Source organism: Heteronotia binoei, chromosome 13, assembly GCF_032191835.1.
Source record: "Heteronotia binoei isolate CCM8104 ecotype False Entrance Well chromosome 13, APGP_CSIRO_Hbin_v1, whole genome shotgun sequence".
Lineage (NCBI taxonomy): Eukaryota > Metazoa > Chordata > Lepidosauria > Squamata > Gekkonidae > Heteronotia > Heteronotia binoei.
The window spans coordinates 23,978,003-25,131,435 of NC_083235.1; the positions used below are offsets into that span (position 1 = coordinate 23,978,003).

At 45.9% G+C, this 1,153,433-nt stretch overlaps 6 protein-coding genes and 4 non-coding genes across 15 annotated transcripts; 5 read left to right on the forward strand and 5 right to left on the reverse strand.

Moving 5' to 3' along the window:
• Positions 1–18,576: 18,576 nt before the first annotated feature.
• STAT6 (signal transducer and activator of transcription 6) lies at positions 18,577–102,695 on the reverse strand. The gene is made up of 20 exons (XM_060253310.1): positions 102,456–102,695; positions 67,173–67,295; positions 65,011–65,149; positions 62,857–62,940; positions 61,281–61,410; positions 59,938–59,999; positions 58,523–58,671; positions 56,785–56,916; positions 54,701–54,889; positions 47,960–48,047; positions 46,948–47,070; positions 45,385–45,477; positions 40,174–40,380; positions 39,982–40,076; positions 36,688–36,824; positions 32,647–32,793; positions 31,875–31,938; positions 30,729–30,821; positions 20,315–20,476; positions 18,577–18,733 (listed from the first exon to the last, which is right to left on the reverse strand). The coding sequence occupies exons 2-20, from the start codon at positions 67,286–67,288 to the stop codon at positions 18,577–18,579; spliced, it is 2,367 nt and encodes a 788-aa protein (XP_060109293.1). The 5' UTR covers positions 67,289–67,295; positions 102,456–102,695.
• Positions 102,696–186,833: 84,138 nt separating this feature from the next.
• On the reverse strand, positions 186,834–187,149 carry NDUFAB1 (NADH:ubiquinone oxidoreductase subunit AB1). Its single transcript, XM_060252597.1, has one exon. It carries the CDS (start codon positions 187,092–187,094, stop codon positions 186,834–186,836), a length of 261 nt encoding a protein of 86 aa, XP_060108580.1. The 5' UTR covers positions 187,095–187,149.
• A 32,299-nt stretch (positions 187,150–219,448) lies between these two features.
• Positions 219,449–219,521, reverse strand: TRNAV-AAC (transfer RNA valine (anticodon AAC)). The gene has a single exon. It is a non-coding gene; the product is annotated as a tRNA-Val (tRNA).
• A 41,231-nt stretch (positions 219,522–260,752) lies between these two features.
• On the forward strand, positions 260,753–778,823 carry LRP1 (LDL receptor related protein 1). 6 transcript variants are annotated; one of them, XM_060252262.1, is made up of 92 exons: positions 260,759–261,563; positions 318,663–318,788; positions 362,004–362,090; positions 406,223–406,345; positions 430,832–430,969; positions 457,419–457,538; positions 459,221–459,349; positions 467,547–467,810; positions 534,874–535,036; positions 556,120–556,342; positions 557,946–558,135; positions 578,989–579,132; positions 585,267–585,503; positions 586,446–586,626; positions 597,160–597,382; positions 599,784–599,973; positions 601,585–601,710; positions 603,139–603,279; positions 611,766–611,891; positions 613,761–613,877; positions 614,365–614,445; positions 617,328–617,378; positions 619,384–619,551; positions 622,713–622,895; positions 624,732–624,932; positions 627,493–627,738; positions 630,108–630,305; positions 636,518–636,722; positions 637,299–637,463; positions 640,199–640,443; positions 642,034–642,165; positions 642,391–642,618; positions 644,667–644,841; positions 651,794–651,888; positions 653,355–653,504; positions 655,347–655,487; positions 656,286–656,411; positions 659,344–659,475; positions 661,554–661,688; positions 662,472–662,601; positions 664,262–664,388; positions 667,148–667,299; positions 669,511–669,635; positions 672,727–673,098; positions 685,284–685,473; positions 686,205–686,409; positions 689,064–689,256; positions 690,185–690,310; positions 691,525–691,653; positions 691,880–691,999; positions 694,710–694,823; positions 696,738–696,887; positions 698,372–698,497; positions 698,723–698,839; positions 701,694–701,822; positions 704,612–704,734; positions 705,167–705,307; positions 707,187–707,374; positions 708,024–708,207; positions 710,142–710,227; positions 712,101–712,220; positions 712,509–712,696; positions 714,849–715,054; positions 717,899–718,087; positions 720,386–720,534; positions 721,470–721,563; positions 725,815–725,931; positions 729,810–729,929; positions 731,830–731,952; positions 733,373–733,498; positions 734,561–734,677; positions 737,506–737,612; positions 740,038–740,170; positions 741,428–741,547; positions 743,271–743,393; positions 744,849–744,992; positions 745,603–745,737; positions 746,144–746,263; positions 749,531–749,799; positions 750,158–750,336; positions 750,694–750,800; positions 751,626–751,742; positions 753,505–753,681; positions 757,505–757,645; positions 760,454–760,627; positions 762,667–762,828; positions 765,145–765,319; positions 766,925–767,029; positions 769,699–769,763; positions 772,962–773,052; positions 774,742–774,889; positions 776,056–778,823. In XM_060252262.1, the coding sequence occupies exons 1-92, from the start codon at positions 261,467–261,469 to the stop codon at positions 776,194–776,196; spliced, it is 13,911 nt and encodes a 4,636-aa protein (XP_060108245.1). In that variant the 5' UTR covers positions 260,759–261,466; the 3' UTR covers positions 776,197–778,823. The 6 variants fall into 6 exon arrangements, with proteins under 6 accessions (XP_060108250.1, XP_060108245.1, XP_060108246.1 ...); XM_060252263.1 differs by having other exon boundaries at positions 318,666–318,788; XM_060252267.1 differs by lacking the exon at positions 318,663–318,788 and having other exon boundaries at positions 260,753–261,563.
• TRNAP-AGG (transfer RNA proline (anticodon AGG)) lies at positions 421,861–421,927 on the reverse strand. The gene has a single exon. It is a non-coding gene; the product is annotated as a tRNA-Pro (tRNA).
• Positions 778,824–952,079: 173,256 nt separating the features above from the next.
• On the forward strand, positions 952,080–953,798 carry NXPH4 (neurexophilin 4). The gene is made up of 2 exons (XM_060253215.1): positions 952,080–952,136; positions 953,030–953,798. The coding sequence occupies exons 1-2, from the start codon at positions 952,080–952,082 to the stop codon at positions 953,795–953,797; spliced, it is 825 nt and encodes a 274-aa protein (XP_060109198.1). The 3' UTR covers position 953,798.
• Positions 953,799–981,879: 28,081 nt separating this feature from the next.
• Positions 981,880–1,006,333, forward strand: SHMT2 (serine hydroxymethyltransferase 2). Its single transcript, XM_060252269.1, has 12 exons — positions 981,880–982,118; positions 985,262–985,453; positions 989,127–989,206; positions 995,692–995,892; positions 996,625–996,706; positions 998,478–998,600; positions 998,907–999,046; positions 1,001,280–1,001,445; positions 1,003,146–1,003,245; positions 1,004,100–1,004,255; positions 1,004,970–1,005,077; positions 1,005,202–1,006,333. Exons 1-12 carry the CDS (start codon positions 982,086–982,088, stop codon positions 1,005,327–1,005,329), a joined length of 1,509 nt encoding a protein of 502 aa, XP_060108252.1. The 5' UTR covers positions 981,880–982,085; the 3' UTR covers positions 1,005,330–1,006,333.
• Positions 1,006,334–1,009,205: 2,872 nt separating this feature from the next.
• On the forward strand, positions 1,009,206–1,009,280 carry TRNAA-UGC (transfer RNA alanine (anticodon UGC)). Its single transcript has one exon. It is a non-coding gene; the product is annotated as a tRNA-Ala (tRNA).
• A 10,176-nt stretch (positions 1,009,281–1,019,456) lies between these two features.
• Positions 1,019,457–1,086,177, reverse strand: NDUFA4L2 (NDUFA4 mitochondrial complex associated like 2). Its single transcript, XM_060252932.1, has 4 exons — positions 1,086,073–1,086,177; positions 1,061,962–1,062,050; positions 1,021,768–1,021,828; positions 1,019,457–1,020,483 (listed from the first exon to the last, which is right to left on the reverse strand). The coding sequence occupies exons 1-4, from the start codon at positions 1,086,175–1,086,177 to the stop codon at positions 1,020,427–1,020,429; spliced, it is 312 nt and encodes a 103-aa protein (XP_060108915.1). The 3' UTR covers positions 1,019,457–1,020,426.
• Positions 1,080,974–1,081,047, forward strand: TRNAA-AGC (transfer RNA alanine (anticodon AGC)). The gene has a single exon. It is a non-coding gene; the product is annotated as a tRNA-Ala (tRNA).
• Positions 1,086,178–1,153,433: the final 67,256 nt, after the last annotated feature.

The window sequence follows — 1,153,433 nt, forward strand, 5'->3', positions numbered from 1 at the left end:
CCAAGATTCCCTCTAATGTCACCCCCAGCAGAGTAGTTCACATCCTGAGCAGAACAGAACTGCTGTAATCTTCAAATGGGCAGTGCAAGACCCTTCGTGGCTCCAGAGTGCTGTTGAGCGGGGCTTCCTGTGTTCATGAGCGGCAGCCGCAGCTCACACGCACAGCTTAGAGCAGAAGTGTCAAACATCTGGCCTGGGGGTCAAATCAGGCCCCTGGAGGGCTCCTATCAGGCCCCCGAGCAACTGGCTCTTGTCTGCTTCCTTCTCCCTCTCTCTTGCGTCCTTCTGCATCTGAGCTTGCTTTGCAAGACTTAATCGCTAATGTTTTAAGCATGTTTTAAGTTTTGTTTTGTTTTTAAAAAATCTTTAATCTTGTTTGTCTGTGTCCTTTAAAAAGTTTATACCTCTGCTACCTAATCTAAAACAGGTACACACATGGCCTGGCCCAACAAGGTCTCATTTATGTCTGATCTGACTCTCATAACAAATGAGGTCGACACCCCTGGTTTAGAGGGAACACTGCCATAGCCTTGCCAAACTTTGGATCTGAGTAACTTTGGATTGTGCCCCCCTCAGAGTTTCTTGTTCTGTTTTGGTTTCTGCTGGCTATGATTTTCCTATTTTGTAACTGCGAATCTTTGAGGCAAGAACTGTTCACCTGCTGATTGAGGGGAGGTGGGTGCCTGCTAAGGCTTTTTTTGGAGCAGGAACTCCTTTGCATATTAGGCCACACCCCCTGATATAGCCAATCCTCCAATAGCTTACAGGGCTGTTAGTACGGGGCCTGCTGTAAACTCCAGGAGGATTGGCTACATCAGGGATTGCCTGCTTCCCAGCTTCACCCCTTTTTGGTCATTTCCCGCGTAATAGTTTAAAAGCAGAAGTCTCCAAATAGATAGTTATTGCTTGCCATACTCCAAGTAGGGGTTCTCTTTTCTTTTCTTTTCGAGAAAAGTAAAAGATACGGGTGCTTCAGGGCTTCAAAGTGAGAAATAAACCTTGGCACTATATTAAAGAATATAAATAATGTGCACAAGTGCATGGTTAGCTTACCTCTAGCTTCTTTAGCAGAGAACTGCAGATTGAAGTTCAGAGTTATCAACAAGCTACGCTCAGGGACAGGAGACAGCATGTTTCATCCTGACTCTTGGTTTCTTGTTTCAGAGTTTGGGGAGAATCTCTCGGAGCGCTGCCAAGCCCCAGCAGGGCAACTGGAGGCCCGAAGGACCAGCATCAAGGTGGAACCAGAGACCAGCTGTCAATAAGTGGCGGGTGACTCTCAGCGCTCAGTCACCAAGCAATAATGTGCCAGCCAAACTCCACACGACAGAGAGACTCTTTGCGGGAGACAGAGGGGGACATGCAATTCTCCAAGTCGCCACGAGGAGGCATGCTTCGCTTCATCGACTGAAGGAGAGCTACCATATATTAGCACAATTCTCTCTCGTTCCCCAATCTCAGTTCCCCTTCAAAAGGCTTGGCCTGCCCGCCCCCCCCAGCACCAATAGAAGTGCATGGATGGGGAATCCTGTGATCCTAATGACTATATGAGAAAGGGTGTCCTGGCTACAGCGGGTAGCCGTGACCTCAGGGAGACCACATCTCTGCTTAGTTTTGCCGGGGAGGGCGAGGGTGGGTTGGGGTGGGTAATGGAAGGTGAGCCAAACAGAGCCTCTCTCTTCAGGAGAGGCCTGGGACTATGATGTATACAGCCATAATGTTTAAAAAAAACACACTCATTTTTAATATCCTTAAAAGAAAGACATTCAGTTCCTCTACCACGTTGCCCTCAAAATCACCTCTGTTCTTCCCAAAAGTGCACACAAACGCTCCCACAATCCTTACAACCATGCTGGGATTCGTGTGTTCCCTCCCGTATGTGTACATACAATACATCATCCCCTCAGCCATTCTCTCTTTCTCACACAAACACACACTTTCCTGCGTATAAACAAATGCTTCCCACACAGAGAGAGATGCACAATAGTTGTATCACATGGCAGTTCTCTTGCTCTGTCCTCGGTCTCATGCAAGGCTGCAAGCCGCTTCCTCTCGGGCTGAAAAACCCCTTGTGGAACGTGCCAACATCACTTAACCGCTCTTGATGTTGATCTCATGTTGGTGTTTGTTCTCAACCGCCATCTGGCCCTTTCTTGAATTCCACGAGGCTCTGTGCTCCCGTAACCCTTCTAAGGAACTTGTCCTAGACCGGGGCGCCTACCAAAATCCATTCATTTCACAACACCTGGTGTTTTCAAGGGCACGCTCTGCCCAGCTGTGTGAGCAGCAGCAGATGATAATTTATTTTTTTTGCAATTTTATAGAAATTTGAGTAGATGTGGGGCTTAGCATAGGAAAGATTGGCGTTTTGTGTGGCCTCAAGGTATCCCGAGAAAAAGGATAAAAGGTAAATGGTCTTTTCTTTTGGCCCCTGAAGAAGCACTGTTCTGGTTCCTTTTCTCCCCCTACAGTAATCAGCTTTGCGCTCTTGTGACTTGTCTGTACTTTTCCTCCCTGCCATTCTGGTACTGTAGGCAGAGGACTGAACAGCTGAGGGAGGTATCAGGTACCTCCAGAGCAAGGAGTTGGTGTGTGGGCTGGCCCCAAACACCAGCGTTTGTTTTTTAAAAAAAGGATTGCACAGAGGATCTTAAAAGTTCAGAATGGTTACACCCAGGGCTTTTTTTGTAGCAGAAACTCCTTTGCATATTAGGCCACACCCACCCCTGATGTAGCTAATCTTCCTGGAGCTTACAGTAGGCCCTGTACGAAGAGCCCTGAAAGCTCTTGAGGATTGGCTACATTGGGGGAGGTGTGGCCTAATATGCAAAGGAGCTCCTACAAAACCCTGGTTACACTTGGACTAGAAACGGGCACAGCTGGCCGGGGGGTGGGGCAGAAGCAGCCCTGGAGAGCACAGGTCTAAACCAGACATGATGGCTGACGTGACCATCACAGGGACTAGCTGTCAAGACAGCAGGTGCGAGTTCCCTGTGAGAAACTCATTGTTTCCCCCCGCTCCACCCCAACAGAGCAAATAGTGCCTTTGGGGTGCCTTCTTCACCCACACGCCACAGTCCCAGTCTGAAATGGGCCCCAGCAGTGTTCAGCCACTGTGTTCAACCATGAGGAACTTGCAGCTCCTGCCTCACTGCTAAGTCCTCCCAGCAGTCCTGCATTAAACACATGGGTGGAATTCTAGCAGGAGCTCCTTTACATATTAGGTCACACACCTCTGATGTAGCCAATCCTCCAAGAGCTTACACGGCTCTTTTTTTGTAAGCTCTTGGAGGATTGGCTACATCAGGGGTGTGCGGCCTAATATGCAAAGGAGCTCCTGCTAGAATTCCACCCCTGATTAAACATCATGTCTCGTTCAGTCCACAGCCTCTATGTATAAGCTTTAAGCTGTTCTGAGATGACATTATGCATAGATACGAGCAGTTATCCCTACAGTGTTGGCATCAGAGCAAAGGTTAGACTTGTCCAGTGGCCGCTTGGTGTTAAACTGCAGCTGGAAAGCCCCGCAGCATCCCTTTGCATCCCCAAGATCTTTGAACAAGAGATCATGCAGAGATCTGGGAGAGGGGCCACCTCTGCCACTAGACAAACTGGGCGATTGCCTAGTGCGCCAGCCTTCTGGGGGTGCCAGACTGGGCACCCCCCATGTGACTTGGTGACATTATCCGTGGGGGGAGGGGCAACAGAAGTTAGCCTTGCCTAGGGTGCCAGACAGTCTAGGGCCGGCCCTATGTGGGAGCTGTCATTGTCCGAGGTAAAACAAAACAAACACGTCTGCTTCTCCCTCACATCTTATTTTTCTTGAGGGCTATCTCTTACTCTGTGAGTGACTGGAGTAAAGACCAGTTAGGAACTCTGCTGTCCTAAGGTTCGAGAGCAGTGGGGAAACAGCGTCTCGCCTTGGGAGTTTCTCAGAGCGGCATGGCATCTCTTGAACATTAATGCACCAGGCAGGCCTCTGCACTGCCCGTTGGGTTAGACTAGGGCTGAGAAAGGCAGTGCTCTTTCTTTTCTTTAATTCCCACAAGGGGCCGTGGCATAACCCCTGCTTTTGGGAGTGCATTGCAGCAATCTTGTCTGTTGTGACGTGGCCTGTGGGAGCAGCACAGAAGTGAACATTAGCGAAAACGCAGGGTGCAAACACAGGTTGTCCTGGGAAGCCGCAAAGGTCGCAACATACAAATCTCCACCTGCTATCCCTTTTAGCCCCCACTCTCTCCCATAGGGCCTTGGTGTCTTTAATAGAGAAAATTAGCACCCTTTCCTTTGTATTGTGTACAGTAGATTATTTATTTTGTTATTTTGAAATAAAGTCTTATTTTATGGCTTATTTCTCTCTCTCTTTTTACATCTGCTTGCATCCGTGTACAGGCTGTGAGATAGGAGTAAGGGGTATTCACAGATGGGAACTGCAATCTAGATAATACAGAGGGAAGAGTGTAGATTGGGTCAGGCTATGGGCTAGTGTAGGACTGAAGTCTTCAATTTTCCAAGAAGGAGAGGGGGTTAAAGAGCCAGTTTGGTGTAGTAGTTAAGTGCACAAATTCTTATCTGGGAGAACGGATTTGATTCTCCACCTTTCCACATGCACCTGCTGGAGTGACCTTGGGTCAGCCACAAGTTTTCGCAAAGCCATTCCTCTCCAGAGCGGTTTCTTTCAGAGCTCGCTCAGCTTCACCTACCTCACAGGGTGTCTGCTGTGGGGAGGGGAAGGAAATTTGTAAGCTGCTCTGAGACTCCTTTGGGTAGTGAAGGGCAGGGTATAAATCCAACCTCTTAGATGAGTTTTGTAAGGGTTTTCTTCCCAGCGCCTAGCAAGATTCTCTCACTGCTGTGAAGCAGAAAATCTCATTTTTATTTCTCCAATTGCCCCCATTTGACAGGATTTGGAATCTTCTTTTGGTAGCTGCCACCACTTTGGGTTTACTTTCCTTTAACTCCCTGCCCCCTTGATCCCAGTGGCTACTCCATGGTACAGCCCCCCAACCAGTGTTCCCTCTAAGCTTACAAAAAAGAGCTTTGTAAGATTGGCTACATAAGAGGGGTGTGGCCTAATATGCAAAGGAATTCCTGCTACAAAAAAAGCCCATTCTAAGACCACTGACATTTAGCCAATCAATTCCAATTCAGTCCCATGTTTTATCTTGAATCTTCATCCCTAGTCTTCTGATTGGCTGACAGTCCCAGAAAAGACAGGATGACAGTGGGGTGTAGTGGTTATAGTTTCAGACAGATCCAGGTTCAAATCCCCAGTGTCTAGGTGACCTTGGAATGGTCCTACCTCACAGGGCTGTAAGCAGTGTTCTCTCTAAGCTGAGTTAGCATGAGCTGGCTCACAGATTTTTAGCCTCCGGCTCACACATTTTTGTCTTAGCTCAGGAAGGATGACCCCAGAGAGCACACTAATTTATGCAGTAGCTCACAACTTTAATGCCAGTAGCTCACAAAGGATAATTTTTGCTCACAAGACTCTGCAGTTTAGGGGGAACATTGCCCCCAGCCCCTCCGGGGTGTATAGTAGTGTGTGACAAGTGATCTGGTTGTGAGGTTAGGAATCAAAGCAATTCATCTTAACTTTATTGGTTCAATCCCTGGCATCTCCAAAAAAAAAAAGGGTCCAGGCAAATAGGTGTGAAAAACCTCAGCTTGAGACTCTGCCAGTCTGAGAAGACAATACTGACTTGGATGGACCAAAGGTCTGATTCAGTATAAGGCAGCTCCATATGTTCATATGTTCATTACTACAATGCGTGGCTCAAGAGCAAACACAGGGTGCTTCTAGCACGCAGACTACGAAAGGAACATGGGCAAGGTTATTAAGCTAAGTGAGACTTGACAGCTTCTGAGCATCTGCCCCCTCCCCTGTAGAAGAGCCAGTTTGGTGTAGTGGTTAAGTGCACAGACTTCTTTGGGAGAACCGGTTTGATTCCCCACTCTTCCACTTGCAGCTGCTGGAGTGACCTTGAGTCAGTCATAACTCTCAGAGTTGTTCTGCTCAAGAGCAGTTTCTCTCTCAGCTCCATCTACCACACACGGGGTCTGTTGTGGGGTGGGATGAGGAGGGGAAGGGAAGGGAGATTGTAAGCTGCTCTGAGATTCCTTTGGGTAGTGAAGGGTGGGGTATAAATCCAGTCTCTTCTTTGATGGAGTTTGGTTGGTGAGTTGTAGGCATAGTATGGATGCTGGTCCTCCTGTTTCACATGCAGTTTTTCTGTAATCTCGCCCCCATGCTCACACACATCCAAGCCACACACAAAGGGACAGCTCTTTCACGTCTCCCCCTCCTCCCTATGTCAAATGAGGTATAAGCCAATCTGGGTTTAAGGTTCTCGATCCCAAAACTCTCCAAACAGGATATAGTACAGGGGTGGCCAACGGTAGCTCTCCAGATGTTTTTTGCCTACAACTCCCATCAACCACAGCCAGCATGGCCAATGGCTGGGGCTGATGGGACTTGTAGGCAAAAAACATCTGGAGAGCTACCGTTGGCCACCCCTGAGATAGTAGGTTTCTCTGCTGCTTATAAAATCCAGGGCCTTTCCCCAACCCAGGTGACTCCTTGTGGGTTAGTAAATCTCCATACCTGTCAAACATTGGTCCCTGCTGCCTCTCATCCATCGCACCCCACCTCAAGAAGAGCCATGCCACATGGGAAAGAGAGGCTCTGATCCTACACAGAGCTGCCAACAGGGGGGGGGACATAATTCTTGGGGCTTCTGGAGGGTCCTTGAAGTCAAGCTTCAAGCTCAAACCAGCTGAATGTCTTTCTGCTTATTTTTAAACCTTCCCTGGAGTTTTTAAACAGAGGCTCGATGGCCATCTGACAACAATGAATATCCTGTGAATTTAGGGGGAGGTGTTTGTGAGTTTCCTGCATTGTGCAGGGGGTTGGACTAGATGACCCTGGAGGTCCCTTCCAACTCTATGGTTCTATGAAATGCAGTTCTGGCTACATCCATTAGGGGCGCAAGGAAGTTTAGCTAAAGACACTGTACTAGATTTGACTTTCTCCAAGACTGAAGGAACTTGCCCAACAGATCATGCTAAAATAGGGTTGCCAAGTCCAATTCAAGAAATATCTGGGGACTCTGGGGGTGGAGCCAGGAACAAGGTTGTGACGAGCACAACTGAACTCCAAAGGGAGTTCTGGCCATCACACTGAAAGGGACCACACATCTTTTAAATGCCTTCCCTCCACTGGAAATAATAAAGGATAGGGGCACTTTCTTTGAGGGTTCAAAGAATTGGACCCCCTGGTGCAATCTTTTTGAAACTTGGAGGGTGTTTTGAAGAGAGGCAATGGATAATATGCTGCAAATATGGTGCCTCTACCTCCAAAAACAGCCCTCCCCCCAGGCCCAGATACCCACAGATCAATTCTCCATGATGCCCTATGGAAATCGGTCTCCACAGGGAATAATGGAGTGCCCAGCAGACATTTCCCTTCCCCCCCGCTGCTTTCTGATGACCCTGAAGCAGGGGCAGGGCCTCCAAACCAGGGGATCCCCTGCTCCCACCTAGGGATTAGCAACCCTATGCTAAAATGATCATCAACCAAGACAGGACTGGAGCAAGACCAGACAGCAAACTGATAGCTGATGAAATAACTGGCAGCTTGCAGGTCATTTTCTCCAGTAGTCTAGTCTCTCTCTCTCTCTTCCTTTCCTTGCACCCAGCTCAGCCAGATCTTGCAAAGCATTAGTTAGGGTGTTGCAGCAAAATATAACAACCCTTTCCTCTCTTTTCCTTAATTTCTCTGTCTCTTTTCCCCACTTTTCTCATTCATTTCTCCTTCCACCTAATTTTTCCACCACCCCCCCTTCATTTTCAGGTATAGGTCTCAAGTCTTTCTCATCCCTATCCTGCTTGGCAACAACATACTTTATAGTAGTACTAGGAGTAAGGCCCATTGTGAAAAAAAAATACAACAGGATCTAGGAGGCTCTGGGTGAGTGCCCGCCACCCTTGCTGTCTTCCCACCCACTCCAGTGAAGGCATTGACTTCCCCCACCCCCAACCTCAAGCAGAGCTGAGCTCTACCATCCAGAGAACAGTTGTAAATGTGAGTGATCGCCAGTGGTTTCCCAGTAGGAAATGGCATCGTACCTGTCTGAGGTCCTCTCTCTCCTCAAACCCCACCCTCTCCAGGCCCCACCCCTTAAGCCTCCAGGAATTTATAACAAATGTCATACCTAGTTTTTCTCTAATGGGGACCCGTTTATCCTCACAACAACCCTGTGAGGTAGGTCTGGCTGAGAGTGTGTCACCCTGTAACCTTCCATGGCAGCTTGGAAATCTAAGTATTAGAGACTCACATGACTGGTTGTTTAAAAGATTACATGTTGCCTATCGTAAAGATAACTTGGTTCAGGGTGCTCCGGTTCCCTTCTTTTTCTGGCACTACAACTTCCATCATCATTCTGGGGCTGGTGGCCAGTTTTCAAACATGTAACATTGTCTGAGTTTTGCCTGCCACAGACAGAGACTAAAACAGGAGTCAAGTGCACCTTTAAGACCAACTTAGTTTTATTCAGAACGGAAGCTTTCATGTGCTCCAAGCACACTTCATCAGACGAGGAATCCGGTACAGTGAGCACAGCCACACATAGCTGGTAGGCAGTGGCTCAGAATACAAAATGGTACAAATTTAAGATCCAATGACAGAATGGTAAAATTAACACATTTAATTTTACTGTTCTGTCATTGGATCTTAAATTTGTACTATTTTGCATTCTGAGCCACTGCCTACCAACTATGTGTGGCTCTTCTCACTGTCCCGGATTCCTCGTCTGATGAAGTGTGCTTAAGAGCACGCGAAAGCTTACGTTCTGAATAAAACTAAGTTGTTAGGGTTTGTAGAATCTTTCGGGCTCAAGTGCCGTGTTCTACTGGAGAAAGTTTTCTGAAGTTGTGTTGTGTTGTCGTTGGCCGTGAGGCGTTTACTTCACAGGGGCCAATCCTGCGCGGACGTCTGTCGTGATAGGCTTATGGAGTCATCACTCAATAAGTCCGTTGGCCCTTTCGGGACTCTCACTCAATGCACAGTAGCCAAGAAGGTCAGAACACCTGCTCCGGCTGCAACGCCACTGAGGATGTTCTCCGCAGCTGAGAACGAAACGTCTGGAAGGAAAACTTTCTCCAATAGAACACGGCACTTGAGCCTGAAAGATTCTACAAACCCTAATGATGTTACCAGCCGTGAAAACCCGAAATCTTTGATAAAACTAAGTTGGTCTTAAAGGGGCATTTGACTCCTGTTTTGTTCTCCTGCTTCAGACCAACATGGCTGCCCACTTGGATCTAACAGACAGAGACTCCCCTTGCAAAGGAGGAAGGGGGTTCAGGAGGGGTGGGAGTTTCTTAAAAGTGAAATACTGAAAACACAATCACAGATGATTCCTATGAGAAGAAAAAATGGAAAAAGCCTAAAGAAGCCGAAGAGGCTCCATAAACAGCTCTCTAAAGACTTGAGAAATAAGAAAAGACTCCTTTAGGAATTGGAAGGAGGGCCTTATAACCAAGGATGAATATAAACAAATCACCAGTGCTTGTAGAGAAAAAGTTAGGAAAGCTAATGCTCAGTATAAGCTTAGGCTGGCCAAAGATGCTAAAAACAGCAAAAAAGGGTCTTTTCTTATGTTCAGAGTAAGAAAAAGAGCAAGGACATGGTAGGCCCATTGCGAGGGCAAGAAAGTGAAATTGTAACAGGTAATGAAGAGAGGGTGGAACTGCTCAATTCCTACTTTTCCTCAGTCTTCTCTTCTGAGGGTGTGGAGAAACGCCATCTGAGAGTGTTGGTGCTTCATCCAAAAAGGCAGGGATCAGTAAATCCATTCAGCCGGCTTTGTAGCCTTCCCCTCACTCCCCCCCTCCCTTCCAGAGCCAAATCAACAACGCTAGGGGGAAAGTCTCCTAGAGAGGCAGGAAGGGCTGTTGTTCTTGCCATGTGTTAGGCAGGAAGAGAGGTCAGATTTGAACTGGGGCTCGAGCGAGCATGTGGTGAGCAATGGAGGCTCCTGCCTGTGGGGGAGGCCTGCTCAGGAAAATGAGGCCTCCAGGCAGGCAGACTAAGTAAGTACTTCACAAGACAGGGCAAGTTTAGATCAGGGCCAGCCGGATGCGTTTATAATCAACTTTTCTTTGTTATGCTGTTTGCTGTGCTGTGCTGGGCTGTGCTAATTTTGTAGATGCAACTGTTTTTGTTTTGTTTTTCTTTCCATATCCTTTTCCCTTTTAAATAAATGTTTTTTCTGTTTAAAATGCTGGCAGTCAAACTCTGTACCACATAGATCCCCAGACCGCTTTAGACCACGCTGTGTTGAGAAGGGGGCCCCAGGTGAAGGGGGGGGAAGGCATGCAGGTGGATAAGGTGCCAATCCTCCAGGGGTGCCCCAAAGAAGCGCTGAGGTCTCTGTGAAACCCAAGTGCAGGGTGGCAGAGGACCTTGAGGCCTAGCCTCACAGCTGGAGAGGGGGATTGGGAGTCCTGTTCCTCTCAATCTGAACCCCAAGACTGAGCAGGTGGTGGCAGCGCGCCCAAGGGGCAGGAGGAGACATAGCTCCCTCCGGGAGTTGGCGACTCCATAGGGAGCTGACGGGACCGGGTCTGAAGGCAGAATCGGGCCGGTTCCGTCACACTTGGTGGCAGCGGTGGGATAAGAACAAACAGAGAACTTGATTGGCCAGGCATTTTTGTGTTTTTTTGATACGTGCAAGCACCCAGAGAAAGCAACAGCGGTTTTGTTTTATTTTCGGGTCAACTGGAGTAGGGAAAGTTTAGCTAGTTAGGATGGAGCGTGCTAAGATGCTGGAAATCCTGAAGATGACAAAGCCACAGCTCCAGGAAGAGTGTGCAAAGCACAAGCTGGAGTGTGACAACATGACTGTAGTAGATATGAAAGACCTCCTTTTGGAGTATCATCAGCATGCAGGGGCACTTGCAAAAATGGCCCCCACCCAGTCAGAAGTAACCTTGCAGCTACAGTTGGAACTGGCAAGAATACGTACCAAGGCGTACCAAGAGCGCAGAGAGAGAGAGGAACGACAAGCAGAGAGGGATGCAGTCCGCAGACGGGAGGAAAGAGAGAGAGAGGAACGACAAGCAGAGAGGGATGCGATCCGCAGACAGGAAGAAGCAGAGATCCGCCGGCAGGAGGAAAAAGAGAGAGCTGATATTCGCAGACGGGAGCAGGAGGAGCAACGTCGCCATGAGCTTGAGGTGCTACGTCTGGAAGCTGAACTAAGCAAAGAGATCCAAGTCACCCCCAAGGACTTTGCAGTGTACCAAGAGGGAGAAGACCCCTCCATGTACCTCTCCAACTTTGAGAGGGCAGCCAAACAGTGGGGGATTGCAGAGGAGGACTATATGTCTTACCTCTGCAGCAACCTGACTGGAGAGCTTTCAGCCATCTATTACAGCATGCCTGTGGAAGATGGGGGATAACTTTTGCAGCCTATAAAGCCACTGTGTTTAAAAGGTTTAAACTGGGGCCAGACCACTCCCGAAGGCAGTTCAGGGGTTTGGCTCCACAAGAAGGTAAATCCTATTCTGAATGTGGGGTAATGAAGGAACAGACAGTTCCAGTGCTATTGGGTCGGGATTTGTTGGTGGGCCAGTACTCTATCAATGCTGTAACCCACAGCCAAACCCTCAGGGGGAAGTGGGAGGAGGAAGGCAACTTTAAGGAAGCCACCTCACCACCAACCAGGGAGGGGGAAATAGCCCAGGTTATTGAGGACGAAGAGAGGGCAGTCACCCAGGAGGGGGAGGGCCAGCCTATCTCAAGCCCTGGAGGAGGGTGTTCCCAAGGGGAAGAGGGGTGTAGCTTTCCCCAAGTGCAGCAAGAGGCTGTGGATGTTCCTAGCAAGGAAAGGAACCTGTCTAGCATAAAGGATGTGCATGCTGAAGAGACCAAGGTGGAGAGTGGAGATTTCACAGGAGGTTCTGAGAGCAGCAAGGCTAATGGGGGCTCAGAGGAGCACATAGCTGAAGGCTTGGGGGAACGGGAGCGGTTCCAGAAGGGGGTCCGGAGCGGCCTTAGGTTGGAACCGGTTCACCAAGTAGCTGTGGATCAGGAAGTGGGATCGTCCGAGACGCTCTCAAAACAGGTCGTCTTGAAGCAGGGCAGACAGGAATCCTGGGAAGCTGTGGGACCTTCCAGGCAGGAAGGGGGTCAGTTGGGTAGTACTGAAAAACCAACCGAGGGGACTGAGAACCCAAGCCAAACCCTCAGGGGAAGGTGGGGGGAGGAAGGCAACTTTAGGGAAGCCACCTCACCACTAACCAGGGAGGGGGAGGACCAGCCTGTTTCAAACCCTGCAGGAGGGTGTGCCCAATGGGAAGAGGGGTGCCAATTTCCACAAGGGCAGCAGGATGCTGTGGAGCCTTCCAGGAAGGAAGGAACTCAGTTGGCTGACACTGGAAAAGCCACTGAGCGGGCGGAGAACCCAGATCAAACTTTGGCTAAGTGTTCTGGAAACAGTGGGACTAGGGGTGGCTTGAAGGAACAGATGATAGGAAGTCTGGGGCAGCCAGAACTGTTCCTGTCTGAGGTTCAAAGTGACCCGAGGCTGGAAACACTGTGTGATGTGGCAAGGGACCAGAAGGTGGAGTTCGCAGAAGCTGAGACAGGGGATAGGGTGATGGTTTCCCTGCCACTTCATACTGGTGAATGGAAAGTGGAATGGGAGGGACCCCATGTGATTGTGGATGACCTAGACGAGGCTACTTATGGGGTGGCTATGGAGAAAATGGGAAAGGCAGTTAAAGTGGTGCAGGAGAATGTACCACAGCCAGTCTCTGCGAGGTCCATGGTGTTGCACATAGGTAGGAAGGAAGGAGACAAAAAGAAGCTGGGACAGCAATTGTTTGGAGCACCAGAGGTAGTTTTCTGGGAGGACAGAGTGGACAGAGGGAACATTCCACCAATGAGGGATAAAGAGGCAACTGTGTGGGAACTGGGCAGTTTCCAACTTCAGATGTGGGGCCAGGAATTTGCTCCTTTGATGGGCCACTCACCCCAGCCACAGCAGCAACGGAGGGAGAGCACCAAACTCCAGAGGTGGTCCTGGGAGACGGAGGAGTACATCTTAAAGACGGGACATTCCTTCTGAATGCAGCAATGCGACTTGTTGGCCAGAAGGGACATGGGCACCTAGGGTGCTGGACTTTGTGTATTATTGGAGAAATACCTGAATGTTTGTGTAATGTTTTGGTTAACGGGTTTCTCCTTGTTTGTTTGGATTCTGCTACGGGGTCACCTCTGTAGGAGGCAACCCCTCCGGCTCAGAATTTAAGGAGGGGGACGTGTGGAGAAACGCCATCTGAGAGTGTTGGTGCTTCATCCAAAAAGGCAGGGATCAGTAAATCCATTCAGCCGGCTTTGTAGCCTTCCCCTCACTCCCCCCCTCCCTTCCAGAGCCAAATCAACAACGCTAGGGGGAAAGTCTCCTAGAGAGGCAGGAAGGGCTGTTGTTCTTGCCATGTGTTAGGCAGGAAGAGAGGTCAGATTTGAACTGGGGCTCGAGCGAGCATGTGGTGAGCAATGGAGGCTCCTGCCTGTGGGGGAGGCCTGCTCAGGAAAATGAGGCCTCCAGGCAGGCAGACTAAGTAAGTACTTCACAAGACAGGGCAAGTTTAGATCAGGGCCAGCCGGATGCGTTTATAATCAACTTTTCTTTGTTATGCTGTTTGCTGTGCTGTGCTGGGCTGTGCTAATTTTGTAGATGCAACTGTTTTTGTTTTGTTTTTCTTTCCATATCCTTTTCCCTTTTAAATAAATGTTTTTTCTGTTTAAAATGCTGGCAGTCAAACTCTGTACCACATAGATCCCCAGACCGCTTTAGACCACGCTGTTTTTGAGAAGGGGGCCCCGGGGAAGGGGGAAGGCATGCAGTTGGATAAGGTGCCAATCCTCCAGGGGTGCCCCAAAGAAGCGCTGAGGTCTCTGTGAAACCCAAGTGCAGGGTGGCAGAGGACCTTGAGGCCTGGCCTCACAGCTGGAGAGGGGGATTGGGAGTCCTGTTCCTCTCAATCTGAACCCCGGGACTGAGCAGGTGGTGGCAGCGCGCCCAAGGGGCAGGAGGAAAAATAGCTCCCTCCAGGAGTTGGCGACTCAATAGGGAGCTGACGGGACCGGGTCCGAAGGCAGAATCGGGCCGGTTCCGCCACAGAGGGGAACGGTGCTCAACATGGCAAAAACAGAACATTTAAGGAGGGTATGAAGTTCCAACCTAGGATCAGCATAAGGTTAGTACAACTAGTTTCTTTAAATGAAACTAAGTCCTCAGGGCCAGATGAATTGCATCCAAGGGTTCTAAAAGAGCTTGCAGATGTAATTTCTGAACCTCTGGCTATCATTTTTGAGAATTCTTGGAGAACAGGAGAGGTGCCGGAAGATTGGAGGGGGGGCGAATGTCCCCATCTTCAAGAAGGGGAAAAAAGACAATCCGGGTAACTACCGACCTGTCAGCTTGACATCTATACCTGGAAAAGTTTTAGAACAAATCATCAAACAGTTGGTCCTGGAACATTTAGAAAGAATGGATGTGGTTACTAAGAGCCAGCATGGTTTTCTCAAGAATAAGTAATGTCAGACTAACCAGATCTTTTTTTTGAGAAAGTGACTACCTTGATGGATCAGGGGAATGCTGTAGACATCGTTTAACTTGATTTCAGTAAGGCTTTTGATAAAGTTCCACATGCTATCCTTGTTGGCAAGTTGGTAAAATGTGTTTTGGATCCTGTTACCATTAGGTGGATCTGTAACTGGTTGACAGATCGCACCCAAAGAGTGCTTGTGAATGGTTCCTCATCCTCTTGGAGAGGAGTGACAAGTGGAGTGCCTCAAGGACCTGTCCTGGGACCTGTTTTGTTCAACATCTTTATAGATGATTTGGATGAAGGAATAGAGGGAATGCTTATTAAATTTGCAGATGTTACTAAATTGGGAGGGGTTGCGAACACAGAAGAAGACAGAAACAGGATGACCTTGACAGGCTGGAAAACTGGGCTAAAATCAATACAATTAATTTTAACAGGGATAAATGTAAAATTCTGCATTTAGGTAGGAGAAATCCAAAGCATGGTTATAGGATGGGGGAGACTTGTCTTAGCAGTAGTATGTGCAAAAAGGATCTAGGGATCTTAGTGGATTATACGCTGAACATGAGTCAACAGTGTGATGCGGTGGCTAAAAAGGCAAATGCAATTTTGGGCTGTATCAACAGAAATATAGTGTCCAGATCACATGATGTGATGGTATCGCTTTACTCTGCTAAGGTAAGACCTCACCTGGAGTATTGTGTTCTGTTTTGGGCACCACATTTTAAGAAGGATATAGACAACCTGGAACGGGTCCAGAGGAGGGCGACGAAGCTGGTGAGGGGTCTGGAGACCGAGTCCTATGAGGAAAGGTTGAAGGAGCTGGGGATGTTTAGCCTGGAGAGGAGGCAGCTGAGAGGTGATATGATCACCATCTTCAAGTATTTGAAGGGTTGACATATAGAGGATTGTATGGAATTGTTTTCTGTGGCCCCAGAAGGTAGGACCAGAACCAATGGGTTGAAATTAAATCAAGAGTTTCCGGCTCAACATTAGGAAGAACTTCCTGACCGTTAGAGCGATTTCTCAGTGGAACAGGCTTCCTCGGGAGGTGGTGGGCTCTCCTTCCTTGGAGGTTTTTAAACAGAGGCTAGATGGCCATCTGACAGCAATAAAGATTCTGTGAATTTAGGGGGAGGTGTTTGTGAGTTTCCTGCATTGTGCAGGGGGTTGGACTAGATGACCCTATAGGTACCTTCCAACTCTATGATTCTATGAAATAATACAGTGTGGTTTTGGTTTGTCTTACCTGGGTCAGGATTTTCCCACACCTTTCAATTTTGGCCCTGAAACTCCCACCATCATCTTGCAGCTGACCGCCAACTTTAAGCCTCCTGGCTTTATTCAATGATGAGCTATACCTGTCAGAGTGGCGTAGTGGTTAAAGTGTTGGACAGGGATCTTCACTCGGCCATGGAAGCTTGCTGGGTGACCTTTGGCTACTCATATAACCTTAGCCTAACCTACCATGCAGGGTTGTTGTGAGCATAAAATGGATGATAGGAGGAAGAAGAAGAGGAGAAGGAAGAAGAAGAGGAAGAGGAGAACGAAGAAGAGGAAAAGGAGGAAGAGGAGGAAGAAGAATTGCAGATTTATACCCCACCCTTCTCTCTGAATCAAAGACTCAGAGCAGCTTATAATCTCCTTTACCTGCCTCTCCCACAACAGACACCCTGTGAGGTGGGTGGAGCTGAGAGGGCTCTTACAGCAGCTGCCCTTTCAGGTACAATTCCTACAAGAGCTATGGCTGACCCAAGGCTTTTCCAGCAGCTGTAAGTGGAGGAGAGAGGAATCAAACCCGGTTCTCCCAGATAAGAGTTCACACACCTAACCACTACACCAAACTGGCTCTCTGGTAAGCAGCTTTGGGGCCCCATTTAGTGTTGCCAGCACTTTTTTTTGAGCAGGAACACAGTTCTGGCTGGCTTGCAATCCGGGTGTGGTCTAATATGCAAATGAGTTCCGGATGGGATTTTTCTACAAAAAAGCTCTGAGTGTTGCCAACCTCCAGGTGACACCTGGAGATCTCCTGCTATTACCACTGATTGCTGGGTGACCAAAATAATTTCCCCAGGAGATAATAGCTGCTTCAAAGGGGGGAGCATTATACACTGCTGAGGTTCCTCCTCTTCCCAAACCCGATCCCTCCCCACACTCTGCCGCCCCCCAAATCTCCAGGTATTTCCCAACTTGGAGCTGGCAACTCTATCGCCATTGAGGAGAAAGATGGGGTATAAATAAATAAAAGATGAACAGTTAGGCCAATTCTTTTATTACTATACATTCATGGTAACAGCAAGCCAAGTGATTTGCTATGATATTTCATTTAAATCATGGTCATATTTGCGGGGGGGGGGGGTGATGGAATCTTTTTCCGGGGGCCCATGGTGGCTCCCAGCAGCCCTGTTCCTCCATGAGCCAGTTTCTCAAGTCCCATCCCACACTTACATACAGGGCTTTTTTTTGTAGCCGGAACTCCTTTGCGCATTAGGCCGCAAACTCCTGATGTAGCCAATCCTCCTGGAGCTTACAGTAGGCCCCAGATGCACCTCTAATGCCATTTTAAGACAGGAAGCTGGCCTCCCTAAAGCAGAGTTAAAAACACGGAAACTTGCAATTTGCTTTTGGTTAAGAGTTCACTTAAAGCCGAAGGGCCTAATCCCATTTTTTTCTTGCAGCAGACCCCTATCCTTTCTGGTCTGCTAAGATTATTGGAAAAAATCAGATCGACTGGGCTAAAATCCAGAAGAACTTTTTGGCAGGGGTCTGAATGAAGCAAAAGCTCTGGTATTTTGGAGACTGAAGTGACATTGAGCTCCAAAATGATAAAGCACTGCTCCCCGCAAATTATTCCAGATTAAAATCATGACCAGATTATACACCTGCCCCCTTATCTATCGAATATAACATATGCGAGACATAGATGGGCTTTCTCAAGGTCTCGCCTTGACGTTTTTCCATCTGCAGTATTAGCTGGTAGGTTCTCCCATCTACCAATGCAGACATGATGTTGTCTTAGTTCAGCAAAAGTAGTTGAAAGGGTCTCACATATCCTTTTCCACTGTAAACTATCAGGAGGAAAGATTGCGTCTTATTACCCCACTTTTATCTAAATTCAAACCCTTGGAGTTGTATATAAATTTTAAAACTGAGGTACTTCAGAAATTTTTATTGGAAGATATACAACGCTCAATAACTCAGGCAGTAGCAAAATTTTGTTACATTGTAATTTGTAAGAGGAAATATTTGGAAGAGCCTTGGTTTCGTCAACTGTACTCTTATGAGTTGTCTTGTTGTCTTCCTTTATTGCTGTTCTGGTCTTTGACTGAAATAAATATTGATTGAGTAGGCCCTGTCCTAAGAGCCCTGTAAGCTCTTAGAGGATCGGCTACCTCAGGAGGTGTGAGTCCTAATATGCAAAGGAGTTCCTGCTACAAAGAAAGCCCTGCTTACATAAGAAAGCAAATCGTAACACATGGTAAATACTCCTATAAAGATTCTCTTAAGTTGTATACAGTGTTACTAATCACAGTGACACATAACTGCCAGGTAAAAACAGAATGTACATTCATTCACATTATTGCAAAGCAAACTTCTGCATGGTGTAGACCAAAAAAAAAATCATTAATTACATGGTCAACCCCCACTCCAGCTTTAAAAAGGTAAAGGTAGTCCCCTGTGCAAGCACCAGTCGTTTTCGACTTTGGGGTGACGTTGCTTTCACATCGTTTTCACGACAGATTTTTTACAGGGTGGTTTGCCATTGCCTTCCCCAGTCATCTACACTTTCCCCCCAGCAAGCTGGGTCCTCATTTTACCGACCTCAGAAGGATGGGAGGCTGAGTCAACCCGGAGCTGGCTACCTGAACCAGCTTTTGCTGGGATCGAACTCAGGTCGTGAGCACAGGGCTCTGACTGCAGTACGGTAGCTTTACCACTCTGCGCATAGCATAGTCAAGTCTCTTCCTCCTCCTTTGAGTCTGTTGCATCCTTCTCTCCCCCTTTGCTCTTCTTCCTCTTGTCCATCACAGGATCCGATTTGCCTGAGAAACAGCTCGTTCCAAAATAGTGCGAGGAGAAGCTAAATATGGGTCTTGCGGAATCCTTAATTCTGGGCGGCAGAACGGAGCTTTTTCAACACCAGCCGGTTTGCGTACATCCTTGTGCCTAGCTGCCCCCAGGGGATAGGTGAAAGCACCAGTATCTATTTTATTTTACAAAATATCCTGCCTCTCTGCCCTCACGAGGGCAGCCGAGCCAGAGAACAGCCTGAGTCTGTGGATCCTGAGAAAAAAACCCTCCTCGTAATCTAGGCTGCTGCTGAAGGGTGAAAATCCCCTCCCAGTGTGTCACATCCGAAACCCTACCATACACCACACCCCTTTCTGACAGGTCGCTTCTCGAGAGGAGCACAGGCAAAGCGCAAAGCATCTGAGGCCACAATCCCGCTTCCCTTTCTGGGACAAAGTGCATTCTAGTTCCTCTGGCTCAGTTGGAAAAAAATGGCCAAATGTATCCGTTGTCAGTTGGTCACGCCGTCCATTAAGGTCCATAGAAAGTCCTTCCAAAAATATGAGGTGTGAAGATTATCAACAGAGGTTGGTCAGGGTAGGTCCGGAACTGTGGGAAGAGTGAAGCAGAAGTGGCTGGTGCTGGATCAGTTGCTCCAGCTCGTAGATGGAGGGCGCAGGCAAGTTCTCAGAGGCTCTAGGGAGGTAAAGAGAAGCTGGGTAGACGCAATGCTAAGGCCCTCATGACGGTCCAGGGATCCCTCTTTCCTGCCACGGTTCCTCTGCCCTGAAATGTTCTGCAACTGGTCACCTTCCAGTGTGTTTCCCATTAATCCACCCTCTTTAAGAACACAAGAAGAACCCTGCTGGATGAGACTAGTTGTCCATCTTGTCCAGCTCACACAGTGACCAACCTGTTCCTCCGGAGGGCCAACAACAGGGCACAGAGGCCGAGGCCTTCCCCTCATAAGAACATAAGAAGAGCCCTGCTGGATCAGACCAATAGTTCACCTAATCCAGCGTCCTGTCTAACATAGTGGCCAACCAGTTCCTCTCTATGGCTGTCAACAGGGCATAGAGGCTATGGCCTTCCCCTGATGCTGCCTCCTGGCTCCGGGATTCAGAGGTTTAGTGCCTCAGTCACCATGGCTAGCAGCCAGTGATAGTCCTATCTGCCCACCTTGGCTCCTCCTCAAATCGCACACTACCCAGCCCTACTACTACAGGTCTCAAAGCATCGCCATGGATTTATCTCCTCATCTCTCTCTCCCCTTAATGCCCCCTTTTAGTTCACTTTGCGAAATTAGTCACATGACCCCTGCAATATCCCACTGTGCCTCATCCCACAACCGCCAACTGCAATTAACTGTAAAACATATTGCCCATGTAAATAAAGCCAGTTTCTGATTGGCTATTGTGGCTCCCAGCTGAGAAACTCCAGGAAACTTGTATCTCTGAAAGCGCTAGGGGTTGCTAACTGACATTTCTCACTCCCTTCTCAAAACGGCATTTTTCTGACTTTGGAGATCAGGGGGATATTTAAACCTCCGAAAAATGCACAGAGTAGATGAATGTTCAGTTGAAGCACAGCAGTGAAATTTTCATCTACAACTGGCAGTTGAAGGAAGGAATCTGCTCTGTCCCACCAGCTCGCCCCCTTCAAAAACTCTCGCCACACTCACAATGGATCCAGCGCCATGTGGTAATCCATGACTCCGTGGCAGTTTAAGTCAGGCAGGCAGATATCCATCTCTGACTCCTGAAGCAAGAGGTGTGAATCAACCGAGTCGAGGGGCAAAGTGTTTCCTTGAGACATCCAATTGATCTCAGGAGGAGGAGGCAAACTGGATGGACAAAGAAGACTGAGTCAGAAGAGGCACCAAGAATAGAGAATTCTAGTTAAGATCAATACCTGGTCGGCTAAGGGGATGAAAACAATGCCCAGGGCCTTTCTCCTCTTCCATAGCAGTAGATCTGATCTTTTGCATGCTGGAATAACCAGCTCAGATTACAAAGCTGTATCCAAGAAGCGTTACGCTAAACACAATGGAAATTATATATATATATATATATGAGAGCTCCATGGTGTAGAGTTTTAAAGCTGCAGTACTGCAGTTCTAAGCTCTGCTAACGACCTGAGTTCGATCCCAGTGGAAGCTGGGTTCAGGTAGCCAGCTCAAGGTTGACTCAGCCTTCCATCCTTCCGAGGTCAGTAAAATGAGTCCCCAGCTTGCTGGGGGGAAAAGCGTAGATGACTGGGGAAGGCAATGGCAAACCACGCCGTAAAAAGTCTGCTGTGAAAATGCTGTGAAAGCAACGTCATCCCAGAGCCAGAAACAACTAGTGCTTGCACAGGGGACTACCTTTTCCTATATATATATACATACATATATGTGTGTGTGTGTATATTCCATTGTATTTATCCTAATGCTTCTTAACTACATATAGTAGCAGGAACTCTTTTGCATATTAGGCCACACACTCCTGAAGTAGCCAATCCTCCTGGAGCTTACAGGGCTCTTAGTACAGGGCCTATTGAAAGTTCCAAGAGGACTGGCTACATCAGGGGGGTGGCTACATCAGGGGCCTGTGGCCTAATATGCAAAGGAGTTCCTGCCACAAAAAAAGCCCTGTATATATATATATATATATATATATATATATATATATATATTTCATAATTCATACCAAGGGAAAGCAATACAAGTGGCATATTCATAATTCATACCAAGGGAAAGCAATACAAGTGGCATATTTTCACACAGGGAGGAGCTTATGTGATTTCACCACTGCTGGTGCAGCTGTTGATAAACATTAGGGCTTCAACATGGCAAGGTTTCCTTAATTTCCCTGCCCCAGTCCCTCCGCATCGGCCAAACCCCCCTCCCCAAAGAAAGCAAGGCTTTTGCTTTTTTTTTAAATGATCACTAGAATATCATTATTAATATACTATTGTAATAACAAACATACCATGTCCTCCAAATTCCCAGCTTCCATTTAAAAAGTAAATCTGTAGCCCCTTCCATTGTGGAGATATGCCTTTCTCCTTATATCTCTGCAATGAAAGGGACAGAGATTTACTTTTTGAAAAAAACGTGCGAGGGGAGCCAGGAACCTCCTGAGTTCCTTGGAAGAAGAGCAGTATAAAAATGCATGGGCAGAAAAAAAGGGCAAAAAAGAGGTGCAATTGCTGTTCAGAAGTCATTGGAAAGATGCAACCACAGATCTTCCTGTATCTCATCTGTTTTGATCCTGGCTTAAATGCAACCACAAAGAAGAAGAAGAAGAATTGCAGATTTATACCCCACTCTTCTCCCTGAATCAGAGACTCAGAACGGCTTACAATCTCCTATGTCTTCTCCCCCAACAACAGACACCCTGTGAGGTGGGTGGGGCTGAGAGGGCTCTCACAGCAGCTGCCCTTTCAAGGACAACTCCTGCCATAGCTGTGGCTAACCCAAGGCCATTCCAGCAGCTGTAGGAGGAGTGGGGAATCAAACCCGGTTCTCCCAGATACGAGTCCACACACGTAACCACTACACCAAAAGGCAGGGATTCTTACGTTTGCATTATCTGGTTTCCACAATTTGTGTTCATGGGAGAGAGCATGCTCCGGTGACTCGCTGCTTGCGGAAGTATCATCGGTGAAGGGCTGCGAGAAGGACAAAGCAAAGGCGACCATCAAAAATTTGCAAAAGGAAAAAGGACCAAAGTCGGAACCAGAAACGGACTGGGGGGAAATGCACCAAACTAGGGGTGTTGCAAGAAACAGTGCCACAGAAAGGAGCTAAGGACCACAGAAAGGAGCTAAGGCCACCACTACATCACTGAGAAATGGCAGGAAACCCAAATTCTTTTTGGTTTACATTAAAGTTGCTTTGCTAACTGCTCAAGTGTCAATTAAACGAATGCTGACCAGAATACTGGAGCATGGGAGCAGGTTTATTTCTTGGCAAGCCACTGGGTAAGAATAACATCTGCACATTTTGCTTTTTATCTCTTAAGGAGCTTGAGGTTGTTCTTTTAAAAAGATCAAAGCTGAGCATTCAGGAAATAAGCCCGAAGGAGAGGGAGAGAGTAGGCCATGCATGGAAGTCAAGGGGGGGAGGGCAGAGCATTCCCTGACAGATTTTAAGTTTCCTCTCCCACTTGGGACAACTCTGTAAATGATGCGAGTTTCCATCAAGTAGGAGCCTCCTCGTCTCTATATGGCCCTTGTTTCTTTCCCTACTGGGAGTTCTAACTACACATTGGTGCCGCTCTGTTCTAAAACGATCATGCTGCTCTGTACCAAAAGCAACTACGTCTTATTTGTTATTCTTTATTTTTATGTTAGATTTATATCCCGCCCAATCTACAAAGACTCAAGGCGGCTAACAACATAAAATAAACAAAGGCAACATTAGTGAACAGTATTAAAACAATAAAACAGTAAAAGAATCAAATAAAATCACAATGGTGCTACTACATCTATTATAGGCAGGATCATATAGTATCTTCCTCTCTTCAAAGCTGTCGAATCCTAGGCAGTTGGTACTAACGCAAGATAGGTCCAGGTGAGGTGGCAGCCCTCTCCCATGTAGATATTATATGCCATACAGAATAATCCAATCTTGCAGGCCCTGCGGAACTGTGGTAAGTCCCACAGGACCCTGATGGCTTCTGGGAGGGTGTTCCAGATTATTGGGGCTGCCACCGCAAAGGCTCTGGTGGAATTTAGCCTAGCCTCTTTTAGCCCAGAGACAACCAGAAGATTTTAGGAACTTGATCAAAGTGCTCTCTGGGGAACTGTAGCAGAAAAATAATGGGACAGCACTCAATTACTGGTATGAAGCAAGGTTTTTTTACTTTGACGCCAAAGCAGAGTCCACTGAAACGTAATTCCCCCTCAAAATACTTAACTGAATCATATAATACACAAACAGCCTTCTTTAAGCACAAATGCAAGCTAGCAGGCAGGCCCATGAGCTTATCTGATTGCAACATCTCCGCCCCCTCGCTCTCTTTCTGGTAAAATTCCATGGTTTGTCCCCTCACTCTATCTGCTACAGCCAGACGCCTTCAATGAGGCTCCTGTCTCTTATCTAATACACATATTTGAATACACACCCATTGAAGCTGTCTGGCCTCTAATGGACAGTTACATCAGACACCCTAGTTTTAAAAAGTAAAAGCATGCTTTCATTCATTATTATAGAGGTATTAATTAATTATTCAGGGCCCCCCCTTCAGAACATGTGGGGCAAGGCGGTCCCGCAGACAGGTAGGTCCTAGGTCATATAGGGCTTTGAAGGTTAATACCAGGACCTTGAAACGAATTTGGTACACAACAGGCAGCCAGTGCTGTGCCCTCGGCACAGGCTGAATGTGCTCCTGCCAAGGGAGCCCCATTAGTAGCCTGGCTGCAGCATTCTGCACCAGTTGCAGCTTCCGAATCTGAGTTAAGGGCAGCCCCATGCAGAGGCCACCTAACTGGCCGACTCCTATACATCGGCCCTGTTCGCAACACATTTCTAGAACCTGGATATGGTAACAAGCATCTGGGGAGAGGAATTGCAACGAAAAACATGATGGGTGGGAGGGAGAGCTAAGAATGCCGTCTGTGCTAATAGCACCCTTCCACTACCACTCTGCTAAGCAGCAGCACCGGTTTGAGGGTTTGGGGGGGGGCGGGGTCTATAGGTACAATGTTATGCACACTTGCTTGGGAATATGCCCCACTGAATTCATCTGCACTTCTTTCCAAAGTAATGCTCATTGGATTGGGTGGCAGCTCACCTATTTTGACTCTGTGACATCAGCAGTTCTTTCCCTTGAGCGCCTGCAGACTTAATGTGGGCACTAGTGGAACCTGTGGCCTGAAGAACCATACCTTAATATTTAAAACTAGCAACTTGCTCAAGTTGTAGCCCATTAATGGACCATGATCTCTTTTTCTTTTTTGCCTATTTCCAAAAGCCGCCCTGAGCCATTCGTGGGAAGGGCGGGATATAAATCCCGAATAAATAAATAAATAAATAAATAAAGCCATAATCTTTGTTTTTTGGTAATTTATCTCCAGCTGTTGTCAAGTTCTGCACTGCCTGCTATAGCATCCAAAAGACTCATTTTACTGCTTCTCAGTTTTAAGATGTTCTGTTTCAACTTGTGTCTTGATGTAACTCTTATTAACATATTAAGACAACTGTCTATCCTAAATACTTATAGCATAGATCTTATCCTTTGTGTTGAAGCTTTTAAATTCTTGTATTTTAATTGGTCTGTGACCGTAAATAAACTGTCCGTCTGACTCTGAGGCTTTTGGCATTAGCAGAGAATTCCTCTTTAAATGACACTATGGGTGCGCATCTCCTCCTCTCTTTCCTTTTTTTTTGTGAGTAGTTCTCAGGAATCTTATATGTCCACTGTCAACTTCCATCATATCACCAGTTTTGGAATGGAGGGTACTTAGGAAACCATCCAAAGCTATGAGGGTCCAAACCAAAATGTTCTTCAGTGCTTTGCTGGCTATTCCAATCTGCTGATGTCCTAGAAATATTCAATGCAGACTTTTGTTTGCAGCCAGGCATGCCAATGAAATGGCATTCTTCACTTCTATGTCATGCCAACATGGACGCTTGATTTGTGAAGCAAATGAAAGATGCAAATGTCTCAGACAAACACATCATACATTTGTGCTTTCGCTCTGAGGACTTTTTACAACAATGCCATCTTAAGCAGAGTAGACATACAACTCAGGATCACAGTGTAAAAGAACAGAAACGACACAACCACTGCAATTAATAGCTACTAAGGTTAACAATTAAGTTACATTACATATAGTCCTTGCATATTAAGAAGAAAAAGACTGCAGATTTATACCCCGCCCTTCTCTCTGAATCAGTCTCAGAGCAGCTTACAATCTCCTTTATCTTCTCCCCGCACAACAGACACCCTGTGAGGTGGGTGGGGCTGAGAGGGCTCTCACAGCAGCTGCCCTTTCAAGGACAAGCTTTGCCAGAGCTATGGCTGATCCAAGGCCATTCCAGCAGGTGCAAGTGAAGGAGTGGGAATCAAAACTAGTTCTCCCAGATAAGAGTCCACACACTTCACCACTACACCAGACTGTTATCTAGATTAAATAGATAACATAGATAACGTTAATGTGACCCTGTAATGTAAGTTAAGAAAAGTCTTGCAATGTTGCTGAACAGCTTCTATAATGAATTGATGAGCATACAGATGTAAGCCTGTTTTCTGAGGAATCTTCCCTAGCAGATTTTCTTAATAGATCTTCCTGTGCGGTTATTTCCTTAGAATGAACCATGAAGATTATTGCATAAAGGCTGAATGGAATTTAAATATTCTACAGGAACAAAAACTAAACAATTTAGACTTGCCAATGATTTGTAACTCTGCATTTATATAGGAAGCAAGTCAGCCGTTTAATCTTTTCATACTAGGGTGCGAAGCCTTCTGCTCTAACATTAGTTAACACAGTGCCCTCTAAACATACTAGTAACAAACTATAACTAACCCTGGTAATTCCATGCATCCGCACAGAGGTTTTTTTGTAGAAAAAGCCCAGCAGGAACTCATTAGTATGTGAGGCCACACCTCTGACATCACCAAAAGTACTATAATATCTTTTTTGAGGTGTGGTAACCAGAATAGTACTGTGTACAATTCTGGTCACCACACCTCAAAAATATATTCTAGCATTGGAAAAAGTCCATAAATTATATATATATATATATATATATATATATATATATATATATATATATATATATATATATATATATATATATATATATATATATAGTCATCCCAGAAAAAAAAATCAAATTCCAACACACTACTCAATCACAAGAAGGAAGGAAGGAAGGAAGGAAGGAAGGAAGGAAGGAAGGAAGGAAGGAAGGAAGGAAGGAAGGAAGGAAGGAAGGAAGGAAGGAAGGAAGGAAGGAAGGGAAGGGAGAGGAGAAAGAAAGAAAGAAAGAAAGAAAGAAAGAAAGAAAGAAAGAAAGAAAGAAAGAAAGAAAGAAAGAAAGAAAGAAAGAAAGAAAGAAAGAAAGAAAGAAAGAGGCGAGCAAATAGACAAGGAAAAAGACTGACAGAAAGAAAGAAAGAAAAAAAGAGAGAGGGGGGAGTGGGAAATAAGACAAACAGAGAAAAAGAAAGAAGGAAGAAAATAAAGTGAATAGACAGAAAGAAAAATGAATGAATGAATTTAACATGTGCATATAATCACTGCGATGTTCAAAAAATATTTTGCCAAGAGGCAGCTTGGATCTATAGGTTAAAAACATTTATGCCTCATGGACTTAATACAAATTTAGATCTATCACGTTATTTATAGGAGTTTAAGACTATTTGTAATGTAACAATACTTGCATGCTGACATTTTCTTCAATTAATGATATAATTAGAAATGAGAAATTTATTGAACAAGCGTATATGCATTATATTTTATTTATTGGATATTCTATCAGTCAGATATTAATAATTAAGTTCACACTTGTGATTTGTTGCTTTAAGTACGTGACAGTTTCACATGTAGCTGCGTGGAATTACAAGGGTTTAAGAAAGGCACCGCTATCAGTCTGTTTAGAGAGCCTTGTGCTGGCTAACATTAGAACAGAAGGCTTCGTACCTAGTATGAAAAGATGAAAGGGCCAGCTTACTTCCTATATAGAGCTATAAATCATAGGTAAGTCTAAATTGTTTAGTTTTTGTCCCTGAAGAATATTTAAATTCCATTCAGCTACTTGGTGGCCTTTCTGTTGTACTCTTCATGGTCAATTCTAGGGAAATAACCACAGAGGGAAGATCTATTAAGAATACCTTCTGAGGAAGATTCATCACAAAACGAGCTTACATCTGGATGTTATCAATTCATTACAGAAGCTGTCCTCAGCAGCATCACAAGGCTGGGACCTTTCTTAATTTACATTACAGGGTCACATTAATTGTGCATATCTTTGCTATCTACTTGGAGAGCTAATTTGGTGCAGTGGTTAAGAGCACGAACACTAACTGAAAGAACCATATTCGAATCCCCACTCCTCTACATGCAGCCAGCTGAATGACCTTGGGCAAATCACAGTTCTCTCGTAGCTGCTCTTTCAAGAGCAGTTCTTGAAAGAGCTCTCTCGAAAGAGCTCTCTCAGGTGTCTGTTGTGGGGAGGTGAAGCAAAAAGGAGACTGTAAATGGCTCTGAGACTCTGAGTGAGGGGCGGAGTATAAATCCAATCTCCTCCTCTTCTTCTATGCAATGTAACTTCATTATAAAGCTTAGTAGCTATTATTCACAGTGATTAACACTGCTTAGGACAGCGCTTTACATCACTGGCTGAAGCCATAAGACTTCATGACTTCTACATTCTTAGAACGCAGGGCTTTTTTTTTTAGCAGGAATGCACAGGAACTCTGTTCTGGCTGGCTTGGTGTCAGGGAACATGGCCTAATATGCAAATGAGTTCCTGCTGGGCTTTTTCTGCAAAAAATGGTGATGTAGGGGGGCGTGGCTTAATGAGTTCCTGCTGGGCTTTTTCTACAAAAAAGCCCTGTTGGAATGTATAGTACAGAGGCCTTCAATACAGTGCTCATGGGCCCCATGGCACCTTCCGGCAGCTTTATGGCAGCCAACAAAAGATTTTAGAAAGTGGGTGAAGCCAAGTGGAGCTTCTGCCCAGCGAGGCTTCTGATTGGCTACTGGAGATCTGAGTGGGTGTGCAGATTCTTACAAACATCATTTTGGCAGCAGCTGCCACTACAGCACAAGGATTTGCACAGTGTGACCGAAGGTAAGCTGCTGCAACTGTTTTGCAGTTGTCTCCGCCTCCAGTGGCATCCATGTGGCATCCATGTGCCTACCATACTACATCAAAATTCCAAAGTTGCCTGCATATTAAAAACATCTGGGATCCACTGATACAATAGTATCAGCAAAAGGAAGGGGAAGGAGATGTTTTCTTGTCTCTGTTTTCATGAAACCATGGCAATACTGTGGCCTGCTGTCAATTCAAGTAGAGCTATCCCACAGTTCTCTTTGGCACAGAGCAAAACCACAGGACAGTTTGTTATATAAACATCAAAGTTACTAAAAGCTTTCTTCCACGGCAGAGTACTTTTATTTCATACTGTGCCAAAGGAATGACATGTTATTTCTTTCGCCAGTTAACAGAGTCATGCTTCCTTTAACTTGTAGAACACTTTCTAATACCTCTACACACTGGGCTACAGATACACCAGGAATCTTTAAGTATTTTTGAGACACAAGGCAAGAACTGAAAAAAACAATCTACACCAAAATGTCCTGGCAGCCCTTGATGTCCTTTGTTCTTTAAAAGAACTCGATAGCTGAACTACCGGGTTCCCCCATTTCATGCACAATAGAGACACAAGCACCTGGCAGATCAGTAGTAGAGAGTTGCCACTTACTCAGAGTAAGTAGGATCAGTATGGATCCCAGGATTCCCACTGAGATTGGATACGGATCCCATTAAGTCCTGTTCCGGCAGAACCAAGCTGGGAGGTCTAGAATGAAACACAAACTGTGTTAGCATCCTTTCCCCCCTCCCCGGTTTAAAGTTTTTATTAAATTTCCACAGAGGGGAAAGGGAAGGGGAATGAGGGAATAGCTAGACATAAAGAATACATAAAGAAATATTACATTCTGCATATCGATATGACAATAAGAGTAAAAAGGCAATAGAATAAGTCAATAAATTCAAAATACATTCAAAATAACGATTGTTAGCATCCATTTTTTTTAAAGTGCAAAATCTGCCAATGGATGGGTTTGCACCTGCCAGCAAGACATCAAACATATGTAATACACCTCAGCCAGAAGATCTACTGGTGGCCCAATGTTTGGTTCTGGCAAGTTGTGCATTCAGTGTATGCCTGGGACACACACACACACAATCTCTATGATCTCAGTCACAGCCAGCCAGAATCTGACCAATTTCCCATACAGCCCAGCAGGTTTTTCATAACAGCATTTGGAATTCAAATGCCTAAAGGAAATGTAAACACTAGATGACAACAGTGGAGGGATTCCTCCCCCCATATGCTGCCCCATGATAACATTTAAACAGCAAGGTTATTGGGGCAAAGAACTCTTCTTTCTGGGCATATGCTGCTAAGACTACCTTTATTTCATACTGTGTCAAAGAAATACCATGCAATCTCTTTCACCAATTTAGTAGTGCTTATTTTTAATTTGGAGAAAACTTTCTAGTACTTCTACATACTAAGCTATGGATACAGCTGGATTCTTGACGTGTGTTTCAGAAGGAGGGCAGGGATTGTGTAAAACAATCCACACTGAAATGTCAAAGCAGCACTTTGTCCTATTTCCTTAAAAGGTGGGCTGTAAAACAGGGATGCCAGCCTCCAGGTGGGACCTGGGGATCCCCTGGAATTGCAGCTCATTCTCCAAACACAGAGATCTGTTCCCCTGGAGAAAATGGAGGCTTCAGAGGGTGGACTCTGTGGCATTACACCCCAGAGATCCCTGTTCTCCCCAGCTCTATCCCCAAATCTCTAGGATTCCCCAACCTGGATCTGGCCACCCTACCTGCGCCCCAAATACCTGGCAATCTTAGCTATAATCCTTTCTAGCTGAACTACTATGTTCCTCCATTTCAAATTTCAGGCTATTCACATTCTTTGTCAATGACTTTCCATCAGTGTTTCCTCTAAGTTGAGCTAGCGTGAACTAGCTCACAGTTTTTTAGCCTCTGGCTCACACATTTTTGCCTTAGCTCAGAAAAAATGGCCCTGGAGCAACTTAATTTATGCAGTAGCTCATAACCTTAATGCCAGTAGCTCATGAAATAGAATTTTTGCTCACAAGACTCCACAGCTTAGAGGGAGGATTGCTTCGCATATCTTATTCATGCTGGGAGAAATAATGGGGCAATGTGTGTATTTATCTAACATATTTTTCTCGATGTGTGTCTTTATCTAATATATTTTTTATTCTCACTCTTACAGAGAACCACTAAGAAATTCCATTGGCACCCTTTCTGGTACTGTATCATACAGAGAAAGTCACAATGCAGACACAAGCGCCCAGAAGATTAGCAGTAGAGACTTGTCACTTACCCAGGGTAAAGATCAGTAGGGATTCCAGGACTCATGTTAAGATTGGACACGGAGTTGTGTAAATTCTGTTCTTGTGGAGCCGGGTCTGAAGATCTGGAATTGAACACAAGCTTACGTTAGCATCCATTTTTTAAAAAATGCAAAATCTACCTATGAGGGGGTTTGCGCCAGCTGGCTCATCACTCGCAGACCAGTGACACCTTGCTCAAGTGAACTGAAGTATCATAAAATGGAAACAGAGCTTTCAGACCACCACAGCTCACACAATACTTTTCAACCAAGGCATTTCATAAAGCAGGAGTGGCCAAACATAAGAGCCATATAGAATATACATCAGATGTTTGAGAGCTGCAAGACACGAACATCAGAGGAAGGAAGGAAGGAAGATTAGATGGGGGATGGAGGAGGGAAGGAGAGGTGGAATGAAAGCAATTTTAAATGCATTCTCCAAGTCACTGGCTGGCTTGGCTTGGAGAAGTGATTTAAAGAGAGATATGCCTTCTCTAAGCCAGCCAACGAGGCAGTGGAGCCTTCGAAAGCCACACAATAAGTGTGAAAGAGTCACATGTGGCTCCTGAGCCACAGTTTGGCTACCCCTGTCATAGAGCTTGTTCCTTTACACACTGCAATTCACTGCTACAAGTTATAGAGAGAAGGCAGAACAAATTCATGAGGGATACAGATGAGACATACACACACAATCAGAGTTCTAAGCAACACAACCTGGCACTCTAACCAATTTTCCTTATAGCATAGCATGTTTTTCATAACACCATCTGATACCCAAATACCTACATGAAACGTAACCACCAGATGATAACAGTGGAGAAATCCCTCCCCCCTTTTTCAGTTGTTTCCCCATGATAACATTTAGATGGCAAGGTCTTTAGGGCAGAGAATTAGCTTCCTGGCATATGCTGCTAAGTGCCACGTGTAGTGATGTACACTTAAAAAAACCCCACCACTTCACTTCCAGATATCCATTGCCGTACTAATGATACATCTAAGGTACTGCTTGCCAAAGTGGTAAGCGAATTGGAAGCTAGGAGTGGTCTTCAGAGCTCACCACACCCCAAGGAAGGTTCAGAGGGGCAGAGGCAATCTTCATTCATCTGAGCCATGCAAAGGGAAAATTCAAGCACTCACGTGCCCACGGTTATCCTTATCTGGGTTGGGATGTATTCTTTGTTGGTCTTCCTTGGTAACTCTTCTGTAGGAAGAAATATACCCAGTGCTGAAATGCTCCAGGCACAAAACCAGGCCCAATTTTCTCATGACAAAAGTACCCCAAGCAACAGCATTATTTCTCCAGAGCACAAAAATGAGATCTTAAGCTTTCTGCCTTGAACTGCCAGTTGAGTTGAACTTTTTGACTGCACAGGGATCACTGGAGCTTCCAGTTAAGGATTTAGCTTGTGATTTGATGTCCCAATAGAAAGGGCACAGCAGATCACCTGACAACCTTTTATTCCATGCGACGTCCCCAACATGACGATGTCACTTCTATGTGATGTTATCACACGGGGGACATTGCTCGACATCCCAGCTCCCTCTGGGAATGTCCCCCAAGCCCCGCCCCCCAACTGGCATGCAGGTAAAGGTAATCCCCTGTGCAAGCACTGAGTTATTACCACAGCATGATGTTTTCTTGGCAACCTTTTTTTACAGGGCTGAGTCAACCTTGAGCCAGCTACCTGAACCCAGCTTCCACCAGGATCAGACTCGGGTCGTGAGCAGAGCTTGGACTGCAGCTTTAACACTCTGCGCCACAGGGCTCCATAGGCATGCAGGAGGACCTGGCAACCCTGAAGTCTGCTCCTGCCCATCAAGGACCAAAGAAATGAATTTTGCATTCCTGGGAATAGACAGACACAGCAGATACAAGCAGAATAAAGCCCTGTTCTCCCCTTCTGCTCACCGTTAAAGTAGTTCCGGAATGCCTCTTTTTTAGGCCTGTTAGGATACAGTATCTGAATCTCCTCCAGATCCCGAACACAGTCGGCAAGGGAACGAACTGACAAGTTTGCTGCTGTGAACGGCTGGATGTTCTCTACTTGACAGGAACCTGAAGTGAGCAAAAGAAGAAAAGCAATGTGGGTGGGTTACATTGGAAAGCATCTGCCCTCTGCCCTGAGCATTGTCCCACTATAGGAAAGATCAACATTAGTAGCAAGTGACGGCCCTTAAGCTACTGTTGAAGATGATGATATTGAATTTATATCCCGCCCTATACTCTGAATCTCACAATCTCCTTTACCTCCCCCCCCACCACACACACACACAAAACAGACACCCTGTGAGGTAGGTGGGGCTGAGAGAGCTCTTGCAGCAGCTGCCCTTTCAAGGACAACTCCAGAGCTATGGCTGACCCAAGGCCATTCCAGAAGGTGCAAGTGGAGGAGTGGGGAATCAAACCCGGTTCTCCCAGATAAGAGTCCGCACACTTCACCACTACACCAAACTGGCTGCTGATTGCTGTTTCACGCAGAAGGAAAAATGCATCCGCTAGGTGCTGTGGATACAGATCGCTGGGTGAATAAAGCTCGTGATTTGCTTGACGTCCCAGCTCCCTCTGGCTTGCACAGACAGATGCCTCCCATGTTTATTTGCATGGCTTCGTGTTGCAGGCTGAGTAACCCACGAGAGGAGCCACTGGCTAGGAAGAGGGCTCCAGTCCTTCCTAGACAGCCAGTTCTGCTCTGGACCTTCACTAGGAACAGATCCCACATTCCCTCTGGGCGTTTGCTCAGAGACTGCACTCAACCCAGTGCATGTGGCCTTAACGAGGGATCTACTTTTCCACCACACCTGGAAGTGACTAATCAGTGACTATCCACAGGATGTGGTATGAAGTCACAAGCTGTTCTGCATCACGGCCCAGGAAGAGAGCTGATGCTAAAAGCCCCGCTATGTTTCCCTTCCCCATTCTGTTTTCTCCAGCTGGAAAAAGCTGGCGCTGCAGAAAGGACGGATTTGTGACTCTGTTTCCTCTGCCTCAGCAATCCAGCAGGGTGGCGACATACATTTCGAAGGGGGGAAAGGCAAAATGTGAATGAGCTGTAGCGTAGCCATGTCTGCGAAAGCCAAGTCAAGAACATGTGACCCAGTGATGTGCCAGCACTGCTATCTGTGTTTGCAGCTGAAGTCTCCAAAAGTCTGCATTCCTCACCCGATAAAGCAAACTAACCTTTAACACCAATCCTGTTTTCTTAAAACTATAGTAGTTTGCAGTTCATGTTGTGCTACTAACGTACCATAGATAAAGTAGTACTATTCTTAAAAGTATGTTAAGAAGGAAATATATATTGCTTTTCTATTGGTTTAGATTTGGTGCAGTCTTGAGTGGTCACTGTGCAATCGGTGTACGAGTTCTGCAAGTTCCTGATGTCAATTTGCCTTTATATGCTTATGCTTTTGTCCATAATGTTGCCAGTGTCTTGAACTTTTGTAGGGATACTTTCTTTCTTTCTTTTTGGTGTTTTGACATGTGCATGTCTGCATGTGCATGTGTGAATGTGTGTGTGCACCTGGAAGTCAAGGTGACCTCTGGTGACTGACCTCTACCTGGAGCCTGGAGGATATTCAGAGAGGTGGCTGAATAAAGCCTGCCCCTACCTCCCGACTGCTGGTATTCCAAGGAGGTCTCCCATCCAAGTACTTGCCAGAGTTGGCCCTGCTTAGTTTCCAAGAAATGATAAGATTGGGCTTGCCTGGGCTATCCAGGGCAGGGCAGGACAGAGACTTTCCTTGACCACGACCAATTGAATAATAATAAGATATTGGATTTATATCCTGCCCTTTATTCAGAGTCTCAGAGCAGTCGCAATCTCATCTACCTCCCCAACCCCCTCCACAACAGACACCCTGTGAGGTAGGTGGGGCTGAGAGAGCTTTTTACAGCAGCTGCCCTTTCAAGGACAACTTGAAATTTGAAAGGACAATTTCAGCAAGTGCAAGTGGAGGAGTGGGGAATGAAACCCGGTTCTCCCAGATAAGAGTCTGCACACTTAACCACTACACCAAACTGGCTCTCAATAAAGACTTTGCTTCTCATGCGCACAGATCCTAGGCAATTAGTATTAAAGCATGGTAGATCCAGATGTGGTGGCAGCCCTCTACCATTATATTGAATCAGACCCTCGCTCCATCAAAGTCGGTATTGTCTGCTCAGACTGGCAGTGGCTCTCCGGGGTCTGAGGCCTTCTCTTCCCTCATTGCTCCCACCATTGGGGAGGTGGCAAACCTGGCAAGCACGCATTGGCCTGCTCATAGGATCCATCTGGGTGGTGGCATTGGGTCTGGTGGCGCCACCCGGGGCTGCCACTTGCTGTGGCTGCCAGGATCTGCCCTGAGCTTCTTTTGGTGCCCACTCCCCCAGCCCCAGAAACCTAGATCTGCTTGATAGACAGGCCTGTTCTGCGGGAAGCACTGCATGCAAAGCACTAGGGTTGCCACTGAACAGTGGACCTTCCCAAGCATCCTGTGTGCTCACTGCATTAGCTACAAACCTATCATTAGCAACTGTTTGGGGTTTCTCAAAGTTGACAGAGAAACTCTGGATTCACTTGAAGAGGTTCAAATAAATGTAAAATTATGTTCAATAGAAAGAAGATATTACATGATCCGCCTGAAGTAGCACCATTGCCATTTATCTGATTGTTTTATTGTTTTAATGTTGCTTTTGTTGTGGCGCAGAGTGTAGGATGCCCCGTGGCACAGAGTGTTAAAGCTGCAGTACTGCAGTCCTAAGCTCTGCTCATGACCTGAGTTCGATCCCAGTGGAAGCTGGGTTCAGCTGGCTTGAGGTTGACTCAGCCTTCCACCCTTCTGAGGTCGGTAAAATGAGTACCCAGCTTGCTGAGGGGAAAGTGTAGATGACTGGGGAAGGCAATGGCAAAATACCCTGTAAAAAGTCTGCTGTGAAAACACTGTGAAAGCAACGTCACCCCAGAGTTGGAAACGACTGATGCTTGCACAGGGGACCTTTCCTTTTCTTTTGTTTACTGTCTATTTTATGTTGTTAGCCACCTTGAGTCTGTATAGAATGTGAGGGATATAAATATAAATAAAAAAATCAAATAATGCAGCTTTGTGCATCCATAGTTTGTGCTCACTAATACTACATGGGCCAGGGATCATATTGCTGCATCTCTAACCTACTCCTTTGTTACTTACCTGCCATTTTCCACATACATATATGTATAGAGCAGGGGTAGCCAAACTGCAGCTCGGGAGCCACATGTGGCTCTTTCACACATCTTTGTGGCTCTTGAAGCCCCCACCATCCCATCAGCTAGCTCGGAGAAGGCATTTTTCTCTTTAAACCACTTCTCCAAGCCAAGCCAGTCAATGGCTTGGAGAATGCATTCAAAGTTACTTTCTTTCCACCACTCCCTTCCTCTCCCATCCATATGCCTTCCTTCCTTCACCCTTATCCAAGAGGGGACTGGATAAACATATGGAGCAGAGGTCCATCAGTGGCTGTTAGCCACCAGGTACAGATGGAACGCTCTGTCTGGGGCAAGTGATCCTTCCTTCCTTCCTTCCTTCCTTCCTTCCTTCCTTCCTTCCTTCCTTCCTTCCTTCCTTCCTTCCTTCCTTCCTTCCTTCCTTCCTTCCTGTGTTGTGGCTCTCAAACATCTGACATTCATGTCTTGTGGCTCTTAAACATATTATGTTTATTCTATGCAGTTCTTATATTTAGCAGGTCTGGCCACCTCTGGTATGGAGGAAGATAGATTTTGTTGCTTCATTGCAAGGATGTGGTGCACTGGAAAGCTCCTGTTTTTGATGCATCAAATGTTTTCAATGCATATACTGAAGTTAGAAGCAGATTCAGCAATGCTGCCCCAGGTGGACATGTTCCTCCCATTCCCGGCCCTCCTCCAAAAAACCCTTCCCATTGTTTTATTATCTCCATACAAATTCTAATAAAATATTATGAACTAAAAAAACCTACCATTCGGCAAGCGGATGACGTAAGCGATGCTGATGCCGCCTATCAAGGAATCACTGAAACGGAGCAGGAAGGTACCTGCTGGGGCATTGCCCAGGCGACTGGAGACATAGTCCTTGCTGACAAAACCCATGATAAGCCTGCGTGGGACAGAGAGAAGAAAAAGGAGGGGGGATCAATAGACAGCACTAAAACCACTCTCAGCTTTAGTGGATAAGGGGAAAATAAAAGTGGATAAGGGAGAAACCACATCCCTGCAGTTAGGGCGTTTATGGAAGAGAAGAAGCAGAACTTTCAGATCCTTCAGCAGTTGGTGAGTCTCAGAATGAAACTAGATGCAGCCAATTCTCCCTCTAAACTGTGGAGTCTTGTGAGCAAAAATCCTTCTTTGCGAGCTACTGGCATTAAAGTTGTGTTGCTCTGGGGCCCTTTTTCCTGAGCTAAGACAAAAATGTGTGAGCTGGAGGCTAAAAAACTGTGAGCTAACTCACCCTAACTCATCTTAGAGGGAACACTGAATGCAGGCATTTTTTTTTCTGAATCAAGGAACACCACAAAGGACAAGACTGCTTCACTCCGCTCTGGATCTTTTTAAGAATCAAAACTGTCATAGGAGGTGGTGGCAGCTACATGCATAGATGGCTTCAAGAGGGGATTGGATAAACATATGGAGCAGAGGTCCATCAGTGGCTGTTAGCCACCAGGTACAGATGGAATGCTCTGTCTGGGGCAAGTGATGCTCTGTATTCTTGGTGCTGCGGGTGGGGGGTGAGAACAGTGGGAGGGCTTCTAGTGTCCTGGTCCCACTGGTGAACCTCCTGATGGCACCTGGCTTTTTTGGCCACTGTGTGACAGTGTTGGATTGGATTGGCCATTGGCCTGATCCAACATGGCTTCTTGTGTCCTCCCCAAATCGTTGTTTCATCTGCAGAGGAAAAGATATAAAGGTTCCTGCCCCTCTCACTTTGCAGGAGAACAAAGAACCTGAGATGGAGCTATCTGAGCTGAAAAAAATAGGACAGGAAATGTGCAGCCTCTACCCCATCTACCAGCGGAAACTGACCATGAGATCTGAGCCACTGTGACGATCACACACAACCTCCTAAAGTAGGAAGCACTCTTTCATTTCCAATATTTACCATTTGTTTATTTTTAAAGCCTAAAGTTTTTACATGGGTCCAGAATCCTCTGCTCTAAAAACCAGTGTTTTCTCCCCCTCCTGCTCTTTTCTATATATAAGTTCCAAGCATATGCTTCTGTTCATAGCTGCTGAATTAGTCATTAATTCCTCACTTGCTGAGCAGCAGATAAGCTTACGTACCAAGAAAATGAAAGTACGCTCTCGTCAAAGGAGGATGTCAGCTATATATAAGTGCCTAGCTTGTACACAAGGGCACAAACAACACTCAACTCGACAGTCACGTTCATTTGCATTTTCCTATAAGCTGAAGAAAGGGTTTTGAACATGACATAAATAGACGAGAGAGGGGTAGGGAGTCGGGACCATGGCCCAGTGGTAATACATGTTCTTTGCATGTCCCCAGCATCTCCATTTAAAAGGCAATGTGAAAGACCTCTGAGACCCTGGAGAAGTTTTCCATCTGTCTGTTTTATGTGTTTTAGTTATTTTCCCATTTTTTGTGGGGCAAAATATTAGAAAGTTTATCAAGAGTTCAGTAAAATTATCAAAGGAGGTTTGAACAATGGAGCCCAGAAGAAAGTTTGTTTGTTTTTTGGAGGGGAAAGGGGGAGAAAGAAAGAGCACAATAAAATTTAGATGTTCCAGAGCTCTGCTCCTGTGAGCTCCTGCCCAAAATGTGGCCTGACTTTGGGGGGCATTTTTAAGGGCTTTGAATGATTGGATAGTTGTAAAATCCAACAGCAAAGCACTGGAGGCTTAAATAAGCCAAAAGGTAAGATATGAATATTCTGAACTGAAATTAAAATATAAAACACAAAATTTTCTCTGTGTTCCTTGTTGCATGCCCCCTTCCCCCAACTGCAGATCTTAGGTATACAACCCAGATTAAAGGAGCTTAATAAACTTTGAAGATGTGATGCTGAAATAAACTGCTTTACATGCAGCATCCAGCTACAACTTCACATTCACATCCATCCTCTATAAAGCTGTGAACCCTACAGAAGACACATGGCCAATCCAGCCTCTAGGCCATGGGTGTCAAATGTGTGGCCTGAGGGCCAGATCAGGCCCCCAGAGGGCTCCTATCAGGTCTACAAGCAACTCATTATCATCTGCTTCCTTCTCCCTCGCTTGCTTCCTTTGGCAGCACAGCTTGCTTTGCCAGGCTTGCTCAATTAAGCTATGGAGCAAAAACTATTTTCTCCATTGGCTGACCAGCACATGAAGCAGTTTAGGTGCAAAAAGCTCACAATGCCCAACCATTTCATGTTTTCACCTGGGTCTTAGGCTCAAAGCACTGACCATGAGATTTCTGTAATGAGTGTCAATAAATCAAAAGTAGGTTTGCACCTTACAAGCATGCACCTGAACAACATACTCAAGATTGCTACGGCACAGACATCGTCTCCAGATTTTGATGCAATAATTCAGAGCAAGAAGTGTCAGTTACCGGAAACTGTTAAATAAACAAAATATTGCAAAAGTGCTAATCTTTTAAACATATTTTACGTTCTAAAAAAAAAAAAATCTTTAATTGTGTTTGTCTGTGTCCTTTATAAAGTTTATCTCTCTGCAACCTGGCATTACATTTTATGACACACGTGGCCCAGCCCTACAAGGTCTCATTTATATCAGATCTGTCCCTCATAGCAAATGAGTTCAATACCCCTGCTCTAGGCAAACCTAAGCAATTGCCTAAAGCACCAGAGTTAAGCCTATGGGGAGCTGTCAGATGACTGGCCTACCTAGTGTAGGGCTGCCAACAACATGGAGAAAAAATATCCTATCCTTTCAATAGAGGTTCAATGGGATGACGTCTTGCTATTCTCTCTACTGAATGGGAGGGCAGGACGCTAGTCATAGTTCCCCTTGGGCACCAAAACCTCTCAGGCTAGTAACGGGAAGACAGCAGCGAGGCCTCTGCCCATTCTGCCTGGGTCCAGACCCATTCATGAAGAATCCTCTTCCAAAATCCACTGGAACAGAGAGGAAATGAAAGCTCCTCAATTCCATCAAAATTGCTAGAATGTATTTGAGTGCATTGTTAGGACACCAAAGGTTCAAAGTTACAAAAGCCTCCTAGCGAGACAACAAAAAAAATAAGTACTGAGGATCTATGCCAGTCAGTCTCGGTGCTGAAAAAATGTCTCCCTTACCGATCAGACCAGTAGTCCTTCAGATATTTCTTTGTGAGGTCAAGGATGCCTTCAAACCACTGCCAGAAGGTGAACCCCCTGTTAGGAAGGATTTCCTATAAATGCCAAAGAAAGAGCGTGAGGATAAAAGGACCTTGTTTTCTGAGCTTGGTACCATCCCACCCCTCTTCAAAACCCCACTGCCATAACAACCTTATTGAACTGAGACCAAGAAACGCAGCGGTTCTGGAAGTCCTTGTAGCTGGCGTTGTTGTTGTTGAAGATCTTCTGGGCCAAGAAGAAGTAGTGCTCCTGGAGGAGGCCTTTGGAGGTCTGCACCTCAGCCATGAACTTCTGGTTGAGAGTCTCACACATGCTCCCCCAGGGGACACGCTCCGTGACCACAAAGGGGATTCGATCCTGTAACAGGCCAGAGGGACTGAGCTTTCCATCATGCACATGGTAAGCTGCAGGAAACGGTAAGAGGGCATTCCCATAGTCTCCTCCAACCACTGCTCGTTCTACCTCCCCCTTTCCACCATGGATACCTAACACGATGGCAGCAAAGAAGCAACCTAAGGTGTGAACAACATGTTTGCACATGAATTGGGTCAGCCACTTCAGCCACAGGGCAAAAAGCACCCCCTGGGCCACTTCTGGTCAGAAAAAGACAAGAGGAGGGAGGCTGAAGCTGCTTCTCCCCCACATCGTGGTTCCAATAGAGATCCAGCTCTGTGACACTTGGGGAAATAAATTTCCTACAATGGCTATTTGACTGGCGAATGAGAGTCAGGAAAACCTTGACTTGATTCATGGACAAGTATCTTGGGCAGTTTGGGCCTAAGCTAAGAACAGAACTCAGAGGTCACACCTCCCTGTCTGACCAATATGCCCAACTCACCCTGTACATCTGGTGAGCAAATGGAAGCCTGGTCTACTTATGCAACAAGAGAAATCACTCAAGAACATACAATAAACACAACCTTCAGGTTATAGTGACAGATAACGAATATATTGCAAAAGCAGGGGTGGATTTCTAGCAGGAGCTCTTTTTCATATTAGGTCACACACCCCTGATGCAGCCAATCCTCCAAGAGCTTACAAGGCTTTTTTTGTAAGCTCTGGGAGGACTGGCTACATCAGGAGGTGTGGCCTAATACGCAAAGGAGCTCCTGCTGGAATTCCACCCCTGCAAATGTGTAACAAGCAAACCAAAGACTTTATCTTTGGTTCACTTGTTACACATTTGCAATATATTCGCTAATTTGTCACTATAACCTGAGGGTTGTGTTTATTTGTATGGTCTACTTATGCAGCAGAATTAGGTGCGAATAATGGGGCAGAATTATACAATGGTACACTTTGGACTGCTGGTAAGAGAATCACATTTTTTAACACTCCCTTATGTAAAAAAAAGGCACCCCTTCCTGCAAGTAGAGAACTAGACGGGGTCCCCAATGTGGTGCCCATGGGCCCACCCAGCGTTTTTAGAAAGTAGGTAGGGCCAGGTGGGGCTTTTGCCCAGCAAGGCTTCTGATTGGCCACTGAAGCTTTGATTAGCTGTGCAGATTTTTTAAAAACGTTGCTTTGGCAGCAGCTGCCACCACAGCACAAGGACCTTCACTATGTGACTGCAGGAAAGTGGTGGCAGCCATTTTGTGGCTGGTTCTGTCTCCAGTGGCAGCCATTTTGCGGCTGGCTTAGTCTCCGGTGGCAGCTGTTCTGTGACTGCATCTACCACACGTGACAGAATTCCAGAGGTACCTGCAGGCTCAAAAAACGTGGGGACCCCTGAACTAGACCGATGGAGAAACAAATAAGTTAGGCTGCGATCACAAACTCTAAATAATCCACTTCCCAACTCGATTTTGCTAGTTCACACAGTAAAATTCAGTTGGCAAGTTAGGGATGCCAATCCCCAGGTGGGAGCAGGGGATCCCCCGGTTTAGAGACCCACCCCCCTGCTTCAGGGTCATCAGAAAGTGGGGGGAGGGGAGGGAAATGTCTGCTGGGAACTCTTATTCCCTAAGGAGATTTATTCCCATAGAAAATCATGGAGAATTGATCTGCGGGTATCCAGGGCTCTGGGGGGGGGGGCTGTTGTTTGGGGTAAAGGCACCAAATTTTCAGTATAGCATCTAGTGCCTCTCCCCAAAATACCCCCCAAGTTTCAAAAAGATTGGACCAGGGAGTCCAATTCTAGGAGCCCCAAAAGAAGGTGCCCCTATCCTTCATTATTTCCTATGGAAGGAAGGAATTGAAAAGGTGTGCCGTCCCTTTAAATGTGATGGCCAGAACTCCCTTTGGAGTTCAATTATGCTTGTCACAGCCTTGATCTTGGCTCCACCCCTAATGTCTCCTGGCTCCACCTCCAGATATTTATTGAATTGGACTTGGCAACCCTATTTAGTGTGCGTGATCACAGCCCCCCCCCCCACTGCTCGAGGCAGATTAATTTTTGGCTTACAAGGTTTTTTTAAAACACACACACACACACGACTGTTTGAAAGTACTATTCTTCCACTTACAGTCTGAAGTGGTACTGTCTACTTTATCACCTCTAATTAGCTTTCATTCTGCTATATACGGAGACCAGGGCTGATTAGATTGTTATATTACAACAAATATGGGAGGGACTGCAAAACTGAGATAACATAAAAGGCCTGAAGCCTGGAGTAGACTGCCTTTCTGGCCTGAAGTGCTCATAAAGCCTGTGAACCTGTGAGTACATGCTGACTAATAAGAGGGGGCAAAGTTTGCACTTGAAGAGATACACTGCCAACATGGCACAGTAGGCTAAGTGTCGCACTAGGATCTAGGAGAGCCAGATTCAAATCCTCACTCTATCATCTCCTAGGGTGACTTTGGTGCCACTCTCAGCCTAATCTACACCCCAGGGCGTTTTGTTGTGAGGGTAAAACAGAAGAGGGGGGAATGCTGTAAGCTGCTTTAGGACCATTGGGGAGGTAGAAAAGGTAAAGGTATTCCCCTGTGCAATCATCAATCATTTCCGTCGCATCACGACGTTTTCACGGCAGACTTTTTTTTACGGGGTGGTTTCCCATTGCCTTCCCCAGTCGTCTACACTTTCCCCCCCAGCAAGCTGGGTACTCATTTTACCGACCTCGGAAGGATGGAAGACTGAGTCAACCAGATCTGGCTACCTGAACCCAGCTTCCGCCGGGATCAAACTCAGGTTGTGAGCAGAGAGTTCGGACTGCAGTACTGCAGCTTACCACTCTGCGCCACGGGGCTCAAGTTACTGGGGAGGAAACCCAGGGCTTTTGTGGCAGGGGTGGAAGGAGGTGGAACAGAATTCCAGAACCTCATTGGGGAAACAAAATTCTCCAAAAAAGTATTTTTTTTAAATGAGGGGCACCCGGGTGTTTCTTCTTCATTTCCCTTTGAAAGTTCCAGCACCTCTTTTTCCAGGAAAAAAAAGTCCTGAGGAAACCAATTTATAAACAGCCAAATAAATTAAAGGAACACAGCTCTAATTCTTTCTCTCCTAAGAAGGAAGAGATTGCTTAAAAGACATCTATACTAGTAAACATCAGCGGTTTGACTTTCCATGCGTGGACTTTGGAATGTGATTGCAATGGATGAAACTATGTCCTGAACAAATTCTGGCTCTAGAAGTTGTTTATAAGCAGAGTCCTAGCAGGGCACGAGAGCACCGATGACAGCATTTACATTCAGGCGTTCTCAGAAACTACCCCAAACTGTATCCCTAAATCACTGCTGCTGTACAGAAAACCCACCCACCCCCTCATCAGAGTACCCCTAGCTTCCAGCCTGCTCTTCAGCTTCCATCTGCTTCTTAAATCCGATCTGGTATCACTTGCCACCTCTAGCTCTCCAATCAGTCTCCTCTTCAAGCTAAAGAAGTTCTGGTTGATAACATCAGGTGGTGGCAGCTACAAGCCTACATGGCTTCAAGAGGGGATTGGATAAACATATGGAGCAGAGGTCCATCAGTGGGTATTAGTCACAGGGTCTAGATGGAACTCTCTGTCTGGGGCAGTGATGCTCTGTATTCTTGGTGCTTGGGTTGGGGGGGCAACAGTGGGAGGCCTTCTAGTGTCCTGGTCGGGCGGACCTCCTGATGGCACCTTTTTTTGGGTGGGGGGCGGTTGCCACTATGTGACACAGTGTTGGATTGGATGAGCCATTGGCCTGATCCAACATGGCTTCTCTTATGTTCTTTAAAAAAGTCCTCTAAATCACCCTAGCCCAACCACATCCCTACTTTTAGGCAGCAACAAGGAAGCCTCTGTGGCAAACAAAATTGTCTGGTACACTCCCATTTGGCACATGTTGTGGTAGTTGCCTATGGTGTCCCAGAAGGTTGGACCAGAACCAACAGGAAGAAATGAAATCAAAAGAGTTTTCAGTTAAACATTAGGAACAATTTCTGACAGAGCAGTTCCTTAGTGGAATAGGCTTTTCCGGGAGGTGGTGAGTCTCCTCCTTTGGAGGTTTTAGAACAGAGGCTAGATGGTCATCTGACAGCAATGTTGATTCTGTGAACACAGGGGGAGGTATTTGTGAATTTCCTGCATTATGCAGGGACTAGATGACCCTTCCAACTCTATGACTCTACCCAAGTCTGATTGCCTCTCCAGAAAGGGGTGGAGCAAGGAGCATTCTGATGGCTCCTCCCACATGAACAAGGTTTCTAATCTAACCCTGGCACTGTGGAACAGCACTAGTGCTGCAGCAGTTCCAACACCACTGGCACGAGATGAGAAGGAAATCTAAGGACTTTTTAAAAAAATCCCATCCTACCCCACACTGTGTGCAGTATTCCTAAAATATTTTCCTATAGTTAGCCATGGCCATTTGTCGGGGAACATCATGTTGCAGGGACCGGCCCTGCCCCCAACCAGTAGCACCCCCTATCTCTCATTCTCTGAGAGGCAGAATTTCAACCACAGTCATAAGAACATAAGAGAAGCCATGCTGGGTCAGGTCAATGGCCCATCCAGTCCAACACTCGGTGTCACACAGCCAAAAAACCAGGTGCCATCAGGAGGTCTGCCTGTGGGACCAGGACACTAGAAGCCTAGCTCCCACTGTTGCCTCCACAAAGCACCAAGAATACAGAGCATCACTTGACCCCAAACAAAGAGTTACACCAATACCCTGTGGCTAATAGCCACTGATGGACCTCTGCTCCATATGTTTATCCCCTCTTGAAGCCATCAGTGCTTGTAGCTGCCACCACCTCCTGTGGCAGTGAATTCGATGTGTTAAGCACTCTTTGGGTGAAGTAGTACTTCCTTTTATTGGTTCTAACCCGAGTCCTCAACAATTACATTGAGTGACCATGAGTTCTTGTATTGTGAGAAAGGGAGAAAAGCACTTCTTTCTCTACCTTCTCTATCCCATGCATAAGCTTGTAAACCTCTGTCTTGCACTTACTTTTGTGGCAAAGGCATTGTCCCACAAAATTGTGGCCTTAGCATTATTGTCTTGGTTGCCGTGAACGATCACCACAATGGGCAGAGTAAGGGCCTGGAGGAGAAGCAGAGAAAATGAGAAGATGACAGAATGAGCTGGCCAAACAAGCTGGATACAAATCTCCCTGACAAACAAATAATTATCTAACATTAAGTTCCCCAGAACTGTTCGTGCTCCAGTTCTCCTCAGTTCAGTTCCCCAGGTGCTCTCCTCAGCCAAAGGTCACGGCAACTTGGCCCTCTCTTGGCATTTAAAGAAGCCAATGAGCCAGGTGCATCTATTCCCCTCAGTGCTCTTCCAGACTTGACAGCGTCTGATGCCCACTGGGTCTTCACCAGAACACTGATGCTTCCTTGATAAATCCTTGAAGTCCTGCCACATTATAAATCCTTCAAAAATTCAGACTTTCCTCCCTTGGCACTTATTTCCTTCTGCCAGAAATTGTCTTCATTGTATTCTGGACAGCTTCTTTCTTTGTGAGCTTATCCAGTACTAATTATAACTTTTATCCTGTTTACTTTCTTGCTATTATATTTGCTTAACAAACTATGTCTTGCTCACTCCACGTTTGCCATTCCCTGTGTTTTCCAGGCTGCTGCTCAGCTGGCCAGGGGGGAGGGAATTGTGAGAATGTCAAAAGCAACCAAGCCCAGTGTTCCCTCTAAGTTGAGTTAGTGTGAGCTAGTTCAGTTTTTTACCCTCCGGCTCAAACATTTTTGCCTTAGCTCAGGAAAAATGGCCCCAGAGCAAATGAATCTATGCAGTAGCTCACAACTTTAATGCCAGTAGCTCACAAAGTAGGATTTTTGCTCACAAGACTCCACAGCTTTGAGGGAATATTGACCATGACACGCTGACATGACTCCCTGTCTGCCCAGTAGTGACATCAATCCATTGCCAGGGGACACTGGGGATGCTCTGGCGCTTGGGCAAAACTCTATGGTTAAACCACAGAGTTTTTGTCCAAATGCCAGCGCATCCCCGGCAACACGCTGAAGTAATTTTTGAGCACAGAGGGAGTGACATCAGCACATTGCTGGCAACAGGACCTGTTGCATGTGAGTTGCCCTGGGTTCTTAACTCCTCAACTTCAACCACAGAACAGGGCTTGCCCTGACTAAATATAGGGTTGCCTGATGATGGGGGGTGGGTGCTCTGGGCTCTCTATGATAAAGCCCTAGAATCAGAGTGGTTGCAGTCGGTTAAGGCCCTTGTCTGTTCTAGGCCTGAAGTGGTCAGGAGGAAGTGGGGTGCGTGGAAAGAGGGCGCTTGCTAGGAAGGATGTCCTGGTTATGACAAACCTATATGGCCCCACCCTCTTTTCATGATCGATTCCCATTGGGGAGAAAAGCAGAGGAGAAAAAAAAATGGAATTCTTCTTCTGTGTCATATTTACTCTAACATGTGAACAGCCGACAAACAACTAATGATATTTGATCATGTAAGAAGAACTTGTCACACAATACCATCAGTATACCAGCATTGCCACCTGCGGTCGGAAGAATGACGTCATCCCAGTATTACCTGCAGCAGGAAGGTGGTATTGTTGGAGCCTAGGCTGATTCGGGCACTGAAAAGGATAGCACATTTCTCTTCAGTCACAGACTCAGTGCTCTTGCGGTCGCTGCGCTTGATTTTCTTTAGAAGCTAAAGGATGAGAAAGACAAACCACACAGTGTTGCCAAGTGGGGGAAGGGGGGCACCCTTGGCTGGAACTTTCACCACTATTTGGGAAAAGTTCTATGCCATGCAAACCTAGCTATCTATATCTGCCCCCACAGTCCACTTGCTACCCTAGGACAATGCTCTTCAGCATGTGGTTGGGACACGGGTCGGTTGTATAGCTCTGTCTGTTTGGTCGTGTGTCCCTACAGAAACACTTCTCTTCTGCTTTTGCTGCTTTTTGCACAAAAAGCAAGAGTGCCACACCTTCAGCAAGCGTGGGAACAGGAAACAGTTTAGGGAGGTGAAATTTCTCAGCTATGGGGCTTTTGGCAGGCATTGGAACATTCTAATCAATGTCCTTGAGACTCAACTGACAGTGAGAAGGCAGTCACACTTTCTCTCTCTCTGTTCTGGCTGTTCTAGCCATCCCATTGCTCCTCCTCTTGTTGAATCCGGGTAACCTGCTATCGAGGAGCCAAGATATTCCGGCAGCCTACACAGCGCCTTGAAGCAAGGTACCAGATGAGATGGAACAAGGGGAAGTCAACAGTGTTGACTGGCTGGGTGGGGCAAATTTTGAGTGGGGCAATGCCCCTAAATGCCCCATCACAGCTACAGGTCTGTTCATGCTTCTATCCCCTGGTTTCTCCCTTACCACAGTATACCTCCTCATGCTTCTCCTTTGAGGAAGAGGAGGATAAAAGTGTACTAGCTACTAACAAATAAAGCCAATGGCATGAGAGTTTACCCCGCATCTACCCATACATCTTTATCCCGACCTCTAATCCATGCAACATTCCTGGACACCCCTGCCTCTGTATCTCAGCCTTGCCCCCAACCTGGGATAGAAGGGCTGTTTTAGTTCACTCACCATATTCTTAAAGACAGCACAGCAAGCACCGCTTGTGGCAGAGATCTCTAGAGGGGCTAGGTTGTTCACAATTTCTCCCGTGCTTTCACTGAAATGCAGAAAGAGAGATCAGCAGACAGGAAGAGAGTATAGATCCAGGTGGGCAGCTGTGTTGGTCTGCAGCAACGGAACAAAGCTGGAGACCAGTAGCACCTTTAAGACCAACCAAGTTTTATTCAGAATGCCAGCTTTCGTACACATGCATACTTCTTCAGACAAGGAATGAAATATCTTTAAGTGCAGGTGGCCTGAGACAGGTGTAACTTTTGCAGAGTGATGGAATAATTTGGTGGCAACAGTCCTAGAGAAAACAACTGCCCTCTGCCCATTCCATACGGCTTATTTACTTTGGAAGCAACCACTGAGCTTTCCGCTTAATAAAGTGCCTAGTGGCATATACAGGCTTATGAATGTCATCTTTCATTATACTAAAAACAAACTCAAAACACGTGAGGATAGTGACAGTACTAGGCTACAGTGATGACCAGTGTTCCCACTAAGGTGAGTTAGCGTGAGCTAGCTCACAGATTTTTAGCCTCCAACTCACAGATTTTCGTCTTAGCTCTGGAAGGATGACCCCAGAGCCCAATAATTTATGCAGCAGCTCACAATTTTAATGCCAGTAGCTCACAAAGTAGAATTTTTGCTCACAAGACTCTGCAGCTTAGAGGGAACATTGGTAATGACCAGTGTTCCCTCTAAGCCAGGGTGTTGAACTCATTGTTTAAGAGGGCGGGATTTGACATAAATCACCTTGTCGGGCCAGGACACCTGAGTCATAAAATGTAAGGGCAGGTGTGTGAGGGGAGGGAGAGGTCCTGCTTCTGCAGCATCCCACGCCTCCCGGATAGTCCTGGCTGCAGACGCACAAGGAAAGCCCACCCAGCCCCTGCCTCTCCAACATTTGGAGTGGCGCGGGAGGGGGAGATCTTCTTCCTGCTTCTGCAGCAGGCACTGCAGAAGCACAAGGAAAGCCCAGCTGGCCTGCGCCTCTCAGGCAATTGGAGAGGTGTGTATGGGGGGGGGGGGTGTCAGTTGCTCATGGGCTGGATCCGAGCCCTGCAGGGGCTGGATCTGTTTTACAGGCTGCTGCTCCAAGCTGTATGCATGAGCAGCTGCTTATTAACCAGATTTTTCCCAAGGGAAACCATAAAAGGTGGGATACTTTACATTTCCATACATACCAGTTGATTACAGGATGGGTAAAAGCCCTGGCTGGTTCTGGCCCCCGGGCCTTATGCTTGACAGCCCTGCTCTATCAACTACTACCACACCAGCTCTATTAATATGAACTGTGGCTGAGTGTTTTGAGTGCAATTGGATAGGATCTGTAATCTACTGTGGGTTTCTACTTCTGTACTTTAGCCAAATCCAAAACACATTTAACACAGGAATACTCTTTCAGTATTAACTAACTCTAAGAGCAGAAAGAATGGAAGACGTCATCTGCATTAACTGGAAAACAATATTGTCAGATAACAAAGTACACTCACTAAAACCTTGAGGAATGTTCTTTTTCAAATCCATAAATCAAACAAGGAAAAGAAATCCAAATATATACTATGCTGCTGCCAAGCTGCTTTCAGTTTTTTCTTCAAAAACTGCTGGACAAACAGAGGTAGCCCAGCAATAACACCGACTAGAGAGGTCATTAACTTGAAACCCTGCTTGAAATCACGTTCTAAAGCTCAGGAAGGTTGAAATGCAATTGTGCTGTCCAGTGTTCCCTCTAAGTTGAGTTAGAATGAGCTAGCTCACAGATTTTTAGCCTCCAGCTCACACATTTTTGTCTTCGCTCAGAAAGGATGACCCCAGAGCACAATAATTTATGCAGTAGCTCACAGCTTTAATGGCAGTAGCTCACAAAGTAGAATTTTTGATCACAAAACAAGGCAGCTTAGAGGAAACATTGGTGTTATCATTCTTCCTGCATGGACAGAGATCAGTTCAGAAACCTGACGAGCACACCCCAAACTGCCTTGTTTACCTGTGCACTCCGACAGCAAGAGAGGGGCTGGAAAATGTGATACATGACAGCAGGGCTTTCTTTGCAGCAGGAACTCCTTTGCATGTTAGGCCACACATCCCTGCTGTAGCCAATCCCTCTGGAGCTTACAGGGCTTTTAGTACAGGGCCTACTGTAAACTCCAGGAGGATTGGCTACATCGGGGAGGGGGTTGTGGCCTAATATGCAAAGGAGTTCCTGCTACAAAAAAAGCCCTGCATGACAGTCTCTTTCTCTCTCTGCTTCAGATAAGTCCAGGATGGCCCCATGGTCATCTGAGATCACTAGACAGGTTCTCAGACACTGCCTCAGTCCTTGGGGAAACTGCTTCCCTCCCCATGCCAAAGACCTGTTCTGACACCTTCTTTCGACACCATCCCTTCAGTCTGCCCTTACAGTATAAACACAAGTTACAAAGTCCTTGTGTCTCCTATGTGTCCACCCAGGGCTTTTTTTTCTGTACCAGGAACTCCTTTGCATATTAGGCCACACACCCCTGATGTAGTCAATCCTCTTAGAGCTTACAGTAGGCCCTGTACTAACAGCTCTGTAAGCTTTTGGAAGATTGGTTACATCAGGGGCGTATGGCCTAATATGCAAAGGAGTTCCTGCTACAAAAAAAGCCCTGTGTCCACCACAGGTACTGCCTACCACATACCTATACACTGGAAGTTCCATGCTCAGAATTTAATTACCAGGTGTGTAGGGGGCTGGTTCAGATCAGGATTATGATGCTTACTATTTTCACAGGAGGAAAGGTAAAGGTAGTCCCCTGTGCAAGCACCAGGTTGTTATCGACCCATGGGGTGACATCACACCAGGACGTTTTCTTGGCAGACTTTTTATGGGGTGGTTTGCCATTGCCTCCCCCAATCATCTACACTTCACCCCCAGCAAGCTGGGTACTCATTTTACCCACCTCGGATGGATGGAAGGCTGGGTCAACCTTGAGCCGGCCACCTGAACCCAGCTTCTGCCGGGATTGAACTCAGGTTGTGAGCAGAGCTCGGACTGCAGTACTGCAGCTTGCCACTCTGTGCTACGAGGCTCCATTTTCAGAAAACTGGCATCTATTTATTTTTAATAATTAAAGATTTTTTTGTGTACAGGATATGGAGAATAGGAAGGCCAGGTCACAAGCCTTGGTCCCCTGTCTCCCCTTTATGGGAGTTGGGCTGGGACTGGCTGGGACTAATGGGAGTTGAAGGCAAAAAACATCTGGAGAGCTACCATTGGCCACCCCTGCTCTAGGATTCCTTCAAATCCATGACCTGGTGAAGTCGCTTCTGGTTATGGAGCAGGAGGTGACATCATTTGTGTAAGGCCACCTGTAATGGAGATGGAAAATTACCCCATCATTTCCCCCAAAAATGTTTCATAACAACTTGTAGCAATTGCCTCCAATCACCAAAACTCTCCCAACAGACTACGCAAGCTGGCTAGCCCCAGGCAGGCTGGGTTAGGGTAAGCCAAGGAGACTTGAGTTAATTGGGGGATAGGTTATCAGTGACGCAAAATTATTTGCCTCGCCTTCTCCACTGCTGCAAATCCTCACCGGCAACAGACCTACAATCATGGCTTTGGCAGGTTTCAGCACTGAAACAGTAACTACAGGGATCAAATTATTTTAAATAGTTTTTTTTAATTAGCATGGTAACTGCTGCTGTCTATGATTGTAGCCCAAACCAGAGAAGGCGCACTCCCTTGCTTTCTAACTTTGCCGAGTTTTGGACTTCAAAAGGATTCTTTGGGTGGCTGACAACACTGGCAGGCACCTGGTACACCAGCTGGAAAGTTGAAACATGTAAAATTACGTATGTAGACTGGATCGTAAATCACGTAATGTGTATCTATCTGTTTGCCGATCCCGGCTGCAGCCCAATCCAGCAGCAGACAGCCCCATAAACAGATCTACACCCTTGTCAGCTCATTGACTTCAATGGACTTAAGAAACGTGCAACTCTGCTTAGGATAGCAGGTGCTTAGGGGCTAGCTTTCGAATAAATATTTAAGTATGTAGGATGGGCTTGTCAACACTCCGCAAATGAGACTAGATCGTAAATCTATCACAAATCAATTGCAAATTGATTTGCATAAACTGTAAATCAAATAATGCATATCTATCTGTTTGCTGTTCCCAGTTGCAGCCCAGTCCAGCAGCAGACAGCTCCATAAACAGAGCTACACCCTTGTCAGCTCATTGACTTCAATGGACTTAGAAATGTGCAACTCTGCTTAGGATAGCAGGTGCTCAGATGCTAGCTTTTGAATAAATATTTACTGCCTTTCTGCGCACCCAGCCCAGACGCCTATAAATCTTCCATCTGCACAGTTTATGGTCCTCCCTATGCAAAGCAACTTAACCACATTTCCCTTTTTGAGCAGCACACCTTGCAATTTGGCTGGGGACTGGATAAAAGTATTGCGCGCTTGGAAAACAAAACGCACTGGAGATCGTGGTGGTGGATAGCACCCTCAAGTCACTTACAGTGACTCTGTAGGGTTTTCAAGGCAAGAGACGTTCAGGCATTTAAAGCCCTGTGCAGCCTGGGACCGACGTATCTGAGAGACCGCTTCTCCTCATATCTGCCCCGAAGGACTTTATGTTCAGCTAATCACCATCTGCTGGTTGTCCCCGGCCCAAAGGGCGTCCATCTTGCCTCAACTAGAGCCAGGGCTTTTTCTGCCCTGGCTCTGGCCTAGTGGAACAGGCTTTTGTTGGAGATTAGAGCCCTCCCTGTTCTACTACCTTTTCGGAGGGCCTGTAAAATGGAGCTGTTCCGCCAGGCCTTCAAGTGAGGCAGCGGACACCCATAGTACATAGAGTTTGGCCTCCCTGTCGCAGCATTCTATCATCTACTGGGCTAACTGGAACATCATTAGTTCCAGCTCTGTTTGCACTATGGCCTGATTAGTTGTCTTCCACCTGAAATGGAGTAATTTTATTCTTTTTATTGTTTTATTGCAGGGGTGGCCAACGGTAGCTCTCCAGATGCTTTTTGCCTACAACTCCCATCAGCCCCAGCCATTGGCCATGCTAGCTGGGGCTGATGGGAGTTGTAGGCAAAAAACTTCTGGAGAGCTACTGTTGGCCACCCTTGTTTTATTGTTTTAATTGTTTATTTACTTCTAATTTTATAGCCTATTGTTATTATTTAAGTCTGTGGTGATCCGCCCTGAGCCCACTCATGGGATAGGGTAGACTAGAAATTAACAAAAATAAATAAAAATAAATAAAAGAGGTGGTTTGCTGTTGCCTGCCTCTGGACTGGGGATCTTCCATTCAAGTACTAACCAGGGCTGACTGCTTAGCTTCCGAGATCTGATAAGACTGAGCTAGCCTGGGCCATTCAGGTCAGGACAGAGAGGAGCGGAGAAAGTCTGCTGTTGCCTACCTCTGAGGAATGATCCTGATATTCCTTGGGGGGGATCAAATACTAACTAGGGACAACCCTGCTTAGCTTCCAAGATCTGATAACATCAGGCTTGCCTGGGCCATCCAAGTCAGGGCAGAGATGAGCCGAGGTGGTTTGCCATTGCCAGCCTCTGAGCAGCGACTCTGGACTTCTCTGGTGGCCTGCCATCTGAACACTAACTAGAGCTGGCCCTGCTTAGCTTCCAAGATCTGACTACATCGGGATAGCCTGAGCCACCCAGGTCAGAGCGGCAGAGGGGTAAACAAATAGAAGGTTGTGGACAGGGGTGGAATTCTAGCAGGAGCTTCTTTGCATATTGGGCCACACACCCTTGATGCAGCCAATCCTCCAAGAGCTTACAAAAAAGAGCTTTGCAAGCTCTTAGAGCAGGGATGTCAAACATGTGGCCCGGGGGATGAATCAGGCCCCCAGAGGGCTCCCATCTGCCCCCCAAGCAACTCACTGTCATCTGTTTCCTTCTGCATCACAGTTTGCCTTGCCAGGTTTGCTCAATAGCACAGGAGCTACAGAGTAAAGCCTCTATTTTTCTCTATTGGCTGAGGCTCCTCCCTTGGAGAGGAAGGTGGGGAGGCAGAGTTTGCTGTGCCAGGCTCTCTCAATTGCACAGCTTTAAGGGTTTTTTAAAAAATTAACTGTGTTTATCTGTGTCCTTTATAAAGTTTTTATCTCTGCTACCTAATCTTAAATAGGCACACACATACATGGCCTGGCCCAACATGGCCGGCCCAACAAGGTCTCACTAATGTCAGATCTGACCCTCATAACAAACAAGTTTGATACCCCTGTCTTGGAGGATTGGCTGCATCAGGGGTGTGTGGCCTAATATGTAAAGCAGCTCCTGCTAGAATTCCACCCCTGGTTGTGGATACCATTGATGTGGATAGACAGAGGAGATGATCACATGTAGGGCTTTTTTGGTAGAAAAAGCCCAGCAGGAACTCATTTGCATATAAGGCCACACCCCCTGATGTCACCATTGTTTCACACAGGGCTTTTCTGGTGGGAAAAGCCTGGCAGGGACTCATTTGCATACACCCGCTGACACCAAGCCAGCTGGAACTGTGTTCCTGTGCATTCCTGCTCAAAAAAACCCCCAGCCTTGATTACGTGCAAGGAGCAATTGAGGAGGCTAAGTTTGAGAGTGAAAGAAGAAGTATCCTGCTGATCTGTGTAACAGCCATGCTTGAGGAATCTCAATCCCTGGGTATCCTCAAAGCAGCCTAGGAAAACTGTCACTGCAGTTGCAATGGTGTTACTCACCTGAGGCTGGCATCAGGACACCCGGCAGCCAGTTCCCTTGCCTGTTTCTCTGTTACGATGTTGGCACAGACTGAGAAGGCCGTCTGCGGAACTTTGAACAGCTGAGAGCCCAGCAGGAAACAGACAGTGGCTTGAAATTTGGTTTGGGTCTTCAGAACTTGAGGGGGTTGTTTGTCCACCAGGAAGGCACTTAAAGGAGACACGACAAGAGGTCACAGAACCCACAATCAACAAGGATCAGCTCTTAGGCTAGATACTTAAAGCTGAAGATTGTCGAACCAGCAATTTTAATCTAACACAGCCCTTTAAAGGAATGAGGTGTATAGTATATGGAGCAGAATCAAAATACTCCATATTCTTGGAGCAGCTGCAATTATAAAAACCGCAATAAGGTTGAGAAGGGAAATTTTTTGAACATGCTTTGTATTTAATATGCATGCACCACGTATCATACATGTATACATATATTATATATCATTTATATTCTTGAATGTCCTTGATAAATGTAAATATTTTTAAACTTTCTCTCCATTTTTTTTCAAATTCCTCAGTCCCCATTTTGTTTTTGTACGCTTATCTTTTAAAAAAACCCAAGAAATAAAAAATTAAAAACCCAAGGATCAGCTCTCAGCTTCTTCCCAAATCAGAAAAAACACCAACCTCAAACAGGGATTAAAAACCGGAGGCCAAATCCAACTCCTTCAAGAGTTCCCACACCCTGCCCAACTGCCAGCTAGGGTTGCCAGGTCTGTGTTGGAAAATACCTGCAGACTTTGGGGGTGGATCCAGGAGGGGATGGGGTTTGGGGAGGGGAGGGGCTTCAGCATGGTCCAGTGCCACAGAGTCCACCCTTCAAAGCGGCCATTTTCTCCAGGAGAGTTGATCTCTGCCAGCTGGAGATCAGCTGTAAAAGCGGGAGATCTCCAAGCCCCATGTGGAGGCTGGCACCCTACTGCCAGCTATGAAGGGGACAAAAGGTGTGTCACAATCATAGTAGTGGGCTTGCAGATAATTATGGCTGCCAACCTCCAGATGATGTAAACACAAGATAACACCGTGTAGCAGCAACTGCACTTCGTGCTAGTGCTGAACTTCAGCTTGTATTAGTAATATCTTAACAGACCATAAACGTTAAACTGAAAGTATTTTTCACAACTTGTTCATGCAAAGTCCAAAAGCACATCTTGATAATGACATAGTGTGGTAATTAAAAGTCCTTGAATCACAATCCTCAAGGCAATCTCTCACTGGGCTGTGGGTCTGACAAAGGTATACTGTTTTCGCACACAGCTTACCTCGCAGTCACAATCCTGTTCCCTCCGCAGCGTCTGGTTGGATTTCCCACCATCTGCGCCAAAGCTACAGGAAGTGCCGCGGCTTCTGTGTAGCAAACGTAAACCGCTAAAACCCAGTTTACGTTTGCTACGCAAAAGCCGCGGCACTTCCTGTAACTCCGGCGCAGATGGTGGGACGCTGCACCTGGCAGAGGTTGTCCTTGAAAGGGCAGCTGCTGTGAGAGCCCTCTCCAGCCCCACCCACCTCACAGAGTGCCTGTTGTGGGGGAGGAAGGTAAAGGAGATTGTGAGCTGCTCTGAGACTCTTCAGAGCGGAGGGCAGGATATAAATCCAAGTTCCCCTTCAGACCTATGAGCCTATGATCTAAGCCAGGGGTGGCCAAACTGCAGCTCGAGAGTCACATGTGGCTCTTTCACATTGTGTGGCTTTTGAAGCCCCACCCCATCGGTCAGCTTGGAGAAAGCATTTGTCTCTTTAAATCACTGCTTCAAGTCAAGCCAATCAGCGGCTTGGAGAATGCATTTAAAGTTGTTTTCTTCCCACTCTCCCTCCCTCCTCCATATAATTTCCTTCCTTCCTTCCTTCCTTCCTTCCTTCCTTCCTTCCTTCCTTCCTTCCTTCCTTCCTTCCTTCCTTCCTTCCTTCCTTCCTTCCTTCCTCCCTCCCTCCCTCTGACATTCATGTCTTGCGGCTTTTAAACATCTGACATGTATTCTATGTGGCTCTTATGTTAAGTAAGTCTGGCCACCCCTACTCTAAGAACTTTTGAATGGGGAGCTCTGGTTTACCTTTTGATGAGAGTGTTGAAAACGTTCTCCAGGCATTCCTGGAGACAAGACAGCAGATCAGGGCCCAGTTGAGCCGAGAGGGCTACCAACTGCTGGCGAAGCTTGAAACAAACATCCATCAGGCTTTCAAACCTGTCCGGAAAGATGCTGGATCAGTTGGGTTTGCTTCTCCCCACCCCCACATCTATCAAAATTCCATGTCAAAGCCAAGTCTGCACAAGCTGCAAGGAGCACTTTAAGTAAGAGGTGTTGTGGTTATGAGGAGCAAGTACAGTAAGAGGCATGGTGACGATATTTACATTCAGATTGAGCAGTGCCATTCAGTCTTAGTTCCAGCAAAGGAGAGGGGTGACTGAGCTTCTAGCCGGATGCATCTCTCCTACGCTCCTGCTATTCCTCCAGAAGATTAACGACTACTCCCAGATAACACAGCCAAGTTTGGAAAGAACATCAAAGTCAAGTATGGGAAGGACAAGAGCAACGAAAGATACTAAAAACCCTCCCTACAGACCTCCTAGAAAGGGTAAAACTGACTTAGAAGAATCTGAAGATTCTGACTTGGAGACTTCTCTGGTAGAGGAAATGGCGGCGGGAGGGAGTAATCCTTCCCTAAATGAGCAGACTGAGATACTGCAGGCCCTAATGGAGATAAAGAATGAAATTAAGAAAGATATAAGGTCTATTAATGGAGAGGTTGGACAATTAAAAAAAGAACTCGAACTTATCAAACTGTCCCAAGCAAAGCCACTTCTTTGCTTGCTAGCAAATGAGCTCAGTGTGGCATCTTCCAAGCGAAAGCCTCCCTGCCTATCTATCTGTGGTTATCTGATATAAACAGGGATGTGTGCAAGTTGCAATTAATTTACCTCATTTACAGTCTTTCTTTTCACTGAGGATCAGGACGGGATACAATATTTTTTTAAAACGCCATTTAAAAAAGCACGATGCATGCATTCAAACCGCCAGCGTTGCCACAGACAATTTAAATGACAATTCTACTTTCTCTGCAGGACAGCAGCAAAAGTGTGGGGACCAGCTTGCAAAGTTTTCCTTTAAAGAAGCAAGTTTCTAGTCCATATTGGCTGCAAAGCTATAAACACGCTGAGATCTCAGGAGCCAAAGTAGCGGCTAAAAGGGGTTGCCAGCAGGTGTTTGTGTTCCAGTACAGCTCTTAGCATGCCGTCAAGATGAGCAAACCCAGAATTTATTATGTAAAAAAGCCCACAGTATGAAACAAACAATGCAAATGTGCTCCGTTGCAGAATTTACAGTTTGCAGAATTCACCTCTTCTTGGCACAGAATCTGGGGGTGTGACAAATTAAAGTAGGGATCTATGTATTTCCTGGTGCCAGCCAGGCTCCTCCAGACTGTAGGGGTGGGGAAACATGAGAGAAACTAGTCCCACAAGAATTTCATATTGGCCATTGGTATCGAAGCTGCCCATTAAAGCAATATGATCGATGCCAAAGAGAGCTGCACACAGTTCATACAATCATAGAATTATAGAGTTGGAAGGGACCTCCAAGTCACCTAGTCCATTCACTTATACCTCCCCCCTAAGTTCACAGAGTCAGGATTGCTGTCAAATGGCCACGATAGAAGTTATACTTCTGGGCTTCCTTACCATTGGTACGAATGGGCCAACATTCATTGCAGCTTGGCTTGAAAACCTCCAACAATTCCAGAACAGCAGCTCTGAAAATGAGGCTTGCGACAATGCCCTGTAGTGATACTCACCTCTTCTGCAGCGGAGCCAAGTCCTCGTCGAAGGGAGTTCCGTTCCCGGCCAGTTGTTGCTGCCTCTTCCAGATATCAAGCCTCTTCAGCAGCCTGGTTTTTGTAGTTTCTAGATCTTTGGCTGCTTCTGAGAACAGAGCACGAAGGGCCTGGAGAGACGAGGAAAAGAGGCAAATTGTTTTGACAGACTGAAGAAAACGACCAGATGTACAGTGGCGAAGCTCAAGAGGTTCCCATGGTATGCACAGTACAACTCAAACCTGCAATCTGGTCCAGAAACTACAAGTGTTAACTTTCACTTGGAACACAGAGACATCACCGTCAGATTGTCTGGAGTGAGGAGACTGAAGGAGTGTGGACAAGAGTTGCCATCGAAAACTGATGTTTTGGCCACTGTGTGACACAGAGTGTTGAACTGGATGGGCCACTGACCTGATCCAACATGGTTTCTCTTATGTTTATGTTACAGACATGATGGGCTGTCTGTAAGGCTCTACCCAGCTCCCCTAAGCACCCTTCCATGATGGCACAGCTGAAAGCATGGTCTCTGCCAGCTAAGGACTTGTACAAAATCCCCTCTTGAAAAACAGACTTGGAAAATCTTTTGTTGCAGGGGACACAGATGCTCTCTGTCTGTTCGCATCTCTGATAGAGGGAAACTGGACTTTTCCCACGACCTCAGCCTGCCATCCATTACTTCTGCTTAAATGCAACTCTCCCTAAGCCTACTGCAATTTTTTTTTAAACACCCTCTTGGTAACAGAAATAGAGCACAGGATACACAACACTTTGCAGAAAGAACAACTGAAGCTGCCAAACTGAATCATATGAACATACATATAAACATATGAAGCTGCCTTATACTGAATCAGACCCTGGGTCCATCAAAGTCAATATTGTCTACTTAGACTGGCAGCGGCTCTCCAGGGTCTCAAGCTGAGGTTTTTCACGCCTATTGGCCTGGACCAGTAGTTGGAGATGCCAGGGATTGAACCTGGGACTTCTGCTTATCAAGCAGATGCTCTACCACTGAGACACCATCCCTCCTCAGTCAGATACCTAGTCCATCAAAGGCAGAGGCTCTCCAGGAACTTAGGCAGAGGTCTTTCTTAAGAACTTAAGAGAAGCCATGTTGGATAAGCCAATGGCCCATCCAGTCCAACACTCTGTGTCATACAGGGGCCAAAACCCAGGTGTCATCAGGAGGTCCACCAGCAGAGCTGGAACTCCAGAAGCCCTCCCACTGTGGCACACTAAGCATCAAAAATACAGAACATCACTGCCCCAAGTCTTTCGCATCACCTACAGCCAGATCCCTTCTTAATGGGAGATGCCAGGGATTGATCTGTAGGCCAAGCAGATGCTCTACCACTGAGCCACAGTCTCTCCCCACCCTATCAAAGAGGATTACTCACATTCACTTGCTGTTCCCCTTGTGTTGAGAATTGTGGATCCACTGTGTTTATCTGCAGAGAAGCTGACAATGGCAAAGCAATAGTTCATTTAAGGGATGTGCAATCCACCTTTCCATGAATAACACATGCTCCAGGCAGCTTACAAAAATTACAACATGTAGAATACTATGTAAACCTTAAAGGCTTCATGGAACCCTCAAGGCAAGACACTAAAACAAACAGAACTCAGGGATACCATAAAATCCTATTCAAAGTCCTTCTCTCTGGAACACACGAGTGTTCCAAAACCACTGGAAGATGTATAACAAGGGAACATGACAATGTTCCTGGGGAAGGGAGTTTCACAGTTTAGATACAACTGGCAAGAATGCCTGGGCTTCAGTTCCTGCAAGACAGACCTCTGAAAATGTGGATTCTTACAGCAGAGCCAGTTTGGTGTCGTGGTTAAGTGTGCAAACTCTTATCTGTGAGAACTGAGTTTGATTCCACACTCCTCCACTTGTAGCTGCTGGAATGGCCTTGAGTCAGTCATGACTCTCTGTTCCTCTCAAGAGCAGTTCTCTCAGAGCTCTCTTAGCCCCACCTACTTCACAGGATGTCTGCTGTGGGGAGGGGAAGGGAAATGAGATTGTAAACTGCTTTGAGACTCCTTCGGGTAGTGAAAAGCAGGGTATAACTGACTCTTCTCCTTCTCCTCCTCCTCCTTCTGAACCCCTTTGGATGACCTCAGAGCACTGGGGCAGGAACATACAAGTGGAGGTAATCTTTCAGACACTTTGAACCCATGACATCTGGGGCTTGAACAGTGCCCTCTTAAACAGAATTATGCCCTTCTGGGTTCCTTGAAGTCTGTGGCTTAGAAGAACATAACTCGGCTTGCTATGGCAAGAAAGATGGCTAAAGCATGTTTTAAATAAATATTTTTTAAAAAAACCAAACCACCACCACACACTGATGGCTTGTTTTTCAAAGCCGTATTCAATCAGTAAAACCAAATGCATAACACACTTCAATACCTGAAAAGATTTTCTAGTTTGCATTTGCTGCCAAGCAATCACAGCTGAAAGGTGAGCACCTCCGAACCCCCATCACTGACGGGTCCCCTTCAACACTCCATCCTTACAATCAGGGCTTTTTTTGTAGCAGGAACTCCTTTGTATAATAGGCCACACACCCCTGATGTAGCCAATCCTCCTGGAGCTTACAGGGCTGTCAGTACAGGGTCTACTGTAAGCTCCAGGAGGATTGGCTACATCAGGGGTGTGTGGCCTGATATGCAAAGGAGTTCCAGCTACAAAAAAAAAGCCATAGTTTAGAACATCTCAAACCTTTGAAGTGCTCACCTCTTGAGCCGTTCTCCAGGTTCCCACAGAGGGCTTGGATCTCTTGCAGTTTGTACTGCAGCCGCTTCAGATCAAATCCAAACTTCAGTTCCTCCTGTTGGCGGTGGAAGCTGAGGGGCAGGCACTGAAACTATAAGATGTAGAAATAAGAGACAGCCCTCCCTACTTCTTTTTCTGTGCATGTAGAACGGGACAATTGTTTTTCGATAATACAGACCCAATCTGCAGAGATCCAGCACAGGAGCCTTCAATCTTTCCAGACCCACAAGCTGCTGAGTAGCATGCACATTACAGAAAGTCACCTGACATCAGAATCACATGACAAAAAGAGGGAAAGTAGAGGCCACGGGGGGGGGGGGGCATGGGGGTGAGCGCAGGAAGTTGGAGAGGCTGGGAGCTGCCCCTCTCCCTCCTGCACAATTTAAATAATGTGGGAGAGGCATGTTGGGAGGGGCATGCAGGGAGTCCAGCAGCTGCCCCTCCTGTGCAATTTAGAGCCCACCGATCAGCTGATTAAGGAGCCCCGTGGAGCAGAGTGGTAAAACGGCAGTACTGCAATCCGAGCTCTCTGCTCACAACCTGAGTTCGATCCCGGCGGAAGCTGGGTTCAGGTAGCCGGCTCGAGGTTGACTCAGCTTTCCATCCTTCTGAGGTCGGTAGAATGAGTACCCAGCTTGCTGGGGGAAAAGGGCAGATCTGGGGAAGGCAACAGCAAACCACCCCGTAACAAAAGTCTGCCGTAAAAACGTCGTGATGTGACGTCACCCCAGAATCGGAAACAACTGGTGCTTGCACAGGGGACTACCTTTACCTTTAATCCACTGATTGGCGGTCCATTTAAATGGCATGGGACAGGCAGCAGCTGCTCCTAAGTGCCCCTCCAAGGAGGGGGAGAGAGAGGGGCAGGCCCTGGGATGGCGGTTGAGGGCCCCCAAAACTGCCGGGGACCAGGCTCCATGGGCCCTGGTTAGCTACAGGCCTGGTTATGACCTCAATGGTGTCAGGGTAGCAGACTGAGGGAGCCAGGGACAGCAAACACAAGCTGAGCACCAGCCGTAATGAGGAACAAGCCAAGGGCCAGCGCCATATAGAGGAATACTTTCCATCGAATAACCTCACCTTCTGCTGCTGCTCTCAGCCTCTGTGCAATGAGAGACAGGTAGAATGCTCAGCTGTAAAACAAGCAACCGACATGGGGTTGCAAGAAGGACCAGCCAGATCATCATTGTAAAGTAAACCCTGTAAGGTGCTGAATAGAGCCAAGGGTCACGTGGCACTGATGTACTGTGGGGACACAGCATGAGGAAAGTCTGGATGTGGAGAGGTTCTAGGGACATCATACACCAATGAATTGAGGAGCCATCTGCCTGCTAGAGAAGCAGGACGCATCAAGGAAACAGCAGCATCTTCTGAAGGGTTAAAATCTCTGGCGACCCTCTAGGCGTCATGAGATTGAGGGTGGTGGGACTGCATTTGTCCTCATAGTTGCCTTGTAGATATAACATTTAGGGCCCGGGGTGATGATCCAGGTCTAGAACTATAGAAGAGCTTTGGGTGGGATGAGAAACCACCCTACCTTGTTCTGAACAACTACCCGCTCCGCTTCTAGAATCTGTTTCACGGTTCTTGCCAACTGCAGTGGATCTCTCCGATAAGCATTCTGTAATCAGAAAGAACAAGAGAAATGTTATTGGCATTTCTTCCTTCAACCTGAAAAGCAGCTACTCGATAGCTGCTCTCATAGAAATTGCTCTAGGGCAGCTGGGGAGCTGCGTCTGTGAAGGGAAAGGATCTTAAGGCCATTGGGGGTGGGCCGTGCAGGCGTTCACCCGCCTGAGACTCCCGAAGCAAAGTTTATACTCTGAAGTATGAGCGCTGCACAGAAAGATCCAATCTTGGCTGTGGCAAATCAGGTCTTTCTGTGCAGAGGACAGAACTGGTATTAGTTCTTTACGCTATGCTGTGCTCATGAAACTGGCTCTGAGACATAGAGCAGTAGGATGAGGTGGGGGAATCCCAAGGTGGTTAAAATGGATTATGTCATTTCACACTACAGGTAGGTGAACAGTTCTGCGATTGCTCTCATCATGCAAAAAACCAAACCAACCAGGAATCGGCAAGGAAAAACTTGTATTGCAGAGAGCAAGATTCTAACCCTGCCCATCTCTGTGCTGTGCTAGTTTTATACTTAGATCAGGGGTGTCAAACATGCAATCAGGCCCCTGGAGGGCTCCAATCAGGCCCTCAAGCAACTCACATCTGCTTCCTTCTCTCTTGCTTCTTTCTGCATCACAGCTTGCTTTACCAGGCTTGCTCAATCCAGCTACAGAGCAAAGCCTCTATTTTCTCCATTGGTTGACCAGCACATGAAGCAACTTATGTACAAAAGCTTGCAATGCCCAACCAATTCATGTTTTCACCTGGGTCTTAGGCTCAAAGCACTGACCATGAGATTTCTGTAATGAATGTCAATCAATCAAAAGTAGGTTTGAAACTTAACAGATACACACCTGCACAACACCTGAACAGCCTACACAAGATTGCTACGGCACAAACACTGTCTCCAGATTTTGATGCAATAATTCAGAGCAAGAGGTGTCAGTTATCAGAAACTGTTAAATAAACAAAGTATTGGAGAGTGCTAATCTTTTAAGTTTTTTTAAAAAAATCTTTAATTGTGTTTGTCTGTGTCCTTTATAAAGTTTCCATATCCAGAACTGGCATTATATTTTATAACGCACATGGCCTGGCCCAACAAGGTCTCATTTATGTCAGAGCCAGCCCTCATAACAAATGAATTTGACACCCCAGACTTAGATAGCTTTCTTATGAATGCATATCATAGCCAAATGACACAATCCATTCTAGCTCTTAAAGATTCTGTCATTTCCTTCTGCTGCATCGGGAGACCAGGTTTAAGGACTTCTCTGCCTGGAACTGCAACCACAATACAGGCCATACCTGGGGGCATGTGTGTTTATCTGGACCTCGGGGCTTCCCATGTCCCACAATAACCCCTCTGTAAGGTCTCTGGAGAAAGTCTAGATTATCCTGGGGGTTGGACTAGATGACTCTGGAGGTCCCTTCCAACTCTATGATTCTATGATTAAAGACCACTCCTAAGGGATGCCTTGTATCTAAGCAATCTGTCAGTCCTTTCAGTCCCAGAGTGGGAAAACCCAGTTCTTCAACACAAGGAAAGGGCAGGCCCACCTGCATTGCTGAATCAACAAAGGATCCAGACCAGGCTACACCTCCATGCCTTTCCCTCAACACCATAAAGAGAGACAAGGACACCTGCGAGATGGAAGGGCATCCTGTCCTGATACAGCTAGTGCAGAGGTGGCCAAACTGCGGCTTGGGAACCACATGTGGCTCTTTTACACATACTGTGTTGCTCTTGAAGCCCCCACCACCCTGTTGGCCAGCTTGGAGAATGCATTTAAAGTTGCTTTCTTTCCACCTCTCCTTCCCCCCCACATCTATCTGCCTCCTGTCTTGCAGCTTTCAAACATCTGACATTCATGTCTTGCGGCTCTCAAACACTGGACGTTTATTCTGTATGGCTCTTATGTTAAGCAAGTTTGGCCACCTCTGTGCTATTCACAAAAGAACATTAATGGAAACAGAGAGCTCCAGCAACAAACCCTGAAAGCACCATGCTAAGTGATAAGGCTGAAGATGCTACTGGTATCTTCTTCCAGTTCAGCACCTCAGGCCCCAGGCGTACCTCCAAGTTAGCAGTGAGCTGAAGAATTAAGCTGGGTTGGCAGTTTTTATTGGCCAACTCTTGCAGTTTCTCCATCATGGCAGAAAGAAGGCTGTCGGCCATGTAGGTGTTGAAAGTGTCTGACCCAGTGATGAATTCCCTGAGGAGAACAAAAGGAAACACATGCAAAGATTAAGATAAGAGTCACATCTGAACCCATCCACCTCTTTTCAGGATTCTGTGACTGGCTGGTCTTGCCAGAACATACACATCACCTAATGGCCACCTATATAAAACATGTGGAGACAGGTTTTGCCACAGCAATTACAATCCATAACTATAGGAGAACCAGAACTGTCTTACGCCTATGGCTATATAACAAGGAATCTGTTAGCCAAATCTTGCGTCACCCATTGAAAATCACTTTTTTATAGCTGCCATGTAATGGCAGAACAAAAATGGCTTGAAGAAAGTATAACAGCGGCGCTGAGCTGGTTTTTTTTCCTGGAGACAGGGTGCCTGTAGCTGCAGAATGGCTATACTAAGAGCTGGTCTATTTTAAAAATGTAAGCTGGTCTACATGCCATGGCTTTCTCCAAAGAATTCTGAGAATTGTAGTTTGGAAGAGTGCTGGACATTCTGGTCTGGGATCTTACCATTCCACTGAACAAAGTCTGAAGCCTTCCTCCAGCCCTCACAGAAGGTCAGCTGAAGGAATAGCCACATAAATTGGAGGAAGTTCTTCTAGCTTAAGGTAGGAGATATGTCTCCACCAGAGAGTGCTAGCCCTTCTGATACAATAATAGCTGGAGGTCTTTGTGGGGAAAGCCACAACAATAAAACTGGATAAAGTTGTAGTATAGTTTTGCCTTCAGAATTATATTTATGTTGCTGGATCAAGCCAAACTTCTATCAAGACTAATGTTCTGTTATGGAAGAGAGCAATGGTCAAGATTCATTGCGTAATGTAATCTGCTGAGCAGATCAGTATGGCCTGCATGACACATGGAAATGCTCCCCTAATTTATGCATGGCCATTAGAATGACCCCCTTGCTCTCCCTTCTAGCTTGCACTAGAACATCATCGAGTAACGGTATACAGGGATTTTTTCTTTTGTAGAAGAAGCCCAGCAGGAGCTCCCCCATGCCTTCCCCAGCACACACACCACAGCAGGCACGCTGGAGAAGACTGAAGCCATTGGGGAGGCATTTAAATTGGCCTCCCCACACCTTTCCCAGCATGCCAGCCAGAGCCCTGCCCAGCCCAGCTGAAGGTCCGCTCCCGTGCGGCTCCCATCCTAAAACAAACAAACAAACCCCTGACATTATATCTGCACTTTGGAGCTTCCTGCTCAGAGCTATGCGCACACACACTTGAAGAGATATTTCCACATACTAAACACAAAGGGGGATGAAACAGTTCTCTTCTCACAGTTCCTTTGCCCGCCTCCCATCACGCCTGCTGGAGAGACAAACGTGTAACTCCACTGCATATGGGAGCGGGCATCAGGAATCCAAGAAAGAACAATGTCAAAGTAACTTTCTGCTTTGTAGCTGTGGAACTGTTAAAAGAAGCCAATGGAATGTCTGAGTTAACAACCTGAAATGTGATAATGGTTTAGGACTGCCATCACATCAGGGCTTGGATACCGAACTTTTCCAGGAGCAAGGAGAGGAAAGGTTTTTCTTTTTTTAACCAAGCTATTCCTGGGAGCCAAGAGCCCCCAAAAATCACCCCCTCTTGCAGGGTTTTTTTTTTAAAAAAAAATCTAGGTGAGATCCAAGCCCAATAGCTTCTTTTCCAGTGGTAATTCTCCAGAGTTTAAGATGCTGCAATAAGGCCCTTAGTGAGAAAGAATTCGGGCTTTTTTTGTAGCAGGAACTCCTTTGCATCTTAGGCCACACATCCCTGTTGTAGCCAATCCTCCAAGAGCTTACAGGGCTCTTCTTACAGCGTCTACTGTAAGCTCTTCGAGGATTGGCTACATCAGGGGTGTGTGGCTAATAAGCAAAGAAGTTCCTGCTACAAAAAAAGCCCTGAAGAATCCATGCTATTGTGTATACTAGGAATGGCTGTGCTGGGTAAGATGAATGAAACATGGTATGGAAAGCATTAATTAGTCTGGGCAACACCAGAGCTGCCATTTTGGAATGTTAAGACCTACAGCACTCCCAAGACTTACCATGGGTACTTCTCCAGCCAGTCTCCAAGGAAGCAACGCAGGTTGTGAGGAAACTCTTCACTGTAGCCATTGAACAGCTCTGGAGATATGTCGCAAACAAAGCTCCACAAGGCCATCTTGGAACTGGTCATCCACAGATGTAAAAGAAGAAGCTGGCAGTTACAACACAGCACAGAGAGGAAGTTACAGTATATTGGCCAACATGCGGTTACCCATCTACAACTCAGGCAGGTCCCACCTACAAGAGTTTCCACTTGGAAGGGGGCTGCACTCAATATTATAAACATCAATACAATCTAGGACTGTATTTACCGAGATAATCATTAAGTCGCAATAGAAGTGGAAAAGACCAGGGCCTGGGAGAAGACGATCCTGTGGCAGAACAGCTTTTCTATCTGTGGGGAACGGAAGGGAGAGTTTTGCCTATCTCTTCTGCTGCAAATTTGCTCCCGACGCTCTTCCTTTGAGTCCACTAGTTCACAGGAGCACAATTCTCAGGAGAAATGCAGTGAGGAGGGAAGCTGCCTTCCTGTATCACAACTTACAGTAATTCAGATGGCCAATTTGGGCCGACACAGGAACCCCCACATCTGGATTAAAAGGCATGTTCAAACACACACATCTGGGTCCCATCTTGCTCTCGCCCTTACCTCATCCTCCGCCATCACTATGCCACTTCAAAATGCTACCAGGTAGGAAAAAAAGCTAAAGGTAGTCCCCTGTGCAAGCACCAGTCGTTTCTGACTCTGGGGTGATGTCACATCACAACATTTTCATGGCAGACCTTTTGTTACATGGTGGTTTGCCATTGCCTTCCCCAGCCATCTACACTTTCCCCCCAGCAAGCTGGGTATTCATTTTACCAACCTCAGAAGGATGGAAAGCTGAGTCAACCTTGAGCCAGCTACCTGAGCCCAGCTTCCGCCAGGATCGAACTCAGGTCGTGAGCAGAGCTTGGACTGCAGTACTGCAGCTTATCGCTCTGCACCACAGGGCTCTCTACCAGGTAGTAGATGATAGCAAATCTTGGAAGTGATTCCTCGTTACCTTACCCAGCTGCCTGAACAGCTGGGGAGTGCCAGGAAAGCATCTCTCATGCACTTGAGTGGTATGACCGCTCCTCTGGGGCGTGCACAGCCTGCCCCTGTCCTGGCAGCAGGCCACACTCTGACCACCCCCAGGGTGCTTTCTACTATGCCAGCTTTTTTTTGCGACAGGAGGCTGCTGCCCCAAGCTGCCGGTGGGAATCCAGCCTACGCTCAGCTTAGGATCCAACCCAAAAGTCTGCTTTATGAAACCAATTCCACAAGGACGAGAAGGGCTATCAAAGCTATCTCTACAGACCAAACGTGACTCAGGCCAGAGCAAGTCACAAATAGTAGATAGGTGCTTTACAGAACAATGGGAGTCTCAGACGACCAGCTGGTGCATGTCCGTGGGCACCAGACAGCAAAGGAGGCTTGAGAGCTTCCCAAGCCTCCTTTGCTGTCTGGTGCCCACGGACATGCACCAGAGGAGATAATGAGTAATGGGCCAGAGGAGATAATGAGTAATGAGCCTGGAGGAGGCTATCCAACAGATAAGTATGTGCTTGCAAGTGTAATTAACAAGCAAGGCTAAATGTGTGTGTGCCAGCACAGAGTTTCAGAGGCTGAATACTGAATTGTAACAATTGTAAATATAAAAGACAAATGTAATCAATGTATTAATGTTACCATGGTGAGAATATGAATATGTAATATTGAAATGGATTGCAGCATGAGCTTAAAACTGAGGAGGGGTGTCACTTATATGTAAAAAGTCTTGACAGTTTTCTAGCACATGCTGGGAAAGCGAAACTGATCTGCCAGGTAGATCATCTAAATGACAGGAGGTGGCTGGGTGCCAGGTTGTATCAGCCCAGAGCAAAGTCAGCATGACTCAGCAGGAAGCTGATTGGTTACTTGATGTATAAATGTACAAAGTCACTTTACTATGTGTGGGTTATGGAAGTTGGAGAGCAGCGGAGCATTCTGTCGGATTGGAGAGTGAGAGGTGTAAATAAATTGTATATAGTGGTTTTTACACTACTGTGTGCAACCCTCATTCTTTGCGTCACTAAAGACCACCCTCTTAAGCTCGGGCGCATCAACATGGAGACCAAGTCACTTCTAAAAACTTGAACCACACTTGAAGAGGGGAAATAACTATATCTAGGGTTAGATGGGTGGCAACCCAAGAAAGGGTCTTCTTGGTCATGGCACCAAACCTATGGAACTCCCTATCCAGGAAGATTTACCTGTTCCCTTCTATCGTTGACCCCTTTTATTACTGGGTGAAGACTTTTCTGTTTTGCTTGTCATGCCCTCATTGGCTCTCCATGGCCCTCCTTCCCATTTGTGTGAGTTTCCACCACCATTACAATATGTGATAGTTGCCTTGGCTTTAGGAGACTGTGCCAATTCACAGAGGATAGGTGTATTAATGGGTATTAGCCAGAATAGCTATGCTGTTCAGAAGGACCATGCATATAACTTTATCCCTCGTGCCTTGCTTGCAGGCTTCTCAGGGATAACTGGTTGGCCGCTGCTTGAAACAGGATATAAAACTAGATGGAACTTTGGTCTGATCCGGCATGGCTACTCTTATGATCTTACAATCTAGCACAGGGGTGGTCAAACTTGCTTGATGAAAGAGTCACATAAGATAAACATCAGATGTCTGAGAGCCACAAGACGGATGGATGGATGGATGGAAGGAAGGAAGGAAGGAAGGAAGGAAGGAAGGAAGGAAGGAAGGAAGGAAGGAAGGAAGGAAAAGAGATGGGGGAGAGAGAGGTGGAAAGAAAGCACCTTTCAATTTAAATGCCTTCTCCAAGCCACCGGTTGGCTTCCTTAGAGAAGTGACTTAAAGAGAAAAATGCCTTCTCCAAGCCAGTCAATGGAGTGGTGGGGCTTCAAGAGCCACACAATGTCTGTGAAAGAGCCACATGTGGCTCCCAAGCCACAGTTTGGCCACCCCTGATCTAGCATTATGTTTGATGCTTCCACATCAGGAACGAAGGAAGGAACGAAGGAACAAAATCATGTGTTAAAAAAAAAAAGTCATGAGACTCAACTCTTGCATAACCCATGTTCCCGACACACCACTCCAGTAAGCTTTCTTTAATACATCAGCTATTCCTCTTGTCTCTTTTTTGGCCTTCCCCCTTTCTCTTCCTCCCCCTCTTTCATGCTTAGGGGGGAAAACCTGCAGGTCGGTGCCACATTTCCTTGAAAGGTGCGGTAAACTTTTCACTCTAGGCAAATATTTATACTGGGTTTTGAAATGTTATATAAAGTCCTTGACAAGATGCTGGATTTTAAAGGCTGCAGTCCGGCTCTCAAGTGTGCTCACGTTATTTGCTTTCAGTGGTGCAGGGCCAATATGGGAAGAGGTTGCTTTAATGATATAACAGCTCAGGTAAGAACCAGAAGCACCTCATCAAAGGATTCGGCTTAGCAGCAGTAAATCATTGGGCCCCGTACAGCCACCCCATGTGCAAACCAGGACTCATGTCTGGTTTGTTTCCTCCCACAACTCTTACACGGCTCCCCTCCCCCAACCCTTCACAGATGTACCAGTCCACTAATGGAATGCTGATTCAGCATCCAGCTTGACTACCACAATTCATAACAGAAGAGCTCTGCCAAATCAAGTCAAAGGTCCATCCTGTTCAGCATTCCCTGCAGCAATCAACCAGACATTTCCGGGAAGTTCACGAGTAAGATATACAAACAAAAGGCCAATGCAGAGCGAATGAGCGCTGCCAGCAGGCCTTCAAGCAATGTGTTTTCAGAACAGTGACAGCCGTGCCTCCTGCAGTACCTTTTGCATACCTAACACGGACGTCTTTTCACATCTGTGAAATGCTGCACAGTAGAAAACTCTATGGGTATACCTTGACATTTTAAATGGAAAAACGCAGGGGTGGAATTCTAGCAGGAGCTTATTTACATATTAGGCCACACACCCCTGATGTAGCCAATCCTTCAAGAGCTTACAGGGCTCTTTTTTCTAAGTTCTTGGAGGATTGGCTACATCAGGGGTATGTGGCCTAATATGGAAAGGAGCTCCTGTTAGAATTCCACCCCTGGAAAAAAAAGCACAACATACTAAGTCATAGATACACTGCAGTGAATGCATGAACACTGTTCACATTACATTAAACGCACGTAAGATCTGAATTCTTAATTTTTTGTTGTGCATGCACTTAATTCTTACATTATATTCGACGCTTGTGCAGGTGAATAGGCGATTTCAACCCCCTGTTTATCCAGACAGCGGTCCCCAGTTTTATTTGAAAAGTTTATGTAACCCTCTGCAGATATTATGCTGGCATTCCATTCAAGCAGAAGTCTACCAGCTAAGTGTATTAGGAGTGCATGGGTCCCCATTATGCATCCAATTCATACGATCACTGTATCATGACAACTGGGAAACGTGGATAATCTATACAGGTTGTGTCCCCAAGTTCTACAATCCAGTCCAGAGGAATGGAAGCTCTACCCACATGGAAAATCCACACATTTCCCAATCCACAGGATATGCAGTTGCACAAAATGTGTTCCTGAAACATGGTGGTTGGCCTTCCCCCTTCCATGCAAAAACAACATCAGTGTAGCTTCTGCAGAGTGCTTGTGTATTGGCTGATTTTTACAGACAGATGGACACATGTACATGCAGGATGTATATCATTCACTATCACATATGAACAGGGCTCTATGAAACCCATGCATAAAAGTATACTGCTGAATAGAAATCACCTTCCAAATATAAAAAATGTGGAATATGCATATACATTAAAGTCACTGACGCATACAATATTGACATACATTATGTGGAACCTTCTTGTATCTAATGGCTTTGGGCAGCAGGGGACTCATGCAGATAAAAAAATTCCACACAATGGGGATATATGGGGAATCTCCACATTTGCAGGAAAATGTGATTTAAAAAAGAAAAATCTGCAGTTTGAAAAAGAAGCCTATAGTGAAAAAAAATTCCACTGTCCGAGTCACATGGTTCCCACACCATGCCAAAAAATGCCCAAAATTGAACTAGCCATTTGGATCCCTTTTTCCTGGCAGGGGTTGGGGATTGCCCAGGAAGGGTTAAACAGCCATTTAAACAGCTGATGGGCAGACCCGCTGTCAGGTTTAAATAGCTAGCAGCTCTTTCAGCGATCTGTTTTGTTTCCCCTTCTTTGAAGAGGGGGAGTGAAACTGACCAGCAAAGTGGCTCACAGCCATTTAAACCTAACAGATGAGCTGTGGACCCTTGCTGCTCCGCTGCTAAGTTTAAATGGCCCAACCAGCCGCACTGGACAAACGTTCAGGGGCTCTGAACTGGGCCTAAAGGTAAAGGTAATCCCCTGTGCAAGCACCAGTCATTTTCGACTCTGGGGTGACGTTGCTTTCACAACGTTTTCACGGCAGACTTTTTTTTTACAGGGTGGTTTGCCATTGCCTTCCCCAGTCATCTACGCTTTCCCCCCAGCAAGCTGGGTACTCACTTTACCGACTTCAGAAGGTTGGAAGGCTGAGTCAACCTGGAGCTGGCTACCTGAACCAGCTTCCGCTGGGATCGAACTCAGGTCGTGAGCAAAGGGCTCCGACTGCAGTACTGAAGCTTTACCACTCTGCGCCATGGGGCTAGTTCATGGCAAATTTTGGCTCCTGAACTGGTTTGTGCCTGTCCCTAGCCAGTACAGAAGAAGTGGAGCCTGGTGTATCTTGCTTTTGTTCAAATAATAAAGCAACACATATCAGAGAACGCTAAAATATTGAGATTGGCATTTAGTTTTACATGAAGTCAGCCAAAGTCCGTTTCCACTGTGTCTATTTTCAGAATGCTCTAAAGAGATTTAAATTTGATTCCCATTAATCATAAGGAGAGAAACATCTTGGGCTGCAAAATGCTGTGCGATCGTTGCGTGCAATACAACTTTCGGCTGTTCAGACCGAAAAGATGACCTTTTCGAGGAATGTTAGCAGACATCAAGAGTGAGCAGTAAATAGGAAAGTGCACAGCAAACTTGCAGTTCTCTGAGATTCCATAGGAAAACATCAGAGCAAGCCTGAAGAATTTGCAAATTCAGTCCTAGGGCTGCCAGCTCTTGCTTGGGAAACTACTGAAAATGGACATGGGAGCCATGCTCAGGGAAGGTGGAGCTTGGGCAGGAGTCAGAAGCACAGCAGGGAGTCTGACTTCTGAAACCGCCATTTCCAAACAAAGAACTTCACTTGCGTTGCCAACCTCCAGGTGGGTGACAGGAGAAAACCCTAGGGTTCCGTGATAACCAGCCTCCAGAGAAGCATAAGGACACACAACACAAAACACACAACACAAAACACACTTATGGTATTACAAACATTCTCAGACAAACCATCTTATAAACATACCCCGATATACAGAACATCTAAAGTGAAAACAAAGGAAGGACACAATCTAGAAAGTTCATAATAAGCAATCCCACGTAGTCAACAATCAGTCCGTCCACATTCAAAGGAATCCTCGGTCCAGTGGCTCCTGAGGAAATCCGGTAGTGTTTCTGAATAGTCCCAATTCCAAATAGTATGTTATGTACACAGCATAGCACAGCAACAAGGTAGTACTTTATATTCCCTCATTTCACTAGAAGCTTTGACCAGCTTTCAATAACTCCATCAGAGCATGGCAAGATTCCAATTCTTTGCACACAATTCAGTTACAATTTTCAAAAAGTCTTGCCACGGAACCTTAGGGTTTTCTCTCGTCAACCTCCAGGTGGGGCCTGGAGATCTCCCAGAATTGCAAATCATCTCCAGACTACCAAAATCAGTTCCTCTGGATAAAAATGACTGCTTTGGCAGGTGGACTTTATGGCATCATACCTCATTGATGTCCCTACCCTCCTCAGGTTCCATACCCTAAATCTCCAGGTATTTTTCAGCCTGGAGCTGGCAACCCTAGAGGTGGATCCTACCATCTTTCAAGTAACCTTTTTCCAACTTAAGTGGCTCCTCCTTATGATTGGGAAAAGGTTCTTTAGGTAAGAGGAAGGCTTTAAACTTGAGCCTGAAAGAAAGGCGGGGTATAAATGTTTCCATAAATAAATCAATAAACTCTGCTCAGGAGAGTAATAGAATCCACCCTGCAACCTGAAGATCAGACTCTATGCTCAGTGCTGTTCCTTCATTCAAAAAAAATGACAAAGAAGCTTGACAAAAAAAAATGTCCAAAGAAGTGTTTAGACCAGAAAAAGGGTGAATACTCTGCTGAATCACATATTCCAACAGTAGCCATCCATGGCACACCTATAGCTAAGGGGGTTACAGGGCTTTTTTTTAGCAGGAATGCACAAGAATGCAGTTCTGGCTGGCTTGGTATCGGGGGATGTGGCCTAATATGCAAATGAGTTACTGTGGGGCTTTTCCTACAAAAAAACCCCTGTACGGAACAATGGTGATGTCAAGGTGTGTGGCCTAATATGCAAATGAGTTCCTGCTGGAGACTGAGGCTCTAAGATTCAGAGTGGAGGGCAGGGTATAAATCCAATATCATCTTCTATCTTCTTCTATTGTCAGCCCTAAAGGTGGCACATGATCTCAGAAAGTGCCGTCAAGACACAGCTGACTTATGGCGATGCTGTAGAGCTTCCAAGGGAAGAGACACCCAGAGACCCTGATTTCCTTGGTGGTCTCCCATCTGAGTACTACAACGACTGACCCTGCTTAGCTTCTAAGACCTGGGCTAACCTCGGCCATCCAAGACAGAGCTAAAGTAGTATTGCCCTCCTTAAATCAGAGAGGGTGAAGAAAGGGAAGTGCATGAATCCAAGAAAGAGCAAAAACTAGACATGCCACAGAAAGAGGAAGTGGCAACCAACCTGTGATTGACGGAAGAGAAGAACATAATACTAACCAAACAGAAAGAAGGGAGGGACGAATCGTCTAAGGTTTCTAAATAAACAACCAAGCCAGATATCTTCACAGGAAATCTCTAGGCGTGGGACACTAACTTACAAAGTGACTCTGAGGATCAAACGTTACATCATGCAGCAACTGTGGGAGTTTATTTTTCTGGTGTGGGAGACGAGGAGAAGACAGTGCTTAACCCTTCTGTGGAATGCCATGAACCCTCCTCTGTGCAAGCTACTCTTACACCTGAAGGAGTTTTGGCCCCACATATAATGTGGGTAGGAAGTTCCAAAGCAAACAAAATGCTAGGGAAAGAATTAAGCAGATACTCTGTATTTACCCCAAATGAGACGAATTCTCCCCCCACCCCCTGTGTGCCATCAAGAAAAAAAGAGTGGGTCATCTTACATTCATATAAGTTAAAATACATTTTAAAAAACAAAACAAAAAACCCAACAACAACACTTCTTTGAGTATAACCTTTTCAGGGGAGTCATTCTTACACTCAAGGTGGTCTTCCTTGCTGGGGGAGGAAGAGAAACAGGCAAACCTGCTCTTGCTATGTTAGGGTTGCCAAGTCCAATTTAAGAAATATCTGGGGACTTTGGGGGTGGAGCCAAGATCAAGGCTGTGACAACATCATTGAACTCCAAAGGGAGTTCTGGCCATCACATTTAAAGAGACAGCACACCTTTTCAATGCCTTCCTTCCATAGGAAATAATGAAGGATAGGGGCACCTTCTTTGGGGACTCATAGAATTGGACCCCCTGGTCCAATCTTTTTGAAACTTGGGGGGGGGGGTATTTTGGGGAGAGCCACTAGATGCTATACCAAAAATTTGGTGCCTCTACCTCAAACAACAGCGCCCCCAAAGCCCCAGATACCCGCGGATCAATTCTCCATGATTTTCTATGGGAATAAATCTCCATAGGGAATAACAGAGTTCCCGGCAGACATTTCCCTCCCCTCCCCCCGCTTTCTGACGCCCCTGAAGTGGAGGGAGGGCCTCCAAACCGGGGAATCTCCTGCCCCCACCTGGGAATTGGCAACCCTATGCTATGTAGAATGGGTGTTTATTCTGGAGCGAAAGTACAGGGCTGCCGTGTTAGCTAGGCAACCTAAAAGGGAATGTGCTTGCAAGAGAAACAACAGTCCAAAGTGCAGATCTGGGTACGGCTGGTTCTGAAAGATCGCTCTACCAGGTCAAGAAAGCCAATGAGAAATCCAGACTGTTTCCTTAAGGACAACAGGCTACAGTCAAGGCCACCCTGGATCTGGATAGCCCAAGATAGCCCAATCTTGTCAGAATTTCGAACCTAAGGAGGGCTGGCCCTGATTACTATTTGGGTGGGAAACTATCGACTTATTTATCGTATGGCACAGCTACACACAGGAAGTTTGTAGTAATATAAAATACGTAACCAAGTTGGTACAATAAGTACACACACCAATTGGGCAAACCCCCTAAATAGTAATATCTACATTTTCAACCCCCTCCGTTGCAGCTGGGGAAAGTTCAACATTCTCCAAAAATGACATGGAGTGTGTCTGCTACAACACTTAGAATCTACAACAAGCTCTCCCTCCCCCCCCTTTCCTCCCCAAGGAAGGAGCCTCAGCAAATGGAGAAAATAGAGGCTTTGCTCTATAGCTCCTGTGCAATTGAGCAAGCCTTGCAAAGCAAACTGTGATGCAGAAAGAAGCAAGAGAGAGGGAGAAGGAAGCAGATGACAGCCAGTCACTTGGGGACCTGATAGGAGTCTTCTGGGGGCCTGATTCGGCCCCTGAGCCACATGTTTGACACCCCTGTCTTAGATGCTCAGCTTTGGGGTTGCTGTATAGTACCAAGGAATATGATGCTTCAGTGTGGCTCAGTCATAAAGGAAATCTGGACACAGAGGCAGGCAACGGCAAACCACCAGTCTGAACAAACTCTTGCTTTGAAAATCCTACAGGGTCTCTGACTTGATGGCCAAAAAAAGAAAAAAGTCCAGGCTGGAAAGTTCTAAAGGCTTCTTACAAAGCACGGTACCCTGATATTTCACTTTATTTAGAAGAGTACTTTGCGTAGGTGAGGCACACTTTCCTCCCCCCTATTCAAATCAAAGGCACACCTCAATCCACGGTGCACGTTTGACTCTACAGCTAAGCCAGCCCTGTGTATCATCCTGCCAAGCTCTTACCATATCTCTGCAACTAGCTAAAACCATCTGTAGTGCCAGGGCTTATGTGTTAGCTTGTCTGCCTAAGTCCCTGCAAGAGCTTCTGTTTACATTTAAAGGGTGATAACAGCCAGCTGAACAGCATTAGACCTTAGCTGGTAATTAGTGGCTCTCTGGGATGGTTAAAGGAGGAGATTTTTCTTCCTTGTACAGCTTGCGTGCTAGCTTAGGCAAGGGGTTGATGCGGCCTTAGGGTCACTGAAGTGAATGTTTTGGAATCCTGGAAGACTCTGTCAGACAGTCCCAGAGGAGGAGTTGCCCTGTGAAGCTCTGGACTTTTAACTGTCTACAATTGGCTTGTTGCCAAGGTAGTTTAGCTAGTTATAAAAGATTTTTGTTATTTTCTTTACACTGTGTGTTGCGGAATGCCTGTGAACCCTGAATAAATCTTGTTTGAACTTTTGTTCCAGTGTCTGTGTCAGTGGCTTGCAGAAGGGACCAGTTGCCTTTCGGACTTACCAAAGAGTGCTCCTGTGAGTGAATACCTCAAGTCTCTCCCTATTAATATGAAAATTATTGACCCTTCTAGAAGGAACAGGGTGCACTGGGCTCTAGAACTTCGAATACCTGGTCTGGTGGCAGCTTATGTGGGGGAAGGTAGCAGAGCTCTGCCTCCTTTTATGGGATAAATTCTAAAGGGCCCTGTTAGCAGGGTTCCAAGACTGGTCTCCTCACAGGAAGCTAGGAAGAGTGCTCAAGGGGAACCAGGGGCTGAGGGGCTCTACACCATTGGCAATCAAAGTAGTAAAATTCTCCTTTTTTCGTTCCAATGGTATACTGACTAATTTGAAATTACAGAACCTAAATGAAACATTCCCTAATCTCCTGGTGGTAACTGTATTTCCCAGCCTACAGGAGGAAAAGTAGTTGGGTGGAAGGAAGGGCCCAATTTTAATTGGAGGACGAATATCAATGCGGAAGAAAGCAGAAGAGAAATACTCAAGCATCTTCTCTCCCCAACCTCCAGTTCCTCTGTCAGTCTTTTGCAACTATTTTGCATCTAAAAATACATCGGGGGACTGCTTATGCATCACCTGCAAATGTTTTATATTGGCCCACAGAGACACATTTCCCAAGTTATAAGCATGCCAACAAGAGAGGTTGACTTTGGCACAGTGTTTGCCAATGGGCTGCCCATGGGTGCCATGGCACCCATGAATACCTTTCCTGGAACCCAAGTATTTTTAGACAGGTCACAGACCACTGTAGGACAGACAGGGTTGCCAGCTCCAGGTTATGATATACCTGGAGATTTGGGGGTGGAGCCTGTGGAGGGCAGGGTTTGGGGAGGGGAGGGACTCCAAACGGTGCAGTGCCATAGAACCCACCCTCCAAAGCAGCCATTTTCTCTGCAGGAAGTAACCTCTGTTGTCTGGAGATCAGTTGTAATTCTGGGGGATCTCCAGACCCCAGATGAAGGCTGGCAACCCTACAAGGAAACTGAAGTGTAGGGAACAAGAGGAGTAAATATTAAAAATACACTGGGAAGGAGTCAGAGACAGAATAAAACCAACACCGTAGCAGCAGCTCTCTGCACAACCAATCAGATTGCCAGTGGACAATCAGAAGCCCTATTGGGCAAGAGCCCATGTGGCCCAACCTACTTTCTAAAAATACTTGCTGGGTGCCAGGAAAGGTGTTGGTAGGCATTATGGTGCCCCAGGCACCACATGGGAGTCCCCTGATGTAAAGACACATACATGCTGTGGGGGAGGGGGAGCAAATGGCCATCAGAAAACACATTGGTGGCTACCACAGCCCAACGTGGGATGCCACATTGAAGATCACCAAGATACACTTCCAGTGGTTTTCCCTCCTTGCTAGAATCCATGACAGTTTAACTGTGTTGTTTTCTGTCATAGTAACACACAATACCTGCTCTTGAAGCATGGTTTTAATAGTAAGAGGAAGACCGGGTGTTAGTCACTTTTGCTTGAATGTTTTGGAAAAACTTAGAGATGGGAAACATTCTCACATCTCTTCAGGCTTACTTAAATTAGTTGGGATAAATTGTCTTGGGACTGTTTGAAAGTAAACTTCATGAGGTAGCTTGGCTGGAGAGACAAGGGTTGGGGCATGTTCTCAAGATTATTCAATGCAGAATATCTTACATTTTTTTTCTGTTTATTTTATGTTTTTAAACTGTTTTAAACATTCCATAAGTATTTATATTTTAAATGCTTTATCTCAAATATTTAAATGTTTTGTTTTAATGTCGGGATCCTAAATTGGGTGGAAAATAGGGTTACTAGCTCCAGGTTGGGAAATACTTGGAGATTTGGGGGGTGGAGCCTGAAGAGGGCAGGGTTTGGGGAGGGGAGGACTTCAGTGGGGTACAATGCCATACAGCCCACCTTCCAAAGCGGCCGTTTTCTCCAGAGGAACTGATCTCTGTCACCTGGAGATCAGTTGTAATAGCGGGAGATCTCCAGTCACCACCTGGTGGCTGGCAACCCTAGTGAAAACATGGTACAGAAATGTTTTAAATAATAAAAAAATATCCCCCAAAGTAAACAGCCCAGCCCATCTCACCAGGGCAGGAGGTGCTTCAGAAGACTCGAGAAGGCATCACCTTTAGGTCTGTAGGAAACACCCATTCAGATACAGAAGCCCTCATCCTAGGATGATGTTTGACTTGGGACCTCCCAAACTTCTGAAATAGCCACCCATGTTAGCCATTCTGTGGTGATGCCCACTCACCCCTACACAAAACTCCTCAAGGGCCCAAGACTCAATTTTGGGAACCCCTGTTATGCATGGGATAGAGAAGGTAAAGAAAGAAGTACTTTTCTCCCTTTCTTACAATATAAGAACTCATGGACACTCAATTAAATTGTTCAGCAGTAGGCTTAGAACAGATACAAGGAATTACTTTTTTATCTAAAGAGTACTTAACATGTGGAATTCACTGCCTCAGGAAGTGGTGGTGGCGACAACCATAGACAGCTTCAAGTGGATGAACATGGATCAGAGGTCCATCAGTGGTAATTAGCCACAAGGTATTGATAAACACTACATCTGGGGGGCCACAGTGGGAAGGCTTCTTGAGTTCTGTCCCCACTGTTGGACCTCCTGATGACACCTGGGTTTTGGCTACTCCGTGATACAGTGTTGTACCAGATGGGCCACTAGCCTGATCCAATATGGCTTCCCTTATGTTCTTACCTCACTGTATGTAGTAGATATGAAAAAAAAAACCTGGCAAATATCTAACCGTTCTGTACACAGAACACAATTTTTTTCTGCAATCTCTTCCTACATCCAGAAGGAGGGGCTATGGCTTGGTAGTAGAGCATCTGCTTAGCATGCTGAAGGCCCCAGGTTCAATCCCTGACAGGATCAGGTAGTAGGTGAGGTGAAAGACCTCCACCACAGACCCTAGAGAGCTGCTGCCATGGGTTTTTTGTTGAAAAAGCCCAGCAGGAACTCATTTGCATATTAGGCCACACCCCTGACACCTTTGTTTCAGACAGGGTTTTTGTAGAAAAAGCCCAGCAGGAACTTATTTACATATTAGGCTACACCCCCTGACACCAAGCCAGCTGGATCTGCGTTCCTGTGCATTCCTGCTAAAAAAAAGCCCTGGCTGCTGCCAGTCTGAGTAGACAATACTGATCTTTATCAACCCAACCAGTGGTTCATCTGAACAGTCCAGGTAATGTCCAAGGTCTTCAACCAGAGGACTCAGTAACTTTCCTTCCTCTGACCTCCCTCTTTATAGCAGGCAGCAAGCTGACCTAGAAAGCTGCCATGCAGCACAACACAAGAGTTTCAGTTTCCTCACAGACCAGTTTACTGCCAGGCCTGAGGAAAACAGTCAGCATCCCCGACTGTTACTCACCAGAAGCTAGTAATTTCCTGACACAGGAAGAGAAGCCCTCCCTTCTTCCAGAGAAACCTCCACGCCAGGAGACGGCTTCCCGGTAATGACAGCTACTCCAGCCTATCCTCTCTTCCTCATGCAATCAGATGATCTCTAAATCACAGTGAGGACATGCTGATCTCACCACATTACTGGCTGCAGCCAACCAGCTTTTCTGCTCGTAAAAAATGGAGAAGCCTTTTTTATGAAATAAAATGTGGGGGTGAGGTTATGCTGGGAATTATGTTACCTGCATGAGTAAAAGCTACGTGGAAAGTGGGTGAGAAGGAGTGAAAAAGCTGGCTGTATTCAACCCCATACTTTTCTCTAGATGTGATCTCTGTTAGAAAACCCAAGAGGGGAACTTGCAAGGACTTGCAGGAAAGGGAAAATCCAATTTCCCCCCCACCCCAACTTTTCTCATCTTTCTCTCTCCAGCTCCACTTTCCTGCTTCTGGCTCCACTCCCCAGCATCCTATTGCTGTGCAGTATGTAACTTAACCCACAAAAGTGGCCAAACCATGCCATAGCACAGAATGGATCAGATGTTGACAGCCTATGTGGTAGAGTGGTTACAGCATCAAAGTAGGGGCTGGGAGGTTCGAGTTTACACTCTGCCGTGAAAGCTCACAGACTGACCTTGGGCCAGTCACACACTCAGCCTAGTTTACCTCACAGAACTGTTGTGAGGATAAAATGGAGAAGAAGAGAACAATGTCAGTCCCTTTGGGTCCTCACTAGGAAGAAAGGCAGGGCATTAATAAATAAATGATGATCTATGGCAATTCTAAACCAACCTGAGATTGTGGGGGGGGGCTTTCCAAAACCATGAGATTTTACCATTTTTAATAATCCTGAAATAGATCCAGGTGGGCAGCAGTGTTGGTCTGAAGCAACAGAACAAAGCTGGAGTCCAGTAGAACACTTAAGACCAACAAAGCTTTATTCAGAATGTAAGTTTTCGTGTGCATGAACACGTCATCAGATGATGAAATGGGATACAGTGAGCAGATTTACTTATAGTTGGTGGGCAGCTGACCTTCCAAGGTATTCAGTGGGTGACCTCAAAGTAGCTGTTTTACTACAAAGGAACTTCAGTAACAGAATGGAGAGGGAAATTGCTGAATTACAAATTATTATGAAATTTGGAACAAACACCTCCCCAGGACTGAACAGGGATATTGGTTTCTTATCTCATTACATACCCTAAACTCATTCTCACCAAGTAGAGCTATACATCCACAGCATTCCAATGTATTTCTCTTTTAGAATAGTGTATCAGAATAATGTCTTTTTTTTTTTGTATTGACAAACTTAAATAAGGAATATTGGTTGTTTATCTCACTACATATAATAAACTCGTGTTCCAATGTATTATTTTTGTATTGGCAAACTGAAATGATGTTTATAATGTATGCTGTTAAAAAGTAAATTAGATAGACAGGAACACCTCTGACAAAAACGGGTTCTCAGTTTAACCCAGGCTTGAGGACCTATACAGCAATTAACAGACTCTGCATTTATTGCTTTGTTTTTGTAGAAAAAGCCATCACTCTTCAATTCTGACATGTTTATTAACTTTGCTGTTTTCTAGCACAACAAATGGTATCGAAACCAAACTGGTTGTTCTTTCAACTTGTTAACTGTACTATCTTGCCACTGGATTCTAACTTTGTACCATTTTGCATACTTAACCACTGTTGAACAAAACAGGTCCCAGGACAGATCCTTGAGCCACTCCACTTGTCACTCCTCTCCAAGAGGATGAGGAACCATTCACAAGCACTCTTTGGGTGCGATCTGTCAACCAGTTACAGATCCACCTAACGGTAACAGGATCCAAACCACATTTTACCAACTTGTCAACAAGGATAGTATGTGGAACCTTATCAAAAGCCTTACTGAAATCAAGATAAACGATGTCTACAGCATCCCCCTGATCCAGCACTTTCCCCTGAGTCACTTTCTCAAAAAAAGAGATCAAGATAGTTTGACATGACTTGTTCTTATTGTGCTTAATTTAAAGCTAAAATTTGTAGATAATATTGCCCTTATTGTGCTTAATTTATATGGAATCTTAGATTTCATTCACTCAGCTTAATGTTTTATATGCTGTCAATTTCGCTTAGACGTTTTAAAGTCCAAATTTTAGATAGGAATGTTCTCGACTGTATTCAATTTATATAAAACCTTAGACCTTACTGTTACAGTACAATGTTCTATTTATATCTGATTGTTGATATGCCAATAAAAGTCTATGAATGCAAAATAAATAAGGAAACACCTTACTAGGCAACTGTTATGAGATTATGAAAAAAAAAAGAGCAACAGGGTCAAAAGTCCAGGAAATACATTTTCTCATTTTTTTTACAACTTTATATATATAAATGGCTCCCTAATGAGGCCCTGTTACATTCTATAAGTGGGCTGCAGCTACCAATGCCTGGCAATGAATGGAAGTCAAGGGGGGTGCAGACAGGGACACAGAGGTGCTGTTGAGTTCATAGTGTGATGTTACTTCCCGGGGAAACATAGAAGTTACATTACACCTCTCTAAAAATCCCCAGATACTCTATGATATCATATAGTGTGATACTTTCTAGAGAGGTGTGATGGTGGCCTGACAGCATTTTAAAATTTTGTCTCCTGTTGCCACTCTGAGCCAGGGGAAGGTGATTTCTATCAGGCAGTGGGAAGATGGCAGCTCTGACTCCAGCGGTGGCCAAACTGCAGCTTGGGTGCCACATGTGGCTCTTTCACACCTATTGTGTGGTTCTCGCAGCCCCCACCACCCCACTGGTCGGCTTGGAGAAGGCATTTCTCTATTTAAATCACTTCTCCAAACCAAGCCAACCAGCAACTTGGAGAATGCACTTCAAGCTGCTTTCTTTCCACCTCTCCCCCCAATCTATTTTCCTTCCTTCCTGCTTTCAAACATCAGGCGTTTGTATCTTGCGGCTCTCAAACATCTGATGTTTATTCTATGTGGCTCTTACATTAAGCAAGTTGTGACACCCCTGTATGCTGGAATAAAATCTTGTTAACTTTCAAGGTGCTACAACTCTCCCTTTTATTTTAATAAACAGGCTGATCAAGCAGGCAAGCAATCAGGACTAATTCCAAAGACATTCCAGTCTCCCTACCATTTCAAAAGAGTAATCACAGGCCTACACAGAATCCTACTCAGGTCTATTCAACAGGACTTACTCCCAAGAAAGTGTTCCTAGGATTGTACTCCAAAGCAGTCAGGAACCTCTGGTATTACACTCTCAGAAGCCAAGAAGGTTAGAACTTGGATGGGGGACCATCAAGGAAGACAGCAGAGGAAGGCAATGCCAAACCACATCTGCTTCTCACCTGCCTTGAAAGCCCCTGGCTGCGGTTCCCATAGTTGGCTGCAACTTGAGGACACTTACATACGTTCAGCAAGCTCCAAAATATGGATCACTTTCTTCTGTTTCACCTACATTCAAACTGCCAAAATTGTTCTTTTTAACACTTCCTTTCCAGGTGGGTGGTCACAAATTCTAGAACTTTTGGCATCAAAAGTAATTCAAACTCACCCTGACCTGGATAGCCCAGGCAAGCCCGATCTCATCAGATCTTACAAGCCAAGCATGTTGACTTTAGCAAGTACTTGGATGGGAGGCATCCTTGGAATACCAGGAGTCGGAGGTGGGGACAGGCTGGCTGAACACCTTCCTGAATATCCTCCAAGCCCAGTAGGGGCCAGTCACCAGAGGTCATCATGACTTCCAGGTGTTCATACACATTACAAAAATACAAAAAAAAAAAAAAGGAATTCAAACTCCTTCGAGAGAAAAATAGGACAAAATATTTTAAACAAATAAATCCAGTGATAAAAAGGAAAAGGCAGTGCAAGCACTGAGTTATTACCAGTCCATAGGTTGTTTTCTTGGCAGAATTTTTACAGGGTGGTTTGCCATTGCCTTTCCCAGTCATCTACACTTCTCCCCCAGCAAGCTGGGTACTCATTTTACCAACCTCGGAAGGATGGAAGGCTGAGTCAAGCTTAAGCCGGCAACCTGAACCCAGCTTCCGCCGGGATCAAACTTGGGTCGTGATAGGCTACATAAAAATCCAGAGAGAAAGGGGGAACCTATTCTCCCTAATCAAGAAACATATTTATCACAACAGAATATTAAGCTTTTTACTATTTGGTTTTTATTTCCAGACTGAGTTTTGATGCAGAAGGGTACCAAAGGCAACCTGCATAAAACACTGCATTATAATTGAATAGGGGCTGATTCCATCTTCTCCAACAGCATCATGCTGGCATGACACTCCCTTCTCATGGGGGTCACTGTGAGTGGTTCCATCCTGCTCAGTATCTTCTGACCTTCCCACACCACCACAGAACTATCACCTCTCACTCTTCTGTGGGTAGATTGGGATAAAGGCCCCAACATAATTTATCTGGACCTATTACAAACTTGCTTCAGGCTTCTATAACCCTAGTCTTCATTTATTGCTTGGTTCAGATCAGATGTCTGAGAGGCACAAGACATGAATATCAGCTGTTTGAGAGCTGGGAGGGAAGGGAACGGAAGGGGAGGGACTTTAACTTTAAATGCTTTCTCCAAGTCACCACCTGGCTTAGCTTGGAAGTGTGATTTAAAGAGAGAAAAGTCATTTTCATGTAGGCTGATGGGGCATTGGGGGCTCCAAGAGCCACACAACGTGTGAAAATTAGCCACACGTGGCTCCCGAGCTACAGTTTGGCCACCCCTAGTTTAGATTTCATCCTATTGATTGCGACTTATATGGTGTAGTCCACCCTGAGTCTCAGAGAGAATGGCGGACTATAAATACAATGAATAAATAAAGCATAACACACAATGTCAAAAGTCATGAAAGAAAAATGTTTTTTACTGCTGAGATGACATTAAGAGATCATATCAAAGAACAGTTCTGGCTGCTTCTAACCAAGGCTCTGGTAAAGTGTATCAGTGTATACAAACATCCATATACCCACACCATGTTTGGGCTCTTTTACTTGCCTGTGGCTTGCTGTAATCCTAAACAACTTCATCTGAATTAATGTGCGTTACTTTCACTACATACTAATAATGGTTAAATGACTAATACAATTTTGCTGACAAGCATTTGGCCACCTCAGTACCCTCTTTCCCACTCTGCCACACAAGAAAAAAAGACAACTCCACTGATTCTAGTTAACTACTGAGCAGCAGGCCTTAACAGGAAATAACTAGAAGGGTAACACAACCAGATGGCCAGAATGAGGAGAAAATGGTTGATTACACAAGGGTCACATGTAGTTTAACACTAGGTGGGTACAGATTGATGTCTAAGCTGTTGAGAAACCAGTGAGTGCGATCAGACGAGCAGTTTGGTCCAACAGAGTCATCTCTCCCCTCCAGATTAAATGGGCACAATCACATGCACACATCTGGCCCCCAAGCCCCACTCTTCCTTACCTCATGCTAGAACGACTCCCACATGTATTAAATAACCACCAGCAAATTTGGGTGGCTTCCCCAGCAAAGTGCTTCCATGGCAGGTTTCCAGCTGCCTGGTCATCCCAGCATGCCATGGAAACACATGAGCGGTGTAATCATTCCACTCAGTTTCTGGTGCATTCCTTTTTTCACCTAACCCCACTCCAAGGTGTGCTTCAGTGCTCCCATAGAACACGGCAAGAAGCACATGCGTGCTTGTCTGCTTTAGTGCACAGTAAAGCAGAATTATTTTTTTGGGGGGGGGAGAAACCCAGCCGCAGGTCCATGGTTGCAGAGCATTAGCTATGTGGATGACCAACCATGGGCCCATGAGACTTTGATCCAGCTTATGGGGTGTTGTCGGGTCAACCAAATCAAGCAGCTTTTTAAAAGCCAAGATCCTGCCACCGCAACCTGCTCGTCTGACCGTACCCAGTGTTACTTTTTTTTTTTTGTTACTAACAGGGTAAATTGGCTAATGGAAGAAGAAGCAATTGCACTTCAGTGCAATTTGCAGATTCAGTAAGTATCCCTTCCTCAAAACAAGACAGATGAAAGTTGTTTTGTCTAGACATGTGAATGGCCCACATATAACCAGATCTGCTATCTATGGCACATCAGCTAAGGAAAGGGCAGAGGAATTAGCTGTGGCTTCTTCTAGGGCAGGGGTGGCCAACAGTAGCTCTCCAGATGTTTTTTTGCCTACAACTCCCATCAGCCCCAGCCAGCATGGCTAATGGCTGGGGCTGATGGGAGTTGTAGGCAAAAAAAAAACATATGGAGAGCCACCGTTGGCCACCCTGTTCTAAGGCACACAGCTAAATAATACAAGTGACACAAGTCCAGTGAAGAATTCCCCCCAACTGGACTCACTCTCTCATGTACATAGAACCGCTCACCTAAGAAAGTGCTCCACTGCTCTAAGTACTGAAAAGGGGAAGGAGGGGCTTCAGGCTTCCCTCCCAGTGTAAGTGGTTAGGTGTGCGGACTTTTATCTAGAAGAACCCGGTTTGATTCCCCACTCCACTTGCAGCTGCTGGAATGGCCATGGGTTAGCCATAGCTATCGCAGGAGTTGCCCTTGAAAGTGCAACTGCTGTGAGAGCCCTCTCAGCCCCACCCACCTCACAGGGTGTCTGTTGTGGGGGGAGAAGATATAGGAGATTGCAAGCTGCTCTGAGTCTCTGATTCAGAGAGAAGGGCGAGATATAAATCTGCAGTCTTCTTCTTCTCCCTTGCCATTTTCACCAGTGGAAACAGCCATAGGGTGGGGCTCTGTGCTCCTTTATAGGGCTGTATGTGTCCTGCAATCATGTTGACACAGCATTTAGAGGCAAGCTCTAGTACTGGGTATAGTATGCACTATGTCTTGTTATGGTGACTGACATTTTTGTGTATGTTTGGTAAGCCAGTTTGGTGTAGTGGTTACGTGTGCAGACTCTTATCTGGCAGAACTGGGTTTGATTCCTCACTCCTCCACTTACAGCTGCTGGAAAGGCCTTGGGTTAGCCATAGTTCTCGCATGAGTTGTCCTTGAAAGGACAGCTTCTCTGTGAGAGCTCTCTCAGCCCCACCCACCTCACAGGGTGTCTGTTGTGGGGGGAGAAGATATAGGAGATTGTAAACCACTCTGAGTCTCTGATTCAGAGAGAAGGGCGGGGTATAAATCTGCAGTCATCTTTGTCGTATGCTGGAATGCTTCAAATTAGGACAACTTTGAATAGGTATTGTCTTTTCCTATTTTGTAATTCCGTCTTGAGTTTCCCAAATGGAAAGAAAGATGGAACAGAAATGCAATAAATAAACAACCAACCACTTTTACAAAAAGATTTCCTATTTGGCTGCTGACAGTCCATGCCTACTGACTAAGCTACTGATTAAATATACACAAGCTGTTTATAGTAACGAGAGATTATTATTATTATTAATCCCCAAAAGTCTTTGCGTATAATTCAGTTACATGGCAGGATGTATTATTATACTCATAGAAGCAAAGAAATATTATTATTACTATTATTATCAATCCCCAAACGTCTTTGAGGATAATTCCGTTTCATGGCAGGATGCATTATTATAATCATGGAAGCAAAGAAATATATACACAATTTTACCCTTTACTAATATTTTTTAACTTTTTAACTTTTATTTTATAAATGAACTTTACATATACTACAACAAACCAAATCTGTGCGGCATAATAACTTTTCAATTAACAAAGGCTCAGAGATATATACATAATCTTCACATATAGCTCCCCCTCCCCCTTCACCTTTCATTACAAGCAGTTTGTTCAATAAACAACAAAGTTTTTGTATTTCAGAGGTACTTTACAATATGCTAAATTGGAATTTTCTATATAGTCAAAGAAATATTCCTCTACTAATATGATGAGTCTTCCACCACAATTTGAAGCGCGATCCTTGATTGTTTCACGTCTGCATGAGGATCTAGTGGATGACATTGTTATGGAGCAACCCGAACTTGTTGAACAACTTACCCCAGAGTTCATTTAAAAGTATAACCTACTAACTGATTAAAAAATTACATTAAAAATATAATCAAGCCATTGAAGCTTGGAAACATTCCCACCAATCGTTTCAATATGCAGGCCCATGGAATGGACATAGTTTCCTAGAACAGGGTTCCCAACCTTCAGGCCGTGGACTGGTCCGTGGCCTATTAGCAACCGGGCCATGGAGCAAGGCAGAGATGCCACATCATCCCTTCTGCCCACTCGGGACCTGGGCAGACAAAAGAGGAAGAACCACCTCTTTTATCCGCCGGGGTCCTGGGCAGGTGGAAGGGGCAGCAGTGACCTTCGCCTACCTCTCATTTAAAGCCCCCATGGGGAAGCAGGGATGGGGGGACAGCCCGGGGTGGCAAAACCCCCAGCACCACCACCACCAGTCTGTGGAAAAATTGCCTTCCATGAAACTGGTCCCTGTTGCCAAAAAGGTTGGGAGCCGCTGTCCTAGAAAGCTAAGAAATAATATTGGCAATTTTAAAAAAACCAACTCTGTCCTCTTGTCCTTGTGACAGCCCCAAACCACGAGAAATGATTCAATATTCTGCCTACTTATGACTGAGGGGTGATGTAAGCATCACAGTGCAGGGGTGGGCAGGACAAGAGAGCTTGTTCACTTCTTTTTAAAGAGCAAAGCAAAAGCTATCATATGAAGCAACTGATGCTGTGTTGAGGAAGAGGGACATACATCTTTCAAACCAAGCATTAACATATTAAAAAAGAAAGATTCACTAAGCTGTAAGGGATGGCTGTAAGGAGTGATAACCTTGTTAATGTGCCACAAAGGGTTACCTCTACCTGTTGTGTTCCGAGTTCGCTTCAAGGTGTTGGTATTGACCTTTAAGCCCTTTATGGTCAGGGACCTGCTTATCTACGGGACCGCCTTTCTCCATATATCCCCCAGAGAGCACTGCGTTCAGGGGCAAAAAACTTACTCTCCGCCCCTGGACCAAAAGAAACCAGGTTATGTGTGACAAGATCTAGGGCTTTTTCGGTGGCAGCACCAGAGCTTTGGAATGCTCTTCCAGAAGCCATACGGGCCCTGCGGGATCTGTCTGTGTTCCGCAGGGCCTGTAAGACCGAGTTGTTCAAGCAGGCCTTCGATGCTTGACGGAAAGATGGCTGCCACCGGACATCACATAGAATGCCGGTGATCACTGTTTGGAAATTTAATGCCGCCTATAATGTATGGATCCAGCACTATATAATGGTTTTAAAAATTGTAATATGTTTTTAAAAACTGAAAAATGTAAATTATGGTTTTATATGTTTTATTGGTTTAATCGTGTGGATATGATGTTGTGAGCTGCCCTGAGTCCGCTTGCAGAGAGGGCGGGATATAAGTTGAACGTAATAAATAAATAAAAGTAGACCCTTTTAAACCCTACTGATTTCTCCCCCTGAAATCAATGAGTCCCATGATGGTGGAAAATGAGGTCAAGTTGCAGCCGACTTATGGTGACCCTTCATGGGGTTTTCCAAGGCAAGGGACAAACAGACGGTTTGCCATTGTCTGCCTCTGCATAGCAACCATGGATTCCCTGGGGGGGTGTCCCATTCAAGCACTAAGCAGGGCTGACCCTGTTTAGCATCTGAGATCCGAAGAGATCAAATCAGCAGCCTTTAAAAATAAAGCAGCACCCTTTAAAAATAAAGAACAGAAGAGCATTAACAGTAAACAATAAAATAAAACATATTAGATTGGATCAGAAGCTGGAAGTGAGTCACTCATCACAGGTGACCTCATAGGCACTAGCCAATATATGCCAGTGATGTCGGTTTCCTGAAACAAGAAAAGACTGAATGGCCAGAATCAAGGAAATGGAGAATAAGCTAAAAATGTGTTACTGAACTACTGTGACTTGGAACACTGCCTAGTAAACCTTTCCCACTCACCCCAACAGCTGTTTTTGTCATCTGAATGTAACCCTTTGAAAATAACACACCGCACCCATCTCCAGTTGTGGAAGGAACTATGCAAATCGATGGGCCCTGCAAGCCACTGAAGCATAAACCACAACAGGGGCAACCAGGCTGACTAATCCTTTAATTTGCAAATCCACAACCTGCCTACCTCTTATTTATTTTACTGCATTCATACCCTTGCCTTTCCCCACCCCCCCATGAGGGCCCAAAGCAGTTTAGCAGTGGAGCACTGCCTTGGCATTTAGATGGCCCCAGGTACCATCCTCAGCATCTATAGTTTAAAAGATGAGGTAGCAGGTGATGTGAAAGATCTCTGCTTGGTACCTTGCAAAGCCTCCGCCAATCTGAGTACCAGAAAAAGTACAGAGGGCGACAATCAAGATGATTAAGGGGTCGAGCACCTTCCCTATGAGGAAGACTGAAGAGTCTGGGACTTTCCAGTTAGAAAAGAGGAGGAGGATTGGATTTTTACCCTGTCCTTCACTACCAAAGAAGATCCCCGTGGCGCAGAGTGTTAAAGCTGCAGTACTGCAGTCCTAAACTCTGCTCACGACCCGACTTCAATCCCCGGTGGAAGCTGGGCTGTTTTCAGGTAGCTGGCTCGAGGTTGACTCAGCCTTTCATCCTTCCGAGGTCAGTAAAATGAGTACCCAGCTTGCTGGGGGGAAAGCATAGATGACTGGGGAAGGCAATGGCAAACCATCCCATAAAAAGTCTGCCGCGAAAACGTTGTGAAAGCAACGTCACCCCAGAGTCGGAAACGACTGGTGCTTGCACAGGGGACCTTTCCTTTCCACTACCCAAAGGAGCCTCAGAGCGGCTTACAATCTCCTTTCCCTTCCCCTTCCCACAACAGACACCTTGTGAAGTAGGTGAGGCTGAGAGCTCTTACAGAAACTGTTCTTTCCAGACCAGCCTTTGACAGAGTTACGACTGACCCAAGGTCACTCTAACAGTTGCATGTGGAGGAGTAGGGAATCAAACCCAGTTCTCCCAGATAGAGTCTGCACCTTTAACCACTACATAAAACTGGCTCTAAGGAAGGGCATGTTAGAAGTTTATAAAATTATGCATGGGGTGGAAATTGAGAATTTCCTTTGCAGCCACACTTGGCCTTTAGACTTCTCCTCCTCTTTCCATTTCTCTTACAAAAAGACCCTCAAAAAAGAAAATGGCGATGCAGAATGATGCAAGCTGTCTTAGGTCAGGGTGTGACCCATGTGAGGATTTTGGCAGGTCAGTGGGAGTCCAATGCTTTGCAGCAGACAAGGTAAACAAAATGCTGAGGCAAGGAAATATTTGTGCCCAAGTTCAAGCAGTGCAAGTGAGTCAGATTCCAAATCCTGGAATGTGTGAACAATGTTGGTTACATAATGAGGTATTGAACATGGTAAGATTTTACATCTCCTCTGTGGCCACCCACTAAAAGGTGCAATACTTCCTGCCAAAGTTTCCGACTTTTTTGTTTCTTTAGCTCAAGCCACCCACAAGAACATTTTGCTTCTATTAGCAAAACCCACTCGTTTGCTGTCCCCTTTCCTCCTTCGAAGAAAGTAAATGGCTCTGTGAAATTGTTCTATCCCGGTAACACCTCTCTGCCGATGCCTCTGCCTTCAAGGTGCGATGACGGCTGCTGATACAGGCCTGCAGATAAACGTCCCACCCTCTTTAATAAGATGCTTAATGTGTGGAAATGGGCAGGTACGCAGGTGAATTGATAACACCCCCATTCAGCCTCTATTAAAGGAGCAGAACATTCTTCTCCAGGCCTCTAACAACTCCAAATGGAGGCTACAATAGAAGCCACTCTTGATCACTGAAGAAGTTTAATTTGACACTGTTCTGAGAAGTGGTTAAATATATAAAATGAACAGGTCCCAATACTCCCTCTAAGCTGTGGAGTCTTGTGAGCTACTGGCATTGAAGTTATGAGCTACTGCATAAATTACTTTGCTCGGGGGGGCCACTTTTCCCGAGCCAAGGCAAAAACGTGCGAGTCAAAGGCTAAAAAACCCTGTAAGCTAGCCAGGGCTTTTTTTTGTAGCAGGAACTCCATTGCATATTAGGCCACACCTCCCTGATGTAGCCAGTCCTCCAGGGCTCTTAGTACGGGACCTACTGTAAACTCCAGGAGGATTGGCTACATCAGGGGGCTATGGCCTAATCTGCAAAGGAGTGCCTGCTATAAAAAAACCCCTGGCACTAGCTCATACTATCTCAGTTTAGAGAGAACATTGTCACCTGCCATTCGTTTGTTTGAAGAATCTCCTCTTGTTACTTTCAGCATCATGAATGGCCCAATTAGGCCAATCTTGTCAGAGTTTGTGGGTTAAGAAGGGTTGGCCACAGTCAGTGCTTGGGTGGGAAACAGTTAAGGAAGGCTGAGGTTGCTAAGCAGAGGAAGGCAAGGGCAAACCACCTCTACTGGTCTCTGGCCTTGAACACTCCATTGAGGTTTGTAGTTCAGCAGCGTTTTTTCTTCTTCTTGATACTATCAGAAGCTACATTTTCCAAGCCCAGATCCCAATGAGAGGCTTTGCTTTGGCCAAAAAAAATCACTTATCGCTTATTAATTAGTTGTCAAAATAAAGCTTGGACTTGGTGTGTCGCTCCCATGAGCATAGCCAGAAAGCTTTTAAGAAATGCCAAGGCATATACAAACTGTCTACTTCTGTCAGTTTCAAAGCCATTTAAAAAAGCAGGGTCATTGATTAAAACCTCATTATTCGTCAAGCTAAACACAAAGGATTCTCACAATAGCTTCAGAAGTCTAATCATAGCAAGGCAAACATATTTTCCACAGCAGATCTTTGCTCCAGAGATTCCGTCCCTCGTTTTTTGCTTTCCAGAAAATGACACATGGAGGAAGGAAAGTTCTCTCTCTGAACTGTAAAATTCTCTCAGACCAATACAATACATTACTTTCATTTCTAAAAATTCAACTTCCCGTAATCGCAACCAACAAGTTTTAAACATCTGTTACCAAAGGTTCCCTTTGAAGTTTGGCAGCTGTTGGAAAAAAAATATGGGGTAAAAAAAAAAAGTTGTCACTTCCTGATAATCTCTTGGGCTATTTTTAACACTAATATTCCCAGCCTAGGGATGTGTTATCTGTCATAGTTCAAATAACCCACAAAATCTTTACCTCAACCATTTTTAGGGTTGCCAGGTTCCCGTGCCCACTAGTGGTTGTGGTGGTGGGAGGGAAAGGTTGCCATATCCAGTTTGAGAAATGCCTGGAGATTTGGGGATGGAGCCTGAGGAGGACAGGGACCTCAATGGGGCATGTTGACATAGACTCCAGCCTCCAAAGCATCCATTTTCTTCAGGGGAACTGACCTCTGTAATCTGAAGATGAGCTGTAATTCCAGGGAATCCCCAGGGCCCACCCGGAGGCTGGTATCCCATCAGTTTCTGATTATACCACGTTTTATGACCCTTTAACTGTCACAGTTCCTACCAGAGAATGCTTTGTAGTTTGGTGATGGGGCTGAGCATTTTCAGCTGGAGATCCCAACCCCCCCCCCCCCTCACAGTACTGCAGTTCCCTAAAGGAACAAAATGACAATCACACCACTTTGATTTCCAGCCTCCCTGTCAGTATTTATTACGAAGAACTACACTTTGTTCTCTTAATAATAAAAAAGGTAAAGGTAGTCCCCTGTGCAAGCAGCAGTCGTTTTTGACTCTGAGGTGACGGTGCTTTCACAGCGTTTTCACGGCAGACTTTTTATGGGGTGGTTTGTCATTGCCTTTCCCAGTCATCTACACTTTCCCCCCAGCAAGCTGGGTTACAAAGTTACAATTTTACCGACCTCAGAAGGATGGAAGGCTGAGTCAACCTCAAGCTGGCTACCTGAACCAGCTTCCGCTGGGATCGAACTCAGGTTATGAGCAGAGGGCTCCAACTGCAGTACTGCAGCTTTACCACTCTGTGCCACGGGGCTCTTACTCTTAATAATACGCAAGTAATATTTCAGTCATACCACACCCAAAGGCCAAAGTTACAATTTACTCCTTGTTTCCTTTTGTCCTCTCAAGAACCCTGTGAAGTTGGATAAAGTAGTGAGGTAAAATTAATGGTGGCAAATTCAAAGCAGTACCTATCCCAGTTTGCTCTCACAACTGTATCACCTCAGGCTGTGTGCATGTGTAGTCATTCTCTGAAAGTCCCTTTATGCCACATTAAAACACAATCATTACTCATAGGTAGCTAATTTGAACACACTTCAAAACACACCGCCACCCTCCCTGCCCCACAAAAAACTCCAGGACAGTAAAAGTTTAATGAGAAGAACTGAACCATATCAGAAGAGGCAGCACTAAATCAACTCCAAATAAAGATTTGAACTGCAGCTTCTCTTTTTCATGTTCTGTCAGCTGTACTCTGCTTTCCTCTCTAAATCCACCCTGACAATTACTAATGTAATGATAATCTGTTTGATTGATTACTATTTTAATAAAATTGTTTTGATGGAAATTTTAGTCTGTGTTTTAAAAAAGCATACTTGATCGGGGCTTACTCTTATCATTGAACCACATCGATGTAACTGCTGCGATAAGGGGAAGGCAAGAAGGAAAAAAATAGCAAAGACTACACACAGAAGATCTTGCATGTGAAACAAATTCAAACTAAAAAAAAAATACATACAGAACAGAATATTTCAAAAGTCTAATAGCAGACATGATTGGATTAAATGACTGGTCCAACTCAGGAAATACCTGGAAACTTTGGGGATGGCACCTGGAGACATTTCCATTCCCTATTTTTTTTTTTTTTAAAAGCAGTGCAGTTCCCCTGAATACAGTTTTCATTTCCTCATCCTCATTTTTACTTTCACAGGGTTCACCAGTAGCTGCAGTTCCACCACATGAAAGTGAGATTTGTCATACCCTCACAAGACCTTTGCCAGTTTTGGCAGCATTTCCAAGCATGGCTTTATTAAGGGACACACACTCACAAGGCAGCCAAAATAAACAAAAACAGTTTGCAAGCCCACACTGGGGCAATCTATTCATGGGAGTTGCTGAATGGGACAATCTGATGTTTCAACCAACTTCTTCAGATTAACATAGAAAAATGAAAGTAAGGAACAAAGCAGTCAGGGGGTGGAGTTTTCCTCCATCCCATAATCAGGTTCTAGTTTACTCTTTACTATCCATTTTACTATACAAATGACTTCTGAAACAAATGCAAAGCAAACAGAGGGATTGTGCTCTCTTCCTTTCTCGCACTCACCAGGAAGAGGCAGTGGTTCTACCAGCTCGCCTCGCCCCCATGCAGCTTTCCTTCTACTGAGATTTAAAGGTACACACACATTCCAAAACACAGTTTGCAAGCTTCTTCTAAACCTGCAGAGATGCTTTCCTACTGTGTGGGACAGAATTAAAGCAGTTAGTATGTCAGGCTGGGATCTGGGAGACTCCAGTTCAAATCCCCACTCTGGCATGGAAGCTGACTGGGTGTCCTTGGGCCAATCACACACAGCCAACCCTACCTCACAGAGTTGTTGTGAGTATAAAATGGAGGAGAGGAGAATACTATCAGCTGCTTTGGAGTCCCCATTGAGGGAAAAAGCAAGGAATAAATGAAGTAAATAAAACCCACATATCAAACCCTTTCTTCCTCTTCACCTAGAAAAACGGGTCACCAAACTTTACTTTATTAAGAGAAACTGAGGAGGAGGAGGAGGAGAAGAAGGAGAAGGAGGAGAAGAAGAAGGAGAAGGAGGAGGAGAAGAAGGAGAAAAAGGAGGAGGAGGAGGAGGAGGAGGAGGAGAAGGAGAAGGAGAAGGAGGAGAAGGAGGAGAAGGAGGAGAAGGAGGAGAAGGAGGAGAAGGAGGAGAAGAAGGAGAAGAAGGAGAAGAAGGAGAAGAAGGAGAAGAAGGAGAAGAAGAAGACACTCTGTGAGGTGGGTGGGGCTGGAGAGGGCTCTCACAGCAGCTGCCCTTTCAAGGACAACCTCTGCCAGAGCTATGGCTGACCCAAGGCCATTCCAGCAGGTGCAAGTGGAGGAGTGGGGAATCAAACCCGGTTCTCCCAGATAAGAGTCCGCACACTTAACCACTACACCAAACTGGCTCTCCCAGTCTAGTCTAATGAAGACTATCCCAAACTACTTCCTTCTTCCAAACTGTCCTGTTAATAAAATTTGTCCTGTCCTAAAGCACCGCATGTACTGACCTGGATGGCTCAGGCTAACTTGATCTCCGCAGATTCTGGAAGCCAAACAGGGTTGCCAGCCTCCAGGTGAGGCCTGGAGATCTCCCATTTTTACAACTGATCTCCAGTTGGCAGATGTCAGCTCCCCTGAAGAAAATGGCTGCTTTGACAGGTGGGCTCTATGGCATTGTACCCTGCTGAAGCCCCTCCCCTCCCCAACCCCCACCCTTTCCTGGATCCACCCCCAAAATCTCCAGGTATTTTCCAACGCAGCCCTGGCAACCCTACAGCCAAACAGATTCAGCTGACCAAACTGCCATAGATCAACTGTGACTTGACAGAACTTTTCACCACCAGAAACAGGGACTAGGGAGAGTATCAGAAATGAATCTTCTGGCTAAGCAGCAGAGAGGAAAAGCCCTATGAAGTAAATGCTTTTTAAAAATTTAAAAGCCTAGAGCAGTTTTTTTTCCAATACCTTTTCCTGGGTCTTCCAGAAGAGCTTTTGCAGCCCATGTGTTCCAACCAAAAAGGTGGCTTGTAAAGTCTGTTAAAACAAGTCCCAGCCTTTTACAGTTCATCAATTTGTGCAGCCTCTGTTGTTGTTTTTAAATGGGTCACCGTGCCAAGTAAATCTGGATGTGTGAGTCAACATACCAAAAAGGCTGAGAGCCAGTATTCTAAAAGACTCATGAGCTATTCTGCAACAGCTAGTAAACTGCTGGTAACTCATGAGCTACCCATCAGAAACCCCTGACCCAGTGAGATTTTGCTAATCTTCCGATACCACTACCAATGTTCCCTCTAAACTGCAGAGACTTGTGAGCAAAAATTCTACTTTGTGAGCTGCTGGCATTAAAGTTGTGAGCTACTGACTTAATTAAAGTTGTGAGCTGCTGCATAAATTAGTGTCTTCTGGGGTCATCCTTCCTGAGCGAAAACAAAAATGTGTGGATGGAAGGCTAAAAATCTGAGAGTTAGCTCATGCCAACTCAGCTTAGAGGGAAAACTGACCACCAACAACTTGATGAAAAGGATCTTACCCATCACCTTCAGTGTATCTTTGTTGTTATCCCCAAGGCTGCCTGTTCCTATTCAAGAGGCACAGTTCTGCTTACGTAATTCTCACCAACACATTCAAACGTCTTCTCCAGCCACTTCCCGTTTATCCCACTACCATATGGGCCTAGGACAACATCTCTGAACACGCCATAGGAATCACAGACTACTTCGCATTTATATAGGGCATCTTTATGCCGCAATCCTTTCAGCCACCACACAAGGTTAAGCATTATTTTCCTGACGTTGCAGGAAGGAACAGGCTGAGAGAGAGAGAGACTCAAATCACAGCTGTGTAATTTGCGTCAGAGAGATTCTGATTTAAAACGCAGGATTGCACACTTAGCTACTTTGTGACACCAGCTTTGGTTTCAAAACCAATAAAAAAGCTCAGTGGAAAAAAATATATAACCCTGTAAAAACTGCCTTGCAGAATCAGATCAAGAACTATCTGAACTCAGTGCCTTGTCTCCAGCCGCACACCGTAACCTTTTTTAAACAGTCACCAGAAAAGTGAACTCCTGGGAAATGGGGATCACTTACTACCAATCACCCATGGCAAACATTCATATAGGTAGCTGTGTTAGTCTGCAGCAGCCAACTAAAACAGGCGTATAGTGAGACCATAAAGTCTAACAGAGTGTATTCCCCTGGCTGAATATAAGCTGATGCTAGAATCGGTTTTGTTAAGGTGCCACAGCATTCCAGATTTCTTTTGCTGTGGAGCTTCCACAAAGCCACAACCCAAAGCATTAATTTACGCTGCTGATCTTGCTGCACCTATGGATCTGAGTGTATACATTCATCTTTGTTCAGTGGACTCCTATATCAGCGGCTGCCCTGCACATTGTTTGACCTTTACCTTGTTTCACTAAAAAAGAAAGAAAGAAAAAGAATTGTTTTCAATTTCATTTTCTATCTGGTCAGGGACGACATATGCCTCTACCTGTTTAAGATACCAGTTTAGTCCTTTTACAGTGAACATCCTTGGAGGTCTCCCATCCAAATACTAAGAATGATATAAGACAATCTGGAACGGGTCCAGAGGAGGGTGACAAAGATAGTGAGGGGTCTGGAGACCAAGTCCTATGAAGAAAGGTTGAAGGAGCTGGGTATGTATAGCTTGGAGAGGAGGCAGCTGAGAGGTGATATGATCACCATCTTCTAGTACCTGAAGGGCTGTCATATAGAGGATGGTGTGGAATTGTTTTCTGTTGCCCCAGAAGGTAGGACCAGAACTAAAGAGTTTCCAGCTCAACATTAGGAAGAACTGCCTGACAGAATGGTTCTTCAGTGGAACAGGTTTCCTCGGGAGGTGGTGGGTTTTTAAACAAAGGCTAGATGGCCATCTGACCACAATGCTGATCCTGTGAACTTAGGGGGAGGTATTGTGAATTTCCTGCATTGTGCAGGGGGTTGGACTAGATGACCCAGTGGGTCCATCCAACTCTATGATTCTATGATCAGTAACACCCGCGTGTCCATGCATAGATCTTTTTGTAAGAAAGAACCAACATGCATTCATTTACAAGTGAAACCACAGACACATATCTGTATAAATATGTGCTTCTAATCACAAGTGCAATTGAATGTGAAATGGGAATTACTCTTAACACACGTATGAAGCACAATCAAGTGTACACCATACACAGAGTTGATGTGCATTCAAGCATTCATGTTTGAGGAAGTCAGATAGGTCCATGAAACCTCACGCTGTGTTATATTTGCTACTGCTGAAGATGCCACAAGATGCTCTCATTGTTTTCTGCTACTATGAAAGCCTCATGGGGCTGCCCCCTGCGGAATTCCCCTTTTTTGCAAACACACACAAATTTTTGTTGCTTGCTCACAAGTGAGGGAATCTCATCAGATCTTGGAAGCTAAGTAGGATTGGCCCCAGCTAGTATTTGGATGGGAGACCTTCAAGGAATACCAGGGTCGTGACACAGAGGCAAGCAATGGCAAACCACCTCTGAATGCCTCTTGCCTTGAAAACCCTACAGACTGCCATAAGTCAGCTGCGATGGGGTTAGGGATGCCAGCCTCCAGGTGGGTCCTGGGGATCCTCTAGAATTACAGCTCATCTCCAGACTAGGCTCTTGGCACTTTACTCAGGGTCTGCTGGGAACTCTGTTATTCGGGACTTCCAGCTACCGAAGTGTGGGAGGTAGACGTGCGGCTCTACGGCTCTGCAACGATAAGTCTATGATAAGTCTATAACAAGCCTCTTTTAACTTTCAACTTTATTTTTTTTTTTTAACTCTGAGGATTTTACCCTTCTTGTCTTAACTTTCTCAAATGGAAGCAGAGTTTTAGAGGAATGCAAACCTCCCTTGCTTAATTGGATAATTGGTTGGCGTCTTTATCGTCTTTGACTCTGGAAGGCTATCAAGTGGGAGCTTTGTTTGTCATCTCCAGACTACAGAGATGAGTTCTCCAGCAGGAAATTGATGCTTTGGAAGGTGGGCTCTGTGACACTGCAACCCAATGAGGTCCCTTCCCCCCCCCCCCACTCCCAGCTCCATTCTCAAATCTCCAGGAGTTCCCATATCTGGATCTGGCAACTCTAGGTCTGAGTGAGAGTTAGACCATGTAAAGAGGGCTGATAAACACATCATGTAATGGTACTTGCCCACCTAGACTTTTAATAAAGAGGAATGAAGGGGTCAAACTGGTGGATCTCCTGATGGCAGTTGGGTTTTTTTGGCCACTGTGTTGCAGAGTGTTGGACTGGATGGGCCACTGGCCTGATCCAACACGGCTTCTCTTATGTTCTTAACACTATTTTAGTCCAGAACCGGTTATTTTAAGCAGTCAGAGGTCTGTTTTAGGATCTTTTAATGCTGGGTCAGGGTTTCTAATATTGGATTTCACTTAATATCTTTTATTGTTTCCTTTTGAACAAAGTTTGAATCCAGCAGCAGCACCTTTAAGACCAACCAAGTTTTAATCTGGGTATATGCTTTAGTGTGCATGCCATCTCAGGCAGGTTCCTGGAAATGCTGAATAGTTTTTCCTAAATAAACAAACTGGGCTCTTGTAAGCGAAAGCAGAAGAGGCTCCAGCAGTGGTTGAAAAGATGTTTTGGCAGCATTAGGATGCGTGTCCGTGTTCAAGGCGCTGCAGGATTTAGGGAACAGTAGCACCTTTAAGACCAACAAAGTTTTATTCAAAGCAGGAGTCAAGTGGCACCTTTAAGACCAGCAAAGTTTTATTCAGCATGCATACTTCATCAGACAATGGAATGAGGTACATATGAAGCTGCCTTATACTGAATCAGACCCTCGGTCCATCATAGTCAGTCTTGTCTACTCAGACTGGCAGGCTCTCCAGGGTCTCAAGCGGAGGTTTTTCACACCTATTTGCCTGGACCCTTTTTAGTTGGAGATGCCAGGGATTAAACCCGGGACCTTCTGCTTACCAAGCCGATGCTCACCGTACAGTAAGCAGAGCTACACAGAGCTAGTGGGCAGTGGTTAAGAATGCAAAGTGATATAAAGTTAGGATCCAATGGCAAAATAGTGAAATAAACAAATGGAAAGCGCATTTTGGTCTGGTCTTAAAGGTGCTCCTGGACTCCTACTTTGTTCTACTGCCTCAGACCAACACAGACACCCCACCTTGATCAATCTACAGCAGGGGTGACCAAACTGTGGCTCAGGAGCCACATGTCGTTCTTTCACACACATTGTGTAGCTCTCCAAGCTTGCCGGAGTCTCTCCCTCCACCCATCCTTTTGCCTTCCTTCCTTCCTTCCTTCGCGGCTCTCAAACATCTGGCATTTATTCTATGTGGCTCTTATGTTAAGAAAGTTCGGCCACCCCTGATCTACAGGATTTAGGGACCAATCCAAAGCAGGTCTACTCAGAACCGACCTATTGTATTCAGTAGAGCTTACTCCCAGTTAAGTGCTTTGAAGGACTGCAGCTTCAGCGACTCTTCACCCACACCGTCCGTTTCCCTAAGCTGTTTCACAGGAAAGCTTCTTTCAGTCCCTTTCCCCATTTATTTTGCACCCCCCCCCCCCCAAAAAAAAACCCTGAAGGTCCTACAGCCGCAGGGAACTGCTCACCTCCTCGGTTCCGCCCCCTCCCTCCCAAGGCGTCCGAACCATTCCCTTTCTCGGTACCTTCAAGCCAGGCGGTCTTGACTCCGCTTGCTGGCAACCAGAGCCGTCCGAAAACCCCTTGGAACCGCCTGCCGCGGCTTTGGATTAATCCACACCAAAAGCGGCGGTCTTGCTCACAAGCGACCCCGCAGCCCTACAAACGTTAGGAGCTTCTACGAGCACGTTTAGAAGCTCGCGATTAAAGACCCGGAGGAAGCGAAGGGGCGGAGGGATGTCGCTGGCGTCACAGGCGGACTGAAATGCAAGTGAAAGGGTTTTTTCCTTAATGAAGAGGCGAGCGGGAGCCAGGAAGAGGGCGGGGTGCCGCGCAGAACGGAGGCGTGTCACAGCCACGGTGGCCGACTACAGCCTGGGAAATTCCCGACACTTGGGTGGAATTTGGGGTGGGGAATCTGGGCAGTGTAGAGTTGTTGGAAATTGACGGGGCAGGGACAGGCCGGAAGAGGCACTGAACTATTAACAGTACTCACGACCTGAGTTCGATCCCGGCGGAAGCTGGGTTCAACTAGCCGGCTCGAGTTTGACTCAGCCTTCCATCCTTCCGAGGTCGGTAAAATGAGTACCCAGCTTGCTGGGGGCAGGGGAGTGTAGATGACTGGGGAAGGCAAGGGCAAGCCACCCCGTAAAAAATCTGCCGTGAAAACGTTGTGAAAGCAACGCCACTCCAGAGTCAGAAACGACTGGTGCTTGCACAAGGGACTACCTTTACCTTAAAAAAAAAAACAGTGGAACACATGACAGACACTCAGGGGTGACCAAACTGTGGCTCTTTCACACATGTTGTGTGGCTCTCGAACCCGCACCGCCCCTTCGGCCAGCTTGGAGAAGGCATTTGTTTCCTTAAATTACTTCTCCAAGCCAAGCCAGCCAGCGGCTTGGAGTAGGGTTGCCAATTCAAGAAATATCTAGGGACGTTGGGGATGGATCCAGGAGCAAAGGTGTGACAAGCAAGACTGAACTCCAGAGGGAGTTCTGGCTATCATATTTAAAGGAACTGCACACCTTTTAAAAGCCTTCCCTCCATTGGAAATAATGGATAGGGACACCTTTTGGGGGGGCTCATGGATTTGGACCCCCCTGGTTCAATCTTTTTGAAATTTGGAGGGTGTTTTGGGGAGAGGCACCGGATGCTATTCTGCAAATTTGGTGCCTCTACCTCAGATTCAGCCCCCCAGAGCCCTAGATACCCATGGATCAATTCTCTATTATACCCTATGGGAAAGGTCTCCATAGGGAATAATGGAGTACCCAGTAGACATTTCCCTCCCCTGCTTTCTGATGACCCTGAAGCGGGGGGAGGGCCTCCAAACCAGGAGGATCCCCTGCCACCACCCGGGGATTGCAACCCTAGCTTGGAGAATGCATTTAAAGTTAAAGTTGCTTTCTTTCCACCTTCCATGCCCTCCTCCCCATCTATTTGCCTTCCTTCCTGTCTTGCTACTCTCAAACATCTGATGTTCGGGTCTTGTGGCTCTCAAACACCTGACATTTATTCTGTGAGGCTCTTATATTAAAGAAGTTTGGCCACCCCTAAATGCGATTTTATTAACCCTTTTATTCATACAATTTTATTAACCCTTTCCAGGCCCAAATGTCTCCAGAACAGGCCACAACAGGAATTAAACAAACAATGGTACTGCCCAAAAAAACCACCCAAAAATCAGGGGGATGCAGTACAGACACCAAAGAACATTATTTTTAAAAAGAAAACACAGAACTCTCATTTTTATTAACCCTTTCCAGGCCAAAAAGCATCCAGAACACCCCGGAATGGCCATTGAACAAACAATAGTACCAATAAAAAGAGTGAGATGCATTGCAGACACTGAAGAACAACATTTTAGAAGAACTCTTGTGCTTTTATTAAACCCTCTCCAAGCCAACATATCTCTGGAAGGCATTGGAGCAGGCTGGAATGGGCATTAAACAAACAATGGTACCACAAATAACAGTGGGATGCATTAGAGACACCTGAGATCTGTATTTTAGAAATGAAAATGCAAGACTCTCACACCTTTATTAATCTTTTCCAGATCAAAATGCCTCTGGAGCGCTATAGAACAAGGTAGAATGGGCGTTAAACACATGACAGCATCACTAAAAAAACAGTGGGATGCATTATAGGCGCTCCAGAAGAATATTTTGGAAATCAGAATGCAGACATACCCTGCATTTGTTAACACTTTCAGGGTCAAAATGTCTCTGGAACATCACGGAACAGGCTAGGATGGGCATTTAACAACTAGTGTCACTAAAAATCATGGGTTGTGTTAAAAGGGCTCCAGAGCAATATTTTGGAAATCAAAACACAGCAATATCCTGCATTTATTAACCCTTTCCCAGCCAACATGCCTCCAGAATACCACACAGAGCAGAACAAATCCAAGTACCATGAAAAACAATGGGATGTGTTCAAGGCACTCCAGAAACAAAAACAGATATTGTACACTTATTAACCCTTTCTAGGCAAAAATGCCTCCAGAATGGAGTGGGGTATATGTGTTCCACAACGGAGCAATTGCATTCCTACCTGATCACTGGTTTCAGGAGTGGTGCTGGGTAGTTGTTACTCACTCTATTTGTCCTTCTGCAATGGGATTCCATAAAATTGACCTCTGCTTACATTACTACTTTGTTGTTCATTGCACAGTCAAGTCTGACTCTTTGTGACCCCATGGACAAAGTCACGCCAGGCCCTCCTGTCTTCTACCATCCTCCAAAGTCTGCTGCTCAAATTTGTATTAGTTACATCAGTAACGCTGTCCATCCATCTCATCTTTTGCCATCCCCTTCTACTTTTGCTTTCTGTCTTTCCCAGCATCAGAATCTTCTCCAGTAAGTGCTCCCTTCTCATTTAGAATCATAGAGTTGGAAGGGACCCTCAGGGTCATCCAGTCAGGGGTAGGGAACGTTGGCTCTCCAGATGTTTTTGCCTACAACTCCCATCAGCCCTAGCCATTGGTCATGCTGGCTGGGGCCGATGGGAGTTGTAGGCAAAAAACATCTGGAGAGCCAACATTCCCTATCCCTGATCCAATCCCCTGCACAATGCAGGAAATTCACAAATACCTCCCCCTGAATTCACAGGATCTTCATTGCTGTCAGATGGCCATCTAGCCTCTGTTTAAAAACCTCCAAGGAAGGAGAGCCCATTACCTCCCGCGGAAGCCTGTTCCACTGAGGAATCACTCTAACAATCAGCAAGTTCTTCCTAATGTTGAGCTGGAAACTCTTTTGATTTAATTTCAACCCACTGGTTCTGGTCCTACCTTCTGGGGCCACAAAAAACAACTCCACACCATTCTCTATAAGACAACAGTAGTAGATAGGGGTAGCCTATCATCATCAAGCCGCATACCAATGTGACAGCTGCCCTCCCACACACACCCGTGCACACATACCAAGCCGCATACCATATGTATACCATATACTGTATGTTTTCCTATGGGGGAGTGATGCAACTGTCCCTGATGGGAGGCTAGAGATCCACCCACCCAAGGAATGCCAGATGTTTCCTAAGGGGGGAAAAAGAGGGGTCAACCTATGCTTCTGGTGTAGCCTGCTTCATATTGTTTGGGGAAAGCATGTTTTGCAACACAGACGTTATTTAGAGAACTGTTGCTTCTCCACAATTCTCTAAATAACGTTTCCTTTGGTAGGTGTGGAAGTGCTAACTCCAGATAAATAATACAGAAGAAAGTCATGATCTATGATATCAAAACATTGCTGCAAAATCCAGCACAATCACCAGGTATCCACCATCCTAATATGGTAAGACAATTTTTATTGCAAAGCCAGACCCAACATTAAACTGAACTGCATTTTATCTCAAGGGATTCTGGAGTTTATTTGTGAAGTGTTAGTTCATAAAACAAACGTGAAGGAGAAATCTTCCCTTGATCAAGCAACATGATAAAGCAATGTAAGCCTAACACTCTAGGTTCCCATAAGAGAACAGATAGCCCCTCTTCAGTTATACAGGAAGTCCTACAAGATCATCAACTTGCATTCTCAAAGTGAAAATATATGCACCATTCTGTATGCATGGCAGCTCTACATACTCATCTGAACTCCTGTAACACTTTCAACCCAAACGATGTGGTGGTTGGTGTGGCAGATGAGGATCTGTCCTGTGCTTTTTTGTTTTGGCAGCCAAAGTTAGATTCTCCAGTCTCAAGACTGGCAACCCATTCTAATAACACTGTCCTGTTAATTATTAATTGCAAATTGCAAATAGTTTCTTATTAAATCTTTTCCAACATTAAAGCTTATTTTTCTAGCATCTTCAGTGGCCTGTTCTCAGACGATTATGAAGAAGATAGCCTCTTGTTTTCTGCAAGCACTCAGGGAGCTTGCCAGTCTCCAGACTGGAGAATCTAGCTTTGGCTGCCAAAACAAAAAAGCCCAACCTTGCAAAAAGAGTTCTCACAGGCCCGTGTCTGGGAAAGTGATTTCTTCCAAGGGGCTTTGGAAAACAGCTTTAAGAAAAACAGATAAGGTATAGTTTTTCAGCTTCATGATGTTTTGATAACTGCCATATAATTTGATCGGTCTTATATATTGCTATTTGTGAGACAAAAGTATTTGACCTGCAAACAGTTCTAAAGGTCAGGGGCTCTAGGTCAATAGTTTTACGGGTTGGGAGTGCAGGCGCCAGAGATGTTGTACAATATATTTCAAATGTTGCCGGTCACTCCCGGTGTTAGACTCCCATCAACAAGAATCTTAACAAATTATATGGATATTCTTAAATCTGTCACAGCTTAGACCGGACAAGATAAACAGAGAGAACTTTGTCACTGGGGGAAAATAGGATCTCATGACACGGTCAGGAGGGTGAAAAACCATCTTTAATGCAACAAAGCTTTTAAGATCCACTGTTAGCATACAACTCAACAATTTTCATCATCATGGCATCCCTAATGCACAGCATTTGTGCATGTGCAAAAGCTGTGCAGTGCTATGTCTGTTTGTTAAACGTTTTTAAGTAATTAGTTTCCTTCACTCTTCAATGCAATGAACATTAAAAAAAAATTTAGTTCTTTGGAGCTACCAAAGCCTCTGATTTGAAATGCATAATTTGTCAAAAGAAAAATTTAATAGCAGTGGTCTGATAGGCATAGAACTATGGGTGCCAGCCACAATATGAATCACCCAACAAAGAAATTTTATTTTTACACAATGTATAGTACAAATTAAGCAGTTAGACATTCACATTACCTTAGTTTTATTTATTATTTATTATTTATTTATTATTTATTACTTTACATTTATATCCCGCCCTCTCTGCAAGCGGACTCAGGGCGACTTACAATATCATAAAAACAATCAATTCCATAAAACATATAAAACCATAATTCACTTATCAATTTAAAACTATTTGCGCTGTCTCAATCCAGTCTGGCGGTATTGGGTTCTGACTAGTAATATTTGCTTATAACATTGCAAATTATTGTAACTACCTGCATATTATAAATGGTATGATTGTTTCAATTTTTAATTCTGTATTAATGTTGACATCTCCCCTTGAAATGAAAAATAATCAGTGTGTCTGGTCACAGCTATATAGCTTAAAACCCATCCTTGCCTTCATTGTTGGGAATGAAGACTACCTCTTCTCCATGTAGGGGGAATGAAAACTGTCTCTTGTTCTCTGCAAACATGCAGGGAGGTTGCCAATCTCCAGACTGGAGAATCTAACTTTTGCTGCCCCCCCCTTCCCAAAAAAAAGCACAGACTTGCAAAAAGAGTTCTCACAGACCCGTATCTGGGAAACTGATTTCTTCCAAGGGGCTTTGGAAAACAGGTTTAAAAACAAACAAATAAGGTAGAGGTTTTCAGCTTCATGATGTTTTGATAACTGTCATATAATTTGATCAATCTTATATTTTGCTATTTGTGAGACAAAAGCATTTGACCCGCAAACAGTCCTAAAACGTCAGGGGCTTGGGGGGGGCGGAGCGTCACGACTCAAATGGCGGACGCGAGATAGATCAGCTCCTGCCTTCTCCTTCTCTAAATCGACTTCTACGCTGCGTGGCGAACTCCAATGTCCACTAAAAGCAAAGGGAAAACAGCGCGAACAAAGAAGAGACAAACAACCCAAAGTAAAAACCAGGTTTTGTCTTTCTTCTCACCAGAAACTCCTGCAAAGGTTGGTGGCCCGTTTTCGCGCGCTTCGGAAGGCTTAAAAATGGCGCCGAGCCCGACCTCTCCACAAACGGCTGAGGCTGCTAATCCTGCTGTTGCTGAGGTGCGCCCACTAAATACAGCAGATCTAGAGCTCCTGCGCCTAGATATACATAAGTACTTTAATGAAGCCATAGTGGACCACCTCAAGCCCATTAAAGACCAGATTAGCGTGCTGTCTGAAGACTTAAATACAACTGCAAGCATTGCTGAACGATCGGCTGAGCTAAGTCTGTCCCTTAAAGGGGAAGTAGCCACCATTAAAGATAATGAAAATAAACTGCAAACTAGATTGATCATTCTAGAAAATAAATGGGGAGCCTTGAATATTAAACTTAGAGGCTTTGATGAGGGCGTTGAAAGGAATAAAGATCTTTTAAACTTCGTTGCTGACTGGTTGCAAGAGAAACTCTCATTGCCAACTGAAATGGCGGCTAATATCACCAAAGTGCAGCGTTTGGGCTCAATGGCAGCACAGCGTCGTAACTTCACCCGTGACATCCTAGTCCAGTTTGCAAATAGCAGAATCAAGGACCTTGTTCTTCAGAAAGCTAGGAAAAGCGATGAAGTCATGCACAATGGTAAGAAGATCTTATTTCTACTAGACCTCTCACCGGAGACGCTAGAAAAAAGGAGAAAACTAAAGATCATAACCAACAAACTCCATGCGAATGGCTTAAGATTCAGATGGAGCCCGGCCTCAGATCTGCTGATTTTCAAAAACGGTGCTTTCTACAAGGTGCATGATGCACAATCGGGAATAGCGTTACTGAATGCCCTATCTTTGAAGCACACGGTGGAAGAAGATGAAGAATTGCAAAAAAACTTTCAGACCCCTGAAGAACCGGTGGTGGACACAGAGACAGTTTAAAAAATGAAGTGTCACGACTTGGTCCCTTTAGTACCTCCAGTACTTTGTCCAGTTGTCTCCTTAATAGACTTAACAACAACTCTGGCTTTGCAAGTAATATTGACTCTTAGAGGCTTTTATTAAGTTAAGCTAGTGCTGGTGCTAATGGAGGTGTGCAGTCTGCCTCATATATTTGGCCATGTCACTCCAAGACTATTGCTATAAGACATTCAATTTATTATTGTTCTAGTTGTTGTCCTCTTGTGTAATTTATGCTTGTGCAGCTCTGTTGTGGAAATTCTAAGTTCCCTGGCTGCTGCAATTGCAATAGTTAAAGGCTCTTGCAAGAAGCCCTTCATCTTGATTTTGTTCATTGTGTTTGCAAGCGATAACTTATTTAGTTTATAGCAATGATAGATGATCTTCACACAAGTTTTGTTCTTACACCGTAACTTAACTGTTTTAATAGTGCTGCTTATGCAACAGGGAAGCTTAGGTAAGATTACCATACTAAAGCTCTATAGAGGATTGAGTTAACCTGGGCAAATGGTTATTGCAAAAGACTGGTTGGTTATATATGAAGCCTGGCTTATATACTTGCCACAGATATAAGGGCATAACGATTGCTTTATTTAAGCAGGTGGAAATGTATCCTTCCTTTTTTTGACTTGCATGCTACTGATTGGCAAATTGCTTAGTTAACACCTGTTTTTATTCATGTTTTGTATTTAGCTAGTTCTTGTTATTTATTCACTCCACATTTGGAAATGAACAAACTGCTTAATGGTGAGTACAAGCTGCAGACAGATTACACGCACTAAGTTGAACACTGTTCTATTGAAAAACCCATTCTTAGACTTGCAAGAGTTTTTTTTTAAAGGAGTTCTCACTGTTACATCACGTTAGAGAAGGAGGAGGTGTGGAAGATTATGTTTTTGTGTTAAAGGTTTAGCCCCCTTGAGAATATTAAGGGAGTTTCTGTTTAGGGAAACTTAAAGTTTGTTCCCTAGCTTCCTATTTATTAGGAACCAGTGAAACTTTACCCCGTGTTGGGTACGTAGGAGGTGCGTTTGAGTTTTGTTTTTTTTATTGAACTATTAGACTGTGTTGTGTGTTTGATAAGTGTTTTTTCTACCTTCTGTGTTAAACTTTTTTGCCTAACCCATATTCTCTGTTAAACTCATACTTCGTTACCTAATTGGTAAGTGCCAGAGTACGTAAATTCTATTGCTTAGGTGTTTGATTTTACCTATATTTCCTGTAGAGCATATCATTCAGCTTGGTGGTCTCCAAGTAGAGACTTTACGATGGCTAAGAATTTGAAACTATTGACGTGGAACTGCAGGGGATTTAAAAACCCAATTAAGAGGACTCGAATCGCTAATACCTTAACTAAAGAAAGGCCGCACATAGTTTGCCTACAGGAAACACATGTTAAGAAAAACTCCCCTTTTGGCCTACATTCTAAATGGTTCAATCAAACCTTCCATGCACCTGGGTCATCTAAGGCAAGAGGGGTGGCAATCTTAATTTCTAAAGTGACAGCGTTTGATGTGCAGGACACAAAATTGGACTCTAAGGGCCGCTACATCTTTGTTAAGGGCACATTACACGGTAAACCTCTAACGATCGCCTCAGTATATGCTCCTAACAATGGGCAACTAACCTTTTTGAGGGAAACCTTTGCTGAACTAATTGATTTCAGATTAGGGGAAGTCATTTTGGGAGGAGATCTCAATTATACCATGGATAAGGGACTAGACAGATCAGGAGCTAAAACTGGCCGTACTAAACCAACAGGTCTGAACAAACTATTATCATCCTCAAATTTAGTAGACATATGGAGATCTTTAAACCAAAAAGTACGTGACTATACCTACTTTTCTCAAGTCCACCACACCTACTGATGACACCCAGCTCTATCTACTGATGGACGGCCAGCCGACCTGCGTCCCGGAAAATCTAGAACGGGCACTATATGCCGTGGCTGAGTGGCTCAGACTGAGCGGGCTGAAGCTTAACCCTGCGAAGACAGAGGTCCTTTGCTTGGGTCGCCGCAGTCCGGAAAGGGGAATCCCCCTACCAGCCTTTGACGGTGCGCCGCTGATAGCGGCGGACAGGGTCAGGAGCTTGGGGGTGCTGTTGGAGCCTTCCTTAAAGATGGAGGCTCAGATAGCAGCCGCTGCCAATTCCGCGTTTTTTCATCTTAGGCGGGCAAGGCAGTTGGCCCCCTTTTTGGAGCGCGACGACCTAGCAACAGTGATCCATGCCACGGTCACCTCGAGGTTAGACTACTGTAATGCCCTCTACATGGGGCTGACCTTGTCCCGAACTCGGAAATTGCAGCTGGTGCAGAATGCCGCGGCCCGGCTGTTATTGGGTCTCCCAAAGTGGGAACACATTCAGCCGGGTCTTCGGACCCTGCACTGGCTTCCAGTAATATACCGAGTCCGGTACAAGGTGCTGGTTATCACCTTTAAAGCCCTATATGGCTTGGGACCTGTCTACCTGAAGGACCGTCTTTCCCCGCACGTTCCCCAGAGAGTACTGAGGTCGGGAACACAAAATCTCCTTACTATCCCTGGGCCGAAGGAAGCCCGTTTGAAATCCACCAGAGAAAGGGCTTTCTCTGTTATGGCCCCTACATGGTGGAATCAGCTGCCGGAAGAGGTGAGGGCCCTGCGGGACCTTGTTCAGTTCCGCAGGGCCTGTAAGACGACCCTCTTCCGGCTAGCCTATACCTAGCTTGAGAATTTTAATGTAACTTGCCGGACTTCTTTTATATACAGTTGAAATATTTATATTTATATTTATATTTATTAATATTTATTGATAATCATGGTTTTATCTGTTTTTATCTGTTTAAATGCTGATCCCTTTATATGTTTAAATATTGTAATTTTGTTGGATCTACCACTGGAAGCCGCCCTGAGCCACTTGTGGGAAGGGCGGGATATAAATCCCAAATAAATAAATAAATAAATAAAAACTCTAGAATAGATTACTTCTTAACGTCCCCTGCTCTCCTGACTTATGCTCAGAATACGGCAATTGGATCAAGGACCATCTCTGACCACTCGTGGGTATCGGTTGAGATATCTATGCAGGAATTAGACAATAGAGGCCCAACTTGGTCCTTGAATAAACTACTTCTGACCAAGGAGAGCATTTGCGAAGAAATAAATAAAAAAATTCTAGAATATTTCCACCATAATGATAACTGTGGAGTTTCCCGTCACATAGTCTGGGATGCCTTCAAGGCAGTCCTAAGGGGAGATCTTATCTCATTAGCGTCCATATGTCACAAAAGCAAATGTAAAGAGATTCAGGAAATTAAATCTAAAATTGTTGAACTTGAAGAAAAGCATAAGAGATATGGAGGGAAAAAAACTTTAAAGAAATTGGTAATGGAGAGAAAGAAATTGGAGTTAATAGAGACCTCAGACATCCAAAAGAAAATGCTATACCTAAGACAGCGATACACTACTAGAACTTCGAAATCCCTAAAATTGTTAAAACTTAGGATACAGCAAAGCAGAGCTAAAGCAATGATCCATTCAGTCAGAACAACCCAAGGAGAGACATGTATTCTACCTCAGGATATTGTCAAAGTCTTTCAAGAATACTATTCGTCTTTATACAAGACTTCTATTAACAATAACTTAGACTTTAAAAAATACCTTGAGGAAATGAAATTCGACAAAAAGCTCTCGCATAGTGACAATGAGTTCTTAGACAGGTCTATCACTGAGCAAGAAATTTTGGAAACACTCAATTCAATCAAAAATAATAAAGCGGTTGGCAAGGATGGTTTTCCAATCGAATTTTATAAAATATTTAGTCCTAGTTTATTAAAACCCCTAACTGCCACTTGCAACTTGGTAATGAAGGAGGGACTCATCCCTGAAGCCTGGAAGGACTCCAAATTAATAGTAGTGCATAAGGAAGGCAAAGATAGGCAAGACCCTAGATCTTATAGGCCAATATCGCTCCTAAACCACGATTTTAAGATCTTTTCCTCAGTTCTAGCGAGAAGACTTAATAAAATAATTGAAAGATATATCCACCCGGATCAGTCAGGCTTTATCCCTGGTCGCACCATCTCAGGAAACATCAGGAGATCATTAAATTTAATACATTTTGGTAAAGTATCTCAAACTCCATCCCTTATTCTATCACTTGACGCCGAAAAGGCCTTTGATAGATTGGAGGTCCCCTACTTAAAGGCAGTCCTAGAACAAATGAATTTTGGTCATAATTTTATGAAATCAATTTCAGCCATCTATAATTCCCCAAAGACACAACTAAGCATTAACAACTTAAACTCAGAGGTTATTACCTTATCCAGAGGTACGAGGCAGGGCTGCCCACTCTCTCCAATTTTATTTGCTTTATCCCTCGAGCCGTTAGCTCATATGGTGCGAACTGATACTGAAATTGCAGGAATAACTGTAGATGGTACCCCCCATAAGATTGGCCTATTTGCTGATGATACAGTAGTATATCTCAGCAACCCAATATCATCACTGACTAAGCTAATGAATGTATTGAATACCTTTGGAAAGTTTTCGGGATTTGCTATCAATATGTCCAAGTCGGAGATATTCCCGATTAATGTATCTCCACAGATACAACAAAAAATTATGCTTAATTTCCCCTTCAAATGGGTTAAAACAACGTGGCGTCACCTGGGCGTGCACATCCCTATTGACCTGGCCAACTTATTTAATGTTAACTTCAAGCAATTATTTAAAACAACTAAAATACAGCTGAATTCATGGATAAAGCTTCAATTTAATTTGCTGGAAAAGATAGATCTGATAAAAACCTTTATTCTACCTAAATTTCTTTTTTTATTTCAGAATCTCCCAATTTCTATCCCTAAAACGGACATGTTAGCATGGCAAAAGAGTTTCTCATCGTTTCTGTGGTCAAACAAAAAACCTAGAATTGCATATCACTTACTTGCCAGACCTAAAGATAAAGGGGGTCTAGGGGCGCCGATTCTAGAAAAATATTACTTAGCAGCCCAGCTACGAAACATCTTACTATATTCTAATAAGAATTGCCCCTTACCCTGGCTACAAATTGAAGCTGCAAGTATTTCACCGACTAACCTTAATGAATTTGTTTGGATTAGTGCTACAGAGAGGAGGAAAACCAAGATGAACAACCCCTTTTTACAGTGCTCCTTGGAGATCTGGGACAAATATAGAGCCTCAGTGACTCAACCCTCAACGCCTGTCATGGCCTTTTTGGGACAATCTTGGTTCCCCCCAGGCGTATTGACAACAAACTTTAAAATTTGGAGGCAAGTTAAAATTCTTAGAATATCAGATATCAGCTCTAAAGGGAAAATACTCACTCAGAGCCAATTAGAAACTAAGTTTAAAACTGTAATCCCTTGGTACGAATACTACCAGCTACATGATGCTCTACATAAAGTAATTCCTGTAATGTTAAATACTAACCAATTAAATTCCTTTGAGAAATTAATATATAGGGAAAGCTCGAGTATGAGAGGACTAGTATCTAAATTGTATTGTCTGTTAAACCAAAAAAGCTGGTCACAAACCACATCTCAGCAAAATGCATGGGCCAAGGATTGTAAGGCACAATGGTTAGATGAACAATGGAATGCGATTTGGTCATCACCTATCTATAAATCTAGATGCTCTAATTTTAAATTGCTACAATATAAGTTGGTTTCAAGGTGGTACTTAACTCCACAAATATTGAGCTATGCCCATAAAAACACCAGTCCACTATGCTGGAAAGGCTGCGGCGCCATGGGCTCCTTTGTTCATTGCTGGTGGTCATGCCCCAAAGTGCAAGCATTTTGGAATATCTTAATAACTACTATTGAAGCAATTGTAGGGGAAACCATCTCTCACACTCCAGAAACGATATTGTTAAATCTTGATTTGAGAAACAATTTCTCCAAGCTAAAGTCAGAACTTATTGCTTTATTATTATTAGCGGGTAAATTACTTCTTGCAAAGCACTGGAAGACAACTAAGATACCATCGCTAACTCTTTGGTTTCGCAAAGTATGGGATATCATAATTCAAGACAAAATTGCCTCCCAACTAAGTATTGCGGATAACCCTAAAACGGGTGCGCATTTTGTAGAGAAATGGTTTCCCTTTCTGGACTTTGTTAACAAGAGTGCCACTAAAAAATGCAAAATGCCAAAAAAGTATTTGAATTTTATTATTTATTGATGGTCATTCACTTTAATTGTAAAACATGTACTTGGCAACTGGTTCCTGAGAAAGAAATGGGTTAGGTCCCCTTCCCCCACTACCCTCCCCTCCTTACCCCCCCCCTTTTTTTTTTTTTCTTTTTCCCTCTTCTGTATCTATCAACATTAACACTCTGGAAGGGCGTATACATGATGATTTTGTTTTTATAATTCTGTTTGTGTAATATATACTTAAGTATTCAGTTCTATATTTATGTTATATGTTTGAACTGTTTAATGTTGTTGCTATTATAAAATAATAAACTTTAAGTTTTAAAAAAAAACGTCAGGGGCTTTAAGTCAGTGCTTTTACGGGTGGAAAGTGCAGAAATGTTGTGGTACAATATATTTCAAATGTTGCCGGTCACTCCCGGTGTGAGACTCCCATTGACATGAATCTTAACAATTTCTGGATATTAAAGCTGTCACAGCTTAGACTGAACAAGATAAATAGAGAGAACTTTGTCACTGGGGGGAAATAGGATCTCATGACACGGTCAAGCTGCAATATATTTTCTGAGCCCCCCTGAACAGATATATTAAGGAGGGTGAAGACCATCTTTAATGCAACAAAGCTTTAAGATCCACTAGCATACAACTCAACAATTTTCATCATCATGGCATCCCTAATGCACAGCATTTGTGCATGTGCAAAAGCTGTGCAGTGCTGTGTCTGTTTGTTACATGTTTTTAAGTAATTAGTTTCCCTCACATTTCAATGCAATTAACATTTTTTAAATTTTTTAGTTCTTTGGGCTGCCAAAGCCTCTGATTTTAAATGCATAATTTGTCAAAAGAAAAATTTAATAGCAGTGGTCTGATAGGCACAGAACTATGGGTGCCAGCCACAATATGAATCACCCAACAAAGACATTTTATTTTTACACAATGTATAGTCTGTATTAAGCAGTTAGACATTCACAACTTTACCTTAATAATATTTGCTTATATTGCAAATTATTGTGACTACTTGCATATTATAAATGGTATTACTGCTTCAGTTTTTAATTTTGTATTAATGTTGACTTCTCCCCCTTTAAATGAAAAATGACCAGTGTGTCTGGTCACAACTATACAGCTATACAGTTTTGAACTGTATCATTATATATCAAAATTATTGCTTAAAACGACAATAATGTGTATTTTAAAAAAGAATAATAAGAATACAGAAAGAAAAACAGAGAACAGAGAGAGAAGATCATTATATAAAAAGTTTACATTTTAACAAGCAGATTCTCAGCATTATTGTAAGGTACATAAACTGCAGAGCTGAGATAAGATTAAAAGTGAGAATTTCCCAAAGATGATTATTGACTAGATGTCTGTCCCCCCGCCTGGAACATCATCTGTAGCTTCAAATAGTTAAGCAAACTCGGATTGGTCGAAAGATTAGATTTTGCTACTTTTTTGCAGTATTTATCAGAGGCATCAGATGCATAATTAGTTTCTGAGGAGACTGTAGGTTTGGCATTCAGATGCATCTTTTCCTGGGGCATCACAGTTATGGGGGCAAATGCACTGATTGGGGATTGACATTTTCCCCCCCAATTACATTTGTTAATTGATTTATGTCAGAAGCCAAACTCGCAACTTTTCCTTCAACATTTTTTTAATGTTTTCAAAGAGGCTTTTAACCGTTCTAGCAGTAAGTTCAAGAAGTGTAAGCCCGGTAGGACACACTTATCAGAACATGGGGAGAAGTTGAACAACGTATAAACTGTTTACAAGGCTTTAATTCCAGGGAGGCTAGCCACCCCCACCCCGCACACCGTTAAGTTGTGGCAAAAGTACAACTGCTCCTTATGCAGGAACAGGTTTTGCCGTTCTTAGGGTGCAGCTGGGTCTTCCTAAATCAACTTAGTATCCCCAGCAACCCTCATCTACGGCTCCGAATCGTGGGTTTTATACCGTCATCACCTGCGACTCCTTGAGCGCTTTCATCAGTGCTGCCTTCGCACCATCCTCAACATCCACTGGAGTGACTTTGTGACCAACACTGAAGTCCTCAAGAGGGCGGAGGTTACAAGCATCGAAGCACTGCTGTTGAAGACGCAGCTGCGCTGGGCAGGGCATATTTCTAGGATGGAAAACCACCGCCTTCCCAAGATTGCTCTGTATGGCAAACTTTCCACCGGCCATCGAAATAGAGGGGCACCAAAGAAGAGGTACAAGGACTCCTTGAAGAAATCCCTTGGCACCTGTCACATCAACCATCACCAGTGGTCTGACCTAGCCTCAGATCGCAAAGCATGGAGGCACACCATCCACCAGGCTGTCTCTTCCTTTGAGAACGCACGCATAGCTGGTCTTGAGGACAAAAGGAGATTGAGGAAGAATCGCAGTGCTACAGCACCAACCCCAAATCAGACTTTTCCCTGCAGCCACTGTGGCCGGATCTGCCTGTCCCGCATTGGTCTTGTCAGCCACCAGCGAGCCTGCAGCAGACGTGGACTACTGAACCCTTCTTAAATCTTCGTTCGCGAAGTCAAGCCGAGAGAGAGATCCCCAGCAAGAAGAGAATTTGTGTGGAAATACTTTACCCCGGCCTTTCTGAACAAAGAGATAATTCAAACCAGATCTTCACTAATAAATTTCCATATGAACAATGCTGTACTCAACAGCGATGCACGGTGTAGGCTCATCGCTTTTCACAGGACATATATCCACAGCCATTTTTGTGTGTGTGTGTGTAAGTTGCACAGATGCTAAATTCTGCAAGGCTGTCCGCAAGATCACAATTCATCTTGAGTAAAAATTAGCTGCTAATGTACAACGGATCAATGCTAAAGCCTATGGAATAGATGCCTCTTTCCTTCTGAACGTATGTGCATGAATCCTGCCTTCTCCATCCTGTCCAGGCCTCTCCACAGATTTGTAAACTTTTTTTTGAACTCATCACAGAGCACAAATGTCTGAAACAAAAGAACGATCCTAACAATTTGTGAGAAACAGGAGAGATTATGAGTGGCATATATTACACCGGGAACAAGCTTTACAGCCTCAAAAATATAAAGGATCATAACCAAATAGTGTTGAAATAAATAGTTTTTTAAGGCGGCTGCAAGATTTTATTTCCGTGTTTATGGTGGTACCTGTATTCTAGAACATAATAGTGTTTTTATATGTTATTACACATACCGTGAATACACGGAAGACGATCTAGAAGATACGTTTCAGTTTTAATACAAAGGCATGCAAATGGGGCCTTTGCGGTAGTTTTTAAAGCATCCGTGCAATTCAGTGTTTTGATTATGCGTGTCTTAGCAGGTCACGGCATATAACCGAATAAAACATAATATGTAGTCACAATGTATAAAATTAGACAACCTTGTTACTCTGACTTTTGATGTACCGAGCTGTAATACGTTCATTGGTAGTGATACTGCAACCCCTCTGTGAATTCAGCTCTGCAACCCACCACCAATAGGAGAGTTGCAGTTGTTCAAACGCACCAATGGGTGCGTGTGTGGGGGGGGGGGGGAGCACAGGATTCTCTTTAAAAATGGGAAAGCCATTCCTTCATCCAAATCATTTATAAAGATGTTGAACAAAACAGGTTCCAGGACAGATCCTTGAGGCACTCCACTTGTCACTCCTCTCCAAGAGGATGAGGAACCATTCACAAGCACTCTTTGGGTGCGATCTGTCAACCAGTTACAGATCTACCTAATGGTGACAGGCTCCAAACCACATTTTACCAACTTGTCAACAAGAAAAACGTGTGGAACATTATCAATAGCCTTACTGAAATCAAGCAATGTCTACAGCATTCCCCTGATCCAGCAAGATAGTCACTTTCTCAAAAAAAGAGATCAGGTTAGTCTGGCATGACTTGTTCATGAGAAACCCATGCTGGCTCTTAATAATCACACAAACCTTTCTAAATGTTCCAGAACTGATTGTTTGATGTTTTGGTCTAAAACTTTTCCAGGTATAGACATCAAGCTGGTGGTTTGGTAGTTACTCGGATCCTCCTTTTTCCTGTTCTTGAAGATGGGGACAACATTCGCCCACCTCCAATCTTCTGGCACTTCTCCTGTTCGCCAAGAATTCTCAAAAATAATAACCAGAGGCTCAGAAATTAGAACAGCAAGCTCTTTTAGAACCCTTGGATGCAGTTCACCTGGCCCTGAGGACTTAGTTTCATTTAAAGAAACTAGGTTTTTATGTACTACCCATATGCTGATCCTAATTTGGAACTTCATACCCTCATTATATGTTCTGTTTTTGCCATGTTGAGCACCGTTTCCCTCAGAAGAGAAGACTGAAAAGTAGGAATTGAGCAGTTCTGCCCTCTCTTCATTTGGTGGCCAAAGTATTTGAGCTTCAGCATCTGACCTTCCAGGGAACAGTCAGGGTTGATTTCCCTTAGGACTGACTGATTGGATCTTCTTGCAGTCCAAGGGACTCTCAAGATTCTTCTCTAGCACCACAGCTCAAACGCATCTTCCGCGCTCAGCCTTCCTTATGGTGCAACTCTCACAGCCATACATCACTGCTAGGAATACTATTGCTTTGACTATATGGACTTTTGTTGGCAGGGTGATGTCTCTACTTTTTATTATACTGCCTAGGTTCGCCATAGCTGTCCTCCGAAGGAGCTAATATCTTTTAATTTCATGGCTACAGTCACCATCTGCAGTGAACTTGGATCCCAGAAATGTGAAGTCTGTCACTGTTTCCAGGTCTTCCCCTTCTATTTGCCAAGGTGTGATGGGGCCGGATGCCATTATCTTAGTTGTTTTGATGTTCAGTTTCAAGCCTACTTTTGCACTCTCCTCTTTCACCCTCAACAAGAGGTTCTTTAGGTCCTCTTCACTTTCTACCATTAGAGAGATGTCATCTGCATATCTGAGGTTGTTGATGTTTTTCCTGTCAATCTTAATTCCGGCTTGTGCTTCATCCAGGCCAGCATTCCACATGATGTATTCTGCATATAAATCAAATAAGCAGGGTGACAATATACATCCTTGTTGAACCCCCTTTCCTATTCTAGACCAGTCAGTTGTTCCATATCCCGTTCTGACCGTTGCTTCTTGACCCTTATACAGGTTTCTCAGGAGACATGTGAAGTGGGCTAGTACTCCCATCTCCGTATGGACTTGCCACAGTTTGTTGTGATCCACACAATCAAAGGCTTTAGCATAGTCAATGAAGCAGAACTAGATGTTTTTCTGATACTCCCGTGCTTTCTCCATAATCCAGCGAATGTTGGCAATTTGATCTCTAGTTCCTCGACCTCTCCGAAACCCAGCTTGAATTACTGGTAGTTCCCGATCTACATCTGAAGCCTAGTTTGTAGGATCTTTAACATGACCTTGCTGGCATGTGAAATGAGTGCAATGGTGCAATAGTTTGAACATTCCTTGGCATTACCCTTCTTTGGGATTGGAATATAAACTGACCTTTTCCAATCCTGTGGCCACTGCTGCGTTTTCCATATTAGTACTACATTCAGGCAAAGATTAGGGCTGCCTACACCAATTGTTTTGTTTACTAGACCACTTAGTTTATAACTTCAGCTCATTTCTCAGTGAAGGTTAATTTTTATTCCTGGATTTATTTTGCTATGCAATTGTAACACTAAATATAAAATATGGCCTTTTCTTCTAAGAATGAATAGCAGTGTTTGTGTGTTGCATATAAATTCATAATTTTTTTTCTACTAATATGCCACATATGTGGATTTTCGGTAGCCTGCAATGTATTTGAAAGACATAGGATTACTCAGATAACTATTCTTGACTCAAATGGCCACCCTAGTCTGTTGCACCAAAAAAGAGTGCTGTGATTTATTGAAACGTAATCTTAAAGAACTTCAAATGGAGAATCCAGAAAAACTGCTGGAATAGAATTTTCCAGTCGTTTGTACTATGTGTTGAAATAAAGTTGACACTTTCTTACCTACTCTAGGCATGAAATTGCTAAAAGTAACTTTGTTGTCAGTGATCATTGTGATTATATTGTACAATTTTGACTGTTGCACAGAAATGTCACAAACTCTTATCTCTTGCATTTCATAGCATCTCTGCCTATTTTTTTCCATTTTCATCTGCTGTGGATATGATTCTACTGTCTGGGAATTCACTCAATTTTGTATGATAAAGTAGCTTGGAGCTACGGTTACTAACAGATCTGTAGAAAAAAACTGTCTCTTTAGCCAAGGAAACAGGCACTTGAAACTTTACATGGCATGAAAGTAATTTACATCTGCAACATGCCTAGGCAGAGCTAGGAGCCACTGAAAGATAGGAGATTCTACAAATAAGAGGGATACCCCAGTTTGCATAAAAATCTGAAAAGTGGAATTAAAAATGGGAGTTGTGTGCCCTGGCACAGCCAACGTAGAGATTCCAGCAAGGGGCTTTCAAGGTAAGTGAGAAATAGAGATGTTTTGCCATTGCTATACCATGCTGCCTTTCATCCCAAAAACAGGGGTTACAATCCATCCAAATTAGCTGTCACAGGGCTTTTTCTGTAGCAGCAACGCTTTTGCATATTAGGCCACACACCCCTGATGTAGCCAATCCTCCTGGAGCTTACAGTAGGCCCTGTACTAAGAGCCCTATAAGGAGCCCTCCAGGAGGATTGGCTACATCAGGGGTGTGTGGCCTGATATGGAAAGGAGTTCCTGCTACAGACATTATACAAAACTGTCTGGAATGTTGGGTTGCCAAGCTGCTGAAGATTCCCATGAAAAAGTGGGGATGACCTATCGGAGTACAGTTGGTCAGATTACAGGATGGGAGAACAATAGAGGGTTGTGCATAAGCTTTCGTGTGCTCTCTAAGCACACTTCATCAGACGTACCTGATCCCCTCGTCTGATGAAGTGTGCTTAGAGAGCACACAAAAGCTTACATTCTAAATGAAACTTGGTTGGTCTTAAAGGTGCAACTTGACTCCTGCTTTGTTCAACTGCTTCAGACCAACACGGCTGCCCATTTGAATCTATCTAAATAGAGGGTTGTGTGAGAGTGGCAGGGCTGCAATGAGTCAGGGCTGCAAATGCCCCAGGCATATCTTCAGCTCCAAGCTCCGTGAACTGTCTGGTTGTAGCTTGGGGCTTAAATCATGGCCTCAAGCTAATGGGGCTCAGCTAGCTGGAAGCTACACAGGGTCAGAGGTTGGCTGTAGAAGGGCTCCCCAAGGGTTTTTGCAGTTCCCCCACTTACACATTGGTCAAATTAAGAGTCAACCTGCACCTTAAGAGAACATAAGAGAAGCCATGTTGGATCAGGCCAATGGCCCATCCAGTCCAACACTCTGTGCCGCACATTGGCCAATATATGTTTGTGTGTGTGTATATATATACAGACATACATATACAGACATACACACACACACGCATACATACATACATACACACACACACACATATATATATATTCCACATGTTAATCACCGTTTGGGTGAAGAAGTACTTCGTTTTATCCATTCTAACCCTACTGCTCACCAATTTCATTGAATGCCCACGAATTCTTGTATTGTGAGAAAGGGAGAAAAGTACTTCTTTCTCTACCTTCTCCATCCCATGCATAATCTTGTAAACCTCTATCATGTCACCCTGCAGTCGAAGTTTCTCCAAGCTAAAGAGCCCCAAGCGTTTCAACCTTTCTTCATAGGGAACGTGTTCCAAACCTTTAATCATTCTAGTTGCACTTTTCCCAATGCTATAATATCCTTTTTGAGGTGCAGAATTGCACACAGTATTCCAAATGAGACCACACCAGGGGCATTATGGCATCTTTAAGACCAACAAAATTTTATTCAGAATGTAAGCTTTTGTGATATAGTGTGCTTCTAGCACACGAAAGCTTACTTACTGAATAAAACTTTGTTGGTCTTTAAGGTGAAACTTGACTCTTGCTTTGTTCTACTGCTTCAGACCAACATGGCTGCCCACCTGGATCTATCTACATTGGTCAAATTGTTAAGAGTTCCAAAAGACCTGGTGCAGTAAACTAACAATCGAACAGAGATGTCATATTAATGTGTATAAAACAACCAAACAGCTGAAACAGCTTTAAGCATTGCCCCTCATAGCTGGTCACATCTATTCAGACTGTTGGTGGTTGTCCCAGGTTAACAGAGGTTTTTTTCTGGCTTGTAGTGATTATTCTTTAACTGAACATGACAAAGATCAAATGTTTTGCAGGTATTTCCAACCGCTGTGCACTATACCCCTTCTGTGGGGCCACCTGAAATTCAGGCAGTGGGTCAAAATGAAGGTGAGTGCAATAGTAAAGGAAAGGGGGAGGGGTGTCACTAGTGCACAGTGGATGAATGTGAATAAAACTAGTGATGCAAAACACTAGTTTTGATTTGGTTGGATGGCTGAATGAAGAACTGATAATTGAAGAGAGAAAGGTAGGGCTGCCAATCCCCAGGTGGGGACAGGGAATTCCCTGGTTTGGAGGCCCTCCCCCTGCTTCAGGGTCATCAGAAAGCAGAGGGAGAGAGGGAAATGTCTGTTGGGCACTCCATTATTCCCTATGGAGACCAATTCCAATAGGGTATAATGGAGAATTGATCTGCAAATATCTGGGGCTCGGGGGGGGGGGGCTTGCTTTTTGAGGTAGAAGCACCAAATTTGCAGCATAACATCCAATACCTCTCCTCAAAATACCCTCCAAATTTCAAAAGGATTGGATCAGGGAGTCCAATTCTATGAACCCCAAAAGAAGGTGCCCCTATCCTTCACTAAGTTGGAATGAAGATTCTGCAAATAATAATAATAGTAATAATAATAAAAGTTTAAAACTCTTCATCTCCAAAGCTACACCCACCCATTTCAGTTTGTAAAGGCTGGTGATTAAATGCTAAATTGTAACCTAAGAACTGTAACCTAAGAAACGTACAACTCAGCCTTGCCAAAATACAATGGATTTTGTAATTATGCAATCCAAAAGTGCAACACAATTCTCCTTATTTTTCTCAACAACATGAGTTTCTTTTTTGTGTTTTGCAACTTCTTGTTCCTCCTTAATTTCAGGGTGTTGACTAACTTACTACCAACCAGCTTTATAGTCAGAAATCTCATGATAAACTGACCCTCCAGGCCTTTCTGGGTCAGAGGGAATCACTACAGAAAATCTGGAATATTTTTAAATGATTTAATGCCATGAAACATTGATACATCATTACACTACTTTTTGAAATAACTCCCAGTAAGTGGCCTGCTATCATTCTAGTGCTTCTCATTCACCAAAATGCTGAAAGGTTGGAGCAGTTTAGCTTTCTGCTGGGTACAGAGATGCTGACCTGTTATTTGTTGTATTTAATCTCTCTCTCTCTCTCTGTAAAGTACTATCCGGTTGCAGAAGACTAATAGAGACCCTGTAGGATTTTCAAGGCAAGAGATGAACAGAGGTGATTTGCCATTGTCTGGCTCTGCATAGCAACCCTGGACTTTAGGGTTGCCAAGTCCAATTCAAGAAGTATCTGGGGACTTTGGGGGTGGAGCCAGCAGACATTGGGGGCAGAGCCAGGAACAAGGGTGTGAAAAGCATAATTGAACTCCAAGAGAGTTCTGGCCATCACATTTAAAGGGACAGCAAACCTTTTTAAATGTCTTCCTTCCATAGGAAATAATGAAGGATAGGGGCACCTTCTTTTGGGGCTCATAGAATTGGACCCGCTGGTCCAATCGTTTTGAAACTTGAGGGGGTACTTTGGGGAGAGGCACTAGATACTATATTGAAAATTTGGTACCTCTACCTCAAAAAACAGCTCCCCCAGAGCCCCTGAAACCTCCAGATCAATTCCCCATTATACCCTATGAGAATCGATCTCCACATAGGGAATAATGAAGACGTTTCCCTCTCCTCCCCCCTCCCCCCCATTTCTGGCAAATCTGATGCAGGGGATTGGCCTCTCTACTCACGAGGTGCTGCCAGCTTCTTCACAGCAACACAGACACACCATCCCAAATTGAAGCCTTTCAATCAAGCCTCCGGAGGTGCAAAGGCACATGGTCCTTTGTGGGCGGGGCGAGGCTTCCCCCCCGCCAGCCAGCTGACTGGGGGCAGGAAGCAGCCTGGGAAAACGGAAGAATGGCTGCTGCAATCAGGGCTGGGTGGGAAGGGAAGGGCAAGGAGAAGCTGCTGCGATCCAGGGTGGGAAGGGAAGGGACGAGAAGCATCGGGTATCGGTGGGAAGGGAAGGGGCGAGGAGAAGCTGCTGGGATCGGGGCTGGGTGGGAAGGGACGCCATTCCCCCCCCCCGCTTTCCGGATTTTTGGCGAGCGGGGGGGAGGAGGCTCCAAATCAGGGGTCCCCCGCCCAGGTGAAGGATTTGGGAAGCCTACTGGACTTCCTTGGTGGTTTCTCATCAGAATACTAAGACAGACCCTGCTTAGCTTCTGAGAACTGACATAATCAGGCTAGGCTGGGTTATCTAAATCAGGGCATCTAAACTATAGAATTAATCAAGGCTTTTTTGGGTAGCAGGAACTCCTTTGCATATTAGGCCACACACCCCTGATGTAGCCAATCCTCCGATCTTACAGTAGGCCCTGTAAGAAGAGTCCTGTAAGCATTAGGGTTTGTAGAATCTTTCGGGATCAAGTGCCATGTTCTACTGGAGAAAGTTTTCCTTCCAGACGTTTCATTCTCAGCTACGGAGAACATCCTCAGTGGCGTTGCAGCCGGAGCAGGCGCTCAGACCTTCTTGGCTGCTGTGCATTGAGTGGGCTTTGATAGTCCTGTAAGCTCTTGGAGGATTGGCTACATAAGGGGTATGTAGCCTAATATGCAATGGAGTTCCTGCTACAAAAAAAAAGAAAAAAGCCCTGGAATTAGTTTAGAAAAAAACGAGAGCAGGAAAAATGCAAGGAACGAGCCTAACCTTTGACATATCCAGAATGTGCAGATTTCCTACTGTTCCCCTGCCTTTCTATTTTAAATAAAATATTGCAGGAGCTTTAAGCATTTTTAAAATTTTCAGTTTTTTAAAATTTTTAAGATTTTAAGTAAAATATATATATATATTTTACTTAAAATTTTAAAAATGCTTAAAGCTCCTGCAATATTTTATTTAAAATAGAAAGGCAGGGGAATAGTAGGATTTAGAAATACAATATATAATCTCTCTCTCTCTATGAACCCCCAAAGAAGATGCCATTATTTCCAATGAAGGGAGAGTATTTAAAAAGAAAGTGGTCCCTTTAAATGTGATGGCCAGAACTCCCTTCAGAGTTCAATCGTGCTTGTCACAACCTTGCTCCTGGCTCCATTCCCAAAATCTGGCTCCACCCCCAAAGCCCCCAGATAGCTCCTGAGTTGGACCTGGTTTTAAGGCCCTCCCCCCACTTCAGGGTTATCAGAAAGGGGGGGAATAGGAAATGTCCACTGGGCACTCCATTATACCCTCTGGAAACTGGTTCCCATAGGGTATAATGAAGTGGGTATATGGGGCTCGGGAGGGGGTGTTTTTTGCCACAATTGTCCATGGTGAAGAATATCTGAAGACCCCTTCTGCTCTCCCTCCTTAGGGATTTGACTAGGGTTGCCAATCTCCAGTTAGGGGCAGGAGATCCCCTGGTTTGGAGGACTTCCCCCCACTTCAGGGTCATCAGAAAGAGGGATGGAAGGAAAATGTCTGTTCGGCACTCCATTATACCCTATGGAGACCAGTCCCCATAAGGTATAATGGAGAATCTGGCACTCGAAAGGGGGCTGTTTTTTGAGGTAGAGGCACTAAATTTTCAGCATAACATCTAATGCTTCTCCTAACAACCCCCCCCCCCCAGATTAAAAATATTGGAACAGAGGGTCCAATTCTATGAGCCGTCAAAAAAGGAGCCTCCATCCTCCATTATTTCCAATGGAGGGAAGGCATTTAAAAGGAACAAGGTCCCTTTACATGTGATGGCCAGAACTCCCTTCAGAGTTCAATCATGCTTGTCACAACCTTTCTCCTGGTTCCACCTCCAAAGTCCCCAGATATTTTCTTAGTCGAACCTGGCAACCCTAACAATATCCATTGTCAAAGCAAGAGCCAAGTTGCACCTTTAAGACCAACAAAGTTTTATTCAGAATGTAAGCTTTTGTGCGCTAGCTTACATTCCAAATAAAACTTTGTTGGTCTTAAAGGTGCAACTTGCCTCTTGCTTTGTTCTACTGCATCAGACCATGGCTGCCCACCTGGATCAATATCCATTGTCATGTCAACAGGATTCAATGCTTTATTCTAGGCATGATGAGAACTGTGTACAGATTTCCTGTTGTTCTTGGTGTTCTGTTTCATTGCGTAACTTACAGTATTCCAGAAACCCTCAATATTGCTCAAGAAACTGCATGACGGTTTCAGTTTGCCCCTTAGATCGCATGTCAGATTTTAATGTCAAGAAAAGATTGATCCGTCTATAGAAACATAGGGCTGGAAGGGACCTCAAGGGTTATCTAGTCCAATCCACTGCACAATGTAGGATATTCGCAGCTGCCTCCCCCGCTATTCCCTTAGTGTACCCTGGCCTATGCCCAGAGGAAATCAAAAAACCTCCAGGATCTCTGGGCCAATCTAGCTCAGAGGAGAATTCCTTCCTGAGCCCAAAGTAACACTTGGCATTGCATTGGGCATATAAGAATGGGCCACAGGAGCCTAGCACTGACTCATCCCTTCCTGGCCTCCCTCTTGCAATCTGCCTCATTTCACAGAATCAGCATTGCTGTCAGATGGCCATCTAGCTGCTGCTTAAAAAACCATAAAGGAGAGCTCACCGCCTCCTGAGGAAGTCTGTTCCACTGAGGAACCACTCTGTCAGAAATTTTTTCCTAATGTTTAGCTGAAAAATCTGTTGTTTTAATTTTAATCCATTGGTCCAACCTTCTGGGGCAACAGAAAACAACTCTGCACCATCCACTATTTGAGAAAAAGGAAAGGTCCCCTGTGCAAGCACCAGTCGTTTCCGACTCTGGGGTGACGTTGCTTTCACAATGTTTTCACGGCAGACTTTTTACGGGGTGGTTTGCCATTGCCTTCCCCAGTCTTTTAGACTTCCCTCCCAGCAAGCTGGGTACTCAATTTACTGACCCCGGAAGGATGGAAGGCTGAGTCAACCTTGGGCCGGCTACCTGAACCAGTTTTCACTGGGATAGAACTCAGGTCATGAGCAGAGTTCAGATCACAGTACTGCAGTATTGCTGCTTTACCATTCTGCACCACGGGGCCACTCCACTATATGTCAGCCCTTCAAATTCCTGAAGATCTGGCTATTGCAAGGGTGGCCAATGGTAGCCCTCCAGAAGTTTTTTCCCTACAACTCCCATCAGCGTCAGCCAGCATGGCCAATGGCTGGGGCTGATGGGAGTTGTAGGCAAAGAACATCTGGAGAGCTAGTTGGCCACCCCTGGGCTATTGCATCGCCTTTCAATCATCTACTCTCCATGCTAAACATACCCAGCTCCTTCAACCTTCCCTCAAAGGACTAGTCTCCAGATGCCTCACCATGTTTGCTGCCCTCCTCTGGACACATTCCAGCTTGTCAACATCCTTCTTAAACTGTGGTACCCAAAACTGTGTACAGTGCTCCAACCACAGCAGAATAAAGCCATATTATCACTTCACGTGAACTGGACACTATGCTTCTGAAAATGCAGCTCAAAATTGCATTTCCCTTTTTAGCTGCCGCATCACACTGCTGACTTGTGTTGGAAGGGAAGGAGTTTGTAAGCCGCTTTGTAACTCTAACAGGGCCGGATCTACATATTTTTGGGGTGGGGGTAAAACCAAGAAATGGTGTCCCCACTCAAAAAATGGGAGGCAGGCAATCTCATTTAAACACCCCTGGCGGGTGGAGGGGAGGGAAGCCATAGAGACTGCAAAGGCAGACGATCTGACTCCCCCTCCCCATGTAAACACCCTGGGGAGGGAAGCCCGGGAGCTACTTTTGCTGTCTCCCCGCCTTGCAGGGAGATGGCAAAGGCAAGCAATCTGCCTTCCTCTCGGAGTTGCAACTCTATTTGGGGAGGGAAACCAGGGGGCATCAGGGTTTGGGGAGAAGGGGAGTCCTCCTCAGCAGGGTATAACACCATAGAATCCACCCTCCAAGGCAGGATGCTTGCCTTTGCCGCCTTCCCTTCTCGTGGGGAGACTGCAAAGGCAGGCGATCTGCCTCCCCCTCCCTATTGGAAGGGGAGGAAGATCGGAGGCAGGGGGCTCTTTTCACTGCCATGAAAGGCCCCATTCTCCCTCCCAACCCATTTAAAGACCCCCACCAGCCAACTGGCCAGCAGGGGTCTTTAAATGAGGAGGGAAGCAGATGGGGGTGTGGGGGTGCTTTCGTCACTTCTGCGAAAGCAGCCGATCTGCAGGGCTGCTGGCTTGTTCCCTTACCTGCCCTCCCAGGAGCGCCCAATTTGGCGCCCCCCCCAGGTGGGGGCAAGCTGTCCCCACTGCTCCCCCCAGATCCAATCCTGCTCTTTAAGGTATAGAAAAGCAGGGTATAAAACCAGCTCTTAAAAAACTCCCAGTTTTTATTATCACCATTCCCTGAACAATTTGCAACTGAAACCTCAAAATGTTTTTGTTTCTTCCTGAGGATTCTCTTGACTCACTCCAGCTTAGGAAGCGGCTCTCAGTGTTTCCTTGAAGGCTGCATGCTATCCAGGTTTTAAATCAAACTAATTCCATAGCAAAGCATTTTCTTGCTTATGCTAATACCCATGTATAAAATCACTTTATTGAGGATTAACTCCCAGCCTCATGCTTATCCACCCAGTCATAATCAGTCAAAGAGCATAATAAGGCGGATATTTTCCCACTCTTCCTGTGCACACTCAAACAGGAATGAAAGCAGCCAGTTGGATCCCATATTTTAAAGACCATACATTCCCAGGGAAAGAACAAAGTTGGAGTCCCATGGCACCTTTAAGATCAACAAAGATTAATTCTGGGTATTAGCTTTTGTGTGCATGCAGACTTTTTCAGATACCTGAAGCCAGGGCTTTTTTTGTAGAAAAAGCCCAGCAGGAACTCATTTGCATATTAGGCCACACCCCCTGACATCATCATCATCTCTCACAGGGCTTTTCTGTAGAAAAAGCCCAACAGAAACTCATTTGCCTATTAGGCCATACCCCCTGTCACCAAGCCAGTCAGAACTGCATTCCTGTGCGTTCCTGCTCAAAAAAAGCCCTGCCTAAAGCCAACTCACAAATTTGGTCTTTTAATACACATTTGAACGCTACACAACTCAAACAAGTTTCCTGAATGAAAATGCTTGGCTTCTGGTATTTGAACAAGTGTGTGTGCACAAGAAAGCTTTAACCTAGAATCAGGGCTTTTTTTGAGCAGGAATGCACAGGAACATAGTTCCGGCTGGCTAGGTATCAGGGTGTGCAGCTTTAGTGAAGACTGCTTTTCTCTTAGAATAAGTGGCTCTCTGGGTTTTCACATAGATGTGTGCCCTGAGTCTTCCACACCCCCTTGCTGTCAAGTAACAATAAGGGTTTTCAAGGTGAGAGGCCTTCAGAGGTGGTTTGCCATTGGCTGCCTCCATGTCACCAGAGGTCTCTCATCCAAAAACTATCCAATACTGACCCTGCTTTCCAAGACCTGACAAGACTGGGCTAGCTGGGACTATCTACGTCAGTATGAGTTGGTTAGCCTCAAGGAATCAGGAGATCAGACTGGTGGTTTCATTAAGGTATATTCAATGTTATCTTTGATCTATGCTAAACATTTTCCTTCCTGTTGCTTAACAACTACTATGTGGAAGAAATCATAGAGTTGGAAGGTACCTCCAGGGTCATCAACCCCCTGCACAATGCAATGAAGATCCTGTGAATTTAGGAGGAGGTATTTGCAAGTTTCCTGCTTTGTGCAGGGGGTTGGACTAGATGACCCTGGAGGTCCATTCCAACTCTATGATTGTGTGCATAATTTTATAAACCTCTATCATGCCCCCCCTTTGCTGTCCCTTTTCTAACCTGAAAAGTCCCATACTCTTCAGCCTTTCCTCATAGCGAAGGTGCTCCAACCCCCTAATCCTCTTGATTGCCCTCCTCTTCACATTTTCCATCTCTGCAATGTCCTTTTTGAGACACGGTGACCAGAACTGTACACACTATTCCAAGTGAGGTTCTATCATAGATCTATACAGGGGCATTACAATATCTGCTTTTTATTCTCAAACCCTTTCCTAATAATCTTTCAGGTATTTGGGACCCAGTGTCAAGCATGCATATTTCTGTAACTTAATGGTTCCTTCGATAGGGAACGGGTCAACCATCGTTTACTGCTCCCCTTTGCTTTACAACCTTTAGGCAAGTAAAAATCCATCTGGCCCAAGGATGTTTATGCTACAGCCTGGCTGTGACTACTCTCATGCTGCCTCTTCCCCAGGTTCACACAGGCAGTCTTATCAGAGCTGAAAGAAGTGTGAGAAAGGGAGATGTTTTTAATAACCTAAACTCCTTAGTAATAAAATAGATAGTATGTAGTAACCTTTGAACCCGTGACTCAAGCTGCATCTGTATGGTACCCTTTGAAGTTATCCTATATAGCAACTGTGTAACACTATGCCATTACTTCCAAGGCATGTGTTCTTGGCAAGGCTTCTGAGTTTCTTAAATAAAGCAACTTTTGATTCAACAACAAAAGACTGATTATTGGGAAATATCGATGCTTGACACCCAGATTGTAAAGTGTTTCAAAGGTAAGAAGCAGCACCTGAAACTGAGCCTGGAAGCTAAAAGGCAACTCCATGAAGTTGTTTGAAGACCAAAACAAGTTGTTTTACTTCCTACTGCTCAATGAGGGTTGCCAAGTCCAATTCAAGAAATATCTGGGGATTTTGGGGGTGGAGCCAGGAGACATGGGGTGGAGCCAGGAGACATTGGGGGTGGAGCCAAGAGCAAGGTTATGACAAGCATAATTGAACTCCAAAGGGAGTTCTGGCCATCACATTTAAAGGGACTGCACACTTTAAAATGCCTTCCCTCCTTTGGAAATAATAAAGGATAGGGGCACCTTCTTTGGGGGCTTATAGAATTGGACCCCCTGGTCCAATCCTTTTGAAACTTGGGAGGTGTTTTGAGGAGAGAAACCAGATGCTATGCTGAAGATTTGGTGCCTCTACCTCAAAAAACAGCCCCCCCCAAGTCCCATATACCCACAGATCAATTCTCTCTTATACCATTTAGGAATCAGTCTCCATAGGAAATAATGGTGTGCCTAGCAGATATTTCTCCCCCACCCCCACTTTCTGATGACCCTGAAGTGTGGGGAGGGCCTCCACTTGGGGACTGGGAACCCTAAGCTCAATAAAACTCCTGAGAGCAACTTTAGAAGCATGGGGGAACCACATAAACAGCATACTGAGGTCACTGAAGTGAAAAGAAGTGCAGAAGCCAACTCACAAATTTAGTGCTTTAATACACATTTGAGAGCTACACAACTCAAGTATATTTCCTGATCAAAAATGCTGCTGTCTATTTTTACTTTAAAGAATTCTAGCCTGACTAAAACAAAAAAAAATTCTAGAGGTCAGCCCAAATATCTGTCTTTCAGTTCCCCTCCCCTCAGAAATTCTGGCTATGGACTCAAAAACCCCCTCCCCCGATCCCAGTCAGGCTGCTTATTTCTTCAGGTGGGCAGCCGTGTTGGTCTGAAGCAACAGAACAAAGTTTGAGTCCAGTGGCACCTTTAGGACCAACAATTTTTAATTTTGAGTATAAGCTTTCATGTGCATGCACACTTCTTCAGAGACCCGAAACCAAGCATTTTCATTCAGGAAATATGCATGAACTGTGTAGCTCTCAAATGTGTATTCAAGCAGCAAATTTGTGAGTTGGCATTAGGGTTGTCAATCCCCAGATGGGGCAGGGGATCCCCTGGTTTGGAGGCCCTCCCCCACTTCAGGGTCATCAGAAAGTGTGAGTGGGGAGGGAAATGTCTGCTGGGCATTCGATTATTCCCTATGAAAACCAATTTCCAAATGGTACAATGGAGAATTGATCCCTGGCTCTGAGAGGGCTGTTTTTGAGGTAGAGGCACCAAATTGGCAGCATTGCATTTGAAGCCTCTCTTCAAAAGACCCTCCAAGTTTCAAAAAGATTTAGACCAGTGGGTCCGATTCTATGAGCCCCAAAAGAAGGTGACCCTATCCTACATTATATCCAATGGAGGGAAGATCCAGGTGGGCAGCTATGTTGGTCTGACGCAGTAAAATAAAGCAGAAGTCCAGTAGCACCTTTAAGACCAACAAATTTTTATTCAGAATGTAAACTTTCGTGTGCATGCACACTTCTTCAGACGAGGAATGAGGTACAGTAACCAGTGGATGGAAAGCATTTAAAAGGTGTGCAGTCCCTTTAAATGTGATGGCCAGAACTCTCTTTGGAGTTCAATTATGTTTGCCACAACCTTGTTCCTGGCTCCACCTCAATGTATCCTGGCTCCACCTCCAAAATCTTCTGGCTCCACCCCCAAAGTCCCCAGATATTTCTTGAATTGGACTTGGCAACCTTAGTTGGCATTATTAACCAGTTGCTGCCTAAAGTTTATTACCTGTGTGAGAATTAGGCCTAAGAACATGCGGGAGATGGAAAAGAGGAAACTATGAGTTGGACCTCACATACTGCAAGTAAGGGCTTGTAGCAGTGCAGCCCAGAATAGTTTTATCACCAGGGGTGGAATTTTAGCAGGAGCAACTTTGCATATTAGGCCACACCCCCTGATGTAGCCAATCCTCCAAGAGCTTACAAGGCTCTTTTTTGTAAGCTCTTGGAGGATTGGGTACATCAGGAGTGTGTGGCCTAATATGCAAAGGAGCTCCTGCTAGAATTCCACCCGTTTATCACCATTTTGAGAACTACAACTGACTCACTAAAACCACCACTACAGCCCATCCATCTTAAACATCATCCCTACCTCTTAAAGAAGATTCTCTATTCTTCCTATATTTGTCTTCTCTTCCACCCCCGCCCCCTCCCCCGGGATTTTGTCCTTTGTTTCTGATCTCTTGAACAGCCCAAACTATCTCAGAGATCAAGATGACTAGCCCTACTTTGGTCAAAGCAATGGAGACAGCACATGTACATGCACAATAAAACATCTGACCTGGATCCGCTGCTTTCATTTTCGTAAGAAGGCCTGTTCTTCTAGGTGTGGGAACTTGTTTTTTTTTTAATGGAGTATGCCAAGAGCAATTCTAGGCAGGTGAGTTTGGTCCATGTTACAGACACTTGATTTATGAGAAATGGAGTAGGCACTGAGCAACAAAACAGGTTTGTTGGTGTTGCTTTCCCTTTTTTCCTATGAGATTAATTTTGTACACATTTGACCCCAACGATCACTGTGCAGTTCTCACTCCACAGGCTTGCTCTCTTTTTATGATATCTACACTTGCATAAATTCAAGTCACAGACCCTTTCCTCTGCATCTTAACACATCCAGGTGGAATAAGCAATTGAGCAATTTACTGTAAGAGGTTGGTTATTTTTCTCTCTCTCCTATTTACAGTGCTTAGGTGTGGGAGAGGAACGTAACCTGAAATCAGGTATGTCCAGGTGCTCCATCATTTGATAAGGGAAGTTGCGGGAAGTGAAAGGCTCATGAGGTGAATGGCAACCTATGAGGACTCCTCATGAGGTTTCAAGGCAAGAGCCTTCAGAAGTGGTTTGTCATTGCCTGTCTCTGTGTCCTGACCCTGGCCTTCTTTTGTGGTCTTCCGTCAAAGTACTCACCAGGACTGACCTTGCTTATCTTCACATATCTGCAAGGCTAGATATGTGAAGAATAAGTTCTCCTTATTGCATTGATAGAACTCTCTGTCTGGGGCAGTGATGCTCTGTATTCTTGGTGCTTCAGGGGCTGGGGCAACAATGGGAGGGCTTCTAGTGTCCTGGCCCCACTGATGGACCTCCTGATGGCATCTGGTTTTTGTGGCCACTGTGTTGGACTGGATGGTACACTGGCATGATCCAACATGGCTTCGCTTATGTTCTTATGTTATGATCTATCATTTTGCATGAAAGCTGACAGGGTGATGCGGCTAATGTTAGCATTTCTCAGTGCATCCCTTCATATTGGGGGATAGGTGTGGCATATCTTTGCCATTCGCCTCATGAGCCTTTCACTTCCTGCAACTTTCCAGTTCAGGCAACAGCCAGAACTGATGGTGTGAACATTGTGTCTGATACCAGAGATAGCTTTGGTGTCCTTCTGGTTTACCATCTGCCTAGCTTGACAGCGGGTTCCCTGTTTGACCTGAAGGACTTTAATATCTATGGGCTAGAGTTGCAAGGTCCTTCCTGGCCACCGGTGGGGGATGGGGGGGTAGGATTGCCAGATCCAGGTTGGAAAACTCCTGGAAATTTAGGAATGGAGCCTGGGGAGGACAAGAACCCCAGTGGGGTACAATGCCACACAGTCCCACTCTCCAAAGCATCTATTTTCTCCTGGGGAACTGATCTCTGTAGTCTGGACATGTGCTGTAATTCCAGGAGATCCTCAGGTCTCACTTGGTGGCTGGCATCCCTGATGTAGGGTCTTACTTGTCTTATCCAGCTCAGTGCTTGATGCCTGACATGGCTACCACGGGCCTGTCCCAGGTTCTTTTGAGGTTTACATATCAAAAGTTCTTAGACTTACCCTATCTCTGATCTAAATACTAAATAGCTTTCTGGTGGTCTGTTGAGGGAGGTGAGGGCTCCCTTTTTTTAGTAGGAATGCAAAGGAATGCAGTTCCAGCTGGCTTGACAACAGGGGGTGTGGCCTAATATGCAAATAAGTCCCTGCTGGGCCTTTTCTGCCCTGCACAGAACAATCATTACACCAGGGGGTGTGGCCTAATATGCAAATGAGTTCCTGCTGGGCTTTTTCTACTAAAAAAGCCCCGGGGAGGAGGATATTCTAGTAGGACCATGTTTGGACCATAGCCTGCTGAACGCTTGATTGGAGATGGTCCTCTACATCATAGGGGTAGCTGATCCATTAGCTAATGTATAACAAGGTGCTCTTGAGAAGTTTGACAGCTGATTGGTTGAAAACCCAGTTGAGGCCTGGCATGCCATGCTCTGCAAGCAACAGGCAGGCGCTTTTCTCTGAAGTCCTCTCCCTGATTCAGATCTGTACCTGGCTCTATGGTTTACCTGTGAGATGGAGAGGATAGAAACACACAGAGCGTATCCCAGGTAGAAACCTCAGGCCAAATGTGATGTGTCACATTATATAGCTCCTCATGGCACTAACACTGGTAAAGTATCGTTATTCTCCATTTCAATGACATCAGTTTAGTAGGTTAAGAGAGATTTTACCATGAAGATGGATTAAAATTATACCTTTGGGTTTTTCGGAGAAAGATTCTTTAATAGATAGAGTTTATTACCTTATAACAAATTAGATTAAATAGTAATATGGGGACATTTGTTAAGGGGGCATGCACTGCTGGGGGTCACAAAAGGGGGGGGGTGGAGAAAATGTTATATATGTGTACTAACATTTAATGACAAATGATGACACGTTATTACAATATATTACATTACAATAAATTGTTTTAAGCAAAGTAGGTTAAGAGAGATTCCAGAGTTATGTACTTCCAAGTGTGAGCCTCAACATGTTAGTAATTAGGCTATTAGCTGTGATATATGTGCATGATTTACTTGCTGATAAATTTTTTGAGATCCACACTGATCTGAATGCCAGTTTGGCTGTGGTAGAGGCTTCTGAAACATTACCAGGACTTTTTTTTGATTGATAGTTTCAGTCAAGGCTTTTTTTGTAGAAAAAACTCAGCAGGAGCTCCCCTTTGCCTTTCCCAGCACGCCTGCCACTGGGGGCAAGCTGGAGAAGGCTGAAGCCATCGGAGAGGCATTTAAAGATGCTTCCCCGCACCTTCCCCAGCTTGCCTGCTGGAGCCCTGGCCAGCTCAGGTGGAGTTCCACTCCTGTGCGCTCCTGCCTAAAAAAGCCCTGGTTTTGGTAGTTTGGAGGTCTCAGGGCTCTGAAGTCATTTGAACATTCTCTTTGGCCACATGCAGAAGATGAAAGATAACATGGGTAAGATCTAGGGTTGACAGATCCAGGGCGGAAATTTGGTGAGGGGAGGTTGGAGAAAGACCTCAGCAAAGTTACACAGGGTGGCCAGGTGGTTGCTACAGATCTCCTGGGATGAAAGCAGTTCTCCAAGAGGCAGAGATGAGTTCACCTGGAGAAAATGGCTGCTTTGGAAGGTGGCTCTATGGCATTTTACCCCACTGAAGACTCTCCACTTCCCAAACCCTGCCCTCCTCAGGCTTCACCTACAAATCTCGAGGTATTTCCCAACCTGGAGTTGGCACCCCATCTTTCTAGGAAGAAGAGGCTATAATGAAAACATCCCATTGAAAATATGGAAACCAGTAGCTGATCAAATCATTATCTAACACCAAATGGAACCACAGTGTTCACAAAGCACCTCAGGACTGTAGCCTGAAACTTCTTCTATTCTCCCCACCCATTTTGAAAATCTAACCTGTTGAAGAACTCTGGAGAACTCAGAAGCTTGCGTGCTGTTCTTCGTCTCTGTGTTGCTGGTCCTTATTATAGGACATGACATTATGTAGTACTGTTCTCTGTCTCCCTCATCCTGACACAAGTTATGTCTGAGAATACCCTAGGGTTGCCAAGTCCAATTTAAGAAATATCTGGGGACTTTGGGGGTGGAGCCAGGAGACTTTGGGGGTGGAGCCAGGAGACATTAGGAGTAGAGCCAAGATCAAGGCTGTGACAAGCATAACTGAACTCCAAAGGGAGTTCTGGCCATCACATTTAAAGGGACGGCACACCTTTTTGTGTTTTAACAATTTATTAAAAACATATGGTTACAATATTTAATTGTCTCTTTTCTATACTAACCCATATGATATTTCAACCCCCCCTCCCTCCAATATTTGACTTCCCTGAAGTTATAAATTTAAATTCAATTATAAGGTACCACTAACCAATCAAAGTTCAATACTTTTCTTTTCTCATTAATACTAAAAAATTGTCCAATGTCTTTTTACATTCCACTCTTTCTCCATATATCCTTTAAATTTCTTCCACTCCTTTTTGAATATATCTAAATCATAGTCTCTTAAAGTTTTAGTTAATTTGTCCATCTCACTCCACAATAAAACTTCCACAATCCAATCCCATTTCTCTGGTATTTTTCCCTGTTTCCACAGCTGTGCATACAATGTCCTAGCAGCTGAGAGCAAATACCAAATTAACGTCCTTGGGACGGCACACCTTTTCAATGCCTTCCTTCCATAGGAAATAATGAAGGATAGGGGCACCTTCTTTTGGGGCTCATAGAATTGGACTCCCTGGTCCAATCGTTTTGAAACTTGGGGGATATTTTGGGGAGAGGCGCTAGATGCTGTACTGAAAATTTGGTGCCTCTACCTCAAAAAACAGCCCCTCAGGAGCCCCAGATACCCGTGGATCAATTCTCCATTATTTTCTATGGGAATAAATCACCATAGGGATAACAGAGTTCCCAGCAGACATTTCCCTCCCCTCCCCCCGCTTTCTGACGACCCTGAAGCGGGGGGAGGGCCTCCAAACCGGGGGATCCCCTGCCCCACCTGGGAATTGGCAACCCTAGAATACCCTGTGCTTTGGGAATCCAACAGTTACCAGCCATTCTCAAATCACCTGACTTATCCCTGTTTCCCATAAAGCCTTATCACGTTTTATTTGCTGATGTCAACACTCCAGCTTAAATTTGTACCGTTTTCGCACACAGCTTACCTCGCAGTCACAATCCTGTTCCCTCCGCAGTGTCACCATCTGCGCCGGAGTTACAGAAAGCGCCACAGCTTCTGTGTAACAAACGTAAACTGGGTTTTAGCGGTTTACGTTTGCTACGCAAAAGCCGCGGCACTTCCTGTAACTCCGGCGCAGATGGTGGGAAATCCGACCAGACGCTGTGGAGGGAACAGGATTGTGACTGCGAAGTAAGCTGTGTGCGAAAACGGTAAAAGTTTGTTATTTGAACAGAAAGAAACTTTGGCAGACAGAATTAAATCACACCCACAACTGGTTTTGAAACTATTTTTATGAACCACAAAATCAACACTTACAAATCTTTCCTTCACATCATATCTTTTCATTATTTGTTTTCATACTAAATAAGCCTTTCACGATCTTTCAAATTTTGGACCTGTCATTCATTTCCTATTTTAATCAAAACCTTTTTTAAAAGCCTGTGCTGTTTATTTTCTCAGCATTTTAATTAGTTTTGTTTTGAACCTGGGTTTCCACTGTGTAACTTGGCCCATTTGTCTGCCTTTGAACACGAAGGACAAGTTATAAATAAATAAATAAATAAATAATAAATAAATTTTATTTTTATATCCCGCCCTCCCCCACCAAAAGGCGGGCTCAGGGCGGCTCACAGACATGCAGCTCAGGGCGGCTCACAGTTAGATCATGGAAATATCTTTAGAGTTCTGATTCAAGGGACAACTGAGCCAGGGCAGTGCATCGAAACCACACAGTATCCAGCTGGATACAGATGCAGCCTTGATTTCTAAATGTTGCTTATTCCTGCAACATGGATTATTTTTGTCTTCCGAGACAGTAGGCAGACATTTTTATGTAAAAGCTAGAATTTTGAGCTGGTTGCCATAATTTATCGTAGTAAACAACACTTGAGAAGCAAAAGTCACCATTTGTGCAGTTTGCTTGAACTACGTGGCCCACAAAGATGCAAGAAAAAGCCCATTTCTTGAGTCCAACCTCAGTGCATGATTTCACATGCTGCGGAATAGAAACTGCAGAGTGCAGTTTCATAGCCAGGGTTGGACCTAGACAAGGCTAATTTCTGCTCCCCTTGCACATGGGAGGTGCCCAATTCGGTGCCCCCAGAAGGCTGGAGCCCTAGGCAACCACCCAGTTTGCCTAGTGGCAGGACTAGCCCTATCCATAGCCACCACCACAGCTTTAGTGACCAAATGCAGAATAGGCAGTCCTGTGGGCATTGCTCTTAGAGGCTACTTCCATGTGTAGTTCTTTTCCCAGGCAGATTAATTAAAGTCCAATTCACAGTGCCTACTTTAAATATGATGCTGGTAGGTAAGATTGGCTAGGGTATGGGTTGCCAGTCCCCAGTTGGGGGCAGGGGATCCCCTGGTTTGGAAGCCCTCCTTCTGATTCAGGGTTATTAGAAGGGGGAGGAGTTTAAATGTCTGCTGGGCTCTCCATTATACCCTATGGAGACCAGTCCCCATAGGGTATAATAGAGAATTGATCTGTGGGTATCTGGGGCTTTTGGGAGCCTGTTTTTTGAGGTAGAGGCAGCAAATTTTCAGTATGACATTTGGTGCCTCTCCCTCCAAAAACCCCCAAAGTTTAAAAAAAGATTGGACCAGGAGGTCCAATTTATGAGCCCCAAAAGAAGGTGCCCCATACTCCATTATTTCCAGTGAAGAGAATGCATATAAAAGGAGCGCAGTCCCTTTAAATGTGATGGCCAGAACTGCCTTTGGAGTTCAATTGTGCTTGTCACAACCTTACTCCTGGCTCCACCCTCAAAGTCTCCTGGCTCCACCCCCAGATATTTCCTAAACCAGACCTAGCAACCTCCGAGTGGCATCTGGAGATCTCCCACTATTACATTTAATCTCCAAATCACCATGATCAGTTCCCTGGGGGGAGATGAGGACTGAGTTGCCAGATCCAGATTGGGAAACTTCTGGAGATTGGAGGATGGAGCCTGGGGAAGGCAGGAAACTCAGTGGGGTAGAATGCCGTTCAGCCTGCCCTCCAAACCTTCATTTTCTCCAGGGGAACTGACCTCTGTAGTCTGGTGATGAGTCCAGGGAATCCACCAGTCCCACCTGGAAGCCAGAATCCCAAAGTGGCCTGCAGGCCTTACAGAAACCTCTTTTCCACAAAGGCCTAGGGTGTTTGTGTAAATCCAAGCCTTATAATTGGACTGGGATGGCCAGGGAGGACCTGACAACCATAGAGTCTGGGGGGAAATGGAAGGGAAACAGAGTTGCCATGTCTGGGATGGAAGATACCTGGAGACTTTGGGGGTGGAGCCAGGAGAAGGTGGGGTTTGGGGAGAAGAGGGGCGTCAGCATGGTACAATGCCATAGAGTCCTCCCTTCACAGCAGCCATTTTCTCCAGGGGAGCTGATCTCTGTCAGCTGGAGATCAGCTATAAAAAACAGGAGATCTCTGGGCCTCACCTGGAGGCTGGCAACCCTAGAGGAAAGCAGAAGCCAATCACCATTGACAGTGCATTTAAGCCAATCACCATTGACAGTGCATTTAAGCCAATCACCTTTGACAGTGCATTTAAGGACTGGCACAGAGAGGGAGGGTGTGTGCAGTGCACCTTGAAGCTGAGCTGTTGTAAGGCTGCTTTTGGAGGGAGGAGATCCCTTGCCAAAAGTGTGGTGAGTGTGGCTGTCAAGCGCGAGTAGTTCAATAATAGAATCCTTTGGTTTGAATCAAAGATACATTCTTTATTTAAACTACAGATTGCTCACGTAACATTGTCTTTGAAAAGACTAAAGAATGAAGGAATGCAAGAGGCTATATAGGGTATCATAAAAGATACAAACACACACGGTCAGAATTTAGGGTTCAAAGGGCACAACTGTATTTCTCCTCTACTTAGCAATAGCTGTCTCACAACACCCCATGACCAGATAAGGCCTGGGAACTGCCGGAGATGGAACGGGGAGTTGTGGCACAGAGACAGAGTCAGGCAATTCCGTTATGTAAACATGCCTTGCCAGATGGCTGTATGGATGTGAGAAAAGGGTTGCAGGGAATGGAGAACACCTAGGGGCTCTTACTTGATGGTACTGTAGCCATCTTAAGAGGAAATTAACCATGCTTGACATGTGGCAAACTAGGATCAGGTAATGCAATACAGTAGGAATGAAATAAGGCAGTCGTGTCAGGTTGCTGTTTTCCAGCCCAACTATGGTAGGGTTTTCTTACAATTCAAATACGTTGCAAGAAAATCTTATATGTAATTTGTCAAATGACAACCTGATCCATTAAATACTGTGCTTGGATTGTTGTCATATTGTGGGTTTTGCTCTGCATTAACTCTGCCCCATTTTTATAACTTCCCGTTTATTTACTTTCTTTGCTTAACAAACCATGTCATCACTACACCTGGGTTCTTCATGTGTCAGCCACACATCCAGGCATGCCCTGACTAGAGATGGAGACAGGGTCACGGAAAGGTTGCTCTGGGGAAAGTTCTAGAACCAGAGTTGTGGCAGTCAGTTAAGACCCCTGCCTGCTTCAAGCCTGAAAGGACCAGGGAGAAAGGTGAGGGGTCAATAGGGCTTCCAATATCCAAAGAGGACCAGGAGATGCCTCAGTACTACAACTGATCTCCAGACAAAAGAGATTGGTTTCCCAGGAGAAAAAGGCTGCTTTGGAAGTTGGGCTCTATGGCATTATATCTAGGGTTGCAATCCCCAACTTGGGGCAGGGGATCCCCTTGTTTGGAGGCCCTACCGCCACTTCAGGATTATCAGAAAGTGTGGAGAATTTGAATGTCCATCTGTGGGTATCTGGGGCTCAGCGGGGCTTTTTGTGGCAGACGCAACAAATTTTCAGCATAGCATCCAGTGCCTCTCTTCAAAATAACCTCAAGTTTAAAAAAGATTGGACCAAGGAGTCCAATTCTATGAGCCCCCAAAGAAGGCACCTCCATCCTTCCAATGTAGGCTTGCCAATCCCCAGATCCCAGGGGGTTCTCTCACTTTCCCAGGCTCCTTCCTGCTCCCAGTCAGCTGGCTGGCAGAGGGAAGCCCGGCCTCCGCAGTCCCCATGTGCCTTTCCACCTCTGGAGGCTTCAGACTTCACTTGAAAAAGCTTCCTCTTGGGATGGTGTGTCTGTGCTTTTAAGGCTGAATGGGAGTGGGGGGAGCAGGCAGAAGAACATGGCTGCTGTGCTCCCAGTGGCTGTGAAAGCAGCCCAGAGCCTCCATTGGTTGCACAACCTTTTCAGAGGTCCTTTGCATAGGAAAGGTAAACTTGAACCTTTGGTTGTTCTGTGTTATTTTGAAGAAGTTGGAAGTTCAGCAACTCGTGAGTAGAGATGCCAATCCCCCGCTTCAGAGTCGTCAGAAACGGGGGGCGGGGAGGGGAATGTCTGCTGGGCACTTCATTTATTCCCTATGGAGATCGATTTCCATAGGGTATAATGGATAATTGATCTGGGGGTATCTGAGGTAGAGGCACCAAATTTGCAGCATAGCATCTGATGACTCTCCTCAAAATGCTCACCAAGTTTCAAAAAGATCGGACCAAGAGGTCCAATTCTATGAGCCCCAAAAGAAGGTGCCCCTATTCTTCATTATTTCTAATGTAAGGAAGGCATTTAAAAGGTGTGCGGTTCCTTTGAATGTGATGGCTGGAACTCCAAAGTTCAATTGTGCTTGTCACAACTTTGCTTTTAGCTGCACCCCCAAAGTCTCCTGACTCCACCCCCAAAGTCCCCAGATATTTCTTGAATTGGACTTGGCAACCCTATTCCAATGAAGGGAAGGCATTTAAAAGGCATGTAATGGCAAGAACTCCTTTTGGAGTTCAGTCATGCCTGTCACACCCTTGCTCCAGTTCCACCCCCAAAGTCTCCTGGCTCCATCTCCAAAGTCCCAAGATATTTCCTGAGTTGGACCTGTCAACCCTGATTATACCCCACTGATGTCTCTCCCCTCCCCAAACCCCACCCTCCCCAGACTCCACCCCCAAAATCTCCAAGTATTTCCAAAGCATGAGCTGGCAACCCTATGTGCATCGCTGATGTAGACACCCATCTTAGGAACTCAGTGCATGTTATGTTTTCCATGTAACCTCATTGTGTCTGACCCAAGGACTTTCAGCTGAGAGTTCTTCAATGGGAATTCAATTCCCAAATGGGCAGGGATGTGATTCATATTGGGACTATGTATTTATAGGGTAAATGTTCTCAATGAGGCAAATATAACCCTCCTCCCTCCAATATTTTTCAGATCAGGGAAATGGAGGGGAGAGGCACCTAAGAGCTGATATCTGACTTTCCGAAGCTGTAGGAAAACGTACATGGTTGCCAACTCTGGGTTTGGGAACACCTGAAGATTTGAGGGTGGAACCTAGGCAAGTAGAGTTTAGGGTGGAGAGGGATCTCAGTAGGTTATAAAGCCACTTAGTCTACCTTCCAAAGCCATTTTATACAAGAGAGGACTCTGGTCCTCTTCCCTGGTACCTTGTGACATCACCTGGAAGTGTCGTCATCACACCAGGCATGTTGCACAGGGGATACTCTATCATTGGGAGGGGGAACTCTATGGTATCCACAGAGGGTTTTTTCCACAAAATGATAGAGCATCCCCCATACAACATGCCTGGCATGATGACGACACTTCCAGGTGATGTCACAAGGTACCAGGGAAGAGGACCAGAGTCCTCTCTTGTATAAAATGGCTGTATCTTTAAGGAACGTAATATATTGCAGGCACCTGTGGCTATTTAAATGAATTGCCTACCAAAAGTGACTTAGAATGATTTGCTCATACCTATCAGAAATTTTTGTAAGCATCAGCATTGAATGAGACTATAATGATTTTTCTTGAAAGGTATGTTCATTTCTACATGCTCGTTTTGGTACCTGCTTAAGGAATATTCTTAGGACTGTTTTTATATGTTTAATCTTTTATTTGTATGTACAGCTCGTAGAAGCAAAAGCGAAACGCTGGATAAAGTACTGCCGCGTTGCGTTTTATCATCCGTGCCTTGCTGTACAGAAGAAGAACTTTATGGAGCATAGGTCTCCTTGAAAGACTGCCTTACGGAAATATCATTCTTTGGAGCGTGGTTCTCCTCACAGGATTTTTTCTATTGGAATTCTTATCAACGCCCAGCCTGGGAAGAATATCGGACAGTTATTGCCTTTGGAGTGACTTTGGGGGTTGGCTTTTGTTCCTTTTGCACTGTTCTTGTTATGTTATAAATTTGTGAATTTGTATTTTCAGAAATATTAATGATACACAAGATTTGTTTATAGTTGTGAGGCTGATTTTCACGGAGGGTTTTTCCCTATTTTCCTGTTCTATTATCCACGTAGCTCTTTATTGGTTGCTCAATTCCCAGGTGGGGCAGGGGATCCCCCGGTTTGGAGGCCCTCCCCCTGCTTCAGGGTCATCAGGGGGAGGGGAGGGGAATGTCTGCTGGGAACTCTATTATTCCCTATGGAGACTTATTCCCATAGAAAATAATGGAGAATTGATCAGTGGGTATCTGGGGCTCTGGGGGGCTGTTATTTGAGGTAGAGGGATCACATTTTCAGTATAGCATCCAGTGCCTTTCCCCAAAATACCCCCCAAGTTTCAAAAAGATTGGACAAGGGGATCCAATTCTATGAGCCCCAAAAGAAGGTGTCCCTATCCTTCATTATTTCCTATGGAAGGAAGGCATTTAAAAAGTGTGCAATCCCTTTAAATGTGATGGCCAGAACTCCCTTTGGAGTTCAATTATGCTTGTCACACCCTTGCTCCTAGCTCCACCCCCAAAGTCCCCAGATATTTCTTGAATTGGATTTGGCAACCCTAGGTGGAATTCTAGCAGGAGCTCCTTTGCATATTAGGCCACACACCCCTGATGTAGCCAACCCTCTAGGAACTTACAAAAAAGACCCTTGTAAGCTCTTGGAGGATTGGCTACATCAGGAGGCTGTGGCCTAATATGCAAAGGAGCTCCTGCTAGAATTCCACCCATGATCCCTATTGAGAGGTTAGAGCAGAGAACCCAAGATTCCTGATTCCCAGACCATATCAGAACATGGACCAAGAGGCAGGAATCTCCCTAACAGCCACCAGAGCGCCAAGGTATTCCAATGGGGGTCCATATGTCATGTAAGAACATTCAACAGGAAGATGTGTCTATGCAGTCAGCTCATTCTAGTGACTGAAGCACAAAGTGCTGTCCACAGAATTAGTCTTCTAATGTGGCTGGTTACATGGAAACCACAACCTGTGCAAAACTTCCCCATTCTTTCCACGAAAGCTCAAGATTCATAATGTCTATTTTTTCCAGTTTATAGGGGAAATGCAATCTCATGTCATAGTCCTCTATAAAACCAAAGTGACTCCATAAAGGCAAGGGGAAAAAATCATATACGCATAGTTGTAAATCCTTGGAAATGTATTTTACAGGGTAATTACCATTTTGTCCTTTGGTAAGGTACTATATAGCTAGGGAAATTGTGAATGTGGACATGAGGTTGTTGAACAGTACTGACATTATTTATCTCAATTTCCAGTATATAAAGATCTACATTTTTTGGTCACATTTGCAAAAATCTTGAATGTTTTTGCTAGGCAGCAATGATAGGAAAAGTTGTAAGAACATAACATAAGAGAAGCCATGTTGGATCAGGCCAATGACCCATCCAGTCCAACACTCTGTGTGCCACAGTGGCAAAAAAAAGGAGGTTCATAAGTGGGGCTCTCTTGTCACCTCTCTTGTCACCTCAATCTGACTCAGATCTTTCAACACCCCTTCCAAAATTAGCGGTTCTGGAATGGGCAAATACTTCTCATCTTCCACAGTGAAGACGGAGGCAAAAAATGCATTCAGCTTCTCGGCCATTTCCTTATTCTCCTTCAGTAATCCTTCCACTTTGCCCCCCCCCCTCCAAGCACCAAGAATACAGAGCATCACTGCCCCAGACAGTTCCAATAATATGCTGTGGATAATAGCCACTGACCTCTGCTTCATATTTTTATCTAACCCCCTCTTGAAGCTGGCTATGCTTGTAGCCACCACCACGTCTGTGGCAGTGAATTCTACATGTTAATCACCCTTTGGGTGAAGAAGTACTTCTTTTTATCCGTTCTAACCCTACTGCTCAGCAATTTCATTGAATGCCCATGAGTTCTTGTTTTGTGAGAAAGGGAAAAAAATACTTCTTTCTCTACTTTCTCCATCCCATGCTCTATCATGTCACCCCGCAGTCGACGTTTCTCCAAGCTAAAGAACCCCAAGCATTTTAACCTTTCTTCATAGGGAAAGTGTTCCAAACCTTTAATCATTCCAGTTGCCCTTTTCTGCACTTTTTCCAATGCTATAATATCCTTTTTAAGGTGCAGTGACCAGAATTGCACACAGTATTCCAAATGAGACAGCACCATCGATTTATACAGGGGCATTATGATACTGGCTGATTTGTTTTCAATTCCCTTCCTAATAATTCCCAGCATGGCATTGGCCTTTTTTATTGCAATCGTACACTGTCTTGACATTTTCACTAAGTTATCTGCCATGACCCCAAGATCTCTCTCTTGGTCAGTCTCTGCCAGTTCACACCCCATCAACTTGTATTTGTAGCTGGGATTCTTGGCCCCAATGTGCATTACTTTGCACTTGGCCACAGTAAACCTCATCTGCCACGTTGACGCCCACTCACCCAGCCTCAACAGATCCCTTTGGAGTTCCTCACAATCCTCTCTGGTTCTCACCACCCTGAACAATTTAGTGTCATCCGCAAACTTGGCCACTTCACTGCTCACTCCCAACTCCAAATCATTTATGAACAAGTTAAAGAGCATGGGACCCAGTACTGAGCCCTGCGGCACCCCACTGCTTACCGTCCTCCACTGCGAAGATTGCCCATTTATACTCACTCTCTGTTTCCTATCAATTAGCCAGTTTTTGCTCCATAAGAGGACTTGTCCTTTTACTCCATGACTCTCAAGCTTTACTCCATGACTCTCGGGCCTTTGATGAGGAACTTTATCAAAAGTTTTCTGGAAGTCAAGGTAAACAACATCTATTGGGTCGCCTTTGTCCACATGTTTGTTCACCCCCTCAAAGAACTGTAACAGGTTAGTGAGGCAAGATCTTCCTTTACAGAACCCATGCTGAGTCTTCCTCAATAGCTTGTGTTCATCAATGTGCCTACTCATTCTGTCCTTGATAATGGTGTCTACCAACTTTCCAGGTATTGAAGTCAGACTGAATGGCCTGTAATTTCCCGGATCTCCTCTGGAACCATTTTTAAAGATGGGTGTGACGTTTGCTACTTTCTAGTCCTCAGGAATGGAGGCAGATCTCAATGAAAGAATACATATTTTTGTCAGGAGATCCATAAGTTCACCTTTGAGTTCTTTCAGAACTCTTGGATGTATGCCATCCAGACCTGGTGACTTATTAGCTTTTAATTTGTCTGTCAGTTGTAGGACCTCCTCTCTTGTCACCTCAATCTGACTCAGGTCTTTCAACACCCCTTCCAAAATTAGCGGTTCTGGAATGGGCAAATACTTCTCATCTTCCACAGTGAAGACGGAGGCAAAAAATGCATTCAGCTTCTCGGCCATTTCCTTATTCTCCTTCAGTAATCCTTTTACCCCTTGGTCATCCAAGGGCCCAACTGCCTCCCTGGCTGGTTTCCTGCTTCTAATATATTGGAAGAAATTTTTATTGTTGATCTTTATGCTTTTTGCAATATGCTCCTCATAGTCCCTTTTTGCCTGCCTGATCACAGTCTTGCATTTGATTTGCCACAGCCTGTTTTCCCTTTTATTAATCTCACTTGGACTAGCTTTCCACCACTTAAAGGAGCCCTTCTTACCTTTTACAGTTTCCATTACTTACTTTGTTAACCATGCAGGCCTTTTCTTATATGTTTGTGTCTTTCCTAACTCATGGTATATATTTTATCTAAACTTCTAGGACTGTAGTTTTAAATAGCCTCCAAGCTTTCCCAAGGGTTTTGACTGCATTTACCATTCAGTTTCCTCTTCACATGCCTCCTCATCTCAGAGAATTTACCCCTTTTAAAGTTAAAAGTGGTTGTGCTGGTCTTTTGGGGCAGCTCCCTATTTATAAAAATGGTGAAATCAATAACGTTATGGTCACTGCTCCCAAGCGGTGTGATCACTTTTACATCTCTCACCAGGTCTTGGGCATTACTTAGGACCAAATCCAGGATCGCTCCACCCCTGGTAGGTTCTGTGACCATCTGCTCCATAGCACAGTCATTGAGAGTGTCTAGAAACTCAATCTCTTTCTCTCGATCAGAACACATATTGACCCTATCAATCTGTGGGTAGTTAAAATCACCTATTATGACACAGTTTTTACATTTACCCACTATCTCTAATCCTTCCATCATATTATAATCATCCTCTATCTTTAGATTTGGTGGGCGATAACAAACTCCCATAGTTAAATTTCCTTTTGGGCCCTCTATTCCGACCCAAAGCATTTCTAGGAGGGAATCTAATTCTCTGAACTCAGTCTTACTGGACTGTATACCCTCTCTGACATACAGAGCCACCCCACCTCCAACCCTTCCCTCCCTATCCTTCTGATATAACATATCCAGGAATTACCGTGTCCCACTGATTCTCCTCATTCCACCAAGTTTCTGAAATTCCCACAGTGTCTATGTTTTCCCCCAACACTAAACATTCCAACTCACCAATTTTACTTCGAACATTTCTAGCATTTGTATACAAACATCTATAATTTCCCAGGCAAGTTAGGCCCACAACCTTCCTCCTGCTGCCTCGAGACTTTGGCAGACAGTCCATACTGTTTGTCACCATCTCAGTGGACAACTCTGATCCATTACCCGGTAGAAAAGTAATAGCTAACCTTTCATCTCTTTGAGATGAGTCCTCCTGAACCAGAGACATTTAATCTCTTGTCGGCTTCCCCCCAAGATTTAGTTTAAAAACTGCTCTGCCACCTTTTTGATTTTAAGCGCCAGCAGCCTGGTTCTTTCTGGGGACAAGTGGAGACCATCTCTTTTGTACAGTTCCCGCTTGTTCCAGAAAGCATCTCAGTGCCTAACAAACTTAAACCCTTCCTCCCTACACCATCGTCTCATCCACACATTGAGACTTCTAATTTGTGCCTGTCTCTCCTGCCCTGCATGTGGAACAGGTAGCACTTCTGAAAAGGCTACCTTGGAGGTCCTGGCCTTAAGTTTCCTGCCTAGCAGCCTAAATGTTTCCTCCAGGGCCTCACAACTGCATTTCCCCACATCATTGGTGCCAACATGCACCACGACCACTGGCTCCTCCCCAGCACTGTCTATCAGCCTATCTACAACACGCGTAATGTCCGCTACCTTCGCACCAGGCAGGCAAGTCACCATACGGTCAGTACGCGATTTTGCCACCCAGCTGTCTACTTGCCTAAGGATCGAATCACCAACTACCAAGACCCCCCCTTCCTCCCTGCCCAGGGATGGTTCCTTGGAGCAAAAAGATATCCGCTCACCAACTGAATAAGAGGTCCCTTCTGAGGGAGCATTCCCCTTGTCCGCAGCACGGTGCCTTGTTCCCTCTTGACCCTCATGCTCCATGGCAGCAATGGGGCTGCCATGTTCAGAATGGGGCTCATCTAACACAGCCTCAAGAGTCTTCTCCGAGTGCCTAAATGACTGTCTCTGCATCTCCAGGTCTGCCACCTCGGCCTCCAGGGTATTATTATTATTATTAAATTTTATTTGTATCCCTCCCTCCCCACCTAGGCAGGCTCAAGGCGGCTAACAACATTCAATAAGACATTATACAAAATACAATGATTAAAACAGCATTAAAATTATAAAACAACATTAAAATTATACATAGTTAATACATATCATAAGACTAATCCAACATATATAATCTATAACTTAACAGCAGCAGAGATGTTCCGGGCGCTGTTTATCCATTTACATATTTAAATAGTGGCAAGAATCATTGGGAGTCACTTTGTTGAATCCTCCGTTCGGCCATCCTCTGTCAGCAGTCCGGAAAGGCCTGCCTAAAGAGGATGGTCTTGCAGGCCCTGCGGAATTGGTCTATGCTCCACAGGGCCCGCACCTCCTCTGGGAGTTGATTCCACAGGCACGGGGCTGCTACGGAGAAAGCCCGTGCCCGTGTGCTCTGTAGTTTTTCCTCCCTTGGCCCAGGGACAGTCAGCTTGTTCTTCCCTGTTGACCTCAGTGCTCTTTGGGGCTCGTATGGGGAGAGACGGTTCTTCAGGTAGGCAGGTCCTCGGCCATATAGGGCTTTAAAGGTGATGACCAGCACTTTGTAGCGAATCCGGTATATAACTGGTAGCCAGTGCAGTTCGCGCAGCCTTGGCTGTATATGCTCCCATTTCAGGAGTCCTAATAACAGCCTGGCCGCTGCGTTCTGCACTAGCTGCAGCTTCCGGGTTCGACACAAAGGCAGCCCCATGTAGAGGGCATTACAGTAATCCAATCTTGAGGTGATCATCGCGTGGATCACTGTTGCTAGGTCCCGGCGCTCCAGGAAAGGGGCCAACTGCCTTGCCCGCTTCAGATGAAAAAATGCCGACTTGGCAGTGGCAGCTACCTGGGCCTCCATCGATAGTGAAGGCTCCAGTAGGACTCCCAAGCTCCTGACTTGGCGCGCCGCTTTCAGCGGTGCACCCTCAAAAACCGGGAGAGGTATTTCCCCTCCCAGAGCACCACGGCCCACGCAAAGGACCTCTGTCTTTGTCGGATTCAGCTTCAGCCCACTCAGCCTAAGCCAGGTTGCCACAGCCTGCAATGCCCGGTCCAGATTCCCTGGGACACAGTCAGGCTGGCCATCCATTAGCAGACAGAGCTGAGTGTCATCTGCATACTGATGACAACCCAGCCCAAACCTCCGGACAATCTGGGCAAGGGGGCGCATATAGACGTTAAATAGCATCGGAGAGAGAACCGCTCCCTGAGGCACCCCACAATCTAGTGTGCGCCTCCGAGAGAGCTCACCCCCGATTGCCACCCTTTGTCCCCGTCTTTTGAGGAAGGAGGAAAGCCATTGTAAGGCCAGCCCCCTAACCCCTATGTCGGCGAGTCGGCGGGTCAGTAGCTGATGGTCGACCGTGTCAAATGCAGCCAACATGTCTAGCAACATCAGCACCGCCACGCCGCCCCGATCCAGCTGCCGTTGGAGGTCATCTGCCAAGGCGACCAGCACTGTCTCCGTCCCATGGCCCGGGCGAAAGCCAGACTGGCAAGGGTCTAGGATAGAAGCGTCATCCAGAAACCTCTGCAGTTGCAACGCCACTGCCCTCTCAATAATTTTACCTAAAAACGGTAAATTAGAGACCGGTCGGTAATTTGCCAATTCGTCCAGGTCTGCTGTACATTTTTTCAGGAGGGGACGGACCAAAGCCTCTTTCAGAGGTGATGGAAAACGCCCCTCTGAGAGGGATCTATTTATTATGTCCCGTAAAGGACATCTAAGCTCCCTCTGGCAAGATTTAATCAGCCAAGAGGGGCAAGGGTCCAAATCACACGTTGTTGGTCGTGCAACAGAGAGAATTCCGTCGACTTCGTCCAGGCTGAGTGGGTCGAACCGATCCAACACTAAACAAGAAGACAGGCATGGAGCCTCAAGTTCCTGTACTGTTTCAAATGTGGTAGGCAGGTCTTGGCGAAGCAACGTGATTTTATCTGCAAAATGTTTCGCAAAAGCCTCACAGCCTATCTCTAATTCTCTGACGTTTGGTTTGCCTTGAGGCAATGTGGTAAGATCTCTAATTATACTAAATAATTGTGCTGGGCGCAATTTGCAGATGCAATCTTGGCCGCAAAGTAGTCTTTCTTTGCAGCCTTGACTGCCATCTCATAAGACTTCATAAACGTTCTATAGGATGTTCTCGTTGATTCGTCCCGAGTATGCCGCCACTGCCTCTCTAGTCATCTGAGCCCTTGTTTCAGTTGACGTAGCTCCAAGGTATACCATGGAGCCAGCCTCCTGAGAAGGCGCAGAGGACGTCGGGGTGCGATCTCGTCGATAGCCCTGGATAGTCGGCCTTGCCAGGCCTCCACCAGGTCATCAAGGGAATCGCCAGGGGGCCAGGGATCCCCCAGTGCCATTTGGAACCGTTCCGGGTCCATCAGGCTCCGGGGGCGAGCCAAAATAGGCTCTCCGCCCATACAGGGTTGGGATGGTATCTCCATACGGGCCTTGAGGGCTAGGTGATCTGACCATGGTACCGCTTCAATCGCGATATCGTTCACCAAAATCCCGGACGCAAAGATCAGGTCTAACATGTGCCCGGCCTGGTGCGTGGGAGTCGTAACAAATTGAGAGAGTCCCAGTGTCGCCATGGAAGACACTAGATCCATCGCCTGAGTGGAGGCCATGTCATCGGCATGGACGTTGAAATCCCCCAGGACCATAAGCCCTGGGTACTCCAACGCCCAACCTGCCACCGCCTCCATCAGGGATGGTAAGGCGCTGGCCGGGTATGAACTCATTCCTTGAGGACCAGGACCTCCTTGCATCGAACACACACCCAAGACTTCTGTCCTGTGGACAGATAGTCATACATGTGACACTCAGTGCAAACACTGGAAAGCCCCCACCCCCCTGCTGGCATTCTACCTTCATGATAGCTTTTTAAAATATACAGTCCCCCTTTAAATCCTGTTGCGTTTATGTGGCTCTCCTTCTGGAGAGTCTACTTACCTTATTGGGAACACAAGGAAAATAGGGATCTGGGTTCCTGGTCCTTCCTGGGTTTCTTACAGAGCCCCCAGGCCAAGAGCCCTTTAGCTCTCGCCCTTTGGCTCATGCCAAAGGCTCGTACCTCTGGCAAGGCACAGCTTAATAATGCAAAGAGGGTGGAGCCTCAGTCTGCCCCAGGAACACAGCCACTTCCAGTCAATCAGCAACAATCACCTACAGCCCCCTCAAAACAAACAAACAGCAGTTCCCCAGCAATCACACAAATTCAGAAATTCTCAGCAATCACACAACTCAGACTTCTCAGCAATTTCCCCAGCTGTTTAGAAAGCCAACCCTAACCCTTATAGCCTTCTTATCCACTTCTCTGCAAATGTGAATGACTCTAATTGCACATTTTTATGATCACCAAATGTTGTATGTCATAATTTGTTTTTATTGTAAAGTTTATGGCTGGGATTTATGGATTTACCAAATGAAGAAACTGATATCCGGTAAGCCTACTCTGACTCACTCAGATGGAATTAGCAGCCAGTAGCCGAGCCAAACACTTAACAACAGTTCTCAACTGTTGAACTGTGTATTTATCATTTTAGGCCAAAGCTGTGGCAAAAATGAGGCCTAACATACACGTGAAACGCTGGCTTGCATAACCGTCTGGGATTTTAACAGCCACATACAACTTGGGGAAGTTGGCATCCAGAACCATAGCCAGGATTTAACATCTGGTGGAGCACAGAGAAACATTTTTTGTTTTGTTTTTTTTGGTGGGGGGGAGGCAGCTGCAGACAATGTTCCCAGCCCAACTCATGCGGAATTCAGCTCTGCCTGTGAAGAAGTGGAGGATAAAACACCCTGCCTGGCCCTCCAGCCACTCAGACAGCGTCGTCAGCTCGGCCCGCCTCTCTGGAAGCACCACCGCCACCTCCAGCAGCTGCTGCTGCTGTATTTCAGGGGCAAGTGAGAGTGGGGAGGCAGGTGTGGGGCTGTCCCTGATGCCAGCTCAGCCTCTACTGGGGCTCATGTGGACCCACCAGAGTGGCTTATGTGCAAAGAGGGCTTTGGGGCCAGAGGCTGAGGAGTGCACTGGCTGCAGCCAAGTCAGAGGAAATCTCCAGGAGGAGCAGCACTGAGCTAAGTGATGTGACAATCTGAACGCTTGGACAGTGCTGGCTCAGCTCAGGGCCTCAGGGGACTTGGGGGTGACAGGGGAATGAGATTGGTGAGGCTAGAACATTTTGCAGAGTTTCTAAATTGGTGGGGCCAGGGCCCCCCACTGTGGCTATGGACCTGTTGGCATCTCTACTTGTCTAGAGCAGGGGAGGGTGGAATTTATATTTCTGGTAGCTACTTAACTCTTTCAAGAGTCATGACAAGACACAAGATGGTGGCGCAGCAACTGGAGCCCATCACAAAATGGCAATTCATATAAACTTCAGAGCAAGCCCGCAGTAGGGGAAACTTTTTCCTGTTTTTTTTTTTCCAAAGCAATACTCTGACCTCCAGCTCAAATTGTAATTTGTCCTGCGAGGGAGAAATATACAGTTACCTCTATGCTTTCCCTGGAAGAGACAAATAGCAGCTTTGATGGACAATAAAATAATAGAATCATAGAGCTGGAAGGGGCTTGCAGGGTCATCTAGTCCAACCCCCTGCACAATGCAGGAAATTCACAAATACCTCCCCCTAAATTCACAGGATCCTCATTGCTGTCATTGCATGCCCCTTTTCTTTCCACAAAGAGTTAACGGTTTGGCTTGCCAGCTCTGGGTGGGGAAATACCTGGAGATTTTGGGGGTGGAGCCTGAGAATGGCAGGTTTGGGGAAGGGAGGGATATAATGGTATAATGCCATAGAGTCCACCTTCCAAAGTAGCCATTTTCTCCAGGTGAACTGATCTCTGTCACCTGGAGATCAGTTGTAATCCCAGGAGATCTCCAGCCACCAACTGAAGGCTGAGCAAGAAAAAAAAAGGAGTCACAGAAGAGGAACAACATAGACAAACAAAGAAAAAACATGACTAGATGTATGCCAAAATAAATAATTTGTACAAAATCATAACATGTCCAAATGGTTCTTAATAATTGTGACAATATAAATATCACATAATAGTCCAGTAGCAACAAAAATCCTTAAAGGACATCAGATTCTTACATCACAAACAGGCACAGGTAGAATAATACAATAATCATATGAAGATCTAGGGTTGCCAATCCCCAGATGGGGGCAGGGGTTCCCCCAGTTTGGAGGCCCTCCTCCTGCTTCAGGGCTATCAGAAACCGGGGGGTGGGAAGAGGAGGGAAGGAAATATCTGCTGGGGACTCCATTACACCCTATAGAGAACGATTCCCATAGGGTAGTAATGGAGAATTGATCTATGGGTATCTGGGGCTTCAGAGGGGCTGTTTTTTGAGGTAGATGTACTAAAATTTCAGCATAGTATCCAGTGCCTCCCCTCAAAACACTCCCCAAGTTTCACAAAGATTGAACCAGGGGGTCGAATTCTGTGAGCCCTCAAAGAAAGTGCCCCTATCCTCCATTATTTCCTATGGCAGGAAGGCAATTAAAAGCAGTATGATCCCTTTAAATGTGATGGCCAGATCTCCCTTTGGGGCTGGGTGGGTGCTCTGAGCCCTCCCAAACAGACTCTTACCAGAGTGGTGGCAGCCAGTAGACGCCCTCCCTGGTTCCCTGCCAGTGTCACACTTCTGGTCACTTTTTTTTGTTTATTTGTCTACGTTGTTACCAACTGGAGGCTCACAACCCTAGAAGAAGAAGAAGAAGAAGAAGAAGAAGAAGAAGAAGAAGAAGAAGAAGAAGAAGAAGAAGAAGAAGAAGAAGAAGAAGAAGAAGAAGAAGAAGAAGAAGAAGAAGAAGAAGAAGAAGAAGAAGAAGAAGAAGAAGAAGAAGAAAGACAACAACACTGGATTTATATTCTGCCCTCCACTCTGAATCTCAGAGAGCAGCTCACAATCTCCTTTATCTTCCTTCCCCATAACAAAAACCTTGTGAGTTAGATGGGGCTGAGAGAACTCTCACAGAAGTTGCCCTTTCAAGGACAAGCTCTGCGAGAGCCATGGTTGACCCAAGGCTATTCCAGCAGCTGCAAGAGGAGGAGTAGGGAATCAAACCTGGTTCTCCCAGATAAGAGTCCGCACACTTAACCACTACACTAAACTGGCTTGCATTACACCATTGGGGCTGCCTCCGCCCCCTGGGAGTGGAAGGGTTAAGAATGCCATGGCGCAGAAGGAGGCTGAATGAGAGAGGAATGGGAATGAGTTCTGGGGTTCCTGGACTGTCATTTCCGATCCAAAGCAAAGGTGTGCGCCTCTTTCTCTTTCACATGAGAGAGAAAATGGAGGGAAGATGCTATGGTAGCTTTACAGGGAAGAATATGAAATAATACAAAAGCGGTCGCAGCAGCAATGAAGAAGGGCTGGAGAGCCACTCTGAGTTGCTTGGAGAGTGACTGGTCACCTTCTGCCCACCTCTGGTCTACAGAGCCAGTGTGGAGTGTTGTGAGTGTCAGGTCTGGATCCGGGAGCCTCGGGTTGGATTCTAGAGTTTGGGAAATATCTGCATATTTGGGGGGTGGAGCCTGAGGAGGACAGGGTTTGGGGAAGGGGCAGACTTCAATGGTGTATTACAAGGGCCTTTTGTTGCAGGAACTCCTTTGCATATAAAACCACACACCCTTGATGTAGCCAATCGTACTGGAGCTTACTGTAGGCCCTGTACTAAGAGCCCTGTAAGCTCTTGGAGGATTGGCTACATTGGGGTGTGTGGCCTAATATGCAAAGGAGTTCCTGCTACAAAGTCCTGAATGTCATACAGCCCACTTTCCAAAGTTGTAATCCCAGGAGATCTCCAGACACCACCTGGTAGCCAGCAATCCTTTTTGAATCCCCACTCCGCCATGGAAGCTGGCTAGGTAACCTTGAGCCAGTTGCTGTGAGGGTAAAATGGAGGAGAGGAGAACAGTGGAGTTAAAAAAAAAAATAAAGGAGCAGCCCCTGACTTTTGGAACCAGTTTTTTAAGAGCTGCAAATGTCTGCAGTGGAATTGTGAGCAAGGGGAAAGGGAAATGATGCTGACTGGCTGGTTTCTTTCTTTGCAGTCAGTGTCGCAATCCAGCTGGCAGCAAAGCGACTGAGACGAAACTCATCGCTGACATCACTGGCCAGAAGAGAACTGAGTGATTCCAGAAGTGCTTGCTTGTCCCACCACAAGGGCCCCTCCTGCTGACTAGCTTCAGGGCTATTCTCTGCCCTATTCCTTCCCAAATTGTAAATCAGTAAGCATTTTTTTTACAAAGGCATCAAATACCGTCAGTGCTTTTTCCTTTCAAATGAAACTGCTAGGCTGCCATGGAATTCTCAGTACATGGGGAAAGGGGAGGGGGAGATGAATAATAGAATCATAGAGTTGGAAGGGACCTCCAAGGTAATCTAGTCCAACCCCCTGCACAATGCAGGAAACTCACAAATACCTCCCTCTAAATTCACAGGATCCTCATTGTTGTCAGATAGTCATCCAGCCTCTGTTTAAAAATCTCCAAGTATTACAGAAATAGCGAACTCTCAGAGATTTAGGAGAGACATATAATTTCCCCATGTATCCCCATTAATTCATCTTTCCCTTTCGTTAAAAAAGGTAAAGGTAGTCCCCTGTGCAAGCACCAGTCGTTTCCAACTCTGGGGTGATGTTGCATCACGACGTTCTCATGGCAGACTTTTTACAAGATGGTTTGCCATTACATTCCCCTTCCCTTAAAGCCCCCCCAAGACCTCTCCTCTTTTTTGCTTCATTCTTTCCTTCCCTCTCACCAGCCAATCTACCTTTTTCTGCCCCTGTCTTCAGTTTTTCCTCCTTCCCTACCCCTGGAAGCCTCTCTCTGGGCAGCTTGTATCCCCTCCTTGCACTATTTCCTCTGCCCACTATACCCACTGGGTTTTGTAGGGTGGTTGCTCTTGAACAGTAGCAAACAGTTGGGCCTTAGATGGTTGCTGGTGAGCCTAGTCCTGAAGAATTTCCTTCAAAGGTCAAAACAGCCCAGGAAAAAGGCTTGTCACCACACCTTGTCTTTTATTGATGGAAACTAAGTCTTGAAGTATAATTGTGGTTGCTTAGCAACTGCCACAATGGCCATTGTAGAGGGCATGTCATGTGTTTCTTAAAGGCACAAGTGCCGCCTCTGTGTGTGTGTTTATGAAGTGTCATCAAGTTGCAGCTAACTTATGGTGATCACAGCAAGGGGCTTTTAAGGTGAGAGTGAAGGTAGTTTGCCATTGCCTTCCTCTGCAGAGTCTCCCTTGGTGGTCTCTCCTCCAAGTGACCCTGCTTATATTCAGAAATCTGATGAGATCAGGCTATATTGCCTTCCCTCCCTTTCTATTTTTTTTTGGGGGGGGAGGTTAACCCCCAATGTTTATTTTTTTAGATTTCAGTCTTTTCTGCAAACTTGGAGCTTTCCTCAGGATTGTAAAAAGAGCTGTTCCATCTGTTCATAGCTGAAGTTTCTGGATTTAAGTATCCATAGATCTGACCACAATGAGAATTAGATACATTCATGATATCTTTGAAATGAAGCTGCTTTTAGGAAATTTTCCTCTCTTTAGAAAACTGAGGATTTGGGCTGCCTCTTGGGATTTTATTGGATATGGATTTTTTTTTAAGGTAAAGGTAGTTCCCTGTGCAAGCACTGAGTTGCTACTACTGACCCATGGGTGATGTCACTTCAGGACATTTTCATGGCAGACTTTTTATGGGGTGGTTTGCCATTGCCCTCCCCAGTCATCTACACTTTACCCCCGCAAGCTGGGGACTCAGTTTACTGACCTTGGAAGGATGGAAGGCTGAGTCAACCTTGAGCCAGCTACCTGAACCCAGCTTCTGCTGGGATAGAACTCAGGTGGTCGTGAGCAGAACTTGGACTGCAGTACTGCAGCTTACCCCTCTGCGCCACAGGGCTCCTCTTGGATATGGATACCAGAGAACAAAAAAACAACCAATGGTCCTCAAATGTGGAGCATCCAATTCTTTGGAAGCAGCCCCATTTCAGCTCCCATTAATCTGCAATTTTCTAGAAGAATACACCCTAAAACCAGGGTTTTTTTTGTAGCAGGAACTCCTTTGCATATTAGGCTACACACCCCGATGTAGCCAATCCCCCTGGAGTTTACAGTAGGCCCTGGACTAAGAGCCCTGTAAGCTCTTGGAGGATTGGCTACATCAGGGGTGTAACGTACTCGAAACGGAGACGAGAGTAGGGCAACATGGTTTATTGGGAGCACGTAGCTAGGGAGAGAACACGCGGGCCGGGTCCCGCTTATATACAATCCCGGGTACAGCCTACTGGGTTGGTCGGGCCAATCCTGCCCCGTTGAACTTCCCGCCACAGCTGGAGATAGGCGGGGAACTGGCTCCCGGCGCTGGGGCTCCTGGGACTGCCCAGTTGCCCCCCCTGTCTGGTCGCATGACATTTCTTGATACACTACACCCCTCCCCCCCTGGTTAATGTACAAAGTCCTGTAAATATGCGGGGGGGCGGCGCTCCCGGGTGGACCGTCTGGGGGTTTCGGGTGGAGGCGGCGCGGCCGCCGGGGATGGTGCTTCGGGGGGTCCTGGAGTGGACGGGGGCGGCCCGTTCGGTTCTGCGGATCCCTCGGGCTCGGTCGGCCCCGGTACCTCTGGCGCCCGCATCCCGGATGTTGGGATCGCGTCTTCTAGGCGGTCTCCGTTTGGCTCCTCGCGGGATATAGCCTCGTCTGTGTCTGCGGGTGCCTCCGGGAGAGTGCGGCGCCTCAACTGGTCAATGTGCCGCCGTAGCACCTGGCCCCCCTCAGTCGATATGTCGTAGTGGCGGGACCCGGTTACCCTCAGTACCCGCCCCGCCACCCAATCGGGGCCCCTTGCATAGTTTCGGGCGTAGACTGGGTCGCCCGCGAAGAAGCCCCGGACGGTGTCTCGGACTTCGGGACTCCCGCGGGTGTCTGAAGCTCGGTCGGGATGCAGCCGGTCCAGCCTGGTTATGAGTTTGCGTCCCATGAGGAGCTCAGCCGGGCTGACTCCTGTGACCGGGTTGGGTGTGATCCGATTATCGAAGAGGAACGCGGCCAGCCTGTGGTCCCAGTCCCCCTGTACAATTCGGCCGAGGGCCTCCTTTGTTGTGCGGACCATCCGCTCTGCCTGGCCGTTGGTGGCCGGGTGGAAGGGAGCCGACCTTATGTGCCTGATCAGATATCTTTGCAGGAACGCCTGGAAGTCGGCTGAGGTGAAGGCGGCCCCGTTATCAGAGACTATGGTGTCCGGGATGCCGTGTGTGCATAGGACCCTGCGCAGAGCTCTGACCGCGGCTGTGGACGAGGGGGACCCTACGGGGATGACCTCCAGCCATTTGGTGTAGGAGTCCACTATTATGATGAAGGTTTGCCCCTGGAAGGGGCCCGCAAAGTCGATGTGGAGTCTCGACCATGGTTTCCGGGTGGACTCCCACCTAGTGACGGGGGCGCTGGGCGGCTCGGGCCGCGATTCCTGGCAGGTCTGGCATCTGCGGACCCAGCCCTCGATCTCCCCGTCCATTCCCGGCCACCAGACGTAGCTCCTGGCCAGAGCCTTCATTCGCACTATGCCGGGGTGAGTCTCGTGTAGGGATTCTAAAACACGCCTTTGGAGCGGGGGCGGAATCACTACCCTACTGCCCCATAGTATGCAGCCCTTGTGTGCGGCTAATTCCTCCCTCCTCGCCTTGTAAGGCCTGAATTCCTCACCCATGTTTCCCTCTGGCCACCCCCTCACCACCCAGTCGAGCACCCGTGCCAGTGTCTTGTGTTTCTGAGTGGCCTTGGCCACCTCCGCGGCGTGGAGTGGCGGCTCCGGGAGGCTCTCTATCATCATGACCTGGTGTGCGGGTGCGGGGTCCGGACCCGTCTCCGGGAGCGGCAAGCGGCTGAGCGCATCCGCGTGACCCATAGCCTTGCCGGCCCTATGAACCAGTGTGTACGTGTATGAGTTGAGGAATTGGTTCCACCTCAACACGCGCTGTGAGAGTATTTGGGGGGTCTGTCTGTCTGGGGCTAGTAGACCTAAAAGGGGCTTGTGGTCCGTGGCAATTGTGAACCGTCTCCCATATAGGTACTCATGGAACTTGCGGACCCCCGCCACGATTGCCAAGGCCTCTTTGTCGATCTGCGCGTAGTTGCGCTCGGCTGGGGTGAGCGTGCGGGAGTAGTATGCGACCGGTACCTCCCTCCCATCTGGCAGCTGATGCCCCAGGACTGCCCCCACCCCATACGGCGACGCATCGCATGCCAGGATGACGGGGAGGGCCTCGTCAAAATGGTGGAGCACCGCATTGGACACCAGGACGTCCTTGACCGCCTGAAACGCGGCGGCCTGTCGTTTGCCCCAAACCCAAGGGGCTTTCTTGTCCAGCAGCCGGTGAAGGGGCTCCACGAGGGCAGCCTTGTGGGGGAGGAAGGAATGGTAAAAGTTGAGCACCCCCAAGAAGCTTTGTAGCTCCGCTTTGCTCGTGGGGGCCGGGGCTTGTACGATGGCTCGGGTCTTTTCTTCCGTGGGGTGGATTCCAGTTGCGTCTACGGCGAACCCTAGGAACTCCACCCGTGGAACCCCCAGCAAACATTTCTCCCTCTTGACCTTGAGCCCCGCGGTCTGGAACCGGCGGAGCACCTCTCGGAGGCGGTTGCCAAATTCTTCGGGGTCCGGGGCGGCGACTAAAACGTCATCGAAGAACGGCTGGACTCCGGGAATTCCTTTAAGGAGAGAGTCCATTATGCTCTGGAAAATCCCCGGAGCGACGCTCACCCCAAACTGCAGCCTCTTTACGCGGAAGGCCCCTCTGTGTGTCACGATCGTTTGGGCCTCTGCCGTCTCGCTGTCTACTGGGAGCTGCTGGTAGGCTTGGGCTAGGTCTAGCTTCCCGAATATCCTAGCCCCCGCTAGGGCGGCTAGGACGTGGCTCACTACCGGCACCGGATAGGGGTTGTCCTGTAGAGCCTTATTTATGGTGCATTTATAATCGGCACATATCCGCACCTCCCCGGTTGGTTTGATGGGGGTAACGATGGGGGTTTCCCAAGTGGCGTAGTCCACCGGCTCAAGGACTCCTTGTGCCGTGAGGCGGTCTAGCTCTGCCTCAATCTTAGGTTTCAAGGCGAACGGGACCCTCCTGGCCTTGAGCCGAATCGGCCTGACTGTGGGGTCTAGGGGCAGGGAGATGGCCGGCCCCCGGTAGCTTCCTAGGGACCCATCGAATACCTCGGGGAATTCCTTGCAAATCTCCCCGAACCCACGGGGCTTTAAGGTCTGCCCCACCCCCTCCACGCGGATTCCCATGGGTTTGAACCAGGCCAGACCTAGCAGGGTAGCCAGCTGGCGCTTTACCACCAGGATGTCCAGCGGGCCGTGGAAGGACCCCCGCTCGACTTGTACCCGCGCCCACCCTGCAATTTGCACCGGGTTCTTCTGGAAGTCCCGGAGTATGAAGTCTGCCGGCCGAAGTTGCAGCCGCTGGCGGGGACACAGTTCTCTTAGGGTTTCCTCCGCTATAAGGGAAATGGAGGACCCTGAGTCCACCTCCATTTGGCAGGGGTTCCCCTCGATAAGGACCGTCACTTTGATTTTATCGGGGGAATCGTGGGGCAAGTTCAGTACCTGTAGGGACGTAGAGTCTATCGCGTGGGACTCCGCGGACTCGTGGTACGTGGTCGGCTTCCTGCGGTTGGGCTTGGCTCGGCAAGCCCTGGCGATGTGGCCGGTCTTCCCGCAGCTCCTGCAGTCCCAGGTCCGGTACTGGCAGTCTCTCCTCTCGTGGGGGCCGCCGCAGCTGGCGCACTTGGTGGCCGGGGCTCTCTCCGACGCTGGTGGTCGGTCGGTCGCTCGGGGGCGTTGGGTCGCTCTGTTGGGTGGCCCGGCTGGGCGGCGTAGCTGATAGGCTTCCTCCTCCTCGGGGCCGTCGTGGTCCAGCTCTTCGTGGTGGGCGGCTTCCATCTTGGCCCGGGGAAACGTTCGGGCGGTTCGTTCCCACGCCACCGCCTCGCTGAAGGCGGCCTGGAGGGTAAGCTCTTCTTTGGCGAAGAGCTTTTGCTGGAGCCTTTCGTCGCGGAGGCCCCACGTGAATCTGTCCGCCAGGGCTTCCTCCAGTTGGGGGAGGTTGCAGTTCCCGGCGAGTTTGCGGAGGGCCGCCAGGTAGTCCGCGGCGGACTCGCCCGCGATCTGGTCCCGTTTGTGGAACAGGAACCTGCGAGCCACCCGCGAGGGCTGTGGTGAGAAGTGTCCCGTGAGGAGTCGGATGATCTCGTCATAGGATTTCTCCGCCAGACGGGCGGGTGCCGAGAGACCCTTGGCGATCTCGAACGTGGCAGGCCCGCAGACGCTCATGAGAACGTCCCTCTTTGCTCCGGCGTCTGTGATCTTGTTGGCCCGGAGGTAGAACTCGACCCGCTCCGCGTAGGACTCCCATCCCTCTGGATTTGTAGGGTCGAAGGGCTCGAGGTAGCCGGTGATTCCTCCTTGGTTGGCCATGATGGCGGCGGCGGTCGCTTGTTGCCCAGATCTCCGTCGTAGCCGCTGAGGCTAGTATCCCACCTTCGTCGCCAGTGTAACGTACTCGAAACGGAGACGAGAGTAGGGCAACATGGTTTATTGGGAGCACGTAGCTAGGGAGAGAACACGCGGGCCGGGTCCCGCTTATATACAATCCCGGGTACAGCCTACTGGGTTGGTCGGGCCAATCCTGCCCCGTTGAACTTCCCGCCACAGCTGGAGATAGGCGGGGAACTGGCTCCCGGCACTGGGGCTCCTGGGACTGCCCAGTTGCCCCCCCCCGTCTGGTCGCATGACATTTCTTGATACACTACAAGGGGTGTGTGGCCTAACATGCAGAGGAGTTCCTGCCACAAAAAAAGCCCTGCTCCACATCATTACTACAGTGTTCAGCCACTCCAAAGTTGCCTGCTTTCAACTCTACTAATTCTCCCTTTCTGGCCTTTATGCTCACATTTACCTTGCAAAACACTTGTTTGGTACCAATAGATAGGATAGGATCAATGGCCCAGTTCTGGTGGGAGGCTCGGCTGGACTGATACATTTTAAAAGGCTTTGCTCCAACAGCATGGCATAACTTCCAGGATCACACTCATGCCGTCAGAGTGACATCGATTTTCACAGCATATCCCCCACCCCCACGTCACTGAGCAGTGGTGCAGCCAGGGGCTGCTGGCAAAGGGGTCACCTGCTGTGGAGGGAGACATGGCCAGCCTCTCCATGGATGTAGAAGACTGCAGATTTATACCCTGCCTTTCTTTCTGAATCAGAGACTCAGAGTGGCTTACAATCGCCTATATCTTCTCTCCCCACAACAGACACCCTGTGAAGTGGGTGGGGCTGAGAGGGCTCTCACAGCAGCTGCGCTTTCAAGGACAACTCCTGCAATAGCTATGGCTAGCCCAAGGCCATTCCAGCATGTGCAAGTGGAAGAGTGGGGAATCAAACCTGGTTCTCCCAGATAAGAGTCCACACACTTAACCACTACACCAAATTGGCTCTCTGCAAACTGGCTCTCTGTAGAGTGATGGTGCACCATAAAATGTTCTACTGTATTGTGGTTTTTAAACCCTGTGGTTTTAAAAACCCTGTGGGATATGCAGCTAAAGGGTTTAACAGTGGTTAAACCATAGAGTTTAGAGTGGTTCCTCAGTGAAACAGGCTTCCTCGGGAGGTGGTGGGCTCTCCTTCCTTGGAGGTTTTTAAACAGAGGCTAGATGGCCATCTGACAGCAATGAGGATCCTTTGAATTTAGGGGGCAGTATTTGTGAGTTTCCTGCATTGTGCAGTGGGTTGGACTAGATGATCCTGGAGGTCCCTTCCAGCTCTATGATTCTATTCTATCCTATGAGTCCATAAGGTAGAACAGAGTCCATTCTAGCCTATGAGTCCTTAAGATATAATGGAGTCGATTCTATCCTATGGGCCTGTAGGAAAGAATGGAGGGATCAGCCGCCACTTCGCTGCAATGCTACAGAAGGGATTTTAAACTTTAAACCCTTTCTCTGGGGTAGCACCACAGTGGCGGCCAGATCTCTCCATTCTGTCCTATAGGAAGAGGGGAAAGATCTGGATGCTGCGACCCCAGAGAAAGGGGGAGGGGGCGCAAGTAGTTAGCTTTGTCTAGGGTGCTAAAGGTCTAGGGCCAGCCCTGGAGATGGTTTTGCAGGATTTGGATGCAGCATGTGGAAATGAGGATGGAGAAATATTACTGCTACGCACACACCCACACCCTGGTTTCCCGTTTGGAAAACCCTCAAATCTCCACCTGCTCTGTATGCTGGATGGGCAGATCCTGCTCGCTGCAAACAAAAGTGGCACAGATCTATCCCATAAATTCTAGTCTGTAGGCTGTAATTTTGCTAGCGTGATGGCATTGCTGCATTGCTACATCTCTGGAGCTGCTCCTTCTTTTTCCTCCCTTCTCCCTGTTCTGCTTCTCAGTTGGGTATCTCCCCCTTTGACAAAATATTGTGAACTATTTGGGGGCAAGGACCAGCCCTTTTGTTTAGGTTCCCATGAGCACTGATACTCCAAAAACAAAAATTCTTGTTAGCTATGAGTCCAATGGCACCCTTAAGACCTACAAACAGCGCCGGCCCAAGGGCATGTGGTGCCCCAGGCAGGCTGCAAACCCCCTGCCCCCCACCGACCGACCACCCTCCCTTCGCAGCGCTGCAAAGCAGTGCCGCGCTTTGTTGCCACCCCCCCCATCAGAGCACACAGAATCTGGGCTTACTGCCTTTGATGCGCTGGTGGCGCAGCATCTACACCTTTGAAGAGCCCGCCGAAGGAGACTTCTCCCCCCTCCTTCCAGGAACTGGAAGTGAGGGGGAGTGAAGTCTACTTCGGCGGGCTCTTCAAAGTAGTAGATGCTGCGCCACCATCCGCATAGACGGTGTTAAGCCCAGGCGCTGTACTCTGACATGGGGAGTGGGCAAGCTCTGATCACACCAGGGAGGGAAGCATAAGGGAAGGAAGGGGGCTGGTGGTGGCGGGAGACAGGCAAACTAGGCGTTTGCCATGGGCACCGGGGGGGGGGGGCAGCCCAATTCGGTGTCCCCCACTTCCCGGTTCCCCTTGGCAACGGCCTCGTTTGCCTAGTGGGCGAGCCAGCCCTGCCAACAAAGGTTTATTCAAGGTATACGCTTTCATGTGCATGCCCTATTTGAAGAAGTGTCCATGCACATGAAGTAAAACTTTGTTGGTCCTAAACGTGCCCCTAGACTCAAACTTTGTTCTGTTGCTTCAGTCCAACATGGCTACCCACCTGAATCTATCTTGTCAGCTATATTATATTTTCTACATCGTTGGGTGTAGCTGTCTAGTTAATAAAAGACATATAACTGCTTATCTCCTCCCTCCTTTCCTGGCAGGTATATGAGAGCTGGAGCACATCTGATAAACTCTTATCTTTGAATTACATCAGAAACCTCCCACTTTGTCAGCAATCCACTAAGGAAACTTTTCTACTTTCCTGGACAAAGATTGGCTCTTTGTTCTTTCTTGGAAACTCTACATTTATGTCTGGGCTATCTGATAAACTCTTATCTTTGAATTACATCAGAAACCTCCCACTTTGTCAGCAATCCACTAAGGAAACTTTTCTACTTTCCTGGACAAAGATTGGCTCTTTGTTCTTTCTTGGAAACTCTACATTTATGTCTGGGCTATACCACTTCAGACTCCAGGTGAAAGTATGCTCCTACCTACACTCTAGGCCACCCTCCACCCCTAGTTTTTACGGCTAAAGAGGAAGTGGAAAGTTAGATTGGAATCTGTGTCTTCACCATAGCCTGTATGCAGTTAGTTGATTTAACCCCTGAGAATCTCATGGCAAACAATTTTAAATTGATGATGTAGCAGCTAGATTAAGAATGAGAAGGGTTTTTTGGGGGTGGGGTTGTTCCATTTTTAAAAGAGTATGTACATTTCTGGCTTGGGAAAAAAAAATCAGTGGTGGTGGTTTCCATACCCAAGGGGTAGTGCCCAAACTTTGCTTACCTGGCTTCTTCCAAGATTCCCATTAGCTCAGGGTGAATTCCCCCAGCAAGATCAATAGTCCCTCTTTAGGTACACTGCCTGTGAGCAAAGAAGATACTTTTAGGGAGTAGCCATGTTGGCCTGTTGTATAAGAGTTAAATTCAAGGACAGTAGAGCCAGGATCCATTTTCGCAGTAGTGAAATTCCCTGCATTAACATTTAATAAAACTGTGTATTATGTGAAATTTTCTGCAGTAGGTTTTTCCTCACCAGGCACAAATGCAAAGTTTTCTCCTTTTTCATCCTGCATTTTTAAGCAAGTTTCGAAAATGCAGGGTGAGAGGAAGAAGACTGCAGATTTATATCCCGCCCTTCTCTCTGAATCAGAGACTCAGAGCGGCTTTCAATCTCCTAAATCTTCTCCCCCCCCACAACAGACACCCTGTGAGGTGGGTGGGGCTGAGAAGGCTCTCACAGCAGCTGCCCTTTCAAGGACAACTCCTATGAGAGCTGTGACGGAACCGGCCCAATTCTGCCTTCAGACCTGGTCCCATCAACTCCCTATTGAGTCGCCAACTCCTGGAGGGAGCTATTTCTCCTTCGGCCACTTGGGCTCGCTGCCACCACCTGCTCAGTCTAGGGGTTCGGATTGAAAGGAACAGGACTCCCAATCCCCCTCTCCAGCTCTGAGGCCAGGCCTCAAGGTCCTGTGTGATACTTGGGTATCACAGAGACCACAGCACTTCTTCGGGGAACCCCTGGAGGATTGGCACCTTATCCAACCACAGGCCTTCCCCCTTTTCCCTGGGGCCCCCTTCATAAAGCGTGGTCTAATGCGGTTGGGGATCTATGTGGTACAGAGTTTGACTGCCAGCATTCAAAACAGTAAAAATATTTAATTAAAAGAGAAAAAGAAAAGAAAAACAAAACAAAAACAGTTGCATGTAAAAGTTTAGCACAGCACCCGAACAGCAACCAGAAGCACAAATAAAAGGTGGATTTAAACGCATCCTACCGTCCCTGGTCTAAACTTGCCCTGCCTTGTGGATGACTTACTGCCTGGGGTCCTCTTCCTCTTGAATAGGCCTCTCCCACAGTCAGGATCCCACTGACAACCTCCCTCTTTGAGGGCCAGCTGAGAACTGACCTTTTCCCGCCTCACTCCAATAAAAGAAAAGAACTTCCTGCCCCTCTAGGAGGCTCTCCCCCTAGAGTTGATGGTTTAACTCCGGAAGGGAGGGGGAAGTGAAGGGAAGGCTTGGCCCCAAAGCCTGCCTAGCAGTTTCATGTTCTCTCCCAACTAAGACGGCGTTTCTCCACAAGAGCTATGGCTGACTCAAAGCCATTCCAGCAACTGCAAGTGGAGGAGTGGAGAATCAAACCCGGTTCTCCCAGATAAGAGTCCGCACTCTTAACCACTACACCAAACTGGCTCTCAGAAGAAGGAGAAAACATTAGCCTCGATTTCTCACTAGGCTTGTTCCAGTCTCTGAGCCCTTCCCCCTCCCCCCATGCAAGCTTCTGTCTGATTTTGCACAAGCTGCTGTGGGGCTTTGACTTACCCTGCCTCTTTCCCATGGCAAGCAGAAGCCGGTTTTCAGAGGATCTTGCTTGCCGTGGGAAAGAGGTGGGGCAAGTTGCAGCCCTATGGCAGCTTATACAAAATGGCAGCCAAGGAGAGCCCCAGGTGAGCAAGGCCTGCTTGGGCTGGCTGGATCTCTAGCCAGCCCAAGCAGGCCTCACTCACCCAGGGTTCTCCTTTCTTGCATCAGGTTGCTTTTTGGCGTGGGAGGTGCGGCATATGCTAATGAGTTATGCTAATGAGCTTCACCATGTATTTTTCTGCAAAACAACCCTTGGGAACAAGCCTAGTGAGAAATCTGTCTAGATTTGTGCCTGGAGAGGGGAAAAAATTACTGCAGAAAATTTCACATATGTGAAAACATCAATGTAGGGAATTTCACTACTGTGGAAATGGCTAGAGACAACCAAGATTTTCAGGGTATAAACTTTCAAGTTTTCTACTTGTATCTGATGACTTTCAAACACTTGTACCCTGAAAATTCTAATTGCTATGGGGCTCTGTGAGCAGAAAAGTAACTTCAGGAAACACTTCGTTTAAGGAAGCTACTGTTTATAAATAGGTATAACATTCTGCACTTAAAATAGCTTTTGTCAGTTAGCATAAACTTTTCTGAAGTTAACAATTCACAGACATGAGGATTCGAGGCTGGCAGTGGTGTTCTAGAAGCTTTTGGTCATTTATTTAGGGACTTATACCCTGCTTCTCACCACATTAGGGACTGGAGTGGGCTCACAAAGGAAAACATAATCTTCAAAAGGAAGATATTGCACACACACAAACAGCACAATTTAGGGCCACCAGGTCTCCCATTCTGGTGGAAGAACTCTCACTTGCAGCCTTAATTCTTTGCTGCCCACTCAGTAAAGTAGCAGGGAAAATATGCGGGCAGGGGAGGAATAGGAAGTGCTGACGCTGTGATGTCACTTCCAGTGAGAACCCAGAAGTGATGTTATTGTTCCAGCAAGATGCTCTAGGATCCCCCCAGAATTCTATCTGTGGTAAAAGTATAGAGTTCTGAGGGAATCCTAGCACAACTCTGACCCTTGGATGGAACACTCAGGGCCATAGTCAGCAAACCATGAACCAAGATCCCTGTGTCTATTGTTGCCAACCTCCATGTGGTACAGGAAATACAAGCAAACAAGCACTGTAATATACTGGCTAACACAGTTGGTAAAACTTTTAAAGGAGTCATATAAATCTAATGTACAGATTATAAATAAGTGTAATTTTACAATATTACAAAGCGAAGTCCACCCAATGAGCACCCAGATATAGCTTCATTTCATCAAAAGTTTTCCGCAGGAGTATCCCCATTTCCTTCAAAGTTCTCAGCCTTTTGTTACAATTCAGTGTTGATACTGGCTGCAAGCCAGGCCTTAACCTCCTCTCTAAACAAATGCAAAGGTCTTCTGAATTTAGCTAGCAAAATGCTTTCTGCAACTTCTTTATTTTCTTCAACTTTTATCATCCTGGAATAAACCATGGTAGTTATAACAAGATACAGCACAAAGCTGAATGGAATTGAATGCTTTGAAAAAAAAGAAATAAATGAATATTTTAAAAAATATACTACTGGTTATTATTAAGAACTTACCTCTCAATACCACTTAAGAGTTTATATTTACTTCAGGAGCAAGCCAGTCCTGAATATTTTCGCTAACCAGATGCAAAAGCCTTTTGAATTTTCCTGGCAAAAAAACTCTCTACAAAAAACTTGACAACTAACTACTTTAAGAAAACTATTCTAGCTCCATGCAGCTGTGTGTTGGGTATAAAACACAGTATAGTACTCACAAAGTTATTGTGAGCTGAAACCATATGTAATCCTTCCACTTAAATGCATTTAAATATGATGCTTTAAAGAGATGAGCTGGGCTCTATTTCTTACATTTACTAAATAATTGTAGCACCGTTCCCTTCAATGATATATTTTATTTATTTATTTATTTGTATTATTTGATTTTTAGCCCACCCTTCCCGTAGAACAGGCCTAGGGCGGGTTACATCATAAAACAGTCAATAGCAAAAACAGTAAAAGATCAATTTAAAATATATAAAATCTAAAATATGAATGAAGTATTTAAAACATTTTAAAACCATACCAAAAACATTACTTCCCTGAGCATCTACTGGAACACCATTTATGAATCTTTATTATAACTAAATCTTTTACTAAGCCCATTGATGTATTAATCTTTGTTACTATAACCAATGAACGGATCCTAATGGGTCTATCTGCTATATTTAAAATTTACTTCTAACTGAGATTCCATAAAAGAATCTCAGTACTTATGTAGTTCCAGACAGGGCTCTTTTTAATAATAATAATAATAACAATATATTTTATTTATAGCCCGCCCTCCCCGCCGAAGCAGGCTCAGGGCGGCTTTTGTAGAAGAGGCCGAGCAGGAACTCATTTGCATGTTAGACCACACCCCCTGACATCACCATTGTTAGGGTGGGTTACATCCAGCAGGAATTCATTTTTATATTAGGCCACATTCCCTGATGTCAAACCAGCTGGAACTGCATTCCTGTGCTTTCCTGCTCAACAAAACAAACAAACAAACCATCAAAAAGCCCCTGGTTCCAGATATGTTTAAATAATTCCCAACGCTTGAAAACTCTTAAAGTGGTACAAGTTGTTTCTGCATATATCCTTTAAAATTACTAGTTGGGCCCAGTTCAAATGAATTGTAACAAAGTTTTGAAAATAGATGTTAACTTGGCACTGTTTGTGATTTGGGCCTGCACTGATAACGAGGCATCCAAAATCAAACCTAAACTCTGGTGTTAGTAACGTTTTGCCAGTAGCTTGAGTTGGATCCCCAGTCCCCTCATCTTATGCCTCTGTCTTTGATGGATTTAGTTTCAGTCAATCTGTTTAACCAACAAGCCACGTCATCCAAACCCTCAGCTAAAATGTCTGAGGCGGTGCCCATTTGGCTGTCAGATCCTGCTGGATGTCATCGGGGTACTGGCTGACAGCCCAGCCCAAAACTTCATGCCAACTTTGTGAGAAGGCACATATGGATATTGAATAACATGGAGAAGATCGCTCGCTGAGGATGCCATATACCAAAAGGTAATGGGGCAAAATCCTCTCCCCAAGGCTACCCTCTGTCCCCAACCCCAGCTACTCAAGGCTGTCCCACATATCCCCACATCAGCAAGGCAGTGGGTTATAAGATCATAACTGACTGTGTCAACTGCTGTCAGATTGATGGAAACAGGAATACACCTGAGCAGGCCCTGTCAGATCGAGTAGTAAAAGCAGTCCTGACCTGCTTTGGGCCAGGTGTTTACAGACAGGGGTGGAATTCTAGCAGGAGCTTTGCACCCCGATGTAGCCAATTTTGCAGGGGCGTAGACTTTTCAATTTCCTGGGGGTGGGGGCTGGGGCCCAGCCAGAGACATTTGATCCAGTGACATCATAGGGAGGAGCCAGTGACATCACAGGGAGGGGCCTCCATCATCACTACCTATGAATTTATGGAGAAGCTCCCTCCCCATAAATTTAGGGAGTGCTCCCCCCCCCCACCACAACAATGCCCATGGACTGGGCCAAACCCAAGAAAAGGTGGGATTTGACCAGTGGAATAACACATTGGGTAAGATGTGTAAATCACAGTAAATTGGTATACAGATAATAAAGCAGTCAACAAATGTAGAACTGAGTTGGAGCCCAGTGGCACCTTTAACACCAACAAAGTGGTGTCTATAGCCCCTTCACAGTGCCTTCTTACCTTTTGATATTTTTTCAGACACTAGAGTTTTTTGGGTTACACACACACAAATATTTCTCTGATATGAGGCATGGATTTTTTTTGTTAGGGGGTAGGATGGAGTATAAACTGAGATGAGGAGGAAGGAAAAGGAGGAGGAGGATATTGTTATTGGATTTATATCCCGCCCTATACTCTGAATCTCAGAGTGGTCACAATCTCCTTTATCTTTCCCCCCACAACAGACACCCTGTGAGGTGGGTGGGGCTAAGAGAGCTCTTACAGCAGCTGCCCTTTCAAAGACAACTCCTACAAAAGCGATGACTAACCCAAGGCCATTCCAGCAGCTGCAAGTGGAGGAGTGGGGAATCAAACCCGGTTCTCCCAGATAAGAGTCCGTGCACTTAACTAGTGCACCAAACTGGCTGTCACCAACTACATGGTGGGTTCAGCATATGCTACAGTTTATCAGTTTATCAGGGAAGCTGTTGATACCTATACCATTCAGTTTTCACTTATACTCAGAAATCAAACTTTCATTTCATTTCATGTATTCAACATATCCTGCCCTACCCAAAAAATGGGCTCAAGAGGGCTCACATCATAAAACCAACAGCAGCAAAACAATAAATAATATCAATGATTAACAGCAAAAAAAGGCTCATGTCAGATAAAATAAGTGTGTGTGTAATCTAAATGAAACAGTGTACACTCACACAAAAGCTGATGCCCAGAATAAAACTTGGTTGGTTCTTGGAAGGTGCCACTGGCCTCAAATTTTGTTCTGCTGTTTCAGACCAACATAGCTACCCCCCTGAATCCATTAGGAAATTTTTAAAGGCCTCTGATCTTCATGTCCATCCACACTCAATCTGACTTCCCCTCCCCATATGTAAATTGGAACCAAGCAAGTATGTTGAATCCACCAAGGAGAGCCTGCAATCTGACTGCTGGTACATTAAAAGTGGGTGTAGCCAGCCAGGCTTTATTTTCCAACAGACACCAAACTTATACGGATTGATATGTGCTGGATATCAATACTTTGGTCATTAATCCAGAGAATCCAAAGATACAACTGAAAACTTTTGCAGATCTCAATTACCTTACAATATCAAGTGTCCTTCAACACTCTAGATCGGCTGGATGGATGAAAGAAATAGTCACCTTTCCTAGATCTCAGAGAGGTCTGTATCTTGTGCTGCAAGAGCTGAGAAAAGAAAGTTACCACATCTCCCCACCCCCTTGACCCAGGTCTGCCAATGTATTGATTTACCCAATTAGAGCTTACCAGCACTGGTTAATATGCGTATTGACAGCTAGCCTCTGGTGGGAGAAGTTTTTCCATCCCTCTATCTAATCCATTTGTATCTGTTTTAGCTCAATTAGCATTTCTAAGAAGCTGAGGTTGTAAAGTCATTACACCACTGACTTCTTTCCAGCTCAGAGGGAAAATCACACATAGACTCTACCACCCTATTCATGCCTTTGAAGCCCCAAGTCGTTTGTTGGTTGCTCAGAGGAGGCTCAGCCCCCGCCAGGCAAATCCAGGGGGGGGGTGCTCGAGCCCCCCGTATTTTACACCTATGCCTCCAAGGGCTTACAAGGTTCCTTTTTGTAAGCTCTTGGAGGATTGGCTACATCAGAGGTGTGTGGCCTAATATGCAATGGAGCTCCTGCTAGAATTCCACCCCTGTTTTCGGAGATCATCTGTGAGGGTGACCAGTGCAGTCTCCATCCCATTGCCAGGGTGGAGGCTGGGCTGGGATTGCTTGCGAAGCTGTGTGGAAATGAAGGGAGGGAGCAGTAACAAAGGGAAATGAAACTGGAATATTAAGGTTGTCTATTTATTTATCACAGAACAGAGTTGCCCACAGGAAGTATATGATAATATAATGAGCTTGCAGACCAATGAGGCAATCCCCTTAAATACTTATATCTAGATTTTCAATCCACTCAGTCGCAGCTGGGGAGGGTTCAGAGAGCTACATTCCCGTCCTGGTATTTTGCAATTCTAGCTCACCTCCTTGTGATACACCCCAGATAACGCTAAAGAGCTGGAAGAACTTCTGGCAGTCAGACAGTCGTAGCATGTCCTGACTACGCTAAACACACGGAAAATGCCTGTGATTTAGAATAATAGAATCATAGAGCTGGAAGGGGCCATACAGGACATCTAGTCCAAACCTGTCCTCAATGCAGGATCAGACTAAAACATCCCTGACAAGTGTTCATCCAGCTGCTTCTTGAAGACTGCCAGTGATGCGGAGCTCACCACCTCCCTAGACAGCTGGTTGCCCTGTTGAACTATTCTTACCTGACCGTTAGAGCGATTCCTCAGTGGAACAGGCTTCCTCAGGAGGTGGTGGGCTCTCCTTCCTTGGAGGTTTTTAAACAGAGGCTAGATGGCCATCTGACAGCAATGAAGACACTGTGAATTTAGGGGGAGGTGTTTGTGAGTTTCCTGCATTGTGCAGGGGGTTGGACTAGATGACCCTAGAGGTTTCTTCCAATTCTATGATCCTATGATTCTTACGGGAAATTTTTTTTCCCGTTTCCTCTCATAACTTTAACCCATTATTGTCAGCCCTTTCTTTCACTGCCAGCAGGAGCCGCTTGCTGCCCTTCTCTAAGCGACAGCCCTTTAAATATTTAAAGGGAACAGTCATATCCTCCCTCTACCTCTTCTTCTCCAGATTGAACATTGCCAAGTCCTTCAGCCTTTCCTCATAGGGCTTCGTCTCCAGGCCCCTGATCATCCTGGTCAGGAGAGCTAAGGAACTAAGGAGAGTATTTCAGGAGCGCTAAGCCTTTATTTATTTAGATTTATATCCCACCCTCCCTATTACAGGCTCAGGGCAGCTAACAACCAATAAAAACTGCAAAATATAAAGCATTAAAATAGTAAAATACCTTCGAGACCACCTCTCCTCACATGTGCCTCAGAGAGCACTGCGCTCAGGATCATGTGGTGTCACTTATAGGTCATGGGCCAAGTGATGTGACTTCTGGGGCACACTGAACCAAAACTCCACCTTTTCCTGTGATGTCACTTCCAGGGCACTCCTCCAAACCTGCCTCTTCTTCCTCTCTGAAATTCATGCTGAGCCAAAATGGGGGTTGAAAGTGGGTGGTCTGAAACTTTTTAATACATTCCCAGGTTTCTCTCTTTCCACCCCCACACCTGCATGCACCTATCTGTTTGTTCTTCTCCAGATTTCAAGCACTCCTAATGCCCATGTTCAATTGCCTGCACCACCTACACATCCCTTCCTCAACAGCACTGGCCAGTGTATGCAGTTGGAAGTACTGTTGCCATTGCCATCAGGAATGACAGCACTGTGTACCACCCACACTGGGCCCTGGCAGCTGCTCTACCTCAAAATATGCTGACACATTTAATAGGCCCTTCCTTCAGCTGCTACTACTGGAACCCTGCCTCAAGCTGCAGCCAAGCTTGCTTGGTTTCAAGAAAATCTTTTGACAGCTTTCATACTTTTCCTCGGCTGAAACACTGGGAAATTGCTGTGAAGGGTAGCAGAGAATTGTACTGCAATTAATGAATTAGTTTCAAGTTATATGAAGTTCATACAAGTTTTTCTGCAGTTATCCCAAAAAGGATATTGATGAGGGGCTTGCAGCTTTTTACTGGCAGTGTTTCCCATGCCTTTAAAAGTAACCTATCATGCAGATATTTAGCCAATGAACTTCTTTCATCTTTTTAAATATCTATAGGAGGAGTTTAATTTTGGTGTTAAACAGCTGTTAAAAGCAGGATCAGTAAAATAGTGCCAAGTTCACAGTACCATTACTTCCACAGCTGTTGAGATATACAGCAGTAATTTCCAATAATTTCTTTCTGTCCTACACCTCTCACTCTCACTCACTCACACAGAAATCTCACAGAAAGGCCAGCTGGCTACAATTGGGGGTGCCAACTTTTCATTGGCAAAGCTCCTATGTCTGCAACAACAGTATGATGAACAGAAAAGTTTCATCCAGAAAAAATGGAAGAAAAGAGATAGGGAAAGAATGAAATGGAAGGAAAGGAAAAGAAAAGAAAAGAAAAGAAAGACATGGAAAGAAAGAACATCAAAGAAGCCATATTGGATCAGGCCAATGGACCATCCAGTCCAAAATTCTCTCACACAATGCCCCAAAAGCAGCAGAATATCCACCAGTGGGGCCAGGGCACTAGAAGCCCTCCCACTGTTGCCCCCCCCCCGCAGCACCAATGTCTTCTTCTTCCTCCTAAGTATTTCTGACCATGGGATTTTACCCAGCATAAGTCTAAGTTTATCAAAGTTTGCCTTTCTGAAGTCCAACCTATAAGTCTGACTATGTATAGCTTTTCCCTTCCTTAAGACTGTAAATTCCAAAATCACATGATCAACAAAATCAGGGCTTTTTGTAGAAAAAGCCCAGTAGGAACTCATTTGCATATTCAGCCACACCCCCTGGTGGCAAGCCAGCTGGAATGGCATTTCTGTGTATTCCTGCTCAAGAAAAGTCCTTAATGAGATAATCAGGGCTTGTTTTGAGTAGGAAAGCACAAGAACGCAGTTCTGGCTATCTTGGCGTCAGGGGTGTGGCCTAATATGCAAATGAGTCCTTGCTGAGTAAAAGTCCTGTGCAAAACGATGGTGAGAAAACAATGCAAATGAGTTTCTGCTGGGCCTTTTCTACAACAAAAACCCTGGAGATATATGTATCTCTATTCCCCTGGCATTGGTGATTAGAGTGGCAACCAGTTGTTGTTGCTGTTATTATTTGTTTATTTATATTCCATATTTAATACCATAGTAGGCCCTGGAGACAGGATGTAGTTGGGCACAACCAGTTCCATGGCATGAAAGCATGAAGTGAACAAAGAGACACCTAACCCAGGAACCAGCTCAGACCAACGGAGCAATGCTTGGTAGTAGACGGATGCTGTTTCTCTTCTTCTCCCTGTAGCTTTTATCTCACTCTCAGAAAAGGTCTAAAGAGATGACTCCTAGGCTGGGATTCCCAGCTCACATAAGAGGGTCAACAGTCATAGACTTTTCTTTGCGCCTCTTCCACACAAATCTGTTGCTTTTTCTCTCCTTTTTAAATGCAGTAACACTGCTTCCTTTAAAGCAATTTTTGGACACAAAAATGAAGCTGCCTTATGCTGAATCAAACCCTTGGCCCATTGAAGTCAATATTGTTGACTCAGACTGGCAACAGCTTTCCAATGTTGCAAGCGGAAGTATTTCACATCACCCACTGCCTGGTCCTTTTAACTGAAGATGTCAGGGATTGAACCTGGGACCTCCCCCATTCCAAGCAGATACTCTTCCAATGAGCCACAGCTCCTCTTTGAGTGTAATTTTTGTTTCTAAAACAAAAGTGGAAAAGTACAGCTGGCTGTGCTGCACTTCCAGCCAATGAGAGCTGGGCATTCTGGCTAGCATGGCACCAATGAGAGAGAGTTGTATTCTGGCTACTGTGGGAACCAATCAGCACTCTCTGATGCTAGTTGAGTCACAACCTGGCTCGGCTTCTTGGGAGTAGCTGTCCCCATCATATTTTACCTGTAGCAATTAGGAGGGCTGCTGGTGATGGTGCTAAGCTTTGCGGAAGGTTTTGATGCAAAGCACTGGTAAATACGGACTAGTGCACATTAAAAAAATAAAATATTATCATTAAAAATTAACTCAATACCCCTACGACACCCCCATATACTACCTGTATGCAAGTAATGGTGATACTATGAACAAATCCCCTAGAGCGGTGTTTCTGCTCTGCTCTGCTCTGCTCTGCTTCCTTCCTTCCCCCATCTCTCTGTTGTGCAGAGAAAAGCTAGCCTTGAGGACTGACACAAGCTGCAAAGCCTGAGCTCTGTTTAGCTGCCTTCCTTTCCCCGTCTCTGTGTTGTGCAGAGAGGAGCTGGGCAACCTCTCCTTCCTTCTCCCCCCTCCCAGTGTTTGAGAGAAAAGCTGGCATCCAATGGCACTTTAGATCCATGAAGTGTTCTTCAAGGTATGAGCTTTCATGTGCCTTGCAGTATGTTCTTTTGCGGAGATTTCCCTTGGAGACCGCCTTCCACTCAAGAGTCTCAGCGCAGCTCACAATCTCCTTTATCTCCCTCCCCCACAACAGACACCCTGTGAGGTGGGTGGGGCTGAGAGGACTCTCACAGCAGCTGCCCTTTCAAGGACAACCTCTGCCAGAGCTATGGCTGACCCAAGGCCATTCCAGCAGCTGCAAGTGGAGGAGTGGGGAATCAAACCTGGTTCTCCCAGATAAGAGTCCGCACACTTAACCACTACACCAAACTGGCTCTCATAGGGGTTCAGGCAATCACAGACGATTCCTATAAGAAGAAAAAATGGAAAAAGCCTAAAGAAGCCGAAGTGGTTCCATAAACAGCTCTCTAAAGACTTGAGAAATAAAAAAGACTCCTTTAGGAATTGGAAGAATGATGAATATAAACAAATCACCAGTGCTTGTAGAGAAAAAGTTAGGAAAGATAAAACTCAGTATGAGCTTAGGCTGGCCAAAGATGCTAAAAACAACAAAAAAAGGTTCTTTTCTTAGGTTCAGAGTAAGAAAAAGAGCAAGGCCAGGGGGGTTCAGGCAATCACAGATGATTCCTATGAGAAGAAAAAACGGAAAAAGCCTAAAGAAACCGAAGTGGCTCCATAAACAGCTCTCTAAAGACTTGAGAAATAAAAAAGACTCCTTGAATTGAAGGGAGGGCCATATAACCAAGGATGAATATAAACAAATCGCCAGTGCTTGTAGAGAAAAAGTTAGGAAAGCTAAAAGCAACAAAAAAGGGTTATTTTCTTAGGTTCAGAGTAAGAAAAAGAGCAAGGACATGGTACGCCCATTGCGAGGGCAAGAAAGTGAAATTGTACCAGGTAATGAAGAGAGGGCAGAACTGCTCAATTCCTACTTTTCCTCAGTCTTCTCTTCTGAGGGGAACGGTGCTCAACATGGCAAAAACAGAACATATAAGGAGGGTATGAAGTTCTAACCCAGGATCAGTGTAGGGGTAGTACATAAACACCTCATTTTTAAAAATGAAACTAAGTCCTCAGGGCCAGATGAATTGCATCCAAGGGTTCTAAAAGAGCTTGCGGATGTAATTTCTGAGCCTCTGGCTATTATTTTTGAGAATTCTTGGAGAACAGAAGAGGTGCCAGAAGACTGGAGGCGGGCAAATGTTGTCCCCATCTTCAAGAAGGGGCAAAAAGACGATCCGGATAACTACTGGTCCGTCAGTTGATGTCTACACCTGGAAAAGTTTTAGAACAAATTATCAAACAGTTGGTCCTGGAACATTTAGAAAGAATGGATGTGATTACGAAGAGCCAGCATAGGTTTCTTAAGAACAAGTCATGTCAGACTAACCTGATCTCTTTTTTTGAGAAAGTTACTACCTTGCTGGATTGGAGAAATGCTGTAGACATCATTTATCTTTATTTCAGTAAGGCTTTTGATAAGGTTCCACATGCTATCTTTGTTGACATGTCGGTAAAATGTGGTTTGGATCCTGTTACCGTTAGGTGGATCTGTAACTGGTTGACAGATCGCACCCGAAGAGTGCTTGTGAATGGTTCCTCATCCTCTTGGAGAGGAGTGACAAGTGGAGTGCCTCAAGGATCTGTCCTGGGACCTGTTTTGTTTAACATCTTTATCAATGATTTGGATGAAGGAATAGAAGGAATGCTTATTAAATTTGCAGATGATACTAAATTGGGAGGGGTTGCAAACACAGAAGAAGACAGAAACAGGATACAGGATGACCTTGACAGGCTGGAAAACTGGGCTAAAATCAATACAATTAATTTTAACGGGGATAAATGTAAAGTTCTGCATTTAGGTAGGAAAAATCCAATGCATGGTTATAGGATGGGGGAACTTGTCTTAGCAGTAGTATGTGCAAAAAGGATCTAGGGATCTTAGTGGATCATACACTGAATGAATAAATAGAGTTCTCGCTATAAAGATGCAAGGGTAGAGTGACACCTTTGTCTGCTTCCATATAAATGTATTATTTATGGCAGCTTTCAGCTTATTTATTTATTTAATTCAATTTCTTGACCACCTTCCTCCAACTACGGCTCAGGACAGTTCAGGGCGTTCAGTAAATACACTGTATCATTCCAATAAATACAGTCATAAAAAAACAGGCTAAAAATTTAAAACAACAATGATCAGACTGTCCCAGATTGCACTGAAGTTAGGGTTGCCAGGTCTATGTTGGGAAAGACCTGGAGACTTTAGGAAAGGAACTGGGAGAGGGCGGTGTTTCGGAAGGGGCCTCAGCATGGTACACAGTTCAAGGTAGCCATTTTCTCCAGAGGAGGTGATCTCTGCCCACTGGCGATTAGTTCTAAAAGAGGGAGATCTCCAGGCCCCATTTGGAGGCTAGCAGCCCTAACTGAAGTGTTTATATCCTACCCCTTGTCCAGATCACATGAAGTGATGGTATCGCTTTACTCTGCTCTGGTAAGACCTCACCTGGAGTATTGTGTTCAGTTTTGGGCACCACATTTTAAGAAGGATATAGACAAGCTGGAATGAGGCCAGAGGAGGGCAACGAAGATAGTGAGGGATCTGGAGACCAAGTCCTATGAGGAAAGGTTGAAGGAGCTGTGCATGTTTAGCCTGGAGAGGAGGCGGCTGAGAAGTGATATAATCACCATCTTCAAGTACTTGAAGGGCTGTCATATAGAGGATGGTGTGGAATTGTTTTCTGTGGCCCCAGAAGGTAGGACCAGAACCAATGGGTTGAAATTAAGTTTCCAGCTCAGCATTAGGAAAAACTTCCTGACTGTTACAGTGGTTCCTCAATGGAACAGGCTTCCTTGGGAGGTGGTGGGCTCTCCTTCCTTGGAGGTTTTTAAATAGAGGCTAGATTAGGGTTACCAAGTCCAATTCAAGAAATATCTGGGGACTTTGGGGGTGGAGCCAGGAGACTTTGGGAGTGGAGCCAGGAGACATCGGGGCAGAGCCAGGAACAAGGGTGTGACAAGCATAATTGAACTCCAAGGGAGTTCTGGCCATCACATTTAAAGGGACTGCACACATTTTTAAATGTCTTCCTTCCATAGGAAATAATGAAGGATAGGGGCACCTTCTTTTGGGGCTCATAGAATTGGACCCCATGGTCCAATCGTTTTGAAACTTGGGGGGTACTTTGGGGAGAGTCACTAGATACTATACTGAAAATTTGGTACCTCTACCTCAAAAAACAGCTCCCCCAGAGCCCCTGAAACCTCCAGATCAATTCCCCATTATACCCTATGAGAATCAATCTCCACATAGGGAATAATGAAGTGCTCAGCAGACTCCCCCCCCCCCCCATTTCTGGCCATTCTGAAGCAGGGATTGGCCTCTCTACTCACGACTTGCTGCCAACTTCTTCAAAGTAACACAGACACACCATCCCAAGAGGAAGCCTTTCAATCAGCGACTGAAGCCTCTGGAGGTAGAACGCACATGGTCCTCTGGGGGTGGAGCTCCCCCCCCCCGCCCCGCCGGCCAGACTCCCCGAGGAGACGCCACCCAGCAGCCGGAGAGGATGCAAGGACTACGAGTCCCAGCATGCACCTCGCAAAGGGAGGCCGGACTGGAGCGAATAGCAGGCCGGCGGTGGGCAGGTTTTTGTGACCCGGAGGAAGGGAAAAGCCTGAAGCCTGTGAGGGAGGCACGCAGGGATGGGATGGAGAAAGTAGAGAAAGAAGTACTTTTCTCCCTTTCTCACAATACAAGAACTCGTGGGCATTCGATGAAATTGCTGAGCAGACAGGTTAAAACGGATAAAAGGAAGTATTTCTTCACCCAAAGGGTGATTAACTTGTGGAATTCACTGCCACAGGAGGTGGTGGCGGCCACAAGCATAGCCACCTTCAAGAGGGGTTTAGATAAAAATATGGAGCACAGGTCCATCAGTGGCTATTAGCCACAGTGTGTGTGTATATATAATTTTTTTTGCCACTGTGTGACACAGTGTTGGACTGGATGGGCCGTTGGCCTGATCCAACATGGCTTCTCTTATGTTCTTATGAGACATGGCGCCATTCCATCCACCACCACCCCTGCTTCCAGATTTTTGGAGAGCGGGGGAGGAGGCTGCTAATTCAGGGGTCCCCCGACAGGGCGGGGGGTTTGGGAAGCCTAGGCTAGATGGCCATCTGACAGCAATGAGGATTCTGTGAATTTAGGGGGAGATATTTGTGAGTTTCCTGCATTGTGCAGGTGGTTGGACTATATGACCCTGAAGGTCCCTTCCAACTCTATGATTCTAAGCAGAGAGATGAAGGATAAAGGAGGCCAGGTTCGATGACAAACTATAGCTGTCCTGGCAGAACTTCTCTGTCTTACATGCCCAGCAGAACCGCATTACGTCCTGGAGGGCATGGATGTTATTAAGCAGAGAGTTACACCAGGCCATCATCAGGGCCAAAAAGGCCTTGGCTCAGGTCGAGGACAGCCAGATATCCTTTAGGGCCAGGGATTACCAGAAGATTCTTCTCCCCTGACTGTAATTGTCATCATCCTGGGCCTAGAAGGCCTGCAGACCCCAGGGAAGCCTGCTTAGGAGTTACTGGGAAGAGCCTACATTTCCCAGGATCCCCTCTATCCCTCTGATTGGGTGGCCAGGTTTTGGAGGGAAACTGGCCCAAAGAGGGGTGGGGCCTGGGAGAAGACCAAGCCCAGGAAGGGGGTGTTCTTTTCCTAAGAGGAAGAGTTGCTGCAAGGAAGGTACCCTTGCCCTGTGAGGAAGGGTGAGTAGGCCCAGGTCTGACTGACAGTTTAGGGACAGTAAGTTCAGACGCTTTAGGACATGTGGTTATTTTTCCTTCACCCCTTTTGCTGTTTTATGCACCTTGTTTGTTATATTGCGCTGACCTTTTAAATAAACCTTTTTCCTGTTGTTCACTCTGCCTGGTCCTCACGCCTATTATTTGGGCTAAGCTAAGGAAGGCCTGGAAAGGCTTGGGAGGGAACTCTGGGCCTTCTCAAGGGAGACCCTTAGCCCAGAGTGGTGGCAGCAATTGGTAAGACCCCTCTGAGTCGTGACAGTAATGCTGTAAAAGGGGTTTACTAGGAGAGGTGGTCCCATACTGGAAAGGGCTTGAAAGGGCTCTTTGAGTGGCTTGGGAACCCCCAGTGCTTTGGCAATGTAGTAATGGGTAAGTTTTGACTTGAGGCTTTTGCACATTCTCATGTTTCTTGCTTGTTTCTTCAGGGTCCCTCCCCCCCCCCCTTTTGCATGTGTTTGCTCCCTCTAGTGGTCAGTTTGCTATTACACTGGTTTCCATCCAGGATATGGTCCAGCAGTTTTAAATAAATTGCACATTTTAAAATGCCTGACATAAACCAGTGTAATAACAAATCAACTACTAGAGGGAGCAAAACACACGTGGAACACCCCCTCCTCCCTTCCCAAAGAAACAGTAATTCACAAGTGAGAAAAATAAGAATGTGGAAAGGTTCCTCATCAGTCCTTTGAATGGGAGTCCATTGGAGGGTCCCACATTAGAGATAGAGACCGATTTTGCATGAGGTTTGTTCCAGGCAGAAAGCCCTTTTGCTCCCGGGGCTTCTCTCAGTTTTCGCACAAGTTGCCTGGAGCTGCGAACTGGCACGGCGCTCTTCTGCAGCAAGCTGGATTCTCTTCCAAGCGGTTTCTGCTTATCGTGGGAGAATGGTGCGCCAACTCGCAGCTCCGGGGCAACTTGTGCAAAAATGGAGAGAAGCGCCAGGATCAAAAGGGCTCTCCATTCGGAACAAGCCCTAGTGCATAATCGGTCAGAGTCTTTCTTTTGTGTACTGCCAAGTCACAATGAACTCACGGTGAGGAGATGCATAATAAATAAGCACTGGGTTTAATAGAATAGCACCAGCATCCGGCAAAAACCAAAAACAAAATTATGATCTATATGTTTTAATTTGAGCTCAAACTGTAAGCCAGCCGGACTAGCAATGGAATGGGCTGTTTTGAAAATTATGTGATGCAATGTTTTGGGAATAGAGCTTTCAGGGTTTTTTTTTTTTTTAATTGTTCCTGTTTTAGAAATGTGTTTGATAACTGTGTGTGTAGTGCGGCCAACTTATGGTGAGCCCATAGGGTTTTGAAGACAAGAGATGAACAGAGATAGTTTGCCATTGCTTGCCTCCTTGGTGGTCTCCCATCCTGGTACTAACCAGAACTGTCCCTGCTTAAGTTTCTGAGATCTGAAAAAGCTCAGGCTAACCTCAAACATGACGAGCCCTATGCTGCAGAGTGGCAAGCTGCAGTACTGCAGTCCAAGCTCTGCTCATGACCTGAGTTCGATCCCGGCGAAAGCTGGGTTCAGGTAGCCGGCTCAAGGTTGACTCAGCCTTTCATCCTTCTGAGGTCAGTAAAATGAGGACCCAGCTTGCTGGGTGGAAAGTGTAGATGACTGGGGAAGGCAATGGCAAACCACCCCATTAAAAAAAGTCTGCTGTGAAAACGTGATGCAACATCACCCCCGAGTCGGAAACGACTGGTTCTTGCACAGGGGACTGCCTTTACCTTTTTAACATGCAGGTCTTTACCTTTTTAACAGTCAGAGCTATTGGATAACTAAGGTTTCTCGATTGATTATGAAAGATTTTGTAATAATCATTAACAAAAAATAGTACCAGAAGTTCAGGCAGTCTATTTGTTCTCTTATTATCAGCGGCCACAAATCATATGACTGAGTCAGATCCATTAGTCATTGGCTTTTGACTGTTCTTAGAAACCATGGGAGATAAGCATTCCAGTAGCTTGCATGAACCCCAACCACGCCAAAGAGAATGCAGAAGCGGTTAAAGTACATGGTATTGTAGTTGCTAAGCTACTGCCACAGACTGCTTCCTTTTCTCCAGGGGGGAACACATCCCCCCCCCCCCCAAGGCAGCAGGGAGGACTTGTTCTGGAATGCAAAACCTCCAAAGGGCAGAGGGAACAAATTCTTTTAAGTAATCAGAAGAGCAAGTAACTGAAGTGCAGCCTAAGGCATTTCAAACTTCTCAGTATGGTGCAGGAAGAGGAAGAAGGGATTTGTCGTAATGGTGTCCCAAGGCATCACTGGATTAGTGCTGATGGTGCTGTCATAGAGGCACAACCCATCCAACATTCTTTACATTAAGAGATGTCACTCTATCATTGGCATGCGAGCTCTGGGAAAAGAATGCATGAGCAGAGGGAGCCTAGTCTGGACCTGATGGCCTTTCTTAAGCGTTATTAGCTGCAGTACTTCAGTCCAAGCTCCGAGATTGATCCCGGCAGAAACTGGGTTCAGGGAGCTGGCTCAAGGTTGACTCTGAGGTCGTCTTATTCATACACGTCTTTCTTATCAGCTATATAATCGACAATCTCCTGCGGACACATCAGCTTCTCGGCTTCAACGTCGGGGATTTCAAAGCCAAATTCGTCCTCCATGGCCATGATAATCTCCACTTGGTCCAGGCTGTCCAGCCCCAGGTCTTTCATGAAGTGAGAGTTGACGCTCAGCTTCTCGGGGTCTATCTTGTCGTACAGCTTCAGCACATAGAGGACGCGATCCCTGATGCCGTCCAAGGTGAGCGGGGGCATGTCGGAGAAGCAGCGGCAGGGCTGCAGGGCCTGGGCCCAGGGCGCGGCTGGCGGCGGGGGGGGCGGCCGGAGGAGGGGGCGGCAGAGGGGCGGGGCGGCCACGGCGGGAAGGGGTCATGCGGGACGGAGGCCGCGAGGAGGACACGGGCCGCCATGTTGACCCCGCGCATGCGCCTCTCGGCCCGCTCCCTACCCACAACCCCCCGCGCCCTCCGACTCTGAGGTCAGTAAAGTGAATACACAACGTGCTGGGGGTAAAGTGTAGATGACTAGGGAAGGCAATGGCAAACCACCCATAAAAAATCTGCCATGAAAACGTCGTGATGTCACGTCACCAGTAACCCGGTCCTTTACCTTTGCTACCTTTTAGATTTGCACATGCTACCAAATAGCAACCAACTGACAGCAACCCCAGCAAGGGGCTTTCAAGGTAAGCGAGAAGCAGAGGTGATTTGCCATTAGCCTTCTTCTGCAAAGCCTTCTTCAGCAGTCTCCCACCAAGTACTGACCATGCTTAGCTTCTAGGGATGCCGACCCCACCAATGGGGTTCCCCACTCCCAGGACTCACCTTTCTACTGCCAATAAGCTGGCCAATGGGAGGGGGGACTTACCACAAAAAAGGTAGAGGAATACCTGATGTATCAGCAGGGCCGGCTCACCCACTAGGCAAACTAGGCATTTGCCTAGAGCACTGGGAAGGGGGGCACCAAATAGGGCTCCCCTCTGGTGCCCAAGACAAACGCTTAAATTTGCTTCTCCTCCCACCACCGCCACCACCGCCTGCCCCCTCCCTTCCGCAGCACAGTGCCATGCTCCACCTCCCTCATGCAATCAGAGGAGCGCACTGCGACGAGTCTTGGACCTACCACCTTTGACACGGCCCTACCGGCTTCGACACAGCTAGCATCTGATCATTTTGAAGAGAGCGCTGGAGGAGGCATCGCTCCCCCTTCCCTTGGGGGAGAAGCCTCCTCCAGCGCTGTCTTCAAAATGATCAGATGCCAGCCATGTTGAAGCCGGTGGGGCTGAGACTCATCACAGCGTGCTCCTCTTATCAATCGGGGGGTGGGGGTGATGAAGAACGGCGCTGCGGAGGGAAGCATTAGGGGCGCCACATGCACTAGGGCCAGTACTGCATATTAGAGATTTGCATATGTTACTTCAACATGTCCTGGAAGTCATATATGCACATCTGGGACATCAGGGAGATGCTTTAGTTTTTGAGCAAAAACTCTATGTTAAAAGCTAATTCTACAATAGAGTTTTTTTCCAAAAACCAACACATCGCCCTGATGTCCCCAACGTTCCTACGTCGCTTTCAGGTCACATTGGAAGTCACATGGGCACATCGCTGAAACATGGGATGAAACTCCCACTTCTGGGTATGCCCACTAGCCATCCCCTGCCAGCTGCCTGGAAGACCTAGCAACCCTATTAGCTTCCAATTTCTGACAAGATAGGGCTAACCCAGGGCTTTTTTTGAGCAAGAATGCACAGAAATGTGGTTCTGGCTAGCTTGGTGTCAGGGGATGTGGCCTAATATGTAAATGATTCCTGCTGGGCTTTTCCTACAAAAAAACCCTGCGTGAAACAATGGAGATGCCAGGGGTGTGGCATACTATGCAAATAAGTTCCTGATGGGCTTTTTCTACAAAAAAAAGCCCTGGGCTAAACTATGCCACCTTGTCTATAAGAGACAAGTTTGGTGTAGTGGTTAAGAAGAGCGGACTCTAATCTGGAGTCCCAGGTTTGATTCCCCACTCCTCCACATGCAGTCAGCTGTGTCCCCATTCTCCAGTATTTCCAAGTGAAGGGAAGGCATTTAAAAGGAGTGCAAACCCTTCAAATGTGATGGCCAGAACTCTCTTCAGAGTTCAATCCTGCTTGTCACAACCTTGCTCCTGCCTCCACCCCCGAAATCAGATATTTCTTGAGTCAGACTTGGCAACCCTAAGATCAGTTCCCCTGGAGAAAATGGCTGCTTTGGAAGGTGGATTCTGTAGCATTATACCACATTGAAGTTTCTCCTAGGGTGGCCAGATCGTCCCGCCCACCCGGGAAAGTCCCGCCCCTGCCCCCAAATTCCCACCTCACGGGTTGGCTAACCCGGGACCAATCAAATCCCGGGTTCGTCAAAATCCCGCCTCCGCTGCCGGGCTGCCGCTGATACTTGTCGCCAGGAGCAGCCAAGCCACAAGGCTGCAAGTGAAGCAGCTCAGGCAGAAAAAGGGAGGCATGCTGGCGAGGGAACGGAAGGTGAGAAGCTGCCGGGGAGAGAGGCGCCTCGCTGCGTCTTTGCGCGGAAATTGCTTCCAAGAAAGACAACAGGGGGCGAAAGATTCAAACCGGGCAAAAGTTTGTATAGATCCGCTTGGAAGGGACGTTTCCCTTTTTAAACTCCCCTTTTTCTTGATGCCTGCTAAGACATGGGATAGATAGGGCTAGAAAAGGGGCGGGGGTGCTTGCAGATTAACTACAACCCTCCCGCGATGTGTCCCTGCTGCTGCATCCTCCTCCTCTTCTTCTCCGTCTTCCTCCCCCGTCCCCAACTTCCCTGCCTCCAGAGCGCTCCTGGCGAACCTCCCTTCCTCCGCCCGCCGGTCTCATAGCCTCAGTTTAAATAGAGTGGCAGCAGACCGTGCGCGCCTCTCAGCCGCACACATGGTGCTGCGAGGCCGGGTTTATGCGGGAGGGGGCGGGGGAGGAATCGCTCGTGGACTCGCCCCAGCCGCCCGGCCCCGCCCCTTCTCCCCTCCCGGCGGCTTCACCTCGGCACGCCCCCCTTTCCCCCGCCTCTGGCGGATCAGCCACTCTGGGCTGGGATTTCTGGCCAGGAGCTGCGACGGGCGCATGGCTGGGCGAGTGAGCAGCGGGCTGCTCTCCCGTCTCCGTGCAGATTTTAAGGGCTCGATGCAATGCCCGGATATCTGGGGAGGAACACCCTCCCCCTCGTTGATTCTAGTAAGCATCAGACCAAAGTTGGAGTCCAGGGGCACCTTTTAAGATCAACCGAGTTTTATTCAAAGTCTGCGCTTTCCTCTGCAAGCGCACTTCTTGCACACCAAATCTTATAGGTAGATCCAGGTGGGCAGCTGTGTTGGTCTGAAGCAAAAGAACAAAGTTGGAGTCCATCTGGACATAAAGTTTAATACCAACGAAGTTTTATTCAGAATGTAAGCTTTCATGTGCATGCACACAATGAAAAAAAACTTCATTGGTCTTAAATGTGTTACTGGGCTCTAACTTTGTACAAAATCTCATACTTTGAACACCGGCAGGTGGCGCGTCACTTCCTGTTTGCGGCCGCGCGCGCTTTGCGCGCACACACACACACACATGCATTCCCCCCCTCAAGGTGTCCCTGGCTGGCCTGCAGATATTATGGCCACCCTAGTTTCTCCCCTCCCCAAACCTCACCTTCTTCAGGCTCCATTGCCAAAACATTCAGGTATTTCCCAACTTGGAGCTGGCACTAATCAACTGGGAAACTGGCAACAGGCCTGAGGCCTAGGCTAGGGCGGGAACGCACTCATTGCAGGGTTCTGTGCAGATTTGCTCTCTCCTCGCCATGCAGTGGTCTTTCATGTGCATATTTAATATTGCCATTCTCTGGGTGGCACCTTGGAAATCTCCCACTATTGGAGTAGATCTCCAGAGGACAGAGATCAGTTTCCATGGATAAAATGGCTGCTTCGGAGGATGAACTATATGGCATTATAACCCGCTATACTCCCTCCCCTCCCCAAACCCTGCCTCCCCAGTAGGGTTGCCAGGTCCAATTCAAGAAATATCTGGGGACTTCAGGGGTGGAGCCAGGAAACACTGGGGGTGACGCCAGGAACAAGGTTATGACAAGCAGAATCGAACTCCAAATGGAGTTCTGGCCATCACATTTAAAGGGACCACACACCTTTTAAATGCCTTCCTTCCCTTCATTGGCATTAATGAAAGATAGGGGCACCTTCTTTTGGAGCTCATAGAATTGGACCCCCTGGTCCAATCTTTTTCAAACTTGGGAGGTTTTTTGAGGAGAGGTACCAGATGCTGTGCTGAAAATTTGGTGCCTCTTTCTTCAGGGGTCCAGATACCCACAGTTTAATTCTCTATAGGAATCGATCTCCATAGGGTATAATGAAGTGACTGCAGACATTTCCCCCCCTCCCCCGCTTTCTGATGAAGCGTGGGGAGGGCCTCCAAACCAGGGGATTCCCTGCCCCCAATTGGGGATTGGCAGCCCTCCCCAGGCTCCACGCCCCCTCCCCAATATCCAGGTATTTCCCAACCCAGAACTGGCAACCCTAACTATGTGCCCTCTTGGAAAAACATGCGTGGAGACACTAATACTTTATCAGAAATTAAACAAAACAGTAGAGAAAATTGCAAGTGGATAAAATGTCCAAAACCCATTAGGGAGATCATCCAATCACTTTTTTATGGCTGGCATGCCTGTTTTCCCTGTTCTGGGCTTCCTTGCTTGGAGCTACAAAACTTTAATCACCGCACCACATTTCTGTTGCTTTTCTTTTCTTAAAAAAAAAAAATTAACCAATTTTTTCAACAGACAAATGTTACCATTTTTTTCAACAGACAAAACAAAATCAAATTTGAAAAAAAATTAGACAGAGTAATAGTTCCATATAGGCAGGGCAAAGCAAGATCTGTCAGGAATCATAACACATACAAGAGAAATGGGAAACATATTGTGGTAGTTGTAAAGCAGCTATGTACAAACCATCAGTATTTCAAACCAGTTTACATTGTTTCTCTCTGCGAAGACCAGGCATTCCCAGAAAGACTTAACTACTCAGGCCTCATATACACCAGGCAAGTCAAAAGTAAATAAGATTATGATAAAATTTGTTTTCCATTGCTCTTCTAAAGGATCATTTTCTGTTGCCTTTCTAAGGAATCCTAATAGTCTCCGTCTCCACAGTCAAGCCCACTCACTGAAGCACCAACAGGGTTGGTGCGGGAAACAGATGAGTTAGTTTTACCACATTACAAGAAAAAATTATCTGTGTTAACAAGATGGGCTTCCAAAAGAATAATTTATTTATTGAAATGTTGTTGTGGGAAACTATATATGGGATCATCTACCAGAGCGGTTCGGGTGAGGATGTGTGAGCACAGATCCTGCACCAGGATGCAGAATGAGGATACCCCCTCCCCATCCACCTTTTCAGGAGGCAAGGCATGCCCCTAATGACATCACTTTTGTAGTTCTTGAGAAATTTGCGTCAGGACCCTATGTGCAGATTGATATTAGGCTTCCCAACCCACCAGCCCTGCCAGGGGACCCCTGAATTAGCAGCCTAATCCCCCACTCTCTAAAAATCTGATAGCGGGGGTGGGGGGGTGGAACGGCGTCGTGTCTCTTTCCCTGCCTGGCTTCAGGCTTCTCCCTTTCTCCAGGTCACAAAGACCCGCCCACCACCGGCCTGCTATTCGCTCCAGTCCGGCCTCCCTTCGCGAGGTGCATGCTGGGACTTGTAGTCCTTCCATCCTCTCACGTCTGCTGAGCATTATTCTCTATGTGGAGATTGATTCTCATAGGGTATAATGGGGAATTGATCTGGAGGTTTTGGGGGCTCTGGGGGAGCTGTTTTTTGAGGTAGAGGCACCAAATTTTCAGTATAGTATCTAGTGACTCTCCCCAAAGTATCTCCCAAGTTTCAAAACGATTGGACCAGGGGGTCCCATTCTATGAGCCCCAAAAGAAGGTGCCCCTATCCTTCATTATTTCCTATGGAAGCAAGACATTTAAAAAGGTGTGCAGTTCCTTTAAATGTGATGGCCAGAACTCCCTTGGAGTTCAATTATGCTTGTCACACCCTTGTTCCTGGCTCCGCCCCGATGTCTCCTGGCTCCACCCCCAAAGTCTCCTGGCTCCACCCCCAAAGTCCCCAGATATTTCTTGAATTGGACTTGGCAACCCTAATTGATATACAGAAACATCTTTTAAGAAGGGAATGCTATTGGATACATACTCACAAAACGTTAGTTCCAGCAGGGTTGAATCAGGCTATAATACAGTGGGTTCTTATGCATTGAAGAGGCAAGGCGGTAATGATAACAAGTTCTTTACTGAGTACAACATGGTGGTGGCTGCACTAACTGAACTGGCGAACGGGGCCTGCTGGGCCAACTATATACAACACTGGATTCCCACGCTAGCATGTTATTGGGTCAGGGGGCCGTGATTGGAGCAGGTCAGTTGAGATTCGGCTCCTCCTGCCCATTGTTCCTGAGTCCCCAAGCTCAGTCCTTCAGGCTACAATGAGCCAGGCAGGAACACCATTTGGTAACAATAGATTACCATACATAACACAGGCCATGGAATTAGCAGCATTTTTGTAAATTTCTGTAATAATAACCAGCATGGTAATGTCTCTTTAAATTGGCATTGGAAAGTGCTATAGATGGATGGCAAATGCTAAAGAATACCTGACGTATCATTACTCCATTTTAGCCACAAAGTGGGTGCATCACATCTATTGAATGGCATAGACTGGAGCTTTTACAGCCAACACAGATTCATGTTTGCAAAAGGCTGCATGCCATGTAATCAGCTTGTGATTCTCTGTAGTATGATACAACAGCTTGAATGGTGACGGCTCTTTAAATCAGTTTGCAGGTGTTTGTGATTCTGATTCCTTTTGTTAAAAGACAGTGGGTGTTGGCAACTGCTAGGGAGAAGCAATTCCAGCTGCAAAGTGTTTGCACTATGTCTACCCGAATGAATATAGACTGGAGCTTCCATAGCCAACAGATATTCATGACTGTAATGGGTGAGTGTGTGTTTTCAGGCACTGTGGCGCTGTGTCTGATTTTTTACTTTACCTCATGCGAGGATTCCTATGCAGCTACAGGTGGAGCCTAAAAGTTGAAGAAGGTGTCTTCACCAAAACCGGGCCTGAGCGTCTTGATTTGGCTGCAGCGTCCTACCTTTGTTGTTCTTCAAATTTGTGATCCACTCCAGGATTATTTTGGAATATTACTTGGATTGTGCACTGATATTTTTATGGACATTATTTGTTTAATCTTATGGACAGTGCCTATTTGTCAGCTACATTTATTTTCTTTATTATAATAAAGCTAGTGCAAAATGTTGCGACGCAGTTGTTAATGGAGCTCCCCCCGATGGGAGCACATTCAACCGGTGCTAAAAGAACTGCACTGGCTGCCTATTGTGTACTGAATCCATTTCAAACTGTTGCTATTGACCTTCAGAGCCCTACATGGTCAAGTACCTGCCTATCTAAGGGGCCCCCTTTCCCCATACATACCCCAGAGAGCACTGCATTCAGGAAGGCAAAATCTGTTATCCATCCCTGGACAAAGGGAGGCCAGACTGAGCTCTACACGAGCTAGGGCCTTCTCAGTTAGGGTTGCCAATCCCCAGGTGGCGGCAGGGGATCCCCCGGTTTGGAGACCCTCCACCCGCTTCAGGGTCGTCAAAAAGCGGGGGGAGGGGAGGGAAATGTCTGCTGGGAACTCTATTATTCCCTATGGAGATTTATTCCCATAGAAAATCATGGAGAATTGATTTGTGGTTATCAGGGGCTCTGGGGGGCTGTTTTTTGGGGTAGAGGCGCCAAATTTTCAGTATAGCATCTAGTGCCTCCCCCAAAATACCATCCCATGTTTCAAAAAGATTGGACCAGGGGGTCCAATTCTATGTGCCCCAAAAGAAGGTGCCCCTATCCTTCATTATTTCCTATGGAAGGATGGCATTGAAGAGGTGTCCCTTTAATTGTGATGGCCTGAACTCCCTTTGGAGTTCAATTATGCTTGTCACAGCCTTGATCTTGGCTCCACCCCAATGTCTCCTGGCTCCACCCCCAAAGTCTCCTGGCTCCACCCCCAAAGTCCCCAGATTTTTCTTGAATTGGACTTGGCAACCCTATTCTCAGTGGCAGCACTGATGTTATGGAATGCTCTCCCAGAGGCCACGAGAGCCCTGCGGGACCTCTCCCTATTCTTCAGGGCCTGCAAAACCGAACTTTTTCAACAGGCCTACAACAAGTAATGTGGGAGGATGCTGCCACTGTTATGTTGCTGAACAATATCATCTATAAGACCGCTAATAGAGTAATAATGGAACAGAGAACTGAGATATGGAGAAACAGCCTTTGTTATGACATCTTCTTATAGCACCTAATAATGTAGTTTTCAAATTGTTTTTATATGTTTTTGTTCTTTTATGATTGTAATTTGAATTGTTTTCGTCATGACAGCCTCCCAGAGTTGGCTTGCAGAGTGGGTGGCATACAAATTTAAAGTAAATAGATAAATAAATAATATACCAGAGGTTGGATACAGAAATTGTTGTCACAGTTGTTCCTTACTGACATAGTATTATTGTGCTGCACAGGTTTCTGTTGTTTACTGAAGCACAGGGTTGCCAACTCTGGGCAGGGCAAATCCTGGAGAATTTGGGGTAGGGGCTGGGAGGAGAGGGACCTCCATGGGTAGTCTGTTCTGAAAAGCAGCCATCTCTGTCATCTGGAGATGAGCTGCAATTCCGGGGGATCCCCAGGTCCCACCTAGAGGCTGGCATGCCTAGCAGAGAGCTTTTCCTTCCCCACACACATTTATTTGATTTTTATTTTTACTTTATCACATTTGTATCCCATCCTCCCCTGATGGGCTCAGGGTGGCTAACATCAATTAAAACAGCATAAGATTACATTATTACAATAAAATCATAATAAGAAAGTTTTGGTGAAGAAGATCCAAATGAACCACGGAGATACCATACAAGACAGCATTCTAAAAAAGATAAGAAAGATAATGATAAACAAAACCCATAATGGCTTTAATAGTTTCAATTAATGTGAATGGACTCAATTCTCCTGCTAAAAAGAGAAAAACATTTAGATATTTGGCAAAAATGGAAATGGACACAATTTGTTTACAAGAAACTAATATCCTAACTAAAGATCAACATCTTTTGAAAAATAAAAAACTTGGTAATTTATTTACAGCGACTGACACAGATAAGAAGAAAAGGGAGTGGCAATATATATTAAAGATAAATTTAACCTACAATTGCAGTTTGCTTCTGAAGATGGAAGAATTTTACTATTGGAAATTACAGTGGATAACAAAAAAAATTTACTGGCAAATATCTATGCTCCAAATGATCATCAAGAGAAATTTTTTCAAGAACTTGCGTCTTAAATTATCAAATTTGGAGTATGCAGAATACTATCTAACAGGAGATTTTAATGCAGTTTCTGACAGATAACTGGATAAAAAAATGCACAAACAGATGAAAAGTAAAGCTCTTCAGCTGCCAACAAGTTTTTGGAAATTAGCAGAAGAAATGGATTTAGTGGATGTATGGAGAACAAGATATCCCAACTCCAAAGATTTTACTTACTATTCCTCTAGTCACCAAACTTGGTCAAGAATTGATATGTGTTGGCTCTCTGCAAGTTTGTTCAAAGACTTAGTGGATATAGAAATTCAAACAAGAGTCATTTCAGATCACAGCCCTGTAATGATAAAGCTAAAAGCCCACGGATGAGAAGATCATGGAAGTTAAATACTTCAATCTTGAAAGATAAAGACTTTCTTAAAGAATCTAAGGTCGAAATGGAATCCTTTTTTAAACAGAATATAACACAAGAGGTAAAGATGCAAGTAGTTTGGGACACTGCTAAAGCTTTTTATAGGAGCCTTGCAATTAGATATAGTATTAAGAAAAAGAAAGAACTGAAAATTTTCAAAATTTAATGTCACAAGCTGGAGAAGCTGAAAAGAACCTGAAAAAATAACCAACAAAATATGAATTTCAAAAAAGGTGAAAGAAATGCAACACAAATTGAATTTAATTCTTATGGAAGAGATGGAGATTAAATTTAGGTATGCCAGACAAAATTTCTTTGAACATGCCAACAAGCCTGGAAGGTGGCTGGCTTATAGGATGAGAAAAGAAAAGGCCAAAAGAATAATTACGATATTGAAAGATGAGAATAATAAAGAGAAAACTCAAAAGCAAGAAATATGTCAAATCGTGGAACAGTTTTACAAAAAGTTATATGAAGATAAACAAGTTCATAAAATAGATTTAGAAGAATATATTAATTGAAATAATCTTAGCAAATTCACAGAACAACAACAAAAAATTCTGAATGAGCCAATAACAATAAGGGAACTTGGAGAGGCAATGTCATCTCAAAAGAATGGTAAAACTCCGGGTTGAGATGGATTACCTGCAGAATTCTACAAAGCTTATGAAGAGTCTTTACTCTTACCATTCAAGCGCCTTATTGAAAAGATTCAAGAGGAAGGCCAAATTCCAGTTTCATGGCAAGAAGCTACAATATCCTTGATTCCAAAAGAAAATAATGATTTGAAATATATTAAAAATTATTGACCAATTTCCCTTTTAAATGTGAATTATAAAATTTTTGCTGCAATATTGGCACAACGTTTGAAGAAAGTTTTACAATCTATCATACACTATGATCAAGCAGGATTCCTTCCTAAAAGGTACTTGAAAGACAATGTCAGAACAGTTTGTAATATTTTGGAATATTATGAGAATCACCCAGAGAAGCAACTGGCTTTAATTTGTTTAGACGCTGAGAAGGCCTTTGACAATGTTTGTTGGCACTTGATGCTACAGCAACTGAAAGGCATGGAATGTGGTGAAAACCTCTTGAGACCGGTAAAAGCAATATATTCCTCACAAAATGCAAGAGTGACAGTGAATGGCGAACTAACAGATGTAATTAACATTCAAAAAGGTACAAGACAAGGTTGTCCATAGTCACCTCTACTTTTTATTTTATCTCTAAAGGTATTGAATAATCAAATAAAGGAAGATGCAAGTATAAAGGGAGCTGTGATAAAAGATGAACAATATAAACTTAGAGCCTTTGCTGATGAATTAGTTTTTATACTAGAACAACCGATGGACTCAATAGACTGTCTTATAAATAAGATTAAACAATTTGGCTACACCTGATTAAAGATCAATTATCACAAAACAATTTTTTTTACAAAGAATATGACTACGGAACAAATTCAAGCCTTCCTTCAAAAATCAGAATTTTTGTATGAAAAAAGAATCAAATATCTAAGTGTTGTTATTACAAACAGGTGTAGCAACTTAAAGCAGATAACTATGACAAACTACTTAAAGAAATTTAAAAAAAATTGGAAAAATGGCATGATTTGAACCTATCTTTAATGGGAAGAATAGCTCTAATAAAGATGAATATTCTACCAAGGTTATTATTTCTGTTTCAAACTATCCCAATATTTTTAAGAAGTGGGTTTTTTCAAGAACTGAACAAGATGGTTGCCAAATATATGTGGCAAGGCAAAAAATCTAGAATTAAACTAAAGACTTTGCAGGACTCTAAATTAAGAGCAGGTATGGGCCTTCCGGATTGGCGATTGTATTATAAAGCATCTGTGCTTCTTTGGGTAAGAGACTGGATATTGCTGAATGACAAGAGACAATTGCTGTTAGAAGGACATGATTTGACTATGGGGTGGCATGCTATTTGTGGTATCAAAGACTTGAAGGCCACTCCTATTTTAAGAATCATTGGTTTCGAAAATCCTTGTACCATACATGGTCAAGGTTAAAGACTAGAATTTATCAAAAAATTTCAAGATGGGTTTCACCAGTAGAAGCATTTACCCATCCAAATCTAAAATTAAACCAGAGCTATAGGTATGATGACCTGTTGGAAAAAAAGATAATCAATTGAAAACCAAAGAAGAGCTGGAAAATATGGATGTTAAAATGAATTGGTGGCTGAGAATGCAAGTTGAATCCAGATAAGCCAAAGACAAGGCGACAGAACAATACAGAACAATATTTATCTGACAAAATTCTTTGGGCCCACAAGAAAAGCTAATCTCTAAATTATATGCATACCTACTTCAAATGAAAACACAAGATGAAATTGCGAAGGACTGTATGGTTCAATGGGCAAATTTTTTTGGTTATAATACATTAGAAGAATGGGAGAGACTGTGGAAGCTTAATGTTAAAGTAACTAGGTCAGTAACTTTTAAAGAAAACTTGTACAAGATGTTTTATAGATGGTACTTGACCCCACAGAAATTGTGTAAGATTTATACTAATATGTCTAACAAATGCTGGAAATGCACTAAGCAGTTTGGTACCTTTTACCATATGTGGTGGACGTGTGAGGTGGTGAAAGATTATTGGAAAATGGTGCATGAAATGTTACAGAAGATTATGAAGACTCAGATTCATTTCAAACTAGAACCATTTTTATTGAACATATTTCCTGAGGACTTTTCTAAAGAGATGAGACATTTGTTGGCACATTTTAACACAGCAGCTAGGATCCTTTTGGCGCAGAGATGGAAATCTCAGGAAATTCCTACGAAAATGGACTTGGTGGGAAAAGTTCTAGAGACAGCAGAGCTGGACTTTCTGTCCCAGCTGATGACTGGGAAATCTAAAGAAGAAGCAAGAAAACATTGGATGAAATTTTATGCCTGGTTGGACATTCAAGACTCTTAAGATTCTTTGATGTGATCTGATTTTTCCCCCCTCTTTCTTCCTGTATTTTATACTATGAACATATGAAGCTGCCTTATACTGAATCAGACCTTTGGTCCATCAAAGTCAGTATTGTCCTCTCAGACTGGCAGCGGCTCTCCAGGGTCTCAAGCTGAGGTTTTTCACACCTATTTGCCTGGACCCTTTTTTGGAGATGCCAGGGATTGAACCTGGGACCTTCTGCTTCCCAAGCAGATGCTCTACCACTGAGCCACCGTCCCTCCCCATACTATAAAATTTACCTTTACTGGAACTGTCAAAATTATTAGATTAAAACAAAAGACTGATACTATACAATTTTAAAATGGATTATGTACAGTTTAGACAAAATAATATGGGACAATTTATGTAAAGAAAATATTGTAGAATGAACCTTGTATCCTTTGAAAGTATTTTTTATGCAAAATAAGGTCAGAATGTATTGTGCTTTTTATCGCTCCTATTTCCTATCTCTTTTTTTCTTCTGAAACTAATCAAACTTTTGAAAACTGAGAATGATGTAGGTGCACCCATTAAATCAACAAGTGACTCCTGGTGTGATCATGAACCTCTCTCTTCTCCTTGGAGAGTTGATGGAATGACATACTGCGGATTTGCAAAATCAATATGGGCAAAATCCACAACTGCCTGTACACGTCCTTTCTCATTGTGGCTCCCGCCTTGCAGAATTGCCTGCCTGAGGAGGTCAGGGAATCTCTCACTCTTGTGGCCATATGCATACTGTGCAGAACAACTATTTAAGGAGGCATTTTTGCACAGGTTGCACTGCACAAAATAGTTCATAACCCTTGCCTGGATAAATGATTGGGACTGTGGTCTACACTGCAGAGTATAGCTGATTGCAGTAATCTCTGTATTGCTTAATGCATCATGTGAATGCTTACGCTATGCTTCTGTTCTTTCCGGTCGTTTTGGACTTTTAACATCCTAATGTGTTGGTTATTGAATGCCCCATTTTGTTGACTGTACTGATCAGGAGTCATTTTGTAGAAAAAGAGGTGCCAGAGCTCATTAGCACAACTCATTTGCATATGCCACACACCCCTGACATCACCGGAAGGTGTACTAAATTATATCAGATCAGCATCTGCTTCTTGAATTAGAATTGTCATACTAAAACCTTACTCCTGTAATGCTTTTTACATTACTTTCTCCTATGCGGCCACAGTGGCATGATGAAGATTTCCGTCTGTCTGCTTTATATGTTTTGGTTATTTCCCCCCTTTTTTTGTGGGGAAAAATATTAGAAAGTTTGTCAAATCTTAAGAGTTCAGCAAAATTCTCACAGGGCGTTTGAACAATGGAGCCCAGGTATGTGTGAGGGGTGGGGAGTAAGAAATAAAGCACAATAAAATTTAGAGGTTCCGGAGCTCCACTCCTGTGAGCTCTTGCCCAAAACGAGCCCTGCTACTGATTCTCTATGGATAATTTGCCTTGAATCCACGTGAGAAAGGAGGGCTATAAATGACATACATAACTAAATAAAATATGGTTTCTTCTAAGACTTCTAAGCTGGCTAGTTTGTGATAACTCTTGCACCTGTAAACTGGAGATAGGGAGGACCATGACTGGTTCAACTACATTTTATATGCGGTGGCAGAAAATGCCATCCAGTCACAGATAACTTACAACGAGTCCATAGAGTTTTCAAGGCAAGAGACATTTCAGAGGTGGTTTCCCATTGCCTGCCTCCGTATCTCAGTCCTCATAGTCCTTGGAGGTCCCCCATCCAAGTACTAGACAGGGCCAACCTGTCAGAGATCTGACAAAATTGGACTAGCCTGGGCTATCCATGTGCAGGTTATGTTTACATTTTAGCTCATTTCTTCAGTGTGTTCTGTGAACCAATGGATAACCCTTTAAGGAATGGCTAACAACAATCAAGTAAGCCAAACAAGCAAACAGAGGTCAGCCTCAACTGATCTTGCCCTTAGATAGCAGATTCAGCCAAAGATGTGTGGGACAGGATGCCTTCTTTATCTGCAAGTACAAAGGACACTTGCACTAAATCCAATGTTCTCTCTCAGAGGAGGAAGGCATCTCAAGAACATATCAAAGAAGAAGATGACATTGGATTTATACCCCACTCTTCTCTCTGAATCCCAGTCTCAGAGCAGCTCATAGTCTTCTTTATCTTCCTCCCCCACAACAAACCCCCTGTGAACAGTGTTCCCTCTAAACTGAGTTTGCGTGAGCTAACTCACAGATTTTTAGTCTCCAGCTCACATATTTTTGTTCTAGCTCAGGAAAAATGGCCCTAGAGCAAACAAATTGATGCAGTAGCTCACAAAGTAGAATTTTTGCTCACAAGACTCTGCAGCTTAGAGGGAACATTGCCTGTGAGGTGGGTGGGGCTGAGAGAGCTCTCACAGAAGCTGCCCTTTCAAGGACAACTCCTACAAGAGCTATGACTGACCCAAGGCCATTCCAGCAGCTGCAAGTGGAGTGGGGAATCAAACCTGGTTCTTCCAGAAAAGTCCTCACACTTAACCACTACACCAAACTGGTTGCTTCCACATGGAGTCTTGGTTGTAGTTTGGCTTTCCATGTTTTCCCCCTGCTTTCCTGCAATCTTTCCCAAGCCTAGTTTGGTAAGATGTGTTAGGAAAGATCACAGCCAAAGCATGTTTGCATGCTGCACGGGCAGAAAGGTGCACAGTTTTGCCCACATCACCACCACTTTCCTTGCCTCCCCCCCCCCAAGAGGGCTTCTTTAAAAAATCAGCAATTGACATATCACAATAACCTGCAGGACGGTCTCTTCTGCTGTGTCTTGTCGCAACAGCCTACCTTCAAAACCTTCTGACAGTACTAGCTGGCAAAGATCAGCAACTGCCCACTCACATTTGTTCTCTGCAGTAGCTCCCACCTTGTGAGAGGGTAAGGCAGGCCCCCACGTTTCCATCATTTCACAGAATGTGCATCACAGAAATATTCAGAATGGTATTTTTATATAGGGATTAGAACTAAAGTGTAATGAAACAATGCAGGAGGTCAGTTTATAAGACTTAGGTCCATCATCTATTGCGTTGTGTATGGTATGGATCACCTCCCTTTTACCGCATGGCCTCCTCCTACCTTTGTATCCCACTTTTTGCATTATGGTATGTCATGCCTTAGGCAGTTTTTTGTTTGTAGTGTTTTACAGTTCTATAATCCTCGTTATGCTGCATTGCTTATTTGATGTCTTTGATGTATTTTTTAATGCAGGTTTTCGAACATTTTATTCACATATTTAATAAACTGTGCATCCCAATAATTAAAATCATTTAGACAAAAAAAGGGGGGTCACTCAGTTAACTGCATTTTACAGCTTGCAGGACCATGGTACAATTTTACATGTCACTAGATTACCGTAGTCCCATCCAGGGTTTTCTTTCGTGCCACCAGGGCCAAAGCTGGACAGGCAGATGGAACAGGCAGCGCCTTCCTTCAGCGTCAGTAGCTCTCTCTCTCTCTCTCTCTCTCTCTCTCTCTCTCTCTCTCTCTCTCTGTTTTTGAATGTGAAAGGGGCAGTACAGTCCTTTAAACTTTATCTAACCTCTTTGCATCTTACCAAGTTCAAACAGCTAAAATAAGAAGGCAATGCTTGTGAAATGTTCAGTGCATAATTTGGAACGGCTGATTTCATTATGATTCACCCGCTTGCTTCTCCAGTTCAGTTGTTTCTTTTTAAAGCAATGGTTCTTCTCTTGCATTTCTGTCTTCTTCAACTTAGACACAGGGGCGGAATTCTAGCAGGAGCTCCTTTGCGTATTAGGCCACGCACCCCTGATGTCTTTGCATATTAGGCCACAAACCCCTGATGTAGCCAATCCTCCAAGAGCTTACAAAATAGAGCCTTGTAAGCTCTTGGAGGATCATGTAGCCAATCCTCCAAGAGCTTACAAGGCTCTATTTTGTAAGCTCTTGGAGGATTGGCTACATCAGGGGTTTGTGGCCTAATATGCAAAGAAGCTCCTGCTAGAATTCCACCCCTGCTTAGACGTTTCAGATTTCTCGATTTCAGCCATATCTGGTTTGTCAGACATATTTGCCGATTAATCAGTGATGCTTTGCACACACAGAGACACAACTCCAGTCTTTACAGAAGCTGCTCCAGACGGTAGTATAAAAGGACTCTCTCACTCGTCTTTGCAGTATTTTTAAAAAGATTTGAGTCCTGGTGAGAAAAATAAACAACATTAAAAAGATAAAGTAAAATAAAATAATATTCTTTTACCTATCTAGCATCTTTCTGAATTCCATGTTTTCAATATTTTTTTAAAAAATTGTCTAGTTGTTTTTTGTTCTGGAGATAACCCCTTTCTTTTGTATCTCTGCAAGGAAAGGGGTTAGAGGCATACTTTGGTGGTTGGTTCGCACCTTGAAAGATCCATGAACCGATGAACAGACAAGCGGTGATCCTCCCTGGAAGGGATGGAATTAAATGTGACTGTTTTAGTTGAGGACAGTTGCAAACATGACTGTCTGGGAGCTAGGGACTGAGTACCAGAGCTGTAATGTGATCTCAAATGCAGGTTTTTTAAAATGGTAAGGGCGCCCCCTGCTGACCTACAGCAGAATGACCACCATAGAGAGCTGACATGAGCAGTGTGGGTAAAACTGCTGAGTGGATCTTCCATTGCCATTCTGCATTCACAGCAATAACAAGAGCTACACAGTGATACTGATTTCGCACACAGCTTACCACGCGGTCACGTTGCTGTTCTCTGCGCAGTGTCCGTCGGATTTCCCACTATCTGCGTCGGAGTTACAGGAAATGTCGCGGCTTTTGTGTAGCAAACGTAAACCGCTAAAACCCAGTTTACGTTTGCTACGCAAAAGCTGCGGCACTTCCTGTAACTCCGGCGCAGATAGTGGGAAATTCGACGGATGCTGCATGGAGAACAGGAACATGACCGCGGGGTAAGCTGTGTGCGAAATCAGTCTGAGTCACTGCATGGAATAAGCCACAGTTGTGTCTCCCATTCCAGAAATTTTTTGTTTGAAGGCAAAAACAGTTGAGGATCCCTCACCTGAAGGCCACATCTGCCAAGGCAAAATGAGTACATTTTGTGGTGTAGAATAAAGGAACATCCTATAAAGCTGGCTGCCAACCTCCAGGTGGTATAGATATAACAAGGATTATAGTATACAGAATGTACAAAACTCACAAGAAAAATTATGGTAATAGTGCGCAATAATTCTATCGATATATTTTGAAAAATACAAAAAATCCATAGAGTAATATTTGCAAAAGACATAGCTACTCAAAATCCAACTCTATGCAATGTCTATAACTATAATGCCTATACTATATGCTGCATTAACCCACAAGTCGAAGTGCGTACCGTGAAAATCCACAATAAAGTGTAGCCGGTTTGGTGTAGTGGTTATGCATGCAGACTTTTATTTGGGAGAACCAGGTTTGCTTCCCCACTCCTCCACTTGCAGCTGCTGGAATGGCCTTGAAAGGGCAGAGTTGTCCTTGAAAGGGCAGCTTCTGTGAGAGCTCTCTCAGCCCAATCCATTTCACAGGGCGTCTGTTGTGGGGGAAGAAGATAAAGGAGATTGTGAGCCGTTCTGAGACTCTGAGTTTTGGAGTGGAGGGCGGAATATAAATCCAATGTCATCGTTATCTTCTTCTTCTTCTTCTTTTGCATATGTCAGAAGAATCAAGACAAGGATTCTGGAGGGCCAGTTTTCCTCAAATGTACAGTTCTCATTCAGATCACATGGGAAATCCCAGGTACAAGTCTCATTCTGATAATCTTCATCAGTGAACCCACTGGATATATAAGGTAGCCAATGAAAACCAAAACTATGCAGAGTTCTATGTTGTCAGTCCACAGGAAAAAAGCAATTTATTTTCTCTCGGGAACCATCACAACTTCAAAGCTTGACTAAAGCACTGTTTCCAGCATGGTATAGCCTGGGATTGATTATAAGTGATCTCCAGGAAGCAGAGATCAGTTCACCTGGAGAAAATGGCCGCTTTGGAAGGTGGTCTATGGCATAAGTTCCCATTGAAGTCCCTTCCCTCCCCAAACCTCGCCCTCCTCAGGCTCCACCCTAAAATCTCCAGATATTTCCCAATCCAAAACTGGCAATCCTACCCTAAGGCCTTTGTGACTGATTTTCAAATCAAGTATATCATAGTGAAGAGCAGGGCTTTTTTGGTAGAAATAGCCCAGCAGGAACTCATTTGCATGTTAGGCCACACCCCTGACATCACCATTGTTTAACATGGCTTTTTGTAGAAAAAGCCCAGTGGGAACTCATTTGCATATTAAGCCACAGCCCTGACACCAACCCAGCCGGAACTGCGTTCCTGTGAATTCCTGCTAAAAAAAAGCCCTGGTGAAAAGTGGCATCACAATGTGAATCAAAAACCCACAGGGAGGAGTGGTAGTCGGCACGAAGGCAGAATGTTCTGCGTACCTGCGGTTCCCCTGGGTTTGCAGAAAATCCTAAAATTAAAAAAAGTTTAAAAGCTCACAGAACTGGGACCAATTATGCACGTAGGTGCAAAAGATATTTCACTGCTTTGGGCGCTTTCTAGATTATTTTTATTGCTGACTGCTGGTTTTATTGCTGATCGTAGTGTTGATGCTTCTTACTTATTTTTGTTTCTGCTGCCTGTTGGCATTGCTGGCTCTAAGTCTTACATTTTTGCAGTTTTGAAAACTGGACTGTGGTGATGTAAAAAACTGTTTTGTTTTTGTTCTGGAGATAATCCCTTTCATTGTATCTGCAAGGAAAGGGGTTAGAGGCATACTTTGGCTGTCCTACCCTAACCCTTCACAATAGAATATTTTCTCTGTTGGCTCAGCCCATGAACCCAAGGGAAGTATCAGGAGTCCAATTAAACAATTTAAATGGCACTTGAGGTATTTTGAAATTAAAAAATAAAATATTTTGAGAAAGGAAAAGACAGGTGAAATCAGGGGTTGAAATTTCTGAGGTAAAACCAGTACATGCACAGACTTTAGTTCTTATGTTTCAGGTTAATGGGAGTTTTTTAAGCTAAGAGTTACTTAAATCTTTATGTTGAGAGGCTTTTGTCCCAGTGTTTCTCTCAAACACTCCAGCACACTTCCTTTGAGTGTTTTCTGACTCTTTTGGTTACCAGAAGGCTGGTACAATCTTTCCAGGACCCAGACCCCATCTCGTGAAACACCAGCTCTCGTCTTGGGATTTTAACTGAATCTTAAGGTCTCTAAAGGTAGTTTCTAACCACACCAGACCAGGGATCTCTGCACTCTTCAGAGCTAACTCACTGTTTGACTGGGTAGGGGATTTTCTCTTTCTAGAAGATCTATCCCCTTTCCTTGGTCTAAATGGGAGAATCCGTCTAACTATGGAATCATCCTTGCCAACTTTCCCCAGTTCTCCTGTCTGTGTTAAACAGCTCTCAGCCAGGGCTGAATTCCAGAACTGTTAGTACTCAACTTTTCTCAGCTAGGGCTGAAATTGGTCTGAATCTTTCCTCAGCATGCAGCTCTCTTCTGACTTTCTCTGCTCAGCTGATGCCAACTGATCAGATTTCTTTTAACAGCCTGTCACTCAAGGCTCTGGCTTCTGTGAAGAATTAACCCTTCGCAGTCCTTTGTCTGTTTACATAGCACTTCTAAGCTTTTTAAAGTGTAGCCCATCACACCTGGGCACTGGGAACAAAACAAATTGTTTAAAGCGCTGAACATCCAAAATATGTTTCCCTTCCCAGTGAGATACACATTTAGTTTGTGTTTGAATCCTCTGTGTTCCTCCTTGGTTTGTAAAATGGTTGACAAGGTCCGGAGGGAGTTCTATCACAGCCGGGACAAGGAACCTCTGTAATACAATTGCAAATTACCTCAGGGGAGACTTTATCTCAAATAAGGTCAAGGGCTATCAAGCCAGGAAATAAAGTTCTTTGTGATGTCTGTGTCATCTGAGTGTGGCTGGTTAAGAAGCAAGATGTTTAGCGGGAAGTGACGTTGATATGTCAATAAGGCCCTCCCTACCCATCTTCTGGCCATTTATTTGAATAATGGTGGATAATGGGTGTGTTTTGACTGGGATTTGCTCACCAAAAGCAGACAAATGGCACCTCTAGTTTAGTGTAGTGGTTAAGTGTAGTGTAGTGGTTACGCGTACAGACTCTTATCTGGGAGAACCAGGTTTGATTCCTCCACTTGCAACTGCTGAAATGGCCTCGTGTCAGCCATAGCTCTCGCAAGAGTTGTCCTTGAAAGGGCGGCTGCTGTGAGAGCTCTCTCAGCCCCACCCACCTCACAGAGTGTCTATTGTGGGGGGAGAAGATATAGGAGATTGTAAGCCGCTCTGAGTCTCTGATTCATAGAGAAGGGCAGGGTATAAATCTGCAGTCTTCTTCCTCTTCTCTAGCATGAATTCTTGTGGCAGACTTATGCTTTATAAGGAATGGCCACAGCTGGCTTATTAGCCAACCATGATAACAAATGCTACACGCTAAACAGGAAACTAAGCCTCCATTCTTAGTTTGGTGAGCCAGTTTGGTGAAGTGAATAATGGTGGATAATGGGTGTGTTTTGACTGGGATTTGCTCACCAAAAGCAGACAAATGGCACCTCTAGTTTAGTGTAGTGTTTAAGTGTAGTGTAGTGTAGTGTTTATGCGTGCAGACTCTTATCTGGGAGAACCGGGTTTGATTCCCCACTCCTCCACTTACAGCTGCTGGAATGGCCTTGGGTCAGCCATAGCTCTCACAGAGCTGTCCTTGAAAGGGCAGCTGCTGTGAGAGCCCTCTCAGCCCCACCCACCTCACAGAGTGTCTGTTGTGCGGGGAAAAGATATAGGAGATTGTAAGCCGCTCTGAGACTCTGATTCGGAGAGAAGGGCGGAGTATAAATCTGCAATCTTCTTCTTCATTCATAAACCATGATCCAGCAGCAACTCCAAGCTATGGGCCTGCTCCTTTAGGTGAATGCAACTCTTTCCAGGACAGGTTGACTCACCAAACCTCAAGCTGCTTTGTCATTGACCAACATCACTTCAGTCTTGTGGGTGCTGAGCTGTAGTTCATTGGTCCTTATCTATCCTATTACCTTTCCAGGAAGTCCGTTTAGGATTTCCACAGATCTACCTGGCTTGGCTGTTAAGAAGAAACAGAGCTGAGTGTCATTCATGTATCAGTGGCACAGTACTACAAATCCCTGGATGATCTTTCCTGGTGGTTTCTTGCAGGGCTTTTTTTGTAGCAGGAACTCCTTTGCATATTGGGCCACACCCCTCATTTTTAGTGAATCCTCCAAGAGCTTAAAAGCAGAGCTTTTTTGTAGAAGGAACTCCTTTGCATATTAGGCCACACCCCTCTAATGTAGCCAATCCTCCAAGAGCTCTTAGTACAAGGCCTACTGTAAGCTTTTTGAGGGGTGTGTGTGTGTGGCCTAATATGCAAAGGAGTTCCTGCTACAGAAAAAGACCTGTTTATAGGGATCTTAGCACAAGGCCTACTGTAAGCTCCAGGAGGACTGGCTACATCAGGGGTGTGTAGCCTAATATACAAAGGAGTTCCTGCTACAGAAAAAGGCCTTGTTTCATTGTAGATGTTAACCTTCTGATGTTAATTTGGGGGACAGGTTGGAATCCTGAAGGACCTCACAGAATAAATCAGGGGTCGCCAAACTTGCTTAATGTAAGAGCCACATAGAATAAATGTACATCAAATATTTGGGAGCCATAAGACATGAACATCAGATGTTTGAGAGCTGGAAGGATGGATGGATGGATGGATGGATGGATGGATGGATGGATTGGGCTATCAAGAAGCAAGACATTTTGGAGGGAAATGCAAATCAGTCAGTATCACAATGCCCCTGTATAAATCGATGGTGCGGTCTCATTTGGAATAATTTGTACAATTCTGGTCATCGCACCTCAAAAAGGATATTATAGCATTGGAAAAAGTGCAGAAAAGGGCAGCTTGAATGATTAAAGGTTTGGAACACTTTCCCTATGAAGAAAGGATAAAACGCTTGGGGCTCTTTAGCTTGGAGAAATGTCGACTGTGGGATGACATGGCAGAGGTTTACAAGATTGTGCATGGGATGGAGAAAGTAGAGAAAGAAGAGGACTTCCAGTTTCGGCGACCTTATCTAGAGAGCGACTCGGACCAGCTGGTCCAGAGCCGCTCTCTAATCAGGCGGCAGAGGGGTCCTCCATTTGGGGGGGGGCTCGAGTCTGGGACCCAGGAAGGGTCCAAGAAGGCGGGCAGCTTGACGTTGAGGGTCAGGAAGGTCAGCGGCGGCTCGACGCTGCAAGCCTCACTGTCCCAATCGCCATTTTTAAATGGCATCGGGGTTGACTGCCGGACTCTTCTTTTTTTCAACAAGTTCCTCTGCATGATCAGCTTGATTTCTTCTACCTATGGGATGGACTGTAAGTCTTCTTCTGTTTTTATATTTAATCTTTAAGATCAGTGGAAAGACAGGAGTTGGAGAGTGCAAAGCCAAGCGGAGCGCAGACAGAGGCAAGTAAGAGGAAGTGTGTGTGGGGGGGGGGATGCCCGGCTCCCTCTTTCTCTTTTCAAAGGCTTCCAAAAGTCTGGTGCCTTTTTTGGCAGTTCTCCTAAGGACATGTTTCGAAATTGGGACTAATTCACACCAGCTTCTTAACGTAAATTGACCCCTGAATTGAACTAAGTTGTCTTGATTTTTGGGGGGAGGAGGAAGATCTCACGGTTGAATTACAGAAGATGGGGTGGCTGGTAAGGATGGCGGAGAAGACTATTCGCTGTAAGAACTTTGATCCAAGACTGTTGCTAATGAATTGGAAGAAGATATTGGATTTATATCGTGCCCTCCACTCCGAAGAGTCTCAGAGCGGCTCACAATCTCTTTTACCTTCCTCCCCCACAACAGACACCCTGTGAGGTGGGTGGGGCTGGAGAGGGCTCTCACAGCAGCTGCCCTTTCAAGGACAACCTCTGCCAGAGCTATGGCTGACCCAAGGCCATGCTAGCAGGTGCAAGTAGAGGAGTGGGGAATCAAACCCGGTTCTCCCAGATAAGAGTCCGCACACTTAACCACTACACCAAACTGGCTCTCCTTATAGAGCTGACATCTATTGGATACAATATAATTTTGAATAAAACTTTGCTGGTCTTAAAGACATAAAAAAGATAAGAACCCTATGGCTTTGCTGAAGGGGAACATTCTGAATAAGTTTTTGCTGGACTTGAAGATTCATTCTGGGTCTTGGTTTGTGCAGTGGATTATAAAATGCAGCTATATTGTTGTCAGCTGGAAGAATAGCTGTGAAGTTTCCAAGTGGATTACAAAATTTTTGATGGTGGATATGACCCTTTGCATTTTGTTTTTTGGGGGTTTTTTTTCTAATTTCTTATTGGATTGTAAAGAGTTGGCTGACTGAAAGTGATCTTTGCATTTCTTATTTTTTTTTTTTAAATTTTGGGCTTATTGTTTGTTTTGTTTTCTGTTTGTCTTTTTTTGCATCTCCTGGAGGATTTGTCTATAAATACATGATTGAAATATTTTTTCTCTCTCTTATTTTAATTTCTCTCCATTTGTTTTCATCTGGTGGATTTCTTTTTCTTTTCTTGTTGTTGTTTTGCTGGGAATATAGGGATCTTTCATTTTTTTATTTTTCCTTGGTTATTTTTAATTTTTTCCAGTGGAGACTATACAAACTGGGCATCCAGCCTTGGATTACAATCTATATTGTGGAGCATTTGGATGTATTTGGCAACTCCTAGAGTGGATGGACCTATCTATTCTTCAGAACTTACTATAGTGAACTGTTTTTGCGAGCTTAATTGTTTAGGCTTGGTGAGGAAGAAGAGGAAATTTCAGATGAAGACGACTCAAGTGGAGCAAGTGGACCAAGAAAATACTCAACGACTGCAGGCCAAAAAAGATTTTAAAAGATTGTGATAAGGAAAATCCATAATGGCATCAATAGTCTCTATTAATGTTAATGGACTTAATTCTCCTATAAAAAGGAGAAAGACTTTCAAATATTTAGCAAAACTGGAAATGGACATAATTTGTTTACAAGAAACTCACGTTTTGGCAAAAGATTAACATCTCTTGAGAAACAAGAAACTTGGCAATTTGTTTTTAGCAGCAGATACAAATAAAAAGAACAGGGGCCTGGCAATGTATATCAAGAACAAATGTAACCCACAGTTACAGTATGCCTCGGAAGATGGAAGAATTTTACTAGTGGAAGTAATGGTGGATAGCAAAAAAAATTTATTGGCAAATAAATATGCTCCGAATGAGCATCAAGAAGATTTTTAAAAGATCTACATCTAAGGTTTGTAAATCTGGAGTATGCAGGTTACTGTCTAGTAGGAGACTTTAATGCAGTCTGTGACAGACAATTGGATAAAAAAATACATAAGCATACTAAAGCTAAAGGCTTTCAATTACCAATAAGCATTTGGAAGCTTGCAGAAGAATTGGAGTTGGCTGACGTATGGAGGACAAGATATCCAAATTCAAGAGACTTTACATACTACTCTGCCAGTCACCAAACGTGGTCAAGAATTGATATGTGTTGGCTGTCCACAAATCTGGTTAAAGACTTAGTCGAGACGGAAATCCAACCAAGAGTTATATCAGATCATAATCCTGTAATGATAAAACTCAAGGGCACTCAAATGAGAAGAACTTGGAGGTTAAATACTTCAATTTTAAAAGACAAAGATTTTCTTCAAGAAACTAAAGCAGAAATGGAATCCTTTTTTAAACAGAATATAGCTCAAGATGTCAAGATGCAAGAGGTCTGGGATACAGCTAAAGCATATTATAGGGGACTTGCAATTAGATTCAGTACTAAGAAAAAGAAAGAAAGAACTGAAAACTTCCAAAAGCTAGTGTCACAAGCAGGGGAAGCTGAAAAGAATTTAAAAACACTACCTACAAAACAAGAGTTTCAGAATAAAGTTAAAAAAAATACAGCATCAACTCAACCTACTACTTGTAGAGGAAATGGAGAAAAAATTAAGATTTGCTAGAAAGTATTTATTTGAGCGTGCAAACAAACCAGGAAGATGGTTGGTTTACAGATTGAGGAAAGAGACTACAAAAAGAATAATACCGGTACTGAAAGATGAAAATAATAAAGAGAAATTTCAAAGACAGGAGATATGCCAAATTGTGGAATAATTTTACAAAAGATTATATGAAGATAAACAACCCTGCAAAGAAGATTTAGAAGAATACATTAAACAGAACAATCTTAACAAGTTTACAGAGGAGCAACAGAAAATTCTAAATGAGCCAATAACAATAAGAGAAGTAGGAGATGCAATGGCATCTCAAAAGAATGGTAAATCACCGGGTCCAGATGGCTCACCTGCAGAGTTCTATAAAGCCTACGGCGAATGTTTGCTGTTACCATTTAAACATCTTATTGAAAGAATTCAAGAGGAAGCGCAAATACCAGCTTCATGGCAAGAAGCTTCAATATTCCTAATTCCAAAAGAGGGTGCAGACTTGAAAGACATAAAGAACTTCCGGCCAATTTCCCTTTTAAGCGTGGATTATAAAATTTTTGTCTCAATACTGGCACAACGCTTTAAGAAGGTTCTTCAGACTACAATACATCAAGATCAGACAGGATTTCTTCCTAGAAGATATTTGAAAGATAATGTCAGAACAGTATGTAATATATTGGAATATTATGAGAACCATCCAGAGAAACAATTGGCATTAATTTGCTTAGATGCAGAGAAGGCCTTTGACAACGTACGCTGGCAATTTATGTTGCAACAATTGAAGGGTATGGAATGTGGAGAGAACTTTTTGAGAACAATACAATCAATATACTCCTCGCAAAGAGCAAAGGTGGTGGTGAATGGAGAACTAACAGAAGCAATTGCTATTCAGAAGGGTACAAGACAAGGCTACCCATTGTCGCCGCTTCTTTTTATTTTGTCTCTAGAGATATTGAATAACCAAATAAGGGAAGATGCAAGTATTAAGGGGGCCACAATCAAGGGTGAGCAATATAAATTGAGAGCCTTTGCTGACGACGTGGTTTTTATACTAGAGCAACCAACAGATTCAATTGATTGTTTGATAAAGAAGATTAACCAGTTTGGCCATTGGGCAGGATTAAAGATAAACTATCAGCCGCCCTGAGCCTGCTTCGGCGGGGAGGGCGGGATATAAATGCAAAGAATAAATAAATAAATAAATAAATAAAACAATTTTTTTTAAAAAGAATATGACAACAGAACAAATCCAACTCCTTCAACAATCATCAGGATTTTCTTATGAGAAAAGAGTTAAATATTTGGGTGTATATATTACAAACAAACGCAGTAGTTTAAAGATGGACAATTACGATACTGCTCAAAGAGATTAAAAAAGACTTGGGAAAGTGGCAAGATCTGAATTTATCCATGATGGGAAGAATAGCTTCAGTTAAAATGAATATTTTGCCAAGACTGTTATTTCTATTTCAAACTATACCAGTGTTTTTAACTAATTGGTTTTTTCAGGAATTGAACAAGATGGTCTCTGACTTTATTTGGCGGAAGCAAAAACCAAAAATTAAGCTAAAGACATTACAAGATTCTAAACTGAGAGCAGGTTTGGGACCTCCAGATTGACAATTGTATTACAGAGCCACAGTGCTGTCCTGGGTGAGAGACTGGGCTCTATTGAATGAAAGGAGACAGTTATTGCTAGAGGGCCATGACCTCAATTTGGGTCGGCATGCGTATTTATGGTACCAAAGATTAGAAGGGCACTCTTACTTCAAGAATCACTGGTTTCGGAAATCTTTATATCACACATGGTCATGGTTAAAACTGCGAATTTATCAGAAAATTCCAAGATGGGTGTCACCAGTGGAAGCATTTACACCTCCAAATCTTATGAAACCTAATCAAAATTACAGATATGAAGAATTGTTGAAAGATGATAACCAACTGAAAACCAAGGAAGAATTAGAAGATATGGACATTAAAATGAGTTGATGGTTGAGAACACAAGTAGAATCCAGATATGCTAAAGATAAGACAACAGATTTCAATATGGAAAAATATCCATTTGACAAAATTGTTTTAGGCTCTACAGAAAAATTAGTTTCTAAATTATATTCATACTTATTGCAGATGAAGATGCAAGAAGAGATTGTAAAAGATTGTATGGTACAATGGGCTAAAAATGTGGATCGCAATATCATGTTAGAAGAATGGGAGAGCTTATGGAAATTTAATATTAAATTAACCAAGTCAGTAGCCATTAAAGAAAATTTATACAAGATGTTTTACTGATGGTATGTAACTCCACAGGAACTTTGTAACATGTATTCTAACATGTCTAACAAATGCTGGAAATGTACTAAACATGTTGGGTCTTTTTATCATATGTGGTGGACCTGTGAGGTGGTGAAAGACTATTGGAAGATGGTTCATGAACTATTACAGAAAATTCTGAAGACGCAGATTCAATTCAAACTAGAACTATTTTTATTGAACATATATCCTAATGATTATTCGAGAGAGATGAGACATTTGCTGGCACATGTTGTTACAGCGGCTAGAATTCTTCTGGCACAGAGATGGAAACTCCAGGAAATTTCCACGAGATCGGACTTGATGGAAAAGATACTGGAAATGGCTGAGATGTACTATTTATCCCAGTTGCTGGCTGGGAAATCTAAAGAAGCAGCAAGAAAATATTGGGTGAAGTTATATGCTTGGCTAGATCTTCAAGATTCTTTGGTGTGAACTTCTATCTCCTATAATGTGTACTACACTAACAGTTATATTGGTAACTGAAGTCAAATTAGATATCTTAAATGAAGACTTACAATCGCTAAAATATGTTTAGAAGTGGTCAAAATAGTTTAAAGAGATAATAGCAGGTAATAATATTGTATTTTAAGAAAGCATTTTTCATGCAGAAGTGATTATTACAATATTGACATTTGCATTTTGAACTTTCTACTTTCCCCTACCCTTTCCCCCCTTTTTTGCTCTGGAAAACTAATAAAAATCTTCTATCCCAGAAAGTAGAGAAAGAAGTACTTTTCTCCCTTTCTCACAGTACAAGAACTTGTGGGCATTCAATGAAATTGCTGAGCAGTCGGGTTAAAACAGATAAAAGGAAGTACTTCTTCACCCAAAGGGTGATTAACATGTGGAATTCACTGCCACAGGAGGTGGTGGCAGCTACAAGCATAGCCAGCTTCAAGAGGGGATTGGACAAAAATATGGAGCAGAGGTCCATCAGTGGCTATTAGCCACAGTATATTATTGGAACTGTCTGGGGCAGTGATGCTCGGTGCTGGGGGGGACAAAGTGGAAGGGCTTCTTGACCTACTTGTGAACCTCCTGATGGCACTTGGGTGTTTGTTTGTTTTTGGCCACTGTGTGACATAGAGTGTTGGACTGGGTGGGCCATTGGCCTGATCCAACATGGCTTCTCTTATGTTCTTAAATAAAGGATCCTAGAGGGCACAGTGGGACTGGTGAGTGCCTGCCTGAGGGGGCATGGTTTTCTATGTTCTGACTGTATATATTCATTCACTGCCAGTTTGTAGTTGGTGACTGTTTCGTGATAAATGTGTTCTTGCTTACAAAGAGCTGAATGAGCCCACTTTATAACAATACAAAATACAAATTACATAGGGATGTAAAAATACAGTGTCCCTGCAACAGAAGCATAACCTCAAGGGAAGTCACCTGGGCTGTGTGCAACAATTGGAGCACCATTACACTTTTACTGTGTGCAGTACTAATGAGTGTACCAGATTATTAAAATGTCCTTGATGTGGAAAGTGCCGTCAAGTCACAGCTGGCTTACAGTGACCCTTGGTGGGGGTTTCAAGGCAAGAGGTGTTTAGAGGTGGTTTGCCATTGCTTACCTCTGCATCATGACCCTATTATTCCTTGGAGGTTTCCCACTCCAGTACCAGCTAGGACCAACCCTGCTTAGCTTCTGAAATCTGATGAGAATCAGGCTAGCCTAGGCTATCCAGCTCTGCCAAAAATAGCCTTAACACTAGCTATTTCCTTGCAATACATGTTATGACCATTAGGGGGTAGTAGCGTCATACTTTTCCCGGTTATCATTTCCCCCACAACTATCTCAATTCTTTTTTTCCAAAGGCAATTATAATATTCCCAGTATATGAGGATGAATCAGAAACTCTGGTTTTGTTAGAGCACAGGCATATGGGGGCAGGGTTTTTTTTTTTAGCAGGAGCACACAGGAATACAGTTCTGGCTTTATTTATTTATTTAGTGGACTTATATCCCGCCCTTCTCACCGAAGTGTCTCAGGGCGGCTTTGTGTCAAGGGGTGTGTCTTAATATGCAAATGAGTTCCTGCTGGGCTTTTTCTACAAAAAAGAGTCCTGTATGGGGGTAGGAAGATGAATCTGATTTTTTTTTAAAAAATTGCTGATTAATAGTAATATTTATACTGCAATAAAACACAAGTTACAGAGCCCTGTGGCGCAGAGTGGTAAAGCTGCAGTACTGCAGTCAGAGCTCTCTGCTCATAACCTGACTTTCATCCCAGCAGAAGCTGGTTCAGGTAGCTGGCTCAAGGTTGATTCAGCTTTCCATCCTTCCGAGGTCGGTAAAATGAGTACCCAGCTTGCTGGGGGGAAAGCATAGATGACTGAGGAAGGCAATGGCACACCACCCCGTAAAAAGTCTGCCCTGAAAATGTTGTGAAGGCAATGTCACCCCAGAGTCGGAAACAACTGGTGCTTGCACAAGGGACTACCTTTACCTTAAAACACAAGTAATTTTTTTAAACATACAGATCAGCTGAGCTGGACAACAAGAGAGAGCTTGTGTCTGTAGTGTAATGGTTATCACATTTGCCTAACATGCAAAAGGTCCCCGGATCAAAACCAAGCAGAAACATATTCTTTTTTATGACTGTAGGAAAATGATACTACTGTCTCTGTGCAGGGCATGCACGTTTGGAATTAAAGTAAAAATACGTTATGAAGAACAGGAAAAAAACAATGAATGATGAAGCAAGGATTAATAATAGTTCAGAACCTATAACAACTCTGCCATATGGAAGCTGCTTTTGCATTCATACATTGTTCCTCTGAGGAAATCTCAGCAGATATCATCCTTACCTCTTCCATTTTATGCTCACACCAACCCTATAAGGCAGGAGTGTCAAACTCATTTGTTATGAGGGCTGGATCTGACATAAATGAGACCTTGTCAGGCTGGGCCATGTGTGTCATATAAAAGGTAATGCCAGGTAGCAAAATATAAACTGTACAAGGGGCACAGACAAACACAATTAAAGATTTTTTTTTTACTTAAAATAAAACATGCTTAAAACATTAGCACGCTTGCAATATTTTGTTTAACAGTCTCTGATAACTGATTCCTCTTGCTCTGAATTATTGCATCAAAATCTGCAGACAATGTCTGTGCTGTAGTAATCTTGGGTATGCTGTTCAGGTGTGTATCTGTAAATTGCAAACTTACTTTTGATTGATTGGCATTCATTACAGAAATCTCATGGTCAATGCTCTGAGCCCCAGGACCCAGGGGAAAACATGAAATAGTTGGGCATTGTGAGCTTTTGTACATAGTTTTGTGTGCTGGTCAAGAACATGTGAAAGCACCATAACACAGAGTATGAGAGCTATGTGTCTACCTACAAAACTATAGTGTTCCTCAGAAAAATAACTGCATCTCCTATGAGGCAGAGCAAGAACAGAGAAATAGCAATGTATAGTGGTCAGAATCAGCCTACTATCTGGGAAGTCTAGGTTCAAAATTTCCAGTCTACAAAGGAAATGTGGTGGAAACACACTCTCAGCCTAATCCATCTCACAGGATTGTTGTTATTCCTCATCTAAATAGTTCACATTGTTTTTCTACTGAGAAAGACTGAATCATGAGAGCATGAAGAAGAAGAAGACGATATTGGATTTTTATCCCGCCCTATCTGCTGAATCTTAGAGTCTCAGAGCGGTCACAATCTCCTTTTACCTTCCCCTCCCCCCACAACAGACCCCCTGTGAGATAGGTGGAGCTGAGAGCTCTTACAGCAGCTGCCCTTTCAAGGACAACTGCTACGAGAGCTATAGCTGACCCAAGGCTGTTCCAGCAGCTGCAAGTGGAGGAGTAGGGAATCAAACCCGGTTCTCCCAGATAAGAGTCTGCACACTTAACCACTACACCAAACTGAATACAGTGCAAAGGGGAAGGGAACCCAGTTGCACCCAGGAGATCACTGGCAAAATGAGCTTAACAAAACACACACACACACATTCACTGTAGCAAGGCAAAAAAATTCTTACCTTGAATAAAACTGTATTGGTCTTAAAGCAGAGCAGGATGGGAGAGAGAGAGGTGGTGGGTCTACACGCTTCTCGCAGCCTACCAGCTGGATTTTTTTAAAAAATTGAGTGCCCCCCCCCTTTTTTAAAGCCCCCCAACCTAAAAAAAAAATCCTGGTTATGCCCCTGGGGTGATACCTAGGGAGGATGGGGTTTAGGGAGGATGTGATGTAATTTCCAGGTGACACTCTAGGAACTTCATGTAATCTCTTAATAAAGACCGCAAAAACACGGAGAAAATCCTAGATTTTCTGGCCACTTTTTCCTCCCACTCATTAATTTCTCAGGGGTAGGTGGGAGAATGGGGCCAAGGGTGAGAGTTTACACTCCACAGGCAGACAAATAGCAAGCCTAACTGGGTCTCCCAACTCCTAGTCCTACGCACTCTAGTTTTCTTCTCTCCCCCCCCCCCCGCCATGTGCACACACCTGTGCCCTGGATAGAGCCAGTGGCTTTGCTTTTCTACAGTCAGGCAAAAGAATGTGTTTCTGCCCAGTTTCGATCTGGGGACCTTTTGCGTGTTAGGCAAATGTGATAGCCACTACACTACAGAAACAGGCTCTCTTTTGTTGCCAGCCCAGCTCAGCTGATCCATATGTTTAAAAAATTTACTTTCATTTTATGGCTCCAGTGTATCCATTATCTTCCTCCTCAAATGTAAGCACCCTTGTCTGGGTAGAGTTGGCACCACTGTCCTGTAGGCAGACAAAAGCAAGAATTTCTACCTAGTTCCAATTCCAGGACTGTTTGCATGCTAGAAAAAACGTGATAGCCCCTATGCTCCAGAAAAGAGCTGTCTGTCTCTGCCAGCTCAGCTTTTCTATGCTGCGCTCATCTATGCTTTCGGTGTTGCCAGAGGAATTAGGGAGGCTGTACCATTAACATTTTAAGTGTTGTTGTTCCCTTGGAGCTGTTTTCTTCCAGGCATACAAATGGCCAATGTCCTGGGTAAAGCTAGCATTGCTCACAGCAAGAGAACACCTGCCTGCTTCCAATTGAGGATTTTTTTTTTCGTATTAGGAAAACTGCCCATAGCAGCATTTGGCAGTATAGCAGGCATGTAGTTCAGTAGCTCAGCTGGTGGAACAGAGCGCTGTAAGTAGTGCAAGAAGGGAATCCTTGGGCCGCTGGTTCAATTCCAGCAGGAAAGGCTGCTCTTTTGTTGGTACTTGTGAATTTCCTGCATTGCGCAGAGGGTTGGACTAGATGACCCTGAGGGGTCCCTTCCAACTCTTTGATTCTATGATTCTACTTCCTGCCCCAAATGGGTCATCCTGCTACAGCTACAACCTTCAGCCAGCTAGGGTTGCCAGCCATCATTTGAGGCAACCAGAATTACAACTCATCTCCAGATGACAGAGATAATTTCCCCTAGAGAAAAAGCCTGCTGTGGAGGGTGGGCCCTATGGCATTATACCTTGCTGAAGTCCCTCCCCTCCCTAAGGCTCCATCCCCTGATCTCTAGGAATTTCCCAACCTGGAGCAGGCAACCCTACAAAGGGGAAGCCAGGACCACTAAAACCATTCTAAAACACTGGAGGGGGGGGGGGTTGTAGCAGGAACTCCTTTGCCTATAAGACCACACCCCCTGATGTAGCCAATCCTCCAAGAGCTTACAGGGCTCTTAATTCAGAGCCTACTGTAAGCTCCAGAAGGACTGGCTGCATCAGAGGGTGTGGCCCAGGGCTTTTTTTGAGCAGGAACGCCCAGAAATTCAGTTCTGGCTGGCTTGGTGTCAGGGGGTGTGGCCTAATATGCTAATGAATTCCTGCTGAACCTTTTCTACAAAAAGCCCTATGTGAAACAATGGTGACATCAGGGGGTGTGGCCTAATATGCTGGGCTTTTTCTACCAAAAAAGCCCTGGTGTGGCTTAATATGCAAAGGACTTTCTGCAAAAAAAAAAGCCCTACTTTATGTACCTTATTTATAGTCAGGGGTCATTTCGTAAAAAATAGGTGATGGAGCTCATTAGCAGAGCTCTTTAATATATGCTGCCCCCCGCAGCCAAAAGCAACCTGATACACGAAAGGAGAGCCCTGGGCGAGTGAGGCCTGAGGCTCTCCTGGCCTCCCCCACAGTCAAAAGGCCAGCAAGCCGCCCACCACCCAGAATCACATAAGAAGTGGAGAAAGGACGGTGTGGGCTTCTCCAGGGGTTAATGAGGGCTGCTGGGGGCATGGCAAAGCCCCTGGTGGCTGGCTGGCTGCCCTCTCTCCTAATCCAGGGATTGTTATGCAGCTGCACCTACTATTCAATGGACAAGGTAGGTTGGGAGGAAGAGGGGGAATCCTCAGAAAGGTTCAGGAGCTGTGCTCCTGTGAGCTCCTGCTGAATATGAGGCCTGTATAGTCCGCCTTTCTCAGTGAGACTTGGGGTTGATTACACAGTGTAGGTCAAAATAATCAACAGGATCACACCTACAATAGGATCATACAAACAGCAACAGCCGCTATGTGCTCTACATACTAGTATGAGTATGAGAAGAATATGTACCCCCACAGCTCAGGAAGATGAAGCAGATTCTGCCCATCCTTTTGTTGGCTCCATCACCATCTTCTTCGTTCCGTGGTTCTGTTCAAAGGGCACAACTCTGGGCTGCACCATACCCAAATGACCCAACTTCCTTGCCAACTGCCACTAAACCAAACTAGTCCCTTCAACCCTGTGTCTTCACAGGGCTTCAGCACATTTAGGGCTGCCAAGTTCCTGACCTGGAGGTTTCCAGCCCGCCGGCCCACATTGGGCCGGTGGGGGGAGATCCTCCTCCGATGTTGCCAGTGCAATGACATCACTTGGAGATTTCCCTCCCAAATTGCTAAAGTGTCTGGGAAAACCATAGAGCATTCCCGGACACTCCCAGAGTGTCTGGTGCACAATGTCACCGGTGTAATGATGTCACTTCTGAATGACATCATCATGCCACACACGTGAAAACTGTCCCCCACCAGAGGCCACGGGGGACTTGGCAACCCCAAGCACATTAGACCTTTGTACATGGGAGAGTGCCGCTGTTATCTTCAAGGAGGAGGGTTGCTAATCTCCAGGTTGTGGCTGGAGATCTCCTGAGATTGCAACTGATGGTACTGAGATGACAACTGTATATAGCATTACATTGCACTGAAGTCCCTCCCTTCCCCAAACCCTGCCCTACTCAGGCTCTACCCACAAAGTCTTCAGCTATTTCCCAACCAGGAGTTGGCAACCCCATCAAAGAGAAGGCACCATGTGTTCACTTCTCACAATTGTGTGTACAGACCATTTCCAAGGGTAGCTCCTGCCTACACAAAGCTCTGCCTGACATGCCATTTCTCCTCCCAGTCTGTTGCTGCCTGCTTCCAGTTCTAAGACCGGCTGAGGAGAAAAAATGCCTGAGGAACACTGTGGGGAGGCAAGACTGGCACAGAAAGAAGCTCTTGAGAGACAGCCCCCATGTGTGTTTTAACCTTTCTAGACCGATTTGTGTGTTCCTGATGTCACTGCCTTTCAGGCGCTGAGCTAAAACAGTTCCTTTTGGCCAAGTGATTGCGGACGATGTGGTTCCGCTGTTCCTTATCTCTTTAATTTGTTTCAGAGATTTTTGATGTGGTTGTGAAGGCAGGGGTTTAGATTTTACGTTTAATTTCTGTGAGCGATCGTGAAGGCTGATTAAGCAGCTAGGCAGGGTAGAAATATTTAAAATGAATAAATACATCACAAAGCGGGCACGTGGTAATTCCCACCCTAGAATGAGTCATTTGTGCGCTTGCCAGGAAAAATGGCGTTGGCTGATACATAGTGAAAGCTAAATTCTTCATCTTCACTACCCAGCCGATGCATTTCACTGACTTGCTACAGCGTCGGGTGGACCTTTTGCAATTTTCTCCATCACCGTCTTACACCCAGACAGGCTAGTGAAAAAGCCATAATATATATATTTTTTGTCACCAGGATGGATGGCCATCCAGCTGTGAAAATGTCATATACTTGAATGTTACAAAAGGAAGATAAGAAAATATTACATCGTAGCACAGGCACAAAAAGGTGCTGGAAAAAAAATGCTTGTTCAATGAAGGAACAAAACGTGGGCGTGCTGAAAGATTCTCTTCCGAGAATGATTGATTTGTGGCTCTTTGGCGCAAAACCTCAACAGAAGCAAAACGCCTGAGGAAAGCCACCATATTAGCCTAGTTTCAGTATACATCGAGTGAAATAATTAACAAACGAGTACTCCTGAGCATGTATAGAGTGCATATTACTCTCATCACAAAATGCATCCAGTTCTACGTGTCTAGAATTCAGAAGCAAGGTTTTTAAACCACAGAGTTCAAGGGCAGCTGCCATTCTAGCAACTTTCTGTCTTTCTTTACAAATTAACAATCAATTTACAAATTAATAACAATACTGAGAAAACAATGTAGAGATTTAGATGACAGTTAAGGCTGTTTCCACATGGAGACCATTTGCTGTGCAGCTTTCACATTGCTGTTGTTAAATACAGAGGCATTTGCAGTGATAACAGGGCATCCATATTGCAATTTCCTTTCCTCAGCCCCCACAGTTCCCCCCATAAAAAACTGGGGGGAAATTACTCTGGTATTAGATTACAGAAGGAGGAGGAGGAGTTGGGGTTGGATTTATACCTCGCCATTCACCAGGAGTCTCAGAGCAGCTTACAATCGCCTTTCCCTTCCTCTCCCCACAACAGACATCCCGTGAAGTAGGTGGGCCTGAGAGAGCTCTGAGAGAACTGCTCTTGAGAGAACAGCTCAGAGAGAACTGTGACTGATCCAAGGTCACCCAGCTGGCTGCATGAGGAGGAATGGGGAATCAGATTAAAGTCCACTGCTCTTAACCACTACATCAAACTTGATGTCACAGTTAATCTACTTGTAAGCCAAAATGCCCTCAAAACGAGGTTGGGGAATTAGTTTAATGGACACTTGGCTTTAATAGGAATCTTTTTTTATCTATGTATACCAGGCTCAACCATTCAGAGAGTGATGCTCAATAAAATGGACTCTAATTTAATAAAATCAATTGTAATTTATTTGAAATAATAGTTCTTTCACACGAGGTACAAAAACAATCACACATTCACACAGGTCTAAAGAAATATATAGAGATCGATAGGGGGTACATATAAGGATAAACATACAGGGTGATACTACCTCTCGCAGACTCCAAGGAAGACTCCGATGGCGACGAATGAGGGAATGGGGAATGGACCCGAAACTGATCAGGAATCGGGGATGGATCTATACAGCGGGATATGGGGGTTGCTGAATAGAGAACACACCTGTGGGTAGCTAGTCCACAGGTTATATAGAGTCACCTCAGTCCTGAGGGGATGGGAGGTGACTGGGAGGGGAGATGGGAGGTTCTGCTGATGACCAGGAGGGCTGGACATCGGCTGGACCAATGGTGAGTCCATGGCGACACCTGATTGGGTGTATGCTTCAACCAATGAACATCACCTTCATCCTGGGCATCCTGGAAACTTCCAAGTAGCGACAGGGCCTGGGGCGGCTCCAGTGATATCAGTATGGAAATGGTTGGGTGATTGGGATGAGATGGGATTATCTGGGAAGGTGACAATAGGGAATCAGATATGGACCTAGGTATCCCCGGTGTAGACAAAGGGCTTGGATGTGGCAGGAGAGATCCTTCCTCTTTCTCATCATCTCCTGGGTGAGGACTGCTGTTCAGGATATTACTGAGCAATTAGGATCAACAGTTGAGCTATTAATCCATTCATAAAACAGATGGGTTGCCTGCGGGCTAGGACTGACTCAAGGTGTGTACGTGAGGTTCCCACTAAGAAGGAATGAAGCCCAACCAGGCAGGAAGATGGCTACAAGTGGTGTTAGCGAAACACAGTGGCTTCCATGCTTAGCGCTTCAACACCGGTCGCCTGGACAGCTCCGTGGCGGCGTAGCCTCCTCCTCGCCATGGCGGACTCCACGCGGTAGCGGGGAAACGTCCGTGTGCGTCTGCAGACACTCTGTGCCTGTCTCAAGCACTTATATACTTAGGCGGTTGGTATACATGAGTCCCACATAGTTCCTGGATAGCTTTTACTCGTATTCACTGGCCAGGCGGATGCAAGCTCACTTCTCCAGGCGCCCTGGCAACCATGTTTGTGACTATGATCTTATGAAAAGAGGGGTCATTTTCTCACATACTGTTATAAGAATCCATTGCAACAACGTACTTTCATTTAATTAAAACCTCTCTAGCCCTTTTCATTGTGAAATTACAAGAGGAAATATGCAGTCAGAGACAGCAAGAAGTCTCTGCTCTCTTCACTGGCCAACCTAATCTCAAATACGAGTGGTGTTGGCTTGGTGACCTATAATATCAGTGCGCAGGAGACCTCATATAGGTGAATGCATTATATCCTTTATTCTACAATCACTATTGACTGCAGTACCTTCTCTGGGCAGAGACAGATGTTTATTTGTAGCACTAATGTGAAGCTGGGGGATCAACCATTCCCTAAACTGTTGATTGCTTCCTGCAAATTATTTTTCAAAAGGTTTTTCTCCAATTGGATTACAAAACAGGAAATGAACCTGGCTTCTGGAAAATAACCTGGAAGATGAGATGTTTGGAGAAGAGGTTAAGTACTACCAAAGGTTCCCAGAAGTGCCCCTAATATTACTAATTCTTCTTCTTCTTCCTCTTCTATTATTACTACTACTACTGTTATTGTTGTTAATGATGATGATACAAATAGTAACACACTAAATAATGCACTTTCAATCCACTTCCAATGCACTTTCCAACTGGACTTTGCCAGTTCACACAGTAAAATCCAGTTGGAAAGTGCAATGAAAGTGGATTGAAAGTGCATTAGTTTGTGTGTGTGATCACAGCCTTAGTCTGTGTGATTGCAGCCTGTGAAATAGGATTGAATAGGTGCTGAAGGCATTTAAACCAATTTAAATGTTTAAAAATCTGGGCACTTTCATTTGCTTGTTTTTATATTTAAACGTACAGTTGCTTTGTTTCAGGTTCTAGAGCCAGAATGGATTAAAAACAGAAATCAATAAATATCGGCTGCAGCAGCAGAACAAGGTTGCTAGAATCATTTGCATCAGGAGAAAGTTCGTGCAGGAATGGATATTTCTCTCCACAGGACCTTTTGCTCCTGATGGGACAGTAGCCATGCTTGTTTAAGTGGGCAGTGAGTCACTTAGGAGAAGGGAATGTTTGGGGTGATGCTGATAGCCATGGGAGTATCTTGATGCACAGTTTGGCATCTTCTCCCTGGAAACAACTTTACGATTGCCCTTGAACACTTGGTCTAGAGTAGGGGTGGCCAAACTGTGGCTCGGGAGCCACATGTGGCTCTCAAAGCCCCCACTGTCCCATCAGCCAACTTGGACAAGGCATTTATCTTTTTAAATGAGTTCTCCAAGCTAAGCCACTCAGTGACTTGGGAGAATGCATTTAAAGTTAAACTTGCTTTCTTTCCATTTCACCCTCCCTTCCCACCTTCCTTCCTTTCTTTTCATGTTGCGGCTCTCAAACATCTGGCATTCATGTCTTGCAGTTCTCAAACATCTGAGGTTTATTCTATGTGGCTCTTATGTTAAGCAAGTTTGGCCATTCCTGGTCTAGAGGGAGCCTTTGCCCTGCTTTTTGTCACTTAGACTCTGCACTATCTGTCTGTGTTGACACAGGCATCAGGGAATTAGGGGGAAATGTAAGCTCCTGAATTCTGTGCTTCTAAGTAGGGTGGAGAGGTAGCTGACCCTTTGACCATTGGTATAGTCCAGTGATTCTAACTGCCTTTGAGTGTGTTCTCAGCACTCCCTGACATACAGAACAAGAGCTGTACAGAACAAACTTTAAAAGAAAGGCCGCACACAAAAAGAAATATTAAAAGTTACTTCAAGTGGACACAGGAAATCTAGTGGGAGAGTAAAACCAGAGGGAAGATAAAACAAAGTTCACAGGCTTTGCCTGACTGTTCCCTTGAACTTTTTCCAGGGGAAAAAAACTACCAATGGTGGTAGCCACTGAGAAGAACATATTCATTTGTCCCTTACCTTTTGAATCCCAGCCTTTCTCCAAGAATTTCAGGGCAGCATAAATGCAATTCTCTTGTTTTATCATCACAATAGCCCTCTGGGGTAGGTTAAGTAGAAAATTGCATTTTCTCTTGGGAAAAGCAATTACCAGCCAGAAAATAATGGAACTTTTGTCCTGAACAGGAAGGACTGGTGCTTCAAATAGCAAGTTATCATTTCTTTATGTGGCTTGAAACCATGATGTATTAAAGCTAAAGCCTTGGCAGATGAAGGTTTTTGAAACTGTAACCGGTCCCTTGAATTGACTTGATTCTTCTATTGGAATACTACTCTTTAAGGCAGTGGATAGGGTGGTCAACAAACCTGGAGAAAAGTTTCCTCTCCCTTTAATAGGGGCTTGATGTGCCCTTACTTGGATAGCACAGGAAGCAAGCTTGATTTCATCAGATCTCAGAAGCTCAGCAGGGCCAACTCTGACGAGTACTTCTATGGGAGAACTCTTGGAATACCAGCAGTTGGGAGGCAAGGGCAGGTTTTATTCAGTCACCAGAGGTCGACATGACTTCCAGGTGCACACATGGACACACATAGATGGATCAAAATACAAACATACCAAAAAAAGTATTTTTCATATTTCATATTTGGGAATGAAAACAGATTCACATTAAGGCTCTCTTAAAGGGAGAGGACATTTCCCCCTCCAAGCCAATTACTTTGTGTGGGCAGGAGTAGCCATTAAGAATTGGAAACAAATTTCTCCATCACAGAAGAAAGCTTGGCCTCAATTATTTTTGTGGTTGGCCCTAGCCCCTGTGGCAGCCATTTTGAGATTGGCCCTGCCCACCTTGCAGCTGTTCTTAAAATTCCAAATGTGATGTAGTTGCCAACCTGCAGGTGGGACCTGGAGATCTCCTAGAATTTCAGCTGATCTCCAGGTGACAGAGAACAGTTTCCCTAGAGCAAGGTTGCTTCAGAGGGTGGATTTTATGGCATTATGCACATATTCTGATTGTTCTCAGGGGGTTATTTAATACATATTCTGTTGGAATGTCCTCTTTGTATCAGCCTTAGAAACAGGCTTTTAACACAGTACCTGGATCATTTTTTTCATCTTTTCTCATCACAACCTAATTTTAATCGTTTTATAATCTGACAGATTTCCAAACCTTACACTTGCTGTTGCAAAATTTTTCCGTTGGTTTAGTGTTTTGTCCAGATGCTGCTGCTTAACCAGATGGGTTTTTGACTCAAGACTTTGAGTCAAGGAGCTTTAATCCGATCAAAGGGAAGGAATTCTAAGAAAACCAGGGTGCAGACCCCATATACAGTCCCATATTCTGGGACTATTTCCCATGGAACAATGCATGCCTTACTTTTATGTAATTTATTTTAGACGTCTACTGTAAAGCCCCATTCTTGTACGCACGTCCATGAGAGTAAGTCCTACTGAACTCTTAGTGGGATTTACTTCCAAATTAACATGTTTAGGCTTGTGTTGTGTACTAAGCAGCAACATCTTTTGGCATTAATGAATCGGGATTTTTTTTTTTTTGGCGGCTTGAGCACACTTTCAGTAGGTGAGGATTTTCTATAAAAGTTCCAGCTCTATGCAGGGATCCCAAGTGATGCAGGGGCAGAAGTACTGGGTCTGAACTGGGGAGACTCAAGTTCAAATCTTAACTCAGCCATCATGCCACTTACTTGGTGGCCGTTGAGCAAGTCTCTCTCCAAAAGCTTAAATAAGACGATCCTCTAGGTGCGAAGAGTAAACAACACATTCTGTTAATGTAGAAGAGTTCATAAATGCTGGGGGAAAGGCTTTGTTCAATATATCTGCCCTCGGGTAATGCTTAAAGTCACAGAGAAAGCCACTCTCTTGGAAGGCTTCTGCTACAACAAACCCCCTTTTCACCCAAGTCTGTGCATACTTCTATGTGTTCAGCTGGATGCCTACTGATTCCGTTTATATCTTGCCTTTTCTCCAGAGAACAGAGACATACAGGAGGTTCCCAGGAAGTCTCCCACCACCCACTTGGTTTGGCTGTATCTTCTGATCACAGCTTGGGCCCTTCAGTATACTGGGAAGTATGGCTCACTAAGGCAGCTTCCGCATAGATGTTTTGCTCCTTCTTGGTTCCTTTACTGCAGTGTTTCTGGAAGCATCCGGAAGACATTGTCCTCTTTGTGTCCTGTTCCAGTGTTTCCCACCAGTTTGCTGTGATCTTTCCCAAATCTGGTGTAGAGATGCCAATCTCCAAATGGGGCCTGGAGATCTGCTGTTACAACTGATCTCCAGAGACAGAGATCAGTTCCCCTGGAGAAAATGGCTGCTTTGGAGGGTGGATTCTATGGCATTGTCCCCTGCTGAGATCCCTCCCCAAACCCTGCCCACTCCAGGCTCCACCCCCCCAAATCTCCAGATGTTTCTCAACCCAGAGTTGGCAACCCTACGTTATTAAGTGTGATCTTTTGGGAAAGATGAAGAAGAAGACTGCAGATTTAAACCCCACCCAGAGACTCAGAGTGGCTTACAATCTCCTATATCTTCTCCCCCGACAAAAGACACCATGTGAGGTGGGTGGGGCTGAGAGGGCTCTCATAGCAGCTGCCCTTTCAAGGGCAAAGCCATGGCTGTGAAAGCTATGGCTGACCCAAGGCCATTCCAGCAGCTGCAAGTGGAGGAGTGGGGAATCAAACCCAGTTCTCCCAGATAAGAGTCCACACATTTAACCACTACACCAAACTGTCTCTCCGATCAAAGGACCTTTGTATGTCATGGGGGAAGGGAAGGCACATATTTTGGCAGGTCCTGCCACATCAGTAACATTTCCCTCACCTCAGTCCTCTGAAAATACCTTTCCCCTCAGAGGACTTTAAAAAAAACTGGAGTTAATGTATCACGAAAACACTATCATGATACTGATTTTTTAAAAAGGTTAATCCACTGATGCTGAGTTGGGGAAGAACGGGGGCTGGTGGGAAAAGGAATATGTGGGGAAAGCAACCACAGTGGTAATGACAGGAACACAAAAAATTGTCTTTGTATGGAAGCAACATACCACTGCATTGAGAGGTAGGCTTGTAGTGGCACCAGGGCATTTTTCTGTAGCAGGAACTCCTTTGAATATTAGACCACTTCCCCTGGTGTAGCCAATCCTCCCAAGAGGGGAGGGCGGGATATAAATAAAATTTATTATTATTATTATTATTATTAGAGCTTACAGTAGGCCCTGTACTAAGAGCCCTGTAAGCTCTTGGAGGATTGGCTACATCAGGGGGTGTGGCCTAATATGCAAATAAGTTCCTGCTACCCCCCCCCCCCCCGCCCCCCCCAAAAGCCCTGAGTGGCACTCTAAGCAGAGTCACACACCCTTCATAAGCCTGTTGGTGTAGGATTGCACCAGGGTTAAATGAAAATGTATATGATGAACCCAGCTTGTTGGTGTAGTGGCTAGTATGGACTGGGGAGACCTGAGTTCAGAACTCGCTCCCCCAGTTTTCAACCTCACTGGCAAGCCTTGGATAACTCTGTTTAACCTAACTAGAATGATTCCGTTGCCATTAATTACAATTTCTGTGAATGGTTAACTGCCCTTACAATTTTATCCTCTAGGGCTTTCTCATGGAAGCACCAAAAATCATCACCTCCTGCATTTTGTGGCCTTTAAAGGCTGTTTCAGAGGGTAGCTTTGCTGGTCTGCAGTAGAACAGCTAGAATCAAGTCCGGAAGCACCTTAAAGATCAACAAGGTTCTTGAGGTTTGAGCTTTCAGGACTCAAAGCTACTTCAGTGCTTTCCCACACCGACATTTTCCTCAGTTGTGTGTTTCTGATGTTTGGGGGAGGGGAAGTTCTGTTCTGCATGTGTTTTGCTCCCTCTAGTGGTTTGATTTGGTATGATATCACTTTATATCTCCCTGGGGATTTAAACTGGTTTCTATGCCGGACATAAACCACTGTAACATTGTGTCAACAGCTAGAGGGAGCAAAACATGCATGGAACAGGGAGGAAAGCAGTAGAGACACATCAGCAAGGGAAATGAAAATGCAGAAGAACCCTTTGTCAGATCACATCTGATGAAGGGAACTTCCACTGTCACAGGAGGTGGTGGCAGCTACAAGCATAGACAGCTTCAAGAGGGGATTGGATAAACATATGGAGCAGAAGTCCATCAGTGGGTGTTAGCCACAGCGTATTGATGGAACTCTCTGTCTGGAGCAGTGACGCTCTGTATTCTTGGTGCTTGGAGGGGCACAGTGGAAGGGCTTCTAGTGTCCTGGCCCCACTGATGGACCTCCTGATGGCACCTGGGGGTTTTTGATCACTGTGTGACACAGAGTGTTGGACTGGATGGGCCATTGGCCTGATCCAACATGGCTTCTCTTATGTTCTTATGTTCACTCTTAAAAGCTCATGCCCTGAAAGTCTTTAAACTTTTTTGTATTTCTTTAAAAATATGTGCATCCGTGTGTGGAGTGGGTGTCTGCACCTGGAAGTTATAGTGACCTCTGGTGACTGACCCCTACTGGGGGCCTGCAGGTTATTCATAGAAGTAGCTGAATAAATCCTACCCCTGCCTCCTGACTGCTGGTATTTCTTGGAGGTCTCCCCCCATCCAACTACTTGCCAGAGTTGACCCTGCTTAGCTTCCAAGATCTGATGAGATCAGGCTTGCCCAGGCTATCCGGGTCAGATGCCCTGAAAATTTTGTTGGTCTTTAAGTTGCTAATGGTCTTTGAAGTCACTGTTTATGATTTTCTTTCTGTGCGTCTGTTCCTAATATATAGATCGCACTGGCAACATCATGTGACAGCCACTCTAGGTGTTTCCAGGAAAACTGTGGTTTTCCCAGATGCTCTAGCCATTTGGGAGGAAAAACTCTATGGTACAATAGGTACCATAGAGTTTTCCCTTCCCAAATGGCTAGAGCATCAGAAATGCCTAGAGAGGCCCTCACTGGAGGCTGTGTGGGACTTGGCAACCCTACCTAAAATGCAAAGGAGTTCCAACTACTAAAAAAGCCCTGAACCTATTCATTCTTTTTGGCAAGAGGTGGATAAGTCGCCATTCTAACTTGTCCCACAGGATTATCAGGAATCACCTTGAAAGAAAAGTGGGACAGGAATAAATAAGGCCCTGCTGGCTTGTTTCATACCCATTCTGAAGGTTTAACACTCAGGGTTCCCAGAGGGTGAGGCACTGCATTGCCATCAGGATCCCCGACACAAGGACTGCTGTATCATAGTGGGGGGAAATTATTCATCATCAGGTGACAAAAATATTCGTGATTCAAATAATTTTTTTGTTCTGTGCTAGTGAATTTCAGATCTAAAGGACTGTTTGCTTTTCATCCTTGTGGGTTACCATGGGGATATTTGGTGCATTGTGTTAGGCCTAACACATCATGCTGTGATTGGTATGTGTAGATCCCTTGCATTTTGAGTTTGGTATGATTACACTCATGCGGTCTCTGGAAAGCCACTAAAAATAATTGCCCTGGCATTTGGAAGTCGCTAGTCTTTCTCGCATAGCAGAATTGCTTCTAGCTTGTAGTCTGCTTAGCAAAGAGTTTTGCATGCCTCCTAAGCTTGCACACATTTGTTTTGCCATTGGACTGTGGCCCAACAGAGGGTAAAATACGTATCTCCCTTTTTTCGCCGAGCTTGGAACAGCTACACCTTTCTGTAGCAAACTTTTCTAGACTGCTGAGCCTCTTTCATACTTTTTAAGTAGATAAATAAATATTGCTACCATGGGATACAGAGTGGAAGAGAGTCAGTTGGGAACTAAATTCACATTCTTATCAAGACTGGTTTCACATTTATATCGTAGAAGCTGGAAATACAAAAATGTATATGCAAGTCCCATGTACCAAAAGATGTATGGAGGGAGTGGGCTAAAAGCCGTCCTTCTTGAAGAATTGGCTTTGGTTAACCACTGCATGAAACCACTGAGAGAAGTCATCTGTGGACGGATGATATCCAACACTGCTTCTTTTCGGCAGTCAGTGGAAATTCTGATCAGGTGGTTGGAGGCAGGAATGGGACATATGGGGGCCAAAAATAGGGATGCCAGCCTCCAGGTGAGACCTGTGAATTTCGCAGAATTGCAGCTCTTCACCAGACTGCAGTTGTTATGCATGAGTGTCAATGTTGTCATCAATGGTGTTCCTGCCTGGCTCATTGGAGCCTGAAGGACTGAGCTTGGGAACTTAGGAACAATGGGCAGTAGGATCCAAATGCAGACTGCCCTGCTCCATTCACAGGCCCCCAGCTGGTTTGAATGACCCTATAATGTACTAGAGCGGGAACCCAGTGTTGCGTATAGTTGGCCCAGTGGGTCCCTTTCTGGAGTATTGTTAGTGCAGCCACCTACCATGCTGTACTCATGAAAGAGCTTGTTATCACTATCACCTCGCCTCTTCAATGCCTAGAACCCACTGTATTATAACAGTGATCAGTTCCCCTGGAGAAAATGGCTGCTTTGGAGGATGGACTCTATGAGGCTGTACTCCACTGAGGCCCCTGCCCTCCCCGGGTTGCCAAGTCCAATTCAAGAAATATCTGGAGACTTTGGGGGTGGAGCCAGGAGCAGGGTTGTGACAAGCCTAATTGAATTCCAAAGGGAGTTCTGGCCATCATATTGAAAGGGACCTCATGCCTTTTAAATGCCTTCCCGCCATTGGAAATAATGAAGGATAGGGGCACCTTCTTTGGGGGCTCATAGAATTGGACTTCCTGGTCCAATCCTTTTGAAACTTGGAGGATGATTTGAGGAGAGGCGTCGGATGCTGTGCTGCAAGTTTGGTGCTTCTACCTCAAAAAACACCCCCCCCCCGAGAGCCCCAGATATCTGTGGATCAATTCTGCATTATACCCAATGGGATTTGATCTCCCTAGGATATAATGGAATGCTCAGCAGACATTCCCCCACACACTTTCTGATGACCCTGAAGCGATGGGGGAGGGCCTCAAAACCAGGGGATCCCCTGCCCCCACCTGGGGATTGGCAACCCTATTGCATCCCCAAATCCCCAGGAGTTCACCAGCCTAGATCTGGTAACCTTATCCCTATCATCTCCTTCCAGTGGCCGGGGGGGGGGACCTGGCAACTCTAGCAAATAAACTCAAGTTCAGTCCAGAGCTGGCAACCCTACCTCTGAAGCGTCACTCATGTTTAAGTCACAACCACAGCCTACCACAAGACTAAAGACCCCAGTGCTAGATGCTACTATTTTTTTAGCATCTGTCAGGGTTTGGAAGGTATATTAGTTTCAACGTTCATGGCTTTTGTCACTGAGATTTGAGGAAGCTTATACAATTTGAAGCATTGCAGAAAGGACTGTATAATACAATTAAAACCACTGCAAATAAGGATGGTATAATACAAACTACAAAACATGCAATGAAGAAGAAGACTGTAGATTTATAGCTCACCTTTGTCTCTGACTCAGAGTCTCAGAGTGGCTTACAATCTCATTTATCTTCTACCCCCACAACAGACACCCTGAGAAAACTCTGGCAGAAGCTGTCCTTTCAAGGACAACTTCTGCAAGAGCAATGGCTGACCCAAGGCCAATCCAGCAGCTGCAAGTGGAGGAGTGGGGGATCAAACCCGGTTCTCCCAGATAAGAGTCTTCATGCTTAACTACTACACCAAACTGGCTCTCCCAGCTAGAGTGAAAGGTTAAGAACAATGTACTTGAAGCTGTGTGAACAATGTAACGGGCTGCGTGAACAATGTAACGGACTGTGTGAACAATGTAATGGACTGTCTAAATTCTCACAGACAAGACACCACAGCCCTGCTCCATTTCAAGCATAACTGGTATTTGTTAGAGTACTAAAATAACTTTGAGCACATTATCTCAGTAATTCTTACAACAATTCTGTAATGTAGGTCAGCGTGATTGTCCCTCATAGAATCACAGAGTAGGAAGGGGCCATACAGCTATCTAGTCCAACCCCCTGCTCCGTGCAGAATCAGCCTACAGCATCCCTGACAAGGGTTTGTCCAGCCTGCCCTGCGCTGGATAGCCCAGGCAAACCTGCTCTCATCAGATCTCAGAAGATAAGCAGGGTAATCTGTGGTTAGTATTTGGATGGGAGACTGTCCTTGAAATACCCAGTCGGGAGGCAAGTGCTGGCTCATTCGGCCACCTTCTGGAATATCCTCCAGGCCCCCAGTAGGGGTCAGTCACCAGAGGTCAACATGACTCCCAGATGCACAGACAGACACACAGACACAAACAGGAAGAAAATGCAAACATACCAAAAGAAGTGTTTGTCCAGCCTATATTGTGGGGGGTGTGTGTGTGAAACTCAGAGATAGTAGATTTTTTAAGGATACCCGGGGGGGGTCAAAGCTCAGGTAAAATTTGAACATCCCAGCTTGCCCCTGTAATTTCCAGATGTAATTTAATGTAATGTAATTTAATGTAAAAGGAAGTTCCTGCTTTACCTTTTCAGGGCTTTGCTGTGTGGGGGCATATACTGATATTGTGGGAATCCTAGCCATGGTCCGAGATAGCATAGAGTCTAAATGCAAATTTCTCTTTTCCAGCATAATCCCTGCCACAGATTCCTGGTTTATGACTTGACACTAATTTAGACATACAGTCCAGCCAGGATGGAAGCTGGCATGGTTTATTTATTTAAAATTCTGACTGCCCTTCCTGATAACCAGGCTCAGGGCAGTTCTCAGTGATCACAATTCAAAACAACCCAATACTATAAACAGTAGAACATTCCAGTTCCCTAAACTGAGATGGCAGCGAGTCCTGGTGGAGCTGCTGTCTCTCAGGGGGAGTGAAAGTGGAAGGGGGAGTGCTAGATGTAAACCATAGCTGTCATCAGGGCTTTTTGTAGAAAAAGCCCAGCAGGAATTCATTAACATATTAAGCCACACCCCCTGACACGAAGCCAGCCGGAACTGCATTCCTGTGCATTCCTGCTCAAAAAAAACCCCTAGCTGTCATCAGCCAAATACCTGGCAGAACATCTTTGCCTTTCAGGCCCTATGGAATCAGAATCATAGAATCAGAATCATAGAGTTGGAAGGGACCTCCAGGGTCATCTAGTCCAACCCCCTGCAAAATGCAGGAAACTCACAAATACCTCCCCCTAAATTCACAGGATCTTCATAGCTGTCAGATGGCTATCTAGTTTCTGTTTAAAAACCTCCAAGGAAGGAGAGCCCGCTACCTCCTGAGGAAGCCTGTTCCACTGAGGAATCGCTCTAACAGTCAGGAAGTTCTTCCTAATGTTGAGCTGGAAACTCTTCTGATTTAATTTCAACCCATTGGTTCTGGCCCTACCTTCTGGGGCCACAGAAAACAATTCCACACCATCCTCTATATGACAGCCCTTCAAGTACTTGAAGATGGTGATAAGGTGGAACAGAAGTAATTTCTGCAGGGTCTAGATGGAAGTTGGCACAGAGTTCCACCAGACGGGCCAGGGCAGAAAAGGCCCTGGCCTTCTTCGATGACAGCTGGATCTCTCTTGGGCCCAGGGACCACCAGTAGATGTTGGTCACTGGATTGCAAAGCTCTCTTGAGGTGGTCTCAAAGGTATGTGGGTCCCTGGCTATTATGAGACACTGATCTGGAATTCACTGCCACAGGAGGTTGTGGCGGCCACAAGTATAGCCACCTTCAAGAAGGGTTTAGATAAATATATGGAGCACAGGTCCATCAGTGGCTATTAGCCACAGTGTATGTGTGTATATAAATTTTTTTGCCACTGTGTGACACAGAGTGTTGGACTTGATGGGCCGTTGGCCTGATCCAACATGGCTTCTCTTATGTTCTTATGATCTGTGGGGAGATTTGCCCTTGCCTGTTCATGGCTCCAATCTGTGGATTTGAGTGTCCACAAATTTAGCCACATGGAGAATTAGATATATAGATGATGTGACTGTAGCCTGCTGCAATGTGTCTTCTTGCTTTTACTGCATTGCCTTCTACCTTTATAACCCATTTTCTGCATTGTTAAGATATGTTTTGGGAGTCCCCAACGTGGTGCCGGTGGGCACCGTGCTGCCAAGCCCCCAGTCCAGGTGGGGGTTCCCCTGCCCAGGAGATTCCCAACCTGCCAGCTTACATTGGGCTGGTGGGGAGAACCTCCCCCTACATCGCCGGTGTGATGACGTCACCCGGAAGTGATGTCACCATGCCGGTGACACGGCGCGCGGCCGTTCTAGGCAGGACCAGATCTAAATTTTTTTGAAGGGGAACAAAATTTAAAAATGGCGCCCCCTTATGAGCCGTTCTATCTTATGGTCCCATAGAATACAATTGAGTCCATACCCAATTTGACACCCCCACCCCTCTCCTGGTGCCCGGGGCAAGCATCCCCCTCTGCCCCACCCCTAGTTCCGGCCCTGGTTCTAGGTGTTTCCAGGAAAACTATGGTTTTCCCAGGTGCTCTAGCCATTTAACTTTTCCCGGGTGCTCTAGCCATTTAACTTTTTAATTTATGAAACGGTTTTTAAATTTGCATTCTGTTCTAATTCTGTTATTCAACCTGTACATTTCTTCGTGACTGCCTTATGCTGTTTGATCTTTGTTTTATATTTTGTAACCTACCCTGAGTCTCGGTGAGAAGGCAACACTGATTCTCTTGTGTTAGAATCAGCTTCCATCTCCCTAAAAGCACTGCCTGGAATTATGCTATGGTTACCTACAACGCACTCCTATCTGCAAGGAGAAGCAGCATGTGAGTCAGTGGGATGTGTTTCCAGACAACGAAAGCCCTTCCATGCTGATAACTATTTGTGTGCACTGTGGGTATTTTGAAGCATGTGTTTTCATACCTAGAATGAACATCTGGCTTCTCTTTCAAACATCTGCTGTTTCATAATCCCCAGAGAAGTAATCACCCTTTGATGCCGTTTACTTCTCACAGTTAATCAGCCTCTTATTCACAATCGTGCCTTCTTCCACAGTTCCCCCCTGTTCCAGGATTTTCCTTTTGCCTTGGAGATGCTGTGATGTCATAACGTATCATCAGAGGTCGATGTCATAGAATAGGAAGTAGATTCTCTTGATTTAGCCTGCAAACACAGTGGCTGTGCATGAGTGCAGATTTCAGATATTAGTAGATAGGAAAAAATCTGCATTTTCTCGCTTTGTATAAACTAATACACGTTTGTTCATATTTCAAGTAGCTTATTAACTGGTTGAATTTATATTTTAACCCACCCAAATGGAAAATACGAGAAAGTAGTATTTTGTCCTCTTAAAGTTGGCTTGATAGCTTGGTTGTCAACAAGCCTTTACAAAGTTATAAGAGCACCTACTGACAGCCTTGAAAGTCAATTCCTATAAAGAGACAATACAAAAATAACTAGTTATTAGAGAGAATTGACTGTATATATGTAAGCTATATTTCATTTCTTCTTCATCATCTTCTCCTCCTCCTCGCCTTTGTTGTTGAGTGGTTGAGAAGAAAAACATATGTATTAGGCAGTCATAAACCTAGTCATCCTTTCGTTTGATCAAGCTTCAGATCAGATCCACGCCTTGAGACCGGTTATCCTAATGGAAATGTAGATTCAGATGATTTCCACTGATCCTGGTCTGGATATTCTGTGGGATAAAAAGCAGATCACAGTACAAGAACCCATGGGCACTCATTTAAACGAATGAACAACCGTGAAACTGCTTCTCCACCAGCTATATTGACTTGTGTTTGGTTTCTCAGCCTAATTCCAAGTATTGGTTGTTTCACTTATTAGCCAGGTGCCTCCATTATAACGGGTAGAATGAGGGTAGAACCATGAGCTTGTATATACGGAAGGCCATAAGTGAATGTATATATGCACATGCTGTGCATCTCAGTGTGTTCTCCACACAGACATCTGTTGACCTCCCTGTGGAATCAGTGGGTTGGATTCTGCCAGCTTTTGGACTCAATATTACCCAATCCTCCTCTTTCTTATGGCCTGTTCCTCAAGGCTTTTGGCTATGCATGATCCTCAGTATATCTTTTTCTGGGTGGCCAAAAGGACCCCTCCTTCCATTTTTACTTGTGGAAAGGCTGAATGGGTCCAGCCCTATGTCACTGAGACCCAGTGGGGAGCAGAGAGCAAGTTTCTCCCATGATGCAATAGTGTCCCAAAGAACATTACCTTGCTTTTCACTTTTTAATTTTACTTCCCCATGAAAAAAAAGTAAAGATGTATAGACCATTCTGTTTCTTGGTCACACTACGGTGCAACAGTGTTGGGGTCTGGCTTTTAATCTGTTACCCAAATTGGCAGTCTTCTAATTAGTGGGGGGAAATTAGCTTTAATGGAGATAGAGCAAGAGGCGGGTAACTGGGATCTCCACCAATGTATAGAGAACTCTCAAAATAAGCTAGGCTAAAATTCAACCGGAAAGGTGTTTTATTATAAAAGAATACAAAAGCAAAATGTATACACAAAGCACACAGAAAACACACAAGCTAGCTAAGAGGAAATCAGGGAGGAGTAGGGAGAGAGGGGGAGTTTCAGAGAGGGGATATTTACTGATATAGAAGATCAAGGTCTGCAGAAAATATTGTGAAATGGCCAGTGTTTCACAGAGTGAAGATGGGAGAAGGCCCACGTGCTGTTTAGCACTGAGAGCACACATGCTGCTAGGGCACAGAGTGCTTGCAGTTTAAATGTTCCCTGGGGCAGTCTGAAATGTTTGCTCCCCAAACAATGCTGGCTTTTCAGGGGATGGACAAAGATCTTGGGAAAGCCTTGATGAAATTGCTGGTAGTTGGAATATAAGTGTTAGACCGATTTCCCACTCACCTTACACCGCTCTCACACGCCTCTTCTCAGCGGGACTACCGTCCGATTTCACACTATCTGCACTATCTGCAACTAGCTTTGGCTTTTTCATGCCACAAACAGAAGCCTCTAAAAACCAGTTTCTGTTTGCAGTGTGAAAAAGCCAAAAGCCTGTTCCCTGGGGCAGATAGTGTGAAATCAGACAGAAGCCCTGCTGAGAAGAGGAGCATGAGAGCGGCATAAGGTGAGTGGGAAATCAGTCTTAACGTTTCTTGATGACCCTCAAGTTCAGGATGGGAGAAACTATTGGGTTGTATGTTTAGCTTTAAACATTGCATAATTAGGGTCAATGGGCAAAGGGAAACATGGGGTGTGGATGAGATTAATTCAATATGAGGTTCTGTTTTCTTGGAAGAACCATGGTTTTAAATTATGCATCTATTTAGGTTGGGGAGGAGAGTTGTTAGCTGGTCAGCCTCTATGATTCACCTACCAAAATACTTTCCCGGGTTTGTCTCTGGCCAGCACCCATTTCGGTTGTACTATCCATTTGGGTTTCTCTTAGGCCAGGCCAGGACCGGCACATCCATTAGGCAACCATAGGTGGTTGCCTATGGACACGGCCCTGGGGGTGCTGAATTGGGCACCCCCCCCCCAGCGAGCGAGGAAAGGAGAGCTGCTTCACTTCATGCTGGCAAATGAAGGCCCTGCTGATCAGCTGCCTGGGGCAGCAGGCACGGTGGGGCACCCTAGCACCGGCACTGGACCAGGCAGTGCCCTGCACAAATAATTTTGGAGAAAGGTGTTTTTCTCTCTCTGTGCTAAACTGCCCCTCAAAGAGGAGGGGTCTGACTGCTAACTTTTGAAGATTGTTAAAGCTCTCTGTGATGTTGGTTCTGCATGCTTTGGTCATACCGCTCTACAAGTGAGCTTTCATATGCTTTGAGGAGATCAGAACAGACTACAGATACCCATATTTGGAATGGTAGAATCCATGTAGGTAATTGTATCAGATGAATTCACAAAAATGTTCTCCAAAGAAGCTGCTTTAACTCAAGTGTACAGCTTTTCTGAAGTGAAGCTATACTCTTTAGGAAAGCATTTGGAGGATTTTATGAACTTAGGGCTCGTGTTGAGCTTACGCAATTTTGTATATTCCTGGAATCTGAGTATCTGTGCTGATGACAGATTATTGAGTTTATTTTGGCTCCGGAGTTTGCTTTTTATCTTGCATTATTTTAAAGTGGGGAACTGCTTTTTATCATGTGGGTGGGAGGGAAGCAGGATATAAATTAAATGAATACAACTGCTAGTAATACTGCTAGTAGCAATACTAGAGTTACTTGCAATGATACTGGAGCCCATGCTCTCTCTGAGGGGCCGATCTGCTTAAATAGCTTTCCTGTCTCCTGTTCACAAACAGAAATAGCCAAAAAAAGCCTCTATGATTCACCTACCAAAATACCTTCCCAGGTTTGTCTCTGGCCAGCACCCATTTTGATTGTACTATCCATTGGGGTTTCTCTTAGGCCAGGCCAGGGCCGGCACGTCCATTAGGCAACCATAGGACCAGATCTATGGTTGAAAATGCCTCCTGAGCATTCGGCAGAGGATGTGTAGTTCATGGACCCCAGCAGTGTTAGAGGATACACCCCTGCTCACTTGGTATACAGTTTATAAGATGGCCAACAGTATTATTTTTATGGCTTGAATGTACATCTCAAATCAGTCTTTGCTACACAGTTCTCAACTGTTCATCAAAAAGATTTGCTTTGTGTTGGATTTAACCCTTCTTAGAAAATATATTGAGATTTTAAAATACTTGGGAGTTTTGACTGAATGCACGTGTCAGAGCCTTGTTCAGAGTCAGTATTGTCTACACTAACTGGCAGCAGCTTTCTCCAATGTCTCAGTCGGAGGGAGGTCTTTCACATCTCATGTTCATGAGATACCTCACATATCTGACAAAGTCAGTTTTGACTCACAAGAGCTTATATCCTGGGGGGGGGGGCAGGAATTGGTCTCTAAGATGCTACTGGACTTGGATTTTACTCTGCTACTTGACAGCCAGTGTGGTATAGTGGTTAAAAGAGGTGGAATTCTAGCAGGAGCTGCTTTGCATTTTAGGCCACACACCCCTGATGTAGCCAGTCCTCCAAGAGCTTACAAAAAAGAGCCTTGTAAGCTCATGGAGGCTTGGCTACATCAGAAGGGTGTGGCCTAATATGCAAAGGAGCTCCTGCTAGAATTCCACCATTGGTGGTTAAGACGAGTGCCAGACTAGTATCTGAGAGACCCAGATTCAAATTCCCACTCATGATGTGGAAGCTCGGTGGGTGACCTTGGGCCAGTCAAACCCTCTCAGCCTAGCTTACCTCGCAGGGTTATTGTGATAAAATGGAGATGAGGAGAACAACGGAAGCTGCTTTGAGTCCCCACTGGGGAGAAAGGTGGGGAACAAATGGTTAAATAAATAAGTATTCACAATTACCTTGACCACCCACCAGAAGCAGCCTAAGGTAGATAGACCCAGGTGGGCAGCCATGTTGGTCTGAAGCAGTAGAACAAAGCTGGAATCTGGTAGCACCTTTAAGACCAACAAAGTTTCATTCAGAATGGAAGCTTTTGTGTGCATGCACACGTCATCGGACAATGAAATGGCGTGCAGTGGCCAGTGCTATATAAAGCTGGTGGGAAGTGGTTAGGCATGCTCACTGTACCCCGCTTCATCATCTGAAGAAGTGTGCATGTGCAAGATAGCTAACATTCTGAATAAAACTTCGTTTTATCTTAAAGGTGCTATTGGACTCCAACTTCAGCCTAAGGTAGGATATTGTTCCACTTTCTTCACTAGGCAACGGTTATTATTGCACAATACTGAGTTGTGAGAGTCAGGACTCAAAGCATACTCAATTCTCTCCCTCTTGACCCACTGCTCTCCCATCAATCACTACATAAATATTTCTGTCTCTTATAACCATCTGATAAAAAGGGTTTAGCATAAGGAATGCCTTGGGGTATTGATGCTTGAGAGCATGAGACATCCAGGGCTTTTTTTGTAGCAGGAACTCCTTTGCATATTGGGCCACACACCCCTGATGTAGCCAGCCCTCCTGGAGCTTACAATAGGCCTTGTAATAACAGCCCTGTAAGCTTTTGGAGGTTTGGCTACATCAGGAGTATGTGGCCCAATACGCAAAGGAGTTCCTGCTACAAACAAAAGCCCTGGAGACATCTATTGTATTTACTGCGGTTCTGATTGTTTGGAACAAACTGGCAAACTAAGGAGCATCTGGAAACCATTAGGGTTCGCTCCCTTTGCATCATATTAATAAATTCCAGTAATTCCTGGTGGCAGAGATGCAGGGGTGCTGCTGTCTTTATCACTGGTGGGGTGTGTGTGTAAATTATACTGGCCAGTCTGGAAGCCCTTTCCCCCACGTATCATTCCAACTTGGACTGGGTGCTGGCCTGGAACTTGGCATGTTTTCTGCTGGCCACAGAGGGCAGCTGGGAGATTCTTGGGTGGGACACCCAGTTCTTCAGCAAAGACATCCTTTCTGTTGTAAACATGAGATCAACATAGGGACAGGATGTTGCTGAAGTCAGAATACATTTCGGGAGACGCAATGAAGAAAAACAAACTATTAAAATTATGATGAAACCAACTAGCTCAACGCTCTCCAAGTCTAAATAACTGTATCTCTCGATCTAGAAATAGCCTCAGTTTTATATGTTTTTACATAATTACAAGTTATCCTGTACTTCTCCCGTTTTGCGGCCCCTTGACCTCACTATTCCCCCTCACATCCTCCTACATAAAATGTCTACATAGCAAGTATCTGCTCATAATGTCTGAAGAAATGGGATCTAGTCCATGTAAATTTATGCTGGAATAAAGTTTTGTCGCTCTTGAAAGCGGGCTCTTGTTTATTTTTGCTGCAACCAGCATGGCCGTCCACAGGGGGGGGCGGGGTTTGTGAGCAGGAATGCACAGGAACACAGTTCCAGCTGGCTTGGCATCAGAGGGTGTGGCCTAATATGCAAATTAGTTCCTGCTGGGCTTTTTCTACAAAAAAGTACCTTGGCCATCCATATGGAATGCTTACAGTCCAATCCTACACAGAGTTACATCCTTCTAAGTCCACTTAAATCAGTGACCTTAAGAAAGGTGTGACTCCTAGGAAAGCAGCTAGTTTTGGGTTCCAGGAACACCTTAGATCCAGAGAATCAAAAATATGCCAACAGTGCCCCTCTGCTCTGCACATAGGGCAAAACAGCCAGCCTCTATGCAAAAGAATAAACGGGCACAAATCTGAAATAAAAAACAGCAAAATCCAGAAACCGGTAGGAGAACACTTCAGTCTACAAGGACATTCCATCAAGGACTTAAAGGTCACCACAATTCAACAAAACCATTTCAAAAACAAAATCCAATGGAATTCTGCTGAATTGAAATTAATCTGTAAATTTGACTCAGTCAGACGTGGATTGAATAGGGACTTTGAATTGTTATCTCATTACCAGAAGTAACTGTCTTTCCTTTTCAGGTATTCCATCAATAAAAGGAAGCCTGGACTGTGCATTCTACTTATTCATAATTTTTGCAACGGCTTTGCATTTACATGGCACTCACTTCCTGCATCCACTCCCCCCTCCCCTTACCACCTATATATCTCTGGCGAGATTCTACATAACCTCTGTGCATCTGACAAAGAGATCTGTGTTTCTCCAAAGCGTATCCTACAATAAAATGTGTTAGTCTTAAAGGTGAAGAAGAAGACTGTAAATTTATACCCTGCCCTTCTCTCTGAATCAGAGACTCAGAGTGGCTTACAATATATCTTCTCCCCCCACAAAAGACACCCTTTGAGGTAGGTGGAGCTGAGAGGGCTCTTATCAAAACTGCCCTGTCAAGGACAACTGCTGCAATAGCTATGGCTAACCCAAGGCCATTCCAGCAGCTGCAAGTGGAGGAGTGGGGAATCAAACCTGGTTCTCCCAGATAAGAGTCCACACACTTAACCACTGCACCAAACTGGCTCTCAGGTGCTACTGGACTCTTTGCACCTTAGAGCAGGAGTGTCAAAACCATTTGTTATGAAGGCCAGATCTGACATAAATATCTTGTTGGGCCAGACCATGTTAGACCGGGCCATGTGTGTACCTATTTAAGATTAGGTAGCAGAGATATAAACTTTATAAAAGACACAGACAAATGCAATTAAAATATATATTTTAAAAAACTTAAAACATTACCACTCATTGGTCTTATAGGTGCTTTCTTTGTATTTCTCCCGGGGGATCCAGGGAACTGGGAAAGGAAACTCTGGCTCTTTCCTTCCTTCCTCCCTCAGGGGACCAGGAGGGGGAGAAGCCTCAACCAATAGAAGGAAGAGAGACTTGGCTTAGTAGCTCTGCTGTGCAATTGAGAGAGCCTGGCAAAGCAAACTCTCCCTCCCCCCCTCCCTCCCCAAGGGAGGAGCCTCAGCCAATAGAGCTCCTGTAGCTCTTGTGCAATTGTGTAAGCCTCACAAAGCCAGCTGTTATGCAGAAGGAAGTAAGAGAGAAGGAGAAGAAAGCAGATGACAGATAGTTACTTGGGGAGCCCTCCGGGGGCCTAATTTGGCCCCCAGCCACATGTTTGACACCCCTGCCTTAGAGACTAATAAGACTTTCAGGATATGAGCTTTTGAGAGACAAAGCTTTCTTTGAGCCAGTTTGGTGTAGTGGTTAAGTGTGCAGACTCTTATCTGGGAGAACTGGGTTTGATTCCCCACTCCTCCATTTGCAGCTGCTGGAATGGCCTTGGGTCAGCCATAGCTCTGGCAGAGGTCGTCCTTGAAAGGGCAGCTGCTGTGAGAGCCCTCTCAGCCTCACCCACCTCACAGGGTGTCTATTGTGGGGGAGGAAGGTAAAGGAGATTGTGAGCCGCTCTGAGATTCAGAGTGGAGGGTGGGATATAAATCCAATATCTTCTTCACCATCAGATACCTCCCTTCATCACTCTTGGAAGTTAATCCCCCCCTCCAAAAAAAAGCTTGCTGGCTTCTAAGAAGGCACAACTGGCAGAAAATAGAGAACTTTGAAATGACAACTGATGGAGGTTAAAGCAGAAACTGTCAAAGCAGGATTATGGAGGAAAAAGCTGAAGGCAGCAGGAAAAGAGGAAGACTCATTTGGAGCTGAGTCCACTGCGTATGTGTTGCAAAGGGCTGCTTCGTCAAGTCCAGGCTGTGGACAGCACTGGTTCATTACACAAATGCTCCAGCTGGGTGATTGGGGCACCACTGTGTGAAAAGAGCAGCGGCATGGGAAGAGACAACAGGTGTGGGTTGTGCCCATCTGTGCCTCCCAGGCTTGCCCCTCTGGTGTCTGGGTCCAGGGAGGCCTCTTTTATTGCTGGGGCTCACCTTCCCATATCCTGGACCTGGTCACTAGCAACACTGCAGGAGGTGATAGCTATAACCAGGGCTTTTTTTGTAGCACTAACTCCTTTGCAGATCAGGCTACACCCCCTTGATGTAGCCAATCCTTCAAGAGCTTACAGGGCTTTTCTTACAGGGCCTACTGTAAGCTCTTGAAGGATTGGCTGCATTGGGGGTTGGGGGTGGCCTAATATGCAAAGGAGTTCCTGCTACCCCCCCCAAAAGCCCCAGCTAGAATCTTGCCATCATCTGCCCCGACCTTCCCGAAAGGAATACAAGCACCACTGTATGTCTGCCAGGGCCTGTCTTCTTCCACCTGGCTGGTACAGCATAGGTCAAGGAAATAGCAGAGTGGGAAGGTGATATTCCCTTCCCAACCAGTGCCACTCAGGGCCTACGTGGGGCAGCAAAATACTTTGAGTCAGCCTTGTCCATGGAACACAATATGCCAAGACTGTGGGATTCACATATTTGTTGGAATCGGTTTCCCTCAAGTCAGTGGAAAATGAAAATTTTAAATACGTGACTGTGGCATTTAAAGGAAGCGAGGCGATCATGCTTTGGCCTGGACTTGCTGGAAAAGACAATAACGCTATGAAGAGTAGAAGGCAGTAAGGAAAAAAAGGAAGGCCCAACATGAAATGGATGGACTTAGTCATGGTATCCTTGGGCCTGTCAGTTATAAGACCTGAGCAAGGCTGTCAATGATTGGACATTTTGGAGGTCATTCATCCATAAGTTGGAAGTGACTTGACACAACACCTAATATGAGCAGCACTTACTTCTGTTAGGGTTGCCAATCCCCAGCTGAGGGCAGGGGATCCCCTGTTCTGGAAGCCCTCCCCCTGCTTCAGGGTTACCAGAAAGTGATGAGGGTCTTGAATGTCCACTGGGCTCTCCATTAAACCCTATGGAAACCAGTCACCATAGGTATAATGGAGAATCTATCTGGAGCTCTGCATGGGGCTGCTATTTTAGGTAGATGCACCAAATTTTCACCATAGCATCTAGTGCCTCTCATCAAAACCCCCCACCACCACCTAGTTTCAAAAAGATTGAATCAGGAGGTCCAATTCGCCCCAAAAGAAGGCGCCCCCATCCTCCATTATTTCCAATGAAGGGAAGGCATTTAAAAGGAGCGTGGTCCCTTTAAATGTGATAGCCAGAACTCCCTTTGGAGTTCAATCATGCTTGTCGCACCCTTGCTCCTGGTTCCACCCCAAAGTCCCCAGATATTTCCTGAGTCGGAGCTGGCAACGTTATTTAAGAGTGATATATATATGTATGTATGTCTTGAGCCAGTGTATATGTCTTGAGCCATATAGGAGCCACTACCCAGGACTCATTTGCACATTAGGCCACACCCCCTGACACCAAGCCAGCCCAAACTGCATTTCCTGAGCATTCCTGCTTAAAAAAGAAAAAAGCCCTGCTGCTACCTCTTCTCTTCCATGTGACTTTCTTAGCATGAGAGGAAAGGAGGGTGGCCTCCGGGGAGACATAGCTCCAAGAATCCTCCCGACACCAGTTTATCACCCCTTCAAAGGCGCTGAGACTATACCCTGACTGTTCTCATAAATTCCAGAACCAAGAAGGTAATTCCCCCTCCCCTCAGAGTATATTCATCAATGAGCCCAACCTATATCAATGGTTACATTTAGAAGGGTAAGACTTTACTAATCAGCATACCTAAGTTCTCCAGTATCAATGGCTACATTTAGAAGTACATTCATCTCCCTTCCCTGTATATTTAAGGAATATTTCTCTCTCCTGCATGCCAGGAGTCCTTTAAGATGAAAACATACGCTGCTATATTGGAATGGTGTCTGCAGTTTGCCTTCTGTGCGGACATGATTAATGCTTTTTCCCTCTGCTGCGTTTCATGCTATTTTTGCACACTGAGAAACTCTCCCGGCTTTTTCCTTTTCTTCCTCTCCTCTAGGGACACAGATTTGTGGACAAAGTGATGCTTTAGTTAAGCTTTCATTTGTGAAGTTCAGATAATCAAGCGAGGCTGTGATCCACGGCCCATGTGATGGAGTTGATGGCAGTGGAGATCTCCAGGAGTGTTCGCTGGAGATCTCCTTGGATTACAGCAGATCTCCAGGCAACAGTGATCAGTTTCCCTGGAGAAAATGCCCACATTGAAAGGTGGACTCTGTGGTATTATACCCCACTGGCACCCCTCCCTTCCCTAGACCCCACCCTCCTCATTCACAAAATCTCCAAGGCTACATTCACAAAATCTCCAAGTATTTCTCAACTCAGAGCTGGCAACCCTAACCAGGGCCTTCTTTGTAGTCCTGCCACAACTATTAAATGCCTACTCTGGAGAGGCCAGGCCTGTAGCCACAGAGGGACCTGTGGGGGCATTGCCCCCTGACTTCCAGGCCTCGACACACAGTCAGCTTTTTCATTTTCTTTTTGCCATGGCTGAGCTGGCAAAGCATCATCAGGGGCAGCCAGAGCCAGAAAAGCCGAGCAGGGCACAGTGCACTGCAGCAGCAAAAGCAGCAAGCAGAGGAGCAGGAGACATAAGAAGCCATGTGGAATGGGCCAGGGAGCGGGGGATGGATGGAGCTGCTGGCTGCAAAGTGCCAGGGTGGGAGGAGGAGGAGGAGAAGAAGAAGATGATGATTTTGGATTTATATCCCCCCTATACTCTGAATCTCAGAGCGGTCACAATCTCCTCTGCCTTCCCCCCCACAACAAACACCCTGTGAGGTAGGTGGGACTGAAAGTGCTTTTACAGCAGCTGCCCTTTCAAGGACAGCTTCTATGAAAGCTATGGCTGACCCAAGGCCATCTCAGCAGGTGCAAGTGGAGGAGTGGGGAATCAAAGCCAGTTCTCCCAGATAAGAGTTTACGCACTTAACTACTACACCAAACTGGCTCTCAGGTAGGTAGAAGGTAGGGGAAGGTGGAAGGACACACGGAAGGTGCAGTCCCTTCTTGACTCCAAAGTTTTAGGATTGGCTGCCTTGATTTGGCCACATCCAGAGCCTCCTGCTTTTACCCCTACTCCAGAAAGCTTCTGAGAAGTGGCAAGCCTGCAGTGGATGGAAAAGGGTGCCCCCTGACTTTTAAAAAAGCCTCCCAACTTGTAAAATCCTGGCTACAGTCCTGGGAGAGGCCAACCATGTATCTTTCCCTCTGACTAGGGCTGCTAACCTCCAGGTGGTGATTGGAGTCCTACTGTGTGTGGCAAGGAATACCTATGTAGAATGGGAAGGGCAGGTTATAAATTGAATAAATCAAATCAAATCCATCAGTTTTCTCCATCACAGGAGAAGGCTTAGCATGAAATCTCCCAATGTTTGCTGATTGGCCGTAGCCCCTATGGCAGCCATTTTGAGATTGGCCCTGCCCATCTTGCATCTGTTCTCAACATTCCAAAAGTGCCAGGGTTGCCAAACTCCAAGCAGAACCTGGAGATCTCATAGAATTATACCTGATACCCAGGCTACAGATATTAGTTCCCCTGAAGAAAATGGCATCTTCTTCAAACCCCACCTTCCCCAGGTTCCATCCCACCCCAATCTCCAGGTATTTCCCAAACCAACCCTACAACCCAGGGTATGTACTAAAGGCACCTGATACAGCAACATGGTTCATATTTAGTAGGTTTGGGACTGGGCAACATCTGGATGGGGGATTCCTCTGTGTGCTGGCTTGAGTTCTTTGGAGAAAAGGCAGGGGAAATAAATATAATAAAGAAACGGAGGTGAAAGATATGTGTGGTCCTTCAGAAGGTTCCTTAGAACCTGACTCATCCAAAAACATGGAGGAGAAGAAAGGTTGTACTAGACTGTAAAGCAGAAGCCGAATACTCTTAAAGAAGCTTCCATCAAACCCCAAACGGTTAGTTTAATGTGTGTCAAATGAACCCTTGAAGCAGGTGGAGAATGACCAGATACATTCCTGGCCTTTTACCTGAGACATCGCTAATATAACAAGTAGGGGTCCCAACCCTCCCGCCCTGGCGGGGGACCCCAGGATTTCCCCCCTCTTCCCCCGCTCCCCCCAAAAATGGAAGCGGGGGGAGAGGGGGGAAATGGCGAGCCGCCCCATCCCGCAGCGTGCGAGGCCGCTGCGCCGCTGCCGCCCCCTTCCCGTCCAGTGAGGCCGCAGGCGGCGGGCCTGCCGGCGCCCAGCAGCAGGAGGAGGCGGCGGCGGCGGTGGCGGAGGAGCTGTCGGCCAAGGGCCTCGCTGGCTGGCGGCGTTGGCAGCACAGCCCCGCCAGCACAGCCCCGCCAGCACCAGCGCGGCAGCGCCGGAAGCAGCACCTCGGCAGCGCCGGAGGCAGCTCCTCGGCCTCCGGCGTTGGCAGCACAGCCCCGCCAGCACCAGCGCGGCAGCGCCGGAGGCCGAGGAGGAGGCCCCGAGCCCCCGGCCCCGCTCTCCATGCCCGCGCCACCGCCCTGCTTCACCCAGGCTTCCAGCCTCAGGCAGGGCCGAGGGGCGGGGAGGACGAGCGGGAGGAGGAGGAAGGGACAGCTTCCTCCTCAGGCGGCGGCTGCGGCGCGGGAACCTGCGGCTGCGGCGCTTGTCACAGCCTTGATCTTGGCTCCACCCCTAACATCTCCTGGCTCCACCCCCAAAGTCTCCTGGCTCCACCCCCAAAGTTCCCAGGTATTTTTTCAATTGGACTTGGCAACCCTAATAACAAGTCTGGAAGGAATCTATCACCAATTTTTTTTTTAAATGTAACTGTAAACTCTTATCTTCAAAAAACATTTTTATGTTTTTAGGTTTGCAGCAAGTTACAACTTAATAAGGTGCTGCAAAGTGAGGGCAGGGCCTGCTGTTTGTGCACATTTATTTAGACATTTATATACCCATTTTTTCCCCAATTGTGACCCAAAGTGGCTTGCAACCTCTCTTCCATTTTATCCTCAAAACAACACCGAGGCAGGTGAGGCTGAGAGAGGTCACCCAATGAGTTTCATGGCAACATAGGGATTCACACTTTGGTCTCCCAGATCCTTGGCCTACACTAGCCCAGCAGAGATGACATAGGAAGGGAGAGCAGAGCATGAGCAGGCTGGCTCTGCCCAATTGGCTGATCATTATTTATTATTTATTTATTTTAGGATATTTCTATTCCGCCCATTCCCCGTAGGGCTCAGGGCACAGTACAGCATATGATAAAACAATAAAACACAATAAAAACATTTTAAAAAACAGACAGCTCAACAGCACTTAGAGAAGTTTACCATATCACATATTGCCCAGTCTGGCCGTCTCAACATCATGATATCTCACAGGCGACAGTGCTGATAGGAGAGGCCAACCAGATCAAGAATAGATGCCCGCAGCCTCAACTAAAAGCCTGGCGGAACAGCTCCGTTTCACAGGCCCTGTGGATCATCTGTCAGGTGCAACCATGCAGAGGAAGTGACTGTGCATGTCGCCCTTCCCCATGATCAGTACTGCTACTATCTGAATGTTGGTTATTATGTTGAGGGAGACTTTGTGTGGTTACTTCCTTAGAAGGGGCAGAGCCCATGCACTCCCACTTGTACCTGCTCTCCCTCTCCATGCCTTCAGTGAACACATGAGGCTACCATAGGGTTGCCAGGTCTGTGTTGGAAAATAGCCCTAGGCAATCAACTGTACCAAACTACTTTAACCATTACACTACAATTATGTAATCTGGAAGATGAAAAAGACCACGTTGTTTTGTTGACAGTTACTGCATTAAAGAGCATGGTTTGTACCACGTAAGAATGTAAAAGTTTAAATATATACAAATAAGAGGGCCCAATCTTAAAATCAATAGATATAGAACATACAGATAATACGGATGCTCAAAAATACATCTGTTTATTATGTATGATTTAATAATAGTTATAGGCCCAAATGCAGCCTTAATAAGAATTAAAATTGTACAGTATTCACAAACAGGGCATCGTATGACATATGTTTTGGCCAACTGACCCTCTTCAGTGGTCAAGCATAAATAATACAAGTAGGTTCAGTGTTGCAATTATAAAACAAAGTATTGATCAATATAGGACCAAGTGAAAATTATAAGAATTATTAGTAGTTCAAGGTTAAGGAGTACAATAGAGACCTCATGTGATATTGCCTTGTGTCCTAATCAGGTACATATACTTTAAATGTTACTGCAATAATATGCCTTCCTATTTTGGTTTGAAATATGCAATTTCAAATGCAATCCAGAGCTCATGAGTTGTAATGGTGCATAGCGCAAGAGGCTTGCCATTTAATTCCTCCCCCCCCAATATATAAAAATAGAACTCAATTTACAGGGCTTTTTACTGTTCGCTTATAGGGGTAAGTGCCCCATGGTGCAGAGTGTTAAAGCTGCAATGCTGCAGTCCTAAGCTCTGCTCATGACCTGAGTTCGATCCCCTGCAATGCTGGGTTTTCAGGTAGCCGGCTCCAGGATGACTCAACCTTCCATCCTTCCGAGGTCAGTCAAATGAGTACCCAGCTTGCTGGGGGGAAAGTGTAGATGACTGGGGAAGGCAATGGCAAGCCACACCGTAAAAAGTCTGCCATGAAAACGTTGTGAAAGCAACGTCACCCCAGAGTCGGAAATGACTGGTGCTTGCACGGGGGACCTTTCCTTTCCCTTTTTCCTATAGCAGGGGTAGCCAAACTGTAGCACGGGAGCCACATGTGGCTCTTTCACACATATTGTGTGGCTCTCAAAGCCCCCACTGCCCCATTGGCCAGCTTGGAGAGGACATTTGTCTTTTTAAATCACTTCTCCAAGTCAAGCCAGTCAGAGAATGTGTTTTAAATTGCTGTCTTTCCACCTTGCTCCCCATGTATTTTCCTTCCTTCCCTGACTTGCAGAACTTTAACATCTTACACTGGGGTGGCCAAACTATGGCTCAGTACCCACATGTGGCTCTTTCACATATATTGTGTAGCTCTCAAAGCTCCATTGTCCTGCCGGCCAGCTTGGAGAAGGTATTTCTCTCTTTGAATCACTTCTCCAAGCCAAGCCAGCTGGCTTGGAGAGTGCATTTAAAGTTGCTTTCTTTCCACTTCTCTCCCCCCCATTTGCTTTCCTTCCTTCCTTCCTTCCTTCCTTCCTTCCTTCCTTCCTTCCTTCCTTCCTTCCTTCCTTCCTTCCTTCCTTCCTTCCTTCCTTCCTTCCTTCCTTTCTTTCCTTGCAGTTCTCAAACATCTGATGTTTATTTTATGTGGCACTTGTGTTAAGCAGGTATGGCCACCCCGGCTGACAGAAATGTCCAGAAATGGGAGCCATTTTTCTACAAAATTCGATGTGCAGTTAAGGTTATTCACCCCTTTCAACAGGGCAGATATCATGACTTATTCTCCTCTACCAGACTGAAATAGTCAGTACAGTGTACGGTTGCCAAGTCCAGGCTGGGGAATGCCTGGAGATTTTGGGGGTGGAGCCTGTGGAGGGCAGGATTTTGGGAGAGCTGAGAAAGGGCTTCAGTGGGGTATAATACCATAGAGTCCACCTTCCAGATTGGTTATTTTCTCCTGGTGAATTTATCTTTGTTACCTGGAGATCTGTTGTAATCCCAGATCTCCAGCCACCACCTGGAGGTTGGCAACTCAAGTACAGTGGGATACTCAAGTAAACATTTTATTATCGAAGAATCCAAGTAGTGTTGTCTCAAGAATGGATGACACTATAACCTTTTTGATATTGATCAGTGCCCAGAAACGTTGGCATAAAATATCCACTCCATATGAAAAAGGAATAATTTTTTCCTCATTTTCTCCATCATAGTACAGAATATTGTCCAAAGACATGGTGTACCTTGTCAGGGTTTCTCAAACTGCAGTCTGGGAAGTCAGGGCAAGTCCTTCTTGTGCTAAAAATTGGGCCTTCTCCATATTTTAGGTATGGGTGGGGAATTTTTAGCTCAGGACAATGGGACAGAATGATCTTTCTGCCTCTTGAAGAGAGGGCCGGCATGCTGTAGTGGTTAAGAGTGGCAGATTCTAATCTGGAAAACTGGGTCTGATGTTCCTCTTCTCCACATAAAGCCTTGGGCCAATCATGGTTCTCTCAGAATTCTCTTAGCCTCACCTACCTCACAAGTTGCCTGTTGCAGGGAGAGGAAGAGAAGGAGATTGTAAGCTGCTTTGAGACTCCTAAAGGGAGAGAAAAGGAAAGGAAAGGTCCCCTGTGCAAGCACCAGTCGTTTCCGGCTCTGGGGTGACATTGCTTTCGCAACGTTTTCACGGCAGACTTTTTGTGGGGTGGTTTGCCATTGCCTTCCCCAGTCATCTACACTTTCCCCCCAGCAAGCTGGGTACTCATTTGACCAACCTCGGAAGGATGGAAGGCTGAGTCAACCTCGAGCCGACTACCTGAAAACCCAGCTATCGGCAGGAATCGAACTCAGGTCGTAAGCAGAGCTTAGGACTGCAGTACTGCAGTTTTAACACTCAGGGTATAAAAACTTATTCTTTTTCTTCAGTTTAGAACTCACAGAACGCATCTGACACAACGTGGGGAGACAGGGCCCAGGGCAGATGAGTAAACAGTATAATATGCAAGTTAGGCCCTAATCTACCTCACAAAGTTGTTATAATGATGTCATGGAGAAGAGGAGAACATAACAGCTACCCTGAGCTTCTTGGAGGGAAGGCAAGATAAAAATGTGAGATACATTTTATGGTTTGCCCAGGGTTTTTTCCCTTAAAGACTGTACCTCCATTTGGGGCAACTGGCTTACGAGTGAAAATTCAGGTTGGGCCAGTAAAATTCTGACTGGCAGGCAAAACCTAAGTTTGATATAAATCTGCCTTTGAAGCCAAGCGTGTTTGGGCCTGGCTAGTCCATAGATGGGAGGTTTGCTCATTGGAAGCAGAGCTTGATATAAATATGACAACTAAAAAATGAAACAGGGTATGGCCAGTGCTGGGGAATAGAGCCCCACCCCGTGAACAACAGTTTCAAGAGGTCCAGAAACTTCCTCAAGAGGCAAGCATGGTTGTCATGTCCCACTATATAAAGGTTTCTGGAAATGGCAACTTAAAAAAAAAAGTCTGTTGTTTACTTCCCAGGGAATGCACATCAGAAGTCTGCACTGAAAATGGCTAGTAAAGATTACAGTTGTTGGAATGTGAGAGCTCACAAGACGTTTCTGGAAGCCAGACAGGTGCTGCACTGCACCAGTATAATGTACACAACAGTAACAGGTAACTTTTAATGGGAAACCCCCCCCCCCTCAGAAAGTTATGAGCTGAATCCATAAATTTGCCAACCTCCACTTGGTCGCTTGAGATCTGGAATTATAACTGGCAAGTTCCCTCTAAGCTGCAGAGTCTTGTGAGCAAAAATTCTATTTTGTGAGCTACTGGCATTAAAGTTGTGAACTACTGCATAAATTAGTGTGTTCTGGGGTCATCCTTCCTGAGATAAGACAAGAATGCATGAGCTGGAGGCTAAAAATCTGTGAGGTAGCTTAGAGGGAACACTGCAGGCAACAGAGATCAGTTCACTCAGAGAAAATGGCCACATTGGAAGGTGGACTGCATTACATTGTAACTCTATTGAAGTCCCTTTTTTCCCCAAACCCCATCCTCCTCAGGCTCCAGCTCCACCCACAAATTCCCCAGGTATCCCCCAACTCAGAGCTGTTGACACTACAGATCCACCTAGTTCTTTGCTAGGGAAAAGGGGAGGGGGGGTTACACTCTGACCATCAATAAATACTATGCTGGGGAACAACATGGACAAAACCCACATGGGATGGGGGCTACTGTAAGGTAGGAAATTGGATGAGATTGAGGGAAAAAGCTGTGATTTCATATCTGCAATTTCATTACTGAGCTAAACTTTGGAACCCATTTTAAAAAAAGACAATAATCTGTTGGCTGGTTCCCAGGTTTAAGCAAGATTAAGCTGAAGTGGCGGTTTTTAATGTCATACTTTGTGTTGAAGCATGCGAAGCAATGATTTTTTTAAAAAGAAGCAATTATTTACCGTATTTGTATGCTACTGTTAAAAGCTGCTTAGGGCATCATAACAAAAAAAAAAAATCCAATAAATTGCAACAAATAATAATAATAAAAAAATGTATAAAAACCCACAGGCATGCATTCTGCTGACAGTTTCAGAACAGTCATGGATAAACAAAGATCTTCCACTCAAAAGCCAGGTGGAAGCAGAAAAGCACAAGAACAGTTCTGGCTGGCTTGGTGTCAGAGGGTGTGGCCTAATATGCAAATGAGTTCATGCTGGGCTTTTTTTGCAAAAAAGCCCTGTGTGAAACAATGTCGATGTTGGGAGTGTGCAAATGAGTTCCTGCTGGGCTTTTTCTACTTAAAAAGCCCTGGGTGGAAGAAATCTATGGCTGTTCATTCAGGGGAAGAGGAAACTGTTGGGGTCAAACCCACCTCTTTTGAAGGAGAACATTCCACAATACAATACAGATACTGAGAAGGCCTTTCTAGTAAGTTCCACCCTTGCTTCCCAAAAGCAGCTGTTTTCTCCAGGGGAACCAATGCTGATTGTTTGGAGATCAACTTTAATAGTAGGAGATCTCATTGTATTTAATAGTAGGAGATCCCAGTATTACAATTTATCTCCAGACATCATCTCCCTTGCAGGAAATGCCAGCTTCAGAGGAAAGACTCTGTGGTAGAGTCTAGGAGAAATGGAAGCCCTAGCATGTCATCACATGCCTGAGTCTAGGGCTTCTGACCTTCAGATGGCACCTGGAGATCTCCTACTGTTAAAGTTGATCTCCAGACAATGAGATCAACTTTAACAGTAGGAGATCTCCAGGTGCCATCTGGAGGTCGGAAGCCCTAGACATGCTAGGACTTCCATTTCTCCTAGACTCTACCACAGAGTCTTCCCTCTGAAGCTGGCATTTCCTGCAAGGGAGAGAGATGATGTCTGGAGATAAATTGTAATACTGGGCCCACCTTCATGCTCTTTCCCAGTAACTAGCCACAACAATTCCTCAGTATCCGATAGGAGAAAACTAAATCTATATTTAGAAGAATAATTTCAGCTTAGAGTGAGAATAAATTACTGAAACTTGCTTTACGTAAGATTACTGTAACTCACTTTACACGGGCTTGCCCTTGGTGGTGCAGATGGTGCAGAATGTGGCAGCATGCCTACTGCTGGCATCACTTGTGTGGGCATGTATTTCAGCCGGTGTTATGCCACTTCCACGGGCTACCAATTGAATACTGGATCCCCTTCAAGGTGTTGGTATTAACCTTCAAAGCCTTGTGTGCCCTGGGACCGACATACCTGAGGAACTGTCTTGCCCCATATGTGCCCCAAACCAAAGAGCCTTGCGCTCATTAGACCAACATCTACTGATTACCCCAGATGTCCGCCCAGCCTTGACCAGGGATTTCTCTGCCCTGGCTTTGGCCTGGTGGAATCAGCTCCCACTGGAGATCAGGACCTTGTACCCAGGGCCAGCCCTGCCACTAGGCAAACTAGGTGATTGCCTAGAGCGCTGGCCTTCTGAGGGTGCCAAATTGGGTGCTCCCCTATGTGACTCAGTGATGTTATCTGTGGGGGGGGGACCAGAAGTTAGCCTTGCCTAGGGTGCCAGACAGCCTAGGGCCAGCCCTACTTGTACCATTCTGCAGGGCCTGTAAAATGGAGCTGTTTCACCAAGCTTTTGGACAAGGCGGAGGGCGTCTATCTCAGTTGACCTCCCTGCTTGTAGTTCCCATTTTGCTGAAGGGTCCATCTGGTTCCATCTAGGTGGCCCAACGAGGTCTTTATATAATTGTTGCTACCTAGGCTTCCCAATCCCCAGGTCCCAGAGGGGGATCCCCCGGTTTTACAGGCTTCCCCCCTCCCCCAGCCAGCTGGCCAGCGGGGGAAGCCCCACCCCCAGAGCCATCATGCACCTCCATGAACGATTCCCATAGGGAATGATGGGGAATTGATCCGTGGGTATTGGGGGCTCTGGGGGTCTGTTTTTTGAGATAGAGGCACCAAATTTTCAGTATAGCATCTAGTGCCTCTCCCCAAAATACCTTCCAAGTTTCAAAAAGATTGGACAAGGGGGTCCAATTCTATGAGCCCCGAAAGAAGGTACCCCGATCCTCCATTATTTTCTATGGAAGGAAGGCATTTAAAAGGTGTTCAGTCCCTTGAAATGTGATGGCCAGAACTCTCTTGGAGTTCAATTGTGCTTGTCACAACCTTGCTCCTGGCTCCACCCCCAAAGTCTCCTGGCTCCACCCCCAAAGTCTCCTGGCTCCACCCCCAAAGTCCCCAGATATTTCTTGAATTGGACTTGGCAACCCTATTGCTACCTGTTTACGGTTACTGTTTTAATGATTATATATTATGTGATTAAATGTCTGTGAATGTGTGATTATATCTATTAACTATATTGAGACCAGTTATTGACTCTTGTCTCCTGCTGTGATGCACTCTGAGCCCGCTTGTGGGGAGGGCGGAATAAAAATCTAATCAAAACAAAGCCATTTCTCCTCCGTTCCCATGGGATGTGGTAGACACATTTGCCTCACAGATATATCCTGTAACCGGTGGCCAAACCACAGCTCAGGAGCTACATGTGGCTCTTTCACACATATTGTGAGGTTCTCAAAGCCCCTACCACTCCACTGGCTGAATCAGAAAAGGCATTTCTAACTTTATTTATTTTATTTATTTATTCCGGGATTTATATCCCGCCCTTCCCACGAGTGGCTCAGGGCGGCCAGTGGCTTGGAGAATGCATTTAAAGTTAAAATTTCTTTCTTTCTTTCTTTCTTTCTTTCTTTCTTTCTTTCTTTCTTTCTTTCTTTCTTTCTTTCTTTCTTTCTTTCTTTCTTTCTTTTCTTATCTTCCTTCCTTCCTTCCTTCCTTCCTTCCAACATCTGATGTTCATGTCTTGTGGCTCTCAAATCTCTGATGTTTATTCTACGTGGTTCTGATGTTAAGCAAGTTTGACCACCCTTGCCCTGTAATGACAGATTTTCTGATAGAATCATGGGTAGGGCTGCTAACCTCCAGGCTACAGAGATCAGTTCCCCTGGGGAAAACAGTGGTTTTGGAGGATACATTTTATGGAAGGGGTCTCCAACCTTTTTGAGCCTGTGGGCGCTATTGAAATTAACATAGCACGGTGTGGGCAGCTACAAAACGGCTACCACAAAAGGTAGAGCCAATCTCAGAATAGCTGCTTTAGGAGATGGAACCAGCCACAAAAGGTCAGGGATCAAGATTATCTATAACTCCAACAGTAACTTCAACATTTCAGGCCAGGGTGCTTTTTAATTTACACAGCCAATCAGAAGCTCTGCTGGGTAAAAGCCCCATCTAGACGCAGCCACTTTCTTAAAGCACCCGGAGAGCATCAAGAAAGATGTCATGTTGGCGACCATTGCCCTATATGGCTTTATACTACCCAGGTCCTTCCCCAAGCTCTACCCCGCAAATCTCAGAATTTCCCAACCCAGAGTTGGCAACCCTAATTTATGGATCATTAAAAATAACCAATAAATCCTCACCAAGCAGTGATTAAAATGTATCCTGCATGAAGCTCGGACACCATAACTCGCCCCCCCAATGGGCAGTTATTTTGCTTATTGTCCATGATGTCCATCAGACTTGGATGGCATTTGTTTACCGAGCAACCTTTTTATTGTTGTCTCAGGAGCGGCCGACTTGTAACGGGGAGGGGGGGGCGGAAATCAAGCCTTCTCTTCCACCGAACCTTCCCTTCCGATGACATTTCCAAATATCTGGCGCGGCTCTTCTGCATTCCGTGGCGATGCATTCAAAGCAAGGGAAGCACGCACGTGCATTCTTCTTGCAAGAATGCATGCCTGTACACTCCCCCTTTCCGTTCAGGAGATAGATGACCACGGGGTGGGTGGGGAGGGGGAGAGAGCACCGTGGCGTGGGTGGACGTGGAAGGGCATCGCCGTATGCTACCCGCGCCTCCGGGAGAGGTGTTCTCTTTGGAACCGTGCGAGCGCGTGCGCGCGGCAGCTACCTTTTCCCCGGGAGGAGTGGCCGCTGCTCCCACATAAGCCGACGATGAGGGTGGGGAAGGGGAGAAGGCTGGCTGCTATTCGCTGCTCTCCGAGCTTCCTTTGTGCGATTGGGGGGGGGGGGGGTGTTTGCTACTGGGCACCGCAGCATTCCGTGCAGTGGCGTTTTGCTAAAAAGAAACAAACCCAAAACAGCCTAAGCGAGTTGCAATTTCAATCAATGCCAAAGCAATTCCTATTGCAATGCCTGAAAGGGAACCGCTGGAGTTGGGGGCGGGGGGGCTGAAAGAAGTGAGATTCCACTGGATGGGAGGGGAGGGAGGGATGAGATTCACTTCCACGGCCCCTTCCCCGCAGCTTCTGGCACACTCTTCTCCCGCCTGCCCCCCCCCCCCCGGAATGATGATGAAGGATTTTTTTTTTTAAAGAAAAGCTGCCTTCCCTCCCAAATCCAGCAGCTGGAAGACGGCTCAGGAAGCGCATGCGCCCTCAGACCCGTGCCGCGTAGTCCCGGTTCGCAGCGCCCTCCCCTGCCTTTCCCTGGGAGCCTATGACGTCAGGCAGGCAGAAGGCGGCGCGAGCTCCATCAGGCGGCTGAGGCTTCTGCAGCGCCAGGCAGGGGCTGCTTTCTCTCCTGCGTCCAAACAGAGGCAGGCGTAGAAGACGCCCCCCCCGCCCTCCCTCTCTCCCCGTGCAGGCAACGCCAGCGGGGCGCAAGCGGCACTCAAGCCTGTGCATCCTCTGCACACCTAGGAGGGAAGCAAGGAGCCTGCTGCCTCTCCCGTCTCTTTCTCTCCCCCCACCTCTGGATCCAGAAGGACCCCCTTCTTCCCCCCCCCCCGTCTTTTCCTCTCTCCCCCCATGCATCATTCTCGGGAGCCTTTGATGGTCTTTGCAGTCACCTCGGCTGGCGTTTAGGCTGGTGCACCGAGGAGGAGGCGGAGGGTCCGTGGCCGATTGTGCCTCACACTCATTCCTCCCCCCTTTGCTTTCCTCACCCCGCTTTATTATTATTATTATTTCCTGCATGCAGCCTTCCTTTCTTGCGAAGAAGGGCTGAAACCCCCCCTCCTCTCTGCCCTCCCCAGCCTTTGCCGCGGCTGGGCTCTCTTGTCTCCTAGGCTGGGAGGGCGAGAGGAGGAGGGCGAGGGGCTTTTCCTTGCAATCCGTGTTCCCCCATACCTCCCTCCCTTCCGCGGATGGTGAAAGAAACTGAAGACCCTCGGAAGAAGAGAGTGAAGAAGAGGAGAGCTCAGGAGGAGAGGCGGCAGCTGTAGCTGCGAGTCCTGCAAAGACTGTCTACAGAGACCTAATTTCCCCCCCTCCCTCTGCACAAGCATGCTGGCCCACAGGGTTCAAATGATGGGGCCCTGGCTGCTGCTCCTAGGATTTTTGCACACACTAGCAGGGGTCGCCCCTATTTTTGCCCTTGAAGGTGAGTTGAAAAACCTCTTCCCCCTCTCTTCTCCTTCGCTTTACATGCCTTTTGTTTTCCTCCCGTTTCGTCTGATGAAAGAAATGCCAAATGTCCTTATTTATTAGGTTGTCTGCAGTAACCTCCCCTACTATAAACAACGAGCCGCCCTTCGGTTTCTTGCAACAAGGGTGTTATTATGGTTAGCGCTTCCCCCCCCCCCCCGAAGGGGGGGGAGAGATTGTTGCTCCTAGGAATTCTACATATGCTTTGCAGTTTTGAACAAAGCCGCAGAGCTTTTCTTATTTAAAAAAAATCATGCATTGAGGGGGGTGTATAGGAGGATGTTGCATACTTTGCATTCACTAGCTTGGGTCCCCCCCCCAATGTACACAGAATGCGACCCATTATGTGCATTTCTCTTCCAGGAAGATGTTTGTGTATGAGTGTGAATGTGTGTTAAGATTTAGGGACCGGGCTAGAGTTTGGGTTATGTGCATGGAGGGGGGGGGACGAAATGGAGAAATATTAAAATCACCATCTGCTTCTGAGAGAGCTTTGAATGAAATCTGTTCCCTGTATACTAGAATAACCGTCCCCTGCCTCTGTGCAGCTTTAAAGACACATGAATGAAAAAGAATGCTGAAAATCATCCTGTTTTCTACAAATATAAATACACACTCACTAATTATGGTTATTGTTATTTTTTAAAATCCACCTCCTGGTTTTAGTGCTCCATTCACAACTGTATGCACTTGGTCATGCCAAGCGAGGGCTCACGTGAAACTTCTCTTTCCATTTCCTTTCCGGTTTCGAGATGTAAATCGTTCTCTCGGGGGCTTCATCCCTGTCTATAGTAGTTCCTGTGTTCTAGGTTTGATCTTTAGGGACCCGGCCTTCAAATCCTACCTCAGTTACCTCTCAGCTTGTCAGGAAGCCAGAGCTGGAAACTCTCCACAAAATGGATTTGGGGATGGGGAGGGGAGGCAAATGGAAAGGCGGTCAAGTGTGAATATTTAATGGACTGTCCTGAAGGCAGAACTGGGTGCCAAAACCTGAGATGTTGAGGTTTAGCAAATGGGTGGAATCTGGACATCTGCAAAATCAGTGCTGCTTCTCCCCCCCGCCCCCAATTTTATCTTCCAAACCAAAGGACAAGCTGCAGTGCACACTTAGTGCGTGACATAGCATATCCCAGAGACAGTAAAATGTAGAGCTCTGAGGAACTGTTGTGAATTCACTTTGAAAACTGTACCTCAGAATTGAGGGTGGGTGAGCAGGAAAATGGTGGTGGGCTGTATTGGGGGAGATGCGGGCAAGTTTGAGAATAAAACATTGGGAATTGTCATTGGGGCACAGGATTGTGCTTGTTTGCTCTTCTGAAAGAGGGAACTTCAGCCTGAAGAAACATCAGGCAGGGAATCTGCCTGTCATACTTGGCAGAAGGGATTCCTGAAAATAGTGACTATATTGTTTCCCTCTGCCCTGTTCTACAGAATGATTGTGGAGATGGAGTTCACCTATTGTCACCCGCCCCTGATCATTTTCATCTTTAAATAGACAAAATTGTCACTGCCCCTCAGGGGGGTTGGGGTAACCCTAGGGATAAAGAAAGCCTTTCTTCAAACTGAGCTGGTTTACTGAAGTTTCTGGCTAAGTTGCGGTGCATGAGTCATAACTTGGGGTCTTTCAAGCTCTGGTTTTGGAAAATAGAGAGTTCCGGTCCCCCCCCCCCCTCAAATCTATGTTTTAATGGAACAAATAAGGCTTCTTGTCTGTGCACCATCTCAGTGTTCTCTGAGCTGTTTACAGGTTATGTCTAAGGTAAAGTTTGTGATTCACATTCCCTAGTGAAGCATGGTCATAATGGCTACAGTTCATAGGAAAGAAACAGTTCTGGAGCTTCTAAACCTTCTGGCTTGGATCCGACCTAAAATTTCCATTGGATGAAGGATTTCCTTCACGGACCATGTGACTTCTCTGCTTTTCCCTCCAACTGCAGTCTAGAATGCCACCCTCCAAATACCTCTGTTTAACTTGGTTTGGGGTGGAAGCTGGCTGTGGGAGGGAAATTGCTGAGAATTCTCCCGCGGACAGAACATTTTGAGCGAGATCCAACCCTCTAAATATATGATGACTGTATAGTGGATATAGGCAGTGCCTAATCATAAACTTTAGCGCATCGTGTGATTGAGCCATAACTGAATAATCATTATTGTGTAATTTCTAAAGTCAGCAGATGTATTTTCAATTCTCTTTCACTTCTCATTCTCCCCCCTTGCATAGGTCAGCATTTCCTGTTCCCAACCATCACTCTTTTCTTGCGTGAGTGGTTGAGCTACTCTGCAATTCACCAAGTCTCTTTGGACGACTTCCATCTTTTTAGAGCTTTATTTTAAACCAGAGCTCAACAGTGGCAAGGTTAGCTTTTGTGAACTACTTTTAGTTTCCCCTGAAACATACAGAGATTATAAGAGTTTTCCTGTGCACTTGCAGAGTGGCTTTCTCTCACCTCTGAGCAACCCACTCAGACCTATCTAGGATTAGCTTAGTAAATGCAGGGATGGTGTGATTCCCAGACATGCTTGAGTCTCTCTGATTTTAGAAATGGATCACTCCATCCATCACTCCTGTCTTCATATTGCCCCTTCTGCACATCTGGTTGTCTTCTACTTCCACATACCCCAAACCACCTCAAACGTACTCTTCATAGTTTGTTTTCAAACTTTGGTCTCCTTAGATATCTTTCTCATGGCTTTTTCACTGCTTGTTCAGACCTTTGTGGTTCAGTCCCACCAAGCAGCTTATTTTCACTGTCGTCATTATTCTTGGTTTCATACCTTTTGAAAAACTCCATGGATTGTTCCATAGGAGCCCTGCTAATTTATATATATTACATCCCCCTCCCCCCCCCGTTGTCTGTTGACTGCGTGCTGTGAAAGGCTGTTCTAAGTGCTACAGATCTCTTTTGTCAGTCAGTATTGTCTACTCTGACTGTCTGCAGCTCTCCAGGACTCTGGAAAGAGGTCCTTTACATCACCTACTACCTGGTCCTTTTAGTTGAAGATGCTGGGGATTGAACCTTGGGCATTCTACATGCCAAGTAGAGGCTCTTATCACTGAGCCGTAGGTTCCTTCCCTTAACTCATAAAGCTACCTTATACTGAGTCTGACCCTTGGTCCATGAAAGTCAGTATTGTCTACTTTGACTGGCAGCAGCTCTCCAAGGTCTCAGGTTTTTCTTATCACCTGCTGCTTGAGTCTTTCAACTGGAGATGGCAGGGATTGAACCTGGGACCTTATGCCTGCAAAACAAATGTTGTACTATTGAGCACTGCTCCCTCTGAGCTGAGTCAGTGTGAGCTAGCTCATAGTTTTTTAGCCTCTGGCTCACACATTTTTGTCTAAGCTCAGGAAAAATGGCCCCAGAGCAAGCTAATTTATGCTTTAGCTCACAACTTGCCAGTAGCTTACAAAGTAGAATTTTTGCTCACAAGACTCCACAGTTTAGAGGGAGTACTGCTACTGAGTCATAGCTCCATCCCTGATACTTGTCACTGACTGTGTAGATTTCCTGCTTCAGTATTTGTGCATGCAATGAAGTCGTGGTTCCCAAATAAAGTAGAACTTCCTGTGGCCAGGCACAAAATATTTCCATTTGAGTGAGTGACTGGGATTGTGTAGAGCCACAGCGGATAGCCAAACTGCAGCAGCATTTTTGCACATGGTGGAGACTGTGGAGGACTATGGCATTCCTGGGTGCAAGCAGAAAGAGGTGTGAATCTGGCTATGAGAGTCAGGCCACCACGAATGCCTGCTTTTCTTCTCCTGCTGGCTGATTTTGAGCTCTGTAAGCTAGAGATAGGCATTGCACACTGGGGTGACCTTGTCTGATACTTTGAACTTGATTTGTCTCACTCACTTCCTCAAAAGATTGGCTGTTACTGATATGGAGTATTTAAAACACAAGCAATGACTGGGAGTGCCTACAGAAAGTTTAGGTCCTTGAAGATGCTGTGTGAGCAGACTCAGTGCTAGGTATGGTAACCATCCTTATGGAGAAAGCTCAGGGCACTTTTCCCAAGTGTTAGTAGCTGTTAGAGTAGTGCAGACGTCACCATGTATTGTAGTAGTTATAATTCCGTAGGAGCTCTTAGGTTAAAAAAAAAAAGGAGTTGAAACAATTGGAGAATGCTCTGGCCCTGGCCCTGTTTGCATCAATGTGGCTTATGAAGGAAGGGTCCTCATTCAGTAGGGCCTAAAGATGCATTCACATAGTAACAATTTGTCGAGTTCCTTCTGCTGCCGTCGTGGAACACCCTCACAACACAGCCTCCCTGCACTTACCTGATACACCCACCACGACTGCCATTCCCCACCCCAGTGCCCTCAGACGGATTTTTAAAAAAGCAATTGTCATTCTGTCGTAGCAGGGGTGGCCAAACTGTGGCTTGGGAGCCACATGCGGCTCTTTCACACATATTGTGTAGCTCCTGAAGCTCCCCTCACCTGTCAGCCAGCTTGGAGAAGGCATTTGTCCCTTTAAATCAGTTCTCCAAGCCAGCCAGCGGCTTAAATAATACACTTAAAGTTAAAGTTGCTTTCTTTCCTCCTTTCCCCTTCCCCATCTTTCTTCCTTCCCTCCCTCCCTCCAACATTTATTCTGTGTGGCTCTAATGTTAAGCAAGTTTGACCTTCCCTGTGCTATAGCGCTAAGCTTAAGCAGTACATCTTAAGGTATAGTGCTGTGTCAGTCACATTTGTTCACTGCAATATTGCTGTAGCTTAAAATCTGTAATTGACTTCTTGCTGTAGTGTTAAACTCAGGCCTCAGATTCAGTGGGAGTTCACAGGAGCACAGCTCCTGAACCTTTCTGAGGGTTCCCATCTCCTCCTTCTCACCTACCTTGTCCATTGAATAGTAGGTGCAGCTGCATTACAATCCCTGGATGAGCTCCACCACCTTTTTTTCTACAAAACAACCCCTGGTTAAACTCAAAAAATGTCAGTTACAAATTTTAAAAAATCTCCTTGGTGGTATTTGGGTGGGGAAATAGCAACTGTGGAGGGTTTGGGTGAGGACAGTGGCTCTGATGTGGATGGACCTGCAAAAAAGTGCATCTTCCCATCTGTGTGGGCATACAACAGCACTCAGATTGCAGTTTTATCAGAAAGATTATACTAGAACAGGTTTGGGAAGATTGTAGCAATTTCCTGAAGGATTATACTAGAACAGGCTTGGGAAGATAATAACAAAGCAGGGAAAAGACATGGAAGCAGGATAATTAGTTGAAGACATTGTGTAGATGCTTCAAAAGAACCCCACTCCAGTTAGAAACTGGGGCAAAACCCCTGTGTGGAAGCACAGCCCGATGTGTTCGTTACCTTGTTGATGCAGGAAAGAAGGAAAGCATTTGTAGAGGAACCAAACTTGCTTGTTCTTTATCTCGTTAAAAAGCAGTTTTATTGTTGCTTTTTTGGTTGTATGTTTGCATTGTGAACAGCTCTAAGCTGTGAGTCATGTGAGCAAAAATTCTACTTCGTGAGCTACTGGCATTAAGGTTGTGAGTGAGCAATTTGGCTACGGCTTAAATTAGTTTGCTCTGGGGTCATCCTTGAGCTAAGACAAAAATGTGTGGACTGGAGGCTAAAAAACTGAAAGCTAGCTCACCCTAACTCAGCTGAGAGGGAACACTGATTGTGAATTGCATGGGGCATCTGTTTGCAACAAGTGTGAAAACAGGGGTTCATCCAGTCCAGCACTGGCCTGCTTTAGCAAGCAGCAACTGTCCAGGGTCTCTGTTAGAGGTCTTTTCCAGTTCTGATTCTTGAAATCACTTAAGAGGTACTGAACTGATTTTACATTTGCAGAGTATGTTCTCTGCCATTATGCTGTGGACTGCCCCCTACCCAAATGTGTTGAAGTTATGTTGGTGCTTTCATTGGCTTAGGTCAGGGTTTCCCAAATTTTCCCCCTTTGGCCTGGTTTTTTCCCGTGGTCCGGGCAGAGGATGCTCAGGGAGCAATACAGATACTGCATGCTGGCCAGGAGCTTTCCCTGCCTCATCTAATGTTTCCGAACATCAAAGAGAGATGGGGGAGGGCTTCTGGCCAGTGCACAGTCTCTGTAGCGCTCTCTGAGCATCCTCCACTTGAAGGATGCTCAGAGAGTGCTACAGTCAGCAGCAGTGGCATGGGAGACAGCGGCTGGAGTGCTGCACCAAAGATAAATAGAGAGTGGAAGGAGCGGGGTCAGTCGGGCTGCCTCTGGTGACCCAGCGTTGAGGCTTGCGTGGCCTGGTACCAGGTTGCAACCCTGCAAATGGGAAACGCTGGCTTAGGGAATGTAAAAAAAAAAAGAGGCAAACAGCTTTCTTCTGCTCTTCTGCCTGAACTGAAGGCTAAGCTTTTGTGTCTTGTTCTCCTGCCAGCAAATAAGTGCTCAGGGTCAATGTTCCCTCTAAGCTGCAGAGTCTTGTGAGCAAAAATTCTATTTTGTGAGCTACTGGCATTAAAGTTGTGAGCTACTGCTTAAATTAGTGTGCTCCAGGGTCATCCATCCTGAGCTAAGACATAGATGTGTGAGCTGGAGGCTAAAAATCTGTGAGCTAGCTCACAGTAACTCAGCTTAGAGGGAACACTGCTCAGGATAGATTCTACCAACTGTTGTGCAAACATCATGTCAGGGGGGCATAACATTGGACCACTGTCGCTGGGACATTGTGTTGGCGCCACCAGAGTGAAAAATAATGTTTTAGAACATATGATGGCAGAAACTTTGTGTATGGTAAAAGCAGCATTTCTTCAATTGTGTGTTCTAGAAACAATAATTTTGTTGTTGTTTTTCTTTTTTAAAAAAATAGTAATTTGAGAGTCTCAGAAATGAGCAACAGATACTAGAATCTGAGACAGATACGTGATGTACCGTGCATGCCCAGTTGCTCAAGTCAGAGAACACTTGCTTTTATCAAGCCTTGGAAATGTTTAAGCCCCCGTCCCAAGCATGTTGGCTTGCAAATTCATTCATTGTGAAAGTGTTTATTTCCAGTTAAGGATACTTAGAATTTCACTCTAAAGCCTCCTTCACATTTGCTTGTTTAGGCATACCCCTAAAGATGTTCAAAATGTGGATCCCTAAAAATATAGCAAGTAATCGCAGCAAGGTCATGCATTGTACAGGGGGCCTTGATGGATTCTGTCTCTCTGTTGAGTGTACACACACTGGCAAACCTGGGCTGGCCTCTGTGTAAGGTCTGAAATGACCCTGAAAGTGGAATGCATTTTTCTACCCTATTTTAGGATAGTTCCCCCCCCCCCCCCCAAGGGTAATTACCCTTGCCGGTTTTGTTTTATTTATTTTTCTTTTTAATTTTTTTAAAAGCCCAAGAGTCTTCAATTGCGAGTTGATTTATTTCTTGAGTTACTGCTTTAAGCTCTTGGTTTATGTATGCTCTTTAGTCTTTATTGCTACAGACACAAGAGTAGAACTTGCCTTTGAGCAGAAGCCAGTAGAGGACAAGGCTTCTGTGAAGTACTTGGTTTACTTTAAATGTGCTTCAATATTTTTTTTTCACCACCAACTGAAGTATAATCATGAACTAGCCTGGCTGCTGATTATAGCTGCTACCGCCCAAAATCTTATATAACATGGGTAAGTGATGGATTATTGTATACGTGAACTAGGCCTGTTAGTACTTGCCAGTGTTTGTGGGCATGCCTCTGGGTTGTACAAGAGGGCATGACTGGCACGTTATTGTGTAGGGACACTTCGATGCAAAATTAGTGATCAGCAGTTCTTTCCCACTAGCTGGTTGTATACAGAGTAGGAGGGACAGGGCATAAGAGGGCTCATCTGAGCTCCAAAGAGCTTCAGAACCAAGACCGAACACTGCTTTTTGTGTCCAAGGATATCCTCTTCTGGGTTTGTTATGGATCTCAATTTGCTTAGTCAATAGCCTGTCTGCGTAAACAGTACATGAGATGGTAAAATAGTTCCTGGACTGTTTGTTTCCAACTTCAGAAGGGCTATTGCATGATTGAATTCTGTCTCTCTCTCACACACACACAAAATGGTTTTGGTCTGGCTCATTTTATTGTGCCCATTGGTAATACCCTTGTTTCTTTCACGGCATTTTTATGCACATGCTTTTTTAATGTGAGCTATTAATAAGCAGTTGACACCCAAATAATGTTGGAACATGTGTAGACTTTTAATGGAAGAATTTGGTTTGAGGGAATAAAGACTCCCACGTTTGTTTCTCACATCGGTGGAATGCTGTTGAAATGGGGAAAATTTGGTGTTAATGCCTAGTTTGGGCATGTGATTCCCCCTACAACCCATCTGTGGCTTGGGGTGGTACAGTGCAGGAAATTTGAGTTATTTGTTTGAGGAGATTAAGCCTGGTAACAGGCAAAGGGTTCTTTTCAACGTTGTAAGCAACCCATGTACCTTGGGCTGAGTTTTGCCAGGACAAAAGTAAACATAAGCAGGTAGCCGAAGTGCCTAAAAGAAGAATTCTGATACAGCTTATTTTGCAGGCTATGTTGGCATGGAGGGGTTAAAGAATTGTTGTCTTATGTTTTGGGCTTTGGGTGGATTCAGAGTTCCCTGCCCTTTAGCCTTTTTGTTTTTAACTACCAAGTGACAGCTGCTTTATGGTGACCCTGAAGGGTTTTCAAGGCAAGGGACATTCAGAGGTGGTCTGCTGTTGCCTGCGTCTGCATCACAACCCTGGTATTCCTTGGAGGTCACCAATGTTCCCTCTAAGCTGCAGAGTTTTGTGAGCAAAAATTCTACTTTGTGAGCTACTGGCATTAAAGTTGTGAGCTACTGCATAAATTATTGTGCTCTGGGGTCACCCTTCCTGAGCTAAGACAAAAATGTGTGAGCTGGAGGCTAAAAATCTGTGAGCTAGCTCACACTAACTCAGCTTACAGGGAACATTGCTGGTCACCCATCCAAATACTGACCAGGGCTCACCCGGCTTAGCTTTCAAGATCCGATGAGATCATGCTGGCCTGGGCTTTATCCTTGGGTCCGTTATCCTTGGTCCATTCAAAATAAGGCCCCTCTTACAAATTAGTGATCTACTGGGGACCTGAATGGTCCAGCTAGGAACTTGGTTTTCAGACAAAGCTTTTGAAGAAAGGTTAAAGAGCTTGGGGCTCTTTAGCTTGGAGAAACAACAATGGGGGGGGTGTTGAAATGATAAAGGTTTACAAGATTATACATGGCAGAGAAAGTAGTACTTTTCTCCCTTTCTTATAGTACAGGAAGTCGTGGACATTCAATGAAATTGCTGAGCATTAGGGTTAGAACAGATATAAGGAAGTACTTCTTCACCCAAAGCATAATTAGAAGAAGAAGATGAAGAAGATATTAGATTTATATCCCGCCCTCCACTCCGAAGAGTCTCAGAGCGGCTCACAATCTCCTTTTTTCCCCTCCCCCACAACAGACACCCTGTGAGGTGGGTGGGGCTGGAGAGGGCTCTCACAGCAGCTGCCCTTTCAAGGACCTCTGCCAGAGCTATGACTGACCCAAGGCCATTCCAGCAGGTGCAAGTGGAGGAGTGGAGAATCAAACCTGGTTCTCCCAGATAAGAGTCCGCACACTTAACCACTACACCAAACTGGCTCTCCTAATTAGCACATGCAGTTCACTGCCACAGTTGGTGGTGGCAGCTAGAAGCATAGATGGCTTCAAGAGGGGGTTGGATAAACATATGGAGCAGAGGTCCATCAGTAGCTATTAGCCACAAGGTATAGATGGAACTCTCTGTCTGAGGCAATGATGCTCTGTATTCTTGGTGCTTGGGGTGCACAGTGGGAGGGCTTCTAGTGTCCTGGCCTCACTGGTGGATCTCCTAATGGCATCTGGGTTTTTTTGGCCACAGTGTGACCGAGTGTTGGACTGGATGGGCCATTGGCCTGATCCAACTTGGCTTCTCTTATGTTCTTATAACTTAATAATCCAGTTCACTATAGTGATTTATTTCATTTATGCCTTACCTTTCTTCCCAAGGCAAGTTGCATCATTCTCCTCTCCTCCATTTTATCCTGCAAGCAGCCTTGCGAAGTGGGTTAGGTAGAGAATGTGCGACTGGCCCAGGATCACATTGCAGGCTTCCACAGCAGAGATGGGAATTCGAACCTGGGTTTCCCAGATCCTGACACTCTAACCAGAGGGGAGAATGTTGAAATGTTGTCTAAATTTAGAGCAAAGATTCCTGTCAGTAGAGTAATCCACACTTGCTGTTTCATAGTTACAGATACTGAGCGCAGAATAGTAGTGCCTTATGTCAGTTCTGAATGGTTTGTGTGTGTTTATATTGGCAAAATGGGGCTTACCTTGGCAGAATGTACAGAAACAAGGCTTCATCATCACTTGCATGAAATTGCAAAGAAAGCTGGCCATTTTGTTTATTTATTTCACTTTGATCCTTACAACAGCCCCATGAGGTAGTGCCAAGTGGGCCCAGGATGGGGTTTCATTGGGCTAAAGGGCCTCATTGCAAGTTCACAGAATTGTTTAAAGTTGATATCACTGAAGGACACTGCCCTGGTTTGTTGCATACTACAGGGAGCTGAATGGCTTAAACCTTTTTGAGTGTTATCTCGAAGCACTCCAGTAATTAATCAGTAACAGTTGTTTACAGAAGCTACCCATCTTAAAATTGTTGGTGATTCTGGGAATGTCCTGCCAGTTCCGAGAGTGTGTAACTGTGTTAGAGCTAAAGGTGTTAAAGTTCTGGTGGTCTTGAAGCTCTAGAGGAAAACTTGGGACTGAGGTGTGTGTGTGTGTTTTTGTTGGAAAAATTGAGAAAGTCCTCAGAAAAAAAATTGGGGAAAAAAATTTAGTTTTGCATTCTGAATTTTCCAAGACATTCTGTGGGACTTCTCACTGCTACTTGAGGCAGGTTTATCTTCAAGTAGAACAAGTGGCCAGACTACTAGAAGGTGGATGAACATATGGAGCAGAGATCCATCAGTGACTATTAGCCACAGGGTGTAGATGAAACTCTGTCTGGGGCAAGTGATGCTCTGTATTCTTGGTGTTTGGGGGGGCAGTTGGAGGGCTTCTAGTGTCCTAGCCCCACTGGTGGACATCCTGCTGACACCAGGTTTTTTGGCCACTGTGTGACTGTGTTGGACTGGATGGGCCACTGGCATGATCTAACATCGCTTCTCTTATGTTCTTATGTTAAGGCAGAAACCGACTTCTTACTGAGCAACTGAATAGAATATTGGCCCAAATATTGGAACTATAGTCTTATTGTATTGCCCTAAAAGGCAGTTATGATGGGGATGCAGTATTTCCAGGCTGCAGTTCTGAGGAATGGTTTTTAAAATCCCCCCTGCCTCATATATACTTACTGTTTCCATGACTGAAAATGGCCTCTTTGGTCTTTCTTGTTCTTTTCTGTTTTGTCTGTTACCTCTCTCCTCCTTCTCCCTGGCTTAAAACAGCCTGATAGTGGTTCCTCTCTCTTAGCCCAGACAGGCAACTGGTGGGAGATGGGGGCGGGGAGACTTATTGTGTGTGCACGCATGCATGATTGTTGTGGTGACATCACTTGTGGACTCAGAAGCAATGACACTATGCTGTGGGGTGACTCTCTAGCATTAGCTCCAAACTCAGTGGTTTGACTATAGAGTTCTGGGCAAATGCGAGAGCATCACCTGATGTGATGATGTCACTTTCAGGTTGAAAAAGTGACGCCATCACCCTGGGGATGCTGATTATGTGCACCCCCATTTTGCCCACCATTTCCCTTCCAGCTGAAAGACAGTGGGCAGAGGTGATGGGGGTTGGGAGGTCTCTTGCCAGCTGTGGGCAGCTGGTAACCCTACCAATAGAGTTGTTGTGGAGGTAAAATGGAGGCGCAGAAAACAATTATGGAAGCTGCTTTGTGTCCACATATTGGAGAGAAAAGTGGAGAATAAACGTGTAAGAAAAGGAAAGTAAGTAACTAGATATTAATGGTGTTCATTGTGGTAGAAGTAATCTAGTAATCTACTAATGAATTGGCAATTTGCTGTCTACCTCAGCACTAGGTGCCTTGGGCAATTTGACTAATTCTACCAAACAACCTCTGTAAGTCAAAGGGCTAGAGGCTTATAATTAGTGCGTTTAATTATAAAAGCTGAACATCTAAACAAGGCCCTGGCCTATTTGGTGGTGGTTGCTCTGGGAATGGCACTGCCAGACTTCCTCAGGACTGCCATCAGTAGAATCACAGGGGGAAAGCAGTGTCTGAACAGTGTCAGACCTTCTCTGATGTTCTGTATTTTATTTGTGACAGTTATGGCATAGTGGTATGTCTAAGGTCATACTCTTTGTTGAAAAAAGTAGAACAAGGAGTTTGTAAAATACCCTGCAGTGATGTGAATGTAAATCACTTGTGGAGAATTGCCTGGGCATCCACCAGTGTGCTTGTTAGAGTCACCAGTGGTGAGCATACCTCTTGTTTTGAAGAGCACATTTAGGGTGCCTGCTCCAGCCCCAAACAGCACATACACAGGGACTTGTCTCTGATCTTCCAAGTTTATAAAATCCCTCCTGCCTCCCATATACATACTTTCTGTGATTCAAAATGGCCTCCTTGGTCTACCTTGTTCTTGTAGGGTGAGGGAAGAAGCAAGCTGTCTCATTGCTTCTTGGCAGCTTCATTAAAATGGTGGGGATGAATTCCTACTGTTATACTTGGAAGATGGGGTGGAGCTTGGCCTTGCAGTTGTACTGAGCTTGTGAGGCTTCTGAAACTCAGAGCATCTACCAGGTTTCTCCAACCTTTTTGAGCCTGTGGGCACCTTTGGAATTCTGAGCCAGGACGGTGGGCCCAATTACAAAATGGCTGCTGCAGGAGGCGAAGCCAAACAGAAAACAGCTGCCACAGAAGGCAGAGCCACAGAGGAAGCCCAAGTGCAAGGAAGAAGAAGAGTAATTTTAAAAATACACTAGGAAAGAGGTGTGATGGCAACTACAGCTGAAATAATGTCATTTTAATTTGCCCAGCCAATCAGATCTCCAGTGGCCAGTTGGAAGAACTGCTGGGCAAAAACTCCACATGGCCCCAACCACTAACTAAGAACACTTGGTGGGCACTGGGAAAGGCATTAGTGGTGCCTATGGGCACTATGTTGGGGATCTCTGATCTAGAGAGCCAGGCTTTACTTCACCCCTAAGTTAAGGGAGGGTTAATGTCAGTAATGAACACATCTTTTGGCTGCCTACCAAGGTCAGTCAAAATGTGTGGATCTCTTCATTTTTTAATATATTTATAGCCTGCTTTTCTCGCCAGTGGGGTACCAAAGTGTCTGTACAACATCATTCTCCCTTCCTCCATTCCATCCTCACAACAACCCTGTGAGGTAGGTGAAACATGACCAGGGCTTTTTTTGTAGTAGGAACCACTTTGCATATTAGGCCACATACCACTGATGTAGCCAATCCTTCTGGGGTTTACAGTGAGCCCTGTGCTAAGAGCCCTGTAAGCTCTTGGAGGATTGGCTACATCATGGAGGTGTGGTCTAATATGCAAAGGAGTTCCTGCTACAAAAAAAGCCCTGGGCATGACAGAGTGGGGATTTGAACCTGAGTTTTTCAGATCCTAGTTCAACACTAGCTACTGCATCATGCTGGCTTCCTGTGCAGAACTTGCAAAAATTTATCACAGTAGCTTTGTGCCGCCCATGTATTATGGGATGAGGGGCAAGTATCTTTTCCATTGCATCTTAAACTTTTGTCTTCTCTGTGTGTGAAGTGTTGTCAAGTCACAGCTGACTTATGGCTTTCTAAGCAACAGGCTAGCAAGAGGCTTTCTGGGCAAGTGAGAAACATATGAACATATGAAGCTGCCTTATACTGAATCAGACCCTTGGTCCATCAAAGTCAGTATTGTCTACTCAGACTGGCAGTGGCTCTCCAGAGTCTCAAGCTGAGGTTTTTCACACCTATTTTCCTGGACCCTTTTTAGTTGGAGATGCCAAGGATTGAACCTGGGACCTTCTGCTTACCAAGCAGATGCTCTACCACTAAGCCACTGTCCCTCCCTCCAGAAGTGGTTTGGCATTGCCTTCTTCTACAGTCTTCCTTGGTGGTCTTTCTTCAAAGTACCTGACCCTGCTTAGCTTCTGAGATCTGAAGATGCTGCCTTCCCTCCCCTTTAATCTTCTACTGCCCACCAATTAGGAAGTATTACTGTTGAATGCTCCTCAAATAGACACAGCAGCTTTATTTGTATAGGTTTGTTTTTATATGCATACATTTCTCATGCAGGCATATCTCAGACATACATTTAGTGAGACTTTTGTGCCTGAATTAGGGTTGCCAGGATCCAGGTAGGATCTGGAGGTCTCCCAGAATTACAGCTCATCTCCAGAGTATTGAAATTATCTCTTCTAGAGAAAATGGCAGTTTTGAAGGTCAGGCTCTATGCCTGGGGTGGCCAAACTTGCTTATTGTAAGAGCCACATAGAATAAATGTCAAATGTTTGAGAGCTGCAAAGCATGAACGTCAGATGTTTGAGGGCAGGCAGGCAGGAAAGAAAATAGATGAGAGGGAGGAGGGAAGGAGAGGTGGAAAGAAAACAACTCTAAATTTAAATGCATTTTCCAAGCTTGGAGAAGTGCTTTAAAGAGAGAAATGCCTTCAACCTGGAGTTGGCAGCCCCATGCCTCATGGCCATAATCTACCTCTTAAGTGTTATTTTTCAAGTCAAGTTTAGTTTAATACGGTCAAAGACCCATCCAAAAAGAAAGAAAATAGGTAACAAGTGGCATTAACACCCCCCCCCCCCAAAAAAAACCCCCTCAAGGTATACATTTGAACTTGGGCACAATACAAAATATTATACATAAAAATTTCAGTTTCCAGTGCTAAGTTTATTTCAGTGTTAAGTTTATTTTCTCTTTACTGTAGCCCCTTTTTAAAGAGCCAGGGGGAGAAAGGGAAAGAATTAGGATTCTGTTCTCAGGATAAGATAAGCGCTATACAACCCGTTTGTCTTCTATTGACTGTCACTGGCCATAGCTTATATTGGTAAAAGGCTGTTAAAATCTTTGGTGGCCACCAGTTTCCACCCTGAAGTTCTGAATGCTCTCCAAGATTCTTTTGGGAGGGGGCCATGTGGCCCAAGTTTAAAACTGGTGATCTGTTCATTGCAGGGTGATTGTGTGTGTGTGTGGGGGATATAATGTGAGTGCCTATAGTAAGTTAATAAGAACCTAAGAACTTAAGAGAAGCCATGTTGGATCAGGCCAATGTCCCATCCAGTCCAACGCTCTGTGTTACACAGTGGCCACACACACGCACAAACAACAAACCAAGTGCCATCAGGAGGTCCACAGGTGGGGCTAGAAGTCCTTCCACTTTGCCTCCCCCCCAAGCACCAAGAATACAGAGCATCTCTGCCCCAGACAGAGAGTTCCAACAATACATTGTGAATAATAGCCACTGATAGACCTCTGCTCCAAAGGTTCTTCCAGTCCCCTCAAAGGAGAAGGGGGAAACAAACTCAACCAAAAATAGACTGAAAATGCTACAAGGTACAGCAAATACAATAATATCAAAATAAATATTTATTATGTAGTGTATACAGTAGTAAAATTAAAAACACAGGGCCTGAATATCAGATTGCATTAGGAGTCAGAACAAGCTTTGCTAAGCTGTAATAATTTCCCATACAAAGTTGAGGAACATGTCGAATGAAGAACACAAGACCAGACATGTTTCAGCCTCAAGGACCTTCCTCGGTGGTCAATAATATATATCAAAAAAACACATCCAGAAAATAATATACATCAATTCTGAACAGGTGTTATCTCATATATTGTGTGGTTTGATGTAAGCTTCAAGAGCAGGCCATAGATCCCTTCGCATGGTAACTGCACTCACACGTAAATCTTCATTGATGTTATAATCTGGTATAAAGTTTCCAGTGTTTCTGGATATGGTGTCATCATCCACCAATTGAAATGGAAAGGCAAGTTTGACAGCAGAATGTTGGTGAATGAATGTGAATGTAAGGTAAACATAAAGCTGAGGGTATAAATGCAGCTGAAATAATTCTTCTGAATTCCTTTAGGCTTCAAGAATTCAGAATAACTTCTGCTCTGCTCTACTCTTTTCCTGCTACCAGGCCTTAAAGCATATTTATACTACAGATGTGTATATTTAATCCAATTTCACTTTAGTGGCTTTCCTCAAATACTGCTCAGTAGTTTGGTGAGGTTGCTGAGAATACTGTATTAGAGCTCTCTTTGCCCTCCTCAAACCCTCAAATTACAGTTCCTAGGATTTCCTGGGGAGAGGAAATGACTGTTAAAAGTTTTAAGTGTGTAATAGAGTGGTTATAAGAACTCTTTGGGCATTTTGTTGTTTTCTCTTCATGCTAGCTGATAATACACCCCCCCCCCTCCATTGGATCTTCTTCTAAATGAAAGCCTGCCTTCCTTCCTTTTGAATGGGCCTTTCACTGAGTGCAGAAAAGGCTTTGAGATTCCTATCCTGTCTACATTGTCCTTTCTTTAGGGAACAAAATCTGTCCAGGTTGTGTTTTGCAAAATGTCTCTGTGTTTTATAAGTTAACAGCGATCTGTTCGTAGTGTAGATGGCAGGTAAAAAGACGGTCTTCTCATGAAAAAAAGCCTCTTTCCCCCCCATCTGGATAGAAGTATATTGCCCTGAGCTGGATAGCCCAGGCTAGCCCAGCCTCATCAGAACTTGGAAGCTAAGTAGAGGTCAGCCCCTGGTTAGTCTTTGGATGGGAGACCACCAAGCCACGGTGACTATGCAGGAGCAGGCAATGGCAAACCACTTCTGAACATCTCTTCCCGTGAAAACCCTGTGGTTTGCCATAAGTTTGTTGATGACAAAAAAGAAAGAAAAAAAAGTATAATTGTGATATTCCACTAAAAGTGCAAGATCGTGCAGTCTTGTTGCATGTTAGTTAATCTGAAAGAAGTATCGTCTCCTGCTTCTGGATTTGCAGTTGCTAACCTGGATTTAAAAAAAACCCCTTGTTCTTTCTGTAAGTCTTCACAGAATACCTTTCCTTCTCCCAGTTTTTCAACTGTTTTCTTAATTTGAAAGTACAATAAATTATTAAGAGGCAATTACTTCATAGAGTTGCCAGCTCTGGGTTGGGAGATTTTGAGGGAGGAACCTGAGGAGGGCAGGGTTTGGGGAGTGGAGGGACTTCAGTGGGATGTTAGGCCATAGAACCCATCTTCCCAAGTGGCTGTTTTCTCCAGGGGAACTAATCTGTTGTCTGGAGATCAGTTCTAATCCCAGGTGTCCTCCAGCCACCCCCTGGAGGCTGGCAACCCTAACATTCTGTGATTTTGAAGCTCAATCCCTAGAAATCCACCTTTCTCCATTGCAAAGTAGCAGCTGTGGATTGACACGTGTAACATTTGGTAGTATGACAGGAGGAAACTGTGATCAAGACAATATGGGCGATTGTGAGTGCATAAGAAAGCTTCAGGTATACTGTATCTGAAGCTTATAAAGTTGGATAAAACTTGATTAGTCTTAAAGGTGCCACTGGACTCAAGCTTTGTTCTTCTACTTCAGACCAACACGGCTATCCACCTGAATCTATGTGAGTGTGTAAATTGGGGTAGGAGTATGCATGTTTGTGTGTATGTGTGTGTGAGAGAGAGAGGCAGCATGGTGCAGTAGTTAGAGTGTTGGGCTAGGATCTGAGCAGCACAGGTTTGAGCCCTGCTTTACCGTGGAAGATTTCTGGGTGATCTTGGGCTAGTCACGTACTCTCAGCCTAACCAACCTCACAGGGTTGAAATGAAGGAGAGGAGAATGATGTAAGTTACTTTGGGTCCCCACTGAGATATAAGTGAAGTAAATAAAATATGTTTGAGGGCCAGTTTGGTGTCGTGGTTGTGCGCGGACTCTTATCTGGGAGAACAGGGTTTGCTTAATTCCTCACTCCTCCACTTTCAGTTGCTGGAATGGCCTTGGGTCAGCCATAGCTTTTGCAGGAGTTGTCCTTGAAAGGGCAGCTTCTGTGAGAGCTCTCTCAGCCCTACCCACCTCACAGGGTGTCTGTTGTGGGGGAGGAAGGTAAAGGGGATTGTGAGCCGCTCTGAGATTCAGAGTGAAGGGCAGGATACAAATGCAGTATCATCTTTTCAGTTGCAAGCCACCCTCAGCCTGCTTGCAGGAAAAGGCGGGATATAAATCTAAACATTAAATTAAATATGTGTAGGGATGAACCAGTTGCTTTCAGGGCTCCTTGGAAATTCAGGAAAGGATTTCAAAGATAGTACATTGAATGTTTATTTCTATCCATCTAAGGTACAGTGGTTTGGAGCATGGTAGCTACAATTACTGTACCTCTGATTCCTTAGAAAACGTGTGTGTAAAGTGCTGTCCAGTCATAGCTAGTTTATGGTGACCCCAGTAAGGGTCTTTCAAGGCAAGCAAGAAGCAGGGATGGTTTGCCATTACCTTCCTCTTTGGAGTCATCCTTGGCGCGGTCTTCCTTTTGAGTTCTGACCCTGCCTGGTTTCTGTGATCTGACAAGGTCGGGCGATACCATGTCACTTTTCCGCCATCCTGAGGAAATATATATGTAAAAAGTTGGTTTCTGTGACCACTTTTCTGTTTCTTATCAGACTTTGCATGCTACCTTGACAAGAAAAGTGGATTATAACATTACAAATTAACATACTGCTCTTCAGGTTTTGTAAAGATTGTCGCAACCACAATTGTGAAAGATTCTAAGAGATAAGGTTATTAGCAGGACTGGGGTGCATACTCAGGAGATGTTTCTATCCCAGTCTTGAACTGATTTAACAATCTCCCCCCCCCCCCCCCAGGGCATTGTAGTTTTGTCAGTAGGAGCTATAGACAACAACAAAGAATTTTCAACACTTTGCTAATTTGAAGGTGGGGAAGCCCTATTAAACCGGTAGAAACTAACATTTATGTAATGGAGACACACTCTTGAGTGTTTACAGCAGCTGATAATGTACTCTGTGTAATCTGCCAGGGACACACACATAACTGGGTTCAAGTAGGGCTAATTCACCAAAACAGTACATGTGGTGGTATATACCTTTCTGTGAACCATTGTGCTCCAAGACTGCAAAAGTTGTCGTCCACAGAAAATTAGATGTCAAGGAGAAGGGGTTTTTAGATGCCAAGGAGAAGAAGTTTTTGCTTGGTGTTTTTTGTGAGCTTTCGACATGTTTGAGTCTGTGCATGCCAGTGCAGACAGCCTGGGCTTGAGCTTGTGTCCCTGAGTGGCCTGTCCACTGACTCAGCCATGACAGTTTCCTGAACTTTGATTGCATTACTTGCTGCCAAAAGAACAGATTGCTCAAGAAGGCACAATGAAAACCCTTTGGACTGTGATGGATCAAGGTGGGTAGCCGTGTTAGTCTGTCTGCAGCAGTAAAATTGGTGTAGAGAACCAGTTTGGTGTAGCTGTGAAGTGCATGGACTCTTATCTGGGAGCAGGGCTTTTTTTTGTAGCAGGAAGTCCTTTGCATATTAGGCTGCACACCCCTAATGTAGCCAATACTCCTGGAGTTTACAGTGGGCCTGTACTAAGAGCCCTATAAGCTCTTGGAGGATTGACTACATGACGTGTGTGTGGCCTAATATGCAAAGGAGTTCCTGCTACAAAAAAAGCCCTGTTCCCAGATAAGAATCCATGCACTTCACAGCTACACCAAACTGGTTCTCTAAGCCACTCTGAGATTCAGGGTGAAGGGCTGGGCATACATCCAGTATCCTTCTTCTTCTTTTAGAAAAGAGCAGGAGTCCAGTTGCTCCTTGAAGACTAATAACATTTGTGGTATGGTATGAGCGTTTGTGAGTCCCTGCTCACTTCTTCAGATACAACTGGGATGTGAGTCCATCTGTCCTATATATTGGAATTTGGAAAGTGGAGTGATTTCAGATGTCAAATGACATTAGCAGGGAAATGACAATAGGAGGTATGATTGGATTAGGTATAATATGCAGACAGTAGATGTGGAGAAATCTGCATTGGTAATGAGACAGGAAACCGAGGTCTTGATTCAATCCAGTTGGGTGGATTGTCTTGAGCTTCATTATCACTTGCAGTTCAGCAGTCTCTCTTTCTAATCTCCCTTGGAAATACGTCTGTAAGATAACTGCTGCTTTTAGGTTAGCAATTTGAATGTCCTGCAAGTCACACACTTCCTTTGGATTAAAAGTTGCCAAACGAAGTCCCCACCATGACCCTATTGCAATCCTACACAGCATTACTCTCCTCTTTGGACTGCTGGACTCTGCATACCATCTTATTAGGGAAGTGTCAGACTTAAGCAACAGCTTTCAATGGCAGCCAAAGTTTGCAGAGCTGGCTGTTTCACTGGTTACAGGAAGGAGCAAAATGTTTCTGACGCTCGCACAGTTACCCAATTGTAGCATGTGGGAGAAGAACTCCCTTTCCCATAAAATGCTGGTCTTGGAGCTTGGTGACTTCCCTCTTCCACCCCTCCCTCCACCCAAGTGGTTTCAAGGGCTGGCGTCAGCATTACCCTCAGCTGGAGCAGCAACATGCCATTGCTGTGCCTGCTCACTCGTGGTTGCATTGCCACCCACAAATCATGCAGCTGCACACACTGCCTGGTGCCATCAGGGAAAGGGCAGTCAGAGGGCAGTGAGGATGGGCAGGGTAGGGGGAGATGCATAGGCAGGAAGTAAGACCCACAGGTGAGTGGGTGGAAAGAGGCCCTTGGGAACTCTCTGCCCAGGCCGCCCCCCAATCTGGAACTGCCCTGGTGGTCTGCATGTTTACCTGAAGACTGCTTAAGGCAAGTCCTTCTTTCCAAATATTCCTGATTTTTAATCTTAATCCAAATGCTCCTGATTCCCATCTACCTCCATGTGATTGCTTCTAAACTAACTCTACTTTTCGGGATCCACTACCGCTTCTGCTTTTATTAAACTGATTTGTTTGATTTACTGGTCCTGTGGATTTTTTTCCCTTGGTATTCTTTTATTTGTGTGTGCCTGTGTCTGGAAGTCACGGCAACTTCTGTCAACCCCTAGTGGGGCATGGAGGATGTTCAGAGAAGTGGCTTGATATAGCCTGCCTTTGCCTCCTGGCCCTGGTATTCCTTGGAGGTCTCCCATCCGAGTACTTCTCAGGGTTGACTCTACTTAGCTTCTGAAATCTGATGAAATCGGGCTAGCCTGGGTTGTCCAGGTCAGGGTGGGTCTGGTGATATTTTTTATTTTTGCTCTGTTATCTTATAATTCTACCCAGGGCTTTTTTTGTAGCAGGAGCTCCTTTGCATATTAGGTCACATATCCCTGATGTAGCCAATCCTCCAAGAGCTTACAGGGCTCTTAGTACAAGGCCTGCTGTAAGCTCTTGGAGGATTGGCTGTATTGAGGGTGTAGCCTAAGATACAAAGGAGTTCCTGCTACAAAAAAAGCACAGGAGCCATCAGAAGGTCCTCCAGCAGGGCCAGAACTGTGGGCGTCATGTTGGGGATCCCCTGACTTAAACACTTGGCTAGGCTTAGAGATGGGTAGAGCAGAGCTTCCTTCCTCCTTGCCAAAGAAGATGATATTGGATTTATAGCCCTCCTTTCACTCTGAATCTCAAAGCTGGCTGTTTCACCCCTGCTAGAGTCGTCAAGGCAAGAGACGTTCCGAGGTGGTTTGCCATTGCTTGCCTTTGCATTGTGGCCTTGGTATTCCCCACTCCAAATACTAGCCAGGGCAGACCCTGTTTAGCTTCCAAGATCTGACAAGATTAGGCTAATCTGGGTAATCCAGGTCAGGTGCTTTGATGTGATGATACTATCTGTTTAAATGCTTAAGACACCGAAGAAGATCTCATTTGGTCCCATGCCTAAGGTGATTAGTCTGAGGATCCATACTTGGCATCTGTAGAAAAGGATAATTGGCTCTTGTCTGGAGTAGATAGATGCTGTAGCAAGCACAAATGGTGTAGATATCATAGTAAGCATATATGTAAGCCCTAGTCTTCCAAAGGCTATATATATCGTGAATGGATGCAGTTTTTAAAATTGGTTTAGGAGCCATTGGATGGAAATGCTGACAGAGATGTAAACTTGCTTGGATATTAAAACCTTCCCTTTTTTGTGCTGGAATATCAGAGCACTGACCTGGATGGCCCAGGCTGGCCTGATCTCACCAGACCTCAGAAACTAATTGACCCTGATTAGTAGTTAGATGGGAGACCACCAAGGACATCCAGAGTTGCTACGCAGAGTCAGGCAGTAGCAAGCCACCTCTGAACATCTCTTTCCTTGGGAACCCCATGGGTTACCATAAATCAGCTCTGCCTTTAGTAGCATTTTCTGCCAGTTTCAGAAGTCATTGTTGAATGTTCTTCATTAGCTACTAGGAACAGTTCCGATGTTGAAGGCTGATCAGTAAATAGACCCGTAGATCCCGAAAATTCTGTTTTATTTTCTATCTGTCTTCCTTTTCTAATCTTGAGATGACTGATTTGGGGTCTCTGATACCAGGAAATTCTTTCCCACAAGATCCCCATGTGGACCAGTTCTTTTGGAGGTGTCACCCCACTGGGGTGGGGGGGACTGGAAATTTCTGAAAACACAGTGACAAAGTTGACTGGTAAATGTTTTTCTTCCAAGAAGGTGGCTAGGAATGATTATGGTAAATATTAGATCCATGAGCATGATGATGATGATAATGTGTGTGCCGTCCAGTTGCAAGTGACTTATAGTGACTCCAGGACCTGGGGTTTTCAAGGCAAGAGATGAGCAAGGGTGGTTTGCCATTGACTTACTCTGCATGGCAACCCTGATCTTCCGTGGTGGTCTTCCATCCAAGTAATAACGGTGGCCAACCCTACTTAGTTTCCAAGCCGTGATGAGATTGGCCTAGTCAGGGCAAATCAGGCTGCTAGAGCAGTATAATACTTAAAGGAAGTACTTCTTCACCCAAAGCATGATTAACACATGGAATTCACTGCTTCAGGAGGTGGTGGCAGCTGCAAGTATAGACAGCTTCAGTATATGGAGCAGAGGTCCATCAGTGGCTATTAGCCACAGTATATTGATGGAACTCTCTATCTGGGTCAGTGATTCTCTGTATTCTTGGTTCTGGGGGTGGGGAACAGTGGGAGGGCTTCTAGTGTCTTGGCTCCGCTGGTGGACCTCCTGATGGCACCTATTTTTTTGGCCACTGTGTGATTTAGATTATTGCACTGGATGGGCCATTGGCCTGATCCAACATGCTTCCCTTATGTTCTTAAAAACAGTGAGGAGCAACCTTGTAGCCCACTGCTCAGTTTCTTCAGGACTTGCTAACTTAGCCTTGACAAATGACTGAAAAAGTTACTCACTCATTAATGACTTTAACTTGTCTTGTCTGCTGATGTGTATGTTAATCATTTGTGACTTGTAAGGACCCACCTTTTTGAAGAGCTTCCTGGTTCCCTTAAGGGAGTTATGACTCAAAAATAGGCAACCGGGAATATTTGAGCTAGACCACAATGCCTAGGAGGTCCAGTCCTATGTCGATCCAGGCAAGGATGTGACAGAATTTCTTAGGTGGTGGTTAGAATTGGATGGGCAAGACTAGTACAGGGAAATCAGGTAACTGTTCTGGGATAATTCCCCCCCCCCTCCCCTAATAAAGAAATAGGAGCCCTGTGGCACAGAGTGGTAAGCTGCAGTACTGCAGTCCAAGCTCTGCTCACGACCCGAGTTCAATCCTGGCGGAAGCCAAGTTCAGGTAGTTGGCGTAAGGTTGACTCAGCCTTCCATCCTTCCAAGGTTGGTAAAATGAGTCCCCATATCGCTGGGGATAAAGTGTAGATAACTGGGAAGGCAATGGCAAACCACTCCATAAAAAGTCTGCCAAGAAAACGTCATGATGTGACGTCACTCCATGGGTCGATAACGACTTGTTGCTTGCACGGGGGGACTACCTTTACCTTTTTAATAAAGAAATGTGCTATAGTCCTAGCAACATATTTCTGTAGATCTTCAGGCATGGATGTGCCTTCCATGAGTACTTGTGTCTTTTGTGGGGTCACCCAAATAGCTCTAAACCCAGGCTTGAGCAACGTAAGACCTTCCTGTTTAGATTAAAGAGATTTTAATATATATTTTTAACATCTGTTTGAAAGCACTGATGATAAGCCTTTGGAATAAATAAATATTTTGGGGCAAAATAAATGAAGTCATCTTGCGGAGACAAGATACTTCAGGCAGGAAAACAATCCAGTATTGACAGACTAAAAAGGGAACTAGCTAAGCTGATAAATAGCTCCCTTCTCTGTCTTACTACTGTATCTCCCTTGTGGGAAGGGGACTATTTGAAAAGTCACTTTCTTAGAACACTATGAGAGGATCAGGCTGTCCACCATGGGCCTGCTGTTTGCGGGCTCAAATGACATCCTGTTTATCTTAGTGTTTCCTGTTGTATCTGCTTGAATCCTGGAGTATGGAGAGAGTTCAGCGGTTTGGGGGTCAGGAGGAAAGGAACAGATGGGGAGAGGGAAATGCAACACAAGGGGCTTGGAGAGGACTTGATAATTTCTTTTATATTTTCTTGGTAGAAGGCTTCCCTTTTGAAAGAGTTGAACAGTAAAAAATGTTAAAGGGTCACCATTTCACCTATAGCACTGAATCTTGATTTTTTTTCCTCCAAGCGGTTGATAAAACATGCCTTGCCTCAATTAGAGGGCGTGTTGCATATCATACAGAATGAGGCTGAGTGATAAACGTGTCTAAGTGGTATGTGTCAATCCATTTGATTGCTGTTTGTGCAACGAATATGAATTCTGCAGATTCTAGACATTTTCAGTCAAAGAAGCAGTTTTGTTGCAGACATTGCATTTTCCTAGCATGCAAAATGTCATATTTTATTTCTGGGGAAATAAAATTCTTTACCCTGCTCAGTGCATTTATTGCTTTTTTGGTAGCTTTTTAAACAGAATAAGGGTGTGCAGGCATCTAAGTAGCCACTGTTGTAGTCATTGGTGACAAGTGAGAATTGTTTTGGTAAATCAAAAGATGGATTTATTCAGGCATACAAACCAATGAGTAAAAGTTAATGAGAACTTTTTTTTATTCAACAGCTTGCATTTTTTTTTGTAGCAGGAACTCCTTTGCATATTAGGCTACACCCCCTGATGTAGCCAATCCTTCAAGAGCTTACAGGGCTCTTACTTAGTACAGGACCTACTGTAAGCTCCAGGATGATTGGCTACATCAGGGGTGTGGCCTAATATGCAAAGGAGTTCCTGCTACAAAAAAAAGCCTCTCCTGGTTGACTAGAGGAAATACTTTTTCAGAGGTAAGTTGTTGTTTACATACCTGGTTTAACTAGCATATTTTAAAGGATCTATAAAGCATTGAGAGTGAAGCTTTGTTGAAAAAACGGGATGTTTTGGCTCAAGGAATCCACAGTCCAGCCTGCTGGCATCTTTCTGAAATGTGTGTGTTTTATTGGGATGTATCTTGGATTAGCTGCCTCCATATACAGCACAATTTGGGTCTGTCTAGGCCACAGGACTCTTCTCTTTTGATCGAACAAGGCCAGTGGTACCTTAAAGATTAAAAAAACCCAAACCCAGTTCCAGCATAAGTCTTTTTGAGTCAAAGCTGACTTTATCATAGGGGTGTTTTAAAAAAATATTGGGGGGGGGGGGTTTGAGTATATTGAACCTGAAAAATATTGATATTTCCTGATATTTCCGAATCCGAATATTGGTATGGTGTTCGGATTCATAAATATTCGAAATTGCTGGATTTGTTTCTGCTCAATTATATCTTATGGGGACCATTATACTTCATGGTCTCCATAGGGTATAATTGAGAATCAATCTGGAGGCATCTGGGGTTCTAAAGGGGCTGGTTGCTTTTGTTACTGTTTTTTTTAGGTAAAGGCACCAGATTTACAGCATAGCTGCTGGTGCCTCTTCTCAACCCCACCCCCTCAGGTTTCAAAAAGATTGGACCCAGGGGGTCCAGTTTTGTGGGCCCCAGAAGAAGGTGCCACCATCATTTCCAATGGAGGGAGAAAAGGCATTAAAAGGGATCGTGGTCTCTTTAAATGCCTTTTCCAAGCTGCACAACTTTGCCTTGAGTGAACATCAAAAGTACTTAAAGGGCTTGCAGTCCTTTAAAATGCCTCCTCCAAGCTGAGAGTTCACTGCAAAGGCATTTAAAGGGACTGAGAGCCCTTTAAAAGCCCTTTTAATGGCAGGATTTTTCAGAGTGGCCATTTTCAGATAGCCAAATCAGCAGCCCATTAGGTAACTGGCTGGGGAAAAAAATAGCCAAAAATACTAGTAAGTTATTTTTCAGGTATTTTTTCAGCTCAGTTTATACAGAGTGCACACCCCTACTTCCATCAGATACTTACTTACAGAATACATCCCTTAGGCAGCAGAATTTCTTCTCAGAGCTTCAGACAACAGAAATGTTGAAATTCGCACCCCTTCCCATTTTTTATTCAGGTTTAAAATGATAGGTGCCTAGAAGGAAGTGTGACAGGAAAAATAGTTTGGATATTCTATCTCCTCTCACCAGAAAAAATCTCCCTTCAGAATTCCAAATATTTCCCCTTTGATGGTCAACTTCTCTTCAAATTCCTGGCCTCCTTAATGAGGTCAGTCCTCAGCAGGCTTGTCTTGTTTTTTGTTTTCTTTTGAACTCTTTATGAAGTCAAGTTGTTTCTGCACATGTGTGGATTCCCCTTGATAGGGCTGCCAAACTCCAGGTGGGCTGAGGGATCTGGAAGAATTACAACTGACCTCCAGATGACTGAAATTAGTTCTCCTAGAGAAAATGGCTTCTTTGGAGGGTGGACTGTGTGAAATTATATGCCAATGAGGTGACTCCCCTCCCCAAACCCCTTCCTGTGCTTAGTCCCAAATCTCCAGGAATCTCCCAGTCTGGAGTTGGGAACCCTACTGCCTAAGTATGTAACAACCCCAGCCTTGTTTGCGGGTAGTCTGGTTCTGGCACTTTTAGGATTTTGAGGCAAATGAGGCCAACCACTATACTGTTAGACAGAATGATTGGTATTCAGTGTGAAGCAACGGACAGCTTTATTATTTGCATGTGTGAATAACTCTCCATGTGAAATGAGCAGGGACCTCTCTCTCTCTCAAAAAAATAATAATTCCCCACCATCCTGTCAAATCAAGATAGCGCATTTCGAAGAAATTTACAGAGATAGGAAAACAGCTCACAGGAAAGGGGCAGGAAAGGGTGGGAGAGAAAGAAGGGAGTCTCTCCCCCCCCCCCCCACACACAGTGGTGGTGTTCACATGACGAAGGAGAACTCAACACTTTTGGATTGTAGTCTGCCCCAGTGTGTGTGAGGGAATACAGGATTTGCGTTGATGGTATCTCTCCCTTACCTGTCCTAAGAGGCTAAGCAGAGAGAGAGAGAGAGAGAGAGAGAGAGAGAGAGAGAGAGAGAGAGAGAGAGAGTTAGTTCTCTGTGCCCCCAGGGCATTAAAAATTCAAGGGAACAGCTGAATTGAAAATAGAATTATGAAGGGGGGGGGTGTAGCCATTTATTTCTGCTCCCTCCCCCCTTAAATCCTAGTTACATAAATGCTGTCTTCATTTCACTTCTTGAATAACCAGGGGCATGCCTTCCTTATATTACTGTGCTTTTCTTCAGGAGTACTGAGGAGAAAAGCCTTCCCCCCCTTCCTTCCCCCCCCCCCCCCTTACAAATTGAAGACTATTTTCCAGCCGTCGACGCTGAAGCCATGGTGCCCTGTCATACGCCAATACATGTTACCAGCTGTGTAAAAACAAAGCTCCACCCAAACAGGAATGTGCTTTTGGCTTCTCTCTCTCTCTATGTGTTCTTCCCTCTACCAGTCATCAGTTTTTAAGCACTTTTGTCAGACTAGGGTTTTCTCTTGCTCTCCCACCTAACTGCCAGGGCTTTGGAGCTCGTCACGCGGCCAGCCCGGATGATGAGGACAGGAGCATTGGAGTTTGAATAGCATTTGCAGCTCTCTTTCTGTGGCTGTTTCTCATTGCCGTGGATTTGGTACACAAAGAAAAAACTACACTGGGATACTTAATTTTCAAAGCCTTCATTCTGCCATGCAAATAGGCCCTGCATGAGTGGACTTTTTGTGTGTGTTGGGTGGAACAGCCCCAAAATCCATCCTTCCTTCTTTTTTCTTTCTTTCTTTCTTTCTTTCTTTCTTTCTTTCTTTCTTTCTTTCTTTCTTTCTTTCTTTCTTTCTTTCTTTCTTTCTTTCTTTCTTTCTTTCTTTCTTTCTTTCTTTCTTTCTTTCTTTCTTTCTTTCTTTCTTTCCCTCTTTCCCTCTTTCCCTCTTTCCCTCTTTCCCTCTTTCCCTCTTTCTTTCCCTCTTTCCCTCTTTCTCTCTTTCTCTCTTTCTTTCTTTCTCTCTCTCTTTCTTTCTCTCTTTCTTTCTTTCTCTCTTTTCTTTCTCTCTTCCTTCCTTCCTCCCTTCTTTTCCCTTCTCTTTCCTCCCTCCCTCCCTCCCTACATATACTCACATTCAAGGTAGTTACAAAAACAGGAAAAGCTACCAGGACCCAGAAACATCTTAGTTGTCCGTCAATAAGATGAAAACAATGCTTCATTAAAACTGCAGCCAAATCTGCCAGAATAATTTACCCTCCACCAAATGCCCTCAGGAATACATCTGTCTCACGCATCTTCCTAAAAGCAGAGAGTGTATTTGCCCTTCAGATCCACTCAGGTTGGCCATTCCAGAGGGGTGGATGTATCACTGAAAACCCAGTGATCTAACTGTTGCCAGGACTTTTTTTTCTGGAAAAAGGTGCTGGAGCTCTCAAGAGGGAAATGAAGAAAAGTGCCTCCCACAAACTTTTAAACATTTGTTGAGAGTTTTGTTTCCAAAAAGAGGTTCCAGGGCTCCCCTCAGAAACCCCCCCCCCTGATATTTGCCATCCAGAAGTTTCTAGAACAGAGCAAAACCAACATGAGAAGGCTATTTTGAGAAGTGCAGCCACAAAGGTTTCACAAAATATATGTAGCATATTGGTGTACAGGTTTTCTCTTTTTTGATCTAGAGAGGGAGGTTCTCAGATCAGGCAGAAAACACCTTCTGGTATGTTTGTAAAATTTTTACCTAGCACTCTCTCAATAAAACATTGTCGAGGCAGTTAACAGTGTTCAGGAAAAATAATTACCAAGCAATGCAGTTTGTTTTATTGCATATTCAAATTACTGAAGTGCCCAAATGGATACAGTTAGAGATTCCACCCAACTTAATGGTCTGGGACCCAGCAATTATGTCTGCTGCAGAGATTGGGCCTACTTACACACTACTTTAATAAAGATGGTGGTATCTATATGGAAGGGATATTACATACAGAACCCAAAGAGAGGTGTAATGTTAATATGTGTAGCTTATCTCATCGTTTTACAGATTTTTTTTTCTCATTTTCCCTTGTGTGGCAGTCTGTTTACCATACTTTGATTAAGACTGGATAAAATTGCTCTGGGGACTATGTCTAGCTTTGTCAGTTGGCCATCCCTGGTTTAACGTATTAAGTCCCCTGGCAACGTTTAAGCATTATGATATCAAAGCGTCAACCAGCTTCCATTTAAACCCTTACATCTAAGAACATCAATTTGAAATATAACTGAACTCTCTTTCTTACAGGCACATTTTACATGGTTATTATATGAAGTGTGTTTTCTGTTTTGCTTTAAAGATTTATACCCTGCCTTTTGATCCCGTGAACTCAAAGGCAGCTTGCAAAGAGAATAAAATGTTACAGAATCCTTCCCCACACGTTTGCTAACAGAGCAGAATCCTTCCTTGTAGGGATGGCAGTGGAGGGGGCAAGCAAGCCCCCCAAGACTGACTATTATTTGGCCATTGGCTACGGTTGATCTAGTCTTCCCCTTAAAACGATATTCTTAACCCTGTTTTTAGCAACCCTTGGCATTGGTAGAGCAGGGTTTCTTATTCTTGTTGAGCTTGTGGGCGCTTTTGGAGGCAGGGATGCCAGCCTCCATGTGGGGCTTGGAATCCCTCGGAATTATATCTGATCTCCCAACTACAGAGATCAGTTCCCCTGGAGAAAATGGATGGTTTGGAGGGTGGACTCTGTGGCATTGTATCCTGCTGAGGGAGGTTTCCATTCCCCCCAGGCTCAATCTCCAAATCTATAGGAGTTTCCCAACCTGGATCTGGCAATCCTACCTGCATCCCCTGCTGGTTGTTAGAAGGGCCCTGACAACCCTATTTGGAAGAAGAATAAGAAGAATTGCAGATTTATACTCTGCCTTTCTCTCTGAATCAGAGACTCAGAGTGGCTTACAATCTCATTTATCTTCTCCCCCACAACAGACACCCTATGAGGTGGGTGGAGCTGAGAAGGCTCTCACAGCAGCTGCCCTTTCAAGGACAACTCCTACAAGAGCTATGGCTAACCCAAGGCCATTCCAGCAGGTGCAAGTGGAGGAGTGGGGAATCAAACCCGGTTCTCCCAGATAAAGAGTCCACACACTTAACCACTACACCAGGGTCCACTATAAAATGGATGCCATAGAGCAGTGGTGGCTAAATTTGCTTAACATAAGAGCCACATAGAATAAGCGTCAGATGTTTGTGAGCTGCAAGACATGAACATCAGATGAGGGAGGAAAGAAGGAAGATCAGGGAGGGAGGGAGAGATGGAAAGAAAGCAACTTCAACTTTAAATTAATTTTTCAGGCCGCCGACTGGCTTAGCGAAGAAGTGATGTAAAGAGAGAAATGCCTTCTCCAAGTCAGCTGGTGGGGCAGTGGGGGCTTGAAGAGCCACACAATGTGTGTGGAAGAACCACATGTGGTTCCCGAGCCACAATTTAGCCAGCCTCGCCATAGAGTCTAGGATCTTTTAAAAAGATAACTGACATTGAATACTGACGCTACTCACAAAGCCATGTTGAGAGGTTATGAGGCAAGCATCTTTCTATGGCGGAGGTGTCTTATTTCAGTAAACCCACAGGCAATGTCTCCTGGATTCTTCTCAAATGCCTCCTGTTGTGCTGACCTGGAGGAAAGCCAGGACTGATTATTCACTAGGGGGGAAGAGAGACTTTCAGCAAGAAGCAAATGAGGTTCCAGAAAACCCATTAGGTTCTGCATTGGGAATCAGTGATCCTTATGTTTGCATTCCCTGGACTTTTGGACTGCCCAATCAGATAAAAAGCAGATGCGTTGGCTACCATTCTCAGGCAACTGCCCCATGGACAGTTATTCTGTTGTTTCATAATAGCCTGGAAATAGAATTATTGTGCTGTTTGTGCTGTTGAATACTTACATGTGGAAAACACAAGAGCTCCTAACTATCATATGTCAGGCAGGGGGTGTTAAAATGATATAGGAATTGTGCCAGAGTCATCTTTTGGGGGCAGTCTGGGGCTTCTAGTGTTTGGTCTCAGTGTGGTATCTTCTGTATTTAGATACCAGTTATGAAAGACTGTCTCTCAAAGATGCTCTTCAAAAGTTTACCTTGCAGACTGTGCGCTCAGAAAACCAGGTGTTATCCCTTCAAGGTGCAATCATTTTTGTACTAATTGCGTGGTGGCAGTTAAATGGCAGTAACCAGCTTGTCTCCATTGCAAATGTAAATAGGATTTATGCCCACCGAAGCAGAATTGTGTAAAGACTTCAGTTCTTAGCGTTCTCTGGTGGGAAGCCATGGCAGTTATCCTGGTATCAACTTGGATTGAAAGTGTTCCATGTTGGTATACCTATGGAGCAAGGCCATAGCCAGAAAATTTTAGGAGGGAAAACCCAGGGGACAAAATTCTAGATAAGGTAAAGTCCCCTGTGCAAGCACCAGTCATTTCCGACTCTGGGGTGATGTTGCTTTCACAACATTTTCACAGCAGATTTTTTATGGGGTGGTTTGCCATTGCCTTCCTCAGTCATCTACACTTCGCCCCCAGCAAGCTGGGTACTCATTTTACCAACCTTGGAAGGGCCTGAGCCGGCTACCTAAAACCAACTTCGGCCAGGATCGAACTCAGGTCGTGAGCAGAGGGCTCCGACTGCTGTACTGCAGCTTTACCACTCTGCGCCACGGAGCTTTCAATTCTAGGTGGGGGCCCCCAAAATGATATCACAAATGACAGGAGATGAAATGAGAGGAGGCAGCTGAGAGGTGATATGATCACCATCTGCAAGTACCTGAAAGGCTGTCATATAGAGGATGATTTGGAATTGTTTTCTGTGGCTCCAGACGGTAGGACCAGAACCAACGGGTTTAAATTAAATCAAAAGAGTTTCCGGCTCAACATTAGGAAGAACTTCCTGAGTGTTAGAGCAGTTCCTCAGTGGAAAAGGCTTCCCGGGGAGGTTGTGGGCTCTCTTTCCTTGGAGGTTTTTAAACATAGGCTAGATGGCCATCTGACTGCAATGAAGATCCTGTGAAATATTTAGGGGGAGGTATTTGTGAGTTTCTTGCATTGTGCTGGGGGTTGGACTAGGTGACCCTGGAGTCCTTTCCAACTCTTAGGATTCTATGACATCACAAGTTTTTTAAAAAATAAAAATCTGGGCAGCTGGCTGCAACACAAAGAGAAACCTTGAGTGGCTGCCGGCTGCACGTGTCCCCTCCCAGCAGACCAAGACAGTGCTGTGTGCTCAGAGTGATGCATCTCTTGGGCAGCCAAGCTGCTTCAGAGGTGAGCTGAGAGGCACTGGGTCAGGAGCAAGAGCAGGAAGTGCCAGGGTGATGACAAGGGAAAGAGGATGAGGGCCTGCCTGTCGCTGCTTTCGCTACCCCTGCTGCTGCTGTTTGCAGGTTTGGAGGATAGAGTGAGAGAGAGAACAAAGGGTGATTAACATGTGGAATTCACTGCCACAGGAGGTGGTGGCAGCTACAAGCATAGACCCCTTCAAGAGGGGATTGGATAAGCATATGGAGCAGAGGTCCATCAGTGGCTATTAGCCACAGCTTATTGTTGGAACTCTCAGTCTGGGGCAGTGATGCGCTGCATTCTTGGTGCTTGGTAGGGGCACAGTGGAAGGGTTTCTAGTCTCACTGGTGGACCTCTTGATGGCACTTGGGTTTTTTGGCCACTGTGTGACAGAGTGTTGGACTGGATGGGCCATTGGCCTGATCCAACATGGCTTCTCTTATGTTCTTATGTTAGAAGGTGGCGGCTGCTGCTGCTGCTCCTTGGCCCTGGGTGCAAAGGCGGTGGTGGCAAGAGGCAGCTCAGCCCAGTCTCTCCCCTTGCGGGCGATGGGGGACTGATTGGTGGGGCATGAAAGATCCCACAGGGGCCTGATCGGTGGGGCCTGGACGCCCAGGCCCCACTGCTAGCTACAGGTCTTCTATGGGGTTGCCTGAACAGGGCATCCACAGCCACTACCCAAGTTCCTGAAACTATACTGATTCCCAAATTCATCACAGGTTGCACCATTTCACATATCTGGGGTTTTGATCTCCACAGACTGCGAAAGCTATCATTCTGTGGGATGCTGGATGATTTTTTTTCCCTCAGCCCATCCTAAGATTTTCTGCATTATCAGAGTCCTGCCTGCCTCCTAGACACCCGCTAATCTGCTGCTTGCCAAACAGGCTCTGTGTGTCTCATACGGCTTTTCTTGTGCCAGAAGGTGAATGCATTTGGGTGGTGTTATACAGCTACAGCAAGACTTATTTTTGGCTGCCATGAATCACTCTGTTTCTGTCTCTGCTCCCCTACTCTCTACAGGGCTTGCATTTCTCTTAGTACAGGGGTGGCCAAACTGCGGCTCAGGAGCCACATGTGGTTTTTCACACACATTGTGTGGCTCCCTCCCTCCCCTCCCTCCCTTCCTTCCCTTGTGGCTCTCAAACATCTGGGGCTTATTTTATGTGACTCTCATGCTGAGCAAATTTGGCCACCCCTGTCCTAGTACCTACTTTGTGCATCCAAAATGGTGGTACAGCATTATTGTTTCCAAAGCTGGTGTCAGCATGCCCTAAGGCAAAGCAGCTGCTGGAGCCCAGAGCTTCTGGTGGGGCTCACTGCTCCCTCCCCACAAGCCATTTCCCTGCCTTCTCACTTGTGAGCGCTTCACTACCCATGTGCCCAACTTCGCACACTGCCCAGTGACATCACTGAGGTGGTGGGCTTTGGAGGTTCTGACAGCAATGCTAATTCTGTGAACTTAGGCAGATCATGAGACGGAGGGCAGGAAGGGTTGCATCCATCCTGGCCCCTTCTTACACGCCCAGGGAAATGCTGATCACCACTTTGGGGTCATGAAGCAATTTTCTCCAGGCCAGTTTGGCTAGGGATTCATCTGGAAGGGTTTGGTTTTTTTTTTTGCCATCCTCTGAGCATGGAGCAGGGATCACTGAGAGTGTGTGTTGGGGGAGGTGTTTGTGAATTTCCTGCATTGTGCAGGGGTTAGACTAGATAACCTCGAAGCCTTCGAATGAATCTGTCATGCAAACCCTTACATTGAATCTCATGCAAATGCTTTACTTTGAATCGGACCATTGGTCCATATAGCCCAGTATTCGGATTAGCAGTAGTTCTCCAAGGTTAGAAGTTTCTCTAGCCTTTCTTCATGAGGTTCTTAGTTGGAGATGCTGAAGTTAGGATTTTTCTTCATGCAAAACGTGCTCCCTTTCATTAAAATTTGGCATCTTCCTTTGGTTTTCAGCTCTGGATAACAGATCAAATAAATGAGAGTTGGGAATTAAGGGTTACAACAAGCTTCTTACAGCCCCCCCCCCCAATGTATTTTATTAACACCATTTTGTTTTGCTCTAGCCACACAGGGCCCTGATGGGCCATGTTTGAGGTCCCGTCTCCAAGGAGTGCCCTGGAGGAGATATGGGATGGAGATTCAAAGCAGCTCTGGAAGAATGATCCATTTCATTCCGTTTTGAATAACACTGCTTCTTCGTTGCATCCTAAGAGAGAGAAGCCATGTTGGATCAGGCCAATGGCCCATCCAGTTCAACACTCTGTGTCACACAGTGGCCAAAAAAACCAAGTGCCATCAGGAGGTCCACCAGTGGGGCCAGGACACTAGGAGCCCTTCCACTGTGCCCCCCAAGTACCAAGAATACAGAGCATCACTGCCCCAGACAAAGAGTTCCATCAATATGCTGTGGCTGATAGCCACTGATGGACCTCTGCTCCGTATGTTTATCCAATCCCCTGCTGAAGCTGTCTATGCTTCAGCAATTTCATTGATACATACAGATATTCCAACCGTATTCATGATGATGGTGGTAGAAGGGAAAGAGGGGCCTTTTCTGTTTGTATTTGTGCGCAAGAGAGGGAGAGAGTGTGTGTATACATACATACATGACTTTGTGAGAGTTCTTATGTAGGTTTTTGGATGCATCCCATTGGCCCATTTAAAAGTATGTGTCTGCCCCAAGCCCCTTCCCCCAAAGGAAAGAACAATCCTTGGTCTTGTTATGGACAATGCTGTAGCTGTCTCAGGCAAATTATGCAGAATGTGGGATACAAATCTGGTAAATAAATAGTATCTGCCACGTAGAAGAGCAAGAATAAGAAAACCATAGAGTTGGAAGGGACCTCCAGGGTTATGTAGCCCAGTTCCCTGCACAATGCAGTAAATTCATACATACCTCCCCCCAGCACACCCTGTTTCTCCTACTCCCTGCCTTAAAGATGGCAGAAGAGGAGGCATTACCACTTTGTTAGCAGAAGAAGAGATATCAACACTTTGCTAGGGCAGGGAAGAGATGCTTTCATGCTTCATCTACGTATTGGAACAGAGGCTCCTATGCAGTGTGAACAAGAGGATCTAGCACAGGGGTGTCAAACTCTTTTGTTATGAGGGCCGAATCTGACATAATGAGACCTTGTCGGGCCAGGCCATGTGTGTCATAAAATGTAATGCCAGATAGCGGAGTTATAAAGTTTATAAAGGACACAGACAAACAAAATTAAGGATTTTTTTTAAAAAAAAAAACCGTAAAACATACTTAAAGTATTAGCACTCTTGCAATATTGTGGTCAGTATCAAAGCAAGTTGTCCCTCCCCCCACTCCATTTCCTCCTCAAGAGAGGAGCCTCAGCCAATGCGGAAAATAGAGGCCTTGCTCTAAAGCTCCTGTGGAATTGAGGCATCCTGGTGAAACAAGCTGTGACACAGAAAGAAGCAAGAGAAAGGGAGAAGGAAGCAACTTCCTTGTGGGCCTGATAGGAGGCCTCCGGAGGCCTGATGTGGCCCCCAGGCTTCATAGTTGACACCCCTGGATAGTGGATGTTTTTCTCCATTCTTGATTGGTTGTGTGAAAAATGTGCTATCGTCTGGAAGAACATACTCATGTGGACAGGAAAAGGCTGGATATAATGGCATGTGTCCTCTCACTCCACTGCGTAGTATTTGAAGCCTTCCTCTATTCTGAGTCTTTCTCCAACTTCAGCGGCTCTTCCTTCAAAAGAAAAGCCACTTAATGGAAGTTGGTGGAATGCTACTTAAGGGTGCAGACTTGCCAATATTTTTTTTCCCGGAAGGCTGGCATTTTTTGCACATATCACTGGTTTTAGGGTGCTCTAAGGATCTAGAATATAATCTTGGGTTCCTTATTTAATTATTTCTGGATCTGAAGAAACAACTCAAATGAACAAGAAACCTGGGCAAGCCCTCTTGTCACTTTTGATGGCTGTGGAATTTGGGACCTCCTGGGTTGTATTTTAAACTCTGCCTCTGGTTTTGTGTGAGTCACAGTTTACGGCAAAACCTTTAGGTTGGATCTGATAGGAAATTTTCTGCTTGCTTTGGAGGAATTGTATAAATGGAAGCAAGAAAAAGACAATTGCGACCTATGCTAAAGTCAGGTTTTGTATCCCCACTTGTGTTTACACAGGGCTTTTTTGTAGCAGGAACTCCTTTGCAAATTAGGCCACACACCCCTGATGTAGCCAACCCTCTTGGAGCTCACAGTAGGCCCTGTACTAAAAGCCCTCTAAACTCTTGGTGGATTGGCTTCATCAGGGATGTGTGGCCTAATATGCAAAGGAGTTCCTGCTATGAAAAGAGCCCTGTGACTTCCACAAGATCTTCCACAACCAATGTCTTGACACTGTAATATGTATAGGAAGGAAAGTGCTAAGTTTTGCACGAGCAGAAGTGTGCTAAGTTCATTTCTGTTTCCTCTTGTGCATTGCGGGATTCAAGCCATTGCCTTGAGGTAGAATCCTGTCACTCATAAGAACATAAGGATGTTCTGGGACTACTTTACCAAGTGCCAATCAAGTCCAGCATTTTGTTTGTACAGTGGCTGACCAGTCGCTTTTAGGAAGCCACAAGCTGGATAACTGCAACAGCATCCTCCTACAGTATGGAACATGTCCAGCGGTCTACGAGGAAAGGTTGAAGGAACTCTGTATGTTTAGCCTGGAGAGGAGACGACTGGGAGATGATACGATCACCATCTTCAAGTACTTAAAGGGCTGCCATAGTAGAGGATGGTGCAGAGTTGTTTTCTGTTGCCCCAGAAGGTCGGACCAGAACCATTGGGTTGAAATTAAGTTGGAAGAGTTTTTGACTAAACATTAGGAAGAACTTCCTGACAGAGCATTTCCTCAGTGGAAAAGGCTTCCTCAGGAGGTGGTGGGCTCTTCTTCTTAGGAGGTTTTTAAGCAGAGACCAGATGGCCATGATAGCAATGCTGATTCTGTGAACTTAGGCAGATCATGAGGCACTTTGGGGTCAGGCAGTGATTTTTCACTAGGTCAGGAGGGGTTTGTTTATTTGTTTTTTTGCTATCATCTGGGCTTGGAGCAGGTGTCACTGGGGGTGTGAGGGGAGATATTTGTGAATTTCCCACATTGTGTAGTGGGTTGGAGAAGATAACCCTGGAGGTCACTCCCAACTCTATGATTCTAGGAGCTCCCCAGCAACTGATATAAGGAGGCATATTAACTTTGGTACTGGATGGAGTATTTATCCATCCAGCTAGTAGCCGTAGAAAGTCCTGTCCTTCATGAATTTGTCCACACCCCTTTTAAAGCGTTCCAAGTTGGTAGCCATCACCATATTCTTTGGGCAGTGAGTTCCAAAATTTAGCATATAGAGAGGCACTGTCTGGAATCTGTAGTGTATCCGGTGCCTTTGATTCTGCATTTCCTCCAAGGAACTGGAGGGAAGAATAATTGATCGTACCCTCTTCACAACTACTATATGAAGTAGGTGTGTGAGAGAGAGAGAAACAGTGACTGGTCCATGGTGACCCCAAAACATTTCATGGTACAGTGGAGCTGTGAACTCAGATCTTGTATAGCATAGTCTGATACTCTAACCTGGGGTCCCCATATCTTTTTGAGCCTGTGGGCAGCTTTGGAATTCTGACACAACATGGTGGGCACAGGCACAAAAGGGCAGATGCAGGAGGTGGAGCCAGACACAACATGACTGCCATGGCTTACCTTCGGTCACAAGTGTAGATCCTTGTGCTGTGGTGGTAGCTGCTGCAAGAGCAATGCTTCAAAAAATCTGCACAGACAATCAAATCTCCAGTGACCAATCAAAAGACTTGCTGGGCAAAAGCCCTACTAAGGCCCACTCCCTTTCTAAAAACGCAGGCTGAGGACCATGATGGCTCTTTGGCTGTATTGGAAACACTCTCCCCTTTGACTTTACCTCAGGGAACATTTCCTTATGTTTTGAGTCTGTCAGACATACTAAAGGAGTCAGGCAGGTAGCAAAATGCTGAAGCATTAAAACATATTTATTTAATTTGCAATTTCAGAGAGAGAGAAAAAAAAAGGTTTCTGTAGTCTCCTTCCTGCGAAATCTGCGTGTAGGATGTTAAATACATTCAGTTCTGCAGAGGGTAGTACATCAATGTACCGCTAAGCTGCAGAGTTTTCAGCACAGTTACTTCTTTGCCATCTCCTGACTTTCAAGCTTCTGCATTCTAAAATTTCTCTTTCTCACTGCTGCCGTCTAAAAATGCCATCTGTACTGGGAAAATGCTGAGGAAAAAAGAACTAAGGGGAATGAAAGTTGAAGATTGTTTTTAATCAGGGTTGGCCAGCTGGTAGATGATGGAGCAGATATGACCTTGAAGTTACTTTATCTGCCACCACCACACCAGCCCTTGTTCTACCAAAAACTATACTAAAAGGTGCCCTGTCCTGGACAGCCCAGGCAAGCCCTTACTCATCAGAACTTGGAAGCTAAGCAAGGTTGACTCTGGCAAGTACTTGGACGGGAGACCTCCAAGGAATACCAGGAGTCGGGAGGTGGGGGCAGACTTTATTCAGTTACCTTCCTGAACACGCTCCAGGATTCCAGTAGGGGTCAGTTCCAAGAGATTGCCATGACTTTCACACTCCTCCCCAGTGCCAAATTGTGATGATCAATCAGTCGGTGCTTTCATGTAGCGACTGGTTGCAAGTAGAATTTGCTATTCTTATCGTTGTGTATACGGACCTTAGTGAAGACTCATTGGGTGTTCCTGCAAAGCTCATTAGAGCCATAAGGACTGAGCTTGGGGATTCGGGAACAATGGGCAGCAGGATCCAAATCCCCGCTGTCCTGCTCCAATCATGGGCCCCCTGCTGGTTTGAATGATCCAATCACGTGCTTGCGCGGGAACCCTGAGTTGTATATAGTTGTCCCTGAAGGCATCACCAGCCAGTCTTTTGAGTGCAGCCCTATACTATGCTATACCTAATAAAAAGTTGATGATCGCTACCACCTCACCTCTTCATTGCATCGAACCCACTATATCATACTTACACAGTAAAAATCCAGTTGCAAAGTGCGTTATCTAGTGTGTGTGAGCACACCCACTGTTTTTGATTATGTGTGCCTCTGTGTAACAACCCTGGTCTTCCTTGATGGGCTTTCATCCAAGTACTAACAAGGGCTGACCCTGATTAGCTTCCAAGATATGACGAGATCAGGCTAGCCTGGGCCATCCAAGTCCTACCTAAGCAGCGTTACAACCTTCTAAATCCATTGAAGTGAGGCATGGGCAACATAGGATGCTACAAGTTGAGAACAGCTTCCACTGCCTTCCCACCCAAGAGGCTGTTACAGAGTGTTCTGTTCCCTTGACGTCGTGAGCCTTTGACCGTCAAGTCGACTACCATTAGCTTGAAAAGATGACTTTTGTTTTGTCCGGGTATTCATATAATTTACAAAATTCCAAATCTCTGTGTTTGAATTTTTCCAGGTTCTGGGCCCCTGCCACCTGCAGTGGTGGTGAGTTCCAAAGAGTAAAGAAAAAATTTCTCTTTATTTACTCATACCCAGTTTTGAAGACTGCTCCAAGTAGTTTATAATCCCACTTTTCCTGTCTGCCGAGGCATTTGGATTTGGTAATGTTTATAGCAGATGTACAAAGTACCTCTGTCTGGCAATGTTTTGTGTGAGCCAGGGTGTGAATATGAAGGGTTTTTAAATTTTTGTTTTGGTTAGGATTGGGGATGGAGGATATGGATACTGTTGCAATAGGCTTCTTGGAGGCAGAAGATCAATTAGTCCTGAATGTTGTTTGCCTACCTAGTAATATCCTCTGCTGCCGGCTAGCTAAATGAACACTGTGTTTATTGTTTCCTTTCATGTACTGTGTCTCCTGTCTGGTCTTCAGTTCTTTAACCAGGCCCCGGGCAGAGGGTAGAATACTAATCTTTGGACCCTAGGCTTCAAATCTCACAAGCAGCTGTTTTTTCTGCAGTTTGGTGGTAGCTGCGTCTAGAGTCTGGGAACTAAATACATTCTTCTCACAGTACCTCTCCAAACCTTTATGCATCAGTGCCGTACCTGGGTGCAAGACAATTTGCGTGCATATGCATTGTTGTTACAGCTAGTCAAAGGTGAACCATTCATCCACATTCTTGGGAGAAGCCTTTTAATACCCACTCCCCCCAATAACCCAATGAAAGATGAACACAAGACCCAAGCTTATGGTTCTTGCTTTTGACGTTGATTTGCCTTTTCAATTATTTATATTTAACACACCTTGGCAGAGCACTGTGTGCAGCAGCAAATAGTTTCAGCGTTACACTTTGGCTGAAACATCTTGTTTTTGTTGTGTCCCTCCATTTAAAAGAAGAAACGGTATGACTGCTTGCCAGAGCCAGCCTGCTGAGTCTGATTCCATTGCAGTGTTCTTGGCTGTTTCCTGTACCAAATATAAATTATGATGTATTCTTGAGTCTAAGAAGAAACAGCTGTAATAGCTACAATCTTGAAAACACTTGCAGCCTTCCCTATCTAGAAATCGGCAAAAGCGCTTGGACATTTAAAAGCTTCTTAAAAGTTTTACAGGGCTAGCAGTTTCTAAAGAGAGAGAAGTAGAAAGCAGATTTTTAAATTTTGTTCTGGGGACTCTTGCATCACTAACAGCCAAGGAGAAGCTAATTGAGATTAAAGTTGACTTTTCCAGGCAAATCAATTAATGCAGCGAAATGATGTTGCTTTGTCAAAATTAAACACAAGCGACAAGTTCTAAACCCAATTATTGTTGTTGCTATCACATGCAATTTGTTGAAAGGCTCATCTACATGTGGTGCAAGTTAATGGCTTATTCGCTTGAAAAATGACCTCTACTTTAGGGTGAGTGCCTAGTTCTACCCCATATATTAGAGGTTTGAGGATGTTACATTAAAGTCAACCAGAGCCCATCGAAGATGAAGATTATATTGGATTTATATCCCGCCCTCCACTCCGAAGAGTCTCAGAGTGGCTCACAATCTCCTTTACCTTCCTCCCCCACAACAGACACCCTGTGAGGTGGGTGGGGCTGGAGAGGGCTCTCACAGCAGCTGCCCTTTCAAGGACAACCTCTGCCAGAGTTATGGCTGACCCAAGGCCATGCTAGCAGGTGCAAGTGGAGGAGTGGGGAATCAAACCCGGTTCTCCCAGGTAAGAGTCCACACACTTAACCACTACACCAAACTAGCTCACCAAACATCGAATGCATGTAATGGATCATGTGCCACTATGCTTAGTTACCATAGTGTGTGAACTGGGGGTTTATACATATTTACCATGTGCGTTCAGCCTTGGTATGTAGACTGATTTTTCATAAGAACATAAGAACACAAGAGAAGCCACGTTGAATCCGGCCAGTGGCCCATCCAGTCCAACACTCTGTGTCACACAGTGGCCAAAAAACCCAAGTGCCATCAGGAGGTCCAACAATGGGGCTAGAAGCCCTCCCATTGTGCCCCCCCCAAGTACCAAAAATACAGAGCATCACTGCCTCAGACAGAGAGTTCCAGCAATACGCTGTGGCTAATAGCCACTGATGGACCTCTGCTCCATATGCTTATTCAATCCCCTCTTGAAGTTGTCTATGCTTGTAGCCGCTGCCGCCACCTGTGGCAGTGAATTCCACATGTTAATCACCCTTTGGGTGAAGAAGTACTTCCTTTTATCAGTTCTAACCTGACTGCTCAGCAATTTCATTGAGTGCCTGCAAGTTCTTGTATTGTGAGAAAGGGAGAAAAGTACTTCTTTCTCTACCTTTATCCCATGCATAATCTTGTAAACCTCTATCATGTCATCCCACAGTTGACGTTTCTCCAACCTAAAGAGCCCCAAGCATTTTAACTTTTCTTTGTAGGGAAAGTGTTCCAATCCTTTAATCATTCTAGCTGCTCTTTTCTGCACTTTTTCCAATGCTATATCTTTTTTGAGGTGCAGTGACCAGAATTGTACACAGTACTCCAAATGAGGCCACACCATCAATTTATATGGGGGCATTATGATACTGGCTGATTTGTTTTCAATTCCCTTCCTAATAATTCTCAGCATGGCATTGACCTTTTTTATTGCAATTGCACACTGTCGCAACATTTTCAGTGAGTTATCTACCATGACCCCAAGATCTCTCTCTTGGTCAAGGTATGTATTTATGTGAACTATGATTTATTATTTACTATTTTAGATTTCTATCCCACCCTTCCCCAAAATGGGCTCAGGGCAGGTTGTACACATATGGTAAATACACTCATTGTCCCTTTTCACACAGGATAGCAAATAGTAAAATTAACGAATTGAGCAAACCTTTGATCTGAGTAGCATGAGCATGCGAAAGCAACAAAACAGCAGTATTCAGTAAAATTAACAAATTGAGCAAACCTTTGATCTTAGTAGCATGAGCATCAGATCAAAGGTTTGCTCAATTCGTTAATTTTACTCCGTACTGCTGTTTTGTTGCTTTCACATGCTCATGCTACTCAGATCAAAGGTTTGCTCAATTCGTTAATTTTGCTATTCTGTCATTGTACCATTTTACATTCTAAACCATTGCCTACCAGATAATTTTACTTCACTGTCATTGGATCTTAAATCTGTGCCATGTTGCATTCTGGGCCACTGCTTACCAGCTATGTATGGCTCTGCTCAGCTATGTATAGCTTTGCTCACTGTGCTGGGTTCCTCGTCTGATGAAGTGTGCTTACGAAAGTGTACACGAACGCTTACGTTTGAAATAAAAATTGGTTGGTCTTAAAGGTGCAACTTGACTTCTGCTTTGTTCGACTGCTTCATACCAACATGGCTGCCCGCTTGGATCTATTTATCTTGATCTATGGCAGATGTGGCCAAACCATGGCTCAGGAGCCACATGTGACTTTTTCACAAACATTGTGTGGCTCTCGAAGCCCCCACCGCCCTGTCAACTGGCTTGGAGAAGGTGTATGCCTCTTTAAATCACTTTGCCAAGCCTGATGGTGGTTTGGAGAATGCATTTTAAAGTTGCTTTCTTTCCACCTTTCCCTCCCAATCTTCCTTCCTTCTCTCAAACATCTGAGATTCATATCTTGTGGCTCTCAAACATCTGAATTTTATTCAATGTGGCTCTTACATTAAACAAGTTTGGTCAGCCCTGATCTATGGGCTGCCAGTGTGCATTATTATAATATCTATAGAAGTCCCCAGATTCAGGTACCTCAAGTACAGGTGCCTTTAATTCGAGAAAGGATATTTGTGTAGATGTATCTCTGAAGAAGTTCAAAACAAAGAATCCAGCTTTGATTGCTAACTGTGTGGCCTTTGACCATTCATTTAGTGCCAAGACTGCCATTTAAAATATTTAGTGCGCAACTCACTATGAGCAAGAGTTGCGTAGGTGGAATGTTGCTGTCCAGAAAAAGATGTCAGCACGTGGTCACCTGGTTTATGGAGAATTGGCTCATGCGCCCAAGTTCCTCTGGAATGAGTGACAGTTGTTTGGGTGGGTGAGAAGTTTTTGCGCCCGCCCACCCACCCACCCACATGGAACTTGCTCTGGTGACGCAGATTGCTTCCTGTGAGACAACCAGATGAGCTCAATTAGCAAACGATTTTATGTAGGCACACCCTGAATAAAAATGAGTCTGGGAAAGGCAGCAAAGGAGTTAACTTCCAAGTTAAAAGGGATTCCATTGGCTTGGGGAAGTAGCAGTTCCCTTCTTAATTTCGCTTCTCCGGTCAACGTAGCTGGCAGAATTCACATATAACCCACCAGATAATTCAGCCCTGTAGCTCACCCATTTGCATGGGACACATTTTTATTGCTCTGTGCTAACTCTGGGTCCCTTTTTAAAAAATTACGGCCTGCAAGGAAAATTGTTGTTTTAACGTGTCCAAGAGTTTTTTGAAGCCCATCAATCTAGCCCATTTACTCAATTCCACACAGGGCTTTGTTCCCTAGTGCTGTTTTAGACATCTAAGATTGGCGGAGTGAATAATGAGTTTGGATAATGGATTCGAACAGCAGCTTATTTGTGTCTAGCGGAACAGTTGGACAAGTGTGTCCCCCCTCCCTTCTTTTCATTGGGTGGCAAATGGGGTTGTGCCAAGAACAGTCGCAATGTTCTACCTGTTAACAAATCTCTCTTACGATTCGTGGTGCCTAATGAAGCAGTTTGATTATAAAGCTGAATTAAATCAAAGCCAGGCCTTTTTTCCCTTCCTCCCAAAGGACTGGCCCATTTGGGTCACCTCTGTTAGTCTGTTTTTTTGTTGTGCTCCGAAGCTTGAGGCTCTTCTATGCGCTTGGCATCCAGGGAATTCGTCTGGTTCTTGTTCCACCAAAACACACGCAGGATTGCCGCCCTTTCCCATGTTAGGTAGGAGGGAAAGAGATGGGGGGAGGGGGGGGAGGAAGAAAATATTTCAGTTACGTGTCCAGTCATAAAGCTTAAGCATTGCTCCGAGCCTGGCAAGAGACATGAGGAAAAAACCATCGCTAGCTTTTAAGCCCTCTGAAGAAAATGCCGGCCAAGGCCTCTTGGAAGGTCATCTTGGGTCTGCACCTTTTGTTTGGCTTTCCTTCCTGTTGCCAGTGGTTACAGTTGTAGGCTGTTCCCACTGACAACTCTGTCTGGAAATGGGTGAAACTTCTAGTAAATAATTTTTTTAAAAAAAGAACTAACTTCCTATGTTTCTATCTCCCTCTCCCTCCAAAGGGTTTGAGGTGGCATATCTCTCTCCCATTCCTCACAGTAACTTTTGTGAGATAGGATGGGTGAAGAGAGAACGACTAGTCCATGGTCATGATCTGAGGTTTGATCTGAGGTTTGTATCTAAGAAGGAATTTTTAAAACCCTGGTCTCCAAAATACTTGGTCCAACTTGTTGGAAGGGGGGGGGTCTTTTCCACCATCCTTACCATGATTTATTTGTTCAACCCAGAGGTTTGTGCTTTGCCACTTGACATTTTAAAGCAAGATTTAACGGTTTGGATTAAATTGCTGGATGCAACAGGAATGCTTAAAAACCCTGCATTTTCCCAAATATCCTGCTGCTTTTCTTTTTGGGAGGTCTGAGAGAGAGAGAGGCCTTGCTGACCAAATGCTCTTACGAAAAGCTCCTGTATGACTTGACGAACTTATGGCAAAAATGTGTCTGTTCTGAGGAGTAAACAATGTTAAGATAGCCGCTTGAAGCTCTGTGGGGTGAGAAGCGCTTCCATCTTGCCTGACCCTTATAGAACTCCTGGAGAGAACTTACCTTTGCAGCCTTGATGTAGAGGGAGGACTTATACCCTCCTAAAAAAAAATTGATAAGCAACTTTGGATGGTGATTTCTAGTAGTCCCTGAATTTGTGTGTGTGAGAGAGAGACAGAATGGTAAATGTCCTGGCAAATTTAGTAATGAGATGGCTACTCTTCCCTTCCCACCATAAATAGAGCAGTTGGCCCTCCATTTTGCCTATGGAAATATGTGTACACTTTAGATTCTTAAAAGTATATAAGAAAAGTTTGATTGTGAGCTCTTTTAGTATGAAGCATCTCTCCCATTCCCATCCCCTGATATATATATATATATTTTTTTAAATAAAATTTTTCTCATCCTTTTGGGCAGAAATCCAGTCTTGGAATTAGGCCAAGAGACTCCTTTACTATTGTTTCACCTCACTTTTTATTGTTTGGAAAAGGAAGTGTTCCATTTTGAATTGCTTCCTGAGATGCTGGCCATTGTGAAGGCTCTCTACTCTTGTGTTGGGATGTGGAAAACGTGAACATCTGAGGTGTTTGTGAAGGCTGACACTTTTATCCAGTCCCACTTTCTGTCTAGTGGGATATCATAAAGCTGTGTGTAATTCTGACAGTCTAGTTCCAGGGCAGCCTATGCTTGTTTTATAACCTCAGTAGGAGTAAAATTTCTTCTTCCACAGGTAATATTTCATAGCCTGTGTTAGAGGAATTGAATGTATTTGAATAGGTTTCATTGATTCTTTTTAGGTATCCAGATGAGCACTTTAGACCAGGCGTGTCGAACTCATTTATTATGAGGGCCGGATCGGACATAAATAAGATCTTGTTGGGCCAGGCCATGTGTGTCTTAAAATGTAATGCCAGATAGTGGAGATATAAACTTTATAAAGAACACAAACACAATTAAAAATGTTGTTAAGAAACCTAAAACAAAACATGCTTAAAGTATTGACATTCTTGCAATATTGTGGTCAGTTTCAAAACAAGCTCTCCCTCCCCTCCTCCTCCTCAAGAGAGGAGCCTCAGCCAATGGAGAAAATAGAGGCTTTGCTCTGTAGCTCCTGTGCAATTGAGAAATCCTGCCAAAATGTGCTGTGACGCAGAAGGAAGCAAGAAAGATGGAGAAAGAAGCAGACTTGCTTGTGGGCCTGACAGGAGCCCTCCAAGGGCCTGATGTGGCTTACAGGCCACATGTTTGACACCCTTGTTTAGACAGTAGACTAATTGATTTCAGCCAACCTTCTGACCAAGCTCTGATCTTGACAACCTGGTCTGATCTTGTCAGATCGCAGAAGCTTAGCAGGATTGGCCTTGGTTAGCATCTGGATAGGAGACCACTTGGGTAGTCCATGTTGCTGCACAGAGGCAGACAATGGCAAACCACCTCTGAATTCTCTTGTTTTGAAAACCCTTTGGGGTTGCCATAAGTCATCTGTGACTTACAATGGCATGTTCCATCACCTGTTACCAACTGTGGCACTTAAATTGTGACAATTGCTTTTGGGTCTGTGGTCCAGATCCTGCTTTCCTCCACAAGGAGGGCATCTGCCTTTAAAGGGGGGGGGGCAGAGCTCTACTGAACAGCTTTGCACTCAAATGATCCCCAGTTTCACACCTGGTATTTGTTGTAAAAAGGATTTGGAAAGGGCATGACTGTCAGAGACCCTGGAGAACTGCTGGTTCAAATGGTGATTCAATTTTGTGTGTTTCATACATTCAAACAGGTTGCAGCTTTAGAAACCGTGTTTGGTGCCATTAATAAACAGCACATGAATGCTGTAATTCCTGAATTGTGTGCTGTGAGGGGGCTGCCCTGAAAAATTAAGCTACCACATTGATCTGTGCTGGGCCTCACACACCCCTCCCCCCAGTTTATTTTCCTATATTTATGTGTTACTTTATCTTTGACTCATGGCTGGTAATGGAAAGCAGTGTTTGCGGGCTTCATGGCAACTGGATAGATACAACCTTGGAGAGCTGCTGTCCAATCTGGGTGGACAGAACTGTGCTAGATGAGCTTCTGACCTGATAGTATAAAGCAGCTTTATGTCTTACACTTCTAGGATGAATTCTTTAGTTATGTTTGTATTTCATTTCCACTTGACTTGAATGTGTTTAGGCAGGCAAAAGAGGATGTGGTTTGACAGTGTCCTGTTACTTTGCTTTGATTGTTCCTGATGTCTTCAGGGACAAAGTAGCCCTGTTTGTAATAGTGATCCATCTGTCTATCTGTCCGATGGATGCTATTAATAAGCTTTCTTCATCTCTATTTCTCTTTCTCTCTCTCTCTCTCTCTCTCTCTCTCATCTTCATCATCTTTGTCTGTCTATCTGTCTATCATCTATCTCAGGGATGCCCATTGTGGTGCCTGTGAGTGCCATGGCACCTGCCAACACCTTTCCTGACGTCTGCCAAGCACTTTTAGAAAGTAGGTGGGGCTTTTGCCCATCAGGGATTCTGATTGGCTGTGTAGGTTAAGCAGCATCCTGTTAAACAGAACTTTAAATGTTGAAGAATTATATATAACATCAATTCCTGATATTATGTGGTTGGCTCTGCCTCCTGCAGTAGGCATTTTGTTACTTGCTCCACCTACCACTGGAGCCATTTTCTGATTGTGCCCACTGCCTTGGTCAGAATTCCAAAGGTGCCGAAGGCCCAGAAAGGTTGGTCATTATACCGCTACCCAGGGGTGGAATTCTAGCAGGAGCTCCTTCGCATATTATGCCATAAACCCCTAATATAGCCAATCCTCCAAGAGTTTACAAGGCTCTTTTTCGTAAGCTCTTGGAGGATTGGCTACATCAGGGATGTGTGGCCTAATATGCAAAGGAGCTCCTGCTAGAATTCCACCCCTGCTTCTACCATTTGCAACATATTTAATTATGACATAATTTTCATGGAATTACCTTCTTGTAGGAGAAATGTTAAATGTAAAGCAGCCTTCAGTAACTGAGAAGAGATTTAAAGTTGGATTTCCCAAGCTGAAGTCTAGCTCAGAGACCACTTTTCATTATTTTGTGGCAATATATTGCCCAAGTTTTCATTTAGCGAAATGGTATTTCTGCCTAGTGAGGAGCCATCAGCTATATTCACCTGATGAAGCGGGCTGTCCGGTCCATGAAAGCTAATGCCAGAATAAGTTTTTGAGGCGCCCCATGACTCCTGTTTCTTCTTGTTGACTTAACATGGCTACCCGTCTAGAACTCAACTTTGTGGGCGTTTGTTTAAACGTTCTCTGTGCTGATTGGAACACATGTGAAGAACCTTGTCTGTTTGTATGATACCATTGGTCTTTTGAAATTACTGCTGTGTCTTCTGCCCAAGGTTGACTCAGTCTTCATAAGAACATAAGAGAAGCCATGTTGGATCAGGCCAATGGCCCATCCAGTCCAACACTCTGTATCACACAGTGGCCAAAAATTTATATATATAAACCCCCTCTTGAAGCTGGCTATGCTTGTAGCTGCCACCACCTCCTGTGGCAGTAAATTCCACATGTTAATCACCCTTTGGGTGAAGAAGTAACTCCTTTTATCCATTCTAACCCGACTGCTCAGCAATTTCATTGAATGCCCACGAGTTCTTGTATTATGAGAAAGGGAGAAAAGTACTTCTTTCTCTACCTTCTCCATCCTTCCGAGGTCGGTAAAATGAGTACCCAGCTTGCTGGGGGGAAAGTGTAAAAGACTGGGGAAGGCAATGGCAAACCACCCCATAAAAAGTCTGCTGTGAGAATGTTGTGAAAGCAACGTCACCTCAGAGTCGGAAATGACTGGTGCTTGCACAGGGGACCTTTCCTTTCCTTTTCCTTCTGCTTAGAAGTGGTTCTCCAGGGTTTTAGGCAGAGACCCTTCATATCACCTACTAGTTGATCCATAGTTTAACTGGAGATGCTGGTGGGGGTGGGGGGGTCAATTCTGCGACCTTCTGCATGGAAAACAGATGCTCTACCACTGAACCATGGCTCATAATAGGGCGTTCATTTTTATTCTCTGGGTAATGGGCCACAAAATGTTTTCCCTCTCTTTCTGCGTGTTTCAAGAATTTAAAGAGCCATGTCCTATTATTTGACAGTGGGAAAGGCAGGGTAGAAATATTTTAATAAGTGTAATTCTATCTCCTCCCCTGTTAAATCCTCCCATTGTTTGCCCGTAAGCTGAAGAGCCTTTAATAGTTTTCCTTGAATGGTAACTGCTTCATCGAATCTCACTGATTCCTTCTTATTGCCTTTAAGCTTGGTGGGTTTTTTTTAGACTATATACGTCATCAGTGAGGTTTGCAAAAGAAGATAAATATTAACTTTAAAAAAATACATGGTAAGCTCAAAACTAGCCTTCTTTGACAGCCCATTCTGTGTCAGAGAAGCAGGTAATTGGTCTCTGAGCAGAAATGTGCTGGTGTGAATGCCAAGATGGATAGGGTAATGTCTGACTTCTGTGTTCCAGACCAGACATAACTATACAAGATCTCTCTTTAATCATTTTTACCAGTTATAAGCGGATGGGACATTTCATAGTGCCAAATAATTCTCTTTTTTAAAAATAGCTGTTAAATGGGTTTTTGGAACTAAACAGAATATTTTTTCCCCTTTTGCCTTGGTTCAAAATGCTTGTTTATGGAAAAAAGAACCTTTCCATTGAGATTTTAACCTGATAGCTTAAGCCTGATTTTGCTATTTGATTTTTAGGCTCTTCACAAAATGAATTTACTGGGCAGTTTCATCCAGGGGATATTTCTAATATATACTGCTTGGCACAAATAAAGATGACATATATTGCCTCTGCAGATGAAAAGCATGAAAAAAGAAAGCTCTGAAACCCAAATAGTGCTGCACTGTATAACGCCACCATTATCAGATGGATCACCAAGCAAAGAGGAATCAGACTATGAATGTAACATCAAAACTTGGAGGGTTAAGAACATAAGAGAAACCATGTTGGATCAGTCCAGTGGCCCATCCAGTCTAACACTCTGTGTCACACAGTGGCCAAAAAACCCAAGTGCCATCTCTGCATCTCTGTTGCAATTAGGAAGTTGTTTTTGTGCATTCAAGTATATGTTAAGTGAAGATTTGGGGATTCTCCCCCCCCCCACCTTTTCTGGTGTTACTGAGCAGGTTGAACTGTGAATACAAACTTCCCCACTGTAGGCTAGACTAGATGTGACACATTTATATGTGAAGCATTTTATATGTGGGGTGTACCTCAGTCTCGTATAAAGCCAAGGGTACGTACATATGTGCTGCTGTCAAATCACGTTATGGAGATCCTCTCAAGGGGCTTTTAAGGCAAGTGAGAAACAGAAGTGGTTTGCCATTGCCTGCCTCTGAAGAATCTTTCTTGGTTGTCTCCCCTCCATGCACCAACACTGCTCAGCTCCCAAGATCTGACAACACTGGGCTATACCATGCGGTTTGTCTGGATGAAGGATGCTGAAACATTCCTCCCCTTTTATTCTGTCTCCCAAGGTGATATTTTCCAATACCAGACTATAGACCAGGGTTTTTTTGAAGTAGGAACGCACAGGAACGCAGTTCCAGCTGGCTTGGTATCAGGGGGTGTGGCTGCCTGATATCAGGGGTGGAATTCTAGCAGGAGCTTCTTTGCATACTAGGCCACACCCCCTGATGTAGCTAATCCTCAAAGCTTACATAAAAAGAGCCTTGTAAGCTCGTGGAGGATTGGCTACATCAGGGGTGTGTGGCCTAATATGCAAAGGAGCTTCTGCTAGAATTTCACCCCTGCCTGATATGCAAATGAGTCACTGCTGGTTTTTTTCTACAAAAAAAGTGCCCTGGTTTACACTATAAGGAAGAAAGTCATTTGAGGGACAAATTATCACGAAGTAAGTGAGACAGTTCATCTCCCCTTGCTAGTTTACCCTTTTTGCTATTTAAGTCCTCCCCTCTTCAACTTTATATAGGATTGGTGCAGACCTGTATTTAAGGATACTTATCTGCCAGTGAGAGGTTGTAACTTTCTAGGACATTCTGTTGCTGATCTAAGAATGGCCATTTACTTGCAGAGAAGCTTCAAAGGGAGATTACAATACAAGATTACTGATCTTGAATTCATCTACAAATTCAGGACAATGGACCTTCCCAGGGTTGAATGAGGACATAGGATTTTTATTTCATTACAGATGCACATTTTCTGCATTTCCCATCTTTATCATATCCCTCAGCTCTAATTAAGACAATTTATGTTTTGCATTGTGCCTCTTCTTCCTAAACTAGCCCTTATGTGTAACTAGCCTCCCGCCTTGTGACCTCAATATAAAAGCTGCTGGATCTTCATTCCTATTTGTATCTGACGAGGAGAGCCTTGACTCATGACAGTTTATATCCTGGAAAATTTCGTTGGTTGTTAAGGTGCTGCTGGGCTCAAATTTTGTTCACAGATACCGACCAGCAAGGGTGGAATTCTAGCAGGAGCTCCTTTGCAGATTAGGCCACACACCCCTCATGTAGCCAGTCCTCCAAAAGCTTACAAAAAAGAGCCGTGTAAGCTCTTGGAGGATTGGCTACATCAGGGGTGTCTGGCCTAATATGCAAAGGAGCTCCTGCTAGAATTCCACTCCTGCTGACCAGAAATTACCTGCCTTCTGAGAAGCTTGACATATGTGGTTCAGTCCATTCCTAGAGTAATCCTATAGATGCTGGGAAAGATTTTTCCTCAGGATCAGCCCTCATTTTAGGAGTGGAGCTCTGGAACCTCTGATTTTTATTGAGTCCTTTCTTACTCCCTCCCCTAATACTTGCTTCTGGGCTTCAAACCCCCAATGAGAATTATGCTGATCTCTAAGAGTTGAAAAACTTTCTAATATTTCCCCCCACAAAAAAGGGAAATAACCAAAAGATATAAAGCAGACAGATGGAAATCTTCCTCATGCCACCGTGGTCACAAAGAAGAAAGTAATTTTAGAAGTATGATATATGATAATATATGATAGGAGTAAGGTTTTATTATGACAATTCTAATTCAAGAAGCATTTTAAGGCAGATGCTGAGCTGATATAATTTAGTATACCTTTGGGTGATGTCAGGGGTGTGTGGCACATGCAAATGAGTTGTGCTAGTGAGCTCTGGCACCTCTTTTTCTACAAAATGACCCGTGCTCAGAATTGTTTTGCAAATGGGCCATTCTGCTTGCTACTGGCCGGTCTTTGTTCAGAGAACCATTTCAGGTGTTGGGTTTTTGTGCATTACTGAAAAACAGAGGTGGGTCATAGGAAGGTGATGAAGATAATGAAAGGTATGGAATGTAAAGAGCGGTGAACAAACGAAACAGGATTTGGGCATGTTCAGACTCGAAGAGGGATAAAAGGCAGTTTTCGGAATGGGCTTAAGGTACAGGAAGGAAGATTGAAGTTAAGTATTAGGGAAAGCCTTTTTGACTACAAGATTAAGTGGGGGTGCATGTTCTCAGGGTTGGTTTTAAAGGCTTTAAACAATTGAGGGGTTTAAATTGAAGCTAGAGGAATATCTGCTTGGGATGATTAAGGTATTCCTCATGAGGCCTCAAATGCAGTGGGAGCCAGCCACCAGACTCAGGTTCTCAAACTTTGCCCTGGCAAGCTTTTAAGGCCATTGCAAAAGAAAAACAAAACAATCTTGAGCCTTTCCAGAGTTAACAGAGAGACAAAGACAGATGGATCAGTTGGTGGCACTTGTATATATGAGGAAGTCGACCAGAGGTTGTCACGCATTACTAGGGCAGGTTGGGGTGATGGAAGCAATGGGGTGAGGTTATATTTCAGTGCTCAGCCATGTAAGAAGATTCCTGGTCCTGTAGCAAACTAGCATTTTGGAACAAGTGCTGATTTTTTTCCACCCTGATGGGCTAGTTTAGTCTATCGGAATAGTTTTTGTTTTGATATCACACAGGAATCAGAAATGTCCTCTCACCCCTGCAATTGGAATTGGTACAATCCATAATTCTGCTGCCCGTTTGTTCTGCATAATGTATAGCTTGGCTCTAGGCCAGAGCTGTACATACAGTGAAACAACGGGTAGGCCGCAGGGGATGGGAGGAACCATTTTTATGTATCATCGTCCCTGCAGCTAGAACATTGGGGAAGCAAAGAGAAAGGCCCTAGTGCTGACCCCTTCCTGATGTGCTGGTGTTCTGCTTGAAAGATATTTTTAAAAGCAGGGTTGCATTAAAGGAAGGTCACCTCACATTTAGTCTTAAAGGTAAAGGTATCCCCTGTGCAAGCACCAGTCATTTTCGACTCTGGGGTGACGTTGCTTTCACAACATTTTCACAGCAGACTTTTTACAGGGTGGTTTGCCATTGCCTTCCCCAGTCATCTATGCTTTCCCCCCAGCAAGCTGGGGACTCATTTTACCGACCTCGGAAGGATGGAAGGCTGAGTCAACCTGGAGCCGGCTACCTGAACCAGCTGCCGCTGGGATCGAACTCAGGTCATGAGCAGAGGGCTCCGACTGCAGTACTGCAGCTTTTAGTCTTAGGTACCACTTAAATCTGGCCCACATTTTAATGATGTAATCATTTTATTAATTTAGTAGGACATACTTCCTTAGCACATGATAGCTCATTCAGGACACAAGAATGGCAATTATCTCCTATGGGTGCCATCTGAGAGAGGCTAAACCAGAGGTGTTGAACTCATTTGTTATGAGGGCCAGATCTGACCTTACCGGGCCAGGCCATGTCGGGCTGGACCATGTGTGTACCTATTTATGATTAGGTAGCAGAGATATAAACTTTTTAAAGGACACAAACATGACTAAAGATTTTTTTTTAAACTTAAAACATACTTAAAACATTAGCACTTGTTGGTCTTAAAGGTGCTTTCTTTGTATTTCTCCCATGGGATCCAGGGAACTGGGCAAAGGAAGCTCTGGCTCTTTCCCTCCCTCCCCAGGGGACCAGGAGGGAGAGGAGCTGAACCAATGGAGAAGATCAAGGTTTTGCTGTGTAGTTCCTGTGCGATTGAGCAAGCCTTGCAAAGCAAGCTGAGATGCAGAAGGAAGGAAGCAGACAAGAGCCAGTTGCTTGGGGGCCTGATAGAAGCCCTCTGGGGGCCTGATTCGGCCCCCGGGCTGCATGTTTGACATCCTTGGGCTAAACCATTTTACATATACTGAAGGACCTGGGTGGGAAGCAGGTGTTTTAGTTACCTGTTTTTGTTCGTTCTCTCTCTTTTTAAATAGTGTCTTACCTGTGCTTTTTAGAAATGTAGCTTGATTTGAAATCAAAGACAATCAAGGGGCTAGAGACTGGACCTGTGGTCCATGGCTGAGTGTTCTTTCTGAAATCAAGGTTAGACATTGGTTTGGAAGGCAGCTCCCATTTATTTATGTATTTGCAATATTTTCCACATATAATTTTTTACAAGGAAGTTTAGTATCATTTTAAGCACCTTGAATAAAATAAAATCCGTGCCAAATAAAAGAGTTGATGGTAATCTTTTCTTTAAAAAGAAAAAAAGTAAGAAAAGAAACTTAGAGCAGGGCTAGGCACTAAATCTTAAAGGCAGGGAATGAGGATGGGGGTTCTTACAGAAAACATTTTCCTTTAAGACATTTGGAGCTCAGACTGTGCAGATTCTTAAATGCAGTTTGTTTAGTTCTGGTATTGTGTTTCTTTGCCAGGCTGTATTCATCAATAGATGGATGGCTGTGTTACTTATTTATTGACTCCTTCAAGGGTAGCCCAATGTAGAATACATTAACGTAATTTGTTTGTTTATTTAGAATATTTATATCCCACAGTATCTCTTTAGAAGCAAAGGCTGCTAACAGAGCAGTTGCATGGATGCAAGTTGCATAGATTCAAAAATATGAATCCCTTTGTAAAATAAAAGCAACATACCACTGTGGCCAAATCTGCCAACACCCCTGACCACATGGCCTCTTAAACAGAATGGTTCTGCATGTCTTCCTGAATGTAACCACTGAGTGAGGCTTCCACACTCAATCTGACAGGCTCAAGTGGGGCAGCCGTGTTGATCTGAAGTAGAACAAAGCAGGAGTCAAGTTTCACATTTAAGACCAACCAATTTTTATTCAGAATGTAAGCTTTCGTGTGTTCTCTTAAGCACACTTATCTGACAGGTGTTCTAGAGGACTGATAGTAACCTGGTCTGTAGCTATGATTACAGGAAACTGGTTACACCACGGCTAGATGGCCATCTGACAGCAATACTGATTTTGTGAACTTCAGCAGATCATGAGAGGAAGTGCGGGAAGGGTTGCATTGGTGCTTAGTTCTTAAGGCCCTTTCTTAACATACCCAGGGAAATGCTGATTGCTGCTTTGGGAGTCAGGAAGCATTTGGGCCAGGGATCCTGGAGGGAGTTTTGGGCCAGGGATCCTGGGCCAGGGATCCTGGAGGGGGTTTTGGCCATCTTCTGGGCATGGAGCGGGGGTCACTCTCTCTCTCTTGTGTGTGTATGTGGAGGCATTTGTGAGTTTCCTGCATTGTGCAGGGGGTTGGACTGGAGATCCCTTCCGACTCTGTGAGTCTATGATTCTTTCAGGTGGCAGAAATTAAGATCCATATGCTGTGGTAGCATAGAGTGCAGTGCAGCAGTTTGCAACTCTTTCTCAAGTAGTGGGCATACTTGCAATTTTTCTTATAAAATGGCATTTATACTTGCCAAGTATTACAGTTGTATATGCTAAGTGGTAAATGATCAATTCTGTGTTGTTAAATCAGTTAAAGAAAAGACCTTAGCTTTAAGGAAAATAAGTATTGCATAGATTTTTTTCTCAGGGAAAACTGGAAAAAATATGCCCCCCCCCCCAAAAAAAATGGCTTCAAACGTTTTGGAAATTTTACATCTCCAGTTGGCTTTGATAGCTTTGTTAATAGGAGACAAAGGAGAAGACATTTTTTTGGCCTGGGCAAAATTTGCAAGATAAGAGAGTTCTGCTCCCTTTTGTAATAAAGCTACCTCCGTCTTTTCTTCAGTTTTGACAGGTGAGATCAGTACTGATCAGCCACTGCTTAGGCAAAAGGGAAAGGACTGCAGAGCCAAAATGTGGTTCCTAAGTTATTCCCCATTCCCAGAATTCCAGCTCTGTGGATGACTATTTCAACCTAATCCTCCCCTCCCACCCACCAAGCTGTGTATCTAATTAAGGGTTGGGTGTGTGTGTGTGTGGGGCGGAACACTTTAAAGAGAGTTTGTGGAGAAAAACCCAAACAAGAAAGAGTGACCCTATTATTTCTTCAGTAGAAGACTCCATCAAAGCAAAAGCTCCCAACTCCCCGAGTGCAGCGTGGGTGCTGCAGCCTAGACCTACACCGCCTAACGGGAGAGACCTGAACGCTTGGAACCGGCTCAAGGACCAGCCTTTGGGTAGGAAAAACATTTTGCACAGATGACCAGTCGCAGTCAGCAGAACACAATGACTGCCAAATTGTATTCTCTCTCTTTCTCTATCTCTGACCCCTTTCCCATAGTAGATTACTCACGAGCTCACTATGCATTCTATATCTGGTTTTGGAGAGGAATTGGGACTTTGGCTTTCTCTGCCACGTCTATATAAACAGGAAGGTTAACGGATTTGGATGCAGCCATGAACAACCCCCAAACTCTGCCTTATTCATCCCAACTAAATTTCTTGGTATTGATTTTTTCCAAACTGTCCATACTAACAGTGCATCATTTTGCAGAGTTGCTCAAATCTAAGCTTAGTGAAATCATTGTACTTAGACTGGGGTAACTGTGTAGGATTGTGCTGTAAGAGATTTTAGAGCCCATTGTGTGATCTCTTCATTTTGAGTTATAGTGTCCAGATCTAGTGGATTGATTTAACTGGTCTCATGATATGGTGGTGGGACAGGGCTTTTTTTTGTAGCAGGAATTCATTTGCATATTAGGCCACATACCCCTGATGTAGCCAATCCTCCAAGAGCTTACAGTAGGCCCTGTAAGAGCCCTGTAAGCTCTTGGAAGATTGGCTACATCAGGAATTAATTTGCATATTAGGCCACATACCCCTTTACTTTACTTTACTTTACTTTACTTTATTCGATTTATATCCCGCCCTACCCCACCGAGGTGGGCTCAGGGCGGCTTACAACAATAAAAGCTATCAGAGGTTGATTTAAATACGATTAAAATTATACAATAAAATACATAAAAACCTAAAAATACATAAAACTCACATCGATATACACTATGCTACTATTCCTTAAATCAGTCCTTCAAATTTCCAATATTCAGTAATCTGATGTTTAAGATTTAATATTCAGGCATTCTGCTCACAGTTAATTATATGCCAACCGGAAGAGGGTTGTTTTACAGGCCCTGCGGAACTGTTCAAGGTTCCGCAGGGCCCTCACCTCCTCCGGGAGCTGATTCCACCAACAGGGAGCTGCAATCGAGAAGGCCCTGTCCCTGGTCGCTTTCAGACGGGCCTCCTTTGGCCCAGGGATTGTAAGGAGGTTCTGAGACCCCGACCTCAGCACTCTCTGGGGGACATGTGGGGAGAGACGGTCCCTAAGGTAGGCAGGTCCCAGACCATAAAGGGCTTTAAAGGTCATAACCAGCACCTTGTACCGAACTCGGTATGTTATCGGCAGCCAGTGCAGTCCCCGAAGTCCCGGTTGGATGTGCTCCCGTCTAGGGAGCCCTAACAACAGCCGGGCAGCGGCATTCTGCACTAGCTGCAACTTCCGGGTTCGGCACAAGGGCAGCCCCATGTAGAGGGCATTGCAGTAATCCAGCCTCGAGGTGACCGTTGCATGGATCACTGTTGCCAGGTCGTCGCCCTCCAGGAAAGGGGCCAACTGCCTTGCCCGCCTAAGATGAAAAAATGCGGACTTGGCAGTGGCTGCTATCTGGGCCTCCATAGTTAGGGTAGGCTCCAGTAGCACCCCCAGGCTCCTAACCCTGTGCGCCGCTGACAGAGGCACACCGTCGAGGGCCGGTAAGGGAATCTCCCTCCCCGGACCACGGCGACCCAGGCAAAGGACCTCTGTCTTCGTCGGATTTAGCTTCAGCCCGCTCAGCCTGAGCCATCTAGACACGGCCTGCAATGCCAGGTCCAGGTTTTCTGGGACACAGGCAGGCCGGCCGTCCATAAGTAGATAGAGCTGGGTGTCATCAGCGTACTGGTGGCAGCCCAGCCCATATCTCCGGGCAATCTGGGTAAGAGGGCGCATATAGATGTTAAACAACATCGGGGATAGAACTGCTCCCTGAGGGACCCCGCAATCCAGCGGGTATCTCTGGGACAATTCACCCCCAATCGCCACTCTTTGTCCCCGACCTTTGAGGAAAGAGGTAAGCCATTGTAAAGCCAACCCCTGAATCCCCACGTCGGCAAGACGGCAAGTCAGCAACCGATGGTCGACCGTGTCGAACGCTGCCGACAGGTCTAACAGCATCAGTACCGCCGAGCCGCCTCGGTCCAGATGCCGCTGGAGATCATCCACCAGGGCGACCAGCACTGTCTCCATCCCATGACCCGGGCGGAAGCCCGACTGATGGGAGTCAAGGACGGAAGCATCCTCCAGGAAACTCTGTAGCTGCAACGCCACTGCCCTCTCAATGAGTTTACCCAAAAAGGGTAAATTCGAGACCGGCCGATAGTGTGCCAATTCGGCCGGATCCAGTGTTGGTTTTTTTAAGAGGGGGCGGACCACTGCCTCCTTAAGAGACGTTGGAAATTGCCCTTCCATCAGGGATCTATTTATGATACCCCTGATGTAGCCAATCCTCCAAGAGCTTATAGTAGGCCCTGTAAGAGCCCTGTAAGCTCTTGGAGGATTGGCTACATCAGGGGTATGTGGTGGGCAGTCACAACTGACATATGGGTTTTCAAAGCAAGAAGTGGCTTGCCATTGATTGCCTCTGTGTAACAAACCTGGACTGCTTTGGTGGTGCATAGGGGGAGAATTGGAGGGAGCTGTGAGTCAAAATGTGCTCATCCAGCAACTGATGGGGAATCAATCACTTGAGCTGGGGAAAGCAGAAGCCCAGGGGTGGAGAAACTGCTAGTGAAGAATTGGTCTGGGTGAAGTAAAGAGGAAAAATTGGTAGAATTTTTTGGTGGAGGGTGGGGAGGGGATCATTTTGGTAGTTTCCGGAAGCCTAACATTCAAATAGCAGCTGAGCCACATTAACTTTTTGCAAACCACCAAACTTAAGAATTGCTTGGGATTGATCCATTTGAAGGTGAGAGTGCAATCACTGCAGGACAGGCTTTTAAAAACTGCCAAGATCTCTGCCAGTGTCCGGGATCAAATTAGAGAATCACAAAAAGAAAACTGCTGAAATTTGCAAGGAAGGGTAGAAAATTAGTGTTACTATGCAGCTGTGCTGGGGCACTGGCAAAAACCCCTCCTCCCCTTTTTTCGATTTAGTGGCACAAGACTAAAAAAGCTCTCCAGAGTTTCTGTCAGAGGACAAATTGCAGCCCTGTGCAAAGCACAGTGAAGTTACAGTCAACTTTGCACAGGCACGATTGTGCACACATGTTGCCAAGGATCACAACTTGTGATGTCAATGACAGTGGGTTTTACTATGCATTCTGTATACTCAAATTTGTTCCCCCATGTTATAAAATCGTGTGATTCTCCCATTTTACACAGTGGCCAATAACACAGCAAAGAATCCCATAGTGCTTGGCAATATGGCAAATGGGGCTTGGTAGCTGCTTGTCACTTTCAAGAAAAGTCTTGTCAATTTCAGTATCTCCTCCCCCCCCCCCCTCTGCCTGGGTTCCTTTCATTCAAGGAACTAGCACTAAAATGCATGCACAAAACCTGAACCATGTGGATTTAAATGGAAAGCACTTGCTGGACTCCACTGCGCAGATGTGATTGTGTAAATTTATTAAAAACTTTGGACACCATCCCCCCCAAAGATGACATCACCAGTGACATTCCACCCCAGTTTAGAAAACTGCATTTTAAAAGTTGTAGCTACAGAATAAATGCACTGGAGGAAAACGAATGGTGCGTAAGGTGGGCACAAAATCCAAAGTCAAGATTAAAGGCTTACTGCTCTGAAAATTTGCAGCAAGATGTGCATGGGTAATGGGCCAGAGTTTATTTGTTGTTCTTCTCCAACCTCCTGCTCTGGATGCAAGACACCTCTGTGTGAGAGCTTTATTAATCAGAAATGCCTCCCCGCTTCCTCGCTTTCCCGCTTTTGCTGCTGCCAAAAGCTGGTGGTGTTGGAGCACAGCGGCTGAGCTTTTGAAAAGGCTGTGTCTGGGTTTATTTAGTTTGTAAAAGGGAGAGTTGTTCTGTGTCCTAGGGCTTTGGGGAGCTTTCCCCCTCCGTCCGGGTGGCAAAGCAGAGCATTTAGTAGAGCTAGCGCTTGCAAAATTTCCAGTGTGATTTGATTATTTTTTTTTTAAAATGGCATTTTGTGAAAGGAAAAATGATATGAAATTTCTTAGCCTTGGGCTTGTTGGACACTGCTTCCTTCCCCACCCCATAAACATCTTCCCTCATGCCTTGCTTGTTTTCTCTGCTGGCATTCATACAAGATACTTCTGACTCAAGTTGTACTATTCTTTCATTTTTCCCTCCAGAGTGCTCAGCTGACTTGTGGATGCATAATATCTCAGTACTTCTCAATATATATGAATCTGAACATCTTGTGTATTTCTCCCCCCTCCCTTTTTTTAACATTGCACTTTGTGCCTAGTATTGATATCGTGCTGGAGAAGTAGGTCACTTTATTTTTGGAAATCACTTTAAAAAAAATAACATACACACATACATATATACCAAGACTTCAGAACCCTTTTTAAGACTCCTTTCAAAGCTGTCATTTCAGTTACTGTTGGCTTCATTTTAACTCAATTGCCAGAGAAAGCTGAACGTGCTGTTAAGTTGAACAGTTCTTGGGTGTGGTGCAGATACAGCGGGAGTAACAGGGTTAGGTGCCCCAGCACTGCTGGAATAAAAAAGGAACAAGAATCTCAAGGTGCTTTAAAGCATAGAAAGATGAAGTGGGCTTTTCAGATTAAGTAGGCTGTAATCCACAGAAGTTTATGCTAGAATAAACTTTTCTTATGTTTCAAGGTGCCCTAACCTGGATGGCCAAGCATAGCTTGATCTCATCAGATCTCGGAAGCCAAGCAGAGTCAGACTTGTTTAGTACTTGAATGGGAAACCACCAAGGAAGCCCAGGGTTGGTACATAGAGGAAGGCAATGGAAAACACCTCTGTTTGTCTCTTGCCTTGAAAACCCTGTGTATCAGCTGCAATTTAGCAGCATTTGCCCTTGCCACTGTGCTTTAGAGTGCCACAAGATTCCTGTTTATTTTAACTGAAACAGACTAAATAAAACAGGGTTGTAGAACTCACATAAATGAGACCTTTTCGGGCCAGGCCATGTGTGTCATAAAATGTAATGCCAGGTAGCAGAGATACAAACTTTATAAAGGACACAAACACAAACTAATAAAAATCTTATATATCTAAAACAATATATTTTTTAAAAAATAAACGTGCTTAAAAGATTAGCACTCTTGCAATATTTTGTTTATTTAACAGTCTCTGATGACTGACACTTCTTGCTCTGAACTATTGCATCAAAATCTGGAAACAATGTCTGTGCTGTAGCAATCTTGAGTATGTTGTTCAGGTATGTATCTTTAAGTTGTAAACCTGGCAAAGCAAGCTGTGATGTAGAAGGAAGCAAGAGAGAGGGAGAAGGAAGCAGACAACAGCCAGTTGCTCAGACGCCTGATAGGAGCCCTCTGGGGGCTTAATTTGACTCCGGGACCACATGTTTGACACCCTTGTAATAAAGACTTAACCTGTAGGAATTATTCCCTCTGGTTTACTACTGTGCCCCTGTAGAGCAGGACTTTGGTGATATTCTCAGCAATTGCCTGCAAGACCAAGGAATCTTTCTTGTCTTTTTTTTTTAAGGGCATGGGTGTGTTGTAATAAATATTTTAAACAAGTGATGTCATGTTGTGGGTGTGGCCTACATGTGTCCAGCTGTCTGATAGACTAGAGGGACACTGACTGAGTTTATGGTTTCAGCTGTGATTTCTATGTTTTAGCTTTAGCGGATGGAATTTTTGATTAGGGTCTTGATTAGGTGCCGTGACCACCTCTGCTGCTTGGTGATGTCTTGCATGTCTGTCTTGGCTTCACTTTCCCATTTATAAGAGAGGAATAACAATAATGTTAAGAGTATTGTTAGGAAGATGTATGAGGTAAGGAGGCAGTGTTACCATTCCGGTGAGGTGGGCTATAAATCATAAAACACTTACATTTTTGTAAAATTAGATTAAAGGTCTGCAGAAGAAATCTCTCCTTGCTGTTTAATTATGTGCACAAAGGCACAAATCATTCCTACATTTGGTGGCTGTAAGTTTGGAATGAGAATATTCTCTGCTAGTTAAAAGGAAGGTGTCCTGTCCACCTTCGGGTGCAAATCTAAGATAAAAGCTGTGTTGCTCAGGGGCAAAATTAATGTATCTCCAAACCTTTCAGAACAGTATACTTTTCCTTCAGATGAGGGCAGGTGAACATGACTTATCCTTAAGTTGACTGCCATTTGGTCTGTGGAAAGTGGTATGAACCAGAACCGGTTTCCCACTAACCTTACCTCGCTCTCACTCTCCTCCACGGGACTTCTGTCAGATTTCGCACAAGCTGCTCCGAGGCTGCAACTCGTTCTGCCTCTTTGGCGCAGCAAACAAGATCCTCTAAAAGCTAGTTTCTGTTTGCCGTGCAAAAAGGCGAAGCTGATCCAGCCCTGGGGCAGATAGTGTGAAATCCGACGGAAGCCCCACTGAGAAGAGGAGAGCAAGAGCGAGGTAAGGCTAGTGGGAAATCGGTCCAGGACTGTCACCTTTCTTTTTGAACAACTGTGTTCAATCCTGGTGATTGATTTACTGAACGTGTGTTTAGGTCCCGACACAGAGTCAATGCTTAGCAATGGGGAGTTATTTCCTAATAAACTATTTTGCCTTGGCCCAATCCACTTCTGAAATTAAAATTGAATTGAAATTAAATCAGAAGAGTTTCCAGCTCTACATTAGGAAGAACTTCCTGACAGTTAGAGTGGTTCCTTGGTGGAACAGGCTTCCTTGGGAGATGGTGGGCTCTCCTTCCTTGGAAGTTTTTAAGCAGAGGCTAGATGGCCATCTGACAGCAATGCTGATCCTGTAAATTTATGGGGAGGAGGTGTTTGTGAATTTCCTGCACTGTGCAGGCAGTTGGACTAGATGACTCTGGTCCAACTCTATGATTCTGAAAAAGTTTGTAGTATTCAAGGTCAATTATGATGCTCAAAGCCTAGCATACAGAGAAACCCAACAACTGCTACCCATTTCTGCTCTGCAGCTTACAACTCCATTCAGTAGTACTTCCTCTGCACCGATAGATTTGGGTTGTAGAGCCCCATTTGTTTTTTCCCCACTCTGCAATTTGTATAGCTGATAGGACAAGATCTGCGCCAGCGGCAACAACAAGCCCCACTATTGTACAGCAGCCTTGGGACACAGAATAATTTCTCCTTCCTCTTTGTTGCCGGACTTTGCAGATTGGGTGGCGGCCTTGGCTGTAACACACTGGTGGTCTGTGTATGGAGCTTTCTTGGCTCCTTGGTTTTATCCCAGGCACCGGCTCTTGCATCGGAAATTTTCTAACTCTGCTTCGGCTCTTGCATAAGAATGATCCTCTCTTTTGGCTGCTCTTGGATGAAGAAACTGGAGCAGGGAACTTGGCTTCTGCAGGTTGAAAGGGATGCAGGCACAAAATGCAAAACCCAGCCTACGTGGTATGGGAGAGTGGGGTACTGAGAGAGTCGTTGAAGGTAGCTTCCTTTGTATAAAACATTGATAACATCCAGTCGCAGCAAGTAGGACAGACAGAATTTATACAGAGAGTGCAGGGCTGTTTGGACATGAATGTCTCTGCTCCCCCCCCCCCCACACACACGTGTTCATGTGCAAATAAAATGTGCTGCATGCTTTCAGAAGAAGAAGAAGAATTGGATTTATATCTAGCCCTCTGAATCTCAGAGCGGTCACAATCTCCTCTACCTTCCCCCCCACCACAGCAGACAGCCTGTGAGGTAGGTGGGGCTGAGAGACCTTTCACAGCAGCTGCCCTTTCAAGGACAACTCCTGTGAAAGCTATGGCTGACCCAAGGCCATTCCAGCAGCTGCAAGTGGAGGAGTGGGGAATCAAACCCAGTTCTCCCAAATAAGAGTCTGCACACTTAACCACTACACCAAACTAGCTCTCAGGTCTAGCCTAGGAACAGTGTTGGGATCCATTGTGCTGTCAGTAGGAGCAGCTCGTTTCATTGAAGACTTTGGTTCTTAGCAGAACAAGCGGCAGAACAGCAGCAGCCTCTTTCATTACTCCTTTTATGATCTTCTTGGTGGGATTTATTATAATTGCCTTAACGTTTATATTTGCAGTAACGCTTTAGCCAAGGTATTCTGAGAGTCATGCAGAGCTCCTGTAAATTACAGTTGTATCCTCAGAAAGCATAAAGCTTCTTGAAGAACATCAGAGTTGCTGTATGATGGGGAGAGGTAGTAGTACAAAAGAGAACCATGGACAGAAAGATCAGAACAGAAGGAAATCCGTGTAAAATAATTAACACAATCCTTAATACAGTTGAATATCAATATTATCCATACAATTCATATATCATTCAATCACAAGAATTCATCAGTCCCGTAAGCTCATACATACAAAAAATTTAAATCCACTGAAAGCTGTTCATCATTTTTAACAATGACCGAGTGCTAGTGCAAAATGTGAAAAGTCCTTTAGGCATGTTCCAAATGGAGTAGACATTCCAAAAGACCCTCGGTGATAGCCAGCATATCCTGCACGTTTCAGTGAAATCACATTTTCATCGAGGAGGGAAAAGCTGAACAGTCCACAAGCCCTCAAGTATTTTTCTTAACAGAGTGTCCAGCACAATGTCTCATCAATGGAGAAAGGGGAGAGGCAGCAGTTTACTTTGCCCTGTCTTTTTGTTTTTGTTGCTCCTGGGAAAAGCAAAGAGTTGAGGTCTGTTTTGAATATGGGTGTTTCAATATATTTCACTGATTTTTTTCCATTGACTCTAGCTTTTCCCTGCCTTCCTTGTGTCAGAGATGTTAGGCCAAGAGTCAAGTGGTTGTATTCTGGGTGCAGATGCCCAAATGAGGATTCTCCACCCCTTCAATCCTAAACATCTGAGACCACTTAATTCATTGAGCTTAGAAGCAGGGCTGGCGCTGTTTCTGCCGCTGGAGGCAGATCCCAGCTCAGCGCCCCCTACTCTTCTTTTAGAAAAAAACATTCTTGCGTGCAGCACGATGATGTCACAAAAAGTGATGTCATCAAGCAGCCCCCCCCTCCTCCTTAGGCTTCCAGATCGGGGTGGGAGGTGGAGGGAGCTGACAGTTGTGCCCTGCGTGCCTTGCAAGGCGTGCGGGACACAAGCTCCTTCCCCTGCTCAGCCTTCCTGCAGTGGAGGAAGGCTGATGGGGGGCACGGGGGAACCGATGGTCGCCTTCCACGCGCCCCAGCCCGGCTCATGGGGGGGCATCCAGCAGCGCCCCCAGGCGGGGTGGCGCCCTAAGCAGCTGCCTACCCCACCTACTCCCATGCACCAGCTCTGCTTAGAAGGCTGTAAGTTTTGTTTAGAATTGCACTGTATAGGAGCAAATCAGGTGTCTTATAACTCTGTCCCATGGAAGAGTTACCTCTTTTGAATGCATAGCAGTACTAACCCATTCTTATCAGATGTACTCGTATTCAGTGTTCCCTCTAAGCTGAGTTAGCGTGAGCTAGCTCACAGATTTTTAGCCTCCAGCTCCCACATTTTTGTCTTGGCTCAGGAAGGATGACACCAGAGCACAATAGTGTATGCAGTAGCTCACAGCTTTAATACCAGTAGCTCACATATTAGAATTTTTGCTCATAAGACTCTGCAACTTAGAGGGAACATTGCTCATAGTAGTTAGCAGGCCTTAAATTCATCAGGAGCTCACAGGAGCACAGCTCCTGAACCTTTCTGACGCCTCCCCTCCTCCCCAACTACCTTGTCCATTGAATAGTAGTTACAGCTGCATACCAATCCCTGGATGAGCTCCAACACCTATTTTTCTACAAAACAACTCCTGGTAGTTAGTAGTGTGTGCATGTGAACGGCTTGCCAGGTTTTCAAACTGTAGGTCAGGTTGACCACTCTTGTAACTGTGGAAGGCTTTTCCATTCCGTATAAAATTATTGGTGAGGAAGAAATCCCAGCCCTTGAAAAAGCCCTTTCTTCCAATGGAAATGATCCTTGAGTGAGGGATCTCAGAAGAAAGAGACTTCAGCATTTCTCTAAGAGTTTTATTGTCTTCCAGAGTCTTTTGTCTTGTTAAAGGACTTTCTGAACATTCTGTTTGAAGGACTTTTGTTTATTGAGTGGATTTGTTTAATGAGATGTGGATTGAGAAATTTACCACTGCTTTGTTACTGTTCGAGACACATGGTCTGATTACTTTGTTATTGTTGGAGATATATGTGGAGATACATCAACAGAACATTTCAAATAGTATTGTATTAAATTGCATATAAGACTGAGCGGGCTGAAGCGTAATCCTGCGAAGACAGAGGTCCTTTGCTTGGGTCGCCGTGGTCCGGAAGGGGGAATCCCCCTACCAGCCTTTGACGGTGCGCCGCTGATAGCGGCGGACAGGGTCAGGAGCTTGGGGGTGCTGTTGGAGCCTTCCCTAAAGATGGAGGCTCAGATAGCAGCCGCTGCCAAGTCCGCGTTTTTTCATCTTAGGCGGGCAAGGCAGCTGGCCCCCTTTTTGGAGCGCGACGACCTAGCAACAGTGATCCACGCTACGGTCACCTCGAGGTTAGACTACTGTAATGCCCTCTACATGGGGCTGCCCCTGTCCCGAACTCGGAAATTGCAGCTGGTGCAGAATGCCGCGGCCCGGCTGTTATTAGGTCTCCCAAAGCGGGAACACATTCAGCCGGGTCTTCGGACCCTGCACTGGCTTCCAGTAATATACCGAGTCCGGTACAAGGTGCTGGTTATCACCTTTAAAGCCCTATATGGCTTGGGACCTGTCTACCTGAAGGACCGTCTTTCCCCGCACGTTCCCCAGAGAGTACTGAGGTCGGGAACACAAAATCTCCTTACTATCCCTGGGCCGAAGGAAGCCCGGTTGAAGTCCACCAGAGAAAGGGCTTTCTCTGTTATGGCCCCTACATGGTGGAATCAGCTGCCGGAAGAGGTGAGGGCCCTGCGGGACCTTGTTCAGTTCCGCAGGGCCTGTAAGACGACCCTCTTCCGGCTAGCCTATACTTAGCTTGAGAATTTTACTGTAACTTGCTGGATTCCTTTTATATATAGCTGAAATATTTATGTGTATTAATAACTAGGGTTTTATCTGTTTTATCTGTTTTATCTGTTTTAAATATGGATCCCTTTATATGTGTAATTTTGATGGATCTACTATTGGAAGCCGCCCTGAGCCACTTGTGGGAAGGGCGGGGTATAAATCTTAAATAAATAAATAAATAAATAAAAATATAAGATATAAACCCTACTAGTGATATATGATATTTAATTGCATGAGGAGTAATTTCTCCTGTGTTCTGTATAGCTGTGTATGTTGTTTTAACACAGGAGCCCAGTTTTGCTTATTGATTGCATGTGAAGTGCTGTCTTCTTCAGACTCATGGCAACTCTGTGAATTAATGACCTCCAAAATGTCCTATTGTTGACAGCCTTGCTCATGTCTTGCAAATTGCTTTCTTAATTGAGTCTCATGTTGGGTCTTCCTCTTTTCCTGTTACATTTAACTTTTCCTTGCATTATTGTCTTTTCCACTGACTGTTGTTTTCTCAAAAAGTGATCAGAGTCCGATAGCTTCAGTTTAGTCATTTTAGCTTCTATGGAGAGTTCAGACTTGATCTGATCTAGACCCCACCGATTTGTCGTGCAGGTCTCTGTAATACACTCTTTCCAGTTAATAATAGCAGGGCTTTTCTTGTAGCAGGAACTCCTTTGCATATTAGGCCACACCCCCATGATGTAGCCAATCATCTTGGAGCTTATAGTAGACCCCATACTAAGAGCCCTGTAAGCTCTTAGAGGATTGGCTACATCGAGGGGGTGTGGCCTAATATGCAAAGGAGTTCCTACTACAAAAAAGCCCTGAATAATAGTGATATGATAACTTCAGTGGCATGGGGAAGCTTATTACTGATGTTTCAGGGAGATCTTTTCTATTGTCTTATCAAATGTTAGAGGGAAAAGAAAAACATCAGAGTATTAGAGGATTAACGAGCCTGGTCAGGACATCAGTAAGAAATTTAAAAAGATGGCTTAGGAAGGTGCATAAGAAACACTGCTAACAGGTCCTTCAGCGGAGAGGGGAAATTATTGTGAGGACCAAGAGCCTGATAATAAATCTGGATAGATACAGATTAGAAATTAAGATTCCCAGGCACAGGCTGTTAAAAGCAGGAGTGGATGCTACATCGTCTTCATTCTGTGAGTCAAGGTTAACTACTTAAGGAGAACTTCTTGTTGAGTTGTATGCCGTGAAGGAGTAAGCCAGTATCTTTTTTAAAAACTTGTACAAAGCCTTCCATTTCATTGCTGGCCAAAACACTCTCCATGAAGGAACCACCTTAAAAATACAGATAACAATGCTCTGATAAAATTTATTATTACATTAATATGGTGCATTTAGAAGACCCTGGGATGAATTCAAAACTTTATCCCCAAATTATTCACTTCATTATTACAGGGAACATATAGGACTCACCCATTGTTGCAATTTACTTTTCTATATGGAGCTGCCAATAATTTTTATTTTATCTGGAATAAAGCCATCAATTCTAAAGTTGGCATAATACTCTCGAAATGTAAGCAATGCAGCAGTGAGACCTCATGAAGGAAAAGAATTATTAATTTCTTATAACCCATTCTTCATTTTAAGCAGGAACAAAGCCTCTTCCTCCTATTGATGGCCAAAAAGGTTTAAAGATACTACCAATGACTGGTCCTTCTTAAGAGAATGTTCTCTATAATTACATGCAACTGGTCACATAGTCTTAAGGTCCCAAAGGTGCACAGCCCAATTCACTCCTTAGTCAAGGTTGCCAACTTACTTATTTGCTTTGCTGATGTGACCTCATCACAATTTAATATTTACTTATTTTGTTTTTTTCATTTTTCAAAGGCAACCTAACAATTTATATTTGGTCCATGTTTAGTACAACATCAGCTAGCATGAAAATTTTGCATTTTCTTTTCTTTTTTTTACTCATTACTAGTTAATCTATGTAGCCTATAGTGGAGTCAACCCAATGGTCTTTGTGCATCCAAAACATCTTATCATTCTTTACGTATTATTTTGTGGTGCCACTTAAGGAGAACAGTTAGCTACTTAAGGATTCTTTTAGTCTAAATAACAGTTTTGCAAACTTTGCTGCAATCAAGCAAGTAGTCATCTGTGTTTGTTCGTCAAGTTATCAGTCTGTGATAAACACTACAAGGTTATATACAGACTTGAGGACTAGTCCAAATGTCAGTTTTCTCACCTGCATCAATAGGGTATTATGGTTATGTGAATAGGGGAGGGATCTCTGTCTGCTCAATCAGAATGTCAAGCGTGCCTTTTGCCATTTAGCCAGGACATTACTTTCATTTCTCGCTTAGCCAGCTCCTATCTCTGTGTTGTAACTACTGAAGCATTTTTTCTGCCTGATCTCAGAGATGGCCAAGGCTGTCTCTGCCTGATATGTGTGCACCTGTGAGGGGACTGGGAAAGAACTAGGGGGGAGGGTCCGCTTGCTTCATGCCTTAGGTTTGAATGTATAACAGTTTAACATAAGGTATAAGTAGAGGGAATTTGCCCGCCAAAAACAGTTTTCACAAGAACCATCTTGATCCTCCTGACCTGTCAGTGAGTCATTAATCACTGAACTATTGATCACTGATCATTGATCACTGAACTATTGGGGACTTGACACAAAAATGGCAGTCCTCAAATTTTTAGCTGCTGCTCCTGAAAGCATCACTTTGTCTCCATAGTAACCTTGCTCAGCTACCCCATTTGGTGGGATAGAGGGAGAATTAAAGGGTTAGATCAAGACTAAATTTTCAGCTAGTCAGGGCCAGGCCTGCCACTAGGCAAACTAGTCAATTGCCTAGGGTGCCATGTGACTTGGTGATGTTATCAGTGCAGGGGGTGGTGGTGCCAGAAGTTAGCCTTGCCTAGGGTGCCAGACAGACTAGGGCCAGCCCTGCTGCTAATGGAAGGGGAGGTGTAATTCCCATTAGTTTCCCTTCCTGCTGTAGAGAGCTGACATGCCCCTCATGCGATTCCCGAGGATCCTCTGTATCCCAGAAGCAGCATTTTAGGGTGATCAGTGTAGCAGGATAGGGGGGCAGGCAAGAACGCTCTGCTCCACCAATGGAAGTGACTTCCATAAGCGGAATATTCAGCTTGGATCAACCAAAAAGGGTATCCAACAAGGCACACCAACATCTTCCTTTTCCTCAGGTAGAAACTGTTTAACACGTGTTGGTATCCTGCAAACCTCCTTTCAGCAAAAGGATGAAATGACAGAGGCTGCCTGGGACATAGATCTGGCATAGGTACATACAAACTGAGAGCATAGGTTCCTTTCCTTGCTGAACTTTGGATGGAGGTGGGGATTAAAAAGATAAAGACCTATTTCTCACTAGGCTTGTTCCGGTCTCAGAGCCACCCCCCCCCCCCAGTGCTTTTGTTGATTTTGCACAAGTTGCCGTGAGGCTGTGACTTGCCCGCCTCTTTCCCGCAGCAAGCAGAAACTGGTTTTCAGAGGATCTTGCTTGCGGTGGGAAAGAGGCGGGGCCAATTACAGCCCCACGGCAACTTGTGTGAAATTGGACAGAAGCGCCAGGGGGAAAAGGGCTCTGAGATCGGAACAAGCCTAGTGAGAAATCGGTGAAAGCCATTATCTTCATTTTCTATCAATTGATGTTCCCTGAAGTGACATTATCTTCATTTTTTGTAAAGTGATGTTCAGACAAAAATATATGCTATAGAGTGAAGAAAATCTCTGGGGCAAACATAAAGAGTTGAACTTCCATGACTTAAATTTCAATAAATCAATTCTACAGGTGTTATCTTTTTATGCACAGACCTGGTATTCTTTCTCTATTAGTAGTATCATTTCCCTTAAGGGCATTTAAATTACTGGCTTGTATTAATTATATTAATTGCTGCAAAATTCCATTAACTGAAAGTGTGAGTTTTGGAAGCAAAGATGTTGTGTCTGAATGCTTACCTATCTTCCAGTCATGAAGTTGTATTGCTCCATTTCTCTTGTTGACTGGGCTGTGGCAGCAAAACTACACTTTCCATTACATTTTGTTTTCCTTTAATTGTTAAACTTTACTAAGTGATCTTGTAGCCATTGTTTGTTTTTCTTACGCCGCAGGGCTCTCTCCCCTCCAGTTCTCATCACACTCTGTCCTTTCCTGTGAGATCCTGCTGCAGAATTTTGTAACTATAGCATTTTGAAACAACACATCCTCAAAATGGATCGCATTTCTCTCCACCCCCCTCCAGTTGAATGTGACTAAAGGAAAATGGGAAAGGTAGCAAAATTGTTTGCATTTTAGAAAAAAAAGAAGGGAATAGTAACATTTTTTTTAACAGGGTGAATATTAAATAGCATTGTAATCTAGCATTGTTTATTTATTTATTTATTTTATTCGATTTATATCCCGCCCTACCCCACCGAGGTGGGCTCAGGGCGGCTTACAACATAAAAACCAACAAAATCAATTTAAATACATTAATAATACATTAATAATTATAATTATACAATAAAATACATAAAATACCAATAAAATACATAAAAACACATAAAGCTCACTTCAGTATGTACTATGCTACCTTCCTTAAATCAATTCTTCAATATTCCAATATTAAATAATCTGGTGTTCGAGATTGAGTGTTCAGGCATTCCGATAACAATTAATTGTATGCCAACCGGAAGAGGGCTGTTTTGCAGGCCCTGCGGAACTGTTCAAGGCTCCGCAGGGCCCTCACCTCCTCCGGGAGCTGATTCCACCAACAAGGAGCTGCAATCGAGAAGGCCCTGTCTCTGGTCACTTTCAGACAGGCCTCCTTTGGCCCAGGGATTGTAAGAAGGTTTTGGGACCCCGATCTCAGCACTCTCTGGGGAACATGTGGGGAGAGACGGTCCCTAAGGTAGGCAGGTCCCAGGCCATAAAGGGGTTTAAAGGTCATAACCAGCACCTTGTACCGAACTCGGTATGTTATCGGCAGCCAGTGCAGTCCCCGAAGCCCCGGCTGAATGTGCTCCCATCTAGGGAGCTCTAACAACAGCCGGGCAGCGGCATTCTGCACTAGCTGCAACTTCCGGGTTCGGCACAGGGGCAGCCCCATGTAGAGGGCATTGCAGTAGTCCAACCTCGAAGTGACTGTTGCATGGATCACTGTTGCCAGGTCGTCGTCCTCCAGGAAAGGAGCCAACTGCCTTGCCCGCCTAAGATGAAAAAATGCGGACTTGGCAGTGGCCGCTATCTGGGCCTCCATAGTTAAAGTAGGCTCCAATAGCACCCCCAGGCTCCTAACCCTGTGCGCCACTGACAGAGGCACACCATTGAGGGCCGGTAAGGGAATCTCCCTCCCCGGACCACGGCGACCCAGGCAAAGGACCTCTGTCTTCGTCGGATTTCGCTTCAGCCCGCTCAGCCTGAGCCATCTAGATACGGCCTGCAATGCCAGGTCCAGGTTTTCTGGGACACAGGCAGGCCGTCCGTCCATAAGTTGATAGAGCTGGGTGTCATCAGCATACTGGTGACAACCCAGCCCATATCTCCGGGCAATCTGGGCAAGAGGGCGCATGTAGATGTTAAACAACATCGGGGAGAGAACTGCCCCCTGAGGGACCCCGCAATCCAGCGGGTACCTCTGGGACAGTTCACCCCCAATCGCCACTCTTTGTCCCCAGTTGTGACCACAACTGGGAGGTATAAGAGTTTGGACTTTTATCTTTTGCTGTCAAATCACAGCTGACTTGGTGACCCCATAGAGATGTTCAGAAGTGACCCCAAGAGATGTTCAGAAGTGGTTTGTCATTGTCTGGCTCTGTGTCATGACCCTGGTATTCCTTGGTGGTCTCCAGGGGTGGAATTCTAGAAGGAGTTCATTTGCATATTAGGCCACACACCCATGATGTAGCCAATCCTCCAAGAGCTTACAAGGCTCTTTTTTGTAAGCTCTTGGAGGATTGGCTACATCAGGGTGTGTGGCTTAATATGCAGAGGAGCTCCTGCTAGAATTCCACACCTGGTGGTCTCCCATCCAAACACTAGCCAGGGCCAACCCTGCTTAGCTTCTGAGATCTGATGAGATTAGGATAAGATTACCAAATGTAACCTGAGCGGTCAAAGACTGTAGGGGGCTTACAGCCTGCTCAGGGCCGGTGCTAGGGTTTTTGGTGTCCTAGGTGAGCTGCCCACTAGCGCCCCCCCCTGAAATTAAAAAACCAGAATTGTAGGAGAAATGAAGAAACTTGAAACTATTTACATTTTTTATTTACAGATTTTTATTTTAAATTTAATTTTTTTTAAAATTGTGAGATTAAGCAATAAAAATTGTGAGACTACTACTTGGTCCTTTTAGCTGGAGGTGCCAGGGACAAGACCTTCACATGACCGTTCCTACTTGATCCTTTTAGTTGGAGGTGCCAGGGACAAGACCTTGTGCATGTGAGAAAGATGCTCCACCACTGAGCTATGGCTCCTACCCCATGGCTGTGTTAAAGTAGAGTAGGAAGGATGAGTGGCAACATGCACAACTTCAACAGGAGCCAGTTCTTAGAAACTGTAATTGGCTCTTCTTCAGCTTCTACAATTGGTTAATTTATCCCTGCCAGGCTCTGAGAAGCGCACTGCGCAGGCGCTGTCTGCTTTTGCATTTCCTGGGTCTGTAATAGATCCAGGGAATGCAAAACCGGCTGGGCAGCATCTGCACTCCATGGAGCATGCTTTCCATTGTGGAAGGCAGGCTCCAAGGAGCACACGCACTGCGTGTGGGGAGAGGGGGCGTCTGGTGACCCCTAGGCCAGGTGGCGCCCTAGACGGCTGCCTGCTTGGCCTTCTCCCATGCACTGGCCATGAGCCTGCTCTAAGGTGAGTCACACCAGTGACACCATCCCTATTGGCTCCATTTCATTTAGATAGGAGAAGCATAGAGAGGGGGGAGAGAGAAGCAAGAGACTGATAAAAGAAACAAAAGAGAGTCTCGGATCTGGACAGGAGTTCAACAGTGCAGTTCCAAGCAGACTTATGCCCTTCTGAATCCACTGAAATTGATGAGCTTTGTAGGATGTAACACTGTTTAGGATTGCATTGTAAATTAGATTGTGTATCTTGTTGAAGACATCTGGTCTGTCTAATGAGCCATCTATCATGGTTTCATTTAATTGGCAGTGGTCAATGTGAAATATTTCAGGGGAAAATGTACTAGTGTTTCAGTGATCCATCAGTACTTACAGTTTCATCTGTTCAGGGGCACCAAGGCCTAGTTTTCATTAACTGTGAAATTTACTGTGGCTCATTGCAAAGGAGTTGGGCCAATTTCTCTCTGAAGCAGTTCTCTATTTCACTTGCTTCTTAGCATTTGAACAGAATGTAAGCTTGCAAAGGACTGTGGGAGAATTTGGTGTGCTCTGGCTGAGTTTCCATGGAGGGAGAAAGTGGGCAGTCATTGAAATGTGTGTTGATAATAGAAAAAACAAACCCTTAGGTTCTAAAATGACCTTTTAAGAGGCAGAGTGTTTCTCCTTATATCTATAGCATAAGCATTGGAGTAGCCTTTCTTATCACCTTGACTAGTTACTGTTAATGGATGCATGCCCCATGGCGCAGAGTGGTAAGCTGCAGTATTGCAGTCCAAACTCTGCTCGCGACCTGAGTTCGATCCTAGTGGAAGCTCGGTTCCGGTAGCCAGCTCAACTCAGCCTTCCATCCTTTTGAGGTCGGTAAAATGAGTACCCAGCTTGCTGGGGGTAAAGTGTAGATGACTGGGGAAGGCAATGGCAAACCACCCCATAAAAGTCTGCCAAGAAAATGTCATGATGTGATGTCACCCTGTGGGTTGGTAACAACCCGGGGCTTGCACAGGAAATTTTTCATAAACTTCACCTTGTGGTTTTTAACGGCAGTTTGTGGTATCCCATGGAGACAAGTTGCTGAGCTCAGTCACGGAGCTTGATGATCCAAATCTTGTATCCCACACGAGTCACTTCCCTATCTAAGGGTGCTTCTGGATGGAATGATTTGTGGGTGTCAGGTACATTGCCTGAGCATGCTTCATATCTGCACTGTGATGGAAATTCTGACAATCCTCATTAGATTGCTGCCGGTCCAGATGAAATGGCAAGGCAGCATCAGCAGGGGCAATGCAGCAGCAGTGGTAGGACTTAATTATTGGTAAGTACCTGTTGAAGTTCTTTGAAGGTGTTGCCCGGACATAGCCATGGTTGAAGTGCTTGAGTCACATTTTGTATCCTGCTTTGGGCCCTTGATTAGAAAAGTTGAGCATAGCTTTGACTGGGCTGTAGAGATTGTATCTACTTCATATTCCATTTGCACGGGCTACCAATTGAGTACCGGATCTGCTTTAAGGTTTTAGTATTGACATTCAAAGCCTTGCGTGGCCTGGAACCGGCATACTTGTGGGATTGTCTCTCCTCATATGAGCCCCGGAGGTCGCTACGATTGGCCAGTCAACATCTTCTGACCATCCCTGGCCCAAAGGACGTCCAGCTTGCCTCGACCAGGGCCAGAGCCCGAGTGAAGGTTTGGGCCCTCCAGGATTTGTTATCATTCTGGAGGGCCTGGAAGATGGAGCTGTTCCATCGGGCCTATGGCTGAGGCAGACGGGCATCCTATCATTTAAACGCACCCCCCCCCCCCACCCTTGCACTGATTGCACTGTACTGATTCCTTGAAACCAATATAGCCGAGATATGAACACCTAGGCCGGGACAAGTAAGCCTTAATCGATCTCTTTATACCATCTATGTTGCCTCACCTAATGTGAGCTGTGGCTTAACTGTCTTAATTTTAAACTGTTTTAATTGTTTTAAATTGGTTTGATTGTTTTATTGTGTTGGAAGCCGCCCCGAGCCCACGATGGGAAAGGACGGCCTATAAATCTACAGAAATAAAAAAAAAATAACAAAAATTATTATTCAGAAGATTATTAAGAATGCCATCTTAAAGATAACACCTTTGTGTCTAATTCTGTCAGCAAGGATGTAAAGAGGGCAGGGCTTTTTTTGTAGCAGGAACTCCTTTACATATTAGGCCACATACCCCTGATGTAGCCAATCCTCCAAAAGCTTAGAGGGCTCTTCTTATAGGGCCTACTGTAAGCTCTTGGAGGATTGGCTACATCAGGGGTATGTGGCCTAATATGCAAAGGAGTTCCTGCTAAAAAAAACCCTGAAAGAGAGTTCTCAACAACTACTCCTCTTCCCTGTATTAAACTACCTTTTCACTACAGATTCACAAAAATACAAGCATGAGAAGTTTTGGAAAGCATTATAAGGTCTATCTTTTCTTTTTTTGCCATCAAATCACAGCAAACTTATGGTGATCTGTGGGTTTTTCAAGGCCTGCCCCTGTGTTATGCCCCTGGAATTCCTTGGTGGTCTCCCTTCCAGATACTGAGCAGGGCCAACCCTGCTTAATTTCTGAGATCTGACAAGAATGGGCTAGCCTGGGCTATCTGGGTCATTGCATTTGTTTTTGTTCTTGTTACCTGCCTTGACTGCAAAGATAGACACAGGGGTTCATTAACCGTGCATGTCAATGCCCTTGTTACTGAGTTTACAAAGAGTGCCATAAGTCACAGCTTGCCCACCATGGATTTCCTAAAACATTTGTTTGTTCTTTATTATGGTCAGGCCTTGGATTCAGTGGGAGCTCACAGGAGTGCAGCTCCTGAACCTTCCTGAGAGTTCCACCTCCTCCTTCCCACCTTGTCCATTGAATAGTAGGTGCAGCTGCATAACAATCCCCAGATGAGCTCCACCACCTGTTTTTCTACAAATTGACCCCTGATTATGGTCATTTGACCGATCATATGGCACATTTACAGGATTTCTGAAATTAAGTTGAAATCTAAATTAGATCGAAGTGTGTGTGTTATACTGTTTTTATCTTGGTGCTCATTCCATTGCTTTGCATACAAACCCTGCCAACTGGTTCTCAAAGTTGTCTCTCATTGATTATAGCCCAAGTCAGTTAGCAGAGATATGGACATCACCTTTTGAGGAACGACATGTTCCTGGGGATAAAATGAAAGAGAGGAAAACAATGTTAAGAGAGCCAGTTTGGTGTAGTGGTTAAGTGTGCGGACTCTTATCTGGGAGAACTGGGTTTGATTCCCCACTCCTCCACTTGCAGCTGCTGAAATGGCCTTGGGTTAGCCATAGCTCTCGCAGTAGTTGTCCTTGAAAGGGCAGCTGCTGTAAGAGCTCTCCCAGCCCCACCTACCTCACAGGGTGTCTGTTATGGGGGAGGAATGTAAAGGGCATTGTGACCGCTCTGAGACTCTTGAGATTCAGAGTGAAGGGCGGGATATAAATCCAATATCATCATCATCTTCTTCTTTGGGTCACCATTGGGGAGAAAGGTGGAGTAGAAATTAAGTAATTAATTAAATATCCATACCTTATTGCTTGGAGCCAGAATGCAGCAGAAAGCTTTCCAGTACTCTGCCAGCCTAAACACTCACTTTATGTCCATGAAGATTAGTTGAGATAATCTATATTGTCTGTCTTTCAGTCTGTCTACCACATTTTTATCCTGCCCATCCTGTGAGCTCAGAGTAGCCTATGTGGTTCCCCCTCCCTCGTAATTGTGGGAAGGTTAGGTTAGGTTGAGAGAGTGTGACTGAATCTAGGCCTCTTCACTTTAACCGCTGCACTTAACAAACCCATGTACACACATGTAGACTTTTCAGATATGAACACACTACTTTCTCTCTTTATGTACAAATCACTGTTCTCTCCTGATAATTTTTGATGTCCTCATCTTCTCTTTTGAGAAAGAAGCAGCATTCAGGATTCTTTATGAGTTTTCTCCAAAGGAATTGAGATGTATTATTCTCTTCTGTCACTGCAAGATCCTTCTTAGCCAACAGGTCCATTAAAGATCTCTGTTTCAGCTATCCATTGATAAAATAGGAATAACAACATCTGTCTTATCTTGCTTAAATAAGGAGTGAAATAGGAAAGGAGATAACTTTATATATATTTACTGAAACCCTACCCATGTGTTCGTTATGGTTGTAAAAGGAAGCCATAAAAATTCATGCACTAAGAGAAAGACTTTGCTGGTTTCCTTAGTATGATAGCATCATTTTAGCTATGGACTTCAACCCACAACTTCATTTAGCAAACATAAAACTTGAGAAAGGTCCCTGGTTTGGGTGGAAGGCTGCATATCTGTGAGTGTAAGATGGACAGGGAGAGAAAGAAAAGGGCTGCATACATGTGGAAGAGAGTTTTATCAGGATTCATATTCTCTTGGGGGTAGAGGGAGGAGAGCATAGTGTTCTTTTTGGGGATGAATTACAAAGACATTTCCGCTCCACATTCCTTCTCGATTTGTAACCTTTTAAAGGAAGAAAGGAGCGGTGTTGATTCACAAATGAAAAACAAACCAGAACTATGGGAGATACATATGTTTTCTGCAGGAGTTGTGGGCAGGCAGTACAACCTTATGCTCGAAGTTTTGGATTAAGCAGCTTTGAAAGCAACAACAGCATGCTTTCGAAACATCCAGTGCAGGGTACTTAGGAGGATTGCTTTGTAGTCTAGATGTAGCATATATTATTTACCTGTAAAATAAGATTTTTTTTAATGCTGCCTCTCTGTCACCAAATATTTCTGAGGCAGTTGTGCACGAAAGCAGGCACTAAAATCAGGGATGTAAAATCAGTTCAGCAATAAGATGGCAACTAGTAGCATTAATGTACTATGCTAGTGTTGAGGGTGAGAGGAAAAGAGGTATCCTCTCTACACAACTCACCTCGTGCTTGGAGCCAGTGTGGTGTAGTGGTTAAGAGCATCTGACTCCAATCTGCAGCACTGGGTTTGATTCCCCGCTCCTCTTCCCCATGAAGCCTGCTGGGTGATCTTGGGCCAGTCACAGTTCTTGCCAAACACTCAGCCCCACCTTCCTCACAAAGGTGCCTGTTGTGGGGAAGGGAAGGGAAAGCCACTTTGAGATTCTCTTAAGGTAGAGTATAAGAACCTTCTCTTCTACTTCTCCCCCCCCCCCCCCCTTATTCCTGAAAGCATAATACAGTCTTTACTTGGTGCCTGAAATCAAAAGAACAGCTGCCAGGCAAAGATAAGGTTCTAGAAATAAGGTGCTACAGTAGAGAAGGCCTTGATTCCTGTAGCTAGGCTGCTTTGCTTTAGAAGAGCAGAGCAGGGCCTGTTGTTCTTAAATAGTCATAGAGAGCTGCTTCGCTTCTTCCATGGTCTGAATCTTGACGATTCATGCCATCTGATCTGAGGGCCAGTTCTTTAGTCTTCTTTCAGGCCTCACAGTAGTGCTGCGTCAGCAAGTCTTGTCAGATTGTATCAGGGAAGATATATACCACCTAACAGAAAGGTAGTTGTTAACTGTAGTGGTGTGGCTGCGCTGAGGGACGGGGTTGACCGCAGTGGAGAAGGCAGTCTGTGATTTGGTGGCTGATTTTGAATGCTGAATGGCACTGGAATTGCTTATTTTATTAAGTTCTTAGGCCTGGCCTCCATGCAGTAGAATGAAGTGGTAGAGTCCTGAGGTTAGGGTTACCAGGTGCCTGCTAAGGGGAGGGGAGCGCCTGCCCTCTATTGCGTGCCCTCACTCTGGTGAACAAAATGGAGGGGGTAGGAGCATCGCTGACATTTCAATATCACTTCTAGGTAAAGACATTGTGTGCTCTAGGAACTGACTGGATTTACCATAGACTGCAGGGGTGGCCAACGGTAGCTCACCAGATGTTTTTTTTGCTGGGGCTGATGGGAGTTGTAGGCAAAAAACATCTGGGGAGCTACGGTTGTCCACCCCTGCATAGAGTTTTGGGGATTCCTGGAGTATTTTTTGGAGGGAGAGCAACATCTGAGCATTTGCCTGGAAGTGATGTCAGAGCTTCAGCAACATTTTCCTCTCTCAGGCCCCACCCTCAAAAAGCTGCCAGGGATCACAGGCGTGGACCTGGTATCCTTAATTCAGGTGGCAGAATGGTTGGTACCACTTCAGACTGCTAGTAGGGTTAAGATTTTATTTATTTAATTTGGCTTTTATCCTGCTCTCCCCGCTAACGGGCTCAAGCATGAGTTATAAAATGCACGCAAATCCATGTTTTAAATGCTTCCCTGTATAAAAATTCCCTGCAAATAAAGAAATATTAGCACATCATGGGAGAAATAATTAGCATATCATGGAGAAAGTTCTAGTCCAGGGATGGCCAAACTTGCTTAACATAAGAACCGCATAGAATAAACATCAGATGTTTGAGAGCCCTAGACTGTCTGGCACCCTAGGCAAGGCTAGCTTCTGGTGCCCCGCCCTGCACCGATAACATCACCAAGTCACATGGGGGTGCCCAATTTGGTGCCCCCAGAAGGCCAGCACCCTAGGCAAGTGCCTAGTTTGCCTAGTGGCAGGGCTGACCCTGGCTGCAAGGAAGGAAGGAAGGAAGATTGGGGGAGGGAGGTAGAAAGAAAGCAACTTTAAATGCATTCTCCAAGCCACCAACAGGCTTGGCTTAGAGAAGTAATTTAAAGAGAAAAATGCCTTCTCCAAGCTGGCCGACGGAGTGGTGGGAGCTTTGAGTGAATATGTGTGAAAGAGCCACATGTGGCTCCCAAGCCAGTTTGGCTACCCCTGTTCTAGTTTTTGCCCTCCTTGTGCTTAGCTAGTTTGTCATTTTTCAGGGAAATATTAATGGAGAGGAATTTTGAAAAAACAGTTCTTCACCTGTGGTGTAAGTGAACTAACACTCACATGCACACCACATGCACAGAGAGCTGCCTTATACTGAATCAGACCCTTGGTCCATCAAGTTCAGTATTGACTTTGCAGACTAGCAGCAGCACTCCTGAGTCTCACATCACCTGCACCTGGTTCTCTTAACTGGAGTAGCCAGGAATTGGCCAAATTTTCTGCTTGCCAAACAGAGGCTTTTATTATTATTATTATTATTATTATTATTATTATTATTATTATTATTATTATTATTATTATTATTATTATTATTATTATTATTCAATTTTTAGCCCACCTTTTCCACAGAACAGACTCAGAACTGCTTGAAGAGCCAGTTTGGTGTAGTGGTTAAGTGTGCGGACTCTTATCTGGGAGAACCGGGTTTGATTCCCCACTCCTCCACTTGCACCTGCTGGAATGGCCTTGGGTCAGCCATAGCTCTGGCAGAGGTTGTCCTTGAAAGGGCAGCTGCTGTGAGAGCCCTCTCCAGCCCCACCCACCTCACAGGGTGTCTGTTGTGGGGGAGGAAGGTAAAGGAGATTGTGAGCCGCTCTGAGACTCTTTGGAGTGGAGGGCGGGATATAAATCCAATATCTTCTTCATCTTCTTCTTCTACATCATAAAAAAATCAACAGTAAAAAACCAATTTAAAATATATAAAATCTAAATTTGGACCTGAGATCTTCTGCTTGCCAAACAGAGGCTTTTTAAAATTATTGTTATTCGATTTCTAGCGCGCCCTTCCCATAGAACAGCCAACAGTAAAAAACAAATTTTAAATATATAACATCTAAAATAACAGAGTAACAATAGGTACTAAAACGGCAAATTCTGCCTCACAGACATGGCCTATTGTCCAGGTCCAGCAGGTCTTATAGCACTGAGATGGAATGACTGGTAACAAGTGACGTCCACTGCCTCAGCTGAAAAGCTGGCGAAAGAGCTGTTTTGCAGACCCTGAGGAATTGAAGCAGATCCTTTTTGACTGAGCCACAGCCCCTCCCTCATGCATACTGTTCTTCTACTGCTTCAGTACACTGCTATGCCTTTTGCTCCTGACTGGGCTATGCATGTGGACCAAACCTCTGTTGCTTTTCTGGTACAGATTGCTCTAGGAGAGGCACACAAATGGAATGCTACATTTAGCTTGCCATTTCATAAGGCCGGCAGGTGCAATGTAAGTCTATAGAACTGAGAACAGTTTTTTTTTTTTAAGTAAACCTTGGGAATACAACCTTGCCCTAGCTTTAGCTAAGTTCGTTTAACAAGCCTGCCAAGTCAGCTTTACTGCCAGATGCCGGTCTTTTAAAAAGAGAGCGAGAGTTCATGTTTTAAATAACAAGAACAGCAAGCATATATTTAACATTTTTGGTGGCTGTTTCACTGCCAATTGTAGCTTATCCCATTGTATCTCCCAACAGCAGGGATTCCTACTGCTGTTTCATGGAAAGGGGCGAGGATCAGGAGGTGAGGTTTCTGTAAGATGAAAACATGGGCTTTGCTCTGCAACATTTCAATAAGACCTCCAAGCTCTTGTGTTTCTTTGACTTGTATAAACAGTGAGTATCTCAGGTGAGCCTATATGGTATAGGGGATAGACTGCTGGGCTGGGATTTGGGGACCAAGGTCTGAATCAGTGTTTCCTCTAAGCTGAGTTAGTGTGAGCTAGCTCACAGTTTTCTAGCCTTCAGCTCACACATTTTTCTCTTAACTCAGGAAGGATGGCCCCAGAGCAAACTAATTTATGCAGTAGCTCACAACTTTAATGCTAGTAGCTCATAAAGTAGAATTTTTGCTCACAGGACTCCACAGTTTCGAGGGAGCATTGGTCTGAATCTCTTATCTGCCATAGGAGTTCACTGGGTGACTATGGCCAGTCACTGGCTTGCATTCACCCACACTAAATATTAACAAGCTTTGCAACTGGATTTTTACTGTGTAAGAATGGCAAAATCCCCTCGCAAACAGTTGCTGTGTGAAAGCACCAACTCTGTCAGCCTAACCTACCTTTCAGGGTGGTTGTGATGAAGAAAAAAAATGGAAGGAAGAGAAAATGGTATTGTAAGCAGCTTTAGGTCCCCATTGGGTAGAAAAGCGTGGTATAAAACAATTGTTCAGACATCATTGAAACTAAACTGAGCATTATTGAAGATGAGATGGATGGCCTTCTGTGTGGGAGTTTGCAGTACACTTTTTTTTGTGGCCAGGCTAGGGGTTTAGATTACTTTTTTTTTTTGTATTTTTAATGTGCATGTGTGCACCTGGAAGTCATGGCGACCTCTGGGGACTGACCCCTACTGGGGGCCAGGAGGCTATTCAGAGATTTGACTGAATAAAGCCGGCCCCTGCCTTCCAACTTCTGGTATTCCAAGGAGTTCTCCCATTCAAGTACTAGCCAGAGTCCAACCTGCTTAGCTTTCTGTGTCCTCTATGTTGCCATCTACCTAAATGACACAGCAGCTTGAGAGCTCAGGACTTTGAGTTGGGAAATGGATGTCTCTTCAAATTGGGCTGGCCTGGGCTATCACGGTCAGGGTGATCTAGATTGCATTTTAAAAAGTAGTGCTGCTTCTTCAGATTTTCAAGCAATATTGAATGGTTTAGACAGTGTGATTCTAGAGTTGTCAGCAGAGCTGGAGAAAATTATGCTGCCCTTTTAGTAGTCTTAATATGTGGAAATGGATGGGTGAAGCTTTTCACAGCACAGAAGGAAATATTACCAGGTAAATAACATCCTATCAAGCCTCTGTTAAAGAGATGGACTTTTTTTCTCCAGGCAATTGGCAACCCTAACTCTTCCTTACCCCCCACCAGTTAGCACTTCAGTTAATAATACATGTAGTAATCCTGCCCCCAGTGTCCCTGTTGGAGGAGTAAGATTTTCACTGGCTTTGGAGGTGAGTTAGAATGCCACAGGCTGTGGGAGTTGAGTTGGTGTGGAAAAATTAACACACTGTGGTATTGCCTCAGCTTTCAAATGTCTTCCTGATCTGTCATGTGGCATCAAAAGTGTCAGTTTTCAGTACCATGCCACATTTATATTTCTGTAGTATGGGGCAGCACATACCATTCTCCCCTTTCCGTTTCATTCTAAATAACTTTGTGAGGTAAATTAAACTTAGAACAAAGTCCATGGCCACCCACTGAGCTTCTGTGATTGACTGAGGATTTGAACCTAGTTCTCCTGGATCCTAGTTTGACCTACTGATACAACCTGGTACACCTTCCGGTGATGTCAGGGGTATGTGGCATATGCAAATGAGTTATGCTAATATGAGTTCTGGCACCTCTTTTTTACGAAATGACCCCTGCCTATACATATACACCCTTTTGAGAAGAAAATCTCTACAAACCCTTGCAGCCCTGAAGAACAGAAAGCACAGAGGCCTCGAAAACAGTGCCTGTGGTGGGTGTTGCAGTTGCCTAGTGAGGAATGAAGATGCATGCCTTTACTTTGTGAGAGTGGTGCTGTGGGGTGTGTTGTCAGCCCTGTTAGATGTCTGCCGGCACCGTTTCCCTGCCGTAGGCTGTCCGTGGGGACTGGATACTGTGCATTTCACTCCCTATGATTACTGTAGCACTTGTGAGAGGGGAGAAAAAACACCCATGTTTGTTGTTTTTGTCTGGAATCTCTCCCCCTCCTCTGGTGTCTGTAGAGCAGAGATATTATATTTATTCAGTCTGTGGGCACCGGTCAGGTATTGGGGAAGTAGGGAAGGAGAAGTGATCTGTCTCTCTTTCCCTTTTAATCACTTGGAATACAGCAGGTTTCTAGCCCAGCTTGAATATAGGTGTAACTTTCAAAATCTGATTGGGAGGTAAGCCGCTGCCTGAAAGACGGCTGTTAACTTGAAAAAGAAAATGCTCAAGAGAGGTATGAATGGCTCAGCCCAATGATGGCTTGCTTTGTTCCTCTGTAGCACCTGGGAAGGATAGCATTGGTTTGTGATTCCCCTCCTCCTGCCCTTTCCTGGAAAGATGGAATACAAGGACTAGTTAAGTGACAAATTGAGGGACTGTCTTGAAGCAGAGGATGGTCCTGTTATCGCCATTATTGATAGTTGTCAAATGCCTGAAGGGAGGAAGTGGAATGCCAGTAGAAAAATAAGCTTTGGCAGATCTCCACACAAAGCTTGCCTCTCTTCCTCCCTCCCCTCAGTGTACAGGTTATGGATGCAACCTTTCTAGTCTGCCTGCCTGTGCTACTCCAAAGATTCTGTTTTTCAGAGGCTTTAGAATGTCATCCTCCCCCTCCCCCACCAATGGTAAGTGTGATTTTTAAGGCAAGGAGTCTGGTTGGCGGTAGAGGTTTGTCTCTTGCCCCCTTGGTCCTGTAATCAGCCGCCTGCTGCGGGTTTGCTCCAGGGGCCCCTGTATCCCCACCCTCCAATGAATCAAATGTTCTCCCAAGGGCCGGCATCAGCTATATCTGACTGCATCCTTGAGCCCTGCCCAGTGACTCAGCTGCTGGGAGATGAATTGCCTATTAATCTGCAGCATTGAAATTGCTTTATTGCATGATGCAGGCAAGTCCCTGGAGGAAGTTTAATCTGTGTCTGGACTGTGAGCCATAAATAATGGGATGCTGGTGCAGTAAAGTGCGTTGTGTGGGTTGGCTTTTTAACTGCCGATACGATAAACGTTGCTTCCTATTGCTGCAGTAAAGTGCCTGTGGCCCTGTCTGATAAAGTCTGGGGAAACAGGCCATGGTGATCCTTTCTCTGGCCCAGTCCTCTCCTATGATAGTTGCTGACTGTGAGTTTGCCAGATCAAGATACCAGTGATAGCGACATGGCAATTATTTTATTTATTTTAGTACTTCATATCCCTCCCTGTCCGAAGGGCTGGAAGGCACATTGCACAGCATGGAAAGACAGGCTGGATTTACCAGAATGAGGAACTGTAGTCATAGAATCCTGTACTGCTTCGGGTGGCAGGTGTATTTCTGTGTGTGTTTAACTAGCAGACTGTGGAACTGGAAGCATTTTCCCTGCTGTGCTAACTTTTTTCAGGCAAAGAGTCTTTTTTTTAAAAAAAAAAAATAATTTTCATCTCCAGTTGCAGTGGCACACTCCTTCCTTAACCACCCCAAGGCTCTTGAGCTCAGTGGTGTTGAACTCATTGGTTCTGACATAAATGAGACCCTGTTGGGCTGGGCCACGTGCGTCATAAAATGTAATATCAGGTAGTGAATTTTTTAAAAACTTAAAAATGCTTAAAATATTAGCACTCTTGCAATATTTTGTTTATTTAAAAGTCTTTGATAACTAACACTCTGATAACTAGCATGAGTGGCTGCTCATTAACACAGGGAGCCCCTCTCAGCAACAGTCTGGAGCTGCACAAGTTCTTGCACTGCCCATTGCCCATTTTAAGATTACAGCAGTTCTATTCTGCTCAATATGTGAACTATTTCACTCAGTAGAGGGAGGAATTAGAGGGGACATTGGCAGAGATTTCTCTTCCATCTTCTGAACCCTATCTCCTGCCTTCTTACTTCTCCCAAGAAGGGCTAGGGGGCTGGTGAGTCTGTGGCTATACTGCAAGGATTATCTATCTATCTATCTATCTATCTATCTATCTATCTATCTATCTATCTATCTATCTATCTATCTATCTATCTATCTGTCTGTCTGTCTGTCTGTCTGTCTGTCTGTCTGTCTGTCTGTCTGTCTGTCTGTCTGTCTGTCTGTCTGTCTGTCTGTCTATCATCTATCTATCATCTATCTATCTATCTATCTATCTATCTATCTATCTATCTATCTATCTATCTATCTATCTAATCATCTATCTATCTATCTATCTATCTATCTATCTATCTATCTATCTATCTATCTATCTAATCATCTATCTATCTAATCATCTATCTATCTATCTATCTATCTATCTATCTATCTATCCATCTAATCATCTATCTATCTATCTATCTATCTATCTATCTATCTATCTATCTATCTATCTGTCTGTCTGTCTGTCTGTCTGTCTGTCTGTCTGTCTGTCTATCATCTATCTATCTATCTATCTATCTATCTATCTATCTATCTATCTATCTATCTATCTATCTATCTATCTATCTATCTAATCATCTATCTATCTAATCATCTATCTATCTAATCATCTATCTATCTATCTATCTATCTATCTATCTATCTATCTATCTATCTATCTATCTATCTATCTATCTATCTATCTATCTATCTATCTATCTAATCAGTCTGTTCTGGATTCAGTACAGCTGCAGAGGCGTACACATTGACAATCGAGTATCCATACAGGAGTTTGTAATGCACTTTCTTTAATCTGCTACCATTTCCCCTGCTGGGCTACCTGAAGGTTTTTGGAGAACATATAGAGTTACAGAATCATACAGTTGGAAGGGATCTCCAGGATCATCTAATCCAACCCCCTGCACAATGCAGATAATTCACAAATTCCCCCCCCCCCCCTGTACCCCCAGTTTGGTGTAGAGAGCCAGTTTGGTGTAGTGGTTAAATGCACGAACTCTTATCTGGGAGAACCAGGTTTGATTCCCCACTCCTCCACTTGCAGCTGCTGGAATGGCCTTGGGCCAGCCATAGCTCTCCTAGGAGTTGTCCTTGAAAGGGCAGCTGCTGTAAGAGTTCTCTCAGCCCCACCTACCTCACAGGGTGTCTGTTCGGGGTGGGGGAGGTAAAGGAGATTGTGATGGCTCCGAGATTCAGAGTATAGGGCGGGCTATAAATCCAATATCATCATCTTCTACTTCTTCAGTGATCCCTGCTTCGTACTCAGAAGATGGCAAAGAACCTTCAGGATCCTTGGCCAAACTTAAATCCAGTAAATAGTATACCACTATAGTATTATAACACTATAGCAATGACCTTTACAAAAAAAAAGCTCTTTGATGGCACAACAGTGGAAATGGTGATTGCAAACAATTAACCCAATGAATACAACATAAATGTGGGTGGAACTAGTGTGCATACCTTTCTGTCCAGATGGTGTGGTAACACTCTAGAATTGTATTCTTCCTCCCAAAAGGTCATAGCTGAGCAGGTTTGGGAAAGAGCGTACTGGGAAAAGACCATTGGAGCTCAGTTAGAACATGATGTAGTTCAGGAGTCATCAAGAGTGCCCACCAACACCTTTCCTGGTACCTGCAAAGTGTTTTTAGATAGTGGGTGAGGCCAGGTGGCTGTTTTGTCCAATAAGGCTTCTGATTGCCCATCTCAGGTTTGCAGGTTAAAAAAACCAACAACTTTGGTTTGGCTCCAGCTGCTAGCAGAGCACAAGGTTGTTCACTGTATAACTGAAAGTACACAATGGCAGCCATTTTGTTTTGTCTTGCTGTATCTCCTGCAGTAGCCATTTTGTTGCTAGGCCCATCACCCTGTGCCAGAATTCCAAAAAGGCGTTCCCTTTTGGATAATAAACAGAGAACAATCTCTGTACGGAAGCAGCCCAAACTGTCCCCAGTAGCACACAATTGTCTCTAGTTGTTCTGCTAGGAGGCAGGGTAAGGACACCGTTTGAAATCAGAGGAGACTTGGGGGTTTATTGGTCTCCCTTCCTGGACATGACGGTTACAGGTAGTCTTGGTCAGTAACCAGTGTCTCTTCAGCCACCCTACATAATAGTTCTGAAGATTAGAAAAGATAACAGATTATTTGTAACTAATACCTAACTGGTCTGAAGCAAGAGAGACATTGAAGCTCAAGATACTGCTGTAGTTAACCTGATGATGAGGAAAATATCCAGTGACCTTTTGATATATTCTATGGTACTCTTGTCTGTATTATTTTATCCAGATCTGAGCCTTGGCACTGAGAGCTCAGTTATTCAAAGAGGAGTTGAGCCTTAGTTCTGACAAGGCCCTGATTATAACTTGCCTTGAGCTCTTAGGTTTGAGTAGAAAAGAAACTCCTTCAGATAAGAGTTCTGTGAATAGCTCTGTTATCTTTGCTTTGTCTAGCAATTGGATGATACCACAGAACAGGGGTGGTGGCACAAAGTGATTTTTTTTGGGGGGGGGGAGGGAATTAAAAAAACCCCACAAGCCTTACGGAGAAAGACAAGATTTATTCCTGAAGACTAAACACAGTTCAGTGACCTGACCTGGATGGCCTAGGTTAGCCTGATCTTGCCAGATCTTGGAAGCTTAGTTGGGTTGGCCCTTGCTGGTATCTGGATGGGAGACCACCACGGAATTCCAAGAATTACTACGCAGAGGCAGGCAATGGTAAACCCTCTCTGAACATCTCTTGCCTTGAAAACCCTACAGGGTCACCATAAGTGAGCTGTGATTTGAGGACACTTCATACACACACACACACACACACACACACACACACACACACAAGCAGTTCAGTCTGCCAGTTATGATCTTCCTCACAAGACTTGTTCTCTGTAAGAGGTGAGGTGGATGGTGACCAGAGGTGGATGGGGCTTGTTCAGTGGTGGCACCTTGCCCTTTTCCTTGAAGGCTTGCCTGGCACATACCCAGCTCTGTTTCTGGCTCTAGGCAAAAACATTCTTTTCCACCATTCTTTTAATTATGGTGCTCATCTTTTAAAATTAGTTTATTAAGCCTCAGTCAGTAACCATTATCTCTCCAGCCACCCTACATCATAGTTCTGAGGATTAGAAAAGATAACGAATTACTGTAACTAGTAGTAAAGTGATTTACATTTTGAAAGCTATTTAATGCTGTTTGGTGTAAGAGAGCCAGTTTGGTGTAGCAGTCAAGTGTGCGGACTCTTATCTGGGAGAACCGGGTTTGATTCCCCACTCCTCTACTTGCAGCTGCTGGAATGACCTTGGATCAGCCATGGCTCCAGCAGAGCTGTCCTTGAAAGGGCAGCTGCTGTGAGAGCTCTCTCAGCCCCACCCACCTCACAGGGTGTTTGTTGTGGGAGAGGAAGGTAAAGGAGATTGTAAACCACTCAGAGTCAGAGTGAAGGGTGGGGTATAAATCCAATATCATCTTCTTGTGTTCTTGCTGTTTTGTAATTGTTAATGACTATTTAGAATGTATGATTCTGTTACATTTTACTTCATTAGCTGCCTCCAGCAAGTTCTTTGGAGAGGTGGCATTAGAAATTTTCTAAATGAAATAAATAGAATAAATGTAACAAAACCCACCTGTTTTTGACAGGAATGTGGGGCTGGTTGAAATTATATTGGCGTCTTGTCTCAATTTGAGAGTGGTTTTCTGACAACGAAGGAAGGAATTTGTTCATATCTTTTCTTTAGGAGCTTGGACTAAAAAGAAAACCCTCTTGCAGAGAGAATCTCAGTTGTTTAAAAATCATATTTATATGGTGTTTCAGAATACTTAAAAGAATTTCGTATGTACCAGCTTAGTAATGCCCTGACATCATTAGCCAAGGTTGGCTTGTCAGATTTTGGTAGCCAAGCAGGGTCAGCCCTTGTTAGTACCTGGATGAGGGACCACTTCGGAAGTCCACAGTTGCTACACAGAGGCAGGCAATGGCAAACCATCTCTGAACCTTGCCTTGAAAATCCTACAGAGTTGCCATAAGTTGGCTATGACTTCATAGCAAAAAACCCTCAATAATTCTTATAAGAAAATAGATCATCATCATTATCTCTTAAGTCAGGGAAGGCTGCAGCTTCACAGTTTGCCTACAGCCAAGAGGTTTTAATGGCAGAAGCCAGATTTAAACTAGAGACTTTCATGTTGACAGATGAATCTCCTACAGTGCAGTCCTAACCAGAGTCAAACCCTTCCAAATCCATTGCAGTGATTGGGTTTTAAAGGGCTTGACTCTGTTTATGATTGCAGAGCTAACGGCCCTGCTGTGTTGCAATGACCCAGTTTCCTGTTACCCTGAGGAAAATTCTTCTGGAAACATATTGGGTATTAATGTTTCTACTCTTCAGGAATATATAATCTCATTTAGTACCAGCTTGTTTCGCCTCTCTTTTTGTGTTTTTCACTTTTTGGTATAACAAGAGAATCTGGTATTCTCTGCTGCCATTAATCAGTGGGATCTATTGAAATTCAGTGTGAAAAGCTCACCTAGTAGGTGGTTCACTGTGTAATCCTAAATAGAGTTACACTCTTCGAAGTTCATGGAAATCAGCAAGTTTGGAAGGGTATAACTCCTTGTAGGACTGTGAGCCAGGCACTGAACTTCTGGGTTCCAGCTTCCATTTGGCTTTGCCTTGACTTTCTCTTCTAGTATATAATCCTTTGCTCTAAATGTCTGAACTTCTCTAGCTTTGAAATGATAAGAAATCATGTTTGCAAGTTAAAGCTCCTAGTTCCCCACCACCACCCTTCCAAACTGTTGCTTCATCCACTAGAATTTATTTCCATTTTGGAAACATAAACATATCCAAACAGCCTCTGCTTTCAGTCAGTGCTGCATGAGATAGTTGGTTGTGTTATCCATACACTTGTCGAATGAGTGATAATCCTACAGATAGTGGCTGTTTCCATATGGATGTTTTGACGTGCTTTACATTCTGTTCATACTTTTTCTCCCCCCTCCCCTGCTCTGACCACTTTACTGAAATCTTCCTTGATTTGGTGTGATCTTTTGGAAAGCTCCTTTGGACATCATATGTAGAGAAAGGTGTGTATTTTTACAGGTCCTCCGCATGTTGGAGATGTATTCTTTACTTTAGCCCTCATAGATGCCATCCCCATCAACAAGGTGGACTTAAAAAAAAAAAAATTGGCATTGCTAGATCACTGTAGCATTAGTAATGATTTATTGTCATAATCTGCTGGTTCCCAGGCTTTTAAAAAAGGAATCCTTTTCAATATGGAGGTGTAAGGAGAAATATGTAGGCCTCTGTAACAAAAACCAGGTGTTGTTGTTGTCATGATCTGCTGGCTCCCAGGGTTTTTTAAAAATAATCCTTTTCATTGTAGAGATGTAAAGGGAAATATGCAGGCATCCCTAACAAAAAGGACTAGAGACTGAGAATTAGTGCACAATTACGGTAGATCGTGATAACGTGATGAAGTTATAGCAGTCTGTCAGTTGTTGATTTTAACTCCCCCCCCCCCCAATATGTTGGCTGCAGGGGGTTGAACCAAAGAAAGTGTGGGGAAAACTGCTGTACCTCAGCTGCAGCAAGAACAACCCAGAGAATCATCCCTGTGTGGAAGCACCCACTATTATGTTTCAAGATATGCATTCTATGCCTGTTCTGGAGTAACAAGTAACCTTTAAAATTCTGACAGTTTAATTATTCAGTTTTCAGATTTTTGGAGGGGGTCAGGGGAAGTGGAAGTGAGCATCTTGTCAAGAGCTTTTTTTACTGCTCAGCAGTCAAGTCCAGTTGACACTAAGTTACTCAGGCATCAGATTAAAAAATGCTTTTAGCTTTCCTTCATGTATTTAATTTGCAAATGAGCCATAAAAATGTATGGTCGCTCATGGAATCCCTTTTGGCTAGGCATAGCTGCAGTGCTTGTTTGTGCCTGAATCCTTCCTCCTGGCCTCTTGTCCTGCACTGTCAGCCACAGTTTCATAAGCTTTCCTCCTCAAGCCCCATCTGGAGCAGGAGTAAGGCCAGACACCAACGGGCTGGAATTCTCCCCTCTAGCTCTTGGAATTTTTCTGTAGAGCATTGATTCCAGCCTGAAAATACAAATCTGATGTGTTTCGTGCAGCACCCAGGCAAGAGGTAAAACTGGGCACATTCCTCTCAGAGCAAGTCCAGACTTCCTGGCATGTGTGAGCGTCTGAATTTGCCTCCTGTTCGAAGTCAGATAGCCACAAATGCTTCTCTTGCTTTAAGATGAAAGAAAGGCTCAGAAGTTCCATCTTGATATCTCACCCTTGCCAGGAGAGAGGCTCTTGGACAGATGCTATCTTTATTGCAGCCATTCTGGTGCCGACACAAAGAAATTAAAACTACCTGAGTGCATAATTTTTGAAGCAAGCCTTGGATGTTTTAGCACCTGGCTAAAACATCCAATATATAAAGATACCTTTAAAAAAAAAGGTATCTTTATATATTGTCCTGACTTGCATGGCCCAGACTAATTTGATCTCGTCATATCTGGAAAAGCTAAGCAGGGTTGGCCATGTTTAGTACTTGGATGGTCTTGACATGGATGGTTCAGGCTAGCTTGATCTCGTCAGATCTTAGAAGCTAAGCAGGGTTGGCCATGTACTTGGATGGGCAACCACCAAGGAAGTCCAGGGTTGCTATGGAGAGCAGGCTATGGAAACCACCTCTGTTCATCCCTGGCCTTGAAAACTCTACAGGGTCATCATAAGTCAGCTGTGACTTGACCTCATTTGTGCATAATTGTGCATTATGAACAGTGGTTCATAGTTGTGGATTCTGTACAGGCACACATTGGGACTGCATGTGTGCTGGCCAGCTGCAGAAAAGTTGCCCAAAGCTTTTTAAATTCTTAGTAGCCTGGGTGCACCTTCTGACATTTTCCCACTGAAACGATCACATGACCAGATGCATCTTCTGGCACTTTCCTGCCAAAATGATCACATGACCAGGAGGGTCACCAGTTGCTCAGTTATCTTTTAGCTGCTGCTGTTGTGTGTTTTTTCCCCTTGCCTCATTCTTGAGACTGAGGAGACTTGTTTCTTTCAAAAATGTCACTCTTATCTACCTGGGTCCCACCATGGTAGAAACAAAAAAAACGTATTTTCCCAGGAACATCAATGTATATATTTACAAGCATTCTGTTATGATAGTTATCATTTACAGTAAGTTTTAAGGAGATGAAAGTATTGGCTGTATTGTTGGATGTAAATTTATTATTGCCATGGCTTTAAAACAGAAACACAGATAATAAATTCATTAGTAGTTGAAAACTGGAATCATACTGTTGGGGAGCCCCCCCCCCCCGATATTACCATAAAATGCTGCAATTTTGGTGCCTCTACCTCAAAAAATAGCCCCCACAAGCCCCAAATATCCATGGATCAATTCTCCGTTATACCCTATGGGGACCAAATGGAGCTAAATGGAGCTAAAAAAATTCAGGTTTCCCAAATATTTTCTGAATACCATACCAGTATTGGGATTTGGGAATATTGGGAAATACCAATATTTTCTGGGTTCTGTATACCCGAATCTGAAAAATACTGTGGGGTTTGTTTTTTTTGCACACTCCTGGTGACTACTGCTGAAAACTTATTAATAGCATCCACTGGGTAGAAACCAATCAAATGTATCCTTATGTATTCACTATTGGTCAAGATCAAGGGATGGCGATAAGGTGGGAAGGACTCTCACAATTGACCCCTGCCTGCATGGGGTGTAGCCTCTAAATGGTGCAGCAGTCTATGGGATGAGGGCTCGACTGTGTCATATGTAAAAGTTACCATAATCTGGGAGCTACTCATGTAGGCGGTTAATGTGTGGAGATTTCTCAGTTGGGTCCAAGGAGTTGCTGTAGATCAGGGATGGCCATTTGGTAGCCCGCACCAACATATGGTCAGCCATGTGATTTTACCTGGCAATCCTGTTACCTCGGCCTCCTGTAGAATCCATTATGATTTTTGGTTACGTCACCAGTCTCATAATATGGTGAGGCTGACAATGGGAAGCAGGGCTGGAATGGCTTGGCTTCTGACCGGCTGCACAGAGGGTACAGGTCCCTCCGTTTCTAGTCCATCTTCACTGCAGCTTCCCTCTGAGGAAGCCAAGGCTCTTGTATCTTTGGTGAATGCCTAGCCAGGACAATGATGTCACTGCTTGGAGGGACCCTGAGCACTTTAATAAAGGTCTTGCACTTGGCTTGTATGTATGTGTGAACCATGCCATAAAGTCACAGCTAACTTACGGTGATCCCGTAGGGTTTTAAGGGCAAATAATATGAACAGAGGTGGTTCGCCATTGTCTGCCTCTGCAAAACAACCCTAGACTTCCTTTGTGGCTTCTCATCCAAGTACTAACCAGGACCAATTCTGTTGAGCTTCTGAGTTCTGACAAGATTAGGCTAGTCTGGACCATCCAGGTCAGGCTCTCCCTGGCTTAGCACAATGACAGTTCTGTGCAGCGTTACTCCATTGATTTTAATGAGTTTAGCCTGGAGTAAATCTTCTTATGATTATGTTGTAACTAAGATTCTGTGCCCTGGTTTAAGATGATTTTGGGGCACATTCAAGCCTTATGCATTTGGACACGGCATGTACTATTTGGCAAGAGTAGGTTTTATACTCATCCAGTTTGTAATTTCCATTCGCTCTATTTTTGTAAAGGAACTATCACTATCAGCCTGGAAAAGTGTGAGGACTGATATCTGGGAAATGGTTTGCATGGGATGTTTTGAGGTGGCATGAGCTGCAGAATGTTGGGAATGGCTGGGCTGGGCACAGTGTCAAAGAGAATAGAGTCTATTTTAGAGGTAGGCAACTTTTTTGGCCCAATGGTTGAAAAAAAATCCCCAACGTCTACCGGTGCGGATACAGGTGTACTGTGAAGGTATAGATATGCTGGCAGATAGAATATGGGTGGACGGGAGATGAGGGTTATGTATCGCCAGAAACACATGGATCAGGAAAGCCCCAGTAGTAAAATACAAGAGTATGGGGAGTTGGCGGGACTTTGTATTAATAGAGAAAAATAAACAATTCTGTGTAAAAATATGCGGATGAATAAGCAACAAGAATTACAGAGAATAACGGGTTGTGAAGTCACCTCTAAGGTAAAATACCTAGGGGTGGAGATAACAATGAAGAATATTGATCTGTTTAAAAATAATTATGAGAAGTTATGGAGTAAAATGGATGAAGACATGTTAAAATGGAATAAGCTTAATTTGTCATTGTTGGGTAGAATAGCTGCAATCAACATGAATATCTTACCAAGAATAATGTATTTGTTTCAAACTATTCCTATTGTGAAGGATGGCTAACAATTTGATAAATGGTGAAGGAAAATCTCAGAATTTGTGTGGGCTGGGAAGAAACCAAGGATTAAAATGAAAATTTTGACAGATGCAAAGGAAAGAGGTGGGTTTCAACTGCCAAATTTAAAATTATATCAGGAAGCAGTTTGTTTCGTGTGGATGAAAGAATGGATAACGTTGTTAAACAAAAAACTTTTAGTGTTGGAAGGTCACGGAAATAAATTTGGCTGGCACGCATATTTGTATTATGGAAAAAAGAAGATGGATGGTTTATTCTCTCACCATTATATAAGAAATAATTTGCTAAATACATGGATTAAATACAAGAAATATGGAGATGAGAGAAGACCGTTATGGATAGTGCCAGCTGAAGTAATAAAAATAATGGCTGATATAGGTGAAGAAAAGTGGTTGTCATATAATCAATTATTAAAAATACAAAGTGGCAAAATAGAACTGAAAACTGCTGAAGAGTTGAATCATAAATATGATTGGTTTCAAATGCAACAAATAAAGAGCTTGGTGGAAAATGATATTAAAACTGAAGGAATAAGGAAAGAGCAAACAGAATTGGAAAAAGTTCTGCTTGGAGACAATGATAAATTAATTTCAAAAGTATATAAATTACTTCTACAATGGTCTACAAAAGATGAAGTAGTGAAATCTCAAATGATTAAATGGGCAATTAATGTAAATAAAGAAATACAGATGGAAACTTGGGAATATTTGTGGAAGAACTCTATGAAACTATCAACATGTCAAAATATTAAACTGTTTTAAGATGATGTATAGATGGCATATAACTCCTAAAAAAATTGACAAAGATGAATAATAAGATGCCAGACAGATGTTGGAAATGTAAAAAGCACGAAGGTTCTTTCTACCATATGTGGTGGACTTGTGAAAGAGCTAAAATGTTGTGGCAGATAATTCAGCAAGAGATTTCTAAGATCTTGGGATATGAGTTTAACAAAGTTGCAGAGACTTTTCTGTTGGGACTACAAATGGAAAAATTTCCAAAAGAAGATAGAACTTTAATCTGGTACTTGCTCTCAGCTGCTAGGACACTGTATGTGCAGTTGTGGAAGCAAGAAAAAATACCAGAGAAATGGGATTGGATTATAAAAGTTATGACATGGAGTGAAATGGACAAATTAACAAGAATATTAAGAGACTGTGATTTAGAAGTTTTTAAGACAAAGTAATATATGGGATAGATAAAAGACGTTTTTTTTAAAGATGTAAGATATAGATTTATTACCATATGTTACCAATAAAATTGTTTTAACCAGAGGAAAGCCCCAGTAGTGCTTCCAGCATTTTAGGGATTTATCTTTGGCTTGACTAGTGATTGTGCAGCTCCCTGAGATGATAATGGACATAAGCCATGCCTGTTGCCTTCTCCTGCATTGCCAAGGAAATTCTGCCCTGACTGCCAAGCTGGTGTGTTGCTGTTGGCACGTGTGATGGAGGCTGCCTACTATACCATCCTGTTCCCTGAAATCTCTGTCGGTTCTTTCAACATCTTCATCAAAGTTGCCATGTGGGCTTGAGGCTTTTCTCCTACTCTGCAATGTTAGGGCTTTGGAATTTTCTTCCTGTACAAAATGAAAGATGCAATTTCCCAGTTCTTTGGAGGATTTTAGATCAGGCCATATCATGCTATTAGTATTCAGTTCTGCTCAATTGCCATCATTTCAGAGTTCTTGGTAATGAGATAGATGTGTGATGGGAAGAAATGGGGAGGGAAAGATGAGTCTTGTCAAAGGCTGTTTCCCTTGTGACTTGAGCTGTGCTGTCTTGCAGCTGCATTAGCTCTGCACAGTGATAGAAACATTACGGGGTGTCAATCTGATGATCTTGTCTGCAGGACAAATGGCCTGTCTGGCTTGTAACTGGTCTTCCCATTTAATTGACAGCTGGGCCCCAGCAAAAGCACATTTCTGGCAACTCAGAAGTATATTATAGTATAGGAAGAGTGGTTTGGACTGGTGCATTGTGAAATGGACCCACTGTGCACTTGTGCTGAGTTAATTAATGAAGCTGGCTTGAATCTAAAAGGCCTGGACATGTTCTCCTTGGTTGCTGTCTGCCCTCTGGGCAGAGTCCCTGTAACTAGCGATCCAAGATTGCCTGCCTTCTTCTTGCTAAAAGGGTTATTGATTATTCTTCAAAAAGAACCAGTTGGCATGGCAGCAGTGCCATGAGGCTTTACTGAAAAATATTGATGTGGGAGGGGACGCCTATGCACCTCATCCAGTTCTGGAGGTGGCTGCAGCGCTATAAATGGGCTATAAACGAATTCAGATGAAATTGCAAAATCCTTACTTATGTAGCATTTTTTGCAGCTGCATTTCCTCCATGTTTTCTTACTATAGCCCAGTCCAAGTATGGACCCTGCTTAGCTTCTGAGATTTGATGTGATCAGGCTATATCATACCACTTCTCTTCAGCTGCTGGTAGTAGTGGAAAGTGCCAAAAAGTCTCAGATGATTTAGGTCAACCCCTCATGGATTTTCAAGGCATAAGATGTTAAGAGGTGGTTTGCCATTGCCTGCCTCTGTGTACCAATCCTGGACTTCCTCAGTGATCTCCAGGGCTTTTTTTTTGTAGCAGGAACTCCTTTGCATATTAGGCCACACCCCCTGATGTAGCCAATCCTGCAAGAGCTTACAGGACTCTTATTACTGGGCCTACTGTAAGCTCTTGGAGGATTGGCTACAACAGGGGTGTGTGGCCTAATAAGCAAAGGAGTTCCTGCTACAAAAAAAACCCTGGTGGTCTCCCATCCAAATACTGACAAGGCCTGATTCTGCTTAGCTTGACAGGATCGAACAAGGCTGGGACATCCAGGTCATGGCATCCACTGTACTACTCTGGCTATAATGGATTATTTTATAGAATCATGGAAGGGATCTCCAGGGTCATCTAGTCTACCCCCCCTGAACAATGCAGGAAATTTACAAATACCTCTCCCCCCCCCCCCCAGTGACCCCTGCTCCAGAAGATGTGAAACAGCAACAACACTCTCCAGGATCCCTGTCCAAATTTGCCTGGATAAAATTTCAAGCCATTTAAGTTACTGCTTTATCGTTATTTTATCTGAGATTTCTGTTCTTTGCTGTGTTTTTATATTGTTTAAAGCTATTATTGTTGATAGAATGGCAGGATGTCCATATTTTTAAAGGAACAGATTACCTGACTAAGGGTGCGTTCATGCTACACTAAATAATATGTTTTGCAACTGGATTTTTTCTGTGTAAGAACGGCAAAAATCCAGTTGCAAAACACATTATTTAGTGTAGTGTGAACGCACCCTAAATGAATAAAATAACTTGGGGAAAGTGGCTCCTTTGAATTTGTGAGAAATGTTTAAAAAGAAATGTCATGAAAAGTTTATCTTCAGGTTTGAATCAATTTAGGTATATGTGTGGTTGAGGAACAAAAAATATACTTTTGTATTCTGTAATAAGAAATACATTGTTGAAGGTGACATCTCAACATGATAGTTTTTTTGCAAGCCCTTTGAAATTGATTGTTTATTCCATGGACACCTTTTCCAGAGATGGACGTAAGAACCTGTTCTCAAATGTCGCCCTCCCTCAATGCTCACTTGTTTTCCGTCCGAAATAAACAGAAATAATAAATTAGGATTTTAATTTTTTCCCCCTCTCCCCTTTTTATTTCTACAGCATTATCTGAGGAGGTTGATGTCAATATTGCGCCAGTTCCAAAGTTTGGGGAGCAAGCCCTGGAGAGCTCTACCTCACAAATATTGTGTAAGATCCCTGCGACTGCGCCCTCTCGTCCTCATATGCGCGCGCCCTCACTCCGCCGTGATACTTGATTTTGTTCATGCTAAGTTGTTTTGTGAGCCTGTGGTCCTTCAGCTAAGACAGTCAGGGCATTTTTTGTAGCAGGAAATTCTTTGCATATTAGGCTACACACTCCTGATGTAGCCAATCCTTCTGGAGCTTACAGTAGGCCCTGTACTAAGAGCCTTGAAAGCTCTTGGATTGGCTATATCAGGGGTGTGTGGCCTAATATGCAAAGGAGTTCTTGCTGCAAAAAAATCCCTGATCAGCTATTGCTGAACTGTTTGTTAGGATGGCACAAACCGATTTACTAGCTTAACTAGAATCAGCCAAAACAGATTCAGGAGAAGTGGTGAAAAGAACAAGGAGCTGTAAGCTGTGCCTACAATTACTTCTGTTACCCCCAACAATTTGAAATGCCCCTAACACAGTGGTGCACACTCTGTGATTTGTGGAAAGCCACGGTCACAATTACCATCAGCCAAAGAGGCGCATGTATTTATATGCCTGGGAAGCTTGTAGCTTACCTGTTCCCCCAGCAGTGGCTGTCTCAAGGTGTAAACCATCTGCCAATCACAAGTCCTACCTGGCAATGACCTTGCCCACTTTCTTGAAACTTGGGGCAGGTGCCAGAGTGGGGAAAATGGCTCAGAAGAGCCACAGGTGGCCATACATAGCTCTGGAGCTACTGAGTAAGTTTCATTGTCCTTGCCCCTTTTAGAGTGAGAAAACTCCTTTTCGAGGAAAGTCTTAGCAGTTTAAGCCTTTCTGCTTTTATTCTTGGCATACAACAGGCTGTTCGCATCAGAAACTTTAACACTATATACCTCTGTGAGGAACAAAGATTTGAGACTGAGTGTTTTGTCTTGTTCTGTTTCTTCCCAGTACACATAGAAGAGCTCATATGGGTATTCTGGGTCAACAGAGCCTCCCTTTAAGTTGTGTTATTTCCATGTCTTGTCTATATACCATTGCTACTGCCTGCAGTGAAGATTTGATGGATTACTCTCCCCCTTGATCCTCACTGTTAGCCACTCTTATTGAGTCTACCACCTACCAGATTTGTTCTGATAATGTTGACTTGCTTGTGTTAATGTAAATTTGAGACGTGATTAGGAATTGTTTTGGCCTTTTTCCTCTTCCAGAATTTGTCACTGCCTTACTTATTTGTGAGAATGTGTGAAGTTATCTTCTACTGAATCAAAGTATTGGCCAGCATTTGCTATCTGATTGGCAGTGGCTCTCCAGAGTCTCAGACAGGTCTTGCATATCACTTACTACCTGATTCTTCTAGTTGGAGGTTCTGGGGATTGAGGTTCTGGGGATTGAACCTGGGACTGTCTGCATGCAAGGCAGAGCCACGGCCACCTGTGTTGTATGTGCACTCCTTCTGGTGGACTCTTCTGGATGTTTGTGTCCAAGAGTTAACAGAACCAGCCTTTCCCTGTAGGATCTGTTCACCTTGGACGTTCATGCTAGGGGTGGAATTCTAGCAGAAGCTCCTTTGCATATTAGGCCACATGCCACTGATGTAGCCAATCCTCCAAGAGCTTACAGGGCTCTTTTTTGTAAACTCTTAGAAGACTGGCTACATCAGGGGGTGTGACCTAATATGCAAAGGAACTCCTGCTAGAATCCATCCTTGGCTCATGCTACTGCCTCCCATCCCCTCTGTGTTCTTTCTCCAATGTTCTATGTCAGTATTTCTCACTATGTTCCTTCTGGACATGCTCCTAATTTATTTGTACAGTTGAACTTTGGGTCTGTGGTGCTCCTCAGAGCAAGCTGGTTGTGTATCTGCCTTTGCAAGGGTTGTATGCAGTCCTGATTGTATCACATACATACATGCTTTGGTGGTGGGTAGGATCAGGTCGCCAAACAATTATTTCAATGTGAATTTCAAAGTGAATCCATGCTATTTTGATTGACTGTTGTATATACCTTTGGCTTTATCAAAACTTTAAAAGTTGTTAAAAGGTTTCATGAGGAGTCAAGAATGATCCCTAGTCATTGTTGTGGATAACACATGATGTACAAAGCTGGGTTTTTGGGGTGTGTTTCTGTCTTCCCTAGTACTTCATACTACCACAGGGCACTGCTTTGATTGGCCCTTGGATTTTGAATATCAGTTGTCAGCCTAGGAGAACAAACTGGGCAGGGCTTTTTTTGTAGCAGGAACTCCTTTACATATTAGGCCACACACCCCTGATGTAGCCAATCCTCCAAGGTTTACAGGGCTCTTCTCCCAGGGCCTACTGTAAGGTCTTGGAGGATTGGCTATATCAGGGGTGTGTTGCCCAATATGCAAAGGGAAGTTCCTGCTACAAAAAAAGCCACGAAACTGGGTATTGGCCAGCTAGAATAGAGTGTTGGAGGTAGAGATGGCAGTACATGATCATAAAGAAATGGGTGGGAGCAGTGCTTTATTTCTAAAGTCGGGAGATGGTAAGGGGTTTCCAGTCTGTTTGGAATCCCCTGATCCATTATCTTGTGTTTGTTGCAGACTGTAATTATGTAAATGATGAGGAAAATAGCTGCATATGCTTAGAAACCCTTTCTCCTTTATTATAACCACATTTTCCAGGATGGTGTCCTTGCACTGAAAATCTAAAGTTGAGTGGAGTTTACTGGTTCAATCAGAGGCTGAGCCCTAGTGAACTCATGGCTCAGAGCAAACCATGGTTGGAATAGATTATCAGGTTCATGTTACTCTCCATTCATTCATTCATTCATTCATTCATTCATTCAATTTATTTGGAAAATTTATATGTGCCTGCTTAAAGCAGCTTACAGCTAGAACAATACAACCAAGTCATTAAAAGAAAGCCATCAAAAACAAGCCAGAGCATTAATGCATCATAAACCACACATCAGGCATTATATTGATGAAGCAGTGCTGCTCATTCAAGAACCAAACCATAAAACAAATTTTTAAATGAAAAAGCTAAAGCCATTTAGTTGAAACACCTGGAGAAAAGTGTTATCAGACAGCTAAAAAGGTCTGGGAAAATTCAACTGTTGAATTTATTTTTTCAGAGAAAGGGCAAAAAGCAGAAAGAGCTGGGGAACAGCTACTCTGGTTTATAGTTCTGTGTGCTAGCCACTGATTAACTAGCAAAGCATTAGGGAGGACAAGGTTTTTAAGGTGTGGTTCTAAGCAGGCGATACTCTTCAAATCAGTGGGCTTATAAGGTCCCCAACCTTTTGAAGCCTGCAGGCACATTTGGAATTTGACATGGGATGATGATGATGATATTGGATTTATATTCCACCATCCACTTCGAATTTCAGAGTCTCAGAGCGGTCACAATCTCCTTTACCTCCCCCCCACAACAGACACCCTGTGAGGTGGGTGGGGCTGAGAGGGCTCTCACAGCAGCTGCCCTTTCAAGGACAACTCCTACAAGAGCTATGACTGACCCAAGGCCATTCCAGCAGCTGCAAGTGGAGGAGTGGGGAATCGAACCTGGTTCTCCCAGATCAGAGTCCTCACATTTAACCACTACACCAAACTGGTAGACACAAAAGCAAAATGGCTGCCCCAGGAAGTGGAGATAGCCACAGTGATTACCAGGGCTTAACTTCAGTAACACAGTGCTGTGCTGTAGTGGCAGCTGCTGCCAAAGTAAGATTTTTAAAAACCTGCACAGCCAGTAAAAAGCCTTGCTGGGCAAAAGCCCTACCTGGCCCCACCCACTTCCTAAAACTTTTTGTGAGTACCAGAAAAAATGTCCGCAGGCACAATGATGCCCTTGGGCACCTTGTTGGGGCTTAGAAGGTTACAACATCATTTAGAATTGCACTGCTATCTCTTTTGCTCTGTTTGTATGACAGAGATTTGTTTGGTATGTCTGTAAGAGTCTTCTGGTTCAGAGCTTTTCTGTAAAAACAAGTGAAATGTGGAAAATCTCTCCACCAAAAGAACATAGCAGTACACAGGAGATCAGCATGGATAGAACACGAGCTCCATGCAAATAAAAGCACTCGTATTGATTTTGAACAAATGCACTCAAATTGATTCTCATCACTGTATCCCAGAGCACTTCTAGAAAGAGGAATGGCTGCCTTTTCTTCAGGAAGCATCTCTCCAGGGTGGCTTTCTAGCATTCGTCATGTGTATGAGGGGAAAAAAAGCCCTGGACAAAAAAAAGATCTGCAGACTGCAAACTTCCACTTGTTTGCTCAAAGCAATTCTGTTTGGTCTTCATAAAATATGTCATGGTGCTAGGGCTGTACTGATCGAGAGGGAACTGTCAGGTATTGACTGATAATGATTTTCCATGTGAAAAGTACATTTGGGTTGCAAGAGGCCACTAATTCTGCTTCTATGTCTTTTTCTCCCTCTCTCATCAGACTGGTATACACTATAACTGTATGTGTTCACTGCAGATTACTGGGGGGGAGGGTGTCATGTGGAGATAGAGGTGGACCAAGGGCACTCATATCCGCTCTCCTTCCATCATGCAATCAGTGACTGGATAGAGATGACATCTTCTATGAGCTATGTCCCTTCTTATCAACCCTATGTGATTTTATCACACACAGTAGCAACCACACATATATGTAATATGCTACCTAATACCCACTTCTGAGAAACTACTGAAAAAGCCCTGTCCTGCTAGACTGAATGGAGGAGCTCGTACTGTGGGGTTCTTTGGGGTCCAAGAGGATCACATTAACTGGGTCTCCAAGCATTTCGGTAATATACAGACTTTAAAAATATTTTTATTTCATTTTATAATTACATACAGTTATACATGTAAAATTAAGGGTGGGGGAGGTTGATTCCATGCATTTGACAATATTTTGTCAGATTGCATCTATACTAGAGAAATCCTTTCTTTTTTCCTTTTTTTTTTTTTTGCAAAGCACATAATATTTAAATAAAAAGCTTTAACTTTGTTGCCAGCAAACAATCTTTTTGAAGGACTTATTTTAACCTGCCCTACTTTAGCTAGTAAAAGTCTGATAGCAGTTATTATACTTAGCTTTTTTGGTACTGGCACCACATAAGTAAGACAAATTCTGGAGAGTGAATCACTGTGAAGTCAAGACCTTTTGGTAACATAATGGAAACTTTACCCAGTAATTTTGGGCTCTAGGACATTTCCACCTCATGTGAAAATAACCCACATGTAAGTCATTGCAATATCAGCAACAACTGCTTATGCCTTGGTATATTCTAACTAACCTGACTGGAGGCAGATGCCTCTGATGGAGCAGTTTAATGGCATTGACCAGGGCTTTTTTTGTAGCAGGAACTGCTTTGCATATTAGGTTTGCATAGGTTAGTCTAGGGAGGTATATGTACATGGGCTAGTTATGTTTAGTGTCATCCTAAGCAGAGTTTCACCCTTCTCAGCCCATTGACTACAGGGGACTTAGAGGGGCATAATTGTGCTTGGCAGGGCTTTTTTTGTAGCAGGACCTCCGTTGCATGTTAGGCCACACACCCCTGATGTAGTCAATCCTCCAAGAGCTTACAGCAGACCCTGTACTAAGAGCCTTGTAAACTCTTGCAGGGTTGGCTACATCAGGGGTATAACCTAATATGCAAAGGAGTTCTTGCTACAAAAAAAAAGCCCTGCCTGTAGTTAAGCATTATGTATGTCCGCTTAGGCCTGTGCCTAAGTGCCTTCGTATGGCACTGTCACAAAGTGGCTGTAAAATCTGGTGGGCATCTCTTCCTCTGATTTCTATATATCCCATGACGGCAAGATAGAGCCTGTGGTTAGCTCAGGTTAGCAGCCTGGTCTAGTGGCGCATCCCAGCCTTGCTGAGTCTAGTGATGAGGCACTGTTGAGCTCTTAGGTCTGGCCTACACTGCTGAAAACAGTGAAAACAGCTTCTCTCTTTTTTTTTTTTTTTGAAAAATTGAAGCTGATGTCACACTGTTTTGACACAACCTGAGTGGCCATAATTGTGACTGGCAATGACATAGACTGCTCTCGCCAGCTTCTGTGTGAGAGAACAGCTGTTGTGTCTAGGTTGAAGGCTATGACTTAGTAAAAGGATGGATTGGGTTTTGACAGTTGAGGAACGTAATGGACAGGATGACTTTAACTAGTCCAGGAATTTGGGGGAAAGGAGCTGTTTTTCATTAGTATCTTGTTGCTCATTGTTGGTATGTGAAGATAGATTGGCTTAAAGCTGTGTTGGTCCTTGTGAAAACTGTGGGTAGAGTCAAAGTTTTAAAACAGGGGAACATTAGATAAAAACAAAATATAACAAAAGTTTGAGTCCAGTGGCACCTTTAAGATAAAGTTTAATTCTGGGTATAAGCTTTTGTGCACAATTCTTCAGATACATACAGGGCTTTTTTTTAACAGAAATGTACAGGAACACAGTTCCGGCTGACTTGGTGTCGGGGTGTTTGTGTGTGTGTGGCCTAATATGCAAATAGCCCAATATGCAAATGAGTGTGGAACAATGGTGGCACCAGGGGTGTGGCCTAACATGCAAATGAGATCCTGCTAGGCTTTTTCTACAAAAAGCCCTGCAAACACACAAAAGCTTATACCCAGAATTAAACATTTTTGCTCTTAAAGGTGCCATTGGACTCGAACTTTGTTCTGTTGCTTCATCACGGGTGGCCAAACTGTGGTTCAGGAGCCCCATGTGGCTCTTTCACACATATTGTGTGGCTCTCAAAGACCCCACTGCCCCATCAGTAGACTTGGAGAAGGCATTTGTCTCTTTAAAACACTTTCACCAAGGCAAGCCAGCTGGCGGCTTGGAGAATGTATTTAAAGTCACTTTCTTTCTACCTCTCCCTCCCTCCCTCCTTCCACCCCATCTATTTTCCTTCCTTCCTTCCTTCCTTCCTTCCTTCCTTCCTTCCTTCCTTCCTTCCTTCCTTCCTTCCTTCCTTCCTTCCTTCCTTCCTTCCTTCCTTCCTTCCTTCCTTCCTTCCTTCCTTCCTTCCTTCCTTCCTCCCTCCCTCCCTCCCTCCCTCCCTCCCTCCCTCCCTCCCTCCCTCCCTTCCTTCCTTCCTTCCTTCCTTCCTTCCTTCCTTCCTTCCTTCCTTCCTTCCTTCCTTTGCAGTGGAATGACAGGAAACAACAAGCCAACCAGTGATTAGATGTGAGATGTTGTTGGTGATTTCTGTCTTGGCTAAGGCTCTGCTGTCTTTGACAAGGATTCTGAGCACCCTAGTATTTATTTACCACGTCAGATCGATACCTAAGTTAAGGCTGCCATCGTTAGCAAATTTTCCCAGATGAAAATTCTGTTGAAGTGAATGGCACTTGTAAATGTGTTTTCATTCAGACTTTGTGAATTACATGTGTTTCTGTTCACACTTTGTGAGTTAAGGCCATGGGGTACTCGTTTAGGGGCTCAGGAGCCATTCATGGTTCTTTGAGATGTGCCTGTGACTCTTCTGAGCAGCTTCCCCCAGCATGATGCCTGTCCTGTATCTGGAGGTTGTGTTTGGCAGGTGGTTCCCACCTTGAAAAAGCTGCTGCCAGAGGACTGGGTAAGCTCAGCAGGGCTTTTTTTGTAGCAGGAGCTCCTTTGCCTATTAGGCCACACACCTCTGATGTAACCAATCCTCCAAGAGCTTACAGGGCTCTTAGTACAGGGCCTACCTTTGGTGTAGTGGTTAAGTGTGTGAACTCTTATCTGGGAGAACTGGGTTTGAATCCCCACTCCTCCACCTGCACCTGCTGGAATGGCCTTGGGTCAGCCATAGCTCTTGTAGAAGTTGTCCTTGAAAGGGCAGCTGCTGTAAGAGCCCCCTTAGCCCCACCCACCTTACAGGGTGTCTGTTGTGGGGGGAGATGTAGGAGATTGGAAGCCGCTCTGAGTCTCTGATTCAGAGAGAAGGGCGGGGTATAAATCTGCAGTCGTCTTCTTCTACTGTAAGCTCCAGGACGATTGGCTACATCAGGGAGGTGTGGCCTAATATGCAAAGGAATTCCTGCTACAAAAAAGCTCTAGTAAGCTGTGAGCCTCTCTTAAGTCCAAGTCTCATGCCAGAGTTAAAAGAGAATGTGGCCCTTTTGGAAGATGATAATTGTGGATGTGGCATTCCGTGAACCACAGAGCAAGCACCACTGTATTAAGGTAAAATTGACCTGAGTCAAGTAGCAGCTTAGAGACTAATAAAAGTTTCAAGCTATAAGCTTTTGAGTGTCAAGGGAGCTTTGGCTTTCAAAAGCTTATACTCTGAAACTCTTATTGGTCTCTAGGATCAAGGCTCAAATCTAACTGTTCTATTGCAGACCACCATGGGTACCCTCTGAAACTGTATTAAGGTAAGAAGAGGACATCTGGGGTTGTTTGGTAACTACAGCTATTTGGGAGAGCTCTACCAACCACCCCTTTCCACTAGCCTCATAAAATTTATGACTGAAAAACAGCATTTATATCACATGCTATTTATTTAGCTACTTACTTTCATATTTTTATTTATTGCCTGCTTTCTCTCTGAAATGCATGGTAGATCGCAACATTGGCTTGAGCAATGCAGTAAAACGGTGTAAAATACACAATAAGCAATGCAATAAGGCTGGTTCATGACATTTCAAAATAGTCCTATAAAAACAGTATAAGACAAGCCATACTGTGAATAGTGCAAAAACTGGATTACAAACATAGGAGAAGATGATATTGGATTCATATCCCACCCTATACTCTGAATCTGAGTGGTCACAATCTCTTTTACCTCCCCCTCCCCCCACAACAGAGACCCTGTGAGCAGTGTTCCCTCTAAGCTGAGTTAGTGTGAGCTAGCTCACAATTTTTTAGCCTCCAGCTCACACATTTTTGTCTTAGGTCAGGAAGGATGACCTCAGAGCACAATGATTTATGCAGCAGCTCACAACTTTAATTCCAGTAGCTCACCACTTTGACATCAGTAGCTCACAAAATAGAATTTTTGCTCACAAGACTGCAGCTTAGAGGGAACATTGCCTGTGAGTTAGATGAAGCTGAGAGAGCTCTTATAGCAGCTGCACTTTCAAGGACAACTCCTACGGGAGCTATGGCTGACCCAAGACCATTCCAGCAGCTGCAAGTGGAGGAGTGGGGAATCAAACCCAGTTCTCCCAGATAAGAGTCTGATCACTTAACCACTACACCAAACTGGCTCTCATAGAAATAATGCAGTAATAGAAAATATTGCAGTAAGAAAAACAGATAATGCATACAATACATGATACAACAAATTACAACCATGTTCCATTTATAAAGCAGATACACAATGGGATTTGGATTTGGATTTTGTTTTGTTTTTGGCTTGTCCAGTCATTTGGGCGTGCTCGTTGTAGTACATTTGATGAGATTGTTAAAAATTTACTACATTAGATTAGATGGTTAAAATATCATTATAGCTGTTCTCACATGGGGTTCCCAGTGGTGTTATCCAAGGGATTGACTGAAGTTCATATCCACTTAGCATCAGCAGTACTGTCTCATCAGGCATTCCCCAGACCATTCGCTGGGGCCTTGTATAATTACACTTTAATGAATTTAAATAGTTGGACTGCCGGAAACCAATCACGCTCATTTATACACTACTAATAATTGTGGAGCTTGATAGTTGAAGTTTACGTAAACAATCTACCCTCCTGCATGGTATTAAAATTAGGGTATTTCTACCATTGCATCCAAGTGGGAACACTGCGGCCTTTTTGAAACAGTATTCACATTGGCTGTTTTAACTGCTGCATATGACAGATCAAAGCAATGAATGAACTCCCCAAAGATCTGGGCTGTTCCTTAGATTTATAAGCTGCTTGTTGCTCGGGGTGAAGTCTGTCTATTTCTTCTAGTAAGAAATATCAATATTTTACCCTTCTCACATTTATTTATTTATTTAATTTATATCCCTCCCTCCCCACCAAAGGCAGGCTCAGGACGGCTCACAAACCAAGGGTCAACACAAACACATTAGTGTGACCGATACAATAAAACAACAATAAAAACATAAAACATAAAGAACAATTTAAAACAATTGCACGTGCTACAATTATAATTTCAGGCAGCGATTTAAATTCTGGTGGTTAGCTATACTCAGAGGTCTCAGGATCGCCGTAGCGCAGTGAAGTAGGCCATTGGTGGTCTTATGGGCCAGTCCCATTGCTGCAGATGTTACCATTCATGTAAATGCCTGGCGGAAGAGTGCCATTTTGCAGGCCCTGTGGGACTGTAAGAGCTCTCGCAGGGCCCTAACCTCCACCAGCTACTCATTCCACCAGCTAGGGGCAGCAACAGAAAAGGCCCTGGCTCTCATTGTTTTGAGCTTTGCTTCTCTGATGCTGGGAACTATCAGCAGGTTTTGAGACCCGGACCGAAGTGCTCGCTGGGGCATGTGCAGGGAAAGGTGGTCCCTAAGGTATGCAGGACTCTGGCCATATAGGGCTTTAAAGGTAATAGCCAGCACCTTGAAGTGAATCCGGTACGTTATTGGTAGCCAGTGCAGCGCTTTTAGGAAGTCAGGATTGGGGGGAAATAATATTTCTAGGGCTCACTTCTGCATGCCTAGCACATGGTAGAGGACAGGGTAGAAAAATGACCTGCTTCAAATGTTTTGGTGTCTTCAAGGCTTTTTATTCTTGATGTGAATGTTTATTATACTAAGAAGCCCTGCTTCCTAGTTAGGACACTGGGCACAAAAGTCTAATCCTGTTTTATGCTGTTTTTAATGACTGTAGTTCTTGTAAAATTGCAGTAAACACTGAAATAAGCAGGCCTCATTTTGGGCAGGAGCTCACAGGAGCAGAGCTCTGGAACCTCTAAATTTTATTGTGCTCTTTCTCTCTCCCCCCCCCCCCAACCAAATACTTGCTTCTGGGCTCCATTGTTCAAACCCCCTGTGAGAATTTTGCTGAACTCTTAAGATTTGACAAACTTCCTAATATTTCCCCGCACAAAAAAAATGGGATAATAATCAAAACATATAAAGCAGACAGATGGAAATCTTCATCCTGCCACTGTGGCCACATTGGAGAAAGTAATTTAAAAAGTATGATGGGAGTAAGGTTTATTTATTTATTTATTACATTTGATTTATATTCTGCCCATTCTATGAAGACTCAAGGTGGCTAACAACATAAGATAACAACATTAAAACAGTAAAAAAATAAAACAGATAAAATCACAATGGTTCCACTTCATCTATTCAGGCAAGATCATAGAATCATAGAGTTGGAAGGGACCCCTGCACAATGCAGGAAACTCACAAACACTTCCCCCTAAATTCACAGGATCTTCATTGCTGTCAGATGGCCATCTAGCCTCTGTTTAAAAACCTCCAAGGAAGGAGAGCCCACCACCTCCCGATATAATATTTTCCTTTCTCCAAGGCAAATGGTACTAATGCGAGATAGATCCAGGTGGGGTGGCAGCCCTCTCCCGTTTAAATGTCATATGCCATCCGAAACAGTTCAGTCTTGCAGACCCTGCGGAACTGCAGTAAGTCCCACAGGGACTTATCTAATTCAATTCTAATTCAAGACAATTCTAATTCAAGAAGCATTTTAAGGTAGATGCTGAGCTGATATAATTTAGTACACCTTCCAGTGATGTCAGGGGTGTGTGGTGTATACAAGTGAGCTGTGATAATTAGCCTCTTTTTCTCCAAAATGACCCCTGCTTCCTAGGACATGTTTAATTAGCATATTTCTCATTCCCCCTGCCCTTCCCACCCCGGTTTGGAGTATTTCTTTTGAACAATGCTGCATCTTGCCTCCCCCACTGCTGCTTTTTATCCTTGTAGATGAATTTTATTCGTCTGCCATTGTGTGTATTTTGAGCCTTGCTTCTGTTTTTGATACTTCCAGCAAAGCAGGATCTCCTTCCCAGGATTTTGGCACTCTTTAGAACGGCTGGTTGCGGTGGCTTTAGAAGTACTAGAAAGACTAGAAAGTTTATGGGTGGGTGTGTGTTCATTGTGGCGTGGGTGGGAGGGAAGGTGGAATGGAGAAGGTATGTGTTTGGAAAGTCAATATTTACATTTCAAGTGACCCACTTCTGCCCACCCCCACACTGAAATAAATCACAAACAGCAGATGCCTGTGGCTTTTGCAACTGGATCTAAAAACTAGGCAGTTAACAGAAATGTCATTCATGAAACCAGAAACCAAGATTGGAGCAAGGCTGCCTTTAGCATTTTCTGTTCACAAAGAGCAAGCATTTTTAAAAGAGTTGTAGGTTTTGAGTGGTTAAAAACTTTATCACTACCTTTGGGGGAAAAGTGAGGTTTCTTCCTGTTTGTGAGTTCTTTGAATGGCACTTGTATGGTTTCTCATTTATTTATTTAAAGTTCAGCTCCTGTTCATATCAGCCTTTCAGGAAACCTTTTGAGATTTGCTCAAGCATCGGTGCATAACGAGATGCAGAACTGGAAATTGCTAAATGACCCCAGGCTGTTCTCACCCCCTCCCCATTGCTTTATCATAGACTTAAGTTAGAGCCCCGTGGCGCGGAGTGGTAAAGCTGCAGTACTGCAGTCCGAGAGCCAGTTTGGTGTAGTGGTTAAGTGTGTGGACTCTTATCTGGGAGAACCGGGTTTGATTCCCCACTCCTCCACTTGCACCTGCTGGAATGGCCTTGGGTCAGCCATAGCCCTGGCAGAGGTTGTCCTTGAAAGGGCAGCTGCTGTAAGAGCTCTCTTAGCCCCACCCACCTCACAGGGTGTCTGTTGTGGGGGAGGAAGGTAAAGGAGATTGTGAGCCGCTCTGAGACTCTTCGGAATGGAGGGCAGGATATAAATCCAATATCTTCTTCTCTGCTGATGGCCTGAGTTTGATCCCGGCGGAAGCTGGCTTCAGTTAGCCGGCTCAAGGTTGACTCAGTCTTCCATCCTTCCGAGGTCAGTAAAATGAGTCCCCAACTTGCTGGGGGGAAAGTGTAGATAACTGGGGAAGGCAATGGCAAACCACCCCGTAAAAAAGTCTGCTGTGAAAATGTGATACAACGTCACCCCAGAGTCGGAAATGACTGGTGCTTGCACAGGGGACTACTTTTACCTTTTTGAGCTACTAGCCATGGTGTCCAAAGGGAACCTTCATATGCAGAGACAGTGAACTACTGAATACTGGCACTAGGAGTCAGCATCAGTAGAGGGTTTATAGCTCAGTGGCAGAGTATCTGTTTGGCATGCAGAAGGCCCCAGGTTCTATCCCCAACCCCTCCATTTAAAGACCAGGCAGTAGGTGATGAGAAAGATCTCTTTCGGAGACTCACTGCATACAAAATCTGAATACACAGTACTGACTTTGATAGATTGATGGTCTGATTCAGTATAAGGCAGTTCATTTATGTAGGCAGCCCTGCCTTTTTGCCTACTCACCTACATAAAAAGAAAGGAACAATTGTGGGATAATGAGAAATGCCCCAAGTTTATCTAAACATTCAAATCAGATGAAAATGAGGTAGGTAGGTAGGTATGAAATGAGAAAGGTAGGTAGATAGGCAGAAAGGCAGGGCTTAGCCTCTGTGCCCTGTTTGTTGGACCTCTGGGGGGACTGGTTGGCCACTGTGTGAGACAGGATGCTGGATTACTTTGAGCTGTTCTGATCCATCAGGGTTCTTCTGAACTTCATATGTTCCTTTAAAAATAAATGTTATGAAATACAGTCTTTGATGCACTTCTTTTGGGTTCACAGAAATGGAATTCGGTACAGTTCTTATAATGTTAACATGTAGGCTTCATCTTTTCTAAGCATTTCTTTCATTTCTTCATGGTCTAGGATCTCTCTAAGAATATTGGCAACTATTTTGTTCATAACCCAGCCTCAATATTCTCTGTTTCCAAATTCTCCCTTTTACTCAGGAGGCCTTTTCTCCTTACAATGACCTTTGTTATTGCCTCATCATTGATGGAACCTGGTTTGGATATTCTGTCTTGCAGACATTCAGAGATGTTGCATTGAGAACCACAATTTTTAAACTATTGATTAGCTGCTCTCTTCTACCATTACCATGGCAACAACATAGTTCTTTCTGCCTTGAGACTAAGTTCAGGGTCTTGTGTCTGTTTCAAAATGGGTGGCTCTGACTCTCAGGCTAAAGTACTGATATCACAGAAGATATATTGGTTTGTAAAGGCTCCTCCTCCTCCTCCTAGTTTAGCAAAGATCCAGGAGATTAGCTGAGAGTCATTCTGTACATTCCCAGGGCTTTTTTTTTGTAGCAGGAACTCCTTTGCATATTAGGCCACACACCCCTGATGTAGCCAATCCTCCAAGAGCTTACAGGACTCTTAGTACAGGGCCTATTGTAAGCTTTGGAGGGATTGGCTACATCAGGGGTGTGTGGCCTAATATGCAAAAGAGTTCCTGCTACAAAAAAAGCCCTGTGAACTATTACACAAAGCATCCCCTTTTGATTGTATGACTTTAGATTGCAGATGGGGATATTTCCCCTTGTCAGAAGCTTTATGCTTTTAGAGATGTTTCATATCAAAAGTTCAGGATTCTAGTTCAGCCTACTTGACAATTCTAATATTCTGTGTGCATCCGATGGGAGACAACATTCCAAAGATGTTATGTCCTCAAACACAGCATGAGGTGGTATGGTCCTTAGAGAGGTGTACCATGTGATTGCACTGCATCTATAGTTTGGTTTACAGTAAATTAAACTGTGGATTAGGTTACCTAAATTTGCTGCTGGTTGAAAGTGATTTCTTGACCTGATTACATTGACTGTAAAAAAAAACCTTTCTGGATGGGAGGGGAGATCAAGGCTTTGAGGTTTTGGTCTGAACTAAGTCTCTGGTTTCATAAACTTGACCTTGAATTTGCAGCAGCCAGCCTGTTTGGACGGAATGAGTGGGTGTTGTGGCTCTAGACTTTATGTGGGAAATCTGGAATATGATTCCTTGCTCTCTATTGGAGTGCTGACAATCATTTTAGCGACAGTTGGATTTTTAAGAACAAATAAAAATGGCTTTGTTCCTGACCAATGAGGGTCAGTATCTTTGAAGAGATGGTGATTGAGATTTCACAGTGAATAAAAAGTGCATTCACCCACTCCCCCAGGTTGAAAAGAAAATTCTGGGTTTTTTTTTCTTGGATTAGTTGCAAACTCTACAAGTGAATTAAAAAGAAAGGAACAATTGTGGGATAATGAGAAATGCCCTGAGTCTATCTGAACATTGAAGTCAAGAAGCAATATCTTGCAGAGGCTCAGCTGAATGGAGGCTAGGTTTCACATCTGAAGATCAAGAGGCTTTAAGCCAAAGGTATTTAAAAACTATTTAAAAAGTGCCTTTGGAAAATAAATAAAGAGCAATCTCATCTCTGGCTCTCTCCATGCTTAGAGTCCATTAAACAGCCTCTGCATCTTTCTGGCATTCGTATCCATGAGACGTGACTAAAATATTGTTGTTCACCCTTAGCAATTCAGTCACGTTTCCACTCGCTGTGCATTTCAGCTTGTCTCCTGAAAGAAATGAATACAATTATTATAAAGGCCAACTAATTCAGAAGTGCATGGATATTCTTTTCCCCATAATATTTACCTCCCTCCCTCCTATTCCCCATAATATTTACCTCCCAAAAAAACCTTGAATCTGTTACCATTTAGTACCCTAATTACAGAAGTCCATAGGGTTGCTATCCTCCAAGTGGGGCTTGGAGAACTCTTAGAATTACAGCTGATCTTCAGATGACGGCAGTCACTTCCTCTGGAGAAAATGGCTGCTTTGGAAGGAGGATTTCATTAAAGTCCCTCCCCAAACCTCACCCTCTCCATGCTCCACCTCCTCAAATCTCTAGAAGTTTTCCAGGCTGGAGTTATTGGAAACCATGGTGTCCACCACACAGTTGTACACAGGGGTTTTTTTTTGTAGCAGGAACTCCTTTGCATATTAGGTCACACACCCCTGACTCCAAGAGTTTACGGGGCTCTTAGTACAGGGCCTACTGTAAGCTGCAGGAGGATTGGCTACATCAGGGGTGTGTGGCCTAATATGCAAAGGAGTTCCTGCTACAAAAAAAGGCCCTAATTGTATACATTCAGTGGTTAATGTGTTGTGGTTGGAAGCAAAAATTCAGGGCCAAACAAGATACATCATACAGTCTTATATATGTTTCCTGCAATGTTATTATTAAAACAAGGACACTTTCTGACACAAGTTTCTGACTTCAGCTTGCAGCTTCCTGAGGTAGGGTTAATTCCTGGCGATTTGGGGCAATGCTTAAGATGGCATTTGGGAAGGAAACTGCGAGAATATTATTCCATGGAGTGCACCCTCTGACACTGCCGTTTCTTCCCGGTGAACTGATCTCTGGATATTAGTTGTAATCCGGGAAGAACTTCAGGTCCCTCCTTGAAGTTGGGAAGCCTAACCTGAGGCTGTTCTTAATATATTTAAAACATCAAGGAAAAAGATACATGTAACTGCTCTCTGTATTTAGATTGGATCCAAGTTAACTGCTGAGTAGTTGGGTTAGAACTGATAAAAGGAGGTACTACTTCACCCAAAGGGTGATTAACATATGGAATTCACTGCCACAGGTGGTGGTGGCAGCTACATGCATAGAGGGCTTCAAAGGGGGATTGGATAAACAGATGGAGCAGAGATCCATCAGTAGCTGTTAGCCACAGTGTATTGTTGGAACTCTTTGTCTGGGGCAGCGATCCTCTGTATTCTTGTGCTTGGGGAGGGGGGCTTCTAGTGTCCTGGCCCCACTGGTGGATCTCCTGATGGTGCCTGATTTTTTTGGCCACTTTGTGACACAGTGTTGGACTGAATAGGCCATTGGCCTGATCCAACATGGCTTCACTTACGTTCTTATGTTCACTGCTAAAATCTGAAGCTTGCTGGGTGGCTTTGGGAAGTCAAGCCTACTTGTAATCTAGCCTACTTCATGAGTTTGTTGTGAGAACTGCACCTTATATCGAGTTCCTTGGAAGGAGGAGTCTGGGCAAAATGTGAATGACAAAAATTGGGAGAAGTAGAGGCATGCTGTGTTTTTATATGTTTGGATGGTTTTGTGCTCTTCTTGTTTTGCCATATGTATTCAGTTAGGAAAGCATTACTTCTTTAGATTCCTGGAAGGTACCAGGAGAATAATCACTAATCTGAGTTGGGAAACACATTTTCCCAGCATTGCTTATGATGGAATTCTCTTTCTACTACATTTGTAGCTGCCTCGCAGTCCTGGTGGTGCTCTGTTTGCAACACTTTTTAGTGGAATCATTGGAAAACTGGCCCAGTTTCGGCAACCAGGCAAACCCAAGTTCTGTGGTACTGTAAATTGCTCTGTACCTGCCTGCAGATTTAGGCAAATTGTTGTTCTGCTTGTACTTAATATTTTTCTTTGTGTACCTTTTCTTAACAAAAAAAGTATAAAATTGATTAATCTGTGCCTCTCACTGGTGATTTTGCAATTCTGTACATCTTTCATTAGCTATGATTAAGTGGTTTGGGGGCCATGTTGCTCCCTTACTGGGTTTAGTGCCTTGAATGAAAATATGAAGCTGCTTTAAGAGCTACAGGAATACACTTCCATTTTGCGGCCCACGAGGTACAAATTGAATGGCACATGGGAAGGGAAATAGATGGAAGGGGCTGAGCTGAGACTGCACCATCTCTGCCTGGCTGTCCTCCCATTCTTAGTGGATTTGTGCCACCATTTTGTCATGCAGCACTGCTAGAGCTGCACAGATACCTGTGTGTCTCCTATGTTGTGTGACATGATGGACAGAGCAGAAATCATATGGAGTGCTTCACTTCACTTGGGATTGCTTCTGGTCTCCATGCTGTAGTCAGTGATGTGGGGAGATGTGATGCTGTATTTTTCCTTGGAAAAAATTCAATATAAAGGGCTTTTTTTTAGCAGGAATGCACAGGAACACAGATCCAGCTGGCTTGGTGTCAGGAGGCATGGTCTGATAGGCAAATGAGTCCCTGCTGGGCTTTTTCTACAGAAAAACTGTGTGAAACAATAGTGATGAACTGTGTGAAACAATAGTGATGTCAGGAAGTATGGCCTAATAGGCAAATGAGCCCCTGCTGGGCTTTCTCTGCAAAAATGCCCTGTCCATTTGTAAATATTGTTTATACTTGTCAGGGCTATTGTCCTGAAAAATTAGTCATGTTCAATGGGCTAAAGAAACGTGGACAAACTTTGGTATTCATAGAATCATAGAGTTGGAAGGGACCTCCAGGGTCATCTAGTCCAACCCCCTGCACAATGCAGGAAACTCACAAACACCTCCCCCTAAATTCACAGGATCTAGCCTCTGTTTAAAAACCTCCAAGGAAGGAGAGCCCACCACCTCCCGAGGAAGCCTGTTCCGCTGAGGAACTGCTCCAGTGGTCAGGAAGTTCTTCCTAATGTTGAGCTGGAAACTCTTTTGATTTAATTCCAACCCATTGGTATTCATATATGCCCCCAGGCTTGTCCATGGTGTAGTTGTCTCCTTTTGCTCATGTTTTTTAAATTGTGGCTAACATAATTGAAATATTTAAAATGTTTACTTAAATTTGAATAGGAAAATTTTCCAATTCAGATTTTCCTGGAAAACCCACATCACTCACTATAACAGTGATGGCCAACCTTTTCAGCTTGGTGTGTCGAAAATCGGGAAAAAGTGTAGTCTTCCTCGGGTCGCGTGTCACTTCACCGTGTCACTTCAATCACACTCACCAAATGAGGGGGCCGCAGGAGAACCAGGCACAAAGGATCCACTGCGCGGTCTGCGGCCTAGGTCAGACTAGGGTTGCCAAGTCCAATTCAAGAAACATCTGGGGGCTTTGGGGGCGGAGCCAGGAGACTTTGGGGGTGGAGCCAGGAGACATTGGGGTGGAGCCAGGAACAAGGGTGTGACAAGCATAACTGAACTCCAAGGGAGTTCTGGCCATCACATTTAAAGGGACAGCACACCTTTTAAAATGCCTTTCTTCCATAGGAAATAATGAAGGATAGGGGCACCATCTTTTGGGGCTCATAGAATTGGACCCCCTGGTCCAATCGTTTTGAAACTTGGGGGGGTATTTTGGGGAGAGGGGGATCCCCTGCCCCCACCTGGGGATTGGTAACCCTGTGGGAAAGGGTGTATCTTTTTTTCTTCCCGCCTTTTCTCCTCCAGCGCTTGCCAAGGGAAGGCAAGGGGGGCGACCCAATGCTCCCCTCCCCTTGCTCTTTTGCAACCCACACACAGCCCCCATCGCCCACCCCCTTCCTCCTCTTCCAAGCTGAAAAGGGCAGCTTGTCCTTTAAATCTGAAACCCCGCCTCCGGCAGGCGGCCATGAGAAAGAGCGAGAGAGCAAAGTGAGAAAGATCATGTTGGTTGCAAAAAAAAAACAACCAGGACCGGGTGGAGGAGGAGGAGGGGGGCAGCCCCACAACAGGCCCAAGAGCGACGCCCCCTCGGGCATTGCACCCCACACACACTGCTGCAATGCCATCTCTGCCCCCCCCCCAGCCGCTCCGTGCAAACAAACGGAAAAAAACACACCTGCCTTGCTCCTGCATTTGCAAAGCCCCGGCATTGCAAAGGCGCGACCCGCCAAGGAGGGCACTTCTTTCCCCCCCTGCCTCTTTTTTTGCAATGCTTTTTTTCTTTCTTGCTGTACCCACCTATTTCCTCAGGCCCCGGGGAGGGCGGGAAAAGGGGGTTGCAAAGCTCGGCCCTGTTGCGAGGAGGAGGAGGCACGTTTGGCTGCCTCTGCTTTGGGTGGGGGACGGGTTGCGCCAGGAGGCTGTCTCCTCCCACCCCCAGGTCAAGGCGAGGCGCTGGCAGCGTCGGCCAACCTTCCCTCCCACCCCCAACCTTCCCTCCCACCCCCACCCCCGGCCTGGAGCCGGGGAAAGAGGCGGTGGTGGCAGCCCGCTGCGCTGCTGCCGCCTCTTCTCGCCTTCACCTTAGCAGCTGCTGCTCCTCCGAGACAGGCTCAGCAGCCTCCGAAGGACTCGCGGCTCGCCACGCTCCTTGCTTTCCGGTGTGTCAGCCAAATTGCCTGGCGTGTCACCAGTGACACGCGTGTCATAGGTTCGCCATCATGGCACTATAATGAAGTTAAACTTTTCATTTAGAAGAGAGGGTAGACAGGGAGAGTGTGGGTTTAAGCCCCTTAGTCTCCACTGATAGAGGAAGGTAGGGGCAGTCTGGCTAACATCATTGGATGCCTGGGTATTTTAGAGCAATGGTGGGGTGGGGGAGAAGAGAAGATTGTGGAAAGAAGGGAAATGTTGCTTAATGCCTCAGAGGGAACAAAAGTGCTCATATGGGCTCAGACTGTAGCTAGGGCTAAACTTGAATAGTACAATACCCAAGTTTTTTTGAGGAGGGAGTGTGCCTTTGATCCAAACGAATTCCACTAAAAACTATTTAAAATGTGAAGGAGAGAGCACCTAATATTGTAAAAGATCCTGGATAGAAGGGAGTGCAAGAACCCTGGGATCCAGGGATGCACATACTCTGGGTTCTCAGGTGCACATCTCCTTACCTCCACTGTCCCCAAAACTATACTATATAGCAGGGGAGGCCAAACTTGCTTAACATAAGAGCTGCATAAAATAAATGTCAGATGTTTGAGAGCGGAAGGAAGGAAGGAAGGAAGGAAGGAAGGAAGGAAGGAAGGAAGGAAGGAAGGCAAATAGATGGGGGAGGGAGAGGTGGGAAGAAAGCAACTTTAACTTTAAATGCATTCTCCAGGGCACTAGTTGGCTTGGCTTGGAGAAGTGATTTAAAGAGACAAATGACTTCTCCAAGCCAACCAGTGGGGTGGGGTGGGGGCTTTGAGAGCCACACAATATGTGCAAAGGAGCCACATGCGGCTCCTAGTCGCAGTTTGGCCACCCCTGCTATATAGTGTGAGGCAGACAATGGAAAACCAGCTCTCTGGAAAACCCTATGAGGGATTGTAAGTTGGATATGACTTGATGGCACTTTCCACCACCACTCCACCAACTACCTTGACTTCCTTTTCTTCTGCTTCCGCTCAGAGGAACTCCTCGTTCACACGGGATCAGCTTTACTTAAGGTTATTGTGAAGTCCCAGTTTAAGGACAAGTCACTTCCAAACATATACTTTGGTATTCGATAACAGACATGGGAGGTTAACAAGATGCTGCTAACCAGCAAAGACTTTTTGCTAGCGTGGCATTTGGAGATGCCATTCCACAAAACAGTTCTTCCCATCTTCTGAGCATGTTATTTCTTTGTGACAGGGGAATCACTGGGCAGATATAAAGAAGCAGAGAGAAAGAGTGAGTAGCTTTGTCCCTTTCAGCTTTTAAAAGTCCAGGACTGTGTTGGAATAGTCCCAGATACCTAAATGTCTAATGCTGGCACTGAAGACTTCAGAACATTTCAGCTCTGTGCATGGATATTTGTTAATTAAACTCAGTGTCAGCTGTTAAAAACTGGACGCTTGGCCTGAGACTCTGAAATGCTATCCCAGACCCTATCTTTGCAAATAGCCATTGATGTTCCCCTGCGGCTACATGTCATTTCCTGCATCACTCAGATGGTAGAATAACTTCTAGAATGATGAAGCTTTCAATCCAGATTTCTGTACATTCCCAAAAATAAACTGGTGAAAGACCTAACTCTGAGGTATTTCTGGAGATTTTTTTTTTTGGTCATGTAAACTCTCATAACAAGAAAGGAAGGGGGGAGTAGGGAAAAGAACGTAATGAATACCGTATGGATTTATTCCTTCTCTGTACTTTAGGAACATCTGTTTTGCAAATCAACCTCATTCCTACTGATATTTATTGCTCAGGCTGTTTCCTTTGCAAAAGACCAATTCCCCCGCCCTCTGGTGGGGGTACCCCTATATGCATCATGCATGCAGGAGAGGAGAAGCAGACAGCAGCTTGCAGTGGCTCAGATAAAGGTTCCTTGCTTGGCCCTGCCATCTTTAGGAATCCCCAACTGGCTGATTAACCAGTAAATCAGCTGGCACTGAATTAGTTAGTGGGGCAGTATTGGCAGGGAGGGGAGACTGTGATGGAGATGTTTGTGTTGCAATCTTCCCCTGGATGAGGGGGTTTATGGGGGACCATGATCCAGGAGAAGGGGCAGTGTTCATCTTGCCTCTAGGAACATCTGTTTTACAAATCACCCTCATTCTTAGCCATATTTATTGCCAGTGCTACTTCCTTTGCAAAAATTAGAGCCAAATATCCTCCCTCAGTTTCTCTGTCAGGGAAGAGAGGAGACAAAGGCAGCTTGAGATAAGACAGAGATCTTGCTGGGGTTAATTTCATTCTTACTGGGTTTGAGTCTATAAAACAGGACCAATTCCCCACTAGGCTTGTTCCGATATTAGAGTTCTTTCCCCCTCCGGCACTTCCGGCTGATTTCGCACAAACTGCCATGGGGCTATGACTTGCCCTGCCTCTTCCCCATGGCAAGCAGAAATCAGTTTTCAGAAGATATTGCTTGTTGCAGGAAAGAGGCAGGGCAAGTTGCAGCTCTGCGGCAGCTTGTGTGAAATCAGACGGAAGCGCTGGGGGCGGGGAAGAGCTCCAACGTTCAGTTGTCTCATATTATTGATTATTCGTAAATGTTTTTGGGTTATCTGCAATAAGTACCATGTGATTTTATACTACATCAGTTCTTCATCTCATATTGGTATTCTTTATATTTTGTAAAATTACATTAAAATGTATTTGAAAGAAAAAGAGCTCCAACACTAGAACAAGCATAGTGGGGAATAGGCCTATTTGCAGTTGGACCTATTTGAGGGGGCAAGACTAAGCTGGTTTACTCAACAGTAAGTCTCATTAAGGTAGATTCAGGTGGGTAGCCACGTTAGTCTGAAGCAGCTGAACAAAGTTTTGAATCCAGTGGCACCTTTAAGAGCAACAAAGTTTTATTCTGAGTATAAGCTTTTGTGCGCACTTACACTTCTTCAGGTACTTACACTCAGGGCTTTTTTAGAGCAGGAACGCAGTTCCGGCTGGCTTGACATGAGGGGTGTGGCCTAATATGCAAATGAATTCCCGCAGGGCTTTTTCTATTAAAAAGCCCTATGTGAAACAATGGTGACATCAGGGCCTAATATGCAAATGAGTTTCTGCTGGACTTTTTCTACCAAAAAAGCCCTGCTTATATTCAGAATAAAGCTTTGTTGGTCTTAAGGGTGCCACTGGATTCAAACTTTGTTCAGTAAGACCTGTGTTATTCAGTGTATTTACTCCCAGGAAAGTGTCCATAGGGCTGCATCCATAGGTAGGGCTTTTTTTTGTAGCAGGAACTCTTGCATATTAGGCCACATCCCTATTGTAGTCAATCCTCCAAGAGCTTACAGTAGGTCCTGTAAGAAAAGCCTTGTAAGCTCTTGGAGGATTGGCTACATCGGGGTGTGTGTGTGTGGCTTAATATGCAAAGGAGTTCCTGCTGCAAAAAAAGCCTTGGGTAGAGGAAAAGGGGAGAATCTGTAGAGAGGTTATCCTTAGAGCTGTGTATCTCAGCAGAATGAGTCCCTAACATTTTTGTAAGTCACTGATTTTTATGATGAGAGAATTCATCCCACATAGCATAAATATAAAATATCAAGCATCACTTTAGGTGCTTAAGGCATGAAATGGAGTAGTTTTTTTTTAAGCAAGCTTATGCAACTGGGATTTTCCAGGTACCCTAATGAGATGAAATGGCAGAATACAGTGAAGAACAGGAATCAATATCACAATGGCTTTCTTCCTGTAGGCAGAAAGTTGTCCTCAGAGGAGTGCACTGCATTGTGCTTTGGGGCAATTCAGAGTGTGTCTAAGTGGATGTTCTCCTTTTGTTATTGTTACGTGTTACAGGGCTAGTGCCCTTAAATGCCTTTTTTGGACTGCAAAGATTTGAATAACTATTGGCCCCAGGCAGATATCCCTTTAATGGGCAAAGTGTTCAAGCGTGGTCACCTACTCGCTTTCTTAAATAATTATATAAACCAGAGGTTCCCAAGGGAGGGGCAGGTGGGGCTTTTGCCTGAAAAGGCTTCTGATTTGCCACTGGAGATGGAATTGGCGGTGCTGATTTTCAGAAATATTACTGGAACAGCAGCTGCCGCCACATCGCAAGGATGTTTACTGTGTAATTGAAGTTAAGCTGCAGCAACCATTTTTTCGTCTGGCTCCATATTATGTGGCAGCCACTTTGTGCCTGTTTCCACCACAACGTGTCAGGATTTCAAACGTGCCCACAGGCTCAAAAAGGTTGGGGACCAGTGTTTCCTCTCAGCTGAGTTTGTGTGAGGTAGCTCACAGTTTTTTAGACTCCAACTCACAGATTTTTTTCAGGACAAAATGGCCCCAGAGCAAACTAATTTATGCAGTAATTCACAACTTTAATGCCAGTAGCACAAAGTATAATTTTCACTCACAAGGCTCCACAGCTTAGAGGGGGTATTCTGGACATGTTTCAGTTCAGCTTGAAGCTTGGCTTAGTCACCTTGATGGATGACCCTTGTCAAGAGAGAAAAACAGGAGCAGTGTGATCTTGTTGATAAACTTCAACCCAATCTCTGTGACTTTTGAGGGACATTTTTTACATTTTGTGCATGTCCGTGTTTGTAAATGCCTGGAAGTCATGGCGATTTCTGACAACCCCTACCGGGGCATGGAGGATGTTTAGAGAAGTGGTTTGATACAGCCTACCTCTGCGTCCTGTCTCTGGTATTCCAAGAAGGTCTCCCATTCAAGTACTTGCCAGAATTGGCCCTGCTAAACTTCCAAGATCTGGAGATCAGGCTTGTCTGAGCTATCCAGGTCGGGGCTCAACCTCTGGTTTTTGATATCTTCAACCGTGACATCTCTCTTGTTTGCTTGGATACTGGGAACACTGATGGTTCTGATCCTGTCTTTCCAATTGATGTCAGAAGGTAGTTCTGGAAGATACCTAATTGAATTGCTCACACCTGAGCCGTGGGGCCTCTCATGGTTCTATCTTGATGTTCTGAACTGGTGTGTGGAAGTGATTTTGGTTTGGATGATAAGCTGAATCACAGTCCAGTTAAAGCGGGAATGTTTTTTATACTGTTGCAGATTACTGAGTCATTATGTTGTAGACTGGGTGCCATTCCTCTTGAAGGATCAGGTTCACAGACTGAGAATATTCATAGATCAGTGATACTTGCTCAGTGGCTTAGAAGCCACCTGTGGCTCTTTGACACGCCACCATTCCTCAATGGGGTACCTCCCCATGATGCAGGAGAGGGGACAAGGCCCTTGTTCAGTGGAGCTTATGGTTGACAGGTGGTTTCCACTTTGAAGCAGCCAACACCCAAGGAATGGGTAAGCTTCCCCAAGGCCTCATGCCACGGATGGAAACAAATGTGGCTTTTCTGGTTAATGGAAATTGCCATGAACAGTGGAAAGCGTACCACTATCAGATGGTGATACAGTTCTCCTCTGCCTTTGTGCAGCTTTAGTTGACACATCAACTGCTTCCCTTTCTTCTTGTGTGCAGCCAGCATTGGTCTTATCTAGATCTGTCTGTTTCAACATTCTTTACATGGGGCTGACCTTGAAGGCTTCAAGTAGGCAATATGGAAGCTTCAAGTTCAAAATAGACTGCGAACTGGCAATAGCTATAGGGAGTACATTCTGCTATTGTTACAAGAATCGCGCTGGCTGCTCACTTGCTTCCAAGCACAATTCAGAGTGCTGCTTATTACCTTTAAAGCCTTGAATGATTTGGAACCACAGTATCTGAAGTACCACTCACTCCTGTTGCTTTGTGGCGCCCTTCTGTCTAAGCCAGGGGTGTCGAACTTATTTCTTATTAGGGCCAGATCTGACACAAATGAGACCTTGTCAGGCTGGCCTGGGCCATGTGTATACCTATTTAAGATTAGGTAGCAGAGAGATAAACTTTTTAAAGGACACAGAGAAACACAACTAAAGATTTTTGTTTAACTTAAAATAAAACATGCTTAAAACATTAGCACTTGTTGGTCTTAAAGGTGCTTTTTTTTGTATTTCTCCCATGGGATCCAGGGAACTGGGCAAAGGAAGCTCTGGCTCTTCCCTTCTCTCCCCAGGGGACCAGGAGGGGGAGGAGCCTCAACCAAAGAAGAAAATAGAGGCTTTGCTCTGTAGCTCCTGTGCAATTGAGCAAACCTTGCAAAGCGAGCTGTTTTGCAGAAGGAAGCAAGAAAGAGGGAGAAGGAAGCAGACAAGAGCCAGTTGCTTTGAGGCCTGATATGAGACCTCTGGGGACCTGATTCGGCCTCCAAGCTGCATGTCTGACAACCCTGGTCTAAGCATTACTAGTAGGAAGGGATTCGGGTGCTACTTTTTCTTGGTGGTCTTTCATTTAGGTATTTTCCACAGCTGTGCGCTTTATGCCCTATCTTACTAGCCTCAGGTGTCCCCATCTTTGGTGGAGTAGTTTGGGTTTCTTGTTTGTGTATGTTTGGGTTTTTCTTCCCTGTTGTTGGATTTTATTGTTGGTTCTAAGCAGCAGTTTTATTAAATTGTGATTTTAATTGCATTTATTGTTTTAGTTTCCCTTTGGGTCTTTGTGAAGAGCTAAGCTAAGAGTAAGGGATTAAAATTAAGTAAGCAATTAAATAAAGGGGAAGCATGTAGAGGGAGCCTGCCAGAGGGAGCAACTGGAAATACACATACGCACATACATACAGTTTTTTTCCCACTGGGACCCTGCCACAGGGAGATATTTAAATTAATAATGGATCCTGCTATTTCTGCTATTACTGGGGTTTCAGATATAGTTAAACACATTCCAGTTCCTCCGCAGCAAGTTGCTTTCCTTCTGAACCACATTTTTTACAACATCAGCGCAAGTTATGGTATCTTATGCATGAAGGTTCATGCAGGAAAGCACTGAACCAGTAATGAAGATATTCTAATGGGGTGGAAAAATATGGACTTAAAAGTAATGCTGCGGCCAAACAACTCCCTGTGGTATGTTGAACACACTGGAGATTTTCTTCAAAGATAATTAAAAATAAATATATCTAATCCATGCATAAATCACATGAAGCATCACACAAATGCATAGTCACTGATCATAAAGACTACATGCACAATAATTTGCATGTTTAAGAAAATAAGTGGTAAGTTAACATTGACATAAAATTGTATAGGTAATTTGTATACAATGAAATGTTTGAAGTCACAATAGGATCTTGGATGTATAAGTTTTCTTCTGATTAATTATGACTAAACAGCATTCATAGATTTCTTGTGCACGGGTTAAAGCTGGGAAACACTTGTAGGTGTGAAGACTATAATCACAGATTATTTGACAGATTTCCCTGATTTATCCTGACATGATTAATAAAATATTAAAATTACTTTTCCATATGTGGCTGGCCACAGTGGCACAAGGAAGATTTTTATCTGTCTGCTTTATACATTTTGGTTATTTTCCCATTTTTTGTGGGGAAGAATATTAGCAAGTTTGTCTAGTGTTCAGCAAAATTAGAAGCAAGTATTTTTGGCAGGGGAGGTGTAAGAAAGAGTACAATAAAATTTAGAGTTTCTGGAGCTCTGCTCCTGTGAGCTCCTGCCTAAAATGAGGCCTGCTGCTATCAAATGTGGTTAGTACCAAGGTAGCTGACAGGCATTACCAGCAGGTATTAACATTTAACAGAGAGAGAGAGAGAACGACAGAACTCCAAAGGCTTGTATTCCTTTGTGTGCGATGTCACACCCAGGCTGGGGCCAGAGTAATTTGTATCTGGATCAAGACACAGGATGGAGGGCTCCAAATCCCAGAATCATTGCTTTGAATTGCCAGTGCTTGAACTAGAAGCTTAATTGGCAGAAGTGACTGCTCTGTTGGCCTTAATCCTGCCTAGTGGAGTTGAGCCAAAAGCTTCCTCCTGAGTCAGAAGAAGATTCAACTCACCTTGTCAGACCTTGTGACTTCTTTTGTAGCAGGAATTCATTTGCATATTAGGCCACAGATCCCTGATGGAGCCAATCCTCCAAGAGCTTACAGGGCTCTTAGTACAGGGCCTACTGTAAGCTCCAGGAGGATTGGCTACATCGGGTGTGTGTGTGTGGGGGGTGATCTATTATGCAAAGGAGTTCCTGCTACAAAAAAACAGCTCTGGATATAAATCTCAGAGAGAGAGACAAAGGAAGTGATCTCATGCTTCATATTCCAGCAAACAGCTGAGAACATAGATATATGGTACATGTGTTCTGAGAGTGGGTTCATGCAGATTTTGGATCTGTTGTCTGACTCACACAAACAGCTGCTTAGGAGAGTATTCTCTTTATGTGAATAGACAAGGAGTGTTGTAAGTTTTTAAAAAAATTAAATCACAAACTCACCCTGGGAATTCCGTGTATCAATATGCAGGAAGTTTTCACCAGCCAGGGAGAAGATACAGAAACTCTGTTTTCTTACATAGGTGAAAAAGCAGGCTGCTTTTGAGCTGGAGAATGACCAGAGGGAAAAGGATTAAGCACAGTTTCTCCACCCATATTTCCTCCATCCCACCTTGCAGTTTCCCAGACTTCGGTTGCTTAAAAGAGAGAGAGAGAGAGAGAACTATGGAGAACCTACTCCCTCTTTGAATTCCAGATACCCTGTAGTCTGAGCTTCAGGATGCTATTTTTCTAAACATGAAAGAGGAACTACTGTTTTGTTTAACTTTCATCTAGTAGACCACTTTCGTGAGCAGTGGTAAAAGCAAATAGGCTGGCTAGAACAGTATCTGAATTAGCTCTAACGCTGTTAAATCCAGTGTGTTGGTTTCCCCCCCAACACTATCCATTCATACTCCATTTACCATGCTGTAGCAGGTCCCTGACTTGTTTCTGGTGGTTTGTTTTACTTGCATCTTGTTGCAGCATCATGACTGGCAGGCCTGTAAGAAATGGCCCTTTGGCCACATCTGTGTTTGTTCGCATGTGCGCCCATGGGAATCCAGAAATCACTTTGGAAAAGAGCTAGACATGTTCAGGGAGAGCTCAACCGAGTCCTATTAGTGTTGCCGTGCATTAAAGACCAAATAAAGGACAGTTGAGAGGTACGTGGTCCATGGATGTCTCATCGATACCAAAGTTCTGTCTCTGATCAGTATTTGGATGCTTTATCTGAGGATACGGTACTGTCAGGGGTAACTCCTGAGGCATTGTGCCCCTGCTTGTTCCCTTTTGGCTCTGGTCCGCAGTTTTCCTAAGGAAGAGGAATGGGGACTTTAGTACCCTGGAGTGATCTAATATGTCTTTCATTTTCTCATTGGAACACGCACTCTTCACTGTAGACCCTGAAAACAATGAGAAAACAGGCCATGCTCAAAGAGAGGAGTGGTGGTGGGGGGATCCTTTTTCTTCTGCTAGAATCGCCGCCTGCTTTTTGTTTGTATTTTTAGCAAGTTGGCTCTTGAACTTCCTGACCATTAAGAGAGAAGCGTTTGAAGATGGCAGCTGCACCCTTCCCCGGTGATCTGAACTGGGCTTTTTATATAAAAGCATGAAGGGATCTTTTCTTTCCCTTCCTGAAGTTGAGAACTCATCTAACTCTGCATAGAGGATGGGTTTTGGCTCACACATCGGCTTTTACATACTTTTTTTTTTTAAGTAACATCAACAAAAGCCTTGATTCATTATGGAGAGTCTTCTTACAGATGTCACCTTTTCTCATTATCTATCTTGACTTCTATTTTGACATATTCATGCATTCCTAAGATGTTTTATGCTTTTTAATAATGTACCATAGGGTGCCTTATATCATTTTCCCCCCTCGCAAAGCAGACTTATTTGGTTGCATTGATCCCTGAAAGCAATTGGCGCTGCAACCTCTGCCAGAATGCATGATAGATCTGTTTCAGTTGTGCTGCCAAAGGATGCAGCAGAGAGTTTTCCATAGAATGTTGACCAAAGCTAGAGAAAATATTTCAGATTCTCAAGGCCCAAGTCTAAAACTTTTAATAACACGTTAATTTTTTTAGGCAACATCTCCATACAGAACTGAACTGAATAAATATTTCAAAATCCATGGATACTAGTGGCAGATTTCTTGGTACCAAACAGCCAAGTGCATGGGATCCCCCACCCCCCCAAACACAATGAGAATTAAAGGTAAAGGTAGTCCCCTGTGCAAGCACCAGTCGTTTTCAACTCTGGGGTGACATCGCTTTCATAGGGTGGTTTGCCATTGCCTTCCCCAGTCATCTACACTTTCCCCCCAGCAAGCTGGGTACTCATTTTACCGACCTCGGAAGGGTGGAAGGCTGAGTCAACCTGGAGCCAGCTACCTGAACCAGCTTCCGCTGGGATCGAACTCAGGTCATGAGCAGAGGGCTCCGACTGCAGTACTGCAGCTTTACCACTCTGCGCCACGGGGCTCTCTACAATGAGAATGACTCCAATCTTACTATCCAAACACTGACTGTTTACTGTTTGGCTGTTTAACAAGTAGCTTAAGGGTTGTTCTGATTCATTATGTTCTCTGATTGTGGCGTAATTACCCAAGAGGAGCCCACTTGTGGCCTTAGGAGCTGTATGGCTGAGAGCGAAGGATAAAAATGATTTATACAAACAAACAATAAATATATCAAGGACTTGAATCTAATAGCCTGAGGCCTAGGATGTGTACAAATGTCCCACTCTGAGAGCAGCAGAGGAAATTCTACTGCTGAATTTGCAGATTGGCTAGTTGGTGTATAGGGCTTTTTTTGTAGCAGGAATCCTTTGCATATTAGGCCACACACTCCTGATGTAGCCAATTCTCCAAGAGCTTGCAGGGCTTTTAGAATAGGGTTTACTGTAAACTCCAGGAGGATGCATCAGTGGTGTGTGGCCTGATATGCAAAGGAGTTCCTGCTACAATTACAAACCTACTCTTCTCCCCCACCCCATTTAACTCCTAGGACAATTTTTGAAATTGTGTAAAAATTCTGCTTTTTAATACAAAGATACAGGAATGATATATATGTATTTATTCATTTATTCAGGAGGGTTTCATGGTGTCTCTCCACAGTCCTGCTTGAATCAGCAACTTAGAAAAAAATAATCATAAATCATTAATATAAACACAAAACAAGCTGTTATAGACAGCATAAAACCTCATAAACCAGATTTCAGCCCAGAAGCAGTCCATAAAATAGCTAAAAAGGTAAAACCCCTACTTTAATAGCCTGGCAAAAAGAAATGTTTTGACCTGGACCCTAAAAGATAATAAAGTTAGGCTCTAAGTGAGCTTTGGTGTGTGTGTGGTGTGTGTGTGTGTGTGGAGCACATTCTATGAGAGCCAGTATGATGTAATGGTTAAGTGTGTGCTCACACTCCTCCTCCCCAAGCAGTTGCTGCTGTGTGCTATCACAGTTCTCTCAGAGCTGTTCTCTCGAGAGCAGTTCTCGAAAGAGCTGTGTTAGCTCCATCTACCTCACAGGGTGTCTGTTGTGTGGAGAGGAAGGGAAAGGAGACTGTAAGGTGCTCTGAGACTCTGAAGGGCAGGGTATAAATCCAATGTCCTCCTCTGCAGCTACTGCTGCAGGGGGCCACCTGTCTGTATTTGCCCTCTCTCTTACCTTTGGCACCCCAGAGAGAGAAGAATTTAGGAGGTAGATCTTAACTAGGAGACTAGAGAGTACAAACTATCCTTCAGGTACTCCAGCCCAAAGTTGTTTAGGGCCTTAAAAGTGAGGAGTATTGGCCAGTGCAGATATTTCAGCACAGGAATGATACAATCTTTTAACCAAGTCTGTACAATAATTTAGCTTGCGTACTTTGTACCAGTTGAAGTTTTTCGACTATTTTCAAAGGCAGCCCCACAGAGAGTGCATTATTGAAAGCTGTCTTTGTTGTGATCAGAGCATAGATGAAGATGATCAATGGGAAAGAGACTTTGGGAAACCCTCTGGATCTATCACACCTGTCAGGGCAACCTTGGCATGAACATTGTTCTGACTGCAGCCGACCCTGCTTAGCTCTCAAACTCTGAGGTTCGTGGTTCGCTATTCAGGTTCGTGTGTGTGTGTGTGTGTGAGAGAGAAAATGCTACTATTTCCCTTCCTGTTTTTGCTAATTAGGGACTCTGGGGTAGCAGATATTGAACTCTGATTCCAAGACCTGGCATTTTGAAATGGAAGTTTATTTACCTGGGGCACTTTGACTTTGAACTCCTGTCTGAGGCTTCCTGCCAGGACTGTGATTTCAGCATGCGTAGGGGCAAATCCAACTTCTGAGGATCCAGAAGTTGTTAGCTGCCATGTCAGTCCCAAAATAAAATCCAGAAAACCAGACCACAATCCATATACTATCTTTTATCTCATCATTGTTTGTATTAAACTTTCATTAAACTTTATTTCAAAGCAGGAATCAAGTTGCACCTTTAAAACCAACCAATTTTTATTCAGAACTTAAGCTTTCGGGCGCTCTCTTAAGCACACTTCATCAGACGAGGGGATCAGGTATTGTGAGCTGAAATACAAGCAGTATGGCAAACTAACTGGTCACATGGTCACATAAAATAGTGTGGCTAGGCCATTTGGTCTGAATAGCCATAAAAGGTAATAAAATTCTCTGCCAAATGGCGTTTCTGCAAATCTAGGTGAATCACAAAAGGACATGTATATCCAACTACAAGACCATGTGACCAGTTAGGTTGCCAGACTGCTTGTATTTCAGCTCACAATACTTGATCCCCTTGTCTGATGAAGTGTGCTTAACAGAGTGCCCGAAAGTTTACGTTCTGAATAAAAATTGGTTGATCTTAAAGGTGCAACTTGATTCCTGCTTTGTTCTACTGCTTCAGACCAACACGGCTGCCCACTTGGATCTATACACTTTATTTCATCATTGCTTTTATTAAACTCTTAAACTGCAGAATTAATATTTACAAAATACCTGACCTTTTAATCCCCCCGGACCAATGAAATGCCACATAACAGTATACAAAATTTCAGGTTCTCCAGAACTCTCTTTTAAAACATGGTAAAATAATTTGGGGGTAACCTGAGGCCAACCTGATGACGAGTTCTAGTTAGCTCAAAAGCTCATTCACTATTGTGCACCATTTGCTTGGTCTAATAAAAGGCAGGCCCTGACCCCCAGGTGGTCCAAGCTAGCCCAGTCTCATCAGATCTCAGAAGCCAAGGAGCATCTTCCTTAGTTAGTATATGGATGGGAGACCACCAAGGAAGCTCAGGGTTGCTGTGTAGAGGCAGGTAATGGCAAACTACATCTGTTGGTCTCTGTTGAGAGCCAGTTTGGTGTAGTGGTTAAGTGCACGGACTCTTATCTGGGAGAACTGGGTTTGATTCTTCACTCTTTCACTTGCACCTGCTGAAATGGCCTTGGACCAGCCATAGCTCTTGTAGGAGTTGTCCTTGAAAGGGCAGCTGCTATAAGAGCTCTCTCAGCCCCACCTACCTCACAGGGTGTCTGTTGCGGGGGGGGGAGGTAAAGGAGATTGTGACTGCTCTGAGACTCTTGAGATTTGGAGTATGGGGCGGGATATAAATCCAATATCTTCTTCTTTTTCTTGCCTTGAAAACCCCACCATAAGTCACTTGATGGCATTTTCCACTACCAATAAAAGGCATATGGTGTTGGAGGAGCCACCTGACTGTGGCAAAGGAAGCGAGATGCTGTTGCTTTTCAAAAGATGAAGCAGAGGGACAGGTGATGTGGCTGGAGGCTGGTCCCCCGTGGTGCTGTTCAGCAGGAGGCCATGCCTCGTCAGTTTTGAGGCCTTGGAGGATATAGTCCCTGTGACAGGCTCCGTAAATCCAGGACAAGGCATGAGTTTCTCCAAAGCACTTTGACAGGAGTGAGATGAACGGGGAGGGGCAGAGGACCAGAGAAGGCTTCTCGAAGGGAGAAGGCAGGCCACAGGGGAGAGGGAATGCCTTTTGTGTCTGAGTGTCAGGTCCCAGGGGTCAGCTGCAGGGATGGTTTAACAAGAATATCCAATTATAATAACAGATAAGCTGGAGCTTTGCTCGCCGTTCTAACTCTCCTGAGCTGATCCACAGCTGCTGCGTCCTCAGTAGGCATCATTTCAAATCTTCTCTCTCCAGACCCCTTGGGTTATCCACTTAAGAAGTGTTTGCAGAGGGATTTCTCAGTGCCGACATTCACTCAGTTGTCTTGGGTTTACTGTTCAGTCTGTGGCTTGATTGAGCTGCAGGGTTTGAAAGACATAGGATAGGACTCCTCCTCCATCCCCCTCAATTCCAAGTCTTTGTAATTTGGAAGTAAATCCCACTGTTGTTAATTGGGACTTGTGTCTCAGTCTAATGTATTTAGAATGAAGCTGTACATTGCTTTTATCCAGGTGGCCAGCTCCCTATCCCGTAGGCTTGGTAAGAGGCATCCGAAATTATGCTTTGAAGGCAGTGGTGTTGGCAAATTACCTGCTAGCTCACTTCTTCTGCTTCAGTTTTGTAGATCAGACTTCACAGGAACGTGATCCCTGCCGAGCAAAAGCCTTCCCTGTCCTATTCGGAATCCATTTGCGCCTTTTCAGATTTTCAGTTTTATTGCTCTTTTGTAGCACAGTTCCTCAGTTCAGTACTAATGGCATTGACTTCTTGGCTCTCATCGCTATTCATTTTGCACGTGCACCGATTGGACAAAGCTCCAAGGCATTGGAGATGGGCAGCAATTAGCAGATAGCAGCTGCATCATGTAGAATGTCCTCTTTGAAGAATAGACCCTAGCTGCCGGAGACGTGTTGTGAATTAATTAATGCCTCTCTTGCTGAGCGCTGTTACCATTGTCCTAGAAAACTTAAATGCTTTTGCTTTATTTTTTTAAAAAAATGCTTAACACTGTTGTTAGCAATGTTTGTAGATAACAGTAACAACAATAACTGTAATAACGCATTATAAAGAACATGAATAAAACAGTGCGGGAAGGACTAAATAATAACAGTAACCAGTGGGGTTCCAAAACAGGCATTCTTGGATTAGTGAGCATTTATGTATCAGATCATATAAAATTCGGGTGGTCAGTGAAATATTTAAAACATTCTAGATTTGACTATTTAATAAACCAAGACAGAGCTGTGTTTCAAAGGTCTTTTGTGGATCTGCTGTTTAGATTTTCCAGTGAATTATATAAAAAAAGGATAGCCTCCTATTTGCTTTCTATAGCTAGATGTATGTAGTGCTTCCAGATGAGAGAGACCGACCCTGGCTGGAGACGCTTGTACAGTTTGCCCTGTGAATACAAGAGAGTTATCATTAGGATCAAACCAAGCTTTATGGCCTGTCTCCAAAATTGACTTGCCATAGACCTCTGGAAATTCCTCTTGTCCTCCTTGTCCAGTACATCAGAAATATATTACTTTTAAAGATGGTGCCACTGATAATGGCTATTGATAGCAATGGGTAAATAGATTTATTCTCCATTAATTTTCTTGTTCCTTTATAAAACTCCATCTGCTAGTTGGGAGCTTCTGATATTGAATTTCATAGGCTAATGATATATAGCGTAACCTTCTTTACAAATTCCAAATTGCCTGAGCAGTGTGGTTGCTGCTACAACTGTGATCCTGTGTAAGCGTCTCTGTAAATCCTTAATTCTAAGTGGCCAACAGTAACTTTATCATATCTACAAGTGATCAGCCAACTTTTTGGGAAGCATATTGTTTGCTCTGATATGGAAATATCCCCTTTTAGAGGACTGTTATAGTTGGAAGTCTTCACATACTTGCCTGTGGGCATGGGGGCAGCCATGTTGCTCAGGGTATGGGGGCATGGGGGCAGTCATGTTGCTCAGGGCATGGGGGCATGGGGGTAGCCATGTTCCTAAATTGGGTTGTAATAGTGATAAGTCTGGGGGCCTAGTTGAACTTTGTCCTCACAGAATTTTGAAGCATCGATGGTTGAGATATTTCTCCTATCCATAGGACTGGTGTTTGTTTGAATCTGGTAGGAGCTTGATCAATTGTCCATTACATGGAAAAGTAGTTCCTTATAGTCATTTACCATTTTTTAAAATGATCTAGTCTCTCCTTTTTTAGTTCTCTTGGAATGCGTTAAGGCAGTGTTTCCCATTTGCAGGGGCGTGACCTGGTACCGGGCCACAGAAGCCTCACTACCGAGTCACAAGAAAAGCCAAAGCTAGCCACGCCCCCAGCAAAGCTAGCCCTGCCCCATCTCTGTGTTGTGCAGAGAGGAGCTGGGCTGCCTCTCCTTCCTTGACCCCCGCTTCCAGTGTTTGAGAGAAAAGGTGGCATCCATTTGACACTTTATACCCATGAAGTGTTCTTCAAGGTATGAGCTTTCATGTGCCTTGCAGTATGTTCTTCTGGGGAGATTTCCCCAGGAGGCCTGGGCGGCAAAGAAGGGTATGTGTGTGTTTTTCAGCTGGGAGGGACGGAGAGTGGGCATTCCAGTAGCTGTTTTTTTTTTTACCAAATGACCCCTGGGCAGAATTTTTGTTGTCTGGGGTCATCTGATAGTGAGGAAGGCTTTTTTCCCCCTTTGGCCGCCCCCTTCTTTCTTTTTTTTCCTTGCAAGTGATGCTCTGTCTGTATTCTTGGTGCTGGGGGGGGGGGGGAGAAAGCAACAGTGGGAGGGCTTCTAGTGCCCTGGCCCCACTGGTGGACATTCTGGTGCTTTTTGGGCATTGTATGAGGGAATTTTGGACTGGATAGTCCACTCGCCTGATCCAACATGGCTTCTCTTATGTTTATGTTCTTCTCTTCCTTTCCTTTCCTTTCCTTTCCTTTCCTTTCCTTTCCTTTCCTTTCCTTTCCTTTCCTTTCCTTTCCTTTCCTTTCCTTTCCTTTCCTTTCCTTTCCTTTCCTTTCCTTTCCTTTCCTTTCCTTTCCTTTCCTTTCCTTTCCTTTCCTTTCCTTTCCTTTCCTTTCCTTTCCTTTCCTTTCCTTCCTTTCCTTCCCTTCCCTTCCCTTCCCTTCCCTTCCCTTCCCTTCCCTTCCCTTCCCTTCCCTTCCCTTCCCTTCCCTTCCCTTCCCTTCCCTTCTCTTCCATTCTTTCCCTTTCTCTTTGTTTCTTTCCTTCCATTTTTGCTGGATGAAACTTTTCTGTTCATCATACTGTTGTTCCAGACATAGGAGCTCTGCCAATGAAAAGTTGGCACCCCCAGTTGTAGCCAGGTGGCCTTCTATGGGATTTATGTGTGAGTGAGTGGAGAGTAAGAGGTGTGAGGCAGAAAGAGATTATTGAGATTACTGCGGTATATCTCAACAGTACTGGAAGAGATGGTACTATGAACTTGGCACCATTTTACTGGTCCTGCTTTTAACAGCTGTCTGACACCAAAATTAAATTCCTCCTGTAGATATTAAAAAGGATGAAAGTAGTTCACTGGCTAAGTATCTGCACAAACAGGTTGCTTTTAAAGGCATGGGAAACACAGCCAGTAAAAAGCTGCAAGCCCCTCCATAAATATCCTTTTTGGGATAACTGCAGAAAAGCTTGTAAGAAACTTCATATAACTTGAAATTAATTCATTAATTGCAGTACAATTCTCTGCTACCTTTCACAACAATTTTCCCAGTGTTTCAACCAAAGAAAAGTATGAAAAATAGCTGTCGAAAGATTTTCTTGAAACCAAGTAAGTTTGGTTGTAGCTTGAGGCAGGGGTTCCAGTAGTAGCAGCTGAAGGAAGGGCCTACTAAATGTGTCAGCATATTTTGAGTAGAGCAACTGCCAGGGCCCAGCGTGGGTGGTACATAGCGCTGTCATGCCTGATGGCAATGGCTACAGCACTTCCAACTGCATACACTGGCCAGTACTTTTGAGGAAGGGATTTGTAGGTGGTGCAGGCAATTGAACATGGGCAGGTGTGGAGGTGAAAAGAGAGGACTGCCCACTTTCCACTCCCATGTTGGCTCAGCATGAGTTTCAGAGAGATTGTTCTGAAAATTAATTTACTTCCGAAGAAGAGGCAGGTTTGGGGGAGTGCTCTGGAAGTGACGTCACAGGAAAAGGTGGAGTTTTGGTTCAGTGTGCCCTGGAAGTGACATCACTTGGTGCTTGACACCACAGGGAATGACATAATTCCTGTCTCTTGGCTCCACCCCCAAAGTCTCCTGGCTCCACTCCCAAATTTTAGTGGGCCACGAAGGAGAAGTGTAAAAATAACCGGGCCATGGGAAATAAAAGTTTGGGAAACCCTGCATTAAGGGACACCGGCAGTGCAGTTCTAAGCAGAGTGATACCCTTCTAAATCCACTGAAGACAATGTGCTTAGAAGGGTTCAGCATTACTTAGGATGGGTTGTTTTCAATGGGATTGGTCTGGAGCAGGGGTGGTCAAACTGTGGCTCTTTCACACATAGTGTGTGGCTCTTGAAGCCCTCACCAGTGAGCTTGGAGAAGGCATTTGTCTCTTAAATCACTTCGCCAAGCCAGCCAGCGCATTGGAGAATGCATTTAAAGTTGATTTCATTCCATCCATCCCTCCTTCCCCCCTACATCTGACATTAATGTATTGCGGCTCTCAAACATCTGACGTTTATTCTATGTGTCTCTTACATTAAGCAAGTTTGGCCACCCCTGGTCTGGAGTAAGTCTACTTAGAATTGTGCTGTGAGGACTCATTTGGTAACTGCCTGATATATGACTCTCTTTAGCAAACATTAACTTGTCCTACCATTAATATATTGTTGAATCAAATGAAGATGGACCAGGCAGTAATTTCTGGTTATCAGATTGGGAGAAAAAAGGGCTTGAGGGCCCATTCTTCCTCCGGATGGATTATTATTTGAAGGGCTTTGAGAGTTTTCATCTCCTGTGATTTTTTTTACTAAAATTATATAATGACTGCTCTGCCGTCCTTTTGTAGTGGGACTTGTATTAACACAACACATTTTAATAGACTTGATTTCTGCTGGAAAAAGAACACTGGCATTTCAAGACTGGAATCAAGGCATTTTCACACACTGTCCTAAGAACCAGAATTTCCTGCATGTGGTACATTGAACAGAAAACCATCCTTTCAGTGGGAGTATTGTAAAGTAAATAGTTTTGCTCTCGTGTGGAGTTTTGCCCTGGTGTAGAGTGTGATCAGAGGTGCAGAGCTGTAGGCATCCAGTAGCCCTGGCACCTTGAAAATCAACCCTGGCAGAAGAGGGCAAGATACAGGTTTCTTCTTCTGCCCTGTGCGTATTTTTCATATGCCTGAGGTGTTTTTATCTTGTGTCAGGATGGGCCTGACATGCTGTTTCTGTAACATGCCATTCCTTATGTATGCTGTTTCTGTAACATGATATTCTATGGGCGTATTGATTCATGGTGCCTACTGCTTATACTTGTATAATAGACTCTGAATCCTTTAACTTTTGAATCTAGACTGGTAAAAGACATAACTTTGTAACCACTAAGAAATGTGCAGGTGGAATAGGGAGTGAACCATGCATGCTATCCAGTGTAATCTAGACTGAACTGGTACTTATCACGTTGCTTGGTAACACATAGGGAGGACTGAGCTGTTGACCTTGATCCTCCAAATAGCTCTGTGCGGTGCCATCTGTGGGAACTATTCCTAAGTTGGTGGGATACTTTTTGCACATATTTTTTTACTATAACTGTATGCTTTGTTCCTGCTTTTGTTATTCCTGGCTTTGACTGTTCGCAGCACAAGGCACATGCTCTGTATCTGAACTCAACAAACCTTTTACTCTTTTAATGAGAGCTGGTGAGTTGGGTCAAAAATTGGCAAAACCTTACATCTTGCCTTGCTCCCTGATGAGGTCCCAAAGCAGTCCTAAGCTCTGCTCACAACCTGAGTTTGATCCTGGAGGAAGCTGGGTTCAGGTAGTCAAGGTTGACTCAGCCTTCCATCCTTCCAAGATCAGTAAAATGAGTCCCCAGCTTGCTGGGGGGAAAGTGTAGATGACTGGGGAAGGCAATGGCAAACCACCCCGCAAAAAGTCTGCCATGAAAATGTTGTGAAAGCAGCGTCACACCAGAGTTGGAAACGACTGGTGCTTGCATAGGGGACTACCTCTACCTTTTAATGTATTAAGTGCTGTCAAGTCTCATCTGACTTATGGTGACCCTAAAAATTAAGGACCTCCAAAACATCTTATCATTAACAGTTGTGCGAGCTTCTGTCCATCCATCTCATGTTGGATCTTCCTCTCTTCCTGCTGCCTTCAACTTTCCCTAGCATTCTTGTCTTTTCCAGTGACTCTTGTCAGTATGGTAGCCTCAGTTTAGTCATGTTAGCTTCTAGGTAGAGTTCAGGCCTGATCTGTTCTAGAACCCACTTACTTGTCTTTGGGGTAGCCCACAGTATCTGTAAAACTCTCATCCAACACGATATTTCAAAGGAATCAGCTTTCTTCATTGTCCAACTTTTAAACCCTTACATAGTTCATACCATAGTATTCCCCATTACTATCTTGATCTTGGCCACCAGTGACACATCCTTTCATTAAATAATCTTTTCTAGAAACTTCATGGTTGACCTTCCCAGTTTCAGACTGCGATCACACACACACACACAAACAATGCATTTAGTACACTTTTCAACTGGATTTTACTGTGTTAACTGGCATATTCCTATTGGAAAGTACATTGAAAGTGCATTATTTAGTGTTTGTGATCGCAGCCTTTGTCTTCTGATTTCTTGGTTATAGTCTCTCTTTAGATTGATGATGGAGCCAAGAAGTAGAAAATGTTGAAAAGTTTCAGTTTCTTCATCTTCATTCTTAAAGTTGTGTAATTCCCCAGTAGTCATCACTTTTGTCTTCTTGATCTGCTATAATACTGCTTTGGCAGTATTTATTTTAAATACCTCTTCCCCCCGCCCCAGCCAAGTAGAGGTATATTGCAGGCTGGTCCATTGGACCAGCTCATTCTGGGTTACAGGATAAGCCAAGGGCCAAGAGCTGTTGTTGGGACAAAGGCGTTGTGTGACTTTAAATAGTGGGGTGGATCTGGCTATCTTCCAAGGTTCCTTCTTCCAGGCTAAGGAACATTTCTCCAACTTAAGTGGCTCTTCACCCAACAGAAGAGCCACAAAGTAGGAGTCCAGTAGCACCTTTACGGCCAACAAAGTTTTATTCAGAATATAAGCTTTCCTTTGCATGCACATTTCGTCAGATGCACATGAAAGCTTACATTCTGAATAAAAACTTTGTTGGTCTTAAAGGTGCTTCTGAACTCCAACTTTGTTCTATTTCTTCAGACCAGCACGGCTGCCCACTAGGATCTACCTACGTGGAATGCGCCACAGAAGAGCCTCAAGTTTGAGGAAGACTTCTTAGGCCGGAGGAGGGGTTCACACTTTGTTCAGTGGAGTGGTATGGTCAGGGTAGGATCCACCTCCATCTTTTTTTGTCTGCGGGAAAACATATTGTGAAATCCCAGTGATTAACAAACCATCAACCCATTTCAGCTGTAGAGAGCTATCGTTCCTCCCTGAAACTTTAGGTCAGAGCCTCTCATGCATGCTTGCGGAATTGTATAGCCTGCTCCCAAATAGTTCATTGCTGTCGTATTTCATACTCTGTGGTTTCTGCTATGGTTTGGAATGGCAGAAATGGAATTAGCTTCTATTCTGTCCAGAAGTTATGCGTTAAACACCCCCCCCCCACACACAATTTCTATGCTGCCTTTCTGCCCAAATAGGGTCTGCAAGGTAGTGAAAATATTTCAGCATTAAATATATTGCAAAGAAAGTTTATATACAGTAGTTCAATAAAAAACATATAAATAGACATAGAATTAAAAACCACAGTGGAGGTCAATAATGGTTATTGCAAGAAGATGCCCAAGCTCCTCACTGTATCACAGAGATAGATAAGAGAAAGATGTTTATTGTTGCTTTGTTGCTCTGTGCAGCTAAGTTGATATATGCAAATGCAGCACTTACACTCGGTCAGAAAAGCTGTTGTCAGTATATGCACGCTTCCCTTGACAGCTGCTTGTATGTTCAAGCCCATCAACCCTTGTATCAGCACACAACAAAAACAAATCTGGTTCTCAAATCCCAAATGGTTGGGAGGGAAGGTCAGCTTTTTTAAGAACATAAGAACATAAGAGAAGCCATGTTAGATCAGGCCAATGGCCCATCCAGTCCAACATTCTGTGTCACACAGCGGCCAAATATATATATATATATACACACACACACTGTGGCTAATAGCCACTGATGGACCTCTGCTCCATATTTTTATCTAAACCCCTCTTGAAGGTGGCCATGCTTGTGGTTGCCACCACCTCCTGTGGCAGTGAATTCCACATGTTAATCACCCTCTGGGTGAAGAAGTACCGTATTTTTCGCTCCATAAGACGCACCTGAGCATAAGACGCACCTAGTTTTTAGAGCTGTTTGTGTGAATTTAGAGGCATTTGTGTGAATTTTTTGCAGTATTCGCTCCTTAAGACGCACACACTTTTCCCTCCACTTTTTTGGGGGGGAAAAGTGAGTCTTATGGTGCAAAAAATACGGTACTTCCTTTTATCCGTTTTAACCTGTCTGCTCAGCAATTTCATCGAATGCCCACGAGTTCTTGTATTGTGAGAAAGGGAGAAAAGTACTTCTTTCTCTACTTTCTCCATCCCATGCATTATCTTGTAAACTTCTATCATGTCACCCCTCAGTCGACGTTTCTCCAAGCTAAAGAGCCCTAAGCGTTTCAACCTTTCTTCATAGGGAAGGTGTTCCAGCCCTTTAATCATTTTAGTTGCCCTTTTCTGAACTTTCTCCAATGCTATAATATCCTTTTTGAGGTGCGGCGACCAGAACTGCACACAGTACTCCAAATGAGACCGCACCATCGATTTATACAGAGGCATTATGATACTGGCTGATTTGTTTTCAATTCCCTTCCTAATAATTCCCAGCATGGCGTTGGCCTTTTTTATTGCAAACGCACACTGTCTTGACATTTTCAGTGAATTATCTACCATGACCCCAAGATCTCTCTCTTGGTCTGTCTCTGCCAGTTCACACCCCATCAACTTGTATTTGTAGCTGGGATTCTTGGCCCCAATGTGCATTACTTTGCGCTTGGCCACATTGAACCGCATCTGCCACGTTGACGCCCACTCACCCAGCCTCAACAGATCCCTTTGGAGTTAGATAGATAGATGGATGTAGATAGATAGTGATGTAATGACTGAATAAGAGCACTTTAAAGACACCATCAGGGTTTGTAATTTTTTAATGTAATTGATTTTATATATATGTATTTTTAAATGTTGTACATCAAATGTAATTAATGATGATGATTATATGGATAGATATATATCTCTATATCTTTATCTGTAGACATATAGATAGATCTATAGATCTATATACTGTGTCTGTCAGTCTGTCTATCTATCTGATAGATATATCTATATCTACAGATATATAAAAAGGCAAAGGTAGTCCTCTGTGCGAGCACCAGTTGTTTTTGACTCTGGGGTGATGTAGCATCAGGATGATTTCATGGCAGACTTTTTACGGGGTGGTTTGCGATTGCCTTCCCCAGTCATCTACACTTTCCCCCCAGCAAGCTGGGGACTCATTTTACTGATCTTGGAAGGATGGAAGGCTGAGTCAACCTTGAGCCAGCTACTTGAACCCAGCTTCCACTGGGATCGAACTAATATGCAAAGGAGTTCCTGCTACCAAAAAAAAGCCTTGCCAATCCTGTTTCTTTTTCAGCAGGCATGCTAGCAGTGGTTTTAATGGGGGACTTAAAGGTGGGATGCATTTCCTCCCCACCTACAGCACTTGGGATACTGCCCACATCAAATGGATGCTCAATTAGATGTTTAGAACAGGAGTTTAAAAATAGACTTGTTTTAATTCCTGTTTAACTCCCTGCAAGTGGTCACCACTGTAAAGGAGTCAGACCGGAAACTCTCATTGGTCTTTTCCCATGCTACCAATTATTCTGCTGAAATGCATGGTTCCTTTCCTGAGGCAGACATGCTATATCTTCACGGTTTAAAACATTCCCACTTTGTTCTTATTTGGGTTTTTTTTTAAGCTTGGTTGTTTGCATATAAATGAAAAAAAAATGCCATGGGCTTTTAAGGAATAAATTATTTGAGTTAAATGGTCTTTAAAATCTGTTTTGCACTCTGGATATTGACTGCATTGCTATAATTAATATATTGGGTTTTAATCCTACACTTCTTGAAATGTAGTGAATATGAATGAGCCTGGTGACATAGCCAGAGACCGTTTGCTTTTTAAGTAGCCGGCTTTAAAATTACATTTAATGGCATGTCTTGTGGAAGAAATTAATCTTGGGTTGCTGTTTTTTCTCTCTCCCCTTTTTCAATCTAGCACCGAAGACATGTAGCCCGAAACAGTTTGCATGCAAAGATCAAATCACGTGCATATCCAAGGGCTGGCGGTGTGATGGAGAGAAAGATTGTCCAGATGGCTCAGACGAATCGCCTGATATATGTACGTATATATCTGTATATATTTCCTCCCCAGTTATTATTTTTGTACATTTTGTTAGTGCTATAGACTATATACTTAAAAAAAACCCAACAACATTCCATCCATATCCTGGATATTAGCTTCTATTCTAAGTAAGGAGTGGCTGGAGCATATTAAAGATTTATTTCATACAGGGGTGTCAAACTAATTTGTTAAGAGGGATGGACTGACATAGAATCATAGAATCACAGAGTTGGAAGGAACCTCCAGGGTCATCTAGTCCAACCCCCTGCCCAATGCAGGAAACCCACAAACACCTCCTCCTAAATTCACAGGATCTTCATTGCTGTCAGATGGCCATCTAGCCTCTGTTTAAAAACCTCCAAGGAAGGAGAGCCCACCACCTCCTGAGGAAGCCTGTTCTACTGAGGAATCGCTCTAATGGTCAGGAAGTTCTTCCTAATGTTGAGCCGGAAACTCTTGATTTAATTTCAACCCATTGGTTCTGGTCCTACCTTCTGGGCCACAGAAAACAATTCCACACCATCCTCTATATGACAGCCCTTCAAGTACTTGAAGATGGTGATCATATCACCTCTCAGCCGCCTCCTCTCCAGGCTAAACATCCCCAGCTCCTTCAACCTTTCTTCATAGGACTTGGTCTCAAGACCCCTTACCATCTTCATCACCCTCCTCTGGACCCATTCCAGCTTGTCTATATCCTTCTTAAAATGTGGTGCCCAAAACTGAACACAATACTCTAGGTGAGGTCTTACCAGAGCAGAGTAAAGCGATACCCTCACATCACATGATCTGGACACTATACTTCTGTTGATACAGCCCAAAATTAATAAATGAGATATAATTAATAAATGAGACCTTGTCGGGCCAGGCAATGTTGCGCCGGACCATGTGTGTACCTGTTTAAGATTAGGTAGCAGAGATATAAACCTTATAAAGGACACGGACAAACACAATTAAAGATTTTTTTTTAAAACGCCTAAAATAAAACTTGCTTAAAACATTAGCACTTGGTCTTAAAGCTGCTTTCTTTGTATTTCTCTCATGGGATCCAGGGAACTGAGCAAAGGAAGCTCTGGCTCTTTCCTTCTTTCCCCAGGAGACCAGGATTGTAGGATTGAGAGAGCCTGGCAAAGCAAGCTCTGCCTTCTCCCCTTCCCATCCAGTCCAACACTCTGTGTCACACAGTGGCCAAAAAACCCAAGTGCCATCAAGATGTCCACCAGTGGGGCTAGAAGTCCTTCCACTGTGCCCCCCACCCCCAAGTACAAGAATACAGAGCATCACTGCCCCAGACAGAGAGTTCCAACAATAAGCTGTGGCTAATAGCCACTGATGGACCTCTGCTCCATATGTTTATCCATTCCCCTCTTGAAGCTGTCTATGCTTGTAGCTGCCGCCACCTCCTGTGGCAGTGAATTCCACATGTTAGATAAATATTCTGTGTAAAATTTCATCTTTGAGGAACTTCCCAGCATCCTTAATTGGGGCTTCTGCTTTCATTCTTTGTCTGTTCTGGTGGTTTGGCCCCTGAAGGAGAAGTTTTAGGGCCATGTAAAAAAATGACAACACAACTCTTTATATGGAAAGAGAGAAGACAAAAAATTGAGCTTAAAAGTGGCATGCTAGCTTTCCAAGTGCAGGAGACTTTTGAATCAGGAGTGGATTTAAATATGTATCCAGAAGTCTTATATTTCCTGATGGTCTGTATCACATACTTTTTCTGAATGTCTGAATTTGCTCTTTGCACTGGGAGCATATGTAACGGCATACATCATTTTATTTCTTTCAAGTTTTTAGTTTATGTCAGAATACATGGACTATTGTTTACAAGAGAGCAGCCCTTTGTACTTCAGTATTGTAGATTATTGAGGAGCTCTGTCAAGTGGTTTCCTGGCAGACACAAATTTAACAAGAGAATGTGACAAAAGCATTTAAATCTATTTGTTCCCCAGCTCCAGAAGAGCCAAAACTGAATCCTCAGCCAGGGGAATTTACAGGAGAGAAGCAGGGATGGCTGATAACAGTATTGTGTTTAGAAAACATCATAGGATTGGATGAATTGTGGATGCATGTGTGCGTTGGACCTCTTTTGCTGATGACAGCCATTGTTTAATACAGAATCGTACATGGTCCACACCTTGTAGTTGGCAGGTTATGCTGAACTTTTGATGGACTTCAGTGTGTGGTGTCCAACATATACAAGCACTCATCAGGCAAAGTACCATAGTCATTGAAGCCAATGCATCTTGGCACATACTCTCGAGCTTTGAGTGTAGCTTTCAGCCTGGATATGTTTTACTAATAGAGGAAATAAATAGCAATGCAATGTGAAGGGACTGGCAGTGAGCCAGCTTGTGCAATTGAGATGAGACATAAATATATAGTTCACACGAATGAGTTTTGTTTTAAAACCTTTTAAAAATAAACCATCATTGTCATAAGATAAACCAGCTTTGCCTGTGCAGGAATATTCTTGCAACGGCGACTCCTCACAAACTGCAGGAGAGGAAGGAATTCTGAGAGTCACTGGAGCAGAAATAGTGCTTGTCACCGAGAATAAGAGGAAAACTGGACTTTTCCCTGAAGCATTTTTTATTTCCTGGTTTAAATAAGACAGGGTTCCTTGCTAAAGGAACAAGGACCACATTTGCGTAATGTTATTGTGAATCAAGCAAGTGACAGAAATGGCTTGTTAACAATCAGAATGGTTTGTGTAAAGTAATGTGCAATCTGTTGCCACTAAACTAATGTTAAATGCAAAGGTGACTGTTAAAAATGAGTGTATTCATGATTTAGTCATCAATCTCACACCTACACAGATCAGCTTTCCACAAAGCGTAGATGGGCTTTTGGCGTTCGTTTTGCTTTTTTCGTGCCCTTTTAGTTGACTTTTCTTCTCTCCTGTCATCTTGTCTTTTAGCGTGAATCTTGATATTTCCCAGAAGATTATAGAAATAATTTTGCATCGATATCAGCTTCTTGTAAAAAGAAATTAATTCCAACCCCAGCTCACTTATACCTGAAGATTACTATTACAAGTCAACAGGGCATCCTCCAGATTAAAAGGCCATAGATGAAGGGGTGTCGTTTGGTGACAATGAAGAAATGTGTAATATAAACAGCAAAATGAAGTGTCAGGATGGTGATTACTGAGCACTTAAATCCAAGGTTTATCTGATTGTCACGATTTGTAGCCAGGGAACTCAGAAGGGCTGGTTACTCTTCAGAATTTTAACTTCTCTGTAAGGGGAGGTTTTTCTTGCTGTATGGGCAAGGCTGGCCCTAGACTGTCTGGCACCCTAGGCAAGGCTAACTTCTGTTGCCCCCCCCCCCCCCCCCGCACAGATAACGTCACCAAGTCACATGGGGGGCACCCAGTTTGGTGCCTCCAGAAGGCCAGTGCCCTAGGCAGTTGCCTAGTTTGCCTAGCGTCAGGGCTGGCCCTGAGTATGAGGCTGTGCATATATCTTTTTGGAAGATACTTTAGACTTGTCCTTGTTTAGCTCCATGGCAGCAGGTAGGAGAGAGAACTCTTCCATCTCAGGAAGTGGAACAAAACTGACTCATCCCCTGTCAGTGAGGAAGATCCTTCCAGATGCCAGCTCTGCTTACTGACCAGAGGAGGCAGTCTTTCCCTCATACTGCAGGCCAGAAGTTCCCAGTGTGGTGACCATGGATAGGCGCCAGATACCTTTCCTGGCACCTTCCAAGTGTTTTTAGAAAGCAGGCAGGACCAGGTGGGCCTTTTGTCCAGCAAGGCTTCTGATTGGAGTGACTGCAGATTTTAGAAAATCTTGCTTTGGCAGCACCTGCCACCACACCACAAGGATCTTCAATGCGTGACTGAAGATAAGCTGCGGCAGCCATTTTGTGGCTGATTCCACCTTTGCAGCAGCCATCTTGTGGCAGCCATTTTGTAGCTGCCCCCACAATTCCAGATATAACCATAGGCTCAAAACAATTGGGGACCCCTACTGTAAGCTTATGGCCTGGACAATTTCTTTAGATGTAGGTAGCAAAGAACTACCTTCTCTTGATGGATTAGGAGAGGTGGGTAAGAGCACGTCTTCATTTTCCAACCTTGTAAGGTCCTTAGAAATGGGGTGGATATATATATTTTTTCTTGGATCTCTCCCCTCAGGGAGACACCTCTAGGCTATGCATATCCCATTCATTTGGGTCTCTCAAAGTGCCAATTTTCACCCACCCATTTTCCTCTATAGCCTCCTTTTGTTGCCTCCCTCAAGGCAATTAGCTCCAATATCTCCACTTGTTCTTCCTTGCCTTAACCCAGGTTGGAAACTACTGATCATGGTTCCTTTGTTATGCTCATCCATGTCAAGCTGTCAGAACAAGCTGCTCTCATGGAGTCACTGGATTCCAAGAAGCTCCTGCTGAACTGTTCTGGAAGGGAGGTTGGTGGGCTGTTTGTAGGTCAGGTGGACTTGAGACCTAGACCAATTTCCCACTAAAGCTGCTCTCACTCTCTTATTCTCTGCAGGCCTGCTGCTGGATTTCGCACAAACTGCCCCAGACCAGCTAATTGCTCCGCCTCGCTTCAATTCCCTCTGCAGCAGGCAGGATCCTCTGAAAACCGGTTTCTGTCTGCCATGGAGGGAACTTGAAAAGAAGACGACGACTGCAGATTTATACCCCACCCTTCTCTCTGAATCAGAGACTCAGAGCAGCTTACAATCTCCTATATTGTTCAATATGGCAATATGGCCTGTAAGCTGCCCTGAGCCTGCCTTGGCGGGGAGGGCGGGGTATAAATAATTTTTTTTTATTATTATATCTTCTCCCCCCACAACAGACACCCTGTGAGGTGGGTGGGGCTGAGAGGGCTCTCACAGCAGCTGCCCTTTCAAGGACAACTCCTGCAAGGGGCGGGGCAACTCGCTGGCTAGGGGCAGTTTGTGTGAAATCTTGCAGCAGCCCTGCAGGGAAAAGGAGCCTAGTCTGTATTCCCCACTCCGTGCTTGCTAGTCTTGCTATACTCACTGCTCGGGCCACTACCATATGGCATGTTGTAGCAGCAAAGCTGCTTGTGTCCCACTAGGAATTTCTTCTCACAGATAGGTGTGATGGGTCAGATGCAGGTTTTGACTCAAGCAATCGATAGTTGTCCTCCAGTATAATCTAAGCTAACTGAGCAGCTTGTCTAGGGTGCAAGGTGTTAGACAAAGCCTTAGATGATGTATTTGGTAGAGACTGTAGGTGAGAAGAAAGCAATTTCTTTGTGCACCCCCCCCCCCAAAATGGTCACAGCAGGTTTCCTCAATTTATCTGGCAGATATGTTGCTCCCATTACAAGAGATACCAAAAGATCAAAGCAATACTGGCTAGTATAGAAAAGGCCCCAATATCAATAGCAACATTAGATCTCAAGGTCTGTTCAGTAAAAGAGGGAGCTGGAACTCTTTAGCTCAATGGCAGAAGTCTCACAGTGGGGGCCACTGAAATAAAGTCAGTTCAGCCAGCTGTGAATCAACCAAGAACACTTTATTGCAAGAAGAAGCAGTCACAAACAGCACAGGCAACTTCACTCAATATATACACTGTGGCTGAGTTAAACACGCCCTCATTAGTTGGCAGCAATCCCTCCTATTGGTCTCCTCAGGATCCTTCATTTGCATTTCCTGGAAGAAATGCCTCATGTCCCGATTGGCCAGTTCTAAGAGAACAGCCAATCGGAATGCAGGTGTCAGGATCCTGGAGGGTAATGTAAGCATGCTTCAAGCTCAGGCCTACTAACAGTGAACACAGCAAATATATGACAGGTCTATTAACAGTGAGCACAGCAAATACATAACAGCCACCTTCAGTATTTTAGATATAGATAGGACTTATAAATTATATACCACTGGGAGTTAAAAACAGAGGGTCAGGGGGTGCCTGATCAATTGTAAAGAGGCTACCAAGAAACAAATTTATTTGGTCATCCATTTCTTGGTCTGCAGAAAAGAATGTGAGGCTGCTTGGAGCAATCTAACACCACCTCATCAACATCAACAGGTCCGGATGGCATACATCCAAGAGTTCTGAAAGAACTCAAAGTTGAACTTGTGGATCTTCTGACAAAAATATGTAATCTTTCATATCTGAAAGATTACATATTTACAGCCGCCCTGAGATTACAGCCGCCCTGAGCCTGCCGTGGTGGGGGAGGGCGGGATATAAATGAAATAAATAAATAAATAAATAAATATCTGCCTCCGTTCCTGAGGACTGGAAGGTAGCAAATGTCACCCCCATCTTTAAAAAGGGTTCCAGAGGAGATCCGGGAAATTACAGGCCAATCAGTCTGTCTTCAATTTCGGGAAAGTTGGTAGAAACCATTATCAAGGACAGAATGAGTAGGCACATTGATGAACACGGGTTATTGAGGAAGACTCAGCATGGGTTCTGTAAGGGAAGATCTTGCCTCACTAACATGTTACATTTCTTTGAGGGGGTGAACAAACATGTAGACAAAAGAGACCCGATAGATATTGTTTACCTTGACTTCCAGAAAGCTTTTGATAAAGTTCCTCATCAAAGGCTCCTTAGAAAGCTCAAGAGTCATGGAGTAAAAGGACAGGTCCTCTTGTGGATCAAAAACTGGCTAATTAATAGGAAGCAGAGAGTGAGTATAAATGGGCAGTCTTCGCAGTGGAGGACGGTAAGCAGTGGAGTGCTGCAGGGCTCAGTACTGGGTCCCATGTTCTTTAACTTGTTCATAAATGATTTGGAGTTGGGAGTGAGCAGTGAAGTGACCAAGTTTGCAGATGACACTAAATTGTTCAGGGTGGTGAGAACCAGAGAGGATTGTGAGGCACTCCAAAGGGATTTGTTGAGGCTGCGTGAGTGGGCATCAACGTGGCAGATGAGGTCCAGTGTGGCCAAGTGCAAAGTAATGCACATCGGGGCCAAGAATCCCAGCTACAAATACAAGTTGATGGGGTGTGAACTGGCAGAGATGGACCAAGAGAGAGATCTTGGGGTCGTGGTAGATAACTCATTGAAAATGTCAAGACAGTGTGCGATTGCAATAAAAACGGCCAATGCCATGCTGGGAATGATTAGGAAGGGAATTGAAAACAAATCAGCCAGTATCATAATGTCCCTGTATAAATCGATGGTGCGGTCTCATTTGGAATACTATGTACAATTCTGGTCACCGCACCTCAAAAAGGATATTATAGCATTGGAAAAAGTCCAGAAAAGGGCAACCAGAATGATTAAAGGTTTGGGACACTTTCCCTATGAAGAAAGGTTAAAACGCTTGGGGCTCTTTAGCTTGGAGAAACTTCGACTGCGGGGTGACATGATAGAGGTTTACAAAATAATGCATGGGATGGAGAAAGTAGAGAAAGAAGTACTTTTCTCCCCTTCTCACAATACAAGAACTCTTGGGCACTCCATGAAATTACTGAGCAGTCAGTTAGAACGGATGAAAGGAAGTACTTCTTCACCCAAAGGGTGATTAACATGTAGAATTCACTGCCACAGGAGGTGGTGGCGGCTACAAGCATAGCCAGCTTCAAGAGGGGGTTAGATAAAAATATGGAGCAGAGATCCATCAGTGGCTATTAGCCACAGTGTGTATATATATGTGTGTGTGTGTGTGTGTATATTTTGGCCACTGTGTGACACAGAGTGTTGGACTGGATGGGCCATTGGCCTGATCCAACATGGCTTCTCTTATGTTCTTACCAAATTCATAAAGGAAGTTCCACTGTAAGAAAGATAATTAGGGACCTGTTTGATTTTCGTTACCATTCCAAAGATGAACAGAGAATGGAGAGAGATCTCAAGCACTTCAGTCACTAACAAAGAAAGAAAATTCAGATAGAAATGCTTAAGTACATCTTCATGCCAGTGATTTAGGCAAAAATCTGACTTGCATAGATAGGACGGAGACCTGTTCACATCACACATTTCTGCCCTTTTAGCACACCACAAGTTTTGAGGTTTGTTTGTGGCAACAAATGTTCCTATAACAAGTATTCCCCATTGGACTAGTTTCAGTGGGCATTGCTGTATGAGGCTGTACGACTGTGTGAACAACTGTACGGAGATACTGATTGGTTCAAGATAGAGAAAGGAGTACGACAAGGTTGCATTCTTTCACCTTTCCTTTTCAACATATGTGCTGAAACAATCATGAGGAAGTTAGAGTTGGAAGAGTAAAAAATTGTTTAAAGATAGGAGGAAAGAATATCTTCGATATGGTGACGATGCAACCCTCCTCTCAGAAACTAAAGAAGGCCTGGAATCTCTGATCAAGAAAATCAAAGAAGAGAGTGAGAAGTGTGGCCTCTTCCTAAACATCAAAAAAGCCAAGATCATGATCACCAAGAAGAATAGAAACACCAAAATAACAGTGGATGATGAAGAGATTGAATGTGTGGAAAGAATTTACTTTCTTAGGATCACTGATCAACCAAAATGGCGAATGCAGTCCAGAAATAAAATATCAAATCATGCTGGGTCGCACAGCAATGATGAGTGTGAATTCAATATGGAAGAGTAAGGACATCAGCCTAGCAACCAAATGTAGATTAGTCTGTGCTGTTGTGTTCCCCATAGCAACCTATGACAGTGACAGTTGAACTATGGAGAAGCAAGACAGAAGGAAAATGGACGTATTTGAGCTGTGGTGTTGGAGAAGGCTCCTGCACATTCCATGGACAGCAAAGCTGACAAACAAGCAAGTACTGGACTGCATAAAACATGCAGTTGGAAGGAAAAATCACAAAACTGTGACTGACTTATTTGGCCATGTCATGCAGAAGAACTCACTAGAAAAGGCCAATATGCTTGGATGGGTTAGCGGCAAAAGGAAACCAGACCATCAAAGAACACGATGGCTAGACACCATAGAAGTCAACACCAGCCTGGGCATGGAACACATCAAAGAAACAGTAAAAGGTAAAGGTAGTCCCCTGTGCAAGCACCAGTCGTTTCCAACTCTGGGGTGATGTCACATCACAACGTTTTCATGACAGACTTTTTTTAATGGGGTGGTTTGCCATTGCGTTCCCCAGTCATCTACACTTTACCCCCAGCAAGCTGGGTACTCATTTTACCGACCTCAGAAGGATGAGTCAACCTGGAGCCGGTTACCTGAACCCAGCTTCCATTAGGATTGAACTCAGGTCATGAGCAGAGCTTGGACTACAGTACTGCAGCTTTACTACTCTGTGCCATGAGGCCACTAAAAAGAAACAGTACAAGATCGGAAAACATGGAGAGAGCTGGCCCATAGAATCTCCGAGAGAGCTGGCCCATAGAGTTGTGGAGGCTACAACTAACTCAAGCTGGATATTTACAAGCTGAATATGCCTGTAGGAAGACTGTAGTCAAGCAGAGGTTACTTAGGACCAGACTATTAGACACACTGGGCCTAGTGCTTGTGGATCTAGCTAGTTCTTATGGGAAGTACAGGCCTGTGGTCTGTCATGACCATTTAGGAATACTTCCATAGAATCCACCTTCTAAAATGGCCACTTTCTCCAAGGGAACTGACCTCTGTTGCCTGGAGATCAACTGTAATGGTGGGAGTTCTCCAGGCACCACCTGGAGTTCAAGAGCAATACAACCAGTATCATAACAAAATGCAAACGTTATAATTGATATTAATCTCAATGTACTGTTTATCCAAACTTTCTATATATGTGAATAGCATATCTTACCAAATTACATTAAAAGGGCAGTATGTTCATAAGTCTCTATATCAATATAAACATGAATGACCCTGAAAGGGGAAAATATCCCAATTTCCAGTAAAGTTCAGTCTTCACTTCTGAGGGTACCAAGACCCCCTCCAAAGAGTATCCCAAACAAGCAGTCAACTGATAACTTGTTTCATATTACGCTTCTTCCCAGTGGTACCTCTGCAAAGATCTGATGCCAGTCTGCAGATCTTCTTTGTGGTCTCTGTGCTTCACACTCATGGGATAAAGCGCCAGCACTAATCCCCGATCGGTAGTACAAAAGTCCGGGATTTTTAGCTGCCCGAACCCCGGCGGGCATGCATGACAGCCCCAATGCGCATGCTCAGCCATTGGGCGTGAACATCCTGCCAGTTCTTTCTTTACCACCACGTCGTATAGACCCGTTTTCATCACTCTGGTCGGTAGTTATTCATCTTTTTTTCCCTTTCTGGGTTTCTCCTCGTTTCTTTGTTTTTTCTTCTTGTTATTTAAAAAAAAATTATTAGTAGAGACTGTTAGTTGTTCCACCCCTTCGGGGGTTTTTCCCCCCACCCTTCTCCCGCCATCCCTGTCTATGGAAAAGCATTGGGGGTTTTTTAAGTGGTGCCTGAAGTGTGGGAGCAAGAGCCCTCCTCCGGATGGACATTCTCTTTGTCCGCTGTGTCATCGGGTCAAATCTTGCCATTGCTGCTCAAAATTTTCCAAGCAGACCAGGAAAAACCGAGCTGCAAGACCTTCGGCAGCGTTGGTGAAATTGGCTCTCGCACTGCAGATGTCGACATTGGCGTCGACGAGTACTTCGATGGCCACCCCGGCATCGATATTGGTTCCGGCCTCGTTGTCGAGCCAACTGACCCAACCAGCCCAGGGAATCGACTGCCCCCCACATGTGGGCGGGCTTGACATCCCATTTGGAGCCATCGACCCCGGCCAAGAAGGCCAAAGGGGCCTGGGACTCACGCTCTGCTGAGCCCAAAAAGCATGAGGAGAAGAAGAGGCGCCAGGACAGGCAGACCCCTTATCCACCACTGAAGGACCTGCCGATCGTTTCAGGGGAGCCTCCGGAGAAAATCCTTGCTTCTCCGGTTCTACTGAAGAGCCCCTCGGGTCCGACGGAGGTTCATCACATTTCTCTTTCTAGCTCCGACCAAGAGGTTGAACCCATAGAACAGTCAGCAGGCTCGAAGGAGGGTGGTGATCTTATCTCGGCATCGGACTTAGAGGTTTCACAGCCGAGGGACTGCTTGACACAGATGATGCCCTTGATCCAGCCCGAGAGATTAGGAGAGCCTTCGGATCCTTTTCGACATCCTCATCCTTTGCGTAACTGGGGCCCACAACCCTGGGCTTACCTGTTTGGTGGCTACCCCTACCATTCTCTGTACCCATGGTACCCTCCTCAAAATCCCTATTGGGATCAGCACTCGGAGAATCTCGGCACACTCTCCACCAAGTCGCCAGGAGTCATCGGTGCCGACTTCGACCTCGAGGCTAGTTAGGAAGCCAGCACGCTCCGGTGGCCTCACGTCGAGAAGACTTCCTCGACGTGGATTGCCATTGACGCCCCAGGTTTACCATAGGCTGAGAGCATATCATCTTTGCCATCGACCTCCAATGACGATGGGGAAGAACAGTCGGGCCATCGGGAGGGATTGTCCCCAGAATCTAGAATAGCTGAGGATCTTCCAATCTCTCCCTCTGAGGATTTGAAGTCCTATGGGGAACTCATTAAAAGAATGGCAAACTCACTGCCTTTGCCTGTGGTCCAGCCTTAACCAGTCATTGATGATACAGTTTTTGACATCATGCAAAAGGACACCTCAACAGCGGTAGCCCTTCCCATTACCAAGGTCATGTTGCAAGCCATCAAAGATCCTTTGTCTAAACCTGCCTCAGCTCCTATCTCCTCCAAGCGCATGGATCACATGTAGGGTGCTGAGTTCCTCTTCAGTCATCCATGCCCCAAATCTGTAGTAGTGTTGTCCTCCTCTAAGGCTAAGAAGACCCATGCCTCCTCTCCTGATAAAGAAGGGAAGAGGATTGATACGTTTGGCAGACGCTTCTATTCGGCAGGCACTCTGGGCATCAAAATTTCGAACTATTCGGCTTACATGGCGAGGTACCAATATTCACTATGGGAGCGGCTGTCACCACTCCTGGCTTCTCTGCCCGAGGATAAGCGCACTTTGGCTAAGAAGGCTCAGAGAGAGGGAATGCTCCTGGTGAAACAACAGCTGCAAGCTTCCAAACATATGGTGGACACTGCAGCTAAAACTCTCACTTCTGCTGTTACGCTGCGTCGTCACTCATGGCTTCGCTCCACCGCTCTCCAATTCGACATGAAGTCCTGGGTCGCGGATCTTCCCTTTGAGGGTGAAGGTCTGTTCAGCTCTACTACGGTCCTACAGGAGATAGACAAGAGTATAAAGACGTCTCGCAATCTGGGAGTGCCCTCATCTTTTCCTCGCCCTGGCAAGTCTCGCCCATGGTCTAAACAATGGCCTAAGAAGCCCTACCATGCCAAATCCCCTGAGGGTTCATGGAAGCCATGTATCGGTCAGCATAAGGCCAAGAGTTCCTTCCCTGCAGGAGGGAAAATCAAGTTCTCTTCTTTTTCCTCGCATACGGGAAAATCTAAGGCTGGCAGGAACCCCAAGCAGGGACTTTGACTTTGGTGTCCCCCTCTTCTCTCCCCCCCCTCCTCGGGGCCCACCTGTCTCCACCGTTTCTTGCAAGCCTGGCAGCGGATTACCACCGACAAGTGGGTCTTGTCCATCATACAGGAGGACTATGCGAAAGAATTTGTTCAGCTCCCTTCGTATCCCAGATTGGTGATCACTCACCCTACAGCGGTTTTGCTGGAGGAAGTCCAAAATCTGCTCTGCAAGCCAGCGATAGAACCTGTTCCCGATCATCTCAAGGGCCAGGGGTTTTACTCCAGGTACTTCATGGTTCCCAAGCGGAATGGTGGACTTCGTCCGATCATGGATCTAAGGGGCCTGAACGAATTCATCGCTTATCAGAAGTTCAGAATGCTGACTCTGTAAAGCATCCTTTCACTCATCAACAAGGGAGATTGGATGGCTACCCTGGACTTGAAGGATGCCTATTTCCACATCAGCACCCTCCCCAGTCACCGGAGGTTTCTTCAGTTTGCCATTGGGACGCACCATTTTCAATATCAGGTGCTCCCTTTTGGGCTCTCTACGGCCCCCAGGGTCTTCACAAAGACTATGGTTGTTGTGGGGGCCTACCTTCAACTCCAGAGTATCATCCTTTCCCCCTACATAGATGATTGGTTGGTGGTTGCTGTGTCCGAAGCTTCTCTCAGAGTGCATCTACAGGTGGTTCTCTGCCTTTTGAGTGCACTAGGACTTCTGGTGAACGAGAAGAAGTCTCACCTGACCCCAACACAACAGGTTCAGTTCATCGGAGTGGTCTTGGACACTGTCCAGCATCTGGCGTTTCTTCCAGATTCCTGGGTGCTGGATATCATTCAGGGGTTCAGCACCTTCAGACGGTGAGATGCGCTTCTGTTCTGCAGATCCAACGTCTCTTGGGCCTCATGGCGGCTACTACCAAAATTCTGCGTTTTGCGAGGCTGCAGATGTGAGTACTCCAGCTCTGGTTCATCAAGAATTTCAATCCGGTGAGAGATCTCCTGTCCAAAATTCTGCAAGTTCCTTCGCTGATGCTTCAGTCACTGGACTGGTGGAAGGTGAAATCCAATCTTTGCGGAGGAGCTCAGTTTCATCTCTCTCTCCCCTTGCTCATGATAACGACGGATGCCTCGCTGTGGGGATGGGAAGCGCACCTCGGGGATCTCTGCATAGGCGGCCCATGGCCTCTGTCTCTGACTCATCATCATATCAACTTTCTGGAGCTTATGGCAGTTCATCTAGCCTCGAGGTCATTTCTACCCCTAATTAGCGGTCAGACCATAGCTGTGATGTCGGACAACACGACAGCTCTGTTATATAAATCACCAAGGGGAGACTGTGTCCAGAAGGCTGTGTGTATTGGCAATGCAGCTTTGGGAGACCTGTATAGCTTTGCAGATTTTCATTGTAGCCACCCACCTACCCGGGGAGCTAAATGTTCAAGCAGATTCCTTGATCAGGGACAGGTCTCCCATCATGAATGGGAACTGAACTCGAGATATCTAGAACCTCTGTTCCGGTAGTGGGGTCATCCCAGAATAGACGTGTTTGCCACGATAGACAATCGGAAGTGCGAACAGTTCTGCTCCGGGGGGGCGGGGGGAACGGACTTGAGATCCCTGGGGGACGGCCTTTTGCTTCCATGGGTGGGCAAGTTCCTCTACCTGTTTCCACCCTTGGCTCTTCTCACCAGAGTGCTTCACAAACTGACTCAGGAACATCCGGAGTGTATCCTAGTTGCTCCTTGGTGGCCTCGACAGACTTGGTTTCCTGTTCTCCTAGCCATGGCGGGAAGGTGTCACAAGTTCCTGTTGGAACCAGACCTTCTTTTGGCTCAAGGCGGCCATCTGTTTCACCACAACATCCCTCACATCAAATTGACGGCTTGGGGGGTCAACTTCTAGGATTCTCTGACAGAGTACAACATCTCATGTTGAACAGTAGGAAGCTGTCAACGTGTCGCTCCTGTGCAGGAAAGTGGTCAAGGTTTCTTTTCTTCAGAACAAAGGTGTCACTGCATGTTCTGCTGGTCTGGAGTTGGTGTTTGAGTTTTTACTTTCACTTGTTGATGCTAGACTTAATCATTCTTCGATTCGAGTTTATCTGGCTGCCATCTCAGCTCACCACGAACCTGTGGATGGTGTATGGGTTTTTACCCACCAGCATACAAAACGTTTTCTGAAGGGTCTTATATGGCTTCACCTGTCATCTAAGGTTCTTCCTCCTGCTTGGGATCTGATGATCGTTTTGGACCGACTCTCTAGGCAACCGTTTGAGCCCTTGGCTACCTGCCCGTTGTATCTTCTCGCCTGGAAGACTGCCTTCTTGGTGGCCGTCACTACAGCCAGAAGGGCAGGTGAGCTCATGGCTCTGCGATGTGATGCTCCGTACATTTCCTTCCAGGACGATGGGGTGTCCTTGGCCCCGGACATCTCGTTCCTCCCTAAGGTGGTGTCTAGTTTCCACTTCAATTTTGAAGTTTTTTTGCCTGCTTTTTATCCTTCTCCCGTGGAAGAGCGACGTTTGCACACCTTGGATGTTAAGAGGACGTTGTTGTTTTTTGTGCATCCCACCAAGCCGTTCAGGAAGGATCCCAATCTATTTGTCTCCTATGTGGCGCCTAGGTTGGGTTTCAAAATCTCCTCTCAGAGATTTTCTAAATGGATCATGGAAGCCATTAAACTTGGTTACCTGTTGGCAAAGCATCCCTTGCCGGGGCCACCCTGTGTGCATTCCACTAGGGCTATGGCTATGTCCACAGTGTTTCTGAAGGGTGCTTCCCTGGTGGACATCTGTTTGGCTGCAACCTGGGCATCTCCTTATGTCTTCATGCGACATTATGCCCTGGATGTTCGGAAGCGTTGCAGAGCACAGCTGGGTACCCTGGTCCTTCAAGCCACTACTTCTGCATAACCACCAGCTCCCTCCTCCAGGTAAGCCTAGCTTGCTAATCTCCCATGAGTGTGAAGCAGAGAGACCACGAAGAAGATAAACAGGTTTCCTACCTGTAACTGATGATCTGAACATATGAAGCTGCTTTATACTGAATCAGACCCTTGGTCCATCAAAGTCAGTATTGTCTTCTCAGACTGGCAGCGGCTCTCCAGGGTCTCAAGCTGAGGCTTTTCACACCTATTTGCCTGGACCCTTTTTTTGGAGATGCCAGGGATTGAACCTGGGACCTTCTGCTTCCTAAGCAGATGCTCTACCACTGAGCCACCGTTCCTCCATCCAAGGCCTGATGTTGCTAATGATATGGGAAAAACAGGTTTCCTACCTGTAACTGATAATTTTTGAGTGGTCATCTGTGCATTCACACTACCCGTCCTCCTTCCCCTCTGCTGCTGGTCATGGTATCTTTGATAGGTGGTGGTGGGAAAGAACTGGTGGGATGTTCGCGCCCACCGGGTGAGCATGTGCATTGGGGCTGTCGTGCATGCCCACCGGGGTCGGGAGGCAAAAAATCCCGGACTTTTGTACTACCGATCAGGGATCGGCACTGGCGCTTTATCCCATGAGTGTGAATGCACAGATGACCACTCGAAGATCATCAGTTACAGGTAGGAAACCTGTTTTTCCCATATCATGTAGCAACATCAGGCCTCGGATTCAGCAGGAGCTCACAGGAGCACAACTCCTGAACCCTTCTGAGGGTTCCCCCTCTTTCTCCCCACCTACCTTGTCCATTGAATAGTAAGTGCAGCTGCATAACAATCCCTGAATTAGGAGAGCAGGCAGCCAGCCAGCTACCAGGGGCTTTGCCACGCCCCCAGCAGCCCTCATTAACCCCTGGAGAAGCCCACACCACCCTTACTCCACTTCTTACGCAATTTTGGGTGGCGGGTGGCTTGCTGGCCTTTTGACTGGAGGGGTGGTCCAGGAGAGCATCAGGCAAACAGGCCTTGCTCACCCAGGGCTCTCCTTTCTTGCATTGGGTTGCTTTTGGCTGGGGGGGGGGGGCAGCATATGCTAATGTTATGCTAATGAGCTCTGCCAACTATTTTTCTACAAAATGAACCCTGAGCAACATCAGTAACTCTCCTAGAATTTGTAAATCGATATATAATTCCAATTTTTCATTCATTAATTGGCATTCACCAACTCTAGTGAAACTACTAGGCCAGCCTGGTCTTAGCCCCCTCTTTCCACTGATTATTCAAGTCCTGACAACAGGTTTTATTTCTGATGGTAGAACAGTGGGTTTTTACACCCCACTTTTCTCTACTTTAAGGAGTCTCAAAGCAGATTATAATTGCCTTCCTTTTCTCTCCCCAAAACAGACACCCTGTGAGGTAGGTTGGGTTGAGAGAGTTCAGAGAGAACTCTGACTGACCCAAGGTCACCCAGCTGGCTTTATGAGGAGGAGGAGCAGGGAATAAATCCAGGTTCTCCAAATTAGGGTCTGCTGCTCTGAAGCACTACACCATACTAACAGAAGGCTGTCTGCAGTTTTTGTAATGCCTTAGTTAGTAAAAAAAAAAAAAAAAGGTTAACCTTTTAAAAAGCTGAAAATTAAAGGAAAGAGCATAGAACGTCACTGAATAAGAGGCCTCTTCAGCTCCAAATTACATCATTCCAGGATGTATCTTTCTCCCCCTGCATCCCTTCTTCCTAAATTCAATTTGTGAGAACTGACAGTGTGGATAAGAACCACAGACAGTCAGGGCTTTGGGACTTGTCTTCTCCTGTATCCTTGCCTCAGTTGACATAAGGGGACTGTGCTGATTCTTACCAAACATGAAGAGCTGTGCTAAGAAAAGATCGCTTCCTATCCCAGTGCCATTGGTTCAGCCATTCAGCTATTAAGGCATCCTCCAAGCTTACAAAAAAGGACGAATCCAGAAAATGAAGAGCAAAACAACATAATTTACAGCTGCCGGAGCTTGGCACCAAAACCATTCTTAACATTCATTGTCAAAGCATTGTGAAAACACAAGTTATTATTTTTTTTAAGTTCCCTGAAGGGGAAATGAAAGAAGTCTTGGGTTCCTCCCCCCCCCCCCCCCAGTGAAAAATATAAGAGGTTTCACAAATAGCTGCTGCTGCTGGTATCGCTGCTTAATTGTAGAGGGTTCTTATTTATAGCGTTCCTTTATTACCATAAATTTACCACTGGTTTACATTCACTAGCAGCGAATTCTAAACTCAGTTTTAAATCATGTTACCAGGCATCCTTTGGCCTTGGGAAAAATGTTCTATAGTTGCGGTTAGGAGCAGGTATCCCTGAAGAAATGAGAACAAAGGCCCTTTTCTCATAAGTAGATGCCCTAGAGCAGTTGATTCTTGATGAAGGGAAGAGATTCTTCTTCTGGGATGCATGCCAGATTTCTTCAGGGCAACATTTCAAAGTGGGTGATCATGGAGAGATACCTGTCAGAGGCCAGAAGTTAAGTGTTTTTGTGCGTATATGCCTCTGATAATCTGTGGTTTTAGAGAATGAGAGGTTTGTATTGTAGCTGATAGCAGCTGATCCACATTTTTCCTCTACATTTGGGAACTGAGGAGATGGTCACAAATATTGCAGTGTTTTTAGTTATTTCCCTGTTTGTCTTTGCATGTTTCAGTGAACAACGATTCACAAAAGCTTGCAAAAGCTACACCTGTGATTAGAAGAACTGCAGCTGAGATGTTTCTCTAGTCATGGAAATAGCTGTTGCAGTCTTTCAGACATTATTACTGATCATGCAGATAGACCCTTGCAATGATTAGTTTGTTGCAGTAACCTCTGTAGCTGTTCAAAGATGGAAAGATGCTGCAAAACTAGAATCCTTTCGGTGTTTATGCTCAGTGGACATAGAAGTTGTTGTGGGATATGCAGCTTGTCAAAGGGATCTGTGTCCAGGCATTAGATTCAGCAGGAGCTCACAGGAGCATAGCTCCTGAACCTTTCTGAGAGTTCCCCCTCTTCCTCCCCACCTACCTTGTCCACTGAATAGTAGGTGCAGCTGAATGACAGTCCCTGGATTAGGAGAGCAGCTGGCCAGCCAGCCACCAGGGACTTTGCCATGCCCCCAGCAGCCCTCATTAACCCTCATTAACTCTTTTCCTACTTCTTTTGTGGTTTTGTGTATGAAGTGTTTAAGAGTTTCCTTACAATTAATTAGCCAAACAGTTTAATAATTCAGAGCAGCGAAGAGTCATTATAAGAAAGTGTTTTTACTTAGCTGATAGTACACAGTAGGGGTTCCCAACTTGGTGCCTGTGGGAGCCATGGTACCCAATGGCACCTTTCCTGGTACCCACCATATGTTATTAGAAAGTGGGTGAGGCCAGTTAGAGCTTTTGCTCTGCCAGGCTTTCCGTTGGGCACTGGAGTTTAGATTGGCTGTGCAGATTTTTAAAAATGTTGATTTTGGCAGCAGGTGCCATTACTGCACAAAAATCTTAATTTTGTGAATGAAGGGAAGCTGCAGCAGCCGTTTTGTGTTTGGCTCCACCTTCTGCAGCAACCATTTTGTGACTGCGCCCAACATGCTGTGTCAGAATTCTAAAGGTGTTCTCAAGCTCAAAACGGTTGGGGACCCCAGCTGTACAATTTAACATGACTGACACATAGATTAATACTCCATAAAGGGTATTAACATTGATGGTTGCAGGTCTTTTATTATTATTATTATAAACGGGTTTTTTGGTAGAAAAAGCCCAGCAGGAACTCAGTTGCATATTAGACCACACCCCCTGGCACTGAGCCAGCCGGAACTGCGTTCCTGTGCATTCCTGCTTTAAAAAGCCCTGATTATAAACAAGGTCTCACAATAAATAAATATATACAGAAGCACCCAGCATCATTATTTTAAGGCCTAAATCTGCACATGGTTCACCCTTGGTTTACAGGGGTAGGATATATATATATGTGACTACTAAACATCCCTTGTCTCCAGCATGAGACTCTGGGGTGACCATTGGATGCTGAGCAAGGCAGGTAGTGGCAGGGCAGGGCCAGAAGTCTAGCTTTAACAATTGTTTTATACCACCATTATCGCACTCCTGCGAGCCATTGACTGATGCCATCAGAAAATCGTAGAGATTTATGGCAACACCTCTAGTCTTTTTAATATCATGTTCTACTTTGATATAACACCAATGCTATTGTTTTAATGTTGTAATGGTTTGCTGTTTTAATGTTGATTACTGTGTTTTTGCAATGCCGCCCTGAGCCTGCTTTGTGGGGCGGGCGGAATATAAATGGAATGAATGAATTAATACCATTCCCAAGCATTAAAGCAAGAGCTTACCATTTGCAGCTAATGGGTTAACCATTGTGCTTCACCTGCATGCTGCTTGCCCAACCTGAACAGGCCATACAAAGGTACTGTTTGCCCCACTGATGCAAACTTGCAGGTCCCAATGGAAGAAGTAGCAACTCCACGTAGAACTCCAGAGAGAGAGAGAGACAGAGACAGACAGTTTGGTGTGGTGGATTCTTATCTGGGAGAACTGGATTTGATTCCCCACTCCTCCACTTGCAGCTGCTGGAATGGTCTTGGGTCAGCCATAGCTCTCATAGGAGTTGTCCTTGAAAGGGCCACTTCTGTGAGAGCTCTCTCAGCCCCACCTACCTCACAGGGTGTTGGTTTTGGGAGAAGAAGATAAAGGAGATTGTAAGCCACTCTGAGTCTCTGATTCAGAGAGAAGGGTGGGGTATAAATCTTCTTCTTCTTCTTCTTCTTCTTCTTCTTCTTCTTCTTCTTCTTCTTCTTCTTCTTCTTCTTCTTCTTCTTCTTCTTCTTCTTCTTCTTCTTCTTCTTCTTCTTCTTCTTCTTCTTCTTCTTCTTCTTCCCAGTATAACATTTCATTTGAACTGTACACCCCAATTAACACGTGTCTGATGGTATGGAGTCTAAATGTCCCTTAAAAGTTTTCTAGCCTGCAGAAGAGACCTGTGGAGGATTTGAGCCTTGCACAATATAAGGAAAGAAAGGTCCTCCCTCCATTGGTAATAATTCCATCATTACCCCCTAATGCCGGGACTGCTGTGCATTCTGTAAGGACTCCAGCTGCTTTCTCCCCTTGCCAGAAAGATAAGGAGGTGTCGGGTCCGGTGCCATTGTGGCGTGAGAAATAGCTAGCTAACAAACCCCCCTCCTCCTAGAGATCTTCCCAGCTCCTTGCTGGTGCTGACAAGCAAGATTGGTCTCAGCCAGGATTTGGAGATAAATGGCATGGGGAGGTGGGTGAGGAATGGAGGTGTCGCTGTTAATCTCCATGCATGCTTTTTTGGCTGATAGAACCAAGCTGACAGGCAGCTGCACCAGGGAATCCTGATAGTGCTTCTTGCCCCAGAGCTTTGTTGGTCTTTAAGGCGCTGTTGGAGTCAAATATAGCTCTTGTGTGCCTACTGACTTCACCTAAATTCAGATACTAGCAGGGTTGCCAGGTGAGGCAGACAAACTGGTGCGGGATTTACCAGGAGCCTCTGGGAGAGAGGAGGGACCAGTCTCCATAGGGCAGGGGTGGCCAAACTTGCTTATCGTAAGAGCCACATAGAATAAATGACAGATGTTTGAGAGCTGCAAGACATGAGAGCGGCAAATGTTCATGATGAATATCAGAAATTGCCAGGAAGGAAGGGAGAAAAGAAGGAAGGAAGGTAGGCAAATAGATGGAGGAGAGCAAGGGGTGGAAAGAAAGCAACTTTAACTTTAAATGCATTTTCCAAGCCACTGGCTGGCATGGCTTGGAGAAGACTTAAAAAGAGAAATGCCTTCTCCAAGCTGGCTGACTGGGTAGTGGGGGCTTTGAGAGCCACACAATATGTGTGAAAGAGTCACATGTGGCTCCCCAAGCCACAGTATGGCCACCCCTGCCAGAGGGTATAATGGAGTGCCCAGTGGCTATTTCTCCCTCCCCTGCTTTCTGATAGCTCTGAAAAGTGGGAAGAGGCTCCAAACCAGGAGATTGGGCTTGGCAGCCCTAGGTACTAATACTGTATTGGGGTTGCTTCCACATGGATGTTTTGCTTCACCTTGCCTCCCACTCTTGCCTCCCCCCCCCCCGAACATCTGCACAGCATAATCATGCAGTGGACTACGTTCCAGACATATACAGTTCTGATCTGGATTGAGACTGGTCATGCAGGGAAAGGGAGTTTAAGCCTTTCCTCCCATGCTGTTTTTGTGTCCTGCAGGGCTTTTTTTGTAGCAGGGACTCCTTTGCATATTAGGCCACACCCCTAATGATGTAGCCAATCCTCCTGGAGCTCACAGTAGGCCCTGTACTAAGAGCCCTGTAAGCTCATTGAGGATTGGCTACTTCAGGAGTGTGTGGCATAATATGCAAAGGAGTTCCTGCAAAAAAACCCTGCCCTGAAGTGGCCTGGGGAGCTGCCATTTGCCCTGTTGGGGAAAACAATGGATACTGATGAGCTCCATGTAAGTTTTACCAGTGGAGCAAATTGCTGAGCTGTTTCAGGTCAGGGAAATAGCATGAGTGGGAAGGGCTTAAGCCCCCTTTCCTTGTGCACAGTGGTCTCAATCCAAATCAGACCTACACATACCTGGGACTTAAGGGAAGTGGGACGTTCATGTGAGGACCTGAGAACTGTGTACTGTCTGAATTGTCCCATCTGCCTGCTCCGTGATCTCCCTTCCTATAAAGTTGTGCTCTCTGCCTTGGGCCTGAAGGCTTCACTATCTCACAATTCAGGGGTGGCCATAATTCAGGTAAAAGCCACATAGAATAAACATAAGATGTTTGAGAGGAGGAAGGAAGGAAGGAAGGAAGGAAGGAAGGAAGGAAGGAAGGAAGGAAGGAAGGAAGGAAGGAAGGAAGGAAGGAAGGAAGGAAGGAAGGAAGGAAGGAAGGAAGGAAGATGTGGAGGGAGGGAGAGGTGGAAAGAAAGCAACTTTAACTTTAAATGCATTCTTCAAGTTGCTGGCTGGCTTGGCTTGGATAAATGATTTAAAGAGAGAAATGCCTTCCACAAGCCAGTCAACAGGGCGGTGGGGGCTTTGAGAGGCACACAATAGGTATAAAAGAGCCACATGTGGCTCCCGAGCAGCAGTTTGGCCACCCCTGCCATAGATGATAATTATTTTAATCTTACTGCATATGCTGTGGTATGCCATCTGAAGAGATAAATGGCTGTCTTGTCACCAAATGTAAATAATGTGTGAAACCAAAATAGAATTTTGGAGGGTAAACGTGGTTGTAAACAGAGAGAGTGTGCTCTCTCCTGCTGCTAGGCTACTGAGCTGGTGAGTTCTCTGGGCTTTCTTATCTCCTCTATTGTGGCCTTCCTGGTTTTATTTTTCTTTGGGCTCTGGCCAAATCAGTTATAGGGATATATTTATGTGCAAAAGAACAGCTACTTTTCAAGTGGTTTTCCTAAGGTTAAAAATTCCTACCTAATGCAGCCCTTTGGGGTGTACCACAAGCTTGTCATATGAAATAAATGAGCTCATTTATTAGCTTCTTAAAGAAATAAAGTAGCTTGTTAATGACGCTTACCCTGGTTGTGATTAATTGACTGATGGGAGGTACCTCCCCCCCCACTACAGGCAAGAACCACTTTGACTGATGGACTTAGGTCAGTCTGTGGCACCTCATCTCTTGGGCTGTAAAAGACCCTCGCTTCATTAACCCTTAAATAGAGATCTGGAAACTGACTTGTTTGATGGGCTTCCTTCGGAAACAGAATTTGGCAGTTGGTAGCATTGGGGGCAAAAAACACACACAAAACCCAAAGTTCCAGTAGCATTCATATCCCTTCAGGCGTTCACATTGCAAAATGGACCAATAATACTAATACTAATACTAATAATACTAATAATAATAATAATAACCTTTTATTTATATCCCGCCCTCCCCGCCGAGTCAGGCTCAGGGCGGCTAACAACATATCAATACAATAAATTATACCATTGGTATTAAAAACAGCATTTAACCTTAAAACATTTCAATTTAAAATGGACATTAAATATTTCTGGTGCTATTCTATCAATAAATATAACGGCGAATCTCACTTAGGCGAATCCATTCAGTCATTTCAGTTAGGCAAAGGCCATCCCAAAAAGGATGGTCTTGCAGGCCCTGCGGAACTGTTCAAGGCTCCGCAGGGCCCGCACTTCTTCCGGGAGCTGGTTCCATAGGTGTGGAGCTGCAATGGAGAAGGCCCGTGTACGGGTGCTCTGTAGTTTTGCCTCCTTCGGCCCAGGGACAGTCAGTTGGTTCTTCCCCGCTGACCTCAGTGCTCTCTGGGGTTCATATGGGGAGAGACGGTCCCTGAGGTAGGCAGGTCCTCGGCCGTATAGGGCTTTAAAGGCAATAACCAGCACTTTGTAACGAACCCGGAATGCGACTGGCAGCCAGTGCAGTCTGCGGAGCCCCGGCCGTATGTGCTCCCACTTCGGGATAGTGTCAGCAGAGAGCCAGGAACAGAATCTTGAAATTTGCTGAAGGCCACCGCAGTAAGAGCCTGGATGAATGAGTGAGCCCAGATCTCTTGAGTCCAGCGCTGCTCCCACAGGGCTGCCTTGCTTCTCATAATAGTTGAATGTAATGGTTTATGGCTGCAGTCACACACATTGAACACTGCACTTTCAATCCACTTTCAGTGCACTTTCCAACTGGATTTTAATGTGTGAACACACATCTAGTTGGAAAGTGCATTGAACGTGGATTGAAAGTGCATTATTTAGTGTTTGTGATCGCAGCCTGAATGTCCCCAGGAAGATGCAGTTTTCTTATGCACCAATATGGGGTAAGGAATCTCTGGTTATACCTGAGCATCACCTTTATCAGTGATTTAAAAAACGTAAAGGTAGTCCCCTGTGCAAGCACCAGTTGTTTTCGACTCTGGGGTGACGTTGCTTTCACAATGTTTTCACAGCAGAGTTTTTACGGGGTGGTTTGCCATTGCCTTCCCCAGTCATCTACACTTTCCCCCAGCAAGCCGATCTCAGAAAGATGGAAGGCTGAGTCAACCTGGAGCCGACTACCTGAAACCAGCTTCCGTCGGAATTGAACTCAGGTCGTGAGCAGAGGGCTCAGACTGCAGTACTGCAGCTTTTCCACTCTGCACCATGGGGCTCATATCAGTGATTATCAGTGATTAAAAAGCATCATCCTGATCAATGATGGTAACATCTTCTCCTTTGACAGTTGTGATTTTTGCTGTTTTCCAGGTCCACAGAGTAAAGTCTCCAGATGCCAGCCCAACGAACACAACTGCCTGGGTACTGAGCACTGCATCCCCATGACTGAGCTGTGCAATGGGGAGAATGACTGTGTGGATGGCTCAGATGAGGGAGTCCATTGCCAGCGTAAGTATGCTCTTGAGTTTTCTGTTCTGGATGTGTCTCTATGCTTCAGTTTGTGCTGTTGAAGAAGCAATTGGGTGAAGCTGAATGCTGGACCATACAAGTAGGGGAGCTACATCATAGAACTTGGCAAGAGTTTTCATCTGAGCTCCAGTTGTGGTGTTGCAGCAAAAATGGCTGATCCAACTTTTGTTGTTTTTTAAAAAAGGATAAAAACGGTATTACAGTTGTAAAGGGCTTAGCAAATCACTGCACAGGCTTAACAAACAGGAATTAGATGTACAGTATGGAGGAGCAGGGAAAGATTTCCATCAGTATATATCTTTTAAAACTGTATTTTTAATGGAGACTGAAGTAATATTTTTATGGATTGCAAAACAGCGTGGTGTGCATGACTCATATTTGTGCTTTACTTCTAACTTGCCCCTCTTTCATTTTAATAATTATAAAAATGAATAAAAGCCCACGGTAGATGTCTTTTGGACAATAAAGACTGGAGATGCATGTTGTCTGGCCAGCTGGTCTTTTACTCTGGTGTTTGCTTCTTTGAAGAAACAGTTCAAGGAAGGGGTGCTTTACAGGCAATAGACATGGTTGAGGATGTGATTTTGGAAAGGATGCTGTAAACAGGGACATGAAAATGGGATGAATGCTAGAGAATTAAGCTGTGGAAGACAGCGGATGGTGACAGCTGAAACAAGCACTATCTGGTGTAGAAAGAAGAGAGAAGACCTTGCTTGACAGCCTATAAGGAGGAAAAGGGAAGGGTGGGTAACAGAGAGAAGAAAGGATTGCCTGTTAGCAGTTTAATCTTATGAGGTATGAGAACATAAGAGTAGTTATTGCCAGAAACAGAGAGGCTGAAATTTACAAGATAATCTTGCTACAGTAGAACTGCCCAATCCTGTCCCAAGGTAGGCTTTCAGTAGGGTTTACTCATAAGTAAGTGTGCATAAGAGTGAAGCCTTTGGGTGTTAGAAAGTGGCTTGCCTTGGCACAGTGCCATGGTTAGGATTTCAGAGAAACAAGTATTTGGAGGGGGGAAAAAGCCACTTGTTTCTGTTTCCCCACAGCCTTGCTTAAATAGCCACATTGTCCTCCAGAGGTTTTAAAGACTCTTGGGAGTTCTCATTCTGGTGTTGATCAAAGAGGCTTGTTTCTTTTTAACCCCGCTTCTCTGTAATCCTATTGGAAAACTTGATGTTTGCAGAATTGAATATTGGAGTATTTTAAAGTGGCTGTCACATGAGCAGATTACTCACCTGCTGACATGTCTGTCCTGAAATGAACTTGGGAACAGAGTCAGCTTGTGGATGGGAGAAGTAGTGTAATGCAAGGGCTGTTGCTGTTTGTGGTACATTCAGTGGTGGTAAAGGCATCTCTTTTTGTAGAAAAAGCCCAGCAGGAACTTATTTGCATATTAGGCCACACACCCTGAGGTGAAACCAGCCAGAACTGCATTCCTGTGTGTTCCTCCTAGAAAAAAAAAAGCCCTGCACACTGTCATGTAGTAACATAAGCATGTAATCTGGGGTTTTGTGGCATCTGGGGTTTTGTGGCATTTTTTGTAGAAAAAGCCCTGGATGAAACAATAGTGCTGTCTAGGGGTGTGGCCTAATATGCAAATGAGTTCCTGCTGGGTTTTTTCTACCCCCCCCCCCCCCCAAAGTCCTGACAGTGTTTGATACCACTATCAGTGCTTATTTCCATAGCTGACTTCAGTCAGGTGGAACACTTCTGAGGCATGCACTGTGGGCTTGCTTCTCAGCCAATAATGTCACAGTGAAGCAAGGGACCAGCCTGTGTGTAGGTATGTGTGTATGATGGGGGAGGTGAGTCAGGGACATAATGTCCCTAATCCATTGTTAATCAGGATTAGCTGTGGAAAGTGAAATACGCTATCCTAATCAGGTACTACTACAGCCAAGTCATGCCATGTTTTGATTGAGAGCCAGTTAATTCCATAGAGGTGTCTCCTCCTGTTCCCTCCTCAAACTAGGCCAGCTGAGCAGAGAAGTTTCTAGGAAACCCTGTGTTATAATTTAGGTCCATTTTTTTTACTCCAATGACTCGCATCATCCTTAACTATGAAAGTTCTACCAGGTGTGCTGTGAAGTTTAGCTTTGCCATGCTGTGGCTTGGCTGTGAAGTGGCAGATCTACTTGCTTGTTGCACTCTGGAGTTCTGGTTGTGAGAGAGGAGCCCTAGTACATAGATTCAGTTTCAGTGCCCATGACAGATTTGCACTATTGAAGAGGAAGAGATCATATTCAGGATTGTGTGTGTATAAATTTTAATTAAAGTTGTACATTTGTCTATAGAGTTTTGCATTCCAGGAATCTCCTGTTTTTTCAACAAAGCAAAGTTCTGGTTGAAGATGTGCCCAAAGATGTGCTTAAAAGTTTGCATGCAATGGTCTTCCGAAATCTCAGAAACATGAAAAAAAGTGAAACAGGATATTTGGTGTCTGGGGAACAGAGCTTTGTTTTCTTAGCTTTTTCATTGGTTGACAAAGCCAGAATAAATGATGCAAGGTAACAAAATTTGCAGAATAAATTTTGCAATTCTGTTTTATTTGCATTTTGTAGTTTGCAATTCCTTCCTTCCTTCCTTCCTTCCTTCCTTCCTTCCTTCCTTCCTTCCTTCCTTCCTTCCTTCCTTCCTTCCTTCCTTCCTTCCTTCCTTCCTTCCTTCCTTCCTTCCTTCCTTCCTTCTTTCCTTCCTTCCTTCCTTCCTTCCTTCCTTCCTTCCTTCCTTCCTCCCTCCCTCCCTCCCTCCCTCCCTTCCTCCCTTGATGAGCAAACACTCATGCTACTCAGATCAAAGGTTTGCTCAGTTTGTTAATTTTACTATTCTGTCATTGTATTAGGAGGGGGAGATTAGTGAAAACTGCCACACCCTTTTAAAGAAAATTTAAGGGCACAGGTTTTCTTTAATAGTTGGATCCAGGCCATTCAGTGTCCCGCTTGGGATTATGTAGAGGAGGCATGCTCAAAGGTGAGTATTCTATCTTAAAAAGGTTAGAACAGAGTTGAGAAATTATTGGAAGATCCGTACATGTTAGGGGTATGCGCACGCACACACACACAATCGGTATTTTTTTAGTTTAGGTATACAGAACTGCAAAAACATTGGTATTTCCCTATATTCCTGAATCACAATTTTGGCATGGTATTGGAATTTGGGAAATATTTGGGATTGCCAGATTTTTTTGGGATGCAGATCTGGCTGGGACTTCCCTGCCTGGTAGGCTGTTTAAACCACCAGGCAGGAGAAGCTGGCCCCCAGAATCTGCATGTGGTGGGGAGGTCTCTCCCCATCGCATGCAGACCCGGCTGGGAGCCTTCTCCTGCTCAGCAATTTGAACCATGGGGCAGGAGAAGCTGGCCCCAGGATCTTTGTGTGGTGAGATCTCTCCCTGCTGCATGCAGACCTGGCTAGAGGAGCCCACCAGCTAAGGTTGTGTGGAGCTCTCAGTTTCCATTGCCCCATCTGATCCTCTCCTTGGTAAAGCTAACTTGAATAAAAGCCAGAAAACAAAACAGCTTTTATTCGAGCTCAACTGTATCAGTAGCCGAATCAGATTCTTTGATCTGTGTTTGACTGAATTAATCCCTGAAAAATACCAATAAGGTATTTTTCGGGTATTTATTCGGTTTGATTTATGCCGAACACACATCCCAGTACATGTTCTTAGGATCATGTTTAGCTAGAGATGCCTCAAAGCTGAGTGTTGTGTTTCTAGATAAAGTTGTAATCAGCTTAATTGGCGAAGAGTTGTGTCTTCCTGCCTAAGCTCCTATTCATTTCTTTCTTCATTTGCTGCTTCAGATGTCTCGGCTACAGGCTGAACTCTCACTTCCAGCCAGCCGAGAGGCCCCATGTGTAAATTCATCTGGCTTGTTGTTTCGCTTTTCTGCAGGCTGGTTATTTTTATTCCTATAAAGGGCTGGTAGGAAGAGTCCCTTTAGTTTGTGGAACAGTCAATTGAAGTCTCTGGAAGTGTTTGCACATGAAAGCTCAAACCCTGAATAAGACTTTCTTGGTCTTAAAAGTACCATTGGACTCTAACTTTGTTCTGTTGCTTCAGACTAACTGGATCAGTCAGTTTAAGAGGCAATTGACTTAGTTCACAGGCCTTGCCCATGAGTAGAGTTCTTACAAGACCCACTTTGAAAAGGGAGGGTGGTGGTATTGAGCAGAGGTCCATCCCCCCTGAATAGCCTGCCTGCTGGTCACATTGCCACAGACCCTCTTCTTCTGTGAAGGCAGTGAAGGGACAGGAATACTCAGGGGTGGGGGTTCTGTTTATCCCTTGTCTGCAGGCTCAGAAGCTAAGGAGGATCAGCTTGTGCTAGTACTTGGATGGGAGACCATCAAGGAAGGCCAGTGTGGCTATTCAGAAGAAGGCAAACCAGCTTTGAACATCTCTTGCTTTGAAGACCTGCGGCAGAACATGGCCGCTGTGACCCGCAAGCCCCATTCTGCCTTGCCCTCCTAGGGGGTTCCAAACTCCCTGGAGGATTTTTTCCTTTTACTCTCAAGTAGCCACCACTACTGCTTTGTCAGTGTAGGGATTTCTCACTGAAGGGATCAGGACCTTCAGCTTTTCTTCCCAACTCAGAGGCCTCGCCTCAGGGTCTCCCACTGCCCAGCGCCTGGCTGCCATGGGGACTTACTGCTCTATGTGCCCCTGGGGAATAGCCAGAGGTGGAATTCTAGCAGGAGCTCTTTTGCATATTGGACCACACCCCTCTGATGTAGCCAGTCCTCCAAGAGCTTACAAGGCTCTTTTTTGTAAGTTCTTGGAGGATTGGCTACATCAGGGGTGTGTGGCCTAATACGCAAAGGAGCTTCTGCTAGAATTCCACCCCTGGCTATTTGTCAGTCCCCTCCCTGGGGCTCCTTTTGTCTGAAACAGTTGGAGGTAGGATTGCCAGGTCCAACTTAGGAAATATCTGGGGACTCTGGGGGTGGAGGGTAGTTTGAGGTGTTGGAGCCAGGTGCAAGGCTGTGACAAGCATGATTGAACTCTGAAAGGAGTTCTGGCCATCACATTTAAAAGGGAAGCACTGTTGGCTTTCATCTGTTGTAGGCTTCCCAGGGGGCACCTTGCTGGGCTCTATGCAAAAGAGGATGTTGCACAATCTGTGGTCTGACTCAGCAGGGTTCTTTTTATGTTTTGATGTATTCATGATAATCCACAGCAAGTCTGAGTCCCTTATAGTCAAGCAATGAGGACTTTTTGCATTGCCAGAACTCCACATTGTCCACCTTCTCCTTTTAGAGGTCTCGGCAGGGTTAAATCCCTAAATGTTAAGCGAAGCTGCATTCAAGGAAACCTTCTGACAAGTCTGTCCCAGTATCCTTATTTCATCTTTGGCATGATGGGCAAGGCGGTGTGTATACTGTGGTTCCTCAGGAGCATAGAAAACAGCACAGCAGACAGAAAACAAATCTGTTTCCGAGAATCTCAGTTTCCATTTTTAAAAGGAACAGGTTTCCCACATTTCCTCTTGAGAAGAAAGTGTCTGGTCAAAGAGTGCTGAAATCTGAGGCTTCTGAGAGGCATCTAGGTAGCATTTTAGTGGTTAGGGAGCCAATCCTCTATGACCTGACCTTGCCCTCCCTATGACTTGCACAATCAGAATAAATTATACAAACTGTCAAAATCACAGAACGTTAAAGCCAGGGGGAAACATGTATATTAACTCAGTTTCCATAATTTTTATGCAGGTTGCAGAATTAAAGTTTTCTTGGTGTAGAATTTAATGCATTTTTAAAAAGTGAACATTTGTTTAACCATGGAGTACACATAGCCCTGATCATGGGATGCTGAAAAAGAGCCTACTGGAATGAAGATCCCTATCTGTTCAGACAAGAAAGAGGAACAGCATTTGCAGAAATGTTGCAGAGAGAAACTTCTTATCAGCTTCTTGGGCATTGACAAGCAAAGGGAGATGGTCTGGTTTTAGTAGGACCAGCTAGAACAGGGGTGGCCAAACTGTGGCTCGGGAGCCACATGCTTACATACATATTGTGCGGCTCTTGGAGGTTGAGACTTACTCTTGACTTACTCTTGAGTAAGTGTGAATAGCATTGGGACCTCAGCTGACCCATAGGTAGGCGTGTGTGAAGTGGGGAAGGAGGGGAAAATAGGCAGGCTTGCAGGCTCTTCTCCACTACAGAAGTCACCCAGACACCTGGAGCAGGGAAAGAGAGTGCAAGAGCCCAGGGAGAAAAGTGAGTACATAAGGTGACTGCACCACCAAGTCAGGTATCAAGAGTTGTAATAAAATGTGTGTTTAGTTCATGTCTTGTGGCTCTCAAACATCTGACGTTTATTTTTTGTGGCTCTTACATTAAGCATGTTTGGCCACCACTGAGCTAGAACATTTGGAAAAGTGAGCATGCTTTTGAGATTCCCCCAGAACCCTTCAGCAGGCTAAATGTTGAGGGTAAGGGACATTCGCTTCAGATAGGGCATGTCTGGCAGCTCTGAGAGAAGCACCCGTCCTTGCTTTCTTTGGCTTGTCCTGAAAGCTTCTATTTCTGTAATTGTCAGTTCTTCTATGCAGCGTTTCAGGCAACAGGAGAGCCAAGCCCTGATAACACCTTTCTGGCTGTCAGCAGAAACTTACCAGAATCTTTTGCCCTGGGGCAAGAGCTATGAAAAGAATGATGGTTTTTGCCTGGCCTGTTACATTCTCTTCGTCTTGCCAGTGTTGGATTACTTCCACGCTCTTTGAAAATGTATGTGTGTGTGTACTTGAAGAGAACAGGCTAAATAGACAGACCATTTAACCCTTGGCCCACAGTTCTCTTCGTGGGAGGAGGATCCACTTGAAGGGCAGATGTTGGAGGAGATTCAGGCTGCTTCCAGTTTCCTCTTCAAGGCTGATGCAAGCATGCCCTTCTGCATGTGGAAAGCACAGTATCCTCGAAGGACATTTAAGTGTCACCATGGAACGTTACGCAAGAAAAGAAAAGCTAAATCCAAAGATGTTCTTGTGCCTTTGCGGCTAGGAGCATGTGTGGAAACATAAGAACTGCTTTAGACCCTGCCTGTTCATAGTGCTGTGCGAACAGCTGTCCAGCCTATGTCTTGTTTGCGTTTTACAATCCTTTTCCAGGCCATTTTATTCTCAGTGCCTGGAAATCTGTAGAACATCTACCCCCCCTCCCCCGCCAGTTTACTTCCCAACCCCTGAGTACCAAGAGACCCTCTAGCCTAGGGGTGTTGAACTCATTAGTTATGAAAGCCAGATCTGACTTTGTTGGGCCAAGCCATGTACATCATAAAATGTAATGCCAGGTAGCAGAGATATAACAAAGGACACAGACAAACACAATTAAAGATTAAAAAAACCCTTAAAACAGATTAGCACTCTTGCAATATTTTATTTATTTAACAGTCTCTGATAACTGACACGTCTTGCTCTGAGTTATTGCATCAAAAGCTGGAGACAGTGTCTGTGCTGTAGCAATCTTGAGTATGCTGTTCAGGTGCATTCGTGTAAGTTGCAAACCTACTTTTGATTTATTGACATTCATTAAGGAAATTGCATGGTAAATGCTTTGAGCCTGAGACCCAGGGGAAAACATTAAATGGCTGGGCTTTGTGAGCTTTTGTATATAGGTTGTTTCATGTGCTGGTTAGCCAATGGAGAAAATAGAGGATTTGCTCTATAGTTCTTGTGTGATTGAGCAAGCCTAGCAAAGCAAACTGTGATGCAGAAAGAAAGCAAGAGAGAGAGAAGGAGGCAGATGACAGTGAGTTGCTCGCGGGCCTGATAAGAGTCCCCTGGGGACCTGATCCGGCCCTCAAGCCACATGTTTGACACCCCTGCTATAGCCTGTCTCCTACCCTGAAAGTATTGAGAGACCCTCTAGCCTATCCCCTACCTTTTCAGGATCATTGACAGTTACTTTTGTCATGGGAGGTATATGGCAGAGTCCTAAGGGAACATTCATAATGCTTAACTAGTCTACAGATCTGTTTTTCATTACATATTAGAACTAAACAACCAAACCAGAATTACCAAACAGGTGCAAACCAGCTTGGTGAAAGCTGGGTTTTAAGTGGATTTTAAAGTAATGTTTTCTGTTAATCAGGATTAAACATTATATCTGCATCAAGCAGTCCATAGCTATAAGTTAGATTTCCTTCTTTATTTGCCAGCTGGCAGCCATTTTCCTCTGGTGTCTCCATAGGGATGCCCTGTGGAGAGCTGGGTGTTAGCTTATTATCAGCACCTTCCTAAACACATCTACATCCTTCTAATGAAAAGGCAATAATGCTAGGAAAAGTTGCAGGAAAAGAGAAAAACCCAGCATGAGATGGATTGACTCAATAAAGGAAGCTTCTGCAAGACCTGAGCAAGGCTGCTAATGGTAGGACATTTTGGAGACTATAGGGTCATCATAAATCGGAATTGACTTGATGGCACTTAATGCATACAGTTAACGGAAGTCAGTGGGCTTTGAAGGGTTTAATCTCTGTGTTATATATTTGTTGTGTTATGTATTGCATCTCACTGGGTTATTATTGCCTGAGCTTGAGACAGGCACTCCTTGCAAACCAGGATCCTGAAGCCTGGAATAACTGGCCAATCAGGATGCTAGGCATGGAACAACTTGAAACGCAGATAGATGCAAATGAAGGATTCTGGAGTGAGCCAGTAGGAGTAACTGTTGCCTGTTAGGGGGTGTGTGGTTAACCATGGCCAGAGCATATATAATGAGTGAAGTGCCTGTGCTGTCTATGACTGTTTCTTCTTGCAATAAAGTGTTCTTGGTTGATTCAGAGCTGGCTGAACTCATTTCATTTCACTCTGCTTAAAATGGCCCTGGAGGTTAAATCATAGGTTTGCATGCATGATAAAGATCTTAACCAGGCTTAAGGACACTGCTAACTATAGTTTGGTTTGTGCAGTGTCTCCAAGTTTCAGTTCCTCTGGTTTTATGTTTGTGGCTCTCCAGATATGTCAAGGCACCCTTCCCCCCCCCCCCAAAAAAATGCTATCCAGATGTACAGGCTGGTGTAGTCCCACTACAACCTTATGGCAATGAGCTCTTTCCCCCCAATTTATTTCATTTAAACATTTAAAGTTGTTATATGTGCTAGCATAGACCTGTACATAAAATAGAGTTTGGCCTAGACAGCCTCTGAGAGAAAAATTCTATCAGCAGTAAGGTTGTCTTTTTGGAGAGGTTATGTCGTTTAATAGCACAGGGTTTAATAAGCGACATGGCCATAACAGCTTGTTTACAAGGCTTTATGTGATTTATAGCGGGAGAGAAGAAAAAGGATGCTTGGGAGGATATTAATTTCAGATTCTTATCTGTTCGCTGAAATGCAGCAGAATGATGCGACTTTCCTTGCAGGAGCAAATGATATTAAGAGCCTCACCTAACATCTCCTTGTTAAGTTTTATTCCTTAAAATGACTGTCTACAATTCAGTCTTTTCCCCTCCTATTTCCTTTTGGTCCTTACAGTAACAGATTTTGAACTCAACCTATCTGTTGTAGGTTATGGGAGTAAAGTGTAGATGACTGGGAAAGGCAATGGCAAACCACCCCATAACAAAAAATGTCTGCCAAGAAAACATTGTAATGTAAGGTCACCCCATAGGTCAGTAAAGACTTGGTGCTTGCACAGGGGACTACGTTTTTTAGGTTATGGGGGGAGAGAGAGAGACCTATTTCACACAAGGCTTGTTCCAGGTGGAGAGCCCTTTTGCTCCTGGGACTTCTCTCCATTTTTGCACAAGTTGCCCCAGAGCTGCGAGTTGGCGCAGGACTCTTCCGCACCAAGCAGGATTATCTTCCAATTGGTTTCTGCTTGCTGCGGGAGAACGGCGTGCCAACTCGCAGTTCTGGGGCAACTTGTGCAAAAACAGAGTGAAGCCCCGGGATCAAAAGGGCTCTCCACTCGGAACAAGCCCTAGTGTGAAATCAGAGAGAGAGAGAGAGAGGTGACCCAAATAATCTGTTGAGCATTTTGACTGAGAAAAGATTTGAATTTGGCTACCGTAAAGCCCAGATTGAAGGTTCCAGAACATATACTTCTGATTCAGCATGGATTGCAGTGGTAACTCAAGTACTAACAATGCATGGGGGAGGAATTGTATTAGAGGAACTTCAGCCAAGGCTATGTGCCAAGTGAGAATTACATGTTAAAGTATTATTTGCATCGGTTTGCTTAATTCATTCTGATTGCATGGTTTTGTAGAGTTAGCAGGCCAGGATCTGTGAGGAAGGGTGAATCACTCACTCTTCATACTGCTACTGCTTCTGGATAATGCATATCTGAGACAGGAGCTAAAGGAAGGAGAACATAGCCTTACCCTTGAACGTTAGCAAAGATAAGGGTGAATACCACAGTTTTTTTCACTCCAGAATGCTGCTTCCAAATGTGATTTTTAAAATATAAAACATTTCTGTCCAGTGTTCTGATGGAAGATATTACATGATTTTCATGTTTGTATACCTCCTGTGTATTTTAGTTGGAGTTTTGAATATTGTCACATGTTCCTCATGGCATTGTTAGCTTGAATCTTTTTCACATGAATATTATATATACGCATATTTATGCATGGTGTCAATCTATTTATGCTTTGTAGCATACATTGTGTGGTTTCTTTCTTGTTTGCCTTTGGATCAGGACCCCTCTCCCTTTTTTCTGTTTTTGGTGCTTCCCATGCCAGCCTTTTTGTGATTGTGCCCACTGCCCTGTGTCAGAATTCCAAAGGTGCCCACAGGCTCAGAAAGGTGTAGATATTGTAAAGCAATACCCTCAAATAGCATGAGGCATCCAATGAGACGCAAGAGTACTAGGTAGACTAAGTGTGTGGACTCTTATCTGAGAGAATTGGGTTTGATTCCCCACTCCTCCACATGCACCTGCTCAGAGCTTTTTTTCTAGCAGAAGCTCCTCTGCATATTAGGCCACACCCCCTAATGTAGCCAATCCTTCGGGAGCTTAAAGTAGGCTCTGTACTAAGAGCCCTCTAAGCTCTTGGAGGATTGGCTACATCAGGAGAGTGTGGCCTAATATGCAGAGGAGCTCCTGCTAGAAAAAGAGCCCTGCACCTGCTAATATGACCTTGAATCAATCACAAGTTCTCAAGAGCAGTTTCTGTCAGAGCGCTCTCAGCTCCAGCTACCTCAAAGGGTGTCTTGTGGAGAGTGGAAAGGAAAGGAGATTTAAGCTGCTCTGAGGCTCCTTTGGGTACTTAAAAAAAAAAGGTAGTCCTCTGTGCAAGCACCAGTCGTTTCCGACTCTGGGGTGACATTGCTTTCACAGCATTTTCACGGCAGACTTTTTTACGCAGTGGTTTGCCATTGCCTTCCCCAGTCATCTACACTTTCCCCCCAGCAAGCTGGGTACTCATTTTACCGACCTTGGAAAGATGGAAGGCTGAGTTGACCTGGAGCTTGCTACCTGAACTCAGCTTCCGCCAGGATCTAACTCAGGTTGCGAGCAGAGCTTAGGACTGCAGTACTGCAGCTTTACCCTCTGCGCCACAGGGCTCTTTTGAGTACTTAAGGGCAGGGTATAAATCCAATCTCTTCTTCTAGGATCATAAAAATTAGAAACACTGTGAAAACGACATCAGGAATGAGATGTTGTAAACAATGGGGGAAAAGTGGAATTACAATAATAGAAAGCAATGCAATCAGAGCAAAGATACATAAAGTAAATTGTGGAATAAATGACAATTGTGTTCCTTTATAAAAACGCCCTCCTGCCATTGCATTATACATACAAATGAAATGCCCCTGGGAAAGTTATTCCATACATGGAGTTCCCCCTCAGAGAAAAGTCCTTGCTTCTGTTCACCACCTGCCTGGCCTCTGGAGGCAAGAGCACCTGGGGCCAGTCTTCTTGTCAGGGTTAAGCTCCTGAGTTCTCAATTCTTTGCTCTATGCTTGCATCATCTAGCTGTTTTCCCTGCTTAACCGCAGCAAGGATCCAGCTGCCCTGTTGGACAGGGCCCCTGCCTCCTGGGTCTTCCTTCTCTATGGCCTCTGCTTCCAGCATGTTTCCCAGATGTCTCTGCAAGCTCCAGCCCACATTTTTTGAGCTTGGACTGGTTAACCTGAGCTGGGACTGGCGAACACAATGACTGGCCAGTGTTGCTGCATTGGGCTCTATCTTTTCCTTGTAAATGTAGTGGGTGACCATTTGTCAGTGACATGGAGGGTGGTGATCAGTGTTCCCTCTAAACTGAGTTAGCGTGAGCTAGCTCACAGATTATTAGCCTCCAGCTCACACATTTTTTCTTAGCTCAGGAAAAATGGCCCCAGAGCACAATAGTTTATGCAGTAGCTCACAACTTAAATGCCAGAAGTTCACAAAGTAGAATTTTTGCTCACAAGACTCTCCAGCTTAAAGGGAACATTAGTGGTGATACCCTTCCACCAGTATTCCCTCTAAACTGAGTTAGTGTGAGCTAGCGCACAGGGTTTTTTTAGCATCTTAGTTCAGGAGGGTTGGCCCCAGAACAAGCTAGTTTATGCAGTAGCTCACAAAGTAGAATTTTTGCTCACAAGACTCTGCAGCTTAGAGGGAACATTGCATGCCATGTATGCATTCAGTTAATATGCTTAGTTTTGGTGACAGGCAAGATGCTTCCATTGTAGATGTGAGTATCCATATGGAACAAGCTCACAGAAACTGATCGGTCAGCAACCACCAGCCTGTTCCTTCCTCTAACCAAAGATAGCTCCAACGCAAGTAAAATGCAATGCATGTGTGACTAATTAAACTTTCTGATTTCCTATATTGAGCCTCCCCCTCCTCCTTCCAAACTGTAAGACTTAGACAAAGGCAGCTGCATGTTTTGTTTCGTTCCAGTGGCCCCATTTTTAAAGAGTTCTGGATAACTTACTGGAATTAGGTAGTTTAAAACCCCTTAATTGCAAAACACAGCCTTCTCTTACCACACACAAACATCCTGATGTGTTCCAGATTGATTCAGTGCCTGGGCACATATGACCACTTCCTTGCCATATGGGCAGCCATATTCACACTCATTGCCCTGGTGTGACTACAAGGCTGGAGACCACCAGAGATTACGAAATGACGTCTCTTTGGTTTTGGCTTGGAGGAGAGCTTTTGTGTCAAGAGGGAGGGAAAGGTATAGAACACTGCACGGCCACGAACAGTTTATTTTGCAGTTGGAGGCCTGAAGAGGCATTCTGGGAATCTCTAAGCAGCATTCAGATTGGGGAGGGTGTATGATAGATCTGAGTGGAAAAACACTTATATGTATTATTCCTGTGAATACAGAAACATTTCTTATTCAAGCCTGTAGTTCGCTCCACCCTTGTTATCCCATGTGTCCCTGATTTCCCATTGTGTGTTTGGGGGGGATTCTTCTACAGAAGGGATGGTCAAACTGCAGCTCTGGAGCCACATGTGGCTCTTTTCACACATATTGTGTGGTTCTTGAAGCCCCTGCCGCCCACATTGTCGGCCAACTTGGAAAAGGCATTTCTCTCTTTAAATCGCTTTGTCAAGCCAGCCAGCATCTTGGAGTATGCATTTAGAGTTGCTTTCTTTCCACCTCTCTCTCCCTTTCCCCATGTATTTCCCTTCCTCCCTAGGTAGCTTTTGATTCACCTAGGTAGGTATGCTTTTGCTACACAGAGAGAGAGGGTTTTTTGTAGAAAAAGCCTAGCAGGAACTCATTTGCATATTAGGCCACATACCTCGAATTCATTGTTTCGCACAGGGCTTTTTTGTAGAAAAATCCCAGCAAGAACTCATTTGTATATTAGGTCACGCCCCCTGATACCAAGCCAGCTGGTACTGTGTTCCTGTGCATTCCTGCTCAAAAAAAGCTCTGTATATAGCATATGAATTGGTTTATACCAGGCCACCAGGTAATTCCTAGACTGTTAAGAGTTCTTCTGATCCTCTACAGATAAGAAATGATAAAACTTGTCCACATCCTGCAGTCTGTGCACATCACAGTAGGTTTTCTGGGAAGCTGCAGCTATTTCTGAGGCTGTGCATACTCATAGTTTCACCCTGTCATATTTTGTGTCTGGCTTGGCAATAATTATTAGCACCATCCACAAAACACCTGTCAATTTCTTGTGCTTCTGGTACCTAAGGCCAGCAGTTCTAACCTAGGTCCAGAGACTCCAGAGAGCGTCTAATATCAGGGGGAAAGATGCTGCAAGCAGGGATGGTGAAAGCGTATTTTGCTGCACAAGCCCAACAATTGCACAGGCTCTGTAAAAAAGACAGGACCACCTAGAAGTAAAGGCTTCACGGTTATGGGGCACACGGGTTTGGGCACGCCTGGGACATCCCATGTGAAAACACAAGAAAGCAGTAACGTTCCAGTGTGGAATATCCCAGGTTCCTTTCCCCACACTTTTGCAAAGTTTTTTTTTTGTAAAAGTTAAACTGTCAGCAGGCTTTTATCGGGCCTTGATTAAAATTTGGCACGGTTGTCAAAGGCCAGATAAAATTGCCCCTGGAGCAGGATTAGGGGCTTTCGAAAGCAGCTTGTGATACGGCATGAGCATCAGCTATTCAGAATGGTAAACTGGTGGGGGGACTCACAACAAACCTCTCTCAGGAGCCTCAACAGCTCTTTGAAATCTGGACGAAAGAAAGAGGACTTTCCGGAAGGAATGGATTGATAGTTACCAGACAGAATAATGTTCCTCCATGAGATGGAAATCAAACATAGGTGCAGTTGGGTTGATAGAGTTAAATATTTGTTGCTAGAACCAATTTAAGGTGCTGATTATTACCTTAAAAAGGCCTTTTTGGCACATATTTTCAGGACTGCCTCTCTCAATATACTCCTAGGTGACTGCTTCACTCAACACAGAACCACAGAGTCATAGAGTTGGAAGGGACCTCCAGGATTATCTAGTCCAACACTCAACTCAATGCAGGAAATTCACAACTACCTCCCCTCCACACCCCCAGTGACCCCCTGCTCCATGCCCAGAAGATGGCAAAAAAAACCCCTCCATGACCCCTGGCCAAAATGGCCTGGAGAAAATTGTTTCCTGACCCCAAAATGGCAATCAGCATATCCCTGGGTGAGTTAGAAGGGGCCATGAGAACTAAGTACTGATGCAGTCCTTCCTGCCCACACTCTTATGATCTGCCTAAGTTCACAGAATCAACACTGCTGCCAGATGGCCATCTAGCCTCTGTTTAGAGTCCTCAAAGAAGCCTGTTCCACTGATGAACTGTTCTGTCAGGAAGTTCTTCCTAATGTTCAATTGGAAATTCTTTTGATTTAATTTCATCCCCTTGGTTCTGGTCAGACATTCTGGGGCAAGACTAAGGCCTTGTTACAGTGCCATCTTGTGGGCAGATTAGATCTACATCTGCATGCTCCAGATGTTTTTTTATGGTGGCTCGTTGCACAGCAACATATTCTTTTTGTATGGGTCACGAAGGGTCCTGAATTACTAGCATATTTGAGTCCTTTTAAGGAGAAAGGTGGGGTAAAATGCCTTAAAATAAGTAAATGGTAATCCTTCTCCATATTTGTGAATCCATGAAATGACTTCTTGTTTGTAATGGCTGGCCTCAAGGCAGGTGATCTTTAGGGATGAGCCGATGTTCCTTATCCTCTGTATTTATTTTTTCTTTTGTTCTGTGGCAGTTTTGGTCAATAAATTTGAGTGTGTGCTTTTCCCCAGTTAGTTTTGTAGATGTACTTGCGTGATGGAAAGATGTTGCACCACGTTGCAGCCAACACTTATTTAGACCTGTTATTTGTACATGCAACATATAATCAGGGCTGGTTCTCCAATGAAGCCACTGCTCAGGGCAACAGAATAAGGTGGATGCCAAAGCACTGCAGGGGTCCAGCTCACTCCTAGCCATTAGTGGCATGGGAGGTGATTGTCATTGTCTGTCAAGATTATGCCCATTGAGTCTTCCTCAGAGGATGAGAATGCCAGGGTGGCTGACCCCATGGAAGTCAAAATCCTGGCAGATCCGGAGGGCCCTCTAAAGGGGTGTCAGGGAATGCACAGCCAGCTCTGACTGTTGGAGCAGAAGCCCAGGTAGCCCATGAGTAGCAGTAGGTCCAGAGACTTGGACTGCTGAGAATTCACTGAGGAAATTTGATTATTGCCAGGGACTTCACGGTTACCCCAGAACTGGAGAAAGTGGAAATCCTGGGTGGAAGGAAGGCATAGAGCAGGGGTGGCCAAACTTGCTTAACATAAGAGCCACATAAAATAAATGTCAGATGGATGAGAGCTGCAAGACAGGAAGGAAGGAAGGAAAATGGGAGAGGGAGGGAGAAGTGGAAAGAAAGCAACTTTAACTTTAAATGAATTCTCCAAGCTGCCAGCCAGCAGGGCCGTGGGGGCTTCAAGAGCCACACAACGATCAGCTCAAGAATAGATCACTGTAATGCTCTTTACATGGGGCTACCCTTGACGTTGACTTGGAAGCTACAGCTAATGCAGAACGCTGCGGCACGGCTGTTAATGGGGCTCCCTCAATGGGAGCACATTCAACCAGTGCTGAAAGAGCTGCACTGGCTATCTATTGTGTTCTGAGTCTGTTTCAAGGTGTTGGTATTGACCTTTAAAGCCTTCTATGGTCAGGGGCCTGTCTGTCTGCAGGACCGCCTTTCTTCACATGTTCCCCAGAGAGCACTGCTTTCAGGGACAAAAAATCTACTGTCCATCCCTGGACCAAAGGAGGCTAGGTTGCGTTTGACACGGGCTAGGGCCTTCTCAGTGGCAGCACCAGAACTGTGGAATGCTCTCCCGGAGGTCATAAGGGCCCTGCAGGATCTTTTTACTTTCCGCAGGGCCTGTAAGACCGAACTGTTCCAACAGGCCTTTGATATCTGGCCGGGAGAGAACTGCCACCTCACATCATTATAGAGTTACTATGTGATCACCATCAGAAAAGAAGAACTCGCTTATATTGCAGTGGTACAGCACCACGAAATGGTTTTAAATTGTAACTATGTTTTATTAGTTTTAACTTATACATACGAATGTTGTTAGCCGCCCTGAGTCCACTTGCGGAGAGGGCGGGATAGAAATTTAAAGTAAATATTTTTTTTTTTTTAAAGTGTGAAAGAGCGCAAGAGGCTCCTGAGCCACAATTTGGTCATCCCTTGCATAGAGCATGGCTAACCACTTGGCATTGGAGGAGTAAGTTTCACTGTGAGGCTGTGCAGGGTGCTAGACAAGGTCCTTTTGTAAGTGCTTGCAGGCTTCAGCCACTGCAGGCACTAATGCCTATATATAGTCTCGGTTCACTTCTGGCTGTTTTGAAATCAGCACCTCTGACAGTTGTTGCTGCCTCTGCTTGCGTCGTCTCTGTTGTCTGCTGGATGATGCTTGTGAGAACGCCTGCCTGCGGGTGCAAGCAGGACATTGGTCCTGGGCCTGCATAACCCCTAGGAGGATCCAGTGCAAGCCTTTGCAATGTTGCTGGTGATGGCATGGGCTTAGGGGGTGATGGTTGAACATTGAGGTATCTTGTTTTGGGTGACCTTGAGCCAACCCTACTTATAATGGTGATTTATCGATACAGAATTGAACAATTTTATACATATAACTGGGGGGGATTGGTGCAAGGACCCAGAAAATGGCTTAAAAGTAAAGCATAATGAGTTTGGGTAATACAAGGGAGAATTGAAATTGGGATTCTGGGGTCTAGAGCTCAGACAATTCGAAGTAACCCATTGTATCTACATAGTTCAGCTTTTTACACTGAAATGCAGACTTCAATCTAAAGTGCTTGGGGGAAGGGCTGTTGATTCAGTTTGAAGAGGCGGACTGAAATTTAATTTTAAATAAAACTGTTTTAAAGAAACATTTGGTGTACCATTTCAAACATTTATTACATTTAAAACATTTATTACAGGAAAAACAATTGAAATAAATTATTTGTTTTAGAAAACAAATGTTTTAAGCCACCTTGCATATTTCTAAAACCTTTGTTATAATGTTATGACATTATTATCTAACCAGTAAATTCAATTTATATGGTTGTGTCACCTTATAAGTGTGTGAAATCTGGAACCTGCCACTGGCAACCAGTTAAACTAATCAAATTCATCGCCAAGACATTATAGGATTAAAAAAAACCCAAACTGAAATCTCTTTACTTCTGCCTCACATTTTCCCAGGAAATTTATGATTTTTACTAGTTTAACCCTCCTATCCCTTGATCCATAAAGATTTTGATGATATGAAAGTCCTCTTTAGAAGAATAAATCAAAACCAGCAACAGACTTAGAAGCTGTAGACTCTTGGAAAGAGAAACCTCTATATTAATAGATGACTGTATTGTAGTATATTGTGCAAAGTTGTGAGCCTCCTTGACCTAGGCACTGTAATCCATGCTATGGTCACCTCCAGTCTGGATTACTGTAACTGGCTCTATGCGAGCCTGCCCTTGGTGGCTGACCCAGAAACTCCAGTTGGTGCAAAATGCAGCTGCCCATGTCCTTACGAGGACCCTGCACACAGCTTACATCTCCCTTGTGCTGTGGGAGCTTTGAGAAGGGTGGTCAAAATTCAGATAAGTAAATAATGAATGAATGAATGAATGAATGAATGAATGAATGAATGAATGAATGAATGCAGGAGACTTACTGAAATCAGACCACTGTTCTATCAAGATTAGTATTGCCCTAATCTGACTTTGAGTGGCTCTTTAGAATCTCAGGTAGATATAATTTACATCACCTTCTGCATGGTCTGTTTTAGCTGAAGATGCTGGGGATTGAACCTGTGACCTTCTGCAGGCAGGACAGATGTTCTGCCACTGAGCCACATCCTTTACCCATGTAGCAAAGTTTCCAGGAATGTACATTGTCATAATTCAAGACTGGCCCATGCTTTCAAGACTTTTCTGTGTAGGTAACAAAAAGCAAAGGTTGTCAGGCCAACTGTTTTGGGGGCAAGAAAACTCCAGGTGCCTGTGAAAGGATAATTTGAAGACCAAGGGGGGTGCCCCATGGGCTGTCTGCTCAGTCAGTGAATGAAACAAAGTGGACGGCTCTTGCTACTTATGTTGCCTGTATAGTGATTGGTTTGAGCTTGTGGGATAGAACAGGTGACCTCTCTACTCTCAGCATGCTCTATAACCACTTTGGGAGGAACTGAAAGAGGAAGTTGTGTCTCCTCCAGCTGCTGACCATGCCTTCCAATGCACGCATCCTTTGAATTGCAAGAATTGCTGCCACCAGTCAAATAAAGGTGCTCTTCTACAGTGGCTAAAGAAAAAGGAAGCCTTGCTTAAGGCTGCATCTGTGCTATATCCTACTCTTATAGAACAAGAAGGAGGAAACAAGGTGAGGAGGTAGGCCGTGCTTAGGAAACTAGGATGTAGGATTGCCTGGCTCCTCCCATAAAGATTGTGGCAATAAAATTGCATTGGGTACTGCATTAGACTGCAGTTTGACTCCTCCTCCTCCTCCTCAGCATGAGGCTGTTCTCAACTGGCATGAAGAACAATGTTCTGCACAGGATTTTTTTTGCAGCAGGAATCAGGAGTTGTTTTGTAGAAAAATAGGTGGTGGACCTCATCCACGGATTGTTATGCAGCTGCACCTACTATTCAATGGACAAGGTGGGAAGGAGGAGGTGGAACTTTCAAAAAGGTTCAGGAGCTGCGCTCCTGTGAGCTCCCGCTGAATCCGAGGCCTGGCAGGAACTCCTTTGCATATTAGGCCACACACCCCTGATGTAGCCAATCCCCCAAGAGCTTACAGTAGACCCTGTAAGAAGAGCCCTGTAAGCTCTTGGAGGATTGACTACATCAGGGGCGTGTGGCCTAATATGCAAAGGAGTTCCTGCTATGAAAAAAAGCCCTGGTTCTGCACAAAAGCAGTAGTGAGGACATGCCCAGAAAAGGGCCTAGTAGGTTCTCAGTGTCCTCAGGCGCTCTCTGCAAATAGAACTCTCCCATTCCTGCTGGGCTGTGTATGCTCAGCAAACACTCTTTTTCCTATGGCTGTTTGCTCAGAGCTTATAAAAGCCCCTGCCATTGTTAGAGAGGATAAGGCTAAGTAGTCCTTCCCCAAATAACTGCCTGAGGGGGCCTGAGCTTAATAAATGTTATTTATTACGTGTAATTCCATTAGCATTGAGAGTGAAACAGCCAGGAGAGTCCTCCATTGCACCAAGTGCCAAGACTTGGAGGGCTGCACAAACCTCCTTGTGCACGTGCCTCAAAATGATTTCCTGCACTTTGGCTTTTGTTTATTTGTTCATTAAAGTTAAAAGCAAGGAAGATTTATCACCAGAGTTAAAAGGGGAAAGCGAAAGATTTGTCATCTTGAGAGGAAGCTGGCCTGCTGTCTCACTTTGATTAATATTTCTGGAGAGCCGCTGGTGTGGATGGTTTGCTTCCTATGCTTGTGGCCCCCCAGGCAAAGGACCACTGGTTAAGATGCTCCAGGTGCACAGTGAGCGTTGTAGAAAGTGATTTCAGGTGAAGATGGCAGCCTCCTATTGCGTCTCTTGTTTCTCTGTGAGCCTACGGCCAACCATAACCCTCCCCCTCCCCATTCTCTGTGATTACAGGGAATGCTACTTCTTCCTATAATTATTATTGTGGTGGGTTCTGCCACTCCGCTGAGCAAAACCTTTCTCCATCCTAAGGAGCCATTGCATGAATGCATGAAGCTGCCTTATACTGAACCAGACCCTTGGTCTATCAAAGTCAGTATTGTATCCTCAAACAGACAGCAGCTCTCCAGTGTCTTAGGCAGAGGCCTTTCATGTCACCTATTGCCTGGTCCTTTCAAGTGGAGATGCAGGGGATTGAACCTGGGACCTTCTGCATAACAAGCAGATGCTCTTCCACTGAGCTATGCCCCTTTGTCCCTTTTTTGGACTTCATTGACTCTTCCATTGGAGAAAGAGCCACTGAAGTTGGAAGAATGCTCCTTAAGCTGGAGGAAGGTTCTTGGGGAGCCAAACATTCTTCATACTGACATAAAAGCATAAAAGAACATAAGAGAAGCCATGTTGGATCAAGCCAGTGGCCCATCCAGTCCAATACTCTGTGTCACACAGTGGCAGAAAACCCCCAGGTGCCATCAGGAGGTCAATCAATGGGGCCAGGACAGTAGAAGTCCTCCCACTGTGCCCCCCCAAGCACCAAGAATACAGAGCATCACTGCCCCAGACAGAGAGTTCCAACAATACGCTGTGGCTAATAGCCACTGATGGACCTCTGCTCCATATATTTATCCAGTCCCCTCTGACCTATGTTTTACCTCTCCACTGAAGTTTGAAGCCTTCCTCCATCAAGGAGCCTTTTTCTGACTTCATAGGCTGTTCCGTTGGGGAAAGAGCAACCAAGGCTGGAGGAAGGCTCCTGTCTCACCTCATCACTGAACGAAGTTTGAAACCTTCCTTCAACTTAAATGGCTTTTCCTTTAATGGAAAAGCCAGAAGTTGGAAGAAGATTTCTTGAATTGGAGGAAGGGCCACTTAAGCTGGTGGATGTCTACTTTGGCAAGAGGAAGAGCTACCTGAGATGGTGGATGTCTCCTTTGGCAGGAGGAAAGACTATTTGAGATGGCTAATATTCTCTCAGGCAGGGCTTTTTTTGTAGCAGGAACTTCTTTGCAGCACCAGTGCTGTGGAATGCTCTCCCTGAGGCTATAAGAGCCCTGTGGGATCTCTCCAATTCCGAACGTTTAAAACAGGCCTATAGTAACTGGTGGGAGAAGGCTGCTGCTTCTATGCTGCTGGGCAATTCTACCAGAAGGACCACCAATAGATAAATAGAAGATCTAATGCAGTCTGATCCGTTTATGTTTTAAGATTCGGTATAGCGCCAATATTTTGTTTTAAATTGTAGATGGTTTATGTTTTATCGTTTTATACCTGTAATTGAGATGTTGGTTTTATTATGACTGTTAGCTGCCCTGAGTCCATTTTGGAATGGGCGGGATATAAATCGGAAGTAAGTGAATAAATAAGGCCACACACCCCTGATGTAGCCAATCCTCTTGGAGCTTACAGTAGTCCCTGTAATAAGAGCCCTGTAAGCTCTTGCAGGATTGGCTACATCAGGGGTGTGTGGTCTAATATGCAAAGGAGCTCCTGCTAAAAAAAAAAAAGAAAGCCCTGCTCTCATGCAGGAAGAAGAGCTGCCTGAGGTGGTGGATAATCCCCTTAGGCAGTAGGAAGAGCCACCAGAGATGGTGAGTGTCCTTTAGGCAGGAGGGAACATCCTGCAGCTTAAGGTTCGGATCCTGTTGTTAATTATGCATTTAAAATCTGGCCAGAATTATTTGCAATCTAACAGGCACAATGCACAAGAAACCAAAGGAAATGGTTGCTTATGGAGCCTGTTCTGGGGAAAAGAAGTTGTCGCTCCCCTAACCACAATTCCCTGGGCTTACAAATTGTGTTATTTAGGGTGATCTCATACCTTGGATTCAGTCAGGATGACTTGCGTATAAGAGAAACGGTCATGTATAAATTTGCCCTACAGCGCTTCTCATGCTGAATTCCATATTGAAATTGTGGGAAGCCAGTTGGACACAAATACATATGCATGGGGAGCTGTTAACCAGCCTTGAGATGCTGAACTCCAAAGTGGCAGCAGGAGCACCCGGAGTGGAGGGGGAGTGGGGGGAGAGACAAAGAGCCGTTTGTAGGTTGAAGTGCACTCTAGTTGCACACAATGAGTGTCCCTTTTAGACACAAAAGCAGCAGTCCCTGCCCCCTTTGTGTGTTAATTGGAGCTGGGGAAGCTTATCTTCTTGCAACTTTATTTGAGTCACTGGCAATCTCAGCAAGTTGGTATGATTTATTTATCTATTTTGCCGCAGAGAAGCCTTCGGTGTAGAACTGAGGCAGCATCTCTTTGTGTGCACATTTGTGTGTCTGGGAACTGTGGGGCTGACCACTCCCAGATAACAAAAAAAACCTATTAGGCAGTCAATTATGAGGTTGGGGGGGGGGAGAAATCCTGTGGTGGGCATGAATCACTGTGACTTCCTGAGGCTTTCTGCTGATTTAGGCCATATGATTGTTATCTCTCCAAGTGTTTTCTCTGAGGTTGTGTGGGCTAGCTAACCTCAGTGGCCAGCTCTTAGCTCTTCGAACAAAAGATGAGGCCATCTTTGTGGTATTGGGATCGACCTAAAGAGATGACCTAAAACCCCTACCTCTTGTTGCTTAGTCAGGGTCATTTGTTAACAGTGTCACAATTGTGATATTGTTTTGCTTGTGGAAACTGTGCTTGTGCAGAAGGTGGCCGTGCAATGGGTACTGAAAGTTCAGGAAATGATTCCTGAATTGACAGAATTTGGGTTGGCGGCAGCCTTAAACACAAGATTGTTTAGAGGAACACAACAGTCTCTGTCTCTGACTAGCAAAAGGCCCATCAGGTAGCTCTACAAAAAGTCTAAGAGCTCTCCTCCCACCCTAACAACTCCACATGTATCCCTACAAGCCCACCAATGAAGAACTGTGGCTAAGAAGGAAAGGGTATCTGCCCACTGTTCAAAGATCTGTCCTTCATTTCAGCACAGACTTGGGCCTGCATCCACCAGAAGGCACAGACAGAAGGGATTTCCTCTGTGAAGCATAACTTCCCTGCCTTTCCCCTCACACAGCTGTTCCAAATGCTCCCTGAAATGCTGCTCTAGGGAGACATGGTTCTACCCTGAACGAGTAATCAGAGGTCTGCTATAGAAGAGGGATCACCCTCTACCCACTTGTGCAGAAATTCTTCAGTGGGTCTAAAGCATTTGTTAGAATATGTCAAGCTGCTATGCAATGAAAACAGAGTGGTACATGTCTGAATGCACATTTTCTACCTTATAAATGTTTGGGAATGTGTGTTCACAACACTTGAGAATTGTGCTTATTTTCACCCTTGTACTGAGTAATGTCATTGGTATGAAAACCCCAGCAGTCTTCTTAGACCATCAGTGGGTGTGTGAGACCTGCCAATCAAGTTTCATTCCGTTTGGTGTAGTGGTTTAAAAGTGGGTACTCTAATCTGGGAGAACCGGGTTTGATTCCCCACTTCTCCACATACAACCAGCTGGGTGACCTTGGGTCAGTCATAAATCTATGAGAGCTGTTCTGCTCAAGAGCAATTCTGGGAGAGCTCTCTCAGCTCCACCTGCCTCACAGGATGTCTTGTTGTAGGGAAGGGAAAGGAGATTGTAAGCTCCTCTGAGACTGTGGGTGTTTTCGCACTCACGTTTTACTGGCGCCACGACCCTCCTCACGCCGGCGGATCTGCAGTGATTTCGCACTAGAAGCGCCGGCACAGCCCATTGCGCCGGCTACTTCCGTCGCTAAGCCAGCGCAAACGTTTTCCTGCATCTTTGCGATTTCCGTTTGCGCTGGCTTAGCGACGGAAGTAGCCGGCGCTTCTGGGTGCGCCGGCGCTTCTGGTGCGAAATCCATGCAGATTCGCCGGCGTCAGGAGGATGGTCGCGCCAGTAAAACGTGAGTGCGAAAACACCCTCTGAGTGAAGACTGGAGTATAAATCCAATTCCTCCTCCAGGGACCTTCTCTTTTCAAAAGCAGAGCTCTACTGTTGTTTGACCCCATCATGGAGCACCAAAATTTTAGGGGCATTCTAGGCATAGCAGTACATCCTGTGATCATCTTGGTCAGTAGCTACTATAAGATCAGTGGTTTTCAGACTAGTTTTTTTGTCAAAACATAGCATTAAGTCCATCAGAATGCAGCTTGTCTTTAAATGACCTTGGTGGAATCTTGAGTCGCTGCAGATTATCGGAGAAATGAAGAGAAACCAGTGTAATGGATATTCCATTATGGGCCCCAGTTATTCCTCTGTGCAGTGGTGGAAACATGAGGCAGATGGACGTTTTATTAACATTTATTGACATTGATTGCAACCATTAATAACAATTAAATTATGAAAGCTTGGCAGATCAGGAAACTTTGCTGGATTCGCTGTCTCCTTTAAGTGCCCTCTGTTTGGCATCAAGGACTTCATGACCTTAATGTTTAGAGGTGAATCTCTTTTTGGAAATATCACAAAACCACTTCACTATGCAATGGGATATGTTGCTAAGAGGCTTTTGGAATTTTCACATTCTTCCATGTCTTTCTTTTTTTCTGGTTTTGGGAGGCGGTGGGGGGAATCCCTGATGGTTTTGCCTCAGTTATTTCCAAGGGAGGCTTGGATTATTCATGAAAAAAGTCAATTATGTCGGAGACTATGTAGTCATCCCATTTCTGAAGATACAAGAGTGAGTAGAATGATTTACACTGATGTATTATAGAAATTTTCTTTGTAAAGCACTTAAGATAAGTCCATTCTGTGCTGCAGATTGTCGGTTTTCACTCCTGGAATGCCTAGTTGAGATGGGCTTAGAGGTATCATCTGATAGCTGGGAAGGGACAGATGCTAATTTTCTGTTTTTGCAGAGAACTTGGAACCTTTTACCTTGGGCAGAGCGCCCACCAAAAATTTCCTCTCTCCTTGGGAAGTACACAGAAGAATACTTCTTGTTCTTGCTTTAGGACAGTATCCACTCTCTTCTCAGTTCTATTTGATGGGTAGCAACCAACACATAGCTTCCACGTATAAGAGGCTTGGAATCAAAGGGTCAAGAATGCAAATGGACTTGCAGAGAAGAGCAACAGCTATTACAGTTGCATGCCATATACATAGACATTAGTGTGCAATACTGTTCCAGCTCTAATATGGATGGAACTGTTGTTGCCATACTTCTTGTGAGAAGCCCAAGTCTGTCTCTATATATTTCTGCCGCTATTCCTGCCCAGTTTGGTGCCCTGCATCAATTTATTTATTTATCTGGATAATCTTTATGCATCTGGCAATAGTAATTATCAGGGTTTTTTTTTTTAATATAGTGTCTTCCCCAGTGCGCCCCTGCGGTGGGCATGCTGGGGAAGGCTGAAGCCATCAGAGAGGTGTTTAAAGATACCTCCTATACCTCCTCGCTCCTTCCCCAGTGTGCCAACTGGAGCCCTGGCCAGCCCAGGCAGAGCTCTGCTCCTGTGCGCTTCTGCCCCCCCCCCCCCAAACCCCCTGGTAGTTATCATTGTCTTGATGCAGCAGTGGCCCAAGTCACAATACAATTGCAGCATTTGAAATATGTATGGGATTCAAACAGTTTTTTCAGTTTTTCCATAACTATAAAGTATCCTTGTATCTTTTTCTGGTAGAACTAAGCTATGCAGTTTAAAAACAATTGCTATTTTTATAGTCCATTTGTTAGGGTAGCTAGCCCAATCAAGAACTGCAGAAGTTTTGGGGCCACATGAGAATGCTGTTTATTGTGGTGAGAAATTCAATTTCTGGCCAATTTACACACTACATTTCCTTTACAAATTTCTTTAAATAAAAGTCTGTCTAAACCTCACATGTGAAGGATACTCTAACATAAACCACCTTCCTAGCACCTAACAGATGCCATTTGTTTATCTTCTCTTTCCCTTAGAATTCTTAACAAACTGCTCCACTATGGGCTGCCAGCACCATTGTGTCCCGACTCTGAATGGTCCAGCCTGCTATTGCAACAGTTCCTTCCAGCTGGCCGAAGATGGGAAAAGCTGTAAAGGTAGGCAATAATGAGGAGAGAGATAGCTGGCAGGTGCCTCTGGAAAACCTGGTTAGGCTGCAGGTTTAATAGACAGAACTTTGTCTTTTCTCTCCATTATAGTATGAGAAAATGTACGGTAGGTCTTATTTATGGAAAGCCTTGCAATGCTGTAGAAAATCTGGATTCAGAATTTAGAACTCTCAATTGACAGTCAAAATCACTAATGCATTAATTAAAGATATTTCTCCAACATCATGTTTCTGCATGTTGTGTTAGGGAAAGGCTTCTCATAAGCGTGGCCCAGGCTAGCCTGGTGTTGACAGATCTTGGAAGCCAAAAGTTGGCCCTGGTTAGTATTTGGATGGGAGACTACCAAGGAAATCCAGGGTTCCTTTGCAGAGGCAGAGACTGGCAAACCACCTCTGTTTGTCTCTTTCCTTGAAAATGCTATAGAATTGCCATTCATTTGGCTGTGCCTTGTTGGCACTTTCCATCAAAAGCATTTTAAAAGCTGCACCACTAATTGTTCTGTAAAGACAGTTTTGTAAGTATTACGGATAAAAGAGTTGCATCATTGTTGCTTTTGGGTAAGCCAGATAATCTCAGTTTCACTGTCCAAATTCCATTTTTGGCTAACAGTAGAGCTTGGTATACATATTTTGATTCATACATGACAGTAGTGAAAGAAACAGGAGGTTTAAGGTGTGTTCTAGTTTAATAGTTCACATCTTTAAGAGCTTCTGTGTTTCAAGGATTCTCAGCCTGGCATGCCAATACTTTGGAATCTTGTGCTGCTAAAGCCCCATTGAAATGAATGGGCGTTACACCAGAGAATTATAATCTATTTGTAGACTTACCATTCATTTCAAAGTGACTGATGTAGGACAACTTTCTCAGTGGATTGTGACATTGGAAGAAAGCCGTCTTAGAAGAACTGAGTATCTGCTTATTTCATTTTGCCAAGTCATTTTGATTTAAGAAAAAAAAAACCTGCCTCTCTCTACCTCTCTCTCTCTACCTGATTATAGAAATTTTCTTTGTAAAGTACTTAAGATAAGTCCATTCTGTGCTGCAGATTGTCGGTTTTCACTCCTGGAATGCCTAGTTGAGATGGGCTTAGAGGTATCATCTGATAGCTGGGAAGGGACAGATGCTAATTTGCTGTTTTTGCAATAACAATTTGTTATTGGGTCCTATTATTTTGTGTGTGTGTGTGTGTACATGCACACACAGGGCTTTCCTTTGTAGCAGGAACTCCTTTGCATATTAGGCCACACTCCCTAATGTAGCCAGTCCTCTAAGACAGGGGTGGCCAACGGTAGCTCTCCAGATGTTTTTTGCCTACAACTCCCATCAGCCCCAGCCAGCATGGCTGATGGCTGGGGCTGATGGGAGTTGTAGGCAAAAAACATCTGGAGAGCTACCGTTGGCCACCCGTGCTCTAAGAGTTTACAGGGCTCTTAGCATCGGGCCTACTGTAAGCTCCAAGAGGACTGGCTACATCAGGGGTATGCAAAGGAGTTCCTGCTACAAAACACACACACCAGTGATAAAATGGCTTTGTTGATTTTGTACTTTTCATTTTGGGGGCAGTTGTTAAGCACTGTACGTAGAGTAAAAGGGTTGGTATGTTTTGGTTAGATGTCATCTCCCCAACTTTGGCAAGCCAAGATGTTTCTGTTTCTCTTCCCTCTTAATAGATTTTGATGAGTGTACCGTGTATGGCACCTGTAGCCAAAACTGCACCAACCATCATGGTTCCTACACGTGCAGCTGTGTTGAGGGGTATCTTCTCCAGCCTGACCACAAGTCCTGCAAAGCCAAGAATGGTAAGAGATTGTTTTATGCCTAAACTATTCTGCAGCTCTATGAGGTACTTCTGTTTTTCCTATTATCTTATTATCAGAGTGAAGTTTTCTTATGGTGTCGTTTTCCCCAAAAGATATATAAAACACTTGGACTCATGCATGGACATAGGCAGGATTTCAAAAGTTGGGGGGCTTTTTAAAAAGTCAGGGGCACCCTTTCCCATTTACTGCAGGGTGTGCTGCTTCTCAAAAGCTTTCTGGGCTAAGGGCAAAAGCTGGAGGTTCTGAAAGTGGCCAAGTCAAGGCAACCAACCCTAAAACTTTGGAGTCAAGAAGGGGATGCACCTTGCATGCATGCAGGGGAGTTACCTTCCACCTCCCTCTGCCCTATCCTGGCACTTCACAACCAGCAGCTCCACCCCCCCCCCCCCGGGCCCATTCTGTGACTTCCTCCACCTCCCTCTCCTTCGCCCCCCTCCTTTCTGCCTGCTGCTTTTGCTGCTAAGGTGCACTGTGCCCATTCCTGCTTCTCTATCTTTTTTCTTGCTCCCTTTCCCCCCTCCCCTCTATCTCATACCTTTTTCAGTGTCTCTCTTTGTTGGTTGAAAGTAACCGAGGTATGAACGCCTTGGCAAAGATTTTGGGGTTGCTTAGTATTCCTCTAAATGCCTCCCCAAATCTTATGCCTTGTGAGATCTTGGTCATCATTCTTTTCTTAAAATTACATGATTAAAAAAAATCCCCGTTTTTAAATTTTCATGTTTCATGGGGGGTTTTTTTTGGCAAAGCTTGGGCTCCTGCCACAGAGTTTGTTGTCTTTGCCCTGTCTTTGGCCCCATTGTGTGGATTTTTTTTGATCTACACTCTGGATCCAAGTTCAGAATGATAAGAACATAAGGGAAGCCATATTGGATCAGGCCAATGGCCCATCTAGTCCAACACTGTGTCACAGTGGCCAAAAACACACACAAACAGGTGCCATTAGGAGGTTCATCAGTGGGGCCAGGAAACTGGAAGCCCTCCCACTGTTGCTCCTCCCAAGCACCAAGAATACAGAGCATCACTGCCCCAGACAGAGTTCCAACAATACACTGTGGCTATAGACACTGATAGATCTCTGCTCCATGTTTATCCAATCCCCTCTTGAAGCTGTCTGCGCTTGCAGTTGCTACCACCTCCTGTGGCAGTAAATTCCATGTGTTAATCACCCTTTGGGTGACGTACTTCCTTTTATCCCTTCTACCGGACTGCTCAGCAATTTCATTGAGTGCCCATGGGTTCTTGTATTGTGAGAAAGAGAGAAAAGTACTTCTTTTTCTACTTCTCTATCCCATGCATAATCTTGCAAACCTCTATCATGTCACATCTGGGTACATACACATAAATTGTTGAAAAAGATCTGTTCTACAATTCTGTCATGTTGGCTGTCATAATGGAAGATGATTGCTTGGTTCCTTGGGGGCTTCCTGAAAGTTGTTTAGAAAGTGAAACGCTCCCCCTTCCAGCTTCTCATCAGTGAAACATTCCAGATTTGCTGTTATTTGTTCCTTTTGCAAGGCAATATGTATCACTTTTTTAAGTGGGAATGCTTTTTCATTTCGGGATGGAGGGTTGGCTAGTTGGACATGGTATTCCGTATGATGGCCCTATCTCTGTCTCTTTTTTTTTAGATTTTAAAAGTTTTATTAGTTTTTTAGAAATTAAGGGTAAGGGATAAGAGAGAGTAAAAAATTATAGTTACAAATCTGTCTTAATCTGCATGTAGTATAATTTCATAGAATCTAGTCTGCATCTAATATACTTTTTTAGAATACATAAGTTATCACATATTATCTCTTAGCTTTAGATCATCAGCATTTTGATACATTTATATTGTAAGTCTTCTTGTTAAAGTACCTATTCAGGTTGCCATTTTCAACAAAGGCAGTCTTATAATGAAAAATACAGGAGATAGGAGATATAAACTCACACCAAAGAATCTTAAAGAGTCTTGAGTACCTAGCCAAGTATAGAATTTCAACCAGTATTTTCTTGCTTCTTCCCTAGATTTCCCAGCCGGCAACTGGGATAAGTAGTCCAACTCAGCTGTTTCCAAAATTTTCCCCACCAAGTCCATTCTCATGGGAGTCTCCTGAAGCTTCCATCTCTGTGCCAGAAGAATCCTGGCCGCTGTGTTAACATGCACCAACAAATGTCTCGTCTCTTTGGAGTAGTCCTCAGGAAATATATTCAATAAAAATAGTTCTGGTTTGAATTGAATCTGTATCTTCATAACCTTCTGTAATAGTTCATGAACCATTTTCCAATAGTCTTTCACCATCTCACATGTCCACCACATATGATAAAAAGAACCCACCTGTTTAGTACATTGCCAACATTTGTTAGACATATTAGTATACATCTTACACAATTTCTGTGGAGTTATGTACCATTTATAAAATATCTTATACAGATTTTCTTTAAAGGTTACTGACTTAGTTAGTTTAATGTTGAATTTCCACAGCCTCTCCCATTCTTCTAACGTGATATTATGTTCCAAGTTTTTTGCCCTTTGGACCATACAATCTTTTACTACCTCATCTTGCATCTTCATCTGTAACAAGTATGCATGTGGTTTAGAGATTTTCTTGAGGACCTAGAAAGATTTTATCCAATGGATATTGCTCTGTGTTAAAGCCTGTTATCTTGTGGCATACCTGGATTCAACTTGCATTCTCAACCACCAACTCATTTTAATATCCATGTTTTCTAGCTCTTCTCTGGTTTTTAGTTGATTATCTTTTCCCAGCAGATCATCATATCTGTAACTCTGATTAAGTTTTAAAAGATTTGGAGGAGTGAATGCTTCCATTGGGGATACCCATTTTGGAATTTTCTGGTAAATTCTCCTTTTTAACCATGACCATGTGTGGTACAAAGATTTCCGAAGCCAATGATTCTTAAAATAAGAATGTCCTTCAAGTCTTTGATACCATAGATACGCATGCCAACCCAAATTAAGATCGTGTCCCTCTAGCAGTAATTGTCTCTTATCATTCAATAGTATCCAGTCTCTTGCCCACAGGAGCGCAGAAGTTTTATAATACAATTGCCAATCTGCAAGACCCATACCTGCTCTCAGTTTAGAGTCTTGCAGTATCTTTAGTTTGATTCTTGGTTTTTTGCCTTGCCAAATATATTTAGAAACCATCTTGTTCAATTCTTGAAATAACCCACTATTTAAGAGTATATTATGTTGTGTTATTTGGAATAAAAATTTCTTTGAGTAGTTTATCATAATTGTCCATTTTTAAACTACTGCATTTGTTTTAGATGAGTACACCTAAATATTTGATTCTTTTCTTATACAGAATCCCTGATTTTTGTTGGCAAAATTGGATTTTTTCTATTGTCATATTCTTCATCAGGAATTTTGTTTTATGATAGTTGATCTTCAGTCCTGCCCAGTAACCAAATTGATTGATCTTGTTTATAAGACAGTCAATTGAATCTATTGGCTGCTCTAGTATAAAGACCAGGTAATCCGCAAAGGCTTTTAATTTATATTGTTCACCTTTTACCACCACTCCCTTAATACTTGTATCTTCTCTTGTTTGGTTATTCAGTATCTCTAAGATTAGGAGTGGTGACAGTGGGCAGCCTTGTCTTGTACCCTTTTGAATATCAATTGCTTCTTTTAATTCACCGTTCAGCCTTGCCCTTTGTGAGGAATATATTGATTCTGTGGCTTTCAAGAAATTTTCACCACATTCCATTCCCTTCAGTTGTTGCAGCATAAATTGCCAACGAACATTATCAAAGGCCTTCTCTGCATCCAGACAGATTAATGCCAATTGTTTCTCTGGGTGACTCTCATAGTATTCCATTATATTACAAACTGTTCTAACATTGTCTTTCAGATATCTTCTGGGAAGAAATCCAGCCTGGTCTTGATGTATTGTGGACTGTAGAACTTTCTTCATATGTTGTGCCAGTATTGTTGCAAAAATTTTATAGTCCACATTTAAAAGAGAGATTGGCTGATAGCTTTTTATATCTTTCAAATCTGCACCTTCTTTTGGAATTAAAGGTGTTGTAACTTCTTGCCATGAAGCTGGTATTTGGGCTTCCTCTTGAATCCTTTCAAGGAGACGTTTGAATGGTAACAGTAAGGACTCCTCATAAGCTTTATAGAACTCTGCAGGTAATCCATCTGGACCCGGGGCTTTACCATTCTTTTGAGATGCCATTGCGTCTCCCACTTCCCTTATCATTATTGGTTCATTTAAGATTTTTTGTTGTTCTTCTGTAAATTTATTAAGATTATTTTGGCTAATGTATTCTTCTAAATCTGCCTTTTGAACTTGTTTGTCTTCATATAATTTTTTACAAAATTGTTCCACGATTTGGCGTATCTCCTGTCTTTGAACTTTCTCTTTGTTATTCTCATCTTTCAAAACTGGTATTATTCTTTTGGCATTCTCTTTTCTCATTCTGTAGGCCAACCACCTTCCAGGTCTATTAGCTTGTTAAAAAAATTTTGTCTAGCAAATCTCAATTTTATCTCCATCTCCTCTATAAGTAGTAAATTAAGTTGATGTTGTGTTTCTTTAACCTTATTTTGGAACTTCTGTCTTGTCAGTTGTACTTTTATATTCTTTTCAGCTTCTCCTGCTTGCAACATTAATTTTTTAAAATTTTCAGTTCTTTCCTTCTTCTTCTTTGCACTATATCTGATTGCAAGGCCCCTGAAATATGCTTTAGCAGTGTCCCAAACTACTTGCATCTTTACATCTTGAGTTATGTTCTGTTTAAAAAAAGATTCCATTTCAGCCTTGGATTCCTTACGAAAGTCTTTGTCTTTTAAAATAGAAGTATTTAACCTCCACGATCTTCTCATTCGTGTGCCTTTGAGTTTTACCATTACAGGACTATGGTCTGATATGACTCTTGTTTGGATTTCTGTCTCAACTAAATCTTTAACCAAATTTATAGAGAGCCAACACACATCAATTCTTGACCACGTTTGATGACTGGCAGAATAGTATGTAAAATCTTTCGAATTTAGATATCTTGTTCTCCATACATCAACCAAGTCCAATTCTTCTACTAGCTTCCAAAAACTTGTTGGTAATTTAAGACTTTTGATTTTAGTATGTTTATGTATTTTTTTATCCAATTGTCTGTCAGAAACTGCATCAAAATCGCCTACTATGCATATTCCAGATTTGACAACTTGAGATGTAAGTCTTGGAAAAATTTCTTTTGGTGATCATTCAGGTTATAAATATTTGCCAGTAGGATTTTTTTATTGTCCACCATGACTTCCACTAGAAGAATTCTTCCATCTTCAGAAACGTACTTTAATTGCGGGTTAAATTTGTCCATAACGTAAATTGCCACTCCCCTTTTCTTTTTGTTCATGTCTGTTGCTGTAAACAAACTGCCAAGTTTCTTATTTTTCAAAAGGTGTTGATCTTTAGCTAAAAGATGGGTTTCTTGTAAACAAATTATATCCATTTCCAATTTTGTCAGGTATCTAAAGGTCTTCCTCTTTTTAACAGGAGAATTAAGTCCATTCACATTAATTATGGATTTTTCTTATCACTATCTTTTTTATCTTTTTTAGTCTGTAATCTTGTCGGATATTTCCGTGGTTCATTTGGATCCTCTTCATCAGAACATTCTTCTTCCTCTTAATCTTCCTTCCCCTCTTTTCCCTTCGCTCTATCCAGAAAATTCTGAGCTTTAAAGATAGAATTTATCCTATATCTGTTCTCCTCATAAGTAAAAATCAAACCTTCCAGCATTAGCCATGTGTAGGGTAGTTCTCTTTCTCTCAAAAAATTTATCAAGGTTTGATATTCTCTCCTCTTTTGTCTCACTGGCCATGGTACCTCTCTCAAGATTTTCACCATATTTCCTGCTATCATCACTGATTTGTCTCTTGCTTGCTTCAAGATATCATCTCTGGTCTTCTTTCTTGTAAGCTTCAGATTAATTTCGCTGGGCAATTTATTCCGTCTTGTAAAGCTTGATGGTACTCGCTTAACTTGATCAAACTCTTCTACCATCCTTTCAGGAGTCACCTGTAGAATTTCTGCCAACGTCTCACTTAATATTTTCTGTAAATCTTCATTTTTTTCTTCTGGTACATTTTGAAACCTCAGCATATAGGCTCCTATATCTATTTCCAGCTGTAGAAGTCGGGTATCATGTACATTCTGTTCTTTTCCCAATTGTTCCTCCTTTTGTGTGTTGTCCGTCACCTGTGCATCCAGTACCTTTAAAGCTTTGTTGGTCTCTGTTGTCTATTTTCTGTTCTCTAGGAGTTCTTGTTTGATCTCTGCCATCGGCTCTCCTATATTATTTACTTTACCAGTCAACTGCGCTATGGCAGTTAGTAGAGTATTTTGCATCTCTTTCATATCTCCCTGCATGGTTGTAAATTTTCCTGGGCCAGACGAAGAGCTAGGTGAAGGGATTGGTAGTTTACCTTCTTGATTATCTTTCTTTTTAATTGTTTCTTTAAAGCCAGTCTCAGCTTTATTTTCCATCCTTATTAATATGCTTGCACTCACAACCACAAGATCCATACACTGCCTCTTGAAATTTTGTTTTGGAACTCAATGTTCCTATTTGTATTAGATAAGCTATTATCTGCCAAACAATACCAATGATATACAGTGATTTTAGAGAAACAGCCTTCTAGCTTCTATCAACAATTTACCAAACCCAAAACAATGATAAAACTTATACTAAACAAAATCTTTTTAGCACAACATCTTTAGTGCCAGCTAGCCAAAACAGTTCGACTCACTGAAACAGAAACAGTTCGCTGTGACATTTTTTCTAACGATGATAGCTCAATAAAATCCAAGTCTTAACAAACTCATCCAACTGCTCCAGGTTATGAATTGTAATCCAGAGCTGGATGCCCCATTTGTAATCCACAGGTGAAATCAGAAGCTAAAAATTAAACAAATAGCCTAAAAGAAGAAAAAAATAGAATAAGCCAGAACAAATTAATCCAGATATTCCCAAAATAAAAATAGAAAAAAAATGAACAACTCCAAGTATGATATGGGAAAAAGGAAAAAATGGGAAAAACGAATATATAAAAATAAAAAGCCAAGAATATTCAAACCATATGTAACGTACCAAAATTAAAAGGTTATATCCATAATATCCACCATCAGGAATTTATAATCCACTTTGAAAATTTGCACAGGTATTCTTCCTTCAGCCAACAATCTAGCTATATTTTATAATCCAGTATACAAAGCCCACAAGAATTTAAATGTCTATTTATAGCTTGCATACATTTGTTCAGAGGACTTCGTCATAAACTTCAAATTGCTTCTTGTACCAGCTGTCCTTCTCATCCATATATACTTGCTAACAACTTTCCCAAAGCCAAGTCTTTCTCCAGAAAGAAGTTTAAAACAAGTCACTTCAATTCAGCCATCAAATCTTTTCTATATTTAGAAACTGGTGTGGTTCATATTTCTCATGCAAGGATTGTAAAAGTCACCAGGTTAGGCAGGAACTTTTGGAAGCCTCGAAAGAAAAAGAGAGAGTCCCCCGCCTTTCTCAGCCTTTGCCTCTGACTATGTTCCGCTTCAATCCCAGCTCTCTACTTCCCCTGCTTGAAAGACCAATGCCTCAGAACTTGATATTAAAAAGAAAAAGAACTTACAGTCTTCATAACAATGATGCAGCTTGTCTAGCTCATGAAGAATCTCTAAGTGAAGAAAAGAAAAGAAGTCCGGCAGTCAACCCCAATGCCATTTAAAAATGGCAATTGGGGCAGTGAGGCTCACAGAGAGCCGGGATCAGGAGGCAGCCGCTGCTGTCACCCCCGTTCCGCAGCTCAAGCCGTCTGCCTTCCAGGACCCTTCTGGGTCCCAGGGTTGAGTCTCCTGACGGGGGAGACCCCTCCACTGCCCGATTAAGGAGTGGCTCTGGATGCGCCAGTCCGAGTCGCTCCTAACAGGTCACCAAAACCGGAAGGCCCTATCTCTACCTCCTTCCCACCCTTAGAAGTTTCCCCTTAATTTTTCTTGGATTTTTAAAAAATGCTGCAGGTAGCAAATTGAAACTTATTTTCTATCATACCTTGTTAGTCTGGGGTATGTCCCTTGTTGTGCTTTTGATGGAACTTGTCCTAGGAAGCATGGATCTCTGATGAAAACTGAAAATGAGTATTGATCCCTCATTAGCTTTATTTCTTTATCAGAACCAGTGGACCGACCTCCCATCCTACTCATCGCCAACTCGCAGAACATCTTAGCTACTTACTTGAGTGGTGGGCCCGTCCCTAACATCACTCCCACCAGCACTAAGCAGACTACTGCCATGGACTTCAACTACGTCGAAGACACAGTCTGTTGGGTCCATGTTGGTGACAGTGCCTCGCATACTATCCTGAAATGTGCCAAAATCCCCAATCTCAAGGGCTTCGTTGAGGAGCGGTACATCAACATCTCGCTCAGCTTGCATCGTAAGTAGATAACTGGTTGTATTGAAGTCTGTAATGGGGACTTCTGCTAATGTTCCCCCAAAACATGCAAGTCAATGCTAGTTAAAAAACAAGTAATGTGGTTTGGTTATAGTATTTTCTTGCCTACATTTTATGCTTGGGGTGATTTTGAAACCCCCCAGTAGCCAGGGGTGGAATTCTAATAGGAGCTCCTTGGCATATTAGGCTACACACCCCTGATGTAGCCAATCCTCCAAGAGCTTGCAAGCTCTTGGAGGATTGGCTACATCAGGGGTGTGTGGCCTATTATGCAAAGAAGCTCCTGCTAGAATTCTACCCTGCCGGTAGCAAATAGAAATGTATATTCTTCAGCAGAAAACAGCTAATTTTATTACCACTGAACTTTGAATGGAACAAACAGAAAAGGACAACTGTTTTTGGAGGGAGGGGGGAGAAAGAGATAATCTTTAGTAGATGTTAACTAAATTATTCATAACCTTGTCCCTTGAGGCAAGGCTTTTAATCTCTATTGCACAAATTGGATGCTGCTGGACAGGAGGACTTGAACGATTTGCAGCAATTTGGTTGTTTCTCAGGCAATACTTACAGCTAGAATATCCCCCCCCCCCGCCCCCATCTTCCATGTGCCCTCGACAGCCTTCTGCATCTTCATGGATGGCAGGCTGATGTTGGAATGGATATTGCAGCGAGTGAAATAAGGGAGACTAAAATGGTTAAAAATGCCTATCAAATTTGGCAATGAGTTTTTTTCTGCTTAAATCATTGTAGAGAAGGCTAGATGAACACTGCTTCCTTCAGTGCACACCTCCTAGGAAATTTACGGGGCACGTTCCTTCTTGGTTCTTCATTGTTATCTATTATTTATGTGTTCTATTGGTATTTATAGTTTTATTTTCTACACAGTTCTTCCCAGAGGAGTTTATATTGAGGATTGGAACTGTTTATTTATACGTATGTGGCTCACTTTTCTGCCCAAAGGGACCCAAAGCCTCTTATGACCAAGAAGCTTCCCCCCGCTATATACATAAACACCATAAATAATATAATTAAACCAATTAAAATAACAAAGCTCTCGGGAGGTCTTTAGCTGGAGTCTAAAAACAGTAGAGGGGATGCCTGGCTATCATCTTCTGTTGTCGTTATCCTTCATTTCCCTTGACCTGGATAACTCAGGCTAGCCTAGTCTTGTCAGATCTTGGAAGCTAAAGCAGGGTCAACCCTAGTCAATACTTGGATGGTAGATCACCATAATAGTCTACACCTGGGCTGGAATTCTACCAGAAGCTCCTTTGCATATTAGGCCACATTGGGGGTCATTTTGTAGAAAAATAGGTGGTGGAGCTCATCCAGGGATTGTTATGCAGCTGCACCTACTATTCAATGGACAAGGTGGGAAGGAGGAGGTGGAACTCTCAGAAAGGTTCAGAGATGTGCTCCTGCTGAATCCAAGGCCTGGGCCACATACCCCCGATGTAGCCAATCCTCCAAAAGCTTACAAGGCTCTTTTTTTGTAAAAAGCCCGTCCTTGTAAAAAGCCTACCCTTTTTTGTAAAAAGCCAATCCTCCCAAGAGCTTATAACACCCAACTGTTCCAAGGCACTTTATGTGTCTTATGTGCAAGGCAGATTGGCTCATAGCTGTGGGCGGGAGACCATTTGATAAAGCTGTTGATAGGAATGCCTGTGAATGGACTGAGCCCATTCTAATCGTCTTTCAAAGGTCCTTTGGCTGATCTCAGAGAATTTTTTCTGTGTCAGCTCAGGCTTGGACGTGATTGTGACCCCCGACAGTACACAGAACAAGAATTTGGAGAAAATGATCCTCTGTCTGTCTGTGGTTCAGATGTCTGTTTCCTTATTTGTTTTTCCAGGGAGAACAGAAACCTGAGTTATTCATGATAGAATACCCACAGTGAGGTAGTGTGGCTAGACTAGCTGTTACAGAACAATCCCAGTCAGAACTTTTACATTTAACAAGTCGCTTTACAAGTCGGGGGTAAAACCGCCCAAAGGAAGTCAAAACTCCATCTCTAGAGTTGTAGTCCTGTGTATAGAGCCAGTTTGGTGTAGTGGTTAAGTGTGCAGACTCTTATCTGGGAGAACTGGGGTTGATTCCCCACTCCTCCACTTGCAGCTGCTGGAATGGCCTTGGGTTAGCCATAGCTATCGTAGGAGTTGTCCTTGAAAGGGCAGCTGCTGTGAGATCCCTCTCAGCCCTACCCACCTCACAGGTGTTTGTTGTGGGGGGAGAAGATATAGCAGATTGTAAGCCGCTCTGAGTCTCTGATTCAGAGAGAAGGGCGGGGTATAAATCTGCAGTCTTCTTCTTCTATACTTGCCCATGAGTAAGGTCTGTGGACCACAGTGGGACTTACTCAAAAGTAAACATACATTGGATTGGGCAGTAGATTTATAACAGGCAACATGAAGTACTGATTTTCTTCTTCTTCTCTCTCTCTCTCTCTCTCTCTCACACACACACACACACACACTCACAAAGTTAATTTATGGAACACATGAACGCAAGAAGCTGCCTTATAGAATCAGATTCTTGTTGTGTTGAGGTCAGTATTGCCTATTTTGACTGGCGGCAGCTTTCCAGAATATTTCATTTCTTGCCTGCTAACAGATCCTTTTAACTGGAGACAACAAGGATTGGACCTGGGACCTTCTGAACTCTGTCACTGAGCCACAACCCCTCCCAAATGAAATTCTGGTCACTAGCCTCTTTAAAAAGGGCTAGGCAAACTTGTGAAGGACAAACCAATTAGTATGTATATGTGCTAATGTGTGTCAGTGTGTCATCAAGGGCAGTGGTCCTCAACCTTTTTGGTTCCAGGGACCGGCCGGCCCACCAACAGGGTGGGGGAACTGAATTTGGCCTCCCCACCCCATGCCACACAGTCTCCTCCACCCCGCCCCATGGCACCTCCTCCTCCCTGTTTTTACGATGTTAAGCCAGGAAAGCACCTTCCGGGCTCTTTAAAAGCTCACCCCCCCTCCCACCAATCAGCTGATTCACGGGGAAAACCACGGTGGCAGCAGTGAGCGACCCGCTGAACAAGTGGCTTCCTTTGCCTCCATAGGCAAGGGCAGTGCCGCTTGTTCAGCAGTTGCTTGCCGCTGTTGCTGCGGGAGGGGGGGAGCGAGGCTGGCGGCCTGGTTGCTGATGGGCCACGGACCGGTACTGGTCTGGGGCCCAGGGAGAGACCTATTTTCAAACCTTTTTGTGGTATTCTCTGAAAGAAGAGGGCAGAAAAGATAATTCTTCAGCCCTATCCAAGATTAGCTTTTCTTAGAACTAAATAGAACAAATGATAGGTAAGAGCATCATAGCTATGCTTTGTCACAGCATCCTCCTACATGATTGAAATGATTTGGATGAGGGTGCATTTTGATAACAAGGAATAAAAGTGAAAGCAGGTTCAAAGAATAAGCATTTAAAGGCAGCTCCAAAAGTTCTAGGTCTGTAGTTTTCTTGGTTTCTTAGTAGAAGGTTGGACTATGAAATTTCTTACGTCTGAGCCACTGATCCTCAAACTGTGGGGTGCCCTTTCCACCTTCAGAGGCAGGGGGAGGGGCATCCTGGGTATTTGACATTCTAGGGAGGAATAGGATCTAGGGCAGGGTTGGCCAAACTTACTTAATGTAAGAGCCACACAGAATAAACATCAGATGTTTGAGAACTGCAAGACATGAATGTTAGATGTTTGAGAGCCACAAAATAGGAAGGAAGGAAGGAAAATAGATGAGGAGGGAGAAGGGAGGGAGATGTGGAAAGAAAACTACTTTAACTTTAACTGCATTCTCCAAACTGCCGGCTGGCTTGGCTTGTTACTTAAAGAGACAAATGCCTTCTCCAAGCTTTCCAATGGTGTGGGTTTTTTCCCCCAAAAGCCACACAATATGTGTGAAAGAGCCACATGTGACTCCCGAGCCACAGTTTGGCCACCCCTGATCTAGGGAAACCTTTGTATCCTTATCAGCTAATATATATGTCAACCAAATGAGGATTCTCTGCCAAGAGCCAATCAAAGCAATTCTACCACCATTGATTTTGAACCCCATTGTTGCTTTATTATTCCAAGTGGTTTGGGAAGAAGGAAATCAAAAAGGAAAGAGCTACTTTTTTTGTCTTCTGACACTTGTTTGGGAATGGTTTTAGGAATGGGCCGAGAGATCTTGTTTCATTCCACGTCGAATGCCAGTGTTGGGGCATCACTCTCAAAGCCCAAAATCTTTGCATGCAACTACATGCTCTTTTTGCAAGCTCCCTTCTGGCACACATGGGTGGCAGTAGGTTAGGTGGGGGGCAGAGAAGGTACAACAAATTTTGATTGGAGGACCAGTGTCAAAAAAGTGTTTGCCCATTTTTCACCCCCCTCCCCCAAAAAATAATAAAAGGGGAAGAATTGAATGTGGGCCTGTCTTGAATACTTCAGCTTTTTTGCATGCTTACGTTTAAGGAAATGGGGTCCAAATATTTTCTCAGCAGTTCATGTGAATTCCTCCCCCCAAAGAGTGGATATGGTTATTTCCTGTTATTTAGGCTTTGGGTTTTGTGGATTCCTCCCTCTTGTGAAATAGATCATGTTTTGTATTATGCCTGTGGGTAGCTGCTAGGAACTCAGGCTCCAATTTTTGCCGCTTCCCTTTTCAGCCTTCTTTGGCTCTCCTTTGGGTTTGTTTTCTTTGTTTTTTTGTCCCCACCAAGTAAGCTGCCTGCATAATTTTATAGAGAATACTAGTTGCATGTTGAAATCCAGGGTTGATTAAATAATTTAAGTTGCATTGTTGTTATGCTGGTTATTTATTTTAGTACTCCATTTCTGTTGGCCAAATAGTCTGTACTTCCCAGCCTGGAGGTAGTTGATTTATAAAATAATCTTAAAAAAAATCTAAGCCATCTGGGAGGCAAGATGAGTCATACAGAACAAGCTACATGAATTGTGGCTGTATTCTCTGTTAAGCTCCGTTGCCATAAGGAAGTGCGGCTACTTGCCTGTAGCTTTATGTTACATGGCAGACGAAGAGAGATCCTTCATAAATGGAGAATTGGTGCCATTTCCAAGGTATCCTTTAAATCAGAGGTGTCAAATGTGGCACAGGGGCCGATTCAGGCCCTTGGAGGGCTCCTATCAGGCCCTTGAGCAACTGGCTGTCATTTGCTTCCTTCTCCCTCTCTCTTGTTTCTTTCTGTGTCACAGCTTGCTTTGCCAGGCTTGCTCAATTGCACAGGAGCTACAGAGCAAAACCTCTATTTTATCCATTGGTTGAGACTCCTCTCTTGGGGAGGAAGGGGGAGGCAGAGCTTGCTTTTTCAGGCTCTCTCAATCGCACAGCAGAGCTACTGAGCCAAGCCTCTCTTCCTTCTATTGGCTGAGGCTCCTCTCCCTCTTTGTCCCCTGGAAAGGAAGGAAAGAACCAGATTTTCCTTTGCCCAGTTCCCTGGATCCCATGGGAGAAATACAAAGAAAGCACCTTTAAGACCAATGAGTGCTAATGTTTTAAGTTTTTTAAAAAACTTTAATTTGTTTGTCTGTGTCCTTTATAAAGTTTATATCTCTGCTACCTGGCATTGCATTTTATGACACTCAGTCCAAAAAGGTCTCATTTGTGTCAGATCCGGCCCTCGTGACATATGAGATCGATACCCCTGTTTTAAAGATTCTGGTAGACCTGTTATATTGTGTTTCATGTCACCTGTTCCAGTTCCTAACTTTGACTGACCCATTCCATCTGCTTCTCTACCCCTGTTCTTGGACCAAGGACCACGTGATCCTTCTTTACCTTCTATACCAGTTTTCTGTCCAATGGGAGACTGCTCCAAAATTTCATATATTTCATAACGAGCTCCTTTGCATATTAGGCCACACATCCCTGATACAGCCAATCCTCCAAGAGCTTACAAGGCTCTTTGTAAACTCTTGGAGGATTGGCTATATCAGGGATGTGTGGCCTAATATGCAAAGGAGCTCCTGCTAGTATTCCACTCCTGCATATATGCCTCTTTGAGTTCCTTGGAAGAAGGTTGTGATACAAATCAAACAAACGATGCCTCACTGAAGGAATATCTTCCCGCTAACCTACTTCTGTTTCTTTTTCATTCCATGAAAATTTAATCAACTCCATCAGTTTTCCTTCTTCCTCTGCCAATGTCAGCGCCTGAGAAAATGTTTTCTGTGTCCCAAATTGTTTTCTTTATTCCTTGTTCCCTCCTGAAAACCACACCATTAACAGGTTCTCTCCTGAATTACCGTTGCTTCATCTTGTCTGCATGTTTCACTATCAAGGAAATCATAACCCCATTTCTTTTCCATTGCTCTGTTTGGCCTTCTCCCAAGAGCTCCCATGAATCTTGCCCATCCAATAGCAACGGTTCTCCTATTCAACAGTGACTGTCACAGCTGATTTTAAGACACAAACATTGTTTCTCTCAACGTGGTGTTTGTACCACATAGGAATGTAGTTCAAGTGGAATAGAAAGTGGAAGAAATATCGAATGCGTGAATGACCGTGTATGAGTAAAGGTGGACACCTGCAAATTCAGACTTCCACTGTGCCAAGCCTCATGTCGATCTCTTCCAAAGCAGTGCCTCCGGAGAATTAATGCAAGAGCAGCAGCAACCTTCACAATTATTGATGCCAACTCCCAACTCTTGCTGCTTTGGATCACAACCTGCAGTTGCTGGGAAAATTTTCAAACTAATTTAATCATGACCTTGCATTGCACGAATGTAAAAGCAGAATGGAATTTCCATTTTCAGAGGCAGTCTGCTTTTGAGTAGCAGTTGCTGGGACAGGGAGAACGCCGGCTGATTTCATCCCTGTGTTTATGCGTCCTCAATGCATCTGGCTTGCTCCTGTGAGAAACCAGGTGCTGGACTAAATGAACTTGCTCTGTGATCTAGCAGGACTGTACTTGTTATATTAATTTATATGGAAGCAGGGCTTTTTTTGAATGCACAGGAATGCATTTTTGGCTGGCTTGCTGTCAGGGGATGTGGCTTAATATGCAAATGAGTCCCTGCTGGGCTTTCTCTACAAAAAAGCCCTGTGTGAAACAATGGTGACATCGTGGGGTATGGCCTAATATGCAAATGAGCTCCTGCTGGGCCTTTTCTACAGAAAAGCCCTGTGTGAAGCAATGGTGTCATTGCAGGGTGTGGCCTAATATGCAAATGAGTTCCTGCTGGGCTTTTTCTACAAAAAAAGCCCTGTATGGAAGTATGTGAATATGGGTGCTTGGAGATCTCCGTTGGTAGTTTCAAGAACATGTTGATTTATTTAAAGACCGAGTGCCCTCTTTTGATTTCCCCTTTGCAAAGTTCCTAGATCCAATTCTGTACGACACAGTGGCCAGAGACCCAAATCTATAACTACTAGACCTAGGACTACATTCGACATGACAATGGCAGATCATTCTTTTTAATGCAGGTTTGCCCCCCAGCAAGAGATGTGGTTGTCAGAATACAAGAGAGGGAAAAAAAGATATATCAGTGCAAGGTGGTGAACCAGCTTTCTCATTGTGGCACTGTCCGTATGCCATGTTTTCAACCTGCCCTTCCTCCCAATTGCTCAGTGAGGCGCACCTAATTCTTCCCTGAAGTTGCCCCAAAGTCACGTCTCTTATCTTGTAGTCTGATACCAAGTCTAGCTGGGTAAAAAACACACAAAATGGACTGCAAACTTTTGAGTTCCCCAGCTTATGTGTCATTGGTTGGTCCTTACAAAATTGTGTTTGTTCCTTTGAGGGACTTTACTTTTGGACCAGTACTGCCGTAAGCAATTTCCTCATTTGCAATTCCTTTTTTGCTGTTTAAATTGGACCGTCCCGCACCCCTGCATTCTGTGTTGTTAGTACAAACTTGCATTTAAAGAGCAGTGTTTGCTACCGTCATGTCTAGGTTTGCCCTGTTTGGGAATGCATATAATTATCAGCACAGGAAGCAAGATTAGTTAGAAAACTTTACCCTGTTTGGTCTTGGAAGGGATGCTCTTTAATTAGTCAGAATGGTGCTTTAACCCCACATCGTTCCCTTTTGCTTCTTGATTATTTATTTATTTCTTTTTTGCTTTCTCCTTACAAGCTCAAGTCAAGTTCTTCTCTCTCCATGGCTCTGTTTCCAAGAGGCTGCCTCTGGCCTTTCGTTCTTATGCCAGGCAGAAATAGTCTGAATCCTTTGAATCGGGAAAGGGACATAGGAAGGGCATACCTCCAGTGCCTTCCCTTTGATCTTGGGGCCTGTCTGTCCACTGAAGTCGTAGAGGAAGCTGTCGCTAAGCTGTACTGTAGAACTTGTAGATGACCTGGGACAAATATAAATGTGTCCTTGAGGTGATTGAATATCACGCTGGGCAAGACACCTGCTACGCCATTCCATCTCATTTTATGGACTGGTGTCATGGAAAAGTTAGAAGTGGGTATATGTATGCTTATATTCAGAGGTCTACAGGGATGCTTTTCAGTAATGAGGTCTTTGGAGGCATTCCTGTATGGCTTCTACTTAAGGGAAGTGTACATGCAGTGATGCTTTAAACTGAGAGCCAGTGTGATGTAGTGCAGGGGTGTTGAACTCATTTGTTATGAGGGATGGATCTGACATAAATGAGACCTGTTGGGCTGGGCCGTGTGTGTCATAAAATGTAATGCCAGGTAGCAGAGATAAAAGCTTTATAAAGAACACAGACAAACACAAAGATTTTTTTTTAAAAAAAACTTTAAAATATGTTTAAAACATTAGTACTTGTTGGTCATAAAAGTGTTTTCCTTTCACCTTTCATGAGATCCAAGGAACTGGGCAAAGGAAGCTCTGGCTCTTTCCTTACTTTTTCCATGGGACAGGAGGGGAGGAGCCTCAGCCAATAGAAGGAAGAAAGGCTTACTCACTAGCTCTGCTTTGTGATTGAGAGAATCTGGCAAAGCAAGCTATCCATCCCCCTCTTCCTTCCCAAGGCAGGAGCCTCAGCCAATTGAGAAAATAGAGGTAGTTCCGGTGTGATTGAGCAAACCTTGCAAAGCAAGCTGTGATGCAGAAGGAAACAAGAGAGAGGGAGAAGGAAGCAGATGACAGCCAGTTGCTTGGGGGCCTGATTTGACTCCCTGAGCCACATGTTTGGCACCCCTGAATTGTAGTGATTAAGAGCAGCAGACTCTAATCTTGAGAACTGGGGTTGATTCCCCACTCCTCACCTGGGACTCCTCAATCACAGTTCTCCCAGAACTCTCTCAGCCCCATCTATCTCAAAAGGTGCCTGTTGTGGAGAGAGGAATGGAAGGTGATTGTAAGCTTCTTTGAGACTCTTTATGGTAGAAGTAAGTGTACATTCCATTACTATAGTGCTTATTCAGAATTTATATTAACACTGTCATTCCATTAACATTATTTAACACTGTATAGCCATTCATGTGTTTCACAGAGTAGCTGTGTTGGTTTGCAGTAAAAGAGCTCGATTTTAGACCAGTAGCACCTTAAACATCAAGATACCCCCCACTGGACTTTAATCTAGCTAGTCTACAGTGTGTGGTAGGGCTGTTTTTTGTAGCAGGAATTCATTTTTGCGAATTACACACCAGGGCTTTTATTGGTAGCAGGAACTCCTTTGCATATTAGGCCACACACCCCTGATAGCCAATCCTCCAGGAGCTTACAGGACTCTTAGTATAGGGCCTACTGTAAGCTCCAGGAGGATTGGTTACATCAGGGGTGTGTGGCCTAATATGCAAAGGAGTTCCTGCTACCAATAAAAGCCCTGGTGTGTGGTATTTCCTGGTTGTTTGCCAGTGGTGGGAGACCAGGCATCATGGGCTGATTCCCCTGCAGTGGGAGGTAACTAAAGCCTTCTTGACACTCTGTTTCCAGGTAAAACAGATAGGGAGCCATTGTCAGGAACATTCCAAGGAAGTCCTTTCCTTCAGCATTAACTGGGTTACCCTCTTTTGGTTCCCTTTTGGAAGGATAAAATAAGCAATGGGAGATCCAGTTGGGCATCGATAACCCAATGATGGATGCAGAGCCACTGCTTCCACATTTGGTTCATAGAATCATAGAGCTGGAAGTGGCCATACAGGGCATCTAGTCTAACCCATGCTTACTACAGGATCAGCATAAATATCCCTGATACGTATGATGACAGCATAAATATCATCCAACCGCTGCTTGAAGACTGCCAGTGAGGGGGAGCTCACCACCTCCCTAGGCAGTCAGTTCCACTGCAGAACTACTCTTGCTGTAAATTCCCCCCATCAATATCCAGCCAGTACTTTTATAGCTTGTAATTTAAGCCAATCTTCATGAGTCCTCTCCTCTGCTGCTAACAAGAACAGCTCACTGCCCTCCTCTAAGGGGCAGCTTTTCAAATGCTTAAACAGAGCAGTCATCATGGCCGATTCCACACTAGATCTTTAATCCTGGTTCAACCCTGTCCTCAAACTGATTTTGTACACTAAAATCATAGAATCATAAACTCATAGGGTTGGTTTCTATAATTCCATGATTCAGAATATGAGTTTGGGGACAGGGCTGAACCAGGATTAATGGTCTAGTGCGGCATGTCTCCCTTCAACCTCCTCTTCTCCAGACTGAACATTCCAAGGTTACCTCAGTCTTTCCTCATAGTGTTTGGTTTCCAGACTTCACTCTCTTTTGCATCCACTCCATTCTATCCACAGCCTTCTTAGTGTGGCCTCCAGAACCTGCACATGGTACTCCAGGTGTGGCCAACCTCTTGTAACGTGGAACTATGACACCTTGCGATTTGGATGGTATACCTCTGTTGGTGCAGCCCAAGACAGCATTAGCCCTTTTTGGCTGCTTGCATCACACTGACTGCTCATATTTAGCTTACAGTCCACCCGTACCACAAGATCTTGTTCACACACACTGTGAAAATGTTACAGCTGGTTGGGCAAACCACAACATGAGGTTGATTTTTGGAAATGTGATGATCCGGAGCTTTGCGCAGATGCATCATTATGTATGTGACATGTTTGAACTCCATTCTAGTCCTTGGCAAACCAGGCAGCTTTCACAAATGGTACCTCTGCCCTTTCTTTGCACAAGCTGGGAGGATTCAAATACGAATTAGTGCTGAGGCAATGGTAGCAATTGCCACATAGCTCTTGAACTGAGACACATCTGATTTTTTCCCTTTTCCCGGGGCCAGCCAGTTTTCTTCCAAGACGACAAGATGGCCAGTTTCTGACAACACCTGTATGCAGCTGACTGGGTGCCACTGATGTTGCCATCAAAGCAGCTGACCAAAAATAGCTCTCCCTGCATAACTTCTCCCTACTGTAAAATTGCACTGACTCATTGTATTGCATATTTTAGAATTCCTGGGTGACTGCTATCTAATTTCTACCCCCTTCCCCCCCTAAAAGGAGCTGGCATGCGGATGACCTCACTCATCATGCTTTTGACTATCTGCCCTTGAGGCTCATCATGTTTTTACTGGTGCTTCTTCTGTGTGCAGCTGTACCTTCAAGCCTAAGCCACAGGAAACACCTGTGCCCCCCCCCCCCCTTTGTACTGCTTGGACAATGCAGAATGCAACACAGCCAATGCAATAGCATTACAGGCAGGGCTTTTCTTACCACCACCACCCCCCTTAGATTGGCAATGGCTCTCCAGTGTAATATCCCCCTTCAGCTGTGGGTTCCCAAGGTAGAGTACTCACTAGGCAGCAGTCCTCTCGTCCGTTTAGCAGAGACAAACTGGCTCAAAGTATCAACCCTTTATTTGCAAGGACACAACTCCAGGAAGTGACAGCTTCAGCTGTCCATAGGAATGCTGGGAAGTGATACACATTACAGCGAATGCTGGGAAGTGATACACATTGCAGCACAAAGTTGCAAGGAAAATGTGGAATGGATTTTCCATTAAGATCTCTGGGCCCAGAAAGAGCAGGGAACTTTGACAGCCTTGGAGCTTCAAAGGGTGAGGACAGGAGTGGTGGTGGGGGAAAGAAAAGAGCCCAGTGGGCCTGATTAAAGTCCTGGGCAGGCCAGTTCTGACCCACAGGCAGGACATTTAGCACCCCTGGTCTACAGGGTGTAGATTGTGCCTGGAATGGAAATGCCACCTCTGCAACTGAATGCCAAGTGGTTTTTGACCTTTGCATAGTGACTCTCAGCACAGTGTTCAGCAGTGGCTTTCAGTCATGTTAGATGTTATTTCATAAAATGAAGAGGACAAAGAGCAGGAAGAAGTAATCACATGGCCGTCATCCACAGATGGTTGGGTTGTGTCCCAGTGTTGCTTGGTAGCAGTCATTTTCAGCTAAATTTACTTGTCCACTTAGGAAAATCCAGTTACAAATGATTGCTCTAGTGGAACAGTATCCAACAATTCAAGGATGCAGCCGTGTATTGGAGCCTGATCTTTGGTATTCTTAATATGCCTGTTTGGTACTTGATTACAGTTGTCTTTTTTTCTGCCTTTTGGCACCTGCTTTGTATTACTTGAGGGCAGCCCTGGTGCTAGGGTTTCTGCCACCCAAGGCAGAACCGTGTACTGCTGCCCCCTCCGTGGCCTATAATCGCACATACTTTGTACACGTGGCATGATGACATCACCTGAAAGTTATGTCATCAGGCAACACCCCCCCTGCCCAGCAGCCCTCTCCCACTTTGGAGGGAGATGAGCAGGGGCTATGGTGGCATTGTTTCTTCATTCCAGTTGCTCAGAGCGAAGAAACAGGGCTGCTGGGCAGGGGGCACAGCGTTCTTTCTTCACTCTGAGCGATCAGAGTGAAGAAAAAATGCCGAACAGTGTCAGGGTCAGTGCAAGCGTGGACGGGGAGGGAGCACCCACCCCCGCCCTCTGCCCTTGTGGCTAGGTTGCACCCTAGGCAGCCACCTACCTTGCCTACTCTCACGTGCTGGCCCTGCCTGAGGGTTCTAGATATAGGCATTAGGAAGCATGCTGCTGCTGATCTTTGATTTTACAAACGGTGAGGTGTGAAGCAGAGTTGAATCAGTGTGCCGCTACAGTGTGCCCTTTGTTTCACATATGGCGGAAACGGGATTTACAAACCGAAAGAAAGATACATAGTTATGGACCAAAAGTAGCTACTGGTCTTCATCATGAAAAAGGCAATAGGTTCTGGTTCACACGTGTGCTTGTATAAGGGATTGTGACTCCCTGTGATGGCTTGGCATGTCATAGGAAGAATATCAGGAGATAATTTTCTCTTCTGCTAAGCAAGGAATCTTGCTGGGGAGGAAGGAAGGAATTTTGCACCAGGGAAGGGACTCCTTTTTCTGGAGTAAGGCCTCCTCAGTTAGTGGAAGGGAAATAAAATCCAACCTAGTGCTTTTCAGAAGAGTCAAACCCCACATTCAGTTCCTTCTCATCAAGTGCAGAGAAGTTGATAACAGATGTAAAAGGTAAAGATAGTCCCCTGTGCAAGCACCAGTCGTTGCCGACTCTGGGGTGACGTTGCTTTCCAACTCTGGGGTGACATTGCCTTCCCCAGTCACCTACACTCCCCCCCCTGCAATCTGGGTACTCATTTGACCGACCTTGGAAGGATGGAAGGCGGAGTCAACCTGGAGCTGGCTACCTGAACCCAGCTTCCACTGGGATCGAACTCAGGTCATGAGCAGATGTACTTATGAACTAATCCATATATGCAGTATTTACCACTTTTTTTTTTTTAAAGGGAAAGCCTTTCTAGATTCTGTTTATTTACTACCACCCTTCTAGTTTTACTACCACCAGCAATTTTGGTGTAGTGCTTAAGTGTGCGGACTCTTATCTGGGAGAACGGGGTTTGATTCCCCACTTCTCCACTTGCATCTGCTGGAATGGCCTTGGGTCAGCCATAGCTCTGACAGGAGTTGTCCTTGAAAGGGCAGCTGCTGTGAGAGCCTCTCAGCCCCATCCACCTCACAGGGTGTCTGTTGCGGGGGAAGAAGATACAAGAGATTGTAAGGTGCTCTGAGACTCTGATTCAGAGAGAAGGGCAGGGTATAAATCTGCAGTCTTCTTATTTCTCTGCTCAAAACAAAGCAGCAGACCCTTGTTTCCTTGGAGATTTGGGTCTGCAGAAGCCAAGTAGCCTGCCTGTAAAGGGTCTGAAATTGATCGTCCTCTGTGCTAAGGTTGGTGTGCCCGGAATAAGGAAGATCTCATGTGCATTTGTAAATCTATAAAACATTAACTTCCATGAGGCTTAGCAAACTCGAACTTCCACCAAACTTCTTTTATTGTTGCTTTTTAAAAAAATCATCCAACTAACCGTCAGGGTTTGATTCTCTTCTGCATAAAGTCTGCCTCAGTGGTTCAAAATTTGTGTATTTGGCAGGCTGCTGATGGTGACATTTTATTGTGAGTTTTCACCGCTGCTTACAAAACTGATGCTGTTTACTTGTTTCCTTCCCTGCACACTGGAGGATTAAATAATAATAATTTTACAAAATCATTGGCCAAACTGCCCTTTGGTTTACACAAGCCCTGGATTAAAGCAAGGGTCTTCAGCCCTGCCTACAAATAGCAGCTCTTGTTCCAATAGGACAAAGCAACAAGTTGTTTGGCTCAGTACCGGCTTGAATTTTTAGCCTGAAGTTATGCACAATGTCAGTCCCAATAATCCGGAGGCACCCCCGCCCCGGCCTCATGTTCCACAGACTGTACAGAAGGGCCTTGTTTGCATTACAGATTTCACCTGTGTGGTTTGCATTAACCGTATCACATCTGCACATGGATTGGCTTAACATGCGTTACCTTAAGGGGAACCCCCATCTTGGTTCTCAAATTGTGAAAGGAGCCTTTTGCAGTCCAAGTCTAACATAAGAGAAGCCATGCTGGATCAGGCCAATGGCCCATCCAGTCCAACACTCTGGCCAAAAAACCAAATGCCATCAGGAGGTCCACCAGTGGGGCCAGGATACTAGAAGCCCTCCCACTGTGTCCCCCCAAGAACCAAGAATACAGAGCATCACTGCCCCAGACAGAGAGTTCTGACGATATGCTGTGGCTAATAGCCACTGATGGACCTCTGTTCCATATGCTTATCCAATACCCTCTTGAAGCTGTCTATGCTTGTAGTCGCCACCACCTCTTGTGGCAGTGAATTCCATGTGTTAATCACCCTTTGGGTGAAGAAGTACTTCCTTTTATCCGTTCTAACCCGACTGCTCAGCAATTTCATTGAATGCCCACGAGTTCTCATATTGTGAGAAAGGGAGAAAAGTACTTCTTTCTCTACCTTCTCTATCCCATGCATAATCTTGTAAACCTTTGTCATGTCACCCCGCAATCTACGTTTTTCCAAGCTAAAGAGCCCCAAGCGTTTTAACCTTTCTTCATAGGGAAAGTGTTCCAACCCTTTAATCATTCTAGTTGCTCTTTTCTGCACTTTTCCCAATGCTACACAGTTCTCTAAATGAGGCTGCACCGTCGATTTATACAGGGGCATTATGATACTGGCTGATTTGTTTTCAATTCCCTTCCTAATAATTCCCAGCATGGTGTTGACCTTTTTTATTGCAGTCGCACACTGTCTTGTCATTTTCAGTGAGTTATCTACCATGACCCCAAGATCTCTCTCTTGGTCAGTCAACTTGTATTTATAGTTAGGATTTTTGTCCCCAATGTGCATTACTTTGCACTTGGCCACATTGAACTTCATTGGCCACATTGATGCCCATTTGCCCAGCCTCAACAGATTGTTTTGGAGTGCCTGTTTCGTGATGTTCCCTGTTAGATGGTCTAGGCTAGCCTGATCTGATCAGTAGTTAAGCTGGTTAGCACTTGGATGGGAAACCACCAAGGAAGTCAACAGTTGCTACACAAACGCAGGCAATGGCAAACCACCTCTGAATGTCTCTTGCCAAGAAAACCCTATGGGGGTGCTGCGACTTGATAACACTTTCCAACACTGAGATACGTACATACATACCCACACATGTACACAAACGTAAAAGAAACTAAGATGGTCCTACTGCTAGGTTTTGCATCAGGTACTATATCATACATGGAGTAATTCCAGCTTTGATATGTGATCACTGAGAACTTTGGATGGTTCTCTGACATTGAATGTGGGATGGCAAATTCCCTCCAGTTATTTGGAAAGTCCTGCCTTCATGACAACCAGTGCTCCCTCTCAGGGGTGGAATTCTAGCAGGAGCTCCTTTGCATATTAAGCCACACACCCCTGATGTAGCCAATCCTCCAAGTTCTTACAATAAAGAAGCCTTTTAAGCTCTTGGAGGACTGGCTACATCAGGGGTGTGTGGCCTGATATGAAAAGGAGCTCCTGCTAGAATTTCACCCCTGCTCCCTCTTAAACTGTGGAATCTTGTGAGCAAATATTCTGTTTCGTGAGCTATTGACATTAAAGTTGTGAGCTACTGCATAAATTAATGTGCTCTGGAGCCATCCTTCCTGAGCTAAGATAAAAATGCATGAGCTGGAGGCTAAAAAATGGTTGGCTAGCTCACATTAATTCAGCTTAGAGAAAACACTGATGCCAACCTGCCTTTATTTAAGAAAGTAAATTCCTGGAAGGGAGCACCTCTAGCTTAGATATCAATGTAGCACACTGTCAGTAAAATAAACACTTCCTCTAGGCAGCCTCCCGTGATGGTGAGTTACCTACCTGCACTTTTAAGAAACACTGTGAGTTGGCTTTTATCCAGCTGTACCAGCCAGCTGTTGTTAGGATTAAACCTCTTGATTAAAGAGCCTTTAACAGCCAGCACTTCCGTCCCTTGGCAATCTTGCATAAGGTTGGAGTCTCTGTGTCTCTGTCTCTCAATCTGTCTCTCTCTCTGTCGCTCTCTGTGTTTCTGTCTCTCTCTCTCCCCCTCCCTCCCACCCTCCCATACACAAAGCCAGCTAAGTAGTGCCTTTGTAACCTCATGACTAGTTGCTTAGTAACATCCTCTACCTGTGGCTTCCCATGAAGATTCTTGGAAGGCTAGGACTACATGCCCTACGTGGGGCAGGCAGCTTGTCAGAAGCCCATCTAGCCACTCCTCTTGAATTAGCACTGCTTGCCTTTTGGATATCTTCCATGGATGGCTTTCAAAGCTCACAGTGATTCAAACCTTGCATATCTCACAACTGTGTATGCTCTAAGCAGACTTCATCAGACTTTGTATGCTTAGAGCATACGAAAGCTTACATTCTGAATAAAACTTAGTTGGTCTTAAAGGTGCAACTTGTCTATTGTCTATTTGTTCTATTGCTTCAGACCAACACAGCTGCCCACTTGGATCTAACAACTGTGTAGTTGTTCATTGCATGCATGGGATCCAGATACCATGTCTGCAGTGGGGAAAAGTTACATTTCCCCAGTACTCAAACTGAAGTCTTCTTGGTAGCATGCCTTTGGTCAAAGCGAATGAATTGTGATGGTACAAGGGACTGTAGGCACCTTTTGGGTAGGGCACATAAGACCAACTGTTGATTTATTTATTTAATCTACTTTTATCTGGCTTTTCTCCCCTGTTGGGGACGCAAAGCATCTTGCAACAAAATACACTTTAAAACAAATGTGTATAAAACAGTGTATACAAACAACAACTGAATGCCCCAAAGTAGACAAGACATGCTTGGCTGGTGTCCACCAGGTTATTATATATGGCCAGGATCACAAGCAGTATTCCATGAGTCAGTCCTTCCTTCCTTCCTTCCTTCCTTCCTTCCTTCCTTCCTTCCTTCCTTCCTTCCTTCCTTCCTTCCTTCCTTCCTTCCTTCCTTCCTTCCTTCCTTCCTTCCTTCCTTCCTTCCTTCCTTCCTTCCTCCCTCCCTCCCTCCCTCCCTACAAGTGGGTGGTTTTGAGCTGGGAAGCCAGATCTTATGGTGTTTACTACCTCAACTAAAAGCCTGGTGGGACAGCTCAGTTTTACAGGCCCTGTGGAATTGAAATCAAGCCCCACAGGGCCCTGATCTCCAGTGAGACCTTGTTCCACCAGGTAGGGGCCAGGACAGAAAATGCCCTGGTCCTGGCTGAGGATCTATTTTAGGCCAGGGTAAAGCAGTAGATGTTGATTCTTTTCTCCCCTGCTGCAGTTTTTCATATCTTGAGGGTGGCTTAGGACTCAAGTGAAGAGTCAAGGGCCAAAACCACTTGTGCTTGTGCTCCCCACCCCCGGCCAACTCTAGGATATAAATAATTGCAGCGGGAAGGGGAAAAACCCACTCATCCTAGATGTTTCAAGCGTGCAGCCATCTTCCCTCAGTTCCCACTTCCGACGAGCCCCATAAGCTTCCCTGCCCTGCAAGATTCACTCATCTTTGCTCATACCTTAAAAATTATCTTGTTTTCACTCTTGAGAGGTTAAGAGGCTGTTTGACTGAACACCTGAGTTGGAGAGCTCACACAGCCTTTTGCAAGAAACTAAAAAGTGGCAAACATCAGCAAAGTTCTTGCTGTTTATAATCCTTCCACTTGTTTGTTTAAATGTCTGAACATAAGAAGAGTCTTGCTGCCTTGATCTGTGTGGCAGAGCCGGCCTGCTCTGGCCTGTAGGCCCTGCTCTCCTAGGTTTTTCTCAACACCCAGAGGGGCTTTTCTTCCACTCTCGGGTAACCCCTCCCTAACCTTTGTATGGAATTGCCCACTGGGAGGGTCAGGATTCCCAGGTTCCCTTCCAAGTTCGGAGGCCTTGCCTTTGTGTTTCCCACTGCCCAGCACTTGGTCATCACAGGGACAGTTTACTGTCTGATGTGCCGCTGGAGGAATAGCCACTTGCCAACGGCCTGCCTCCCCCCTGGTTCTCCTTTTAAAATAGCGTGTCTGAGATGGTGGATGTCTATATGGTACAGAGAGCCATTGCCAACATCAGAAGTTATAAAGTATTTATTACAAAGAAAATGTTCACAAGCATACTTCTAGCACATATTAAGGTGAGCATGAGATCCAAAAGAAATGGGTAAAATGCAGTTCTTCTGTCCCTCTCTCTATGCATGCACTATCAGATGTTAAAATATACATCAGGCTCTTTAGCTTAGGAGTTCTATATCTCTAGAGAGTTACCATTGCCTTCAAGCTTGTGCTAGCTCTTTAGGTGAGCACGTGGTCAACTGCTGCTTTCCTAGTGGAGAGGTCTGTGTGTGCTCATAGACAGCACCCAAGGAAAATAGACCTTCTTCCTTGGTGCAAGGAGTTTTTATCACCTCTCGTTTGCCCACGCCCTGACAAGGTCAGGCCAGGTCAAAGAAACTTTTCCTGGAGATCTTCAGGAATCTCCTCCTTGAAGATTTTCTAGTTTTCTGTTCCTCCAAATCTCTGTTCTCCGCTTGGGGAAGGGGGGAGATCTTGACTCACCCATTATTTCTCCTGCTAGATGTAAAAAGTCTGCCGTGAAAACGTTGTGAAAGCAATGTCACCCCAGAGTCGGAAACGACTGGTGCTTGCACAGGGGACTACCTTTACCTTTTAGATGTATTATAATTTATATGGGTTGAGGTATGTTGGGAAAGCAAATGCACTGACTTCTCCTGCTGCCTGTTCTCTACCCAGCAAAAAAGAACTTTTAAATATGTGTAGTGGAGGTTTTGCTCAGCTTCAACCTCTCAGGGGAAAAATGCATTTCTTTGCTACCTGGATCAGATCTCAGAAGCTAAGGGTTCTAAGCTCCTTCTAAGCTCAGGATTGGCCCTGGTCAGTGTTTGGGTGAGAGACCACAAAGGAATACCAGGGTCGTGAAGCAAAGCCAGGCAATGGCAAACCAACTCTGTTAGACTCTTGCTTTGAAAGCCCCACGGGATCACCCTAAGTCAGCTGTGACTCGATAGCAAAGGAAAAAAAAGAAAAGAAAAAGTCTTATCAGATTCAAAGTTATCCAGTGCTTTGTTTCTCAGTGGATTTCCAGATGCAATTAACAAGCCCAGAAGACCTGAAAACAGCAGATATCCCCTACTCTTCCCTCTCTTGTTAACTGCCTCTGAATATGGAAGGACTGGGGTTTTATTTTCCTCTGTTTAGCAAAGGGAGGATTCTTTTCCACCTTCCTTCCATTCCATCTCTTTCTCTCCCTGAACGTACCACTTCTGTTTCTAATCAAAGAAATCCTGGCCGGAGAAGAATGTCTGCTCACATTCAAGGACAGAAGGGAGCTGTTCTTCCTTTTCTCTCTCTCCTCCCAAATCTCCAGAGATTTTCCTCCCTCCAACCTATCTAGCAAATTTGCCCTTCTCCATTTGCCCTTGGCCAAGGTCACCTTGCGGAAATGGAACGGGCCTCTTGAGCCCGACTTCCATGCAGAAACAAAAAACAACCCAACAACCCAGCCCCCGACAGCATCTGAGCTCAGGGGATGTTTAAAATCACCCATAATGAGCTCCTAGTTGTAATTACGTGCCTATCATTGCAGGGCTGGGACTCCAAACCCCTTGGAGTGGAATCTCAGAAGCAACCGGCTTTGTGGCTGTGATTCTCGTCTTGCTAAAAATCAGCGGTAAAGCCCTCATTAGCGTCAGTTTGGAAGCTCAGTGATGCAAAAGCCTGGATTTCCCAAGGTGCCAAAATATTTCTGATGCTGCCTGACTTTCAGATTTTTACAAACAGTTTGTTGGGGGAAAACAGTTTGGTGTTTTTAAAAATCAGCGTAGCCCAATCTTCCCATTTAAATTCATGAGCAGTTAAGGCTGAGGTAGCTGACAAAAAAGAGAACGGTTTCAACCTTGTGGTGCCCAGGGCTGTTTTTGAGCAGGAACTCACAGGAATGGAGTTCCGGCTGGCTTGCTGTCAGGGGGTGTGGCCTAATATGCAAATGAGTTCTTGCTGGGCTTTTCCTACAAAAAAGCCCCGTGTGAAACAATGGTGACATCAGGGGGTGTGACCTGATATGCAAATTAACTCCTGCTGGGCTTTTCCCTGGTGGTGCCCAAGAGACTGTGTGATGTTTATCTCTGTGTGTGTTCATAGCAGGTTGCAAGGGCCGTTCGGTGTCAAGTTGTATCATACGAGTAAAGAAAACAACCAATACATTCTGTCAGAATCTATTTTTCTTTTTGTAAACGCTGCAGTGGCTGACTGTACCATTGACTACAAGCAGGGAAATAGTTTCTCAGGATCTGTTAGCCATAATCCCCCCCACCCCCACCCCTGAGTCCATCACAGGAACATGGTGCCATCTTAGATCCTATCTTTTAACTTTACAAAATGTCCCCAGTCCTGGTGGGGACTCCGGCACAGGGGGGTGTAGGGCTTCTCTCTCCCTCCTCCCCAAATTTTTGCTCCTGGAAACAAGAACAGGGAGGGAGGAGGGATAAAACAGTGCAGGGTTGGAGGGGAGTATAAAAGAAATTTGAGATTTTTTTTTTTAACACTGCAGTTTTCCTGCCAATCAAGTCCTCTCCAGCACTCCTAAAGATGCTTTATAGCAGGGGTCCCCAACCCCTGGGCCGGGGACCAGTATTGGGCCGCGACCTGTTTTCAATGGGCCGCGCAGCCTCGCCAGGCCCCCCCGCAGTGCCTCCTACTCCCACCTGTTTCCTCCTCCCTCCTTCGGCCCACACGCAGCCTCCCCTCCTCCTCCCCCTTCCCACTGATCAGTTGATCAGCCAGATAAACTGCTGAAGCAGCGTTGAGCAACACTGCCCTTGCCTCCTTCCCAAGTGGGAAGGAGGCAAGGGAAGCATCACTCAATGCTGCTGGTGGCTGCTAGCCACTCTTCCTTTCCCTTCCTGTCCCTTCGCCTCCCGCCCCCCTGCGCCTGGGCTCTGCAGCCATGGCGGGCCTGCTTCCTCCTCCATCACCTCCTTCTCTTCCCTTCCCATCGCCTCCCCCCACCCTGATGGCCATGACGTGTCTGCCTCCTCCGCAGAGCCCGCTGCCGCCACCCGCCCCCTTCTTCCCTTTCTGTCCCGTTGCCTCCCCTCGGCCCTGCCGGCAGTGGCGTGCTGTGATTGCAGGCTGGGGGGGGGGGAGAGGGACAGGAAGGGAAGGAGGGGGTGAGCACTGCGGGCGGGGGTGTGTGTGGTTTAAAGTGCTGCAGAAGGTTGCCTGCTTGGGGTGCCACGTGCTCTTGGCTGCCGCTGGCTGCAGCGGTCCCCCCCCCCCTGCAGCTGCTGGCAGGGAAGGCAGCCCGGGAGGACTTCACCACCCCTTCCCCGGCCTTAAAATGGTGAAAATGGGGGGGGGGGGAGAGGAGGTGGTGAGGCTGCAGGGGCTGAGCTAAGAAGGAAAATGGGGGGAGAAGGATAGATCCAGGGGGGCAGCCATGTTGGTCTGAAGCGGTAGAGCAAAGTTGGAGTCAAGTTGCACCTTTAAGAGGTGGTGAGGCTGCACAGGGGGGGAAGGAGAGAGGAGGAAAAGGGGGGAGGAGGAAGCGGCAAGGCTGTGCTGGAGGGGCGAAGGAGGGAGGAGGAAAACAGGAGGGAGGAGGTGCCGCGGGGGGCAAGCTGAATTGGGTCCCCCCTCCTGCCAGCTCTGGGGTCGCGGTTGGCAGGCTGGCCCTGGAGTTGGTCCCTGGGGCCAAAAAGGTTGGGGACCACTGATTTATAGAAGCAGTAGAACTATCACAACTTCACATATTTCCTCTCAGCGCAGGACTTCCATTCACATTTCACAGCGAGGGAAAAGATTTAGATCTGGTTTATACATGCAATGGGGTGAGGTAGATAGAATGGATGGCACCGGACAGCAGGTGATGGATTCCAGTTTTGAATGTTCCTTTGCATTTAAAACTGCCTGCACAGTGACGACTGGCATGGCCAGGAGGGAGGGTTCTACTTTCTTTCCTTAGGAGTTTTTAACACAGGGAACATAAGAACATAAGAGAAACCATGTTGGATCAGGCCAATGACCCATCCAGTCTGACACTCTGTGTCGCACAGTTGCCAAATTGCCCAGGTTCCATCAGGAGGTCCATCAGTGGGGCCAGGACACTAGAAGTCCTCACACTGTTGCCTCTTCCAAACACCAAGAATACAGACATCACTTGCCCCAGACAGCAAGTTCCACCAACAAGGGAGGCATTCAGCATCATGACCTGAAGTGGTCTTGTGCCTTATCAAGGGCTGAAATGGTTGCCAGCTCTGAGTTGGGAAATACCTGGAGATTTTGGAGGCTGGAGCTGAAGAAGGGCAGGGTTTGGGGAAGGGGAGGGACTTCAATGGGATATAATGTCATAGAGCCCACCTTCCAAAACATCTGTTTTCTCCAGGCAAATTGATCGCTTTAATCTCAAGATAATTTGTAATCCCAGGAGTTCTCCAGCCCACAACTGGAGGTTGGCAACCCTACTACTCTCATCCCAGTGGCTGCTCTGGCACTTGAAAAGGTGTGTGAGGAGCAAGAGTGCTTTGCTGCAGGGGCACCATCATGTCTAATCCAGCATTTTGAGGAGCCTGGAGCAGTTTCCAAAAGTTGTGCTTCTAGAATGTTCTCCTTGGCCGTTTTCTCACTTAGCGTTTGCTCCCCTTTTTCCGCGGCGCAATTATGTCCAGAGCATTTTTCTCGTTTTCCCACTAGTGACTCTTTGCGGAGTCGCCTTCCCTGAAGCCCCGGCTCAAATCGTTTTCCCACTGGCATCGGCTTGAGTCCGATGCCCTGTCAATCATTTTTTTTTTAAGCGCAAGTCTGGTTGCGTAATGACGTACTAACGTACTAACGTAACATCGAGCTGCTGCCTCCCCTTCATTTCTTGGACAAACCGCATCACGTGTGCTGCTGCTGCTTATGGATTGGCTGCAGCTGTAGAATCCTCCACAGCCCTTTATGTATTAACGGAAGCATTCACAGTGGAGAATCCTAGCACTAGATTCCCCCCCCCCCAAATTCTGAAGCACTAGATCCCCCCCCCCCCAAATTTCCTCCGCTCTCTTTCCCCTCCCCGGCTGGCGCTTGCAACGGGGACCTGAATGATTCCTGCTGCCAGAGCTCCCCCCCCCCCCGCTCCATTCTCTCCTTCCCCTTCTGTGGCGCGTGTGAGGAGCTCGGTCGCGTCTACTTTCTAACCGAGCGGAATGTAGCCAGGGAGAAGAATGCAGGACTCCAACTTCCCATTTTATACATGGCGATTTTGTGCAGGTCCAGAAATCCTGGTGGCACAGCTGAGGGAGGCATTCCCTTCTTAAAACACACACACATGGATGCTTTGGCCCGCACCGGCACTACATTCCCCCCCCCCCCCAGCAATGGTCGTTTTCGCATTATCGAGATAACGCAACAGCGGAATAACGCAACTAAAGTCAATAATAAAAAAAAATTCTAACGAAACCAATTGAAGTGCCAATTGAGGCTATTCCAGGAGGGTTTTTTTTTTCTATTTGTTAATTTCGAAATATCGCTATTACGCAAAACTGTGAAGTTTAAAAAAAAAAAATGGCCGTGCCGGCACTTTGGGGAAGCGCCGCGAAATGCTGATGATTGGCCAAGCGGGTGGATGGGGTGGGAGGACGGAAAGGGAGAGGGTGACGCCCCCAAAGCAGTCGATCCGGCGTGGATGGATTTCGCACAGGAAACTCCGCTGAGTGGATCCGGAGTGGATCCGGAGGTTTTCGGAAACTCCGGCAACTTGCTGAAAAACATACTCCGGCGTAAAATCCCTGAAGCGCCGGAGCAAAGCGCAGCGCCGGAGCAACATGTGCGAAATCCAAGAGAAGATCCGGAGGTAAATGGGGCGCTACGCCGGAGCAAACGCTAGTGGGAAAACGGCCCTTGTTTATCTACCACCTCTTTGTTTCAGTGTCCGACCTGCTTGTAAAAGACCTGTTCCCTACACTGTACCCATCATTCACTGCTGCTGCTATTGGTATTATTCACATTTTAATCCCATTTTCCCCCAAAGAGGGCTTTTCTATTTTATCCTCATGATAGCCTCCTGAGATAACTCAGGGCGAGAGAGGGTCCCCCTGGCTGCTTTCACAACTGTGAGCGGAAAGCTGCCTCCACTAAGCAAGCAGCAGCGAGTGGGAAAGAGGTGCGTGGGAATGGCATTCCCCTGCCCTTTCCCCATGCTGCTGGCTCTGCTCCTCTCCACTTCCTCCCTCCCTGTTTGTTGCTTTGGTGTGGACAGGGCCGGCCCTGGCACTAGGCCAACCAGGTGATTGCCTAGGGCGCCGGCCTACTGGGGTCGACAAATTGGGTGTCCCTCCATGTGACTTGGTGATGTCATGAGTGAAGGGGTGGGGGCAGAAGTTAGCCTTACCTAGGGTGCCAGACTGTCTGGGGCCAGCCCTGGGTGTGGAACCACCAACCTGATGACAATCTTGCTGTCTCCACCAATATTCCCTCTAAGCTGTGGGATCTTGTGAACAAAAATTCTACTTTGTGAGCTGCTTCACAAATTAGTTTGCTCTGGGGCCATTTTTTTCTGACCTAAGACAGAAATGTGTGAGCCAGAAGCTAAAAAAACGGTGAGCTAGCTCAGATTAACTCAGTTTAGAGGGAACATGGGTCCTCCCCACACAGTTTGACAGCCCACGTTCCCGCAGCATTTGAGCCATGGCTTGCAGTCGATCTGTGGCTGGGTTTTGTTTTTTCTTGCTTTCTTAAAATAATGTCCCCTTCAAGAGCTAAAAGGCAGGTAAAGCTGGAGCAGAGTTCTGCCGTTTTGAGGTCATTGCCTAAGCTCTGCTCCCCTGGATTGGCTGCAGGTAGAGCTTTTGCAAGGAGGCTCTGCCTGCAGCTGGTGTGCTGTTTCTCCTTTATGTCAGAGCCAAAAAAGTTTTGTTGTTGTTGTTGTTGTTGTGTCTTAAAAAGGAAAGCCCCAGGAGCCCTGCAAGCCTATGAGCATCATGTGGATGCTTGCAAATAATGGGGAGGCAGGCTGTGTGCCCCCTGGCAAAAAGTCCCTGTGTGGAAACAGCCCCAAGTGACTAAGGAGGGATTTGAACTTGTGGCTTCCAGTCCTAGTCCAGCACTCTAAACATTGCACCGTGCTAGGTGTCCAGTAGGGTTGCCAATGGCAAGTTGGGAAATCGCTGGTGATTTGGAGGTGGAGCCCAGAGAGGGTGGGGATTGAGAAGGGGAGGGGCCCTTAGCAGGGCATAATGCCATAGAATCCACCCTCTAAATCAGGCATTTTTTCCAAGGGAGCTGATCTCTGTATTATGATCTATTGTAACTCTGGGAGATCTCCTGGCACCACCTGGATGTTGGCAACAATACTCTTAAGCTGTTAGTAGATTTGTGGCCTTTGTCACTTTTGGAAGAAAATATTTGCTCTAGAAAAGATAGTGGGCATTGGCAAGAGGCCCCAACTATTCCTGGATTTGTTCTTTCATTGAGCCTATTGAAAAGGATACTATACTAGCCTTCTTAGGCCTAATCTCAGTCTAAAACTCCTGAACCATTCCTATTTATGAATGCAGCTTCTATGGCCTTGTATCCCACCAACAATGCCCATGTTCATTTGGAACCAGGTTGCCTTCTGACTCTGATCCTCCAAACAATTCCAGGGGGAAATCCGCTTTGGGTTTCTTAGGCCTTATAAATTCTCGAAGCTTAGCAGGAGGTTGGCTCCATGCACTTTTAATAATGTAATGCTTTTCTCTGTGCTGCTTGCTTTCATCCAGTACATCATGTGCTGCCTCTGAACCCATGCTTATATGTTGTGTGTTTTCCATGGTCCCAGCTAGCACTGGCAAGTAAAAACCAATGAATTGCTGTTCAGAGCCTGGTGGAGAACTTTGTTGGTACAAGTAAGACTACCCACAAGAAGACTTTACTAAATTGCCAAGTTATCTGCTTACGAAGAAACCATCTGAAAAGCCACCTCTGTCTTTTGTGGTTCGTTTATATCTTGCGTTGAGTGGACTTACTAATTTAGACAGAGGTCTGTGGAACCAATCCAGGTGCCCTGAATGATGTTCAAGAAACTCAACTTATTTCAAAGGAGCCTTGCAGGAAACTACATTTATTTATTGAGATTGTTATTCCAAATAAATTCAGGGTGGTATATTTTGGTCCCTCTTCGTGTTTTCTCTTCACAATAGTATGCAGTAGGTTGAGTGGAGTGATGTGCTTGCGGTATAATGGCATATACCACAGGAGAAGGGGTTTCAGTGTAAAGTCAAAGCAGATAGAATATCACTGAAAAACGATGAGTATACTTCAATCCTTATATATGATTTATCCTATATACAACTTTAAACCAGTGTATACAAATACCAATTTACTTCTGTTATGTATTGAACTGGGATATGTAGTTCCTACTTGGCTCATTGGCGACAGGAGAGCAGAGCTTGGGGACTTGGGAGCAATGGGCAGCAGGATCCAAAATACTTCTGCCCTAAACCAATCACGGGCCCCCTGCCTGTTTGAATGGCCCAGTGGCACGTTAGCGCGCGAACCAGAGCTGTGGGCCCGCAGGCCCCTTAGGGAGTCTTGTTGGTGTAGCCAGTTACCATGCTGCTTCCAATAAAGAGCTGTTCTTACTGTGGCTTCGCCTCATCGATGCATTGAACCCACTATATTATAACTTTCCTCCAGAAAAAATTTACAAATTATTAACAAACAACAATTAGTTCCAATACTGTTCAATAGAGGGATTTTCAGAAATCCTTCCTCCAATAAACAGAGTTCATAATGCAGTCCATAACTTCTTGTGAAATTCTTTCAAGTGGAGGGACTAAGAAATCCTTACAGCCTTCATAAGACGTCTCCTCTAGATTTCAAGATGTTTCAGTACTGGTCTTCTTCAGTTAATCAGGCTATTAAAATGGAACTGTAATACACCACAATTCAAGAAAATTAACCATACCCATTGCCAACTCCATACCTCTACATACACATGCTTTAAAAACTACTCGCCCCGATTTCAATAATTTCTTACACAGACTCAAAGGTCAAAGCTAAGACAGAATCATTGGGTTCAGAAGAGAAAGGGTTTCAGAAGAGAAAGGAATATTAAAGAAATTATTGAAATTGGGTTCCATTTTAATAGCCTGATTAACTGAAGAAGACCAGTATTGAAACATCTTGAAATCTAGAGGAGACATCTTATTTTTCCGTGTGAAGCAAATAAATCACCTAGGTAGCACTATGAAACATAACATACCAAAAATGCCAAGGACAGAGAGCTGGTTTTAGACCATTGGGTCATCAAAAGCACATGCTAAAATGATTGAAGTTTCCATGCCTTGGAACCCATGTCAGAGCCTTCCTTTACATAGTTCCCTAAAAAAAGATTGAAATGTATTTATTCATTTATTTAAAATGTTAGATTGCTTTATTCTAAAGGCCCATAGTGAGTCAACATCTACAAAGCAGCAATGTTTAATTTTTGTCAACATTCTATTCCCCTATTCCCCAGCAGTTATCTGAACGCATCGTGGCCATTGTTTGCCAACCCCCCTCCCTCTCTTTCTCTCCTTCTCTCTCTCTCTCTCACACACACATAGCTTTTTTGTAGAAAAAGCCCAGCAGGAGCTGATTTGCATATTATGCCACACTCCTGACATCACCATTGTTTCACACAGGGCTTTTTTTGTAGAAAAAAGCCCAGTAGGAATTTAGGGGGCATCACCTAAGCCCTGGTGCTAAGCCAACCAGAACTGTGTTCCTGTGCGTTCCTGCTAAAAAAAAAAAAGCCACACACACACATATAGAAGGAAATCTTTTATTAAATTTCCTAGTCAGTGTTTTGATTTTACTGATCAGATTTCCCCATTTGATCAGGTTTCCTAGTGTTTTGATTTTACTGAAAAGCAGCTTCAGAAGGGTTCTGAATGGGATCAGAAGAACATTGGTAGGGAGAAGGGGTTGACTCTCTTCCTCATTCTGTTTCTGCCAGTTGAAATCTTCTTCCCCAGCTTTGGGGAGGGTGGAGAACAGATTGTTAAAAACGTGTGCAATAGTCCTAGTCTAATTTGCATCCTGCAAGGCTGTCTCTCAGAAAAAAAATTAAAACCTCATGAGAGCCAGTGCTGGATTTCCTGAATCATGTGTAATTTGGCCCACACTCTTGGAAAAGGGATCATGAATGGAGGGTGTTGAGCAGGGTTGCCTAAAATATTTATCTTGAGGAGCCTTTGTGTGATTTATTTTGCTGCATGCTCTTGAGCTTTAACTGATCGCCAGGTCAAGAAGGAATTGGCTTTATCTAAAACATATGGTGTGGATTATCTACTGGAGATATCTGGATTTGTTTTACTAAACTATTTCTTAGTAAGCAACCCCAGCTGGAAAAGTTTACATGTTGGAGAAGAAGGCCTCTAGTCTAGCCTTCTCTCTGGCAAGCCATCTTTCCATGTGCTGGAAGATTCTGCCATGGAGGCATCTTTGAAACAAATCAATTCTAAGATGCTACAGTCCTCTGAGAAGTCTATCTGCATGTATCTGCAGCCCCCTCTCTCTTCCCTCCATCCTGAATGTTTGAATCTGCTCTGCACTGGCAGAGATGCTGTGTGATACTGTTGTTGTTATATGTTTCCAGCTGCGTGCGCTGGAATGTTGTCTGCTATTCCATCTGGGAGCATTTTCCAGGGTTTCTGGGAAATGTCCACCAAGAGTGAGCTTGCTCTTTCTCTCTTGCCATTTTTGTTTTGTTTTCCTCCTTTGTTTTGTGAAATTAAAAAGGGGAAAATCTTAAAGCAGCACAGAGGGGGAAAACAGCAGGGACTCAAGAACTAGATTCTGCTTCCAAGTCCTAAGAGGGAGCAATCTGGCCACTATTTAAATGTCCCCTGAAGCAGTAAGGCAAGTATTATCTTTCTAAACTGTGTATGTGAGACTCAAGTTCATGCGTAGCTGAACTTGAATTTCCAGGAATATTTAGGTGCCAATAACCAAAAAGTTCCTGGTTTTAGGACTCACTGCATGTGTGCACACAGGTACACACAAACTGATATACAGTCTGCATGAGTGAGAGATAGCAGAGAGAAATTCACGTGCAATTTCCCTTTTTTGCATCAAAAACTGGCCTTCCCTCCTTTTATCCCCAGGCTGCTTTATACTTACAGCCAAGAAAGAGGCAGTGATTTGAGCTAACTTGGCAACAGAATGGAGTGCTCCATAATTTCATCTGCTGTGCGTTCCTTTTTAACCCTGTTATACCTGGAATGAACAGTTGTTTTTCTCCCAGTAATGTTTTCAGAGAGGCTAAAGGGGGGGTGGGGAGAGAGAGAGAGCTTGGCTCAAACTCAGGGCTTTTTTGTAGAAAAAGCCCAGCAGGAACTAATTTGCATATTGGGCCACACCCCCTGACATTGCCATTGTTTCACACAGGATTGTTTTGTGGGAAAAGCCCAGCAGGAACTCATTTGTATATTAGGCCACACCCCAGCTGGAATTTAGGGACTCCTGTGTGTTCCTGCTCAAAAAAAGCCCTGTTCCAAACAATACTGTCTAGGCATATCTGTATTACAGTTTTGGGTTTGTTTAAATATGGCTGCGTCTGTAAAGAGACTTTGCTCTACCTTGGCTTCAGAAGGAAAGTATAGGTAGGGAAAGGATGGCAGAGGTTCCCCAAAAAGTAATCCATTGACCGGTTTCCTTGCAGTCACATGATTAGAAGTACTCTGAGCATGAATTTTACTTTCTTCTCCTCATCTTGTTTAAATGAAACACTTGAATGCACGAGTGGAAATCAGGTTTTTGACAGAGAACCACATGCCTGTCAGTCTAACCAGTTGACCATTTCAAAGCATGTGCATAATTCCAGATGGGAAGCTGGGCTAGTCTGTAACAGCAAAGCAGGAATCCAGCTGCACCATAAATTCAGACGGGCTCATTGTCTTCCTTTTCTCCATCTCAAGACGTACCTAGGCACATAGCCTTGCAGAGAGACTCCTGCAAAAGTTTGCACAGCTTGAAGACCATAAGAACAGCCCTGCTGAATCAGACCAGTGATCCATCTAGTTCAGCATCCTGTCTCACACAGTGTCCAGCCAGTTCCTCTGGAGGTCCAACAACAGGGCTTTCATTCAGAAAGAAAATGGTTAGCCACCCATTTGACCTCACAACTGTGGAGTGGTGTGTCCAGCAAAGTGCTTGCTGGGAGGTTTATTTACCTTGAAAGTGGCTAATTGCAAGTCTGTGTAAATGCCTTTTCTGCATGTGCTGTATACAACCCCCAGGGGGGAATTCTAGCAGGAGCTCATTTGCATATTAGGCTACACACACACTGATGTAGCCAATCCTCTTGGAGCTTACAGTAGGCTCTGTACTAAAAGTCCTGGAAGCTGTTGGAGGATTGGCTACATCAGCGGTGTATGGCCTAATATCTAAAGGAGGTTCTGGTACAATTCCACCCTTGCACCTGCCCCGCCCCTCCTTCTAGGCTGTTAGGGAGAGGGAAAGAAGAGAGGGAATTCCTCCTCATTCTCCCTGCTGCTTATAGTGATCTAGAAAAGTCTCGAGTCAGACTGGTTGTTGTAAGTTCCCAGGGATGGCGTTGAACCCATACCGAAAGCAGTGTAGTGATAATAAACTGATTAAACCACTGTAATGATATTCATGGGGGACAATGCCACCTTTGGTCAGGGAGCTGGGACAGATCTCATACTTGAGACAGTGCTTTCCTCAGCCTCTTATGGCAAAGCCTTCTATCTGCTCAGTATAGTTCAGGAGCGGCCAAACCAGGAGCCACATGTGGGTCTTTCACACATATTGTGTGACTCTCAAAGCCCCCACCACCCCACCAGCCAGCTTGAAGAAGGCGTTTGTCTCTTTAAATCACTTCTCCAAGCCAAGTCAGCTGCTGGCTTGGAGAATGCATCTAAAGTTACTTTATTTCCATCTCCTTCCTTCCTTCCTTCCTTCCTTCCTTCCTTCCTTCCTTCCTTCCTTCCTTCCTTCCTTCCTTCCTTCCTTCCTTCCTTCCTTCCTTCCTTCCTTCCTTCCTTCCTTCCTTCCTTCCTTCCTTCCTTCCTTCCTTCCTTCCCTCCCTCCCTCCCTCCCTCCCTCCTTCCCTTCCTTCCCTCCTTCCTTCCTTCCTTCCTTCCTTCCTTCCTTCCTTCCTTCCTTCCTTCCTTCCTTCCTTCCTTCCTTCCTTCCTTCCTTCCTTCCTCCCTTCCTCCCTTCCTCCCTTCCTCCCTCCCTCCCCTCAAACATCTGACGTTTATGTCTTGTGGTTTTCTAACATCTGATGTTTATTCTGTGTGGCTCTCATGTTAAGCAAGTTTGGCCACCCCTGGTATAGTTTGATTTAATTTCTGAATTTCTTTTGTGTTCTCCTGGAGGAGAAGACTGGGCTCCTTTAAGAGTTAAAGTGGAGTGGGCAGAGGCATTGCAGTTCTGCATTCCAAAGATGTCCGGATATGGACTTTGCTTTGACAGAAGCATTTAAGGCCTAGGATGCTTGGCAAGGAGCCAGCTGTCAAGTCCCTGGTTAAATGGGCTGTGTTAAGTTTTTATCATGCAAAAGCAGGGAAGGGGTGGAGGGAGAGACAAAGAAGCAAGAGCGCTTCGGGTTACATCAGGAGGGAGGCAACTGCCTTGTTAGGCAGCTGTCAAAAACCCAGATGCCAGGGAAATTGACAGCTACAGCCTACCCAGTCCTATCAGCAGCCTTGCAGTAAACCTGGGAGGCTCTGGGGTGTTCGCCTCTGTGATTACATAACTTCTTTTTCTTAAAGACTGATTTCATTTTTGCTGGAGAGTAATCAAGTTGACAAGTCCCCCCTCGACCCACATTTGTAGCTTTGCATAGGTATCTTTCCGGAATGGCCGATCAGGATTTCCCAGCATGATTCTGAGATTTTATTTTTCTTCTTCAGAATGAACCTCAGTGTTGCGAGCTATTATTTCTCTTTATTTATTTATGTACAAATATTATGTTATTTGTAGTTCGCCTTTCTCACAGGGACTCAAGGTGGATTACACATAGCGAGTCAGTATAATTGACAAAATGGGACATTTCAATAATCAACGTGTTAAAATGTTAGAAGCCTGGAACCACCAGAACTAAAAACATTGCATCAATCTTTACTTGACTGATTCAGTGGTACAGAAATTACATAACTAGGATTTTATTCACAACAAGCTGGACACAGCAGTGTAGACCACAATCCCTAATAATTAATCCAAGCAAGTTTGTAAGACAGTTTTGTAGAGTGCAAGCCAGGGCTTTTTTTGTAGAAAAAGTCCAGCAGGGACTCATTTGCATATTAGGCCACACTCCCTGACACCAAGCCAACTGGAACTGCGTTTCTGTGTGTTCCTGCTCAAAAAAACCCCAAAACCCTGGTGCAGTCCTATTATCTGTGCAGAAAAACCCTCTTGAATAGTTCTGTTTTGCATCATTTGTAGAAAGCCAGGAGAATGGGCACTTTCCTGACCACCTCGGGCAAAACCATTCCATAAAACAGGAGCCTTGGGGGTGTTGCAACCCACCCACCCCTTTACTTAAATGCAGAAGAGAACTTAATTCCTGTGGTTTAACTGAGTATGTTTCATGCACATGTACTTACTATGCATCTTGCTATGTTTTTTGCTTTAAGACATGTAGGTGGTAGCTCCCTTGTCCTTATTTCAGACCCCATGTATTCCCTTGTGGTAGGAATACTGATGCTTTGCTATTATGGATTTAGGTAGGGTGAGGGAATGAAAGTTTGGGAAGTTTTGCTGAACTGCTATTTTGCTAATTTGCCAGCAGTTCAGAGAAGTCCACACCCACTCTGTTTGGATCATTTGCTTTTTTGGCTACATTTTCTGCCTGTCCATGCTCTGCGATATAGTGTGACACACCACTGTTTTCTTGCACTACTGGCTTTTCTGGCCTCTCTGTCCACTCCAGGGGGTCTGGTGAGGCCACCTGGTGGAACTTTTGGGCTCCAGGGCTCCTGTTTGGACCTTCAGCAGATTCCCGAGGCCTCAGATCCCTGGAGGTTGCGACACCATTATCCTTCTTCTCAAGACACACGGCTGCTCCCTCGAGCAGGACTTTCTCTCTCTCCTTTTCTCTCTGTCCAAAGGCCCTCTATCTTTAGGATTCACTGTCTCATGGTTTCTCTCCTCCTTTGCCCTGGTTTCTTTGCCAGATATAAATAGAAAGCACCTCGTTGCTGTCCCCCTCGTGGCTCGCATCTCTGTTGCCCTCACGTAGTAGTCCATTTGGCCATCTTGGGTCAAGCTGAGGGCAGTGCAAATGGCCTGAAGCTTGATGATCCTGTCTTCAGGGAAGCTTACACCCACCTCCTTTTCGGTGGCTCAGTGGTAGAGCATCTGCTTGGTAAGCAGAAGGTCCCAGATTAAGTCGCCGGCATCTCCAACTAAAAAGGGTCTAGGCAAGTAGGCGTGAAAAACGTCAGCTTGAGACCCTGGAGAGCCACTGCCAGACTGAGTAGATAATACTGACTTTGATGGACCTAGGGTCTGATTCAGTATAAGGCAGCTTCCTATGTTCATATAAGTCCTCGCTTTCATGTTGGGTTGGCTGCAACGCACCTGCCTCACAGGGACGTAACTTGACTCCAGGGGGAGCAACGTTGGTCAGATGAACCAGGGCATGGTGTTGAAGGGGGTTACTTGGGGGATGCAGACGTCTGAACCCAGCCTGAGGTCCAGCACTCGATTTGTAAGAACCGCCCCTTCTGTTTTTAGCTTTGTGTGAATGTATCTCTATATCTACATATTAGTGATATCTGTATCCCTGCAAAAGGATAGTAACATGTCATGCGTCTGAAGAAGCGGGCTGTGGTTTGTTGAAAGCTTCTGCCACAATAAATGTATTAGTTGTTTCAGCAAATCAGGTTCTTTGTTATTTATAATGAAGTACGGTGGTTTGCTGTGTTGCAACCAAAGATATCTTAGAGCAGAGAAAGCTAGCTTAGATAAGAGGGCTTTTCTATGCAGGCAATATGGTAGCACTGTACAAAATGATTCACTAGGTCACTTGAACAAATTATTAGGGACTGTGGTCTATGCTTACTCTATATAGTTTGCTGAAAGTTGGGTCCTATGATGTAGTCTTACGTCATTTAATGAGTCATTTTATCCCCTAATCTTTGCTTCACTTCTGTTTTTGAAATGTCTGGTTGGTTCTACAACCTGAAACCTATATCATTGTTGGTTGGTTGTCCCATCATATTTCATTGAATTGATGACTCACTTTTGTGTAACCTGTCTTGAGTCCCACTGTGAAAAGCAGACTATAAATAATGAAGATAAATAGATCAACCTCTTTCTACATATATGTGCACAGAGAAGTGATTCTGTGCCTCAGGCAATTTGTAACAGATTCACAAGCTGGGGATGATGAACGCATGGCCTTGATATCATCCATGGCTGCTCTGTTCTGGTTGACTTTTTCCTGTTCGTTTTAAGGACAGGTCCTTGGAAGCTTTCTTGCTTTTATATCTCCAGGCCTTTTTTTGTAGCAGGAACTCCTTTGCATATTAGGCCACACTCCCCTGATGTAGCCAGTCCTCCAAGAGCTTACAGTAGGCCCTGTAAGAAGAGCCCTGTAAGCTCCTGGATAATTGGCTACATAAGAGGGATGTGGCCTAATATACAAAGGCACTCCTGCTACTAACCCCCCCCCCCCGAGACATTTCCCTGTGGTTAACTCATACAGCCTCTGTGATTGTACCATAAAGTTGTTGCAGATGGTTTTTCTTCCTTCAGTCAGACAGCTTCCCCTTGACACTTAAAGTTTTGGAACAAAACTGGCATCTAAAGACACTGCCCAGAAACTCCATAGTAATCCACAGGGATGGAGTTCTAGCAGGAGCTCATTTGCATATTAGGCCACACCCTCCTGATATAGCCAATCCTCCAAGAACTTACAAGGCTCCTTTTTGTAAGCTCTTGGAGGATTGGCTACATCAGGGGTGTGTGGCCTAATATGCAAAGGAGCTACTGCTAGAATTCCATCCCTGGTAACCCACCAAACCGGTCTACTTCCGCTCTGAAACTGGCTCCATAGTCATTTGTCTGGACCTTTTCACCAGTGCAAATTCTGTAGGTTAGATTATTGAACTTATATGTCACCCTTTCCATTTGTGCCCAGTGGTAGCCTTTGGCAAGCTGGGGTTATTCTCATTGTTAAAATGATGACCCAGGTTCTTTCTTTGAAAAGGACTTCCTCTGGCAAGGAAATAGTGACAACGGGTGTTATCCAGTTTTCTCCCTGGGGAATTGATGAAGAACAACCTTTTGACTCTAGTAATTTATGACCACTAGAGAATGGCAGGACCCATTTTTTTTTTAGCTTGCTCCGATAATATATTTCTTTAACCTCTTTTAATTGATGCAAATGTAGCCAGGGGAAACGCTTAGCCGGTAAAGTCTTTTGCTGCCGACAGAGCTTGTCTTGTTCTTCCCCCACGGGAAAGGAATTGGAATTCCTTAAGATTAAGGCATTATGTAAATGCTGTATCCAAAGGATCTTTCCTTTAAAGAAAAAAGGAAACTCAGGCCCTTGGGAATGCATTCCTGGCACAGCTTCATTCCTCCCCTCCAAGGCGTTCCTCTGGTCAGCGGCACCATTCCTCTGGAGCTGTTCTTCCCTGGAAACTATTTCCTGGTTGAAACTTTTGACTGCTATTTGCCCTACAGCATGCATCTCGCTTATGAATTGGCTGCCTAATGTTTGTCTGCTGGGTGCACTGACATTCTTCTTTTCTCTTTTGCTTTCCACAGTTTTGTGTAAAGTCTCTGAGCTGGTTTCCGTGGGGGTGTAGAAGGTTAAGAATGAGTTAGGTTAGCATGATCTTGGAAGCAGCTGTGCTTTCTCCCCCACCCCCAAGTCTCAGATTTTAGGTCAGCCGTTTAGCTTGTTTTTCTATTACAGACCTAGTTTAATCCTCAAACCTGAGACATTTCCAGTTCCTCCCAGGAAAGACTGTAGCACATAGAAGCTGTTCAGCAATGGATAGAATGGCTTTGAAAAGCTGTGGAATCGTTTTTCTTGTAGGATTGGTATAAGAAATCTGGAAAAATTAGTATTCCTTCTTAAATTACAGGGCTTGTAATGGCTAACCCCATGGTGCAGAGTGGTAAAGCTGCAGTATTGCAGTCAAGGTTGGTAAAATGAGAACCCACCTTGCTGGGGGGAAATTGTAGATGAATGGGGAAGGCAATGGCAAACCACCCTGTAAAAAGTCTGCTGTGAAAACGTCATGTTGCAACATCATCCCAGAGTTGGAAATGACTGGCGCTTGCACAGGGGACTACCTTTACCGTTTACCAATGGCTAACCATGGTACAATATATAAACCTGGGGTGGCCAAACTGCAGCTCGGGAGCCACATGTGGCTCTTTCACACATACTGTGTGGCTCTTGAAGCCCCTACCACCTCATTGGTCGGCTTGGAGAAGGCATTTGTCTCTTTAAATCACTTCTCCAAGCCAAGCCAGCTGACAGCTTGGAGAAAGCATTTAAAATTAAAGTTGCTTTCTTTCCACCTCTCTCTTCCTCCTCCCCTCCATCTATTTGCCTGTATGCCTGCCTGTCTTCCTCCTGGCTCTCAAACATCTGACATTCATAATTTGCGACTCTTGAACATCTGACATTTATTCTGTGTAGTTCTTATGTTGAACAAGTTTGGCCACGCCTGCACTAAACATACCATTATTCTAGATGCCAAGCTTTCCTCCTTGGTTATATACAATTTAATAAAATTTAAATTAAACAAAACCTGGGCAAGTGTCTATATGGTATACTTCAGGTATAAAGGTGTCTTGCCTCAGAATAGGCTCAAACACTTAGTTGGACAATAATGCATCTTGCAGAGATTTTGGAAGTTTATCAGTTACTACTAGTCATGGTGACTAAAGGGAACCTCCATGTTTAGAGGAGGGTTACCACTCCCCAGGTGGGGGTGGGGGATCCCCCACTTTTATGAATTCCTGCCTGCTACTGGCCAGCTGGCCGGCAGAAGGAAATCCCCCCCCCCCCCAAAAAAAGAACAGCGACATTGTGCACAATGCACTGATGTCACCTGGAATTGACATAGGTGCATCAGTGACATTGGGGGAGGGAACACTCTGGTTTTTGGGCAAAACTCTGTGGTTTGAGGGTAATCTACCATAGTTTTGCCTGAAAACCAGCGTGCCCCCAAATGTCACAGACGCGCCTATGTCACTTCCGGGTGACGTGCACATTGTGCATGACATCCCTGCCTACTCCCAGAACAACCCTCATTCCTCCTGCTGGCATGACAATGGGACCTGGCCACCCTAGTGCAGAGGCAGTCAACCTCTGAATCCCAGTGCCAAGAGGCAACATCAAGGAAAGGCCTCTGTTTCTATGTCCTGATGTTGGCTGTCCAGAGAAACTGGTTGGCCACTATGGGAGACATGATGTTGGACTATATGGACCCCTGGTCTGATCCAGCAGGGCTCTTCTTATGTTCTTCTGAAGGCCTTACCCTCTATGCCCTGTTGTGAGCTGTCCAAAGGAACTGGTTGGCCACTGTGTGAGACAGGATGCTGGACTAGAAGGATCACTAGTCTGATCCAGCAGGGCTCTTCTTATGTTCTTACTTCGACGAGAGCTAAGTGAACTGTGCTGTGATGTCACCACACTCTGCCCTGTGATGTCACCGTGCTCTGTTATGGCTCATGTAATGGAGCAGAGAAGTACTTCAAGTACTTGTAGGGCTGTCACATAGATGATGGTGTAGAGTTGCTTTCTGTTGCCCCAGAAGGTCGGATCAGAACCAATAGGTTGAAATTAAATCAAGAGTTTTCAGCTAAACATTAGGAACAACTTTCTGACAGTGGAACAGGCTTCCTCAGGAGGTGGTGGGCTCTCCTTCTTTGAAGGTGTTTTAAATGGAGGCCAAACTCCATCTGCCATCAATGCTGATTCTGTGAACTTAGGCAGATCATGAGAGAAAAAGAAGAATTGCAGATTTATACCCCACCCTTCTCTCTGAACCAGAGACTCAGAGCGGCTTACAATCGCCCATATCTTCTCCCCCCACAACAGACACCCTGTGAGGTGGGTGGGGCTGAGAGGGCTCTCACAGCAGCTGCCCTTTCAAGGACAACTCCTACAAGAGCTATGGCTAACCCAAGGCCATTCCAGCAGCTGCAAGTGGAGGAGTGGGGAATCAAACCCGGTTCTCCCGGATAAGAGTCCACGCACTTAACCACTACACCAAACAGGCTCTCTGGGAGGGAGAGCAGGAAGGGTTGCATCAGTCCTTAGTTCTCGTGGTGCCTTCTTACACTCCCAGGGAAATGTTGATTGCCACTTTGGGGTCAGGCAGCAGTTTTTCTCCAGGCCAGTTTTGCCCGGGTTCCTGAAGACCCTCATCCATATTCTGATCATGGAGCAGGGGTCACTGGGTGGACAGGGGCAGGTATTTGCAAATTTCCTGCATTGTGCAGGAGGTTGGACTAGATTGCCCAGGTGGTCCCTTCCAACTCTATGATTCTATGATTTTAAGTTTCCTTTGGAGGGGAAACTGCTGCTCCGACCTCTTTCCCCATGGCCAGGAAATTCTCCATAACAATGTTGGTAATATAAGAATTTCTCCTGGTACATTCCAGGGGCTTGTACTGAGATTCAGACTACTGTGATGCAATGGGGAAATACCTCCACTGTGAAATGCTAACTCCTTGTGATGCCTCCTGGGGGGGAAGGGGGCAGGCGGAGAGGGGAACCTCTCGGTATTTTTTGTGTGCTGGAAGATTGAAGCCGAAGAGCAGCACCAGAGCCTGACAAAGCCTGAGGAAGGCATGGAGACTTGCTGTCCCTGACTGCTGGCTGACTCAGAGCAGCCTTCTGTGGTGGGAAGGCTTGCTCACTATTGCTGCTGCAGGGGCCGCTCACATTGAGCCACCAGTGGGGGGAAAGGGCTGTGGACAAGCTCAGAGCTCTTGGTGCAGGAAGAGTAGGTATTGGTCAGCTGTTTGTATTGGGTCAGCAGAGGGGAAAAGGGGAAGCTCTGTGTCTCACTTTCTGTTATGTATTTGCTGGGTTCATTGTTAGTAGGCCTGAGCTTGAAGCATGCTTCCATTACTCTCCAGGATCTGGATGCCTGCATTCCGATTGGCCTTTCTCTTAGAACCGGCCAATCGAGACATGAGGCATTTCTTCCAGGAAATTCAAATGAAGGATCCTGGGAGAGACCTATAGGAGGAATTGCTGCCAACTAAAGGGGTGTGTGTTTAACTCAGCCACAGTGTATATATTGAGTGTTGTTCGTGGCTGTTTCTTCTTGCAATAAAGTGTTCTTGGTTGATTCGGAGCTGGCTGAACTCATTTTATTTCACTTTCCCTCACTGCTGGCTTGCTCGGAGCAGTTGCCTGCAACAGGAAGATTGGGGGCTAATTATCTAGTTTATTTATTTACTTCATTTATGCTCCACTTTTCTCCCCAATGAGGACCCAAAGCCGCGTATATTGTTCTCTTCCCCTCCATTTTATCCTTACAAAAATCAGGCTTAGAGCCTGTGACTGGCCCAAGGCCACCCAGCAAGCTTTTATGGCAAAGCAGGGATTCAAATCTGAGTCTCCCAGATCCTCACTAGTGTTCGCTCTAAGCTGCAGAGTCTTGTGAGCAAAAATTCTGCTTCGTGAGCTACTGGATCTTCTTCGTGGTCTCTGTGCATCACACTGATGGGAGTAGGCGCCAGCGCCGATCTCGATCGGTAAACTTCAAAAGCTGCGGATTTCCGCCCCGACGTCCCAGTGCGCATGCCCGGAGCCCCCCCCCCCCCCCCGCGCATGCTCACTGGGACAGGAGCGGACATCCCGCCAGTTCTCTTCTGACCGCCGCGCTGATCAGTCGATCTTCTCTGCTACGGTCGGTGAACTTATCTTTGGAAAACTTTTTTCTTCTATTAGTACTAGTTAGATAGTTGTAGTTATAGTTGTAGTTGTAGTATAGTTGTAGATAGTTAGCAGTAGCTGCGGGAGAGCGGGGTAGTTTTTCCCACCCTTCGGGGCCCCCTCTCCCTACTTTCGTTTTCCCGCCGTTCGCTTTCCCTCGTATGGAAAGACGGTGGGGGTTTTTTCGCCGCTGCTCCTCGTGCGGGAGTAAAATCGCCCCTCCGGACGGGCACGAACTGTGTTTGCTGTGCCTGGGCGAGAGGCACCGTCCTGACTCCTGTCCTCATTGCGCCAAGTTTTCGCGCCGAACGAGGAAGAACAGGGCAGCCCGACTTGCTTCGGCACTGATGGAGCAGGCTCTTTCTCCCCGTCGCCAGCAGGCGGAGCAGACGGAACAGCCCTCCGGTCACTCCGACCAGTCGGCACCGAAGTCGGTCGACACCGACCAGACCCCTTCCGACGCCGATCGCCCTAAGAAAAAGTCGGGCGCGGCGGTAAGTCCGGAATCCTCGACGCCAGCCAAACGGCGCAAGGAGGAAAAAGGGGCATCAGTTGTGAAGGGGAAGAAGGACAAGAAACAGAGACACAAATCGGCGCCGCTTTCCGCACCGGTGTCTCCTGTGGACCCTACGGCTCCGATAGTCCCCCCGCTCAAGCTCTTCGCGTCCCCGATACGCCATTCTGGCACCCCTTTGGAGTCGAGGTCGACGCAGTTGGTCATTTCGGACTCTGATTCAGACATAGAGCCGGGCCAGAGGATCGGTACCGACCGCAGCCCTCTCGGCCGAAGCACCCCTCGACACCGAAGCCCATTGGCTAGACCGAGTGATCGGTCCCGAGACCAATCACCCAGCAGGTCACGATCTCCTCACGGCAAGGATGAAGGCCGATCGCCTCGTGGAGCCCCGTCCCACGTTCCGTGGGACCAGAGACAATGGCAGTACCTGTATGGGGCGTATCCAGTACAACCACATTACCAATGGTTGCCGCTGCGACGACCCGAATGGGACCAAGCTTCTGAAACATCTTACCGGTCCCGCACGTCTTTTCGCACAGTGAAGGCGGCCCCGTCGGCGTCGGCGGCGAAAACTCCAGAGCCACGCGCGAAGGAACACGAAGTCACCCCACCGGTGAAGCCGAGGTCGACCCCGACAGCCCCAGCATCTCCGAAGCCGATGCAACCGTCGGATTTGTCTGACTCCCCGGACGAGTCTCCCAGGTCGCCCGGAGGTTCGTCTCCCGACGGAGGACCGTCGTCACCGGACGAGCCATCGCCACCGGGAAAGACCTCGGAGGAGCAGCCAATCTCGCCATCGGAGGACCTCAAGTCCTATGGCGACCTAGTAAAGAGGATGGCTCAAACTCTCTCGCTCCCGACGGTTCAGCCACAACCGGTCATTACCGATACGGTTTTCGACATCGTGCAACAAGACACTTCCACCGCTGTGGCACTGCCGCTGACCAACGTTATGTTGCAGACTGCCAAGTCCTCATGGGACAAGCCGGCGTCCACGCCTGTGTCCTCCCGCAGGCTGGACCATATGTACAGAATCCAGGAGTCATCAGCCGAGTTCCTGTACGTACACCCGAGACCGAACTCTGTGGTAGTGTCCTCTTCGTCGAAGGCGAAGAAGACCCACTCCACGCCCCCCGACAAGGAGGGTAGGAAACTGGATGCAATGGGAAGAAGGCTTTATACCACAGGCTCCTTGGGAGTCAAAATTGCAAACTACGCGGCCTGTATGGGCAGATATCAATACGCCCTATGGGACCAGGTCTCCACCATTCTTGGTTCTATCCCGGAGCAGGCGAAGACCTCACTGAGGAAGCTGCAAAAGGAGGGCATGGCCCTCGCAAGACAGCAGCTGAACTCAGCAAAACACTCGGGAGACACGTGTGCCAAAACATTGACCACTGCCATCTCCCTCCGCAGGCATTCCTGGCTCCGGTCCACGGCACTGCAGCACGACACGCAGGCCTACGTGGAGGATCTACCGTTCGACGGTTCGGGATTGTTTAGCTCAAACACAGACTCGGTTCTGCAAGAGCTAGACAAAAGTATGAAGACATCCCGGAACCTGGGAGTATCAAGTCCCCGCACTCCAGCTAAGAGACAGTGGCCAAAGGCGTGGCACAAGAAGCCCTACTCAAAGTCGCCAGAGCAGCAATGGCGCTCCAAGCAGCCAGCGTTTCCGCAGCCCCAGTACCAGCAGAAGCCTAAGTACTCGCCACCCTCTACCCAGGGACCCAGGCAGAAGGGTTCCAAACAAAAGCAGGGCCTTTGACTGCCTCCCACCTCTGAATGGCCCTGTGGACTTGCACAGTATCCGGTTGGCACGTTTCCTCCCTGCCTGGGCCCGCATCACGTCGGACCGCTGGGTGCTGTCAATTATTCAACAGGGCTATGGGATAGAGTTTTCCCACCCCCCACCCACCCCGACTTTCGTTTACACCCCTCCTTCGCAGACTCTCCGGGAAGAAGTATGCTCCCTCCTCGACAAGGCCGCGATCGAAAGGGTCCCTGCGCACCAGCTCCGGCGTGGCTTCTACTCCCGATACTTTGCAGTCCCGAAACGGGACGGGGGTCTCCGGCCGATTATGGACCTACGGGCCTTGAACTTGTTCGTGAGATGCGACAAGTTCAGGATGACAACCTTGCAGTATATTCTCCCGCTGCTGGGACAAGGGGATTGGATGGCCACGCTCGATCTAAAGGATGCATATTTTCACATATCAATTCATCCCTTCCACAGACAGTTTCTCCGCTTCACGGTCGGAGAGGAGCACTTCCAATACAGTGCTCTTCCCTTTGGACTATGCACGGCCCCGCGGGTGTTCACCAAGGCGATGGTGGTGATTGCCGCTCACCTGAGACAACAAGGGGTAACACTCTTCCCGTACATCGACGACTGGCTCCTGGTGGCGGAGTCCAGGGAGTCCTTGCTGCGGCACATAGAAATCACCCTTGCCCTGGTGGAAGAACTGGGACTTCAAATAAACCAGAAGAAGTCCCATCTCCAGCCGGCACAACGCGTACAATTCATAGGGGCGATATTGGATACGCGGCAGTGCAAGGCATTCCTCCCTCCAGACCGCGCGGATGCCATCGTGCGGATGGTAGCGGCATTCTGGCGGAATCCGGTGGTCTCAGCACGGAAGATCCAGAGACTGTTAGGACTTATGGCAGCCACCACGGCGGTGCTCCCCTTCGCAAGGCTGAGGATGCGGACTCTGCAGCTCTGGTTCTTGCGGAGTTTCAAGTGCAACCTGGAGCCGTACTCCCGCCTCCTAACGGTGCCGCCGGATGTGCTGGAGTCCCTACGGTGGTGGGGTCAGAAACAGTGCCTAGTGGAGGGGGCCCCCTTCCACAAACCAGTGCCAGTACTAACGATCACGACGGACGCATCCCTGTGGGGCTGGGGTGCTCACATGGGGGGAATATGCGTGGGGGACAGGTGGCCGAGTCGCTACAGTCAGCAGCACATCAATCTGCTGGAGCTCCTGGCCATCTTCCACGCCGTTTTCTCTTTCCAGACCCTTCTAAAGGGGAAAGCGGTAGCGGTGATGACCGACAACACCACGGCAGTGGCGTACGTCAACAGGCAAGGGGGGACGGTATCCCGCAGCCTCTGCCAACTGGCCATCTCGCTGTGGGAGCTGTGCAGATCGCTGGGAGTTTCCCTGCAAGCAGCCCACCTGCCAGGAGTGAAGAATGGGCAGGCAGATTTCCTCAGTCGCGGAGGAGCCCTGTCTCACGAGTGGGAACTGAACTCAGAGTTCCTGGACCCGGTCTTCCACAGCTGGGGGACACCGGAGCTGGACGTGTTTGCCACGAGGCACAATGCGAAGTGCGACCTGTTTTGTTGCTGGGGGGGAGCGGACCCCTTGGCCCTTGGGGACGGTCTCCTAATCCCCTGGACCCATCATACGGTGTACCTGTTTCCTCCCATCCCATTGTTGACCAAGGTCGTACAGAAACTTCTACGGGAGCGCCCGCGGGGGATCTTGGTGACACCATGGTGGCCGAGGCAACACTGGTTCCCCCTGGTCCTGCGACTGGCCAAGGGGAGATATCACCGATTCCCCCAGGCCCCGGACCTTCTCCTCTCCTATCAGGGCAGGATCCTCCATCACGATGTGCCGCACCTACGGCTGACGGCATGGCGCCTATGATTTCCGACAGGGCGCAGTTTGTCATGCTGAACTCGCGAAAGCCATCTACGAGGCAGTCATATGCAGCTAAGTGGGCGAAGTTCGCGGAGTTTGCGGCCAGTCGCTCTGTGCCTCCCGGTAGAGCGGGGCTGCCCGTGATTTTTGACTTCCTGATTGTGTTGCTGGACAAGGGCCTCGCCCAATCGTCCGTGCGGGTCTACCTGGCAGCCATTTCGGCTCAGCATGAGCGTATAGAGGGCCGGTCGGTCTTCACGCACCCGGACACAAAGCGGTTCCTCAAGGGCATGGCAAGACTGTACCCGGCAATCAGGACCCCTGCCCCAGCCTGGGACTTGTCCCTGGTCCTGAGGGCCCTAACAGGGAGACCCTTTGAGCCCATGGCCTCCTGCTCTCCTCACTTGTTGGCCTGGAAAACAGCTTTCTTGGTGGCCATCACTTCGGCAAGGAGGGTGGGGGAGCTGGCGGCGCTGCGCTGTGACGCCCCTTACCTCAATTTCTCAGCGGATGGGGTGATGCTCCGCCCCGATATTAAATTTCTACCCAAGCTGGTATCATCGTTCCACCTGAATTCAGAAATTTTTTCTGCTGGTTTATTTCCCGTCACCGGCTAATGACTCAGTACGGCGCCTTCATGCCCTGGACGTTAAACGGGCGCTATCTTTCTATCTTCACCGCACAAGCCAGTCGCGGAGAGACCCCAGACTGTTTGTGTCGTATGCTGGACCCTCCATGGGTCTGCGGATCTCCTCGCAGCGTTTGTCCAAATGGATCACGGGGACGATCCGCTTGTGCTACATGCTCCACAAGAGGCCGCTGCCCGGCCCTCTGCGGGCCCATTCTACGCGAGCGATGGCAACCTCGGCTGCCTTCATGAAGGGAGTGCCCCTGCAGGACATCTGTAAGGCTGCCACCTGGGCATCAGCTCACACCTTCGTGTCCCACTACGCGTTGGACCTGGGACGGAGAAGAGCTTCCTCTGTGGGCCACGCTGTATTGCAGTCCGTCTCCTCGTGATGGACCGTCGCACCCGCCTCCAGGTAGGCTTGAGCTTGCTAGTCTCCCATCAGTGTGATGCACAGAGACCACGAAGAAGATAAACAGGTTTCCTACCTGTAACTGATGATCTTCGAGTGGTCATCTGTGCAGTCACACTACCCGCCCGACCTTCCCCGCTGCTGACGGTCCCTCCTGAGGGGCTGACGTGGCGGTCAGAAGGAACTGGCGGGATGTCCGCTCCTGTCCCAGTGAGCATGCGCGGGGGGGGGGGGGGGGGCTCCGGGCATGCGCACTGGGACGTCGGGGCGGAAATCCGCAGCTTTTGAAGTTTACCGATCGAGATCGGCGCTGGCGCCTACTCCCATCAGTGTGACTGCACAGATGACCACTCGAAGATCATCAGTTACAGGTAGGAAACCTGTTTTTTCAAAGTTGTGAGCTCCTGCATAAATTATTGTGCTCTGGGCTCATCCTTCCTGAGCTAAGACAAAAATGTGTGAGCTGGAGGCTAAAAATCTGTGAGCTAGCTCACACTGACTCAGCTTAGAGGGAACACTAATCCCCACTCTTCTCTCATTGTGCCAGCTGAGATTCAGCAAGAAGCTTCCCAGGCAGGGAAGGAGGAATCCGAACATATTCTGATCCCTCCTTTGGCCTCCGCATGCCCAGGAAGCCACTTGCTGTACTCCTGGTACCAAGCAAGAAGCTTGTGAGGTTGAAGGTAAGAAGAGAGGATCAAAGTCACTCAACTGGGAATCTTTGACTGCGATTACACACTCCAAATAATGCACTTTCAATCCACTTTTAATGCACTTTCCAACTGTATTTTACTGTGTGAACTGGCAAAATCCAGTTGGAAAGCGCATTGAAATTGGATTGAAAGTGCATTATTTAGTGTGTGTGATCATCACCTTTGTGTCATTTATCCCCCCAAAGGGTTGGGCCATACTATTTGGGTCTGCCTGCAGGTTATGCATCATATATGTCATCTAATGTTTGCAGCAACATAACATACCACGTGATGTTTATTTTATAGTTGTCAAGGTGCCGTATTGCTTGTAGGCAGAACAAATTATCATTGCAAACAAGATTGTGCTGTTTTTTAGTGGTGTGCTTCCAAGTTTTTAAAAGGGGAAATCCATTCCTTAAGGGTGGAACAAAATGCAGAAAGCCTCAGGTATAGTCCCTGGTATCTCCAGTTAACAGGATCTTAGGTATCATCCATCTAACCTTAGAAATGGAAACGCACTGCCAATCAAAGGAGTCTGACTCAGTGCGAAGCTGTTTCATGTCATATCTTCAGACCGAGGAATGACTGAACAATCTCCGGTTTTGCTGTGTGCATGTGTCTGTGCTTGCAAAAATACTTAAAAGCTATTATTTACACATTAGCCATCCTGTGGGGTTTGTGAAATGCCTCAAGGACCAAAAACAACATAAGTAAATATTTGGAGACTCTGGGGAGCCAGATTAGTAGGCGGAACACGTGGCCTGCCCCCCGAAATTGCCCACTAATGAAGATTTCTCCATACTCACAAACTTTTGGGAATGCAGGTTTGTGCGATGTTGCAATTTTCCTTTCCTTTTTTTAAAAAATGAGAACCTGGGGGAAAATAAACTCTAAAATGTTGACCACTCATTGTGCAAGAAGCAAATCACTCAGTTCCTGACTCCAAATAGTTAGGAATAATGGGAGGAAAAAGAGTTTCTGGTTTGCAAATCATGTCCCCCCCCCCTTTGTGTGTGTGTGTGTGTGTGTATGTAAAAGTGGGAGATCTCCAATCCCCACCTGGAGGCTGGAACTCTTATCTTTGTTAAATTTGCCTTGCTGCAAAAGTTTTGGGGAAAATCTCAGTAAAGTCTAGATGACTACCAGAGTTTGAATTTTTCCATATGACACCCCTCCCGGACACTGTTCCCTCAGTGACCATTTTTCACTGCTGGCAGGGGCTTTAAAAAAACAAACAAACAAACAACCCAGCAACTGCATGTAGTTATATCAACAGAATGGTTCTACCAATGTATGCACCAAGTTCTTTGAATTCCCAGATTCCAGTCTCTAGCCCAGAGGTGTTGAACTCATTTTTTGAGGGCCGGATCTGACATAAATGAGACCTTGTTGGGCCAGGCCATGTCGGGTTGGGGCGGACCATGTCGGGCCAGGCCATGTGTGTACCTATTTAAGATTAGGTAGCAGAGATAAAAACTTTATAAAGGGCACAGACAAACACAATTAAATATTTTTTTAAAAAAAACCCCTTGAAATATGCTTAAAATGTTAGCACTTGTTGGTCTTAAAGGAGCTTTCTTTGTATTTCTCCCATAAGATCCAGGCAACTGGGCAAACAAGGCTGTGGCTCTTTCCTTCCTTCCCCAAGGGAAAGGGGAGGGAGGATCCTCAGCCAATAGGATGGAGAGAGACTTGACTTCGTAGCTCTGCTGTGCAATTGAGAGAGCCTGGAAAAACAAGCTCTGCTTTCCCCGCTTCCTCCACAAGGAAGGAACCTCAGCCAATGGAGAAAATAGAGGTTTTGCTCTGTAGCTTCTGTGTGATTGAGCAAGGCTGGCAAAGCAAGCTGTGATGCAGAAGGAAGCAAGAGAGAGGGAGACAGAAGCAGATGACAGCCAGTTGCTTGGGGCCTGATTTGGCCCCTGGGATGCATGTCTGACACCCCTGCTCTAGCCTATCTTTCTTTTTCAGAGAGATGGAAGGGGGAAGCTATATCTCTGCAACAACAGAGACTTCCTTAAAAAAAAAGAAATGTGGGAACCCTTGATACACACATTGCAATGGTCATATATTGCTATAGCACTGTTCAATTGCTGACTTTAAATGGAAAAAGCTCCAGGTGGTCTGGAGGAGGAGGAATGACCTCTGCCAAAGGCAAGGAAGCTGTGGGGAAACATGCCATGTCCCATTACCGCTGTGCTGTATCAGAAGCCCCAGCAGCAATGGGGAATCGCACAAGCCTGGCATTGTGTGGAAGCGCCTCAGTTGCAACATAAATTTCTGAACAGTGGTGTAAAACGGGAGGGGGGAAGCACAATTAATTAACTTGATTGCCTTTAATATAAAATGCACATGCCTCTAAATAGGGATCCCCCATGACGAGAGATGTGGATATAATCTGCCAGGGCCGGGCAAAAGAAGACATTTTTCCCCCTTAATTGTGAAATGATGCCTGCTGTAGATCGAAATAAAAGCTGGACTTTGTCTGTAAGCCCATACAGAAATGTCTCAAGCTGCGTCCACAGGCAGTCTCGGTTTGTGGTGCTGCGATGCCGGTGAGATTAATCTGACACTAAAGCAAAACTATTTCAAATGGGAAGGGGGGGAGGAATGATGAAATAGACGGCCTCAGGCCCCTTTGTCACTTTTCCTTCACGTCAGGGTTTGCGTTTCTGCTTTGTGACAGAGGCGAAGCCAGAACCCCTGAGGAACTCAACATGCATATGGTGTACGGTTGACTGACAGCTGGCTGTTATGTTCCACATGCCAGACAGGAAAAAGGGGTCATTATCCTGCCCAAGAAGAAAAGGAGCAGCAAGAAAGATGAATGGTGTCCTGAACAGGTGCTAATGATGATTGGAAAGCCTGACACTGGATGCACCTGAGACCAGACCTGAGAATCTGTGTTCCTGCTGTTCAATGACATATTTCAAAGACAGTGGCGTGGGGGTGGGCGCTTTTCCAAATGGGTGTCCTTTTTGTTCTCTCTCCCTGCTTGGTAATTGTTTGAGCCAGGGTTTTTGTGCCAGGATCTGTATTCAGAGCCAGGAATATGTGAAGCAATAGGAAAGAGTAGTATGCCTCTGAGCGTGGGCAGAGTGGCTGTGTTGCTGCATTTCGAAATGAGGACCTCTTTCAAAGATGGTGATGGGGGTGCATCTCCAAATGGATGTCCTCTTTGTTCCCTCTCCATGCTGGATAGTTGTTTGAGCTGTGGTTTTTGTTCTGGGACCCGTTGCCAAGGATAGGTGGTGAAACCAAACCATAGGGACCCCAAGTGTGTGAAATGTGCAAATATGTTAAACGCAAGGGTAGACCATAAAAAAATTCTCAAAAATTCACAAGTACCAGTAGACATCAGTCTATTATTGAAACGTAATCATAGTAAATACAGATTATGAAATAGATTAGGTGGTCACAATTCAGATACAAGTAGTAAGAAATAAATATCACAATTCAAGAAACATTCTTCAATAGTAAACATGAATCTAACAAGAAGAAACTCTTCTGTGTCTCAAGATTCCATTTGAGATATGAGCTGTGCCTAGGGCAGTGTGGAAACTGGGTTCCGTTTTTCAGCTGTATAACTGATGAAGTGTTGTTTTGAAATGTCTTGTATACCTGGGCTGTAGAAATTTCTCTGGGACATCTTCTGCCTTCTGTTTGGACTTTAGGAAGTCTTTTGGATGCTATTATATGAAGGAGCACAGAGGCATCTCTTGTTGCATTCATGTTTACTAGTGAAGAATGTTTCTTTAATTGTGAATTGAATAGGCACCTCAGTGGGGTACAGTGCCATACCCTCCAAAGCATCCATTTTCTCTAGGGGAACTGACCTCTGTAGTCTGAAGGTGAGCTGAAATTCCCTGGGGTCCCAAGGTCCCACTTGGAAGCTGGCATTCAATTCGGTTCAAGCCCTGTGGTTTTTGTTTTTGTGAAGGTTTCTTATCTATGGTCAGGGCTGCTTTTTTTTTTTTTAAGCAGGAATACAGTTCTGGCTGGCTTAGCATCAGGGGGTATGGCCTAATATGCAAATAAATTCATGCTGGGCTTTTTCTACAAACAAGCCCTGTATGAAACAATGGTGGTGTCAGAAGGGTGTGGCCTAATATGCAAATGAGTTCATGTGGTGTTTTTTGTATTAAAAAACAGCCCTGTCGATAGTAATGGTGGCTCTTCCTTTCCCCTCTCTATAACGTTTTTCTGGTATGCTGCAGAAGCAACTGAAACCTTTGGAGTGCAACCGAGGAGTAGTTTCTGTTCCAGAGTTCCCTGTGTATTAGGCCATGGGGGTGAGAGAAGCCTTGGCTGCAAACAAGCTAGAGAACTGAAGACAATTATTTCAGAGGCAGGGGCTAAGGAAGAGATGGAACAAAAGAGAAAGCGGGTGCACAGTTATGTCCAGAGTAAAAAAACGGGTTTTTTACTTTTGCTTCCAGAGGAAATCTTAAGCTTAAGCGAAGCTATGAATGAAAGCTGAAAATCATAATAGAAAATGGATTCCTGAAAGGGAGGAGGAGGAGGAAAGGAATGGAATAGGAGAGGGGAAGAGAAAGAAAACAACCCACCAATTTGAAAAACAAAGGACTTTGCTAGAAGCCTAATGCATTCCAGCTGCAAAAATACAGAGTGGGATGGGAGAAGGGAGGGAATGGACTGTGCGTCACTCCTGTTGTGGTCTCCACCCCTTAACTGGAAAGCAGAATTTGACATTGGTCCATTCTGGGAGGATGGGTGGAGATTTAGGAACTTAAAAGGGGTTTGTGGTACGAGCCCCAGGGGCCAGTTGTTGGAAGAAACTTACCTAGAGTATGAAGCAGCCCCATAGCCTTTAATAGGAATGTGGAGTAAATCAATTGTGGAATGTAATTCATGAACTTTTCTGCTGCCTGTTCGGGTTACAAGTGAAGTTGTCTTCAAAAGTTTGCCGTTTGGAAAGAAATCTGAACAATACCATGTCCTTATTTTATGCAATCATTGTGCTCTCTGAGTAGAGGAAACACCCTGGTAGTTCTCACATTCTATTTTGCCACCTTCAGGTGAAAAAAAAACCTGAGAAAATTAAGGTATTTCTGGATACAGAGTGGGAATAGGAGTCTTGCTTCTTTTTCAGTTGCACACAGAGAGAGAATCCTTAGCAACAAATGAGTGGAGTGGCGTGGTGATGGAGGGGGGAGACTTGAATGAGCTGAACTTTACTTGGCTCACAGTCTGACTTTCAAGATGGTGTTTTCAGTTAGTCTTCTAATTTGATTTAACAGTTTGAGAGTGACCTTATTAACAAATCAAAGCGTAAACAACTGGGGGGGGGGAGCACATCTTGCAGAACTCCCCCCCTCCAGGTTTGCAAATGGGTAGCAGATCTGGAATTTGCATAATGCGATTCAAATATTTATTTTCAAACTGAGTGAAAAGCAGCAGTCTGGATATAAGAAGACAAAGAAGGTACAGTTGCAGCTAACAGGCTATTTAGTGTGACCAGAGGTGTGGAGTTGCCATTTAACTCTCTGGGGAAGAAGAAGAATTGCAGATTTATACCCCGCCCTTCTCTTTGAATCAGAGGCTCAAAGCAGTTTATAATCTCCCGTATCTTCTCCCCTCACAACAGACACCCTATGAGGTGAGTGGGGCTCTCCCATAAGCTGCCTTTTCAAGGACAACTCTTGTGAGAGCTATGGCTGACTCAAAGCCATTCCAGCAGTGCAAATGAAGGAGTGTGGAATCAAACCCGGTTCTCTCACATAAGAGTCTGCACACTTAACTACACCAAACTGGCTCTCAGTAGTTCCCGATAGGCTGCTTCTCTGGAGGGGCTGTGGCTTGGTCTGAGCACAGTAGGACCTGATGTCTTTGCCCACAGTGCTGCAGAAACTGTTTAACTCAGTTTGTTCCTGGCCTGTTTTAACATTCCAATCCACCCCTGAGAGCAGTGTTCCCTCTATGCTGAGTTAGTGGGAGCTAGCTCACAGTTTTTTAGCCTCTGGCTCACACATTTTTGTCTTTGCTCAGGAAAAATGGCTCCAGAGCAAACCAATTGATGCAGTAGCTCACAACTTTAATGCCAGTAGCTTGCAAAGTAGAATTTTTGCTCACAAGACTCCGCAGCTTAGAGGGAGTATTGTCTGAGAGTGGCATAAACTTTGGTAAGCCGATTTCCTCATACTTGTGAAGCGAAGTATCATATGTGTGAACAGAGTGTAGATGGGCCCCTTCTTCAGTAGGACCTAGGACTATGTCCTCAAAAGGAAAGGCAAATAGAATACCACTGAAAAACAATACTTCAATCCTTATGATTTATCCTATATACAACTTTAAACCAGTGTATACAAAAATCAACATCAATTTCCAATTTCTTCCCTCCAGAAAAATTTACAAATTATTAACAAACAACAATTAGTTCCAATACTTTCCAGTAGAGGGATTTTCAGAAATCCTTCTTCCAATAAACAAAGTTTGTAATGCAGTCTCTCACTTCTTGTGAAATTCTTTCAAATGGAGGGACCAGGAAATCTTTGCAGTCTTCATAAGATGTCTCCTCTAGATTTTAAGACGTTTCAATACTGGTCTTCTTCAGTTAATCAGGCTGTTAAAATGGAACCCGATTTCAATAATTTCTTACACAGACTCAAAGTTCAAAGCTAAAACAGAATCATTGGGTTCTCCAGTGGGCAAAATACTAGGCATTGACTCTCGAACCTGACTTCAGCAGTTCCCTCTTCCCTCCTCTCACCTTATCCTTTCCTTTCTTTGAGGAGCTCAATGTGGCATATATTGTAGGCTTGCCAATCCCGAGTTGGGGACAGGGGATCCCCTGGTTTTGAGACCCCCCTCCCACTGTTTCAGGGTTATCAGAAAGTGGGAGGGAGGAGGACTCTGGGCACTCCCTTATACCCTATGGAGACTTGTTTCCATAGAGTATAATGGAGAATTGATCTGTGGTGCTAACCCTCTTTTGAGGTAGAGGCACCACATTTTCAGCATAGCAGCTGGTGCCTCTCCTCAAAAGAACCTCCCAAGTTTGAAAAAGATTGGATTCTGTGAGCCCCAAAAGAAGGTGCCCCCATCCTCCATTATTTCCAAAGAAGGGAAGGCATTTAAAAGGAGTGTGGTCCCTTTAAATGTGATAACCAGAACTCCTTTCAGAGTTCAGTCATGCTTGTCACAACCTTGCATCTGGCTCCACCCCCAAACTCCCCAGATATTTCCTGAATTGGTCCCAGCACCCCTACATATATGATACTCCCTTTTAGCATTTTACTATAACAACCAAACTGTGAGGTAGATCAACTGACAGAGTGATTGGCATCTTAACTAACCAGGGCGGGATTAAACCATAATTTATAAACCAGGTTTTAACATGATATATGATTGCAGCTGTTGTGTTGGCATAGTTACAAAAACAGATCAAAGGATTCCCCTTGGTGGCTGCATCAGAAGTCCCTTGTGACCAGAAGCAGCTACTGTGAGTGCATTTGAAAAGCTCTGCTGCCTGTGTGTGTCAAAGAGTTAAAGCATTACTTTTGTGTGTGTGGTTTGGTTCCAGTTCAGGTTCAGCTACGATGGAAGCTGTTTTAGATACTGGCCAATGAAGGTTCAGGAAGTGGCTTGACCTACCTGAACCGAATCAGTTCTGGTTGAGCTGAGAAAATTGAAATACCATTCATATTATGATGATGCTGATTTGCAAAATGGGGCAGAGTTAACTAAGAGCTGGGATTAGTTACAGCTTCAAATGTCAGCAATAAATATTATGAAGCACGCATGGAGTAAAAAAATAATGGATGCATATTTAATAATAAATCTGGAACTATTTATTTTGATTGTTTAACTTTACAATCAGCAATACAACTCAGGCTTTTCCCTCACAGGATATTTGCCCCTGGTTCAACACTTCCTGGAAATTTCTCCCCCCCACTCTTTTATTCTTTTCTCCTCATAAACACAGCTGAATCAGACCATTGCTCATCACAAACAGTATTGTCTACTCAGACTGGCAGCATCTCTCCAGGGTTTCAGGTAGAGGTCTTTCATGTCACCTGCTACCTGATTGCTTCTGCACTTTATCTGTAGCTACACCAGTGACAGGGAAACCATGCAAGCCCGTTCTAGCATGAAATCCCTGTGCATTTCCTAGACCTTGAAAAGGAGCAATGAACAAAAGTTTGAACAAACACAGTCCTTCATGAACCTGGTTCTACATGATGCATGATTCTTTCTGGTTGGGAACAGTGGGCATATCACTATGTGTATTGGGTTGCTGGGAAATAACTGGAGATCTTTTTTTTTGGGGGGGGGGGGCAGGGGGAGGCCAGGGAAGAGGGGATTGGGAAGATGAGATGGACCTTCTTAGGGTATAATGCCATAAAGCCCACCCTCCAAAGCAGCCATTTTCTCCAGGGGGACTGATTTTTGTTGTCTGGATATCAATTGCAATAGTGGGAGATCTTTAGACCCCACCTGGAGATCAGCGACCCATGTCCTTTCCTCAGAACCAGTAATCTGTTATTGTGTTTTTTGCTCTTCACCTGTTCAAGTTCAACAATAACGTTTCAAATTCTGTTTTGGTTGGCATTAAATAAAACAGTAATTTGCCTTTTTGGTTCAGGTTTGGTTCTCAATGTTTGTTGAGAAAGTTCTGTGGGGAATGTTTAATCTGATCAAATGGAATGAAGGGAGGTCTTCACAGGAATTTAAGGACTCAAGAAATGGAATGGGATTGCCATGACTTGTATGGGATGTCTTTTCATTTACCGTAAGTTGTTCAACAAATGACACAGTTCTTGTCCTTGGGATCTTAATTCAGGAAGTGGTTATCTGTTGTTCCTCCTCTAAGACTAGCCTAGTCTTTGTGACCCCACAGCAACCTTATGTCTCCATCTCCAGATTTTAAGAACATTTGTAAATTTGGAATAAGGGTCCTGATTCCATCAGATAATGGAAGCTAAACAGGGTCAGCCCTAGTTAGTACTTTGATGGAAGACCAAGGAGGAGTACTGGGCTTGCTAAGCAGAGGCAGGCAATGGCAAATCAACTCTGACTGCCTCTGGCCTTGAAAATCCCACAAGGTCTTCATCAGTCAGCTTGGATATGAAGGCAAAAAATGTACAAGTCCCACTGAAGAAAGTAGTCCATCTGTGCGTGCCAAGGGGGAGAGGGCAAACCTGAAGGCTGACATATCTCTTTCACATAGGCTGATTTCGCACTGACCTTTTACTGGCGTGACCACCCTCCTCACGCCGGCGGATCTGCAGGGATTTCGCACCAGAAGTGCCGGCGCAGCCAAAAGAGCCGGCAACTTCCGTCCCGAAGCCAGCTCAAACGGAAACCGCCAAGAAGCAGGAAAACGTTTGAGCTGGCTTCGCGACGGAAGTAGCCGGCTCTTTTGGCTGCGCCGGCGCTTCTGGTGCGAAATCCCTGCAGATCCGCCGGCGTGAGGAGGGTGGTTGCGCCAGTAAAAGGTCAGTGCGAAAACGCCAATAGTGTGAGAGTGTTGCTTCTTACACTCAGATTCCCTGCTTTAATGAAAGTCAGAGGAGATGTGTTGAGAATGCAAAGCGTTCAGAGATCTAACTCTGAATAAGATCAAAGAATAGTGAAAGATCTATAAAATGGTTACAAAATGGGGGGAGGATTTCACTTACTCAAACAAAATGTTTGTACTCTGAGTGCTTAGAAAATATAACTTCTCAGCGTAAGTGCTATCTTGAGAAAATATTTTGGATTGATGTGTAATCATTGTGTAATAATAATGAGTTTATGGCATTTAAAAAAAAAATCTGGAAAAACTGATGGTCTAATTAGATGACACGTTGGCATATCCAAGACTGGATGTTTCTAGTTTGCTTTTGAAAAGCAGATAGTAGAGCCTTGGTCACTTCAGATTGGGGCTGAAGCATTGAGAGAAGGGTTTTAATCCTTGTACCCCAGCCCAATTTTGCCTATGGAAACGGATCGCTGCATCTCTTCTGCCCCCAGCACTGGAAGTGGAAAATGACTTTTTAATTTCTAGAACTAATAATGATTGGGGGGGGGGGTACAATGCCATAGAGCAGTGGTCCCAAACCTTCTTAGCACCGAGGACTGTCGCCAGGGCCGACCTGCTCACTGTGGCCCCAGGGCCGGCAGGGTGAGGGCTCCGAATTTGCCCCCCCCTGTGGTGCTGCACAGTCTCGCAGCCCTCTCGTGCTGTGCAGCCTTGCTGCCCGCCCCTTCCCAACGCCTCTCCAGCAGCTGGCGACCCGCTGAAGAAATAGCCCATTGGAGTTTAGCTCTGTCGCCCAGCCTTCGCTCTCTCACCGGCACTCCGTCGTCATTGTCATTGCCCTCCCTCGCTCAGATTGTGCCGAAACTGGGCCTTACCAGCTTCGCTGTGGCCACGCCATCTAACACTTTGAAATTCGTGTGAGAAAAGACTTCTTCCCCCTCCTTCCTGGAACCAGAAATGAGGGGGGAGAAGACTTATCTCTCGCAAACTTCAAAGTTTTAGCTGGTATGGCCGCAGCAAAGCTGTTAAGGCCCAGTTTCGGCACTGTTTGGCTTGGCGCGATCTGATAGAGGGAGGGTGACAACGATGGAGCACTGTGCTGCATTGCAGTGCCAAGGAGAGAGAGGGAAGGCGGCATCAGGGGGGGCGACGGAGCTAAACTCTGTTGCGGCAGCAGAGACGTGGCGGGGGGGGGAGTGCCAGGCTTCACGGCCCAGTTGTGGACAGGCCACGGCCTGGTAGCGGTCTGCGGCCTGGGGGTTGGGGACCCCTGCCATAGAGTATACTCTTCAAAGCAGCCATTTTCTCCAGGGAAACTGAACTTGGTTGTCTGGAGCACAATGGGAATAGCAGGAGATCTCCAGGTGCCATTTGGAGGTCAACAACCCTAGAGCGGACCCTCCTGCCTGTGTAGCTAATTTTTTCCTTTACAAAATGCTGGAAATTTTTGATTTTAGTTCTCCCAGCATCTTGCCAAGTCGCACCTTTGTTTTCCCGTATTGTTTTGGGATTGTTATGTGGCAGAATTGAAAATTACTTTCAGTGATAAAGGGCTAGTTTTTCTTTCTTTCTTTCTTTCTTTCTTTCTTTCTTTCTTTCTTTCTTTCTTTCTTTCTTTCTTTCTTTCTTTCTTTCTTTCTTTCTTTCTCTTCCTTCTTTCTTTCTTTCCCTCCCTTCCTTCCTTCCTTCCTTTCTTCTTCTTTCTTTCTTTCTTTCTTTCTTTCTTTCTTTCTTTCTTTCTTTCTTTCTTTCTTTCTTTCTTTCTTTCTTTCTTTCTTTCTTTCTTTCTTTCTTTCTTTCTTTCTTTCTTTCTTTCTTTCTTTCCTCCATTAGTCCCACGTACCCCCACATGGAGTGCCCAAACCCAGTCCTGTGACTCTGAGTGAAAAGTGATTTCCAAGCCAAGTTCTGTTTCATTTTTCAGTTGCTTAAACCTGACCGTTCTCCCCCCCCCCTCCCCACCGCACGCACACACACCAGTGCAGGAACCTGCCTGGCGTCAGTGCCTCTGTCTTTGTTCAAGATCAGGGGCAGAGAGGTTTGGAAGAGAGATTTAGGGGGGAAATAGTTTAGGGTTGCTTAATAGTTCTAAAGGCGCATTGTCGCTCTTGAGGTCTGAGAATTTGAGGCTGACAATTCCAGGCCAGAATGTTTCCAGAGGGATGACTCAGCTGAAAGTTTAACCAGATGTTAAAGGAAAGGAGTGCTAGCCTCTTCATAGCCTCCCCCCTCTGAGAGACAAGATGTTTGACACTAATGACCGTCTCTTAACTCTAGTGTGAACTTTGCTCTGGATCACCCCCACACACACACAACACAAGCATCTCTGTGTTTGTGAGGTCTGACCCACTAGAGCCATGAGCATATGAAAGGACTTTGAGGGCCTATCACAGGACAGCTGAATCTGCCTCATTTAAACAGTTTTAACACGTAGCCTCTGAAAGCATCTTCAGATCAAAGAGGCCGGCTCTTGAGGCAAAAGTGCCTTGAAATTACGATTCTGAGCCAAATTAGCAATGGTCTTCATCGAAACTGGCAGATTTACTCACTGATTTGTTTTATTCATTGCGACTTGATGGTAAAAACAACAAAAAACCCCTCCTTTGTCCTAGGATTAATAAAATTATAAGAAATCGTGAAGAGGCTGGGTTGAAAAAATATGGTAGTTAATATGGAGAGCTCTGAAGACTGAGATGTAAGTCTGGCTCCTAAATCTTTGGGCTGCCTCAAGGCCTGCTTTGGGTACCAGCTCAAAGCATTTTTTTTTATAAAATGTGAGGGATGATGGTAGAGCATCTGCTTGGTAAGCAGAAGGTCCCAGGTTCAATCCCCGGCATCTCCAACTAAAAAGGGTCCAGGCAAATAGGTGTGAAAAACCTCAGCTTGAGACCCTGGAGAGCCTCTGCCAGTCTGAGTAGACAATACTGACTTTGATGGACCAGGGTCTGATTCAGTATAAGGCAGCTTCATATGTTCAACCCAAACTTTTAACTGCAATATTCCACCTTTTGTAAAAAGTTGCTTTTAAGGCCTGCTTCTTGTTGTTTTATGGATACAATATTAGGCCTTGGAATGTTATTTTATGCTGAATTTATGCCTCTGCATTGTTTTTATGACTTATTGGGATTTTTTATGCTGTTGTTTTTAACGACTTCCTTATATTGATTTGTTGATAAATGCAGGGCTTTTTTTGAGCAGGAATGCATAGGAACACAGTTCCAGCTGGCCTGACATCAGGGACTGTGGCCTAATATGCAACTGAGTTTCTGCTGGGCTTTTACTACTCCTGCGTGAAACAATGGCTATGTCAGGGGGTGTGGCCTAATATGCAAATGAGTTACGGCTGGGCTTTTTAAAAATAAAAGCCCTGGATAAGTGACATATAAATGTTTTAAATATTTAAGTAAATAAATAAAGTTGAGGCTCATTTCCTCTTCATGGTTTGGATGCTGCTGTTTGAAAATCTGGCGGCTCCTGTTTTTTTTTTTTTAAGCACACACGCACACAGTAAATTGTTTTTCCAGTTGAGTGAAGAAATCTGTTCTCTGCATTCATATTAAGTAAAGACAACTTTTTGCAATGAGTCAGTTTTTAGCTGTGAGCAAAGCTGGCAATTTCTAGCTAGGCATGCTTGGAGGGAAGCAAGTGGTTTTACTTACAGAGTGTCCCTCTGTCCCCTGAGACTTAAGCTGTGTGGCCTGAGGAAGTGCTGGCAATTTCATTACACTGCGCAGAGTGCAAAGCAGCCTCCCTCAACACATTCTATTCCCTGCAGCGCCATGAGACATCCTCAGTGTGGGAACTGTGGCCCGACCTGCCAACGCAGAATGTTTGCTATGGTCTGGTTGGTTCTTGTGCTGCACAGCAGGAGGTTGCGTTGATTGACAGTGTGTGTGGCAAATTACTACTCTCTGTAGCAAGTTGTGGTAAAGCAGCTATTTCTAATCTGTTTTAGAAGACTGGGCTTTGAACAAGGAAACTCAGCAGAGAAATAAAACCATGAACAGCAGGGCTTTTTTTGTAGAAAAAGCCCAGCAGGGACTCATTTGCATATTAGGCCACACCCCTGACATCACCATTGTTTCACATAGGGAAAAGCCCAGCAGGAACTCATTTGTATATTAGGCCCCACCCCTGATGCCAAGCCAGCCGGATCTGAGTTCCTGTGCGTTCCTGCTCCAAAAAAGCCCTGATGAACAAATCTCCTGCTAACAACACCCAAAAGAAAAGAAAGTCTAGTTACCTTATAGATATATTGTGTAGTTCCAGTCCTTGCACAGCTAGATGCCAGATGTAAACCTACTCCCTGCAACTAAGAACATATCAATCTGTAGTTATGCCTTTATTCATATTTTACAGTGTAATCCTAAACCCGGTTACACCCTTCTAATTCTGTTGAAGTCAATGAGTTTAGCAGGCTGTAACTCTGTTTAGAATAGCACTGTTAACAGTTGTTCACCGGGTCAAGTGAGAGTAGGAAATCCTTGTTTGTTTCTTGAAAAGCAGTGGAATGGTGAAGGGGGGGTGGGGTTGGTAGGCTTATCTGCTGATAAACCAACAACCAGGGTTGTTTTTTGAGCAGGAATGCAGTTCCAGCTGGCTTCGCATCAGGGGGTGTGGCCTAATATGTAAGTGAGTTCCTGCCGGACGTTTTCTACACAAAAAGCCCTGTGTGAAACAATGGTGATGCCAGGGGGTGTGGCTTAATATGCAAATGAGTTCACGCTGCTTTTCTACACAAAAAGCCCTGCCAACAACTATTGCACTCTAGGATTGCCAACCTCCTGGTGGGGTCCAGAGATTCTCCCCTCCCCTCAGAATTTCAACTGATATCCAGATTACAGAGATCAGTTCCCCATGAGAAAACAGCAGCTTTGGGAGGTAGATTGTGTGGCATTTCACATCTGCAGAGTCTCCCCCACAACTCTGCCCTCCTGAGGCTTCCCCCCAAATTTCTGTGAATTTCCCAGTCTGGAGTTGTCAACCCTAGACCACTCTGATTTTGTTGCCATAAGTCCTTCAATTGGGGTGGAACAGTCTACCCTCTCTGTTTTAGCAAATCAGAGAATAAACAACCTCTCCGCCCCACTCCAGCACTGACAGCTCCCTTTTCCCAATGGAAATGTAGATGTTTTTGGCACTTCTGCTATTTGAAATCTACTCTTGTTTCAGACCAAAGTAAGCTGCTGAGGCCGTGAATAAAGGGGGAGTGGGTCAGCCGATGCGGTTGGCACAGCAGCACTCTTGTCCCATGGGCTGGAGTAACTATGTGCTTCTGCTCCATGTATAGTCACATCTGGAACTTCTAAACCATGGTCATCACTCAGTATGTACTCTGGAGGCCACAGTAGTTCTCAAGAACTTTAAATAATAGGAAGATACTGAATAAAGCTTTGTAAGAATAGCCCTGACTTGGATAGCTTAGGCTAGCCTGATCTTATCAGATCTCAGAAGCTAAGCAAGAGTCGGCCCTGTCAAGCAGGGCTTTTTTTTGTAGCAGGAACTCCTTTACATATTAGCCCACACCCTCCGGATATAGCCAATCCTTCTGGAGCTTACAGTGGGTCCTGTAAGAAGAGCCCTGTAAGTTCTTGGAGGATTGGTTACATCAGGGGTGTGTGGCGTAATATGCAATGGAGTTCCTGCTACAAGAAAAAGCCCTGCTGTCAAGTATTTAGATGGGAGACATCCAAGGAATACCAGGGTCATGAAGTGGAAGCAGGCAATGGCAAGCCACCTCTGAAGTCTCTTGCCTTCATGAGGTTGCCATAAGTTAGCCGTGGCTTGACTTTCTACCAAAAACAACAGCACAACTGTAAGAATGTTTTATAAATGAGAAGATTATAAGAATTTAAAACACGCTGTTATGGTAGGTTGCCAATGTCCTTGGACTTAAACATTGGAGCATCCATTCCAAAATAATCTTGGGGAGCAATGAAGGGAAAACACAGCACACGATGATAAGTGTGCAGGGAGCAGCAAAAGGGCTGAGAGGGGGGTTGTGAGACTGTGTAGCATCTAGCATGCTGCAGACTTGGTTGTGGTTTGTAGTTGATATTATACCAAATAGTGTTTGGTGGATTGTATTTGTATTCCCAAAGGCAGCCCCAGATCTGCTCTGCGGTTTAGAGGGAAGCGTTTTCTCTCCTAAGACGGATGCAGCCAGCGCTGGTACATGAGCCCCCTGACCATTGGAACACCAGAACTGTTCCAAGGCTAAGCCCCAGGAGGAAATAGCTAAGGCACTACGTTGTACTTCTGGCTCAGTTGCACTTCCTGTGAGTCAGATGCTCCATGTCAGCATCTTGTTTTTTTGTATTGATCTTGCCTTAATTTCCATCTGGTGTCTCAAAGATCCTAAGCCTGGTGTATGAGGAGGTTGCATGCAGCCTGCGCCCTTCTCTTTTGTCTATTGCTCATGTGGCTATTTGCTGCCACCCTTAGGCAGATGACGTTTCATAGTTGATGGGCTGATACTTTTATTCTTCGTTTTAATTTTTTTAAAAAAATTAATTCCCCAGTACTGGTCGACGAAAGGCAACAGCATCTCTCAGTCGCAGTTACGGAAGGGTAATTTCAGGAGGTTAATCACGTACAACTGGAAATAACCAACATGCAATTTATTATTTGTATCGTAGAGTTAACTGTTGGGTTGGATCTCAGATGTAGACGCTGGCCCCATTCAGGGCTTTCGCTCCCTAATTGCTGACGCTGTCTGGCCAGTGAAGTATTCTAGACTGCAGCAATAGACTGTGGCGACCCAGTTCTCTCAGGAGCCAGCAGCTGCCAGGAACGCCTTGGAAAGAAAACCCAGTGAAAAGAGAGAGTTTTAATGTTGGTTTTCAAGGGAGGCACAGGGCCAGCGAAGGAGCCTAATTGAGGGCAACAATCGGTTCCAGGAGAACAGAGCCGCACAGAAGGATGAGAGGAAAATAGGCCTCTAAACATCTCTTTGGGAGAGCAATCTTCTGCCCGGTGCTCTATTCTCAGCAACACAAAACAGGGCCTTGGGAAGGGGGAAGGTGTTAGAAGGGCTCATTCCTTCAGCAGCAAGAAACCTAGGAGAGAGGCGGGAAGGGCCGTAGATGTGTCAGGGGAGGAGAGAACAGAGGTAGTAAAGGGCAAGGGGCACTCTTCTCAGCTGCAGCAGAGCGTGAGGGATGGCTTCCAGTGTGCAGGCATTAACCTAGCATAATATCTCATGGAACTAGGCCATTTTCAGATCTTGGGTAGAAATTTGTTGGCAGTACCAAAAAAAAAAAAAAAATCTAAAGTCCAACATACAACCTGGCACATCTGACTTTAAAACCATTTAATTAACACATTAAATTACATAGTTTCTTCCGTGCAAGGAATTCTAAAAGCTTTTCCATGTGGTTGCTGTTAGCAGGGCTGGCTCACCCACTAGGTAAACTAGGCAGTTGCCTAGGGTGTTGGGAGGGGGGGCTCTGAATTGGGTTCCCCCCCCCTCCTGGTGGTCATGACAAATGCCTAGTTTGCCTGCCTCCCCCCTCTTGACATTGCTGCTGGCCCTCTCCTTTCCCTTGTGCTCCGCCCGCCACCCCCACCCTCCCGGCACGATCAGAGGAGCACGCCAAGGCTGGGTCCTACTAGCTTCGATGCAGCCGGCATATGATCCTTCTTTGAAGAGCGTGCTGGAAGAGGCTTTGTTCTGGTTTTGGAAAGGAGGGGGGAGAAGTCTCCTCCCTCCAGCACACTCTTCAAAAAAGGATTAGATGCCAGCCACTTTGAAGCCGGAAGGGCCCAGCCTCAGTTCGGCGTGCTCTGATTTGTGGGGGGTGGGGGGCAGCGACAGAGCATGGTGCTGCATTGCAGTGCTGCGGAGGGAGGGCAGGCGGCAGCTTCAGAGGAGGGGCAGCAGGCAGGGATCCTGCCTGGGGCGCCACACGCCCTAGAGCCGGCACTGGCTGTTAATTTCACTGTTTTCACACATTGCTAACTCATGCAGTTTTCAATCCATTTCAACAACTGTCTGCAAGTGGATTTTGCCATTTCACACAGTTGCAAAGTGCACTGAAAGTGGATTGAAACTGTTATTTAGTGTGTGTGAAAGCACTAAATGTGCTGCTAAAATGAGCATGTTGTCTGTTAATGTTTTGGTATATGATTTTAAAAAGAGGTGCACATCACTTTGGACACTGGACTATTGGAATGGCAACCGCAGCAATTTAAATCAGCGTAGTGTAGTGGTTAAGAGTGCTGGACTAGTATCTGGAAGTCCTAGGTTCAAATCCTCCTTCTGCCATGGAGGCTCACTGGGTGACCTTGGGCCAGTCAGACTCTCTCAGCCTAGCCTACCTCACAGGGTTGTTCTGAGGATAAAATGGAGGCGAGGACAAGGATGTAAGTCACTTTGGGTAGAGAAAGACAGGGTACAGATGAATTAAATAAAAAATAAAATACTAAATAGCTGAATGAGTTTAATAGTGCTCACTATGTTGGTACTAAGAGGGCTCCTGCATAGTTGCCAAGAAGAAAAAACTGGCCACTTGCAATCCCTCCCACTCCCCCCTGGTCTTTGTAACTCTGTGTAGAGAAAAACTTAGGTCTCTTAAAGGCAACAGTATGGCATCCCTAGGCTTCATGTTGTTTCAGGTTCCCTAGAGCTTTTTCTGTAGCAGGGAGTGGGACTCCTTTGCATATTAGGCCACACACCCTGTAGTCAATCCTCCAAGAGCTTACAGAGCTCTTGTTACAGGGCCTACTGTAAGTTCCAGGAGTATTGGCTACATCAAGAAGGTGTGGCCTAATATGCAAAGGAGTTCCTGCTGCAAAAAAAGCCCTGACTGCAGATAAAAACATAGGCATATGTTTTAACAGGTAGTTCCAAAGCCTTAAGGGTATGTGTATGGTGTGCAGGGGATGCTGATAACCTCTCCTCTCACTGGTGACTCCCATTTTGTCTCCTGTGCAGTTCTTTGGTGGGACCACCAGGAAGAAAATGGGAAGGGAGTCAGTGGGGTGTAATAGAAGGAGGAGGGAGGGAAAGCTTTCTTGGCAGGGGTCTGAGCATTGTTGGCTGTTGGTGGAAATCACCTTCAAGGCAAGAGATGAACACGGGTGGTTTGCCATTGCATTGTGGTATAGAAAGCCAGTTTGGTGTAGTGGTTAAGTGTGCAGACTCTAATCTGGGAGAATCGGATTTGATTCCCCACTCCTTCTGCACATGCTCATGCTGAGTGACCTTGGGCTGTTCTCTCAAGAGCAGTTCTCCAAAGAGCTCTTTTCCCCACCTACCTCACAGAGTGTCTGTTGTGGAGAGAGGAAGAGAAAGGTAGAGAAGAAGAAGAAGAAGAAGAAGAAGAAGAAGAAGAAGAAGAAGAAGAAGGAGGAGGAGGAGGAGGAGGAGGAGGAGGAGGAGGAGGTGGAGGATCACATTCAAGTGTTCTGCCGGAAATATTACTTACACATGCAGAACTCACATGCAAGGCAGAACAATTTAAGCTAATAATTTCCCAACGTTCCACTTTTGAATATTTTAACACTAGTAGCCTGGAATGGTACAGCCTATTGACACATTCAGGAGCCCCGTGGTGCAGAGTGGTAAAGCTGCAGCACTGCTGTCCAAGTTCTGCTCATGAGTCACGACCTGAATTTGATCCCGATGAAAGCTGGGTTCAGGTAGCCAGCTCAAGGTTGACTCATCCTTCCAAAGTTGGTAAATTGAGTACCCAGCTTGCTGGGGGTAAAGTGTAGATGACTGGGAAGGCAATGGCAAACTACCCTGTAAAATGTCTGCTGTGAAAATGTCGTGATGTGAAATCACTCCATGGGTTGGTAACAACTCGTTGCTTGCACAGGGGGACTACCTTTACCTTTTTATTGACACAGTCAACAGATAGGCCTTTTCTCATCTGTTTTAGCTCTGGTGTGTTGGACAGGTTGAGTGGATCCATGTGTGCAGTTCTTCAGAGATCCACTTGAACCCCAGAAACATATGATTCTGCCCTTTCCTTTTCTGAGAAGAGAACTTGTGGGGAGGCACTGGAGAGCTTTCTTTATAGGTTGTATTCTCTGGGCTGCACTTTTTCTGGAGACCCAAGTAAAGAACTGAGTTACAGAGGTACAGTTTTCCAAAGAAACCACTTCTGGCAAAAAGCCTGCCATTTACTATTTATATGTTGATTGATTTACATGGAAAGATTATGGGACATCTTCCATATCTGAATCAAACACTCATTTATGATGATGTGTAGCTGTTCTTGTACGGATAGATTAAATTAATGTACATTTTGGAATTGGCTAGGTTCTCAGAGAGGATTCCTACTTAAACCTCTCCCTTGTCTTCCCCCCCCCCCCCCATACAAAATTATTGAAAATTATAAACATACAATGTCCTATATCAAAATAGGGGGCGGGGGAGAAACAAGCATATAACAATATACTGAGAGTCAAAACGAAGTTGGTCAATACTATTGCATAAAAGAAAGAAGGGGAAAGAAAAAAAGAAAAAGAAAAAAGGACCTTAGTACTATTACTCAGTAAATAGCATTAATTGCGTCTAATAAACTACTGTATTTGTCTTTGTTTGCTAAATATTTCATAAATGAGAATCAGTCGTGAACTTTGATTCATAATAATCTGTGTCATGATGTGTCAAAGAATTGGTTATTTTATCAAGAATACACAACTCTTGTGTTTTCTTAAGCCAGTCTAAAATTGTAAGAGGATTTCCAGTATTTGGCGACCACCAATCTGCACACAAATTCTCTAGACGCATGATATTGGATGGGCGTCATTTAGAAAGATTCCATGTTTAAAAGTAAAATTTCAAATTGAAAAGATATGCGATTTTTCTGTCAAAATCAATTTCCAAAAGCTTTTGATTTTTGTATGTCCCCACCAGTAGTGTAGGTAACTTCCTGTCATATTATAGCCTTTTGAGCAAATAAGTGACTAATTATGGTGCATATAGTGTAATTTTTGTAGTGTAAAGTGTCATCCCGTTATGAGCGTATGAAACTGTGTTCATGTGGAGATGTTATAAGCAACCCCTCGTCTCATCCTTGTTCATTTCTTGTCTTTAGATGTGGAACAGATGGCCATTGACTGGCTCACGGGCAACTTCTACTTTGTGGATGACATTGATGACCGGATATTTGTCTGCAACAAAAATGGGGACACCTGTGTTACTCTTCTTGACCTGGAGCTCTACAACCCCAAAGGCATTGCATTGGATCCGACCATGGGGTGAGAAGTGCCATGTACCTGAAACAACACTATTTGCCTTTGAGTAGGGTTAGGAAAATGGTTCAATCCATGTAATCTGAACTCCACATGATAGTTCCAGGTGGGCAGCCGGGTTGGCCTGAAGCAGTTGAACAAAGCAGGAGTCAGGTAGCACCTTTAAGACCCGACCAAGTTTTATTTAGAACGTAAGCTTTCGTGTGCTTTCTAAGCACACTTCATCAAGTTTTATTTAGAACGTAAGCTTTCGTGTGCTCTGTAAGCACACTTCATCAGATGAGGGGATCAGGTATTGTGGCTGGATGTATTCCAGCATGTATACTGCATGTATTCCAGCCACATGATCCCCTCATCTGATGGTGTGCTTAGAGAGCACATGAAAGCTTACGTTCTAAATAAAACTTGATTGGTCTTAAAGGTGAAACTTGACTCCTGATTTCTTCCACACGATAGTGCTGACCATAGAATGAGACACAGGAGCTGTGGAGAGGGGCAATTCTAAGTGCATGCAAAAAGCACATTTGGACAACTAATTTGGGCAACTAAAGAGAGCCAATTTGGTGTAGTGGTTAAGAGTGTGGACTCTAATGTGGGAGAACTGGATTCCCCAGTGTTATTCTCCACTCCACATGCAGCTGCTGGGTGACCTTGAGTCAGTCACAATTATCTTAGAGCTGTTCTCCCAAGAGCAGTTCTTGAAAGAGCTCTCTCAGCCCCACCTATCTTCACAGGTTATCTGTTGTGATAAGAGGAAGGGAAAGGAGATTGTAAGCCACTCTAAGTGACGGGTGGGGTATAAATCCAATCTCCCCCTCCTCCTCTCCTGAGCACCATGCCTAGCCATTGTGTTGATTTAACCAGAAAGTTTCTTAAAGCAGAGTTTGAAAAGGCAATAGAATTCCCTGTTGATAAATATGTAGCCACACAGTGCACTTTAATGCATTTAAGTGCTAAGCTAAGGTTGACTCAGCCTTCCATCCTTCCAAGGTTGGTAAAATGAGTGCCTAGCTTGCTGGGGGGAAAGTGTAGATGACTGGGGAAGGCAATGGCAAATCACCCCATTAAAAAGTCTGCTGTGAAAATGTCGTGATGTGAATTCATCCCAGAGTCAGAAACGACTGGTGCTTGCGCAGGGGACTACCTTTACCTTTGAGCTAATTGTAATGCCCTTTGAGCAAAACTACACCTTTGAAGGCTGCGTTAATGAGACATGGCGGGAGATGTGTTTGTTCATGAATTTGTAACACAATTCTGAGCCCACAGATGCCTAACAGTTTATTCCCCAATGCAATCTTTATTTTTCCTTGATTTGGGGAAAGTGCATGGCAAATCCATTTCAACTATTTAGTGCATGAGAGAGCTGACCCTTCCTTGGACACCCCTGGAAAGTTGCTTGATTGTTAAGTCAACAAAGCAGAAACTGGAAAAAAAATTAAGGGCTTAAAGGTTAGTTTTCAGAAAAGAGAGATGTAGTTTGTATTCTTACCAGATTTGGGACGGTTAAACCCTGAGCTGTCAGGCTATCAGACATAAAGGTTTTTGGCTAGGCTGCTACTTTGCATGTTACTTAAGTTTATTAAAGTCATGGCCACAAGGGCATGAATTACAGATTTCAAGCAGGGGAGACATATAAGGAAGAAATGTGATTTACAGTCCTAATAGATGCAAATCGGCATTTCCTCTTGTGTTTTCAAGATGCGATCGTGTCCAGGCAGAATCCTGGAGCTTTGAGCTATGAATAATGCACTTTTCATGCTTGACCATCTTTCCGAAATTATCACTGTCCCCTTTGAGAAACCAGCTAAAGCAACTGTCAATGTGAAATTTAACCAGCTGAGCAACCGTGGATATGAAAATGACAAGGAACGAAATGTGCCCCTCTCTCTCTCTTTCTCCCTCTCTATTTATGCTCCATTTGAATTACCGCCCAATTAGGAAGAGTAGATGAAGTAATTAATTAACATAGTGGCATTTTGTTTGAGAATGAATGGCAATTTTGTTTTCCAAGAGCTGTGACAGTTTTTTCCGGTTTAAAGTGTGGACTGGGGGAAGTACTGTTGGGTTATAGTACTGATTGCTCATTGCTGTATTTTGGACATTAGGCTGATTTTGGGCTCTGTGATATGTTGGCATGGCTATTTCAGAGTAACCATAAAATGAACCATCCTCCAAAACATTTGAGTACATCGTGATATAAAGCTACTTGTGTGAGAGAGAGGGGCTTCTTAAATTGATAGTGTATAAAAAAAAATTCTGCTGCATTTGGACTCCAAAGTAAAACAAAACTGGGATGTGGAGTTCCTCAGGAGCAGGCCGCATTTTGCGCAGGAACTCACAGGAGTGGAGCTCTAGAACCTCTAAATTTCATTGTGTTCTTTCTTTCTTAACCCCCCCCCCAAAAAAAAAAAGAAAAAAAAACTTGCTTCTGGGCCCCATTGTTCTAACTCCCTGTGAGAATTTTGCTGAACTCTTAAGAGTTGACAAACTTTCTAATATTTTTCTCCACAAAAAAATGGGAAAAATAACCAAAAGATATAAAGCAGACAGATGGAAATCTTCATCAATGCAATTTTGGGCTGTATCAACAGAAGTATAGTGTCCAGATCACATGATGTGATAGTATCGCTTTACTCTGCTCTGATAAGACCTCACCTGGAGTATTGTGTTTAGTTTTGGGCACCGCATTTTAAGAAGGGTATAGACAAGCTGGAAAGGCTGCAGAGGAGGGTGACGAAGATTGTGAGGGGTCTAGAGACCAAGTCCTATGAGGAAAAGTTGAAGGAGCTGGGGCTGTTTAGCCTGGAGAGGTGATATGATCACCATCTTCAAGCACTTGAAGGGCTGTCATATAGAGGATGGTGTTGAATTGTTTTCTGTGGCACCAAAAGGTAGGACCAGAACCAATGGGTTGAAATTAAATCAGAAGAGTTTCTGGCTCAACATTAGGAAGAACTTCCTGACCGTTAGAGCGATTCGTCAGTGGAACAGGCTTCCTTGGGAGGTGGTGGACTCTCCTTCCTTGGAGGTTTTTAAACAGAGGCTAGATGGCCATCTGACAGCGATGAAGATCCTGTGAATTTGGGGTAGGTATTTGTGAGTTTCCTGCATTGTGCAGCGGGTTGGACTAGATGACCCTGGAGGTCCCTTCCAACTCTATGATTCTGTGGTTCTATCATGCCACTCTGGCCACATAGGAGAAAGTAATTTAAAAAGTATGACTGGGAGTAAGGTTTCATTATGACAGTTATAATTCAAGAAGCATTTTAGGGTAGATGCTGAACTGATATAATTTAGTCCACCTTCCAGTGATGTCAGAGGTGTGTGGCGTATGCAAATGAGTTGTACTAATGAGCTCTGGCTCCACTTTTTCTACAAAATGACCCCTCTGCGTGTGTGTGAGAGAAAACACATGCAGAAAAAACATACCAAAAACATGCAGAGAAATGGTATTATGTAAGTAGGAAGCAGTGCAGTGAAAGCAGGATAATAATATAACATCAGCTAACGCCTACTGTATACAATAGTGTCGTTTGCAGTCCCTTACCTTTATATTAAAGCAATTTCTTGAACCATTGCATTATAATGCTGCCCTGTTACTTTTATTAAAATGACCTCCAATTCTGTTTTAAGTAGTTTGCAGAATGCTGGAAGCATGGAAGGCCTCCTGACATCATCAGGCAGGCTATGCCCGTAAGGTGGGGGCCTCAACAGGGAAAGCACGTCTACAGGCTGTTGGCATTCTTGCTCATTTGCAGGGTGGCACCTGCACAAAGGCCTTGCTGTAGGGCAGGGGCAATAATTTCCCTCCAGTTTTGGCCTTTGCATCCTGCTCTAGGTAAGACTGGTGGGGCCCTTCAGCTTGCCTTTTGTGAATTTCAGCAGTGGAGGAAACAGAGACTTTTTATTGAAAAACGAAGCGCAGTCCGAAGCAGAATCACAACTTTCTCCGTCTGCTGAAATCAGTGGGTTTAGAAAAGTTAATCATTGCTTAGGATTGCGCTATGACATATATTGGCAGTAGTTAGATACGCTGGCTTATTTGGATGTGCATCTTGTGTTTCTGATGAAAAGACATATTTTTTAGGAAAGGAGAATGTCATCCTTCCCAGGAAACTTCAGTTACTTGCTGCAGTCATTACTAAGGATCATGGCCAAGTCAGGATTGTGCTTTCATAATATAGGCTTTCTTAGGGCTGGGCAGATCCAGAGGGACATCTTCTCCAAGGAGAAGCACACAGACAGCGGGTCTGTTTCAGCCAAATCTTGGTAGCTGATAGCCAAGAAAGAAACTTCAGTTTGCACCCTTTGCCTACTTTTGTCCTTGCTACGTTTGTGCCTTCTACCAAGATGCTCCCTGCATTTGGAGTAGTGTCTCCTGCTCTTTGGGTACTATCACACTGGAAAATCGATGCAATAGTATCTTGAGGCAAAACCCCCCGATTCAGTTAGGTCAGCTTTAGAGGGATCAGACAGCCACCGTTGAAGTGGCAGGATCCTGGCAGCCACCGTGCTTGTGTGTTCACACTGCTAGCACAGCTCAAATATGGACTGCTGCGGAAAGGGTCTTTTTTTAAAAAAGTCCCCTGTGTGCACACTCATGCAGAGAAGCGCACAAGCGCATCTTGGAGCGGGGTTAGGAAGCCCCCCCCCCCAGTGATGCTGGAAATGGCTTGGCGTGATCACACAGCTCTTCCGCTCATGAGTCGCACCGGGGCATTCAGACAGCAGCCGATTATATGACCTACATCCAAATCAAGGGGAAGCTACTGGAAAGATCCAGGTGGCTTTTTAATGCGGATAGGAGGTGTCTGGAAACAGGGTGGGAATGGGTGTGGCTCAGAGGGCAGATGTGCGCATGTGATCATCCACTTTTGATCCGAATGGGAGGCAGGGCTAGGTTGGGCCAAATCTCTTGTGTGAAAACACCCTTTGTTTCTCAGCACACCTCTCACTCTGCCTCCAAATCCTTGTTAGTACTTGAATGAGAGATCACCAAGGAGGTCCAGGGTCATGATGCAGAGGCAGGCAATAGCAAACCAACTCTGAATGTCTCTTGCCTTGAAAACCCTACAAGGTCACATCTAAAAACCAATGTAATAGGACGAGGATTACAGAAATCTGAACCAAAGTTTATTAAACATGACATGCAGTGTTGGTCTATATTTCAAGCTCTATCTTCCCCATGCCAGCATTGCATCTTCTCCTACCCTATCTTCATAACTCAGTGGGTTGTAGATACTACCTGGCCATCTCACTTTTGCTAGAAGAGATTATGTCCTGTAATATGTGTACACAATGGTAAGTGCATATTAAATGCTAACAGTCATCGCCAGTGTTCCCTGTAAGCTGAGTTAGTGTGAGCTAGCTTAAAGCATTTTGGACTCCATCTAGGGCTGCCAAGCCCCTGGGCCAAATGGGGGTTCTCCTGCCCTGGAGGTTCCCAGCTCGCCGGCCTACATTGGGCCATGGGGGGAACCTTTCCTGACGTCACTAGTGTAATGACGTCACTTGGAAGTGTCGTCATCGCACCGGAAACACTGCACGCAGGCCACTCTAGGCATTTTTGGGAAAACTCTATGGTTTCACCGGACGCTCTAACAGTTTGGGAGGGAAAACTCTATGGTACAATAGGTACCATAGAGTTTTTCCCTCCTAAATTGCTAGAGCATTGCACGCGTAAAAAAAGTCGCCTGCTGGAGGCCGTGGGGGACTTGGAAACCCTAGCTCCAACTCACACATCTTTGTCTTAGCTCAGGAGGGATGGCTCCAGAGCAAACTAATTTATGCAATAGCTCACAACTTTAATGCCAGTGGTTTACCAAGTAGAATTTTTGCTCACAAGACTCCACAGCTTAGAGAGGGAGCGTTTGTTATAGCTGTAGCAACCATGCCAATGGAATACAGAATACCCAGGTGGAGAGAACGGGCCTGATTTCAAATCCGATCAGGGTTCGGTTACCCCATTGCATTTGGAAGTCTATGAAAACTTCTGGCAGCTGCTGCCTTCTAAATTGGGCTGAGATAGAAGGAGGGAAATTTGGACTGGAAAAGCAGGAAAGGGAGTCCATGCCTAACTTATCCTCTCCCTGTCTGCCAATTTTCCTTTGATTCTCTGCTCTCCCAGTTGCTTTCCCACCTGCAGGTTCCAGATGAATGTTCTACCTAGGAAATGTATATTTGGGCTACTAGAAGGGCAGACCCTGACCTGGGTGGCCCAGGCTAGCCTGGTCTCATTTTGGAAGGTAAGAAGGATTGGCTGTAGCTGGATGGGAGACCAATAAGAAAGGCCAGTGGCTTGCCTGTCTGTCTCTTACCTTGATAACTCCAGGGCTTTTTTTTTTTTAGCAGAAACACACAGGAACGCAGTTCTGGCTGGCTTGGTGTCGGGGCGTGGTCTAATATACAAATAAGTTCTGCTGGTGAAACAATGGTGATGTCAGGGGTGTGTGGCCTAATATGCACATGAGTTCCTGCTGGGCATTTTCTACCAAAAAAAGCCCTTGAATAACTCTACTGGTTTGCCATAAGTTGGCTGCAGTCTCATGGCACTTTCCAGCACCACAAGGGCAGAGGTGGCAAGGGGGAGGCAGGGTTTCAGTGAGAAAGCAGCGGGTAGGCGATTTGTTGAGCAACCCTCTCCCTTTCACTACTTAGTTTGTAATCAGTCAGCATCACTTTGAGGCAAAGAAGGGAGGGGCAGTCAGGAATTACTTACAGGGTTTTGCATATTTTATAGGGTTGCCCGCCTCCAGGTCACCTGGGATTAAAAGTGATCTCCAGGTGACAGAGATCAGTTCCCCTGGAGAAAATGGCCATTCTGCAAAGTGGACTGTATGGCATTATACTCCAATGAGGTGCTTCCTTCCCCCTCCACAAACCCCACCCTCTCCAGGCTCCACCCCAGAAATTTCCAGGTATTTCCCAACGTGGAGCGACCCTAGAAATATGGGAGGTGGTGGGCTCTCTTGGAGGCTAGATGGCCATCTGACAGCAATGCTGATCCTGTGATTTTAGGGGGGGGGGTATTCGTGAATTTCCTGCATTGTACAGGGGTTTGGACTAGATGACCTCGGGGGTCCCTTCCAACTCTATGATTCTATGTTTTCTAGCCATCTGTACCTTTGTGGGAGCTTAGGGAAGTCATTTCCCACTTGATTCAAAAACTCTTTGACGCAGAAGTTAAGTCACATTGATTCTTTTCTGTACATTTGGCTTTACTTTAGAATACTGCCTTTCAACTTGAGCTTCCCAGCCTTTGAACTCTGTGCAAGGATGAGCTCTTTGCCTGCCTGTGTATGCGCTGACGATAAGTGTACCAAAGGGTGCTCAGATACTGCGTAATCAGGACAACAAATATTGATGCTTCCTTAGACCTAGCTTGACATCCTGTGGTCCTGATGTCCTTGAGGGCCTTGCGGTGGATCAACGTGTTTATCTACCCTTTGCCTTGCTGGAATTGGCTTCCACACTAAAGCGAGAGAATTTTTGCTGTCTGTGGATGCAAGTGATAGTTACAGGTCTGAAACCATTTCGTATCATGTCGACATCTGCATGGACGCAGGATGTTGGAAAGGCCTCCTGGATTTTTGTTGTTCCTGGGCTTATTCCTTGCGTGGATGAAGGATGAAAAGTATTTGGAAAAGGGTCTTTGGCGGTCAAAGGCAAAGCATACCTTAGACTGCCATCTAGTGTTTGCTTGCAACTGCCTGACAGGTGTCACAGTGTACCTCTCTCTGTGCCTGCATGCTAGAATGCAAAAGAAATGGCTTAAAATCTGCTGCTGCAGGAATTCCTTCTGTGTTGGTCATGGGTGGGTGTGGGTGAGGAAGGAGATTTTTCACCCACAACCAGGGAAATGTGCAGAGCTTAAAACTCTATCTAACCATCTCACAGGGCCCACTTTAATTCCTCTCCCCCCCTCCCTCCCATTTGCTAGCCTTACAATGTGGTTTTCAGCCTTCACACTTGAGGTTTGACCCAGCTGGAAGCTGGAGAGACCAAAGTGCAGCGAGTTAAAAGTTCGCTTCTTATTTGCCTGCTCTGTTGACCAAGGCAAAGACAGCTTTCACAGTCAAGCAGTCTCCAAAGGCAAAAACAGTGAAAATAAAGAATCTGATTACCAGCCAGGAGTACTAATGCATAGTGCATTCTCATTATGTTTGGTGTAGTGGTTACTATGAAATTGTTTTTAAGCTAAATTTATGTAAGTTTACATGTTGTGAGCCACCCTGAGCCACTTCGGTGGGGATGGCGGGATATAAGTCGAAATATAAATAAATAAATAAGTGCACGGACTCTTATCTAGGAGAACCGGGTTTGATCTTCATCGTGGTCTCTGTGCAGTCTCACACATGGGTTTTCTGTCTGGAACGAACCCGACCTTGGAGAATTTAAAGCTACCCTAGGTGTTTATTTCAGCGCGCATTCCCTCTTGTCCTGGGGAGCAGGCATCCACTGCGCATGCCTGGAGCGAGGGGGAGGCGCTCCACCCACCCAGTTTCTTTCTAACTGCCACTCGAAATAGTCTCACCTTGTTGTGTCTCCTCAACTTCGTCTAGCCTTTTCAACCTTGTTTTGACTTCTTCTCTAAAATCCTGCTTCTACGACGTCTTCTTCTTCAACTTTGACTGGTATCTTCTTCAGCTATCATTCCGTCTCCTTCCTCCCCCCGCCTCCCCCCCCGGGCGTATAGAAGGGAAGGATCCTAAAACGACGTTCAAAAAGTGTACTCGGTGTGGGACCAAAATTCCTTCAACAGACGCACACTCTTTGTGCTTATTTTGTTTGGGGGAGGCCCACAGAATCGATACCTGTGCCCATTGTAGCCAATTTGGGAAGCAGGCCAGAAAAAATTGCGCTGCTAGACTAAAGAGCCATCTCTTAGAGTCTTCACTGGGGCCTGTGATGTCCCATGCTTCTGGGTCCCAAAACTCGCCACCTTCCCTAACTTTGCAAAGGGACGTGGTTAGACCGGCAGCTTCCGTGGCATCGGCTCCCAGTAAGCCTAAGTCCGGGAAACACACCAAAAAGTCAGACGACTCCAAGAAAAAACACCGCTTGAAATCTTCATCGAAATGACACATGGAGTCGAAATCTACATCGAAGATGGATCGTCATTCGGACCCGAGGCCCTTGGATACCATGACCTCGCATCCGGCGACCTCCACCTTGGTATTGATATCCACGGCACCGACTGTTCCGGCCGAACTCTCGATCCCTACTGATGTCATTACCGACGAGGTCATCCGCATCTGATCTCAGTCCCCTTTTATCCACGGGTCCTTGCCTGAGGACATTATGGCCACGGAGTCTCTGGACCCGTCACATCGACTTCGAGTTCAACGAGCCAATCTACTTGGAATGCATTCATTCCGTGAGGTATCGGCACTGTGTACCTTCAAAGGTTCCGCTGTCTCCCCACTCCATTGGGAGTCCCCAGCTCAACAGTACATTGAACAGTCTCCAAGTCGGCATAGGCATCGCCATTATTATTATAGCCTGTCTAGATCCAGATCACCGTTCTCATATCGACGCCATCGATATTACAGACCCTCTAGGTCACCATCTCTGGAACATTGAACTCAGTACCGTGAGGAATTCTACCAACCTCGGTACCATGAGGAAACTCATCAATACAGGCACATTGAACCTCGGTACCATGAAGATACACACCGTCATCAGTACCATGAGGAGTTTTACTATCGACCCCAACATTTCAGCCAGGAACCGAAACAAACATCACTGGGTCCTTCAACATCTGCTTTTTCGGCTCCATCGAAACAGCAAACGCTACAACCTGACCAACCTACCCTCACAAGTAAGGCTTTACCATTGTCTACTGTGCCTACACATGACCGACCTACGACTCCCATTGATGCCCCCGAGGATTCGGAAGCTGAGCACTCGGAGTCTTCTCAATCAATATCTTCACCAACATCACCTACGTCGGGCATTACCAAACCAGCCGACTTCTCACCAGCTGAGGGATCCAAAGCATACCTAGACCTGTTTACAAAGATGGCAAATACCCTCAATATAAAACTCACCACTGACCTACCGAGGGTATCTGATGTGGTCCATGCACTCCTCTTCAAAATCAAAGCAAACACGTCACCCAGTCCCACCTGAGAAGGAGGGAAAGAAGCTGGACACCTTGGGAAGAAAACTTTACTTCCTCTCGACGGCCACTTCAAAGATCCATAATTACTTGGCTTACTTCTCGGCGTATACCTTCAATTTAACATCTCAACACACTATGTTGGTTCCGTCCTTACCTGACTCTGCACAGAAGCAAGCATCACAAATTCTACAAGAGCTCTCCCAAGTAAGCAAACAAATCAACTCGGTCCACCAGGCTGTTGCTTGTTCTTCTAGAACTATGGCCACCTCCATTGCTTTACGTTGGCACGCCTGGCTTCGCTCTTCATCACTACAACCGGACATTAAATTCAAAATTGAAGACCTTCCCTTCGATGGCCAAGGTCTTTTTAATGCGACTACTGATGACATTCTGACTACCGTCGATGACAACAGGAAGAGAGCTAGGAGATTAGGAGTCAGTCAGCAACAACCTCAACCCAATAGACAAAGAGGCTGGAAACCATCCTTCTACAAACGTCCCCGTTCACCTAGATGAGCTGACTACTGGAAGTGCAAAGCTCAACCAGCTAAACAACCATTCCATCAACGATCTCGACCACAGGCTACAAAAAAGACGACTCCTGCTCCAAAACAGTCTTTTTGACTTTCTGACACCACCTCCATCTCCACCACACCGTCTCAATACAACAAGACTGCTTCCCTTTTACCCCATGTGGGAATCCATAACATCAGATTCCTGGGTCCTGGCAATCATCTACAGGGGTTACACCATAGAGTTCAATTTGCCCCCGAGGCACCATCGCTTCATACGTACCCCTCCTTCCCTACCTCTCCAGGAAGAGATTGCTGCCTTGCTGGCCAAGGCAGCCATAGAACCATTCCCACCGCAATTCATCACACAGGGTTCTATTCTCGATACTTCCTGGTTCCAAAGAAAGATGGAGGATAACGTCCAATACTGGACCTTCACAAACTCAACTGCCATAACCGGTACAAAAAATTCTGCATGATTACCCTGCAATCTGTTCTCCCATTGATCCCAAAGATGCTTGGATGGCGCTCATAGACCTTCAAGACGCCTATTTCCACCTTACCATCAACCATTACCACAGAAGATTCTTGAGATTTGCTTTCGGGAACCAACATTATCAGTTCTGCACCCTTCCCTTCGGTCTATTGACCGCACCAAGAGTCTTCACTAAGTGTATGGCGGTGGTGGCAGCGATGCTTCGTCAACGAAAAATCTCCATATATCCCTACATAGACGACTGGCTCATTGTGGCTCAATCCCAAGAGCAACTTCAACAGGACATTTCCACTACTCTAGCCCTTCTGTCCTCACTGGGCCTTCAGGTCAACCTGATAAAGTCCAACCTTGTCCCAACACAAGACATCCAATTCATAGGTGCACACCTATCAATGGTATCCCACAAGGCCTACCTCCCTGCAGACAGGGTTCACCACATCCAGTCTTTGGCCGCTACCATCATACCTCATCCTACCCAGACAGCCCTCATTTTTCAGCGTATGCTGGGACTTATGGCGGCCACTACTTCTGTCCTGTGCTTCTCAAGACTCCGCATGAGACCTCTGCAAATATGGTTCGTACAGACGTTCCACCCGTATCAACAACACCAAATGACTTTACTAACCGTTCCACATCACATTCTTCCAGCACTGGAATGGTGGACAATAAAACATCACCTTCTGGTGGGGATGCCATTCATAAGATCATCTCTGTCAGCAATTGTCACGACAGATGCTTCAAGGAGGGGTTGGGGAGCCCACTTTGGCATACTAATGGTACAAGGGCAGTGGACAGCAAACGAAAAATCCCTCCATATCAACTGCCTGGAGCTGTTGGCGGTCCACAGAGCACTCAAGTCATTCCTACCATCCCTTCACGGTCTGCACATCCAGGTCACCTCAGACAACGTGGCAACCGTGTTTTATATCAACCGGCAGGGGGGCACTGTGTCTGTCTGCCTATGCAAACGAGCTTTAGCCCTTTGGCACTGGAGCATTGCTCACAACATATATCTAACAGCTGTTCATTTGCTGGGAATCCAGAATATTCAAGCAGATACACTAAATCACCACCTTGTGAACAACCACGAATAGACCCTCAAACGCTGCCACCTCCAACCAGTTTTCAGGACGTTCAGAGTTCCGGTCATAGATGTTTTTGCCTCCCTGGACAATGCCCAATGCCCACACTTATATACCCATGGCCCTCCATCATCTCAGTCTGTGGGAGATGCCTTCCTCCATCAGTGGGCGGGACCACTACACTATCTGTTTCCACCCATCCCACTGATAACGAGAACACTTCAGAAAATCAGGTCGGATCGGACCAACTGTATCCTAGTCACCCCCTGGTGGCCCCACCAACCATGGTTCACCACACTCCTCCTTCTCTCCAACAGTGTATTTCATCACTTTCCTCAAACTCGGGACCTCATTTCTCAACAAGCCGGAAAGGTCCTACATCACGATCCAGGACTTCTGCGACTAACTGCCTGGAGAATCAGTTTCTAGAATTTCCTGCAGAAGTCCGACATGTTCTCTTAAATGACAGAAAACCGTCCACTAGAAAATTTTACTCTCAAAAGTGGAAGCATTTTGCAGAGTAGAAGAAGATGATGAAGAAGAAGATATTGGATTTATATCCCACCTTCCACTCCGAAGAGTCTCAGAGCGGCTCACAATCTCCTTTACCTTCCCCCCACAACAGACACCCTGTGAGGTGGGTGGGGCTGAGAGGGCTCTCACAGCAGGTGCCCTTTCAAGGACAACCTCTGCCAGAGCTATGGCTGACCCAAGGCCATGCCAGCAGGTGCAAGTGGAGGAGTGGGGAATCAAACCCGGTTCTCCCATATAAGAGTCCGCACACTTAACCACTATACCAAACTGGCTCTCTACAGTATGCTGTTCAACACAATTTCCTCCCTACATCATCCTTTATAGCTCAGATCCTGTCATACACCTTGTCTCTCTCTAACTCAGGCCTGGCCTACACCTCTTTAAAAGTTCACCTGGCCGCTATTTCAGCCCTTCACCCACATATTGGAGGACGCACTGTTTTTTTCTCATCCTGCTGCAAAAGCCTTCCTAAAGGGCATTCTGCATCTTCGACCCCCAATTTGTCAACTACAACCTATGTGGAGTTTATCTCTTGTTCTGAGCCAACTAATGAAACCTCCCTTTGAGCCAATGGCATCCATTCCACTGCACCTCTTGTCGTGGAAGACGGCATTACTAGTGGCACTCACATCTGGCAGAAGTGTTAGCGATGTTTGTGCTTTTCAGACGGACCCCCCTTACACTGTCTTCCACCACGACAGAGTGGTTCTACGTCCTGACCCTGCTTTCCTACCGAAAGTCGTCTCACCTTACCATCTGGGAAAGTCGACCATTCTACCCTCCTTTTTTCAAAAACCTAGTGATGCAGGCCAACGGACGTTTACACAATCTTGACTTACGTCAGGCCCTCGCTTACTATATTGAAAGGACACGTCCTTTCCATAAGGATCCTAGACTTTTTGTAGCCTATAAACTCTTAAGCAAGGACACAAAATCTCTACCCAGAGATTTTCGAAGTGGATTGTGGCTACCATTGCTTTATGCTACCAACTAGCTAAACAGCTCGTACCCGAACACTTGCTTGCTCATTCCTCTTGAGCTCTTTCCATGTCATCGGCCTTCTGTAAGGGCATACCAATGAAAGACATCTGTGCCACTGCGGTCTGGTCTTCTCCATCGACATTCGCCACACACTACGCCTTAGACGTTCGTGCTCAGCGAGACGTATCCTTCGAACAGGCTGTATTTCGTTCTATTTTTGACCGAAGCCTACAATCTCTTCTCCTGTAAGTACAACACTTTTATGCCTATATGCATGCTTAACACGTTTTTTCATTTCAGAACCAGCACTCGCCTCCGTGCGCTTCAGCTTACCAGTCACTCATGTGTGGGACTGCACAGAGACCACGATGAAGATAAACAGATTGCTTACCTGTAACTGATGATCTTCGAGTGGTCATCTGTGCAGTCACACACGTCCGCCCAGCCTTCCCCGCTTCTGGTCTATACTCTACTCTATTAACAATTTTCTCTATACAGTGGCTAAAAGAAACTGGGTGGGTGGAGCGCCTCCCCCTCGCTCCAGGCATGCGCAGTGGATGCCTGCTCCCCTGGACGAGAGGGAATGCGCGCCAAAATAAACGCCTAGGCTAGTTTTAAATTCTCCGAGGTCGGGTTCGTTCCAGATGGAAAACCCATGTGTGTGACTGCACAGATGACCACTCGAAGATCATCAGTTACAGGTAAGCAACCTGTTTATTCCCCACTCCTCCACTTGCACCTGGTGAAATGGCCTTGGGTCAGCCATAGCTCTGGCAGAGGTTGTCCTTGAAAGGGCAGCTGCTGTGAGAGTCTTCTCAGCCCCACCCACCTCACAGGGTTTCTGTTGTGGGGGGGGGGAAGGTAAAGGAGATTGTGAGCCGCTCTGAGATTTGGAGTGGAGGACGGGATATAAATCCAGTATCTTTATCTTCATCTTCATCAGCATAAGGAGAAAGGCCCCATTTGAGTCAGTGGGACTCACCTCTGAGTAAACATGCATAGGATTGGGCTGCAGAGCATTTAAAATGGCTCTGATTGGCCAGAAGGGGAAATATAAATTCTGTAAATAAAAATAAATGCTATAAATGTAATGTTCTTAAATCCACAAAGTAATGTCTTGTAGGGACTAGAGAGAGGAGAGGCCACCGAAGATTCAAGAAAATATTCAAAATACAAGAAAATATTACGTGAATTTAACTTTATTTATTGGTTCTGAATAGGGGCCATAACAAAAGGTGGAATATTTGTAGACAAGAAGCATCAAAGTAAAGTGGTACAAAGCAGAATATCAAAATATATAAGTGCCCGGATAACAGTATAGCACGAGGTGGCCAAACTGTGGCTCAGGGGCAACATGTGGCTCTTTCATAAATATTGTGTGACTCTCAAAGCCCCATCCCACCCTGTTAGCTGGCACCTTTAAAAATGTATTTAAAGTTGCTTTCTTTCCCGCTCCCCATATCCCTCCCTCCCTCCCTCCCTCCCTCCCTTCCTTCCTTCCTTCCTTCCTTCCTTCCTTCCTTCCTTCCTTCCTTCCTTCCTTCCTTCCTTCCTTCCTTCCTTCCTTCCTTCCTTCCTTCCTTCCTTCCTTCCTTCCTTCCTTCCTTCCTTCCTTCCTTTATCCAGACTATGGATGTTAATTCTATGTGGTTCTTATGTTAAGCAAGTTTGGCCATACCTGGTAAAGCACATGTACAGAAAGGAACTTTCCCCCTATGCTCACTCTGCTGCAACTCACCTTTTTTGGCAACACATTTGTTTGAGCAGAAATTTCTATTTTCTGTTGCTTCGGCCAGAAAGAAATAAAAGAAGCTGTTTGAGAGATGCGGACCCCTGACCTGAATGGCCCAAGCTAGCCCAACCTCGTCAAAACTTAGAAGCTAAGCAGGGTTGGCTTTGGATAGAAGACCAGAAGAAAGTCCAGAGTTGTTACAAAGAGAAAGGCAAAGGCAAACCACCTTTGTTGATCTCTTGCCTTGAAAACCCTATGAGGTCAGCAGAGTCAGTTGCTGCGTTACACTGCACTTATTACATTATACTTTACACACGCACACAAGGTCAGTGGAACAAATAACAGGTAACCCCTTCACTGCTTCTTCCCTATAAACACACAGTTTTAGATTGACTTGTCCCTCCCTGAAGCAGCCATTTAAAACCGCAGAAGGAATATGTCGAACCATTAAGTAAGAAAATGAAGAAGAAATTGGATTTATATCCCGCCCTGTACTCTGAATCTCAGAGTGGTCACAATCTCCTTTACCTCCCCTCCCCCCACAACAGACACCCTGTGAGGTAGGTGGGGCTGAGAGAGCTCTCACAGCAGCTGCCCTTTCAAGGACACCTCCTGTGAGACCTATAGCTGACCCAAGGCCATTCCAGCAGGTGCAAGTGGAGGAGTGGGGAATCAAACCTGGTTCTCCCAGATAAGAGTCCGTACAGTTAACCACTACACCAAACTGGCTGTCTAAGGTTAGAGCTCTTCCAATGAGAAGCTCCAAGTTCTGTTGTAATTCACATAGTTATAGTTGGATCAGAGGAAGATGAAAACTTTGCCTTGGATCCTAGGATTATCTTTTTCACTGTTGGACCTTATGACTCCCTTCCACCAAGGTTTTTTTTTCTCCAATGGAGGAAGACTTACTTCAACAAAAGAAGACTTTTCTACATTGGGGAAAACCTTTCTCTAGAGTCCAGACCTCATTTTGGGCAGGAGCTCACAGGAGGAGAGCTCCAGAACCTCTAAATTTTATTGTGCTCATTCTCTCTTACACCCCCTCCTCCCCCCCCAAACACCCCCTTGCTTCTGGACTCCATTGTTCAAACCCCTATGAGAATTTTTCCGAACTCTAAGATTTGACAAACTTCCTAATATTCCCCCCACAAAAAATGGGAAAATGACCTAAAAATATAAAGCAGACAGATGGAAATCTTTCTCGTGTCACTGTGGCCACATAGGAGAAAGTCATTAAAAAGAATGATGGGCGTAAGGTTTTATTATGACAATGATAATTCAGGAAGCATTTTAAAGTAGGTGCTGAGCTGATATAATTTAGTACACCTTCTGGTGATGTCAGGGGTGTGTGGCATATGCAAATGAGTTATGCTAATGAGCTCCGGCACTTCTTTTCCTAAGAAATGACCCCGAAAAAGTCATTCTTTGTTGAAGGAAGACAGTAAAAAAGTGTTATAGGTTCCAGCTTAACAGGAGTGGGGACATAAGATCCAGTCCATTGGTTAGGAAGCATCCATAGATTAAAAAATGTTTATATCTTGCCTTTTTATGCGTTATAGTTCAGTTCTCAGTGTACTGTGCCTAATTCTTATTTTCAAGTTTCTAGCCAAGTACATTTATTTTTTTATCACATTTTCATAATTCTCTATTCATTGACTGGGAAATGTACATTTCATCCTCCTCCTCCCATAGTTTTAGCTACATCATGAGGTTCAGCAGCTTCTTGTTCATTGAACAGACTTCAGTTTCATAGTAAAGATGAATCTTGTACCTGCTCCCCCTCCCCAATAATAATGGCAAAAACTCTTTGTAACTGTTGGAGGAGGAATTTTAATCTGTGGGCAGCTGGCCAGTGAACTTGTGCCCTGAAGATGCCCAGTTTGGTGTAGGAGAAGCCAGTTTGGTGTAGTGGTTAAGTACGTGGACTCTTATCTGGGAGAACCAGGTTTGATTCCCCACTCCTCCACTTGCACCTGCTGGAATGGCCTTGGGTCAGCTATAGGTCTCACAGGAGGTGTCCTTGAAAGGGCAGCTGCTGTCAGAGCTCTCTCAGCCCCACCTACCTCACAGGGTGTCTGTTGTGGGGGAGAAGGGTAAAGGAGATTGTAGGCCACTCTGAGACTTTGTCTTTGAAAGGGCAGCTTCTGTGAGAACTCTCTCAGCCCCACCTACCTCACAGAATGTCTGTTGTGTGCGGGGAGAGGGGGGTGGGTAAAGGAGATTGTGGCTGCTCTGAAACTCTGAGATTTAGAGTATAGGGCGGGATAAAAATCCAATATCATCATCATCTTCTCTCCCTGGTCCAATATTGGTTGTCAGTCAACACTTTTGACTTTGAAGCTGGACTTCCTTTCCTGCTTTGTTATTGTTCTTAAATACTAGAAGTTGAGGGAAAGTGAAAGGACATTGTTGCCATGCAAGGTTCTCCCAGGTATTTAGAAGGAATCTGGCTTTCATAAATCAAGCATTATCAGCTGTGAGGTTTTTGCACCTGGACAAGAGGCAGCTGCTAGATCAAAGGAGGAGTCCTTTTAAAAATGCACATGAAACAAGGTCTTTTGAAATGGAGCAGATCTGTCTTAGAAGAAGTATTAATGTGACACTTCAGCTGTCTTTGGAGACTAGGTCAGCGTGAAAGGAGATCTTAATATCCTAATTCAGCGCAGTAGATCAAGGTATAATAAAGTCAGGAGCATCCCTTGTATTCCGGGCCTATGTACTTCTACATTAATGCACTACAACTTTGCAATAATAGTTTCCTGCCTACCTGGTCCTCCTTGATGGTTGGCTGTATAAGCAAGAGAGGAATACTGGGAAAGTTGGTAGAAACCATTATCAAGGACAGAATGAGTAGGCACATTGATGAACGTGAGTTATTGAGGAAGACTCAGCATGGGTTCTGTAAGGGAAGATCTTGCCTCACTAACCTGTTACAGTTCTTTGAGGGGGTGAACAAACATGTGGACAAAGGGGACCCAATAGATGTTGTTTACCTTGACTTCCAGAAAGCTTTTGATAAAATTCCTCATCAAAGGCTCCTTAGTAAGCTCGAGAGTCATGGAGTAAAAGGACAAGTCCTCTTGTGGATCAAAAACTGGCTAATTGATAGGAAACAGAGAGTATAAATGGGCTGTCTTCGCAGTGGTGGACAGTAAGCAGTGGGGTGCCGCAGGGCTCAGTACTGGGTCCCATGCTCTTTAACTTGTTCATTAATGAATTGGCGTTGAGAGTAAGCAGTGAAGTGGCTAAGTTTGCAGATGACACTAAATTGTTCAGGGTGGTGAGAACCAGAGAGGATTGTGAGGCACTCCAAAGGGATCTGTTGAGGCTGGGTGATTGGGCGTCAACATGGCAGATGAGGTTCAATGTGGCCAAGTGCAAAGTAATGCACATTGGGGCCAAGAATCCCAGCTACAAATACAAGTTGATGGGGTGTGAACTGGCAGAGACTGACCAAGAGAGAGATCTTGGGGTCGTGGCAGATAACTTAGTGAAAATGTCAAGACAGTGTGCGATTGCAATAAAAAAGGCCAACGCCAAGCTGGGAATTATTAGGAAGGGAATTGAAAACAAATCAACCAGTATCATAATGCCCCTGTATAAATTGATGGTGCAGTCTCATTTGGAATTCTGTGTACAATTCTGGTCACTGCACCTCAAAAAGGATTTTATAGCATTGGAAAAAGTGCAGAAAACGGCAACTAGAATGATTAAAGGTTTGGACCACTTTCCCTATGAAGAAAGGTTAAAACGCTTGGGGCTCTTTAGCTTGGAGAAACGTCGACTGCGGGGTGACATGATAGAGGTTTACAAGATTATGCATGGGATGGAGAAAGTAGAGAAAGAAGTCCTTTTCTCCCTTTCTCACAATACAAGAACTCATGGGCATTCAATGAAATTGCTGAGCAGTCGGGTTAGAATGGATAAAAGGAAGTACTTCTTCACCCAAAGGGTAATTAACATGTGGCATTCACTGCCACAGGAGGTGGTGGTGGCAGCTACAAGCATAGCCAGCTTCAAGAGAGGTTTGGATAAAAATATGGAGCGTAGGTCCATCAGTGGCTATTAGCCACAGCATATTATTGGAAGTGTCTGGGGCAGTGATAGGGCTGGGTCATATGTGTACCTATTTTAGATAGCAGAGATATAAACTTTATAAAGGACACAGACAAACATAATAAAAGATCTGTTTTAAAAAGATTAAAACTTGCTTAAAACATTAGCACTCATTGGTCTTAAAGTTACTTTCTTTGTATTTCTCTCATGGAATCCTGTGAACTGGGCAAAGGAAGCTCTGGCTCTTTCTGGCCTTCCCCAGGGGACTAGGTGGGGGAGGAGCTTCAGCCAATGGAGAAAATAAGAGGTTTTGCTCTGTAGCTCCTGTGTGATTGAGCAAACCTTGCAAAGCAAGCTGTTACACAGAAGGAACCAAGAGAGAAGGAGAAGGAAGCAGAAGACAGCCAGTTGCTCAGGGGCCTGATTAGAGCCCTTCGGGGGCCTGATTTGGCCCCTGGGCCAGATGTTTGACACCCCTAGTGTAGGATCTGCAATAGGAGGAACTGTTTAGAAGAAAATTACTGTGTATCCCTTCTCTAAGGAGAACTCAATGCATTTGTGACTTCAGCAATTTTTAAGCCAGTCTCCAGCATCATCTCAGATCTATTTGCATGCCTTGACAATCGTCATGCCTCACACTACAGAAAAGTGCAAAGACTGTTGTGTTTACCTTAACTGGAATCAAGGATGGATGTGGGCACACAGAAATAAACAAAAACAGCTATCACAGCTGTTCTCTTAAAATGCAACAGAGTGAAAGTATAGATCAGATTCATGAAGACAGAGATGGAAGTGATAGTTTGGGAGGGGAGGGGTGAAAAACAAGAAAGATTAAAATTCTTTAGCTAAGTGATAGATTTTTGGAATACATTAGGATGAAATTTTCAGGACAGGGATGCCTGCAAGAGGATTCTAAGATTAGATTTTTTTTTTAAAAAATCTATTGTCTTTCAAATTAATGCTATGCGATCTTTGTTTCCAATTCATTTGGTAAGTATACAGTTCTCTCTCTCTCTGTCTCTCTCTCTGTCTCTCTCTGTCTTTTTTTCTGATCTCCCTAATTTTCTGGTTGCTCTGCTAAAAATATTTCTAGGGCTGAGATGTCTCCAGAATTTTGTCACACATTCTGGCAAAATCCTGTATGATACTTAACATTATGTGTTTGTTTGAGGTGATATGAGAAACAATTGGTCTACATTGTTATTGTACTTCTGCAGCTTGGTGATCTTGTTCATCGGTAACTATTAGCCACAGGGTATAGATGGAACACTCTGTCTGGGGCAGTGATGCTCTGTATTCTTGACGGGGGGCAGCAGTGGGAGGGTTTCTAGTGTCCTGGCCCCATTGATAGACCTCCTGATGGCATCTGGTTTTTTGGCCACTGTGTGACAGAGTGTTGGACTGGATGGGCCATTGGCCTGATCCAACATGGCTTCTTTTATGTTCTTATGTATGCAATTTACTTTAACATCATTGGCTATGAATGCATGATGTTCTCTCCTCCCAAGAGAAACCATTGGTTTCTGTTTACATTTTGAGACTTCCTCTCATCCTTCTCTTTCTTCCCTTGCAGGAAGGTTTTCTTTACCGACTATGGACAGATACCCAAAGTGGAGCGGTGTGATATGGACGGACAGAACCGCACCAAGCTGGTTGACAGCAAGATTGTCTTCCCTCATGGCATTACCTTGGACTTAGTCAACCGACTGGTTTATTGGGCTGATGCCTACCTTGACTACATTGAAGTGGTGGATTACGAGGGAAAGAACCGGCACACTATCATCCAAGGCATCTTGGTGAGCACCTTTTGTGAGATCCTGTGGGGAGGTCTAAAATTCATCAGAACCATGGAATTTCTAGGACCATCTTGTATTCCTTTTGGAGCGTTTCTACCTTTAGAGGTTGCTGTTGGGATTTCAGTATGATTGACACTTGTGCTTTGACACCTCTGATATTGCCTTCTCCTTCAGCTTGGCATTGAAGTGAACCCCAAGCACAGCTATGTAAGTAGCAGCAGCCTGATGTGTTGGGTTCTTGAGGAGTTCAGTATAGAGAGGGATTTGGAAATTTTGGCATGAGCAGGGCTTTGTTTGTATCAGGAACTCCTTTGGATATTAGGCCACACACCCCTGATGTAGCCAGTCCTCTAAGAGCTCACAGTAGGCCCTGTACTAAGAGCCCTGTAAGCTCTTAGAGGATTGGCTACATAAGAGGACTGTGGCCTAATATGCAAAGGAGTTTCTGCTACAAAAAAAAAGCCCTGGGCATGAGTGAAAGAGAACTATGATTCAGAGAGTGGGAGGTGAGATTGGCTTTGGGGGCTTCAGAATCTGTTTTCACTGTTCTTGTGAAACTGTGGTAAGGGAGAGCCAGTAAGGTGCAATGTATAGTGCTGGTCTTGTAAGTGAGATACTTAGGTTCAGGTCCTTGAACGGTTCAGATGCTAACAGGATGGGCAAGCCTACCTTACAGAGATGTGAGATGAACCCCTTGGAGAAATTCCAGGACATACCTGTAACCAGGGTTTTTTTGCAGCAGAAATTCATTCGTATATTAGGCCACACTCCCCTGATGTAGCCAATCCTCCTGGAGCTTACAGTAGGTTATGTACTAAGAGCCCTGTAAGCTCTTGGAGGATTGGCTACATCAGGGATGCGTGGCCTAATATACGAAGGAATTTCTGCTACAAAAAAACCTCTGCCTGTAACAAATAAAATGGTGCTAAAGAAAAATTGCAGTGTGGATGATATACTCTGCATATGTGACTTAGAGGCAAACAGTAGAGGATATGAATAATGCAGAAGATCAGAGAGCTCAGAAGAGTGTCATATCTATCTACCAGTCTCTGGTTCCCTTCTCTCATTGGACACACAGGCAGAAGACACATACCTGCAGGGCTTATAGCAGGGGTGGCCAAACTTTCTTAACATAAGAGCCACACAGAATAAATGTCAGATGTTTGAGAGCCACAAGACATGAACTTAAGATGTTTGAGAAGGAAGGAAGGAAGGAAGGAAGGAAGGAAGGAAGGAAGGAAGGAAGGAAGGAAGGAAGGAAGGAAGGAAGGAAGGAAGGAAGGAAGGAAGGAAAGCAAATAGATAGGGGGAGGCGAGGTGGAAAGAAAGCAACTGTAACTTTAAATGCATTCTCCAAGCCAGCTAATGGGGTGGTGGGGGCTTCAAGAGCCACATAATATGTGTGAATGAGCTCTCCCAGAAGGACAACTCCTATGAGAACTATGGCTGTCCCAAGGCCATTCCAGCAGCTGCAAGTGGAGGAGTGAGGAGTGGGGAATCAAACCCAGTTCTCCCAGATAAAAGTCCATGCACTTAACCACTACACTAAACTGGCTTCAGTAGGTTGCTCCTGCCCATAAAAACTGGTTTTTGTGCCTTCCAGATAGAGCATCTCTATGGCTTGACTGTTTTTGAGAACTATCTATACGCCACCAACTCAGACAATGCCAATGCCCAGCAGAAGACCAGTGTCATCCGTGTCAATCGATTCAACAGCACAGACTTCCAGGTGGTGACCCGAGTAGATAAAGGTGGAGCGCTGCATATCTACCACCAGCGGCGGCAACCCAAAGGTATGTGGGGAAGAGCTGAATTAAGAGCTGGTGTGGGATAGGGGAGATTTTTGGGAGGGGGAGGGGTGGGATATGATATGTTGGGTCCAAAGAGCCATTAGAATGGCCACTGATACTCCTGAGGTTCTTTAGTTTGGCTTGCTCCTGCTGTTGATGGTAGAGACCTGAATTCATTACTCAAGGTCAAGCCTATTGTGTGTGAAACAAAGTAAGGGCTGCGGTCATTCCTTCTTCAGAAGTAGTGGGGAAATAATACACACACTAGAACTCAGGAGGCACCTAGTGAAGTTGATGGGCAATAGGTACAGGACAGACAAAAAGAGATGCTTCCTTATTCAGTGATTGAACTGTTGAATTCCACCGTTAATTGATGGTAGTGATGGCCACAAGTGTAGATGTCTTTAAAAGGAGGTTAGACAGATTCATGGAGGAATAGGTCCATCCATAGCTACTTGCTACAAGGAGTAAAGGGAACTCCATAGTCAGAGGCAGCAGTGCTTTGAATATCAGTGTTAGGAGGTGGCATCAGGGGAGGGCCTCGGCCTCTCTGTGCCCTGTTTGTTGGCCCTCCTGGCTGTCTGATTGGCCATTGTTTGAAATGGGATGCTGGATTAGATGGACCACTGAGCTGATCCAGCAGGGCTCTTCTTACCTGTGCTTTGGCACATAATTCAAGGTCATTCACCAGGGGACATAGAAGCAGCCTCTATTTAGGACTTCGTGCTCCCATTGTTAGCAGTATCCATTCTTCCATCCCCACTATTGTCAGCCTGTCATCAAATTGAATCTTATGTTCTAATAGCAAAGTTGGGATGGCTTTGGATACTTAAATTTAGTGACTGAAGTGGAGGGACCTCAGAGGGATATAGTGCCATAGAACCCATCTTCCAAAACAGCCTTTTCCTCCAGGGGAATTAGGGTTGCCAACTTCCAGGTGGGGACTGGAGATCACCTGGAATTACAACTGCTCTCCAAGTGATGGAGATCAGTTCCCCTGGAGAAAACAATTGCTTTGGAGGCTGGAATTTATGGCATTATATCCTGCCGATGTTGCTTCCCCCCCCCCCAAAAAAAAAACCCATCCTACCCAAACCTCACCCTCCCAAGACCCCATGCCAAAATCTCCAGGGATTTCCCAACCTCAGGGAAAGAGGAAGTAGTGGGAGAGGGGGAACTGATCTATGTAGGAATCTGTAATCAAGGAGATTGCCAGTCCCTACCCAGAGGACTAGAAGGGGAGAAGGAAGCAGGAAAGGGGGAGAGATTGTAGGGGTTTTCAAAAAAAAAGGGAAAGAGGAAGTAGGGGGAGAGGGGGAAGTGAAATTCCTCCCACGAGTTCCTGTGGGTTCCCACTTGTAATCCAGCTATTCTTGTATGCCATTCTCTGCTCATTTATCATCATAGGTCCAGCTATTCTTCCTGCATCGCCATTTATCACCTCTTCCTGGCCAGTCCATTCTTGTGCCCCTATTATTATCATCCACATCAGATCAGCTTGATGAATCAGTCTCTTCCTCAACTCCCTTGCTCAAATACTATTACCTTGATTGATCCACCCATTCCCCACCATGCTTGATTTTGCACGTAGTCCATTGTTATCAGGATGCCCTGTCTAAGGACAGTATAAGAAGGTTTTTTACCATTCAGTCTTCCACTGTGGATACTGGTTTATTATTATGCCTTCTCTTTCATGGATGAATAGCAGAGTGCCATGAAAGCTGAGCAGTGGGGTTGGTCAGGGCAAGAGGTCTGAGCCATTGTTTCAGTGATAAATTCACTTGTTATTGCATGATACATTTGGTTGGTCCTAATAAAACGACCATATGTTATTTCTGGATATTTTCTATGAGTCTGTTTCCGCCAACTTAAGAAGAATTCACAGCTCTCCTTCTACAGTAGGCAGCTGCTTAAAATCGAGGGCCATTGCACCAACTGTTGCTGGGGTCCCCCAATGTGGTGTCTGTAGGCACCCAGGCACCCGTTGACACCTTTTCTAGTGCCTGCCGAGTGTTTTTAGGAAGTGGGAAGGACCAAGTAAGGCTTTTGCCCAGCAAGGCTTCTGACTGACTACTGGAGACTGGAATGGCTGTATAGATTTTTTTTTAATGTTGCTTTGCTAGCAGCTGCCACTACAGCACAAGGATCTGCACTGTATTACTGATGCTAAGCTGTGGCAATCATTTTGTATCTGGCTCCACCTCCTGCAGCAGCCATTTTCTTGCTTTGCTCACTATGCCATGTCAGAATTCCAAATGCATCTGCTGGCTAAAAAAAGTTACAAATCCCTGCTGTGTTGTCTATATCAGTGGTCCCCAAACTTTTTGGCCCCAGGGACTGGCCCTAGGGCCGGCCTGCCCACTGCAACCCCAGGGCCGGCAGGGTAGGGGCACTGAATTTAGCCTCCCCTCTCTCCCCGGTGTCACCTCTCCCCCCATTTTCACCATTTTAAGGCCGAGGAAGGGGCCGTGAAATGCCTCCCAGGCTGACCCCCCTTCCACTGATCAGCTGATTGGCAGGGAAAACTGCAGCAGCAGCGCCAACGACCTGCTGAAAGAGCAGTGCTGCCCTTGCCTCCTCCCCACTTCCTTCCCACACCCAGGAAGGAAGTGGGGAGGAGGCAAGGGCAGTGCCGCTCTTTCAGTGGGTTGCTCGCTGCCGCACCAGCAGTTTTCAGCTGATCGGTGCGGAAGGTCAGCCTGGGAGGTGTCTCAAGGCTCCTTCCCCAGCCTGAAAATGGGGGGGGCGCCGTGGGGCGGCGAGGCTGCGTAAGAGGGGGCGGGGCAGCGAGGCTGCGCAGCCCGGTTGCAGAGAGGTCATGGACCGGTATTGGTCCATGGCCCAGGGGCTGGGGACCCCTGGTCTATATGAAAATCAGTTTGTGATAGGAAAGAGTTTTGTATTTGCTTCTGCATATTCACATGGGATAACTGTGTGTACACATACACGTTTAAATGGTATGTACATTAAAGTGTATCCTGTGAATGCTCATTTCTCAGCTTCAGAAAGTACATTTGTCCATGTATGTGATCATCATGTACGATAATCATTGTGCATTATACCCATAGGAGGCATGATATTGAGGTGTATTCCTACTGGATTGATCATTGTACTCTAAAATGGCAGGCAGGAAATAGGCATTATTGAATATTAATTTATTGTTGCTGTGCTAATTTATCATTGGGGCAACTACTGAGAAAAATGCACACGGCAGGGATTTTTTTGAGCAGGAACGCAGTTCCGCCTGGCTTGGCAAGGGCTTCGACAAAAAAAAAAAGGGTCTCCGGCAGAGGGAAGGCACTAGGCAGCTGCACACTCCATCCTTTTGCCAACAGCCTCCAATGGGCTTATGAAGAGAGTAAGACACATGAAGCCGCCCACGAGTGCCCCCTCCCAGAAGAAACTGGGCCTGCTCCTGCCCTCTCTGCTACACATGGCTCTCTCTCCCCGACTGTTTGAGAGGGGGTAAAACAAGGTCTCTCATTGGGCTGTGTGAGAACACAAGTCCATGAAATGCAGCTGATGGCACTGTACTGTTCTGTGTCAATATGTGGAAAGTAACCTACTGAATGGGTGACATCACTTCCAGTGATATCAAGGGTGTGTGGCTTGATATGCAAATGAGTTCCTGCTTGGCTTTTTCTACAAAAAAACCCTGCTCACACACACATACCTGTCAGTGAGGGACACCACTTCCTGCATCTGTTGAAGTAGTCCTTGAAAGCTTTGTGCCACAACAAATGTGCTAGTTAAGGTGCCACATGAGATTCCTTGTTGTTCTTGTAACAAGAACAAAAAATGTCACTCTCCCCGAGACATGTGTTGTTTTGATTACACATGTACACGCATGAAGCTGCCTTATACTGAAGCAGAGCATTGGTCCATCGAGGTAAGTATTGTCTACTCAGACTGGCAGCAGCTCTTCAGGGCCTGTTTCATATCACCTATTGCCTGATTTTTATAACTGAGGATTCTGAGGATTGAACCTGGGACCTTCTGTATATATTCTGCATTCCTTCCTTCCTTCCTTCCTTCCTTCCTTCCTTCCTTCCTTCCTTCCTTCCTTCCTTCCTTCCTTCCTTCCTTCCTTCCTTCCTTCCTTCCTTCCTTCCTTCCTTCCTTCCCCTCCCTCCCCTCCCCCTGCTATTTTTCCAACATGAAATGGCCTTGGAGGTACTATTGGCCCACCTGGGAAAACCTACATGTCCTTCTCTGCAACATAAAGCTACTGTATACTGAATCAAACTATTGGCCTATCAACATCAGTATCATCTATGTAGACTAGTAGCATTCTGAGGCAGAGGTCTTTAACGTCATCTGCCACCAGATGGTTTCCACTGAAGATGCCAGGGATTGAACTTGGGAACTCCTGCATGTAAAGCGGATGTTCTGTCATTGAGCATAACCCTTCTGCCCAACATGAGCTGTAGACCTTTGTGACTTGCATGTTCTAGTTTCACCAGAAAGTTCAGAAGGTTGCCGGTGGTTGATATCATTCCTTCTGCCTCCCACCACGTACTCCAAGAATACAACTGATTCGCAGGGCTATTGGAGGGTCACTTTACATTATTTCTTTCTAGATTTAAAAGGCCTTTGGAGCTCAGCTCAGCATAGGGGGCATTTTCTGTCAGTGGCAGCTTGTCTTGGGAGACCTTTCAAAAGCCTTTACCAAAGAAAGTTGTGGGTTCCTGTCGTGTTCTATTTCAGGCTAGCAAGACTAATGAAAAACGTTTGTCGTTGTTCAGTCATACAGTCGAGTTCTACTCTTTGCGAACCCATGAACAATGTCTTGCCAGGCCCTCCTGTTTTCCACCATCCTCCGAAGTCTGCTCAAATTCATGTTTGTTACATCAGTAACGCTGTCCAGCCATCTCATCTTTTGCTGTTTCCTTCTTCTTTTGCTTTTTGCCTTCCCAGCATCGGTGAGTGCTCCCTTCTCATTTGGTGGCCAAAGTATTTGAGCTTCAGCCTCAGCATCTGACCTTCCAGGGAACAGTCTGGGTTGATTTCTCTTAGGACTGACTGATTGGATCTTCTTGCAGTCCAAGGGACTCTCAAGAGTCTTCTCCAGCACCACTGCTTGAAAGCTTTACTGTATATTTATTTATCAGATACCCCAATACCTCCATTACTTCATCACAACAACCCTATGAAGTAGTCAGCCTGAAAGTGTATGACTGGCCCAATGTTACCCAGGAAACTTACACGGCAGAGTGCAGATTCAGACTTGGCCTAGTCATATACCTTAATAATTGCCCCACACAAATGCCTGACTGTTTTGTTCGACCCTTCCTACTCCCCTGTTTATCCTCTGTGTTACTTGTCCGATGACTTTGTTTTGTAAATCGCTGAACCAAAGGGCCTAACTATGTTATATTTTCTCCTTGGCTCAGGAGATGAGTTGTGAATTTTGTACTGGTGTAAGCATTCTTCTCAATTCAGCCGATATTTATGTACATAATTAAGTGTTGTTAAGTTGCAGCTGACTTATAGTGAACCCCAGGAGGGACTTCCCCAGGCAACTGAGAAGCAGAGGTGGTTGGCCATTTCCTTCCTCTTCAGAGTCTTCCTTGGTGGTCTCCATCTGAGTACAGACCCTGTTTAGTTCTGAGATCTGATTATATCGGGCAGCAGTACCATGCTGCCTTCCCTCCTGGCTGGGACCTACCTGTAACTTCTACCTGTTAGTTCTAGTCTTGCCCTCTGGAGCTAGAGAGAACAAAGTACTCCTGAAGAGGGAACTGAACTTAACGGTGCTGTGGTTAAGTGCTCGGACTCTTCTCTCTGGGAGAACCAGGTCTGATTCCCCACTCTTCCACTTGCAGCCGCTGGAATGGCCTTGGGTCAGCCATAGGTTGCACAAGAGTTGTCCTTGAAAGGGCAACTTCTGGGAGAGCTCTCTCAGCCTCACCTACCTCACAGGGTGTTGTGGGGGAAAAAGATAAAGGAGATTGTAAGCCGCTCTGAGACTCTGATTCAGAGAGAAGGGCAGGGTATAAATCTACAGTATTCTTCTTCCTCTCTGAAATATACTGCACCAAGCCTAAATGGGCATCCGTCATTCATAAGTTATTCTCCCAGCTCTTGTTGCAGATAGTTTTCAGAGTCTTGCAAAACTCTTTGAGCAGGTTGCAAACTGGAACCTTGGGCATTGCTTTTAATTAAAGTTAAGTTACCGCAAATCGCTTCCAATACACCCCTGCCATTTGAGTGCATTGGCCATTCCCGACCCCAAATCTAATCATCCAGCCCTTGCGGAAATCTGATCCATCAGCTGTTTTCCCAGTGGGCCCTCATGAACATTTTATTATCTTCCGGCAGCTTTTTGTCAGGAGAAAGCGAGAGAGTGAAAGCGAAAGCTTATCCCCCAGAGGAAACTCTGTGGCATGTCATTGATTGATTAATTACTGCCTTGCAGGGGCAAAAAAGGCAGGGGGAGGGAATTCAGCAGAGGCAGTGTCTTGAAATATTAATGGCTCCCTCTAAGGGCCGTTCTGGCCGTTTCCCCAGAGTGGAGACATTTGACTGGGTCAAAGAGCTCCAAGGGAAAATATTACACGGTGGTTGGAAGTCCCTCCCCCCCCCCCAGCTGGAGGTACAACTCGCACTTTCCTGTTCGGATTGGTTGTCCCTCCCTCCCATTCAACCCCCATTCCCTTGTAGTTAATCAGTTTTGCATGTAGCAAATCCTCTTAGAGTCTTTGGGCTGCTGCTTAGGATTCTCTGAACCATAGCACTAATCGGCAGATTTTATGTTCAGAAGCCTTCCTATCGTTGGGAGGAGCTGGGGCTGCCACACAGCATGCTAGAATGTGGAGGCTCAAAGCGGCTGGGCCGATCCTCCTCAGGCCAATGTGCGTTGTGCTCAGCAAACAGAACGTTGCTCGTTTTTTAAACATCTGTATAGCAGCCCCGAGGCCTGGGTTCCCTATGTGATCCACGCAGTCCTGGATACAGAGAGGGCTTGCTTGGGAGTGCCATGCAGAAGATGTGCAAATGGCACAGTTGGCAGCCTCCAGGTGGGACCTTGAAAGGCTGTTCTGGAATTCCAGCTAACCTCCAGACTATGGAGATCAGCTCCCCGGGAGGAAATGGCAACTTTCAGGTTCAGGTGGGCTCAGTGGCATTCCACTGAGCTCCATCCCCTGTCCTGTCTCCACCCCTAAATCATGAGTGCTAAAATATCATTTTGAGGAGCCCTGTGGCACAGAGTGGTAAAGCTGCAGTACTGTAGTCCAAGCTCTCTGCTCATGACCTGAGTTTGATCCTGGCTAAAGGTTGACTTGGCCTTCCATCCTTCCAATATCTATAAAACAGACTGGGGAAGGCAATGGCAAACCACCTGTAAAAAGTCTGCTGTGAAAATGTTGTGATGCAACATCACCCCAGAGAGAGTCAGAAATAACTGGTGCTTGCACAGAGGACTACCTTTACCTTTAAGTACAGATTAAAAGATACATAATGTCTCCATATGCAAAAAAACAATACTAAATGCGTTTCGGCAATAAGCTTTCCTCAGTGGTATAATTCAAACTGAGCAGCCCATTAATTAAACAAAGATATACATAAAACTGAGGGTATAAATCCAAAACCTTCCTCCTCTTCCTCCTCCCTTGGATAAATGATTGGGATTGAGGCATTCACTTTTGGAGTAGTTGGTGTCAAATGTTCTTGAGATACAACATGGACAATTCATCCAAATGTAAAATATTTCATTTGCCATGGATCAGAGGGGTAGACTAATATGGTGCCGATTCGTTACTAGTTGTCCTTAAGCATCCCGTCAAGACTTTGAGCACTGTAGATTGGACCAAATAAGATCCATCCATATGGAGACATTATGTATCTTTTAACCTGTATTTATATGAATGGACATTTGTCTTTGTAATGAGATTAGGTACTTAAGCGCTTAATCATAGGATTGTTGTTTTTAAATCATATGCGTGCATATGGAGACATTATGTACCATTTAATCTGCATTTGTATGAATGGACATTTGTCTTTATATTGGAATGAGGTACTTACATGCTTAATCAGAGGATTGTTGTTTTTAAATATTTTAGCACTTGTGATTGTATGATTAAATTAATATCTTAGAATTTTGTTCATTTGCACTATGTGCACAGTTCTATTTTACTTTGGTTTCCAACCTTTTTTGGTTACCTTCCTTCATGCAGGGTTGTGTTTTTCCTCCTTTTTTGGTTGCACTTCCCCCAGAACTCCAGGAATTTCCCAAGCTAGAGCTAGCAACCTAACAAGTGATTGACTCCCCAGTGTTCAAACAATTTTTTTATTTATTTATGTTATTTATAATCCACATTTTCCACAGGGACTCAAGGCAGATTACCTATAGTCAGTGTGTACAATCAGCCTAGCGAGATACTCAGTTACCAACCCATTAGTATTTTAGAAGTCGAAACTGCCAGAATGAAACTGAAGCATAGCATAAGAATTCACATGACCAGGAACTCCTTTGCATATTGGGCCACACACCCCTGATGTAGCCATTCCTCTTGGAGCTTACAGTAGGCCATGTACTAAGAGCCCTTTAAACTCTTGGAGGATTGGCTACATCAGGGGTGTGTGGCCTAATATGCAAAGGAGATTCTGCTATAAAAAAACCCCTGTACATGACACATTAAGTGGTAAAGAAATTACATAATAGGATCCTGCTTACAATAGGTAGGGATGCCAGACCTCTTCCCCCAGTGGGAGTGGGATCCCCTGATCCCACTCCTCATCTCTGCCACCAATCAGCTGGCTGGTGGAGAGAATAATCCCTCTCAAAGAGAAGTAGAACATCAGACATTTCAGTGACATGCTGTGTGACTTCAGCATGACCCAGAAGTGATGTAGGCATGTTGGGGACTTTGGGGGTGACACTCTGGTTTTTGCCCAGAAACCAGAGCATCACCCTGATGCCTCGATGTGCCTGTGTCACTTCCAGATCATATTGAAGCCACATGGGCACACACATCACTGAAATGTGAAATAAACTCCTAGTAAGTCCACCCCTGCCAGCTACCTGATGGGGATTGGCAACCCTTTCTATAAGCTATATGCAGCAGTATGGATCACAGTCCCAATCATTTATACAAGTAAGAAGAAGAAGGAAGGTTTTGAATTTATACCCTGCCCTTCACTTGGAGTCTCACAGCGGCTTACAATCACCTTCCCTTCCTCACTCCTCAACAGACATCCTGTGAGGTAGGTGGGGCTGATAGAGCTCTGAGAGAACTGTGTCTGGTCCAAGGCCACCCAGCTGGTTGCATCTGAAGAAGTGGGGAATCAAACCCAGTTCTTCAGATCAGAGTCTTCTGTTTGTGAACCATTTTGTACAGTGCAACCCTATTAGCTGTGCAGAGTAACACCCTGCCAATAAAAATACCAAGTTCTAAGTGTGCATATTATGCATGTGTCGTCCCATTGTGAGCCACTCCCAAAGACATTGCACAGGAGTGTGGAAAGAGATGTTTGAGTCACTGGTGCGCTCTCTTTGTAGTACTTCCAAGTGATGTCCATGCCACCCACAGTCAAATCTGTTGATGTCTAGGCTTGCCATTTGCTAGATCTCTTTGCCTTCTGGGTCACCATTAGGCGTTTGGTTTGATCACCCAAGTATTTTGAGTGAGTCAAGTGGGGATTAAGCATTCTTTTCCCTGTTAACTCCAGTACTTGTGTTGAAACCGGCTAGGCCTCATACCTACCTTACCAAAAACTCACCTGGTTCAGTTCTTGAACTGAGTAAACATGGCACAGCTGTTCTGAGGCCCAGGCTAGGTGAGAGGTTTATGCTGCCTTCATGCTTAGACTTTTAAAAAAATCAAATGAGCCTATATCTATACAATAAGCACACGAAACTTCTTTTTCTGACCATCAGTCTGTTATAATCAGCATCGTGTATGCTGACTTTCAATTTAAAAGAGTTAAGTCCATGTAAGGCAGTATCCTGCTTATGTTCTAAATCCTGTCATGTTCGATTTGTTCTCTATGGTAACTGAACTGGAACTGAAATAAACTGAACAGAACTGAGAGCCAGTTTGGTGTAGTGAAGGGGTGGCCAACGGTAGCTCTCCAGATGTTTTTTGCCTACAACTCCCATCAACCCCAGCCAGCATGGCCAATGACTGGGGCTGATGGGAGTTGTAGGCAAAAAACATCCGGAGAACTACCGTTGGCCACCCCTGGTGTAGTGGTTATGTGTGCAGACTCTTATCTGGGAGAACCAGGTTTGATTCACCACTCCTCCATTTACAGCTGCTGGAATGGCCTTCAGTTAGCCATAGCTATCACAGGAGTTGTCCTTGAAAGGGTAGCTGCTGTGAGAGCCCTCTCAGCCCCACCCAACTCACAGGGTGTCTGTTGTGGGGGGAGAAGATATAGGAGATTGTAAGCTGGTCTGAGTATCTGATTCAGAGAGAAGGGCAGGGTATAAATCTGCAGTCTTCTTCTCTCCAGGGTCTCAGGTTGAAGCTTTTTGTATCACTCACTACCTGAACACTCTCACCTGGCCTGATCTCATTAGATCTCAGAAGCTAAGCAGGATCAGCCCTGATTAGTACTTGTATAGGAGACTACCAAGGCAGATGGTGTTGCTACATAGGCAGGCAATGGCAAACCACCTCTGATCATTTCTTGCCCTGAAAAGACCATAGAGTCGCCATGTCAGGTGTTTCCATCACCGTCTTTGACCCTTTAACTGGAGGTGCTAAGGATTAAACCTGAAACCTTCTGCATGCCAAGCCGATGCCGAACTACTAAGCCACAGCCAATCCCCACAGCCTTTTCTGTCATCATCAAGAGATTGGAATCATAGAATCATAAAGTTGGAAGGTGCCTCCAGGGTCATCTAGTCCAACCTCCTGCACAATGCAGAAAATTCACAAATACTGCCCCCTAAATTCACAGGATCTTCATCGCTGTCAGATGAACATCTAGCCTCTGTTTAGGTAGGTTCTAGCCTCTATTTAGATTAGGTAGTTCCTATCTTTTAGCATTAGCTAAAATGGTCATAGCCACGAAATGGAGAGAATGTACGAGCCCAAGACAATATATGTGGCAAAACAATATTTGGGAGAGTTTTATTTATAGTGAGATAATGAATCACCCTCAATGGGAAGAAGATAATTTCAAGATTATGCATGGGATAGAGAAGGTAGAGAAAGAACTACTTTTCTCCCTCTCTCACAGTACATGAACTCATGGGCACTCAATGAAATTGCTGAGCAGTCGGGTTGGAACGGATAAAAGGAAGTACTTCACGTGGAATTAACACGTGGAATTCACTGCCACAGGAGGTGGTGGCGGCTACAGGCATAGCCAGCTTCAAGAGGGAACTGGATAAACATATGGAACAGAGGTCCATCAGTGGCTATTAGCCACAGCATATTGTTGGAACTCCCTGTCTGGGGCAAGTGATGCTCTGTATTCTTGGTGCTTGAGAGGGGCAACAGTGTGAGGACTTCTAGTGTCCTGGCCCCACTGATGAACCTCCTGATGGCACCTGGGTTTTTTTGCCACTGTGTGACACAGAGTGTTGGACTGGATGGGCCATTGGCCTGATCCAACATGGCTTCTCATGTTCTTAAGAAGGGAAAAAGCTGAAGAATCTTTTCAAGCATTATGCTTTCCCATAATAGAATACCTAACAAAACAAGACATTGTCCCAAAAATTCCATATTATCCAAATTTATTCATCAGTTGCTAAGTATTAATAAACTTTCGTAAAGACTGTGTTAGGAAAACAAAACAATGACCATTTTGTATATGTTTAAACACAGGATATTGATGTATATTTTTCAAAGCTTGAGATAAAGAAGGGGCGGGGGATGAAGATATTAGGTACAGCAGCCCCCTTATCCTAATCCAAGTTTCCCCTTTCTTCTCCCCATCTGATATGAGGTAGAATTTGGCTCCTGATTAACTGGACAATCACTGACGGTTTCAGCATTTTCATTAAGCAGATGTTCCCATTAGCTTCAGTCCCAACTTAGTCAAGACTACTTTACTTTTCATTTCCTAAGTAGTCCCTTGAGCAAAATGGGGGGGGGGGGGAGGGTGTCCAAAGGAACACAAGAAAAGCAGAAATAAAAAAGGTCAAAAGCAATGATCTTCTTCGTGGTCTCTGTGCTTCACACTCTTGGGATAGAGCGCCTGTGCCAATCCCCGAATCGGTACCTAAAAAGCCCGGGATTTTTTCGCGCTCGGCACCAGCGGGCATGCGCAGGCGTCCCAAAACGCATGCTTGCTGGAGCCAGCGCGAGGATCCCGCCAGTTCCTTTATGACCGTTCCGCTGAGAGGATCTCCTTTCGTGTCCCCAGTCAGTAAAGTAATCTTTGGATTATTTCTCCTAGTTGTATATAGCCCGTTTGTTGTTTTCTTAGTGTAGTTAGATAGTTAGTTGTTAAGATAGTTAGTGTTGTTTGAAAAAAAAATTGTTGGACTTTGCCCTTCAGGGCCCCGTTTTCCCCCCTCAGAGTTATTTCTGTGTGGGTTTTTTCTGGCGTCTATGGAAAGGCGTTGGGGGTTTCTCAAGAGGTGCCGTTCCTGTGGGGAAAAGATTGCACCTCCCGACGGCCACTCCCTTGTCTTCTGTGTTTGGGTGAGGGACACCGCGTTGATTCCTGTCTGCACTGCCTGAGTTTTTCAAAGCAGACTCGTAAGAATCATGCAGCAAGACTTTCGGCCGCTCTGGTGGAATTGGTACTTTGTCCTGCAAAGATGGCATCGGATCCGTCGGTACTGATGGGGGAATCCACAGCCCAGACGGTCACGTCGGTAGATACATCACCGATTCAGGCCGATATGCCGGTCGAGCGAGGTCGGTCCACAAAACGGCCCTCTGAAGGGTCAGTGGATACTCCAGCCAAGAAGCGTCGGGATGACTCGGGGACCCGATCATCCCTACCGAAGAAGGCGAAATCCAAGGAGAAGCGGAAGAAAAGATCGTCCCGGACTCCTTCCCCTTCTCAAAACCCTTCGGCATCGACGCAGGTTGCTCCACCCAGGAAGATCTTGGCGTCTCCGCGTGAGAGCCTTTCAGTGTCGAGAGGCAGTGCGATTGTCGGCATCGGAGCACGAGATTGACCTGACCCAATGTTCCCACTCATCGGGATCGCATCGTTGGAGTGACAGTGGCTCCATCTCGGAGGTAGAAGCTTCGGTACTGGTTGAGCCATCGGCGCCGCTTGCTTAGACGAGGGGACGGAGAGAGATAGAACCAACCACTATAGCTCGCCGTTTCCTGCAGCTTCCACCGTGGGATCAGTGCCAGTGGCCTTCTCCCTACACCTACCCGTACCCGCTGTACCAATGGTACTCCCCTCCTGAATTTGCTGATTGGGATCAACAGTCTGAGGCATCTCATCTGCTGAGGATTTTGCAGCACTCTAGGCGACATCGGTCAGCATTGGTGTCAATCCCGCCTGAGAGACGTGGTGTGATGGTGGAAGAAATCGAGGCTCGGTCATTGGTATCGATTCGGTCACCTGTGAGAGCTTCGACGCCGGTACTTTCCGAACACTCAATGAGGAGGGACTCTTCTTCGTCGGACTCCAAGGTCGGAACCGATGATCTGGACAGAGCTTTGGAGCCTTCGCCAGTGTTGCATACCACTGAGGATCTTCCCATATCACCATCTGAAGATCTGAAATAGTATGGGGACCTGGTGAAGAGGATGGCACTCTCCCTCCCGGTGACACAACCGCAGCCAGTCGTAGACAACACCGTATTTGGCATTATGCAGCGGGACACATCGACAGCGGTTGCCTTGCCTGTTACGAAGGTCATCTTACAGGCGGTGAAGGAGCCCTGGGCAAAGCTGGCTTCTACACCTGTGTCTTCCAGGAGACTGGACCACATGTATCGCGTCCAAGAGGCTGGTGCCGAATTCTTGTTCACCCACCCTAAGCCAAACTCAGTGGTTGTATCCTCCTCATCCAAGGTATGCAAGACTCACTCCTCCCCACTGGACAAGGAGGGAAAGAAGCTGGATAACGTGGAGAGAAAATTTTATTCCGCTGGAGCGTTGGGGGTAAAGGTATCTAACTATGCTGCATGCATGGCTAGATACCAATACTCTGTGTGGGAGCAACTCACCCTCCTCCTGTCTTCCCTGAATGAGGAGAAGAGGTCTGCTGCTAAGAAGCTGCAGAAGGAAGGCTTTGTAGCCAACTGGCTGCAGCAAAGCACATGGTGGATGTGTCAGCAAAAACCATCTCATCTGCTGTCTGCCTTCGCTGCCACTCCTGGCTCAGATCGACGGCTCTTCAGCAGGACACCAGGGCCTTTGTTGAAGATCTGCCCTTCGAGGGCAAAGGTCTCTTTAGCTCTACCACTGACAATGCTCTCCAGGAGATGGATAAGAGCATAAAGACCTCGAGGAACCTGGGTGTCCCGGCTTCTTCTAGGGCTGCTAAACCGAAACAGTGGCATAAACCCTGGTCCAAGAAGCCATACCAAGAATTCTCCCCAGAACAACAGTGGAGACCTTGCTCTTCCCAACCTGAGAGTAGGTCTCCATACAGGGGAAACAATAGAAACTGCTACACTTCAGCTCAGACCACTGGCAAGTCTAAGGGTGCTCGTCCACAAAAGCAGGGCCTTTGACTTTCTGGTAGCTCGCGTCACCACCCCCATTTCTTCAACTATCCGCCTTCGTCCATTCCTTCCGGCATGGGAGTCCATCTCTACAGACAGGTGGGCTCTTTCCATCATCGCAGAAGGCTACAAAATAGACTTCGCTCAGGTTCCGAACCCATCTGTGATGATCAACACACCCCCTTCCCCACCTCTGCTGGTGGAGGTGAGCAACCTCCTACAGAAACAAGCCATAGAATGGGTCCCAGTAGAGGCCAGAACGGGAGGTTTCTATTCCCGTTATTTCCTGGTTCCCAAACAGGATGGGGGATTGAGACCAATCATGGACTTTCGGAATCTGAACAAGTTTATTGTGTACCAAAAATTCAGAATGTCTACACTGCAGACAATTCTTCCCCTCATCAATCAAGGGGATTGAATGGCAACGTTGGATCTCAAGGATGCCTACTTCCGTGTCAGCATCCATCCTGCGTACAGGCATTTCCTTCGGTTTGCAGTAGGTTCCCACCACTTCCAGCTCAAAGCCTTTCCGTTCGGTCTGTCCACTGTGTCAAGCATGCGGTTTCAATGACGAGCCAGGTTTAATACAGCTATGTTTATTGATAGACCGATACTTTCAGTGTAACAGATTCTTGAGAGTGATGCTAAAGATACATTGATACAATACTTTTAAAGCATACTTCAAAAGGATTCCAAAAGGTGGGGGTGACGGATGCACTCTCACACATGAACTATCATAAATGTCTACATTCTCATGGCATTATCAGGACTCCGTCCTTGCTTTCCCCAGATGTGCCACACTCCGTAACAGGAATGTATGGGAAGGTGCTGATTACTCTTTCTCAAGTTAGTTTTGTTTCTCTCTACTTCTACTTTGCAAGCAATAAAGTAAGAAGGGGGAGGGGAAAAGAATAACAGAGTTAATAGACCTTAGTCCTCCATGATATTTCACAGGCCAGCTTTATGGCGGACCCTAAAACAATCAATTACCAATGGAATTCTACCATGCTTGACACACTGCACCTCGGGTGTTTACCAAGATGATGAGTGTTGTGGCCGCACATCTCCGGCTTCAAGGCATAGTTGTCTTTCCATACATTGACGATTGGCTCCTTGTGGCGGAGTCGAAAGTCTGTCCAGCCATATTACCACCACTCTTCGTCTTCTTCACACCTTAGGTCTGCAGGTCAACAGGGAGAAATCTCATCTTACTTCATCACAGACAGTTCAGTTCATAGGACACAAATCTTCCCCGCACATTTCTACCTCAGCAGAGAGTGACGGACATCATCAATCTTGTCAATCTTTTACAGAATTGGAAATGGGGCACGGCGCAACAGCTGCAGTGGATGCTGGGGCTGATGGCGGCGACTACAAACATGCTGTTGTTTGCGAAATTGAGGATGAGAGGCCTTCAGTTGTGGTTTTTCATACGGGACTCACCTCGCAAGAGGTTCATAAACCCACCTTTGACTCTCAGGATCCTGAAGTGGTGGAAATCAAGGGACAACATTTGTCAGGGAGCTCCCTTCCACCTACCTGCAACAACAGTGATGATCACCACAGATGCATCTTTGTGGGGATGGGGGGCTCACATGGACTCTCTGTGTGTGGGGGGCCCTTGACCTTCTCAATTGACTCACTGTCATATAAATTACCTGGAACTGCTAGCAGTTCATTTTGCCTTTCGGTCTTTCTGCCCCATGGTGGCGGGGAAGGTTGTTGCCCTGTTAACAGACAATACTACTGCCCTGTGTTATATCAACAGGCAGGGCGGGACAGTTTCTCGATGACTCTGTGCGCTAGCACTGGAACTGTGTTCGGAATGCCTGTAGCACGACATCTACGTGAAGGCTGCGCACCTCCCAGGGGTGCTCAATCTGCAGGCGGACTCGTTGAGCAGGGGTGCAGCATTCCCGCACGAGTGGGAGATAAAGTGGCACTTCCTTCAACCTGTGTTTCAGCTCTGGGGGTACCCTCAGGTGGATGTGTTTGCCACAGCCAGAAACCGGAAGTGTCCTCTGTTTTGTTCCAGAGGGGGCATGGATCCAGAGTCGTTGGGAGACAGTCCGTTGTTCCCGTGGGAAGGTCGGTTCCTATATCTGTTCTCACCTCTGCCACTGCTAACAAGAGTTGTCAACAAAATTGCAAGAGCGAGGCCATGCTGCATCCTAGTGACACCGTGGTGGCCTTGGCAGAACTGGTTCCCGATCTTGCTTCAAATGGCGAGGGGGGTCTTCTACCAGTTTCCGGTGGAACCAGACCTTCTGTCGGCTCAGGACGGTCGTGTATTCCATCACAACATCACCTGAAGCTGACAGCATGGTTCATCGACCCTGTGAGTTCTCCAGCGGAGTCCAACACGTCTTCCTAAACAGCAGGAAGTTGTCTACCCATGCTTCCTATGACAGGAAGTGGTGGAAGTTTCTTCAGTTTTTAGCTGATCCTGCAGTCTTACCCCAACGGGTGGGACTATCGGTGATTTTTGAATTTTTGTTATCTCTGGTGGATGCTGGCCTTGCCTTTTCATCGGTTAAAGTTTATTTGGCAGCAATATCTGCGTTCCATGAGTCAGTTGAGGGGCATTCAGTTTTTGCACACCCTCATTCTAAGAAGTTTTTGAAGGGTCTGCTCAGTCTGCATCCTGCATCGAGGACACCCCCACAGCTTTGGGATTTGACTTTAGTTTTGGACAGGTTGACTCAGCGTCCCTTCGAGCCAATGGCCACATGTTCTTTACAGCTTCTATCTTGGAAGACTGCTTTTTTAGTAGCAATCACATCGGCACACCGTGCACGGGAGCTCACGGCTATGCGTTGTGACTACCCATATCTAGTTTTTCAGGAGTCTGGAGTGTCGTTAGCTCCTGATATTTATTTTCTTCCCAAGGTGGTTTCTCAGTTTCACCTTAAGTTAGAAGTTTGGTTGCCCACTTTTTATCCTACACCTTCCTCGGACGAGGAACGTAGCTGGCATGCTTTGGACATTAAGTGTGCCTTATTTGAGTCGCTCCAAGAGTTTTCTTAAGAACCAGAATTTTGTCTCAGCGGCTTTCAAAGTGGCTCACTGAGACTATTAAATTGTGCTACTTGTTGGCAAAGAAGCCGTTGCCTGGGCCCATTCGTGGACACTCTACAAGAGCGATGGCGACGTCGGTGATGTTCCTGAAAGGCGTTTCCCTGACGGACGTGTGCAAGTCTGTCACCTGGTCCTCTCCGCATGCTTTCATGAAGCGCTACACTCTGGATGTGCATGGTCAGCAGAGGACTCGTCTGGGAGCTGCGGTGCTGCAAGCTGTTTCTTCTGGTTGACCCTCTTCCCGCCTCCAGGTATGTCTTGCTTGCTAATCTCCCATGAGTGTGAAGCACAGAGACCACAAAGAAGATAGACAGGTTGCTTACCTGTAACTGTAGATCTTCGAGTGGTCATCTGTGCATTCACACTACCCACCCTCCTTCCCCGCTGCTGATGGTCTCCCTCCAGTAGGAGCTTCCAGCGGTCAGGAAGGAACTGGTGGGATCCTTGTGCTGGCTCTGGCGAGCATGCTCATTGGGACGCCTGCGCATGCCCGCTGGTGCCGAGCATGAAAAAATCCCGGCCTTTTTAGGTACCGATTCAGGGATTGGTGCAGGCGCTCTATCCCATGAGTGTGAATGCACAGATCTACAGTTACAGGTAAGCAACCTGTCTTTCCCACTAAGCTACAGAGTCTTGTGAGCAAAAATTCTACTTCGTGAGCTACTGGCCTTAAAGTTATGAGCTACTGCATAAATTATTATGCTCTGGGGGTCATCCTTCCTGATCTAAGACAAAAATGTGTGAACTGGAGGTTAAAAATCTGTGAGCTAGCTCACACTAACTCAGCTTAGAGGGAACACTGAAATGATTTAAATTGCTCTCTCTATAAACATCTGCCATTAACTCCCCCCCCCCCCGAGCATTTCATAAACATTAAGGGAGGGGGATACAGCAACAAATCCCAATCAAAAGTTGTCAGAAGTGTCATTCTTAACAATCCTATTGAACCAGGAAATCCCCCTTATCTCATCCAGTAGTTAAAACCCCTCTAGACAGAATAGTAACATTTTTGCTAGAACAAGCTTGAGTAATGTCTTTGGCTGACAGCAAGATCTTGTCTACATGATGCAGTTTCTACCTTAAAGCAAACTTTGATTGCATTGTACCTTTGTGTTTTGGAAGGCCTTCCCAGAAACATATCATTTCTGATAAGGTTGCAACCAGGGGGTCTTAAGCCTTCAATAGCAAATATAATGCCATTATTATGATAGTATTCCTTTATATCAGGAGTGGCCAACGGTAGCTCTCCAGATGTTTTTTGCCTACAACTCCCATCAGCCCAAGCCAGCATGGCCAATGGCTGGGGCTGATGGGAGTTGTAGGGGAAAACATCTGGAGAGCTACCGTTGGCCACCCCTGCTTTATAGGATATAAGCTCTGCTGGATTAGACCATTGGCCTTGTAGCATCCTGATTCATGCAGTGAATAACCTGTTGCCCTAGCAGGTCTGTGTGCAAAGCACTGAGATCAAGGCCTTCCCTGATGTTGCCCTCCCCCCAGCACTGGCATTCAGAGTTTTGTTGCTTCTGTATATGGTGGTTCTCTCCGGTTATCATAGCTATTGAAGGACCTCTCTTCCACTAATATGCCAATCCCCCTTTTACAGCCCTCTATGCTTGTAGTAATCACTGTACCCTCTGGCAGTGAATTCTATAATTCAGGGGTGGCCAATGGTAACTCTCCAGATGTTTTTTTGCCTACAACTCCCATCATCCCCAGCCAGCATGGCCAATGGCTGGGGCTGATGGGAGTTGTAGGCAAAAAACATCTGGAGAGCTACCGTTGGCCACATCTGCTATAATTTAATTACTCTTTGTATAAAGAAGCAGTACTTTTTGTCATGCGTCATCTTCATGGGGTGTCTTTGAGTTTCTCCCGCAAGCCACTCTCTCCATCCAATATAAGTTTATGAACCAAACCACAAGATGTCATAGTCCCGCTGTACACTGGATTGGTCAGGTTGCACCTGGAGTATTTTGTGCCGTTCTGGAGGCCCACTTTGAAAAGGGTGTAGACAGAATGGAGTGGGTGCAGAGGAGAGTGACAAGGATGATCAGGGGCCTGGAGACCAAGCACTGTGAGGAAAGGCTGAGGGACCTGGGGATGTTCAGTCTGGAGAAGAGGAGGTTGAAGGGGGCACAGGGCTTTTTTTGTAGCAGGAGCTCCTTTGCATATTAGGCCACACACCCCTGATGTAGCCAATCCTCCAAGAGCTTACAGGGCTTTTCTTACAGGGCCTACTGTAAGCTCTTGGAGGATTGGCTACATCAGGGGTGTGTGGCCTAATATGCAAAGGAGTTCTTGCTACAAAAAAAGCCCTAGGGGAGGGTATGATTGCTCTCTTGAAATATTTGAAGGGCTGTGAGAGGAGGGCAGGGAACTGTCTCTGTTGGTGATAGAGCATACGACTCGCAATAATGGGTTTGAATTAAGGGTGAGAAGATAGTAGCTGGATATTAGGAAAAATGTCTTTACCACAAGAGTTGTTCAACTTTGGAATCGGCTCCCTAGGGAAGTGGTGTGCTCCCCCTCACTTGTCCAGTGGCTGGACAAGCACTTGTCAGGGCCACAAGTGGCCAAACTGTGGCTCAGGAGCCACATGTGGCTCTTTCACACACATTATGTGGCTCTTGAAGCCCCCCTCATCCTGTCAGCCAGCTTGGAGAAGGCATTTCTCTCTTTAAATCACTTCTCCAAGCCAAGCCAGATGACAGCTTGGAGAATGCATTTAAAGTTAAAGTTGTTCTCTTTCCACCTCTTCCTCCCCCTCCCTCCCTCATCTATTTGCCTTCCTTCTTCCTCTTCCTGTCTTGCGGCTCTCAAACATCTGATGTTCATTGTCTTGTGGCTCTCAAACATCTGACATTTATTCTATATGGCTCTTACGTTAAGGAAGTTTGGCCACCCCAGCTCTAGGATGATCCTGCATTGAGCAGGGGGGTGGACTAGATGGCCTGTATGGCCCCTTCCAACTCTGTGATTCTATAATTCTGTAAGCTGCCTGTCATCATTTTTCGTAGGCTCTTCAAGCAGTTGCTCATCAGCCTGTAAGTGTCATGCAAGTATTTCCTGGTGGACCAGACATGTCATGAAAGAACGTTATGGAGACTGTGGTCTCTAAAGAAGGGTGGAAACTATGTGGTGCTAAAAGATATGGACCTTTTCTCTTGTCATTGCAGTGAGGAGTCATGCCTGCGAACAGGACCAGCTTGGCAAACCTGGTGGCTGCTCTGACATCTGTCTCCTTGGCAACAGCCACAAGACCAGGACATGCCGGTGCCGATCAGGATTCAGCTTGGGCAGCGATGGGAAGTCCTGCAAAAGTGAGAGCAATGATGGGAGAGGATGGGGGCGGGTGGGGAGACAGAGGGAGAAGCTGGCTTTACCTTTGCAGCTCTGACACACAACATCGTTCTGTAATGAGTTGGCTGGGGATGCGTAGATATCGAGTGTGTCATTTGCACATCTTGCTGATGCAGAGGGAATATCACGCTAGGAAATGTGAAAGTGAGGACAGAATAAAAGAATCAATTGTAGGTGAATTTCCATAGGTTAAAAAAAAACAGGAATATGTGGAAATGAGAGAAAGAGAGAGCAAACGAGTTCAGGGCATTCATAACCGAATTTTGATGGGTTGCAAGGACCAGATGAGTTCAGGCCAGATGTTGAACCCAGCTCTGCTTCACCCTGGGCTCTGGTTAATGATGCTAGCAACATTTGTAATTACCCAGCTCGAGACACAAATCTGCATGGCATGCAATACTCATGCATATTACAAAATGAACTTCATTTTTCTGAGGTCTAAATTGCCTCGTAATATAAATGATATTCTGCACTTGCAATTTTTTCCCTCCCAAATCACAGGCTAGTGCAGCATTAATGCAACACAAATCGAGTTACACAAACAACCCCGAAGAGTGATTGTTTTTAGACTTTGCAGAATGGTGAGCCCACCTTTTCTGGAAACTTGGAAGAGGAATAGGTTTTGCAGTCCCAGTCTTACTGATTAATTCTGGGAACCTTCTTAACCCCAAACCCAGTGGTTGATACAAAGCCATTTATATGTTCCCAGGAACTATTCCATATTAACACACATCTTCTTGTATCCCCCTCCCCCTCCCTCCCTCCCTTCCTTCCTTCCTTCCTTCCTTCCTTCCTTCCTTCCTTCCTTCCTTCCTTCCTTCCTTCCTTCCTTCCTTCCTTCCTTCCTTCCTTCCTTCCTTCCTTCCTTCCTATTAATATTAAGAGAATATGTGAAGAGATTTTGTACATCTCTTCTCTTGTGCTATTCTGAGCTATTTAAAATACCTAACAATTCCTCATTATAGGAGCATTTATTCTCTCCAAGTTAAATTCTTTTTCCTCTGCCATACTTGAAGTCTGTTTTTCAGGTATGAGTGCGTTCAGACCAAGTTTGTAAATGCAGATAGGTCAGTTTGAGTCCTTACAACTTTTGTTACTGGAGTGTGAAATCTGGTCTGATTTGAGAGAAAGGTATTTGTTCTTCCTCTTGATAGGTTATGTGGATTTTATCAACTAAAAAAAAAATCTTCCAGTTTTCCCCTGTTGATGAGGATTAGGAGATTAAATATTTAGCTGTGGTGATTGCCTTTAAGAGGACTGGACCTTGGAACTATTCAAGAACTCTGAGTCAGAAGAACGAGGAGGAGGAATAGGAGGAGGATTGGAAAAGGAAGAAGAATTGTACAAATTATGAACACAAGAGAAGTCATGTTGGATCAGGCCAATGGCTCATCCAGTCCAGTGCTTTGTATCACAACGTGTGACCAAAACTCAAATGCCATCAGAAAGTCCACCAGCAGGGCCAGAACTCCAGCAGCCATCCCACTGTTGCCCCCAAGCACCAAGAACACCGAACATTACTGCCCAGACAATTATCTTTAGTGATTAGATGCTTCCTAGAGCTTGGTCAGAGTAGCTCAGGGATTGCATATCCTTTCTCCCCTCCTTTCTCCAGTCACTAATGGTTGTACCTACCATTCTGTGAAACCTTCAAAAATTCACACTTCTTTGTTAATGACAATTATTTGTGAGCAGGACTGGAAACCAGGTTTGAATTAGATTTGGACTGAATCAGATTGAATTAGGTTATGACTGAAAAATAGATTTGAATTGTATATCCCTGCAAGGTTGTAATTTTAGATTTTGAACCAATTTAAGACTCTAAATGAAAAGTTAGCTGCCTCCTCCCAAGTGTTTTGCAATTGTGCTTCTCATTCACAACCGAATTATGATTTGAGACTGAGTGGGGGAGTCGAGGGGAGTTTATTCACATAAGGTTCTAAGAAGCCACACTGTGCTCATGAATGTGTCGCTTTTATTACCTCAGAACTTGAGATATTTGTCTGTTGAGTGGCACAATCAGATCAACAGCTAACGGCTTTCTGGGAACTAAGACCTACTTCCTGACTTGATCTTGGCCAGGGAGAAACATAAAACGCTTGGGGCTCTTTGGCTTGGAGAAATGTCTTCTAAGGGGTGACATGATTGAGGTTTAAAGATTATGCATAAGATACAGAAGGTAGAGAAAGAAGTACTTTTCTCCTTTTTCACAATATGAGAACTCGTGGTCATTCAATGAAATTGCTGAGCAGTTGGGTTGGAACGGATAATAGGAAGTACTTCTTCATCCAAAGGGTTATTAACACATGGAATTCACTGCCACAGGAGGTGGTGGCAGCTGCAAGCATAGACAGCTTCAAGAGGGGATTGGATAAACATGGAGCAGAGGTCCATCAGTGGCTATTAGCCACAGTGTATTCTTGGAACTCTCTGTCTGGGGTAGTGATGCTCTGTATTCTTGGTGCTTGGAAGGGGGGGAAACAGTGGGAGGGCTTCTAGTGTCCTGGCCCCACTGATGGACCTCCTGATGGCATCTGTTCTTTTTGTCCACTGAGTGACACAGAGTGTTGGACTGGATGGGCCATTGGCCTGAAACAGTATGGCTTCTCAGAGATTATACAGGAATGGCAGCAGGGGTTCTTTTCCCACTTCTGGGAGAATTCTTCTGTCTTTGTTCTGAATGTTGCTCTAGAAGCCTGTGGCTCACAACTTAAAGCGTTTTGAGGAAGCTAGCACCTTTTGAGGGTAATAACTTTTGAGGAAGCTAACACCTTCAGTTAATCATGCCTTAGTGGCCTACAGGGCCTAATGCTATGGTAGCGTCCTGTCCCCTCAGATCTTTAGTAAAGAAAGCCCTGAGTACCATCTAAATTTCTGTGACCTGGATGAAAAGGTAAAGGTCATGCATGCCCATTTCTTATCGCTTTGGTTTCTCTTATGGGGCTCAAAACAGAAGACAAGAGCTACCTCAGTGCTTTCATACTAGCTTACTTCCACCCCTGAAAGGAGGGTCACACTTGTGATTAGCGATGAGGGAAATCAGCCCATTCTCAATTTCCTAGAATTCCAGATGTTGCTATGTCCTGTTTACGTATAAGTTGAGCTGCGTGTGGATATGAAACTTCTGGTCAGAGTAAGTCTTGTGGCTGATTTTAAGCCAGGAAAAAAAAAGGCTTGCACAAGAAGGGGGATGAGTTCCCAGCAAAATCCATTAGTCACCAAGCCTCTGGCCTAGTTCTTTCAGTCTCCAGTTTGTTTTCGTGATGAGGTGCCAGAGCGTTAATAAATCGCTGATGTCCTTCTTTCCATCAGTCTGATAAGATACTGATCACACACTCCCAGACACTTCACAGTTGCTTACGTTCCTGCTACGTAGAGCATTTGTGGTGTAGTGATGAGGAGCATTGGGCTCCGGTCTGGAGAATGGGGTTTGATTCCCCTCTTCTCTACATGCAGCCATCTCATAAGAACGTAAGAGAAGCCATGTTGGATCAGGCCAATGGCCCATCCAGTCCAACACTCTGTATCACACAGTGGCCAATAATTTATATATATATATACACACACACACACACACACACTGTGGCTAATAGCCACTGATGGACCTCTGCTCCACTTGGCCACTGATGGACCTCTGCTCCACTTGGCCACTGATGGACCTCTGCTCCATATTTTTATCTAACCCCCTCTCGGTAACCTTGGGCCAGTCACTGTTCTCTCAGCCCCACCTACCTCACAAAATGACTGTTATACGAGAGGAAGGGAATGTAACCATAAGCCCTTTTGAGACTCCTTAAGATAGAGAAAAGCAGAGTATAAATTTCTACTCTTCTTTCTCATTGTTAACCGCCCTGAGCCTGCCGAGGTGGGGAGGGCGGGATAGAAATAAAATTTATTATTATTATTATTATTATTATTATTATTATTATTATTATTATTATTATTATTATTATTGAGAGTCACTCTGCTTGCCACTAGTGACTGAGCCATCATGAATACTTGTCATTGTAGAAGGCCAAACATAAACCTGTTCAGGTAAGAAGCCAGAGAGACATGTTTTAACAACCATCATGGGTATCCAGCACTCATGGTTCTGAGCTAAAGCCTGCCAGTGTACAGGCAATATTAAAAAGGACACAACAAGAGTAACGAGGTAGGATTTTGTGCTCTGAGGACTTCTACTGCCTCCCCTAGCCTCCTGAGGAGATTCCAAGCTGGACTTTATGACCAGTGTTCCTTCTAAGTTGAGTTAGTGTGAGCTAGCTCACAGGTTTTTACCCTCTTGCTCACACATTTTTGTCTTAGCTCAGGCAAAATGGCCCCAAAGCAAACTAATTTTTTGCAGTAGCTCACAACTTTAATGCCAGTAGTTCACGAAGCAGAATTTTGGCTCACAAGTCTCCACTTTGGCTCTTAGAGGGAATATTGTTTATGACATACCAATCTAGCTGCTCCAGCACACTCTGGGGACTATGATTCCCATTTGTCCAAGGTACAAAAACCTTTTAACCAAGGTTCCTCTTGCATTAGCTGAACTTACATAGGGTGGGAAGGAGAGCGGCCATTCTGGCCCTGGGCCCCGCCCCCTCCCCCACTTGCCATCACCAGCTTTGAATGTTGACTGAACACAGAAGGATCATTTATAGAGAGGACTGAAGAGGTAAATGAACTCGGTGCATATGACACAGACCAAAGAACTCAAAAAATACTTGGGTAATTTTATGCCTCTTTTGTATCACATAGCCAATAGGATTGGAAGCTGCACTTGGGAAGGCCTCTAGTTCTTCATCCCAGGGTACTCCTGCCAGTGTACCCTTAATATATGCTACTGCCATACTTCCCTCCCCACAAATCCTTACTAAAGTATTACAAATGTTTCAATTTTTAAAATGTTATTATATATCCTGCCTTTCTGTCCTCACAAGGACCATCAAGGTAGTAAACAAATTAAAACATACATAATAAAAATCGCAATTTAAAATTAAACTGCAATGATACATCAAAAAAGTAATTAAAATGACAGCTAAAACATACCAAGACACAAAAACAACGGCAATTTAAAAATTGGGCAGGAAGGACAGATTGCTGAGGGAAAGCCAAATGAAACTAAAAAGTCTTCACCTGCTGGTGGAAGGGGATAGATATGTATCACTGGGGAGAGAGTTCCAGAGTTTTGGAGCCACAACCGAGAAGGCTCTCTTCCTGGTTGCCACATGCCTAATATCTGAAAGTTGGGGGCAGGGTCTCTGAAGATGACCACCGTAGTCAGGTAAGTTCATAAGGGAACAATCCAGCTATGGAGTGTCAGTTAAGTAAAAGAATTCAAAGAGAGCCAATTTGGTGTAGTGGTTAAGCGTGCAGACTCTTATCTGGGAGAATTGGGTTTGATTCCCCACTCCTCCGGATGCACCTTCTGGAATGGACTTGGGTCAGCCATAGCTTTCATAGGAGTTGTCCTTGAAAGGTCAGCTGCTGTAAGAGCTCCCTCAGCCCCATCTACCTCACAGGGTGTCTGTTATGGGGGCGAGGGGGAAGGTAAAGGAAATTGTGAGCTGCTCTGAGACTCTGAGATTCAGAGTATAGGGCAGGATATAAATCAAATGTCATCATCATATTTTATTATGTGTCCTGTAGGCTCAGAATTTAATTTTGGTTACTTGTAAGTATTTTGACTTTTAAGGCAAGACACACTACAGTGTGTAATAGGTAAATAAGCCTAAAGATTCAATTCAGGTGGGTAGCCATGTTGGTCTGAAGCTAAAGAACAAAGTTTGAGTCCAGGGGCACCTTTAAGACCAACCAAGTTTAATTCTAATTAATTAATTAATTTAATTAAAGCTTTTGTGTGCATGCACATCTCATCAGATTCATAAAAATTCAAATAGATGTTGAAGAATGCAGAATTTATTTTCCTTAGTTTGCCACTGACTCAGTCTTTGGAAAACTCTTTTTGCCTGTGCTTTCAAGGATGGCTGTGGCTGCCCTGTTTTTTTCAGTACATCAAGTGGCGACCAGCTGGGTCCTCATTGAGCTTCAGTACAAATCAAGCCTAGCCCATCTTTCTTGTCCTGACCCTGCCCTTGTTGTCTTCCAGAACCAGAGCATGAGCTCTTCCTAGTGTATGGCAAAGGGCGGCCTGGCATCATCCGGGGGATGGACATGGGGGCCAAAGTGCCCGATGAGCATATGATCCCCATTGAGAACCTGATGAATCCCAGAGCCTTGGATTTCCACGCAGAGACCGGCTTCATTTACTTTGCTGACACCACCAGCTACCTGATTGGAAGGCAGAAGATTGATGGGACAGACAGAGAAACAATTCTGAAAGATGGTAAGTGCCTGGACCACAAGTGTCCAGATGAAGATTCCTGCTCACCCTCAAACACACCCTCCCCACCCCTGCAGAATACACTAATTGTTTGCTTAAAAAATGTGTGCCATCCCCCCAGTAGCACTTTGTCTATGTCTCTGGGTGCTGATTTATGCCCTAGAATTTTGTACCCCTAATTCCAGGGCTTTTTGGTAGCAGGAACTCCTTTGCATATTAGGCCACACATCACCTGATGTAGCCACTCCTAGAGCTTACAGTAGGCCCTGTATTAAGAGCACTGTAAGCTCTTGAAGAATTGACTACATCAGGGATGTGTGGCCTAATATTCAAAGGCGTTCCTGCTACAAAAAAAACAACAACCCTGCCTCTAATTCACCACTGTTAGTGGCCCAAAGGTTGCATGAGCGTATTAGGTGCTGGAGCAGCTTTTCATTGGCATGGTGCTCTGAATATTAAAATCTCAACAGGATTTGAATAGAATCTCAATAGTATCTTAAATAGGGTGCCCTTTTATTCCTCTTCAGGCTATAGGCCTTCCAGTGGGTACTGGAAAGAAGAGCACTCCGCAAGGTTTATGGTTTAAAATTTCTTTATACTACCTGTGGGTATATCCCTAAATGCTTGGTTCCATCTTTGATTCTCTATGGGTGCATTCACACTTCACTAAATAATGCTTTCTGTAATAATTCTTACTGTGTAAGAATAGCAAAAATCCAGTTGCAAAATGCATTATTTAATGTAGTGTGAATGTACCCTCTCAGCGTCTTTTGTGTATATGATGTACCCCGTGCCCTGTCCCTTTCAGTAAGTGTGTAACAGCATGCTTGGCACTACGCATATGGTCCTGTCACTTTCACTTCCGTCCCGGGTGTCTGATACGTCCCTCCTCCGGCGGCAGGCTTGGCCTTACTGAGTGCCTTGGTGGATATTAACTCGTTCCAGGAATTCACAATGTGGAAGGCATCGCTGTGGACTGGATGGGCAACAATCTCTACTGGACTGACGATGGCCCCAAGAAGACCATCAGTGTCGCCCGGCTGCAGAAAGCAGCTCAAACACGGAAGACCCTGATTGAAGGAAAGATGACTCACCCACGAGCCATCGTGGTGGACCCTTTGAACGGGTGGGTGTGGCAGTGCTATTCCAGAAAGAACTACTGGGAGAGCTGGCTTTATTTATTTTTTGCAACCGTTGGATGGACATGGGTGGGTGAGGGAAGAACAGCCAGTGATGCCAGATTTCTAATTCTCTTGTTAGCTGCCATATGGTTTTATAGCACTTTGTAGCATTTCATAATTAGCACTTCGTAGGAGCTCTGATGAACGAACCATTCAAATATGTAAGATTGCATTTGTAGCACATAATAGAGGGGAGGGGATGTTTTTGATACAGGCTTTTAGAAGCAAATGTCCAGTTTGTTTCTGTAACAAAACAATAGAGACTAATCTCTGAAAATGCCAAATTATAAACACAGGCAAACAGCGGAAACATCATTTCATACTGTCAACATCTTACTATACATGGAGTTTTTTTAATTTTTATATGAATAGATTATATTAAAAACAATATGGACGGGTGGATGGATGGATGGATGGATGGATGGATGGATGGATAGATAGATAGATAGATAGATAGATAGATAGATAGATAGATAGATAGATAGATAGATAGATAGATAGATAGATAGATAGATAGATAGATAGATAGATACCTTACACTTCTCCCCAGTGGGGACCCAAAATAGTGTACAGTTTTATTCTCCTCTCCTCCAGAACAACAACTCTGTGAAGTAGAGTAAGTTGAGAGATTGTTATTGCCCCAGGGAGTTTCCTTGGCAGAGTGGGGATTCACAGTCTCTTTTCACAAACTTCCTAAAAACATTTCGGGGGTGCCAGAAAAGGTGTCACTTTGGGGACCCCTGAGTTTGACCTTCTTTATGAAGGAGTATCTTGATAAACTCCAAAATATAATTGTGACAACCTGGCAGGCTTCACCTTTATACAAACACAGATACTTTTTCCATTTAACAAAAAGCCAGCCAGTTCCCACTCTGAAACTGTAAGGTGCCACATTATATCTTTTCCTAATGTCAGAGTGCACAGATATAAACAAGCTGGCAAATCCACATTCACCCTTGTATGCTTCCAGTAAAATCCATCTGTTTTTTAAAATGTTGGCGTTGTTAAGTTTATGTTTGGAATGTGGTAAGGAGCAGTTCTCCGTATAAATGTATCAGTACCAGGGCTGGTCCTAGACTGTCTGGCACCCTAGGTAAGACTAACTTCTGACCCCCCTCCCTGCACTGATAACATTACCGAGTCATGTGGAAGGTGCCCAGTTTGGTGCCCCCAGAAGGCTGGTGCCCTAGGCAATTGCCTAGTTGCAGGGCCAGCCCTGATCAGCGCTATTCCAGGGGGTAGCTTTGTCTAGGTCTTTGCAGCTCAGATAAACAGGAGCCTTAAATATTGTAAGTGATCACAAGAATGCTTGTTTACTTTCACATTTCTGTTTATTGTTTCCCATATCCTTTGTTTGTGAAGAGCATAAAGAGCTTCAAGAGGGGATTGGATAAACAAATGGAGCAGAGGTCCATCAGTTGCTACTAGCCAGAAAGTATAGATGGAACACTCTGTCTGGGGCTGCGATGCTCTGTATCCTTGGTGCTTGTGGGGCAATAGTGGGAGGGCTTTTGGAGTTCTGGCCCTGCTGGTGGACCTGCTGATAGCACCTGAGCTGTGGCCATTGCGTGACACAAGGTGTTGGATTGGATGGGCCGTTGGCCTGATCCAACATGGCTTCTCTTATGTTCTTTAGAGGTTCTAGACAAATGAGGTTTCACTGAAATGGAGGAGAACATCAGAGTCTTATAGAAAGCCTGCCAAAAAAGAAATCTGTCTAGAGGGGACAGGGAGAGGGGCCAATGCAAGGACTTTTGTGAGGGCCATGCAAGGATAGGAGAGAGACTGCAGCTCAGTGGTAGATAATCTGCTTGACGTGTTAAAAGTCCAAGGTTCCATCCCTGACATCTCCAGTTAGAAGGATGAGGTAGCAGGTGATGGGAAAGACCTTGGAAAGCAGCTGCCAGTCAAGTAGACAATGCTGATTTTGATGAACCAGTGGCCTGATTCAGTATAAGGCAACCTCAGATATTCATAAATTCCTAATCTGTCTGGCACCAGGAAAATTTATTCCTTGGAGGTCCCAGAACCCATGCAGTAATGTCTGTGCATGTTTGAAGGCCTACTTTAAAGGAGCAAGCAATATCACTCCCTCCTGTCTCTTCTGTCAGCAGAGCTCTGCTCATGCAAGAAGCAGGAGGGAATGATTTCACCCTCTCCCTACCATCTCCTCTCCACTTGCCTGGTTCACCCTAGCAATAAACTTCTCCCAGGTCAGAAATGGCTTCTCTGGAGAGAGGAGCATTGGGAAGCCCTCAGCCTTCCATGTTTTTTGCTGACAACTGATGGGATCACCAATGTTAAAATGTTTTGAAAGTTCTCTTTACACACACACAATTAAATTATGTGGATTTCAGTGTCTGCAGTGTTTGCTAGCCCAATCAGGCCTGATCTTGTCAGATGTCAGAAGCTAAGCAAGGTCGGCCTTGATTAGTTAGTAATTGGTTGGGAGACTGCCAATGAAGCCCAGGGTGCTATGCAGATGCAAGCAATGGCAAACCGCCATTGAATGTCTGTTGCCATGAAAACTCTATGGTTTGCCATAAATTGGCAGTGACTTGATGGCAAAATAAACAACAACAACAACAACAATATAACAATAATAATAACTAACAACAACAAAACAACAACAACAACGATTCAGTTCCTTTCTGTGCCTCAGACCTTTTGGGTGACCTTTAGCAGTCTGCATGTCATTACCTAGGACTTTGTGAATGGAACTGTCCCTTCTACAGCCATCTTTGAGTGTGTTCTCTCTCTTCCTCTCTCTCTCTCTCTCTCTCTCTCACACACACACACATGGCTTTTTTGTAGCAGGAACTCCTTTGCATAGACCCCACACCCCTGATGTAGCCAATCCTCTTGGAGCTTTCAGTAGGCCCTGTACTAAGAGCCCTGTAAGCTCTTGGAGGATTGGCTACATCAGGGGTGTGTGGCCTAATATGCAAAGGAGTTTCTGCTACAAAAAAAAAGCCCTGCACACACACAGCCCACTACACTTCAGGCATACTTTGGTAAGCATTGGAGGTGCTTACTGGGGGGGGGGGGCAGAGAGTGTGTGCCCTGAGAACTGTGGGAGCTGATCCGTAAGCTGCTGGGTTGACAGCAGCAGCATACCTGTTTGGACCAAACATCTTGTGTGTGTTCTTCTGTCTGTGAGGGGAGGGGCAGAGGAAACCTCTGGCTGGCAACCCAGGATGGCTCCTGGCAGCCTTTGTGAGGGTGTGGTTGTGTTCTGCGGTCCCTTGGCACTGACAGCAGCAGCCAGTCTGGAGACTGAACACATGAAACTGCCTGATGTTGAGTCAGACCACTGGTCTATCAGAATCAGTCTTGTCTACTGTGACAGGCAGTGGTTCTCAAAGGTTTCAGGCAGAGGTCTTTCCCATCATCCACTACCTGCTCCTTTTAAACAGAGATAGCAGGAATTGATGCTGAGACCTTCTGTATGCAAGGCAAAAGGGTCTTCCATTAAGCCACAGTCCCTCCCCAAGGGGCGGGGGGAGATGTACAGCATGTTATAACACAGATAAAAGGTAAAGGTAGTCCCCTGTGCAAGCACTAAGTCATTACCGACCCATGGGGTGACATCACATCATGACGTTTTCATGGCAGACTTTTTATGGGGTGGTTTGCCATTGCCTTCCCCAGTCATCTACACTTTCCCCCCAGCAGTCTGGGTACTCAGAAGGATGGAAGGCTGAGTCAACCTTGAGCTGGCTACCTGAACCCAGCTTCTGCCAGGATCGAACTCAGGTCGTGAGCAGAGCTTAGGACTGCAGTACTGAAGGCTTACCACTCTGCACCATAGGGCTCCTCTATAACACAGATAAGGCTGTTTAAATGTTATGATGAGAGAGTGACAGAAGCTTATACTCTGTTGGTAAAATGAGGATTATGATTTTGGCTGTGTGCATTCTGCATTTGTGTAATTTGATCATCAGCATCTAGTTTTCATTTTTCAAAAGCGAGTATACATCATTTTTGGTTGCCATGATAGGCTTGATAGTATATGGGTAATTCCCAGTGGATTCTAGCAATCTATAGAGAAGAGCCAGGCAGGGTTTCCAGGGGTAAGACTTTGGTACCCTGCATGGCTCATTGCTTCTCCCCAAGATTAACCGGAACAGAATTAATTATGCAACATGTGCGTATTTTTGTAATTGGTGTATGTTGCAAAAACCAGCTTTTGTTAGTGCAGAATTTAGATTCACTTTTCCAGAATCTCAACATGAACATTTCTTTGCATATTGGCAGCTAGTTTTTCAGCACTTGGCACGGAGAAACTGCTGGGTAAAAGCTATCAGTAAGTCACCAGGTCGTGACCTGGTTTTGGCAGAGTCGTCCTAGATCCAGATTTGTCTGGAGGTTTAGCCCACTTTACTTGCATGCAGTTCTGTGACCAGCTTGCTTGTGTTGCGGGTCACAGCATTTCTAAGCAGGAGGGCGCATCCTCCCTTTTTCTTTTTTGATTCCTGCTGCGTTGTCTCCCCAAAGGCTTCACTTCTAGAGTCCTGTCTGCTTTCACACAGGCGTCTCTGGGGCTGCCAGTCCCGGCGGGACTGAAAGACAGGGTCTGCTCCTAGAAGCTGCTCAGACAGGCCCAGCAGGGGGGTGGAATTACAATGTGCAGTCAGTCATCAGCGCACTCCTGTCTCCAGAAGCACAGTGGTGATGGAGAAGGGAGGGGTACACTTGATCACCATCGGCTGACCCATTTCCTCCAAATACTAACAGTCCAGTTTTTTGTGCTTCTTCCCCACCAAGTCAAAACAGGGTTCAAGAATCTCTTGACTTCAGTTCCAGGTCCCGGAGTTCAGGTGACACCGGTCAGATCCCTGAACGGACTGACCTGTCAGTTTGCATGTCCGTAGTTGTTTGTGCAGTGCTTAACAGGCGTTGCACAAAACATGGCTACATGGATTGAATTAGACACACTCCGATTGATTAATACAAGGCAGTGAGCAGCAGCAGGGGATTTGAACTGAACTTGTTTCTCTGCAGGGGAGAGGGGCACCCTGTACTCATTGTCAAAGATTTTCTAGCAGAGAATTCTCTTTCTTGAACTCCTCTGGCCAGGGTTTTTTTTGTAGCAGGAACTCCTTTGCATATTAGGCCACATGCCCCTGATGTAGCCAATCCTCCAAGAGCTTACAGGGCTCTTAGTACAGGGCCTACTGTAAGCTCCAGGAGGATTGGCTACATCGGGTGTGTGGCCTAATATGCAAAAGAGTTCCTGCTACAAAAAAAAGCCCTGCCTCTGGTTCGTTTCTAGTCCTCTTGACTCTTGCTTCTGCTATGTCAATTGTTGCAAAGTCTAATTTCTTTCCAAGTCCCTTTTACTACCATGACCAGGATCAACTTGAGCTGGGCTAAGAAGCTGATATGCAGAAGCTTATGACAGTATTTAAATGCCCACCTTAATTGCAAAACAACCTCCCAAAAATATGATCAGAAAAACTCAAGTGAAGTTTAAGAACTTCATTGCTGTTGCTGTTGTTGGAATTGTAATTGGTGGTGGTACAAGTTGCAGCTGATTTATAATGACCCTGTAGGATTTTCAAGGCAAGATATTTCAGAGGCAATATGCCACTGCTTCCCTCTGTATAGTGACACTGGACTTCCTTGGTGGTCTCTCATCCAAGTAGTAACCAGGGCTGATCTTGATTATCTTTCAAGATCTGACAAGTTCAGGCTAGCTTGGCCCATTTAGGGCAGTATTCTTTTTTTTTTTTTTGGGGGGGGGGGGATATCTTGTAATCTCTAGCAGTGTTATGACCACACACTGGAATGTAACCTCTGAATGAAAAGGCTATGTATAATTGGAACGCCACTTGTTTGGGGTTCATAGTATAGGCAGCTTTGCCCTTTATACCCCGCCCTTTGTGCTTTGCCCATCCAGCATTTTGTTCTCTACAGTATTCTTTTTTTTGGGGGGGGGGGGGATACCTTGTAATCTCTAGCAGTGTTATGACCACACACCAGCTATCCCTTTGTTTAAAAACAACAACATAAAAGCAAATGGATTTGATATAATATCTAGTCCTCCCATAAATAGATGATGTCTCTGAACAGCAACTTTACCCTTGATGGTGTGAGCAGATTAGTAGTTCCAGATGTCTGTCTTGAGCAATGGAAAGAGGAGGCCAGAACTCCTAAGGGACAATGCCACTCCGAGCTACTCTTTCCCTGGCCTCAAATATCCAAAGGTGTGAATAAAAACCATCTGCAAAGACTGCTGTTTTTATTCCCTTACTTGCTCAGTCTCCTGTCCCTTTCAGCGCACTGTCTTGATTAAAGCCTTACATGTAGAGCCTTAAAAACCCCTAATCCCACCCTCTACCCACGCATCTGAATTTGCTTGATATGTTGACCCATTCAAGCGTGGCACAAAGGGTTTTTTTGATGCCCTAGGCAAGCAGTGACTGTGGCATCCATTTTGTTCAGCATTTTGTTCTCTACAGTGACTAACCAGATGTTTTTGAGAACCCAACAAGCATCGCACAAAGGGCAAAGCTGCCTATACTATGAACCCCAAACAAGTGGTGTTCCAATATACATAGCCTTTTCATTCAGAGGTTACATTCCAGTCTTTGACCACGCTCTGCTTCTCCATTACATCCTCCAATCCCCCTTAAGATTCTACGAAAGTCACTCAAGTAACCATTAGGACACAGTTTATTTGATCACCTTGTATATGCTGCAAAGAAGGAATGCCAACTAATGAATGATATGGAGATATTGTTCCAGAGTTAAATCTTGATTTCCAAAATATAAAAGAAAGCAATAGAAAGGACAGGGTGGTTATTAGAGAGGGCTGGCCCTCAACCCACTTTCAGAGGCTTCACAGTCCATTTTTGTGTCCTGCCTCCCAAGTTGGAAAACACAGAAGGAAGAAGAAGACGAAGACAACTGCAGATTTATACCCCGTCCTTCTCTCTGAATCAGAGACTCAGAGCGGCTTACAATCTCCTACATCTTCTCCCCCCACAACAGACACCCTGTGAGTTGGGTGGGGCTAAGAGGGCTCTTACAGCAGCTGCCCTTTCAAGGACAACTCCTGCGAGAACTATGGCTGACCCAAGACCATTTCAGCAGCTGCAAGTGGAGGAGTGGGGAATCAAACCCGGTTCTCCCAGAAGAGTCCAGACACTTAACCACTGCACCAAACTGGCACTGCTCTAGCAGGTTGGAACTGGGTGATCTCAACCAGCTTGTGCACAATGGAGCTTAGAGAAGGGATAGAGGAGGTCAGCAGGGATGTCATAGAGGACATGGAATCCTCCCTCTGAAAGTTGCCATTTCCTCCAGGGAAAAATGATTTCTGCAGACTGGAGATTGGTTGTAATTCCAGGAGAACTCCAGGCTCCACCTGGCAGATGGCAATTCTCCTGTGTGCACAGGGCCTTCTGAAGCATGATGCAGCTGGCTGACAGAGCATTAAGCTAGATGGGCAGATGCACAGCTGGAGGAAGGACCCTCAAGTTGAGAAACGCCCAGCATGCTTGAGGCGATGGAAATTCTTAATGGGATTATCATGTAAATTCTGTGGGGTGAATTTTTGGTTTAAAACCTGAGGACAGATTGCATCAGCTTGACTGAGATTCTGTTTATTCTTTAGTATTCTTTATTTTTCTGGATCTTTCCTCTAAAGTACGTATATCCACAAGAATTTAATTTGTTTGGCCCTGACCTGGATAGCCCAGGCAAGCCCAGTCTCATCAGATCTTGGAAGCTAAGCAGGGTCAGCTGTGGTTAGTATTTGGATGAATACCAGCAGTTGGGAAGTGGGGGCAGGCTTTATTCAGTCACCTCTCTGAATATTCTCCAGCCCAAAGTTCTCTCTAAGCTGGGGATTCTTGTGGGCAAAAATTCTACTGTGTGAGCTACCAGCATTAAAATTGTGGGCAAGCCTACATTTGACTACTATGTAAACCTAGCCTAGAGGAAGCATCTGTGCTTTTAGACTGAAAAGCTGTGAGCAGACCAGTGAAAATCTGTGGATATTTGCTCATGTGCTCACACTAAAGGGAACCTTTCTCCAGACCTGCAGTAGGGGTCAGTCATCAGAGGTTGACATGACTTCCAGGTGCAGTCACACACAAAGAGAGATGCAAAATACAAAACAACAACAAGAAAAGAATTTAGTATCTTTTGCCTAGTCCCATTAAGGCACAGAAAGTATACAGAGCAGAACGATCTCCAGAGAGTGATTTATAATACTCATAACTTTTAAAGTGTTATAAGAAAATTCTTTATAGAATTATCCGATTTTATCTCGTTCACCAAGAAATCTGTGCATTTTTGCTAAGATTCATCTTCTGAATATATGACAGTCCCTAGATTCCATGCTTGATTGAACCAGGCTGATATTTAAGAACCAGTGTGCTAGAGCGGCTAGATTTGAGTCTAGTATCGCTTTAGAGAACAATAAGTTACAGGGGTCATTTTGTAGAAAAAAGGTGTTGGAGCTCATCCAGGGATTGTTATGCAGCTTCACCTACTATTCAATGGACAAGGAGGTAGACCTCTCAGAAGGAGGAGGTGGAACTCTCAGAAAGGTTCAGGAGCTGTGCTCTTGTGAGCTCCCACTGAATCTGAGGTCTGAGTTTTCAGAGTGTAAGCTTTTGCAAGTCAAAGCTCCTTTCATCCAGTTTATATTCCTTTTCAGCTGATATGGTATAGCAGTTAGAGAGTTGGACTATGATTTGGGAGAGTCAGATTCAAACCCCCATTTTTTAATAAAGCTCACTGGATGACCTTGAGTCAGTCACTCTTTCTCAGCCTAACCTCCCTTACGGTAGAGTTGCCAGGCCCCAACCTATCATTGCAGGGTTGCTATGAAGATAAAATGAAAGAGAGAACAACATATGTTGCCATGAGCTATTTTGGGGAAGAGCTGGATTAAAATGTAATAAATAAATACATGTTTGTACTTAAAGAGCTGTGGTATTCCAGCCAGTTTTCCTCATGGCTGGTAGTTATGGCTGAAAGTCAACTCATTTTGGGATAAGATCTTGAAGCGCATTGAGTTAATTAAGGAACAATTTAATTTATTGTATGTGTCTCATCAGAATACTTTGATAAGTGAAACCATCCTACTCTAGAAAGGGAATTAATAGCAATTTTGCTATTGGCAGCAAAATGTTTGATTACCTGATACATAAATCAGAGGTCCATCAGTGGCTATTAGCCACAGGGTATTGATAGAACTCTCTGTCTGGGGCAGTGATGCTCTGTATTCTTGGTGCTCGGGGTGGGGCAACAGTGAAAGGGCTTCTAGTGTTCTGGCCCCACTGGTGGACCTCCTGATGGCACCTGGTTTTTTTAGCCACTGCGTGACAGAGTGTTGGACTGGATGGGCCATTGGCCTGATCCTGTATGGCTTCTCTTATGTTGATACTGGAAGCTTTATAGACCTTCTGTTAGGAGATGGTGTGAAAAAATTATGGATCTTTTAATCTCAGATAAAGGTCTCTTAACAGTTTGTAGTTATAAATAACCTAATTTATTCTACTAAATAGAAGGCTTCCTTTCTTAAAATATGCAATGGAGGAAGTGCCACAGAATAGAAGGATCACCACTAAAGTGTCATTTGACTTGTATTTACTAATTATTTGCATATGAACATACCATGGGTTATGTTACAGATAAAATGGTTTTATCTTCAACTTTTAATAAACAAAAATGTAGATTTGTCTATTTATTAGAATGCAGTGAAATTATACTACTGTGTTTTATTGGTTAATTTCATTTCCCCCTTCTTCTTTTCCAGTTATTTGGAAAATCTTAAATAAAGAATAATAAACTGTAAAAGGTTTACAGAAAGAAAGGTGCCCATTAGGGGACAGTACCTATTTATTCTAAAGAATTCTATTGTCCATAACACAAGTTGATCTGAAGCACTATATGTTAAAAAAGGTAGTTGAACTGCTAGTTTTGAGTCCAATAGCACTTTAGAGGTCGACAGGATTTTGGGATATGAGCTTTCAAGGGTCAAAGCTACCTTTGTCCGATACAAGTAGGAACGCAGATCCCAGAGTTCTTATATCCCAGTCTGATCAGGGCTTTTGTAACAGGAACTCCTTTGCATATTAGGCCACACACCCCTGATGTAGCCAATCCCCCTGGAGTTTACAGAGATTTTAGTACAGGACCTACTGTAAGTTCCAGGAGGATTGACTACATCAGGGATGTGTGGCTTAATATGCAAAGGAGTTCCTGCTACAAAAAAAGCCCTGTTGAAGATGGAAGAGGTGTTACATAGAAAGGAGTCAGGATGCAGAGGTTCAATGCAAGACGTAATCTGTTTGGTTAGAGCAGGACAGAAATGCTTATGGGCAGAAAACTATATAGAGAGATGTCCATATTCAGCCCTGGGTGTGTGTGTGTGTGTGTGTGTGTCTGTATGTCCATTGTTCTGAGTCATTGAACACAATGAATAATGGAATAAATGAGTACTGCAACTTTTCTTTCAGGTGGATGTACTGGACTGATTGGGAGGAAGACCCGAAGGATAGCAAGAGGGGGAAGATAGAAAGGGCTTGGATGGATGGCTCCAACCGGAATGTCTTTATTACTTCCAAGACAGTCCTGTGGCCCAACGGACTGAGTCTTGATATTCCCGCGAAAGTGCTGTACTGGGTGGATGCGTTCTATGACCGGATCGAGATGGTTTTGCTGAACGGCACAGAGCGCAGGGTCAGTGCTGGTGACGTCTCCCTGTCTTGTGCTTGCCTGTATTCTTTCCGTTTGCTTCTAAGGCTGGGAAAAAACAAACAAACCTGTGGCTATAGAACAAATAGGTTTTTGCTTATTTCATTTCATTTGTAGCCTGTCACTGAGACACAGGGTGAATTATGCAGTATATAATTCAGAGGTCCCCAACCCCCAGGCCATGGACCGGTACCGATCCATGTCCTGTTAGCAACCGGGCCATGAATTGTATAATTATTTCATTATATATTACAATGTAGTAGTAATAATAATAATAAAAGATGACATTGGCTTTATATCCTGCTCTGCACTCTGAATCTCAGAGTGGCTCTGAGTGGCTTCTGCATATCAGCTCCTTTATCTTCCTCCCCCACAACAGACACCTTGTGAGGCAGGTGGGGCTGAGAGAGCTCTCCCAGAAGCTGCCCTTTCAAGGACAACCTTGAGAGAGCTATGGCTGACCCAAGGCTATTCCAGCAGCTGCAAGTGGGGGAGTGGGGAATCAAATCCGGTTCTCTCAGATAAGAGCCTGCACACTTAACCACCACACCAAAATAAAGTGCACAATTGTATTATCCCAGAACCTCCCCAGTCCATGGAGATTGTGAGCCACTCTGAGACTCTGAGATTCGGAGTGGAGGGCAGGATATGAATCCAATATCATCATCTTTAATTATTTGTCGAAGGGACTCACCTGTTTGTGCAATGTAGAAGGTAGAAGGGCATTGCTGACACGTGATGGCATAAATCAGATTAGAGAGTGAGCAGGTGTATGAATCTGCGGTGGCACGGCTGATGTTGCCGGGTCCACTGACAGTGTTGCTAGGATCTATCTGAGATCAAAGTTGACATCTTTGTTTGCTGCAGGCTTTGGTACCAGAGTCTATGTTAGTGTTAAGTAATTTATCATTGCTGATGATAAGCTGTTTTAGGTTAGCAGGTTGTCTGTAAGCAAGAAAAGGTCGGCCCCTCAGTTCATACAGATCACTGTGTGTGTCAGAAAATAAGGGAATAGTTGGCCATGAATAATGATAAGCGAATACACATCAGCTTGCAGGCAGGAAACAAATAACTGAGCATTGCACATTACAACTGTTAAAAGAACACTTTGCTAATCTGCTTTTAATTGAGTCAGTGCAGAGCATTGTAATATGCTGTTTTAACTGTGTAACGTTGAGAGCTTCTTCAGTAGAATGTCACTGGTTGATGTATATCCACTCTATTGTTCATTATGTCCAATTATTCTATTAACATTTTCTTGCCTACTGTGCTCATTAATTGGGATGCATTTAGCGAGCGTTTGTCTTTGCTTGAAAAGCTGCAGTTGATTGATACGATTTGTGACGATGCTCACAAAAGGCTCCTCTGACAACTCACCGCTTGAAAAATAATGCCGTTGTATTATCTTCAATTACCTTCCATCTGCCAGCCCACCCCAGTACCTTGCCAGGCAATTTTGTACAGGGCAGACATTTTGGATGGCCCTGGGTTTCTGGGCTGACTATGAATTAGCTGTGCTTATTCCTTCTCCTCATCTTGGGACTTAATGACAGAAGATGGTCTGTCCCTTAAGGGTAATGTTGATTCCACTCTGTGCTTTACCAACAGCAGTCATGCCTATCAGCGTCCATGTCCCCCCAAAAGGAGGCGTGATTGGCTGGTTACAGGGATGGAAAGTTACCATTTTTAATTATTGGAGGTGTAATCAAAGAAGTGTACTGCCTGCCAAGGAAGAAAAGGTCTATGTCTGTAAAGCCTGCTTAAAATTGGCAAGCTTTTAATTCAGCTGAGCAGCTTGAACAATGGTATACAGGGATTGCTTCCACACGGCAAAGATTCTCCCTTTTATTTTCATTGCCATTGAAGGCATGTGCCTTCTCAGTGGAACTTCCACTTGTGAGTTTTCTACACACTTTCCTCCATCAGCCCCTCATGCGCTCCCCCCACCACTAGAGAGCTTTTTTTTTTAAAGTAACTACTGTAGTGCTATAACGTTGTAGCACTATAATAATTACCTTTTCACTCAAAATGCCCCCTGGTGGCACAGTGGGGAAATGGTTGTGAGGTGCTGATGGTTCCTATCATAAGAGTATGATAATGTGCTTAGAATGTGCCCAAGTATATTTGGACAAGAGCATACTGAGGACAAGGAAAGAACAATTAGAGCCTAATGTCTTGTGAATGCTCCAGATAAAAAAACCTGCTGCAATTTGTGAGCCAAAGCAGTGAGGAACCTTGTAGAAGCAACTGGGAATCTCTCCTCAACAAAAGCGTGAAATGTAACACCCAGAAAGACATTTGGACAGTTTTTTGTTGGCTACCCTTGGGCGCATTATGACATGTAAAAAGGTCCTCTTTGTATGTTTGTGTCTTTCTCTCCATGCAGATTGTCTATGATGGTAATGAGTTGAACCATGCCTTTGGATTGTGCCACTACGGCAAGTTCCTCTTCTGGACAGAGTACCGGAGTGGGAGCATCTATCGGCTGGACCAGGTCACCAAGGCTGTCACACTGCTCCGCAACGAGCGCCCACCGATCTTTGAGATCCGCATGTATGATGCGCAACAACAACAAGGTGCATGGCAAGATGGGTGTGGCTTTGTCCTTGAGGCTCAGCCAACATTTGCTTAGTGCCAGGGCATACTCTGCAGATAGGGGGTTTTGAATCTGGAATCTGGGTCTCTTAGGCTTTGGTGTGACTACAGGGCTGCACTTAAAGGCCAGCAAGGAAGTGGCAATGATTCTGGGGCCCCACCCTGCATTTTTGCCCTAGACCCCAGAATTAATAAAACCTCCCTTGAGAAAAACTATACCACCAGGGGATGCCTCATCTAGAGAACAGACTGAATTTGTTCATTGTTCTTAAGAAGATTGTGGTTTGTGTGCAAATTATATTTTATCCACTGGCTGCTGTACTGAGAGATCCCAAATATATTGAACTAGACCTAGCTTTGAAACCACCTGGAGTGTAACATGTGCGCAACTGCCTAAATGTGGCAAACCACAGGATGCGCTCAAGCGTTTAACAAGCTGACGTGTTTCCATGCTGTAGTGCGCTAACATGCAGAGTGTGCATGGTGGGAACAAATCAGCCTCCGGAAACTTAAAGGGATTTGGTGTTCAGTGTTTGCAGGGCAGCTGCTGTCTTTGGTAAACCAAACCTTCTCTCCCACCCCCTGAACTGAAGCTCCCCAGCTTGAGAGAAGGCATAGCTATACCACATCAGTGAATCCTCTATGGGGGTTATCCAGAGTGGAAGCCATGTTCTCCTGAAGACACAGGATCCACTCATGGGTCAACAGATCCCATGTGGCTAGGGGCTCTGTAAGGAGTGGAAAGGAGGAGGGTAGACTAAAAAATATTTTTGGGGTCGCTGAAATTGGCGGTTCTCTGAGAAAAACATCAAAGAAACCTTTCAGAGGAAGAGGTTCTACAAGGCACCAGCCAATTCTGTGTACATTAAAAGTCCCTGGAACCAATGTTCCCTTTAAGTTGAGTTAGTGTGAGCTAGCTCACAAGTTTTTAGCCTCCGGCTCACACATTTTTGTCTTAGCTCAGGAAAAATGGCCTCAGAGCAAACAAATGTATGCAGTAGCTCACAACTTTAATGTCAGTAGCTCACAAAGTAGAATTATTGTTCACAAGACTCCGCAGCTTAGAGGGACATATGAACATATGAAGCTGCCTTATACTGAACCAGACCCTTGGTCCATCCAGGTCAGTATTGTCTACTCAGACTGGCAGCGGCTCTCCAGGGTCTCAAGCTGAGGTTTTTCACACTTACTTGCCTGGACCCTTTTTAGTTGGAGATGCCGGGGATTGAACCTGGGACCTTCTGCTTATCAAGCAGATGCTCTACCACTGAGCCACTATCCCTCCCCCAGGGAGTATTGCCTGGAATCAGAATGCTTTGGGAGTTTGTTCTGTTCTTAAATATTTAGGAGTTGTGCTGTGGCAAACAGGGATCTGGAGCCACTTGATTAAAGCACAGAATTAAAAGGTGAGCCCCAAAGAAAACCACAGTCCATTCTTATTTCTCCTTGAACTAGTTCCTGGTCCTTCTGAACTTAATTTTGTAACACCGAATAAACCCCCATTTCTTCCTCGTTGTCCTACTATCAAAGGACAGCTGTCTTCCTTGTACAACTGTTGTCTTACTCCTCTAATTTCTGCTCCTTTTTTGCAGTTGGCTCCAACAGCTGCCGTGTGAACAATGGAGGTTGCAGCAGCCTTTGCCTGGCCATTCCCAAAAGCAGACGTTGTGCCTGTGCAGAGGACCAGATTTTGGGACCAGACTCTGTCACCTGTCAAGGTACGTCGGTACCTGGAGCAAGTGCGCGAGGGTCATTGTTCAGGGTTTGAAGGCTTCTTCTAGCAATCCTTCCTGTATTCTTGAAATGGCATGCAAAGCTGGTTTTTTCCCACAGTGTCAGACAATTGGGAATTGGGCAAGGCCTCCACAGAGAGGCCAGCCAATCCAGAGCCCTCATGACCAGCAGCAAGATTAGATAGATGACTACATGACCAATTCCCCACTAACCTTGTCCCGGTCTCACGCTCCTCTTCTTCGCAGAGCTTCCATCTGATTTTATACAATCTGTCGTGGGGCTGCAACTTACCCCACCTCTTTCCTGTGGCAAGCTGAAACCAGTTTTCAGAGGATCTTGCTTGCAGTGGGAAAGAGGCAGGGCAAGTTGCAGCCCCATGGCAGTTTTTGTGAAATCAGACTGAAGCACTGCGGAGAAGAGGACCATGAGACCAGGACAAGGCTAGTGGGGAATCAACCCATGTTTTCATTTTGACTCTGGAAGTGTCTTCTGACCAGTTATCCATCCCCCATAGATGAGGCCAGTTGTCATTTCACTGGGCTTGCTTTCATATTTAAAAGAATAAGATCTATAGTTCTCGCTGCCTGAGAGAATCAAGGGTTACATCTTCATTTCTGTATGTTGATGGTTAGAGGCCTAAAACTGCAAGATGAGACCTTATAATCAATTATCCCTTCATTTCCCTGGAGTAGCAGGTTAGCTTATCATACAGGCTTGGATCCAGCGATGCACAAGTGGAAAAATAAATGGCATCATAATTTTGCATGTGCAGCAGCATCTGCAACACCATGCATTTCTGTCTACTGCATTGCCCAGAAATTGGTTGTGCAAGATCTTGCACAAGTGGAAACACAAATAGAGAACACTATAAATGAGGAATTCAGGTTTTCATGGCTGGTAACATCATTAGGGTTTGTAGAATCTTTCAGGATCAAGTGCCGTGTTCTACTGGAGAAAGTTTTCCTTCCAGACGTTTCGTTCTCAGCTGCGGAGAACATCCTTGCATTGCAGCTGGAGCAGGCGCTCAGACCTTCTTGGCTGCTGTGCATTGAGTGGGGCCAGAGACTGGGTGACCTTGGGCCAGTTTGGCACTCTCAGCCTGAACTACCTCACAAGATTGTTGTGAGAACAAAAAGGAGGAGAGGAAAATGATGTAAGCTTCTTTAGGGTCCCCCTGGGGAGGTAGGTGGGGGAAGGAAGGAAGGAAGGAAGGAAGGAAGGAAGGAAGGAAGGAAGGAAGGAAGGAAGGAAGGAAGGAAGGAAGAAGAAGACAGCAATTTTTAATAAAGTTTCCTAGGGGCCAGGACGGGCAACATGGGAAAAGTTTTCAGATTGCGTGATCCAGTCCACTGATTCCTATGGCATGTGTCTGCAACTGACGTGCCTCTTCATTTTGTTTCATTTGTGAACAGCCAACCCATCTTACATCCCACCCCCTCAGTGCCAGCCTGGAGAGTTTGCCTGCAAGAACAACCGCTGCATCCAAGAGCGCTGGAAATGTGACGGGGACAACGACTGCCTGGACAACAGTGACGAGGCCCCTGAGCTCTGCCGTATGTATCTGTCTTTAAGCTTTTAATTTTGAATGTTATCCATGCCTTGTGAGAGCAGAAAAGTGGAATAGAAGTATTGGGATATTTGGTTAATCTAGCAGAGTTCTGCGCAGTCGTAGATTTGCAATAATGAGTGCAGTAAATAAATCTCCCAAGAAGTATATTGCAAAAGGTTATATTTATTCAGGTAAAATCACATTCAGGTTGCAGGCGAAAGAAGGGAAAGAAAAGACTAATCTAAAGGGTACTTTCCCTATCACCAATGGCCAGCTTGTCCAGCATCATGTGTGTGTGAGAATGAAGACGTCGTCTCTACTGGAGAGACTTGCAGAGACATGTGTCTCTGTAGAAGGTCATGTGAAGGAAGAGAGAGGACAAAGTGAGAAAGAGGAAGAGTCAGAGGGCAGCTCCCAGGTTAAGGCAAAGAGAGGCATCCCATTCAAGGACGTAACACTTAACACACACTTAGAGTGATGCAGCACCCCCAGTGTTGAGACATGCCGAGTCACTCATTCCAACAATACATTCTGTAAAATTAAATAAATATTAACATAAATAAAACAGTAGACCCAAAATGGTAACAGAAGGGGGCCTGCTGCACACGTATTAAGGAAAATTGAAAGAAAGAACAAAAGCTGATGAAAGAAACTGCATCTTTATATCATCAAGACTCTTCTAAATATTAAAATGTAATAAAATTAGTGTTGCCTCTTTTGTTCTGAAAAGACAAAAATGGAGCTGAATTGATTAGGTTTTATTGGTAAATCACCAAAAAAGCATTAGATTTTCTGCAGAAACATAGATATACTGTAATTAGGAGTAACCATCCCTTTCAGTTGTGCTGAGAATTTTTGTCATCATAACTTCCCACATTGTAATACCAATTTGAAATGGTGCATGGGTTATTTTCCTGACAAAAAGGTGGTGGTGGGGGAAGTAATGAAAAATAATCATACAAAATCAAAATAACTCAGACATAGACACCATGCAGATCTTGTTTTTGATGGATTTTATGTATCACAATCTTGTATTTACACATACACAAACACATACACACATCTTCAGTATTTATTGAAAGATCACAGTTTAAGTAGGATTATTTATTTCTCAACCTTTCCCCGTTTTTTGCTTCATTGTTATGTGTGTTAGTTGTAAATTCTCACCCCCTCTTTTTTCCCATTTATTCTTTTGTGTTGCCTCTCCTTCCTTCCATCATTTTTAGTATTATTTCATGTTACCAGTTACCAGTACTACATTTATCAGTTCTTTTCTCCTTGGGGAAACCAGTTGATCATTGATACATGCCAGCAGAAAAGCTCTAGGCTGTAAAGGAACGAAACATCCTGTTATTTTTGTATCTAGGTCTTAATTAAGTTCCCTAAACACTAGTTTTTAATGTGTTTCTACCGGATATAGTAGACGGAACCAATTTCCCCACATTCCCTCCCAGGTGGGATATTGCGAATGAATGTGCTGGAGTCTATCCTTTTAAAGGAAACTTCTTGTATATTTGTGAAAAGTGAGATGAAGGGGAGCAAAGATCATATTTTCTCATCAGAACCAATGTCTGTCTCTCAGGTATTTGGGTCTGTTTTCCAAATATATGAGCTCTGGCCTTTATAAATGATAGAGACAGTTTCAGGTGAGTAACTGTATTGGTCAGCAGGAGGGCTTTTTTGTAGCAGGAACTCTTTTGCATATTAGGCCCCACCCCCCTGATCTAGCCAATTCTCCAAGAGCTTACAGTACACCCTGTAATAAGAGCCCTGTAAGCTCCTGGAGTATTGGCTACATCAGGGGTGTGTGGCCTAATATGCAAAGGAGTTCCTGCTACAAAAAAAGCCCTGGTCAAGTCTAGTAGCACCTTCAAAACCAACAAGATTTGCAGGGCATCAGCTTTCAAGAGCCTCAAAGCTCCTTTAGCCGCAGAAACGGACTTTGCATGTTGCGGGGGGGGGGGGGGGCTTTTCATTGCAAAATATGCTGGTTTTCGATTTGGTTGTTGTGCTGTTAATAAGTTTCTGCACATGTAAGTGCTGTATTTACCCAAGAAAGAAAATAGCCCTGGATTCCCCTAAAAAAAACAAAAAACAAGGCATCTGACCCTGGAATTAAGACAGTCTCACCAAAAAGGCACAACAGTCTTAGGTGTCCTTTTTCTACCAACCTTTATCCTCTCCCTTCCCCAACCACAGACTCTCAAGGGCTCCCTTACTACTCTTTCCCTCTGCTGCATCTTCTGGCCAAGCCAGGAAGGCAGAAAAAGAAGAGAATGGATTTATAGCAGGGGTGGCCAAACTTGCTTAACATAAGAGCCACATAGAATAAATGTCAGATGTTTGAGACCTGCAAGACATTAATATCAGATGTTTGAGGGAAGGAAGGAAGGCCAAATAGGGGAAGGAAGGAGGGAGGGGAGGGGAGGGGGAAAGAAAGCGACTTTAAATGCATTCTTCAAACTGTCGGATAGCGTGGCTTGGAGGAGTGATTTATATATATATTTATCCAAGCCACCCAACAGGGTGGTGGGGGCTTTCAGAGCCACACAATATGTGTGAAAGAGCCACATGTGGCTCCTGAGCCACAGTTTGGCCACCCCTGATTTATAGCCTGCCCTTTACTTAGTCTCAGAGCAGTTTATAATCTCCTTTCTCTTCCTCTCCCCACAACAGACACCTCTCCCCAGGTAGGTGGAGCTGAGAGAGCTCTTTCAAGAAACTGCTCTTGAGAGTAGAGCTCTGAGAGAACTTGTGACTGACTCAAGGTCTCATTAGCAGGTGGATGTGGAGGATTGTGGAACCAAACCTGGTGCTCCCAGATTAGAGTCCATGCTCCTAACCACTACACCAAACTGGCTCTCAGGACAGAGCACACTTGTCAGGTGCTTCCAGCTTCTAACCCCCTCTCCAACTGACAATATAGGATGACCCAACTCTTCTTGTTTTCTGGCTGAGCTAGAAAGCCTGGAGGAAGTTGAGCAGGCAATGCTTTCAGCCTGCAGGACTCAGCTACGAGTCTTTTGTCTCTCTCTGTAGTTGTAGCAGAGAAAGGTGGGGTGGCCCCCAATCAACTAGGTTGTGGGAGTGGCAGCCCCCCTCAACAGCCCCTGCTAGCCATAGAACGGGAACCACTTCATTTATTTTGATAACAGTGCTCTATCTTTTACTGTGCAAGTGATATTTTCTTTTGATTTGTGAAGAACTACTTCCCTTACCTGGTGGTGGTGTGGAGGGAGAATCTTGTCCCAGAAAATGTTACACAGGAAAGATACCTGGTATTGTGTACCCAGCCATTCCAGATTTTTAATGTGGAAGCTAAGGAGGGATTATTTGGTATAGTTTTAGGTCATTACCCCTTCTACTAGCCTTGGTGACCAAAAGGAACCTCCACATTCAGATGCACTGATCCTCTGAATCCCAGAGCCAGGAGGCAATATCAGGGGAAGGCCTCAGCCTGTTTGTCTTGTTGGTGGCTCTCCAGAGGAACTAGTTGGCAACTGTGTGAGACACGATGCTGGACTAGAAGGACCATTGATTTGTTCCAGCAAGGCTTTTCTTACAAGTGGAAGGCCTCAGCCTCCATGCCCTGTTGTTGGCCCTCCAGAGGAACTGGTTGGCCACTGTATGAGACAGGATGCTGGACTAGATGGACCATTGATTTGTTCCAGCAGGGCTCTTCTTGTGTTCTTATATTCTTACATCCACATTACTTCTTCCATCATATAATAATTTGCATACATAGTTTGTGTATTCACCAAATGTGCTATTGCAAAGATATGTTAATTATAAGACCGTTTGGAGACATAGATATTTTTGCATAGTACAGTAGTTTGCAAATTAATTTGCAATTTCAGATCCTTCAAATAGAGAAGACCCTAAGCTCATTTTTTGATTAAAAATGCTCTTCCTGAATTATTTTTTGTGATCATATTTTAGCCAATAGTTTTTTCAGCTTTCCCTCCTCTTTTACAATATTCTTAATTGAGGGATGTGGGATTTTATACAAGTCAACAAGAAACACATTCTTCCTTTTTCCTTTTCTCCCTTAGAGCTTTAACTGTGCACCAGTTCACTACAGGGACTTGAAGCTATATTGTAGCTGCTAGTTCCCAGTGGCGACTTGTGAGTAAATGCGCAGCAGGGCCTGATGTTGATTGGGAATGCTGTATGAGAGAAGGAGGAATTCTTCCCTTCTCCCCAGTACAGTTTTTGGTGGCTGAAACAGCCCAGAGGCCATGGGAGGGGGGAGCCTTATTTTCGATGTGGGGAGCTAGCATATGCAAGCATTTAATGTGCACAGAGCAAATAACACTCCTCTCTGGGCCCCCCAGGCTATTTCAGCTGCCTCCTTCTCTTGCACAGTGTCCTTGATCCAAATAAGGCCCTGCTGCACATTTACTCCTGAGTTGCCACTGGGAATTAGCAGCTACAGTACAGTTGCAAGACCCTGTGGCGAAGTTGAGCAGTTTGTAACAGGATCCTAGCCTCCTATCTGTTGTAGCTTTACTAATTCAGCAGTTTATAGCTTTGACTAAACAATTTATACAACAATTTATAGCTTTAACTAAATCTTTAACTTAACTTTTCAGAAGGAAACTGAGCAATACAAATTATTTTTTAAGTATTATAGAGTTTCATTGCCAAATATCTTCGAGACAGCATTATTTAGCTATAAAAATCTGTTAAGTTTCCATTCGGGTCTCAAACCATCTGATTCTTTAGAATGTAATAAACATGAGACCCAGATATGATCTGATTATAGCCTCAGGGTGATGTCTTAGAGATGTCTATCAAAAGAGGTATGGAGGGCAAGATAAAGATCCATACAAGTGAGGAGGTTATTTACTCCAAGAGAAAGATATGGATGATTGGAGGACAGAAATTATTCCATATTGCAGAAGCAATTTACTAACGCCAAAGAAAGCCTCAGCATTTCTGCAGATTAATGTTTTATTTATTTCTATATTTTTTTATTTAAGATTGTTGACTTCACCCCCCGGCCTTGAAGGAACTAGCCATCTCTGAGTTGCTCAACAAGTTGTAAAGTATTTTTTAATGAAGGCAACTTGGTTAGAATTTGAAACACAGACAGTCACTAGGGTTAGGCCGTATCTTTACATTTTTCCTTAAATACCCTTTTGGATAAATCTTAAGATCAGAAAAACCTAAAGATAATTTCTTGGATCAGAGAAGAGCAATTCCCCCAAGATGTGAAGAATGCACGACTGCAAATTGCCAATATTGGTGTAGTTGCTAAAAAGGGAACAAGTCACAGAGCAATTCAGTGCTTTATTCATCTAAATGGACCTAGCCAGTAGGAGGACAGTAGACAGCCGGGTCACACCTAAGACCAAAGAATCATACCTGGGGGACAGTGAGGGTAGGGGGGATCCAAAAGATAGGTTGTGTCCAGTGTTCCCTCTCAGCTGAGTTAGCATGAGCTAGCTCACAGATTTTTAGCCTCTGGCTCACATATTTTTGTCTTAGCTCAGAAAAGATGACCCCAAAGCACACTAATTTATGCAATAGCTCACAACTTTAATGCCAATAACTCACAACGTAGAATTTTTGCTCACAAGACTCTGCAGCTTAGAGGCAACATTGGTTGTGTCCCTTCCTTTTAAAAAGGAAGAGGAGTGACCTGAAGAGGAGGGTGAAGCAGGAAGAAGGTCTCTTGCTCTTGTTCTTTTTGCCATTTTTACTCCATGTTTCTGTAAGCTGTCCTGGGAAGGCTGTGGGGGTTCTGTCTTGAACACCAATTGCTAACAAAGGAATGAAACCCAGGTAACAATCTAAGGTAATGGATAAAGTATAACTGCTGCTTCAAGAATTACTTGCCTATCCTAAAGTCTCCATCTTTTTAGGGCTCGTTTAGACCAGGGTGAGAGGATTTCTTCTAATTTTCTTTTAATCCTTGCTCCATTCTGCTGTGTATAAAGGCTATGTGCGTGATTTTATTCATAGAATCACAGAGTTGGAAGGGACCTCCAGGGTCATCTAGTCCAACCCCTTGTACAATGTAGGAAACCCACAAATACCTACCCCAAATTCACAGGATCTTCATTGCTGTCAGATGGCCATCTAGCCTCTGTTTAAAAACCTCCAAGGAAGGAGAGCCCATCACCTCCCGAGGAAGCCTGTTTCACTGAGGAACTGCTCTAACGATCAGGAAGTTCTTCCTAATGTTGAGCTGGAAACTCTTTTGATTTAATTTCAACCCATTGGTTCTGGTCCTACCTTCTGGGGCCACAGAAAACAATTCCACACCATCCTTTATATGACAGGCCTTCAAGTACTTGATGGTGATCATATCACCTCTCAGCCGCCTCCTCTCCAGGCTAAACATCCCCAGCTCCTTCAACCTTTCCTCATAGGACTTGGTCTCCAGACCCCTCACCAACTTCATTGCCCTCCTCTGGACCAGTTCCAGCTTGTCTATATCCTTCTTAAAATGTGGTGCCCAAAACTGAACGCAGTATTCCAGGTGAGGTCTTACCAGAGCAGAGTACAGTGATACCATCACAACACGTGATCTAAACATTATACTTCTGTTGCTATAGCCCAAAATTGCGTTTGCCTTTTTAGCCACTGCATCACAGCTTGTTCTTTTGTTAAGTTCTCTGTAATTTGCATGCTGGTAGTCCGTATCCATGTCACACCTAATTCAGTCACATTCCTGAAAGGAGGAATAAGAGGATGGGGTAGCTGTAGATCTATTCATTCTGGCTAGCTTACACCTAACTGACATAGGAAATTAAATGTAGCTCTATCAGATCCTTGCTATGCATACTGCCGCAATGCTTAATGTTTTTAAGGTTTTAAATGTTTTGAATGTTTTAAATGTTTATATATTTAAATACCAACTTAATATTTTATGTTGACTTATCTGTTGTAAGCTGCCCTGAGCCACTTTGGTGGGAAGGGCGGGATATAAATAATAAATAAATAAAATAAAATAAAAAATTCCCCAAGTGTACATAAACACATTTGCTAGATAGCATGTGATAGCACCTGATTTTCCCGTTGTTACTGTACTTAGTTCATCAAATACTCCTTTGGGAAGTGGTGTTAGAAAGTAAAGTGTTGAAGGATGTCAGTATTTAGGCGTTTGTCATAGAGCCCTGAGATTTGATTTCCCCCAGTATGGTGTAGTGGTTAAGAGTGCAGACACTAATCTGGGAGAACTGGGTTTGATTCCCCACTCCTTTACATGCAGCTGCTTGGGTGACCTAAATAATTCACTTTCAATCCACTTTTAGTGAACTTTCCAACTGGATTTCACTATACGAACTGGCCAAATCCAGTTGGAAAGTGCATTGAAAGTGGATAGAAAGTGCATTATTTAGTGTGTGTGATCACAGCCAGAGTGTAACTTTATTTAAATAACCAGGGAAAAAATAAAAGCAAATGAAGATTTTCCAAGTGCTCCATAGCAGCTTGCCAAGATCCAGCCTATCTCCAACAGGCTTGGAGGAAAAATGTCCTGTGCCTTTAAGAGGGGCTTCATTTGTGCAGAAGCTTTTCATGGCGGGGGGAGGGGCAGGGCGGGGAGAGAAACAGCATCTGATAAATAACATTCCATCACTCCTCTATTAATCCTCTGTTAAGGGACAGGACATTTTTCTCCAGGCAACCCTAAGCCTATCTAGAGCCATAAGTAAAACGTGTCTGGGAACTACTCCAGGTTTCTGTACCCTGGAATTATAGCAAAGCATGGGGTAGACCTCTGCATGTTATGCTTGTATACAGTTTTATTATATTTAATATTATTATTACCCACTTTTGGTCTAGGGCAGGTCAAGAGAAAGGCACATTGCAAATACTTTCGGTAAATATGCTTTACATAAATAAAAACAGTCAAGGCAGACTGCATTATGTCAAGCTCAGTTAGTTGATTCAGACTACATAGATTTTTAAGTTCTCTCATTGTCAGAGTTGATTATTTTGGCATAGTATATGCCCTCCTGGTTTTCACCACAGGAAGAATGCCTTGACTTCCTATTTGCCAGGGAAGGAATGTAGTTGTGACTCAGTTTGAGATTACAGCAGGGCTGGCCAGAATGTGGGTCAGGAGCCACATGTTGCTCTTTCACTCATATTGTGTGGCCCTCGAAGCCCCCACTGCTCTGTTGACTGACTTGGAGAAGGCATTTGTCTTTTTAAATCACTTCTCAAAGCCAAGCCAGCCAGCAGTATGGAGAATGCATTTAAAGTTAAAGTTGCTTTCTTTCCATCTCTCCCTCACCCCTTCTGTTTTCCTTCCTTCCTCTCTCCCTCCCTCCCTCCCTCCCCTCTCCTCTCCTCCCCTCCCTCCAACATCAGACATTCATGTCTTGAGGCTCTCAAACACGTCTGACTTTTATTCTATGTGGCTCTTACATTAAACAAGTTTGGCCACCCCTGGATTACAGTAATGCATGATGGAGAAAGAAGGGTCTTGTCATCTGAGGTCTAAAGACACTTTCTTTTCTATTTCCCAAACTCCAGATCAGCACACCTGCCCCTCAGACCGTTTCAAGTGCGAGAACAATCGCTGCATTCCCAACCGCTGGCTGTGTGATGGGGACAATGACTGTGGGAACAATGAAGATGAGTCCAATTCCACCTGCTCTGGTGAGCCCTTCGTGACTGATGTATTACATTCCACATGTTAATTACTCTTTGGGTGAAGAAGTCCTTCCTTTTATCTGTTCTAAGCCCACTGCTCATCAGTTTCATTGAGTGCCCACGAGTTCTTGTATTGTGAGAAAGGGAGAAAATTACTTCTTTCTCTACCTCCTCTATCCTGTGCATAATTTTGTAAACCTCTATAATGTCACCACTCAACTGTCATTTCTCCAGGCTAAAGAGCTGTAACCTCTTTAACTTCTCTTCATTGGAAACGTGACCCACCTCCTTAATTATTTTAGTTGCCCTTTTCTGCACCTTTTCCAGTGCTGTAATGCCCCTGTGAAGTTTTGGGGGTCCTAGCTATAAGGTATCAGATTAAGCAGCTTAAGTATACACCTGGGCAGGGATATTTTTTTTTTGAGCAGGAACGCACAGGAACGCCGTTCCGGCTGGCTTGGGGCCAGAGGGTGTGGCTTAATATGCAAATAAGCCCTTGCTGGGCTTTTTCTAAAATAAGCCCTATGGAAAACAATGGTGATATCAGGGGGCGTGGCCTAATAGGCAAATGAGTTCCTGCTGGGCTTGTTCTACAAACAAAGCCCTGCACCTGGGGTTTGGTTGCAGCTTGGGCTCCTAAGCACAGCAGTTTTTTGTTCAAGATTTTTCACAGTATTGTTGACCAATCGTCATTCTGAAGTTTCTTCAAGGTTTCTTTGTTGTCTCGTATTCTGCAGGCATGCACCTAGGTTTTAAAACAGGCAAGGAAACAAAGAACTATTTACAAATCTATTTACAGGTTTTTTGTAATGTGAAAACAACCCCCCCCCCCAAACTAACCAGTTTTTAAAGCAGAAAAGCAAGTAAAGAACTAGCAGTGGACACTTGAAAATAATTTGGTACTTTTTACATTTGGATTTTGGGAAGGGCATAAGTATTGGTATTTCAGGTTATTTCGGGTTCTCAATATCATTTTGGTATTTGAGTTCATTGGGTGTCTTTTGTTTTGTTTTTTGAATTCTGAAATTGTTCAGATCCATTGTTCTCTAACAGGTATCTTTCTGAGAGGTTTTTCAAGCAAATTATACCAAAGTTTCAAGGACCCTAGTCCTGGCTGTCCACTAAAGACACACCCCCCCAATCAAGATTCAAGTAGATTGGTTCACAGAGTACAAAGTCCAGTTATATGGGCTCTTAACAAAGTGCTCCCAGCCATCCTACTTGTTTTCATTGCTTCCTATTGGGAAAAAACTCTATGCTCTCCTCAGGGCAAAGAAACCAATAGTCAGTCATCCAAACAACCACTGGCCAAAAGCATCCCAATGCAAATGAAGCAAACAAGCTCAACAAAGCATCAAACCAGAGAATCTTAGGAGACCCTGGAAGTGTGGCAAGCTCAGCACAACCAGTGTCAAACCAGAGAATCCAAGCCAACCAAAGCAAGGAACACTGTTGCAGGACCAACAGAACCACTTAAATGAGAGAATCCAAGTCAAACCAACGTGGCCAGCCAAAATCAAGACTTGGCAAGAAGACTCTGGCAGTGACACATTGGGAGGTTTAACATGCTGGCACTGAATATTTCTACACATATTTTTGATTATTTACTGACTTTTTCAGGACCCACTAACTGGTATCCTGAAAAATCCTGAATATTAATCTGAGCACTGAATATATATAAAAATTCCAAAATGGAGTTTTTGAGATGTATATTTGAACTGGAAATAACCTCATGCATATCCCTACAAGAAGCTATTTACAAGATGTGATGTGTTCAGGAGTTGCATCCTCATTGATGAGTTGGTCCAGTAAAGTCTTTGGGTTCTGTCTCTCACATTTTTCCTTTTGTTTGCTGCCTGTTGTCTTCCTGCTCAGCTCGTACTTGCCCTCCCAACCAGTTCTCCTGTGCCACTGGACGCTGTATACCCATGTCTTGGACCTGTGACTTGGATGATGATTGTGGGGACCGCTCTGATGAGTCAGCCACATGTGGTGAGTGTTGGAATATGTTCCGCTGCATTAGACCCACACTGGATGCCCACAGTTGGTACCATATCCACTCTTACATGTGCTGAACAAATTAATTTAAAAAGTGCCCTGCTGGATCAGACCAGTGGTCCATCTAGTCCAGCATCCTGTCTCACATAGTGGCCAGCCAATTCATCTAGAGGGCCAACAACAGGGCATAGAGACCAAAACCTTCCCCTGATAACACAAGAAGAACCCTGCTGGATCAGACCAGTGATCCATCCAGTCCAGTGCCCTTTGTCACACAGCAGCCTGCCATTTCTTCGGGAGGACCAACAACAGGGCAAAGAGACCAAGGCCTTCCCCTGGTGTTATCTCCTGCCACAGTGAATCAGAGGTTTACTGCCTCTGACAATGAACCCTCTCATTAGTCACCATGGCAAGTAGCCACTAATAGACATCCTCTGTGAATCCTCTGTTAATGCCTCCTGTCTTTGTCTTCCCTCTGCAGCCTACCCAACCTGTTTCCCTCTGACCCAGTTCACATGCCACAATGGCCGCTGCATTAACATCAACTGGAGATGTGACAATGGTAAGTGCTGCATGGCTGAGTGAGAATCTGGTGAGAGTGTCTGTCGTGGTGAGATCAGAATCAAGGAGAGAGTTCAGAATGAGGGTTTCTTTGGAAGCGGGGGGGGGGGGGGGACCAGGGCTTCTCTCCCCCATATTTTCAGTCTGTACATGATAACATCTGTTTACCGTAATCTACCTCCTCACTCCATACATACCTGAGAGCTAGAGGTATATCTTATACCAAAATTAATTTCACAACCAACTTACAGCAGCCCCTCATGGGGTTTTCAGAGCAGGAGATGAACAGAAGTGGTTTGCTATTGTCCGGCTCTGCATAGCAACCCAGGCCTTTCTTGATGGTCTCCTATACAAGTACTAACCATGGCCTCCCCTGTTTAGCTTCTGAGCTCTGAAGAGATCAGGGTGTTGTGGGCTATTCTGTCTGCTTTATATCTAGTCTTCATAATATCGCTAGTCCTTAGTTGGAAGAGATCATGGCTCAGTGATGCTAAAGACTTCTGCCTGAGACCCCGAAGAGCTGCTGCCAGTCAGAGTAGACTGCACTGAGCTTGGTAGACCAGTGGGCTGATTCCTTATAAGGCAGCTTCATGGGTGCTCATGTGAGTCTCCTTTGCTCTTCCAAGAGATCCTCGTGGAGGGAAGCATTGTATAGATTAGGGGTGGCCCAATTTGCTTAATGTAAGAGCTACATAGAATAAACTTCAGATGTTTGAGAACTGCAAGACATGAGTGTCAGAAGTTTGAGAGAAGGAAGGAAGGAAGGAAGGAAGGAAGGAAGGAAGGAAGGAAGGAAGGAAGGAAGGAAGGAAGGAAGGAAGGAAGGAAGGAAGGAAGAAAGGAAGGAAGGACAGCAAATAGATGGGGGAGGGAGGAGGAAGAGAGAGGTGGAAACAAAGCAACTTTTAGTGACTTGCAAGCTCTAGGCTGACTTGGCTCGGAGAAGTGTTTTAACGAGAGAAATGCCTTCTCCAAGCTAGCCATTGGGACAGTGGGGACTTCAAGAGGCACAATATGTGTTAAAGGGTCACAGGTGGCTCCAGAGCCACAGTTTGGCCATCCCGGTATAGATGAAGGATGTGTTAGAAAGATGCCTAAAGACTCAGCTAAACATTATCTATTTTTTCCTATTTATTTTAAATGACCCCCCCCTTTTTTTTTTTTTGCAAAGGCAGCCTCCAAGATTGCTTTATTAAGGAATAGACAGGCTTGTTGGCAGGGATTTTAACTCTTTCCTCCCCTGTTATTTTCTTGGAAAATCCATCGCTGACCTGCTGTTCCTCCTGTTTGGGAAAACCTATGGGCACCTGTAGTTTCCCCGTAGTGGAGGTGAAAGCAGTTTAGGGGTGGTTTTCTTCCAGGGAGAAAATGAGAAAGGAAGGGCGGGAGGTGAAATTGCCCCTCGTATGCCATTCTGTTCCTTGATAAGATTATCCTGTTGGCTGAATGTAAAAAAGAAGATTTTTTTTTAAATAAACAGAGAGGGGGGGGGGAGAATGTGTAGCTGAACCTTTAGTCTTGATGGGGATCTTCTTGGTCTTACCTGTTGACCTTTCTGCCTGGGATACATTTGCAGATGTCTGAGTCGCAGTCTGCATCATCTTTGTTTGTGTAGGATGGAGAGCCCTGCTCTTTGGATACTCATAACATGAAAGCTCAGCTGGCATGGACTTTGGATCAGGTTTGCCTTTTAGGCTGAGGGCAACCACTGACATTGCATGACTAGATTGCTCTTTCCTGAAAATGCTCGGGTTTAGAAGGCTTCTCTTGACGCAGAGAGAGAGAAAGAGGTGGGGTGGGGGAATGAACTCACATTTTAATGAAGTTTCTGCAGAGACTTGGTGAACAGATCCCCCCCCCCCCCCGGTTCAGAATCTTAAGAGGTGGCATATACACTCACCAGCAGGGCTTTTTTTGTAGCAGGAACTCCTTTGAATATTAGGCCACACCCCTTGATGTAGCCAACCCTCCAAGAGCTTACACTAGGCTCTGAACTAAGAGCCCTGTAAGCTCCAGAAGAATTGGTTACATGGGGTGGGTGGGTATGGCCTAATATGCAAAGGGATCCCTGTTACAAAAAAAGCCCTGCCCACCAGAATAAAATGCTAACATTTCCCCTGGATTATATCGCTTAAAGGAGCCCCATTGTGCAGAGTGGTAAAGCTGCAGTACTGCAGTCTGAGCTCTCTGCTCACGACTTGAGTTAGATCTCAGCAGAAGCTGGGTTCAGATAGCCGGCTCATGGTTGACTCGGCCTTCTATCCTTCCGAGTCCCCAGCTTGCTGGGGGGGAAAGTGTAGATGACTGAGGAAGGCAATGGCAAACCTCCCCATAAAAATCCTGCCATGAAAACGTCGTGATGCGACGTCACCTCAGAGTTTGAAACGACTGGTGCCTGCACAGGGGCTACCTCTACCTTATCGCTTAAAAGATGAAGGTATAGGGTGGCAGAAGGATTTGCAATAACAAAAACTCCCCCTCCAACTAGAACATTGCAATCTGATCAGTATTCAGTTAAGTGAGGCTGAAAATCGAGGGAGGAGGGCTGTAATGCCCCTGAGGGAGGGTCTCAACTTCCCACCCCTCTCCGGAATCCATGATTGCATCCCCCTAGGCAGGATGAACTGGGGCCTGGACTCTGTCCATTGTTTCTGATTTCCCTTTATGGATTTTGACATGACTCTTTCGATGACCTTTTCCCCATTGCCTATCTTTGACATGCCTGCTTTCTCCTTTTCATATTTGATTTTTGCATTGACCTTTTCGGGAGGGTGTGATGGCGGTGGTACTGATTTTTGTGTATGCATGTGTGCGGGTGCGTGCGGGCGTATGCGTTCACTCTGCCCACTCTCCTGTCTTCTCTGGTTGGTTTCTGTGTTTCAGAAAAGGATTGTGGGGATGGCTCTGACGAAAAGAATTGTCCAAAAGCTACCGGTTAGTGCATAGATCAACATGCACCGCAACTCCTCAGTTTCTGTTCCCTAAAACACCTGCCTTTTTTTTTGTCTGTAAAGTTCCAGTGACTGGCCAAAACAAATCCAAACCAGCCCATTGTTGATCTTGTCTGGCCCTTTGCAATACCATTGTTGGATGCACCAGCCCTGTAGCCTTTTGGAGCTTGCTTTTCCATCAAAATAACATCATTTGCATCGGTAAAAAAAAATGAACTAGAGCCATTCCCCCTGTGTATGATGTCTTTGCTCCGTTAGCTAAAGTTGCAAAGGCTCCTTGATTCCTGGTTGGCTTGTGCATGTAAGATCCTATGCCTATTTGCTCACACATAGGCCCCAGTTTGTAAAGTTTACAGCATGATCCTATGGAGAGTAGAACAAAGTATGAGTCCAGTGGCACGTTTAAGAGCAATGAAGTTTAATTCTGGGTATATGCTTTTGTGCGCATTTATGTATCTGAAGAAGTGTGCATGCACACAAAAGCTTATACCCAGAATTAAGCTTGGTCTTAAAGGTGCCAATGGATTCAAACTTCGTTCTGTTGCTTCAGACCAATCCAGCTACACACCTGAATCTCTCCTAAGGAGAGTGACAGCCTTCTAAATCCATTAATTTAAGCATCCTTAGAAGGGTGTAATTCTGCTTAGACATTACATCAGCAACCTCTGTAGATTCCCAAAGTCAAGGTTTAGAAGGGGCAGGAATGTCTTACATGGTGGGTTTTAGTCTTCTCGATAGGGATTGGGGGCTGCTTCTCATAATAACTACAAATGATAGCCAGGTCCTAAACATTTTTGCTAAGAAGCAATCTCCATGGGTTGGATCCAGATGACATTTTCCACTAAGAGGCAATTTCCACTAATGCCCCCTTCCTGTCGCAGGTTCCTGATTTGCCTCTCTGTGCTGTTCCTTGGGATTCCCTCTCCCCTGGAAACAGCATTTCTGGGAGGTCAGGGGACTGCAGCCAGAGGGGGAAAGGCAGGAAAGTTGCATTCTGCTGCTGATGTTATCAGAAAACAGTCTGGATCCATCCCTTTGTCGTCCATGTGACTTGCTTCCATGTAAGCATTCTTAGGATTACAGCTTCAAGGGACTTTAAAGAGCTCTAAAGAAACAACTCGTGTCTGTGCACTGTTTTTATGGAGTGTTCAGTACATGATGGTGTCAGTGCCCATTCAATTTACTTAGTTCAGCTGGCGACCACTTTGTTCATTTCTCTGTATGCTAAATTTTGGAGTGCAAACAGTAATGGCAGGAGGAGAAGCAGGAATGGAGATTTCAATTACTAGAACTGAGTAGTATTGCTGGTCCGTCTCTTCAGTGCGCGGAGAAGAAACTCTGATAACGCCTGGGCAGATGGGAGAAGTTTGATTCTGTTCACAGCCTTTTGAAGATAAGCCCTTCTGAAAACTTCCTGCCTTCAGTTAAAAATCATTGAGTCCCACAGACTTGGAAAACAGCATCCCAGTCTGACTTCGATCTGGTCAGAACCGCCCTGAGCCACTTGTGGGAAGGGCGGGATATAAATCCCGAATAAATAAATAAAACCATGCACACAAATGCACGCATACTTAAGTGTACATCATTTAATCACAGTTAAAACCCGCTAGAGCAATAGTTCCCCTTTTGCGTCACCCATTTTCCCCATGGTGCATGAGGTGATCTATGCAGTTTCTGTGTTTCCATTTTTCATTATTATTAGCAGTAATTTTTTTACTTTTTTAGCTGCTTTTTTCAGTTGCTCTCGGGACAAGGGGGGTGGAGCATGTTTGGCTGGACTGTGCATGGAATGGGAAGATTGCAGGCTTGCAGGGATCCCCTGGGCCCTTCTGAGCCGATGATGGCAAGTTGAATGCGTTCCACCTGCTCGCCACCTGCAGGAGGAGTTTACCCCCTCCGAGTGGCTTCAAGAGCCACGGGGGTGGTGACATCACGTCCTACAGGCTTAGCCATCTCTGAACCTCTTCTCTTCTTTCTCCTGCTTCCAGACAATGACTGCGGGGACAACAGCGATGAAGCCGGCTGCAGCCATTCCTGCTCCAGCAACCAGTTCAAATGCAACAGCGGGCGCTGCATCCCCGTACACTGGACGTGTGATGGGGATAATGACTGCGGGGACTACAGTGACGAGACCCACGCGAACTGTACCAATCAGGGTGAGGGTGCGAGGCATGCAGAGCGATTCATGCTCTACACACAAACCGCCCAGAAGGAAATTTGGCATCAAAGAAACTGAAAATTCTCTGCTCAAAGCAGAGAGTATAAAGGAATACACAAGCTACTGGAGTAAAATCTCTTCCCCTTGCAGTGTTCAGTTTGGTGTAGTGGTTAAATGTGCAGACTCTGATCTGGGAGAACTGGGTTTGATTCCCCACTCCTCCACTTGTACCTGCTGGATTGGCCTTGGGTCAGCCATAGCTTTCGTAGGAGTTGTCCTTTTTTTTTTTCCGTGGCAAAAATTTTTATTAGTAACATATGGTAGCAAAACTATATCTACAACTTATAAAAGCTTAAAATGAAAGAAAAAACTTTCTGCCCCACATCTTACTTTTCCCCCACCCCTCCCCCCGTTACTTGACCCCCGCCAGTGTTATTTACTTAAAGAAAGCAAATATTAAAGGTACCCTTAACTATTAAAAAGAAGAAAGAGAAGAAAAGAAGAAAAAAAAGACCCAGAAGTTATGTTCTTATTTTAAAAACCTTAATCATTATCAAAGATTGTCCAATGTCCTTTTATTTTCCACTCTTTTTCTACGTATCTTCTGAATTTCTTCCACTCCAACTTAAAAAGTTCCAAATCATAGTCTCTTAATTTTCTTGTTAATTTGTCCATTTCACTCCATGACATAACTTTTGTAATCCAATCCCATTTCTCTGGTATTTTTTCTTGCTTCCACAGCTGCGCATATAATGTCCTAGCAGCTGAGAGCAAGTACCATATTAAAGTTCTGTCTTCTTTTGGAAATTTTTCCATTTGTAATTCCAGCAGAAAAGTCTCTGCCACTTTATTAAATTCATATCCCAAAATCTTAGAAATCTCTTGCTGAATCATTTGCCAAAACATTTTAGCCCTTTCACAAGTCCACCACATATGGTAGAAAGAACCTTCATGCTTTTTACATTTCCAACACCTATCTGGCATCTTGTTGTTCATCTTTGCTAATTTTTTTGGAGTTATATACCATCTATACATCATCTTAAAACAGTTTTCTTTAATACTATGACATGTTGCAAGTTTCATAGAATTTTTCCACAAATATTCCCAAGATTCCATCTTTATTTCTTTATTTACATTAATTGCCCATTTTATCATTTGAGATTTCACTACTTCATCTTCTGTTGACCATTGTAAGAGTAATTTGTATACTTTTGAAATTAATTTCTCATTATCCCCAAGCAGAACTCTTTCCATTTCTGTTTGCTCCTCCCTTATTCCTTCAGTTTTAATATCATTCTCCACCAAACTTTTTATTTGTTGCATTTGAAACCAGTCATATTTATAACTCAGTTCTTCTGCAGTTTTCAGTTCTATTTTTCCACTTTGTATTTTTAGTATCTGATTGTATGATAGCTGTTTTTCTTTGGCTGTTTTAGCCGTTATCTTTATCACTTCAGCTGGCACTATCCACAAAGGTCTCCTCTCATCACCATATTTCTTATACTTCATCCATGCATTTAATAGATTACTCCTTATATAATGGTGAGAGAAAAGGCCATCCATCTTCTTTTTTCCATAATATAAGTATGCATGCCAGCCAAATTTTTTTCCATGGCCTTCCAACATTAAAAGTTTTTTTATTTAACAGCGTTATCCATTCTTTCATCCATACTAAACAAACTGCTTCATGATACAGTTTCAAATCTGGTAATTGGAATCCACCTCTCTCTTTTTGCATCTGTCAAGATTTTCATTTTAATCCTTGGTTTCTTCCCAGCCCACACAAATTTTGAAATTTTCCTTCGCCATTTATCAAACTGTTTAGCATCTTTCACTCGTAGGAGTTGTCCTTGAAAGGGCAGCTGCTGTGAGAGCCCTCTCAGCCCCACCCACCTCACAGGGTGTCTGTTGTGAGGGAGGAAGATTAAGGAGATTGTAAGCTGCTCTGAGCCCCTGATTCAGAGAGAAGGACGGGATATAAATCTGCAATTCTTCTTCTTCATTATTGTTGTGTCTTCTGTGCAGTCCCAGATGGAATTGTGCATGCGCAGGCCAGCTTGAACAGGCACAATTCCCATGTTCCTGCACAGAAAACACTTGATGAACAACAGTTACAGATAGGTGCAAAAATATTTTAGAGGGTGCTTTCGGAGGAGAGCAAGTTGCAGAAATTATAATCTGCCTGAGAAGGAGCTGCATAGTGGTTAAGAAGAAGATAAAAATAAGCTAGGGATAGTTCAGTTCCATATCTAGGGTTATGGAAATATGACTATAAGCTCCTTAGGTGGGGAGAGGCAACTGCTGGTAACAGTATCTTTCATGGACAATACCTGTGTACTTTGTTTCTACTTAGTGGGGTATGTATGTGCGTTTAACATTGAATTTGCAAACTGAACTTCTTCTAAATACAGATTTTGCACCAGATGTTATGTTTACACAACCACATTTGTGTGCTGCTTCATATTGGCACTGCTCTTGGCTCAGCCAGCAGGAGACAGATGCTCTCAAAGTTCCAAAGGCAGGACTAGGGGGTGACCATTCCCTCTGTGAGACCAGTGAAGGGTATCAAAAACTCCATGTTTAAAGAGTTTTGTTATGTTTTTATTCTGCTAAGTTCCCCTCCCCCCCACACACACCCCAGTGTCTTCTCACTCCTTCTTCTTGTAATTAAGTAAAGGAAGTCAACCTCTTTAGGTGCTCTCAGAAAAGAGATATATCAGTATTTTGAATAAATAAAACATGGGTCCTCTGCCCACATTTTGTGTTCTTGTAGCAGTACTCTCCCCTGCATCTGAGCCAGTCTGGTGTAGTGGTTAAGTGTGTGGACTCTTATCTGGGAAAACCGGGTTTGATTCCCCACTCCTCCAGTTGCAGCTGCTGCAATGGCCTTGGGTTAGTCATAGCTATCGCAGGAGTTGTCCTTGAAAGGGCAGCTTCTGTAAGAGCTCTCTCAGCCCCACCTACCTCACAGGGTGTCTGTTGTCGGGGGGAGAAGATACAGGAGATTGTAAGCCGCTTTGAGTCTCTGATTCAGAGAGAAGGCAGGATATAAATCTGCAATCTTCTAGAATCTTTGTTTCTCTTCCAAATGCGGTGTGAGCGTTACCCAGAGCAAAGCACCGTCTCTGACTGTTTAACTCGCTGTCCTTGCATTCCCAGCTACACGCCCACCTGGAGGCTGCCACGCAGACGAGTTCCAGTGCCGGCTAGATGCACTCTGCATCCCCATGCGCTGGCGTTGCGATGGCGACACCGACTGCATGGACTCCAGTGATGAGAAGAACTGTGAGGGTGTCACCCACGCCTGTGATCCAAATGTTAAATTCGGCTGCAAGGATTCTGGTAATTGGATTGTGTTATGTGGTGGAGACGAAGATAAAACAGAATTTCCTGCGGGCATAGAATCATAGAATGCCAAGACAGGGGTGTCGAACTAATTTGTTATGAGGGCCAGATCTGACATAAAGAGACCTTGTCGGGCCAGGCCATGTCAGGTTGGGCCATGTGTGTTCCTATTTAAGATTAAATAGCAGAGATATAGACTTTACAAAGACAAACACAGTTAAAGTTAAAAAACAAAACAAAACATGCTTAAAACATTAGCACTTGGTCTTAAATGTGCTTTCTTGTATCTCTCCCATGGGATTGAGGGAACAGGGCAAAGGAAGCTCTGGTTCTTTCCTTCCTTCCCCAGGGAATCAGGAGGAGGAGGAGCCTCAGCCTATAGAAGGAAGAGAGACTTGGCTCAGTAGTTGCACTGTGCGATTGAGAGAGCCTGGCAAAGCAAGCTCTCCCTCTTCCCCTCCAAGGGAGGAGGCTCAGCCAATGGAGAAAATAGAGGTTTTGTTGTGTAGCTGCTGTGTGATTGAGCAAAGCAAGCTGTGATGTGGAAGGAAACGAGATTCTGTCCCAAGCCACATGTTTGACACCTGTGACCTAAGCCATTCTCCAAAAAAGGTTTGGCTGTACTGTTCGAGCATCAGAACCCCAGTCATCTGTGCGGCTTTTGTGTGGGCTGTGGTACCTTCATGGCTGGTTTTCTGCCATGAGCATAGGTTATCTGAGAGGAAAAAGGAGTCTGCTGTTTCTCCAGGAGCTCTTTTGTACTCCCAGGTTTTATTGCTCTTATGGGGTAGGTAGATGGAGCCCTTGGGATGTGTGTGGATGGCCAAGGCTCTTCCCCTGGCTAGCACAGTTCTGCTTTGGCACCATGTAGTAATTCATCGATAGGGGGCAGTCATATCTTAGTAAGCGACATGTGCCCCACATGGTTTCCCTTGTGCATTAAGATCTTCAGTTGAGTCTCTGGTCTGTATCCCCTAACCATCAGACTAGTTATACATATAACAATTATGCTGAGAGTTGCCACACACACCTGCAATATAAATTTGGCTGTGATATACTACATCACCGTTCATGCCTGTGATCAGTGTTCCCTCTAAGCTGAGTTAATGTGAGCTAGCTCGCATCGGCTCACACATTTTTGTCTCCGCTCAGTAAGGAAGGCCCCAGAGCAAACTTATGTATGCAGTGGCTCACAACGTTAATGCCAGTAGTTCATGAAGCAGAATTTTTGCTCACAAGACTCCACAGCTTGGAGTATTGCCTTTGATAACTGTGCCTATTACTTGATTCATGTGCAGTGGAGTCTGGAACAAAAGTACTCTAGCTTACTAAAATTTATATATTTCTTATATCTTATTAAAACTTACATAACCTCAGTTTTCTTACATAAAACTTACATAACCTCAGCTGGCCCTCCCTTCCACTTTGAGTTCCCTTTGGGGAGAAGAAATAGGATGCAAATCCACCAATTAAAAAAAAAACATAATCACCACCATACTTTTGTTCTTGGGGCAAGTGTTTGATTTGAATTCCATTTAAATTGACAGCTTCCCTCACAGAAGCTGTATCATATATATTAAGATGGCTTTACCCATCCCAAGAAGTTGGAATGTTTGTGAACATTCTGTACCATTTCACCTGTTCAGCCAGTCATTTTTTTTTTGGAGTGGGGGGAGGATGGGAATTTTCACTGTCACAAAAACAGCATGTTTTTGATGCCTATTTTAGTACCTCAGTATCATGTTCTCTATATTCGAGCATCACATTTTTGCCAGATTTTGTGTCCTCTCTCTGTGCTGTTTCTAACATTGCTTTCCTCGCCTCACCTTGTAGCCCGGTGCATCAGCAAGGCTTGGGTGTGTGACGGGGACAGTGATTGCGAGGACAACTCTGACGAGGAGAACTGTGAGTCGCTGGTGTGCAAGCCACCGTCACACACCTGTGCCAACAACACATCGATCTGCCTGCCTCCTGAGAAGCTGTGCGATGGCAACGACGACTGTGGGGATGGCTCTGATGAAGGGAAACTGTGTGGTGAGTGTGGGACTGCCCTGGTTGAGGATGGCTGGATCTCTCCTGAGGGCCAGGGATCCCCAGAGCATTGTTACCAGTGCAGCGCAGCACCCTTCCAGTGACATATCAGAGGTGATAGTCCCTCAGTTATGAGTTACGAACCAAGCAATGAGAATATGCCCTTGAATATCTGAAATAACTGTGAAGATGGTTGCCTTCGAGAATGTTGTTGACTCAGTGTTGAAGGAAGTGTTTTACGCACCATCAGCCATCTCATATTAGGAATTAGAGAATTTCTGAGCTACAGGATACAAGAAGAGAAGCCTTGAGGACTCACAGAGGGGTGATCATTCCATCGTTCTCCACCTCTGCTGTAATAAGCCTTTTCTATGCCAGCCAGGTAATCAGGGATCTGCTCTTCTAGCAGGAAACTCAGCCCCCCTCTTAATCACCTGATGGGCTTTCGTAGAAAATGCATGGGATCAGGGGTGGAATTCTAGCTCCTTTGCATATTAGGCCACACCTCCTTGATGTAGCCAATCCTCCAAGAGCTTACAAAAAAGAGCCTTGTAAGCTCTTGGAGGATTGGCTGCATCAGGGGTGTGTGGCCTAATATGCAAAGGAGCTCCTGCTAGAATTCCACCCCTGCATAGGATATACTTTCTGCGCTAAGTCTCTCTCCCCTCCCCATTATCAGCTCACTGTGGCCAGGTTGCTGTTGAGGTTTCACAAAATCTTGTGGGCAGTTTTTGTTTAGTTCTGATGTGTACGCTGGCATGAACATATCCTACCGTTCCTTTCAGCAAAATCTGAAGCTTTTCTTGAGACCTTAAGAGCCACTGAAGTTGAGAGAACTTGGGCTGTTTGGTCTTAAGGAAGGCTTCAAATGTTGCTGAGTGATAGAATACATGCCGATGTTTCTCCTTTTTGAAGGGTTTAAAATTGGAGCGTTTGCAAATCCGAGTGTTCCCCCAGATTTGTAGAAAAAAATCACTTGCAGTTTGTGCATAGTCCCACAGTGTGGATTTTTGATCTCCACCCTAAGGCTGTGTTGAACAGTAGATATAGGTGGTTTTTAGATTGTCCCAAGAACTTGCACCACTTTCTGTGCAAATAAGTGAAATTATCTTTTTCATTGTACAAAGTATTTGGTTTAAAATGTCAATTTAAAAAAAATGTTGTGACCTGACAAACTTTACATTGGCCCAGGCCTTATGAGTTTCAGGGACCAACTTCATACTTTCTGGTCTTTCTTTCACTTTCCAAATGAGCCTCATTAAGATTTAGAAGTCTGTTTGTGAGGTGTGATCAGTGGAGGAATGAAACACGGCCTGTTACGTGGGCTTTGCTTGATTGTTCAGAACCAGATGCTGTTTGAGACCCAAGCTCTGCAACTCTTCAAAAATCAATGTAAGATCTATCTGTTTAGACAAGCTTTCAGCAACTCTTCAAAAATCAATGTAAAATGATCTATCAGTTTAGACAAGCTTTCAGATCTGTATGTGGAATATTCAGTAGGTTGATTTTTTAAAAAATCCATGTTCTTAAGATATTATTGATTATTTAGTGGGCTTTGTAACCATCTCTGAGGTACCTGGAAATGCAGAGTAAAAATCTAGAAATAAAGATCACACCTTACCACAATCTCTAAACTTCTTTCAAGAGTTCTTCATGCAACTAATAAGTGCAGCAATCATCTGAAGTGTTTGTTCCCTGCTGTGTGTGCTTCGGCCATCTGAACTGTGGCAGGTAGCAATCAAGTCTAGAACCTTCCAAATTGTGGCAGCCAGTCAGTGGCTTGTCCAGAGAATTTCACCAGGAGGCTTACACTTCACTTTCAGGAGAGCAGCGAAGGCTGCTCTTTTGCCCTTTTGGAATAGCTGCTGAACAAATCGATCAGGGTTTGTGTTGTGCTTTGAAATGGTCCTGTGGCTTTTTGCTGTGGGTGGTTCATCTTCACCTTCTGTGCAGTCCCACACTGGGGACCGTGCATGTGCTTCATGACAAGATCTTTTCTTTTTGCCATACGTGGTCTGCATGTGCGCAGTCCCCAGTGTGGGACTGCACAGAAAACCTAGATGAACATCAGGTACAGGTAAATGCTTCTTCTTCTCTGTTATAGAATCATAGAATCACAGAGTTGGAAAGAGCCTTGCAGGCCATCTAGTCCAAGCCAACTGCCCCATGCAGGATTATGTTGGCCCACTTTTATGTGCTTCCTTCTGCCATGTTCTATGGGAGATTTTTAAAAAAATACCATTCTTGGAGAGGCGCTGTACCTGTGGGTTGAAGGAATGGACCATGTACTTTTATCCTGTAGATTCTACTGTGATTTACATGCTTCTTACTTGGACCCTATATTGCAATCCCTGGAGGGTAAATCTGATGAAAGTGAGATAGACTTTACTAGCCTCAAATAAGGCTGAAACCATCGAAGCAGTGGCAAACTCCCTTTGCTTTGCTTACAGGAGAAGTCTGTTTAGAATGTTAAATTAACTAACTTTTCTGCTTCCTTTGCTACTGTTATGCCAATAAAGGTTCTGTGACTGTGACTCTCTGTTGTGTGTCTCATCTCCTACAGACCTGTGTTCTCTGAACAATGGGGGCTGCAGTCACAACTGCACAGTCGCACCGGGCGAGGGCATTGCATGTTCTTGTCCTTTGGGCATGGAGCTGGGCGCCGACAATAAGACCTGCCAGATCCAGAGCTACTGTGCCAAGCACCTCAAGTGCAGCCAGAAGTGCGAGCAGGACAAATACAACGTGAAGTGCTCTTGCTACGAGGGATGGATGCTGGAGCCTGACGGCGAGAGCTGCCGCAGCTTGGGTGAGTATAAGATGAGGCTTGCACACAAACATCGGTCACTTTGGATGGGATGGAGCAATGGGCATGCCAGGGCTTTTTTTGTAGCAGGAACTTCTTTGCATGTTAGGCCACACATCCCTGATGTAGCTAAAACTCCTCTCTCTTGCAGCTCTCAAACATCTGATGTTTATTCTTTGTGGCTCTTACATTAAGCGAGTTTGGCCACCCCTGGGGTGTAGCCTAGGACTAGCATTGTTAAGAGGAATTTTTTTTTCTAAAATCCCCCCCTTTTTTAGACATAGCCACTGATTCCTCTTATTCGCTTTTTCTTTCCAAAGACAAATTACTCTTCATTGCTCTTCTACTTCTCTTTTGTATGTTACACCTCTATGCACCCCTTCAACCCTTGCAGGGATTTTTGTAACTTCGGCCCTTGCAGGGATTTTAAAAATTATTTCTTTAATGTTGCACACCGCAGGCGTGGTGCTCTAGCAGGAGGACTGGAAGGCTTGGGAAGACATTGCCTGCCTTTGAGCAGCTGCAGAGTGAATTTCTTTTTTGCAGAACTTCCCTTCCTGCTCTTTTTCTAATTGGATATCTCTTGAAGCAAAACAGACTCCTAAGCAGTGTTCCCTCTAAGCTGAGTTAGCGTGAGCCTCCAGCTCACACATTTTTGTCTCAACTCAGGAAGGATGACCCCAGAGCACAATAATTTGTGCAGTAGCTCACAACTTTAATGCCAGTAGCTCACAAAGTAGAATTTTTGCTCGCAAGACTCTGCAGCTTAGAGGGAACATTGCTCCCAAGTTCCTAAAACGAGGAAAAGAAACAGATTGTTGGATTTCAGGGAGAAGCAGGGTAAAAAGCTCACCCAGTGCTACTTAACAGTGCTACTTAGGATCTTTCATACCTGTTGAACATGCAAGAAGGCTATCAGGTTTAGCCAAAGTCCTCCCCCCTCTTTTTTTGAGAAACTTAAATGGAGAATGAAAAGTGATGGGGGGAGAGAATGAAGTAAGTTCCTTCCAGCAGTGTTCCCATCCTTTAAGGACTTGCCCTCGTTCTACAGAGCTGCATTTGGCAGGCACCAGAAAGCCTGCTCTGTTCCCAGTGCCCCGGGGAGGACAAGAATTGGGGCAGGGGGCAGATTTTTAAAAATTGCATTTCATTTGCAGCAAGCCATTTCTTTTTCTCATGCTGAAGAATGAGGCCCATCAAGTTAGGGTTCTGGTCAATCGACTGTGGGAAGCAATGTTCATGCAAACCAGGAATGTGAATTGGGAAAAGGAAAGCGACCTCATGGACAATTTCAATATAGCAGTTATCAGGGCTTTTATCGAGCAGGAACGCAGTTCCTGCTGGCTTGGTGTTGGGGTGTGGCCTAATATGCAAAGGAGTTACTGCTGGATTTTTTCTGCAAAAATCTCTATATAAAACAATGGTGATGCTAGGGGGTGTGGCCTAATATGCAGATGAGTTCCTGCTGGGCTTGTTCTACCAAAAAAAGCCCTGGCAGTTATTAAACTCTGTAGTTAGACAATGGTGACGACAAGCCAGGAGGGCTTGTTATGAAGGAGGGGCATCAGTAATTTGGAAATTCTGCTTCCCCACCTAACCCCTCCAGAGTTCTATAAACGATCAAGGATTTGAGTAAGCTAATTTCACTATTTCCTCCCTCCCCCACTACTTTAATCAACTCTCCAATCCCATGCTTTTTGGAATGCTCTCAGTCCCTATTACACCATTGCCCAGGAGAAGGGGCTGTCTTTTGATTCATTTACAACAGGGATGGCCAAAGAAATATCTTCCACACATATTGTGTGGGTCTCGGAGCCTCCCACAGCTGGCTTGGAGAAGGCATTTCTCTGTTTAAATTGCTTTGCCAAGCCAGCAAGCAGCTTGGAGATTGCGTTTAAAGTTGCTTTCTTCCCACCTCTCACTCCCTCTCCATCTTCCTTCCTTCCTTCCCTCCCTCCCACCCACATCTGATGTTCATGTCTTGCAGCTCTCAAACATCTGACGTTTATTCTATGTGGCTCTTACGTTAAGCAAGTTTGGCCATCCTTATTTGCAAAGTCATATCATTCTACATACCTGAGGAATCCCCTTCTTTGTCTATAGTTGGACCTGACTGTGCTTCTTTTATGATTGGCATTGGGAACCTGGCACTTCAGTCATATTAATGTTTGTTGCGAGAGAGGTCTGAGCTAAGTAAGGCAAATACCAGGGCTGGGAAAAGAAGCACGCTCTAAGACCTAGAGTTACAGCCCTTTCTGGTATTGGTTTTTTTGAAGCATATAGGATTGCTGTCAGAACACAGCTTTGTGCTCAAAGACCCATGAAAGTGTGATGGTGGGGGACAGTAATACACATCTCCTTCTTGCTTTCAGACCCCTTTAAGCCTTTCATCATCTTCTCCAACCGCCATGAGATCCGGCGTATCGACCTGCACAAAGGAGATTACAGTGTCTTGGTGCCGGGCTTGCGGAACACCATTGCTCTGGACTTCCATCTCAATCAGAGCTCCCTCTACTGGACTGATGTGGTGGAAGACAAGATATACCGGGGGAAGCTCCACGAGAACGGAGGTGAGCTTTCAGGATGACCACAGCAGGGGCATAAAATGGAGCCATGCTGCGTTTCTCTGTGTTCTTTAGGAGGGGACACGACACATTCCTTTCAGATCAGGGCTTGCTAGTGATTACAAGAAGGAGTGCTTCTGCTAGGTTCTTCCCTTGCTGATATAAGCATCCAAGAAGCATCCAAGAATTATTCCCCAGCAGTGTCAGTCTTCGCTTAAATTCTAAGGACAAACAGTTCAATTAGGTTCGCACAAGGAAAATTACATGTGACATGCAAATGTTTGCAGCTGTACCCCTTTGAGCTCTGCTCTGGATGGCCCAGATTAGCCTGATCTCATCAGATCTTAGAACTTGAGTAGGGTCAGCTCTGATTAGTGCTTGGAGACCACCACAGAAGTCCAAGGTCATTCTGCAGAGCCAGACAATAGAAAATCACCTTGGAAGTCTCTTGCCTTGAAAATACTATGGGATTGCCATGTCAGCTGTAACTTGACAGCCCCCCCTCTCCCCCCCCCCAAAAAAAGTTAGAAGATGCAGTATTTTAATATTTCTATTTTTATGCCATGCCTCTGCATTATGAACACAGTCGTAGGCTTGTCAAGTGCAAGCATTGTAGATTTGTTCATGATCTATTTATTCTTAAAATAGTTTATATTCTTCCTTTTCTTGTGGCTCAAGGTAGCTTGCGCATCACAGCCAAACACTTCCCATTTGAAACAAATAGATTAAAACCCCTCACTTCCAAAAAACATGCCTGCAGTTCATATCTTGTGAAAAGCCCTGGCCCCGACCTGGTGGAATCAGCTCCCTGTAGAGATTCGGGCCCTTCCAGATTTGTTACCATTCCGGAGGGCCTGTAAAACGGAGCTGTTCCGCCAGGTCTGTGGTTGAGGCAAGCGGACGTCCTCATCCTATTATACCATCTAACTGGCCTCCCAGGAATGATTACCACTTCAATGAGGGCCAATACTGTTGACATCTTTGGGCAACTTAGGCTACCCATGATAATTATGCCCCATGTGCTCATACCATCCATGCCGTCTTAATTAATTAATTTTAATTTATTGGCTTAATTATTTTAACTATTTTGATGTTTTACTGTTGGTTTTAACATTTTAGCTTGTTGGAAACTGCCCTGAGCCCTTTATGGGGAAGGAAGGAAAGGAAAGGTCCCCTGTGCCAGCACCAGTCGTTTCTGACTCCGGGGTGACGTTGCTTTCACGATGTTTTCATGGCAGACTTTTTACGGGGTGGTTTGCCATTGCCTTCCCCAGTCATTTACACTTTCCCCCCAGCAAACTAATATAAAAAACAATATTTTACCGACCTCAGAAGGATGGAAGGCTGAGTCAACCTGGAGCCGGCTACCTGAAAACTCAGCTTCCACCGGGGATCGAACTCAGGTCTTGAGCAGAGTTTAGGACTGCAGTACTGCAGCTTTAACACTCTGCGCCATGGGGCTGTTTTATGGGAAAGGGTGGACTATAAATGTACAAAAACAACCAAATACATAAATAATACAATGGCCTTGCAGTGCTTCCAGAGGTATTGGCCTGCAGCTCTTCCCTCGCCTCTCCAGGGAGCCTATTTCACAGAGTGGGAGCTACGATGGCAAAGGAATGGGCCCTACGGGATGCCAGGCAGGCCAACTTAAGTGGGGGAACAATCTGTAGGTGGCAGCCTGAAGACCATATAGTTCAGGGCTGTCAAACTAATTTGTTATGACCGGATCTGACATAAATGAGACCTTTAAGAGAACACTCCGTGAGAGCTTTAACTAATATATATGGAAAACAATATTTTAAACAATATTTTAAATCACAATATTTTCCACATTAATTTGAAATTATTTCACAGTCCATTTTACAATATATGATGTTTTTCTTCATTTGTAGGACCTCCTGAAGTCCAATTCACCAATGCGGGTGTGATTGCAGTTTCCAAACCAAAGCGGCTGCAATTAACTGGACTGCTGCTTCTGTCCACTTTCAGAGAATCCTTCTTCAGGCAGCTCACCAAGGGATATAGTTTCAATATGGCTCTGCTCTGCTTATCTCCAGGGATCAAGCACAGCTCCACATTTCTCTTTGTCCTTAGCTTCTTTTGAAAGGGCCTCGGATCTGACATAAATGAGACCTTGTCAGGCTGGGCCATCTGTGTATCTATTTAAGATTAGGTAGCAAAGATATAAACTTTATAAAGGACACAGACAAACACAATTAAAGATTTTTTTAAAAACCCTTTAAAACATGCATAAAATATTAGCCCTGGTTGGTCTTAAAGGTGCTTTATTTGAATTTCTCCCATGGGATTCAGGGAACTGGACAAAGGAAGTTCTGGCTTCTTCCTTCCAGGAGGGGAAGGAGTTTCAGCCAATAGAAGGGAGAAAGGCTTGGCTCAGTAGCTCCGCTGTGCGATTGAGGGAGCCTGGCAAAGCAAATTCTGCCTCCCCCCCTTCCTCCCCAAGGAAGGAGCCTCAGCCAATGGAGAAAATACAGGTTTTGCTTTGTAGCTCCTGTGCAATTGAGCAAGCCTGGCAAAACAAGCTGTGATGCAGACGGGAGCAAGAGTGAGGGAGAAGGAAGCAGATAGCAGCCAGTTGCTTGGGGGCCTGATTCAGCCTCCGGGCCACATGTTTGACATCCCTGATATAGTTGATGTACTAGGGCATAACAGATCAATGTCAGCAGCATCAGTATTCCATGCATCACAGACAGGGCTAGACCTAGACTGCTTGGCATCCAAGTCAAGGCTAACTACTCCCCCCCCCCCCCCGTAGTGACACACACACACACAGGAGCCCATAGGATAGAATGGAGAGATTGGGCCGCCACTGTGGCCTGACCCCAGAGAAAGGGTTGCCCCGCCAGCCTGCACCTCTTGGAGACTCCGAGAGGCATGGGGGGGATCTTTTTCCTGCTTTTGCACCCCAGGGTGCAAAAAAAACAATAAGAAAGCCCCACTGCCCATGCCTCTTGGAGACTCCGAGAGATGGGGGGAGGGCACAGTGCTTCCAGTTCTGCCACCCTGGACTGTCGGCACCCTAGGTGATAACCTAACTAGTAGGTGGTCTGGCCTGATCACAGACCCATAACCCAGTGCCCTGAGCAAAAAATAAAAGAGGTTGTTTGTGCTCCTAAAAGTCCAGCTTGTAAGGGTCATGTTTTTTAAAAGCAAAAGAACAGAGAAGACAAAAATCCTATCTGCACCCTGGTGCCAAAAGCCGATTTCGTGGCATGTGGTATGTCTTACAACAGGCAGGTTCTTGGAGTGCTCTCCAAGTTAAATAAATAAATAGGTAATAGGCTGAGCCCCAGTGGCGGAGAACAAATGTTCTCGGGGGATGATTAGATTAGCATTTCTAATCTGTGCTTGGTAATAGGCAGCCGGTTAACTTGAGGCGCAGCAGGGCTTCCGTTTCAATCCAGCTCAATGAGACATTATCGTCAAACAAGGCAGACGAGTGTTACTAAATATATGGTGCAAAGGTAGGGTTTTTTTCTAACTAGAAACCCTCTGAAAGCAACGCCTGATGTCTACATCCTTAAACCCTTCAGAACTGACAGTCAAAAGCTACCTATTAATGCCACCTAAATAGTATCTCACTCTGACCTCAATAGCCCAGGCTAGTCAGATCTCAGAAGCTAAGCGGGGTCGACCCTGGTCGTTATTTGGAAGGGAAACCACCAAGCAATACCAGGGTCACAACATGGAGGCAGGCAATGGCAAACCTCCTCTGAGTATCTCTTGCCTGAAAACCTCATTGGGTCTCTCCATAGATCAGCTGTGACTTGACAGGAGGGAAAAAAGCATCTCAGAGATGGATACAGGATGTTCCCCATAAAATGCCACTGAACACAACCTCTCTTGTTATGGAATATAGAGAAGGAAGGGTTGATAAGCTGATGGCATTATTCCTGTTCCCTGCTTCCATCTTAGCCATCTTCTTACAGCCTTATTCAGTTGATTACAATTCCATTATATCTGTTAGCTCCTAAGCATCCAAGAGCATCATCCAGAACAGGAATGGCCAAAGCTGCTTAATGTAAGAGCCGCATAGAATAAACGTCAGATGTTTGAGAGCCACAAGACATGAATGTCAGATGTTTGAGAGCTGCAAGGAGAGAAAGGAAGGAAAAGAGATGGGGGGAGAGGTGGAAAGAAAGCAACTCGGAGAAGTGATTTAAAGAGACAAAGCTGGCCAATGGGGCCGTGGGGGCTTTGAGAGCACACAGTATGTGTGAAAGAGCCACCGTCTGGCCACCCTGGATCCTGAATATAGGCCAAGACCCCATTTGGTATTCTCTAGTCTAGACAAGGCCCAGAGGAATCCTAACCTTCTGAGTGTCTGTCCTCTTGGCTGTCTTCCTAAATCGGGTGCATTTTGATGTAGTGGTTAAGTGCATGGATTCTAATCTGGGAGAACTGGGTTTGATTCTCCCCTCCTTCATATGCAGCTGCTGAGTGACCTTGAGTCAGTCACAGTTCTTGAAAGAGCTGCTCTCTCAAGAGCAGTCCGCAGAAGAGCTCTCTCAACCCCACCTACCCCATAGAGTGTCTGTTGTGAGGAGAGGAAGGGAAAAAGAGATTGTAAACTGCTCTGAGACTCCGAGTGAAGGGAGGAGTATAAATCCAATCTCTTCTCTCCTCTCCTTCTTCTTAATTTGAAGTTATCAGATCCATACGGCCAGCCAATGGGAATATCTTTTGGGAGTGAGGGAAGGGAAGCGAAGTGAGGAGGGGTGCGGGGGATAAAACTTCATCAGCATCAGCCCATGCCTGACTCTCCTCCTCCCCTCTCTGTGTCTCTTCCATCCTAAGCAGCAGCATTCAGTCCCTTTGGTAATGATACCTTCTTTCTTTTAAATGTTGATCATTATGTGGGAGTTAATTAGCATTCCCGCGGCTTCCCTAATGATAATTACAGCCTGGCAGCTGCCTCAGCAACAATCTGAGCCTAACCCGATTAAGGGCCTCGGAAAGGTTGGTGATTCCAGATAGGTGGAGACCACGGGAGATCTCAGGGTGGCCGGGGGCAGCTAGGAAGTGTCCTGGCCGTGTGGAGGCAGAACTGCTAGTCAATACAGCAGCACTTTCAGTGTAGATGTCAAGGAAGAGATAACTTTGTCATGGGGGTCAGGGCTTGACTGGTTAAAGTCAGAGCATGGTCTCCTGCCATGGCACTCCCGAGCAAAACTGAATTTTATCTTTCTTTGGTCCTTTTTGGATCACAGATAGCTTGCTAAATGTCCCAGGACTTGGGCAAGCATTGCATTTGCTTCCTCTCATCAATGTATTAAAAGGGTTCTGGTTTTGGTTACATATGGGCATTTAACACCAACCCCTAAGCAGTGGATCAAGGTACCAGTCTCAAGAGAAGCTAATATTTTACCATAGGGAAATAAGTATGTGAAAGGAATGCCTTAGCTGATTCTCCTACACATCTCTTGGAACTAATTCAGCTCACTGGATCAATCCACAAAATGCATTAAGGAACTTTGCACCAAGCATAGCATTAAGCAACTTTGCACTAAGCTTAGTCCCTGTTTTATGAGCTATTGATCTGAGTATGATGGAAAGCTACAAGTAGGACACAAAATTTCACAGTGTGCAGTGATACCAGGAGTGCAAAGCACACAGTGCTAGTGGTGGTTGCTTGCTAGTACAAACCACATGAAGAAGAAGAAGACCGTAGAGTCTCAGCGGCTTAAAATCTCCTTTATCTTCTTTCCCCACAACAGACACCCTGTGAGATGGGTGGGGCTGAGTGAGCTCTCCCAGAAGCTGCCCTTTCAAGGACAATCCCTGCGAGAGCTATGGCTGACCCAAGGCCATTCCAGCAGGTGCAAGTGAAGGAGTGGGGAATCAAACCTGGTTCTTCCAGATAAGACTTCACACACTTAACCACTACACCAAATGGCTCTCCATTAGCACTGACTTAAATTGTGTGTCGGACCACAGTGTAACTGAATGCTCTAAGGGGATGCTGTTTTGGGTGTAAGATACATTAGCAAATGCCCTTACATGGGTGGCCATTACTAGCCCAATCTCTTTAGATCTCAGGAGCTAAGCAGGGTCAGTCATGGTGGGAGACAAGCAAAGAAGTCTAGTGTCATTACAGAGGCAGACAATGGCAAACCACCTCTGTTTGTGTCTTGCCTTGAAATCACCTGTTGAAATCACCTTGATGTCACCTATTTTTGTTGTCTTCCCCGCAGCCTTAACTAGCTTTGAGGTGGTGATCCAGTATGGTCTGGCCACACCAGAAGGACTCGCTGTAGACTGGATCGCCGGCAACATCTACTGGGTCGAAAGCAACCTGGACCAGATTGAGGTGGCCAAACTGGATGGGACCATGAGGAGTACCCTGCTGGCTGGTGACATTGAGCATCCCCGTGCCATTGCACTGGACCCGCGAGATGGGTATGGCATTGAAGGGAAGAGGCTGAGAATCACTGTTATTTTCCCTGTGTGCATCTCCCAGTACATATAGGGAAACCAGCTGAGTGTTCTTGAAGTACGTTCCTGCCAGAAACTGGTTTGTAGGAATGTTACTGGAACAAAGGACCACCTCTGCTCTTCCCAGGCTGGCTGTGACCTACATGGAGAGAATGTCTGTCTTTGTTAAAAGCGAAGCACAGCAAATATATGGAATGCATAACTTCTCTGATAGTGACCCTCCCTTGTGAGGGAAAAGTTGAGCCTATTGTCCTGTGCACAAAGACTTTGCAGATGCTGCAGAGATAAAGCATCCCTTTTCCAGACAACTCATACAGGGGGTGTCTCCTTCTGTTTGCCTTTGTTCCTATAAACGTAACCCTAGGAAAGTATAATGATTGAAGATTGGTAGCTAACAAGCGTTTTGTGATCTTTGGTAGCTCACAAGAGTTTTGTGATCTTTGGTGAGAAAATGCCATTCGCTCTTGCAGAATGTAAAGCTCTGATCCTGCATGTGGAGAAGGATGTTGCCCGTCTTATGCATGCCCTTTTCCTCCCCAGGATACTTTTCTGGACTGACTGGGATGCCAGTCTGCCCCGCATTGAAGCAGCTTCCATGAGCGGCGAGGGACGACGCGTCATCCACAAGGAAACCGGCTCAGGTGGCTGGCCTAATGGACTCACGGTTGACTACCTGGAGAAGCGCATTTTGTGGATTGATGCCAGGTTGGTAGTCGAGCTGCACTAGCTATTGTCTGAAGTTGTTTGTTTTTGCAGCATGCTGTTCCTTTGTGTATTAAGCAGGGCCTTTTTTTTGCAGCAAGAGCTCCTTTGCATATTAGGTCACACACCCCTGATGTAGCCAATCCTCTAAGAACTTACAGTAGGCCCTATAAGAAGAGCCCTGTAAGCTCTTAAAGGATTGGCTACATAAGAGGGGTGTGGCCTAATATGCAAAGGAGTTTCTGCTACAAAAAAGCCCTGGTATTAAGAATTTGCATAATAATATATCTTAGCTAATCTGGGATCATGTAGGGAGGCAGTACCATGGGTGGAGGAAGGAAGCATTCTTTTACCACTTCAATAAATTATGGATAAATATTAATTCCTTCTGTTCATAATATTAACAAAGCTTTGCTGCTGTACTGCCATTAAATGTGATCTACATTGCCAACCAGAATGGGTGAAAAGGATCTTATATTTATTTATTTATATTTCGACTTATATTTCGACTTATATCCCGCCTTTCCCACCGAAGCGGCTCAGGGCTGCTCACAACACACAAACTTACATAAGTTTATCTTAAAAACATTTACATAATAAGGATTAAAACAGTAATTAATAAAACATAAAAACATAAAAACCAGCGGTCTGTTAAATGCATTCTAATTCCATCCAGAAATTCTCAGTGTCAGTTAGTTGTTGTAGGCCAGCCGGAAGAGGACTGTCTTACAGGCCCTGCGGAACTGCCCTAGGTCCCGCAGGGCCCTCACCTCTTCCGGCAGATGGTTCCACCAGTAAGGCGCCGTTACCGAGAAGGCCCGATCCCTGGTGGATTTCAGACGGGCCTCCTTTGGCCCGGGGATTACTAGCAGATTTTGTGAGCCCGATCGTAGTACTCTCTGGGGAACGTGTGGGGAGAGACGGTCCCTAAGGTAGGCAGGTCCTAGGCCATATAGGGCTTTAAAGGTAATGACCAACACCTTGTACCGGACTCGGAATGTTATTGGCAGCCAGTGCAGATCCCGAAGCCCCAACCGAATGTGCTCCCATCTTGGGAGCCCTAGTAGCAGCCGGGCAGCGGCATTCTGCACTAACTGCAGTTTCCGGGTTCGGCACAGTGGTAGCCCCATGTAGAGGGCATTACAGTAGTCCAACCTCGAGGTGACCGTGGCATGAATCACCGTTGCTAGGTCGTCGTGCTCCAGGAAAGGGGCCAACTGCCTCGCCCGCCTAAGATGAAAAAATGCAGACTTGGCAGTGGCTGCTATCTGAGCCTCCATTGTCAATGAAGGCTCCAATAGTACCCCCAGACTTTTGACCCTGTGCGCCGCTGTCAACGGCGCCCCGTCAAAAACTGGCAGGGAGATTTCCCTTCCCGGGCCATAACGACCCAAGCAAAGGACCTCTGTCTTCGCCGGATTCAGCTTCAGCCCGCTCAGCCTAAGCCACCTAGCCACTGCCTGTAACGCCCGGTCCAGATTTTCTGGGGCGCAGGCAGGCCGGCCGTCCATAAGTAGATAGAGCTGGGTGTCATCAGCATACTGATGACAACCCAACCCATACCTTCGGGCAATCTGGGCAAGGGGGCGCATATAGATGTTAAATAACATCGGGGAGAGTACCGCCCCTTGAGGCACTCCGCAATCAAGCGTGTGTCTCTGGGACAGTTCATCCCCAATCGCCACCCTTTGTCCCCGACCGTCGAGGAAAGAGGAAAGCCATTGCAACGCCAGCCCCTGAATCCCTGCATCGGCAAGACGGCAGGCCAGCAACCGATGGTCGACCGTATCGAACGCTGCCGATAGGTCTAACAGCATCAGCACCGCCGAGCCGCCTTGATCCAGATGCCGCTGAAGGTCTGAGACTGAAAAAGGGGAGAGAAAAATTAGAAGTGGAGATGGATGAGTGGCAGATCGTGAAAGGAAGAGAGCAAAATGAAGGAGAAGAACAGTGTGGAAAAGAGTTAGAGAAATGTAAGGAAAGACAAGTTTGGCGTTTTAATTTGACTAACATGGCTGATCCTTTACAAGACTTGGCTGTGCAGGAACTGGGTGGAATGAAAGGAAGAAGGAAAACATAGATCTAGCTAGGAGACTGCATTGACTTGTCTTGGCTGCTCTTTCCTTGTTCCAGTGCTGGTTTAACTGATAAGTTTCGCAGGATCTGAGAAGTAAGGGTTACCCTCCACCTCTTAGTAAACTTTGCAGAAGGGTTGAGCAAGCAGAGTCAGTGGATCACTGTGGCAAGGTCAGGGCTAGAGAGGAAACGGGCCAGTTGCCTGACCTGGCAAAGTTGGGAAAATGCCAGCCTGGCAACATAAGAGAAGCCATGTTGGATCAGGCCAATGGCCCAGCCAGTCCAACACTGTGTCACACAATGGCCAAAAAACCCAGCCATCAGGAAGTCCATCAGTGGGGCCAGGACACTAGAACCTGTACCCCTCACCCCCAAGCACCAAGAATTTGATCATCACTGTCCCAGAGAGTTCCAACAATACGCTGTGGCTAATAGCCACTGATGGACCTCTGCTACAAATGTTTATCCAATCCCCTCTTGAAGCTGTCCATGCTAGTAGCCGCCACCACCTCCTGTGGCAGTGAATTTCATATGCTACCTGAACTTCCATTGATAAGATGCAAGCAGCTTCTTCTGGTTGCTTGCTTTTTCTGCACCCTTTTTCTTTTTCCAGCACCCTGGCTGCCTCTGAAGACACAATAACGTATACTATTCCTTCACAGGTCAGACGCCATCTACTCTGCCCTCTATGACGGCTCAGGCCACATCGAGGTGCTGCGAGGGCATGAGTACCTGTCTCATCCTTTTGCTGTCACGCTCTACGGTGGTGAGGTGTACTGGACCGACTGGCGCACAAACACCCTGGCCAAGGCCAACAAGTGGACCGGCCACGATGTCACTGTTGTGCAAAGAACCAACACACAGCCCTTTGATTTGCAGGTCTATCATCCTTCTCGCCAGCCACTAGGTGAGATGTGGGTGGGGAGGGAGAGGAGGGGAACACCCTAGAGGATCATGGGAAGTGGAGGAAGGAAGCTGAAGCTGTGCTCACACTTGACCCAGGCTAGAAGACTTTATATTTCCTTAAGAGCCCTGTCAAGCATGCGGTTTCAATGACGAGTCGAAGTTGATACAAAACTACATTTATTGATAAACCGATACTTTCAATGTAACAGATTCTTGAGAGTAATGCTGCAAATACATTGATACAATACTTTTAAGGCTTACTTCAAAAGGATTCCAAAGGGTGGGGGCATGGGATAGCTCTCACACATAAACTATCATAAATGTCTACATTCTCATAGTGTTATCAGGACTCTGTCCTTGCTTTCCCCAGATGTGTCACACTCCCTACCAGGAATGTATGGGAAGGTGCTGATTACTTCTTCTCAAGTTAGTTTCGTTTCTCACTACTTCTGCTTTTCACGCAATAAAGCAAGAAGGGGGAGGGGAAAGAATAACAAAGCTAGCAAAGCTTGGTCCTCCATGATACTTTGCAAACCAGTGTTAGGAAGGACCCTGTAACAATCAATTATCAATGGAATTTCACCATGCTTGACAAGCCCATGGGTAGCAAGAGCGTATGTAACAGTGGTGTCTCCTTGCCTGATCCTTGAGGAATAGTTCATTTTTCCACCCTTGATTTTTTTGGAGCAATTGGGAGGCTTTTGGACTAGAGGAAGTAGAGTGGATAGCAATTGATAGATACTTTATGGTTCTCAGGATTCTTTGTGAATAGATTGTCTGGTTTTTAGAGTAGGTATTTGGGCTTCAGGGTCTCTGTGCATCTGCCTGTTGGGCCTTGAACCTATTTAGAACCTTAGTTCAAAAAGTTCTAAAAGCGAACTTTTAGGCATAAAGCTCTTTTCCTTTAGAGGCACACAGTGCAATCCTGAACAAAGTTACACCCTCTGAACACCATTGAAAATAGTGAGTTTAGAACTCTGTTTGGGATTATACTGACAGATGCAGTTGTGTCTGTTCCATTTTATTTTTATTCAAAATACCTGAGGCCAGGTGTACTCCCTCCTACACATTCCAGGAAAATGGTTTTTTTTCTGGCTCCATTGTAGCCTATGGGGGCCATTATTTGGCCCTGTAGGCTATAATGAAGAATCATTCTGAGGATATCTGGGGTTCTGGCTGTTTTTTGAGGCAGAGGCACCAATTTTGCAGCACAGCTGCTGGTGCCTTTCCTCAAAAACCTCCCCAAGTTTCAAAAAGATTGGACCACGGGGTCCAATTCAGTGGAGCCCGGAAATAGGTGCCCCCATTCTCCATTGTTTTTCCAATGGAGGGAAAAAAAACGCCTTGTGAGCAGAGATCAGAAATCTGTGAGCAGCCTTTTAAAAAATCTGTGTGCCAGCACCCCCTAGTACAGTTTAGAAGAAACTTTGGCCATAAGCTGCCTGTGACTTGATATTTTTCTGCTACCACTATTGTAGGCTGTAGATTTCACCCTTTTCTCTTACCCTCTGTCACTGCAACCCTCTTGAGAATAAGCTCTGTGTTTCTCACAGGATCAGGAAGATCTTAACCTGTTTCCTTTCTGTTCCAGCTCCCAACCCATGCGAAGCCAACGGAGGCAAAGGCCGTTGCTCTCACCTCTGTCTTATCAATTACAACCGCACCTTCTCCTGTGCCTGCCCTCACCTCATGAAACTGGACAAGGACAACACTACATGCTATGGTAAATGAAAGGGGGGAGTTCCAGATGTGCGTTCTCTGAAGAGAATAATGGAATTTAGAATAACGTTGTGTTTATATGGCCTCTTTGTCCATGTGGACATTCATCAGATAACCAGTCTAGAATCTTTACTCTTCTCTCCAGTTAAAAACCCTTTTCTTAATCATTGACATCTTTTATTGGTGTGAGTTTTCATCATGTCTTCCCGGGCTTTGTCTCGTTCTGTAGAATTTAGGAAGTTCCTGCTGTACGCCCGCCAGATGGAGATAAGGGGAGTTGACATTGACAATCCTTACTACAATTACATCATCTCTTTCACTGTCCCTGACATTGACAACGTCACCGTGGTGGACTATGATGCCATGGAGAGGCGGATCTACTGGTCCGATGTCCGCACGCAGACCATCAAGAGGGCATTCATCAATGGGACCGGTGTGGAAACCGTTGTGTCTGCAGGTGGGCACTACTCATCATGCTGTCTTCCCTTTTGCCCCCTCACCTTGCAGTGCTTTGAGATGGGTCAGCCAGACAGAACTAGAATCCATCATGAAATCTGTAAGCCTTTCCCCGAATTCCATAGGGGATATTCTTTCTGGTTTTATCCCAGAACTCTTCTCTGGAATTGCTGATGGCTTCATGATGACTTTTAATAATGCATTTTTTAGTAGCATCCTAAACAGAGTTGACTTTCACGGGGTTTAGAAGGTGGTAGATGAAGAAGATGAAGATATTGGATTTATATCCCGCCCTCCACTCCGAATCTCAGAGCGGCTCACAATCTCCTTTATCTTCTTCCCACACAGCAGACACCCTGTGATGTGGGTGGGGCTGAGAGGGCTCTCACAGCAGCTGCCCTTTCAAGGACAGAGCTGTGGCTGACCCAAGGCCATTCCAGAAGGTGCAGTGGAGGAGTGGGGAATCAAACCCAGTTCTCCCAGATAAAGAGTCCGCACACTTAACCACTACAGCAAACTGCCTCTGGTACTGTTAATGCTAGCTAAATCAGGAGAAAGAAACTTTTAAAACACTGTTTAAATGTGGAACAAGGTGGTTCGGAAGCAGTATTCCAAATGTGTTGCTTTTACATGTTAACCACTGTCGACATTCAGTCATTGAGAAAAGAGGGCAGCTTCCTTTATTCAAGAAGTAACAAAAATATTATATCAAACTTCCACCTTAGATCCTTTTCAGTCTGGCTTTCGCCCGGGCCACGGGACGGAGACAGTGTTAGTCGCTCTCATGGATGATCTCCGGCGACATCTGGATCGAGGCAGTGTGGTGGTATTGCTGTTGCTAGACCTATCGGCAGCATTCGATATGGTTGATCACCAGCTGCTGACCCACCGCCTCGCCGACACAGGGATTCAGGGGTTAGCCATGCAATGGCTTTCCTCTTTCCTTGAAGGTCGGGGACAAAAGGTGGCGATTGGAGGAGAGCTGTCTCAGAGGCACCTACTTAACTGTGGGGTGCCCCAGGGGGCAGTTCTCTCTCCGATGTTATTTAACATCTATATGCGCCCCCTTGCCCAGATTGCCCGGAGATATTTTAATGTTAACTTATATTGTATTTATTTATATTACTTGTATTGATGTATACTGTTTTATTGTTATATCATGATATTTTATATCACGTCTTGTAAGCCGCCCTGAGCCTGCCTCGGCGGGGAGGGCGGGGTATAAATAAAAATTTATTATCATTATTATTATTAACCTTTTCCATTCATTTCTTTACCTTTTCGCCATTATTTTCTGCAACACAGCACAATATTTCTTCTCTTTGCTATAATGTATCCCCCAACATTTTTCTTTTCATTTCCCCCCCATTCTTGCTTGCAGAAAAAGCAAATATATAGGCTCAAATTGAGAAAAAAGGTAAAAAGAAAAAAGGTAAAGGTAATCCCCTGTGCAAGCACCAGTTGTTTTCGACTCTGGGGTGACATTACTTTCACAACATTTTCATGGCAGACTTTTTACGGGGTGGTTTGCCATTGCCTTCCCCAGTCATCTACACTTTTCCCCCAGCATGCTGGGTACTCTTTTATCAACTTCGGAAGGATGGAAGGCTGAGTCGATCTCAAGCTGGCTACCTGAAAACCCAGCTTCTGCCGGGGATCGAATTCAGGTTGTGAGCAGAGCTTAGGACTGCAGTATTGCAGCTTTACCACTCTGCGCCACTCTGCTAAAAAAGTGGCCCAAAAAACTGTTAAAAAGGGGAAAGTGGTACAGCCTGATTCCTATGGTAGCCTATTTAATCTTTTCCCTACTTTTGTTCCAGATAGATTTAATTCCCTGTTGCATACCCTTTCCTGTTATGTGCCCTGTTATACCCTGTCTTTCAAGTGGAAGTTACTGGTATGATATTCTCAGATTTGATAATAATTCCAGGTGGATGCATAGCTCGTGTCATTTACTGTGTTTGCCCTATGAATCTAGAAACGTCTCCCTTCTCTCACTAGGCTCTACCTCCATTGCCTGTCCTTGATCACCTCTTCTTTGCCTTGTAGACTTACCCAATGCCCATGGCCTAGCTGTGGACTGGATCTCCAGGAACCTTTTCTGGACCAGCTACGATGCCAACAAGAAGCAGATCAACGTTGCCCGGCTAGATGGCTCTTTCAAGAATGCCGTGATTCAAGGACTGGACAAACCTCATTGCCTGGTTGTGCATCCCCACAAAGGGTAAGACTCGAGCAATGTGGGGTGGTGGCTTGAAGTGAAAAGTGGGAGAGATCTTAGTAGTGCTCTTCCATCTTCTGGGAAGGGGAAGGCATTCCACATTAACTAAAGCAGGATGTCTCAAGTCTTCTTTGATATCACTTTTGAGAGCCAGTTTGGTGTAGTGGTTAAGTGCACAGACTCTTATCTGGGAGAACCAGGTTTGATTCCCCACTCCTCCACTTGCACCTGCTGGAATGGCCTTGGGTCAGCCATAGCTTTCATAGGAGTTGTCCTTGAAAGGGCAACTGCTGCAAGAGCTCTCTTAGCCCCACCCACTTCACAGGGTGTCTGTTGTGAGCGGGGGGGGGGGAGGTAAAAGAGATTGTGACCACTCTGAGATTCAGAGTGTAAGGTGGAATATAAATCCAATATCATCTTCTTTTGTCGTAGCTGCTCCCTTTTTGCAGACCTGTTGTAATACAACCCATTATAAAAACTAGGGCAGGGGTGTCCAAACTTGCTTAATGTAAGAGCCACATGGAACAAACATCAGATGTCTGAGAACTGCAAAACATGAGTATCAGCTGTTTGTCTGCTGCAGGACAAGGAAGGAAGGAAAGATGGGGGAGGAGGGGAGGTGGAAAGAAAGCAACTGTATCTTTAAATGCATTTTCCAAGCCAGCTGATGGGGGGGGGGGAGGCTTCAAGAGCCACACAATATATGTGAAAGAGCCATAAGTGGATCCTGAGCCTCAGTTTGGCTACCTCTGAACTAGGGAATGGTAGATTCCCTTAGTTCTGTGCCATTGTACTTTGAAAGCCCATTAACCCATGGATTCTACCCTGCCGTTCTTAGTGTGGAGAAGTTAGAGCAGGGGTCCCTATCATGTTGCCCCAGCGCACCATGGCACCCGTTGACATCTTTCCTGGTGTTTGCCAATTATTTTTAGAAAGTGGGCAGGGTTAGAGGGGGCTTTTGCCCATCAAGGCTTCTACCTCGTCACTGGAGATTGGATTGGCTATGCAGACTTTTCAAAATGGTGCTTTAGCAGCATTCCCCGCCACGGCACAAAGGCCTTCACTGCGTGACTGAAGTAGCGTAAGTTGCATAGCTACTTTTCCATGGCAGTCACTTTTTAGCTGTGCCCATCAACACTGTGTCAGAATTCCAAGGGTGCATGCTGGCTCAGAAAGGTTGAAGACCCCTGGGTTAGAGTTTTGGACTAGGCTCCGGGAAACCCAGGTTCAAATACCCACTATGCTTCAGTGACTTTGGACCAGTCACACATTTATAATAGATAATGTTAGGTTTGATTCTTTTTGTTTTTAAGGGCCTGGGGGGGAGAAATCTAGAATCTGGGATTTATTCAGAATTCTTCTCCACTTGCTATTAGAAGTGATTGCAGTTAGGAGAAAGAGGGAAAGACTAAAATCCCCAGTGCCTTGCATTTCCATCCCCTAGGGTGGGGGGATGTCTGGCCTGTTTAGAATCACTGTGTTAACCTATAGGAATTCAGAGTTCTCCCTAGGTGAACGAGAACCTACTTATCCTAACCTAGAGTTCAGCAGTGTCAAGATCTTTTGGGGAAAGGTGATTCTCCAGTTGACATGCCCCTTCTCCTTTCAATATCCCAACTGTGTGGCAGTGAGATAATTCTAGACTCTGGCCATGCAAAACCACAGCTTGGTTAGGAACCTTCTTCTGTGCCAGGACTATGGACTTTTCCCCTAAAGTTTGGTCCTGATGGCGTCAGTGCTTTCTGGCTTATTATTTATTAAATACCCCCAAATAACTAGGTCAGAGGAAGGTAGCCCTCAGTGCATGTGCCAAACAGGAGCACACCAGATCATTTTGGACTGTGCACAACACTGGTTCACTGGCCAGTGGACTGAGCCAAGCCCCTGAGAAACTAGGACCGATTTCACACTCACCTTACGCCGCTCTCACGTTCGCCTTCTCATCATGGCTTTCTTCCGATTGCCCACTATCTGCCTCGGGGCTGCAACAAGGATTGTTGTTTTCATGCAGCAAACAGAAACCACTAAAGATCAGTTTCTGTTTGCTGCACGAAAATGCCGACGCTTTCTGCAGTCCAAGGGCAGATAGTGGGAAATTGGAAGAAAGCCACGCTGAGAAGACGAACATGAGAGCGGCGTAAGGTGAGTGTGAAATTGGTCTAGCATTGCTCCTGGGACTCAGCTTGCTCCTAGAGAGAATGACCAAATGCATCCTCCCTCCCTCCCCTTTTGGGTTTATCGGAAAGGTTGCCTTCCTTGGACTGGGTGTTGTATGAATGTAGTTACAAAGGAAACCTAAAAAGTCCTGCCTAAAAGCTTATATTCTAATAGATTAGCAAGCATGATGAGGGAGGAGGCTGAATAAAAAGAAAAGAAGGGAAAGAAGATGGAGGAGGGGAGCTAGTCAAATAGTACAATATTCAGTTGTGAGGATGCTGAGGAAAACAAGTCTTGAGGGATTTCTTGAAGGCCAGAAGAGATCTAATCAGGTGGCTGGCAGCAGGTAGTACATTCTAGGCACAGGGAACTGATTAAAGAAAGGATGCAAATGAATGAAAGAAAGCTGTGATTTTAAAAGTAAGGGGTAATCCCTGAATAATGCAGTGGAAAAATACAAATATAGTGAGAGTGGAGCGGTAAAAGGGATGAAAACAACCCATGTTCTTAAAAGTAAATAACAAAATCTTTAATTAGGTGATAAAAGGATGGGATAGTCACACTGAGGAGAGAGTAAGTGCAAAATATTTTTATTTCAAGCCAAGAAAATAATTTAAATAAAAAACTGAAGTCAAGTGCCTAAGGCTGAGACAGTGGGTTGGAGCCAAACTAAATTTTCCAGGGGCAAAATGGAATGCTTCTGCATCCCCTCTTCCATTGCAGCCCAATGATCTCCACAAAATGGTGCTCAGGGGGATAGGGACCCCTAAGGAATAACATGATGGGGGTCTGGAATGGGAAGGGAGGAATCAATGGAAATTGCCTTTGGATTCAACCCAGCAATTGCAGCAAGAATTACAGTAATCAGTTCATAGCTCTGTTGGTTACCAGCAGAACGAGGGAAGGGAAGGACACCAACCACATTAATTCCAGGCAAAAGGAAAGGAACCACAAGAGAAAACATTTCATTGTTTGTACAATTAGGAGAAGTCAGGAGCACAGGTAATATCTGTGATGTACTTGTTATTTGACCTTTACTAGAGAATCTGACAGTCAGTGATGGGAGTCAGATTGTTCTGCTTCCTACACCATGCTTCTGGAGAACAGAGTGACCCTTGAGAATTCAGAATTGGCCATCCCTTTATAGCAGAGTTCACCAGTGTGGTGCCCATGGGTGCAATTACTTTGCTGATACCTTTTCTGGTACCCTCCCAAGTGTTTTTTGGAAGTGGGTGGGGCCAGGTAGGGCTTTTGCCCAGCAAGGCTTCTGATTGGCTATTGGAGAACATAAGAACATAAGAGAAGCCATGTTGGATGAGGCCAGTGACCCATCCAGTCCAACACTCTGTGTCACACAGTGGCCAAAAAAAACCAAGTGCCATCAAGAGGTCCACCAGTGGGGTTAGAAGCCTTCCCACTGTGCCCCCCCAAGCACAAGAATACAGAGCATCACTGCCCCAGACAGAGAGTTCCAACAATAAGCTGTGGCTAATAGCCACTGATGGACCTCTGCTCCATATGCTTATCCAGTCCCCTCTTGAAGCTGTCTATACTTGTAGCGCCACCACCTCCTGTGGCAGTGAATTCCACATGTTAGTCACCCTTTGGGTGAAGAAGCACTTCCTTTTATCCATTCTAACCCGACTGCTCAGCAATTTCATTGAATGCCCACGAGTTCTTGTATTGTGAGAAAGAGAGAAAAGTACTTCTTTCACTATCCCATGCATAATCCTGTAAACCTTGAGTGGCTATGCAAAATCTTTAATATGTTGCTGTGGCAATCATTTTGTGGCTGACTCCACCTCCTGCAGCAGCCATTTTGTGGCTTTGCTCATCATGCCGTGTCAGAATTCCAAATGTGCCTGCAGGCTCAAATAGGTTGCAGGCCCCTGCTATATAGTTATAGACCTCCAGCTTTTCAAGAGGGAAAGCCAGCTTAATGTCTTTCCCTAGCTTAATGCCTTTCCCTGGCAGCATTAAGTATATATTTTTAAAGAAATAAATACCTATCTAACAGGGCTGTCCCAAGCAGAGTTAAACTCTTCTAAGTTGATTGAAGCTGGTAGGCTTAGAAAGGTGTAACTGAATTTAGAATGGCACTGGAAATGTACGAGCTCATCCAATCATCTTAGTTCCTGTTGCTAAATTCTTCCTTTGGTCACACCCTCTCATAATCGTTTTCTGTGAGCCCTTTGCTGAGATGGATATCAACAAAGAAGATTGCCAGGGCCTGCCATCTCTAGCTCCTGCCTGGCCAATCAAGTAACAGCAGGTTATTTCATTTTGTACTATAAATACAAAAGACATTTTACTTCTGCCAAGTAGTTCATTTATTCTGTGCATTAAAATTTATAGATTACAGTGCTTTCCCCCGTAGTAATGTGGCATACAGTAATAAAAAGATAATACCGTTGGTTACACTGAATTTCTGTGTTAGGGGGTGAGCAGGAGGTAGACCGTGACCTATATTTATGGTTTAAAGAACCCACAAACCCACGCTCTTTAGACAGCCATTTTTCGGTGACCTTAATGTTTGCTGCCATGAATCTGCTTTGAAAAGCTGGCAGAACAGCAAGGATTGTAATGGCTCTGTCCCATCTTAAAACACTCCCGTAGAAGCTCATTAAGACTTACAATTGGACCATTATCTTTTGAGGATTTGGGGGGGGGGGGGGGCGGTAGGTGGATTTATCCAGTTTCACAGGTAGGTCCCTGTAATGGAATGACCCAAATGGAATTTAAGAGGCATCTCTAAGTGGATTTATTTCCTGTCTAAGCTCCATAACCACCCTCCACATTCAGCAACCGATTTCCATCCTTTGGTCCCAATCTGTACGTAACCAGGCTGTAACATCAGCAATCATCTTAAATGGATCTGGCTGAGATTTGAACACAATTTGGAATTGTCAATAATAGAAATACTGTCTGAATCTAAGGGGAAAAGTCTGTAATTTGAAGGAAGGGTATCATGAGATGTATAAGTATGATGAAGGGGCAGCATGACAATTGGTTTACAAGTAGTTTGCTTGGCAAGGAAATATTTATTATCATTAGAAGAAGATGATATTGGATTTATATCCTGTCCTATTCTCTGAATCTCAAAGTGGTTATAATCTTCTTTACTTCCCCCCGCCCCAACGGACACCCTGCGAGATAGGAGGGGCTGAGAGAGCTCTTACAGCAGCTGCCCTTTCAAGGACAACTCCTACAAAAGCTATGACTGACCCAAGGCCATTCCAGCAAGTGCAAGTGGAGAAGTGGGGAATCAAACCCAGTTCTTCCAGATAAGAGTCCACACACTTAACCACTACACCAAACTAACTCTCTAGGCTGGCATTTGACTTTCCCCCCTTAACCGTACACGTTTTCTTCTTATATAAATGCCTAACGTTGAAATGGCGCTACAGTGTTTTGCTTTGTAATACAAACATGGGATGGAGTGGTGTGTTATTTGTTGGGGAGAGTTGGCTGCTGGGAGGATATGCTTAACCCTTCTCTTGATTTCTGATTTTCTTCTGCAATTAGCATCCCACTCACCCAGCAGTTCTGCAATTCGAAGTAAATCAAATCTGAAGGGGAAAAGCAGCCTAGAAGGTGTTTCCGAAAGAGGCAGTCTCCTATTTAATTGGGGGAAATTAGCTTTAAAGGAGACAAAGCCAGAAGGGGTAACTGGGATTCTCCACCAGTGTTTACAGGAATTTTTCCCTTAAGAGAACTCTTGAAGTAAACCAGGCAAATATACAAGGTGTTTATTAAAAGAGAAATAAAGTGACACCACACAGATACAAACATGCAGCAAACACATACAAGGCTAGCTAAGAGGAAATCTGGAAGGAGAGAGGGAAAGCAATTTTGAGGAAGGCTGTAATTACCAGTCTTGACGAAAGAGGTCTGTGGAGGCAGCAGCAAAATGACCAGCGTTTCACAGAGAAAAGAAGAGAAGTTCCAAACGGATGTGGGGGTGCATATATAGATCCAAGAACACACACACACACTGCTGTGGAGCAGGATGCCATGATTTATAGGGCAAACTGCTTCCTGGGGCAGGCTGACATATTTACCCCCAAACCGATAACTTGAGGTCAACAATGATTTGAGAGAAGCTTGATGGAATTTTCTGAGATGGATTATAGGTGTAAATGGTGCTTAATGACCTTAAGTTCCAGGTGGGAAAACTACCAGGTTTGATGAACACTGTTAAGTGTTGCTTAATTCAAGTAAATGGGTGCAGGTAAATGAGGATGGGTGTTGATGAGATTAGTCGATAGGTACTTGGGAGACCCATTGTCCTAAATTATGCATCTCTCTGTGGTGAAGAGGAAGTTGTTAGCTAGCCAGCTGCTCTTACTCACACTTCTAAACTTGTTTCTTGCTTGTTCCAGGCTTGTTTCTGGCTGGCATCCATTTTGTATCATTTTGGCCCAGGCAGTGTATTGCACTTTTATGATACTTGAGATGATCGATTAGGAAGGGTGTTTATGGTTTTCTAGCTATAAACTGCCCTACAGTGAGAGAAGCGGTCTGACTGATTGGTAGAAAGATCTGCTGGAGAAAGTCAGGCTGGTACAAGACACGGAAGACATCTTCTCTCCTGCCTGCCAGTTCTCCTGTACAAATCACACCCCTTCCCTTGCCTGATCACATGACTTTGGCAAGCATGAATTTAGAACACATGTTTGCCAAGGTAAAGCATAATTCTGTTGTAGTAGAGAGGACCTAACGAGCAGCTTGCCAGAAGGCTTTAAGCGTTGTCATGTATGTATTTCATGGAACTTTTGTTTGTTTGTATTGTTCATAGGAAGCTGTACTGGACAGATGGAGATAGCATCAACATTGCCAACATGGATGGCAGCAACCGTAGCATGCTGTTCGCGAACCAAAAAGGCCCTGTTGGTATGGAGAAAACCCCACTCCACTGTGTCTGTTCTTAACTCTGAGCTCTTTGGGAGTGGTCAAGAGAATGGATTCCCAGTATTCCTCGTGTCTCTTGGCAATCTGTATCTGTTAGGGATTCCAGCCTCCAGGTGGGACCTGGGGATCCCCTGGAATCACAGCTCATCTCCAGACTGCAGAGCTCAGTTCTCCTGGAGAAAATGGATGCTTTGGAGGGTGGACTCTGTGGCGCTGAGCTCCCTCTCCTCCCCAGGCTCCACCCCCAAGGTGCTTCCCAACCGGGATCTGGCAATCCTAACCCCCAACCTCTGCTGGTGGCCAGAGGGGCCCTGGCAACCCTAGTAGCTAGTGCAGCTCTTGGGCTGATGTCTGAGATTCAGTGCTGAGTCCAGAACTGGTGCAGTCTTTGGAATGGCACTGGGAATCTTTTCCAAATATTTTGGGATCTGTTTCATCCTTAACCTAGAGGTCTTCAGTAGGCTTGAAGACCTACAGTACACCCATCATCTTGGTAGATGAGAGCAAAACAGGCTGTATAAAGATCTAATCCTTTTTAAAGGGATATCAACGGACCTATCTGCCATGAGTTGCTCCCATTCGTTTCTAAAACTTTCTAGCCTAGTGGCCATCACTACTCTGTGTTGCTCTGCAGGTCAAAGCAAGCTGCAGTAATGGAACAGGGAATGAGACAGAATTTTCTTTATTTTCATTTAAAAACAGAGCTGGAGGGGACCTCAAGGGTCATCTAGTCCAACCCCCTGTCCAGTGTAGGAAATTCACAAATACCTCCCCCAATAACCCCTGCACTATGCCCAGAGGAAGGCAAAAAATCTTCACGATCCCTGAGCCAATCTAGCCTGAAGGAAAACGCCTTCCTGACCCCAAAGTGGCAATTGGCATTACCTGGGCATGTCAGACAGGGCCATGAGACCCAAGCACTGACCTGTCCCTTTCTACCCTCCCATTCAAGATCTGACTAAAGTCACAGAATCAGCATTGCTGTCAGATGGCCATGTAGTCTCTGCTTATAAACCTCCAAAGAAGGAAATTTTATTTTATTTATTTTATTTTCTCAGTGTACACCCTTTCATTTGGCCTGTACCTACATTCTTACAGTGACAAAAAGGGTATTGTACAAATGCACATCCCAGTGGGTTGGACCCAGCTACCTCTGTCACTCAGTCCTGCAATTCCCCTCCTTAGTACAGCCTCCATCCCACACAACTTTTGTCCATGTAGGCTCCGCAGTCCCTAGCGTAGCACTTTTTGTTGCTCAAAGGAGACTTCTGCATTCCTTTCCCAGCTGCTGAAAAGCAGTCTTTATCCAACCCTTACATTATACACATACTTAATTTCACACTCAGAAGCATGCCCGTAGGCACATGGAGCAGGGCTTTCATTGAGGGTCCCTGCAGCTCTTCTTCTGTCCTTAGGCCAACATTCCAGTAATGCTTCTCTCATACCAGGCCTCTCCATCGACTACCAGGAAAGCAAGCTGTACTGGATCAGCTCTGGCAATGGCACCGTCAACAGGTGTAACTTGGATGGCAGTGACTTAGAGGTGTTGGAGTCCATGAAGACACTCTTGCGCAAGGCTACAGCTTTGGCTATCATGGGTAAGAGCTTCTTCTGAGGGGGTGGGCGGATAGGCTGGGAAAAGGATCAGTTACTCTGTATGTCCCTGCCTCCTAAAACACCTGGCAACCCTGTGCACCCATTTGCTTACACGTCTCCTGGCTTCTTGTTTATTTCTGGACACAGTTCAAAGCTCTGTGCTTTTGACTTGAATATTTTGGGACCAAAATGCTTCAGAGAACCTCTTAACTCTAAAATGAACCTCCTGATACCCTGAAGCAGGGCTTTTTTGTAGCAGGAACTCCTTTGCATATTAGACCACACAGCCCTGATGTAGCCAATCCTTCTGGAGCTTACAGTAGGCCCTGTACTCCCTGTAAGCTCTTTGAGGATTGGCTGCATCAGGGCTGTGTGGCCTAATATGCAAAGGAGTTCCTGCTACCCAAAAAGCCCTGCCTTGTTTCTTTTCCTGCAGAAACCTGCTTTTAGAAAACTGAGGCGAAACCTTCTTAATAGCAACACCAAGACTTCGGAATTCCCTTCCCCTTGAACATACAAAATGGCAGCAAATCTTCCTGTTGATTTTCTGTAACTTAGAAAAGACTATGCTATGTATAAGCTGGTTTTAACCTGCTTTGAGTTCATCGTATGAACTTGTGTTTTTTAATCTTCCTGTTCTGAATGGCTGCATTGGTTTATTGACTGAGCTGGCTTGTTCCCATTTTGCTGGTTTTAATGGGATGATTATTCTTATTTATTATTGTATTTAAACTGGTTTTATTATTGTAAGTAGCTCTGAGGTTCCATGTGATGGAAAAGTGGGGGGTGTAAAATATTTTAATAAGCATAGCAAATAACTACAGTTCACTTTGCTAGATGCTGAAATCCGCAGTACAGTAGCAGGCACAAGAAAACATTGGTTTGAATTTTAAAAGGAAACGCCTTCATGGAATCGCCATCTTACAGAGACAGTCCTTAATTTGTTTCTGTCAAGTTTTATAATGAAAAAAAGAATAATATCTGTTGGGCCTTACGTTCATACAAAATCCAGATCAGATTTTATTATAAAAGCTGGTTGAAATGTTTAAGGTGTATTGCTTTAACATGCCACCAAGTTGTTCTCTTTCAGAATGCAATCACCTGTCCTTTCATGAGTCCTGTTGTTCAGTCTTATTTCTCCATCTTGTGATGCTTGTGCATTTGTAGAATAAATAGAACAAAAAAGGTTTTTAAGTGCTACAAAAGACCAAGTCTTTTCTAACACCCAGCTCTGTAGACTAACACATTTCTGAATTTGGACTTTTTAAAGAAGAAGTGTATGTTATGCCCCGACCTGGATGGCCCAGGCTAGCCTGATCACATCAGGTCCTGGAAGCTAAGCAAGGTCAACCGTAGCTAGTATCTGGATAGGAGACCTCCATGGAAGTCCAGGGTTGCTACATGGAGGCATGCCATGGCTGTGGCTCTGTTTGTCTCTTGCCTTGAAAATTCTACAAGGAACCACTGTAAGACAACTGTGACTTGACGGCACTTTCCACGGCCAAACAAGAGCTCGAGCCCCTGTTCCAGCCCCTGAGAGCCAGTTTGGTGTAGTGGTTAAGTGCACGGACTCTTATCTGGGAGAACCGGGCTTGATTCTCCACTCCTCCACTTGCAGCTGCTGGAATGGCCTTGGGTCAGCCATAGCTCTGGCAGAGCTTGTCCTTGAAAAGGCAGGTGCTATAAGAGCTCTCTCAGCCCCACCTACCTCACAGGTTGTTTGTTGTGGGGGAGGAAGATAAAGGAGATTGTGAGCTGCTCTAAGACTCTGAGTGGAGGGCGGAATATAAATCCTATGTCGTCGTCTTCCTTATGTGCCTAAGCCTTGCTTTCCTCGCTCCCAGGTGACAAGTTGTGGTGGGCTGACCAGGCTGCTGAGAAGATGGGCACCTGCAACAAGGATGGGACAGAGGCTGTTGTGCTGCGGAACAGCACCACCCTGGTCATGCACATGAAAGTCTACGATGAGAGCATTCAGCAGATAGGTGAGTTCTGAGGATGTGCTGGTTATTACGGCCCACAGCTCTGCTTCAATCCTGGGGAGGGCCTGAAGCATCATGGGAAAACACGTGTGGGTGAGGAGGCAGGGTGCATTCTCCAGGGGTCATTTAATTAAAAAAGAGGTGCCGGAGCTCATTATTGCAGCTCATTTACATAACTGATTTGCATATGCCACAACCCCCTGACATCACCGGAAGGTGTACTAAATTATATCAGCTCAGCATCTACCTTAAAATGCTTCTTGAATTAATAAAGCCTTACTCCCATCATACTTTTTCAATGTCTTTCTCCTGTGCGGCGTGATGAAGATTTCCATCTATCTCCATCTGTTTTAGTTATTTTCATATTTTTTGTGGAGAAAAATATTAGACAGTTTGTCAGATCTTCAGCAAAATTCTCCCAGGGAGGGTTGACCAATGGAGCCCAGAAGCAAGTATTTTTTTTGGGGGGGGGATGTAAGAAAGAAAGAGTGCAATAAAATTTAGAGCTTCTGGAGCTCTGCTCCTGTGAGCTGCTGCCCAAAATGAGGTATGGGAAAGACTTTACCAGCCTGGTAGCAGAGAATCTGGAAGAGGCAGCCTTTGGGATTTGGTAGTTCTTAAGGTAATTGTAATCACTGTAGAAGAGGTTTCCTGATTTGTCAGCAAGGCTCAGCCATGTGCTCCCTTCATCTATGAAGTCAAATGGACATGGTGAGAAACCTGTTAATTACCACAGAAACACCAGCTGTTTCCACACAACTGTGCCCCTCCATTTTTCCTTATTTTGCTTCACTGTTTCAGGCACCAACCCCTGCAGCATCAACAATGGAGACTGCTCCCAGCTCTGTCTTCCCACCTCAGAGACTTCTCGTTCCTGCATGTGCACTGCCGGCTACAGCTTGAAGAGTGGACAGCAGTCTTGTGAAGGTGAGTGGCCATCACTGGGCTCCTGTCGGTTTTGTGAGGTGTGGCGTGCAGTTGTCAGATCTCCTTCCTGGGAATGGTGCCGCTTGGTGCGTCTGAGTGGTATTGGACAGTGCCCCCTAGTGGCTAATGAAAGTTCTCAGCTGTTGGCAACGAAGCTACAAATTCCTTGAGTTTGCCATAATTAATTGAGGTCACTATACACGGCATTGAGTTCTGTAATAATTTGAATATACTCCCCCATTCAGTAAAGCAAGCTACTTGTTGAAGAGGGAGAGCATAAGAAGTGCTCTGTGAACCAGTCCCTCTAGTCCAGCATCCTCTTTCACACAGTGGCCCACCAGTTGCCCTAGAAGATTGCAAATAGGGCATCAGAAGGCATCAGCCAAGAGTTCTGCTGGATCGGGCCAGTGATCCATTTAGTCCAGCACCTGGTATTCCACACTGGCTGACTCAGTTGCCTTAGACAACCAACTAACAGGAATAATTTCTCTACTTAGGGCAGGTGAACACTAACTGTGGGTGATTTCTCAGCCCCGTTTTATGTACAAAATAGTTTTCAGTATCAAGAGGTTCTGTGAAATTACAGAGATCTGTAGTTCCCTCTCTGGAGCATCAGTACTTGTCCTCCCATTGGTGAACAGTGGCACTCTGGGAAGTAATAGAGAGCAAGTCCTTGCCTGGTCAGTTTTCACACTGACACTTCAGGAGTAGGGGAGACGTATTTCTTTAAAGCAGCATTTCTTGCTCTATTTAACACTGTTCTCAAGTTCTCCCCACTGTGCCTTTCCCTAAATTTTCTTTTTTTGCTCCTCACAATATAAAACCTTAACATTTTTGTCCTGCCATAAATGGCTGAGGTGAAAAATTCGCAAAGAGAGAGGGAAAGAGAGACAAGGATTATCAATAGAATCCTGCCTTTAATTCTAGTGGTTATAGTCTGAAAGTGTGTATTCATTTCATCACACGCTTCCTTGTCCAAAAGGAATCAAGGCAGCAGCATACGCCGTTCTGGCCCCTCCCCCACATATTTATTAAGTAATAGGTATGGATGGTTTGGGGAGGGGGAAAGGAGGGGAACAAAAATAAATTATTTATCCATCAGCGGATGTCATACAGCAGGGGCTTTCTACTGGCTGCCACCACTCTTTTAAGGGTCTGCATGGGACGGCCCAGAGCACATGCCCAACCACCCGTCTTCCTTGTTAATAAATACCTCTTAACCGTGACCAAGGAGATGTGAGGACCTAGGCAGTATAACAACAAAAAGAAGTTTATTATTAGTGCTCTAAAACAATAAGTGGGTGATAAACATTTTGCACAATAGTGAAAATGAAAACAGTATTTGGGGAGGGGTGGTGGCTCAGTGGTAGAGCATCTGCTTGGTAAGCAGAAGGTTCCAGGTTCAATTCCCAGCATCTCCAATTAAAAGGAGTCCAGGCAAATAGGCATGAAAAACCTCAGCTTGAGACCCTGGAGAGCCGCTGCCAGTCTGAGTAGACAATACTGACTTCAATGGACTGAGGATCTGATTCAGTATAAGGCAGCTTCATATGTTCATATATGTTCAGTAAAGGTTGGTGCAAATAAATAGAAGCCCTGATGCTTTTAGCTAGATGTTCCCTTCCTCAAACCCACCCCTGCTGCCTTCTCTAGCTCAGCCTTCCAGAGAAAAAACACACCTTGTCTGTGCTTTTCTCCCAGGTCCCACCCCTCTCTGGCCTAGTTTCTCTCCAAAACCTTACGAGTGCCACCCAAGCAGAGGAACAGAATGGATCCTGGGAAATGTAGGCCCTTTGTAGCTATTCCTAGGCAGGCTTCTCTGGAGCCTGTAGGCCTCACTAGGCCCAGGATCATGACAGTGGAAAAGACCATCTCAGGATTTCTCCTGAAGGTCAAGGTTAGAACATTCAGAGAACGTTTGTCTAATCTGAGAAGAAGAGTTCCTGAATGCCTGTGTAGGCCATGGGAAGAGCTTTGCCTGTTTGTCCTTCCAGCCATTTCTGCTTGATGAGGGATGGCCATGTGTGTGTGTTGCCTCTCATACAATGCAGTTTTGGCCTCTTTGTTTGTGTGTTTATTTATTAAATTATTTATATGCCACCTTTTTGGGGATTCAAGGCGGCTTACAATAACAGGCAAAAATATTTTCAGTTTTAAACCAAAAATAAAAATAGCCAACCCCAAATTTCTCTCCCTGCTCCTTATTCCTGCTGTTCAACCCCCCGGCAAACAGGCAGTGTGGAGAGGCCCCCACTCATGGGCCTCCTGATTGTACCCAATTTTTGGCCACTATGTGATGCAGAATGTTGGACTGGAGGGGCCATTGACCTGATCCAACATGGCTTCTCTTACATTCTTACCTCTTCATGCAGCCCATTCCACAAAGGCAGGAGCCATGACGGAAAAGGCTGTTGTAAGCATTGCTGAGATAAAGTTTACCAAAGTGCTTTGAACACTGTAAAGCAATATATAAATGCTGAACATTTCAGATGAATAGCCAGATCAGCTATTTGTGATGATAATGTAAGAAAAAAGGTTAAATTTCAATGTTTCTTACCCATAGTGTTGCTAAAAAAAGGAGGGAGGAGCAGATTTCATTGAATTCTAAATCTGAGAGATTATAGGGTGTGGCCACTTCATCTAGAAGGTGTTACATAGATGGACACATGACTTGACTGAATCTTCTGATTCGTGATTGTTAAAGGTATGATAGAGTGGTGGACTTGAGTATGCTCCAGTGGACAATGTTTCCACCATGAGTACCATTCCCTATGTTTATTCCAACTCTAAAATCCATCTCTGCCCCCTTTTTAAATGCCTGGAAAAATGAACCTGAGACCACTGCCATGTTAACCATGTGGTCTGTCACTGATGTGTGGGTCTTCCCATGTTCTTTATGCTGAGGCTCCAAGTCTTCCTTTCTGACACGCAGGGGTTGGCTCTTTCCTCCTCTATTCCGTGCACGAGGGTATCCGTGGCATCCCATTGGACCCCAATGACAAGTCTGATGCGTTGGTGCCTGTCTCTGGTACCTCACTGGCTGTTGGCATTGATTTCCATGCAGGTGAGTGAAAGCCAGGTATATGTTTGCCATGTAGAATCTTTCAGTTGGATGTGTGTGAGAGATAAGCTGCCTAGAGAGAAAAACAGGAAGAACAAGTAGCCTTTTAATGTGGGTGGACTGGGATATCCTGACATTGAGTATTGCTCTCACTTTCTCGACAGGATTATGTAGATTTATCATCCTTTCTAGTGGGAGAAAACCCCTTCCAGTTCGGTCTGCTCTGTAGTGACAGGGCTATTCCAGATCTCTGGCTTTATGTTTTGGATAGGGAGCAGTGGAAAGAACATCTGTCTAGGAAGGATTGAAAGAACAAACATCATTGTTTTGGAGGGAGTGGGGAATGGCATCTCTGAGGACTCACTGATTGCATCCTCAGTTCTGCTCTTTAGGGCACTATGTTGCCTCCCCATCCTCTTGTTTATTGCAATGTGTGAAGTAAAATGGACTGAAATGAGAATTGAGCATTATTCTTTATGCAAACAGGAAACAGCTTGGCAGACCATAGGCAGAAGAGTTTATGAATGTAGAGAGTTGAGTTTACAGTATTTCTGTGCTAGGGGGAAAAATCTGCAGCAAATCTCATAGGCAAGGGCTGGATCTGTGCCAAAGCCAGACTTTACCAGGCCACCCAAACTGAATCCGGTAAGAAACCTGCAGCAGCCCCAATCCTGTAAGCATCATCCCAAAGCCAACAGAATCCTCAGATGTTGCAGCCCAGTTTAAATTTGAGTCCTCTGTCTGCTGCCTATATTTTTCCTCCTCAGGGAGAAAAGTAGCTGGAAAGCCTGACTCATAAAGCCAACCCCCATTCCTCCATGCAAACTCACAGGTTATGGGGGTGGGGAGCTGCATATGTCTGCAGATCACACCAAGTTTTGGTTCAAAGAATCTTGTAGCCACAGCTGAAGTGTGTCCTAAATCCAGTTCCAGCATTGAAGGGCTGACATCAGAGAGTCTTATTTTACATTGGAAAGTTGACCCTCTTGATCTGCCCACCCAGATTTAGGTAGATACTGTATTATGTTAAGATGGAATCCTACAGACATTCACCCCTATAGAAAATTCAGTTCCAGCATGATGGGACATTCATTGGCACTGCAGCTGGTTAGAAGTGCTATTTATTTATTTGCAGCAGTCTGGGTGGCCCAGGCTACCTCAGTCTCATCAGATCTCAGAAGCTAAGTGGGGCAGTCCTGGTTCGTGCTTGGATGGGAGACAAGCAGGGAAGTCCAGAGTTGTGATGCAGAGACAGGCAAGGGCATACCGCCTCTCTTTGTCACTTCTCTTGAAAACCCAATGGGGTTGCCATAACTAGGCTGTGATTTGATGGCACTTTCCACAGGTGTAGTCCACCTTCTCACTGAGACTGAAGGCAGATTACAAAATTTAGCAGTGCAGTGGGATCAATATAAGCCTTACCAGGGGTGGAATTCTAGCAGGAGCAACTTTGCATATTAGGCCACACACCCCCTGATGCAGCCAATCCTCCAAGAGCTTACAAGGCTCTTTTTTTGACAGCTCTTGGAGGATTGGCTACATCAGGGGTGTGTGGCCTAATATGCAAAGGAGCTCGTGCTAGAATTCCACCCTGAGCCTTATGTTATAAGGTATATAATAAACACTGCAATAAGACTGGATTGCAACAGTAGAAAACAATGGTGTACAAGCAGTATGAGACGTAGCATAAGAAAACCAAAAACTGGATTACAGAAATTAGGGAGCAATGCAGTAAAAAGCAAGGAAAGCATGCAATAGGCAGTGACATGAACTATAGCCATTTTCCCTTTGTTAAAGCATGTTACCTGTGATGACTGTGTTGGTGTGGAAAACTATTATATTTGAATCCTTTGCGTATGGGATTCTACATATCTCCCCCAAATGCCCCTACTCTGGGTATATTATTTCTTCCTCTTGAGGAAGACTGTGAGTCTTTGTTTTTGACCCAGTCAAGTGACTTACAAAGTCTTTGGGATTTTGGTTGTTGCCGTGAAACAGAATTCTCTTGATTCCTGGCCATATTCTTAGTGCGAATGTCTTTTCACCACTTCCTACCAAATGCATTTCCTTCCCTCCCTCAGAGAATGACACTATCTATTGGGTTGACATGGGCCTGAGCACCATCAGCCGTGCCAAGAGAGACCAGACGTGGCGAGAGGATGTGGTGACCAACGGCATTGGCCGGGTGGAAGGCATTGCGGTGGATTGGATTGCAGGTAAGGCAATGTGGAAGTCGCATTCCCCAAGGTTAGAATGGAGCTAGAAACATCAGTCCCCCAACAGAGTGGAGGAAGAACAACCGGCAAGCTCATGGGGTGTGTACGTGTGTGCATTTTTTGGCCTGAGTAACACATCTGGGTACAGACATCAAATGGTGGTCCGTAGCATAATTTGCAGATTCAAAGTATATCTTCCTGGAGAAGTCTGGATGCCACTTCAGAAATGCAGGTACCAAGCAAACTAATTGCAGGAGGAAAAGGTTCACAGTTGCTCCTCATCTAGGCATGGAGCCACTTGTCTCTGTCCTCAGCATCTGCCCTTGCTTCCTGGCCCCTACAGTTTTTGTGTGGCAAGTGAGTGAGGAACTTGACTCATAGCCTCAGGGGAGGGACGGTGGCTCTGGTAGAGCATCTGCTTGGTAAGCAAAAAGTCCCAGGTTCAATCCCCGACATCTCCAACTAAAAAAGATCCAGGCAATTAGGTGTGAAAAACCTCAGCTTGAGACCCTGGAGAGCCGCTGCCAGTCTGAGTAGACAATACTGACTTTGATGGACCGAGGGTCTGATTCAGTATAAGGCAGCTTCATATGTTCATACCCTCTCTCTGTCACTCACTTTCCACCATTTCTGTCTCCTTTGCTGGGAAATCTTGTCTCAGAATGTGAATGCAAATATAGTTTGAGGGATGGCTGAAAAATTCTCACAGGCTGGATGCAGTCCACAAACAGTGGTTTGCCTGCTTCTGAGATAAGTAACCATCTTGTACCCTTTCACCATCAGGAAACATCTATTGGACAGACCAGGGCTTTGATGTCATTGAGGTAGCCAGGCTCAACGGTTCATTCCGCTACGTGGTGATCTCACAGGGGCTGGACAAGCCACGGGCCATCACGGTGCACCCAGAAAAAGGGTAAGAAAAAGTGTGGTGAGGGGGATTGGTTAAAGCAAAGCCCAGTGATTGCGAGTGGAACAATTAGGGATGTTTTTCCATGTGAGGCAAGTAGTTCTGCTGAATTAGAGTTGGGGGGAAGGAAAGGATCCTGAATACCACTATAAATCTTGTATGGGTGTGGATTTGGATGACTCAGTTCTATATTCTCTGGAAGCAGAACCACAGGAGTCAGAATTCTCCACCTTCAGGTTATTGGACTACAGCGTCAGATCTGGATTTCTTGCAGTCACTGCTGGATGTGCCTCAGCAGGCCTGTAGTCATGGGGGGCCTGTGGGGGCACTGCCCACTGACTTCCAGGGGGCCCTCCAGGGCACAGCCGGGGTTTTTTGGCCATGAGCTGCATCCAGAGCCAGGAGACCTGAGCAGTGCGCAGCAGCAGCAAAAGCAACAGGTGAAGAAGAGGGAGGCAGTAGAGCGGAAAGTAGAGGAAGCCCTGTGGAACAGGGGGACAGATGTAGCTGCTGGCTGCAAAGTGCCAGGATAGGGGAGAGGGAGGTGGAAGGAACCCCCTGCTTACACACAAGACACAGTCCCTTCTCGACTTCAAAGTTTTAGGGTTGGCTGCCTTGACTTGGCCACTTTCAGAGCCTCCAGCTTTTGCGCCTATCCCAGAAAACTTCCGAGAAGCAGCAAGCTCTGTAGTGGATGGGAAAGGGCACCAACTTTTAAAAAGCTCCCCCCCCCCCACACACACACACTTATAAAATCCTGGCTAAAGCCCTGTACCTCAGGCTTGATCATTTGAGGTAACAAGGATTCACAAGGAGATGGGTCCTTTGAAATTCCATCTCCCCTTCCCCTGTAAATAATTAGCTAGTAGTCTGAAATAGTTTTCGTTGATATAAAAAGTAGACCTTTTATACGGTACAGAGTTCAAAGAATGACTAGATCACTCCCTTTTCAACTCTACTCAGTTAGGAGGCCACTGGAAATATACTGTGGGTAAATCTGTTGATGGAGTCAAAGGATACAAATATTGAGCCTTTCTCCAGTTCTGGGGTACCAATAATATCTCCCACTCCATTGTTCAAAATGTTGGCTTACAAGAGAAAGGGTCCTATGATCCCCCTACAGATTCACTGTGAGGAGAGGACATGACGGGCCTCAGTATGGCAGACTGTCATCCTAATGTCTTGTACCCAGACTAAATTTTCTACTAACAGAAGGAGGGGGAACAGTTTCCGCCAATTCCCCGCCCCTCTACTGCAGATCTTTGATTTGACCTTCATTCTGTTCTTGAGGCTTCCCTGTCCTTCAGGATCAACATTTTGAGGAGATCAGTGGGCTGCAGTATGAGGGGGGATGTGGGAGAGTTCCATTCTGTGGTGGAAATGGAAAAATTAGCCTGAATCCAGTCCACTGATCAGTGCAGATATGTCAGTAATCTGATTCCTTGTCACTCGATAACGTTAACACTTAACAACTTAATGAACGTGTGACTGTGAGTTCATTGAAAAGTCTTGAGCTTCAGATGTTGCTGAAGACCTTTCAGTAGTGTGTAAATTGCTGCTTGGAAATGCAGCCATCCCGGGACAAAGAGGTGCAGTTGGGAACTGTCTCTCATTGGTTGGCTGAATATTTACTGACCTTGACACTGGCCACTCTCTTGTTCTTCAGGTATCTGTTTTGGACAGAATGGGGTCAGTATCCCCGCATTGAACGGTCCCGGCTTGATGGGTCAGATCGTGTGGTCCTCATCAACAACAGCATCAGCTGGCCCAATGGGATCTCAGTGGACTATGAGGTATGGCTGATGGAGGGTGGGTGGGTAGATAAGAGAATTAGCAATATATCATACATAAGAGTCATCTGTAAAACAGGGATCAGGCTACAATCAGAGCTGGCCCTAGATTGTCTGGTACCCTAGGGAAGGCTAACTTCTGCCCCCCCTCCCACACTTATAATGTCACTGAGTCACATTGGGGGGGGGGGCGCAATTCAATGCCCCCAGAAGGCCAGCACCCTAGGCAATTGCTTAGTTTGCCTAGTGGCAGGGCTGGCCCTGGCCACAATATTTATTGATATATTTACTTTATTTCTGGCGTAGCTTTTTCACTGAGATTCTAGGTATGTTATCTATGCAGTCAGAATGGTATGTGATATTTAGATAGTAGGTATAAGATAAATCAATCCTAGGAATGTTTATAATCAATTATTAATTGGGGGAATGTTTATTATTACTTCTCATTGGGGGGTGGGTTTGATTGTGGAAATATGTGATGATTGGTAATATTTATGTTTCATTGCTATAACGCTTTGAGAAAGTTGTAAAATTTTAAATTAACAAACAGAATTGGAGAAAGCATAAGACATATAATAAACAACACAATAATACTGAAAACTAGAAGGCAGTGCCAATAAAAAACAGTCCTAAGAAATTACATACCATAAACAATATGAAAAATGGATTAAAAATAGAAAAAGTAGTAAAAGCAAATGGATACATTCTCCAGTGCAATAGGCTGCAGTCTATTCCAAGGGCAGTCAAACTTGCTTAATGTAAGAGCCGCATAGAATAAATGTGAGCTGTTTGAGACAGGACAGGACAGGAAAGGAAAGGAAAGGAAAGGAAAGGAAAGGAAAGGAAAGGAAAGGAAAGGAAAGGAAAGGAAAAGAAGGTTGGTTCTTCCAGCTCAAGTGGCTGTTGAACCACTGATGTTTGCAGAAGGTTCCTTGGGCAGTGTGGAAGGCTTTGGTCTTTGCTGAGTGGGGTTGGAAGGACCACGGGCTAGAGCTTTGGACCAACACTGGAATGGCCCTTCCATAATTACATCCCCTACAGTGACAGCAGGCAGGTAGGACGTAGCTAACATGGATAAAAACACAGTGAACCAAAAAACTAGCATAAATTTGTGGCTTGTGTAAGTTATGCAAATAAAGTATGTTTGCATATGACTGGTTTTGCTTGCCTATTTTATTTTGTGCTTGCTAGTTATAGAGAAGTGAGGAGGGGTGTAGAACAGGGGTGGCCAACGGTAGCTCTCCAGATGTTTTGTGCCTACAACTCCCATCAGCCCCAGCCATTGGCCTTGCTGGCTGGGGCTGATGGGAGTTGTAGGCAAAAAAAATCTGGAGAGCTACCGTTGGCCACCACTGGTGTAGAGCACTGAAGACTTGTCCCTTGGAAACACGACCTGAAGCTTTGGAGATTTCTCTGGGTGAAGCCCACATTGTTTCAAAGTAGTGCTGCCTCAAGAGATTCTGCTGTGACACTTTATACACATAAGCCTTTGTAGCCTTACGAACTAGAAATTTGGAAACAAAAGCTGAGACTCTCCATTATCTTGATTTCTGTGACCTTGTATCAGTTTCTGTGGTTACTCTCTGCTGAAAACATCAGCACAGCCCCAGTTTGTTGCCCAATCAGAGTGACAGAGAGCACAGATAGGCACACAGGAGATGTCCCTGTATAAAGTTGGGGGTAGAGTATTCTTCCACTATTAGATGTGCAGACTGCTTTGATTCCACAATCACTTCTATGAGCTTTGTAGACAGGGAGAGGCTAGTGTTGGGTAAAGACTCCAGTGCTTGTGAACTGTGGGGGAAAGCCAAGGCATCTGATTCCAGTAATAAAAAAGGGAAACCATTCTGGTTTAGACCAGATATGCACTTGTTTCTCACCAACCAAGGCCAACCAAGGGCTTTGAAGAGGCGTAGGCTCACTCCCCACAACAACTAATATTCAGAGACAGTTTCAGGAGCATAGATGTATTGATCTTCATTAGAACAGTGAGATGCAAGTCCAGTGGCTCCTTTACAAACCTGCAGAATTTTCAGGTTATCTATCAGATAGTTCTCTGTCAGATACCTGGGCTTGAATCTAGTGTTCAGAGGTACACAGGTCCTGAACTTGGAAGCTCCATCTAACCATTAGGGCTAATCAGGGCTTTTTTGTAGCAGGAATTCCTTTGCATATTAGGCCACACACCCCTGATGTAGCCTATCCTCAAAGAGCTTACAGGGCTCTTCTTACAGAGCCTACTGTAAATTCTTGGAGGACGGGCTACATCAGGGGTGTGTGGCCTAATATGCAAAGGAGTTCCTGCTACAAAAAAAAAGCCCTGGGGCTAATCTTTATTTATTTTGAAAATGTATATGCTGCCTCTCCAATGCTTATATCTAACATAATAAAAACCAAAATATTAAAACACATTATTAAAAACATCCATTTAAAGACTGTCAATAACAAAAGCCAACACCATTAATAACTGCCATCTGGCAAAATCCTCTGCGAGTCAGCCCTAGTCCTCAAATAAAAGATGGTTCAGATACCACAGTCTAGGAGTCTTAACAAATCTCTGATGCAGGGGAGTAAAGGATAACCTAGATCAGTTATGTCCCAACTAGAAGCTGTGGTTGCGTGGAGGATTAGGGTTATAGCTACAGCCGTATGATTTGAGTTTGCAATCTGGTTGCTCTGCATCTAGTCGGAATCCACGCTGGCAAAATGCTTTCACATCCTAGGATTCCCATGTAACTCACCAGGATGGCGTGTTTCTTTAGGATGGGAAGCTTTACTGGTGTGACGCCCGGACAGATAAGATTGAACGCATTGACCTGGAGACAGGTGAAAACAGGGAAGTTGTCCTGTCCTCTAACAACATGGACATGTTCTCGGTGTCAGTCTTTGAGGATTACATCTACTGGAGTGACAGGTGTGTATTTCAGTGCTGCAGGGGGTAGGCGTTGCTAGAGCAGAGAAAGAGGAATAGGGTTCTAAAATGAGTGTAGCTTATTTGCACAGACAATGATGTTTCAGTTTCTTTTTCTGCAGATGCTTAAAGCTCAGTTACTGGGCTTGTTACATATTTGAATTTTGGCCTGTACGACAAAGTACATTGTACACATATCCGTGGTATATGTACAAATTATCAAAAACATGAACATATGCATATATGCACAAAAGGGAAGGCAGCAGCACATGTGATTGTGTAAGCAGCTAAGTGTGTGCAGAATTGCATATCTGTGTCTGAGGTTGTCTTCTAAATCCTAGACAACAATGAAGAACAGTATAGTTTGTCTACCTAGCTTGGGGATTCCCTCCCCAGCATGGTGCCCATAGGTGCCCTGGTGCCTGCTGACATGTTTTCAAAAAGTGGGTAGGACCAAATGGGGCTTTTGCCTAGCAGGGCTTCTGATTGGCTGTGCGGATTGGAGATTTGATTGGCTGTGCAGATTTTTTAAAAAGGTCCTCTGAAAGCATTCACCACAACAGTGCAAGGATGTTCACTTCATTACTGAAGGCAAGCTGCGTGTATGCAAGAAAATATTTTAAAACAATATGTTAATTCAAAAAGTTATCTTGTTAAACTAATTTTCTGCCTGAAATGTTACCATTATGCATATCTTGACTCCCCGACATTTTGTGGTTGGCTCCACCTCCTGCAGTGGCCATTTTTTGACTGTGTCCACCACCCTGTATCAAAATTTCAAGGTGACCACAGGCCCCCAAAAAGATTTATTTTATTTATTTATGTTATTTTATCAGATTTATATCCCACCCTCCCCTGACGGGCTCAGGGCAGCTAAGATTTGGAGGGGTGGGGGCTGACCCAGCACGCATTGCACATCAACAATTCATTTGAAACAGAGAGAAGCTGCTACTCAGTGAAACTGTTTTCTCCCCTTCTGCTTCTAACCTCCACCACCACCCTCCCGAGGAAACTGAAGGGCTAGTTTCACCAGGGAAAAATCATAAGGGAAACTCTTGGGCAAAAATGCTTGAGCAAATATGCAACCTTTGGCAAAGCAGGGGTGAGGGTGAACTTGCTTACATCAGAATGCAGAGTTGGGTAGAACAAATGTGTGAACTAGGTTGCCAACTCCGGGTTGGAAAATAACTGGAGATTTTGGGGGTGGAGCCTGAGGTGGGCAGGGCTTGGGGAAGGGAGGGACTTCAGTGGCGTATAATGCTGTAGAGTCCACATTCCAAAGTAAGTGTTTTCTCCAGGTGAACTGATTTATTTTGCCTGGAAATCAATTGTAATTCCAGGAGATTTTTAGCCATCACCTGGATTCTGGCAACCCTAGTGAACAGACAAAACAAATGCCTGTCTACTGTGTGATGATAAGCCCATGAGAAAATGACACATGTTTTCATTGTACACTTATTGTATGAATGTTTACAGTACAGGTGTCAAACATGCAGCCTGGGGGCCAAATCAGGCCCCTGGAAGGCTCCTATCAGGTCCCCGAGCATCTGGCTGTCATCTGCTTCCTTCTTTCTCTCTCTTGCTTCTTTCTGCATCACAGCTTGCTTTGCCAGGCTTGCTCAATCACACATAAGCTACAGAGCAAAGCCTCTATTTTCTCCATTGGCTGAGGCTCCTCCCTTGGGGAGGAAAGGGGGAGAGGCAGAGCTTGCTTTGCCAGGCTCTCTCAGTTGCACAGCAGAGCTACTGAGCCAAGCCTCTCTTCTTTCTATTGGCTGAGGCTTCTCTCCCTCTTGCATCTCTTGGGAAGGAAGGAAAGAGCTAGAGCTTCCTTTGCCCTGTCCCAGTCCCTCATAACAAATGAGTTCGACACCCCTGGTTTACAGTGTCGTCTGAATAGGGCTGCTGTGCCTAGTGATTTATAAACAGTGATAGCAAGTCTGAAACAGTGCAAGAATGTATATGTGTCTGTAAATATGCCTGTGTAATTTTAGATGAATTAATCAAAGGAGAAAATGCGTGCTTAGGTGATCTGCAATATAAACGTGCAAAGTAGGGTGCATGTTTTAACTCACACACTATTGAGGTTACACAGGTGTGGAAGGTTTCTGGCTCACTTTCTCTCTGCCCATTGGCACTCAGCCGACTGGCAGATGTGTCAGCTGTTTGTGCTATGACTCATGCTCACATACCTGACTGTGCCCCTCTCTCTAGGACTCATGCAAATGGATCCATTAAGAGGGGCAGCAAAGACAATGCTTCCGAAATTGTCTCTCTGCGCACAGGAATCGGAGTGCAGCTGAAGGACATCAAGGTGTTCAACAGAGCCAGGCAGAAGGGTGCGTGAAGATGGACTCGTCTACTTATGTGCAAAATTTATACCCCCCCCCCCCCGCATTTCTTTCAGAGGTCCACCCAGGCTAGCTAGTGGGGCTGCCTCTCCCCGTATGAACCACCCTACCTTGCATCGTCATTACAGGGTCTTCTTCAGGTGTCTTCTACAAGTGCCACTCGAGTCAATATCCTGGCTGCCACATTCTGCATGAAAGTTTCTGAACACTTTCCAAGGGCATTCTCACACAGACTGCATTGCAGTAATCTAAACTAGGTGTAACCAACCACAGTGCCTAAATCTTGTCTGCCCAGGAAAGGCAATGGCTGGCTAACCAGTCAAAGCTGTTAAAAGGTGCTCCTGGCCACAGCTGCCACCCAGTAGGCCTGGTTCCAAGAGCCCACCAAGAAGAAGAAGAAGATATTGGATTTATATCCCGCCCTATACTCCTGTGAGATCCCCCTCAGAGTTTCAGAGCGGTCACAATCTCCTCTACCCCCCCCCCCCACAACAGACACCCTGTGAGGTAGGTGGGGCTGAGAAAGCTTTCACAGCAGCTGCCCTTTCAAGGATAACTCCTATGAGAGCTATGGCTGACCCAAGGCCATTCCAGCAGGTGCAAGTGGAGGAGTGCGGAATCAAACCCAGTTCTCTCAGATAAGAGTCTGCACACTTAACCATTACACCAAAACTACGGACCTGTTCCTTCAAGGGGAGTGCAACCCCATTCAGAATATGTGACAGCTTAATCTTGGGTCAAACATTCCACACATCAATAGCACTTCCAATTTCTCAAGATTAAGCTTTAATTTATTAACTCACTTCCACGCCACTTCAGGCACTGTTTCAGAGTGTCTGCAGTCTCCTTGGGACTGACCAGAAGTGCAAGATAGAGCTGAGTGTCATCTGCGTATTGTTGACAGCACGGTCCAGATTTCTAGGTGGCCTCACCCAGCAATTTCATGTAGATCAGGGATGGCCAAACTTGCTTAACGTAAGAGCTACAGAGAATAAACATCAGATGTCTGAGAGCTGCTAGACATGAATTTCAGATGCATGAGAGCAGGCAGGAAGGCAGGCAAATAGATGGTAGAGGAAGGAGACAGGGAGAGGTGGAAAGAAAGCTACTTTAACTTTAAATGCCTTCTCCAAGCCAACTGACAGAGTAATGGGGGCTTCGAGAGTCACGCAATATGTGTGAAAGAGCCACATGTGGCCACCCCTGATGTAGATGTTAAAGAGCGTGAGGGATAAGATGGAACCTTGCGGGGATCTCACAGGCCAAGGGCTATGCAGCAATCCTCCAGCACAATCTTCTGAAATGTGCTCTCCAGGCATGACCAGAACCATCACAGAAAGGTGCCTCCCACTCCTACCCTGGAAAGGTGGACAAGCAGGATACCATTATCGATGGTATCAAAAGCTGCTTCATTCTGGAAGAATCGTCATATTCCCTCTGTCCGTCTCCCAGCTCATGTCTTCTCACATTATGCTTATTAAACATAGGCGATAAAAGGGGGCAGGGGGTGCTTGTGATTGTTGTCACTTGTGCTACCTTAGAGAAGCCAGGTGTCTGCAGTGGCCCTTGTACAGATACCACTGAGATCAAACATCGAAATTCCAGCATGAATAAGCCATATTTTTGTTTTTAAGGAAGGGAAACCCAAGATGAAATGAGAGCCAAGAGGAGAACATGGAAATTGTCTCAGTATCTTTAAGCCTTATTTATTTAAAAGACCATTTCTTTCCTGGGATGCTTGTAAGATGGGATAGGCAGGCAGACAGGAATATAGATGCTATTAACACTGCAAGCCTAAGGAGAGTTACTCCAGTCTAAGCCTATTCATTTCAATCGGCTTAGAACGGAGTAACTCTCCTTAGGATTGCACTGTAAATGTGTTTGCAGGCGTCCCTGTAAAAATTGCAACAAAGGCCAGCCTGATGTTTATTTTATTTTTAACACTACTTAGTAGCAAGATTCAGAGGTGGAATTCTAGCAGGAGCTCCTTTGCATATTAGGCCACACACCCCTGGTGTAGCCAATCCTCCAAGAGCTTACAAAAAAGAGCCTTGTAAGCTCTTGGAGGATTGGCTACATCAGGGGTGTGTGGCCTAATATGCAAAGGAAAGGAGCTCCTGCTAGAATTCCACCCCTGGCAACATTCATAGATAAGAACAACAGTGGTAACACATTATAAAGAACATGATTGACTGGCTAACTAACCATGAAGGAAGGACTAATAATAACCCTTAGTGTTTCAAAAAAGGCATATTTGGATCAGTGTGCATTTATGTAATCACATCATATAAAATTTGGATGGCTGTTGGGTATTTAATATATATTTCAGAGTAAAAGAAAATGCAGCACACGGGTGTGCATTAGCTTTAAAGATAAAGTTTACTAATTACTTGGGGGAAAGGAAACGGGGAGTTCAAAAACAAAGAAACATCCTGTCTAGCTTTCTAATCTACATCTTGTCTCTGTAAATGCTGAACCTCGTGTCCCAGGGTTAGAGTTAAAAAAAGGCAATAAAAGTTATCTAAGCCTCCACCCCTGAGACAACCTCAGATCTACTAATTATCCAATAGACAATCCCAATACTAACTGGCTTTGAACACTGTCACCTACACTGTGGTGGGAAAGACTGCAAACCTCTGTATTGACCCTAAACAAACTAGTTAAGAAATAAGCCTACACAAACCAGCATGTTAACTGTCCCAACATCAGGGAAAGAACTTGTACATATGTGCAAGCTCTAGATTTGACTACTTAATGAATATGGAAGGAGCTGTAAATACCTTTGATTAAAAAATGGTATCAAGATTTGGAATCTCTTGATCTTGGAAAAAAGCTCCTCCTAGCAAAAAATTACCATTGAACACAACTAATTTCACAAATCAGTGGCTTCCCTTGTTTGAATTCATTAGAAAATCTGGCAAATCCACAGAACTCCTTTATTATTTATTGGGGTATGAGGCAATGGCGGTACAAGTGGAACAGACTGAGATGGGGCTTCACTTCTTCAGGCTAGCCAAACCCTTCAGATCGACTACAAAGCATGATAGCCCTGATTTCATTGTTCTGTGTTCTTTTCTAGGTACCAATGTATGCGCTCGGAACAATGGCGGCTGTCAGCAATTGTGCCTTTTCCGGGGAGGGGACCAGCGGACATGCGCATGCGCCCATGGCATGCTCTCTGAGGACAGTGTGAGCTGCCGTGAGTACGATGGCTACCTGCTGTACTCAGAACGAACGATCCTCAAGAGCATCCACTTGTCAGACGAAAACAACCTCAATGCACCCATCAAGCCGTTTGAAGACAGCGAGCACATGAAAAATGTCATTGCCTTGGCTTTTGACTATCGCTATGGCAGCAAGGGTAGCAACCGCATCTTCTACAGCGACATTCATTTTGGCAACATCCAACAAATCAATGACGATGGGACAGGACGTAGGACCATAGTTGATAGTGAGTACTTTGGATGCCCCTCTTCTTTCTTCCCTGACGGCTCCCTCTGCAGAGTGTTTGGAGGAGTGCAGGTTGATCTCCATGGGCCCCAGAGAATAATGTGAAGGTTCATCTGGTCCTCCATATAATCTCAAACATCTCTGAGGTGAATGCTTGTTTGGTGCTTTAGTGAGCTCGAAGGGTGCAGAGGGTGGAAGTGTGGAGTTGCCAGCTTGTGGCTCAGTCGCTGAGAATGGTACTGTTTGAACTGGGCACCAAGCAAGGAACATTTACCTTGGAGTTTGTGATGGGACAAAGGCGAAGGAGTGATCTCTGAAACAGGATTCAAGAACTTTGTATGTCACAGTATGTCTGAAACAGGATTCAAGAACTTTGTATGTCACAGTCCGCATGATGAATTGTGTCCAGAAGACATTAAGGAGCCAGTGCAAACTTTGAAAAATAAGCTGCCTTGGTTTCTGCATTGTTGGTAGAGCATCTGCTTGGTAAGCAGAAGGTCCCAGGTTCAATCCCCGGCATCTCCAACTAAAAAAGGTCCTGGCAAATAGGCGTAAAAAACCTCAGCTTGAGACTCTGGAGAGTCACTGCCATTCTGAGTAGACAATAGTGACTTTAATGGACCGAGGGTCTGATTCAGTATAAGGCAGATTCATGTGTACTGGAGACATTAGGAAAACATTCAGAAAAATGCAGATTTGAATTCATGTTGAGGAACTTCTTTTATTTGGATGGACTTCAGCAACTACCATTAAAATGTAAAAATCCTGATGTAATCTATTAGCCTTCAGCTGGTGAATTGGGACTCGCATGAGGGTTGTGCCCTGACCTAAGGAGAGATGTATCAGTAGGCACTAGCGTTCCCTCTAAACTGAGCTAGCAGCGTGAGTTAGCTCACAGATTTTTAGCCTCCAGCTCACACATTTTTGTCTTAGCTCAGGAAGGATGACCCCAGAGCATAATAATTGATGCTGTAGCTCACAACTTGAATGCCAGGAGCTCACAAAGTAGAATTTTTGCTCACAAGACTCTGCAGCTTAGAGGGAACATTGGTAGGCACCGCTATCATTTTAAGGAAAAATAACTGAAGGGATGAATGCAAAAGGAGATCCATTTTCCCTCAATATTGTCCTGGAAGGGACTGCACATGTATTTTCTCCCTGTTTGTCTCAAATGAGCTGCTCTGATATTTAGCCCTAAGTTCATATTCCTGCCTTCATTTTCCATCCTTCTCACTCATTAAAAAAGACTGCATAGTCTACCCCAAACATGATGAATGATACCACTGGTGGACCAAGATTATTTGGTCTAGGAATTCATGCAAACCAGAGCTACTGAGTTGATTCAGACTTTTAAAGCCTGATTTTTACTTACGAATCAACAAATTAGAGGTGGTTCAATAATTTTCACCCATGTATTAACGCAACACTTCATTGCAAGTTCCTTTTAAAAAAAAGAATAGTCGGAAAAGCACTACAAGTCCTTCCAAAACAAGCTTCCTCTTATATTTTTGAGGGGGGGGGGAATTACCAGAACTCTCTGTGCCATGCTGTGACAATTTGTTAATAATTATAAGATCCCAAACTTTCTGAATCCAGTCATGCTTAGAAGGGGGGTGGGGTCTGGCTTAGCAAGAACACTACTTTCACTTCTCGCTTAGCCAGCTCCTATCTCTGTGTAACAACTGAAGCATTTCTTCTGCCTGATCTCAGGGATGGCCAAGGTCGTCTCTACCTGATATGTGTGCACCTGCAAGAGGATTGGGAAAGAACTAGGGAGGAGGGATCGCTTGCTTCATGTCTTAGGTTTGAATGTATAACGCAGGGGTGGCCAACGATAGCTCTCCAGATGTTTTTTGCCTGCATGGCCAATGGCTGGGGCTGATGGGAGTTGTAGGCAGAAAACATCTGGAGAGCTACCGTTGGCCACCCCTGGTAACATAAGGTATAAGTAGAGGGCATTTGCCTACCAAAGCCAGTTTTCGCAAGAGCCATCTTGAGCCTTGAATAGTCAATAAAAGACTATTCTCTGAATGGCCTGGTGTTGATCACTGAACTGTTGGGGACTTGACAGTTTTTTCTATTGATGCACAAAGACAAGACAGGCAGCTGCTATTAAATTCTAGATTATCTTTCTAGGTGGTTTTTAATTATCAGAAGTCAGTGGAAGGGGGGAGTCTCTCCTTGCTTCAATGCATCGTGGAGTGCTCAGTTGAGAAACATCAATGAGGCCACGAGAGAGCTGAAGGGCCCATGGTGCGACGTTCAGTTGCAAATGTTTAAATAAAAATCAATTTTCTCCAGCCAAGCAAATAATTTCCCTGTGCTGATAGCATGGAAGGCAGGGTACTGTTTATTGGCAGATAGATTATTAGGCAATTTGTCAGAAATTCAAATACAGCTCCATTGTATTGTTTGGGCGAGACTGCAGCACAAGCCACTGTTCAGCTGTGGATTGTTTATCCTAAGCAAAGTTATACCTTTATGGGCCTATGCATCTTTAGTAGACTTAGACGGTTATAACTCTCTTTAGGATTGTCCTGGAGAGTGGGCATGCTGATGCCAGTTTGTGCCCACCCTGCATATTGCATGGCCATCTGGTTTGGTGCTGGCTTTAAACTCAAGCCAAGATTCTCAGAAGTTTTAGATAGGGAATGTCTTGTTTGTTGGTCGGGGCAGTGTTTGGAAAACAATGCTGACCCTGCACTAAGGTGTAAACACATGAAGCTGCCATATCCTGAATCAGAACACTGGTCCATCAAGGTCAATATTGTCTACCTAGGCTGACAGTGTCTTCCTAGGGTGTTAGATAGAAGCCTTTCATATCATCTACTACCTGATCTTTTAACCAGAGATGCCAGAGCAGGGATGGCCAAACTTGCTTAATGTAGGAGCTCATAAAATAAATGTCAGATGTTTGAGTGCCACAATACATGAACAGATATTATGCGCATATCTTTATAAAAACTCTTAATACTTTCTTTGTGCATAAAGATAAAATACATATGCATGCACTTTACAACATGACCATGCTAGAAGGAGACTTTTAAAAAGGCAAAAACTGGGAAAAACAGTCTCCATAAGACCAGCATAGGGAAAGGTTATGGAATCACTTTTTGGCACCATTGTGAGAAGGAAACACACATTTACTATATAAAGCACTGAATCTTCTTCGTGGTCTCTGTGCATTCACACATATGGGTATTCTTCCAGAATGGCCCTGACCTCGGAGAGTTCAAAGCAATCTTGATCGTAGATCTGGCGCGCCTCCCCCTCGTCCTGGGGCGGAGCCACCGTTTGCGCATGCGCGGACGAGGGGGGAGGCGTCTAGCCACTCAGTTTCTTCCTTACCGCTGACCTGATCGCACCTACCTCGTTGATCTCCAACTTCCTCATTGCAATCTTCAGCAAACTACTTCTTTCTTCAACCTACTTCAGTCTTTCATCTTCACCTGGTATCGTATAAAAAAAAAAAAAAAAAAAAAAAAAAAAAAAACCTCCTCACTATCTTTCGGACTTTCTCCCTCACCCTCCCCCCCCCCCCCCCGGGAGCGGATGGAAGGAAGGGACAAGGTCACTTTCAAACGCTGCACGCGCTGCTCTGCCAAGATCCCATCGTCTGACGGGCACTCCCTCTGCCTTTTCTGCCTCGGGGAGACCCACCGCACGGATTCCTGCGTCCACTGTAGCCAGTTCGGCAAACAGGCCCGCAAGAATCGCGCCGCGAGACTCCGGAGCCATCTAATGGAAGCCTCCCTCCGACCGCATGGCGCGCAACACCAGCCTCCGCCATCTTCCCCACTCCACGTGGGAACGGCGCAGCCGGCAGCTTCCGTGGCTCAAGGTCCCTGCAAGCCTAAGTCCGGCAAACATACCACAAAGTCGGACGGCACCAAGAAGCGTCACCGCTCCGAGTCCGCCCACGTGGATCCGACGAGCACCGCCAGCATAAAGAAAACCAAGTCTGCGCATCGACCCTCCGACCAATCTGGGCAACCCACGAGCTCGAACCCGGCCACGAGCTCGACCGCAGTAAGATCGACATCGAACCCGACCACGAGTTCCGCCTCGGCTCCAAAGACACCAACAGTGAAATCGACGCCGACGCCGAACATCACACCATTGGAGATTGTGCGCATCTCCTCCAAGTCGCCGTCAATCACGACCTCTCCACCCGACCAAATACTCGAGGTCCACTCCCCTGCAAAGAGCCACCAACCACTCGACCCCCGCGCCTTCGTAGATCTCTCTAAGCCGCTGGAAGCCCAATCCCTGACCAGGGAACCTTCAACTCCGAGAGTCCTTTTACCACGGCAACCCACACCAAGAGCTCACAGCCGCCAACGCTCACGCAGCCGCCAACGCTCCCGCAGCCACCGTAGGCAACGTTCCCGTAGCCGCCGTAGGGACAGCCGCCAACGTTCCCGCAGCCGCCGCAGTCACCGTTCCCACAGCCGCCGTAGAGAGAGATACTCCTACTACTCCCCGTCGAGATCTAGATCTCGCTCTCCCCGGACCCGACGAGGGCACCGACGATCCCCCTCTCACGACCGCTACCGCTCGGATTCGAGAGGGCGCCACTACCACAGCTACCATGACTCCCCTCGGTACCGAAACCGCGCGGACAGACACGATCGAACCCGACACTACGAAGCGTCCCCGCGCACACACCACCTCGACTACGACACACTCGCTCAGCTCCATGACGAACGCAGTCGCCTCGACCTCGAGCCGAAACTGCCCTCACCACCGGGCTCCATACACACTGCGACAAACAAACAGCTGCCACCTGTAGAAACCCAACCAGACCTACAGCACGAATCCGACGACGACTCCGAAGCCGAACTCTCCGAATCCGACCGCTCCTCGGGGTCGGACCTACAATCCCCGGCTTCCGATATAGCTAAACCGGCGGACCTGTCTCCATCAGAGGGTCCGAAATCCTACCTTGACTTAGTCTCCAATATGGCGAACTCGCTGAACCTGAAGCTTAACACAGACGCACCCAGGGTCTCGGACGTCGTCTTTGACCTCGTACATTCAGACCTCCCAGCAAGCTCCTCTCTCCCTATGCTTCCCGTCCTCCTCGAGACACTCAAGGAAGCCTGGGACAAGCCGGCATCGGTACCTCCAACCTCCAAAAGAGTCGAAGCCCTTTACAAGATCCACGCGCCGGATGCAAAGTTCTTGTTCACCCACCCGGCTCCCAACTCCATAATAGTTCACTCCTCCTCGAAATCGAAACAGACGAGACACCCGGTACCCCCGGAAAGAGAGGGCAAGAAGCTCGATACTATAGGGCGAAAGATATACTCGCTCACTACAGCTGCAACAAAGATACAAAACTACACGGCATGCTTCTCAGCATATGCATACAACCTAACCACCTATCTCAACACCCTGATACCCTCCTTACCCGAGGAATCACGAAAACCAGCCTCTAACGCCCTACAGGAATTAGCAAGACTGAGCAAGCAGCAGATTAACACAGCTCGCCATGCTGCACAGTGCTCCTCCAAAGCCTTGGCCTCAGCTATAGCCTTACGCAGACATGCGTGGCTTAGGTCCTCGTCACTCCAACCGGACATTAAATATAAGATTGAGGACTTACCCTTCGACGGCCTTGGACTATTTAACGCAGCCACAGACGACATCCTCACATCAGTCGATGACGGCAGGAAACGGGCGAAACGCTTGGGGGTCTCCCAACAACAACCCCAGTTCAACAGGCAGAGGAACTGGAAGTCCACCTACCATAAGGGTACCAAGTCCCCCAGACAGCAAACCTCATGGAGACGGAAAACCCCCCAGTCCAAGCTGTCATCTCAATACAGACCACGCACGCAAACTTCCAAAAAGACCGCAGCTACCTCAAAACCGTCTCTTTGACCACCCTGCCACGAGACGTCCAGTTTCCCTCCTTCAGCCAAACCCCCACACCCGTCTACAACAGTTTTACTCCGCCTGGAGAGACATAACATCGGACGCTTGGGTCCTCACCATCATACAGAGAGGATACCTAATAGAATTCACATCCACCCCGAAACATCACAGATTTCTTACCACCCCATCGTCCGCACCGCTACAGACAGAAATCGCGTCCCTGCTAGACAAGAACGCGATAGAACCAGTCCCACCCCAATACCATCGCACCGGGTTCTATTCCCGCTACTTCCTGGTGCCGAAAAGGGACGGAGGTCTCCGCCCGATCCTCGACCTTCGCAAACTAAACCTCCACATCACCTACAAGAAATTCCGTATGATCACACTCCAGGCAATCCTTCCGCTTATCCCAGAACGCTCATGGATGGCATCCATAGATCTACAGGACGCCTACTTCCACATCACAATCAACCACCATCACAGAAGATTTCTCAGATTCGCCGTCGGGGAGCAACACTTCCAGTTCCGCTCTCTCCCATTCGGCCTATCGACGGCCCCGAGAGTCTTCACCAAATGCATGGCAGTGGTTGCCGCATCATTACGACAACAGAGCATATCGATATACCCATATATAGACGACTGGCTGATCGTCGCCCATTCAAGGGAACAACTCCAACTGGACGTCTCCACTACCCTCTCCCTCCTGGCCACACTCGGCCTCCAGGTCAACTTATCAAAATCCAAACTAACCCCCACTCAGAGAATTCAGTTCATAGGAGCAGACATCTCCACAATCTCCCAAACAGCCTCTCTACCGCACGACAGAGTACTCAGCATACAATCTCTGGCCAACACCATCATTGCCCAGCGCTCCCAGACAGCCCTAACGTTTCAAAGGATGCTAGGCCTAATGGCAGCAACCACCGCAGTCCTATGCTTCGCAAAACTTCACATGCGACCCCTGCAGATGTGGTTTGTCAGGACCTTTCATCCTCACACACAGCACCAATCTACACTCTTGACCCTTCCATCGCACATCGTAACATCCCTCAAATGGTGGACGATGGAACATCACCTCCGCACGGGCATGCCCTTCAAACAAGCTCCCCCCTCAGTGATCGTCACCACGGACGCCTCCAGGTGGGGATGGGGAGCCCACTTAGGAACCCTCACAGTCCAAGGCCAATGGTCGGACTACGAGCGGTCCCTCCACATCAACTGCCTAGAGCTCCTTGCAGTACACAAAGCGCTGAGATCCTTTCTCCCATCGCTACGGAATCAGCACGTCCAGGTCACTTCCGACAACATCGCCACGGTCTTCTACATCAACAGACAGGGAGGCACCGCCTCCATCAGACTCTGCAAGAGGGCCCTGGCATTGTGGCATTGGAGCATCACCCAGGGCATCTTCCTCACGGCCGTTCACCTACCAGGGACCGAGAATACCCAGGCGGATGCCCTGAGCCGCCACTCGACCAACAACCACGAGTGGTCTATCAGCGCTCAATACATCCAACAAATCTTCAAAACCTTCGGAACCCCGAGCATAGATGTATTTGCCTCACCATCAAATGCCCAGTGCACCCACTTCTACATGAGAGGTCCACCATCCCAGCTCTCCAGAGGGGATGCATTCCTCCAAACCTGGAAGGGAAAACTACACTACCTGTTTCCCCCCATCCCACTCATCACAAGGGTCCTGCAGAAAATCCAAACAGACCGCACGAACTGCATCCTCATAACCCCATGGTGGCCACGCCAACCCTGGTTCACCACCCTCCTGTCTCTGTCCAACAGGACATTCCTAATCCTCCCACAAGCACAGGACCTCCTCTCCCAACAAGACGGGAAGGTCCTACACCACAACCCGGCATCCCTCAAATTGACGGCCTGGAGAATCAGTTTTTAGACTTTCCCCCGGACGTTCGCCAAGTCCTACTGAACTCTAGAAAACCATCCACTAGGAAAGCCTATCTACTAAAATGGAAGCGCTTCACCCACTACGCCTCTCAACACAACTTTGACCCTAACTGCGCTACCATCTCTCAGGTATTAACTTATACCTTAGCACTCTCAAGAACAGGCCTCTCATACTCCTCCCTGAAGGTACACCTCGCAGCTATTTCTGCCTTCCACCCCCACATCGGGGGAACAACAGTCTTCTCTCATCATGCCACGAAGGCCTTCCTCAAGGGCATCATTCGCCTACACCCTCCTGTCAGACAAATCCTTCCAACCTGGAGCCTCTCTCTAGTGCTCAGCCAGCTCATGAAACCACCCTTTGAGCCCATGGCATCTATTCCACTACACCTGCTATCGTGGAAAACAGCACTACTCACGGCTCTCACCACAGGCAAGAGGGCTAGCGACATCTGTGCCCTGCGGGCGGACCCACCCTACACAATCTTTCACAGTAACAGGGTGGTCCTTCGCCCCGACCCGACCTTCCTACCAAAGGTCGTCTCTCCATTCCACCTAGGGAAACAGTCAACCATACCAGCCTTTTTTCAGCACCCCTCGGACGCAGGCCAGAGGGCTCTCCACAACTTGGACGCGCGCAGAGCGCTAGCTTTCTACATAGACAGAACTCGAGAATTCCGTAAGGATCCGAGACTCTTTGTCACCTACGCCACCCATAATAAGGGCAGCAAAATATCTACTCAGAGGCTCTCTAAGTGGCTCGTTGCCACCATAGAACTCTGCTACCAACTGGCGAAACAACCAGTCCCGCAACACATACGAGCTCACTCTACTAGAGCCGTCGCCACCTCGTCAGCTTTCACGAAGGGCATCCCTATAGAGGACATCTGCGATGCAGCGGTCTGGTCCTCCACGTCTACCTTCGCCTCGCACTACGCTCTTGACGTTCGTGCCCGGCGTGATGCCTCCTTCGGACAGGCTGTACTTCGCTCCATCTTCGACTGACCACCGTAAGTACTACTCTCATTACATTCTGGTCTAACCTTGCATACTTTTTACAGATCCAGCACCCGCCTCCGAAGGGATAGCTCGCTAATCACCCATATGTGTGAATGCACAGAGACCACGAAGAAGATGGACAGGTTTCTTACCTGTAACTGGTGATCTTCGAGTGGTCATCTGTGCAATCACACAGACCCACCCAGCCTTCCCCGCTGCTGGACACTCACCTAGTACGTCTTCCACCTGTCCGGTGGCGGGAAGAAACTGAGTGGCTAGACGCCTCCCCCCTCGTCCGCGCATGCGCAAACGGTGGCTCCGCCCCAGGACGAGGGGGAGGCGCGCCAGATCTACGATCAAGATTGCTTTGAACTCTCCGAGGTCAGGGCCATTCTGGAAGAATACCCATATGTGTGATTGCACAGATGACCACTCGAAGATCACCAGTTACAGGTAAGAAACCTGTCCTTACTATTTGTATCATTATGCATCTCTCTTTGCCTTGACACCAAGGTTAGTAAATATAAATTCTATAAGAGCTATGAAACTGAGGAACCCTGTGCTACCCTCTATTTCATCCCTCCTTCCAGTGGCTCCCTTGGTTCTTGCACTCTCTTTCCTTAGTCTCTGGGCAACCTCTATGGTCGAGGAAAAGAGCTTGCGAGGCTTCCTATTTTACCCTCCTTCTCTGCTTAACACACAGCAAAAATAGTTGTCTATCTATGGATCAATGCTAAGAGGCTAAATGAGGTCCTGATGCTAAGCGTGCTTGTTTGAGAGTAAACCTGCATTAAGTTCCTCCTTGACCTCTGGGAGCTGCGCAATGTGTGCAAAAGAGCTGCATGTGACTCCTGAGCCACAGTTTTGCCACCGCTATGCTGGAGATTGAACCTTGGGACCTTTTGCATGCCAAGCAGATGCGCTGCTGCTGAGCCACAGTGTACATATGCAATATTATCCTAAGTGAGATCATTGCTACATCTAGCTCAGATTTGTTGACTGTGAAGAAGACCGCAGATTTATACCCTGCCCTTCTCCCTGAATCAGAGACTCAGAGCGGCTTACAATCTCCTATATCTTCTCCCCCCACAACAGACACCCTGTGAGGTGGGTGGGGCTGAGAGGGCTCTTACAGCAGCTACCCTTTCAAGGACAACTCTATGAGAGCTATGGCTGACCCAAGGCGATTCTAGCAGCTGCAAGTGGAGGAGTGGGGGAATCGAACTCGCTTCTCCCAGATAAGAGTCCACACACTTAACCACTACACCAAACTGAATGGCTGCAGCTCTCAAAAGTCCCATGCAGAGGGCTTTCCCGGCATCTGCTTCCTGAAGTGCCAGATTGGAGGGATGTAGTCCATATACTTCCCTGCCACATGGCTCCTTTCCATTACCTCCTTGAAGAAATTTTTTTACAGTGGAGTGAATGTTGCAGCTGGAGAAAATAGCCATAAGGGCCATCCTCTTTAGTAAATGGTTTTAAGTGTAAAGCAGAGGCTCCGTTGCTTTGAATTAGGGAAGCAAGAGGGTCCTCATAGGGGGGAATGAATTGGACTAGTCTAGACCACAGTTTATAACTCATTGTTAGCTGTGCTTTGAGAGACCTCATGCTTGGAAGCCTTGAGCCTTTCCTGCTGCACACGCATTCAGAATTAGCCACAACTGTGATTCATTGATCTTTTTAAACTCATTAGCTAGATATATGGTGCTATTAGTCTTGCTCAGAAGCTGACCTCCATGGAAGAGGAGGGAACTGCTCCTGCTGTTGGCTAAATGAAGGCTTTTTTGAAACTCCATGACTTTCAGAAATCAGGATAAAGTTTTCTCAGGAGGCCCATTAACTTACTAAGGGGGGCACAAATGACCTCCAAAGCCTTGCATGTAGGGAAACAGGAGCTTTTAAGGTATTTGCTGTCATGGTTTTAAAAACATGTCTTTTTTACAGACCCATTCTAATCTGTCACGCAGTCTATATACTCATTTGTAGTCATTGCATAATGGGGTATGGTCAGGGGTCGTTTTGTAGAAAAATAGGTGGTGGAGCTCATCCAAGGATTGTTATGCAGCTGCACCTACTATTCAGTGGACAAAGTAGGGAGGAAAGGAGGAAGAGGGGGAACCCTCAGAAAGGTTCAGGAGCTGTGCTCCTGTGAGCTCCTGCTCAATTCAAGATCTGGGTATGGTAGACATCATGCCTAACTTAGGTAGTTGAGCATTCTTGCCAAGCTACTGGCGAAGACTCATGCATCCGTTTTCACAGGGCTTTTTTTGTAGCAGGAACTCCTTTGTATGTTAGGCCACACTCCCCTGATGTAGCCAATCCTCCTGGAGCTTACAGTAGACCCTGTATTAAGAGTCCTGTAAGTTCTTGGAAGATTGGCTACATCAGGAGTGTGTGGCCTAATATGCAAAGGTGTTCCTGTTACAAAAATAGCCCTGCTCTTTCACCTTCTGATTCCCCCTGATCTTCTAAATAACTTGGTCTAGCCCTAGCTAGATAGGTAGATATATGTGTGTGTGTGTGTGTATATATATATATATATACACATACACACACGCACAAATACATATATCTACCTATCTAGCTAGGGCTAGACCAAGTTATGGGGTACGGTCAGGGGTCTGAGAGAGGTGTATTCTTCAGTGCAAGAGGTTTTGCTGACTCCCCAAAAGAACAGCAGAGAAAAAGTTGGGGGGTGAAGCTAGAAAGTTTATCATGATGTAGATTAGAGAATCTTTAGCCAGTTCAAACTTTTGCTGGTGAGGACAGCAAAAGTTTGACAGGTAAGGAGCAGACAGTGTGCAAAATCAGACAGTGAAGGCATTCCTGTGCTGTACACTTTAAACTAGAAGTAGAGGGATCCATACATGAAGCATTAATAAAAATCTACTTGTTTGAGAAAAAACGCTAGCACGGGAGGGAAGATTGTTCAGTCTGTTCTTCCTCACATGCTGTTTTTCTAGGCACAGAGATCTGAAGTGGTACAGTCTAGGATAACATTTCCTGGTTATTTAAGTAGCACCAAAGGCAAAATTTTGGAAGGTCTTTGTATCACATAATCCAGATCAGGAAAGCAGTACAGTGGTATAGCGAGAGCAAACACAGGGAGAAAAACAAGCAGGCTTCAGAATCAGAGCATGTGTAAAAACTCATAATATCCAACCAATTCTTGCTTCCTATTACAGAGAGGGCTATTGGGATGGTGGAACCGAAGAGAGCACGGTGATCAAATTAATTTTAAGCCATGTGTAGCTGGTAATCTGCAGAGTGGGGTGGAGGACTGAATCCTTGATAAGTCATGGGGTACTATGTCCATGTCCAGTTGCTATGGGTCTATACGGAAATGAGGGTTTCATTGAAATTCTTGCCACTCTCTCCTCTCATCAGATGTTGGCTCAGTTGAGGGGCTGGCCTACCACCGAGGCTGGGATACTTTGTACTGGACAAGCTACACCACGTCCACCATTACTCGGCATACTGTGAATCAGACCCGCCCTGGAGCTTTTGAAAGAGACACAGTCATTACTATGTCTGGAGATGACCATCCTCGAGCCTTCGTGCTGGATGAGTGCCAGAAGTAAGTCCCAGTGTACCTTCTGGACAACTCGAAAGAAAATCCTCCATATCGTTGAAGAGTGGGGGAGGCCGATTGTTTGTATTTGTGTATCTGTTTTTACCTATACCTCACTAACGCTCAGTCCCTAAGGTCTCTTTTATCAACTTACAACAATTAAACAATGGAAAATCCTCCATTTCGTTGAGGAGCAGGGGAGACCGATAGTTTGTATTTATGTTTGTATTTGTGTATCCATTTAACTCTATACCCCAGTAGTGCTCAACCCCTAAGTGCCCCTGTAGCAATTTAGGATTATTTAACACTGCAAAGTAATTCAAAACAACACTGAAAAGAAAGTCACCAAAAATAATCAGAAAGCTCTGGTTGGGCTCCTGAAATTTCGCAAGGGAGACAACCATGATGCCAGTCACTTTGGATGAATTTCACTGTAACGCTTCTCAGGGGTTGCATTTTAGCAGGAGCTCCTTTGCATATTAGGCCACACACCCCTGATGTAGCCAGTCCTCCAAGAGCTTACAAAAAAGAGCCTTGCAAGCTCTTGGAGGATTGGCTACAACAGGGGTGTTTGACCTAATCTGCAAGGGAGCTCCTGCTAGAATTCCACCTCTGACTCTTCAAAGCCATTACTGACCATACCAAGGCCAAGAAATCTCGGCAGGGTTGTCGCTCAAAGCTTGCCTGGGGAATTTGCACCATTCTTCAGTTGTCTGTGCTCCCCACTTTTCCTCCAGCCTGATGTTCTGGACCAACTGGAATGAGCAGCACCCCAGCATCATGCGGGCCTCGCTGTCTGGTGCCAATATGATCACCATCATTGATAAAGACATCCGTACGCCCAACGGCCTGGCCATTGACCACAAGTCCGAGAAGATCTATTTCTCCGATGCCACACTGGACAAGATTGAGCGCTGCGAATACGATGGCTCCCAGCGACAGGTAAGTCCTGCTGCCGGAAGGATTTTCTCCCAGGAGAGTCTGGGAATGGGAAGGACTAAAATGATTGTTGAAATGTCAGTCAGATCCTGCCGTAGTGTAGAACAAGCAACAACAGACCTAGAAAGGCTACTGTGATCAAAATTTACTATGCTATGACACTGGAACAATAAACAATTTAAAAGAACAAGTGTGGAGTTAAAACATAGTATACAATATATAGTCCTAAATTTCATACAAAACCATACTGCAGACTCACAGTAGAATGTTCCTCTTCTTAAAATCCCATGAGTAGCAAGCAGCGACAGGACTGTTAACTTCCTGTTTCATTCAAAGATTTCCTCAGGCACGGGATTGACTAGAAAATTCAAAATGTCAGTAAAGACACGGTTTTATTCCATTTCCAAGGGACCAAAAAGTCTCCGCTGTTCTCTATGGCCAGCAAAACACTCAGTTGGCTTACAGCATTACACCTGTTCTATTAAATTGTTTTTTGTTTTACTGTCATAGCACAGTAAATTTTGATTTTAGTAGCCTTTCTAGGCCCATTTTTGCCTCAACTTTGTATGATCACTCTTCTTGTATTGCATAGTGTAGAACAGGGCATTGATTACTGTGTTTAGTTTACAACAGGGGTGTAAACTTGCTTCATGTAAGAGCCACATAGAATAAATGTCAGATGTTTGAGAGCTGCAAGACATGAATGTCAGATGTTTGAGAGCCACAAGACAGGGAGGAAGGAAGGAAAATAGATGAGGGAGGGAGGGAGAGGTGGAAAGAAAGATGAGGGAGGGATGAAGAGGTGGAAAGAAAGCAACTTTAAATGCATTCTCCAAGCTGCTTGCTGGCTTGGCTTATAGAAAGAAATGTCATTTCCAAGTTGGCCGGAGGGGGGGGGGGGGCTTTAAGAGCCACACATTACGTGTGAAAGAGCCATATGTGGCTCCTGAGCCACAGTTTGTCCCCCCCCCGGCTTACAATATGGTTCTCCCCTCCTCCATTTTACTCTCACAACAATCCTGTGAGGAAAGTTAGGCCGAGAGAATGAGGACTCCAAGGTCACCCAACAGGCTTTCATGGCAGAATAGCAATTCCAGCCAGTGTGTCCGGGATTCTAGTTCAGCGCAATAACTTCCACACCACGCTAAGAAGTGCAAAGGAGTATAAAGAATTTGCAGATAACTGAAGAGTTACATAGAGAGGGTTTTTTATTTCTCTTTCTCAGTTTATTTTAGTTAGAGAGGCTTAATAGTTTTCCAGGAAGTTAAAAGTTGTTTGAAAGAGAAATTACTGTTTGCTGTGCATACTTTTTGCCTCTGGAAAACAGTTTTAAGGGGGTCGGGGAAGCTCTGTTTTATCAGAGACAATTGTAGGACAAAAGAATTCTCTGTGTGAAAAGGGGAACATCTCTCCTAAACCACTTGCGGCTGTCTTTTGAAAAGAAAAAAAAAGATCATCTATCTCCAGTTTTTAAAACAGAATTTTCAGGGACTTTATCAAGCAGCATAAACAAGCATTTGTGTGCCTCTGCTGCAGCAACAATGGGGCATCTTTGTTTGGTGAGATGTGCATCATGAATAAAGGAAGGACCTCTAAGGAGCTGACACATTCAACAGTAGAGGCTGGGAATCTGGCCATTTCCAGCTGTCTCTGCACAAAACTGGAAGTGTATTAAAAAAACTATTGTCTCTATTCAGCCTTTGTTCACCCAACGCTGTTTTAATGTCCAGGCATCAGATTCATTCCAGAATGAACTAGCATGTGTCTTAGAACCAATACCAGCTCTTTATAAAGAGGTAATGTACCCCAGTAGAGCCCCATGATGCAGAGTGGTAAAGCTGCAGTACTGCAGTCCTAAGCTCTGCTCACGACCTGAGTTCAATCCTGGCGGAAGCTGGGTTCAGGTAGCCAGTTCGAGGTTGACTCAGCCTCCCATCCTTCCTAGTTCAGTAAAATGAGTCCCCAGTTTGCTGTGGGGAAAGTGTAGATGACTGGGGAAGGCAGTGGCAAACCACCCCGTAAAAAGTCTGCCATGAAAATGTGAAAGCAACGTCACCCCAGAGTTGGAAACGGCTGGTGCTTTCACAGGGGACTACCTTTACCTTTTAATGTACCCAAGCAGCATGTGGTGAACTGCCTCTCTGAGAGCCAAGACAGTGGTTAGAGTGTCAGACTAGGATCTTGGGACTCCAAGTTCAAATCCCCACTCTGCCATGGGAGCTTGCTGGGTGACCTTGGGCCAATCACACACCGTCAGCCTAACCTACCTCACAGGGTTGCGGTGAAGATAAAACAGAGGAGACGGGAAAGTTGTAAGCTGCTTTAGGTCCCTATCATCGGGGAGAAAGGTGGAATACAAAGAAAGGAAGTAAATAAATAAAATAGTCAACCCTAGAGCTTTTTTTGGTAGCAGGAACTCCTTTGCATATTAGACCACATACCCCTGATGCAGCCAATCCTCCAGGAGCTTTCAGGGTCTACTGTAAGCTCCAGGAGGATTGGGTACATCAGGGGATGTGACCTAATATGCAAAGGAGTTCCTGCTTCAAAAAAGCCCTGCCTGTATTTAATGTTATATGCATTGGTTTCTGAACTGGTGTTAGTCTGCAGTCAATAGCAATTTGTTCCCCACTAACATTTATGGTGATCCCCAACAGGTCATCCTGAAGGCAGAGCCAGTGCATCCCTTCGGGCTGGCTGTCTATGGGGACTACATCTTCTGGACGGACTGGGTGCGTCGGGCAGTGCAGCGCGCCAACAAATACGTGGGCTCCGACATGAAGCATCTGCGCATTGACATCCCCCAACAACCCATGGGCATAATTGCTGTGGCCAATGACACTAATAGCTGTAAGGAAAACTTCTTTTTAGGAGGGAGGCACAGCATGAGTGATCCCTGGCCGTCATTCCCTAACATGGGTGGAGCATTCTTCACTTATTTATCCTCCAGTTTGCTTGTGATCCTTGAAGGTTCTTGAATACTCGTGTTTTGTAATTTACAGGCAAATGTGGGGGTGGTTTCTTGTTGGTCCTCAGGAGAGCTGTTGTAGCTTCTCTACCTGTGCAGCTTGTTCTATAATCCCTGGACCCTTCCAGATCACAGGCTGAGTAGATCCCACCCCTTGGAATGTATGACAGAGCATATCCTGCACCCCACCCCATTCCCATGCAATGATTTATATGTAAACATTCTTTAACTATGATTATATAGAGGAGAGCCAAAATGAGGGAGGAGCTGGTCCAGAAACACTTCTTTAACAAAGGATGTGCTATACCTGTTCATAAATATTATGTTCTTATGCAGAGCTCCATCAACAGCTATTAGCCACAGGGTATTGATGGAACTCTCTGTCTGGGGCAGTGATGCTCTGTATTCTTGGTGCTTGGGGGGAGCAAAAGTGGGAGGGCTCCTAGTGTCCCGGCCCCACTGATGGACCTCCTGATGGCACCTTGTTTTTTTGGCCACAGTGTGACACAGAGTGTTGGACTGGATGGACCACTGGCCTGATCCAACATGGCTTCTCTTATATCATGTTCTTAGTAGGAGTGGATTACCCCTTTGGAGATTACTCTTTGTCTAGAATGAGAGCAGTGGAGGACTCTTGGATAGCTCTGTATGGGTTCTCTGATCAAATTCAGTGGACTTGATTTCTGAGAAAATGGGTTATTAATGCTTAACTTTGTTCTTTTCAGATCAGGATGCACCACATGTGTGTGTGTGTCCCCTCCCTGACACTAATTTTTGCACCCCTTTTCTCTCCTGTTTTATACCACCCAGGTGAACTCTCTCTCTGCAGAGTGAACAACGGTGGCTGCCAGGACCTGTGCCTCCCCACCCCCAAGGGCCAAGTGGTCTGCTCTTGCCGTGGCGAGAGAACCCTTCAGGAGGATCTGAGCTGCAGAGGTGAGCACTTGGCATGAATGCAGTCAGATATATGGATACCTAGGACATGAGAGAAGTCTGTTCTTCTAGAATGTGTACATGCTGGCAAAGGCATGAACATTTATGTTGTGCAGAACTGAGAGTCATCACATCATTTTTTCCCTTCACCTGTGTATTGAAAATCGAACCGTGTGAAAATTCGGCAAAGCATCCATTTAGATGTTGTTTTTGGTCATAGTCACTCTAGGGGATCCAGCCATCCTCCATGGGGACTTCACTCAGCCCAAGGAACCTCCCCCCCACCCCTTTAAGAGTCTCTTCCTCTTCTCCTGTCGGAACTCCTGACCTAACAATTAGCCACAATTCGTGTGCCTTAACCAGAGGTTCACAGTGAATGCATGTTGTTCTTCTAGTTGTGACAGCTTTGTGCTCTGCTTGTTTTTCATTTGCAGGACTTTTCTATTTTATTTATTATTATTCATTTACTTTACTTACAGTCCAGCTTTCTCACAGAGACTCAAAGCAGATCACATATAGTGAGTTTGTATAGTCAATAAAATGGGGACATTCAACAACCAAATGCATTAGGATTTTAGAAGTCTGGAACCAACCAGAAAGAACTAAAGCATAAAAGTTCACATGATGTGTTGTGGCAGAAAAATTGCATAGCAAGATCCTACTTCTAGTAAGCTACACACAGCACTAATCACGAATCCAAGTTAAGTTTGATTTCAGTGACACCTGTAAGACCAATAAAATATATACAAGATGTAAGTTTTTGTGTGCACCTCCCTCTGTTAGCCAGCTCTTGAATAATTATTTAAGTCATCCTGTAGTCCTCTTCTGCATCTTTCTGAATATGCATTCCACTTGTTGTTATGGCTACTACAGTTTGACACTTGCCTCTTCTGAGCATTGGGCACAATCACAGAACTAGGTGAGGATGTGAGCAGGGCTATTTTTGTAGCAGGAACTCCTTTGCATATTAGGCTACACCCCCCTGATGTAGCCAATCCTCCTGGAGCTTACAGTAGGCCCTGTAAGAAGAGCCCTGTAAGCTCTTGGAGGATTGGCTACATTGGGGGGGGCGGGGGCGGTATAGCCTAATATGCAAAGGAGTTCCTGCTACAAAAAAATCCCTTGTTGTGAGTGTATATGGAAACTATCTTCCGTGAACCAGAAGCCTCTATGGAAGCTGGCATGCCTACACTCAGTCCTGTTCTCCCTTCTTTTAGCTGCCAACTCCACCTGTCACGTGCACACCGAGTTTGAGTGCGGGAACGGAGACTGCATTGACTTCAGCCGGACCTGCGACGGCGTGGCCCAGTGCAAGGACAAGTCAGACGAGAAGCAATCCTACTGCAGTAAGGTTCCCATCCTCCCTCCTCGGTTCCTTGCCACCTCCCTCTGTTAGCCTGCCCTGCAGATGACTTTGGCTCCTAGCTCTGCAGCCATGTTTGTTATTTCCCTTTAGTTGCTTGTACCCTGAATGCGGGTGAGATCCATGTCAAGCAATCCCCTGCTATAAATGTGTTTCTTTCTACCTACCCTTTCTCACACAGGCACACCCTTTCTTGCTTTGTGTTGCAGACAACCGCAAGTGTAAGAAAGGCTACTTCCATTGCACCAATAAACGCTGCGTGGCCAACAGGTTCTTGTGCAATGGCGCGGACGACTGCGGGGACAACTCAGACGAAGTTCCTTGTAACAGTTAAGCGCTTGGAACTGGGAGGCCACTTGAAAGGGAGGGCCACTGTTGCTGTAACCTTCCTCATAGGCCTGCACAATATTATTAGTGCCTGCCACGGTTGCATGAAGCATTCCACAAATGCAGGCCACGTCGAGCTGCACCCATGTAGCAGACTGGAACGTGACCCATTGGATTCTCTCTTACAGGGGTCCCCAACCTTTTGGAGCCTGTGGGCACCTTTGGAATTCTGACACAGCTTGATGGGTGCAAACACAAAATGGCTGCCACGAGAGAGGTGCCGTAGGAGGCAGGGTCAGCTATAAAATGGCTGCGGCGGCTTAGCTTCAGCCACAATTTGAAGATGGTTGTGTTGTGCCAAAGCAGCCTTTGAAAACAATTGTGTACAGCCAGGGCTTTTTTTGAGCAGGAACGCACAGGAACACAGTTCCGGCTGGCTTTGTGTCAGGGGGTGTATTATACAAATGAGCTCCAGCTGGGCTTTTTCTACAAAAAGCTCTATGTGTATCAATGGTGATGTTAGGGGATGTGGCCTAATATGCAAATGAGTTCCTGCTGGGCTTTTTCTTCCAAAAAAGCCCTGAGTACAGCCAATCAAATCTCCAGTGGCTAATAAGAAGCCTTGCTGGGCAAAAACCTCATCTGTCTCTTCCCCCCTGCCACCTTCCTAAAAACACGTGGTGGGCACCATGGCACACACAGGCACTGTACTAGGAACCAGTGTTCCCTCTAAGCTGAGTTAGTGTGAGCTAGCTCACAGTTTTTTAGCCTCCAGCTCACATATTTTTTGTCTTAACTCAGGAAAAATGGCCCCCAAATGAATGAATGTATGCAGTGGCTCACAGTTTTAATACCAGTAGCTCATGAAGTACAGGAGCCCCGTGGTCCTGAGTGGTAAGCTGCAGTACTGCACTCCAAGCTCTGCTCACAACCTGAGTTGGATCCCAGCAGAAGCTGGGTTCAGGTAGCCGGCTCAAGGTTGACTCAACCTTCCATCCTTCCAAGGTTGGTGAAATGAGTACCCAGCTTGCTGGGGGGAAAGTGTAGATGACTGTGGAAGGCGATGGCAAGCCACTTTGTAAAAAGTCTGCCGTGAAAACGTCGTGATGCGACGTTGAAACTACTGGTGCTTGCACAGAGGACTACCTTTAGCTCATAAAGTAGAATTTTTGCTCGCAGAACTCTGCAGCTTAGAGGGAGCATTGCTAGGAACACTTGCTCTGTTATATCACCATGCCTAATACTTGTGCAGAGCAGATATATATACCCTGCTGGCCCCTGAGCCAGGATGCCTGCTGCAAGCAGAAATTCTGGAGACAAGTACAGATAGCCTTATAACCATAATCTCTTTGTTGCAGATGGAACGTTTGACCATGTTCAATACAGACCTTTTATCAAGTTGTGGTTTTGCATCTTGGTTGGAAACAAATCCTTAGCTATGATATATTGATTTGGACATTAGCATTTCACCGGGGCTAAATAAATGAAACCATAATGACATATTATGTCTGTACAGGGCTTCAAGACAAATAGCCACAGAAGTAAATACTGCTGGCTGTTAATGATTTACTTAAGTGATTTTTGTCCATTTCAACCCTGCTTGTCCACCCAGTCAGCCCATGAAGCAACACAGTAAGACAATATAATTACAACTAAAATAATGCCTGTATGAAGAAGCTGAATTAACAAAGGCTGAATAACTCATTTAAAATAACATTAAAAATGCAGCACAGGCGAATTACTAAAACGGTTGACAAGACTTTTAAAAGAAACGAGGCAATAGTCTGGTTGTGATAAGCCAAGAAGGGTTTCGTACAGATTCCAGTGCGCTTTATAAGGAAGGACATTCAACAGTTGGGAGGCTGCCACAGAGAATGTAAGAGCCCTGCTGGATCAGACCAGTGGTCCATCTAGTCCAACTCCCTGTCACATACAGTAGCCAACTGGTACCTCTGGAAAGCCAAGAACAGTGTGGGAAGGCTTTTCCCTGATGTTGTCTCCTGACACTTGTATTCATATGTTTACTGCCTATGAACATGGCGATTCACCATGACTAGTAGCTGCTGATAGAGCCAGTTTGGTGTAGTGGTTGTGCATGGACTCTTAACTGGGAGAACCGGATTTGATTCCCCACTCCTCCACTTGCAGCTGCTGGAATGGCCTTGGGTCAGCCATAGCTCTTGCAAGAGTTGTCCTTGAAAGAACAGTTTCTGTGAGAGCTCTCTCAGCCCCACCCATCTCACAGGGTGTCTGTTGTGGAAAAGGAAGAAAAAGGAGATTGTGAGCTGCTCTGAGATTTGGAGTGAAGGATGGGATATAAAAATGCAATATTCTCCTCCTCCACAAATCTATCTTAACCCCTTTTAAAGCTGTCTATGCCTGTGGTCATCACTATACCCTCTGGCAATGAATGCCACATTTTAGTCATTTCCTATGTAAAGAGAATGCTGGGCATCTAGTGGATGTTCCTTCAGGGTCCTAGGGGTTTGGAAAGCCCCACAGATCCCCCAGATCTCTGTGCCTTTTCCTTTTTCCCCGCGTGGTACCCAAAACCACCTGGGTAGCAACCACTGCCACCAGAAAATCAGAGAGTACTTCCTATAGGACAGGTGAGCACAATCCAGCACTCTACACCTGTGTTGCAGTTTAGAGGCTCTGCTCAATTGCAGTGTCTTCCACAGAAGCCTCACTGTTGCCTTCTCTTTTTTCCAGAGACAAGCTGTGCTACCACGGAGTTCCGTTGCCGGGACGGGACCTGCATCGGCAATTCGAGCCGCTGCAACCAGCATATCGACTGCGAGGATGCGTCGGATGAGATGAACTGCAGTGAGTGTTGACAGCTTGATTTCTTACTAAGCCTTTCCCTCCCCTGTACTTTCCATTTCCAAGTCTGATTGTGCAGTTCCAACTCACACTCTTCAAGCCTTGAGCAAGGAGGACTAACGACGCCCGAGCCTGTCAAGGCTGCCCTTGACATGCCTCCTCATGACGGCACATCACAGGCTCTTAAATTGCACTCTCTGTGATGGTGACAGTGTGCAGGAGCTGGAATAGATAGGTGGGAATGCAGATAGGGAAGGAAATAGCTTGCAACTTTGCAGCAGCAGCCATGCTAGAAACTTTTGCTGCATAATCTGAATGGAAAAGAACCCCATCCATTATGTGGGTGCACCACAGTTAGGGGCTCTGGGAACAAGCACTTAAAACATCCCCCACCAGCGTAACTGTGTCCAAGGTGCTGCCAAAGGTTCTTGACTGCCTCTGCATAGCAGAGAGCAAGTCTGGTGTAGTGGTCAAGAGGGTGGACTCTACACGCAGCTGCTGTTGTGATCTTGGGTCAACCACAAATTCTCTCCAGGGCCAGCGCAATCCAGTAGGCCAGGTAGGCGGCTGCCTAGGGAACCACCTGGCCACAGGTGGGCAGCAAGTGCCCCGCCACCCCTAGTGCCCCTTCCCTGCTGCCGCTGTGCTCACCCTTGCTGCCGCCCACTTCTTCACTGCCCTCCTCCGCCTCGCCTGGCAACCTGAAGTTGGGTAGCAGTGGCGGGGTAAGGGCTGAGTGGTTGTGGCAGGTTGGTGTGGTGGCTGGGTGTGCCATGGCAAGGCAGGGCCGGCTCCGAGCACATGCCCCGCCCCTGCTCAGCCTTCCCAGGTCTGTACTTCCGCCAGCCCTGGTTCTCTCAGAGCTTTTCTTTCAAGAGCAGATCTCTCGGAGCTCTTTCAGCCCCACCTACCTCACAGGGAGTCTGTTGTGGGCAGGGGAAGGGAAAGGAGATTGCAGCTGCTCTGAGACTCTCCTTTGGGTAGTGAAGGGTGGGGTATCAATCCAATCTCCTCCTCCTCCCTTCCTTCTTCTGCTGAAAAGTCACCTAATCGGATGTGCTCTGAACCGGATGGCCCAGGATAGTCTGATCTTGGAAACTCAGCAGCATCCCTGGTTAGTACCTGGATGGAAGACTGCCGAGAAAGTCCAGGGTTGCTATGCAGAGGCAGGCAATGACAAACCACTTCTTTTCATCTCTTGGTTTGAAAACCCTCCAGGGTCACCGTAAATCAGCTGTGACTTGATGGCACTTTCCATCATCAATTAGATGCATCTGCTATTCTGTCCATTGCCTTTTATGGTGGGGAGGCTCCATGCAGTATTGACCCTCCCCCTCCACGCACACACCTTTTCCTGTCAATATATAAGTAGTGTCATTCTCCTAATGAAGGAGCATAAGGGCATGCTCCAGGTAGAGCTTGTGCTGTAGAAGAGGACCGTAGATTTATACCCTGCCCATCTCTCTGAATCAGAGTCTCAGAGCGGCTTACACTCTCCTTTATCTTCTTCCCTCACAACAGACACTCTGTGAGGTAGGTGGAGCTAAGAGAGCTCTCCCACAAGCTGCCCTTTCAAGGACAACCTCTGTGAAAGCTATGACTCAAGGCCATTCCAGCAGCTGCAAGTGGAGGAGTGGGGAATCAAACTTGGTTCTCCCAGAGAAGAGTCCGCACGCTTAACCACTGCACCAAATTGGTGTAGATAGATATGGGGGACACCCAGAAGCAGTGTAGTGTCTGTGGTTTTAATCTAGGGGAAAATAACAGTGTTCCAGATATCAAATGTAAGCACTGTCAACCATATTTGGTGAGCCTTCCAGGAGGTGAATTCTGAAAACTGGAAATCAGTATGCTTCTTCTGTAGATTTCATGTGGCACATGTGTGTGATTGTGCGTATTTCTATTTCCTTTGCGTAGCTGCCACGGACTGCAGCAGCTTTTTCAAACTGGGAGTAAAAGGCACCACCTTCCTGAAGTGTGAGCACACGTCCTTGTGCTATGCGTCATCCTGGGTGTGTGATGGCAGCAATGACTGTGGAGACTATTCAGATGAGCAGAACTGTCCAGGTGAGAGCACCTGTCGACTGACAGATACCAGCCCTTGTGGCCATCCAAGGCATTATAGGCATTCAACCCAAGCAGACTGGAGTGGACTTCCAGTTTGGGAAGGGAGAAACTTCTCCTTGAGGAGAAACCCTTTTGGTTTCTTCTGGACTTACTGTAAGGATCTGCCAGTTATCGACTCCACAAGCCTGTGCTCAAGTGAATATGGTTAGGATTTATTAAAGTCATATACAAGTGATGTAGATACAGGGCTGTCCCCTGAGAACATTTACCAGTCCATGCAAACAGTCAGGACTCTCTTGGATGTTCCTTTTTTCAATCCATTTCCAATGTGGCCAAATTCCTACAGGGATTCTCCTTGTATGTAAGGGAAAAAATTGTGCAGATCATGTATCACCACTTGTGACAGATAGCTGTGTTTTTCTACATATGTTATGCTGCAACATAGATTCATGTGCAGTTATCACAGGTGATCTGCCCCTAATTTGATGTGCTTTTTCCTGCATGTGAATTCAGGGTTGCAGTCTACAGATACGAGGATCACAGATCTTTCTTGTGTTCTCCTTCCTGTGAAAATCCTTTCCCAGTCCCTTGAGCTCATATCTTAAAAAATGACCCTATGGATCCAGGGCTGGATCTAGGGGGGGTGGGCAGAGTGGGAAGCCGCCCCGGGCACCAGAGCAAGGGGAGCGCCACCATCACCTCTTTCCCCTCCAAAAATAGATAGATCTTCATGAGGGGGTAGTGGGGGGTGCCATTTTTTAACTTTGCACCCCTCCCCCTCCAAAAATAGGTAGATCTAGCCCTGTATGAATCCCAGCCAGAATCTCTTTTTCCCTGTCCAATTGATGGATAGCTCTGTTTTTCTATATATTTTATGCTGTAACAGAGATCACAGGTGATCTGCCCATAATTTGATGTGCTTTTTCCTGCATGTGCATTCTGGGTTGCAGTCCACAGATGCAAGGATCACAGATCTTTCCTACATTCTCCTTCCTGTGAAAATCCTTTCCCAGTCCCTTGATCTCATACCTAAACAAATGACCCTATTGACCCCAGCTGGAATCTCTTTTTCCTTGTCCAGTTGGTGACAATAGTACATGAAGGCCAGCACCATAGAGTTCCTGGTGGTGTTCCTGTGTAATGCTCCTTTGCTGCTTTCTGTTATTCCTCCTCCTCCCGCCCCTTTTCACACATCACTGGGTATTCATCTAAACTTTTAGTACATTTTTATTCTGCCTTTCCTCAAAGAAACTCAGGATGGTGTATCTGATTCTTCCCATTTCTTCTCCATTTTATTCTCCCAGTAGGCTTAGGAAGTAAGTTAGTCTGAGAGAGAATCCCTGCCACAAGCTCATACCGGTTTGCAGAGAAAGGAGGATCTGAATCTGGCTCCCCAGATCTACCCCAACCAATACACTACATTAGCTCTCAGTCATACCTGCTCATTTCTCTCTCCGTCTTTCTTCTTCCCACGTCCTCCCCAGGTATTGTGAGAAAATCAAAGTGCCCTGCCAACTACTTCACCTGCCCAAGTGGGAGGTGCATTCCCATGACCTGGACATGTGATAAGGAGAACGACTGTGAAAACGGCGAGGATGAAACACACTGTAGTAAGTGCTGTGTCTGCACCAGGCTTTTGAGCATGTGCATTGGCTCTCCAGGGCTTATGGCTTTCACTAGTTGACTCTTCAAATGCTCTTCCTCATTTTTTTTCCTGCAGAAATGATGTTTCTTGGACTGATTTCCTTGTGATTGAGCTATTTTGCTTCAGTACAGGGACATGGGACCAGTGTTTATTATCCAGTGGTGACACTCTCCTGATTTCTTTTCCCAAGATAAATTCTGCTTCCCAGTGAAGTTTGAGTGCAACAATCACCGCTGCATCTCCAAATTGTGGGTGTGCGATGGCGCAGATGACTGCGGGGATGGCTCGGATGAAGACCATCGTTGCAGTAAGTCTTGCGAAGGAGACTGAGAACAAATTTTGGGGTTTATACAGTGTACAGGACAGAAGAGCATTCAGGTTTGAAACATAAAACAAAAGGGTACTGAAATTCTGCAGCTGATTATTTCATTTTTATTTGTGTTGGCTTTTCCTGCAGTTTAAACCAGGCCTCAGGAGAGGCTAAGCCAGCCCATGATAGGACTGGCTTTTTTTTTAAATGGTATTTTCTTTTGAGGTCTGTTGGAAAAATTCCAGATGTGAATACTCTACCAATATTGGGATCCTGGATTTTTCAGGAATCCTGGATTTTTTTCAGATCCAATAGACCTAAATGGCAAAATACTTTTTTTTTTTTTAAATTATACACCTTTAGGTGAAACAAACAACAAAAACATTGCACTATACTACAATGGTGGTGGAAAGTGCTGTCAAATCATAGCCGACTCAAGGTGACTCTGTAAGGTTTTTGAGGCAAGAGATGTTTAGAGACAGTTTGCCATTGGCTGCCTTTGCATAGCAACCCTGGATTCCCTTGGTAGTCCTCCATCCAAGTACTTGGTTGTCCTTGAAAGGGCAGAGGTTGTCCAAGAGAGCCGGTTTGGTGTAGTGGTTAAGTGTGCGGACTCTTATCTGGGAGAACCGGGTTTGATTCCCCACTCCTCCACTTGCACCTGCTAGCATGGCCTTGGGTCAGCCATAGCTCTGGCAGAGGTTGTCCTTGAAAGGGCAGCTGCTGTGAGAGCCCTCTCCAGCCCCACCCACCTCACAGGGTGCCTGTTGTGGGGGAGGAAGGTAAAGGAGATTGTGAGCCGTTCTGAGGCTCTTCGGAGTGGAGGGCGGGATATAAATCCAATATCTTCTATCTTCTTCATCTGAAAGGGCAGCTGCTGTGAGAGCCCTCTCAGCCTCACCCACCTCACAGGGTGTCTGTTGTGGGGGAGAAAGGTAAAGGAGATTGTGAGCCGCTCTGAGACTCTTCGAAGTGGAGGGCGGGATATAAATCCAATATCTTCTATCTTCTTCATCTGAAAGGGCAGCTGCTGTGAGAGCCCTCTCAGCCTCACCCACCTCACAGGGTGTCTGTTGTGGGGGGGGGGGAAGATGAAGGAGATTGTGAGCCGCTCTGAGACTCAGAATGGAGGGCGGGATATAAATCCAATATCATCATCTTCATCTTACCAGAGCTGATGTTATTTGGCTTCTGAGATCTGCTGTGATTGGGCTAGCCTGGGCCATCCACATCACAGCAAACTACATTATATCTCTTTATAGGAACAATTTCATGAGCTGTGAGGGTTAGAGCAAAATGGGATGGAACTTCCGGGTTCTACAGCTCTGAGAGAGAAGTTAGAGACTGTTATTTAGGAAACAAGGGGAGGAACCATCCTGGCTTCTGTTCAGGTCATAGGCCCAGAGGTCATCTAGTTTAGTTCACTGCCCCCGAGATGAGGATGTCCATTCGCCATCAACCAGCATGACCTTGACTACAGTGAAAAGGTAGTAGATCACAAAGAAAGAGCATGCCGGGGGGCGGAGAAGAATCTATACTGGACAGATTGTTTGTGATAACTTGCCCAAAGGAACCAAGCTTTGTGCTGCGGTGGAAGCCAGAAGACAAAACAAAACAAAGCAAATTCTTTCTGAAACCCAGTTCTAAAAAAACCCACCCACTGTGTCATCTCAAAAGAAATTAATAGGGTGCCTTTTAACGCCGTTCCACTATTTCCAGTGCTTCAAGGTGAGAGGAAAAGTCCTTTGGAATATTTCTGTGTCCATGGATAGTGAATGAAGACTTCCTTTAGACAACTTTGGTTATGAACATGCTCCCACTCAAGATCAGGGCCCTGTGGGACTTACTGCAGTTCCATAAGGCCTGTAAAATGGAGCAGTTTCACCAGGCTTTTGACTGAGGCAGCGGACATTCAACCATTCTGGCCTCCCCTGTTCATGGCCCCTTTCCCAGTGCCCTGCTGTTCTGGATATTATTTGGGCACTGGAATTTTTTGGAGTACCTATTTTCTTCCTTACATGAGCCATGGGTCTTTGTTACTGTCTATTGTGCTACTCATTGTTCTATAGCTTTTATTGCTTAATGGGTTTTATGTTGTAAGCTGCCCTGAGCCCACTCATGGGATATTTAGGGTGGGGGTATGAATTAATTAAATAAATAATGACAATAGCAAAAACAGCTGAACTGTTATATACAAGTCTAAGCCATGTTCTAGAATTCAGGTTAGGTGATCTTAGGGCAAATCATATGAACATATGAAGCTGCCTTATAATGAATCACCCTCGGTCCATCAAAGTCAGTATTGTCTACACAGACTGGCAGTGGCTCTCCAGGGTCTCAAGCTGAGGTTTTTCACGCCTACTTGCCTGGACCCTTTTTAGTTGGAGTTGCCAGGGATTGAACCTGGGACCTTCTGCTTACCAAGCAGATGCTCTACCACTGAGACACCATCCCTCCCCAAACTATTAGTTTCCTAACGCTATTAAATGTGAGGGAATGTATCTAAATTGTAATTTCTGTCACTACATCCTTCAATTCTATAATGGAAGTGGTTTTTGTTCTATAAGGGGTCATGGTTTAGAATAAAGAGCAGATGAGTTTCTGTATGTACTTGAAGAATTTCTGTTCTACCTGTTAGCTTACAAAGTGTTTTGCATTCTGATTGCGGCTCTATAGAAGCAAGGAGGATGATAAGGTCTTAGAAACACTAAGGCAGTGGTGTGGAGAGCAGGAACTAATCCTTCCTTCCAGGAGGAACTTCCTCCCCCTCCTTCTCACCCCCTTTCTCTCTCAGGGAGGACCAACCAATGTTCTAACTGTCCTTTTTTACTGTTGTCCTTGTCTTCTCCAGGTCTCACCACCTGTGCTGCAGGCTCCTTCCAGTGTCCCAACACCTATGTGTGTGTGCCAGAACGCTGGCTGTGTGACGGGGACAAAGATTGTGCTGATGGTTCGGATGAAAGTCTGGCTGCTGGCTGCTGTGAGTTGCTTCTTCCCAGCACTGAGGGTCCCCTACTGAGCTCCTGAATGACCTCCCATCAACTTACCTCAGAGGGTTACTTTGAGGGGCTGACGTGACATGAAGATGAGGAGATCTGTGATTGGATCTGCCATTTGAAGCAAGTGTGGGTGGAGAGAGGAGAGCAAATTGAGCCAGGGCCACAGTGTTGAGAGAATTGTTTTACCTACCCATTACCCAGCAGGTTGTTTTTGTGTGTTCATCTGTGTAGAACTGTTTGGGTACCACAGATGGCTCTGGATTACCCACAGATTTTTCTGTCCCTGAAACCCTGGACTGCCTTTCAGCACTTTATTTTCCCCCATTGTATTTTACCTTGCTTGCTTTATTTTTAGTCTACTTTTCTTGCCAAGAATCAGTGCAGACCACAGAATAAAGCAGTGTGATCAGACAGCACAAGATAACCTATGAACAATCCAATATGATTAGGAATGGCCATTTTGGGGGTAAAGACATGGAAATCACCCATTTCCAGACTTTTATGGGAACTGGAGTTTCTAGAATGACACACTTAGCAAATTTCTGCTTTCTGGCTGATACCAAGGACCCCTTAGAATGTTGGGTTGGGGTTTTTTGGTAGAAAAAGACCTTCAGGAATTTATTTGCATATTAGGCCAAACCCCCCTGACATCATCAGGGCTCATTTTGTGGCAGGGCTCTTCTTACAGGTCCTACTGTAAGCTCTTGGAGGATTGGCTACATCAGGGGTGTGTGGCCTACTATGCAAAGGAGCTCCTGCTACAAAATGAGCCCTTGACATCACCATTGTTTCACAGCAATAACTCTTTTGCATATAAGGCCACACCCCTGGCACCAAGCCAGCTGGAAGTACATTCCTGTGCGTTTCTGCTCAAAAAAACCCTTGCTTGTAATTTCACCTCCTTTTTAGAGAGACAGAGAGATTTATTTATTTACATTAGACTTTTATCCCGCCCTCTCTGCAAGCGGACTCAGAGCGGCTTACAACAGTCATTTATACGATTTAAAACAATAAGGAATTCACTTAAGTCAATAAAATCTATAAAACATTAATACAATTAAAATTTAAAAACTATTCCACGGTGCTGTACCATTACTATGTTGGTGGTTCTGCTTTTCAGACGGTTGGTCACCGGGAACTCTAGCTGATGTCAGGTGGCAGCTCTCTCTCAGTTTAAGCATCGAAGGCCTGTCGAAACAATTTGGTCTTACAGGCCCTGCGGAATGTAGGAAGGTCCCGCAGGGCCCTTATGGCCTCCGGGAGAGCATTCCATAACTCTGGTGCTGCCACCGAGAAGGCCCTGGCTCATGTCAAACGCAACCTGGCCTCCTTTGGTCCAGGGGTGGGCAGCAGATTTTTTGTCCCTGAACTCAGTGCTCTCTGGGGGATATATGGGGAAAGGCCATACAAACACCTTGAAACGGATTCAGAACACAATAGTTAGCCAGTGCAGCTCTTTCAGCACTGGCTGAATGCGCTCCCATTGAGGGAGCCTCATTAGCAGCCGTGCCGCAGCGTTCTGCACTCACTGTAGTTTCTGAGTCAGTGTCAAGGGTAGCTCCATGTAGAGAGCATTACCGTGATCTATTCTTGAGGTGACAGTAGCATGGATCACCATTGCTAAGTCATTGTGCTCCAGAAAAGGAGCCAGCTGCCACACCCGCCGAAGATGAAAAAAGGCGGATCTAATAGTGGCCGCTACATGGGCCTCCATTGTGAGGGAGGACTCGAGGAGCACACCCAAGCTTTTGACCTTAGGGGCCAGTATCAATGGCAGTATCTAGAGCCGGCAGCTGCTCCCCTCCCCTTGGACCACCCCGGCTCAGATAGATAATAATAATAATAATAATATTTTATTTTTATATCCCGCCCTCCCCGCCAGGCGGGCTCAGGGCGGCTAACAGACATGGGGATCCCATGATTCACATAAAACAACATAAACAGTTTTAAATATATCAGTCACAACCTCCGTCTTCATCGGATTCCATTTCAGCCGACTCAGCCTGAGCCAGGATGCTACAGCTTGAAGAGCCAGGTCCAGATTTTCCAGGGTACAGTCGGACTGGCCACCCATCAATAGAGAGAGCTGGGTGTCGTCTGCGTATTGGTGACAACCCAGTCCATACCTCCTGACAATCTGGGCAAGGGGGTGCATATAGATGTTAAATAACATCGGGGACAGAACTGCACCCTGAGCCACACCACATGTGAGTGAGTGAAGCTGGGATGACTCCTTCCCTATCACCACCCTTTGTCCCCGACCTTGGAGAAAGGAGGTCAACCACTATAAGGCAGACCCCTGAATCCCCACGTCAGCAAGGCGGCCAGTCAAATTTCCTATTTTCAGAATTTTCTAGGTATCGGAAGATGCCATGAAGTGAACATATAGGAAGTTTCAAAAGTCTTAAGTGGCAGAGTAGTCTTCTAACCATCTTGAGACCCCTGGATGTCAGCCCCAAATATCCTTATACATATGAGGCATTTTGTTCCCAGTGGCGTGAAGTCTGCAGTCTGCCCCGCAAGACCAAATTTCATCTTTGATCTCTTTGTGGGGCAGCTGCAAAAACTAGCGCAAAGAGGAAAGAAGCAGGCATACAAATCCTAGCCACAATTTCCCTCTGTGCTAAAGAATGGATGCAGACTTCAAAGCAGAGAAGAATTCATGTTAGACGCTTTAAATCTAAGGAATTAGCATTATGCTGTTGAAAGGATTTGAGTTGTTGAAAAGTGGCAAAAGAAAGGTAACTACACCTGTGGTATCCGATTTCAGTGTACAACAATACATGTGATGAGCGGGAATTCATGTGCAGCAACCGACAGTGCATCCCCAAGCATTTTGTTTGCGACCACGATAACGACTGTGGCGATAATTCGGATGAATCTCCAGAATGTGGTGAGTGCAGCCCGAGATCTGAAACTTGGACTTGAGAGGTGGCACTGTGTACTGATGAATATACCCTACTTTAGATTTTTAAAGGAGAAATGCGCTATTTTATTGGGGGAGAAGTATTTCCAAAAAACCTGCATGAATATTTGTTGCCCCCTCCCTGCAGTGACATTCACTACCTGTTCAACAAGCAACAAAGACTATTTTCTTGGTTTTTTAAAAGTCATTTTATTGAACAGCATGCAGAAATTTGTTTTTACTATTCCTTTGTGAAATTGATTCGTTTTCTTCTAAAGGAGAATCCTCGCACTGTAAAGACATTCCAGATCTCCTCTTTTCTTAGTGCCCATGCCTAGTACCCTTTCTTCTTTCCTTCTGCCATCCACCCCAGCATCACCTGACCTCTCCTCCTCTCCCACCTTCCTGCTTTTCCCTCAGAGTACCCCACATGCGGCCCCAACGAGTTCCGCTGTGCCAACGGCCGCTGCCTGAGCCACAAGCAGTGGGAGTGTGACGGCGAGTTTGACTGCCACGACCACTCCGACGAGGCGCCCAAGAATCCTCGCTGCTCCGGCACAGGTAGGTGCTGCTGTGGGGAAAGGAAACTGGTGGACTTGTACAACTTACTTGTATTGCACATGGAGAATAAACGGTTAGAGGTTTTTTTACTGGTGACAGTGGGGGCTGAACGAATGTAAATGTTTATAAGCAGGGTGGGGTTTTGTTGCAGGAACTGCTTTGCATATTAGGCCACACTCTCCTGATGCAGCCAATCCTCCTGGAACTTACAGTCGGTCCTGTAATAAGACCCCTGTAAGCTCTTGGAGGATTGGCTGTATAGCCTAATATGCAAAGGAGTTCCTGCTACAAAAAAAGCCCTAAGTGCTTTCAGCTAGTTAATCTATTAACACTGCTGCCCCCTTAAGGTGTTTGCCAGCATTATATGGAATCTGATGAAAGTAGAGTTTCCAGGTCTTCCCTGGCCACCAACGAAGGGTCAAAGGGTAGCTCTAGGTTGGGAAATTCCGCAGATTTGGGAGTGGAGTCTGGAGAAGATAGGGACTTCAGTGGGGAACAATTCCATAGAGTCCACCCTCCAAAGTTTCCATTTTCTCCAAAGGAATTGATCTCTGTAGTCTTGCATTGAGCAGCAATTCCAGGGGATCCCCAGGTCCCACCTGGAGGCTGGCATCCCAAGATGAAAGTCTAAGAAAGTCCCAAGATGAAAGTCTAAGAAAGCATTATCTGACATTCTTTTTGGGAAAAAAGTAAATATAGACAAAAGTGTGCTAACAAAAATGCTGAAATATAAGCAATAAGGAACGTTTGGCTTTACGTTGTCAAACATGGAGCATAGCAAGATATAAGACTGGGGACCCACAAAAATCAGGTTGGATCCCTGGCTGCCTGGGGTAGAAATTTGAATTTTATAGAATCTTCATAGTGAAAGTCAAGCAGCATTTTATCTTGCTCTCACTGCATTATAGTTCTACATACATGTTACGTTGTTTGATTGAATTGCCATGTATTGACCAATTTAATCTTCAGGGTCTCTTCCCAAAGATCATTACCTTGGTCTTGGCAAAATTAATATTTAAAGTTTCAACCTTACAAAAATTACCCAGTTTTGCAGCATCCTTCTTAAACTGATGCAAGTTAAGGACAACAGCACTATATCATCTCCGTATAAGAGGATCAGTTGACCTCCCAAGGACAGCAGAAAGAATTCAGGGCCTAATAGACTTGGAATCAGGGCTCTTTTTCTAGCAGGAGCTCATCTGCATATTAGGCCATGCCCCCTGATGTAGCCAGTTCTCCTGGAGCTTACAGTAGGCCCTGTACTAAGAGCCCTGTAAGCTCTTAGAGGACCGGCTACATCAAGGGGGCGTGGCCTAATATGCAGAGGAACTTTTGCTAGAAAAAGAGCCCTGCTTGGAATAGTATCATTTCTATACCAGTTTAAAAGGGTAATACATAATAGCATTTCTTACATTGTTTAGTATTTATGCTTTGTTTCAGATTCCTGCATTCTGCAACCTTAGAGCTATTAAGTTCTTTATTAGATGTCTCTACATTCTGTTGATTGCAATGGCTTACATTATGTAATCTGCCTTGAGTCTCACTGGGAAAGGTGTACTATAAATAACTTAAATAAAATTGTGCAAAAGGGCAATTTGTACTGCATTCAGATGACGTGGGCATTGTGCAGTTTGAGGTTTGCTGGTGGAGGGAGCTTAGGAGGGGTTTGGAGCTGCAATTGTAAATGCACTTAATAAGGGAGTAAATCCCACTGCACTCAGTCAGACTTACTTTTGTACAAATGTTGTTAGAATTGTGCTGCAGGCCAGCCACATACAGAGCACTTGCAGAGTGTGAGGGGGAAATTTGGCCCAAAAACACCCCTGCCTTGAGTTCCTTGAAGCATATCCTGTGTCATGATTCTTCCTTGTCATTCCAGAGAGCAAGTGCAACAGCACCTCTTTCCTGTGCCACAATGGGAACTGCATCTCCGAGCATCTGCTCTGCGACAACAACAATGACTGCGCTGACGGCTCCGACGAGCTCAATTGCTTCATCAACGAGTGCCTCAACAAGAAGCTCAGTGGCTGCTCCCAGGAGTGTGAGGACCTCAAAATCGGCTACAAGGTTGGGCCTAGTAGTTTCTCCACAACTGGGGCGGCTTAACTGGCACTATAGTTTGGCCTAATAGTTTCTCCTCAGGTGGGGGGCTTAACAACAAGGCTGTTTCTGAAGATTTTCCTGAAAACATGGGGCTTCTCCAACTCCAAGGTTAGGCTAGGTAGTTTCTCCTCAGTTAGAGGACTTCTTCAGCTACCAAGTTGGGCCTGATAGTTTCTCCACAACCGGGGAGTTTATCCGGCAACAAAGTTCAGCCTGATCGTTTCTCTCAGCTGAGGGCCTTGTACAGCTACAAGTTTGGACCTGGTAGTTTCTACTCTAGTGGGTGTGCTTATCCAGCTCCAATAAACAAACAAACAAATAAATAAATATACATACATACAAAAAAGAAGAACAACAAGAGTCTTAAGTGTGTAATAAACACAACAGGGGTCCAGTGAACAATTTTTAAGAAGAAATTGTTCTTAAAAATAAATCCACAAAAGGGAGATAACGTTATGTCAGGTTAGAGCACAAAGCCACCATTTCTGGCTTTGCGAATTGCTATCCTTCTGCCTGTATGTACACTTGCAAGTGTATCACAATGGAGGAGCTCCCTGCTATGCCCCAGGAGACTGCCCATATACCTGTAATGACTTTCTGCTGCCCCCTGCAGTGCAGATGTCGCCCCGGGTTCCGGCTGAAGGATGACGGGAAGACTTGCATTGACATCGATGAGTGCACAACCACCTACCCCTGCAGCCAGGTGTGCTACAACACCCTGGGGAGCTTCAAGTGCCTCTGCGTGGACGGCTACATGGTGAAGCCTGATGACCCCACCAGTTGCAAAGCTGTCACAGGTGAGGAGCTGCCAAAGCCTCAGAAATCAGCATCAAACAGCAGGCTCCCTTTGTTCCCTGACCGGGAATGTTAGGCTTTTGTGGGGTTTCTCTAGCTGTCAGATTCTTGAACGGTAAACCAGAAGGACTGTGTCACATTCTCAGGGTGCAGGCAGGCAGGAGCCCAAAGCCAGTCCAAGGTCAGAGTCCAGGAGCCAAGTCACCAATGTAGAATCACAAACCGGAATCAGAAGTCAATGTCCAAAAGCCAAACGGTCAGGGTGCCAAGGAAATCAAGCAGATCAGGATCAGGAATGAGGAGGGAGCATGGAGGCAAGCCAGAGAATAGACTTGTTGCTTCCACAAGATTACCAGGTCCTGGGTGGGTCCTATATGGGAGTCTCAATCAGCCTGCTCCCTGGGTGGCAGTGACTCTGCTAGAACTCAGGGCTGAGAGATCTGAAGCATCGGCGTGCCTCATGTCTTCACTCTGAAAGCTCTTTCCGGAGCCTGCTTCAAATTCTTGAGATGGGAGGAGGTGAGCTTGGAGGAGATTGATCGTCAACAGCTGACACTGATGCCTGGAGAGTGATTGATGGGTCAGCTGCTGTTTGTTCAGCTGAGGAATTGGCTGGGAACTCTTCCAGGTCTGTTAACCCTTCCAACTCCTCCTCGTCAGGGCTCATGACAGACTGTGGCTCAGCAATAGAGCATCTGCTTGGCATGCAGAAGGTTCAATACCCAGCATTTCCAGTGAAAAGGATCAAGCGGAAGATGACATGAAAGATCTCTGCATAATCAACTGGACAGCGGTTGCCAGTCTGAGCAGACAGTGTTGTCAAGGGGAGGGGCCGTGGGTCAACAGTAGAGCTTCTGCTTGGCATGCAGAAAGGGTCCAGTCCCCAGCATTAAAAAGACAGGGTAGTAGATGATGTGGCTCTTGGCTGAGACCCTGGAGAGCCACTGTCAGTCTGAGTAGACAATACCAGGGCTTTTTTTGAAGCAGGAACTCCTTTGCATATTAAGCCATACCCCCTGATGTAGCCAATCCTCCAAGAGCTTTCAGGGCTCTTAGTTCAGGGCCTACTGTAAGCTCCAGGAGGATTGGCTGCATCAGGGGTGTGCGGCCTAATATTTATTTATTTACCTTAAATTTCTATCCCACCCACTCTGCAAGCGGACTCAGGGTGGCTAACAACATTTATATTTACAATTTAAAACCCAATAAAATACAGTTACAATTTAAAACTATTATGTGGTGCTGTACTACTTCAATATTATATGCAAAGGAGTTCCTGCTACAAAAAAAAACCCCTGGACAATACGGACCCTGATGGATTGATAGTCTGATTCAGTATAAAGCATCTTCATGTGTGTTGATTGTTTGGTCCTTCTCTGTCAGTGGAGAACAGAAGCCAGACTAAATTACTTCTCCTGTTTCCTCTACAGACAGCCATATTAATTGGTTGAGTCTTTCTATTAGGAAATGAAATCAGGGGCCTTCCCAGTTCCAATCCTGTCTGCTCAGCATTTCTAATAGTTACCTCTTCACCTCCTTCCATTTTGCTTCCCTTTAACGAAATGCATTAGAAAACTCCTTCCCCAGCCCACATGCTACCAATGCGAGGGGGAGATCTTTCTATAGGCCTCATGGGGCCTCCTTGTACTCTCCATCTTGGTCCAACTTCTGAGCATAGCCTTCAACCACCCATGCCCAGAGAACTTAAAGGGGTTGGCCTGATGGGTGGTAGGTGCAAAACTATGCCATACCAGATGCTCAGGGGCATCAGCCACGGTTGTTTGTGCCATTAGGCACTTTCTCCAGCCATTTGCCTTGAAACAAAAAAATGAGATGCCAGAAATTGCTGTCCTACTGAGAGCTCTGAGCGCCTCCATGTTTGAGAGCCATCCCTGCAGTGGTCATCTGCCCTGATTCTCCTGTCTTCATTTCACAGATGATGAGCCTTTCCTGATCTTTGCTAATCGGTACTACCTTAGGAAGCTTAGCCTGGACGGTTCCAACTACACGTTGCTGAAACAGGTAATGGGGAGGGCAGGGGGTGGATTAGAAGGGTGATGTTTTTACTTCCTCAAACAGGTAACACAGAAGGCAGGGAGCAGGTTCTGTAGAGGCCCTGTTTTTACTTCCTTATCTTTCCTACAGGAATGAGACAGCGTCATGAGAGACAAATGTGCCAATTTCATTCTCCTTCCAATAATCTTTATGCCTCCTTTCTTCACTTTCTTTCCTCAGCCACAGCCCCAGGGGCTTTGGCTCATAAGCACTGCATGCAGAAGGTCCAAGGTTTGGTCCCTGGCCTTTGATCTTGGACAGAATTTCCCGCCAGCTCCAATCTACTGACAGTCCATCTTACACAACTAACTTTACAAATACATAGTTGGCTTTTTTGGAATTTGTTGACAAATACATGCAACAAATCAACAGAAGCCTCTTGAAATACCACCACATCTTGGTTTTTTAAGCAGTCAAATCTATAGTGTCTTAAATACATCACCAAACATCCAAATCCTATCTGATGTTGTTGCATAAATTCTCACTGATACAAATGTCACGGTACATCATTGGTTATTGTTGTTACTAGTTTTCTCGTTCATCATTAAATAACTTCATATTTTTCTTATAATTGAATAAAGTTGTTGTTATCCATAAATGCCATTAGTAAATAAATAGTGGTGTTTTTTTAAAGGGATTTCAGGTTTTGGAAAAGACTGCTCTCTGTCTGCAACTTGCAACAAGCAGCTCTGGATTGGATTTACCCAGTGGTCTGACAAATGAGCAATGGTGCTTTGGGAACAGATGAGACATTGGTTGTGGCCATAGTTTACATTTGCAGCTTAAGTTAGCCTTGTCGAGATAAGCCTACTTAAAGAACAGTTTTGTATCTTTGAAAGGCTTGACTTCAGTGCAGAGCACCACCCCACATCATTAACTTTCTGGTTTTTTCCAGTCAGTATTTCTGCTACACCTGATTGGATTGTTTCTAATAATGAGACGCAGCAGCCGCAGCATTGCCTGTTCTCAGTGGAAGCTACCCTGTGCATTCCTGCATGAGTCACTGATCTGGGCATGACTGCTTCTAATCAAGTGACATTCCCAGAACAGTGACTAATTCAGAAACAGAACATGCTCTAAAAGTAAACTTTTCAGGCAACACAGTATGTTATGCCTTCCCGCTGTAATTCAGGAACACGTGCTTCAGCTGTCAGGAGTTTGGAAAGGCTGGTTTTACAGTTTGCTTGAAACAGTATCGTGGGTGCAGAGTCCTGTTGCATATATTGAGCAGAACCTAATCCTGACTGTAACAGTGTTCTTTGCAGCACTATCGAGACTAGGGATGGGCATGAACCAGGGGAGTGGAGGTTTGTCCAGTTCATGGTTTGTGAGATCACACAAACCACAAGCCTCCCCATTTACTGAACTGTTTTAGTTTGTGAGGTTCAGGGCCTCCCTCCTTTCTTGGCGGCGGCTTCCCAAGGATGGCAGAATGGAAGAGAGGAAGATCTTGCAAAAGCCATTTATATAGGAGATGTTCTCTTTAAATGGATTTTGCAAGCATGGTACCTGCTTGCAAAAGTCATTTTAAAGGGAACACTTGGAAGCAGGAGGGGGAGCGAAAAGGATCACTTAAATGGTTGCAGCCTGTAATGCAGTTCAGCCTGTAATTTCACGCAGGGATCTATCTTGCTGCCCCCTCCAGTACCCAACACGAACCCCATGAACCTCCCCAAAATCACAGGATTGTGGGAGGATCATGATTAGGGATGACCACGAATCTCCGGTTTGCGAACTACATGAAATTAGGTTCGTGGCAAGGTTTGTGCCCATCCCTAATCTAGACACTGAATGCTCAGCACAAGAATTAACACTTGCCTTTCTCCCTTGGGGAGTTTAGGGGCTGAACAATGCTGTGGCTTTGGACTTCGACTACCGGGAACAAATGATCTATTGGACAGATGTCACCACGCAAGGCAGCATGATCCGCCGCATGCACATCAATGGCAGCAATGTACAGGTGTGTGACTAGAGGTCCTTTGGAGTGTACCTCCACTTTCTTACAACTCTCTTCCTGCCTGTATGCTCAGAATCAGCTCTTGTGCAACCAAAAAGCCCATGTATAGGCAATATTTTGTTATAGTTGATTTTGTCAATGGGAGAAACAAAATTCATGGCATTGCCAGCTGCAGTGCATGCTGGGTAACAGAGACCTGTCCATTTAAAAGGTCAAGGGTAGCTTTGACCAGATCATACCTTCCAATTCCTTGCTTTGATTCATGCCATTCTTTGCTTTCTGCACTTTTAGGTTCTGCACCGCACCGGGCTGAGCAACCCCGATGGGCTGGCTGTGGACTGGGTGGGTGGAAACTTATACTGGTGTGACAAAGGAAGAGACACCATCGAAGTATCAAAGCTCAACGGGGCCTACCGCACCGTGCTAGTGAACACAGGGCTGCGGGAACCCAGGGCACTGGTGGTGGATGTGCAGCACGGGTGAGTCTGTCAGATGCCTCCAGGTAGCATCCCAGCTGTAACCAGACTAGGGAGCATCTAGGTTTAATCTACACCCTGTACTTACAATACTTGCATTCAGTGTTCCCTCTAATCTGAGTTAGTGTGAGTTGTTAGCTCACAATTTTTAGCCTCTAGTTCACACATGTTTGTCTTAGCTCAGGGAAAATGGCCCCAGAACAAACTAATCTATGCAGTAGCTCACAACTTTAATACCAGTAGCTCATGAAGTAGGATTTTTGCTCACAAGAGTCACCGATTTAGAGGGAGTATAGCTTACATTACCTTTCAGATTAGCTTTGTTGCTCTCACATTCTGTTTCTTTTTTCATGGAGTTGTTAGAGGAGTGGGGAGAGGCTCAGGGCTAAGTGGAACCTAAGCTAAACGGAACCTCAATTCCATTTAAAGTGATATAAAGGGAAGAGAGAACAGTATGTGTAGGGTGCAAATAGAATACTGAAAACCAGAAAATATTTCTGATTCTGAATGATGTTTCTACCTTTGAGGAGGCAGTGAGATATGTTGAACAGGTCTGTGTGAACCACAGGCCATTTCCACACTGGTTGTTTGCGCTGGGATCAATGCTATTGGGAATTGAGGCTTTTTCCTGCTTCTGTGCGGCATTGTGGTTAGGGTTGATGTGCCTCCCACTATGGCAAGAGGCCTATAGCTGGCCATCATCCTTGTCCACTGTCGCTCCTAGTGACAGTGGGAGTTTTTGATTTAAGTCGGCATCCCATGCACCACCACATCACTTCTGGGATAAGCCTAGAAGTGATATGGGGTAGCTCTAAGAATGGCCAGAAGCTCTGTAGTTTTACCATAGAGTTTCTGGTGATTCCTAGAGCTACTCTATATCATTTCCAGGTTTTCCCCATAAGTGGAGTAGCAGTGCATGGGATAACACATCTCTGGCCTCTGAATCTGCCACTGATTGCCAGGCATGGGCGTTGGCCAGCAACCCTAATTGTAGTGTATTTCTGCATCTTCTGGGGTTTCCCTGGTTTTTCTCCCATCTTTCTGAAAACTGCTTTACTGCAAGGTTTTGAGGGAGAGTACTGTAAAAATTTAATGGCTGCTGTGTGGGTAAGAAAGTTTGGATTTCCATTCCAACATGGCTGCCATTTTCTCTGGCTTTACACACCCCAGCAGCTGTTACTTCCACTCACCATCTGGAAGCTTTTATAATTGGTAGTTGAATATCGTTCTGTTAATACAGTGGTATATCAATACATGTACCAGGTTCAGTGAGTTCCCAATTTTCATATTTTTTAAAAAAAATGTTTCTAGCTCCTTTAGTGGTAGAGATATAAATGGAAACAGCAGGGGAAGCTAACATTAGTGGAAGGACTTGGCCTCTATGCCGTTTTTGGCTGTTCAGAGGAACTGGTTGATCACAATGAGAGACAGGAAGCTGGACTAGGTAGACCACTGGTCTAATCCAGCAGAGCTCTTCTTATATTCTTATGAAGGAGGAGGACCTTGTTGGATTTATATCCTGCCCTTCGCTTGGAGTCTCAGAGTGGCTTATAATCTCCTTCCCTTCCTCTCCCTACAACAGACACCCTGTGAGGTAGGTGGGGTGAGAGAGCTGTGAGAGAACTGCTCTCGAGAGAACAACTCTGAGAGAACTTGTAACTGACCCAAGGTCACCCAGCTGGCTGCATGTGGAGGAGCGGGGAATCAGACCCAGTTCTCAAGATTAGAGTCCACTGCTCTTAACCACTACACTCAACTGGCTCTTGGTATCTCCAAAACAATGTGCTAGAGACTTGGAATTCAGAAAACCTGATACACACATTCTCATAACAGAATATGCTATAATAACATTCAGCTGCTGATTAAAAGTAAAAACCTGAGGCCTAAGAGATGGGGATGGCTATTGCTGAGGGACTGGGGCAGGGAAACTGTAGGGTAATTGGGAGTATGTCGCTGCTGCACTGTAGTTGCAGCCACAGCAGTAATGAGGAAACCATGCAAGCCTGTCTCCTTGTGGAAACCACCTTGATCTACAACCCCTGCTTGAATAAATTTTGGCACGTGGCGCACATCTTCGGATTTTTCACTACTTGAGCAGTGATCACCATTGCAGTCCAGTGTGTTGACTTTACCCAATCCATTTTCTCTCTCCCAGGTACTTGTACTGGACGGACTGGGGTGACCATTCACTGATTGGCAAGATAGGCATGGACGGTACCAATCGGAGTGTCATTGTGGACACCAAGATCACCTGGCCCAATGGCCTCACCCTGGACTACATTAACAGCCGCATCTACTGGGCTGATGCCCGAGAGGACTACATCGAATTTGCCAGCCTGGATGGCTCCAGCCGGCACATAGGTGAGGGGCACATCAGATCCGTGAAGCTTGAAATGCATATGCAGGATAGGCTGAACAGAAAGGCTCACATTCCTCTGGATTATGCATTCAGCTGTGCAGAAAGCATCAGTCCATTTGTAGTTTCCCATTGATGTCCACAGCTGTCCTGAGTGGTCATTAAAAACAATTTTGTCACTTAAGATGCTGTATGTGTGAGGGATAATCGGGTGAGAGATCTTCCCATTATCAACAGCGCTGATCTATCTGTAAATGTTTAAGATTAAACAGTTTCTCTGTAGGAAAGATTGCTGGTCTACTTAACAGAAAACTGAATTCTAGTTAGCAAGCAGAGAGAGAATTATAACTGAGAGATTTGTTTCCTTTCCTAAGCCCAGAAAAGAAAACAAATCTCTGTTATATTTCTTTCTCTGTTTGCTAACTAGAATTCAATTCCTATGTGAAGCATCATGTTTTAGAAAGAAAGCAAATCTTTCAGCTATATTTCTCTGTTTGCTAACTAGAATTCAACTCCTATAAGAGCATCACTTTTTAGAAAATATAGGCACATGATTGATTGTTATTATAATTGATCTTAGGAAGTTAAATTTTGATGGGTATGCTTAGCTATTGGAAGACCTGTATTTTTTCCTGGTACATTTTTTCCTTGAAGCATGTGCATATCCTTGAAAGAGGGCATGTGGATAGCACATACTACAGCGGTCAACAAATTCCAAGTGCTGGGTCTGTGTTGTGTCTAGAACGTTCACTGTGACATCTTTTATTGTAATATCTCTTGGCAATCTGCAGTGGAAGTACCAAGCTTGTTTATAACTTCACATCAGAATATGTTTTATTTTTCACTTAGAAATATGTAAAGACATCGTTTTACAGTCATATAAGTTCAAAAGTAAAATTCTGACCAAGAATATTAGGACCTATCAAACTGGCACCAAAAACATGCATGAAGCCATTGGTTGTTTGTATGTTAAGTTTACACCATTCATTGGTGGTGGAAGAATTCAGTTACTTTTTGCATGTACGTATGTGCCATCAAGTCACAACTGACTTGTGGCGACCCCAGCAAGGGGCTTTCAATTCAAGTGAGAAGCAGAGGTGGCTGGCCATTGCCTTCCTCTGCAGAGTCTTTCTTGGTGGTCTCCCATCCAAGTACTGTCCCTGCTTAGCTTCCAAAAACAATAGAGGATACACAGTAAGATATGGAACAAAAGGAGAAATCCCTGTGTAGCACAAAAACTGCTCTTTTACATTCAAGTAAACATTATATTTTATCAGTGTTCATTAAAGGTACAGAAATCATTAAGTAATCACAAAATTCACTTATAAAGAAAGCCACTATGTAAGTGGTGATAAAGCATTCATACTGTAGTCCTTAATCAATGTTTGGACATAAAGTGCAAAGTTTCCAAAAGCAATCTTGCAAGGTAGTCCTCACAGTGCGTCAGTCACCAGAGAGAAAAAGCCTCAGACGTATTGGAGACCGGTTTCGGCTTCACGCCTTTATCAATCACTCGTCTTTTAGCACTTTACTGCTTGACGGTTCCTCCTGACACAACATAAAATATACAATAAAATACTCTGTCCAGTATTCACTTGCCATGCATACCACATTACACTACTCACCTAGAACAATATTTTTAAGTCAACGGGGACACCAGTACAATTATTTACATTGGAGAATTCTCGCCAAAATTTATCATCTGGAAGCGTCCCTCTGCTGAAATTGACCAGCGTTTACGCTCTTAAAGTTACATTCACAATTGGTAACAGCTGTCAGAGTTACTTCATTTTAATGAGATAGGGAAAGTTATTTCATAATGGTTATCATGTTACAACTCAAAATATGACAATGTTCTTTGACTAATGCATCCTGTAACAAGTACAAAGGGTTACTTTGATATGTAACGTGTTACAAAGTCTAACACAAAATACAAACACTGTTCTAATTTTACTAAGCCAATACATTGCCAAGCTCTAAGTGTAATTACAACCCAAAACTATACTTTACAAAAAAACTGATGACAGTCAAAGCTCTGATTAAGACCTGTTGGTTCCATTGTTTTTAATTTATGTATCAAATGACATTCACATCACAGTAAATGTTTTGGATATCTGTTCTTACAAAAGGATGGGCATCAAATTTTTCTAGCACCAGGAAGGAGAAATCATTTGAGGCATGATGGGCATCAATGAAATGTAGGCAGAGGGGGGCATCTACTTTTTAGGTTTTTAAACGTGATCGGTGCTCTCCATTTGAACTCTGTTTGAACTCTCTGTCTGGGGCAGTGATGCTCTGTATTCTTGGTGCTTGGGTGGGGGCACAGTGGGAGGGCTTCTAGCCTCACTTGTGAACCTCCTGATGGCACTTGGGTTTTGTTTTTGTTTTTGGCCACTGTGTGACTCAGCCTGTTGGACTGGATGGGCCAGTGGCCTGATCCAACATGGCTTCTCTTATGTCCTTATTAGGATTAGGTTTTTGGTAGCAGTAACTGGAAAATGTGGCCATTTCAAAACCTTGAAGGCTGAAACAAGTCTGGCTCCTAAATTTCTGTGCTGGCTTCTAGAGCTAAAGAAAACTTGTCAAGGCCTTCCATAACACAGGAGTGGCTTCAGATGTTCCGTCCTGTGCAGTTGCTGTCCCTGTTGGAAACTAAGCAGGGGCAGCAACTGCACAGAACTGAACATCTTAAGAATCAGGAACAGGTTGTCCATAGTATTGGATCCAGATTTGCATGTAGCCAGTAGTCACCTGGATCTTCTTGGTCTCAATATGTGTAGTAGAGTTGGTCTGTAATACAAGTTCAGTCCTGTCACCCTGTGAAAAGTGTATTTCTTCTCCCACCCTAGTTCTGAGCCAGGATATTCCTCACATCTTTGCCCTGACACTCTTTGAGGATTACATTTACTGGACCGACTGGGAGACCAAATCCATCAATCGGGCTCACAAGACCACCGGCGCCAACAAATCCACACTGATCAGCACTCTGCATCGGCCCATGGACATCCACATCTTCCACTCCTACAGGCAACCAGATGGTGAGTGTCGTGTTGAGTTAGCTCAGCTGCAAAACTAAGGTACAGTGACAAAGATACAATGGCAAAATTAACATCTTATTTGTATAATAGATCAAATTTAGAATTTCAGGAAAAATGGAATATATTTTTGATCATATAGCTGAGAACTAGGATTGAATTGTTAAAGTGAAGAAAGATTAAGAGATAGAATTAGGCAATGCCTGTTTGTAATATTGAAATGTTAGACATGAAGTAATGCAGAAAAGATAGAATACAGATAAAGAAGTGGAAATTTAGAGTTTATATTAATTTTATTGTAATAAAGTAAGTTCTGTTTGATAATTGTAATAGAATAAAATGCAGTTAGACATAATAGATAAGGTAGATGACTATGAATGATTGTCTTTTATTTGTGCTTGTGTTTGTGATTATGAAAGATGATGGTTTATGTATACTTGCAGTCAGGGGTGGAATTCTAGCAGGAGTTCCTTTGCCTATTAGGCCACACACCTCTGATGTAGCCAGTCCTCCAAGAGCTGACCAAAAAAGAGCCTTGTAAGCTCTTGGAGGACTGGCTATATCAGGGGTGTGTGGCCTAATATGCAAAGTTGCTGCTGCCCGATCTAGGCAGGGAAAGAACCTAGCAGCTGAAATAGCACCTGTTTCTGAATGGCTCCTCAGTGTGGGAAGAGAGACTGTAGTGTCCTGTAGATTCTTCATTGTAGTCTCCTGCCAGCTGCATTTCCATTGTCTTTGCTGGCTTAAGCACTAACAAAAGTGTGCAAGAAGAGGATGTGCTGTGTACATATCTATATGTGTAGAGCGATTAATGCAGCGCACAGTGGAGCAGAAGTCTTTGATTTGGGGCACCTTGCCAAAGGAATGGGGCTCAAGCCACATGAGTTTGGGTATCTCTGGGGAAAACATTGGCATCTCCTTTCACATCTGGGCAGCTGGAGAAGTGACTCAGTTGGGAGGAATATATAGAAAGTCTTCCAGTGGCTGTGTGCCATGGTAGCCAAGAGGGATGAATTATTTTCCCTTATGGCCTACTGCCTCCACTCTATACTCTGCTGAAGCTTTCAGCATCCTGGAAAGAACAGCCAACGGAGAACATGAAGGGGTGTCTCTTGGACATTCAAGAGAAGTAGTCCAGACAACAGCTAATCTACTTAGAAACAGAACATACAATCTGATCTTATTTCCACTTCCCGCTATTCAAACTCACTGCTTTAATTTCGGTCTGCTCTTCCCAGGGGTGGAATTCTAGCAGGAGCTCCTTTGCATATTAGGCAGCGCACTCCTGATGTAGCCAATCCTCCAAGAGCTTACAAAAAAGAGCTTTATAAGCTCTTGGAGGATTGGCTACATCAGGGAAGTGTGGCCTAATATGCAAAGGAGCTCCTGCTAGAATTCCACCCCTGGCTCTTCCACATTTAGAACCAGAGATGAAAAAGGGCCCCATGAATCACCGAGGTACAGAAAGCAAAAAAAGCATCTCACTGGGAACAAATAGAGTATAAATATAATGGTTTGCTTAAAGGTACATACATTCACAAAATTGTAGAAAACCTATGCAATATGATGTATAACAAGGCACTGTCTCTAAACCTGTACAAAGAGGCTGTGAATCTTCCAAAAGGGGCTCTCAGGTGTGCAAAAGTATCCATTCACTTCACCAGACCTCAACAGACTGAACAGTGCTTGTATGATAGTCTCTAAAGTCTCCACTGCCCCAAAGTGTTTGAATGAATCCTTCAAGGTCTCCTCTGCCCAACAGCTGTTTCAACAAACCAAATGAAGTCTTTATCAAGGGCCAGGAGTAATTCTCTTAATAAAAATGATCCTGGAACAGCTATGCCTATTTATTTTTCTTCAATCGCAAGAAAACTTCTTGTGACTAGCAATTCATATGAGGCTCTATTTACATTTCGGTCTGCTCTTCCACATTTAGAGGCAGTCAACCTCTGAATCCCATTGTCAGGAGGGAACATCAGGAGAAGGCCTCAGCCTCTATGTCCTGTTATTGGCCGTCCAGAGGAACTGGTTGATCACTATGTGACAGGATGCTGGTCTAAACAGACTACTGGTCTGATCCAGCAGGCCTCTTCTTATGTTCCTTCTGTCTGCACACCAGCATTCTGAATTAGTGGTGTGTTCTTTGTTTTTTTCTTAAATGTAGAAAAGACTTTCATCATGCATTTTCCAATGGATGTGGGGATTCTTGTGAACAGAATAGGTTTTACTTTGGTCCATCTTGACAGCTGTCGACCTAACTTGTGCCGCTGCTCCTGCATCTTTTTTCCTTTTACTCTCCAGTTCCTAACCACCCCTGCAAAATCAACAATGGCGGCTGCAGCAACCTGTGTCTGCTGTCACCAGGAGGAAGTTTCAAGTGCGCTTGCCCAACTAGCTTCTACCTGGGTGCTGATGGCAAGACCTGCATCTCCAACTGCACAGCCAGCCAGGTAACGAGAGTGGTGCACCAACGTTGCTTCAGCAGCCAGTGATACCCTGGGCATGCATCCCTCCATTCACAGTTTAGTCAAGGTCTTATCTCCATGCATGAGCAGCTCTGGAGCATGGCTGGTGCATGGGAGTAGGCCAGGTAGGCAGCCGCCTAGGGTGCCACTTGGTCTACAAGGCACTGCCAGGAACCCTCTCTCTCCACATGTAGCGTGTGTGCTCCTTGGAACCTACTTTCCCCTATGAAAAGCAGGCTGCATGGAGCACAGACGCTGCCTGGCCAGTTTTGCATTCCAAGTCACCTGGAGAAAATGGCCATTTGAGAAGGTGGACTCTACGGCATTAGACCCCATTGATATCCCTTCCAAATATAGGGGGGTGCCATTTTTTACTTTTGTCCACATTCCCCCTCAAAAAAAAATGTAGATCTGACCCTGCACCGCGCAGCACTGCTGCTGGCCTCTCTGCTGCCCTCCTCTGGCTCATTTCCTCCTCCAGACTCTATTTCCTAAAAATTTGAAAAGTTTCTAGTTCATTTTTCCTATTATTTTTTTTAATGGGGGGTGCTAGTGGGTGACTCGCCCTAGGATGCCAGTAAACGTAGCACTGGCCCTGCTCTGGAGACCGCAGCCATGCCACTCTGGATGGGAATACTCCCGTTCTTGAGTTGGTCTCTACAAAGTGGAGAGCAGCACAACCACTTTTCTTAGAATGGCGCCTGTAAGACAAAATGCTTGCTTTTCCTTGATTGGCAGTTCTCTCAGGAAGTCCCTTGTAATTAGTCACTGTTTAGCATGACTGCATAATGAGGGCGCTGTCTCATCTAGGAGGGTGGCATGGGAAATGTGACTTCTTAGGTGATGTTCTGATGGGTCATAGAGGGAAAGAAAAGGCCGATACCTTGTCTCAGCTTCATGTCCTTTCCTTCCCATCACAGTTCGTTTGTAAGAATGACAAGTGCATCCCTTTCTGGTGGAAATGCGACACAGAAGACGACTGCGGGGATCATTCGGATGAGCCCGAGAACTGCCGTGAGTGAACAGCTGGGAGAGGATGCTTGGGGTTTGGGGAGGCCCTTATCATGGGTACCAGTGGAGTATCATCCTGGCAAGATGTGGGTTATTTGAAGTGAATGGCTCCAGAACCACTTTGGCAGCATTGCTGAGGTAAAATTCTAACATGATATGCCTTTAGTACCCCAAGGTTCCTACCTGGTCAAGAACATCTTAGGAGACTACACATTTAAGGAATTTATAGGAATTTTAGGAAAGCAGAGGGTATGCCTGTATGACTAGAACTGCACTCTACTTCACGTTCAGGACTTCTTCATTGGAGAGACTTTCCAGATGTTTCTGGATATATTTCCAGATGTTTGTAAGCCATCTTCTGGCTTCTCCCTAATCCTGCCTTGTTGCCAGCATTTGTTGTGTTACGTAGAACTCGGCTACATATTACAATTTCTTTATTTCAATATGTGCAGCCTCCAGGATTGCTATTTATAAAGGCAGAAAATGGCACGGGGGGAATTTTATCCCTTTCTTCCCTTGCCCTTCTCTTGCTATAAAATTAGCCACCCCTGAGCTGCTTTTACTTGTGCTGTGGAAAATTTACAGCTCCCTGTATAATTGCCAGCTCCAGGTTGGGAAATACTTGGAGATTTTGAGGGGTGGAGCCTGAGGAGGGGCGGGGTTTGGGGAAATGCCATAGAGTCCACCTTCCAAAACAGCCATTTTCTCCAGGTGAACTGATCTCTGTTGCCTTGGGATCAGTTGTAATCCCAGGAGATCTCCAGCCACCACCTGGAAGTTGGTAAGACAAGAGAAACACTGCGTAACTATATGTTGCAATGTAAGCGCACTCGCACTGTTTTCTCAAACAATATCACAGAACAATTCCTGAATGTTGCTTACAGCAAAAAATCAGTTTATTATGGAAACTCAAACTTTAAATGTTGTCAGGTTACTTGACAACATTTAAAGTTGGAGTTTCAACAATAGCCTGATTTTTTACTTTAAGAGACATTCAGGAATTGTTCTGTGATATTGTTTGAGAAAACAGTGCGAGTTTTCTCTGAGTCTGCGTATAGGAGGGAAGTTCATCAGCTGTCCCTCTGGAGTAAAGCAAATAATCTTATTTTTAATGTAAATAAGACGAAGGAAATTATAGTGGATTATAGGAAGAGTAGTCTGGACATTCAGCCGTTGTTTATTGATGGGGTTATGGTAGAACAGGTGACAGAATGGAAGTTTTTGGGAATTACTATGAAACAGGATCTAACATGGGGAGCAAATACTTTAGCTCTAGAGAAAAAGGCCCAGCAACGACTATACTATTTAAGACTCTTAAGATCACAACAACTGTCAGGGAGTCTGCTGGTTGCCTTTTATCGTAGTTCCATTGAGAGCATTTTATCTTATTGCCTCTGCGTGTGGTTTGGGAGCTGCACGGAAGCAGAGAGAAGGGTGCTCCAAAGAGTGATGGTGAGAGCACAGAAGATTTGTGGATGTTCTCTCCCCTCATTGGTGGATCTGTATGATAAGGGATGTAGAAGGAAGATACAAATGATCTTAAGGGACCCTTCACATCCGGGCCACTTGCTATTTGAGATTTTACCGTCAGGTAGGCGATATAGAGTGTTGAAGGCAAAGACAAATAGATTCAAGGGCAGCTTCTATCCAAGTGCCGTGGTTAAGCTAAATGCACGGTTATGAATGGTTATGTGTTTTTAGATGCATTTAAATGGTCTATGTATATGTCCTTTTGTGGGTGTTGATGTGTTGGTATGTTTGTGGAAGAGCACCTCATTTCGTTGCTCTCATTTTCTTTTTTGAGAACAATGACAATAAATTTATCTATCTATCATCTATCTATCTATCTATCTATCTATCTATCTATCTATCTATCTATCTATCTATCTATCTATCTATCTATCTATCTATCTATCATCTATCATCTATCATCTATCTATCTATCTATCATCTATCTATCTATCTATCTGTCTATCTGTCTGTCTATCTATTTATCTATCTATCTATCTATCTATCTATCTATCTATCTATCTATCTATCTATCTATCTATCTATCTATCTATCTATCTATCTATCTATCTATCTATCTATCTATCTATCTATCTATCTATCTATCTATCTATCTGTGATATTGTTTGAGTAAAAAGTGCGAGTGCGCTTCCATTGCAACCTATAGTTACGCGGTGTTTCTCTTGTCTTACCAAACTCCACACTGCACGTTTCCTAATTATCTCATTTACCACCTGGAAGCTGGCAACACTACAACTGCTTGATCCCTTTCTCCCATAGTGTATAAAAGCAGCAGAGCTGGCTTTTTTGAGCAGGAAGTTTGTAGGCAAGGAAAGTGTCTTTGTTTCCTCACCCCATGCCATTGTTCTTCCTCCACAAAGCAATTCCAACAGCTAAATTTGCAAAAAAGAAAAGAAAACCAGAAGAAACAGAAACATGTGACATATAGTTAAGCTCTTAGAGTTGGGGTTGAGTGATTCACTTTGGCTTTGATTCCTCCTGGTTTGATTCAGCAGCTGAACTGGGGGCAACTTGCCTGGTGTCTGAAGTGCCTTGGGACAGGTTGTATGCGTGAGAGGCCTTTTCTGCCAACTGAGGGGATGTACCTCTTACAGTTTTGAGGAAGCATGTTTGTTTGGAGATTTATTTATTTACAAGTTGTTTCTAAAGAACAGATCAGCAGCATGAGTCTCCAGACAGCCAAATGAGAAACCTGGCTAAGGCACATACATTTAAACTAGTTACAGCTTCAGAGTGTGGTCTAAATTCTCTTTAACGCTCTCAGGTACAAACAGGCTTTTACTGACGAGCCATTAGGTTGGATCCTCTTTCACACACAGGATTCCACAAACACCAGCCTGCTTTTCCCCAAAAGTCAGACTAAATGGTACAAGGCCTACTCATCACCAGAAACAGACCTAACAGCTGAGTGCTCTGTCCTTTCCCAGAGATAGAGCTAAGCCACTCTGCCATGCTGCCGGACAGAGCCACCCTTCAAACTGCTCTCTTGCTTAAAATCTCTTGCTTAAGGCAGACCAAAAACTGACTCCTTCTGCACTTCCCTCCATTATTCCCCCAAAAGGTTACTGGATGCTGGAACAGCACTTCAATAGGCTCAGCTGAGTGTCTGTCACTTTAGGGGCAAGACAGCCTCCTGTCTGTCACAGCAGGAAGTTCCCATTGATGTCGCTTACTCACCAAAACTCCTTAAAATCCCCAGTGAGGCTTTAAGTACATGCAGTGACCTCATAAACATGTCACTTTTTTGCCCTGTGTGGCTGCTGTTGACCAGGGAAGACCCAGCAGATTCAGCTAATCCAGCTATATACATCATACTGTCTCTTTTGCAGTGGCTGCTCTGTGCAGAGTCATTGCTATACAGATACTAGAAGCTGCATTAATACAGAGTCTGACCGTTGCTCCATTTGGCTATGTATTTTGTGCTCTGACCTGTTGTGTGGGATCCTTCTAAAAAGAGCTGCTATGGATGGAACCTGGGACCGTCTGCATACAAAGCAGATGCTTTACCATTGAGCCAATGTCCCTGTGCTAGCACAATTTGTTATTTTTCCCCCCCGAAAAAAGCATAGAACAGCAATTTAGCACCTGGACTGGTTTTTCTATTGTGCTGAATCACAGAATGAGTTCCAGCCAAATTAGCAATGGTATAATCATCTGGGAGTGAACCAGCATGAATGACAAATCTGGCATTCTTTAGCTTGCATTTTTGGAGTATGGAAGCTTTCCCCTGTGTTTCTAGTTGAAGCAGAATGTAGGGAGAAGCAGAGTGGCTGGTTTCAGACTATGCAAATGTGTTATAGCTGGCCAAAACCAAAAAAAATAATGTTCAGAGGAGTACAGGTCCTTAGTGCGTCCAGCTCATTACAGGATGTCCTCTTCCTAAAGCAGGGGCGGCCAAACTGTGACTCGGGAGTCACATGTGGCTTTTTCACACATATTGTGTGGCCCTCGAAGCCCCCATGGCCCTGTCAGTCAGCTTGAAGAAGGCATTTATCTCCTCAAATTACTTCTTCAAATCATGCCAGCTGGCAGCTTGAAGAATGCATTTTAAGTTAAATTTGCTTACTTTATACCCTTCTCTCCCTCCCTCCCTCCCTTCTTTGTGGCTCTCAAACATCGGATGTTCAAGTCTTGTGGCTGTCAAATATCTGCTGTTTATTCTATGTGGCTCTTATGTTAAGCACCCCTGGCCTAAAGCATCATGTTCTGTGTTGTTCTCCACAGCTGAATTCAAGTGCCGCCCAGGTCAGTTCCAGTGTTTGACAGGCGTGTGCACCAACCCCGCTTTCATCTGCGACGGGGACAACGATTGCCATGACAGCTCAGATGAGGCCAACTGCGGTGAGTGGCCCGGGCTTCCAGTTGACCAAACCCATATTGTAAAGTTAGTCTGTATGTTCATTTTCTTGACTCTTCCTCTTTTCATCAGATGACTTTCTGTATAAAGATGCCCTTATGTGTCTTAGGAAATGTGAGTGTTCAAAAATAAAAAGTGCCATCAGTTTGCAGCACTGTTGGTGGTAGAAAGTGCCATCAGTTTGCAGCCTATAGCAACCCCCATAGGGTTTTCAAGGCAAGAGAGGTGTTTTGCCATTGCCTGCTTTAGTGACCTTGGACTTCTCCCATCCAAATACCAGCCGTGGCCAACCCAGCTTAGCTTCTGAAATCTCGCAAGATCAGGCTAGCCTGAACTATCCAGGCCCATGACACCAGTTAAATATGTCATGATCAAAAGCTACAAAAGCTTGAAGGCAACAAACTAGTTCATAATAGAGAGACAGAAAAATTGGAGCATCACAAATAGAACCTTTTAAGACATGAAACTGGAAAAGCTTTCTGGAACTCAGTGAAAATTTTTTTTTATTTATTTTATTTTATTGCATTTATATCCCGTCCTCCCCTGATGGGCTCAGGGTGCCTAACAACAGTTAAAATAACAGAGTATTAAAATCAAAGTACAATAAAATCATTAAAACATTTTAACACTTCATAACAGTTCACAAAAGCCACAAAAGCTTGAAGGCAAGAAACTAATTCATAATAGAGAGACAGAAAAATCAGGGAGTCACAAATAGAACCTTTTAAGACATGAAACTGGAGAAGCTTTCTGGAACTCAGTGAGAAAAGCCACAAAAGTATGAAGGCCACAAACTAGTTCATAACAGAGAGACAGAAAAATCAGGGAGTCACAAATAGAACCTTTTAAGACATGAAACAGGAGAAGCTTTCTGGAACTCAGTGAGAAAATTTCCATGGGAGGCTGTTGCATAACGTAGGTGCTTTTACCAAGAACACTCTGGCTATATACCTACAACCAGACCTCTTTTCTAAACAAAAAAGGAGCACCTGGCCCTGTGATTAGTTCCTGAGCTTTGAGGAAGAGGTGCTCCCTGTACCCAATATAAGGCACCATTGAGCATAACTGATTTCTGAAGTTCCAGAAGCAAAGCGGGGTCCTGGCTGCAAATCTTCAGAATGATTCTGATCCGCTTCAAGACTGAAAGACCCTTTCTCCTAATTCTCAGAAGATCACCTACCACAGTGGTTCTGATCTCACTGAATCAGGGACCCACTCCTAAATTTATTTTACTCTTCAGGACCTGCTTGCAGAATCTCTCCATGCTACTCCCCAACATAAAACACAAGAAACTCATATCATCTAACTCCAAACAAGTTTCTATTTGGTTTTTACATTTTAGTACTTGCAAATATCCCTGATGGCAGTTTCATCCCTTACATGGCGGCAGACCCAAATTTGCTGCCAAACCTCCCAGAACCTCCTTTGTGAGCTCTTGTTATTCTGCCTGTTCCCTCCTGGCTTCACAACCTACCTGCAAGACAGTTGTGATGCACTTTGGCATTCCACTACATAGTTTGAGAACCACTGACCTAAAAGGTAAAGGAAATCCCCTGTGCAAGCACCAGTCGTTTTCGACTCTGGGGTAACATCGCATCGCAATGTTTTCATGGCAGACTTCTTTTATGGGGTGGTTTGCCATTGCCTTCCCCAGTCATCTACACTTTACCCCCAGCAAGCTGGGGACTCAGTTTACCGACCTTGGAAGCAGGCCTCAGATTCAGTGGAAGCTCACAGGAGTGCAGTTCCTGAACCTTTCTGAGAGTTCCTCCTCCTCCTTCTGAGAGTTCTACCTCCTTGTCCATTTAATAGTATGTGCAGCTGCATAATTCCTGGATGAGCTCCACAACCTATTTTTCTACAAAATGACCCCTGCTCGAAAAGATGGAAGGCTGATTCAACCTTGAGCCAGCTACCTGAACCCAGCTTCCACCGGGATCAAACTAGGTCGTGATCAGAGCTTGGACTGCAGTACTTCAGCTTTACCACTCTGCGCCACAGGGCTTTACTGACATACCAGTCCCATTTCTGTCTTTTTGGGACTTCAGTTTCATGCAGTACCTATCAGTGTTCAAGCTGAGGTTCAAAGAAGCTGCTGAGGCTCCCAGATGTGATGGAAGATATTCTCAGCACAGTCCACACTAACTGATGTTTTCACCCAGTGGCTTCATGTAGATATTTTAATAGCATTGTGAACAAGGTCAACGGTCATAGAATCATAGCGTTGGAAGGGACATCCAGGATCATCTAGTCTAAGCCCCTGCACAACGCAGGAAATTTACAAATATCTATCCCCACACACACACACCCATTGACACCTGCTCCACACCCAGAAGATGGCAAAAACCCCCACAAAACTTTCAGAACCCCTGAAAACTGGCCTAGAGAGAAATTGCTTCCTGACCCCAAAGTGGCGAATAGCATTTACCTGGGGGTGTAAGAAAGGACTACGAGAACTAAGCACTGATGCCACCCCTCCTGCACTCCCTCTCATGATCTGCCTAAGTTCACAGAATCAGCATTGCTGTCAGATGGCCATTGCGGTCAGATGTTTGAAAACCTCCAGAGAAGGAGAGTCGTCCCCCACCCCACCCCCGCCGGAAGCCAGTTCCACTGAGGAAATGCAACACCCCTCCCACCTTCTAATTGGGATATAAGGGCTCAGGGATCTCCATTCCTACTTGTATCTGACAAAGGGAGTTTTGACTCTCAAATGCTTGAGAGTCTGTTTGGTGTAGTGGTTAAGAGCGTGGACTCTAACCTGGGAGAGCCGAGTTTGATTTCCCACTCCTCCACTTGAAGCCAGCTGGGTGACCTTGAGTCAGTCCCAGTTCTCTCTGAACTCTTTCAGCATCACCTACCTCACAGGGCATCTGTTGTGAGGAGAGGAAAGGAAGGAGATAATAAACTGTTCTGAGACTTCAAGCGAAGGGCAGGGTAGAAATCCAACCACCTTCTTCTTATATCCTAAAAGTCTCGTTGGTCTTTTTAAGTTTCTACTGTGCTCGAATCTTGCTCTTCTTTTGCAGACCAACACGGCTACCTGCCTGAAGCCCCCTTAACACCAGGGCTTCCCACTAAATGCTCAGGCCTGTGTTCAAGTTGAAGATTTAATTTTCCGAGACTGATTCCCCACTAGCCTTATGCTGGTCTCACGCTCCTCTTCTGCGCAGAGCTTCCACTGGATTTCACACTATCTGCCCTGGGGCTGCAACTAGCTTCCCCTTTTTCGTGCAGCAAACAGAAACTAGTTTTAGAGGATCTTGTTTGCTGCGCAAAAGAGGCAGAGCGTGTTGCAGCCTTGGGGCAGCTTGTGTGAAATCCGACAGAAGCCCTGCAGAGAAAAGGAGAGTGAGACTGAGGTAAGGCTAGTGGGAAATCTGTCAGAGTGTTTTCATTTCTCTCTTTTTTCTTTTTTTCAACCAACAACTTGATTTAGAAACTTTGAAACATAACAGCGTACGGTAATATCGCATGATAATAGAGGATAAGAAATCGGAGAAAGAAAAAGATCAGAAAGAAGAAGGAAGAAATAATAACAACCAAAGCAAATTACTGCAAAACCAAAATGTAAAGATTAGGGTTACATTATTGGTAATAAACACAAAGCTAACATATCAATACTCAGAAAAATAGCATCTTGTTGTACAAAGGGTTAATTGGGAGAATGTCATTTCCCACCTTGTACGTTAAGAAGGGAAACCAGACATTAACAAATTTGTTATCATAAGTCTCAGAATTCATCTCCAAGGAATTAAAAATTATCTTTTTTAAGATAAAGTGATCCCAACTTCTGTTAAACCATTGTGAAATAGTAGGAGGATGAGCATCCAGCCACTTAGCTTCATTTCTCTCTTGACAGAGGTGCACGTCTGCCTACCCAGCCAGTTTAAGTGTACCAACACCAACCGCTGCATCCCCGGCATCTTCCGTTGCAACGGGCAGGACAACTGCGGTGATGGAGAGGACGAGAAGGACTGTCGTAAGTTATCCTTGGAAAAGAGTATGGGAATCTCGCTTTCTGGAATAATAGTTGTAACTGAACATGTTGTGCCAAACTTTCCAGTACAGAAAGCATTAACGTTGTCCAGGGCTGGTTTGGAACCTAGGGGGATTCACATGTGTTCTGGATTTAAAATGATCAGGACATCTACACAAATTATCACCCAAGAGTTTTTGCCATTTATGCAGTCTTGGACATGATAAACATATGCTACATTTATCACATCTTGTCCTCATTTTACAGAGTTCATTTTCATGGTGAGGGGGGAAAGTTATGCAGGTCACCGGAGCCCAGATCCCTTGGATCCCTTCTCTGAGGGGATTTCAATGTACCTTTGCATCTTGACTACCTTTTTGCAACATCTCCCTATGAACATAAGAGAAGCCATGTTGGATCAGGCCAGTGGCCCATCCAGTCCAACACCCTTTGTCACACAGTGGCCAAAACAAAAACAAAAACCAAGTGCCGTCAAGAGGTCCACCAGTGGGGCTAGAAGCCCTCCTACTGTGCCCCCCCCAAGCACAAGAATACAGAGCATCACTGCCCCAGACAGAGAGTTCCAACAATAAGCTGTGGCTAATAGCCACTGATGGACCTCAGCTCCATATACTTATCTTATCCCCTCTTGAAGCTATGCTTGTAGCTGCCACCACCTCCTGTGGCAGTGAATTCCACGTGTTAATCACCCTTTGGGTGAAGAAGTACTTCCTTTTATCAGTTCTAACCCAACTGCTCAGCAGTTTCATTCAATGTCCACAAGTTCTTGTATTGTGAGAAAGGGAGAAAAGTACTTCTTTCTCTACCTTCTCTATCCCATGCATAATCTTTTAAACCTCGATCATGTCATCTGCAGTCGACATTTCTCCAAGCTAAAGAGCCCCAAGCGTTTTAACCTTTCTTCATAGGGAAAGTGTTCCAACCCTTTAATCATTCTAGTTGACCTTTTCTGCACTTTTTCCAATGCTATAATATCCTTTTTGAGGTGCTGTAGCCCTGCCTTCTGACTGGGCTACAAGGACTCAGAGATCTCCAGTCCCCCTTGAGACCCCTTTTTTGTTGCATTTGGAACATTACAAGGTGGAATACAAATGCATACTTTGGTGCCACAGTCCTGAGAGTTAGAGTTAGACACATTCTTTTAAAAAAGGGTGCTGGAATCTTGAAGATGCTGAATTCCATCCCCAGCAGTGTTCCCTCTAAGCTGAGTTAGTGTGAGCTAGCTCACAGATTTTTAGCCTCCAATTCACACATTTTTGTCTTAGCTCAGAAAGGGTAACCCTAGAACACACTAATTTATGCTCACAACTTTAATGCCAGTAGCTCACATTAATGCCAGTAGCTTACAAAGTAAAATTTTTGCTCACAAGACTCTACAGCTTAGAGGGAACATTGATCCACAGTACCAGTTTCTGTACCTGAGTGATATACAGAGTTGTTTTAAAAAAAGTTTATTAAAGAGTTTTAGTCATTTAAAAAGGAGAAAAAACTTGGAAGAAAAAGACGTTTAAAAACAAGCAAGAAATGAAGAGGGAGATGGGGAAACACTTTTGGTTTTCTCCACAAAAAGTATTGGCATAGTTACCGAAGTCACAATTGCATCCCTATCATCAAAATAAAACTTATTTTTCTGTAGTCCTTTCTCCCCTTTTAGTCTCCAAAACCAGAAGTCATGCGTTCATTTTTTTTTTTGTTTCTCACAGAAAGTTAGTAAAGGGTTTCCAGTTTGCTATAAATGTGAATAATGTCTTCTGTTTAATCAATACAGAATATATAGTTTTGACTATTGTCAAACTGTGTCAACAAGCCAGAGTGAGGCAAACTCCAGCTTTGTTCTGCTTTCTGACTGGTCGTTTTCTTTGGACTTCCCTTCCCTTTGCAGCGGAGGTGACTTGTGCCCCAAACCAGTTCCAGTGTGCCATTACCAAACGCTGTATCCCACGGGTGTGGGTGTGTGACCGAGACAATGACTGCGTGGATGGATCAGATGAACCTGCTAATTGCAGTAAGGCACTTCTGTGCATCGTGGAAATACTTACAAGGGTCTTTGGCCTTGGGAGGGAATAGTGGATTGACTGCTTCAGAAGGCGGTAATGTCTTGAAAGGTATTCTCAATTTTTGTGCCTTCGAAGAGGTGAGCTAGGTCATCAAAGCTTGCTCATTCTGCATGAAGATGCTTAAAAGGTTCTACTGTGAGATCAGCAAATGAGATTTGCTGGAGCTCATTTCACTTGGGTCAAGTACACAAATGGCCAGCGTGTGGGAGTAGGCCATGTAGGTGGCTGCCTAGGGCACCCACTGCATGGCCTACGATGCACCTCTAGGCGCCCCCTCTCCACACACCAGCTAGACCATGGCCTCTTTCCCCTACCTGAGACTCAGGCAGAGGAAAGAGGTGGCTTGGCCTTGTTCCCAGGCTGCCTTCCCTTGCAGGGGAAACAGCCTAAGAGTGAGGCATAGGCCCTATGCTGCCTCTTTCCCCTGGCCAAGACTTTCTCAGCGGAGGCAGTGTTTGCATGGCGGGCTCCTCAAGAGGAGCCTGTTGTGCAAACAGGGCCATCTGGCCCCACTCGGCTTCCCTGCATTCTAGGAAACATTCTGTGTCACAGGCAGAAGCAAATAGCAGTAGGCATGGCTAGGCAAAAAAGTCTTATTGGAGATGGTGAAAGAAACCCAGGACGACATTTGAGAAGGACTTTAGTCTGCTTCTCCCTTTCCCTACTCCAGAACCCTGCAGCATTTTGCCAGAAACCAGCTTGCCCTCCACTTCTGATCTTACCCAGCATTCACTGAGGTGGGAGACATCGGGTGCATTCAAGGATGTGTTCTTAATTTCTGAGGGTAGCCATATTGGTTTGCAGGAGAAGAGCTAGATTCAAGCCCAGTAGCTCCATAGTGACCAACAAGATATTGGGGGTATTTTTAAAATTTCTATTTATCTATACCCCGCCCCTCCCAAATGGCTCAGGGCAGCTTTTGGGAGTCAAAGCTCATACTCTGAAAATTGTGTTAGTCTCTATGGTGCTACTGAACTCGAATCTAGCTGTTCTCAGTTTATGCGAACCAGATAGTGCACTGCACAAACCGAGTTGTGCTCTATAAATATTTTCAGATACTTTACACTGTCGAGGGCAATCTTCAGCAGGCAATCTCAAAAGGATGCCCTGCAGCTAGAATGTTTGAAAGCTACTGGTCTAGTAACTTGATTATTATTTTAAATCAAACATATCATTTCTCAGGGGGGTGAATCTTGTAATAAATATTGTATCCCTTGAAATGTGAAGTCTCCAAACAGCCATTTCAGGGAAAAGCAGATTCCTTTGCCTCCCCTAACATCGTTTGGAGGGCAGACACAGGCAGCTGGTTTCCAATGATGTGAACGGAGTCCATCATTCATCCCTCCCACCCCTTCTCCATTCTCCTAGCACAAATGAGATGCGGCCTGGATGAGTTCCGATGCAAGGATTCGGGTCGGTGCATCCCAGCACGTTGGAAATGTGATGGGGAGGATGATTGTGGAGATGGCTCAGACGAACCCAAGGAAGAGTGTGGTAAGTTAAACAGGTGGCCGTCTGGCTGGTTGAGCTAAAACGGATTAGGAGGATGGCTGGCCTGTCCGTGCCTGTAGTTTTGGTTTGTGGTTTATTTGCATTAGAGGGTTTTCAGAACGTTGAGAGAGAAATCGCCCCCTTGTCTCTCTCACTTTCCACATTGGGTCTTGCTGCAGGGGGCTGTTGACCCCTTTGCACATCTAGACGCAAGATCCCAAGGTGAAGGTTATAGCATGAGCAAAGCTTTGGGGACTGCCAGCCACTTTGCCTGTGATATATCCACACAGCTGTGGGCTCAGGGTTTGGATGCTGAACAAGCACGTTGGGTAGCACCTTTCTGAGTACATGAAACATTATATTCTGGACCATCTCTGTCACTTGGTGTAACTGATGACACAGTTACCTTCTTGTGTTGAGCATGGGAACGTCTCCATGGAAAACAAACCTGCTTTCCTATATCACTTTTGGCATCCCCAGCTGCATGCTAAGCTGCCCAGCTAAAAGGGTAGGAAGCTACCATGTGGATACAGTTTCTTTCTCATTAAAGAGCACGACCCTTTGGACTCTTCCACATTCTAACTTTCCTCACTTTTAAGTTCCTGTTCCACGCATGTTTTGCTGCCTCTAGTGGTTGGTTAAATATTAGATTTCGTTATGTCAGGTGTATCTCCCTGCAGATTTAAATGGCAGGTTTTGATGCTTGGGATAAACCAATGCAATATTGAATTGACTACTAGATGGAGCAAAACCCATGCAGAACAGGGACAAAAAACTCTGAAACAACAGAAACTTACAAATGATGAAAATGAAATTGCAGAAAAGCTCTATGTCTTTGTAACAGCTCTCTCTCTCTCTTCAAGGATATTTGCTGGCAGGGAAAAATTGTTGGTTATATGTTGCGATCACATACAAATTTGTACAACATCTTCAAACTATTCCATGAAACCTGATGCTGAAAATGTATATGGGATTAGTTGGACATTACTTCCAACGTACTGATGTCGTCTTTTCCCTGCCCTTTCCTCTCTCCCTCACCCCCACCTCTACATCCTTCATTTTCAGACGAGCGAACCTGTGAGCCATACCAGTTCCGATGCAGGAACAACCGCTGCGTGCCCGGCCGCTGGCAGTGTGACTACGACAATGACTGCGGAGACAACTCGGACGAGGAGAACTGTAGTATGTGCCCCCTTCAGCACCACCCTTTAAATGGCAGAACATTTTCATGTAGGGCAGGGGAAAGGGGGCTGCTCAGGGAGGCTGGTGGCGTATCCCCACTTGGCTTGAAAGAGGTAAAACGAGTAGAGATAGACAGGATAACTCAGGCTTCCCTTCACAGGGAAGCAGTTCAAGGCAAGGAAGCAGGAAACGGCACTGAGGCTGAAATGAGCAGGAAACTGGAGATATTCTGGGGAAGGGGAAGGGGAGCTTTTCAGGCCATGGAGTGTTTTCTGCTCTGGTAGTAACTTTTGATAAGGAAAGTATCAGAAATCCTAGCAAAGTGATGATGGAGTCCCATGTCCCAGTGCTGCCATGCAAACAACTTTTTTCCTTCCAACTCTGTGCCATTTCTTGTACTCATCAGTCAGGACTAGTTGTGGGTGGGGGGAATTGATTTTCAGGAACTTTCCAGCTTAGGGTGAGGGCCAACCCAGATGAGATATATTGGGAGTTCCATCTCTAGAACTCTCAGGGTTGTTGTTGTTTTTCAAATGCAGTATCAAACCCACGTGTTTTAATGTCAGACATAAAGTGGTGTAATACTGAAGACCACTAGGGGGAGCAAAACATTTGTGGAACAGAACCCCACCCCCCACACACAACAGGAACACACAAGCCAGGCACATGAGAATGTGGAAAAGCCCCAAGTTTGGGACCAATGGGTGGGGGCTCAGCTAACTCCTGCCCTGCACTGTTTTTCCTTCTTGAAATAACCTCAAAGAACTGCTGTTCTGGGGAAATGCATTGTATGTTTACCCCAACAAGACAAATGGCTACTTCAGGATGAGAAAATGAGGAGGGGCTTACTACAGTTGCAAACAAAACTGGCCCCCTCATGTGCCTGGTAATTTGATTTAAAAAAAACACTGGGAACTCCATACATAGAAGTTCTCATATCTCATCTGGTTTTGCCCCACAAACATGCTGGGGTGGGATTCAGTTTTTAGCACTCCATCCTAAATCACTGGTTTGTGAACATCCTAAAGTTCAGTCAAGATGTTACCCTTGGCTCTTGTCCCTCTGCATTAAAAGCTGCCACCCTCTGTAGAGAAAGATGTCCAGTCTGTGGCATCCCTTTTGGCAGATGAATGTGGCTCACATGGTTTAGTCCCAGTGCTGCAAGATAAAAAAAGGCTGTCCCTATGAGAGCCAATGGTTGATAAGAAGTAAATCCCACATGACTGGCTTGGCCTCTCATGTGACAGTTGTAATCAGACGTGAGAGAAATCATGAGAAGCTGAGGTAGTTCCATACCTGGGCAGGCCTCTGGCAAAGGTTTTAAAATGGGCCTCTGCCACTGTTCGCTCCCTCCCACATCCCCCTGAGCCCTGCAGAGTTTAGACAGTAGCCTTCTTTCAGTGGGTTCTTTTTTTCCATGTCGTGTTATTTGAGTTTGTACCATTTCACCTCATCTTATGTTTTTCTCCATTTTCACACTGTCGTATCGGGGCTTGCAGAGGTAGGTTTCTGTCGATGATATTTTCTCCCCTTCCCCTTTAAAGCCTTAATTGTGTTGAAAGGAAAGACGAACGAAATAAGAGTGGTTTGAGGTTTCATCTGCATTCCCATGTATCCCTCTCCTCCACCCTCACCATGAATTGAATGGAGGAGGCTTCTGTGCGTGGCACTTGCTTGGCTCCCTGACTTCCACCCCTCTTCCCGACAAACCAGGCTGCTCAGTCTCTCCCTGTTCCCTTCTACTGCTTCTGCTGCCCCCACCTTGGAGGAATCAGAGGGTTTGGGAAGTGGTACATGAGTCCTCTATGAAAGGATGCGATGGTAGGGCAGTTCCATCCAAGCAAACATTCCGTTTCTTCTTGGCCTATGCATTGCACTGCCAGTGGGCACTGAGTAGGGCAACCCATGACAAAACTTTGCAGTTGTCTGGCATTTCTGGATTCATACCAATGATTCCAGAAGTATCCCCCATATCTTCCTGGCCAGATATGTTTCCCAACCCACTAGTCGCCTTCCTTCAACCCTAGGTGGTTTTTAGGGGCATGAATAGACACAAACAAGGCACGCTGACATGAGAAAAAAAGATCTTGAATTCTACAGTGTTGTGGCTTCAAAGTTCACAGTTCACACTTGGTCCCAGCCATGAATTTACTAGGCGGCCTTAGTCAAGTCCACTCTCTCTCCACCCTTCTTCTACAACATGGGAATAGTACCACTTTGAGTTTCTTAAAGTGGAGCAGAGACTACATGATGAAATCTTGAGCATCCTAAGCCCTGTGGAGGATACTGGGGAAGGGGACCCATGGCTGCTGTCTTCTGTGGCAGCCACATGTCTGGCAGAACAAATTATTTTACCTTCATTCCTGAGATGATAACCTCTGACCCATAGATGGTACAAACAAGCCCTTGCTCTCCCTTCTGGCCCAACACTGCAAAACTGCTACAGCGGAACAGGTATCAGTCTGTAGATATCAGCCAGCCATCTCAGGTCTTCTGATTCACAAATGCAGTTGAGTGGCTAGAGGAGATGCCACAATCTACCAGGAGCTGTGAATTTATCAGAAGGAGGCCCATTTTCTCTCCCAGACACCTGCAACTTTGCCTGCCCTCCCTCCTCCCTGGGTTGAAATCAAGCTCCATCTTTTAAAGAACTCTGTGCTTTGGTATAATGATAAGAGAGCATCCTGCAAGGCACTGGTACTTACCTACTGGTGCTGCTGGGGGGTTGCTACAGCATCCTATCCTTGAATTAGACCATACCTAAGCCCTTGCTCCTCTGCTGCCTGTGACCTTCCAGCTCCCTCACCCTCTGCATTCTCTTCTGACAGAACCCAGACCTTGTTCTGAAAGCGAGTTCTCCTGTGCCAATGGGCGTTGCATCGCCGGCCGCTGGAAGTGCGATGGAGACCATGATTGTGCCGATGGGTCCGATGAGGTAAGAAGAAAGCTGGCAAAGGGGACAAGGTGGGGCAGGACCAAATTCTCGCCTGCTGTGGGGTGTCTTGCGGAAGTGAGCTCCGTAACCGAGCTGTGAAAGGTGTGGAGAACCCTAAGCGATCCGGAAGATTACATTTGTTTGTTGGATTGGGCTCCAGCTGGCTTGAAGTCTCCCATGTAATTAAACAGAAGACAAGGGGAAAACCCAGAAGCTGAAGAATTTGTAAGAGCTCTCATGATTAAAAGCGTGGAGGCATTACCATCTGTGCAGAGTTACTCTAAGCTATAGCTTGACTTTTTAACTTGGAGAAATGTCGGATGCGGCGTGACATGATATAGGTTTACAAGATTATGCATGAGAGAGAGAAGGTAGAGAAAGAAGTTCTTTTATCCCTTTCTCGTAATACAAGAACTAATGGGCATTCCATGAAATTGCTGAGCAGTCGGGTTAGAACGAATAAAAGGAAGTACTTCTTCACCCAAAGAGTTAACATGTGGAATTCACTGCCACAGGAGGTTGTGGCAGCTGCAAGCATAGACAGCTTCAAGAGGGGATTGGATAAACATATGGAGCAGAGGTCCATCAGTGGTTATTAGCCACAGTTTATTGTTGGAACTCTCTGTATGGGGCAATGATGCTCTGTATTCTTGTGCTTGGGGGGGGGCACAGTGGAAGGGCTCACTGGTGGACCTCTTGATGTCACTTGGGTTTTTTGGCCACTGTGTGACACAGAGTGTTGGACTGGATGGGCCATTGGCCTGATCCAACATGGCTGTTCTTATGTTCTTAAGCTAAGATCATGGACTTAGACTGGCGTACCCATGTTAAGCTGCCGTATACTGAATCAGACTACTGGTCCAGTATTGTCTACTCAGTCTGGCAGCAGCTTTCCAGAATTTCAGGCTAATGTTTTTCACATCACCTGGTCCTTTTTAACCGGAGGTGCTGGGGATTTGAACCTTCTGTTTGCAAAGCAGAGGCTGTTTCACTGAGCCACAGTTCCTCACAGGCGCATCATCTGCATAGGATTGCTTTCATAAAGAAAGGCAGAACTAGGACCTGACATATTAACCTTAAAAGTGACCTGCTGACCGACAAAACATTTAGCCATTGGGAGCGGCTTGCGCATAGGTAGCAAGGGTTAGCTTTTGTGTGCCATTAAGATTGTGTGTCTCCCAATCAAATCTCACACAATTGGTCAGCTGTGGTTTCTTTAATTAATTAAAAATGCAAATATGTAGAAAGAGTACATGTGAAGAAAAAGGACTACTTTTGTTTTTGAAATAATGCATGAACCCTTTGTGGCAGACGCCAATTTAAAAGAAGCACTCCCTCCTGCATGAGGAGAGAGAAAGAGAGAATGCCTCTATCCAAGAGGGCTTCTACTACCTGCGGTGTTGTGAAGTATTTGCATTAAAGAATTTTTCTAAAAAAATAATCCGCTGCTGATGGACAGGGAGGGACCCTTTTTAGCCAACAGTGCAATCCTGAGCAGAGTTACACCCTTCTAAATTCATTTATAATCAGTGGCCTCGAAATGGAACAACACTGTTTAGGATGGAGGCACAAAAGCTTTTAGCATAGGGGAGAGGTATTTGTGAAGTTCCTGCATTGTGCAGGGGGTTGGGTTAGATTACCCTGGAGGTCCCTTCCAACTCTGTTTCTATGATTCTGTGATAGAATTAAAGTGACTGAATTGTTGTAGCACTACTAATTTGTAATGTCACCAGGTATTGATTTACTTGCTGCATGTCAGGCATTATGACAGGTTGGAGCAGACACCTTATTTTGCAGTGAGGTCACTCCATTTCCTTCCTCTCCTGTGCCTGCTGCTGAATCCAGGGTCGGGTTTGCTCCTACCATAGAGTGCTCCCCCTCTCCCCAGAAATGAATGAATGACATTAACTTACGTGGAAGAAAGTGAAGTTATGTGGTTGAGGACATTGAAAGGGTGAGGTCAGATCTTCCTGCTGCCCCTGATGAGCCCAGTGTGAGAGACCAGGAGCACTTCCCACCACCACACGGCTTCTGACGTGTTCTTCAGCGTTTGAGTTCTTTATCCAAGTATTATTCAGCAGGAGAAAGGAAGCAGGCTAGAGTTGGAAACACAGTGTGCTTCACTTCATAAAAACTGCTAGGAGTCATGGGAAACTTCCTGCCCTGATGGAATACTCTCATCTATTTGCATAGCCCCTCCTTAGATTGCAGGGCAGGGGGGCTGGGTCTCATTAACATACGACAAACTGTTGGAAACCAGGAACTTGCATTTTATGTATATGGAACTTGGAATAGCCTTCAGCCCTTACTGCATTGTAAGAACACCACGAGGATAATTGTCTTACTGCTGCATAATCTTGCTTAGTCTTTCTGACCTTCCAAAGAAGGGCTTGGTGACCATGTTTCCTTCCTTCACTCCCTGCAGAAAGAATGCAAGCCACGCTGCGATCACGACCAGTTCCATTGCAGGAACGGTCACTGCATTCCCCTACGATGGCGCTGCGATGCCGATGCCGACTGCATGGACGGCAGCGACGAGGAGAACTGCAGCACCAGGGGTAAAGCATGGCTTCACAGCTCCCTCTTCCCTGAGAGACAGTCATAATAATCTTGTTACGCTGCAGCCTGTAACACTCAGTGCCAAGGCAACCATCACAAAGGCGGAACTGGAGGGATGATGTCTGTATGTGCTCCCATCAGTGACGGTGCAGGGGTACTCTGAATCTCCTCTGAAAGAACCTTTGGGAACAATACTGGGATATTTGGGTTATACAGCAGAGCAGCCCTCAGATTCAGTGGGAGCTCACAGGAGCACAGCTCCTGAACCTTTCTGAGAGTTCCACCTCTTCCTTCTGAGAATTCCACCTCCTTGTCCATTGAATAGTAGGTGCAGCTGCATAACAATCCCTGGATGAGCTCCACCACCTATTTTTCTTCAAAACAAGCCCTGCAGCAGAGTATGCCCAATCACAGAAGCATGATACTGAGTGTAGTAAATAAATCTCATAAGCAGTATATTCCAAAAAGTGACACATTTATTCAAGTCGATTCAGTTCACATTGAGGTTACAGTGCAGGGCCTTTTTTGCAGCAGGAACTCCTTTGTGTATTAGGCCACAGCCTCCTGATGCAGCCAATCCTTCAAGAGCTTACAGTAGGCCCTGTAAGCTCTTGGAGGATTGGCTACATCAGGAGGGCATGGCCTAATATGCAAAGAAGTTCCCACTACAAAAAAAGCCCTGAGTGAAAGGATAGAGAGAAGCCTATCAAGTATTTTCCCTATCACGTGGCCAGCTAAATCCGGCATCATGTATGTAGAAGGAGGAGGGCTGTAGAGACATGTGACTCCATGAATTGCCATGGGAAGAAATAGGAAGAACAAAAGACACTTAGAGAGACAAGAGGGGTCAAAGGGCAGTATCCAGGTTAAGACAAAGAGAGACATCCCATTCAAGAAGATATGCACTTATGATGTAGCACCCCCAGAGTCCAGGCATGTTGAGTTGCTGACTCCAACAGACAGGTTTACCTGTAGGGGACTATTGGTAGGACCCACTGTTGATGACAGTCCTCTGGCTTCATGGTTCAAATACAGGCAGGGGTCGTTTTGTAGAAAAATAGGTGGTGGAGCTCATTCAGGGATTGTTATGCAGTTGCACCTACTATTCAATGGACAAGGTAGGTAAGTGTGGAGGAGGAGGAGGGGGAACCCTCAGAAAGGTTCAGGAGCTGTGCTCCTGTGAGCTTCTGCTGAATTCAAGGTCTGAATAGAGGTAACCTTTGGACTGACCCACTGGTATGTTTCCCACTGTGCAGTGAGGACCTGCCCTCTGGATGAGTTCCAGTGCAACAACACCTTGTGCAAGCCACTGGCCTGGAAATGCGACGGGGAGGACGACTGTGGTGATAACTCCGACGAGAATCCCGAGGAATGCTGTGAGTGTCCCCAGCTTCTTGGAAAATTCACCCCACTCCAGCCTCCCACTTCCCTTCCCCATCTCTCTGAGGGCTCAGAAGGCTGAAAGCTTACGTGTTCTCCAGTACCGTGGCTTGGTATCTAAGTAGGCTTCACTTCTGTGTCACCCAGCCAGGGCTTAGGGCCCTCTTCCCACCCGGTCTGCTTTAAAGGGGGTGGAGGGAGATAGGTTGATTCCCAAGGCTTCCTAGAGCTGGAATTCAGAGGCCTAGAAGTCTTGGGGGAAGAGTGGGGTGCCTTTAACTTTGGAGGGAAATGAAATGTAGGGGAAGGTAGATTTAGGGATAATCACCAAACAGAGACCAGTTTTGTGAGAGGAGGGAAGGGGGGAGATTGTTGCAAATTATATGAAGATTGCAGGTTTTAAAAACTGACAGGCAATAACACCATCTTTCATAGATCACTTAAGTTGGAGGAAAGTTCCTTTGTTTGAAGGAGGCCTTCCAACTTGGCTGAGAGGAGAGGTGGAATTAGGGTTGCCAGACCCCCTGTAGGGAATGCCCTGCCCATGCTTCTAGTTTCCTACCACTGCCCAGAGTGGCAGCAGGAGAGCCAAAAAAAGGTTGTCAGGCCAATGGCATGACTTCACTTCCAGGGGAAACAGAAGCAACATCCATCTTCTCTAGGAATTGCCAAAAATTGTGGTTTTACCATAGAATTTCTGGCAATTCCTTGAGAGGCATAACATCAATTCCATATTTTCCCCAGAGTGCTATCATGCTGTCACTGATGGCTGCCCCCCATGTCTCTGCCCCTTCCCCTCCCAGTCTGGCAACCATAAGCAGGATACTTCACATGCAGCTTTCTCTAATTTGAAGTAATTCTCCCCTGGTAGTCTAAAAAGCCATTAATATACTTTCAGATTTTGAAAGATAATCTCTAGTCAACCGGTCATGGCATGCAAATTTGCATCTCTGAATTAAGCAGTCGCCTATCCTTAGATCCCATTTATTTTTTGGTGGCCAGCCATTAAATTCTGTTATATTTAATATTTGTGATTTATTATTCCTACCTGCTTCCATGTTTATAAAGCCAAGAACACATTCTGCTCTACAGATAAGCATGTTAGGATTAATTGAAGGGAGCATTTTCCCACATCCTCCACTTGCAGCTACTGGAATGGCCTTGGGTCAGCTATAGCTCTCACAGGAGTTGTCCTTGAAAGGGCAGCTGCTGTAAGAGCTCTCTCAGCCCCACCTACCTCACAGGGTGTCTGTTGTTCAGGGGGAAAGGTAAAGGATACTGTGACTGCTCTGAGACGCTGAGATTCAGAGTATAGGGCGGGATATAAATCCAATATCATCACCAACAACAACATGTAGCTCTCCAGAACTGAGAAGGTAAAGGACGGCTTCACACCACATGCACTAGATCCACATTGGTTGATGAAGCTCATGATACATGCAATGGGAAAAAACAGAGACCATGAGCACCCAAAGGAAAACAGCTGGCATTCTGGGATTGCCTGGTTCTCTAGCCAGCATCCTCTTTTGCAGACTCCCCTCTATTTAGTGGCTCCAGGGGAGGGATCCAGCATTGAAATGGGGTGCCAAAGATGGATGGGGGGGAGAACAGGTTCAACACCCCCCCATCTTCCTGTAGGTCACAGTTAGCCATTTGCATTTCCATGTCTCTGTGGCTCCCCCTTCCACTCTGACCATATATTTCTGTTTGCCGGTGCAGTGAAATTCCACTGTCCCCCCAATAGACCGTTCCGCTGCAAAAACGACCGCGTTTGCCTCTGGATTGGTCGCCAGTGTGACGGTATCGACAACTGTGGCGACGGCACCGATGAGCTGTATTGTGGTGAGTGTCTTCATCCTCCTCACTCCCTGGAGGCAGCCGGAATCTTTGCAAATCTTCTGACCAGCAGATCAAGACATTTCTGCTCTCCAAGGGTGGAATTCTAGCAGGATCCCCTTTTCATATTAGGCCGCACCCCCTGATGTAGCCAGTCCTCCAAAGAGCTTACAAAAAAGAGCCGTGTAAGCTCTTGGAGGATTGGCTACATCAGAGGTTAATGGCCTAACACGCAAAGGAGCTCCTGCTAGAATTCCACCCCTGCAGCTCTCCTAGGTGTTTTAGCCACCCCCACCCCACTCCAACACACAGTGTTTAAAATTGCACCACACCTGCTTTATGTATTCTATGATGACTAGTTTTCTCACTCTTGTACTTTTCTTGTAGTACTCTTGTACTAGCTAGTACTCTTGTACTAGCTTATATGTTTGGGTGGTTTGCATCTTTTTAAAAAAGATATTTCCTTTTTCGGTGTGATACTGTCTGTTGGCACCCTTATCTGCGTAGCCGAGGCTAACCTGATCTTGTCAGATCTTAGAAGCTAAACAGGGTTGCCCTGGCTAGTATTTGGATGGGAGACCTCCGAGGAATACCAGGACTGAGACATAGAGGCAGGCAACGGCAAACCACCTCTGTCTGTTAGTCTCTTGCCTTGAAAACCCTGTGGGGTCAGCATCAGCTGTGACTTGACAGCAGTTTCCACCACCAAGAGGAGCCGATCCATTGAATTTCTGTGCATTCCAATTTCTCTTTTCTTTGGTCTTTGCGTGGCATGGTCATGGCAACTGTGCAGAGCATCGATTGGGAAACTTTTAGAGCTGACTTTTAGGCATGGAAATCCTTTCCCCTCAGAGACGCAGTGTCAGTTGCTCATGCATTAAGGGAGAGAACTCACATACCGATTCCCCACTATCCTTATGCCACTCTCATGCTCATTTCTCTGCGGGGCTTCCGTTGGATTTCACACTATCAGTCCCAGGGCTGCAACTTGCTTTGCCTTTTTCATGCGGCATACAGAAACTGGTTCTTGTTTGCTGTGCGAAAGAGGCGGAGTGAGTTGCAGCCTCGGGGCAGCTTGTGTGAAATCCGATAGAAGCCTCGCTGAGGAGAGTGAGAGCAAGGTAAGGATAGTGGGAAATGAGTCAGAGTTTCTCAGTTCTCTTTAATTTATTGCACTTGGTGTTATTTTTTTTTTTCCTTCATTGGTAGGAGGCAAGTTTAGAGCAGTAAATCATTCAGAAAAGCAACAGGAAGACTCCTTATTAAGGCTAACTCAGCTGCCCACTGTGCTTGAATGATACATTTGTAGTTGTCGCCAAGATGTGCTGTTTTCCAGATGTTCTGTATTCTGCTCTTTTTTGCGGGGGAGGGGAACTAAATGAGTACCCGGCTGAGTACCCGGTTCTTGAACTTTGCAGCCGAGTCCCCATGTTTCTCACTGTTGTCTCTGCAACCACACAGAGTCACCCACTAGCAGGCCCAGGAGCTGCAGCCATGAGAAGAATGAATTCCTCTGCGACAACGGGAAATGCATTGGGGCTGAACTGCGCTGCAACTTCTTTGATGACTGCGGGGACGGTTCCGATGAGGACCTTTGCTTGCCAGGTGAAGGAATTAGGCATGGAAATCCTTTCCCCTCAGAGACACAGCATCAGCAGACATGCGTCAAGGGAGAGCACTCACAGCTTTTCAGTTCTCTTAAGTTCATTGCACCAATTTGGTGTAGTGGTTAAGTGTGCGGACTCTTATCTGGTAGAACCAGGTTTGATTCCCCACTCCTCCACTTGCAGCTGCTGGAATGGCCTTGGGTCAGCCATAGCTATCGCAGTTGTTGTTCTTGAAAGGGCAGCTGCTGTGAGAGCTCTCTCAGCCCCACCCACCTCACAGGGTGTCTGTTGTGGGGAAAGAAGATATAGGAGATTGTAAGCCGCTCAGAGTCTCTGATTCAGAGAGAAGGGCAGAATATAAATCTGCAGTCGTCTTCTTCTTCTCCCTGAAGTACCAATTGCCCCGGAAAGCAGAAAAGCTGCTGGTCGGCCGAAGGGGGGAGGAAATTGGTAGTGGGAAGGGGAATATCACAAGCTGGGCTCGATGAATGATATGGGGCAATAGGCAGATGAGATCCTTGCTTCCCACCCACTTCTCAGCTGTTCCCCTACCTCTCCAATTGGTGCTGCGCAGTGCTGGATTGTCCATTACCGTTTTCTGCTTGCAGATCTCAAGACGTACGGCTGTCACAACAACGTGACCATGTGCGGCGATGAAGCCAAATGCATGCAGACCCCCTCAGCTGTGTACTGCACCTGCCGCAGTGGCTTCCAGAAAGTGGCAGACAAGAATTCTTGCCAAGGTACTGAGTCCCAAGAGAAGGGCGCCATCAAAACCAGATCTTAGCCCGTCACTGTGACCATGCAGCAAAGCTACCTGGAAAAGAAAAACACACTGCAAAACAACCAGTGAGAGTTAGATGAGGGAACAAGGCAAAAAACATCTTTCTCAGAGTTCACCAGGCACGTTTAGAGATGTACGGAAGGTCTGCTGGGAAATTTTACTAGTCTAATGCTGAGAGTTAGTTCTGGCAATTCTCAGGTTTTGCTGTAGAAAGTTTAGCCCAAGATCTAGCAGGACAGAAGAAAAACTGATTGTTGATACAAGCCAGGTTTTACAAAACCACTTCTGCACCTCTAAAAATGTACAGTCCACAGACTTTTGAGATTTGCATGACAATACTCTTTTCTGTTTTCTTCCCTGCACAGATATCAATGAATGCCTGAACTTTGGGGTTTGCTCTCAGCTCTGTAACAACACCAAAGGGTCATACATGTGTACCTGTGCCAAGAACTTCATGAGAACCCATCATATGTGCAAGGCAGAAGGTACCAGCCGTGTGTCTAGGAGGACTCTTATTTCAGAAACAAATGCCATGTGTGTGTGTGTTTATAAACTTGTGGTCAGAGCTTTTTTTTGTAGAAAAAGCCCAGCAGGAACTCATTTGCATATTAGGTCACGCCCCTGATGTCACCATTGTTTCACACAGGGCTTTTTTGTTTTTGTTTTCGTTTTAAAAGCCCAGCAGGAGCTCATTTGCATATAAGGCCACACGCTTTGATGCCAAGCCAGCCAGAACTGTGTTCCTGTGCATTCCTGCTAAAAAACCCAAAAAAAACCAACCCCCCCTGGCTTGTGGCATTTGAGAGACAAAGGTGGGACAGCAGTGCTTGGCATAATACACAGCTTCCTTGGCATGGGAGCACCTTCAAGCCAGAATCCTATCAGGTGGTCTTGTAGAAAAAGGAATTGCAGCTGACTCAGTCAGGGCTGAAGTTGAGCTAACATGAGAGCCAGTTTGGTGTAGTGGTTAAGTACGTGGACTCTTATCTGGGAGAACCAGGTTTGATTCCCCACTCCTCCACTTGCAGCTGCTGAATGGTCTTGGGTCAGCCATAGCTCTTGCAGAGTTGTCCTTGAAAGGGCAGCTTCTAGGAGAGCTCTCTCAGCCCCACCTACCTCACAGGGTGTCTGTTGCGGGGGTGGGAGGAAGGTACAGGAGATTGTCAGCCACTCTGAGATTCGGAGTAGAGGGCAGGATATAAATCCAATATCACCATCTTCTTCTAAGGTCCTGGCTAGGTGGAGTGATCTGTTTCCTGTTCATGGGAGCCAGAAGGCACACAATTTTGCCATGGACAAAGCTGTTTAGTGGATTGATTTCAGTGAAAGAGGGAGTAAAGCACATGTTAAAACTCTATTAATTAACTTTGATTCTCTTGTATTCAGTGATTTTATTTCCTTTCTATCAAAGAACTAAAGAAGTGCCTTGCTGGATTTAGATCACTAGTCCATCTAGTCTAGCATCTAGTCCAACAACTGAGACGTGATATGATCACCATCTTCAAGTACTTTAAGGGCTGTCACATAGAAGATGGTGCAGAATTGTTTTCTGTTGCCTCAGAAGGTCAGAGCAGAACCAACAGACTGAAATTAAATTGAAAGAGTATACAGCTAAACATTAGGAAAAACTTCCTGACAGAACAGTTCCTCAGTGGAACAGGCTTCCTCAGGATATGGTGGGCTCTCCTTCCTTGGAGGTTTATAAACAGAGGCTATATGGTCATCTGACAGCAACACTGACTCTGTAAATTAGGTAGATGTTGAGAAGGAAGGCAGGAAGAGGGTGGGGGGAGGTATTTGTGAAGTTCCTGCATTGTGCTGGGGGTTGGACTAGATGACCCTGGAGGCCCCTTACAACTCTATGATCTTGTCACACAGAGTGGCCATTCAGTCCCTCTGGTGGTCCAACAACAGAGTACAGAGGTTGAGGCCTCCCCTGATGTTGCCTCCTGGCTCTGGGATTCTGAAGCTTAGTGCCTCTGAATGCGGAGGTTCCTCTCAGTCACCATGGCTTGTAGCCACTGGTAAATCTATCCTCCATGAATCTGTCTAATCCCTTTTTAAACCACAACAAAGATAAAACTTTCCATGTTAAAACACAATTCTGAGTATGCAATGAATATATAGTATCAAAATACAGAAAGAGTATCAGCAATATACAAGGTATCAGTCATGCAAAAAGTTAAAACCTCATAAGTTCCACAATGCTCCTACTGTCCTTATGCGGCAGAAAGCCACTATTATTATATTCCAGTGCAATATTTGAGAAAAATATGGACCTTTTCCTCAAATATTGCGCTGGAATATAATATAGTGGCTTTGTGCCATATAAGGACAGTAGGAGCATTGTGGAACTTATGAGGTTTTAACTTTTTGCATGACTGATACCTTGTGTATTGTTGATACTCTTTTTGTGTTTTGATACTATATATTCATTACATACTCAGAATTGTGTTTTAACGCTGAGAGTTTTATCTTTGTTGTGGTTTAGCATCTCCTCCATGGTCCCGGCAATACTGTGACGTAATCCTCTTTTAAAGCTGTCTGTGCCTGTGGTTACCACTACATCCTCGGCAGCGAATTCCACCTTTAATCTAATTGTATACACATTGGTCAAATTCTTAAAACTGCAGGCAGTTGCTCACTAAATATGGCTATATGGCATGCACTTCAGCTCCCCATTCCCCATCTGTGTTAATTTGGCCTGGAGAATTAGGAATTAATTATTCATGCACTTTTTTGCATGAGTGGTCTGTACCATGTGTGGTCTGTACCATTCATGTCTATACCATTGGTCTGTACCATGCGTGGTCTGTACCATTCATGCACTTTTTTGCATGCATGGTCCCTGCATGTGTTTTCCTATAAGAATTCTAGCTGTAGACTACAATACAAGGAAGCATACATTCTGCTGGGGCTTCCTCCCTATGGATCACTCATGAAGCTTCTTGTCTTCCTGACTGGGGGTCGACTGAGGGGTGACATGATCGAAGTTTACAAGATTATGCACGGGATAGAGAAGGTAAAGAAAGAAGTACTTTTCTCCCTTTCTCACACTACGAGAACTCGTGGGCACTCAAGGAAATTGCTGAGCAGTTGGGTTAGAACGGATAAAAGGAAGCACTTTTCACCCAAAGGGTGATTAACACATGGAATTCACTGCCATGGGAGGTGGTGGTGGCTGTAAGCATAGACAGCTTCAAGAGAGGATTGGCTAAACATATGGAGCAGAGATCCATCAGTGGCTATTAGCCACAGTGTATTGTTGGAGCTTTCTGTCTGGGGCAAGTGATGCTCTGTATTTCTGGCGCTTGGGAGGGGCAACAGGGTGAGGGCTTCTGGTGTTCTGGCCCCACTAATGGATCTCCTGATGACATCTGATTTTTTGGTCACTGAGTGTTGAACTGGATGAGCCATTGGCCTGATCCAACATGGCTTCTCTTATGCTCTTATCGGACTCCAACCAGTGTACAAGGCCTTACATATACAAAAACTTGTTTTTAGATGTGTGGGTGCATTGACATAAGGATGCAGAGTAAATGCCATGGGATATGAATGTGAGGTGGTCAGAATTTTCTGCAGCAGTAGCCATCGTTGCCTATGTTACTGTATGGCTTCCCATCTTCAGCAAGCTGAACCAGTTTACTCCCACTTCCACCCTGTTGACTGCATTGTCACAAAGATCTTTTTTTGTTTTGTTTGATGAGGGGTTCCGATGGGTCCATTCAAGTGTTCTTCCTCCTCCTTTCTAGGGCCCGAACACCAGATCCTTTACATTGCTGATGACAACAAGATCCGCAGCATGTACCCCTTCAACCCCAACTCAGCCTATGAGCCTGCCTTCCAAGGGGATGAGAACGTCCGCATTGCTGCCATGGATGTCTACGTCAAGGGGAACAAGATCTACTGGACCAATTGGCACACGGGGCGCATCTCCTGCCGCGAGCTCCCATCCTCTGCTGGCTCCAGCGCCTCCAATCGGAACCGACGGCAGATAGATGGCGGCGTCACCCACCTGAACGTAAGTGACCAGGAATACCTCAACAAACTTGGTTGAGTAACCGCCGGGGTTGGGGAATAAAGGCCAGGCCCAGAAATATAGTTGGAAAGAGGGTTTGACAGAACTCTTGGTCAGCGTTTCCTCTTAGCTGAGTTAGTGCGAGCTAGCTCACGGTTTTTTAACCTCCAGCTCACACATTTTTGTCTTCGCTCAGGAAAAATGGCCCCAGAGCAAACTAATTTATACAGTAGTAGCTCACAACTTTAATGCCAGTCGCTCACAAAGTAGAACTTTGCTCACGAGACTCTATAGTTTAGAGGGAGTATTGCTCTTGGTGCTCATTTCACTTCCTGTCACACACCCCTCCCCCCACGCACAGATATCCGGACTGAAGATGCCACGAGGTATTGCCATCGATTGGGTGGCTGGGAACATCTACTGGACAGACTCGGGTCGCGATGTCATCGAAGTGGCACAGATGAAGGGCGAGAACCGGAAAACGCTGATCTCAGGCATGATTGATGAGCCTCACGCCATTGTGGTAGACCCGCTTCGAGGGTAAGGCTGGTCCTTGAGAGCCAGTTTGGTGTAGTGGTTAAGTGCGCGGACTCTTATCTGGGAGAACCGGGTTTAATTCCCCACTCCTTCACTTGCAGCTGCTGGAATGGCTTTTGGTTAGCCATAGCTCTGGCAGAGGTTGTCCTTGAAAGGGCAGCTGCTGTGAGAGCCTTCACAGCCCCACCCACCTCACAGGGAGTCTGTTGTGGGGGGAGAAGATATAGGAGATTGTAAGCCGCTCTGAGTCTCTGATTCAGAGAGAAGGGCAGGGTAAAAATCTGCAATTCTTAATTCTTCTCATGTGCCATCTCTCCAGACTCCCAGGGTGGTCTCACTAAACTTCTTTCTCCTTTACAGTACTATGTACTGGTCAGACTGGGGAAACCACCCCAAGATTGAGACAGCAGCAATGGATGGGACCCTGAGGGAGACGCTCGTACAGGACAATATCCAGTGGCCGACAGGTAAGGACCCAGATGCGTGGGGTTTTGGTTTCAACTGCTTTATGCTAAACAGCCAAATCAGTTACTGTAAGCCATGCCCGGGACTACCTTTGTCCTGTACTGAAGCCACAAGAGATTTTTTTTCTGAAGGTGTTTCCTTCCACTGTATCTGTCTAGCCCAGTATCCAACAGTAAATCTCTGGGATATCTAGCACAGACGGGTAATTCTTAGCTAATTCTTCCCCCAAGAATTTAATTTAATTTAATTTGCGACTTATACCCCGCCCTATCCCAGAAGGCGGGCTCAGGGTGGCTTACAACATTAAAACATTGCAATAACAATAAATAAAGCCTATCCAATTAAACACAACAGATTTAAACTATCTCATAAACATAATACATAAATAGAGGGTCATAACTCCAACAGTAATACAGCCAGAGGCCACAGTTCAGCAGTTGGCCCGACTTCAGCTAGTTAACAGCACAGCTTCAGGTCATTGACAGCACTTAAGGTTGTAACTCAGATCCTTGATCCAACTCAAGCACATGGATAATGAAGTGCTGGGGGAAGGTTTCAGAGGACGCCCAGAAGATTAAAAGCCTGCCAAGGAAAATGCCAAGGAGTGAGCCTGGGACCTACAAAATCAGCATATTATAATAGAAAGAGGGTCAAACGAAGACCTGGGGGGTGATGGTTTGAATTCCCACGCTGCTATGAATGCTTATGTCATGGTAGATGCATTCAAAGCCAGTATGCGGGAGGTGGGTAAGGTGTGCGATATTTTTAGAGCATATGCACTGTTAGCTGTTGAGACTCAGACATTGGGGACTGTGCTTTACTTGCAGGTCTGGCTGTTGATTACCACAACGAGCGTCTGTACTGGGCAGACGCCAAGCTCTCTGTGATCGGCAGCATCCGGCTCAATGGCACCGACCCAGTGGTAGCTATTGACAGCAAGAAAGGTAAAAAAAAAAAAAAGGCCTTTGGGTTTGGAGGAAAGGATAGATAGCGGGTAGTCTGTTTGTGCCCAGCTCTGAAAGGGTTGTCCCTTCCTGCCCAAGGTCCAAAGTGTTGCTGTTGATAAATCAGCAACTCACACCAAACCGGATAGATCCAAGTGGGCAGCCGTGTTGGTCTGAAGCAGTTGAGCAAAGCAGGAGTCAAGTGGCACCTTTAAGACCAACAAAGTTTTATTCAGAACGTAAGCTTTCATGTGCTTAAAAGCACACTTCTTCAGACAAGGATCTGATCCCCTTGTCTGAAGAAGTGTGCTTTTAGCACACGAAAGCTTACGTTCTGAATAAAACTTTGTTGGTCTTAAAGGTGCCACTTGACTCCTGCTTTGTTCATACCAAACCATTTGACATTCTTAAGAACAGGGATATAAAAAATGATCCTTCAATGTGTTGCCGTTTCTTCCTAGAATAGGAAGGGTAGTAGGCATTCCTTTACTTCCCTCGTACTACTGGTTATACATGGGGGAAAATTGCTACCTAGATTAGGAAGGCTGAGAATTTTTATCATGCACATGGTCCCCAGGAAAAACTTACCTTGATCATACTTCTTTGGTTACATGCAAGGCAAGTTCCTGATTATATTGCCTTGATGGTTTTTGTCAGAATTCACCTTGAGCACTATGCCAGCCAGCTTGGTGTCTGCGAAGTAACTGACCGCATTATGGGCCATGTTGCACCATCCATCAATAACAAGTAACATATATAAAGATGATGATACTGCATTTATATCCTGCCCTCTACTCCAAATCTCAGAGTCTCAGAGTGGCTCACAATCTCCTTTATCATCTTCCCCCACAACAGACACCCTGTGACGTGGGTGGGGCTGAGAGGGCTCTCACAGGAGCTGCCCTTTCAAGGACAACCTCTGTCAGAGCTATGGCTGACCCAAGGCTATTCCAGCAGCTGCAAGTGGAGGAGTGGGGAATCAAACCCGGTTCTCCCACATAAGAGTCCATACACTTAATCACTATACCAAACTGGCTCTTACGTACTGTTTAAACTTGACCAAATCTTCTCAACTGCTGGAGGAAAGGCACTCATTCCACCCGGATTGTAACCGATACATGAAAACATCAGACTTGTCAACCACAGAATTGCTTTACATTTTATCACCTCTTTGTATCTGCATTATTGGAAGCATCCTTTAAAGGACCAATAGTGGATACCCTGCTTTTTGCACCTAAGCAGTCATTGATCCGCTGTTTATGAAGTAACTGCAAGAACTGCTTGCAAGATTAGCTAGGTTCATGGGCAGACATCAAAGGCACAAAATGACTTCTAAGAAGCAAGTCTCAACTCAACACCCTCCCCCCCCCACCAGTTGCGTGCTGTTTAACAGTTGGAGGCAGCAGTGACTGGTGGAGAGGCAGGAGCAGCAGTTATTAGAAAGCAACCTAATTGTGCACATGGACACAGCTGAATTTGTTTAGACACAACTGAATAGCTCAGCACACTGTCAGCTTCCTGATCCAAGCAATGAACTGGTATGGATGCAGTCAAATACCCTGTTCTTGCAGAATATCTGGATATCTCCTTAGCTGCTGGCAACTGGGACCATCACTTTTTCCCTTGTTTTTTTTTTTTTCAAAGGTGAAAAAGAGCAGATCTGGCTGAATTCAAGCTCCTTCTGCTTTCCCAAGCAATGTGAACATGAGCAGTGCACAGTGTGCTCAGTTGCTAACTCCAGTTCCATCCTCTTTTCCCCCAGGGTTAAGCCATCCTTTCAGCATTGACATCTTTGAGGATTACATCTATGGTGTCACCTACATCAACAACCGTATCTTTAAGATTCACAAGTTTGGCCATGGGACTGTCACTGATCTGACAGCAGGGCTCAACCACGCCACTGACGTGGTGCTCTACCACCAGTACAAGCAGCCGGATGGTTAGTAATGCATCTTGGGTCACCTGGACTTCATAATAAAAGGTAGCAAAAGCAGTGGGGACAGGTATACTTATGGACCTGAACTTTCCAACAGCACAAACAGCATGCTGTGTTTTCAGGATCTAGGTGTCAAATATGTGGCCCATGGACCGGAGCAGGCCCTTATCAGGCCCACGAGCAACTCGTTGTCTGCTTCCTTCTGTGTCACAGATTGCTTTGTCAGGCTTGCTCAATCACACAGAAGCTACATAGCAAAGTCTCTAATTTCTCCATTGGCTGAGCCTCCTCCCTTGGGGAGAAGGAGGGAGAGCTTGCTTTACCAGGCTCTCTCAATAGCACCACAGAGCTATTGAGCCAAGCCTCTCTTCCTTCCTTTGGCTGAGGCTCCTTCCACTCCTAATCCTCTGGGGAGGGAGGGAAAGAGCCAGAGCTTCCTTTGCTCAGTTCCCTCAATCCCATGGAAGAGATAGAAAGAAAGCACCTTTAAGACCAATGAAGTTTTATTCAAAGTATGCGCTTTTTGCCTTGTCTACATAGAGAGAGAACATGACTCTTTTAATTGATAAATAACTAGGAGGGGAAAAAACCACAGTTGTGTGCTTCATTACATTTTATTACACACATGGCCCAGCCTGACAAGGTCTCCTTTATGTCAGATCCAGCCCTCGTAGCAAATAAGTTTCACCCCTGATCTAAACCAATAAGTTCTAATAAGTTGCTTGGAGACCAGGATTCATTTGAAGAAGGATGCTGACAAACTGGAAAGGAATCAGAGGTGAGTGACAAAAGAATTTAGACCACGGGTGGCCAAACTGACTCAGGAGCCAGATGTGGCTCCTTCACACACATTGTGTGGCTCTCAAAGTCCCCACTACCCCATCAGCCAGCTTGGAGAAGGCATTTCTCTCTTTAAACCACTTCTCCAAGCCAGGCCAGATGGCAGCTTGGAGAATGCATTTAAAGTTAAAGTTGCTTTCTTTTCACCTCCCCTCCCCCATCTTCCTTCCTCAAATATCTGACATTCATGGGTTGCGGCTCTCAAACATCCGATGTTCATTCTATGCGGCTCTTACGTTAAGTAAGTTTGGCCACCCCTGATTTAGACCATTTGTCATGAAATGAAGGGCTTCCAAAAAAGAAGATGGAGGGAGTTTTCAGATTGCACTCATCACACTGACCGACAAGAGGCCATGCCGAAGGTAGATTCAGGAGAACAGTTAGTTAAGCAATGTCCTGACCAAGACCTAGTCTTGTACGGGACTTACCCTTAATGGCAGTGGGGAAGCCACATGCCATTTTGTCAGGTATGCTGGGAGGGTCCTCTTAGTTAAGGAGACAATGGAAGGGAAGAGAGAATTAAAGTGGTGCTAAATATAGAGCTGTGGAACAGGGGTAGCTGGAACGCTTGATGAATGAGGCGATGATGGTCACAGGCACAGAAGAGCTTTGAAAGGGGGCTAGATGGATTCATGGAGGACAGGTCTGTCAGTGGCTATTAGCCATGAGTAACTGGCTGGCCACTCCAGAGAAACTGGTTGGCCACTATGTGATACAGCATTGGTCCCCAACCTCCGGGCTGTGGACCGGGACCAGTCTGTGGCATGTTGGCAGCAGGGCCGCGCAGCCTTGCCCACCCCCCGCAGCAATGCACAGCCTCGCCACCCCACCCGCCCCTGCAGCGCCTCCTCCTCCCTCCTTTTGTACAAGTTTAAGGCCGGGAAAGGCGGTGGTGAAGCGCCCAGGAAGGAAGTGGAAAGGAGGTAAAGGCAGTGCAGCTTTTTCAGCCGCGGTTTCCCCACTGCTCAGCTGATCGACGGGGGAAGGGGTAGGCCTTTAAAGAGCCGGAGAGGTGCTACACCGCCACCTTTCCCAGCCTTAAGCTTGTACAAATGGAGGAGGGAGGAGGTGCCGTGGCGGGGGGGGGCAGGGAGGAGGAGACATCGCAGGGGGGTGGGGAGGAGGAGGTGCTGCAGAGGGGGGGAGGTGCTGCAGGGAGAGGCCAAATTCGGCGCCCCCACCCTGCCGGCCTTGGGGCCACAGTGGGCAGGCTAGCCCTGGGGCCGGTGCCTGGGGCCGATAAGGTTGGGGACCACTGTGATACAGGATGCTGGACTAGATGGACTACTGGTCTGATCCGGCAGCACTGTTCTTATGTCCTTAAGGCAGGTAGGTCTTCCACCAGAGCTTCCCCTTCAATGAGCAAGGCTGTATATACAGAGCAAGTAGGAGGAGTGACCCAGGCGGCATCCCCTCCATCAGCAGAGAATGAACTGCCAGAAAAGAATATAGAATCTCTCTGTCAGGAATGTTTCAGGCATCCAGTCATTTGGGCTACATAAGCCAGTGGGTTTCTTCCATCAGCATGCATGTCTAGTTATGGTTTTAGATCCAAGTGGGCAGCCATGTTGGTCTGAAGCAGTTGAACAAAGCAGGAGTCAAGTGCACCTTTAAGAGCAGCCAAGTTTTATTCAGAACGTAAGCTTTCGTGTGCTTAAAAGCACACTTCTTCAGACGAGGGGATCAGGTACAGTGGGCTGAAATACATGCAGTTTGTTGATTAAGAGGGCAAACTGATACAGAGCTGGGATCACACGGTGGAACAGTGTGGCAGTTTAGAAGGCCATTTGGTCTGGATAGCCATAAAAGGTAATAAAAGTTGCCTGCCAATTGGTGTTTCTGCAAATCTAGGTAAATTAGAAAAGGACATGTATTTCCTTGTTGTTGTCTACCTAATTTACTTCTCAGCCATTCTCAATTTCATGATTTTTGGGGTTGGAAGGGCCATCTTGCCACACCAGACTTACAGCAACCCAGTTGGGTTTTCAAAGCAAGAGATGTTCAGAGGTGGTTTGCCATTGCCTGCCTCTGCATAACAACCCTGGACTTCTTTAGTTGTCTCCTATCCAAGAAGTAGCCAGAGCCAACCCTGCTTAGCTTCCAAGATCTGATGAGACCAGGCTAGCCTGAGCCACCCAGGTCACAGCTAGTGAACTGGGTCAGAGCTAGCCGAATGTTCACCATCCAAGTGGAGAAGTCAGTTCAGGCATGACATTGGGTAGGCATAAAATCCTTTCTAGGAATTGTGGACTGTTTGTAAGTCTTTGTTTGTACAGAAGGTTGAGCAAGAAGTATTTTCTCCCTTTCTCACAATACAAGAACTCGTGGGCATTCAATGAAATTGCTGAGCAGTTGAGTTAGAACTGGTAAAAGGAAGTACTTCTTCACCCAAAGGGTGATTAACATGTGGAATTCACTGCCACAGGAGGTGGTGGCAGCTACAAGCATAGACAGCTTCAAGAGGGGATTGGATAAAAATATGGAGCAGAGGTCCATCAGTGGCTATTAGCTACAGCTTATTATTGGAACTCTCTGTTTGGGGCAGTGATGCTCTGTATTCTGGTGCTTGGGGGGGAGGCGCAGTGGAAGGACTGGTGGACCTCTTGATGGCACTTGGGTTTTTTGGCCACTGTGTGACACAGAGTGTTGGACTGGATGGCCATTGGCCTGATCCAACATGGCTTCTCTTATGTTCTTATGTTAAGTCATTACATGTTCTCTGCTGTTAAAGAGGATGTGAGAGCTTCGTAGGAAAGAACATGAGGTCAGAGGAGACTCTTGGCCAGGGAATTACAGGCTGGATAGCAAAGGGACCATTCCACAAACAAAGATGGGAAGTGAACAGTCCCTCCTTGGAAATGCAAGCTGGACATCCCTGCCGCCCCCTGGCTTCCTTCATGGGCTACAGCTCTGCTATGGTACTGTAGGGACCGAATGTTCCTAGGCTTTGCTCCAGTCCTCACTCCTTGGTGTCTTTCCTTTCCAGTGGCCAACCCATGCGACCGAAAGAAGTGTGAATGGCTCTGTCTCCTGAGTCCCAGTGGCCCTGTGTGTACCTGTCCCAACAGCAGGCGGCTGGACAACGGCACGTGTGTGCTCATCCCCACACCGACTCTTTCACCTGTTGGTACGTGCATCCTGCTTCCCACCTGCACAGAAAATCCTTACACTTCTACTCAGGGGTAGAATTCCTGCAGGAGCTCATTTGCATAATAGACAATACACCCCTGATGTAGCCAATCCTCCAAGAGCTCACAAAAAAGAGCCTTGTAAGCTCTTGGAGGATTGTCTACATCAGGGGTTTGTGGCCTAATATGCAAAGGAGCTCCTGCTAGAATTCCACCCCTGCTTCCTCTCGAGCAAGGGCGCTCAGACTGAAGCACGTTTCGGTGGGCAACACAACCCACAGAGTAGAGATCCCTAGTCGAAAAGTCCTGCCACTTCATGTTAAATACACGCATTCGCGTGCACTGACGTGTAATTTTGTGTAGAGTCTTTCTTGCAGATCTGACAGGCCCCAAAGGCTCATATTTACAGAATTTACCATAACCAGTTGGATTATTATACGATAGCATTTATTGTATATAACCACAGGACATTACAATTGTTCACAAGATGATAGAACATAAATATTATTTAAAGCTGCCATCAACCCTATCACAGACATTTGCTTAAATTCTGTGGTTTGGATCTAGCCTCTGCTTAGAGGTGGGCTTATTACCCAGAAGTAATTGCAGCATTCACATTGTGGAGGAGGTTGACTGAAGGGAAACTCCATGTTCAGAGACCAGAAACCTCTGAATCCTAGTGCCAGGAGGCAGTATCAGGAAGGCCTTGGCCTCTCTGCCCTGGTTTTGGAGCTCCAGAGGAACTGGTTGGCCACTGTGTGAGACAAAATGCTGGACTCGATGGACCACTGGTCTGGTCCAGCAGGGCTCTTCTTATGAGAGGAAGGCCTCAGCCTCTATGCCCTGCTGTTGGCCCTCCAGAGGAACTGGTTGGCCACTGTGTGGGACAGGATGCTGGACTAGATGGACCACTGGTCTGGTCCAGCAAGGCTCTTCTTATGAGGGGAAGGCCTCAGCCTTTCTGCCCTGTTGTTGGCCCTCCAGAGGAACTGGTTGGCCACTGTGTGAGACAGGATGCTGGACTACATGACTACTGCTCTGATCCAGCAGAGCTCTTCCTATGTTCTTATAAATACCTCAGTGCTGTGTCTTACTTTAGGCCTTCCAAGGGAATTGGTTGGCCTCTGTGTGAAACACGGTGCTGGACCAGATAGACCACTGGTCTGACCCCAGCAAGGCTGTTCTTGTTGTTATAATAGCGGTTAAAACTTTAGATCTTAGATTTATTTGCATCTTTATTTATGCTGCCTTTCTGCCTTGGACTGAGGCATCCAAGGTGGTTAACAAGCTATAAAGTACAGTCATAAAAATGTTTAAAGGTATTTAAAAATCAAGCTAGCAAGAAATGCAGCAATTAAAACATTTATTTATCTAATTCAAAGGGTAGTTAAATTTTCAGTCAGCTCTGGAAGGCCTGAAAGGATGGCACCTGTCTTGGGGGGAGATTCCATCACTTGAGGGGGGCAGGGACAGCAGCCAAGAAAGCTGCCCCCCCCCAAAAGTCCTCACCATCCTAACTTCAGTTAACACAGGTTTCCTGCAAGAAAGCCTCATCTGCAGTCTGATGCCTATGGAAATGGTCCTTTGCAGGGGTAATTTTGTAGAAAAGGTGCCGGTGCTCATTACCACAACTCGTTCGCATAACTCATTTGCCTATGCCACACACCCCTGACATCACCAGAAGGTGAACTAAATTATATCGGCTCAGCATCTACCTTAAAATGCTTCTTGAATTTTCATTGTCATAATAAAACCTTACTCCCATCCGATGTTCCCTCTAAGCTGCAGAGTTTTGTGAGCAAAAATTCTACTTTGTGAGCTACTGGCATTAAAGTTGTGAGCTACTGCATAGATTAGTGTGCTCTGGGGTCATCCTTCCTGAGCGAAGACAAAAAGGTGTGAGCTGGAGGCTAAAAATCTGTGAGCTAGCTCATGCTAACTCAACTTAGAAGGAACATCCCATCGTACTTTTTCAATTACTTTCTGCTATGTGGCCACAGTGGCATGATGAAGATTTCCATCTGTCTGCTTTATATGTTTTGGTTATTTTCTCATTGTTTGTGGGGAAAATGTTAGAAAGTTTGTCCGATCCTAGAGTTCAGCAAAATTCTCACAGGGGGGTTGAACTATGGAGCCTAGAAGCAAGGGGTTTTTTGGGGAGGGGGTGCGGTTAAGAAAGAAAGAACACAATAAAATTTAGATGTTCCGGAGCTCCACTCCTGTGAGCTCCTGCCCAAAATGAGGCCTGGTCTTTTGTATATTTGGCACCCAAGCCCATAGGGGACTTTAAATGCAAAAAACAGAATCTTGAACTGGTTGTGGAAATAAACTGGGAGCCCTGAACATTAGAAAGTAGTGACTTAATATGATTATTTTGGCTGGTCCCACTCAGTACTTTTGCAACTGTGTTTTAGCACTGGGTGAGGTTTCCAAATCATCTTCAAGGGCAGCCCCACTTATTGGCTGTTACAGTAGTCCAGCAAAGATATTACTGAGACATATTACCATGACTACGACCTGTTTTCTCCACAAATAGCCACAGCTGGCTAACCAGCTTAAGCCCATCACCGCAGAAAGAGGTTAGCATTGAGCCTCAGCATTCAACATCCCGAGCAATCTCTCTCCCTCCTATCTACCAAAAGATTATATGGCATTTCTGGTCTTTCAAGGTTCATATGATCCTTTGCACTATGAAATGTGTACAAGAAATCTGAGGTGCACATGCACACACACACACACTTCTTTAGATCTGGATGAGTGCCTTGGAATTGTGCCGTGAAACTCACTTTCTTTTCTGTCCTTTGTAGCTCCAGCCACTGACACTTGTGACCTGGTTTGTCTCAATGGCGGTAGCTGCTTCCTGAATGCCCGTAAACAGCCCAAATGTCGATGCCAGCCCCGCTACAATGGGGACAAATGCCAGTTTGACCAGTGCTCTAACTACTGTCAGAATGGGGGCACCTGTGCTGCTTCCATATCTGGTGAGTGGAGTGATGCGGAAAGACGGGTGAAATCAGGTGGGATGCACAGAGAAGTGGGGCATGGACGTGGCTTGGAAAGACCCATCACCACAGAAAGAGAAGGTAGCATTCTGCCTCAAGACCTTAGGGGTGGACTTCCCTGAGGCAGTGCCAATCCATTTTTGTTTCAAAGCTCTGACACAAAACCCATAGTTTTTGTGTCTCCTTAGATCTGATCTCAGAATCTAACGTGTCATCTGAGAACAGAGTTCAGAATTAACAAAAGAATGATTATTATTAAATTTGCGGATGATACTAAATTGGGAGGGGTTGCAAACACAGAAGTAGACAGAAACAGGATACAGGATGACCTTGACAGGCTGGAAAACTGAGCTAAAATCAATAAAATGAATTTTAACAGGGATAAATGTTAAGTTCTGCATTTAGGTAGGAAAAATCCAATGCATGGTTATAGGATTGGGGAGACTTGTCTTAGCAGTAGTTTGTGCGAAAAGGATCTAGGGGTCTTAGTGGATCATACGCTGAACATGAGTCAACAGTGTAATGCGGTGGCTAAAAAGGTAAATGCAATTTTGGGCTGTATCAACAAGTATAGTATCCAGATCACGTGATGTGATGGTATCGCTTTACTCTGCTCTGGTAAGACCTCACCGGGAGTATTGTGTTCAGTTTTGGGCACCATATTTTAAGAAGGATATAGACAAGCTTGAACGGGTCCAGAGGAGGGCGACGAAGATAGTGAGGGGTCTGGAGACCAAGTCCTATGAGGAAAGGTTGAAGGAGCTGGGGATGTTTAGCCTGGAGATGAGGCAGCTGAGAGGTGATATGATCACCATCTTCAAGTACTTGAAGGGCTGTCATATAGAGGATGGTGTGGAATTGTTTCTGTGGCCCTGGAAGGTAGGACCAGAACTAGTGGGTTGAAATTAAATCAAAAGTGTTTCTGGCTCAACATTAGGAAGAACTTCCTGACCGTTAGAGCGATTCCTCAGTGGAACAGGCTTCCTCGGGAGGTGGTGGGCTCTCCTTCCTTGGAGGTTTTTAAACAGAGGCTAGATGGCCATCTGACAGCAATGAAGATCCTGTGACTTTAGGGGGAAGTGTTTGTGAGTTTCCTGCATTGTGCAGGGGGTTGGACTAGATCTGGGGTGGGGAACAGTGGCTCTCCAGATGTTTTTTGCCTACAACTCCCATCACCCCCAGCCAGCATGGCCAATAGCTGGGGCTGATTGGGAGTTGTAGGCAAAAAACATCTGGAGAGCCACTGTTCCCCACCCCTGGACTAGATGACCCTAGAGGTCCCTTCCAACTCTATGATTCTATGATCTTAGGGCCCCCCAAAACACCAGCTAGGTACCAGAATTGAATTCCTTTCCATCCAGATTTCCTTTCAGACTTCCATCACCCAGAGTCATCTCAGACTTCCATCACCTCCAGGGTCATCTAGTGCAGCCCCCTGCACAATGCAGGGAATTCCCAAATACCTCCTCCCACACCCCCAGTGACTCCTGCTTCATGCCCAGAAGATGGCAACAGCAACAACATAAAAACCCTCCAGGATCTCTGGCTAAACTGGCCTGGAGAAAATTGCTTCCTGACCCCAAAGTGGCGACCAGCATTTCCCTGGTTGTATAAGAAAGAGCAAGAGAACGAAACACTGATGCACCCCTTCCTGCCCTCCTTCTCATGATCTGCCTGAGTTCACAGAATCAGCGTTGCTGTCAGATGGCCAATCTAGCCTCTGTTTGAAAACCTTCAATGAAGGAGAGCCCACCAGCTCCTGGGGAAGCCTGTTCCACGCATTTGCTATTTGTACTTCTAGTGAGCGTGGAAAGTGGTGAACAGGAAACGATTACCTGATTCCAAGGAAGAAATATTTCTATTAGGTATTGCTTTTCCTTGGAGGTCTCCTTTTTCTTCAGTGCGGCACCTTAGTGGCCACGAGGGCTGAACAAGCCGTAGACCTCTGTACAAAACAAAACCACTCCTGTTGGCTCAGCCCTGCTAACTACTTCTGTTCTCTCCCTTGCCTGCATTAGGGGTGCCAACTTGCCGCTGCCCCAACGGCTACACCGGCTCCCAGTGCAACAAGCAGTTGTGCACAGACTACTGCCTCAACAACGGCACCTGCTCCGTCAACCAGGGCAACCAGCCCAACTGCCGCTGCCCTGTTGAGTTCATCGGTGACAAGTGCCAATACCGTAAGTGCCTGTCCGTGCTTGTGCCTGCAAGGGTCTGGAGGAGTATCCAATGGGGCTTCATCTTTGTGCCAGCATTCAATTCTGGCCACTGCAGGAAGACCCACAAGGAAGCATTTGACCAACAGTTGGTCTGAGTGGGTCATGTGACAATCCCTGGCCATTTTGAGAGCCAGTCTGGTTAAGTGTGCGGACTCTTATCTGGGAGAATGAGGTTTGATTCCCCACTCCTCCACTTGCAGCTGCTGGGAAGGACCTTGGGTCAGCCATAGCTCTCGCAGAGTTGTCCTTGAAAGGGCAGCTGCTGTAAGAGCTCTCTCAGCCCCACCTACCTCACAGGGTGTCTGTTGTGGGGGAGGAATGTAAAAGAGATTGTGACTGCTCTGAGACTCTGAGTAAAGGGCGGGATATAAATCCAATATCTTCTTCTAAAGACTGCCAGATCAGAGCCACTCAGTGGTCTGAGAAACCTCAGTGGCAGAGCCTCTGCTTGGTATTCAGAAAGTCCTAGGTTCAGTCCCCGGCCTCTCTAGTTAAAGCTCCTGGCAGTAGGTGAAGTGAAAGACCTCTGCCGGAGAACCTGGAGAGCTGCTGCCAGTCTAAGTAGACAATACTGACTGTGATGGACCAAGGTTCTGATCGAGTCTAAGGCAGCTTCCTTTTCTGTTGCTGTCTCCAGACCTGTTGCCTCCTTTTTGGCCTTGCCTGCCTTCACCTGTATCCTACAACAAAGATAAAACTCTCCGTGTTAAAACACAGTTCTGACTGTGTAATGATTATATAGTATCAAAATACAAAAAGAGTGTCATCTCTACAAAACAAATCATTCATGCAGAAAGTTAAAACCTCATTAGTTCCACAATGCTACTACTGTCCTTATATGACACAAAGCCACTGTATTACATTCCAGTGCTATATTGGAGAAAAGCTCCAACAGAGAACCGGTCTGCTTAGCAAGCCATTTTGGATCTCTAATCCTTCTTCTGGGGACCAATCTTGTATATTATGTGTGATTTTCTAGGTCCAGTAGTGCCAGAAATTATACAGTCATCATCCTTGTCAATCCAGAATTCCTAGCTTTCTCTGATTTTCACGCATAATAGCGGGAACGCCATAGTTAATACATTCCTTGTCAATAAAACAGGCGTTTTGTCTCCGCATTTCTCTAGAGCATGAGAAGAGAGCATGTGCATGGCTTTGCACCTTCCCATCTGACAGAGGGAGCTTTGACTCCTCCCCCCCCCCAATTCTGTTTTTGTTTTCATTTTAAATTTAGAACAATTTTCAATGCACAGCTCAGAGCCCAGAAATGTTGGCCTGTCTGCTGCTCCTGGACTCAAATTTGTGTATTGTACTACAGACTCTTGTACTTCAGCTATGCTCTGAACCTAGCACTTTTTTGTTACTAAAATCACTTAAAAAACAGATTTGAGTAAAATATCAGATTTGAGGGGGATGGTGGTTAGATCCAAGAGAGTTAGCTCGAAGAACCTCCACATCCTGAGGCACTCAGCCTCTGAATCCCAGAGCCAGGAGGCAACATCAGGGGAAGGCCTCGGCCTCTCTGCCCTGTTGGTCCATCTAGCCCAGTATCCTGTCTCACTTAGTGGCCAATCAGTTCCCTGGATGGCCAGCAACAGAGCATCCAGGGAACTGGCTGGTCTCTGTGTGAGACTGGATGCTGGACTAGATGGACCGCGGGTCTGATCCAGCAGGGCTCTTCTGATGTTCTTAGTGTCAAACATGTGGCCCAAGGGCTGAATCAGGCCCCCAAGCAACTGGCTCTTGTCTGCTTCCTTCTCCCTCTCTCTTGCTTGCTTCTGCATCTCAGCTTGCTTTACAAGGCTTGCTCCATTGCACAGGAGCTACAGAGCAGAACCTTTGATTTTCTCCATTGGTTGAGGCTCCTCTCCCTGCGGAAGGAAGGAAAGAACCAGAGCTTCCTTTGCCCAGTTCCCTGGATCCCATGAGAGAAATACAAAGAAAGCACCTTTAAGACCAACAAGTGCTAATGTTTTAAGTTTTTTTAAAAAACAACACCACTTTACTCGTGTTTGTCTGTGTCCTTTAAAAGTTTATCTCTGCTACCTAGTCTTAAATAGGTGCACACATGGCCCAGCCTGACATAGCCTGGCCCGGTCTGACATGGTCTCATTTATGTCATAACAAATGCCTTTGACACTCCTGTTTTAGGAGATGCTTGAGGCCACTGGGATCAAGGGTCACAGGAGAGTGGCTGATTGCTAGAACAATGCATACTGTTGAGTCCTTGGTCCTCATCCTGTGCCACACCCCCTCTCTCTCTCCCCTGCTCTACAGGCCAGTGCTTTAACTACTGTGAGAATAATGGCATCTGCCAGCTGACAGTCTCTGGAACCCGCCAGTGTCGCTGCCTGCCGAATTACTACGGGGACCGCTGCCAGCATAACAAGTGTGACCGCTGCCTCAAGGGCAACTGCTCCATCAACAAGCAGAGCGGCAACGTCACCTGCACGTACGTGCCCAACGCCGGCATCAGGGCTGGGCTGGTGCTGAATGGGTGGATGGGTCAAGGGTGCTTTGGGCTTCTTGAGCCAGGCAGACATTGAGGAGGGACAGCTTAAGATGTGGCATGGGGGAACTGGTGAGTGACTGGGAGGAAAAGGAGTAGACACTGAAGAGGAGCAGCAGAGGGCTGCTTAGGGTATAGCTGGCTTTGGCGGTGAGAATGCTGGACACACAGCCAAGATTTCCGTATGGCTCCTTCCCGTCAGCTGTTCAGCAAAGTAAATCGGACAGCTGCTCTTTGTCAAGGAACTTTGTCAGTGGTTGGCCTTGCTGTGTTACAGGGGTCCCCAAACTTTGAGCCTGTAGTCACCTTTGGAATTCTGACACAGGTCAATGTGAACAATCACAAAATGGCTGCCACAGGAGGCAGTTTGGTGTAGTGATTAAGTGCGCAGACTCTTGTCCAGGAAAACCGGGTTTGATTCCCCTCTCCTCCACATGCATCTACTTGTGTGGCCTTGGGTCAGCCACAAGTTCTCACAACAATAACAAATACTGGAACTACGGGAGTAACAAATCCGTAATATCAAGTAAACTCATGGTGCTAGCAAATTATTATGTCTATTAAATAGTATACAATTCTGTGTTATCTGTGTTATCAAAAAGCTGTTGTGTAAAATATTGAGGTGTTTATAAAACTGTAAAGAATTGTGTATTATTTAATAGACATCATTTGCTAGCATGGTGAGTTTACTTGATATTACGGACAAGTTCTCACAAAGCTGTTCCTCTCAAGAGCAGTTTCTGTCAGAGCTCTCTTAGCCCCACCTACCTTACAAGGTGTCTGTTGTGAGATGGGGAAGGGAAAGGAGACTGTAAACCACTTTGAGACTCCTTCAGGTAGTGAAGGACGGGGTATAAATCCAATCTCCTCCTCCTCTTCTGCTTTCTTCTTCTGTGTCAGGAAACAAGGTTATGGATAATTCTAACAGTAACAGCTCAGTATTTCAGGCAGAAGTTCTATTTAATAGGATGCTCTTTGATCCGCACAGACAATCAGAAGCCCTCCTGGTTTAAAAGCCCCACCTAAAAGCGCTTGATGGACATCAGAAAAGGTGTTGGCAGGCACCATGGTGTTCAGGGGCATCACGTTAGGTCCCCACTCTATCAGAATCATCTCTGGCTGTTAAACTGCAGGGTCTCCTGGTCAGCTCCTGTTGCTGGCAGTTTAGGGATCAGCAGGGGTGGAATTCTAGCTGGAGCTCCTTTGCATATTAGGCCACACACCCCTGATGTAGCCAAAAAAAGAGCCTTGTAAGGTCTTGGAAGATTGGCTACATCAGGGGCGTGTGGCCTAATATGCAAAGGAGCTCCAGCTAGAATTCCATCCCTTGGGATCAGGCTAGGAGCTGAGAAGCATAACATTAAAAAAAGAAGAAGATGGCACACAGTAAGACAATACAAGGGAGGAGGCTGGGTCAGTGAGGCTGAAACGGAAGTATAATTTCAGAGCAGTGACTTGCCATAGCATGTGGTCCTAGAGGTACTGGTCTGTAATGGGTTTGTGGGTGGAGGCCTGTGCCATTCTGACTGCCTCTCCCTCCACTTCCAGGTGTCCGGATGGCAGGATAGCCCCCAGCTGCTTGACATGCGACAGCTACTGCCAAAACGGGGGCACGTGCACCATGAATCTAGAAACCTCCATGCCAAAATGCCAGTAAGTTGGGAGGTTCATTGGGGGAGGGAGAGGTACGCCTGCCTGCTCCAAATCAGAGTGGATAAACGCCACCTTACTTCCTGCTGCTTGACCCACCAGTTCGCATTCCCCCAATCTGTGTCTGCCTCTAGACAAAAGACACCGGTTCCCTGCTCCTACCATTTTGCACAAGCCCAGCTTTCCCCTTGCATGGCAAAGTTTTCCTTTTTCACAAACCACCAGGGGTGGAATTCTAGCAGGAGCTCCTTTGCATATTAGGCCGCACACCCCTGATGTAGCCAATCCTCCGAGAGCTTACAAGGCTCTGTTTTGTAACCTCTTGGAGGATTGGCTACATCAGGAGTGTGTGGTCTAATATGCAAAGGAGCTCCTGCTAGAACTCCACCCCTGCAAACCACAAAACCCTGCATAACATTCCCTAGTCTTGTTCCCTTTTCTACCATCCCAGGACCCAGCTTTCCCCCCCTTCCCAACACACACACACGCACATACACACATTTGTGGGTGGGCTCCAGCACAGCACTTTCTTCCTCCTCCATATGATGGCTCCTAGAAATCCAATGCATTTCCCTGCCTGTAATCCATAGTTGAATGCAAGCAGCTGACTGACCTTCTTGTTACTTGCAGCTGCAATAGCATAATCCGGGGGCCCCAACCTTGTAGGCACATTTGAAATTTTGAAAGCAGGTAGAGGTAGGGGTCATTTTGTAGAAAAAGAGGTGCTGGAGCTCATTAACACAACTCATTTGGCTATGCCACAGACGCCCTGACATCACCGGAAGGTGTACTGTATTATATCAGCTCAGCATCTACCTTAAAATGCTTCTTGAATTATCATTGTTATCAGAGCTTTTTTGGAGCAGGAACACAGTTCCGGCTGGCTCGGCATCAGAGGGTGTGGCCTAATATGCAAATGCATTCCTGCTGGGCTTTTTCTGCAAACAAACAAACAAACCCTGATTGTCAACATAAAACCTTACTCCCATCATACTTAAAATTACTTTCTTCTATATGTGGCCACAGTAGCATGATGAAAATTTCCATCTGTCTGCTTTATATGTTTTGGTTATTTTCCTATTTTTTGTGGGGAAATACATTAGGAAGTTTGTCAGATCTTAAGAGTTCAGTGAAATTCTGACAGTGGAGTTGAACAATGGTGCCCAGAAGCAAGTATTTGTTGTGGGGGGGGGGGAGGTAAAAAAGAAAGAGCACCATCAAATTTAGAGGTTCCGGAGCTCTGTTCCTGTGAACTCCTGCCCCCAGGGAGGCCTGGGTAGAGGGCACTGCAACATGCCTGCCAAGGGGTGCGTGGGACCATCCACAAAATGGATGCCGTGGAGGCTGTGTCCGGTTTCAAAATATTGTGAGGATTTTATGAAATGTTAAGAGCCTCCAAGCCAAGCACCTTCCAGCCATGGAGGCAGCTGTTTTCAAATGGGTGTTGCCCGCAGATTCACAGCTGGTGCCTCTTAGGCTCTTTTTTATTATTTATTTATTTGTAATTTGTATCCCGCCCTTCCCACCAGGTGGCTCAGGGCGGCTTACAGCATATAAAATCTAACATGAGAATATAAAAATTTAAACATTTCATACAGTTTACATGATTAAAATTTAAACAATTCAGACATTTTACATAATTAAAATATTAAAACACACAGCAATCTTATAAAACTATGCTCGATTTCAAATTTCATTGCCGGTTAGTTGTAAGCCTGCCGGAAGAGGGCTGTCTTACAGGCCCTGCGGAATTGAGCAAGATCCTGCAGGGCCCTTACCTCTTCCAGCAGCTGGTTCCACCAGGAAGGGGCCATTACAGAGAAGGCCCTATCCCTCGTAGATTTCAACGGGCTTCCTTTGGCCCGGGGACAACAAGGAGGTTTTGAGTTCCCAATCTTTTGATCTACCTCCTGTCCCAGTGAAATAGAGGAAAGGCAGAATGGGCTGTTCACTTTGATAAGAAGGGACTCTGGGGAAAGGGCAAGTGGGCACCAAGAAACATATATTGGCAGGTATCCTGGCACCCACGGGGGCACCATGTTGGGCATCCAGTGTCGACTGAGGGGTGACATGATAGAGGTTTACAAGATTATGCATGGGATAGGGAAGGCAGAGAAAGAAGTACTTTTCTTCCTTTCTCGCAACACGAGAACTCGTAGACATTCAATGAAATCGCTGAGCAGTCGGGTTAGAACGGATAAAAGGAAGTACTTCTTCACCCAAAGGGTGATTAATACATGGAATTCACTGCCACAGAAGGTGGTGACGGTGCTAGCATAGACCGCTTCAAGAGGGGATGGAACATATGGAGCAGAGGTCCATCAGTGGCTATTAGCCACAGCATATTGATGGAACTTTCTGTCTGGGGCAGTGATGCTCTGTATTCTTGGTGCTTGGGAGGACAACAGTGGGAGGGCTTCTAGTGTCTTGGCCCCACTGGTGGATCTCCTGATGGCACTGGTTTTTTTTTGGGGGGGGGGGGCCACTGTGTGACACAGAGTGTTGGACTGGATAGGCCATTGGCCTGATTCAACATGGCTTCTCTTGTTTTCTTATCCCTCATTCATTCCCAAGCTATCTTTTCAGTGTGTTCCCCCAAGAGTCTTCCTGGGCTTATCCCACAGCCACACAATCCTCCTGCATGCTTCTGTCTTCTTCTTCTTCTTCTGCAGGTGCTCAGCAGAAGTGATGGGGGACCAGTGCGAGACATCTGTGGACAGCGAGCAGCAGAGCAACCGTAGGTTGAATGGGGAAGCAAAGAAAGAGACTGTAGGGATTGATAGGAGGCACATGTATGTGTGAGCAAGCGACAGGGTGGGTATGAAATGGGAATTCAGAGACTGGGGAGCATTTGGGTTTGCCAAGGGAGGTGGCTTTCCAGACCAATCAGAGGAACCACTGAGAAACCCACATGACCTCTCCTGCTGTCAAGAATCACAGATTTGGAAAGGGCCAGATAGGCCATCTAGTCCAACTCCTTGCTCAGTGCAGGATCAGCCTACAGCATCCCTGATCAGTGTTCATCCAGCCGCTGCTTAAATACTGCCAGTGAGGGGGAGCTCACCACCTCCCTTGGGAGTTGATTCCACTGTTGAAAAACTCTTACCGTAAAAAGGTTTCTCCTAATATCCAGTCAGTACCTTCCCACCCTTAATTAAACCCATTATTACAAGTCCTCTCCTCTGCTGCCAACAAGAACTGCTCCCTGCCCTCCTCTAAGTGACTGCCCTTCAGATACTTCCAGAGAGAGCAATCATGCCCCCCCCCTCAGCCTCCTCTTCTCCAGACTGAACATTCCTAGGTCCCTCAGCCTTTCCTCCAAGGGCTTGGTCTCCAGGCCTCTGATCATCCTCATCACTCTCCTGTGCACCTGCTCCATTCTGTCCACATCCTTTTTTACATGAGGTCTCCAGAACTGCACACAATACTCCAGGTGTGGCCTGACCAATGCAGTGTACAGCAGATCAGGAGACTGAGACTGCGAAAGGCAGTCATGAAGGAGCTAGAAAAGATCATTAAGTGTAAGGATGTGTTGCTGGTGACCAAAAGCAAGAGCAAGTATGGTATTCCCCATTACTAGGGATGGGTAACGAAAGCTGGATGTGAAGAAAGCTGATAGGAAGAAAACTGGTCCATTTGTAATGTTTTGTTGGGGGGAGAGTTTTATGGATATTGTGGACTGCCAAAAAAGACAACTTAAGTGGGTTCTAGAAGCCAGAACTCTTCCAAATCATGCCTGAACTCTGGCTAGATAACTAAACTGAGGGGTGGAATTCTAGCAGGAGTTCCTTTGCATATTAGGCCACACCCCTGATGTAGCCAATCCTTCAAGAGCTTACAAAAAGGAGCCTTGTAAGCCCTTGGAGGATTGGCTATATCAGGGGTGTGTGGTCTAATATGCAAAAGAGCTCCTGCTAGAATTCCACCCCTGAAACTGAGGCTATCGTACTTTGGTTACGTTCTGTGAAGACAAGACTCACTGGAAAAGGCAATAATGCTGGGAAAGGCTGAAGGCAGCAGGGAAAGAGGAAGACCCACCATCACATGAATGGATTCAGCAGGGAAGCCTCAGTTTGCAAGATCTGAGCATGGCTGTTATTGACAGGACGTTCTGGAGGTCATTAATTCATAGCGCCACCATAAGTCAGCATACATGACTCAGCTACATAAGCCAAACGGTTTCCACGGAGACACACATAGTTGCGTAATAGTGGGTTTGGACCAACCAGCATGGATGCCCAGTGCATGCAGACATAGGCGAGCCTCACAGAGTGTGCGTCAGGCATTGCAAAGCCCATTGTTTGTAAGGAAAGCTGCAGTGCGATGGAGGTCCCTGGTATGGGGAGACTAATTCTCATGAGGTCTGCATGGAATGGGACATCCCAGAACACCATTAGAGATATCCTCAGGCACGGCGTCTTTTGTAGCAGGAACTCCTTTGCGTATTAAGCCACACACCTGTGATGTAGCCAATCCTCCAAGAGGGCTACATCAAGGGCTCTTCTTACAGGGCCTACTGTAAGCTCCAAGAGGATTGGCTACATCAGGGGTGTGTGGCCTAATATGCACAAGAGTTCCTGCTACAAAAAAAAGCCCCGTCCACAGGTATACAAGGCATGTCCAGGCCTTCGGTAATCATCCCAAGCATGCTGCAGGGCCCGTTTTATGCTCCAGGTCCCTGCTTACATTCGAGGACTGCTTTTGAGTTATACGGAGCAAGAAGGAGGAACTGAGTTCTCTTGCCTCCCCAGGGGACTGCTTTGTTTCCCCTGTTCAACCCCTCCAGACATTCTGCGCATGACAGCCTTTGTAGGGAGGTGCCAAATTGCATCCCTTAGTCTTCCCCACAGCGACCTGACTCCAGCCCAGTCCTGTCAGGGCTCAGCAGCCAATCAAGATTAGCCAGTACTTGGATAGGAGACCCCCAAAGGAGATGGGTTGCTGAGCAGAGGAAGGCGATGGCAAAGCACCTCTGCTCATACCTTGCTTGGAAAACCCTGTGAGCGCCATGGATCAGTTGCAACTGGACAGCACGTGGTTGTTATTTTATTTTATTGTATTTGTGATTTATACCTTGCCCTATCCTGCAAAGCAGGCTCAGGGTGGCTTGCAACATTAAAACATTGCAATAGCAATAAATAAAACATATCACATTAAACACAACAGATTTAAAATATCTCATAAACATAATTCATACAGATTAAAATAGAAGACCGTAACTCCAACAATAGTACAGCCTGAGGCCATAGTTCATATTTCTTCCCCATGCAAGTGAATGCCACTCACTTTAATTGGAAACAATTATTTGGATATGGGGAGTGAGACATACCGCCGCTTCTTTGATACTTGTGAATACAGGGATTCATTCTGCAGGTATAAAAGGGCAGGGTTTGCACATCTACCTAGCCCAGGGGTAACCAAACTTGCTTAACATAAGTGCCCAATAGAATAATAATAATAAGATGATATTGGATTTATATCCCGCCCTCCACTCCGAAGTCTCAGAGCGGCTCACAATCTCCTTTACCTTCCTCCCCCACAACAGACACCCTGTGAGGAGGGTGGGGCTGAGAGGGTTTTCACAGCAGCTGTCCTTTCAAGAACAACCTCTGCCAGAGCTATGGCGGACCCAAGGCCATTCCAGCAGCAGCAAGTGGAGGAGTAGAGAATCAAACCCGGTTCTCCCAGATAAGAGTCCGCAGACTTTACCACTACACCAAACTGGCTCTCAGGTGCTTGAGAACCGCATGACAGGGAGAGAGAGGCAGGCAGACAAATAGATGAGGGAGGAGAGGTGGCAAGAAAGCAACTTTAACTTTAAATGCTGGCTTGGCTTGGCAACGTGATTTAAAGACAGAAGTGCCTTCTCCAAGCCAGCTGATGGAGGGGGACCCTCCCAGACTTTCAGTAACCAGCAGCTCCCTTCCCTTTTCAGGAACAGTCTCCATTGTCATCCCTCTCCTCCTGCTGCTGCTCGTGATATTGGTGGCTGGAGCTGTGGTCTGGTACAAGAAGCGGATTAAAGGGTAAGGAGGCCCTGAGAAATGGATGGTGGGTGAGATGTTGCATGGGCATGTGTGTATTGGTTGCAGTATGGGCAGAGGGGCTTTTGGGGACTAAATCAGACATTCACATATGTAACCCATTCCCAGTGTACTGTCGCACCTCGCATCTGGTGATGTAAAGGTCTGTTGATGGGGGTGAGTCTTGGATTGTGTCTATGCTAATAATTAGTTTCACCACATGCTGTTTAGGTAAGGTTGTCCGGTCTATCCCATTTCTTCTTTGTTTTTCTCCTGCACCTTTTTACCTCTACGTACATACACAAATACAAGCCCCAAGGCACAGAGCGGTAAAGCTGCAGTGCTGCAGTCCAAACACTCTGCTCACGACCTGAGTTCAATCCTGGCAGAAGCTGGGTTCAGGTTGCCAGCTCCAGGTTGACTCAGCCTTTCATCCTTCCGAGGTTGGTAAACTGAGTACCCAGCTTGCTGGGGGGAAAGTGTAGATGACTGGGGAAGGCAATGGCAACCCACCCCGTAAAAAGTCTGCCGTGAAAATGTCATGATGCAACGTCACCCCAGAGTCGGAAACGACTGGTGCTTGCACAGGGGACTACCTTTTACCTTTTACATACACAAATGCCCTGACCCGGATGACCCAGGTTTGTCTAATCTTGTCAGATCTTGGAAACTGAGCAAGGTCGGCCCTGGCTAGTATTTGGTTGGGAGACCTCCAAGGAAGCCCAGGGTCGCTACGCAGAGGCAGGCAATGGCAAACCACCTCTGAACATCTCTTGCCTTGAAAACTGAATGGAATTGCCATAAGTTGGCTGTGACCAATGTTCCCTCTAAGCTGCAGTCTTGTGAGCAAAAATTCTACTTTGTGAGCTACTGGTATCAAAGCTATGAGCTACTGGCATTAAAGTTGTGAACTCCTGCATAAATTATTGTGCTCTGGGGTCATTCTTCCTGAGCAGTGTTCCCTCTAAACCAAGTTAGCATGAGCTAGCTCACAGATTTTTGTCTCCAGCTCACACATTTTTCTCTTAGCTCAGGAAGGATGACCCCAGAGCACACTGATTTATGCAGCAGCTCACAACTTTAATGCCAGTAGCTCACTAAGCAGTATTTTTGCTCACAAGACTGCAGCTTAAAGGAAACATTGTTCCTGAGCTAAGACAAAAATGTGTGAGCTGGAGGCTAAAAATTTGTGAGCTAGCTCACGCTAACTCAGCTTAGGGGGGACACTGGATGTGACTTGACTACACTTTGCAAAGGGAGTATCACACTCCCAAACCACCTCTTTCCACTGTAAATTAAATGCAAGGATGAATATCCCAGTGGAGTTGGTATGTTGGAGAGAAAAGGGCTTAAAATGCCCCGTCTGGCGATTCTGCAGCTCCTACCCCACCCCTGGCATGGCATTTTCTCCAGGTGGGTTAGAGAGAGAGCTTTGCAGAACAGAATCATCAGGCATGGAAGGGATTAAACACCTTTCTCTTTGGCAGTTTTCCCCCGGACAGTGTCCTAGCCTTGCCTTTGTGTTATCTCATTGGACATGGTTGTGGGAACATGCCTGTTCACCTAAAATAAGTAGCTTCCCCTTTGATCCACAGAGTCTGCAAGATAACACAACAGTTTGCACACTATTGTCTTGCCCACAAGTTTTCACCTGCTCATGCCCTTCCCGATTTCCACCCCCCCCCCCTCCAGGGCTAAGGGCTTCCAACACCAGCGCATGACCAACGGGGCCATGAACGTGGAGATCGGCAACCCCACCTACAAGATGTACGAGGGGGACCCCGACGCCGACGACGTGGGGGAGCTGCTAGATGCCGACTTTGCTCTGGACCCCGACAAGGTATGAAAGGAGGGAGGGGGGAGTGAAACGGAAAAGCTAACGTGAGGGTATCTTGAGCTCTAAGAGTTGGGGAAGGCGAGAGAAGCCCACAAGAGTGCCTGAAAAGAATCTGAAAACCTTGTGCAATGCTCTACATACAGGAGAACAGGGCTTTTTTTGTAGCAGGAACTCCTTTGCGTATTAAGCCACACCCACCCCAATGTAGCCAATCCTCCAAGAATTTACAGAGTTTATTACAGGGCCTACTGTAAGCTCTTGGAGGATTGGCTACAGCAGGGGTGGGTGTGGCCTAATTTGCAAAGAATTTCCTGCCTCAAAAAAAGCCCTGAAAGAGAGTGAAGGAAATCAAGGAAGCAGAGCCCACGAGAGGCTCAGGCCAGGACTAGAGAGTGCTGGGATACCCATACCCCCTTTTTGTGCCCTGGTGTCCCACAGCTAATTGAGCTGATGTTCTTAGTCTGTTGCACATCTGGTTCTCTCCCAAATATTCAGGCAGCCCAAATTTCTTTGCTTATTCCTGGCTGCTAAAAACCACCATGCAGTGCTGTCCTAAACAGGGACACCCTTCTGTGTCCCATTGAAGCCCATGGGATCACTACGACTCAAGACACTACGATTTATAAAGCAGTGGGAGTTAATGGCAGAGTGGTGATCTCCCACCAGTAGCCTTTGGCCATGTGTATGCGTGGTGCAGCACACAACCAACGTTCTGTGGGTACCTGTGGCCAAGGAAAGGCTCTGACTCCCACCTTTACGGTATCAAACCCCCAGGGCTTTTTTTGAGCAGGAATGCCGTTCCAGCTGGCTTGGTGCCAGGGGTGTGGCCTAATATGCAAATCAACTCATGCTAGGCTTTTTCTACAAAAAAGCCCTGTGTGGAACAATGGTGACATCAGGGGGTGTGACCTAACATGCAAATAAGTTCCTGCTGGGCTTTTTCTACCAAAACCCCCCTGCAAGCCCCAAGAGTAACAAATGATAATCTGAGTCTCCTCTGCATTAAGGTTAGGGGAAGGAGGGAAGGTCAGGGGAGCCTGAGTCGGGGCACCCAACAGGAAGTCAGGGCAGGGCCCCCACAGCCCCCCCATTATATGTATGTGAAACCTGTTCTGCTCTCTTCTCCATCAGTCCCTCACATCCTTTCTCTGTGTCTCTCTCCTCTCCAGCCCACAAACTTCACAAACCCGGTGTACGCCACGCTCTACATGGGGGCCCACAACAGCCGCAACTCACTAGCCAGCACGGACGAAAAGCGGGAGCTGCTGTCGAGAGGGGCAGAGGATGACCTGGGCAACCCCCTGGCATAGGGATCGGGGGGAAGGGGCCGCCGGCCCAGACAGAGACCTGGGTGAAAAGAGACAGGATGGGTTGGGGCGGGTAGGGGGGGAGCAAGAGATACTGTATAAATGTACAAATGAAGGATTATTACTTTTATATGTGAGCAGTATTATTACCTGTATATTCCCTTTCATCTACCAGCCGCTGAATCTCTGTCACCGGACTCCGGGGTGGCCGGAGTTAAAGGCAACTTTGGGAGGTGGAGGGGAAACCATGAGGAAAAAAAAAACCCTGAGTTTGGGTTGAAGGGCTTCATAATCTTACCTGGCTGCTTCTTTTTCTTTTTTCTCTCCCCCCCCCCCCCCAATGCACAAGTCGGTCCACCTTTCCTTCCTTTGCCATTTAAGTTACTGTGCTTTTTCAGACTTGTAATACATTTCAGCAGGGGTGGAATTCTAGCAGGAGCTCCTTTGCATATTAGGCCACACACCCCTGATGCAGCCAATCCTCCAAGGGCTTACAAGGCTCTTTTTTGTAAGCTCTTGGAGGATTGGCTACATCAGGGATGTGTGGCCTAATATGCAAAGGAGCTCCTGCTAGAATCCCAGCCCTGCATTTCAGGCCCTTCCGGGTGGGGCGGGGGCAGCGATGAACAAACAGGAGCTGCCTTGGGCAAACTCTCTTTGGGTAGAAAGGTGGTAGGGAAGCGATTGAAGGGGCGTCAGGAAAAGTTATCAGTTACAAAGGGGGGAATCTGCTGCTTCTCTCTCCTGTACGGGGAAAAAAAAGAAAATTCTTTGGGCTGCATATAATCCCAGTCTGAATTTAGTTCAACTAACCCCCCCCCCCCTTAAAAAAAATGCTGTGCAAAGACAGTCCGGCTCTTGTTGCTTTTTGATGTAGCAGGGACCAATCCTGTTGTCCGTTTGTTCGTTTCATTACAGCCTTTACATGGGAAGTAACTTGAAAAGCTCAGTTCCTTTTCCGTTCTGATCCCGTTGCATTGAACTCGTGGGATGAGGAAAGAGACTTGTGATAGGGAGGCCTCCACCACCACCCCTCCCTGAGCAACTTGACTAGTCTTGTCAAATCACTTTTGTCTTCCCTGGAGTCTCCTTAGCAGTTTGGCCTAAGGAGGGGTCCCCAATTCAGTTTTGCTTGAGGGGTGAGAGCCAGTTATTCCAGCCTACAGACGTGTATAATAATCTTTCACCCAAAACACTTCTGAAATCCCTCGAGACGGTTGCAAATCCACTTCCGGTCTTGCTTTAGGTAAAAATGTCACTGGCTGCTCGCATCCTTGAGCAGAATCAGCAAACATCTCCCTAGGACAGAGTTTAGGCAAATCTAGCAACCGCCCCACTCCCCCTTCTCATCTCTATGCGAGGAGCTTAGTTTGAATTTTAGCATGTGCCTCTGTTCTTGAAAAAGGCCTTCAGTATTCTCTTCCATTATTTTTGTGGCAATTTTGCAGACCTTCTAAGGAGCACAGTGGACCACTGGGGGGCTCTATGGACCCCCACTGAATAATCTCTGCGGTAGATGTTCCATCAACGTTCCCTGAGTGGCACACTGTCTTCTTCCATCAGTCTTAAATCTGTCTCACCTATAATCAGGGCTTTTTTTGTAGCAGGAACTCCTTTGCATATTATGCCACACCTCCCTGATGTAGCCTATCCTCCTGCTTATAGTAGGCCCTGTACTAAGAGCCCTGTAAGCTCCAGGAAGATTGGCTGCATCAGGGGTGTGTGGCCTAATATGCAAAGGAGTCCCTGCTACATCTTCTCCTTGCTACGCCTTAACCTTTCCCGACCAACAAGATTCCAGGCTACTGATAGCCTACCTTTTGTCCCCTCTATCCAGCGTGTGGCTTTTCTGCATCAGATAAGTAGGCAGGGGCCTACAAATCACATTCCACAAGAATTAGATCACTCTGTATGGGTGGTGAGATGGAGACCCTTTCAGGTCTCATACATGCTTCGCCTCCAGATCCGCTGGGCCGATTCCTGCCGATCCAAATGGCAGAGCCGGTGGATCTAGCTGGATCGCGCAAGTGTGGACTGTCAAAACCCCACCAACAAAATCAGCTATGGAGAAAGCTCTTCTTTACATGCCCACAGTACTTCGTAGAGTTTCCAGATTTCCCTTCATGCTAAATGTATTGCTGAAAATATTTTATTTCCAAGAGTTTTTATTATTTTTTTTAGGGTTGAGGGGGGGGATATATTTTGATCATATCTCGCTTTTATTTTAGCACCTGCGTCCAAATTTTTAAAACTTGAGTTTATAACAATCCTTCCTCCCCTCTTTCTGAATTCCCTCCCTTGCTATAACTTCGGTCATCCTTTTTTTTTTTTTAATTTTTCTCCTGGAAAGAGGTTCAACGTTGTTTCTATTTTTGTTTCTCTCCGACATGCTTTTTTTAAAAATGAAAAGAGATCAAAAATAAAATAAAATAAAATGAACTAGCTTTTATAGTAGAAATGACACGCATGTGTGGGGGGGGGAGGGAAGGAGATCTCCTCAGCCTTTTTTTGTGGGAGGGGGGGAAAACAAATGTTTTAATAATTTTTGCCGGATTACTTTACAACTAAAAACAAAAGCAAAAAAAATAAAAAACACAGATATTGTTATAAATAAAATTTTTAAAAACTAATGTGCTCGAGTGGCCCCTTCTTTGAGTAGGGATTTGTTCAGCAGGGGTTTTGTGGCGGGAGCTATCGATGATGGATGAGCCATTCAGTGATATTCAAGCTGAAAAGCTGCCTACTTTATTTTACAGTTTCTGTCCCACCCCTCAGTCCTTGCCCTGCCCTGGATGGCCCAGGCTAGTCCGGTCTCATCAGATCTCGGAAGCTAAGCAGCGTTGGCCCTGGTTAGCACTTGGATGGGAGACCACCAAGGAAGTCCAGGGTCGCTATGCAGAGGCAGGCAATGGCAAACCACCTCTGAGCATCCCTTGCCTTGAAAAAATCACGGGGCTGCCATAATTTGGTTGCCACTTGACACCACTTCCCACCACCATGTCACCTTGAAGGCCTCTACCTGTGCAGTCCATGTGGTGCAGTGTTCAGGGCGTTGGACTAGGACCTGAGAGACCCAGGTTTGAAGCCCCACTCTGCCATGGAAGCTTGCTGCAGGTGACCTTGGGCCAGCCAGTCTGGGTTGGCTGTAGCGGAGCGCTTGCACCCACAGAGTGTGTCTTTTGCGGTTCCCCTATTCCGCTGCAGCTCAAAATGCCCACTAGTGTACTGCTTAACAGCTTGTTGAGTGGGAAGGTTTGGGGAGGGGGCATTTGTTTCATGGAGGACCAGAGCTCAGTGATAGAGTATGTGTTGGGTATGTAGGAGATCCCCGATTTAATCACAGGCATCTCCAGTTAACAGGATCAGGTAGCAGATAATATATAAGGCTTCTTGAGACTCTTGGGAGCGGCTGCCAGACTAAGCCAGGGGTGTCAAACTCTTTGTTATGAGGGCCAGATCTGACATAAATGAGACCTTGTGTGTCATAAAGTGTAATGAAAGGTAGCAGAGATATAAATTTTATAAAGGACACAGACAAAACAAGATTTTTTTAAAACTTAAAAATAAAACATGATTAAAACATTAGCACTTGTTGGTCATACAGGTGCTTTCTTTGTATCTCTCCCATGTGATCCAGGGAACTGGGCAAAGGAAGCTCTGGCTTTTTCCTTCCCCAGGGGACCAGAAGGGGGAGGAGCTTCAGACAAAAGAAGAAAGAGAGGCTTGGCTCAGTACCTCTGCTGTGCTATTGAAAGGGCCTGGCAAAGCAAACTATCCCTCCACCCCAAGGGAGGAGTCTCAGCAAATGGAGATAATAGAGGCTGTGATGCAAAAGGAAGCAAGAGAAAGGGAGAAGGAAGCAGACAGCCAGTTGCTCGGGGAAGCAGATGACTGCTAGCTGCCTGATAGGTTTCACAGGTTTCATGAATTGCAGGAGTTCAGACATTCCTGGAATACACGAACCTATGAATCTGCCTATTACTGAATGAGACCATCAGTGCATAAAGTTCAGTATTATCTTCTCAGACTGGCAGCAGTTCCCCAGTCCTCCTGCCTGGTCCTTTTGGCTCGGAGATGCAGGGGATTGAACCCAGAACCTTCTGCATGCAAAGCAGAGGCTCTTCCCCAAAGCCCCAGCCCCCTCCCTGAATGAAGAATGCCAATTATGAAAGGGGTTCTGGATAGTGCATGTGAAACTTCCTATTGCCTTGTCTCGCTGACCGCATTCTGCTCTTGGTTCTTCTCATAAGATGTCTTCATGAGGAGTTCTTAAAGGTATGAGCCACACCCGTGAGTATTTGGTTCTCTGTTTCAGCATCAGATCCCAGAAAAAGATTGATTTGACAGATGTGATAAAGTGTCTCTTCCTGCCACTTCAGTTTTCTCCTACCTGGACAGTCCATTTCAATACTGAGGCACAGAAGAAATAAGCAACTACTAAGTGTGTTCTGCTACGTTCCTTCAACAACCTGCTGTGTGGAAAGGAAAGGCAGAGGGACAGGATGAGAGAAGAGGTCTCTGGGTTGTGTTCTGACAACTATAGACAGCAGGGAGTGGGGTATTGACTGTTGGAGCCAGTGTGGCGCAGTGGTTAAGAGTCAGGTTTTTTTAAACAAAGAGCCCTCTGTGCAAGCACCAGTCATTTTCGACTCTGAGGTGACGTTGCTTTCACAATGTTTTCATGGCAGACTTTTTTACGGGGTGGCTTGCCATTGCCTCCCCCAGTCATCTACACTTCCTCCACCTCCAGCAAGCTGGGTACTCATTTTACCGACCTCGGAAGGATGGAAGGCTGAGTCCACCTGGAGCCAGCTACCTGAACCAGCTTCGCTGGGATCTAACTCAGGTCATGAGCAGAGGGCTGCAACTGCAGTACTGCAGCTTTACCACTCCGTGCCACAGGGCTCTTAAGAGTCAGTTTGGGATCTCGGAAAACTAGGTTCAAATCCCTAATCTGCCAGATTAGCAGAATGGGTGGCCTAGGGCTAGTCACATCTTTTTAGCCTAACCTACTTCACAGGGTTGTGAGGATAAAATGAAGGAAAGGGAAATTACGTGAGCTGCTTTGGGACCCCATTGAGGTGAAAGGGAAGGTAAAAAAAAAGAGGTAGTCCCCCGTGCAAACACCAGTCGTTTTCAACTCTGGGGTCACGTTGCTTTCACAACGTTTTCACGGCAGACTTTTTACGGAGTCGTTTGCCATTGCGAAGGTATTAATGGAGTAAATGAACAAATTCTGATTCTATTTACGAAGGATTGTTCCATGAAATCGATGATTTTGGCTTCCTCGAGGCATATTCAGGTTATATGGCAGTGCTTCTGAATGAACACTGAAACTAATACTGATTTATCCAACTGCTCTTCAAATCCCCAGGCCTGGCAAAGCAAGCCCTGCCCACATTGTGACCTTCTCCTAGGCCCCAGCTGAATTTGTACAGCCTGGCATGTTTCTGATGCTATAAAGTAATGGATGCCATAAGTTTGCCATTGTGCAGACCCCACATAGTTAGATTTGCAAGTTCTTCAGATGTGGAGGAACTCCAGCCCAGAAATGTTTCTCTTCCCTGTCCATTGGTATGGCAAAAAAAAATACATTTTGTGGTGTACTTGCTTGAAATCTCCAAATCAGCCACAAGGTGGCACCCATGCCTCATGAAGACACTGAAGTGCTGGGCCTAAAGGCAGAAGCCAAGGTTCAAAGCCAATCCTGCCTCAGCAAAAAACAAAAGTACTTCTTGAGAGACCCATATGACAGTTCCCAGTCTGACACTGTCTTTTCAAACGGTACTTCGAAACCTCCTAGGTTTCATACTACATATGCATCTGATACTCAAATAGCGCTCAACAGGCCCTTCTTGTTGCGTGGACAAAGATCCAGTTGTCAAAATAAAGGATGTTTTTGGAGTTGTGGATAGTGTTCGAAATCAGGGGGTGCTGTAAGAAATTGTTGATAACCAAAACTAGGGGTGTCCTATAAGCTCTTTCCATATACTCTTCCAGATACATGAAATTATAAGAGGCCACGCTACAGAACAGTCAAGACGGCCTCTCTCTGTGATCATAATTCCCAGGCAGGAAAATATGGGAGATGATCTAACTTTTCCTTCTTTGATACTCAAGGCAGATCAGGTGACCATTTTCCACTAGGGAATGTCTCTGTTAAAAGAACTTTTCCCCTCACTTTGGGCTTAGAGATGCAGTCTTGCCTTCACATAACTTTTACTATAACCCCAAACTAGATTTTCTAACCATTTTTATTTTACATTTTGGGAATAGGGAATTAAAGGTAAATAGGGCAATCCACCTAAGAACCAGCTGGCTCTGTGGAAAAGACTCCCAATTTTACAAGAATGGTTTAAATAGCATTCTCACTCTGATGAAGCAGTTAAAAAAAACTATGGTGACTTTTCCATCTCAAATATTGGTACCTGAAGCAAGTTCCAGGCCAATTTACACATGCCTTTACAACTCACAATGAGATAGATCAAGATGGGTAGCTGTGTTAGTCTGTAACAGTAGAAAAGAGGAAGAGTCCAGTAATACCTGAAGGACTAACAAAATTTGTGGTAGGGCATGAGCTTTTGTGAGTCACTGCTCACTTCTTCAGATACTGAAGAAATGAACAGTGGGTACATTCACACTATGACTGCAAGTGGATTTTTTCATTTAACATAGTAAAATCTAATAGCAAATAGCATTAAAACAGATTTAGTGTGTGTGAACACACCTAGAGACCCACAAAAGCTCATACTCTACCACAAGTTTTGTTACTCTTTGAGATGCTACTGGATTCTTACTTTTTTCTACTGCAACCCACAATAATTAGTCATTTGAGGACTAGTGGCTTCAAACATATTGTTCCGAGACAACATTCAGTGCTATGAACACTCTGGTGTTTGATTTGTGATGGCTGTTTCACTCATTCAATTTATTGCTTCACATCACTGCGTAAGAGAAATGTGTGTGTGTAAACTATCACTCAACTGGCAACTCCTATTCCTGAGGGTTCTCCAAGAATGATTTCCATCCTAACTGGGGAACAAAACAAGAGCTTACACTATTGACAAACCCATGAGTAGAGAGGGACCAGAGCAGAGGCTGACCAAATGTACAGAGAAGTGAAGGCCGTCGGAATTAGTGGGTCAAATACAAAGGAAGGAAAAGGGAAGATACATCGTTGGACCATCCTTGAATAAGGCATTTGCTGGCACAAAAATGGCTGCCTTTCTTGTCTTTACAAAGAGCCACAAAGTAAATGTTAATACATTTTCTGGTTTCTTACAAAACAAAATTAGTCCCTGACTAATTACTCCCAATGGGAATCAGACCATGGGAGCAACTAGCCTCTGCTCTTGCTTGGCAGACAGACTTGAGTTTATGGTTGCCAACTTCCAGAGGAGCCCTGGGTTCTCCCGGAATTCAAACTGATTTCCAAACTACAGAGATTAGTTTCCCTGGGGGAAATGGCAGCCTCAAAGGGCAGAGTCTACAGTATAACAGATTCTCATTTCAGTCCTTGTCCAAAATCCCTCCACAGGAACCACCACACCCAATCTCCAGAAACATCCCAGGCTGGAGTTGGCAACCAATGTCCACTTGAACTCACTGCTGGCCTTGTTTATATATTTTGAATCCTTTCTGTGGCACCTTTAAGACTAACAAAGTTTTATTCCAGGTATAACCTTTTGTGCTCACACCAAAACATACCCAGAATTCAACTTTGTCGGTTGTAAAAGGTGCCCCTGGACTCAAACTTTGTTCTGCTGCTTCAGACAACCCACCTGAATCTCTCGTATTTATATATGTTCATACTTAAAAATAACGTTTCTGCAACATGTGGTGTTTAAGCAACATACAGATGTGGAGGCCAGAGCCCCAGTTGAGGGCAGGGGATTCCCTGGTTTGAAGGCCCTCCCCCCCACTTCAGGGCTATCAGAAAGCGGGAGGGAGGGTGTAGAATGTCCACTGGGCACTCCATTATACCCTATGGAAACCAGTTTCCATAGGGTATACTGGAGAAACAATTCTTGGGTGTCTGGGACTCTGGGGCCCCTGTTTTTTGAGGTAGAGGCAGCAGATTTTCAGCATGACATCTGGTGCCTCTCCTCAAACCCCCACCCCTCCAAGTTTCAGAAAAATTAAACCAGGGGGTCCAATTCTATGAGCCCCGAAAGTAGGTGCCTCATCCTCCATTATTTCCAATGGAGGGAAGATATTTAAAAGGAGTACAATCCCTTTAAATGTGACTGCCAGAACTTCCTTCAGAGTTCGATCCTGCTTGTTACAACCTTGCTCTTGGCTCCACCCCCAAAGTCTCCTGGCTTCATCCCCAAAGTCCCTGGATATTTCCTGAGTCGGACCTGGCAACCTTAGAAAAGATAGTGGCCCTGCCACCACTACACCCAAAAGCTGGCAGAGACTACCAAGTCAGCCACTTTGGCCTGATAGAGGCAGAACAGGAAATAAAATAAATAAATCTAACAAGCGGGCCACTATGAAACCCCAATGCAAATGAGAAAGCTATTCCTTGCTGCTGTTTTCTAACTTCCTAACAGGAAGTCCTGAAGGACAAGGACAAAGGAAGCCTGGCTCTGTCGCTGGGGTGGATGGATGGGCCACAGAGGCCCAGGGGGGCGTCATCATCCCCACAGTCATTTATCTAGCCTCCACTCCCTTCTCACCAAGCGGGAGGCGAGGCCTCCTGTGCCTCTCACTTCCACATGCCTCTGCCACTCCTAAGCAGAAATTGTGTCGCGGTGAGCGTTAGAAATCGATAGGTGATGGATCGGGCAGCACCGGGTATTAATATGGAACGCTGCCTCGTCACTCCCTCAAAGGTGACCTCCGAGTGGGTCTTGCATAGCACACCAATCAGGAAGGTCAACAGTATCCCTGACGTGAAGGATCCATAGGAGAGGGCTAGATGGAGAAAAGGCCAATAAAATTAGACAGAGTAAGGAGCCACGAGGAGAAAGTACCAGAAGATTAGATTAGGAATTAAAGTAACAATGCGTTTGGACATAGGGGAAAAAAGAGAGTGGGTGGGAAGCAATACTCCTGTAAGAACATAAGAGAAGCCATGTTGGATCAGACCAATGGCTCATCCAGTCCAACACTCTGTGTCACACAGTGGCCAACAAAAACCCCCCAGGTGCCATCAGGAGGTCCATCAGTGGGGCCAGGACACTAGAAGCTCTCCCACTGTTGCCCCCCTCCAAGCAGCAAGCATACTGTGCATCACTGCCCTAGACAGAGAGTTCCAACAATAAGCTGTGGCTAATAGCCACTGATGGACCTCTGCTCCATATGTTTATCCAATCTCCTCTTGAAGCTGGCTATGCTCAAAACTGTGGAGTCTTGCGAGCAAAAATTCTGCTTCATGAGCTACTGGCAAAGTTGTGAGCTACTGCCCTGGGGCCATTTTTCCTGAACTAAGACCAAAATGTGTGAGCTGGACACTAAAAAACCCGTGAGCTAGCTCACACTAACTCAGCTTAGGCTGCAACCACACATGTTAAATAATGCAGTTTCAATCCACTTTCACTGCACTTTCCAACTGGATTTTACTGCGTGAACTGGCAAAATCCAGTTTGAGAGTGGTTTGGAACTGCATTATTTAGCATATGTGATCAGAACCTTAGAGGGGACACTGCTGGCAAGTTTCCAGGGTGCTGTCTGTTCCAAACAATAATTCTCCACCTTCCCTGAACTATGTAATTTCTTTCCCTTTATCAGATAGAGCAATCCTATGCGGGTCTATTCAAAAGCCTACTCAGCTAGGGTTACCCACCTCCAGTTCCCCTGGAGAAAATGGCCGCTTTAGAAGGTTGACTCTACATTATACCGTATTGAAGTCCCTCCCTGTTCCCAAACCCCGCCCTCCTCAGGCTCCACACCCCAGGTATTTCCCAATTTAGAGCTAGCAAGCAACCCTTTGAGGCTTACTTCTAGGAACCTTTCTTTCAGGTTGCACTGCAAATCTCCCCCACAAATGCCTCTGCCACAATTCAGCAAGTGACCATGAGCGGTCAACACCCATTATATTTAGCTCCAGTTTTTTTACAAGTATGTTAACATTATGAACTTCAACCTGTTTAACCATGTTGGTGAGGGGCCCAGGAAAATGCATTTTATCCTGAGAAAAGCATTGCTCTTTTAGCAGAGCAGTCAGCAATTTGTGCCTGTAGAAGTCAGTCCAGAACAAAATATGACTCTTTTAAAAAGAAAACAAAATCGCTATGTTAAGGTGCATTGCAGGAATGGGTGGGATGATAGAATAACCAGGATGTAAAGAGTCTGGGACTAAAAGACTTTATTCGGGGCTTTTTATGAGCAGGAACGTAGTTCCGACTGGCTTGGTGTCAGGGGGTGTGGCCTAATCTGCAAATAAGTTCCTGTTGGGTTTTTCTACAATAAAGCCCTGGATGAAGCAATAGTGATGACAGGGGTGTGTGGTCTAATATGCAAATGAGTTTCTGCAAGTTCCGGTGCAAATCATTTGTACATGGATGCCAGTGCAATAAAACAGTCACACAGGCTGTGTATCTTTATTATTTATCATGAGACATGTGTGTGCCACTTCCTAATAAAGGGCTCTCAGCACCCAGTGTTGTATAGCGTCAGTTATGGAAGTAGAGTCTCTTATACCAGCTCCTGGTTGATCTCTTCAGAGCCAGTTTGGTGTAGCGGTTAAGTGTGAGGACTCTTCTCTGGGAGAACCAGGTTTGATTCCCCACTCCTCCACTTGCAGCTGCTGAAATGGCCTTGGGTTAGCCATAGCTCTTGTAGGAGTTGTCCTTGAAAGGGCAGCTGCTGTGAGAGCCTTCTCAGCTCCACCCACCTCATAGGGTGTCTGTTGTGGGGAGCAGAAGATATAGGAGAATGTAAGCCACTCTGAGTCTCTGATTCAGAGAGAAGGGCAGGGTATAAATCTGCAGTCGTTTTCTTCTCTTGTTGTGAATGTTGACACTTTTTCATTATAAATGGTGGCTGACCCCAACTTTAGCAGCTGCGTGGCATGCAGAAATTCAACCAGTAAAGTAAGTCCAACTCTGGGGAGTGCTGTACCTGAATTTCTGAGCATCCTGCTCCATGGCTTCAGAAACTCAAGTCAGGAAAAGGAAATCGCCTGTCTCGTTTTGCCCGCTTCTCCCTATAATAACTGGCCTACTGTGTTTGTCATTTAGGACTTGGTGATCTGACAGTACCAGATGTATCTTGCTCTATTTGCTGACTGTGGAATGGATTTGTGCAGGCTGACCTGGGAAGGAGCGGGGAGACTGACGCGACAGAGTCGAAATCAACGGCCTTCCCATTGTATGCTTCTGTCTCCGACAAACAGCCTTGCAGGTCTGTGGTGAAAGCAGTTAAACTACTTAGAGTGTATTTAGGTTTATAGTGTAGAATGTGCTTTAGGGATGCATTTAAGAGGGAACAATTAACTCACACACACACCTTACTCCCCTTCTGTAAAGCTCTTCAAGAAGAGGAACCCATTAATTTTTTTTTTAAAGATGGCTGTTCTCCATGCAGCCTTTGAGACAGTCTATCCCACCACCAGTGTTCCCTCTAAGCTGAGTTAGTGTGAGCCAGCTCAGTTTTTTAGTCTCCAGCTCACACACTTTTGACTTAGCTCAGAAAAAATAGCTCCCCCTCCCCCCTCCCTTTAATCGACTCCGATTTGAAATAAAAGCAGACATGGGAACTCCATCTTCCTTCTCATTTGACCACCACACTTCCTAGAGGCTGTGGTCAAACTACAATAAGGGTTGCCAACTCTGGATTGGGAAATACCTGGAGATTTGGGGGTGAAGCCTGGGGAGGGCAGAGTTTGGGGAGGGGAGGGACCTCAGCAGGGTACGATACCACAGAGTCCACCCTCCAAACAGGGCCATCCCTGCCACTAGGCAAACTAGGTGATTGCCTAGGGCACCAGCCTTCTGGGGGCACTGAATTGGGTGCCCCCATGTGACTCAGTGATGTTATCGGTGGGGGGGGGCACCAGAAGTTAGCCTTGCCTAGGGGGCCACACAGTCTAGGGCCAGCCCTGCCTCCAAAGCAGCCATTTTCTCTAGGGAAACTGATCTCTGTTGTCTGGAGATCAATTATAATAGTGGGGTGCCAGAGATATAAACTTTATAAAGGATACAGGCAAGCCCAATTAATAATTATTTATGTTTTACTCAAAAATACAAACATGCTTAGAACATTAACATTCTTACAGTATTTTCTACCACCCATTACTTTAGATAGACAGACAGGCAGGATGAATGGACAGATGGATAGATAGATGGATGATAATAGATGACTGACTAACAGACAGACAGACAGATAGATATCAGGGAACATTTTGTAGAAGTGTCAGAGCTCATTAACACAACTCATTTGCATAACTCATTTGCATATGCCGCAAACCCTTGACATCACCAGAAGGTGTACTAAATTATATCAGCTTAGCATCTACCTTCAAATTATTCTTGAATTATATTTGTCACAATAAAACCTCACTCCCATCATACTTTTCAAATTATTTTCTCCTGTGTGGCCACAGTGGCATGATGAAGATTTCCATCTGTCTGCTTGATGTGTTTTGGTTATTTTCCCAATTTTTTTTGGGGGGGGGGGGCGTGGGATAAATATTACAAAGTTTGTCAAATCTTAAAGTTCTGCAAAATTCTCACAGGAGGTTTGGAGTCCAGAAGCAAGTATGTGGTGGCGGGGTGGTGAGAAAGAAAGCACAGTAAAATGTAGAAGTTCTGGAGATTCGCTCTTGTGAGCTCCTGCTCAAAATGAGGCCTGGATCAGATTATTTCATTTATTTAAAACATGTTTACACCTCCTTTCCCAACCATGGTCCCCAAGGTGGTGAATATTTAAAAGCTTGGCCAATTAGAGGAAAGGAAAGGTCCCCTGTGCAAGCACCAGTCGTTTCCGATTCTGGGGTGACATTGCTTTCACAACGTTTTCATGACAGACATTTTACGGAGTGGTTTGCCATTGCCTTCCCCAGTCTTTTACACTTCCCCCCCAGCAAACTGGATACTCATTTTACCGACCTCGGAAGGATGGACGGCTGAGTCAACCTGAGCCGGCTACCTGAACCAGCTTCTGCTGGGATCAAACTCAGGTCGTGAGCAGAGAGTTCAGACCACAGTACTGCAGTACTGCTGCTTTACCACTCTGTGCCACGGGGACCAATTAAAGGAACACTTAAAATGATAACATAATTCAATTAAAAACACATTAAAAACAACCTCAGAAGGAGGGCCAGTAAAACCGTTCCTGGAGGTATGCCAGAGGAAACAACAAAGTCTTCCCCCACTGGCAAAAGATGCCAATGGAGGGAGGCAGGTGAACCTCCCTGGGGAGCAAGTTCCTGTTTTAAAGTTTTATTAAATTTTCATAGAAGCAGAAATAAGGGGCAAAGGGGATAAAAGGGCATAGAAAAGAAATAGTACATAGACAGAAAAGTAGTCCGTTCTGCACGACCATCTGTCATTCACCTGGGGAGCAAGTTCCAAAGTTTGGGTAGCAACAGGAAATTAAAAGGGCTGCTCAGGAGATACTCGTTAGCACTGGGACATAATGCACAGCCTCTGCCATCCAGTTGGTCACAGGATGGACAAAAGACCTGGACGGGCTAGTTCCACTCCACAGGTGGTATGTTTGATGCCCCTGCTTTGGGGGAGCTGTAAGGACAAGTGATTACCACCTTCAGCTTCTGAATATCATAGGGTTGCCAGGTCCTACCTGGCTCTGGGCAGGGGGCTTTTCTTGCATGCACTTTGAGCAAGCAGCACAATGACATCACCCAGAAGTGATGTTATCATGCCGGGGGTATGCGCTATCACTTAGGGGAAAAAAATCTGATAACCATAGAGTTTTCCCCTAAGTGATAGAGTGTCTCCCCACGCCCCCAGCAACGTGCCCAGCATGATAAAATCACTTCTGGGTAATGTCGTTGTGCTGGACACATCACAGCACCCTGGTGCTCTTCGGGGGCAGGGCTCCCCCAGCAGCCAGCTCTGTGGCAGCAGGTTGGGGACCCCAAAATTGGAGGGAAATCCGCCTCTGCCGGGAGGCTGGAAAGCCTAGTATCAAGAGGCTGTTAACTGCACCACCCTAAGCAAGGCCTATGTAGCTGCTAGGGGTCCCAGCTACAGAAGCCAGGCTCTGGCCACTGTCCCTTTAAGAACAGTTGGATCAGCAGCAATTAGCCAGTGACCAATATTCAGCTCCCAGCCAAGAAAAACTTTTGTCTGCTGATTTCTACAACAATCCTTTGTTAAGCCCACAGGAAGAACCATCCAGGTTATAAGGTGGGATATAAATCCAAAATCCAATATCTTCGAAAGGAGAAAGATGCCAAAGGTCCAAGTACACATCTCCTGCAGTGCTACTGAAGCTGCAGAACAGAGCATGGAATGGTGGAGCCTGAAGAAGAAGACCATAGATTTATACCCCGCCCTTCTCTCTGAATCAGAGTCTCAGAGCAGCTCACAATCTCCTTTATCTTCTTCCATCACAACAGACACCCTGTAAGGTGGGTGGGGCTGAGAGAGCTCTGACAGAAGCTGCCCTTTCAAGGACAACCTCTGCCAAAGCTATGGCTGACCCGAGGCCATTCCAACAGGTGCAAGTGGAGGAGTGGGGAATCAAACCTGGTTCTCCCAGATAAGAGTCCGCATACTTAACCACTACACCAGACTGGCTCTCCTGGGATACTGACTTCCAGACAAGGCCTGCTATTTGATGCTACTGTTTGAAGATTCCTTGCCCATCTTCAGGAGCTTCCATCTTGATGCCTGGGAGCTGTGATCTGTAAAGGGTGTTGCCCCTTAGATTTACTATTCTGGACTGGTTCTCTTCTTTGTGGCTTGATGTAGTGACTGTATAAAGAAAAACCTATTTTTTTGGGGGGGGGGAGAAATCCTATGGAGTCAGTGCCAGATTAAACCCTAGGCAGTCAAAATCTCAGGGGCCCCCTTGCAAATTATCTTAGCGTCGGAGCGCCCGCCCCACTCCTCATGACCCCTGCTGCAGCCTGCAGGCACCTTCTCAAAAGCCCCTTTGACAAAGCTGCGGGGGAGAGGTAGAGAGAGGCAAACTTGGTGACGCTGCCAGCATCAGCTGCACCAGGCAAGTCGGGCAGAGTGGCTCAGTTGCTGGCTGCGCATGGAGGCTGGGAGGGCTGCAAGCAGGGGGGAAACTAGGAGGGGGGGAGCCAGCCCGGGGCCCCTAAAGGCATGGGGGCCCATAGGCCAGTGCCTACCTGGCCTAATTGTTAATCTGGCCCTGTATGGAATCTCCATAAGTTGGCTGTGATTTAACAGCACTTTCTACCAACAATTCAGGGATGGGTTTTTCCCCAGCAAGAAATGGGAGGGAAAGCGAGGGTTGAAGTCCCTGCCCTGTTCTCCCCACACCTTTCTCCTGCTTGACAAAGCAATCTTAGCAGCTCAATTAGCAACAGCAACCAGAAGAAACAGAAAGTGTAGTTAAGCCTGGGGGAGACCCAGATACAAGGCTAGGGTTGCCAGGTCCAATCAAGAAAGATCTGGGGACTTTGGGGGTGGAGCCAGGAGACTTTGGGGGTGGAGCCAGGATAGGATTGCCAATCCCCAGGTGGGGGCGGGGGATATCCCGGTTTGGAGGCCCTCCCCCAGCTTCAGAGTCATCAGAAAGCGGGGGGGAGGGGAGGGAAATGTCTGCTGGGAACTCTATTATTCCCTATGGAGATTTATTCCCATAGAAAATCATGGAGAATTGATCCGTGGGTATCTGGGACTCTGGGGGGGCTGTTTTTTGGGGTAGAGGCACCAAATTTTCAGTATAGCATCTAGTGCCTCTCCCCAAAATATCCCCCAAGTTTCAAAAAGATTGGACCAGGGGGTCCAATTCTTTGAGCCCCAAATAAGGTGCCCCTATCCTTCATTATTTCCTATGGAAGGAAAGAATTGAAAAGGTGTGCCGTCCCTTTAAATGTGATGGCCAGAACTCCCTTTGGAGTTCAACTATGCTTGTCGCAGCTTTGATCTTGGCTCCACCCCTAATTTCTCCTGGCTCCACCCCCAAAGTCCCCAGATATTTCTTGAATTGGACTTGGCAACCCTCAGCCAGGAGCAAGGTTGTGACAAGAATGGCTGAACTCCAAAGGGAATTCAGGCCACCACATTTAAAGGGACTGCGCACCTTTTAAATGCCTTCTTTCCATTGGAAAAAAGGAAGAATAGGGGCACCTTCTTTTAGGGTTCATACAATTGGACCCACAGGTCCAATCTTTTTGAAATCTGGAGGGTGTTTTGAGGAGAGGCAAAAATTTGGTGCCTTTACCTCAGAAAGCAGCCACCCTCCAGAGCTCCAGATAACCGCAGATTAATTCTGCATTATACCCTATGGGAATCGGTCTCCATAGGAAATAATGGAGTGCCTGGCAGACATCCCCACCTCTTTCTGATAACCCTGAAGCGGGGGGAGAGCCTCCAAACCAGGGGATCCCCTGCCCCCACCTGAGGATTGGCAACCATACAAGTACCACTGGACCTCCATGGGCTCACTGTGTGGTTTTTCAACGCTCACACTTGCCTTTCTGGAGAGGGGACCTTTGCTGTAAGGCTATAAATTGCTTCCCAAATTAAAAGTGTTTTATATATATATAAATACCCGACGGTGCCTGTCACTCTCGCTTTTCCTGTCTTTTTAATGAGAGCTGTTTAGCTTCCCCAGATGTAAGGTGAACGCAGAAAGATCAGTGTGCAACGTTCACCCTTTTCCACAGCGCAGGTAGATTAAAGGAAAAGGGAGAGGGAAGGGTCAACATGCCTGGCAGATCCAAGACGTTGGTAAAGTGGATGTTTTTCATTTCAGCACAAAGAGGACCTGTTTCATAAGGCACGGAACCCCTTTCTAGCCAACCCTCAAAGAGAGAGTGTGGTTGATGGTATTTGTCTGGCACGTAGGATTTGCCAACCTCCAGGTAGCACCTGGAGATTGGCTGCTATTACAAATGGTCTCCAAAGGATCTGTTCCCCTGAAGAAAATGGCTGCTTTGGAGGGTGGACTCTCTGGCATTATACTCTGTGGAGCTCCCTCTCCTCCCCAGACCCCGCCCACCCCAAGCGCCGCCCCTCAAATCTCCTAGGATTTCCCAACGCAGAGCTGGAAACCCCTACCTGAGACACAGCACACTGGTGAACAAGCTTTCCACCCCTACCGCCAGGGCTTTTTTTGTAGCAGGAACTTATTTGCATATTAGGCCACACCCACCTGATGTAGCCAATCCTCCAAGAGCTTACGGGGCTCTTCGTACAAGGCCTACTGTAAGCTCCAGGAGGACTGGCTACATCAGGGGTGCGTGGCCTAATATGCAAAGGAGTTCCTGCTACAAAAAAAGCCCTGCCCACTGCCAACCTAGTCAGTGGTTCAAGTAACAATAGCAGACTACATTCATGGTCAAGGGTAAGGGGCTCTAGAAACCTTTCCTATATGGGTCTAAGTCTGAAACAAACAAACAGAAACAAGAATATGAGGGGCAGAACTATGCACAAGGCCCACGATCAGCTTGCTTGTGGTTTCGGGGCAGTGAAAAGCAGCCTGCCCCTGGATCATGACTGCAGTGCTGGGAAAGGAGGCCTTCTTTTTGCCCTCGTGCTGTTTCCTCAGAAATACTCCCTCACACACACACCTGGCTAGTTTTAGCCCCATGGGGGGAAAGGGAGACGAACACAATTTGACCACCCCTTTTTCTTTCTCCACCAGGGGTCATGTTTTATTGGAGAAAAGTTGGAGTGTGGACAACTAAAATCCCTCTTCTTCAAGCATGACACCACTATCTCATATTGGGGTTTTCAGCATAGCTTTTTAGCACCAAAACACATCAGAAGATCCAATCACAGGGCCCTACCAGTGTATGTTGTTTGGCCCCAGGGCTTTTTTTGAGCAAGAACGCACAGGAATGCGGTTCCAACAGGCTTGGCATCAAAGGGTGTGGCCTAATATGCAAATGAGTTTCTGCTGGGCTTTTCCTACCAAAAAAAGCCCTGTTTGGCCCTAAGCCTAGTTTTCACTATGTGGTAGGTCTGGACTTGTGTGTGAGAGGGTGGTCATTTAACAGACTTCCTTACAAATTAATTTTCTGTGTGTTGTTTGCGTATGGGTGGGTGGGGATGATCCATCCTAAGGCCCCTGATATACAATCTAAAATGGTACTACTTAGGGTCAAACCACATGTGACAATGTTTATGTCAAAGATGCAAATAGTTTGATCAAAAGACTAGAATAATAGCCAGGAGTTTAGGGTTTAGGTCTCACTGAATGATAAACCTATGTTGAGATTAGGGTTCCTCAACCTTGTTTAGCCTGTATTTCTGAAATTTTGAAAACAGTGGATGTCATAACAAAATGGCTACCATTTGGGAGTGGAGACCAATCACAAGATGGTTGAATACACAATTCCCAGATGAGGCAAGTTCCGCCCACCTTTGCCCAGTTTTGGCTTGAAAAAAGTGCAGGGGAGACATGATGTCTTCCTGGTCCCAAACCAAATTGGGACCACGCAGCAATTGTTCCCATTGTGAACACACAGCTACACTATGGCAGCGAGTCGCCATAGTGGACTCAGTGGTTTGTCATATTCACGCTCCAAATGTCTTCTCCTTAAAACATCCTGAGTATACAACTAAAAAAAAAAAAGCAAGCCTACTGTTTTGCCCTGCCTATTCTTCATCCATTTCCCTGGTTGAGGCATTTAATTTCCGAAGAAAGAAATGCTGAGAGTAAAGCACGTCTGGAACTCGCAGCCTTGGATTTACAAACTGTGCCTGCAGCCCTTCCTTGGCTATACAGGTAATCTGAGGATCAATGCAGGCCAAAGCCCTGTGATAGATGCAGACTTTAGAGGCATGAGCCTGTCTAATTCCTGTGAATGGACCCCCATCATTCAAGCTTAAGGAAGCAGCATGTGGTTTTCCTGGCTACCATGTGTTGCCTGGAGCTATTTTGCTGTACGCCCAAACTGCATCCTGGCTTGCACAAGCAGGGGTATTTTTTCAGGGCGGAGGGGATGGATCCTTTTGTTAGGGTTTTTCACAGTGCTTCATTGATCAAAGCAGCAGTGTGAGACTGCCAGTGCTGACCTAGTGTGTAAGAGCCGGGGGGGGGGGGAGGGATTTGTGTCTCAGACCAGCTAAAATAGCATAGACCCCAATTCCCTTACTCAGTGTCCCACTTTCTGGAAAAACTGCCACACCAGAGCTCCAGTGCCACTACTACAAATGGCCAAAGGATTGTACTGCAGTAGGGAGGATTTGGCAACTAGAAGGGGTCAATAAGTGGCAACTGAGCCCTGGTGTACCATAAAAGCAGCCATGGAATTTTGTCTGAAAAGTGTAGTTCTGAGGTAAATGTGGAAGTCCTAAAGCATTTCAGAGGACAAAGTTTCACAGAAGTCCACAGACCTCCCCCCCCCCCCCCCAGTTGTCAAGAGTTTCGTCTCGAGTGAAATTTTGAGATGATTTTTTTTTTTTAAGATTCCCAATGGGGTGATGCCTCTGAGAAATACTGAGAGGAAACAACAACACGAATTATGACAGGAGATTTCTCAGGGGAGGATTGGTACATCCCTTTCAGCAATCAAAAAGGGTATAAAGAACTGCCTTATCAGGAGAGTCAGTCCATTGATCCATCTTACATGGCAGTCCCAAACAGAGTTAACACTCTTCTAAGACCGCTGTCTTCAATGGACTTCGAAGGATGTTCACTCCACTTAGGACGGTGCTGCCAGTTTCCTACTCTGACAGGTAGCTGTTTGCCATGATCTCCAGGGCTTTCCCTAGACCTGCTGCCTTTTAACAAGAGACAGGAAGGACTGATTCTGGGACTTAAGTCACATACGATGCATTTGCTACAGCACCGAGCTATAATAATCTCTCCCCTAGAGAAATCTCACAACACCCAGATGAGATCTGAACATCTATTCAAGGGACGGGTGGGGGGGGGGGGACACAAGCTTTTTAACCATGGTGCCATGGCTGCAAGCTAGAATGCATGTAAAATATGGTGTATAGCCTAACCCAGGACAATCTAGCTTCTTAGTTTTTAATTTATTTAGAAAATTAGTTCCTGCCTCGGTCTCATCACTCTATCTGTATGGGGGTGTAGCAAAATGTTTTTTGTCTGGCATGGTTCTTCCTTGTTTCCTGAGCAAGAGATTTCTCAGGAATACACGAGGAGGCTTAAATATCATCATATGTTATTAATGTTCTAAAGCAGCTGAAAATATTTTAGAATGAAAAGATTTTGAGAGATGTCTGAAGATTTAAAGGGGGGGAATAAGGGGGGGGAGGAGCTGCCTTTTTTGTGAGAGGAAAAAAAAAACCCTTTAGAAAAGATTTACAGAGCCGATAAGTGAACAAAGAGCCAGGATGAAAATAGATCTGAGGCTCGGAGTTGCTATAGATCTGTTTTAATATAGGTGTTTGTTACTTTTCAAAGACAACAGGGGAAGGTTCCAGCAAGTTATTAATGGGGGCCACAGACAACCAAGAAAGGTAAGGTGAGGAGGAATGAAAATTAAACAGGTTCAAGGAGTGGGGAGCAAAGAAAATTCCGGAAAGAGCCAAAGCCAGCTCATTGTTCTTGGTGGAACTAAAGTATAGGGAAACTAAAGTATAGGGAAATGCCATTTTGTAGGGGTTACAATACATAAGCAATGGTGCTGGTGTGGGGGGCTTTATCTCTAGTTTGCTGACCAGGAAAAGTCAACACATCACAACCTTTCAAGGACCTAACAGCACATAATTTCCCCAAGAACATCTCTCTGCCCTGTCCAATTCTTCCAAGCTTAAACAGCCCCAGGGGGAGGGGCGCTATTTGCTCCATTGTAGAAATGTTATTTGTATCTCATCAGCCCTGAAGGATCTAGCAAAGATCCATAAGTTTAAGGATGCGTTGCTGGCAACCAAGATCAAGATAATTCATACCATAGTATTCCCCATTACTATCTATGGGTGCAAAAGTTGGACCATGAAGAAAGCTGACAGGAAAAACATAAGAGAAGCCATGTTGGATCAGGCCAAAGGCCCACCCAGTCCAGTCCAACACTTTGTCACACAGTGGGGAAAAAAAGGGTGCCACAGGAGGTCCAGTAGTAGGCCAGGACACTAGAAGCCCTCCCACTGTTGCCCCTTCCCCCAAAAGCACCAAGAATAAAGAACATCCAGGGGTTGTTTTGTAGAAAAATAAGTGGTAGAGCTCATCCAGGGATTGTTATGCAGTTGTACCTACTATTCGATGGACAAAGTGGGAAGGAGGAGGTGAAACTGTCAAAAAGGTTCAGGAGCTGAGCTCCTGTGAGCTCCCACTGAATCAGAGGCCTGAGAACATCGCTACCCCAGACAGAGAGTTCCACCTATACCCTGTGGCTAATAGTCACTGATGGACCTCTGCTCCATATGTTTATCCAATCTCCTCTTGACTGTAGCTGCCATCACCTCCTCCGGCACTGAATTCCATGCTTTAATCACCCTTTGGGTGAAGAAGTACTTCCTCTTATTGATTCTAACCCAACTGCTCAACAATTTCATTGAGTGCCCACAAGTTCTTGTATTGTAAGAAAGAGAGAAAAGTACTTCTTTCTCTACCTTCTTTATCCCATGCAGAAACTTGTAAACCTCTATCATGTCACCCTTCAGTTGATATTTCTCCAAGCTAAAGAGCCCCAAGCACTTTAACCGTTCTTCAGTGTTCCAGCTCTTTAACCATTCTAGTTACCCTTTTCTGGACTTTTCCCTATGTTATCTTTTTTGATGTGTGGTGGCCAGAATTGTACACAGTACTCCAAATGAGGCCACACCATTGATTTATACAGGAGCATTATGATACTGTCTGATTTGTTTTCAATTCCCTTCCTAATAATCCCCAGCATAACACTGAAGAAAGTAGATTCCTTTGAAATGTGGTGTTTTACAGATACCGTGGGCTGCCAAAAAGGCAAATTAGTGTGTCAAAGACCAAATCAAGACTGAACTCTCCCTAGAAGCTACAATGACTAAACCGCGGCTAGAAGATGATATTGGATTTATATCCCACCCTCCACTCCGAATCTCAGAGCGGCTCACAATCTTTTTTTTTTCCTCCCCCACAACAGACACCCTGTAAGGTGGGTGGGGCTGAGAGGGCTCTCACAGCAGCTGCCCTTTCAAGGACAACCTCTGCCAGAGCTATGGCTGACCCAAGGCCATTCCAGCAGCTGCAAGTGGAGGAGTGGGGAATCAAACCCGGTTCTCCCAGATAAGAGTCCGCACACTTAAACCACTACACCAAACTGGTTATCATACTTTGGTCATGTTCTGAGAAGACAAGAGTAATTGGAAAAGACAATAATGCTACAGAAAACTCCAGGCAGCAGGAAAAGAGGAAAAACCAACATAAGATTGATGGACTCCGTTGTTAAAAAAGCTGTGGCTCTAAGTTTGCAAGACCTGAGAATAAGTGTTAACAATAGGACATTTCGGAGGACATTAATTCATAGAGTAACCATAAGTTGGCAGTGATTCACACACACACATCTCATCAGCTCCCAGTGGGCAAACAGGATCCCATGGGGCCATTTCTGGTTGGGAACATGGCACAAGAGAAAAGTTCAAAGCCCCCTCTTTCCACATTCCACAGTCCCAGGGGTGGAATTCTAGTAGGAACTTCTTTGCATATTAGGCCACACACCCCTGATGTCGCCAATCCTCCAAAAGCTTACAAAAAGAGCCTTGTAAACTCTTGGAGGATTGGCGACATCAGGGGTGTGTGGCCTAATATGCCAAGGAGCTCCTGCTAAAATTCCACCCCTGCACAGTCCCAATTTGGAATCGGACCCATACATTGAACAGGGAAGTGTGGTACCTTGGAATATGTGTCTCCACCCAAGGAGGGGAACATTTCTAGGGAAAACATAACACAGACGCTAGTAAGACCTTGTAGCACTGTCTCCACAACAGACACCCTGTGAGGTAACTGAGAGAGCTCTTTCAAGAACTGCTCTTGAGAAAACAGCTCTGAGACAACTGTGTGACTGACCCAAGATCACCCAGCAACTGCATGTGGAGGTGCGGGGAATTAAACCTAGTTTTCCCAAGATTCTGCACACGTAACCACTACACAAAACTGGTTCTCTACCCCAGTACTGGCCTGCCTTAAGGGCTATTTTGAGAGTTATTTTGGTAGCACATAGTAGAAATGCCAAGTGTTATTATTATGCTCTCTACTTGCCCTAACGTACAACTCAAGTCCTGAGTCAGAGCTTTTTGTTCACTGTCCTCCTGAGTGGTATCAGTTAGGCTGGTTACCCCCGGTCATGACCTTTCTTGAGAAATGTGGTGCCAGGCTCTTGTTGGGGGTGACAAGGGACCTTCCCTTGTTTTTCCACCCACATGTTCCATGCTTTGCAGTAATTTCATGCTGCCAGCTCCTTCCCCGTCTGTCACACCCAATTTGACATTGCCGCTTCCAGGGGAGAGATGTCCGTTATGATTTTTGTCTGCTGTTCCATCAGCAGCTTGTCCCCAAGAAGGAGCCCGTCATCGCCCACCTACGGGAACAGTAGCTGTCACACTGAATTGCACTGCCCACACTGGCCAGGAAGTAGGTTCAGATGGGAGTTGGGCCAGGAGGAATTCTCCACTCGCCCTGATTTCCACACCCGATGGACAACATCTCCACACACGATGAATCCATCTAGAGACTGTTTCCCTCCCTTGACAACGTTTGGAATCACCGCAAACGATCACTTTCTCTGGGCCTAGTTGTGGTGAGTAATATGTCTCTGACCAGTTTTGCCCCAGAATGTCCACCACGTATTATATGTAATATGAATATAATATAAATAATTCCTATCCCTGCTTGATAGTAAATGTAGTCAAGCTAGGAAGGAGGAGACCCAACCCTCTTCATTCTGAAACTCGTCGGGTAACCCTGGACTAGTCACTTTCTCTCAGACTGTACTACCTTGCAGGATAGTTGTGCAGATAAAATGGGAGAGAGGAGAACTCGTAGGCCTTCCTCAGCAAAATGGAAGAAAATCAGATTAAAAAGGGATCGTTAAAACACTAAGCGGGGAGTTAACATTGTCAGTTATTCTGACAGCCTTTAACAGGGGAGGAAAAGCCCAAATTGAAGGAAGAACAATGGCCTGGCCAACCTTGTCCTGCCTCCATCTTAAGACTCAGAAGGCAGCATTAAAGCCTTCATGTACGGTACTTTGGCCTATGCAAGAATGCTGAGGGTCTCAAAATGTGCTGCCCTTTCACCTCCTTCATGGAATCCACATTTGGGGTTACAAGCTTCTGTAAACATTGGCCGTTTCATTCTGCATGTTGTTAGTCAATGATTGTGTACAGAGGAATGTATAAAATAAAGCAATGCAACCACTGTCACAGCAACGCAAGCAGCATGGACAGACTGGTGCGTGAACCTCATCTCTGAGTTGTGTGACAATTACTACACCAAATTACTGAAGGATTCTAGGATAGCAGGTATACTGAGGTATGCAGTTTGCCCAGGTACTATAGTTTTCTTTTTTTGCGGGGGGGGGGGGAGGGCAGTGTAATTTCCAAGCCACGTTCTGGTAAGTGTACCCTTTAAAACGGGTATAATACCTTGTCAGTGCTTGATTTGCCTCCACATTCTCCTGTCATTAACAAATCAAGGTCACAGTCCAGCATAAAGTATATAACAAGGTGGGGGGAATTCTATTGTTCAAAAGCTATAGGTCATGGGGACTAAGCTCAAATGGGCTGGAAGGCCAGACAGACTCCAGGTTGGAAAATTCCTGGAGATTTGGGATCAGAGCCTGAGGGAGGGCAGGGTTTAGGGAGGGGAAGGACCTTGACAGGGTAGAAATGCCTCCCAAGCAGCCATTTTCTCCAAGGGGACTGATTGCAGTAGTTTGGAGATCAGCTGTAATTCAAGGAGCTCTCCAGGCCCCATCAGGAGGTTGGCAACCCAGTTCCCACTGCTTTTCATGTAGTAGGGTGCCATTCCTAACCTTGATGGCCAGCTCCTATATACGCTTTGCTTAACACATTTCCATATCCTCACTGTTTAAATTCCTTTACCAGTATTATTACTACCCTTCGGATCACCACTGCAGCACATCTCTGGAGTTCCCAGGTTTCTAACTGTCCATACAAAATCTTTTCACATACAGAAATCTTGCTCAGTACTGTCCTAATAATTATTATTAATTATCCAATATTGTTTCCCACTAACTCAAGGCTGCTCATTTCACAATATTTGTGCTCATTTCACTATTTAAATGGGCACGGAAGGAAACTGAAGTTTAGTCAGGTAATCATAGATCTAATTCTGAAACATGTCATGGAATATACAGGGCTTTTTTCAGTTCAGTTCAATTTATTTCTTATGGTCTACAACCAGCATAGATCATTATATACACCATTCAGAATTTTAAAAGTGGCCCATCAGTTAAATAGGATATAAACACAAATTAAAATAGACAGTTACCAGTTAGATGAGCAGGGCTTTTTTTCTGGAAAAGGAGGTGGTGGAAGAGGGAGAAAAACAATGGGTGCCCCTCATAAACTTTTAGACATGTTTTGAGAATTTTGTTTTCACAAAGAGGTTCCAGAACTTTGTTCTGCTGCGTTCGCCCAGAAGTGGGGGGGAAGCCCTGGGAATATATAGTTAATAGTTTTGCCAAATTGAGCTAGGGATGGTTGGGAGAGATTTTTCTACATATCTGAAGGAAGTCCCAGATTTGTAGAAAAATCTGATTTTTAAAAAAACACTTTGGGGGATTAAAGATCCCCCAAATAATAAAAAAGAACACATGTAGCTTTAAGAAAAGAATGCCCATGGAGCTCTCAGAGGCCATTCAGCAGGTTGCCAGGCAACCTGAGCCACCACACAAATCAGCTCAGCCATGCAACTGGGCCTCACTTTACCTTGGGGGAGCCTGCCCTGGGGACAGACAGAGGGAAAGCTGAAGATGTGGGGGTCAGATAAGGCAGGCTGGCTAGTAGAAGAGGAGAGACGGAAGCAGGAAAAGATGAGAGACTATGAGGACTGCCTGAGAAAGGAAAGATAAAATAGTAGGGGAGGAGATACAGGGGTAAATGAGATGTCCCTCACAAATCCTTTCAGGTCCTCTACACACATTTATTTATTCTAAAACATTTTCATAATGCTTTTCCACAGCTCAAGGCAACTCCCAAGAGGGCAGGGGGGATAAAATCCAATAATTGTATCTAAAGCAAAACCCAGCAAAAACAAACAGAAAACAAAATTATTCCAGATGGGTGGCTGTGTTAAGTCTGCATCAGCAGAATAAAGCAGGAATCTTAACGCCACATTCAAGATTAACACAATTTATTCCAGCAAAAGCTTTCGTGAAGCAGTCAGTTATGATTCGTGAAAGCACATGCTAGAACACCTTTTCCCCAGTCTTTGAGATGCTGCTGGTCTCCCATTTTATTTCAGAAGACTGAAATTATACCTAGACAGATCTTAATACAATGTTCTCCAAAAGAAAAACTTCTGATACCTCTGGTAAGGGAGCCTATTGCAAGGTCAGACGTCCAAGGACATTACTTCTCAAACTAGTTCAAGGCTCCAGAGGACACCTTTGAAACAACTGCAGGGCTTTTTTGGTAACAGGAACTTCTTTGCATATTAGGCCACATACCCCTGATGTAGCTTAGAGCTTACAATAGGCCCTGTATTAATAGCCTTGTAAGTTCTTGGAGGATTGGCTACATCAGTGGGTGTGGCCTAATATGCAAAGGAGTTCCTGCTACAAATATAGCCATGGATGTATTGTTGACTTTCCTTGCCCTGATTTTCAGTTGATGCTTCTCTTGATTGTATAGGCCCGTGTTCTTACATACCTTACTTTAAAAGTTTACTCCACAACCCAATACATTTCAAATTCTTTAGTGTGGGATGATACATATATTAAAATGTAAAGGTGGTGCCCTGTGCAAACACCGAGTCATGACCGACCCATTGGGTGACATCACATCACGATTCTTTCTTGGCAGACTTTTTGTTATGGGGTGGTTTGCCATTTCCTTTTCCAGTCATCTACACTTTTCCCTCAGCGAGTGAGTACTCATTCTACTGACCTCGGAAGGATGGAAGGCTGAGCCAGCCTTGAGTCGGCTACCTGAGCCCAGCTTCTGCCGGGATCAAATGCAGGTCTTGAGCAGAGCTTGGAGTGCAGTACTGCAGCTTACCACTTTGCACCATGAGGTTGTATGTAGAATGCATTAAATAAACTCCATTATTTAAAAAGATAGATGCCAGTCTCTCTTCCCCACCTTTCCCACTCCCTAAATGACACCCCTAGCTTTCAGCAGCTTTCCAGAATTCATGGTGAATGAAACACAGTTTAGACAGCCAATACATAGCATGGCAGCTATTAAGCAGAGCATTCCGGGACTGATTAAGATAAATTGTGCATTGAGAAAATGTGGGTGTCCACTTCTGCTTCTGGTAATAGTGGCCCAGAGCCAACATCGGGTGAATCTACAGCCCCCCTCCTCAGATGTGTGCCAGGCCAGCTGTGAAACTGACAGACCTTTTAGACTTCCAGAATATGGTCAAACCAGTAAAATAACAGAGGGCTGAGCAGCATTCTGGAGTGGCGCATTTGCCCTTAACAGTCTGCTTTGAGCCTCTCTTTGGTGTAGTGGTTAAGTGCGCGGACTCTTATCTGGGAGAACCAGGTTTGATTCCCCACTCCTCCACTTGAAACTGCTGGAATGGCCTTGGGTCAGCCATAGGTCTCACAAAGCTGTCCTTGAAACAGCAGCTACTGGGAGAGCTCTTTCAGCCTCACCTACCTCACAGAGTGTCTGTCGTGGGGAAGGAAGGTGAAGGAGATTGTAAGCCGCTCTGATACTGTGATTCAGAATGAAGGGTGGGATATAAATCCAACTTCGTCTTCTTCTATTCCTCCTTCTCCTCCATAGGCAACATGTGACTTGTCTGGTACCCTTGAATCCTCTGCAGCTTCCTTCCTTTCCATGTTCCAATGGGGAGTCCATAGTCCTCACTTGCCCTTTCAAAGCAGAGATTGCCGCCTTGTTCCTGAGTTCCACAAGTGGGCACTTTATGTCACTAGAAAAGCACTGCCCCTGGTGAACTGGTCAGCTTCCATTACAAGTCACATCTGGATCCTTTTCTCTAGTTGCCCACCTTTGGCGCTGCTTTCCTTTCTGCAAAGGCTGGCTGTTTGGAGATGCTCCTTCCACACGGATAGGGGTGGGGGTGGGAAGACCGTTCACCCCAGAGAGGATCCTGCTTTGGCAGAAGCGAATCCAGGACTTCTTCAGAGAGCAGGTTGGAGAGCAGGTGCAGAGCTACTGGGAGGAGTGCCCTCCATGCCAGCTGCAAAAGGGCCAGGTGGTTGGGTAAAGGGCACGCATCTGGTGCCAAGCAGCAGGGTCCTGCATACAGTTCTCCTTTTCTCTCTAGGCGGTTCTGTCTCCCTTCCCCCAGCTTCCTCTGCAGTTCACACGCTGGGAGGAGCCCTGTCAGCCTGGAGGGGAGAGAAGAAGAAAAATATAACATTCGGATTTGTATTTTTTTGCAGAAATGAAAGAATCACTGTCTACACGTGAAGCAGTAAAATGGCTTCAAATCTCTCAGGCCACTCCCTGCATACCAACAGGCCAGCTTGGGGAAGGAACAGGAGGAGTTGTGAGGTGGGGGGCATAGAATGATTGCCCTTGGCAGTGGGGGGGCAGAATACAGGGATGCAACATCCTTTGTGGGACACTTAATTTGGTTTTGGTGGGGAGTCTTAACAGAGCCAGTTTGGTGCAGTGGTTAAGTGAGTGGACTCTTATCTGGGAAAACCGGGTTTGATTCCCCACTCCTCCATTTGCACCTGCTGGAATGGCCTTGGGTTAGCCATAGCTCCTGCAGAGTTGTCCTTGAAAGGGCAGTTGCTGTGAGAGCCCTCTCAGCCCCACCCACCTCACAGGGTGTTTGTTGTGGGGAGAGAAGATATAGGAGATTGTAAGCCGCTCTGAGTCTCTGATTCAGGGAGAAGGGTGGGGTATAAATCTGCAGTCTTCTTCTTCTGTTTGGTGTTTAATTGGTTACTGTTTGAACGAGGGATGCCAGCCTCCAGGTGGGACCTGGAAATCCCTTGGAAGTGCAGCTCATCTCTAGACTACAGAGATCAGTGATCTACAGAGATCAAATGGTTGATTTGGAGGGCACTGTATCCCTCTGAGGTCCGAACATGGATCTGGCAACCCTATGTTACCCACCCCTCCCATCCTCTGCCAGTGGCCTGAGGGGGAGGGATCTGGCAAACTGGAACGAAGTTGGGAACAATGACCTCTGCTAGCTCCTCTTCCAAATCTCCAGTGCTGTGAAGGGTATCTCAGATAGCTCTCTGCACATGCTCAAAGGCACTGCTTCCATTCCTCTATTGCCACTTTGTACGCTCTGGGATTTATGATTGTTCTTTTACTCCTTTCGTTTATTCTTTTAAAAGGCCTCCAACGCCCCGGGTGCGGCGCAAACGTAAAAGCAGTCGCCCTGCCTCGGGGTATTCACACGATGTTGCTTAGGTCGCATTTAGAGAAGCGTCTCAAACGGAGTCTCGGCTCGTTAAGCCCAAAGCGAGTTCCGACGCTCAGATATGAAAACGCTTCCTCTATTTGAAGCGAGGATTCCTTCTTTGGCTTGTTTGCAAAAAGCAACCTTTACTCAAACGGGAAGGAAGCAATAATAGTAATAATAATTTTCAACCGCTGCAGACTGCAACCTTGAGCATCGGCGGGAGACCTATGGAAGCCGCCTGGTTTACGCGCGTGCAAAAGTTGGGGGGCATCGCCGTGCCTTGCGATGCCCCACCCCCCAATGCAAAAAGCGCACCCAACCGCTAAGCTTCCCGTGCGACCCCCACCTAGGACGACTGGCCTAACCGCTAACCCCTAATATCTTGAGCTCCCCCCCCCCGTTTTAATCCCGCCCCCGAAGAACTAGCGAGGGTCCCCCCTCCAGCGCCCCCCCTCAATCCCCACCTCAGGAAGAGGAGGGGTGTCGGGCGAAGATTGCAACATCCCCTCCCCTTCGCCGTGCGCAGACGGGGATTGGTGAACTAGGGAATTAGTAGCAACATCTCTTCTTCTCCCCCCCCCCCCCCTCGGTGTTTTGGGCAGGGCTCCCGCAACTCACGCCCGTCTGGCTGCGCTCAGCGCCCTCCTTCCCATCAAGTGCAGGAGACTGAACTTTCTTCCTTTCCGTCTTTCTCTCCTTTCCCCCCTGCCCAATAATCCTCAGTGCATCTTGGATTGCTGCTGCGCCGGGAACCTGCTGCTGCTGCTTTTGCTTTCTCGCTCCGCGCTTTGCTTTTTCTCCTTCCTACCTCGAGGATTTTCTCGGGGGGGGGGGAGTGTTAGATCTTGGAGCTTTCCCCACCCCCAGCAGCCTCTCTCTTTTCTTAGTTCTCTCCCCCCCCCCTTTCCCCCTCCGTGCTTTCAATGCTGGTGGCAGAGGCTCCCCTCCTTGCAACATGAAGGTCCTCAGCTGGGTCCGCCTCGTGCTCAGCCAGTGGCTCGTCTTGCAAAAGGTAAGGAGCCGGGAAGGGAGCGAGCCCGGGCGGGTTGGTTGGTTGGCCGGGCTAGGGGCCAGGCTTGGAAGGGAGGAAAGTTGGGGGCCGGAGGAGACGACCGCCTTGTGCAGAAGCAAACTGGGGTGGGGAGGGGTGGACTTCCAATTTGAACCGCCTGGAGAATTCGGCTCGGTCCAGAAGGACGGGAGGCGCCAGGGGTAGAGGCTGGGCATGTGCGGGGCGGGAACCGTTTCCCAACTTGGACTCCGCTCCGGCTTGCAAGTTGTTGGAACGCGCAAGGCGCAGAGCCTTGGCGCGTGTCTCCAAAGTTAGGGTGACGCGGGGTTCTGGGTTGCTGCTGGCGGCCCATGGGGGGGCGGGAGAGGGCAGGTCCGTTTCGGGGACAGCCTTGTGCGTTGGAAGATTTTCCAATCCCCCTCCCCCTTATCAAAGGGGGGCGGAATAGTGCCGAGCTACACACCACCTCCTCCGCACCCCTTGCAAGGCGGCGCCCCCCCCCGCCTATCTGGCGACTCGCGAGACGTGAATCATGTAAATAGAGGCCGGCTGCCAATTCGGAGCCTCTCGCAGACATGGGCGGGGGCGGCTCGGTGTGACTCCGGGTCGGGGCGCGTGCTCTGCGCTCGCGCCGCTTTGCAAGTGGTACGAAAAGGGGGAAGGAAAAAGCCGAGCGAGAGCCCCTGGATTGCCCGGTGCGACGCGGGTCTGCCTGGGCGCTCCGACGTTCCTTCCTAGGGCGCTTTGCTGCCCCCGAGTGTTAAGAGTCGCGGCGCGCAGAATGGCCACTCGGGGCTTCGTGGGCGCGCCCTTCTCACGTCCCGCTGAGTGCACCGACCCCCACGCGTCGTCGTACCGAACGGTTAGCGCGGTAGTGGTATGCCACATTTGCACGTGGGAATGGGGCGAAGGTATTCACGTGCGTACACGATGCATGCATGCAAGGGGCCGGGATGAGAGGGAGCAAGAAGCGTGTGTGTGTTTCTTCAGGAATGCCAGACATGGGTGCTCTGTGCGGTGTGTGAATGCTACACAGCGGTATCAACACAACATTTGATACGATCCGGGTGCCTGCAGGCGGATCGTTTTAGCCAGGTCTTCCAGCAGGATCCCGTTATTTTAGTTTAATTCAGGCCTTGAATTCAGCAGGAGTGCAGCTCCTGAACCTTCCTGAGGGATCCCTCTCCTCCTCCCCACCTACCTACCTTGCCCATTGAATAGTAGGGGCAGCTGCATAGCAATTCCTGGATGAGCCCCACCACCTATTTTTCTACAAAACGACCCCTGGTTTAATTTCCATTTCATTGCCTCATAAAAACCTGCCTCACTAGGACTTTTCTCTAGACGCTGTGCTGCCTGGGAGAGGGGCATGAGGTCGTGCCCCCCCCCCTTCAATTCTGTTGTCCTTTGAGGTGCTAATGACCCATTATTAGTTCAGTCTTTGGGCTGCTTTGGAATTGAGCAATTTTAGGCAGAGCTGACTTTTGGGGTGCATTTGCAGCTGTCTCCAGTGCAAACCAGCAGGCATGCCTTGAAGAACAGATCTCTGCATAGGGCCCTACAGACCCCCTTTCCTTTGCTCTTCTTGAGGAGGGGTGTTTGCCAGAGGTAGGCTCTGAGGGGGTTGAGGTGGGATATTCACCAAGCTCTGGAAATACTTGCCTTGCCTCTGACCTTGACCAGCCCCCAGTCTTCTAGCATATCTCTTTGACTGAGATATTTGCTTGAAACGCTCATTTCTCCCCACTGTGGATACTTTTGAAAGAGGGTAACAGATGGTGAATGGCCCAGGCTATCCTGATCTGGTCAGATCTCAGAGTCATAAGAACATAAGAGGAAGCCATGTTGGATCAAGCCAATAGCCCATTCAGTCCAACACTGTGTTGCACAGTGGCCAAAAACCAGGTGCCATTAGGAGGTCCACCAGCAGGGCCGGAATTCCAGAAGCCCTCCACTGTTGACCCCCAAGCACCTAGAATATAGAGCATCACTTGCTGTAGACAGAGTGTTCCGTCTACACCATGTGGCTAACAGCCACTGATGGATCTCTGCTCCATATTTTTATCCAGTCCCCTCTTGAAACTGTCTGTGCTTGTAGTTGCCATCAGTTCCTACAGCAGTGAGTTTCATGTGTTAATGACTCTTGGTTAATACTTGGACACCACCAAGAAAGCCCAAGGCTGTTACATGGAGGCGGGCAATGGCTCTTCTGTTTGTCTCTTGCCTTGAAACCCCTATAAAGGTTTAAAAAAAGGTAGCCCTCTGTGCAAGCACCAGTCATTTCCAACTCTGGGGTGACGTTGCATCATGACGTTTTCATGGCAGAATTTTTACGGGGTGGTTTGCCATTGCTTTCCCCAGTCATCTACACTTCACCATCAGCAAGATGGGTACTCATTTTACCAACCTTGGAAGGATGGAAGGCTGAGTCAGCCTTGAGTTGGCTACCTGAACCCAGCTTCCGCCGGGATCGAACTCAAGTCGTGAGCAGAGCTTGGACTGCAGTACTGCAGCTTACCACTGCACCTCAGGGCTTTCTGAAACCCCTATAGGGTCACCATAAATTGGCTGCAACTTGGATCATATTTTGCACCACCTATGGACAATACAATCCTAAACAGGATTCTCCCCTTCTAAACCCGATGGATTTAAAAGGATGATACTAAGGACTTTGCTGTGGCTAGTGTTTCTCCCATATTCACGTTCTTCTGTTCTCTGGCCTAGGATCTGGTGTTTCCTCATTGACTAAACCAGAAGTCTCCCTGGCCCATTAGCCGCTCCACTTGGAGGCTTGCCCTTTCTAATCTACCCAGTTTAAGATAAGTAGAAAAGCACTTAAAGCAAAGTGTTATTAAATAATTGCAATGGCCTCCCTATTCAGACCTTTCTTTCCCTCTGCCCTCCCAAGCATCGCGTGTTTTCTTGCTTTTTCTTGCTATTTTAAAAGAGAAGTGCAACTCGTTTCTAAATTATCTGGCCCCGGTGATTTGGAACTTTGGAACGGTTTCTCCTTTAGACAAGGCGAACAATAGCTTTCAGTAAGGATCATAAAATTTTGATTCTTCTCTGTCGGCCTCAGATGCCAGTGTGTATGCATGTGTATAAAATAATTCCTTCACAGGTAGCTGGAGTTGCGATTTTTAGTGCTTGCAAATAGGGAGTTAAGAGCTTTGGCTCAGTTCTTTAATTTTTTCTCCCCCTCCCTCTCTCCTCCCTCCCTGTGTCTTATTTTTCTTTTTTACGGCATTGTAATGTTGCAGGCAGAAAAGAAGGAATGGCTCATTAAGTGCCAGGCCGGCGAGAATCGGATTTTGTGACGATCAATTTTTACTTTTCAACAGTTTTTGTGAATGCCAAAGAAAAGAAGCATCTCTCCCCCGCCCCCCCAAATCTCACCCCACTTTCCGTCTCAGGAAACTGCTGCCAGTCAGACGTTGCAAGGTTAGATCTAACTAGGCTGTCTTCTCTGTAGCGAGATGGAAAAAGGGGGGAGGAATTCCTTAGAAGCTCCCCTCGGCCTTCACAGCAGCCTGGGAGCCTCGCTTTTAAGATGGGGAGGGGGGGTTCTTTGTTTTAATCAGATAAAGAGTGATTTTTGTTGCTGGTGCACGAAAAGCGGGAAGATCAAAGGGATGAAGCGTGCAGGTGGGAAAGGAGGTTTGACTACCAGTGTCTGAGCTCTGCATTAGCGGGAAGAACCGGCAGTAGAAGTGAGACGCTGGTCTCCTTTTCAAAGTCTCCGTGTGGCTGAACAGAAAAAGCTCTAGATCTGGGTGGGAAATGCCCCCTTCCACAGTAGATCTCACTGCATCTGTCATGGTTTGAAATCTGCAGAGTTAAGGAAGGGTTGCACGTGCAAAAACCCTTAACCATGTGCTGTCAGTTCCTGACTGATCCACACGATGATGTTATAGTCCATTATCTGGTCACTGTGTCCCGTTATAATCAGCGGAGCTACTCTGAAGCAAGGAGTCCTTGTGGGTTTCAGCCTCGGCAACATGTCTGCCCTTCTGGCAGCATGGCCTCATCCCTTAACTCCAGATTTTTCTGAATGTTTTCTGCTACCTTCCCTGCGCTTGCCCATAGACCCATGTTTGCAGCCAGTGGGATTCAGTAAACCTGCTACAAATCACCCCACCAAAGCAAGACAGCATCCCGTTTTTTTGGAGTGAGAATTTGGTTGATACTCAAGCCCACAGGAATTTCCATTGCTCTTTCTCCTCTCCCTGCCTCCAAGTTCTTCTGACCTTCTCAGAAGAGAGGGGTACGCAAGCCCCACTGGGTTCTAGTCTGCTCTGCAGTAGATAAGGCAGTCTGAGATCTTGTGATCACAGTCCTGCTGTACTGCTGTGGGATCCAGTATGTAGTGGAGTGAGTGCTAGATCTTGCAGCTGCCACGGTAGCAAAATCTTTTTTTCAGCAAAAACAAAAGAGCAGCTTTCTAGTCCTCAGTATTGTCGAACGCAACCTGGAGAAAAAGGAAACAATGAACGTTGTTTGGTAACCCTTAGCAGCTAACAGGGAATTAATCTTTCATTAGTCAGGGTCATGTTTCATCTTTATTTTTCTTCCCGGCATTCATATCCCACCCTTACCCCAATTTATCTTCACAATACCCCAGCGAGTGATGCTGAGACACAATGCTTTGGCTGTAGCCACCCGGTGAATGTCATGACTGAGCAGAAAGGTGAATTTCCAACCACTGGGTCCAGTGCTGTGCCCCCCCCCCCCTGTATTCTGCACCCTCATCTTTACCAGATTCTGTAACTCAAAATTCCAAATTCCATAACCCACTGCAGAAGCCAAAACAGTTAGAAATCCCAGCTAATATAGGTTGGTTTGTGTAACTGACTCCTGCTTCTGAATTGAGATTTCTAGTTTCAGATTCTTTGTTCTGTCTGGAATTGCTTTATTCCTCCTTGCTCTTTGAGGAAAGTGGGAAAAAGATTGTTGCAGGTGATTTGGGAAGGGGGCAATCTCAAATGTTCTAAGACTGGAACATTTAAAGGTGCTCTTCTTCCTAAAATGCCAGTGGTGCTTGGCTTGGGGAGGATACACGTGGGCGGGAAAGAACCAGTAATGCTGATGTGGACACCCCACCCCCTGCTGTCTCCGGTTCCAGCGCAAGGGTTTTACACAACTCCATCGCTTTTTGCCATTAGGTTCAACTATCCACCCCAGCTGTCCTTCATAGGATGGACACTCATGTCCTGCAGGGCAGTTGCCACCTAGCAGGTGTCTGTCCCCTCTCTGCAAAGATGCTGCTGTTTTAGCACACGGCAGGCACTGCAAGGGGATTCAGCCAAAAGCCTTTCTGACTTCCTTTTTCCTTCTCCACTGGCCTTCTTCAGCCTTTTGTCCTGCTGGAATGGGACAGGGTACAGCCTGGATTCTCAGCAACCAAACACATAGTTATTCTGTTTAAACTTAAAACAGCAACAAAGCCCCTTAGAAGTGTTGTGCTGTAAAGATTTGGCTGTTTGGTGTGGTGTTTCAAACATGGAGACTTAAGGGTCTGGCTGGATCAGACCAGCGCTCCATCTAGGCCGACATCTTCTTTCTCATAGAGGTCAACTAAGTGCCCTGGAAGGCCCACAATGCCTCCCCTGTGGTTCTGCCTCCAGCAAGTGGCACACGGCCTCTGCACTTATTTTGGAAAGCCCTAATTCTTAGCCTAAAAAAACAGTGCTTCTTAAAATCAGCATATCCAGGTTCTGGCGATGTCTTTGTATTAAAGAAAAACATGTTACCGGTTGCTGCTTCTCCCCCTTTCGTGTACACACCCCCTTGTTGAGCACAAAGCAGGCCAGCGGGATTCTGTCCCTCAACTTTGCCTGCATCTGTGCGCATCTCAGGGCTGCTGATGCCGGCAGATTGCAAAGAGGAGAGGCTACTTCAAAGAGCTAAGAACAAAATCCCCCAAGCACCACAGGACAAGGGCAGGGTGGATGGAAGCTTGCCTTTAAGCGCCTGCTCTGTTATTAAAAGAGAGAGAGTTTGGACAATCTGGAATTTATTTTGCCAGGCGCTACTTGAGATGGAAGGAGGGAGAGAGTGAATGGAGAAGCCGTTGGAAAGGAGATGTGTTTGAGCCAGAATGGGACTAGAGGATATAAAGGCATCTAAACTATGAGAAGTCGATGGATGGATGGCGTTTTTTGTAGCAGGCATATCTCCTGAGGACTAGGATATTGTTCCTTTTGTAAAAGGGAGGCTGAATGAACTTTTAAAAAGGTAGGTAGGTAGATAGATAGAGAGATAGATCCAGATGGGCAGCCGTGTTGGTCTGAAGCAGCAGAACAAAGCAGGAGTCAAGTTTCACCTTTAAGACCAACAAAGTTTTATTCAGAATGTAAGCTTTTGTGTGCTCTAAGCATGGTTCTCTTAGTTAGATAGATAGATAGATAGATAGATAGATAGATAGATAGATAGATAGATAGATAGATAGATAATTATTCACAGTGGGGGGCATCTCTCCTGAGGACTAGGAATGAACTTAAAAAAGAAAGCCCCTGGGTGAGAAAACAACCAAACCTTGCAACTAATGGTCAAGCAGTTTTTCAGAATTTGTCCTCAAAATATAAACCCAACAGTGATTTTCAGGAGATTTCTATAGGACCCAGCATGGGTATGCTGTACAAGAGAGATGTAGAAAGGGATGAATATGAATGGTCTATCTGTGCAGGATAGTTTTAAAAGGCATCCATGTTGATCTGCAGATAGAACAGCTTGATACGTGTCCTCTTGCACCTGGGAGAGCGATGAGGTTTTCAGGGTGTGAGGTTTCTAGAGTCAGAACTCCTCGAAGGGGGCTTTGACTCTCCGAATCTCGTAACTCGAAAACCTCGTTGGTCTTCCAGGTGCTGCAGGGTTCATACCTAGCTGTTCTATCTGTAAGAGAATTGCCCTTTCCCCCTACCCACTTGATTCCACCGATGCTTTCTTTTACCTCTCCTTATCTCAGCCACATGCTAGGGTGCAAAGCATGACTGGTAGAGAGGAAAGCTGTTTTATGCAATAGGGAAGAAGAAACCGGGTACCTGGCTTCTGTCAAATCAGTTCCATTGCAGTTGGGGCTTGAAGCTGCATCAAAACCAGACTGGTATAGTTAGCATTTTAGGTCTCCATTTTGGGGGCTGCTTGGAGCCGGCGTTCCTGCATGAATGTGTCCAGAACTGCCCTTTCCTCTTCAATCAGTGTGGGAATTCGTTTGCCTGAACATCACTCGTGTGTATGTGTGTGTGGAGGGGGGGGGGCGTGGTTCAAAAGATGACTGAAGAGGAATGAACTCTGTTAGAGAGGTTTCCAGAGAGGCTGTGCAAGAGGCTGGGAAGCCCAGGATTGCCAGGATTAATCCCCAGCCCTAGCAAAACCGTGGGCTCCAGCAGGGGATCCATGCATCATTCCTGAGGAAGGTGTCTGCCACTCGTTTCAGTAGGAAGCCTTTTTGTGCTCTTTTCTGTGCTGGAGAGGCCTTTCCCCCAAGGCTCGAGGCCCGTCTGTTCACTAAAGCAGCTTTGCAGAGCGAACGTGCCATTATTTTTCTGACCCAAGGACAAAGGCACGTGTCCTTGTCCCCAGGTGATGCTGCCCGTCCTTTGGCTAGGCCGGCTGTCTTACTCTGCTCTCCGTTGCCCCGTCCTGGGGAAAGGACTGGCTCCGATTTCCTTTTCCATTTATTACTTGCAATAGCCACTTAAAGTAGCTGATGGGTGCCTGGAGCCCCGTCTGGCCAGGCTGCTACGCAGGGTCAGGCAGCTGCCAGATGTTCCTGCATTTAAACAGCTGCCTTAGCCTCATTTTTGTATGTGTGTGTGTGGCTAAAATAATAAATCCCCCCTTCCCCTCCTCATCTTTGACTTTAACCCCTTCCTAGTTCCTTCCTCTCTCTTCCTGTGCTATAAAGCAGGGGTAGCCAAACTTGCTTAACGCAAGAGCCACATAGAATATATGTCACATGTTTGAGAGCAATAAGATATGAATGTCAAATGTTTGAGAGAAGGAAGGAAAGAAATATATGTGGTGGGAGAGGTAGGAAAAAAGCAACTTTAACTTTAAATGCAGTCTCCAAGCCACCAGCTGGCTTGGCTTGGAGAAGTGATTTAAAGAGAGAAATGCCTTCTCCAATGGGGTGGCGGGGACCTCAAGAGCCACACAATATGTATGAAAGAGCCACATGTGGCTCCCGAGCCACAGTTTGACCACCCCTGCTATAGAGCAACGCGGCATGATTACACTAGCGTCTTGAGAGGCAGGGATCTGTTTACTCTGGAAGAAAAACAGGCCTCAACTCTAGCTGGTGGTGGAATGAATCGGGGCACTAAGGTGGCCAAAGGCAGTGTGGGGCAGAGGTTCTGTGCCTTCAGTGAATATACGGGGGGAATTTTTAATAGGCTGCTTCTCCTGCCACCACAGCATTAATAATAATTAAGCGCTGTCTAGTCTCAACTGACTTAAGGCAACCCCTCATGGAGTTTTCAGGGCAAGAGGTAGTTTGCCATTGCCTTCCTCTCCATAGCAACCTTGGTCTTCCTTGGTAATCTCCCACCCAAGAACTAACGGTAAGCTCAGGCTAAGGTTAGGGCTGTTAGGCTGCAGTGATATGGTGAGAGAAAATGGACTCTGGAATTCCTCCTTCCTTGAATGTTTCAGAGCATAGGAGGCACTGCTGTTACCCACCTGAGGCCCAGATGATATTATCATCTGTAGGTGTGTGTGCGCACATGCATAATGAGGGGGGGGGATCCAAGGAGGGGGGGAGCCATCTTTATTTCTTTTACTTCATTTATTTTATTTCTTTAATTTTACTTCGTTTATACCCTGCCTCTCTCCCCAAACAGGGGACCTAAGGCAGCTTATGTTTTGAGCATTCCTGGAAAAAGGAAGTTGACGTAACAATAGGCCTCAGATTCAGTGGGAGCTCACAAGAGCACAGCTCCTGAACTTTTCTGAGAGTTCCACTTTCTCCTTCTGAGAGTTCCACCTCCTTGTCCATTGAATAGTATGTGCAGCTGCATAATAATCCCTGGATGAGCTCCACCACCTATTTTTCTACAAAATGACCCCTGCGTAACAATGTGGGTAACCATGTTTGTCTGTAGCTGTGGTTAAAAAAAAGTCCAATAGCACCTTAAAGACTAACAAAATTTGTGGCAGGGTAGGTGCCTTCATGAGTCACTGAAGAAGGGAGCAGTAACTCACGAAAGCTCATACCCTGCCACAAATTCTGTTAGTCTTTGAGATAACAAGCTTCATAACTAAATGGATGAGGGCACTGTTCCTCAGCAGCTTTTAATTAGCCAGGTTGTGCTGCTGCTTTGGATGTGGGATTTTTTTTTCTCCCTTCACACAAGTATGTCCCTTTTGTTAGAGCTTCACTGTCTGACTCGCCTTCAATGTACTTGTGGGCTTGACAGAAAAACAGCGTACAAACCCAGCTCTCCTCTGAATGGGAAAGAAAATGGGAACAGTGTTGGTTTGAGCTACAGCAACAGGACCCAAAGATGTCAGACTCACAGGGCTTCTTTGTACATGCTCATGAGGGAGAGATCGAGAGCCCGAGTTCTATGGCTGAGAATCGCTTCCAACACAATGCCTGCTCTGCATAGAGGCAGACTGTAATTGCACGCGAGGAAAACTGTGTCCCTTGACCTCACCTCATGGACCGGAGGCTGCCTCTTGGTTTTCTCCTTGTAATCTCCATCTGCTGATAGGCAAGCCATGATGTGAATGGCCAGGGCTTTTTTTGTAGCAGGAACTCCTTTGCATAATAGGCCACACACCCCTGATGTAGCCAGTCCTCCAAGAGCTTACAAGGCTCTTCCTACAGGGCCTACTGTAAGCTCTTGGAGGACTGGCTACAATAGGGATATGTGGCCAAGTGTGCAAAGGAGTTCCTGCTACAAAAAAAGCCCTGTGAATGGCTCACTGCAGGTATCAGCTGCCTTACCGGTGCAGTTCTGAGGAGCTTTCAGGTGACGTCCATTGCTGTGTGAAGTGGGCTTCATTGAGCAACTCTGACAGAACTTGTTCTTCTCATCCGTGAATATCCCAAGGTCATCCAGCAGATATTGAGATGGACCTGGAACTGGGAGGCTGGTGAAAATCCTGATTGGCTGTAGGCTCAGCCAAGGCACTGTCTCAACATCGCTTTTCCTTCAATCTGTAAAACGAAGCTACTGATGCACGATTCCTCAGGGTTCTTGTAAGGACCAAGATCAAGCTTTAACAGATCTTCGAATTGTCTGTAAACAATTCAGAATTCTGCATAAGGTGCTACTGGACTCTTACTCTTTTCCACAGTTACAGACAAAGATGGTTACCCGTGTTGTTACATCAACTTTCTTTTTCCAGGAATGCTCAAAATGTAAGCTGCCTTGGGTCTCCTGTTTGGGGAGGGGAGGCAGAGTATAAATGAAGTAAAATTAAAGAAATAAAAGGAAGGAGAAGAATGATGCTGGTTTGGGTCCCCACTGGGGGAAAAGATAGGGTATAAATGAACTCAGTAAATAAAAAAAATATATTTTTAAGAGGCAAACTAAACTCTTTTTTTGTTCCTCAGACTCTATTCAGGAAAGGAGAGCAGTGCAGCTGTTCTTATAAGCAATTTGCCCACAATGGGTGCCCAGAGCGGCTTACAACATTGTTGTCTTTTTCTCCGTTTTTATCCTCGCAGCAACAACCCTGCAAGATAGGATAAGCTGAAAGACATTGACAGGAGCAAGGTCACCCTGTAAGCTTCCATGTTTTGAATTTAGGTTTCCCCAATCCTAGTCTAGTACTCTAACCATAATACCATGCTGACACAAATGTTTCATTGCTGTTGTATATGTGCCTGTATCAGGGTTGTGTTGTTTTTTTTTCCACCTATGTAAGGAGCGCGGCAATGTTTTCTGCTCCCATTTGTTCAGTTCCGTTCATTGCCATATTCATAGATCGAACCCCAGAGTTCTGGTTTCCATCCTATGTTCTGTAGCCCTGTGGTCCTAATTATAGCTGCCTTCCCTTTTCAAAAAGGTGAGTAAATGAGTCTCGGAGAGAGCACTGCAAACCACTTGAAGGTTGTGTTTGTAACCCGAAGGTCAGTGACCCAAGAGCCTCCCACACCCGTTCGTTTGATCAGCAAGAGTCGGGCAGATAGATCGGCCAAACGCTTTCTAATTGAAAAGCGTCTGCTCTGGAATGATTCCTTTTCTTCGGTCCCTTTTTCTTCGAACCTGTTTGCCCTCTGTCCACCCAGTAGGGGGAGCTCGTGATTTCCATTCTTCGCCCTCTCCATTCCAGCCCCACTTTTCGCTTTTCACTCAAGAACTTTCTGCCTTTTGAGGAGGGCCTGGTTTTCCCTCCAAATGTGAATCCCAGAGAGTTTCAGCTTTTACTCCTTGTATATATTTTTATAATATTACATAAGTAGTATTGTATTTTAACACACCCCTCTCCCATCTCAAACTTCTAGCCCTCGTGAGAGATGAGACGTGTGTTAAAATTTTAAAGACAGTTCTTCTCTTGCTCTTTTCAGATTCTTCGCATTTTGGCCTATCTGCTGTGGCTGTTTTCTTGTCCCTTTCCATAAATAAATAAATACATTTAATGGTCTCCAGTGGAACTTCTCTACACTGATAACTTAATTCACCTCATGTGGTGGGGGGGACCTAATACGTCATATCATTCATAGTGTAATTCTAAGCAGAGCTATTCCTTTCTAAGGCTACTGAAATCAGTCAGGTTTAAAGGCTGGAACTCTGGGATTTCACTGCTCAGGTTGCCAGCAAGTCTGGAGGAAAGTGTCCTCTCCCTTTAATGGAGTCTTAATGTGTGGAAATGGGGCAATTACAAAGTTTTTTGTGGCGTGAAGCCATGAATTAATAACATATAATCAAGCTTTTTTCAAACATTGACCTTTTTCTTCATGTCTTATGCTAACCCTACATAATACTAATTGCTTATAGCAACAATTGCACTGCCCTCCTTTCCTGAATAAAGTCTGAGGAACAAAAAGAAAGTCCAGTCTGCCCTTAAAAATGTATTTTTTTAATTTACTGCGTTCCTTTATACCCCATCTTTTCCCCCAGTGGGGACCCAAGCCAGCATAATTTTTCTCCTTTGTTTTATCCTCACAACAACCCTGTGAGGTAGGTTAGGCTGAGTGTGTGTGTTGGGCCCAGGGCTTTTTTTGTAGCAGGAACTCCTTTGCATATTAGGCCACACACCCCTGATGTAGCCAATCCTTCAAGAGCTTACAATAGGAGACCTTGTAGTAAGAGCCCTATAAGCTGTTGGAGGATTGGCTACATCAGGGGTATGTGGCCTAATATGCAAAGGAGTTCCTGCTACAAAAAAGCCCTGGTTGGGCCTAAGGTTATCCAGTGAGCTTCCATGGCAAAGTGGCGGTTACCTTGCCTGACACTCTGACCACTACCCACTGTTGGCTTGGAGAGACTCTGCGGTGATAGTGTGACTTCAGTCTTGCATATGCTACTTTTTTCTTCTTCTTTTGCCTGCCTTGTGCTGTCCACCAGTGTGTTTAAAGTTTCAGTGCTGGAATGCATACTTGGACTCTTGAAGCCACTGTGGCAAAACAAAATATCTGTCCAGTGATCTGGAGTCTGCATTCTTTCTGAAGACTGTGCCTTGCCAAGGGTCCTTTAGAACAGAATTCTTTGCTACTCAAAGTCATTAAGTGGTGCACAACAAACTGGCTGAGGTCGACCTGTCAGCTGTAATCTGCCTTTTGCTCACCCTTGGTATCAGCAAGAAGCTCTGAGAAATATCAGGCGAAAGGATTGATGGAGACCTAAGGTTGTTGGCTCTCCTGTGGACTGAAAGGCCAGAAAAAGAAACTGTTTGAATTGAACTCTCCTCACTTGGAACAACAACTGTTCTATCAGGAGAAGAGGTGGATTTGCAAACATCACATTTATTTAGATCCGAGTGGGCAGCCGTGTTGGTCTGAAGCAGTAGAACAAAGTAGGAGTCAAATTGCACCTTTAAGACCAACAAAGTTTTATTCAGAATGTAAGCTTTCATATGTGCATGCACACTTTTTCAGATGAGGAATCAGGTACAGTGAGCAGAGCTACATATAGCTGGTAGGCAGTGGTTTAAAATGCAAAATGGTACAAATTTAAAATCCAATGACAGATTTTATTACTGCCTCTTGGTCACATTCACCTGTGTGCCTCAGTGACGGCCTTAGAAACAGAGCCTTCTTTGTAACCGGGAAGAAATCAAGTTGGTAAGTGTTTGTGGAGTGTTTGGCTTCCTCGTGCCACATGGTTAGGAAATGCAACCCATTTGTTCCCCTCCCTCTTAAAACACATGCTTTCTGCTGAATCAGAGCCTTGGTCAGCAAAGTCAGCATTGTCTACTTAGACGGGCAGCAGCTCTCCAGCATCTCCGACAGAGGTTGTTTGCATCACCTACCACCTGGAGATGCCAGGGATTGAACCTGGGACTTTTAGCATTTAAGGCAGGTGTCAACCAAGCTCTACTGCCTCAAGTGAAACTGCTTATAAGAAATTCAGGCCCTTGATTTAGCAAAGTTATTGTCTCTCTGACTGGCAGCGGTCTTGGGTAGAAGTTGTTCACATCTTCCACTTTATCCTTTTTGCTGGGAATGTTGGGGACTGAATCTCCAGTGTGCAAAGTGCATTCTCTGCTGCTGAGCCCACAACCCCCTTTCAGGTTGGCAATGGTATGTCTACTTTAGTAAGAGAGTGGAAAGAGTGATTCTTTCAAGATAACAAGAATACCCCCTTTGCAGTTCACATCTTAGTTTGGCCTCAAACTCTTGCAGCATCAGTAGCTTGTTCTCAGGCTTTATTTTTTGTAGCAGGAACTCCTTTGCATATTAGGCCGCACCCCTCTCATGCTGCCAATCCTCCAAGAGCTTACAGGGCCTTTATGACAGGGCCTACTGTAAGCTCTTGGAGGATTGGCTATATCAGGGGTGTGTGGCCTAATATGCAAAGTAGTTCCTGCTACAAAGAAAGCCTTGTTTGTTCTTATGGAAGATTTTGACCTGGGAGTAAGGAGTAGTGTTCTAAGTGTCCCACCTCCATCTCTCAAAATTCGGGAGGACAACTGAAGGACCAGAGGTGGTTCACATCACGGGGGCTGGATGTTGCCTGTGGGATTCTGGTTGTTGACTCTCCTCGTGGCCTTGCAGAACTTGCTGTCTTTTTACAGTGTTTTTCTCCCATGTTACGGAAAGTATTTGAGCCTTCATTGTGTTCAATGTATTTGAATTCTGTCCTTGCAAAATTAAAACGTTTGAGAGGGCTGTTTTTAAGCCTAACGTGTGTTCTAGCCTATGTAAGTCTTACGCTAATCTAGCAAGCCTTAGAAAAGCGAGAACCACAGTTACTGTTGTTTGAAAACACCTCATTTGTAACTCTGAAATGATTGTGGTTTTACTCGCACGTTGGCCGTGAGCCTGAATATGACAAGAAGAATTGTGTTACTGGTCTTGAACCACAGATGTAGGCAGAGCTGGAAGTGCAGAATGATGGATCTGCAGAATGCAGCATTCTGGGAAATCTCAACTCTATTTTTGGGGGGCGGGGGGGAGGTTGGGTTCAGCCCTTAGGGCTGAAAATCTGTGGGTAGTGCCTGGCAAAAAGACCCCCTCTAAAGCTGGGCTTGAAAAAGCGTTCACAGATCAGAGCTTCGCAGCTCTGCCTAGCTCCCCCCACCTCCCTCCTGGGAAAATGGGGGAATGGAATAAATTACGCAAATGTGACCAGATAGGCAAAGTTGATCTCATTTGCATAATGCATTCAGATTGCAGAATTCTGTTTCCTTGGGTACTAAATTCCAACCAAGTGTGCTTGTGGGCAGGGTATACAGCAGGGCTGTGCACAGGGGCGAACTATACATCTAAATAATAATTATTCCAAAGGGCTCTTAACCTGAATTCAATTACTTTCCAAAGCCATTGCACGCTGCCTGGATTCTTGCACCTTCTTTCACTCTCTAGCTGAGGTGCTGATGATGTGGGGTGGGGGGGCAGGATGAGGGGGGCTACGTGTGATTGAAAAGCTGTCTCCAAGAAACCCAGCGCCGGGGTCTCTTTCCAAGCCATCTCCAGAGCTAATATATTGCCGAACAAACACACTGTAATTCAGATTGAAGCTTTCCAATATGACTCATTTCCCTCTCTTTTAATAACACTCCCCCTGCTGCGGCCTTTAAACCCTTGGCTGTGAGCGATTCAATAAGCCGGCACAGGACCCCGTCTGCCACCCCGAGACGAGCACCACGCGTATCGCAGGACACGGCACTATCCATCTCAAACGGCGAGAAAGCTAGGGCCGGACTGGGGCAGAATCCACCTTTTCCTGACAAATGCCACTTGCTTTTTAATAAGAAGGAAATAGTTTTCCTTTGCCATTTTCCCCTTCTCTTTCTCTCTCTCTTTTTTTTGTTCTTCTTTGCGGTTGATTATATTCGAGAGCAGCGTGAGGATCGGAATAAACAGAGAGGACGGAGGTCAGGACGGAGGGGTATTGTAAGTGTCAGGTTATCAGGCATTGTGGGAAGAGATTGACAGGTACCCGGGCGTTGTGGCGGGGAGGCAGAGTATCCAGTGGTGGGAGGAGGTGGTTGTGTTTGCCGCTACTGTCTTATTCAAAAGCATGAGCAAGCAGATACGGATGGAGACCCCCCCCTTCCCTGTTATGTGCAGAGCAGGTGCAGCAGGACCTCTGATACCTCTGTAGTACCCCCTCCCCCACGTTTGCTTTGTGAACATTTTAAATCATGTGCCCATGCAGGGTCTGAGCATCATTTCCCTAGACCTGCTACGTACCCCTCCCCACACATATACTTCCCATCTATATGATCTTAAAATACGTGATGGGGGGGAATCGTTTTAGGAAATGGTCACACTAACACGCGAAGCTGCCTTTCACTGAATCAGGCCATCAGTATTGTCTGCTCAGACTGTCAGCTGCTATCCAGGGTCTCAGGTCTTTCCCATCACCTCCCGGATCCTTTTAACTGGGGATGCCTGGGATTGAACCTGGGCCAAGCAGATGCTCTGAGCTACTGAGCCAGAGCCCCTCTCCTGCTGCTCAACATCTTCTCATAGGCCCTGGTCCTAAGGACGCCCGGCTGGCTTCAACGAGGGTCAGAGCCTTTTCGGTCCGGGCCCCTACTTGGTGGAATGAGTTCCTGCTAGAGATCCAGGCCCTGTGGGACTTACCCAGGTTTCACAGAGCCTGTAAAACGGAGCTCTTCCACCAGGCTTTTAGTTAATCCAATGGGTGTCTTCTGAAAGTCATCACTTCCCCCAACATTTCACCATTATGGTGTTATGTGTTATGTTGTAAGCCACCAGCCGCATGCTGTCTACCGCCTGTGTCTGTAAGATTGTTTACTGTGCTGTTTTGTAATGTCTGTTTTTATGATTTTATTTTAACTCTGTTGTTTTATTATTGTTGTAAGCCGCCCTGAGCCTGCTTGCAAGATAAAGTGGGATATAAATCTAAAAATAAAATAAAATAAATACCCTACACTGCAATGGAGTTTATTAATTCTATTCTACAAAATTTATATCTCACTTTTCTGCCCCCTTCAAGGGCCACCAAGGTGGCTAAACAGATGAAAATGTTCACAATAATGCTAAAACCATTAAAACGAATAAAAGAGAATCTGACACATCATTGAAACAGAGCTAAAAGGCATGTGAAGATACAAAAACAACCATTAAAACCCTGGTCAGGAAAACCCTGCCTCCGAAGCCCCTAGTTGTGGTAGTGTACCCATTTCACACATACTCCTTTCCCCCTAGGGTTTCCAGGTCTCCTGGCAACTGGCAGAGGATGGGGGATGTAGGGTTGCCAGATTCCGGTTGGGAAATTCCTGGAGATTAGGGGATGGACAGAGACCTCGGTGGGGTACAATGCCGTAGAGTCCACCCACCCCAAAGCACCCCTTTTCTCCAGGGGAACTGATCTCTGTAGTCTGGAAATGAGCCATAATTCAGGGGAGATCCCCATGTCCCACCTGGAGGCTGGCATACCTATCCCCTCAATCCCCAAGCCCACGTGGGTTTGCATTACAGCAGTGGTCTTCATTGTTTCCAGGCCCAGGACCCTCTTTTAACCTCCAGGCAACAAAGCAGACCCAGTGAGTTGCAAACATAGGACAGGAAATATCAGGACATCACATGACAGGAAGAGGAGGGGCCATTGACTGTGCTACAAAGGGCGCCTCTCCACCACTCAGTGTCCTTATCTCCTTGTTCTACTGCTGCTTTCAGTATGTGTGCAAAGAAAGGCAAGGGGATGCAGTGGCCTTGCTCTTTATGCTTACACACTAGCTGCGTATCCTGCCCCTAAATACCAAATAACAACAGCTTTACAGTTTGTCAATACCCAGCAGGATGCAGCATAGTGGTGACCCACCCAAGGGCTGCAACTCACAAGTTTATTAGAGTATATTAATTAATATGGAAGGTGTGTCACTTGTGTGTTCTGCAGACACAAATCAAGGCAAAACTATCATACATAAGGGGGTTGCCAACTCTGGGTTGGCAAATTCCTGGAGATTTGGAAGAAGAGATTGGATGTATAACCTGCCCTTCACTACCCGAAGGAGTCTCCGAGCAGCTTACAATCTCCTTCCCCTCCCCACAGTTTAAGTTTAATTTGATTTATACCCCGCCCTCCCCGCCAAGGTGGGCTCAGGGCAGCTTACAACATAGAATAATGATCGCAATCATAAAATCAGTAAAATCATTAAACAATATGAATTAAAAACAGTATACCGTTGGTGCTAGATTAGATGTTACTCATTCTCAAGACGACAGTTGTTCCAGGATTCTTCAAGGATTCTCTTACAGTCAACTGAAAGGCTTGCCAGAAGAGAACGGTCTTGCAGGCCTTGCGGAACTGATCAATGTCCCGCAATGCCATAACCTCTTCCGGCAATTGGTTCCACCAGGAAGGGGCTGCCACTGAAAAGGCCCGATCCCTGGTAGTCGACAGTCTCGCCTCCCTCAGCTTAGGGATCACTAGGAGATGCTGGGATCCAGATCTCAGCACTCTCTAGGGAACGTGTGGGGACAAACGGTCCCTCAGGTAAACGGGTCTTTGGCCATATAGGGCTTTAAAGGTAATAACCAGCACTTTGTAACGAATCCGGTACACTATTGGTAGCCAGTGCAGTTCCTGCAGCCCTGGCTGTATGTGTTCCCACTTGGGCCGCCCCAATAGCAGCCTAGCAGCCGCGTTCTGCACTAGCTGAAGTGTCCAGGTTCGTGACAAAGGCAGCCCCAAGTAGAGGGCATTACAGTAGTCCAGTCTTGAGGTGACAGTTGCATGAATCACAGTTGCCAGGTCGCCACGGTCAAGGAAAGGAACCAACTGTTTCGCTCACCTAAGGTGAAAGAAGGCGGATTTCGCAATTGCTGCTATCTGAGCCTCCATTGTCAGGGACGCCTCCAATAGCACCCCCAAACTTTTGGCCTTGGACGCATTGTCAGTGGCGCCCCGTCCAAAGTTGGCAGGGGGATTGCCCTGCCCAGGCCGCCACGACTTAGGCAAAGGACCTCTGTCTTTGTTAGATTCAGCTTCAGTCGGCTCAGTTTAAGCCAATCAGCCACAGCTTTCAGCGCCTGATCTAGGCTTTCTGGGACATAGTCAGGTCAGCCGTCCATTGGTAAATAGAGCTGGGTGTCATCAGCGAACTGATGGCAACCCAGGCCAAACCTCCGGACAATCTGTGCAAGGGGTCGCATGTAGATGTTAAACAACATTGGGGATAGAACCGCCCCCTGAGGCACACCACAATTAAGCTGGTGTCTCTGGGACGACTCCCCCCCAATTGACACCCTTTGTCCCTGACCACAAAGGAAAAAGGAAAGCCACTGTAAGGCTAGCCCCTGAATACCTGCATCGGCAAGGCGGTGGGCTAGTAACTGATGGTTGACTGTGTCGAATGCAGCCGGCGGGTCCAACAGCATCAGTACTGCCGAGCCGCCTTGATCCAGATGTTGCTTGAGGTCATCCACCAGGGCGACCAAAACTGTCTCCGTCCCATAGCCTGGGCGGAAGCCGGACTGGTGGGAATCTAGGACGGAAGCGTCCTCCAGAAAACTCTAACTGTAACGCTACTGCCCTCTCAATAATTTTCCCCAAAAAGGATAAATTCGAGACCGGTCGATAGTGTGCCAATTCAGCTGGGTCTAAGGTGGACTTTTTCAGGAGAGGGTGGACCTCTGCCTCTTTAAGAGACGTTGGAAAAAGCCCTTCCAGGAGAGATCTATTTACAATATTCCGTATAGGATATTGGAGCTCTCCCTGGCACGCTTTAATCAGCCAGGATGGGCACGGGTCCAGATCACATGTTGTTGGGCGTACAGTAGAGAGTATTCTATCAACTTCCTCCAGACTGAGCGTTTTAAAGTGATCTAAAGCTGGTCCGGAAGACAGGCATGGAGCCTCGAATTCACATACTGTTTCAACTGTAGCGGGAAGGTCGTGATGGAGCGACGAGATCTTGTCTGTGAAAAAATTTGCAAAAGCCTCACAGCCAATGTCCAGTTCTCTACAATTTGGCAGTCCTTGTGGCAGTGTTGTAAGCGACCCAATTATCCTAAATAATTGTGCAGGGCACAATGTCGCGGAAGCAATCTTGGCTGCAAAGAAAGCTTTCTTCATGGCTTTGACTGCCATCTCATAGAACCTCATAAACTCTCTATAAGATGTTCTGGTTGCTTCGTCTCGAGTCTGCCGCCACTACCTCTCTAGCCATCTGAGCCCCCGTTTCATCAGCCGCAACTCCGGGGTATTGAAATCACCCAGGATCAAGAGCCTTGGGTGTTCCAATGCCCAGCCTGCCACGGCCTCCATCGGGGACGGTAAGGTGTTGGCCAGTGCATTAGGTGGATGGTACACCAGCCAAACCACCAATTCCTCCCCAGCATCCCATGCCAGGCCATCGCATTCAATGCCGGCAATCTTTGGCGATGGGAGCACCCGAAAGGAGTAAACCTCCCGTATAAATAGAGCCACCTCTCCCCCCCCACGCTCGCTAGTCCGTGATTGGTGAAACACTGAGAATCCTGGGGGGGGGGGGCGACCTAGGAGAGAGTCACTGTCTCCCCGTCACGCACCCAGGTCTCAGTCACGCAAACCAGATCCATATCCTTCTTGAGCAGGAAGTCATGCAGAACTGAGGTTTTATTATTTGTGGACCTGGCATTACATAACACCAGTGACAGAAGTGAGTAATTCAACCTGGCCCCACTACCCGTTACCATTGGGATGGGACAGACTAGAAGGAGGCCGAGCTTCTCCATATCTCCGCCACCTTCTTTTATTGCTATGTCTTCTCCCACCGTCATATCTTCCCCTCCCCAGGAGCACTGGGATCTCCAGGCTGGTCACCCCCCAATGATCTCCGCTAGCAGCCTCAGATCGAAATCAGAAAAACACAGCCTACACCCTGTAACATCTAAATAATACAGTCCTGTGAGGTAGGTGGGGCTGGGAGAGCTCTGAGAGAACTGCTCTGAAAGAGTCATGACTGACCCAAGGTCACTCCAGCAGGTGCATGTGGAGGAGTGGGGAATCAAACCCAGTTCTCCCAGAGTCCGAGTACTTAACCACTATACCAAACTGGGGAGGGCTGGGTTTGGTGAGGGACCTCAGTGGAGTGTAACACTGAGGAACTCACCCTCCAATGCATCCATTTTTACCAGGTGAACTGATCTCTGTTGTCTGGAGATCAGTTGAAATGTAGGGAGATTTCCAGGCCCTACTTGGAGATTGACAACTGTAGCACATAGGGCAGTTTCTGAAAGAACATGGGAGTAGCCATAGAGGTAAAAGCCACATTTCACTCCATGTTTGTGTACCGAAGACCTTAGGCTTGCTTGCAGGAGCCTGGGGTTCAAATCCTACCTCTGCCGTGGGTTCAGTGTGTTGCCTTGCATGTGCATTTTCAAATGCGAAAATGTTAAAAAGCTATGCTTAAATCTCTTTAATGTAGAGGAATATCTGGAAGAAAAAAATCAGATAGATGTCACAGGCAGCCTGGGTTTTAATTGCGCATTTCAGAAATCGTTATGTGGGGAAACCGCCTTAGCCTCTGTGCCTTAGCTATAAAATGGGAATAACAGTAGGTTACTCTTACAGAAAACATGGAGGGTGTATGTGAGGACAAGCAGAACAAAGGTGAAAAAAGGCAGCAACTATCACAACAAATGGTAACCGATTTCTACAAAAATCAATTTCTTAACTCAGAAAAAAGAGAAACTTATTTAAACATTTGTGTGTGGGTGTAAACCAACCCTGCAATATAAAATCTCCAGCAATCATGGACGTTTTGCTTCTTCATGATGCAAACACCGAGTTACTGCAAATTGCATACTTGAGCTGATTTCTCATTTTTCTGTGAGCTGTAGAAAAACATGATACGTGTTCCTAGAGTGGAGTGGCTCTGGGTCAGCTTTAAGACAGCTGCTTTGCATTCAGAGGGTCCCAAGTTCTGTCCCTGACATCTCTCATTTTGTTTTTTAAAGAGTTGGGCAGTAGGTGAGGGGAATTTTCTTTGACTCTAAGAGCTAGCCTGGAAATTTAGGAGCCAGACTTACTTTCCATTCTTTAGGGTTAAATAAAAAATGTTCGGGGAGTAAAAAACCCCCCCACCACAATAAACACCAATAAGTTTGGTGTAGTGGTTAAGTGTGCAGACTCTTATCTGGGAGAACCAGGTTTGATTCCCCACTCCTCCACTTGTACCTGCTGGCATGGCCTTGGGTCAGCCATAGCTCTGGCAGAGGTTGTCCTTGAAAGGGCAGCTGCTGTGAGAACCCTCTCCAGCCCCACCCACTTCACGGGGTGTCTGTTGTGGGGGAGGGAGATAAAGGAGATTGTGAGCCGCTCTGAGACTCTTGAGTGGAGGGCGGAATATAAATCCAATGTCGTCTTCTTCTACAACTTATTGAAAGGCCAAAAGTGAGGCCTGAAAGGGCCTTGTGGGGCAGGGAGCTGCACAGTCTGGGAGCCACAGCTGAGAAGTCCCTGGCTCATGTACACACTGCAACTCTGAATTACAGAAATTGGGGGGTGGGGGTGGAATCAGCACAATCCCCCCCCCCCCAATTCTCTTTATGCCCTTCTGAATGATTTGTATGAGTGTGTCCCTGGATCATGTACCCACTGCAACACTGAATTACAGAAATTAGGGGGGGGAATCAGTGCAACCCACCCCCCTTCATTTTATGCCCTTCTGAACAATTGTGTGTGTGTGTGTTCTGTGCAATACTGAGAAAGTGGGAGTGGAGGCTTGACTTCTCAACAAGGCCTACCTTCGAGGTGTGCCATGAAACACTCATACTGCTTTTGGGACTTGTGGCAGCTATGCTCTGTATTGGTAGTTCATGTTCTCATTCAGGGCGTTTTTTGTAGCAGGAACTCCTTTGTATATTAGGCCACACCCCCTGGTGTAGCCAGTCCTCCTGGAGCTTACAGTAGGCCCTGAACTAAGAGCCCTGTAAGCTTTTGGGGGATTGGCTGCTTCAGGGGTGTGTGGCCTAATATGCAAAGGAGTTCCTGCTGCAAAAAAGTCCTGTATCTCATTCATCTGTGCTTTAATTGGGAGGAATAATAGTCTATGAAAACATTCCAGCTATTAAACAAAATGGACAAACCCCACCTGAGGAATTTCGATGAGTTCTCCATTTGAACCACGTGATGATTGAGTGGATTGTACTACTACAGATTGCATGCTGAGGGTGCAAGTTCTGAATATACTTTGGCACTAAAAAACCAAAACAACAAAACTCCTTGCAATTAACAAAAAACTAGCACAGCAGGGAGAAAGGTTCTGCCCACTTTCTTTGTTTACATTTCTGTTTGCAGGGAGTTTCATTTTTTTTTTAATTGGAGGAGAGCATTTCAAAATGCATTTCTCCACCTACAGCCTGAATGGGCACAGCCCACTCTCTCTGCTACCTCATTGCTGCATGTGTGTATGATATGTATGGATGTAAGGAGTCCCGTGGCGCAGAGTGGTAAGCTGCAGTACTGCAGTCCAAGTTGTGCTCATGACCTGAATTAGATCCTGGCGGAAGCTGGGTTCAGCTAGCTGGCTCAAGGTTGCCTCAGCCTTCCATCCTTCTGAGGTCGGTAAAATGAGTACCCAGCTTGTTGGGGTTAAGTGTAGATGACTGGGGAAGGCAATGGCAAACCACCCCGTAAAAAGTCTGCTGTGAAAACGTCGTGATGTGATGTCACCCCAGAGTCGGAAATGACTGGCGCTTGCATAGGGAACTGCCTTTACCTGTATATATGTACATATGTATGTATGTATTTATGTAATAGAACAGTCTGCTCCTCCACTAATTGCTGTGTAATTTAGTTTGGTTCTATTGGGTGGAGCTCTTGTTTCAGTTTCCAGTTTTGTATGTTAGCTGAAGTTGTTGCTTGTTGGAGTTGTCTCCTTGCAAATAAATGGCTGATGTTTCGAGCCAGCTTGTCTCTGCTGAATGGTCCTGAGAACAGGTGCCTGAGTGAATATGCTAATCTGAGAACCCACAGCCAGAGGGGTGACACTATAGTGTGAACTCGGTGTGAGTTTGTAGATCTTGCTTGGCTTTCCTATGTGAGCTGACTTCAACATTTTCTTTTATGGGCATATTTAAGGATTACACCTGCTCTCTGTTTATGGTAGATCACAGTCTGGATTGAGTAGGAGCAGTTGTTGAGGGACTGGTCTATCTGTTTGGTGGGGGTGAGGGTGGGGTAGATGATCTCTGAGGCTCTTTCAGCTCTGAAGATCGCTATGCTGTGCTCTTATCGTTCCTGTCACGATAATCTGTTATGAATGAACAGAACATTTGAGGCAAAACATTATCCCTCCTTAGCAAACCTTAGCGCGCCAGCAACACGGGTTTTTAAAGGTCGCCGGCGTCAGCGCAAGACCCTGGGAACAAATGATTCGTGTCTTTTCCCTTTGGAAGTGATCGAAAAGTCCCTTCTGTGCACCCCCTCCCCAAATCGCTTCTCCTGTTCAGCATTCCTCCTCTGCCACCAAGGCTAAATGGCCCTGAGAAGATGAAAACTTTTCTCCGCGCCCGGCTGGATTGATGCTAAAGAAATAATCAACCCCTGGATCGCTGGGCGAAAAGCCATTCGGCAAATGAGCGCCGGGATTGCAATCTCGGCTATTAAGAGCCGCCAAGGCCCGCTCTAGGATTGGAATTAATTTCCCCCTTTTCCCTCCCAGGGCCTGTTGTGGGGATGCTGTAAAAGCTGCTGCTTCAGCTCTTAAGGGGGTTTTTTTGTGGGGGGGGGGGAGGTGGACTGTCCCGTTGCGGGCCTTGCTGTCTCTCCCTCTCCAACCCCGTCCACGGTGCCGGTCGCAGACAGCTGAGCCCACACAGTTAGCACTCACAGCAGACAAATACTTTTTAATTTCTTTCCGTCCCCTGAAGGGAAGAAGAACATCTGCCATCTATATACATACACACACACAAATACGCACACAGCTATGCAGAACAGACTGGGTTTTTAAAAGCCTATTTGGGTAATTGTCCGTGGGGGTGGGGAGAAAGGACAGAGGATGGAGAGAATTCGGGGTTTAGCGAGGTCATTCTTACAAAGCTGCGCTTTTGAATTAGGCCGAGGGTCTGGAATGTGAAAGGGTGGGAATGTTGAGTTTTTCAAGGGGGAGGGTCTTAACACCATGGCATGTGCAGAAAAAGCATCTTGCGCAACTGTATGACAGTTGTAATTCAAGTGAATTAATCTCTTCCCTTGGAATAATGTCTGATCCATAAGGTCCAAATCCTGACATGAATCACGAGGTGCTCTCAGAGCAGACAGGACACTTGCAAAGTGTGTGCAGGGGTGAGGAGGCTAAATCAGAAACATATCAGAAAGTTAATTTCAAACTGTCTTTGTACATCGTCCAGTCAGTCCAGATAAAATTTTGATCAGCCCCTAGCTCAGGGGTGGCCGAACTGTGGCTCTCGCACATATTGTGTGGCTCTCAAAGCTCCCGCCGCATTTCTCTCTTCAAACTACTTCTCCATGCCAAGACAGCTGGTGGCTTGGAGAATGCATTTAAAATTGGTTTCTTTCCCCCATTTATTTGCCTCCCTCCGTGTCTTGTGGCTCTTGAAGATCTGACATTCATGTCTTGTGGCTCTCAAACATCTGACATTTATTCTATGTGGCTCTTATGTTAAACAAGTTTGTCCAACCCTCCTCTAGCACATTGATCCTCAGTGGGATGCTTGTGGGCCCCATGGTGCTGACTGATATGTTTCCCTGGTGCTCACTTGGTTCTTCTCCAGAGATTTCTCTAAAAACAAAGGGCCAGTCCTCTCTTTTGTCCACTTCACTAATGTAGGATTTGGTGCAGAAGGGCCCAGGGAGAGCCATTGATCAAGATCTGCTGGTAATCCTTGGCCCAAAAGAAGTCCACTTGCCTCAACCTGGGCCAGGGCATTTTCTGTCCTGGCCCCTACCTGGTGGAACAAGCTCCCATTGTAGATTAGGGCCCTGCAGGGACTGTTGCAGTTCCTATAAAACAGGGCCTGTAAGGCAGAGCTATTCCACCAGGCATTCAACTGAGGTGGTGGACATTTTGTTATTCTGTGGCCTCCCTGCCACAGGGACCCTGATGATAACTTTGCTGACCCATTTATCTTACACCAGCTGGGGGATGTGTGGAAGGAGTGGAGGCAACTGATACCACCAACTGCAAAATTAGAGTTTGTTTTTAAACTGTTCTGTTGTTTTGTTATATAAATCTGATTTTAACTTTGTATTATTGATTGCGGTTACCCACTCAGAACCTATTTGGAAAAGGCAGACTATAAATATAATATAATAAATAAATAAATATCGAGGTCTACAAGGATCACTCATTTTGAAATATCCTTCTCCAAAAGAGGATGCTTAGTAGGAACTAGGGCTTCTGACTCCAGGTTGGGAAATACCTGGAAATTTGAGGGTTGGAGCTTGAGGAGGGGAGATACTTCATTGAGGTATAATGTCATAGAGTCCATCTTCCAAGTGGCCATTTTCTCCAGGTGAACTGATTGCCGTTGCCTGGAGATCAGTTGTAATAGTGGGAAATCTCCAGCCACCATCTGGAAGTTGGCAACCCTACCTAGAACTTCCTAACATTTTGCTGTACCTCTCAATTTGTGATTGTTCCAATTTGTGACTGGTTCCTCCCCTCGCTTCCATGGCAGCCATTTTGTTGCTGTACCTATCATTGAGTCTCAAAATTGCCAGTGCGATTCATGTTTAGAACTCATTGTCAATGCTGAGGTGACTTAATAGTAGTACAAATTTCACAGATAGCGTAATTAACAGCAGTTGAGACGTTCCATAATTGAAGGTGACAATATATTTGACGAGGACGAGTGAGAGGAAAGAGATCACATCTCTTGTTTTCTTCCAAACTGTAAGACTTGTGTCTGACACTTAAGCCGCATCTGCGTCACAGATTGAAACTGGTTTTAACAGCCTTTCCTTCCTCCCAGAGAACTGTAATTCTGCGAAGGGTCTTTAACGAAGAATTTTTACATCTTTGCCATATTACAACCTCCCCCCCCCCCCCCCCCAAGCAATCTTTACAGAACATCATGTTGGTTAAACTTCCCAGCGTGAATTGATTCTTTGCGGGTTCACACACCTGCATGCTTAAGCTCCTCAAACCTGACCTGAACATAGTTAATGCACAGGGCAATTAGCATAACGTTTCACAGTTTTATGAAGAGATAAATCCATAGCATAGCCCCACCCATTCTGCTCAGGTGCTGCTGCATAACTATGCCTGTGTGGAAGAGTAAAGGTGAAAAGGCGGTGGATGTGGGAAGCTGGATCCCATGGTCAAGAGCCACTCGTAGCCCCTTTATCCCTCTCTTCCCACCACACAGAGAGGGGCATGTGTCTCAGAGCAATTTGTAGCTTGTTTCCCTCTCTAGATCAAGACTGAAAGCAACACACCATCTATCAGAGAGGTTTAATACTCTGTTCTCTGTCAGGGGCAACAGCCATAAATCTGGCACCTCTGAGGAGAATTCTGGTGGTATGGTTCTAAAGTGGAATCGTGGGCTGTATCACCACTTCCGATTGTTGGAGGCAAGAGCTACATTTTACGACTCACCCCCCCCCCCCCCATTAACAATTAGCACATCAGTGAGAGAGCTCCTGGCCCTCCATATTGCTGTGCTGGTTTTCCTCTGGTAGAGTATTCAGGACTAGCTCTGCCACTAGGCAAACTAGGCAATTGCCTAGGGTGTGCTGGCCTTCTGGGGGCACAAAGCCCCTCCCCCCATGTGACTTGGTGATGTTATCAGTGCGGGGGGGGGGGAGCCAGACATTAGCCTTGCCTAGTGTGCCAGACAGTCTAAGGCCAGCCCTGAGGATATTATTAATATGGGGGGAACTGTGAAGCCCAGTTTATGAAGTGCTATGGTCCATTTTACCACCTGAGCATCCTTCTACCTCAGTGCTACTTCATGTCTAGACCAGACCTTAGATACAGGCTGCTTAAATGCAGCTTCTGAAAGCTAAGTGGAGGAGCAATGAGGTGTAACATTTGATAGTTCTCCAGTCCCCACCAGTGCCATCTTGAGGCCCACCATCTCTGTTGTGGGTCTAAAGCAGAAGGCCCTCTGGTCCTTTTAGTCTTCCAGGGGGTTCAGTCTAAAATCACAGAATGCAGATTATTCCTGAAGCTAAGTAGACCCCATTGTGTGGTCCCCCTGTATGGGAGATTGTCTATGGTCCATACTACTCTAAGCGTCTTGGAGGATATGCCGTTTGGAATATCTGCTCCTTTGAAAACACCATCAGAAGAAGAAGATATTGGATTTATATCCTGCCCTCCACTCCGAATCTCAGGGTGGCTCACAATCTCCTTTATCTTCCTCCCCCAAAACAGACACCCTGTGAGGTGGGTGGGGCTGAGAGGGCTTTCACAGCAGCTGCCCTTTCAAGAACAACCTCTGCCAGAGCTATGGCTGATCCAAGGCCATTCCAGCAGCAGCAAGTGGAGGAGTAGAGAATCAAACCCGGTTCTCCCAGATAAGAGTCCGCACACTTAACCACTACACCAAACCAGCTGTGTTCATGCAACATCAGGGCTGTTTGCCAAAAGGGAAGGGCTGCTTGAAAGTGGGGGGGGGGGGCTGAGAAACCACCACGCATGTCCCAGCCACCTATGGCAGAAAATGGCCTCCTTTAGAGCAAAGATTGATTCTCTCCCTTTGATATCATTCCATTGGACAGATTCTAGTCATATCCAGACCATGTGGCTTCAGGTATCGCCCTCTTGTGCATGTGAGGCAATGGTAGTCGTTACTAACCTAGCAACCATCTTCCTTTGAATTCATCCTTCTAAGCGTTCTTTTGAAACACTTTCTATCTGTCCTGTTTATTTGCGGTTTCACAGTATTTCAGACCAACCTCTGTTGGTGTGAAATGAGTCTCTTATCTCCATGTACTTCGTCTGGATAGAGAGATTCCTACCAGGGTAGAGATGTGGGAATAGAGCTAGGCTCCTACACAAATAGCATTTGTTTTTATCATATTAATTGGCTCATTGCAAGTTTTATGAGGGTTTTACCGGTACCTATCAAATGCGCTTTCAGTCCTCTGAAGTGCTTTATGATCCAGATCATATTATTTACTGAAGCAACCCAGTGAAGGTTCAGTTTTTCAGAAGTCAAAATTGAAGTTTTCAGAAACAATGGCCAAGCTGAAGTATGAACCTTGGTGCTTCCTGATCTGAGCCTTTGGGCTGGTTCTTACATTACAGGAGCGGCGTGGTCCCCAAGGCATGCTGCTGGTGTAGAAAATAATTGAACATATGAAGCTTCCTTATATTGAGTTGGGATGCTGGTCCATCTAGCTTTGAAAAACTGTGCCTCCTGCAGCTCTCTTGGGTCTCAGGCAGAGAATGGTCGTTCTCAACAGCTGCTACCTGAAATCCTTATAACTGGAGATATTGGGGATTGAACCTTGGATCTTCTGAATGCAAAGAAGGTGCTTCACTGCTAAGCCAGGATTCCCTAAATTATGGCTTCATAGAATCATAGAGTTGGAAGGGACCTCCAGGGTCATTTAGTCCAATTCTTTGCACAATGCAGGAAACTCACAAATACCTCCCCCTAAATTCACAGGATCTTCATTGCTGTCAGATGGCCATCTAGCTTCTGTTTAAAAACCTCCAAGGAAGGAGAGCCCACCACCTCCTGAGGAAGCCTGTTCCACTGAGAAACCACTCTAACAGTTAGGAAGTTCTTCCTAATGTTGAGCCGGAAACTCTTTTGATTTAATTTCAACCCATTGATTCTGGTCCTACCTTCTGGGGCCACAGAAAACAATTCTACACCATCCTCTATATGACAGCCCTTCAGGTACTTGAAGATGGTGATCATATCACCTCTCAGCCACCTCCTCTCCAAGCTAAACATGCCCAGCTCCTTCAACCTTTCTTCATAGGACTTGGTCTCCAGTCCCCTCACCATCTTTGTCACCCTCCTCTGAACCTGTTCCAGCTTGTCTATATCCTTATTAAAATGTGGTGCCCACAACTGACACAATACTTCAGGTGAGGTCTTACCAGAGCAGAGTAAAGCGATACCATCACTTCACATGATCTGGACACTATACTTCTGTTGATGCAGCCCAAAATTGCATTTGCCTTTATAACTACCACGGACTTTGATTCAGATTCAATTTCCCGCTAATTGGGTCATTTCCACCAATTCCCTGGTCCTGCTGCAGACCCCCAGTTTTCCTTGCATGCTGTTCCTATCTTCCAGTAGCAACATTTTGGGGGAAATCAGTAGGATGCAGTGAGGGGGGCGGGGCAGGCACATTCTGTCTCACTGTGGAAGTATTTTGCATGAGCGGAAAACATAGCCTGGATCCCACCCATTGTTAGCCCTTTCTTGATGACTATCCTTGTTCTTCCTTTTTGGGAGTAGTGTGAGATGGAATGATAAAACCGCTGTTCATGCAATATCTTGTTTGATGCTCAGCATATGCATGGAAGTGTGCTCAAATTGCTCCTGTTCTCTAAGCCATGAGTCTTGTATGGTGAATCCAAGGCAAATTGGGGGTCTGCTGCAGGAACAGGGAATTGGTGGAAATGACCCAATTAGCTGAAAATTGAGTCTGAATCCAACCGATAATTTAGGCTTATCAGTGAAGCACCCTCTTTGCATTCAGAAGATCCAAGGTTCAATCCCCCGTATCTCCAGTTATAAGGATCTCAGGTAGCCGGTTTTGAGAATGACCATTCCCCACTCCTCCACTTGCACCTGCTGGAATGGCCTTGGGTCAGCCATAGCTCTCATAGGAGTTGTCCTTGAAAGGGCAGCCACTATAAGAGCTCTTTCAGCCTCACTTACCTCACAGCGTGTCTGTTGTGGGGAGAGGAGAAGGTAAAGGAGATTGACTGCTCTGAGATTCAGAGTATAGGGCGGGATATAAATCCAATATCTTCTTCAATATCTTTTAGTGAAATGTGCACAGGTGTATTTGTGCTTTTGCGCCAACAACTCTGCTTCAGAGCCTTTTGTGCAAGAGGTGGTTCCCTGGTGGACTAAGGCAAGTGTTTCTAATGTTATCACCACCCAGCTGCCCAAACAAGATGAGTTTAATCAGCAGTGCACGGTATTTAATGTGAACAACAACACTGCAATTCCGCAAGTATCGAGCCTCCTGCAAGTGGGTTCTTTTTTTACTGTAGTCACAAGAGCATGGCATAGCTTTTAATGGGTAATAAACAGAAGAGCATAATATCAAGCGATAATTTGGTGACTTCCATTAATGTCATGTTTGAACATGTTGTTAATGCTGCCATTAGCAATCCTGCAAGTTCTCTGAAGGCACTAGATGTAACTCCCTGTGGATCCTCGACTATGTAGCTTGAAGGAAGAAAGTTGGGGTACCATCCAGTGTTCCTCTAAGCTGAGGTAGTGTGAGCTGGCTCACGGTTTTTTAGCCTCCAGCTCACACATTTGTCTTTGCTCAGGAAAAATGGCCCCAGAGCAAACGAATTTATGCAGTAGCTCACAACTTTAATGCCAGTAGCTCACAAAGCAGAATTTTTGCTCACAAGACCCCACAGCTTAGAGAGAGTATTGGTGCCAGCTAAGTTGTTTGGGATCAATACTCTCTCTAAGCGTTGGGGTCTTGTGAGCAAAAATTCTACTTTGGGAGCTCCTGGCATTAAAGTTGTGAGCTACTGCATAAAATATTGTGCTCTGGGGTCGCCTTCCTGAGCAGAGACAAAAATGTGTGAACCAGAGGCTAAAAAACTGTGAGCTAGCTCACACTAACTGCTTAGAGGGAACACTGGTTGGGATAGCATCCCAGGGAAGCTGCAGAAACACTGAACCGATGCCTAGAGGCAGTTTTGGAATGTGAGATGACAACCTTAAGGTCGAACCTGAAACTTCAGGTGTTGCCCATTCCGGATGGGACTGAAAGAACAGGATTGTCGTTTCAGTGGGCTCTTGGAACCAGATTTACTGCTGGATAAGCATATGGTCACTATGGCCAGGAATGCCTTTTGCCCCCTTCAGTTGGTTTTCTGGGAAGACAAGATCTGTGATGCATCCCCTGGTTACATTTAGATTAAATTACTGCAGTGCACGCTATGTGGGGGCTGCCCTTGAAAAGTTTGCAAAAAGTTCAGTTGGTGCAGAATGCTGCAGCTAGGATATTAACTTGAGGAGGTTATACAGAACATATCCCTCCAGTCTTTGCTCACCTACCCTAGCTTCCAGTTTGCTTCTGGGCACAATTCAAGGTGCTGATGTTGACCTTCAAAGCCCTATAAGGTGTGGGACCAGCATATCTGAAGGACTGCCTGCTTCCCTCATCAACCTACCCAAGTGCTACAATCATCCTCAGAGGCCCTGGTTTGGGTGCTCCCACCCTTAGGTGACTGTCACCCTGGGAAAGAACCTTCCAGGGGTTGTTTTGTTGCAGGAACTCCTTTGCATATTAGGCCACACCCCATGATGTAGCCAGGCCTCTTTGAGCTTACAGGGCCTACTGTAAGCTCCAGGAGGATTGGCAACATCAGGGATGTGTGGCCTAATATACAAAGGAATTCCTGCTACAAAAAAAGCCCTGAAGAACTCCTTTGCGTATTAGGCCACACACTCCTGATGTAGCCAATCCCCGAAGAGCTTACAGGGCTCTTAGTACAGGGCCTACTGTAAGCTCCAAGAGGATTGGCTATATCAGGGGTGTGTGATGTAATATGCAAAGGAGTTCCTGCTGCAAAAAAAGCCCTGGAGTCTTCTCAAAAATGGCACTGAAACTGTTGAACTCTTTCTCCACAGAAACGTGTTCGTTCTCTTCTTTTGTGTATTCTCTCAGTTGGTAAGGACTTTTAAAATTCTATCTGGCATTTCCACAGTGATCCTTCCAGCCCTATATTTTAATTGTTGTTTTTAAGTTTGGGTTTAATTGTTTTAATGATTTGTTTTGTTTGGTTTTAATAGATTTTGTTATGTATGTTTTAAATTTTTTCACTTCCTTGGCCCTGATAAGGGCAGAAAGGCGGGGTATAAATTTTGTAAATACTATAATAATCAGCTTCATGTCTATATGCAGATGTCCTTTACCCTGTGTTTCTCTGTAGTAGCCCCAAACCAGGGTGTTCTCTGTTGTTTGCCTCTAGCATCTGCTTTCTGGAGATAGGCTACCTTTAAACATGGATGTTCCTTCTGGCTAGCATGGCTAATAGCCATCAAGAAAAGTGTCTTCCATGAGACTGTCTAATCCAGAGGTGTCAAACTCATTTGTTATGAGAGCCGGGCTAACATAAATGAAACCTTGTTGGACTGGGCCATGTGTGTCATAAAATGTAATGCCAGATAGTGAAGACATAAACTTTATAAAGGACACAAACACAATTAAAGATTTTTTTGAAACATACTTAAACATACTTAAAAGATTTTCACTCTTGCAATGTTTTGTTTATTTAACAGTTTCTGATAATTGACATCTCTTGCTCTGAATTATTGCATCAAAATGTAGAGACAGCGTCTGTGCTGTAACAGTCTTGAGTATGCTGTTTAGGTGTTGCTTGCAGGACTGATAGGAGCCCCTCCGGAGGCCTGATTTGGGCCTCGGGCCGCATGTTTGGCACCCCTGGTCTAATCATTTTCTTTAGAAAACACCAGTTTGAATAATGGTCATCCCCACATCTTGTGACAGTGAATTTTATATGGGTGTGGAAGTGTGACTTTTTTTTTTTTAAACCCTTCTGTTTCCATCTACTGATAAGGAAACTGAAGCTTCAGTAAACTGATAATCCCTCTGTATTTATTTAAAATGTTTTTATTCCATGTTTCTGTCTGATCAGGATCCCCATACTGGATGTTTTGCCCTCAGTTTGTAAGTGGAGGATCTGTTTCTTGCAAACTTCCATTAGGGAGAGGCAGGGAAATTGGGAAAAAGAAACAATACATAAATGTAATGTTATCTTAGGAACGTATGTGTGATGAGAGAAAGTAGCTGTTGGCCCGGTAAGATTTGAACTGGGGGCTTCTCCACTTGTGGCTGAAGTGTTTGACACACTGTACTGGTTCTTGTGTGTGTGTGTGAAGTGCTGTCAAGTGATGGAGACCCCGTAGGGTTTTCAAGACAAGAGATTTCAGAGGTGATGGGCTCAGGGCGATTAACAACAATCAAAACAACATAGTGCTAAAATAAAATCACAATAAAATCATTAAACATTTCATATAATTTTGCATAATTTCAAACAATCCTTCCAGTTTCAGTTTCATTCCCTAGAGTTCAAGATGGTTAGTTCTTATTGAACACTACATCTAATAATGATGTTAGGTCTTGTTTAGCGCTCCACATTTATAATGGGATGGGTTTAAATACCAATGCTGTGGGATGTTGGAATAGCGGTCGCCTCCCCTTTAGATGTTAAATGCTAGCCTAAACAATTCTGTCTTGCAGGCCCTGCAAAATTGTGGCAAGTTCCACAAGGCTGTGATGTTTTCGGTGGGGGCATTCTGTAGGGCAGGGGTTGCCACTAAAAAGGCTCTCACTCTAGTGGTGGCCCAGCTTCTTTTGACCCAGGGATCATGAGAAGATTTTGGGAGCTTGATCGAAGTGCTCTCTGAGGCTCATATGGGGAAAGGCGGTCCCGGAGGTAGGCAGGTCCAGGGCCATATAGCGCTTTAAAGGTCATAATAACCAGCACCTTGAAGCGAACCCAGAACGCCACAGGCCACCAGTGCAATGATTCCAGCGGAGGTTGAATGTGCTCCCATAAAAGTAGCTCCATTAACAACCTGGCTGCCACATTTTGCACCAGTTGCAGCTTCCAAATTTGCAATTGCTTGCCTCTGCATAGCAACCCTTGACTTCCTTGGTGGCTCCCATCCTCGTGCTAACCAGATCTGATTCTGCTTAGCTCACTGGATCTTCCTGTGGAAGCAGGAAGAATACCCAGTGAACCCGAGCCTCTCAGACAGTCAGAGGGGCTTGGGGGGAGGTCTTCCTGCTTCTGCAGCCAACTTGGTGTAGTGGTTAAGTGTACGGACTCTTATCTGGGAGAACTGGGTTTGACTTCCCACTCCTCCACTTGCAGCTGCTGGAATGGCCTTGGGTCAGCCATAACTCTTGCAGGAGTTGTCCTTGGAAGGACAGCTGCTGTGAGAGCTCTCTCAGCCCCATCCACCTCACAGGGTGTCTGTTGTGGGGGGAGAAGATATAGGAGATTGTAAGCCACTCTGAGTTCTCTGATTCAGAGAGAAGGGCGGGGTATAAATCTGCAGTCTTCTTCTTCTTCAACTTCAGCTGCAGAAGCAGGAAGAAAACCCACTGAACCCATCTATCTCTGACAGTTGGAGAGATGGGGGGGGAGCTCTCCCTGCTTTCTGCAGCCGAAATTTCTCTCTCCCCCACCCCCCCTTGCTCCCTCCCTCGAAAAACATTTTTCAGTGAGAGCAGTTACACAATATTAGATTTTTGGCTAAATGATCTTCAGGGTGAATTCAGACCACTCACTGACTCCATCAAACTCTAGCATCAATCCATACACGCCATGCTCACTGTAGCTTTATCCTTGTCGCCGGTGTAATAATTCCACAAGCACACCGTGCCTGAAGGATTAAAAGTTTTATTGGAACAAAAGCAGAGCCTTTCCTGGCCTCTTCTTGAACAAAAACTAACAGCCAACAACCAGCGGAGGGAAATGAAACTCAACTACGGCCAGTGTTCCCTCTAAACTGAGTTAGTGTAAGATAGCTCAGGAAAAAATGGTCTCAGAGCAAACTAATGCAGTAGCTCACAACTTTAATGCCAGTAGGTTACGAAGCAGAACTTCTGCTCACAAAACTCCACAGGGGTGGCCAAACTTGCTTAGTGTAAGAGCCATATAGAATAAATGTCAGATGTTTGAGAGCCGCAAGACATGAACATCAGATTTTTTAGGGAAGGAAGGAAGATGGGGAGGAGGTAGAGGTGGAAAGAAAGCAACTTTAAATGCATTATCCAAGCTGCCAGCTGGCTTGGCTTGGCGAAATGGTTTAAAGAGACAAATACCTTCTCCAAGCCAGCCAATGGGTCAGTGGGGGCTTTGAGAGCCACACAATATGTGTGAAAGAGCCACATATGGCTCCCAAGCTGCAGGTTGGCCACTCCTGGTTTAGAGGGAACATAGACTACAGCAGGGCTTTTTTTGAGCAGGAACACAGTTCCGACTGGCTTGGTCTCAGGGGGTGTGACCTAATATGCAAATGAGTTCTTGCTGGGCTTTTTCTGCAGGAAAAGCCCTGGACTACAGCATATGCTTTTGGCCCTAAGGGACCAGGGGAAAATAACTGCAATAAGGGAGCATCACCAAATTCACAACTTGCCACGATATAATGCAGGGATTGCCTTTTCTCACTAATCAAGGATCCTTGAAACCTCCAGGATACCCTGGAGGGAGGAAGTAGAGCAGTCAGGATGGAGGCAAACTGCGGAGAGGCAGCTTTCTGTCTCTAAGCATAGACCACATGGGGGGCAGGCTACTGGCAAAGAGTGGCCCTAATAATGCACCGCATTAGATTAAGTAAGCAAAGGACATCTGGAGTTGTTTGCTGTGCTTCTCAGACACACCCAATTGGGGGAAATGGGGGCCAGAAGGGAAGCAGAGTCCTCTGGTTGAGGGAGATGGATGGAAATAAAGCCTCTTACAGACGGGGCTTCTTTTTATGTGGCTTTAACATCATTGTGGGTTCTCAGCTTTCAACATGTTAAGCGCTTATTTTGGGGGCTGTCTAAGAGAGTTGTTTCATCTTCCACTTTGAGATAAGCATCAGCTGGAAATCTAAAGCAGGAATGAAAACCAATAAATGCATCCCTTCCCGCAAACTCTCATTTTATAACATTTGGAAACTTCTACTGGGTGGAGGGAAGACTTTCCCCCCTTCTGCAGAATCTTCTGATGCTGATTTATTCTAGGAGCCAAATGGCGAGGGTGGGTGGGTGGGGGAGGACAGCACAACTTTGCAGTCCCCGACCGCCTTTTCCGAAAGATGCTGCTTTCTTCATTCTCCCAGCCCAGCCATCCTTGTCTGACCGTACTTGTCCACAAAACAAATTATCCCCCTGGTGCCTCTGCTTTGATTGTCTTTTTTAGCAAGGTTTCTCACACCGTGATTTTAATCTGTGTTCCCGTTCTCCCTTCTGCAGCCCCAAGGGAGAATGAGGGTTATGTGGATGGGTGCGTGTGCAAATAGACTGATTCACCTGAACCAAACAAATTATTTATCTCTTTTAAAATATCAGGGAGGTGGATTTATCCCCCCCCCCCTTTTAAAGCAACAGTGGCAGACTAAATTCACAGTAGGGATGGTGGGCGAAAAGGGGTGTATCAGCACAGGATGGAACACGTAGACAGGGATTGTCCTGGTCTGGCTGGCTAGCGTGTTCTGGAAGCTATAAGCAGGGTCAGCCCTGGCTAGTATTTGGATGGGAGACCGCCTAGGAATACCAGGGTTGCAGTTTGGTGTAGTGTTTAAGTGTGGGGACCCTTATCTTGGAGAACCGGATTTGATTCCCCACTCCTCCACTTGCAGCTGCTGGAATCAGCCATAGCTCTGGCAGAGGTTGTCCTTGAAAGGGCAGCTTCTGCGAGAGCTCTCTCAGCCCCACCCACCTCACAGGGTGTCTGCTGTGGGGGAAGAAGGTAAAGGAGATTGTGAGCCGCTTTGAGACTCTGAGATTTGGAGTGGAGGGCTGGATATAAATCCAATGTCATCTTCTTCTGAACATCTCTTGCCTTGAAAACCCTAAAGGGTCACCATGAGTCGGTTGTGACTTGATGGCACTTTCCACGACCACCAGACAGGGATTGCGGCTATTTGAAGGCTGGGAAATCCCTGGAGATTTGCAGTGTGGAACCTGAAAAGGGCAGAGCTTGGGAAGGGGAGGGACCCCAGCCAGCTATAATGCCATAGAGTTCACCCTCCAGAGCAGCCATATTCTCCAGGAGGTCTGGATTCTGCCATCTGGAGATCAATTGTAATTCTGGGAGACTCCCAGGCCCCACCTGGAGGCTGGTAACTCTAGGCCGGGGTGGCCAAACTGTGGCTTGGGAGCCACATGTGGCTTTTTCACACATATTGTGTGGCTCTTGAAGCCCCCAAAGCCCCATCAGCCAGCTTGAAGAAGACATTTGTCTCTTTAAACCACTTGTCAAAGCTAAGCCAGCTGGTGGCTTCAAGAATGCATTTGAAGTTAAAGTTGCTTTCTTTTACCTCTCCCTCCCCATCTATTTTCCTTCCTTCCTTGTCTTGTGACTCTCAGACAGCTGACATTCATGTATTGTGGCTCTCAAGCATCTAACATTTATTCTAACATCTAACATTTATTCTATGTGGCTCTTATGTTCAGCAAGTTTGGCCATCCCTGCTCTAGGCTATTGGTAGCTCTGGAATTGTATGGAAGGGTCTGATTGCTGTTGTGGGGTATCGTAGGGCACATGTTTGGGGAAAAAATAAAACTGTGTTAGATATTTGCTAGTAAAACTGGACTTGTGTGGTGGGAGGAGGTGTGAATTATTTCACGCTTCCCTTTCTTGGGATCGTTTGGGGGTGAGCAGGAGGGCCTCTGTCACCCTCGATCACCCCATTTTTTCATTCCGGCGTCTGACCTTATGTGCCATCAGCAATCGGCTCTCGTACAAATCAAGGGGCGTGCGGCGTGGTGCGAGGAAAGGGAACTTTGAAATGCAATTTATGATCCTTCCTGATAAGATCTTATAAAATTTCCCGGGCACACTTGAAATTACATTTCCATAGCTCCCTAGCACTGATCTCCTTGAGTATATGATACTTGCCAGTTTTATGGCTACATTTATTGCAATAATAAAGGGGAATGGTGGGGCTGGTGGCGGCGGCAGGGGGAACGGAGAGCGTCGGGACCGTTTTCCTCCCCCACCTCTTTCCCAGCTTGACAGCAGACACAACTTTAGTATTTTCAAATGGAGTGCCCATTGAGGTACAGGCCCTTGGCTCAGTTCTGTGAACCAGAGCAAAGGGATACATTAATTGTAGTTCTGCCAAATTCCAAAGAGCCAAAAAGTCAAGAACACAATCCATGCAATACTTTTTATTGGGACCAACCCAGGGACACATAACAGTACGTGAGCTTTCTAGTTCTGAAGAGCTCCAAGTTGGCTTGTTCCGGTTTACTAATCTGTACTTCTGTATGCCTCGTGGTGCAGAGTAATAAAGCTGCAGTACTGCAGTTCGAACTCTCTGCTCACAACCTGAGTTCGATCCCGGTGGAAGCTGGGTTCAGATAGCTGGCTCCAGGTTGAATCAGCCTTCCATCCTGGGGGGAAAGTGTAAATGACTGCGGAAAGCAATGGCAAACCACCCCGTAAAAAGTCTGCCGTGAAAACGTCGTGATGTGATGTCACCCCAGAGTCGGAAACAACTGGTGCTTGCACAGGGGACTACCTTTTTTACTTCCCAAAAAGTGTGTAGTAGTGAAAGCATTCTGCTTTCAGGCATCAAGGTTTGGCCACACTAAGGTTGCCATGTCTGACTCAGGAAATATCTGGGGACTTTGGGGGTGGAGCCAGGAGCAAGGGTGTGACAAGCACGATTGAACTCTGTTCTGGCCATCACTTTGAAAGGGACCGCACTCCTTTTAAATGCTTCCCCTTCATTCAAAATAATGGAGGATGGGGGCACCTTTTTTGGGGGGGGCTCATATAACTGGACCCCCTGGTCCAATCCTTTTGAAAATTGGAAGGGGGGGTTGAGGAGAGGCACCAGATGCTGTGCTGAGAATTTGGTGCCTCTGCCTCAAAAAAACAGCCACTCACCCGAGCCCCAGATACCCATGGCTCAATTCTCCAGTATACCCTATGAAGACAAGTCTCCATAGAGTATAATGGAGTGCCCAGCGGACATTTAACATCTCCCCCTGATTCCTGATAACCCTGAAGTGGGGGGAGGGCCTCCAAACCAGGGGGATCCCCTCCCCCCAACTGAGGATAGACATTAGGGTTTGTAGAATCTTTCGGGATCAAGTGCCGTGTTCTACTGGAGAAAGTTTTCCTTCCAGACGTTTTGTTCTCAGCTGGGGAGAACATCCTCAGTGGCGTTGCAGCTGTTCTCCGCAGCTGAGAACGAAACGTCTGGAAGGAAAACTTTCTCCAGTAGAACACGGCACTTGATCCCGAAAGATTCTACAAACCCTAATGATGTTACCAGCCGTGAAAACCTGAAATCTTCGATGAGGATAGACAATCCTGTGTCCTGCCTTCCTCCTCTGTGGTGGGGACTTGCATCATTCTCCTCTTCCATTTTCCCTTGCAACCACTATGTGGAGGTAGACTAGGTGGAGAGCGGGGCTTTTTCTGAGCAGGAGCACACAGGAACCCAGTTCCGGCTGGCTTGGCATCAGGGGATTTGGCCTAATATGCAAATGAGTTCCTGCCAGGCTTTTTCTACCAAAAAACCAACTATGGTGGAGAGAGTGATTGTCTCAAGTCACCCAGCAATCTTCCATGGCGCGAGTGGGGATTTTGAACCCGGGTCTCGCAGATTTTGGTCTGACACTTTGCCAGCGTACTTTTCACACTGTGCTATCTCCCCAGTGGTCTGCATGGTTGCTTTGAGGCTGGTTGTGGGACTGGAGCATGTAATTCACATGCCTAATTTATGTGTTGCAAACCATTGAAACAATCTGTATCAAACTGCAACACTGATTCTGTTCCAGGAGAATCTGAATTCCATTTAGCTGTACTAATTTATACAACTTGGGTATGCCTGCATGGTTTTCATGATTTATTTTGCTTTTTTTGTCCTGGGGAGAATCAAAGCACTTCACAGAATACCAGAGTATGTATGTAGAAGAAGATATTGAAGATATTGGATTTATATCCCGCCCTCCACTCCGAAGAGTCTCAGAGCGGCTCACAATCTCCTTTACCTTCCTCCCCCACAACAGACACCCTGTGAGGTGGGTGGGGCTGAGAGGGCTCTCACAGCAGCTGCCCTTTCAAGGACAACCTCTGCCAGAGCTATGGCTGACCCAAGGCCATTCCAGCAGGTGCAAGTGGAGGAGTGGGGAATCAAACCCGTTTCTCCCAGATAAGAGTCCGCACACTTAACCACTACACCAAACTGGCACACACAGACCCTCTCTCTGGTAGCTACTACCTAGAGTTGCCCACCTCCAGGTGGCACTTGGAGATCCCCCACTATTACAGTTGATCTCCAGACAACCAAGATCAGTTCCCCTGGAGAAAATGGCTGCTTTGGAGGGTGGACATTGAAGTCCCTCCCCAAACTTCACCCTCCCCAGGTTCCACACCCCAAATCTCCAGGTATTTCCCAACCCAGAGCTGGCAAGTACCCCTACCCTCCCACTGCACTGACAAAGGTTGAAGCCGTCCTCCATACTAAGTGGCTCTTCTGTTGGAGGAAAAGCCACTTAAATTGGAGGAAGCCTCTTTAGGCTGGAGGGAGACTCTTTGGAGGAAGGTTGGATCTGCCACACCATGATCAAGTTTTGCTGTCTTCACCAGAGCTTGTCCGCATACTTCCAAGCCTAACATTATAGCTATGAGGACTGGAAAACTGAAACAAGTTTTTAGGGTGCAAAATTCTGGTGGCAATACAAGTTGCACAGATTAGAGCAGGGGTGGCTCTTTTGCACATGTGTGGCTCTTGAAGCCCTCACCACTCTGTCGGCCTGCTTGGAGAAGGCATTTCTCTCTTTAAATCACTTTTCCAAGCCAAGCCAGCTTGTAGCTTGGAGAATGCATTTCTAGTTAAAGTTGCTTTCTTTCCACCTCTCTCTCCCTTCTCCATCTCCCATCTGTTTGCCTGCCTTCCTGCCTTGTGGCTCTCAAACATCTGACCCTCATGTCTTGTGGTTCTCAAACATCTGATGTTTATTCTATGTGACTCTTATGTTAAGCAAGTTTGGTCACCCCTGGATTAGAGTAAGAACATAAGAAGAGCCCTGCTGGATCAGAGCAGTGGTCCATCTAGTGGCCCAGTCTAGCATCCTGTCACACACAGTGGCCAACCAGTTCCTCTGGAGGGCCAACAACAGGGCAGAAAGACTGAGTTCTTCCCCTCATAAGAAGCCCTGGTGGATCAGATCAGTGGTACTTCTAGTCTAGCATCTTGTCACACACAGTGGCCAACCAGTTCCTCTGGAGGGTCAAAACAGGGCATAGAGGCTGAGGCCTTCCCCTGATGTTGCCTCCTGGCACTGGGATTATGTTGGGACATGAGCAAGTTTCTTTCCTGATGTCATGAAAGAATTAACATGTTTACTTGTATATTCTAACTTCCTAGTTAGTTTGTTTCAGGACAATGGAAAATGGTGGAAGATAGAAGGGCCTGGTGTGATGTGGTTGATGGGGTCACAAAGAGTTGGACTTGACTGTGTGACTGAACAACAACAAATCATGTCCCCCTCACCTTAGTCATCACTTTCCTAAGCTGGAAAGTCCCAGACTCTTCAGCCTTTCCTCATAGGGAAGATGCTCCAACCCCCTTATCATCTTGATTGCCCTGCTCTGTACTTGTCTCAGCTCTGCAATGTCCTTTTTAAGATACAGTGACCAGAACTGTACACAGTATTCCAAATGACCTATACATGCAAGGCTCCGGTGTACAGTTGTATTCCCTCGGTCGGTTTCAATGGGTTCAGTGAGAGGGGATGGGGAACGTGGCTTCCTTTCCTAGGATGCTTCCCATCCTTGAAGTTGTGGGCTTGATGGGCAGGAAGTGAGAATACAGGCAGCTTCCATCTGGCCCTGCCCTAAGCTGAAGCCCAGATTCACCAGGGCTAGAATCTCCTAGTGCAGGCATCCCTTTGGGGATCTTTGGAATTCAGACATGTGGTGGGAGCAGCCACAAAATGGCCGCCACCATAGTATGTGGAGCCACACTCATTACAGATGAAGACTAAGTTCAGGAAACAAGAAGAGTGATTTAAAAAGACACACATTTGGAAAGTGAGAGAGACTAGAACCAACACAGCAGCTGCCACCCTGTATTATTGTAATCTGCACGACCAATCAGAGCTCCAGTGGCCAATCAGATGCTCTAGTGGGCGGGAGCCCTATCTGGCCTTACCTACTTTCGAAAAACACTTGGTAGGCACCAGGAACCATTTAAAAATGGTCAGGTTGTGCATTGTGAGGCAGCTGCTAGAGATTGGAACTAGGATCTGAGAGAACCAAGTTCGAATCGCTGTCTGCCTTGAAGCTCATTTGATGACCTTGGGCCTGACAGTTGCTCACAGTTGAATGTACCTCACGTGATTGATGTGAGAATAAAAAGGACTGGAGGAAGCCATGAATGGCACCCTGATCTCCTTGGAAGAAGGGTGGGATAAACTTTATTAGAGTATTATTTATTAGCAGTATTTATATCATATAAAGCCTTTACAGAGTACAAGAAAATGGATTCCTGCCCTGAGATTTTTACAATCTAAAAATTGTTCTGAGGGAAAGAACAAAGGGAGAGGAGGTGGAAATAAAGAGAAAGGATTTACAGTTGTAGTTACACAGACTGGGTGGGATCCAGTGATCTGCTCATGCAGGGATCATGGATCTTCCCCACTTTCCTTTCACACCTCACCCTTGTGACTCCAGGAAAGCTGATTTCCAGCACTGCAGGATCTGCACAGAGTTGAAGCCATGCGGGTTGATGGACCACAGTGAGGAGTAGAGATGTGAAGGCCCAGGAAAAACTGGAAAAATTCAGAAAAAAAGGGTGTTTTCCATTTTTTTTCCTGAAACTTTTTTGTTTTTTTTCCAAAAAATTGGAAAAATTGAAGAAAAGAAAAACACTGATTATGGAATGTTTTATTTTAACATGATGAATAAAATAGTTTAAGACAAGGTGTTCAAATATTTTCCAAATCATTTCTAAAAAATACGTGTGGTATCAGATTATTCTAATTTCTGTGCACTGGGGTCAAGCAAATATTAGCTCATGCCCATTCATTGAAACGTAGTCCTACACTCCCTTCTATACACTTCCCACCTCTTTAATTTTTTTATGAGAATTAGTTTTATACTGTAGAGAGGAAATATGAATAATGGTTACTTCTGGATTTTTAAAAATTGTTTTGTGGAGGTTTTTTGTCTGTTCCACATAAACTAGTAAACAGTTCAGGAGAGTGTTTCTCGATTTGTTACAGTTACAAATAAATATTACTGAAAAAGTAAATTCTGTTTGTAATAATTGTGTGGCTACACTATTTTTTTAATATGCTAGCTGTGATAATTTCATGCCAAGTAAAATTGTCCATAGTCATTTTTATGTTCCTAAAGTAACAGAATGACTTTCACTCTGAAAAACAAAAAAGAAATGTTAATGTAGCTTTTTTTTTCATTTCCCCCCAAAATTTCCGTTTTTTTTTTCAGCATTTCTGGAAATTTTACATCTCTAGTGAGGAGGGAGTAAAATCACTTCCTTCTTCATCAGCAGAGCTCCTGTGAGAAGGAAAAAGAAGGATAGATCCATAATCAGCTGTTGAGTATCCATAGGGAAGGGATACCAGGGGGTTGTGCCAAAGCATTTCATGGAGAAGTAAATCTAAGATATTCACAAAGTTTTGAGTGTTTGAAACATTATCTCAGTAATCCTTACAACAGCCCTGTTGGGTGGGTCAGAATTAAACTTAAGCTTAATTCTGACCCACCTAGCAGGGCTGTTGTATAGACGGAAAGACTGTTGCATAGACTGAAAGAATAGGGGATTGCCCTAGTTCACTGGCTAAATTTGTAACAGAAGCAAGCTGTGATCACCCCTCGTTCTTTGTAGTTGACAGCTCAGTCTCATTAGCCACTTTGTTAACCTGTTTTTCCTGTACAATCGTAACTGAACCATTAACTGTAGAGAGAGATTGTCGCCCAGCAGTGCACACAAGGTTTTGCATTGCTGCTGTTGTTGTTTTTGCTCTTGTCAGTCAGCCAACTCCAGCCTCCTCCTCTTCCTCTGGATGAGGGGGGTATCGTCTGGAGGGGATTAAAGCCCTAGCCTCACATCCGCAGAATCGAGTGTGGGATCAGCCGGGATGCAGCCCGGTCGTGTTCTTACAAGGGATAATAATAAGTCTTAATAACCTGCCAAGACCTGAGCTCAAAGGGAAGAGCAATGTAGAGATTTCTGAGTGATGAGCCTGCATCGATCTCACCACCACTGGGGATAAAAGGGTTGCTTTCCAGAAGCCTCCCACTGCATTTGGGCAAAGAGGGCTCAGCTTTAGAGGATTCTCCTTCCCCGTGCCTGTGTCCCCAACCACTTGAAGCTATCTGCAGTCCTCCATGTGGACTCATCCTCTGTTCTTTCCTAACCATCAGCTGCAACTTCTGTGCTGCTTCAGCTCAATGCGCCTCCCTCTCCGGTTGGCTCTTGCCCAGAATGACTGAACTGGATTTCCATCAGCGATTAGGTGCGTTGGGTCCTGTATACTGATCACTGCGGCTTGTCTTTTGCAGCCCGCTTCTGTAAGGGTAATGGCCCATAGGTTCGTGGAAGTGTCTTTTAAGATCTACAGTTCACTACTCTCTCTCGGCTTGGCTTCGTGAACGAAGATTTAAGAAGGGTGCAATAGTCCACGTCTGCTGCAGGCTCGCTGGTGGCTGACAAGACCAATGCGGGACAGGCAGGTCCGGCCACAGTGGCTGCAGGGAAAGGTCTGATTTAGGGTTGGTGCTGTAGAAGTCCGATTCTTCCTCAATCTCCTTTTGTCCTCAAGACCAGCTATGCGTGCGTTCTCAAAAGAAGAGACAGCCTGGTGGACGGTGTGCCTCCATGCTTTGCGATCTGAGGCTAGGTCAGACCACTGGTGATGGTTGATCACCATAGTTCACTACTATGGAAAGATAATGTCAATGTGTCCAAGCGGATATATCCATTTGTGCAAGTCCACCTTTGTGTTTGCATACAGCTATTAAGGATTTAATAATTTGCTTAGACATTTATGCCACCCTACACTGCTGAGCGACATCAGTCATGAGGAATTATGATTACCATGGGATCACTGTCAGAAGAAAGAAAGTTATGATCCCGCCTATACTGAAATTTTGAGTAGCACCATAAAATGTATTTTAATTGTTATTTTATTGTTTTAAATTGTAATCTTAAGTTGTTTTTAAATTGACTGTTAGCTGCCCTAAGTCTGCTTGCGGAGAGGGCAGGATAGAAAACTAAAGTAATAAATAAATAATAAATAATATTTATGGTAAGTGGTTATATTATAAATGGAAATTATAGATGTTTGTACACACATGCTAGAAGTGTTCAAAGTAAAATTGGTGAGTTGGAATGTTTAGTGTTGGGAGAAAACATAGACATTGTGGGAATTTCAGAAACTTGGTGAAATGAGGAGAATCAATGGGACACGGTGATTCCTGGATATAAGTTATATCGGAAGGATAGGGAGGGAAGGGTTGGAGGTGGGGTGGATCTGTATGTCAGAGAGGGCATACGGTCCAGTAAGACTGAGGTCAGAGAATAAGATTCCCTTCTAGAAATGCTTTGGGTTGAAATAGAGGGCCCAAAAGGAAATTTAACTATGGGAGTTTGTTATCGCCCACCAAATCAAAAGATAGAGGACGATTATAATATGATAGAAGGCTTAAAGATACTGTGTGGAATACTGTGTGCAATTCTGGTCACTGCACCTTAAAAAGGATATTATAGCATTGGAAAAAGTGCAGAAAAGGGCAACTGGAATGATTAAAGGTTTGGAACACTTTCCCTATGAAGAAAAACGCTTGGGGCTCTTTAGCTTGGAGAAACGTCGACTGCGGGGTGACATGATAGAGGTTTACAAGATTATGCATGGGATGAAGAAGGTAGAGAAAGAAGTACTTTTCTCCCTTTCTCACAATACAAGAACTTGTGGGCATTTGATGAAATTGCTGAACAGATAAAAGGAGGTACTTCTTCACCCAAAGGGTGATTAACATGTGGAATTCACTGCCGCAGGAGGTGGTAGCAGCTACAAGCATAGCCAGTTTCAAGAGGGGGTTAGATAAAAATATGGAGCAGAGGTCCATCAGTGGCTATTAGCCACAGTGTGTCTAGAGATGTATATATATATATAATTTTTTTGGCCACTGTGTGACACAGAGTGTTGGACTGGATGGGCCATTGGTCTGATCCAACATGGCTTCTCTTATGTTCTTATGATGGTTAGTGGTGTGAGCAATGGGGCTACTTGCGTGGTGATGTTTCAGCTTGCATTAAGATGAAACCCGGGAAATGACATCTAGCCTTCTTAGTTGAACTGTAGCACTGAAATGTATAATTTACAATGGTTTAACTGTTTATTTAATTTTAACTTAACTTATGAATGTAATTTTACTTGTTTTAATCGCTTAATTGTTTGTTGTAATATTGTATTTATTATCATAGTATATACCGTGTCGTGTTAGCCGCCCTGAGCCTGCCTTTGGCGGGGGAGGGCGGGATACAAAAATAAATTTATGATGATGATGATGTTTCCATTAAAGGAAGAACTCTAAAAACCTCAAAACACACGCACACCCAAGAAAACCCAAGAAGTTCAGTGGCACTTTAAAGATTAACAAAATTTTATTTTGGACTAAGGTTTTGGGGCCCTGACCTGGATATCCCAAGACAGCCCAGTCTTATCAGATATTGGAACCTAACAGGGTCCACTCTGGCTAGCATTTGGATGGAAGACCTCCAAAGAATATCAGGGTGGGATTCAGAGGCAGGCAATGGCAATCCACCTCTGAACATCTCTTGCCTTGAAAACCTTATGGGGTTGCCATAAATCGGCTGTGACTCGATGGCAAAAAAAAAGTTTGGGGAGTTAGTGCTCACTTCATCAAATGCATGGAACGATACTTCTGGAGAAAACCTATTTACAAGCAACTTGGGGTGGATATGAAGCAGCACATGAACTACGGTTTGTTACAAAGCTTGGCTGGTTCACGGTTCACAATGCATTGTTTGCAATCCAAAGGGCTGCCATGAGCTTCCACAAATTTTTAAGTTCCTGAAGACCAGAAAGCAGGGGTTTAAATGTCTCTGAGCCATTTAAACACCTTTCTGCTCTTCACAAAAAGCAGTTGAGCAGCAGGAAACAGAAAGCAGGGGCTTAAATTACTTTGTGCTAAAGGGTTTAAATGGCTTTCTGCTACCTGCTGCTCAACTGTTTGATTGAAATGACTCGGAGCCATTTAACTCTCTACATGAACAGACAGACAATGAGGATTCCATATTCAGTTGGTCCTGCTAAACAGGAACAAATTTCCACTTTGTATGAAATCCACATAAGCAGAACCGATGTTAAAAACATGTTTTAAAACATGTTTTTTTAAATTAAATCATTTTTGAAATAAATTTTTAAAAGAGCTGTACTTTTAAACATTGTCTCATTGTCTGATTCAAATGATCTGAAGGGGATTTATTACTTTGAGTTGCCATCTGAAAAGCTCCAAAATAAGGTACACATTATGGGACCTACATAATGTAGGTCCTACTGCTCCGGCTGCAACACCACTGAGGATGTTCTCCGCAGCTGAGAACGAAACATCTGGAAGAAAAACTTTCTCCAGTAGAACACGGCACTTGAGCCCGAAAGATTCTACAAACCCTAATGATGTTACCAGCCGTGAAAACCTGAAATCTTTGAGGAACTACATTTGTTAGAACATTAATAGTGCCATCCTAAGCAAAATTATCGCTCTGGCCCGGATAGCCTAAGCTTAGCAGATCTTAGAAGTTAAGCAGAGTTGGGCCTGGCTCGTATTTGGATGGGAGACCTCCAACAGATACCAGGGTCATAACATGGAGACAGGCAATGGCAAATCACCTCTGAAGGTCTCTTGCCTTGAAAACCCCATGGGGTTATCATAAGTCACTTGTGACCTGATTTGTTGTTGTTCAGTTACACAGTCGAGTCCGACTCTTTGAGACCCATGGACCAAGTCACACCAGGCTCTCCTGTCTTCCACCATCCTCCGAAATCCATTCAAATTCATGTCAATTACATCAGTAACGCTGTCCAGCCATCTCATCTTTTGCCGTCCCCTTCTTCTTTTGCCTTCTGTCTTTTCCAGCATCAGGGTCTTCTCCAGTGAGTGCTCCGTTCTCATTGGGTGGCCCAAGTTATTTGAGCTTCAGCATCTGACTTAGAACTGACTGATTGGATCTTCTTGCAGTCCAAGGGACTTGATGCCTCCCTCAAAAAAAAAGTAACACTTCTAATTAAAGTCAGTGGGTTTGGAGCCATCCAGTTATTCTGCTGGTGAAAAGCGAAAGAAGAGTTGTCTTTGACTACCCCAAAAGGATTATAGTGAGGAGGACTATGGGACCAATATAGTCCAAAGCCATGTGAGATGAGGCTACCAGAAGGAGGACAATTGGGTAAGATTGAGTATAAAAACTGTCTGGATCCAACCCAATATAGTCTTAGAAGGGCGCAACTTGGTTTAGGATGGCACTGGAGCAATGTTTTATTAAAGTATATTATCCCTGTGCTCTAGTAATTTAAAGTCACTTTTTGATGGTCTGGAACATCTTTTCTGGTGAGATTTTTCTGTTAACGTGGGATAAGGAACCATTCCTTGAAACAAGGAACAAGCAGTGAACCTCTTTCTGCTTCACTTCCATCTGCTGCTTTGCTTCAAAATGTGGACATTTTTCATTATAGATACGTCTTCTAAATAGAAAGACTGGCTTTAAACTTAATGCGTTTGATAGAGGGACGTGGATTTAGTTTTATGAGATTATACGGGGATTAGTCTTATACTCAAATACCTTAAAACCGAACCCATCACCTTTTATATCAAGAGCACGGAATTAAAGCCTGCTTTTTCCATGCTAAAGATTGAACTACGAGTGAGGCGATTGGCCTCCTGAGGTGAGATAGCATATATATGACATATTTATTCATTAAAAGATTTATACCCCACCTTAATGTTTAGAGATGAAAAATACTCAAGATCGCTTGAGGTAAAATCCATACACAACATTTAAAAACAGATTAGAGCAAGCATGAAAACTTACACACAACTGAGACACATTTTTAACTAAAAAAGGGCTTTGTGACATAAAAAGAGTTTTCAGCTAAACTTGGAAGGCTTCTAAAGAAGGAACTGCCTACAGGGCAAGGTAGAATGAGTTCGGAAAGAGCTAAAAAATGCACTTGGGCCAGTTCCCACCAGCTGGTTTTAAGAACACAGAAGAGCCTTGCTGGACCAGACCAGTGGTTCATCTGGTCCAGCATCCTGTCTCACATGGTGGCCAACCAGCTCCTCTGTGAGATCTTGTCTCACTAACCTGTTAAAGTTCTTTGAGGGGATAAACAAATATGTGGACAAAGGGGACCCAATAGATGTTGTTTACCTTGGCTTCCAGAAAGCTTTTGATAAAGTTCCTCATCAAAGACTCAGTTGAGTCATGGGGTAAAAGAACATGTCCTCTTGTGGATCAAAAACTGGCTAATTAATAGGAAACAGAGAGTGAGTATAAATGGGCAATTTTCACAGTGGAGGGTGGTAAACAGTGGGGTACCGCAGGGCTCAGTACTGGATCTGATGCTTTTTAATTTGTTCATTAATGATTTGGAGTTGGGAGTAAGCAGTGAAGTGGCTAAGTTTGCAGATGACACTAAATTGTTCAGGGTGGTGAGAACCAGAGAGGATTGTGAGGGACTTCAAAGGGATCTGTTACGGCTAGGCGAGTGGGCATCAACGTGGCAAATGAGGTTCAACGTGGCCAAGTGCAAAGTAATTCACATTGGGGCCAAAAATCCTAACTATAAATACAAGTTGACTGACCAAGAGAGAGATCTTGGGGTCATGGTAGATAACTCACTGAAAATGTCGAGAAATGTGCAACTGAAATAAAAAAGGCCAATGCTGTGCTGGGAATTATTAGGAAAGGAATTGAAAACAAATCAGCCAGTGTCATAATGCCCCTTTATAAATTGATGGTGCTGCCTCATTTGGAATACTATGTACAATTCTGGTTACCACACCTCAAAAAAGATACTATAGCATTGGAAAAAGTGCAGAAAAGGGCAACTAGAATGATTAAAGGGTTGGAACACTTTCCCTATGAAGAAAGGTTAAAATGCTTGGAAAAACATCGACTGCGGGGTGACATTATAGAGGTTTACAAGATTATGCATGGAATAGAGAAGGTAGAGAAAGAAGTACTTTTCTCCCTTTCTCACTATGCAGGAACTCGTGGACATTCAATGAAATTGCTGAGCAGTCAGGTTAGAACTGATAAAAGGAAGTACTTCTTCACCCAAAGGGTGATTAACACATGGAATTCACTGTCACAGGAGGTGGTCTTATGGAGTGCGGTCCATCAGTGGCTATTAGCCACATTGTGTTGTTGGAACTCTTTGTCTGGGGCAGTGATGCTTTGTATTCTTGGCGCTGTGGTGCAAGGGGACAACAGTGGGAGGCAGTGTTCCCTCTAAGCTAAGTTAGTGTGAGCTAGCTCACAGATTTTTGGCTCCAGCTCACACATTTTTGTCTTAGCTCAGGAAAAATAGCCCCAGAGCAAACTAATATATGCAGTAGCTCACAACTTTAATGCCAGTAGTTCACAAAGTAGAATTTTTGCTCACAAGACTCCTTGGCTTAGAGCAGAGGTGTTGAACTCATTTGCTATGAGGGCCGGATTGGTTTCTAAATGAGACCTTGTTGGGCCAGGCCATGTTGGGTTGGGCAGGGCCATGTGTGTACCTATTTAAGATTAAGTAGCAGAGATATAAATTTTATAAAGGACACAGAAAAACACAAATATATTTTTAAAAAACCATACAACATGCTGAAAACATTAGCACTCATTGGTCTTAAAGGTGCTTTCTTTGTATTTCTCCCATGGGATCCTGGGAGCTGGCTCTTTCCTTCCTTCCCCAGGGGACCGGAGGGGCAAGGAGCCTCTGCCAATAGAAAGGCTTGGCTCAGCTCTGCAATTGAGAGAGCCTGGCAAAGCAAGCTATTCCTCCCCAAGGGAGGAGCCTCAGCCAATGGAGAAAATAGAGGTTTTGCTCTGTAGCTCCTGTGCAATTGAGCAAGCCTAGCAAACCAAGCTGTTATGCAGAAGGAAGCAAGAGAAAGGGAGAAGGAAGCAGATGACAGCCAGTTGTTCGGGGGCCTGATAGGAGCCATCCGGGGGCCTCATTCGGCCCCCAAACTGCATGTTTGACACCCCTGGCTTAGAGGGAACACTGGTGGCAGGGCTTCTAGTATCCTGGCCCCACTGGTGGACCTCCTGATGGCACCTGGTGTTTTTTTTGGCCATGGTATGACACAGATTGTTGGACTAAGTGGGCCATTGACCTGATCCAACATGGCTTCTCTTATGTTCTTATGTTCTGGAGAGTCAACAACAGGGTGTAGAGGCTGAGGTCTTCCCCTGATGTTGCTTTCTCTAATACAGTGATCCCACAGTAACATTTCCCTGGCTGAATTCTGAGTATGAGCTGATTTGTATGAGCTAAAGATCCAAACCAGCAGGTCAGGGCTAACAACAGCTTACAGTGCAGTAAAAAGAAGCCTAATCCCGTCCCCTGTTTCAGTTCATGGACCCGATTTCACAATCCAGGCCAGTTCCAGGGGTAGGGGTTTCTCTGCAAGCGTCTTTTCTCCCACCACTAGCTCCTCCTTCCCACGTCCAGGCAGCTGTTGCTGCTGATTGCTCCAAGCAGGTACCTGCCCCCTCCTAACAAACACATCTACCAGCCTGCCCACCCGAAAGCAATGCAGGTTCCCATCAACCCACCTGCCTCTTCCCTGATTTCAGCAGGTGCACCCAGTGACAGCATCCTTTCCTGAGGGGACTGCCACATGCCCGTCCAATAGCAGCCACACCAATTTGCAAACAGAGAACGGTGGCCCCTTTTGTGGGAAGTTGTTCCTGCTAGTCGCTACCAGTGTTCCCTCTAAGCTGAGTTAGCGTGAGCTAGCTCACAGATTTTTAGCCTCCAGCTCACACATTTTTGTCTTCGCTCAGGAAGGATGACCCCAGAGCACACTGATTTATGCAGTAGCTCACAGCTTTAATGCCTGTAGCTCACTTTAATGTCAGTGGCTCACAAAGTAGAATTTTTGCTCACAAGACTCTGCAGCTTAGAGGGAACATTGGTTGCAACCTACTGTGGCCACAGAAAGGGAAACAATTCTCTTTCTATGCACATTCACTCACATGGAACGTAGTTCAGTTAAATGTACTTCCAAGCAATGTTCCCTCTGAGCTGCTGAGTCTTGTGAGCAAAAATTCTACTTTGTGAGCTACTAGCATTCAAGTTGTGAGCTGCTGCATAAATCAGTGTGCTCAGGGGCCATTTTTCCTAAGACAAAATTGTGTGAGCTGGAGACTAAAAAATCTGTGAGCTAGCTCGTGCTAACTCAGCTTAGAGGGAACACTGCTTCCAAGTAAGTGCACCCAGTGTGGCTTCTGGAGTGGCAGCTCAAGGGGTGAGAGATGGCAAGTAAAATTCCATGCAACCCGGGACTCCTTTTTTTAAGGTCCTACGTTGCACCTTCCCATTTCAACAGTAAAGGTTTGAGAGGTAGAGTTGTGTAGTGGTTAAGTTATTCGGCAAGGATCTGGAGAGCTCCAGGTTCGAATCCCCACCCTGTCATAGAAAATTGCTGGGTAATTCTTGGGCTTTGCCTATCTCACAAGGTTGTTGTCGGGATACAATAGAGGAGAGGAGAATGAGGTTCTAAGCTGCTTTGGGGGCCCCCATTGGGGAGAAAGGTGGGATAGATAGAAATGAAATTAAAAACCATTTTGAATTAACACTGTGGGAAGATCGGATGTAGGCATTTTCACCCGACCCAGTAGCTTTGAAGCAAGCCTCCCCTAGGGATAACATGGAATAGATCTGTCTGTTCCGCAAAGAAATCCTGCGCGGAAAGAAATAAATGAAGTGAAAGGCTTCAAGTTTATATATTGCTAGGAGCTTGCAGCCAAAGAACTGAGTGGTAAGTTCCAATCAGTATTTGAAATTCAATAGCTCTTCGCTCCCTCCTGCCTCTCGGCCGTGCCTTTTGATTGCTGGGATATTGTGCTACTGTTGCGATACAGCAATCAATCAGAACTGGATTTTCCTGTGTGAACAAGACAAGTCCGGTTGCGATTGATGACTCTGGCACAACAGTAGTGCGGCATCCGGTGATTGTGGATGCAGCAGTTGATGGGGTCAGCTTCAGCCAGCAGACTTTCAGCTTCGCCTCAGAAGCCTTCAGGTACGGTGTCTTCTCAGTGACGCTCTGCCCCACCCACCTCACACTTTATTTTTATTCATTTATTTTTATTCATTTCTAGCCCGCCCTATCCCGCGAGCGGGCTCAGGGCGAATTGCAACAAATTTAAGCGATAAGCAATACAAATTATAAATACGTTTAAACAATTAAAACAATAAAAATTACTCCGTTTCAAGTGGGAGACAACTAATCAGGCCCTAGTGGAAACAGAGCTAAACTGATGATATCTCAATAAACAGTGGAATACTGCGACAAGGGAGGCCAGACTCGAGGTACTAGGGGCATCCGCTGCCTCACTCCAAGGCCTGGTGGGACAGTGCTGTTTTACATGCCCTACGAAAAAGTAGCAGATCAGGTAGGGCCCTAATCTCCAACGGAAGCATGTTCCACCAGGCCTGAGCCAGGGCAGCAAAAGCCCTGACTCTAGTCGAGGCAAGACAGACAACCAGCAGATGGTGATTAGTCCTTCAGGGCAAATATGTCTTAGGATCACAGAGTTGGAAGGGACCTCCAGGGTCATCTAGTCCAACCCCCTGAATGATGCAGGAAATTCACAAATATCTCCCCCCCACACACACCCCCAGTGACCCTTGCTCTATTGCCCAGAAGATGGCAAAAAAACCCCTTCAGGATCCCTGGCCAAACTGGCCTGGGGAAAATTGCTTCCTGACCTCAGAGTGGGGATCGCCATTTCCTTGGGTAAGAAAAGACCATGAGAACTAAGCACTGATGCAGCCCTTCAACACTCTCTAGCTCAGGATCCTAATATAGGGGTTCACATCCTTGTTGAGCCTGTAGGCTAGGGTTGCCACCCTCCAAGTGGGGCCTGGAGATCTCCTGCTTTTACAACTGATCTCCAGCTGTGGCAGAGATCAACTTCCCTGGAGAAACTGGGTGCTTTGAAGGGTGGACTCTATGGCATTGTACCATGCTGAGACCCCTCCGCTCCCCAAACCCCACCCTCCTGGATCCACCCCCAAAGTCTCCAGGTATTTTCCAACACAGACCTGGCAGCCCTACTGTAGGCAGTAATGGGATTTTGAGAACGCTTTGTGGATCCAACCAGAAAATGGCTCCTGTAAGGGAATTGTGAAGGGCCAATCACAAAATGTGGGAAAGACTGTAACAAAATGGCTGCCTGTGGGCCCAAGGTGAGCTTTGCTGTGTGGTTTCAGTTTCTAAAGTTTCCCATAGGTGACATAGGGGAAGGTTGCCAAGCCCAGAGTCATAAGAAAGTCTGTGCCAGCGGCCAAGCTGAGCACGCACAGCTGTGATACACCTGGCCAGGGGTAATCTCAGCACTTCATCAGTCCATCAAATGCCAAGGTTGCCAACCTCCAGGTAGCACCTGGAGATCACCTGCTGTTACGATGGATCTCCATATGCCTTAGATCCATTCCGCTGGAGAATACACCTGCTTTGGAGAGTGGACTCTGTGGCATTATACCTTGCTGAGGTCCTTCCCCTCCTCAAACCCTGCCCTTCCACCCAAAAATATTCAGGTATTTTCCAACCCAGAGCTGGCAACTTCTTTTTTTTTGTCTTTGTCTGTTCCATGCAAGGACGCGTGACTGTTTCACCAAGGCTCAAGAAAGCCAGGAGCCAAACTGTGAAGGTGGTTGCCTTGTTCCTGGAGTGTTTGGAATGTTCAAGAACATTCTGTTACCAACCAGTTAGTATCAGATGCTTCATTATTACAAGCACTATACAGTGTAGATTTAATTTAGAACCAGAGCATTTAGACCAGAGTCTTGGTCACTCACTATGCATGCCTCTAGAAGTGTTTTGAAAGTTTTTACTGCCACCAGCCCTCCAGCTGGATGGAGAAGCTGCTTTTCTATTTAAACTGGGTAATCGTCTGCATTTAAAACTTAAAAAATAACTCAATCTGTGGTGTTGCAGGTGTGCACACACACACACACACACACCCATCCATGTACACACACCCCGCATGCAAATGGTTGTGAAGGACTCAAGAAAAAAAATGTTTACGGCTTCCTATAGGACTGGCTGCTAGGAATTTGAAACAGCTTACCAGCTCCACCTAACCCAATCCCTTATTTTTCTCTCTTGCAGTCGCAGCGTGCAGTTAGGCTATCACTGTGCAATAGACAAGAAATAATTTTCACTTAGGGCCTAGACATTTTTTTTGTTCCATAAGTTATAGCTGGTTGTTACAGTTCTCCCAGAACTCTTAGTAGTGGGAGGGTATGTGTGAGTGTGAGAGGAGAGATTCTAGTGTTTGGGGTATGTGTGTAATCAGCTTCTGCTGTAGAATCTCACCTTGGCTGTGATGATGTTTCTTCCCCTTGTGCCACATTAGATTCACTTCCAGTGCTGCAAAAAAGCAGGTATCGGAAGCAGCAGAAGCCTGAACAGAGAGATGATCGTGATGGTCTGTTTGGAACCTCCATGCTTAGAAGCAACTTTTCTCTAAATAACAGATGCTGTGGGGGCAAGAGCAGGGGATAGCTTTGGTGTCTGTGCCCATTTTGTGGGCCTTCAGGGGCATCAGGATGGAAATTGTGGGAAACAGAATGCTGGACTTGATGGGCCGTTGGTTCATGCTTCCGAGTCAGCCCATTGGTCCCTCAAGGCCAGTATCGTCTACTCTGATTGGCAGCAGCTCTCCAGTGATTACCTATCACTTGCTTAATGTAAGAGCCACACATAATAAACACCAGCTGTTTGAGAGCTGCTGGAAGGAAGGAAGGAAAACAGGAGGGAGAGGTGGAAAGAAAGCAACTTTAACTTTAAATGCCTTCTCCAAGCTGCTGGCTGACTTGACTTGGAGAAATCAGCAGGGGTGGCCAACGGTAGCTCTCCGGATGCTTTTTGCCTATAACTCCCATCAGCCCCAGCCATTGGCCATGCTGGCTGGGGCTGATGGGAGTTGTAGGCAAAAAAACATCTGGAGAGCTACCGTTGGCCACCCCAAATGCCTTCTCCAAGCTGCTTGATGGGACGGTGGGGGCTTCAAGAGCCATGAGAAAGAGCCACAATTGAGCCACCCCTGACCTATCGCATCTCTTTTTTGCTGGAGATGCCAGGGATTGAACTTGGAGCCCTTTGCATGCAAAACAGATGCTGTACCACTGGGCCAAATGTTCTTAGGCCTTAGGCCCCCTTGTCAGTCTATGATTCTGACTGGGATATCCCATCTGTCTCTTGTTTTAGATACCGTCCCCAAGAATTGCATCTAGCAGGGCAGCAGCACAACCCCCAGAGCTCCTTTGACTCCCTGGGGATACTGGATCCATCATTTGGGCTTCAGTGTCTCTCCAGCAATACTCCCTCTAAGCTGTGGAGTCTTGTGAGAAAAAATTCCAGTTTGTGAGCTACTGCAGAAATGAGTTTGCTCTGGGGGCATTTTTCCTGAGCAAAGACAAAAATGTGTGAGCTGGATGCTAAACAACTCTGAGCTAGCTCACACTAACTCAGTTTAGGGGGTACACTGGTCTCCATCCAAGAAAAGAAATTATATTTTCTTAGCTGGCGGCAGTGTGAACTCCCAGCTTTCTTGCCGCTTCTCTTGCTAGTGGCTTCAAACCCACCGGTAAGCCAGTCTCAGCAACAACCAGACCAATTCCCCCGCTAGCCTAATGCTGCTCTCATGCTCCTCTGCGGGGCTTCAGGGGGATTTCACACTATGCCCCGGGGCTGCAACTGGCTTCACCATGGCAAACAGAAACTAGTTTTTAGAGGATCTTGTTTGCTGCGTGGAAGAGGCGGAGCTAGTTGCAGCCCCAGGGCAGATAGTGTGAATTCCGACAGAAGCCCTGCAGAGAAGAGGAGAGTGAGAGCGGCATAAAGCTAGTGGGAAATCGGTACCAGAGTCTTTTGGCCAACCAGACCGCAGCCCTTTGCTGTATTTTACAAATTGTCTCCCTACTTTTCTGTCTGTCTTCATTTACCAGATTTGACTGTTCATTTGTTATCCCTTTCTCTCTCTCTCTCTCCAAAAGCACCCGATGAGTCACCCAACCCAGATTCATTGTATTCTTGGCGGCTGCCTCCCCCACCCCTTACCGATTTTTTCCTTTTGCAGAGTTTGGTGGGTAATAATGTGGGAAGGGTGCAGACGGAATTGAATGGTACCTCTCCCCCTCCCCCTCCCATCCACTCCCGGTTTCCTCCAGGCCAACGCTTTTCAAAACACAGAGAAAAGGAAAAATAGACAGGAAACCAGTGACAGGGATAAAGCACAGTAGAAAAGGAAAGGGGTGGGTGGGGGGAGTAGTGATGAAATATTTATTAGCTGGTGTGCGTGCTGGGCGCATTAATAAAGCATCCACATTTGCATGGTGTTCCTGTATGAAGGGCCAGGTGTCTCGGTTGGGGTAGGGATGGGAAAGAGAAGGAAAATGGCGTGTATGTGGGGGGAGTGGGGATGGAATTGTTGCAAGAGTGACAAAGGATTGGAGAAGGGTGTGGCATTATGAGATGCAGTGTGTTTTAGTCCAGGGGTGGCCAAACTGTGGCTTGAGAGCCACATGTGGCTCTTTCACACATATTGTGTGGCTCTCAAAACCTGCACTGCTCCGTTGGCTGGCTTGGAGAAGGCATTTCTCTCTTTAAATCACTTATCTTTAAATTCACCAAGCCAGTTTAGTATAGTGATTAAGTGCATGGACTCTTATCTGGAAGAGCCAGGTCTGATTCCCCACTCCTCCACATACACCTGCTGATGTGACCTTGGGGTCAGCCACAAGTTCTCTCATTGCTGTTCTGCTCAGAGTGCAGGCTTGGGTGTCAGGGGTGTGGCGTAATATGCAAATTAGTCCCTGCTGGGCTTTTCCTACCAAAAAAGCCTTTGTGAAACCATGGTGATGTCAGGGTGTGTGACCTAATATGCAAATGATAGCTCTCTCAGCCCCACCTACCTCACAGGTATCTGTTGTGGGGAGGGGAAGGGAAAGGAGATTGTAAGCCACTCTGAGATTCCTATGGGTAGTGAAGGACGAGGTATAAATCCAGTCTCTTCCTCCTCCTCCTCTTCTTCCTTTTCCTCCTCTTCACCAAGCCCACTGGCAGCTTGGAGAATGCATTTAAGGTTAAAATTGCTTTCTTTCCCACTCTCTTCTTCCTCCCTCATGCATCTATTTCCTTCCTTCCTTCCTGTCTTGCGACTCTCAAACATCTTTTTGATGTTTACTGTGTGTGGCTCTTATGTTAAGCAAGTTTGGCCACCCCTGATCTAGTAGTTAAGAGTGTTGACTGGCAACTGAGAGACACAGGTTCAAATCCTCCCACTTCCATGAAGCTAATTGGGACCTTGGGCCAGTCACTCTCTGATCCATCAACCTACCTCACAGGGCTGTTGTGAGCATAAAAATGGGAAAGGGTGAAGCATGTGTGCCTTCATGAACTCCTTGGAGTAAAGTTGGGGTAATAACACACACGGTTGTGTTTTACAGTTTTGAGGATGGAACCTGAAGGCATTTGTGGTCTTTACTGCTGAAGGTGGGAAATAATAGTTTCTGGGCTTTGTGTAAAAAACCACAACTTATTGATGTTCAAGTCCCTGCCCATGCCATGGAAGCTCAGTGGATGACCTTGGGCTAGTCACAATCTCAGCCTAACCTACCTTACAGGGTTGTTGTGAAGATGAAAGGAAGATAGCAGAATGCTATAAGCAGCTTTGGGTCCTCTTTGAGGAGAAAGGTGGGGTATAGATGAATTAAATACACAACAGGACAGGTGTTTTCTTTTATCTCAGTGGAAAAAACCAACCCTTCAAGTGGACAGGTGATTTTGGGCTCTGTCACCCATTGAAACCCTCCTTTCAACAGGTTTCAGTTACTACTTATATGCAGGGCCTTTTTTGTAGAAGAAGCCCAGCAGGAACTCATTTTCATATTAGGCCACACCTCCTGACATCACCATTGTTTAGCATAGGGCTTTTTTTGTAGAAAAAGCCCAGCAGAAGCTCATTTATTAAGCCACAACCCCTGGTGCTAAGCCAGCTGTGTGTTCCTGCTCAGAAAAAGCCCTGTTTATATGGGAGGCTTTGAAGAAGAAGAGTTGGTTTTTATACCCCACTTTTCACAACCTGAAGGAGTCTCAGGGCAGTTTACAATCACCTTCCCTTTCCCTTCCCACAACAGACACCTACCTGTGAGGTAGGTGGGGCTGAGAGCTCTTCTGAGAACTGCTCTTGAGAGAACAGCTCTTAGAGAACAGTGACTGAACCAAGACCACCCATCAGGCTTCATTTGGAGGAGGAGTGGGAAATCAAACCCGGTTCTCCAGATTACAGTCCACCGTTCTTAACCACTACACCAAACTTTGGAAGAGCCAGACCAAACTGAGAAGTCACTTCGGGGGTTGCTTATCAGAAAGGGTGAAAAATACCTCAGTTTCTTTGTTTGTTTCACACTAACGCTTGGAGGAACTTAGGGAGAGGGGCTATGACCCAGGGGTAGAGCCCTCTGCTTGCCATAACACAAGATGTTCAGCACTGTAGCAGGCCAATTATCTGATTCAGTACAAGGCAGTTTCATGTGGAACCTAGTGGGTGAAACTTTTCCAAGTTTAAATGCAAGAGGAAGATCCTTTCTTTATGTCAGGCTGACAAAATGGCGCCATAGCAGTGCCAGTACAATAGCCAGCAATTCTAAAATTGTTACACGGACGTTCAATCCTAAAGCAAATGTGGTCAAGAGCTGCTAAGAGGTTGCCTCTGTGTACCCTCCCTTACAGATAATCTTGACTTCTTATGATATTGTCTGCTAAAAATGGAGTCATTTTTCTGGATTATAGGGTTGCCAACTCTGGGTTGGGAAATTCCTGGAGATGTGTGGATGGGGTGGAATCTGGGGTGGGGCTTGAACCAGGCGTAATGCCATAGGGTCCCCCTATAAAAAAGCAGCCGTTTCCTCCAGGGGAACTGATCTCTGTCATCTGAAGATCATCTATAATACCAGGAGATCTCCAGGCCCTACTTGGAGGTTGAACTAAGAGAGAAGTCACTATGGAGATAATCAAAAACACAAAAAATTTGAAAATCCACAAATTTTCTAAAAACATGAAAAGAGATCTCATGCTACCTGATAAATAATTAAGGTCTCTTTTCATGTTTTTAGAAAATTTGTGGAATATCCCCTGTTGAAAAAGAATTGGAAACAGGTCCAATTCCAGGGATTTCCAAGCAACATTTGGAAATTCATATTTCATTGAAGAAAATTTCACTGAAGAAATCACTACGTGAAGATGTTCTCATGTTGGACTTTTTCCATGTGTATCTACTCTAAGGACTTTATTAGGGACTTATGTTTCTTTGTGTTTATGGTTAATACATTTGTTAGTTAATTGTCACTGTAACCTCGTGGTTGTGTTTTTGGTTACCTACTTGGAGGTTGGCAACCCTAAGAAGTTCTATTTTGTCTTGCATTACAGTTGCTAAACCGCCTTCACCCCAGCAGGAATCCTTTGCCTTAAATAGCTGCTTAGGTTGCAAAAAATTTGGCAGCTGGCATTTTTTACAGCATACACATGCTGGGTTGGGAAAAACTTAACTACATAATGCATTGTTCTCAAGCCCCCACTCCATCCCCATGTCTGCCACAGATCCAGTCTTATCAGTTATGTGCAACGAGTTCCATGCTTGGAATCAGTCCTCATTTTGGGCAGGAGCTCACAGAAGCAGAGATACGGAACCTCTAAATTTTATTGTGCTCTTTCCCCCCCGCCTCCCCAAATACTTGCTTCTGGGCTCCATTGTTCAAACCTCCTGTGAGAATTTTGCTGAAAATCTAAGATTTGACAAACTTTCTAATATTTTTCCCCACAGTAGAAATTTTAGTTTGGATCTAACTCCTGGGAAGTAAGTTCCTAGTGTCTCATAGATGGGAGAACAGTAAGGATGGGCAAAGACCTGAACCCAAGCCAAAGTCCAGGCTGGACTTTGTCTGGTTTGTAAACCCTGAACCATGGTCACCCCCAAGCTTCATAGCTAGGATTGCCAGGTCCTTCAGAGCTACGGTTGCCAGCCCCCCTCTCCCCCCCCCCCCCGGCCACCAGAAGAAATGGGTGGGGTAGGGTTTCCAGATCCAGGTTGGGAAACTCCTGGAGATTTGGGGATGGAGCATAGGAAGGGCAGGGGTACAATGCCACAGAGTCCACGCTCCAGAGGTTCCATTTTTTCCAGGGGAACTGATCTCTGTTAGCTGGAGATGAGCTGTAATTCCAGGGGTTCCCCAGGTCCCATTTGGAGGCTAGCATCCCTACATCAGAGCTGCCAGGAGTTACTGGGAGCGGGGAGGAACACCAGAAATTAACATGGCATGACATAACATGATCTGAAAATGATGTAGCCGCATCAGGGCAGGGGGACACTCTAGCTTTTGGACAAAAACTCTATGATGGAATTAGCTTTTACCATAGAGTTTTGTCCAAAAACTGGAGCACCCCTCCAACGTGCCTATATTACTTCTGGGTCATGTAGGCCCAGAACATTAATGTACATTAATTTCCAGTGTTCCTCCCTGTTTTTTTTTTGGGGGGGGGGTGTAATTCCCATTTGGGAGTGAGGGTGTAATTCCCATTGCCGGCCAGCAGCAGAAAGGTGGGGCCTGAAAACAGGGGACCCTTGCCCCCACCAGGGGGTCTGACATTCCTATTCATGGCTAAGTTGTGATTTAAACTGAAACCTCCCTAGTCCAACCATCTATAGTCACTACACTCTCCACCATACCAATGTATTTGACTTAGCTTGAGAGCCAGTTTGGTATAGTGGTTAAGTGTGTGGACTCTTATCTGGGAGAACCGGGTTTGATTCCCCACTCCTCCACTTGCATCCGTTGGAATGGCGTTGGGTTAGCCATAGCTCTGGCAGAGGTTGTCCTTGAAAGGGCAGCTGCTGTAAGAGGTCTGTTTCTCAGCCCCATCCACCTCACAGGGTGTCTGTTGTGGGGAGAGACAATATAGGAGATTGCAAACAGCTCTGAGTCTCTGATTCAGAGAGAAGGGCGGGATATAAATCTGCAATTCTTCTTTTTCTTCTTAGTTGGGATTTGAACTGAAGCCTTCCCTCTCCAGTCCAACCATCTATAGCCATCAATATATTGAGAAAGAGTTCCTTTTTAAGTTTTGTGCTTGCTATTTCCCACAGCAGTAAGTAGTTTTCTGGCAGCCATCACAAGACAAGTCCGCTTTGAGGAGTGACTTCCACAAACTGACTCTGCTTTGATGATAGTATCTCTTTATTTACAAATACACAAGCTGAACAAGGGAGAGTGGGTGCGCAGCAGCTGCTGGTCTTTAAAGCAGATATCAGTCATTCCCCTCAGTGCAACAGATCTGCTTAGAGAATTACCCAATACTGCTTTTGTCACTTGGCTGCCAAACTTGCTAGCTTCCAAACTGTCGCCCTACAGCCCCCAACTAGGATTGCCAAGTCCTCTTTCGTCCCGGAGTGGGGGACCTGTTATACCATAGAGTTTTCCCGCCCAAATTGCTAGAGTGTCCAGGAAAAACCATAGAGTTTTCCTGGAAACACCTAGAGTGGCTGCTGCACCTCAAGGTGATGATGTCACTTCCGGGTGACGTCATTGCGCCAGTAATGGGGGGGTGGGTTTGGGAACCTCCTGGGTGGGGCAACCCCACCCAGACTGGGGGCTCGGCAGCCCTACTCCCAACTAACTAAACAGGTGGGGTGTTATCCAGATCCTGGAGTCAGCACCCCTTTAGCAAAATTACTCAGCTAGCAACCAATATTAACACTTTAAGGTCATTTTGACTGTTCAAAAGAGGGCCCTGGCAACCATTTTTTCCCCTTGTTTTTCTTTTTTGGCTCTTTTCACTTTCACTCTGAGTTGCTTTCTTTTTTTCTCCTTCCTTTTATCTATCCTTGCTGAATTTCTCCCTGTCTTCTCTCAGCTTCCCTAGCAACTGCTCGCATCTTCCTAATGAAGCCAGGTTTGTGAGTTGAGCACTTCGGCTCTAATGCCAAGCCCTCGAAGACGCTCCGAAGTCAGCGACTCTCAGGATCCCTCTTGGCAATAATAATAATAATAATAATAATAAATTTTATTTATATCCCGCCCTCCCCGCCTAGGCAAATCAAGTTTGCTTTCATGTGCTGGGAAGAGGGAACTGTGAGTGTGGGGGGGGGGGGGGAAGAAAGCAGTGACCCCCCCCCCCCTTCCTATCCCCATGACAATGGCTCCTTTGGAGCTCACACTAATTGTCAGGGTGGTTTGCAAATTAAAACCAAAGCTTTTGAAGCTGGGGCTGTTGGGGTCAGAAGTAAGCTGCTCAGCCGACAAAATGGCAAATGTGCGTGTCTGGCCAGGAACCGGTTAACAAGCATTTAGGAAGGAGCCGTCCGGTTGTAAATGAAACGAGTCTGAAACCGCTTGGCTCCCCAAACAGACGTCCGGAGACCAAACCTCTTTCAAATGCCTTTGACTCTGGATGTACTTCCCCGAAACTTGGCTCCGTTCTTGGCTAGCATGGAGTGGATGTGCATATGAAGGAGGAGTGGGGAAGACTTGTGGGAGGTTCTTGGAGGGTCAGTATAGGGAGATGCCTAGTTGTCTTAACTTTGCACACTTATTCATTCAGAAAATGTATATGCTGCCTGCTTGTGATATCCTCTGAGTCCTTAATAGGGCAGAAAAGTTTTTGTTGTAACAGATGCTGCTGAATTTCTTGGCACCACTGTTTCAGTTTGAAACCCCCCTCCCCTTTCCCCCCTTATGCAAATTAAACCCATATGTCTATTTGTGTGCCATTTTTCGTTTCCTCAGGTAGATTTTTCCATTAAATTACACATTTCAACTATGGGTGGTTTTTTTCATTATTCTGACATATAACGTATAAATGGCATGGAAAGGCGTTAAAATGGAGTAAAAGAAATAAATAGGGAACACCAGTAAGAAAAAAGCAAAATGAAATTTGGGTATTTTTAGTCTAGAAAAGAGAATACTGCGTAGCGAGGGACATTATTACATTTTTCAAATACCTGAAAGCTTGTCTTACAGAAGAGGACAAGGTCTCAGTCTTTACTGCTCAGGAGGGTAAGACAGGATCTAACGGGGTTAAGTTACATTTTCGTCGAATGATGGGGTAAAATTCCTGATGATAAGAGTGGTTCAATAACTGGTTCAGCTACCCAGGGCTTTTTTTTTTAGCAGTAACGCAGTTCCGGCTGGCTTGGTGTAAGGGGTGTGGCCTAATATGCAAATAAGTTCCTGCTGGACTTTTTCTACAAAAAAGCCCTGCGTGGAACAATGGTGACATCAGGGGATGTGGCCTAATATGCAAATGAGTTCCTGCAGCTATCTGTGGCTTTGGTGGACTTCCAGAGATTTTAAAGCAGAGCCTGGGCAGCCCTCTATTGAGACTGGACTAACTGTGGATCTTCCTGCACTGAGCACAAGGTTAGACCACAGTTAGGGTCTGCAGATTTGGGAGATGGAGCCTGGACAGGGCAGGGTTTGGGGAGGGGAAGGCCCTCATGGAGTACAATGTCATAGAGTCCACCCTCCAAAGGAGCAATTTTCTCCAGGGGAACTGATATCTGTAGTCTGGAGATCAGCTGTAACAGTGGGAGATCTCTGGGTCCCACTTGGAGGTTGGCAAACCCTAACTATGGTAGTGTTCTTCAGTCCTTTAAAACCCAGTGCCCACATTTTAACCCCCGGCAACAACATGGGACCTACTGAATTCCTAATGTGCACTGATGTCGGAGCCGCAGGAACCAAATGTTAGAAACGATCTTGACATTTGGCAGGAACTGACATCACAATTGTGTGATGGGAAGAGGAGGAGCCAGAATCTCTGAACTTGCCTGTTCTCAAAAGGAATCTTCACTGTTGAACGACCGTGCCTTGCTGCTTCTCTAAATATATGTACAAAGGTTGCATGGTCTCCTAAAGCTACACATGCATACTGGCCGTAGGTGCTTTCCAAAAAAAAAAGGTGTGTGTCAGGTGCTAAACTAAGAAGTAATTATGCTCCAAATTGCGGGTTTAGAACCCTCTCTTTGCATCCATAACAACTGGAAACCAGCTGATAAACCTGAATGAAAGCTCGGATTCTCAAGATGTTGAATATGGTACACACAACCAAGCTGTGTGCTTGCTCACAGTGTAGTAAAAGAATATAAACATTCCTGTTTATCTATTACCTATGTCTTACCTTTGAGTAAAGAATAGATTGGTTACTCTAAACCCAACACACACAACCAAATTGCCAGGTTCGATAGTGTCCAGCAAATGGATGCTTGGCTCTTGGGCAGCAGCTGTGTCTTGTGTTCCCCCACATAGCCCATGATTTACTTCAACAACATTGGTGTGAGTTAGCTTAGACGATGGATATGTTTAATGAAGGCTACAAAAGTCCAGGGTTGCTAGGTAATGGCAAACCACCTCTGAACGTCTCTTGTCTTGAAAGCCTTATGGAGTCACTCTAAATTAGCCACAATTCAATGGCACTTAACTCTTTCTCCTCCTCAAGCCTGAGAACCTACCTTTTTAGGTAATGACGATTCAGGATCTCAGCAGAATCACTGCTGTTTCAAAAGAGTAGAATTAAGTCCTAGAATACAGAAAGGGTTAAGCAAAGCAGTAGATTTGTGTGATGATAATTCTGGTCAAAGTTGATGCCCTGTCTTGGGTAGCCCTGGATAGCCTGATCTCCTCAGATCTTGAAAGCTAAGAAGGGTTGGCTCTGGTTAGTATCTGGGTGGGAGACCACCAAGGAATACCAGGGTCACTACGCAGAGGAAAGCACAGCAAACTACCTCTGAATGTCTCTTGCCTTGAAAACCCTATTGAGGGTTTCTCTGTAAAGTGGCTGGAGTGGGCTGTGGAGAGCCATAAAGGAGAAAAGGGTGACCTGCTTATTCCACATTCATTTCTTTCCCCCACACACCCATCTCAGGTTCATATTTGCTGCCTCTGTGAAAAAAGATAGTGGCAGGGGGTGAAGGGTTAAATACATCTCCTTTGTTTCTGCATCTTCAAATAGCAGTCTTCTTAGGTTTTGGAATGGTTGTTGGCAGGGGTCATTTTGTAGAAAAATAGGTGGTGGAGCTCATTCAGGGATTGTTATGCAGCTGCACATACTATTCAGTGGACAAGGAGGTGGAACTCTCAGAAGAAGGAGGAGGAACTCTCAGAAAGGTTCAGGAGCTGTGCTCCTGTGAGCACCCACCGAATCTGAGGCCTGGTTGTTGGAAGTGAAGGTTCCTCCAAAGACTCACCTCTACCAAACAGCTAATTTGGGTCTTAAAGAAATAGCAGTGCAAGACATTAAAGTGCCATCTGGGTAAGTCGGCATAGTGTGGGTCCCAGGAAACCCTACAGTGCTCCACTAGTAGGGTTACCAACAGGTCTGGAAGAAAACATTCTGTCCCTTGAAGGGAGGCTTAAATGCGTGGAATTGGGCAAGCTTGGCATGGCCTGCTGGTAAAATAACATCACCTAGTACATAACAGCACCTTGAGCTTCTCTTAAGAGTGCCCGGCATTTTCTTTCTCCAGGCAGACAGCCCTCCTAGTGGTCTGTGAGCCCTGCATGCCAGCCTGTCAAGAAATTGTGAAGCCCCCCTTCCTTTGCTGCCTGCTTGGGATTGCAAAAAGTGTGTGTGTGAGAGTGATAGGGATGCCAGCTTCCAGGCGGGACCTGGGGATCCCTTGGAATTACAGTTCATTTCCAGACTACAGAGATCAGTTCTGCTGGAGAAGAAGATGATACTGGATTTATATCCCCCTCCTTCCCCCCTCCCCACAACAGACACCCTGTGAGGTAGGTGGGGCTAAGAGAGCTCTTACAGCAGCCCTTTCAAGGACAACTCCTGTGAAAGCTATGGCTAACCCAAGGCTATTCCAGCAGGTGCAAGTGGAGGAGTGGGGAATCAAACCCGGTTCTCACAGATAAGAGTCTGCATGCTTAACCACTACACCAAACTGGCTGGATGCTTTGGAAGGTGGACTCTATGGCAGTGCACCGGGGGCGTTTTTGGTAGTAAAAGCCCAGCGGGGACTCGTTTGCCTGTTAGACCACACCTCTTGACATCACCCTTGTTTCCCACAGGCCTTGTTTCATACAGGGCTTTTTTGTAGAAAAAGCCCAGCAGGGACTCATTTGCATATTAGGCCACACCCCCAGCCAGAACTGCATTCCTGTGTGTTCCTGCTTAAAAAAGGGCCCTGATTGTACCCCATGAGGGTCCTTGTCCTCCACTCCCAACACTCCAGGAGTTTCCTAACCAGGATTTGGTAACTCTACCTCCTCACCCTTTGCAGATGGCCAGGGAGGACTTGGCAGCCCAAGTGTGTGAAGCTGGTGGAGGGCCAGAAACCATTTGGCTTGGTAAGGCATCAGTTAGGCACCCCTTTTGCAGTGTGAACCAAAACAGTGTCAAATTATATTAGGGTCACGGATCTGGAGGAGTTGCAGCTGGCTGCTAAGGCAGTTTGTGGTAGATGCTGTGTGGGCATTGCACCTGGAGAGGAAAGCAGATGTCTGCAAACATGGAAATGGCTAGTTGCCAAACAGTACTGGCCTCTGTGTATGCTAGTAATTTACGGTATGACCAGCAGTCAGAACAGCAGTTATCTTTCAGTATATAAGAACTTTCATCTCATCATTTGGAAACTATTCTCTGCTGCCATAGAGGATGCATGTAGTTGCTGTTTACAGCCGTGACAAGAAAATAAAGTAAAATTCCACATGTTCCTTTCTACAGAATCTCTTCAGTTGCTACAGCTTAATGAGAGCTATATAGCTGAACTGGAGAAAGGCTGAAGGGTCAGAAGCATTGGCTATACCTTGTGGTGGACTTCCACGACAAACTATACCCTCTCTTCTGTGTTGATCAAGAAATAGGCAAAGGGCTCTTTCCCAGTGTGAACACCAAGTGGCGTAGTGGCTAAAGTGTCATACTAAGAGCTGGGAGATTTGGACCGATTTCCCACTTGACTTACGCCACTCTTACGCCTAATGCCACTTCTCACTCGCCTTACGCCAGGGGTGAATGAGAAGCTCAAGCTTTGAGAAGGGGTGGCCAAAACTGTGGCTCGGGGGCCACATATGGCTCTTTCACACACATTGTGTGGCTCTCGAAGCCCCCACTGCCCTGTCAGCTGACTTGGAGAAGGCATTTCTGTCTTTTAATCACTTCTCCAAGCTAAACCAGCTGGCGGATTGGAGAATGCATTTAAAGTTAAAGCTGCTTTCTTTCCACCTCTCCCTCCCCTCATCTACCCACCTACCGACCTGCCTACCTTCCTTCCTGTTTTGTGGCTTTCAAGCATCTGACATTCGTGTCTTGTGGCTCTCAAACATCTGACGTTTATTCTATATGGCTCTTACATTAAAAGCAAGTTTGGCTTTGACACAGACAATACTGCACAGCCCCATAGCTAGGGGCCACAGGGAGGCCACTGGGGAGGGGCCCCCGGGGGTGAGTGCTAAAGCTGGAGAGGCTGGGGGGCATCCCTCTCCCTCCTGTGTGATTTAAAGAGCCTGGTGATCAGCTGATTGGTGGGCCCTTTGAATGGCATGGGAGGGGCAGTGGTGTGATTTAAATCAGATAGGAGTGGTGGCCATGGGAACCGGGCGAGGGGCCCCTGGTTAGCTACAGGCCACACCAGAATTGTTGAGTGGCTAAGACTGGCGACGTATGCAGGATGCAGAACCTCATAGATCATGTAGCCCATTGTTGAAAAATGTGAATGCTCTTCTACAAGAATGTCCTGCACTGAGCTTGCTTAAAAAGAACTAGGGGAAGGGGCCGTGGGCTCAGCTCTAAAGCATCTACTTTGCATGCTGAAAATCCCAACTTTAATTCCCGGCATCTCCACTTGAAAGGATCAGGTTGTAGGTGATGTGAAGGACCTCAGCTTAAAAGCCCTGGAGAACCACTGCCAGTCAGAGTAAGCATTACAGACCTTGATACACTAACTGGCTTACTCTGCAGAAGGCAGCTTCATGTATTCATTTATCAAGGGGAGGAGTTGTGCCTTCAGTGGCAAAGCATTCGCTTCAGATGCAGAAGGTCCCAGGTTCAATCCCAGGTATCTCCAGCTAAAAGGATAGGGTTGCCAACTGTCTGGGGGGGGGGCGGGGAGTAGAATCTCCCATCTCCTTAATAGAGGCTGAATACACTGCTATTTATCAGGTGATGTTCTTTATCTCCATCCCATGGAAACCTTCACGTGCCCATTTCTACACATTAAACCCCTATTAAAGGGGCAGGAGATCTTCCTCCAGGCCTGTATACCTCAAAAAGAGCCGAGATAACAAAAGAGTAGCATATATTACCGTAGGACAGAATCGTTATTGGAGGTCATTTGCTGAATTTAGAAATCCTTGTACATAGAAACTCAGCAGAGATAAATTAAGGGGGAAAAGCATATTTATAGTTGGGGGGGAAATGGAGGCTGCTTGCAATCTAATTCTGCTTTGCCATGAATTCTTCCTCTCCCTTTTCCGTTTGCCACTTCTGCAGTAAACAAGCCCTTGCCGCTTCAGGTCATGGGGACTAACTAATGATACGCTTGCCGTGAGTTCCTTGTTTCAAAGAACTGCTCCGTTTTTCTCTTTCGATACACACGGAGAAGGAGAGATGAGCCATGACTGCAAAAAGCAACCTGACAAGATTACAAAGGCGGCCTATTCTAATAGAGTGCTGGTAAAATTCTGACATGCATAGGGCGTCACTTCCGCACAAACCACACTATGAGTTTCTTATTTTGGAGCTCCTGAGTTTGCTACTGTAAGTGATACATATCTCTGACGAATACACCTAACAAATAATACATCTGAAGAAGCCAGTTCTGACTCACCAAAGCTTACGCTGAAATACGTTTTGTTCCTCTTTAGGGTGCTACTGGACTCCTGCATAATGTTGCTGCAAAAGACAAACACAGCCACCATCCTTTGGAATTGAAAGGGCTTTTTTTTGGTAGCGGGAACTCCTTTGCATATTAGGCCACACACCCCTGATGTAGCCAATCCTCCTAGAGCTTACAGTAGGCCCTGTACCAAGAGCCTCGTAAACTCTTGGAGGATTGGGTACATCAGGGTTGTGTGGCCTATCATGCAAAGGAGTTCCTGCTCTATTATTTAGTACATTTTTACCCAGCTCATCCCCTTAGGTATGTACATAACCCTCTCCTCTCCAGTTCAGTTTCCCAAGAACTCTGTAAAGGAAGTTAGAGTATGAATGGCCTACACTCACCCAATTATCTTGGCAGGATAGGGATTTGAATCCAAGACCGATTTCCCACTCGCCTTACACTGCTCTCACACTCCTCAGTGAGACTTCCGTCCGATTTCACACTATCTGCCCCGGTGCTGCAAGTAGCTTCAGCTTTTTCATGCGGCAAACAAAAACCTCTAAAAACCAGTTTCTGTTTGTCGCATGAAAAAGCTGAAGCTAGTTGCAGCACCGAAATTGGACGGAAGTCCTGCTGAAGAGTGGCGTAAGGTGAGGGTCCATCCCTTTCATCTGAGTATTGGATATGGCTCGAACATGAATTAAGTGCACTGAAAGGTTTGTTCTTATCTGTTTTCCTTTTGTCAGTCATTTTTCATAATGCCGCAGTTTCCTGATGCGATTGTAATGGAGTGAAACTTGAACAGCTGAGAAAAAAACCAACTCCCAGGCAGGCCACACTGCTGGGCCACCCCACATTTGGCCCATAGGGTGCCTCGCTCTACTGTTACTCTCTTGTTCACAGTGCTGCTGACACCCCATGGGTCACCTTTTATTTTCTTGCATTCAAGTTACAACTGACATGGCTACCTTGTAGGGGGTGGGTGGTATTTTTTGTATTTTTTTAATGTGTGTGTGCACACGCACCTGGAAGGTATGGCAACTTATGCTGACTGACCCCTCCTGGTGGCATGGAGGATCTTCAGAGAGGTGGCTGAATAAAACCTGCCCCTATCCTCCCAGTTGGTGGTATTCCATGGAGGTCTCCTATCCAAGGACTTGCCAGAGTTTGGCTCTGCTTAGTGTCTGAGGTTTGACAAGATTGAGCTTGCCTGGGCTATCCAGGTCTGGGCTGCCTTGTAGATTTTCAGGACAGGAGATGTTCAGCGCAATGTTCCCTCTAAGCTGCAGAGTCTTGGGATCAAAAATTCTACTTTGTGAGCTACTGGCATTAAAATTGTGAGCTACTGCATAAATTATTGCGCTCTGGGGGGTCATCCTTCCTGAGCTAAGACAAAAATGTGTGAGCTGGAGGCTAAAAATCTGTGAGCTAACTCAGCTTAGAGGGAACACTGGTTCAGAGATAGTTTGTCGTTGCCTGTCTCTGAGTAGCAACCCTGGACTTCCTGGTTTGCCATTGCCTGACTCTGTGTGCAGACCCTGGACTTCCTTGATGGTCTCCTATCTGAGTACTAACCAGGGCTGACCCTGCTTAGCTTCCAAGGTCTGATAGCATCAGCCAACACCTATCCCTAGTTGAAAGGACTTGGGCTAACTCTCGGTGGCTTGATCCAGGTGGGCAGCCGTGTTGGTCTGAAGCAGCAGAACAAAGCAGGAGTCCAGTTGCACCTTTAAGACCAACAAGGTTTTATTCAGAATGTAAGCTTTTGTGTGCTAGAAGCACACTTCATCAGACAACTGGATGGAATGGCAAGCAGTCCTTAATACAGAGAAAGTGGGCAGTGAATTAGTATGCAAAATCATGGAAATTTTGCATACTAATTCGCTGCCTACTCTCTCTATATTAAGGACTGCTCGCCATTCCATTTTTGTCTGATGAAGTGTTCTTCTAACACACGAAAGCTTACATTCTGAATAAAACTTCGTTGGTCTTAAAGGTGCTACTTGACTCCTGCTTTGTTCTCCGTGGCTTGGCATCCTGACACTGTTTTGCCAGGAGCTTCCCAGGTGCTTAATTCACCTTTACAAGGGGGCCATTTTTCACCACCATGTGGTTTTGTTCTCAGGTGAACAATCTGGCGACACTCCTCTTTCCTCCCGTGTGAACCTCTGCAGGGCCCCCCTGCGTCTTCACGCCTCGGTGTGTGTCGTCCCCCCCCCCCCCAAAACTGTTTGTTCTTGGGCTGCTCTTGTCAGACCCTGACAGATGTGCCTTGCTGTGCCATTTCTCCTGGCCTCATTGAGGCAATCGCATTAAAACCCTCTCTGGCGTCCTTCCTCTAGCCAAGATAAATGGGATCTGTCACCAGCTGTGTGTTCACTTCTAACCTTTGGAAATACCACACTGCCTGGCTCTGAACTGCAGGCTTGGGGAAGGAAGGGGAGGCAGGAGGAAAAGGGCAAGCAGGGATAGGCCTATTGGGGGTTGTTTCTTGCAAGCGCCAATTAATCTCATTACACCAGTGTAGGTGAAAGGGTTACCGAGGTGGTGGGGAGGGACAGACTGGGGGGGGGGGTGTTTGGCATAAGTACGGCTTTGGGGAGCATTCAAAGCACTTCACATGTGGCCAGGGGTTTTTTTTGTAGTAGGAACTCCTTGGCATATTAGGCCACACACCCCTGATGTAGCCAATCCTCCAAGAGTTTACAGGGCTCTTCTTACAGGGCCTACTGTAAGCCCCAGGAGGATTGACTACACCAGGGGCGTGTAGCCTAATATGCAAAGGAGTTCCTGCTACCAAAAAAGCCCTGCATGTGGTACAGTCCATACAATAGCCCTGTAAGGAAGGTTGAGTTTGTGATCAATGTCTGGGACAGCAGAGGTTGAGAGAGAACAGCTTGCTTCACTGAGCTCATGGCTGATAACGAGATTCACACGAAGGAATTTCTGCGTGGCATGCAATGGCATGCATGCTTCCCACAATGCTTTGGTGTTTTAAATCTGAAAGCCCAATGAAGCCAGCGGAGGACTACAGGGGAACGGCTTCACTACCAGCTTCTTTTCTGCTCAAAATCCTCTGTCCCATGCTGTTTTTACTCCTTCACATGTCGCTTCTAATTCTCTAAATCACCCTCAGCCAGCTTCCACTGAATGAGGAAGGCTTATTTAGAACAAGGCTCTGTCTAGTCCAGGATTCTGTTTTCAATGGCAGATTATCAGGTGCCCCTGGGAAACATAGCAGCCCAGAATAAACGTCATCCCCTATTTTTTGCTGATTCTCAGAAGCCTATGGGCTTTGCCCATGGAGATTCCATGTATGTTAGCATAATATCCTTGCTCACCTTCAAGAAATATATACGCGTTAGGTATCCGTCTTGTGAAAGTCAACTCTTAAGTGTACCTCAAGGCTCAAACAGATGAGATGAAGATAAAATGTCTTGTTCTGGCCATGAAATGCAATTGGAAGTTTTTTGCAGCCTCACTTAGCTTTGGGTCCATGTGGGGAAGGGAGTTTCAGTTTCAGTTCTCTCCTGCTCTGATTTAAAGGAGAAAAGTCCTGACCTTTAAAATGCTAGTAAACTGAGGAACTATTGAGAAACTACTAAACTAACAAACTATTGAGAGCCAGTTTGGTATAGTAGTTAAGAGGGGTGGACTCTAATCTGGAGAACTGGATTTGATTCCCCACTCTTCTGCATGCAGCAGCTGCATGACCTTGGGTTAGTCATAGTTCTCTCAGAGTTGCTCTCAAGAGCAGTTCTTGCAGAGCTCTCTCAGCCCCACCTACCTCACAGGGTGTCTGTTGTGGGGAGAGGAAGGGAAGGAGACTATAAGATGATCCAAGACTGAATTCTTCCTCCTCTTCTTCTTCTTCTTCTTCTTCTTCTTCTTCTTCTTCTTCTTCTTCTTCTTCTTCTTCTTCTTCTTCTTCTTCTTCTTCTTCTTCTTCTTCTTCTTCTTCTTCTTCTTCTTCTTCTTCTTCTTCTTCTTCTTCTTCTTCTTCTTCTTCTTCTTCTTCTTCTTCTTCTTCTTCTTCTTCTTCTTCTTCCCTGTCCCAAATAAGAAACCTGTGTAGCAGGTCCCTTTCCTGCACATACCTGAGGCAAACTGAGGCTCCACAAACCTGCCATTGCCATATTGTGGTTGGAATGAGATATGCGATCTTTGTTTTGAGCCCTCAGATATTCTTAATGAGATTAGGGACTGTCAGGCATCAGAATTAGAATTCTGTATAACTTTGAAGAATTCCATTTTGGAGACCACTTACATGGGAATAAGCCCCTCCTGAAAACAGTGAGACAGATGCCAGCTGTATGTGTATGAGTAGAAACATTATTCATGCAAGAGTTCACGCCGATGGCTCAGTACCCATCCTTTCATCCCTCTTCGACCTAAAGCCAGGAGTGCAGACGTCACAAGAAGCATAGTGGCATCTTTCCAGCTGGCTTCAGCTGTTTTGACCTTGCTGCAGAAAGTTGACTCAGCCTTGTGAGAAAATTCTAGTTAAAGAGGAGATAGAATCCAGGCAAGGAATCCACCCAGTTTCCACTGAGAAGGTGTGACACCCTACTGTTTCATATTGCACCAGAAAATTAACCGGGGGTCTTGTTCAGATTTTATGATTGACAATTTGGCTGTGACTCAGGGCTGAGTCAGCCAAGATGCTAAGTGTGAGTCATAGCCAGACCCAAACAATCTGATGAGGTTCTTATAGTCCAAGGCATGCGTGGATGAAAATCTGATGATAACAGCCTTATCATGAAGGGACAGTGGTATGGTGCAGCCCGTTCTCATCAGATCTCAGAAGCTAACAAGGTCACTAGTTAAGTGAGAGACCACCAAGGAAGGCTCTGCAGAGGAAGGCAATGGCTAGCCACCTCTGCTTTTCACCTCTGCTATCCCTTTTAGTTTTGAAAGCCCCTTGCTGAGGTTGGCATAAGTCATTTGCAACTTGACAATGTCCTTTTCCGTTTGGCTTTACTTCTGTTCTGCCTTTCCACCCTCCAATCATCCTTAGAAATAAAGTGGGCAAGAAAAAGAAAGCACATCCGAAAACAGTTACAAATATAAAACAGCCTCAGAAACAGTGACTTAGCCCATGTATCTCCCAACAGATACCCGCAGATTTTGTGTGTGTGTGTGAAGTGTTGTCAAGTCACAGCCAATATATGTGGGCCCCAGCAAGGGGGTTTCAAGGCACGTGAGAAGCAGAGGAGCTTTTACCATTGCTTTCCTCTGCAGTCTGTCTTACAGAGCCAGTTTGGTGTAGTGGTTAAGTGTGCAGACTCTTATCTGGGAGAACCAGGTTTGATTCCCCACTCCTCCACTTGCACCTGCTGGAATGGCCTTGGGTCGGCCATAGTTATCACAGAGCTTGTCCTTGAAAGGGCAGCTGCTGTGACAGCCCTCTCAGCCCCACCTACCTCACAGGGTGTCTGTTGTGGAGGGAGAAGATATAGGAGATTGTAAGCCGCTCTGAGTCAGAGAGAAGGGCGGGGTATAAATCTGCAGTCTTTTCTTCTTGATAGTCTCTCTTCCAAATACTGACCCTGCTTAGCTTCCAGGATCCAACAAGATCAGGCTATATGATGCCACCTTCCCTTCCCCCCAGGGCTGGCATGTCCATTAGGCGACCTTAGGCACAGCCCTGGGGGGAGCACTGAATTGGGTGCCCCCCTTACCAGACAGCGGGTGGGAGGAGTGAGCGAGGAACAGAGAGCCACTGCCCTTCCCACTCGCAGATAAGGGCCCCACTGATCAGCTGATCGGTGGACCCATTCACCTGCACCCTCCCACACATCTTAAATTGCCAGGAGGCAGGGGGTGGCAGAGGTGAAGGCGGCATGCATGCATGTGTTTGGGTGTGTGTCCAGGTCACAGTGCATGCAGTCAGGCTGCACCACACCACGCCAGGGCACAGTGAGGAAGGGAGCTCCACCCCACCTCTCAGACACCCCTCAGGTAAGGTGGCTGAGGTGAGGTGAGGCTGGCCATAGGCGCCTGTGGAGGGGGGGGGGGGAGACTGGGGGGTGTTTTGCCTCTGGGGGGAAGACCGGGGTGGGGTGGGGGCTCACCTAGGGAGCCTTACAGCCTGGCACCAGTGTGACTTCTCCCACATACTATAGAAAGTTGCAAATTACCAAAGGTTTAAGTAAGTAAAAAGGGCTTTATTTAGTAGTACACAAAGCAAGCAAGATTTGAACCTGGAATCTAAAAATCAAGATATATAATCTAAGACCTCATGACGAAATCTAAGTCAAGGCTCAAAAGGACAAGACTGAAAGTTATTGCACACTTTGATTGCCTATGCACAGGATCTAGCAGTTAGTTTGGTAATAACTGAGATTTTATCTTAATAATTTAGGTATATCTGGTCTGCCCCTACCACAGGACTGTCTACAAGCATACTCAAGCTGGATTAAAGGGTTCTCAAGCTACTTGGGTCCAAAGTTCCCTCTAAACTGAGTTAGTGTGAGCTAGCTCATAGAGAACCAGTTTGGTGTAGTGGTTAAGTGTGCAGACTCTTATCTGGGAGATCCTGGTTTGATTCTCACTCCTCCACTTGCAGCTGCTGGAATAGCCTTGGGTTAGCCATAGCTCTCATAAGAGTTGTCCTTGAAAGGGCAGCTCCTGTGAGAGCTCTCTCAGCTCCACCCACCTCACAGGGTGTCTGTTGTGGGGGAAGGAGATAAAGGAGATTGTAAGCTGCTTTGAGACTCTGATTCAGAGAGAAGGGCGGGGCATAAATCTGGTCTTCTTCACATCTGGCTCACACATTTTTGTCTTAGCTCAGGAAAAATAGCCTCAGAGGAAACGAAATTATGCAATAGCTCACAGTTTTAATGTCAGTAGCTCACAAAGTAGAATTTTTGCTCACAAGACTCAACAGCTTAGAGGGAGTATTGTTGGGTCCTACGCTCAGGGAATACCCTAGACTAGAGCAACATCACTGCTCTGGAAGCACCTTCCCTGAAGTCGGTGCAAATGTACCTGGCCAGTGACTCCTGGCTAAAGATGGAGGTACAGTAGGAAGCAAAAGGTGAGCTGACACCCATTGTGGACACTGCTGGCAGGGTCTCACATGAATGGCCCCTGCTACTCCAGCAGAGCTACCATAACAGGGCTCAGCTCTGTTTGTTCCTGGCTGCTGGCAGCTCTCCGGGGTTACAGCCCTCTAGGAATTCTCCCTCTAAACTAGATAGCCGGTCTGCTCTTGCTCTGATAGGGAAGTGGTTTCTCCCTCTAAACTAGATAGCCGGTCTGCTCTTGCTCTGATAGGGAAGTGGTTTCTTAGTAGCGTGAGAAAAGCGCTCCACGATTTTCTTTACCCCTCATTTAAAGGCTCCATCAGTGAGCCCAGGCACTGAAAGCCCATTCAAGAGCTAATGCTCAGCCATCAAATATGTAGGAGCCAGGACTGTACGGAAAGGAGGAAATATTTAAAATTCGTAAGCAGCAGCATCAAATTTTCAGGAGTTGCACTGACTGGGCATCTGAGGTCTGCCCCTCCATGCAGGGCTCCAGTTAAACCAGCCAGGCTGACACGTTGCGCATAGTCAGTGTGCTTTGCTGCATGCCCTACCTAGCAGGCATCCATCCCATGAAGTATGTCAGAGGCATAGTTTATTAACGTGCAACAGCCGTAACTCTTGGAGGTCGCACAAGGCCATCCTGTACACACAACGAGCACTGGCAGATTAAATATTGAAGCATACTTTTCTCCGTGGCGTGGGATGCTCGGCCTTGTGTTGAATTCCAGTTGGCGAGGGATGGTGCTTGTGGAGTCTTAAACACCACTGATCCAGCTCCCTGCAACCTTTTAACAAAATGCCGTCTGGGGAAATCGTTGCTGTGGCCTTGTTGGTGACGAGCGCCTGCTCTGGAGCGACTAAATTGAGGCAAAGGCCTTGTGTGTTGTTATTGACCTGAGATGCTCGCTGGGTGTACCTTCCCTCTCCTTTCTCCCAGTGTGCATCCAAGCCCTTCTCCGCCCCAACGTTGATTTGCACTTGCCTGGGCTCTTTTGTAATTCTCTTTGATCACCCCCTACACCCCCCCCCAATTTCAAGCTGAACCAAAGCCTAGGAGGTAAGAGAGAAAGGTGGGCACAGGAGCTCTGAGCGATTTGTATGCCCTGTGGGCTTGGCCCAGGGCACGCTCAGAGTCTTCTTTTTGTGAAAGGGAGCTGGGGTGCCACTGATTCCATGCCTCTCCACTACTGTTTTCCAGGGACAGCTTTGAATTCCATTTTATAAAGCTGTCCCTCATTAACCCTTGTGCTGTCCCTTGTACACTGTTCCTCCTTTTCTGGATTTTGTCCCTGTAATGACTGCTGGAAACCTGGCAGAGAAGGGGGTCTTTGCTTAGCTGCTTCCCTCTCTCTAATCCAAGAGACAGCTCAAGTGGGAACTTGAAGAGAGTGGTGGGTACAGACAGTATTATCAGCTGCTCCATGGTGTTCATGCTTATTAGTTCCCCAAGCTGTGTAGGAAATTTCAAGGACCACTGAGGGCCAGTTTCCCTGTGAGGACAGGACTCTGGAGAGTGCTGGGTTCCACCCCCCACTCCCAAGTATTTCTTCTTTTCAGGCCTCATTTTGGGCAGGAGCTCAAAGGGGCAGGGCTCCAGAACCTCTAAATTTTATTGTGCTCTTTCTTTCGTCCCTCCCCAACAAAAGACCTGCTTCTGGGCTCCATTGTTCAAACCCCCTGTAAGAATTTTGTTGAACTTTAAGATTTGACAAACCTTTTAATATTTTTTTCCCAGGAGAAAAAAGGGAAAATAACCAAAACGTATAAAGCAGACAGATGGAAATCTTCATCGTGCCACTGTGGCCACATAGGAGAAAGTAATTTAAAAAGTATAATGGGAGTAAGATTTTATTGTGACAATTATAATTCAAGACAAGAAGCATTTCAACGCAGATGCTGAGCTGATGTAATTTAAAACACCTTCCAGTGATGTGAGGGGTGTGTGGCATATACAAATTAGTTGTGCTAATGAGCTCCGGAACCTCTTTTTCTACAAAATGATCCCTTCTTCTTTTAGAGGGGAATGAGGCAGACAGCAGTGCCAGTTTTTAAAGCTCCATCAGCAAAGCCCCACACCCAAACGCCAGTATTTTGCTTCTAAGTCCAACCTGTTGCTAGACCAAGACTGTTCTGGCTTTCATCAGCTGTGTTCCAAACTACCAATCTGTTTCTTTTGCCTCCCACCCAAACACATGGGATACGATAAGGGCCGCAAGACATCAGAGGCCAAGAACGTCAGCTTAGTCGTTCGTTCTGGAAATAACATCACAGTAGCTTTGTGAAATGCTTATGCTGCTGAGCAGAGAGTAGACAAAGATGCTTCTCTTTAGCCCTTTTCAAGTGCTTCTTTTTGGCAATCCAACTTCAAGCAAGAAGAGGTCGTGCTATTTGCAATTCTCTCTTTATGCGGGGTTGACATTTTTTGTGAGTAGGGCAGCGTGCATATTTTCCAGAGTTAAAGGTAAAAGGAAAGGTCCCCTGTGCAAGCACCAGTCGTTTTCGACTCTGGGGTGGCGTTGCTTTCACAGCGTTTTCACGGCAGTCTTTTTACGGGGTGGCTTGCCATTGCCTTCCCCAGTCATCTACACTTTCCCCCCCAGCAAGCTGGGTCCTCATTTTACCGACCTCGGAAGGCTGGAAGGCTGAGTCAACCTGAGCTGGCTACCTGAACCAGCTTTCCCTGGGATCGAACTCAGGTCGTGAGCAGAGGGCTCTGACTGCAGTACTGCAGCTTTACCACTCTGTGCCACAGGGCAATTTCCAGAGTTGGCCCTGTGTAAAGATACTTTCTTTCCAATCACTTTCCTAATAATTTCTAACATGGAATTGGGCATTTCACTGCCAATACCGCTGTAGGATGGGCAGTGCATTTTTGACAATGATCTGGGTCGTCCAGGTTAGCCCCATCTCATCAGATCTGGGTAGCTAAGCAGGGTCAGCCCTGATTAGTATTTGGATGGGAGACCTCCAAGGAATACCAGGGTTGCGACCCAGAGGCAGGTAATGACAAACCAACTTGAAAATCCCACCAGGTTGCCATAAGTCAGCTGTGACTTGATAGCCCAAAATTCAAAAATGAACTGTACACCTTCCTGCATTTGCAACCTCAGGCTTTTGGAAACTCTTGTTTTTCACTTGTGTGTTTTGCCTGTATCTTCTATTTATCAGCATTTTATTAGCCACTGCTGATCTGTGTATGTGGTTATGCATGCTTCATGGCAATTATTACCCCAGCCTTCAAGTTCTTACTGTAGAGAGGTGCCATTCCCTTACTCTAAAATCTTAAGTGTGGTTTCCTGCCGCTTGTAGACAGGCATGCCATTTTCCAGATGCCACATCATAATTAGCACGATGAGATACCTCTCCAGATCCTTCGTTTTGCAAACGACTGACAGAGAAAAGGGGCGAGGGAGTGCTCAGATCCGCACTGAAATATTGCTGCACAAAGAAACAGCATGTACAGTTCATAGCATGTTTGCCAAACTTGGATACTGGGTCAGAGCAGATGAATTCAGCAAACCATGACCCCAAGATCTCTTCAGATCGCACACTGATAGTTCAGGTCTTGTGTGTGAATCTAAGGCTGGACTTCTTTATTTTCAGACCAGTGTAATTTTTCTCTCCATTTATATTGAATTTGTACATTTTTTCCCAGGTTACTAGAACTTCTAAAACAGGATGTGAAAGAAATGGGAACAAAGCACAGGGTTTTCAGATCCCAGTATTTTCTTGGTTCTAACAAATCATCCCAATCCTGTCTTAAATTTTTATCCCACCCTTCCAAGATACTCCCTGCAAGGTAGACCAGAGAGTATGAGTGAATGAATGGCACAGAGTCACAGCTAAGTAGAAGATTTAAACTGGAGTCTTCCCCGTCCTTGTCCTGTTCTCTAACCACTGTACCACACCTATTCTTAGAAATTGTTGTAACTCTGCAGGCGACAGGATCTGGAAGGGAGAGGGTTAAGAGAATTCTCTCTCTTGGGTGCACTTGGCAGTTGGTCCCACCTTCTCAGCGGTCAGATGTTGAGCCTCTTTGGCCTCCGCTTGCCTTCTGTTTCATCTTATCTAGGACTCCCTTCCTCTCCTCCCTCTTACCTGGGCTTGGAGCTGTAGCGAGCTAACCTTTTTGAAGTTTATTTGTTCACAATAAATTAAATGTACCTACATGAACATGCGGCCCGATGATGACCAAGTATTGTGCTAAGAGGGAATCGAGTTACTAAATTTGCAGAAATGAATTCTGTCTCTGTTTCTCCCATTTTTCTGTTCTTGCTTTTTCCCTCACCTTTTGCTCTGTACATGAACATGCCTTGTAAGTTGTGCTTCTATTTTTGTTAAAGTTTCTTTCTCTTGTTATCATTGGAGTCAGGTCTTTGTAATTTGTTTGAACAGGAATTTTCCCTTAACCAGGAAACATGGAGGATTGGGGATACTGCATAAAGCTTCTGTGATAGACAGACAGACAGACATGTATGCATGTATGTATTTGACCCAATAGAAGTGTGGATAGAACCTTGGTTTTTGGACTGGCTTAGTTTAAAATTGCCCTCCTCTGTTTTACTGTTTCTATTAATTGCATGATTGACAGGTCTTTCATACTTTATGCAGCTGGTGTATTTATGGGGAGGGATGTGCGACTTCAAATGCACACTGGACTTGCAGTGACATTCTTGTGTTTGCAACACTGCTGGTCGCACAGGGTTGCCAGGCATGGCTTGCTAATTAGGGGGATATGTGGAGGATAAGGATCTTTGTCGCTGCATGATGACATCACTTCTGGTGCAACCCGGAAGTGCCAGCATTGCACCAGGGTGATGCTCTAGTCTAGCACTTACTCCAGATCTCTGTGGAGTTTCTGGATGAGTGCTAGACTATCTATCTGGTGTGATACCAGTGCTTCTAAGTCATGTCAGAAGTGACATCATCACACAGCGATGAAGATTCCTCCCTCCCCATTTTGTCACTCTGCTTCCGCCCATCAACTAGATGAGTGTCGGCAGGTATTGGCAACAATTACCAGGAGTTTTGCCACCATTAGCGGGAATCTGTAAAGCCTACAGACCAGAGGTGGCCAAACTCGCTTAACATAAGAGCCACATAGAATAAAAGTCAGATGTTTGAGAGCCATAAGACAGGAAGGAAGGAAATAAATAAATAGATTTATTTTATTTTATTTTATAGATTGAGGGAGGGAAAGGTAGAAAGAAAGCAACTTTAGCTTTAAATGCATTCTCCAACCTGCTGGGTGGATTGGTTTGGGGAAGTGATTTAAAGAGACAAATGCCTTCTCCAAGCCAACTGATGTGGCACTGGGGGCTTTGAGAGCCGCACAATACATGTGAAACAGCCACAATTTGGCCACCCCTGCTGTAGACATATAGCAAACATGTCTGCCACAAAAAAAAAAAAAATCAGCAGTCCCTAAGAGAAGCCCCCGTATAACAGTTGATGTGTCAGAAATTATATGAGGGTCTCTCAATCTTCCTTGAGAGAAATCTCAGAACGGGATCTGTAAGGAAGGTGCACCACAGCTGTTTCCTTCCTCACAATTGATGCATTTTCAGTGATGGTTGCTGAGAGGAGGGTGTTGGGTAGCTCTGGCCCAGATGCCATATCAACCACAACACTAATTTCCTGGTAATTTCCTGTGCTGCTGGCAGGGTCCCATGCACCAGGTATTGGGAAGGCACCATAAATATGCATGAGCTGGAGATTTAATAACTGGAGATGGAGATGACAGCCGATTATGTCCCTTGCCCCAACTCATGTGCTTTATTATTTGTTCACGTTGGCGATTGTTGTGTGGCTCAACCATCCATCTGCATTCAAGTTTATTTCCTGAGGCGGCGGCAGAGATTTTAATTCTGAGACTCTAGAAGCTTGTAGTCAGGCCTGTACCCCAGTTTTAGTGGCCTGCTCAGTTTATCAAGATAGACTGCTGTACTTGCCATGCAGGCTGTATAGCAGTTGGGTTGGTGGGTCATAGCTCCTGGAGCCTGAGGAAGGCCCAACTTGCCTCCTCAGGACTGGGCACAAAGGTACGAGTCCCAGCCTGCCATAAGCCTGTCTGACCATATTATCCAACTGTGTCTGCTTGGTCGTTGTGGTGTTTTGTTTTCTCACAGAATGTGGTAACTCTATACCAGGGGTACATAATGCGGTACCTGTGGGCACCATGGTACCTGCCAGCACCTTTTCTGGCACTTGCCAAATGTTGTGTGGCCAGGGGTGTGGCCAGGTGGGGCTGCTCCCCAGGAGGGCTTCTGGTTGGGGTTGGGGATCTGATTGGCTGCACAGATTAAAATAACATTGTTTCAGCACAAGCTAAAATAACACTATTTCAGCACAAGCTGCCACTGCAGTTTGCTTTATTCTTTTTCTCCTTTTTCAGTGCATTTTTAAAAATTATGCTTCTTGTCCCCTGCATTTGGGTTTCCCCTGTGTGTGTTTGCCTCCTGCAGTGGCCATTTTGTGGTTGGTTCCACCTCCCACAGTGGCCATTTTGTGGTTGTACCCACTGACCTGTGTTAGAATTCCCAAAGTGCCCACAGACTCAAAAATTTTGGGGACCACTTCTCTGTACCTGATGCTGGAGCTTACTGACTATCATTGACTGAAATTTGTGGGGCAACTAAAAATTATCTGTTGATGAGTAATGGGGAGGCAAAATGAAACTGAAGTCCACTAAGTCCTTAGGGACTAACAACATTTACTTCAGTATGAATTTCCAAAGTTCCTTTTTCAGATATGTGGAGCATATGTGATGGAGAAGCAAAAAAATGGAATGTTGAATGTCTCTTTGGACAGGAAGAACAAAGTGGGAAAGTCAAGTAGCACCTTTAGGACCAACAAAGTTTTATTCAGAATGTAAGCTTTAATATGCATGCATACTTCTTCAGACAAGGAAATGGGGTACAGTGAGCAGAACTTACATATAGCTGGTGGGTAATGGATTAAGAATGTAAAGTGATACAAAGTTAGGAACCAATGGCAAAATAGTGTAATAAATAAATTGAAAGACCATTTGGTCTGGATAGCATTTGTGGGGGAAACCAATAAAAGGTAATAAAAGTTGCCTGTTAATTTTGTTAATCTTTGGATAGGGAGCTCATGGAAAAATGGTGCTTAACTTCCTTTGGATTCTTTGTTCATTTAAAAAAGGATACCAGTTTCATGTGTCTCAGGGTGGGCTATGCTCACACACACACAAATTCTTTGCTAAGAGATAGTCTACATTCTTCAGCAAGGAAAGATGGATTCCATATACTTGGACGGGGGTAGGGGTGGGGTAGAGGAGCAGCTGGGCTCCTGTATAAGGCATCTTTTGTAGCACTGAGAACAGAACCCAGGAATTCTTATTCAGTGGAGAACAGTTCATAAGCTCCTTTTTGCAGCCTTTCCTGTCCTCCTCTCTTGACCTATACTTTCTGTAAGACTCGGCCTTTCTTTCTGTTATGGCTTCGACTTCCCATAGCACTGTTTTCTCCTAACCCCTTCTCAATATAGTTCAGTTCCCTCCCAAGCTGCTCAATTAGCTATTAGCCCAGCCTCCACCCCCCACACCTTTATCTCCCCATCTCCCGCACGGTCTCTCCCTTTAGATGCCTGTCTTTGAAGATGCATTGAAATATAGATAAGGCCCAACTCAGCAGAGAGAAACAGCTTGGCAGGAAAACAGAAAAGGGTAGAGGAGAAGGGAGAAAGACATGGCAGCTTCCTTTAGGTCTGCTTAGCCTCTTAGTGCCCCAGTTCCCTGGACCCAACTTAGTTTTTCTCCTTTTCCTTATAATTCTAGGCCAGAAAGCAGTGTTCTCACCAAAAGTCTGGTTGGTCCTTCGATGGAATGTGGAATGAAAGACAGCAAAGCATCTCCATAGCAATACCTTGCTAAAGGCAACCTTTTCTTACCCATTGCTAGTCCCATCCTTACACTCATCTCTTGCCCCAAAGTCATTAGCACTTTGGAACTAGTTTGCAGTGCTAGGGTCTGGGTCATTGTCAAATATGCTAAAACCAGTTCCATTTTACTATAGTGACTAGCAGGGCTTTTTTGGTAGGAGAAAGCCCAGCAGGATCTCATTTGCATATTAGGCCACATCCCCTGATGTCACCATTGTTCCACACAGGGTTTTTTTAGGAAAAGACCAGCAGAAGTTCATTTGCATATTAGGCCACACCCACCGATGGCACCATTGTTTCACACAATGAGTTTTTTGGTAGAAAAAGCCCAGCAGGAATTCATTTGCTTATTAGGCCATACCCCTGGCACCAGGCCAGCCAGTACTGCATTCCTGCTTTAAAAAAAAAGCCCTGGTGAGTATCAGGCTAGGATCTAGGAGTCTAAAGTTTGAACCACCCCACCCCCTCCCCTTAGCCATGAAGCTTGCAGGGTGATGTGGAGCCAATCATTCTGTTTCAGCCTAATCTACCTTAGAGCAGTTTTCCCTTTTAGGCTTACAACAATGCTGTAAGTTGCTTTGGGGCTCTTTGGGGCACAGAAGTGGGATATAAATATCTAAATATATCTTTTGGTCACATTCTATCACAGGGTTCCCCGATGTGGTGTCCTTGGGCACCGTGGCACCTTTTCTGGGGCCCACCAAGTGCTTTTAAGAAGTGGGCGGGGCCAACAAGGCTTGTGATTGACTATTGGAGATTTGATTGGCTGTGCAGATTTCTTTTTTCAAATGTTGCTTTGGCAGCAGCTGCCACCACAGTACAAAGATCTATGCTGTGTTAGTGAAGTTTTAAGCTGCAGCATTCATTTTGTGGCTGGCTCTGTTTCCTGCGGCAGCCATTTCGTGGCATCTTGTTGCTGTGCCCACAGTGTGTTCCAAATGTGCCCGCAGGCTCAAAAAGGTTGGGACCCTTGTTCTAGCCTGTCCAAGAAATGTAACCCAGAGCAGGGGTATGAAGATAAGAGCCTGACCAAGAAACTCAGGGCAGAGGTATGAGGGTAAGAGTAGGCCGTATTCCTTAGTTTCCATTGGGCTAAGTAAATCAGCAGCAATGAGCAGAACTGTTGGGGGAAGGGGGAAACCTGTGTCTCCTTTCCCAAGAGGCAAGGAAGTAGAGGACATGTAAAGCTCCAGTCCTTGAGTGCACCTCTTTACTTCCATATAGAGAACCAGAGGTCATTTCATAGAAAAAGAGGTGCCGGGGCTCATTAACACAACTCATTTGCATATGCCACACACCCCTGACATCACTGGAAGGTGTATAAACTATATCAGCTCAGCATCTACCTTAAAATGCTTCTTGAATTAAAATTTGTAGGAGAAATGGACCCCAGAAGAAAGTATTTTTTTGGAGTGGGGGGTGTTAAGAAAGAAATAACACAATAAAATGTAGAGGTTCTGGAGCTCTGTTCCTGTGAGCTTCTGCTCAAAATGAGGCCTGTAAAGAACAAAGGTAAAAACTAGAGCCCTTGCACTTGAGGGGCATTATTGCAGCAAGAGAGGGGGTGGGGGAGCAACATGTTCCCCAACATGCCCTCTATATGGAATAAAGTAAAGAGGTGCATTCAAGGTCTGGGACTTTACATGCCCTCTACTTACTTGCCTCTTAGGGAAGGAGACACAAATTTTCTCTTTCCCCCAATAGACATTGCTGCCAACTCAAACTGTAACCGCAGATCTGTTGCATCTCTGTGCAGCCTCTGCAGTACATAGTCTTTTCCTCCACTTCCCTCACAGGGGTAGGGAACAGTGGCTCTCCAGATGTTTTTCCCCTCTACAACTCCCATCAGCCCCAACCAGCATGGCCAATGACTGGGGCTGATGGGAGTTGTAGGCAAAAAACCATCTGGAGAGCCACTGTTCCCTACCCCTGCACCATATTGACTGGTGAAGTAATGCCAAAGAAAAGCATGCCTTCGAGCACATGATGGAATGTATTTCCCTTGCCACTGAGTAATAACATCTTGCTGTCACACTTCTAAGATTGTGGTTGAGCCTCCAGTATCCTCTCTCTTTAGAAAATTGCTGTTACAGAAGGACCAGGGTCTGTGGTTGGAATGAATCAGGAAGATGAAATATATATGCATACATTTGCCTGGTTTTTGAATGATTCATTCTGCTCTCCATCATTCAGGTTTTCAAATTTTATGTCAGGGAAGGGAGCAGCGAAAGGAAACAGGGAGCGGAAATGGTCTTGAAGGTCTTTCCATCAAGTCTTTGGAAACCTCCCAAAAAAAGAACAAAAACTTCTGCCAAAAAGCCAACTTCCAAGCCAGGTTGAAATGTTGCATTTGTGTTGCAAATGGACAGGCAAGCAGAGTGCAGGTCCCCTTGTCTGCTGAAATGCACAGGGAATCTCTCTCTCTCTTGTCAGGACCAGAAGTGCCTGACGTCATAGTGACTGCATGGCAACACCTGGCCACCACATCTGAGAGGTGGGGATGGGAACTTAACAGCAGGATTGCAATTTTTTTAATATCATTTTTTGCTAAAGGCAGGAACTGGCCAGATTGCCTAAGAGCCAGCTTGAAGAGACAGAGTGTGTGTGTGCGCACCTGGAAGTCATGTCAACCTCTGATGACTGATCCCTACTTGGGGTTCTGGAGGATATTCAGGGAGGTGGTTGAATAAAGCCTGTCCTTGCCTCTCAGCTGGGTATTTCAAGGACAGTCTCCCACCCAAGTACTAACCACAGTCGACCCTGCTTAGCTTCCAAGATCTGATGAGATCGGGCTTGCTTGGATTATCCAGGTCAGGGCCAGACCACTTCCTTTTTTTGTATTGTTTGTGTGTGTGTCTGCACCTGGAAGTCATATTGTCCTCTGGTGACTGACCCCTACTGGGGATTTAGAGGATATTCAGGGAGGTGGCTGAATAAGCCTGCCCCTGCCTCTCAACTGTGTATTCAAGGACAGTCTCCCATCCAAGTACTAACCACCATCAACCCTGCTTAGCTTCCGAGATCTGACCAGATTGGGCTTGCCTGGGCTATCCAGGTCAGGGCCAGACCACTTTCATTTTTTGAAGGACCATGAAAACAAATATTTTTAATTTAATAAGTGTCTAAATTAAGGGCCAGCTTTGAGCATGAGGCCCAGAGCCAATGTGGTGTAGGGGTTAGAGTGTCCAACTGGGATCTGGGAGACTCAGGTTCAAATCTCCACGTTACCATGAAGGCTTGCTGGGTGACTTTGGGCCAGTCATACCATTCTCAGCCTAGCCTACCTGACAGGGTTGTTGTGCAGATAAAATGGAAGAGAGGAGAATAATACAAGCCACTTTGGGTCACCACTGGGGAGAAAGGAAGAGGATAAATGACATAAAATAAATAAATCAGGAAATGGCTTTCCTGATCTGACTCTCAGCTAGGAACTGAAAGCTAGATGGGATGGGAGAAAGAATTTAGGACAGAGTCAGTTCTTTCTCTCCTCCTATTAACTACTTGCCCCCAGTAAATGCCATTTTGGCTGAGGCTGAAACTGGCCTACCGCTTGTTAGCAGATGGAAAGGGAGGCAGTAGGAAGCATATGGGTGGCACAGTCTCTCTCTGTGTGTGCTTTGGCAGTTTCTCCTCCATGCTGAACCAAGCTGTGAAAGGATTGCTAATACTAAACTGATTTTTGCTTGAACATCACAGGTAGGCCAAATGGCAGTTGTCGTTCTTAACTGTTAACCGCTGGCGTTATGCGTGATTCCCAAATGGTGTGCCAGGATGCATTAGTGTGCCACAAGTCAGCTCCAAGCATGTCACAAGAAACATATTGATTAAATAACCAAAAGTCCTGTGAGCCAAAAGCATATTCTTTCATATGTGCCATAGCCCCTTCTGTTACCTAATTCTGTTCCATCTTTGCACCAGGCATGATTGCAGTCTCTGCCACTGCAGCAGCAGCATACAGCCCCATTCTAGAGGAGGGTGCCTGTTGCATCCTGCGTGAGTCAGTGCTCTGTGGTTTGTCTCCTTTCAGATAGCAAGCAGACCTGGAAAGGTGACTGGTGCAGATGCAGAACTGGGGTTATCTGGATGGCTAATTCTCTCCTGCAATCTGGTAGTACCTTTTTTGAGTGCAAGAGGAAAACGTACCTTCAGCTCTAACTGAAATAAGTATGCTTTAGCTGTCAGAAGTTAGGGAAAGGCTGTGGATAGCTGGAGCATACTGTGAGAGCAGCTGTCCTTCTTTGACTCTGGTGTGGTGAGGAAGTACGTCTGGTAGGGCTGAGAGACTGACTACATGCAAACGTACTTAAGAAACACCTGATGTCTGCTTTTCTTGGGGAAAAGCAGCTTAGACAAAGGGATTTGGCGCAGAGAAGGAGGAGGGGGGAAAGAGTGGTTTGGGCTTAAAGTGTTTCCACTCTGAGCTAGTTCTCCCCCTGCAAGCTTCCAAACACTGCTTTCCCTCTCCAAATATGCATTGAGAGCCCTGTATGGGTAAAACGTTCCATGGGGAAGGTGATTTGGAACAGAGAAGCAGAAAATGGGTTAAGCACCCCCTGCGTCTCAGCAACTACTGTACATTTGAGCACATGAAAGCTGCATTATACTGAATCAGCCTGTTGGTCCATGAAGGTCAGTGTTGTCTACTCAGGCTTGCAGTAGCTCTCCAGGGTCTCTGGCTGAGGTCTTTCACATCACCTACTGCCTAGTCATCTTTTTTAAAATGGGAGATGTCAGGGATTGAACCTGGGACCTCCTATATGCCAAGCAGATGCTCTACCACTGAGCCATGGGCCCTCCCTTTGGGGTGTAACCCTGTAGCTTTGCCCATAATAAAATAAAGTCTTTCATAGAATCATAGAGTTGGAAGGGACTTCCAGGGTCATCTAGCCCAACCCCCTGCACAATGCAGGAAACTCACAAATACCTCCCCCTAAATTCACAGGATCTTCATCGCTGTCGGATGGTCATCTAGCCTCTGTTTAAAAACCTCCAAGGAGAGCCCACCACCTCCCGAGAGAGTCCATCACCTCCCGGAAAGATCATGTTGATACTGTTGCGAATCAATTATGTTAGATGGACTGAATGTAGGGTATGGAGCATGAAATATGGGGATGTGAAACCATGGTTGAGGGCTGTATATGGTGTAGGTGCCTTCTTTTGATAGTGCCATCAATTTGCAGCCAATTTACGGTGATCTTCATAGTGTTTTCAAGGCAAGAGACATTCAGAGGTGGTTTGCCATTGCCTGCCTCCATGTAGCAACCTTGGACTTCCGTGGTGGTCTCCCATCCAGGCCTCATTTTGGGCTGGAGTTCACAGGAGCAGGGCTCCAGAACCTCTAAATTTTACTGTGTGCTCTTTCTTCCTTACCCCTCTCCCCGCCAAAATAACCTTGCTTTTGGTTTCATTGTTCAAAACCCCTGTGAGAATTTTGCTGAACTCTAAGATTTGACAAAGTTTCTAATATCCACCCCCCCACACACACACACAAAATGGGGAAAATAACCAAAACATAGAAAGCAGACAGATGGAAATCTTCCTCATGTCACTGTGGCCACATAGGAGAAAGTAATTTTAAAAGTATGATGGGAGTAAGGCTTTATTATGACAATTATAATTCAAGAAGCATTTCAGTATAGATGTTGAGCTTATATAATTTAGTAGGTCAATAGGTAATAGTTTTATCATATGTGGTCATTGGCCATTACAGTATAAAAATTTACATTCAAAAATCATAGTTAAAAAGCAAATCTTCAGGTTAGAACTGTACATGTCTAAATTTTCATAAGCACATAATTGGTATGTTTGAAATCATAATAGCTGTGCTGGACTATAGAGTTCAATGTGGTGCACTACTGGGAGCTACCTTGGATTTAACTTTTCTAGCTGCAAGTGCAAAAAGTGCCACCTTGCATGAGACCAAGGGGTTTGTGTCTGACAATAAAAAAATCAATATTCCATTGTCAGATAAGTTGTGTACTTGGCTTAAACTTCCAGAAAGGAATCGGCTTCTTGGGTCTGAATATAAAGGGCACATATATAATTTAGTACACCTTCCAGTGATGTCAAGGGTGTGTGGCATATGCAAATGTCTTATGCAAATGAGTTGTGCTAATGAGCCCCAGCACCTCTTTTTCTACAAAATGACCCCTGCTTCCATCCAAGTACTAATCAGGGCTGACCCTGCTTAGTTTCTGAGATCTGATAAGATTGTGCTAGCCTGGTCTGTCCAGGTCAGGTCATTGTTAATTTTATTTAAATTTATTTTTTAAATTTTGAATTGGACTGTTTTCCCAGAACACTGCATCACAGATTAGCGGTAGGCATATTTTGAAGTGGGGTTGGAATGATTATAAAGAGAGTTCTTTGAGAGGGTGAACAAACGTGTGGATAAGGGTGACTCAGATGTTGTTTGGTGTAGTGGTTAAGTTTGGTTAAGAGAGCCGGTTTGGTCAAGCAGGGGTGGCCAACGGTAGCTCTCCAGATGTTTTTTGCCTACAACTCCCATTGGCTATGCTGGCTGGGGCTAATGGGAGTTGTAGGCAAAAAACATCTGAAGAGCTACCGTTGGCCACCCTTGGGTGGTTAAGTGTGTGGACTCTTATCTGGGAAAACCAGGTTTGATTGCCCACTCCTCCACATATACCTGCTGATGTGACCTTGAGTCAGTCACAAGTTCTCACAGAGCCGTTCCTCTCGAGCAGTTTCTGTCAGAGCTCTCTCAGCTGCACCTACCACACAGGGTGTCTGTTGTGGGGAAGGGAAGAGGAAGGAAATTGTAAACCACTCTGAGACTTCTTTGGGTAGTGAATGGTGGGGTATAAATCCAGTCTCCTTCTCCTCCTGTTTGTCTAGACTTCTGGAAAGCCTTTGATAAAGTTTCAAAGGCTCATAAGTAAACTCAGCAGTCATGGGATAAGAGGGCGTCCTCTTGTGGATTAAAAAAAATGGTTAATTAACAGGAAACAGAGAGTATCAGTGGGCAGTTTTCACAGTGGAAGATGGTAAGCAGTGGGGGTTACCACAGGGCTTAGCTTCTGAGATCTGATGGGGTCAGGCTAGCCTGGGCTATCCGGGTCAGGGCAGAAAGGGAAATGCTTTACAGAATGGGAAAAGATAGGGGTGAATGGTTCCATGTAATCCAAGCACAAACCTCTTGCAGATTTTTGCCAGGACACTGAAACAATTGCATAGGCTGCTCCTGTTGTGTCTATTTATTATTTACTGTGAGACCTTGTGGGCGTCACATCCTTTTAAAGGACTTGCAACAGCCAGTGTTATGACTGCAGAAACTTAATGACTAACACATCCACATAATGTGAAGTTGTATAGTTTCAGTTTTGCAAACGGGTTGTCTTATAGTGTCTCTTTATTCTCTTGCTCTGAATTTTGATATAGTTTGGCCCTTTACTTACAAAAGGATGCTGGCCCCTTAGCCGGCAGCAGGGTCCACAGAACATGCTCTCCTTCCCTTTTCCCGCTGGAGATGTGCAAGAGATCATGTCAGACGAGATGTACTCATTCAGGTGCAGCTGAAGCATTAGGTGGGGATAAAATAATTGAGCTGAGAGCAGGAAGCGTTACTATGGGTTGTGAGCATGCCTCAGGGCTGGAATTGTGAAACAGATGACTGGTTAAACTCACCAACTGCTTGGAAATGACTGAAAGAAAAGTTAAAATCTCCTCCTCTTCTCCTCCTCCTCCTCCTCCTCCTCCTCCTCCTCCATCATTGGATTTCTCAAAGCACTGTGCTGGTTTTTCAACAGATTTTTCATTCTCCCCCCACCACCACTTTTTAAATTTATTTTTACTTTATTTATGGCCTAGCTTTATTGCCAATATTCAAGGTAGGCTACACAGAGCAAGACAACATAATCAGATGGTATAAGACATCCAACAAACAGGATGGGGATTAGAAAATTACAACCAGTGGGGGAAAACAATCAGGCACAATATGTCACAAACAGTGCAAAAAGTGGAATTGCGAAAGTAGAAGTAAGAACAAGGTAATGAACAGTGGAATAAACTAACATCCTGTTCCCTTTGTAAAAGCTCCTTCTGTTTTCTTTGTTGTTTGTAGAAATGTTATTAGACCATTGACCTAGACTGATTTCGCACTACACTTGTTCCGGGTGGAGAGTCCTTTTGCTCCTGGTGCTTCTCTTGGGTTTTGCGCAAGCTGCCCTGGAGCTGCGAGTTGGTGCATTGCTTTCCCACAGCAAGTGAAATCCTCTTACAAGTCGTTTCTGCTTGCCATGGAAAAGCAGCGTGCCAACTCACAGCTCCAGGGCAGCTTGTGCGAAAACCAAGAGAAGCACTGGGAGCAAAAGGACTCTCCACCCGGAACAAGCCTTAGTGCGAAATTGGTCTTAGTCTTTTTCTAGAAATGCCCTCCTGAATAGTTCTATTTTAGATGGTTTGCAGAATGTAGAACTGTGGGACGCTTCCTGGCCTTCTTGGGCAGGCCATTCCACAAAGGAGGCCACAACAGAGAAAGGTTTACAGCAGGGGTCCCCAATATGGTGCCCATCAGATGTTTCAAAGAAGTAGACAGGACCAGGTAGGGCTTTTGCCCTGCAAGACTTCTGGTTCACTATTGGAGATGTGATCGGCTGTGCAGGTATTTTTAATTGTTGCTTTGGCAGCAGCTGCCCCCACAGCACAAGGCTCATCACTGTGTTACTGAAATTAAACTGTGGCAGCCATTTTGTGGCCGGCTCCACCTTCTTTGGCAGCCATTTTGTTGCTGCACCCATCATACTGCGTTAGAATCCCAAATGTGCCCACAGGCTCAAAAGGTTGGGGGCCTCTGGTTTACAGATTGATCTGACTCATTTTCAAGGTGGCATCTTCAGAAGGTTTTGCTTAGACAAGCGAAGCTGTCTTGGTGGAACACAGCAGGAAAAGCAGTCCTGTGGATATGAGGATCCAAGGCCCTGAAGTGCTTTCTAAGTAGTAACTATTACCTTGAATTGAACTTGCTAGCTTACGAGTAACCAGCGGAGCGAATACAGAATGGGTATAATATGTACTTTTCCTAACTCCTGATAGTAACTAAGTTGTGGTGTTCGTTAACAGCTGGAGTTTCTTCGTTTACTTCAAGGGCAGATCCATGTAGAATGCATTACAGTACTCTAGTCCCAGGGTCACAGCAGCATGAACATATGAAGCTGCCTTATACTGAATCAGACCCTCGGTCCATCAAAGACAGTATTGTCTACTCAAACTGGTAGCGGCTCTCCAGGGTCTCAGGCTGAGGTTTTTCATGCCTATTTGCCTGTACCCTTTTTAGTTGAAGATGCCAGGGATTAAACGTGGAACCTTCTGCTTACCAAGCAGATGCTCTACCACTGAGCCACCTTCCCTCCCTAAGAAGAAGACCATAGATTTATACCCTGCCCGTCTCTCTGAATCTGACTCAGCTTACAATCTCCTTTATCTTCTTCCCCCACAACAGACACCCTGTGAGGTAAGTGGGGCTGAGAGAGCTCTCCCAGAAGCTGCCCTTTCAAGGACAACTCTTCAAAAGCTATGGCTGACCCAAGGCCATTCCAGCAGCTGCAAGTGGGGGAATGGGAAATCAAACCCGGTTTTCCCAGATAAGAGTCTGCACATTTAACCACTACACCAAACTGGCTCTCGTGGAAAGAGAGGAACTGTCCAAAACTCTGGAAGCCTGTTACAGAGTTGGACTTGCTAGTTTATTGCATAGCTGCAGTCGAGCTTTCACTGTACCTAATGGCAAAGCACTATTTCCTATGAGTATATTCTGTCTGCCAGCCCATATTATAACTTAGGTTTTGGGGAGCTGCCTGGTTTGCAGGTAAGTCTGCAAAAAGAGTTTTGAGGCAAAAAAAAAAAACCCACAACAACCACCCAGCCATGTGTACACATATGCAGATGTCACAAAAAAGTGAGGCACTGGAGTTCAGCTGGCTGAGCATAGCAACTGAAAATTCCACTTGAAAAATGCAGCATAAGTGTGGGTACAAAGAGAGGAGGTGGCGAAGTCATTGGGGTGGGAGAGGCAGTGGAGGAAGGACAAAAGCATCAGTGACCAGGAAAAGGGGCAAGATGAGATTTCTTTCTCCCATGATTCCTCGTGATTTCCCCATGATTCCATGGGCCCCCTTTTCTGTCTAGCTAAATTTAGTTTCTTCATAAATATTAATCTTTATTAAAAATGGTCAGAGACAATATAATTTGCTGTATATATAGATATAGTATAGTTGATAAACACTAATTAATTTAGTAAATAGATGCAAAGTTTTTAAAATATTGAAGTTCTTTGATACCTAAAACTTTCTGTCAAATTATATAAGCACAAAACTTTGCACTGAGAGCTGTAAGCTGTGGGGTTTTGCCTATAAGTAGCAGTCTGGCATACGCCAAATCCAAATATCCAGGATATCTGCTAAGCAAAGGTTTTTACTTCTTAGTAAAAAAAGAAGTGAAAAACATGTTCTGTTGTTTCAATTTCCCCTGGATCACAGGGCAAGACCTATCAACCCTCAAGTACTGCACAGGGAAGTGCTTGCCATTAGGGGTGTGCAAAAAAAAAAAATACGGAATTACACGGATTTGGAAATACACCTCTGCTGGGGGTGCCTCAGCAGCAGCCTTGATGAAGGGCCCAAGGCGGGCCTTCTTCATCACACGCTGGCCAGAGGTCAGAGCGCTGGTAGGCGGCTGTGGAGTGGCCCTACACACAGGTGGGGGGGAGATCTGGGTCCTCCCCCTCCCCTCCACTTTTCTAGTCTTCTCCTTGGCCTTGCCCCCAGGGCCCCTCTTCTGCTGCCTGTCACTCATGTCACCCTTGGCCAGCCTCACACAACCTGAACTGAGAGTGGGTTTTTTTTTACAAACCTAACTCACTACACTGTACCCTGAACCGACAGGTGCCCTGACTTCTTTTTAAACCCTCCCACCAAAACTTGTTGTTGTTTTTTTCTTTGGTCCCTAACTTGTCCTTCTTTGGGTTGGGGTAGTAGTGATCTGTTAAAGTTTAAGAGACTAGGTGATCCTGCCTCTACCTGGCTACAGTTTTTAAAAGGCTACCTTGAGATGAAGGCAATCCTTGTTATATCCTCCTAGAGAAATTTCTCCTAACTAGATCCTGGGACAAACCGGATTTCCTTGCAGACTAGAAATCAGGTGTCTCCTAACTTGAGAGAAGCTGTGGTTTGCCCTATGGAAATCTAAGGATGCACCAGCTTTCAGTGGCTGAAAGCAAGATACACTGCAACCCTAGTCTCTTTAAAAGGGAGCCTGATGTGGCCTAGTAGTCACGCTGACTTTTATGAGAAACCTAAAATCTTTTTAAATCACCCCTATCTGGCCTAGTTGAATTTTGAAAGAAAATAAAGCCCTAAACTGGATTAATTTTTTTTTAAAATTTAAAAAAACACAATCCCTAAAAACACCCTTATTAGTGGGGCAGCCTATTTAGTGGCCCTAGGCAAACCGAAAGCAGCCTCAGACTCCAAAGACAACTCTATAAAACCCCCACCCCACACAGCCCACACACCAACCCTCTAACACCAACCAGAGGTAACTTAAAAAAACCAAAATGTGACAGAAAAAAACTTAACTTTGAACCCCCCTTTTCACCAATAAGAAACCTCAGGCCAAATCAGTCAACAACACCCCCCCCCCCTCAAAACCCAGAACCAGGAAAAGGGACAACAGGAGAAGGCGAAGAAACTCAACTGTTAAAAAAGTGGCCTTTTCACCAATAAGAAACCTCAGACCAAATCAGTCAACAACACCCCCCCCCCCCCACAACACCAGAACAGGAGGATGCAAAACCTGCAGCAATAGATCCGAACAGAAGGCCAACAAACTCAACTGTTAAAAAAGTGGCCTTCTAAACAATGAAAATGAGGCCAAACAGCACCCCCCCCTCCAAGAACCAGAAACAGAAGAGAAAAGGAACAACAGCAACACAACACAGACAGCAGCAACAAATCAAACACAGAAGCCTTTTAAAACAGTAAAAAACTTAACTTTTAACAATACAGGAACTTTACCAACCCCTCCCCCTCAAAAAAACCTTCACCCTAATCCCAAGAAATCCAAGCCACCCAAATCAAGAAAAGTAAAAGGACACTGCACTTTTAAAAGTCCTCTCACTAAAGTAAGATACGGGCAAATTGGCAAACCCCCCACCCCATCCCAGGCCCCCACCCCCAGAAGAACCCCCTAACCCCAAATCAGCTACCCAGTACTCACCCACCCAAATCTGGATAAGTAAAGGGACTCTGAGTCTTAAAAAGTCCTTTTACTAACTAAAATAAAAACAAGAACCCCAAGACTGTCTTACCTTTAGACGTCTTCTCTTCTCCAGGCACTGTCTGGCAGGTCAGGCAAGGCTGAGAGAGAGCAGTAGCAGCTGAGGCCAAGGGCCAGCGCAGCACAATCTCTCTCTCACTCCAATACAACAGCAATGGAGAAGTCCAGCCAGGCAGACTCTTTAAAAAGGTTCTCTGACCCACAGAGCAGTTTAAAAAAATAGCACTGCTCTGTGATTGGCCAGAGAACACTGTTTACTTGGATAACCAAGTAAATAAAAGAACAAAAGAACAACAATGTTGCTGATGGCTGAGGGATTAGCCCAGCCATCAGCTACACAACAGCCCTGCAAAGCATGCATTTGCAATGCATTTTGCAAATGCATGCTTTGGATTGGCTGCTGGGGCTCCTATCCCCCTCCCCCTCCCTTCCTGATCCCAGAGAGGCTATGGGAGAGGTGGGAAAAGGCTTCCAAAGGCAGGAAAGGAAGCAAGAAGCTCCCCTGAGGCTGCAGAAGTCCCTTTCCCGCCTTTTCGTTGACTTCCGTATACTTCCGAATATCTATACGGAAGTATACGGGGAGCCATATACAGCTCCCGTTTAATGGCCTGAAAATGGGATTGGTAGTATACGGTGCCATATATTACCGAATCAGGGGTGATTCGGTGCTCTATGCAGTTCGGCCGAACCGAATGCACACCCCTACTTGCCATCTGGCAAGAGAGAATTCCCTCCATTGACTAGTAATCTCCATTTGGGAGAGATAAGCAGCCAGGACAACTATGTATCTAGAACTCTCTGAGGCCAGATAGGTTGGTGAACTCTACATCACGCTGCTACTCAATGTCCAACAACCCTTGCTTTAAGATTAGTTTCGCCACTTCAAACCCCATTTCTAAAATGCTTCATGGCCTTACGGTTAAGAACAAGTGTAGTTTCTTCATAATAATTAACATATCTGCTCAGCTCTTAAGAATCCTGGCATTAATTTTTATACAGAAAGAGCAACTTTCTGGCCTTCATGATTTTATGTTCTGAAGACGCTGAGGGCCTGAAAAGAACTCCCAGTGATTTAGATGAGCTATCCAGTCATCCTTCTCAATTCCCTTTCTGTGAATCTCAGCCCCTCTACCCAGGGCTTTTTTTTGTAGTGGGAACTCCTTTGCATATTAGGCCACACACTCCTGATGTAGCCAATCGTCCAAGAGTTTACAGGGCTCTTCTTACAGGGCCTACTGTAAGCTCTTGGAGGATTGGCTACATTGGATGTGTGGCCTGATATGCAAAGGAGTTCCTGCTACAAAAAAAGCCCTGCCTCTACCTATATCTAATCCTTTACAGTTCGTTTAGGTCCCATTTATTTACCATTATAAGGGCATCCTAGACAAGGAGCACCCTAGAGGCATTGAATGTAGCAAGTTTTTGGATAAACATATGGAGCAGAGGGTCCATCAGTGACTATTAGCCACTGTCTGTCTGGGGCAGTAATGCTCTGTACTCTTGGTGCTTGGGGGCGGGCAGGCAGTGAGAAGGGTTCTAGTGTCCTGGCTCCACTGATGGACCTTCTGATAGCACCTGGGTTTTTTTGGCCACTGTGTGACACAGAGTGTTGGACTGGATGGGCTATTGACCTGATCCAACATGGCTTCTCTTATGTTCTTCTCTATTAGCTCTTACTACCTACCCCTGCCAGCACTGAAGGTGGTGTTCTAAGGTGGTGTTCTAAAAAGTCGAACTTGATGGATACATGAGGCAGAAAAAAGCTCCATAAAATTGCATAAGTTGGATTTGGTAAGCTTGCTTTTCCCCCCTTCCCTCCCGCTCAATTTTGTAATCGACTTTTTTGACACAGAACCTGTACAGTATAGAAGGAAGTCAATTGTATTTCCAAACATCAACATGGCATGTAGACAGAGGGCACCAGAGATGGTTTTCAGGTTTGGATTCCAGAATTTAAGGATTTTGACAAGCTGGAATGTGTCAGAGGAGGGCAAAGATGGTGAGGGTTCTGGAGACCATGTCCTATGAGGAAAGGTAGAGGGGATGGAGAGGAGATGACTGAGAGGAGATGTAATAATCATCTTCAAGCACTTAAAGGGCTGTCATCAAGAGGACAGTGCAGAGTTGTTTTCTGTTGCCCTCTAAGGGATCCTGGTTTTTTGTTTTTGTTGTTTTTTTGTTGCTGTTTTGCCATTTTCTAGGCATGGAGCAGGGATCACTGTGTGTGTGTGTGTGTGTGTATTTATGAATTTCCTGTATTGTGCAGGAGGTTGGACTAGATGACCCTGGAGGTCCCTTCCAATTTGATGATTCTAAGTAATTCTGTCCAAGCCCAGTTCTGTATTCCAGCAAGTGAAAAGAACCACCCGCAAGGCGCAAGGTGCATTGCCTAGCGCATTCCCCCTGAGTGAATTTATAAGAATCAGTTGGACCTGAGCAGTAGGAGTAGGCAGGACTAGACATAAAATGAGTGGGGGAAACATGGGGAAGGGGAGAAGGAGAAGACCAATATAAGTGAATGCTTTAGGGCCAGACTTCACCATATGGGATGTGTAGGGTTGCCAACTCTGGATTGGGGAGATTCCTGGTGATTGGGGGGTGGATCCTGGGGAAGGATGAGTTTGGGGAAGGGGAAGGCTCAGCAAGGATATGATTTTGTAAAGTCCCCCCTCTGAAGCTGCTGTTTCCTCCAGGGGAGCTGTAATCTGGAGTTCAGTTATAATTCCAGAAGAACTCCAGGTCCTACCTGGAGATTGACAACTGTAGGATGTACAGCGCTCAGCAATGTGTCTTTCCAGTACATGATATGGCATCGTGTTATGTGTGTGATATTTCAGAAACATTTAAACAGCAGACGAAATCCTGCAGAAAAGTATCTCTTCTTTAGAGTTGGTATAATGCTGAAATGAAGCCTACTTTGTTATTCTCTCTGTGTGTATCACGTCTTGAAACGAAGGACATCTACTTAAAATGAGGAAAGGGCTTCTGGAAGGAGAGTCTGTCTGGCGGCCCTGTCTAATGGTCTCTCTTCTGACTGAAATATTTGGAATTACAGAGCTGGAAGAGGGCAGGAGGTCATTTAGACCAACGGCTCGCCTCAAGGAAAGATCATCCCTGGATTAATGTACACAATCTAGACCACAAGCAGATGCAATAATATAAGATGTTTGTTCACTGATAGTACCAGATAACTGACACTGCATATTTGAAGAGGGGTGGGGAGGAATTCCAACCTTGTATGTGGTAAGTGGACAGTGTGGAAAGGAAAAGATTAACCTGCTTCTTCGGGGTGGAGAGTAGGGACTTGTGTTCCATTGCACATATTCATCTGTTTTAGTGTGGCCACATTTCAGTCACTTCTTTGGTGGCCTCTCCACAGTTCCACCTAAGAAAGATTGTGTGAGTAGGCCACAGTCACAGAATGTTCCAGAAATCTCAAGAAGGGCAAGGTGGTCTTTCCTTTAAATTAATTTTTTTTTTTTACTAACATGTCTACAGTTTGAAATTACAATTTGATAAATTATGTTTTTACAGATTATATATATAGTATTTAAGAATATATTTTCAAAAGGAAGATTAATTTAAAATATTACTTTAAGCTATTACTGAACATTTTATCATAAGTGAAATATATTTAATATTTCCAGTAAATGAAAATATTCTAATATCGGGAACCATATTGCTACAAAGTCTGTACATCTGGATTAATTATTGGTTTCATCATATTTAGTTTGAGGAGGACTTTCCTGACAGATTTTTTCTTCTTCTTACTTTGTGGTGGCACCAAGAACCTTAGAGTCACCATGTAGGGTGAAATGTGAATTACTTCTGACACCCTTTGAAATATCAGCATATCAGCAGTGGGCTGGGAAGTTGAAAAGACCCACAAACAAGTCAAAAGGAGTGGTTCGTGTAGGACTACAAGTCACTATTGTGAGGATCACTGAACTCTACTTTCTTGTTGCTTCATACTGCCTGGTCACATCAGACATCCATTATGGCACTGCTGGTTAGGCCTCAGCTGAGTAGCCCTTGCAGCTCTGGCAGAGCTACTGAGGCTTGGCTCTGTTTGTTCCTGGCTGCCACCAGGTCCTTTCCCTGTCAGTTAAGTAGTCAGTCCACTTCTGCTGGATAATGTCCCACATTCTTACATATTTTCAGAAGGCCCATTGTCTAGCATCAGAGGCTGATGCATAAATCTAGCTGGGATTCACAAAAAGTTTATAAGAAGTTCGAATTCTGCATTCTGGAAACATAAATCATTGTCATGATACACGTTCTGAACATTCATCAGGAGACAGGCAGAGAGTGGAGACTTGTCTGATCTGGCAGCTTGAATCCATCCCTGTCATAGTAACATCGAGACTGTAATGCAGTCTACATGGATCTCCCCTCAAAATTGATTTGGAGACTGCAGTTAGTTCAAAGCACAGCAGCTAGGTTTGTATCAGGAGCTAGGCAGAACATGCATATCCCTCCCATTCTGTAGACCGTTACTGGCTCAGTTCAAGGCATGGACTATCACATACAAAGGCCTTCATAGTTTTGGTCCCAAATATTTGTAGGCCTCCCTCTCTCCCTATGCTGCACCATGACAACTTTGCTTATCCCAGCAGACTTTCTGCAGGTTCCACACTGCAAACAGGCAAAATTGATAACGGCTCGTACTCGTGCCTTCTCTGTTGTGGCCCCCGCCTTATGGAATGGCTTCTCTGATAAGGCAAGGAAGGCTCCCATTTTCTTCAGCTTTCTCCCTTATTCAAGAGGCCTTTTTCCCACAGATAAACAGAACTGTAATGAAATGGTGAAAAAGCTGCACTGGTAAAGGGATACAGACTGATTTATACCACTATATTGCTTTCAGTCATTTGCAAGTTCTGGACTAGGTAGTTTCTAAACCGCTCTTAACGTATCATGTTTTAAAAGTTCATGCTTCGTTTCAGCTCTGTTTGAGACTTCTGTTTGATTTCAGGTTTCTGTAGTCCAAATAGTTCGCTGGATGTCCCGTCCCATTGATTGTACGACCTATACTATGTAATCCATCTTGAATCTCAGCAAAAAAGGTGAACTATAAATAACCAAATAATAGAAAAAGTAGGAAAGGAAGGCTAGGGTAGAAGAGCCTTGTCTTGAGGCCTAGCTAGACTTCCTGTAGATAGTTAGACTGAAATGTAGGAGGGGGCTTGCCAGCTGCTCAGAGGACAAATTAGAATTGATACAGCTCTTGAGCCGCCTTGCCTCGTACAGTCTTGCTCCACTGGCGAGTCAGCCCTTCTGCCCCTTTCCTGCTTCCGAAAGCTCAAACACATCAGTTTCTCAGATGACGGATTGTCCGTAGCCAAGTCTAGAGATTGTGTTTAAAAAAAAAAACCAAAACAACCAACTCCGCCAAGTCAGATGCAACGGCAGATGACAGTGATTGACGAGCCCGACACGGGGCCCCGCGTGATGATCAAAAGCCATCAGAGCACAGCGGAGAAACGAGCATCCAAAAAAAAGCAGCGGCTAGGAGAGAGGAGGAAGCCTTTTGAGGGGTAGGGGGAGGTATCACATCAGTGCGGACTGACGGCAGGCATGATGGATAGTGAGAAAGGAGAGCCGCTATAGCCAGTATGATGGGGGTGGGGGGGAGAGGCCTTAGTAGAGAAGGGAAGCAAGGCTTTCACTGGCTAGTGGGGAAAGAGTAGTGAGGCGAATCCAGATACCAATTGAGATTGATAAATGCTCCACAGGTAAGGAGGTGATGAATAGGCTGGTACTGCTTAACCCTAGATCTATAGGGTAGGTTGTGTGCATGTGTTCTATAACTCCATGGCACAACTAGGAAAAGGTATGGCATCTAAGGTAAACTCTTTTGTTTCTTCTCTTATATTGGGTTGTGGGCCCACTTCCTTCTAGCTTTATAATAACACAAAGAGGAAAGGTTGGTTCCCACAAGGTGTGTCTGTCACTTGAACGTTCTGCTCTTCAAAGAAGCACCCTGATGGATCCAATCAAGGGTCCATCTAGTATCCTCTTACAGAGTGGCTAGCCAGATGCCCGGGAAGGCTCCAAACTGTCCCTAGAGTTTAGTCCCACAGTTTAATTATTCTGTAGACTGGTGGACATGCCTAGGTCTACATGAAGGGTGTGGGCTTGAAGTAAGCGAAGAAAACGTTGTTTGTCTTTGCAACACCCACAGACTGCATAGACAACCAGTTGCAGGTTTTTTCCCCTTTGCTGTCGACTCACAGTGGACTTATGATGACTCTGTAGGGCACAGGTGTCAAACATACAGCTGTGGGCCAGAATCGGCCTGTCAGGGGCTCGTATCTGGCTTGCAAACAACTAGTCATTACCTCTATTAACAGATGACAGAGGCTGTGTGTTACATCCTTAGATACTGTCCCAAAGCTAATGAGATAATAGGCGGTGAAAGTGAGAGGGCAGTCATCAGGGAGATACTTTTAAGTGCCTGTATCTTGAATAAAACTTTGTTGGTCTCAAAGGTTCCATTGGACTCAAACTTTGGTCCAAGGAAAACTGTAAGAATGTTAATGTTCTAAGTATGTTTGTATTTTGAGTAAAAAATAGTATTGTTCATTGGGTTTGCCTATGTCCTTTATAAAGTTTGTTACCTCCTTTGCCTGGCATTACATTTTGTGGCACACATAGCCCAACGAGACAAAGTGACATTTATGTTAGATCCAGGCCTTGTAACAAATGAGTTCAACACCTCTGTATCAAGACATTCAGAGGTGGTTTGCCATTGCCTGCCTCTGCATCATGGCCCAGATATTTCTTGTAGGACTCCCATCCAAGTATTAACCTGGGCTGGTCCTGCTGAGCTTCCATTATCTGATGAGATCAGGCCAGCCTAAACCATCTGGGTCAGGATAGTTGCAGGTAAACAGCTTTTCATCATCTGTCCTCTGTGCAATCCCGCCACTGGGTAGGTCTTTACAGTTAAAAGCCTTCAGGGGGCACTGTGCGCTAGAGCCAGAAGCTTGTCCCCCCCCTCTCCAGGATCATATGCTCCTGCGGAACAGTGCCCCCCTACCCTCAGTTCCTCTTTTGCCCGCTGAAGGAGAAGGTAATGTTTTTGAAGTCTCCAGCTACAGTCAAGAGGATTTTGTTTTTCTTGTGCCGCTGGCTCTTCAGCCCAGCCCTCCCCCTTCAAGCTTTTTGTTGTTGCCTCTCGGTTGGGAGGACATAGGTCACTACTCTTCCCAGCTACATACTTACTGAATACAGAAGTATTTCCTTTTCGCTGCCCAAATTTTTGTGGTAGGATAGGAGCTTTCATGAGTCACTGCTCACTTCTTCAGATATGGTATCTGAAGTGGAGAAGAAGTGAGCAGTGACTCATGAAAGCTCCTATCCTACCACAAAGGTGCTACTGGACTCTTACTCTTTCCTACTACTACAGACAGACTAACATGGCTACCCATCTTGACTCATCATTACTCGGTGTTAACAGGTATCAGTTGGTAGACCTGTTCAAACCAGCTTGGAAGCTTGGGAAGAGATTCCATGGCCATAGACACCTTTTTCTAAAGGCTTGATATATTCTGTGCTTAAAAGTTACAGGGCTGTCATCCAGTCAAAGAACTCTTAGATAACTAGGCATATTTGTTTTAGTTAGATCTTTATATCTTTGTGCACGACTAAAATAGCAGATATGAAAAAAAGCATTCTTTGCTGTATGCCATTGTGCAGGAGGTACCTTGGAATAAGCATTCCTTCCTGGGTAGGTGGAGGTAGAATGCCTTTTCTTCTAACATGGCATCTCTTGACACATCGTTCTTTGTAATGTCTTGTATTTAAAATGGTTAATTTTTAAAGAAATCTCCTGCCCAGTTAATAGAAGTACTTTTTAAATGGCTCAAATAGTTTTTCTCACCAGCACAGCCCAAATTCTGCACCATGAAAGATCTGCAACCTGCATAAATTACACAATTTGGCATAAACAGCTTGTGCTAATCAAGGAGGAAAGTAGGGCTCCTAACCATCAATAACTGGAAATCTTATTCAAAATCCGATGTATCCAGATTTATTGTACCAGACGTTACCTATACAGATTCAAACAAATTTACCAAGCTTGTTTCGAGACAACTTGTCTCCTTAAAAATGAACGTTGCGGTTTTTCAGCATGCTGAATCCACTCACCCAATTGCATAAAAATATGCATGCATGCAGGGCTGGTTCTGGTTCTTATCCTTCTCTGACCACCACCAGGACCCCACTCATGCTTTCCTTTTGGCCCACTTGCATCCCCACCTTCATGAGCTTCCTTGCTTTCCCAGGTATGGAACATTCTGGTTTAGAACAGGAGGCTGGCCCTGCTTTGGGACGCATGTTAGAGAGTAGGCGAGTCCCATGCCAATCACGTGATCCAGCAGGATCAGCAGATACAAACAGCCAGGCACACAGTGAGCCTTCCTGCTGACCGTGTGTCCTTTGGTGCTGGGTAGTGTGTGCAGATAGGAATACCATCACAGTGCCTGCCAGGGAGTGCTACCATGTCTTCCCTGGTAGCATGTGGTTTGGGGTCTCTGTGGCAGTGGGTTCTGCCAAATACCCTGTGCCTTGGTCGTTGCCCCACCTCAGGATATGCTGAAGTCAGCCTTGCTTGTGTGGGAATGCTCTCAGTGTGCTTACTTTCTGTGCTTGATTCTACTGTGGAACGGGTTTACTGAGCTTGAAATTATTTTGGCTGGGATCACAGTAGGGGCAGAGGGAAAAGTTGGAAGGTTATGAGGAGGAGGAAGAGAACCAAGAGAAGGCAACTGGGAAATTGGCCCAAACATTGATGGCAGTGCCATATAACCCATGGGGCAAGATGAGGTGGTTAAATCAAGCATGGGGGGCCCTGCTTCATTGGGGTAGCTATCAAAGGCCTTTTTATTCTGCTGGCTTTGCATTGGATTTCTTAGCATAATGCTGTGGTCCCATCCATTTTGAGCCCGAGATTACTTTTAGAATTCTGATATAGGATAGTGAGTGCAGCCACAAAATGGCTGCCATGGCTTACTTACTGTCACACAATGAAGATCCGTGTGCTGCTATGGCAGCTCCAGCCGAAGGAACATTCTAAAAATCTGCACAGCCAATCAGATCTCCAGTGGGCAGTCAGAAGCCTCGCTGGGCAAAAGCCCCCTCTGTCCTCCTTCACTTCCTAATAAATACTTGGGTACCAGGAGAGGTATTGTAGATACCATGGCACCCATGGATACTTCATTGGGGACTCTGGTGTAACTGGGTCATGTGTCTGCATCCCGCAGTGACTCCTTTCCACCATTGGTGGGTGCTGCAGAGCCAGCCCTGGTTAAGCAGCAGCTAGGCCTGGTGTATAGATTCAAGCAGCTCTTGACAATGTACCATCCTGGGCCCTTAGGCCCAGGTTAGGCTTCCAAGAACTAACCAGGGCTGCAGGAGAGACAGCTGTCTATCAGAAGCTGAAGGTTTGTCATTGAAATTTTCGAGAGCAGTCCTATACAGTTCAATATAGACAAGCGTTTGAAATATTTAGTGAAATCTCACGTGGGCAGGAGGGAAGGAAGTGACAATTGGCTATGCAATTAAATATAGACATAACTTTGAAATAATTCAATTGCATCATATACGGGCAAAGACTGAATGGGCCAGGATATGCCTTTGTCTGAAGGGACACCCCCCTCCCCCCAAGTCCTAGCTACACCTTTGGTTGACATTTTATTCCCCAGGCACTGAGAAGAAATTCCCACCCAGTCCACCTCCTTTGGGGCTTCTGATTTTTACCATAAAGCTTCCTTAACTGCAGGTGCTCTTCTCTTGCAATAATGACATTCTATCAGCACCTTTTTAAAAGGAGGTGAGTTTTTTTGCAACAGGCTTTAATGATTCAACTCAGTTTTTTAAAAAAGAGAAGTGCTCAGACATGCATAACTGTAATATTCCAGATTAATCTATTCGCTTCAGTGGACTTAGACGAGTTTTAGATTTGCCTTGTTAATACTGCTTCTGAGCATGGGTTGAGAAGGTGTGGAGCATTCTGGTTTAGAAGATGATGATATTGGATTTATATCCCGCCCTATACTCTGAATCTCAGAGTCTCAGAGCAGTCACAATCTCCTCTACCTTCCCCACCCCCAAAAGACACCCTGTGAGGTGAGTGGGGCTGAGAGAGCTTTTACAGTAGCTGCCCTTTCAAGGACAACCTCTGCCAGAGCTATGGCTAACCCAAGGCCATTCCAGCAGGTGCAAGTGGAAGAGTGAGGAATCAAACTTGGTTCTCCCAGATAAGAGTCTGTGCACTTAACCACTACACCAAACTGGCTCTCAGGAGAACAGGAGGTTGGCCTTGACTGGAACACATATTAGAGAGTGGGCGAGTCCCATGCCCATCACACGGTCCAGCAGGATCAGCAGATACAAAACAGAGCAGTTGCTCTAAACTAGCGGTCCCTGATCTTTTAGAGCTAGTGGACACCTTTGGAATTCTGACACAGCATGGTGGGCGCAGTCACAAAATTGCAGAGCCAGACACACAGTGACCTTGTGCTGTGATGGCAGCTGCTTCCAAAGCAACATTTAAAAAAAAAAATCTGCACAATCGCATTCCCAGTGACCAGCCAGAAATCCTGCAGGGTGAAAGCCCCACTTGGATCCACCCAGTTTCTAAAAACACCTGGTGGGTAGCAGGAAAGGTGTGGGCAGGTGCCATGGAGCTTGTGAGCACCATCTTAGGGACCCGTGCCCTTAACCTTGCAAGAGATGCTTCTTAATGTGATACTTCTTTGCCCTGCTCACAGCGCTAACCAAAGGGGTGTAGAAGAGAGCTTTGATTCTCTACACTGCAGGGGTGTCAAACATGCCTCTGGGGGCCAAATCAGGCCCCCGAAGGGCTCCTATCAGGCCTCCGCGCAACTGGCTCTTGTCTGCTTCCTTCTTCCTTAATTCCTTCTGCATCTTAACTTGCTTTGCAGGGCCTGCTCAATTGCACAAGAGCTACAAGTGGTCATGTTTTAAGTTTTTATTTTAACATTTAAAAAAAACTTTAGTCATGTTTGTGTCCTTTAGTTTATATCTCTGCTACCTAATCTTAAATAGGTAGCATGGCCTGGCCCAGCCAAAGCTTATTTATGTCAGATCTGGCCCTCATAACAAATGAGTTCATCAGCCCTGCCCTACAGTGTGTGATGGGCCCCACTTGTCTGAGTTGTCTGGCCCTGTGTGGCTGGATCACTTGTGACCCATTGTGGTCCTCGGTGATGTGGCTGCTTAGGAGGATGTTGCTTGATAGCCACGGCTCACCCATCTGATGCCAGCTGAGCCCTACAGTTCTGCAGCTCTCTGCAAACCAAGAGGATTGTTTTAAGCGAGGAAAATTTGGCAAGGAGGGATGCTCTTGGCAAAGTTACAAGTCCACTTTTCCAAACAAGTTGTAAACAGAGAAAAGCTGTATTGTTGAGAGGTGCTTATCTGAAACGTCACCAAGTGCAGTTCATTCACGCTAATGACACTTTTCTGTGTGTGGGAAATTTACCAGCCGCACTATGTTGCCAATGCCAGTGGTTCCCCCATTCAGAAATCTGCCTGTTTGCCTTGAGAACTCAGTTAATCAAGCAACTGAAAGCTCCTGGGAGTGGAGTATCTACCTACAGGGGAAGTTGTTCATAGCTTCAGTGATTTGTTGCACTGGCCATACTTACCCCAGCTTCTGTTGGAAAGGCATAATCCTTTGACATCTTTGCACTTGAATCATTCACTTGTTTCCAGTGCAAAGATGCAAGATGTATGTCTGTACCCCAAGAGCACAGAAGTCTGGCTCTTCTCTCTGATATCTCTGGAATGCAATTTGCAATGCTGACCTCGGTCTATAAAGTCTTTGATTTGGACTTGACATTCCTAACATGTTGCTTCCCTGCTTGTCAGGTTCCACCAGGATCTCTGAGATCAGCATTTAAGTTACACGGCTGTGCAGAATTAGGCATGTGTCTCACATAGGAAAACACAGCGCCAAGTTGTAAATCTCTCTTGCCACAGAAGCTTCCCAAAGTCAAAGTAGTTTTGCAAGCACCAAGCTGGCCAATAAAAGGGAATCAAGCCAATGAAAGGGAATCAAGAAAGCCAGTTTGGTGTAATGTGTGGACTCTTATCTGGGAGAACTGGATTTGATTTCCCCACTCCCCCACTTGCAACTGCTGGAATGGCTTTGGGTTAGCCATAGCTATCACAGGAGTTGTCCTTGAAAGGGCAGTTGCTGTGAGAGCCCTCTCAGCCCCACCCACCTCACAGGGTGTCTGTTGTGGGGGGGGAGAAGATATAGGAGATTGTAAGCCGGTCTGAGTCTCTGATTCAGAGAGAAGGGCGGGGTATAAATCTGCAGTCTTCTTCTTCTGGTTGGTGGCAGGATCTTTTGTTTTAATTCTTGTTATTCATCTGCTCTTTGGCTATTTTAATATCTGATCCCAGAGGGATCAGGCCAGTTATTTAATTTTTTTCCCAGATGATGAAATGTACTAGTCTTCGCAATCAAATTAATCCCTTGTCCTTCCAGTCGCAGTATCTCTCCCCAACCCCAGCTCTGTCCTTATTTTTCAGGTGTCGGAACAAAGTTTATCCTGCCAAAGGAGGTGTTGGGAAAAACTGAAACATCACATGGGAAGATACACTTTTCTTCTTGGAGGCACCAACCTAAATTAGAGACCTGAGTGCCAGACATATTTTCTTTTTTTTTTTACATAGGCACATTTCCAAAAGCATCGGGAACATTTGGTTTCTATTTGTGGTGAAAAAGAAGTTTAGTCTGGCAAGTAGCAGTGACATCCGTGGGAGTGTGAGGATGAAAGGGAATCAAGGTTAAGGAACTCTGGGCTTATTTTTGTTTTTTTGTGGACTTACGGCGACCTCATATGGTTTTCAAGGCAAATTGAGATGTACAGAACAGGAAGTAATTACTCATATCGATTTTGGATTAGAATATTCATTGATCTTTGAGATAGCTTGTGTACTCTTAAATTATTTCCCTTTCTCCTGGAAGCTAACTGGTGGTCAGTGAAAATAAATCGTCTGTGCGCTTACTGTTGCTAAAAGACTTGCATTGCAACACTGGAAAGATAAATGCCCACCTCCAGTAAACCAATGGAGTGAAGACTTTATAATCTGATCGGCAACTAACCATATCACATATAGATGACAGTGGTGTATGGATATATTTTTAGATATTTGGTAACTTTATTGAATGGGGAGGGACAGTGGCTCAGTGGTAGAGCATCTGCTTGGTAAGCAGAAGGTCCCAGGTTCAGTCCCCGGCATCTCCAACTAAAGGGTCCAGGCAAGTAGGCATGAAAAACCTCAGTCTGAGATCCTGGAGACAATACTCCTGGATCCTGAGTAGACAATACTGACTTTGATGGACCAAGGGTCTGATTCAGTATAAGGCAGCTTCATATGTTCAATGATTTATTGGGTTTTTTTCTATTGCTGTTAGCTGCTATGGCATTTTGTTGCTAATGCAATGATTAATTGACTTGTTGGTTGATACCTTTTATATGTAGACTTGCCCCCACTGCTATATTTTTTTAATTTCTTTCTCTTTGGTGGTGGAGTTTATTTAAAATATTTTTTTTTTTATTGAAAACATATTTGGGAGAAATTTAGATTAGAACCATTCATTTTTTAAAAGTGCTGCCTTTCTAGGGAGGGAGCGTTTTTTGGCATAGGGGAAACTGTTGTGGGATTTTTCACCAGCTTGTAGCTTGGCTTTCAGAACACTTTTGTAGGTCTACTCCAGGGGTGACCCAACTGCAGCTCAGGAGCCATATGTGGCTCTTTCATACTTATTGTGTGGCTCTCAAAGCCCCCATCAGCCAGCTTGGAGAAGGCATTTGTCTCTTTAAATCCTTTCTCCAAGCCAACTGGCAGCTTGGAGAACATTTAAAGTTAAAGTTGCTTTCTTTCCACTTCTCCTCCTCCCTGATCTATTTTCCTTCTTTCCTTCCTTCCTTCAGACATCTGACGTTCATGTCTTACGGCTCTCAAACATCTGACATTTATTCTATGTGGCTCTTACATCAAGCAAGTTTGGCCACTCCTGGTCTCCTCTGCTCCCTAAAGTCCTTTTGAAAGCCCTTGGCAGCTTTGTGCTTGGGGGGGGGGGGCACCTGGCAAGGAAGCAAGTGGTCAGAATCCCTTCAATGAAGAGATTTTTAAATACTTAGGAACCTACAGAGCATGAACATAATGAGCCGCTTGATACGGTTCCAGACTAATGCATTTAGCTCGCTGCTGTCAGTAGTTTGCAGGTGCTGATTCGGAGGTCTTTCCCAGTCAGTTCTGCTGTCGGAGATTCTTTAAACTGGAGATGCCAGGAGTTGAGCCTGTCAGAGATGCAAGGAACATGTGTATTACCCCTGAGCGATTGCTGCTTCTACCAAAGCAGGAGTGTCTGACTTTGAGAGACGTGGAATAGCTTCTCTGACTGTACAAGGGATGTGCCATGTACAGAATGGGGCCCACTTCCTGATCTCCACGCAGGTTTTGTGGATGGACCAGTATGCTCGTCTTCCCTGACCTTATCAGATCTTGGAAGCTATCAGGGTTGGACCTAAGCACTTTGAGTAGGGCCTTTTTTGTAGCAGGAACTCCTTTGCCTATTAGGCCACACACCCGATGTAGCCAATCCTCCTGGAGCTTACAGAGTTTGCTGTAAGCTCCTGGAGGATTGGTTACATCAGTGGTGTGTGGCCTAATTGGCAAAGGAGTTCCTGCTACAAAAAAGGCCCTAGGTGAGACACCACTAAGGAATAAAATTAAATCAAAAGCGTTTCCAACTCAACATTAGGAAGAACTTCCTAACCGCTAGAGCGGTTCCTCAGTGGAACAGGCTCCCTCAGGAGGTGGTGGGCTCTCCTTCCTTGGAGGTTTTTAAATAGAGGCTAGATAGCCATCTGACAGCAATGAAGATCCTGTGAATTTAGGGGGAGGTATTTGTGAGTTTCCTGCATTGTGCAGGGGGTTAGACTAGATGACTCAGGAGGTCCCTTCCAAATCTATGATTCTATGAATACCAAGGTTGCGATGTGGAGGCAGGCTGTAGCAAACTGCTTCTGGACATCTCTTGCCTTGAAAACCCCATGGGGTCACCAGAACTTAGCTGTGATGGCAAAAAAGCTTGTCTGGATTAGTTCCCTTCATGCTGCAATATAAACTAATATGGCAACCTAGAGGGGAGGCAGCATGGTATAACCTGATCTCATCAGATCTCAGCAGCTAAGCAGGGTCGGTGCTTGGAGGGAGACCACCAGGGAAGGCTCTGCAGAGGAAGGCCACGGCACAGCCCCTCTGCTTCTCACTTGCCTTGAAAGCCCTTTGCTGGGGTCGCCATAAATGGGTTGTGCCTTGACAGCACTGACCTATGTGACATGGCAACCATGGGAAGAACATAATCAAGGAAGCTAGTGATTGGCTGCAAATGACAAGAAGAGGAAGAGATTGGATTTGTACCATGTCCATTCCAGTTGAAGTCTCAGAGTGGCCTGCAATCCCCTCCTTTCCCCACAACAGACACCCTGTGAGGTAGGAAGGGGCTGAGAGAGCTCTGAGAGAACTGCTGTTAAGAGAACAGCTCTGAGAGAACCATGACTGGCCCAAGGTCATCCAGCATTTGCAAGTGGAGGAGGAGTGGGGAATCAAACCCAGTTCTCCCACATCAGAGTTCTCAGCTCTTAAGCACAATACCGAGGGTGGCCAAACTGCAGCTCGGGAGCTACATGTGGCTCTTTCAGACATATTGCGCAGCTCTTGAAGCCTGCTCCGTTTCTCTCTTTAAATCACTTCTCCAAGCCAAAACAGCTGGCTGCTTGAAGAATGCACTTCAATTTAAAATTGCTTTCTTTCCATCTCCCTCCCTCTGCCATCCCTGCCTGCCTGCCTTCCTGTCTTGTGGCTCTCATGCATCTGATGTTTGTTCTGTGTGGCTCTTACATTAAGCAAATTTGGCCAGCCCTGCACTAAGCCAAACTGGCTCACAAACGAGAGAATTGGCAGGTGTTCAAAGGCCAAATAGCTGTTTATTTCTACTACTTTTTTCTCCCCAGTGGAGCCCCCAAAGTGGTTTACAACATCTTTGTTCAACCTCACAATAATTACACTGTTAGGAAGTTCGGGCTGTGAGTAACTGGCCAAAGTCACCCAGCGAGCCTCCATGGCAGATTGGAGATTCACACGTGGATCTCCCAGATCCTACCCAACTCTCTCAGCCCTTGGGCCACACTGGCTACAAACGTAGGGGACTCAACTTCAGAGTTTGTTCACATAGGAAGAGTCTAATCAGGAGTGTCGAACTCATGAAGGCTGGATCTTCACCTTGTTGGGCCAGGCCATGTCACCATGTGTGTCATAAAATATAATGCCAGGGAGGGGAGATATAAGCTTTATAAAGGACAAAGACAAACACACTCAGCCTAATCCACCTGACTGGCTTGTTGAGCCTCAGCTAACAGAAGGAAGAGAGGCTTGGCTCAGTAGCTCTGCTGTGCAATTGAGAGAGCCTGGCAAAGCTAGCTCTTCTTCCCCTACTTCCTCCCCAAGGGAGGAACTTTGGTCTGTAGCTCCTGTGTGATTGAGCAAGCCTGGCAAAGCAAGTTATGAAGCAGAAGGAAGCAAAAGAAGGAGAAAGAGGAAAACAACAGTGAGTTGCTCGTGGGCTTGATAGGAGCCCTCCAGGAGCCTGATTCAGCCCTCAGGCTGCATATTTAACACTCCTGGTCTAAATAGTATGTAACAGCAAGCCTACAGTTGGAGGTGATGAGTTAATGAATCCCCTGTAATTCGAATGTTAAATGGTGTCAAGTCACAGGGTGACTCTATGAATTAATGTCCTCCAAAACGTCCAATTGTCAACAGCCTTCTTTAGGACTTGCAAAATGAGGGCTACTGCTTCTGTGATGGAGTCTATCCATCTCACGTTCGGTGTTCCTCTTTTCCTGCTGCCTTTAGCTTTTCCTAGCATCCTTGTCTTTTCCAGGGCCTCTTGTCTTCTCATAATTGTGACCAAAGCACAATAGCCTCAGTGTAGTCATTTTACCTTCTAGGGTGTGCTCAGACTTGATATGATATTGAACCCACTTAGTTGTCTTTTTGATGGTCTGTGGAATTTTATGGGGAGCGATCCTTAAAGATGAGTTGAAAACTTTCATTGACACAATAATTCTATCTCTTCCTTATTAATTGTTTTGCTCCCATTTCACCTATTCTGACAGATCTCAATTGGCTTCTTGTTTATTTCCAATCTTGATACGCGCTGCCAGCTTTACTCTATAAACCTTCTTACAACGGAGCCCCACCCCACATATCTAAAGGGGTTCCTCTCCCAATATTAGCCTGCATGCAATTTAACAATCCCAAGAATTTCTTGCTTCAGATCCTTTGATTAAGGAGTGGTGCAGCATCTACCTGCTGCAAGGCCTTTCCTGTAATGGCCCCAACACTGTAGAGTGGGCTCCCATTGGAAATATAGCCTTCTGTCTTGCCTAGAAGGAGCTGCAAAGCAATTCTGTGTTCAAGAGGGTGTCTGAGGGTCCCTCAGTTCTTTGGTATTGGTTGGGTTGCTCTGATTCTTTTATTGCTAGCATTTTGATGGGTTTTCAATGCACCTTATTTGATTATTATCTGTCGCAAATTTGTATGTTCATCACGAGTCTCTTCCAAACAAAGGGCAGCCTAGGAATATTTTAATAAATGAATATAAACGGGTGATCAGGGGGTATTTGCTTCATATGAGTTCTGCAACCCACCAGCTTTGCAGCTGCAAGCTTTAGGCTTTGGTGGAATTGCCTGTTTTTCTAGATTTCACTCGTAAAATGATAATTAGGGCAGGGAAACCTTTGCTCCTCCCCCCTTTGTGCTCCTCATACGCTTGATATTCCTGCTGTGCTTGGAAGCCTCCATATTCACAAGCAGTAAACCTCTGAATGCAGCATTGGGGAAGGCCTTAGCCCAAGGGTGGCCAAACTTGCTTAACATAAGAGCCACATAGAATAAACATCAGATGTTTGAGAGTCACAAGATATGAATGTCAGATGTTTGAAAGCCGCAACACAGGAAGGAGGGAGGGAGGAAAATAGATGGGGGAAGGAGAGGTGGAAAGAAAGCAGCTTTAAATTTAAATGCATTCTCCAAGCCTCCAGCTGGCTTGGTTTGGAGAAGTGATTTAAAGACTGAAATGCCTTCTCCAAGCAGACCAACAGGGCTTCAAGAACCACACAATATATGTGAAAGAGCCACATGTGGCTCCCAAGCCACAGTTTGGCCACCTGTCACAACTCAGGGCGGATATTACCAATTGCTGCCACCACTCTGGATTAAGGGTTCCCCTTGAGAAGGCCCAGAGTACCCTTCCAAGCCCTTCAGGCCTCCTGTACCTTCGGCCAAATAATAGGCATGAGGACCAGGCAGAGTGAACAACAACAAAAAGGTTTATTTCAGTGCAATATAAATTAACAAGGTGCATTAACCAGTAAAAGGGTGAAGGGAAAATAAACAAATGCCTTAACGTGTCTATCACTACAGTCCGTACTCCAATACCAACACTTACCCCCTTGGGTAGGGGTCTTTCCCAGTGGTGTAGGGAGGGGGGGGGCGGGTTGCCCCAGGTCTGGGGGGTCTGGGGGCCCCCCGCATTGCCAAGGGGGGGTCCCGAACAATGGGCTGGAAGCGAATGCAAGCCCTTGGCAAGTTGTAGGGGGAGCAGCGGCCGTCTGGAGCCGGGGAAGGCGCATGGCTGGCTCCCGGCAGGCGCCACCGGTGACTTCCTCCCGCTGCAGCGCTTGGTGATCCGGTAGGTCCCCGGGACGGATGGGCTCTCTCGGGCGCGCCTCTGGGGGAATGAAGCCGGGAAGGCGGCAGCCAAGGGAGGCTGGGATCCTGCGCACGCTGCCCTGGTACGGCGGAGGGCTTGCTTGCGAAGAAGGCGGGCTTCAGGTCGGGCTGCCTTTTCGGGCGTCCCCTTTGCAGAGCGGCGCTTCGGAGCGGTTTTCTTTGCAAAGCGTTTTTTTTTTTCTTGTTCTTTGCGAGTTCGTTTTTTAAAACTGTTATGTAAGGCTTTGTAGATCGCACATGTAAGGAACGGACGGGTTGTCATGCTTGGACCGTGTGAAGCGCTCGTGCTCTCCCCCCCCACATGGGGGGGGCCCACATAAATCTTGGGCCCCAGGCCCCCAAAGCCCTAGCTACGCCTCCGGTCTTTCCCCTGCTGCAAGCTCTCCAGGCTACAGGCTGCCTCCAGCTCAGCCTTCCAGGAAAAAAACACCCCCTTCCTGGTCTTGGCCCTTTTATCTTCACCACCCAGGCCCCACCCTCTCTGGGCCAGTTTCCCTCCAAAACCAATCAAAGGAACAGGAGGGATCCTGGGAAATGTAGGCTCTTCCTATTAACTCCTAAGCAGGCTTCCCTGGGACCTGCAGGCCTCACTAGGCCCTGGATCATGACACCACCTCTGCCTTAGCCTCTAAACCCTGTTTGTTGGCCCTCCAGGGCAACTGCTTGCCTGCTGAGTGAAACAGGGTGTTGGACTAGATGGACCACTGGTCTGATCCAGCAGGGCTGTTCTCATGTTCTTGTGAACTCCATCCATTATCCCCTAAAATTTGTCTCCTAAACATCTGGGATGATTTTAGACTTTTCTGAATTAAAGAAGGAGTTGATTTCTTTGCTGCTCAATGCAGCTAAGTATGCTATTGCATTACACTGGAGACAGAACAAGGGTGTGACGAGCATAACTGAACTCCAAGGGAGTTCTGGCCATCACATTTAAAGGGACAGCACACCTTTTTAAATTCCTTTCTTCATAGGAAATAATTAAGGATAGGGGCACCATCTTTTGGGGCTCATAGAATTGGACCCGCTGGTCCAATCGTTTTGAAACTTGGGGGTATTTTGGGGAGAGGCACTAGATGCTATACTAAATATTTGGTGCCTCTACCTCAAAAATAGCCCCCCCAGAGCCCCCAAATACCCACAGATCAATTCCCTATTATTCCCTATGGGAATCGTTCTCCATAGGGAATAATAGAGTGCCCAGTAGACATTCCCCCCCCACGCTTTCTAAAGTAGGGGGGGAGAGGGCCTCCAAAACAGGGAATCCCCTGCCCCCTCCCTCTCTCTCACACACAAATACTTACCGTACTAGATCTTCCTGCAGAACTCTACTTGCTGTGAAAACGAAAGCAAAAGAAAGGGAGGGGCTGTTCTCCATGGAAACTATTACTGACCCTTTCCAGTGAAGCCCTTCCTGTTTCCTGCGCAGCCTAAAAGGAACACATTTTACAAACGGGTCAGTTTGCAGGAGCTCTACAACTATATGATGCCTACACACATGTTCTCTCCCCCCCACCCCCGCTTCTGGATTTTTGGAGAGCGGGGGAGGAAGCTGCAAATTCGGGGGTCCACCTCCAGGGCGGGGGGGTTGGGAAGCCTAGGAACAGGTTGCAGCGATTGGCTGGAACATTGCCCAGGCAATGAAAAAGTAACAATATCAGGTTTGCTTAGCATTAGAACACCTCAGGATTGGAGTCTTAGCTGCGGAATCTTCGAGAGAAGTCTTCAGAGAGTGAGTCTGAAGTGAAGACTGTGGGCTAGGCTGGTCAGTTGTAAAGGCAACTGGACAAGGGGCTGAGATCAGCCAGTGAGGCTGGGCTCCTTGTGGGAGACAGAGCTAGGTTAAGCTGCTGTGTGAAAGAGAGAGTTTGAGGCCAGAAAGGAGAAAAACCAAGCCCTTCTGTGAGGGAAACTCAGAGAGATCTGCCAGCACATCAGGCAGTCTCCTGTATACAAACTAAGATCACTAAAAGACACACTAAAGGGGGAAGTGGATTCTGGTGGTCAGCAGGGTTACCCAAGTGTAGTGTCTTGGGGGGGTTTTGGTAAGCACCACGCGGTCAGGCAATGGCGGCGACTGGGGGGCGTTCCCGGGTCGCCCTGTGCAGCGCGGGAAAGCCTCCGCCAATCAAGATCTGTGGCGGGAAGTTCAACTGGCCAGGATTGGGCTGGCCAGCGGGAGGGTTGTTCCGGGGTGCATGTATATAAAGCGGACCCGGCCGCGTGTTCCCCAGTTCCTGTGATGTACAAGTGAATAAAGTACATTGCCTTCAACACGTCTCGTCTCCGAGTACATTACACTAAGACTCAGACCAGGAAACTACTTAGGGCTGAGGCGCACAAGGTGTGAGTCCTGGAAGCTAGTGTGAGAGGGTCTGTGAGGGAGAATATACTGACACCAGTCAGGAGTTCTCTCTGTGTGTGTGGAAGGAGTGATTGTCACTTCGTTGTTTTTATAATTTTAAGTAGCCAAAGCCAGAGCTAAACAACTGAGCTGTAGAACATTCTAAGTGCCCAGAAGGCACAGCCTGCCTGAAATAGAATTCAGTAGAGTTCTGAAGCCTGCCTGTTTGTTATGTTAAAGATCTTCTGCCAAAGTTATTGTTAGATTTTACCTCAGCTTGATAAGTCTCTGTATTTAGTAATTGATTTATGTGCCAACCATCTGCCTGCCAACTGATTCTTTGTTATTGATTAGTTATAATCAATATTATTTTATCCCTCTTCCTTGCCTTTTGATATCTAATAAATATTTTTGTGGTTTTTGAATTTAAAATCATCTGGTGCCAATTTTTGAGAGTTCTGACAGGAATTCTGAGTGTGTGCTTGAGGGACTCTGAGGGAAGGTGACTGGGGAGAAATTTATAGTGGTCGCCCTCCCAATTAGACTCTGACCAGGTCCCTCACAGAGGCATACTCCACATCAAATGTTAACTATTTTAGCAAAGTAATCCCCTTCTCTGGATTACTTTTCTTGGAATTTTGGTTCAACTGCACATAAGATACTGGTCTGGCATTAATTTGTTTTTAATTTGATTTTGCATTGTTTGTACTTGTGGTTCATTTGGATGTTTATTGATGGCTAGCTGACTTTGTGAGTTCATAATTTTGATTATTATTTTGACTGTGATCCTGATGGTTAATCTGTTTATTGAAATAAACTTGATTTTATATTTAAAAAAAAACTCCACCTCAGAAGATTAGGATGATGTCACCTCTTTCTCTTTCTTCAGATCCACTCCCATCCACCTTTCTTTCTGACATCTTTGGCTTAACCCTTTAAGTCTCATTGGCAACTGAACAACCGTTTGTTCATATGGACCCATTTCTCCTCTTGTGTCACCCAACTTTCCCTTTCTCTGTTGTTTTGCCCACTCTGTATACTTGGAGGGTAAGTGCTTGGGGGCAGATCTGCAAATCTGTAAAGCACGGATGATAGCATTATATAAATAACTGTTCCCATTTTACAGATGGGAACCGGGCTCCTAACTCTTCTAGGGCCATAGTGTGAAGATCATGGTGATCGTGGGCCTGAAACCAAACCAACATTTCACAGATTGAAAACGACCATACCTTCTTGCTTCTGCAGTGATAGAGCCTGTTTCTGAGGGTTTCCTCGAGCCACTTCCCAGGGGCATTTCAACACATGGCAGCCATGTTTGTTTGCCTTTTCATACCAAAGTTTTCGGAGGCTGGAAACAATCCAGCTTTGCATTTTGGCCCAGTTCCACTACACCGAATTGGTAACCACATGGCAAGAACCAAACACAACCTGTAAGAAGCTTCCTCACACCCTCACTTCATCCAGATCAACCAACCCTAGACCAGGGGTGTCAAACATGTAATGTAATGTAATGTAAAATTTTATTTATATCCCGCCCTCCCCGCCGAAGCAGGCTCAGGGCGGCTAACAGCATTTCAGGTAAACAATAGTAATAAAAACATTAAATTCACATTAAAATTCACATAGGGCCCAAGAGACAGAACCAGCCCATCCACAGTTTTTGCCCAGCCCACAAGCAACTGGCATGTATGGAAATATAAGGTACTCCCCATTTTATGGTATCTCTTGGGCAGGAAAAACTAGTCTTGTAGATTATTAAATACATTTATTGAGGCTTTTGTGGGCTCCCTGGTAAATCAGTTGCTTTCACTATTAGGAATCAGTTGCTTTTGTTTGTATTTTCAGTAAATAATATTGTTAATTGGGTTTGCCTGTGTCCTTTATAAAGTTTATACCTCCGGTACCTGACAAAGTGACATTTATGTCAGAGCCGGCCCTCATAACAAATGAGTGCAACACCTCTGCCCTAGACTAGCATGAAATTCATGGCTGAATGTCTTGTGCACTAGGCTTAAATGAGGATGCCTAGTGAGATACAGATCATGAACTCTTGCTTGTAGCACCAGGATTCCTTTCCACACACGGGCCTCACTTCCATCCATCCAGTCCTGGCCAAAAGGCTGACATGGTCTGCTTCCATTGCCATCCCTGTGCTCTGTTGCCTGTGTCTGAAAAGAGTTAGTTTAACAGCACAGTGCAGGGATCTCCCGTGTGGAGCACACCAACTGTTTCCTAGAAAGGGAGCAGAGCCAGGTGGGGCTTCTGCCCAGCAAGGTCTCTGAATGGCCACTGGAGATTTAATTGACTGGCAGATTTTCAAAAATGTCATTTTAGAATAAGTGTTGTCCAGTCCTACGTGGCTACGAGTGGGGGATGATCCTTTTGTGAGCAAAGAGTGCATGGTGCAATGAAGTCACCCGGAAGTGATGTCATATCTCCAGGCATGTTGCACAGGAGGCAGTCTAGCAATTTGGGTAAATACTGTATGGTACCATAGAGTTTTTACCAAAATTGCTAGAGTATCCCCTGTGAAGCGTGCCTGGCACGATGACAGGATATCATTGTGTTGGGCACAACGAAGCTCTTTGGAGGTGGGGATCCCCTCAGGGACCAGCTCCATGCCAGCAGGTTGGGGGTCCCAAAACCAGGAGAATCTCCACCCCCAGCAGGAGGGCGGGAACCCTACTTTGGCAACAACTGCCACTGCAACATGGGGATCTTCACTGTGTGACTGAAGGTGAGCTGTGGCAGCCATTGGGTGGCTGGCTTCACCTATAGCAGCCATCATGCTGTGGCAGAATCTAAAGGTGCCCACAGGTTCAAAAAGGTTGGGGACCCCTGGCATAGTGAGTGGGTGGACAGGAGCTGGAACTCTTTGGCCTTTGCCCTTTCTGCTGGCAAAGGGCATCTTCCTGAAGCTTCTTTTTCTTCCTCTGCCATGCTGAGTTCATACCAGCCACCCTCCTGAGAGCGCATGAAGTTTAATTAGTGTTCTCCAAACGCTCCGCCAGCCTCTGACGAAGGATGTGCACAAGGTCAGCACACGCGGCTGGTAGCAGCTTTCTTGTTCCCTAGAGGGGGGATTTCAGCTTTGATTCTAATCCCTTCCCTAGCGGAGAGGCAGATGGGACCCCACCGCCCTTTTCCCCGCTTGAGAATTCGAAACTCTGTTCAAGGAGACCTCTTCTGGAGGAAGGTTCTCTGTCCTTCCTCCTTTCTTGTGCTGGGAACTGAGTCCCCTCACAAAGTGTGGCGTTACAACTTCACACCTGCCCCATGTGCCTCAGTGGCCAACTTGCTGCCATGCCTGCTATGCAGTTATCCCCAGGGAGGCTCCTCTTCCACCTAGACGCTGTGGGGAGGCGGGTTCATGATTCAAAAAGCCTAGCTAAAACTTCATAGAATAATACAATTAATGGCCTTCCCAATGTCCCCTCTATGCTGTGCCTTGTGCCCTCCTTCCTGCATTTTAATTGGCCTCTGCATTTCCCTGAGCAGTGTTAACTAACTACTGTGCATGGTTTCCACATGGTATTTCATGTAAAAGCTATTTGGGGAAAACAGGCTTTTTTGCTAGCTATTGAGGTTGAGGGCATTTTAGCCGCCTTTTGGGCCGACTGAGAACTAGTTTTCAGATGAGAATTTGTTTTCTGTGTTCTTGTGAGGTCGTTATATAAAGAGGGGTGCTTCTGAGCATATGCAAAGTTTTTTTCCTCCACCCTTGTGCTAGCCTAACTTACCATGCCTGGAATTAGCAGGCAGGATGATCAGGCAGCTTCTCAGCGTAAAAATGAAGCAATGCCTGGAGGTTGGGTTGCTGGAATTCCATACTCATGCCTTGCTTTGTGGGGTAGTGGCTAAAGTGTTGTACTAGGAGCTGGAAGAACTGGATTCAAATCCCTAGTATGCTATGGAATCTCACTGGGTGATCTCGGGCCTCTCACGCTCTCTGAGACTCGCCTTTCTAAAGGGGCCATTATGAAGATTAAAGTGTTGTACTAGGAACTGGAAGAACTGGATTCAAGAACTGGATTCAAATCCCTAGTATGCTGTGGAAGTTTGCTGGGTGATCTTGGGCCTCTCACACTCTCTGAGACTCACCTTTCTAACAGGTGTTACGAAGGTAAAGTGAAGGCAGGGAAGATGATGTTGTAAGCTGCATTGGGTCTCCATTGGGGAGAAAAATGAGATATAATACATATTTTTAAAATTCCCGTTCTCCAGGTAAGGGAGCTTGTCCCTTCTCTTCCCAAACCCTTCCTTCTCCAAAAGTACATTGTCCAGTTCTCTAAACTAGGCCATCCAGCTTGTCATTTAAAATTCTGAGACAAATCCATCTATCATGGCTGACCAGAGGGAGTTTGACTTTCTCCCCTCTTAGTGGGGAGGGACTGTTGTTCACTGGCAGAGCCTCTTCTTGGCGTGCAAAAGGTCCCAGGTTCGATCCTTTTCCTGGGCATCTCCAGTTAAAAGGATTGGGTAGGAGGTGATGCGAAAGACCTCAGCCTGAGACCCTGGAGAGCCACTGGCAGTCTGAGTGGGCAGTACTGACTTTGATGGACCAAGGGTCTGATTCTGCATATGGCAGCTTCATGTATGTGTTCATGTGAAGGCTTATGCCCTGAAACTTTCGTCGGTCTCTGAGGTGCTCTTGGATTTGGCGTCAACCATTCGGCTGCAGACCAACATTGCCACCCTCCGAAATGATTACGTTTGCAACTCGTGTTTTTTCTGTGGAGCTAGAAGATATGCGGTTATCCTATGTCAGGGGAAGAATTCTAGCAGGAGCTCCTTTGCATATTAGGCCACACACCCCTGATGTAGGCTCAAGGCTCTTTTTTGTAAGCTCTTAGACGATTGGCTACATCAGGGGTGTGTGGCCTAATATGCAAAGGTGCTCCTGCTAGAATTCCACCCCTGTCCTATTTTATCCTCAGAGCAGTCATGGGAGGGACATTAGGCTGAGATAGCAGAGCTCACTGAACATTACCCAATGCACATTGGGGCCAAGAATCCCAGCTACAAATACAAGTTGATGGGGTGTGAACTGGCAGAGACTGACCAAGAGAGAGATCTTGGGGTCGTGGTAGATAACTCACTAAAAATGTCAAGACAGTGTGCGATTGCAATAAAAAAAGGCCAATGCCATGCTGGGAATTATTAGGAAGGGAACTGAAAACATCAGCCAGTATCATAATGCCCCTGTATAAATCGATGGTGCAGTCTCATTTGGAATACTGTGTACAATTCTGGTAAGGATATTATAGAATTGGAAAAAGTGCAGAAAAGGGTAACTAGAATGATTAAAGGTTTGGAACACTTTCCCTATGAAGAAAGGTTAAAACGCTTGGGGCTCTTTAGCTTGGAGAAACGTCGACTGCGGGGTGACATGATAGAGGTTTGCAATATTATGCATGGGATGGAGAAAGTAGAGAAAGAAATCCTTTTCTCCCTTTCTCACAATACAAGAACTTGTGGGCATTGAATGAAATTGCTGAGCAGTCAGGTTAAAACAGACAGAAAGAAGTACTTCTTCACCCAAAGGGTGATTAACATGTGGAATTCACTGCCACAGGAGGTGGCGGTGGCTACAAGCATAGCCAGCTTCAAGAGGGGGTTAGATAAAAATATGGAGCAGAGGTCCATCAGTGGCTTCACAGCCAAGTGGGTTTTAAAAGCCAGGTCTTCCTTGAATTCCAGTGACGTGTAGAGGTGAGAGTGTTGGTCCAGGATCTGGTTCAAATCCCCACTTTGTGCCTGAATCTCACTGAGTCACCTTGTGTGAATCACTCTCAGCCTAACTTACCATAAAGGGTTGTTGTGAAGATAAACGGAGGAGAGGAAATTATGTAAACCACTTTGCATCCCCACTGGGGAGAAGGTCAAGGTATTAATGAAGTAAAACAATGAAGCATTCCAACCACAACTGAAATTGTAAATATATAAATGATGGAGGAAAGGAAAGGAAAGGTATTATGTGAATTAAAGGTAACAGTAGTCCCCTGGGCAAGTACCAGGTTGTTACTGACCCATGGGGTGATGTCCCATCAGGACATTTTCTTGGCAGACCTTTTGCTACAGTTGGTTTGTCATTGCCTTCCCCAGTTATCTACACTTTACCCCCAGCAAACTGGGTACTCATTGTACCGACCGCAGAAGGATGGAAGGCTGAGTCAACCTTGAGCCGGCTACCTGAACCCAGCTTCTGCCAGAATCAAACTCAGATCATGAGCAGAGCTTGGACTGCAGTACTGCAGCTTACCACTCTGCGCCACAGGGCTCCTGCTATGATGTGGACTACAGGAGGTATGTTGTCTGCGTTTTAACTTGCCTTGTCTTGCTTCTGTCAATTAAAGTCATTTTGATTCTGGGCAGGGGTAAATTGTAGATCCTTGTAGGCTCCTCTAGCCCAGCTCCTTGCGAGGAGGCCAGTCTTGGGAACCTGCTAAGAGGGCCCTTTAGAATTTATGCCAGAGCTCTGTTGCCTTCCCCCACATAAGCTGCCACCAGACCGGGTATTCTTCCAAGCATTAGACCTTGGCTAGTAATTAGTGGCTCTGTTCCCTTTAGAAGGTTCAATAATCCCCAAATGAACAAGGAGATACTTAAGGCATTCATACACAGTCCCTCAGGAGCAGTGTTCCCTCTAAGCTGAGTTAGTGTGAGCTAGCTCACAATTTTTTAGCTTCCAGCTCACCCATTTTTTGTCTCCGCTCATGAAAAATGGCCCTAGAGCAAACTAACTTATGCAGTAGCACACAGCTTTCAAAGCAGTAGCTCACAAAGTAGAATTTTTGCTCACAAGACTTCACAGCTTAGAGGGAACATTGCTCAGTAGCACTCTTTGATAAGGCTGAAAGGCACTGGGCTGTTCTGCAAGCCACTGACACAAACGCCAGAACAAAAGTTCAAACAAGATTTATTGTGGGTACACAGGCATTCCACAATACATAGTGTAAAGAATTTTTTTTAAAAAGCTTTTAAAGCTAACTAAATTACCTTGGCAACAAGTCAATCATAGACAGCTAGAAGTCCAGCGCTTCACAGAGCAACTCCCCTCTGGGTCTGTCCGGCAGAGTCTTCTAGGGTTCCAAAATACTCACTTCAGTGGCCCTAAGGTCACAGCAATCCCTTGTTTTAGCAAGCCATCTAGTAAGCAAACAGGCAAGCCCTCCAAGGAAGAAAAATCTCCTTCTTTTACCATCCCAGAAGAGCCACTAATTACCAGCCAAGGTCTAATGCTTTGCAGCTGGCTGCTATCACCCCCTGGGCAGTAAACAGAAGATATACGGTAAGTTTCTGCACACACTTAGGCAGATCAACTGAAAACATAAGCCCTGGCACAACATAAATACCCACGGCTGGAGAAAAGATCGGAGGTGTTAAGAATAGAGGCACTGAATATGGCAGACATCAGTTTTAAATATCACTTACTTTGTGCACAGGAAAGCAGAGGCCTGGGTGAATACAGCCTTGTCACTGGTGACCACTGTTGCTGGAATGAAGAATAAGAACATACTATAAGAACAGAAGTCTTTCTGAAACAGTCCAGTGGTCCATCTGGTCCAGCATTCTGCTTCATGCATAGCCAGCTAGTTGCCTGGAGGGCCAACAGGGTTTCTGTAATGTTGCTTCCTGGCACTGGTATTCAGAGGTTTACTGCCTTTGAATGCAGAAGTTCCCATTAGCCACTGATAGACCTCTTCTCCCTGAATCTGTCTAACCGCTTTTAAAACACCTATGCTCATGACATCACTAAGTCCACTGGCAGTGAATTCCACAATTTAACTCCTCTTCCCATAAATAAGAAGGAGGTTTGGTTTTATACCCCACCCTTCACTACCTGAAGGAGTCTTGGAGTGGCTTACAATCACCTTCCGTTTCTCTCCCTACAACAGACACCCTGTGAATTAGGTGGTGCTGAGAGAGCTCCGAGAGAACTGTGAGTGGCCCAAGGTCACCCAGCAGCTGCATGTGGAGGAGTGTGGGCTCAAACCCGGTTCTCCAGACTAGAGTCCTTCACTGTTAGCAACTTTGCCAACTAGCTCTCAGGATATAAAAGTACTTCTGTTTGTTCGTCTTGAATCTGCTTCCAGTCAATTTGAACTGAAAACTCTGACACGGTCTCAAGTGGTTTTCTTCTCTAAGCAGGGCTGGATTTACATACTTTTTGAGTGGGAGCAAAACCAAAAAATGGCACCCCCCACTCAAAAAATGGAGGTAGGCAATTTGCCCTCCATTTAAACACCCTAGTGGGTTGTTTAAATGAGAAGGAAAGCCATGGGCTTGCCTTTGCCACCTCCTTGCCTCTCGGAGACAGCAAAGGCAGGCGATCTGCCTCCCCTTCCCCATTTAAACACCCCCGTGGAGCCTTGCAGAGAGGTGGCAAAAGCAGCCAATCTTTCTTCCCCATTCCACCCAGGGGGCGCCCCCAATGGTGCCCAAGGCTAGTGCCCCCTCGCCCCTCCCCCCCACCTAATCTGGCCCTGCTAAGAATTGCAGCTCTGGTAAATAAATTCCAGTTCCATCCTGTCCAGTAAAGATACTTCCAATATTGAACTCCTATGACCTCATTCCTCTCCATGAGGGAGTGATTTTGGTCCTCTTTTGACTGGGCATGTTGATAGTTTAGTTGCCGCCAAATAACATCTGAATTGTTCATCCAATATTATGCCCAACTGTGAGTTATGGTAGCAGTAACACTTTACATATAAGTTTGCCTATACTGGTCTTTCAGAACCCTTCATTTATTTTGCCTCAGTGACCCACACAGCAGCCATGGAGTCAGGGTGGTATTGTTATCCCCTCAGGACAATGTGTGGTGTTGGTGGAGCTTGAGAGCACTGTGACTTGCCTACCACCAGGCTGCTGATTCAGCCTTTCTGTTGGTTTAATAATTACTTTCTCACCGCCGCTGAGCTCTCTGTTTGCGTATCTGTTCTAGCCTGCCTAGTGGTGAATCGGCTCTCTATTTAGAGATGTCTTGACTGTGGAATATATTTAAGGGCAGCAAATATTTGGTGCTGTAAAACTTTTTCAGTCTGGCACAATGCAGGACTGCCTCTGAAAACCAAAAATATATAGTAATAATCAAGCACGGGTTTACAAAAATTAGAATAACTGCTGAAGAAGAAAGTCCTCTCTATTCATGGCATATTCTCCCACTAACATATAAAACAAGTGAAGGCCTGCAGGGGCTCAGAGGGAAGGGGGAATCCCACACAAACATACACATTCTGCTAACTTCACTCACCCCACTGGCTCTATTTCCCCCCCTCCCTCCATCCTTCCATTGCTGCAGGCTCCATTTTCCACTTTTCCCTTCTGACTCCACATCTATCCACGCCTTACTGTCACACCTCCTTTTCCTCATAGTGATAATGGCTAACACCCCTGCCTCAGCATTGGAAGCCATTTTGGGTTGATATAGCTGCTGTGTAGACATGGGCACAGAACACAAAAATGGTGGTTTGTTTCATTTTGTGGTTTGTTGGGTTACCCAGTTTGGTGGTTCAGTTCTTGTTTTTTTAATTTCCCGAACAACTTGTGGTTCGTTGGTTCGTACAGTTCAAGAAGGTGTGTAGAACTGCCTTCAAGAGGCAGGTGTGCCTGGCAGAAGTGACGTCATCACACTGGGCACATTGCCGGTGATGTACCTGGTGTGATAATGTCACTTCCGGGTGGCGTCATCGCACCAGACATGTTGCAGTGCACAAGGAGGATCCCCATTGATAATGACACAGACAAACTGCCCCCAAAACAAGCCATTTTGTTTTTATTTCACATGCAGAACCATTTGCCGAACTGATTCATAATGAACCATGGATCAGCCATTTTCAGCACAAATTGTTTTTATTCATGCCTATGCCTACTGCAGCGCCTTAGCTATAGCAACCCAAAATGGCACCAAAGTTCCATTTTTTTTTTTTTGCCTAGCGTCCACATACTCTTATTTATTTCAATGTTCAGCAAACCCCAGGTTTGTAATTCAGTGTTCAGCAAACCCCGGGTTTACAGAAAAATCTGGTTTGTAATATAGGAGTTTTCTTGGGTTCACAAAACACTGAATCATACGCTTATCCGGTCTTCTTGTGTAGATTTTTTGATCCTCTCAGGCTATGCCTTAACTATTATGTGTATGAATGTTACAACGGGTTGCTTTACGCTGAACCATGGAAAACCAGCAGCACATTTTGATATTTTGGCCAATTCTTTACCTTGGTTTAGAGAAGCAAAAATGAAAAAATATAGGTTCAAAAAGCACACTGTAGTCCCCAGCATGGTGCCCGCCAACCTTTCTCAGCACCCACCAAGTGTTTTTAGAAAGTGTGCCAGGCCAGGTGAATCTTTTGCACAGCAAGACTTCTGATTGGCCACTGGACATTTGATTTCCTGTGCTGATTTTTTAAAATGTTGCCCTGGCAGCGGCTGCCACCATACCCCAAAGATCTTCATGGTGTGATTGAAGGGAAGGCACTGAGGCCATTTTGCATCTGGCTTCACCTCCCATGGCAGGCATTTTGTGACTGTCTCTTCCACACTATGTCAGAATTCCAAAGGTGCCCACAGGTTCAAAAAGATTGGGGGCTCCTGGCGCATGTACTGTCAGTGTGTGTTCTGCCATTGAGCCATGTCCCATCCCTGCAGGCCAGAGGCCTGTTAATGGTGTCATTTCATACATTCAACTGCCGATCATGGACTGCACCCAGAAATCAAGTGTAGAGACATGTACATGTGATCAAGGCCTTTAGTCTAATTCCAGTAAGGACTGCGTGTTCACAGATTAGTTCTTTCAGAACAGATGAATCTGATGCTCTTCCTCCTTTATCATGCTGAGACAAAAGGGATGTTGTACCCATGAATCTCTGCTGCAGCTGCCTGAACTAATTAATTGCTACTGGGGAGTCTTCTATACTCAGTTTCATGTGTCGAAGCCTTGAGTGGGAGGGACGGAGGACTCTTAACTAGGGCTGTATCTTCTCAGATTGCTTTCAGTTCTCATGTAGAATTTGATGTGCACAAATTCTTTGGGACTAAAAACTCAGTGTGAACATACCCAGAGAACCAAATGAGGTCTCTTTTTGCCTTTTGAGCCTCTGATCTTGAAATCTACAGTATACGATTACTGCTTTTGATGGAGGTTGAAAAGAAAGGAGGGTAGACAAAACATTAGGTTTTAATGCATGGGCAGAAAGTAAGTACAGGATTAAACAGCCGAAGCAGAGACTCCACCCCAGGGGTCCCCAGTGTGGTGTCTATGGTGTCTGCGGATACCTTTTCCAGCACCCACCAAAGTGTTTTTAGGAAGTAGGTGGGGCCAGTTGGGACTTTTGCCCAACAAGGCTTCTGGTTGGCTACTGGTGATTTGATGGACTGTGCAGATTTTTTTAAGTGTTACTTTGACAACAACTACCAACTCAACACAAGAGATTTGCCTTGTTACTGAAGTTAAGCTGTGGCAATTACTTTGTGAATGGCTCCGCCTCCTGTGGCAGCCATGTTGCAGCAGCCATTTTGTTTTTGCGCCCACCATACCTTGTCAGAATTCCAAATGTGTGCCTGCAGGCTCAAAAAGGTTGGGGACCCCTGCTCCACGCTATGGGGCAGAGTAGGCATCAGTTGCCAAAGTAGCTATTTCCACCTCCAGATAAGTTTTTTGTTGTTGTTTTAAGAGGTCCAGGACATTTAGAATACAGTTGTTGAGTCTGTGACTGGACTAAGACTGGAGAAAGATGGGCTAAAGATGCCCTAAAAATAAATAGTATATATGTTTACTCGGAAGGACATCCCACTGTATTCAGTAAGGTTTGCTTCGTTGCCATCTGTGTGTTTAAACCCAACCCATTCTTGGCAGGATTGAGCAGTTGTGTTGAGAGGTATTGAATGATGAAGAGTGGGAAAAATAGGGGACAGTGTATAAATGTTGATTGATTGATTGATTGGTCAATCATGGTCAGTCCATGGGTGCCAACTGGCAGCTAACCACCACTCCGAACTCAAATTGATCTGTCAGCAGTGCAATAAATTGTGCCACCATTCATATGTCTTGCTGAAGGAGATCAAAAGGAAGCACAACTTCGAAAACAAGCTTACAACATTACGTTCTCCCCCAGTTTATCACAACAACAACCCTGTGAGATAGATTGAGCCAAGAGAGAGTGAGTGACCCAATGTCAGTTGGCAAGGCCCATGGCTTGAGTGGTGACTGAATCTGGGTGTCCCAAATCAAAATCCTAACACTGAGCCCAACTAGACATCATAGTAAGGTCATGGTCTTCATGAGTTCACTATCAACAGTTTGGTGGTGGAAAGTGCCATTAAGTCATAGCTGACTCATGCAGAACCCATAAGGTTTTCAGGGCATGTGAGATGAAGAGATGTGTTTTGCCGTTGCCTGCTTCCATGCAGCAAGTCTGGACTGCTTTGGTGGTCTCTCATCCAAGTTCTGACCAGGGCTGACCCTGCTTAGCTTCCAAGAGCTGATGAGATTGGGCAAGACTGGGCCATCCAGGTCCTGGATTCGCCATTTTACAGCAATTTTTAAAATGCCACGAGGCCCAGTTCTGGCATGGGTCTGCCTTTCCCTATTCTGGTCTTATAGGAACTGTTATTCCCAGTTTTGTTTTTTAAAAATATTCTCCTTCTATCTTGGTCGTGTTATAAAGTGCACACATACATATTTTATCTTTCTTTGCAAAGAAAGTATTAAGTGTTTTAATAAAGACATGTATGTAATATTTGTTCATGCCTTGCAGCTCTCAAACACTTAATGTTTATTCTAGGTGCATCTGTGTTTATTCTGTGTGTAAGCAAGTTTGGCCACCCCTGACATAGAGCATTTGCATGACACCTTCTTGAACACTGGGCAATTGTAGCCTGGCCTTTCCCCACATAGAACTACAGAGCTCAGAGAACACATGGTATGTCTCCTACATAGGTTTGAGTAACTTACCTTGGGAAAGGCAAGTTAAACATCCTCCCTCACAATTACTTTAAGCATGGCTATTGTACGCGATGCAAGCTTCTTTCTTCAGCGAAGGCCAGTCGGAAGAGGAAGGTCTTGCAGGCCCTGCGGAATTGTTCAAGGTCCCGCAGGGCCCGCATTTCCTCTGGGAGTTGGTTCCATAGGCTCGGGGCTACAGAGGAGAAGGCCCGGTTGCAGCTTCACCTCTCTTGGTCCGGGGGTGGTCAGCAAGTTTTTTCCAGTTGACCTCAGTGCTCTCTGGGGTTCATATGGGGAGAGACGGTCCCTAAGGTAGACAGGTCCTCGACCATATAGGGCTTTAAAGGTAATGACCAGCACTTTGTAACGAACCCGGTATATAACTGGCAGCCAGTGCAGCTCGCACAGCCCAGGCTGTATGTGCTCCCATTTAGGGAGCCCCAGCAACAGTCTGGCCTCTGCGTTCTGCACCAGCTGCAGCTTCCGGGTTCGGTACAGAGGCAGCCCCATGTAGAGGGCATTACAGTAATCCAGCCTCGAGGTGACCGTTGCGTGGAGTACCGTTGCCAGATCATGGCTCTACAACAGCCCATCCAACTCCAATGGGTGGTTGTGGTATGGTGTAGTGGTTAGAGCGTTGGACTAGAAGCCAGGGAGACCCAAGTTTGAATCCCCGCTCTGCCATCTGATTCACTCAGCCTCACCTACCTCACAGGATTGTTGTGAGTATAAAATGGAGAAGCTGCTTTGGGTTTCCATAGGGGAAAAAGGCGAGGTATTAGTGGAGTAAATCAGGGGTCATTTTGTAGAAAAAGAGGTGCCGGATCTCATTAGCACAACTCATTTGCATATGCCATGCAGCCCTGCCATCATCAGAAGGTGTACTAAATTATATCAGCTCAGCATGTACCTTAAAATACTTATTGAATTATAATTCTTGTAATAAAACCTTACTCCAATCCGATGTTCCTTCTAAGCTGCAGAGTCTTGTGAGCAAAAATTCTATTTTGTGAGCTACTGGCATTAAAGTTGTGAGCTACTGCATAAATTTTTGTGCTCTGGGGTCAATTTTCCTGAGCTAAGACAAAAATGTGTGAGCTGAAGGCTAAAAATCTGTGAGCTAGCTCATGTTAACTCAGAAGGAACACTGCTCCCATCCTGCTTTTTAAATTACTTTCTCCTATATGGCCATAGCAGCATGATAAAGATTTCCAGGGCTGTTTTTTTAACAAGCAGGAACTCCTTCGCATATTAGGCCACACACCCCTGATGTAGCCAGTCCTCCAAGAGCTTACAGGGTTCTTCTTACAGGGCCTACAGTAAGCTCCAGGAGGATTGGCTACATTGGAGTGTGTGGCCTAATATGCAAATGAGTTCCTGTTACAAAAAAAAAACCCTGAAGATTTCCATCTGTCTGCTTTATATGTTTTGGTTATTTTCCCTTTGTGTGTGTGTGGTGGGGGGTGGAATTAGAAAGTCTGTCAAATCTTAGAGTTCAGCAAATTCTCACAGGGGGTTGAACAAGGGAGTCCAGATGCAAGAGTCTTTTTTGGGGTGGGGAGGAAGAGCACAATAAAACTTAGAGGTTCTGGAGCTCCTGCCTGAAACGAGGCCTGGAGTAAATGAATAATAAATGAATGAATGAGTAAATAAATCAGAGCAGGATGAAAGTAAGTGGAAGGGGAGAAGTTTGAAAGTTCACAGGCTTTTAAGTGAGAGCCAAGTTGGATTCCCCTTTGCCCAGAATGGCAGAACAGCTTGCTCTTCGCAAATATTTTTGGGATGTGCCTTTTCTTTTTGTTCCAATTTATATAGGTCAATCTGGAGGCGGTGGGGAGGTTGCTGACAGGGGAAGAGCCATACCCTTCAGGGCAGGTAGCCTTTTGATCTCTGCCCAGCTGCACTCTTAATAAGCAAGCCTGTCTGCGGTGAAAGACTGGTGGTGGAGCTAGATGACCTCTCCGAACATCTTGCTGACTTGGAGGACAAGAGAATTGCCATTTAAGTGGCAAGAGCCAGCTTTGCTAATAGGCTGGCTTTGACCGTCTTTACTCCAGGGCTAGGCTTGGCCCCTTTGCGTCCCTGGGCTGCCTCGGCCTTCACTGGCAAATCTCCCCGCGGTTTCAGTCGTCACCTTTTGCCGCTCCCGTCTCTGTTTTAATGAGCATCCCTGTGTGCTCCTTGTACCTGTGAACAGCACACTGCGTCTGCAGCTCCTCTCCACCTGCTGCGCGTGTGGTTTTTGCCGCCTTGGGGGATTTGGGCTGGAACCAATCAGTCAAGAAGCCTCGGTAGCGAGGGGGTGGTTTAAGACAGACGCGCACTGCGGGGCTGTTTTATTCCTTCCCCTCCTCCCTATCCCATTTCTTGCTTTTTCTGTCTCTCTCTTTTTCTCCCTTGTCTTCTGGCTCTTTGGCTTTGCGCTGAGGGATGTGGGGCAAAGACCTGTGAGACACAAGTTCAATTCCCCAAGTGATAGTCCAGGGCCTCCTCGGGGCAATTAGGAGTAGAGCCATTCTGGTCAATCAAGAGGGAGGAGGAAGGGGACTTCTTGTGGCATTCATCAAGGTTTCACAGAGTTCTGCCAGAGACCTTTTTTACTTATGAGTGGGCTCGTTGTCATTGTTTTCAACTTTCTCAAAAGAAAAGCTGATGACAGCGTTCACATTCTCTCCCTGCCACAAAGCATGAGGTGCTGATGAGTGGTTTGATCCAAGGAAGGAGAACAAGAATCAGCAGAAGTTAATTTCAAAGAGCAGGGACAAATTCAAATCTTCGGTGAGATCCTGCCATCATTGGGAAAGAGTACCTGGAGGGAGGCTGGGCATACCATCAAGTGCAGCTCTGTCAGATCCAAGTAGGGCAGGGATGACGGCTGATTCATACGCGGCAAAATCTACAAGGATTTCAGATTAGGCACATGCTGGGAGGTTCTTTGCTATCTAAGCATGCAGGGTCCATAGGATTGCCAGTTTGGGGTTGGGAAACACTTGGAGATTTGGGGGATGCAGCCCTGAGGAGTACAGGGGCCTCAGCAGGGTACAACAGCAGAAAATCCACCCTCCAAAGCAGCCATTTTCTCCAGGGAAACTGATCTTGGTCATCTGGAGATGAATTGTAACAGTGGGAGATCTCCAGGTCCCACCTGAAGGTGGGCAAACACCAGAGGCTCAATTCAGCTCAGGACCAGAGTGTGCGAGAAGAAGGTGCTTCAGCTTTTGCCCTTTGCACCATTTCCTAATCTGAAATATCGCTAGGAAGTGAGTATTTGCCCACTTGGGGAGAATTTAAGTCTAGCAGTCATTACACACAAGTTTCCTCAATGGGGCAAGCAACAGCTCTCTGGGGCCATTTTAGGTTGGGAAAGCAGTGTTGCAGTCTTGATTTGAATAAGGCCCCACGGACTTTGTGATGAGTGAATTGGCCCCAAACACATACTTCTGCCAAATGGGGGTGAGATATTGAACGCTGCAGATGCTTCCCTTGCAAAATGAAGAGCGCAAGCCTGTTGAAGCTGTAGAGCGGCAGTTCTAGAACTCCCATGTTGAATCTGGTTTAGGATGGCTGGACTGGTCAGGTAGCTGTCCTTACCTTCACGTAGCAGAGTGCTCTTTCTGAGCTTCAGCTAGGGTTGCCAATCCCCAGGTGGGGGCAGCGGATCTCCCGGTTTGGAGGTCTTCCTCCCATTTCAGGGTCATCAGAAAGCAACGGAGGGGGTTGTCTGCTGACCACTCCATTATCCTCTATGGAGACCAATTCCCATAGGGGATAATGGAAAACTGAGCCGCAGATATCTGGGACACTGAGGGGGCTGTTATTTGAGGTAGAGGCACCAAATTTGCAGTATAGCATCCGATGCCTATCCTCAAAACACCCTCCAAGTTTCAAAAGGATTGGACCAGGGAGTCCAATTCTATGAGCCTCCAAAGAAAGTGACCCTATACTTCATTATTTCCAATGGAGGGAAGGCATTTAAAAGGTGTGCAGTCCCTTTAAATGTGATGGCCAGAACTCCCTTTGAAGTTCAGTTATGCTTGTCACAATCTTGTATCTGGCTTCACCCCAATGTCTCCTGGCTCCACCCCAAAGTCCCCAGATATTTCTTGAATTGGACTTGGCAACCCTAGCTTCAGTGCAGCAGCATGGCCTAGTGTGATGGTTACCACACTATCTCACAAATTGCACAGAGAGCCTTTACTTTAAGTTAAGAAACCAATACTGGTGGATTTATTCAAAGAAACATAACGTATAAGTGTAGTGGAGAGAAAGAATGACTATCTATTCTTGCTAACTATGGATGGCTTTGAATTATAGTAGGCCATCTGCTTAGTTCAGATCAGGAGAGACACCATGCTGTTCCTCCTAATGTATGCAGGGAAGAAGGAAGAGGAGGAGAACAAGGAGGAAGGAAGTTCCCTGAGATTACATTCTATTGAATATATTAACATAAGAGAAGCCATGTTGGATCAGGCCAATGGCCCATCCAGTCCAACACCAGGTGTCATCAGGAGGTCCATCAGTGGGGCCAGGACAATAGGGCCAGGTTATTAAGGAAGACTCAGCATGGGTTCTGCAAGGGAAGATCTTGCCTCACTAACCTGTTACATTTCTTTGAGGGGGTGAACAAACATGTGGACAAAGGAGACCCAATAGATGTTGTTTACCTTGACTTCCAGAAAGCTTTTGATAAAGTTCCTCATCAAAGGCTCCTTAGAAAGCTTGAGAGTCATGGAGTAAAAGGACAGGTCCCCTTGTGGATCAAAAACTGGCTGAGTAATAGGAAGCAGAGAGTGAGTATAAATGGGCAGTCTTCGCAGTGGAGGACGGTAAGCAGTGGGGTGCCGCAGGGCTCGGTACTGGGTCCCATGCTCTTTAACTTGTTCATAAATGATTTAGAGTTGGGAGTGAGCAGTGAAGTGGCCAAGTTTGCAGATGACACTAAATTGTTCAGGGTGGTGAGAACCAGAGAGGATTGTGAGGAACTCCAAAGGGATCTGTTGAGGCTGGGTGAGTGGGCGTCAACGTGGCAGATGCGGTTCAATGTGGCCAAGTGCAAAGTAATGCACATTGGGGCCAAGAATCCCAGCTACAAATACAAGTTGATGGGGTGTGAACTGGCAGAGACTGACCAAGAGAGAGATCTTGGGGTCGTGGTAGATAACTCACTGAAAATGTCAAGACAGTGTGCGTTTGCAATAAAAAAGGCCAACGCCATGCGGGGAATTATTAGGAAGGGAATTGAAAACAAATCAGCCAGTATCATAATGCCCCTGTATAAATCGATGGTGCGGTCTCATTTGGAGTACTGTGTGCAGTTCTGGTCGCCGCACCTCAAAAAGGATATTATAGCATTGGAGAAAGTCCAGAGAAGGGCAACTAGAATGATTAAAGGGCTGGAGCACTTTCCCTATGAAGAAAGGTTGAAACGCTTGGGACTCTTTAGCTTGGAGAAACGTCGACTGCGGGGTGACATGATAGAGGTTTACAAGATAATGCATGGGATGGAGAAAGTAGAGAAAGAAGTACTTTTCTCCTTTTCTCACAATACAAGAACTCGTGGGCATTCGATGAAATTGCTGAGCAGACAGGTTAAAACGGATAAAAGGAAGTACTTCTTCACCCAAAGGGTGAGTAACATGTGGAATTCACTGCCACAGGAGGTGGTGGCGGCCACAAGTATAGCCACCTTCAAGAAGGGTTTAGATAAAAATATGGAGCACAGGTCCATCAGTGGCTATTAGCCACAGTGTATGTGTGTATATAAAATTTTTTGCCACTGTGTGACACAGAGTGTTGGACTTGATGGGCCGTTGGCCTGATCCAACATGGCTTCTCTTATGTTGTTATGTAACCCCTCCCACTGTTGTCCCCCCACCAAAGCACCAAGAATACAGAACATCACTGCCCCAGACAGAGAGTTCCATCAATACACTGTGGCTAATAGCCACTGACGGACCTCTGTTCCATATGTTTATTCAACCCCCTCTTGAAGCTGTCTGTGCTTGTAGCTGCCACCACCACCTCCTGTGGCAGTGAATTCCATGTGTTAATCATTCTTTGGGTGAAGAAGTACCTCCTTTTATCCATTCTAACCCGACTGCTAAGAAATTTCATTGAGTGCCCATGAGTTCTTGTATTGTGAGAAAGGGAGAAAAGCACTTCTTTCTCTACCTTCTCTGTCCCATGCATAATCTTGTAAATCTCTATCATGTCACCCCTCAGTCAATGTTTCTGCAAACTAAGGCACCCCAAGCATTTTAACTTTTCTTCATAGGAAAAGTGTCCCAACCCTTTAATCATTCTAGTTGCCCTTTTCTGCACTTTTTCCAATGCTTTATCTTTCTTGAGGTGTAATGACCAGAATTATAGATAGTAAACCAAATGAGGTCACACTGTTGATTTATACAGGGGCATTATGATGCTTGCCAATTTGTTTTCAATCCCCTTCCTAATAATCCTCAGCATAGAGTTCGCCTTTTTTATTGCAATCACACACTGTCTCGACATTTTGAGTGAGTTATCTACCACAACCCCAAGATCTCTCTCTTGGTCAGTCTCTACCAGTTCACACCCCATCAACTTGTATTTATAGTTAGGATTTTTGGCCCCAATGTGCATTACTTTGCAACTTGGCCACGCTGAAGCTCATTTGCCACGTTGACGCCCACTCACCCAGCCTCGACAGATCCCTTTGGAGTGCCTCACAATCCTCTCTGGTTCTCACCACCCTGAACAATTTAATGTCATCCGCAAACTTAGCCATTTTACTGCTTACTCCCAACTCCAAATCATTAATGAACAAGTTAAAAAGCATCGGACCCAGTATTGAGCCCTGTGGTACCCCACTGTTTACCACCCTCCACTGCGAAAATTGCCCATTTATACTCACTGGGCAGAAAGGGTGAGTGAAAGCAGAGCAGACAGGAAGGAGACTGATATTGTCCTATCTATCTTGCTTGCTTTGTGGTGTTTGTAGTTGGAGGACTGAGCAAGAGACACCACCAGTCTGTTCTAACACTCCCGATCTCAGATGTGACAGGTCAGCCCAAGGTCACTCAAGCACACAACATCTGCTCAGACTCATGCTGTCCTGTAGCCAAGGAAGAAAAAGAGTTCCAGCCAGCTAACATATAAGGTCAAATGAGAAGCTGCCCATATTTTCTGAACTGTACCGAAACTTTCTTAATGTTGTGTGTTGTTTTTTGAGGGTGCAAGGAGATGAAATGCATAGATGAATTCTGTAGGGCTGCCAGGCCCCATTGCCTGCTGCCACTGGAAGCGGCAACAGCGGAAAAAAAGAGAAAAATAAGACCTTGCCTACTTATAGGAAGTTCTTACCACAGAGTTCCGGTCAATTCCTAGACCTACCCAGGAATGAAACAGGCTAGCTCTAGGAATCACTAGAAACTCTATGATAAGAACATTCCAGTTTTAACATACACTTTCTAGCAGTTCCTAAAGTCTTTGTCACTTTAGGTGTTGCTAGGAACTCTATGGTAGGAACTTCTTGTGAGTAGGCAGCTCTTATTTTTATTTTATTTTTTCCCCCACCTGGAATGCTTCCCCACCCCCCGCCTTCCTGCTGGTTGTTGGGTACTCCCTGGCACCCATAGAAATATGGGAGATCACATCTAACTTATTTTTGTAAGTGTAAACAGCAGCCACTGGGAGAAGTAAATCCTTTCCCCTACTCCCTATTTTCCTTTAAAAAAGAAAGAATTGGGACCCAAGTCATAGCATGCCTGCATTATGCTCGTTTTTTCTCTCCATCGGGGCTAATGGCAGCTTGGAAGAAGGGTGATTTCTACTGGGGAAATGGCACAAGAGGAAAAGGCTAAAAACCAACCAGCCAGCAACAACAAAACCCTGTGCTGTGATGAAACAAACTCGGGAGGCTGTGCTGTGATGAAACAAACTGCAGCTGCTTTTTAACCTTAAAAAATGACAGGAGACTCAATCACATATTTTGTCAAAGGAGGCTGACACATACATCTGGGAGTAGTCTTTACAACAACTCTGCAATGAAAGTCAGGGCGTTTTCGCACAGGGCTTACCCCGGAGCGACGCCCCTCTTCACCGCGCAGCGTCTGCACGGATTTCGCACCAACTGCTCCGCAGAACCCGGAAGAGCCGCGAAGAGCTGTGGCTTTTGCGTCGCAAATGTAAACTCGTTTTTGGCGGTTTACATTTGCGACGCAAAAGCCGCGGTACTTTGCGTCTCTTCCGGGTTCGGCGGAGCAGTTGGTGCGAAATCTGTGCAGACGCGCGGTGAAGAGGGACGTCGCTCCGGGGTAAGCCCTGTGCAAAAATGCCCTCAGTCTCATTACTGGGGCTGCCAAATCTGGTTTGAGAAAGTCTGTGAAATTTGGGGTGGTAGACCCTAGGAAGGGCGGGGTTATTGGAAGAGAGGGACTTCAGTGGAATATAATGCCTCCACCCTCCAAAGCAGCCATTTTCTCCAGAGGAACTAATCTCCGTAGGCTGCAGGGGGGGGGGTTGTAGCAGGAACTCCTTTGCATATTAGGCCACATCCCTCTTATGTATCCAGTCCTCCTGGAGCTTACCGGGCTCTTAGAACAGGGCCTACTGCAAGCTCCAGGAGGACTGGCTACATCAGGGGTATGTGGACTAATACGCAAAGGAGTTCCTGCTACAAGAAAAGCCCTGGTAGGCTGGATATTGCTTGTAACTCTAGGAGATCTCCATGCCCCACCTGGAGGCTGGCAACCCTAGTTACATCCCTATTGCAAGTGTGGAGGAGCCCTGGTCCTGAGACACAGCAGCTTACGTGGTGTGTTCGTGGCCGGGATAGGATTTGAACTAGGGAATTCCTGGCTCACACTTAGCCAGAGTAAAGAATCACTTCTCTGCAGTTTAGTTCATGCAAACAGTGACTTGTCATGCATTACTCTTGAAATATTAGGATGGATTAGGAGGTTGGTCCCAGTGATTAAACTAATCAGCTGTTTTGCTAGTGACATGTGTCATATTTCAAATTTGATTTTGTCTTTTCCTTACTTTCTGGTCCAGTAAAAAAAAAATCACGTTCTACTTAGTTCTTTATCACCATGAAGATTCTCGGGGCAGACGGCTGTGCTGCAGTCTCAAGCTGGTTCATCTTTGCTTTTGCCCGAGAAACCCAGAAGAGCTTTGTTCTGTGACAGGAGATTGGCATTTTCTGTTGGAATCCCTTTGTCCCTTTAGTGAACAGAGGGATGGGATGGAGTGAACTTTAGGTTCCTTCTGTAATGGTTGGGATACCGCACAAGCCAAAATGTAGATTTGCCTATTGGATTCCGCTCCAGAGGTCACCCTGGAAACATTTCTGTGCCTCTCATTTGCATGGATCTGGTCCCTTTGGTGTATAGCATGTGCCAGTCAAGGCTCATTGTTGATGAATTGGCCCACACGTCTGGAAATCAGACTTCTGGCGATGCCAAAAGAGTGCCATTCATCCATCAAAGCCTGTCAGCCAGCTGCTGTGTTGGCAAGAAAGCTTTCCTAGGCTAGGAGGAGCTGATGGTGGAATTCGTGAATAATGGTGAGTTGGGAAGCAAGCAAATGTGAGTTTTGGAAGAATACAGGAGGGGCGGAGTAGCTGAAACAGCTGGTGGACTGTAAGCCATAGAGGAGGCTGGTTTTATTATAACAAAATTATCAGGCTAGTCTAGTCTCTTGGTTCATTTCATTCAACATTATCTGATGCTCTTGAAAGAGGCTTGTAACAACCAGAAGTGACCTACCATGTCTGAACCCAAGAAGAAGTAGAAGACCATAGATTTATACCCCGCCCTTCTCCGGAATCAGAGTCTCAGAGTGGCTTACAATCTCCTTTACCTTCTTCCCCCACAACAGGCACCCTGTGAGGTAGGTGGGGCTGAGAGCTCTCACAGAGAAGCTGCCCCTTTCAAGGACAACTCTTGTGAGAGCTATGGCTAACCCCAAGGCCATTACAGCAGCTGCAAGTGGAGGAGTGGGGAAGCAAACCCAGTTCTCCCAGATAAGAGTCCGCACACTCAACCACTACACCAAACAGCTGGTGGGCTTGGCGCAGCATGCGTACAGGATAAGGGTCAGGTTCTGGTGGTGTCATGGGACAGAGGCTGGTGAACTCATTTTATATCTCTTTCTGAGCAAGAGTATGGAACAAAAGAATGCTCACAGTTGGGCCAGAGATAGATGGGGACAATTTCCCACAAACTTGAGGAAAGACCCAAGTTTGCATAAAAATCTGAAATCTTAAAAATAAAGTTAGAGGGTTTTGAACCTCCACCACAATAAAAGCAACATCTGTAACTTGAAGAAATTAATGCTCACTAAGATCCCGTGGCGCAGTGGTAAAGCTGCAGTACTGCAGTCAGAACCCTCAGCTCACAACATGAGTTCAATCCCAGCAGAAGCTGGTTTCAGGTAGCCGGTTCCAGGTTGACTCAATCTTCCATCCTTCCGAGGTCAGTAGAATGAGTACCCAGCTTGCTGGGGGGAAAGTGTAGATGACTGGGGAAGGCAATGACAAACCACCCTGTAAAAAGTCTGCCATGAAAACATTGTGAAAGCAACGTCACCCCAGAGTCAAAAACGACTGGTGCTTGTACAGGGAACTACCTTTACCTTTTAAGATCTCAGTAGCCGTCTGGGGAGTTGCTTGGCAACCACAACACTAATGCCAAGCATTCCAAGCCTTGGTCTGTATCAGACAAAGACAGGGGATGGGGGAGGGCAAAAAAGGTAAAAGATGGAAGTGAGGGAAGGAAGCAGGAAAAGGGGAGAGGATAAGAAAGCAAATTGGGGGCGGGACTGGGAAAAGGTTATCTGGGTGTGTGGGAAGATAAGGGATGAGCCAGCCACAGAAAGGGAAGGAGTAAAGCGTAGGCAGGCAGATAATGGTATGTCCGTTGATGAGTGAGAGGGAAAGAAGGTAGCAGGGAAAGGAGAGAGGCTGTGAAGGCTGCCAGGGGAAGGGAAAGAAGAAATGGTGTGGGAAGAAGAATACAGGGGGGGGGGGGGAATGAGGTGAAACCCCACAAATTCTCAGTCCTTTGTTTGTAGTCATAATTCTTCCACACACCACCAGATATTATACCATCTGTGAATGCATGTAGTCACAATCTTGTGACTCTGAAAAGATGGACTGTTCCACACGTACACACATTTTAAAATACAATTGGAACAAATTAAGCAGTAAATATAAAGTGTTGCCTGAACTGTGAGTGCTAGATTATCACCTTGCACCTCCAGTTTATACATGCTGCAGTACCACAAGCAGGTGTGTATCTTAAAAGACACCCTCAAGTGTGGGGTGAAACTTGAAAATCTGGATCCCAGTGACAGAGCTTAAGTTCTGGCAACCCCTTTATACGACCTGATCATCGGCTTTCTTTTCAGCTTAGCTGGTGTAGCAAAGATACCAAAGACCGGAAGCTGAGAAGTCCCCAGTTTAAACATGAATCCAGCTATGAACTGATGGTGGGGGGTGGGGTAGGGCCAGCTTCTACACTCTCTTTCATTATGAATAATAGGAGGATCATAATGTTGACATAATATTGACAGCACACACATTAAAACATGAAGCTGTCCTATATGAAATCAGGCCCTTGGTCAATCAAGGTCAGTTTTGTCTGCTCATACTGGCAGGCAGTGGCTCTCCAGGGTCTCATCATCTTCTACTTGGTCCCTTTTAACTGGAGATGCCAGAGATTGAACCTGGGACCTTCCGCATGTCAAGCGGATGCTCAGCCACCGAGCCACAGCCCCTCCTTGTGGATTGTTGTAACAGTTATTAAGATATATATGATAATGCAAGTGATACAAACGCTAAGCATTATTGGGTACATCGTTAGTTCTGGAATTTCCTTTGAGAATTAGTGCTATAAATTTGAGACTGCATTCCCTCCGCCCTCTGCTGTGCTCTTTCTGCAGTCTGTTTGACTGTCTTAAGTTCGCTTTCTCCATCCCTGTTCAGTTTTCTTCTTAGGATACAGAGCTTTTTTTGCAAACCATGGGAGTTGCCACAGACCCCTGAGAATCCCTGCAGTCCTAAAGACATTCGGTGGGACTTAGTTCCAAATATGTATATTTTGAATTGGCCATTCCTCATTAAAAGGTTGTTAAGGTTTCTTGCCCCCAAGAGATTCATGGGGCGTTACTACATAATATCTAGAACGGAGGTGTCAAGCATGCAACCCTGGAGCCGAATCAGGCCCCTGAGCAAGTGGCTCTTGTCTGCTTCCTTCTCCCTCTCTCTTGCTTCCTTCTGCATCACAGCTTGCTTTGCCAGGCTTTCTCAATCGCACAGGAGCTACAGAGCAAAGCCTCTATTTTCTCAATTGGCTAAGGCTTCTCCCTTGGAGAGGAAGGGGAGGGGGCACTTGCTTTGCCAGGCTTTCTCAATTGCACAGTAGAACTACTGAGCCAAGCCTCTCTTCCTTCTATTGGCCGAGGCTCTCTCCCTCCTGGTCCCCTGGGGAAGGAAGGAAAGAGCCAGAGCTACCTTTACCCATTTTTTGCTGCTCTTAAGTGTTTAGAATCGGGATATAACTCCCGCAGCTGTGTTCCAGCACAGGAAAAAAAGTCAGGGAGGGAGAGGCGGGAGCCAAGCTGTATTCCAAGCCCAAATGGACTCTCTTAGTTTTTTAATAGCCATTACCAGTAGTTGCTGCCAGGAACCTGAGTAAGGTCCAAGGAATCTTGACCTGACCCTTGAAACGTGCTATTTGGTCCTCCATCACATTCCAGTGCAGAATAAGGTGTATTTATACCTTCATGGCCTGAGCTCATCAGATGTTGGAAGCTAAGCAGGGTCGGCCCCAGTTTGTATTTGGAAGGGAGACCTCCAAGAAAGTCCAGGGTTGCTACATGGAGGCAGGCAGTGGCAAACCACCTCTGAGTGTTTCCTGCCTTGTAAACCACGTCAGCTGTGAGCTGATGGCAAAAAAAAAAAAACACCATAAGAACGTAAGAGAAGACATGTCGGATCAGGCCAGTGGCCCATCCAGTCCAACACTCTGTGTCACACAGTGGCCAAGAATACAGAGCATCACTGCTCCAGACAGAGTTCCAACAATATACACTGTGGCTAATAAGACCTCTGGTCCACCCCAAAACTAGGGTTGCCAAGCCTCCATGTCTGGGGGGCTCCAATCTGCTGTCCTCCAGCTGGCCAGCAGGGGAAACCCCACCCCCAAACAGGGACATTGTGGTGTGATGTCCCTGATGCAGTGATGTCACTGAAAAGTGCTGTCATCATGTTGCCAATGCCTCACAATGATGCTCTGGATTTTGGGCAAACTCTGGTTTTTTTGCACAAAACCTCAAGCATCATGTGCTACATCAGTTGCATGATGACATCACTTCTGGGTGATGTCATTGCATGAAACATGCACACCAGAAGACTCCTGGACTGGTGCCAGGGCCCTTCCCCCGCCTGCGAGCAGGTAGGACCTGGCAACCCTACCCAAAACCCAAAAACATTCTGTGGACTTTCATGTGCAGACAGGTGTCCCGAGTACCATTCATTTAGATACTAATGCTCCCTTTTTCTCCCTAATAGGGACGCAAAGTAGCTTACATCATTCTCCATTCCTCTGAAATATAAGGTAGATAGTTGGAGAATAGCTGTCCCAAAATCACCCAGTGAAGTTTTATGGTAGTGTTTGAATTTGAACCTGGGTCACGTACACTGTATCTCAGTATTCTGTGGCTCCCGACCCTGTGTTTCCTCAGTCATTGCTACAAATAATCGGAGCAGCCCTTTTCCAGTTACACCAAGAATAAGACAAAACCTCTCACGTACCCTAAAATAAGTAAGGTTGTTTGTATGCAAGTATGCTTTGGCTGCATAGCCCAGTCAGGTTGGGGAATTCGGATGTCCTTTGTTGCAGAATCTGGGGGTCTGAATGTGGAGTTACAACGCTTCAGTTTGTGTGGTCTGAAGATAACATTAGACAGAAACTAGAGAAAATGACCTATTGCTGTACCCACAAAGCACCTCAGACATACCTTGTAATTTTTTTGGAGCCTTGGAGGTAAGCATATCTATGCAAAGTAGGGTTGCAAAATGTTCCCTCCAAGCTGCAGAGTCTTGTGAGCAAAAATTCTACTTTGTGAGCTACTGGTATTAAAGTTGTGAGCTACTGCATAAATGATTATGCTCTGGGGTCATCCTTCCTGAGCTAAGACAAAAATGTGTGAGCTGGAGGCTAAAAATCTGTGAGCTAGCTCTCACTAACTCAGCTTAGAGGGAACACTGGTTGCAATGTGTAGATAGTACAGGATTGCAGAGCATGCCAGGTCTAACTTCTGCTCCTCGTTTCTATTTCTTCAATAGGTTGTATGTGTGGAAGGCCATATGACCAAGACCCTGAACTACCTGGAGATGGGTCCTTCAAACGTCTTGAAGCCTGGGCCATACAGCACTGCTCTAAAACCTCACCCGCTCAGCCCTGCTCGGATATATCCTGGCGAGCCTTCCAAAGCCAAGCTAGACCCGTACGGTGGTGCCCTGAACCCATGGGACTGGAGTAAGAACCACACAGCGATGGAGCACTTCAACCAGCGAGCCAAGAGGAAGCCCTCATTGAAAGCTGGACGCACCAAGAAGATCTTTGGCTGGGGGGACTTCTATTTCAACATCAAGACCCTCAAATTTAGCTTGCTGGTGACGGGCAAGATTGTGGATCACATTAATGGCACCTTCAGTGTCTACTTCCGGCACAACTCCTCCAGTCTGGGCAACGTCTCGGTGAGCATCGTGCCACCCACCAAGGTGGTGGAATTTGATGTCTTGGTTCCCCCTATCCAAACCCAGCATTTCCACCCCCAGCAGTCAACCTTAGCCGAGCCCAAGGAGTCCAAGACCTTCAATTGCCACGTGGAGTACGAGAAGACTAACCGGGCACGGAAGAACAAGCCTTGCCTCTACGACCCCTCTAAGATCTGCTTTACCGAGCATACGCAGAGCCACGCTGCCTGGCTCTGCGCCAAGCCTTTCAAGGTCATCTGCATTTTTATCTCCTTCTTCAGCATTGACTACAAGCTGGTGCAGAAGGTCTGTCCAGATTACAACTTCCAGAATGAGAACCCCTATTTTGGCTGATGAGGGGGGACAGACATTCAAGGGACACGGGGATGCGGGAGTTAAAAGTTGTGGGATTTTTTTGTTTAAGAAAAGATCAAGGTTGGAAAAACTTTTGTCCGGCAGTCAAAACGCGAGAGAAGAGGCCTGCGCTTTGTGGGAGAGAAGTGACCGGTTTGGAAAACGAACTGGAATCTGTTCCATCAGATCAACATCCCCTTTTCGGTGGCCGCTGAACTTCCCCCGTACTTAGGAAGATGGAAATTGGCCCAAGGGACACTGCCGCTTTCGTACTCCATCCGTCCCCTTCCTGATGCTGTTTGGGGGTATCTCTTAGGGGTTCCCAGCAATATGAAGAAATGGCTTGCTGTGGCTGTACCTCTTTTGTGTATAAATGAACCTCGCTGCTTCTGTGGGGTTGTTATTATCAACTACGACAGCACATGCCTCAGGATCATAACCTCCTGTGCAGAACATTGAATTCCTGCAAACAGCCAAAGGGTGTCCCACTTCGTTACCGAAGATGGACAGTCCAGATTGGGGGTGTGGAAATTGGTGTATTAACCCATTGTATCTCTTGCCGGGTGCTCCAAAATATTATCAGGCTTCAAGGAGGGTGGCGTTGGTTAGAAATTGCCAGCTACATAAATCTCCGCTGTTTGAATGGTATTGGAAATACGGTACAGAAAGGATGGGTTACATGAACTGGAGCGGGGGAGCATATGGACTGCAGCTGCACATGTGTGACATGAAGTCACAAGGAGTTTGCTGCTGAAAGAGAATGGGAAGGAACGAGGTGCAATTCTTGGGACTGAAAGTATGCGTGAAAGTGAAATTTTAAGTGTCCAGAAGACACACGACTTAGAGTTAATGGAAGCCGGAGAGTGTGTGTAAGTGCACAGTGAGAGACTGAGCTGTAGCAGACATCACACAGCTGTGTGCATTTTAGGAGGAGTGTGTTGGCATACGCAACTAGGTGGCAAGCTAAAGTATGTGCTAGATCAGGGGTGGCCAAACTGCAGCTCGGGAGCTACATGTGGCTCTTTCACATTTTTGGTGTGGCTCTCAAAGCCCCTACCACCCCATTGGTTGGTTTGGAGAAGGCATTTGTCTCTTTAAATCACTTCTCCAAGCCACGCCAACCGGTGACTTGGAAAATGCATTTAAAGTTGCTTTCTTTCCACCTCTCTTCCAACACCTATTTGCTTCCCTCCCTCCCAGTGGCTCTCAAACATCTGACATTTATTCTATGTGGCTCTCATGTTAAGCAAGTTTGTCGTCCCCTGTGCTAGATTATGTGTTGGATCCAGCTTGTTTTGCCATTGGAGCAAGGGCATCCCCTGTAACCTCTGAAAAGCCTATGTTGAGAATCCATATCTATGTTGGGACCTCCAAGTACAAAAGATATGTGGAATGGCAGCTGTTGTAAAGAGGGGAATTAGATGAGACAGAGTGACAAAGCTGGCTGGATCCAATTCTCTGTACGTTGGTTACGTTAACAGTATGTGTGTTTGCAAGGGCACATACATCAGCATGTAATCAGGGATATCAGTGCGTGACAGTGGCATTAATAAAATGTACATGAGTCTTAATTAGTCTGTTGAATCGATAGAATAATCGAGAGCTTGTATAGCAGCTTAAACATGGATCCCCCTCAGATGAATCAGTAGGGCTGAGATGTAAGGGTGCGCTGTCCGTGTAGATGTCCCAGCTCTGTCCTTCCTGTAGGAGAGGTTTAATTTCCAGTTTCCTTCCAACGCTGGCAGCTGTTTTGAGTTTCCTAACAGCAATATTTTAAAAAGTACTACAAAATGGCTGAGGTTGCCGAAAACAACTTCCATTTGTCTTTGAAATCTGAATCTTCAACAGATCTCCCACTATTACAACTTATTTCCAGACGAACAAGATCAGTTCCTCTGGAGAAATGGCTGCTTTGGAGGATGGACTCTGTGGCATTGGATCTTGCTGAGGTTCCTCCTCTTCCCTTACTCCCACCCTGTCTAGGCTCCACCTCCAAAATCTCCAGGCATTTCCTATCTAGAGCTGGCAACTCTACCCACAGTACAGATGTGTTTGTTTTGGCTCTGTTTGGCTGTGGTGAACAGGGGGGTATTTTGTAGAAAAATAGGTGGTGGAGCTCTTTAGCATAACTCATTAACATATGCCGCCATCACCCCCAGCCAAAAGCAACCCAATGCAAGAAAGGAGAGCCCCGGGCGAGCAAGGCCTTTCTTGGGCTGGCTAGAGATCCAACCAGCCCAAGCAGGCCTTGCTCTCCTGGGGCTCTCCTTCCCCCCCTCCCCGTAGTCAAAAGGCCAGCAAGCCACCTGCTGCCCAAAATCACATAAGAAGTAGAGAAAGGGTGTTGTAGGCTTCTTCGGGGGTTAATGGAGGGGGCTGCTGGAGGTGTGGCAAAGCTTCTGGTGGCTGGCTGGCTGCCCGCTGTCCTAATCCAGGGATTGTTATGCAGCTGCACCTACTATTCAATGGACATGGTAGGTGGAGAGGAAGAGGGGGAACCCTCAGAAAGGTTCAGGAGCTGTGCTCCTGTGAGCTCCTGCTGAATCTGAGGCCTGGTGGTGAGTAACTAGCTGGAAGCTTGTTGTATGAAAGGAGGGGAAATGATAAGAGCTGGCCTTTTTCCTAACAGCAAGTGGCTGGTTTCATTTATTAAACTCCAAGCCATCTTGGACTTGGTAGAAACAAGACATTTCTTTTCAGTATCTTCAAAGGGGCACCTGTCTTTTCATTTTTGGTTGCTTTAAATACAGTTGATTAATTGAGCCAAAGCCAGAAGTCTGTTTAGCTAACTTTAAAAAAGAATTCAGGTTGACTGGTCCAGCAGTAATTTTGCGTGTGTGTGTGTGTGTTTTAAAAATCATATGTGCCTTTGTGCGTGTATGTGTAGATGTACAGGTGTTATCTGGAACCTGAATGCTGTAGTAAGGAGTGCCTGCGCATATCATTGAGTGTGTAAGTGCAATGCTGTGAAAAAAGGAGCCGGCATGCATTTTCATGGGCTGGGGAAGCGTTTGCGAAAGCTCGGCTTATTTGTATGGGAAGGAAGAAGCCCTGTTACTTTTTCATTTGTCTTTGACCATCCCCTGCACCACGCGTCTGGAGAGGCTTAGAGGACTCCTTGGGAACGATTACTCCCCAAGCACCTTTTATGGGGTCAGTGCTCTCCACATGGAGCTGCCTGATACTGAATCAGGCCCTTGGTCCAACCAAGATCTGTCTTGTCTACTCAGACTGGCTGCAGTTCTCCAGGGTTGCAGGTAAAGGTCTCTCACATCACCTTCTACCTGATCTTTTTAACTGGGGATGCCAGAGATCGAACCCAGACCCTTCCGCATGCCAAAGCTATTTTTTTAAAACATTTAAAATCCACATGAAACAAACTGCCTGTAGGAAATATCATGCGATCCAAAAATATTGCTCTGTCTTGGCCTGTACCGCTTCAGGAGGGCAGGGGAGGGGCGTCACAGGCAGCTCTTTTGAGGAGGCTAAACAGGCCAAGATCTGGGAAGACCCCAAATTAACCAGTTACCTTGGTTGCCAGCCCATAGCCCACCAGGAAAGGGGAAGAATATGTTCTAAGGATTATTTGTCTGCAGAACAAAAAGAGGATCCGAAGCGCTGCATCCTTTTTGTGGTTTTTATTATAAAGGAATGGGTAGCATATTAGAAATTAAGGGACAAGAGTGGATAAGAAATATAGCAGTCTCTTTGGCATCGCTTCAGGCTCTCTCTCTCTCTCCCCCTCCCTCCCCCCTTAAGCTAAAAGTTCATAAAACTTTCCACAAAGTGCTGAAGAGCAACGTGCTAGATTGCTGGCATAAACAATTTCAAGCAGGCAGGATTAACTCCTTTAGACTGGGAAAGCCTGACCTCCGAAAGCTCCACAATTTGTATTTTCTGGAATGCTGAGCAACACTCATGCAAGGCCTTTTTTGTAGCAGGAACTCTTTTGCATATTAGGCCACATGCCCCTGATGTAGCCAGTCTTCCAGGAGCTTACAGGGCTCTTAATCCAGGGCCTACTGTAAACTCCAGGAGGATTCGCTTCATCAGGGGTGTGTGGCCTAATATTCAATGGAGATCCTGCTACAAAAAATGTCCTGTCCATATGTAGTAGAAACATTTAAGTTCTCAAAAAACAGAGTAGGCAGGACACCATGGATGTTCTAAGGCAACATCCTATGGCCATCCAAGACAGGGAAATCAAAGGTTTGAATGTCAAAAATTCCCTGGCTGTGTAAACCTAGCAAGTCACAGAGGAGAGTTTTTGCTTAGCTTCTCAAATATGCTAGGTTCCTACCAGTAGAGCATTTTCTTGGGGTCAAGGCTATCAAGAGGGGAACATTCAAACATGCAATGTTCCATCTGCATTCTGGAGTGCTGTATCACGATAGCTCAGAAGGGGTAGTTCTGCTGAAAGAAGTTATGTGCAAAAGATAACAACTTTAGATAACGTATTCATTCCAAATTTGCAAATCAGTTCCAAGGACAGAAAGGACACTTGGATTTTCATTTGAAATTTTTTTGAGTTAGCTTTGACTTTGAATCATCCTCTGTGTCTTCACCAAAATGACTTTGCCTGCCTGGCCAAAGCACATGTGACACACAGCTAGCCAATCTCAGATCGGGAATGCAAGTGGCATTGTGCTGAATTCACAAATGGCAGATTATAGACTCTGGCCACCAGTAGGCTGATGAATTCAGAAACACCTGTGGATTCAAGCTTTCAAAAGTGACTGGTGCCTTTTGGACCTTTGTAGGTGATGTTTACAAATTAAACCAGAGTTCCATGCTGGCATTCATGAATCAAAGACTCATCCCAGCTGTATAGAGCAGGAGAAATGGCATTTGCTTGGCGGCTAAGTGAATCATCCCATAACACTCTGTTCCTGATGGCAGAGGTACAAATTATACCTCTCCTCTCCCTCCCACTTTTCACCACATCAAAGTTGCCGCAAAATGTGGGCAGCTCCAGCTGAAAATATGTGCAGGCTGGGATGTCTACTGGTGAATTTGAATGGTATGGGCGTAGAGAACCATGCACAAATATGCTTGTGAGCAGAGCTTTTTTTGTAGCAGGAACTCCTTTGCATATTAGGCCACAAACCCCCTGATGTAGCCAATCCTCCAAGAGTTTACAGGGCCTACTGTAAGCTCCTGGAGGATTGACTACAGCAGGGGTGTGTGGCCTAATATGCAAAGGAGTTTGTGCTACAAAAAAAAGCCTTGCTTGGGAGTGACCATTGGAGTGATAAGCTTGAATCCTTGTAGATGGTTGTTGTACAAGCCTTTGTGATTATGCAGGTGCTGTTGACCACTGTTGTGTGTGGCTGCGCAGGACTGTTTCCTTTCTTTGAACAAGCTGGAGTGTATGTCCACCCCCCTGAACAATGCAGGAAACTTAAAATACCTCCCCTTAAGCTCACAGAATCAGCATTGCTGTCAGATGGCCATCTAGTCTGTTTAAAAACCTCTAAAGAAGGAGAGCCCACCACCTCCTGAGGAAGCCTGTTCCACTGAGGAACTACCACTCTTAACTGTCAGGAAGTTACAACAGACGTATACTGTCCAGATCACATGAAGTGATGCTTTGCTCTGGTTAGACCTCACCTAGAGTATTGCGTTCAGTTTTGGGCACCACAATTTAAGGATATAGACAAGCTGGAATAGGTCCAGAGGAGGGCAACAAAGATGGTGAGGGGTCTGGAGGCCAAGTCCTACAAGGAAAGGCTTTCACCATCTCAGATCTTCATATACAAGCATTTCCCCTCTGCTCTAATCTAGCTGATGACAATATGCATTGGACCTCTGCATTCTTCACAACACCTCTTCCAAATTCTGGGATAAAAAGACTGATTTCCATTCCTATTCCTGTCCGATGATCTTTCACTCTTGAAAGCTCATACCTTGAAAACTGTGTTGGTCTCTAGGGGACTACTGGACTCTGCACTAACTGTTCCACTGTAGACTATCACAGCTACCTTCTGAAACTATTCACACTCCATGAGATATGTGGGGGGAAAGACTTGTAATACCATCACATATAAAAATATGGTACACTTGTCTGGTTCATCATGCATAGGGATGGGATTCTAGCAGAAGCTCCTTTGCATATTAGGCCACACACCCCCGTTGTAGCCAATCCACCAAGAACTTCCAAGGCTCTTTTTGTGAGCTCTTGGAGGATTGACTACATCAGGGGTGTGCGGCCTAATACGCAAAGGAGCTCCTGCTAGAATTCCACCCCTGATCATGCATACCCAGCTTTGGGAACCAGCTGAAATTTCCAGTGGTGAAATAGGCTTGCGCATGATCTTCTCATATGTCAGTGTACATGGCTCCCCCCTCCCCCCCCCCACACATACACCAGTACTCGTGTAGGGGAAAGATCACATGGGCATGACTCTTAGTTGTGGTGCATCAGTCTTGTTTATGTTTGTCTTTTCTGTGCAGGTGTGAGTTGGATTCATCCCAGTTCTCGTTCAACTGGTGGTTCTGTTATGAGCCAAACTGATAATGAATAGGCCAATGGATTTTTTCTAGCCTAGTCCGGTCAGCAGTGACTCTCTAAGGTCCTAGGCAGAAGTCTGTCCATTCCACCACCTCGGCTTCTTGTGAGCCTTTTGGACAAAGGCATTGGGAGTATGAGTCCAGGCCATGGAGCTGGGGTACTAATAGGGAGCCTCTAGTGAGAAAACCAAGAACCCCATGGTGCAGAGTGGTAAGCTGCAGTACTGCAGTCCAAGCTCTGCTCACAACCTGAGTTCGATCCCTGGCAGTAGCTGGGTTGGTGGGTTCAGGTAGCTGGCTCAAGGTTGACTCAGCCTTCCATCCTTCCAAGGTCAGTAAAATGAGTCCCCAGTTTACTGGGGGTAATGTGTAGATGACTGGGGAAGAAAATGGCAAACCACCATATAAAAAGTCTGCTGTGAAAACGTCGTGATGCGATGTCACAGGGGACTACCTTTACCTTTAGTGAGAAAACCATGTTTCATTTCAAAAAGACCAGTTTTGTGGGGGGTTTTGTTTTTGTTTTTTTAAACTGGCAAGGTAGGAAAGCTTGGAGACACGCCGGTACCTCGTAATAGACCCTTATGTCTCTGAACTGTGAAGAAACCAAATCTGTTTGCAAATACCTCATTACTTTTTAATCCCGCTTTTGGAGAGGTGGAAGAGGCGCTCAATTCACAGGTGATGGAGCTTGGACAGTGTATCGATATATGCAAAGATAAGCAGCATCTCTTTCTAAACATGGGGCAGGAAGGCTGTGCAGTCCGTTCTCCGTGGCTTCCTAATAGCTTTCCCTTTTTTTTTTCCTTTTTGCGTTTGAATTAATACACTCTCCTCTTATTCAGAGAGTCCCCTCTTGTCGCCAATCGTGTGGGAAACATTATGCCTCTCTTTGCTATTGAGATCTCATTTCAGAGTCTCCCACATTCATTTCATGCATCAGATCATACGGCGCATCGTGCGCGGCGTGTCGCGAGCCCAAATCCTCACAAGTGATTATTCCTGTTGCGTCTGTCTGGCTGCTGGGATGTTGGTTAGCCCGTGCCTGCGCATGAATCTCGTCGCGAGCATGCAGAGAGAGGGGTGTGGCACCTGCCCACAGAGGCACAAACACACACGCACAAGTATTTGTATGCATGAGGATATTCCTGTGTGGCTGCTGTGTGGAGTCCCGGCAAGGGTGTCTGAAGAGCGTGTGGATCTGACTGTATTTGGTTGCACGTGGCCGACTTCTTGCCCTCTTACTGTGGCTCAGAGGTACTTGCCAGGAATGAAGAGATGGCAATAGAGGCAACCCAAGAACTGGAGCAGTGCCTGCCAATGAGGCTATATTCACAGGAAAGCTAGAATGAACCGCCACCAACCCTCCCGTGGAACCCACCCCGCTCCCCCCACTCTGGACTGTCAATCATTCATCGCTGTCATAATCTTTAGAATGTCTGTATCCAGTGAAGAAGCATCCGGCCGCCAGACTGCAGGGGTGGAAAAGGTGGCGGCAGCTGAGGGCAGGGCTGTTCCCTCCTCAAGAGCTGGCCCCCAGCCCCTCCTCACTTGGCCGTGCCCTTTGCCAGGGTGAAGACTTCTTCATATTTTTATATATTTAAATGAAATAAATGAGAATAAATGGAAGCTGGTGTGTTTGGGGTTTTTTTCTGTGGTGAAAGAAAAAGATATTGAAGATATTGGATTTATTATCCCTCCTTATACTCTGAATTTCAGAGTCTCAGAGCGGTCACAGTCTCCTTTACCTTCCCCCCCACCCAAACAACAGACACTCTGTGAGGTATGTGGGGCTGAGAGAGCTCTTACAGCAGCTGCTCTTTCAAGGACAACTACAAGAGCTATGTCTGACCCAAGGCCATTCCAGCAGCTGCAAGTGGAGGAGTGGGGAATCAAACCCAGTTTTCCCAGATAAGAGTCTGTGCACTTAACCACCACACCAAACTGACTCTCAGTAGTGTGTATAGTGTGTGATTGGAGACATGAACAGATAGTGCTAGCCGGGGCTTTTTTTGTAGCAGGAACTCCTTTGCATGTTAGGCCACACACCCCTGATGTAGCCAGTCCTCCCAAGAGCTTACAGTAAGCCCTGTACTAAGAGCCCTTTAAGCTCTTGGAGGATTGGCTACATCAGGGTGGTGTCACCTAATATGCAAAGGAGTTCCTGCTACAAAAAAAGCCCTGGTGCTAGCAATGCTTAGCTTTCGGGGTGGATCCATCTGGAGCCCTGTTGCTGTGGCTGGCTTCAGTCTCACCTGGTCCACTTGTGTGTTTTAAATTAACTAAGCAAGAGGGGGCATATTCAGGATATCACCCCCAAAGTATAATGAGTCTCTCGCTGTAGAGTTTGAAGAATGTAAGCAGCGTTGCCTAAGAGTCCCAACCAATACTCCCTCTAAGCTGTGGGGTCTTGTGAGCAAAAATTCTACTTCGTGAGCCACTGGCATTAAAGAAGACGACTGCGGATTTATACCCCACCCTTTTCTCTGAATCAGAGACTCAGAGTGGCTTACAGTCTCCTACATCTTCTCCTCCCACAACAGACACCCTGTAAGGTGTGTGGGGCTGAGAGGGCTCTCACAGCAGCTGCCCTTTCAAGGACAACTCCTGCGAGAGCTATGGCTGACCCAAGGCCATTCCAGCAGCTGTAAGTGGAGGAGTGGGGAATCAAATCCGGTTCTCCCAGATAAAAGTCCACGCACTTAACCACTACACCAAACTGGCTCTCTGTTGTGAGCTACTGGATAAATTAGTTTGCTCTGGGCCTGTCGTTCCTGAGCGAAAACAAAATGTGAGCTGGAGGCTTAAAAAACTGAGCTAGCCCATGCTAATACTGAAACTGGTATGCTTTGCTAGAAGGCCAGCTGCCATTGGGTAGAAGGGGGGGGGGGGGCGCTAGAAATTGACCGGTGGTGGAAAGTGCCCATGAAGTCCCAGCTGATTTATGGTGACAGGATTTTCAAGGCAGCAGGTGTTAAGAAGCAACCCTGGACTTTCTGGGTGGTTTCTTTCAAATGTTAACCAGGCTTTGACCCTGCAGAGCTTCTGAGATCTGACAAGACCAGCTAGCTTGGACCATCCAGGTCAGGGCAGAAATACCTTCTGGCCAATGTTGGCGTAAGGTTGTGAAGAAGCTCGGGTGATAAAGCTCTGAAATGTTCCTACTGCTAAACCTCCCTGGGGCTACTCTGTAACCTCTCACCTGCAGAAAAGCACCAAGTTATATGAAATGAGAGGGTTAGAGTAAGGGGTAAGGTTTTTCTTTTAAGTGAAGCAAAACCTTACACAGGAATGTCAAGCATATGGCCTGGAGGCCGAATCAGAGAGCTCCTATCAGGCTCACAAGCAACTGGCTGTCATCTGCATCCTCCCTCTCGCTTCCTTCTGCATCACAGCTTGGTTTGCCAAGCTTGCTCAATCGCACAGGAACTACACAGCAAAACCTCTATTTTCTCCACTGGCTGAGGCTCTTCCCTTGGGGAGGAAGGGGGAGAGGCAGAGCTTGCTTTGCCAGGCTCTCTCAATCACACAGCAGAGCTACTGAGCCAAGCCTCTCTTCCTTCTATTGCATCTTTAACTGTTTGTCTGTGTCCTTTATAAGGTCTATATCTCTGCTACCTAATCTTAAACAGGTACACAATTGGTCCGGCCCGACAAGGTCTCATTTATGTCAGATTTGACCCTCATGAGTTTGATACCCCTGTCTTACAGTGTTTCCTGTAAACCGGAGCCATATGCTGTTGTTCCTGGGTAGTAGTCTTGGAAATAGGCTAGTCTAGTGGAGTTCTATCTATGGCAAAGAGCAGGGAGACATATCCGGCAGCCTTATGTGTGCTCTTGCCTGACTGGTAATGATAGTCCAAGCTCCTAGGCAGAATGATCTTTTCAACTCCCTTCTAGCAGGAGGTTGTGCCAGTTGAATTCAGCTTCCTCAGGCCCTGAGGTAATGGGCTATGCGCATGGGAGAGGGAATAATGCAAAATGAATTCGCTTTGGCTGCCACCATGTATTGTCTACATACCTGAGGCAATTATCTGACTTGAGAAATAATGTGCCAGATTTACCTTTGCCAGTTCTCAGAGACTATATTTTTCCTAGCATAAGGCAGTGTAATTAGGCCTAATATTTCCAGGATCTTTACACGTAAGACTTTTCTCCTGCTGAAGGACTACCTTCCTCACTGTCCCCTGCCCTCACCCCAAACATTAACAGGTGGAGAGGAGGGAGGTGCAGGAGTGGGAGGCGCAAGAGAAGGCATGTGGAATGGCCGGGTGGGTGGGTGGGTGGATGGAGCTGCTGGCTGCAAAGTGGGAAAGAGGGAGGTGGAAGGACCCCCCTCCACTTGCACGCAAGGTGCCGTCCCTTCTTCAGTCCAAAGTTTTAGGGTTAGCTGCTTCGACTTGGCCATTTTCGGAGCCTCCAGCTTTTGCCCCTACCCCAGAAAGCTTTTGAGAAGTGACAAGCCACAAGCCCTGCAGTGGATGGGAAAAGGGTGCCCCCTGACTTTTTAAAAAGCCCCCCAACTTTTAAATTCCTGGCTTCGGCCCTGCTTGGATGGGAGACCTCCAAGAAAGTCCAGGATTGCCACGCAAAGCCAGGCAATGGCAAACTACCTCTGAGTGCCTAGTGCCTTGAAAACCCTCCAAGGTAGTCATACGTCAGCTGTGACCTGACAACATTTTCCGCTTCCACAATAATGGGCAACGCTGCATCCTACAACAGCGTGTTCCATCAGTTAATCATACACTGAGTATGTTTCCCAAATATTCTGTCAACTTCATTGGGTGCCCCCAAATTCTACTTTTTAGGAGGAAAAGTTGTCTGAAGTACAAGTACACACGAAGCTACACTATACTACCCCTGTATGGTGAATGCATGTACAGCTTGCATGTACATGTTTCTACCTTTTTATGAGAAGGAGCTGATAAGCATTTTATGGCAAGGAGCCAACAAGCCAACAAATGAAACCAGGGACCAGTACCTGGATAAATTTTGAGTTTTATATCACACATCCATCTCTTTGTGCATTGAATGCAATGTGAAAATTATTCAGCTCACGTATAGAGAAAAACGGGTGGAATTCTAGCAGGAGCTCCTTTGCATATTAGGCCGCATACCCCTGATGTAGCCAATCCTCCAAGGGCTTACAAGGCTCTTTTTTGTAAGCTCTTGGAGGATTGGCTACATCAGGGGTGTGCGGCCTAATATGCAAATGAGCTCGTGCTAGAATTCCATCCCTGCATAAGCCCACAGGTGATTCCTCCTGGAGGTTTTCTAAGCACCTCAGGCTCCAACAAAGTGAAAGAAAGCCAGGACTTGCTCTTTGCTTTAAGAAAGAAAGACCACTCCCTGGGGCTGAGGGAGGAGTGGAAGGGGGGTGGGTATCAGCAGCGATGATATGGGGTCACTTGTGGGACAACCCCCAAAATGATGTCACACCTTGCTAGGAATCACTGGAAACTCTATGGTAAAACCATAGCTTTCCCAGTAATTCCTAGAGAGGGCTGGCATCACTTTTGGGTTTTTTTCTGGGAAGTGACATCACACCATCAGCTGATGGCAACTGTTGGAGATTGTTTACAGGAGCCAAGGTGGGGATCCCCTTCCCTATCAGGGGCTTACAGCCTTATGATTTCATTATAGAAGAATGTTAGGTTCAAAACCGCCCAAATAGTGCTTGTCCCCAAGGAAGCCATTTTGTGAGGATACTGCCAACTACCTGTTTTCAGAATTCCTAAGGGGCTCCAGATTCACCAGGATTGCTGGCTTGTGGTCTAATCTCTATATCACACTGGCTGTCTTTTCAAGAAGAAGGCTGTCTGTTCAATGGGGACTGACATACTGTGAAATTAGTACCAAACTCAGCTAACACTTGTATAGCATTAGCAAAATACAGGTGCTTTTTTATTAGTCATCCAGAAAAACTCATCTGCTTGTTTATACACTTACATTCAGGTTTATCTTCCATCAACTCTGCTCTTTAAAAAAAAGAAAGAAAAATATTTTTGTGCAACTCATATTTTAAAACAGGACTGACTGGATTCAACCATGGTTATCTATGCCTCTAATTGTGCCTAGACTGGGCTCTTGTGACACACTCCTTGTGGAGCTGCTTTTGAAGGTTGTTTGAAAGATCCAATCAGAATAGGGTGCCACCAGTAAACTGCTGACAGGTACGAATTCTCCAGTTCATATCTTCCCCAGTATCTGTACCTGTCAGCTGTTGCCCAATCTGGTGGCTTCTGGACACAATTCAAGAGCAGTTCATCCCATTTCAGGTTTTAAGCAGCCTGGGAGCAGGGAACTGCAAGGACTGCTAGACTTTGGATCCCACAGAGCCTTTTCTGTCCAACAGAATGGCTCTTCCACCTGCCCTGAAGGGGGGAGAGAGTTTTGCTGATCCCCCTCTCTTGTTGCAGAGTCTCAGTTTCCTCATCACACTTGTTTTTGGTCTCTGCAGCAGCACAATTGGGGGGAGGGATGAATGGGGGGTTTAACACTAGGGTTGCCAATCCCCAGGTGGGGGCAGGGGATCTGCTGGTTTGGAGGCCTTCCCCCTGCTTCTGGGTCATCAGAAAGTGTGTGGGGGGATGTCTGCTGGGCACTCCATTATTCCTCATGGAGACCGATTCTCATAGGGTATAATGGAGAATTAATCTGGGGCTCTGGAGGGGGCTGTTTATTGAGGTAGAGGCACCTACCTCAATAAACAGCTAGCACAACTCTGTTCCAGCTGCTTCAGATTAGGGCTGCCAACTCCAGATTGGGAAATCCCTAGAGATTTGGGGGGTGGAGCCTGGGGAGTGTGGGGTTTGGAGAAGAGAAGGCTCTCAGTGGGGTATAATGTCATACATTGAAACCTCCAAAGCAGCCATTGTTTCCAGGAGAGCTGAGCTCTGTAGTCTGGAGATCAGTGCTAATTGCAGGAGATCTCCAGGCCCCACCTGGAAGTTGGCAACCTAGCTTCACATCCAAGCCTAAAGTCTTCAGTTGAGACCTCTTTGCATTCTGTCTTCAAAAGTGTGTGCTGAGAAAATAAGTGAGTTGCCAGATGGTAACCTTGTATGCTAATGGAAAGACTGGGACTGAATCCACAGCTTCCTAGTTAGCAGTGTATAAGCATGCCAACCTCCAGGTGGGGCCTGGATACCTGTTTTTGCAGCTAATATCTAGGCTACAGAGATCAGTTCCCCTGGAGAAAATGGCTGCTTTGGAGGTTGGACCTTATGGCATTATACTCAATCAAAGTCCATCCCCTCCCCAGGCTCCACCCCCCCAAAAATCTCTAGGAATTTCCTAGCCTAGAGTTGGCAATCCTATTTCCAATGGGTTGCTTTTTCAAGAGACAGGTTCCCTTCCCCCTCCCCCCCAATGCTCAGTGTTGTCCCCCCCCACACACAATGGCTGGAGTTGCTTTTTTTAAAGGTCACATTTGCATGATACATGGGGCACATATGAAATTCCTGCCTGCAATTATTTCTCCAGCCATGATGCAGGAGCCAGTAAATTACATACCTGTTTTTAAAAGTTCAAGTTTGAATTCAGCGATTGGTGAAGGCGCACCAAGAAAAGCAGCTACCTTTTTGAATGCCCAGCCTGGAGAATGCAAGCTGTCCAAGCAGAAGTGCTGGAAACTGGCTTGCGATAGTGATATTCTTAGTATAAATCAGGGGCAGATGACCCTTTGAGGGTAATTTTTGTCTTGAAATACCACTGAGTAATATTCTGGGTAACCTGGCGTATTGAGTACATGTTTATGACCATCAGTAACATCCCTGTACAACTTGTGTACTTGCCCAAGCACTTCGGAGATCACGGTGCTTGCACAAGTACAGCCAAATCAATTTCAGCATTGACCAATGTTCCCTCTAAGTTGTGGAGTCTTGTGAGCAAAAATTCTACTTCATGAGTGTTGGACCAATGTGTATATTATTACTAGTGTGCCTGGCTCATTGGAATCTTTAGGACAGAGCTTGGGAACAATGGACAGGAGGATCCAAATCCCTGCTGCCCTGCTCCAATCATGGGCACCCTGCTGGTTTGAATGATCCAATGGTGTCCTAGCGCGGGAACCTTGAAGTGTATATAGTTGGCCCAGTTCAGCTGTTACCATGCTGTAACTTAATAAAGAGCTACAATCACTGCAACCTCATCTCCTCCTTGCATTGAACCCACTATATTATAATGAGCTACTGTTGTGAGCGAGCAATTTGGCTACTGCATGAATTAGTTTGCTCTGGGGCCATCCCTCCTGAGCTCAGACAAAAATGTGTGAGCTAGAGGCTAAAAACTGTGAACTAGCTCACACTGACTCACCTTACAGGGGACACTGGCATTGACCATCTCGGGTAGTGATCTTCAACATGGCCCATGGGCACCAGAACATCAACCAGTCACTTGCCCAGTACTTTTGTATCTGCGGAGGGGCTGCAGCTCAGTGAATTTGCATGCAGAAGGTCCCAGGTTCAAAACTGGAATCTCCAGTTAGAATGACAAAACTGTAGGTAATTCTATGATTCTGTGCCTGAGAGACCCTGCTGGTCTGAGTAGGCTGTACTGACCTTGATGGACCAACTCAGTATAAGGCAGCTTCATGTGTTTGATCTTTGACAAAACAGCTGTTCCCCAAAACAAAGAGCCAGCCCTGACTTTCTTCCACCTCAAAGAAGCAGGAGGATCTTCAGAAGGATTCAAGCAGCATCACAGAATCATAGAGTTGGAAGGGACCTCCAGGGTCATCTAATCCAACCCCTTCACAATGCAGGACAATCACAAGTACCTTTCCCTGCCCTGCTTCTCATGATCTGCCTAAGTTCACAGAATCAACATTGCTGACAGATGGACATCTAGCCTGTTTAAAAACCTCCAAAGAAGGAGAACCCACCAGCTCCTGAGGAAGCCTGTTCTATTGAGGAACTGCTCTGTCAGGAAGTTCTTCCTAACATTCAGCCAAAAACTCTTTTGATTTAATTTCAACCTGTTGGTTCTGGTCCAACCTTCTGGGGCAACAGAAAATAACTCCACACCATCCTCTATATGACAGTCCTTCAAGTACTTGAAGATGGTGATCATGTATCACATCTCAGTTGTCTCCTCTCCAGGCTAAACATACCCAGCACCTTCAGCCTTTCCTCACAGGACTTGGTCTCTGGACCCCTTATCACCATTGTGTTTTCAGGTCACACACATTCAGGAACAGCTGCCTGCTTGGCCTGCAACCTCCTAACAGTCAATGATTGTTCCCAGATACCCATGACTACTGTTATGTGACCACCTCCAGTGGCAGCTATTTTCTGGTGGTGCCCACCACCGTCTCAAATTTCAAAAGTACTCATGAGGGTTGCCAGCTTCCAGGTGGGACCTGGAGATTTCCTGGTATTACAACTGATCTCCAGAAGAGTTCAGTTCCGCCTTAGAGGGTGGACTTTATGGTATTATACTAGGGTTGCCAGGTCTGTGTTAGGAAATACCTGGAGGATTTGGGGGTGGAGCCTGAGGAAGGTGGGTTTTGGGGAGGGGAGGGACTTCAATATGGCAAGATATCATAGAGTCCACTTTCCAAAGTGGCCATTATCTCTAGGTGAATTGATCTCTATTGCCCAGAGATCTGTTGTAATAACAGAAGACCTCCAGCTACCACATGGAGGCTGGCAACCCTACATTGCACCCTGCTGAGGCCTGTCCCCCACTCAGATTCCTCCCTCCTCAGGCTTCATCCCCAAATCCCCAGGAATTTTCCAATTTGGATTTGGCAAACCTTAAAGAAGGGAGGAAAGTTTCTGAGAGCCAGTTTGGTGTAGTGGTTAAGTGTGCTGACTCTTATCTGGGAGAACCAGGTTAGATCCCCCACTCCTCCACTTGCAGCTGCTGGAATGGCCTTGGGTCAGCCATAGCTCTCTGAGTTATCCTTGAAAGGGCAGCTTCTGTGAGAGCTCTTTCAGCCCCACTTACCTCACTCACAGGGTATTTGTTGTGGGGGAGGACGGTAAGGGAGATTGTGAGCCACTCTGAGATTCAGAGTATAGGGCGAGATGTAAATCCAATTATTTCTTCTTCGATGTGCCTGTGTGTCTCCCACCTCTGCTGATGTTCAGTCCTTTTCTGCCTCACAAGATGTTCCGGAGAAGAGATTCCACGCTAGCCAAAGTGCTACTACGCTAGCCAAAGTGCAGTGTGTGTGTGTGTGTGGGGGGGGGTTGCATAACTTTCCTCAGCTTCTGCTAGACGGTTAGAAACCCACTTTCTCTCTTCTTTTCCAGATCAGAGTTCCTTCTCCAGGATCATGGATCAGCATTAAATCAGATTTTCCCTGACTCATAGCAACAAACATAACTGTGCAGCAAATTAACCACACGCAGAAGGCATCGGGGGATGCTGCTGGGAGGCCCCCCCCTTAATATGCCCATTGAACTGGGACAGGCAAGGTATACCCGTTCAAAGCCTCACCAAATGCTAAAGAGAGAGGGGTTTCTCCCAAATGGCTTCTCACTCCCTCTCATCTTCTCTCCCCTCATCATATGCGCCTGTGCCGAGATTCTTGCCAGCTAAGTGTCACGTGCAATTTATCTCCTTGCTTCCCACCATGAAAGCTTTATTTCCTGAGCCCAGATGTTTGGCTTTGTTGCTGTTTTAATTAGATTCTGTTCTGTTAGTGCTTTCACACAGTATCATCATTGCCGGGAGTACACAGTAAAAAGAGAGCCATACAGGAGTGGAGAGAAGAAAGAGGGTGTGAGTGAATGGGGGAGGTGGGGCTGGGGGAGGAGGAGTGTAGAGCAGTCTACGTGGCAACAGTGGCCAAGACAGTAGCTAGTTATTATGGTTTTCTCCCACCCTTCCTCCAGAGAGATCAAAGCGATGTATTTGGTTCTCTCCTCTTTATTCTTATAACAACTCCATGAGGAAGGTTAGCCCAATGGTCTTCAGTCTTTCTAGGAAGCACGAGACCCACTGAGCTGCAAGCATGCGACAGGAAGTGACATGGCATCAGAGTCATATGACAGGAAGAGGTGGAATCAGAGGGATGACCTTGCCACTGTCAAAGCCAAGTCCATGAACAGTAGTTTGAAAAAACAGGACAGGAAACACAAGCCAAGAACCAGCACAAGTACTTTATTGGGGAACTAGGTTGTCCAACACTGCCTTGGCAAATATTGGGAGATTTGGAGTGCAGGGTCAAGAGAGGGTGGGGTTTGAGGATAATATGATTTCCAGGTGATGCTGTAGGCCAGGGGTGGCCAGCAGTAGTGCTCCAGATGTTTTTTGCCTACAACTCCCATCAGCCCCAGCCATTGTCCATGCTGGCTGGGGCTGATGGGAGTTGTAGGAAAAAACATCTGGAGAGCTACTGTTGGCCATCCCTGCTCTAGGCTGCCTTCCCTAGTGTCTGTGGTTGCTACCAGAGAGACTAGGGGAAATTCCTAGAACATCACTATGTGAAGGCCATTTTGGGGGGAAATTCAGGTTGGATACATAAATGTGAAGCCTACAAAGAACAAACCAAGGATCTGAGGCATAGAGGAATCCTTTTTACTGCTGAGTCAGAGCCATGGAAGAATCCTCTTGAACATATGAAGCTGCCTTATACTGAATCAGACCCTGGGTCCATCAAAGTCAGTCTTGTCTACTCAGACTGGCAGCGGCTCTCCAGGGTCTCAAGCTGAGGTTTTTCACACCTATTTGCCTGGACCCTTTTTTGGAGATGCCGGGGATTGAACCTGGGACCTTCTGCTTCCCAAGCAGATGCTCTACCACTGAGCCATTGTCCCTCCCCTCCCCACTGTCCCTCTTCACTGTCCTCGCCCAGTTCCAAGGTCACCCAATGGTCTTCATGGCTCTGTGGGGAAAGGAACTCCAGTCTTCCTCATGCAAGGTGCCCTTTGCTGATAGTTAGTGGTAACGCTGACAATTTGAGCTGATCCCTGTTGTGTGTATGAGGTGGTATACATTATGACCAACCAAATAAACAAACAAATATACACATATACACCAGAGATGGCCAACCTGAATCACATGGAATAGGTTTAAGGAATAAGGATTATACATGCAACAGAAAGCCATTTGCTTGGTTCTTGGAACATTAAATGGGTTAAATTAAAAGGAAGGGTTTAGAAAGCACACTCACCAAGCATCTGCCATTTTTAACCCACCAACAGAATTATGCCTGGAAATTACGCCTTTTAATTGCATTATCGCCATCTTGTGATTTATGTATAGAACTGAATTTTAATCTTTTATCATATTATGTTTTAAATTTTAAAAAAAAATGTTATATTTACATGTTGTGAGCCACCATGAGCCCACTTTTGGGTTAGGGCAGGATTCTAAATAAAAATCAAACAAAAATAAACACATAAATAAACTAGAGCAGCCCCTGGCTCCTTTGTGTTTCGGTACACCCATCTGGCCAGGTACAGTTCAGAGAACAGTGAATGTTGGCTTTCTTGAAATGGTAAAAAAATGTTGGGGAAAAGTGAAGTTATGTGATATCAGAACCGGATGAGCTGACTAACATTTTAGCCTTCCTTCCTCTAAGGAACAAAAGGCAGCATACGTGGTTCTCCCTCTGATCTTCACAGTAACCCTGTGAGTAGATTAGGTTCACACATGAATCTGTTTTATACTGAATCAGGCCCTTGGTCCATCAATGTCAGTACCGTTTACTCAGACTGGCAGCAGCTCTCCATGGCCTAATATGGCCTAATATGTGGCCAAATATGCAAATAAGCTCCTGCTGGGCCTTTTCTACAAAAAGCCCTATGTGAAATAATGGTGACATCAGGGGGTGTGGCCTAACATGCAAATGAGTTCCTGCTGGGCCTTTTCTACAAAAAAAAGCCCTGATCCTGACTTTGTCCATACCCACCACACGATAAGCTGTTTATCAGTCAGTGTTTCTTAGTATTGCAGTCCCTAACATACATTGGAATGTTTTGTGCTGCCCATTTGCTTCTTCCCCAGAACAAAGAGCCAGTCCTAGCTTTTGGGGTGTTAAAGAAGGCACATTTTTGTAACAGAAGCTCTGGAGCTCCATTGCCTATTTGATTAGCTCAGTGATCTCCGATGTGGTGCCCCTTGGTGCCATTGATACCCACTGATGCACTCCCTCGTGCTGATTTGAGTCCCAGAGATCAACTACAAAAGGTGTTGAATGGAACTGGGGGGGGGGGGGGGTGGTTCAAGGAATTTAGAGTCATTCCAGCAGAGGATTTGGTAAAGTGCCAAGCTCATTACTACTAAGCCCTCTTTGTTGGGTTGCCAAGTCCAATTCAATAAATATCTGGGGGCTTTGGGGGTGAAGCCAGGAAACTTTGGGGGTGCAGCCAGGAGCAAGGGCGTGACAAGCCTAACTGAACTCCAAAGGGAGTTCTGGCCATCACATTTAAAAGTACCACAAACCTTTTTAAATGCCTTCCTTCCACAGGAAATAATGAAGGATAGGGGCACCTTCTTTTGGTGCTCATAGAATTGGACACCCTGGTCCACTCTTTTTGAAACTTGGGAGTTGCTTGGGGAGAGGAACTGGATGCTATACTGAAAATTGGGTGCCTCTACCCCAAAAAACAGCTCCCCCAGAGCCCCAGATACCCATATATCAATTATCCATTATTTCCTATGGGAATAAGTCTCCATAGGGAATAATAGAGTTTCCAGCAGACATTTTCCCCCCTCCCTTCCCCCTGCTTCCTGTTGACCTTGAAGCGGGGGGAGGGCTTTCAAACCAGGGGATCTCCTGCCCCCACCTGGGGATTGGCAACCCTACCTCTTTGCTCATACATAAAATTCATTTCCTGGGCTTGGAACCCACATAGCAGCCATTTGGAAGACCCAGTCTCCAAACCAGAGCCAGTTTGGTGTAGTGGTAAAGTGTGTGGACTCTTATCTGGGAGAACTGGATTTGATTCCCCACTCCTCCACATGCACCTGCTGGAATGGCCTTGGGTCAGACATAGCTATCTCAGAGCAGTTTCTGGGAGAGCTCTTTCAACTCCACCTACCTCACAGGGTGTCTGTTGCGGGGGAAGAAGATAAAGGAGACTGTAAGTCGCTCTGAGACACTGATTCAGAGAGAAGGGTGGGGTATAAGTCTGTGGTCATCTTCTTCCTCCTCCTCCTCCACTGAAGGAAATTGGTTGGTAGGGTTGACAGGGTGGCCCAGGTGGGAGAGTTTGGGGGGCAAGGATCTACCTATCCAGCTTCCCCCAGAGTCATGACATCAGTTCTACTGTGAATTGGAACTGATGTGAACACAATAGGGGCACAGTCTAATATGATGTGAACACAATAGGGGCACCAGACACACTATAGTTTTACCACAGATTGTAGGCTGAATGCAAGAGTGTCATTCCCAGGGCTTTTTTTTTTAGTAGGAATGCACAGGGACGCAGTTCTAGCTGCCTTGGCATCGGGGTGTGTGGCCTAATATGCAAATGAGTCCCTGCTAGGCTTCTTCTACAAAAAAGTCCTGTATGAAACAATAGTGATGCCAGGGGGTATGGCCTAATATGCAAATGAGTCCCTGCTGGGCTTTTTCTAAAAAAAACCCCTGGTTACCCCAGTGAATTGACATCATTTCTGGTTCACGCAGGAAGTGTTGTTGCAATGTCAGGGAAAGGGAACAGCATTATTTTCCCCTCGCTGCCCTAGCGAATATTGACGTCAGGCTGCTGGCGAGAGGTCTCCCTCCAAAGCAGGAGACCTGGCCACCCAAATTCTTGGTTTGGAAAGTCTCAACAATTTATGAAACCTTCTAATATGTGACAGGTCCTACCCCTTTGGCAGTCATTTTGTGTTAAGACCAGTGATCCCTCTAAGCTGAGTTAGTGTGAGCTAGCTCACAGTATTTTAGCCTCTAGCTCATGCATTTTTGCCTCAACTCAGGAAAAATGGCCCCAGAGCAAACTAATTTATGCAGCAGCTCACAACTTTAATGCCAGTAGCTCACAACGTAGAAATTCTGCTCACAAGACTCCACAGCTTAGAGGGAATATTGGTTAAGACCCGTTCAGCAGCAGCCATTTTGTAGTGGTGCCCAGCTACTACACTTTCTCAACATTTCAAAAGTGCCAAGAAGGCTCCGCAAGATAGCAGAACTAGGCTTCCCAATCCCCAGGTCCCAGTGGGGGATCCCCCGGCTTTACAGAAAGCGGTTGGGGGAGGGAGGGAAATGTCTACTGGGCGATTATTCCCTATGAAAAACGATTCCCATAGGGAATAATGGGGAATTGATCCATGGGCATCAAGGACTCTGGGGGGACTGTGTTTTGAGGTAGAGACACCAAATTTTCACTATACCATCTAGTGCCTCTCCCCAAACTACCCCCCAAGTTTCAAAATTATTGGACCAGGGGGTCCAATTCTATAAACCTCAAAAGAAGGTGCCCCTATCCATTATTTCCTATGGAAGGAAGGCATTTAAAAAGGTGTGCTGTCCCTTTAAATGTGATGGCCAGAACTCCCTTGGAGTTCAATTATGCTTGTCACACCCTTGCTCCTGGCTTCACTCCAATGTCTCCTGGCTCCACCTCCAAAGTCTCCAGATATTTCTTGAATTTGGACGGCAACCCTAAGCAGAACACCAGGATTAGACAGAATAAAATTAGATGGCACTAGGCTCACCAAATTCCAGGTGGGGCCTGGAGATCTTGCAGAATTACAATTGATCTTCAGGTGACTGAAGTCATTTCCCCTAGAGAAAATGGCTGTTTTGGAGGGTGGCATTATATCTTGCTGAGGTCCCTCCCCTCTGCATTCTCCACCCCCGAATTTCCAGGACCAACAGTCTGACTTGGTATGAGACAAGGTCCTATGTTTAGAGATCTGAACCTTTCATCACCATAAGTACAGGAACAAACAAATTAATACAACTAACATGCAGAAGGGATGATGTTTGCTTTTGAATGACACCCACCCCCTTCCCCAAACTGCCTATGGTTTCATTATTTAGGAAGCCTCAAGCAGAAAAGGCATAACTATGAAACAGAACAAAAGAAAATCCTACTACAAGTCAGGGCCGGCCCTTCCACTAGGCAAACTAGGCCATTACCTAGGGTGCTGGCTTTTGGGTGGCGCCAAACTAGGCACCCCCATGTGACTCGGTGACATAATCAGTGCAGGGGTGTGTGCCAAAAGTTAGCCTTGCCTAGGGTGCCAGACAGTCTATGGCCAGCCCTGCTGCAAGTATAATGTCTCCCTTTGGCCATGAGTTCCCAGGTTAGAGGACTCACTCAGGCACCTATTCTCAGGCCAATTCAGCAGAGACAAGCTGGCTCAAAACATCAGCCAGTTATTTGCAAGGAGACAACTCCACCAACCAACGTCTTCAGCTAACATACAAAACAGGCAACTGAAACAAGAGTTCCATCCAAAAGGACTAAACTAAATCAAACAGCTATTAGGGGAGGAGTAGACTGTTCCATTAGATATATACAATAAATATACCACAACAAGACCCCAAATACTGTTGATCTGTCTTCTTGAGAGTGCAAGGCAGGGGTGTCAAACTCATTTGTTATGAGGGCCGGATCTTGTCGAGCCAGGCTAGGTTGAGCCAGGCCATGCGTGTACCTATTTAAGATTAGGTAGAACAGGTATAAACCTTTATAAAGGACAAAAACACAATCAAAGGGTTTTTTTTTTAAAAAAAGGAGGCGTCTCAGCCAATGGAGAAAATAGAGGTTTTGACCTGTAGCTCCTGTGCAGCTGAGCAAGCCTTTTAAAGCAAGCTGTTATGCAGAAGGAAGCAAGAGACAGGGAGAAGGAAACAGATGAAAAACAGTTGTTCGGGAACCTGATAGGAGCCCTCCAGGGGCCTGATTTGGCCCCCAGGCCGCATGTTTGACACCCCTTGGCAAGATCCTGCAGCTACACTCCCGGTAGCTGCAGGAGACAGACCGAAGGCCTAGGCTTTGCTGATTAAGTTCCACGTTTCAGTATCTTAAACAGCTGTTGGGGGTTGACTCTCTCTCAGCACTTGGTTGAAATGCAGCCATTTCTAGACAGGGGCAGCAGCATAACCAGTTCCCAGCGACCACCGCTTAGTGTGGGTGTATCTGTCGGCCAGGACAGAGGATGCTTACCGAGCAAGAAAGCAATAATCCAAGTTGGGATTGAGCCAGGGGGGTGTTGGAATTAAAGCCACAACTCTTGCAAGAAATGATCTTTAGTGGCTAGGATATGTTTGTGCAGTAACTACATCATAAAGCACCTTTCATCCCGAACAAGAGGCCCCTGGGGCGCCTTAGTGTGAATCAAGCAGCGCGGGAACATAAGAGCTGCCAGATAGCGTAAGACCAATGATCCATCTAACCCAGCATTTCAGTCTCCAATGATACTGGAGGCTGCAGAGATGAGGTGAGAGATGGAACAGGACAATTGTGGCCTCTCTCTGGAAACTACAGCAGAAGTACTGCAAAGGAGAGGGCAGAACTAGCAGTCCTGCATGGCTTCTGGTTCAGAGGCCCTCCTGCAAGTAGAGTTGCCAAGTCCAATTCAAGAAATACCTGGGGACTTTGGAGGTGGAACCAGGAAACTTTGGGGGTGGAGCCTGGAGACTTTGGGGTGGAGTCAGAAGACTTTGGGGTGGAGTCAGGAGCAAAGTTGTGAAAAGCATAATTGAACTCCAAAGGGTTCATCATGTTTAAAGGGACCGCACACCTTTTAAATGCCTTCCCTCCACTGGAAATAATGGATAGGGGCACCTTCTTTTGAGGCTCACAGAATTGGACCCCTTGGTCCAATCCTTTTGAAACTTGGAGGATGTTTTGAGGAGAGGCACTGGATGCTATGCTGAAAACTTGGTGCTTCTACCTCAAAAAACAGCCCCCCCAGAGCCCCCGATAACCACAGATCAATTCTCTATTATACCCCATGGGAATCGGTCTCTATAGGGAATAATGGAGTGCCCAGCAGGCATTTCCCTCCCCCCCCTTTCTGATGACCCTGAACCGGGGGGAAGGCCTCCAAACCGGCAGATCCCCTGCCCCCAGCTGGGGATTGGCAACCCTAAACCCAGGTCTTTTAAAACCTGAACAGTGAGTCTGGCTCTAGAGGCTCTCAGTCAGACAAAATGACTACTGAGCAATCTTGAGCCCCACCACCTCTCTGTTTAGAAAATAAGCTCCAGAGGAAGAATGTATTAGTTCCAGCTCCTCTCTCCACACTTTGCACCTAGGCTGAAGTACTATTAAAATGATGGATAGTATAGACTTATCATTAGGGCTGCAAATATTCATTGAGCAAAGCGGCGCCTGCAGATTAAAATTGTCTGAATAAAAGAAACGGACTGGCCCGCCATGAGAATTATGAAAACAGTGTCATGTTACATTGGGATTCTGCTGTGTTGCAGGGCTTAATTGATTAATTGGTTGGTAAGTTAAAAGTCAGGCAACTTTAATCAGCCAAATGCATGGAATCACTTGACGAGCAAGGGTTGTTATATGCTAATTGCTTCCCTCCTTGAGTCCTTTTTCAAGCACAGCCTCTATGTCCTGTTTGTCAGCCCTCCAGGGCAGTACTGGTCCGTGGCCTGTTAGCAACCGGGTTGCAGAGTGAGGCAGAGCAGCCCTGGACTAAAGAGGCAACATGGCCTTGCTCCAAGGCTGCCTCCCCTTGCAGGGTCCTGGGCTGGCAAAGGGGGCAGCACTGCTGTGACCTTAGCCTACCCCTCATTTATAGATTGGTGGAGGTCTTTAAATGGGAAGGGGAGGCAGAAACAGTCTCCCCCCATTTAAAGACCCCCATGGGGAGCAGGGATGTGGCATGGGCATGGAGGGCAGCCTGGGGTGGCAAAAACCCCAGTGTTCCCCCCGCCCCAGTCCGTGGAAAAATTGTCTTCCACAAAACTAGTCCCTGGTGCCAAAAGGGTTGGGGACTGCTGCTCCAGGGCAACTGCTGGGTGAAAGAGGTTACTGGCCTCGATTGGACCACTGGCCTGATCCAGCAGGGCTCTTTGGACGTTCTACAACCAGGATTCAACCACAGAGGGAAGGTGCAAACCCAAGGATCCGATTCACCTTCCCAATCTCTTGTGGTTTGCTTGTAGTTGTCGGAACACAGCCCTTGTGTGACAGCACATCACTGGAGAAAAGCGGAAGTCAAAGGCGTGCTGTCTTTCAGGGAATTGTGATGGCCGTTAGTGATCGTCTTATTTAGGAGCCCTGGAACACAATGTGAAAAGCGCTGTGTCAGTCAAGCGAACCATTCATCAATCATATACTCCAGACAGCAATAGATTTTCATGGAACAGCATATCCAACCTGCCTACAGGAAAAGCATTTCTATCTCTCCTCCTCCACCACCAATTCCCTAATACAAGAAAAACTTACAAACATAAACCCCATTTTTTAAATTGGCTGAATGTCCACCCTTGTAGGGGGAAGCAGCCAATCACAGTGGTTTATAAGTTCAGAGCAGTGATACCATTGGCTCCATCTATCGCAAATCTCCATAAGAATTTTTTAAAGAAACCTAAATGTAAAAAAGACACCGCTGACTCCTGCTCAGTATTGCTGCTGGGGCTAAAGAAGGCTTGGATCAGCAGAGCAAAAAATTAAAAATGAAAGATGGGCAAATTGCTAGATCAGCAACTAAAATGCACACTCTTACTGAGAAAGAGGTGGGGGGAAATCCTGAGTACGCCGCAGACTAGAATATTATAGAAGTGTTCTACCACAAGGTTAAAAGTAAAATTTGCAAACTTAGTATCAGATCCTCACCATCTGCTAAACTGTTGATCAAAATTGCCGGTAGAAAAGGAGAGGTATAATTTATACCCTATAAAACATATTTGAAGACAACAGGAATATAGGTTCAGCCAAGGTTACCATTTCATGTTTCTGGTGAGGAGGGGGGGGGGAGTGTTTTACAAAAAGGTTCAAAGCCCTAGTCTTTGAGGAGAGGCCATGGTGCAATAGTAGATTGTGTGCTTTACATGCAAAATGTCCCAGGTTCAATCCCCGGCATCTAGAAGGATAGATAGGAGGTGATGTGAAAGATATTCACCAAAAACCCTGAAGAAGTCAGAGTAGCCTGTCAGCTGGAAGAGACAGTATTGATCCTGATAGATGCAGTCTGATGCAGTATAAAGCAGTTTCATGTGTTCAATATTTAAAAAAAAAAACACCAGCAGAGCTTTTTTTGTACCAGGAACTCCTTAGCATATTAGGTTATATCCCCCCCCTGATGTAGCCAATCCTCTAAGAGCTTACAGGGCTCTTAATACAGGGCCTACTGTAAGCTCTTGGAGGATTGGCTACATCAGGGGTGTGCAGCCAAATATGCAAAGGAGTTCCTGCTACAAAAAAAAAGCCCTGAAAAACAGCATCTTTTAACAGCAATTGTTGGGGTTATTTTTAGCGCCTCATAATGTTGCTAGCTGCCCTGAGCCCGTTAGAGGAGGGCGGGATTTAAATACAATAAATAAATAACCGTAGATATGAGTACTTCTTAGAAATGATTTCCTGAGAACTAAGTCCGCAGACTGTTATCTGGGAGAACCGAGTTTGATTCCCCACTCCTCTACAGGCACAGGCACCTGCTGAAGTGACCTTGGGTCAGTCACAGGTTCTCATAGAGCTGTTCCTCTCAAGAACAGTTTCTGTAAGGGGGGTGCGGTCACACTTACCATTAAATCCATCTGCAACACGCCTCTAATATAATCTGCACAACCAATTTCCCGATCAGACAACAGCTCAGTAGTCATTTTGTCTGACTGAGAGCCTCTAGAGCCAGACTCACTGTTCAGGTTTTAAAAGGCATTATAGTCATCTCCCCCTTCCAAACTCTGCCCTCTCCTGGGTCCATCCCCAAATCTTCAGGAATTGCCTAACCCAAAGTTGGCAACTCTGTGCAAACCGAAGGTTTTTTTCAAATAAGATTTCCCATTGATTTGATCAGTTTTTAATTCATGCAAAGAAACCTCTGTCCAGTATTTAATAAAATAATGGAGGATTCATGGGCTACAGCCCTTGGAATACTTTCCTGACTGGGAGTAAATCTTAGGAAATAAAATGGGGCTTAATTCTGAGTGGTAGTTCTTTTCTTGCAACTTTCTGGAGCAAATCCCACCCCTCCCCCACCCGCATCTTCCTTTCCAGGCCAAGAATTGCTACACCTGTTGGATTTCTGTTTGTCTTAGTTGCCAGAGCCACTCCGGAGGAATAAAATCTGGCCACTCTATAAAATGTAGGACTGACTGCCTTTGGCTTTCCTGTTCCTTTCACGGTTCCAGGAAGAAATCAAACAGGTTCCGTCATCTCCCTCAGCACTGAAACGCAAAGATGGGAAGGCACACCTGTCGAATTGTAATCTGTTATTTCCCTATGTTTAGGAAAGCAAAGCCTGAACAGAGAAGAATATAGCAATCGTCTGGCTTACTAGCGCGCCCAGTTTGGACATGCGGCCGGTGCAACAGATTTAACGACACAATTTAGTTGCGATCGTCTTAAAATCCATGGCAAAACTGATCTCGGTTGGAATGAATCTTACCATCTTCTGTCTCTTTATGAGTGCGGTCTCTCTGACACACTCCACGCAGAGCCACATACTTAGGGATCAGAGCAAGAACCGCCGCTGCAACTCCTGAAGGCGGCGAGCCCAAACTACATCTCCCGTGATTCCTTTTGCACCCGGTAGTAACTGGCAGTGGAGGAGGAAGGCCCACGTGTTTCCCTTCCTCCAGCCCCCTGCCTGCCTATCTGCTTTTCATTCTTGGGACACCTTTAACGTTGGGCAACAGCTAGCAAAAACAGTCTTGCACTTTCTCCTGCCTTAGGCTGTTATGCTGCCTTTCCCCTTTAGACATTTTGCCAAGGTAAGGCGTGAGTTGCGACTGATAGATGTATTTTTTATTTCAGGTGAGCAGACCGTCAGCTTCCTTCGGACACCCAAGTTGGGTCCAGAGGGTATGCAAGGGGGCTTGGGTGGGTGGGGGGAGAGATCTTTTTTAAGTCACAGAGATTATTCCATAGGAGAGATTTTTCAAGGCAAGCTGCCTGGGGCATCTTTGAGAGCATGGTTGAGCTTGCTTGCTTTGGCAAAGTTGCAGGGTTGATTCAAACCTTCCTCCCGTCCCCCTCTCCCCACACTCTTCATAAGGGTATGGAGGCCTATGAAATGCCTACTTCCTGTCGCTAGTTGTCCCCCTGTCTCTCCCCCACGACTAACAGTTCTCTCTGCGCCAGCAAATAAAAGTTTCTCCATTGTAAAAGCTCCATCCCTGGTGATGCTGGCTTCTCTCTCTCGTTCTGTTTTCAATGGGAGCATTAAAGTTGTGCAACTTTCGAAACGCGAGCGTCTTGGGTAAGGAGTTTATATACCCGCCTGGGGGTTATAGCAAAACGGATGCGATAGCACCGGCAGATCTGGGTGCCATTCGGCGGCTCAATTATTATTTAATTCTGGCTAATGGGCTCTTGGATGCGGCGCGAGGAGTTATCTTCCCCGTTCAAGACTGAGATGCTATTATCTGCTGAAAACCCTTCCAAGCAGTCACGCTAGACTGACTTTTATAGGCTAATTTTTGTAAGCTGCTCTCGTTCGTTCTCTCTCTCTCTGTGCTGTCCTATCTGACATTGCAGCTTTGGAAGTGGGGGGGGGGGGGGCAGCATTACGAAAGAGGCCTTCAGAGTTGGGTGAGAGAGCGGAGGTGAAGAAAAGAAAGAAAGAAAAGCATGGACGTGGCTGCCTTGATCACCTTGCCAAAGTCTCTTTGGCACGGGCTGTACTGATCACCCGCTGTGTAAGCTCTCGCACCCGGTCAATAAAAGGACCTGCCCTCTTGAAACCTGCTTTCCCATTTGCCAGTTGGGTTATCTGGATTAGGTAACACGCTTAAGGTTTTTTAAAAATAGGACGGGTCGTCCACAGTTCATGAACGTGCGTCAGGTTTGGGAATAAATGCTTTCTTGTGGTGAAAAAGAAATGTGTATTTGTGTGCACCCCCCCTCCCCCTGTTTTAAATCTAATCCTGCAGTTTGGAGAGAGAGCGGATTCTTTGACTGGAGGACAGAGAGAGATGGGGCAAACTTTTTGGAGGCATTCCTGAGCGTTCTCCCTTCTTGCTGATGCAACTGAGATGAGTCAGTTACATCATCTGGAGAGAGAATGGTGCTACCACGCTTTCCCTGAGACAGTTCCCTTTTCTAATAAAGGAGATGAAAGAGAGCAGCGTGGGTTTTTCTTTTCAACTGCCCTCAATCTGCGACTGAGCCGACTGGGCTGGCTTTGAAACTTGTTAAGAAGGAAAACTGGCAGGCTTCGTCCCAGCAAAACTTTTTGTTGTTGTTGTTTCCATTCCTGGCCAAACTTGCCAACTCAGCATGTGCGGCAGAAGTTGATGCCGTAGCTATTCTGCATGAATGAAGTCCACTTACCCGGACACAGCACAAAGCCCGCTCTGTTTCAGGCGGCCTTGAAATTGACTGTCCTGTACCCCACCCCCCTCCTCCGTATTTTTCTCATCCTGCTGCTTTCTCTGTCATTGACGTGGCAAGATCCTCCCCTCCTCCCCTCTTTCCCCCCTCAGCTCCGCTAGTGTAATGCTATGCAGATGGCAAATGCTATCTAGTCAATCCATTGGGGGCTACTTGGAAAGAAGCTGGTTTAACTTTTAGACGGAGTTGCTATTTTTGTGCTTGCCTAACATGATGGTTTTTATATTGCTTTTTATGACTTTTATCGAAGCTGCTGTTAACGACTCAGTAAGGAAAACAGGTGCTTTGCGGAAGGCCGTAACATTAAACCCTCTGCGCTCGTATGGTTTGCAAGATGACTTAGTTCGGACAGGAACAGAGCTGTAAATGCAAACCAAAGTCAAAACTCCAACAGCCAGGGTGTGTGTGTTAAGTGCTGTCAAGTCACTTCTGACTTCTGGTGGCCCTCTGAATTAATGTCCTCCATTAATGTCCTATTGTCAGGGCTTTTTTGGGTAGGGAAAGCCCAGCAGGAACTTATATGCCTATTAGGCTACACCCCCTGACATCACCATTCTCTCACACAGGGCTTTTTTTGTAGAAAAAGACCAGTATTTGCATATTAGGCCACACCCCCTGATGCCGATCCAGCTGGAATTGCATTCCTGCTCAAAAAAAGCCCTGAACGTAACTATCCAAAACATGGTTAAAGAAAAATCAAGTGAACCCTGTACCCAGCTGAACACACATTCACTGTAAATTGCGATCACGGCTTGTGTTTGGCTGGTGAGTTGCATGGAATCAGAAAGGGTTTTCTTGGATTTAGAGTTGTCTGGTTCCCCCTGGCTGTTGGTGTGGAGAGGGTTGCTAGCTCCTGGAGATTTGGGGATGGAGCCTGGGGAGGACAGGGTCCTCAGTGAGTCCCCTCACCAAAGCAGCCATTTTCTCTAGAGAAGAAGAAGACCACAGATTTATACCCTGCCCTTCTCTCTGAATAAGAGTCTCAGAGCAGTTTACAATCTCCTATATCTTCTCCCCCGCAACAGACACCCTATGAGGTGGGTGGAGCTGAGAGGGCTCTCACAGCAGCTGCCCTTTCAAGGACAACTCCTGCCAGAGCTGTGGCTAACCCAAGGCCATTCCAGCAGGTGCAAGTAGAGGAGTGGGGAATCAAACTCTTTTCTCCCAGATAAGAGTCTGCGCACTTAACTACTATACCAAACTGACTCTTTCATCTCCAGACTACAGAGAGTAACTGATTTCTGTAGTCTGGAGATGACATGTAATTCTGGGGGATCCCCAGGTCCCACCTGGAGGCTGGCTTCCCTATCTCAGAATCAAACAGATTACAGGTGCCTTCCCCCCGCCCCCACCACCACCACTGAAGCAGATGCTTGAAGTATTCCTTGAGCGTGAAAACCACCCGGTAGATTATGTTCTGTGCTCATTAATGTGCAGAAAGGTTGGATTTTCTGCCTATGGTACCCAAATGTCTTGGGCAGGCTGTGTTGTAACTATGTTGTTTTTTTTTTAACCTGCCCAGCCCCTGAGAAGATGTTGCCAGATCGGGGGAAGTTTGCGAGCCCAGCACAGCAAAGCAGCTGCTGCGTCTGCCAAGGATGCTCTGGGATGGACCGGGCAAGAGAGCTTGGCTGAGAGCGACCCTGAGATGTGGGAACTGGTCCAGCAAGAGAAAGATCGGCAGTGCCGAGGGCTGGAACTCATTGCCTCAGAGGTAAGTGCTGGAAAAGATGACTCTCCATACCTTAGCCTTGTACTGGAGGTACATGACAGTCTAGTTGCACATGAATACATACACATTAAACCAGGACTATTTTTGTAGCAGCAGCTCCTTTGCATATTAGGCCCCACCCCCCTGATGTAGCCAATCCTCTTGGAGCTTACAATAGGCCCTGTACTAAGAGCCCTGTAAGCTCATGGAGGATTGGCTACATCAGGGGGTGTGGCCTAATATGCAAAGGAGTTCCTGCTACAAAAAAGCCCTGCATTAAACTGCCTTTTACATGTGGCTTATCAAGGTCAATCAGGGCCGGTCCGACGCTCTGAGGTGCCCTAGGCAGACTTGCTGCCTGGCGCCTCCCCCATGGCTCCCCCCCTGTGGCTCTGCGCCCCCTCCCCCCCGTGCAGTGTCCCACCCCCCCCCCCCCGGCGCTCCGCTTGCCTGCCCGCCGCTGCTAAAAGCGGCAGCGGTCCGCTCGCTCCCTTCCCCCTGGGGCTCGCCGGCTAAAATTTTAGCTGGCAAGCCCCAGGGGGAAGGGAGCGAGCAGAGCACTACCGCTTTTAGTGGCGGCATGCAAGCAGAGTGCCCGGGGGGGGAGGCAGGACGCTGCACGGTGGTGGCCCAGAGGGGACCAGCAGCAGTGGGGAGGGGGGAGGGAGGCAAGCTAAGTGCTTGCCTGGGACACCAAAGGGGGGGCCAGAGCCCAATTTGCTGTCCCCCGCCTCTCGACGCCATAAGCAACCATCTAGTTTGCCTAGCGGGAGGGCCGGCCCTGAGGTCAATGTTGTTTGCTCTTTTTTGGGAGGAGATTTTTTTGTATTTTGTGTGTGCTCACATGCGCACGCATGCATGCATGCCTGGAAGTCATGGCGACTTCTGGTGGCACTTACTGGGGCATGGAGGATGTTCAGAGAAGTGGCTTGATACAGCCTGCCTCTGCCTCCCACATCTGGTATTCCAAGGAGGTCTCCCTTCCAAGTACTTGCCAGGGTTGCCCCTACTTAGCTTCTGAGGTATGATGAGATCGGGCTTGCCTGGGCTATCTAGAATCAGGTCACTATTGCTTGCTCGGACTGTCAGAGGCTCTCCAGGATGTCAGGCAAAAGCCTTTTGCAGCACCTCTTGCCTGAAGACTGAAGCTGGGACTTTTTGCTTGTAAAAATGAAGCTCTGCACATAGAAGGGAGCGCAAGTCGTAAAGTGAAAGATAAAGAGTGAAAGTTGACAGTTCCTGATTCAAATCCCACATCAGCCATAAACGTCTAGCCACTTATTTTAGCCTCACCCGTCTCCCACCCTGTTTTGCAATACTGCCCGACCTTACATGTCTGTTGTATGGATTCCTGAGATATATGTGAAGGGTATATTTCATAGCAGGAGTGGCCAAACTGCAGCTTGGGAGCCATATGTGGCTCTTTCACACTTATTTGTGGCTCTCAAAGCCCCCATTGACCCATTGGCTGGCTTGGAGGAGGCATTTGTCTCTTTAAACCACAAAGCCAAGCCAGCTGGCAGCTTGGATAATACATTTAAAGTTAAAATTGCTTTCTTTCCACCTCCACCCCCTCCCCATCTTCCTTCCTTCCCTCCCTAAAAAATCTGATGTTCATGTCTTGCGGCTCTCACACATCTGACATTTATTCTATGTGGCTCTTACAGTAAACAAGCTTGGCCACCCCTGCTTTATAGAATTTCACAAGTGACAGGTTGTGCCCTCTTACTTGCCTGGTTTTCTATATGGAGATACATAGTGGTGAGATTTGGGAGGGGCCGTGGCTCAGTGGGAAGGGCCATGAGTAGGGCTGGGGTTCAGTTCTTGTTGGCAAAGACCGTTCTCTGTCTGAGAGCCACTGTCAAAGAGAAGACCATACTACCTTGATGGACCATGGGGTATGGCTGCTTTCACACACACAGGATAATGCACTTTCAGGGTACTTCAGCAGCTGTTTTCAGCTGGATTTTCCTGTTTCACACAGAAACAGCATTCACATCTATTATATGTAATTGAGAACTACATAAGCTATTGTGTTTAAACTGGAATGTTGAACTAAGTTTTCTGTCAAGTTTCATTGCTTTCTAAACTTAATTATATACATTGCCATTTTACAGCTTCTAATAAAAGTTCTAACGTAAACCAATCTGAACGTTACCTAGATATGCATTTTCAGAAATCAATTAAAAACACTACTTGAAATGTTCTATATAAATATTGTGTAGTATTAAACCAAGCACTGCAAATGTCTTTCAGAATTCTTAGATGACAATACTATTGTTTTTGTAAGGCTTGAAAAGCTTTCAAAATTTATTGCAAGGCTTTAAGAAAAAAAAAAAGCAAAACTTTTAGTGCTCAAACAGTTGGGAATTTTTTTCCAGCCCTGCTTGACTCTTTGAGCAACAAACAGAATGGCTTAAAATGCCCTAAGGGTGGTTCTCAGTACAGAACCAAGGAATGGTGTTGGAAGATTAGTTAAAACAGGGGATACGGGTGTTGTCTTGTGTATGGAACAGTGGGGTGGCTGGAATGACAAATGGTGTAACCTTGTACAGAAGATCTGTCCATGTGATGACTGATTGTGCAGGGAGGGAGAAGGGGCTTGTATGTGCTGGCTTCTCCTCCCTTTGATTGCCAAGTCCTCTGTGCGGCATAAAAATGCAGAGCAAATAACCCCCACTACGTTCCCTCCCCATGATCAGTAACGCTGTTTTCCCAGTGTGCTGATCATGGGGTAGGGAGCATATGCTTTCTGCATGCATTTGCAACAAGCTAACTGCTTGGTGATTGGGCAGCATGCTGAAGTTGCCAAATCCTTTCCTCCTACCAGCCGAGAGATTTGGGGAGGGCATTCCAGGGGTGGGGGGTGAGTGGAGAAGTTGCCAACATGTAGACGTCACTTCCGGAAGTGACTTCATCGTATCTACTTTTTGGGCAAAATTTCATGGTAAAAACAGCTACAAACCATAGAGTTTCCTCCCAAAAGTAGAGCATCATCCCTGACAATGGAATGATACCACTTTTGGAAGTGGTGTCAGTATATTGCTGACATTGCATGGGGATGTCTGCTTGGTTGTCAGGTTCCCGCCACTGGCCAGCTGGCTGACAGTGGGCCAGAGCCCATAAAAGCAGGGGATCCTCTGTCCCCATTCAGGAACTGGCAAGCCTACAGCATGCCCATGCCTTTCCCTTCATGATCAATCAGTGTGTAGATGTGTTGACTGTAGGGCTTCTGGGTTCTTTTAGGGCAGGCTAACCAATGGAGAGAAGATTGGAATTTGCATTAGTTGTAGCAGGGATGAAAGTACTGTGTCTCTTGGACTACTTTCACAAACATTGGATAAGGCACTTTCAGTTCGCTTCCTATGTACTTTAATGATTCAGTTGCGAACAATAGCTAAAGTGCATTATCCCGCATGTGTTAAAGCAGCTGTGCTGGGGCAGGGGGCTCAAAGCAAAAGATGGGACATACCATTTGGCTACTTTCTTATCAATGCTCTTTATCAGCCCATACCTGCTCCCTTTCACCCCTGACTGTACCGTATTAGAGCAGGAAATGTTGGTTCATTTTTGGTCACTCCAACGTTGTTTGTATCACATTTGGCCACTGGACATTTCCACCTCTCTCCCTGATCCTTGTGTAATTCCATTTTCCCTTTGTTTCCTGCAACCTCAGAATTTCTGCAGCCGAGCTGCCCTGGAGGCCCTGGGCTCCTGCCTGAACAACAAGTATTCGGAGGGCTATCCTGGCAAAAGGTAATTGTATGGCATTGTGGATAACAGAAGTGACTTAGTCGGTTGGCATGGAGATGCACAAAAGTGGATAAAGGGAGCTGACAAGTTGTGACGGAGCAAAACAAGTTCTCGGTGGGTTTAGGAGGGCATAACTCTGTTTAGGATTGCGCTGTTAGTCCGCTTTAATATTAATACTATAAATGTGTGTGCTTAATATTTATATTTTATTTTATTTTTTATTTATAGTCCGCCTTTCTCACTTGGGCTCAAGGCGGATTACACAGAGTGAGTCAGTCCAATCAACAAGAGGGGACATTCAATAAACAGTGAAACAGGATTTGGGTTGTAGAACCAACCAGAAGTCTAAAAATCAGAACTGAAGCCAAGTATAAGTATTGATTGTGACACATTAAATGATGCAAAATTACACAGTAAAATCTGACGCACAGCAAACTATATATAGTAGTACTGACTACAATCCCCAATGCCAGTCCCCAGGTCCGGGCAGGGGATCCCCCCATTTTTCAGGCTCCTCCCTGCTTGCCAGCCAGAGGGCCGGTTGGATGGGAAACCCCACCCCAACAGCCACCATGTACCTTCCAACCTCAGGGCAGGTTTATTAGAGGCTTACAACTGTTTGTGTTTCTGAATGTGTGTGTGCCTTTAAATCTTGGCAGCAAAGCTTCAGGGGGGCGGGGCTAGCAGCCACATTGCTCTCAGCCCCTCTGTTTGGAGGAAAACTCCACTTCCTAGGCTGTTCTTTCCTTTTCCTATCGTCCTGAAGAAGTTGGTTGAAATACAGCAGATGATTATATTCCACAACATGGGTAAATTGCGCCAGTGAGATCACAAAAGTGTATGCTTGTTGACTCTGTGTTTGTTTTGGCTGCTTTGTGAGAGTGTGTGTGTTCATTTCTGTTTAGTGGAAGTGCAGCTGCTGGGAGCTGAGGAAATGAAGACTGTATTCAGGGAAACTGCACTGCTGTATTTTTATTTATTTTAGGGAATGGGAAAATCTCCTGGCTCCACCCCCAAAGTCCCCAGATATTTCCTGAGATGGACTTGGCAGTCCTAGTTATCTAACTAACTTGGTGATGCCTATTGCCTGTGTAGAAAAGCCCTTTTGAGTAATTCAGTTTTGCAGAGTTTGTGGAAAGCCAAGAGAGCAGGAGCTTTACTGACTTCTGCAGGCTGGTCATTTTTTTTGTAGCAGGAACTCCTTTGCATATTAGGCTACAACCCCCTGATTTAGCCAATCCTACAAGAGCTTACAGGGCCTCCCTGATGTAGCCTAATATGCAAATGAGTTCCTGCTTCAAAAAAAGCCCTGGCTAGAACATTTCAAGATGAATTGAATTGTGGCCCAGTTTTTTTTAATGCTTGTGTCTGGTGACAGATGTAAAGGTGGCTTCCTGAAAAACATGGTTTGTAAAATTGGGAACCAGTCTCATACTTACATACTTCCTCTAGCACCCCCACCCCCACTGCATTCTTTGTGCTTTCCATCCTTTCCGTGTTAACCATGGGTTCATATTATATATGCACCAATGAAAACTAGGGAGAGTACAAAGTAAGGTTCCCTTGAAAACCACAGAGCACAACCATGGTTTGAAGTGTATTTTAGCATTGCCAATCCCCAGTTGAGGGCAGGGGGTTCCCTGGTTTGGAGGCCCTCCCCCTGCTTCAGGGTCATCAGAAACCAGGGGGGGAATTGCTGCTGGGCACTCCATTATACCCTATGGAGATCGATTACCATAAAGAATAATGGAGAATTGATCTGTGGGTATTTGGGGCTGTTTTTTGAGATAGAGGCACTAAAATTTCAACATAGCTTCTGGTGCCTCTCCTCGAAATACCCCCTAAGTTTCAAAAATATTGGACCAGGGGATCCAGTTCTATGAGCCCCCAAAGAAGGTGCCCCTATCCTCAATTATTTCCAATGGAGGGAGGCATTTAAAAGGAGTATGTTCCATTTGAATGTGATTGCCAGAACTCCTTTTGGAGTTCAGTCATGCTTCTCACAAACCTTGCTCCTGGCTCCATCCCCAAAGTCCCCAGATATTTCTTGAGTTGGACTTGGCAACTCTAGTGTATTTGCAAACCCTGGTGATGAGGGAAACCTGTTTTGCATTAGCCGTTTGCAGCAGTGCATGTGGAATACAAAACCATGGCTAAGGCCAGGAAGGAAGGGGATGTTATTCCGAGAGGAAAGGATTTTGATTTGCGGTTGCAAGCCAAGGAATACAGAGAACCAAAATTCCACTGACATTGGGCCTTGGCGAGTCCATGGTACTGAAACACTAAAACTCATCATATAGAAATCAATGGAGGTGGAGGCCATAGGAAAGACAGTGTGGTGAAGTTGGACTGAGACTGTAGAGATCCAAGCTTTATATCCCAGTTCTGCCTTAAAGCTCTCTGGAGCACTTAGGGCCAGTCAGTCTCTTTCTCAGGGTTGTTTCAAGCATAAACTGAGGAAGGGAGAATGAGCGGTGCTGCGCTTGAACTCATTTGAAGGCAAGATGAAATAAAAACCTGAGGTAAATAATGACTGACTTTAGGCTCTTCCTGACCCATTCATAAAGGGGAATTTTGTTGAACCCTACTGGCTCTGCTCTCTAAAGCAGAGGACAAGAAATAAGAAAAGGCTGTAAAATAGTGGCACGTTCTAGAGCATTCTCAGCAGCTGCTGTGGTGTTCTGAAGTGGGCAGTCAGTTGAGGCAAGATCTTTTACCACCTCAGTTTCATTTAGAAGAGCTTGTAAGACAGTGTTGGTGAGAGGGGCTCCCCCCCCCCACCCCGAGTTGTGTTTTAGCTGCTTATCTAATTCCGTTGAGATAGTTTATTTTCTCCATGGAAATAGTGGTGTTTTGCTTATTTAATTGCCAGGCACCTTATCTTTATGATTTTAATGGTTGTGTGTTTTGTTTTTTCCTGTGAGCTCCCTTGGGCCGCTTTATGGGAAAGACAATGTACCAATATTTCTAATAAATGGATAATGAAAGGGGTCAGATAAGGAGGACAGTGGGTGAGTGACAGCGGCAGAAAAATGTGATGTTAATGGAGATTTTATTTATTCATTCATTGATTAGCTGCCTTTCTAACTCGCAGGAACCTAAGGTGGCTTACAATGCAAACAGTAATAAAATACATAAAACACATGAAAACCACTAGTTAAAATCAATAATTTAAAACTACCAGTAGGCAGAAAAACTAATCAATGCAGGCGTGTCAAACATGCAGCCGGGGGTCTGAATCAGGCCCCCAGAGGGCTCCTATCAGGCCCCAAGCAACTGGCCGTCATCCGATTCCTTCTCCCTCTCTCTTGCTTCCTTCTGCGTCACAGCTTGCTTTGCCAGGCTTGCTCAACTACACAGGAGCTACAGAACAAGGCCTCTATTTTCTCCATTGGCTGAGGCTCCTCCATTGGGGAGGAAGGGGGGGGAGGAAGAGCTTGCTTTGCCAGGCTCTCTCAATCGTACAGCAGAGCTACTGAGCCAAACCTCTCTTCCTTCTATTGGCTGAGTCTCCTCCCCATCCTTGTTCCCTGGGAAAAAGCCAGAGTTTCCTTTGCCCAGTTCCCTGGATTACATGGGAGAGATACAAAGAAAGAACCTTTAGGCCAATGTTTTAAGCTAATGTTTTAAACATATTTTATTTTAAGCTTTTAAGAAATCTTTCTGTTTGTCAGTGTCCTTTATAAAGTTTATATTTCTGCTACCTGGCATCACATTTTATGACATTCATGCCCTGGCCCGACAAGGTCTCATTTATGTCACTTCCATCCCGCATAACAAATGAATTTGAGCCCCCGCTGTAATGAATATAACTATCTTCAGATGTTTCCAAAAGATCAAGAGCGAGGAGACCAGAAGCATCTCCCTGCGGAGGTTGTTACAAAACTGTGGGGCTACCACTGAAAAGCCCCAGTTTTGTGTACCAACTGAGTGAGTTTCTTTGGTCAATGATCATAGTTCCTAGGGAGTAACATATGGGAGAAGACAGTCCTTCAGATACCCTGGTCCCAAGCCACATAGGACTTTAAAAGATATAGGGAGGTCAAGATATTTGTGCCTTTTAGACAGGGGTGGAATTCTAGCAGGAGCTCCTTTGCATATTAGGCCGCACACCCCTGATGTAGCCAATCCTCCAAGAGCTTACAAGAAAGAGCCTTGTAAGCTGTTGGAGGATTGGCTACATCAGAGTGTGTGGCCTAATATGCAAAGGAGCTCCTGCTAGAATCCCACCCCTGCTTTTAGATATTGCTGCAGCTTGGGAACAGTCACTTTTTGGTGTTAGGGGGTCATCCCATGGCTTGGTTGCTAACATTTGAAGTTCCAGCTCCACAATGACAATGCCACTTCTGTAGGTTCTTACAATCCTTGATCAGCTGGCGTCCCCAGAAATAATTGGGTAGCTCTGTTCATGCTATTTTGGGCTTTTAAGTCTACCCATGGAAAAGCTGTAATATTGAAAGGGAACATGAGCAGGCCTTATTTTGGGCAGAAGCTCAAAGGAGCAGAGCTCCGGAACCTCTAAATTTTATTTTGCTCTTTCTTTCTTTCTTACAAACACTGCCCCCCCCCCAAAAAAAATACTTGCTTCTGAGCTCCATTGTTCAACCCCCTGTGAGAATTTTGCTGAATTCTAAGATTTGACACACTTTCTAATATTTTTCACCACAAAAAATGGTGAAATAACCAAAACATATAAAGCAGACAGATGGAAATCTTCATCATGCCACTGTGGCCACATAGGAGAAAGTGATTTTAAAAGTATGATGGGAGTAAGGTTTTATGATGACAATTAGAATTTTAAGAAGCATTTTAAGGTAGGTGCTGAACTGATAAAATTTAGTCCAGCTTCCGGTGATGTCAGGGGTGTGTGGCATATGCAAATGAGTTGTGCTAATGAGCTCCAGTACCTCTTTTTCTACAAAATGACCCCTGCACATGAGAGGCATGAGGGAGGGAAGCAGAGGTTGAAGGAAGAGGAGAGCAGGAGGAATAAACAGAAGGAGACAATCTGTGGAAGAAGAATATAGATAGCTGAATTTGAGTCTAAGAGGGCTGCGGCTTTTCACCTCCTCCTGCTGATGTTTTCATAGGTAGCTGAAGGGACAGACTTGAACGTAATCGCTGCTGTGTTGCCTTAGCTCATTTCATGTTGACTCACTGCACAGGATGTTCTTTAGCATGGTGTGGTGTAGTGGATAAAAGTGGCAGACTCTAATCTGGTGAACCAGCTTTGATTCCCCTCCTCCACATGAAGCCTACAGGATGACCTTGGGCTAGTCATAGTTGTTCTCAGAATGCTTTCAGCCCCACCTACCTCAAAAGATGCCTGTTGGGGGAGAGGAAGGGAAGGAGATTGTAAGCTGCTCTGAGACTGCTTTGCATAGAGAAAAGGGGCATAAAAACCTACTCTTCTCCTTTAAAACAGGCATCTGTGAAAGAGAAAAGGATTTTGAGCCTGGCCCATCCTTTGTTCTGTTGCTTTGGACCAACATGGCTGCCACCGGGATCTATCTACATGTTGGGATGAGAGATTAGGCATTTATTATATTAATGTTTTTATATACTCCAAACAGAATGACATTTAAAACCCAACATTGGTGGCAGGTCTACAGATAAGCATCTGTAAAAGGTTTCCAAACACCGAAATTATGTCTGTGTGCAGTTGTTGTCTATATACTGAATGTTCAAATGTTGGTATAGTTGTAAAGTCCTCAATCCATTGGATTATTGGACAAGGACATTTATTTTACCTGTGTAGTAACCCTTTTTAACAACAGGGTCCATTTTCCTCGACCATCAGTTAGTTAGCATTCAATATTAGACCTAAGGGTTCACAAAAAAAGGGATATTTGGGGAAATGATAGGGCAATGAAGATAGGGGCAGAAGAAAAGTCCATTTTGGAAGACTTAGATGCAGACAAGGGATGATAGGAGACTCTTGTTATGGGATGATCGCCTCAGTAACTACCCTTATTATACAGTCTAGAGATAAAGAATATGTGGGGTGGGGGTGTGATAGGGTTGCCAGCCCCCCAGGTCCCAGTGGGATCCTCCAGTGTTGGGGGCTCCTCTCTGCCGTGGACCAGCTGGCCAGTGGGGGAAACCCCTCTCTTAAAACAGGGATATTGTCACATGACATCCCCAATGCAATGATGTCACCTGGAAGTTGAGAACGTCACACACGGGACTCTCTGGTTTTTGGGCAAACTCTATGGTTTAAGCCTAATTTAATCATGGAGTTTGCCCCAAAACCAAAGCGTCCTCCACATGATGTCCCCAATGTGATTGTGTCACTTCTGGGTGATGTCATAATGTTGGGGACATTGTCCATCATCCCCATCCATCCCTGGAATGCCCCGTCCCCCAGATTCCCCTGGCAACTCTAGGGTATTCAATTCTGTCTTTCCCTGTCTCAGAGATTATAGAAGCACTGCAGTAATGGATGGGCCAACTTTGAATGCTTCTCTTCCATGTACCTCCTGACACAGGTATTATGGCGGTGCTGAGGTGGTGGACCGCATTGAACTGCTGTGCGAACGCCGAGCCCTGGAGGCTTTTGACTTGGATCCTGAGCGCTGGGGAGTGAATGTCCAGCCCTACTCTGGGTCCCCTGCCAACTTTGCAGCATACACAGCCCTGTTGCAGCCCCACGAGCGCCTTATGGGCCTGGACTTGCCTGATGGAGGCCAGTACGTACTGGTTAGGGAGCAGAACTTGGGTGAGGGAAGCCAAATGAAATATTACAGTTGACAGAAGTACCTGTGAGAATAAAATAGAGGGAGGACCACCAACGGTTGGGATAATTGAAGTGGAAAAGAGGGAGAAGAAACACAATAGTAACAGAAGATTGGAAGCTGATCAAGTCAACTAAGGCTGAGGTGAGGGAGGAGAAGTTGAAAGAAATGGCCAGGTTGAGGGGCAGGGAGAGGAGGGCCTCTATGTGAAAGAGGGTTGCTTGTTTTGTTAACTGAGGAAGAAATGAGGCAGGAAGGAGCAGTCACTAAGGAGATACTGTATGAAACAAAAAAAGTCTTCACACACTGGTAGACGATGGCAAAAAAGGAGGCAGATGAGTCTCCCCAGGGAGATAGTTCCAGAATTTGTGGGCCACAGCCAAGAAGGCCCTCTCCTGGGTTGCCAGCACTGGGTTGGGAAATACCTGGAGATTTCAGAGTGGACCCTGGGGTGGGGCAAGGTTTGGGGAGGGAAGGGATCTCAGCAGGGTACAGTGCTATACAGTCCATGCTCTGAAACAGCCATTTTCTTCAGGGAAACTGATCTCTATTGCCTGGAGATCAATTTAACATGAGTGGAGCCTTGGAAGATGACTGCAGTAGTCAGAAAGGTTCTTTGGTCAAACCTTTTCAATGACTGAGGCCGAGGTTTCATCCTAACAGCATGTCTTTCCCTCTTCCCACCAGCCTGACGCATGGATATATGTCGGATATCAAGCGTATCTCGGCCACGTCCATTTTCTTTGAATCTATGCCCTACAAGCTCAATGTGAGTGAACAGAAATAGCATGTGTATCTGTTGTGTCTCATACCTGTATGAATTCCTTTTTCCTTTTGTTTATTGAGAGCCAAGAAAGTCTGAGCTGCTGAGACCCAAGTGCTGTTCAGGCCTGTTTACACACCCCTGATGTAGCCAATCCTCCTGGAGCTTACAGTAGGCTTTGTAAGCTCTTGGGTGATTGGCTACATCAGGAGGGAGTGGCCTAATATGCAAATGAGTTCTTGTTACAAAAAAAAGCGCCCTGCCTGTTTGTTTGTTTTTGCGTGTTTGTACTGTTGTGCTGTGGAGTAGGGAAACCCATATTTGATTTAATTAAATGTGAGCCTTGTGACATCTTAAAAGTCTAACATAATTTTATCCCAACATACACATTTGTGAAATAGAATCTGCTTCTTCAGGTGCGATGTACTCCACAAATGCTTATGCTGTGTTAGTTTCTAAAGTGCCACAAGGCTCCTTGTGTGTTTCTGCTGCAACAGACGTAATCGATTTGAAAGTGTGAATTAATTCTCACTTATGAAAGCGATGCTAGTTAAATATAGGGGTGGCAGAGGTGGTGTCACGATCTAGACAATTTACTTTGCTGTTTGCTTCCAAGTTCTCAGAAGCAAGCCAAGAGAAGCACTATGACTGCTCATATGTGGGTTGGGTTGGCAGCAGAGGCAAACAGTAACCCCATTCAGCAGAACCTCTGCATTCAGAGGCAGTAAACTTCTGAATGCCAGTACCAGGAGGCAACATTGGGGGAAGGCCTCTATGCCCCATTGTTAGCTCTCCAGAGGAACTAGCTGGCCAATGAATGATATAATATGCTGGACTAGATGAAGCACTGAACTGATCCAGCAGAGATCTTCCAATAAGAACATAAGAGAAGCCGTATTGGATTAGGCCAGTGGCCCATCCAGTCCAACACTCTGTTATACAGTGGCCACAAAAAAACCAGGTGCCATCAGGAGGTTCATCAGTGGGACCAGGACACTAGAAGCCCTCCTACTGTTGCCCTCCCCCAAGCACCAAGAATACAGAGCATCACTGCCCCAGACAGAGAGTTCCATCAATACACTGTGGCTAATAGCCACTGATGGACCTCTGTTCCATATGTTTATCCAATCCCTTCTTGAAGCTTTCTATGCTTGTAGTTGCCACCACCTCCTGTGGCAGTGAATTCCTTGTATTAATCACACGTGGGTGAAGAAGTACTTTCTTTTATCCGTTCCAACTCAACTGCTCAGCAATTTCATTGAGTGCCCTTCGAGTTCTTGTATTGTGAGAAGGGCAGAAAAGTATTTATTTCTCTACTTTCTGTATCCCATGCATAATCTTGTAAACCTCTATCATGTTACCCCTCAGTTGATGTTTCTCCAAGCTAAAGAGCCCCAAGCATTTAACTTTCATAGGGAAAGTGTTCCAACCCTTTAATCTTTCTAGTTGCCCTTTTCTGGTCTTTCCCCAATGCTATAATATCTTTTTTGAGGTGCAGTGACCAGAATCATACACAGTACTCCAGATGAGGCCGCACCATCGATTTATACAGGGGCATTATGATGCTGGCTGATTAATTTTCAGTCCCCTTCCTAATCATTCCCAGCATAGTGCTGGCCTTTTTTTATTGCAGTCACACAAGAGACAACCACAATTCTACATGCTGTGTCTATCCCCATGTGTTGGTGTGTGTGAGTCTGTTTGGATTAATGGGACAGGGATGATGCAGTGTTGCCGTACTTCCTGTCCACTCACCTATTTCCCCCTTTCCTCACAGCCAGCAACGGGACTGATTGATTATGACCAGCTAGAAGTAACAGCCCGCCTGTTCCGTCCGCGTCTTATTATTGCTGGCACCAGTGCCTACGCCCGCCTTATCGACTACCCCCGCATCAAGAAGGTACCTCTTGGGTGCAGTGGGAGGACAGGCAACAGTTGTTGAATGAGCTGAAAGGAGGGTTGGGCTCTGTTCTGTTGAAATTCAGACACAAGGACCAAAATTTGTGCGATGGAAACTCGTGGCGCTCTCAGGCGGGCCCTGTTTTCTTTTAACAAAGGGAGGATGTTTCTAGATATGTGGATAAAGCAGGCCTTCAGGCTGCTCTGACCTGCCCTAGGAATGAATGTGCTGTTCCCCTCAGTCATCTGTGAGAAACTTGTGGGTGTGGAAGCATGAACAAGGGACTAATCTATCCTTCCCTGCCAGGTGTGTGAGGAGGTGAAGGCCTACATGCTGGCTGACATGGCCCACATCAGTGGCTTGGTGGCAGCCAAAGTCATCCCATCGCCCTTTGACTATGCCGACTTGGTGACCAGCACAACCCACAAGACTTTACGTGGGGCCAGGTGAGCCTGACCAAGCAAGCAGGGAAGGTGTTTGGCTTGGACCTGCCTGCTTGTGTGATGGTGGTGGCGGAAAGGGCCATCAAGGCTTGACTAACTTACGGTGAGCCCTGTAGGGTTGTCGAGGTGAGAGAGGAACAGAAGTGATTTGTCAGTGCCTGCCTCTGGTGGCCCCTGGACTTCTTTTGGTGGCCCCACATCCAAGTAACAGCCTGCCTGTTAGCCAGCCAGCTTTATAAGTTTCACTCTGCCATTGCTATGGAGTTTCTGCTTTCTCCGCTACGGGTAGCATAACTCATTTGGGAGCAGTGGGGTATTATGGGAATTCTCTTGATCTGCACTCTTGGTCATTTCCTATATTTAGTGGCCAAATCATACATTCAGTACCAGGGCCTAAGATCTGCAGGTTGGGGGACATTACCAGGTCTTGGCCGATCTCCCTGTGACTTCATACACAAGCCCATTGCCTTGATGTAGTCTATTCTCTCCAGAATTTTTACTTTCAGTATTGATGAGATTATATTATAGAATAGGTTCAGGGGTAAAGTAATGAGGCATGCTACAAATTTGTTCTGGCTCTGGAGAAGTGATTCTTGGGTCCTGTTGAGCAGAATTGCATGGTTTCCTGAGTTCTATCACTTCGAGCTGCAGGTGGAGGTGGCTGGTTCAGTTGGAACATTCCCTGCCCAAATACTTCCTTCCTGCAAAAGAAGAGCTAAGCCGAACCCTGTTTGCTGATATTCTAATATTATAGATGTAGGGAACAAGGGAGCATCCAGAAACCAGTTTATGTTGAATTTAGTGCCGTCACATCACCTTCGACTTATGGCAACTCTATGACTTAACGTTCTCCAAAATGCCCTGCCATTTGCAGCCTTGTTCCGGTCTTGCAGTCTGAAGGCTGTGACTTCCTTGATGGAGTCCATCCATCTCATGTTGGTTCTTTCTCTTTTCCTACTGCTTTCCACTTTTCCTAGCATTATTGTCTTTTCTAGGGAGTCTTCCCCCACCTCCCTCGTTCCCCTAATGTTGCCAAAGTACAACAGCCTCCATTTAGTGATTTGAGCTTCTAGGGAGAGTTCTGATCCTAGAACACACTTACTTGTCTTTGTGGCAGTCCATGGTATCCATAAAACTCTTCCAACAGAACAGAGTAGCACAAGGGTGGCCAAGCTGTGGCTCAGGAGCCATACGTGGCTGTTTCACGAATATTGTGTGGCGCTCAAAGCCCCCATTGCCTCGTCAGCTGACTTGGAGAAGGCATTTCTCTCTTTAAATCACTTCTTCAAACCAAGCCAGCCAGCAGCTTGAAGAATGTATTTTAAGTTGCTTTCTTTCCACCTCTCCTTCCCTCCCCATCTATTTTCCTTCCTTCCTTCCTTCCTTCCTTCCTTCCTTCCTTCCTTCCTTCCTTCCTTCCTTCCTTCCTTCCTTCCTTCCTTCCTTCCTTCCTTCCTTCCTTCCTTCCTTCCTTCCTTCCTTCCTTCCTTCCTTCCTTCCTCTCTCAATCATCTGACATTCATGTCTTGTGGCTCTCAAACATCTGATGTTTATTTTATGTGGCTATTATGTTAAGCAAGTTTGGCCACCCCTGGACTAGTAAGACTTTTCATCCTTGCTGTCTTTAAAACCGGTTGCCAGGCTGCCCCCGCCTAAGAATGCATCTCCTTGCTTGACACTAAGGCATACCTCCCGGTGTTCCATGTAGCTTTTCCCAGAATACCATCTTAAGCGAAGCCTTGTCCCTTTTGTGTGGAATCCCCACACAGAAACAAGACCGGCCCACATTGATGAGTTGCCAGCATCCCATTTAATGATGGATTCTGGGCTGAAACAAAAGCAGGGTGGTAGAACCAAGGTTTACACAGGGGACAGGGTGCTGCATAGGGTTGAATGGACATTGAAAGAGGGTTGACAGTTCCTCACTCATTGCTCCATAGCTGCTTAGGAGATGTGAAGGTCCTCTGTAATGCCGTGGATTCTGCATACTGAGCTTTCTCTGGTCTCCTGCAGAATTGTGGCATGTAGCCAGCCCTGTTGGTAGGGTTCAACTTAAGTGCAAGTTGGTTTGGCCGGAGTCAATACCCGACCCAAGCTGGAAAAAAAGATGTGACATTGCAGAGTGAGCCATCTTTGGATCCCTGAGGCTGTGTGTGTGTGGGGTGGGGGAGGAGTGGCGAGAAGGCGAGCTGATTGGTCGTGAATGTTGACCCTTTTACCACCTCGTCACCTGCAGATCTGGGTTGATCTTCTACCGCAAAGGTGTCCGTTCTGTGGACAAGAAGACAGGCAAGGAGATTCCCTACAATCTGGAGGAGAGAATCAACTTTGCTGTGTTCCCGTCACTGCAAGGTGGGCCTCACAACCATGCTATTGCTGCTGTTGCTGTGGCCCTGAAACAGGTAAGAAAGAGGTGTGCATGTCTCTGTGTAGGGAGGCAAATCTATCTTTTTCCAGTGGAAGGGTGTGTGAGGAAAGTGCTTAGCTTTTGAATGCATGCCTATCCAGAGCAGTTCCTCTCCATTGTCTTGCTGATCTAGAATGAGGGTGAGCTAAATCTCATTGGCCCTCTTCCTTCAGTCCCCCAGCAGTCCCTGGGAGACCTGTTGGCCTCCTTTCCTCAAACTCCCAGCAGTCCTTGCACCAGGAAGCAAGAACAGCCTGGTGATTGGCTGGTTAAGAGTTGCCCCAGGGAAATAGCCTTGCATCTCAACAGTGTGTTCTGCCTCTGCCTTGAAATGCTGCCTGGCTTCCTGGACCCAGTTCTGTATTGCCTATAGTTTTTGACCTCTGTTCTGCCTTTCCTGGTCCTGATCCCACAAAGGTTGTGTCACACAGCAGGGGACCAGGAAGGAGCTTCTACTGGCTGCCCCCACTCTGGTGAGGGTCTGTCTGGGAGGGTCCAGAGCACTCACCCAATCCTTGTGTCTTCCCTCTTAGTAAGTACCTTTTAACCGTGCCCGAAGAGATGCGAGGACCCCGGCGGTTTAACAAGAAGTTTAATATAGGTGCTGTAGTACAACAAGTGGGTAGCAAAACATTTAGTGCAACAGTGAAATAAGAAACAGTAAAGGTTGGTGTAAATAAATACCTGACTAGAGGTGTTCCCTTCCTAATAGTAAACAGACTCACCTTCTTGGGTGAGGGAACCCTCCAGCTACCCCAAAAAAACCCAAGTGCCCTCAGGAGACCCACCAGCAGGGCCAGAACTCCAGAGGCCCTCCCACTCTTGCCCCTCCCAAGTACCAAGAATACAGAGCATCACTTGCCCCAGACAGAGTGTTCCATCTACACCAGGGGTGTCAAACATGCAATTCAGGGGACAAATCAGGCCCTTGGGGGGCTCCTATCAGGCCCCCAAGCAACTGACTGTCATCTGCTTCTTTCTCCCTCTCTCTTCCTTCCTTCTGCATAACAGCTTCCTTTGCCAGGCTTGCTCATCGCACAGCAGAGCTACTGAGCCAAGCCTCTCTTCCTTCTATTGACTGAGGCTCTCCCTCCCCCAGTTCCTGGGGAAGGAAGGAAAGAGCCAGAGCTTCCTTTGCCCAGTTCCCTGGATCCCATGGGAGAGATACAAAGAAAGCGCCTTTAAGACCAATGAGGGCTAATGTTTTAATCATGTTTTTTAGTTTTTAAATATATATATTTGTGTTTGTGTTCTTTATAAAATGTATACCTCTGCTACCTAATCTTAAATAGGTACACACATGGCCTGGCCTGACATGGTCTGGCCCCTCAAGGTCTCATTTATGTCACATCTGGCCCTCATAACAAATGAGTTTGGCGCCCCTGGCTAATAGCCACTGATGGACCTCTGCTTCCCTGGAAGTGAGTTTTTGAACCTGGGTCTCCCAGTCCAGCACTCTAACCATGACACCATGCTGGCTTGATTGTTGTTTGACCGTTCAATTGGCCGGTTTCTCTTTTAGAATCACCAGCTTTTAGAGCTACTGTCGGGCAAGGGTTTAGCCCCCAGATGAATTTGGGCAGCAGTGGCGCAAACTGGGTGATAGCCATGCCTCTCTGTGGTATGATCGAATATAGTAACTTCTGTTACTTTTTTTAGTATTCTGGCCATCTGACCTCTTTTCTTCTGTCTCAGGCCAGCTCACCCATGTTCCGGGAGTATTGCCAGCAGGTCTTGAAGAATGCTAAAGCCATGGCAGAGACTCTGCTGCAGAGGGGATACACCCTGGTCTCAGGTACTGCAAGGGCTATGTCTTGCCTCAGAGCTGGAGTGTACCATTTGGAGAGTCACAAGGACTAGCTTGGCTGGGGCGTACCACATCACCTGCTGCCTGAAATGTACAGTCCAGTCAAAGCTGCATCGTGTGATTCTGCAGACCATGCTTTTTGGTGCTCTGTCTTTGCCTTAGGAATGTGTGAAGCTCAATGGCTCCTGAACCAAGCCATTGGCGTAGAACTGGGGCTCCAAACCTTGTTAAGGCTGTGGGCATTTCTTGAATTTTGAGAACATTGAGTGAGTGCTACCATAAAATGGCTGCCACAAAAGGCATGGTCAACTACAAAATGGCTGCCAGGGCGACTGGGGCCAAAAATATTGGGGGAGGGGGAAGGAATTTTCCAAGCCAAGAGATGTTCAGAGGCGGTTTGTCATTGCCTTCCTCTGTAGCAACCCTGGACTTCTTCGGTGGTCTCCCATCCAAGTACTAACCTGGTTGACCCTGCTTAGCTTCCAAGATCTAACAAAATCAAGCTAGCCTGAGCCATCCAAGTCAGTAATGAATCGCTGATGTAATGGTTTCAGGTACGCTCCTTTAGGATATCAAGAAGGTTACTGTGAGCAATGTTCCCTCTAAGCTGTGGAGTCTTGTGAGCAGAAATTCTACTTTGTGAGCTACTAGCATTAAAGTTGTAAGCTACTAGCATTAAAGTTTGCTCTGGGGCCATTTTTCGTGAGCTAAAACAAAAATGTGTGAGCCAGAGGCTAAAAAGCTGTGAGCTAGCTCACACTAACTCGGCTTAGAGGGAACACTGACTGTGAGTAGGGGAGGCTGCAGTCAATAAGGCTTCTGTTTCTCTCTCCTTGACTTAGGGGGCACAGATAACCACTTGGTGCTTGTGGACCTGCGGCCAAAAGGCATCGATGGAGCCCGGGCTGAGCGGGTGCTTGAATTGGTGTCCATCACGGCAAACAAGAACACCTGTCCTGGAGACAAGAGCGCATTAACACCTGGGGGTTTGCGGCTTGGTAAGAACAAGGAAGTTGAAGAAGAAAACACACAATTGAGGTGGGCTGGACAGGTGTTTACCAGGGCTGTGTGTCATTTGCACTGGAGTAAGCCATTTGCGCCAAAGAAATTCAGAATTTTTTAGAGGCTTGTTTTACTCAAGGTTGCCAGGGAAGGAAAAGAGGGGAAAGCTATGGAGATTGGGAGGTCGGTGCACAGTCTGTGATCTGCAAAATTTGCCTGGAGCTGAGAAGACTTAAGATAACCTGTGTGTGCCTGTGCAGGTATCCCTACATATGTAGAATGTGGAAGCCACCCACCTTGCATTGCTTTTCCTACTGCTTTCTAGAAAAGAGGAGAGCCAGTTTGGTTGCAGTAGTTAACCACTGCACTAGTCTCTGGGAATCCCAGATTCAAATCCTGGCTTGTGCCGTGGAAGCTCAGGTAACTTTGAGCCAATCACACACTCTCAGCCTAACCTACCTCACAGAGTTGTTGTGAGGATAAAATTGTGAAGAGGAGAATGATTTAAGCAGGTTTGGGCCTCCACGATATGTGTGAAAGAGCTGCACGTGGCTTCTGGGCCACAGTTCGGCCACCCCTGCACTAGAGAAAGGAGAATAAAGGGTGGTCATGTTTTCAGGGGCCCATTCTCAGGGCCGCTCATTCACTGGATGGGTCTTTAGAAAACCCATAGCAGCCCCCTTACCCAGTTCTCTTCCATCCTCCCACAGGGGCACCTGCACTTACCTCCCGACGTTTCCGGGAAGCCGATTTCCAGAGAGTGGTGGAATTCATAGATGAAGGAATCCAAATTGGCCTGGATGTCAAAAAGAAAACTTGTAAGTCCCTGGTCGTCTTAGGGCAGCGTGGAAAGCTGAAGGTGTTGTTGCTTTCTGTGTATGTGTCTGTGTGTTCCACCCTAAATTTACCCTTCTCTCCCCTTTTTTTTTCTTCCCCCCGCAGCCAAGCTCCAAGATTTCAAATCTTTCTTGCTGACTGACCCAGAGACCAAGAGGAGCCTGGATGACCTCCGACAACGCGTCGAGACCTTTGCCCGTGCCTTCCCCATGCCTGGCTTCGAGGAACGTTGAAAAGGATGCCCGACCAGAGACTAGCGATCATGCCCTCGTGGCACCCAAGAGGCCAAAAGCCAGGAAGCCCCTGTTTCCCTTGCCTCTCAGATGTTAGCCAATCAGCAGGGGCTGTTCTTCCAGAAGAGCATCTCCCTAGGCTACTGTTTCCCTCTCCCTGGCCCTCATTTTTTAGTGACTGCAACAACTGACCTCCTTTTGTTTACAGCAGGGCTAGCCTCTGACTCACAACGTATTTGTAATGATTTGTGCCATCCATTAGGCAAGGTGGACTCTGAGAATTAAAACGGCTTCCACAGTCGCCTTGAAACTGTGCCTGAATCAAGGCTGAGAATTTTTGCGAGAGTCTGTCCCGGGAAACCAGCATGCCAGCGAATGTACATATACCCTTGCCTACATGCCTAAATATGCAGATGCCTGTGTGTGCATCACCAGGGATCTGCAGGTGTTTCCTTACAGCTGCAACCGCCATATCAGAGTTTGTTCATCTAAAGATAATTCATTTGCACAGACAGATATTTCAGTTAGAGGCTCAAAGTGCTTTACAAACTTTTTTCATTAACAGTCATAAGGAAGTCTTTTGTTCTTTTTCTTTAGCACACGAGGACAACACTGTTTACTTTTCTCTGAAATTCTACAGGAATAATCTCGAGAATGGGCCGAAAAGATACTGAGAGCACAAGTTCTGGCTTAACCTGGTTCTCGTGCAAGCTTTCCAGGGTGTATGGATCATAGTTGCAAGTAGGGCTTTTTTTGTAGCAGGAACTCCTGTGCATATTAGACCACACAGCCCTGATGTAGCCAATCCTTCAAAAGCTTACAGTAGGCCCTGTAAAAAGAGCCCTGTAAGCTCTTGGAGGATTGGCTACATCAGAGGGGTGTAGCCTAATATGCAAAGGAGTTCCTGCTACAAAAAAGCCCTGGTTCCAAGATTCTTCTCCCAGGGTCCAAAATGCACCAAAAGTCAATTTATTGTGATTAAAAAAAAAAATTGCAAAAAGTAATCTGGTAGACAGACTGTTCTGTTTAAATAGGGGTACCTCTTTCTCTCTGGGTGAATGCAAATAACTGCATACCAGAAAGTAGCTTACTGCAGTGATGGTGTGATCACTCGGTATACTGATAATCTCTGTTGTCTTGCCAATTGTTTTGCTACCACCGCCAGTCCAGGACTTCTGACTGATGTGGAAAGATTTTGTTTGCTATTTAACAGACACTTGATGTAACCGGACTGCCAAGTTGCTCTATCCCAACCTGAATAGCCCAGGCTGGCCTGATCTTGTTAAATCTTGGAAGCTAAGCAGGGTCGGCCCTGGTTAGTGTTTGGACGGGGGACTGCCAAGTAAGTCATGACCCAGAGGCAGGCAATGGCAAAACCACCTCTGAGCATCTCTCACCCTGAAAATCTCACGGGGTCACCCTAGGTCAGGCCCGTAGCCACAGCTAGGGGGGGGGGGGCTAGGCCCATCTACCCAACCCCCCCTTCCAACTATATGGCCTCTCCTTTTACTGTCTCGCTCTCGTCACCCCGCTCTCCCCACCGCCGCCATTGCTCTCCCCATCGCTCTCATGGCTACTGCTCTCTACACTGCCACTACTCTGGCGGCCCCCGATCTCCTCACCGCTTCGGCAGCCCCTGCCCTCCTCCATGGCACCTCCCCACTCCCTCCCACCCACCCACCTGGTAAAGCGCCGGCTCCTGAAGCTCTTTCAAGGAGGCCCCCCACCCCCGCCAATCAATTGATTGGCAGGAAAAGCAGCGCTAAGGTTGGTGGGCCCTATGCCAGCTTTCCAGCGCTCAGCACATTCAGCAATGGGGTGCTGGCGGTGGAAAGGACCGACTGGAGGGCAGGGTAGACAGAGCGGTGGGGAGATCAGGGGCCACCAAAGCAGCAGTAGCAGTGGAGAGAGTGGAGGCTTCCAGAGTGGGGGGCCCCTCCACCTAAAATTTTATTCCCTGGGCCCCCCCACCTAAAATTTTCTGGCTATGGCTGTGCCTTAGGTCACCTGTGACTTGATGGCAGAAAAAAAAAGTGGCTCTAAATCAGATGTTCATTGGATGGAACTTTCTCTCTTTAGAGAAAAAACTTCATCTAGGAGAGTTCTCACAGAAGGAGGACTGTAAAGATATCTTCCCAGCACAGGGCTACACAAAGTCAGCACTGCTGCAGAATTTAGCTGGTGCTACAATTTGGATATATTATGCAAATTGCATGCATTTGCCTTAGCGTTTTGAGTAATCCTGTCGTTTTTATTTTGCATGACTTCTAATGCATTTGCAGAGGGATAGAAAGGTTACTGAAGCTCTGCCTGTGACCAACAGAGATCCTTACTCAGCTGCCCTCTGGGCTCTTGAGACGTGAGAAGGCGTGGCTCACGTATTTTCAATCTGGCCTGTACATCCATAACAGCTACCAACTTGGCTTTTGTTTAACATGGGCTCCTACCTAGGGATGAATCCAGCAGAACTCTTCCTAGAAAAAAAGAGTTGGTGGAGCAAAATTGTTTCCTCCCCCCCCCCCCCCCATTGACAGCCTGCTATTTGGTTTGAAAATTCCTTAGTGTGTCAGGGCTTTTTTTGTGGCAGGAGCTCCTTTGCATATTAAGCCACACACCCCTGATGTAGCCAATCCTCCTGGAGCTTACAGTAGGCCTTGCACTAAGAGCCCTGTAAACTCCAGGAGATTTGGCTACATCAGGGGTGTGTGGCCTAATATGCAAAGAAGTTCCTGCTGCAAAAAAAGCCCTGCAGATTGTTGGGAGAGTTCTGCAAACAAAAGCATATGACATACAGAGCACTGAACTGGTGGAGGGGGGCTCTAAAGCTGGCAGGTCCTTCTAGCCATTGGTGGTGGTGGTGGGGCGGTAGGGTTCCAGATCCAGGTTGGGAAACTCCTCGAGATTTGGGGGTGGAGCCTGGAGAAGACAGGGAAATCAGTGGAGGTTCAGGGCCACAGAGTCTAACCTCAAAAGCATCTATTTTCTCCAAGGGAAGTGATTTCTGTAAACTCAAGATGAGCTGTAATTCTGGAAGATCCCCAGCTCCCACCTGGAGACTGGCAACCCCAGGGGACTCAGGTAAAATCAGCTAGCAGCAGCTTGTGTCAGAAGAGGCAATTTTGACCGGCTTCTCAGAAGGGAATTTTGGGTCCAAACCGCAGGCTGCTGGGAGGGAGAATTCACTCTGCTTTCTCCTTCCATGAAGTCTTCCTTTAGATCCAACCCATGAGGTTTTCAGGAAACTGAATTTGGTGCCCAGTGGTATTACATTCTTCTCTGTCCCTTCATTCCCACGGTATTCCTCCATGTAGAATGTATCACATGCCCGTATGATTTAACTGTGTCTTTTCTTGGGGAGGGGGTTGGAATGTACGGTGCCTAAGGCTTCTTTGATCTGTGCAGTCAGGTGTTTACTTATGAACAGCCCCTGCCAAAATACCTGCCTCTGTTGTCTTTTTGTTCAAAGGACTTCTCGCCTCAGAACTTCACAGGAATTGAAGAGCTACAAGGACAGAGAACTGATCGATGCCGTATAGTTAACCAGAATGTTTTTATTTTCAGAAGGCTCCAAGATGAAGCATTTTGCTCACTTTTTGCATTCCGCTTCTCTCTTATTGGGTGGGGCGAAGAGAGGGGCTACCTATTTTTGAAAGCAGCTTTTCATTACATTGGCCTTCTATGTGAGATGGGATGCTAGGATTTCCCCTTCATCTGAATCTACTGGCTTCTCCTTGGGAGAAAGTGGCAAATTTGCAGTCTTTCATGTAACGTGCTGTCAACTCCACCTTGGGGGTACAGCGTCGAAGCAAAGCAGTTGCTCCTGCCATGACTCCACCTCCCAAGAAAAGGCCAGTCCCTGTGCATCTCTTTGGCTATGGAGGGACTGTGGCTCAGTGGAAGAGCCTCTGCTTTGCATGCAGAAGGTCCCAGGTTCAATCCCTGGAATCTCCAATTATAGGATATGGGAATAGGTGAATAGTAAAAGACCCTGGAGAGCCACTGCCAGTCTAAGCCAGTTTGGTGTAGAGAGCCAGTTTGGTGTAGTGGTTAAGTGCGCGGACTCTTATCTGGGAGAACCGGATTTGATTCCCCTCTCCTCCACTTGCACCTGCTGGAATGGCCTTGGGTTAGCCATAGCTCTGGCAGAGGTTGTCCTTGAAAGGGCAGCTGCTGTGAGAGCCCTCTCAGCCCCACCCACCTCACAGGGTGTCTGTTGTGGGGGGAGAAGATATGGGAGATTGTAAGCCGCTCTGAGTCTCTGATTCAGGGAGAAGGGTGGGGTATAAATCTGCAATTCTTCTAAGTAGATAGTACAGACCTTGATGGACTGATAGCAGCTTCATGTGTGCTTGTGTGTGGAGGGGGGCACATCTCTGGATGGGACCACATTTGTCTGAATGCAGACACACTGACGCACTTACGCATATGATCAGATGTGTGGAGGGGTGGCATTTAGCAGAAGCTCCTTTGCACGTTAGACACACCCCCACGATGTAGCCAATCCTCCAGGAGCTTACGAAAAAGAGCCTTGTAAGCTCTTGGAGGATTGGCTACAACAGGGGTGTGTGGCCTAATATGCAAAGGAGCTCCTGCTAGAATTCCACCCCTGGATGCGTGCAGTAGATGCTGTGCATCCTGGGAGCAGGTGGCCATTTCCTTTGTCATCAACGCAGTTTGTCTCTAGGTTGGCGCCTACTCCCTTGCCCTGCATGCTGGCAGCTCAGGACGCCAGGTTGGAGAAAGGTGCTCATGGGGAGGGGACATGTTCTCCAAGAGATTTAAAGAACAGCTTGTCTCCAGTAGCTCTCCAACTCTTAAAAACTCATTAAAATCAAAAACGAAAATGGGGTGAATACTTCTACAGCCTCGTGGCTGGGAGTTTCTCAGCCCCACCCTCCCAGTGTGTTCCTTTCCTTCTCCCAGCTCTCAGGATGATTACAGTCACCTGATAAATGATCCTCTTTAGGTCATCTAGTCTTGCTACTCCCCCTTCCCCCCACTCTTTTCCATGGCTGGAAATTCCCTGCTGTTATCACTGCATCGGTCCCCTCGTTTGTATCTGGCCTTTAAGGAGGGAGTCCATAATTCACTAGCAACCGGCAAGTGTGTGAAGAACTTGGTCTCCCTACCCCCTTGGCAGCTTGTCGCGATGATTAATTGTGCCTGCTGGTGACGATTGGGGCTTTACTTCTCATTTAAATGGTTCCAGATTTAAATTCCAGGTGTTCCGTTTCCATGTGCTGCAGCTTGCTTTGCTTGGGTCTTCTTTGCAAGGTGCTTCCTCGCGCACAGCAATGAGCACTTGTTAAGGTGGGGGCTGAAGATGGGTGTATGAGGCCCTGTGTAGTGGATTAGCTCGGTTTTTATGGGGAAAGGCTGCTGTGGTATGGGAGTAGGTGTTTGGGGACTCATGCTCCCAAGTGGTCGGTTCCTGTTACTGATCATGAAAACCGCAAAACACAAAACAATGCTGGTACCTCTGCATATGCCCAAGATTTCCCAGGTATGAGGAAAAACATCACTTTGTAAACTGACCAAAAACTCCGTTACCCAGAAATGGACTGGATTAACAATGCTCCCAGACGTATTGAAAGTGCCTTAGAGTCTCTTAAAGGAAAAAAAGAAGAGACTGGGCGATTGCCCTGCCTACACCCATGAAAATTTGTACAATCCGGGAAGGAGGGGTTTGTGTGTGAGAGACAGTATGGTGGTGACAGCACAGGAAAGCTAACGCATTGCTTATCTTTGCCCATCCAAAGTTGATTTCCTTGCCAGTTCCCCAGCTTGACTAGGGGAAGAATCACATAAACAGGCCAAACAAGTACCCTCTTTTGTTCTGAGTCACTGCCTCTATATCAACATCTGAATAGCAAAATCGATCCAGACCTCTTACCTTGCTGCCCAGTGGCCTCTCAGGCTTGAGCAAGCCATCTCGTATTGACATTTGCATTCTCGTTCAAATAAGACTCATAAACAAAGGGTGGACAGAGACCTTTGGTTTTCATTGCAGTCCAGCTTCTAGACACTGCTGTCGTGGCCTATAAGTTTAGTCTTCTCAGTGCCTAGACCAAGACCAGTGTTTCCTGTAAGCTACAAAGTCTTGTGAGCAAAAATTTCACTTCGTGAGTTGTGGTTAGAGTTGTGAGCTGCTGGCATTAAAGTTCTGAGCTACTGCATAAATTATTGTGCTCTGGGGTCATCCTTCCTGAGCTAAGACAAAAATATGTGAGTTGGAGGCTAAAAATCTGTGAGCTAGCTCATGCTAACGCAGCTTAAAGGGAACATTGACCAAGACCCTTCTCATCTCAAGCAATGAAGACAATGTGTTTGGAGGTTGCAAAGATGATGCGTAGCTTAAATTCTTATAATTGCTGGTGGGGGTCGTCCTTGTGTTGCCAAAGCAGCAACCAGTGTTGCAATGGAGGAGAGGGAGGAAGGACGTGGGGACAATCTGGTCTCATTTTCCTAAGTGGCTAGGGCATGTTGCCCCCAAATCCGATAAACCCTCACATACATTAGAAATGGACAGCCAAGAAGCATAGGATAAGAAGCTGCTCCCCTGTTGGTGTGCAGAGAGCAATAAGAGTTCATGGCAGTGTCCAAGCTGGCATGGTGAAGATGAAAAACAACATGGAGAATGCATATGGAGCAGAGGTCCATCAGTGGCTATTAGCCAGAACAGATGAAGCTCTCTGTCTGGGGCAATGATGCTCTGTATTCTTGGTGCTTGAGGGGCAACAACAGGAGGGCATATGTTGGACCTCATGATGACACCTGGGTTTTGGCCACTGGGGGAGTTTTCCTGTCGTTTTATAGAAGCAAACAATGACACTGGGGTAACCTGGTCAATCACTGCTACTGTCATCACCCTGTCTAGTTTTTTTTTTTGGTTGGTTCAAGATTTTGCAGGATTCTGAGCAGGTGGCACCCTTCCCACCCCCTCACCCATGTGTCTCACTACCTGGCTCAAAAGGCCTCCTGCTGCCCATCTGCACTGCCCACAGCCCTGTCCCTGGAAAGTGCTGTTGTAAAGTGAGTCCAGCCACCTCTAAATCAACCAAGAACACTTTATTGCAAGAAGAAACAGTCACAAACAACACCGGCACTTCACTCATTATGTGCACTGTGGCTGTTAAACACGCCCCCTTTCATCGGCAACAGTTACTCCTATTGGCTCATTCCAGAATCCCTCATTTGCATCTCTGTTACAAGTTGTTACATGCCTCACATCCCGATTGGCCAGTTCTTCCAGGCTTCAGGATCCTGGTTTGCAAGGAGTGCCTGTCTCAAGCTCAGGCAACAAGAACCCAGTGAGATGCCATACATAACAAGTGCGTGCAGCTGGATGCATGGGTGGTGCAATGCAAGTAAGCAGGCAGGGAAATGGCAGCAGGAACAGATCATGCCAGAAACCCTGGGCTTTGGCAGCTGCTCTGCCTGAGGGAATGCTGAGGCCGGCCCTGCATTTAATGCATTGCAATACAAAGGTTAAAAGCAAACACGCTAAGGTGCTTTATACTGCTGAGCTTTAAGGCTTGAGAACAATCAGCGCCTGCCCTGTAAATTCTGATCACAACTGATTTTTGAGGCAAAACTTTTGCAGGGCTTGTCAGATGCTTAGCCAAACTCGCGCGGAAGCTGAAGTATTGCAATAAGCTCTGCTTTAGTCAAGCAACGCCTGGCTTTGTGAAGCTGTGCCGCTTGCTGCTTCTTTGTTTTCAAATTAATGTGTGGAGCTGGTGAAGTTGTTGCAGTATCGATCTAGGAGAAAAGCCGCACTTAACAATGTTTATCTTAATGTGCGATATAGCATCGTTTATCCCTTCGCATGAAACGGATTGTAAGCAGCCTAAGTGGAAGATGGGGTTTCAGTGTCAAGAGAAGACCCAGGGCTGCGCACAGCTATCCTCCCCAACGTTGGATTGTTCCAAATGCAGTATACAGCACAGTTATCCAGCCCGGGAATAAACTGACTAGAAAGGAATCTGCCCAGATGACTCACACAGAGACACAGGGGCAGCATTCTCTGGAGGGATGATCCTTGGAGTTCATAGAAGCCTTTAAATTATTTTCTGGATTTAATTCTTCCCGTGCCTCAGTGTACCCCAACGATACACTTTTGGATTTACTGTGTTAAAGAGACAAAATCTCTGAGTTTTGGCCCTTCCTGCTCCTCAAATCTAACAAGTTTCAATACAGTGGATAAAAATGCTCAGGAGCGAGAGAGAAAAGTCCACTCCCACCCCCAGCTCTTTGCACCACAGGGATGCTTTTGCCTCCTTGCAGGAAAGGGGGGGTGGGGGCCAGGTGGGCCTGCATTTGGAGCAGAATGGGGTGGTATCATCTCAAGGTGGTCAAACATTGCATGCAAAGAGAGTCGCTTTTTAAATGCTCCTCCAGTAAAAATTCCTTACAAATAATTTTTATTAAAAATAGCACATCACAAGGAAGGGTTCTAACCAGCCCACTGTGTGTGGTGCTAGTTTTCCATTTACAAAGAACTATTAATCTAGATTCTAGAGAATTTTGCCAGACAGAATCACACTACTGTTGTCTGACGTGGTGCAGTCCCTTCAGCTACCGCAACCCTGTGATATTTCATTTACACCCTCATTCTGCTGCCTGCCTAGACCAGGCCTAAGCCTTGCCCCATAGAGTTGTGGGGACAGAATGCCTACGCTTTAATCTGTATCTTCAAGGGTTGGGATCGCCAGGGCTGGTGCATGGGAGTAGGGAAAGTAGGCAGTTGCCTAGGGCGCCACCTGGCCTAGGGGGCACCACCGGGTCCCCCTCCGAGACACACAACTCTGGCTCCTGACCACTGTCACCTTCTCCCATCTTCTCCCATCACCAAGCTGCCCTCAGCAAAGCAAAGCCACCCCTGTCCCCGATGTGCAACTTGGCCTCCCACCTCATCCTATCCCACCACCCTCCTTCCTGGCATGGCCGGCAAGCACTTATTCTCACAATTTTTTTTTTATTACATCACATTTTTTTTTGAAAAATTAAAATTAAAAATTAGTAAATTAGAAATGTGAAAAGTTTCAAGTTTGGCACTCTTCATTTTTCCTATATTTTTTAAATAATGGGGGGAGGGCACTACTGGGTGATTTGCCTAGGGCATCAGAAAGCCTAGCATCAGCCCTGGGGATCTCCCAATTTCAGGGGGTTCTCCCTACTATGTATCAGCTGGCTGGTTGGGGAAACCCTGCCCCTAAATGCAATTACATCATCAGAAGTGATGTCATTGCATCAGGGACACTCTTTTTTGGCAAAACTCTATGGTTTAATCCCAGTTCTGCTATAGAGTTTGCACCCAAACTAGAATGTCCCTGATGAAATGTCATCACTTCTGGGTGACATAGTTGCATTGGGGATGTGCATGATGTCCCCGCCCACACCGAATACTGGATTGAAGAGGGGACCTAGAAACTGTAATCAACATCCTATCAGGTGATTCAAATAGAGGAATGGACATAAGAACATAAGAGAAGCCATGTTGGATCAGGCCAATGGCCTATCCAGTCCAACACTCTGTGTCACACAGTGGTCAAAAAAACTAGGTGCCATCAGGAGGTCCAATATTGGGGCTAGGACACTAGAAGCCTTCCCACTGTCCCCCCCCCCCCCACACACACACACAAGTGCCATGGCTTAATAGTAGAGCATTTGCTTTGCATATGAAGGTCCTGGGTTCAATTCTACACCTGTGACTAGGGTTTCCAATCCCCAGGTGGGGGCAGGGAATCCCTTGGTTTGGAGGCCCTCCCCCTGCTTCAGGGTCATCAGAAAGCGGGGGGAGGGGTGGGACATGTCTGCTGGGAACTCTGTTATTCCCTATGGAGATTTATTCCCATAGAAAATCATGGAGAATTGATCTGTGGGCATCTGGGGGGGGGCTGTTTTTTGGGGTAGAGGCACCACATTTTCAGCATAGCATCTAGTGCCTCTCCCCAAACTACCCACCAAGTTTCAAAAAGATTGGAACAGGGGGTCCAATTCTATGAGCCTCAAAATAAGGTGCCTCTATCCTTCATTATTTCCTATGGAAAGAAGGAATTGAAAAGGTGTGCCATCCTGCTGCCTCCCACTATCAATGTCTTAATATATGGGATAGAGAAAAAAGTAGTTATTAATGATATAAGAAACTGAATATATTGTCATATGTTACTAATAAAAATTGAAACAAAAAGAAAAGGTGTGCCGTCCCTTTAAAAGTGATGGCCAGAACTCCCTTTGGAGTTCAATTATGCTTGTCACAGCCTTGATATTGGCTCCACCCCCTAAGTCCCCAGATATTTCTTGAATTGGACTTGGCAACCCTACCTGTGACTCACCCAGGAGACCTGCTGCCAGTCAGAATAGACAACACTAACCTTGGTAGAGCAATGACCTGACTCAGTATTCAGATGGAAAATTAATGTAGAGGTCCTCAACCTTTTTGAGTCTGTGAGCAGCTACAGAATTTTGACAGAGGGTGGTGGGTACAGCCACAAAATGGCTGCTGTATAGGGTTGCCAAGTCCCCCTCTGGCCACAGGTGGGGGATGGGTGCTACGCTGCAGGAGGTGGAGCCAGCCACAAGATGGCTCTTATCACTCAACTTCAGTCACACAGTGAAGATCCTTCTACTGTGGCGGCACCTGTTGTCAAAGCAATATTTAAAAAAAAAAATCTGAACGGACAAATTTTCAGCAGCCAATCAGAAGGCTGGCCCCACCCACTTTCTGACAGCACTTGGTGGGTACCAGGAACGGTGTCAAGGGGCACCTTGACTTCCCCGCAGGCTCCATGTTGGCAATCCCTGAAGTAATGTGTGATTCTGCTCTCTCCCTGGAGAAACGCTGCTGGTCTGAGTAGACAATAGTGATCATGAGGGACTTGGGTTCTGGCCCCATTAGTGTCCTGGCCCCAATGATGGACCTCCTGATGGCACCTAGGTTTTTTGGCCACTTTGTGACAGAGTGTTGTACTGGATGGGCCATTAGCTTGATCCAACATGGCTTCTCTTATGTTCGTATGGACCGATGGTCTGATCCAGTATAAGGCAGCTTCATGTGTGTTCACTATCTCCACCCTATGTATAATGCTATAAAACTCTAACTGTATCCCCTTAGTTATTTGAGGGGCTGTGGTTCACGGGCAGAGCATCTGTTTGGCATGCAGAAGGTCCCAGGTTCAATCCCTGGCACCTCCAGTTAAAAGGATCAGGTAGGAGGTGATGTGAAAGACCTCAGCCTGCGACCCTGAGGAGCCACTGCTGGCCCGAGTAGACAATACTGATCAGAGTTACCAGCCTCCAGGTGGGGCACCTCCAGTTAAAAGGATCAGGTAGGAGGTGATGTGAAAGACCTCAGCCTGTGACCCTGAGGAGCCACTGCTGGTCCGAGTAGACAATACTGATCAGAGTTACCAGCCTCCAGGTGGGGCCTGGAGATCTCCCACTTTTACAACTGATCTCCAGCCGGCAGAGATCAGATCCCCCAGAAAAAATGGCTGCTTGGAAGGGTGGCCTCTATGGCCTTGTACCAGGCTGAAGCCCCTCCCTTCCCCAAACCCTGCCCTTGCCTGGCTCCACCCCCAAAGTTCCCAGGTATTTAACAGCACAGACCTGGCAATCCTAATACTGACTCTTTGAGGGACCAAGGGTCTAATTCAGGAAAAGCTTCAAGTGTTCATGGTGTAATTCTCCCACTGTCTGCACGGCGGCTACAGATCTCTAGAACGTGGTGGTCCTACCAAGCTGCTGAAAAACCATCCTCATCTTTTCTTGGGAGCAGAGTTGCTGATGGAGGCCAAAGGAGAGGGGATGGTTCAGTTTCCAACTGGCTTCCCTCTCTCTCCCTCTCTCTCTTCGCTTGGCCTGGAGGCTGGATGCTTTTCAGAGCGATTCTGACGCCACCATCCCTTAAACCAGCAACAAACTCTATTAGCTGCTTCTGCAAATTGGATTTGTTCAACGCGATTGGATTTTGCCTCTGGCCTGTGTGGCTTTGTTGGGGAGGGGCAGCGGAGCTAGGGGGTGGTCACTAATAATAGTGAGCGCTGCATTTCTCTCCACAGCCCTAGCAGAATGGCAATTTGCTCCTCAAAGGCTGCACAAAACTACAGGGTTTTTTTAAGGGGGAGGGAAGGAGACAACAGGTGGTGGCTGCCCACTGCAGAAGTTGTGGTCTTTTCTGTTCCTTTCCCACACCTTTCAGAACCAAGAGGAAAAGGCAGATCCAGCTCAGAAGATACATAGGGACTTTGGGGGGTAGAGGCAGGAGACTTTCCCATTGCCTAAAATAAAAATGCAGCAGTGCAGTCCCCCTGGATACAGTCTTCATTTCCTTGTTCCCCAGCAGCTGGCTGCACTTCTGCTAAATGAAAGTGAACACACACACTCATAAAGCAGCCAAAATAAATACAGGGCGTTTTCGCACTGACCTTAATCAGCAGCGACGTCCCTCTTCACCGCGCAGGATCTGAGCGGATTTCGCACCAATTGCTGCGGAGCACCCGGAAGAGCCGCAAAGTCCCGCGGCTTTTGAGGCACAAATGGAAACCGCCAAAAAGCAGTTTCCATTTGCCCACAGTTTTGCAAGAAACTCTTTTGTGATCTCACTGGGGCAACTTACTCAAGAGCTGCTGAATGTAACCTGCTGTATTTCTACCAACTTCTGCAGACTAACACAGGAAAACAAAAAGTTCTAGTTTACCCTTTACTATGCAAATGACTTCTAAAGGAATGTAAACCAAAGGGAGAGACTGGGCTGGTTTCCTTTCGTTTCTCTGCTGAGGTCTGGAATCTTGTCAGTTTTGCTTAAGGTTGATTTCCATGAGACGAAGTACTTGGTGCCTGCTCTTCTCAGCCCACTCTGGATCAGGACATGGTGCAGAAAGCACTTTAGCTTCCAGCCTTTGCTCTGCCACTGGGCAAACTAGGCAATTGCCTAGGGCGCCAGCCTTCTGGGGGTGGCAAATTGGGTGCCCCCCATGTGACTCGGTGACCTTATCAGTGCAGGTGTGGGTGTGTGCCAGAAGTTAGCCTTGCCTAGGGTACCAGACAGTCTAGGGCCACATTGTTTGTTACCCCAAAGAGAAATGGCGGTGACGGGGTTATTAAGATCTGTTGCTGTAAGTTACATAGTCACGTGGTCTTTTGCAATGGGCCAAGCAGTTCCTTCCCCTGTTTCTGTTGGGTGTTTGTGTATGTTTGGGGGAGACTTTTCTGTGCTGCAGTCCTAGAAGTGGTGCACTTGGGAAGAGAGGAGTGGAGAATGCGTGAGTATGACTGTGATGTAACTAGTAACAAAGGAAGAGAACGTGGAAGTCAAGCACTGATTTCCCACTAGTCTTACCTTGCTCTCGCTCTCACTCTCCTCAGTGGAGCTTCCGTCGAATTTCGCACAAGCTGTCCTGAGGCTGCAACTCGCTCTGCCTCTTTCGCACGGCAAACAAGATCCTCTAAAACCCAGTTTCTGTTTGCAGTGGGAAAAAGGCCAAGCAAGTTGCAGGCCCAGGACAGATAGTGGGCGTTTTCCCACAGAGCTTACCTCGGAGCGACGTCCCTCTTCACCGCGCAGCGTCTGCGCGGATTTCCCACCAACTGCTCCGCATAACCAGGAAGAGCCGCGGCTTTTGCGTCGCTAACGTAAACTGGTTTTTAGTGGTTTACATCTGCAACGCAAAAGGTCCGGCACTTCCTGGTTATGCGGAGCAGTTGGTGGGAGATCTGCGCAGACGCTGCGCGGTGAAGAGGGACATCGCTCCGAGGTAAGCTCTGTGGGAAAACGCCAAGTGTGAAATCCAATGGAAGCCCCACAGAGAAGTGGAGCATTAGAGTGGCGTAAGGCTAGTGGGAAATCAGTCAAGGTTTTTTTCTCTGCCCTGGAAGCCCTCCTTTGAAATCCTTGCAGTCATTCAGTGACAAGAAATCATTCTACAGATGCCTGAAGGGATCATCCTCCTTGTGACCATTTCACATATTCCAAGGTCAAATCCTGGCACATGTTCTTGGGCTCCGCCCTCCTTGGCCAGGGCTCAACTAAAAGCCTTGGTATCTATGTGTGGTCCCTTTGAGCATCTGCCTCAACTGCATGCACGGATCCTTTTCACTTGGGTACACTCAAAACAGAGGTATACATTTCTATATTTGCACAAGATTTAGTAACCATAATCTGGGTGTGCGATCACACACTTCAGAATAAATGGAATGTACACAGCCACATGTGCTATTCAGGTGCTAATATAACTACTCAAAGGCTCATAGGTAAACAGAAGCATTGCCCAGATGTACAAATTCCAGCACCCTACCTATTGTTGAGAAAGCCCAGATTGCTCATGCGACACGCCCCTCCCCCGGTAAATCTTGTAGCCAGAACTCCTTTGCATATTAGGCCACACACCCCTGATGCAGCCAGTCCTCCAATAGCTTACAGTAGGCCCTGGAAGAAGAGTCCTGTAAACTCCAGGAGGATTGGCTACATCAGGGGTGTGTGGCCTAAATTGCAAAGGAGTTAATTCCTAATGTCCTTCTCCACCCAGGCTAAAAACCTAGATTTCTGTCTCTCTTAGAGGTAGCACTTACTTTAAGACCTCAGTCAGCACGACCAGCTCTGGGATCTACTTTCTGGTGTTGTGCTTTCTCTGTAGGAATGGTAAATCTGAGCGTGGGAGACAGGAAATGTAGCAAATGGGGGTCAGGGATGATTGCAGGAAGGGGGCTGGAAAATACTGAACTGAGAAGCCTCCGTCTGGACCCACAGGGAACACGATACCTCCCCTCCTCTTGTTCTCACCCTCCCCCCTCCACCGCCTTTAATGAACAAAGCATTTGTTATTGCATTACCCAGAGGCATTTCACAGATAATATATTTCCCACCCCCACCCCCTTCGCTTCTGTTGGAGAGGCTGTAGCTGTCTTATTGGCGATCATTGGTGTGGTACTTGTGCCTCATACATAGGCAGGCAGACAGGAACGACTGAAGAGCTTGGCATGTACACGATGCAAGTTTACAGGCCCAGCAAAGGCGAAGAAGATGTGTCCAAGCAGAACAGCAGGTGGTCCCTTCCTTGAACACAGTTGGAGTGGGAAACTTTCTGTGGAGGCGAATTCAGAAGTCTGGCCGGTCCTTCTTCAGGGTCTTGTAGTCTGTGGAGACGGCGATGAACTGGGGAAGAAAGTGTCCCTGATGAATGACCATTTGCTTTCACTGTCCCCAGAGGTGGAATTCTAGCAGGAGCTCCTTTGCCTATTAGGCCACACACCCCTGATGTGGCCAATCCTTCAAGAGCTTACAGGGCTCTTCTACTGTAAGCTCTTGAAGGACTGGCTACATCAGGGGCAGTGGCCTAATAGGCAAAGGAGCTCCTGCTAGAATTCCACCACCGACTGTCCCACTAAAAAACCACAGTGGCATGAAGAATGAATGTTCTCCTTTAAGATGCCCTCCATGGAGGCTTCTAGAGATATTCTGACGGACCATCTCTCCCCACAACTCCCTGTGTGCCAAACATAGTTCTCTTAGTTGTCACCTTCTGGTTCCCCCCCCCCACACACACACACCTTCCTGATAAGTTGTTGCCTGCCTGGGTCTACCAGAGCATGCTCAAGGCTCTCTGAGGTATGGTACTGTCCTTAGCAGTATGTATGGAGGAGAGGCTGGGTGCGGTCACACTAGAGATTTGGCCTGACCTAGCTATGCCTCCCTCCAGATTTAATGTACACAATTACACATGCCCATCTGCCTCTCGGGTCTCACCCATACCTACCTCGTCTTAGGATGGGCTCGGACTGGATTAAACAGCTACCAGGAACTTCCCAGTAGCAAGCCTCTAAAATGTATGTAGGGCATGTTTCCCGGCTGTCTGAATGGCTGGGCATGCGCTGCACCTGCTCTGCATGTGCAAGAGCAGTCTGAATTCTCCTCTTGTGTGTGTGCAGCTTGTGTCTCTCTTGGCAGCAGGCTGGGGGCTGTGTGAATGCTATGGCATGCATCAAAGAGAACTGGCTTTCTCAGAGCCAGAATACTGTCGCACCAAATCTCTTGTGTGATCTCACTTGCTGTCAGCCATTTTTCTTCTATTTTATTTTATTTTATTTTATTTTATTTTATTTTATTTTATTTCTTTTATTCTATTTTTAGCCCATAGAACAAGCTTTTCTTCTTAGGAGCCCTTTTGGGATTTGAACTGTAGGCATTTTCTTTGGGGGAGGGGATTAATAGTTTTTTTTTTCTTGTACTGTGATTTTAATTTCGATTTGTAAACCACATTGAACCACAAGGGAAAGGTGGGCTATAAATATGTAAATAAACAAATGCCACCCTCACCCCAGCTGAAATTGTCACAATTCTGGTATTAATTGTTGAAAATAACAACAACACTTCCAGCCGCCCTCCCCCACCCCCCTGAGCTGGTGTTTCCCTCACATATGGACAAACTCCCTCACATACCTTGTACTGGTCAGTTGGGCTTAGTTTGTTCCATGGTTCTGGATTGCCGTTCTTGTCCCAACTGAAAGAAATGAGAGTAGTAACTTAAGTGTGAAAAGTGTAATCAGGACTGGGCACTCAGACATGCTGTACTCATATAAGCTCCTATCTCAGAGTAGAATTTGATTTACTCTCCCCCTCATTAATATTCGAGGATTGCTAATTTCCACGTGGGGCATGGAGATAGGGTTGCCATCTCTGGGAACTACCTGGAGATTTTGGGAGTGAAGCCTGAGGAGATGGGTTCCCAGCCTCCCACTGGGGGCGGGGCTTCCCCTGATCTTGAGGCCTCCAACCCATCCACACAGAATTGGCAGGTGGGGAAGCCCCACCCCCAAAGAGTGCTGACAGTGATGTGCCCGGCAAGATCATGTCACCTGGAAGTGACATAATTATGCCAGGCAGGTCGCATGAGGATGCTCTAGCATTTGGTACAAAACTCTATGGAAGTCCTCCCACCAGCAGCCAGGTAGGACCTGGCAACCATACTGAAGAGAGTGGGGTTTGGGGAGGGAAGAGACTTCAGTGGGGTATAATGCCATAGGGGCCACCTTCCAAAGTAGCCATTTTCTCCAGGTGAACTGATATCTATTGCCTGGAGATAAGTTGCAAAGTAGGAGTTCTTCAGTCACCACTTGAAGGCTGGAAATCCTGCATGGAAATCTCCTGGAATTAAAACTGATCTCCAAAGATCAGTTCTCCTGGAGGAAAAAAAAAAGGTTGCTTTGGAGAATCGTATCAGTGCAGGGCTTTTTTTGTAGCAGGAACTCCTTTGCATATTAGGCCACCCACCCCTGATGCAGCCAATCCTCCAAGAGCTTACCATAGGCCCTGTAATAAGAGCCCTGTAAGCTCTTGGGGGACTGGCTACATTGGGTTGTGTGGCCCAATATGCAAAGGAGTTCCTGCTATAAAAAAAGCCCTGGGCCACCAAAAAAATAAATGAGTGTTTAAGTAATTTATTATGAGGGAGACAAACATGTGCTTTGACAGACACAAAGCTGTGCACATGTGCCCAGCCTCTCTGGCACATGTGTACCGATTCACGTTTTCCTCCTGTAATGTGTGAACTAACTCTTATTTCCCCCACCCCACACACACACTTCCTGTCTGCAATCACAGACCCATGAGGGTGTTTGCTACTTGGCTGCTCACTCCTGGTTCCTTAACAAGTAATGGGATGTGCTAACAAGATGATGGTTGTAAGCCACAAACTGCCAGGTCTTGTTACAATCTTCCTTTGTCTACTACACTAACCATATAATCAATGTGGGAAAAAGCTTCTTCTTTTTTTGTCCCCAAATTGCCTTTTGACATATAAAAGTATTAAAACAAGAACTCAGCTGAAAGCATTAGTCTGCTGGGGGTGGGGAGGGGACAGAATCTAGAAAATCCCACCCCTACTCCAACCATTTCATTTGGAGGAGAGTTTCTTGGTTACCATGGGCCAGGGCTTTTTTTTTGTAGCAGGAACTTCTTTGCATATTGGGCCACGCACCCCTGATGTAGCCAGTCCTCCAAGAGCTTACAGTAGGCCCTGGACGAAGAGCCCTGTAAGCTCTTGGGGGATTGACTGCATCAGGAGTGTGTGACCTAATATGCAGAGGAGTTCTTGCTACAAAAAAGGCCCTGCCATGGGCCACCCTCCCCCAAAAATCTGTGGGTTCTAGATCAAATCAAGCCTTAACTCTCCTTAGAAGCGAACATGATTATACTGAGGCTGTCTGACTTTGGTCACTTGATGAGAAGATGAGAAAAGACTACAATGCTATGGAAAACTTGAAGGCAGCAGGAAAAGAGGCAGACCCAACCTCCATCGAAGGAAGCCGCAGCCCTCAGGAACTGAGCAAGGCTGCTAATGATAGAATGTTTTGGAGGTCATTAATTCATAGGATTGCCGTAGGCTGGAAAAGACCCAACATGAGATGGATGGACTCCTGCAAGGAAGAACTCATAGGACTGCCAGAGGTTGGAAATGACTTGACACACTTCAGCCATTAAGTACTCAGCTGTAATCTGAACCACGCCAGGGACTCCATGCGATATATATTTGGTGAGAATCTGTGGTTTGGAATTAATTGCTGGAACTAAATCATCATTTTGTGAAAATTTGATTTTCAGAATTGCAAATTTCATTTGTATTGCAAATTTCATTTATGGGAAACTTTTGTTATTCTGGCTAGGGGAGAGAAAATATGAATTGAGGACTGCAATGAGTCCTAGAATTGGAAGGAGCCTATAGGGCAACTCCATGTTGGATTCAGGAACTCCAAAGTTTCAGTATGCCTGACAGACAGGGTTGGCAACTAGTGGGGGAGGGCTGGAGGCAGGGATGCAAGGGGGAAAACAACAGCAGTTGTAGCAACATGACATTTACAGTAAAAAAAAAAAACATGAGAGATTAGTAGCTCTAGCAATCACCATAACTCTATGTTTACAGCAATTCCTAGAGCTACTCTACTGATTTTTAACCAAATGTTAAAATCCACATGTGTAGTTGTGAGTTTTTGAAATAAAATTATCCTACCACCTCTCTGAGTGGTGCTAGCCTATAGGAGCAGTGTGCTGCTCTTCCCTGATCATGGAAATGGAACATCTACTAACAGATGTCATCCCATCCTCTGCTTAGAGACCTCCAAAGGAAGAACGCATCACTCCCCTAGGAAGTCGGTTCTATTGCTAAATATCCAGGTTTTTAGAAAAATTGGTAATTGCTATAATGCTACTGCTAAATTTTAAAAATGACAAGAACAAAAAAGACCTGGGGCAGCACCATCTGACTGCAGTTTTCCCCTAAAGATCAGACCACATTTCTGGAGAATCAGAACAAAACGGAGAAAAGTCTTGAAAGTGGATGTTTAGAAGATGCTCAACTCTCCCCAACTCCAGAAGATGCTCAACTCTCCCCAACTCCAGTAGGGACACCAAGCTAGAACTAAACTTCCATGTGGAAGAAACCAAGGGCTTTATAGGTCAGAACCAAGACTTGGAATTATACACAGAAACAAACTGGTAGCCAGCAGTGGAGATATTTCAGTATAGGAACTATATGTTCAGTATTGCATTCCCTGGCTAGTAACTACCAGTGTAAACTGGTTTAGGAGCCACTTTCCCTTTTTTCAGGGAATCAAGTTGGGGGACTTTGGGGGGGGGGATTAAGGTCCCCCAACAGTCGATTCTTCACCTCTCATGATAGTACAATTCCTGGAATAAACAGATCTAACTTTGCAGGGTGGATATGCTATTCCCAGTCAGGGATGATAAAGGCTAGAGAGAGCATAGGTGTGATTCTGCAGAAGTGCGCAGTTTATATCCACTTAGTGTTCTGGCATGGTGAAGAAAATGTAAGGCATTAAAATCAGTGTTGATGGAAACTTCCAATCATGAGAAACAGCAAGCAAAATGAATAAAGAAATAAATCTGGATTTTTTTTTTAAGCACAGAGAATTGTGCAAGAAAAAGGTGCAGAATTGTGCAGTGGCAGCATCACGCAGAGTAGGAACAGTGTGTGAATGTGCCATATTTGTCCCTTCCCACCCCATTTTTTCACATTTTTAGCACACTTTTCATGCCCTCCATGTGCATACAGCCTTAAATTGAAATAGATGGTGCAAAATAGGTTGTAAGGTGCACCAAGTGCTGCTAGGGGAGAAAAGCCCCAAAGAGGACTATTCTGCCTTTTGTAGCAGTCCAAGCTCTGCTCACAACCTGAGTTCGATTCCAACAGAAGCTGGATTCAGATGGCCGACTCAAGGTTGACTGGGGAAGGCAATGGCAAACCACCCCATAACAAAAAGTCTGCCAAGAAAATGTTGTGATGTGACATCACCCCATAGGTCAGTAACAACTCGGTGCTTGTACAGGGAACTACCTTTACCTTTATGGATGCTTCAGAGAAATAGACAAGAACTTGGGGTTCAGTGATGAGGAACTTGGCTCTCAATGGCCATTCCCATGTTTTGTCAAACCCATGGAAAGAACTGCATGATGATAGGTTTCAATTTCCATGGAGTTGTCTGATGCTTAACCCCACTCCCCAAACATCAGTATTGTATACTGTTTCTATTTGCTGCACCGTCCTGCGGCATGTGATACGCAGCGGAGGTGGAGGAGCAGAAAACTATTCTTGGAGAGCTGTTTTACATCCTTCTCATTATCTACCTTTTTTTCCTGAGAACACACTTTACGCATTTTTGTTCTTTTCAGACTATTCCAGATCCTGCAGGGCCAGCCTGAGCAACTTAAAAATAAACCAAACCTTTTAAAATGTTCTAAAGGTTGGGCTTTAGCCATTTTACCTGCACACCACAGAATAACCATGCTGTTCTCCATTTCACTCTGTTGCTCATTCCATATTCTTCAGTATCCCTCAATAACCAAAAACAGGTTACGGATCTTCTTTAATATGTATATTCTGCTGGAAGTACGTGGCTGAATAGAACTAGATTGGCGACTGTCCCAAAATTCTACTAATGACTGTCAATCTTGCATTTTTTTAGTCTTTTTTATTGCTGTCTGATGCAACTCCTATTCTCAGAAGAAGGGTATCCCAGAGGGTATATATCAATTCCCTTCTAGTAAGACTTTTGTCCTTACAAGATTGATGAGCAGTCAACATGGTAACTGACACAAGCTGAGCAATTTTTTTAAAGCCTAAAATATTTTGTCGTCTGAGACAGAAAAGCCAAAGAGTACCTTGGTGCACTGATTTTTATTTATCTCATGCTCCTCCCTCCCAACATGGGCCTAAAGCAGCTTGCAACATCACTCTCTCCTTCTCCATTTTTATCCCCACAATGCCCCTGGGAAGCTGACAAAGCTGAGAAAGAGTAACTGGCCCAAGGGTACCCTGCAAACTTCCATGACTAATGGATATAAACTACAGCAAAAGACCTCTTGTCTAAATATGAGGAAGAACTTCCTGATGGAGAAGTGCGTTTGACATCGTAGGGGTACCAGCCTCCCTTCAGATGGGACCAGGCGATCCCCCAGAATCCTCCTTCCTTGGCCCGGGTCTTGGGTAGATGAAAGAGGCAGCGTGGCCTTGCTCCCGACTGCCTCCCCCGCAAGAGGAGGCGGTCTCTGAGTGAGCCCACTCTCCTCTGGGTCTGACTAGGAAGCTGGGCTTGGAGGAGAGCACACACTGGCATGCAGTCCCGCCACTCTCAGCTTCCCAGGTCTGTGACCCAGGAAGCTGAAAGCGGTGGAGCGGTAGGAGAGGGTGCCTGAAGTCGTCCTGTAGGTGAGGTGGTGCCCGAGGCAGCCGCCTATCTCGCTTACTCCCACCCACTGGCCATGCTGAAGGCCATGGCTTTCCTTATTGAGTAACCCATCTTGTGGTGTGCCTTTCTGTTTTCCTGCTGCCTTCAGCTTTCTTAGCAGCACTATCTTTTCCAGTGACTCTTCTCAGAATGTGACCAAAGTACAATAGCCCCAGTTTAGTCATTTCATTTCCTACAGAGAGCTGAGGCTTGATTTGATCTGGAACCCACTTATCTTTTTGGCAGTTCATGATATTAAAAGAATCTCTCTTCCACCACTACATTTCAAATGAATCAAATTGTCTTCCTGTCAGTTTTCCTCATTGTCCAACTTTCGTTCCCTTACATAGCAATGGGGAATACTATGGCATGAATGATCTTGATCTTGGTTGGCAGTGACACATTTTTCCACGTAAGAACAGGGCTTTTTTTGTAGAAAAAAGGCAGCAGGAACTCACTTGCTTATTAGGCCACACCTCCTGATGTCACCATTGTTCCACAAGGGCTTTTTTGTCGAAAAAGTACAGCAGGAACGCATTTGCTTATTAGGCCACACCCCCTGATGTCACCATTGTTTCACATAGGGCTTTTTTGTAGAAAAGGTCCAGCAGGAACTCAGCCTCTTAGCCTTGTTCCCTAGTCATTTCTTTTTTATTTTTTGACAGCTTTCACTACACACACCTCACCATCTGTGTCCACTCATCCCCCCCCCCCCCCACCAGTAGCCTCCTGCCTTCCTTCCCTTACACCAGTTGCTCACAGGCTGGATAATAACAGCCCTGGAAGGGCCACTTCTGGTCTCTGGGATGTATGTTTGACAGCCAGGTTTATGGTATCATATTGCTGTTAAGTAGTCTCCACTTCCCAATACCCACTCTCCTCAAGGTACATCCCCCAAATCTTCAGGAATTTCCCAAAATGGAGCTGACAGCCCCCAGAGAATACCCAGTCAAGGCTGGCTGATCTTGGGGAGGTGGAACTGGGACAGATTCTGGCAGGGGAGAAATGGAGCCAGGTTAGTATTTGGGGGAGAGGAGAGTCAGGGTTGGAGCTACATGTGAATCTGGAAGGCTAGGAATGGAGCACGGCTGGATTTTATTTGCTTTGTAGAGGCCGGTACTGGTTTGGGGGTAGATTTTGGGGAGGATGTGATTTTTGGAGATGAGGAACCTCAGCGGGGCACAATGCCATTACAGTCTACCCTCTGAAGGAGCCATTTTCTCCAGGGGAACTGATCTCTGTCATCTGGAGATCAGTTGTAATCTCAGGAGCTCTCCAGGTGGGAATAGGATTGCTAGCTCCAGATTGAGAAGTACCTAGAGACTCTGGGGGTTGAGCCTGAGGAGGGTGGGGTTGTGGAGGGAGGGACTTCAGTGGGTTATGATGCTACAGAGTCCGCAGTTTGGTCCAGTGGTTAAGTGTGCTGACTCTTATCTGGGAGAACCGGGTTTGATTCCCCACTCCTCCACATGCAGCTGCTGGAATGGCCTTGGGTCAGCCACAGCTCTGGCAGAGTTGTCCTTGAAAGGGCAACTTCTGTGAGAGGTCTCTCAGCCCCACCCACCTCACAGGGTGTTTGTTGTGGGGAAGGAAGATAGTGGAGATTGTGAGCCACTCTGAGATTTAGAGTGGAGGGCGGGATATAAATCCAATATCATCATCATCATCACAGCTATTTTCTCCCAGTGGACTGATCTCTGTCTTCTGGTGATCAGCTTTAATCCCTGGAGATCTCCAGCCAACACTTGGTTGTCGGCAGCCCTAAATAAGGAGACTGGCAACACAATCAGAAATCCTCAGTGTTTTTAGACCTCAGATTCTCATTCCTATAGAGGAAGTAAATGAATCAGAATTGTTTGTGTGGTACAAACATGAGGGTAAATATGGTAAAGAACCATTTTTTCTAATGCTCACATATTATGGTAACATGGGCAGTTATAAACAGGGTAAGGTATACACTTCAAGAATGGCATTTTAATGCATATTTACCTGTCAGGCAATGGCCACAGATTGTGGTGAGGTGCCGGGGGGGAAATAACCTGCATCTTTCCATTTAAATGAATATCCAGGACAACGGCTGACATGATATTGAAGCCTGACAGGGGATAGAAAGCTGACTGTCTGCTGCAGGCCTGGCCTCTTATAATGGGGCTGTGTTAACTCTTTTTCAGGTTGACGCTGAGTCTAAAACACCATTTAAAATGTATTATAGTTGTAAAAGCCAGACAAGGGGGAAATTATTCTGTCTGAAATTGCCAAATGCAGGACTCTCTCTGCTCCTGAAGGAGCCAGGAAAAAAACATTTTAGAGAAGAGGAACTTGTCACCAGCATTTACACTTTGAAAGCACTGAGACAATGATATTACAATCATATTTGTATCCCCCCCCCTTCTCCGAGTCCAAGGAGCTCAAAGGGACATACTGGAGATTAGCTCATTTTGTCTTCATGTACAGTTGCCAACCTCCAGGTAGTCTCCTGAAGGTCTCCTGGAGTTACTACTGGTTTTCAGGCAACAGACATCAGTTCCCCTGGAGAAAAATGGCCACTTTAGAAGGCTGACTTATGGCATTATACCCTATTGAAGCCCCTCCCCTCCCCAAACCCCACCCTCCTCCAGTTCCACCCCCAAAATCTCTATATATTTCCCCAACCTGGAGCTGGCAACCCTACCATGCCAGCCTAGGGTTGCCAAACACCAGATGACACCCTAAGATCCCCTGCTATTATATTTGGTCTCCAGGCAACCATAAGAACACAAGAGAAGCCATGTTGGATCAGGCCATTGGCCCATGCAGTCCAACACTCTGTGTCACACAGTGGCCAACCCCCCCCCCCCCCCCAGGTGCCATCAGGAGGTCCAACAGTGGGGCCAGAAGCCCTCCCACTGTGCCCCTCCAAGCACCAAGAATACAGAGCATTGCTGTCCCAGACAGAGAGTTTCATCAATACCCTGTGGCTAATAGCCACTGATGGACTGCTGCTCCATATGTTTATCCAATCCCCCCTTGAAGCTGGATGTGCTTGTAGCCACCACCACCTCCTGTGACAGTGAATTCCATGTGTTAATCACCATTTGAGTGAAGAAGTTCCCCTGAAGAAAATGGCTGCTTTGAAGGGTGGCCTCTAGGGCATCATACTCTGCTGAGGTGCTTCCCTTCTCCAAGCTCTACCCTCCCCTGGCTCCACCCCCAACCCAGCGCTGTCAGCCCTGTGAGGTAGGCTGGGCCTTTTGGGTTTTTTTTTTTTAGCAGGAACTCCTTTGCATATTAGGCCACCCACCCCTGGTGTAGCCAATCCTCCTGGAGCTTACAGTAGGCCCTGTATGAAGAGCCCTGTAAACTCTTGGAGGATTGGCTACATCAAGGGTGTGTGACCTAATACGCAAAGGAGTTCCTGCTACAAAAAAAGCCCTGGGGTAAGGTTGAGAGAGACAGTGACTGTCCCCCAGCCATGGAGTCTCCTTCATGGATGAGCAGTGATTAGTCTCCCCAGGCCAAATCCAGCCCTCTAACTATGATACCACATCAGCTCTATCTATTCCCGGAGTATCTTGCTCTGATTTAAGCATGGACTCTACAGTAAGTAGTGAGATCTGCTTTGTCTGTTATCCTGCTCCTGGTCACCTGTAGCGAATCCCAATTGCCTCCCAAGTGACCCTGGGCATCCCTATTTGCTATGTATAAATAGTGCTATGCAAGCTTGCCTTAGGATAGAAGGCTCTTTCATTCTGCAAGGAGCTACCTGCCTTTCTGTTTATTAAAACACCTCTCTGCCACGGCTTTCAGCACTTGTAACTCCCCCAGGCAGCTTACAATGTATAACACGTTAATGCAAGAGAAAATAACAGCACTGTAGCTAGACCGAGAGCGGTGGATTGAGGTCAGAAATTAAAACTCATGGAGACAGCCTAGGCAACCAACAGCCTGGAGAAAAAGTGCACTGTCCCTTTAATAGAGGTTCTATGGGACCACTGGCTATTTGACATACTCAAATAAGGGATATGGGCTGTTTATCTCATTACAGAAACTTAACCCATTTTCCTTTAATGTATTCTTTTTCTCTAATGGCAAACTAGAATGTTGTTTATAATGTATAGAATGATGGTAATAAGTAAATTAAGTGGACAAGAACTAGGAAATACATGTCCTTTTGTTTTACCTAGACCAGGGGCGGCCAAACTGTGGCTTGGGAGCCACATGTGGCTCTTTCACGCATATTGTGTGGCTCTTGAAGCCTCCACTACTCCATTGGCTGGCTTGGAGAAGGTGTTTATCTCTTTAAATCACTTCTCAAAGCGAAGCTAGCCAGCAGCGTGGAGAATGCATTTAAAGCTAAAGTTGTTTTCTTTCCACCTCTCCTTCCCTCCCCCATCTATTTTCCTTCCTTCCTTCCTGTCTTGCAGCTCTCAAACATCTGACATTTATGTGGCTCTTATGTTAAGCAAGTTTGGCCATCTCTGACCTAGACTTTCAGCAACAGCAATTAACAGGCAACTTTTATTACCTTTTATTGCTGCCCAGACCAAATGGTCTTCCAATTTATTACACTGTTTTGCCATTTGATCCTAACTTTGCATCAGTGTACATTCTTAACCCCCCCAACTACATGTATTTCAGCCAACTGTACCCTATCCCTTCACCTGAAGAACTATGCATGCATATGAAAGCTTACATTCTGAATAAAACTTTGTTGGTCTTAAAGGTGCAACTTGACTCCTACTTTGTTCTATTTGCCAGTGATGTTGCTTCTGTAATTGCCCTGAAAAGGTTCACCTGCCCAGTTCTGTACATTAAGCTTCTATTAAAGAGACAGGGCATCCCACCCCGCCCCCCAAAGGCTGCCAGGAATGCTAAGGACAACAATCTTTTACCAGGCCAAAAGTTTGGTAAAATAAACATGTTTTAATGGCCTTCTGAAAAGTCACCAGAGGAAGGTCAACTGAGATCCACAAAAGAGGGTATGCCATAGCTTTCAAGATGCCATGAAAAGTACCTGTGATGTCACACAAAGGAAGGACTTCCTAGATGACATCCATGTACAGTCGTATCGGATAAAGCTAGAGTTGCCAGGTTTGACTCAAGGAATATCTGGGGACTTTGGAGGTGGATCCAGAAGACTTTGGGGGTGGAGCCAGGAGCAAGGTTGTGGAAAGCACGATTGAACTCCGAAGGGAATTCTGGCCATCACATTTAAAGGGGCCATGCACCTTTTAAATGCCTCCATTTGGAAATAATGGATAGGGGGACCTTCTTTTGGAGCTCACAGAACTGGATACTCTGATCAAATCTTTTTGAAACTTGGGGAGTGGGTTGAAGAGAGGCACCAAATCCTATGCTGAAAATTGGGTGCATCTACCTTAAAAAACAGCCTTCCCAGAGCCCCAGCATCCACAGATTGATTCTCTATTGTGCCCCATGGGAATCGGTTTTCATAGGGAATAATGGAGTGCCCAGCAAACATTTCCCTCCTCCCCTGCATTCTGATGACCCTGAAGCAGGGGGAAGGCCTCCAAACCAGGGGATCCCCTGCCCCCACCTGGGGATTGGCAACCCTAGCTCCTTCAGGTATCATTTGACAATGCAAACACAGAAAGCTCTGGATTCTGCTTTTGTTTGGACTGTGTCATGGGTGCTGGGGACCCTGCAGAAGAAACCGAGCCTGCAGAGCCTGCAGAAGGAACTGTGCCCCTGCCACCTGCACCAGTGCCCCTGCCTCCTGCTGAAGAAGATCCAAGCCCCCCTGCCTCGCCCTCTCGGGTGGCTCGTGTGCGTGACCGCCTTCGTCAGGACCTCAGGGATCGGAGGAGGGCGGCACGCTCACAAGCAAGACGCTCCCTGAGCCCTGAGTGGTGAAAGGATTCTGGCCCTTCTAAGTGTGAGGATGCTTAAGTTTCGGCAGGATCCTGGCTGCTGCTCTGAGACAGCAATTAGCCCAAATGAGCAACAGGCAGCAGAGGGCTATATAGCTGTGGGCTTTGGGAGGAGGCTTTGTGGAAGCAACTAGTCACATACCTGACATCCTAGCATCCACTCCGGCTCTTGACTTTGGCTTTTGGATTCCTGACTTTGGCTTGGACCTCTGGACCCCCTGACTTCGGCTTCTGAACCTCTGACCTGTGATACCTGGATTACGATTCTGTTTTGGCGCCTTGGACCCTCCTTGCTCACGAGTTGCCGACCTTCGACTGCCCCTGGACTTTGCCTGACTCAGCCCCAGCTCGTGACAGATTGCTTCCACCCACAACCAACACCCATTCCACAGGATGGATGCTGAAGCAAGTGGAACCACAGGACTACTGGCTGCGCTCCAAGCCCAGGTACAGCAGCTGACACAGGCAGTAGTACACTTGCAGCAACAACCTGTGGCCAGTGCTCCAGCCAAGTGCCCAGTTCCCCCACCTGACAGATTTGGGGGTGCCGTGGAAGAATTTCCTGCTTTCCTAGCGCAGTGCCGGCTGTACTTCGAACTAAGAGCTCGGGACTTCCCCAACGACAAAACAAAGGTGTGTTTCATCATCAGCCTGTTAAAGGGGCAGGCGGCCAAATGGGTCACACCCTTGCTGGTTGCGTCCTCTCCCCTGCTGACTGATTACCAGGGGTTTGAGGACCACCTGTCTGCTGCCTTCTCAAACCCAGTCCAAGCAGCCACAGCCAACCGGAAGATCAGGGCGCTGAAACAAGGCAAATCCTCAGTGGCTCAGTATGCCACCGAATTCAAGCTCCTGGCCCAAGACTTGGCGTGGAATGAGGCTGCCCAGATGGACCAGTTTACCGAGGGGCTGGCAGAGGAAGTCCTGGATGAACTGGCCAGGGTGGAGTCACCACCCACGCTCCAAGGACTTATCACCCTCTGCCTCCGCATTGATGGCCGCCTGGAAAGTCGCCGCCAAGCCAAGACCAGAGGGCGCCAGCTCCCTGCGCCGTGCCACTTGGCTCCTCGCCCATCCCCAGTTAGTACCAGAGCCGAGGAGGAGCCTATGCAGCTTGGAGCTGCTCGACCCCGCCTGACTCCAGAAGAAAAGGCCAGACGCCGCACGCAGAATCTGTGCCTTTACTGCGGTACGGCAGGCCACTATGCCTCTGGCTGCCCTGCTAAGCGTCGGATACCCGGACCCTCGTTGCCACCGCCGCCAAAAGAGCAGCCCCAGGCGTAAGTGGGCCCTCCAGCCTGGGGCGACTAGCTGGGTCCTCCGAACAGCAGACTGATACCCCGGGCCCGTTCCTGCTACCAGTCAAACTCCGTCTGCCTGATGAACGCTGGCTGTTTGTATATGCCATGCTGGACTCGGGAGCGGCCCACTGTTTTGTAGATGCTGCCTTTGTAAAGCAGCACCAGATACCAGTGCAGACAAAAGAGACTCCAACGCTGGTGGAGGCTATCGACGGGCGCCTCCTCCGTTCTGGCCCCGTCACCCAGGAGACCTGCCCCATCACCTTCCACGTCCAGCAGCACCAAGAACAGCTGCAGTTTAATGTCGCCCGCATGCCTCGCTTCCCGCTGATTCTGGGCCTTTCCTGGCTGAAGCTACACAACCCCATCGTGGACTGGGCCCAGCAGGAACTACGTTTCCGAGACCCATGCCCCCATCTGACTCCTCCCACCACTCTAGCAGCCGGCATCCCGAGTGGTGGTCCTCAGCTCCCTCAGAAGTATGCGGACTTCGCCGATGTCTTCGAAGAGACAGGAGCGGATCAGCTTCCCCCTCACCGGCCCTATGACTGTGCCATTGACCTAGTACCTGGGGCACCACTCCCGGTGGGGCGTCTGTACCCGATGTCGGAGCCTGAGTTGGCAGCTCTGCGAGACTACCTGGACAAGAACCTGAAACGCGGATTCATCCGACCCTCAACCTCTCCCCTGTCTGCTCCAGTCCTCTTCGTGAAGAAGAAAAGTGGGGAGCTGCGGCTGTGCAATGACTACCGGGCCCTGAACAAGATCACCATCCGCGACCGGTACCCTCTACCACTGATCCCTGAACTCTTGGATCGCTTAAAGGGGGCCCAGATTTACACCAAGCTGGACCTCCGTGGAGCGTACAATTTGGTGCGCATACGGCCCAGAGACAAGTGGAAGACCGCGTTTGGGACCCGATACGGGCAGTACGAGCACCTGGTGATGCCCTTCGGATTGACCAATGCCCCCGCTGTCTTCCAGAGGTTCATGAACGACATATTCCGGGACCTGCTCGACCGCTTCGCGATCATATACCTGGATGACATCCTAATTTACTCCTGCAATCCTGCCCAGCACGCCGAGCACGTCCGCCAGGTCCTGCAACGCCTACGAGCCCATGGCCTCTACGCCAAGCTGGAGAAGTGCGACTTCGACCTGTGCTCCGTCGAGTTCCTTGGGCACGTTGTGTCACCGCAGGGGATCCTCATGGACCCGAGAAAAGTAGAAGCGGTCCTGACCTGGCAGGCTCCTCAGAATCGCAAAGACCTGCAGCGGTTCCTTGGTTTTGCCAACTACTATCGGCAATTCATCCCGGCCTACGCATCCCTGACCACACCCCTGACTCAACTACTCCGCCCCAAAGAACCCTTCCGCTGGTCCCCAGAGGCCGATAACGCCTTCTCCACCCTGAAGACTCGCTTTGCCACCGGGCCACTCCTGAGATACCCTGACTCCCAGCTTCCCTTTACGGTGGAAGCTGATGCCTCCAACGTGGCCCTGGGAGCAGTGCTGTCCCAGCGCGAGGAGCCGTCCCAGCCACTCCAGCCCTGCACCTATTACTCGCGCCAGCTCACTGCTGCAGAGAGGAACTATACCATCTGGGAGAGGGAGCTGCTCACGATCAAGGCGGCGTTTGAGGTTTGGCGACATTACCTCGAAGGGGCTCGCCACCCTGTTCAAGTGCTCACCGATCACCGGAACTTGGAACACCTCCAGACCACCCGCCGTCTCAACCAGCGCCAGATCCGGTGGTCCCTATTCTTCTCTCGCTTCGACTTCCGGATCTCCTACATCCCCCATACCCAGAACCGGAAAGCAGACGCGCTCTCCCGGAAACCGGAATACGCCCCTGCCTCAACTGAGACCGTGCCCGCTGCTCCAATCCTGCCGCCCTCAGTATTTGCAGCCACCTCCACTTCACCAGCACTCGTGGAGGACATTCGGGCTAGCCAGGCCAATGATCCCTGGGTCCAGCAACACCTCCAGGCTCTCCAAGATGACCCAACAGGCGAGTTCACGACTCGAGGCGGCCTCTTGCTACACTGCGAACGCCTCTATGTGCCGCCCGGGCCCTTGCGAGCAGAAGTGCTATGCCTGACCCACGACTTGTTACCCACCGGGCACTTTGGACAGCATAAGACCACCCACTTGCTGACAAGGGAATTCTGGTGGCCACGAGTTCGCGCTGATGTTGCCCGTTATGTCAGCTCCTGTGACGTCTGCCGACGGGCCAAAGACATCCCAGCCAAACCCTCAGGGTTGCTACAGCCCTTGCCCACATCTTCAGGACCCTGGGAGACCATCTCGATGGACTTCATCACGGAACTTCCGCGCTCCAAGGGTCAGACTTGTATCTGGGTGGTCGTCGACCTATTTACCAAGATGGCCCACTTTGTTCCGTGCCCGAAACTTCCCACAGCTCAGGAGACGGCCCAGCTTTACCTGCAACACATCTTTCGTCTACACGGACTCCCAGCCCATCTGATCTCCGATCGGGGCCCTCAGTTCTCCTCTCGGTTCTGGCAAGCCCTCCATTCCAGCCTGGGTACTCGAGTGCACCTGTCCTCAGCCTACCACCCACAGACAGATGGCCAGACAGAGCGCACCAATGCCACGCTAGAGCAATATCTCCGCTGTTACACCTGTTACCAGCAGAATGACTGGACCACTCTATTGCCCCTAGCGGAGTTTGCATACAACAACGCGGTCCATTCATCCACTCAAATGACCCCGTTTGCTGCAACCTACGGGTACCACCCTCGGTTCTTCCTGGCAATCCTACCACCCACGAATGTCCCCGCCGTCGATGCCTACCTGCAAGAACTCCGCGCCAGCCAAGACTTGCTCCGAGAGCAGTTACAGCAGGCCAAGGAGGCATATAAACGGGCTGCGGACCGAAAGAGGCAAGAAGGCCCTCCAGTGCAGCCGGGGGATCAGGTGTGGCTCTCAACTCGCTACCTGCGCCGGCCTGGTCGGTCTCACAAGCTGGATGCACGGTTCATTGGACCCTACCCCGTCGTAGAACAAATAAATCCCGTCGCCTTCAGGCTCCAGTTGCCACCCCACCTCCGCATTCATCCTGTGTTCCATCGCTCCCTCCTTGTTCCAGCTGCACCCCCTGACCCAGCTCGGCCTCCTTCCCCACCGCCGCCACCACCGGTGTTGGTGGATGACGGCGGAAGAATATGAGGTGCGCCAGATTCTGGACTCCCGGTACCATCGTGGAGGCCTCCAGTACCTTGTGGACTGGGAGGGATACGGCCCAGAAGACCGGTCCTGGGAACCTGTGGACAATCTTCATGCCCCGGACTTGGTGCAACGATTCCACAGCGACCACCCCGACCTCCCAGGACCCTCGACGGAGGGGGGCCCTGGGGGGGGGGATAGTGTCATGGGTGCTGGGGACCCTGCAGAAGAAACCGAGCCTGCAGAGCCTGCAGAAGGAACTGTGCCCCTGCCACCTGCACCAGTGCCCCTGCCTCCTGCTGAAGAAGATCCAAGCCCCCCTGCCTCGCCCTCTCGGGTGGCTCGTGTGCGTGACCGCCTTCGTCAGGACCTCAGGGATCGGAGGAGGGCGGCACGCTCACAAGCAAGACGCTCCCTGAGCCCTGAGTGGTGAAAGGATTCTGGCCCTTCTAAGTGTGAGGATGCTTAAGTTTCGGCAGGATCCTGGCTGCTGCTCTGAGACAGCAATTAGCCCAAATGAGCAACAGGCAGCAGAGGGCTATATAGCTGTGGGCTTTGGGAGGAGGCTTTGTGGAAGCAACTAGTCACATACCTGACATCCTAGCATCCACTCCGGCTCTTGACTTTGGCTTTTGGATTCCTGACTTTGGCTTGGACCTCTGGACCCCCTGACTTCGGCTTCTGAACCTCTGACCTGTGATACCTGGATTACGATTCTGTTTTGGCGCCTTGGACCCTCCTTGCTCACGAGTTGCCGACCTTCGACTGCCCCTGGACTTTGCCTGACTCAGCCCCAGCTCGTGACAGACTGCGCTCCAGAGGCTATGCATGGGGCCTTCTCATACTCCCTTTTGGTCTTAGGCATGGCTTTATTCCTGGGGGCACTTAAATGTTTAGAGTGAGTTAAATTTTCAACTGACATTTTTAGTGTGAAATCCAAAAGTTGAATGTAAAATTATATCTAGGGTTGCATCAGTGCTTCGTTCTTGGGGCCCTTTCTTACATGCCCAGGGAAATGCTGATTGCTACTTTGGGGTCGGTCAGCAATTTTTTCTCCAGTTCACTTTGGCAAGGGATCCTGGAGGTTTTTGCCATCTTCTGGGCACGGAGCAGGGGTCACTGTTGGTGTGAGGGGGGAGGTATTTGTGAAGTTCCTGCACTGTGCAGGGATTGGACTGGAGGTCCCTTCCAACTCTATGATTCTATCCAGGGCTTTTTTTGAGCAGGAACACATAGGAACGCAGTTCCGGCTGGCTGGGTGTCAGGGGGGTGGCCTAATAAACTAACAAGTTCCTGCTGGGCTTTTTCTACAAAAAAGCCCTGTGTGAAACAATGGTGATGCCAGAGGGTGTGGCCTAATATGCAAATGAGTTTCTGCTGGTTTTTTCTACAAAAAAAGCCCTGGTTCTATCTCAAAAGTTTGGCTCCAGGGGTGATTTTGTTCAGTGTGAAAGGGAGTTCTCACCAGCTGTGAATTGTCAACCAGGATTACGCGTCACCATCCGATCATATCAAACCACTAGTGGAAACAACCTCTCAGTGTCAGCCATAATCAAAGATTATTGGCCATTGTCAAAACTGCATGTTAGCTTAGAGATATTACCCCAACCATTGCCCATGAAGTATCAAAACACTGAATGCAAATATAAACAGATCTCTAATACATGTATCAGACACTCTCTTGACACCCAGCAAGCGCTGGAAGAACCACAGAATACCCAATGACTCTTTTGCATAGAAATTGTCACAAGAAGAGGCTATTTGTTTTGGAACAAATTGGTTTCAGCTCTTCTCGTCATCTCCCTAACCAGAAAATCTCGCTCTCATACTCAGAGCCTGGCGACGGCCGCAGCACGTGGGCTGTTGCATAGTAAGAGCAAGATCTTCATGTGTGAAACCAAAGAGATGGAATTAAGCCTTCAAAATTAACACCAAGGGGGAAAAAACACTCAACCTGTGAGACTTCTGTGAACTCTTGTAGCTATGACAACTGGCTGCCGGGGAGACTGCCAGGCATGGAGCCATATTAGGGCTCAGCTGCTTGTTACGGAGGATCCAAGAGAGGAAGAAATGAACCTGGCATGTCGGTCCCTTGGAGAAGTCACATTTGCCCCTTGCCACAGGGCCACGTGCTGCTGCCTGGTGATCTGAGTGCCTGATCTCATAAATTTGTATCTGATCTGCAGGACTTCTTTTGTAGCAGGAACTCGTTTGCATACTAGGCCATACGCCCCTGATGTAGCCAGTCCTCCAAGAGTTTACATTAGGCCCTATCAGAAGAGCCCTGTAAGCTCTTGGAAGATTGGCTACATCAGGGGGTGCAGCCTCATATGCAAAGGAGTTCCTGCTACAAAAAAAAAGCCTTGCTAATCTGTATGTCAATGTATTAGTAAAACCAGACGGTTCACTCTTGGTCTACTAACAATCTAAAACAGGGGTGTCAAACTCATGAGGGCCGGATCTGACATAAATGAGACCTTGCCAGGCCGGGTCAGGTAGCAGAGATATAAACTTTACAAAGGACACAGACAAACACAATTAAACATGCTTAAAACATTAGCACTTGTTGGTCTTAAAGTTGCTTTCTTTGTATTTCTCCCATGGGATCCAGGGAACTAGGCAAAGGAAGCTCTAGCTTTTTATTCCTTCCTCAGGGGACAAGGAGGGTCAGGAGTCTTAGCCAATAGAAGGAAGAGAGGCTTGGCTTAGTAGCTCTGCTGTGCAATTGAAAAAGCCTGGCAAAGCAAGCTCTGCCCCCCTTCCTCCACAAGGGTAGAGCCTCAGCCAACAGAGAAAATAGAGGTTTTGAGCTGTAGCTCCTGTGTGATTGAGAAAGCCTGGCAAAGCAAGCTCTGCCCCCCTTCCTCCACAAGGGTAGAGCCTCAGCCAACAGAGAAAATAGTGGTTTTGCTCTGTAGCTCCTGTGTGATTGAGCAAGCCTGGGAAAACAAGCTGTGATGCAGAAGGAAGCAAGAGAGAGGGAGAAGGAAGCAGATGACAGCCAGTTGCTCGAGGGCCTGATAGGAGCCCTCTGGGGGCCTAATTCAGCCCCTGGGCCACATGTTTGACACCACTGCTCTAGTGGGTATATGAGAGAGGGCTTTTTTTGGTGGCAGCCCCTTGATTATGGAACAATCTCCCCAGGGAGGTGCACCATCCTCCTCACTCTTGGTTTTCAGTAAGCAGCTGAAGACAGTTGTATTCAGGATGGCATTCAATCAGTTTAATTGCTTTGTCTATAAGCAGTTTTAAATTATGATTTTAATTCCTGGATTTTTATGTGTTTTATGTTCTTTTTTCATTGTAAGCCGCCTTGAGCTCTGCAAAGTAGAAAGGCAGCTAATAAATGGTTTGAGTAAATAACGGAGAAACTATGGACTGAATGGCTAATGAAAGGCATGCATGAAACAGGGACTAGGATGGGCACAAACCAGGAAAATTGAGGTTCATGAGAAACCCTGAACCATTAATTTTTCAGTTTCCTAAACTGGTTCGTGGTTCATTGGTTTGTGAGTTGGGGCATTTTTAAATGCTTCCCCTCACTCGCTGAGGTGGGAAGGCATTTATAGAGACCTACGAACCAACTGAACCACTGCAAAAAAAAATGGTAGTTCACGAACAATATGATTGCCCAAACTGCGGTTCGGGAACCAACAAACCAACCCAGTTTGACATGAACTTTGGTTCATAAGTCTGTTTGTGCCCATCCCTAGCAGGGACACCCAAGGACAAACCTGATACTCGCCATCCCCTATCCTGTGCCAATGCATCAAAGCAAAACTCCTTTCCACAGATTCTTGTTTTGCCACTTACGACATAGGTGTGTACATGGATGGGCCAGGTAAGCCTCCTCCCCCACTTGGGGAGGGGGCACGTGTGCATAATCATTGCTTCCTGCCTGCTTATCTGTCATGCCTGTGGCTCAGCTTGCTCTAAGGATTAGAGGCATTATGCCATTATGATAGGTATGATGCCAGAGGCAGTGTCAGGGATGAGGGGGGGGGCTGGCCCCAGGCTGTGCAGCCTTCTGCATTTCCCTGGAGTTGTGACCCTGGTTCTTCCTCCTGGGCAAGGCCATAGGAATTAGGTCAGAGGCTGGATATACTTGAATTGATAGAGAAATGACATCATCTTCACGCACTGCTGCTGGAACCTACCCAGTTAGTCACAGGTACTTTCTCACCTACTTTAGGCCTCAGTTTCTTATTCATACATAGAAGATTATTCCTCCATACTGGTAGTTCATTTAGGATTGCCAGCCCCCTGATCCTGGCAGGGCTCCCCTGCTTTGGGGAACTTTGGCTCGCCACAGACCAGCTGGCTGGCAGGGAAATCCCGCCTCCAAACAGTGATGTTGCAGGGTTTCATTCCCAACACAATTATGTCACTTCTGGGTGATATCATCGTGCAGGGGACGTTGTGTGGCGATGCTCTGGTTTTGATGTAAAAAACCCCATAGAGTTCTGCTCAAGACTGTAAATTTATACCCCGTCCTTCTCTATGAATCAGAGTCTCAGAATGACTTGCAATTTCCTTTGGTGCAGTGATTAAGTGCACGGACTCTTATCTGGAAGAACCGGGTTTGATTCCCCAGTCCTCCACTTGCAGCTGCTAGAATGGCGTTGGGTCAGCCATAGCTCTCGCAGGAATTGTCCTTGAAAGGGCAGCTGCTGTGAGAGCCCTCTCAGTTCCACCCACCTAACAGTGTGTCTGTTGTGGGGGGAGAAGATATAAGAGATTGTAAGCCACTGAGTCTCTGATTCAGAAAGAAGGGCAGGGTTTAAATCTGCAGTTTTCTTCTTCTTCTCCTCATCTTCTGCCAGAGCTATGGCTGACCCAAGGCCATTCCAGCAGCTGCAAGTGGAGGAGTGGGGAATTCAACCTAGTTCTCACAGATAAGAGTCCACACACATAACCACTCCACCAAACCGGCTCTCAGCAATAACATCATTTCCAGGTGATGTCATCATATCAGGGATATCACATGTAATATCCTGCCCATTCCCAGAACTTCCACCAAATCCCACTGCCATGACAAAGAGGGGACCTGGCAACTCTAAGCTCATGTATACCATCCACACCACCCCTTGCCCCAGAGAATGCCGCAATTAGGGTTGCCAAGTCCAATTCAAGAAATATCTGAGGACTTTGGGGGTGGAGCCAAGAGACATTGGGGTGGAACCAGGAGCAAGGCTGTGACAAGCATAACTGAACTCCAAAGGGAGTTCTGGCCATCTCATTTAAAGGGACTGTACACCTTTTAAATGCCTTCCTTCCATAGGAAATAATGAAGGATAGGGGCACCTTCTTTTGGGGCTCATAGAATTGGACCCCCTGGTCCAATCTTTTTGAAACTTGTGTAGTATTTTGGGGAGAGGGACTGGATGCTATGTTGCAAATTTGGTGCCTCTACTACAAAAAACAGCTCTCCCAGAGCCCCAGATAACCGTGGATCAATTCTCCATTATTTCCTATGGGAATAAGTCTCCATAGGGAATAATAGAGTGCCCAGCAGAAATTTCCCTCCCCTTCCCCTGCTTTCTGATGACCCTGAAGCGGGGAGAGGGCCTCCAAACGGGGGGATCCCCTGCCCACACCTAGGGATTGCGAACCAAGAAAAATGTGTTCTTTGAAAATTAATCACAACACTTAAAGAAGACTTTCAAATTCACTAATCTTATTTATGAAATGAAAATTACTTAGAGAACTAAACTACTCTTTCAATAGAGCACTTAAAGTCATTCACAAAACAAATATATTGATGTAAACAAAACAACAATAAAGAATTCAGTATGACGTCGAAAAGTCCATCACATAAGAGTCCATAAGGATCCACTACTCAAAAGTAGTTTTTTGTTGACACACAGACTTCTTACAAAAATAGATAGGATATTCAATGATGCTATGAATTTGCTGTAGAAAGAATTCAGATATTGAAGAGAAGTACTATTGATAACACGATTCCCAGGTAAAATTTCGTGTTTCGATTAATAACTTCTTCTGATCAATATACTAGGATAATCTGGAACTAAAACATATTTATGCAAAGATAATGCATTGCTGAAAAGAATCAAGAAACAAAAATAAAAGCAAAGCTAAATTTATATCAACAAATACACTCACCCAATGCTCAGAGGTACTTTACATGCAGCAAGTCAATTTCTGCAGTATGTCAATTTACATGCAGTAAGTCAATTACCGGTAAGTGAATTTGAAAGTCTTCTTTAAGTGTTGTGATTAATTTTCAAAGAACACATTTTTCTTCGTTTGCAACTTCCGGTGTTCTTCCCTTGTGGTTTATACACCCACATAGGGATTGGCAACCCTAGCTGCAATCAATGGATAAATCTTGGCTCCCCGCAAGTCATCCTGGAAGCTAGACTGGCCTACTCTTGTGTTTAGGGTTGCCAGCTCCAGGTTGGGAAATTCCTGGAGATTTGGGGATGGAGCCTATGGTAGTGGAAAGGGGCTCAAAAAAGTATAATGCCATAGAGTTCTCCTTCCAAAGCATCCATTTTATTTGGGGGAAGTGACTGGGAAAGGGCTGTAGCTCAGTGGAGAAGCATCTGCTTGGCATGCAGAAGGTCCCAGGTTCAAGCCTCAGCATCTTCAATTAAAAGGACCAGGTAGGAGGTGATATGAAAGACCTCTGCCTGAGACCCTTGAGACCCCCCAGGCCCCTGCCAGTCTGAGTAGACACTATTGACCTTAAGAACATAAGAGAAGCCATGTTGGATCAGGTCAGTGGCCCATCCAGTTTGACACTTTGTGTCACACAGTGATCAAAAAAACCCAAGTGCCATCAGGAGGTCTACCGGTGGGGCCAGGACTAGAGATGTGAAGGCCTGGAAAAAAACTGGAAACATTCGGGGGTGGAGGTGGGAAACGGGTTTTTTCCCATTTTTTTCCTGAAGTCTTTTTTGTTTGTTTTTTCTGAAAAATTGGAAAAAACTGAAAAAAAGAAAAGAAAAGAAATTGATTATGGAATGTTTTATTTTAACATGATGAATATAATATTTTAAGACAAGGTGTTCAAATATTTTCCAAATCATTTCTAAAAAATATGTATGTTATCAAATTATTCTAATTTCTGTGCACTGAGGACAAGCAAGTCCTAAGTCATGCCTATTCATTGAAATTTGTCCTAGACTCCCTTCTATACACTCCCTTCTTCAATTCTTTTTATATGAATGAGTTTTTTATTTTTATTTAATACTGTGGAAAGGAAATATGAATAACTGTTACTTCTAGATTTTTAAAAATTGTTTTGTGGAGGTTTTTTTGTCTGTTCCACATAAACTAGTAAACAGTTCAGGAAACTGTTGCTCCATTTCTTACACTTACACTTTGTTACACTTTTAAATGAATATTTGTTACACTTTTAAATAAATATTATTTAAGAAGTAAATTGTTTGTAAAAATTGTTTGGATACACTATATTTTTAATATGCTAGTTGTGTTCATTTCATGCCAAATAAAATTGTCCATAGTCATATTTTATGTTCCTAAAGTAATAGAGTGACTTTCAATCTGAAAAAGAAAAAAAGAAGCGCTAATGTGGCATTTTTTTCAATTTTTCTGAAAATGTCCGTTTTTTCCAGGAAAAAAACCCTGGGTTTTCTTCTGAGCTTCAAATTCTCCAGAAATTTTACATCTCTAGCCAGAACACTAGAAACCCTCCCACTGTGCCCCCCACCAAGAATACAGAGTATCATTGCCCCAGACAGAGAGTTCCAACGATAAGCTGTGGCTAATAGCCACTGATGGACCTCTGCTCCATATGCTTATCCAGTTCCCTCTTGAAGCTGTCTATGCTTTTAACTGCCACCACCTCATGTGGCAGTGAATTCCATGTGTTAATCATCCTTTGGGTGAAGAAGTACTTCCTTTTATCAGTTCTAACACGACTGCTCAGCAATTTTATTGAGTGTCCACGAGTTCTTGTATTGTGAGAAAGGGAGAAAGTACTTAATTCTCTACCTTTTCTATCCCATGAATAATCTTGTAAACCTCAGTCATGTCACCCCTCAGTCAATGTTTCTCCAAGCTAAAGAGCCCCAAGCGTTTTAACCTTTCTTCTTAGGGAACGTGTTCCAATCCTTTAATAATTCTAGTTGCCCCTTTCTGCACTTTTTCCTTGATGGACCAAGGCCTGGCTCAATATAAGACAGCTTCTTCTGTCTTGTCTGGAGATCAGTTGCCATTCTGGGAGATCTCCAGTCCCCACATGGAGGCTGGTAACCCTGTGTGCCTTTGACATCTCCAGAGTCAGATTTGTATACAAACTTGGTAAACTGAAGAGTCGACCTCTAAATATAATAAACATTGCAAAATTTTATGAATACGCTTTTCTTCTCTTTGTTGTGGGGCCTCTTAAACTTGATCCAGCTTAAGGCCTCCGCACGTCTCCGTCTGGCCCCGGACAGCTGCTTGACTGGCAGAAACAAGGAAATGGAATTTCTCATGGGATTAAGATATACAATTTCAGCCCCCGAAGTCTGCCGGCTGAGCTGCTGTTTGAAGATGCAGCTGGAGAAGGTGGAGGGTTCCTGAACCCTTTTGATGAATGGTTGTTGCTACTGGAAAGTCATCAGGTTCATACATGACTGAATAAATTATTTATAGTAATTCGAATCCCAGAACTCTCTACCACAATGTGCTTGGGAACTACCTAATTTCTAAAACTCCCCAAAGTTCTCTCCATAGGAGCTTTCCTTATACTGAGTCAAACCTTATCTAGTCCCACTGGTGTCTCCTTTGGTAGTGATTTCCCACAGTCTCAGGCAGAGAAAAGTCTTTCCAGACTCCTGATAACTGAGGTCCTTCACCTGGAGATACCAGGGACTGAACCAGGGGCCTTCCACATGCAAAAGAGTGGATTGGATAAGCATATGGAGCAGAGGTCCATCAGTGGCTATTAGCTACAGTGTATTGTTGGAACTCTCTGTCTGGGGCAGTGATGCGCTGTATTCTTGGTGGCTGGGGGGGGACCCAGTGGGAGGGCTTCTAGTGTCCTGGCCCCACTTATGGACCTCCTGATGGTGCCTGGGGGTTTTTTGGCCACTGTGTGACACAGAGTGTTGGACTGGATGGGCCACTGGCCTGATGCAACATGGCTCCTCTTATGTTATATTCAAAACAAATGCTCAATGTGACAGCCATAGTTTTGCCCCAGTATCAGCTGATATACCCAAACTGGAGAGCAGCAGCCAGGGATCTTGTAGCAAAAGAGGTGCCGGAGCTCATTAGCACAACTCATTTGCATAACTTATTTGCATATGCCACACACCCATGCCATCACCAGAAGGTGTACTAAATTATATCAGCTCAGCATCTACCTTAAAATGCTTCTTGAATTATTGTCATAATAAAACCTTACTCCCATCATACCTTTTAAATTACTTTCTTCTGTGTGGCCACAGTGGCATAATGAAGATTTCCATCTGTCTGCTTTATATCCAGCGAAGACGGAGGTCCTTTGCTTGGGTCGCGGTGCCCCGGGAAGGGAAATCCCCTTGCCAGCTCTTGATGATGTGCCGCTGAAAGCGGCCCACAGGGTCAAGAGCTTGGGGGTTCTTCTGGAGCCTTCATTATCAATGGAGGCACAGATAGCAGCCACTGCCAAGTCTGCGTTTTTTCATCTCCGTTGGGCAAAGCAGTTGGCCCCCTTCCTGGAGCGCCGGGACCTGGCAACGGTGATTCATGCTACGGTCACCTCGAGACTGGATTACTGCAATGCTCTCTACATGGGGCTGCCCTTGTGCCGAACTCGGAGGTTGCAGCTGGTGCAGAATGCAGCGGCTAGGTTGCTATTGGGGCTCCCAAGATGGAAGCACATGCAGCCAGGGCTGCGCAGACTGCACTGGCTGCCAGTGGTGTACCGAGTCCGTTACAAGGTGCTGGTCATGACCTTTAAAGCCCTATATGGCCGAGGGACCGCCTACCTGAGGGACCGTCTCTCCCCATATGAGCCCCAGAGAGCGCTGAGGTCAGCTGGAAAGCACCAACTGAATATCCCTGGGCCAAGGGAGGCCAGATTAAAGACCACCAGGGATCGGGCCTTCTCCATTGCGGCCCCACTGCTGTGGAATCAACTCCTGGAGGAGGTACGGGCCCTGCGATGTTTAGACCAATTCCGCAGTGCCTGTAAGACCTACCTCTTCAGAATAGCCTTCACCCAAACCGAGTCAAGATAGTGTCGCTGTATATGTTTTTTCTTACTGAACTTTTCCTATTAATTTATGAAAGATCTATTTTAGCACCTTAATGTTAATTTTAATGTAACTTGTAAATTGATTTATGATGATTTTATTGCTATGCATGATTTTATTGTATTGCAATTATATGTTGTGAGCCGCCCTGAGCCTGCTTGTGCGGGGAGGGCGGGATATAAATAAAAGGTATTATTATTATTATTATTATATGTTTTGGCTTTTCCCTCATTTTTCATGTGGAAAAATATTAGAAAGTCTGTCAAATCTTAGGGTTCAGGAAAATTCTCACAGGGGGGTTGAACAATGGAGCCCAGAAGCGAGTATTTTTTTTTTTTTTGGGGGGGGGGGTGGTTGGTAAGAAAGAAAGAGGACAATAAAATTTAGCTCCGCTCCTGTGAGCTCTTGCCCAAAATGAGGCCTGGCTCGCAGCCTTATAAAATCTCCTTTGTCAAGATTTGCACTATTGTCTTGATAGCTGCAGGTGGTAAAGCAGATTAAGCCATTACTACCTAGTGGTATACCCTGACTTGGATAGCCCAAGCTAGCTCAGACTGATTTTGCACTAGGTTTGTTCTGGGTGGAAAGCCCTTTTGCTCCCGAAGCTTCTCTCGGTTTTCACACAAGCTGCCCTGGAGCTGTGAGTTGGCCTGCCACTTTCCCACAGCAAGCGAGATCCTCTTACAAATGTTTTTTGCTTGCTGTGGAAAAGCGGGGGGCCAACTTCCAGCTCTGGGGCAGCTTGTGCAAAAACCGAAAGAAGCGTCGGGAGCAAAAGGGCTCTCCACCCGGCACAAGCCCTAGTGTGAAATTGGTCTCAGTCTCATCAAATCTTGGAAGTTAAGCAGCATCAGCCCTGGTTAATAAGTGGATGAGAGACCACCAAGAGAGTCCTGGGTTGCTACCTGGAGAAGAAAGTGCCCTGCCTCTTTCAAAGGTGGGATCTTATTGGTTTAGGGATTATTATTGGGATCTTAATGGGATCTTATTGACCCCTTCCTGGATCTTAATGGGATCTTATTGACCCCATCTTATTAATGGGATCTTAATGGGATCTTATTGACCAAGTGATATTTGCCTCTGTGCTTTAAGTCAGTGTAGTGTAGTGGTGAAAATGTTGCACTAGATCTGGGAAATCCAGGTTCAAATCTCCCCACTCATGCCGTGGATTTGAGCCAGTCATACACTCTCTGGGTGGGTCCAGACTAGCAGCCTGGGGTGGCAGCTGGCAGAGAGGAAAGTGCCCCAAGGGCAGACAGACAGTGCACAGCTGACTGTTGGAACAGGGAAAAGCTGCTCATGTCAGGGAGGAGTGGTCATACCACTCAAGCGAAGGGGAGGCACTTCCTGGCCGTTCAAATGGCTGGGAAAGGTGCCCTGGAAGCGCTTTAGTGATTTACTACCACTTATAAAGTTTCTGAAGCAACAGGAAGGTGACAAAGGATGAAGGGAGTGAGGTGGGACCCAGATGTGCATGTTTGACCGCACAATGTCAATACAGATGCGGGGCATTCCTGAGGCGGCCCAAATCGGCTGTCTGCTCTGGACCCAGCTTCTACCTAACCTAAACCAATTTCCCACTACCCTTATGCTGCTCTTGCTCTCCTCTTCACGGGCTTCCATCAGATTTTACACTATCTGCCCTGGGGCTGCAACTCGCTCCGCCTCTTTCCCGCAGCAAACAAGATCCTCTAAAAGCCAGTTTCTGTTTGCCGCGTGAAAAAGGTGAAGCTAGTTGCAGCCCCGGGGCAGATAGTGTGAAATCTGATGGAACCCCTGCAGAGAAGAGGAGCATGAGAGTGGCATAAGGCTAGTGGGAAATCAGTCCTACTTTACAGTTAGGTGAGGAGGGAGGAAGAATGTCAGACACGTTGGGTCCCTGTTGAGGCGAAAAGAGAGATATAAAAATAAACAAATAAACTTCTGTTATAGATGCAAGACATTTTTTTTTCCCTCCAGGTGGTCACCAGCCCTTGTGGGAATCTCTTTTGTTCATCTATTTTCCTCCCGTATTTGAAGTTCAAGGCCAAAAGAGAGTTCACGAGGAACAAAAAGCAGCTTCGGATTCTTTAATGGGGCATTGGCTCCAATTTCAACATGTCAAACTCTAGCAGAAAGCGGACTTCTCCACTGTAAGGCATGCCCGGTGAGCATAGCTGGAACACAAACTTAACATGGTTGAATAATTATCCTTTCTCCTCTTGGAAAACTAGAGATTTGAGTTCTAGTGTTTGGGAGTTCTTAAGAGAACTCTAGCGGCTTTCTAAAAAAATCTCATGGTCTCTTTGCAGGGAGCCATTTAGTTATTTACTTCAGCGATTTTAACTGGGAAATTCAACAGTACATCTTTTGCTAACAGACTATGCCCTTCTAGAGAGCCAGTTTCGTGCAGTGATTAAGTGCGCAGACTCTTATCTGGGAGAACCGGGTTTGATTCCCCACTCCTCCACTTGCACCTGCTGGAATGGCCTTGGGTCAGCCATAGCACTCGCAGAAGTTGTCCTTGAAAGGGCAGTTTCTGGGAGAGCTCTCTCAGCCCCACTCACCACACAGGGTGTCTGTTGTGGGGGAAGGTGATAAAGGAGATTGTAAGCTGCTCTGAGACTCTGGTTCAGAGAGAAGGGCGAGGTATAAATCTACAGTCTTCTTCTTCTTCTTCTATGTTGAGAAGTAAATTAGGTGGACAACAAGGAAATACATGTCCTTTTGTAATTTACTTAGACTTGCAGAAACACCAATTGGCAGGCAACTTTTACTACCTTTTATGGCTATCCAGACCCAATGGCCTTCTAAAATGTCACACTGTTCCACCATGTGATCCCAGCTCTGTATCAGTTTGCCCTCTTAATCAACAAACTGCATGTATTTCAGCCCACTGTACCTGATCCCCTCATCTGAAGAAGTGTGCTTTTAAGCACACGAAAGCTTAAGTTCTGAATAAAATTTTGTTGGTCTTAAATGTGTACCTTGACTCCTACTTTGTTCAACTGCTTCAGACCAACACGGCCGCCCACTTGGATCTTGACTATGACCTTGTGCAAGTGGGTCCATTGAAACTGTGTCTCGTGTTATTAGAATGCTGTTATGTTAATATTCGACGCAGCACTTTATCGTTAATTCTTGATAGTATCTCAGAGCGTCCAGATTCATATATGCTGTATCTATTAAACGACGAAGATGGGAACACAAGTGATGCTGTGGCAAAGTTTTTGCAGGCTGCTCTTTTTATACGGAGTAATGTATTGTAATTTAAATTTGTATTAGACAGATTGACTTTTGACTTATTTTTGTACAGGTTTTAGACCCTTTTAGAATGTTCTTTTGTCTTGACTTATGTTGGCATCTTTTATCTGTTTGCATGCATACGTGTGTATGTCTATTTCCTCCCCCTCTTTTATCTCTCTTTTAATGCCAATAAAGGTAACTGAACTATTTATGATGATATTGGATTTATATCCTGCCCTCCACTCCAAATTTCAGAGTCTCAGAGCGGCTCACACTCCTTTATCTTCCTCCCACACAACAGACACTCTGTGAGGTGGGTGGGGCTGAGAGGGCTCTCACAGCAGCTGCCCTTTCAAGGACAACCTCTGCCAGAGCTATGGCTGACCCAAGGTGCAAATGGAGGAATGGGGAATCAAACCCAGTTCTCCAAGATAAGAGTCCGCACACTTAACCACTACACCATATCCCACTTTTCTCCCCAACAGGAACACAAAGTGGCTTCCAGCATTCTCTGCTTCTCCATTTTATTCCTGTGAGAGAGTGTGACTGGCCCTAGGTCGTCCAGCAAGCTTCAATGGTAAAGTGGGGATTCAAACCTGAGTTTCCAGATCTTAGTCTGATACTGTAACCACTACACTATGCCAGCTCCAATATACCTAAACACGGACGAAACTGATATAAATGTGTAGCTTTCAATGTGCACACAGTGACTAATGGCTGCCAACAGCCCTGGAGGAAAATGTGCTGTCTCTTTAAATAAAGATGAACCAGCTCGGTCTTATAACACAAATATAGCAGAGAGAAGACCAGAAAGGGGACATGCGTGGCTTGGTGGCACACTGTGGGCCTACTGGTCAGATTGTGGTGCTAAATACATGAGTTTGCAAGAGATATGGGACATTCTCTCTTGTGGGTTTGGAAATGTTGAGAATCTTTTTCTTTTTTTGGTAGGTATCCACAAGCAAACAGCCTGTGATGGGGAAGGGAGGGAAGTTAGTCCAGAAAAATAGTCCTGGAGATCAAGGCTGGAAAAGTTCCCACGAGAAACTCTCTCACACGCCTTCTTTTACTCCTTCCTGCTTGTCTAACACTTTGGGCCTTGACAGGACGCCAGAGGCCAAATGCTCCATGTGGGAATTGGATCCCGGTAATTGGAGATGCGAGCTCTGATGGAGGCAACATCTGGATGTCCCTATCCCCGCATCACCCCTTGGTTTTGCCCCTCTCCCAAAGCCAGTGTCAGCAGTGGGGTGTTCCAGTGCCTGGGAATCACGGATCTCTCTGTCACCATCTCCCTAGCTAATCCAAACACCTAGGATGCCGTCCTCCACGTACACCAGCAGCAGGAATCTTCAGTGTGTTCTGCAGATGTCTGTTTCATGAGAGGTTCTGCTTGGAAGGAATAGCCTTTGCCTTGGATGCTCCCAGGGCTTTTTTTGTGGCAGGAACTCCTTTGCATATTAGGCCACACACCCCTAATGTAGCCAATCCTCCCGGAGCTTACAGGGCTCTTCATAAGCCCTTGTAAGCCCAGAGGACTGGCTACATCAGGGGTGTGTGGCCCAATATGCAAAGGAGTTCTTGCTACAAAAAAAGCCCTGGATGCTCCTTTCCCTTTATTCTATAGTGCAGTAGTCCTCAACTCGGTGCCTTGGGTGCCAGGGCACTCTCCAACACCTTTTCTGGCACCCATCAAGTTTTTTTTAAAAAAATAGTGGGTGGGATTTTTACTCAGCAAGGCTTCTGAGTGGCCATTGGAGATTTGATTGGCAGATTTTTTTTTAAAAAAAAAATTGCTAAGGCAGCAGCTGCCATGTAGTGTTACCAATCCCTAGTTGTGGGCATGGAATCTCCTGGTTTGGAGGCCCTTCTTTCACTTCAGGGTTATCAGAAAGCAGGGGGTGGGGATGTCCGCTGGGCACTCCATTATAGCCCATGGAGACTGGTCTCCATAGGGTATAATGGAGACTCAATCTGTGGGTATCTGGGGATCCGGGAGGGGGGAGTATTCCCTCTAAATTGAGTTAGAGTGAGTTAGCTCACAGTTTTTAGCCTCTGACACACACATTTTTGTCTCAGGAAAAGTTGCCTCAGAGCAAGCTAATTTATACAGTAGCACACAAGTTTTATGCGAGTAGCTCACAAAGTAGAATTTTTTGCTCACACAGCTTAGAGGGAGTATTGCCGGAGGGTGCTATTTTTTTTTTAGCTTGAGGCGCCAAACTTTCAGCATAGCATTTGGTGCCTCTCTCCTCAACCCCCCCTTCCCCAAGTTTCAAAAAGGTTGGACCAATTCTGTTCTCTCCAAAAGAAGGTACCTCCATCCTCCATTATTTCCAATGAAGGGAAGGCATTTAAAAGGAGTGTGGTCCCTTTAAATATGATGGCCAGAACTCCCTTCAGAGTTCAGAAATGCTTCTCACACCTTTGCTCCTGGCTCCACCCCTAAAGTCCCCAGATTCTTCCTGAGTCGAACCTGGCAGCCCTACTGCTATGACACCGCAAGGATCTTCACTGTGTGTCTGAAGGTAAGCTGGGGGAGCCTTATTGTGGATGGCTCTGCCTCCTGTGGCAGCCATTTTGTGGCTCCATCCACCATATTGTGTCAGAATTCCAAATGTGCCCGCAACCTCATAAAGGTGGGGGACCCCTGCTCTAGTGTGTTGAGGCTAGCCATGGTGATGCAGTGGGGAAGGGAAAGCACTGATCCTGTTTTCTCGAATCTTTGCACATCAAGTGAAAATATAGGAGTGGGAGGGCCTAGGGCTAACCTTTCACCTGTGGTAGAACAAAATAGGAGTCAATTGCACCTTTAAGACCAACTTAGTTTTATTCAGAACGTAAGCTTTCGTGTGCATGCACACTTCTTCAGATGAGGAATGAGGTACAGTAAGCAGAGCCACATATAGCTGGTGGGGTTTGGAATGGCAAGTGGTACAAAGTTACAAACCAATAGCAGAATAGTAAAATTTACAAATTCAGAAAGCCTTTGACTCCTATTTTGTTCTACTACTTCAGACCAACACGGCTACCTATTTGGATCTTTCATCTGTGGGTTTCTGAAACCTGCAACTGACTTTCTCAATACCAGTTAAGAGGGCCAGAGAGCACCATGTTCCAGCTAGAGTTACCAGGTCCCTTCTAGCCACCAGTAGGGGATGGGGGTGGGTGGGGGGGTAGAATTGCCAGATCCAGTTTGAGAAACTTCTGGAGATTTGGGGATGGAGCCTGGGAAAGACAGGGGCCTCACTCGGGTACAATGCCATAGAGTCCACCCTCCAATGCATCCATTTTCTCAAAGGGCAACTGATCTCTGTAGTCTGGAGATGCACTATAATTCCAGTGAATCCCCAGGTTCCACCTGGAGCTTGGCAACCCTAGTTCCAGCCCTGTGTGTGGCTCACTCCAAGGCAAAGGGCCTCTAGAGCTGATAATTGCTCTGCTAAGTGCCCTGGGTAGCCAGTCAAATTGAATCAATGATCGCTTTAGCAGGAGCAAACGCAGATATTATAAAAGCATTAGGCATCTTCAAAGGGTGACTCACGCAGCCCTTGCCAGAGGCGTCTTGGCCTGGTGCTTGGAAGGCAGGTAGAGGCAACGGGAGAGAAAAGGAAAGAAGAACTGTCTATTCTGGTATATTTCTCCTTCCATCCTCTCTCCGGGCATTTCTGCATGTGTGCTAACTGAAAATCCATAGGCTGGTCCTGCATTGGATATTTGCCAGCATGCAGCTGAATCACAGGAACTGAACAGCAGATTTGAGCTGGTTGTTGGTGTTGATGCATTTGGTGGAGTCTGTGAAGTTGTGCAGAGGTGCCAGTACAGGCAGTCTCTTTTGTCCTGCCATAATCTACTCCCCTCTCTTGTCGTGCTGGAATTGCGGGATCAAGAGATGTTGACTTAGTTCATGCAAGAGGGCTTTTTTGTAGCAGGAACTCCTTTGCATATTAGGTCACACACCCCTGATGTAGCCAATCCTCCAAGAGCTTACAGGACTCTTAGTGCAGGGCCTATTGTAAGCTCTTGGAGGATTGGCTACATCAGAGGTGTGTGGCCCAATATGCAAAGGAGTTCCTGCTACAAAAAAGCCCTGGGCATGCTTATGCAGCATTTCAGCTTTGATTTCTGTCCCCTTGATGGCTTGCAGCTGAATGTATGAATTGACTCTGATGGAAAACATTGCATTTAAAGTGATGTGAGATGATTTAGAAGCTTTTGACCTGTGGTAGCCCATTCACATATGCTGGTGGTCATTTGGTTATCCAGGGGTGGCCAATGGTAGTTCTCCGGATTTTTTTTGCCTACAACTCCCATCAGCCCCAGCCAGCATGGCCAATGGCTGGGACTGATGGGAGTTGTAGGCAAAAAACATCTGGAGAGCTACTGTTGGTCTCCCCTGGGTTATGCCATCAGGGAGTGAATCACACGTGTGTGAATTGGCACCTTATATCTACCTCCTCAACCCTAAGAAATTTGCGATGGCTTTCTTTGACATGCTTTTTCTCAGAATCTAAGCCTTTGAAGGCATTGCAAGGATGTGTGGCTACTGCTGACCTTTTGCCTCTTTGGTAGTGTCAAGAAGCGCCTGCCACGACATCTTTGCATTTCCCTGCCATTTCCTGGCTGTCAGGAAACAGTAACTACAATGGTATCAAGATGACAGCCACTGCAGCATAGCAGTTAAAGAGCTGGACTAGAACTGTGAAAAATCCCCACTCAGCTATTAAGTTTGCTGAGCCAGTCACTCTTTTTCAGCCTAACCTACCTCATAGGGTTGTTGTGATGAAGAAGAGGAGGAGGAAGAAGAGTTGAATTTATACACTACCCTTCACTTGGAGTTTCAGAAGGGCTTACAATCTCCTTCCCTTCCTCTCCCCGCAACAGACACCCTGTGAGGCAGATGGGGCTATGAGAGCTCTGAGAGAACTTGGGAGAAGTCACCCAGCTGGCTTCATATGGAGGAAGAGTGGGGAATCAAACCCAGTTCTCCCAGATTAGAGTCTGCTGCTCTTAACCACTACACCAAACCGAACAGAGGAGGGAAGAACTATGTATTTCGTCTTAAGCTCCTTTGAGGAAAGGCAGTAATATATTTCATTTATGAGAGGTATCAGGGAGATATAAGAACATCTGAAGAGCCCTGCTGAGTCAGACCAGCTGCCCCTCTAGTCTAGTTTCCTGCTTCATGCAGCAGCTGGCCAGTTGCCCTGGAGGGCCAACAAAGCAGGGCATAGAGCTGGGGTAGCCAAACTTGCTTAATGTAAGAGCCACACAGAATTAATGTCAGATATTTGAGAGGCACAAGACGAACAGAGGAAGGAAGGAAGGAAGGAAGGAAAGAAGGAAGGAAGGAAGGAAGGAAGGAAGGAAGGAAGGAAGGAAGGAAGGAAGGAAGGAAGGAAGGAAGGAAGGAAGGAAGGAAGGAAGGAAGGAAGATAGATGGGGAGAGAAGGAGAAGTGGAAAGAAAGCAACTTTAACTTTATATGCATTCTCCAAGCTGCTGGCTTGGCTTGGAGACAGGGCTGTTTTTATAGAAAAAGCCCAGCAGGGATCATTTGCATATTAGGCTACACCCCTGATACCAAGCCAGCCAGAACTGTGTTTATTAGTCTACACCCCTGATACCAAGCCAACCAGAACTGTGTGTGCATTCCTGCTAACCCCCCCCCCCTGGATTTAAAGAGAGAAATACTTTCTCCAAGTTGGCTGGTGTTGCATTGGGGAGCTTCAAGAGTCACACGGTATGTGTGAAAGAGTCACATGTGGCTCCTGAGGCACAGTTTGGCCATCCCTGGCATAGAGTTTGAAACCTTTCCCTTATGTTGCCTGCTAGCACTGGCATTCAGAGGCTGACCACCTCTCAATATGGGGGGGGGTCCCTTCACTAACCATGGCTGGTAGCCACTGATGGACCACTCCTCCATTATTCTGTCTAACCCCCTTTCAAAGCCACCTGTCCTCCTGGCCATCGCTATCTCCATTAGCAGTGAATCCCACAATGTAATGACTCTTGGGTAAAGAAGTATTTCCGTTTGTCCTTCCTGTATCTATTACCCATTACCTTCATTGGGTGCCCTAAGTTCTAGTAGGACGGGAGAGGAAGAAAAAGTTCTCTCTGCTTTCTCCCTCTGTCAACCCCATGCACAATTCTATAAATTTTTATCATGTTTCCCCTTCATTGTCTTTTTTGTCTAGATGAAAAGTCCCAGACTTTCCTCTCAAAAAGGATATTGCAGATACTGTACTCTTTCCAGAGCCGCAATATCCTTTTTGAGATAGCAGCAATCAAAACTATATGCTGCATTCTAAATGAAGCCGCACCATTGATCCATACAAGAACATTAGATGGGCTGTTTTATTCCTAGTCCTTTTCTTAATTTCTATTCATTCATTCAGCTTTTAGACCACCCTCCTCCGTGCTCAGGGCAGTGAACAACATTTCCATAAATACATTTACAGATCAAGTTAAAAACAATTAAAGCGATAAACAAATCCAGTAGCCATTGTGGGTTATGCATAAAATAAGCCTTGAAGGTTAATACCAGAACCCTTGATGCTGATCTGGTGTTCAGCCTGGAGCCAGTGCAGCTGACGAAGCACTGGTTGAATGTGTGCTGTCAACGGGGTTCCAGTAAGAACCCAAGCCACCACATTCTGGACCACATCCAGGTCAGTCTCATAGGTAACTCTGCCTAGAGTAAGTTACAGTAGTCTAGCTTGGAGGTGATGGTTGCATGGCTAGGTCAGGACAAGACAGAAAGGGAGCCAGTTGCCTGATCTGGTACAACTGAAGAATGCCAGTCTATAATAATCCCCAGCATGTCTGTAATATCAACATCTTCTCATAGTCCCTGGTCCTAATGACGCCTGGCTGGCTTCAACGAGGACCAGGGCCTTTTCAGTCTGGGCTCCTACCTACCTGGTGGAAAGAGCTCCCACCGGAGATCTGAGCCCTGCAGGACTTATCCAAGTTTCGCAGGGCCTGTAAAATGGAGCTTTTCCACCAGGTTTTTAATTAATCCAGCAGGCGTCCTTTGAAAGTCATCACTTCTCTCAGCATTTCACCATTATGGTGTTATGTTATGCTGTTAGCCATCAGCCACATGCTGTTTACTGCCTATAAGACTGTTTACTGTGCTGCTCCTGTTTTGTAATGTCTGCTTTTATGATATTATTTTAACTGTTGTTTTATTGTTGTAAGCCGCTTTGAGCCCGCTTGCGGGATAGGGCGGGATATAAATCTTAAAATTAAATTAAATTAATAATCAGTCTATAATAATCCATACCAGTCTATAATAATCTCCAGCATGGAATTTGACTTTCTCACCACTGCCACACCCTGAGTCAACATTTTCATTGAGCCATCCACAATAACCCCAAAATATCTTTTCATTTTGGTTATCAGCCAGCTCAGCATATATTTAAAATCTGGAATTTTTTGTTCCAATCTGCACCACTTACAAACATTGAATTTTGTTTTTTGCACTGTTGGCTGCTCATCCAGTTTAGATAGGACACTCCTGTACCTCTTCACAACCTGTTCTGTCTTTTCATCATAGTTTGACACCATCTGCAAACCTGGCCACTACACTTTTTTTTTGCCATCAAGACACAGCTGATTTACAGCAGCTATGTGGAGTTTACAAGGCAAGAGGTGGTTTGCCATGGCCTGCCTCCACATCACAGCCCTGGTATTCCCTGGAGTCTCCCCTCCAAATACCAACCAGGGCCGATCCTGCTTAGCTTCCAAGATCTGATGAGGTCAAGCTAGCTTGGGCTATCCAGGTCAGGGCGGCCATTACACTGCTCACCCACCATCCATTCCAGATCGTTTGGGAACAAATTAAATAACACCCATTCTTGTGAGACTCCAGCTGCTCTCTTCCCTCCATTGTGAGAACTGTCCATTTATTTGCACTCTCTGCTTCCTGCCATTTAGCCAACTTTTCATCCCTATGAAGACTAGGGTTGCCAAGTCCAATTCAAGAAATATCTGGGGACTTTGGGGGTGGAGCCAGGAGACTCTGGGGATGGAGCCAGGAGCCAGGGTGTGACAAGCATCATTGAACTCTGAAAGGAGTTCTGGCCATCACATTTAAAGGGACCACACACCTTTTGAAATGCCTTTCTTCCATAGGAAATTATGAAAAATAGGGTTACCTTCTTCAGGGGCTCATAGAATTGGACCCCCTGGTACAATCTTTTTGAATCTTGGGCGGTACTTTGAGGAGAGGCACTGGATGCTATGCTGAAAATTTGGTGCCTCTACCTCAAAAACCAGCCCTCCCAGAGCCCCAGATACTTGTGGATCAATTCTCCATTATTTCCTATGGGAATAATTTCCAGAGGGAATAAGAGAGTTCCCAAAAACATTTCCCTCCCCTCCCCCCCGCTTTCCAATGACCCTGAAGTGGGGGGAGGGCCTCCAAACTGGGGGATCCCCTGCCCCCACCTGGGGATTGGCAACCCTTATGAAGATGGCCTCTTGCTCCATGTTTCAGAAGCTTACTCAGGAGCTTTTGGTGAGGAACCTTTAGAATTGCCAGCTCCAGGGTGAAAAATGCCTGGAGATTTGGGGGTGGAAACTGGGGAGGATAGGGACCTCAGTGGGTGGGATCACACTGGGAATTTGGCAAAGCATGATCCCAGGAAGAAGAAGAAAAAGAAGAAGAAGATGATATTGGATTTATACCCCACTCCTCACTCTGAATCTCAGAATCTCAGAGCAGCTCACAATCTCTTTTACCTTCCTCCCCCACAACAGACACCCTGTGAACTGGGTGGGGCTGAGAGAGCTCTCACAGAAGTTGCCCTTCAAGGACAACTCTGTGAGAGCTATGGCTGACCCAAGGCCATTCCAGCAGCTGCAAGTGGAGTGGGGGATCAAACCCAGCTCACCCGGATAAGAGTCTGCACACTTAACCACTACACAAAACTGGCTCTCAACTGGCTCTGAAAAACCTGGTGCTCTTTGATGCATGCCAAGGCTATCACACAGCCCCCGCCCTGCTGCTGGGAGAGACACAGGCTGCACACATGCAAGAGAAGCATTCAGACTGCTCCTGCTCATGTGGGGCAGATGCATCTCACACCCCAGCAATTCAGACAGCTGAGCAATGTTCTTGCGTGTCCTTTAGAGATTTAATCTGGTCCCAGACTATCCTAAAATAGGGTAAGTATTGGCAGAATTCAGGAGGCAGATGTGCACATGTGATTGCATACATTCAATCCAGAGGGAAGGTGTGGCTAGGTAGGGCCAAATCTCTCAAGTGATTTCACCCAGTGAAGTACAATGCCCTACAGTTCACTCTCCAAAGCATGAATTTTCTCCAGGGGAACTGATTTTGGTAGTCTGGAGAGGAGCTGTAATTCCAGGGCATCCCCAGTCCCATCTGGAGGCTGGCATCCCTAGTAGGGTTGCCAAATTCCCCATGGTCTCCGATGGGGGACTTTTTTCGTACGTGCATAGCATGCATGGCATCTCTCACAAGTGACATCATCACGCCAGCGACATTGCACACTGGCGACTCTGGGAACTTCCGGGAAAATTCTATGGTTTTCCTGGACACTCTAGAAATTTAGGAGGTAAACTCTATGGCACCATAGGTTTTCCTCCCAAGTTGTTGGAGCATCCAGAAAAATATAGAGTTTTCCCAGTAGCTCCTAGAGTGGCCAGTGCATGATGTCACCAGTGCGATGACGTCACTTGCAAATGATGTCATTGCACCAGTGACATTGGGAGGGGACATTGGTTGGGGACTTCCAAAGTGGGAGAACCCCCGCCCCACCCAGGAACTTGGCAGCCCTAATCCCTAGATATCTTGTCAAAAGCTTTTTGGAAGTCCAAATATATAATGCCTACTCAATCACTGTTGTCCACATTGCTAACCTGCGCAAAGAACTCCAAAATGCTGGTAAGGCAGGACTTCCCTAAGCAGGCTTTGTTCCCCATTGTGCTTTTCTGCCTTTAATAACGTTTTCAACTAATTTACCTAGAACAGATGTTAGGCTAACTAGTCTGCAGTTCCCTGGTCCACCTCTGGATGCCTTTTTAAAAATTGGTGTGACATTAGCCACTTTTCTGTTCTCTGGCATTGATGTTGAATTTAGTGACAAGTTACACATACTGGATAGTAGATCAACAATTTCATATTGGAGTTTCTAAAAACCCTCGGGCGTTTGCTATCTGGAGCTGGACATTTATTAGTTTTCAGTTTGCCTAGTAGGCCTAGAACTTTGTCTCTTGTTACCTCACTTTGACCCAATTCTTCAGACCCAGTTCTTCCCCCCAAACTGGAGCTCCAGCATTGGTATGCGCCCCATATTTCCCACTGATTTTCACTGCAAAGGATTCATTCAGTTTCTCTGCCATCTCCACGTCTTCCTTGGCGGGTAATCTTTAATTCGTTTATCATCCAGCAGCCGCACTGCCTCCCTAGCCAGTTTTCTGTTCTTGATATACTTGAACAAATGCTTCTTGTTTGCTTTATGTTTTCAGTGAGCCTTTCCTCGTTTTCCTTGTTTTGCTGTCATTTTACATTTGTTTTGACACAGCCTGTCTTTCTTTCTGTGCACCTCAGCTGGGCAAATCTCTGGCACCAATAGCAACTTTTATCTGCACTGCTGCCATATTAATCTTATTGTGATGTGGCCCAAAGGTCTTTGATGGTTTAAAGCAGGGGTCACCAACGTAGTGCCAAGTATCGCACCCACCAACACCTTTTCTAGTGCTCATCCAAGTGTTTTTAGAAAGTGGGTGGTACCAGGTGGGGCTTTTACTCAGAATGGCTTCTGATTGGGCAGTGGAGATTTGTGCAGATTTTTTACAATGTTGCTTTGGCAGCAGCTGCCACCACAGTACACCACACCACAAGAATCTTCACTGTGTGACTGAAGGTAAACTGTGGCAGCCATATTGTAGCTGTGACAGCCATTTTGGCTCCTGTGGCAGCCATTTTGTGGCAGTCATTTTGTGACCGTGTCTACCATGCTGTGTCATAATTCCAAAGGCTCAAAAAGGCTGGAGACTGCTATTATAAAGAATGAAGCCCAGATTCCCAAAGATACACCCTGGTCTATCTTTCACAAGGAACATACCTCACATCCGGACTGAAGAAAGCCAGTCTCAGAAGGTAAAGAGCAGCGGTACCCATCCCAAGTCCGATGAAACCAATGAGGGGGATAAGCTGCAAAGAGAGAAAAAGAGCAAGTGAGAGATGAAAAATCCTTAAATAAAATGAATATTTATCAGGAGGCCTTAGAGAGTGAAAGGGAGCCCTGACACATCGAGAGATTTACAGAGAAAATATGGCACAGCAATCGTGTAGCCCAGCTCCCGTACACAGTGTAGCTGTCAGTTTGAGTGACTGAATTAAAAGAGGGGGAGAAAAATGACCGTGTCGTGGGGAGGAATTGGATCTGGGGGATGAGAAATCACTCGCTGCTCCCCAGCTTGCAGATGGAGGTGGGGGGGGGAAATAATTTAATGCTGCATGCTGGAACTGGGGTGTAGGCTAAATCTTTGTCCACAGGCAACTGCAAGGGATCTTCTCTCCTTCCACCAGCTGGACCCTGAGTGGTTCTATGGGGCTTTCTGTCAACAGGAAAGTCACTGATGGAGAGGTGGCTCCCGTTCGCTCTAGATATGGGAGATGAGGATTTGAGACTTGTTTAGTACAACCAAAGCCATTATTTATCACAACTCATTCGCTCACTCACTGTGCTCACCTCTCCATTCCGCCCTTGATTGATTTTTTTTATCCATCCACTTACCCGCTCTTGACCCCACTATTCAGGCTGCGTTCTCCTTCATCATTCCCTCTCGAGCCAAACCCCACACTTCTCCTTCTCTATGCCTTCCTAAGGTGCATACTGTATAGCACTTAACTCAGAAGGATGATTCCTTCTAGAGTTACCAGCCTCCAGGTGAGAGCTGGAGATCTCCTGCTTCGACAACTGATCTCCAGCTGGCAGAGATCAGCTCCCCCGGAGAAAATGGCTGCTTGGAAGGGTGGACTCTATGGCACTGTACCATGCTGAAGTTCCAACCCTCTCCAAACCCTGCACTCTCCTGGCTCCATGCCCGAAGTCTTCAGGTATTTTCCAGCACAGACCTGGCAACCCTAATTCCTTCATATCCCTTAGCCAAGCCATTATGGTTGTCTTTGGTAAGCATTGTGGAGCATGGGTGGATCTGATGAATGCTAATGCAGGGAGCAGGGAGTCTAATCTGTGTTAAGGACTGTGCATGGGAAGCCATCTTGAATGGAAAGTTAAAGGAGCCAGGTCATGAGAATGTGGGCTCAGGTTTGAAATGTCTTGCTCCGAGCTGTGTATATTCTGAAGTTCTGCTAAATTGAATGCTGGAAGGGAAAAATCAGCTTTCTGAGAATTTCAGTTTTCATTTTTTTTTAAAAAAAGTTTCTAGTCCTTTGGGTTATAACAATATGGGAGTAAGTGAGCAATGCATAGGGAAATCATAGAAACTGATATGAAGGCTCAAAATGAAATCTGAGTCTGGTTGTACATTAAAGAAAGGGTTGCCAGCCTCCAGCTTCTGGCTGGAGGTCCCCTGGGATTACAATATCTTCAGGTCACAGTAGAATTGCCAAGTCCCCCATGGCCTATTGTACCATACAGTTTTCCCTCCCAAATTGCTGGAGCGTCTGGGAAAACCATAGAGTTTCCCCGGAAATGCCTAGAGTGGTCTGCATGTGCCGTTGCTGGCGTGATGATGTCACTTGCAGGTAGTGCCATCGCACCAGTGACGTCAGGGGAGGTTCCTCCCACCGGCACAATATGGGATGGCAGGTTGGGAAACACCAGGGTGGGGAAACCCCCACCTGGCCTGGGGGCTTGGCAGCCCTAAGCCACAGGGATCAGTTTATGTGGAGAAAATGACCACTTTGGAAGGTGGCCTCTATGTCGTTGTACCGTACTGAAGTCCCTCCCTTCCCCAAACCTTGCCCTCCTCAGCTTCACCACCCCCTGAAAACCTCCAGGTGTTTCCCAAGCCAGAGCTGGCAACCCTACTTAAAAACTAACAATATTTTCCAGGGTATAAGTTTTTGTGATTTAAAACTCACATCATCAGAAATGCAGGGCTTTTTTTGAGCAGGAATGCAGTTCCAGCTGGTTTGGTGTCATGGGGTGTGGCCTAATATGCAAATAAGTTCCTGCTGGGCTTCTTTTAAACAAAAAAGCCCTGTATGAAACAATGCTGCCATCAGGGGGTGTGGCCTAATATGCAAATGAGTTTGTGTTGAGCTTCCTTAGAAAAAAAGCCCTGTATGTAACAATGCTGACATCAGGGGTGTGTGGCCTAATATGCAAATGAGTTCCTGCTGGGCTTTTTCTATAAAAAAAGCCCTGTGAAGGAGAATGAAGCTCCATCAGCCTTTATATCCAGGTCAGAGGTTGTGGGGGGCCAGGTGCTTTCTGAGCCCCACCCTGTCATACCTTCCAATACAAGTGACCAAACTGATTTTAGTTCTAATGTGGGTTGTGAGTGGTCAGTAAGTCATTTTTAACAAATAACTGTGCTGGATTACATGCTACTGTTATAGAGGAAGCCTGGGGAGAAATAGGAATTTGAGGTAATTTCTACTACTTCCCCCCTCCCTTTCTCCTGGAGTGATTCACACCAGCACCAATGCCTGGTGTGAGGTCACCCAGTGGGTTGGATGGCAGGGGGTGGGGTGTTAGGGTTGCCAGATCCCCCCTGGCCATTGGTGGGGGATGGAAGAGTATGGTTGCCAGAGGACAGGGACCTCAGTGGAGTATGATGCCATAGAGACCACCAGGGCTTTTTGTGTAGAAAAAGCCCAGCAGGGACTCATTTGCATATTAGGCCACACCCCTGACATCACCATTGTTTTGCACAGGGCTTTTTTTGGTAGAAAAAGCTCAACAGGAATTCATTTGCATATTAGGCCACACCCCGAGACACCAAGCTGCGTTCCTGCGGTTCCTGCTTTAAAAAAAAAAAAAAAACAGCTCTGGAGACCACCTTCCAAAGCATCCATTTTCTCCAGGGGAACTGATCTCTGTAGTGTGACGTCATAGGGTTGCCAGTCTCTAGTTGGAGGGCATGAGATCCCCTGGTTTGGAGGCCCTCCATCCGCTTCAAGGTTATCAGAAAGTGTGTGTATGTGGGGGGGAGGAAATGTCTGCTGGGCACTCCATTATGCCCTATGGAGACTGGTCCAGATAGGGTATAATGGAGAATCAATCCATGGGTATCTGGGGCTCAGGGGAGGCTGTTTTTTTTAGGTAGAGGCACCAGCATTTCACCATAGCATCTGGTGCCTCTCCTCAACCCCGTTTCCAAGTTTCAAAAAACTAGACCAGGGTCCAGTTCTATGAACCCCAAAAGAAGGTGCCTCATCCTCCCATTGTTTCCAATGGAAGGAAGGTATTTAAAAGGAACATGGTCCCTTTAAATGTGATGGCCAGAACTCCTTTCAGAATTCAATTGTGCTTGTCGCACTCTTGCTCCTGGCTCCACCCCCCACCCCCCACCCCCGGTCTCCTGGCTCCACACCCAAACTCCCCAGATATTTCCTGAGTTGGACCTGGCAAACCTATCTTTAGATGAGCTGTAATTCTGGGTGATCCCCAGGTCCCTCCTGGAGACCAAGGCTGGCATCTCTGAGCATAGTCCATTGCTTCAAACTCTACACCACACTGGTTCTCATGTACCCTGCAGTCCCTTTCAACAACAAACTGATTTTGCAGATCATTCTTGCTGTTTCCAGCACCTGCAAATCCAGTTTGAACAGAAGTAATGGGGAGGCTAAAGAAATGAGTGTGTCCATCAAGGGTAATGATGTCTTCTAAACTATCACCCATCTCCAGCTTTGTAATGAAAAACACGGTGTACAAGTGCTTGACTGTGCCGCCTGCTGAATCGAGCTCCGCAGCTGTTTCCTTTGCTTCCCTCCCCATCTCCCTACAAACACGCACATACGCCAGGCTGCTTCTGTTTGTGTGGCTCCCAGGCCCCGGTTACCATCCCTATTTAATGAAGCTGCCCCCAACGCCGGCAGCTTTTGTATCCAATTCCAAGGTAATTTCCTTCCCGGCCTGCTCTGTGAATCCCCAGGAGGCTGAAGGCGCAAAGCCTCAATCCGAAAGGATACAGCAGCCGTTTGACCTTTCCCAAATTGCACTGGCCTCTCCTACTCACCTAGATACTTGGAGCATAATGAACCCCCCCAGCCCACCCCCTGCCCTCCAGGAAAAGAAAGCAGCCAGGTGTTGTATAAGCCCAACTATTGCCATAAAGGCGAAGCAAAACAAAAGATGAAGTTGGGGGGGAAGCTTGCGCAAACATGAGTTGAGTGATTGGGAAAGATGATTAGGAGCTGGGCAGGTTGGTCCTTAGGAAAGCTAGGAGAAGCCCAGGTGCTGAAGACTGACACTCTTGGGTTCTGTGGGGACAGAGAAAAGAGACTGGCTTGCCATGGGAGGCAATCAGGTGAGCTGCTCTGGAGACCAGGCCTCAGATTCAGCAGGAGCTCACAGCACAGCTCCTGAACCTTTCTTATAATGCCCCCTCTTCCTCCCTATCTACCTTGTCCATTGAATAGTAGGTGCAGCTGTATAACAATCCTTGGATTAGGAGAGCAGAAGCCAGCCGGCCACCAGGAGCTTTACCATACCCCCAGCATCCCTAATTAACCCCTGGAGAAGCCCGCGCCACCCTTTCTCTGCTTCTTCTGTGATTTTGGGTGGAGGGTGGCTTGCTGGCCTTTTGACAGAGGTGGGGGCAGCCTGGGAGAGTGAGGCCTGGGTGGGCTGGCTGGATCTCTAGCCAACCCAAGCAGGCCTCGCTCGCCCAGGGCTCTCCTTTCTTGCATTGGGTTGCTTTTGGCTGGGGGATATGCTAATGAGCTCCTCCACCTATTTTTCTACAAAAGGACTCCTGCTGGAGACCAAGGGTGAAGGCCGGCAAAGTGTTTTTAGAGCAGTGGGGCCAGTATAGAGGCGCCTTTACTATGTTCATTACCAAGCGTACCCTTTTCCTCGCTAGGGGTTGAATTTACAGCGCCTGTGATGTTGTTGACTGAAAACCATGACCCAGGGGAGCATCAGATTAGACATGACGGTGGGATATCTCTGATCAGTTCTCCCATGTGGCTTTTCAAAAGTAAAGAGCAGCTGTTGGATGTACATACATGTGAGATCAGAGAGTTCTGGAGCAGGGAGGGGTTAACTGTTTCCTCCATATGTCATTTTACTATCCTCAGTCATCCCTTTTGGAGTTGGTGGGGGGACCTACAACACATGATGCCTGTAGGTTTTTCCCTTAGGGCAAATTAAAAACTTGAAGGGCCATGTGAGGGTGAACGAGTGGCTTGAGAGATATGATTTAACTCTCTCGCTGTGGCCCTGATTCAAAACTTGAACCTATATGCTCTTTTGAGAACTGCAGGAGATATTTGAATAGCAAAGATGAGAGATACCAACAACTTTATTTCTTCTTCCGTAGGTTCATAGCAGCTTAGTAAGCTAGTTTCAAGAAGCAAAAGCACGTGGGGGCAGTTAAGTCTTCCTTTCCATTGCATGGAATTGGAGTCCCTTGTGATTATTTCTCCTCTGCTCAGTGTCCCATGCTCTTACTGCTACCCCTAGAGGATTGAGAGCATGTTTGTGTTGGAAGTGAGGGATCATGTTTGTGTTGGAAGTGGGACCGATTTCGCACACAGCTTACCCCGCGGTCACGTTACTCTTCTCTGTGCAGCGTCCATCAGATTTCCCACTATCTGCGCTGGAGTTACACGAAGTGTCGCGGCTTTCGCGTAGCAAACGTAAACTGCTAAAACCCAGTTTATGTTTGCTACGCAAAAGCCACGGCACTTCCTGTAACTCTGGCGCAGATAGTGGGAAATCCGATGGACGCTACGCAGAGAAGAGGAATGTGACCGCGGGTAAGCTGAGTGCAAAATCGGTCCGAGATTATGAAATCAGGGTTTGTTTATTTTTTTGCAGCAGGAACTCCTTTGCATATTAGGCCACACACCCCTGATGTAGCTAATCCTCCAAGAGTTTACAGTAGACCCTGTACTGAGCTCTGTAAGCTCTTGGAGGATTGGCTACATCATCCCTGGACATCACCAATTACATTGTTCCCCCCTACACAAACACACTCTTCTGTTGGTTGCCACTGCTTGGCTGGCAACACTGTGATGCTCTAGGGATTTTAGCAGGGCCCCAACCTGCCAGCAGGGAGCAGGCTGCTGGGGGGATCCCCACCCCTGAAGAGCTCCATTTCTCTGTCCTGTCCCCGGTGCAATGTCACCACCCAGAAGTGATGTTATCACGCCGGGAATGTCATGCTGGGACGCTCTAGGATTCGTGCTAAAAACTCTATAGTGCAATAGAGTTTTATCACATGTCCTAGAGTGTCCCTGGTGTGACATCCCCGGCATGATGATGCCATTTCGGGGTGTTGTCATCATGTTGTGCATGTGAGGTGCGTGTGAGAGAACAATCCCCTGCCGCAGCGGCTGAGGGACTCGGCAACCCTAAGGAATCGCCCCATATCATTATGGTCCAGATTCCAGTTTCCAGTAATACTTCTGTTAGGACAGGACATGCCTGTCTCCCCTCCTGCCACTACAGCCTATTAATCTCCCCAAAAATGCTGCTCCTGGAGGACAGGGGACCCTCAGGAACAGCCCAATAGGCAAATGGGGGCCTGCAGCAGGAAGGGGGGATTTGTGGAAATTACCCCACCCCTTCCATTAGTAGAAAACTTAGTATGGATCCAACCTGTAAAGAACAGCATGCATGAAATTTGGGACACCAGAAGAGAAAGAAGTTGCCCAAAGGCTGCATAAATAACGGGGGAGGGGGGAATGTGTGGGTGCATGCATTATGGTAAGAGAAAGATGTAAACATAAGAACTAGAAACTTGAACATTAAAGTGTGGCAGGAGTCCAAGGGCAGAAACAAGTGATGTCACAATGGAAGCAACAGAGACACAAAGGAACTAGGAGACAGGTTTGATTTCCATCCAGGCCTCATTTTGGGCAGGGGCTCACAGAAACAGAGCTGAAGAACCAGTAAATACTATTGTGCTCTTTCTTTCTTAACACCCCCCCCCCCCAAAAAAAACCCCTTGCTTCTGGGCTCCATTGTTCAAGCCCCTGTGAGAATTTTGCTGAACTTGTAGATTTGACAAACTTTCTAATATTTCCTCCCACAAAAAAAATGGGAAAATAACCAAAACAAATCAAGCAGATAGATGGAAATCTTGCCACTCTGGCCACATAGGAGAAAGTAATTTAAAAAGTATGATGCGAGTAAGGTTTTATTATGACAATTATAATCCAAGAAACATTTTAATGTAGATACAGCTGATATAATTTAGTCCACCTTCTTGTGAAGGTGTGGGTTATGTGGCATATGCAAATGAGTTATGCTAATGAGCGCCAGCATCTCTTTTTCTACGAAATGACCCCTGTTTCCATCCAATCAGCAGGAGAGAAAACTTAGGAATCTGGCATCATTTGTCCCTCCTTAATACCTTCCTCCATTGTACAACATCCTTTCCACCCCATTTTTGGCTTCTCAGTATGCTCACTTTCAGGCGCTGTCTTCCCCCGACTTCTCCTCGTTTGGCTTCTGCACCATTCAGCAGATGCTGGGTGTGATTCAGGAGATTAGAGCGGTTGGGAAATAATGATTTTCTTTTTTACACTGTGCACCGGCCCGGTGCCAGGTAGACCTGGCAGTAGCTCCTAGCCGAAAATGCGCCGGGTAATAAAGAATGACGCCATAGTCCCTGGGACTGCTGGCACCTCTGTGGAGAGCCAGGGATTACAGACGTCTTTCACCATCTGCTGCTGGCACCTTTTGGGTTATTAATACCGGGGAAACATCTGAGGATGGGGCTAGTCGCTAGGGATAAACATACAAATTTGGCTGCTACCTGGAAGGAAGTTGTGATGGCTTTATAGTGGGGAGGTGAACCAGACAGAGTGCAGAGGAAGAAGCGAGCTGGCACTGCTCCCAAACCGCTTTCTTCTTCTCCAGTAGTAAATGTCCTCTCTCTCTCCCTTCTCCACCACAGATCTTTTGAAGTTGCAGAAAGTACCTCAAAAACGTTGTCTAAGCAAAACTGAGGGCTGCAGTGTTTTCTTTCTCTCTGGATGTGTTGGCAGTTCTGTCGCCACAAAGGCCTTCAAAGGTGGCTTCAGTGGGGGTTTTCTAGGTATCACAGAACGTCCTACATACTTATGGCAGGTTGACCTGGCAAACAGGACCGGTTCTTATTAACAGTTATTATTAAGGGATGAAGTATAAAGTATTTGAAAAATGCTGGCAGATACTAACTACAGGGAGACTGATAGTATTATATCTGGCTAGGCCATATTAAAAATGGTACTGTTGTCTTTGTGAAAAAGGTTAAGCCTCCTTAGGGAGCCAGCCAGAGAAGGTATCTGAGGGTCTGAGTGATTTTCTCTGTCAAATGTTTATCCCACCTTTTCTCTGAAGAGATCAGGGTGAATAATAATGGATGTGTTCTCCTTAGGATACCCTCACAAGAGTTTGTAAGGTTAGGTTGAGTTAGGTTAGGTTGAAAGAGAGTGACTGGCCCAAAGTCACTATGGCTGATAACAGACAGTTTGGGCCAACTCAGAGATGCCTCAGAAACCGACATGAAAAATCCTTCCAAAGGTTAACATCTGCCACCCGTCCCCATCCCATACTCACACTGTCCTCTAGCATCCTCAGAGCAGTTCAAAAAGCTACTACTTTGGAAGTGGTAGCAAATTTTTGAGCTGCACTCCAGTCACCTCTTCAGTGTCTGGATACAGAAATACGCAAGCGAGGCGCCTTGGTGGTGTGAACCTGCCAAGCCACCCAAGCAGTTTCTGGCCTTAAAAAAAAGAAGAAGAAAGAAACAGCCCATGTGAGCTTCATTGCCCAGTGGTGTTTTGATCCTGAGTCTCCCCAGTTTCAGCAGCCTGAATTAGACCAGGAGGGATGGCTATGATTAGTACTTGGATGGGAGACCTTCAAGGAATACTGGAGTTGCTATACAGAGCATGGGTGGCCAGACTGTGGATCGGGAGCCGCAAGTGGCTCTTTCACACATATTGTGTGGCTCTCAAAGCCCCCACCACCCTGTTGGAGGCTTGGAGAAGACATTTCTTTCTTTAAATCACTTCTCCAAGCCAAGCTAGCCAGTGGCTTGGAGCATGCATATAAAGTTTCTTTCTTTCTACCTCTCCCTCCCCATCTATTTGTCCTTCCTTCCTTCCTTCCTTCCTTCCTTCCTTCCTTCCTTCCTTCCTTCCTTCCTTCCTTCCTTCCTTCCTTCCTTCCTTCCTTCCTTCCTTCCTTCCTCCCTTCCTTCGCAGCTTTCAAACATATGAAATTCATGTGCTGTGGCTCTTAAACATCTGATGTTTATTCTATGCGGCTCTTACATTAAGCAAGATGGCCACTCCTGATACAGAGGAAGGCAGTGGCAAACCACCTTGGCTTAAGTTTTGCCTGGAACGCCCCATGGGTGGGGTCTCCATGAATTGGTTGCCGCACAATGGCACAGCCTTCTTCTTCTCCCCAGTTTTAGCCATACATCCTAACCACCACACCTCACTGGCTTCTTCCTGACTCTTTAGCCCCATTTCTTGCATGTGTGTTGAGTGGCCAGCTAACAGAATGTCAACCATTGAGATAAACACATACATGGGAACTCATGCCCTAATATGGATAGCCCAGGCTAGTATGATCTTGTCAGATCTTGAAAGCGAAGCAGGGTCAGCCCTGTTAGTATTTGGATGGGAGACCACCAAGGAATACCAGGGTCATGATGCAAAGGCAAGCAATGGCAAACCACCTCAATGGCTCTTGCCTTGAAAAACCCACAAGGTTGCCATAAGTTGGCTGTGACTTGACAGCAAAAACAATAAAGAGAATAATTGTTCCCATCCAGGGCCTAGAATAGCTGTGTAGAAACAGCGTATGCCTACTATGCAAGGTTAGCGAAAGGTAGTCCCTGCTGAAATGCCCTCCTCTTTGCAGCTAGCAAAGGTTTTTTGAGCCCTGAGCAGTTTTATACATGTTTGCCCTGTCTCTCTTTTGAGAGATGGGGCAGTATATGGTTACTGCGTCTGCTGCCATTTTCTGGTCCAAACAAAAAGTGTAAATGGCAGATATTACATTCCTAAGATTTTGGGGATACCTGCTGACATTGGCTGTGGCTCCCACATGCGGAAGCCTTCATAACTGATGTAGGAAATCACCATTGTAGAGACTATCAGAGATGATTTGAGACGTTTTGGTGCCTGAGGCAGAAAATCCACACGGCGCCTCCATCATGGTCAAAATATAATAATAACCTAAATAATGGAGAATTTCCTGCCCTTCAATTGGATCCCTAGATGCGCTGCCTGAGGGCAGGCCTCCTCACTCTGCCTATTGGTAGGGCCACCAACCCCACCAATTGCCTGTAAAATGGGAAGTGACTTTCAGTCCCAGCAACAGAGTTTGCTTCCTGAACGGTCTGCTTTCCCAAATTGTGCTGATTGCACACTGGTGTGTTCACTGGGTATCTCCTCATTTTTGGAGGGCCAGATTTGTGCTTCCTGTCTCAGGGAACTGAAGAATCTCTGCAGTTTTACTCTCTTTATTTTCTCCCATTTCCTTTCCCCTTTTATTTATTTAACTAGGAATAAGGCCTGTTGTGGGGGGAAAAAAAACAGTGGGCTCTAGAAAGAGGGTCTGGGTGAATTCCCCCTACCCTTGCTATCTTCCCATCCACCCAAATGGAGGCATTAACCCCCCTGCCCCCCCCCCCACATTTTGCCACCATGAAAGGGGAATTATATAGACAAGATTATATTCTATAATCCAAAAGAAGAAAAAGAAGAGTTGGTTTTTATACCCCGCTTTTCTCAACCTTAACGACTCTCAAAGCGGCTTACATAGGGTTGCCAATCCCCAGGTAGGGGCAGGGGATCTCCTGGTTTGGAGGCTCTCCCCCCGCTTCAGGGTCGTCAGAAAGTGGGGGGAGGGGAGGGAAATGTCTGCTGGGAACTCTGTTATCCCTATGGAGATTTATTCCCATAGAACATAATGGAGAATTGATCGGTGGGTATCTGGGGCTCTGGGGGGGTTGTTTTTTTAAGTAGAGGCCCCAAATTTTCCATACAGCATCTAGTGCCTCTCCCCAAAATACCCCCCAAGTTTCAAAACGATTGGACCAGGGGGTCCAATTCTATGAGCTTCAAAAGAAGGTGTCCCTATCCTTCATTATTTCCTATGGAAGGAAGGCATTGAAAAGGTGTGCTGTCCCTTTAAATGTGATGGCCAGAACTCCCTTTGGAGTTCAATTATGCTTGTCACAGCCTTGATCTTGGCTGCACCCCTAATGTCTCCTGGCTCCACCCCCAAAGACTCCTGGCTCCACCCCAAAGTCCCCAGATATTTCTTAAATTGGACTTGGCAACCCTAGGCTTACAGTAGCCTTCCCTTCCTCTCCCCTCAGTCAGCTTGTGAGACAGTTGGGGCTGAGAGAGTTTTGAGAGAACTGTGACTGACCCAAGGTCACCCAGCAGGCTTCACATGGAGGAGGAGTGAGGAATCAAACTAGGGTCTCCAGATTAGAGTCCACCACACTTAACCAACCTAAACAAAGTCAAAACACCCACTACATCCTCAAGATAAGAGAAACAAATGAAAACAGGGCCTAATGGCTGCTGATCGATATCCCTGAAAATGTTATTTATATACAACTGCACATTGCTTTAAAAAAAAAGAAGGAGAGGGGGTAGGGGAAAAAAGAAAGAGTAGCAAGAAGGAAGATGCCCAGACGAACCATTATGTTTACTCTAGACAGTAAGTAAGTAAGTAAGTAAAAGTAAGTAAAATTTTATTTATATCCCGCCCTCCCCCGCCAAGCAGGCTCAGGGCGGCTAACAACAGCAAAACAACAATACAGGAGATTTGCTTGTGAAAAAGTCTCAATAATGACAGTCACTGATAATGGAAAGTGAGCAGAGAGAAATGGTTGCCAACTCCAGGTTAGGATATTCCTGGAGATGTGAGAGGTGGAGCTGGGGGAGGGCAGGGTTTGTGGACGGGAAGGGCCTAATTAGAGTGTAAAGCTATCGAGTTCACCTTCCAAAGCTGCCATTTTCTCCAGGGAATGGATGTCTGTCATGTGGAGATCTGTTGTAATTTTGGGAAATCTCCAGACCCCACCTGGAGGTTAGCAACTGTAGGGGTTGCCAGCTCTGTGTTGGGAAGTATCTGGAGATTTGGGAGTGCAGCCTGGGGAAGGTGGGGTTTGGGGTGGGAAGAGGAAGGGACCTAAACAGGGTATAATGTCATAGAATCCACCCACCAGAGCAGCCATTTTCTCCTGGTGAACTGATCTTGGTCATCTGAAATTTGGAATGGTAGACAGGAATGTGTTTCTCTGACTCGGGGGGAGGGGAGATAACTCTTCACAGCCAATCACCCCACTTCACAGAAGAAGGTACTATCTGGTCACCACCATGCTTAAGAGGAGATGGATGGAGTGTAATGACAGGGTTTCAGTTAATTACTCTCAGCATTCCACAATTCAGGATACCTTGGCCCATCAGTCTCCAATCTTGACATATTTATTTCCTTCACTATGTTCCCCCCCGCCAGAATTTACAAATGGTGACCATATAAACTAAGCTTGGTATTCCTGTTAAACATCTCCATTAAGCTTTATGCTAATTTACTGCTCACCCTCTATTTGAAGAAGTGTGCATGCACATAAAAGCTTGTACCTTGAATAAAACCTTGTTGGTCTTAAAGGTGCCACTGGACTCATACTTTTTCTCTGGTCAGAGAAACATTTTTCACACTAGAGCTCTTGGGGCAAACTTGGGGGTAGGAATGCATTACGTCTTTGCTATTCTTCTGAGAAAGATGATGCATCTTGGTAACTCAGCCCCAAGGCTGCTCCTTGCAAAGCTAGCTCTGCCACTAGACAAACTAGGTGATTGCCTAGAGAGCTGGCCTTCTGGGGGTAACAAATTGGGCACTCATGTGACTCGATGATGTTATCAGTGTGGAGTGCAGGGTGACAACAGTTAGCCTTGCCTAGGGTGACAGACAGTTTAGGGCTGGCCCTGGCTCCTTGCAAACTTTGCACTGCCAGAATGGCCTGTTTCTGTCTCACCAGCAGAGTTCCAGGGTTGCAAGGCGATTTTTGCTCGGCTGGCATGAGATGTGGAGTTGGCGTTAATCACAGGCTGAGGCAGTTGGGCACCCTGGGAAGCGCAACGGCACAGCAGCAGGAGAAGCTGTTGCAAGGTGAAAATGCTGATCTATGTGGCCAGTGTGAACAACAGCTGATTGTGGATAATGGATGGTGTGTCAGGAAGATCTCCGGCAGCCGCCCCAGTTTTAGCATAACACAGGACTTGTTAACTATTTCCATGCAATCTCTCTTTTTTTCAGGGGGCTTCTCTATTAGTTTTGTACTCATCTGTGGTAGACCGCAGTTCCTATTCTGCCTTGTGGGAGAAATGCCTTTTTACAAATTTTGTTAGTCTGCACACATGTGCACTGAAGCACTCCCTTCTGTCCTCTCCCAAAGCCACGTCCAAACAGGAAGTGTGTTGCTGAATGTCATTGATTTTGCAGTAGCTATTCTACAATGTAAAGCCCCGTGGCGAAGAGTGGTAAAGCTGCAGTGCTGCAGTCCAAGCTCTCTGCTCACAACTTGAGTTCGATCCCGGCGGAAGCTGGGTTCAGGTAGCTGGCTCAAGGTTGACTCAGCCTTCCATCCTTCTGAGGTCGGTAAAATGAGTACTCAGCTTGCTGGGGGGAAAGTGCAGATGACTGGGGAAGGCAATGGCAAACCACCCCGTAAAAAGTCTGCCATGAAAACATGATGCGACGTCACCTCAGAGTCGGAAACCACTGGTGTTTGTGCAGGGGACTACCTTTACCTTTTCTTATTCTATAATGTACAAGCTCCTCCAATGACAATTATAGACGGTCATAAGCATTTTTAATTTTTTTTAAACAAGAAACTATTATGGTTGGTTTACTAACACAGCTGTTACCGAAGTAGGGTTTGCCAACTCCTTAGGTTTCCCAAGCTCCCGTTAGGGGCGGGTTTTCCCCTCGTTTTGGGGGCCATGACCTGCCAACATGGAGCAGGCTGCCAGGAGATCCCCACACCCAAAGAGTTCCATCATGCACGGCGCGATGATGTCACCAGGAAGTGACAACATCATGCCAGGCATGTCATATGGGGATGCTCTAGCAATTTGGAAAAAAACTATGATTTCAAGTGGGGACACTAGCAATTTGGGAGAAACTCTATGGTGCCATAGAATTTTCCCCAAATTGCTAGAGTGTCCCTGAGTGAAACCATAGAGTTTTCTCTGAATTGCTATAGCATCCCCGCTCAACATGTCCAGTGTGATGACATCATTACTGGGTGACATCATCGTACCACGCATGCTGTGCATACACACCAAAAGTCCAGCTGCTGGTGGGGACTTGGCAACCCTATAACTCCTCCTTGGGAAATACCTGGAGATTTGAAGGGGGGAGCCTGTAGAGAGTGGGATTTGGGAAGGGGCGAGTATAATGCCACAGACCCCCAGTCTGGAGCAACCATTTTATCCAGAGGAACTTATCTCTGTCATCTGGAGATCAATTATAAATTCGGGAAGATCTCTGGCTCCCACCTGGAGGTTGGCAGTCTTGTAACGAAGCCAAGGCATGATAGACCACTGCAGAAGAAATCAATTCAGCATGGGGCAGGCAGAGAAGAGCCTTCAGCAATGCCAATCAGTAGACATGTGTGGGTATATATGCATACGTGTGCATCCTCGGAGAGTGAGAATAGAGCTCTTAGAAGGCTACAAGAAGAAGACCCTGTTTTCAGCTGCAAAAATGTTGGAAGGCATGCAGGGCTTTTTTTTTGTAGCAGGAACTCCTTTGCATATTAAGCTATTCCCCCCTGATGTAGCCAATCCTCCAAGAGCTTACAGGGCTCTTAGTACAGGGCCTACTGTAAGCCCCTGGAGGATTGGCTACATCAGGGGAGTGTAGCCAAATTTGCAAAGGAGTTCCTGCTACCAAAAAAGCCTTGATCGTGCATCTGGGACCTCAGGAGCATGGGGCGGGTCACCTCTGTCTGTGGAAGAAAAGTCTAAACTGAAGATACCAGAGAGATGGGAGAATGGTAAGACTCCAGGGTTTCCTGCTTCCAGGTGGCACCTGGAGATCTCCTTCTGTTACAATCATGGCTTTTTTTTTTGCAGCAGGAACTCCTTTGCATATTAGGTCACATCCCTCTTATATAGCCAATCCTCCAAGAGCTTCCAATAGGCCCTGTACTAAGAACTGTGTAAGCTCTTGGAGGATTGCCTACATCAGGGGTGTGTGTGCGGGTGTGTGGCCTAACATGCAAACGAGTTCCTGCTACAAAAAAAAAGCCCTGGACAAGTAACTTACAACTGATCTCCAGAGCTCCCTGAATTCCAGATGCATGCTCTCTTGTGATTCCAGGAGATCTCTATCTAGAGGATGGCATCCTACCTATGCATATTTTTTGAACAATTTATTTTGTTTCTGCTAGTTTGGGGAACAAAGAGCTGTGCGACAGTCAGATGCTGCTTCTAGGAAGTCCTTGTGGTGCTTGTGTGCAGATAGGTGTAAGTGCGTGCAGATACCTACATACCCACAAATTGCTGGTTTTGCTGCATGTTTGAATTTTTCCTATGTGAAAAAGAATGAATTTCATTATGCATTATGTTCCTGCCATGCTTTGTAATGCAATGGAGGGGTACAGTTTATTACATGATTCAGCTGAAGGCTGGCCCTCAGGATAATGAATGCTGCGCATAATACATTTGTACAAGGATATGTCCTTGCAAAACTAGAATACACGTTTAGTTGTAGTCCTAAGGGCAGGAGCAGCTGGGTTGTTGTAGGGCTGCCATCTTCCAGGTAGCACCTGGAGATCTCTCAGTCTTACAGTTGATACCCAGAAGACCAAGATCAGCTCCCCTGGAAAAAACGGCTGCTTTGAAAGGTGAACTCTGTGGCATTATATCCTGTTGAGGTTCCTTCCTTCCCAGATCTCCAGATATTTCTCATCCCAGAGCTGGCAACCATATATTGTTGGTAGGCAGGCAGTGTGGCTACACCATGAAAGCTCAGTGGGTGACCTTGGGCCTGTCACTGCCTCTTTCAGCCAAACCTATTTATTTATTAGATAAGTGCTGCTCACCAAAAGGGTCTCATGGGCTGGTTTCAGATCGGCAGCTTGGGGCGCATGGGAGGTGCTTGGAAAACAGCTGGCTCAAAAAGGAGTGGCCAAATCCTCTCCACGTGCTGCAATGCAAGGTGTCCCTATCCTGCCCGCAGGGCACTTTGGCGCGGTCAGACGGCTGTAGCACACCATTCCCTTGATGCGGTTTGAGTTTCTTTTTTCCCATACATTTTTAGTGGTCATGCACATATGAGCCCCATGGCACAGAGTGGTAAGCTGCAATATTGCAGTCCAAGCTCTGCTCATGACCTGAGTTCGATCCCAGTGGAAGCTGGGTTCAGGTAGCCGGCTTCAGGTTGACTCAGCCTTCCATCCTTCTGAGGTTGGTAAAATGACTACCCAGCTTGCAGGGGGTAAAGTGTAGATGACTGGGGAGGGCAGTGGCAAACCACCCCATTTAAAAATCTGCCATGAAAATGTCAGAAACAACTGATGCTTGCACAGAGGACTACCTTTACCTTTACATACGTCTAGAGCAGATTGGTGGGTTCAAACCACCAATCCGCCTCGCTTGTACATTTCCACATCCAGACACTGAAGAGACAAGTGGTGTGCAGCTCAGAAATTTGATATCACTTTGAAAGTGGTAGCTTTCTGCATTGCTTTGAGGATGCTGGAGGACGAGGAGAGTAGGGGACTGGGATGGGCGGCAGATGTGCCCGTTTGGACGCACTTTTCTAATTGGTTTCCAAGGCGTCCCTGGGTTGCCTTTAACTGCCAGTCTGGAACCAGCCAATATAAATTAAAATATTTAAACCAATAAGATCTTTTAAAAAATCCAACATAAAAACAGATGACAAATATAGACTATTAACACTGAAATATTAAAATATGTGGCTATACCACTATTAAAACAGCCCAAACATGTGATGACCCTTAAGCTGGCTTTCAGATTCGGAGGAGGGAGGGAAGAGAGGGTTGAAAAAACCTGCTGCATGTTGATTTATTCCTCCAATGTCAGGGGGGGGGGAAAGCCCTTAGAGGCATCGGCTTTGCCAACCTAAATAATCCAGCTTTGCACAGCCTGAGAAAACTAAGCAAGTCTGGCAGGGTATGGGTGTCATCCAGGAGCGCGTTACACAGGACAGAGGCCACAACTGAGAAGGCCCTTCCCCTGGTGACAGCTAACCAAGCCATCTTGGGGCCAGGCACCTGCAAAAGGCCCCTAGACTGAACAGAGTGCAGGGTAGGGATGCCAGCTCCCAGGTCCAGGTGGGTTTCCCCAGCTTTTTGTGGGAAACCCCACCCCCACACAGTGACATGATTGCACGATGTCCTTGTTGCGATGACATCACTTTTGGGTGACATCATCATGCTTAGGATGTCATGTGGCAATACTGGTTTTGGGGCAAACTCTACAGTTTTGAAACAAACAACAACAAAAACCATGGAGTTTTGCCCAAAATCCAGAGTGCAGCCTTCAGCATTGCCAATGCAATGAGGTCACTTCTGGATGACATTATCATAGAATCATAGAGTTGGAAGGTACGTAGGGTCATCTAGCTGAAACCCCCCTGCACAATGCAGGAAACTCACAAATACCTCCCCACTTCCCCAGTGACCCCTGTTCCATGCCCAGAAGATGCCAAAAACCTTCAGGATCCCTGACCAAAAAGGTCTGGAGAAAAATTGCTGACTGATTATGTTGGGGATGTCGCATTTGATGTCCCACCTACTCCCAGAATGCACTTCAAATCCCCCTGCCACAACAACAAGGGGACCTGTCAACCCTAGAGCAGGGGGGTTTAATGGGAGAGCTGATCCCATAAGCATGAAGGTTCCCGACTGTTAACCTACCTCATAGATTAGTGCTGTGATAAAAGAGAAGAAGGATATTGTTAGCTGCTTTGGGTCCCCTTCTGGGGAGAAAAACAGGGTGGGATTATCTCAATAAATGGCCTACATCTGTGGGGAGGGCAGCATGATTGTTTTGTAGATTTTTTTAAAAAAAATGTTAATTGATTATGTCAGCAGAGACAACTGGCAGATCTAGATCTGGTCAAAACCAGCACCCTTTTTTGAAGAGAATTTGGTTTTGAGCATTTTAGCGGGCCTCCCTCTGGGGAATTAAATCAGTATTCCGCCAGCACAAGTGTGTGAGAAAGCCCGCTCAAAATAAGGCCGTCTCTTTCTCTTCTTCCTTAGCCAGTGAGAGGGGAAATTGTATATATATCAAGGCCTTACGGGCATATATAATTTAGCAGGGTTTATTCATATTTGTAAACAAAATCCCTGTCATGAATTTTTGATGGAAAGTGAGACAATGGCTTTGGGAGACGGGATGTATGCATCTCTGTGTGTGTGTGTTTGTGGTGGTGGTGGTGGGTGGGAGCATGTAAGTTTTCCATTCTGTCACTGAGATTTTTAAGTTGGGCACAGGAGAGCCCAGTCAGATCACAATGGATGGAAAAAACTTAAGCTGGCTTTCAGATTTGAAGGCGGGAGGGAAGAGAGGGTTGAAAAAACCTGCTGTGTGTTGATTTATTCCTCGAGTGTCAGGGAAAAAAAGACCCTTTGAGGCATCAGATATATAACAAGGTAAATAACGCACATCAAATCTCCCCTCTTGCCGATCGTGTGTGCGCCGGCTTTGGGCATTTAGGGTTAGGGAACAAACTGTGGAGCATCAATTATACATCAGCTTGCATGTGGGGGGGCGGGGGGGAGAGAAGGCCGAGAAGCAGTTTTACAAAAAAAATACAGCAAAAATGAAAGAATGGCAGACTTTTGTATCCCACTAAAATACTGTTAAGGGATGGAATGATCAGTCCAGTTTGATGGAACATAAATTCCTTGTGAAAAAGGGCAGAGGTGTATGAAAGGCTGTGGCTCAGTGGTAGAGCACCTGCTTAGCATGCAGAAGGTCCCAGGTTCGATCCCCGGCATCTTCAGTTAAAAGGATCAGGTGATGTGAAAGGCCTCCTTTGAACTTCACACTCACGTCAGTGCCATTTACTGATTTTGTTCTTTCACATTTGTTGTGTATGCGGACTCAAGTGAAGACTGAATAGGGTGTTCCTGCCTGGCTCATTGGAGCCATAAGAACGGAGCTTCGGGACTTGAGAACAGTGGGCAACAGGATCCAAATCCCTGCTGCCCTGCACCAATCCCGGGCCCCTTGCTGGTTTGAATGATCCAATCACATGCTTGGGCAGGAACCCTGAGTTGTATATAGTTGGCCCTGTTGGCCCAGTTCCTCAGTCTTGAAGTGCAGCCTGCCTAATGCTGCACCAAATAAAGATCTGATGTTCACCATTACTTTGCCTCTTCAATGCATCAAACCCACTATATTATAACACAGTTGAGGGCTTTTGACATATTTTAAAAAATCAGTAGTTGCTATAGGTCTACAGGCCTGGCTGAAAGGAGGGCTCTAAGCCATGTGCCCCGACATCCCAGTGAAACAGTGCATAGGTTGCCAGCTCTAGGTTGGAAAATTCCTGGAGATTTTGGGGGTGGATTATGGGAAGGACAGCATTTGGGGAAGGATGAGACCTCAGTGGAAGGTAGCAGCTCTTCTTGCCCCCCCCCCCAGTGAATGGAAAGGCAGGAAAGTTTGTGTGCAGCATGATGCGTGCGTTTAGATAAGGTTAGAGAAGAGAGCTGACACATTCTTGGAAAGCATCAGGGCTTTTTTGTAGAAAAAGCCCAGCAGGACTCATTTGAGTATTAGCCCACACACCCTGACATCACCATTGTTTCACACAGGGCTCCTTCTGTAGAAAAAGCCCAGCAGGAATTCATTTGCATATTAGGCCACACCACCTGACACCAAGCCAGCCGGAACTGCGCTCCCGTGTGTTCCTGCTAAAAAAAAAAAAGCCCTGGAAAGCACAGAACCTAAAGTTAAAGGTAAAAAAGAAACCATGGATCTGTTCATTTATTTATATATCCGTATTGGGACCTAAAGCTACTCAGCATCATTTTATCTTCGCAACAGCCCTGTGAGGTCAGTTGGACTGTGAACATGTGACTGACCCAAGCTCATCAAGTGGGCTTCCATGGCAGAACAGAAATTTGAACCTGGGTCTGTTGGGTCTTAGCCTTAAGCATTACACCACAGTGGTCACTTTTAGGTGGGAGCAGAAAGGGGCACCGCTGCCCCCCCTTGCACTTTGTGTGTGTGTTTTTTTAAAATTTAATCTTGAATTTGGAAAAAAAGACAAGAGGCAGTGACTTATCAGGAGTCGGTTCCAAGGCTGACTTGGCCCATGCAAAGTGTATTTCAGATCTTTACTCTTCATGCACAAATGAAAAGCAATTATAGGGGTGTGAGCCTATGCACACTTACCTGTAAGTAAGCATCACTTTAACATGGTGGGGCTTCCTTCTGAGCACACACAATGGGTGCATTCACACTACACTAAATAATGCATTTTGCAACTGGATGTTTGCTATTCTTACACATTAAAAATCCAGTTGCAAAACACATTATTTAGCATAGTGTGAATGCACCCAGTGTGAGGACTGCATTCACAATGTGTTTGCTATAGTACCCATTTTCTGAACAGCGAGAGAAACTTGCTTTGCAATCACATTTTGACCTTCCTGCAGATTACAATGCAAGTGTCACTCTGGGGCTCAGAACTTAACTCCAGAACCTGTTTTTGGTTGCAGGTTTTGGCCACAGCAACAGTGGAAATATAACTTCTGGGCATATGCAAACCACTTTTCTCTTGCTGATGCCAATTCCCACAACCCTGGGCATACAGATCAAGAGTGTTGCCCAGGTACCATATTGGACGACTCATTTTTAAACATTGACCTCAGGCAGATCCAGATAACAAATTGCAAACCAATGAAAACAGGCTGAAGGAGCCAGGCATTTTTAGTATGGAGAGGAGAGGTGTTATGATAATCATCTTCAAGTACTTCAAGGGCTGTCATATAGAGGATGGGACAGAGTTAATTTCTGTTGCCCCAAAAGGCTGGACCAGAATCAATGAGTTGAAATTAAAGCAAAAGAGTTTTCAGCTAAACATTAGAACAGTTCCTCAGTGGAACAGGCTTCTTTGGGAGGTGGTGGGCTCTCCTCCTTCAGAGGTTTTTAAGCAGAGGCTAGATGGCCCTCTGACAGCAATGCTGATTCTGTGACTCAGTATGAATTTAGGCAGTGTGAGAAAGAGGGCAGGAAGGGATGAACCAGTCAGCTCTTGAGGTCCTTTCTTATATGCCCAGGATCATGGCAATTGCCACCTTGGGGTTAGGAAGTAATTTTTCTCTGGCTAAATTCACTCAGGGGGTTGGACTAGATGACCCTTTGGGATTCCTTCCAGCTTTAATTTAAAAAAAAAAACCTTGCTAATGTTTAGATCAGTTCAGCAATGGGATAGCTCACTACTCATGCAATCTTCTCCCTTTACACCCGTTTTAACATGTCAAGCTGTCCTTTTATTGCATCTGCATGCCTTAGTATTGGATAGCATGTCTATTTGACTTGCACAATGGCCTCTTATATCAGCATTCACACGTGCAAACAAATAGTTCAAGAGAACTCTGAAACACTTGAATCAGCCCTTGATCCTTCCTAGGAACAAGTAACCCCAATTGGTCGTTTCCCTGGCCAGCTTGCCCCAAGTTTATCCCTTCAAGTTGTTCCCTCGGAAAACAAGTCTGGAGGGTAAGAACATAAGAAGAGCCCTATCAGATCAGACCAAGCTTCTACCTTTCCCAATATTCTATATCTTACAGTGGCCAACTGGATCAGGGGTGGCCAAACTGTGGCTCAGGAGCCATCTCCATGTGTGGCTCTTTCACACACATATTGTGTGGCTCTCAAAGCCTCCCCCCACCCCTGACACCCGGGTCAGCCACCTTGGAGAAGGCATTTGTCTCTTTAAATCACTTCTGCAAGCCAAGCCAGCCGGCAGCTTGAAGAATACATTTAAAGTTAAAGTTGCTTTCTTTCCCCCTCCCCCTGCCACATCTATTTGTCTTGCTGCCTGCCTGCTTTCTCTCAAGCATTTGACATTCATGTCTTGGGGCTCTCAAACATCTGCTGTTTATTCTATGTGGCTATTATGTTAAACAAGTTTGGCTACCCCTGCAACAGATGTTACCAAAAAGCCCACAAGCCAGGGACCAAACGACAACAGACTTCCCCCCTCTCACTTTCCACTCCTGTGTAAATTGTAGGGCTGTAGATACTTTATACAGGAGGGAAGACAGTATGGTATAACCTGATCTTGTCAGATCTCAGAAGCAAAGCAAGGTCAGAACGCAGAAGGATGCCCACCAAGGCAGACTCTGCAGAGGAAGGCAATGGCCAACCACCTCTGCTTCTCATTTGCCTTGAAAGCCCCTTACTGGGGTCACTGTAAGTCAGCTGTGACTTGATGGTACTTTACGCAGAGATATTATGAGCCCCCTCCCCAACCCAGTATCTCTTGAGTCTATGTTACAGATGCTGGGAAATTGAGGATTAGAAAATGAACCTTCTCTCATTCTAGCAAGGTTTAAAGATCAAAGATGGTTTGTCCATGCATGAGACAGGAGTGGATGAGGGTCTTTCCTTTGGCAGAGATGGTAGCTGAAAAGGTGGGGATTAGAGTTTCCCTACACAACCTGAGTTTGATCCTGGTGGAAGCTGGGTTCAGGTAGCCAGCTTAGGGTTGACTCAGCCTTCTATACTTCTGAGGTTGGTAAAATGAGTTCCCAGCTTGCTGGGGGGAAAGTGTAGATGACTGGGGAAGGCAATGGCAAAGCACCTCGTAAAAAAAAAAGTCTGCCGTGAAAACATGAAAGCAAAGTCACCCCAGAGTCAGAAACAACTGGTGCTTGCACAGGGGACTACCCTTACCTTTTTACCGGGTGGAATTAAAAGTGGATACAGGCATATGAAGCAGCCCTGTACTGAATCAGACAACTGGTCCATCACAGCAGTGGCAGTGGCTATCCAGGGTCTCAGGCAGAAGTCCACACAGCCAAATAGATGTTCTATCATTATGCTATGGCCCCTCCCCAAAGGAATCAATTAGGAGTGATGTACTCCTCTGGAGTATAAACAGGGCTTTTTTTGAACAGGAACGCAGTTCCAGCTGGCTTGGCATCAGGGGATGTGGCTTAATATGCCAGTGAGTCCATGCTGGGCTTTTTCTACAAAAAAAGCCCTGTGTGAAACAATAGTGATGTCAGGGGTTATGGCCTAATAAGCAAATAAGTTCCTGCTGGGAATTTTCTACAAAAAAAGCCCTGAGTATAAGGAATTGGGACCTCTTGAGGATTATTATGGCATGCAAGGGAAACTGCGGGGAAAGGAGCAGGTGTGGTGAGAACTTGCTGGATCCATTCTCCTCCCCACTGGGGCATTCCTCTCCCTACCTCTTCTACATATGAACATATGAAGCTGCCTTATACTGAATCAGACCCTTGGTCCATCAAAGTCAGTATTGTCTTCTCAGACTGGCAGCGGCTCTCCAGGGTCTCCAGCTGAGGTTTTTCACACCTATTTGCCTGGACCCTTTTTTGGAGATGCCAGGGATTGAACCTGGGACCTTCTGCTTCCCAAGCAGATGCTCTACCACTGAGCCACCGTCCCTCTTCTACTGGGGGTGAGTGGAGAAAGTTGGGTAAAGAAGGGAGGAGGAGGGACTGAGACACTAAACTGGGACCGGGAAGCTGGGCACTATTTCCCTGGCCAAAACTCCTGTGCCTCCAATTGTGCCATATCAGGCAATAGATAGCATGAAGCCACAGGGGAAAATTGCTTGCTCCCTTTTTTGGCGGCGCAGGGGAGCTGCACCTGTTGGTTCGATGCCTGCAGCTGTTAAGAAGGCAGAAGCCAAGGTAGGGTCTCTCTCTCTCTCTCTCTGCAAGGGAAGGGGGGGGGAGTTAGGAGGGGGTGCCTTCTAGGGGGGTGGGGGCCCCCAGAAGCGGTAAGGTGGGGGAGGGGGAGAAGAGAAGAGAAGAGGACTTACTCCTGGATGCTTCTTGATCTGTCGGGAGAGGCCGACCAGGAGAGATGCGCCCCCCACCTCGGGTCTGGGCTGGGAGGCCGCGTTGGCTCGGTCGAGGACTCCCATGACCTGCTCGGCTCGGCTCCCGTTAGCGCAACAGGCGACCCAGGAGCCGCTCGGGCCAGGCAGCAGCCGCTGCCCCCGCCTCCAGACCCGGGAGAGGCGGGGTGCCTGGCCCTTCTTCGCTCGCTCCCCCGGGGTGAGAGAGTTGGACGGCAGCGGGAGGGAGGGAGGGAGGGAAGGAGAGAGGAAGGCAAGGACTCGCGGCCGCGGACTTCAGGAGGTTTAGTCTAGAAAAGTCCGGGGAAGAAGTTTGGTCTGTTCTGTGGAGGGGGGGGGGGGGGCGGGGAAAGGGAAACCTCATCCAAGCATAGAGTTGGAAGGGACCTCCAGGGGCATCTAGTCCAACCCCCTGCACAATGCAGGAAACTCACAAACACCTCCCCCTGTATTCGCAGGATCCTCATTGCTGTCAGATGGCCCTCTAGCCTCCGTTTGAAAACCTCCAAGGAAGGCGAGCCCGCCAGCTTCTGAGCTGGCTGCTGCATCGAGCTGGCTGCTATGGATGCCAGCCTCCAGCCGGGGCCTGGGGATTCCCTGGAATTACAGCTCATCTCCACACTGCAGGGATCAGTTCCCCTGGAGAAAAATGGATGCTTTGGAGGGCGGACTCTATGGCATTGTACCCCACAGAGGTCCCTGTCCTCCCCAGGCTCCATCCCCAAATCTCACCTGGCAGGTTTCCACAACACCTTGGGATTCGAACCTGGGGTCTCCCAAATCCTAATTCAACACTTTAACCTTACACCATGCTGGCTCTTTTCTGAAAGAAGGACTTGAGTGACATGGATTATCTTGTTATGGAGTACCCAAGTTGCTTGGGGTTCCCCCCCTTCTGTGTAACAGACACAAGTCGAGGGGTTACCAGTTCCCATGAACACCTTGCTAGATTTGGATTGGGGCCAAAAAAACTGAAGAGATTAACCCTGTCGCCATAATTGGCAATAAAGGAATGGGAATCGAGGAGACATGGCACCTCATGTTTGGCTGTCACGTTAATGAGGATTCCACATCCAACCTGTGTTCTTTGTAATGTGTGGATTGGCATCAATTCACACATTACAAAGAAGGTAGAAAAGGTAGAGAAGGTAGAGAAAGAAGTACTTTTCTCACAATACAAGAACTTGTGGACGCTCAATGAAATTGCTGAGCAGTTGGGTTAGGACAGATAAAAGGAAGTACTTCTTAACCCAAAGGGTGATTAACATGTGGAATTCACTGCCACAGGAGGTGGTGGCAGCTATAAGCATAGACAGCTTCAAGAAGGGACTGAATAAACATATGGCGCAGAGGTTCATCAGTGGCTATTAGCCATAGGGTATAGATGGAACTCTCTGTCTGGGCAGTGATGCTCGTTATTCTTGGTGCTTGAGTGGGGGGGCAACAGTGGGAGGACTTCTAGTGTCCTGGCCCCACTGATGGACCTCCTAATGGCATCTGGTTTTTTTGTCCACTGTGTGACACAGAGTGTTGGACTGGATGGGTCATTGGCCTGATCCAACATGGCTTCTGTTATGTTCTTATGTCATTGAAGCACCTTGGGTGAATAGGAAATTCCAGTGGAAAAGATGACCAAACAGTGGGAGTGGGGAAACTACAAGGTAAAGTGACTGATGTGAGGAAGCAGAGTTGCTACAGGAGTCAGGCAGAATTCAACTGGTGGTGCTCCCTCCTTGAATGGATTGCATTGGTGATGGAACCTGTTGATAGTCGGCCTGTCATCCAGCTGTTAAAAACACAGTAATGTCTTTTTTTGGGGGGGGGGGGAAGGAGAGGTCACAACGATCCATAAGAGTCAAGATCACATAGGGACCCTGATCTGGGAGAGAAAATAAAAATGAACTGCTATATAAAACTCACAGAGGCATAGCTGGAAGGCAGAGAAAGTATTTGTTGATTTAGAATTTAAATTTCTAGACCACTGTGTCTGAAAATATTGGGACTCAGGGCTGCCTAGAAAGTCTCGTAAAATAAATTCAAAGCAGATTTAAATACAATAGGACAATAAAACAATACAATGTTTAAGCAGTTTAAAATGCATTCCAAGTGGTGCCTTGAATGAGTCAGATTAAATCTTCATCCCAATGGGAAAGGAAAGAAGGAGTCAGACTATTTTTAAAAATTCCTTGAAAACTGTTGCTGTCCTCAGCCATAATCCTGGCCAGATTTTTTTTTTTTGAACAGGAGTGCATAGGAATGCAGTTCCAGCTGGCTTGTCACCAGGGGGTGTGGCCTAATATGCAAATGAGTTTCTGCTGGGCCTTCTCTACACAATGGTGATGTCAGGGGGTGTGGCCAAATATGAAAATGAGTTCCTGCTGGGCTTTTTCTACAAAAAAGGCCCTGACCTTGATCTATGAAATCAGGGGCAGGCAGGGGCTTGATTCCCACCTTTGCCATGGACCTTTCTTGCATGGATGATTTAAAAAAATTAAAACCACAGGGGAAAACAGGGACAGGCTGGGATGCTTCAAGAGAGGCCACCATCTCCTTCTTTGCTGGACATCCCTTCACTTGCCTGGGCCTTTCCCTCCTTTCCTCCGATTGGGGTTGCCAACTGACCAGGAAAGTCAGTCTCCATTTGCTCCTGTGTCATTTAACAGCAGTGGGATTGGAAGCAATTGATCAATGAAGCTTGTTGGGGGGCACGAAGCATCACTCCCCAAGGCCTATCCTGAAGCAGGTTGTTTAGCTGGCAACAGCTCTCAGGCAGAAAAAGAGGCACATTTGGCAGCGCACCCAAGTTGGGAATTAGGTACTGCTTTGGGTTGCCTTTGGAGGAGAATGCAGGTCATAAAGCATAAATAAAAGAAATAATCAATGCCTATGCTTTATCCTACATGGTTACCTCCTCTGCCCATCAAGCTGTTGTTAAAAGCACAGGAACAGAGAAAAATAAAAAAGTTGGTGATCTTAGTTTACACTGGTCAAAACCTGGCTGAAACAGCTCCCAGTAGAAAGCAAAGATGCTGAAACATTCAAAGGGGTATGATCTTGCCAATGCATTGACCAAGAGCCTATGTGGTGTAGTGGTGAGAGTTTTGCACTAGGACTGTGGAGACTCCAGTTCAAATCCATACTCAGGCAGGAATCTGAGTGACCTTGGTACAGTCACCCACTCTAAACCACAACTACCTCACAGAGTTGTGAAGATAAAAGGGAGGAGGTCCATGTATACCACCCCGAGCACCTTTGAGGTAGGGTGAGATTTTTAAAAAAGTTTTAGATCTCTCTCCAGCAGTGTTTCTGCACAATTTTTGTAGCTTGATGTACTGGGTCCACCTTGCTGCTGTTGGAGACTGCAGCATAGTGGCTGGAGCTCTTGGATCTCTACCTCCTAGTCTGAAAGGGATTGAGAGTAAGGGTCTGACTATAAGGAAACTTTCCACTCTGACCTGGTAAGAGAGAGGGAAATGTTAGCCTAGAGGGGCTCACTCAGTTTCATCCTTTGTCCCAGAAAACTTATCCTGTGAACTTGGAACTGAGCATCTTCCTTGAATGTTCAAGATCACTAAGCCATCCAGCCAAGGCTGGACCTAGACTGTCTGGCACCCTGGGCAAGGCTAACGTCTGGCACCCCCTCCCCCACACTGATAACATAATTGAGTCACATAGGAGGATGCCCAATTTAGCGCCCCAGAAGGCCGGTGCCCTGGGCAATCACCTAGTTTGCCTAGTGGCAGGGCCAGCCCTGCACCCAGCCTGTCATATCCTTTCCAAGTTGTTCATAATACTGTCCTCAATTTATTGATATCCTTAATTGGTTTCCCCTAAAGGGAAGGGAGCACTTTCTTCACAGACCAGCTGAGCTCCACGTTCTGTGACTCGGGTTCTTTGCCCCGTGAGCGGCGTAACACATGTCGCTCTCACAGTTCCTTCGTCCTCCCTCCGTAGCCCTGGGATGGAGACGCTTTCTCGCCGCAGCCTTCCGTTGCATATGCTTTCCCTTCTTCTGCCTTCTCTCTCGCCGGGCTGAGCCGGAGATATTTGCCCAGGCTGACTAAATGCACATCTCCGCCATATGCTAGCCTGCAATCAATTTATTTTTTTCATACAAACAAAGCGCAGGTCTGCTTGCTGCTGGGCCCCCACATTTCACACCAGGCGGGGGTGACATTTATAACTGATGGGGCCATCAACCTGTATTGCTTATATAGAATTTCGCCCGTGCCTGCGTGGATGGAGACAAAGCCCTTCCTTTACGAACGGCAGGCTTGCAACTGCAAATAGCAACGGCAGGATCTAAGTGTTCTAGCAAGGCGTAAGCCAAACCCAACCCAGCGAAGTTCATGCTCCCAGTTCTGCAAGGGAGGCTGAAAAAGCAGGATCTTTATGCTCCGCAGACACACAGATTAGTGGCTTCCACCAGGGCTTTTTTTTTTTGAGCAAATGCACAGGAACACAGTTCTGGCTGGCTTGGCATCAGGGGCTGGCTTGGCATCAGGGGGTGTGGCTTAATATGCAAATGAATCCCTGCTGGGCTTTTTCTACAAAAAAGTCCTATGTGAAACAATGGTGACATCAGAGGGTGTGGCCTAATATGCAATTGTGTTCCTGCTGGGTGTTTTCTACAAAAAAAGCCCTGGCTTCCACAGGGAGGGTTTGCATCTACACCAGGGGGGGCCAAACTTACTTAATGGAAGAGCCACATAACATAAACAGCAGATGTTTGAGAGCTGTAAAACATGAACATGAGATGTGTGAGAGCCACACATGTGTGAGAGGCATTTAACTAACCTATGTAACCTAATTGTATTTTAACTTGTTTTGTCTTGATTGTATTTTATCCAAATCATGGTTGTCCCATGTCTGTGAGCCGCCCTGAGCCCGCCTTGGCGGGGGAGGGCGGGATACAAAAATAAATTTACTTTACTTTACTTTACTTTACAGGACAGGAAGGATGGAAGGAAGGATGGATGGATGGAAGGAAGGATTAAAAAAAAAATCTGAAAAAAGTCTTCCCAAGACTTGGGAGGGTAGGAATGACAGCTGCAGGGAACCAAGGTAAGGAAAATGCCCCTGATATGAAAGTGGCATGCCAAAATGCACCCCTTCCCGTCCACTCAGCATGCAAAGGTGCTGTGACTGGGCTCTTCCCCAAAAGATTATACAGAACCAGACTTGGGAAACATCACCAAGTGGGGGGCACAAATATTGTACAGTTATCAGAAGACACAGTGTAGATCAGGGGTGGCCAAACTGTGGCTTGGGAGCCCCATGTGGCTCTTTCACACATATTGTGTGGCTCTCGAAGCCCCCACCAACCCCGTTGGCCAATTTTGGGAAGGCATTTGTCTCTTTAAATCACTTCTCCAAGCCAAGCCAGTGGCAGCTTGGAGAATGACTTTAAAATTAAAGTTGCTTTCTTTCCATCTCTCTCCCGCTCCCCCAACTGGGGGCTGGGTGGGGGGAAGCCTGTAAAACCGGGGAATCCCCTGCTGGGATCTGGTGATTGGGAAGCCTAAGATAGTGGCAGCGCTTTCACACACACTAAATAACGCACTTCCAATCCACTTCCAATGCACTTTGCTACTGCGTTTTACTGGGTGAAATGGCAAAACTGATTTGTGAACAGTCACTGAAGTGGATTGAAACTGTATTATTTAGCAAGTGTGAAAGTGCCCTATATAGACATCAATTCAGAGCTTTTTTTCTTATAGAAAAAGCCCAGCAGGAGCTCCACCATGCCTTCCCCAGCGTGCTCACCACAGTGAGCACACTGGGGAAGGCTGAAGCAATCAGGGAGGTGTTTAAAGATGCATCCCCACACCTTGCCCAGCTTGCCAGCCAGAGCCCTGGCCAGCCCAGGCAGAGCTCTGCTACGGTGTGCTCCTGCTCCTGCTCCAAAAAAGCTCTGCATCAATTACTTGGATGGCCTGACTCCAGGCTAGCCTGATCTTATTGAGCTCTCCAAAGTGAAGCAGGGTCAGCCCTAGTTAGTATTTGGATGGGAGACCACCAAGGAAGTCCAGGGTCATGACACAGAGGCAGGCATTGGCAAACCACCTCTGGACGTCTCTTGCCTTGAAAATCCTACAAGGTCACCATAAGTCAGCTGTGACTCGACAGCACTTTCCACCACCATGTCAGTCAATTACAATTTCATCCTGTTTTCAGAAACTGCAACAATCCACTAAAGTTGAGGCTGGGGGAAGGAAAGTCCAAGGAAGTCTGCTGTGTGGATGCTCCATTGCCAGAGGAAATGGTTGCCACATGGATGCAGCAGCTGAAAGCAACATTTGTGGTGGGCTTGGGTGGAGGGAGAGAAGGAATATGCAAAAGGGGAATCTGGGTTCTTTTTCTAGCTGAGGAAAGGATGTGGAGCTTGGGAGACTATTCTCAGTTATGGAAATAAAGGGCCGTTTGGGGTCTCCCAAACTTTTCAAGGCCTTGGGCAGTTCTGGAATTTTGTGGATGGGTGCCCCCACAAAATGGTTGCTGTGGGAGTTGGAGGTCAATCACAACATGGCTACCCTGAGGTCCTGGAGCCTTCTGTAAAATACTGAAAGGTTTCACTCCAAACCATCCCCCTCTGACAGAGGCTGCCATTTCTTGATGGCTGCTCCTTCCAAGTTGTTGTGGGAGCTTGTCAATCACAAAATGGCTGCCCTGAGGTCCTGGAGCCAATTGTAAAATACTGAAAGGTTCTACTCCAAACCATCCCCCTCTGACAGCGGCTGTCATTCCTTGATGGGTGCTCCTTCCAAGAAACAAAGTTGATGCCTCCTGAGCTTTTCTAAAGTGCCCTTTGCTTCAGTGAGGTGAGAAAAGCCAGGATGAACTCTGTGCTTTGGGAGAGAAGCAACTGGGTGCCGGGAAACCCATTGGCAAGTGCCATGGCACCCGTGGGAAACATCCTGTTGGAGGAATCAGCATTCTAATCACTGATGAAAGACAGGGCAATTTCAAAGTTTGGCACAAACTCCTGCAGATCCAACCCTTTCTCTTGAACCAAGTGCAGGAGTAAATTTTGGGGTACCATTTAAAAAAAAAAAGACAGTCAAGAGTGTCAGTGGTTGAGTTTATTACTGCATTTTCACTTCTCACTGAATGATAGCAGTTGAATGTTCTGCCTCAAGCAGACACCAGGTTGCCTTTGGGCAGTCTCTGGATTCCTTGGGTTCTGTTGTCATGATTCAGCAGAAGAGTAAAATACAGAAGGGCACAGAGTCAGCAGTCTTAGGTGAGGTAGCTGGACTGCTGCATTTAGAGCTTGGATTGTGCCTCAAATCCTTTCCCTCCCATTGGAGTCTGTGAGCAACTTATCACTTCTCTAGCTAACCTGTCTTTTGGAGGTTGTTGTGCAGTGGCGGACTGGCCAGGGTGTCAGCTTGCCTGATTGCAAGTGGGCCCCTGAAAAAGTGGGCCCCCTTAAACATTAGACATGTTAAAAATGTTAATGTCCTTTTAGTAGCTTGAAAATATAATAGAAATTCCAATATTATTACTGTAATGCAACTAAAATTTGCATTGTATTTAGGGTTGCCAGCCTCCAGGTGGGGCCTGGGGATCTCCCGCTTTTACAACTGATCTCCAGCTGGCAGAGATCAGCTCCCCTGGAGAAAATGCAATCTGTATTTACATTTAGTATCTACTGTATACTGCCAGTATTATGTACAATATGTCAATATATGTACACTGTAATTACTAAATGAAAAAATATATATATACATTTATTTTGCAAAAGTTTTAATTGTACCTTTTCCCCGCTTTTGTATTTTTTGAAAATTTTATTTATTTCTTATAAAGATTAAATGATAGCCTTATAGTTGTGGGTGGATCCCCTTTGTCTCCTGGCAACCAATATTTTTAGGCCCAGTCTGCCACTGTTGTTGTGTATGTGGACTTTGTGTTTGAAGTTGGGTGTTAGTTCCTGCCTGGCTCATCGGAGCCTTAAGGACTGAGCTTGGGGACTTGGGAACAATGGGAAGCCGGATCCAAATCTCTGCCTCCCAGGACCAATCGCCAGCCCCCTGCTAGTTCAAACGACATAAGAACGTAAGAGAAGCCATGTTGGATCAGGCCAATGGCCCATCCAGTCCAACACTCTGTGTCACACAGTGGCCAATATATGTGTGTGTGTACACACACACACACACACATACTGTGGCTAATAGCCCCTGATGGACCTCTGTTCCATATTTTTATCCAATCCCCTCTTAAAGCTGGCTATGCTTGTAGCCGCCACCACCTCCTGTGGCAGTGAATTCCACATGTTAATCACCCAGTGACATTCTAGCACAGGAACTTTGGGATGTATATAGTTGGCCCTGTTGGCCCCATTTCTCAGTCTCAGTTTAACCATTGCCATGCTGTAATCACAATAAAAAGCTTTGATTCACCGCAGCCCAGCCTCTTCGTGTATCGAACCCACTATTAGCAGAGGTGTTAGAAAACAAAACAGGAAGTATATTTGTCCCGCCCAGCCTGGGCAGGGACTGCGCGGAGGAGACCCCCCGGCGCCTGCCAGCCGCTCCAAGCCCCCGGCATCGCCCCAAGAGCCCCCCCCACCTCTCCAAGCCCCTGTGGAGGCCCCACCCCTCACCTCGACTGACGGGGCGAAAGCAGCCACCCGAGCGACGCCTCCCAGACGGCGAGCCCGGCTTCGAGTCCGTGAGGTCTGGCCGGGGCAAGACGCCGGAGAGCAAGAGGGAGAGCCATTCAGCTCGTCGCAGCACGAGACGCTCCCTTGCAGCACGCCGCTGAGGGCTGGGACGCCTGAGGCACGCCCAGTCAGCCCGGCCCCGACGCACCTCTCCTGGGCGTCTGGGGCTTTGAAGGGGGGAGGAGCCAGAGAGGGGCAGGTCCTGGGAGGGGGGAGGATGGGTCGGGAAGCATAAAAGGAGGGAGGGAGGAGGTCGCTGAGGAGAGCTGGCTGATGCGCAAAGAGGCTGCCTCGCGAGAGAGAGGGACAGGAGCCATAGCACAGCCAGGAGGGAACGGGGGCCTGCGGTGAAGTAACCCAGTGCCCACCCCCCTGTTTCTGAGACCTCCGGGGAACGCCCCAGAGTGCCCGGGTGGGGCAACGGCGACGCCGGGGGACCGGGAGGGGCACCAAAGACCTGACAACGTGGTGGAGGAGGCGGGCACTCTCCCGAGCCTAGGACGACCACGCCCCCATATTCCGGCCCCGCCCGGGTGGCACTCAAGCCGAGTGGCGACCCCAACCATTGAGCCGGAGTCCAGCGAGTCGTCGACGGACGAGTCAAGTGAGGACTCCGTGATACACGTGGGGCGGACCGCCGCCATGGACACTAACCCCGCCCCCGTGGATTTGGCCCAGTTCGGGCAGTGGCTCGCAGACCACCAGGCGCAGCTCCTACGGGAGGTCACCCAGCAGCAGACGGCGGCCCAAGCCACCCTCGTGCGGGATCTTCACCAGGCGCTCCTCGCCCGCCCGGAGCCCGCAGGGCCAACACCATTCGGCGCCGGGAGGAGCCCCTGGCCCCCTCTAACGAAGCTGGGGGCGGAGGACGATGTCGAGGCATACCTGGAAGCGTTTGAGCGAGTGGCTGAGGCCGCTCATTGGCCCAGAGAGCAGTGGGCCTTTATTTTGGGACCCTACCTGACCGGGGAGGCCCAAGCTGCCATGAAGGCCCTGGAGCGGGCTCAGGCGGCGGACTATACAGCGCTCAAGGCAGCCATCCTGGACCGCCTGGAGATCACGCCTGAGGCCCACCGCCAGAAGCTGCGTTCCTGGCTGCCTACGGGGGAGACGCGACCACGCTCAGCAATAGCGACCCTCAAGGATGCCGCCACCCGGTGGCTCAACCCCACCACCAGCGACGGGCGGCGCATCGTGGAGCTGGTGGTAGTGGAGCAGCTGCTGCAGGTGCTGCCGCCGCGTACCCGCCATTGGGTGGCCTGCTGGAAGCCAACCCGTCTCAGCGAGGTCCAGGAGCTGTGGGAGAACTTTCAGGCCGCCGACCACCGCGGCCTGCCCTTCCGCGCAGAGGGCGGCAAGCCAGGGAAGGGCTTGCCCCCACCCGGCGGACGGGCCGCCCCAGGAGCGACACCCGGGAGGGCGCCCGGGGCCGGAGACCGGGGGGGCCGGGCGCGGACGCCGCCGGCCCGTGCCACGCCGGGGTGGTGGAGGCCCGGAGCACGCCCGGCGCTACCCGGACTTGGTCTACGCCCCGGAGGCCGCGAGGGGGAGAAGGAGGGGCACCCGCCGCCGGAGGCCCGCCGTCCAGCAGGAGACATAGGGCCCTGCTTCACCTGTGGCCAGTGGGGCCATCTCAAACGCGAGTGCCCCCTGATGGAGTGCGACGTGAGCTGGGAAGAGTCCTGGCAGACGGCTGAGGCGGGGGCTCGCCCCCCCCCCTGGACGATCCCGGTGTCCTTGGGAGGGCGGCAACTGCAGGCCATGGTCGACAACGGCAGCTCGCTGTCTATGATACGAGCCCACTTGGTGCCCGCCCCGCTGCCTGTCATCCGCACCGCCGCCATCCGGTGCGTCCATGGGCACATCGAAAGAAGCCCGGTGGTGTCCATCCCACTGAAATACTTAGGCCGCTACTGGAGCGTGCCGGTCGCCAAAGTAAGCAGCCTGCCCTACCCAATACTGCTCGGGCGGGACGCTCCGCGTTTTGGCGACGTAGTGGAAGCAGCCAACCCCGGCCGACCAGGCCAGCCTGCCGGGGCCGGTTATGATGACGCCGCCTCCGCTGGGGAGACAGAGGACAGCGACCCCGGGGAGGGCCCGTCCAACGCAGAACGTCCCGTGGCGGGGGGCCGAGAGGCGTGGCCGGCGGACCCGCAGTTCGTGGAGGCTCAGGCCGAAGACGAAGAATTGGAGGTGCTGCGGCGGCACGAAGCAGTCCGAGACGGGGTGGTTGTAGACGAGCGCCGGAGCCGGCGCCTCCCTCGAATCATCCGGGAAGAGGGCGTGTGGTTCAGAGAGGTAAAAGGGCGGCTGGGCCCCGGGAAGCAGCTGTTGGTCCCTCACAGGTACCGGCCCGAGGTCCTGAAGGGCGCCCACGACCACCAATGGGCGGGCCACCAGGGGGTGAAGAGTACTCTGACCCGGGTGCTAGCCAACTTCTTCTGGCCTTCCGTAGCCCGGGAGGTCCAGGCCTACTGTCGCTCCTGCGGTATCTGCCAACGCCTCGCGTCTAGGGCCGAGCCGCAAGCCCCCCTAGCCCCCTTGCCCATAGTGGGGGTCCCGTTCGAACGAGTGGCTATGGACTTTGTCGGGCCCCTACCCCGCACCCCACGTGGGGCCCGCTACATCCTGGTCCTCATGGACTACGCCACCCGGTACCCGGAGGCTATCCCCCTGCCCACCATGAAGAGCGCGGGCGTGGCCAGGGCCTTGATGCACTATTTCGCACATGTGGGGTTGCCCCGGGAGATACTCACAGACCGAGGCACACCCTTCACGGCGAGCCTCATGCGGCAGGTGTGCCAGGCGCTGCACATCAAGCAGCTCTTCACCTCCGTCCACCACCCCCAGACTGACGGGCTGGTGGAGCGGATGAACCAGACCCTGAAGGCCATGCTGAGGAAGACAGCATATGACCACCCCACTGCCTGGGACCTCTATGTGGACCCGCTGGTCTTTGCCATCCGAGAGACGCCCCAGGCATCCCTGGGGTATTCCCCGTTCGAGCTGCTGTACGGGCGGCAACCCCGGGGCATCCTGGGCCTGCTCGGAGAGCAGTGGGTGCAAGGCAGAGCAGTGCCGGGAGAGGCCCCGGAGGAGTACGTCAGGCAGCTGCAGGGACGCCTAGAAGACGTGCGGCGGGAGGCCCGGGAGAACCTCGCACAGGCCCAGGAGGTCCAGAAGAGGCGTTATGACAAGGGCGCTAGGGCCCGCGGGTTCCAGGCGGGAGACGATGTCCTGGTCCACAGGGGAGCGATGGGCCAGAGCCAGGGGGACCCGTGGCGGGGACCCTTCCAAATCACCCGAGTCCTGGGTCCCCTGACGTACGAGGTCCAGTGCGGGCCTCGTGCTCGCCAAAGGAAGACCCTCCATGTGAACAGCCTAAAGGCCTGGGTGCGGCGGGAGGCGCAGCCGGAGCAGGGGCTCGTGGCCGAAGATCCGGGCGAGCTCCCGGACGGAACCCTGCCCTGGACGACCGCGGGGGGCGCCGGGGGAGGCCCGGTGTTGGACGCCGCTCTCACCCCCAGCCAGCGACAGGAGCTGCAGAAGGTCCTGGCCGAGTGCCCGACGGTATTCTCCGACCAGCCGGGCCTGACCACCCTGGTCAAGCACCGGGTAGTAACCCCTGCAGGCCAGGTGGCACGCGCCCGGTGGAGGCCCGTCCCACAGAAGCGCTGGGACGTGACCGCCCGGGAGGTAAGGGAGATGCTGCGCCTCGACGTCATCGAACCATCACAGAGTGAGTGGCGCAGCCCGGTGGTCCTGGTGCCAAAGCCCGACGGCAGCGTGCGCTTCTGTGTGGACTATCGGGAAGTGAACAAACTGGCCAAATTCGATGCCTACCCGATGCCGCGGGCCGATATCCTAATCGACCAGCTGGGGGAGGCCCGGTACCTCTCCGCCCTGGACCTCACCAAGGGCTATTGGCAGGTGCCCATGCACCCGGCCGACAGAGAAAAGACCGCTTTCGCCACCCCACAAGGCTTGTTCCAATTCAAGCGCATGCCCTTTGGCTTGAATGGGGCTGCGGCCACATTCCAGCGGCTGGTGGACAAGGCCCTAGCCCAATGCGAGGGTTTCGCTCGGGCCTATATCGACGACATCGTGGTGTGCAGTCCCACCTGGGAGGCCCACCTGCTCCACCTCCGCCAGGTACTCCACGCCCTGCAGGCCGCCGGGCTCCACGCTAACCCGCGGAAAAGCCGCCTCGGCTTCCAGGAGCTAAAATATCTAGGGTTCCTGGTAGGGAAAGGCCAACTCCGACCCCTGCCCGAGAAGGTCGTCACCCTGGAGCAGCAGCCCCGCCCGCGCACCAAGAAGCAGCTACGGCGCTTCTTGGGATTCGCGGGCTATTACAGCAAATTTATCCCCAACTTTGCGGCAGTGGCCACCCCGTTGACGGACTGCCTGCGGAAGGCGTGCCCGAACGTCCTCCAGTGGGGGCCAGCCCAAGACGCAGCGTTTGAGGCACTGCGTACGAGCCTCTCCCGAGACCCCGTGCTGAGAAACCCGGACTTCTCCCAGCCCTTTGTGTTGCACACAGATGCTTCGGGGACCGGTATCGGGGCAGCCCTGCTCCAGGGGGGCCCTGGGGACGAACGCCCGGTCCTATTCATCAGCCGCAAGCTCCTGCCCGCCGAGCGGGCGTACTCCACCGTAGAAAAGGAGGCCCTGGCGGTCAAGTGGGCCGTCGGGGCATTGAAATTCTACCTCACCAACAACCCTTTCCGGTTGGTGGTGGACCACGCCCCCCTGCTGTGGATGTCGAGGATGAAGGACTCCAATGACCGAGTCCTTCGCTGGTATATGTCTCTTCTCCCCTTTTCTTTCACAGTGCACCATCAAGCCGGGGCCGACCACCGCGTGGCCGACTACCTCTCCCGGGTCTTCGAGGAGGAAGCGGAGAAGCAAGGGACACGGGGGGGGGTGTGTCCCGCCCAGCCCGGGCAGGGACTGCGCGGAGGAGACCCCCCGGCGCCTGCCAGCCGCTCCAAGCCCCCGGCATCGCCCCAAGAGCCCCCCCCACCTCTCCAAGCCCCTGTGGAGGCCCCACCCCTCACCTCGACTGACGGGGCGAAAGCAGCCACCCGAGCGACGCCTCCCAGACGGCGAGCCCGGCTTCGAGTCCGTGAGGTCTGGCCGGGGCAAGACGCCGGAGAGCAAGAGGGAGAGCCATTCAGCTCGTCGCAGCACGAGACGCTCCCTTGCAGCACGCCGCTGAGGGCTGGGACGCCTGAGGCACGCCCAGTCAGCCCGGCCCCGACGCACCTCTCCTGGGCGTCTGGGGCTTTGAAGGGGGGAGGAGCCAGAGAGGGGCAGGTCCTGGGAGGGGGGAGGATGGGTCGGGAAGCATAAAAGGAGGGAGGGAGGAGGTCGCTGAGGAGAGCTGGCTGATGCGCAAAGAGGCTGCCTCGCGAGAGAGAGGGACAGGAGCCATAGCACAGCCAGGAGGGAACGGGGGCCTGCGGTGAAGTAACCCAGTGCCCACCCCCCTGTTTCTGAGACCTCCGGGGAACGCCCCAGAGTGCCCGGGTGGGGCAACGGCGACGCCGGGGGACCGGGAGGGGCACCAAAGACCTGACAATATTAAAAATTGGAAGTGAGACTTCTGGCATGATGCTTCTGAATGCATTATTGCTCAGGAAACAAAGCACTTCAAAGTCCAGCTTCTGTGAGGGAAGGCAAAACTGTTAGTTTGGCTAGGGAGTTAAACTTTCAAGTGGCAACCAGGATGATTAGAGGTTGGAGCACATTGTCTAGGAGGAAAGGCTGAAGAACCTGGGACTTTTCAGTTTAGAAATGAGACAACTAAGGGGAGACATGATAAGAGGTTTATAGGATTGTGCATAGGATGGAGAGAGTCGACAAAGGGAAATTTTTATACTAGGACATTCCATGAAGTTGATGGACAGTAGGTTCAAGATAGACAAAAGGAAATACTGCTTTATACAGAGAGTAATTAAAATGTAGAATTTGCTGCCAGAGGCTGTAGATAGATGCCAGAGGCCACAAGAATAAACAGCTTTAAAGGGATTAGATAGATTCATGCAGGGCACAGGAATGCAGTTCTGGCTGGCTTGGGGTCAGGGGTGTGGCCTACTATGCAAATGAGTTCCTTCTGGGCTTTTTTCTACAAGAAAAGCCCTGGATTCATAGAGAATGGGGATTTCTTTTTGGTAGCAGGAACTCCTTTGCATATTAGGCTAAACCTCCCGATATAGCCAATCCTCCAAGAGCTAAAAGGGCTCTTCTTACAGGGCCTACTGTAAGCTCTTGGAGGATTAGCTACACCAGGGGGGTGTAACCTAATATGCAAAGAAGTTCCTGCTACAAAAAAAAAGCCCTGATGGAGGATAAGCCTATGAATGGCTGCTAGACATGGTGACTGAGGGGAACATCTACATTCAGAAGCACTAATCCTCTGACTCTTAGATCCAGGCGGCCACAACAGAGGAAGACCTCAAACTCTCTGACCTGTAATTGGCTATCCAGAGGAACTGGTTGGCCATTGTGCAAGACGGGATGCTGGACCAGATGGACCATTGGTCTGATCCAGCAGGGCTCTTCTTGTCTCCTTAAGTGGGATGGCTGAGGTATGGAAGAAGTCTTGAGAGACAGTGACAGGCAGCCCAGAGTCATGAATCATGAAGGAGAAAGGCGAAGAGTAAGCAGTAATTAGAGAAACCAGAATCTAAAGGATGGGTAGTTGGTGAATGGGGCCTGATGCTGTGTGTGGTCTCCATCTATCCCACCTCACAGGGTTGTCATGAGGATAGACTGGGGAAGGCAGAAGCAGATACACCAGGATGATTGGAATGGGGGGAAAAGTACTACATAGGGGGGAAATATCTATGGAAATGCCAATTCAATGAAGAGGGCCCATCTGGGATGACTGATTCACACATGCTAACCATTTGATGCTGTGGCTCTATGCACTGAACATGCATGTGTGAATTCACCTGCAGCCTCTCCTTCCTTTGTTTCTGCATCCTAAGATGAAACACCTTTATTATTGTAGTTTATCGGAGGTGCGGGGAATTGGCCTCTCTTTCTTCTCTCCTCCCCATCTCCCCCCCTCCCCCACTGTGTTTTTTTGATAAATGACATAATACGCAAATTACATTTAGCCATGCAAATTTTCATGGCAGTAACAGATGTTGCTGTGCATATGGAAAACAGCTATTTGTATCCATTTACTCTTAACAAAAGATTTGTAGATTGACAGAGTGAGCGCCTGAAAGGAGGGCTGTTAATCTATTATATGAGCAAGGAACAGAGGCCCGGTTTGGCTTTAAACTTAGCTCTAATTAGTTTTTTTAATATTCTGTGTAGCGGTCGGATAATATCTCCTAATGGGTATTTACAATGGGATGAGCGAGGGGGGTGGGGGCCACGGGGAGAGCACAGCAGTGGCTGGTGAGCTGTGCGTAGCCTGTTCTGTCACCGGGGGTGCCCTGAGGATCGGCTGTTATGTATGCATCACAGGTGGACAAAGGGGCAGCTGAGAATCGCACTGGGCACCGTGCCAGGCAAGGTCATCCTACCCTGCTTAAAATCTGACAGGCAGATTGTCGCCCCCCCCCCCGGCCGCCTCCCAAGCTTGGCCTTCTCCTCGTGACTGTCCGCTCTTCTCAATAACTAGATTGCTCCCCCTTCTCCAGGCAAGTTTGATAGAATTGCCAGTCCACAGGTAGCACATGGAGTCAGATCTCCTGCTATTACAATTGATCCCCTGATGGTCCTCTCTCAGAGCTTTTTTTTTTTTTAGATGGAACGCATAGAAATGCACTTCCAGCTGGCTTGGTGTCAGCCAGCGTGTAGCCTGATATTCAAATGAGTTCCTGATGGGCTTTTTTGATAGAAAACAATGCAAAACAATGGTGACATCAGGGAGTGTAATATACAAATAAGTTTTACCAAAAAAGCCCTGGATAAAATGGTTGCTTTGGAGGGTGGACTGTATGGCATCATACCCTGCTGAAGTCCCTCCCCTCCCCAAACCCCATCCTCTTCAGGTTCCACCCCAAAAGCCTCCAGGTATTTCCCAACCCAGAGCTGGCATCTGTGGAGTTTAAGACGAAGAAGAAGTCCGTAGATCTATACCCCGCTCTTCTCTCTGAATCAGAGTCTCAGAGTGGTTTACAATCTCCATTATCTTCTCCCACATCAGACACCCTGTGAGGGGAGGTGGGGGCTGAGAGAGCTCTCCCAGAAGCTGCCCTTTTAAGGACAGCTCTGCAAGAGCTACGGCTGACCCAAGGCCATTCCAGCAGCTGCAGGTGGTGGAGTGGGGAATCAAACCCGGTTCTCCCAGATAAGAGCCTGCACACTTAATCACTACACCCAACTGGCTCCCTATTGTCATTCCTATTGTAATCCCTATTAAGGCCCCTATTGTTATCCCATTCCCAATGTCCTTGGAAAGGAAAGGTCCCCTGTGCAAGCACCAGTCGCTTCCGACTCTGGGGTGACGTTGCTTTCACAACGTTTGCACGGCAGACTTTTTACGGGGTGGTTTGCCATTGCCTTCCCCAGTCTTTTGCACTTCCCCCCCCAGCAAGCTGGGTACTCATTTTAATGACCTCGGAAGGATGGAAGGCTAAGTCAACCTTGGGCTGGCTACCTGAATCCAGAATCCGCTGGAATCAAACTCAGGCCGTGAGCAGAGAGGAGGCAATGCTAAAACACTCTCCTGGGAGTATGCCTCACTGAGTAAGGTGGGGCTTACTTCTGAGTAGGCCTGCTTAGGATTGCTTCCTGTGGTTGAGGAACAGAGATGGGGCTGGTCTTGGAACCACAGAGGTAGGTTTTGTTCTTGTAGGGTTGCCAACCACCAGGTGGGGTCTGGAGATCTCCTGAAATTACACCAGATCTCCAGGCAGCAGAGAAAATGGCTGGGTTTTTTTTGGGGGGGGGGAATTGTATGGCACTGTGCCCTACCTAGGTCCCTCCCCTTCACAGAGCCTGCCTTCCCCAGGTTCCACTCCCAAAATCTCCCAGAATTTCCCAGCCCAGAGCTGGCAGCCCTGTTGAGATATCAGCACGTACTGGATCACAGTTAGATTATGTAAACCTAGCCATACCACCTCAAATTTTAAGTAAGGGTTCCCATGTGTGAAAGTTCTTCTATATAAAATTAAAATTCCTTGCAGATAGATAGAAGCAGATTAGGGTTGCCAGGTCTAAATCAGGAAATACCTGGGAACTTTGGAGGTAGAGCCTGGAGACTTTGGGGATGGAGCCAGGAGCAAAGTCGTGACAAGCACCACTGAAAGCAGTTCTGGCCTTTACATTTACAGAGACTGCACTCCTTTTAAATGTCTTCTCTGTATTAGAAATAATGGAAATGGGGCATCTACGTTTGGGGCTCATAGAATTAGACCCCCTGATCCAATCTTTCTGAAACTTGGGGTTGTTTTTGATTAAAACCACCAGATGCTATGCTGAAAATTTGGTGCCTCTACCTCAAAAAACAGCCCCCCCAAGCCCCAGATATCCACAAATTGATTCTCCATTATACCTTATGGGGACTGGCCTCCATATGGTATAATGGAGTGCCTAGTGGACATCCCCCCACTTTCTGATAACCATGAGGTGGGTGGGAGGGCCTCCAAACCAGGGAATCCCCTGTCCCCAACTGAGGATTGGCAACCCTAATAGTAGATAGAACAGTGGATGTCAAGAAGAACCTTTCTTTCTGACATGGTAGCTTTTTCTATGGAGGGTGTGTAGATATATACACCTACAGGGCTATTTTTCCTAGACAAAGACTATCAGGAACTTATTTGCATATTAGGCCATACTCCCTGCTGTCACCATTGTTTCACATTTGTAGAAAAAGCCCAGCAGGAACTCATTTGCATATTAGGCCACACCCCGATGCCAAGCCAGACAAAACTGCATTCCTGCTAACCCCCCCCCCACACACACACGTTAATACATATACAGAGAGAGAGAGAGAGAGAGAGAGAGAGAGAACTGTGTTACTCATTTCAATCTTTAGATGAGAGCCTTCACACAAATTGTGTTCAGATTCAGACATGCCATGTCCGTGAGGGCTAACAATTGGCAACTGCATGTAGCTATCTCCCTGGCTTCCTATGTCCCCTGAAGAGTGCTGCGCTTGAGAGAACAAAATTTGCTGGAAGTCCCAAAGAACATCCGGCTGTCCTCAACCAGAGCCAGGGTTTTCTTAGTCCTGGCTCCAACTTGGTGGAGCTCTCTGCCAAATGACAACAAGGAAGAAGGGAGGACTTAACAGTTCTGCAAGGCCTGCAAGGCAAAGATGTTCCACCAAGCATATGGCTGAGGACAGCAATGGTTTTTAACCATAATCGGTGGCATTAGTTTGCCTTCTCACTCTTCCCCCCACCTCCTGCTAATGGGGGCCAGAAATTTATGCATTATGGTGGGGAGGGCATAGAAGCCAAGTAAACAAACAAACAAATACGTTTTTAGTAATGTGTTCAAGTGGGCTTAATGTGGTTAGAAAAACCAAATGTTCAACATTCAAAAGAATAAGAAATTTGTAAAAAAAATAAAATGTCTATACACGTATTCTGCACAGCAACAGATTGAGTGAAGTTACAAAGTAAAGGTGCATGCATGCAGTCCTCTGTTTTGTAGCTAAATCTGCCCTAAGTATTGTTATTCTAGGGTAGGTTCTTTAACTCTTAGTTACAGCATTCTCTCAGTCAACCATTACCTTGTGTCTTTGTCCAGGCTGACTGCCCTTTGTTAGTGCCTCTGGGTAATGGCAGGCATCAAAATGGAACCCGGATGAGAGAGCTCTTTGCAAATTGTCCCTGGATGAAATCAGTCAAAAAATGGACCCTACTGCTTTCACGTCCATGGAATTTAGCTCCTTTGTCTGTCCACCTCCACTGGGGTCAATCCCTTTCTGTCCTTTCCAGGAAGAGACACAATCTAGCATTTGGCATCCCCAAGTCCCTGCTATCCCTTGCTACCAGAGTGTGAGATGGCCTTTTGATTATTCTCTGCTGGCTAGAAGTATTTGCATAACCAAGCCAGAAGCATTTGCATAACCAAGCTTTAAATGTTGGATGCTTGTGAGAGATGAAGAAAAAGAAGATATTGGATTTAAATCCTGCCCTCCACTCTGTATCTTAGAGCGGCTCACAATCTCCTTTACCTTCCTCCCCCACAACAGACACCCTGTGAGGTGGGTGGGGTTGAGAGAGCTCTCACAGAAGCTGCCCTTTCAAGGACAACTCTTGCGAGAGCTATGGCTGACCCCAGGCCTTTCCAGCAGCTGCAAGTGGAAGACTGGGGAATCAAACCTGGTTCTCCCAGATAAGAGTCCGCACACTTAACCACTACACCAAACTGGCTCTGGTATGGACTGACAGAGAAACTTCTTGGAATGAACCTGGAATTTTTGTATCCCTAAAACCCCCTATTATGTGATTGCAACTAATTTGGTTTGTCTACATTTGATTCCTGAACAACTAGCTGAGTATGCTAAAGAGCTAGAACTTCTGGCAGCCAGACAATCATAGGATCTCCTGGCTACACTACACATGTGCAGACTGTCCCTGCTGCGCATACAAGTGCAACAACAGCTCTGCGACATGAGACATTCGTACATTCAAATAATTGCTTGGCATTGATGAGGTACTGAAAACACCCGTGCAAATGAGCCTTCTCGACTCCGACATAAACACCATCCCTCCTGCCCTTGAATCTCAACCTGCGTCTCCTCTGTATTACTGTTCTAGCTCTGCCTTGTGCTTCACCCCCTCAGTATTTACAGCCCCCAGCAATCCCAACCCTTCATCTCTCTCCCTCCCGCTTTTCTCCCACATGCGCCTCTGTGTTGATGCGCCTCAAACCTGACCTCATTTCTTCCAGCGAGTCTAAAAAGGACAAAGGGGAGAACTTCTTGGATGTGCATGGAAATAAATAAACAAAAACTTGAATCCCAGCCAGCAGCGCCATGTAGAGCCCTTTGTTGATATAATTAGAGTTTTGAAATAGAATTGATCAAGTGCCACTCCCCAAGACAAATTGCATCCTTTCTTCCCCTGGTGCGGCTCCCGCGCTGCGGAGACTGGGGTTTAGCAATCATCGGAGTGCAGAGCAATCTTTCCTTTTACTTGAAAAAACATGATGGGCAATATCGGGGGGGATGAGGCGCATATATCTTCGCTCTGGCAGGTGCACTTGGCAATTGCGGGGCCTCGTATAACTTCCCCGGGTGTTGTGGAGCTTCTTCCTAATTGATTGGGTGAAAATATATACATTGGGGTGGGGGGGGGAGGGACTGAGATGGGGGAGGGGTGGGAAACATGACTACCCTCTTTGTTCATGTGCAACAAGAGCAGCAACACTTGCAACATGTGCAAAACAGGGTGCATGGGGTTGCATTACGTCTGTGATACGTTTTCTCGTAAGGGCACAAGAAGAGCCCTGCTGGATCAGAGCAGTGGTCCATGTAATTCAGCATCTCCTTTCGCACAGTGGCTAACCAGTTGCCCTGGAAGGTCAACAAATAGGGCAAAGGTGGCCAAACTGTGGCACGGGAGCCACATGTGGCTCTTTCACAAATATTGTGTGGCTCTCGAAGCCCCCATTATGCCATTGGCCGGCTTGGAGAAGGCATTTCGCTCTTTAAATCACTTCTCCAAGCCAGCCAGTGACTTGGAGAATGCATCTAAAGTTGAAGTTGCTTTTTTTCCGTGTCTCCCTCTCTCCCTCCCTCCCTGTCTAGCAGCTCTCAAACATCTGATGTCCATGTCTTGGGGCTCTCAAACATCTGATGTAATGTTTAATCTGTGTGGCTCTTACGTTAAGCAAGTTTGACCACCCCTGAAATAGGATATACAGGCCAATGCCTTCCATCAGTGTTAGTGCTGAAAGGTATTTTGCCTCTGGATGTGGTAGGGTTCCCAGCCTCCCACTGGAGGCAGGGGTTCCCTTGGTTTGGCCCCACCCCCAACCCACTGGCACAGAGCTGGTCCCCAGGAGATCCCCACCCCCAAAGAGCTCTGTCATGCCTGATGTGCCTAGCATGATGATGTCACCTGGAGGTGACATTGTGCTGGGCATGTTGCACAGGGGATGTTCTAGAAATCTGCTAGGGCACCCCCTGCACAACATGCCCAGTGTAATGATGTCACATCCAGGTGACATCATCACACTGTGCGCGCAAAGATCATACCCCACTCGGATCCAGGTAGGTCCTGGCAGCCCTAGGATGTGGAGATTCCTTTTAGTCGTCATGGTATGACTCTAATTCCCTTGTAAAGCTATCTATTCTTTCGGCCATCGCTGTGTCCTCTAGCAGTCCTCTAGCTTGATAAAGCAGGTTTTTTGTCTGACTGATTTGGACTTCCAACATGGAACAGGAAAGGGTCTAATTCTTTTTGACAGGAACGGCACTCAAACCCCTACCTATCTTCAAAACAGCTGAAATCCCATGCAGATTCCTTGCCTAAGCAGCAGACTTCCTAAGCTTTATCCCAGCAAATTTCAACCACCCTCAACTCTGCCAGTTGGCCAACAGTTAAACTGCCAGACTCCTCCCCCCTACTTTTCAGTATTCCAATCCACCTCTCAAAATGGCTGAGGCTCTGAGAGAACAGAACTTGAAACTCTCTGTCACAGAAACCCAGTTCACTCTTGCACCTGAAATAGCCTTCATGTGAACATATATATTTGAACATATGAAGCTGCCTTATACTGAATCAGACCCTCAATCCATCAAAGTCAGTATTGTCTACTCAGACTGGCAGCAGCTCTCCAGGGTCTCAGGCTGAGGTTTTTCATGCCTATTTGCCTGGACCCCTTTTAGTTTATTTATTTATTTATTTATTACTTTACATTTATATCCCGCCCTCTCCGCAAGCGGACTCAGGGCGGCTAGTTGGAAATGCCGAGGATTGAACCTGGGACCTTCTGCTTACCAAGCAGATGCTCTACCACTGAGCTACCGTCCCTCCCCCAAAAATGATCCTTCTGCAGGTTCACCTACAGAAACCTTGTTACAACTTTTACTTCCTCTAGATAGTCAAGATTGACTGTCTTCTCGGTGCTCTTCCAGGGCCAGGGCTGACCCCGGCAGGGCCAATCCAAGGAGCTCACTAAACTATCCAATCGGTAGTACTGATGGGCAGTGTGTACAAAGAGCAGCTTCAGCTGAAGAGTAATTACCATCCATTCTCAATAAAGATTTCTGCATGAGTCAGTCTGCTGGGCATACCTCCAAACTGAAAGGAGGCCAGCTCAGAGCAGTGACTCACACAGAGAAGCAGCAGGCAGCAGCTCACTTTGAGGATGGGTGATTCTATTGGGTCTCTATACTGGAAAGAACCAAATAATCCCATGAGATGAGAATTACCTTCCATTAGCAGAGGCTTTGGAATGAGATCTGGCTAGGAAAGTAACTCATGAAGAAAGTCAGGTAATTCTGATGTTATCTCTACAACCACACTCCCAAACTGTGCACACACCAAGAAGACTTCTGCAAAGAAAATAAGTTCATTATTGAAAGCACCTGTGTGAGTCCAAAGTACTTACTCATAGAGTAGGCTTCCCAGTGCACCTATTCCAGGGTCACTTGCCTCTTTCCAGTCAGCCTCTGCTGCATCTCGCTGGATCGTTCCTTCTTCTCCATTATAAGAGATATGGGAGGAAGAGGTGAGTGACTCTTGCAGAGATGCAGCGGGCAGCCTCTTCTTTGGGTAGATTGTTTGAGTCAGCGCAGGGGCATGGGATGACTTTCTGAATTCATTTCTTCGTGGCAGCATTCTCATGGCATGCTACCGTACCCTCGCACACAATCTGGGAATTTCTTTTCCATTACAACAAACGTGATTCATAAACTAATGGGAGAAAATAACCCTCAGCATTGCACAGATGTTTATTCCGATTTCCACCCATCTAATCAATTCATTAATGAGCCCCATTTGTGTTTGGCCAGCCTCTTATCAACCATCTGTATATTTATTTTACATCGGTTCCCCCCCCAAAAAAAATGGCAGCCACACACTATACAATCTGTATGCGCTGAGAACAGCCTTATCACCTTTCACAATAATTTTTCCGCGCCATTGTGCTGGAGAATTATTTTCTTGAGGGGTGGGGGGAGGAGGAAGTCTGTCTGAGCCTGGTAGCTCAGCACTGGCTCAGAGGTGCAATTTTTGTACCATCTGAGCCATCCAACCTGTCTCTGTCACAGACAAGCTTCCTTCCCTGCCAGCCCAGGTAAACCAGATGTCTGAATATGAAAAGCAATGGTAATGTTGGTGGGGCTAAAAGAACAAACTGCTGGTTCAAACCTCAGCTCTGCCACAAATGCATGAAGACGGATTTCTCTCCCACAGCTGCCTTATACTGAACCAGACTATTGGTCTGTCAAGGTCAGTATAATCTACTCAGACTGGCAGCGGCTTTCCAGGGTCTTAGGCAGAGAGGTCTTTCACATTATGTACTTCCTCATCCTTTAAACTGGGGATGCCAGAGACCAAACCTGGGACCTTCTGCATACCGAGTTGATGCTCTACCTGTGAGCCATGCCCCCTTCTTCACTCTTCAATAGGTGATTGGCTGCCATGCCCTGAAGAGGAATTCTACTGCTCTTGAGGACTGTGTCACAATGCAACAGAAACTACCCCAACAGTTGGGGTTGCCAACCTTGAAAAAGAAGAAGAGATTGAATTTATACCCCACACTTCACTACCCAAAGGAGTCCCAGAGTAGTTTACAATCTCCTTTCCCTTCCCTCCCCACAACAGACATTCTGTGAGGTAGGTGGAGCTGAGAGAGCTCTGACAGAAACTGCTCTTGAGAGGAACAGCTCTGAGAAAACTTGTGGTTGACCCAAGATTACTCCAGTAGTCACATGCGGAGGTGTGGGAAACCCGGTTCTCTTAGATTATAGTCCATGCACTTAATCACTACACCAAACTGGCTCTCATGTGGAACCTGGAGACCTTCCAGAATTTTAACTGATCTCCAGGTGACAGAAATCTAGGGCTTTTTTTGTAGCAGGATCTCCTTTGCATATTAGGCCACACACCCCTGATGTAGCCAATCTTCCTGGAGCTTACAGTAGTCCCTGTAAGAAGAGCCATGCAAACTCTTGGAGGACTGGCTACATCAGGGGGTGTGGCCTAATATGCAAAGGAGTTCCTGCTACAAAAGAAAGCCTTGCAGGAATCAGTTCCCCTGGAGAAAATGGCAACTCTTTGGAGGGTGGGCTCGATGGCACCTCACTGAAGTCTATCCTCTCCCCCAACCCTGCACTCCCCAGGCTCCCTATGCCAGAGATGGAAGCTCTACCAACAGCAAGCGGTTTTGCCTCCATCATGGGAGGCTGTGGGAAATGACTGGCACATCTTGTTGAGTTTTGCAAGGGTCGTCATCCTTCATTCATGAAAGAGTTAACCTGTTGTTCCTATTTGTTAATGATAGCTAGTTAGCATAGAACCCACTAGCTGTTGTGTAGAATGTTCCCACCAGAAAGGAGGAGGCAATATTTTTAATGAGGCTACCTTGGGATAGACTGTAGGCTAATCCATAGATTAGAGCAGGGGTCCTCAAACTACGGCCCGCGGGCCAGATGCGGCCCGCTGAGGACGTTTATGCGGCCCGCCGGGTTATGGCAAAATCAGACCGGAAGTGACGTTCGACCTAAACTCGCGTTAGCAACACACACTTCCGGCACTGGGCTGAGGCGGCGGAGACAGAGCGTGAGGTGATACCGAGGTGAGGTGAGTTCCCAGGCTGGGGTGTGTGGTGTGGGGAAGGGAGAGAGATGCAGAAGACGGAGAACTGACGGCCCGCGGCCTTCTACAGTAACGGCAGTCCGGCCCTCCAACAGTCTGAGGGACAGTGAACTGGCCCCCTATTTAAAAGTTTGAGGACCCCTGGATTAGAGCCCCGTGGCGCAGAGTGTTAAAGCTGCAGTCGGAGCCCTCTGCTCATGACCTGTTCAATCCCAGCAGAAGCTAGTTCAGGTAGCCGGCTCCAGGTTGACTCAGCCTTCCATCCTTCCGAAGTCAGTAAAATGAGTACCCAGCTTGCTGAGGAGAAAGTGTAGATGACTGGGGAAGGCAATGGCAAACCACCCCATAAAAAGTCTGCTGTGAAAATGTTGTGAAAGCAGCGTCACCCCAGAGTCGAAAATGACTGGTGCTTGCACAGGGAACTACCTTTTTAAAAAATCCATAGATTGGGAGAGGATACATGCTTTTTTAGCACGTACACCGGGGGAGGAGCTCTGGGTTGGAAACGTCCTCCCCTTTGTTCTCACTCACAGACAGAAAGTAGAAGAAGACAAGATGGAGTTGGCATTAGAAAGATGAGTTAGTCTGTAATTGTTTGCTCTTCCCATGTAACCCTTCCCTAATTTTCTTTTTAGCACAGTACTTTTATTAGAAGCCAAACACACGTTTCTGAGGCTGCTTTGTTTCTGCAGTGCTCTTTGCACTCTGCTAAAGTATATCCAGCACATCTCCACATGCTTTGAGATGGCAAGATGATTTTATTTATTTATTTATTTATTTATTTATTTATTTATTTGTTTGTTTGTTTGTTTGTTTGTTTGTTTATTTATTTATATTTAGACTTATATCCCGCCCTTCCCACCGAAGTGGCTCAGGGCGGCTTACAACATTATAATTCACATAGATTCAGCTTAAAAACATTTACATAATAAAGTTAAAACCATAATTAATAAGACATAAAAATAAGAATAAAAACCAGCGGTCTGTAGATGCATTTCTAGTTCCATCCAGAAGATGTTCTCAATATCATTTTTAGTTCCATCCAGAAGATATTCTCAATGTCAGTTAGTTGTTATAGGCCTGCCGGAAGAGGGCTGTCTTACAGGCCCTGCGGAACTGCCCTAGGTCCCAAAGGGCCCTCACCTCTTCCGGCAGCTGGTTCCACCAGTAAGGCGCCATTACTGAGAAGGCCCGATCCCTGGTGGATTTCAGGCGGGCCTCCTTTGGCCCGGGGATTACTAACAGGTTTTGTGAACCCGATCGTAGTACTCTCTGGGGAACGTGTGGGGAGAGACGGTCCCTAAGGTAGGCAGGTCCTAGGCCATATAGGGCTTTAAAGGTAATGGCCAACACCTTGTACTGGACTCGGAATGTTATTGGCAGCCAGTGCAGATCCCGAAGCCCCGACCGAATGTGCTCCCATTTAAGGTCTCGTACAGGACTAGGGAACCTCTGCTCCCTAGGGCTCATTGAGGCTGATTCCACGTGGATGATTTGCTGTGCCCCATTTCCCCAATTGGAGCAGGGTTACTTAGGGGCAGGGGTGGAATTCTAGCAGGAGCTCCTTTACATATTAGGCCACACCCCCAATGTAGCCAATCCTCCAAGAGCTTACAAGGTTACAAGAGGATTGGCTACACCAGGGGTGTGTGGCCTAATATGCAAAGGAGCTCCTGCTAGAATTCCACCCCTCCTTAGGGGACATTCGCAAGAGGTCATTCTCCTTCCTCCTTATTCCATGGTCACTTGGGTCTGCTCCAATGTTTTCAGCCCCTGCTTTGCTTCAGTCTTTCTGGAAACAGTGTGGATTCCCTGCAGATGGATGTGGAGGTATGGATTTCTAAACCTTCCCTGGCTACATCTGGGGTCATTTTCCCTCTTTGCTCCTGCCATTTCCTCCCTCCCACCACTGGAGGGCTTTTAGCAGCTTTTACAATATAAATTGTAGTAGATATATTGCTATAAGTTATAGCAATATAACACTGTGCCACTATAACTAGACTTGAGTTCAAAATGAGCTGTCAGCCCTCTGGTGGCGGGTATGGTGATGTCTTGTCATTTGCAGTGACACTGAATCCACTCCAGGGAATTGTCCCTGTGAGTGGAGCAACATGAGTGAAAAACTTTGTGTTCCCAGTAGGCTTGCCAGGCCCCGCCCCCAGCCACTAGTAGGGGATGGGGGAGTAAGATTGCCAGAGCCATGCTAGAGCACTCCTGGAGATTTGGTGGTGGAGCATGGGGTGGACAGGGACCTTAGTGGGGCATGCCATAGAGTCCTTCCTTCCATCTGGTTTGGTGTAGTGGTTAAGTGTGCGGACTCTTATTTGGGAGAACTGGGTTTGATTCCCCACTCCTCCACTTGCAGTTGCTGGAATGGCCTTGAGTCTGCCATAGTTTTCATAGGAGTTGTCCTTGAAAGAGCAGCTGCTGTAAGAGCTCTCTCAGCTGCACCCACCTCACAGGGTGTCTGTTGTGGTGGTGGGGGGGGAGGTAAAGGAGATTGTGACCACTCTGAGACTCTAAGATTCATAGTATAGGGTGGGATATAAATCCAATATCAGCATTGTCATTGTCAATATTCTCCTTCCTTCCTTCCTTCCTTCCTTTCTTCCTTCCTTCCTTCCTTCCTTCCTTCCTTCCTTCCTTCCTTCCTTCCTTCCTTCCTCCCTCCCTCCCTTCCTTCCTTCCTTCCTTCCTTCCTTCCTTCCTCCCTCCCTCCCTCCCTCCCTTCCTTCCTTCCTTCCTTCCTTCCTTCCTTCCTTCCTTCCTTCCTCCCTCCCTCCCTTCCCTCCTTCCCTCCTTCCTTCCTTCCTTCCTTCCTTCCTTCCTTCCTTCCTCCCTCCCTTCCCTCCTTCCCTCCTTCCCTCCTTCCTTCCTCCCTCCCTCCCTTCCTTCCTTCCTTCCTTCCTTCCTTCCTTCCTTCCTTCCTCCCTCCCTTCCTTCCTTCCTTCCCTCCTTCCCTCCTTCCTTCCTTCCTTCCTTCCTTCCTTCCTTCCTTCCTTCCTTCCTTCCTTCCTTCCTCCCTCCCTTCCTTCCTTCCTTCCTTCCTTCCTTCCTTCCTTCCTTCCTTCCTTCCTTCCTTCCTTCCCTTGACATAAATGAGTTGTGCCAATTGGGTCATCCCCTTAGTCTAAAGACATAAACACAAGATGGTGTCATGCATTTTAGTTACCCTTTATGACTTTCATGGCCCTGCCTGAGGTCAAAGAGGAGAGGTTAGAGGCCATAACCCACCCACCCCCTTCATGAGGATGGGGTGCCTTGCAAGGATGATGGAAGGATTCTAATCTTCATTTGTGAGTCTGAGCAGAATCTAGAGACGGAGAGGGTGAGAGTGAATGTAATTTTGTTCTGTTAGCCACGGGCTGTAGCAATTTACCAACTTTGGGGGGTGGCAGTGGAAATTATTGGCTGCTGTAAAAGAACCATAAAACATCAGTATAAAATCCATAGAGGCCATTTCCATGTTGGAAATAATCATATTTAAACAATTAGGGCACTTAAAGAAGCTTAATGAGCACAAAATAGACAAACACATAAAAGGGGATGGCCCAGGCAAGAGTAAACACTTTCCCATCTTGGGTTCCACATACCGTTTCTGAGTCTGACCCAGGAGTTGATCGCTCATTTGGATGGACTAAATGTCATCATCAGCTTCCAGAGAAGGAGATGTATCAGAGCCCAGAAAGAGGGAATTCTGGGAGATCTGTGATTGGATATTCCCAGAATTTTTGCAGCTGCCGGGAGCCTTGAATTGGATCATGGGTGGGATTTAGGGGAAAGAGGAGAGCAGGGTCAAAGCATTCTACTTCAACCTCCTTTCACCAGTTGACACTGATCCTCAGCACTCACATACTCTGTGTTGCTATTTAGTTATAGAATCATAGCGTTGGAAGGGTCATTCAGTCCAGTCCCCTGCACAATGCAGGAAATTCACAAATACCTCCCCCTAAATTCACAGGATATAAGTATACTGATGGACTGGGAACTGCAGACTTACAGTATGAATCCTAAGCAGAGTTACACACCCTTCTGATTTCAATGGACTTAGAAAGACGGAAGCCTGCACTGCAAGAGAAACAGGAAATGTGAGCCAAGTGCGAGAGGTTACCATAGAGAGGAATCATAGAATCATATTGGAAGGTCATCTAGTCCAACTCCCTGCACAATGCAGGAAATTACAAATACCGCCCCCTACATTCACAGGATCCTCATTGCTGTCAGACGGCCATCTAGCCTCTGTTTAAAAACCTCCAAGAAAGGAGAGCCTGCCACCTCCTGAGAAGCCTATTCCACTGAGGAACCACTCTAATGGTCAGGGAGTTCTTCCTAATGTTGTGAGCTGGAAACTCTTTTGATTTAATTTCAACCCATTGGTTCTGGTTCTACCTTCTGGGGCCACAGAAAACAATTCCACACCATTCTCTATATGATAGCCATTGAAGATGGTGATCATATCACCTCTCAGCCACCTCCTCTCCAGGATAAGGAGCAAGTTGAGGGACAGCAGTGCCATGGAGAAGTCCTCTTTGGTGTTGAGTGACCTCACCTCACCCTCCTGGTGCTCCTTGGAACATGCAGGTAAACAAAGATAAGGCTGGCACCTCACCTTTGGTTTTAATGCACACATGCTAGTATGGACACCTCAAAAAATGCTGCAGAAAAGTGGTACTTTTATAGGTGACTCACAACCCAACTGGTGGAGCTCCACAACCCACCTGAAGGTCTGAAACCATCAAAGTGTTTCATCAGTTGTCATGTCTATATGCATGGGCATAACAAAAAAAAGTGTCACATAGACTGATACACTGCCCTATACTGAGTGAGACCATAGGTCTGGCAAGGTTAATATTGACTACTCTGATTGGCAGCAGCTCTCCAGGATCTTTGGTAAAGGCCTTTCCTATTATCCTATTATCCACTACCTGATCTTTTTAACTGTGGAAATGACAGGGACTGAGCCCTGGGATCTTCTGCATGCCAAGCAGATGATCTATCCCTGAGCTATCAGGTAAAAAAGCAATTACACACACGAGGTACACTTGGTGACATTTCTATGCAAATGTGGGTTGGTATTCAACAGGTGTAGCCAAACTTGCTTAACATAAGAGCCACATAGAATAAAGTCAGATGTTTGAGAGCCACAAGAAGGAAGAAAGGAAGGAACGAAAGAAGGCAGGCAGGCAGGCAAATAGATGAAAGGAGGAGGAGCGAGGAAGTGGTGGAAAGAATGCAGCTTTAACTTTAAATGCATTCTCCAAGCTGGCAGCTGGCTTGGCTTGGAGAAGTGACTTAAAGAGGCAAAAGCCTTCTCCAAGCCATCTGATGGGGCAGTGGGGGCTTTGAGAGCCACAAAATATGTGTGAAAGAGCTACGTGGTTCCTAAGCCACAGTTTGGCCATTCCTGGTATATGTTTTAAGAGAAGCTCTTCCAAGTAGCTACTTCAGCTGTGGCACAAGAGCCCTGCATTCTAAGCATGGCATCTGGAGACCAGCCATGCAACTTTTGTCTCACTTGCTGTGAAAAATTGCTCTAAGGGCTCCCTAAAACAAGCTCCCAGGGCTGCAATCTGGGGCCACTTTGGTAGATCTTGTGTATCAAGCGTGCAAAATGGGTTATGCACAGCCTGTTCTAGGTAACTGTATCCCTGGCATGGAAGGGGTACATTTGCCACAAGCAGTCGTTCGAGAAACATGGGCACAGCAATGCTTCCAGCACTGATGGAAGAGAATGGATTGTTTCTCTTACAAGTGGCCGCATCTCAGCTGTAACGTAGTGACTCTGAATACAAATCCCCTATTGTCTTGAATGGGCTCAAGGCTTCAGCCACGCACGAGACACTGGGGAATCCATTCAAGCGAGCGCTGAGGGGTTATTTTTTTGTCTTTGGGAATTGACTTTGTGATTCCCATTTGATGCAAGGTCACAGTTCGACTTAAATAAGCTCGATTCATTTTTTTTTAAATCCCCGAATTAATCAAACTCATTGTGAATGTGATGACAGTAATAATAATAAAAAGTAATGGTGTGAAATTGTCTGGAATTCAGCAAGGCTTTCGCGGGATGCAAATACAAATGGCATGAGTAACTTAATTTAGCACAGGGTCAGTGCTTGGCGGAAGAAAATTCGACATGCATTTGAGTCGCTCTTTCCGTGCTGTGGTTGTTTCTAGCTGGAATCTGAATGGGAACTGAATGTCGAGAGGAAGAAGAAGAAAAAGATTGACAACAACAACAACATTGGATTTATACCCCGCTCTTCACTCTGAATCTCAAAGTCTCAGAGTGACTTACAATCTTCCTTACCTTCCTCCCCCACAGCAGACACTCTGTGAGGTAGATGGGGCTGAGAGAGCTATCACAAATATCTCCCAGATAAGAGTTCAAGTACTTAACCACTACATCAAACTGGCTCAGAGTGGTCGTGGCACAGCACTATTCTCCATTTGAGAAACACAGTGTCATTTATTGAAGTTTTCTGTCATTCCTCTCCCCCCACAAAAAACTTGTGGACATGCACAATGAGAATTGGACCTCCTGGCTATTGTCTTTGTCCACTGTCTCTGATTCTTTCTCTTGACACTAATCAATGTATTTTATGTTCTGCCTTAAGTGGTGAAAGAGATTTGACTTTCTTTGCCAAACAGTGGCTGTGAAACCTTGAAGACTAATTTTTTGTGGCATCATCTTTAGTGCTATGCCTGCTTTCCCCATTATCTTTTCAACAGTATTTAAAAAAATCTTCCTTCCCCAATCTGTTTAGGTTATTACATTTCCCCTTAAATCTTAATCTGGTGTTTCTTTTTATTAGGTTATTATTTGTTGAAAATTTAAGCTGGTTTTCATTGGGTTTTAAATTTGATAAGCCTCCATGTGAATTTTTTTTAATTGGAAAATGGTAAATAAGTAAATACATACCATATATAAAATAAAAAATTGGCGCCACTGTGCAAACTCAGCACCCAACTGCCCCACAAAAAGAAAAAATCCAAAAGAAAAGAAGAACTACGGAGAAAATTATTGCCAGTTTTTTTTGTAGCAGGAGCTCCTTTGCATATTAGGCCACACCCCCTAATGTAGCCAATCCTCCGAATGTTTAAAGGGCTCTTATTACAGGGTCTATGTAAGCTCCAGGAGGATTGACTACATCAGAGAGGTGTGACCTAATATGCAAAGGAGCTCCTGCTACAAAAAAAGCCCTGGCTATTGTGGATGCTATACAAGTCACAGAGTCGATACTCAGTGTGTTGGATGGACTGGGAGACTCTGGCTTGCAATCCCTGCTCAGCCAGAGCATTCACTGGATGGGATAGGATAGGTCGCTTGGATAGGTCACTCTCTCTCAAGATTAAACTACAATTTATGAGAAACACGGGGTTGCCACTAACATGGCAGCACTGTGTTGAGTTATCCATCACTATGCTATGCATTTCCTCATCCTTTCCAACAGCAAGCAATGATCTGCAATGTGAGTGTGTGGATGAGGAGGTGGTGGCGGCTACAAGCATATCCAGCTTCATGAGGGGGTTAGATAAAAATATGGAGCAGAGGTCCATCAGTGGCTATTAGCCACAGTGTGTGTGTATATATATTTGGCCACTGTGTGATACAGAGTGTTGGACTGGATGGGCCATTGGCCTGATCCAACATGGCTTCTCTTATGTTTTTATGAAAAACACATCAAACAACACCAGGACACTGGATGAATTGTATTATTTGTTATAGAAGGAGAATAAAAGGTTTTGACATGGAGAAGCCATTTTCAGTGGCAGCAATCCCATTTCCTCATAAAATGTAGCTGTCCCCCAAACCATAGTGCATCACAAGGAGTGGAATCCTTACAGCACATGAACACATGAAGCTGCCTTATAGTGAATCAGAGCATTGGTCCATGAAGGTCAGTATTGTCTACTCAGACTGGCAGTGGCAGTTCAGGGTCTCAAGTGGAGGTCTTTCACTTGATTTATTACCTGGTCCTTTTAGCTGGAAATGCTGGGAATTGAACCTGGAACCTTTTGCATACCAAGCCAATGCTGTACCACTGAACCATGGCTCCTCCCTGAAATAGTCATTCCTGGTGCTTCACGCCACTGATTCCAGCCTTGTGCTGCAGAGGAAGATACAAAGCGCCTCAGGGCCACTAAGGCCCATACTTGGCCATTAGAAGAAGAAGAAGACTAGATTTATACCCCTCCCTACTCTCTGAATCAGAGTCTCAGAGCGGCTTACAATCTCCTTTATCTTCTTCCCACAAAACTGACACCCTGTGAGGTAGGTGGGGCTGAGAGGGCTCTCATAGCAGCTGCCCTTTCAAGGGCAAAGCCATGGCTGTGAAAGCTATGGCTGACCCAAGGCCATTCCAGCAGCTGCAAGTGCTGGGTATCAAACCCGGTTCTCACAGATAAGAGTCAGCACACATAGCCACTACACCAAACTGGCTCTCTACCTTGGCCATTAGAAGTATCATTCTCAAGCACCAGTGAAGGTCCAGCACAGGCAAATCCAGGAAAGCCAACCGTAGCTGAGGAATCATGCAGAACATGATCATAGGCTGCCAGATCTGAGGCCAAACTCAGATATTTGGACTCCAGAGTGGCAAATTGAATTCTCAGGGCTGTCAGCTAGCCCACACGCTGAACAGTCTCTTTTAAGATTTCTCTGCATGCCAGTTTGCGGTAACTACGGCGTATATAAATTGGAGACAGGAGACAATAATCTGGCAGTAACAGCTCAGTTACATTTTACATTTATTACACAGTTAGTGCCCATGTTATTTAAAAAAGAAAAATCATGTCTGGCGAGCAGAGATTATCTGTTCCAGCAAAGTGATTATGAGAGCAAGTGGTACAAGACCTAGTGGCTTGTGGAAGTACCAGCAAATTACTGTTTTCATGTGATATCACAGGACTCCACCCCATGACATCATCAGACTCTGCCCTATGAGCCGTATATTTTAACAGTGGAGACCAGGCCAGTTTGGTGTAGTGATTAACTGCATGGACTAATCTGGGAGAACCGAGTTTGATTTCCACTCCTCCCCATGCACCTACTGGAGTGACCTTAGATCAGCCATAACTCTCCCAGAGCTGTTCTGCTCAAGAGTGGTTCTCTCAGAGGTCTCTCAGACTCACCTACCTCACGAGTTGTCTGTTGTGGGGACGGAAAAGGAGATCGTAAGCCTTTCTGAGACTCTGAGTAAAGGGCAGGGTATAAATCTAATCTTTTCTTCTTCTTTAACTGCCTCTAATAAGTGAACTTGCCCAAACCTTGAGAGTCTACTGTTATTCTAACATTTTGGAATATATATTGATTGATTGATTCACATGCCACTTGGGGGCTTTTAAAAAGAAAATAAAGTGGCTAACATATGTAACTCAGTGATCCCCGGCACTGTGCCCATGTGTGCCATGATGCCAATCGATGTACTAACTGGCACTCATTTTCTTCACAGCAAACAAAAATTTTTAGCTTTCCTTCACCTTGTCAGAATGGAAAGTGCTTCAGAGGAGGCTGCAAGGCCCTCTTTTGGAGGATGGGAGGTAGGCTGGAAGTACTCATTTGGCAATAGTTGTCCCCATCATAGAAGAATGCTTGACTTGGGACTTCCCAACATTTTGTAACTGCTCACATGGCTGTCATTTTATGATTGACCCCACCTCCCATGGCAACCATTTTATGATTGACCCCATTTCCAATGGCAGCCATTTTGTGATATTCAAGCTATCCCTTCTAAAAACTGTCTGGCTTTTGAGTCAGAACCAAGGGAGGACCGGCCATTTAACAGGTAGGGTTGCCAGGTCTGTTTGAGACACCAGTAGGGGGTGGGTGAGAGGGAAATTCCGGGAGCCGGAAGCATTTCCCGCAATGTGCTGACATCACCAGAAGCGATGTAGGCACATCAGTGATGACACTCTGGTTTTGGGGCAAAACGCTGTAGCAAAAGTGCCCTCAAACCATAGAGTTTTGCCCGAAAACCAGAGTGTCACCCCATCATGTGCCCACATAACTTGCAGATGACATAGACATGTTGTGCAATGTTCAGGGCTTTTTTTGAGCAGGAACACACAAGAATGCAGTTCCGGTTGGCTTGGCACAAGGGTGTGTGGCCAAAAATGCAAATGAGTTCCTGCTGGGCTTTTGCTACAAAAAAGTCCCATGTGAAACAATGGTGACATCAAGGAGGTGTGGCCTAATATACAAATGAGTTCCTGCTAGGCTTTTTCTACAAAAAAGCTCTGTATGGAACAATGTTAATGTCAGAAGAGGCGCTCCAGCTAGGGTTGTCAGCCTCCAGGTGGGCCCTGGAGATTTCCTGCTATTACAACTGATCTCCAGCAGGGCTTTTTTTGTAGCAGGAACTTCTTTGCATATTAGGCCACACCCCTCTGATGTAGCCAATCCTCCAAGACCTTACAGGGCTATTAGTACACAGTCTACTGTAAGCTCCAGGAGGACTGGTTACATCAGGGGTGTGTGGCCTAATATGCAAAGGAGTTCCTGCTACAAAAAAAGCCCAAATCTCCACACAATAGAGTTCAGATCCTCCTGGTAAAAATGGCTGCTTTAGAGGGTAGACTCTATGTCATAGTACCCTGCTGAGGTTCCTCCCCTCCCCAAGCCTCAGCCTCCCGGTATTACCCAATCCAAAGCTGGCTAGTTCCTGATTATGTTTTTTCCCTTCCCAAGAACAGCCGGATTTCTCTTGCTCTGGGGCTGCTCAGTCATAGGTAGGGAAACTGGAACAGACGAAAGCAGCAAGCTGAGGAGCATGTGAATGCATTATTTAGATCAACACAATATATGCAATATTTGCACAAACACTGTTTATCTATGCTGTATTCTGAGCCTAATTTTTGAAAGGGTGTCCCATTTTACGGAGGGTTTTTAAAAAATGCTTTGTTATTGGAATCAACAGTGTTCGTTATGCACTGGCAGAGAGGTGTAAGGTAAAAGACGGGCCATTGGGGTGGGAGTCTGGTTAAGGGGCTGTGGCGGGAGTTCAGGAAGGAGCGCCTCATCGTCATGCAGAACCCGCATTCGGCGAACACTGGAGCCTTTTACGGACTTTGCTTGAATGAGCTGATGCATATCTCTGCGTCATTAGACAGGTTTTATTTGGAAAAGAAATGTGCAGGCTATCATGCCGACGGCTGGGTTTTTATGCCATGTACCACATTTGCTATATGCCGAAATGGCAGACAATAGAAACCCGGAGAATAATTAAGAGCCACGTTTGTGGTCCGCAAAAGCCTGCCGGCTGGAAGATACTGTCATTTGCCCAGCACCTTTCAAGGTGCATTTACACCAATTTTGCCTAAAATTAATAACAGGGATGACAAGAGAACTTAGGGGACAGGAATGACAAGGGGTGGAATTCTAGCAGGAGCTGCTTTGCATATTAGGCCACACACCTTGCAAACTTTTGGACGATTGGCTAGATTAGGGGGTGTGGCCTAATATGCAAAGGAGCTCCTGCTAAAATTCCACTCCTGGGAATGACACAAAGCAATGGGTGGCTGCTTCTCCTGGAGTACAGGAGTCTGCAGCCTATGGGATGGGACCCTCCAGTGGGTTGTGAGCCCCTTCAGAACTGCCGCTTTTGGGCTGCCTTTTGGAAGATGTTTGCTGCTAGCACACGTGCAAAGCAGGGTTTCTATTTACCTGCTTATGGTGGGAGACCTCCAGCCCATTGCTGCCCTTACCTGCCAATGTGTAGCTGATAGGTGAGTGGAAACAGGGACCAAATGCAGCGGCAAAGGGATAGAATTGTCCTGGGAGAAAAAAGAGAGAGAGAAAAGTCTTGGCTACTTACCAGAAGTTCTGACCACTGAGTTCCCGATGATTCCTAAAACGACCTGGAAGTGGCAAGGGTAGCTCTAGGAATCACCAGGAACTCCATGGTCAGTAGTCCTGGTATGTACCCGAGGCCGTGTGTTGCTTAGTTTATAGTTTTTTATTATCATAGTGGTCCTGAGATGAATCATACAGAAGGAAAATACAAATGCACGTTTCCAAGATTTCAAAATACCTGCATCAAACCTTTTAAAAAAAGTTTTAACTTTTGTCTAGCATCTAGTATCCACCAACTATCTAACAAACATGCAATTTCCATAACCTGAGTATTGCCATACAAAAACTGGCTACTTGGTAGGCAATGCTCCCTCTAAGCTGTGGAGTCTTCCAAGCAAAAATTTCACTTCATGAGCTACTGGCATTAAAGTTGTGAGCTACTGCGCAAATTAGTTTGCTCTGAGGCCATTTTTCTTGAGCTAAGACAAAAATCTGCGTGCCAGAGGCTAAAAACTGTGAGCTAGCTCACACTAACTCAGCTGAGAGGGAACACTGCTGCTCGGTAATCTTGGGATATCTATCAGATAAAAGGAACCTTGTGTTGTTCTCTAGGGATGCTGCTGGTTGCCAGGCACTGGGATGCCGCTGGTTGCTTCCTCCAAACATGCTTCCGGTTGCCAGGCACTCCCTAGGCAACTGTGTTCCACCTACTTCCTCCCTTTGCATGCACACTACGAGGAGCAGCAGGGTAGCATGGCGAGGTGGAAAGGAGGATTCCTCCATGGCTCTGACCCATGTTTTTTTCTTCAGTACAGTAGTACACCTCCTATTGCTTGGTCTCGTGTCTCCTGTTCCCATCTCATATTCTGCTATCCAGAGTCCTACCCCTGATGCCAGTGAGGCCATCACTCTGGCTCCCCCTCTCCCTGTCACATGACTGTGATGTCACATGACTCGAAACAAGCTTGCAACTCAGTGAAAGGCTGAAGACCGGCGTCTTGGGGTGAACTCACTGTCTTTAAGATGAATGCTCCTGTGTGCAGAAAAGGGGATGCACCAAGGAGCAGATGAGAACCACATCGCGTAAACAGCGCAAACCAACAGTCCAACAGTACAAAACAAAAAAAAGGAGTGAGATAACCTATGCTGCAAGATGTGGGCCTCTGGCAGAAGAACGTTATTTGAATCTGACTCGTGAATTTGAAAGGCCTGTTCGGCCCCCACTAAATGTCTTGCTAACCATAAGGCCGTGCAGTTAGATTGATATCAGCCGGGACAAATAAAGCTATGGCACCATTTGTGCGATAGGACCAATTATGCTTAGAAGCCAGTCCAGGCTTTACCCCAGTTTCACAGGGATCAGGATCTGGCCAGGCACACTAATCTTCCTGGGAGCCTGGACTGCCACTGGGTTATCTCTAGTCATCAAATGACCCTGGGGGTCTTTCTATCTTGGCAGGAGCTGCCGGGTGGCTGAGATTTACTAGCTCTGCAGTTGGGAGACCAGATGCATCATGTCCCAGGGGCTTTGTCGTTCCTATGCATGAGGCAGTTACGGTATGTTTTTTAAAGACTGTTTTTCTAGGTTATGGGCTGCTGGTAGGAACCCTTGTTCACCTAAACCCTGAATCCTTGCATGCGTAGATGCACCGGCATGTTCAGCACACCGGTGTGTTAAATTCTTAAGTGCAGTAAGATAACAGAGAAGTGGTGAAGGAATGATTAAGGGTAGGCGAGGAGCAGAGGCTGAATGAGACATTTGTCGGATTGCCATCTTGGCAGGGCTCTTGTCCCCTTTAAGAAATAGAGAGGTGGCAGAAATTCAACAGGTGATGTGTCACCTTTCCCATCTCTGTGTCTGTACCACTGGAAAGCTGCACCCACCTGAATTGCCATCTAGGAATGTGCTCCATTCACACAGAGTAAAATTCACCTGTATCATGGAACGCATGTTTTTCTGCATAGGATAGGGTTGTTAGGTCCCCTCCGACCACTGGGGGGGGAAATGGGAGGGGTAAAATGGCCAGATCGAGGCTGGAAAAGTTCTGGACATTTGGGGATGGATCCTGGGGAGGACAGGGACCGCAATGGAATACAATGCCATAGAATCCACCTCCCAATGCATCCATTTTTCTCCAGGGGAACTGATCTCTGTAGTCTGGAGATAAGCGGTAATTCTGGGAGATCCCCAGGTCCCACTTGGAGACTGGCATCCCTAGCATAGAAGGATTCCTATGAGAACGTGCACGTCCAAAGTCAGGATAGAGAGGAAAATCAGTGCATGTTTGGATTTTACAAGACTTAACATGTAGGAGGGTCGATAGATGTGATGCCAGGTGGGGTGGAAATGAATGTTAGATACCCAGATGTTAGTTTGTTTCAGGCAGGGGCTGTGGCTCAGTGGTAGAGCACCTTCTTTGCACGCAGAAGGCCGCAGGTTCAATCCTCAGCATCTCCAGTTAAAAGAACCAGGTTGTAGGTTATGGGAATGGCCTTTTGGTGTAGCCTTTTGGAGAGCCAGTTTGGTGTAGTGCTTAAGTGTGTGGACTCTTATCTGGGAGAACCGGGTTTGATTCCCCACTCCTCCACTTGCAGCTGCTGGAATGGCCATGGGTCAGCCATGGCTCTTGTAGGAGTTGTCCTTGAAAGGGCAGCTGCTGTGAGAGTCCTCTCAGCCCCACCCACCTCACAGGGTGTCTGTTGTGAGGAAAGAAGATATAGGGCAGGGGTGGCCAAGGGTAGCTCTCCAGATGTTTTTGGCCATGCTGGCTGGGGCTGATGAGAGTTGTAGGCAAAAAACATCTGGAGAGCTACCCTTGGCCACCCCTGATATAGGAGATTGTAAGCCGCTCTGAGTCTCTGATTCAGAGAGAAGGGCAGGGTATAAATCTGCAGTCTTCTTCTTTGCCTGTGACCCTGGAGAGCTGCTGTCAGTTGAAATAGACAATAGACCAGTGGTCTGACTCAATATAAGGCAGTTTCATGTGTTCTTGGAGATGACACCCTTGCACCTGGAAGCCTTTGTCCTAAATTCTTATATATTGGAGACTCCATGTGTACACAGTAGAAGGAAAGGGGGTCCTTGCCAGCTCTGTGGTTTTATGGAAGGTATTCTTCACCTGTTTAAAGGCATTTTTATTAAGTCTTTGGCAAAACATCCCTCTAGTCCAGTATTCTGTTTTCTGCAGAGGGCAGCCAGATGCCCTCTGGATAGATAACAAGCCTTCTACTTTTCTTAGTCCCCGGTGTCATATATTTTGAGGTACACTGCCTCTTTATAAGAATACTTCATTTTGCTACCACGGGCAACAGGCATCCTGTAGGAATTTCTTTAAGATTTTTTTTGTTTTTTTAAAAAAAGCTTGCTCAGCCAGTGGCCACAATCGTCTCGTGGCAGTGAATTCCGAGAGTTAATTATGCGCTGTGAAGGACTCCCTTTTCTCAGTTCTGAATCTAACGCTGGCCGATTTCCATGGGCAACCTTCAACCCCTGGTAAAAGCATACACTGAAATAACCAAAAGAAGCCTGCCTGTAACTAGATTTCAGGGTCAGCTAAAGAAATTGGCTGTCAGTAAGTACAGGATTGGCAAAAAGGAAACAGTAAACCATCCGCCTTTTGAGCAATCAATTGATTTACATTTAAATAAATGGGCTACGCAACCTGCCCACTGCTCGGTAGCAGAGCACATGTTTTGCATGTAGAAGACCTCAGGTGCGGCCCCTGCTGTCTCCAGTCAAAAGGTTTCGGAGAGCATGTTTTAGGAAAGACCTTTTTCAGCCCAGCACCCTGGACAGCTCCTTCCCATACAGGACTTCTTGGACCAATGGTCTAATAACCTAACAGAAGGTGATTTCAGCACAGGGTTGCCAACAACCCTGGAGGGAAAAAAATCTTGTCCTTTCCCCCAGAGTGGAAATTGGCAGGTGAAGTTGTCAAAGCATGAAGGCAACTAACATCATAACAGGGATAGCTATATATCCACTTCGTTCCAATGTATTTCTCTTTTAGAATCGTGTACCCATGGCACAAAGTGGTAAGCTGCAGTACTGCAGTCCAAGCTCTGCTCACGACCTGAGTTTGATCCTGGAGGAAGCTGGGTTCAGGTAGCCAGCTCCAGGTTGACTCAGCCTTCCATCCTTCCGAGGTCAGTAAAATGAGTACCCAGCTTGCTGGGGGTAAATTGTAGATGACTGGGGAAGACAATGGCAAACCACCCCATAACAAGTCTTCCAAGAAAATGTCATGATGTGACATCACTCCATGAGTAGGTAATGATTCAGTGCTTGCACAGGGAGACTGACTACCTTTACCTTTTTATTAGAATAATATATGTGATATTATGCAATGTAACAGTCGAAATCTCTGATAGAACTACTCTTAGGAAAGGATGTTAGTTTAACCCATACTTGAGAGGTATACATCCACTGTATTATAGTGTATTTTTGTATTGGTATTTGAACAGAGCAGATTCCAGCTTCATTCTATAGGAAAATGTTGTTATTTTAACTAATGATTTAGAGATCAATGGAACATTACGATGGAATTTATTACTTTTCACAATTAAGAGACTAATGACATGGACATCAGTCTCCATTCTCAGTAAACTTTGTTGGTCTTAAAGGTGCTATTGGACTCCAACTTTGTTCCATCTCCAGTTCTGACATTTATTGCCGTTACTGTTTTTTTCCACCCAGTCAACCCAAACCGGCAATTACCAGACCCCATCTTGTCATTCTTTTAAACTGCTGAAAACATTTTCACTATTTTGATTACAAATTCACCGCCCACACTCTCTGTATGTAGGACTGCTAATTCCATCCCATACTATTGTCTGATGAAGTGTGCTCTTAGCACCTGAAAGCTTACATTCTCAATAAAACTTTGTTGTTCTTAAAGGTGCCTGGCTGGACGCCAACATTTATCATAACATGGAGGCAACTAATCATTAAGTAATTAAGTGACTCTTGGCAACCCCTCATGGGGTTTTCAAAGCCAGATATGAGCAGAGGTGGTTTGCCATTGCCTGCCTCTGCCTCTTGGTGGTTTGCCATCCAAGTACTAACCAGGGCCATCCCCAGAGCTTTTTTTTTGAACAGGAACACAGTTCCGGCTGGCTTGGTTTCAGGGGGTGTGGCCTAATATGCAAATAAGTTCCTATTTAGCTTTCATGCTCAGGCTACCATGGGTTAGTCAGTCTCCTAACATCCTGTTAAGCCTCTATTAAAGGGACATGACTTTTTTCCCCCTTTAAGGTGGTTCCCTAACCTTTTCCAGGAAGAATCCTAAACATGCCTACTGCTTAGCAGAAATACACCCTACATACCATCTCTCTTGGTATATCCCTCAAAGAGTGTTATGCTTGATAGATCAACATCAGCTGGTGCTCCCTGGCTCAAAGGAGGTTCTCTTAGCCTCCACCAAAACCATTTCAGCTCTGGCACCAGCCTGGCGGAACACTCTCTCAGGAGAGATCCAGGCCTTGAGAAACTTAATGCAGTTTCACAGGGCCTGAAAAATGAAGATGTTCCACCAAGCCTATGGTTCTATCAGTATTGGCCTCTCTTGGCACACTTCCATCTTTTATGGTTCTACTCATCTGCCCACCTCCCATAACATTGGTTACCATCTGCTGTGCACACATATGGAGTGGACTCAGGAGTAGTTGTGTTAATTGGCTCCATAAATGATGTTATAATTGGATTTTAATTATTGTTGATATTAGGGTTTGATTATTTTATTGTACTTTGTTATACTGCTGTAACCTGCCCTGAACCTTGCCATGTAGAGGAGAGTGGACTAGAAATGTAATAAATAAGTAAGTAAACAATTCTATGGGGCTAAGAAAGCATCCTTAGGAATGCACCCTTTTGTGTGTTTGCATGGTCAAAATCTCAGTGCATCTCACACTTGTATCTGACAAAGGAAGCTTTGTGTCTTGAAAGCTCTTTGTCTTTCAGATGCTTCTGGGCTCAAATTTAGCTACACTTTCTTCAAGACAGGTGACTTTAGGAAATATTGAAGGCAGCCTGAGATCACTGACTCTTTGATAAATGAAAGTTGCCACTCACTGTTAACAGGAAAAGGCATTTATTAACAGAAAAAAAGCAAAAAAGACCGTACCAGACCGTAACATACCGGAAGCAAAATAGCCTTGAAAGTAAACAAACATGCTCTCAGTCTCACAGATGAATTGGTGGGGTAGGATTCTAATTAACTAATGCTTTAGCGGATTAATCATCTGATTAAACCTATGTGAGGAACCTGAACCCATAATTGTTAAATACCTGGACTAATTGAATCGACTGGCTGCCATTTTAAACAGTCAAATGTCCATTTTTGGAGGCCACGAAGCTGGCAAAGTCAGTCATTTCACATTGCATGTCTCAGTTCCTCTGTCTGAGCCTCTTTAAAAATGGCTGATCTCATGTCCTCCCTCCCACCTCCTGGGTTAGGCACTCCATCTGGGAGCAAGTTATGAATTCTCTGGCCAGTTTCCACAGGGATTCTCAATTAGCATGTTAATAGTCCTTGTTACGTGGAAAAGGTGTTGTTATTAACCTCTGATGTTACCAGTGATGTAATTAAATAATTAACCTATATAGCACAGAAGTCCTGAAGGTTTAATCAGGTTACACAGCTGGGAAGCGTTGTCACGTTCTCAGGGCTCATGACAAGTGTTGACAGTCTAACAAAAGAGGTGTCATGGGTTCTAAAGAAGCGTTTGTGTTTTCATTCAATGCTTGCATATGAGATGTGTGGGTTTGTCAGGACTTCTGGAAAACATTAGAGGCTGTAATTCCAAACAGAACTATTTGAGATACCTTGTTCAGGGAAATGCTGAAAATCATAGTATTTTCTGCCTGGTCTAGAATGTTGCAGTTTGGCTATTATGCCCCTCCACAAGCAGCTGCTGGTGTGACCTTGGGTCAGCCGCACATTCTCTCAGAGTTCTTCTTCTTCTTCTTCCAGGAGCTAAATGGAGTGTGCATATTACTCCCATTCTGCAGATGCTCCATTGGTTGCCCATTTGCTTCCAAGCTCAGTTTAAGTTATTGGCTATCCAGGGGTGGAATTCTAGCAGGTGCTTCTTTGCATATTAGGCCACACACCCCTGATGTAGCCAATCATCCAAGAGCTTACAAAAAAGAGCCGTGTAAGCTCTTGGAGGATCGGCTACATCAGGAGCGTGTGGCCTAATATTCAAAGGAGCTCCTGCTAGAATTCCACCCCTGTGGCTATCACAGATCATAGCCTTGGCCCCTCTTATTTGTGGGACCGCCTCTCCCTCTATGTTCTGCCATGGCAACTTTGCTCAGCTCAGCAGGGAGTTCTGCAAGTGCCAGCCTGCAAATGGGCAAAATCGACAATCGTGGGTACAAATCCTTTCTCTATTGTGGCTCCTGCCTTCTGGAATGGCCTACCTGAGGAGATCAGGAAAGCTCCTGCTCTCCAGGCTTTCCACAAATTCTGCAAGACCAAATTATCCAAGAGAGCTTTTCAGTACAGGTAATAGGATGACACTGTACAAAATGATTCACAAATGTATTTGGATAAAGAATTAGAGACTGTGGTCTACACCGCTATGTATGGCATATTGCAAGTAGGTTCCTGTTATAGAATTTATGTGCTGCTTATTGTGTCATGTGAATACTTGCATGTGATTTTACTTATTTCTAGTGATTACAAACTTCTAATCTCCTAATGCTTTGGTCGCTGAATGTCCCATTCTGTTGACCGTTCTGATTTTGTTGGGGCATGTGAGCAAGTTCCTTTCCTGATGTCATGAAAGAATTAACACTGGGTTGGGTTTTTTGTAGCAGGACCTCCTTTGCATATTAGGGCACACCCCTTGATGCAGCCAATCTTCCTGGAGCTTACAGTAGGCCCTGTACGAAGAGCCCAGTAAGCTCTTGGCTACATCAGGGCTGCGTGGCCTAATATGCAAAGGAGTTCCTACTGCACAAAAAGTCCTGATTAACATGTTTACTAATGCTAATTTACTAACGCTAATTTGTTTAGGGCCAATAGAGTATGCTGTTCTTATCTCCTGCCAAAGTCTAGGTGACAGTATGCATAATGAGCTGGTATTGGAATTGTCTATTGGCAGATCAATACATTTGAAGATGTCCTGGGGTGGAGGCTTACAAAGCTTTTCTGCCCTTGTTCTAACTCCCTCATCTGGGGGGGCTCAGACACAAGATAATAGTTACTTAGAGAGGATGTAGGCTAGAGATGCTAGACGGGATGTTTTTGTTTTCAGTTCCCAGTTCCTTTCCCCATGAGTAATCAGTAAACTTTACTTTTTAAGGCTAATCCACGTGTGTGTGCTGCTTGCTTCTTTGCTCCACTACCTTAAATAACCCAACAGATTCTGCCTTGCATTCCTGGGAGAAAGGCAGTGGATAAATAAATAAATACCTTTGTTTGGGGTTAAGATTGCCAGTCTAAACGTAGAGAGCGTTCACACAAGGAGAATCAACTACTGAGAATAACCAGTGACAAAAATTACTATATACTCTAGGGTATGAACTTACATGTAAAACGTTATATGCTCATGTCAGTGCACCAAGGCAATACATAAACTGATCTCAGAAAGAGTCCAAAATGCATTAACCCACAAGTTTGCAAGGGATAATCCACTTTTTGAAAGGTAAGGTGGGCTCTGTGCTTTAAAGTCTTAGTAGAATCATGCACAATATAAACAACTTCCTCAATGATGCTGTGCTTTCCACTGCAGTTATGGAAGGATATGTGACAACCTTCCACAAAAGTTATAATTCTTAAATCCCATTCATATGCTGGTACTCAGGTACTGTATCTGCCAATGCACTTCTGGAAAGATACATGACAACCTTCCACAAAAATTATAATTCTTAAATCCCATTCATATGAGACAGGTAATCAACTCGCACATAAGGTTGCCAGGTCTGTGTTGGAAAATACCTGGAGACTTTGGGGGTGCATCTGTGTGGGGTTTAGGGAGTGGAGGGGCCCCAGTATGGCACAATGCCATAGAGTCCACTCTTCCAAGCAGCCATTTTCTCCAGGAGAGTTGATCTCTGTCAACTGGAGATCAGTTGTAAAAGCAGGAGATCTCCAGGCCCCACCTGGAGACTGGCAACCCTACTCACACACCTATTTCAACGTTGACTTTCTTCGGGCAGTGGCGGGCATACTTTAGAGTATTTAGTGATTTTTGTCACAGGTTATTCTCAATAGGTGAGTCTCCAGGTGGGGCTGGGAGTTCTCCCAGAACTACAACTAATCTTCAGACTATAGTTCCTGAAGAGAAAATGGTCATTTTAGATGGAAGAGAGTCTATGGCACCACATCCCCATCCCCAAGCTCTCATCCCTACTCCACTGTCTCCAGTTCCTGCCTTGAAATCTGTAGGAACTATTGAAGTCACAGCTGGCAACCCCACTTGAGAGTGGAGTTTTCAGCCTCCCCCCCCCATGGTGGCCGATCAGCTGGCTGGCGGGGGGACTTACCAGGAGAAAGGCCCAGACGACATCACTGGCGATGTGGCGACAACACTTCCTGCCTTTACAGGGTAATGTCATTGTGCCAGTGACCTCTGGGCTGACGCTCTGGTATTTGAGCAAGGAAATCTATGGTAGAAACCATTTTTATCATAGAGATTTTGGCCAAATTCCACAGCATCACCACAGTGGTGCAGTGTGATGCTGCCACTTCCAGCATATGCAGGAAGTGACATAGCCAGGGCTTTTGTGGTAGAAAAAGCCCAGCAGGAACTCATTTACATATTAGGCCACATCCCCTGATGTCACCATTATTTCACATAGGGTTTTTTTGTAGAAAAGGCCCAGCAGGAATTCATTTGCATATTAGGCCACACACCCTGATGCCAAGCCAGCCGGAACTGCTTTCCTGTGCGTTCCTGCTCAAAAAAAGGCCTGGACATAGCCATGTTGCTGGCAACATTGGCTGGGCCGCCCCCAACTCCTGGTAAGTCCCCCTCCCATCCCCTGCCAGTTGCCAGAAGGGACCTGGCAATTTAACTTGAGAATCCCACTTAAAGAAAGCAAAGAAACAATAAACTACCTTCAGTAAGCTTATTGAGGGTGGTATAGTATGTAAAACCAGGGCTTTTTGGGTAGCAAGAACTTCTTTGCATATTAGGCCACACACCCCTGATGTAGCCAATCTTCCAAGAGCTTACAGGGCTCATTACAGGGCCTACTGTAAGCTCCAGGAGGATTGGCTACATCAGGGGTGTGTGGCCTAACACGCAAAGGAGTTTTTGCTACAAAAAAAGCCCTGGGCATAAGCACTCCAGAGTCTCAAGCTGAGGATGGCATTTACACAACACCTGTTCTCTGGTGTGTGAACACACAAGTCTCCCGTGGACACAGCTAAGTTGGAGCTGCCGGGGATTGAACACCTGGGACCTTTGGCATGGCAAGCAGATGCGACATGCCACTGAGCTACAGCCCTTCTCAAATGCATCCCACATTGCAGCCCAAAACAGTTTGACCTTGAGGACTCAACTGGAACCTTCAGCTCCAATGGGCTTAGCCCTCCTCGTCTCTTTACCAGAAACCCACTTTGCATACTTGGTCATGCTAGCCTGTGCCAGAACCCATCCGGAACTGGATTTTATAGATATGTAGAGATAAGACCGCAGTCTATTTTTTGCATCTCTTCACCTTACAAGTGGTTTAACGGAGTTTAATCATCCCCATTGCTTATGTCAAAGAGACATTTTAAAAAAGGAGAGAGAGAGCGAATCTCTCCCATAGCAATAAACACTATTGATGCCAGGCATAAAATCAAATGACCCTAGCTGAATAGCATATATTTGAAATCTCATTGATCAGGGTTATTATTGAGGGCGAGTTTTGTTTTTCGCCTCATCAGTTCGATATCAAAATGACATCCACCCCAAATCTATTTTCTTCTGGCTGATGCTGTGAGGTTTTGTGGGTTTTTTTAATTATTATTATTATTATTTGTGTGTGTGTGTTGCTGAGGTCAGGCACAGTAATTCTTTCATCTCTGGGGAAAGATTCTCGAGTCGTCTCTCGCCTTTTTCAAACTGCTGAGCCATCAGATCTCAAAGGTAACTCGGAGCTGGGAAGGGAATCCATAAAAGAATAGAAAATTCAAACAGATTCCATTTGCCCTGTTATTTATTGCATTCCATATTTAGGGAGGGGGGGAGAAGGAGAGGGAAACGGCGCTTGTGTGTGCAACTCTGTGTGCGTTTCCGCATATTTTGTACGCTATCGTTTCTGCATCGAACCCTAAAAGTTGCTCCTGAAAGCATTTTCCCCCCCAAGGAATAGAAGATACACTCCCCACCTGTAATTAAAAAAGACAAGGAAATGACTGGGCTAAATTAAAGCAGATCTTAATTATAATAATTAACAATGGAGGACACGTCTGCCTGGGGTTGTGGGTTCGCGTGCAGGAAATAAAGCTTCTCTTGCGGACACCGAGGGATTTCGGAGGCACAGAGTTAACTACTTTGGTTCCCCCTGTGGTCTTCCCTCCCCACCACCCCCGCCCCCCCTTCGGTTCCAATGTCCCATCTTCTTTGGAGAGTACATTAAGCAACACCGCTAACATCTGTCATTCGTGATCAGCTGCCTTGTTACTAGCGGGCCAGCCGTTTGGGCACTGGGCCACAAGTCGGGAAGATCTGGGCTCGGCTCCAAGTTCTGCTACACGCGCTCCATGGGTGACCTTGAGCTAGATTTCTCAAGGACACTGAGAAGTTTTTTCTCCCCCCAAAAAAAGCACCTCTTCCTCGCTATCAGTGCCTTCCTTTTCAGAACCGGTCCAGCATCTGCTGCTTGGCTCTTCTATTGCTCACATGCAAAAACAGGATTAGGGAGGGCCTCCAGCGTGCCTTTTCAGAGGATGCACTCTTTGTGTCTGAACAGGGTCCATCTTCCCTATTCATCTCTCCCTCCTGGTTTCTTTCTCTGTCCTCACATAAGCTTATTGTCTTAGGATAACTGAGCTGCCAGGTTGGAAGGAATATTCTACCGGCTTTTTACCCCGAGAGGCACATTCTCACGGGAGTAAACACTCAGTTCCAATGTCTAGTAAGGGCTATTTTTATCCACTTGCCATCATTTCCTGCAATTTTTATCTCCACCAGGCAAATGAGCAAACCTGGAGCCGGATGCTTCATGCTGGCCACTTTGAGACAAGTCCAAGGAGTGGGATGACCTTGGTTCAGACAAGAGATACTGTCCCCACTGATGTTCAGCATTCCCCTCTGACTGAATTGGCCCTTTTCAAGAAAGCATACCATGGAGAAGAGATATTAGGAGCTGGGCCATGGCTCAATGGAAGAGCCTCCGCTTTGCATGCAGAAGGTTCCAGGTTCAGTTCTTGGCATCTGCAGTTAAAAGTTCCAGGCAGCAGATGATGTGAAACACCACATTCTGAGACCTTGGAGAACCACGGCCAGTCTGGGTAAACAATGCTGAACTTGATGAACCAAGGAGCTGATTCAGTTTAACCAGGCCTTGGATTCAGCAGGAGTTCACAGGAGCTCAGCTCCTGAACTTTTCTGAGGGTTCCCCCTCTTCCTCCTTACCTACCAATGTCCATTGAATAGTAGGTGCAGCTGCATAACAATCCCTGAATTAGGAGAGTGGGCAGACAGACAGACAGCCACCAGGTGCTTTGCCACACCCCCAGCAGCCCTCATTTACCCCTGGAGAAGCCCGCACCAGCCAGTTTGGTGTAGTGGTTAAGTGTGCGGACTCTTAGCTGGGAGAACCGGATTTGATTCTCCACTTCTCCATTTGCACCTGCTGGAATGGCCTTGGGTCAGCCATAGCTCTTGCAGAGGTTGTCCTTGAAAGGGCAGCTACAGTGAGAGTCCTCTCAGCCCCGTTTCTGGGGAAAGGCTAGAGATGGGCAGGGGAGAGGCTACGCTTTTGTAGGAAGAGGGGATTTTTCCTGGCGAAGAGCAGCTCTTCTGGAGCAAGTGCCACACCTCAAAAAAATTGCATTTTGCTACTTAAGAAAGGGAACTCCATGAGTATCCAGGACACTGCCATGTGACTGAACAAATCCGAGAAGCCTCTTTCATTAAAAAGGTAAAGGTAGTCCCCTGTGCAAGGACCAGTCGTTTCTGACTCTAGGGTGACGTTGCATCACATTTTCATAACAGACTTTTTACAGGGTGGTTTGCCATTGCCTTTCCCAGTCATCTACACTTTCCCCCCAGCAAGCTGGGTACTCATTTTACCTGCCTCGGAAGGATGGAAGGCTGAGTCAACCTCAAGCCAGCGACCCAAACCCAGCTTCTGCTGGGATCAAACTCAGGTCGTGAGCAGAGTTTAGGACTGCAGTACTGCAGCTTTACCACTCTGCGCCATGGGGCTCCTTCCTCTTTCATAAAGCATGGGTATAATCTTAATAAACAAAGGATGACTTCATTAAATAGTTGATTTTAAAAAAAGAATAAACATTAATGCCAAATTGGAAGAAAGTGAAATTTACAACTATTTCCCTATCTAAGTGGGCAGCCGTGTTGGTCTGAAGCAGTTGAACAAAGCAGGAGTCAAGTTGATTGATCTTAAAGGTGCAAATTGACTCCTGCTTATTTCCCTATCTGTTCTTATTTTCCCTTTCCTCCAAGGTGCCCGAGGAGGTATATGTGGCTCCCCTTCTCATTTTATCCTGACAGCAATCCTGTAAAGATAGATTAAGCAGGCTGAACCAAAGTCACCTTTTATTGCACAGCGGGGATTTGAACCCAGGTCACCAAGATCCAATCAGTTTACATTCTGGAGTGCTTATGCCCTGTACTAAAAGCCCTGTAAGCTGTTGGAGGATTGGCTACATCAGGGGTGTGTGGCCTAATATGCAAAGGAGCTCCTGCTACAAAAAAGCCCTGCTTATGCCTGTCTGCATAGTTGATGTTAGAAGATTGTTGTGCTAGAGTGCAGAGCTCGGCCTGGCCTCATCAGAGCATAGGAGCTAAGCAGAGTTGGTCACAGTCAGTACTTGGATGGGGGACCACCAAGGAAGCCCAGGGTTGCTATGCAGAGAAGGCAATGGCAAATCATCTCTGTTTATCTCTTGCCTAGAATGTCCGATGGATGGAGTCACCATGAGTCAGTGGTGGTCCAACAGCATGTTCTTCTTCTGTGATATAGCAATCATTCAACATTTGTATTGTGTCACACAGTTGTAGTTGAATCCAGGCTTCATCCTTGATACTGTCCTTCTTGGCCATGATGATGAAATTTGCATTTGTCAAGGTGGATGAGGATTTGAGCGATAGTCTTTGGGGACAGGTCATGGATCAGTGGCAGAGCATCCTTTTGGCATGCAGAAGGTCTCAGGTCCAATCTCTGGCTCCTTTGGTGAGCATCAGGTCACTGGTGATGTGAAAGATCTTAAGCTGGAGAACCTGGAGAGCCACTGCTAGTCTGAGTAGACAAAATGGACCTTGATGAACCAATGGTCTGACTCAGTATAAGGTTGAGAGTTTTATTAGACAGATTCAAGAAGGGATTGGATAAGCATATAGAGCAGAGTTCCATCAGTGGCTATTAGCCACAACTTATCGTTGGAACTCTCTTTCTGGGGCACTGATGCTCTGTATCCTGAGTGCTTGGGGGGCACAGTGGGAGGGCTTCTAGTGTCCTGGCCCCACTAGTGGACTTCCTGATGGCACTTGGGTTTTTTTGGCCACTGCGTGACACAGAGTGTTGGACTGGATGAGCCATTGGCCTGATCCAACATGGCTTCTCTTATGTTCTTATGTTCTCTTAGCATTTAGCAAAACCTGTAGGGATCTAGCAGATCTAACAAAACTCTCAATCTTGCACCTTGTTCCTTTTTCTCCTACTCAGCGGTGTGGCATTATCTTCTTCCTGCATAAAGAAGCTTTATGTGTTCATGGGTGTTCTGTGAGCTGAATCCTGGTTTCACACAACAGGCATTGTTAGAATAAACCATGGGCTGTGTGAACAGAGTTTTACTGTGGGTCATAACAGCTTTATTGTGGGTAATAATAAGCAGTAGCTCCAAGGTGAGAATGGTCTGGCCACAGGAGACGAGAGAGCAGGAGACGAGAAATCAGAGAAGGCAACTGATGCAACATACACACATATAAGAGGCCAAAGAGATTAAGGGGTTACAGCTACTTATCGGTGCAGATTCCAGGCAGAGATCCAAGTTGTTATGATCCCAACATATGTGGTCAGGTAACAATGTGGCAGGTTAAAATCCAAGGAGTAAGTGAATAGGAGGTGTGACTCCTGTTTGCAAGGTATAAAGGGTATCATCAGTAAAGCAATGTTTTGGGGGTAGATTCTGATCTCAGTTATAGGTCTTGAAAAGTTAATGAAAAGCAAAAAATTCCTCTTTTGTGGGCTTGGGGCCAGGCATGAAATCCAGAGGAGCAAAGTGATACACTCTCTGACTGGCAGCAGCAGAGACGGAGGGAGGTCCTGGGAATATTTCCAAATAAGGAAAGGACTATACTACTGCGTACAGCTACATCAGGGATGTGTGGCTTAATATGCAAAGGAGTTCCTGCTATGAAAAAAGCCCTGCTATTAGGTAATCTCTATATTGCTTAATATGTCATATTAATGCTTATGCTGCGCTTCAATATCTTTCTGGGTTATTCTAGACTTCTAAAATCCTAATGTATTGGTTATGGAATGTTCCATTTTGTTGATCGTACAGACTCTCCAGGGCTTTTTTTGTAGCAGGAACTCATTTGCATATTAGGCTACACCCCCCTGATGTAGCCAATCCTCCAAGAGCTTACAGTAGGCCCTGTATGAAGAGCCCTGTCATCTCTTGGAGAATTGGCTACATCAGGGGGGTGTAGCTTAATATGCAAAGGAGTTCCTGCTACAAAAAAAAAGCCCTGATACTTTCTATGTGTCATCTACCTTCAGTCCATGTGAGAAAGGTATTATGGAATGTAAATAAAAATAAAATAAACAAACAAGATAACAAACGATTCCCCATCTCTGGGCTTTTTCACTAGCTGCTCTGATGTTGTGCACCCGTCTTCCAGAGGGCATTAGAAGATCCATATCCCGTCTGCAGTTTCGGAGGGATAAGGCAGAGGGCTTTTCCGCTAGAGGGAGCAAAACATGTGCAGAAGAGGGGAAAACGACACAAATACGAACACACAGGCAGCGAAATAACACATATGGAGAAGCCCAGGATGTTTTAGATGGGCTTTTGGCTCATAGAATGGGTGATTTTTAGCACTGTGACTTTGAAGAGTGACTGCTTGGACTTTTTTCACACTGCAGTTCTTAGAAACATTTTTGATGATGCATTGATTTTATTGCTATCCACCTGGGTCCCCCTTTTCTCAGATCTTGGAGAGTTGCTATTACCAGAACAGAGCCTGATGTATGGTGAATGGTTTGACTCAGTGAAAAGCAGGTACACAGATGCTCACATGAATAATAGCACCATAGTCATGAATGGTATGGGACAACTGTGTGCTCCTTGCTTGCAAAATGCCAACATTATGTATTGCACTGACCCCATTCACAACAGTGTCTGCATTGGCATGTAAAGAACGCGGAAAGGAAGCACACAGCAGGTTGAATCAGAATACCAGTGCACCAGTTCTCCAATATTGTACTAATGTAAGAGGATCTAAGGGAAATGGTCCTATGCTGGAAACAGGGCCAGTGGCACCATACCAGGGCATAGCCAGGATTTTAAAAGTCAGGGGGGCACCCTTTCCCATTCACAGCTACTTCTCAGAAGTTTTCTGGGGTAGGAGCAAAAGCTGGAGGCTCTGAAAGTGGCCAAGTCGATGCAGCCAACTGTAAAACTTTGGAGTCAAGAAGGGACTGCGCCTTGAGTGCAAGCAGGGGTTTTTCTTCCACCTCCTTCCTCCCCACCTCAGCACTTTGCAGCTAGCAGCCCCATCCGTCACCATATACCTGGCCCATTCCACACGGCTTCCTTCAACTCCTGCTCTTCTGCCTCCCTCCTCTCCACCTGCTGCTTTTGCTGCTGCTGTGAACTGCGTGCTGCTCAGGTCTCCTGGCTCCGGCTGCCACCACTGATGCTTTGCTGGCTCAGCCATGGAAAAAAGAAGAAGAAGAAGAAGAAGAAGAAGAAGAAGAAGAAGAAGAAGAAGAAGAAGAAGAAGAAGAAAGCAGGCTGTGTGCCTAGGGTTACCAAGTCCTCTTCATCCCCTGGCGGGGGACATTTGCATGTGCGATGCATGTGTGCATGTGATGAAATGACATCACCCGGAAGCAATGTCATCAAAATGGTGGTGCCCATGCAGGGCTGTTCTAGGTGTTTCTGGGAAAACTATGGTTTTCCCGCATGCTCTAGCTATTTGGGAGGTTAAGACTCTATGGTACCTATTGTACCATAGAGTTTTCCTGGAAACGCCTAGAGCAGCCCCGCACAGGTGCCACCATTTTGATGACGTCGCTTCCGGGTGACATCACTGCACCAGTGACGCAAGGTTGAGAACCTCCTGGGTGGGAGATTCCCCACCCAGACTGGGGGCTTGGCAGCCCTATGTGCCCCAAGGGCCCCTTGGAAACCGAGGAAGCTCTCCTCCTGGAAGTTGGGGGCAGTTCCCCCACAGGCCCCCTCGGTGGCCACAGGCCTGCACCATATCCTGAGGTGGGGCAGCTGCCAGGGCCTAGGGTTTCTGGAAGGGCTCGGTGACATTTCTGGTGGATACAAGGGTCATGTTCCCATCTGCAAGTGCTCAGGCTGCCAGCTTGCAGGTGGTGGCTGGAGATCTTCTGCTATTACAACTTAATCTCCAGGTGACAGAGATCACTTCACTTGGAGGAAATGGCTGCTTTGAAAGGTGGACTCCACGGCATTATAGCAATGAATATACCCTGCTGAAGTCCCTCCCCTCCTCCCAAATCTCCAGGTATTTCCCAACCCGGAGCTGGCAGCCCAAGAAAACATGGCACCTGGTAATGCTGGGAAGAGGTCACTGAGAAGGCTCAGGAACACGCAGAATGGCATACAAGCAGATGGGGACAATGGTGGGCTGGAAGGAAGGCATGAGCAGGGGTCCTTTAGGCAGTCAGAGGAGGAGAGGGAGGCCCTGGGTGCTCTCTGCCTGCCCCCCCCCCCAAGCCTGGAAGTGGTCCTGACCGGAAAACTTGGTTGTGTCTAACCAGGGCTTTTTTTGTAGCAGGAACTCCTTTGCATTTTAGGCCACCCACCCCTGATGTAGCCAATTCTCCTGGAGCTTACATTAGGCCCTGTACTAAGAGCCCAGTAAGCTCTTGGAGGATTGGCTACATAAGAGGGGTGTGGCCTAATATGTAAAGGAATTCCTGCAACAAAAAAGCCGCGTCCATCCCTTGAAATATGAGCCCCGTGGTGCAGAGTGGTAAAGCTGCAGTACTGCAGTCCAAGCTCTGCTCACAACCTGAGTTCGATCCCAGCAGAAGCTGGTTCAGGTAGCCGGCTCCAGGTTGACTTAGTCTTCCATCCTTCCAAGGTCAGTAAAATGAGTACCCAGCTTGCTGGGGGGAAAGCGTAGATGACTGGGGAAGGCAATGGCAAACCACCCCGTAAAAAAGTCTGCCGTGAAAATGTTGTGAAAGCAACGTCACCCCAGAGTCGAAAACGACTGGTGCTTGCACAGAGGACTACCTTTACCATTTTTTATCCCTTGAAAAGAGAAAGAGATTTGTAAAAAACACCATCATTTAAAAAAAAATGAAATTAAATTTTTGCCTCCCCTGCCCCCTCACCAATCTTATCTCCTGCCAGTTCCACATGTCTGTGAATGGATAGGAAGACCAGGTGGGGAAAGGCGCCGGATTGGGATGGAGTGTTGTGTTGTGTTGCATTGTCTCTGTGTGTGTGTGTGTGTGTGTGAGACTGGGGGTGTGGTGTGGCCCGCATCTTGCTTGCTTTCCATTTGCCTGATCCGTACATGGCCGAGGGATGTTATTACTGCCACCAGCCGCAGGCTAATAAATAAAAAGGAGGTGTCAAGATAAAATATACACTTCTCAGGGAAATGGTTGGCAGGGGTGGGGGGGCTCGGAGGAGGGAAATGACAGAGAAAATAATGGCACCAAACAGGCGCGTGGAACTCCCCCCCCTCCTTCCCGTGAGTGATGGAGAGGTGCTGGGGCTGAGGCGATGTGAGCTGACTTGGTGATGCCGCTGTCTTTCGGCACAGAGAGCTTTGGGTTGTGTTCCTAGTCAGGGAAGAAAGATTGGGGTGGGGGTGGGGGAGGCGTTTGCCCTCCCCGAGATTCTCTCGCTCTTTCTTTCCCTACTGTTCGACTTTGCAAGCTAAGGAAGGAAATACCCAGGGACAAATCTGATGCTTGAGAATTACCAGGCTAGATGCATTGCCTCTGTCGTATGTTCAGGGGAACGCTTTGCACCTAAGAAGTGCAATATAGGTATAGATCATATATTCACGCGTGATATATATGACGAATTTGCACTAATAACAACCAGGGCTCGAAAACTACTTGCGGTTCCTAGGTGCCGGCATCAATTTTTAAAGGAGCCAACCTTTACGTGCGAGGCAAGACTGAATGAATATTTCAAAATTCCAAGTCACTACGGCTGTTTCCAACTCCAGTCATAATGTTTTTGCTATTGTAGTGGAACATATAGGGGATACCGAGCATCACAACAGGCCTGTGTAAAATGCTTCATTTGGTAACGAGCAGCTATTTTATGCCATAACAGGGCATAAAAGGACACACTGGCTTGGTTTAGACATAATTATTTAGGTTTTGCTAGCAGAGGATCATTTAAATCCCGGTTTGCTTCAACAAGTACTGGTTGTATTTGCTATGCTCTGGCTGGGCATCTCTGAAGCCAGGGACTGAGTGAAGCTGGTACAGGGGAATTAGCCAGGATTAAACCAGGTTGTCTCCTTCCATACATCGCATGAAACCATAGTTAAAGCTAACTGAAGTTAATAAGCCAACACTGAATCCTGGTTTGATGGACCATGGTTAGTGTGTCCAACCATGGTTTTGTTTGAACTGAGTGTAGCATTCTGTCTTCCCAGAGCCAAAGGTCAGTGAATGTTTAACAGGCTGAGGGTGATGGAGATACAGATATCCATCGATGAGTAATGCTTCTCACCCCTCAGAGGTGGAGTTTTCTATAAATACTGTGATTGTCCTTGTGACTTCACTGCATTGGAAGTATATAAAACCATCCAGCAATCATGGTCGACATGTGATGCCAGGCCTGTAGATACAGGGAAAATGGAGTCAATGCACACTCAGAAGTATTTCATGCATCATCCCTGAATTCCCAGCTCTCATATGAGAAAAAAGTATATCTCTAACCCTTTTCATTACAGAGACACAAGGGGAAATATGCTTGCAGTTTTTGTCTATATCACTGAAAAAGAAATCCAGGAGTTACCATGGATCCCTGAGTGTGTTATGGAAAAGGTTCCAAAATGGCCAATGGTGGCTTTTTTCCCTGTTCTGGCAATCTGGGACTCTTTTATTGGCAGGTAAGTAGACACCTGCTCTAAACTCCTAAGAAAGGAGACTTGAATGTCACTAGAGATTACATGAAACAGATCTGGAACTTGGAAGTCCCACTTTGGTTCAATGGTGAGAGAAAAACATTGGAGCAGGGCTTTTTTTTATAGCAGGAACTCCTTTGCATCTTAGGCCACACAACCCTGATGCAGCCAATCCTCCAAGAGCTTACAGGGCTCTTAGTACTATTGTAATGTGCAAAGGAGGTCCTGCTAAAAAAAAAGCTCTGAATTGGAGTCTTGCACCTTCATTATTATCCAGGGCCGAGGGCTGCCAGCCCTGAAAAATAATGAAGAAGCAAGACTCCAACATCTTTCTCTCGCACAGGGCTTTTTTTGTAGCAGGAATTCCTTTGCATATTAGGCTACACACACCCTGATGCAGCCCATCCTCCTGGAGCTTACAGTACTAAGAGCCCTGTAAGCTCTTGGAGGATTGGCTACATAAGAGGGGTGTGGCCTAATATGCAAAGGAGTTCCTGCTACAAAAAAAGCCCTGCTCTTGCCATCGAAGCAAGCTTCCGCCCCAAAGCTGCTTTGAGTGGCCACTGCTCAAAGCGGCTTTCAGAGCTAAGCTTTGCCTCATAGGAAGCCCTGCTTGGCCTCTCCCTTGCTGGCCATTCACCCCCCCCTCCCCGCACAAATGCTCTTCATGCCCGCTAACCTCCATGCTGTCCTCGAGCCCAGAAAAACCGTGTTGTCTCTGCGGAACCACTTCCGAGTGGCATGTTTTACAGCCTCTCCCCAAATATTATTCAAGATGAAGGAGAATCATAGCTCGTGCAGGCGCCGGGCCGTCGCTGGGAATATATCATCCCAAATCGGGACTCCCTCTCCCCGCACCGTGATGAAGTGCTTCATTAATGGGAGATGCGGCAGTTCAGATTGCCGGCTGATTCAACAGCTTCTCCGACACCTGACATCCCTGTGCATCAATTTGTTCCGAAACCCTGCCCCTGCCCTGACAGCAGCCCCCACCTGCCTCTCATCCTTGATAGGTCATTAAACTTGGTTCTTATAGCCCTGTGATTTCCTAATAGGTGAGAGTTACCCAGCCAGGCAAGTTGCTAAGGCCCACTTCCTTAGACAAGTAACCGTGAGCCGGGCTGCATTGTTAATGGAAAAGGACTGTGGGATAGCCTAGTCGGTGATAGGCAGGGGTGGAATTCTAGTAGGAGCTCCTTTGCATATTAGGCCACACACTCCTCATGGAGCCAATCCTCCAAGAGCTTACAAGGCACATTTTTTGTAAGCTCTTGGAGGATTGGCTACATCAGGGGTGTGTGGTCTAATATGCAAAGGAGCTCCTGCTACAATTCCACCCCTGGTGATAGGTAACAATCAGCAGTTAGCAGGAAAGGAGAAACCCTCTGATCTAAGCATCCAGTTATACATATGTATATCTTGAGTTTTGCTTATGTCAGCTGGGGCTTCTAGTGTTCTGGCCTCACTTCTGGACCTCCTGATGGCACCTGGTTGTTTTGGCCACTGTGTGGCAGAGTGTTGGACTGGACGGGCCATTGGCCTGATCCAACATGGCTTCTCTTATGTTCTTATGAGTAGATGAGGAACATGTGATTTGGCATGATTCTGAAGATATTTCCAGGGAGAAACAGGAGGTGGAGTACGTCCATGTTCTTTTTGGCTAGCCTGAGCCCATCAGATCTCGGAAGCTAAGCAGGGCCAGCCTAGTTAGTATTTGGATGAGAGATGACCAAGGTTGCTATTGTGCAGGCAGGCAATGGCAAACTACCATTGCTCATCTCTTGCCTTGAAAACCCCATGAGGTATTGCCATGAGTCAGTTGCCACACAGTTCCCTGATCTGGATAGCCCAGGATAGCCCAATCTTGGGAGCTAAGCAGGGTTGGCCCTGGTTAGTATTTGGATGGAAGACCACCAAGGAGGTCCAAGGTAGCAATGCGGAGGCAGGCAACGGCAAACCACCTCTGAATGTCTCTTGCTTTGAAAACCCTATGGCAGGGCTGTCATACATGTGGCCCAGGGGCTGAATCAGGCCCCTGGAAGGCTCCTATCAGCCCCCCTGAGCAACTGGCTCTTGTCTGCTTCCTTCTCTCTCTCTCTTGCTTCCTTCTTCATCTCAGCTTGTGTTGCAAGGCTTGCTCCATTGCACAGGAGCTACAGAGCAAAACCTTGATTTTCTCCATAGGTTGAGGCTCCTCCCCCTCCTGGTCCCCTGGGGAGGGAAGGAAAGAGCCAGAGCTTCCTTTGCCCAGTTCCCTGGATCCCATAACAAATGAGTTTGACATCCCTGCCCTACTCGGTCATCAAAAGCAGGCTGTAACATGATGACGATGATGACGACAATGGTGGTGGTGGTAGTGGTGATGATGATGATGTCACTGCTTTGAGACTAGCACAGCCTGCTGTGTGCTTGCTTCTGCTTCTCTCCATACCAGTTCAACCGACAGGAGGGGCTGTGGGAACTTTGTTATTCCCTATGGAGATGTATTCCCATAGGAAATAATGGAGAATGGATCTGCGGGTATCTAGGGCTCTGGGGGGGCGTAGCATCTGGTGCCTCTCCCCAAAATACCCTCCAAGTTTCAAAAAGATTGGGCCAGGGGGTCCAATTCTATGTGCCCCCAAAGAAGGTGCCCCTATCCTTGATAATTTCTTATGGAAGGAAGGCATTTAAAAGGTGTTGAAATGTGATGGCCAGAACTCCCTTTGGAGTTCAATTGTGCTTGTCACAACCTTGCTCCTGGGTCCACCCCCAAAGTCTCCTGGCTCCACCCGCAAAGTCCCCAGATATTTCTTGAATTGGACTTGGCAACCCTACATTCATTTAGCAGAGTGCTCTTTCTGAGCTTCAGTGCAGCGGCGTGGCCTAGATGAATGGTTACCACACTATCTCACAAACTGCACAGAGAGCCTTTGCTTTAAGTTAAGAAACCAATACTGATGGATTTACAAAGAAAAATTAACATCTAAGTGTAGTGGAGAGAAAGAGGGACTATCTATTCTAGCTAACTGTGCTTTGAATTGATAGTAGGCCATCTGCTCAGTTCAGATCAGGAGGAGAGACACCATGCTGATGCATGCAGGGAAGAAGGAAGAGGAGGAGAACAAGGAGGAAGGAAGTTCCCAGAGATCACAAGCCACTGGTTAGAGAGGGTGAGTGAAAGCAGAGCAGATAGGAAGGCGATTGATATTGTCCTAGCTATCTAGCTTGCTCTATGGTGTTTGCAGTCTTGAAGGACTGAGCAAGAGATATTGCCAGTCTGTTCCAACACCTCCCCTTTTTTTGCCTCATGGAAATGAGGCTATAGCTTGACTTTGCTTTGCCCCTGGATTTCCAAGCTTCAGTAAAGTATACCCTGAGCTCCCTGCATTTAGGTCCTGGACGGGTTCACTCACCTGAGAGCTGGTTTGGTGTAGTCGTTAAGAGCAGTGGACTCTAATCTGGAGAACAGGGTTTGATTCCCCACCTCCTTCTCCACATGAAGCCAGATGGGTGACCTTGGGTCACTCACAGTTCCTGGAAGAGCTTTCTCGGCTCCACCTGCTTCACAAGGTGCCTGTTGTAGGGAGAAGAAGGGAAGGTGATTGTAAGCTGCTTTGAGATTCTCTGAAGGTAGAGAAAAGCAGAGAAAACCAATTCTCCTCCTCCTCCCCCACATGCCCTTGTCTCCTTTTGTTTCTTCCGCCTCCACACCCATGCCTGAACTCCCTGAGTTAATCTATTTTTCTTTCCTCCAAGAAGCTCAGGATGGTGTAAGTGGTTCTCGCCACTTACTCCTCACATGCAGTGCTTCCTTGGTTTAAAGACAGGCTCCAAAGTAGCGTTGTCAACCATCAGATGGTGACTGGAGACCTCCTGGGATTACAACTGATCTCTAGGCAACAGAGATCAGTTTGCCTGAAGAAAATGGCCACTTTGGAAGGCGGGCTCTATGGCATCATACCCCATTGAAGCCCCTCCCCTCCCCCAAACCCCACCCTCCTCAGGCTCCACCCCTAAAGTGTCCAGATGTTTCCCAACCCAGAACTGGCAATGCTTCTCCAAAACCTTCCATGATATAGCTCTTATGCGTGACACAGTCCTGTGACTATATGAGAGTAATTTTACATCTAGATCCAATTGGGATAGCCCAGAGCCAAACAAGGGGAAAAGTAGATCCTTCTGAGCTTGAAGTCTATCTGTCTACGTTCTAAGTTACTTCCTCTCCTTGCAGGCAAGGTGATGATGATGAGACCCAATGATGCTGGTGCATTCCCTGCATGAATGTGTTATCAACTCAGAATGTGTCCCCCAAAAACCCAGATCCTTTGCAACGTTTATAATTTCAGGAGAGTACCCAGGTTGTTCTGTGGTAAAAGAATTGGGGATTTTCTGCACTCTCATTTTCCTAACTTGTACATTCTCGTGTCTTTAGGGTTTTCTTTTCTGTTCCACATGTGTTTTTGCTCCCTCTAGTGGTCAATCCATTATTACACTGGTGTATGTCCGCCTTATCTCCTTGGAGATGCCAGTAGCACCTAAGAAATCAGGGCAAAAGCTAGGGCTATCTCTTTTTTTGTAAAAAAAACAACCCAGCAGGAACTCATTTGCATATTAGGTCACACCCCTGACATCATCATTATTTCATACAGGGCTTTTTTGGTAGAAAAAGCCCAACAGGAACTCATTTGCATATTAGGTCACAGCCCCTAATGCCAAGCCAGCCAGAACTGCGTTCCTCTGCATTCCTCCTCCAACTCCCCCTTCCCTGGCATAAGCTTTTGCTGGTCAAAGCTAGGGAGTTTTACTCCCAGAATCCTATATCCCAAAAATCTTGTTGATTTCTGCCACTGCAACATTCAGGGGCTCCATAACAAGCATGCAAAAGTATCTCAGTCAGGGGTGGAATTCCAGCAGGAGCTTCTTTGCATATTAGGCCACACACCCTTGATGTAGCCAATCCTCCAAGAGCTTGCAAAAAAGAGCCTTGTAAGCTCATCTGTATGTGGCTTAATATGCAAAGGCGCTCCTGTTAGAATTTCACCCCTGATCTCAGCAGATGACACAGTGTACAGAGCAGGGGTGGTCAAACTGCGGCTCGGGAGCCACATGTGGCTCTTTCACACATATTGTGTGGGTCTTGAAGCCCCCACAGCTCCATCAACCAGCTCTTTAAATCACATCTCCAAGGCAAACCAGCCCAGTGGTTAGATGAATGCATTTAAAGTTATAGTTTAACTTCCTCCCCCACCTCCTTCCTTCCTTCCTTCCTTCCTTCCTTCCTTCCTTCCTTCCTTCCTTCCTTCCTTCCTTCCTTCCTTCCTTCCTTCCTTCCTTCCTTCCTTCCTTCCTTGTGGCTCTCAAACATCTGATGTTCATGTCTTGCGGCTCAAACATCTGACATTTATTCTGTGTGGCTCTTCCACTAATCAAGTTTGGCCAGCCTTGGTACAGAGTAAGAGTTCAAGAGCCACAGTCCCACACTCTAGTCTGACCTGGATGCAAAAGATGAAAACTGGCTGAGCTTGTTCTAACTCCGCCAACAAGTTCTCCAACGTTTCAGAGTCTCCATTGATATATTTCATCCTGTGCGCCATCAGCTTCTGTTTCATAGCTATTTATTTCCTTCTCCCTCCGTGTAACGAATCTCCAATTGTCTCCTCTGTTATTTAGTTTTTGCTTCCTCCAGAATGAGATCTCCGCACTGTAAATCTTGGAGGCTTGTTTTCTGTCTCACAATAATAAAAAATTCATACCAACTAATGCAAACAAACAATAAAGCAGCAGGCAATAATTAAACACTGAATTAACAGGATTTATTTCTATTGATGACTGGGGCTGAGGGATGAGCCGAAGAGGGAGGAGAGATGTTTCTTCCTGCACATTGATTGTGATGCTGGATGTGGAGGGATAGAACCATGGCCTAACCTGCCTATAGCTGATGTGCACAGGTCTTGTTTCTTGCATAACGGTGAGTGGATCATCTGGACAAGTGTGCCAGGAAAATAACTGGGCATCCACAAGTTAGGATGTTGAGCGGCATGCAGAATTTCAGTATCTCAGCTTTAAGGCAAGTTAATAGTGTCATCCTGGAAATAAAGGCTGTTGCTGGCCTTCCAGGTTGGCCACTGGGTGCAGCTGGATGCTGGATGTAATGTACTGAGTTACGAGACGTGTTGAAGGCAACATGCTTTAGTAGCGAGTATATCACAAGAGAGGGAAACACGGGCTGGGTCCCGATTATATTCATACGCCAGAACAACCCTCAGCCTGGCCAGGTCCAATCCTGGCCAGTTAAACTTCCCGCCACAGATCTTGATTGGTGGAGCGTATTTGTGAGCTACGTCCGGGGACCAGTGGACTTCCACTGGTCACCTCTGTAGCGTTCTCTGTGTTGTAACTTCAGGGCTGAAATGCAAGACACAACACTCCTCCTCCCTTAGTTCAAGACACAAAGTCTTTCAAGTAGGCTGGCGCCCTGCGTTCCCTGGTCGACCTCCTCGGGGTTATTTGGAGAGTTGGAGCGGCCGCCATGGCTGGCGGGGCAGCTGGTTCCTTGTGGTGGGGGAATGCCAGAAGAGGGCTGTCCACCGCTTGTTGCTGTTCTGGAATCTCCTCTCTGGGGGGGGGTCACTCCTCCCACTGTGGTGCTCTTCCGCCCACCTAGTCAGTGCAGCCGGCATAGGCTGGGTCACTCCCAGGGTTGTTGCTGTTAGTTCTCCCCTGCTCCCCCGGTCGCTGTTGGTTCTTTGGCAAGGTGCGATGGCACAGCTGGTCAATATGCCTCCTTAGGATTTGGCCCCCCTCCGACGAGACCTCATAGGAGCGGGACCCGGTGACCCGCAACACCCGGGCGGCTACCCACTCTGCTTGCAAAGTTCTTTGCATATACCGGATCCCCTGGAAAGAATCCCCCAGTGGCTTCCCTGGTTTTGGGGGAACTACGGAGGTACGTAGCCTGCTCAGGATGCAACCTGTCTAGCCTAGTGATCAACTTCCTCCCCATTAGCAACTCGGCAGGGCTTAACCCAGTGACGGGGTTGGGGGTGATTCTGTTATCAAATAGGAAGGCTGCAAGGCAGTGGTCCCAATCTCCCTGTACAATGCGACCTAGGGCCTCTTTAGTGGTGCGCACCATGCGCTCTGCTTGGCCGTTGGTGGCTGGATGGAAAGGGGCAGACCAAATGTGCTGGATGAGGTACCTATTCAAGAACTCCTGGAATTTCTGGGAGGTGAAAGCGGTACCATTGTCCGTGATGAGGGTCTCGGGAATCCCATGAGTGCAAAAGACCCTTCGCAAGGCTCTGACCGCCGCCGTGATGGTGATTGAAGCTATGGGAATCACTTCCAACCAGTTGGTGTATGCATCAACTAGAATAGAGAATATTTGGCCCTGGTATCGCCCCACAAAGTCTACGTGTAACTGGGACCACGGCCTCCTGTTGGACTCCCAGCGGTGGACAGGGGCACTGGGCGGATCAGGCCGAGACTCTTGGCAGGGTTGGCACATTTGAACCCACCCTTCTATCTCCTTGTCCATCCCTGGCCACCCTACATAGCTACATGCCAGGGCCTTCATACGCACTATCCCTGGGTGTGTTTCTTATAGGGCTTCCAGCACTTGCTTCCGCAATGGGGGGGGAACCACCACCCTGCTACCCCAGAGAATGCACCCCTTATGCCTGGACAATTCTTCTCTGCATGATGCGAATGCCCTGAATTCTGCATCCAGTTTGTCCTCAGGCCACCCCCTTCCCACCCAGTCTAAAACGCGTGCAAGGATGCGGTCTCTACTCGTGGCCCTAGCTACCTCAGCGGCATGGAGGGGCCTCTCTGGTAGAGTCTCTATAAGCATCACATGGTGGGCAGGGCCGGGATCCGGGTCCATGGAGGGCAGTGGCAGGCGGCTGAGGGCATCAGTGTGTCCCATAGCTATGCCAGGGTGGTGGACCAGGGCATATGTGTACGAGTTGAGGAAATGGTTCCACCGCAGGACACACTGTGACAGAATTTGCGGTGTCTGGCGGTCTGGGGCGAGGAGGCCCAGTAGCGGCTTGTGGTCCGTGGCAATCATGAAACGCCTACCATACAGGTAGTCATTGAATTTATGCACCCCTGCCACTATTGCCAAAGCCTCCTTGTCTATCTGGGCATAGTTCGCTCCACGGGGGTCAGGGTCCTCGAATAATAGGCCATGGGAACCTCCCTCCCGTCCAGGAGTTGGTGCCCCAGAATGGTGCCCACCCTCTATGGGGAAGCATCACAAGCCAAAATCACTGGTAGGGATTCATCAAAATGGTGGAGCACATCATTGGAAACTAGGAGATCCTTGATTGCCTGAAAAGCAGCGGCCTGCTTCTTTTCCCAGACCCATGGGGAGTTTTTATCGAGGAGCCTATGAAGGGGTTCTGCTATGGCTGCTTTGTGGGGCAAAAATGAATAATAAAAATTTAATAAGCCCAAGAAACTTTGTAACTCTGCCTTGCACGTGGGGGCCAGGGCGTGGACTATTGCCCTGGTCTTGTCAGCTGTCGGGTGGATTCCCACGGCGTCTACAGCAAACCCCAAGAACTCTACCCTCAACACCCCAAGGGAACACGTCTCCTGCTTCACTTTAAGTCCTGCCGTCTGGTAGCGGCAGAGTACCTCTCGCAGACGGCTGCTGAACTCCTCAGCGTCCGGGGCGGCGATCAAAACGTCATCAAAAAACGGTTGCACTCCAGGGATCCCTTTAAGAAGAGAGTCCATTATGCTCTGAAAGATCCCCGGAGCCACACTAACCCCAAATTGCAACCGCCGCACTCGAAAAGCTCCCCTGTGAGTCACAATGGTCTGAGCCTCTGCTGTCTCAGCATCCACCAGGAGTTGCTGGTACACCTGGGCCAGGTCCAATTTCCCAAAAACCTTAGAGCCCACTAGGGCTGCTAGTACATGGCTGACCATCGGAATGGGGTATGGATTGTCCTGGAGTTCCTTATTTATTGTGCACTTATAATCGGCGCATATGCGCACTTCCCCATTCGGCTTCACTGGAGTGACTATGGGTGTTTCCCATGCAGCGTAGGATACCGGTTCTAGCACTCCCTGGGCCGTGAGGCGGTCCAGCTCCGCTTCTATTTTTGGTTTAAGAGCGGAACTCGCCTGGCCTTCAGCCTTATTGGTCTCACGTGGGGATCGAGAGGTAAGGTGATGGGAGGCCCCTTGTAGCACCCCAGGGACCCATCAAAGTCTTTTGGGAATTCCCGGCACACATGCTCAAAATTTTGTGTTCGCATCTGTTGCGCTCCCACTATTTGAATACCCAGCGGTCGAAACCAGGCCAGCCCTAGCAATGTGGTGAGCTGGCGTTTGATCATAAGTATGTCCAGCTTGCCCTTAAAGTTCTTAAACTCCACCCTTACAGTGGCCCAACCCAAAATCTGTACAGGGTTTTTTTGGAAGTCCCGCAGTATGAAATCAGCCGGTCGCAGTTGGCTAATTTCATAGAGTTTTCTTAGAGACTCCTCCAAAATTATGGAGATGGAGGAGCCCGAGTCCAGCTCTATTAGGCATGGAGCGCCCTCAATTAGGACCGACACCCTGACCTTATCAGGGATGGTGAGGGGCAAGTTCATTACCTGCAGGCTAGTTGATGCGGTCAAGTAGGCAT

What these genes read in the sequence shown, in the direction of transcription:
- STAT6 (XM_060253310.1), bottom strand. Translation starts at nt 67,288, where the DNA reads ATGGCCTTGTGGAGCTTTGTTTGCGACATATCTCCAGAGCTGTTCAAT. An exon ending in AAGGACTACTGGTCTGATCG is followed by an intron (nt 36,825 to 39,981) that starts GTAAGGGAGACA and finishes TGTCCCACGCAG; the next exon opens with GCTTATCATGGGTTTTGTCA. An exon ending in ATAAGGATAACCGTGGGCAC is followed by an intron (nt 30,822 to 31,874) that starts GTGAGTGCTTGA and finishes GTTCAATTCCAG; the next exon opens with ATCTTCAGACCCGGCTCCAC.
- NDUFAB1 (XM_060252597.1), bottom strand. Translation starts at nt 187,094, where the DNA reads ATGCCCCCGCTCACCTTGGACGGCATCAGGGATCGCGTCCTCTATGTG.
- LRP1 (XM_060252262.1), top strand. Translation starts at nt 261,467, where the DNA reads ATGCTGGCCCACAGGGTTCAAATGATGGGGCCCTGGCTGCTGCTCCTA. An exon ending in GGACAACACTACATGCTATG is followed by an intron (nt 642,166 to 642,390) that starts GTAAATGAAAGG and finishes CTCGTTCTGTAG; the next exon opens with AATTTAGGAAGTTCCTGCTG. An exon ending in AGCTATTGACAGCAAGAAAG is followed by an intron (nt 751,743 to 753,504) that starts GTAAAAAAAAAA and finishes CTTTTCCCCCAG; the next exon opens with GGTTAAGCCATCCTTTCAGC.
- NXPH4 (XM_060253215.1), top strand. Translation starts at nt 952,080, where the DNA reads ATGCACACCAGAAGACTCCTGGACTGGTGCCAGGGCCCTTCCCCCGCC. An exon ending in CTTCCCCCGCCTGCGAGCAG is followed by an intron (nt 952,137 to 953,029) that starts GTAGGACCTGGC and finishes TTTCTTCAATAG; the next exon opens with GTTGTATGTGTGGAAGGCCA.
- SHMT2 (XM_060252269.1), top strand. Translation starts at nt 982,086, where the DNA reads ATGCTGCCTTTCCCCTTTAGACATTTTGCCAAG. An exon ending in GAGGGCTATCCTGGCAAAAG is followed by an intron (nt 989,207 to 995,691) that starts GTAATTGTATGG and finishes CTCCTGACACAG; the next exon opens with GTATTATGGCGGTGCTGAGG. An exon ending in ACTACCCCCGCATCAAGAAG is followed by an intron (nt 998,601 to 998,906) that starts GTACCTCTTGGG and finishes CTTCCCTGCCAG; the next exon opens with GTGTGTGAGGAGGTGAAGGC.
- NDUFA4L2 (XM_060252932.1), bottom strand. Translation starts at nt 1,086,177, where the DNA reads ATGGGAGTCCTCGACCGAGCCAACGCGGCCTCCCAGCCCAGACCCGAG. An exon ending in TTCTTCAGTCCGGATGTGAG is followed by an intron (nt 1,021,829 to 1,061,961) that starts GTATGTTCCTTG and finishes CATTTCTTTCAG; the next exon opens with TTGGGACAAGAACGGCAATC. An exon ending in GCCCAACTGACCAGTACAAG is followed by an intron (nt 1,020,484 to 1,021,767) that starts GTATGTGAGGGA and finishes TTTCTTCCCCAG; the next exon opens with TTCATCGCCGTCTCCACAGA.